This window comes from Microcaecilia unicolor, chromosome 6 (genome assembly GCF_901765095.1).
Source record: "Microcaecilia unicolor chromosome 6, aMicUni1.1, whole genome shotgun sequence".
Taxonomy (NCBI): Eukaryota; Metazoa; Chordata; class Amphibia; order Gymnophiona; family Siphonopidae; genus Microcaecilia; species Microcaecilia unicolor.
Window position 1 is genome coordinate 46352543 of NC_044036.1, and position 1132784 is coordinate 47485326.

Sequence of the window (1132784 nt, forward strand, 5' to 3'; positions counted from 1 at the left end):
TTTGTGAAATAAAGCACCAACCTCAGTTAATATATACTTATGTAGAGCATGACAGCGATCCCTGCCAACAGGGAATATGGAACTTACGATGAGTTAGGCAATGGCCTAGTCCCCAGAGAAAGAAACAGCAGTTATTAGTCTTTTGCCATGCATATTCATTTTGTCTTAGAAGAAAGTTAAGAGGTTCGGCTTACCAGGCCTGTGACCAGTGGAGGTATACTAGAGTACAGGATTTACAGTCTATGATGAAGTGTGGAAGCCCTATAATCAGTGTGGGTTACACTGGGGGAAAGGACATGCAGCCTGAAAGAGTTTTTCTAACTGCCTATGACCAGTGGAAAAGAGTTGAAGAGAGGGCATCAAGCAAATTGGGGTCAGATGCTATAGGATTTCTGGCATTTGCTGGGAGACTAAAAATAGGAGTTCCCCCGGGTCCTGGTGACCCACAGAGAAGACATAAGATAGGTGAAAGCTGTGTAAAGGGACTTACATGATTCTTCGGTGAACGAAGGAACAAGAGAAATCCTGACTGATGATTCTGTGGACTGACCTAATGAAAAGGAGAGCAAAGAAGAAGAAGAGTTTGGAGAAATAACTCCGTGTTTTGGGGGGGGGGGGGGGGTTCTTTTCATTTTTTGCCTCTTTTCTCCATGGATCTTAACATATAAACTGTATCCATCATTCAATTTTATTCACCCAGTAAATTATATTTTACCTAAAGTTATCTGGAGTGGACAGTGACCTTCTTGGGGGTGAATGACTGCTGTCAAGATTAGGTGAAAGACACCGAAGTGGTGAGAGACCATCCATTGCATTATGGCAACTTCTCTCCCCTCCCTTCAATACCTCTCAGGACTCGTACTGGAAGTGAGGAGAGGTCTTCCCCTCAGCTGAAAACCATGGACCACCTGGGGATTGGCTATATACATGTAACACACTCTGGATTGCACTTCCTGAAAAGCTTTGGTCAACGCAACACTATCCCTACTTCAGGAAGCAGGTGAAAGTTTGACTCTTTCCCCAGGCCTTTAATGGAAGAAGCAACTAATTTACTAGTCACATATACACACAAGGACTAACATCAGCTGCAAATACTATAGAAGGACTTGTTTATCCACTCCTACTCTAAGATTATATATATATATATCTTTCTGAGTTCAATTGTAACTTTCTTTAAATTAGTCCTATCATATTAAAATGTTTTATTGTGCATTGTGTTGAAATTGTAAGCAGCATACTATACCATACTATGTACTATTATTTGAATATTTTTACTGCTGTAATTGTCTATTGTCTATGTTCGAATTATTCTTGCTCTACACCACCTTGGGTGAATTTCTTCAAAAAAGCAGTAAATAAATCCTAACAAATAAATCAAATATACCTTCTGCTCCACTATAAAAGAACTTCAGTACAAAAAACCCCATCAATGTATGAACCAAAGTTGGATTGTCTAACAAAGGGGCCCTTTTACTAAGTTGCATTAGGCGCTAATGTGTGCCTAACACAATTACAAATTGACTAAGATTTATAAATTAAATGTATTTGATATATCACTTTTCATAAAAACAGCATAGTGGTTCACAATTTAAAAACACACATTAAAGAAAGGAAAGGAACTCCAATGTTGTATAGGACAGAGAAATAAATATAGTTTCATTCATATCAAAGAATTAGAGAGATAATAACACACTATCATCATGCAATCAGTGCAGAGCTCAGTCCGACGATGTTCAGGGCCAGATCCTAATCAAAGGACATCTCTAAGCACAGCCCTAAAAAGGTGCGTTTTCAGGGCCAACAGACTTTGGGAATGATAACTCAAGACGAAGGGGATGTGGTAGTGAATTCCATGAAGAAGGGCCACACAATAGAAGGCCGATTGTCTTGTAGAATCAAGTCTTGCCACCATTGGTGAGGAAAGCTGTAAACACTGATCATTCAAAGACCATAGGAGCCTAGGGGTTGCATACTGTGAGACTGTGGTAGACAAATAAGCTTGGATTCCCAAAGCTGAGATTTCCGAAGAAAGAATTATATGGGTAAGAGTCAGGACCTGATGCTGTATACAATAATTCACTGGAAGCCAGTGATTTTGAAGAACAAAGAGGAGTAATGTGATCATATTTCCTAGCTCAAGTGAATATTCGTAAAGCTGTGTTCTGTACAGTTTGTAATCTTCGAAGAGACATTTGTATAATACCAGTGTAAATAGCATTACAATAATCTAGTTGAGACAAGAGTATTGTGCAAAGAAGTGTCATTTGAGATTTTGTATCTATATAAGGACGAACAGCATGAAACTGCCTTAATGCAATGAAACAGAACCTGGACAAGGCTGCCACCTGATGTGCAAATGACAACTGTTGGTCAAGAATAACTCCTAGATATTTAAACTGTGAGACCAGTTTTAGTTGAGAACCTTGTAGAGAGGGTGAGAGCAATGGGGCATCTTTTTTTTTACCTTGATCCAACATGCAGTAGTCTTTGAAGAACTGAGCACTAATTTATTTTCCTTCAACTAGATGGAAATTTTGTCTAAACCTGTTTGAAGAGAAGTGATATTTGGGCAGAGAAAAATCTGAAAAATGGATGAGCAAAATATCATTCATTCATTTCAGTATTTATATACTGCTTAGACCTAAGCCGAATACAGTTTCATTTTACAAGTACTGAGTCTGTCCCTAGTGGGCTCACAATCTAAGTAGTACATTGTACTACCAGATTGTACTACTGTTGTACCTGGGGCAACGGAGGGTTAAGTGACTTGCCCAGGGTCACAAGGAGCTGCAGAAAGAATTGAACCCTATTCCCCAGGATCTCAGCCCACTGTCAACCATCAGGCAGCAGGCATAGTAATACCCTCGAAGGCTCAAAAGTGGTAAGCAGGATAAGATAAATATTAAACAAAAGGGGCACCAAGACTAAGACCTGTGGAACTCTGCATTTCGAGGGCTAAGGTGGTGAGGAAGAGTCCGCCATTGAAACTGTAAATCATCTATCGCTGATAAAGGAAGAAAATCAGCAGAGTACTGTTTCTGTTAAGCCTATTTCTGCATGGGACATGCTCAGGCATCTTGCAGTAACTTCAAAATGTGCATGTGCTAAATTGTTTTTTTTAAACTATTTTTTTTGAGGGGGTGTGTCACGGGTGGAAATGGGCATTCCTGCACGAACCACAAAGCACAGCTACATTACCTCGTGCAAATTAGTTAGTACACAGATACCACATGAGCCCTTACTACCTACAAAATAGGTGGCAGTAAGTGCTCACCTGGTAATCTTTAAAAATGGCTGAATGCTAATGGCAACATTAGCGCATGGCCATTAATGCAAAAAATAGAAAAGTGGCATTTTTTTCAGCTGCAGTAAAAAAAAAGACCTTAGCACACACAGGAAAGATCCACATAAGAGCACGCTTAGTAAAATGACCCCAAAATATCCAACAGATTAATTAAATCAGGGGAGTGACAAAGCCATATGTAACCCGAGTCTCACCTATGCGCTAGCTCTGGCCCCAAGCCACACAAAACAAACTTCAAATCTTCACAGTCGGGCCACTCTTACCACACACATCAGATTCAGTCCATGTGCATTTGAGCTGGGAGTGGGTCAATGGTCCGGAATAGTGATCCAGGGGTTTGGGAGACAATTTATTTTATTTTTATTACATTTGTACCCCGTGCTTTCCCACTCATGGCAGGCTCAATGTGGCAGGCAATGGAGGGTTAAGTGACTTGGCCAGAGTCACAAGGAGCTGCCTGGGCTGGGAATTGAACTCAGTTCCTCAGGACCAAAGTCCACCACCCTAACCAATAGGCCACTCCTCCTCTCTTACCAGCTCTGGGTTGCACTCAGCTCTTCAGTCCAGGAACCACATAGCACTCCAAAGGTTTAACATCAAACCGTATCTTTTATTTAACTTCCATAACAGGTAATTTGTAATTTCAATGTTTCTTCCCTTCAATCATTTATATAAACTCTTAATTAAATCAATCTTGCACTTCTATCGTTCCTGGGGAACACCTATACCTCCTTTCTTCTGTAGTATACGTACAGGGGATGTTTATTTTTACTCCAGGACTATTCACATATTGAGAAACACCAAGCCTATCCAGTATGCCAGATGTAACCCCAGGGCTGTTCTTTTTCTTACACCGACTCTCTTCACTACCACCAAGCACAGTCCCTTATTGCTGTCCTCCTTCCACAGGTTTACCTCATAGAGCGACACTCCAGCTTTGAGCAGGATACATCTTGCCCTGAATCTTGCTTATGGGCCAGGCTCTCCAATCTGCCCAAAGCTCTGACTCCTTCACCAGTTATTGTGAGTGGTCAACAACTGTTCCTCAAGTCTAGCCCGATCTTAGGGTGGTGCTTCTCCTTGTTCGGGTCAGTTGGCAGGGGGCTTGTAGCAGTGGCGTAGCCAGACTGCCAATTTTGGATGGGCCTGAACCCAAAGTGGGTGGGCACAAAATTTTCTCTCTACCCCCCTCCCCCAGCAAAATTTAGTCACGCTAATCAGATGCATTTGTCACACAGGGTAAAGTGCTGCTTTTCAGTGCATCAGATTTCAGAAAATTTATTTAATAGCCTAACACCCTTTTCAGTGAGCTTTCAGAGGCCAAAACCTCCTGCCTCAGGTCAGTATAATGCTGTTATGGTATCCTCGCCTGACCTAAGGAAGGAAGTATTGGTCTCTGAAACTTCATTAACACAGGTACCATATTACTTTATCCTAAATTAAAAATAAAATTATTTTCTTTACCTTTCTTGTATGGCCATTTACTTTTTCTCATTGTGTCGCTCCCAGTCTCTAGATTCTGCTTTCCTTCGTTTTCACTTAACTCTTCTGCCACGGTTTCCTGGCCATTTCTCATTTTTCTCTCCTTTTTCTTTGCTTTCTTCAATATTTTTCTGCCTCTCTCTCTCTCTCTCTCTCTCTCTCTCTCTCTCTCTGTCCTGATTTAATTCATTCTTACTATCCATTCTTTAATTTCCTTCATCTACTTATGGCTTTTCATCTTTTTCTCTCCCTTGTTCTCCCCATGCCCCTTCCTCTTATTCTCCAGTCTTTCACTACTCTCTTTTTCCATCCAGCAGCTCTCTTCTTTCTCTCCTCATCCTTCCAGTCTCCCCTCTCTCGCCCCATCCTTCCAGTAGTCTCCCCTCTTTCTTTCTGCATCCTTCCGTCCAGTGTCACCTCTTTCTCCCTACCCTTCCATCCAGCGTCTTCCCTCTTTCTCTCCCCATCCTTCCATCCATCTACCCTCTCTCCTGATCCTTCCATCTAATGTCTCTCTCTCCCTCTTTCTAACCAGTGTCTCTGTATCACTCTACCCTTTTCTGTTCAGTGTCCCTTCTCTCTCCACATCCTTCCAGTCTCTCCCCTTTCTCTCTGCATCCTTCCAGTCTCTCCCCTTTCTCTCCCCATCCTTTCATCCAGTCTCTCTCCCCATCCATCAGTTTTCCCTCTTTCTCTCCCCATCCTTCCATCTGTTTTCCCTCTTTCTCTGCCATCCTTCCATCTGTTTTCTATCTTTTCTCCCCATCCTTCCATCTATTTTCCCTCTTTCTCCCCATCCTTCCATGTTTTCCCTCTTTCTCTGCCATCCTTCCATCTGTTTTCCCTCTTTTCTCCCCATCCTTCCATGTTTTCCCTCTTTCTCTGCCATCCTTCCATCTGTTTTCCCTCTTTTCTCCCCATCCTTCCATGTTTTCCCTCATTCTCTGCCATCCTTCCATCTGTTTTCCCTCTTTTCTCCCCATCCTTCCATGTTTTCCCTCATTCTCTGCCATCCTTCCATCTGTTTTCCCTCTTTTTCTCCCTATCCTTCCATCTGTTTTCCCTCTTTTTCTCCCCATTCTTCCATGTTTTCCCTCTTTTCTTCGACGAGGCCCACCCTGCATGCTAGCGCCAGCCAGCCCCAGCTCCCATCGCCGGCCACTGCTGCTTTTCCTGTTGAGCAGCAGGGCCGGCGCTACAAAAAGAAGAAGCGCTAACGGCGCTAAGGATGAAAAATGTTTAAAAAAAAAAAAGCGCGGCACCGGCAGGCACTGTCTAGGCAGCCTTGAGGCATTGGCTGCTGGCTCGCAGGCTCCTCCCGTCTCCTACGTCACTGCTCAACAGGAAAAGCAGCAGTGGCCGGCGATGGGAGCTGGGGCTGGCGCTGGCGCTGGGCAGGCCTGGGCTGAAATTGGGTGGGCCTGGGCCCAGCCAGGCCCACCCGTAGCTACGCCCCTGGCTTGTAGGCAACCAAAGGACCCTTTCCCACTCTTCTTGTCTCTTTTTATTTCCTTCTACACTCCTTCCAAAGCTGTCACTCTATAGGCATGGGCACCCTATTTCTCTATCTTAGTGCAAAACCACTCCCCGGGGCTGGGCCTCTTCCCACCCAGAGACCTCCCAGTCACTCCCCCAGTGATGCTCCAGGGACTCACTTTCTCAGTAATCCCCAACCCAGCAGGGAATTACACATATGATTGTCATATCAACTTTTTAAATATATACAACCATTAAGGGGTCATTTTACTAAACCGCATTCATTGCTAACATGCGCAAAAGTGTGGGGAAAAAGTCTTACTACAAAATGCATTAAAGCATTTTGTGGTAATTTATTTATTTATTTGCTGCATTTGTATCCCACATTTTCCCACCTATTTGCAGGCTCAATGTGGCTTACATTATGCCGAAATGGCGGTAACCATTTCCGGAATGAGAAGTACATATTATTATTTACCTGTCAGTGTGAGCTCTTTATTTTTTTTGTTATTATTTCAGGAGGGGGCATACCATGGGCAGGGAATGGGCATGCAAATGTTATCCAGCTAGTGCATTCACCTTAGCTCACGCTAACTGATTAACAAAGACTTAATGCTTAATATTTTTGCAGGTCTCATGTGCTAATGGAAAAATTACCACAGGACCTGAAAAAGAAAAAAAGCCATATTTTGGAGTTGCATTTCAAATAGGCTTAACGTGTGGGAAAGTCCCACATTAAAACATGCTAAGTCCATTTCTTAATACATTTTAGTAAAAGGGCCCCAAAATTTGCTATAGAATGGCCTAGATGCTGTCCTTGAAAAGAAAAAACATAAGTACATAAGTATTGTCAAACTGGGACAGAACAAAGGTCCATCGAGCCCAGCATCCTGTTTCCACCAGTGGCCAATCCAGGTCACAAATACCTGGCAAGATCCCGAAAAAGTTCAATACAAACAACCTTCCCCCATTCTACAACTGTTACTCCAATGATGTTTTTCAGGATATTCTAATGTTACCAAATAGTAGAACAAGAAAGATACACAGAAAAATGTGAGTCAAAATGAATTGGTTTTTCTTTATGCGTAATGATACTGTTACATCACAGGTTCCACAATTTAAGTGTTCTGTTAGCCTATCCAAGGTATTATAATACCCATGCAAATGTTAACTGACATCAGTGGACCTGCCATAAACTGTTACAAGACGCAAATGTGGTTCATCGAAAATTGGAGAACTTAGAAAATGGAGCCAGATCTCTAAACTTGAGATTTGTTAAATTTTCCATCTGTTAAACTAAGCTCCTCTTGGGGTTTATTTCATATATTTTTAAAAGAAGTTCTTACATATCAAGAAAATGGGCTTCCTCTAATACAAAAACTTTACTATTTACTTATTCCATCTGCTCGTGAGGCTAAATTGGAGGGCTGAGTCGTTTCTTTCTTTACAACATCCGTAAAATCCGCCCCTTTCTTTCCGAGCACTCTACCAAAACCCTTGTCTACACGCTTGTCACCTCTCGTTTAGACTACTGCAATCTGCTTCTTGCTGGCCTCCCATTTAGTCACCTCTCCCCTCTCCAATCGGTTCAAAACTCTGCTGCCCGTCTCGTCTTCCGCCAGGGTCGCTTTACTCATACTACCCCTCTCCTCAAGTCGCTTCACTGGCTCCCTATCCATTTTCGCATCCTGTTCTAACTTCTTCTACTAATCTATAAATGTACTCACTCTGCTGCTCCCCAGTATCTCTCCACACTCGTCCTTCCCTACACCCCTTCCCGTGCACTCCGCTCCATGGATAAATCCTTCTTATCTGTTCCCTTCTCCACTACAACCAGATTTACACTTAGACAATTTTATGTAAGTTATAAATTTACATTAAAACCCTCCCAACAAGGGAAAGTTCACTTTACAGCTCATCATATAACGAACTCTGGTGTCAAATCAGTGATAGCAAAAAAACTTCCTCTACTACCAGACAATAACAAAACCTTGCAAACAGACAGTCAGAAGCCTAACATACTATACCAGCACCAAGTTAAGAACTCAAACTGCACCAATCGTATCTACTAAAATTGAGAGAACAATGTGGCTTACATTTGAAAATACAGTGAGACAGAATATTAGAATTCCGTAACATCATGGGAGCAAGTCGATGCATATGCTTGAAACTACTACTACTACTACTACTACTTAGCATTTCTATAGCTCCAGACTTTGCGCCTTCTGTCTCGCTGCACCCTACGCCTGGAATAAACTTCCTGAGCACCTAGTCTTGCCCCATCCTTGGCCACCTTTAAATCTAGACTGAAAGCCCACCTCTTTAACATTGCTTTTGACTCGTAACCACTTGTAACCACTCGCCTCCACCTACCCTCCTCTCCTCCTTCCTGTACACATTAATTGATTTGCTTACTTTATTTTTTGTCTATTAGATTGTAAGCTCTTTGAGCAGGGACTGTCTTTCTTCTATGTTTGTGCAGCGCTGCGTATGCCTTGTAGCGCTATAGAAATGCTAAATAGTAGTAGTAGTAGTAGTAGTGGTGGTGGAGTCTTTATCTGATAGCTTAAACGTATCAGCTCTTTTGGAGAGATCACAAGAAGAGGTGGACTTTCGAGCCACCTTATTGGTCTCTTTTGTATTTCTTCAAGACAAGAAAGCTTTGTTAAGACTTTATTTGAGACAATCTGCTCCAGTTACCTTTTTGGGAGAAAAGATTCAGATATTTCCTGATGTCTCCAGATGGACACAGGAAAGAAGTGAGAAATTTCTGTCTATGTGACAAGAAGCTTTGCATTTGGGAGCTAAATTCCAGTTAAGGTTTCCATGTAAATGTGTATTACAGATTGATAATGTTAGTTTTCATTTCTTCGAACCTTTACAACTTCGATCCTTTTTGAATGCAAGAGCTCCTAAAACCTGACTTGTAATGACTTCTGGATTTAATAGAGAGTTTTGATGAAGTTAATGATACCTTATTTTCTTATTTTCTTATTTGCTGTTTTTCTTTATACCTCCTCTCAGGTTATGGTGTATTGAACAGTCTCCTTCTTTTGTGGACTAATGCATCTAGAAAAATTGTGTTAGTAGAGGGAATTATTCCTAATTATTTTCCTATGTAAATCATGGCATATTGCTTAACAAAGATATCTTTGTTGAATTATTGTAAACTGTTATAAATATATTAAACTAAGATTTTTGCCTCTTTCATTTGAGTTAAATAAGTACTCAAGAGGCCACAGCTGCTCAATAGTTCAGCCTGTTCTTTTTTTAGTTTCCTCTAACCACTCTTTATTATAACTCTGTTCCAAACATCTATTAACCATATTTTCCATCAGTTCTCTAGATTCAACAGGATGAAATGCTGAATCCATTTAACTCTCAACACCTTCAGGTAGGGTAAACCTTTCATTTATGGTGAGGAATGCAAAGCACACACATGAATTGTTTTTGTCTGCTTCCAAATGATTCAGTTTGAATCAGCTCACTGTTCACAGATTAATGCATTCTTTTTGAAATCGTATTGGGCCCAATATTCAGTCAGCGGTGATCAACGTTTTGCTGACTGCCGCCAGCGTTAAACCCAGAAATTCAATGCTGGGTCACGTCCGGGAACTGGCATTGAATTTTGAGGGGGGGGGGGGGGTTTGTTACATTTGTACCCCGCACTTTCCCACTCATAGCAGGTTCAATGCAGCTTACATATTATATATACAGGTACTTATTTGTACCTGGGGCAATGGAGGGTTAAGTGACTTGCCCAGACTCACAAAGAGCTGCCTGTGCCTGCCGTGGGAGCTGGCTAACACATAGTTGGTTAAGTGCAATATTCAGCATTTAATTGGCTATGGGTTACCACATAAAGATAGGACTGACTTTTATGCAGTCCTACTTATGCGATTAACCTGGCAGGTTAAGTTCTGAATACAAGCACTTAACTGACAAACTGCTGATACTGCCCCCTGAATGCCCCCAAAATAGTTGGTTTTGAGTTCGAGGCTAACTGGTTAAGTGCTGCAGAAAATGACAGATTAGGCCTCAAACAGGCGATTTTAACCAGCCAGGAGCCGTTTCAGCCAATTAAGTTGCATTGAATACATGTTTCAGACTCATTCATGTATTTTGAGGTTGTCTACTACTACTACTACTTATCATTTCTATAGCACTACTGGACGTACGCAGCACTTCACACCAGTGGCGTAGCCAGAAGTCAATTTTTGGGTGGGCCAACAGGTTGGATGGGTGGGCACTAGACAGTGGTGTGCTGGTAAATGTTTAACAACAGGCTCTCTCCCCGGTCCACCTCTGCGGCCCCCCCCCCCCCCCCGTCCACCTCCCCTCAAAATTGCAGAGCTGGCTATAGCCGGGGAGAGAGCCTGGGGGGTGGGGGAGGCAATGCATTACTCTCTCCAGAAAAAAAACATTAAATGATCCCAGGTTCCAATCTAATTCATGTTTAATGTGGGATAAAATGCCATAAATAAGTAAATAAATATAATCTTTTAATGTTGAGCACCTGATTCTCAAAGTGGACATGTTCCAATCATTATAATGAAAATAAAATGATTTTTTTCTACCTTTGCTGTCTGGTGACTTTGTTTTTCTGATCATACTGGCCCAGTATCTGATTCTGCTGCTATCTGTCCTCTTTACTCCGTTTCCAGGGCTTCCTTTCCATTTATTTCTTTACTTTCCGCCTTTCTTCTTCATTTCTTGCTCTGGGTCCTCCGCAGACTTGACTGTCCAGTGGATCCAGCTTCTGCCTATTTTCTTCATCCATGTGCAATTTTCTCCTCTCTTCCTTTTCCCTCATCTCATCTCCTTCCTCACTCTTCCCTTCCCTCCATCCATGTCCAGCATTTCTTCTCTCTCCCTTCCCTCTCCTCCATCCATATCCAGCAGCCTCCTCTCTCCTGCCCTTCCCTCCATCCATCCATGTCCAGCAACCCTCCTCTGCCCCCTGCCCTCCCCTCCATCCACCCATGTCCAGCAACCTTCCTCTCTCCTCTTCCCTCCCCTCCATCCACCCATGTCCAGCAACTCTTCTCTCCCCTCCATCCATCCCCAGCAATTCTCTTCTCTCCCCTGCCCCTATCCATCCATCCCCAGCAATTCTGTTCTTGCCCCTGTCCCCTCCATCCATCCATTCCCAGCAATTCTCCTCTCTCCCCTACCCCCCCACCTCCATCCATCCATCCATCCATCATCCCCAGCAATTCTCCTCTCTCCCCTGCCCCCACCTCCATCCATCCATCCCAGCAATTCTCCTCTCTCCCCTGACCCCCACCTCCATCCATCCATCCCCAGCAATTCTCTCTCCCCTGACCCCCACCACCATCCATCCATAACGTGACTCTCCTCTCTCCCCTCCCGCTCCCATCCATGTGTCCAGCGATTCTCCTTCACCCCCATGCATCCTTCCCTCCCATTCCACCTGCCCGCCCTCTCTCTGACGGCAGCGCTTCCCAGACGCTGCCTACCGCCGCTACGATCTACCTCCTCCCTCTGTCTCACTCTCAACAGCAGCGGTAGCGATTCAAACACGCTACCTCCTGCTTCTAACCCGGAAGCGTCTCCTCTGCAGAGGAGACGCTTCCGGGTTAGAAGCAGGAGGCAGCGTGTTTGAATCGCGACGCTACCGCTGCTGACTTGAGGAGAGGGCTAATATGAGCATAATGACACTGGTGGAATATTAGTCGTGCAGCAGAATTTTGAAGAGGAGAGAGATGGCTCAGTGGGAGACCTTCTCTTCTATTGTTTTTCAAATAAACCCAAAACACTATTATCCATAAATCTGAAACACTTGTTGATCTTCAGACTCAAGACTAGATGTATAAACCTGCCCATAATACATGCAAATTGTTATATAATGGAACAGCATAGGACTCCTTGAAAGTGTTCCATTATTTTGCAAGCTGTGCCTGTTTTGTAATACCTGCCTACATGCTTTAGAGCTTTGGGTATGTGTAATCTAAGGCAGTGTTTCCCAAGTCCAGTCCTGGAGTATCCCTTGCCAGTCAGGTTTTTAGGATATCCACAATGAATATGCATGAACTTGATTCGTATACACTACCTCCATTATATGCAAATCTCTTTCATGCATATTCATTGTAGGTATCCTGAAAACCTGACTGGCAAGGGGTATCCCAGAACTGGACTTGGGAAACACTGATCTAAGGGGCCATTTATTAAAGGGGTTGTGAGAGAGTCTATAAGAAATTACCATTTCCCCCTTAACCTTTGTTTGATTTCTATTGATAACCTTAAGAGTGGACTAACATGGCTACCATACCTCTCCCCTTAACCTTTGAAAACTGTTATGAGTACAAAGTGCCTACAGCTTGTGCACCTGCTTTTTTCGGCAGATAAAATTTCTATGTAAGAATATGCATGTAGATTTTAAAATACAGTCTGATCTTGCCCAAACCATGGCCCTGGAAATATCTCCTCCCGAGCCATCTTAAAACCTCCTTCATCCAATTTACCTAGACAAATTGTTTTGAAAAGTGCCTCCCACGTGACTATTGGAAATATTTTTAGTCTTTGGCAGGTACAATGGGATTACCTGGTAGATCTGTACATGAAATGTGCATTTTAGGCCTTCTACAGGTAGCAGATAGAATCTTGGCCAAATCCTCATGTATTCAGTTCTTTTTCATACCCATCAACATAATTTAGAATGCCTACTTTTTATAAGTGAAGGTAGAATCCAGGCTGAGGAACATATTTAAAAATGTTGTAGAAAACCAAAAGATCTTTGAGTGGAGGAATAGCCTAGTAGTTAGAGCACTGGCCATGGCATCCGGGGTAGGTGGTTCAAATCGTACTACTGCTCCATGTGATTTTAGGCAAGTCACCTAACCCTCTGTTGCCTCAGGTACAACTCTAGATTGTGAGCCCTCTGGCAGCAGGGAAATACCTTGCATGTAACTCACCTGGAGCAACTGCTGAAATAGGTATGAGCAAAATCCCCCCCCCCCCCCCAAAAAAAAATCAATTATATACTCATGCAGTTATTTTAAATGACTTTGACTTGTATCAAATTAGAGCTTGATTGAACCCATTTTCTTCGGTTTCTACTGAAGCCAAATCTGTGAATGAAATTGGCTTCTCAGTTTTTGCAGAAACAGCAACTGTAAATGAAACTGACCCCCCCCCCCCCCTCACCCGACCAACAAAAAAAAAACCCCTTCCTGAGCCCAGTCCCTCTAACGGTGGCTCCTTCTCTCTCCACCCCTCCCCCTTTGATCACTCTCCACCTCCCACTTACCCCACCTGGTCAACCTTAAGAAGCTCTGGTAGTCTACTGGCCTCTTTGGGGGAAGGACCAAACCTCACTCATTCCTGCCTTGTGCAACTGCTGCAAGATAATGCCTGCCAAGACTTCCCATGGCTGTCTCGCAAGACAGCTACGGAAGGTCTTGGCAGCCATTTTGCAATTACATACATAGTAACATAGTAGATGACGGCAGAAAACGACCTGCACGATCCATCCAGTCTGCCCAACAAGATAACTCATATGTACTACTTTTTGTGTATACCCTACTTTGCTTGGTACCTGTGCTCTTCAGGGCACAGACCGTATAAGTCTGCCCAGCACTATCCCCGCCTCCCAACCACCGGCTCTGGCACAGACCGTATAAGTCTGCCCAGCTCTATTCTCGCCTCCCAACCACCGGCTCTGGCACAGACCGTACAAGTCTGTCCAGCACTATCCCTGCCTCCCAACCACCAGTCCCGCTTCCCACCACCAGCTCTTCTCATTTGCGGGACACAGACTGTAAAAGTCTGTCCAGCAGTGTCCTCATGTTCCAGCCACCAAAGTTGCTGTCTAAGCCCTTTCCAGCTCATCCTAAACCAGATTGCCATATATGAGACACAGACCATACAAGTCTGCCCGGTATCGGCACTAGTCCATCACAGCCAGAGTTGTCATCTAAGCAACCTGAACCTGGATTTTGGTCCAGTTTTGGTGCCAAATCCAAAACCGAAACCAAAATTTGGTCAGCAGCTACATCAAATTCCTCTTTCCATCACATGTCAGAAATTTTTATTTCCTATGGATGCATTAAGATTAGTACAGGTTTTTCAAGGGCCAATCCGTAATGCCAACCATTTGCTTAATGTAATCTCTACTATAAAACTTTATCTGATGGCATATTGAAGTTTTCATGCTCACTCGATCAGATCATCTTGGATCGCAATTCAGTCTGCATCTACCTTTAGCTACGTCCTCGGATTATACTCCTACTAAGAAGCTAATGAACAGTATGATAAACACTAACAGCTAAAACAGGTATGGTAGCTTAAGCTAAATCAGAAAAACTTTTCAGATCCTGTCCTGGTGACCCACTTTGCTTGAAAGTTCCCTAAGTGTCATGGCCTTTTTAGAACCATTACTGTTCAAAAATCCAATTTTGTTCCTCGGTTCACGGAGGTTTTCCATGAACATAAGCATTCTCTTCAAAATGCTGAGGGAGACTGGAGGAAATGTCCCTAAAATAGTATACTAGTGATGCTGATGCATCTAGAGCAGGGTTTTACAGATCAAAGATTCAAATGGCTTTGAATCACCCACACAAGCTCTACGTTACAGTTCATTTTTTGACAGCAAAGGGACCTTTAAATCCAATTAGCTTTTTTTTTTAATGGAATAATTATCTCAAATAGTTTGATTAAAAAAGTGAGAGACCTTTGTAAAGATTTTGATATACAGCCATAGTTGAGTTCTTTACCTAAAATATGTCCTGATTATACTTGAGATGAATTTAATCAAGTTTCTGATTCTTATGTTCTGTCAATTTTATCATTCCTAAAATCAGCAAGTTGCCCTTTAGACTAGAGAGTTGCATGGGGATAGCAATCTTACCCATCCCCGCTGGAATCTTACCCATCCCCACAAAAATTTAACCTGTCCCCACTGTTTAATGATACATTAAAAAAAATTCTGGTTGGCTCTCTGTCTCTCTCTGGGTTTGAGCTGCAGCACTGCAGGCAGGAAGGAACAGAAGTTGGAACTTGGAACACTCTGGTGTACACATGTAAGATTTGTCTCTGATTCACTGGCACTGTGTGCTAAGAGGTCGCCACATGCACGCGAAAGTAGGTCAGGTGACATCTGATGCTTGTGCCTGTGTCAGAGCTGAGGTCTGCACATTAGCCCGGGAGCAGACTGGATTAATAGTAACATAGTAAGTGACATCAGATAAAAACCTGAACGGTCCATCTAGTCTGCCCAATAGTCACACTCGTATCAATTCATGATTAAATCAACAATGAACGTGATATTGTATACTTGATTATGGTCTTTCTTTGATGTTTCTGGGACATAGACCATAGAAGTCCATCTGGCCCTATCCTTATGTTCCAACTGCTGGAATTGCTGTGAAAGCCCACTCCAACCTATTTGTCTTCTCATTTGCGGGACACAGACTGTAAAAGTCTGTCCAGCAGTGTCCTCATGTTCCAGCCACAAAAGTTGCTGTCTAAGCCCTTTCCAGCTCATCCTAAACCAGATTGCCATATATGAGACACAGACCATACAAGTCTGCCCGGTATCGGCACTAGTCCATCACAGCCAGAGTTGCCATCTAAGCGTCACTCGACACATCCACACACATGCAGCCATTTAAGCTTAGGTTTTTTATAACTTCCATTTTCTAATTAGAGATCCTCTGTGTTCATCCCATGCCTTTTTGAATTCCATTGCCATTTGTGTCTCTACCACCTCTTTAATGGAGACTTTCCGCATCTGTGTTGTTAAAGCAAGGAGGAGGAGACAGCACTCAAAGAACTTGGTACTCGGTAGGTGAGAGGCTGGCAGAAGTGCCGTGTACTCTTCCACGGGAACCCCCCAGGAATTGTTTCTGTCCCCATGGGAACCCAGCAGGAATTGTATCCATCCCCACGGAAACCCTGCAGGAACTACTTCCGTCCCCACGGGATCCCTGCAGAACTGCTTCCGTCCCTGCAGGAACCCCGCAAACCCCGTTCCCGTGCAAGACTCTACTTTAGACCCCCAGCTGTGTTGAAGGCTCTGAAGCATGATTTGCCCCAGTTTAGTCCAGTTAGTTAGTGCTTCAGTTTTTAAAGTTCACATCTATTTTATTTGAATAAATTGAAAATTCAGAATGAAAAAACAATAGAATCTATAACAGTGAAACATTACAACAATGCCAAGGTTAAAGAACATAGTCTTCATGTGCAAAGTGCACCCCCACATTATCCTTTAAATAAACATTTCACCATACAATGACCTGAGTCCCTAAACAAATGCATACAGGTTCTCATACTCTGGAGTAGCCTTTCATTTAGCAAGTATCATTTGAATGGCCAAGGTGATCACCAGATCTAATAATCGCCATTTTTCCCCAATGCACCAGAAATAGCCAGCAACTGAAACATCACAATTTTTATGGCTATCTCCTCAGTGATGTGTAATAACTAATGAATATCCTCCCACATCTCCCCTCAAAACACATGTATCATCAGACAATTAAATCCTTGACAGTGCCAGCATTCATTTTTTTTCAACTAAATTAGTCTGAAACATTTTAACTGGTGGCATATTGGAAAAGTGCAGTGCACAACATTAATGACTTGTGATATACAATTTTGGAGTGGAGGAGTAGCCAGATTGTTAGTGTAGTAGCCTAAGAACCAGGGGAACTGGGTTTAATTCCCAATGAAGCTCCTTGTAATTCTGGACATGTCACTTAACTCTCCATTGCCCCAGGTACAACATAAGTACCTGTATATAATATGATTGTAACCACAGAAAGGCAATATATGAAATGCCATCCCCTTTCCTTTAAAAATAAAAATTGTCTTATGGGCTGAAACAAATAGCGATTGCATCAGACTGGTAAATAGAGATGGCCTACTAACTTGCTTCCAGAAATCTTTCCAACTGAGTGGGTCTTTTACTAAGGCACGCTCACATTTTTGGTGCGCACTAAAATTGTGGGCGCACTAAATGTTAGAGATGCCAAAGTATTCCTATTGTCATCTCTAACATTTAGTGCACTCACAATTTTAGTGCATGCTAAAAACGTGAGCTTGCCTTAGTAAAAGACGCCCTTAATGTGTCCCCACTCCACCCCATATCCCATTCCCATACTCTCTAGTTAATGCTTCTTTAACTAGTGCATGGTGTCTCCCTCCTTAAAGCATTTGAACTCTCTTGAAAAAGGATTACTTAAGTCATGATGATTCAGTTAGTTAACATTCTATATTTTCTTTCCTGGTATTAACTAAGATTTGGAGGAAGCACTGAATCAAGTGACAGACTTTATTGATGAACGTGATTTGTCTGGTCTTTATCGATACAGATTTGAACATGCACATAGTAACAAAATTTTATTGGTTCCAGCTTTGTTCTAGCAATCTTGGCTATAACGGCTGCCTTTGAAACTTTAAATTATAAGATTTTGCTTAGTAGAATTAGATGCCCAGTCTTCCAACTTCCTGAGGTCTTCTTGCGATTTTTCACAATCCACATGCGTTTTAGCAACTTTGAATAGTTTTGTGTCATCTGCAAATTTAATCACTTCACTTGTCATTCCCATATCCAGATCATTAATAAACATGTTAAATTGCACTGGTCCCAGTACACTCCCAGCACCGGTCCCTTCAGGACTCCACTATTCACCCTCCTCCACTGAGAGAATTGGCCATTAAACCCTACCCTCTGTTTTCTATCCATCAACCAATTCCCAATCCACAACAGAACATTGCCTCCTATCTCATGGGTTTTTAATTTTCGTAAGAGTCTCTCACGAGGGACTTTGTCAAATGCTTTCTGAAAATCTTGATATACTACATCAACTGGCTCACCTTTATCCACATGTTTATTCATGCATTCAAAGAAATGAAGCAGATTGATGAGGCAAGACTTCCCATGTTGACTCTCCCATTAAAGGCCTTAAAAAGAGGTACACAGTTCTTTAATTATAAACTTTTGGTAAAATAGTCATTGAAGAAAGACTCGACACGGGCCGTGTTTCGGTGCTCCGCACCTGCATCAGGGGTCACGATAATGACAGGGAAAAGCGTTTTGTAGAATAACTCGGAACAGCAGATAGTTGTCAAATATGTCTACAATATATATTCCTCCACATAATTGGAAAAACAGTACTCATATGATACAGAGCTAGTGCTCTCTTTAGATATTGGTGTCCTATCTTATTTTTTTAGGCTTGTAGCATTTGTATACAGACACTTCAAAGCATCTACAAGCTGCTTAGAAGTTGACAGGGAATTTGCAACCTTTGCTCTGTTCAACCCTTAATCACTCCTGGCTTTCATTCACTTTTTGTTGAAATCTCTCTTTTGGGATTCCCTATATGTTTTGTTATAATACTATCCTTCAAGGATGCCTCACTTTGAAGCATGCACTCCTAAGCAACTATCGGCCCCCCCCCCCCCCCCCCATTCTAATTAAAAAGCTGCTCTATCTCCTTTTTAACAAGAGCAACGTTGGATCTTTAAGGTACATATAGTATTATAGTTGAACCAGAGGGTCTAAATAACACTATTGAATGGCAGGCTTTTTAAAAATAAATCTCTTTAAACTAGTTTCTGAATGAGTTTTTCTTGAGACATGCCTTTAGGGGCCAATGTATGTTTTGATTGGTGCCTCTAAAGAGTTCTGAGGCTGCCATACTGCCATTTTTTAGCCTTCAGACTGAGTTGCAGTGGTATTTATAGCAGAGTGAGTTTAGCCTGCTTATTGTATTTTGGAATTGTTTAAAGATCAGAATTGTTAATATTTGATTTACTATTTCTTACAGTTGACATTCCGGTGAAACAAAGTGCCTTTGTCTAAAAAAAAAGGGACTTATTTGGGTTATGTTTAATACAATCAAATGCTAGATTCTTTGGATGAAGATTGAAGGCTGATACCCTGTAAATTGACTTTTTTTACTTCATTTCAATGCTGCGAGTGAAGAAATTCTGTATATTTAATTTTCCCTCTCTTAGAAGATAATTAAAAATTTATTTTTTGCTATTTATGGAGACAGCTTCTTATATTTCAATATTTTGATTGTTATATGTACTATTCTATAAAAACACGTGTAACTTAAATGGTTTAACAAGCCAATCAGTGTTATTAACAGCATTTAACAAGCAATGATAAGCTCTAATTGGCAATAATTAGAATTTACGTGCACAACTTCCTAAGCGTATTCTGTAAAACACTGCACCTAAATTTTAATGCACGCAGGCAAAAAGGGTCATGCTTATGGGTGGGGAAATGGGTGTTTTGTGGGCATTCCAAAATTTACCGTGTTATTATAGAATGTGTCCCTCTGTGCCTAAATCTACACACCTGGATTTTCATCGCATTTTTGTTGGTGTAAATGGATGAGCGTAGTTTTCAGCACTAGGATGTTGACTAAGCGTATTCTATATACCACACCTAAAACTAGGCGTTGCTTATAGAATATGCTTAGGCGGAAATGTTTTCCGCGCAGATTTTTTAAGCGCCATATATAGGATCTGGCCACAGTGCCTACTTTTATGTGGAATCAGCTTAGGCTTTTCTGGTGTGCACATAACATTCCTTTTGAAAACTGGTGCAACTCATGTCCTTACTTATTGCACAAGTTAGGTGACTTGTTATGAAATTAACCTCTAAACTATTTTGGCTTCTTGAAATGCCTCTGTTTTTTTCTTTATTTTTTTGTGGATTTAGCCCTGGTATTAGATCCAAGCATTTTAAATATTAATTTTTTGATTTATAGTATTTATTTCTGCCATGCATTAAATGGAATAATGAAAATCAATAAAAATATAGATCACATAATACAACTGAAGAATTTGCTGGCACAAACTCGAGGTTAAGAATACTCAATGCAGGATACACAGTGCAGATTTCAAAAGTGACAATATAACCACTAGACAGCATTTACCATTTCAGCAAAAAGGATACAATCCAGTCTAGCTATATACAATTCCATGTCTATGTTTGACAGTGGATTTAAATAAGGTAAATAATTGCATGTTGATACTCAAAAGTATGTATGTGGCCAGCATTAAGTACTAACTGCATGAGTTGCTTCTTCAAAAAATTGCCTTACTGCAAACAGATATATATTTGCCTCTACAAGTTGATACACAGCCAAAATTTATTCTTTTAACTATAGGAGGGGCCAAGGCAAAATTATGCAGATTGCCAAAAGGTCAGCTGCTATCCAGACAGCTTTATTTGTTGTGGTGGACCACATAAATCGCAAATGTTAACTTTAAGGGGGAAGTTAATGTGGACCACTGTTAAGTTGGGTTATTTTAGCACAGGGTCCCCTTTTCATGCAATGTAGGCCACTGTAATGTTCCCTATAGAACAAGTGTCAGAGACTGTAAAATGGCAACCTGCACACTTATATATGCGTTAGAAAAACATTGAGATGGGTGGCTGTCATGCTGGTATGAACCCTAGCGGCATTTCTTGCTCCAGTACTTGATTTGCTGTTTTCCGGATTTTTGTTTCTTTGTATCAATGCAGTACACTAAATGAAAGGGGGTGGTGAGGGCTGTGCCCCCACCGGTCTCCACCTCCTCGCTGGTACAGCAGACCTTGGAGAAGTTCACTATTAGGACCCCACATGTGGCATCAGGATGAGTCCCCATTGCAAGTGAGGATGGGGAGTGTTTTCCTTGCTGGGGTTGGTAGCATTACTGTCCACCCTGGTGGTCAGCCCACCACTGTGTTCAGCAGATGCAAGGGGATTGGCTACAGAGCCCTTGGAGGCAGAAGGTGCTAAACCAGGGGCCTGTGCAGAGAGTGCCAGATCCAGAGTTCCTGCTGATGGTGAGATCGTTGGAGCTGACTTGACAGTGCCTGTGGTGGTGACATTGGAGGCTCTCTGGAAGGTCCTGCAGAGGATAGACTCAACAGTTGGAAAATTGGCTCAGGAGTTGACTAACCTTGTAAGTATAGTTGATTCTTTGGCCCTCTCTTTAGAAGCAGTTAAGAAGAACATGGATGAGCAACTGGAACAAGTTAAAATTAACGTAAAAGAGCTCAAGGATGTTGTTGTTACATTGATTGTAAAAGATAAGATGGCGATTCACCACAAGATTGAGCAATTGGAGAATTAGAATAGGAGACTTAACTTGCACTTAATAAACTTTCCTAAAGTCCTAAGCACATCTTCTCTGGAACTGTTTAAAAAATATTTGAATGAAAGTTTGAAGTTGCCTTTGAAAGTTATTCCCCTCTCTTAACAAGATATATTATTTGCCTAATGCCTCTAATAAACCAGAGGGTACACCTGGGACTTTTGAAAATGGACAATCAAAAATAAGGAAAGAAAACAATGCTAAAGATTTGACTACTGTTTTAGAAGAGTTTTTTCTGATTTGAAGGAAAGATCAACGCTATTGGTCTCATTGTTTTTTTGAGCAGGACTTAAATGCTGTTATGAGACTTTATTTTTGGAATAGTCAAGTACAATTCTGCGGTCAAAGGATTTGAATTTCTGCAGATGTGACAAGATCAACACAGGAAAGGCGTAAGACCTTTCTCTAGATCAGACGTGATGTTGAGAAGCTTGGTGATTCATATTTACTAGCTTATCCATGTAAATGCCAGATCTGGGGGTTAAATATGTGTTTTTCGCTCCTGATCAGTTGAGGTTGTGTCATCTAATGCTGACTAATCTATAAGATGTGGGAATAATCATGTTAAGCTTTTTCTTACTGTAAAAATGTTTCCCTTTTTGTAAATCTCCTATATTGCTATCTGCCCCTTTCTTTATGGTGGTCTATTATGGTGGAAAATAATAGAAGACCAATAAAAGAAAGGGATGTTTCTTTTATTGTTCTTCCATTATTTTCCTTGAAATAATTTTTTATTTTAGTTCTGTATTGCTGGTACAAGCGATATGCTTGGATACTTTTGTTAAAATTTATAAAGAAAGAATTTAAAAAAAAGAAAAACATTGAGGTGGAAGGGCTGAAAACATTGATAATCTATATGTAGATGGTTCTGAAATTGCCAGCAGCTGTGAACACAGTCCAAAACAATCAGCATGTAAACGTCAAAATTGAACACACCTGTGTAACGTTAGTTTGCTCAGACCAGTGGCGTAGCCACAGGTGGGCCTGGGTGGGCCACTTTGGACTCAGGCCCATCCAAAATTGTGACACTCTTGCTGTGGCTGATGGGGATCTCCAAGCCTTGCCAGCTGAAGATTTTCTTTCCTTGGGCAGCCAGCGCTCTTCCAAATGTCAGCCAGCAGCTCTTTTCTTGAGCTGATGCTGAGACCAGCCCTTCTGCACATGCTCAGTTTTCGCGCATGCATGGCCTGCCGGCTACAGCATCAGTTTGAGACAAGTGCTGCCAGCTGCCATTTGGACGAGTGCTGGCTGCTCGAGGAGGAAGAGGAAATCTTCAGCTGGCAGGGTTTGGGAATCCTCGCCAGTTTAAGTATTTAATATTTGGGGTTTGTGGGCAGGGAGGGGTGGAGAGAGGACCAAACCAGATGGGGGCTGAATTCCATGCCCGCCTACGTTGGGCTCAGGCCCACCCAGAATTGGCCATCTGGCTACGCCCCTGACTCAGACATTTTGAGCCATGGGTTTCAATTATTAGCCAATCGGTCCACATCCACTATTGGAAGTCCAAATTAGCACTATCATCAATATTCTGTCAATGTGGACTGGGCACCGCCATGGATAACCATTACTAGGAATTAGAAGGCAGCCAAGGAGGACATGTTTATTCAGCTGCAGGCTTGGTCCACAGATGTGGCAGCACTTGCTGGGGGAAGAGGTGTAAAGGGGTATGTATATATTTTAATAATATTGTCCCTCATGTTCATTTGTTTCAGTCCTTCAGATCACACACCAGGAAACAGAGTGGAGGATCTCTGAAAAGACATCCAAGTGCAATACTAGTCAGCTTGGGAATGTCTCCATATGAAGGCTTATTGTTTTGAAGGGGGGGAGTAGGCATGGGATTAGACTTCGGATGGGGAATGTTTTTAACCTTTTATACATAACTAGAGTTGTTTTTATCCCTTTGTACCAGAGGCGTAACCAGGTTTTGACATCAGGGGGAGCAAACTTTTGTAAATTAGGCGCTAGTCAGTGTCGGACAGGCGGCAGTGCCGGTATTGTCGCTTAGGTGCAGTGACTGTGGCCGGCAATGATTATCACAGGCTGCTTCTGCTGCATTCCACCTACAAGGAACCTGGAAGTTACTTCAGGAGACGGGAGGTAGTAGAGGTCCCAGTACCGGCCAGAGAAGGCAGCCTGTCTTCTTAACTACAAGTAAAATTATTCAAATTGTGGCCGTCACCTCAGGAACACTCGTTCCACTAGTAGAAACTTTGTTTAAATCAGATGGGGTTTTGTTTGTGTGGTGACTCTACAGGATGTGGAGCCCATTAGTCCTTGAGCATTTTTATTTTTGGTGACAAGGGTCACCAAAGGCAGCCCTTGCCCTGGAGCCTACTTTCAAATACAGCCAGTTTATGAAATAACACAAATAACACACTAAAGACACTAAAACCTATACAAAAAACGTACCACACCATATTCACCCTATGAAAAGAAGCACTATAAATATTACACTGGGCCCTAGAGCACCAATATACCTGCACTACAAATATTACACAGAGCCCTAGAACACCAACACATTTACTACTGGTAAAACAGAACAAGTGAGACTGCTAAACAGTTCTACGCAGAAACTACTTGCCCACAGAATACCACACCTTGGTCACATACCAAATACAAAACAAGGGATCACGTCAGAAATATAAAGATAAAAACTGAATTGGGAACCCCAAGAATTCAAACTAGGCATGTTGCATAACATGGGAGAAATGAAAATTACAAAAGACATCTGTGATGCACATTTCCCAAAGCTAACATATTCCACCAAATAAATTCAAAATAAAAAACTTTTTTTTCTACCTTTGTTGTCTGGGTATTTTATTTTTTCAAGCATGTTGGTCCCAGTTTCTTTTCTGTTTTTCTGTCTGTCTTCTGCTGTCTTTCCAGTGGGTGTTGTCCATTTGTCCTTTCTCCATTTCCTTTTTTATCTTCTTCTATTCCCTCACCATATCTGTCTCTGATACATTTCCTCTTTGTCTGTTTTCTGTCTCTCCCCTCAGATTTTATCTTCAGTCCTCCACCTATATTTCACTCACCAGTACCTATCAACTTTCCATCTTCTCCTCTCACCCCTACCTCTTCTGTCTCACTCCTTCTCTAACCTTCTTTTTTACCCACTCCCCATGATACAGTTCTACCCTCTATACTTACCATCCTCCTCTCACTCATCTCTCCTTGAGAACCTTCATTGTCTCTGCCCACATTGTTCTATCATGCCAATATCTCCCCTCTCTCTCCCTTCTTATACCATTGTAGCCCAGCATCTCCCCCCTCAACCCTTCTCTCTCCTCCACCCCTAAAGTCTAGCAGTTCCCTATCTCCTCTATTTGTTCCCTCCATCCCTATGGTCCAGCAATTCCATGTCTCCTCTCTCCCCTCTTTCCTCCTTATTGTGCCAGGAGACATGGCTACACAAATTCCCAATGCCATGTGCCTTCCAGGTTGTATAGACAGCAAACTGCACACCAGAAGTGAAAGCCTGCTAAGTGTACACAATCCAGGAAGGAACCAAGCCATCAGGGTTTGTGTAGCTGCATCTCTCCCCTTCTTACGCTCTCTCGCTCCTCCTCCTCTGGTCTGCCATCTTCCGCTTCCCATCTTTATAACACCAGGCTTCCCAAAGCAGATTACAATAGTTAACATAAAGTTTAATCCTTCAGGAAACAGGATTTCCTATATAATACAGAGCAGTGTAGAAAAATGAGCACAAAACAGAGTTTATTAGTGCTGTTTCTACTAGCTACAATAATTTTTTAAGCTATTTTAGTGATATTCAATTGTAATTTTATGATATTTATATCTACATATGGGAAGCTTTCAAATAAATTAAAAAGCTGTCAAATAAGTTAAAATAAAATAAAAAATATTTTGTCCTCCACCTTTTAAGGCACTACCTATCCAACTGGAACAGCTTAAACGTTTTAGGATGGACCATGCATAGGCAGTCTCTTACTTCTAATAATCAGTTTTTGCCATTGTTTTGGGTCAAAAGGCTAGATAGCCTCACCCAGTCTCCTGTTTTGTCTAACCTCCTTGCCTTCAACCCCCCTCCCTGAGTCCAGCACCCTCTGTTTACCCTCTCTCTATCCACTACCTCCTTCAATCCCCCCTCCCCGAGTCCAGCACCCTCTGTTTCCCCTTTCTCTCTCCACTGCCATCAATCCCCTTCCCCAAGTCCAGCATCCTCTGTTTCCCCACTTTCTCTCTCTCCGCTGCCACCATCAATCCCCCTCCCCGAGTCCAGCATCCTCTGTTTCCCCTCTCTCTCTCTGCCACCATCAATCTCCCTCCCTGAGTCCAGCACCCTCTGTTTCCCCCTCTCTCTCCCCGGTGCTGCTGCCGCTGCCACCTGACCCACCAAGCCTGCTCTGTTTAGCTGTTCCCTACAGCGATAACACGCTGTTTGCCTGAGCTGGCGTTGGATCCGCGCCTCGAAGCAAGTACTTCCTGTTTACGTGAGGGTGGGTCACGCAAGCAGAGGGAAGGATCCAACACTGGCTCGCTCAAACAAGGCAGCGTGTTATTGCTGCAGGGGCTGCTAAACAGTAGGCTTGACAGTCCAGGAGGGGAGGTGGGGGGTGGAACAAGGAGAACAGAAAGTGGTCTTGCACTTGGTGGAATGGTGGGGTGAGAAGGGACGGAAAGGGAGGGGAGAAAGTTACTGCAATTTTTTTTTTTTAAATCCTTGCTACAGTGTGCCGACCATGCTGGTAACTGCATAGGTGCCATTTTTTTAAAAATCCTTTTGGGGGGAGCGACCGCTCCCCCTTCACCCCCCCTAGCTACGCCACTGCTTTGTACATAGGTTTAGCTGTTTGTTGAGAGGAACATTGCTGCATGTGGGTATATGTATCGGGGAAGGGGGGAGAGAAATGTTTTTAACCCTTTGTATATAGTTTTAGTTGTTTGGTGAGGGGAACCTTGCTAAATGTGGGTATATGTATGTAGGGGGGATGGAGGGGTTTATTTGAGGTTGCAGAGTATGGCAGACCAGTGTTACGTAAGTAAAATGAAAAGACTAAACAATGTCTGTGTACAAACAATGGAGCAAGTATTGGTCACAGTCAAACACAAAATATGGAAATCTCACTCATTAGCAAATAAAATAAAACATGTCAACCTATCATTTGGACTCTACATAGTTCTACTTTGTGCCTCATACACATGAGATATAGAGGTTACACAGTTATATATTATCATTGGGAGAAGGCTGTTCTTTACTGCCTGCATGTATTGAAGGACCTACTGCAGGTCTGTTGGTATGGGGGCTGGGATGGGGGGGGGGGCAGATACACGTGCCCCATGCTGCCTCATGGCCTCTGTGAAGGCACCTATGTCAGCCCTCATCCCCTCCATGGTACTGATCTTGAGGCCCATGACATGGTAAATGTGTATGAAGGCTGGCAGCAGGTTTTCTCTGAGGGACTCAAACTGCTTCCAGTCTTTACAGGAGCCTCATGGTGAGTGCCATGGGCCTCCAGGGGGCATCAGTTGCAGGGGTGAATCTGTGTCCAGCCCCTGCAGCTAATGTCCACCAGGCTCTCCTGCTTGCCCTTGTAATGTTGAGATGGGTTGTAGTGGCAGCTTTGGGTCCATTGCTTTCCCTGCCCCTGCCTCCCCTTCCTCCTCTTTCCTCTCCTCATCCTTCTCCACAGGCTCCAGAAGTGCAGGAGGACCTAGTTCTCTGTGTGGCCCCTTCTGAGGCTTTGCAGCTTGGTGGAGCTAAAGCAGCTTCCCAGCTCTCCAGGTCCTCATCTTCCTCTTCCTCCTCCTTCAGCTCACTTTAAGGCTGATAAACTCTCCTGCAGTTCCTCCTTCTCTTCCTCCTCCTCAACCACCTTAATCTCAAACTGTGAGAAGAAGCAACTCAGAGTGCATGACACATTTCACCAACATGTTTGGAGAGTTCAACCCTCATCCTTATGATCTAGCCTTCCACCTTCCTGTGCCTGTGCCTCTTCCTTGCCCACTCCACCGCTCATAGAGGTCAGACCAGTGTCTCTCTGGGACCTCCTGTTATGCAATTTCAGTAGTCAGTGCTACCTACATACATCAGCATAACATTACATTACATTACATCTTGTATTCCGCATTATCCTCCAGTGTTCCATGCGGATCACAATAAGAAAGAACTGGAACAAATATCCAGGAATTTACAAAAACATATTAAGCCATGAATCATCCCACATAATTTTAAATTGCTTACGAAACAACAAATAATCCCTTAAAGAACGGACAGATGAGGGAAGAGAATTCTATACTGAGGCAGCCTGATAAATCAATGAAGAGGAAAACTGTCTTAAATATTTAACCAAATTAATCGATGGAAATAGTAAGGAAATCTGTCCCCCACAATAATTGTCTACTTAGTAAAGGATAAAATCATAGCCAGTAAGAAGGAATATTTGGGAACTCTTTCGGACATGCTATATTATCAGTCACATTACTGATCTCTGCAATCTGAGCCCCCAGTCTGGTTGCCTATGTCCCAAGTCTCGGTGGGGGAGACCAGCCATGCAGTTGCAGTGTGATTCCAAATGCAGGAGAGAGTGTGTCTTGCATGGGGTTCATGTACACGATGCATCCCTTCTTCGCCTCCCACCATTACATGTGTCTTGCCACAAATGCAGAGACTGCTCGGTACAGATGAAGCCTATTTGGAAAATCGCACTGCTTATTGGAGTGGATGATGCATATGGGCTGGCTTGTGATTAGATGGATGCAACTTAGAGGACATATATTACCATTTGGTAGTACATGGCCACTGTGGGAGGCTGTCATTATCCCTGTGTAGCTCTCATCCCAGAGGCAGCCATTCACTTGATAACATCTTAGAGAGATGTGGTTTGTGGCCCTGAATGCAGTCAGGGAGAAGTGGTTTACCTCGTGGCTATCCACATGTCACAGTTTGGATGTGGTTGAAGCAGCATGGGGCGATGCCAGGTGGTTTGGCAAAGGTCACATAGACAGTGGGCGTAATTAATAGTCTAAGCGGTTCACAAAGTACACTCATAATAATAAAATAACATCAACACACATAGCACCAAACAAATGAAATCTTTCTAAACAAGTACTATTTTAAATATAATTCTGTTAAAAACGTACTTAAACGTGTGCTTTGAGACTCATCATTCAACAAAAGCTTTTTAAACAAATATGCTCTGAGACCCTTGCGGAAAGCCAACAATATTGAAACTGATCTTAATTCATGTGAGATAGAATTCCATAGCAAAAGTCCTGCTGCGGAAAACATTCTAAGTTGGGATTCTTCATAGAGGATCTGGCAGAATGCTAGAACATCTAATAATCCCTTATTCATAGATCTCAGTATTCTGTAAGGTAAGAGGGAGATGGCACAATCTTTATTCCAAAGTTGCTACAGATGTCTGTACAAAACCTCCTCCTAGCACTGTTTTAGGATCTCCTTGTACAGAAGCCAGACCAGCTGTTGGTCCCAGATCCAGTGCGTTTTTTCTAACAAATAAGGTGCCGGTGCTCAAATGCCAGGCCACCCTTCAGGGGTGGGGTGATTACTGAGGGACTCGCCCCACAATAGCCAGGCCCCCTGCAACCAGTCACAGAACCTATGACAAGGCAGAATTGGTGTGTAGAGCCTGAGCTCTTTCATTAAAACTTGGGGACCATGGGTCAATTTTGGCAGACAATGGAAAAAGGTGCCAGTACTCAGTACCCCCAAGTACCCCCTCAAAAAAAGCCCTGCCCAGATCCATGGGGTTGGTAGGTGCTATATGAGCCAGGGTTGTTGCATTTTGGGATGTTGCTCCCTGCTGCTGGGGAATGCAACCCATGTGGCAGCCCATGTGGGGTTTGGGGTGATGTTTAGAGCCGTATGACAGATATCCCTCAGAGCAAGCTGTCATGTGCTCTCACAACACTGTGATTATGTGGGTCTGGGGGGGGGGGTAATGGGAGCATGGCACGGTGGACTTACATCGTGTGTGGGGGGGGGGGGGAAGTTAAAGGGCATCATTGTAGCCAATAGCCATGGGGGTCACAGTGCACGACAACTGTGCTGTGCTGCATGTGAGCAGTGTGAATGTGTACTGGCAGAGAACTATGATCTCTGCAATTTGCAGCTGGGTGCATGTGCTGTCAACTTCCGCTAGCTGTGCGGCTTTGCAGGGCAGGTGGTGGGTGTGGGGGCTTGTTAACAAGGTTTTCTCGATCTCCTCCAGACCCTTCCTGCTGAAGATTGGGGGACCTGCTGCTTGACCTCCCTAAAGAGGTGCTCCTCATTTTGGAGCATGAGGAGTGCCAGGAAGTCGTCTCTTTGACAGAGACATTTTTCACCCTCCTGGCCTCCATCTTGCACATACATGTTGCAGGTCCTGATAGTGGGTGTGGTATATATTGCGGGACAAGTTCCACTTGCATATGGCTCTGGCTACCCTGGCCATTGCTGGGAAAAGGCTACAGTATGCCTTATGGCTACCCTGGCCATTGCCGGGAAAAGCCATCTACGTGCCATGCAGATCTCAATGTTTACCACTGCTACTGAAGCCTGAATGGACAACACTCAACAGCTAGTGCTGCATATTTATTGCCACCACCGGATCCAAGCTACACGTTTTCCTCTGCAGGCCTTGAACAGCTTCCATGGCCAGGGTTCCTCATGGCCGCTAAATACTGAACATGCGTGGGCCGGGCATGCACATGTTTGCCTATCCAGCTCATAATCAAAAGTGATCGCCGGCCATTTCCTGACACAAATCGGGAGATGGCCGGCGATCTCGGAAAAGCGGCAAAATCGGTATAATCGAAAACTGCTTTTTTTGACAGCATCGCCGCTTTCCCGTCGCCTCGCCGGCGAATGTTCAAAGGGGCGTGTCGTGGCGAAGTGAAGGCGGGACATGGGCGGGTATGGGCGTGGCTACCAGATAGCCTGGTTTCGCCAATAATGGAAAAAAACCAGCGTTAAGCAGTATTTCTGTTGGAATGTAATTGTATTTTTACATGCATTGCCTGTCACCTATTATTTCTCTGTGATTACTCTGTGACCTCTGATGTGAATTACTTAGAGAGGTCACACAGCTATGCAACTTCCTGTGGGGGTTAGACACAGTTAGATGCAGCACATGCAGCACATGGAGCACATGGAGCTCATGATCTCTCCTAACCTGAGAGGATCTATGGTGGTGTGAGCATCCATTACCATCTAAGCACATGGAAGGAGCTGATAATACAAATGTATAGTAATATGTATATATAAGCCTGTCTGATTATAATCTAACTACAAACTGTGAGTAAACAGATGTTTTGTTACTTCAACTTTAAAGTGACTCAGCAGTGAATTATTCAGGGGTGAATGAGAGAGAGATGAAGAAAGAAATTAACATTTCTAAAGCTGAAGCTGTGTGTACTAAAATCTGCTAATTATTTACTACAAATAATCCAACAATTTCGCCGGGTTTACTTGGTCCTTTTATTTTCACAACCAAGCCTCAAAAAGGTGCCCCAACTCACCAGATGACCACTGGAGGGAATGGGGGATGACCTCCCCATACTCCCCCAGTGGTCACAACCCCCTCCCATACTAAAAAAATAAAAATAAAAACCTTTTTTGCCAGCCTGTATGCCAGCCTCAAATGCCGTACCCACCTCCATGACAGCAAAATGTGTTCTATCCTTTGGTTGTGATTTGGCTCTCGGGTGAGTGTGACACTTTTTCTGTTAGGTGCACTGCAGAGTCCCATCAGCAATGCATTGTGGTGGGTGTAGGGTAGTGGGCTCTACTCCCATGGTGCTTTTCCCCCTGCTAACTGGGTCAGAGTGTGCCCTGTTGTGTTTCCTGCGGTAGTGGCCATTTTTGTAAGCCAGTTTTAGTTCCCTTTCCTGTGTTACCCACGTTAGAGAACGTAGTTCTTACCTTGAATGGTGCTGAAAGAGGGCATTGTACACTATTGTGCCACCTCTGACCTACTGCTCATCTTAGTACCAGGGGACTCTTTGTCAGTGGGGCACAACCTCTGATCTGCAGTTAACTGTGAGTAAACGTGCTTATTCAAATAAAGGACTTTTTCCAAAGAGATTAGTCTTCAGGTGTGAATTGGTGTGCCAAAGTTATACAGCAGCAATAAGTCCTAGAGGCTGTATGCAGGTCCCTGGAGCAGTTTTAGTGGGTGCAGTACATTTGTGGGTAGTGGGTTTTGGGGGAGGGGGGTTGGGGGCTCAGCTCCCAAAGTAAGAGAGCTATGCACGTGAGAGCTTTTCTGAAGTCCACTGCAGTGACCCCTAGGGAGCCCGGTTGGTGTCCTGGCATGTCAGGGGGGCCAGTGCATTAAAAATTCTGGCTCCTCCCACGGGGAATTTGGCCGGGGTTTGAGATGGCCAACATAACTTTCCATTATCGCTAAAAAACGATGCCGGCCATCTCAAACCCCGGCCAAATCCAAGGCATTTGGCTGGCCGGAACCGTATTATCGAAACAAAAGATGGCCGGCCATCTTTTTCGAAAATACGGGTCTGGCCAGCTGTTTGCGGCACTGCCAAAATACATCGCCGGCCATGTATTTCGCCGGCGCCATTCAATTATTCCCCTCCACGTCGACCTGCTTTCTTTGTGTTTGGTCTATTATAATTTTGTCACATCTGGGGTGTTTTATCAGTGTCTTTGGGTTACAGCCTAAAATCAAACTTGACACCATCTCAGTGGTTAGTGCAGTGGACTTTGATCCTGGGGAACTGAGTTTGATTCCCACTGCAGCTCCTTGCGACTCTGGGCAAGTCACTTAACCCTCCATTGCCCCTGGTACAAAATAAGTACCTGAATGCATGTAAACCACTTTGAATGTAGTTGCAAAAACCTCAGAAAGGTGGTATATCAAGTCCCAGTTCCCTTTCCCTTTCCCTCTAGAATTTCTCAAATCCTGCCCCCTTTCTGGATGCATAATGTTGGCCGTATAACAATTTATGGGGTCCTTTTACAGAGCTGCGCTAAAAAGTGGCTTGTGCTATTTTTTGCACGTGGGCTTCCCGCACACTGAGGCCACTTTTTGCACTGCTGTAAAATCGCTGCAATTTTTTCTCTATTAATGGCATTGCACTCATTTCCCAATTAGTGCATGTCCATTATCACCTGAGCCCTTACCACCACCTGTTTTGTAGGTGGTAAGGGTTCACATGTTAAGCCGGAGCATATTGGTAGGACGCGGTGAGATGCCTGCACTAACTGATTACTGCAGGGCATGCCTACTCTCTGCCCCCAAGCACACCGCCTACACTAAAAAAATTTATATTTTTTAGAGTGGGATTGGTGCGTACCAATCCCAGAACTAGCATGGAACGCCTGAGCGCATCCTGTGATATGGCCATTAGTGCTTAGTAAAAGGCCGCTATATATCCAAAGTTATATGTTTAACCACTGGGAATTTTTAAAAACCCACACTTATGCAGCCACCACCACTGCATCCAAATGTATAGACGCTTTTGAATTTCAACCTCATTGTGTGTACATTTAGCAATGTGTTATTCATGGTTTCTAGCTGATAAGCATGCAGGATTCTGGATTCTATTTTGGTGGTGTTGATCTCGGCATCCCAATCAAGTCCTCAAAGTCAAACATTATAAATCACACATATATATATTCATCTATATTAATACATATACATTCATTTATTCAGTTGACATTTTTTATCTGGGGCATGTGCTTCAAAATAACTACAAAACAGAAACCATTTATTTTTCCTTATAGGTTAGCAATTGCATTTGATTAATGAAAATTCTGCATATTTGTAAGTGTCCTAAAGAAATTCCTTGTTCTTATAACAAAATATAAACAATAGGTGAATGCAGGGGTTCCCAAACTGTGTGCTGTAGTGCCCCGGGGTGCCACAGCAAACTCACAGGGGAGCTGTGGCATATAATAAGATCTGCCTCATCTACCGCCTACCACCCTCCCCCCCACATCCATGCTGCTTCCCCAGACTAGCAGCAGCGGCGGCGGCGGCAAATAAAAATACAGCCATCATGGGGCCATACTGTATAAACCCACAGCTGTCAGTCTCACCCCTCCAATGTCTCTTCTGAAGCAGCCATGGGTTTTTACATTGCAGCCCTGTGATGGCTGTATTTTGTATGCCGCTGCTGCTGCTAGTCTGGGGAAACAGCAGCAGTGGCAGGGCTGTCAGTGGGGAGAGGGGGGCTGATGCTTGATGGAAGTGGGAAGGTGAGATGCTGTATGAAAAGGGGCAGGTGCTGAATGGAGGGGGAAGACACTGGATAGAAGAGGGGATGAGGGGAGAATCCTGGATGAAAGTGGGAAGAGAGGGGCAGATGCTGGAAGGAAGTGGGGAAGAGAGGGGGAAGATGCTGGATGAATGTGAGGAGGAGAGAGGTCAAATGTTGGAAAGCAGTGGGCAGAGAGAGGAGCAGATGCTAGATGGAAGTGTAGAGGAGAAGGGACAGACACTGGAAGGAAGTGGGGAGGAGAGAGAGGTCAAATACTGGATGGAAGAGGGGAGGAGAGAGGGTAAATGCTGGAAGGAAGTGGGCAGAACAGAGTGGTAGATGCTGGATGGAAGTGGGAAGGAGCTGGAGCAAATGCTGAAAGGAAGTAGGGATGAGAGAGAGGGCAAATGCAGGATGAAAGAGGGTGAGGGGCAGACACTGGAAGGAACTGGGAAGGAAAGAAGAGAAAGAGGGCACACACTGGATGGAAGCATGCCGTTGACTTCAATGCTGCTGAAGCATGGAGCTTGGGATTCGAACAGCGGACTGCTTCAGCTGGTGGAGCTTGGGCATACCTGCCAGCAAAGGTAGGACTCCATGATACCAAGAGGAACCGTGTGGCCTAGGGGCACCATGAAAAACTTTTGTAGACACTAAGGGCACCGTGAAGCATGAAAGTTTAGGAACCACTGGGTAAATGTATAGGCAGTGAGTGTTCCTCTATCACATTTTTAGTGTACTGGGTTTTAAACGACAGCCTTCCAAATTCTGTTCTTAGCTTTTAGCTTGTATCAGCTCATTCTTGGCTTTGCCACAGAGATGAATCATCTGTTAATGTTAATTTTAAAATATATATATATATATATATGAAACATTCATCCTGCAACATATTTTGTTTTATGCTTGTCAATGTATAAGTAAGATGAAGGGGAGTACAACAAAATTCCAATTCTTCAGTTAGGAATGGTGCGTGTGTGTGGAGGGGTGGGGGGTGGAGAGCTGCAGAACATGAGACCACGTAAAGCAGCCAAAGAGTCAAATGATAGAAACATAGAAAAATGTAGGCAGATAAAGATCATATAGTCTATCCAGTCTGCCCATGACATCTACTCTCCCTATCACTCCTTTATAGACCCTATGTACTTGTCCCAAGCGCTCTTGAATTCAGACACTGTTTTCATCACCACTTCCACCGAGAGGTCGTTCCATGAATTTATAACCCTTTCCATGAAGAAGTACTTCCTCAGGTTACTTCTGAGTCTATTCCCTTTCACCTTTATCCTATGGCCCCTCATTCTAGAGCTTCCTTTCAATTCAAAGAGACTTACCTCCTGTGCATTTATGCTACAGAGGTATTTCAATGTCTCTGTTATATCTCCCGTCTCCCACCTTTCTTCCAAAGTAAACATACTGAGCTCTTTAACTCTGTCCCCATACACTTTATGACAAAGACCACTGATCATTTTAGTAGCCGCCCTCTAGACTGACCCCATCCTGTTTATATCTTTTTGAAGGAGCAGTCTCCGGAATTGTTCACAATATTCTAATGAGGTCTCAGCAGAGTTTTATACAGGGGCATCAAAACCTCCTTTTTTCCTACTGGCCACTCTTCTCCCAATGCAACCAAGCATCCTTCTAGCTTTTGCCCAGGGGCGTAGCTATGGGTGGGCCCATGCCCACCCAATCTCGGCCCAGGCCCGCCCAGTCTTTTGCGACCCTCACCAAGTTCCACGACGACGACGACGACTTATTTTGTTGTCCGCAGCGGCGAGCGGCCGTAAAAGCAGCAAGCAGCGAACCAGTCTCGACTCCGTCCTTCGCTTCCTGCCCTCTCAGCGTTCCGCCCACCCAAAAGGAAATGACATCAGAGGAAGGCGGGACAGCACAGAGAGAGGGCAGGAAGCGAAGGACGGAGTCGAGACTGGCTCGCTGCTTTTACGCTGCAACTTCGGGAGTGGAGTGGAAGAGAGCCAGCCAGCCCACCCATGTAGTCCATTGTAAGGAAAGAAGCGATTTAGTTTCCACTCCTCCGCGCAGCCGTCGCCGTTCACTCAAAACACAGGGCAAGCAAACCTGTGAGCTGCTGCATTCACGTTCTCGTTCTTTTGAGGAGGGGGGGGGGGCGGGGGAGACGCCAGATAGAATGGGGAAGGGAATTGAAATAAACAGGATGGGCAGGGGAGAGAGGAGAATTGCCGGACAACAAGGATTGATGGAGGGGGCAGGGGAGAGAGGAAATTTGCTGGAGATGGATGGAGGAGAAGGCAGGGGAGAATGGAGAGTTGCTGGACATGTATGGATGGAGAGGAGGGCAGGGGAGAGAATAGAAATTGCTGGACATGGCCGGAGGGCAGGGGAAGGAGGAAAATTGCTGGACATGGATGGATGGAAGGAGGGGAAAGGGGAGAGAGGAAATTTGCTGGGTATGGATGGATGGAGGAGAGGGCAGGGGAGAATGGAGAGTTGCTGGACATAGATGGATGGAGAGGAGGGCAGGGAAGAGAATAGAAATTGCTGGACATGGCGCGGAGGGCAGGGGAAGGAGGAAAATTGCTGGACATGGATAGATGGAGGGAGGGGAGAGAGGAAATTTGCTGGGTATGGATGGATGGAGGAGAGGGAAGGGGAGAATGGAGAGTTGCTGGACATGTATGGATGGAGAGGAGGGCAGGGGAGAGAATAGAAATTGCTGGACATGGCGCGGAGGGCAGGTGAAGGAGGAAAATTGCTGGACATGGATGAATGGAGGGAGGGGAAAGGGGAGAGAGGAAATTTGCTGGGTATGGATGGATGAAGGAGAGGGCAGGGGAAAATGGAGAGTTGATGGATGGATGGAGGGAGGGGAGAGAAGTCAGGGAGGAGATGCGCATGGATGGAGGGGAGGGAAGAGAGGAGGAATGCTGGACATGGATGGAGTGGAGGGCAGGGAAGAGAAGGAAAAATGTTGGGCAAGGATGGAGGGGAGGGAAGACAGAGGAAGTAGAAGCACATGGATGGAGGGAAGTAAGGAGAAATGCTGGATATGGATGGAGGGAAAACTGCTGAGTTTAAGGGTGGTTTGGAACACGTTGAGGGCAGATACTGAAACTCGAGGAAGGATAGGGACAGGGCTACAGATGGTAGACAGGACACATAAGGACACAGGAGGATGGTGGACATGGTGAGAGAAAAAATATCAGATGGAAAGAAGACACTGCATATAACAGAAGACACTGGGACCAAAGCGAATAGATCAGACAACAAAGGTAGAAAAAATATTTTATTCAGAATTTATTAATTGGAATATGTCAGCTTTTGGAAATGTGAATCTGTGATATTTTGCATGTAAGTTTCAATTTTTCTGGTATTGCTGCATGCTGAGTCTGACTTCTTGAGTTAACTTTCCAGTTCAGTATTTTGCCTTCATATTTTTTGTTTTCTAGTTCCTTGTGTCATGTCTGTTGTCATGTGTTTTTCATGTGTGATCAAGGTGCAGTATTCTGCTAGCGTGTAGTATTTGCAGCCCTTTTGGTTTTGCTTTTTTTTTTTACGAGGTAGTATATTAGTGTTTTAGAGCCTAGTGTAATTACAGTTCTGCCTTTTCAAGCATAAGGTTGTAGCTCGTCCTGTCCTTGGAATTAGTGCTGTTATGGTTTAGTAAGGATATGAGTGTGTTTTTGCACAAGTTTGTGTATAGCATTTTGCAGTGGAGAGATTGTGGGATAATGTAATTATATTTAAAAATATCAAATTTTCCATTAAGTATGTACAGTATGTGGTTATACTGATGCAGGGCAACTGTTGGGCATCAAGTGAATTCTAAGGCATTATTTTGTAGGATCCCAAGAGACACTGCTCAAACTTATATAGACAGTGCATGCCCACCCATATTAGCTCTGGGCCCACCCAAAATCTCAGGTCTGGCTACGCCACTGCTTTTGCCATTGCCTTTTCTACCTGTTTGACCACCTTAAGATCATCACATACGATCACACTCAAATTCCATTCCTCTTTCGTGCACAAAAGTTCTTCACTCCCTAAACTGTACCATTCTCTTGGGTTTTTGCAGCCCTGATGTATGACCCTGCATTTTTTAGCATTAAATCTTTGCTGGCAAATTCCAGACCATTCCTCTAGCTTCGCTAAGCCCTTCCTCGTGTTATACACATCATTGGGGGTGTCTACCCTATTGCAGATTTTGGTATCATCTGCAAAGAGGCAGAGGAACATTCCATCTCGACAGTTAACAGTATTAAAAAATCTAACAGCAGGAGCAGTGTAATCAAACACAGGAACTATAAATTCAACAGGACAGAAGAAAAGAAAGAAGACTACAGTTCTTCAAGAGGAGAAGGTAAAGAGAATATACAGTTACATTGCAAATTCAATTCTCCAACATGGGAACCTAAAAAAGGACAATTCATCTATCAGACCCAAATGGGTATTAAAAGCTGCCTTAAATTCTTGGTGTGACGGCAGCTGATGCAGGCGTGGAGGAAGAGATTCTGTTTTGTTTCTAAGATAAGTGCTTGTTTTTACTCTTCATGTATTATTATTATTATTATTACTCTTCATGTATCATGATTAGAAAGTAGGAGGTTTTACAGACCAATGAATGAGACGGGAGTTGCATAAGACGGCATATTTAGTCCCAGTGAAAAATTTTGTGGCAGCGTTTATTGCTTGCCACTGACTGCCAATTGTTATCTATTGAAAACATCTATTATTCCACCTGTATGTAATTAAATTTAAATGCCATTATATATACTAGATGGATAAAAAGCAGAAGGGTAGAGGAGAAAAACAATGTGAAAACGACATTATTAGTTCATGAAGTAAGTGTTTTACGATTTGGATTTAGCTTATACCCTTTCAGCAGTTGCTCAAGGCAAGTTACATTCTGGTACACTAGGCATTGACCCAGTTATTCAGAATGAAAGAGGATAGTGCTGGGGCTTCACATTTAAACACTGAGTGGTACATATTCAGCTGGTGGCAATCAGTATTTTTCTGGAGTTGTTAATTGTCCCTTTAATTTGGACTGATCATTTTTAATTGCTTTTGAGTTGGGTGAAGAAGTGAAATTTAAAAAAGTGGATTTTAGGTTAATTATTAAGGTCCAATTCAAGTGGAGACCTTTTCAGAGAACTATTTTAGAGAAATTGGTAGAGAGTGAGAGTGAAGGTTTAGAACTTTTCTTGTTTGAATCCGTTTTTGAAAAGTACCTAAAAAGAAGGGACTGAGTTTTTCCATTTCCCTTTTCAGAGAAAGTAAAAGCCAACAAGTTGGTGATTAAAAAAAAGTCGTGATTATAAGTTGTAGGACTAGAAGGTTTCCTTTATGGAATAGAGAAGACTGATTCTTAAAATAAAGTGAGATTATTTTACTGGGAGGGATAGAAAAGCTACTTGTTCTATGAAGGAAATGTTTTAAAAAATGGGATCTGACCGCGCCCCTTTCTTCAGTTATGAAAGATTTATTATGATCCCAGGCCCTGATAAGCTACCAACATTTGTTTTTTATATACTAAAATAAGTCAAACAATTTTTAAGGAGTTTTCACACCAATACTGATGGGATTGTCGGAGTCTGATAGTGTGCCATATCAAAAATGGGGGAGGAGGTTAACAATCCCAACTCTTCTTGACTTTTATTTGTCTGATAAAGCCTGAATTAGGAGTTTGTTAGGTTAAGGTGAAGCCATCTTTTCACAATAGGCTTTCATTCCCCAGAATGTTGTCTAGCGCCTAACAAATCTAAATCCATGTTCCCTGCACCATCATCAAAACCTTGACATTCCAGAGCTCTGCTTGCCTCATGGGTCCTGCATCTGGAACAGGAAACATTTCTGAGAAAGCTACTCTGGAAGTTCTGGGTTTCCTCTTTCTACCTAAAAGCCTAAATTTGGTTTCCAGAACCTTCTACTATCACTTTCCTGAAGGTCTTCTCTATAACCTCTCTGTCTGCCTCAGCTCCTTCAAGTCTACTATTCAAGCCTCCAGAGACAACTCATTCCCTGAAAGCTGGTTCTGTGAACTGAGTCCCACATACAACTTCTCACCAACTATATGGATACTGGTGCTGCCCTGACCCTTGGACATTCAGTAGCACAATGAGGGCAAAGCTCTAAGTAGGTGCTCACAGGTATGCACCCTTTTGCACAGCAATTACACATATAAGTGTGCTATGTGCTATTATCAAAGGGCCAACTGCAAGGGGGCATACACATGGGCAAATTATGGGCAGTGCTGCGGCTGCCATATATGCACACAATTTACAGAGTACTGTAAGTTCCACAAGCCCTTTCCACATGTAGGTGCCAGCAGTTATATCAGGTCTATGGCTAGTGTAACTGTGTGTGCCTAAATGTAACACATGTTAATACCAGACTAAACTAGTATTCTATAACAGAATTTGGACACCCAGTTACCGTTGTCACATAGGCTGTCACCTAGCAGTATCAGATCACCTCAAAGGAGGCACCCACTTACAGAAGTACCACCTACATGGAGAGTGCTGCTGAGTATCCAGATATTCCCAGGGTGGTGCATAATAAGAACAGCAACTCATCTAGAGCACCCCAATATTCAGACCACTACACTGTGAAACTTACCACCATAGGTGCATGAGGTAAGCAATGCCAGAATCCACTAAGAACTAGTTGGGAAAATCCACACACATACTTAGTCCAGATGCAGGAGTCTTTATTTTCAATCTCTTTCTTTCTCAGAGTGAGTTTTTCTTTAATAATCAGTCTGTACTGATTATAAGAACTGTTGAGCAAAGTTAAAAACATTTCCCATCTCTTAGTAGCTCCTTCAGCAATATATACACAAAATAAGGCAGTTTGGCTTAAGTAAGTAAATATGCAAATTAGGTTCCCTTCTCAGGTTGTGGTAATAAGAGCTATACTTTCAACAGTCAAGCAGGTTGTCAAAGAAAATAAGTCTCTAGCCAACATTTAACATGATGTCTGCTTCTTGGTAAAGCCTCATAACAGCTTTTAGACCTTGCTAGGAATTGGAGTCCAGTCCTCTACCCTCTTCACCCAAACAGCACACACCTGCAAAAAAAGTTGGCTTTACCCACTGAGGTCTCTCTCCCAGTCATTGCAATTCGCAGTCTTTTGTAGCACATACGACCAGGGGTGCTGACTGCCAGGACAGACCCTGGGACAGAGAATTACATGGTCCCCTATATAGGGGGTCCAATGCTGGCATAACCGTACCTGTCAATTTGCAAAGAGTTCAACAATGCTACAATGCATTTGGCTGCAGCCTGAAGGCTCAGCACAGAGTGCGCCAAGCCAGCAGTCGCCAGTACGGCACTGCATGTGCGCAGAGCATCATGGATTCACGTAAGGGCACAGCATTGCATGCTCTGGTCTCAGGATGGACCTGGATGCACTGCATGTTTTTTCATATTTTAAAAAGTTCTAGTCAGGCGGCAGGCGGGCCAGCCAGGCCAGGCCCCTGACACCTACAGGCCCCAGGGTCAGTTACTGGAACACTAGCTGGTATATTACTATATGTTTGGATGAATGCTTTGCCTGTCCTTTATAAATAATGGCATTCTTTTCTAATTACTTTTATTGTTAGTTTTATTGTACATCGCATAGATCCTTATGTTTGAAATACACAATATATCAAGTTTTAATAAACATAAATAAGTGAATTCTCAAAGTATTTCACGAGAGGCTCAGACCAGGGGCATAGCCAGAAGTCTGGTTTTGGGAAGAGCCCAGTCCCCACAGCTCACCAATTCCCCTTGTTCCCCCCCCCCCCCCTTATATCTTTGCTGGTGAGGATGGCCAAGCTCTGCTAGCCAAAGAGATTCACTGGCCAAGCCCCTGCCTGTGCTGCCTCAGCATTGAGGATGCTTCAGCTATGGATGCCAGCACTTCTGTGCATGCTCAGAACTGAGCTCATAACTGGAGCGGCTGATGCACACCACCAACAATTTTGGAGGGGGCCTGAGTCCAAACATGGGGGGGACAAGATCAGTGGTGTAGCTAGGGGGCACCAGGGGAGGGGCTGCTCCCCCAAACGGAATTCTGCCAGTGCCATCACCTATTTTTTCTCAATGTGTTGCATTGAAAATGTGCGCCGGCGCCCGCAGAAGTCTACTCTCGTTCTCCCCCCCGTGCCGTCAACCTGGCTCCGCTTCTGGGCAAGATCCCAGAGGCCCCCGCCAATGGCTATGCCACTGGCTCAGCCAAATGTAGTGCCTCATGTAAAATAGGTGCAAAACTCAGTGTGTCAGCAGGAGCAGAGATTTTAGAAAGCTGCATTTGGAGAAAACACATATGCAACAACCCTCCCCCTGCCCACTACCACACACACACACATGTATGTGGGAGCAGATTTTTAAAACTGATGCTTCACAATGCCAGTTTCCCCTCTGATCCCTCATTCCCTCCGTGCTCCATCAGAACCCCACTCCCCACCTCCACTTCTCAAAAGAGCAGATCCCCCTACCCCCCCCCCAAAAAAAACATTCTATCCCCAAGTGCACCCCTCCCCAGAAAGATCAATAATAAGGAACCTTCCTGAGGATCCCCCCTCAGACCTCCCACCCCTGGCTCTTAACAGTGGTCCCTGGTCATGCAGTGGGAGCAGGGGCAATCCCCAGTTACTCCTAATCTTAAACCATGGGTTCAAAATGGCTACCAAGACTCTTTGTGGTAATCTTGGATAAATGCCCATATTTAGCAGCCTGACTCCTAGCAGTAGTACCATGAGATTACCACTCGGGGTTATGGAAGTCATTTTGTACCCATAATCCTAAAAGCAGGAGTGACTGGATATCGCTCCTGTTCCCTTAACACCACTAAGAGCCGGAGGTGGGGAGGGGGCAGTCTGATGGGGGAGACACTCAAGGAGGTTTCTTGTTGTCAGTCTTTTTTCTAGGGGGTACACCTGGGCAGGATAGGATGCCTTGAGGGAGGGGGGAAACTGGATTCTTTGGAGGGTTCAGGTGATTAGAAGGTAAGGGTAAGAGATTGTGATGCTATGGGGGGTGGGGGGGGGGAGGATGATAAAGGCCAGACCTCAGCATTGGAACCTGACCCTTACAAGAGGCACTTACTCATGCCTGGAGGCAGGTATAAATACCGAGGCCGAGTTTTCTTTCCATCAATGTGGATTCCCCTTGTGAAATGGTGAATCCATGTCAATATGTTAGGCCCTCCCAAATCACTCCCTCTCCCTGCCACCTATCATGCCTGCTGACAGTTTATATGTGGTGAGCATCACCGTGTGTAAACAGCCTTCTTTGTAAAATGACTTTTACATGCTTATGCCAATTTACAAAAGTAAAAAAAAAAAAGCTGCTCTTTAGACCTGGAGATGCTTCTAAAATAAGGGCCATAGAGTTTTTTGCCACTATTCTGCCATACAAGACTTTTCGCCACATCCTTTTACCTTTCCTCTTTGTTGGGCATCTTGCTTTTATGCTCCCACATAAGGCAATGCCCTAAGATTCACAGGCCCTTGGGAGCACTGTATTTTCTCACTGACCCTTCTGTGTACTAGGCTCACACACAGAGTTCACAGTCCCAAAAACTAGGTTTGCTGGAGCCATCAAAACAAATAAACCCTGCCTCATCCATGGAGCAGCTGCCAACTTTGTGGAATTGGATCTAGAGTTGGCATTGTTCACTGCCTCCAAAAGGTTGTAAAGCTGTGGTTTTATTTCCTTTTTTTTTGGCTTGGGAGTAAGTTAGAGAAAATGTCCTTTTATTGCAGCTTATTAAAGAACTTTGTAACAAATCTACTGCTAAGAAAACATTTTTCTTATTCTTGCATTCATCACTATTAAAATTCCCACAATAAATCACCACGTGGCCTTTTTACTAAAGCTTAGCGTGTGCTAACAGAATTAGCACGTACTGATGCCCCGATGCTCAAATCTCTGGCACTGTACAGAACAACGCCAGAGAATATAGCCTCAACAGCACCCAAAAATACCTCCCTAATGTTCGGTGCTAATAGTATGCAAAAGATATGCACGCTGTTAGCGTTGAACATTAGGAAGTTAAGTGTCAGGATTGTGTCAGGGGCATGCACACAAGAGTTACGTGTAAGCAAAGCTGTTGTGCTCATGCCCAGCCCAACGGGGGCAGAGTACAGTGCAGCAAAGGCAGTGAACAGGCCTGAGGAGAGTAAGAGGCAGTGGAATGGGAGCTGGAGACTGTAGCAGCCTGTTTGTCTTTACTCTTCTCGCACAGATTTTCTTGGGAAGCAGTGGGTCTCATCAACCCATCCATCCTTCCAAGCTTCAGCTCCACAGATCCAGCAGAGTTTCCAGGACAGCCGGGCAGATTCACAGACCTAACGCCAGCTCCGAGATGGCATAGTTTTTTGCACAGTAAGGGCACCCTCCTTCAGGGCACTTCTTTCTGAGCATCAAAGGGAATGCGATAGGACCTCTTTCGCCTACATTAGCATACAATTAGTGCCAATTGCTGGCTTTTTTTGCCACGTTAAGGGCCTTCTAAACATTATGCATTGGCAAATGTGGGTACTAGTCTAGCGCTAATGGCCTCTAGCGCCCACATTTGCTTTGGAGCATCGGGGCCTAAGTGCTATGAAGCCCACAGGCATAAAATGGGCTTCTTAGCATTTAATGCACACTGATTCTGTAGCTTTAGTAAAAGGTCCCCAATAAGCACAGAACTCCCCCCCTTCAGTCCGTTCAGAACTCTGCTGCACGCCTTATCTTCCTTATCTTCCGCCTGGACCGATACACTCATATCACCCCTCTCCTCAAGTCACTTCATTAGCTTCCGATCAGGTACCGCATTCAGTTCAAGCTTCTACTACTACTAACCTACAAATGCACTCGATCTGCAGCCCCTCCATACCTCTCAACCCTCATCTCCCCTTATGTTCCTACCCGTAACCTCCGCTCTCAGGACAAATCCCTCCTTTCAGTACCCTTCTCCACCACCGCCAACTCCAGGCTCCGCCCTTTCTGCCTCGCCTCACCCCATGTGTGGAATGGACTCCCTGAGCCCATACGCCAGGCCCCCTCCCTGCCCATCTTCAAATCCTTGCTCAAAGCCCACCTCTTCAATGTTGCCTTCAGCACCTAACCACTACACCTCTACTCAGGAAATCTAGATTGCCCCAACTTGACATTTCGTTCTTTAGATTGTAAGCTCCTTTGAGCAGGGACTGTCCTTCTTTGTTAACTTGTACAGCGCTGTGTAACCCTAGTAGCGCTCTAGAAATGTTAAGTAGTAGTAACTCCAACAAATTATCACCAACCAGTTATGAACCTGAACCCCCCACCCTCCTAGGCAAGCCACACCAACCCTACAAAACCAAAGAGCATGGTTTGTTCGATAGTGGATGAGCTCCCTAAGGAGTCCTTGAATTCATTCAACATATGGACCAGAAACTAAACGAGCGGTCTGAAGATAGGACATTGGAACCACTGTTAAAGTACAAAATAGTGCTTATTATGTTCATTATTTGAGAATATTCAGTTCAACATTTTTTTTTAATTAAAGAATTTGCAATCAGCTGGATTTGACCTGCTCAAAGCTCACCAAATGGTCAAAAATATGTTCAGTGACTTGCAAGGGCTACTACAAGATTTTAGAGTTGTGAAAACTACAACAGGCTCTTTGATGAGTTGGGCTTTGTATAAGCTTCAGAAAGATTTGAGCCAGATGGATGACTGTATTTCCATGCTAATCCTGTAGCTTGCTTTGAGAGATCAGTGCAAGGATAAAGGGTGTCACTAGTTCTGGCATAGCTGTTCTGAGGATAGTGCAGGAGAAAAGCAGAAGACATTTAATTTTGTTTAGATTTTGCTCACACTTTTTTCAGTAGTAGCTCAAGGTGAGTTACATTCAGGTACACTGGGTATTTCTCTGTCCCTAGAGGGCTCACAATCTAATTTTGTACCTGAGGCAATGGAGGGTTAAGTGGCTTGCCCAAGATCACAAGGAGCTGCAGTGGAATTTGAAGAGGCCACTTCTGCATATCAAGACTGGTGCTCTAACAACTAGGTTACTCCTTCACTGTTCTCTCTTGATGGTTCCAGGTACCTAGTGCCGATCCCCGGTGATAGGGACAGCGGAGGTTTGAAGACTACTCCCCAAATGGCCAGCCCATCCCATTTTGATGATTATGCGCTTTTAGTCATATATATTATATCTCTTGGTGGCATTAAGGAGATTACTGCTACTAATAAGTTGCTATCCCACAACTGAACTTTTCCTGCTGCCTTCTGAATAAATTCAGTTTGCACCGTGCAGTAAACATCAATCAGTAAACGTACCATGGAGTATTTAATATAGGTTTTAGCATGCTGAAAGTAGTCAAAGAGGCAGACAGCTAACTTGCAAGTTACTGATGAAGCAATGCAGAAAGGGTTTCAGCATGGGTTTAACTCATGTGGAAACCATAACTGCATATTGCATTAAAATGTATGGTAATTAGATCATTAACAATTCTGTAGCCATTAAGGAAAACAATCTGGAAACTTTGCACCAGAACTGGGGCAGTGTAGAAGGGTTGGTTGAAAGGAATGGGTGTCTCCTTTACATGGCAGACTGACCCTACTAGATGCATCCCATGATGGTCCACATAGGGCTAGGTGCTGCTATTTTTGAAGATGACAGCACTAGAGGTAGGAGCAAGTGGGCACTATTCTTGCCTCATTTAAGGTACCAGATCTGGGGGGGGTGGGGGAGTGAGAGCCCAGGTAAGGGGTCAGGTGGGATCTCACAAGATACCAGGGATGTTTTGCTTAAGTCGGGTGGGGTGGGGGTAGGTGAGAGAGTGGGGTATCACTAGACAATAGGGATGTTTTTTCAGGGTTAGGTTGGGGCAGAGGGGGGTCAGTCATATCAGAGGTGGAGCTAGACACTGGAGATATTTTTTCAGAGGTTAGGTTGGGGAGGGAGGGGGCCACTAAACTATCAGGGAATTTTATTTTGTATTTTGAGGACGGGGGAGAGGTGGGAGGGGGCCATTAGACTACCAGGGACCATCGCAGAAAGCTTTCTGAAGTTGAGTGGTTAGATTGAGGGGAGATAGGGGGGTGCCCCTAAACACCCATTCCTCTCAACCAACCCTTCTACGCTGCACTGGACCTGGTGCAAAGTTTAGCGCATAGTGCACACATCAAAAAATTCTTTTTTTCCTGCATGGCTGCAGAACTGGTAGTGAGATGTATAGGGTATCTTAGCTCTGCCTTCATATCATTGTCAGCAAGTGATAATGATGGCACACTGCCATAAATGTCAGTTTTGCAGAAACGGCAACAGTATATCTCCCCTTTTCTCACTTTTATTTAAACATTGTAGTTCCTTTCCTACTTGTTTGCTCTTTATGACTCTATTTTAGCTGATGTTTTGGAAACCACGCTGATGGCTTTACCTAAGGGCAGTATATCAAATGATTAATAAACCTGGAAACCTGGATGACACATTACTATAAATTTTAATGCAGTGTGCAATCATAGTTTCTACAAGAGTTAACACCCATGCTCAAACTCTTTCTGCATTGCTTGGTCGGTGCCTTTATGTTAAACCTGTAGTAAGCATGCCATTAACTTCATGGTATCTTTCTGCATCAGCCCCTAAACGCCTGCCATGAGATTTCATGGTAATGTGTGTTGGAAGGCAGAGGGGTGCGCCAAAGGCCTTAATGTGCATTAACTGCTAACATGTCAGATAATATGGAAATTGCTAACTGTACCTTCAAAGGTGAAATTAACTGTTAGGCATTTGAATGGAAAACTTTTGGTTAATTGTTGGGTCATATTATTGGACTTTTCGCTTGATTTTTAGCCATTATTTTCATGGTATTTGTTTAAAAACAGTTTCCACACATTAGAAAATTTTAGTAACTTTGTAGGTTAAATTCAGTTAGCATGCACTAAATATTTAGGGTGCTCTAATGAACTGAATGCATGATAACGAATGCATATCACTATTAACTGTTTTCTGCATTATTGGCTGTGCTGTTAGCGTATATCACCCAGCGGCCACACAATTGAATGCTAGAGCTTATGCCTCCTACAATTACCATGGGGGTTCTACAGATACCAAGCTTTACTTTTCCAAAAAAATTGCGTAATTTAATAATCATCATCATCATAATAAAATTTATTTGTAGCCTGCATTATTGTGTCATCCCAAGCAGAGAACAAATTTACATACATAATGAAATAACACTGTACAAACATTACATCATAAAACCTATCATCAGAAATTTGCAATCTGTCCCTTAGACAGTAGTCAAAATAAGGTTCTTGTTAGGGACAGATTGCAAATTAATAGAAGAGCCACTTTGAGATAATTGTTCACCGCCTTTTTAAGCACCCAATCTTCCTCTATTTCCTCACCTTCCCTCACCCAGTGTTCATCCTTTTTGTACTATCCACTTTCCAGCGATACTAAGTTTCCCAGTCGCGGGCTGGAGATTTTGGGATAGTCCTGGATTTCTGACCACCCCATCTTGTTGCATCATGGGACTTGTAGCACTGATTTCAGTGGCAGGATCAGGCATTTAAAAAGAGACAGAGCAGTTTTTAAACTATGAGCGTGGGGGGGGGGGGGGGGGGGCACAGTTGCCCAGGAGTATATGGTTCATTGTGGAGTGTCCTTGAAGGATATTATTGAAACAGGATCTTTAGGGAATCTTGATACAGAGGTTTCAATAATGGTGAAAGAAACTCAGGAGTGTTCAATGGGAGAACAGAGTAAAGGATGCAAATTATCCCCATTAACTTCAAAGCAGCCTATAGATAAAAGGAAAAAAGACAATTAGTGTCAATGTACAAATGCTAGAAGCCTTAAAAATAAGATGGGAGAGTTGGAGTAATGTAACCGAGTGAATAAAAATAATAAAGTAATTTTTTTTCTTACTTGGGGGGGGGGGGGGGGTTTTGGAGGGTTCCGGGAGGAAGGAGAGACAAGACGAGCTGTGCAGGGGAGGTCATCCTGATGATGCAGGCTTCCAGGGGGATCTTCAGGCCGTTTTAGGCTGGCCGGAGGGGGCCGCGGGGGAAGGTAGCGCTGCAGAAGTGGGTTGTATTGTTTGGGGTAGCCTGGGGTTGGTTGGGCACGTCTCCAGGTGTGATGGGGAAATCTGGACCAATCTGGGGCCGTTGGACATCTTTGGGGCGGTGGGATGTGGTCCGGGGAGGCCTGGGGCACTGCAGGACCTGGGGAGATGCTGTTGGAGGCAGCACTGCAATTTTCGATGGCCCGGGGACGGGTGGGCATCGACGTAGTAGGTAGAGGAGGTCGATGGAGTGGCACCGGGAAGCTTCAGGCGTTCCGGTGAGGAAGCTCGGAGTTTTGGCGTCTGCCGCGATCGCGCAGGGATGCTGAAGATGAAGGAAGCCAGGATCCGGGCAAGTAAAAGGGGCCGGTAGGCAGCCTTCTCTTTCGGGAGCGGTGAGGAGGACATCGCGGGGAAGAGCGCGCACGCAGCATGCAAGGCAGCGCTCAAAACTGTAAACTCCGGTAGGCCTCATTGAAGCCTGGGCCTAAATTTTAGGCCCGGAGTTCCAAAGAAATGGCAGTTTTTGTGGCCGTTTGTTTTTTGGGCTCCGTTATTTTAGGAAGACCAGCGGGACCGGAACTGATGGTGGTCATCATGTAAGGAGAAAATCGGGGACAAGGTAAGGGGTTTTTTAACCCAAAATTTTGTTTGGTTTATTTTTAAATTGTGTAAATTGGGTTTTTTTTTATTCAGGGGTGATTAGTGGCATAGCCAGACCCAGTATTTTGGATGGGCCCACAGCTGACTTAGATGGGCCCTTCCACAGCATGGCACTCCATATCCCCCACCCTCCGAGATATAAAACAAAATAATAGATTTTTTCACCTATCCGATACTATCTCTCCTCCTCCTCTGTGGTGTCCTGGCATGTGCCCACCCATCACTGAACCTGATCTCTCCCTCCCTGTTGTACTTTACAGGTGTCCCTGGCACCTGCAGTGATTCAATTATTGCTGCTTGTGCCGGCCTGCAGGCTTCCATTGGCTGGGTCCCACCAGACAGGAAATGATGAAAGCGAGGGCAGGAACCAGCCAATGGAAGCCTGCAGGGCCGGTTAAGGCAGCAATAATTAAATCACTACAGGCACCAGGGATACCTGTAAGGTACACCAGAGAGGGATGGGGTTCAGCGACAGGCAGACAGATGCCGGTATGCTGCGGAGGAGAAATGTTAATGTGGGGTGCCGCCGCTAGGTGGGCCTGAGCCAAGAATGGGTAAGCCTATGCCCACCCATAGCTACACCACTGGGGGTGATGATGCAGAGGAACTGAAAGAAATCTTAGTGAACCTGGAAGATGTACTGAGCTAAACTGACAAGTTAAAACTGATAAATCACCTGGACTAGATGGTATACACCTCCGGGTATTGAAAGAACTCAGACATTAAATTGCTGATCTGCTGATGGTGATCTGTAACCTGTCATTAAAATCATCCATAGTACCAGAAGACCGGAGGGTGGCTGATTTTTAAAAAGGGTTCCAGGTGTGATCTGGGAAATTACAGACCGGTAAGCCTGACTTCAGTGCCAGGCAAAATAGTAGAAACTATTATAAAGAATAAAATTACAGAACATGTAGACAAACATGGGTTAGTGGGACAGAGTCACCATCGGTTCAGCCAAGGGAAGTCTAGCCTCACCAATTTGCTTAATTTCTTCGAAGGTGTGAATAAACATGTTGAGCCAATTGATGTAGTGTATCTAGATTATTCAGAAACCTTTTGACAAAGTACCTCATGAGAGACTTCTTAGAAAATTAAGGAGTCATAGGACAGGAGGCAATGTCCTTCTGGTTATTGAACAAAATACAGAGGGTAGGGATAAATGGCCATTTTTCTCAATGGAGGAGGGTGAATAGTGGAGTGCCACAGGGATCTGTACTGGGACCGGTGCTATTTAACATATTTATAAGTGATCTGGAAATCGGAATGACGAGTGAGGTGATTCAATTTGCAGATGACATGAAACTATTCAAAGTTGTCAAATTGCATGCAGATTGTGAAAAATTACAGGAAGCCCTTAGGAAACTGGAAGACTGGGCATCCAAATGACAGATGAAATTTAATGTAGAGAAATGCAAAGTGATGAATAATCCAAATCATAGTTATCTAATGCTAGGATCCACTTTAGAAGTCAGCACTCAAGAAAAAGACCTGAGTATCATTGTAGACAACCTGGGTGTCATTGAAGACAATACACTGAATTCTTCTTCGGCGGAGGTGGCCAAGAAAGCAAATAGGATGCTAGGAATTATTAGGAGAGGGATGCAAAATAATACCAAAAATATTATAATGCCTCTGTATTGTCCTGTGATGCAACCTCAACTTGAGTATTTTGTTCAGTTCTGATCGCCGTACCTCAAAAAAGATATAGCGGAATTAGAAAAGGTTCAAAGAAGAGCGACCAAAATGATAGAGGGGATGGAACTGCTCACATTCGAGGAACGGTTAAAGAGGTTAGGGCTCTTCAGCTTGGAAAAGAGACGGCTGAGGCGGGGATATGATTGAGGTCTACATAATTATTCTGAGTGGTGTGGAACAGTTGGAGGTGAATCAATTTTTCAGTCATTCGAAAAGTACAAAGACCAGGGGACAGTCAATGAAATTACCAGGAAATACTTTTAAAACAAGTAGGAGGAAATATTTTTTTCACTCAAAGAACGGTTAAGTTCTGGAACTGTTGCCGGAGGATGTGGTAACTTGGGTTAGGGTATCTGGGTTGAAAAAAGGTTTAGACAAGTTCCTGGAAGAAAAGTCCATAGTCTATTATTGAGATGGGCATGGGGGAAGCAACTGCTTGCCTTGGGATTTGTAGCATGGAATGGTGCTACAAATTGGGTTTCTGCCAGGTATTTGTGACTTGGATTGGCCACTGCTGGAAGCAGGAAGATACTGGACTAGATGGCCCATTGGTCTGATCCACTATGACTATGCTTATATTATTAAATCCCCCACACTGCTTTGGGATGTAAATTCAAAACCAGGACTGTTCAAAAGATCTGAGTAATGTGGCACCTCTGCCTTTCAAGTATTCACCTGGTTCAGCTCCCTTCCCAGCCTCTTCACTTCCTGCACCCTGAACACTGCCTAGAAGAGGGAGCAGGAGCAGGGAGCAACTACCGGGGAATCTGAGCATTGGCCAATAGAGTCAGGGCACGAGCCTCAGCCTAGCCACGCCCCCGAAGCGTTTGTCATGCAAAGATACACCCCTATGCAAGGGGGAAGGCTCGCTGTAGATAAACCAGCTTCAGTTATTTCATCTTCCTCTTGCACTCCATTTTCTCATTCTTATTTCATCAGGAATTTGACAGCAGAATAAAGCATGTCTCTCTGCTTCTCCGGGGCCAACTTTTCTATTCTTCCTTGAACGGATGCTGAGGGAATCTGGTCTGTTTTATTCTCTTTGGCTGCTGAGGATCTATTGATGAGGATTCGAGGCAGACTTTGCTTGATACGGTGCATCATTCAGCTCCTTTTTCGTCAGGCACGCTTCAGCCTCATGGGGAATATCCAGCTGTATACCTGAAGAGCACTGTACCGAGGGCATGGTCTAGTACAGCTTGCTGAAAGAATCTCCCGCAACCTTAGGGATAGCAGTCACATATCTCTTGCCTTGCAGGTGAAGACGGATGGACATGTACCCCACCTCCCAGTGTGAGTATGCTGCTCCTCACCTGCACTTAAGCCAAGGTTAGTCTGTAATTAAGTGACACTGTCGTTTTCTAGGTGCCCTACAGTAGCTTCATACCTTTGATAGGAAAAGAAAGAAGAGCCGGGCTCTTCTTGCTTGTGTGTGAAATAATCATGTCATTATCTGCCGGGGTCTGCATGAGAATGGAAAGGAATGCGAACGAATGCTGAGGGGACCAGTGTTAGGAAAACGTACAGGGCAGAGAGCGATCGTGTTTTTAAAGTGGCTGCAGCGAAGAGAACTCCCATCTGAGGATTCAGGCTGCACAGTTTAGTAGTGGGCAGCCGATGGGTCATCCCTCCTTGCTCCACTAGCTCAGCCCCACTCTGTCGTCCCCTTGCAGACTGGGGGAGGGGAGAAAGGCTTGCTCTTTCCTTGCCTCATATTTGCCCATCAGATACACGGCTCTGTCGGTGTCAGGCATTTTTTTTTTTTTCGGAGATCGCAGCTCCCAGTGGCAGCTAAAGGGTTGCCAACAATCTTGGTTTGAATTTCAGGCTCAGAAAGGTTGGCCATCCAGTGGTTTGCAGGTGTCTGTGTGCTTCCTCGGCATTACTGAACCGGCAGATGCGCTCACTGTCCTCCCAGTGCTTGCTATGTAGATTTTCTGGAAGGATGGCAGAGTACATTCACGTCTTGCAAAAAGCAAGAATAATGGCATCTACTGACGATTAAGAACGACTTTTTACAATGCTAAGAGGCGAATTCTCTTTAATATTAGAATGAAGTCCCCGATCGTTTCTGGCAGAGTATAGTCAGCCTGTTTTCCATAGCTCGTCCTGTGTCAGTATATGGCAAAAGGATTTTTAGGTTTGAATCAAAAGGAGGGGGGTGGGGAGGAGGATTTCCTCAAGTGGATTTCTAAATCAAAAAGCACCCCGGTAGAAAAGGATGCAAAGCGGATCACAGTGGTGTGTGCCTGACAATTTGTACATATAGAAATCTTTTTAATACCTTAATTTGCTACCGCAGGGGTTTAAAAAATAACATCTAATTATGTGTAATTATTTGGTGGAAACGAGCATCTAAGACGGCTTTCCAAGGATTTGTTTCCCCTGAAAGCACATTTAACATTTCGTTGGTGATGAAAAGAATTTCTGAAATAAAGCTTGATGTTTGACGTTGTAGCTGTTGCATTTGATATCCGATTTCACTTCTATTGCATGTGACTGCAGTGTGTTCAAATGTACACAATATGGAGCTCTTTATAATACCATTTATGATAAGAAATGGTGTTTGGCGCTTGATTGCTTCACTCCGGCCGGCCGTCCCTGTCTCCCCAACATAACATGAGCTAAAGTTTCAGTCTTGGTAGAAAGATCAAGGGTTCCCAAGCATGTTAAGTAGCATAATTGAATATGATTCCTCTATACTTCAAAGAAAGAGTGTAATATAGCTGTAAAGCCCCAACCTCTTTTTTTCTTTTCACTGTAATAGGCCTGGAAATCCCTTCTCCTATTCTGAGGCATCCTGGTTTTTAAAATCAGGTTCCTTTTGCCAGGTCAGTGCATGATATAACTTGGCAACTGAACATTGTCTTGCCTTAATGATTTCTTAAAATAGGAAGGAAATGATGTTCATGGTATTCATATTTGTATCTGTAACCTATCATGGCAAGGGGGGGGGGGGTGGATTTATTAATTGTAAATGCATTTTAGGTATGCTCTATGTAGCCCATGTTTCAGAGAATGGTTGTTAAGATTGTCAATGTTTCCTCCCTTGAAACCAGAGAGTAATAGTTCTGTCCAATTCTGAAAGACACAAGTCCTTCCTTTTCATCAGTCCTGCCCCGTTGGGGATTTAATTGTGTTCCAAAGTTGATCAGCATGACAAGCGAAACAGTTGTCAGAAGGCATTAATGCATTTAGCTCAAAATCGACTAAGACGTAACCCAGGTTATTTTCCTAGCAGAAATATAACCGTGAGTTTCGAGTATGAAAAAAACCCATGCATGTTTGAGGAATATGCCATTTTATTGGGGGGGAGGGGGAGAGGAAGAGGTAGCAGGCTGGTTGTCCATGTGTGGGATTTGTCCTCCTGTTTGTCCTCGTATACGTGTACTTACCATGGCAACCACTGCATCACGTTACTGTACATATGTGGCTTCCAAAATGGCAGCATCTTCTTAAAGGAAAACCCATACCATCACATCAATGACATGGCACAACCCCTTATCTGTATGATGAGCTTCAGGATGTTTAGGGCCAATCTGACCTGTCCTTTACCAATGTCCACAATGCTTTACTTTATAGAGTTGATAATTGTAAAATGGAAGCACAAGTTTTGATGGCGATAACAAGGCTAAACAGTTTTTGTTCATGGATAACATTTTACTGCTTTTGTCTGATTCCAGTGAAATGTGGGTACCTATAGAGTCTGCTGCTCAAACCACGTGTCCTGATCTTTTTGCTTGTAAGGCTGTGCTCATTAGAGATGAAATGTATGTCTTCCTGTTTTACCATATGGAAAAAATAACCTGCAGAGAGAAACTCATGACAGGGCGTATGTTAATGAAGGGAAAAAGAATTATATCTGTTCATGCCTCAGGTGTATTGTGTTTCTTGATCACACAATCTGTTATTTCATTTATGCTATGTTTATGTTTTCTAAAAAGTGATACCAAATATTTTATTTTGATTTTAAAAAATGTTGTTTTAGTCATTTGTGGTGTTTAAACACCAAAAGCAAAAATAGCTCTTCTGAGATGATAAAAATGCTACAAGGTATCAAAGTTAATTAGTACATTCATGTAACTATAATGTATACTGAATGAAGTTTTTAGGCTTGTACTAGAATGGGAATATTAGATTTATAAGCATTCCTGGTAGGACACAGGCATTTCATAGTATTAAAATATTTGAGCATCTATGCTTCTGAGTTTGCGTGCAGGCACATGTACAGTATATATAGCATTTGAAAGCTGTGAAACCCCATTTTTGCCAAAGACAGAAATTTGTGAGGCAAACTATGTCTGAGACATCACAACTTAGAGTGCTTGAGATAGTTTAATAAAAACACCCCCCCCCCCCCTTCAAAGAAAAGTTTAAATCAGGGAGCACCCAGCAGCTTCTCAAAATATCCATAGAAAAATTAGAAAAATTAAAAAAAAAACAGATTTTTTTTTCTTTCTGCTTTGAAAGATGGCTGCTGAATGTTCTGTAATGGAACTTAGCTCATTTTGATTGACACTTTGCCAGTATTTTTTCCTCTGTTCCCAGATACTAGATATGAGTGATAGCATGAGGCAAAGCCGGATACAAACTGTTGGGCAGAAGAAGGTTATGCACATTGCCAATTAGTCTGCTAGACAGATCTATCCAACAGGGTTAGGTTTCAAATGAGCTGGAAACCAAAGCCATAGTAGGGAGAGGAACCAGACCATACACATTAAATAAACACCCCTCTCCCCTGCTCCCAGTACCATAAGCGTGAATGCCAGACCTGCTAAAAAAAATCCAGGCAAACCTGCAACTTAATCAGAGAGAGGCTTAGGGAGTTGTATTGTTGTAACCACTGGTTTAAATCCTTTATGGTTTGCAGTGCTGTCACTGGCAGGGTTTAGTACATTAAATTTTATGAAATTAGGTGATCAACACGTCAAAAGAAATTCTAACAAACGATTTCCTCCCACACACATCCTAAGTTGCTTCAGCAGTCAGTTCTTTGTGCGACTTTTTATTAAAGCAAACAACGCTGGTTGTCCACTAGCATCTATCATTTACTAAATGAGAAACACCCTTTAAATCATTTACATTATATTGAACAGGCACCATTTCATCTTAAAATAAAAGTTGTGTAGGGCAGAGTTTGGTCAGCTAATTGCCTCCCTTAGGGACTTGGGTATAGAGGTGTTTTCTTCCTGAGACCAGTGTGCAGAGTACACAGTCAGTTTAAAACAAATAGCATATCTGTGAATGTTTTAAGAAATGATAAACTCAGTAGAATTTAGTGGTCTCACTGGCTTCTGTCAGGAAGCTTATTACTGGAAAATCATTGATAGAATAGGTATTTGAGGATCATTGTGTATGTATGTGGGGGGAGGGGCTTAATTTTCAGTGGAGTAGGTGCCTGCATTAGCAGCTTTGAACAGCTGCCCAAGGGCCCCAATGGTTTAGTGTAGGTTTAAGTACTTGAGATTCAAGCCCTTAATCCTAAATAATCTGCAAGAAAAATATTGCTAATTTGTGAACTTCATTGGATGCCTAGAGATGAATCCAGTGTTCTGATTGGCTCCTGCAATAGATATTAACAATTAGAAATTCTAGAACAGAATTCTGTGAAAAGAAAATTATCTTCTGCTGCTGCTGCTACTACTGTTACTACTACTTATAATTTCTATAGCTCTGCTAGAGGTATGCAGGGTTGTACACAAACACAAAAGAGCCAGGCCCTGCTTGATAGAATTTACAATCTATTCATGTGTTCAGTACAACAAAATGGAAGGAATGAAGTCGGGAGTTGGCAGTGGAGGAAAAGGGCACAGATAATGGTTATTTTCCTGATGAGTGGAGAGATACTGAGGAGCTGCAGAATGAATGGACTTCTAAGTCAGTAACTAGCAGATGATCAAAAGCCCTGCGCTGTTCCAAACAGCGCTCTAAAATAGCGCTGGAATAGCACGGGGCTTTACCGATGATCAGAGATAATTGCATGCAAATTTAAGCACGCAATTATCTCTGATCATGGGGTAGAAATGTGGGAGAATTGTGCCTGAGCATGCACTCAGCACAATCCTCCCGCACTTGTTTGACAGGTCTGGGCTGTCAAATGCCCAAACCTGTCAAACACAGGGGCTGGAGGTCCATGGGACCACCAGGCCCCAATTACCCCTGCCCTGGTGGGTCTCCAGCCCCCACTAACTCCCCTCAACAAACAGTCCCTGGTGGCCTAGTGGGCGATCAACCAACCAACCCCCCCCCCCCCCCGCCCAGCGACAGGGGGACTGGAGGTCCGCTGGACCGCCGGTCCTCCCCTGATGATCCCCCCCAGGTTCAGGGAGGACTGGAGATCCAGTGGGTCTCCAGCCCCCCCTAGTCCCACAGCGAAGGGGCCCTGGTGGTCCAGTCCCCTTACTCCCTACGTTGTGGGTTGGAGCAGGGAGGGTAGCCTGCCTCCCTCCTCTTCCTGCGACGCTGCAAAATTCCATTATATTGTGTATAGCCCCACCCAGCGCATCCCAGGATACACTGGGCAGGTCTTGGCACCGCCATTTTGCAGCGTCGCAGGAAGAGGAAGGAGGCAGGCTACCCTCTCTGCTCCAACCCACAAGGTAGGGGGGTAAGGGGGACTAGACCACCAGGGACCCTTCGCTGTGGGACTAGGGGGGCTGGAGACCCACTGGATCTCCAGTCCTCCCTGAATCTGGGGGGGGGGTCGTCAGGGGGGGACCGGCGGTCCAGCGGACCTCCAGCCCCCCTGTCGCTGGAGGGGGTTTCACGCGCTCGAGGGCTCTGATCATGGGGCGGTAGCAAACGCCGGTGCTAGTATGGCGCTAACAGCCTCTAGCGCTGGCGTTTGCTTCTGATCATCCCCCTCTAAGAGTATTTTGAACTGTGTGTAAAAAAGATAGAGCTAATGAAGAGAGGGGTTAAGTGGGAGATAATGAGAGTGTGGATAAGGGTTTTAATAGTGTATTCAGAAAGGAAAGGATGCATTTTAGTGATGTTATAGAGAAAGAAACAACAGGTTCTAACAGTCTATTTCATATATGTAAAGAGAGGAGACAAAGATGATCCCAAGGTTGCAAGCAGAGGAGACAGGGAGAATGAAAGTTTTACCACAGAAACAGAGAATGGGGAAGAGGAGAGGTGGGTTTAGGGAGAAGGACGGTCCCTGCTCAAAGGAGCTTACAATCTAAAGAATGAAATGTCAAGTTGGGGCAGTCTAGCTTTCCTGGGTTTAGGGAGAAAGATAAGAAGCTTTGTCTTGGCCATGTTCGGCTTCAAATGGCAATGGGACATCCAGGTAGCAGTGTCAGACAAGCATGCTAAGACTTGAGCCTGGATTTCTGGTGTAGAGATGAAGATTTGGGAATCATCAGTATAAAGATGATACCGAAAACCATGAAAGGAGATCAAAGTGGAGGAGTGGCCTAGTGGTTAGGGTGGTGGACTTTGGTCGTGGGGAACTGGGGAACTGAGTTCGATTCCCACTTCAGGCACAGGCAGCTCCTTGTGACTCTGGGCAAGTCACTTAACCCTCCATTGCCCCAGGTACAAATAAGTACCTGTATATAATATGTAAGCTGCATTGAGCCTGCCATGAGTGGGAAAGCGCGGGGTACAAATGTAACAAAAAAAAAAGCACCAAGGGAACAAGTATAGAGAAAGAATAGAGGAGGTCTCAAAACAGTGACTGATACTGGGATACCAATGGAGGAGGATCCACCAAAGCATACACTAAAAGTGCCATGGGAGAGATAGGAAGAAAACCAAGACAGAGTCCTAAAATCCAAGTAAGGACAGTAGATCAAAGTGCAGGTGGTGATCAACAGTGTCAAAAGCAGTGGATAGGTCAGTAAGAATGAGGATTGAATAAAGGCCCTTGGGTCTGTCTAGGAGCAGGATACTGGAGACTTTGGCAAGGGTTGTTCCTGTTGAATGTAAAGGGTGAAAGCCAGATTGGATCATGAATAGCTTGAGATGAAAGAAAAGTTAGAAACAGTGGCAGTGAACAGCAAGTTCAAATAACTTTGACGTGAAAGGGGAGAGGGAGATGGGACAGTAGCTGGAAGGGCAGGTAGGGTCCAATGAACATTTTTTTTGTGGAGCAGTGTAATCTCAGCCACTTTGAAGGCATCAGGACCAATTGCAGCGGAAAGTGACAGGCTGAGAATTCAATAGATGAGTGATTCCCAAACCTAGTCCTGGAGACTCCCCAGCCAGTCAGGTTTTAAGAATATCCATAATTAATATTTATGAGAGAGATTTGCATGGAGTGGAGGCAGTGCATGAATATTCATTGTGGATATCCTGAAAGCTTGACTGGCTGGGGTGCCTCCAGGACCAGGTTTGGGAACCACTGCAGTAGATGGAAGAGATGGAGTGCATGTGTGGGAATGTGCTAGAGGCAAAGGTAGTGGGTTTGGAAGAAGAAAGAAAATCTGCAGTTTCTTTCTCTGTGATTTTAGAAAAGGAAGAAAGAGTGGCAGGGGTTGAAGGAAGGATGTAAATCCACAGGAGACGTATGTGTTAGGCGGGGAGAGTCTGATAGGTACGGGCGGAGAGAGGGATCTTGGGGTGATAGTATCTGAGGATTTGAAGGCGACGAAACAGTGTGACAAGGCGGTGGCCATAGCTAGAAGGTTGTTAGGCTGTACAGAGAGAGGTGTGACCAGCAGAAGAAAGGGGGTGTTGATGCCCCTGTATAAGTCATTGGTGAGGCCCCACCTGGAGTATTGTGTTCAGTTTTGGAGGCCGTATCTTGTTAAGGATGTAAAAAGAATTGAAGCGGTGCAAAGAAAAGCTACGAGAATGGTATGGGATTTGCGTTACAGGACGTATGAGGAGAGACTTGCTGAACTAAACATGTATACTCTGGAGGAAAGGAGAAACAGGGGTGATATGATACAGACGTTCAAATATTTGAAAGGTATTAATCCGCAAATGAACCTTTTCCGGAGATGGGAAGGTGGTAGAACGAGAGGACATGAAATGAGATTGAAGGGGGGCAGACTCAAGAAAAATGTCAGGAAGTATTTTTTCACGGAGAGAGTAGTGGATGCTTGGAATGCCCTCCCACGGGAGGTGGTGAAAATGAAAACAGTAACGGAATTCAAACATGCGTGGGATAAGCATAAAGGAATCCTGTGCCGAAAGAATGGATCTTCAGGAGCTTAGTCAAGATCGGGAGGCGGGGCTGGTGGTTGGGAGGTGGGGATAATGCTGGGCAGACTTATACGGTCTGTACCAGAGCCGGTGGTGGGCAGCGGGACTGGTGATTGGGAGGCGGGGATAGTGCTGGACAGACTTGTACGGTCTGTGCCAGAGCCGGTGGTTGGGAGGCAGGGCTGGTGGTTGGGAGGTGAGGATAGTGCTGGGCAGACTTATACGGTCTGTGCCAGAGCCGGTGGTTGGGAGGCAGGGCAGGTGGTTGGGAGGCGGGGATAGTGCTGGGCAGACTTATACGGTCTGTGCCCTGAAGAGCACAGGTACAAATCAAAGTAGGGTATACACAAAAAGCAGCAAATATGAGTTATCTTGTTGGGCAGACTGGATGGACCGTGCAGGTCTTTTTCTGCCGTCATCTACTACGTTACTATGTTACTATGAATGAAATTAGGGCTGGGGAGTTGTAGGTAACCTGGTGGAGAACTCAAGCGGATAATTCCGTAATGAGCAGAAGCTCCATATATGTGCACACTTTTCTGTGGGGCATGAATGTGCCTTCCACAACTGCACACAACTTATGGAATACTATCAGTTGCACAAGTTCCATGTCATATTTGAGCGTGCCCATTTACACCAGCCATAGACCTGATGTAAGTGGCCACACCTTCATGTAGATGCACCAAAGTGGGTTTATGCTAGTATTCTATAACAGAATCTGGGTGCCCAGATGCCATATAGAAAATACATAGTAACATAGTAACATAGTAGATGACGGCAGAAAAAGACCTGCACGGTCCATCCAGTCTGCCCAAGATAAACTCATGTGTATACCTTACCTTGATTTGTACCTGTCTTTCTCAGGGCACAGACCGTATAAGTCTGCCCTCCCCTATCCTCGCCTCCCAACCACCAACCCCTCTTCCCCCCACCTGCTCTGCCACCCAATTTTAGCTAAGCTTCTGAGGATCCATTCCTTCTGCACAGGATTCCTTTATGCACATCCCGCGCATGTTTGAATTCTGTTACCGTTTTCATCGCCACCACCTCCCGCGGGAGGGCATTCCAAGCATCCACCACCCTCTCCGTGAAAAAATACTTCCTGACATCTTTCCTGAGTCTGCCCCCCTTCAATCTCATTTCATGTCCTCTCGTTCTACCGCCTTCCCATCTCCGGAAAAGATTCGTTTGTGGATTAATACCTTTCAAATATTTGAATGTCTGTATCATATCACCCCTGTTCCTCCTTTTCTTCAGAGTATACATGTTCAGGTCAGCAAGTCTCTCTTCATACGTCTTGGAACGCAACTCCCATACCATCCTCGTAGCTTTTCTTTGCACCGCTTCCATTTTTTTAACATCCTTCGCAAGGTACGGCCTCCAAAACTGAACACAATACTCCAGGTGGGGCCTCACCAACGTCTTATAAAGGGGCATTAAAACCTCCTTTCTTCTGCTGGTCACACCTCTCTCTATACAGCCTAGCAACCTTCTTGCTACGGCCACCGCCTTGTCGCACTGTTTCATCTCCTTCAGGTCCTCAGATACTATCACCCCAAGATCCCTCTCCCCATCCGTGTCTATCAGGCTCTCCCCGCCTAACACATACGCCTCCCTTGGATTTCTACTCCCTAAGTGCATCACTTTGCATTTCTTCGCATTGAATTTTAATTGCCAAACGTTAGACCATTCTTCTAGCTTCTTCAGATCTTTTTTCATGTTTCCACTCCCTCCGGGGTGTCCACTCTGTTGCAAATCTTGGTGTCATCCGCAAAAAGGCAAACTTTACCTCGTAACCCTTCGGCAATGTCACTCACAAATATATTGAACAGAATCGGCCCCAGCACCCATCCCTGAGGCACTCCACTACTCACCTTTCCCTCCTCCGAGCAAACTCCATTCACCACCACCCTCTGGCGTCTGCCCGTCAACCAGTTCCTAATCCAGTTCACCACTTCGGGTCCTATCTTCAGCCCATCTAGTTTATTCAAGAGCCTCCTGTGGGGAACCGTGTCGAAAGCTTTGCTGAAATCTAAATAGATTACGTCCATAGCACGTCCTTGATTTAATTCTCCCGTCACCCAGTCAAAGAATTCAATGAGATTTGTTTGGCACGATTTCCCTTTGGTGAAACCATGTTGTCTCGGATCTTGCAACTTATTTGCTTCCAGGAAATTCACTATCCTTTCCTTCAGCATCGCTTCCATTACTTTATCAATAACCGAAGTGAGGCTTACCGGCCTGTAGTTTCCAGCCTCTTCCCTATCACCACTTTTGTGAAGAGGGACCACCTCCGCCGTTCTCCAGTCCCTCGGACCTCTCCCGTCTCCAAGGATTTATTAAACAAATCTTTAAGAGGACCCGCCAGAACCTCTCTGAGCTCCCTCAATATCCTGGGGTGGATCCTGTCCGGTCCCATGGCTTTGTCCACCTTTAGCTTTCCAAGTTGTGAAAATAGGTACATCCCATGATGTACTGGGGTTCCTATATTGCCTCTTAAATGTCTACGGTGCAACCTCAGGATTTCAAGGTCTCCAGCACAGATTTTAGCCATCAGTTAGTGCATTTGTAGGGTTCTTTAGTTCAGTGCTCTGAACGTAGTAATCTTTTTCCTTTTTAAACTTCATAAGGATTTTTCTCTATGCTGAATTTTGTTGAGTTAAGCTGAGCAAACCGTACTAAGATTTAACTATCAGGCTTATTTTCAAAAGAGAAAGGCGCCCATCTTTCGACACAAATCGCAAGATGGGCATCCTTCTCACAGGGTTGCCCAAATCGGCATAATCAAAAGCCGATTTTGGGCGTCCTCAACTGCTTTCCGTCGTGGGGATGACCAGAGTTCACGGGGCGTGTCGGAGGCATGGCGAAAGCGGGACTGGGGCGTGCCTAACACATGGGCATCCTCGACCGACAATGGAAAAAAGAAGGGTGTCCCTGACGAATCCTTGGACGACTTTACCTAGTCCTTTTTTTCTTATGACCAAGCCACAAAAATGTGCCCTAAATGACCAGATGACCACCAGAGGGAATCGGGGATGACCTCCCCTTACTCCCCCAGTGGTCACTAACCCCCTCCCACCCTCAAAAAAATATTTTTTCCAGCCTCAAATGTCATACCCAGCTCCGTGACAGCAGTATGCAGGTCCCTGGAGCAGTTTTAGTGGGTGCAGTGCACTTCAGGCAGGCGGACCCAGGCCCATCTCCCCCTACCTGTTACACTTGTGGTGGTAAATGTGAGCCCTTCAAAACCCACCAGAAACCCACTGTATCCACATCTAGGTACCCCATGGTAGTGGTGTACAGTTGTGGGTAGTGGGTTTTGGGGGGCTCAGCACACAAGGTATGGGAGCTATGCAACTGGGAGCAATTTATGATCTCCACTGCAGTGCCCCTAGGGTGCCCGGTTGGTGTCCTGGCATGTCAGGGGGACCAGTGCACTACGAATGCTGGCTCCTTCCATGACCCAAGGGCTTGGATTTGGTCGTTTCTGAGATGGGCGTCCTTGATTTCCTTTATCACCGAAAATCAGGGACGACCATCTCTAAGGTCGACCTACGTTTTACGATTTGGGCATCCCTGACCGCATTATCGAAATGAAAGGTGGGCGCCCATCTTGTTTTGATAATACGGGTTTCCCGCCCCTTCGCTGGGACGTCCTGTGAGGACGTCCTCAGGAAACCTTGGGCGCCCCTTTCAATTATGCCCCTCCACGACAGCACTAATGGAACCTTTGCTCTTGTGAAAAGTTGCATAGGAGCTTAGACATCACCCCAGTGCAGTGTTTTATCAGAAAGAGATTTTTTTTCAAAAATACTGCAAGTAGATTACATTCACGAAGCTTATTCCCATGGACATAGAATGGGGAAAAAAACGCAGTGAACCAGGCAATGGAAATCAATGACCGGTATGCAGGACTTAGAACAGGTGAAACGATTTTTTTTTCTCTAGATATGTACTGTAAGTTGCTCAATCTTCACAAGAACTCAGCGCCACATAAAAGGTTAAACATGAAAATATAATAAAAATAAACTAAGCAGTCTGAAATACAAAGAAAAAACTGACGGTCTCAAAGACAGAAATAACATTGATAAGAACACAAATGGTAACAGCCAGTGAACAAATAAATAAAATTGACATTTTGTAACAATAATCCAGCTGAGTAGAGGAGAGCTTTCAATAATCAGCTGTAAATTTAGAATAAAATTTACAACCATTTTTCTAAACAACAAAGCAAGAAAAGCAAGCAGCACTTTGGTAAATCACATGTGAAAAGCAGTATTAAGTAGCTCTTTTGTAAATATTTCTGAATGCTAAATAGTCCCTTGTAAGTCTAATAGCCTTTGTAATTGAATTTGAAAGGATAGGTTCCAGTAGAAAAATGTATAATTCTTAGTGTCTTCCTGTTGACCCTGAAAAGGAATTGGAAGGGTCAATCAGGCATCATGAGACCAGGAGACTCTAGCTGGCATATGTAGATTCCATAAATACCTTAACATACAAAGCCTAGGAGGTCAGGAGGGAGGAATCTAAGATGGCAGCAGGCAGTCACTGCAGGGAGCGTCAAGGCTACTAGCTGGTGTCCTTTTTTTGGGATTTCTTCTTTGCTTTTATACTAATGCAAATATGCCGCACACCAAAAGGAAGGGGGTCGTTAAGGCTGTGTCCTCACTGGCCATTGAGGTTCCCCCTAACCAGCGGTGGATCGACAGCTTTGTAGCGGACTCCTTGAAGGTGCATTCTGGGAGCGGAGGCTGTGCATCAAAGGAGGATGGAGGAACATCCCCTTCGCTGGAGCATGAAACTTCTTTGTCTCCCCCAGTCGTAAATGCTCTGCTGTGGCCGGCAGCCAGATCAGTGATCCCCAAAAATGAGACTCACGTCGCAGGCTCAGCGTCTACTACTACTACTACTTAACATTTCTAGAGCGCTACTAGGGTTACGCAGCGCTGTATAAAATAAACCAAGAAGGACGGTCCCTGCTCAAAAGAGCTTACAATCTAAAGAATGAAATGTCAAGTTGGGGCAGTCTAGCTTTCCTGGGTAGAGGTGTAAAGGTTAGTTGCCGAAAGCGACATTGCCGAAAGCGTCTGAAGCACCTTGTGGGGACATGGCACCGACTATTCAACTTCCTGGAGAGACAATGAGAGCTGGGTTTACAGCTCCCATGGCAGTTTCTCTGGATCTGATTTGGATCACCATTCAGGAGTTCAGTGTGATTCGAAGAAGACTTCTTTGGAGGTAACACCTTTGGCCTCTAAATTTGTTGAAATGAATATGAATCTTGGAAAAATCAAAAGTAGATTTGTCTGTACAAATTAATCAAATTCAAGCTGAAGTAAAAAGCTTACGTGAGTTTAAATCTGTTGCAGTGGTGGATAGGTTGATGGTTCATCGTAGACTAGAGCAACTAGAGAATCAGAATAGGAGGTTTAATCTCTGAATTCTAAACTTTCCAAAGTTTTTGACTGTGACGCCTTTGGATTTATTTAAGAAATATTTGACTGATATTCTAAAATTTTCCTCTGCTGGACTTCCTTCTGTTAACAAGATATATTATTTGCGAGTTTCATCAAAAAATATCCAAGGAGAAATGGGAGTAGAACCAGTCCCTGAGCAGTCTTTAGACTTGCATAATATTTCAGCTATTCTGGAAGAATTTATTAATGAAACATCTCAAAGAGCGACTCTATTGGTATCCTTGGCTTTAGAGCCAGATGTAACTTCTATTATGAAACAATACTTTAAACATTCTCAGGACTTATTTTATGGACAAAAACTATGGATATTTTGCTACGGTAACACAGGAGTGTAACAAAGCTTTTCTTGCAATGAGGCAAGAAGTGAAATTTTAGGGGCCACTTTCTTGTAAGCCTTTCCCTGTAAATGTAGGGTTAGATATGGACAATCCAAGTATGTCTTCTTCACCCCTGAGCAACTGAGAGCTTTCTTGGATCTGAACAAATTATTAGTCTTATTATCTATTTTGTTACTTAGTTTCGAGAAAGTGCCTGTTAGGCTTTTTCCTTAATGTATTTTTTTTTATCTGTTAGAGACTATTTTTTTCTAGATCTTCCCCCCCCCCCCCCCCCCATAAGTATATGATCTAAGGAAGAGTAAATTATATTTCCTATATTGTTAGTTTCTTGTATATATTATGCTCTGTATTATTTGTGCAAGAGTTATCTTGTGATTTAATTGTTTAAATTGAAATACATACATAATACATACAGAGGCTAGACCAGTGGTCTTCCCTAATTTTTAAGTCAGGCCACTTTGAATCCAAATGAGCTGAATAAGAACAGCAAAATTTCTTCCCATGTTGGGCTGCGACACTGCTTACTAACTAGTGCCAATTGCATCCATCCCTTCAAGCCCACTTCTAAACTTTTCATTGAGGGTATCCTCAAGGAGGTAGGCATTCCCTTCTTCTGTTGAGACATGCCTTGTTCTTCACGCATGCAGCTCTTCCCCTCATCCACTTCCTGCTTTCTGTCAGGACCTTGGTAAGAAAGGCAGAGAACAGTGAAGAAAAAAAAAAACAGAATGATGATGAGGGCTGCCCAGAAGTGTCCAGGGACCGCCACTGGCCCTTTACACTAAAGAACACTTGCCATAGGGTATTAAATTTCAAAGAGATTCTGAGACAAAATAGAGTGTCGTATTCCAGAGGAAGTACTTTCAAAGAGATTCTGGTAGTGAGAGGAAGCCAGTGAAGATTTTCCAGTATAGGAGAAGCATGGTCATGTAGCTTCAAACCAGACACATTCTTCTTGTAGTACTTTGGACATATCGGACCCGTTATTCAAAACAGTTTAACTGAGCAGCAGAGGCTCCTACCTGGTGAAATTACTTGTGCCTAGTTGTCTGCTGATTTTCAGCAGTACATAACTGAATAGTGTTACTGAATATCAACAATGACCTCCCCTGCATTATCTAGCTAGTGCCAGGGTAGTCCGGGGATGGAGTCTGGGTGGAACCAGCACTTATCTGGGTGATATTCAGTGCTGGTGCCTGGATCCCTAACCGGGCAGAGAGGGCCACATAAAAAGCAATCTTATTTTTGCCTGGTAGACCATCTGGGCACCGGCACTGAATATTGAGCAATGCTTGGATAACTTCTGGGCAGAGAATGACATGGGGACAAAGTTTGTTCCCATCCCCTCCCTGTCCCTGTGGGTTCTATCTCCATCCCCACCCTGTCCCCTCAGGCCCTGTCTCCGCCTCTGCCCATCCCCTCAGGTTCTGTCTCCGTCCCCACCCTGTCCCCATGGGTTCTGCCTCCGTCCCCACCCCATCCCCCTAGGTTCTATCTCCATCCCCACCCTGTCCCCTCAGGCCCTGTCTCCGTCCCCACCCCGTCCCCGTGTGCTCTGTCCTCATCTGCAGAAGCCTCGAACACTTATGATTTTATATTTAAATCTTTTTATTACAGTATAAAAAGGAACAATATGCTGTGCAACTGTTGTGTATAAATTACAAATAGAAAATAATAATAACAACGAGCAGCTTTAATAATCCTTCTTCCCACCACCACCCTCTACCCTTTCAACCCCAACAAAAGCTGATTTCTACTACACCAACGAATCCTAATTCACACTGTTAAAATGTCCAGGGGTATAAAATACAACCCATTCTGTATGACCTAGAGGGGAAAAATATGTCCTACGAAGTACTGTTATGGTTTTTTAATTTGTAGATGAATAAGAAGTCATCAACAATCTCAGGATTCAATCTAACTCTCCTGTCTTCCACAGTCCTTCCTTGAATAGAAGATGTCTTCTTAGAAGATGTGCTGGTAGCAGGATGTACAGGATCCCCCATGCAAATTTTGCTAGTTGTCGCCAGCATGTTTGCTTGTTTTTCCAAAAAAATCAAAATATCGTTGTAGGTATCACTCAAACAAAAATAACAGGCTTCAAAATAGAAAATGACACGGGGACAAAGTTTGTCCCCATCCTCGTGGGCTCTGTACCCATCCCTTCCCCATCCCTGTGGGATCTGTCCCCATACCCACTCCGTCCCTGTGAGCTCTGTCTACATCCCCATCCCCGCTGTTACTGTGGGTCCTCATCCCCATGTCATTCTCTACTTCTGGGTAGCAACCCAAAGTGCTGTGGTCTCCTCTCCCACCTGATCCCACCCTCTGAAGAGCACTGCCATTCCTCCCTCCACCCCCCTGAAGAGCATCTGGCTCACCCAGACTCATATCCCTGTTCCTCCCCATTCCCCTTGGAAGAGCATCGAGCTCCCTCCCCTGATTTAGATCCCCTTCCCACTCACTACTATTGGCTGAATTTTGACCAGATTATTGACAACTTACTTGTTTCTTTTAAATCCCCCATAAAGAAGACATTCTAGTATTCCACTTAACCTGTAAGTATGAAATACAACATCTAGATCATTTTTAGACAAATCAGTGAAGGTTGTGGATGTTCTGCAACTGTCAGAATGAAATCTTGACCACATAGTTAATATGAGGTTGCCTGCTAAATTCTGCATCCACTTTTGACTTTACCACTATCTAGTGGACACCATAATTAACAACAGAGGAGATCAAAATCCAAAGTAGATTTTCCTGACCAAAAATAATTCTGTTTGTTTACATAATTTATAAACTGTCTCAGTTACTCAAAACGGTGTTTATTGTTCATTCACTGATAATTTATTTTTAGTCATCCAGTTGTGGACTGTAGTAAAGCAGTCAGACAAATTTTTCTGCATGATCAGTCCATAGTTTGCTAAGAATCTGAACATCGTCAGCATGTCGCATCTCTGCAAGTCCCACACTGTTCATCAGATAGCCCACACACACTGATTGAAAAGCTGGACTGAAAAAGACATGGGGGAGGAGTTTCAGCCTAAGCTACCTGCTCCCTTATCACCTTATAAGGTATTATGTAGCGTGTGTCAAATCTGTCCTTTACTTTCTCAACCAGCTGGCTTTAATAGATTTTTTACAATACAGCTAAAACATACCTATCGCTTTTGCCCGTCCAGCTCTAAAATGCTGGTTTTACTGAAAAGATACTTGTACATATTGAATAACAGTGGGGGGAGAACGGATCCCTGGATCACACCATATGTTAGTGCCCATGGCTTTCGACATTTCATCTGCTGTTTCTACCAAATCCTTTGAGAAAAACTGGTTCCTCACTCTGCCTCTGACACTGAAGGAAATCGCGGGCAAATGAGCTAACAGTGAGCAGCTCATTTGCATGCGATTTCCTTCATGCATGCCCGTTTTTTACCGATTTGATTCGCTAAGGGATCGGGAAGGGAAGGGCTCTTTTCGTGGAGTTAGTGCATCTGGCTCTGAGGGCCAACAGAGGCAGATGAGAAATCACCACAGAGCCCTTGCCTGAATCTAAATGTCTGTTAAGATCCTCAGTCAGTCAGAGCTACCAATGCAGACTCTGTCCCATGTCCAGGCAGGAGGCTGGTCTGACAGGGAAGGAAATGATTATTCTCCTTTAGCCACTGTCTGAGTTATAAAGCTGTTGGTTGCTCAGTAAATGTACTTATAAATGTTGAGTTTGAAACTGCAGGGGATAAAGTGAGCATTTTATGGCTGAACCACCGCTTCCTTTAATCTTAGGGGCAGAATTCTTATACTCAAGGATGGGTGAATAATATACTTCCAGAAGGAAATCAGACCTGGCCCACAATCCTGAACAAAGTAGGACATAGATCAAGATGTCAAACTGCAATCCTGGAGGACTTCGAACCATTTTTGGGATATTTGCAAGTGAATATATGCATAAATTTGCATACAGTAAAGGCAGTACATGTAAATCTATCTCATGAATATTAATGGGCTAGGTGTACTAAATAGCCAGAGGGTCACAACTGAGTACTTCTTTTTCATCCAAATGTTCAAATCTGTCAAAACTAGATCTGGATTCCTCTCAGGGACCCTTTCAATGCAGACAACCAAAGTGGAGAAAAGACACATAAGAAGATGTGCAGTTCAAAACAGTCTTTGCTTCAATAAAGACTATTCTGAACCGCACATCTTCTTATGTGTCTTTACTCCACTCTTCGGTTGTGTTCTGTTTTTTTGTGAAGTTTTGTTCTTCCTTCTTGTTTTGCTGCCCCTTCAATGAAGCCTAGATCTTCCTCATTAAGATCATTCAGTTTTGGATTTAAAAATCAGAGCATGGTTGGATGCTCTGAAAAGGATCTTTTGTACACCAATAGCATCTCATAGGTTACCTTGAGTTTAAAGTTCTTTCATCACTTGAAATTAGATAATAAGTATGTAACAGTGGCGTACCTAGGGTAGTTGACACCCGGGGCCGGTCATTTTTTAACACCCCCCCCCCCCCCCAAATCCAGTACTAGGCATACCGAGAATTCAAAACATCAGGACCTATAGAGCGATTCTACCATACCATAAGCAGTAATTTCTACGAGTCACACAAGGAAAAGGAAAGCATCTTAAACACTACAGTGAGCACTAGAACATCAATTCACCTATTGTAAAACGAAACCAGACAGAATAATACAGATCGTCGATCCTGCACAGTCAATGCAAACTGAAAGCCATGTCTTTTTCACAAACACAGATACACCCTAATCCACTATAGAATAAGTAGTAATATTTAAACTTTCTATTTAGACAAAAATTAAACTGAACCCCCAAGATGCCAGACTCTGCATACAATGCAACACCACAGAAACAGAAAACGTCCCCTAGTACTGTGCAAAATATAAAGACAGCAGATGTAAATTTGAAAAAACTAACAAATACCAATCACCACTTTACAAATTAACAAATAGAAATAAAACAAATAATATCATTTTATTGGACTAATACATTTAGCTTTCAGAGACTAAAATCTCCTTCCTCAAGTCAATACAGTATAGTGCTGTTACATTATCCTATCCTGACCTGAGGAAGGGGGTTTTGTTCTCTGAAAGTTGTCAAAATGTATTAAAATTAGTCCAATAAAAAGATGACCTTATTTACATGTTCTACTTATAAACATTTATTAACACAACTACAATACTATATCCTAAAGCAAAATAATTAAAATATATATTTACAGTTTGTTGTCTCTGGTTTCTGCTTTCCTCATCTTCTTTTCACTGTCTTCCTTCCATCCAGCATCTGTCTTCGCTCTCTCTCTCTCTCTCTCTTTGTCTCTCTCTCTGCCATCCAGTGTCTGCCCTCTCTAATGTCCCTTCCATCCAGTGTCTGCCCTCTCTCTCTGCCCCTTCCATCCACTGTCTGCCCCAGTCTGCCATCTCTCTCTCTTCCTTCCATCCACATCTGCCCTCTATTTCTGCCCCTTCCACCCACCATCTGCCCTTTCTCTCTGCCCCTTCAATCCGTCTGCCCTCCCTCTCCCATCCATCCAAGGTCTGCCCTCCCTCACGCTCCCCACTTCCATCCAGGGTCTGTCCCCTCTCTCTCTGCCCCCTCTTTTCAGCCCCCTTATTCCACCTGCCCCTAGTTCCAGCCCCAGCCCACATCTCCCACCTGCCCCCCTTTTTAGCCCCACTATCCCACCAGTCCCCAGCCCTTTTCTCCCATCAGTCCCGAGCTTCAGCCCCAGCCAGTTCTCCCTGTCCCCTTTAAAGCCCCAGTTTCAGCCCCTGCCCCGTTTCAGCCCCCAGATCCAGTACTAGCCCCCTTATCCCAAATACCCTCCTTTTCAGCCCCCAGTTCCAGCCCCCTTCATCCACCACATGCCTTGCATCCCCCCTTTTAGCCCCAGACCCATTCTCCCACCTGCCCCAGGCATTGACCCATTTTCCCTCCTGCCCCCTTGTCAGACCCCAGACCCCTTCTCCCATCTGAGCACTCCCCTCCCCAATCCCCTTCTCCCCTATGACCACCCCCACCCTCCCCAATCCCCTTCTCCCCTCTGAGCTCCCCAATCCCCTTCTCCCCTCTAAGCACCCTCCCCAATCCCCTTCTCCCCTATGAGCACCCCCACCCTCCCCAATCCCCTTCTCCCCTATGAGCACCCTCCCCAATCCCCTTCTCCCCTACGGTATGAGCACCCCCACCCTCTCCAATCCCCTTCTCCCCTCTGAGCACCCTCCCCAATCCCCTTCTCCCCTATGAGCACCCCCACCCTCCCTAATCCCCTTCTCCCCTATGACCACCCTCCCCAATCCCCTTCTTCCCTCTGAGCACCCTCACCAATCCCCTTCTCCCCTCTGAGCCCCCCTCCGTCGAGAGGCCTGAGCCCTCTTCACCCTAAAGCCCCCACCCTGCTTTATTTTTTTTAATCCGTGCAGCGATGCAGGCAGCGCCTCGCGTCTGCCCTGCATGAACTGAAAAGAGGAAATCGCTTTGCTGACGTCGGGCCTTCCCTCGCTTGTTGTCCCGCCCTCTTTTGAGGTAACTTCCTATTTCCTCGAGGGCAGGACAACAAGCGAGGGAAGGCCCGACGTCAGCAAAGCGATTTCCTCTTTTCAGTTCATGCAGGGCAGAAGCGAGGCGCTGCCTGCATCGGCGATCGCTGCATGGATTAAAAAAAAACTGTCAGCTCTCGCGGAGCACCCCCTACCCGCTGACACCCGGGGCGGACCGCCCCCACCGCCCCCCCCCCCCTTGGTACACCACTGGTATGTAACCCTATGGGTTAAATTTGAAAAGATTACCTGGCTCCTTCTAGATCTGGTGTAGAGACAGTGAGCAGTGCAGTGAAACTGAGTGGTCTGTGTGCATGCGCTGAGTGTTCCTGAGTGTTCCGCATGCTGATCGGAACTTTCAGGAGAGTGACAAACTGCTCAGGCTGGCAGTTGGGAGGGAGCTGTATTGGTGAGAACATGTTACTAGGGAAAGACTGGAAGAAAGTTGATGCTGGAGATCATCACCTGAAAGAAAAGGCGCCCACCGTTCAAGAGAGCCAGAGAGAGAAAACAAAGAGAGCAGCTAAGTGAAGAGCACATAAGAGAAAATAGTAAAGGAAACCTGAACAATAAATAAGAGATAACTAAAAGAAAAAAAAAGAGTAGAGGAAAACTTGGTCTCCGGAAATCTGAAAGACAGGAGAAAAGAAAGTTTAAAGAATCTAGTGTTTTGTAAAATTGAATGTGCTTAAATGATTTATGTACCTAATATTTATACTTATCTGAAAATGCTCCCAATGTTTCTTAACTGATTTTTGTTGCAAACCTGTAATTGAAATACATATGTTAAATTTGTAAGTTGGTAAAATTTCATTAACATTTAAATATAATTCAAATAATAAAAAAATATTTTCTTTTTATTGTTAAACTCCCTGGTTGGTGTTGAGTCATTTTGGGGATACACTGTGACATATTTGGTACCATCATTGTAATACCTTGCTCTGCCACCAGGGGGTTTACAAGTAGAGAGAGAGGGGGGGGGGTCTATATTCACTGCACTTCACCTACCACACCTAGGTCATCTGGCCAAGCCACAAGATTCCCCTAGGAGGGACAAGAAATTGAAAGCCTACCATATTAGATGTTTCACCATTTGCTTCAACCCTCAAAAGAAGGAGTAAGTATTAGGGCTGCACATTTAATGCATTTTTAACACAATTAACACGGAAACATTTTAACTTGCATTAATAATTTTAGTGCATTAATCACATCAAGCTGCCTGCTACTTGCTCCATTACCTATCTTTCTCTCTCTCTCTTCCTGGGTGCTCATGTAGCTTTTCTTTCCTGCTGCTCAGAGTTCTCTCCTACCCCCCCCCCCCCCCGCCCCTTATGCTCTGGCAGCCTTTTTTCTCCTGCTGGCCCGCTTTCTCCGGCATCTCATTCTCCGTCTCCCTGGCAGCCCTCTGAACTTGTCTGTACAAACGGCAGTGCTAAGCACATGCTCTGCTCTGTAGCCAGAGCACTCTCTCTCTAGCGTCCCACTTTCTCTGACAAAACTTCCTGTTTCCAGCGGCAGGGCACTAGAGAGGGAGGGCTCCAGCTAGAGAGGATCAGAGTGTGCTTAGCACTGCCGTTTGTACAGACACGTTCAGAGAGCCGTCAAGGGGAGGGGGAGGAGAGACTGGAGGAGGTGGTGCCCATTGATGAATGGGAAGGGAAAGGGAAGAGAAGTGAAGAGATGGAAATGAGACATATATGAGGAGGACAAAAAAATTTAAGAAAGCTGAATGTGAATGATGGATACAGGGCAGGAAGTAAAGAAGAAAAGAGGAGAGAAAAGAAATAGTGAGTAGACAGGAGGCCCTGGAAACAGAGTTTGGAGCACACAGAGAGGGAGCAGAACCAGAGACAGGGAACAAGATGATTAGAAAAATATCACCAGACAACAAAGGTAAAAAAAAAACCAACCAAACAGATTTTATTTTCATTTTAGTAATTGAATTACATCAGCTGTATATTTTACATTGTACAGGTGGCACTGTGAGGGGGATACTTTATGTGATTAACCCCCCCCCCCCCCCCGATTAAAAATTTTTAATCGTGATTAATTGTGCAATTAAAACTTTCATCATGATTAATTGTGGGATTAAAAATTGTAGTCGATGTGCAGCCCTAAGGTATCTATGCTTATTGAACAGAGGAGGAATGCTGGTTGTCCCAGAAAATACAATAAATGAATTGGGTGAGCGATGAGTTATACTTTCTGCTATAATGAGCTGTTACTTACTATAAGTTTACTCACTGTGGAGCCTGTGGTTATAGTCTTTGTTCATGTAATCCCAATTTCCTATTGTGTAAAGAAATTGATATAATGGATACCCCTTCCCCCAAGTACTTAGACTGAAGTCAGCTTTGGCAGGGTTCATTATCTAAAGAAGCCTGTACCTGGAGGGAAGGGAGAAGATTATTGTTATAGTCACAGTGATGACACATTTTCCTGTCCAGGGAAAGAATCACTGTAGACTCAGCCCACAGGAACTGTGCAATCATTTTTGTTCCAACAGTTAAAGGGAAGGGTATGAAGCATACATACAAAGCATCAGTTACATATTTATTGTGGTATTCAGGTAAACTTGCAAATGGCTTGCTTGGTGGAAACCAGGGGTGAAGCTAGAAGTCCATTTTTGGAGGACAGAGCCGGCATTAGCAGCCGAAGCGCACCTGCTGAATTAAGTAGCCACTGACCCAGGAGAACAGCTGATCACTGCTGTTTTGTATTTCCTGCTCTGGTTCATATTCTGTCCCTCGCAACTCCCCACATCCTTGAAACAGGCCCCTTAGCATCTTCTGGTTCGCTCAGGGTCCTTTAACTTTAAACTTATACCACCAATCACTGAACAGCATTCAAGATGACAGTATAAGCAGTAAACCAGTGAACAATGGTTGGTATTAGAAAATCAAACCCGCTTACTCACGTCTAGATGTGACATCCATGGAGAACTGAAGGGAACATGTCAGCAGGGCTGTCACAAAGGGTAGGCAATAAAGATGGCTGCCCTAGGCACAAACCTGAAGGGAGGCTACACCACTCTTCAGAGGCAGTCTGTGAGCTTGCGAACACTTGAGCCCACAAGGGAAAGGGGTACTGATAGTAACACGTCCAAAGACAGTGTTTTGTCTAGAGACTCACCTTGAGTGTCAGCCCACTCTACTCACATCATGTCCTATATATGTTGTGGGAAAACAGTGAGCCTATACTTAGGTGCCTATGTGGCCCCCTATTCTAGAAAGAAAAATAGGCACCTACTTTCCCATATAGGATAGTAGCATAACAGGTAAAATACACGCCCATAATATAAGCAGAATCGCTTTCCGCAGAGAGATGGAGTAAGTTCTTGTGCCTAAATGCAAGAGATGTGCATGTATCTTATAAATTATCAGCTAGATTCTATATATAGCACCCAAAAAATCCACCAGAAAAAAATACACCTAGGCATATTCTCTCAAATTATGCCTAAATTTTATAGAATAGGCCTAAATTTCTCACGGTATATAGACTACACCGAGCACCTCTCCACGTGACCAAATTTGGTCACATCCAATTAGGCAATGTTTTATTTGGTGTAAATCCTGACACCTATATTAGGCACAGAGCGGGTGTATTCTATAACAAAGCGCATAGATTGTAGAAACGCCTATGACCCAACTGTGCAACTTGGAATTTACGCATACCACATTACAGAATACACTTAGCAAGTTGTGCATGTAAATCATAATTAATACTAATTAGTGATGATAATTGCTTGTTAACATCCAATTGACAGCGCTGATTAGCTAGTCAAGCAATTAAGTTATTGCATTGTTTTAGAATTAGACTTCAATTTCCACATGGAAATTAAAGCATAATATGTAGAATTTCAGGGTATGCATCTGAGTCCCACTCACACTCCACCTAGACTCCCTGGATTCAGTAAACGTCAACTAAAGTTGCTCATGCAAATCAGTGTGTATAGCTGATTTGTGCATGCAACTTAATTGCTTAAGAAGCAGTTATTGCTGTTAATTGGCCTTAATTTGGATTTATATGCAGATCATATTCTATAATGAACCAGGTGTAAATTTTGGGGGGCATGGTTAGGGGCATTTACAGAATTTGAATTTGAATTTAGGCGCTGGCATTTATACCTGTTTTTAGCAGCTGTAAATGCCAGTACCCGAGTTAAGCACGGTTTATGCCCTAAGCACTATTCTATAACGGATGCGTACTCTTTATAGAATAGCATGTAAAATTTTCGGCAACAATTTTTAGGTGCCATTTATAGAATTTACTCCTATGTAAGATATGCCCATACATACGGAATATCACTTAGGTGGAAATTTGGCATTTATGCATATCAGGGGAGTAGCCAGTATGGGGCCACGGGAGCCTGGGCCCCCGTAGATTTGCCCCTGGACCCCCCTGCTGATGAGCAGATGACCCCCCTCCCGCCGCTGCCTACCTTTGCTGGTGGAGGACCCCAACCCCCGCCAGCCGAGCCGAGGTCCTTTCTTCCCAATCCCGTGCAAGGCTTCGTTCTAGTCTGACATCTTGCACGTCAGACTAGAACGAAGCCTTGCATGAGATTGGGAAGAAGAGGACCTCGGCTGGGCTGGCGGGGGTTGGGGTCCCCCGCCAGCAAAGGTAGGCGGCGGCGGGTCATTGGGTCATCGGCGGGGGGGGGTTGGCAATGGCAGGGGGGGTCAAAGTTGGTGGGGGGGGTTAGCAATGGCAGGGGGTTAGCAATGGCGGGGGGGGTCAGCAATGCCGGCGGGGGGGGGGGGGTCGGCGGCACCAGGGGGGGCTAAAATGTGCCCCCTCACCTCGGGCTCTGGACCCCCCTCCCACCGAAGTCTGGCTACGCCCCTGATGCATATATGTGCACACATAAATGCATACTTGCATTATTCTAATCATTTACATGCATATCGAGCATGAATGTTAGCATCCACTTTATAGAATTACCCCCTGAATGCCAGGTCAAATTGCTCTCAAAAAGGCATATTCCAGGAGAACCAAATTCATGAAAGATGAATATATAATCCAAAGGCAGCTACTGTGTGCAATTGACAGACATTACATCCCATGCCCTACCGCCATTGCTTGTATTCGTTCTGCTTCGATTTGTCCTGCATCCCAAAGTACTTTTTGTTTCCAGCTTTAGCTCATCTTCATGGTTTCTCACTCTCAGGGCTGCTGCAGGTGGCTGAAATTTGTATAATTTGCAATGTTGCAAATGAATGGGGAAATTTTTTCCTTTGCTAGAGGTGGTGATTCAAGGAAATGGAAATTTTAATTGCATTTATTTATCTCCTGCATTTGTTCTGTCTCTGTCAAAAGCCAGGTTAATACAATGTTCCATAAGTATGGCTTCCACAAGGCAGATTTGCTGATGAGCTAGTTAAAGGATTCAAGAGCTTGGATCCTGGGCATCTGCAGAATACAATGCCCTACATGTCCAAGATCAATTTCTAATGAATAGAGAAGCAAATGAGTAGTGTTTATTCTTAAATGTGTCCATTTAGTTAGCTAATTTGTGCATATATTTGACAATACATCTTTGAGAACACAAATTGTAGAAAACAGAATTTAAAATTCAAACCATGTTGTATCTGTCAAGAAAACAACTGTGCACTTCATCAAATATGTGAATGTGTTAATTTACCAATTTACTCACCCATAACATGTAAATATGAGTTTTTAGACCATATTATTATTATTATTATTGTTTTAAAAAATACAACTCAATTTCAGAGGTAAATCTTGACTCTCAACAAGTATTTCTAATGTCCTCTGAAAAATTTTACTGGGGTAATATTCCCCCCCCCCCCCCCCCCCCCCCCGGAGGTAAGTGGCTTTAACCTGGATATTCAGTGCTGGAACATGCCTGGGCCCTGTGCTCTAACCCAGAAGTTAACCGGGCACTGGCTAATATTCAGCACATAAAGGAGTCCTTTTACTAAGATGATTAAGGGGATGGAACGACTTTCCTATGAGGAAAGGCTAAAGCGGCTGGGGCTCTTCAGCTTGGTGAAAAAGCGGCTGAGGGGTGATATGATAAGAGGTATATAAAATAATGAGTGGAGTGGAAAAGATAGATATGGAGCGTCTGTTTACGCTTTCCAAAAATACTAGTACAAGGGGGCATGCGATGAAGCTGGAGTGCAGTAAGTTTAAAACAAATAAGAGAAAATATTTCTTTACTCAGCGCGTAATTCGACTCTGGAATTCATTGCCGGAGAATGTGGTTAAGGCGGTTAGCTTAGCAGAGTTTAAGAAAGGTTTGGATGGCTTCCTGAAGGAAAAGGCCATAGAATGTTATTAAATGGACGTAGGGAAAAATCTACTATTCCTGGGACATGCAGTACAAAATGCTTTGCTCTGTGGATCTTGTCAGGTGATTGTGACCTGGATTGGCCACTGTCGGAGTCAGGGTGCTGGGCTAGATGGAACTTTGGTCTTTCCCAGTGTGGTGATGCTTATGGTCTACTAAAGTGTGCTGAAAAATGGCCTGCGCTAGTGCAGGTCCATTTTTTTTTTAAAATTATATTTGTACCCGCACTTTCAAACTCATGGCAGGCTCAATGCGGTGGGCAATGGAGGGTTAAGTGACTTGCCCACAGTCACAAGGAGCTGCCTGTGCCAGGAATCAAACTCAGTTCCTCAGGACCAAAGTCCACCACCCTAACCACTAGGCCACTCCTCCACTCATTTTTCAACGCGCCTGCAAAAAGGGCCTCTTTTTTTTTTTTTTTCCAAAAATGGCACATGTTCATTTTGGGCCTGAGACCTTACCGCCACCCATTGACTTAGCAATAAGGTCTCATGCATTAACTGGGCGTTAATCGTCAGTGTGCGTACACTGGCAATTACTGCCCGGCTAGTGCCGCATGTCAGAAAATAAAAAATATTTTCCGACGCGCATAGCGGGCATGCATAAAAATGGAAATACCGCCCAGGGCATGCGGTAGCCGAGCAGTAATTCCTAATTGATGCACGTTGGACGCGCATAGGCACCTACGCGGCTTAGTAAAAGGGCCCCAAAGTTAGGACACCTTTTTTTCTTTCCTAACCCTGTGGGCCCGATATGCAGCTCTATTTAACCAGCCAAAAATGTCTCCTGGCAGGTTAAATAGTGCTTAGCCGGCTAAGCACTAGTATTCACCATGAGATAGCTGGTTATCTCTGCTGAATATTAGCGCTTAACAGCTGTCTATATCACGTGATATAGCCAGCTGTCTGAAAATATTCAAGTGCTGACCAACTAAGTTTAGTGGGCAAATCGGACTGCCTAAATAGGAGTCCTATCGTTAGCTGCTGTTAACCGGCCAATGGTGAATATTCACATAGCCAGTTAAGTTAAAGCCAGCCAAAAAAAAAAAAACAGTTATTCAATGCCGGTCAGCAAAAATAGCCCAGCATTGCAAGTCCAGGGTCAACATCGCCAACGGCAGCTAAACACACTACCTGCCGTTGGCTGAATATCGGGGGGTATGTGCTTACTTAGCAGGTTAGTAGACTGAATAGCACTGCTAACTGGTTAAGAGCTGGCTCCGCCCAAGCTCCATCCCTGGACCACCCCCATCCTTGCTAGTTAAGAAATGGCCAATTAGTGGAAATATTATGTGACACTACCCGGTGAAGTGCCACTGAATATTGGCCTCTCCTGCCCAATTAAAACCCTTTTGAGTATCGACCCCATTTTCTCTTAGGATCCCATTTATTAAAGTGCTTGCACTTATTGTACTGTAGCAACAAATATTAATGCAAGATAACAGGGACGGCCCTATTGTGAGGCCAAGTGAGGCCGTGTCCTCAGGCGACAGGTTTCAGGAATGGCATCACAGGCAGTCAGCCATTTAAAATGAGAGAGAAATTCCTGTGCAAAGAATCCTATAAATGCAATTGTTGCTCGCTGCTCCACCGCTGATTGACTGCTTGTGCTGCTGCTGCTCCTGCCCCCCGTGCAACTTGACTACCTGCAGCTGCTACCTGCTCTGGGCTCTGGCCCCTGGCCTGAAGACTGCCTTGTGCTGCTGCTGCTGCTGCCTCATGCCGACCTCAACAACCCACCCAACCGCCTTCTACTGCCAACCGCCCAATTCCCCTGTTGCCTGTAAGCTGTGTAAGTATGTGGCCCTGCAGCCTGTCCACATGTCTTCTTCCCCGAATCCCCACGAGCCGTGACATAACTGCTTCCAATTCCACTAGCAGCGAGCTAGCGCTCCTTGCACAATTCCATTTCTTCTCTCCCCATGACAGTTGTCATGATTTGCTGCCCCCCATTACAAAATAGTTCTTTCCTCCCTTTACCCCCCTCCCCATGGCACAGGTCTCCTTGTCTTACCCCCCCCCCCCCCCCCCTCTTCTGGTCTGGTAGGTCTCCTTCCTTGTAGTCCTCTTCCAGGCTCTAGAGGTCGTTGGCAGCAGATTCCCATAGGTTGCCGCTGGCTCCTGCTTCAGTCTTCTCTGTACAGCTTCCCGCCAATGAGGAAACAGGAAATGACATCACAGCAGGATGCCATACAGAGAAGACTGGTCCAGAATCCACAGCCAGGCAGTGCAAGGAGGATAGATTGAGAACAGGAGACAGCATGATGTCAAAAAGTTGAAGCCGGCTTAGCCTCACCTCCCCCATGCAGTTCTCATCCCTGTACACCCAAAACAAAGCAAACAAGCCTATCAGCTGCTGCATCCACATTGTCATTCTTCGTTCATAGCATTTTTATTTGATCTCACTTATATTTTCAAACATGCCACAGCATATGGATGTACACAGAGGAAGTATTGGTTTCATCGGTTAGAGTACTAATTTGTGGAGTGGAGGAGTGGCCTAGTGATCTTGACATCCAGAGGTGCTCAGTTTAAATCCCACTGCTGCTCCTTGTGATCTTGGATATGTCACTTAGGGGCCCTTTTACTAAGCTGCATAAGCTTCTTCGGGTGCCCAACACATGCCAAAATGGAGTTACTGCTCGGCTACCGCATGGCTCTTGCAGTAGTTTCATTTTTGGCATGCATCCAATACACGCATCCGAAAAATTATGTTTTCTGATGTGCATATTAGGCACGCGCCAAGTGGCATTTGACGTGTGTAGGTCATCACCGCCCGGTTGCCGCATGAGACTTTACCGCTCGGTCAATGGCTGGCAGTAAGGTTTCAGACCCAAAATGGATGTGCGGCAATGTTCATTTTGCCATACACCCATTTTCGGCCAAAATTTTTAAAAAGGCATTTTTTGCAGGTGCGCTGAAAAATGATTCTGCGTGCACCCAAATACGCATCTACATTACCGCAGGCCATTTTTCAGTGCACCTTAGTAAAAGGACCCCTTAACCCTCCATTGCCTCAGATACAAATTTAGATTATGAGCCCTCCAGGGACAGGGAAACACCCAGTGTGCATGAATGTAACTCACCTTGAGCTACTACTGAAAATGTGTGAGCAAAATCCAAATAAGTAAAAAATAAATAATTTGTTCTAAATCATAATCAGTGTGTCATTTGAAGGGGCTGGATACAGGGACTCCCTAGCGGGTGTTGTATTCATGCATAGATGTTTTCACCTGGTAAAGAGCCACCAAAACAGACATCATGATATGAGAATCAGGTGCTGAACAATAAGACTTTTTCAGTACAAAGTTTTTTTTAAAACCTTAATTAGGTTGAAACCTGGGAGCATTTAACATCTTTTTTTCCTGTGCGTACATCAAAAGAAAAAGATGGTATGTGAGAACTTGCTCATTTTGTTTTAAGGAGTGGAATGGTATATTATAAAAATGCACTTATTTTTTTTATTACTACTGTTTCAAAGACAGATATTGAATAATGAGGGAAGAGCTTCCTTCATGCAGAAGTTCTGTCCAGAGTCAGTCTAAATGTGCCAGCATTGTCCAATTCTGGTGTATATTTATTTCTTCTTCAGGTCTGGGTGGTTGTAAAGGGTATTTTTAAAAAAATATTTGCCTCCCAGCTAAGGGCTTGTATATAGACAAATGTGATTTTATTATGAAGGTGAACAATATACCACCAAAATACAGTAACCAGCAGCACATTATTAGCCGCCAAGTTCTTACAAAGTTAATTATGTTCATTGGAAAATTAAATCTGTTGGCTGCCTGCTATCACTGTTTCGTTATTGCTACCAGGTCTTACATATTATGGGCATTTTAACTTTGATTGTTTTAATTCATTTTTCCAGACCTAACATGCACGTGGTATTGCTTGTTAAACACAAAGGCAAAACCTAAGGGTGGTTAAACAATTTGGAATAAACTGTGTTGTGCTGTAGAAGTTGTCATTGTTTACTTTTGCGATGTGTGTATGGATGCCTGTTCTGGTGTGTGCATGTGATAAAGTTTAAATAACTGTGTATACTTATGGCTATGATTTCTGAACATGCAGCATCATTAAAGGACAGACTTTTAAATGCCCAGAGCTGGGTATATATACGGTAATCTCATCTTTGTTAAATGTTTCAAGCATATGCATCGACTTGCTCCCATGATGTTACAGAATTCTAATATTCTGTCTCACTGTATTTTCAAATGTAAGCCACATTGTTCTCTCAATTTTAGTAGATACGATTGGTGCAGTTTGAGTTCTTAACTTGGTGCTGGTATAGTATGTTAGGCTTCTGACTGTCTGTTTGCAAGGTTTTGTTATTGTCTGGTAGTAGAGGACGTTTTTTTTGCTATCACTGATTTGACACCAGAGTTTGTTATATGATGAGCTGTAAAGTGAACTTTCCCTTGTTGGGAGGGTTTTAATGTAAATGTATAACTTACATAAAATTGTCTAAGTGTAAATCTGGTTGCGAGCTGAGGTTAGAGCTGGCCTGTCTACTACTACTACTATTTATCATTTCTATAGCGCTACTAGACATATGCAGCGCTGTACACTTGAACATGAAGAGACAGTTCCTGCTCGACAGAGCTTACAATCTAATTAGGACAGACAAACAGGACAAACAAAAGATAAGGGAATATTAAAGTGAGGATGATAAAATAAGGGTTCTGAACAAGTGAATAAGGGTTAGGCGTTAAAAGCAGCATCAAAAAGGTGGGCTTTTAGCTTAGATTTGAAGACGGCCAGAGATGGAGCTTGACGTACCGGCTCAAGAAGTCTATTCCAGGCATATGGTGCAGCAAGATAAAAGGAACGGAGTCTGGAGTTAGCAGTGGAGTAAAAGGGTGCAGATAAGAGAGATTTACCTAGTGAACGGAGTTCCTGGGGAGGAGTGTAGGGAGAGATGATAGTGGAGAGGTACTGAGGAGCTGCAGAGTGAATGCACTTATAGGTCAATAAGAGGAGTTTGAACTGTATGTGGAAACAGATAGGAAGCCAGTGAAGTGACTTGAGGAGAGGACTAATATGAGCATAACGGGGGTGGGGGTGGGGAGCAGAACACTGTCTGAGTGTTCTGCCCCCCACCCCCGGCTTTCTTTTAAAGCCTCTGCAGGTATCAGATATAGTTTTTCTACCACTGGACTGCAGCTTCACTTTTGGCTGTTGCAGACACTGTGGTGAAGATGAAGCTTGTATTTGTATTGGATCTCTGAAGTAGAGGAAGGGATAGTACATTGTATGGATGGGTAGAGTAGATGATGTGGTCCTTATCTGCCATTATTTTCTCTGTTTCTAATTTCATAATTTAGTTATAAACATTTGTTTGTTTCCTGTGAGTTTTCTGTTTTCTATGACTCCCCAAAACACTCTTACACTCTGATTGGAGTTCTAAGAAGGAACCCCCCTCCCCCCATTCTTGGTACCCGGGGGGGGAGGTATCTCATCTCTCGCTTCAGGCAATTGATTACCTTGGGCTGCCCCTGCATGGTAAATGCAAAGGCTGTGTAATAATCATTAGAGGCATGCCCAACACGTCCTCTGCAGCTACCTCACTGAATGTTCTTACCGCGTGTTAAGACTGTAATTACTGTGGATGCACTTTAACGCCTCCTCTCCAGGACGCGGTAGGTGCACCTTGCTAACTGTACAAGTGACAGTATGCAATAAGTACCCTGTGTTCACTGCAGTGTGCAGGCCACACCCATTATCCACCATAACCTGCCTAGTTCCCACCCCCCCCTAACACAGCATGCACTTACCCCCTAATTCTGTAAAAGTTGCTAAAAATTGCACGTGCAAATTTGGGTGCGCTCCCAATTTGTGCATGCAATTTACATAAGAACATAACAATACCAGACTATGGACTTTTCCTCCAGGAATTTATCCAAACCTTTTTTAAACCCAGATACGCTAACCACTGTTACCACATCCTCCGGTAAAGAGTTCCAGAGCTTAACTATTCGTTGAGTGGAAAAATATTTCCTCCTATTTGTTTTAAAAGTATTTCCATGTAGCTTCCTCGAGTGTCCCCTAGCCTTTCTACTTTTGGAACGAGTAAAAAAATCGAAATGCTTCTACTCATTCTACACCACTCAGGATTTCTAGACCTCAATCATATCTCCCCTCTAAATAAAGTAACTGAGCTTTGGCAGTGCCCATCCCCCCCATCACATCACTTCTGGTGCCTTTCCCCCTTCCCACTGGTTCAGCATATATCCTTCCACCCCATCCATGTCCAGTCTCTTTCCCTCTCATCTGCAGTGGTGTACCGAGGCTGGGGCGGTGGGGGCAGTCCACCCTGGGTGCTTGCTGCAAGGGGTGCAGGGAGCAGCTGCACAGCTGTCGGCTCCGCTGGTTCCCTGCTCCTTCTGATGTTACTTCCTGTTCTGGGGCAGGGAACCAAAGGAGCTGACAGCTGCATGGCTGCTCCCAGCAACCCCCCCCCCCCATGCATTATGCACTATGTAAGAGCAATGCACTTGGGGGGGGGGGATTACGCTGGGGAGGAGGTGATGTGCCAGCGATCCGCCCCAGCTCCTGGCCAGTTAAATAGTGCTTAGTTATAGCCGGTTTTCTCCGTTGAATATTAGCGATTAGCGGCTAGCCACTAACCGGCTATGTCACAAAATTTAGCCGGCTAAGCACGAATGTTCAGTGCTAAACCGGCTAAGTTGAGCGGTCAAGAGAGGCTGCTTAAATAGCAGGCCTATTTTAAACCACTATTAACTTAACCAGCTAGCGCTGAATATTCGCTTAGCCAGTTAAGTTGCTACGGCCATAAGTGAAATCAGATATTCTATGCTGGTTGCTGGATATGGCCTGACATTGAATATCCGGGGTCAGCGCCACCACCTGCAGCTAACTGCACTGCCTGCTGCCGGCTGAGTATCAGGGTTTTAGTTGTCTAAATGCTATAGCGCGCAACTATAAAGGGGTGAGTCTTGCAGCTGTGTTCGTAAGTTATAGAACACTATCACTTATGCATGTAATTGCCAACTATAGGCACAAACATTTATTTATTTACTTTCAGTAAGTGATCCCTGAGACGATTATATGGTTTACAGTTTCTGTTGCAGGTACTTTGCACTGTCCTTATGGGCTCACAATCTAAGTTATATAGAGGGGCATAATCGAATGGAAATGCCTATCTCCATTGGCGTTTATCTCCGAGAACGGGTCGGTGAAGTGGTGGGCCGAACCGAATTATTGAAAAAATGGACGTTTTTGAGCTGGGCGTTTTTTTTTTAAAGCGATAATGGAAACTAAAAACGTCCAGCTCAAAAACGTCCTAATCCGAGCCATTTGGTAGTGGGAGGGGCCAGGATTGGTAGTACACTGGCCCCCCTGATATGCCAGGACACCAACTGGGCACCCTAGGTCAGTGCGGTGGACTGCAGAAAAAGCTCCCACATGCATAGCTTCCTTACCACGGGTGCTGAGCTCCCAACCCCCCTCCCCCAAAACCCACTATCCACAAATGTACAACACTACCATAGCTCTTAGGGGTGAAGGGGGCACCTACATGTGGGTACAGTGGGTTTTAGAGGCCTCCCATTTACCAGCACAAGTGTTACAGGTGGGGGGGGGATGGGCCTGGGGCCACCTGGCTGAAGTGCACTGCGGTACCCACTAAAAGTGCTCCAGGGACTTGCATACACGCTGGCCTCTAAGACTGGTTGCTGCTATATAACATTGGCACACCAGTTGACACCTGAAGACTAATCTCTCCGAAAACGTCCTTTATTGGAATAAACGCCTTTACTCACAGTTAACTGCAGATCAGAGGTTGTGCCCCACTGGCAACGAGTCTCCCTGGTACTGAGATTAGCAGTAGGTCAGAGCTGGCAGAATGCTGTACAATGCCCTCTTTCAGCCACATTCAAGGTAAGAACTAAGTTCTGTAACGTGGCTACCACAGGAAAGGGAACTAAAACTGGCTTACAAAAATGGCCACTACCGCATGGACTACAACAGGAAACACAAGAGGACACACTCTGACCCAGTAGGCAGGGGAAAAAGCACCATGGGAGAAGAGCCTACCAACTACCAACATCGTGAGACTGTAACACAAGCTAATGACATCACGGAGCCCAATACCCTACACCCACCACAATGCAATGCTGATGTAACCCTGTAGTGCACCCGAGAGCCACATCTGACCCAGGGAAAGGCTGTGACAGGATCGAACACATTCTGCTGTCATGGAAGTGGGTACAGCATTTGAGGTTGGCATAGAGGCTGGAAAAAAAGTTTTTTAAGTGTTTTTTTTTGGTGGGAGGGGGTTAGTGACCACTGGGGGAGTCCGGGGAGGTCATTCCCGATTCCCTCCAGTGGTCATCTGGGCAGTTGGAGCACCTTTTTGGGACTTGTTCGTGAAAACAAAGGGTCCAAAAAAGTGACCCAAAATCGCGGTAAAAACGCCTTTTTTTTCGATTATCAGCTAAAGACGCCCATCTCTCCTCAGCTGATAACCACGCCCCAGTTCCGCCTCCACCACACCTCCGACACGCCCCCGTCAACTTTATTCATTCCCGCGACGGAGTGCAGTTGGAAACGCCCAAAATCGGCTTTCGATTATACCGATTTGGGCGCCTTTGCAAGACAAACGTCTATCTCCCGATTTAGGTTGCACTATAGGCGTTTTTTCTCTTTCCGCCAGCCTTTGACATGGCTTAAGTGCTCACATCTAAAATTAGGCATGTGCATGTCGACTTACATTCTGTTCTATAATGTCAATTTCCCATAGAATTGGTGCTTAGTGTCCATTAATGCAAAGGTGTCTATGAGTACATGATCATTGGGACAGATTTTGGAGTGGAAGAAAAATGAATAGTTGTGTGTTTAAATGTGAGGTGTGACAGGATTATTTTCATTTATATGGCATTCTTCTTCTTGCATGTTTATAGGTAATAATGGATATCATGTCAGGCCCTGGCTATTATCTCCATTCCTACAGCCATTTACTGACTTGCAGAGTGCTATAATTCAATCCATTAGTCCACCATTTCAGTTATGGAGCACGTGCTCACCTTCCTGAAAGCTGATTATATCAACCACAATACAAGCTTTCTGTTGCTTACTTCTGCTGAAATATATAGGAAATCAGACCATTTTTGTCTGATTTTTAAAAATGGCATAAAGGGTATTTAAATTATTTGTCTTTCCTGTGACAAATAGTCTTTCATCTGAATTCCAGAAATTAAAACAAATTTAGTTTTGACAAGCTGCTAGAAAATATTCTAATTTGAGTCAATTGAGCTCAAAATGTTACTTAAGAATATTCATATATATCCTTCCAAGGATCTCTTTTTTAAAGTAATGTTATATTTTCTCAGGTATGAGATGAAAGATGTTGTTCATCCCTGTAGACTTTATGTTGTTCATCCCTGTAGACCTTCTGAAGCATACAACCAAGGAAGGTCTTGAGAGTCCCTAAAGTCTGTTGGCCCTTGAACTGTATTTAGTTCACAGAACAATATGTACCTATTTATTATTAACATGTCTATATCATCTCAGTAGCACAAACATATTCTTGACAGTGTACAAGTAAAAAATAAAAACACAGTACAAAGAGTAACAATCCAAAACCACACAAAGCCCGTGGAGAAGAGCAAGAGAGAATGCAATCATCACCATTACATCCCAAAGACATTATCCACCCAACACCTTTAAAATGTACATAAATGCCTAACAATTACAACCTTCAATGAATAATACAAATCAACCCTAGCCTGAGGGAAGAAGTAAAAATAAATCAGCCACATCCATATCTCACCCCTCACCTACACCTCACCCAGAGAAATCTACAAGAGCATGTAAAACTTGTAGCCGTAACCTACTATAGCAGGGGATAACAAGGTAATCTTCTTCCCAAAGGCCATCTGTCTCCTGACATGTTTCCAAATGAACACCATTCTATAGCTCAGGCGTAATCATAGAAAAAGCTCAACCTCTAAATCATTCCAGCTGAGCTTCGTGATGATAGAACCTCCACCCTAACTCATCCATGGTCTTCTTTTAACACCATCAGTAGTAGCTTTGCTCTTTCTAAGCTTCTATCATCTAAATTTACAATGTACCTACTGGACCGTTTCCCATCTGCCTGGATCTGTACCTCTTATAGCCTTCTCTCAATTCTGTTGTCTGTTTTAAACCTCAGTCTCTCAACCAGAGAGGTCCCCTCTACATGGAAACATGCCACTGTCTTATTCTTAGGAAATCCAACTTAAATAGATCTCTGTATACAAATTACAGAAAACATACATAAGGGGTAGCAAACTTTCAAAGTATTCCAATATTCCAGCTCATGAAGCAGCGGGTTCATGAAACAAGTGGCCCTTGTCGGGATTTTGGACAGATGACATTTGTTCATGCATTGTTGAATAGAGCCCTTTTATGCACTGGAACAATTTGATGATCTGGTATTAGGAAAGGAGGCCTCTCCAGTTAAGCTAAGTACTTGGGGAACTTTATTTTTATATAAGTCATAAACTACCAGCAGTGCTTGTTGGAACTTGACATGGATATTTCTGTGTGCTTTTTTGATGACTAAAACAGACTGTGTGGGTTTTGACTATTTTTCTCCATTTTTTTTCTTTTTTTTTTTTTTGGTGAACAACTTTTATCTCCATTTTTGGAGTTTCTTTTGTTGTTCTCTTTTTTTTCTGGAGACAGATAATTTAGGGGTCCTTTTACAAAGGCGCAGTAGCATTTTTAGTATGCGCTAAAAATAAGCATGTGCTAGACACTAGAGATGCCCATATATTCCTATGGGTGTCTCTAGCATTTAGCGCATGCTAATCATTAACGTGCACTAAAAACACTAGCGTGCCTTTGTAAAAGGACCCCTTAATGAGGTGAATGATAATAACTAGGAATCCCTTTGGAAAAGACTGACACGTTTGGTCAGACCAATGCTATCTGTGCTTTGAGGTCTTGTGAGGTCTTGTTTATTTAGATTTTGAGAATTTTACAGCCCCCCCCCCCCCCCCCTCCTCTCTTCCCCCCATACACAGTCTGGGTTAGCCATCTTGTTAGCAAACTACAAATTACAGACCCATTTCAAATCTCTCTTTTGCTTTCAAAGTCTTGGAAAAGACCGTGTTTTCTCAAATGTTGGAACATATCGAGCATTCAAATATTCTTCATCCTCAGTAATCCAGGTTCTGCCTGGGGCATAGCACCAAAACATTTAGTACAGATTTACATAGTGAATTCATGGCATCCTTTGGTAGTCTCATTTGACCTTGTGGATCACTTTCTCCATTCGTGCCTTTCTAACTTTGATCTTTCTTTCTTCATGCTTGCTCCTTCTCTGTAAAACTTTCTTCCTCAAATTCAGTACCTGTAACTTTAGGGTGCTGTATTCCTCATGGTTATCCCCTCTTCTTTTCAACATTTCACTTAGCCCTCGCACTGCATTTATACAATCACAGGGAGTTTCGGCATATTACTATGTTGATGATATCCTTCTTGTTGCTCCCCTTCAGTCTGTTTCCCCTGATCTCTAATATTTTCAGTCTTGTCTTGAATCTGGATAAAATTGTGTCATGGTAAAACTAAGGTGGCAATTCTGTGAAGTTGGCCTAATATTAGATGCCACAAAGGGGTGCACTTAGTACCAATTCTGTAATGGCTTCGGGTCTCACCTACATTAAGTCATTATAAAATAGTAGCTTAAATCCATTTTGGCACAACTAATGGTAGGCACAGTCACTTATGTCACGACAATGATAGTATTCTATAAATTGTACGTTGCTAGGCAACATGCCCATGACATTACCATGCTCCTCCCAATGTAACACCCCTTTGTAGTTGTGCACTGTCCCCCAGATTCTATATAGCACAATTTAAGTGGCACATGCAAATCCATTTGTATTCTGGATTTTTTTGCACATAACTTATTTGCTTAACAAGACAGTCAGCTTCGATAATTGCCAATTAACAAGCAATTATTGACACTAATTGATATTAGAATGTACACTCACAACTGTCTAAGCATATTCTATAATGTGATGCATGTAAATTCTGTCACATAGTTGAAAAGGGGGTGTGGCCATGGGCGTGGAATGGGCAGGTTGTGGGCATTTCTAAAATCTATGCGCATAGTTATAGAATACACCTAGTCCATGCCTATTTTAGGCATCAGCATTTACACCAAGTTTTACTTGGCGCAACTGCCCGCAACTAAATTTAGTCACATGGACGGACATGTGGCATATTCTATAAACTGGATGGAAACTTAGGTATGTTCTATAAATTATGCCTTAATTTAGGCGTACTTTATAAAATATGTCTAGTCATATTTTGTTTCAGCGCTGATTTTTTAGGCGAGATATATAGAATGTAATCCTATGTGACTTACACAAACTGTTTATAGGATAAAGCCTAGCACCAATGTGTCTAACTGGTAAGAATTTGCTGGAAATTGTTTTTAAACTTGGGGAAAAGTAGACTTAGAATTAAATAGTCTCTGTTACAGTTCTGTAGGCTAGTATTTAAGGGGGCTATTTTACAGTTAATATAATCAGTATAAAGTATAGCTAACAGACACAGGAAGCCTCAGTTTAGACTTTAATTCCACCCAAATTCCCATCCATCTCTGGCCTAATCCCTGATTAATAGGCCTTTGAACCAATTAGGAGGATACAAATGTAATTAGGAAATCTTTCAGCCAGTAATTATCTCTTAGAAATACAGTCTAATTAGATCCATAGAGGAGAACCTACTAATAATATTAAAATACTACTACTACTACTAATACTACTACTACTAATAATAATAATAATAATAATATTAATAACGAAATAGTAGCTTAGTCTAGCATTAACTAACAATCTTAGGGGACTTTAGTTTACATATTTCCACTTCATTAGCAACTTAATTAAGAAATCACCAATAATGAGATGCAGGCAGCAGTCCAGCAGCGACATGGGGGCTATCGAGCCTTTTACACTGAGTGTCACATGTTTTATTATCTCCCAGTTGGTGAGAAGTCATATGTGTGTACATGGTGTAAAGAGCTCCTGGCACTCAGGGAATGGGTCTGATCTCTTGAGGCTAGAATAGCAGGCTTGGAGGATCTGAGGCAGACAGAGAGGTTTATAGAGGAGGCCTACAGGGGTATAGTGGGGAAGTCCCATATCCAGTCTGGCAACCTCTGGGATGTCATGGAGAAGAAAAGTCTCTTGACGGGAGAGCATTACTGTGGAGAGGCAGAAAGTGATCCTGTAGCCAGGACCTGCCTTCCAGGGGATGCAATATCCTCTCACAAAGAGAATGTGTCTCCAGGGGCTTCTGCCCAGGAGGGGAAAGTTAGGATGGCCATTATAGTTGGAGATTCGATCATTAGGCATGTAAATAGCTGGGTGAACGTGAAGATTGCTTGGTCACTTGCCTGCCTGGTGCGAAGGTAGCAGAAGTCACGTGGCACCCAGATAAGATTTTAGACAGTGCTGGGGAGGAGCCTACTGTCTTGGTACATGTGGGTGCCAGTGACATAGGAAAATGTAGGAGGGAGATTCTGGAAGCCAAATTTAGGTTTGTAAGTAGAAAGCAGAAATCTAGAACCTCCAACGTAGCATTTTCAGAAGTGCTCCCCGTTCCACTCACAGGACCCAAGAGACAGTCAGGGTCGCCGAGAGCTGGGGCTGGGTCCAGGACAAGGCCGCTCCCGGCCCCCCCCCCCCCCCCCCCGCTGAGGTTGCGTCGCGTCGTGCCCCCCCACCCGCCGGGCCCCTCTCCACCCGCTGAGGTCGCGTCGTGTCACGCACCCCCCCCCCTCTATCCACTGCCAGTGCCGGGCCCCCTTATCTAACCTGAAGCGCCTTCATCTTCGAAGCAAGCAGCAGCAGGGCAGACCTCTCCTTCCTTCCCTGCCCCGCCCTCGCAGACGTTACGTCAGGCGAGGGCGGGACACGGAAGGAAGGAGTGGCCTGTCCTGCTGCTGCTGCTGCTTGCTTCGAAGATGAAGGCGCTTCAGGTTAGTTCTGGCCGGAGTGACGGAGGGCAGGCGGGCCGGACTGCGGCAGCACCGGGCCCCCCCCCCCGGAGGCCCGGGGACTTTTGTCCCCCCTGTCCCCCCCTCTCGGCGGCCCTGGAGACAGTCAGAGCTCCAGTCTCAATGTGTGGATGAGGCGATGGTGCAGAGAGGAGGGTTTTACATTTGTTAGGAACTGGGCAACATTCTGAGGAAGTGGGAGCCTATTCTGGAAAGATGGGCTCCATCTTAACCAGGGTGAAACTAGGCTGCTGGCATCAACATTTAAAAAGGAAATCAAGCAGCTTTTAAACTAGAAAATGTGAGAAGGCCGACAGTCACTCAAAAGCGCATGGTTCGGAACAAGGTATCTTAAAAAGATATCACCAAAACAGGGAAGATAGTGCATCTCAATAGTGAGGTTGCAATAGAGACCATAGTTGACATAGAGGGACATTTTCAATATGACGTCTAAGTCCGACTTTGGACGTTTTGCAAAAAACATCCAAAATCTAAATAGGAAAGAAGGTCATTTTAGAAAAAGAAAAAGATCTATCTTTTATTTTTTTTTAAATACTGTTTTGCGATTTGGATGTTTGTGGGGGGGGGGGGGGTCCATTTTTGAAAAAAACAAACAAAAAAACAACGTCCAAGTGCAAAACGTACAAAATCAAGCCATTGGGATTTAGGAGGAGCCAGAATTTTTAGTACACTGGTCCCCCTGGCATCCCAAGACAGCAGTAGGTTGCCCTAGGGGGCACTGCAGTGGTCTACATAAAAAGCTGCAAAAAAAACAAAAGGGGTTCACAATTTCCACAAATAAAACAACAACACAAAAGAAAGTGGAAAAGAAACCAACTTCAAGAGATCAGTCCAAACACCAGGGTAAGATGCTCCCAAATAAAGTTTGATTTGGGAGCATTTTACCCTGGTGTTTGGACTTGATCTCTTGAAGTTGGTTTCTTTTCCACTTTCTTTTGTGTTGCTTCATAAAAAAAAACTCCCAGGTACACATCTCACCATTGCTCCCTTACCTTGTCTGCTGAGCCCCCTCAAAACCCACTACCCCCAACTGTACACCACTACCACTACAGTGGGTTTCTGGTGAGTTTTGGAGAGCTCAAAGTTTCCTCCACAAGTGTAACAGGTAGGAGGTGGTAGGAGCCTGGGCTCAACTGTTTGCGGTGCACCGCACCACTACTAGACTACTCCAGGGACCTGCATGCTATTCTAATGGACCTGAGTATAACCTCTGAGGTTGGCATAGAGGCTGGCAAGTAATGTTTTTCATCACATTTTTTTTGGGGGGGGTGAGAGGGGGTTTGTGACCACTGGGAGAATAAGGGGAGGTCACCCCTGATTCCCTCCAGTGGTCATCTAGTTATTTACGGCACCTTTTTGTGCCTTATTCATTATAAAAACAGATCTAGCTCAAAATGTCTTAGTTTCTGTCCTGGACGTTTTTGTTTTGTTCCATTATGGCTGAAAAACATCTAAGTGTTAGGAACGCCCAAGTCCTGCCCTGAACATGCCCCTGAAATGCCACCTTGATATTTGGATGTACTTCTGATGGACTTTATAGAAAAATGTCTAAAAATTGGTTTCGAAAACACTGAGTTGGACGTTTTGTGAGAAAAATGTCCAAATGCTGCTTTATGCCACTTTTTAGACGTTTTTCTCTTTTGAAAATGAGCCCGCAGGTGTCTTTAAATAAAGAGCAGACAGACTTTAAAGATTGCAAATCATATCATAAGTTGGCGACGCAATATATGGTGGCAGCAAAGATAGCAATAGCAAGAGCCTGGAAACAGCCGAGTCTGCCAGACATGAGCATGGTATTCCACAAAGTGGGATACTTGTACCAGATGTCAAAATTAACTGCATTGAGAAGGGGTAAAATGGACTTTTTTTTGAAAATGTGGCAGCCATATGAACAGTATATAAATGGAGGTGAAGAGGGTTACGTGGGGTCGTTGGGGTAGGCCTTTTAAGCTCTATACTGCCTACAGCAGATTCATTTAAATATCTAGGAGTTGTTATTGATTAGTGTTTATCCTTTGAGCTCCAAGTGAAATCTGTAGTCCGTCAATGCTTGTGGGTTTTTCCTAAACTTTACTTAGTCTGAAGTCTTCTTGATTGCCCTTCACAGATTACTCTTCTCTTATTGTACAGTCGTGTCCTGTTTTGACTGAGTCATATGATGGGGCACATTAGCTTGCTACCTGTTTTGCTTTTATTTCTGATTCTTTTCCTATTTTCTTTTCTACCTGTTCTTTAATTAAATGGAGTTCTTTTCTCTTTTATGATGTTGTGTTTCTAAACCACCTTGTTTTGCTGAAACATGATGGCAGAGAAGGGCCATATGGCCCATCCAGTCTGCCCATCCTCAGCAACCACTAACTCCTCCTTTTCCTAAGAGATCCCACATGTCTGTCCCACGCCCACTTTGACATTGTCTAATATTATTTATACATATAGATAGATAGATTATTGTCTACCAGGGACATAGCATGCCAGACAATCTTGCAAATAAACTGGCCTAAGGCTCCTAAGCCAACGAAAGGCTAATGTTAGTGTTTTAAACGTTGCCCTTTCTAGAACAGGAATCCAATGCAGCTCACGAAACAGTAGCCTAGCACTTGTGAAATGTGAGCTACCAAATTGCAACGTGGGCTGCAGTGTTCTGAAAAACTTGTAATTTCTTCACTACCTTACAGTACTGTGTGTTCTTCTAGGGTTATTTTAGTACTGCTTTAAGGTTCGGTCATTCTTATCAAAATATTGTGTTAAATTATTATGTTTAAATGCAACCTTTATTTTGATTACTAGGCTCATAGGCACCATGTAAACCTGATTGGGGGGTGGGGGTTACTGCACAGTAATTCTATTCTTATTAATGTGTGCATTTTTCACATGGCAACTGCTGAAATTTACCACAGTGCTTCTCAAGTCAGTCCTCGGGGCACACTCATCCAGTTGGGCTTTCAGGATATCCACAATGAAGATGCATGAGAGAGATTGCGTACTAAGGAAGCAATGCATGCAAATCTATGGAGGCAGTGCATGCAAATGTCTCTCATGAATCTTCATTGTGGATATCCTGAAAACCTGACTGGGTGGGTGTGCCCCAGGGACTGGGTTGAGAAGCACTGTTGTACCGCCCTTTAGTAAAAGGGCCATTAATCCAGTACTTTCTCAATCTAGTCCTCAGAGCATACCTAGCCAGTCAAGTTTTCAGGATATTCAGCATGAATATGCATGAGAGATTTGCATACTGAGGAGGCAGTGCATGCCAATCTCTCTCATGCATATTCATTGTGGATATCCTGGAGAATCAATTGGCTGGGAGTGCTCTGAGGACTAGTTTTTTTTTTTTTGTTACATTTGTACCCCGCGCTTTCCCACTCATGGCAGGCTCAATGCGGCTTACATGGGGCAATAGAGGGTTAAGTGACTTGCCCAGAGTCACAAGGAGTTCCCTGTGCCTGAAGTGGGAATCAAACTCAGTTCCTCAGTTCCCCAGGACCAAAGTCCACCATCCTAACCACTAGGCCACTCCTCCACTCCACTCCACTGCCTTAATCTGTTGTAGCAAAAGTAATACAGAAGCTGGTAGCACGTTACAGACTTACAGATTTACCCTCCTGTTTACAAAGCCGTGCCAGTGGTCGCCAGTGTGCTAATACCATCACAGCCCATTCACTTTCAACGGGCTGTGTCAGCATTACTATGCGGCTTTGTAAACAGGGGTGATAGTAAGGCGTAAACTTTAGAGGCAAGAGTCTGGTTCCTCAGATGTACTACTACTACTACTACTACTACTACTACTACTAGAAGTAGTATTACTACTATATTAAAGGTTCCTCTTGTATGTACTGCATTATGAAATCTGTCATTTAGAAGGGGAAGAGTTGGCAAATACACACTTGATATATGTTGCAAAATCAGCACCTACACATCTCTTTACTGGTACTTACAAATAAAGTCCCATGTGATGCTGCTCTTTTTTAGGATGCTTAGGTTTGTGAAGTTGATGCTCCTACATACACACAAACAAATATACATTCATTTAATGCTGTTCTTATACATACTGGGCACTCAAAAATGGGTGCCGAAAAAGATTGATGCATGCACTCTTTATAGAATAGTACTTAAGTGCAGATCTCATGCCTATCCTTGGGCGCCAGACTTAGGCCTGCTGAAACCTGGTGTAAATGCTGGTGCCCAAGCTGGGTGCAGTGAACTATTATTCTATAACAACGCATGCAATTCTTTGGAACACTCGACATGTCCCTCCCATAACCACACCCCCTTTTGGGTTGCACACTATGGGAGTTAGGCGCCCTGTATTTCAGAAACTCATGCAGCCAGATGTACACGCAAATTCTAATTGCAGCCAATTAACATCAATAATTGGTTGCTGGCACCCAGTTATTGATTGTTAATGGCTCGTTGAGCTACTAAGTTGCGCATGCATCGCAACAGCCTACCCAAATTTCAGTGCCCAATTTTGGACGCCATATATAGAATTAGATACCTATATCAGGCCAAACAGTTGTAGCACAACTTCTACTTTATTTTCAAATATTTTAATCCGTTTAACAAATACTTGAATACCCCAGATCATTCAACCGCATTCACACAAACACTCTTCCATAAACCTATTCTCACTAATACATCAATAACTAACTGCCATAAAGCACATCTGAGCAGCTTACCACCCTCAGCTGTGCTGTGGTAAGCAGAACTCTTTATCTATATATGACCACCTTAAGAGTCACAACACTTCCCTCCTGTGATCTAAATCTTTACAAGTCCTTTACAATCCAGGTTTGTCCTCCACTTTCATTATGCAAAAGCGTCTTTCATGCAGAGAGTGTCTTTCAAATCCTTAAATTCTTGTTTCATGCAGATAGTATCCTTAAATTCATGATAATATCCAAGTCCTTGCATATCTTTAGTTCAGATGATTAGCAGTAGTTAAACCAAAGTAGCTTACAGCCAAACACATATATTCAGTTCGCCATGCTTCTACTACTACTACTACTACTACTTAACATTTCTAGAGCGCTACTAGGGTTACGCAGCGCTGTACAATTTAACAAAGAGAGACAGTCCCTGCTCAAAGAGCTTACAATCTAATAGACAAGTGAACGGTCGGTCCGATAGGGGCAGTCAAATTGGGGCATTCTGGATTCACTGAACGGTAAGGGTTAGGTGCCGAACGCAGCATTGAAGAGGTGGGCTTTAAGCAAAGACTTGAAGACGGGCAGGGAGGGGGCTTGGCGTAAGGGTTCAGGAAGGTTGTTCCAAGCATAGGGTGAGGCGAGGCAGAATGAGCAGAGCCTGGAGTTGGCGGTGGTGGAGAAGGGTACTGAGAGGTACTGACCCAGATCCACCGGATCTCCAGGCCCTCCAAATTTGTATCATGGGGGCTGGGGAGAACAGAGGTCTGCCGGACTTCCAGCCTCCATTCTGCTTGGCTCGGGGTGGGGGTACTTGGAGTCTGGTGGTCCCATGGACCTCTAGCCCCTATGTTTGACAGGTCTGGGCTTTTGACTTGCTCAGGCACAATCTTGCCGCACTTTACCCTATGATCAGAGATAATAGTGTGCATAAATTTGCACGCTATTATCTCTGATCATAGGGGCGGTAAAGCCCTGCACTGTTCCTGCGCTATGTTTAGAACGCTGTTTGGAACAGCACGGGACATTCAATCATCTGCCCTTAAGTGCAGTGGTGGGTAGACTTCTATGGTCTATGCATAGGAGCCAACTTTTCAAAATAATTGGGGGTGCTAAGCCCAATGCAAATATTTCCTCCCTGGACACATACAAGAATTTTTTCCAATATTGGGGGTGCTCAAGCACCCACAGCACCCACAGAGTCGGCTCCAATGGGTCCATGTCCTGTTTATGGCAAAGACAGATTGGGATAAACTGGACTTGGCTTCAACAGCATCTCCAGTAGTTGGAATGTAAGGAGAGCATCAGGCAGACTTCAATGGTCTTTGTCCAAGAAATGGCAAAGAAGGACCAGTATCAAGTATTTTATACCACAGTCATTGTTGGTTTGATTATGAATTGATAATGAGTGTAACTGACTGTTGGTCAGCATGGATGGACCATTCAGGACTTTATTTGCTGTCATCTACTATGTCACATAACAGGGACAATTCAATAAAGGTGGCACCAGAAATCTGAGCTCCTGTTCTAGAACGGCAAATTTATATGCCAAAGCCATTATAGAATACTAGCGTAATTTGGCAATGATGCGGCTAAAGTTAGGAATGACCACTTACACGCCTGCTCTATGGTGGGCGTAAATGTTAAAGCCTAACTGTGGCAATTGGGCGCATAAATGAGAGCATTCTAGAAAGCGCATATGAGAATTGTGGGACCGCCTATGACCTGCCCATGCCATTCCCATGTGAATGCCGCTTTTGAATTTATGTCCTAGGCAGTTTTTGAAATAGAGGCATATCTTATGTACATAACTACAAATTAGTACTAATTAGTGATGTTTAAGGCCATGTATCGATAGTTATTGCCAATTAAGTACCTATTAAGGGCCAATTAAGTAATTAAGCTATGTGCATGTGATACTATTCTATAAATATGTGCACATTTATGTACATTAAACCCTGGATTCTATATAGGTTACCAAAATTTGGGCACTCAAATTTGGGCGGGAATCCCAGATCCGCACTCAAACTAATTAGTTAATGAGCCATTAACAATAATTGATGTTAATTGGCACTCATTTGGGTTTACACACAGATCTGTCCTGTGCCTTATTCTATAAAATGCATGCCTAAATTTTATAACACGCAACTCAAAAGGGAGTGTGGACATGGGAGAGGCATGGGTGGGTCAGGAGCATTCCCAGAAATTTGGCATAGTGCTATAGGAAAGGGTCATGTATGTGTCCAACTGCCATTAGATGAGTGACAGAATTTACACCAGGTTGCAGCAGGCGTAAGTGCCATGCCCACATTTAGGTGCAAGAGCCACACTAAACTAGTATTCTATATCGGTGTTTCCCAAGTCCAGTCCTGGAATATCCCTTACCAGTCAGTTTTTCAGGCTATCCACAATGAATATGCATGAATTTGATTTGCATACACTGCCTCCATTTTATGCAAATCTCTTTCATGCATATTCATTTTGAGTATCCTGAAAACCTGACTGGCAAGGAGTACTCCAGGACCGGACTTGGGAAACACTGTTCTATACTATGCAGGATGCCCTTTGTAGAATATTAATTTAGCATGGATCTTCTCGGCACCTAGGACTAGGGGGCACGCAATGAAGCTACTAAGTAGTAAATGTAAAACAAACACGAGAAAATATTTCTTCACTCAACATGTAATTAAACTCTGGAATTAGTTGCCAGAGAATGTGGTACAAGCAGTTAGCTTAGCAGGGTTCAAAAAAGGTTTGGATACCTTCCTAAAAGCCATTATTAAGATGGACTTGGGAAAATTCACTGCTTATTTCTAGGATAAGCATCATAAAGTCTGTTTTGCTGTTCTGGGATCTTGCCAGGTACTTGTGACTTGGATTGGCTACTGTTGGAAACAGGATACTGGGCTTGATGGACCTTTGATGTGTCCCATTATGGCAATGTGTATGTTCTTATGCCATTTATAGAATTTTCCCCTAACTGTAAATGCCTTTTCTAGAAAGAGAAGGAAATGAGACCTGTACAAAGCTAGCACAAATGTGTGGTAAAATAACACATCTTAATGGTAGCCCACATTGATAACTACGCCCCTAAACCTCCACATGCTCTCTATGGACCATACTCCAATTTTCAAAATATGCATATATTTTTACTTTGAATATTATTGCAGGGAAACTACCTACACAAATTTACACCTACTAATTTCCAAGGATAGTTTATCCAAAAAAAACATATGTGCATACTTTTGACATTTCAAAAATATGTACATAAGTGTAGGTTCATCCCCACATCCAGAATTGTGTATTATTATTATTATTTATTGCATTTGTATCCCACATTCCCCCACCTATTTGCAGGCTCAATGTGGCTTACATAGATTTGATAACATTGTCATAACAGGATATCGGATACAATTAGTAATGTGTAGCACTTAGGAAGGGGTGAGGGAAGAGGGAAGAGAGTTGTTAGGGTAGTTATAGGAGGTGTGCGTTCATAGTTGAGTGAACTTCTTATCTGTTCCCTTCTCCACTACTGCCAACTCCAGACTTCGCGCCTTTTGTCTTGCTGCACCCTACGCCTGGAATAAACTTCCTGAGCCCCTACGTCTTGCCCCATCCTTGGCCACCTTTAAATCTAGACTGAAAGCCCACCTCTTTAACATTGCTTTTGACTCGTAACCACTTGCAACCACTCGCCTCCACCTACCCTCCTCTCTTCCTTCCCGTTCACATTAATTGATTTGATTTGCTTACTTTATTTATTTTTTGTCTATTAGATTGTAAGCTCTTTGAGCAGGGACTGTCTTTCTTCTATGTTTGTGCAGCGCTGCGTATGCTTTGTAGCGCTATAGAAATGCTAAATAGTAGTAGTAGTAGACGACTTAGCGAGGTTATAAGTTCTCATTGTAGGCCTTGTTGAAGAAGAATGTTTTCAGAGATTTTCGAAAAATAGATGTTTCTTTGATTGCTTTCAGGTCTGTAGGTAATGCATTCCATATCTGCGTGCTCTTGTATTCTAACTGTGGGTAAAGCTATGTGTATAGGGCTAGATTCTATATATCATGCCTAAAAAATCAGCACCAAACACCCGCCCTCTCCCTGCTTAGGCGTATTCTATAAACCATGTCTAAATTTAAGTGCGGTTTATAGAATAAATCTAAGGGTAGTATATAGAATACATCTAAAAAGCCATTTGCGTCAATGAAAACCTGGTATAAATGCCAATACCTAAATTATGCGTGGAACAGTCATGTTCTATAACAGTGCATGTAAATTCTAGGACCCACCCATGACCCGCCTATGGCCACATCCCCTTTTCAGATCCACGTCTTAGAATTTACGTGCATCACTTTATTGAATACGCTTAGACATTTGTGAGTGTAAATTCTAATTAATGCCAATTGCTTGTTAAGTTCAATTATCAGTGCTGATTGGCTTCTTAAGCTAATTAAGTTGTGCTTGCAAATGCAGAATACGCACAGATTTGTGCATACAAATCAAGTCACACTATGTAGAATCCGGGGGATAGTGTACAATGTATTTGTAGCCGTGTTTTTTGTGTTTCACCTATGTGGTTGCCTCATATGTACAGATGGATAAACCCCTGCACATAAACAAGATTTATTTGTTGGTAGCAGGGCTGAGACCAGAGGCCGATAAGCAGCTTCTCTCAGACTTGTATTTAATCCACTCAATAACTCAGCCAAATCCACTGTAGTTCTGAACCTGATCTTTACTACAGTCACTTAACACTGTTCCCTGTAAGCTGAGCAGCAGTCCTGCCAGTGGGTGGTGGTGCTTCAATACTGTGCTTTTAATTACTAGGGACCAGGGGTGTAGCCACGGGCCCAGGCCCAGCCACTTTCCCTCCAGGCCCACCCATCCAACATGCTGCTGCTGTCGCTGCCTTTTCTACCGTGGCTCTGCCGGGTCCAGGAAGCAGCGTTCAGCAGCGTTGCCTGCCTGCCTGCCTTTTAAAATAATTCGTCTCCCCAGGCTCCGCTGCATTTACTTCTTTGCCCGTCGCAAAGTGCTGCCGTTTGCACAGGCAGCTCCGCTCCCCTTTGCTGCGTCCATCTGGCCGTACGTATCCACTACAGGAAGTGGATCAGAGAGGGCCGGATGGACGCGGCAAAGGGGAGCAGAGCTGCCTGTGCGAATGGCAGCGCTTTGCGACGGGCGAAGAAGTAAATACAGCGGAGCCTGGGGAGAAGAATTATTTTAAAAGGCAGACAACGCTGCTGAACACTGCTTCCCGCCACACTGGTGACTGGCGCAGGGATGAGACTTTTCAAGCCTTGGGGGCCTCCAGAAGATTCTTCAGCTGGCAGGGCCCGGAGATCCCTGCCAGCCCAGGTATTTATCTTTATGGGAGGGGGATGGACAGAGAGGAAATATGTGGGTCGTGTCCACCCAGTCCACCCCCAGGCCCACCCCAAAATTGAGGTCTGGCTACGATACTGCTAGGGCAGGGGTAGGCAACTCCGGTCCTCGAGAGCCGCAGGCAGGTCAGGTTTTCAGGATATCCACTATGAATATGCAGGAGATAGATTTGCAAACACTTCCTCCATGGTATGAAAACCTGACCTGCCTGCGGCTCTCGAGGACTGGAGTTGCCTACCCCTGTGCTAGGGTCAGGCAGGTTACATGGAGTCCTTCAACCCCCGCCCCCCCCCCCCCCCCCACACACACACACAGGCAGAACTATAGGTGGAGGACTCCCACTTAGCTTATATAAGAACATAAGAATACCCATACAGGGTCCAACCAATGGTCCATCTAGCCCAGTATCTTGTTTCTAACAGTGGCCAATCCAGGTCACAAGTACCTAAGAGAAACCCAAAAAGTAGCAACATGCCACGCTACCAATCCCAGGGCTTTGATTGCAACCAAAGAAAGGCAGCAGACCAAATCCCATCCCCCTTCCATCTCCCTTTCTGACCAGCAACATCTCTAGATAAAAATACCAACAAATAAATCTTGTTTATGTGCAGGAGTTTATCCATCTGTACAAATTATATTGTGGTGATAGAGGAGATCGAATTGCTAGAGGGGTAGCATTATATGTTAAAGAGGGCCTTGAATTGAATAGACTAAAAATTCTGCAGGACACGAAACACATCTTGGAATCCCTATGGATAGGAGTTCCATGTGTAAAGGGGAAAAGGATAGTGATAGGAGTGAACTACAGTCCACCTGGCCAGGAAGAAAAAAGACAGATGTAGAAATGTTATCAGAAATTAGGGAGGCTAACACACTGGGCAACACAATAATAAAGAGTGATTTCAATTACCCTGATATTGATTGGGTAAATGTAACATCAGGGCATGCTAGGGAGGTAAAATTCCTTGATGAAATCAGTGACTGCTTTATGGAGCAGCTGGTTCAGAAACCAACAAGAGGGGAAACAATTCTAGATCTAGTCTTTAGTGGAGCACATGATTTGGTACAGGAGGTAATGGTGCTGGGGCCATTTGATAACAATGATTATAACATGATCAGAATTGATATAAACTCTGGAGTAAGCACACACAGGAAATCCAATACATTAGCATTAAACTTTCAAAAAGGAGACTATGATAAAATGAGAACAGTCAAAAAAACAAACAAACCTTAGGGGAGCAGCTACAAAGGTCAAAGATTTACATCAGGCATGGATGCAGTTCAAAAACACCATCCAGATATATTCCGTGTATTAAAAAAGGAGGAAAGAAGGCCAAACAACAGCCAGCATGGTTAAAAACTGCACTGGAAGATTGAAGGGTGGCCAATGTAATACCAATTTTGATCCAGGAAATTATGGACTGGTGAGTCTGACGTCGGTGCCGGGCAAAATGATACAGAACAATTTACAGAGAGCAAATACAAAAGCATGGATTAATAAGACAAAGCCAACACGGATTTAATCAGGGGAAATCTTGCCTCACCAATCTACTACATTTCTTTGAAGGGGTGAATAAACATGTGGATAAAGGTGAGCTGGTTGATATTGTGTATCTGGACTTTCAAAAGGCATTTGTCAACGTACCTCATGAAAGACTCCTGAGGAAATTAGAAAGTCATGGGATAGAAGGTAATGTCCTATGGTGGATTAAAAACTGGTTAAAAGATAGAAAACAGAGTGTGGGGTTAAAAGGTCAGTATTCTCAATGGAGAAGGGTAGATGACACAAAGTTATTCAAAGTTGTTAAATCACAAGAAGATTGTGAAAAACTGCAAGAGGACCTTACAAGACTGGGAGACTGCATATCCAAATAGCAGATGACGTTTATTGTGAGCAAGTGCATGTGGGAAAGAGGAACCCAAACTATAGCTACCTAATACAGGGTTCCACATTAGCAGTCACCGCCCAGGAAAAGGATCTAGGAGTCTTTGTTGATGATAGGTTGAAACCCTCTGCTCAGTGTGCAGTGGCGGCTAAGAAAGCAAATAGAATGTTAGGTATTATTAGGAAAGGAATGAAAAGCAAAAATGGGACTGCTATAATGCCTTTGTATTGCTCCATGATGCAACCGCATCTCGAATATATATGCAATTCTGGTCACTGCATCTCAAAAAAGATATAAGGTCATTAGAAAAGGTATAGAGAAGGGCAATGAAAATGATAAAGGGGATGGGACGAATTCCCTCTAAGGAAAGGCTAAAGTGACTAGGGCTCTTCAGCTTGGAGAAGAGACAGCTGAGGGGAGATATGATAAAGGTCTATAAAATAATGAGTAGAGTGGAATGGGTAGACGTGAATCTCTTGTTTATTCTTACCAAAAATACTAAGACTATGTGAAGCTACTAAGCAGTAAATTTAAAACAAACACAAGAAAATATTTCTTCACTCAACGTGTAATTAAACTCTGGAATTTGTTGCCAGAGGATGTGGTAAAATCAGTTAGGTTTGCAGGGTTTAAAATAGGTTTGGATAATTTCCTAAAAGAAAAGTCAATCAGCTGGAAAAATCCACTGCTTGTCTCTAGGATAAGCAGTATAAAATCTGTTTTACTGCTCTGGGGTCTTGCTAGGTACTTGTGGCCTGGATTAGTCACTGTTGGAAACAGGATACGGGGCTTGGTGGACCTTTGCGCTGTCCCAGTATGGCAACGCTTATGTTCTTATATTTGGGATAGCAACAGGAGGACACGCAAGATGTCATTGGGGGTGAGACAAAGTGACATTTATGCAGATCTTGGCCACCACCATGCACCACCACCACACTGTCCACTCCCCAACCTACCTTTAAATTAGCTATAAGGACACTACAAGAAAAAGTCCTAAGGGCCTTCTATACACAACCCCTCCGATCGAATTTCAGCAGCCAAACTGCCATTGTAATTAATAGATTTATTCAACAAATTATTTTATGTTGGAGCAATGTTTGGAGCTTAGAGGGAACAATGCTTAAGAGACAGTCACAAACAATGTGACAGAGGCAACAAGTGTCAATCTAAGTATATACAATGTCTGTGAGGCTATTCATTCCTAACTCCACTCTCAGAGAAAAGTCCTGCTCTCCATATCTCCAGTTATCTGCTACTGAGTGTAGCAGAGAGGTAGGCACAGTTCCTTTAAGTAAGTGTCTACTGCTGAGAATAGCAGGGCTGTACAGTTCATTTACAGTTACAAAGTTACATGGCGGGGCATTTTCGATATGACGTCTAAGTCAGACTTTGGACATTTTGTGCTAAACGTCCCAAACCCGAATAGCAATTGTAACCATTTCCGAAAAAGCAAAACGTCTATCGCTTTTCTTTTCTTTTCTTTTTTTTTAAGTACCATTTGTAACAAAGTTTTGTGCTCTGTGTAGAGAAGGGCAACGAAAATGATAAAGGGGATGGGACGACTTCCCTATGAGGAAAGGCTAAAGCGGCTAAGGCTCTTCAGATTGGAGAAAAGGCGGCTGAGGGGAGATATGATAGAGGTCTATAAAATAATGAGTGGAGTTGAATGGGTAGATGTGAAGCGTCTGTTTACGCTTTCCAAAAATACTAGGACTAGGGGGGGATTGCGATGAAGCTACAATGTAGTAAATTTAAAACGAATCGTAGAAAATGTTTCTTCACTCAGCGTGTAATCAAACTCTGGAATTTGTTGCCAGAGAATGTGGTAACGGTGGTTAGCTTAGCAGAGTTTAAAAAAAGTTTGGAAGGCTTCCTAAAGGAAAAGTCCATAGACCATTATTAAATGGACTTGGGGAAAATCCCCTATTTCTGGGATAAGCAGTGTAAAATGTTTTGTACTTTTTGGGATCTTGCCAGGTATTTGTGATCTGGATTGGCCACTGTTGGAAACAGGATGCTGGGCTTGATGAACCTTTGGTCTTTCCCAGTATGGCAATACTTATGTACTTATGTACTTATGTACATTTATCTTTTCAGGCCATTTAAAAAAAATGCACAAGTGAAAAACGTAGAAAATCAAGCCATTGGGATGTAGGAGGGTCCACCATTTTTAGCAGACTGGTCCCCCAGACAGCCCAGGAGAGCAATGGGGAACCCTAGGGGGCACTGCTGTGGACACATCTCACCATTGCTCCCTTATCTTGTCTGCTGAGCACTCCAAAACTCACTGAAAACCCACTACCTCCAACTGTACACCACCACAATAGCCCTTATGGGTGAAGGGGGCACCTATTTGTGGGTACAGTGGGTTTCTGGTGAGTTTTGGAAGGCTCACAGTTTCCACCACAAGTGTAACAGATGGAGGGAAGTATGGGCCTGGGTCCACCTGTCTATAGTGCATGGCATCCACCATTATACTACTTCAGGGACCTGCATGCTATTCTAATGGACCTGGCTATAACATCTGAGGTTATCATAGAGCCTGGTGAGTACTATTTTATAAACATTTTTGAGGGGCAGGAGGGTGTCAGTGAGCACTGGGGGAGTAAGGGGGGGTCATCCCTGAATATCTCTAGTAATCATCTGGTCATTTAGAGCACCTTTTTGTGTCTTATTGGTTAGAAAAACAGGTCTAGACCAAAATGTTGACATTTTCGCCCTTCTGTCTTATGATGTTTTGGTTTTGTTCTATTATGGCTGTGAAACATCCCTAATGCCCTAAGCCCTAAGCCCGTCCTAATCCACCCTTTGAAATGCCCCAACACCCCCATTGTGATTTGGATTCACTGCAGATGAAATGCATAGATAGACGTCTGCAAAACAGATTTAGAAAATACCGGATTTGGACATTTTGAGAAGAAATCTGTCCAAATAGTGCTTTATGACACTTTTTGCATGTTTTTCTCTTTCGAAAATGAGCCCTGTTATAATGTGTGGAACTTTGTAAATCTAAATGCTTTGAAAATGAGCCTCTATATGTCTTGAGTCTCAGGGAGGCTTTGTAGTTGAGGTCAGGTGCTATAAACTTAGATCCTCAGGAATCCTGTGCATACTGATGGATGATTTAATTCCTTCAGCCATGTATGATATTCCTGGACCAACAACAAGTGTGGCAAGGTCGCCCTGCTGGAACTCACAAGTTATAGCCCGGCCTATCCTTTCTCCTGTGTGTATAGAAGGGATGTAGAGGATTCCCCGTTCCTTCAGGCATCAACCAGCCCAGCAACTTAAGTGGTTCTGACACGTAAGTATACTTCAGTAACAATCCTTAGCCTTTCCTTATACCAGCTTGGGTAGCTCTGCATATAGCTATAGTTTTTGGGACTTATATTGCTCTTGCTTTGGCTTGAAGGGTCTCCCCTAATGGCAAATAGTCAGAGGCTGTGGAGATGTCTGAAGCCAAAAACAGCTATTTAGGGTTGCTCCAAGAATTTATAGTCAGGGGAGGTCCCTCTGCAAATAATTCCTTCTTCCGATTATAGTAGTCACTCCAAGCTTTGCCTAGATTCAGCTTCTTCCTCTTTCTGCACAAGGTGAGAAGGTTCATCAGTCAAACCTTGTTCTTCCTGTTTACCATGAAGGTCAGGCAAAATGAATTTCTATTGGTTAATGTATTGACAACGGGAATGTAAACAGGCATCCCTTCTGCTAGCTTGCCTGCTGTCCTATATATATAATCTTATCTGCACACATGGATGGAACTGTTTACTAATTTAATCTGCTATCTTGGGACCAACCCCCAGGCAGCTTCCGAAGTGGGACAATATCAAAAGCTTTGCTGAAATCCAACAAAATCAAACATAGAGATGTGCATGCATTTGCTTTAATTCTCTAGTCAGCCAGTTTAAGATGGGGTTATTTTTCTTCCCAGAAGCATTAAGCCACTAATACATGGTTTGGTTCTCCTGCAGGCCATCTTAAAAGTGTCACAAATAATATAATTCCTACGCCCACACCTCATTCCCCCAGGAAAGGCATTTCCCAATCAGAGCCCCCCCCCCCCCCCACACACACACAGACAGCCCACTGCTCCTGAAGCAGACCACCCAGATCCCTTCTACCTTCTAGAATAGACCCCGAATCCAGGCCCCCTCCACCCACCCCCAAATCTATTTCCCCTTATAAGGCCTTGTTTGTCCTTATTTGAGCGTGACCTCCTTGCTGGTAATACCATGAGACTACCGCTAGGGGTCAGAAGAACCACTTTGATGCTGGCAACCTACAGAGACAGAGCAACTAGGTATCACCCCTGTCACCTACCATCAGACACCAGGGATAGCCCCGGTAGGTCCACGGGTGTCTTCAGGGACTTGGGTGTCTCTTCAAGAGGGAGGGGAGTCTTGGGTGTCTTTGGGGGATGTGAGTCTCTTTCAGGTGGGTAGATGAGATACAGGTATGCCTTTGAGAGGGACAAAGGGGGTTATGGGGGTCTGTGGTGGTGGTGAGGCTTTGATCTTGGGGGAGTGAATACTGGAGGGATTGTGTGTGTGTGTGGGGGGACAGGAATTATATTATCTCTGGCCCCTCTGAATAATAGTGAGCCCAACTTGGGGCTCACTCTGCACTATTACAGCCAAGAATGTGCAATATTTCCGACTGCACTATTGATATTTACCACGGAAGCTACCAACCTGCAGTACCATGGTTAATGACCCCATGGCAAACTGAGCTGCAGTAAAATGTGATATTTTACTGTAGCTCAGTAACCACCCCTCTTTAGCTAACAAATCAGATCTTAGAGCAAGCAAATTCTTTGTCACACCAAAATTTCTTTTGTCTGTTAAGGTTAATAATGGTTTTATTCTATTTTGCACAGAACATAATGGTTGTCAAGATGTACATTAACAAAGTACATTTAGCAAGGGTAATGGCATTAGAAAAATAAAACTCCATGGTTTGTAAAAATAGAAAGCACAGCAAAATCATGTTAAAGACTTGAACAGCTTACAGATGTCATAGCTTAACTAGTTTCCGGAAACTAATTATTTGTATTTTAAAACCATACTGTTGAACCTACTGCAAAGGAGGTTTCTGTTCATAGCTGGAAAGTTAGGGCTGGAAGAGGGAACAGTGAATGTATGGGCAGCTAATAGGAGATTCTCAGCAAGAGTTATAGCAATGCAGTCTTTTCAGAGACTATATGATGGAATTGCTTTGGCTTCCCACATGGTAATGAGATGACCACCAGAAAAAAAAAAGGCAACTATAGTAATAATCTTAGGGCAGGAACTTTTTTGAATAGTAATAGCCAAAGAGGTAATGTAAGTGTTTCAGTGTTTTTTAAATACTCATATATGTTTGACCACTAGAAATGCATCAATATAAATTTAGTATGTTCCAGCAAACTTGATTGGCTTTCTGATCCTTTTTTGTTTTTGATACCAAAAGCATTCAAATGAGCAGGGCTTTTTTCTAGGGTGTATTGGGGGTACTGAGTACTGGCACCTTTTCCATTGCCTGCTAAAATTGACCCATGGTCCACAAGTATTAATGAAAGAGCCCAGGCTCTCAACACCAAAGCCAGCTTTTCATAGATTCTGTGGCTTGTTCCAGGGGGGCCTGTCTATTGTGGGGCAGGTCCCTGAATGATCACCTTACCCTGAAGGATGTATGGCCTAGCATTTGAGTACTGGCATCTTTTTTTGCTAGAAAAAATACACTGCAAATGAAATGTAGCAAAACAAAAAAAGATGGCTGCTTTTTTGCTATTTTCACAATTACATTTTGTTTAGAAAGCTTAAGAAGCAGACTAGATGAGACTGTTAATTGCAATGTATGAAGGCATACTCTGGGTAATAGTGTGGATGGAGGGGCTAGACCCGAGGAAGGGTAAAAAAATGCAGAAACCAGGCAGGCTAAAGAACCAGATGTGGAGCAGGAATTAGGTGTGGGAACCGACTGTGGTGCAGGAATCAGGTGTGAGACAGGAACCAGGGGTAGAGCAGGAATCAAACATGAAACAAGCAGGGAAGAGCTTGCACTGAAGTAACACAAAGAGCTGGATAGCAGTACAGGCCAGGCCCACCCAAATCTGTTGAACCAGCAAGGGTGTGTCTGACTGGACTTCCTTCTATACTGCCATTGAAAGATACACCTCTTCTCTTCCTAGTCCAATTGGCTCCTCAAAACCAGGAGCTGTCCTTCTGCTCTTTGTAGTCACATTTCTGTGGCTCATCCTCAAGTCTCCAGTCCTCAGTCTGTGGGGCTATAGGTTTGACTCACAAGAAACCCTTGTACAGTGTCAGCATTATCACAGTCTTCCTTGCATTTTGTACCAAGATTCACAAAATCCTTTACTTCTTCCACCTTGTATGGTTCAGCTTAGTTCACACATAAAGTAGGTTCCTCATTATGAACTGAGCATCTTGCTTTTATTTTCTTAGCTTAAATAAAGCAGTGCCAAATATTCGTTAGATCTAAGAATCATTCCAAAATCCAGGAGTCACAGGGTTGGAGAGGGGCAGGGACAGGCTCCAAAAAAGGACCAGATACTGAGACTTTCTTGATTACCCCATCTTCCTCTTTCTCTGTCTCCTCCAGTTTTCCTCTACCACTCAACTCCACATCCCTAGCAGTTTCCCTCTATTACAGTCCTTTCTTCCCAGTATCCAGCAATGTTTCTCTCAACCCAATTCCCCCAATCCAAGCAACCTCTCTTACTGTGCTCTGTCAGTAAAAGGCAGCAGCTCTTTTTCTTCAGTCTGATGATGATGAAAGCAATTTTCTTATAGCATTCAGGAGCTGCTGATGCCACCTTCTCTTCCTTTTTTTTCAGGGGCCTTTTCCTATTTTTCCATGTTGGCTGATAATGTCACCTCCTTTCCTTCTTCCTACAGAGTATTGATGCAGCCTCTTGAAATGCTTATTCTGAAGCAGAGCCGTAGCGAGGGGAGCTGACACCCGGGGCGGGTCGCCGCTGCGCACCCCCCCCCCCGGGTGCATCATGGCGCACCCTCCTCCCGCTGGAGCGTACACCCCCCCCCCGGAGCGCATACCCCCCCCCCCCCGGAGTGCATACCTCCCCCCCCCCCGGAGCGCATACCTGCGGCGAGGGACAGGCGGGAGGGCTGATCCGCCCCGACTGCACGTTGCTGGGGTGTGTCGGCTCCGCGCTGGTGCACTGCCCTCTCTGCCCTGGAACAGGTTACTTCCTGTTCCGGGACAGAGAGAGCAGTGAACCAGCGCAGAGCCGACACCCCCCAGCGGCGTGCACCCGGGGCGGACCGCCCCCCGCACCCCCCTTCCTACGCCACTGTTCTGAAGTATTGTTTCTTTTTAGTGCCAGAAAGGCATTTTGTACAGGTGTTATCTAGGGAGGGGAAAATACAAACCTGTGGAGATAGAAAGTGATACATGGTATCAGGCACATATGTGGCAAGTGGTCGGTAGGAGCACTGGGTAGAGGAAGCGGAGGTCTGGGTGGCCCCATCTACACTTAGTTTATAGCATCCTTTAGGAGAATGAAGGCATATTTTCTGGAAGCTTTATACTGTAGGGTTGGGCTGTCATTTGTGGAACTCGTTGCTGGAGCATGTGGTAAGGAGCAGTTAGCGTATCTGGGTTTAAAAAAGGTCTGGACAAGTTCCTGAAGTAAAAGTCCATAGACTGCTATTGAGTAGACATGGAGAAGCCACTGCTTGCCCTGGGATTGGTAGCATGGAATGTTGCTACTCCTTGGGATTCCGGAATCTTGCTACTCTTTGGGGTTCTGGAATGTTGCTACTATTTGGGTTTCTGCCAGGTACTTGTGACCTGGATTGGCCACTGTTGGAAACAGGATACTGGGCTAGATGGACCATTAGTCTGACCCAGTATGGCTGTTCTTATGTTCTTAAATGTCTTTTGACAATAATAGTATGCACTTTTCCAACAGTGCACTGTGTGCACATGCAGAATTGTTTATGCATGCATGATGGTCCGTGAATGTGTGCACTATCAGTAAAGACTGTGCATTTACACATAGAAAAGTGCACACTCATAAAGACGCTTGTTTCAGAATGGGAAAAAAAGCAGAAATAAATGACACAAAAATGTTCTGGCTGCCCAGCCCTAGTATACTGAGGTAAGTAACTGTGAACTTAGCCAATTTCCTCTTTATTCTGAATCAATTACTTTTTGCATTGGAGAAACCTACAGACTGATGGAGCTAGCTCTACGTCTCCAGATGGTCTGCCTAAGAACTAGAAATCCACAGTTATTACACTAAAAATTATCGTTCTGTGAATCTTTTATTTTTGTGTAGAGCACCTGTCTTATTTTCTAAGTAATCCATTAAACATTAGCCCTCCTAATGCCCTAATGCAGTAATGCCAACACAGCCCATTCACTTTGAATGGCATTGAACAGGGAGTAGGTTTTCTTTTTTTTTAATTGAGTAAGGTTTCAGAAATATTTGATCTGTAACCTTTGGAAGATTATGTATGAAAAATGAAAATTTAGGGGGATGGGTGCTGCCTAACTGGATGGGTATCTAAAAGGTAAAGAACCCTATTGCTGAAAACAAGGAAAAGTTAAGCAGAGGTATCTATATATGCAAACTGAGAAACTTTGTAAGTCCTCTCCCTCCCCCTCCCACCCCTGTAAGATGGGTATAATAAGAATTAAGGAGAGAGAAGAAATCTTGATAAAGTGCTTTTATAACACAAACAGGTTTATTCTTTCTAAAGTGAACTGTCAATTTGCTTGTCTTATACAGCTGCTCAGGAATGTGGCTGTTTGAACATTGTAATATTTGCAGGAGGTGGATGGGGGGGGGGGGGGATGATACATACCTTTAAAAATGCTAGTGATTAGTAAATGCACCAAGCATAAGCTTTAAAGTGACAATAGAGACTGTAGAGACAGACAAAAGGGAAAAAGTATATGTAAACTCTTGTAGCATTAATGCAAGACTACTACCAGACCTCCTCCAACTGTTCTTGATTCCATCACTGAATTTTGTTCATCTCTCACCTCCTCAGATACTCATTTAGTAACCTCAATCACTGCTCCTTCCATAATTCATCCAAAGCAATTGACCTAGTAGTGCCTGGTGTTTCTGTTTCTGTTTGACAGTATAAATATGTAAAATGAACAGATAAACATGTAAGCAAAATGTATTCTAGTATATAAATCTTAAAACAAATATAAAATCATCGTAGTAATAATAATAATAATAATAGTAAATATACAAATTTAAACCATAATAGTAATAATAATAATGAATAAAATATGAATGTGACAATAAATGTATATGTATAGATATGGTCCAAGTAAATACTTTTAGTTGGATGTATGTTGATATAAAGTTACGTCTAAAATTATACTTGCGATATTCGATATCTAAAAAAAGGGGGGGAGGAGAACATATTTGTAAATGAATATGAATATTGTACCTTCCTGCTGGATAAATATGAACTTCATATAAATGTAGCATGTTGTGAAAAAGGTAAAACATAAATACTGTAACAGACAGAATATAATTAAAAATGGGCATGCATAAAAAATAATTTGAAGAGCCATAAATGATACTGAGCATAATATGGTAAAGAAAAAAAAATAAATGAATGGATGGGAGATATGTAAAATACAACTTAGAAAATGAACATAGTATGCACATCTGCAGAGAGAAGCTAGGTGAAAAAAATGATCCAAAACCAATGTGAAAAGATAATGGGAAAAGCACCTTTCACACCTGTAAGTCAATCTGACATCATTTTATTGCAAGCAGAAATAGTAAAAAGTGAAAAAGTAATGTGGCATGGAGGTTTTCCTGACCAATGATGACGCTGACATCTGTGGCAGTACTAAAATTCTTTGAAGTGTACATTGGGTATGACAGACTTTTGAAGCCTTTTCCTCCAATTTTTTAATTTTAATTTGACTCAAGTCTAGCTTTGGTTTGTTGATATATACCACAGTAGTGTTGATTAAGACTTTCTTTTATCTTCTGTGGAAGAGTCTGATTATTTGGAAGTAAATATCACACTCACCTGGTAAGATTCCAGGCATGAACCAGCAAACAGAAAGATTCTCTACGGAACCTGAGCAGTAAGTGGGTATTTTCAAAATAAGGAGGAAAAAGCCTCAAGAAGCTCCCAGCCAAAAGCAATGGGAGCAGGACTGCTTCATCAGCAGCAAAAAAACCTCCTTAATAATAATTCCCGTAATTTAAAGGATAATCAACTCTTCAAAAATATTCTAAACAGTTCTTCAAAACAATTTAAACAGCTGGCAGTATTTAGCTGTGAAGTCTTTCCTTCCTTCAACAAGCAGACCGTGACCAGTGCTGGCCAGCATTTCGTCAAGCTGCATCAGGGTCAAACGACCGAAAAAATTTAAACCCCGTTCAAAATTTGACAGGATTCAAAATAGCCTGGATATTCGGTGTTGTAGCTGTATAGATGCTGATACTGAATATCAGAACCTAATTCAGCCCTGGAACTGTCATGGGCTAAATATTGACTTGTAAAAACTTAGTCTACCACATCAGAGAGCTCAGCTATCCACTGGAAAAGTGGAGACAATTTTAAAAGTAAAAAACGAACAAACAACTCAAAGGCTATGATAGGGTGCCAGGTATAACAGGGCAAGTAGGTACTAACTTAGGCACTATTTTATAAAGACACACACAGGTGTCTGTGTATTTTTTTTTTAGAATGCTGGTGTAAAACAATTGTGCCTTGAATGCATACATGGCCATTCACACTTACTGTTTGCGCATAAAATTCACAATGTACATAAGTACATAAGTATTACCATACTGGGGCAGACCAAAGGTTCATCAAGCCCAGCATCCTGAATCCAACAGTGGCCAATCAAGGTCACAAATACCTGGCAAGATCCCAAAAAAGTACAAAACATTTTATACTGCTTATCCCAGAAATAGTGGATTTTCCCCAAGTCCAATTTAATAATAGTCTATGGACTTTTCCTTTAGGAAGCCGTCCAAACCTTTTTTAAACTCTGCTAAGCTAACCGCCTTTACCACATCTTCATCGCAATGCCCCCTAGTCCTAGTATTTTTGGAAAGCGTAAACAGACGCTTCACGTCTACCCATTCAACTCCACTCATTATTTTATAGACCTCTATCATATCTCCCCTCAGCCGCCTTTTCTCCAAGCTGAAGAGCCCTAGCCGCTTTAGCCTTTCCTCATAGGGAAGTCGTCCCATCCCCTTTATCATTTTTGTTGCCCTTCTCTGCACCTTTTCTAATTTCACTATATCTTTTTTGAGATGTGGTGTCCAGAATATTTATAATCTACATGCATTCTTGTGAATGCTGCATTCACTCTGCTCAAACCAGGGCCGCCGAGAGGAGGAGGTGGGGGGGGGGGGACTCCCCGGGCCTGGTCTTCAAGGGGGACCTGGCGCCGGGGTCATCTCTCTCCTGCTCCTGTTGGGACTCAGGTGATTGCATTAATGCGATAACCTGGTACCGGCACACAAGAGCAGGAGAAAGACAGACACTGGCACTGGTCCCTCCTTGGAGGCTGGGGAGGAGCAGATGCACTGATGCAAGAATATAGGGGAGCGGGACAACCTAAGCGAGCGAATGAGGGGCGGTAGCAGCGGCAGCTGTGTCCCAAGGGGGGGGGGGGCGATGGCTGCGGCGGCCCTGCCCCAGGCCTAGCTCTGTCTCTCAGTAGCCCTGGCCCAAACTCTGCTCCTATACATACCTACTGGGAAAGTATGACCACCTTGTCATCATCCATAGTTTTATCCTAGTTGAAATTTTATAACAGTCTATTTACATGAGGAAAAATTTTTTTAGCTCTACTGTGAGCTACAAATTGATGAAGCTCCAAGATATGTTGAAGACGAGGCAGCCACATCTGCACTGAATTTGTTTATACATTTTCCAAACTGTATCATTGTAGAGTGAACATCTTTTTGAAACATGCTGCATGACCATGGGAAACCAATCTGTGGCTGGAGTATTTAGGGTTGCTGGACTGACTATTAGAAAAAAAAAAGTTATCAGGGCGAAGGGAAGGGTGGGGGAGGTTGGGGGTGTAACTATAGGTTTGGCTGTTTTTGAATTGTACCACAGCGATGGCCTCTGTTTTGGTCATCTTGCTAATTGGTCTTTGCAATATTGTTAGCTGCTTGCTGATTTTACTCGTTGTTCAGTTCACATGTTCTTTAATGACTAAAGTGTCAAAAAAGAAAAAAACAAAACAGAAAAAAATGTATCAGATGAACATACATGTTGTAAGTTCTAGGGGGAAAAAAACTCTGTAATGGTAGTATGTTGCCCCCTTCAATGAAAAGTTGCAGTTTTGAGTGGCAAGTCATGAGCAATTCTCTTCCTGTAATGCTGTCTAAAAACTTTCATACATAACATCAGGGTTGGGCAAAGACCTGGACGCACCATTCCCCAGATTCTATACAGCGTGACTAATATTGTGCACGCAAATCCAGACGTGTTCTGGATTTGCAAGTGCAATTTAATTACTTGACCCAATCAGCACCAGAATTGCCACTTAACAAGCATTATTGATACTAATTGGCATTAATTAGAATTCACGTGCATAAGTTGCTAAGCATATTCTGTAAAGTAGTGCGCATAAATTCTAATGTGTGCTGCCAAAAAGAGGACGTGGAACGGGCGGGTTATGGGTGTTCCAAAAATGTATACACAGGGCTATAAGATATGCCTGCTCCATGCATAACTTAGGCACCGGTATGTACACCAAGTTTTATTTGGTATAAATGTATCCGTCTAGAATTAGGCACAGGCATGGCGCTAGGCATATTCTATAAACTGCACCTAAATCTAGGCAGAAATTTTTGGGGGCGCCAATTTTGCAGGCACCATATATAGAATCTAGCCTTATTTATATCTCTTTCAGCAAGCCAGTGGCGTACCAAGGGCAGGGCGGTGGGGGCAGTCCACCCCAGGTGCATGCTGCAAGGAGGGTGCAGGTAGCAGCCATGCTCCCTCTGACGTTACTACCTGTTCCGGGGCAGGGAACCTGCAGAGCCGACAGCTGCACAACTGCTCTCTGCACCCCCAGGAGGTGATGCGCCGGTGGGGGTGGAGGTGATGAGACGGGGTGTGGAGGTGAGGCGCCAGGGGGTGGAGTGATGCACCAGGGAGGTGTGCAGTGGCGATCTGCCCAGGGTGGCAGCCGACATAGGAACATCACTGCAGCAAGCCCAAATTATTTGAACAAACGTTTGCTGTGTATCAAATTTGAGATTTCATCAACTCTTGTTCTATTTCAAAATTGTACAAGTTTAATCAGGAGAGAAATTTCTGCAGAATTTCTCTGGACACAAACCTCAAATTAGGTACAAAAAGAAAATCCTATGTACTCACAAGTTTGTGACGATTTGTGCTGTTTTGTCCTTTGTGTGTTGCATTTATTTCTTCTACAAATATTCTGCTAAGCAACACTCAGACTTTGGCAATTAACTTTGCATCTTTATTACATGCTGCTCCCTGCACATAATTGTTCACTTTGAGCATTGTTAAATTTATTAACTGAACTTCAAATCATTCACTGTGGTTGATACAGTTGACTGCTGAAGAACATTCCTCAGTCTGGTCATGACTGTCTTTGCCAGATGGTATTTGAATAATGTATTAATGTTTTCTATGAAGTCTGTATAGATTTCTCTTCCAGTGGCTTTATTTTAATTATACGTTCACAACATTTCCAGTTATATGGTCCTTATTCTTCAGTGTAATTAGTTTTTGTCATATGCTATATTTCTTGAAAGGCTAGTAGCAATATACCGGACAATATTGGGATGGCAGTAGTCAGCTAAGATGTCCTTTTACCATGCTGTGCGAAAAAGGGCCCTGCGCTAGCAGCAGGGGCCATTTTTTACCGCAGCAGGTAAAAAGACCCCAGACACACATGGCCATGTGGTGGAGAGCCCTTACCACCACCCCTTGAGGTGGCGATAAGGGCTCCCATGCCAACCTGGCAGCAACTGGGCAGTGCGCAGCATTGCCCAATTACCACTGGGTTACCGTCACACAAGCCATTTCCAGGGTTTTTCTTTTACCGTGCTCGGGATGGGACTACCACTGGCGGGAACGTTGGGCAGGCAGTAGTCCCTGAAGAGCGAGCGGTAAGCCCACGTTGGGCTTACTGCCACTCTGTAAAAGGCCCCCTAAGTTACATCCAGGTATTCAATTCTAGACCATGTCCAGGCACCAGGATTGAACTGGACTGCTTCTGGTGCTTGTACTTACGTGGGTCCTGGCTGATATTTCGGGACACACATAAGATATTTATATGGATCCCAGATGAATGTCAACTGGGAACTGCATAAGTGCCTCTGTCAGTTTCTTAACCCCCCCCCCCCCCACGCCACTAATTTGGAACCCCCATACATCACTCATGCTGATTCATACCCTGCAACCAGACTCATATTTGGAAAAACAAAATACGAAAGTGCCAAACCCCTAAGAGAAAAGTTACACTGGCTTCCACTTAAAGAACATATTACGTTCAAGGTCTGCACTCTGGTTCATAAAATCATTCACGGAGATGCCCTGGCCTACATGTCAGACCTTATTCACTTGCCACCCAGGAATGCTAAAAGATCAGCGCGCACATTCCTGAATCTTCACTTCCCCACCTGTAAAGGACTAAAATATAGACTTACACATGCGTCCAGCTTCTCCTACATGAGCACGCAGTTGTGGAATGCATTGCCACTTGACCTGAAAACAATTTATGACCTAATCAACTTTCGTAAATCACTGAAGACTTATCTCTTTAACAAGGTATACCACAATGATCCATAATAGAAACTGTAATGCATCACTACTTACCTGATATCCTGAATGTTATCTCTCTATACCTGATTGCTTAATTCTATTATGCTATCCGTGTTCTTTATGTAATACCAATTGTATCTTTCTACTCCGGAATGGCGAATGCCATGAAGGAACATTGTAAGCCACATTGAGCCTGCAAATAGGTGGGAAAATGTGGGATACAAATGCAACAAACAAATAAATACCCCTCAACATCCCTCCTGCTTAACTTTGCTTAGCTCTGTGAGTGCCGGCATTGCATACCTGCATAGCTTCAAGGTCGCAGCCAACTTTGCTGGATGTGCTCCCCTCCTTCCCTCTGTGATTAGATGCCCATCCTGACCCCCGATCCCCCCCCCCCCCCGTGCACTGTGCACATCCAGTAAGTGCTGTGCAAATAATGGGGCCCTTTTAGTAAGCCATATTAGGCGCTAATGTGCCTCTAATGCAGCTTAAAATGGACAGCGTGGGACACGCTCAGGTATCCTGTGGTGAGTTCCCCAAATCTGCACACGCTAACCATGCACTAAAAAATATTTTTTGAGGGGATGTGTCTGGGAGCGGGCTGGGAGCGTCCCTACACTTGTCAACACAGCAAAATTACTTCAAAGTAACTAGTTAGTACCAGGGGCGTAGCCAGACTTCCGTGGGAGGGGGGTCCAGAGCTCGAGGGGAGGGGCACATTTTAGCCCCCCCCCCCGCCGCCACCCCCCTCCCGCCGCCATTGTCGCCCCCCGTCTCTGCCGACCCCCCTCCCGCCGCGAACCCTCCCCCGCCACCGCCTACCTTCCGTTTTGCTGGCGGGGGGACCCCACTCCCCGCCAGCCGACGTCCTCTCCGACCGTTCTGCTGCAGAGAAAAGTCTTCTTCCTTGCATGCTGACGTCCTGCACGTTGTACGTGCAGGACGTCAGACTCAGAGAACACGTCCTGACTTACAACGTGCAGGACGTCAGCATGCAAGGAAGAAGACTTTTCTCTGCAGCAGAACGGTCGGAGAGGACGTCGGCTGGCGGGGAGTGGGGTCCTCCGCCAGCAAAACGGAAGGTAGGCAGCGGCAGGGGCAGGTTCACCGGGAGGGGGGTCTCGACTAAAATCTACGGGGGCCCAGGCCCCCTCAGGCCCCACGTAGCTACGCCACTGGTTAGTACAGGAATAGTGTTTGACCACTTACTACCTACAAAATGGCAGTAAATGCACATGTGCTCATTTTTTTTTGAGGGGTGTGTGTCTGGAGGGGGGGGGGCGGACAGTGAGTGTTTCTGCGCTAATCAGTGCAGCTACGTTACTACGCACTAATTGGTTAATGCAGGAATAATGTGTGAGTATTTACCACCCACAAAATGGCGGTAAATGCACACGCTTTTTTTTTAATGGCCGTGCACATGGCCTCATTAACGCGTGGCCATTAATACAAAAAAAAATATAAATAGAAAAAGGCCATTTTTGTGGCTGCAGTCCTTGAAATGCAGGAAAACCCCTGAGCAAGGGCACACGAAGGGCATTTTTTGCTGCGGCTTTAGTAAAAGAACTCCAGTAATAACAGTAACATTGTTATTCTCTTCTTCCCTTATTTTATTGCCCCCCCCCCCTTGCTGCATTTCTCCCTTTTCTTTCGCCCAGTGTTTCCTTCTGTCCTCTCCTTAACATTGTTTCCCAGATGGTGTCCTCCCCCTTATCCTCCTACCTTCATGGCCCACGTCTCTGATTTGATTTTCTTTCTCTGTTCTACTCCAAGTGCACGAAATAGAACAAATGTTGCAAAGAACTCAGATGTTGCCATAGTGATGTACTGTTAAATTGGCTTTTTCCAGAAACTGAACATCTAATATATAATAAAAAGAACCGACAGCAAACTCTAAAAAAAAATTTTTAAAGTACATGCACTTTTTCCTTTCATACTGGGAAATAAAACACACTTTATAAATCTTCTATTCAAGCATATGTATGATAGATTTCAGAAATATCTAGGCAAAAAAAAAAGAAGGATACTATTTCACTGCTATATTCTAATAAAACATTAATAAAATCTTGTTTCATACTACAAAAGCTTAAACATGGGAAACTGTCTGTGCTAAATATTATCCAGCCGATATTCAAAACAATTTAACTGGCTGGAAATGGAATCGCTTGTTTGCAGCTATTCGGTCATGTTGATTGGCGACTAACCTAGGGTTACCATACGTCTGGTTTTTACCTGGACATGTCCTCTTTTTGAGGACACCATGGGACGTCCAGGCAGGTATTGCCAGCCTGCCCATTTGTCCGGGTTTGCTGGCAGGCGGGCGGGCGAACGGAGCTCAGGGTGTCCTGTCCTGTCCTCCCCTCCCTTCCTGTACTTTATTGTCGTGCCCTGGTGGTATAGTGGCCTCTTTGGGGCAGGAAAGAGCCCCCCTCTTTTCTGCCCGGCGCTGCTGCAGACCTTTCACTCCCAGCACTGCTTCAAAATGGCTTCCGAGAGTTCAAGCGGCAGTCTCGCAAAACTTCCGCAGAAGTCTTGCAAGGTCACCGCTTGAACTCTCAGCAGCCATTTTGAAGCGGCGCCAAAAGCTAAAGGTCTGCAGCAGTGCCGAGCAGGAAAGAGGGGACTCTTTCCTGCCCTGAAGAGGGCATTAGACCACCAGGCACAATATGGTACAGGACAGGAGGGGAGGGGATGTGGATGGGGTGAGCTATTAAAAAAAAGTGGGTGGAAGGAGGCTGGAAAAAAGATTGGAGTAGGGGACATACATGGAAGAGAGGGAGGGAATCTGTCTTTCTTGAGGGGGGGTCAAGGTGACACTGAGGTGCAGGGGCGTGGTGGGGGTGTGACGGGTATCCTCTTTTTTATCACAGCAAATATGGTAACCCTAGCCTAACCACTTATCTATGCTGAAAAATTACTGGTTAGTACCAAAATCAAAAGTGGCTAACTTGTGGTCTTGATTTTTTACTGGTTCCAAAAGTACAAAGCCCTGGCAAGCTCACAATCTAATTTTTGTATCTGAAACAATGGAGGATTAGGTGACTTGCCCAACATTGTAAGGAGCAAGAGTGGGGTGTGAGCCATGCTCCTTTGTATGGCAAGGCCAGTGCTCTAACCACTAGGCTACGCCTCCACTCCAATTTGTTCCTATGTTTTTTCTCAAAATAGGAACATGGGAACATGCCTTGACTTTCTTTCATCTCAAGCTATTCTTGATCCACTTCAATCTGGCTTTCGCCCCCTTCATTCAACTGAAACGGCACGTGCTAAAGTCTCCAATGATCTGTTCTTGGCCAGATCCAAAGGTCTCTATTCTATCCTCATCCTTCTCGATCTATCTGCTGCTTTTGACACTGTTGATCACAGCCTACTCCTTGATATGCTGTCCTCACTTGGATTTCAGGGCTCTGTTCTTTCCTGGTTTTCTTCTTATCTCTCCCAGCGTACCTTTAGTGTATACTCTAGTGGATCCTCTTCTACTTCTATCCCACTGTCAGTTGTTTACCTCAGGGATCTGTCCTGGGACCTCTTCTTTTCTCCATCTATACTTCTTCCCTTGGTACTCTGATCTCATCCCATGGTTTTCAGTATCATCTTTACGCTGATGACTCCCAGATCTACCTCTCCACACCAGAAATCTCAGCCGAAATCCAGGCCAAAGTATCAGCCTGCCTGTCTGACATTGCTGCCTGGATGTCTCAGCGCCATCTGAAACTAAACATGACCAAGACTGAGCTTTCCCCCTAAACCAACCTCTCCTCCTCCCCCATTCTCTATTTCTGTAGATAACACTCTCATCCTTCCTGTCTCATCAGCTCGTAACCTTGGGGTCATCTTCGACTCCTCCCTCTCCTTCTCTGCTCATATTCAACAGACTGCTAAAACCTGTCGTTTCTTTCTCTATAATATCAGCTAAATTCGCCCTTTCCTTTCTGAGCACACTACCAGAACCGTCATCCACACTCTTATCACCTCTCGCTTAGACTATTGCAACTTGCTTCTCACAGGTCTCCCACTTAGCCATCTCTCTCCTCTTCAATCTGTTCAAAATTCTGCTGCACAACTAATATTCCACCAGTGTCGTTACGCTCATATTAGCCCTCTCCTCAAGTCACTTCACTGGCTTCCTATCCGTTTCCGCATACAGTTCAAACTCTTCTTATTGACCTATAAGTGCATTCACTCTGTAGCTCCTCAGTACCTCTCCGCTCTCATCTCTCCCTACATTCCTCCCCGGGAACTCCGTTCACTGGGTAAATCTCTTTTATCTGCACCCTTCTCCTCCACTGCTAACTCTAGACTCCGTTCCTTTTATCTTGCTGCACCTTATGCCTGGAATAGACTTCCTGAGCCTGTACGTCAAGCTCCATCTCTGGCCGTCTTCAAATCTAAGCTAAAAGCCCACCTTTTTGATGCTGCTTTTAACTCCTAACCCTTATTCACTTGTTCAGAATCCTTATGTTATCATCCTCACTTTAATATTCCCTTATCTCTTGTTTGTCCTGTTTGTCTGTCCTAATTAGATTGTAAGCTCTGTCGAGCAGGGACTGTCTCTTCATGTTCAAGTGTACAGCGCTGTGTACGTCTAGTAGCGCTATAGAAATGATAAGTAGTAGTAGTAACATTTGCATTGTGCCAAAGACAGCCCTCTTCTGCACTTCAGGTACAAGCAACGTTTTAAGAGGCACTTGAAAATTCCTTTTAACCAACAATTAGGACAATTTATGTATCATTGTGCCATATTTATTTTGGTCTCTCGTTAGATATATTGGCACTTGAGTTCTCCTGTTTCTCACAGTATCAAATGTAGTATCAAATGGTTTCTTGGTATTGATGTTTATTAGTAATGCTGCTCTTTTGTTTTTCTCCTTTACCTCAGTGTCTGGGTTGTTTTGGGTTTTTTTTTTAGTTTTATATCAGTGGGAATGAAAATGTGTCTGGTGGTTACAATTTCTTCATTCTTTCAGAATCGTGGTCCCAATGTTCTTTCTAGTCTGGCAATTTTATAGTGTTTACATGGCTTCCACTGGATGAGATGCACTGCCTTATTATACCCTTCCTGACCGTTTCCAGTTCACTTTTCTTCTATGTCTGCCATGAACCATCCCTGCAGCACCTTTCATCCACTCAAAGTCTAGTACACTCACTCCTGCCTGATGTCTCTGATGCAAATTGAGAAACCTAAGAACAGTGGTTAAAGCACGGGTCTTGCAATCCAGAGGTGGCCGGTTCAAATCCCACTGCTGCTCCTTGTGATCTTGGGCAAGTCACTTAACCCTCCATTGCCTCAGGTACAAACTTAGAATGTGAGCCCTCCTGGGACAGAGAAATATCCAGAGTACCTGAATGTAACTCACCTTGAGCTACTACTGAAAAAGATGTGAGCAAAATCTAAATAAATAAGAAGCTCAAACTGCCACACTCCTGGAAGAATTGTTCCACAATGGCTCATCAAGATCAACTGGTGAAGAAATAGTAAGAGAAGTGGGTGTAGGACCACCCAGACTAAGAGTGTCTTCTAGCTCAGGTTGCTGCACTCCTGACACTTCAGCAGCAAGACCCTGCCATGTTGAAATCATTATCACTGGGGGCAAGGTGCTCAGATCATCAGTTTTCTCACAGATCCCTGACCAGGGGTATGGAGCTTAACCCTGATCAAGCCTTTACATTTTCTCATTAAACAAAGAAACAAACAGAAAATTACAAAGAGGCTATGACTTATACATAGAGCAAACTACCACACATTAGCTCGGGATGCCATCTTGTTGACCTCTTATTAGTAACCTTTGTATTTCCCAGTGATTGTGATAACATCTTGCATATATGGAGTGAAGGAGTGGCTTAGGGGAATGGAGGAGTGGCCTAGGGGAGTGGAGGAGTGGCCTAGTGGTTAGAGCACCAGTCTTGATATCCAGAGGTGGCTAGCTCAAATCCCACTGCTGCTCCTTGTGATCTTGGGTAAGTCACTTAACCCTCCATTACCTCAGATACAAAATTAGATTGTGAGCCTTCCAGGCACAGAGAAATACCCAGTATACCTAAACATAACTCACCTTGAGCTGCCATTGAAAAAGGTACGAGCAAAATCTAAATAAATAAATATGTTCTTTAGAAACAGAGAAAAGAATTTTCTAGGCCATAGCCTTTGACTATTTCCACATGCTTGTAGAGCAACTCAAGATCATAGAAAGAAATTATTTGCTATGCAGTAAGAAGCAATAACTTATTGCTGCCACATTGGTGGTTTGTTTTCCTTGCAAATGTAGTTGCTTATGCTTCTGTAATATATATGCTCTATGAGCCATCTCAATTACATTACTTTATTGAAGTATCTGTGATAAATGGCTAAATTAAAGATGTGTTATTGAGTTTGTTGCTTACTTTACTGCTCTTTTTGTCAGTTTTCCTTTTTTTTCTGTTCCTGCACTTGCCTCTGAGGTTTTGCCTCCTCCCCCTTTTCTGAATAGTAGAATAACCAGAACAAAGGTTTTTTTTTATCAACAAATCCCATCCAGATTAAAATGGTTACTGGAAACCCTTGCTTTACTATCCCATGCAATGCAGCCACTTTTACTGTGGCAGCAAAGTGGCCGCATTTCCATGTTTTTCTTTAATGGTCACGCACTAATTTCCTAATAAATGCATGGCTATTACCGCGAGAGCCCTCACCGATGCCTATTTTGTTGGCACTAAAGGCTCCCACGCTAACCCTGTGGTAATTGGATAGCATGCAGTAATGTGCCTTTGCTACCTGATTAGCATAGGATACACCTACTCTCCATCCATAGTCACGCTTCCTGCTCTAAAAAATATAACAAATATTTTTCAGCATGGGATTAGTGCACGCTGATGGGCACACTGCTGCAGGATGCCTCCGTGTCCCACAGCAGTGCATTTTGCTACATGGTAAGCTTGCATTAGTGCCTACTGTGACTTAGTAGAAGGGCCCCTTAATTCTTCTCTTTGTTTTCTTATTTTTACTCTTTTCTATTGCATAAATCATTGATGTTCATTGGCTTTTGTTATCTATTCAAAATACCATGACATATTCTGGTAAAACAGTGGTTCCCAAAGCTGATCCTGGAGGCAGTGCATGCAAATCTCTCTCATGAATATTCATTGTGAATATCCTGAAAAGCTGACTGGCTGGAGTGCCTCCAGGACTAGGATTGGGAAACATTGTCTTAATACGTCGGCTCTTTGGTTGTGCCTTCTCTGTGGAAATCTCCACATGAAGGACCTTTACCTGCTCTGCTTCAGCTGCTGGAGGTCTAGTCATGATGAAGAAAGTTGCATGTTCTGTATAGTCATGTCTATATATTTTTCAAAATAATAGGCTTGAGTAGCACTATTCTTACCCTGACTAGCTCAGTAACATTTCTTTCCCTGGTGGTGCTTTGCCAGACCACCCAAGTCATATGGGAATCATCACAATCTACCGGCTGCCCTGATATGCTTCCAAAGCCATCTCCTCTTCACCTTTATTGATGTACTTGGTATATCACTCTTCATGTGAACCATAGACAGCATAGAAGTAGCTGGCAAAGTACAGTAAACAAATACAAGATGTTCCATGCATACAAGGGAAGAAACATAAATAAGAGGCTATGTAAACCAATTTCAACTGTATAGATGTAAGAAGCAAATCTGACCACACTAGGCTAGGGTTTTATGCAAGCAGATCATCCTCAGCATCAAGCCAATTAAAGAGAAGGGCAAGCCTAACTCTAATATTCACAGCTTTTTTTTACACTATTGATAGGAACTTTCCAAAGGAATTTCAAGTAGCAGTGAATTCCATAAGGAAGGAGCTTGAAAACCAAAAGCAACATATTGGGAAAATTCCAGCCTTAGCTTTCAAATGGGGGAGCCTGAGAAGTCTCAACACTGAGGAGCAATTCAGAAAGTTCTCTCCTTACGCTGCTTCCTTTGAGGATCCCAGACTATTCTATGCTTTTGTTGCTCAGGGTTGCTCTGGTCTTGTGGATATGATTCTCACCGTGCAACCAGCCTCATCTTGCTCTGTGCTTTCACTGCACAATAGCGCTGTGTATGGCCAGTGGAACCATTGGCCATACACAACACAACAGCAGTGAGCCTGAGCTACCTCTTACCAGGATTGTGCTACAGCTGCCCTGCACAGAATCTCTACAGCCTTGTACTGTGTAGTCTCCAAGAGAAGTTTTCTCTATACATGTCTCTGTTGTTGTCCATCTATTATTTACTTGATGTCCTAATTATTTGTGTTATTGCTAGTTGCCCTCGTATACCAAGCTTTGTATTGTCTTGCTGATATAATGTTTAAGTCTGGCTTAATAAATTGTTTAATAGTTCATCAGTGCTATTATTGCCAATTACACTTCTCCCTCTTCATTATCAATGATGTACCATATGTAGGTAATGGATTGCTTTATTTGGACTGATGTTGATTGTTCTGGAATACAGCCAAATGCATTGAATTAAAAAAAAAAACCTTGCTAAGCACCTTGGGGTTATTTTGTTTTTGTTATATTTAATGTTCATACTCCTTCAGATGCACTGTTTTAACGACTGCCTAGTAGCCAAGCTTTGTCCCAAAGCTTTAATAAATAATTCAATATATAATGAATAAATATGTGAAAGAATACACATGATAAAGAAATTTAAATAGCCTTGGATAAAAGGAGGAAATTTTCTGCTTCTTCTTCATTTCTGCATATTGCAGAGCCTTCTGTTCATTATTTAATCGCTTCATTCAAAGCTTTGTTTATGGTGTGAACCATGACATTAACAATCAATTCAAATTATATGAAGCATACCTTTACATACAATCTATTGGTGTTATTCAATTCAAACTCTAAATTGTCACTTGGACATTATGCAAAGTGGCGCTACCGATTAGTGGTACGCTGAATTCAATTCCTATGGGCTTCTTCACATTCAGCACATGCTATTCGGTAACGCCACTTCGTAAAAGTAGTCCTATATTGTCACAACTGTCAGGAACGGTGAGTCCTTGAACCAAAGCCAGAGCTTTGGCAGACAAATCACCTGGGCTGGCACAGGCAGGAATCAGAACAGACTCAACAAGGTAGGACAGAGGTAACTAAACACAATGGACAAAACAAGGACCAGATCCAGACGAGGCAAGGAAAGGGAGGCAAAGGGGCCAGAACTGGAGCCCAGACATTCACAGGACAAGGCAAGACTCGGAACTAGATTAAAACTGGGACTGGGACCCAGAAATGCAAGACAAGGCAAAACTCTGAAGTAGATTAAAACTGGGTCCAGAAAAGGGCAAGGACAAGGCAAGGACTGGATCTGGACAGGACTAGACTGAATTAGACAAGACAAAGCATACCTAGACAGGCAAGACAGTGTAGGAACTAGGCAACAAGAATAACAGAAGCAAGAAAATAAACAAGGCAGGGACAGGATTCTGGAATGGGCTTGGCTTGGCTGGAATCGGATTCTGGAACGGGTTTGGCTTAGCTTGACTGGAACAGGATACTGAAAGGGACTTGGCCTGGCTGGAACAGGAGTCTGCAAGGGACTTGGCTTGACAGAGAGAAGGGACAGAACTAGCTCAAACACATAACAGGGGCAGAACCTGGCTCAAACACACAACAGGAACAGAACTTGGCAGAAACAGAGCTTAACTATAGCAAGAGTCAAAAGCAGGGCTAGACTAAAAGCAGAAGCCAAGGGTAGAGTTAAACAGATACAGACATCAAGGGCAGGGTGTGTCTCTAGAGCCAGGCTTTCAGGATCAAGCTACAAAAGCAAGCACACAGAAACAAAGCAAAGCATTGAAACATAGGACTCAGAGAAACACAGAACAGACCTTCAGGAGCAAGACTCTCAGGAACAAAGCCAAGCAGAGATATGACCTATACAGGTAACACAGAGGCAAATTAAAAGACCTCTTGCAAAGGCGACATAAGAAAGCTCCCTGGGTCCTTATAAAGGAGTAGGCTGATGATGTCACAAGTAGGAAATGAAGCAGAAGCAGGGAGACCAAAGCGAGGCTTGGCTAACAGGAAGAACAACAACAGGAAATGAAGCAGAAGCAGGGAGACCAAAGTGAGGCTTGGCTTACAGGAAGAACAACAATAGGAAATGAAGCAGACTGGACAGGTCACAGAGCTAGATAAGGAGAAAGAGTAGGTCTGAACATAAGGGCATGGCCACAACCGTGACATATATATTCAATTTACTTCTTATAATCTACTCCTTAACACTGATCCACTTTACACTAACCACCCCTCTCACAGAACACTGCACACTCACCAAAGACTAATCAGATAAACCACACCTCTTCAAACTGATAATGACTTAAAAAAAGGAAGAACAACATGCGGACAACCACCACAGAATGCAAAGAAGGGTTCAAATAAATCCACCATAACAAAGAAACGACAACTAATAAAAATTCACACAACACCAAACGCAGAAGATCCATTCCAAACAATCCATGTGGGCTACATCAACGCCAGATCCACAGTAAACAAAACAGCATTACTAACAGACTGGATCATGACAGAAAACCTGTACCTGCTCTTCATCAACGAAACCTGGATCCACGACCAAAAGGACCCCATAATCCTAGACCTGTGCCCTCCAGAATACAAAATCACACACTGGACCAGAAAGGAAAAGAGAGGCAGAGGCATAGCACTAATCTATAGATCCCATTTGACCACCAAAACCAATGCCGAGTCCATGACACCTCAGCTTGAAATAGACTCAATTAGAATCCACAACAAAAGCATGTGCGACCATTTGAATTGTATCTTGTTTTACAGACCTCCAGGTAGCGGGAACGAGGTTCAGACAAACTTCACGGATTTCATCTCAAACACATGTGTAGCCGACTCCAATGTACTAGTACTAGGAGACATCAATCTTCACTTAGAAGACCCAACCTCAATCAATGCACGAGAATGCAAGGAATTCCTCCATCTATGGGATCTCAAATGCAAGCAACCCACATCAAAGGGCACACAATGGATCTCATCTCACATAAAATGTCACCAAACCAGAACTTACTAATAACAGATATTAAATGGACAGAAACACCCTGGTCTGATCACTACAAGCTAAACCTCTCCCTACACTGGTGGAAGAAGGGATCACACCAAACCCAAGAGCCCACATCCTACAGAACAAGAGGTCACGTAGACACGAAAACATTCTGGCAAATGATATACAACAATGATTGGACAGCACAAACAGACTCCATAAACTATTTCTTGGAATGGGATACAAGATGCAAAGGCATATTAAATGATATAGCACCCTTATGAACAAAAACATCACACAAACACAACTCAATACTGTGGTTCAATGACGAACTGAAAAAACTAAAAACACAAACCAGGAAACTTGAAAGAGCATGGAAAAAAATAAAAGATGAATACACATTCAATACATGGAAACAATCACTAAGAAAATACAAATACGCAATAAGACAGACCAAAAGATCATACTATAAAACCAAAATAGAGACAGACTACAAAGAGACAAAGAAATTATACCAACTTGTGAACAAACTCCTAGACACCAAATTGGTGACTTCATCGAATACAGACATCCCATCAGCAGATAAACTTGCCAATTATTTCAATGAAAAAATTGCAAATCTAGGCAACACGTTACCTCACGACAACCCAGACATAGAAACTTTCCTCAATAAACTGGACCCAACTGATGGAAAATACCTGGCTGACCGAACCTGGCTAAACTTCGCCCCCCCCCCCCTTACCATCGATACGGTGGCACAGGTGATCAGCAGGTTCTCCAACATTCACTGCTATCTAGACACCTGTCCTAACTACCTAATGAAATCCGCCCCTGACAGCTTCATCGCAGACCTCACATCCCACCTAAACTACATGCTTCAACAAGGTCTCTTCCCAAAGGAAAATGGCAACATTCTACTCACCCTGATACCAAAAGACACCACGAAAAAAGCAAATGAAATCACCAGTTACCGACCAGTAGCATCCATCCTGCTGCCAGTCAAACTGATGGAAAGCATGGTAGCCAAACAACTTACTGACTATATACACACATTCTCAATATTACACGAATCTCAATCAGGATTTCGCCCACTACCCAGAACAGAAACAGTAGTACTCACTCTCATAGCCAAATTCAAGCAGGAAATAGCAACAGGCAATAATATCCTCCTCCTCCAATTCGACATGTCTAGTGCGTTCGACATGGTAAACCACAATATACTACTAAGACGACTAGATAAGTTCGGGATTGGTGGCAACATACTTAACTGAATCAATGGTTTCCTAACCACAGGAACATACCAAGTAAAATCAAAATCAACCATATCATCACCGTGGAAGGCAGACTGTGGAGTACCACAAGGATTATCACTATCACCAATTCTCTTCAACCTAATGATGACCCCTTTAGCTAAGACCCTATCCAACCAAGACCTAAACCCTTTCATATATGCAGACTACGTCACAATATACATTCCTTACAAATCTGACAGAAATCACCAATGAAATCAAGAGCAGCTTGAAAACCATGGACTCCTGGGCAAACGCATTTCAACTAAAACTAAACAAAGAAATAACGCACTGTCTCGTCTCATCCTAATACAGCGCGGACAACCCTACAATTATCAACACCCCAGATTACACCCTCCCTATCTCAGACAGCCTGAAAATCCTTGGCGTTATAATAGACCGCAACCTAACACTAGAGAAACAAGTGACATCCACAACTAAGAAAATGTTTTACGCATGAAACAGTTCTTCCCGAGGGAAACATTTCGCAACCTGATACAATCAATGGTATTAAGTCACATGGATTACTGCAATGGAATCTATGCGGGATGCAAAGAGCAATCATTAAAGAAACTCCAGACAGCCCAGAACACGGCAGCCAGACTTATCTTTGGAAAAACCCGATTTTTTTTTTGTTACATTTATACCCCGCACTTTCCCACTCATGGCAGGCTCAATGTGGCTTACATGGGGCAATGGAGGGTTAAGTGACTTGCCCAGAGTCACAAGGAGCTGCCTGTGCCTGAAGTGGGAATCAAACTCAGTTCCTCAGTTCCCCAGGACCAAAGTCCACCACCCTAACCACTAGGCCACTCCTCCACAAACCTCTTCGCGAAAAACTACACTGGCTCTCAATGAAAGAACATATTGCTTTCAAAATCTGCACAATGGTTCACAAAATTATCTACGGTAAAGCCCCGGGATACATGACAGATCTGATTGACCTACCAACCAGAAACACTTCAAAGTCAACAAAAACATACCTAAACCTGCACTACCCAAGCTGCAAAGGACTCAAATACAAATCAACTTACGCATCCAACTTTTCCTACATAAGCACACAACTGTGGAACACACTTCCAAAAGCCTTAAAAACTGTATACGACCACCTACACTTCAGGAGAACACTAAAAACCCTTTTGTTCAAAAAGGCATACCCTACCAACCCAACATAAAAACCTGACCGCTGCAACACAACAAAACCATAATACAGTATGGACACAACAAAACCAAAATACAGTATGGACACAATAATAGCAAAATACATCATGGACACAACACAATTCTCCCAAGTATGACGCCCCTATGTGGCCATGCCACATGAACCTTATCCTATCTCATGTGGCTATACCACATGAACCTATCTTATCTCTACATCATTCTGTATTTGTTTACACTGGAGTCTGCAATCACATCTCCAGCACTATGTAAGCCACATTGAGCCTGCAAATAGGTGGGAAAATTTGGGATACAAATGTAACAAATAAATAAATATATGTAAGACCCCTGTTGCAAACATAATTGCCGAAACACAGCCATTGTTGGGGTCTTTTCTGTTAATTTGGCCCATTAGTGAATAAAGTCTTTACATATATCCCGGTTGCTGTTTCTTCATTCTCGGTTATTGATTTCTTCACAGCAGAAATTTGTAATCTCTTTTTACAGAATTTCGTAAGCCTACTTTTCAGTTTTGCAAACTGTATACTTTTCATTGTTATTCAGATGCATCATGTGGCTCCATTACTTCCCTAATGCAGAAACATTTTCAACATAGCAGTAAGCACGATCAATGGTTATTCTGCAATCTCTTCCTTCCTGTAAATCTTTAATACTGTAGTTATCTTTGAATAAGGTCCTGATTTATTTTTCTGGATCATTCCCTCTCTATGTCATCACTTCTATTCATCTTCCAGAGCTCTCTTTTTAGCTTCCCTCCTGGGAATGACAATAATTTGTCTTCAGAAGTGAGGGGGGGGGGGGTGAGAGGGAAGGGGGGTAAGGCATTCTTTTTTTCTGCTTCAGCAAACAGCATCAGACTGTGACATCTTAAATAGATTGAAGCCCCAAAATGACTACCACATCATCAATTCATTACCCTCTAACTGACTTGCACTTCTGTATGTGTCAGGCTCCATTTACTGTCCATCTGCTTTTCAGGATATTGGACAAGAACTATAAAGTCCAGTTAGCTTCAACTTTTCATAAGCTCTGGTTATCTCTCAGTATATATAAAGAATGATAATAATTCTACTGAAGTAAATTAAAAGAATTTTCATGACAGTTCTTCGGGGATAATAATCCTGTTCATTCAATTGTACATGAAGAATGTTCTGTCATGCACCTATGCTCATTCCTTTCGCGCTAGCCATCATTTTTTCATGCTTATTTCCAATTGTAGCACTCAATGATCACTATTGTACTCACCATCTCAGGCCAAATTATTGGCCCTCAAATCTTTGACCAAAACTTCTGCCTCTGCAAAGCCAACCGGACATCTTCCATGACTGCAAATTCCTGCCTTGAATGAGTTTGTTCAACACTCATTAAAAAAAGGAAAGGAAAGGAAATAAAAGGGGGGGGGGGGAAGTAGGAAACTTAAATTGCTATTGGACAGAGTTAAACAATGATGTTCTCCACTTGAGTTTCTCTCTGAACGTCAACACTGTGATTCTTTCATCAACCACTGTTAGTTTGCCTTTCTGTTCGTAGAGTGCTTTTAACTACCAGAAATAGCTAAAAGTAACTCTGCGACCTACTGCCCAAAGATCTGGTACAAGGAAAAACCATTTAGCCTAAACAAGTGACTCCTGCTCAATCTATCTAGCAGTCTTCTACTTCCTTAAGTTCTAAGCCTCCACTCCTTGACAAATATTCTTTGTGCTCTATCTGTTAGAGATTTCTTGTCTGCTCTTGCACAAAATTGCACTAGGAGCACAGCACCTCTTCATAGTCCTGAAGGACTTTGGTCTCATTTTTATCAACTATTCCCCCCAGATCAAACTATAAAGTAGTCTCTAGTCCCTCAGTTAATCTCAAATTCTTGGAAGAAGAAATCCACCTTCTTCTACAAGCCAACACCATGCAACCTGTTTCACCACAGTTCAGAAGTTAGGGAGTCTATTCTAGGTACTTCTAAAACAATTTACAATAATAATAAGAAGAAGATAGAGAAAGATAGGGCATTGATGCCTCAACTTAGCAGAATGATTTAACAATATCATGCTCAATGTAAAGTTTGGGATAGTATCTATCTCTTTCATGCATCCAGCCTTCTTCTAAAAGAATAAGGTCTGCACTTCACATTTCAAGAATGTATGAACAGATATTTCACTGCACCCTTGTTGCAAAAACACCTCATCGTTTCCTCTTATTTAGCTATTCCCAGCAGAAGGTCATACCCTTCCATTTGTCGTCGACTACTAAGTTTGTTTGTTTTTTTTTAGAATACTTTGTGATGGTGGCTGCAGACCCCAATGAACAATATATTTTCTTTTTTCCTCTGCTTAAACTACTGACTTCTACCAGCACAAAGTCACAAGTCTTATCTTTCCAAAAGGAAACCATTGCTTGAGATTCACCCAATTGTGTGCCTGACTCAATCCTGCTTGTTGATGGAAAAAGCAACGCTGTTTACCTGTAATAGGTTTTTTCTGTAGACAGCAAAACTGATAAGGTACACAATCCTACCTACCTATCTGAGAATTGTTATTTTCTTTCTACTGCTTCAGAATGAAGGAGACCACTGTAAGCACTGCTCATACTTAGACATCTACATTAAGTTCTGATCTCTGGAAGAGTAGTTCATACCCTGCACCATTGGATGATGTCATCCACTTGTATGCCTTACAAACCCTGCACTCTATGAAAAACATCTGTTACAGGTAAGCAACTTTGCTATTTATGCTTCTTGAAAAGCAGCTTTAGTTGCTGCAGAACTCCAAGATAGAAGCACATACATCAAACCACTGAGCTGATTTGTGTCTCCACCATAAGCATTTAATCAAATATATCTACCAAACACCAAAAGAAGAGTTCCATTAATTGTGAAAAAAATGAGCAGCAAGAATTCTTTAAATGAATCTTTCTTCACCCACAAAATTTTTGAATTTTCTGTATTTAATTTAAGCTTGCAACCTCCCATCCAATTTGCAATCACTTTAAGATAAGAGCTTAACTTCCTCAAATTAGACTCTCTCTGGGGACCTAACACTATAAGCAACTGCATATCATCTGCATAAAATTGAAGCTGACCCAAATTAACTGATTAATATTGCCCAAGACTGAAGATACATATTAAATAAAGCTAGAGAGAATGTGGAGCCTTGGGGGACTCCATGCCCTAAATTTCAAAGTTCATCAAGGGTTATGCACAAAATTTTGTTCTTGTTTTTCCCTTAGAAATGAGCAAAACCATTGCAACCTTAGGCCAACCACTTTATCAGGAAGAAGACAATCAACAGTGACTAAGTTAGCTGAGAGATTGAGCAAAAAAGAAAAAAAGGAATCCATCCCTCCAACCAGCTCCCTCTGAATATTGTCCACCATCATCAGCAATTCAGGTTTAGTCCAATTCGTGAGCTGAAGCCCTGAGTGGAAGCAATCAAGCATTTGGGGGGACATTCTACAAAATAGGCACCCCTGGCACGTGTAAATGTCTAGAATACTAGCATTCATGCATATATATGTTCACTTGTCTGCAAAAATGTCAGCAGGGCGCCTAAACACTATTCTGAAAATACCTCCGTGCTATGAGATTTGGCACCTGGCTTTATAGACTAGAGTGCAGCCAGATGCACGCAAATTCCAACTGATGCCAATTAACATCAATAATTGGTTAATAGTGTACAATTATTGCTCATTAATGGCTCATTTAGCCAATTAAGATGCATGCACATCTCAGCAGCATGCCCAAATTTGGGCATCCAAATCTGGGTACCATGGCCCAGATTCTATATAAGGCACCTAAAACATCCACACAGTAAACTTTTCCGCCTAAGAGTATTCTATAAGTGTAGCCTAGATTTAGGCACAGTATGTAGAATGCACTTACTTGATATCCCAGCGCCTAAACTACGTGCCTCCATTTACACCAATGAAAATGTGGCATAAATCCCTGCACATAGATTTACATGCACTGGGCCATATTTATTTATTTATTACATTTGTACCCTGCTCTTTCCCACATACAGCAGGTCCAGTGCGGCTTACACAGTAAAAGAAAGCATCTTACATGGTAAAGAATACAGTAAAAACAAGGAAATGTAGGAACAGTATTATAAATTGTGATGATCATAACTACTTACATTATGAAAGGCATTACAAAAGAACATGTGAAAAGAATGTAATGAACTAGAATAGGGAAGGTAGACAAGGATATGATAGGTGTAAGGGAAGGAGAATGGGAGGGAAATGGTAAAGGATGGAGGGAAGAAGATGAGGGATTGAGTATAACATTGGGGTCAGAGTAAGCGTCGACGTCTTAGCAGGAGTATCGTAGGTGATCTGGTGGAATTAAGCTGGTCCATTAGGGCAAACTTGCTTGAAAAAAATGGGACTTTAACATTTTCCTGAAAGGTAAATAGTTATTAATATCTCGGATGGGTCTTATATTCTATAAATACGTCCATAAATTTGGGAACACCAATGGAATGCCCATTTCCCCACCCATAGCCATGAACCTTTTGAACTGCACACATTAGAATTTGGGCGCAGTTCATTACAGAATATGCTTAGCGAGTTGTGCGCATAAATTCTAATTATTGCCAAATTAGTGCTCATTATTGCTTAAGTGCTGTTGTCAATGCTGATTAGCTTGTTAAGCCAATTAAGTTACACACGCTATTATAGAATACGCCTGGATTTCAGCGTGGATCTCTAGGCACACTATATAGAATCCGGCAGCATATGTAGAATCCAGGAGATAATGTCTAAAAGTTCCTCCTCCTCCACCAATTGGAATTCTGTAAACCTGTTTTCACATTGAGCTTTATACATTGCCAGTCTGAAGTCAGAGTCTTCCACCTCTTCCATTCTGTTTCATCTTCTTCAGGCCCAAAGGTACTGGAGGTTGATACTCCAGGTCTCCACACTGTCCTAAATACCATGGCACATGAGAACAACACATGCCCCATTTTTGTGGCCTGGTCACAAACTAATCTGTTCATTTTCACATAGATATCATTCCTTACTATGTACGAGCATTCAAAGGATAAACAGATGTATTGTACTAGCAGTGGTTAACACTGAAAAGTAAATTAAAAGGAAGAATCCAATTTAAAGCCAGTTCAAAAATGGGGGGAAAAAAACAGGGAGGGAAGAAACTCAAAACCCTTCATTAACCTCTAGAACGTTTAAGCTTCACATAGCCTGTTCCACCTTCAGAAATGCGTTCTTATGGTTTTATGGAGGGGCATACTTAAAATATTGTAGTGATGGGGATCAATCCCCCCAAAATTCATTGCCACTACCAAAACTGAGTCTTTCAATGAACTTGTAGCAGGAGTGTATGTAAAATTAAGGAAGTGACAGCTGTTCAGACTCCAGTGAACAAACAAGCCACTTGAGATGTTTGCTATTCATCAGCAGGGTCTGTGTCTCTCTTTTTACTTTTGTCATTTATGTGACTTTGGATGGATATGTCCTTCCTCAGGTCCATCATATGATTAATGATTAGGCCTCCATTCTGCTTTCTCTCTTGCCTTTTGGGGGAATCAGAGAGAAGCCATGTTTGGACAACATTGGATGTACCACCATGTCTTGAAACACTTTGAAACACAGTGCAGGAGTACCTACTAGAACAGCAGGTGAAAAAACATGGAAGCCAGACTGCAAATCTAGCTGATGCTCCTTGTGACCTTGGACAAGTAAGGCAGGATATCAAGTGTGGAATAAACACAAATATAAACATACAGGCTTGAGCCCTTTCTACCTATTTTCCCATAGGCAAAATAATAGGACAGTGGTTCCCAGGCCTGGTCCTGGAGGCACCCCAGCCAGTCGGGTTTTCAGGATATCCACAGTGATTATTCATGAGAGAAATTTGCATGCAGTGAAGGCAGTGTATGCAAAGAAAACATGACTGGCTGGGGTGTCTCCAGGATCAGGTTTGGGAACCATTGGAACAGGAGAAAAGCCTTAGGGTCTCTTTTACTAAGCTGCAGTAACAGGGGCCCTGCTCCAGTGGCGGCAGCCATTTTTGTCACACATCAGGGCCTTTTTTACTGCAGTGGGTGAAAACAGCCAAAAATGAAATGGCCATGCGGTGAGTTTGCACTTGCTGCGTGGCGATTTCAGAGAGAACACCCATTCAGGTGGTGGTAAGGGCTCCCATGCTAACCCAGCAGTAACTGGGCAGCGTTGAGTAACCCACTGTGGAAATATTTTTTCAGTATTTCACTAGCATCAGAAATGGCGTACACTGAGGGTAGAACTACCGCAAGCACCCAAGTTGGGCTGGTGGTAGTTCCAGGTTGCCACAGGGCAACCCTTTAGTAAAAGGGCCCCTTAATAAATGAGTCCTGTGACAGAACAGTGTGTTTTAAGTCTGTAAAACTGCCTTAATTATTCTTGAAGTGTATTTCTCTAGTTGACCAGCAGGTGGTGCATGTTTAAGTTTCAAAGCTGCTGTAGAACCAAGGCTGTTTTCCTGGAAAGGCAGTCTGCAGTATACTTTTAAAACTTGTTCTGGGCAATGATTGGCTCAGGAGCTCATTTTCATTTGAAGGGTATTGGCTTTTGTCCAGTCTTAGCCAGAAAGAAAAGATTGACAGATCTCTTTGCTGAGGCTCTGTGGACATTTATATTTCCTGATCTTCCCAGGTACTTTTCAGAAAGTAAACAAATGTTATAATTGATCCATTTTTCAGTTACCTGTTATTGTTTGCTGATTGCACTTCTTTTTGTTCATTGTTCAATATTTGTATGACACTAAACAAGTTTAAGTTTATTGCCTCTTTGGACTGGTGGTTTGTGTGTTGTAGTCTGTGAGTGCTTTCTTGGAACTGTGGGACCACTGGGAGTGTTGCTCCAGTAACCTAGAAATCACTGGGGATAATTTGAGAGTGGGAGACTCGCCCAGAGGCAGTTGGGACCTAGTCTGCAAACAAGGTGGTGAAAAGATTCCGAGGCATGCTAGGGTACACAAGGAGGCATAAGAGAGACATTGAGAATACTTGGAACAATGATGATCTCACCTTGCCCTTTAAATCCTTGTTCTGCATTAATTCTGAAATCATAGCAACAGGAATTTGCTCCTTTATGGCAACAATATTTATTTAGCTCATTTATATTCCACTTAGTAATATATTGTTCAGGTGGATTATAATAACACATAATCTAGAGAAACATTGCAACATAAACAATAAGACAATTAAAAACAATATAAACAGTCGAGCAAACCAGATGTTAAATACCCACCACTTACCACACCCTGCCAACCTCCACAAACTCTCATAACACAAGATGACCAAATGCCTCAGCAAAAAGTAACGCTTTCAGTTTCTTCTGAAACTGAACATAGTTCAGTTCCAAACATATTTAGGCTAGTCTTGCCACCTTTAAATCATGGGTTGCCATTAGATTAATCCCATTTGAACTTGAGTATCTATCAATAACATACCATCCTAACACCTCTGTCAAATACCCAAATCATTCTTCATGAAATGACTTGAAGGTAAGGGAACAGGTCTTAAATTTAACCCAATGCAGCACCGGCAGCTAATGCAATGAATTAAATTCCAACAAAATTCTTGTTCAGCTAGTCACTCACATCAGTAGATGCATGTCCTAATTCTGCATCATCTGGAAGGGCTGTATCACAAAAGATACAACGCAGCAATCAATACCCTCTGCAACCAATACTTGCAATTCCAGTCAAGTTTCAACAACCGTAACTTGTAAAAAGAGGCACTCACTACTGAGTTAACCTAATTCCATTACTTTACTTCCCATTATTCCAGGTCAAGTAGGTAGTCATGTCCATCGACCAGCAGGTGGAGATAGAGCATACAGAACTGAGCCCTAATACATAGTCTCCTTTTACTGGCTCAGTTCCACAGTATCAGTATCTTCTATCTCCAGCAGGTGGTTGGACATGTTACTCTGTCTCTTGTCCTGAGGCCTGTGCTCCTGGTCCAGCAAGTTAGCTGGTCCCCAGTTTCAGCATAGACGTCAGTGCTGATGCCAACATACCTGGTGGTACTGGGTCCCTGGAGTGATCTCTGCTCTCGTTTCCTCTGCCTTTGGAGCCTGTGCAGCACTCTAAAAAAAAAAAGACAGAGCACGAGGCTTGGTGAGCTGGTTCTTACATAGTAACATAGTAGATGATGGCAGAAAAAGACCTGCACGGTCCATCTAGTCTGCCCACGATAAACTCATATGTGTATACCTTACCTTGATTTGTACCTGTCTTTTTCAGGGCACAGACCGTATAAGTGTGTCCAGCAGTATTTCCCGCCTCCCAACCACCAGTCCCGCCTCCCATCACCGGCTCTGGCACAGTCCCCGTATAAGTCTGCCCTCCCCTATCCTAGCCTCTCAACCACCAACCCCTCTTCCCCCCGCCACCCAATTTCAGCTAAGCTTCTGTGGATCCATTCCTTCTGCACAGGATTCCTTTATGCCTATCCCACGCATGTTTGAATTCCGTTACCGTTTTCATGTCCACCACCTCCCGCGGGAGGGCATTCCAAGCGTTCACCACCCTCTCCGTGAAGAAATACTTCCTGACAGGCAGGCTGTGGTCTGGGTGAGCAGAACCTTGTGAGTTCCCCATATTTTGGACCTCGGGAAGGTGCATGGGATGATGCGTCAGTGTTACTACCATGTGGTGTGGCTTGAGCCCTTTCTTATGGGGCAGCACTCTGCGTTTCCTGCAAAGTAACAAAAAAAAATTCAACTTCAGGAGTGGTACGAAGTGCAACGGCTTCTGAGCGGGATTGCGGAGGTCTTATCTGGCGTTCACACTGTAAAAGGAGAAGGAGTCTCTTTAGAGCCCTTCTGTGCCTGGGAGAGCACGCTTCTCTGCCTCAGCCTCCCATGGATGGCTGCGCCTGTGGAGAACGTGAAGCATTGCTCCTCTTGTAGGGGCCAGCGCTTATTATCGGGCAACTGCATGGTGTGCAGGCCGACCATGCTGATAGACACTGTGGGCTAGAATCTGGTGGTGCCCTGGGCCAGAGCACACATAAGGCCACTTCAGCAATCGTTGCTTAGCCGCTGGTCTCTGGTTTCAGAGAACTACAGCATACGGCTTTCCTAGACATGGCTACCAGATGGAGTTTGAGGTGGTGGCTGAGTCCCAGGTCCTTGCAGCTGGGAGTGCCCTTCCCGATTCTGCAATGAGAAGTGGTAACCACAGATGCCATCTTGATGGGCTAGGGGGGCCCATTACAGGGTCCACCTGGGCCAGGGCTCCTGGTCCATAGCAGAGGCACAGTGGTATGTCATCCACTTGGATCTTCAGGCTGTGCTTCAGGCTCTGAAGGCCTTTGCACAGTTACTTGGGATGGCACAGGTTTGGATCTTCAACAATGCGATGGCGGTGGCCTATATCAACAAGCAGGAAGGGATTTGCAGCAGCCAGCTGGCAGTGAAATCCGGCTTATTGATGGGCTGTGTGGAGAAACACCTGCTCTGTCTCTCTGCGGCTCACATTGCGGGGTTGCTGAATGTGGAGGTGGACTTCCTCAGTCGTCACATTCTGGATCCCGGGGAGTGGTCTCAGGAGTCATTCCAGCCTCTGGTTCAGTGCTGGGGTGTGCCATCCTTGGACCTCATGACAACAAGGGCAAATGCCAAGGTCTCATGGTATTTCAGCCGCCAGAGGGAGCAGGACTCATTGGGTGTGGACGCCGTGGCCGAGTGAGGGGTTTCTGTATGCCTTCCCACCTTGGCTGATGATTGGCCATCTGTTGAGAAGAGTTGTGGACCATCGGGGCTGGGTGATCCTAGTGGCCCCAGACTAGCCAAGACATCCGTGGTATGCAGATATGATGCAGCTTCTGGATGGGAAACCGCTGCAGCTTCCTCTGGGGGCTTCTCTGTCAGAGTCCAGTGGTAATGGAGGACCCCTCCCCCTTTGGCCTTATGGCCTGGCCCTTCAGGCCAGGAAGAGATCTACTTCCTTAGCCTATGCCCGTGTGTGGTATACGTTTGAGGGCTGGTGTTTGGAGTGAGGATTGGATCCCTTCGCTTCTTCCGTTAGCCACATCCTTGCATTCTTGCAGTCTTGGATCTGTAAGGCCTGGTGTTGGAGTCCTTGAAGGTTCAGGTAGCAGCCTTGGCTTGCTTTAGGGGATGCTTACAGAATTATTCCATAGTGGCGCACCCTGATGTGCTTCATTTCCTGATGGGTGTGAATCACTTGAGGCCACCCTTTCGGGTACCCTTTCCAAACTGGGACCTCAACTTGGTCCTTCGGGTTCTGCAGTGTCCTCCTTTTGAGCCCCTTCAGAAGGCAGCATTGAAAGATCTCACCCTGAAGACTGTGTTTCTGGTATTTGACTGTTACTGCGTCTCGGAGCTACAGGCTGCAGAGACCCCTTTCTCCAGGGTCTCGCTTCGGACTGTTCCCTCCTTTTTGCCTAAGGTAGTTTCGGCTTTCCACATTAATCAGTCCGTAGATCTCCCTTCCTGTAGGAGGGAGGATGTGGGGGATCAATATGCTGTCTTGCAGTTGCTGGATGTTAAGGAGAGCCCTCATGCATTACCTGGAGGTTATGAACAACTTTCGACGCTTGGATAGACTTTTTGTTATGTTTGGTAAACAGAATTTGCTAAACAGAAGCTGGGTCTGATGGCTTCTAAGGCCTCTATTGCCCGTTGGTTAAAGGAGGCAGTGGCCGCTGTTTATATCCTGGAAGGTACGCTTCCTCCTCAGGTCTTGAAGGCGCACTCTACCAGTCGTACAGCCACATCTTGTGCTGAGGTCTCATTGTCCTCTCCATGGGAAATATGTAGGGCAGCGACTTAGGTGTCACTGCATACTTTCAGCAAGCACTATAGAGTCGATGTGGCTGTGTGATCTAAGGCAGCGTTTGGGGTAGCTGTCCTGCGAGTGGCAGCTTCGGCTTCCCACCCTCATAGGGATAGCTTTTGAACATCCCACTCATCCTGGAATAATGGAAAATAACGTAATAGAAGGAGAAATTAGGACTTACCTGATAATTTTCTTTCCATTAGTTCTTCACACTATTCCAGGAGCTTCCTGCTTTACGATGCCCTTCTTGGGGCAGGATTCTGAGATGTGTCGGTGTTCTGCTCCTTGGGGCCGGGCTTTTACCGTCTTTTTTTTATTGGGCTTTGTGGTTGCTGAACATGCTCCTAGAGCCTTTATTCCTTGCTTTTCTACTGATACTGAGAAACTGAGCCAGTAGCAGGGGGCTATGTACTAGGGCTTAGTTCTGTATGCTTGTCTCCACCTGCTGGTCGATGGACATGACTACCCACTCATCCTGGAATGGTGTGAAGAACTAATGGAAAGAAAATTATTAGGTAAGTCCTAATTTCTCCTTCTTCCAGAAGAGTATAGAATCCACTTTCACTCTAACCAAAATGAATAGTGAACCTTTCACAAATACCAGAAGTTTAACTTCCTTTCTTCTCAAAACAAACTTGTATTTGATCCATCTTAATGAACTACTACTAATCATTTCTATAGTGCTACTAGATGTATGCAGTGCTGTACACATTATATGTAGGTACTTCCTAGAGGGCTCACAATCTAAGTTTTTTGTTCCTGGGGCAATTGAGGTTAAGTAACTTTCCCAAGGTTTCAAGAAGCTGTAGTGGGAATTGAATCCAGGTTACCAGGATCAAAGCCCACTGCACTAACCATTAGGCTACTCCTCCACTCTAAAGACTGTTATGATTAATTCAATATGAACCCCTGCTCTCACCACACACTGTCTGGGCACCAGCTAGCTCATCGCAGGTCAGGGACACCCGAGACCAGGGCCACAAAAACACAAATTTACCTTAGTCCTGTTCACCCCATTCACACACAGGACTTGCATTTTTTTCTATTCACTAGAGCTTGGGCATGGGCCGGGGCTGGACTTACTCTGGTAGGCCATAAGATGTTAAGTTGGACTTCACCTGAGTACTCGTGATCAGTTCAGGAGCAAGCATTTCACTCTCACTTCCATTAATTCTCTCCAAACCAAGAATTATATTTTACTTATTTATTTATTTATTTATTGCATTTCTATCCCACATTTTCCCACCGTATGGCAGGTTCAATGTGGCTTACATATTGCTAAAAAGGCAGTTACAACATTTAGATATGTAGAAGTCTAGTACATAATGCAGAAGTACAATAAACACTTAGGTTGATATATTAGCATATTGTGAGAGAGGTTAATATTATTGTTTTCCATTTCTGAACTTTTCGTGATGTATGGTGGTGTGGGATTAGGAAGATCCAGGGGGGGGGGGGGAAGACTTCTTGAAAAGATGTGTTTTCAGTTTTTTTCTGAATTGTAGGTAGTTTTCTGTGAGTTTCAGGTCTTTGGGTAGTGAGTTTCAAAGTTGTGTGCCTATAAAGGAGAGGCTGTTGGCATGTGAAGATTTGTATTTTATACCTTTGCAATTGGGGTAGTGAAGGATTAGGTAGGTTTTTACTGTTCTCGTCACGTTTCTTAATGGTAGATCGATAAGTTCCGTCATATAATCTGGTGCGAGTCCGTAGATGGTTCTGTGGACTATTGTGCATATTTTGAATATGACTTTACTAAATTATGCAACAGGCAGTTCAAATCCACTTGGCAGTAACAGTCAAATACTAGATATCAGCTGCAAACTTAGGGATATAGAGGCCAATTTTTCAGACCACAGGAGTTAGACTGGCTAACTCCCTTGGTCAGTGCTAAGCCTGAATATTCAATGCCAGGCCATTCCCAGTGATCGGCATTGAATATCAGGGTGTTTTTGGCCAGTTTCAAGATAACTGGCCAAGTCTAAATATCAACTTATCTTGAAAGGGAAAGGGACTTGATATACCACCTTTCTGTGATTTTTGCAACTACATTCAAAGCAGTTTACATATTATATACAGGTATTCATTTGTACCTGGGGCAATGGAGGGTTAAGTGACTTGCCCAAAGTCACAAGGAGCTGCAGTGGGAATTGAACCCAGTTCCCCAGGATCAGAGTCCACTGCACTAACCATTAGGCTACTCCTCTACTAAAACTGACTAAAGATATTCATGCAGCCAAATATGGCCACTAAACTCACTTTAAAAATTGGCGGATAGCTGGTTATATCACGTAATATAACCAGCTAGCCTCTAACCGTGGATATTCAGCAGGGGATAGACAGTTATCTCCTGCTGAACACCAGCATATAGTCAGTTAAGTGCTATTTAACTGGTCAGCAGCCGTTCTGCCCGGTTAAATAGCGCTGAATATCGGGGGGAGGGGGGGTTGGTATCTTCCTAATTGCAATCTATAATCTTACAGTATGTACATACTTACAGCTCCTCCTTTCCTTTACCCGTGCCTTCAGTCTGCATAATCCAAGGCTGTGCTTGTAGTGTTGGTTGTCATAAGCAAACTCCTGCAGGATCAGACCTCCCTGTCTGTCCTTACTTCCAGAGACGCACTTCTCAGAGCTGTACCCTCTGGCCTCGAACAGGCTCTTCCTTGTTCCTGCTCTTGGGCTAGGTTCCCCTTTACCCACCCAGTTTCTGCCTTTGGCTGACAATAACTCCCCATTCAGATCAGCCTTAGGATATTATGGCCTTTCCAGGACCTCTCCTCACAGATCCTGGTAGGGGTAGATGCAACCAAAGACCTCTTGCAAACCCCAACAGTATCATTTTATTAACTCCTAACTCCTCCCCTACTGTCATTCAACGACCAGAAACATTTCCCTATGCAATGTACCCAGGAACCCACCCCCTTGGACAGGATCCTTTACCACCCACAACTTCAGAACCCTCCCCTCAGTAACTCTGGAGAGTTCTCTCATAATCTTTAGTAATCCCCATTGTAATGGGGGATTACACTCTCCCCTCAGTAAAGAAAAGATGACTTCCTGATTCCATCACAGGAAATAATCTTTCCTTGTCCTCAAGACCCAACTTTACTTCCCCCCTTCTCCCTCAAAGGTTCCCTAACACAGCACAATAACCAGTGACGATCCTAGGCGGATTGCCGATGCACCCCCCCCCCCCCCAGGTGCAGCACGACCCCCCCCCCCCCCCCCCGGTGCATCAACCCCCCCCCAGTGCATTCTAAGCTGCTGGGAGCAGCCACGTGGCTCTCGGCTTTGCTGGCTCCCTGGTCCCTCTGCCCCGGAACAGGAAGTAACCTGTTCCGGGGCAGAGGGAGCAGGGAACCAGCGGAGCCGACAGGCGCGGCTGCTCTCTGCACCCCTCCAGCAGCGTGTACCCGGGGCGGACCGCCCCCACCGCCCCACTCTTGGTACGCCGCTGACGATAACATCAACATTTTATTTAACACAGCCATCATAGTTTTGCTTCTTACCTTCTCCTGTTACTTTCCAAACACTTATTCAAAATGCTTGTACCATATCTTTATATTATACGCACCCACAGTTTACTGTCTAATCTGTGTCCTTCCTTTCTTTTCCCAACCAATAGTTACCATGTATCATTTAAGTCAGGATACCCAGATAACTTAAAAGATGGCAACCTGCTTACATTTTTATGCTACATATCTTTCATTTATTTTACTATAGCATAAGTCAGGACACCTTGGTCTAGCTAAGGTAGCAAACTGCTCAGAATTTACAATTGTTTCTTCTTTTTAGGAAATACATCGATTTATACCCATACTTCATTATCAACCCATTATGCTTCTTTCTGTTACCCCTCGGCAATCAAAGAGCAAACATTGCTAACAAATGACCATGAACTTCATTTCTCTTTACTCAAACGCAATTCTTTTTTCCAACCCCATCATAACTGTAACTTAAGCTCCAACTAATATTATTTTTTTTCATTACCACTGCAAAAACATTTTCAACCACCCACCTTTACCAAATAACATTTCTTCTCAACAGCACTCTTCCAACATAATTCCCAACCACTCTGTGTTGTGTTACTTTAATGTTCAACAACAGTAGACTGAGGTGCTTTCAAAGATCCATCATTCACCATGCTACTTCATATCCAGCTTCCTTCTCCTCCACTCTCTCCTCAGTTGAAGGCAAGACCCTCCAAAGGTTCTACCGATGTGCTACTGACTTTCCACCTCATCAAAATGCTTCCGGATGGACTGTCCTATCTGTTGATCCAACCACTGGGAAAATTCTAAACCCCAGCAGCTGGTGTGATCCGAGTTACAGGTCTTGCATGGTATCCCGGGATTCTCTTGATCGAGATCCTCCTTCTCAGACTCTTGCATTGGGGATCGGGCATGCACACCAGCCTTATAGCTCGCCATCCTTTGGCCACAACCCCAAGGTCCCTCTGATGTAATGCCATCCTGGCTTGGGCTCCATGCTGTTGGCAGAATGCAGTCTCCAGAGTCTTCCCCTCCCCCCCCCCCCGACTCTGACCAGGGCCTACCCAATCGACTCATCTCCCAAACCAATTCCCCCTCAGCGCTAGAGGAAACCAGTCTGGGTTCAGAGTTCAGAGAGATGGTTTCCCAGCCAGGTGTGTCCTTCTCCTCCAGGCCATCTCGCATCACACCACACCACACCACAGCTGCCCATCTGATGGTGTTAACCCCTTGACTTTATTTGACTACGAGTTGCTTTTCCAGTCTGCTTTAGTATCATTGGTGTGTAAACACATTTTCACCTGACTGATTCTTTTTCTAATGGTCACTGGACCATTTGAACAACAGACTGGATCAGCTAACCCACTGACCAGATTCTTGTGCTTTTGTGTACTAGGGGTGTGCATTCATGAGCATGCAGTTGATTTGTTAATACACCTTAAAACGTATGGTGCAAGTGAAATTGATTTAATGTATGTCTTCCTACCCAGGCTAGGATCTCCTGCCTGCAGTGCTTTTATAATTGGGGATTACAAATAGATCTTTCTAGCTGTCACCCAATAACTGCTCCTTTTTTTGACCAAGGTGATTAAAAATGCAGCATTTAATGCAGCTTTATGATACTGTGGATGGATTGAAATTCTGAATCCATATCAATTTGGATTTCACTAAATGGACAGTACTGAATCATTGCTTCTTTCTGGCCTGCATGAACAACATCACAAATTTGATGTATGCACAAAGTACATTCTGGTATTTTAGTTGCCTTTAATATTCAACAATGAGGTTTTAATAGCTCAATTATGTGATTATGCGATGTGGGTGTTATGTCAGTCCTATTGAAATGGTTAGAGCCTGCCTTAGTGATCATTATCAGCGGGTACCGCTATTGCATCCTATGGAAACTTGTACTCATTCTTTTGCAGTAGATGCACCACTTGAATGGAACAAGCTGCTGAAGATATTAAGAATGGGAGGTTAATACAGTGATTTTCAGGAAGTCGTTAAAGGTTTTATTTTTCCAACAAGACTTTTCACAGCTGTAGGCTTTGGCTCTGTTTCTCATATTTATCTGGATTTTATTTCTCGTTAGGTTCTTGTTGTGCCTCTCCCAGTGTCACTGTGTGCATGCAACTGTACTGACACTGGTAATAAAACTTCCTTTGTCTCCACAAGTGACTCTCGCCCTCCACTGTTTATTTCATTGTTGACTTTCCTCATGGGGATTTGTTTCTTTCTTTGATACTTCATCACCTATGTTAAATAGAATTGTCCTGAATGGATTAATCAGTTGGATATTTATTTATTTATTGTTTGCATTTGTATCCCACATTTTGCCACCTCTTTGCGGGCTCAGTGTGGCTTACAATAAGATAAGAATAATGAAAATACATTTGTTATAACTTGGTTATGGGTTATATTGTACAAATTATGCGAGATAATCGGACTATCATTAGGAATATCACAATGGGATGTCAACATGAAGCTTAAGGGCAGTGTTAAGACACAAAGGCATATGGTGTACATATTTCTGTGAGTAAGTGTATGAGTAGTGTTGAGTTATAGGGGATGGGAGATCATAAGTGGATGTATGATGCATTGATGAATAGTGAGTGTGGACTCTATGTGTTTTGGTTCTTTCCGTAAATTGATTCAAATAGATGGGTCTTCAGTAGTCTGCGGAAGGATGCTTGTTCATGGATCGCTCTTAAGTTGCGTGGCAGTGTCTGTAAAACACTGTAAAACAGAAATACAAACTCTCTACTGTCCTAAATTGGTCAGTTTTGAAAAGTTACCACAATTAGATACTGCCAGCACAGTTATATTTATTTATTTATTTGTAGCATTTGTATCCTGCATTTTCCCACCTATTTGCAGGCTCAATGTGGCTTACATTTGCCGTAGTGGCGCTTGCCATTTCCGGTCTACAGAGTTGCACATGGTTTTACAATCAAGTGCGTACATACTGTCAGCAAGCACCTCTCCGTGCTGTCCGCTCTCGACCCGCACCTCTCCGTGCTGTCTGTCTTCACCCACACAATTGGGGCTAATCCACCTCCTAAGAGGAACTGCTTCTGCTCACTTGCAAAAAAGTAATTATTCACAGTACTAAATTTATCCTGCAGAGTACTTTATTACCCCGCGGTACCAGTGGGAAAAACAGTATGTTCACTGTACCACAGCTGCTGGTCTCTGTGCACTTTGCTTCACTTTTTCAACACACCAAACAAACAACAGTTCAGTCTTAGAATTAGCTAAAGACTTGGGAAAACCTGTGGTTCAGTCTATTCCTCCGCTCATCTCTGCTACTGCTTAGGAGTTAGAGGCATTTTCACCACCCTCATTTGCCAGACACCAACACTCTGACAACCTCCCACAAATGTTCAGACTGACCTCCTTCAGGTAATTAATTCCCACAGTTCCATGAAGCCAGACCGCATCTAGGCAATGTCACTTAGCGGCCCCAAATCTCTGGCTTCTCTCTCTCTGCAGTCTCTTCCTTTTCCACCGCCCTTTGTCCTGAGCAAAAGAACTCCATTTGCTCCTCACCAACCTCCTTCCTTTCGCTTTCCTCTCCTAGTTCAATCTCCTCCCACTCCATGGAGTCTTCCCCCACCCTCTCTCCCAGGTGCTGCTCCTCCCCCTGATTATCCTCCATCTCCCAATCACCCCCTGACTCTACTACCTGCTGGGAGTTGTGGTACTGTTTCTCTTGTTCCCTCCTCCCTTGCAAGTGTTGCTGGGCTCTGTAGTTCTCTTCCCTTTTCATCAGTCTCCTCCTCCCTTTTCCCCTCTGAGGGTTTTTCTCCTTTCCCCGCTTACTGTCACTATCAGCTCTTCTCTGCCTTCCTTCTACCTCCTCCTTACAATACATGGTAGAAGAATACATTGTGATCTTGCGTAAGGGTCAGCCTTATGTTGTTGCTCAGGTATCGACATTAGGGTAAAAGTAATAGTATTTGGCAATGAGGTTAGTCAGCATTGTGTGGTTGCATAGGAATCAATATTGGATTAAAAGTGGTAGTGTTTGTACATTAAAAGCAGTGAGGTTACTCAGTCGTGTGATTAAGTTTGGTACAGTCTTATGTGATTATTCTAAAATTGTCTTTTTTTTAGGCATGCATTAAATAAAATGGAGATGATATAGAGAAGCCCTGGGGTAGTCCACACCACAGCTGCCCATCTGATGGTGCTAACCCCTTGACCTTATTTGACTAAGAGTTGCTTTTCCAGTCTGCTTTAGTATCAGTGATGTGTAAACACATTTTCACCTGACTGACTCTTTTTCTAATGGTCACTGGAACATTTGAACAACAGACTGGATCAGCTAGCCCACTGACCAGATTCTAGTGCTTTTGTGCACTAGGGGTGTGCATTCGTGAGCATGCAGTTGGTTTGTTAATACACCTTAAAACTTGTGGTGCACATGAAATTGGTTTAATGCATGTTAACCTACAAATAACCCATGCACAATTGCTTTCCATGTTACAAAGTTATAATGTGTGTCGAAAAAAGTATTAAAATTAATATGTGAAATAACAGAAAAAGCACCAGAAATCTGGGGGGGGAAGAAAGCTGAACAAAAAGTTAAACAAACCATATTCCCTCAAATTGTTTAAATGTTGATCAAAATTGTGCAAGCAAATTTGGGTGCATGTCCAATTAGCGTGTGCAATGTAATTGAATAATGAGCCAATTAGCACACAATAATTGGCTGCTAACAATAAATTTTTGGTGCTAATTGGCAACAATTTGCATTTATGCGCACATCTTCCTAGTTGATATTCTATAAAGATGTGCGCATAAATTTTTAAGTGCAGATCCAAAAGGGGGCATGGCCATGGGCAGGTCAGCTGTGTTCCTAGAATTTACACTCAATGTTACAAAATACAGCAGATCTCCACCTAATTGAGATGCAAGGGTTCACACCAGGTTCACTTGGTGTAAATCCTTGCGCCCAAAATTGGGCGTAGATCCTGGCTCTAAGCACTCTTCTATAAATGATGCCCAACTTGGCGCATTCTTTATAGAACAGCACTTACTTCTGAATTCTATATATCGTGCCAAGATTTCCATGTGAAAATTAAGGCATATTCCTTAACAATACGCATGGCCTAATTGGTTAACAAGCCAATCAGCATTGATAATTGCCAATTAACAAGCAATTATTGACACTAATTTGCATTAATTTGAATTTACGTGCAGATATTCTAGAATGTGCTGCGTGTAAATTCTAAGTCACATAGTTGAAAAGGGGGCATGGCCATGGGTGTAGAATGGGCGGGTCATAGTGTTTCTAAAATCTATGTGCGTTATAGAATATACCCAATCCTCGCCTAATTTAGGCATTGGCATTTACATCAGGTTTTACTTGGCATAACTGCACACAGCTAAACCGCATGGAAATTTAGGCTTATTCTATAAAGCACACCTAAATTTGCGCTTAGGCAAATTTCATTTCGGCACTGAATTTTTAGGTGTGATATATAGAATCTAGTCCACAGCGCTCATTTTTTTCTGGCACCTAAATTTAGGCGCAATTTACTGTATTTAGCCCACTGTGTTCTTACCAACTACTGAGAGGGAAGCTTTGATAGACAGCACAATATTCTAGAAGAGACAGAACAATCAGGCAGCTAGTCTGTTGCCCAGAGGCGCTCTTGTGTACCTCCCAAGACCTTACATGCTTCATTTAGGAGCTTTAAAATTCTGACAACTGTCTGAAGTATGGAGCTGCAAACCTACTACCTTCCTCTTGTTCCTCTCTGTCCTGTCTGGAATTTGGCATTCCTCTCCTAATTTTTCCATCAGTATTATACAGCACTCTGTGTTGTAGCCTCAAGCAGAGCAGTATATCAAACCAAGGGACCATTTTTCAGAGCAGCGGTAAGACCAACGCAGGCTTACCACTCACCCTTCCGGGACTACTGCCGGCCCAACGCGGCCACCAGCAGTAGTCCCGCCTTGAACGTGCACCATTTCCGGGAGAAAAAGGAAACCCCTGGAAACGACTTGCGCAGTGTTAACCTGGCGGTAATTGGGAGCCCTTATCGCCACCTCATTGGGTAGCAGTAAATGCTTCTTGACGCATGGACATGCGGTAAGAGTTCTCTTACCGCATGCTCATGTGTGCTGGAGGCTTTTTTTGCCCGCTGCTGTAAAAAAGGCCCTGGCGCATGGGAAAAACAGCTTCTGCCATTAGCATTTGGCCCTTTTTCCACAGCTTGGTAAAAGGACCCCCTAAGCAAATATAAACATAAACAAAAAAGGTAGATAATTTAAATAAAGGTGCAGTCTAAGAACAAAATGCCCCATTTAACCTCATCGAAAATACAGGAACTGCTTTATGCAATTCTGAAAGTGGTAGAACATAATATGGCAAGTGACATTATAGCCCCATAAAAGTTACGCAGTCTCTCTCCTAAAAAATCGGCTCTATGGTTCAACAAATATTTAAGATTGATGAAGAGTAAGAATAGTAGTTCAGAAAGACGCTGGAGGAAATCAATGGATGACTCATAAATTGCTGTATAAATCTCATGCTGAAGTATACACGGGTGCAGTAGAAGCAGCTAAAAGGGTATGCTATTCAAAGACGATGGAATCATCCCAAAAGAGACCAAACACATCAAAACTGGAAAATCTTCAATATTCTAATCGGTCGTGTAATGCATTTGCAGAGTCTTTTTTAACTGAGAAGATTGCTTGTATATGTCAAGGGTTTAATGAGAGCGGAATAAGCTCTTAAAAATTTCAATTAATATGAAAAGAAGCTGCTTTGGGCGTTTTCCTTTGGTGAGAAGTTCAGAGCTACTAGTTGTGTCCTGGATGCTTGCCTATTCTGATTAATACGTTAAAGACAGCAAGAGACACATTTGCTAAAGGATGGGCTGGAACAGATTTTTTTAATGTATTATTGGCAGAGGGCAGGATGATTAAAAGAGATTGTAGGTAGGTCATTGTTAAAGAAGCCTTCATTGGATACTAGTAATAAAGACGTTTATAAACCTATTTCTAATTTTCCCTCCTAGTAGGGTAGGCTTAACTATTAGGCAAGGCTAGGCAATTGCCTAGGGTGGCTGCTTTTGAGAGGAAGCAAAGCTCAGCTGCAGTTAAAGTAAAGTAGGTCCAGACAGCCACAGATGCTCAAAGAACCACCAGCATGTACTATTACCAGCGATATCCAGAGAAATACCTTGTAGAAATTGTCCTTTTTATATGTATCTGTATAAGACAGACACAAAGCAAAGTTTAATATTTAATTATTCATTGTTAAATGTCTTTGCATTTACATATATTGTAAATTTTGTTGTTCACATTAAGCCGTGAGCAGTGATTGAGTAAACAAGTTCATTAATGTACAGTTTGGATATAAGGGACAAATTTTTTCTGTCTCCAGAAGTCGCTTATAATGAATTTTCTACTGTAGTTTTATCTGCAGGCTTTGTGCTGGTTTTCAATGGCACTGAAAAAAGTATGCACAGAGATTTACATCTGTGTTTTCTGCAGATTAAACTGTTTTCAACGTGAAATTTTAAGAATACAAAACAGCACCTATTGTGATAGCCCCAACCCCCAACTTATTCATGGTCTGGAAACACCTTTACAGATTTGGTGGCGAGCTCAGCTACCGAAAGTTTGTTTATACTGCAGTTTTATTTAAACTCAATACTTTATTGATTGGTGTTTTAATCTACACATTTTAGCATAGATACATCGATCGTTCTACATGTTTTGCAGTGAGAATTTTAGAGTGTATGAGAAGACTCCTGATGCAGACCCTATGGCTGAAACACGGCTGTGTTGAGTCATTCGAAAATTTGGCATAAAGTCACTTTTGTTCTTTTCGTCGCCTCCACTGAGGTGTTTGCTTGCTGATTGCCTGTGGAGTGTGGTTTTCTGGGAACACCTCTGCACAATGTGGGATAAAAGTGCATGCATTAATGAACAACATGCATTCATTTAGTCATAGAGAGGGTGGGCAGTTTTCAAACAACCCTTTTTTTTTCTGGGCAAGCTGATACTTACCTGGGTGGATGGCTTTAGAAAATTGATCTGCCCAGTTCTACCTCTAAATCATATCTGAAAACTCAATTATGTTCTGGGTTTTTTTTCACTTCGGAGATTCTTATTTGCACTCTGTACATCCTGAAGGACAATTTTCAATGCCATTTTATTTACCCAGATAAAATGACTTTGACAGAAAACTGTTCTCTGCCTGGTAAATGTACGTGAGAATTTTAACAGCACACATGCTTTTGGCTGAGCTAAAAAGAGGCATTTCTTGATACAAGTTTGGGCTTGGTGAAGAAAGCAGCACTTATACAGTACAAAAAGTAAACATGTTATTTAGCCACTGTTTGGCCACCCAACCTATAGGGGTAAGGGTAAGGGTAATGTATTTGATATGCTGCCTTTTCTGTGATACATCTGACATGCTTTACTCACCATATTTAGGTCCTTTCTCTGGCAATTTTAACTTGTATACGTTCTGGATGCTAGTTTCTTTTCTTTTTTTTTTATGTTTTCCACCCCAAAAAAATGATACAAGAGAAAAAGCATCATATGACAGTATCACAATATATATTAACCTCTTCCATCAAGGTATAGCTAGCCTATCCCCAAACCAGCTATAACTGTTGTTCAGAGCCTTTGGTGAATGTCTTCATAAAGGTGATTTATGAACGCTAATAAATAAAAAGAACACAAATGTGCTGGTAAATGTTTATTCAAGCCCTCCATAATAGAAGGAATTCAATCCCAGTTAATTATTCCTTATTATACCACAGGAAATTATGCATATCATTACCATTACCATAATTTGTGAATATTTGCCAAAGCTTTCATCCCTCATTAGTTGGAGGTGCTCTGCTTTACTGTGTTTGGAAAGTCTTTTTTTTTTTTTCAAAAAAGAAAAAATAACATAAGCGTAGCCATACTGGGTCAGATCAATGGTCCATCTAGCCAGCGCAGTCCAGGATGAGTGGATGCCTTTATGGAATAATGCCTAATGGGGATCCCCGCACGCAACTTTGGACACAAGGATTTATGTCTGCTGAAACCTGGTGTAAATCCTGGTGCACATCCCCAGAATTCTATAACACTGCATGCATCATTTGAGAATGCCCCTGAACAGCCATGCCCCTCTCATGGTCACACCCCCTTTTGGGTTGTGTGCTATGGGATATGGGCACCCAGGCTTATAGAATAGCAGGCAGCCAGATGTGCTCACAACCTATAATTGGTGCCAACTAACATCAATAATTGATTAACATCCAATTATTGATGTTAATTGGCTCATTACCGTATTTTTCGGACTATAAGACGAACCGGACCATAAGACGCACCTAGGTTTTAGAGGAGGGAAATAGGAAAAAAATTTTTTCCTTTTTCCCTCCTCTAAAACCTAGGTGCTCCGGTGCGTCTTGTCCGAGTTCGGGATCGCCCTCCCCCTGGCCCTGTCACCACTTCTCCCTACTCACGTCACGCGATCTTCCCTGGTGGTCTAGTGACGTTGGGGCAGGAAAGAGCCCCCTCTTTCCTGCCCAGCGCGCTGCTCTCCGCCCTCCTGTATGCTGCCTGACGGTCTCAGCGAGATTCAAAATGGCCGCCGAGAATTGAAGTCTCGGCGGCCATTTTGAATCTCGCTGAGACCGTCAGGCTGCATACAGGAGGACGGAGAGCAGCGCGCTGGGCAGGAAAGAGGGGGCTCTTTCCTGCCCCGACGTCACTAGACCACCAGGGAAGATCGCGTGACGTGAGTAGGGAGAAGTGGTGACAGGGCCGGGGGGAGGGCGATCCCGAACTCGGGGGAGGGCAGGAGGAAGGGAAATCGCTACCTTCGGACTATAAGACGCACCCCCCATTTTCCTCCCAAATTTGGGGGGGAAAAGTGCGTCTTATAGTCCGAAAAATACGGTAATTAAATTTTGCATGCATCTCTAGATCATGTCCAAATATGGGTGTGGATACTTGCATGTAGTGCACCCTCATTCAAAATAGTGTGCACTCAATGACTTTTCTCCCATGACAAAAAAATGGCCATTCGAAAACGAATAAAACAAAAATTCCCGGAAATGACACGAGAAACAATACAAAACAAAAAACTTTCTAGCTTCCCATCCCTACTATATACTCCTGAGCAGTTCCTTCCAACATTAATCTCCTCTCCTCGTTAGAATACTGGGCACAGGGAACATTCCTACCTTCTTGAACTGTGCAGGGCTGAAAAGGTCACAAAAATTGTTCTCCTTCCCAGCAACTAGTGATGACACTGCAACGTCCAAATTAGACTGCTATTGTTAGGTCATTATAGAATTCTCTGCAAGCATCCCTGGTTAATGGAGAGGCAAACAAAAGCCAAAAGATAGATTGATGGTTGTGGCCCAGTACAATAGCTTATGGATGTGAAGGTTCACAGTAAGCGTAGAAAAAACTGGGAAAACAGACATATGTAGATGCTGGAAGAAAGAACTGGAAACAATTAGTTGCAGCTTGTTGTGTAGTTTTGATTACAGAAAATTTCTGCAAAAGAAGTACCTTACGGTGGCACATCTAAGCTGTTGGAAACTTTGTAAACATTACAACATCACTATACCAAAAGAGCATTGAGATCATGATCCTAAGAGATGTATAGAAAATGGAGGTTGTAGTCACCTGGCTGGGACATTCCAGTTCCAACTAATAAAAAAGCCAAATGCAATAAAACTGGCCATCATTGTGAAGCCTCACAAGACTGCCACCAGAGTTCATGGCAGCCATTTTCAAAACAGAGCCCGCAAGGGCTGGAACGAGGGAGATACTTCTGCCCTGAACCACCAGGTGCTACCTTCGTCAGGTGGACAGAGAGAAGCAATTGTGTGTGTGTGTGTTGGGGGGGGGGGGGGGTCCGAGAGCAGGAAAGAGGAGGGAGACAGGGTCCAATATCAGGGAAATAGCTGTTGTTTCGGAGTGGGTGGGCAGGGGAAGAGTTTCTGAGTGTGGCTGTTTGGTGGATTCAGTGAGTCTTGGATTATCCAACTTTTTGGTTATCTGACAACTTGTCGGTCCTGATTAAGTCGGATAATCGAGACTCTACTTTATATGCATAAGTTGCACAATATGTTGCTTATACACTGAAGTGCCATTGCTTACACATTCTGAGCCAATTATTGGCGCTAATTGGCTTGTTACTCAATTAAATTGCATGCGGAAATTGGGCATGCACCCAAATTTGTGTGAACAATTTTTGGTGACTTTTATAGAATCAGGGGGTTATTGCGCATCCTGTGCCTATTTCCATCACCAAAATCTGTAAAATCTCATAAGTTGTTAGGCAATTCATTACCCTACCAGGCAGCACTAACCTGGAACACTAGTGATCTTAGGCTATCTGATGTCATTTTAGTCGGCGTCTTTTAATTGTCATTGTGTTGATTTTATAATGATTTTTATTTTGTTGTAATTCCTAGTTACTGTCTAATTGCTCTTCTTGTTTTTTTGTTAGCCGCTTTGAGGGGTTTGTACGATTTTTTAAATGTAATGTAATGTCTAAGAATTAATAAGGGTTCCAGAATACTTTCTCAAAAACCTACAGTGCTCTGAACACAGCACAAGAAAAGTCTTTAGAGAAAGTCTCTAAGGTGGCAATTCTATACCTTGGCATAAAGATTTAGGCACCCAAATGCCTTGTGCTTAGCAATAAGTCAGCATTGCACCTAAAGTTAGGTATGTGAGTTATGCCAAGTCAATTGCAGTCATAACTGTTGGCACCTAAGTGTGCCCTGAAGTGCGCATAATCTACAGTATTCTATAAGATTTATGTCTATCTCAGAGATACACCCATGACCCCACCAGTGGACTAGTGGCTAGAGCACCAGTCTTGAAATCCAGAGATGGCTGGTTCAAATCCCACTGCTGCTCCTTGTGATCTTGGGTAAGTCACTTAACCCTCCATTGCCTCAGGTACAAACTTCAATTGTGAGCCCTCCTGCGACAGAGAAATATCCAGTGTACCTGAATGTAATTCACCTTGAGCTACTACTGAAAAAAGGTGTGAGCAAAATCTAAATAAATACTCTACTCATGTTTATGCCCCCATAACAGTTAAATGCTAAGCAACTTTTTTGGCTCATATGTTGTAGAATAGCCCGCCTAGCAAAACAGAAAAGCAAAACTCCACACTGCTCACTGTAACATAGGAAACAGTGGAAATGGCCAACAAAACATGAAATACCAATGGTGTGATAACAACTTTAATGATTATCTTCTATTGGACTCAGCACAGGCCAGCTTGTCTGGATTCCTCATGGAGTTTGCATACTCGCAGGGTACAAATGTAACAAAAATAAAAAATAAAAATATACCAGTACTAATTGTTGACTTCTAGACTCCTGATGCAGGCTATTCAGCCAAATCATGGCTCATGTGGAGTACCTGGGAACTTTTATGTGAAGTTCACTGCAGCGCACCTTAGACTGCCCCACTGCTCTGCTGCGATAGCTGTGCGGCCAGTCTACTAAGAATGCTGGCTCTCCATACTTCCCAATGGCGTGTTTTTGTGCTTTTTTCCCTTGTACATTTTTTTTATTCAAAAATGGTCCTAAAAGATAGATGCACTGAGCACAAAAACATCTAGCATGATGGCTGTTTTCAAAACAAAAAGTTGCAATGCTTTTCTGATTTAAAAATGACCATGTTCGTTACTGGATGTTTGGACATTTTTCACAACATGCCCAAAATCGGATTTAGACAACATATTGAAAATGTTCCTCATAATATGTGTAAAGATAACACAACATTTAAAAATTGAGACCATGTTCTGCCCCCATATTCATGGTAGCAGGATTCATTGTTATGTATAATTAGTATGAGTATTCAATTGCATTGTCTGTGTAATATATAACACTGTGTAATGGGCCTCCCCCCCTCCCATATTTGCAGTTTCAAAAATACTACAGGATCAGCATGGTGAAGGAACTCTCTAATGCTCAATGCTAATGAGATGCAAATTTAGGCATGCTCATAGCATTGAGTATTCGGGAGTTTGCCAGGAGGATTGTGCCCTGGCGCATGTGCTCAAGAGTTGTGAGTCAAGCACAGCTCTTAGGCACATGATTGGCCTCTCTCTTATGGCCAAACCAAAAATATCAGTGAGAGGACTAAAAAAATGAAAACCTGTGAAGGGAAAACTTCAATAATGTCCACAAATTACTCTCCCACAGAGATCAATAATATGTTCCAAAATGTCCAAACATATACATAGTGGAGTGGAGGAGTGGCCTAGTGGTTAGGGTAGTGGACTCTGGTCCTGGCGAACTGAAGAACTGAGTTCAATTCCCACTTCAGGCACAGGCAGCTACTACTACCCTGGGCAAGTCACTTAACCCTCCATTGCCCCCAGTACAAATAAGTACCTGTATATGTAAGCCAAATTGAGCCTGCCATGAATGGGAAAACACAGGGTACAAATGTAACTAAAATAAAATATAGAAAAACTTTTTTTTTAATTGTGCTCATATTTTCTGGCAAAAGACAACCACAGACCCATAGGTCTTCTGAAATGTCTGCATCAGGTTTTTAAACATTGCACATTTTTGTTTGCATTTTTAACATTTTCTTGTATCCCAAACATTTTCTAAAACATGATATTATAAGAGACTTTTCAACTTATGTGTAAACATTGTCTTGGGTCTGTCTGCAATGGTCCCTGGAAATCATAAAATCCTACCAAGATTTGTAACAGAGTGGACGCTCCAGAGGAAGTGGAAAACATGAAAAAGATCTGCAGAAGTTAGAAGAATGGTCTAATGGCCAAACATTAGACCGCTGTTATATGATATTCTAGATGCGTTTTTTTGTATTTTGATATCAATTGGTTTTCAATAGAGTTTTTTTAACATATGTTTTATGATTTGCAGAGATCATGACAGACAGTTTTGAACATTGTATATTGGGTTCCTTGAAACAGCAATATATGAAACTTGGTCCATGTTGGGACACAAGACAATGCTTACAGATAAGTTGAAAAGACTTTTAAAATACCTTGTTTTAGAAAGAGTTTGGGATACAAGAAAATGTTAAAAAATGCAAAAAAACATTTTAGAAGACCTTTGGGTCTGTGGTTGCCTTGCCAGAAAACATTTATTTATTAATGTATTTATTTATTTGTTACATTTGTATCCCACATTTTCCCACCTATTTGCAGGCTCAATGTGGCTTACATAGTACCGTAAAGGCGTTCGCCAAGTCCAGTAGAGGAACAAATACAATATGATGTTAGGGTCGAATAAGGTAGGGATGTTTCAAGCACAATTTAAAAAAAATTCTATATAAGTTTGGACATTTTGGAAAATATTATTAATCTCTGTGGGATAGTGATTTATGGACTCACTCTTATGGCAGCAGATCTCTTCTCCCCCAAAGGCTCCCAAAAGTAACAAATGATAGCACATCCACAGTTCAAGAAAGGTTTGAAAATATTAACTTTTTCTTCTTCCTCTATTTTTTGTAAATGTTTCAATTTATTTCCTTTTTTAAGTTCATGGTTTTCACTATGCTCTCTCCCTTTGGATGCGGGCGTAGGATTGCAAAGGCTGTGACAGCTCAGGCAGAGGAACTTTTGGCAGGATTTTGGTGTAACATGTGCGAGGCTTTAGTGTTAGAGCTTCACATTGCTCTTGCCTTTCCCCAACTTGCATATTGTTCTCCTGCTCAGCTTCCTCGCTTCTTCAGTAGAGGAGTGTGGTAGCCGTGTTAGTCCACTCTTAAGATTATCAATAGAAATCAAACAAAACATGGAAAAGAAAATAAGATGATACCTTTTTTATTGGACATAACTTAATACATTTCTTGATTAGCTTTCGAAGGTTGCCCTTCTTCGTCAGATCGGAAATAAGCAAATGTGCTAGCTGACAGTGTATATAAGTGAAAACATTCAAGCATTACTATGACAGTCTGACAGGGTGGGAGGATGGGGGTGGGTAGGAGGTATGCATGGGGACATCAAAGCATATCATTGATATTCTAACAGGATGGGTGTGGATAGGTGAGGGGAGGGTGATCAACAGAGAACTACAGCTTTATGGTTTATAATGGGCTAGGAACCCCAGGTCCTTGTTAAGTCCTTTCTATTGGGTGTTAAAATATTCAATCATTCTGACTTCAAAGGTCTTACGTTCTTGTATGGTTTTAAAGTTACCCTGTAATTTATCCAGTTGCAAACTATGCCAAAACATTTCACAGGACCCCACAGTCATCCACAAAGGAAAGATATTCAACATAAAGGAATCTTTCACTTGCTCATCTTCCAATGTGGTATATATCATTCAGTGTAAAAAATGTAACGAAGGATGCTATATTGGAGAAACAGGCCAGATGCTTAAGACAAGATTCAATTTGCATAGACATCACATGAACAATACTGATGCCAGTAGGGCTCCCACCCCTGTTGGTCAGCATTTTACAGGACCAGGACACTGTACCAGTGACTTCACAGTGAGAATCCTGAAAGGTAACTTTAAAACCATACAAGAACGTAAGACCTTTGAAGTCAGAATGATTGAATATTTTAACACCCAACAGAAAGGACTTAACAAGGATCTGGGGTTCCTAGCCCATTATAAACCATAAAGCTGTATTTCTCTGTTGATCACCCCACCCCTCACCTATCCACACCCATCCTGTTAGAATATCAATGATATGCTTTGATGTCCCCATGCATACCTCCTACCCACCCCCATCCTTCCACCCTGTCAGACTGTCATAGTAATGCTTGAATGTTTTCACTTATATACACTGTCAGCTAGCACATTTGCTTATTTCCGATCTGACGAAGAAGGGCAACCTTCGAAAGCTAATCAAGAAATGTATTAAGTTATGTCCAATAAAAAAGGTATCATCTTATTTTCTTTTCCATGTTTTATTTTGTTTGACTCGCTTCTTCAGAAACCCTAACACCAGCTCCGAGATGGCGTAGGGTTTGCCATGGTAAGGGTGCACTACGTAACCGCGCGGTAACCCTCAGCACGCTTGTTATTCCCCACGGTAGTAAACGTGGGTGCTAGTCCTGTGCTCATGGCCTCTAGCACCCGCGTTTGCTTCTGAGCATCGGGGTCTGAGAATTATAGAGCTTGGCATTCAAGTCCATAAACAAAAGATTTGTGCAAACTCTACTAGCTCTTCCAGACAGTGTGGAGCCAGCTTCCCATGCAAAGCAAATGCAACCTGTATAAATAATTAGCAACCAGGTGCTTGTAGAGAAGACAGAGCTTCCCTGCATATCCCCACAGTTGCTATAGTGATAAACAACATTACAATTAAGGTTCCCTCTCTCCCTGCTAGATAAGACCAGGAAAAAAAAGAGGAATTACCATATAAGGGCTGCCTGTATCTCTCCTTCCCCCCTCCCCGTTGTACAAGGTAATACTTTGGCACAAAGCCAAGATTCACTCTGCAAAGGTGTTCTAAGAAAGAAAAAAAAAAGAAGGGATTTATTTTACCAGTGCAAACGTGTCAGGTTTTATTGAGTCAGAAAAAGCAGTAACTGAGCAAACTGAACAGAACACAGCATAAGCCAGTAGAGGTAGTAAGAAAAGCTCTCAAAGATCCAGAAGGACACGTGCTTACATCAAGGACGTTAGACTGAGCACAGGAGACGGGGTGAGCATATCTAGCCCATTATATGGGTTGAAGTCAGTAGGCGGAGCTTGCCAGCAGTAGGTGGATCTTGCCGCCATTTTCCTTCACCCAAAACAATAGCAAACACTATTGAAAACAACAGCAAAAGATTATTAGAAATAACGGATTATGTGGTCCATCTGTAAAAAGGCAAAAGATGTTCCAACTGGATAGGCAGTGCCTTAAAAGGTAGAGGACAAAAGTGTTTGTTTATTTAATTTTTTTTTACTTATTTGACAGCCGTTTAATATATTTGAAAGCTTCCCATATGTAGATATAAATATAATGAAATAAAATTGAATATCACTAAAACTTAAAACAGCTTAAACATTATTGTAGCTGATAAAAACAGCACAACTAGTCTGTATTTTGTGCTAATTTTCCTACACTGTTCTATGCAATACAGTAATACATGGCCAAATTTCAGTGAGGATATCCGGGTTCATCTTAACTGTTGTTGTAATCTGCCTTGGAAAGGAATATACTGAAATTAAATTGAATTAAAATTAAACTCTCTCTGGGGCACATGGAATCACAACTTCACCTTATCTCTTTTGTACAAATGGATTATTATGTTTTGAGCATTTTTCAGGGACAAGTGGTTTTCATAAATCAAAATAATAAAAATTCATATTTCCTTTCATGGAGATCTTTCATTTGTTTAAACATAACCAAATGGGCTATAAGCCCCTAATGCAGTCCATTGGTTTTCTTATATTTTGTCCTTGTGATAACTTACAGTGTCCCATTGGCAGCGATACAACCACACTATTGATCAGCTCCAATGTGTTGTATTGTCCCAGATTTTACCTACTAATTAAACCAGGGGTCAGGTCCCGATGGATGCCCCCCGGAGTGGTGGATCCCTCCATTGCGGCCTATCAGAGATTAGTGTTGGCGGCGGTAGATGACTTGGAGTCTCGTTGGTATAGACAAGGGAGTAATTTGTCTCGATCGCAGCGTCAAAGTATAATGGATTTGGCTAACAACGATAGAATTATCATCCAGCGGGCAGACAAAAGCGGATCCACGGTGATTATGGATAGGGACAAATATATACGTGAAGGGATGAATCAACTGAATCAGATACAATATTACACTCCCATTGATCATGATCCTACTAAATGGTTGCAGGATCAAATAGTGAAATGTGTTGACGAGGCAGTGTTGGATGGGATTCTTACCAGGACTGATCAGAAATATTTGTGTCACCCGAGTCCAAAGGTACCATATATATATTTTGTCCCTAAGGTCCATAAGTCCCTTGTGGATCCGCCGGGTCGCCCAATAGTCTCGACACGAGACTCGATATTAGAACCCATATCTAAATATATTGACAAGCTGCTCAAATCCTGTAGTTAAAAGAGCTAAATCTTACGTTCGAGACTCCATGCATTTTATCCAAATATTAGAACAACTGGAACCTTGTTGTGGTGAAGATTTCTATATGGTGGGGTTGGACGTTGTTGCCTTATACACCAATATTCCGCAGGCACAGGCCATAAAGTTAGCATGTGATCATTTGATTGACCTACAAGTGCCTCTGCCTAAAATTGAAGTGTTGAAAACACTATTAACTTTGGTGATTGGTCACAATTATTTTCAATTTAGTGATCAGTTCTATGTACAGACCCGGGGAGTTGCGATGGGTGCTACTGTCGCACCTTCCCTGGCCTGTTTATATATGACCCAATATGAAAAGGTTCATGTATATACCTCGAGCTGGTACCGCCACGTTGTCATGTGGAAAAGGTACATTGACGATGTTATTTTGTTTTGGCGAGGCCCTCTTAGTGCTCTTAATGCCTTTATAGAATCCCTCAATGATGTTGATGTTAATATTAAATTCACTTCCAGAGTGAATATTCATGAGCTTGATTTCTTGGATATTAAGATAATTAGAACATCAGATGGCGGGTTTGACACTACTATTTATCGTAAGTCGACAGACAGGAACACCCTTCTCCATTATCAGAGCTTTCACCATAAGGCTCTGAAGAGGGGTGTCCCTGTAGGCCAATTTTTAAGGTTACGTCGCTTATGTTCTTCAGTTATTGAATTCAAGGCTCAGGCCCGGGAGATGAGGGATAGATTTGTAGAGCGTGGATATCTGAAGCAGGTTATACGGAGCGCATATAAGAGGGCGTTATATGCCTATCGTCCTTGGTTGTTCCATTCAGGTCAGGTCTCCTCCAGTAACACAGTGGCATGTGTTATTCCCTTCTCACATAGAGCAGTGGGCATCTCTTCAATCATCCATAGATACTGGCATGTTCTGTCTGTTCATTCAGAGTTCAGGGAACGACCAAAGGTGGCGTATGCTCGGCAGGCCAACATAGGAGAGCTGCTCAAACGTCCTAAACAACATAATAGTATGGGTAGACATTCCCCATGCGGTAAATGTGTGTATTGCCGCTATTCTGTGGACACTAGCGCGATTGACATCCCACATAGTGACAGACAATTCTTTTTAAGACAGAACACTACATGTATTAGTGAGTGTGTTGTTTATTGTATTTGGTGCCCATGTGCACTATATTACATAGGCCACACAAAGAGACAGTTAAAGAATCGGCTGGCAGAGCATGTTAGCAATTTACGATTAGGTAAAAGGGAGAATTCGCTGGTGTTCCATTGGCAGCGATACAACCACACTATTGATCAGCTCCAATGTGTTGTATTGTCCCAGATTTTACCTACTAACAGAAGTGTATTTAACTCATGTGATCATGGGGCTGACGTACAACAGTTTCCGGTGGTGTGATTCTTGGGCGGAAGCCTGGCCGATTACCACGTAGGCGTGCAGCCTGATATAGAATTATTAGTAAGTACACTTTAAAATGTTGATTTATAAAATTAGTTTAAATTTAACATGAGTATGTAGTGGGTGATATGTAATAATATTGTTACAGCTTTGGTTCCTCCTGAGGAAGGAGACGAAATGCTGATCAGCATCGGGGAACCGGCGATTTGAAGTTTCCAAGCACGGATGCATGTCCCCAGCCAACCCAATTTTGGAGTTTGGATATTCTCAGTGATATTTGTCATCGATTGGGAACACTATTGTGGCCTGAAGAATATCCTTATAATACGCGTATATGGTTCAACATTGTATTAAGTTTGTTCTAGTCAAATATAGGACAATTGATATAGAACATATGCAGGTTCTAGTTTATAGAACCAGCGTCAATGGTGAACATTTTGATCAAACTGACAAGTTCTAAATTGTTATATTTATATTGTATTTATTGATAATGAGCTGTAACATCTTGTGAGAGTTGTATATACAGTAGCTGTGCACTATTATTACGAATATTGATGGATGGCTGGAGCATGCAAATGTCTGAGTGAGGTAAAATTGTATTGTATGTTGTTATGTATGGATGATTGACATTTATTGTCAATAAAAAAAAGGTTTTTCATATGTTCTGGAGTCTTAAGTAGCCATGTGTTAAAACTGACTCTGGTTTTGAAAATAATCCCTATAGTTAAATAGTTGGTTATAACTTACAATGTGCCATAACCGGAAATACAGGGAGACAGAATAATAGAATTCAGTAACATCCAAAACTTATTTTTTATGTTATCTTTATTCAAACCACATAAGCTTCATATAGAACAAGAAAAAACAGTGAACCATCCAACATGGCGCAATAAAAACTTTTACAGAGAACATACCCCAAGAGCCTTTCCCCTCTCTCCCTATAAGCCCACCTGACTGTTTCCACTCACCAAAATAACACAACAGATGTACAGATTAGTAAGACCCAAAGCAGTACAAAACAAGTAAAGTAATAAACAACACAGTTTATACCAAATTGTTTAACCACCTTTAGGTTTTGCCTTTGGGTAACAAGCGATATAATGTGCATAGAAGGTCTAGATAAATGAATTAAAACAATCTATGTTTAAGGCATATGCCCTAAATATGTAATACTCATCCTATATAATAATTCTCACCTCCAACGTTCCATGCTTGGGACCGTGGGTCCCTGGCTGCAAGTGGTCTGCGAGGCAGACACGCAGGACGTCACTGACGTAAACACAGCTGATTGCAAGGCAAGGGTTTCCCTACTCCTCCTACTGCCTCGGAATCAGCTGTCCCCCCCCCCCCCGCGCTATGGCCCCCTCAAAACCCACCCCCTCCCACGAACCTGTCGACCCCCCCCCCCACCGGAACGCCGAAAACTGCCGCCGCCATTGTTGTGCTACCTTCCCTTCCCGTAGGTTGTTCAGTCATCTTCTTAGAAAGTTTAACTCCGTGCGTCTGACGTCAGACGCACGGAGTTAAACTTTCTAAGAAGATGATTGAACAACCTACGGGAAGGGAAGGTAGCACAACAACGGCGGCGGCGACGGTGGCGGCAGTTTTCGGCGTTCCGGGGTGGGGGGGATCGACAGGTTCGCGGGAGGGGGTGGGTTCGAGGGGGCCGTAGCACGGGGGGGGGGGGGGGGTTGCCTGCCTAAGGCCCGTTTCCTTGCCTACAGAAACTGGCCTTTTTTACTAGTTAGCAATAATGAAACAGTGATAGAATATTCACAGAGCAGGCAGCCAACAGATTTAATTTCCACTGAAAATAATAAACTTTATATGGACATGGTGGCTAATACTGCGCTGCTTGCTATTTTGTATTTTGGCGGTGTATTATTTGCCTGCATAATAAAATCACATTTGCAATTATTTTTCTGCCACGGCTCACTCTTCCTCCCTCCGTTCCCACAGGGTCCAGTGTTGCTCGCTCTCCCCCCCCCCCCCCCCCGCCGCTGCCGCCATTGGGTCCTGTATCATATTCTCCCTCCCCCCCCCCCTGCAAGCTCTGGTGTCACTCCTGCACTTCTCCGCTGTGCTCCCGCTGCAGCCTTTCCAACTTCTGAACTGCCAGAAGCGAGAGCAATGTAAGCACGCTGCCTTTGTGCACCAGAAAGTCTTCTCTCTGCAGCAAGCGGAAACAGGAAGTCGCAATAAAAAGAAGGCTTCCGGGCTGCGCGAAGGCAGCATGCTTACATTGCTAACGCTGCCGGCAGCCCGAAAGATGGTAAGGCTGCAGTGGGAGCACAGCGGAGAGGTGCAGGAGTGACACCGGAGCTTGCAGAGGGGGAGGGAGAGTGCGATACAGTACCAGACGGCGGCGGCGGGGCAGGGAGGGCAAGCGAACGACACCGGACTTGGAATGAAGGGAGGGAGGATGAGAAAAAGGTAGGTGTCTGTTGTACCGCGGGTGCAGGGGTTATTACTGCTCCTGCAGGGCGGGGAAATAACCTCTTTTTGCACCGCGGTAAAACATTGAAAATTTTCCCCATTCCTGCGGTTTTACTGCGGATTACTGCAGTCTACCGCGATTACCTGCTCCCGTGTCATTCTCTAGCACTGACCAGTGGTGCTATCTGCTTTAATGGGATAGATAACCGGATAAATGTTCTTGATGTTCTAACTTTAGTTAGATATCTGGTTAGTAAGTATTCTGAATATAGTCGATACCCAGATAACTTCTGTTTCCACCAAAGCTCTGTCCACGGATCAGTCTGGCACTGTCCAGATAGCGCTAAGGAAGTCATAGGAAATATATAGCAGAACTATCCAGTTATTGCCCCTGAATATCTCTCTCACCAGCACTTATCCAGTTAGCAGCACCTGCTAACCAGATAAGTGTCTGAGTATTGCCCCCCCTCTCCAAGTTTTTAAAAAGTTCCTAAATTTCATATATTCTGATTTCAGTTTTAACTCAGTGGGAAATTAATTCCACAATTGTGAGAACTTCCCTGACAGCATTCTATTTCTAGCTGAATCCAATATAATCTGCTGGAGAGAGAGAGAGAGAGAATTGAAAAACATACCTCCTGGTTGAATCGCAGTATCCTAGATGGGAAGGACTGGTGTTCACAACAGGACAGATAAAAAATGTGTAGGCCCTTCAAAATCCTAAAAGCAAAGACCAAACTTTAAAAATCTAGTTATATGTACTGGCAGCCAGTGTAAAAGAATGAAGAGTTGAATGCCTCTGTTCCATTTTTTAGGTATATGTAATATTTATTATTATTGTTTATTGCATTTGTATCCCACCTTATCCCACCTATTTGCAGGCTCAAAGTGGCTTACATAGTTTTGTTATAAACAGTTAATCCTGGATGTCAGGTACAATTATTGTTGTGCAGAGATTAATTAGGGGAAGAAGTAGAGAGAAGAAGGAAGGAATTTAGTAGGAATATTAAACGATGTGTTTTCTTAAACGATGGGTTTTCAGAGGTGGATTAGTATATTTCTGGGCTTTCATTGTAAGCTTTGTTGAAGAAATACGTCTTGAGGGATTTGCGAAAGGTAGTTGTTTCGTTGATTCTCTTCAGGTTCCATAACTTCGTGCTCATGTAGGAGAAGGTGGTATCATGCATCGTCTTGTATTTTAGTCCTTTGCAGTTGGGGAAGTGCAGGTCAAGAAATTTGCGGGATGATTTTGAGGCGTTTCTGGGAGGTAGGTCCACAAGGTTTAACATGTAGATTGGGCATCTGCGTAAATGATTATGTGTACCATTGTGCAGATCTTGAATGCAATACGTTCCTGCATTCATTTCAGTATTTATATACTGCTTAGACCTAAGTAGTTTACAGTTTGATTTTACAGGTACTAGGTCTGTTCCTAGTGAACTCACAATCTAAGTAGTACATTGCACTACTGTTGTACCTGGGGCAACAGAGGGTTAAGTGATTTGCCCAGGGTCACAAGGAACTACAGAGGGAATTGAACCTGGTTCCCCAGGATCTCAACCCACTGCTGACCATCAGGCAGCAGTGGGAATTTGAGGCCAGTTCCCTAGGTCCACAACCTGTTACACTAACCATTAGGCCACTCCTCCACTCCGAGGTACAGTATTGCTACTTATGATAAATTCGTTACTAGAACTGTATAGCTGCACACCTTCTACAAAATGTATGTTAGAAATAAGTGGTCTTGATTTTCGCTTGAAGTTTAAGGCAGTTATATCACACTTTCAGAATGACTGTGCTGTACGTGTTAAAAGTCATGATTTTTGCTCATTTCCAGTGACTACATTAGCCACCCTCCAAATTACCATCCAGAAGATTGGAGGGTGGACAATGTAACATCAATTTTTTAAAGGGGTTCCAGAGGAGATCCAGGAAATTATAGACTGGTCAACCTGACATCAGTGCTGGGGAAAATGGTAGAGACTATTATAAAGGACAAAATTACAGAGTATATACATAAGCATGGATTAATGATACATCAACTTGGATTTAGTCAAGGGAAATCTTGCTTCACCAATCTACTACATTCCTTTGAAGGGGTGAATAAACATGTGGATAAAGGTAAGCCGGTTGATATTGAGGGGCATAATTGAACGAAAACGTCTATCTTCATGGGCGTTTATCTCCGAGAACGGGTCCGTGAAGGGGCGGACCGAACTGTATTTTCGAAAAAAATAGACGTCCATATTTTATTCGACAATTTGTGAGCTGGGCGTTTTTGTTTTTCAGCGATAATGGAAAATGAAAGCACCCAGCTCAAAAATGAATAAATCCAAGGCATTTGTTCGTGGGAGGGGCCAGGATTCGTAGTGCACTGGTCCCCCTCACATGCCAGGACACCAACCGGGCACCCTAGGGGGCACTTTTACAAAAACAAAAAAAAAGGTAAAAGAGCTACCAGGTGCATAGCACCCTTCCCTTGTGTGTTGAGCCCCCCAAATCCCCCTCAAAACCCACTGCCCACAAGTCTACACCATTACTATAGCCCTAAGGGGTGAAGGGGGGCACCTACATGTGGGTACAGTGGGTTTGGGGGGGTTGGATGACTACGCATTAAGCAGCACAATTGTAACAGGTGGGGGGGGATGGGCCTGGGTCCACCTGCCTGAAGTCCACTGCACCCCCTAACAACTGCTCCAGGGACCTGCATACTGCTGCCAGGGAGGTGGGTATGACGTTTGAGGGTGAAAATAAAAAGTTGTGAAACATCATTTTTTTGTGGTGGGAGGGGGTTAGTGACCACTGGGGGAGTCAGGGGAGGTCATCCCTGATTCCCTCTGGGGTAATCTGGTCATTTAGGGCACTTTTTGGGGCCTTATTCGTGAAAAAACAGGGTCCAGGAAAAGTGCCCTAAATTCTAGCTACAAACGCATACTTTTTTTCCATTATCGGCGAAAGGCGCCCATCTCTGTTCGGGTGATAACCATGCCCCAGTCCCGCCTTCACCACGCCTCCGACACGCCCCCGTCAACTTTGTACGCATCCACGATGGAGTGCAGTTGAAAACGTCCAAGTTCGGCTTTCGATTATACCGCATTATTCGTTTTTGTGAGATAAACGTCCATCTCCCGATTTAGGTCGGAACTTGGGCGTTTTTCTCGTTCGATTATAAGCAGGATTGTGTATCTGGATTTTCAAAAGGCATTTGACAAAGTACCTCATGAAAGACTCAGGAGGAAATTAGAAAGTCATGGGATAGGAGGTCATGTCCTGTTGTGGATTAAAAACCGGTTACAAGAAACAGGGAGTAGGGTTACATTTTCAGTATTCTCAATGGAGAAGGGTAGATAGTGGGGTTTCTCAGGGGTCTATGCTGGATTGGCCGCTGTCATGGACATGATGCTGGGCTCGATGGACCCTTGGTCTTTTCCTAGTGTGGCATGACTTAAGAACTTATGATTTTGAGCCTCAGTGCAGGAGAGGAGGTGATCCTATTCGGAAATTACAGCAGAGAGAATCAAGATGGATACATTGGCTTGACGCATTGGAACCGCGGGGTTTAAACAGCCAGATTGATTGAAAAGGTTTTTTGTAAGCAATTTGTATCAACTTCATCTTTTCATTCATCAATTTATTTTTTGAATATATGTGCTTTTGTATCTAATAGTTGGGTCTTACCCTGTTTCCAGTATTTGCTGGTCCTGGGTTTTACTGCACATGTGTAGGCATCAATCAGCTTAGAGTGCATAATAAGACTGGATGCAGTTTTCCAAACAGTAAGTGCTTTCTATTATTTTAAAAGTTGTTTTGTTAAGGGAACAATTAGATTATCACTATAGGTCACAGCATATTTGTTTATTTAGAAGCTGACCAGCACATGAAAAATCTTTAAAACCCTCATTAAGGGCACTTGGACACCTGATGAAGTCTTTGTTTGGTGAAACAGGCTCTGTTGGATCTTTATGATAAGCGTCCGCTATTAATTTTGATTTGATTGGTCAGTGTTTAAGTACATGTATTCACTGAAATCTAAATATGTTAAAAATGATCAACTAGGAGGCTTTCATGACCAATGATAGATACCTGCACCTTATGATACAGACACAGCCTGTTTTCAAAGGTCTTTGAGGTCTTCTCCTCCTATTTTTTAAATGATTTATTAAGTGAAAGTGAATTGAATTTTCAGCATATCATGTTTTGAGCATTTACTAGTGCAGATCTTCTTTGCATATTGATAGATAGTAGGGTTCCCCAGGGGTTTGTGCTGGGACTGCTGCTTTTTAACATACTTATAAATGATTTAGAGATGGAAATAACTAGTGAGGTAATTAAATTTGCTGATGATACAAAGTTATTTAAAGTTGTTAAATCACAATTGGATTGTGAAAAATTGCAAGAGGAGACTGGGCATCCTAATGGCAGATGACATTTATGTGAGCAAAGTAATGCATGTGGGAAAGAGGAACCCAAGCGATAGCTATCTGATGCAAGATAGCTACAGTTTGGGTTCCTGAGTGGAGTGGTAGACTTGAATCGTTTGTTTATTCTTTCCAAGAATACTAGGACTAGGGAGCACGCAATGAAGCTACTAAGTACTAAATTTTAAACAAACCAGAGAAAACATTTATTCACTCAATGTGTAACTAAACTTTGGAATTCGTTGCCAGAGAATGTGGTAAAAGCCATTAGCTTAGCAGGGTTTAAAAAAAGGTTTAGATAAATTTCCTAAAAGAAAAGTCCATAAGCCATTAAGATAAACTTGGAAAAATCTACTGCGTATTTCTAGGATAAGCAGCATAAAATGTATTTTTCTGTTCTGGGATCTTGCCAAGTACTTGTGACCTGTATAGGCCACTATTGGAAACAGGATACTGGGCTTGATGGATCTTTGGTCTGTCCCAGTATGGCAAGCTTATGTTCTTATGTAAATATTGTGTTATTTACAGAAAAATGAACCTTTTACTGCTATTATTGAGAACTAAGAGCTCTGCGTGACTCTGCCTGGCAGCTGGTAATATAGTCTTTTCTCTGCACTGTTAATATGGAAAGCATGCTTAGTGAGAAGTGAAGTGAATATGAAACCAGACAATTTGTTTTTATGAGCAATAAATAATATGGAAGAAGTATCATGCGGTCCATTGGAACATATTATCAAGGACAAATTGAACATTCCTGATTTGATTACAGATAATATTTGAATCTTCAGTTGTCTAACAAGGAAATATTTTACCAGATTTTAATGCATGCAATGATTTTTCAAAAGAAAAAAAAACCATCATCATGAAATTAGGTTATGAAAACAGAGTGAGTGTCTCAAGGCACTGAACTGAGCAAGAGACAATGCCTATATAAGAGGCTGGATTGCATTTATGAGTGGTTTAGGTTAAACAGACTTCTTTTGAATATGCACAAAGTAGAATTTACATGTTGATCACAAGAGCTTAATTTCATGCTCGCCTCAGGTTGATTTTGGAACGGGCTCAATATTTGCATTCCAGTTGGCCAAAGCACTTGGTGCTGTCTTTGATGCTGCACGGTCCTTGGCTGCTCAGACCTCGCATGTGGTGAAAGTCGCTTTTTTTAAGCTGACCTTTTGAGACCCTTATTTGGATTCTATCTACCCGATATTCCAAAGGGTTTAATGCCCGGCAAAACCCCGCTGACTGACCCAGCATCTGATGTTCAGCATCACTTAACTAGTTAGTCCTGCTAAATATCGCTGCTACCTGGCCATCTCCTAACCGGTTAGGTTAGCAGTGGGCTGGGGGCAAACTGTGGGTGGAGTGCCTACTTAGCAAGTTAGGGGGAGATTCTACATATGGCACCTAAAAAAAAAATTGGCGCTGAAATCAGTGCCGACTAAGCTTATTCTATAATCGGCGCCTAGATTTAGGCGCCGATTATAGAATACGCTTAGTTCATATTTCAGTGCCTAAATTTGCATGCATCCATTTACACACTGAAGAAAATGTGGCGTAAATCCCAGCACGTAGATTTAGAGGGGCATAATCGAACGGCGCCAGCCATTTTCGGGGCCGGCGCCATAAGTGCAGGGGAGCCAACCGTATTTTCGAAAAAGATGGCCGGCCATTTTTTTCTTCGCTAATACGGTTGGGCCCGGCCAAATGTCAGAGTTCGCCGGGTTTGAGATGACCGACATCGGATTTCGGCCATAATGGAAAATAATGCCGGCGATCTCAAACCTGGCGAAATCCAAGGCATTTGGTCATGGGAAGAGCCAGCATTTGTAGTGCACTGGCCCCCCTCACATGCCAGGACACCAACCGGGCACCCTAGGGGGCACTTCTAAAAATTAAAAAAAAAAAAAGTAGCTCCCAGGTGCATAGCTCCCTTCCCTTGGTTGTTTAGCCCCCCAAAACCCACTCCCCACAACTCTACACCATTACCAAAGCCCTAAGGAATGAAGGGGGGCACCTGCATGTGGGTACAGTGGGTTTTGGGTGGGTTTTGGAGGGTCCCCATTTACCACCACAAGTGTAACAGGTAGGGGAGGGATGGGCCTGGGTCCACCTGTCTGAAGTGCACTGCACCCACTAAAAACTGCTCCAGGGACCTGCATACTGCTGTCATGGAGCTGGGTATGACATTTCAGGCTGGCATAGAGGCTGGCAAAAAAAAATTTTTTTGGGTGGGAGGGGGTTGGTGACCACTGGGGGAGTAAGGGGAGGTCATCCCCGATTCCCTCCAGTGGTCATTTGGTCAGTTGGAGCTCCTTTTTGAAGCTTGGTCATGAAAAAAAAAGGGACCAACTAAAGCCGGCAAATGCTTGTCAAGCCTGGCTTTTTGTTTCCATTATCAGGCAAAGCTGGCCATCTCGTGAGCACGCCCCTGTCCCGCCCTGTCCTGCCTTCACTACCCTACCGACACGCCCCCTTGATGTTTCGCCAGCTCCGCGTCGGAAAGCAGTTGAACCCGGCCAAAATCAGCTTTTGATTATACCGATTTGGCCTGGTTCAGGAGATCGTCGGCCATCTACCGATTTGTGTCAGAAGATGGCCGGCGATCACTTTCAAAAATGAGCTGGATAGGTGCACTGGGCCATATTCTATAAATAGGTGTGTAAATTTTGCAGTGCCCACGAAACGCCCTTTTCCCCGCCTATAACACCACCCCTTTTTGCCTGCATGTGTTAGAAGTTAGGTACACATAATTACAGAATACACTTAGCAAGTTGTGTGCATAAATTCTAATCGGTGTCAATTAGTGCTCATTATTGCTTGTTAAATGCTTTTATCAACGCTCATTAGCTTGTTAAGGTGTCCTTTTACAAAGGCGCACTTAAAAATTGCCAGTGCAGTAGTGTAGGCGCTTGTTTTGGGCGCGCGCAGAATCATTTTTCAGCGCACCTTCAGCTCTCTTCTTTTTCCCGAAAATGGATGTGCGGCAAAATCAAAATTGCCGCACATCCATTTTGGGTCTCAGACCATACCGCCAGCCATAGACCTAGTGGTAAAGAATGTAGGCGGTAATGACCTACGTGCTTCAGATGTCACTTGGAGCGCTTCCACTACGCGTGCCAGAAAATAAAAAAATATTTTTCAGACGCGCATATCGGACGCACACCAAAAATAAAATTACCGCAAGATCCACGCTGTAGTCCATGTGGTAGTCCAGTTTGACGCACCTACGTGACTTAATAAAAAGGGACCCTTAGCTTGTTAAATTATGCGTATTGTTATAGAATCTGTGTCAAATTCAGCATCGATCTCTAGGCGCGCTATATAGAATCCAGGGGTTAGCAGTGATTTTCAGTCTGCAAACCAGCTAAGTAATTGCATTAGTTAGGACAGCAAAAAGGCTGTCCTAGCTTTATGCATTAAAGTTAACTGGGCACCGGTATGAATATTAGCTGGTGCCCAGTTAACATCCGGGGACTACTGATACCTCAATACTCAATGCCGGGAGCTGCACATGCCCCAGCATTGACTATCCAGGGTCAGTTCAGCCCGCAGCTGCTCTGACGCTGCATATTTTATTTATTTATTTATCGCATTTGTACCCCACATTTTCCCACCTTTTTGCAGGCTCAATGTGGCTTACAGAGTGTTAATGTAATGTAGTCATTACATGATCTTAAATACAGTCAATAGTAGGCAGAAGGTAGATGAGGATTTAGAAGGGAAGGTGTTAGGCATACCACCATGGGCTGAATATCGGGCCCAATATCCTTTTGAACTGGGCCTTCTTTGTTCTGTTTCTACTGGGCAGGCTGTATGTGGGTCTCCGGGTTTTTCAGAACGTTGCAACTAGAATAATTTTGAGACAACATAGGTGGGCTCTGCTACCCACTTGTTACAGCAGCTGCTTTGGTTGCCATTTGAGATATGCATTTTAGGGGATGGTAAGCCTGGTTACTGAAGAGACAAGCTTTCCAGATATGTACAGGGAAAAGACTTGGAGGAAAATTCTTTAACAGTGTGACCATAGGCACCCAGAGGGTGTCTGATAGGAACACATTCTATAAAGAAAAGTAGGCACTTACTTTACTTTATAAAGTACTAGTATAACTGGATATATTTGCATGTATGTGGTTAAGTACAAGCACTTATGCCAGCCATAGAGTTCTAAGTGGTTGTGTATAACTAACAGAGATACACGTATGACTAATCGTACCTGTAAATTATGAGCATAAGTGGGAGTTGGTGTGGGGGTATTTCTGTAAAGTGGATGCCAACATTTATGTGCTGATTACATTTGTGTAATAACCCATGAGAATGGGTATTTTCAGAGCTCTAGAGGGAAGGAGGTCCTTGCTAGAGGGCTGGAGTGGTAGGATGTCCCTGGGTGGGAGAAGGCCCAGCCAATGGGGAAGGGGTTTGAAATGCAGGAGAAAGGAGTTGACAGCAATGGAAAGTGGGAAGTACACCAGCCAGCTTATAATCGAAAGTAATCGCCGGCTATTTCCCGACACAAATCGGGATATGGCCGGCGATTTCGCAAAAGCGGCGAAAAGTGTATAATGGAAAGCTACGTTTGTGATAGCTTCGCCGCTTTCCCTGCGCCTCGCCGGCGAAAGTTCAAAGGGGCGTGTTGGCGGCGAAGCGAAGGCGGGACATGGGCAGGCTTGGGCGTGGCTACCAGATGGCCGGCTTTCGCGGATAATGGAAAAATAAAACCCGGCGATAAGCAGTATTTCGCCGGGTTTACTTGGTCCTTTTATTTTCACGACCAAGCCTCAAAAAGGTGCCCCAACTGACCAGATGACCACCGGAGGGAATGGGGGATGACCTCCCCTTACTCCCCCAGTGGTCGCCAACCCCCTCCCACACTAAAATTATTAAAATACAAACCTTTTTTGCCAGCCTGTATGCCAGCCTCAAATGTCATACCCAGCACCCAGACAGCAGTATGCAGGTCCCTGGAACAGTTGTTGTTGGTTGCAGTGGACTGCAGAAAGGCAGAGCCAGGCCCATCCCCCCCCCCCCCCCCACCTGTTCCACTTGTGGTGTGTTGAGCCCTCCCAAACCCCCCAAAACCCACTGTACCCACATGTAGGTGCCCCCCTTCAGCCCTTAGGGCTAGGGTAATGGTGCACACTTGTGGGCAGTGGGTTTTGGGGGGGATTTGGGGGACTCAGCACACAAGGGAAGGGTGCTATGCACCTGGAAGCTAATTTGGTTGTTTATAAAAGATGTTTGAAGTGCCCCCTAGGGTGCCCGGTTGGTGTCCTGGCATGTGAGGGGGACCATTGCACTACAAATGCTGGCTCCACCCACGGCCAAATGCCTTGGATTTCGCCGGGTTTGAGATCGCCGGCATTTTTTTCCATTATTGCGGAAAAACAAAAGTGGCGATCTCAAACCCGGCGAAATCCAAGGCATTTCGCCGTCCCATACCGTATTATCGAAAAAAAAGATGGCCGGCCATCTTTTTTGAAAATACGGTTCCGGCCAGCTGTTGCGCCGCCGCCAAAATAGATCGCCGGCGACCTATTTCGCCGGCAACGTTCGATTATTCCCCTCCAGGCTGACCAGGAACAAATGTGGAGACTTCTAAGGATGGTAAAACATTTATTGGTGAACACTTGACACAGAACTGTGTTTCGGTGGTTAGCCTGCTTCAGGAGTCTTCAAATAATATGTGTAAAAAAACAGCAACAGGTGAATAATGGTTGATAAAAATAGATGAGAAAATCTGGTCTTGAAAAAGACCTTTGTAAAGAAACAGGATTTGTAGCGTCAGCGAGCTGTCTCTGATCCAAGTCACTTTCATCTGCCCAAACTAGCACAGGCCAATTTTTACAGTGTATTAAAAGCAAGAAGCCGGCAAAAGAATCAGTTGGACCGCTAGATAACCGAGGGGTAAAAAGGGGCACTCAGGAAGACAAAGTCATAGCGGAAAGATTAAATGAATTCTTTGTTTCGGTCACTGAGGAATGTTCAGCATCAGAAGGGGACAGGACAGGTCAGAAGGAAAGGCCCAATGCAGGCCAAGGCAGCATTTCAATATGGCTGCCGCTGCAAGGTGAAGATTTACTGGAAAAAAAAGGTAAACTGGGAGGGGAGGATAGAGGAGAGAGAGCCGTTGTCAGAACGGGAAGGATGGAAAAGATGGCAGATGAACCGTGCGGGTGGGCAGAGGAAGGAGGGCAGTTAATCATTAATCATGATTACATTTCTTAATCGTGATTGATAATTAACACATTAATAACGGCATTAATCACTACTAACTTGCAGCCCTAATATATATATATATGTATATAATCTTTTTTTCTGGACACTAAAACAGAAAAGTTTGAACATTTTTTTAAAGGGCATGAGAAATAATAAACTTGGCATTAGGAGTTAATTAGATATTATGGGGTCCTTGTACTAAGGTGCGCTGAAAAATGGCCTGCGGTAGCGTAGACACGTGTTTTGGGCATGCGCAGAATCATTTTTTAGCGCACCTGCAAAAAATGCCTTTTTTAATTTTTTCAGAAAATGGACGTGTGGCAAAATGAAAATTGCCGTGCGTCCATTTTGGGTCTGAGACCTTACTGCCAGCCATTGACCTAGCGGTAAAGTCTCACATGGTAACCGGGTGGTAATGACCTACGCGTGTCAATTGTCACTTGGCGCTCGTAGCTGACACGCACCAGAAAATAAAAAATATTTTTTGGACACATGTAGCAGACGCACGCCAAAAATGAAATTACTGCAAGAGCCATGCGGTAGCCGGGCGGTAACTCAGAATTGGCGAATGTTGGGCACACGTTGGCACTTACGTGGCTTAGTAAAAGGGCCCCCTATAATGCCTATATATATATATATATATATATATATATATATATATATATATAGGTGTATAACCTTGATTTCTAAGTTATTGTTTTTCTTTTGATATTGGTGCTGTCTTCTCTCTAGACGTGGGCTAGATGGCTGATTATGACATTTGTGTGTTACTACTTCTTAATTTATTAGTAATGAATATGCCATTGTTGAATCTTTTTCTGTTGATTTAAACGTTTGAAAACTTATAAATAAAAAGAAAGAAAATCTGTTTTACTCTTTTGGGATCTTGCCAGGTATTTGTGACCTGGATTGGCTACTGTTAGAAACAAGATACTGGACTTGATGGACCTTCAGTCTGTCCAAGTATGGCAACGCTTATGTTCTTATGACCATGAGAATTAGTCATGTATACAGGAAGCTCTGGGGGAATAGGTTGAATCAGGGAAGTGGTGTAGGATGCTTAATTGGAATAAATAAAAAAATGTAAATATTTAACGGGCAATTCTATAAACTCAACAATAACATTTATGCACGTATTGGGCTAGATTCTGTGAATCACGCCTAAAAAATTGGCGCCAAGAAAACCCCGCTTAAGCACTATTGTATAAACCATGCCTAAAGTTAGCAGGGGCCGTATGTTAATCTAGATGCATCCATGTTCACCATTGAAAACATGGTGCAAGTGCCCGTGCTTAAATTTACACATGGAAACCCCTTATTCTATAATTGCACACGTAACTGGAATCCACACCCATGCTCCATCCCAAAATGCCCATGACACTCCCATTTCCATAACCCCTTTTCTGGGACACGCCTAAAGTTTAGGTGTGATCATGTGCCTAAAATTATGCTTACGTATTAATTGATTTCAATTAACGCCAATAATTGCTAAAAAGCAATTATTGGTGCTAATTGGCTCATTATTCAATTAAGTTGCACATGCAAATTGGGCATATGCCCAAATTTGCATGCACAATTTTTGGCGACTTTTGTAGATTCTGTGCATAAATGTGTAAAACACAAGCATATACATGCCTATGTCCGCATAGACTTGTGTATGCCAGTATTTCACCTAAGTGCTATTCTGTAATTACCCGCCTACCTTGCATAGTGCATATTTGCATATGGGAGGAGCACGGGCAGGACATAGGCGGGGCTCAGTTATGCGCATAACTTACAGAATAGGTGCTGATGTTTATACCAGCTCTATGGCTGACATGAATGCAGGTGCCTAGATGTTAGACACAGCAAATCCAGGTTATGTTTGTATTTTATAATGAAACCTAGGCGTCTTGATTTGGTTATAGAATGAGCTCCTGCCATGCAGCCTCAGGGCACCTAAATGGAGGGGTTCCGTTACAGAATTACCCCCTGAGGATAACAATGAAAGCCCTCTCAACAAGTAAAATCAAGTGGAAATGAGGGAGGTCTTTGATTATTTCCCAAACTGTGGGTCAGAGTATGAATGATATTCAAGAATGTATTCTTTTATTTGCTTAATGAAATATGGTCCAGAGGGTGGGACTTGGAAAGGTTGGAGCCAAAGAAAGGGCAGGTGGTGTCAGACCTGCGAGTTCTTGTCCCAAGTAGAGTGCTGCTGAGTCCTGTACTCGGACCAGGTTCTGCTTGGCGGCCAGACAACCCCGGATTTCACCTGCACTGACCGCCGTTCCCCAGAGGTTGAGCCCCTAGGTGCGGGCGGCCTGCAAGTCTTACGAGATGGAGCAGGAAGCAGGGTGATGAACGTGACGGCCAGACAGGCAGCAGGCAGCAGACACAAGAGTAATCCAGGTACAGGCAGAGTCAGTAGGCAGGCAGCAGACCCAAGAGTAATCCAGGTACAGGCAAAGTTAGTAGGCTGGCAGCAGGCAGAATCAGCAACAAAGAACAAAGTAGAGGAGAAGCACACTACTGAGCAAGTAACACCTACCAAAGTAGAAGCCGAAGCATGGAGCCCAAGGATAGATCAGCAGATAAAGTGCTGGCATCTGACGTCAGCAGGAGCCTAGCAGGGTGAGAGAGAGCAGCCATAGGGACAGAGCAGGAGGAGGGCTCAAGCAGTAGCCAATAGGGAAGGAGCAAGGGAAAGGGAGCACCCTGAAAGGCCATGCAGGATGATAGGGGCAGAGCATCACGACGGCGGAGACGCCAAGCAGGCAAAAGGCAGCACTGTCCGAGGAGGCTGGAAGCACGCTGCGCTGGTTATGACGGCGCTGCAGTGGAGCCCTGCACCGCTCGAGGACGTCGAGGTAGGGGACGTGACAGGTGGTGGGTTTTTTATTTCAAAGTTGCCAACCCTATGGGCTAGCACCGAATACTTGATTGTGGCCTGTCATTACAGACTCCGACTGCTCCTCCTTCAGTGCTCACACCCATAGAGGTGCCATATCTGCAGTTTTATTTCCAATGTCTACATCTGGCAGGACTAAGGGGTCCCCACCTCCCTGCCAGCTACAGACACTGAAGAGCATATGCCACAGACTTTTTACAGAACAGATTTTATCTATTTAATTTTTTATGATGCCCTTATGCAGGCAAGGAGCCACATGGCTATACTGTTTTTTTCCCCGAGATTTATATGTTAATAAAGCTTTTAATACAGTTCTGTTCTTTTATTTCTGATTTATTATTTCCTGTTGGCACATCCTTTTGGTCCTGTCTGGCCTTCACTCTTCTGATTCCTCTTGGTGACCTGCAGAGGATATATCCACCCTTTCTCTCCAGACAGCCAAGGACAAATGAACATTTGCGAAAAATGAAGACAAACAATTTAAAATCTTAAAAGATGGGTTAACACATGCAGTATAATTGAAGACAAGGACCACTTTATCCGATTACCAGGCATTCTATAGTAACACAAAATCCACCACATTGCACACCACATATAAGGATCCTTTTACTAAGGCACACTAACAGATTTAATAGAAACATAGAAACATGATGGCAGATAAAGGCCAAATGGCCCATTCAGTCTGCCCTTGCTCTGTAACCCCTAACTCTTCCTTTTCCTAAGCGATCCCACATGCTTATCCCATGCCTTTTTAAATTCTGACACAGTCCTCGACTCCACAACCTCCACTGGGAGGCCATTCCACACTTCCACCATCCTTTCTGTGAAATACTACTTTTTCTTAGATTACTCCTAAGCCTATTCTCTCTTAACTTCATCGTATGCCCCCTTGTTCCACAGTTTTCCTTCAGTTGAAAAAGGCTCACTTCCTGTACATTAATGCCCTTGAGATATTTAAACGTCTCTATCATAGCTCCTCTCTCCGTCCTCTCTTCCAGCGTATACATGTTGAGGTTCATAAGCCTGTCCCTATATTTTTTGTGTTCCAGACTGCTTACTAACTTTGTAGCCACCCTCTCGACCAACTCCATCCTGTTTATATCTTTTCGTAGGTGTGGTCTCCAGAAATGCACACAGTACTCCAAATGGAGCCTCACCAGAGACTTATACAATGACACTATCACCTCCTTTTTCCTGCTGGTCATCCCTCTTTTTATGCACCCAAGCATCCTTCTGGCTTTGACCATTACTTTTTCTACCTTTTTGGAAGCTTTAAGGTCATCAGACACAATCACCCCCAAGTCCTGCTCTTCCTTCGTACACTGAAGCACTTCACTCCCTATACTGTACCATTCCCTTGGATTCTTGCGACCAAGTGCATGCCCCTGCATTTCTTAGCATTAAATCTTAGTTGCCAAATATTGGTCCATGCCTCCAGCTTCGCTAGGTCCTTCCTCACAAACACGTTAAAAAGAGCCAGCCCAAGGACCGATCCCTGCGGTACTCTGCTGACAACATCCCTTTTCTTCAGAGCAAGCTCCATTTACCACTACCCTCTGTCTCCTTCCATTCAACTAATTTTTAACCCACTCAGTTACTCTAGGTCCCATACCAAGGGCACTCAGTTTATTTATCAGTCACCTGTGTAGAACCGTGTCAAAGGCTTTGCTGAAATCTAAGTATACCATATCTAGCGTCCCAGCCACATCCAACAATTTGGTCACCCAGTCAAAGAAGTCATTCAGATTCGTCTGACACGACCTGCCACTAGTGAAGCCATGCTGCCTTGGGTCCTGCATTCCATTCAGTTTGAGAAATCTCACAATCCTCTGTTTTAGTAGCATTTCCATTAGCTTACTCACCACCGAGGTCAGACTGACAGGTCTGTAATTCTCAACCTCCTCCTTACTTCTACTGCTGTGCAAAGGAACCACATTCGCTCTTTTCCAGTCCTCCGGGACAACTCCAGTCTCTAAGGAAGTATTGAAGAGGTCCGTCAGTGCAGCTGCCAGAACCTCTCCAAGTTCCTTGAGCACCCTTGGATGTATCCCTTCAGGCCACATCGCTTTAGCTAGCTCCTCACAAACACAGTCCTCAGTAAACGTGTCTTGATCTACCATACATCCATCCCCTTTAGCCTTTGTTCTCTGCAGTCCTACCCCCACCTTTCATCCGTGAACACAGAATAGAAATAATTGTTAAGCAGTTCAGCTTTATCCTTATCATCTTCCACATATTTCTCTCCCTCAGCTTTGAGCCTCACAATGCTATTATGGCACTTCATCCTGTCACTTACATACCTGAAAAAGATCATATCCCCTAGTTTTTACTGTATTTGCTATCTTCTCTTCCATTTGCCTCTTCACTTTACTGACAGCTTTTCCAGCTTCTCTTCGCTTATCCAGGTATTCTCGCCTGTCTTCATCTTTCTGAGTCATCTTAAAGCATGTGAAGGCTAACCTCCTTTCTCTTATCTTTTCAGCTACTACATTCGAGTACCAAAGCAGCCTTCTTTTCCTCTTACTTTTGTGTAATTTTCTAACATAAAGGTTAGAAGCCTTTAATATAGTTCCTTTCAGTCTTGTCCATTGCTGTTCTACGTTCTTCAGCTGTTCCCATCCTACTAACTGTTCCTTGAGAAATTCCCCCATCTTGGCAAAGTTGGTTCTTTTGAAATCCATGCCCTTCAATCTCGAATGAGCCCTCTCCCCTGTTTTAATATTGAACCACACCATTCGATGATCACTAGATGCCAAATGGTCTCCCACCTTGACCTCAGAAACATTCTCACCATTCGCAAGCACAAGGTCCAGAACAGCTCCATCCCACGTCGATTCCATTACCCACTGCTGAAACAATGCTTCCTGTAAAGAATCCAAGATCTCTTTACTTCTAGATAACCCCGCAGCAGGGACACCCCAATCAACATCTGGCATATTGAAGTCACCTATCAGTAGTACATCCCCTTTCCTAGCTATCTTGTGGTAATAGATATTACCTATTGTATTCCTAAGGGTGTCTTAAGACACCCAGAGGAATATAATAGGCATCTTAGCATTTAGCGCACCTTAGTAAAAGGAACCCATAGATAGGGCACCAGTTATTGGGAAAACGGAACAAGCAACACTGCTACAGATCCCTACATAAAAACTATCTAGTAGCAGAATCCATCATCTCAGTCACAAGCAGAACAGAAATATGCAAACATTGACCTTGTCTTTATTCTGCTGTCACTGTAGTCTGACTCCTTCCCTTCTATTCCATTCTGACAATGTGGTGTGAAGGAGGAAGGGGAAATGAGAAAGGAACAGTTTGAACTGGGAAGCAAAGTACTCCTTCTTTTCCTGCTTCCTACACCTTCCTGGAGGGAATGAGGACGCAACAAGAAAGGAGAAGCTAGATTTGGGAGTAGAATAGCTCTTCTGTTTCCTCTGCTCTATGCCATACTTATTTTCCAAATCTCGGAAAGTATAACTGTGGAGCTTATTTTCGAAGCAGATGGATGTCTCAAAATGCCCAAAAAACGGCCATCTGCTGAATACATCCAAATCACGATTTTCGAAAGGCAGAGTATGGATGTTTTACACTACAGTTCATTCAAATAGCAAAGGGGCATGTTGGAAGCATGTTTTGGGCAAGACTAGGGTAGGCCCAAAATTAGGACATTTATCTAGACCTCTTTGATTCACGTCCAGGGTATAAAAATGTGCCTTGATTGGGCAGCTGACCATTGGAAGGATGAAGGCATGACCCCTCCTTAATCTCCTAGTGGTTACTGTCCCCCTCCCACCCCCACCCCCTAAGAAGTTAAAGTGAGAGTGGAAGCCAGGCTCTATGACAGCTTCAAGTATTATGACCATTCCTAATCAAGCAGCAAATAGTGGTGTACCTTTAGGTACAGTAAGTTTTTATCTGTTCCTGGAGGGTTCATAATAATATATAAAGGAATTAAGGTGGGATTTACCCCTGGGTCCCCTTGTTCAAAGTTCGATGTACTGACCACTAGTCTGCCCTTCTGTTCTGTAAGGATGTCTGTGTGGCCATTTTTGTACAAGTGATGCTAGACAGATGTTTTTGTGCCTGCCTTTTTAGTGTTCATATTTTGGACATTTCATTTTGGAAAATAGCTCTTCATTTTGGATGTTTTCAGTGCAAGAACGTCCTTCTAATGTATTTTCAAACAGGAAATCCTGACATTTTTCCTTTTCAAAAACAGCTGTGAGATGGACTTTTTTAGGACGTTATGAGCAGGCTGTCCCAATTCTGACTTAGATGTTCTTTCGAAAATGCCTCTCCACATATGTTGTTAAATCTATTATTATGTTATGTAGTCTCTACACATTAGAATTGATTTCTTTTTTTTTGTAATCTGCTCTGAATCTAAGTGGAATAGGGTGAAATATAAGTCCTCATAATATAATAGAGAACATTTTTTAAAAATCCCCCAAAACAATCAGAACTCAGAAAGATGGTTCCTCTAGAAGCAGAAAGCAAGATAAGTATGTGCAGAGCCTGCATCTGAGTCATATTTTTTAACAAAAGATGTGATTATTTTTATTCACTGAACCTTCTTAATGTCTTTAGGGTGTAAATTTTTCTCAGTCCTAAATCTGGGTGAGCGGAACCTGTAATTAGTACTTCCAGAACATTAACTCCTTATTTGATATTGTTATTGAGAACTTCTAGAGTAGGGGAGTGATGCTCAAGCTGGGCCCCCATAAGCCAGTAGGGTTTACAGAATAATACTAATGAATATCCATAAAATATACAGTGGAGGAAACCCTCACAGGTATATTTATTTGCTTTAGTATTTTAGCTCACTTCTTTACAGGGGTAGCTCAAGGTGAGCTATATTCAGGTACGTAGGTACCATGTTTCCCCCAAAATAAGACACTGTCTTATATTAATTTTTGCCCCCCAAAATGCACTAGGTCTTATTTTCAGGGGCTGTCTTATTTTTCGGGGAAACATCGGGGTTGGCCCCCCTGCCCTCTATTGCTCCGGGAACTAACCTTAAACACCTCCTTTCACCTTCGCAGCAAGCAGCAGCAGGGCAGGCCACTCCTTCCTTCCGTGTCCCGCCCTCGCCTGACATAACGTCTGCGAGGGCGGGGCACGGAAGGAAGGAAAGATCTGCCCTGCTGCTGCTTGCTGCGAAGGTGAAAGGAGGCGTTTATGGTTAGTTCCGGGAGTGCGGAGGGTGGGTGGAGGGGATGGCGGCCCTGGGGCGGCCTTGTCCGGCTCTCGGCGGCCCTGCTTTCAAACAAAAATTTGCTAGGTCTTACTTTCGGGGGAGGCCTTATATCCACCAATTCAGGAAAACCTCTACTAGGTCTTATTTTCGGGGGATGTCTTAGTTTCGTGGAAACAGGGTATTTCCCTGTCCCCAGAGGGCTTCTCATGCATATTGTGAAGCCTCCTGCTTCGGATCCCCCTGGGCACGTCCTACTCCGCCCTCTAAGTACAGGTTAGGCTCATCACGGAGGCAGTTTGCAGTTTATTTAGGCACAAAATATATAAGATAATCCTCCGGGTAACAGATAGTATAGTAATCCACCAAGTAAATAAGGTACTGACTCTGCTGTCCAAGCGGCTTGGCTCCCAAGGGCCAGCACTACCTCCTGACCACCACCCCAACACCCAACAGTTGTAAACATGCTCTCTTAACTTCCCTTCTGGACTAGGCAACTTTTCCCTTTTTCTACCAAGCCTTCATACCATGCAGCCAGCTGCTGTTTCACCTGGGTGCCTCCCAGTTTAGCCAGAGCAGAAGTATCCATTGGCTCCTCTTGTCTTCCCTCCTCCCCCTTTTCTTCCCCTTGCCAGTCCATGGGTTCTTCACCACACCCATCGCTCAGCTGCTCCTCATCTTCCTGATTGGGTAGGCTCAGAACCTCTTCCCTTAGCCTAGTTCTCTGTGACAGGTTTTCCCAATTCCCCCCTCTTGTCCTTCTCCTAGCAACCTCTGAGGGCTGTTGGGAATGGAAGTCCCTGTTTCTATGGTATGTCCTACTCAGGGGCTGTTGGGAGTTGTAGATTTTCCCTTTCCTCCATTCTTGAGGGGAAAAAGAACCTGCTTTCTCTGTCCAGCCCCCTCCTCCCCCTTGCGCTTTCATTCTCCCTCTCCTCCTCATATTCCTTACAATATTCATTTCATTTCATTTCAGTATTTATATACCAAGTGGTTTACAGTTTCATTTTAAAGATACTGGGTCTGTCCCTAGTGGGCTCACAATCTAAGTAGTACATTGTACTACTGTTGTATCTGGAGTAATGAAGGGTTAAGTGACTTGCCCAAGGTCACACAGAGCTGCAGAGGGAATTGAACCTGGTCCCCCAGGTTCACAACCCACTGCACTAACCATTAGACCACTCTTCCATTCTTAAGATCCTAAAAGCCTAACTGGCTTGGGGGCAAGGAGGTCTTACACCACTGGTATAAAAGGCATGCAATTCTAGAAAAAAAGAGAGAATTGCCTTGCTTAAAATTTCAGTGCACAGGAGGGAGGGAGGGAGAGAAAGAGAGTGAATATATCTCAGACACAAAAGTAGGGATTTATGCAGAACATGGAGTATGCAGACATTTTAATTAATTAATTTATTTATTTATTTTGATTTTGCTCACACCTTCTTCAGTAGTAGCCCAAGGTGAGTTACATTCAGGTACACTTGTGTTCCTTTATGGCCATACTAGCCGTTGAGCCCGTGTAAACGGGCTCGTTTTGGAATGGGGGGGGTTCTGAGCCCCCCCCCCCCGAGGTCGCCACTGCTCGGCCCCCCCGGCCCGAGCACTGTCTGTTATTGAACTTACATCGCACCATGCAGACGCAGCAGGCACATCAGCAAAGCTGCCATCGGGACGGCCTTCCTTCTCTGCCTGTGTCCCACCCTCATGTGACGTAAATGACCAAATAATGGCTTAGAGATCATATTTATTAATAACTGAGTAGAACCAAAGATAGTTTGAAACAATAGGCAACATGCTTTAAACAAAACCCGTTCGGCCACAGGGAATCAATGTAATTTCGCCATAGTGAAACACTAGTAAACTTATGTAGCCCTCAGTGCAGTTTTCTGAATAACTTAGAGCTTTTAAAGATGTTTAATACTTAGCCCTAAATAAAGTACATTACAGTAGTCCAGACGAGATAATAGCAACATCTGGACTAAGAGTGAAAATGCCTCCTGAATAAAAACTGCAGCTGTTTCATTGTAGCCTAGTGGTTAGTGCAGTGGACTTTGATCCTGGGGAACTGAGGTCAATTCTCACTGCAGCTCCTTGTGACTCTGGGCAAGTCACTTAACCCTCCATTGCCCCTGGTACAAAATAAGTACCTGAATATATGTAAACTGCTTTGAATGTAGTTGCAAAAAACCTCAGAAAGGTGGTATATCAAGTCCCATTTCCCTATTTGAGATTCTACATGGAATGTTGCTGTTGCTACTATTTGAGATTCTGGAATGTTGCTGCTATTTGAGATTCTACATGGACTGTTGCTAGTGGAGGAATAGCCTAGTGGTTAGTACAGTGGACTTTGATCCTAGGGAACTGAGTTTGATTCCCACTGCAGCTCTTTGTGACTCTGGGCAAGTCACTTAACCCTCCATTGCCCTTGGTATAAAATAAGTACCTAAATGTATGTAAACTGCTTTGAATGTAGTTGCAAAAAACCTCAGGCAGTATATCAAGTTCCCTTTCCCTAAATAATATTTTTTCCTATAAATGATTAACTTGAGAACCATAAGATAGCAAGGAATCTAAAATAACCCCCAACACATGTGATTCACATGATTGTTAGCTAATGTCAAAGATGAAGGTACTATTACATCAGACCTCTTAGTTCAGCTTTAATTTGTTAGTAAACACCCAGTTTTAATCCAATTAATCCCTGATAACACAATATCAGGCAAATTGGTAATATTAGGAGGTAATGGCAATGAAAGCAAAATATCATCCGCATATGCTAATAATTCACCAGTGTTCAAACTAATTTTTCCTAGAGAAGAAATAAAAAAAGTTAAATAACAGTGGAGACAGAGGTGAGCCTTGAGGAACACTGCGGCCAGGTGACCAATATCCAGAGAATATTTTATTCTATCTCACACAATAGCTGTGGTTTTCCAAGAACTCTTGAGACCAATTGAATACAGAACCAGAGATACCAATATCACTCAACCTAGACAACAGCAAATCGTGAATAAGGGCATCAAATGCCACTGAAATATCAAACTGAAGTAAAATAATTTGTTTACCAATGCCAAGCGCCTCCTTCACATAAGATGTCAATACTAACAAAAGGGTCTCAGTACTGTGAGATGGTCTGAAACTGAACCGAGAGCAATGTAAACATGAAAATTTATTCAGGTAATCCATAATGAGTTAACATAAGTCTCCATCAGTTTAGTAAACAAAGGTATACTCAATACGGGCTGATAGCTTGAGAGTAATATCAGATCTAAACAAGAGCCTTTAGGTATTGGAATGAATACAATTTGCCCCATATCTTGTGGTAAAGAACCTAATAGCAACAACTTATTTATTTCCAATATCAATCATTGAATTGAATATCAACCTGTTGAACTGCTGAAAACACAGAAACCGGATAGATATCTAAAACACACTGACAATAAGAACATGTCCTCAATAAAGAGGCAATAGTTGTAGTCAAAATGAGTGGGAAGAATTCCAAATCTGATCTATCCACTCAGGTTGTTCCAACTCTACTAAAATTCCCAATGATGAAATTTCGCTCTTAGATGTGGACTCTAATAAGTCTGTTTGAATTTGAACTACTTTATGAAGAAAAAAATCAGCTAGCTCCTGAGCAGATGGTGATATAGGTTGAGCTCCAGAATGAGCATTAACAGGATCCGTTAATGATTTCACTAGAGAAAAAAGTCTGTTAATAGTGATAAAGGCCCCCACTTATAAATTTACTATAATATTTTTCCTAGCAATTCTTTGATAGTGTTTAAATGCAAGTTTCCAAACCAATTTATCATCCACGCTGTTGGTTTTACGCCATCACCTCTCATATCTGCGACTCTTTTGCTTCAATATTTTAAGATCTGAATTGAACCAAAGGGTGTTTCTAAATAAATTCACTTTCTTATTCACTAAAGGTGAGATTTTATCAAGAACAGAAAGAGAAGCTGAGTCCCAAAGAGATCAAGAACAGAAATAGAAACTGAATCCCAAAGAGATGTGGGTGATTCAGTAACCTCAGAAGAAGCTAATATAGTGGTCATTTAAGACCAGTAGCGACTGCTATCAATTTTGCCTCTGGTAGTAATCTTCTTAGGGCAATGCTGTAGAGCAGGTTTACTTAAGCAGATATTCAATATAAATTCTAGCTGAAAGTGATCAGACCAAGTTATTGCCAACCAAACACATGCATCAACCAAATGTGGTAGACTTCTGGCAAGAAAATCCAAGGTTTGACCCTTCTCATGTGTAATCCCTCCTTCTAAAAGAGTCAGACCACAGGAATTGCAAAAATGCAAATTAAGATCTCTTAAAATAATTATCCTAGAAAACTTACAAGAGGCTCGAGCAATAATATCATACATTTCCTTAACCTATAAACCCAGAGGACAATATATTAAAAGTATTCCTATTACATTAGAACTATTACAAGAATCATCCTGAAATTGGCATGACATAAATTCTAACTCAGCAGTGGAACCAAAAGAAACAAGTGTTAAATTAAAAAGTTTCTTTAAAAGAACTGCTAAACTACCCCCCACTTTTATCTTGTTTTGGTGAATGCAATATTTCACAACCTGGCACGCAAAGGGGAGGGACAACAGGACTATTTACTTCAGTAATTCAAGGCCTCTGAAATAATCATGAAACCCAGATCTGAGGAAGACAGAAGGTCTTAAATTAAAAGAAGATTTTTAGTCACAGAACTAGCATTTACATAATAGGCAGGAACAGGAGTGAATGAATGATTCTCAAGCAACGCAGAATTCATAGAAAGAGTTTTCAAATTACAATTGTTCCTCAAATCCTAAGATACTTTCCTATCCCGCCATTTTCCAGAGAAAGGTTTCTTTTGCTATAAAATAGGTAATGGTTTATTGCTTATCACTACTTCATTGCTACGTGGACATATAGACTGACAGTCTAGCAATTGCCTACATTTAAAATAGGGAGTTTGCCTATACTTTGGCTTCTGTGTAGAAGTTGTCCAAACTGGTATTGTTAGATCATATTCTAACACATTTCCCAGTTGACCATTAAACAAGCCCAAAATGGTGATACCTAACAACAGTAACCAATGCATGTTGTGAAGGTTAAAATACATATATGAAAAGCCCCCCCCCCCCCAAAAAAAACAACCTAATTATATTTAAAAAGCTTTAAACTTCCAAACTTCTAATCTTCACTGCTTGCTCAAGCTGCTACACACCTTTGACTTGTGCCTCAGGCTGCGTGCTGAGTGGCAGCACACTGCTAGGCACCGTAGTAAAATTCCCATAGTATCTGACATCAGGAATGCAGGCGGAGCTTGCTCCCACTCCCAGGGTGAGAGTGCTTAGTAGGACAATGGGTGGAGCTTGCTCCCATGCCCAGAGTTGATGGTAACAAGCAAGGCTTCAAATACTAATGTTGTAATTCACCTGGGGACAAATGACCTGGCCAACAATTGCAAGTTTACAACACAGACAGCATTCCAGAAGCTTGGGGAGGGACTGAAATCTTTGGTTCAAACTGGCTTTTTCTGAAGTAATTCCTACATAGGGGAAGGGAGAGGAAAGACTACGCAAAAGAATGGAATTCAATAAGTGGCTTGAGTCTTGGTGTAGAGAAGAAGGTTTTAGATACATAGGAGCAAAGGGTAATACATGGAAAAATAACAGGCTGTACTGTAATGATGGGCTACATCTTCTGTGATCATAAAAAGGATCTTGGGAATAAATTCAGAGGGTATGTTTCTAGACATAACACGGTGGTTATCTACAGACCTCCAGCACAAACCGAGAAGCTAGACAAGGATCTGATAGAAGATATTCAAAAGATTGGTATGAAAGGGGACGTGCTACTGTTGGGAGATTTCAATTTGCCTGATGTGGATTGGAACGTCCCATCAGCAGAATCGGAAAGAAGTAGGGAAATTGTGGACACCTGTTAAAGTTCCTTGCTCAGACAAATGGTGGCAAAACCCACAAGAGAAGAGTCGATGCTGGATCTAGTGCTCACAAATGGAGGAAGTGTTTCCAATATCCGGGTGGGTGCCCACCTATATAATAGTGATCATCACATGATATGGTTTGATATAAGGGCAAAGGCAGTGTGTGGACTCATAAAACTCAAAGTACTGGATTTCAGACGTACTGATTTTGGTAAAATGGAGGAATACCTGAAGAAGAAGCTGTTGGCATGGGAAAGCATAGGTGACTTGGAAAATCAGTGGTCCAAGCTAAAGGCTACTATAAACATGGCAAATGATCTTTATGCAAGAAAAGTAAACAAAAACAAGAGAAACAGGAAGCCTATTTGGTTCTCCAAACAAGTAGGTGAAAAAATAAGAGCAAAAGAGGCTTCATACAAGAAATACAAAAGAACGTAATGAGAGGATTGTGGAAAATTAGATTAAATTAAAGAAGCTAGCGAAAGCACAAGTGGAAGAAAAAATGCTAAAGATGTAAAGAGAGGTGACAAGACCTTTTTCAAATATATTGGCGAAAGGAGAAAAGATAGGAATTTGTGTTTCTGTGGCCCTGGTCTCAGGTGTCCCTGACCCACGACGAGCTAGCTGGTGCCCGGACAGTGTGTGGTGAGACCAGGGTTACATATTGAATAAATCATAACATTCTTTAGAGTGGAGGAGTAGCCTAATGGTTAGTGCAGTGGGCTTTGATCCTGGCTACCTGGGTTCGATATAGGCTGATATGCAAAGATAGAGAGAGGGACCTTGGGGTGATAGGATCTGAAGGCAATCTGTGTGTGACAATTTGGTGACCATAGCTAGAAGGATGCTAGGCTGTATAGAGAGGAGCATAACCATCAGAAGGAAGGAGGTGTTGATGCCCATGTATAAGTCATTGGTGAGGCTCCACTTGGAGTATTGTGTTCAGTTTTGGAGGCTGTATCTTGCTAAGGATGTAAAAAGACTTGAAGTGGTCCAGAGGAAGGTGACAAAAATGGTATAGGGCTTGCACCAAAAGACGTATGAGAAGAGACTTCAAGACCTGAATATGTATACCCTAGAGGAGAGGAGGGACAGGAGAGATATGATACAGACATTTAAATATTTGAAAGGTAGATCACTTTCAATGTGTTTTTCCAGAGAAGGGAAAACAGTAAAACTAGAGGACATGAATTGAGGTTGCGGGGTGGTAGACTTAGGAGAAATGTCAGAAAATTCTTTTTCACGGAGAGGGTGGTTTATGCCTGGAATGTCGTCCTGAGGAAAATGGTAGAGAGAAAAAACATGACAGAATTCAAAAAGGTATGAGATGAACCCAGAGGATCACTAATTAGAAAATGAATGGTATAAAAAAAAACCCCCACAACTTAAATGGTTACATGTGTGTTTGCATGTCGAGTGGTGCTTTAGATGGCGACTCTAGCTGTGAAGAACTAAGGCCTGTGCTGGCCAGACTTGTATGATCTGGGTCCCGTATATGGCAATCCGGTTTAGGATGGGCTGGAGAGGGTTTTGACAAACCCCAGTAATTTGGAACGTGAGGTCAGTACCGGTCAGACTTTTACAGTCAGTGTCCCGCAATTGACAAGATGGATTTGGATAGGCTGGAGTGGGCTTCGATGGCAATTTCAGTAGTTGAGTACAAGGCCGGATGGGCCTCAGCGGTCTATGTCCCAGAAATGCCAAAGAGAAATAATGATCAAGTATTGTATATCACATTCATTGCTGGTTTAATCATGACTTGACAATGAGTGTGACTGTTGTGCAGACTGGATGGACTGTTCAGGTCTTTATCTGCCGTCATTTATCATGTTACTATGTTACTATGATTTAAACAGCTGGGAGAGGCTCCCAGCTGTTTAAATCGCCTGTCCAGGGCTTACTGTGCGTATTCAGTGACACTTAACTTGGATAGTGCTGTTGAAAATGTCCGGTTAGCATCCAAGTCGAAACTGGGTATTTTAGGGGCGTTCTGGGGTGGAGTCAGCATTTGGCTGGTTAAGTGCCGCTATTCAGCACTAAACCAGCCAAGGTACCTACATAAATAAGATCGCTTAAAAGTCAGTCCTATCTTTATGCGGTTCGCTGAATATCAAACCCTAAAACTTTTAGGAAGCCTAGGAAAAAAATTGGGCAGCAGTGATTTTTGCAGAGGGATCTTCTAAAGGGAAAGAATTTGAAGATTAAAAAAAAAAAAAAATTACAATTTTTGACATTTCACAAACCTTTCAGTAAAATAAGAGATACAGAAACTGAAGAGTGTGCCGACGTTGATCAGTACCTTGATTTTACACAAACCAAAAAATTTAATTTGGAGAAATCCATGGCACCCGAATAGGAATCTAAAGAAGATGATAGACCACAGTGAAAAAATTAAACTGGTTTGAAGGAGGAGAGCGTGAGTGGTGTGTGTGTGTGTGAGTGGGGGTAAGCTGTGGGTTAGGGAGAGGTGCGAGCAGTTTGTTGGAGGGAGTGTCTGGGTTAACAGAATTAGAGAATGGTATAAGTGGGATACAGGTGTAACTATTTTTGTTTGATGCACTATACTGTAATTTATTGAATTTCAATAAATAAAGTTGTAAAATAATATGGGCTCAGTTTTTCTTTCCAGAAATGTACTTGAGTGAACAATTCTGAAATAACTGGCATACTTAATTAAAGGGCACCGCATATTCCCAAGGCATTCCAAATAGGGCTTTTATTGGATAACATTTTACATGAAGGAACAGAACATCTCTGTGATATTAGTGTCCATCAGTGCTCTGAAAAGGTTACTTTACTTCTACGTACTGTTTTACAACAGCATGAGATTCTAGGGAAGCAAAAAAGCTGGGTTCTTTGCTGCCTTAATAAGAGCTCAAGAAGATGCATTTTCTGTGGAAATCAAAGGCATTGAAATTAACATGAAAATGTAAAGAGCTAAAGCAATCAGAATTGACAAATTAGTAGCAGCTCAAGGCTTAATATTTTATTAAAGTTCAGCTTAGAGCTAAAATTAAAGGAGCAATTTCAAAGGAAATTTCCATACTTAAAACAAGGGTTTATGCACAGAATGAGCTTTTTGAAAATGGTCCATTTGGTATGTATGTAAACTCTTGCATGTGTTACCCTAGGGTCAGGTATGAGCATCAGGTGGGCTACATATATTTTATGGACTGGTTGAAGGTTAGGGCCAGGACTGGTAAAACTAGGAGGCCAGTTGGCACTTTAAACAACTCACTCTACACTCCTCTCTCAGTCAATGAAACACTCTACAGCAACATAAAGTTCCTAACCAAGAACCGGGCATAATAGAACTTGACAAGGTTTCCTGGAGTAACTATGTACATGGAATGTATCTCTTATACAGAAACTATACTCCTTCACTTTTCCTCTGACCTCTGGGGCAGAGCCAAAAATATGTCTCTCTTTATTTATAATGCTCACAGAGTCCTTATAGTCTGTTCCTTCTTCCTTGGAATGCAATTACTGGATTCTATAAGTTGGTTAAGGCTTGATCTTGTTTTCTCTTCCACCACTATTTTTTTTTGTTACATTTGTAGCCCGCGCTTTCCCACTCATGGCAGGCTCAATGCGGCTTATATGGGGCAATGGAGGGTTAAGTGACTTGCCCAGAGTCACAAGGAGATGCCTGTGCCTGAAGTGGGAATTGAACTCAGTTCCTCAGGACCAAAGTCCACCACCCTAACCATTAGGCCACTCCTCCACTGTTGCTACTATTTGAGATTCTACATGGAATGTTGCTATTCCACTAGCAACATTCCATGTAGAAGTCGGCCCTTGCAGATCACCAATGTGGCCGCGCAGGCTTCTGCTTCTGTGAGTCTGACGTCCTGCACGTATGTGCAGGACGTCAGACTCACAGAAACAGAGGCCTGCGCAGCCTTCTACATGGAATGTTTTCCTAGTGGAATAGCAACATTCCATGTAGAATCTCCAATAATAGCAAAAGAATCTCAATAGTAGCAACATTCCATGTAGAATCTCCAATAGTAGCAACATTCCATGTAGAATAGTATCTATTTTATTTTTGTTACATTTGTACCCTGTGCTTTCCTACTCATGGCAGGCTCAATGTGGCTTACATGGGACAATGGAGGGTTAAGTGACTTGCCTAGAGTCACAATGAGCTGCCTGTGCCTGAAGTGGGAATCAAACTCAGTTCCTCAGAACCAAAGTCTACCACCCTAACCACTAGGCCACTCCTCCAATCCAATTTCTTTGTAGGAATGGGGGGGGGGGGGCTGAGGGTGGAAAGCTGGTTCCCCATTCCAACTTTATCATACAGCAAGTATGGCAACTTGGCAGGCTCTGGTGCTTGCTTTCTCCTTGTTCCCTTCTCCAAGAACTTCAGTCTGAGTAGCCAGGGACCCTCTTCTCTCTTAAATAGATGGATCTTGGTAAAAGGTAAAGAGCCAAGCTTGGTCCCATAACAGTATCCTGGTACAATGGCCAGGGACTGGAAACCAAAGGCAAAGACCCTCCCCGGGTGGGTATTTATATGAGTCCAGCAAAGGCTGCATCCTCCCACTCAGTCAGTACGGCAAGGAAAGCACAGCCCCTGTTTCGGAAGTCGCGGGGATTAGTGCAAGGCCAAAACTGGTAGAGTTCCGAAGATTCTGGCATTGCTGCACATGCAGAACCTTAGCCTTTCTATACCTGTAATACCACTACACATATAGGATTAAGCACATATAGAAGAGGCGTTCCTGTGGGCAGGGTAGGGGTTGGCACTTATAGACATACTGTACTTCTGACATTTAAAAAGTATGTGGAGAAGTTTACATGGAAAACCCCCTCCCACCAATAGCAGGTGCAAATCTGTGTATGCACCTTTTCTGAGTTGACTTTCCTTTTAACCACTTCACAACATCTCACAAAGGTATTGAACAGAACTGGTCCTTGAAGCATTCCACTAATAACCTTTATCTCCCTGGTGTGAGATTCATTTGTCACCGTCTACTACCGTCTGTCACTTAACCAGTGCACAATCTTAGGACCTACCCCCAGGCTGATCAATTTTCTCTTGAGCCTTCTGTTCAGGACAGTATCAAACTCTTTGTTGAAATTCAAGTAAACCACATCCAGGGCATGGCCTTGATCTAATTCTCTAGTCACTTAATTGATGAAATCAATCTGATTCATTGACATGATCTGCCTCTGTTAAAACCATGCCACCTCAGATCTTTCATCTTGCTGGATTGTAAATATTTCACTATACTTTCTTTCAGTAGGATCTCTATCAGTTTTCTGCTTACTTAGGTAAGGTTTATCAGCTTATAATTGCCAGCCTCCTCTTTATTACCATTCTTGTGTGTGTATTACACTTCTTGGCTTTTCTATCAATTGATGTAGTTCTTTTTATGTTTATTTGTGTTTTGTAAATTTGAATCAACGTTGTAATGTGGTTTTATGTTATTGTAACTTTGTAAACTGCTTTGATTGCTATGTTGATAAGGCTGTATATTATAGTAACCTATGGAACCTTTTAAGTCTAAGCCAGATGCTGTACAAAACAGTGCCAGAAAATACCACCATTACAGTGACGCAAAAGAACTTCCCAATGCTCAGCGCTAATGGCATGCAAATTTTATATGCACTGTTAGAACTGAGCATTGGGAAGTAAAGGGTGGGGGGGGATGCCCAGCACATGCGCACAAGACCTGTACAAAGGCACTGGGGTTCTCCACTGTCCAAATACCGAGAAAGGGAGATCCTGCAAGCAAGTAGAGCACATGAAGAAAATGCTGAACTTCCACAAGAGAAGGGAAATGGGCAGTGTGAGTTCACAGTAGAGCAGACCTTGCTTGGATACAGCTTTTCATTTAAACTCATCTCCTGTTACGATTCTTCTTTTTTATATACAGTTCCCTCAACACAGCACAGCTCTCCTCCCTCTTGGCTGCCAGGTTCTTCCTCCACTGCCCACTCTCATATGACCCCCCCCCCCCCTCCTCCCTGGAGGCTGTGAGTTACTGTTTTTTCAAGTCAGAAGGGCTGGGCTGTGCTGTGCAGAGGGAACAGCTGCTGCTGAGGTCTGGGTTTGCAAGTTACTACTACTACTACTTAGCATTTCTATAGCGCTGCCAGGGTTACGCAGCGCTGTACAAGTTTAAACACGGGGAGGGACAGTCCCTGCTCAAGAGAGCTTACAATCTGCCTATGTGGACATGCTAATGCCAGCTCAGAGCTGACGTGGGGTTTCCAGCGGCACCCTCATTTGCTGCACTGCACACCGAGCATCGAGAGGGAATAGTAATGTCCTTATTTGCATCTTTTTTGACTATAATTTGCATCCAGTGGCGCTAACTCTTGGCGCTCTCGTTATTCCCTGCAGTGGGAGGCCTTTGAGCATGGTGCACCGGCAAACGCGGACACTAGTCCGGTGCTAATGGCTTCTTGCACCTGCATTTGCTTGTCAGCATCAGAGCGTAAGCGCTTTGAAAATGAGCCCTCAAGTCTTTTAATAAACATAAACATTCTTGCAAAGTGGGATAAAATTCATTGTTCTTTGGGGATGGGAGTGGTTCACTGGGGCTGGAGATCAATTGAATTTGTCCTTTGGTGAAATTGCCAGAACTATCTTCAGGTTTCATCTACCTTGTATATCCTTGGATATATTAGACCTGGCCCTCTGGCTTTATACACTTTAGTTTTGCAAGTTCCTCACAGACACCCACCCACTCCTGTGAATAACGTGGTATCTAGCCCACTCATATGTATCCTTGTCAGCCTCCAGCAGGTCCTCTCTAAAGTCTTCTTCAGTGAACATCGACCAAAAGTAGTTGTTTGGTATTTCTATTTTCTTGTTGTCACCTTATAAACATTGCTCTTAATCTCTTTTCAGTCTTACAGTTCTATTTCCGCCTTTAGAAAGAAAGAAAATGTATCACTCGCCAAAAAGACTCTTTCTACAAATTAGAACTGAATAATAGTTAATCAAATCAACCCACAAGATGGAGTACAATCAAAAAATTGGAAGGGAAGAAGCCTCAGTGCTCTACCTCAACCCTATATTTGGCTTTCAGAGGTGGCAGGATTTCAACAGGGTCAATATTCTTCACAGGCATAAAAATCCCTTCCAAAACAGATTGTTAAAATTCCACCTGTCTTCAGTTTTAATAGGACCAAAAAATGTGATTTAAAGATAAAAACCACACAAGCAAAACACTTAGCTTTGGTGAAAGGTGCTATCCACTGTCAGGTATTTAGTCACATCTTTTTTTCTCTATCATACCTGAAAAAAAAATCATGTCACCTTTATTTGATATACCACAAATCATACAGACATCAGAGTGGTTGACATAAAAATGGAAAAATGGGGATATGTAAAACACAAAGGATCACACAAAAGGATGTAAGGTACAGTACAAAATTTATAAAGTACAAACAATATAAAAATTAAGAACCAAAGATATATATCATTTTCTTTTAAAAAAAAACCCCAGCAAATAAACAATAAATTTAAAGCAACTAAGACATAAAAATCACCTTGCTTAACCCCGTTAGCAATCTTTCCTGCCACACATACTTTTGCCATCCTGGTATTTCCTGTTTTAGCTTTACTGACTATTATTACTTCCTGTGTCCATCTTTTTGAGAAATTTTACAACAATCTTTTTGCCTTTATTTTTCAACTGTAGTTTTGGAGAACTATAATGTTTTGCTTGTCTTCTTATATCAGAATCAGAGTAAGTGTTGAATCTAACTGTATTCCAAGGTTCTTGAGTTGTGATTTGAGGGGGAGTTCGTACTTCCCAAAAGGAATTTTGATGTCAGGTATGTGTCTAGTTGTGTTAGGGACCCAGAGAAGCTTGGTTTTACTTGGGTTCAGGCAAAGCTTGTTGTGCTTAGCCCATTCTTGAATTGATGTTAGGTAATAAGTTTATTCAAGGCTGTAGGTAAGTCAGGTTCAATGGGTATGAGTAGCTGCACATCATCCACATATTCTTAGCATCCAATAAAACTGCTTTTACTCTCATAGGATGTCTTTTACAAAGGCGTGGTAGCATTTTTAGCGTGCGCTAATGATTAGAGTGCAATAAACGCTAGTGATGTCCATAGGAATATATGGCATCTCTAGCATTTAGTGCACGTGAAAAACGCTAGCGCGCCTTTGTAAAAGGTCCACGTAATGCATACGAATATTGTATTCTCTAGATAAATAGTGACAAATGGGAATTAAGATAACTTGCTTTAAAATTACATATAATTTTTTGTATGGTTTTTTTTTTAAGAATGGAGACCGTAACGAGGTTTAAGGATCCCCCCACAATTCCAGGGTATACAGGAGATGCTCTCCCCACTAAAGAAGAGACCTGAAGAAGAGTGTAAGTGTTTTTGTTTTTTATTTAATTTATTTATTTGCTGCACTTGTATCCCACATTTTCCCACCTATTTGCAGGCTCAATGTGGCTTACAGAATGTTACAATGGCATTCACATTAATAGAATAAGAATTTCAGAATATAAAGCAAATAAGGTGCATAAGAATATCATAGCAATCATCTTAACGGAATAATAATTTCAGAATTATTACAAATAAAGGTGCATAGGTATAGCATGTAGGTTTGGAAGTGGATAAACTGATAGAACATAACATAATGATATCAGGACAAGATATAATATTCAATAGTAATATTCAGTAATGAGGATGTAATAAAATAAACAAATTGAATTAAAGTTTACGTGAGGGGGAGCGGGGGGGGGGGCAAAATTAGCGGGGCCCGGGCCTCCAAGGGGGGCCTGGCGCCGGGGTCAGGCCACCGGCGCTGCAGTCCCCGGTCTCACCTGCCTGCCTCCATGGCTCCGGGCCCCCTTCATTCAAAGTGGCAGTCCCAGATCGCCTCTCTTCTGGCCTTCCCTCCCTGTGTCCTGTCCTCGCGGAAACTGGAAGTTACATCAGACGAGGGCGAGACACAGGGAGGGAAGGCTAGAAGAGACGCGATCTGGGACTGCCGCTTTGAATGAAGGGGGCCCGGAGCCGTGGAGGCAGGCAGGTGAGACTGCGGGGGGAGCGGCGGGGGAGCGGAGGCAGGGCAGCGGGGGTGGGGGGGTGGCGGGCGGAGGGGGGCGGCCTTGCCCAGGGCCCGGCTTAGTCTCTCGGCGGCCCTGGGTTTGAAATGAGCAGGGTTCTTCCCCCCCCCCCCACCCCCTGAGCAGGGTTCTTCCCCCCCACCCCCCCCACCCCCCCACCCCCCCCCCCCCCCCCCACACACACACAAAAGGCACCCAAATGGATAGCACAAAGGAAAGATTGGTGATGGACAAAGAGTAGCTTGTTGCTAAATCATGCTTGTGCATGTTATTGTCCTCTTTGGAAGAGCTTCTGAATGTTCTGTGCACCACTCCACTAGTGACAATTATCTACTGGTCTGTTGGCTAATTCATAGTTGGATCCCTGTGGCTTGCAAAGTGCTGAAAATGGCCCTTGTTGTGTCTGCTTTAATAAATATTTGATTCACCTTCATTGAGACTGTTGACATTATTTGTCCATGACTCATTCTGATCTGTCCTCGTACCACGTGGGTCTTTGTTATGGAGTTCCCTCTCCGGTTTGACCCAAAATGGATGGGCCAGCTCAAAGTTCCAATCTTGAAGCAGAGAATCCCTTCATTCAGAACACCAGTCAGGTGGTTGCTCCAAGCAAAAAGAAAGCAACATATTTCTAGGCTTTATAATTTTTAAAAACACCTGTGCAATGCTGTTTCTATGCTGCAGAATATGTAGCAGTTTATGGAGCCCAGGACTCTAATATAGAGCATAGTAACATTAGGCAAAAGTGATTTGATGTAGCTCACCTTTCTGTGGTTATAATCAAAGGGTTGACATATTATTTCAACACATACAGGTACTTATTTTGTGCTTGGAACAATGGAGGGTTAAGTAACTTGCTTAGAGTCATAGGTAGATGAGGTGGGACTAGAACCCAGTCCCTCTGGTTTTTAGGCTACTATACTAACCATTAGGCTATTCCTGCACTCATCAGCATGAGATCAAAGGAGATACAAGGTGCTCAGACTAAAGAGAAAATAAGTGTGGGAACCTTAACACAGTTTATAACCACCCAAATTAAATTTTATTTAGGTGTATATGAACTGCACTGTGGTTTTCTCCCTTTTCTTTATGAACCCCTCCCCCCAACAATGGGTGCAGAGCAGAAGTTATTTCCCCATATAAGTCAATGGAATCTACCCGGGATGCAAAGAACAACTAAAAAAAAAAACTCCAGACCACCCAAAATACAGCACCCAGGTTGATATTCAGCAAAACACGCTTTGACAGTGCCAAACCTCTTCGAGAAAAATTGCACTGGCTCCCAATCAAAGAACGGATCATCTTCAAAATTTGCACTCTAGTCCACAAAATCATATATGGTGTAGTCCCAGGATACATGATAGACCTCATAGATCTACCAATAAGAAACAGATTCGGTTCTGCCAGATCATACCTAAACCTACACTACCCATATTGCAAAGGATTGAAATAAGAAACAACTTACGCATCCGGCTTCTCCTACATAAGTACACAACTATGGAATGGCCTCCCAAAAGCTGGGAAAACAATCCATTACCACCTGAACTTCAGGAAATCACTAAAAACCAACCTCTTCAAAAAGGCCTACCCCAACAACCCTACGTAAACCCTTCACCCAAAGTGCAGCATGCCTAATGAGCGCGCTGGACAACACACAACCTTCATTCTTTCCGACCCTCCACACATACCTCATTCGACCACTATACAACCTTGTATTTGTTATCAACCGACTGGGCAACTGCCCAACGGTACTATGTAAGCCACATTGAGCCTGCAAATAGGTGGGAAAATGTGGGATACAAATGCAACAAATAAATAAATAAAACATACATAAAATTATTTCTGATTCTGGTGTCATCTCAGTAACACAACATAAACCTTTTCCGTTATTAGGCATATTTGGGGGAAATTCTATAAATTGGTGCCTCAGTTATTTTACCAGAAGTCGGGTTATTTTAGCGCAGGGTCTCATTGCATAAAATACCCTGACTTGTACTAAAATAACCAAATATCCCCCCTGACTGTCAATTAATAGTGTCTTTGACGTGCGTAAGTGGCGTTTGCCTCTAGGTGCCAATTTATAGAATTGCCCTGAAAACTTTCTCAAAGCTATAGAGCAAATCTACCATACCAACACAGCATCACCTTTAAAAACTCACACAACAAGGAATCTACCCAGAAAGGAGTAGCACTGTACATATTGCAGTGGGCCCTACAACATCCATATATACCTAGTGGGAAAACTGAACAAGCTGGATTACTATAGATCCATACATACAAATTCCAGGCTAACAGACCTGGCCTCAGACACAAAGACCATAGATTAAACCAAATACAGAATAAGTAACCACAAACTAAAAATAGAAATATAGAGGCAGAAATTAAACTGAAACCTTAAAAAGCCTGACTCTGCATGTAGTACAATACCAGAGAAATAGAAAGAGATGTACTGTGCAAAATATAAAGAATTAACATGAAAACTCCAAAGAATGACATAATGCATAAAATTTATTTTTTCTATCTTTGTTCTTAGCCATTTTATTTTTCCAATTGTCTCACTCCCAATCTCTGGTTTCTGCTTTCCTCTGTCTTTTTTTTAAATATATTTTTATTAAGGGATCCTTTTACTAAGTGGTTGTAAGCACTACTGCGTGCTTCCCATGTACCTACATGCACTACCACTTTCTTCCATTTATTTCTATCTACTCAGATTGTATACCTCCTTCATACCATCCAGTCCTCAATCTCCCTCTTTTTTCTCCATTTATGTACCTCTTTCAACCCTCAGCTCACCCCCTATTCCAATTTCTCTCTTCCTCCCCATCCCCTCATAGCCTAGTCTTTAACTAACTCTTCTCTTTCTGTCTTCCCTCTATGTTCAGCATCTCCCTCTCCCCACTCTCATTCTCTCCCTAGTCTAGCATCTCCCATCTCTTCCTATATTTCCCCCTTTCTCCCTACTTTCCACTCTCCTGTCAAGCATCTTCTTTCTTTCTTTCTTTCTTTCTTTCTTTCTTTCTTTCTTTCTTTCTTTCTTTCTTTCTTTCTTTCTTTCTTTCTTTCCCCCCCTGTGTCCAGCATCTCCTCTTTCTCTCTCCCTATGCCCCCTCATGTCCTCTATCTTCCCTCTTTCTCTCCCTATGCTCCTTCTGTGTCCAGCATCTCTCCTCCATGTCTCTATGTCCCCCTTCCATCTCTCTATACCTCCTTGTGTCCAGCATTTCCTCTCCATTTTTCTGTGCCCACCCCTCTATATACAACATATTACTACCATCTCTCTATGCTTGCCCTTGTCCAGCATTTCTCCTCCAATTTCCTATGTACATGCCATTCACCCCTTTCTTTCTTCCCTCTCCCTGCCTCCTTGATTCTGCAACCTCCTGCCTCCTCACAGCTGCTGAAGAAACAGGAGCAGGGGCATAGCCAGACACCCAAATTTGGATGGGCCTGGGCCCAAGATGGGTGGGCAGAAGTACTCCGCCTTGTCCCACAAGTGATTTTGTCTCTCCCTCTCTTGCCTGCATCCATATGGTCTCTCAAACATCCGCCCTTCCCTGAATACCTTTTAAATAGCAGATTTTTGCCGGCAGCGAGCAGCAACTAATTCGCACTGCTCGTGTTGGCCCCACGGCCTTTCCTCTGATGTAACTTCCTCTTTCCGCAAAGGCAAGAATACATCAGAGAGAAGGCTGCAAGGCTGGTACGAACAGTATGTATCAGTTGCTACTTGCTGTAGGCAAAGATCTGCTATTTAAAAGGTAAGCAGGAGGGACTGTTGGGAGTTTTGGGCTGGTGGGGCTTGGGAATCCCTGCCAGCCACATTATAGATGTGCTGCTATTGGGTGGGCCTAAACCCAAAGTGGATGGGCCTGGGCCCACCTAAGCCCACCCTTGGCTACGCCACTGAACAGGAGAGAGGGACTCAAAAGTGCAGTGGATGAAGCTCAGCAATAAACAGCTCAACAGGCCCCAAGATTGGATGTGTATGTGTGTGTTGGGGGGAGGGTTGCTCCTCAGGGAAGCAGTCTCTTCAGGGGAAGAGGAAGAAGCCACCATTCTTGAGAAGCTCCAGCCCCTTTAAGTTGGCTCCTGGAAGCATTGGGCAGTGGATTAGTGACCCTGAAAGGAAGACTAACCTTAGTTTTGAGCTAGAATTATTTGATGTGGAATAATGTAGCTTGTGGTGCTCACTGCAAACTGTGTTATTCATTGTATATAACAATGAGATGCTTTGCATATATTTGCATACTTAGAATCTCACTATTATGTTTCCCTTGCTGGCTTAAACTAATATGTGTTAAGGCAATATAATGCATGATATTGTTGTTTAACGTGTGCTAAAAGGCAAATAGCATGTGTTATTGCCTTAAAGGACCTTTGTAACTAACCCCCTGAGTGACATCCAGCTGACATTTCCTGCTTTCCAAGTCAATCCTCTTCCTTTTTTAGAGTTTGTTTCAGCATACCATTGGAATTTAACAGTACTTTCTGTGCATCCTAATGTTCTGGTACAAAAGCAGGTATAGAGGATGTTTCAAGTATTGAAATCAAGATCTAAATAATATTATCCATCTAGAGTATATAAGTTCAAATAAATCAGTATAACTGAGGTCCATACACAGGTTGAGAATTCCAAGTTTATATTATATTGTTCTGTGACTTCTGGACATTTGTCCCCAGCATAAGCAACAAACTCATGTTCTGTTTGCTCTGTGGGAGTAACTTTGCAACATACCAGCATCGCATTGTTAGCAGTGGTGAGAGAGAGAGAGCAAAAACAGGTAATTCATCATTAGCTAGTCAGGTCACAAACAGAGCATGAAACATCACATTTGAATATGTCAAGCTGTTCTACAGTATTTGAGTCACAGAATACTGATAATTCCAGTCGGAGAGTTTTGTGCCTGTTAATCTAATCAAGGCTTTATTCATCCAAAATAATGCTTAAAAAAATGTACAGCCGGAATCTGAATTGGTCAAAGAAATCAGCTGCATGCTGCGTTAACAAAAGGAAGCAAACACCTGTTAACATGTCATGAGGCCTAGCTTCCCAATAAATCTTAATGGATCTGTCCTTCTGAAATCTGAGCAAACATTACTGAAATTCTTGGGTAGAGAAATGTGCATATCGTTCAAAGTTCATTGTGCAAATATCTTTGTAATAATTATGTATAAATTAATTTATTTAATATTTATTTGTTTGTTACATTTGTATCCCACATTTTCCCACCTATTTGCAGGCTCAATGTGGCTTACATAATACCGTAGGCGTACGCCATGCCGGTAAGGAACAAATACAAAGTGGTATTATGGTAGAATAGATACTTGTGTTACAGACATGTTTGGGAATCGTAGCGAGGAGGAGTTGCGTTGAGTCCAGTTCTAGCTTTAGTTAGTTAGTTGTGTAGCAGGGTTTAGTCTTTTAGGTTATGTCAGTAGGGTATACTTTTTTGAATAGGTAGGTTTTTAGTGATTTCCTGAAGTTGAGATGGTCATATGTTGTTTTCACGGCTTTTGGTAGTATATTCCACAGTTGTGTGCTTATGTAGGAAAGCTGCTTGCATAAGTTGATTTGTATTTGAGTCCTTTGCAGCTTGGGTAGTGAAGATTTAGGTATGTTCTTGTTGATCTGATTGTATTTATGGAAGGCAGGTCTATGAGCTCTGTCATATATCCTGGGGCTTCACCGTAGATAATTTTGTGGACCATGGTGCAGATTTTGAAGGCGATACGTTCTTTAATTGGGAGCCAATGCAGTTTTTCTCAGAGGGGTTTGGCACTTTCGAAACGCGTTTTTCCAAATATTAGCCTGGCTGATGTGTTTTGGGCGGTCTGTAGTTTCTTTATAAGTTGTTCTTTGCATCCTGCATAGATACCGTTGCAGTAGTCTACGTGGCTTAGTACCATTGATTGTATCAAGTTGCGAAATGTTTCTCTTGGGAAGAATGGTTTCAGATGTTTGAGTTTCCACATTGAATGGAACATTTTCTTGTTGTTGTTTTCACTTGGGTCTCTAGGGTGAGGTTTCGGTCGATTGTCATGCCGAGGATTTTCAGGCTATCTGAGACAGGGAGGGTGTGGTCTGGGGTGATTATATTTGTGGGCTTGTTCACATTGCATTGGGATGAGAGGATGAGACAATGGGTTTTTTTCGGTATTGAGTTTTAATTGAAATGCGCTTGCCCATGAGTTCATGATGTTCAAACTTAAATTGATTTTGTTGGTTATTTCTGTCAGATCGTGTGTGTAAGGAATGTATATTGTGACATTGTTGGCATAGATGAAAGGGTTGAGGCCTTGGTTGGCTAAGGATAATATTTATTTATTTATTTTATTTATTTTTGTTACATTTGTACCCCGCGCTTTCCCACTCATGGCAGGCTCAATGCGACGGGCAATGGAGGGTTAAGTGACTTGCCCAGAGTCTCAAGGATATGCCTGTGCCGGGAATCGAACTCAGTTCCTCAGTTCCCCAGGAACCTATTTACCTCTCCATGCAGACTCAGGGTAGCGTACCATGTTAGAATACAATCACATTAAGATACTATCCTATATTCTCTAGTCCGCCTGGTCTGTTCTATAAATGATCACCGCTTAGCCTTACCAGGTCCTAAATTTGTGCATTTAGACTCCACTTGTTTCTCTGCCTTCTTTTTTGCCGCCCCATTTAACTGGAATTCTCTTCAACTTGATCTCCGTGCTGAATTCTAATTTTAAAAACTTCAAAACAAAACTAAAGACTTGGGGGCCCTTTTACTAAGCCGCATAAGCATCTACGCATGCCCAACACGCACCAAAATAGAGTTAGCGCACGGCTACCGTGTGGCTCTTGCGGTAATTTCATTTTTTGCCGTGCGTCCCATACATGCGGCCAAAAAATAATTTTTATTTTCTGCCGCGCGTATCGGACACGTGTCAAGTGGCATTTGGTGTGCATAGGTCATTACTGCCCGGTTACCCAAAATGAACGCGCGACAATTTTCATTTTGCCACATGTCCATTTTCGGCAAAATTTTTGAAAAGGCCTTCTTTACAGGTGCGCTGAAAAAATGATTCTGCACACGCCCAAAACCTGCGCCTACACTACTGCAGGCCATTTTTCAGTGCACCTTAGTAAAAGGGCCCCTTGGTTATTCACAAATGCTTTCTCCTTGAGCTGAATCTTTGCTATCTTCAGCTACTTTCCTTCATTGGTTTCCCCTCCCTTGTCCTCCGCCCCTGTTTGGTTTATCTTTATCTTCTTTTCTTTCCCTGTGTAATCTGCTTTCCTGTCATTTTCTGTACTTCTTTTCCTTTTTCTAAAATTTGTTATATTGTATTGTAAACCGCTGTATACTGCTAGTCAGTCTTAGAGGTAAAGCAGATCCTAAAAAACCATCCTATATAATAATACTCACCTCCAACGTTCTGAGCCTGGATGCCTGTGTCCGAAACTTTGGGCTCCGAAGCCCCAGTTGACGTCACTGGACGCATTACGCCGAAAACCCAGGGGACGTGATCAAGTTGGAATCTGTTTGTGTGCATGCGTCAGACTTCGGCTGGTTGGGGTCCCCCGCCAGCACAGGTACGCGACGGTGGCTGGGGAGGCTTGGCGGCGGGAAGTGGGGCCCGAGAGGGTCACGACAGGGGGGTCCAGGGATCAGGAACTCCGAGGGGGGGGGGCTGGAAATCGGAGGGAGGAAGGCAGGGAGGTGGGCTCTGCAAATCGGAGAGAGGGAGGCAGGGAGGTGGGGTCTGGAACTCGGAGAGCGGGACGGAGGGGTCTGGAACTCGGAGGGGGGGTCTGGAATTCGGATGGAGGAAGGGGGGTCTGGAACTGGGGGGAGGAGTGATGGAGGGGTCTGGAACTGGGGGGGGGGAGGAAAACCTTGCTAGTGCCTGTTTCATTTGTGCCTGAAACGGGCCTTTTCTACTAGTAAACCATAATAATATAACAAGAGGTATACATCAACACAAAAACACAACACAGGAGTCTTTTACTAAAAGGAATTATGCCCTTAACATGTGGTTGACATATGCAAAGGAGCTACCACAGAAATATGTTACAGTGCTTTTTGGCTGTTTGCACATGTTACAGATTTTTAAAAAATATTATGGAGAGGGGGTGCGTCATGGGTGGAGAGTGGACATGGACATGTTTTCTAGCTAGTGCGTCATGCCTCACATACACTAACTGACAATTGCAGAGTTAACACAGGACCACTTAATACCTCCAAAATAGGAGGCGGTAAGTACTCCAGTGTTAACTCTAGGCAGGTACTACACACTAATGACAACATTAGCGCATGACCTGCAAATAAAAATGAATAAAAAATGTTAAATGCTGCATAAACTTTGCAGGTCATGCACAGCAAAATTCCGCATTAAAACATGCTAACTGCACATTTTAGTGTACATTAGTAAAAGGGCCCCAAAGTCAATAAATTATTATATATAGGAATATAGGATCAGACTGATATACCGGGGGGGGGGGGGGGGGGGGATATATTAAAAGTTAAAGCATGCCATACTGTGGGGCTCATTTTTGAAGAGAAAAACATTTCAAAAGTGGCATGAAGCAGCATTTGGACATTTTGCTTATCAAAACATTCAAATCGCTATTTTCAAAACCTATTTTGCAGACATTTAGCTATGCAGTTCATCTGCAGTGAGTCCAAATCGCTTGGAAGCAGGTAATGGGTGTGTTGGGGGCAGGATTAGGATGCTTTTCTACCATAATGGAACAAAACCAAAATGTCCAGGGCTACAATTTCAACGTTTTGGTCTAGACCTGTTTTTATCACGACCGTCAGAAAAAGTTGCCCTAAATGACCAGATTACCACTGGAGGGATTAAGATATGACCCCCCCCCTTACTCCCTCGGTGGTCACTGACCCCCCACCCCCACCCCCCAAAGATGTGAAATAAACAGTATATACCAACCTCTCTGACAATCTCAGATGTTATAGCCAGTCCTATTGGAGCAGCAAGCAGGTCCCTGGAGTAACCTAGTGGTCAGTGTAGTGCACTGTAGAGAAGAAGACCCAGGCCCATATCCCACTGTAATTGTTACACTTGTGGTGGAAAGGGTGAGCCCTCCAAAACTTACCAAAACCCTACTGTACCCACATATAGGTGACACCTGCAGACAAAAGGGCTATTGTGGTGGTGTACAGTTGGGTACAGTAGGTACAATGTAAGGAGGTACCAGTTAGATGTGTAGCTGGGAGTTTTTTTTACGTGAAATCCACTGCAGTGCCCCCTAGGGGGCCCCACTGATGTGCTGGGATGTCTATGTGGTCAGTCTACTAAGAATGCTGGCTCCTCCTATATCCCAATGACTTGATTTTGTGTGTTTTTCACTTGGACGGGTTTTTGGGTGTTTTTTTTTTTTTAATGGACCAAAAGATAAACACACAGAACACAAAACATTTAGCAAGTGGCCATTTTTGAAAAGAAAAAAAAGATAGAAGTTTTGCTGTTTCGAAAATCGCTGTATTCACCTCTTGGATTCTAGACGTTTTGAGCAAAGCATCCAAAGTCAGACTTAGACGTCATATCAAAAATGCCCCTCTGTTTCTAACAGCAAACGAAGAGAGCAGGATGTGGGGAAGAAGTATTGGAATGGTTTTAATCGTTCCTTCAAAAGTATACAAAACAGGTAGATTGGTATGATTTGAGTTTGGAACGAATAACTGTGCCTTATGGTGTTTCACAGGGTTATGCCTTGTCACCCACACTTTTTAATATCTATTTGCTACTAGAAATGCTTATTTCAATTGCACTTGTTGAGGAGGTTAAATTTTCATATTCTGAAAAACAATTTTCGATCTGTGGTTTCGGCCCTTGTCAGGCTTGGATTATTGCAATGGGTCTCTTCAAATGTTCTGTGTGAGCATAATAATTTATTCAAAATTCTGCCATCAGTTTATTATGGGCTGTCCATAACACCAGCATGTACTTTATTTGAAGGCACTTCATTGGCTACCAGTACTAGCCAGGTCAAGATTAAGATTCTGATTCCATTGCACTGAATCAGCTAAGATTTAAGGGGTGAATCTAACGTCCTGCATTTTGAAACTGAAGACAGGTCTGTTTGTAGAAGCATAGGGAAGACTGACAGAACTTTTCAAGACTTGGCCAGGGAATATGTTTTATATGGGTAATTAAGTATAATTTTTGTTTTATTTTATGATAAAATATATGCTTATAAGAGGATGGCTAAATTACTACTACTACTACTACTACTACTTAACATTTCTAGAGCGCTACTAGGGTTACGCAGCGCTGTACAATTTAACAAAGAGAGACAGTCCCTGCTCTAAGAGCTTACAATCTAATAGACAAGTGAACAGTCGGTCCGATAGGGGCAGTCAAATTGGGGCAGTCTGGATTCACTGAATGGTAAGGGTTAGGTGCCGAACGCAGCATTGAAGAGGTGGGCTTTAAGCAAAGACTTGAAGACGGGCAGGGAGGGGGCTTGGCGTAAGGGTTCAGGAAGGTTGTTCCAAGCATAGGGTGAGGCGAGGCAGAATGAGCGGAGCCTGGAGTTGGCGGTGGTGGAGAAGGGTACTGAGAGGAGGGATTTATCCTGTGAACGGAGGTTACGGGCGGGAACGTAAGGGGAGATGAGGGTAGAAAGATAGTGAGGGACAGCAGACTGAGTGCATTTGTAGGTAAGAAGGAGAAGCTTGAATTCTGATTAAGGGACCCTTTTACTAAGCTGTGGTAAGCACTAACGCATGCTTACCACAAGGTAAAAAGTACAGGGGTGCAATCAGGCATCCTGCAGTAGTTTCAGGATCAGCACTTGCTTCCCACGCACTAAAAAATAGAATTTATGTTTTAGCGCTGGGAGCGTGTTCTGAAAATAGACCCATAAATATTCCACCTGCAATCCACATCTTTCAAAGGAAGGTTTATCCATTCCTACCCTAGCTGAGATAATATTTAACCATCTCTCTGACCTCATGTGCAACACTAGAAATGCGTTTAGCACTCGAAGAGTGCACTTAGCTCTTTTCTTACTGCAGTTTAGTAAAAGGGCCCCTTAACAGTACACATTATACCTAGTTACATACCACCTGCACTGAAACCCAACAGAAAATATGTGAAAAACATTTCATTATTTCATACCTTTCCTTTCCATCAAAAACTTTTCCAAATAGGCTGAATTTTTAAAAAAGAGTAATTATTGTTGTGATAACTAACAAATGTTTGCAAGTGAACTTCAAGGGTTCCTTTTACTAAGGTGCATTAAGCACATGCTAAATGCGAAGAACTCCATTTTATTCCTGTAGGTTTCTTAGCACTTAGCACACACTAAGTTTGTTAGTACGCACCCCTTAGTAAAAGGAGCTTTTACTTTCATGGAGTGTGCTATAGTCATGGAACTATATGGAAGAGTAAATAACCATTCTCTATTATCTTAATCCACAGATTTTCCAAAACCTGTATCATATCTCTTATGTCATTTATTCTCAGTACTAAATAATAAGAGCCCTAAACTCTTGAGTCTTCTTTCATAAAAGAGTCCTTTCATCCTCTTTATCATTTTTATTGCTCCTTTTCTAGTCATGCTATATCTTTCTGACAACCAGAGCTATACTGCTACTTATTATTACTACTTCTCATTTTTATAGCATTGTTAGACATACACAGCTCTGTACACACTCATGTAAGAGATAATCCCTAGCCAACAGAGTTTACAATTTATTCATGACAAACACAGAGGACAAACAAGAAATACGGGAAAATATTAACAGCAAGATGGTTATTAAAGAGGAGAATACGGGTTACTAGTAAAAAAGGCCCTTTTCTGGAACGAATGAAACGGGCGCTAGCAAGGTTTTCCTGGGAGTGTGTATGTTTGAGAGAGAGAGCCAGAGTGAATGTGCGGGTGTGTGACAGAGTGAGACTGTCTGTGTGACAGTGTGTGTGAGAATGAGAGTGTGTGACAGGACCCCCTCCCCTGTTCCTAATGCCCCTCACCCCGTTCCCGCCCCTCCTTTTCCTCCTCCTTCCCACACTTTGGGTTCCTTAAGGCTTTCAAAAGTCTATGTACCCCCGTGGCCCTAACGCCCAGTATCCGGATACCCCACCGCTTTCCTCCTCACCCCTCCCCCAAGATGTAATACTTTCACGTCCTTCATTAAAAAAAAAAAAGTGTCCTATCTACCCTGTGTACAAATGCCCGGCATTCAGATTGTGTTCCTCTCGTAAATTTTCTTTTCTTTCATTCATTCAGAACTTGCCCCCCCCCCCCCCCCCCCCTCTGAACACTTTTGGTTCCTTCAGTCTTTTAAAACTGTCCTATGTACCCTGTGTGCTAATGGCCAGCATTGAGATTGTTTTCCTGTCCCAAATTTGCATGTCTTTCAGTCATTCACAACTCCCCCCCCCCTTCTCCAGTTTAACACTTTCGTTTCCTTCAGTCTTTTAAAGGTCTCCTATCTACCCTGTGTCCTAATGGCCAGCACTCAGATTGTTTTCCTTTCCCAAATGTTCATGTCTTTCAGTCGTTCAGAACTCCCCCTCCCCCCATTTAACACTTTCGGTTCCTTCAGTCTTTTAAAACTCTCCTATCAACCCTGTGTCCTAATGGCCAGCACTCAGATTGTTTTGCTTTGCCAAATTGTCTGTCACTGAGGTCAGTGCGTGCCTGCCTAGCAGACCACTTCCGGCAGGCACGGTCCCAAGCACATCCTGTTGGAGGTGAGAATTATTATATAGGATGATTTAGAGCAACTCCAGATAAATAGTCTTTAAGACTGCCTGGGTTTGAATAGTACCAGAGAGGGAGCATGATGTACCAACTCGGGAAGTCTATTCCAGGTGTATAAACAGCAAAGTGGAAGTAATGGAATCTGGAGTTGTCTGTGGAGGAGAAAGATACTGATAATAGTGGTTTACCTGATGAGCAGAGTTACTGATGAGGTATGTAAGGACAGAGAAAGAGTAGAGGGAAGGAGGAGCTACAGATTGAATGCCATTTGTAGTAAATGGGCTGTGTCGGCATTACTGCGCGGCTATGTAAAAGGGTAGGAGGGAAAGTGATTTGAGAAGGTTATGTGAGTGTAGGAACACTGGCAAAAGATAAGACATGCAGCAGAATTCTGAATAGATTGAAAGGGAGAGAGGTGGTTCAGTGGAAGATCTCATTTGGTTTTGGTGATTTTATAGAGGATTTTAAAAAAAAACAGGTTTTAGTAGTCCATTGGATATGCGTAGAAAAAAGAGAGAGGGGGGAGTCAAAGATGACCCCAAGGTTATGAGCTGAAAGACTGAGAGGATGAAGTGTTATCCACAGAAACACTACCCCTCTCCTCAAGTCGCTTCACTGGCTCCCTATCCGTTTTCGCATCCTGTTCAAACTTCTTCTACTAACCTTTAAATGTACTCACTCTGCTGCTCCCCAGTATCTCTCCACACTCGTCCTTCCCTACACCCCTTCCCGTGCACTCCGCTCCATGGATAAATCCTTCTTATCTGTTCCCTTCTCCACTACTGCCATCTCCAGACTTCGCACCTTCTGTCTCGCTGCACCCTACGCCTGGAATAAACTTCCTGAGCCCCTACGTCTTGCCCCTTCCTTGGCCACCTTTAAATCTAGACTGAAAGTCCACCTCTTTAACATTGCTTTTGACTCGTAACCACTTGTAACCACTTGCCTCCACCTACCCTCCTCTCCTCCTTCCTGTACACATTAATTGATTTGATTTGCTTACTTTATTTTTTGTCTATTAGATTGTAAGCTCTTTGAGCAGGGACTGTCTTTCTTCTATGTTTGTGCAGCGCTGCGTACGCCTTGTAGCGCTATAGAAATGCTAAATAGTAGTAGTAGTAGTAAGAAGCTCAGTCTTGGCCATGTTAAGTATTGGGATTTCCTGGCAGCAATGCCAAACAAGCAGGCTGAAATTTGGGCCTGGGTTCCTGGTGCAATTTCTGGTGTAGAGAGGTACATCTGGGAGTCATAATCACAAGCGAAGGTACTTAAAGTCATGAGAGGAGATCAAAGTACCAAATAAACAAATGTACAGAGAGAAATCCTAAAGCAGAACCCTGAGGTACATAAATTGTTGGGGGGATAGCGGTGGAGGAGGAAACATTAGAGAATACTCTAAACCATGTAGTTTATAGCCACCTTCATAATGAACCCAAGTCACAAAGTGCACTTGGAGAGATAACAATAAAACAAAGACAGAACAGAGCCCAGAAATCCAAGTAAGGACAGTTTACCAAGGAGTAGGTGGTTATCGACAGCAGATAGGTAAAGAAGATTTGTCCAGGAACAGGTCACTGGAGACTTTGGCAAGGACCATTTCTATAGAATGTAGATGGCTAAAGTCAGATGGGAATGGATCAAGAATGGTTTGAGAAGAAAGAAAGCCAAAGCAGTTATGGTGAACAGCATGTTCAAGTAGCTTTGATATGAAAGGGAGGAGAGAGATAGATCTATAGCCAGAAGGACAAGTATGATTCAATGAAGGTTTTGTGAAGAGTGGTGTAACCTAGAGGCAGACTGAATTTCGAATTTGGTTTCAGATGCAGCACCAAAACCAGCCTGAAATCCAGGCTTGTGTTTCGGCTGAAAATGAAACTTTCCACCCCTGCGATCACTCTCCACTCCCCCCAGAGCTGCCTGACCTTCCGTAGGCTTGAACACCTAAACGACCACCCCACCCCCAAGAAGACGAGTGTCCCCACTGACCTGGCCCTGTGACCATCAGTAGGCCCTCTCTGGGCCTACCTTAACAAGTCCTGGTGGACTAGTGGCCTTTTTTTGGGGGGGGGGGGGGCAGTAAGAACCCTACTCTTTCCTGCCCTGCCATTGCTGGTTTAAAATGGCTGCCAAGACTTTCCACAACAACCTTGCAAAACTGCTGTGGGAGATTCCGGCAACCATTTTGAGATTAGCACTAGCATAAGCAAGAGCACTCAAAACGGCTGCCATTTTAAACCAGCTACAGCACCAGGCAGGAAAGAGTGGGGTTCTTTCCTGCCCCTGAAGAGGCCATGAGACCATCAGGGCTTGTTAAGGTAGGCCCAAGGATGGCCCACTGATGCTTGAAGGGCCTGGGGGATGACAGCAGAGAAGGCCTCTGAGAGACCCGTCTTCTTCTGGGAGAAGCATGTCTTTCTATGGGGGGGGGGGGGGGGGGGGGCTTGGCAGGCACAACATTTTTGGTTTGAGCTTTGGTTTCAGCCAAAACTGAGCCATGGATTTTGTCTGCAAATTCGGTTTCAGCCGAACCAAAAACACCGGTTTGAACAGTGAAGGCATCAGGAACAATTGCACTGCAAAGTGATAGACTGAAGATATGACAAATAGAACAAATGACAGCAGGGGGGATAGAGCTGAGTAGTTGGATGCAGGGGCGTAGCCAGACACCCAATTTTGGATGGGCCTGGGCCCAAGATGGGTGGGCAGAAGAACCCCACCCCATCCCAGAGGTGATTTGGTCTCTCCTTCTCTCGCCTGCATGCTATATGGTCTCTCAAATATCCCTCCTCTCCTGCACACCTTTTAAATAGCAGATTTTCACCGGCAGTAAGCAGCAACTAATACACAGTACTCATGTTGGCCCCACATCCTTCCCACTGATGCAGCTTCCTATTTCTGCATAGGCGGGAATACGTCAGAGGGGAAGGCTTTGGGGTCGGTGTGAGCAGTATGTATGAGTTGCTGCTTCCTGCAGGCGAAGATCTGCTATTTATAAGGTATGCAGGAGGGATAGTTGTTGGGAGTTTTCAGCTTGGGAATCTCTGCCAGCCACATCATAGGTGTGCTGCTACTGGTGGGCCTGAGCTCAAAGCCCACCCAAGCCCACCCTTGGCTATGCCACTGGTTGGATGGGAATGGGATCAGAGGAACAGGAAATGAGTTTAGAGGAAGAGATAAGATGTGCAGTTTCCTTCTCTTTGATTGTAGATAAAGAAGATAGGGTAGCAGGAGTCTAAGGAATGATTTGAAAATGAAGTGGGGGAAGGGAGAATGAGGTGACCTGGCTGAGAACTCAAGATTAACCTCGTGAAGCTTGTTGTGGAAGTAGCCATATTCTGGGAAGAAAATGGAGGGTGTTGGAAATGGAGGCACTTTGAGGAAGGAGTTGTATATAGCAGAGAGATGGTGAGGGCTGGAGGCAAGAGAATTGAAGTGTAGGAACAGGAGAGGGCTCAAACAGTCAAAAGAAAAGCCAGAGAAAGATTCAAAGGAGAAGGCAGAGCAGGGGGAATTAGAGGAGATGTCATATGTCATGTGTGTGCTGAACAGAGCAGGATCTTGCTATCTAAATAGGCTACCTGTTAACTCACACATTCTGGGGCTCATGCTGTATCTAGGAAGGAGAGAGGCATCTGTGAATACACGTATGTGCTCAGACAGAAAGGATCTTCTGCATGTTTAAGAAGCTCTGCTGGTACCTTAGTTGTTATGGCAACAATTCAGTATAAATTGCCAATGATAAAAGCTGCAAAAATATAAATAAATGAATGTTTAAGGGATCATGAGAAAACTTACAAACCCTTATGCAACAGATTGTCACTGTTGCTTTATAGGGCCGCTATTTCTTCAACCTAAGTACTCTTGAGTGCTCTCTACAAGTGTGTAAAATGTGAAATTTTAATGCTCAGTGTTGTTACATCCCTTGCTTTCACTTAGTCATGTTGTCTCTCACGATTAAGAATCACAGCAAAACACTGCAGCATAAAATGAATAGGGGAATGTTACTTGTCTGCTTAACCAGTCTTCATAAGATTATTTTTCTGATGCTGTTTTCATCCCTCTGTCAATTGACTCCACATGGATTTTGACAGTACCGTGCCAGGGACTCCTGTTGAATAGCAGCAGACGTTTAAAACATGGACACAACATTGCCCATTCGCTGCTCCGTTCAAACACTGCTATCGTTGCGTTCAACATTCTGTTGTTATGGCAGCAGAGCCTATGGCACGTTGGTTGGGAAACACTGCTGTAGCCAGTTATCCAGCCACATTAGGACATTTCCTCATACCCCCCCATGACTTCTCAAAGAAATTGAGGGACATCATCAAATGCATTCTGAAAAATCCATTATATCAACCAGCTCACCATTATCTACAAGCCAGGGGCGTAGCTACAGGGGGCCACGGGGGCCTGAGCCCCCGCAAATGTCTTCTGGGCCTCTGGTTTGGCTGGTGGAGGTCCCCAACACCCACCAGCTGAAGCCTTCTTCAGCACGGTCTCCAGCACAGCCATGTTCGCTGCCTGCCCCCTGTTCTTCTTTCTTCTTGCTCCCCCTGTGCACACTGACGCCGGAGACCACGCTAAGAAGGCTTCAGCTGGTGGGGTTGGGGACCCCAGCCAGCAAAGGTATTTGTTTGTGAGAAAGCGAGGTGGGGGGGAGGCAAGGTGTGGTGGGGGGGGCGGCGGGGCGGCACTCAAAATGTGCCCCCAACCTCGGGCTCTGGGCCCCTCCCACTGTGAGGTCTGGCTATGCCACTGCTACAAGCTTATTGACATCTTCATAGAATCTCTGATATGGACATCAAAAAGGGCAATTCTATAACTGGGCACCCACATTTTCATGCCACTGGAGCGCGTCCATGTACATAATACTAGCACTTTCGCAGGTACATGCAAATTTAAGCACCTAACTAGTGGCAGAGAGACTAAGCACTATTTTGTAATAGTGCATGTAAGTGGAATAGCACCTAAATGCATGGGGGAATTCACATGGGTGAAACAAGGGAGGGGCATGGGTAGGGCTGCCACTTAAGCATGCAGCTTACTGAAAGCTGTCTGGTATGCTTGCCCTGTTGCATTTACCTAACTGCTCTTTCACCAGGTCTATTTCAAGTGTAACCGTGGTCCCATAAAACAAACAGTTAAACAATCCACTTGCTCCAAAAGGAGAGAAGTCGTGGAAGCAGACACAATGGATTAAAAAAACAGGAAGTTATTAGCAAATCGATTAAAAAATGCCTGACATGGCCATGTTTCGTCCTGCATGGGCTGCATCAGGGGCAAAACACAACTGTAAGAAAAAAATAAAATGTTAATAAAACACAATAAATTCAAAACATAATATTATAAAACAACAATAAAATAACACCACATTTAAAATACATAAAAGTAACATTAAATATTAATAATAAATAATAAACATACTCTATATATTTATATCATTGTAGGGTGATGTGATTTAAACGGGTCTTTCCTAAAGCTAAACTTTAGAAAAAAAACCCTAATTAACTAATGAGCCAGTTAGCACTGATAATTGGATGCTAACAATCAATTATTGGTGCTAATTGGCATTAATTAAAATTTACACGTGGACCCAAAAAGGGGACACAGCCATGGGAGGGTCATGGGTGAATCAGAGGTATTCCTTTAATTTACATACATTGTTATAGAATAAAGGAGACCCATGTCTAATTTAAGCATAGGGATTTACACCAAAGTTTCATTGGTATAAATGGTCATGCCTAAATTTTTTGTCAACGCCGATTTTTTAGGTGCTATGTATAGAATTTAGCCTATTATGTCTAGAAATGTCAGTCACAATGTACACCACATTATTTAAAAAACTGATCTCTTTCATTTAGTATTTATGATTAATATTTAGGGCTCCTTTTACTACGGTGTACTAACAGATTTAGCGCGTGCCAACAATTAACGCGTGCTAAATGCTAAGAAGCCCATTTTGTTTCTATGGGCTTCTTAGCATTTAGCATGTGCTAGTTATTACCATGCACTAAATCCGTTAGCACACCTTAGCAAAAGGAGCTCTTAATGTTAAGCTACTTTTATATATTTTAAATGTGATATTATTTTAATATTGTTTTTTAATATTATATTTTGAAGTTATTATGTTTTACTGACATTTTATAATTATGCTTTTTACCTGATGCAGCCCATGCATAGGGAAACATAAGTACATAAGTAATGCCACACTGGGAAAATACCAAGGGTCCATCGAGCCCAGCATCCTGTTCACGACAGCGGCCAATCCAGGCCAAGGGCACCTGGCAAGCTTCCCAAACGTACAAACATTCTATACATGTTGTTCCTGGAATTGTGGATTTTTCCCAAGTCCATTTAGTAGCGGTTTATGGACTTGTCCTTTAGGAAACCGTCTAACCCCCTTTTAAACTCTGCCAAGCTAACCGCCTTCACCACGTTCTCCGGCAACGAATTCCAGAGTTTAATTACACGTTGGGTGAAGAAAACTTTTCTCCGATTTGTTTTAAATTTACTACATTGTAGTTTCATCGCATGCCCCCTAGTCCTAGTATTTTTGGAAAGCGTGAACAGACGCTTCACATCCACCTGTTCCATTCCACTCATTATTTTATATACCTCTATCATGTCTCCCCTCAGCCATCTCTTCTCCAAGCTGAAAAGCCCTAGCCTTCTATCAATTTAGTCGCCCTTCGCTGCACCTTTTCCAATTCCATTATATCTTTCTTGAGATGCAGCCCTGTTGGGTGTTTTTTAATTGATTTACCCATAAATTCCTGAGTTTTAGAAAATCTACAATGTCTGCATCTACAATGTTTTTTCTGGTGCAACTGTGGTTATACAAGCGAAGAAGCTCAATGAGCCTTCAGAATTAAGAAGCCTCAAAGGAATGGTTTATTGAAGGGCCCGACCTGACACAGGCTTTGTTACAGCTAGTGCATTTTTTCTAGCAAAAAGGTGCCGGTACTCAAATGCTAGGCTGCCCTTTAGGGGTGGGGTGATCACTGAGTGACCCACCCCACTATAGCCAGGCCCCCTGCAACTTGTCACTTAATCTATGACAAGGCAGAATTGGTGTGTAGAGCCTGAGCACTTTCATTAAAACTTGGGATCCATGGGTCAATTTTAGCAGACAATGGAAAAGGTGCCGGTACTCAGAACCCCCAAGTACCCTCTCAAAAAAAGCCCTGGTTATGCAGGTGCCTGTGTCAGGGGTCACAAGCTACGACAAAGAGAACAACAAATTCTTATTCCTTCTTCTTCGATAACCAAGGAGTAACATGGGGTCGAACTAAAGCTTAGATATTGGTGTCTAAGCTTTAGTTCAAGCCCATATTACTCTTTGGTTATTCTATAAAGGGAAAGGGAATGGGTCTTGATATACTGCCTGTCTGTGGTTTTTGCAACTACATTCAAAGCTGTTTACATAGCAGGGGCGTAGCTAGACCTTACAGTGAGAGGGGGCCAGAGCCCAAGGTTGGGGGCACATTTTGAGTGCCGCCCCGCTGCCACCCCTGCCACGCCTCGTTTCATCTCACCTCCCCCTCTGCCACCGCCTCGTGCCTCCTCGTACCTCCCTCACCTCGCTGGCGGGGGTCCCCAATCCCCCGCCAGCCGAATCCTTCTTCAGTGCCGTCTCTGGAGCAGCCGTGTTCCTGCCCTGCTCTTCTTGCTCCTCCTGTCCTGTGCACGCTGATGCTCCTTCTCAGTTTCATGTAAAGGAGCGTCAGCGTGCACAGGACAGGAGGAGCAAGGAGAGCAGGGCAGGAATGCGGCTACGCCGGAGATGGCGCTGAAGAAGGCATCGGCTGTTGGGGGTTGGGGATCCCCGCCAGCCAAACCAGGGGATCGGACATAATTTGCGGGGGCCTACGCCCTTGTTGCCCCCCGTAGCTACGCCCCTGTTACATAGTATATACAGGTACTTATTTGTACCTGGGGCAATGGAGGGTTATGTGACTTGCCCAGGGCTACAAGGAGCTGCGATTGGAATAAAACCCAGTTCCCCAGGATCAAAGTCTACTACAGTAACCACTAGTCTGCTCCTATACTAGAAGCAATCCAGAGGAAGGCAACAAAAATGGTATGGGGTTTGCCCCAAAAGACATATGAGAAGAGACTGGAAAAAAAGGGACAGGGGAGATATGATACAGACATTTAAATACTTGAAAGGTATTAATATAGAAACTAATATTTTCCAGAGAAGGGGAAACGGTAAAACTAGAGGACATGAGCTGAGGTTATGAGGTGGTAGACTTAGAGTAATGTCAGGAAATTCTTTTTCACAGAGAGGGTGGTCGATGCCTTGAATGCCCTCCTGAGGGAGATGGTAGACATAAAAACAATGATGTAATTCAAAAAGGTGTGGGATGAACACAAAGGGTCTCTATTTAGAACATGGATGGTATAAATGGCTGCATGTGTTTGGATATGTGAGTGACGCTTGAATGGTGACTCCGGCTGTGAAGCACTAAGGCCGGTGTGGGCAAACTTTGTAGGTCTGTGTTCTGTATGTGGCAATCCAGTTTAGGATGGGCTGGAAAGGGCTTCAATGGCAACTTCAGTAACCGGAACTGAGGACATGCTGGGCACACTTTTACAGTCTGGGTCCCGCAAATGACAAGACAGAGTTGAATAGGCTGGAGTGGGCAGACTTCTATGGTTTATGTCCCAGAAACCCCAAAGAAAGACCATGATCAAGTATATAATATCATGTTATTTTTGATGTAATCATGAATTGACCATTGGGTAAACTGGATGGACCATTCAGGTCTTTATCTGCTGCCACTTACTATGTAAGGTTAGAATTCAGTTTAGCTCTCTTTATTCAGTACAATTTAATTAAGGATAGAATAAATATTTCTTCATTTAATACCTAAAATGTCAACACTGTTTTCTTTCTAAATCTGAAACCCTTTCTAAGGACCTAATTACACAAACAGAAAGTGAATTAAGAGAACAAAAATTACTTCATAATAAACTGCAGTTCCTGTTTTTGTAAAGAAATGCAAATTTCCTGCACTAAAACTTGACTGCATCCATTCAAAGAGTGAAGAAGGAAAATGGCATAATTGCTTTGAGCAAATCATACACAGCAAAGGATCCCTTCTCCTATTTGAAACCTCTGCCTAGACTTCCATCATTTGGTTGCAGTTAGTGGAACTTGCAACAGTTGGGTTGTATGAACAGTACGGCTATAGATAGAATAAGAATAGTGATGGAACAGGGTAGATTCAAGAGTATTCTAAAGAAATATTTCTTTACAAAAGTGTAATAAACATGCGGAACAGCCTACCAGTGGAGGCGATACAGACAAGGGCAGTATCAGAATTGAAGAAAGCATGGAACCAACACAGAGGATCTAGACAGTGGCGTAGTGGGGTCGGCTGCCACCCGGGGCGGATCGCTGCTGCACCCCCCCCCCCCCCCCCCCCCACCACCAGCATAGCGCCACCCTGACACGGTCCTCACCTGCCTACGAGCTCCATCCATCTGCAGCGCTGCTGTAAAGAAGAAATCGCTTCGTCGGCCCTTCCCTCACTCACTGTGTCCCGCCCTTGAGGAAATAGGAAGTTACGTCAAAGGGCGGAACACAGTGAGTGAGGGAAGGGCCGACGAAGCGATTTCTTCTTTACAGTAGCGCTGCAGATGGATGGAGCTCGTAGGCAGGTGGGGACCGTGTCGGGGGGGAGGCGCTGCGCCGGGGGGAGTGGACGGATGCACCCCCCCACCCGGAGCAGACCGCCCCCACCGCCCCGCCCTTGCTACGCCACTGGATCTAGAGGAAGAGGAAAGGGTTGTAGAGAGTGGGCTGCTGGTGTGCATAGGTAGATTGGATTGGGCACATGGACTTTTTCTGCTGCTATGTTCTAAGGTCCTAATATTTAAAAGTATTTATTGGGCTAGCAGCACATCGTACCCAGATAAGTGCTGCCAACTGGGGCCAGTCACTGATTTTCAATGTTTTTATCAGATCATACCACTGAAAATCATTATAGACCACCCTGGCACTATTTGAATAGTGCCAGAGCAGAGCTTGGGCAGAACCAGAAAATAGAAAATATCTGGATAAAGACAATATTCAACACTGGCATCTGGATAACTAAGGAGAGCAAAAAAGTTGTCCTTAATTATCTAGGGGTCCTTTTACCATTAAAGCCCTTAATGTGAGGTTACCATGCATCAATAGGCTATTGCAAAATGTATTAAAGCATTTTGAAGTATTTTGCCTCTTAGCCCGTGGTAGCCCACCCATTAGCTATTAAAAAAAATTTTTTTTGAAGGGCAGAGAGTGAGCGTGGAAGAGTTATCTAGTTAGCACATTAGGTTTAGCATTCGCCTACTGGATAATGCTGGGTTAACATGAAAGCCCTTAGTGCCTCCTAAATGGGATAAGGTAAGGGCTCCTGTGTTAATGTTTTGTAGGTATTGATGGTAAAGGGTATATCAAGTAAATACATCAATTGGGAGAGGAGTGGAGAGCTGCTGGAGTTGTCGCTGAAGGCCTACTTGCCTACCAGGGGTCTTTTGGTATGCGGAGGTGTCCAGGGAACAACTTCCAGTCCCACCAATGTCATCAGGGTGGGACTGGTGCTGAGAACTTAAGCCCACAGTTTTCTGTGACGTGGCCACAGGGCGTAGCCAAAGAGGCGTTGGAATTCTACCTGGAGGCTCTTTCCTCTTTTTTCTTTATTAAGGGGAAGAGGAAAGCTAAGGTCAAACATCTGGTGGTAGACACCCCCACTCCAAGCTCCATAGAGAAGCTTCTGGTGCCCTTGTTTAAGCGTCCCACATCCCCTCCTTTGAGCACTGGTATGAATTCAGGCACCTCGTTCAGGGGAGAGGTAGTCCCCACAACCACCTATTTCTTCCCGTCTATCTCCCAACAGAGGTTTATCCCAAAAAAGTTTGTCCTCTGATGGGTTGGATATAGCATTGGAACAGCCTAGGCACTTGACTTCTACATCTGTTATTTTGAAGCCAGTTGATTTTTCTATAGAAACTTTAATAAAAGATATTGGAGCTTCCCAAGTTACTTTATTTGATGTATGGGAAGTGGTGAAGAGGACTGAGACTATGCTAAAGGGTCCTGTACAACAGCTTTGTTTTGTTCCCAGCAAGTTGTCTCGAAGTTGGATGATTTAGACTCAAATGTTTTCCAATTAGTAGTAAGAAAGACTGAATCTCAAATTGGAGTATTACAGCAAACAAAGTAATCTGGAATCAAAGTTTGTATCTGCAGAAGCAGGTTAATAGATTAGAAAATCAGTTTAGGGCTACCAATCTGAGATTTTTGAATTTTCCTGTTTGACCATTATTGTCTGCAGAGAAACTGCATAGGAAATATCTCAAGTAAGTTCTATATTCACCTAACATTGTTATTACTTGCCTAGGAAAGTTTTGGAGAAACCCCAGGGGAATTTGGAAATTGAGGTGTTGTCCATGAGAGATAATGATATGGATAATTTAACTGCCTTTTTAGAGTGTCCTCAGCATGGTATTTTCTCAAGGTCCACCCTCCTGGTGTTTTTCTCTTCAGAAAAAAATAAGGCGTTAGTTATGCAGAGTTATTTTATAAAGAAAGATTTCTCCTTTTGTGGCAGTAAAATTCAGATATTTCCAGATGTATCCAAAGCTACTCAATTACGACAAAATTTCTTCAGTTAAAAGCTAGGGGGCCCTTTCAATAAGCCACATAGACACCTACTCATGCCCAACGCATGTCAATTTTGAGTTACCGCTCAGCTACCGTGGAGCCCTTGCAGTAATTTCATTTTTGACGCGCGTCTGCTATGCGCGGCAGAAAATATTTTCTGGTGTGCGGGCGGTAAACAGCATTTTATGTGTGTAGACCATTACCAGCTGGCTACCAAATCAGACCTTACCACTAGGTCAATGGCTGGCAGCAAGGTCTCAGACCCAAAATGGACGTGTGGCAATTTTCATTTTGCTGCATGTCCATTTTCAGCAAAAATTTTAAAAAGGCATTTTTTTACAGGTACGCTGAAAAATAATTCTCCGTGCAGCCAAAACATGCGTCTACACTACCGTAGGCCATTTTTCAGCGTGCCTTTGTAAAAAGGCCCCTAGGGCTTTAGATTTAGGGACTACTTTCTTTTTTGAAGTTTCCCTTCAAATGTTTGATTACTTTATCTGGAGTTAATTATGTTTTCTTTGAGCCAGATCAGTTGGAAAGATTAATATTAGATAGGGAAGCTAATTGATAATATCACGTGTAATCTATATTAACATCACCTTAAATAAATTTTCCAGCTAGGTAGTTATTGTTTTTGATTTCTTGTTTATTGTTTCTTGTATTTTTCTCCTCTCTTCTCCCGTAATGTGGGCTGGATTGGTTACCTGATATACTGCTTGACATGCTTATATTTGAAAAATAATTTATAAAGCTAAAAAAAAATCAAATCCCTAAAAAGGTGTAGCATTAAATCTAGGCTTAGCACATGGAAAAGCCCCACAATAAATTTTCTAAACCCAGATTGTACTTCACTTTAGTAAAATGGCCCCTGGTTAGTTATTTGGATGCCAGCGCTGAATATTGCCACGGTCTGGATAATGGCAATGGTCAATAACATAGTAAATGACGGCAGATAAAGACCTGTATGGTCTATCCAGTCGGCCCAACAAGATAAACTCATTTTACCCGGTATGCAATACTTTGTGTGTATACCCAAGTTTGATATGTCCTTGCCATTCTCAGGGCACAGCACTCTTCTTGCACTAAAGGTTCTGAAGCTAACGTGAAGCCCTTTAAAATTTACACTGCAGCCCATTTATATCAATTCAGTCATGATCAGGGCATAGACCGTAGAAGTCTGCCCAGCACCAGTTTTGCTTCCCAATTACAGGTGTCGCCACCCAATCTGGGAAACAAAACCGGTGCTGGGCAGACTTCTGTGGTTTAGAGGGAGGATATATCACTAAAAAAGAATTTGAGCTCCTCACAGTAGATTCTCCACGGACACCATGTTTTTATATCCTCCCCAAGATACATAAGTGTTTACATGATCTACCAGGATGACCTGTCGTGTCAGGTAATGAATCTATATTGGAGCCTTTATCAATTTTTATGGACAAATTTTTGAGACCACTCATACCTAATATACGCTCTTATGTAAGGGATTCAACAGATATCATTAATTTTCTCAGTCAATATAAAGTGAATGGGGATTGTTTCCTGGTCACTTTAGATGTGGACTTATTATAAAGAACATTCCACAAGATGCTGCTTTGAATATTATTCAAGACAATCTTATTCTTAGTGAACATTTTAGAAGAATACCCATTGATTTTTCTGCTTTCTCTAGCAGAGATTGTATTAAAACATAATTATTTTTGTTTTGATAATAGGTTTTACTTACGGGTTAAAGGCACAGCCATGGGCTGCACCATAGCTTCCTCAATTGCTAACCCATATATGGCTTGGTTTAAGGAGATTTTTCTGACAGATCATCCTTTCAAAGAATAACTGCTTGTTTGGAAAAGATATATTGATGATGTTTTTATGATATGGTCAGGTAATGAGGAGGAACTTAAGAATTTTTATGACTGGATCAATGTGCAAGATGAGAATATTAAGTTTAAGACAGAATACAGTAAATCTAAAATTGCACATTTGGATATTCTTATATCCTACTACTACTACTACTAACTAGCATTTCTAAAGCGCTACTAGGGTTACGCAGCTCTGTACAATTTAAACATAGAGGGACGGTCCCTGCTCAAAGAGCTTACAATCTAAAAGACAAGAGAACAATCTAAAGACAAGTGAACAATCTAGAGGACGAGTGAACAGTTAATCTGATAGGGTGGATAGATTGGGGCATTCTATCTATCTCGAGCGGTTAGGCGCCGAAGGCAGCATTGAAGAGGTGAGTTTTAAGCAGAGATTTGAAGATGGGTAGGGAGGGGGCATGGCGTATGGGTAAAGGAAGATTGTTCCAGGCATAGGGTGAAGCAAGGAAGAATGAGCAGAGCCTGGAGTTGGCAGTGGTGGAGAAGGGTACTGAGAGAAGGGCTTTGTCCTGTGAGCGGAGGTTACGGGCGGGAACATAGGGGGAGATGAGGGTGGAGAGGTAGTGAGGAGCCGCAGACTGAGTGCACTTGTAGGTAAGGAGGAGGAGCTTGAATATCCCAGGAGAATGGGACATTTAACATAGACATATACAGGAAGCCGACTGATGTGAATAAGCTACTTCATTTTGCCAGCTGTCATAGTAGACCACTCAAAAAGGACCTTCCATTCAGCCTATTTTTAAGGGTTAAGAGAGTCTGTTTGGATAAGCATCAATATCATGAGAGAACTTTGGATCTTAAACATCGATTTAAATCAAGAGATTATCCTGATTGTTTTATAGATGAGAGTTTTCAATGAGCAGAACAGTATACTAGAGAGAAACTTCTAAAGAAAAAAGAAAGAAATGATGGAGACAGGTTATTTCCCTTTCTGAAAATTTCCATAAAGTGTGTGCATTAAAAGCACTGCACACTTTGCGATTACATGGGCTATTCAAAAAGTCCTCCCTAATTTTACTAACAGATGCTTTTCAAATGAACTCTTTGGAAAGTATTAACATCCCACAGTGCAAGATTAAATTGGGAAGATTCTCTTTTCAAGGCTGCTAGTTGAAATTATGCATCCCCTCTTTGTAAGAGAGCTTGTATAAATTAATTATCCTGGGCCATATTCTTTGCATAAATGCTGATGTGGCCAAATTGAGTGATTCACCGCTGTCTAGTCAGGAGAGTTCAATTAATTAAAACCTGGACACTGCCAAGATCTTTCTTTCCAGTGCAAATGTTCCTGAGCGTATTGAGGCCATTGTGTTATAAACTTGAGACATATTCATGACGACGTTGCACTGTGAAAGTGAAGTTCAGTGCACAGACCTTCCGGCTTATGCCAGCTGTCTGCTATTTGTTTTACACAAATTGTAATATGGTGTGATAGCGGGCTGCAGTGCCCACGATCTAAACATCTACTGATGAGAAAACTGAAAATTAATACAGCTGCAGTTTGTTTTATTGTTTAATATTTGAAATGAAGGCATACATAAAAAAAGATCTACTAATCATTGTATATTTAGGAAGATACAGTATGCACTAAAGTGAAGGAGACTGGATTGTGTGAACACCCTAGCCCCAGCACTCCATAACAAGCCTCTCTAGGGGGGTCCTTTTACAAAGGTGCGCTGAAAAATGGCCTGCGGTACTGTAGGCGCGGGTTTTGGGCATGCACAGAATCATTTTTCAGCGCACCTTTAAAAAAAATGGACGTGCGGCAAAATCAAAACTGCTGTGCGTTCATTTTGGGTCTGAAACCTTACAGCCAACCACAGACCTAGCAGTAAAGAATTTGGTGGTAATTGCCTACGCACGTCAGATGCCACTTGGCGAGCATCCGCTACATGCGCCATAAAATAAAAAATATTTTTCAGACGCGCATAGCAGACGCGTGCCAAAATTGAAATTACCGCAAGGGCCAAGCGGTAACCAGGTGGTAACTCCAATTTGGTACATGTTGGGTGCACATAGGTGCCTATCCTGCTTATTTTCGAAGGAGAAGGCCGGCCATCTTCCGACACAAATTGGGAGATGGCCGGCCATCTCCTGAAGCCGGCCAAATCAGTATAATCGAAAGCTGATTTTGGGCGGTTTCCACTGCTTTCCGTTGCAGGGCTGGCCAAAGTTAAAGGGGCATTTTGGCAGGCGGGCCAGGGGCGTGGTTATGAGACGGCCGGCTTCGGCCGATAATGGAAAAAAAGAAGGCCGGCTCTGACGAGCACTTGGCTGGCTTCACTTGGTCCATTTATTTTTAGGACCAAGCCTCCAAAAAGTGCCCCAAATGACCAGAGGACCACCGGAGGGAATTGTGGATGACCTCCCCTTACTCCCCCAGTGGTCACCAACCCCCTCCCACCCCAAAAAAAATTAAAATTCATGTTTTGCCAGCCTCAAATGTCAAACCCAGCTCCATCACAGCAGTACGCAGGTCCCTGGAGCAGTTTTTAGTGGGTGCAGTGCACTTCAGGCAGGTGGACCCAGGCCCATCCCCCCTACCTGTTATACTTGTGGTGGTAAATGGGAGCAGTCCAAACCCCCTCCAAAACCCACTGTACCCACATGTAGGTGCCCCCCTTCACCCCTAAGGGCTATGGTAGTGGTGTAAAATTGTGGGGAGTGGGTTTTGGGGGGATTTGGGGGGGCTCAGCACACAAGGTAAGGGAGGTATGCACCTTGGAGCTATTTTTGAAGTCCACTGCAGTGCCCCCTAGGGTGCTCGGTTGGTGTCCTGGCATGTGAGGGGGACCAGTGCACTACAAATGCTGGCTCCTCCCACGACCAAATGGCTTGGATTTGGCCGAGTTTGAGATGGCCGCCATTAGTTTCCATTACGGGCAAAAACCAATGGCGGCCATCTCTATCGCCGGCAATCTCTAAGGGCGGCCCAAATGTTGAGATTTGACCGGCCCCGACCGTATTATCGAAACGAAAGATGGCCGGCCATCTTGTTTCAATAATACAGTCGGGTACGCTGCTTTACGTGGCTGTCATTATAGATGGCCGCCCTTATAGATGGCTGGCCCCGTTCGATTATGCCCCTCCACGCAGCTTAGTAAAAGGGGCTCTAGATGCTGCCCTTTGTACTCCGGAAAAATACCGTATGGCATTTTAATTTTTTTATTGTGGAACCACATCGTATCATACTTTCTAAGCATAAAGGGACCCTTTTACCAAGCGGTGATAAAAGGTGGTCAGCGATGGCGTCGGCATTTATTTATTATTTATTGCACTTGTATCCCACATTTTCCCACCTATATTTGCAGGCTCAGTGTGGCTTGCACAAACCTGTTATGGCATTGCCATTCCAGGGTAACAGATACATTTGGTGTTACAAAAGATCAAGGATAACAAAGATATAGTTGGTATTACAAAGGGTCAAGGATAACAGTAAGAGTTAATCAAACAATTATATAAAGAAGACTTTAAGGGAAGGTTGGAGTGGTGAGGTGTTATATTTAACCTATGGATTCTCAGGGTAGGCTTTGTTGAAGAGGTATGTTTTCAGAGATTTGCGAAAGTTAGTTATTTCGTTGATTGTTTTCAAGCTAGTTGGTAACATAGTAACATAGTAGATGACGGCAGAGAAAGACCTGCATGGTCCATCCAGTCTGCCCAACAAGATAAACTCATATGTGCTACTTTTTGTGTATACCTTACCTTGATTTATACCTGTCCTTTTCAGGGCACAGACCGTGTAAGTCTGCCCAGCACTATCCCCGCCTCCCAACCACCAGCCCCGCCTCCCATCACCGGTTCTGGCACAGACTGTATAAGCCTGCCCAGCACTATCCCTGCCTCCCAACCACCAGCCCCGCTTCCCACCACCGGTTCTGGCACAGACCGTAGAAGCCTGCTACACTATCCCTGCCTCCCAACCACCAGTCCTGCCTCTCACCACCGGCTCTGTCACAGACCTTATAAGTCTGCCCAGCACTATCCCCGCCTCTCGCCACCGGCTCTGCCACCCAATCTCGGCTAAGCTCCTTAGGATCTTGGTAGTGCATTCCACAGCTGCGTGCTCGTGTAAGAAAAGCTAGTCGCGTGTGTTAGTTTGTATTGCTGCACGCTGAGGCCACCTTTTACCACAACGGTTAAAAAGGCGTCTGTGGAATAAAGGCAGTAAACGGCCATACTGTACTTTAAAAAGTGGTGCATGGCCATTTACTGCTGGAGCCCTTACTGCCTCCTATTTAAGAGGCAGTGAGGGCTCCGGCAGTAATCGATTACTACCGGGCATGCCTACTCCCTGCCTTCCCTGCCCACTAGAACTAGAAAATGCAAAATTATTTTCTAGCACCGGAAACAGCGCACAGCGGAAACGGAACTACCGCCAGGCTCCTAAGCAAGTCCAGTGGTAGGGCCAATTCACCACACACCATCCCGGCGGTAATCCTACCGCTGGTTGATTAAAGGGCCCCCAAAGCTAGTTATTGTTTGTTTGCTCTTTGTTATGTTTCTCAACATTTAATAAAGACTTCTAAAAAATGAAAAAAAGGATGGTCATTTGACCAGTCCATAGCAGAAAACCAGTTAGGGATACAGCCAATGTTCACTCCAAGCTGTGCGGGAGTCTTCAAGGAGGGTGGTGTTTCAATATCATGCTTTCAGTCACTAGGGACAGAGCTTGTTTGGCACTCTCCATTGAAAATGTGAAATAGCACCCCCCCCCCCCCCCCCCCCCCCCCCCACACACACACACACACTGGTAGGAATGTAAGTGACAGATTCCTGCACAGCTTAGAGGGAACATGGGATATAGCATCCATATTGGGGAAGTACAAAAGACTACAGAAGTTTCTCCTGCTCAGTGAAATCGCTTTGAATGTTTATTTTATTTATTTATTTATTGCATTTGTATCCCACATTTTCCCACCTCTTTGCAGGCTCAATGTGGCTTACAATACATGAATGGTGGAAATATATTAGAAACTAAACATTTACTGTTACAGAAGGATCTTGGTCAACATGATAATGATAAAACATGATAGTAGTGTTACAAGCAGATATTGTAAGATAGTCCTGAACATATGTGAGGAGTTGTGTGTATTCACATTGGTTGATCTTTGTGGTATGCCTTGTTAAAGAGATGGGTCTTCAGTAGTTTGCGGAAGCTCTTTAGTTCATGGATCATTTTTAAATTGCGTGGCAATGCGTTCCATAACTGTGTACTCAAGTAGGTAAAGTTTGACGCGTGCATTAGTTTGTATTTTAGACCTTTGCAATTAGGGAAGTGCAGATTAAGGAATGTGCGGGATGATCTTTTGGCATTCCTGAGTGGTAAGTCTAACAAATCTGACATGTAGGTTTACTCCCTAGGGTTGAGCCCTACAGTTCAATCCTTAGTAATCTGCATGACTGCCGAGCTTCAGATTTGCACCAATTTCACCACTTGAGGTGAAAACAAAACAAAAATTTGGATTTCCTATCCAATTTAATTTGGCTAATTTGTATATTTATTTAGCCTGTGTTAATGTGCCATTTGCATATTTAATGCGCAAGTTGGTCTTTTAAATGCATTGCAAAAGTGGGCTCATTTATTATTCTGATATGCTTTTCTGCTGTGCAGTAAGTTCACAGAAAAATTAAGCACTGCAGTGCGGAACTAGGTCACTCGAACTTAGTGTAACTCTTAACTACTTTTTACTGCTCTAGGTTTACATGTAAATCCTTCGGTTTTGTAGAAACAGACATAGTAAGTGGTTTTGGCTCTAAAATACACAATGGTCAGCTTGAAACAAGAATATTTCATGGAGGTCATGCAAAAACACCGGACACATCTAATTATCATTTCAACAAGAACATAAGGGCAACAGAAATGAGAGAAGGGCATGGATTGGCTCCCATATTAAAAAAACAAACTTGGGCTTTTTGACATATAGGAAGTTTATGAAATTGTGTAATAAGGAAAAAAAAAAGTTAATACAGTACTCTTAGTACTCATTAGTTAGGGCTGATGGTTACCTCAAAAGCAGGTACATAATCAATGTGTAGTGTCTATGGACAAATTTACTCTCTTCCCCTCTCAACTTCAATTCACAGCACACAGACTATAATGTTTCAAACCAGGGGCGTAGCCAGACACCCAATTTTGGGTGGGCCTGGGCCCAAGATAGGTGGGCAGAACTCCACCCTGTCCCACGAGTGATTTGGTCTCTCCCTCTGTCACCTGCATGCGATATGGTCTCTCAAACATCTCCCCTTCCCTGCATACCTTTTAAATAGCAGATTTTCACCGACAGCGAACAGCAACTAATACGCACTGCTCATGTTGGCTGCACAGCCTTCTCTCTGATGCAACTTCCTGTTTCCACATAGGCAGGAATACATCAAAGGGGAGGCTGTGGGGCTGGTGTGAACAGTAAGGTATTCAGGAGGGACAGTTGTTGGGAGTTTTTGGCTGGTGGGGCTAGGGGATCCCTGCCAGCCACATCATAGGTGGGCCTGAGCTCAAATTGGGTGGGCCTGGGCCCACCCAGGCCCACCCTTGGCTATGCCACTGTTTCAAACTTGCTCTTTTTTTTTTACATGTATTTACTTTTCTACATAGTCACCACCATTCGCCACACATTTCTGCCAACCATGGACACGTTTTTGAAAGCCATCACAAAAGAACTACACATCTTGTCTCATCAACCAGCTGCTCACAGTTCTTTTCACTTCTTCATTTGAGTTGAACAGACCCCCCCCCCCCAAGCTATTCCTTCTTCTGACGTAAGCTGCTTCTGCTCCCAGTTATATACAGTTCTAACCCCCTCCTAGCCCCCCTGACTTTCCAGATGGCAAAGAATAGATTGATTACCCTGTCTCAACCAATCATCTCTATACATATTCAAAATATCAGTTACATAGGTTTCAGACATTTCCTAAACTGACCTATGACCTGGGGCCTCTCACGCTAGACAATTGGGCACCAGAACTCTTGCATTTTATTATGATTAAATTCTCAGCTAACTTCATAACTTAGGTTCATTGAGGGGCTAAGGGGCCAGTCTTGCTTAATGGCATACAGTCCTACATTTTGCTATAATCCATCAAGGAAGTAAGTTGACTTTTTCTGACCTCTTTCACCTATTAGCTTCATACATTGAACTAGCTAGGACTGTGGATAATTCAAACCAGACGATGACCTTTTCAACTGCAGTCTTACTTGAAAAGTCAGGCAAAGATATAACACTGGATTAAAAAGATATTCTACATAGAATTATTAATTACACAGAATAAAACATATTCTAAAATAAGCAGAAATCAAATTCCTTATAAGACATACTCTACATCTATCAAGAACTTCTTAAATCTAACTATTTTCTTCTAAGCAGCATTTTAAACTAATCCTTTTAAAACTACAGTCTGCCTGGCTCATAATGGTATCCATATGTGGTAGCATTAGCTTCTCCTCTACTTTGTTCTTCGTTGCTGACTCTGCCTGTACCTGGATTACTCTCGTGTCTGCTGCCTGCCTACTGACCTTGCCTGTACCTGGATTACTCTCGTATCTGCTGCCTGCCTACTGAATCTGCCTGTACCTGGATTACTCTTCTGTCTGCTGCCTGCCTCCTGACCTTGCCTGTACCTGGATTACTCTCGTATCTGCTGCCTGTCTACTGAATCTGCCTGTACCTGGATTACTCTTCTGTCTGCTGCCTGCCTCCTGACCTTGCCTGTACCTGGATTACTCTCATGCCTGCTGCCTGCCTACTGACTCTGCCTATACCTGAATTACACTCTTGACCTGCTGCCTGTTTACTGACTCTGCCTGTACCTGGATCATCCTCTTGCCTGCTGCCTATCTGGCCATCACATTCATCACCTGCTTCCTGCTCCATCTCGTAAGCCCTGCAGGCCGCCTGCACCTAGGGGCTCAACCTCTGGGGAACGGCAGTCAGTGCAGGTGAAACCCAGGGTTCTCCAGCCGCCAAGCAGAACCTGGTCCGAGTTTGCACGCGGGATTAAGGGAGTAATTTTCTTTAATTCCCTAATGCTAATTTCTGCCTCCAAAATGAAAAAAAAAAAAGATAAAAGTTACAGCCTATTAATTGGCAGCACTTTCTTGTCTAGGTTTATAAAATGGAACAGCAGCACATGAAATCGGCACCATTTCTACGTGGAAGTTGTGAAATCACAGCTTCTATGTAAAAATGCTAACACTTCCACATGGAAGCTGTCAGGTTTCCACATGTTTATTTGTAAAATGGCTGCTCTAACAATGACATGCAATCATGCATATCCTTTTAGGTATTTTACAAAAGGCTCCAAAAGAACAAAGGTCCATCAAGTCCAGTATCCTGTTTCCAACTGTGGCCAATCCAGCTCACAAGTACCTGGCAAGATCCCAGAACAGTAAAACAGATTTTATGCTGCTTATCCTAGAAATAAGAAGTGGATTTTCCCAAGTCCATCTTAATAATGGCTTATGGACTTTTCTTTGGGGAAATTATCCAAACATCCAATCATCAGAACCTTTTATAAAAATATTGCTGGAATTGTGCATATCCTAACCTGGACTTATGAATTCTGATATGAAAGTTTTATGTAAAATGGGCCTTCACATCTCAGTGAAACATATTGAGCAGTTGACTAGGCCCAATACAATTTTTCCTTTCACTATTTGCCTTCTGTATCCTTCTTTCCAAGGCATTTTTGATCTCCCATTTTAAAAGCTGAACAGCGCAAGAACAGCGTGCCAACACAACTCCCTAATGCTCAATGCTAATGAGATTCAAATATAGGTGCGCTCACAGCATTGAGCATTAGGGAGTTCGGCAGGAGGATAGTCCTTGCGTGTGCGCTCAAGAGTTATGCATTAAGCAGAGCTCTTGAGCACATGTCCAGAGCGCCAGAGGGAGAGAAGGGAAGGAGGAGGCATCACAGACTTACCGCATTGAAGAGGACGCTGAGGCCTGGCACAACGAGACTGCCACTTGCTTAACATAAATTGTGGTATTCTTTCATATTCTATTGTTATTTTTTCTGGTTTGTGTTCCTTGTTAGACCATTTTGGGAAATAGACGGGATTGCACTGCCACTTAACCTGAAAACTATTTACGACTTAATCAACTTTCGAAAATCACTAAAGACTTATCTTTTCAACAAGGCATACCATAATGATCAATAATAGGAATTCTATTGCATCACTACTTACTTGATATTCTGACTGTTTTCTTATATACCGAATTGCTTAAATCTGCTGTGTTATACTTGCTCTTTATGTAATACCAATTGTTTCTTCACTCTTGAATGGCGAATGCCATGATGGAATATTGTAAAACACATTGAGCCTGCAAAGAGGTGGGAAAATGTGGGATACAAATGCAACAAATAAATAAATAAATTTAAAGTGCTGGTAGCTCTGATAGCAATGGTAGTAAGCCGACTACTGTCTTGCAGTTGAGCGTAATGAGCATCTGCATAACTGTGTCGGGTTACTGACTGTAAACTTACCAAAAGAAAGAAAGAAACCTCCTCCTCCTCAAGGTTTACAGTGTTGGCGGCCAGCAACACTGGTCTCCCCACTCCTCTCAAGCTTGGAACAACCCTAATGCCAGTTCTGAGCTGGCGTAGGGTTTGCAGCGGGAGGAGCACCCTTGCTTGGCGCACTGTCCTTTGTGCATTGGGGATGAATGGAGTGGAACGGGTAGATGTGAATTGCTTGTTTGCTCTTTCTAAAAGTACTGGGACTGGGTGGCACACAATTAAGCTACTAAGTAGTACATTTAAATCAAACCAGATAAAATATTTCTGCACTCAACATGTAATGTGGTAAAAGCAGTTAGCTTAGCAAGGATTAAAAAAGGCTTGGATAATTTCCAAAAAGAAAAGACACTATTAAGATGGGCTTGGGGGAAAATCCATTGCTTCTACCTGAGATAAGCTGCTTAAAATCTGTTTTTTTTTTTATTTTGGAAACTTGCCAGACACTTGTGACCTGGATTGGCTACTGTTGGGAACAGAATGCTGGGCTTGATGGAGCTTTGGTCTGTCCCAGTATGGCAATGCTTATGTTCTTATGAATCACCTTATCAGCGTGCATTTGCATGCTCATTGCACTCAGAGCTAGTGAGCTCGTTGGTTCACGCGCTCGCCGGCTCTGTGCATTCGGATCTAGTCCGGTGCAAATGGCCTCTAGCGCCCGCATTTGCTTCTGAGCATTGGGACCTTAGGGAATTTTCATGTTCTTCATGTCCTGTATATTTCATGCAATATTTCTAAATCTATATACTCCATTCCTATGTCAAGTGTTTGAATTGCTTTAAATGAAAACAATGATAAAATAATAATACTAATAATAATTGGAATAGATCCTTGAAGGTTTCCTGACACTGTTTTCCTAATAGAGTATAAGAAAAGAATTTGTTCCACACTGCTTCTGTATTTTCCTGCAAAAACAAATAATCTTAAGTGTCAGAATCACTCTGATAGTTAATCATGAGAGGTTTGCATTTGGGTATGGACTTACATCATCCCTGAGCAGCAGTAAATATATTCAGTTCCGAGTGCTGCTTGAAGAGAATACATCCAAAATATAATCCATTCTTCAAGGTAATGATTATACAATGTATACCCACATCTACCTTGTGCTAATTAGATAGTGGTTAGTATTTAGTGTAAATATTGATACTGATGAGGGACTCTCAGAGATAGCTTAGAGCCTTCAGCCCAGTTTAATTGTCACTGTCACTAATCGGCTGCCTTTTTTCTTATTTATGAGTCCCAGTTACTTTGTACTTTTTTTTTTCTTCAAGTGCCCATTATAGTGTTCCAAAAAAAAAATTTTCACTTTCTCTTCACAAAAGTCTCATTCAAATATTACAAACAAAGAATATCAAAAGTCCACAGAAAAACTGAAAAGGCACACCTGTAGCTGCTAGTTCTTTGAAATGTCTGCTTCAGGGATCGGTGTTCTCAATCAAATCTAAGTCAACAATTACTCAGCCAAAGGGACACCATTAAGCTCCAACCACCATCAAACTCATTTCCTTCCATCGGCAGGACAAAACTGACAACTTGATTTCAAGTTATATTGTTGTCTCCATTTCCTGCAAAAAAAAAAGAACCCATTTAAGGTGCTCATTTTCAAAGCACATAAACATCTCAAAATGCCCCAAGAAAGGTCTATGTTCCAAAAATGTCCAGATAGCAATTTTGGAAAAACAGAAAAAAAAACATTTAACATTGCAGTTCGTCCAAATAGCAAGGGGTGTGTATTATTTTTTCCTGTGGAAATAATGTGCGCTTGGGGCAGAACTACCGCCAGCGGCCGGCAGTTGGGCCGGCAGTAGTCTCTATATAGCATTTAGTAAGCCTGCATAGGGCTTACTGGCGCTTTGTAAAAGCCCTCCATAATGCATTGAGCCATTTTGTTACATTAGTTGGAACAATACTCAATCACTGAGTCAAAATTGTCGTCCAGGCACCAGAAACATATAACAATGTTCTTTTGGTTTTAGATGGCTAATGGATTTGTTTGCCAGAATAAAACATTGGCACCATGGGCCAGATTCTACATAAGGCATATAAAAATTTCTGCCTAAGTATCAAACATATAAACGGCAAGTGACCGACTCACCTGCAAATGCGCAGTAGAGTCACTCAGAACGCTAAGAGTGTAGAAGTCCAAGCCCCACCTCCACCAGCAGTACAGCCCAATAGGGAGGAGGGTTTGGATATGGGCGTGGAAATTGGAGGAGGAGGGAGCAGGGAGGGAAGGAGGGGATGGAACTGAGGGAAACACGCTGGGGGGAGGGCAGGGGAGAGAGCAGGGTTGGTGGACCCGTGGGGGGAGGGCATAGGAAAACAAACAAACTAGCCCGTTGTTACAGGCTTAACAGCTAGTATTCTATAAGCGACGCCTAGATTTAAGCACAGTATATAGAATACACTTAGTTGATAGCACAGCGCCTAAAACTACATGCCTCCATTTACACCAATTAAAACATGGCATAAATCCATGCTTGCAAATTTACATGCACTGGGCTATATTCTATAGCTGCGCACATAAATTTAGGAACTCCCACTTCCCCATCCATAGCTGTGCCCTTTTGAACTGCACGGATTAGAATTTAGGCGCAGTTTATTACAGAATGCACTTATCGAGCTGTGCGTGTAAATTCTAATTATTGCAAATTAGTGCTCATTATTGCCTGCTAAGTGCTGTTATCAACACTGATTAGCTTGTTAAGCCAATTAAGTTACGCACGTTGTTATAGAATATGCCCGGATTTCATTGCGGATCTCTAGGCGCGCTATATAGAATCCGGAACTATATGTTTGGAATCCTCACTGTCCTGTTTTGCAAGAGCACTGTATCACAAATATCACATAAGATGAAGTGCACATCAGGGGCGTAGCCAGATAACAAATTTTGGGTGGGCCTAGGCAAGAATTGGGTGGGCACCAAGTGTTCTCCCCCCCCCCTCCTCCAAAAAAAAAAATTTTCTCAGCTGGTGGGAAAACGCTTCTTTCCACCTTGGCAGCAGGCATGCACTGAAAACGGAGCATGCGCAGGTGCCGGTGTTGTGGAGAGTAGCATTTTCGTTACCATCAGGGGGAAATCTTCAACTGGCAGAGCTTGGGATTCCCACCAGTTACCACTAAACATGTGCTACTGTTGGGTGGGCCTGAGCCATAAATGAGTGGGCCCTGGCCCACCCAAGCCCACCTGTGGCTACGCCACTGGTGCACATACTATTGGATTTGATATTGTAAATCTAGGTGATAGAAGTTTTCCATTCAGTATGTGCAATAGTTTGAGAACAAAAAAAAACACATTTCCATATTTTTTTTGTTACATTTGTACCCCTTGCTTTCCCACTCATGGCAGGCTCAATGTGGCTTACATATACAGGTACTTATTTGTACCTGGGGCAATGGAGGGTTAAGTGACTTGCCCAGAGTCACAAGGAGCTGCCTGTGCCTGAAGTGGGAATTGAACTCAGTTCCCCAGGACCAGAGTCCATCACCCTAACCACTAGGCCACTCCTCCCTGTATGCTTTGTGACACCCATTTCCCAAGAAATGATTGCTGAAGGGGAGGGCAGCAGGGAATCCATGACCCAAAAGTGATCCAAGCGGCCATTCTAACTTGGAGAGAGCAGTACTGGATGTAATGTTTGCAATTGTGATGCCAGGGGGTCCTTTAAAAGAACGCCAATGGGAGGAAACGAGTTTGATGGTGGCTGGAACATAAATTGGTGGCACTTTGACTGAACAGTTGCTACATTGAATTTGATTGAGAATACCAACCTCTCAAGCAGACATTCTGAAACCTGACATCAGTACGTGTGAAAGCCGTCAGTTATGCGAGCATGAAGAACCAGCAGCCACTGGAGCACCTTTCAGAGACACGCCGTGCCTGAACAGTTTATTTGGTTAGCTCTGGACTTTTGATGTGATTTCAATGCAGGGGACCCGGCCCGGTGGCGGACGGAGGGGGGTGGGTGAAGGGAGGGAGTGGCAGGGGCAGGGCCCCTCTCTTGGTGGCCCTGAATGGCATGTGCTGGAGACAGAACTACTAGCCCATTGCCACACGGCAACCCTTTAGTAAAAGGGCCCCCCCAAAGCAATGTCGAGTGAATTCTTTCAAAAAGGCAGTAAATAAATCCTAATAAATAAACAAACCTCATTCTAATGAGCTAATACAATGCAAAATTGTGCCAAACAGATCATCATCCCTGGACACAGAGGTAAAATACATACAAGAACTGCTTCACCGATCCAGTATTAACAAAGAAATATGTCCTGGATTCTATATATGGTGCCCAGATTTACATGTCCAAATTTGTGCGCGTCTGCAAATTAATTGAATAATGAGCTCTGAACCATCAATAATTGCGTGCTAACAACCAATTATTGATGTCAACTGGCACCCATTAAAATTTGTGCATGCATCTGGCTGTGCACTATTCTATAAAGCAGGGCACCCAACTCTCACTGTGTGTATCTCAGAAGGGGGCGTGGCCATGGGAGCGACATGGACGTGTCAGGGACATTCCAAGAGTTATGCGTGTAGTTATGGAATACTGGGTCAGCATGGGTGCCAGCATTTACACCAGGTTTTACAGGCGTAAGTCTGGCGCCCAAAGTTGGGTGCAGAGATCGGCGCTAAATGCTATAAAAGGCATGCAGCCTTTATAGAATAGCACTTACCGCCGATTTTTTTCGGCACACATTTTTTTAGATTTTAGATCTATTATTTATAACCTGCTGGGGGGGGGGGGGGGGGAACAAAAAAACATACATAAAAAATATGCAGATAAAAGCCACAAAAATAGATACATAGCCATAACATACTCGTACGACAAGTCAAAGAAAACAATCTATACACTCATGTCTTATTGAAGTTCCTTGCTCCTTAGGGAGAACATGTGTCTCAAGCAGTAAACCAACAGGCTTATTTTCGAAAGAGAAGGACATCCATCTTCCGACCCAAATCGGGAGATGGCTGCCCTTCTCTCGCTGGCGCCCAAATCGGTATAATCGAAAGCCGATTTTGGGCGCCCCCCAACTGCAGTCCATCGCAAAGTTCCCGGGGGCATGTTGGAAGGGTAGTGAAGGCGGGACAGGGGCATGCCAGGGCGTGCTTAAGAGACGGGCGCCCTCAGCCGATAATGGAAAAAAGAAGGGCGGCCCTAGCGAGAATTTGATCCGCTATTTTTGGACCCTATTTTTTTAGGTCCAAGTCCCAAAAAAGTGTTCAAACTGCCCAGATGACCACTGGAGGGAATCAGGGATGACCTCCCCTGACTCCCCCCAGTGGTCACTAACCCCCTCCCACCAAAAAAACAAACTTTAAAAACATTTTTTGCCAGCCTCTATTCCAGCCTGAAATGTCATACCCAGCTCCATGACAGCAGTATGCAGGTCCCTGGAGCAGTTTTAGTGGGTGCAGTGCACTTCAGGCAGGTGGACCCAGGCCCATCCCCCCCTACCTGTTCCACTTGTGCTGGTAAATGGAAGCCCTCCAACCCCCCCCCCCCCAAAACCCACTGCACCCACATCTAGGTGCCCCCCTTCACCCTTAAATGCTATGGTAATGGTGTAGAGTTGTGGGCAGTGGGTTTTGGGGGGGATTTGGGAGGCTCAGCACCCAAGGTAAGGGAGGTATTTTAATGTTTTTTTTAATTTTTAAAAGTGCCCCCTAGGGTGCCCGGTTGGTGTCCTGGCATGTGAGGGGGACCAGTGCACTACGAATCCTGGCCCCTCCCACGACCAAAGGGCTTGGATTTGGTCATTTTTGAGATGGCCGTCTTCGGTTTCCATTATCGCTGAAAACCGATGCCGACCATCTGAAATCTGCCCAAATCCTAGGCATTTGGCCGGCACCAACCGTATTATCGAAAGAAAAGATGACCACCCACCTTTTTCGATAATACGGTCTGTCCCACCCCTTCGCGCCCCCATCCTCGGAGATGGGAGGCCATGGAGATGGGCGTCCCCGTTCGATTATCCCCCTCCATGTGTGCTCAGGAGAGTCAAAATAAGCCAAACACATTAAATGGGCTTTTAAGTGGCCTTTAAATGACACTAGATGAGTCTCATTTTTCACTCCACAAGGCAACTTGTTCCATTCAGTTGATGCAGCAATCGAAAATGTCCCGTCTTTTTGAGTGCCATTTAGAGAATCCAGCCCTGTTTCTCAGAAAGTTGTCGTTTAGTTTTTGCAATAAGATCCATATTTTATTCATACATATTTTATCGTTTATCATTTATCATTTATTTATTTACTATACCATTACTTATTGCATTGGCAAAGCAGAACGGTTTACATTGTAAAAATATACATTTAGAACACAACATACAAACTAAGAAATCCAGTAATTGATAGGAAAGCACAGCAAAACAGAAACATCCATACTAAAAAAGTAAGTGGACAAAATACAATACCATTCATACTAAAAACCAAGGTTTTAATGCTGCATATTGAAATAGCATATCTATTATCTCTGTTTCCCTTTATCATGCGATTTTTTTCAAAACATACTCTGGGAAAAGTATGTTTTTAAGGCTTTACGGAAGCGGGCATATGATTTTTCTAATCTAATTACTTTTGGGAGACAGTTCCAGAGTGTGGGGGATAAGAAAAAGAAAGCTGACACTCGCGTAGATTCCCATCTAGCCCTCAAGGGTGACAGAATTACTAGTCTGTTATCTGTAAGCGACCGGAGTGTACATGTCGGTGAGTACGGTATGGTGAGATTGGCTAAATATGATGGAGTTGATAAGTGTAGTGCTTTATATGTCTGAATGAGGTTCTTAAATTTTATTCTGACTTCAACCGGAAGCCAGTGAAGATGGTGTAAGAGGGGTGTAATCCTGTCATACTTTGAGGCCCGGCAGATAACATGAGCAGCCGTGTTTTGAATCATTTGTAAATGTTTTAAATTGATCTTAGTGAGGCCTGCATAAATGACATTGCAGTAGTCAAGACGTGCTATGATATAGGCATATGTTAGGGTCCACAAGGAGTCTTTGTCTATTGAGTTTCTGATTGAACGCAATTTCCGTAAATGATAGAAAGATTTTTTTTACTACATCAGATATTTGTTCGTTAAAGGATAATGCAGAGTCAATAATTACACCATTTCTTTCAAACGATTGAGTATTAGATCATGATCTATTAGCAAACGCCGCGGACAGATCAAGTGAGATAATCAATGCGATGTAACCTTGTTCCAGTCTAGAATGTTCTTCACTTAGAAGGGAAGTCAGAACCGTCTCTGTACTATGGCCTTTCCTAAAACTTGATTGTCTTGTATGTAATACGTTTTTCGATTCTACGTAAGATTGTATCTGTGTAAGCCCAACCGTTTCCATATTTTGGATAAGAATGGAAGATTTGAAACCGGGCGATAGTTACTTGGGGAGTATGGATCAAATTAGGATTTCTTAAGATTTGGCTTTACCACAGCCTCTTTAAGAGCTTTTGGGACTCCTCCATCTGTAAGGCTTTTTGTTATAATTGAGTATAGATGGGTTAGCAGTCCTAAAGAAGGAAACTTTAGCCAATTTGACAGTATCGGATCTAGCGAACAGTAGGTGGGTCAAAGATTTGATATCATTTATTGAAATGATGTTAGGGATGGAATCTCGAATAGGTGCCATAATCCTGACAAAGTTGGAGTGGACACCTCTTCCGCATCTGTTATGTTAGAAAGATTAGCTTTCAACTTATCAATTTTGGAAATAAAAAATTTTGCTAGAGTTTCAGACTCTGTATGTGATGTCACTGCACTTATTCCTGGTTTTGTTGTTAGATGTTTCATAACAAGAAACAACTATTTTAGCTTCAAGGCTCATTTGGGTCATTATTTTGTAGGACTCAAGTTAAGTGTTTTAACACATTGGCCTCGGAGAGAAAGCCAACTGAAATTTGTCTTAGAAAGGAGAATAGAAACAGAACTTCTGCACACATTTAAAAATTTCTTAGCAATTAAGATACATTGCTATGAAGGAAAATGTGAAAAATATTCCCAACAATCTTTACCCTAAGGGGTTCTTTTACTAAAGTGAGTTAGGCTGTTAATATGTGGTTTAGCACATGGTAACGATCCAGTGCATCAACATAGTAACCATTTTTGCGTTATTTTTACCATTACCGCATGCTAAACTGGGCATAAATTTTTTGTTAAGGGGCATAACTAGGTGGGGCTTGCCAGAGGACAAAGAACTGCCTATAACTAGACAGACTTCCGTGAGATCTCTTGTGAAACATAGATCGCATACTTTTTTAGGTAAATCTACCTATTATCTCACAAGGCAGGAGATGTGTAACTCACCTAATCACGATTGCATTCAACCAATCCAACATTCAAATTCCAACATAAGTATATCCTAATTAAGAAAGACATTGGTTATGCATGGGGAATTCTATTATTGAAATTTAATTTGTGATTTCAGCTCAGTTTATTACAGACAAATCACTAAAAGTCCCCATCATAATTGGTATATTCATTGCCAGCTTTAGCAGAGAGTCCAAAAAAAACAAGTCATTAAGGACTGAGCTACTGTATGCTGTCATCTTTGAAAATGGTTCCTACAGAATCATTTTAAAGTATAATTATTTGTGTAGCATTGCCAGATGTAAACAGCACTTTACAGATGCTTACAATAGATAGTTCCTACCTCTAAAAGGCTTACAGTGTAATAAGAAAGATGGACAAGAAACGTATGTCCTCTATGTTAAAACAGTGGGGTCAGTTGCGAAGAGTAAAGTCTAATGAAAGTCCATCTAGACGGCAGCCTATAGGCAAGGAAAGAAGGCCCTATGCCAGAAAAGTAGCCCTTAGTTTTAAAAATGGTCTGAAGTAGGTTTGTTTTCACACTGAATTTGAATGTGGCCAAAGAAGAAGCAACATTAGTCCTATTACTAGGTTTCAAATTGCTGTTTCCTAGTTTACCTCATTGACTGTATTTATTCTTATATTTGGTCATTTTACTATTGTTAGGCTGTTAAGAAAGTTGTAATTTTTATGTCAAGGTGTACCTGTCTTGAGTGAATGTCTTCTAAAGTTGATGAATAAATCCCAATAAATAAAGTGATAAGCATTTGGGGAGGCTATTTCAGGCACCTGGTGCAGTCTATGGGAAGCTGAGATTTATTGCTAGAGGAAAAGAACATGAATACAGGAAGAGAGATGTTTGGGAAACGAGAGGAGAGGTAACAAAGAGCTGAAGAGTGAACGTAGTTGTAGATAAACACAAGCAGTTTGAATTTTATGTAGACTTGGACCAGGAGTCAATGTTGTGATTCAAGAAGAAGGGTTATATAATTGCATTGGCATCAGAGAAAGGAAAGTCATTGCTACTGAGATCTAAATAAACTGCAATAAACAGAAATAAAATAAAACATAGAAAAGAAAATAAGATGATACCTTTTTTTATTGGAGTCAATGCATTTTTTGATTAGCTTTCAAAGGTAACCCTTCTTCTTCAGATCAGAAATGAGCAAATATTGACAAATTTCAGAATATATAAGTGAAACACAAAAGCATTCCAATGACAGTCTGACAAGAAGAGGGTGGGGTGGGTTAGGTGAGAAACAGGGAGAGCTGGGTGGGTGAGAGACAGGAAGAGATGGGTGGGTGATAAGAGAGGGTGACAAAGCAGTATAATTTTATGGTTTATAATGGGATAGAAAACCCAGATCGTTGTTAAGTCCTGTCTGGTAGTGTCAAATTATTTCATCATTTTGACTTCAAAGGTCTTACATTCCTGGATTGTCTTAAAATATTCTTTTAGTATTCTTCTCACCATAAGATCATTGAAGCAGTGTTCTAGTTTAGTAAAGTGCTGTCACATAGAGGTGACATCCTAGTTGGTATTGGAATATTTAATATTATATCTATGTTAATTGATTCTCATGTTTATCATCTGGCTTATTTCTCCAATATAGCACTCTTTTTCACACTTCTTGAATTGAATGATATATACCACATTTGAAGATAAGCATGTGAAGGATCCCCTTATGCTGAATGATTTTCCCATGTGAATGACTCACGGGATCCTGCGAAATGTGCTGGCACAGTTTGCAACTTGATATATTGCAGGGACGTGTGCCATTCTGCAAAAGAGAGAGATCATTTCAGCCAGCAGACCCAGCAGGAGCAAGCTATTGGTAATAATGCACTATTACAAATAAGTGAATTACCAATAGCCATTTTTTTAGACAAGAAGGATTTATTGTGATGGAATGCAAGTCCAGTTTTACCGAAGGTTTTATCTCATGAAGTCTCTGTGCATTATCCTTGCTTTGCAGTGATTAACAAAAAATAAGGAACATGTTTAAGTACTGTGTTATTCTTTCTTCATTCGTGTGGGGAGGGGCATCACTTTACAAAGAACTGACTTAATTCTAAGGAGATCAGCATGTTCTTTGTGAGATATTTTTATGCAAATTGTAAAACAGAAGCAACGCAGAGAGCTTCTCTTTGAAACAGTGCAAATTAGTGCAATGGTTTATATGTGCTGTTTTCATGTGACTGGCCGCAGCATGTAAAATAGCGTGTGTAGTTGTGGAAGTTCCACACACGTGTCCTGTTTTCATCCTCTCTTGCAGACAGTCTCTGGGAAGGCCTCTTTGCAGATGAGCTAAAGATTATTGTTATTATTATTATTATTATTATTAGCATTTGTATAGCGCTACCAGATGCACGCAGCGCTGAACACCTGATACAAAGAGACAGTCCCTGCTCAAAAGAGCTTACAATCTAAATAATACAGACAGACAAGACAGTTACAGGTGAGGGAAGTAATGGGAGCTAAAAAGCAGCAGTGAAAAGGTGGGTTTTCAGCATAGATTTGAAAACAGGTAGAGATGGAGCTAGATGTATAGGTCCAGGAAGTCTATTCCAGGCATAAGGTGCCGCGAGAGAAAAGGAGCAAAGCCTGGAGTTAGCAGTGGAGGAGAAGGGGGACGACAAGAGAGATTTGTCCAGTGAGCGGAGTTCATGGGGAGGAATGTAGAGAGAGATTAGAGTGGAGAGGTAATGGGGGGCTGCAGAGTGGATGCACCCTCTCTGGAGACTCATGTGTTTTCCACATAAATGGTTCTAAAAAATTATCTTGGTGTCAGAAGTTTAGATCTAGTCAGAATCAATTGCATTTTATTTGTGGGATGTGAGCCATTCAGGACCTTGAAGTAGAGGGTAGTAAGCAACTAAGTAATCTCAAGATGTTTCCTATTTTTGAAGCAGACTCTGGAAACATGAATGACCCTAGATCCTAACTGGCAAATTTAATGGCTAAGCATATTTCACATTTAGAGCAAATTAATTGTACCCATTTAATTCAGGAAAGGCATTTACTCATTACTCAATGATGCTCCCAAAGCGAACCATGATTTCGATCAAATTAGCAGATGCCCCGACACTATTTGCTAATATGCTGAGTGATTATATGATTAGCGTCTCTTCAGTATCACACAGTAGCATGATACAGCTCATGGCCAATGCCACTGGTTTCTTTTCAGGCTTACTATTTGTTGGAAATATATTTTCAGGGATCCTCGAATTACATTAATCTAAAAAAAAAAAGATAAATTCATTTTAAGCTGTGTGGATTTTCAGCAAAACATTTGGTTTACAGATTAGTTTTGGAGTTTTTCCTGCACTTTTGGATATATTTTGCAGTTTGTTTCAAACTGTTTTTCCAGTTCATAAACATTCTGATGCTTGGAAATTGAATTTATCCAGATTAATTCATACCTTACGGGTCCTTTTACTAAAGTGTGCCGGAATCTGGGCTTAATGAATTGTATTGCAGGATTTTACTACATGCTAAGCCCAGATTGAACAGGGCAGCTTTTGGGAGTGTTTACTACATTTTTTTTATTGCAGTTAATGTTATCATTAGTTCGCAGTACCTGCAGAGAGATAATGCAAGAGCACTTAAGCTTCCTATTTAGGAGGCACTAAGCAGTCCTGCATTAACAGTGGATTAGCCAGTTAGCGTGCATGCGGTAAATATAAATTGCTAACTGGCTAATGCTTCCACACCTATCATTCCATGCCCCTTGAAGGAAAAATTCTTTAAAAATTCAGGCTAGCATGGTTTAATGCATGGTGTGATAGTCACATCCAGGATAGTTGGGTTAAGGCAATTTCAGTTTGAAATACAAGTCCCAGAAGGCATTGCAGGCAAGGAGCCAGGGGGTGAGATGAAGAACCCGGACTGGACTCCTAGCTGCAATCGGGGAAGACATGGGTGTAAGCTGGCAGGATGTGTAGAGTGGCGGCCACTAGGGGGAAAGAGAGATAGGAAACCCTGTGTGCAGGAGCTCCTCATTAGTCTAATGCTTACCTCAGCTGGGATGGGTGTGAGGGAAGCTAATGGAAGGAGAATGATTGGTTGTGGTAGCAGAAGCCAGGGATTGATTAGGCAGGTGGGAAGGAGTCTCAGGAGTTCAGTTTAGGAGGAGAGAAGCAGTGGCAGGCTGAAAATCCTTGGCAAGAGAGGTCCCTAAAGTACTGAAGCAGGCTGAAATCCCTTGGGTGTGAGGAAGTCCCTAAAGTATGGAAACCTCCTGGAGGTAAAGGCTGCTTTGTGATTTAACTGGGATGATGAACTGAATGAACTGTTTGTCTTGGGAATTGAACTACTGTTTACTGTGCACTGGATAAAGAGCCCAGACTGAAGCTGACTGTGAGCCTGTATAGAATCCTGGTAGGTGCTGGCAGCCTACTGTTTAAAGGGGACTATTTGCCACACACTTTCAGGTGGCTTACATGTGCTTAAGATTAAAGGTGAATGCCGCTGTTGGAACTATGTATCAGGTCTACTAGAAACCTGTATGGAATAAAAGCCTTAAAATTGAAGTTGCTGGTGGACATTTGTTTCTTGATTGTACTGGGAGCGCTCTCCCTGGTGACAATGGAAACAGGGAAATTACTGCAAAATGCCTCAGAGGCCCCTTTACTAAGTGGGGGGTAAGCCCAATGTGGGCTTACCACGTGCTAATCTGAAGCTACCGCTGGCCCAACGCAGGCACCGGTGGTAGTTTCAGTCCCGGCGCATACCATTTCCCTCGCTAGAGAAAATAGGCCCGTATTTTTTAACACGGCGCTAACCTGGCAGCAATCGGGCAGTACCACGCACTACCCGGTTACCAGCAGGTTAACACAGGAGCCCTTACTGCAATCTCAATGGGTGGCATTAAGCACTCCCCCTCCCCCCCCCCCGCATTGCCACATGTTAAGAGCAATCTTACAACATGGCCATGGTTTTGTTTTGTTTTGTTTGCAGCCTTTTTACCGCTGCAATAAAAATGGCCCCTGCTGCTAGCGCAGGACCATTTTTACTGCAGCTTAGTAAAAGGGGCCCTTAATGTAGCTACATGGTAGCCTGTTTTTGCATTTTAATAAAAGGACCCCCTAATATACATTACATTAAATTTGTGTGCACGTTGTTATGCATCATAAATTTACAAAGCAAACTGCACGCTACCAATTGCCCTTTTTAATGTTCAGCAGGTTCAAATGCCACAGCTGAAAATCCACAAATAACTTTAGATTTCCTATCCATTTAGCATTATGCCTAGGTTTATCATATGTCCTCTTTAAGGGGACATGTCCTCCTTTTGGACTTCTTCAGGTATGTTCTCCAGGTTTGTTAGTTCTTAGGTAAACTGATGAGGTAGCCATGTTAGACCACTTTGAAAGGTAATATATAGAAATAAAACCAGAGAAAAGAAAATAAGATGATACCTTTTTTATTGGACTAACTTAATACATTTTTTGATTAGCTTTCAAAGGTAACCCTTCTTCTTCAGATCAGAAATAAGCAAATGTTGGGAAATATCAGTATATATAAGTGAAACACAAAAGCATTTCAATGACAGTCTCACATGAAGAGGGTGGGGTGGGTTAGGTGAGAAACAGGGAGAGATGGATGGTAGATGAGAGGGTGACAAAGCAGTATAATTTTATGGTTTTATAATAGGCTGGAAAACCCAGATCTTTGTTAAGTCCTGTCTGGTGGGTGTTAGTTCTTAGGAAAATATCCTCTTTTTCTTTTTTGTGCCTATGACCAACACACCTACCCACATAATGAAAGAAACCATCTCTGGCCTATTGGTCAATCTAGACACATGGGGGTGCTAAAGAGACAGAAAGGCATTGCTGATCTTCTCTCTGTTTTCCTGATGGTTGAATCTGTCAAAGAAATTTTGTTTGTGCAGCACAACTTTAAGCATATGTCATGCAAAGACTTTCACATGTATCTCAGAAGCCAGCCAAAGTTGTTGAGGCATATCTGCTCTTTTGATAAATACTCTTTGGGCTCAGTCAAACTCAATTCCTGAAGTTTTTGAAAAGTAGATTACTGTCTGTGCTGTACTGTAAGTCAGTCACTGTCTGATGCCTGTTCTCATTAACTACAATTAAATATTTCTATAGCAAAGATAGCAACCATTTTTATTTTTTGTGTCCTCAAATATGTTAACTCTAGTTATACCTGCACTTTGTGTGCTGGTACTTGGATATATGTTTTTAAAGAGAACCACTGAATTTTGCTGCTGCCTGTACAATATTTTCTTCTGCCCCTGTAAGACCCCTGAACTCTCCCTTACCTAAAATTGACATTTTGGGTATTGAAGGGTCATTTTATAATGTGGTGCCTAGTTTGAGGTGCCAACTTAGTAAACCACAAATATTGCCAAAGTTGGCAGGGGAGGAAATTTATATCAGAGATTAGATACAGTTGTTTGGTGGTGGTGGTGGTGGTGGGGGGGGGGGGGGGGTTGTTGATAGACTCTGGGTTCAGAATGTCTGCACAATTAAATAGTGCAATTTGTAAGTCATTTTTTAAATTGGAAATGTTACGACCAATTAAGTACTTTATGGATCTTCATCTTTTTCAGGTGGTTGTTCAGTCTAGGGTGTTATCAGTTATTGATTATTGTACATTGTGTATTTAGGTTTACCAGATAAAGAAATGGAAAAGACTGCAGATTGTTAAAAAAATGCAGCAGCAAAACTGATATGTGGTGGGGACAGGTTTGAGCATGATACAGCTTATATGATGAAATTACATTGGCTCCCTTGTAAGGCCAGGATTGACTTTAAGTTGCCATCTTTGATTTTTAAAGTGCTGTATAGTTTGGGCCCTGGCTATCTCCAAATCTTTATTAATTTATATCAACCATGAAGAATGCTTAGGTCAATTCATGACATTAGATTGATGACTCCTTTGAAGTCTGTATGTCGATTAAGTAGGACCTCTAATAAGACAATGGGGTCCTTTTACCAAGCTGAGGGAAATGGGGCCCTGCGCTAGTGGCAGGGGCCTTATTTCCCATGTACCAGAGTCCTTTTTACCGCAGCAGGTAAAAAAGCCCCCAGACACACATGGCCATGTGGCGGGGAACCCTTACCGCCACCCGTTGGAGTGGTAACCAGGCAGCGCGTGGTGATGCCTGATTACTGCTGGGTTATTGCCACGCAAGCCATTTCCGGGGGGGGGGGGGAGGAGGTTCTTTTTCCGCCCAGAAATGGCGCACGCTTGGGATGGGACTACCACCAGAACAGTGAGCGGTAAACCCACATTGAGCTTACTACCGCTCTGTAGAAGTGCCCCTTTATTAGGAAAGGGTTCCCAACTCTTGAACTCTTTGTTGTCATATCAAATTATGGGGTCCTTTTACTAAGCAGCTGTAAGTACTAACATGTACTTACTGTGCAGGAAAATACTGTGAGGCACACTCAGGTGTCCCGCGGTAGTGTTGGCATCTGTGCACACTTCCCACATGCTAAAAAAAATACTTTTTACTTGTTAGCATTGTGGGCAGAGAGTGTAGGCGTGCCCAGCGCTAATCAATTAGCACAACCACATTGTCGCACGCATACTAATTATCACATGGTTAGCACATGAGCCCTTTCTGCCTAATAAATAGGTGTCAGGAAGGGCTCATGCTGTAATTGAGAAAACTAGCGCATGCCATTAATTGAGGAAATGAAAAATCAGCCATGTTATAGTTGCGCTAAGGGCTCCTTTTACTAAGCAGCGGTAAGCCCAATGCAGGCTTACCGCTCGCTGTACAGGAAGTACTGCCAGGCTACTGCAGCAACTCAGCGGTACTTCCCACCCCTAACATGCCATCATTTCCGGCCAATATACAATGTCGACCAAGTGCTGCGATCTACACTGAGCCCGGATATTCAATGCTCTGGGGGGGGGGGAGGGGATTTCGACTGGCTTTAACTTAACTGGCCAAGTTAATATTCAGCACTGACTGGTTAATGGCCAAAGATAAGACTGCTATTTATGCGGTCCAGTTTGGCTGCTAAACTTAGCCAGTAAAGTGCTGAATAGTTCATGGTTTATTGTGATTTGCTATACTGCTGTAGCTGTCAAGGCAAAGCAGAGCAGCATACAGGCTACAATACATTAAAAAATGGAAAAGGAAAGGAATAGTCATGGCTAGCCAGTTATGTTGTGCGATATAGCCAGATAGCCGCTAACTGCAGATATTCAGTGGAGATAACCAGCTGTCTCCTGCTGAATATTAGCACTTAGCCGGCTAAGTGCTATTTAACTGGCCAGTAGCCGTTAATGGCCGGTTAAATGTATACCCTGGAAGAAAGGAGAAACAGGGGTGATATGATACAGACGTTCAAATATTTGAAAGGTATTAATCCGCAAACAAATCTTTTCTGGAGATGGGAAGGCGGTAGAACTAGAGGACATGAAATGAGATTGAAGGGGGGCAGACTCAAGAAAAATGTCAGGAAGTATTTTTTCACAGAGAGAGTGGTAGATACTTGGAATGCCCTCTCGCGGGAGGTGGTGCAGATGAAAACGGTAACGGAATTCAAAAATGCGTGGGATAAGCATAAAGGAATCCTGTTCAGAAGGAATGGATCCTCAGAAGCTTAGCTGAGATTGGGTGGCAGCACCTGTGGTTGGGAGGCGGGGCAAGTACTGGGCAGACTTCTACGGTCTATGCCCCGAAAATGGCAAGGATAAATCAAGGTCAGATATACGAATAAAGTAGCACATTTGAGTTTATCTTGTTGGGCAGACTGGATGGACTGTACAGGTCTTTATCTGCCGTCATCTACTATGTTACTATGTAAATAGCTTTGAATATCGGGGGGGGGGGGGGTTCTGTCTTGCCATTCCTTAAAAGTAATCTCTGTTGAGGCGAGTTTAAACAATTTAATTTAATTTAAAATGCCATTTAGGGGTAGACTCAAGAAAGAACGCCACAATTTACACACCAGGATGATGCTCGCTAAGTGTGAACTCTTTACTGACACTCCTGCATGGAACTGTCATTATAGAATTCTAGACTAACAGTTTTATGCCTAACTTTAAGCACGAACACATACACCATGTCAAAACCTGGTGTAAGTGCTCAAGACTAACTGTTGGCAGTTAGGCACATATCTTAGTATTCTCAGAGGCGTAGCCAGGTTTTGATCTCAGGGGGAGCAGACTTTTATAAAATAGGCGCCAGTTGGTGTCAGCTAGACAGAAGTGTTTGTGTTGTTGCTCAAGGGCTGTGGCGGGCAATGATTAATACAGGTTGAGGCTGCCTCTGTTGCGTCCTGCCTACAAGGAAACAGTAAGTTACATCAGGAGGCAGGAAGCAGAAGAGTTACCCTGGACTGGCCAGAGCAGACAACCTATCTTAACTTCAAATAAAAATATTCAAATCGAGACCATCACCTCACGAATAGCACACCCAGTCCTTCCACTGCTAGACACCTTGTTTAAATCAAGATGGTCTTTTGTTTGTGTGGTGACTCTACAGGATGTGAAGAACACTAGTCTGGAGCATTTTTATTTTGGGTGACAAGGGCCAACAAAGATGGCCCTTGCCCCAGAGTCTACTTTCAAATAGGGCTAGACACTTTGTGAAATAACACAAACCCCTGCAAAAAGACACCCAAAACCTATACTGAAAACTTACCACACCATAACAGCCCTAACCCACTATGAAAAGGCAGTGCTATAAATATTACAGTGGGACCTAGAGAAGTGTTTCCATAGGTGGTCCTGGAGTACCCCCTTGCCATTCAGGTTTTCAGGCTATCCACAATGAATCTGCATGAAAAACATTTGCATGTAATGGAGGCAGTATATGCAAATCAATGTCATGCATATTTATTGTGGCTATCCTGAAAACCTGACTGACAAGGGGGTACTCCAGGACTGCCTTAGAACACAATACGTACCACACCATAACAGCCCTAACCCACCTATCAGACGACAGTGCTATATATAGTACACTGGGCTCTGGAGCACCAATATACCTACTATTGGGAAACTGGAACAAGCTGCACCGTTACACATTCCTACACAGATGGTGTAAGGATGGTGAAAGGATAGGACTCAGAGTTCAACCTACTCAGTTTTAAATTAGCAATGTAATGTAGCTTCTTCGTCCCAGAAAGACAGCAGGGCCTTCTATGCATAAAGAAATCATCCCCTTCCAGCTAGTTTCAGCTATCAGGTAAAACCAACATTATAACTGATAGCATCATTCAACAAATTCTTTTGTGTGGGACTTAGGAGTGAAATCTGGATTCTCAACAGGATCGAATATAATCTCAGCAAAACTCTGCACCTGCTATTATGTATTACAAACTCCATATCCACCCCCCCCCCCCAAAATAGAGTGAAGCGGAGATGACAACAAATCATACAAAATGTATTCAAATTCTGATTTTGTAAATGATGCCTATACATCCATAGAGGCCTGCAGTCAGTCTGCCTCTCTTTTACACATCCTACTTGCCCTCAGCCAACACACCTATGGAACAATTAAACTATTTAAAGATCCTTCAAGAGGTAGTGTCTCATGATTTAGGCTCTAAAACCCTTTGTGATGTTTTGGTGCCACCTCAGTAAGGCCAACTCAAAATCTCTCCACTCTAAAAAACTATACACAAACTTGTGCAAAAACACACTGAGAGCCTTGCCAAACTCCAAGGACAGGATGAGCTATAACCTTATGCGTGAAACGGCAGCACTGTAAATATTATACCGGGCACTAATACACCAATACACTACCTAGTAAAAAAACAAAACAAAAAGGACTGCAATACTACATGCTAGCAGAATACTGCACCTTGATCACACATGAAAAAAACACAACACAACAGATATGACACAAGGAACTGGAATTGAAACTTAAATGCAAACTATCAGAGATACACATTTCCAAAAGCTGACATATTGCAATTAATAAATTCTGAATAAAATACTTTTTTCTACCTTTGTTGTCTGAGCATTTAGTTATTCTATTCGCTTGGTCCCAGTGTCTTCTGTTTTATGCAGTGTCGTCTTTCCATTTGATATTTTTTCTCTCACCATGTTCACCATCCTCCTGTGTCCTTATGCGTCCTTTCTACCACTTCCTCCAGTTTCAGCATCTGCCCTCGAAATGTTCTGATCCAGCCCTTAAATTCAGCAGTTTCCCATCTAGGTCTTTGTCTTGCCTTGACCTGCATTTCCCTCTCTTTTTTCCCTATCCCCTGCTGTGATCAGTATTGCCCCTCTGTATCACTAAGCCCCCTCCCCATCCAGTAGTGCCCCTTTGTGTCCTTATCCCTTTCCCTCCATATCTCACATCTCTTGTTTCCCTGTCACTCTCCTCTCTCTCTTCCCTTCTTCCCCCACCCTGGGGCCAAGATGTCTCCCTCTTTCATCCCACTCCCCTCCCCCACAGTTCAGTATGTCTCCCTCCTAGGTCTCCAGGGTCTTTTCCCCCCTTTCTTTACCTAGTCAGTCAGCCAATCAGTCTTTCCCTTACCCCCACCCTCCAAGCTGATCCAGCATTTATGTATCCCTCTGCCTCTCCCTCTCCCTCCAGCACCTCTTCCTGTCTGTCTCTTCCTCTCCCCTTCCAGTAGAGCAGCACTTAGTTCTTCCTCCCTTTTGCCTGCATTTTTTCCCTTTCTCTCCCCCCCCCCCCCCCCCCCCCCCCCCCCGTGGTTCCAGAGTCTCTCCCTCCAACCCTCCTACTCCCCGTGGTCCGATGGTGCTTGCTAAGCTGCCTCAATCGCTGCTGGCAGGGGCACTGCAGCATTGAAAGATGCTGTCTGGGTGCCTCGATCTTCCGTGTGATGTGTTCTGTCTTCTCTTATGCAATTTCCTGCTCCGCGTGGGCAGTTCACGTCACAAGGAAGATCGAGGCACTGAGGCAGCTCCTTTCAATCGCTCCAGTGCCTCTTCAGCAGCGATTGAGGTAGATTAGCAAGCACCGTCCAACCGCGGGGAGCTGGAGGGAGGCAGAAGTAGATGGAGGTCATTTTTGCCATTGGGGAGGTGGGACGGGGCGTCTGGAGCCGCGTTGTAGGTTAAGCACTGCCGCTGCATGCTGGTCCTCTCTCTGACGCACACTCTTCGTGCTAGAGGGGGTGGGACTAAGGCCGGTGGCAGAGAGAGAAGAGGAGATTTTCCAGCCTTGCAAAGCGCAGCTTCAGGGAGGGAGGAAGCAGAAATAAATATTGCCACGAGGCGCATAGGTGCCATTTTTTCAAATCAGCTGTTTAGGGGAGCGACCGCTCCCCCTGCGCCCCACCTAGCTATGCTTCTGAGTATTCTATAACCTTCAAGCCTAATTCCTAGGCACAATCCTGACCCACCCATGTCCCTCCCATACCCACGTCCCAAGATGTGTACAATAGAATTTCTGCACACATCTTCTAGAATAACGCATACAAAAAATTAGCACCAATTAACACAGATTAAAACAATAGTTGCCTGTTAATTCCAATTAACAGCCAATTATTAAATTAAGTTTTGTGCGCAACTGACCTTTCTATAAATTGCACTCTAAGCCTAAATTTGGGTACATAAGTTTACAGAATTAGGGAGTTAATATCCACCTCTTTCTGGAGGATTCATGGCAGAAGGTCATAAGAACACAAGAGTAGTCATACTGGGTCAGACCAATGGTCCATCTAGCCCAGTATCCTGTTTTCCAAACAGTGGCCAAGCCAGTTCACAAGTACCTGGCAGTCAGTCAGTTTAGTGCCCATACCAAGAGCACTCAGTGCATTTATTAGTCATCTATGAGGAACCATGTCAAAGGCTTTGCTAAAATCTAAATACGCTATATCTAGCACTCTCCCTTGATCCAACACTCTGGTGACCCAGTCAAGGAAACGAATCAGATTTGTCTGAGAAGACCTACCTCTATTGAAACCATGTTGCTTTAGGTCCTGTAATCCTGTAGGCGCTTGCAAGTAACATCACGAAGATTCTTAGGCAGCACTGGCACATCATATAGCACCTTGATCATTTTAGCGATAGAAGACTAATTGTGGCTATTAAAAGAGGGTGTAACTTAAGAGATCACCTGGTTCCCTCTGCATTACCAATGTGCAATGAAGACCTAAGGAAATTACCACATATACACTACAGATGTGCAGGTTGCTCTGTCTGTGGGGTGAACATGCAATGGAAATCCATCATAAACTCACTGTCTGGAGAAGAGTACTGGCGTTATTTTTGCAGGCATCTGCCCATGTGGACTCGTTTATATTGGCAAAACTATAAGACAATTTAATAAAAGACTGATTGAACATAAGAGTGCAATCAAACATAGACCATCAGAAAAACCTCTGGTGTAACACTCGCTGTCTTTGAACCTTTCTTTTCAGGACTATAAATCCCTGGTCCTGGCTAAACCCAAATTGAACTGGAGAGGGGGCAACTTGGATGTTGTCCTGTTACTGTTAAAGCATGAACAGAGGATGAATTTCCATACTGTGCAACCAAAGGGCCCTTTTACCAAGCTGTGGCAAAAGGGAGCCGGTGCTGGCGTCGGTGCGTGTTTTATACGTGGGCCAAAGCTCCCTTTTATTGCAGCTGGTAAAAGGGAAGGTCTCGCTTTCCAGCAGTAAATGCAAGTAAAGCACTTGTCACACAGCCATTTTGGAGGGGAGCCCTTACCGCAACCCATTGAGGTGGTGGTTAGGGCTCCTGCGCTAACCCAGCGGTAACCGTGCAGCGCACGGCCCTGTGCAATTACCAGCTGGTACAGTCCAGCACTACAAAATAAATTCATTTTTATAACGCCAGAAATGACAGCGCGGTAGGGTGAGAAGTACCGCTGGGCTGCTTCAGTAGCCTGGTGGTACTTACATTATAGCGAGCAGTAAGCCCGCGTTGGGCTTACCGCCACCTAGTAAAAGAAGCCCAAAGAGTCTTAACCAAGAATTAGATTTATCTCTGTTTTTATAATGACCATCTGATCATAAAGATTATCTGTATCTAGTTATAGTAATTTGAGGATTTTAGATACTGCATTCAGTGCCTTTTTACCCTTATAGTTCCTATTTACTTGACTTTAATTGATTTTTTTAATAAGTGCTCAATCTCATCCAAATTATGATTAGCTGCATGGGCATACTGTGCATTTAAAAGCAGTTTTAATTGCAACTTTTTAAAATCTCCAAATATTGGATTTTTTTTTTGTATTATTTGAAAGCTGAGGTTGTGCACTTCAAGAATATATGATCTGTTTTTCAAAACGAGCATTTTTGATGATGTTATTTAGGTTTTTAATGAAAACAACCATAGTGAGTGTCATTTTCGATATGACGTCTAAATCTGAATTAAGACGTTTTGCAGAAAAATGTCTCAATTCAATGTCTAGCACACAGCCATAATTGAACCAGAAAAATGTCTACATTTCTGGTTCGATTATGGCATTGAGCTACAATTTTCAGGCTAAACATGTCCATCTGTAAGCACCATTTTGGGGGAAAAAAAGTCCCAGGGAAAAACAAGCTATAAGGATGCCTGGCAGCATTCCTAGTGAAGTGACCACACAACCATCCCAGCAGTACAGAGGGGAAGCCTAGTGGTCAGTGCAGTGGACTTCACATAAAGGGACCCAGGTACAAATCCCACCTAAACCTCTTCATATTTTATGTTGAGCCCTCCAGGAACAGAGAAAAACTATTGTACCTAAAGGTCCACCACTACCATAGCCCTCAGGCTTGCAAGTCACTTATATGTTTAGGTATTTCACTGTTCCAGGAGGGTTCATGTGGAGGGGCATTTTCGAAAGGGACGTCCACGTTTCAATTTGGACGTCCTTGCAAAACGTCCCGATCCAGAGGCAGGGAAACCCGTATTTTCAAAACACGATGGACGTCCATCTTTCATTTTGAAAATACCGCCAGGGATGTCCAAATCCTTAAATTTGGTCATCCTAAGAGATGGACGTCCCTAGATATGGTCATTTCTGATTTTCAGCGATTTTCGAAACCAAGGATGTCCATCTCAGCAATATGCAAATGCAAGCCATTTGGTCATGGGAGGAGCCAGCATTTGTAGTGCACTGGTCCCCCTGACATGCCAGGACACCAACCGGGCACCCTAGGGGGCACTGCAGTGGACTTCTTAAATTGCTTTCAGGTACATAGCTCCCTTACCTTGTGTGCTGAGCCCCCCAAAACCCACTACCCACAACTGTACACCACTACCATAGCCCTTATGGGTGAAGGGGGCCACCTTTATGTGGGTACAGTGGGTTTCTGGTGGGTTTTGGAGGGCTCGCAGTTTCCTCTACAAACATAACAGGTAGGGGGGGTGGGCCTGGGTCCACCTGTCTGAAGTGCACTCACCCACTAAAACTGCTCCAGGGACCTGCATACTGCTGTCATGGACCTGAGTATGACATCTGAGGCTGGCATAGAGGCTGGCACAAAATATTTTGAAAGATGTTTTTTGAGGGTGGGAGGGGGTTAGTGACCACTGGGGGACTAATGGGAGGTCATCCCAGATTCTCTCCGGTGGTCATCTGGTCAGTTCAGACACCTTTTTGTGCCTTAGTCGTAAGAAAAACAGGTCCGGCTGAAAACATTCAAGTGATCGTCAGGGATGTCCTTCTTTTTTTCGATTATGGGTCAAGGACATCCAAGTGTTAGGCACACCCAAGTCCCACCTTCACTATGCCTCTAACATGCCTCCTTGAACTTTGGCCGTCTCTTTCGATGGAGTGCAGTTGGGGATGTCCAAAATCGGCTTTCGATTATACTGATTTGGATGTCTCTGGGAGAAAGACGTCCATCTTCCGATTTATGTCGAAAGATGGGCGTCCTTCTCTTTCGAAAATGAGCACAATAGTAGTACTGAAATGGAAGACCTATAGTGGGAATTGAACCTGGTTCTCTTTACTCACTGTCAACTGCACTGACCACAATGCAACTCTATCCACTTGCTTGCTGCCTTCTTAGGAATGGCCATAATATCTGGAGCTGTCATAGAACCCAGCATGTACTGTCAGTGACCACTGGTGGATTAAAGGGAGGTCATGCCCACATCCCTCCAGTGGTCAGCTGGTCAGTTAGGGCACCTTTTTTGACTTATTCATGACTGAAACAGATTTCGATAAAAGCTGCAGTTCTTCTGTCCCCCAGGTTCAGGAATTACTGCAGGATGCCTGCGCGTGTCCCCCAGTAAGCCTTTTTAAGCTGCGGTACGCTCATGCTAGTGCTTACTGCAGCTTAGTAAAAGGATTCCATAATGAGTACTGAAAAAATACAGAAGGGCTGGTTTGACTTGTCTATGTGGGGCAGCACCAGACTGTGTTTGGCAATAGAATCTAGGTCATCGGTTTTAAAATTTCAGCATAATATCGACATATGCAATATTGCTTCACAGGGATCAGGAATAAGGACAGAAAAGTATACAAGTTTTATAATTAGTACAGAAGAGCTTGCAACGTTCTTGATATGTTTTATATTGCTGCACAAAGTAAAATGTATACAATATTTCCAAATCATTTATATAAATTGTAAAGAGCATGAAGTGTAGGCTTGTGCAAAATCCAGTCATCAGACCTAGATTGATGGCTATGGTGGAGGTTTTATGTTTTTAAAATATTAATTATAATGCAGCGTGTCTTTTCAGTGAGCTATAGACAACTGATTATATAAAGACTCTGATAATGCATTTTTATTATTTATTTAACTTTTAGGGTTTTTTTTTAATTGTTAGAGGGGTTTTTTTGCACATCTCATTTGTTTATCTTCATATGAAGTCTATTATTGTCAGGGTACTGTTATTCCTACCACAAAAGTCTGAAAGCAGAAACCTACACTTCTAAGGAGTCTAAGTTACCATCAGCTCTGTTAAATATATTAAAATTGAGTGGTGGCACTCTATAATGAAGCAGTATAAATGTATTTCATGCTGCCATTGCATATTATATGCTACCTTGCTCAAACAAAAGCTAGACCCAGAACAGTTGACATCAAATAAAATAGTAATCAAATGTTGGATGTTAATGGTTATCACATTTGCTAAATATGCTGCTTGCTTTTTATTTAACAGTGAAAGTTTTCTTAGGATTTAAGACAAATAGTCTAGTCTAAATCCCACAGAACTTGGAGTTGTTTTGCTATTTTGCACAGCTTTTCTGAGCTATTTTTCTTCATTATTTCTGACATTTTAACAGTCTTATCAGGGCCTTATTAGCAGGACAGAAGCAAACAGTCAATCTCCTAAAAATACACAGTGAGAAGTATACAAGTATAAATCATTCTCTGGGTTCTAAAAGTCACTGAACCTCTAACTGGGATACAATCGAATTCCAAAATGATGTGATCAATCACAGCATCAGAAGAGAAATGCATCAGGGCTTGGAATATGTGACAAATCTGAAAATGTTAACAAAATAGGGAGACAAAAGGAGCATTAGGTCTTACAAAAATTTATTGGTATCCTATAAGACAGGAACTTTGCCAGTAATGTATCCAAGTTTCCAATTTATCATTTGATATACTGCCCACTGGCATACCATCTGAGGTTAGGGTGGGAATAGAAAGTACAATCATTAATAAGAGGAAAACAGTTTTTTTTTTTTTTGTCATCCTGTATGCTTACAGCCCCCAAGAAGTGACAGCAGTGATGATGAAGAGGAGGGTGAAAAACAGCTCAAGAATCCAAAAATGTTGTAAAAAAAAGTTTATTGGGAAATTATCTATCTATCTATCTATCTATCTATTTATATATATATATATATATATATATATATATATATATATATATATATCCAGCATGTATGTGACATGACACGGCCGTGCTTCGGCTTTGAATGACTGCATCAGGGTCTCTCCTCTTGTATGCCAGTAGTGTAAATAGCAGTGTTGTTTTTGTAGGATGCAAAAAAATGGGGGACTATTTATTTGGATTTTGTTCACACCTTTTTCAGTAGTCGTTCAAGGTGAGTTACATTCAGGTAAGCCTGGGTATTTCCCTGTCCCTTTAGAACTCACAATCTAAGTTTGCAGGTGAGGCAATGGAGGGTTAAATAACTTGCCCAAGATCATAAGGAGTAGCAGTGGGATTTGAACCCAGTACCTCTGGATGTCACAGCATGATCTGACCACTAGGCTACTCCTCCACTCCAAACAGCTCTGCTGTTTTAGTGATGTGCACTGCTGGCATACAGTAAGAAACTCCTGATGCAGGCATTGCATGCTGAAACATGGCCATGGTAGGTCACACACATGCTGGATATATGTGATTGTTCAATAAATTTTCTAACAAGAGTTTTGGACACCTGGGCTGCTCTTCACCCTTTTCTTGGTTGTCACCACTGGTCACTTCTCTGGTATTCCTCTGCAGAGACCCTCCTCCTTTTTCATTTGCTTACGGCCCCCACCACAGTCCTGCACCCAATGGCAATAGGACAGCATTAAAAACCAGGGTCCAAAGGACTTATCAAAGATATGAGTATTTTTTTTTTGTTACATTTGTACCCCGCGCTTTCCCACTCATGGCAGGCTCAACGCTGCTTACATGGGGCAATGGAGGGTTAAGTGACTTGCCCAGAGTCACAAGGAGCTTCCTGTGCCTGAAGTGGGAATCGAACTCAGTTCCTCAGGACCAAAGTCCACCACCCTAACCACATTCCATATAGAAGTCAGCCCTTGCAGATCACCAATGTGGCCGTGCAGGCTTCTGCGAGTCTGACGTCCTGCACGTACGTGCAGGACGTCAGACTCACAGAAACAGAAGCCTGCGCAGCCTTCTAAATGGAATGTTGCTAGTGGAATAGCAACATTCCATGTAGAATCTCCAACAGTAGCAACATTCCATGTAGAATGTCCAATAGTATCTATTTTATTTTTGTTACATTTGTACCCTGCGCTTTCCCACTCATGGCAGGCTCAACGCTGCTTACATGGGGCAATGGAGGGTTAAGTGACTTGCCCAGAGTCACAAGGAGCTTCCTGTGCCTGAAGTGGGAATCGAACTCAGTTCCTCAGGACCAAAGTCCACCACCCTAACCACTAGACCACTCCTCCACTGTTGCTACTATTTGAGATTCTATATGGAATGTTGCTAGTGGAATAGCAACATTCCATATAGAAGTCAGCCCTTGCAGATCACCAATGTGGCCGCGCAGGCTTCTGCTTCTGTGAGTCTGACGTCCTGCACGTACGTGCAGGACGTCAGACTCACAGAAACAGAAGCCTGCGCAGCCTTCTAAATGGAATGTTGCTAGTGGAATAGCAACATTCCATGTAGAATCTCCAACAGTAGCAACATTCCATGTAGAATGTCCAATAGTATCTATTTTATTTTTGTTACATTTGTACCCTGCGCTTTCCCACTCATGGCAGGCTCAATGCGGCTTACATGGGGCAATGGAGGGTTAAGTGACTTGCCCAGAGTCACAAGGAGCTGCCTGTGCCTGAAGTGGGAATCGAACTCAGTTCCTCAGGACCAAAGTCCGCCACCCTAACCACTAGGCCACTCCTCCAAAGATATGAGTATTGTATCTTTATGTACCATTTCTCCTTTTGTTGTTGCTAATTTTATAGAACATAAGCACAAAAGCTGTATCGTGTTCCATAACAGTGCATCTGCCCCTGATTTTTAATTCCATTTCTTTTGTGTGCCTTGGACAGGTAAAATCTTCTTAGTTGGTCTACCAGTCAGCGAAGGTAACTCCGTATATAAGTAATCTTCAACTCAGCTGTTCAGTCATTAAGTCTGTTTAATTACATCACTCAGGTCCAAACTTCTTTTGTATTCCAACCATCGTGAACTTTATTCTTATCAAATCTTTTTCAACTTGTATCAAAATGCTTTAAAACGCTTTTCATCTTTCACATAATTAACAGAAAGTGCGGTACAAGGACGCCTTCACCTACATGCGGCATGTTTCGCAATTCGCTGCCTCAGGGTGTGGTCCGCAATTCAACTAAAGAATAAAACATACAGTCAACTTCCTTTTGGTCAGAAAAAAACATTGCAAAACATTTCTCTTACCTAAAGTGCAAACTATTCTTTCCACATAGCATCGGTGTCTGCCATCTTAGTGTTTGTTCCACCCAAGCGTAGTGTTACTTTTTTATATAACGCTTCAAGGCACAGAACGTCAGTAACTATGGTTCCACCCCCTAATGTCATCACTTCACATTACATCGCAGCTGTCCAGTCGGTTTCCAAATTTATACCCCCACACCCTGAGGCAGCAAATTGTGAAACATGCCGCATGTAGGTGGAGGCGTCCGTGTACTGCACTTTCTGTAATTGTGTGAAAGATGAAAAGCATTTTAAAGCGGCGAGGCAGTGGGGGGGGGGGGGACTGCGGGGCGGGCTGTGGCCGCCTCCCACTGTGAGGTCTGGCGACACCCCTGCCCGGCGGTAATTGGACAGCACCACATACTGGCCGGTTACCACTGGTTTAGCGTGGGATCCCTTATGCCACCTCAATGGGTGGCGTAAAGTGCTCCCCCCCCCCAGCATGGTCAGGTGATAAGTACAGTCTTACTGTGTGGCCATTTCTTTTTTTTCTGCCTTTTTACCCGCTGTGGTAAAAAGGCTCTCAGCATGCAGCAAAAATGGCCGCTTCTAGTGCAGGGCCCCTTTTACTGCAGCTTATTAAAACGGCCCCTCAGTTTGTTACTCATCATTTAAACATTTGCACCATTCAATAGTAAACTGCACTCAGCATATTTGGTGAAAGGATAATACATGCTAGCATTTTTTTTTTTTTTATCCAATTGAGTGAAAACGTGCAGAGTTTTGAGTGCATTTGTACAGAAAATGATAGATTCTGTCCTGTTCCAATACTTTCTCTTGATTAACCATATTTAGAAGTTTCACTTTTCTGAATGCTGCTTTTTAACCACTTTCGCTTTGGATTGCGATAAAGAGAAAATAATGAGTGGCGTTCAGTAAAACATTTTGCATGTGAAGCAGAATCGGCATGATTAGGGAATTTGTGTTTTTTTTTTTGCATAAAGGAAAACATATTCTCCCTTTTTTGAACTATTTCAGAAGCTCCCTTGAAGTCATTTCACAGTTTGGGGATGACTTGAAGGTCAAAGGAAAGTCTGAGCTTGTTATGTAATCTTAAAATGACATATGACATAGAAACACAGAACATGATGCCGGACAAATGATCACAGGACCGATTTCATTTAGCCCTTTTTCTAGTCTTCTACAATAGTAGTAACTATGCTTGTTCTCCTGCTTTATTCTCACTTGCTTATTACTAAGGGTTGGTTCCTTGCTTTCCGAAATTAAGATATCATCACTGGTTCCACTTCGAGACTGTCCCATTCACCCAGCAGCCTTTTGTATAAGTAAGGCTCTATTCTCATAAGCATTGAGGGGGCAATTCTAGAAGGGGGCACCCACGTTTAAGTGCAAATTGCATGTCTGAATGTACAGAATACCTGCACTTTTGTGGGTAAGTGTACACTGATGCGCATAGGTAACATCGATAATCGTTGAAAAAAAATCAGCTCCCAGCCCTATTCTAGAAAGGGCACTCTGGGATGAGCGCTCTTTATTGAATAGCATTGGGTGCCAAGCTCCACGCCCAACTTCAGGCGCGAGAACCTACACCGACTGAAACCAGTATAAATCCTGGAGCGCAAATTGGGCGCGCATCTGCGGTATTCTATAATAGGCACACAATTTTCCGGAATGCTCCTGACCTACCCATTCTCCCTCCCACGAGAACGGTTCCTTTGCAGTTGTGCATGGATACACTTAGGCAGTATCCTATAACTGGATGCATAACTGTATTTCTGCACTGATCTGCCATTTTAGCCCCGTTTTGGTACCTTGCATCCATTAGAACCTGTTTTCACATCAAAGGTTGGGTGCAGAATTAGCACTTAACTTTAGGCACCATTATGCTAGGCTTCCTTTCAGCCCCCCTCCTGGCGCCCAGCAGTAGCATAGCTAGGTGGGGTGCCAGGGGAGCGGCCACTCCCCCAAATGGAGTTTTGCCGACACCTATTTTTTTTCGTCGTGTTGCACTGAAAATGTTCGCCTGCGGAAGTCCACTCTCACTCCCCCCCCCCCTCAATGCCGTCAACCTGGCTCCGCTTCTGGCACCCAGGCTGGGACTGCTGCAGGAGTACATAAGTAATGCCACACTGGGAAAAGACCAAGGGTCCATCGAACCCAGCATCCTGTCCACGACAGCGGCCAATCCAGGCCAAGGGCACCTGGCAAGCTTCCCAAACGTACAAACATTCTATACATGTTATTCCTGGAATTGTGGATTTTTCCCAAGTCCATTTAGTAGTGGTTTATGGACTTGTTCTTTAGTAAACTTTCTAACCCCTTTTTAAACTCTACTAAGCTAACCGCCTTCACCACGTCCTCCGGCAACGAATTCCAGAGTTTAATTATGCATTGGGTGAAGAAAAATTTGGCCACTTTGTTTTAAATTTACTACACTGTAGTTTCATCGCATGCCCCCAAGTCCTAGTATTTTTGGAAAGCGTGAACAGACGCTTCACATCCACCTGTTCCACTCCACTCATTATTTTATATGCCTCTATCATGTCTCCCCTCAGCCGTCTCTTCTCCAAACTGAAAAGCCCTAGCCTCCTTAGTCTTTCTTCATAGGGAAGTCGTCCCATCCCCGCTATCATTTTAGTCTCCCTTCGCTGCACCTTTTCCAATTCTACTATATCTTTCTTGAGATGCAGCGCCCAGAATTGAACACAATACTCAAGGTGCGGTCGCACCATGGAGCGATACAACGGCATTATAACATCCTCACACCTATTTTCCATACCCTTCCTAATAATACCCAACATTCTATTCACTTTCCGAGCCGCAGCAGCACACTGAGCAGAAGGTTTCAGTGTATTATCGACGACGACACCCAGATCCCTTTCTTGGTCCGTAACTCGTAACGTGGAACTTTGCAGAACGTAGCTATAATTCGGGTTCTTTTTTTCCCACATGCATCACCAGTATGAAGAGAAGCATCTAACACATTTATCCTTTCTAGGAGTTTCATCTGATGCTCAAGCCAGAGAAATGATGAAACAAAATATGAAACTTACTTTATTGAATTTTCTGGGAACTGAAATGGAGACTGGAAGAATTTTCCAGGTAGCTGATTGTGTTAGGGAGATCAGCCTGAACATGTCATGCCTCCCTGCCAAGATGTATCTGCACCTCCTGAGAACACAAACTGTGGCGTTTTGTGAGAGCCAACGTTGAATGTTGCTAAATTGTAAATATTAATGTAACTTTGTGTCACTGTGACATAGAGAAGACATATTCTGTAAATATTCTAGGGTAGCAGCAGTAGTCTTGGTTCCTTTTTTTACATAGTTGATTATTTACCAAAGACTGTGGGATTGTTTGTGAGCATCACCAAATAAGACTTTATAAAACTCTGTTTTAATCAAATGGGGATGAGGAAACATTTTTTTTTTTTTAATCCTGTACTAATTTTGACAAGCAAGGTTGCTGTCATTAAGGACCCTGTTTACTAAGCCATGCTAAGGGTGTGCTAGTGTTTTTAAAAAGCACTAACGATTTGCATGCGCTAAACGATGTTGCCCATAGAAACATATGGGCCACTCTAGCGTTTAGTGTGTGATAAAAAAACGCTAGCACACCTTAGTAAGCAGGACCCTAAATATCATCAGTTTTACTGTTGATTTTATACTGATGACTGACTGTATTAATTTATCTATTCGCTTGGGCTTCAGTTCTTTAAAATTCCTTCCCTATGGTCAAACAGAGATAGTGGCTTTAATGGCATATTTTTACATCTGTGGAAAAAAAAAGAAAAACAAAAGTAATTGGACTGGCTTAATGGATATTTTACTCTTTCTCTTTGAGGTCTGCTCCTGTGCATTATTTTCCACACCTCTAAAGAGACCTGAGTATTAAAAAAACAGTAAGGCAAAGAAAAGAGAATGGTGTCTTAATGGATAGTGGTGCATTAACAGCTTTTATAGCAATCGATAGTAACAACGCTCTCGTTTCAAAATTGCATCTAAAATGTTGGTATTTGCAAGAGTAATATGCTGTCTTTGTTTTCATTTGCATTAAAATGTATTACTTTTTATGCCTCAAAAATACAGCTGGAGATTTCATCATATATTTATTTTTTATTTTAGGAGAAGAGAACGGCAAATTTCTCTGATTGTGCACATTCACATTAATGAAAATAACCAGTAAGTACTTCTTTTGGTCTTTTTAATGTTTGTTTGTTTGTTGCTTTTGTGTTTCTCGTCTTGATCATTGCACATATCCTGGTATAGGCAGAGAGAAAGAGGAGCCACATCAGTGTGAACATTAGCGTGTGGTCTTCCCAGGATTTTTGTGTGCAAAAGATGAAAAATGATGATAAAGCAAGAGTTAGTATGATCCAGTGGAATATATGAAATGTGCATCATATTCCAATTTGAAAATCAGCTCCACAACATTTTTTACTTACATGCAGACTGGCCAATCTGCTAATTAGTGTAGCTTTTTCTACTCTCTGTGCAAATATATATTAGTGTGGCTGTCTGTATGCACATGTGCCAGGAAGTATTCTTTGTAGGGATATGCACATACTTTTTTCACTTTGTTTTTCATTCAGTCCTTTTTATGTTTCTTATTTTGGAAAAAAAAAATCTTCAGTTCAGGCCTCTCTCTCTCTCTATCCTAAAACAACACAAAATCTCTGGGGCCTACTTCCTGTTTCTCTCCCTCCTGAACAATATCTTACCCCATCCATGGTATCTTAGCAAGGCAAGACTGACTTTCGCCATCATGATAGGCTGACCCCTAGAGGTAATACAAGAAGATTACTACTTGGGGTAGTGGTGGCCATTTTGCAACCCTGCCGCCACTCCTCCCCACTTGGAACACAAATAGGAGCAGGAGAGAGACAGACCCCCCCCCCAGGGCCCGGTGGTTGGAGGCTGGGTCTGGGGAATTTTGCTCCCCCTGCCTCCCACCTCTCAGCAGCCCTGGGATCCCTAGTAAGACTTGGGATGGAAAAGGGTGGGTGTCTGCTGAGGGTTAATGGGGGTTGAGAGGGGTTGGTGACGGGGTCTTCTGTCTAGGGCAAGGCATCTGGGGGGACTGGATTTGTTCAGGGGTGAGGGATCAAATGATTTTGTTAGGGGTGGAATCCAATGTAATTGCATGGGATGGGAAGCATTGGTAGCCAGCAGGTATCAGGAAGGAATTGTTCCAAGAGGGAGGGTGTAAACAAGGGGACCAGACCTTGGCATTGGCATCTGCCCCTTAGAGAAGGCATTTATGTGTTTCTGGGGACAAGTATAAATGCCAGCATCTAGATGTTTTCCTTGTAAGATGAAGAATCCACATCAGTGTGGTAGGCTCACCCTGGTTCAGGGCTGCCAAGAGGAGGAGGTATGGAGGCATGATTCCCCAGGTTGGGGTCTGTCTTTCTCCTGCTCCTGTGTGTCGGGACCTCAATGATTGCGTTAACATGATAATCCGGGTCCCGGCACACAGGAGCAGTGAGAATGACAGACCAAGGGACAAGAAGACGCAGGAAGGTAAGGAGTGGGGGCAGGGGCGGCAGCTGCTCAAGTGGGGGGCAAGTGGGGGTGGTGGCTTGAGTGGGGGTGGGGCAAGGTAGGGGTGGCCTTGCCTTGGCTCTGTCTCTTGGCGGCCCTGCCCTGGCTACTTCCTCTCCCTGTCCCATCACTCCTCCTGGCAATGTAAACATGGTGGGCATCACACATGTAAATAGCCCTTTTTCTAAAATGGCTTTTACAGGTATATGTTAATCTAAACATGTAAAGGCTGCTATTTACATATGGGGATACTTCTAAAATATGGGCAAAAGCTCAACTGACTTTGAATGATTGCAAGACAAACAAAACAAGGCCTGGGTAGCTCCCAGTGGCTGACCCAGACCTGGATATCCTCCAAATGGGTATCCTTTGTCCTCCTGGCTATACTCTGTATTCCTACACCCATCTGTTGACTCAGAAGACTGAAAAAAAAGTCCTTTGGTCCAGTAAGGCAGTGCTTCTCAACACCCCTCCTGAAGGCAGGGAGTCAAGATTAATAGGGATTAAGCCAGTCAGATTTTCAGGAGTACTACACTGAGTATGTATGAGATAACTTGCATATGCTGGAGATCCACTGTATGCAAGTGTGTTTCATGCTAGGTGTGCTTCCAGGAAATGGTTGGGAAGCAGTACACTAGGGGAGTTAGTGAGCACAAGAAGTATGGTCTTCTGGAAATCTACTCTCATAAGCCTTTGACCACTGACTCCTGCCAACATGCACAAAGTACCTGAGGCTCTGTTTTGATATTTCCTTGTTTCAACATGAAACCATTCCCTAATGCCTGTTTAGTGTTCTGTTTTGTTTCCTTATAAAATTGTGGAGGTAGGGGGTGGAATTTGTAATGTAAATATATTTTTATTTTTATTGGTTATATAGGATTGGAGTGTGATTTCATTACTCACCTTTCAAACTTTTTAACATAAGAACATAAGAATATCATACTGGGTCAGACCGATGGTCCATCTAGCCCAGTATCCTGGCCAATCCAGGTCACAAGTACCTGGCTGAAGTCCATGCTACCAATCCCAGGGCAAGCAATGACTTCCCCATGTCTATCTTAGACTATGGACTTGTCCTCCAGGAACTTGTGCAAACCTTTTTTTAAACCCAGATACACTAACCGCTGATACCACATCCTCTGGCAACGAGTTCCAGAGCTTAACTATTCATTGAGAGAGAAAAAATATTTCCTCCTATTTGTTTTAAAAGTATTTCCATGTAACTTCCTTGAGTGTCCCCTAGTCTTTGTACTTTTGGAAAGAGTAAAAAAAATTAGGCATGAGCGCTTACGCCAGCCATAGAGCTAGAGTAAGTGTCTGCCCCTAACTTCCGATGGTCTGAGCTTAACTTTTAGTATGTCTATAAGTTGCATGTGTAAGTTTGGCTCCTGCCCATGCTCCACCCAGACTCTGCCTACCTGTAAAATATATGCTATTTAAAATACATGCATATTTGCAGAATAGTACTTAGGCAGAACTGTGGCATATACCTGCTTATGTGCATACATACATGCAGACGATTAAGGACACCAGAATCCCACAGGGAAGCACGTAGCAGGAAAACAGAAGTGGGAAATGGATCCAGGCATTTCAAACACAGACCAAGGATCACCCAGAATGAGATTAAAACACGGTGCCGTGTCAAATACAGTACTTTTAAGAGACTCCTGAGGCAGGCACGTTGATGCCGGAAAATGTTGAGTCATCATTAAGAGTCATCAATAAAAGTTTTAATCTCATTTTGGGTGATCCTTGGTCCGTGCTTGAAGTGTCTTGATCCGTTTCCCACTCCTGTTTTCCTGCTACATGCTTACATATCATTCTTCTTTTTTTTATTTATAGAATTCAAAAGTATATTACAAGCACAATAACTTGATAAATGAAAAGTACTGTAGCAAAAAGTTAACAAGGCATTGCTTTCAATATTAATACAAAATATAGTATACCATTTAGCCCACAATAGAGTGGGAAACAAATAAGGAAAAAGGCCTGAGAGCAAGGCCTTAAAATAATGGAAACAGAAGGAAAAAGATGAGAGTAATAACTACATAACACACAATCCCATTTACGTGCACTACTCAATTAGTTAACGAGCCTATTACCCTTGATAATTGGCTGATAATGACCAATTATCAACAATAATTAGCATTAATTGGAATGTACGCATGCATCTTTTTAGGCTTATTCTAAAAAGAGGGGCACATAAATTCCAGTGTGCGTAGCCAAAAAGGAGGCACGGCAATAGGAGGAGCATAGGTGTGTCAGGACAATCAATCAAATCTACGTGCATGGTTATAGAATTTGGGGGAGCGCACCTAGATTTAGGCACAATACTATATAATTCTGAATACCACTGGTATACTAACAATCAAATAAACAATAAACCAGGGTGTACAGTATCCAAATTCAAGAAGGACATGAGAAAATATCTTTTCACCAATATCAAATCCAAGTAAATAAAAATCAGAAAAAAATATACACAAAGAAGAATATATAAAGGAGAAATTCTCAGAGTAATAACTCACCCAAGCAGAATGTCACCCTAAGGTCAAAGGCATTCCTGGAGGGTGGATAAGTTTCTCAATCATTGAAAATCGCCTTATTATACAAATAATAATTTTTCTTTTCTGTGATTATGAGCACACCCTGTGTGCTCCCAATTCTTTTAGATGTACCAAACCATGCACAGTGTAATCAATTTAGAATGAGGGCACTTTTAACAATCACACTACTTCCCCAATAACTATAACAATTAAAGCAGGTAACTTTCTGGCGACTTCAGTATAGCAGGGGTAGTTTCCTCCAGGAGCAGTACACCCCAAAAATGTGAATAGAAATATGACTTACCAGCCTCTATGACAGCCTCAGATGTTATAGCCAGGTCTATTCGAGCAGCGTGGAGACAAACAAAGCAGATCAATCAGTGATATGGTTCAAAACTTTATTTTCAGAGATTCGCCCAAAACTTTATTTTCAGAGATTCGTCCCTATCTCCCTTTACCTGTCAAACTTTTAGTAGAAACTGTGACCCCTCCCAAAGTCACCCAAACCCTACTGTACCCACATATAGGTGCCCCCCTCACCCGTAAGGGCTATTGTAGTGCTGTATAGTGGGGGGCAGTAGGTTTTGGGTGGGTTTTCAGAGAGCTTGGGGGACAAGTTAAGGGAGCAAAGGTGAGATGTGTACCTGGGAGCATTTTCATGAAGTGTACAGAAATGCCCTCTAGGGTGCCCCATTGCTCTCCCGGAATGTCTGGGAGACCAGTCTGCTAAAAATGCTGGCTCCTCTTACATCCCAATGGCTTGATTTTCTACGTTTTGCACTTATTCGAGGGTTCTTTTCGAAAATGGGCCAAAACACAAAATCGTCCAAAGCACAAAACCTTGTTCAAAAACAGTATTTTTGAAAAAAAAAATAGACATTTTTGTTTTTTGAAAATGGCCTTCTTTCCTATTCAGACGTTGGATGTTTTTTGCGAAACATCCAAAGTCGGACTTAGACGTCATATCGAAAATGCCCCTCAAAATCACTTATCTGAAAAAAAACTTGATTGCAGCCACCTCTCCCAACATCAAGGTCAAGGTACCTGAAAAACATCAGCAGTGAGAATCCACAACTTGGAAGCTCTGTTAATCCTATTCTTGCATATGCTTATATTTACCGAAGAGCTTGGTTTGTCCAACATGTATAAAATTCACTCTGATCTTGTAAAAATGTCAGAGGTGTTCACCCCTTCATATTAGTAAAGAGAAGACTGATGCCTCATGTTTGTCAAAACCATGCGTGTGACATCAGATCAATGACATCCAATGTAATTCTTCATTAAGACCCCTCTGGGACAACCGTATTGAGTTGAAATATCCATCTCTGCTCCGTAATGTAACAACTGATCATGATAGTTCCCTCCCTCCCAAAAAGGTGGGAAAATGTGGGATACAAATGCAATAAATAATAATAATAATATGAATCACATTGATAACACACCATCTGAAATTATTAATAGAATGATTATTATCAAACCAGTGCTTAAGGGCGCAGATTCCGTTTGAGTACCAGTACTCAATTTATGCTCATTTAAGTGCACTTTTACTGGTTGAGAAGTGAGACCCACATATATCAGTTTACAAGGACACTGGATTACATAAGTGGAAAGCAGTATCATAAGAAGTATCACTTCAAGACCTATTTTAGCATATCTAAATATTTATTTATTTATTTATTTGTTGCATTTGGATCCCACATTTTCCCACCTATTTGCAGGCTCAATGTGGCTTACAATGTTCCGTCATGGCATTTCCATTCCAGAGTAAAAGATACAATTGGTATTACATAAAGAACATGGATGACATAATAGAATTAAGCAATCAGGTATTGAAAGAAAACAATCAGAATATAAGGTAAAGTGGTGATGTGTTACAGTTACAATTATTGATCATTGTAGTATGCCTTGTTGAAGAGATAGGTCTTCAGAGATTTACGAACGTTAATTAGTTCGTAAATTGTTTTCAAGTTAAGTGGCAATGCATTCCACAACTGCGTGCTCATGTAGGAAAAGCTGGACGCATATGTTAGTCTGTATTTTAGTCCTTTACAGCTGGGGAAGTGAAGATTCAGGAAAGTGCTTGCTGATCTTTTAGCATTCCTGGGTGGCAAGTCAACAGGGTCTAACATGTAGGCCGGGACATCTCTGTGAATGATTTTATGAACTAGAGTGCAGACCTTGAACGCAATACGTTCTTTAAGTGGAAGCCAGTGTAGCTTTTCTCTTAAGGGTTTTGCACTTTCGTATTTTGTTTTTCCAAATATGAGTCTGGCTGCAGTGTTCTGGGCTGTTTGAAGTATCAAATATAGGGCCCTGTTTACAGAGGTGCGCTTGTGCTTTTAGTGCGCATTAACTGTGTAGATGCCCATAGGAATATTATGGGTATCTACACGTTAGCACATGCTAAAAACGCTAGTGCGCCTTTGTAAACAAGGCCTATAGTGTAGCTGACCTTCTGAGTATCCACTTCACATATTTAAAGAGAACGTGTGATAGGGTGATATGTGTTTAGAATTAATCATATCCCTATCGGTTAAATCAATTTGGTATTACCATGGGACGTAGGGCCAAGCTGAATAACTGAATTTTTATATTGAAACTTGGTTGCCAAGCAATCGATCACTTCTCAAAGTTTCTAAATTGCTTCTCATTCCATCCTGTCCCTCAGGCATGCACACTGCGGTGCAGATCAGTGCATCATCTGCAAAACAACATATTTTTCTTCTTAATCTATCAACAATGTCACTCACAAAGATTATAAACACAAGTGGCCTCAGGGACTGATCTCTGAAGCACACCACTGATCATCTTTCTTTTGTCAAATTGAATTCCACATATCAGGTACCGTGTATTGTCTAACACTGAACCGGTTTCTAATCCGGTCCATCTCCACGGGGGCACATGCGCTGGTGGTCCAATTTATTTATAAGCCTCTTCTCTGGACCACCACAGTTTACACTTTATTTGATAAGCTACTAAATCAAAAACGAAATCAAAGTGGTTTGCAATTAAAAGGTTTTAGAGAAATAAATAAAAACTGAGGCAACAAGGGTAGATACGAAAGGGGGCCTAGGTTACAGAACCATATACTCATAGATTTTAGTTATCTTTATGTTTCAACAATTTTTATTTTAGATATAACTACATATTAACAAACATTTACTTTCACAGGATACATACAATTGAGTTCCACATCATTTGCTCTTATTCCAAAATGTACTGCTAAGATCTCCTAAAGTGATGTGGTTCCCCCTTCTACTTAATCTACATATTTCCATTCCTTAACCCTTATCCTCCCCTCCCCTAATCCCCTCCTCCTCATCTCCCTCCCCCCTCCCGTCAGCCCTCCCAGTAACCCCTATATGCCAAAACCCACTTCTGTCAGCGTATAGTATATGATTATAAAGTATTAACAATAAGACTACGTCCTTTCTGTGTCATCTTATCTAAGTAGCATCCCCATATTTTAAAGAATCGAGTTTTCCTTTTACAATGTCCTTTAGCCTTCTTTGCCTCCCAAACCAGCAATTGATGCACCTTATTGCGCCAGTGCCAGAAGGTCGGTGGATTGGCTACAGTCCAGTGTTGCATGATACATTTTCTTGCTACCAGATAGAGTTTTCGACACAACAATGTTTTATCAGCATTCAATCTCCTTTGTGGCTCCTTCATATCTAACACTAGTTGTAGTGGGTTCATGTCTCTTCTACTACCCACCACCCCTGTAAGATAAGTAACTATTTGCCTCCAATAGCGTTGTATTAGTACACAATAGATTTTAGTTATCTTTAAAAAGTTAAATTAAATTTCAATTAGGACTAACAATACGAAAGGGAGATAAGGGTGTGTATAATCATTCAAACACAGGACAATGCTGGGAGCATAGAGGGTCAAAGAGAAGCAAGAATAAATCAGCCCAGGATTGCTTGACCAAAGTGCTAAGGGACCCTTTTGCAAAGGCACGTAGGTGCCTACGCGTGTGCAATGTGCATCAATTTGGAACTACCGATGGCCCATGAGGTAATTCCAATTTTTACATGCGTCTGATACGCGCGTCAAAAAATATATTTTTTTATTTTCTGCCTTGCGGCGCTAACCGAGCGGTAATCAACAGCGTACACGCGCTGAAGATTACCACCCGGTTAATGTGTGAGACCTTACCGCTAAGTCAATGGGTGGCAGTAAGGTCTCAGGCCCAAAATGGACGCGCACCAATTTTTATTTTGCCGCACGTCCATTTTCGGCCCAAAATTTTAAAAAAAGGCCCTTTTTTTACAGACTTCCTGGAAAATGAACCTGTGCGTGTCCAAAACACGTGTCTACACTAGCGCAGGCCGTTTTTCGGCGTGCCTTAGTAAAAGGACCCCTTAGACTTTAAAGTCATTTTTACATTTTGTAAGTGATTCTTCTAGGTGATTATCCAAATGTATATGGTTCCATAACATGGAGGCCATTATGCTAAAAACAGGAGTTCCTAGTGTAATCAAGATACGAGTGAAGATGAGAAGAAACAATGAAAAGATTTGGGGTTGGTATTCAAAGTGATTTAAACAGTCAGGAGAGGCTCCTAGCCATTAAATCAGTTGTCCAGGGCTAACCAGATACAGTGGCGTCTCTAGACAGAAATATTTGGGGTGGAACCAGGGGAGGGAAGTTTAGGCATGGGGAGTCGAGTCAAAGTGACATTTCCACACAATCATACCTAGGGTTACCATTTGGCTCCATTTACTTCCATTGCTTTCAATGGAAGCAAAACCCAGACTGGATCAGTGTGTCCTCCTTTTTCTGGAGCCATATGGTAACCCTAATCATACCCCTCTTTCCCCTTACTTTTATATTAGCATTATAATATATTAGCATTATAATTGACTAGTAAAAAAGGCCCGTATCTGGAACGAATGAAACGGGAGCTAGCAAGGTTTTCCTGGGAGTGTGTATGTTTGAGAGAGAGAGCCAGAGTGAATGTGCGGGTGTGTGACAGAGTGAGACTGTCTGTGTGACAGTGTGTGTGTGAGAATGAGAGTGTGTGACAGGGCCCCCTCCCCTGTTCCTAATGCCCCTCACCCTGTTCCCTCCCCTCCTTTTCCTCCTCCTTCCCACACTTTGGGTTCCTTAAGGCTTTCAAAAGTCTATGTACCCCCGTGGCCCTAACGCCCAGTATCCGGATACCCCACCGCTTTCCTCCTCACCCCTCCCCCAAGATGTAATACTTTCACGTCCTTCATTTAAAAAAAAAAAGTGTCCTATCTACCCTGTGTACAAATGCCCAGCATTCAGATTGTGTTCCTCTCATAAATTTTCATTTCTTTCATTCATTCATTCAGAACTTGCCCCCCCCCCCCCCCCCCCAACACTTTTGGTTCCTTCAGTATTTTAAAACTCTCCTGTGCAGTGGCGTACCAAGGGGGGGGGGGGGCGGTGGGGGCGGTCCGCCCCGGGTGCCAGTGGGTGGGGGGTGCTCCGCTCCAGCCGCCTCCCGTGGCCGTTCCCGCGGCGCCGCACATTAAAAAAAACTGGCGAAGCAGCGACGCAGGCAGCGCCTCGCGCCCTGCTTGTAAAAAAAAAAAATCAAATCTCCTTCCTTCTCCTCCTCGTCTTGACGTCTTGACGTCGACTCGGGCCTTCCAATCAATTTGATTGGAAGGCCCGATTCGACGTCAAGACGAGGAGAAGGAAGGAGATTTGATTTTTTTTTTTACAAGCAGGGCACGAGGCGCTGCCTGCGACGCTGCTTCGCCGGTTTTAATGGGACTGAGATGGGAAAGGAGAGGGGCGAAAGGGACTCGGGTGGGGGTGTTCAGAGGGGAGAAGGGGACTGGGGTGGGGTCTCAGACAGGGGAGGGGAGAAGGGGACTGGGGTGGGGATCTCAGAGGGGAGAAGAGGACTGGGGTGGGGATCTCAGAGGGGGGAAGGGAAGGGGACTGGGGTGGGGGTGTTCAGAGGGGAAAAGGGGAGGGGAGAAGGGGACTGGGGTGGGGGTCTCAGACGGGGGAAGGGGAGGGGAGAAGGGGACTGGGGTGGGGGTGTTCAGAGGGGAGAAGGGGACTGGGGTGGGGATCTTAGACAGGGGAGGGGGAGGGGGAGGGGAGAAGGACTGGGGTGAGGATCTCAGAGGGGAGAAGGGGACTGGGGTGGGGGTGTTCAGAGGGGAAAAGGAGAGGGGAGAAGGGGACTGGGGTGGGGATCTCAGACATGGCAGGGGAGAAGGGGACTGGGGTGGGGATCTCAGAGGGGAAAAGGGGACTGTGGTGGGGATCTCAGACAGGGGAGGGGGAGGGGAGAAGGGGACTAGGGTGGGGATCTCAGAGGGGAGAAGGGGACTGGGGGGGGGTGTTCAGAGGGGAAAAGGGGAGGGGAGAAGGGGACTGGGTGGGGATCTCAGACAGGGGAGGGGAGAAGGGGACTGAGGTGGGGATCTCAGAGGGGAGAAGGGGACTGGGGTGGGGATCTCAGAGGGGAGAAGGGGACTGGGGTGGGGGTGTTCAGAGGAGAGAAGGGGACTGGGGTGGGGGTCTCAGACAGGGGAAGGGGAGGGGAGAAGGGGACTGGGGTGGGGGTGTTCAGAGGGGAGAAGGGGGCTGGAACTGGGGGCTGAAAAAAGGGGCAGAGAGAGAGAGGGGACAGATCCTAGATGGAAGGGGGAGCGAGAGGGAGGGCAGACCCTGGATGGATGGGAGAGGGAGGGCAAATGGTGGATTGAAGGGGCAGAGAGAAAGGGCAGGCAGTGGATGGAAGGGACGGCAGAGAGGGCAGACACTGGATGGCAGAGAGAGAGAGAGAGTGAAGACAGATGCTGGATGGAAGGAAGACGGTGAAAAGAAGATGAGGAAAGCAGAAACCAGAGACAACAAACTGTAAATAAAATATATTTTTTTATTTTTTTTGCTTTAGGATAAAGTATTGTAGATGTGTTAAATGTTTATAATAGAACATGTAAATAAGGTAATCTTTTTATTGGACTAATTTTAATACATTTTGACTAACTTTCGGAGAACAAAACCCCCTTCCTCAGGTCAGGATAGGATACTGTAACAGCACTATACTGTACTGACCCGAGGACGGAGGTTTTGGCCTCTGAAAGCTAAATGTATTAGTCCAATAAAATGGTATTATTTTACTTTCTATATTTGTTTTATTTCTATTTGTTAATTTGTAAAGTGGTGATTGGTACTTGTTAGTTTTTTTCAAATTTACATCTGCTGTCTTTATATTTTGCACAGTACTAGGAGACATTTTCTGTTTCTGTGGTGTTGAATTGTATGCAGAGTCTGGCATTGGGGGTTCAGTTTAATTTTTGTCTAAATAGAAAGTTTATGATTACTTATTCTATAGTGGATTAGGGTGTATCTGTGTTTGTGAAAAAGACATGGCTTTCAGTTGGCATTGACTGTGCAGGATCGACGATCTGTACTATTCTGTCTGGTTTCGTTTTACAATAGGTGAATTGATGTTCTAGTGCTCACTGTAGTGTTTAAGATGCTTTCCTTTTCCTTGTGTGACTCGTAGAAATGACTGCTTATGGTATGGTAGAATTGCTCTATAGGTCCTGAGTGTTTTGTATTCTCGGTATGCCTAGTACTGGATTTGGGGGGGGGGGGGTGTTAAAAAATGACCGGCCCCGGGTGTCAACTACCCTAGGTACGCCACTGCTCCTATGTACCCTGTGTGCTAATGGCCAGCATTGAGATTGTTTTCCTGTCCCAAATTTGCATGTCTTTCAGTCATTCACAACTCCCCCCCCCCCCCCCCCCCCCACTTCTCCAGTTTAACACTTTAGTTTCTTTCAGTCTTTTAAAACTCTCCTATCTACCCTGTGTCCTAATGGCCAGCATTCAGATTGTTTTCCTTTCCCAAATGTTCATGTCTTTCAGTCGTTCAGAACTCCCCCCCTCCCCCCATTTAACACTTTCGGTTCCTTCAGTCTTTTAAAACTCTCCTATCAACCCTGTGTCCTAATGGCCAGCAGTCAGATCATTTTGCTTTGCCAAATTGTCTGTCACTGATGTCACTGAGGTCAGTGCGTGCCTGCCTAGCAGACCACTTCCGGCAGGCAGGGTCCCAAGCACATCCTGTTGGAGGTGAGAATTATTATATAAGGATAGTATCATTCAACAAATTCTTCTGTAAGGGAGTGGAGTTCGGATTCTCTACAGGATTGGTCAGAATGTCGATGAAAACACTGAAGCTCCAGTACTATATCAAAAACTTCATATTCCCCACAATAGTGCTGCCCCCTTACCATTCACCAACACAAAAACATAGTTAAATTGTGATAATCACCTCTCGAACGGCACACGCTCCTTCCACTGCCGGACACTTTGTTTAAGGCAGTCAAGTATTTGTTTGTGTGGTGACTTTACAGGATGTGGAGAGTTTTACTTTGAGTGAAAACGCCCCGGAGCTTGCTTTCAGACAGGCCAGACACTACAAAATAAAACAAAACCCTGCAAAAAGACACTTAAGGGTCCTTTTACTATGGCACGCTGAAAAATGGCCTGCGGTAGTGCAGACACGTGTTTTGGGCATACAGAATTATTTTTCAGTACACCTACAAAAAATGCCTTTCTAAAATTTTTGCCGAAAATGGACGTGCGGCAAAATGAAAATTGCTGCGCGTCCATTTTGGGTCTGAGACCTTACAGCAAGCCATTGACCTAGCGGTAAGGTCTCACGCGGTAACCGGGCGGTAATGGTCTACGCGCGTAAAATGCCAACTGATGCGCGTACACATACAGTGTTGTGGGGAAATGGATAATTACTGGAGTTCACATGACAGTCCTCTGAGGTTAGTCACTGTGATTCCATTTCTGGTCCTGGAGGGCCACGTGGAGGGAGGACAGTAATCTGGCGAAAGTACTGGCAGTGACTGCGTCCCTGTTGGCCATCACGGTTCTCAAGTAATGAGCATGAGCACATGATGAATGCTTTGTACTACATCCAGAACCACCGCTGCAGCAAAATTTCTTCGCCATTTATAGGGATCATGTCTGTATTTGCTCTGTTGTCATAGCTGAAAGTCAACATCATTTATAAAATGAGTTTGAAGAATGGTTGCATTCAATGTTTTGACTCCATATCTGTCCATTTTTTTGTGCATTCAGTGCTTGACTGTCTCAGATGATATGCAGTACACCCGGGTAAATCTGGAAAAGCAAAAAGATAGAAAGGATTCCTATTAGTGCCAGTGTTAACCATGATAGAGACAAGGACAGAAACAAGGGTAGGGGTCAAAAATCCATCTACAGGCTATACACCCTTTAGCTTCAGACAAGCTCAGAGCCCAACCTGTGAGTGGAGGAGTGGCCAAGTGATTAGAGCACCAGTTTTGCAATCCAGAGGTGGCCAGTTCAAATCCCACTGCTGCTCCTTGTGATCTTGGGTAAGTCACTTCACCCTCCATTGCCTCAGCTACAAGCTTAGATTGTGAGCCCTCCTGGGACAGAAAAATACACAGAGGGGCATAATCAAATGTGAATGCCCATCTCCATGGGCATCTACATCCAAAAACAGGTATGTGAAGAGGCGGGACAGACTGTATTATCAAAAAAGATGGGCGTCCATCTTTCATTTTGAAAATACAGTTTGGATGGACCAAATGCCATGGATTTGGTCCCTTTTGAGATGGGCATTTTTTTTTTTTTTGCGATAATAGAAACTAAAAACGCCCAGCTCAGAAACGTCCCAATCCAAGTCATTTGGTCGTGGGAGGGACAAATGTACAACACTACCATAGATCTTAGGGGTGAAGGGGGCAACTACATGTGGGTACAGTGGGTTTTAGAGGCCTCCCATTTACCACCACAAGTGTTACGGGCGGGGGGGATGGGCCTGGGTCTGCCTGCTTGAAGTGCACTGCAGTACCCACTAAGAGTACTCCAGGGACAGGACTTGTTGCTGGTGTTTAATCTTGGCACAGCAGTTCACACCTGAAGACTAATCTCGCTGAAAACATCCTTTATTTGAATAAGCATGTTTACTCACAGTTAACTGCAGATCAGAGGTTGTGCCCCACTGGCAATGAGTCTCGCTGGTACTGAGATTAGCAGTAGGTCCGAGCTGGCAGAATGGTGTACAATGCCCTCTTTCAGCAACGTTCAAGGTAAGAACTAAGTGCTGTAATGTGGCTAACACATGAAAGAGATCTAAAAGTGTCTTACACAAATGGCCACTACCTCATGGACTACCAGAAACAACACAGGGCACACTCTGACCCAGTAAGCAGAGGGAAAAGCACCATGGGAGTAGAGCCTACCAACTACCAACATCGTGAGCATACCCACCACAATGCATTGCTGATGTGACTCTGCAGTGCCTTTAACAGAAAAGGTGTCACACTCACCTGAGACCCACATCAGAACCGGGGAAAGGCTGTCAGAGGATAGAACACATTCTGCTGTCATGGAGGTGGGTACGGTATTTGAGGCTGGCATACAGGCTGGCAAAAAAAGTTTGTAAAGTGGGGTTTTTTTTTGGTAGGAGTGGGTTAGTGACCACTGGGGGAGTCAGGGGAGGTCATCCCTGATTCCCTCCGGTGGTCATCTGGTCAGTTGGGGCACTTTTTGGGGACTTGGACCTGAAAAAAAAGGGTCCAAATAAAGCGGACCAAATTCTCATCAAAAACGCCCTTCTTGTTTCGATTATCAGCTAAAGATGCCCATCTCTCCTCGGCCGATAACCACGCCCCAGTCCCACCTTCGCCACGCCTCCGACACGCCCCCGTGATCTTTGTTCATCTCCGTGACGGACTGCAGTTGAGGACGGCCAAAATCGGGTTTCGATTATATCGATTTGGGCGCCCACGGGAAACGGACGCCCATCTCCCGATTTTGGTCGAAATATGGGCGTCTTTATTTTTTGAATATAAGCAGGACAGTGTACCTGAATGTAACTCACCTTGAGCTACTACTGAAAAAGGTGTGAGCAAAATCTAAATAAATAAACCTGTCAACGTGTGATGGATACAGTGTAGAAGAATACAGAACCATGACAAAAGTGAACTCTCTATTGTAATTCACCCCTTTACATTGTAATTCTGATACTGGTTTATCTAGGAGGGGTAAATCCTGCACAATTAAGGATGTGCAACCAGAAATTTTTCTTTTTCTTTTTTTTTCTTGTGTTGTTTCCTGTGTCACTTACTGGAATATTTATTTTGTTTGAGGTTTTCTGGACATTTTTTTCATCACAAGAACAATGTCTTGAAGAGCGTGCACTTCTTTGAAAGAATGCAGACCTTTACTACTACTACTACTTAACATTTCTAAAGTGCTACTAGGGTTACGCAGCGCTGTACAATTTAAGGACATGGAAGGACAGTCCCTGCTCAAGGAGCTTAGAATCTAAAAGACAGGTGTACAATCTAAAGACAAGTGTAGAGTCCATCTGATAGGGAATACTATATTTCACGAAAGGTTAGGTGCCGAAAGCAGCATTGAAGAGGTGAGTTTTAAGCAGTGATTTGAAAATAGGAAGGGAAAAAAGAATGCATTATTTGCAAAGAGAGTACACTCTTTCAGAAAGATGGTTTGCCCATGTATGCACTATTGGGAAAGAGTGTGTCCACTTTATAAAGGGTGTGCACTATTGACAGTAAAAGAAAAAAACACACAGATTTCTTGTTTTATCTATTCCTTTTTGTTTGCCAATGACATGTCTTTTCAGATGAATACACATCACTGCTTCTAATAGCACATTAGTACTTTAGTTTACCAGGGGCTTATATTCCGCCACTCACACCTTGGAAGGTTCGAAGCAGATTACAATGTGTGGGGGCAAGGTACAATACAGATAAACCAGTAACAGAATTACAATGTAAAGGGGTGAATTACAATACAGAGAGTTCAGTAACAGGCGAAGTACAAATATTGACAAACCAGTGACAGGCATATCGATGTAAGGAGGCGAAATTCAAATACAGAGAAGCTATTAGCAGGACTCATTGGGTATATAAGTACATAAGTACATGCCATACTGGGACAGACCGAAGGTCGATCAAGTCCAGTATCCTGTATCCGAGAAGTGGCCAATCCAGGTTACAAGTACCTGGCAAGATCCCAAAACAGTACATTATATTTTATGCTGCTAATCATAGAAATAAGAAGTGGATTTTCCCCAAGTCCATTTTAATAATGGCTTATGGACTTTTAGGAAGCTATCCAAACCTTTTTTAGACCCTGCTAAACTAAATGCTTTTACTACATTCTTTGGCAGCAAATTCCAGAGTTTAATTACACGTTGAGTGAAGAAATATTTTCTCTGATTCGTTTTAAATTTACTACTTTGTAGCTTCATTGCGTGCCCCCTAGTCCTAGTATTTTTGGAAAGAGTAAACAAGCGATTCACGCCTACCTGTTCCACTCCACTCATTATTTTATAGACCTCTATCATATCTCCCCTCAGCCATCTTTTCTCCAAGCTGAAGAGCCCTAGCCTCTTTAGCCTTTCCTCATAGGGAAATCGTCCCATCCCTTCTATCATTTTCATCTCCCTTCTCTGTACCTTTCTAATTCCACTATATATTTTTTAAGATGTGGTGACCAGAATTGCATACAATATTTAAGGTGCAGTTACATCATGGAGTGATATAAAGGCATTATAACCTCCTCATTTTTGTTTTCCATTCCTTTACTAATAATATCTAACATTCTATTTGCTTTCTTAGCCACCATATAATGCAATGGGACCTGAGATAGTGTGGTAGGACATTAATTACATAGTATTTGGGATGTTCTCTGTAGAGACCTTGAGATAAGTGATACAGAGTGGAAATTTCCCAATGACCTCAGCCTTGTTGTATGTTGTTTTGTCAAAGGTCGTTGGGAGGTTTTAAGCCAGGGGTTCCAAAGTCTAGTCCTCAAGAGTCACAATCCCATCTGTTTTTCAGCATTTCCATAATGAACTTGTATGAGATCTATTTGCATTCGCTGCCTCTATTGTAATGAAACAGATCTCATGCATATTCACAATGGAAATTTTGAAAACCTGAAAGGATTGCGGCTCTCAAGGAGCGAGATTGAGGACCCCTGTTTTAGCTTTATAGCATTGCCCGAATTAACTATTGAATCATGTTTGTAAAGAAAAGGTATGTTTTGCCTGAGCACTTTCAGTAGTGTAACTCAATGGTCAGGACATCTGTCTTTCTCTGAAGAAGCAAAAAACATTGAATCAAAGAGAGAAGGTTTTTTTTCTAAGGTGTTGACATACTGTGTCCTTGCATTCGAGCAGCTCATTATGCTTTGCAGCTTGCCAAATATTTGCTAATTTTTGTTTTGGACAGTAAAAGGTTTTTTGTTTTTAATATGAATGTTTTTGTGCTGTTTCTTTCCCCATTGTATCCTAGGGATCTGGGTTGGAGAAAATGCTTCAGAGACTATTGATTCAGTGTTATAATTGAAGTGAGGACAAGTAGTTTTGACTTCTTCTCTTAGTTTATATTGATGTCATTCATCAAGTTTGCATACTGGCACTTTCCACTTACCCAGCTCAATCTACATTTTAATAAGATGAAATTTAATGTAGACAAATGCAAAGTGATGCACGTTGGGAAGAATAATCTGAATCATAGTTGTCCGATGCTAGGGTCTACTTTAGGAGTCAGCACTCAAGAAAAAGACCTAGATGTCATAGTGGACAGTACACTGAAATCTTCTGCCCAGTGTGCGGCAGCGGCCAAAAAAAGCAAACAGGATGCTAGGAGTTAGTAGGAGAGAGATACAAAATAAGAACAAAAATATTATAATGCCTCTGTATCATTCCATGGTGCGACCTCACCTTGAGTATTGTGTTCAGTTCTGGTCGCCATATCTCATAAAAAATATAGAGGAATTAGGAGAAGTTCAAAGAAGAGTGAATAAAATGATAGAGGGGGATGGGACTGCTTCCATATGAGGAAAGGCTAAAGAGGTTAGGGCTCTTCAGCTTGGAAAAGAGAAAGCTGAAGAGGGATATGTTTGAGGTCTATTAAATCCTGAGTGGTGTAGAGCAGGTGGAGGTAAATCGATTTTTCACTGATTGAAAAAGTACAAAGATCAGGGGACACTCAATGAAATTACATGGAAATATTTTTAAAACAAATAGGAGGAAATATTTTTTCCACTGAAAGAATAGTTAACCTCTGGAACTCATTGCTTACCACCCCCAGCGTGTGCCATTCCCAGCACTACAAAAATATTTTTATTTTTGTAGCGCCAGCGTTTACCTGGCGGTAATCGGGCAGTGCCGTACACTGCCCGGTTACCACTGGGTTAGTGTGGGAGCCCTTACCGCTACCTCAATGGGTGGCGGTAAGTGCTCCCCCCCAAAATGGCCGCATGGCAAGTGCTTCACTTGCCACATAGCCATGGTAAAGGTGGTAAAGAATGTGGTAAAGGCGGTTAGCTTAGCAGAGTTTAAAAAAGGTTTGGACGGCTTCCTAAAGGAAAAGTCCATAGACCGTTATTAAATGGACTTGGGGAAAATCAACTATTTCTGGGATAAGCAGTATAAAATGTTTTGTACATTTTTGGGATCTTGTCAGGTATTTGTGACCTGGATTGGCCACTGTTGGAAACAGGATGCTGGGCTCGATGGACCTTTGGTCTTTCCCAGTATGGCAATACTTATGTACTTATGTATATGTCTTTAAAAAAACAAACAGCCTTTTACCCACTGCTGTAAAAGGGGGCTCAGCACACGTTGAAAACATGTGCTGATGCTAGCGCAGGCCCCCTTTTGCCGCAGATTAGTAAAAGGACCCCAAAGTTTGGTGCCAAATATCTGATTGACGTGGGTTGCCAAAATACCATGGCCGCACATAATACTAGAAAAACGGGATTGCAATTCGAAATCACAATCTCAGCAAACTAGAGTTTTAAAATTAATAGATAATAAATTATTAAAGCACTCCTAGGAGAATTGAAACAAAAATTAAATCGTGTCCATGTCTTATATTTAGCTGGGTAAGAATTGTCAAAAAATAAAATTGCCAGATTAAAAAAGAAAAATAGGCGGCTATTAATTGTCAAAATTAGCCATAAAAACATAAGAATAGCCATACTGGGTCAGACCAATGGTCCATCTCGCCCAGTATCCTGCTTCCAGCAGTGGCCAATACAGGTCATAAATACCTGACAGACTCCCAAATAGTAGCAAGATTCATGCTGCTGATCCCAGGGACAAGCAGTGGCTTCCCCTATGTCTATCTCAATAGCAGACTATGGACTTATCCTCCAAGAACTTGTCCAAATCTTTTTTTAAAACCCAGATACATAGTAACGTAGTAACATAGTAGATGATGGCAGAAAAAGACCTGCACGGTCCATCCAGTCTGCCCAACAAGATAAACTCATATGTGCTACTTTTTGTGTATACCCTACCTTGATTTGTACCTGTCCTCTTCAGGGCACAGACCGTATAAGTCTGCCCAGCACTATCCCCGCCTCCCAACCACCAGCCCCGCCTCCCACCACCTGCTCTGGCACAGACCATATAAGTCTGCCGAGATACACTAACTGCTCATACCACGTCCTCTAGCAATTCCATAGCTTAACTATACATTGAGTGATAAAATATTTCTTCTTGTTAATTTTAAAAGTAGTACCATGTAACTTTCTTGAGTGTCCCCTAGTCTTTCTACTTTTTGAAAGTGTAAAAAAATCGATTTACATTTACCCGTTCTACACCACTCTGTATTTTGTAGATTCTATCATATCCCCCCCCCCCCCCCCCCCCTCAGCCATCTCTTTTCCCAGCTGAAGAGTCCTAATATGCTAAGAGGGATTTCGAGGGTAACCACTTATGTGTAAACTTTTGTTCTGATTTATTTTTAAAAAATAATAAAGTGGTAATAGTGAGTACACAGGTAATCACGGAGATACTAGTGGGGGATTCATAAAAAGACACTATAGTCTATGTCCAGATTGAGAACATATGGATGAGTTGTATTTAGTTGACAAATGAACCTTTGTTCCTCTCTCTCATTAATGTAGTGTTTATATCTCTACCTCTTCATCTGGTCTTTAGACATTTGATAACAAAATGTTTGAGATCTGCAATGCTGCGGCCAGCTGCAGACCAAAGTTCGACTAAAGGGATGGAATGAACATTATGGTTATTGCAATTCCTATGCTCAATGATACGAGTTTTTATCATTCTCTTGGTTTTTCCTATATATATAACATATTGCAAAGACAGATGATGATGTAGATCAGTGTTTCCCAAGTCAGTTCTAGAGTACCCCCTTGCCAGTTAGGTTTTCAGGATATTCTTAATGAATATGCATGAGATTGATTTGCATACACTGCCTCCATTGTATGCAAATCTGTATCATCCATATTCATTATGGATATCCTGAAAACCTGACTGGCAAGGGAGTACTCCAGGACCGACTAGGGAAACACTGGTGTAGATCACTTGAGTTGTGTAGCAATCAAAGAATGAATTTTCTTCCTGCTAGTGGGTCCATAAAGTTCTCCAAGGAAAGCGCATATGTACAAACTAAGAGCTAACATTTTAGCACGCACTAAAAATTAGCACACGCTAACACTAAAGACACCCAATAGCATTAGCAGGTGCTAATTTTAGCATGCACTAAAAGCACGCCTACATCGCGGCTTAGTAAACAGGACTCTAACCAACAACCACATGCTCTGTATCCAGTAAAAGTACGGATTTGGTTTGTAGGTTCTGGTAGAACTAATTCCTATTCCTATGCTTAGATTTTCAAGGTGGTCACTGAGGTTGGGAAGTTATTGCTGACAGCTCCATGGCGAACTCATTGTAGGTCCAGCCCATGGAGGTTGGGCCAGAGAGCTAATAAAAAATCCTGAGAGTAAGGAGTTCTGGGTCTTTGGTAGCTCACCCCCACCAGATGGCCCGTAGCATCGAGGGGGGAGTCTTGTTTCAGGATGGGTCAGAAAATAAGTTTCAACAATAATAATGGACTTAGATCATTCAGTTGACCGGGAGCCCTGTAATACCCTCCACGCAGAGGTTGCCCAGGTCGAGGAAACTAAACCAAGAGGGATTCAGTGCGGAGTTATCATGTATCTGGTCCCTAGACTTAAATCTGAGAATTGAAAGCTGATTTTGAGGACAATGTCAAGTACCCTGTTTCAGTTGCAATTAGGAGAAGTGTGAGATGAGAAGTTCTGTGTGTGCCTGTGTGCACAGACTGAAACTTATCAAGAGGAGAAAATCATCCTATGCAACATTCTAGTTTTTTTTTTGGCTGATAGAAAGATAATCACTGTTTCGAAAGACTGAAATATGAATTTAGAAAAGTGCACTGATATCATTGGAGACTAGGTTTAAAACAGTACTGATACATCTGACGGATCCCTGAAGTGTTTAGACCAAGTTGAATGTTATGAACTGTGTTTTTGAGTTCCTGTAAATAAAGTAAGTTACTGTGTTTCTGCAAAAGAAAGACTGCTGGCTTTTCTTCAGGAGTGAGTACTCAGAAAAAGAGTACACTCAGCCTACCAGATTATTCCGGCCCCAGCCCATGCCCAGGCTAGCTCATATGAACCTGCCTGTGGGAGCTGTAAGTATGGCAGAGAAGAGAGTTTATCTGTTGGTGTGACCCCCTGCTCCCAGGGGAGGGGGGAATGACTGACCCCCAGGGTGAAGAGCTGAGCAGGAGGGAGATGTGCCCGGGGTTAGAGTTGTATAGGCTACTGTCATTGTTTTGCCTTCAGAACAATTGTGACCCTCAAGTATATGCCACTGTTTTCTGATGATCTTTTTAATGTTCCCAGCCAATGTGATAATCTAAACATGCAGACTAATTTTGGGGGTGTCAGTAACACCTTGATGTAGCCTTCTTTGATGGACTTCTTGGGGTAACATCTATTTTCAAAATAACTCTACATTTTCAGTGCCTGTTCTTGAAATTATGTGAGGTCAATACACAACCTTCTGAGTCATAAAAATTGAGAATATGGTAGGTTATGTTTAAGGGCTTTCGGATGGAAACTGGTAGTGTAAATAGGCATTCTTGTCAGTTGGTTTTCTGTAGATTGTAGTCACAAAATAATATCTGGTCTCTATAATGAGAATGTCAAGGAAAGAAATGGTATGTGAATCGTACTGCATTTTGAAATGTGAATTGGTATCCCGAGTATTGAGCCAAGAGAAAAAACGTCTCGAGTCGATCTGTGCTACCTTTCCACAGAAGGAAGATGTTGTCTAAATAGGGCTTGTAAAATTGGATTTCATTGATGAATACATGATCTTTCAGGAAGTTTTTTTCAGCCAACCCCTGTGTCTTCCCTCTGCTATGTTCCACCCACAGAAAATTTCATCAGGAGAGATGGAATGTGGCAGAGGGAAAACCCAGGGTCTGGCTGAAGGCAGCCTGCCTTCACGCCACTGCTGCCAGAAACCCACATAAAGTTTACAGGACTGTGGAGTGGGGTGGTGGGGGGCAGCAAGGCCAGTTGGCTCAGGGCGCCACAGTCCGTTGAGCTAGCCCTGATTCTCCTCAATCTCATGTGGTTTATTTCCAACTCTGAATCAAAATCAAGTTAAAATTGCAGCCTCACTACTTGACTGGCGTCATTTCCATGCAACATCTGTGAAATCCCTACCTCCACACGTAAGTGCTGACACCTCCATGTGGAAGCTTCCAGGTTTATGCTCCTCCTCTGTTCACTGTAAGTGCCACCAAATATGTATGCAGTTCTCCTTGTATTTTAGAGAAGGCTCTGCAATGACAACACTTTTTCTAAAATGTTACTGGAACTGATTACATCCTGACCTGTACATTTCAATCCCAATTTCTACGTTCTATGGAAAGTGAGCCTCCAAATGTAAGAATTGCATAATAGGGTTTCATTTTCTATTCCTTTCAAAATTCATTATTTATTAAAAAAAAATGTCTTTTTACATATTTTTTGTCTAGATTCATCAAGCATGCACTGTGCAATTCCTTTGCCCTTTTCTATAGGGTGCCAGCATCATGAGGGCACCATTGTGTCTGTAAAAGGGAAATAGGTGTAAAGGCCCACCAAAAATGACGGGGAAAGAATTATTTCTATGTGTAAAGCTCCTCCCCAAATCTCTCCCACCCCTTTTCTCAACAGAATAGAAAATGCATGTTCCAGGGCAGGAGCAGCAAGAGTATACATGTTGTTCTGCTATACACTAAATTTATAACCACAAGCAAAAGGCTTAAGTCTTAACTAAAAGGAGAAAACGACCTCAGTAGTCCAGGCCTTGCCAAACAATTGCTGCCCCAGATCTTGTTTTCTTTCATTGGTCAAAAACCTCCTTATTTTTAACATTTTATGTTGCTCACTATTATTTTTCAACAATTTTCTGTTTTATGTGCAAACAAAAAATGTCACCCAAACTTTATAAAGTAAATGAAGAGCAATTATCTCAAAATACAATCCTTATCCCAACTGGGGGGACACGTTTCACCCTCTGGCTTTGTCAGGCAGTGGCGTAGGAAAGGGGGGGCGATGGGGCGGTCCGCCCCGGGTGCACGCCGCTGGGGGGGTGTCGGCTCCGCTGGTTCCCTGCTCCCTCTGCCCCGGAACAGGTTACTTCCTGTTCCGGGGCAGAGAGAGCAAGGAGCCAGCGGAGCCAACGCAGCTCCCAGCGACATGCACTCAGGGGCGGATCGGCCCTCTTGCCCGTCCCTCGCTTCCTAATAGAAGTAAGAATGCGCTCCGGGGGGGAGGGTGCGCGCCGGAGGGGGGAGAGTGCGCGCCGAGGGGGGGCACCATGCTGCACCCGGGGGGGGGGGGTGAGCAGCGGCGACCCGCCCCGGGTGTCAGCCGCCCTCGCTACGGCACTGTTGTCAGGGGACAATTATAAATCACTCTGTGCTCAACTTCTGAAATAAACAAAAAGGAAAAAGAATTAGAGTGAGACTACAATGTTGTTATCGCTAGTCAATACTGGCAGTAATCAGGCATCATCACGCACTGCCTGGTTACTGCCGGATTACCGTAGGAGCCCCTACTGTCACCTCAATGGGTGGCGGTAAGTGCTCCCCGCCGCATGGCCACATGGTAAGAGTTATCTTACCACATAGCCTTTTTTAGGGGCTTTTTACCCGCTGCGGTAAAAAGGACCCTGGCATATGGGGAAAAATGGGCCCCACCACTTCCACAGGGCACCTTTTTCCCGCAGCTTAGTACAAGGACCCCTTATTTTACTTCCTGAACTAAACACGGCTTTACGCTCGTTCCCAGAGTTTGGGTAAAGTACACGTACTGGGGAAGACCACACATACTCTTAGCTGAGCTGAGAGAGAGCAGTTTTCAGACAGTGAAGTTACCTGAATAAATGGCTTTGAAAACTACCCTCCTAAAGTCAATGTTGTTGACTCCCTGTGTAATAACTTGAATTTATTGGTGCTGAGAATTTTGTTGTCCTATCAGAACAAGCTGATGCAATGATTTCCAGCAGAACCATGGGAACTGAAGTAGTTTTGAGGATGACAGGGGACAAGCTGCTGACATCAGGATTTTTTTTTTTATTATTATTTCAGTTGGATTGCAGTAGCAAGAGGAGGAGTTCAAGAGGAAAATAGTTTGATTACATTTTTAAAATTCTGTCCACAGTCTGGAAAAGATGTCTGGGACTGTTCTGACCCTCGGAAATCATAGCCACGTTAAATTAATGTCCTTGGCACAAGTGAATGCAGTCTATTGCAAGGAAGCATTTTGCTTTGAAAACACTAACCTCAGATGACACTGCATTAGAGTTCCAAAGAAGTAAATTTACACATCTGTAGGATAATAATGAAAGTCTCTGCTGAGCACAGTCAATGAAATCTAATTTTATTATACATTTGTTTTTAAGATAGCAGTTCCATAGAGCCTATACATTAGTGGGTAACTGGCATAGGATGGAACTAGGAATGTCATCAGCTTAATTAACCCTATTTGTTTTTGGCCTGTGAAGGATGAAAATCAGGAAAAAAAAAGTTTTGTGACTTAGATTATAAATGCAGATGTTTGAACAGTTATGTGGAAAAATGCAGATACTGAGGGGAACTTTCAAAGCTGTTTACCCAGGCAAATATGATTTTTCCCCCAATATTCAAAACAATTTAACTGGCCAGGAACGGCTCCTGGCTGCTAATTGGTTATACCGTGCAACATAGCCGGTTTGGCAGGAATATTCAGCACCTAACTGGCTTTGTTGCCTGGTCAAAATAGGCCACTTAGACAGCAAGCCTATCTTTTGACTGCTATAAAGTTAACAGGATGGCGCTGAATATCAGCATAGCCAATTAACTTTTTAGTGACCAAAATAAACCCAGATATTCAATGCCGGTCACCGGATACAGCCTGGTATTGAATATCCGGGTTTAACGCCGGCCGCAGACTGCAAACTATTGGGTCCTTACTGTCTGAAATTTGCCCCTCTCAATCTAGTTTAAGGTTTGCGCAGGGTTCCACGCCATATCTACTTCTAGTCACAATGGGAAAAGCATTCCTATGGGTGTTACAGGCAGGATCAAAATATATAATTCACTTGGATAGTATTTCCACATCTAAGGGGCCCTTTTACAAAGGCACGCTGAAAAATGCCCTGTGCTGTTGTAGGCATGTGTATTGGATGCACGCAGGTCCGTCTTTCAGCGCACCTGCAAAAAAGGCCTTTTTTGCCGAAAATGGCCATGCAGCAAAATAAAAATCAGTGCATGTCCATTTTGGGTCTGAGACCTTACCACCACCCACTGACTTAGCGGTAAGGGTCTCACGCGTTAACTGGGCGGTAATTGTCAGCACGCATACACGGCCAATTACAGCCCAGTTAGCGCCACGCGGTAGAAAATAGAAATTATTTTCTGCCGTGTATTTTGGACGCACATCAAAATCAGAATTACTTTCAGGGGCACGCGATAGCCAGGCGGTAGTTTTAATTTGACACGCTTTGTACACGCTTAGGCGCCTGCTTCTTAATGCAGCTCCTTGTGACTTTGGGCAAGTCAGTTAACCCTCCATTGCCCCAGGTACAAAAGAAATACCTTTATATAATATGTAAACCCCTTTCACTGTGACCACAGAAAGGTGGTATATCGGGCCCTGGCTCTATACCACACATCTTGTCCCCATCTATATATCCGCACTTGGCTGTATTGGAGAAAAGTATTAGTATCATAGCTATGTTATTTGAATGTTCTAAAGAGTGCTTATTAGATATTTCATTAGTATTATGCTGACATCTCTGTTATTTGAATTTCAGTGCTGTTAAATGTGTATATTTTGGATCCTGTTTCACGGTAGTCCTATTATTAGGTTTCATTTACTATATTTATATTTGGTCATTTTATTGTTATGCTGTTAACAAAATTGTAAGTTTTTATGTTAAACTGTACTTGCTGTACACTGCCTTGAGTGAGTCTCTTTATAAAGGTGGTTAATAAGTCCCAATAAATACCAGATCCCTACCCCTTTCCTTACTTTCTACATTCAAAAGAACCAATGGTTACAGAATACAAGTGCAATAAATATCAGATCATAGTAAACAAATATTTACAACTGTAAAAACATATATGCTTTTCAGAAAATATTAAAAAGCTATAATTGCTGTACTTTAATAGCCTGATGTGGCCATATTTTCTTGTGGAGCCTGTGTCAGGGGTGTGTAGCTAAAATTCAGTCATAAATTACAATCTGAGCACAAGTAAGCAACAGGCTGTAAGAAATATTCCATAAAGTCTTTTTCCACTGCTGTCTTAGGATTTGATTTTATAACAGAACTCCTAAAGTGAAAAACCCCAAAAGGCTCCTCATTAAGCTTGTTTTATAAAGGGAATGGCACTTATATACTGCCTTTCTGTGTTTTTTTCCAAGTACCTTCAAAGTGGTTTACATATTATATACAGGTACTTATTTGTACCTGGGGCAATGGAGGGTTAAGTGACTTGCCCAGAGTCACAAGGAGCTGCAGTGGGAATTGAACTCAGTTCCCCAGGATCAAAGTCCACTGCACTAACCACTAGGCTACTCCTCCACTAGCAACATTCCATGTAGAAGCCTGCCCTTGCAGATCAGCCGCGCAGGCAGTGGCGTACCAAGGGGGGGCGGTCCGCCCCGGGTGCACGCCGCTGGGGGGGGGTGTCGCACATCTGTCGGAAATGCTCATTCCCTGCTCCCTCTGCCCCGGAACAGGTTACTTCCGACAGGCGCGCGGCACCCCCCCCCCCCCCAGCAGGTAAAAATGCACCCGGGTGGGGGCATTTTGCTGGGAGGGGTGTCTGTTGTTTCGCCGGGGGGGAGGTGTCCTTTTGCCAGGGGTGGGGGGTCGTGCTGTACCCAGGGGGGAGTCACTGCACCAGGAGGGGGCGCATCGGCGATCCACCCCGGGTGTCAGCCACCTTAGGAACGCCACTGCGCACAGGCTTCTGTTTCTGTGAGTCTGATGTCCTGCACAAACGTGCAGGACATCAGACTCACAGAAACAGAAGCCTGCGTGGCTGATCTGCAAGGGCAGGCTTCTACATGGAATGTTGCTAGTGGAATAGCAGGTATGAAACAACACAAAATCTCCCCAAAAATGCTCTTTCGTAAAAACAACCAAATGAACTACAAAACCAAAGATCTGAACTCAATGCCTGCAAATAGCAATACCTATTTGCAGGCATTGAGTTCAGATCTTTGGTTTTGTAGTTCAGCTAGTGGAATAGCAACATTCCATGTAGAATCTCAAATAGTAGCAACAGAATCTCAATAGTAATAACATTCCATCTAGAATCTCAAATAGGGAAATGGGACTTGATATACTGCCTTTCTGAGGTTTTTGCAACTACATTCAACACGGTTTACATATATTCAGGTACTTATTTTGTACCTGGGGCAATGGAGGGTTAAGTGACTTGCCCAGAGTCACAAGGAGATGCAGTGGGAATTGAACCCAGTTCCCCAGGATCAGAGTCTGCTGCACTAACCACTAGGCTACTCAACAGAGATGACTATGGGGCCCTTTTACTAAGCTGCGGTAAAAGGGGCCTTGTGCTAGTAACGGTGGCCGTTTTTGCAGCGTGCCAAGGCTCTTTTTACTGCAGCGGGTAAATTCGCACTTGCCATGCGGCCATTTTGGGGGAGCACTAACCTGGTAATATCTGGGCAGCACGCGATGCTGCCTGATTCCTGCCGGGTAACCCCCTGTGGCAATATTTTAAAAATATTTCCACAAGCGCAGACCCGCGTTGGGCAGGCGGTAGTTCCAAGGAAAGGAGAAACAGGGGTGACATGATACAGATGTTCAAATATTTGAACGGTATTAATCCTTTCTATGCAACTTCTTTTTCTTCTAATAATATATTGAATATTTTTAAAATGCTTTTGTTGTTTTCATTATAAGTAATTATGTATTTGTCTGGGGGGGAAAGGCTTCAGATGCTCAGTTTAATTCCTTAGCTTTTGCTTGTAATTTACTGGGTGGGCTTCTTCATGAGCCTAAAAAAAACTCTATTTATATTTTTATACAAAAATCTTTCAGTCGTTATCCTTCTATCTCATTTCAAGGTTGCGTTAATCTTATATTTCTGAGTTTAATGAGTCCTTATCTTTTTTACGTTGTGCCCGTTGCTATGGTCTGCTCAACGGAGTGCTTCCATTTCGTTTTTACTTCCTCAGGAGACAAACCATGCTGCACTCATTCTTTGAAGTACTGCTGGAAATAAAGCAAATTGAAGAAATATGAGCTCATGGAACGACTTACTTAATGGAAGCCAGAGCAGCAATCTCCTCTCTTATGTTCCTTTTACCTGCTCGTGTTTTCTCTATGTGTAAGGTCAGATTAACAAATTAAATATGGTGCCTGCTCTTTTTAAAGGGACACTGCGACCAATCCGGTCCTGACACAGTCGGAACAAAGATGGATCTACAAATTGCAAGCCTTGCATCCCACTGGCTTAAACAATAGAATAGAATAGAATTGAAGACGTTCTATTGAGGATCTCTCTAACTCCGATTAATACGGTAAAAAAGATAGGAAAAGGAAATGGAAACTAGGAAGGACCACATTGGTCAAACACTCGCAGCATCCCTTTAAAAAGAGCAGCATGGTTAAGCTCACACAGTAATTTTTTTTAAATGGCTGTGTGTTAATGGCAACATTAGCCCATGGCCATTAATGTTTTAAAAAATGGAAAATCAACCATTTTAGGGTTGTGGCAAAAATGGCCTTAGCACATGGGAAAAAACCCCATGTAAGGGTGCACTAAGGCCTTTTTTTGCCACAGCTTAGGAAAAGGGTCCCTATAATTTTCCAAAGGAAGGAAGAACGTCTGTCAATTTGTACTTACCAAAAAGAAGAAAAACGAACAAAAAAATTGCTTGTTAAAAAAAAAAAAAAAGCAAGCATTTTTTTTAGCTTGATTTTCTTCTTTTTGTTCAGCTGTACTGGCTTCACTGCTTAAGCTTCATCTGGCAGCCTAGCTCACTCTTTTTTTCAACTGCAATGAAATTCTACAAAATAAATCAGTTAAAATCAAAAGTTAATATAAATGCAGTGTCTGACCTTTCTTGTCAACATCTACCATAAAAAAAGGGAAATGCACCATATAAATTATTTGTAAAAAGGCACACAGCTCCTTAGTATTACATTTTATCATGAAATGAGGAATGTTCTAATGCATTTCAGTGTAACATTTATATAATATTGTTCTATAATGTAATAATACATCATGATTTATAAAGACTCCTAGATGCTCTATTGTATCCTATTTATCCCTTAGAGACCTGAGACCTGTAGCAAAAACTGTCAAGTATCCCCAATGTAAGTAGTTGTATCATTTGAAGTAAGAATGAATCTGTTATCGTGGAAACAGGAAATACATCATCAGAGGAAGGCGGGACACTGGGTTGTAATTGAACTCATGGGACTGAAAAGGGGGAGCTGGGGAAGTCACTGGACATGGATGGGAGGGAAGGGAGGGGGTCAAAATAGAATCATTGGACATGGATGGGGGAGGGCAAAGAAGAATTGCTGGACATGGATGGAGGGGAGGGCAGGGGAGAGAAGAGAAATCGCTGGACATGGAGAGGAGGGCAGGGGCGAGAGGAGAATTGCTGGAGATGGATGGATGGAGGAGGCAGGAGAGAGAGGAAATTTGCTGGATATGGATGGATGGATGGATGGATGGAGGGGAGGGCAGGGGAGAGAAGAGAAATCGCTGGACATGGAGAGGAGGACAGGGGAGAGAGGAAATTTGCTGGATATGGATGGAGGAGAGGGCAGGGGAGAATGGAGAGTTGCTGGACATGGATGGATGAATGGAGGGAGTGAGGGGAGGGGAGGGAAGATAGGAAGGAGATGCACATGGATGGAGGGGAGGGGAGTGAGGAGAAATGTTGGATATGGATAGAGACGAGGGAAGACAGTAGATGCACATGGATGGAAGGGAGGGGAGTAAGAAGAAATGCTGGATATGGATGGAGGGGAAACTGGTGAATTTAAGGGCTGGATTGGAACATTTTGAGAGCAGATGCTGAAACTGGAGGAAGGATAGGGACAGGGCTACAGGAGGACGGTGGACATGTTGAGTGAAAACAGAAGACACTGGGACCAAAGCGAATAGAAAAACTAAATGCTCAGAAACAAAGGTAGAGAAAAGTATTTTATTCAGAATTTATTAATTGGAATATGTCAGCTTTTGGAAATGTGCATCTGTGATATTTTGCATGTAAGTTTCAATTTCTCTAGTATTGCTGCATGCCAAGTCTGACTTCTTGAGGTAACTTTCCAGTTCAGCATTTTGCCTTCATATTTTTTGATTTCTAGTTCCTTGTGTTATGTCTGTTATGTCATGTGTTTTTCATGTGTGATCAAGGTGCAGTATTCTGCTAGTGTGTAGTATTTGCAGCCCTTTTTGTTTTGTTTTTTTCACGAGGTAGTGTATTGGTGTTTTAGAGCCCGATGTAATTACAGTGATGCCTTTCCACTCATAAGGTTGTAGCTCGTCCTGTCCTTAGAATTAGTGCTTTTATGGTTTGGTAAGGTTATGAGTGTGTTTTTGCACAAGTTTGTGTATAGCGTTTTGCAGTGGAGAGATTGTGTGTTAGCCTTACTGAGGTGGCACCAAAACATCAGAAAGGGTTTTAGAGCCTAAATCATAACACACTACCTCTTGAAGGATCTGCATATAGAGCCTATGCATTTCTAAGGTCAACACTGACATGGTATGTGAAAGAGGGTGGAGAAATACTACTGGAGAGGAAGAGGGAGTGCTGGGTAGGGAGGAAAGAAGGAAGGAAGGGAGAAAGAGCTGGCTTTTTTGGGAATAACCATAATGAATATGGTTATCTCATACATATTCATTATGGTTATTCCCAAAAGAGCCAGCTTTTTCCCTTCCTTCATTCCTTCCTCCATATTAGCATATATATATATATATATATACAAAGGAATATGCTAATATGCCCCGACCCATCCTTTGCCTGCCCCCCCAAATGAAACAAACTACGCCCATGCACAGGGACCCAATTCTGGTAAAGATTCCTTAAAAACAGAAGAATGCCTATGGTTATAGAGACCACATGGTTTCATGGTACACATGTGCCTACTTTAAAGTGGTGACATCTTACTTCCTTAGCTCTCAGAATCAACATTCTCATTTTCTACTTTTGGAAGTTATGTCTGGTATATCAAATTTGTCTCAGTATGTTTCTGCGCTCTAGTTGGGGCAACAGTGCTATGCCATGTCCTCGCATTTTGACAGTTGAGAGAGACGAGATGTGGGATTCTGGGAGTCGATGAGAGGGCTTTTTATCAGGCAGAATTACCAATCTGAAAGAAAACACGCATAATCACTCCCGTAATATTTCTTATGTGCTTGGATTTTAAATGTTCTCTTTTATCAGGATAACTTTGAGTTTGCTTCAACAAAAGGAATGTCTTTGTTTTGAGCCAAGTGTTGTACAAGAATGCTGCACAATGCAGCAGTATAATTTGCAGTGTTGTTCTTAATAAACATTGTCATTGTGCTAGCTAAGATCAGTGGTGGAAATGCAAGCTCTGTACTAAACACAAAAACTTAGCATCTGGCCCAGATGAATTACAGGACGTCTCCTCCCTTCTCAATTTCAGCTTTAACTCATCTGCCAAAATCAGTCAACAAAGGGACTGCTATTGGCAATGCCAAATGAGAAACCAGGTGCTCTGCGTTTCCAATGATGTTCATTTTGGAATCTCATGTTCTTTATAGTGTTAGAAAATGTGCATTTGTTCTGATTGTCTTCATTTGTTAATTTGTTTTGTAATTGACTGCGTAAGGGGAGGGGGTAGGGCGCAGCAAATTGAGCTGCAACCAGAATCGGGAGAAAGTGAAACTCTCAGAATTATTAATTCAGTGACTTGCAGTGAAACGAATAACTCATACGAAATACCCTCTGGACATACACAATGCAATCATGGATTGAATGAAGCACACAGGTAGGTGACTTCCAATCATAGGGCTGCTCAAGTTTCATATTGTCGTAGGGGGCAGTTCAATAACTGGATATCTTGAAGTAGGTAAGCCGATGTTGAGCACTGAGTGCCTGTTCTATCATGGTATTTATTTATTTATTTATTTCAGAGCATTTATACCCCGCTTTATACCACTTAAAGCAGCCTCAAAGCGGCTTACAATGAACTGTGAAATCAAGTACAATGACAGTTAAGAGGGCAGAAGAATCAGAGTGCATAGTTACCGTTACAGAATATTAGCATAAGTCTGTGTTGATGTGCCTAAAGTTACGTGTGAACCGCTATGCCAGGTCAATGGCTGGTGTAAATGTGCCTAAGTGGTCCGTGATATGCGTGTAATTTATAGTATTGTACGTTATGCACATAAAGGACTAGATTCTATATTTAGCACTGAAAAAATCAGCACCAATGGAAAAAAAACCATTTGGTTTACAGAATATACCTAAACCCATCCATTCACCTAGAATTTAGGCACAGGCAATTACGTCAATGAAAACCTGGTATAAATGCGCACACTTAACTTTGGGCGTAAAACAGGTTATTCTATTACACTGCGCATACATTTTAGTAATGCCCACGACCTGCCCATGCTCCTCCCATAGCCATGCCCCCTTTTGCGAGCCGCTTGGTAGAAGTTACGCGCACTACTTTATAGAATGCGCTTAACGGGTAGTGTGTGTAAATTCTAATTAGTGCCAATTAGTGCCAATTAGTGCCGATAATTGCTTGTTAACATCCAATTATCGATGCTGATTGGCTCATTACTCAAGCTACAAGTGCAAATCGGCTATGCACGCCAATTTACGCATGCAACTCTAGACGCCAGATATAGAATCCAGGGGAATGTGTAGACTTCTCCATGCCCCTCCCATGGTCCACCCATGTGTTCGCCCCATTGCAGTTATGCACTAATGCACTTATGTGATATTTCATAAAACAGCCCACAGGGCACATATGTGTATAAGTGCCAATTATCGTGGCGCTTACACACAAGTATGATTGTATGGTGCACATAAATACATATAATGCCTTTGTATCGCCATGGTGCGTCCACACCTTGAGTATTGCGTTCAGTTCTGGTCGCAGTATCTCATATAGCGGAATTAGAAAAGGTCCAAAGAAGAGCCACCAAAATGATAAAGGGGATGGAACTCCTCTCGTATCAGGAAAGGCTAAACAGGTTAGGGCTCTTCAGCTTGGAAAAGAGACGGATGAGGGGAGATATGATTAAGGTCTACAAAATCTTGAGTGATGTAGAAAGAGTAGAAGTAAATCAATTTTTTTTCTCGTTCCAAAAGTACAAAGACTAGGGGACACTTGAGGATGTTACATGGAAATACTTTAAATACAAATAGGGGGAAATATTTTTCACTCAACGAATAGTTAAGCTCTGGAACTCTTTGCTGGAGGATGTGGTAACAGCGGTTAGTGTATCTGGGTTTTAAAAAGGTTTGGACAAATTCCTGAAGAAAAAGTCCAAGTCTGCTATTGAGACAGACATGGGAAGGAACTGCTTGCCCTGGGATTTTTGTAGTGTGGAGTGTTGCCACAATTTGGGTTTCTGCCAGGTACTTGCGACCTGGCTTAGCTACTGTTTGGAAAACAGGATACTGGGCTAGATGGAGCATTGGTCTAACCCAGCATGGCTACTCTTATGTTCTTATTATGCTGTTTGCGGGTCATCTGCCCTATTGTTTTCTTGTAATATTTTGGCATGCATTATTTTGATTTTTTTTGGTACATAATTCCTTGGGGTGTATTCAGTGTACATAATACCATCAGTAACAGAGGTACTAGGAGAGGCAGCTGATAGACAGTAAAGGGTGCCGTATTCAAAATAGGGGTGGGCAATTAATGCAATAATAACGCTATTAACATATTTAAGAGTCTTTTACAAAGGTGCACTAGCATTTTTAGTGCACACTAAATGCTAGAGACACCCATAGGAATATATGGGCGTCTCTAGCGTTTAACACATGCATATTTAATGCATGTGCTAAAAACAATAGCGTACCTTTGTAAAAGGACCCCTAATATTTTAATGCAATAATAGCTTTTTAACACCAGCTGCTTTTTTTAACGCAGACCTGCCGCCTTCCCCTCGCATTTATCTCAAAAGCAGGGCTTGGGCTAAGGATTTTCTCTTCTCAGCACTGCCTCAGAGTCCATTTTCTTCCCCTGCATAGCTAGGCTTTGCAGATACTTGAGCCGCACTGTGCAGAAAGTTGGGAAAGTCTCTTGGTTTCAAGTCCCACGAGACTTCCCCAGCTTCCTGCATAGCACGACTCAAGTATCTTCAGGTAGCATGGAATAAAACTGAATGATCTATGCAATTCCATGCTACCTTGTCCGATTGAAAGTAAGAATGAATTCTCTAGATATACTGCATCCCAGTGATTTATTATTTTCAACCAAATAGAATATTGGAAAGAAATTATACGTAAGGGGCTGAGAATGTCTATCATTCTCTTTGGAGGCAAAATAACTCTTAAAATTTAATAGAACAGGACCAAATTTTTTGTGGGGGACAAAAACAAGGAAAAGACATATCAATTTCAAAATTGGACCAGATCTGATTGGGGTGGGGTGGGGGCGTGGGAAGACATTCCAAAGAAATAGTCCCTAAAAAATGTCCCAGTGCACATCTGTGAGGCAGTTCCAGCAGCTGTAGCTTAGAAACACTGATACACTGAAACATAGCTATTAGAGAACTCATTTCAGACTGCCCTTCTTTTCTCTTCTCACACGCTGACACATACAGATATGTAAACACAGACACGCACAGGCAGAGATACACATGCATGAACAGACAAACATGCACACACATGCACTCTTTTTCATGCACACACACCCAGTGATGCACAGATGTACACTGTTCTACACATAAACACATGTATGCATATGCAAACACATACACACATATCCCCATTCAGACACATATAAATACAAATACATGAGTATATACATACATACACACATATGACAGAGAGGAGCATAATCGAAAAGGACACTCAAGTTTTGCTGAGGACGTCCTCGCAAAACGTCCCAGTGGAGGGGCGGAAAAACCCATATTATCAAAACAAGATGGACATCCATCTTTTGTTTCGATAATACGGTCGGGGACACCCAAATCTTGACATTTAGGTCATCCTTAGAGATGGTCGTCCCTAGACTTGGTCGTTTCTGATTTTCGGCGATAATGGAAACCAAGGACGCCCATCTCAGAAATGACCAAATGTAAGCCCTTTGATCATGGGAGGAGCCAGAATTCGTAGTGCACTGGTCCCCCTCATATGCCAGGACACCAACCGGGCACCCTAGGAGGCACTGCAGTGGACTTCATAAATTGCTCCCAGGGTACATAGCTTCCTTACCTTGTGTACTGAGCCCCCAACCCCCCCCCCAAAACCCACTACCCACAACTGTACACCATAGCTCTTATGGGTGAAGGGGGGCACCTACATGTGGGTACAGTGGGTTTTGGGTGGGTTCTGGAGGGCTCACATTTACCACCAGAAGTATAACAGGTAGGAGGGTGGGCCTGGGTCTGCCTGCTTGAAGTGCACTGCACCCACTAAAACTGGTCCAGGGACATGCATACTGCTGTGATGGACCTGAGTATGACATTTGAGGCTGGCATAGAGGCTGGCACAAAATATTTTTAAAGATGTTTTTTGAGGGTGGGAGGGGGTTAGTGACAACTGGGGGAGTAAGGGGAGGTGATCCCCAATTCTCTCCGGTGGTCATCTGGTTAGTTTGGGCACCTTTTTGTGGCTTAGTCATAAGAAAAACAGGACCAGGTAAAGTCGTCCAAGTGCTCGTCATGGACGCCCTTTTTTCCATTATGGGTCGAGGACGCCCATGTGTTAGGCATGCCCAGGTCCCACCTTCGCTACGCCTCCGACACACCCCCTTGAACTTTGGTTGTCCCCGCGACGGAAAGCAGTTGGGGACGCCCAAAATCGGCTTTCGATTATGTCGATTTGGGCGACCCTGTGAGAAGGACGCCCAAATTCCGATTTGTGTCGAAAGATGGGCGTCCTTCTCTTTCGAAAATGAGCCTGAGAGGCACTCACAGATATACATACACAAAACACAGCTATATACAAAAAAACCCATAAATATTTATACACACTAACATAGCACATACACGAACATATACAGACACATGCAAATACAGTTATGCCCACAGACATACACACAAAGACACATGTAAACAGACATACCACGATACACAAATACACACACACATATAAACAAATAGACACAAGCATGCACATACATGAGTTAGAAATAATTCCATGAAGCATGATTTGCATGCGTTCCCACCAATCATCCCCTGTTATCACACTCTATTCCTGCTAGGCTGGCTCTTAATGATTCAGAAGAATATATTAGTTTCTGCCATGTAAATTCTACCATTTAACAAATACTAAAATGCATATTAGAAATGACAAAAAATGAAACAAAAGGGGGCTGTGTTTTCCATGTGATTTTAAAAGCCCGCACATCCATATGGTGTACTGACTCAGAAAATCAGTAGTTCAATGACAAAAAACCTCCATAATGACTTTATAATGCAATGAAAATGTTAAAAAATATTGAAGAAAATTTGCTTCTGCTGTTCTTTCCCTGCAGTGCAGTGCCTAGAGATGACAACCAAAAGGAAAATTATCGGCCGCCTGGTGCCATGCCGATGTTTCCGTGGTGAAGAGGAGGTCATCTCAGTTTTAGATTATTCCCACTGCAGCCTTCAGCAGGTGCCAAAGGAGGTTTTCAACTTTGAACGAACGTTAGAGGAACTGTACCTGGATGCCAATCAAATTGAAGAGCTACCTAAGGTAAGCAGTCTAGTTTAGAAAAGATATAATAAATAAATAAATACATAAATAAATAAATAAATAAAAATGTTAATAACAGAGATAAAGTGATTGTTCTGTGGATCACCAAATAATGGAACTTTCATATGGAAAAATATGTTTTATTCAATCAAAGAACAAAGACATTTTAATGTTTATTGAAACCATCTTATTATATTTTTGAATGGAATTTATGAAGAGTTATATGAAAGAATCTCCTGAAATTCTGAATTGCTGTGTGAATGTTAGCAGAAAAGAATTACAATTGAATAATAGGAAAGCATGTGCTTCCAAACAATACACACCAAAATAAAAAGCATAAAAACAGATTTAAAAATTTATAAAACTATTATCAATTTGTAATTATCAAATACCAGGGCAATATTCCATCCCTGGGAAGGGTGACATGAAATGCCGATATAAAGTAAGACATTTAAATCAGATTTCACTTCCCACAGAGAAAACGCCCACTCTCCACCCCCAGAAATGTTTCCCCCCATCAAAAAATACATTTTCTTAGTGCATGGATAGCATGCTCACATCCCAAAATTACTACAGGACAACTGTGTGCTCTGTGGTTTTGCTGCGTTAAGCATTCACTAGTGGGTACTACTACTACTACCATTTAGCATTTCTATAGCACTACAAGGCGTACGCAGCGCTGCACAAACATACAAGAAAGACAGTCCCTGCTCAAAGAGCTTACAGATTTCAGCGTATTGACTACAATGACACCTAGATCTTTTTCTTGAGTGCTGACTCCTAAGGTGGGCCATAGCATCAGGTAGCTATGATTCAGATTATTCTTCCCAAAGTGCATCATTTTGCATTTGCCCATATTAAATTTCATCTGCCATTTGGATGCCCAGTCTTTCAATTTCCTAAGGTCTTCCTGCAATTTTTTCACAGTCTGCATGTAATTTAACAAATTTGAATAGTTTTTGTCATAATTTACCTCACTTGTTCCAAGTTCTGTTTATAAATATGTTAACTAGCACCAGACCCAGTACAAATCCCTGTGGCACTCCACTATTTACTCTCCTCCATTGAGAAAAATGATCATTTAAGCCTACCCTCTGTTTTCTGTCCAATAACCAATTCCTAATCCACAACAGAATATTGCTTCCTATCCCATTACTCTTTAATTTTCTCAGGAGTCTCTCATGAGGAACTTTGTCAAAAGCTTTCTGAAAATCTAGATACACTACATCAACTATCTCACCTTTATCCACATGTTTATTCATACCTTCAATGAAATGAAGCAAATTGGAGAGGCAAGACCTTCCCTTGGCTGAACCCATGCTAACTCTGTCCCATTAAACCATGTTTATCTATATTTTCTTCTTTATAATAGTTTCCACTATTTTGCCTGGCACTGACATCATGCTTATCGGTCTGTAATTTCCTTGATCACCCCTGGAACCCTTTTTAAAAATTGGATTTGCATTGGCCACCCTTCAATCTTCAGGTACTACGGATAATTTTAACGACAGGTTTGCAGATCACTAACAGCAGTCAGCAGTTTCAAGTTTAGTACCCAAAACAGTAACCAGAAACACCTTGTGGGAATCAAGCCCACATCTCCTGCATTGAGGGGCCACAGCCCTAACCCCTAGGCCATACACGTATACCTCTATCATATCTCCCCTCAGCCTTCTCTTCTCCAAGCTGAAGAGCCCTAGCCGCTTTAGCCTTTCCTCACAGGGAAGTCGGCCCATCCCCTTTATCAGTTTTGTCTCCCTTTTTTGTACCTTTTCTAATTCTGCTACATCTTTTTTGAGATGTGGTGACCACAATTGCACAGTGGAACCATAATTCAGAGACCCTTAGCTGTTTGTGTATTGCCATAAAACCAGAGCTATCCCTATTAAATTGTGTTATGCCTAGCATTTTTCATACGGTTGTCTTCTATGTATGCTTTAACTTGCCACCTTATTAATGGGTTTGGACTACTTTTTGAAGGAATTTAAACTGGGCAGGCTGAACCTGTATTCAAGAATACATCATTTTGAGGTCCTTTTACAAAGGTGCACTGAAAAATGGCTTGCGGTAGTGTAGGCGCGGGTTTTGGACGCACACAGAATCACTTTTCAGCGCACCTGTAAAAAGGTCTCTTCCACCCCACCCCCCCCAAAAATGGATGTGCAGCAAAATCAAAGTTGCCGTGCGCCCATTATGGGTCTCAGACCTTACCGCCAGCCATAGACCTAGCGGTAAAGAATTTGAGCAGTAACGACCTGCGCGCGTCCGCTACGCGAGCCAGAAAATAAAAAATGTTTTTCAGATGCGCGCTAAAAATGAAATTACCGCAAGAGCCACGCAGTAGTCGGGTGGTAAGTCCATTTTGGTGCGTGTTGGACGGGCATAGATGCTTACGCGGCTTAATAAAAGGGGCTCTTTATTACTTCTTGCTGATATGCAATTAAGCTTCCGTATTCCCCGATCCAGTTTGTAAAGCTTGGTTGTTCTCTGTTTTCTACAGAAAGAAAGGTTTCTTAAATTTGGGTACAAAAGTGCCCCTATGATTATACATAATAATAAGGTGCTTGAGAAGCTGTTGATGTACACTAGTCGCACTGTGTAGAGTACTCCTGAAAAGAAAGTGGATCTGTAACAATGAAGATGAATCAGTAGCTATGAAAGCTCACAGGAAATAATCCAACAATAAGAAAATTACCCTCTTTCACATTTTAATGTAAATTGATGTGATCATTGTGAAATGAGTTTTGAAAGCAAATGCAAAGATAGCACTTTGCTGAAACCCAGAGCAGCTTTGCTAGTAATTACAATAAATATGTAAGCCCAGTAAAACTATGGCAGAATGAAAGCAATTAGTAAGCACTTTATAACAACAAAAAGTATATACATAAAGAAAGAGGAGTGAATAGGAAAATACTTTTGGAGAAATCTAAAACTTCTAGCTACCACTCATCCTGACTATGCCTGTTGGAATGGCTGTGTAACACTGGTAGGTGAAATATACTGTACGACAGAATTCTTAGCTACCACGTCTGTAAAACTAGTTATATTGGTTATGCATCGTTCACTCCAGTAGACTGAAAGAACAATGGATCTTAGCCCCACTATTCTACAAGGGCATCCGATTTCAGAAGATCTTCAACTCACTCTTCCCAGTATCAGGGATCGCATTATTTTATTTATTTTTATTTATTTATTAGGATTTATTTACAACCTTTTTCGAAGGAATTCACTCGAGGCGGTGTACAGTAAGAATAAATCAAACATGAGCAATAGGCAATTCTAGCAGTAAAAAATATTCAAATAACAATACAAAGTATGGAACTCACTCCCTCATAAGAACATAAGAGTAGCCATACTGGGTCAGACTAATGGTCCATCCAGCCCAGTATCCTGTTTCCAACAGTGGCCAAGCCAGGTCACAAGTACCTGGCAGAAACCCAAATATTGGCAACATTCCATGCTACAAATCCCAGGGCAAGCAGTTGCTTCCCCATGTCGGTTTCAATAACAGACTATGGACTTTTCCTCCAGGAACTTGTCCAAACCGTTTAAAACCCAGATATGCCAACCGCTGTTACCACATCCTCCGGCAAACAGTTCAAGAGCTTAACTATTCGTTGAGTGAAAAAATATCTCCTCTTATTTGTTTTAAAAGTAACTTCCTTGAGTGTACTTTTGGAACAAGTAAAAAATTGATTTACTTCTACTCGTTCTACACCACTCAGGATTTTGTAGACTTCAATCATATCTCTCCTCATCCGTCTCTTTTCCAAGTTGAAGAGCCTCGGCTATTAGATCAGCTTCCGTAAGAGCCTAAAAACCTTCCTCTTCCCAAAGACTGATATTTAACAATCACCACTCTTCAGGCCCCTGATGGACCATAGAATTGTAATATCTACTACAATCACTATAGTGCTATATAACATTGCACATAACCAACAAGATTGTACTCACATCAATGTCCTATTTATAATATTATATTCACCTAAATGTCTTACTTATAATATTATATCAAGTTTTGGCCCACTGATGATGTAAACCACACTGAACCCTAATGAATTATACAGAGAATGAGACTGAAAGAAGGATAAACACAGCCTCCCAGAAAGAAAAGTCCATGTATACATTTGAGCTGTTTCGGCCCTCTTTAAAGTTCTTTAGCTTTTTCATCCTGCATTTACTTGCATAGGGATGCAGTATAGGTAGCATGTGTGAGGAGGTTCGTTCAGCCGTGGCACCACAGTTTCTTGGTGCATATAAGTTGCAGCTGTCTGTGGAGTTAACGAAGCCTTCTTTCTTTTAATGGCACTGGGTCCATCTCACTGAACTTTCATTATATAAAGTAAGGAGCTGATATTCAGCAGGACTTGCATGGGTAGAAGCAGCTGCTACATGGATAATTCTGGCTCTCCAAGTCCCTAACTAGAATTTGAACAATGCTGCTAAAAATTTGTATAGACCGCCTTGGTGTTCTAAGGGAAATTCTGCAACCTTTCACTCACAGATATGTGTGCATTCCACTCACAAATGATTAGAATGCTGGTATTTATGCGTATATGTGCATACTTATGCAAGTATGGCACCTACATGCTATTCTGCAAATACACACTTAACTTACCATGAGTGTCAGAACAGGGGGGAGCTACAGGTGCCAATGACACTCTCCAAATGTTTCTTCTCCTCCCCACCCCACCAGGTGTTTCTTTCCTTACCTCCCTCCTGCTAGGACAGAGACCCTATGATCAGCATAGCTGCAGAAACATCGCAACTGGCCAACGCGGGACCTTGAGCATCTGCACATGCTGAAGGCCAGCCGGCTTCCACACCCTTTGAAACAGGAAAGTTCAGAGGGGGCAAGAGCTGGCAGGACTTGAGCATGCACAGATGCTCAAAGTCCTATGCTGGCTAGCCACGATGTCTGTTCTGTTATATGGTTTGTAGTGTTGCCTCCTTGGGGGAGGGAGTTAAGGAAAGAAACACCGGGTAGAGAAGGGGAAGGGAGAAATGGAAGGAAGGAGAAAAATGCTGGAGACCATAGGAGGGGGAGGGAAGGAGAGAAATGCTGAACACTGGGAGGGTGGGGGGGGGGTTGAGAAGTAGGGGAAGAGAGAAATGCTGTACTCCATGGTGGGGGGGGGGGGGGGCTTGTAGAATGGTAGGTAATGGAAGGGAATATGCAAGGGTTGGGGCACAGCTGGGGATGGGTGTGGGAAGGAGCAGGAAGCAGAGTTGGGGTTGGAGATTGGGGCCCCCATAACTTAAAGGCATTCCACTTCCCCTGCTTACTTAGCATGTATTTGCAAGGGGGTGTACAGAGAGGCATAGGAGGGACATAGGAGGAGCTCCCACTCACACATGTAACTCACTAGTGCATTGATAGCCATTTACGCTGGTATTGTAGAAGAGAACCTCAGCCCTAGGATCCTTTAGAGAATAGGCTCGTGCTGCATTTCCTAAGGTTGCCTATTTGGAAGTATCCAGTCATAAATTTTCCCCTCTCTGGGTTGTACTGGGGCAGGCCGGGGACCAAATTTCCACTTACCCAGTTATTGACAATTTTCAGTCTGCTGGTTGGGTAACTGCTTGGTTAAAGTTAGCTTTTTCAAGATACTTATCCAAATACCAGTCTGAATATTACTGGTACCCAGATAAGTGCCAGTGGGCAAAGTATACCCAAATATTTAGTACTAGACAGTATACAGATACTGACACTGCAGTGGCCAACATTTAAATCAAACACTGACCTTCATGGTTGAATATTACCCACTAATGGGGGAAAGTTATCAAACTGCGTTAGAGCAATAATCCATGTTATTTGCTCCTTAATGCAACTTAATGGGCACTAATGCAGCATTAGTTAATTACTGCAGGGTAAATGGTAATGAGAGATGCAACACATGCTGATGCATTTAAAGCAGCTCGTTACTGTGCACATGCTATACCACAGTTTGCAGTGTGCATCATCATTGCCCAAACATATCCACCTCAAACAAAAAGACACCTAAAACACTTTAAAAATACATGTAAAGAGAGGAAAATATGTATATAAAAAAAGACAAGGAGAAAACAATGTAATAAAGTCAATTACTTAAATATAAAAATACAACTATACAGTGGAACACATCCTAGATTTTCTTCAGATATATCCACAAGTAGAAAACAGGTCAGAAATACCGAAGAGTTGCATTCCTTCTGTTATCAAATTCACGTCAGTTGGTCACACAAGCTGTACTCCACAACTAAATATAATACACTCACAATCCTTTCCCTTTTTTTTAAATCAGTGGGATCATTTTTGAAAGAGAAAGGCGTCCATCTTTCGACATAAATCGGAAGATGGACGTCCTTCTCCCAGGGACATCCAAATCGGTATAATCTAAACCCGATTTTGGATATCCCCAACTGCACTCCGTTGCAAGGACGGCCAAAGTTCAAGGGGGCATGTCGGAGCTGAAGCGAAGGCGGGACTTGGGCGTGCCTAATACTTGGACGTCCTTGACCCATAATCGAAAAAAACAAGGACGTCCCTGACGAACACTTGGACGTTTTCACCCGGATCTGTTTTTCTTACAACTAAGGTATAAAAAGGTGCCTGAAATGACCAGATGACCATCGGAGAGAATCGGGGATGACCTCCCGTTACTCTCCCAGTGGTCACTAACCCCCTCCCACCCTCAAAAAGCATCTTTCAAAATATGTCGTGCCAGCCTCAGATGTCATACTCAGGTCCATGACAGCAGTATGTAGGTCCCTGGAGCATTTTAAGTGGGTGCAGTGCACTTCAGACAGGGGGACCCACCAGAAACCCACTGTACCCATATATAGGTACCCCCTTTCACCAGTAAGGGCTATGGTAGTGGTGTACAGTTGTGAGTAGTGGGGTTTGGGGGGCTCAGCACACAAGGTAAGGAAGCTATGTACCTGGGAGCAATTTATGAAGTCCACTGTAGTGCCCCCTAGGGTGCCTGGTTGGTGTCCTGGCATGTTAGGGGGACCAGTGCACTACAAATGCTGGCTCCTTCCATGACTAAATGGCTTGCACAGTGCACTACAAATGCTTGCTCCTCCCACAACCAAATGGCTTGCAATTGGTCATTTTTGACATGGACATCTTTGGTTTCGAAAATCGCCGAAAATCAGAAACATCCATGTCTAGTGATGTCCAAATCTAGGGACGGCAAAATTTAAGGATTTGGACGTCCCTGATGGTATTTTCGAAACAAAAGATGGACGTCCATCTTGTTTCGAAAATACGGGTTTCCCCGCCCCTAGATTTCGCCATTTTGCAAGGACGTCCAAATCGCAACTTGGATGTCCCTTTTGAAAATGCTCCTCCAAATCTCTTAGGGCCCCTTTTACCAAGTAGCGGTAACAGAGACTCTGCGGTGGCATCAGTGCACGAGTTTCCCACGCACCGAGGGCTCCCTTTTACTGTCGCCCGGAAAAAAGAAATTCTGGGTGGGGGACGGAAATGACTGTGCAGTAAGTGAAACACTTGCCACACAGCCATATCCTGGTGAAGCCCGGTGGTAACCGGACAGCGATTACCAATGGGCACACCCCAGCGCTAGTAAATACAAAAGTATTTTCTAGCACCCTAGTTGCCATGTGCTAGAAGCCAAAATTACCACTAGGCTCCTGAGCAAGCCCGACGGTAGGCCCGATTTGGCATGCAGCAAAATGGTAGTACAGGTTCCGCCGCATTGTAAAAGGGCCCCTTAACGCTTTCCCTTCCAAAATCAGCAAATCTTCAATTTTGCCCTACATGGATTTACTCAGGAAGTCACAACATACTAACAAAAAATAGAAACAAAAAAATGTTTATTCTTGCCAAAATAGAGGAGGTACTCTCAAAAACTACTAAATAGTCATTCCAAAAATAAATTTATATATGAAGACTTTGGTAAGGATTCCAGTGAACATGTAGGTTCCCTGAGTCAAGACAAGAAAATGCCTATGCATGGACTTGTAGGTAATATTGAACGCAAACATTGTTCAAACACGCCAAAACATCTTAAAATACTTGAAAAAAGTTATATAATTGATACAATTCATACAAATGCTTGCTATTCAATTTCCATGTTTAAACCAAAGAGATGCTGTTTGCCATCAATAAATGTATTGTTCATTCTACAATAGATGTTTAGAAAAATAACCTTAGTCATCATGACTTGTTCAATAATAAAAATGATGCATTCACTGTCAATGAGAATTTAAAATGGAAGACAGGGCTGCCAAGAGACAGAGCCGGGGCAGGGTCGACGCAGCTGCAGCTGCCCCCCACTCAGGCTGTCACCCCTTGCCCCCACCCCACTAGGGCCACTGACGCCCCCCCCCCCCCACACACACACAGCCAGCCACTCCCCCCCCCCCCCCCCCGCCCTTACTTTCCTGCGTCTGCTCCTCCCTGAGTCCGTCATTCTCCTGCTTCTGTGTGCCGGGACCCAGATTATCTCAATCACCTGGGTCCCGACACACAGGAGCAGGAGAAAGACAGACTCTTGAAGGTCGGGCCCAGAGAATATTGCCTACCCTGCCCCCCCCCCCCAGTGGCAGATTCTTTATTGCTTCAAACTGAAGGACAATTTGAGTTTTCACCTTCCATGTGGTCTTCCCAATATAGATGAAAGGACGGACACAAAATAACATAAACAAGCCCATAGAATTGCAGCCTCTGCATTTCTTCAAAAGATGAGTGAATGGTAACAATGGGATGTGCAATAACAGATATTTCTAAAACAGTGGCACAAACCACACAATCGCCACATTTATAGGAAACAATTCGATGAGAGGGCGCCTCATTTAGGCTCCCCAGTGCTGTGCGGTGAGAGTCCATTCCGGATGCTCAGATTCTTTTATAGAATAACTAGTAAAAAAAGCCCATTTCTGACACAAATGAAAGGGCGCTAGCAAGGTTTTCCTCTGAGTGTGTATGTTTGAGAGAGAGTGTGTGTGAGAGATGGAGTGTGTGTGTCATAGAGAGAATAAGAGAGAGACAGAGACAGCGTGTGTGTGTGTTTGTGTTAGAGAGAGTGTGTGAGAGACAGAGTATCTATGTGTGTGAGACTGTGTGTGTGTGACAGAGAGATAGAGTGTGATAGACAGGGAGTGTGTCAGAGAGAGTGTATGTGAGAGACAGTGAGTGAGTGAGTGTGAGCCCCCACCCCCCTCTTGCAGGGCCCCGCTCCCCACCCCACCTCTCTGGTCTCAGGACCCCCTCCCCACCTCCCTCTCCCCTGCCCCGTCTCCAGCCATCCATGTCCAGCGACCCTCCTCTCCCCCTGCCCCCCTGCAGCTACCCATGTCCAATGACCCTCCCCTCCCCCCCCCCGGCACATCAAACCCCCTCGCCACCTGCAGCTGCCAGTGGTAACGCTGTCTGGCCGCTGCTGCTTCCCCTGTTGAGCAGCAGCGTCCGCTACAAAAAGAAAAGAAGCGATAAATGTTTTTAAACCCAGCCCAAATCATTTGCAAATGCCCGAGTCTTACAATGCAGTCTCTGCAGCTGCTCCTTCTCTCGCCTGTCATGTCACTGCACTCCTCTGGGGTCTTAACCGGGGGGGGGGGGGGTGTTGATGTGCTTCGGGTGGGGGGAGGGAGGTTTTTGATGTGCTTGGGGGGGTAGGGGGTATTTGATGTGCCAGGGAGGGGATTGGGTGATGCGCTGAGGGGGGTGGGGTTTCTGTGGTGCCGCGCTTGTAGTTTTTTGATGCACCGCGCCCTGCCACTTGCTCCAAAGTGGCAGGGAGTGGCACACTGACAGCTGATTCCCAGGCAGGGGGAGGAGTAGGGAAAACTAACAGCTGTTAGTGACGTCATCCTGGCTACGGAGCCTAGTTCAGCAACTCCAGGAGCCACGGACACAGGCAGTCCCACATTAGAACGTTGGTGGTGAGAATTATTATATAGGATAGGATAACATAGCCTGGCATCGGTGTGCCTAACATTACATGCCCTCAGTTACACCAGCTGGGTGCCCCATCCAATGTCTCACCCATGCTCAGCCCACATTGCAGTTGCACACTATGGACTAGATTTTTTATATGGCACCAAAAAAAGCGCTATTCAATAAGCGAGCTTAAAGCTGCTTTCTAAACTTAGGAGTGCAGCATATTTTGAGCCCCTAGTCTTGTAATCTCTGTATTATTGGTAGATGGTTGTTTGTTACAATTATATTTTTTCATATATTATTTACTGTTCTTTTATTTTTGATGATTACGGGTTTTTTTTGTGGTTGTTACCCTTTCTTGTGGGATTATATTCAGGGGATTTTTCAAGGTATAAGTATACAAAAAAACTTTTACTATTTTACTATACAAGAAATATGAACAGTCTATGTCTTATTCTTCATTGGGACATTTTGCTGGTCTTAAGAAGTGGAAAACTCTGGATTTTTTTTTCTGTCTTGTAATGCTTAGTCATATGGTGTTGGTTGTACACAGGACTCAGTGTTAGTTGTGGTAGAATGTACTGTTTGTTTTGTATAGTTGTAAAATTTAATAAAAATAAAATAAAAAATAAGTTTACAAAAAACAATCACAAATTCTTTTTGTTGAAAATATTTAATGTGATTTGTTCCTATTTCTGTTATTTACAGCAATTATTTAGCTGTCAAGCGCTACGTAAATTGAGCATGCCTGACAATGACCTGTCAAACCTGCCAACCACTATTGCCAGCTTAGTTAACCTCAAAGAACTTGACATCAGCAAAAATGGTAAGGAACCACCAGCATTTTATCATCATACTATCTGTTGAAATATCGAGAGTATTACATGTACAGTTAACATTTCAAGATTCATCTTTTGTTGTAGCAGTGAATGTGTCACATAGAGGCATTCTTAAGTCCTTACTCTGTTCCTATGAGCCGTGCTTTCAATTTATTCTGAGGTTAGTTTTCAAAGGGTTTATGCTCCTAAACATTGAGAGTTAAAGCCCCATTTTGCATAGGACCCAAGGGAGGAATTAGAACGTCCAGGAAGGAGTGTTCAAAATTCTCCCAATATTTTACAAAAGGCTCTGCCAAAATGTGGAGCCTTCTGTAAAATGCATAGGGGATACCAGCAAATCATGGGCGTAGCCAGACAACAGATTTTGGGTGGGCCTAGGCAAGAAGTGGGTGGGCACCAAGTGTTCTCCCTCCCCCAACCACCACCCAAAAAATATTTCAGCTGGCGGGAAAACGCTTCTTTCCATCTTGGCAGTCTGCAGCAGGCATGAGCTGAAAATTGAGCATGTGCATGTGCTGGTATCATGGAGAGTAGAGTTTTCATTACCATCAGGGAGAAGTCTTCAGCTGGCAGAGCTTGGGATCCCCACCAGCTACCAGTAAATGTGTGCTACTGTTGAGTGGGCCTAAGCCCTAAGTGGGTGGGCCCCAGCCCACCCAGGCCCACCTGTGGCTACGCCATTGCAGCAAATATGCATGTATTTGCTGCCACATACAACTAGCGAAGTAATTTTGCAAAGATATATGTAGGAACAAAGAGCAGCATCGTGCAGCAGCTTCTATGTATAAGTGCCAATTTTGCAACCTCCGCGTAGAAGTGTGGCACTTATACATATATACATTGGGGAATTTTATATATGGCATTGAACTTTAGGCGCTACTTTTGTTCTGAATTTTCAGCGCAAAAAAGCGTTCTAATGGATGTAAGGTGCTGAAATAGGGCAGAAACGGCAGATCTGCTTGAAAACAAAAACACATTTACACATCCATTTATAGAATAGCACCTGAAGGAGGTGTGGCCACAGGAGGTGCATTGGCGAGTCACGGGCGTTCCCTTAAAATGCACGCAGTGTTAGAGAATAGTACAGATCCAAGTACAATTTGTGCACCAGAATTTACACCTGTTTCAGTTAGTGTAACTCCTTGCGCCTTAAGTGGAGCACAAATCCCATCACTATGCTCTATTCTATAAAGGATGCCGATCTTGGAACGCCCGTTATGGAATATCGTTCAGTGCCGATTTTTTTTGGCACCAAATTATAAGCGCCATTTAATGAATCCAGCTCATAGTCCCCTAAACTCACAGAACTGCACATATAAGTAATGGTAATTAACATTCAAAGCTACCAAAAGGTTCCCCCCCCCCCCCCCCCCACCACACACACACATTTGAAGCAGAAATGTTTTTTAAAAATGCAGGGTTAAGGAGAATTATACCCTTAACCCTTTTTGTAAGACCCTGGCCAAAACGAGCACTATTAAAAAATCTATGTATGTCTCTCGGCTGGTGCAAAATCTGGTGGGGAAATTTGTTAACTAAGGGCCTCATTTTCAAAACAGAAAAATGTCCAAAAAGGGGCATAACATGACAGATGAACATTTTTTTTTTTGCCAAAATGTCCAAATCACTATTTTCAAAACCCATTTTTAAGATGGTTTTCTATGCAGTTCATCTAAATCTCAAGGGGGTGGGTTGGAGGCATATTTGGGTGGGACTAGGGTGGGCTTATGATTTAAACATTTATCAGAGATAGTGGAACATTGTAAAAATGTTTGGAGCAAAATAATAGGACATTTTAGGCGGGAACTGTTTCAGTCATGACAAAGTGCCAAAGAGGTGCCCGAACTGACCAGATGATCACTGGAGGGACAGAGGCATGACCCCCCCCCCCCCCTTAATCCCCCAGTAGTCACTGACCCTCTCCCACTCACCTAAGAGGTGAAAGTGACAGTACATACCAGGCTCTGACAGCTTCACATATAATATCCATTTCTATTAGAGCAGTTAGCAGGTCTCTAGAGTAGCTTAGTGGTCAGTGCAGTGAACCATAGAGAAGAGGACCCAGGCCCATATCCCACTCTAACTGGTACACTTGTGGTAGAAAGTGTGAGTGCTCCAAAACCCACAAAATACCTACTGTACCTATATATAGGTGACACCTACAGGCTTAAGGGCTATTGTGGTGGTGTACAGTTGGGTACAGTACATTTTTTGCTATTCTTGGAGACAGGGGCGTAGCTGCATGGGGCCACGGGGGCATGGGCCCCCGTAGATTTGGCCCTAGCCCCTCCCCCCCGCCACCAACCCCCTCGACCTCCCCTCCCGCTGCCAATCCTTCCCCGCTGCCGTCGGGTACCTTTGCTGGTGGGGGTCCCCAACCCACGCCAGCCAAAGTCCTCTTCTCCGGACGTCAGACTCACAGAAACAGAAGCCTCCCCTGGCAGATCAGCAATACGGCCGCTCCGTAGAAGAGGACTTTGGCTGGTGGCGGTTGTGGACCCCCGCCAGCAAAGATACCCGACTGTGGCGGTGGGGAAGGATTGGCGGCGGCGGGAAGAGGGGGTCAAAAGGGTTGGTGCTGGGGGGGGTCAAAGGTGATGGTGGCAGTGAGCGGGTCAACAATGGTAGGGGGTCAGCGGCGCTGGGGGGGGGCTACAATGTGCCCCCTCACCTCGGGCTCTGGACCCCCCTCCTGCCAAAGTCTGGCTACGCCCCTGCCTGGAGGACTCACCATACAGTATAAGGGGGTTATGGTAAGATGTGTACCTGGGACCTTGTATGTGAAGTCCACTCCAGTGTTCCCTAGACTGCCCCACTACTCTCTTGGGATGTCTGTGTGGTCAGTCTACTAAGAATCCTCCCCCCCCCCCCCCCCTCCACCAATACATCCCAATGGCTTATTTTTCTGCATTTGTCCCTAGGACGTTTTTTTCCCCAAAAAAAATGGTGCCAAAAGATAAATGCATTGAGCACAAAAAAAAAAAAAATCTAGAAAACAGTGATTTTTTTTGAAACAAAAAGATAGATGTTATTCTGGTTCAAAAATCGTTATGCTCGCCATTCGATTTTTAATCACTAAAAGCAGGTGAGACAAGATTTTGGTTTCTTATCCACTTGTTGTACTACTATTCTTGATGCAGCCTGATTGGTGAAACATGGCCATGTTTGGCATTGGCTTTTAATTGGTTCAAGTGATGTAGTAGTATTAATAGTGGCAAAAGAGAGGGTCAAAGCACACAATGCAAAGACAACATCAAAAATGCACCAAGGGCCATCAAGCATGGGATAGTCAAGAATCCTTTTTAAGGACACTGTTCTGTTTTGCACTGAAACACGGCCCATGTCGGGTTTACTAATAAAGAACTCTTGACTATCCTATGCATGGCGGCCCTTGTTTGCCTTTTTTATTCTGTGGTAGTATTAATAAACATTTGATTGATTTCCCCATCTAGTGCTAGTCAAAACTGAACTGCAGTGATTGTGCTGCATACTTTGCCAACAAAATTAAAAGTCTCCAGCAGGACTTACAGGCAGTCCCACCCAGTCTCCAATCAGCTAACCAGGAACGCACAAACTTGCCCCCTCCTGACACAGACATATAGGACTCTTTTAACCCAATAACAGAGGAGGGCCTTGACAAAATTCTAAGAGTCCTTCGACCAACTACCTGCTCCCTCGACCCCTGCCCATCAAAGATAGTGCAGCAAGCAAGCAGGGGCCTCATAGAAGGCACCATAAAAATTGTAAACTCCTCTCTTTCTAATGAGCAACTACCAACAGCATTAAAAAAGAGCAGTGGTGCATCCTTTGCTAAAGAAGAACAACCTTGACCAGGACAAACTTGAAGGTTACCAGCCAGTATCTAACATCCCATTTCTAGGAAAACATATAGAACAAACAGTCTATGATCAATTGGTTAGATCCATGTCAATTTGGATTCAGACCCGGTTATGGAACAGAAACAGTCCTTGTATCTGTACTTGATGATCGTCACAGAAACTAAGACAGGGGATTTGCCTCGGTGTTAGTACTGCTAGATTTCTCAGCAGATTTGACACTGTGGATCACGATATCATGTTAGCAAGACTGGCAGAAACAGGTATCAGTGGAATAGTACTTGCCTGGGTCAGATCCTATCTATCAGACAGGCAACAGTCCATACTGTTCAGCAGCACCTCATCACCACCATGGGCACTGACCGGAGAGGTATCGCAAGGATCAATATTGTCACCTATTCTGTTCAATATGTACCTCAAGCCACTAGCCAAGCTGATCTGGTCGATGGACACTCAGTTCTACATCTATGCGGATGACATACAGGTACTCATACCCATTGAACCTGACATCCACAGCCCTGAATAAACTATCTGTCTAACATCAATTCAAAAATGTGCTAAAAACAACAAACTTTGCCTGAACCAAGTAAAACTGAATTTATTTGGGTCCCTAACATAAGTGGACCAGGGGCGTATCTGAACTGTGGCGGTAGGGGGGGCCAGGGCCAGAGTGAGGGGGCACATTATAGCCCCCCCCCCCCGCCGCCGCCGTCGCCATTGCCGATCCCCCTCCCCCCAGCCGCTGCCAATCTCCCCCGCCGTTGCTATCGCCTACCTTCGCTGGCGGGGGACCCCAACCCCCACCAGCCGAGGTCCGCGTCCTCCTGCCGCTGCCGGCTGCCTGTAAAAGAATTCCGTCAGCTGGCGGGGGACCCCCAACCCCCGCCAGCCAAGCCGAGGTCCTTTCATTTCTTCCACTAAAGCTGGCGCCGAAAGTTTCTTCTGAGTCTGACGTCCTGCACGGACCTCGGCTGGCGGGGGTTGGGGTCCCCCGCCAGCGAAGGTAGGCGACAGCAACAGAGGGGGAGGGTTGGCAGCGGTAGGGGGGTCCAGGGTGAAATCTGCGGGGGCCCAGGCCCCTGAGGCCCCACGCAGATACGCCCCTGAAGTGGACACATACCTGACATCAAAAGCTCTTTTGGGAAATATGAACTCCCTCTCAAATCACAAGTCAGGAACCTCACTTGTGACAACTATGCTGCCTGTCTTCTTACATTGAGAAGGCAATTCTTGTTCCAGTTGTGCATGCCATGATAACTTCAAGACTGGATTACTGTAATGCACTCTACATTGGTCTGACTACAAAGAGTTTGCACCAGGTCCAATTGATTTAGAATGCTACAGCAAGACTAATGGAAGGTTGTAAGCAATATGACCAGTCATCTCAATTATTTTCCAAAAACTTCACTGACTACCAGTACAATACAGGGCCAAATTTTGTTTTTACTTTATTTTCAAATTTTTCAATACAATTTCAGAAAATCATGAAATGGCAAAAAAACACAAAAATAGTAAACAGTAATACATAAAAATACAATCATGCCAACAAAGCCCACATCACAGAAATAAAAATCACATTTCCAAATAATTCAAAAGGTAAATAAGGATATTAAATCCATATCAAAGTTTTAATAACATTATTTGAACTCTAAAACAAGACCTAAAGTGCATCATTTCTCATGTCCTGTAAGAAAAGAATCAAGTTGAGTTGAATTGCCCAAAAATATGTTCCTTCCCCTGGTAAGCAATTAGACATTTACATGGGTATTTATGCAAAAAAAAGTTGCCCCCATGGTCAACACCCTAGCTTTCAGGGCCAAAAAGGCCTTCCTTCTAAGCTGAGTGGCTCTGGAGATGCCCAGAAAAACATTAACTTTTGCTCCACAGAAACTCAGATCTTTTTTTTCAAAATATCTCTACTGTATATATAAAAGGCACCACCAACGTTCTAAATGAAGCCTCCAGCTGGAAGTGTGAAGGGGGAGAGATATCCGGTTTCCCCATGAGTGTCTGCCCCACCCTCGCTCTCTCTGTAACACAAACAGTGAAGGAAAACACAGCAAAGCAAGAAATCAAATGGCTCTCTCTGTAACAGTGAAGGACTCAGAGGGGGGAGGGGAGAGAGGGCAGAAGCCCTCACTATCTCTGTAACACAAACAAAGCACAGCAGGAAACTTAACACTGAAGGACTCGACTCCCAGGGGGGAGGGGACAGAGAGCAGAGGGGAAGGGAGAGAGGGCAGAGGGCAGGGACACACACACTCCCACATGCACACAGAAGAAAACCTTGCTAGCCCCCGTTTCATTTGCATCAGAAACGGGGCTTTTTTACTAGTGTTTTCATAATCAAAGTTTTATCTTTTTCATAAAGAAAAGTTACTAGTTTATAATACCCTCAGTATCTTACAAAAATGCAGTTAGATCCACCTCAGATGTTATTAGCTTATGTGTTCCTTCTTGACCATTATAGTGTTTCTTCTTATCTGGCAAATAATAATAATTAGCTAGTGGAATTGTTTCAGCAGTAGGCAAACCCAGAATTTCCTTGAGGTACTTCCTCAAAAGGATTTCTGGGGAAAGCAAATATATAGAAGGAAAATTTTAAAAGCACAAGTTACAGCCCTTTTAGCATTTTCCATCAATTCTAATTTAACATAAATAGCATGAGAGTCCTTAATTGCTGAGATGGAAGCAGCTTTAAGAGTAGACACCTCCGCTTCAACCCCTGAAATACGTTTATCAAGAAAAGCCAAATTAATATCAACATTAACAAATTTGGTAACCATTTGCTGGGAAAAGGTTATTGACTGAGAAATAACAGACTTGAGCAACGCTTCCATATGCAAAATTAAGTCCCAAAGATCTTTCAAGGTAATCTCCTGGGCCAAACTCAGGGTAACTGACTCATCCTGGGAGTCTGCAAACTTTAAAACAGAAGGCAATCATGATAAAGATATACTCTGAGTCTCTGCAGAATCCCTAAGCGTTGCCTCAAGTTGAACGGAAACCACCTGGGATCCCGTAGCCGTCTGATTCGGTGGAGGGGTGGAGTTCTTTCTGGAGAACTCAAAGAGATCTCTATAGGGGATAGGGCTTGAACACCCTAACCTCCAGGAAAGCCAGTCACTACCAAATGCTTATCCATAGGTCCAACCACTGAAGGTGTAGAAATCTTAACTTTTGCATTACACTTCCCCATTATAATTTAAGGAAAAAAGAAGAACCTAAAATTTTTTGATAGTCCTCAAGGCTCCTTGGTGCTCCAAGGGGCTCCCAAGGGGCAGGGTATGCCCCTTAGGGCACACCCCTTCAGCCATGCCCTGCTCCTGCATGCCACAAAGCACTGACTCCAAATAGCGAAGTAAGTAGGGCCCAGCTGACGTCACAGATATGCATATTTTCAAAGCACTTTGGGAGGCTAAGTTCCATAGGTTTCTATGGAACTTTGGGAGGCTAAGTGCTTTGAAAATGAGCCCGAGAGTGTCCCAAGCCACTGCCTGATGGAAACTGCACTATTGGGATTGGTTCTGGGTGCCTGTTTTATAAGGCACATAGACACTTATGTTGCCTTTATAAAATAAAAACACAAAATATATACTCTCCACTAAGAGCAGCAATAACACTTCCCATAAGCGAAAGGGAAATGGGACTTGATATACCACCTTTCTGAGGTTTTTGCAACTACATACAAAGCGGTTTACATATATTCAGGTACTTATTTTGTACCAGGGGCAATGGAGGGTTAAGTGACTTACCCAGAGTCACAAGGTGCTGCAGTGGGAATCAAACTCAGTTCCCCAGGATGAAAGTCCACTGCACTAACCACTAGGCTACACTCATACAGAATAATAGAAGTGGACCTCAGAATGTGGAGTAAAGATGCAGAAATAAACTACTTTTCAGATTCCTTACTTCCATCACCAGTTTACTACACTTAGGGGGTCTTTTACTAAGGTGCGCTCATGTTATTAGCACGTTCTAAAATTGGGCACACGCTAAACGTTAGAGACGCCCATAGTCCTATGGGTGTCTCTAGCATTAGTGCATGTTAAAAATGCTAGCACACCTTAGTAAACAGGGCCCTTAGGGTCACTTTTACCAAGCTGCAGTAAAAGGGGACCTGCGGTGTGATCGGTGTATTGATTTGCCACGTGCTGAGGCCCCCTTTTACCACTGCAGGTAAATAGTTTTTGACCTCCCAAAAAAAAATAGCCCTGCTTTAATCACAGGAATTGGTGCATGGCCATTTCCAGGGGGAGCCCTTACTGCCACCTGTATAGGTGAGGGAAAGGGCTCCTGCACTAACCCAGCGGTAACTGGGCAGTGATTACTGCCGAGTAAGCCTCAATGCTACAAAAATAAAAAATATTTTTGTTGGCTGGAAATGGCACACACTGAAGGTGGGAGCCTGGCGGTAGTCCCGATTTGGCATGTGGCAAAGCAGCGGTAGCCTGCACTGCCACTTTGTAAAGGGGCCCCTTAGCTATGTGCACCCTGGCACTGAATATTGCCAGCACCTACTTAATTCCCGACTCCAGTTCTGGACCTCCCCCCTCCTGCCAGTTTTGAAAATGGCCAGGTAGTGCCGATATCCAGAGGCACTGGCCGGTTAAGTGCTGTAGAATATCAGTGATTGGCTCGCTGAGCACAATTTAAGCGGACAGGAACCTCTTCTGCCTGCATAAATCGCTTTAAATATCTGGTCTTTGTGTTTTTGTTTTTTCACAATGTTCAGGAAGTTTCACTTTTTGGACTAATGCCTTTATAAAACTGGTTGCTTTGTACACATGACACATGTGCATGCATTTTCTTTTACATACAGAAAGCAACATGGAATCAAGCAAATTACCTAATGGAAAATGAGTATTTTTAATAAGTGAACTTTGCATTGTTTTTCTTTTTTTGGAGATAATGAGGCTTATTTTCGAAAGAGAAAAACGCCCAAATTCCGACCTAAATCGGGAGATGGATGTCTTTCTCTTGTGGGTGCCCAAATCGGTATAATCGAAAGCCGATTTTGGGCGTTTCCAACTGCACTCCGTCGCAGGAATGCATAAAGTTGACGGGGGCGTGTCGGAGGCGTGGTGAAGGCGGGACCGAGGCGTGGTTATTGGCTGAGCAGAGATGTGCGTGCTCGGCCGATAATGGAAAAAAGAAGGGCGTTTTCAGAGAGAATTTAGGTCACTTTTGTTGGACCCGTTTTTTTCACAAACAGGTCCCAAAAAAGTGCCCTAAATGACCAGATGACCACCGAAGGGAACCGGCGATGACCTCCCCTGACTCCCTCAGTGGTCACTAACCCCCTCCCACCAAAAAAAACCGAATGTTAAACACTTTTTTCCCAACTTGTAAGCCAGCCTCAAATGTCATCCCCAGCTTCATGACAGCAGTATGCAGGTCCCCGAAGTAATTTTAGTTTAGTTAGTGCTGTGCGGGACCCATGCAGAGAGGAAAAATCGGCAGAAAAAAAAAAAAAACAAGCAAGTGCAGTCAGGGACGTCTAAATTACCAGGATAGTAAAAGGGGGAATCAAACCAGCAACCTTCTAATTACAAGCTCAGTGCTCTAGCCAGTGATCCACATTATTCAGGTGCTTAGATGTCCTTCCCTTTCCATTAAGTCCCTCCAAGTTTCTGTCAGCCAATCACCGCTGTTTAGCTGACACAGATGTCAGCTAAATGAGCTGTGATTGGCTGACAAAAACTTGGAGGGACTTAATGGAAAAGGACAGATGTCTAATCAGCGGTGCACTGGCTAGAGCACTGAGCTTGTAGTCAAAAGGTTGCTGGTTCAATTCCCCCTTTTACTATCTTTTAATTTGGACGTCCCTGACTGCACTTGCTTGCTTTTTTTTTTCTTCCGATTTTTCCTCTCTGCATGGGTCCCGCGCAGCACCAACTAAAGTAAAATTGCTCTGGGGACCTGCATACTACTGTCATGGAGCTAGGTATGATATTTGAGGCTGGCATAGAGGCATCTCAGGGGGACCAGTGCACTACGAATGCTGGCCCCTCCCACAACCAAATGCCTTGGATTTGGTCGTTTTTGAGCTGGGACGCTTCGGTTTCGATTATCGCTAAAAAACAAAAACGCCCAGCTCAAAAAACGCCCTAATCCAATGTATTTTTGAAAAAAAAGATGGGCGTCCATTTTTTCCGAAAATACAGTTTGGCCCGCCCCTTCACGGACCCGTTCTCGGAGATGGACGTTTTTACAAATGAGCGTTCGCGTTCGATTATGCCCCTCAATGTCTATGGAATCTTTATCTTATAATACATTTGTTTTTTTTATTAGTTCATTCCTTTAATCTGTTGGTGTCTGCCGTTATCAAATTCAGTATTCAATCAAATCAAACAATCCACCAGGAATTATAACACTGTGAAAATAAACATTGGTCACCTCAGAAGTGCAACTCATTGAATACTTATTAGTTCAATGAGATTTGATAGGACCCACTTCCTCAATTTAGGACAATTTTGTGAATAAGTTCATTTGAAACTGTTGATTCGCTAGTAGGCCTTTGGGCATTTAAAAATAGGCATCTGAAAGTTAATTATCAAATGATGTTTTCTTTCATTAAGAATCTAGTTCCGCAATACCAATCAGATTGCACTCTGTGTGCCAAATTTGTAAACATGGATTCATAAACATATTGTAGGATTTCTAATTTGCCCAGCCAAAAATGTAATGCTGGATCTGGCTGAACTGGGAAAAGTAATGTACCCTTCAATAGCTAAAAATAGTACAAATGTTATCAAAGAAGCTGTATCACAAAAAAATATAGGGGTCATTAATCAAAGGCATGTATCCATTTGAAAAGTGCTGTTCATCGGATAAATGCCAGCCAGTGGCTTGTTCAGCTGCACTAATATTTCCTCTGACCACCTCATTATTATCCAGATAGTGCCAGGGTAGTCCAGGGGCAGGACTTGGGTGGAGTAGGAGGTTACCTAGGTAGTGGGGATATTCAGGGGGGAAGCTACCATTAAGATGTGTTATTTTGCTGTTAACCCAAGCTATTTGTAACTAGCAGGCTTATTTTCGAAAGAGAAGGGCGCCCATCTTTCGACACAAATCGGGAGATGGGCGTCCTTCTCACAGGGTCGCCCAAATCGGCATAATCGAAAGCCGATTTTGGGCATCCTCAACTGCTTTCCATTGCGGGGATGACCAAAGTTCACTGGGGCGTGTCGGAAGCATAGCGAAGGCGGGACTGGGGCGTGCTTAACACATGGGTGTCCTCGGCCGATAATGGAAAAAAGAAGGGCGTCCCTGACGAACACTTGGCCAACTTTACTTGGTCCTTTTATTTTTTATGACCAAGCCACAAAAATGTGCCCTAAATGACCAGATGACCACCAGAGGAAATTGGGGATGACCTCCCCTTACTTCCCCAGTGGTCACTAACCCCCTCCCACCCTAAACAAAAATTTAAAATATTTTTTCCAGCCGCTATGCCACCCTCAAATATCATACCCAGCTCCATGACAGTAGTATGCAGTACCCAGGCCCATCCCCCCCTACCTGTTATACTTGTGGTGGTAAATGTGAAACCTCCAAAATCCACCACAAACCCACTATACCCACATCTAGGTGCCCCCCTTCATCCCTAAGGGCTATGATAGTGGTGTACAGTTGTGGGGAGTGGGTTTTGAGGGGCTCAGCACACAAGGTAAGGGAGCTATGCACCTGGGAGCTTTTTCTGAAGTCCACTGCTGTGCCCCCTAGGGTGCCCGGTTGGTGTCCTGGCATGTCAGGGAGACCAGTGCACTATGAATGCTGGCTCCTCCCATGACCAAATGGCTTGGATTTGGTCTTTTCTGAGATGGACGTCCTCGGTTTCCATTATCGCCGAAAATCGGGGACGACCATCTCTAAGGTTGACCTAAATGTTGAGATTTGGGCGTCCCCGACCGTATTATCAAAATGAAAGATGGCCGCCCATCTTGTTTTGATGCTACGGGTTTCCCCGCCCCTTCGCGGGACGTCCTCAGGAAAACCTGAGCGCCCTGTTCAATTATGCCCCTCCACGTCTCATTGCATAAAATGGGACCTGTGCTAAAATAAGAAGTCTTAATGCACTGTTAGTGCAAAGCCCTCTGGATAACTCTGGGATGGCCTTCATCATCATTCTGGTTTCAGGGGGTTTGAGGTTTTGTTTTTTGTTGTTTTTTTTTTGTAATGCTATTTTCTGCCCATCAACATAACCTCGCAACAGAAAGGGGGAATAGATGGGGGAAAGCGACACATGTTTGATGGGCAAGGCATTTCTCAATAGACAAAGAGAATGCATTTAGAAATACTCATCTCCTTTAGGACACCCCAGTGACAAGTTTGAAGGTGAACTTCTGGGGATGGATGTCATTGACACCCACTGATCAGCAGTTTCATGGCCCTAAACAGGAAGATATTTGGTGGCTCTCTTTCAACTCATTTTGATCCACAGTGTCCCATGTCTTAATTGTAGCCCACATTGATAATTAAGAGGAGACATTAAGCACAGCTGTGCCAGCATGCTGTCAGTGGTAATGTGGTGGTGCATCCCTTGACCCCCCCCCCCCCCAAATCAGGCACCCAAACCCCACCCCTGACACAATCCTGGCCCCCTCAATCAGCCACCCACACCCCACAAACACAATCTCAGCACCCCTGTTCAGGCTCTTGCAACGCACTGACACAATTTCAGCACTCGTGATGCATACCTGCATCCCTGTGACACAATGCAAGCATCCGAAATGGCACACTGAAACCCCCAGATCCCCACTCTGACACCCCCCTTGAACCCTCCCATGACAGCCCTAGTGCCCCGATCAACATTGAGGTGCCAGCACAACTAGACTGTCCCCATCCCTAAATCCCAATCCTCAGACCTTAACACCCCATCCCTGCCAGTGCCCTACTATTCCCCTCACTCTCCGAGTTGTCCCCTCCCCCACAGGACTTACCCAGTGGTCAGCATAGGTGGTTGAGTGGTCCCAGGTGAGAGTGGCCTCTATGCTGCCACCTGCGTTGGCATGAAAATGCAAAATGGCACCAGTGACACTCCCCCCATCAGTAGTCAGTGCCCCAATGTTCCTCAGGGGGTTGGGGCTGTCATAAGGGGATTCAGGGGGTGTCAGGAGGATGTGGGTGTGCATCAGGAGTGTCGGGATTGTGTTGGGGAGGTCTAGATGGCATCGGGGGTACCAGGATTGTGCCAGATAGGTGTAAGTGCCTGATTGTATTGGTCCTATTGTGGTCTACTGTTCTCCTAGTAGTTGGAAACAGTCCCAAGAAAAATTTTCCAAGTTTTTACTGTCTTTGTGCATCACATGCAGGCCCACCTTGCTCGGAACGCGTCTTTTTCAAGACTATTTTCCAGTGATTACATTTGTTTACACTCTTCAGTGATTTCGTATACAGACATCTGATGTAGGCTTAATGCCGAAACACAGTGCTGTGTCGGGTCCTGAAGAATAAAGGTTTTATTCACCATTTCCTCTTCCTGCTGTTTCCTTACGGAAGAGCCCTGCTGGTCACACTACTCCTTTCTTTGACTTTTGTTGACGTTGTTCTAGCCCTGCTCCATGTTCTAGCCTTGTTCCTGCCCTGCTTCCTGTCTTGCTCCAGCCCTGACTCTAAACAATAGCCCTGATTCCAAGCTCCAGTCCTGTCTTCAAGCTCTAGCCTTGTCTTCAGTCCAGCCTTGTCCAGGTGTCTTGTCCATCGCCCTCTAGATGTCCTTCAGATCAAATCAAGGTTACCTTTATCGTCTCTCTGAGTAAGCACTGGCTTGGGCCTCTCCACAATGGGAGCAGAATGACCTACTTATGCCCATTTTGGCTACCTTTCTTGCATGCTTCCAGCAGGTATTTGATGAGCTGGGGCATCTTTCCTCCGTCGCTCCAAGCTCCTGCATTGACAACAAAAGGTCCTAACTGTGGGCCAGTTTGCCATTCAATTCCAGACCTTAATTTCTGAACTGCAATGGAATCAGAAGTCCTAGGTGGCTGTCTTTTGGCAGGGCTTGATGGACCACATTAATGATGAACTAGCAGGATGGAATCTCCCCACCAGTTTGGATGACCTGGTTTCCCTATGCATCAAGGTGGACATCCACTTTCAATAGAGGGCTAAGGAATGTGAAGGTAAATGCTGCTCTATGTGGTTGATGCACCAGTTGTAGAATCTCACAGATACTAGCTTCTCCTGCCCCCCATGGAAGAAGAAGTTCCCATGCAAACAGGACATTCTCAACTTTCAGAGAAAAAGGCTTCAGAGAGCACAAAACCTCTATCTATACTGTGTGAACCTGGGATATTATACTAAGTGATGTCTCAGGAAACTGGGAACACTTCCAGACCAAGGAGTTATGGGGGCGATGTCCCTAGGTCCTTCCTTAGTTGTTACAACCTCCTTCTGTACTCTCCCTGCCACCCTTTTATGAGACAATAAATGGATTGTACTCCAAGTTCTCCTTGATTCCGGAGCAGCTGGGAACTTTGTGGATGATCAGCTTATATGCCAGTGTGACATTTCTGTGAATCTCCTCAGAGAACCCCTTTGCATTTCCTCGGTCTACAGAAACCCACTGCTAGAGCATCTGCATTCCATTCAGGTGGGTTCTCAGCATCAAGAAATTTCATGTGCTTCCAAGATCTATCTATGAGGTCATTTTGGGTATTCCCTGGTTGCAGAAACATGAACCTCGTATTGACTGGCACTCTGGTGACATTCTAGCCTGGGCTCCCACCTGTTCTCAGTCTTGCTTAATGTCTGTTCAACCTCAGCTAACCCTACCCACATTGGATTCACCCCAGGGCAAGACTTCCATCATGGAATCCCAACCCAAATGGACCCTGCTGCCAAGATTCTTTACGGAGAGAGTAGTGGATGCTTGGAATGCCCTCCCACGGGAGGTGGTGGAAATGAAAACGGTAACAGAATTCAAGCACGCGTGGGATAAACATAAAGAAATCCTGTTCAGAAGGAATGGATCCTAAGGAGCTTAGCCGAGATTGGGTGGCACAGCCGGTAGCAGGAGGCGGGGCTGGTGCTGGGCAGACTTATACGGTCAGTGCCAGAGCCGGTGGTGGGAGGCGGGGCTAGTGGTTGGGAGGCGGGGATAGTGCTGGGCAGACTTGCACGGTCTGTGCCCTGAAAAGGACAGGTACAAATCAAGGTAAGGTATACACAAAAAGTAGCACATATGAGTTTATCTTGTTGGGCAGACTGGATGGACCATGCAGGTCTTTTTCTGACGTCATCTACTATGTTACTATATGTCTCCCATATCACTGTACCCCCAGAGAGAACTCTACTATCAGTGTTCATGCCCCTACACTTATAAGACATTGTCACAGTGTTCATGCCCCTGCACTTATAAGATATTTTCAACATCTTTATTTCCTCAAACCTGAATCCAGGGGTTCGTGGAAGGGGTACTGTCATGCCCCTCACCTGTTCTCTGTGATCTCTAGCAGAATTCCATGCCAAGAAGGATCTGTTTACTTCCTGGAAACCCAGCACTTCCTTTATAGCTCTGCAAGAGGGTGCTGGCTGATGTCATCACTTCTTGTTTGACCTTGATGTTAAATCTATTCCAGAGACTTTAACAATATCAAAAGTTCTTTCTTTAAAGATGAAACGCACCTCCAAGGTTCTAGGTTTTAGTTGACATTACACTCTCTCTTGAACCACAAGTAAATCACATAATCCAAATAGGATTTCTTAAACTCTGTTAATTACGTACTGTCCGTCATTATTTTGATAAAACACATTTTGTTATTCTTGTTCAGACTGTGTTCTAACCCATTTAGATGACTGTAATAGCCTGTATCTCTCTCTTACTGTTAGGCTATGATCTAAGCTCCAGATTCTTCAGAACACTGCTGCCAAGTTGGTGTTTCATATGAAAAAATTTGATAGTGCCACTGCTGCACTGATTTCTCTCTATTGGCTCCCTGTACAGGCCCCTGTTCTTTTTAAATTGGCATGTTTGCTATTCAGGATGTTTGAGGAATCCTGTCCATAATATCTTTATCGACTGCTGTCTTTTCCTTCAGGCAGGAGGTTTTTGAGGACTAGAGACCATTATCGTCTACTCTTTCCTTCATTCATGGCTGTTAGATATAAGAAAATGTTAGAAGATTCTTTTGACTATCAGGCAGTACCATTTTTGACTTTCACTTCCCTTGGCTCTTTGGGCTATTTCATCCTATTATCTGGTTCACAAGAATTTGAAGATCTATCTATTCAAGAAATTGTTAGTCTAATTGACTGTTTTATTGCATTCATCTTTATGTTACCTGCTTTGGACCACTGTTTTGTGGGAGTTAGTGGGATACAAGAACCATATTACATTACATTACACTGGGAGTTGGGTATGTGTTAAGGGGTGTAGGTACTTGGGTCTATGTCAGAAGGGTGTCAGACTTCATAAGGGGTGCCGGAGCTAATCAGGGAATGGGTTAACATGAAACAATTGCACTATCCTAACCAGCCGTAATTGTGACAGTTAGCACCCAGGGCTGCATTACATGCCTGGGCCAATAGCATGGGAGGCCTACATCATCAGCGCAGGCAAATAACGTGGTGCCCATGCGCAGTGTGCCTTCTGCAGTAAATGCAGGGCAGATGTGAGGCTCGCCCTCTGCATGTATTGCTCAAGCTTTGCATTTATTGCATGTTAATTTTTCCACAGTAAGAGAATCCTTTTATCTGCTTAACTATCCAGTTAGTGGTTTGAATATCTGGATTATATTTAACCACATCAACTGGCGTTTTTTTTTTTTAAATGCTGACCGACCTTGTTAAATATCAGGGGGATAACTTCTGAAGATGAATAATTAAGGTAATTAGAGGTCTCTTTAATTAGCCACTGAACCAATTATAGCTTTGATTTAATTGGAAGAGCTTGGTTAGTCAGTGACAAAGGTTTTGAAATGTAACCTCAGTATGAAATTTTATGGAAAGGCCTCCCAGTAGAGGTTACATAGTAGATAGAAGATGACGGCAGAAAAAGACCTGCACGGTCCATCCAGTCTGCCCAACAAGATAAACTCATATGTGCTACTTTTTGTGTATACCTTACCTTGATTTGTATCTGTCATTTTCAGGGCACAGACCGTATACGTCTGCCCAGCACAATCCCCGCCTCCCAACCAGCCCCCCCCCCCCCCCCCTACACTGGAGAAGAAAACTGTATCTGAAGTCAAGAAAGCTTGAGACAAGAACAGAGGATCTTTAATGGAGAGCAAGGAAGAGTAGATGGCATGAATGGGAAGGCTGGATAAGCCATATGCCCCCCCCCCCCCCCCCGATATTCAGCCAGCAGCGGGTAGTGTGGTTAGCTGCTGCCAGAGGCGCTGACCCAGGATATTCAATTCCAGGCCATCACCGGTCACCAGGATTGAATATCCAGGGTTTTTTTTTTGTCTGGCTGTAACTTTATACCGGCTATGCAAATATTCAGCACTGGCCGGTTAAGTTAATAGCGGGTAAATATAGGACTGCTATTTAGGCTGTCTGATTTGGCCATTAAAGTTAACTGACTAGAGCTTGAATATTTGCGGATAACCAGCTAAGTCGTGCAACATAGCCAGTTATAGGCTAGCCGCTAAGCACTAATATTCAGCGGAGATAAACAGCTATCTCGCATTGAATATTGGTGGTTAGTTGGCTAAGTGCTATTTAACCGGCCAGGAATGGCTCCTGGCTGGTTAAATAGCGCTGAATATTGGGCCTATGGTCTTTATCTGCCTTCATTTCTCTCTGTTTCTAAGTACTTCCAAGAAGACATGAGTTTATAACTTGGAGAATTAAAAGAAAATTTAAGTTTGATAGAATTTTCTTTGCTCGTTTCAACTTTATCATGAAATAAAAGATTCATTTGTTCTTTTGTTATGTCTTCTGTACAATCTCGTTCTTCCTTAAGTATGAATTAATGCTGTCAAAATTTTGACATGTAATATATTTTTAGATTGCGATGAGTTGTAATGGAACTTAGGCAGACTAAGAGTGGCATAGCCATTATGTGGTTTGATTGACTTTCAAATCATTTTCCACGGTATGATATACCCACAGAATTTGAGGACGGAGAAAGCAAAATTACATCTTCCCACAGCCACTGTGGTAGCTATTATTGTCCTTTGTAAAGCCTTTGCCAACCTTGATAACAAACTGAAAAAGAAATTAGGCTCCAGTTATCTGAAATATAGAACACTGTGGGGCTCATTTTCAAAGCACAGACTTACAAACTTCCATATGTAACTTTGTAAGTCCAAGTGCTTTGAAAATACACCTCTATATTTAATAGTAAGGCAAAACCATGCCATCAAAGTGTGTAGGAATGTAATTTTCAAAGCCAGTACCATAGGTAAAACAGTGCTTTTCCATATGCATATGTAAGTGTGATTGTACATCTAATAGGTACATGCTTTTACCAGCTGTGGGAACAGGATTGGATTTGAAACCACACCTACTTTTGAAATTTCAAAAGTTTGCTTGAACGACCTACACAAATTTGCAGGTGAGCTGTACATCTGTGTGGGTACAGATCTTTACACAATTTTCAGACTGGAAATATGCATGCACTATGGAACTACGCGGGCAGTCTTAAAATTACCCTCACAAGAAGATGTCTCCTTCAAATAGGGCAAAACTATTTCTTTATCTTTTTGAAAACATTTACTACCTGCCAAGCCACACTCCTTAGCAGCTTCCAATAAAACATACACAAACATATTAAAGTCTCAAATAACAAATACATGGGCCCTTTTACCAAGCAGCAGTAAAAGGTGGCCCATGGTGGAGTCAGCGTGTGGAATTACTGAGCGCAAGGCCATCTTTTACCACAGTTGGTAAAAGGACATTTTCTGAGTAACGCAGTAGATGGCTGCGCACTACTTAAAAAATGGGCGTGTGGCCATTTACTGCCGGAGCCCTTACCGCCTCCTATTCAGCGAGCCCGGCAGTAGGGCTGAAGTGCCGCACGCTACCTCAGCAGTAGCCCTACCACCTGTTGATAAAAGGGCCCCAAAACATTGAAATAAAATATTGCAACATAAAATCATACAACAAAATGACTAGTTAAATATATCAGCACTGAAAATTAGGTCTCCTAAAAACAATGGGGTTTTTTAAATTTTTTTATTTATAGCCATTTAAATTTTTACAAGCGATAAAACAACTTGTTGGAAATACAGAGAAAGTAATATATAGGACTTATTTCAGTCAGGTAATTCTCTTTCTTAGACCACTAAATAGGGAGAGTGAAACAAGACAAGGAGATCAATTAAACAATAAACAGAAAAAAACACGTGGTATTAACCTGATTATCCCCAGATATTACTCGTCTAATTCATTATTCCACATTGATCATCTGGTTGGCTTCTTCAAGGCCAATACGGTGTAAAGTCAAATCATTTCATTGAAAACATACTAATTGTCCAATATTAGTTAGAAATAATACATCTGATTACATTCTCTCTCTTTTAAAAACCAGAAGTTATTTAACAATACATATACTTAAGTCTCTAATTCAAGTCCCACTGATTAAAGTAATCCCAGTTTTCACAGGCTTCACTCCTTTTAAAGTAATAATTGAGGAAATATTTCTGAGGAAAACTTTAGGAGTCATACCCGGAACTCTGGGAAAAACAATAATCTCGATATTAATCATCTATAATAATATTCATTTTATTATTCAAAGTTTCTGGTCTATTATCATTTTCAAAATCATAACCACTTCTTGCTCGTGTAGAATCATTTGTTATATCAATTTTTCACTCTCAAAGGGTTCAGTTAAATTGTCCATGTAGCTCTCTAATAAAATTATATCTGAAACAAATTTACTGCCACCATTAGGTCCTGAAGCGCTTCCAGATGGTATTCAATGTAACCTCCATGGGAGCCAAAAACTTCAAGTTGATTTCTCTTAGGTGTTTAGGAGTGGTTCCGCCGATTCGGGTTCTGCTGTAAACGTCCTCTGTTTCAGCATATGCCTCTAACTCACTCCTCCACTCCTTTGGACATGGTGGTTGAATAATTCGGGAGCCATGGAGTTGTTTTTTCCAGGTCCAAGAGCATCGATGCTCCTTTGCCGGCGCTAATCAAAGGACTTGCCAACCCTTTCATCTGTGGGCAGTTTGTCACGCAGCGGTCCCACACTTGCTGCTCAGGGGACCAAATGCTGGCCATCGGTGGCTGACCATCGGTTGTCCCCTAACAATGTATTTCTTATTGAAATAGAAGTGGTCATGTATGTCATTTTACTTCCATAAATGTTTATTTAGGGGCCCTTATACTAAAGTGCATTAATTTTGGGGTCATCGTGTTATGACACAGGGTTTTAACACGCAACATGCCCAAAACTAACACTGCGTCATGAAGCGTTCCTGGTATTTTTTCTTGCAGGTCATAATGTTAATGCACAGTACCTACTGAGAGTTAACACGGGAAACTAACCCCCTAATTCTATAAAAGTCACCAAAACTTGCACACGCAAATTTGGGCATTGGCCCAATTTGCTTGCAGATTTTAATTGCATAATGAGCCAATTAGTGTCAATAATTGGCTTTTTAACAAGCAATAATTGGTACTAATTAGATTTCATTGAAACTTATGCAAGTAAATTAATTTTAGACATGAGTAAAAAAAAAAAAAACAGAAATGAGAGGGTCGTGGGTGGAACGGGGGTGTTCCTAGCATTTGCGCACGTTGTTATAGAAAAATATGGAGATGTGCCTACATTTGTACCACATTTCAGCTGGTGCAATTGGCTGTGCCTAAAGTTAGGCATGAGTCCCAGGCATATGAATATTCTATAAACTGTGCCTAACTTTAAGCATGGTTTTTTCCAGCACATATATATGTAAACAAAACATCAGACCCCCCACACTGTGAATTCTGATTCCCCCATCCTTCCGGGACTTACCCTGGTAGTCTAGTGGGCAGAGTAGGAACAGATTCACCGGGTTCAAAATATGACACCCAGCAGTAGTCTTGTTATACTGCCGCTAGGGTTCATCCTATCATGTAAGAAGTGATTGTTTAGATAAATCAGATTGGGTAAGAGAAACTGGCTGGGGAGCAGTGGTGGGGGGGGGGGGGGGGATTAGATTACTGGAGCTTACTTTTGGGCAACACTGTGGCCCATGCTCCATGCGTCAGCAGGTAGTTTGTTTTGTTTGTTTGTTTTTGTTACATTTGTACCCCGCGCTTTCCCACTCATGACCGGCTCAATGCGGCTTACGTATTGTATACAGGTACTTATTTGTACCTGGGGCAATGGAGGGTTAAATGACTTGCCCAGAGTCACAAGGAGCTGCCTGTGCCTGAAGTGGGTGAGGTGTACCCACACTATCTGCAGAGGCATGGGGGCTGATATACAGACCGCGGGAGGCAGCCCGGCTAAACTCCCACAGTCGGTGCTGAGGCTGGATATTCAATTGCCAGGCCATTTGCCTTGACCAGCATGGAATGTCTGATTTATTTTTTCCTGGTTTAAAGTTAACCGGCCAGGCCAATATTCAGTGCTGGCTGGTTAAGTTTATAGCAGTCAAAGATAAACCTGCAATTTGGGCAGCCCGATTTGGCCACCAAATTTAGCCGGCAATGCGCTAAGATAGCCAGATATATCGCATGATATAACCGGTTAGCTGCAAAGCGCTTACCATGAATATTCAGCGGGAGATAACTGGCTATCTCTCGCTGAATATTCACGGATAGCCGGCTAAATGCTATTTAACCGTCCGGAAGCCGTTCCTACCACACTTTAATAAACATGCCTCTTGATTTCTTAAGGACATTCGTGGAGAAATTTTTTGATTTTGTCTTAAAGCTTAGAAGCTAGTGTGTGGGAGAAAAATGTTGAGTAGGACTTTTATTCTTAAAGAAACTTGGGGGGAAAAAAAAGTCTTATACAGTTCTTCACAAAGAGTACTAAGGCGATTGTGTGGGATTTATTTTTTTTGTAGGGATTCAAGAATTTCCAGAAAACATAAAGTGCTGTAAATGCTTAACAATTATTGAAGCAAGCGTCAATCCCATTTCTAAGTAAGTAATAATTTATGTTTACATTAACATAAGATATGTACTTCTGTGTTATTTGAGCCCATGTAAATCTTAAAACATTTTTTTCTAAAATACCTGATGTACCTGAATGCAACCCACCTTGAGCTACAATTAGAAAAAGGCATGAGGTAAATCCAAAATTCCCTCCCTTACGAGTGTTTAGCTATTTTTTCTAGTCTTGATGCATAAGAGCAGAACATGGATCTTTGTTGTAATAAAGCAGCATTGAAATATGAAAGAATCCAGGTAATCACTGAGAACTGCACATGACCTGATAAAATGCAGATGAAGTTAAATGCAGATAAAATGCCCCATCCTTGACCATCTTTAAATCTAGATTGAAAGCCCACCTCTTTAACATTGCTTTTGACTTGTAACCACTCGCCCCACCTACCCTCCTCTCCTCTTTCCTCTACACATTAATTGATTTGCTTGCTTTATTTTTTGTCTATTAGATTGTAAGCTCTTCGAGCAGGGACTGTCTTTCTTCTATGTTTGTGCAGCGCTGCGTATGCTTTGTAGCGCTATAGAAATGCTAAATAGTAGTAGTAGTAATGAAGTTATTGGTAAATTAACATGGGTGATGTCAGGTAATCCAGGTCCAAGTACTTGTATTGCTTATAGTGTTTCCACCTTAACTTATCCCATTGCCACGTACACCACTTCCATGTTGCATTTGCACAGCAAAATGAAGAGTAAACATGCTGTCCCACTGAGAAATGTTTATGATGAGGGTGGAAGAGGTTTTTTTGTAGTTTTATGTTCTTTTTCTGCCTCAAGATTTTTTTTTTTTTTAATGAAAGTGCTGGCAACTTACTCTTTTTTTTTGCTACCGTTTTTGACATTAGAATGGATTTATATAGTAGATGTTTTCTGAGTTTTTATTTTTACTGTCTGTTAACGTATGTTTCCTATCCATGCTAAAACTCTTTTTAAAAGTTAAACATAGGTTCTGATATCATAAGTCATGCGGTGCAATCAAAACAAGTATGGCTTATGGCATTCTTACCAACCCTCTGCAAACATGTGTGTAGTGTAAAGGGGTCCGCTTCCTCCGCTCTGGGTTGGTGCCTGCAGCCCTGTTAGGCTCACAGGTTTTCGGTAAAGAACAAGACTGCCATTTGGACTTAGAGCCAAAGTGTTTTATTCTCAATTCAATTCCACTCCCAAAATCAAAATGCAGTTTACAAAAAGGGTTCAGGCCGGGTTCAAAACTACTACTACTACTTATCATTTCTATAGCGCTACTAGACATACGCAGCGCTGTACACTTGAACATGAAGAGACAGTCCCTGCTCCACAGAGCTTACAATCTAATTAGGACAGAGAAACAGGACAAACAAGAGATAAGGGAATATTAAAGTGAGGATGATAAAATAAGGGTTCTGAACAAGGGTTAGGAGTTAAAAGCAGCATAAAATAGGTGGGCTTTTAGCTTAGATTTGAAGACGGCCAGAGATGGAGCTTGACATACCGGCTCAGGAAGTCTATTCCAGGCATATGGTGCAGCAAGATAAAAGGAACGGAGTCTGGAGTTAGCAGTGGAGGAGAAGGGTGCAGATAAGAGAGATTTACCCAGTGAACGGAGTTCCCGGGGAGGAATGTAGGGAGAGATGAGAGTGGAGAGGTACTGAGGAGCTGCAGAGTGAATGCACTTATACTCCAGCCAACATTCTGTTCCTTAACAGTTCAGGCCCACTTCCTTTACACTACCTTCCCCTCTCCCTCAGAAGGGCTCAGTCAAAGTTCATCCCAATAATTCCCAAACGTTCACAAACAGTTTCTTCAAAGGAAACCAATACTTAATTCACCTGTCCTCTTCACAGCACCCAGGAGGACCCTGTACTGAGCAGGTCTGGCAGTTTTCCTCCTACCTCACAACACCACAACCCCTGTGGCCATTCACACTGCCTTCATGTGCTGGGCAGGGCTACATTTATATTCTCACACTCCATGGCAGCTTACCCTTTCCCCACAGGGAAGCTCCAGTGGCAGGCCCTTTCCATCCTCCACATACTCCATGGATTCTCTCTCTCGATCAGTTTCCTCTCCCTCCTGGTGGCTGGGAGCCACCAGGAAATCTATCCCCTTCTCGCACAGCTGGGGGGAATTATATACCGGCGATGCAGCCAAGGGACTGAGCTTCACCTCCCCTTCTCCTTCTAGTGGGGAAGGGAGCAACTGGCTCACCTAGCACTGAGCCACTGCTCCTCCTGCTGGGGTTGGAAATCTGTTCCACCCTTTTGGGGCTACCCTCCTCCCTCCTTCTTGCAAGGGCTTCTGGGAATCGTAGTTCAGGGATTAGCTGCCTCTCTGCGGGGCCCCAGGTGCTAGCCTTGTCACAGTAGCCATTTTGTCTCAGTGTGTATCTTTCATTTGGAGGAATCTGGGTAGAAGGTGGCTTGAATGATGCAGTATGCAAACATTCTGTTGGTTAGGAAAGAATAATAACATTAAACCAAACTCGATACTATGTAGATATCACTGACATCAGATTCCAAAGGATGTATTTTGCAGTTTAACCACAGGGTTCCACTGTTCTACAGCCAGGAACAAATTAACATTATAAGGGGCCCTAGGCAAACATACATTTGTGGGCCCCTATATGGAATTCCATTTACTTCTTTTCTCAACCTTGCCTCCTCATAGAGCCTCATTAACTTTTTCCATACCCCTCCCCTCAACCAGCACCATTGTTCATGGTTTTCCTACCACACTTCACCTCTCCAGAAATAGCACAGGGAAAACGGTAGAGCCTAGTTTTGAGTGTGGTAACCTCCTCCCTCCCCCTTCGCCCATGCCTTCCCATTGGCTGGATACTACCCATGATTTCTGCTGCTAATGTCACTGAAAGCAAGCAGGACAAGCTCACACTCAGGGAGGGAAGGATTGGAGTACAGGAGATAACGGTTTTGAACCTGAAAAATGTCTTCTAACTTCTGGATATGATTGCAAAAAATGTGTAGAATCTTGTCAAATGGCAGACAGTGGGCAATCCTTGCCTTCTAAATCCCATGAGATCTAACAAGGCCCCACCCATCCCCCCGCTGAAAATTTGGATCCTAGGCATGTGCCTAGTTTGCCAATGCCGTAATCTGGCCTGCCAATGGGAGCATGTATAGCAACCATTAAGAAAGCTATATTATTCAGCCAGTAGGTTTCGTAGTAAAATTTACGACAAAGAAAATAAAATACATATTTGAATCATTAAAAGGCAGTTCATCTGTGTGTGTTTTGTGTACATTTCTGTTTACGTGTGTGTGTGTGTCTGTGTGTGTTCGGTATATTTTTGTATTTTTTATATGTGAACTGTATTCTGTGTTTGTTTGTGAGTGAGTGTGTGTATGTATATAGTAACATAGTAGATGACGGCAGAAAAAGACCTGCACAGTCCATCCAGTCTGCCCAACAAGATAAACTCATATGTGCTACTTTTTGTGTATACCTTACCTTGATTTGTACCTGTCCTTTTCAGGGTACAGACCGTATAAGTCTGCCCAGCACTATCCCCACCTCCCACCACCGGTTCTGGCACAGACCGTATAAGTCTGCCCAGCACCATCCCCACCTCCCAAGAGTGAGTGTGTGTATGTATATCTGTGCTGTATATATATATATATATATATATATATATATATATATGTGTGTGTGTGTGTTTATATGCATAGTATGTTATGGTGTGTTGTAAATGGTGTGTGCATGTGAATTGTGTGTTTGATTCAATGTATGTATATCTATGCTGTGTATGTGTTTGTGTGCATTATATGTGTATCTGTGGTGTGTGTGTGTGTGTGTCTATGTCTGTGAGAGGCAGTTTGATCCAAGCAATTCATTAACTGCTATGTTGCAGTGTGCCAAAGTTTCTTTGCTGCTGCAGAATATGGAACTTCCTCTCCCTTAAAAATGTTTTTGGGCCATATTTTGGGGAGATTATTTTTCACAAACCCCTTATCGAATCTGGCACACTTTTTAACTTGATGTATCTTTTCATCAGTTTTTCCCCCTTACCAAATGTTGTCCCAGTCCATTAATTTTGGACAGTTATTTTGCCCCCAGACAATAGGCATTCTAAAACCCTTATATATTATGTTTTCCAATATCCCTTGGATTACAAATAATTTTAACAAAAAAGGAAGTTACTCGTCTAAAATGTCTTGGTCGGGGTCAAATGGTGCCAGCCTCTTTACGCAGTGCTGCTTTGAACCACAGCAGAGAATTTATTGAAAGAAGAGTGTGACAGGCAGGCAGAAGTGCAAAGGTGCAATCAGGCAGATGGAAAACAAAAATGTGACACAAGAACAGTAGGTCATGTATGAGGAGACTGCCAAAGTTGCAGCTCGGAGAGGCAAATGTGATCCTGGGCAGGTCACTTAACCTTCCATTGCCTCCGGTACAAACTTAGATTGTGGTGTTGAAATATTTTATTGGTTTTGTTATAAAGAGAGAATAACAACATGTGACAATGAGAAACAATGTTAAACAATGCAAACTATAGCAAACTGCAAATCTTCAGGTACATTAACAGGGGCACATAGAAGAAAAAGGAAGAAGAAAGGGAGGTACAAAAATCTTGGGCAAGTCACTGAGCCCTCCATTGCCTCAGGTACAAACTTAGATTGTGAGCCCTCCTGGGACAGAGAAATATCCAGCGTACCTGAATGTAACTCACCTTGAGCTACTACTGAAAAAGGTGTGAGCAAAATCTAAATAAATAAATGTGAAATCCAAATCTAAAAGAAGTGCTCATTTTTCAGAAAATTGCCTTTCCGTGTAGAAACTGCCTTGAAACATGTATGTGGTGAGTTGAATTATAAATCACAAAAATAAGTATATATTTTGGTGTCCCTTTACTATTGGCCCCTTTTACCAAGCTGCTGTAAAAGGGGCCCTGAGGTAGCATCAGCATACGGATTTGCCACACACTGAGGCCACCTTTTACCACAGAGGGTAAAAGGTTTTTTATTTTCAAAAAAATGGAAATGGCCATGCGGTAAGTTAACCACTTGATATGCGGCCATTTCCTGAGGGAGCCCTTAGTACCACCTATTTAGGAGGTGGTAAGGGCTCCCGAGCTACCCAGGCAGCGAGTGAGGTGGCATAATTACCATGGGGTAAGCCCCCGGTGCTAAAAAACCTCTAATATTATTTTAGCGCTGGAAATAGCGCGTGGTGGGAGCTTCCTGCACCTTTGTAAAAAGGGCCCTTATGTGCCTTACTTTTAGTTCTGAGTAAATCACCATTTTGTGTGATAGCAGTCATTTTTTGTAAACACCAGGGCCGCCGAGAGGGGCGGCAGAGGGGTCAACATTCCCTGGGCCTCCAAGGGGGACCTGGCACCGGGGTTTCTCTTTCTCTCTCTCTCTCCTGCTCATGACAGGACCCGAGAGATTGTGTTCCGACAGGTGCAGGAAAGAGAAAACTCCGGTGCCGGGCCCCCCTTGGAGGCTGGGGAGGACCTGAAGGAACAGACACAGCGTCTGCCGCATTGCCTTCCCTTCTGGTTGCTTTTCCCCTCGGGCTGCACAGGCGCGCCCTGAGAGAAAAAGCAGCCTGAGGGGAAGGCCAAGTGGCAGAAGGAAGAAGAGCAGCGCTGGGGCCTTGGGATCCACGCCAGTCAAGGTACCCAGGGCGGGCAGCAGCAGTGATCGGGGAGGGTGGGGCAATGGCTCCTGGGGGAGGGGCTGGTGGCACCGGCAACGATCCTTGGGGGGGGGGGGGCAGTGGCTGTGGCGATCCTGGGGGGAGGCCCGGCAGTGGCGACGATCTTCAGGGGAGCCCGGCAGCGGCCTTGCCCCAGACCCGGCTCAGTCTCTCGGCGGCCCTGGTAAACACTACTTGTGAACTCCAGTGACTTCTTATCCTAGTTGTATTATAGCACTAGGAGCACACTGGCCCCTTTTATAAAAAGAGCTTTATGACAAACACCCTTTTAAAAGTAGAGCTTATTGTTCAAGACAATAGTCATACCATTAATTCATGTTGCTGCCTTGCAAGACAATACATTGCCCTTTATGTGAAGTCAGGTTTCTGATCTGTGCCAGTGAGTGCTGTAGAGTGTATTTAATTGTGAATACCTGATTCAGGGGCCCTTTATTAAGGTACGTAGGCACCTATGCGCGTCTAACGCATGTCAAGTTGGAACTACCGCCCAGCTACCACGTACCCCGGGTGGTAATTCTGTTTTTGATGCGCACCCAAAACACGCAGTAGAAAATATTTTCTATTTTCTACCGCATGGCGCATATCCTGCGGTAATCAGCGGTTTACACGCACTGGCCGCTTAGCACCCAGTTAGCACGTGAGACCTTACTGCTAAGACTGTGGGTGACGACAAAGTCTCAGGCCACAAATGGGCACATGCTGGTTTTAATTTTGCCGCACGTCCACAAAAAAATGCCTTTTTTTCTAGGCGTACTGAAAAATTGACTTGCACGTGTCCAATACACACGCCTACACCAACACAGGCCACTTTAAGGCGTGCCTTAGTAAAAAGGCCCCTCAATCATTTATAAAGTACGCCGTGGTGTCCAATGCTAGCAGGTCTGTAGATATAAACTTAATCGATTTTGATGTGGTTCTTGATTATAGCTGCTGTTATCACTTTTGCTTCAGCTTCAGGTTTTACAGAGAGCCATTCCTCATTGCAGTAAAAAACCATAACCTCCTTCAGAGTGATTTACCTGCATATGATGCTAGCATAGCTATAAAGAGTGTTAAGCATGGAAGAGGTTAGTTGTTTATGACCCAGCTACTTAAATATAATTCCTTGTTGAAATGTACGTGCAGCATGAACTGCAAAGCCTTAGGAGAGTATTTTCAAAACTATATTCCTAAGAATTCAGAAAACAGTCTTGCTGCCGCTGTTTTTCAGCCTGTTGATGCATCTCCAGTCCTTTATTTCGGAAGCTGATGTATAAACTTGCAAACAACCTCATATGCTATTTGATGTTTTTTCCATGCGTAATTTTGCAATAGTGAGGCCATTCACAAAATATTATTGCAAAATCACCAATAAGATGGACAATAGTGCAAATCAGTTCATTAGAGATTTTGCTGTGGCTGAACTATTTGTGAAAAATCGCACAAAAATAAACTGCACTCAGGAAGGTATGCTTAGGGGATGTTGCCAATAAAGTCTACAATTAACTCTGTGAACCCATTTATATGACATTTAAATGAACTTGTGCCTCAGGGAAACCTCTTGCTGTACTGACTCATTTCAGCATAAACCTTTGCCGCTCATACATTGGCCTCTAAAACACACTCAAACAACTGAGATCGTGTTTTTTGTCCATAGAGACCCATAACTTTGATTCAGAGAGTGAGAATCTCACCCACATTTCTCAGAAGCTTCTCAGTTTTTCCCACCTATTCATTTCCTCTTGGGATAATTTAGTTTAGATCTTAATGCCTGGATAGGGGAAGTATAATTGGAGGCAGGGAGGGGGAGATGGGCCAGGGCCTTCTAAGGAATTTTCAGATAGTCATTGTGCGTGATCGCATGTTGTCTGATTCAGTTATTCAAATTACTCAACACTGGCCGTGTAACTCATTTTTTGCACTCTTCACTTATTTTTTCTGTTGCTAGCTTAGTGTTATCTAGTTAGTGTGGATATAGAACTAAACTTGCTTCTAAGTTTATTGCATATGTGAAAAGCCGTGAGCCTTTAAGGCCTTCTAACTTCCTGTTAGTGTGGAGTTCACTTTGTGAGCCTTTTACAAAGGTGAGCTAGCATTTTTAGCGCATGCTAAACACTAGAGACGCCCATATATACCTATGGGTGTCTCTAACATTTAGCGCATGCTAAAAACGCTAGCACGCCTTAGTGAAAAAAAACCCTCAGTGACTTGCTTCTGAGCATGACCAATTTGAGTACTTCACAAAATTCTACGCTCTCTGGCTTTACAAGTTTAATTGTCTCATGTTTCTCCACCATTCATGGACTCACCACTGGAATTCCATTCTTCCTGCAACAGGTTGATGTAACTGGTCTCTTGTTATGTAATCTGCTCCGAACCTCTGTAGGTGTGAGCAGAATATAAATCCTAAGTAAAGTAAAGGTCATCTACTTCCATGTAAGTAGCCTCCCCAAATGAGTTGGGTTTCTCCAACAGGGCCCCTCCTATCCCACAATTCCCTCTGATGCCTATCCCTGCCCTTAGGGATTACAGAAATGCAGGTTTTGTATAACCTCTCTATGCCATTTGCGCTGTGGGTTACAGCCTTTACACATACTTCCCCTTTCGAGGAACTCAGCATCTCTGCTATTTTCCTGCCCACTGTTCTTAGTTTATTCTCGATTGTATATACAGTGGGGGAAATAAGTATTTGATCCCTTGCTGATTTTGTAAGTTTGCCCACTGACAAAGACATGAGCAGCCCATAATTGAAGGGTAGGTTATTGGTAACAGTGAGAGATAGCACATCACAAATTAAATCCGGAAAATCACATTGTGGAAAGTATATGAATTTATTTGCATTCTGCAGAGGGAAATAAGTATTTGATCCCCCACCAACCAGTAAGAGATCTGGCCCCTACAGACCAGGTAGATGCTCCAAATCAACTCGTTACCTGCATGACAGACAGCTGTCGGCAATGGTCACCTGTATGAAAGACACCTGTCCACAGACTCAGTGAATCAGTCAGACTCTAACCTCTACAAAATGGCCAAGAGCAAGGAGCTGTCTAAGGATGTCAGGGACAAGATCATACACCTGCACAAGGCTGGAATGGGCTACAAAACCATCAGTAAGACGCTGGGCGAGAAGGAGACAACTGTTGGTGCCATAGTAAGAAAATGGAAGAAGTACAAATGACTGTCAATCGACAAAGATCTGGGGCTCCACGCAAAATCTCACCTCGTGGGGTATCCTTGATCATGAGGAAGGTTAGAAATCAGCCTACAACTACAAGGGGGGAACTTGTCAATGATCTCAAGGCAGCTGGGACCACTGTCACCACGAAAACCATTGGTAACACATTACGACATAACGGATTGCAATCCTGCAGTGCCCGCAAGGTCCCCCTGCTCCGGAAGGCACATGTGACGGCCCGTCTGAAGTTTGCCAGTGAACACCTGGATGATGCCGAGAGTGATTGGGAGAAGGTGCTGTGGTCAGATGAGACAAAAATTGAGCTCTTTGGCATGAACTCAACTCGCCGTGTTTGGAGGAAGAGAAATGCTGCCTATGACCCAAAGAACACCGTCCCCACTGTCAAGCATGGAGGTGGAAATGTTATGTTTTGGGGGTGTTTCTCTGCTAAGGGCACAGGACTACTTCACCGCATCAATGGGAGAATGGATGGGGCCATGTACCGTACAATTCTGAGTGACAACCTCCTTCCCTCCGCCAGGGCCTTAAAAATGGGTCGTGGCTGGGTCTTCCAGCACGACAATGACCCAAAACATACAGCCAAGGCAACAAAGGAGTGGCTCAGGAAGAAGCACATTAGGGTCATGGAGTGGCCTAGCCAGTCACCAGACCTTAATCCCATTGAAAACTTATGGAGGGAGCTGAAGCTGCGAGTTGCCAAGCGACAGCCCAGAACTCTTAATGATTTAGAGATGATCTGCAAAGAGGAGTGGACCAAAATTCCTCCTGACATGTGTGCAAACCTCATCATCAACTACAGAAGACGTCTGACCGCTGTGCTTGCCAACAAGGGTTTTGCCACCAAGTATTAGGTCTTGTTTGCCAGAGGGATCAAATACTTATTTCCCTCTGCAGAATGCAAATAAATTCATATACTTTCCACAATGTGATTTTCCGGATTTAATTTGTGATGTGCTATCTCTCACTGTTACCAATAACCTACCCTTCAATTATGGGCTGCTCATGTCTTTGTCAGTGGGCAAACTTACAAAATCAGCAAGGGATCAAATACTTATTTCCCCCACTGTAGGTTTTCTCTGAATTTTCTCATTTGTCCATTTATTCCCCTTACAACACAGAAAATCAATAGTAAATTCTCCTTTCCCTGATAATCACAGGACTACAAAGCCAGATACCACTTAGTGAGCCTTGTATTTGAATTCTTCATTAAACTAAGTCACTTCACGAGTAACATGTTCTGTAACCAAAGTGTAATCCCTTATTGTAATGAGGATTGCTAAACCCCTCCTTCAGAGTCACTGTGGGAGGGAGTGAGCTGAGAGTGAGAAGCCCAGCCCAAGTGTTTATAGGAAAGTACTGAAGGAAATGTTTCTGGTTATTGAATGATGGGAGGGGTGTTTAAGGTTAATAAAAACTGTTGTTCTACAGAACACATGGTCTTTGGTAGCCTTCACCCCCCCTCCCCCCCGCCAGGACCCATATGGAGATGGGGTGTCCTGAATAGGCCCAATAACCTAAGGAAGGATTAAGAGGAGGTTTCTGCTAACTGAAGCATTAACCGTGAAGTGAGAGGAGTGCTCCGGGTGGGTAGGATTAACCCAGCCTGGGAGCAAAACAGGAGCCTGATCGGTGCCAAAGGCTATAGCCCTGAGAGGTACACCTTATGGAGAGAGAGGACAGACAGGGAGGTCTGGTCCTAAATGGAGACAGTTTACTGGAAAAGTGTTACAGGCACAGCTTTGGATTATTCTGTCCAAAGGGATGGGTATTGGACTGGAGGAGCTGTAAATAAGTACTTTAGGATGTACAAATGGGCTATTAAACTACACCAAAGTTTTGAACTGGCACTTAACCTTTCTTTTGAGCAAGTTGTCTGTTGGATATGTATTGATCTGTTTGAAACTGATACGCATTCTTATTTAAGAGAATTTATTATAACTTGGCTGAGCCAAGCCATAAACTTAGGAAGAGAGCTTAATTAGTGGGGTGAGGAAGGGTGGTTTGGGTAGCTAGGGAGATCAGGAGGTGTTGTTTCTGATTGGGCAATTGATTTGGGTGCAGAGCCAATAGACATCTTCTGCCTGAAGGGAAATTGGGTGGGAAACAAGGTGGAAGTGCTTTTTTTTTTTTAAGAGCTTGGGGGAAGAGAACCCTCCCGCCGGATACTTTGGTTGGTGTTTTATGTTGTGTTGTTTGGGGTAGTTGTGTGGTTAGGGGTTGTCGCAGCGGGGAAGTGAGAAGCCATTCCCCATAGGATGGGTGCTTCATGAAATTGGCAACGCTATCTTATGTGCGTGACTGTTATGAATCTTAAGGGATTAGGCGGGTTTGGCTGTGCCGCAAACCTTGCCTGGGTAATTGATTAAGATGTTAAAAATGGAAGTATGGTGTGGAGGTTATGTTGAGACCATATAGCCAATTATGTTGTCAAAGTTCATGTGATGCAAGCTGAAAATATTAATTGTGGGGAATGGTTTTACGTTAATATAGATGCATGTTTGTGAAGTGTCTGGCGAGTGCGAATGCCCAAGTTATGAAAGAACAGTTGTGCTTCCAAAGTATATGAAGTTTGGATAAACTGCCTGTTGCAGGGTTCAAGTTAAGTTTGTGTTTGGTTTATAAAGCCTGGACTGGAGTATTTCTTTGAGTGAGAGTGAAGTTTGTTTACTCCCTGACTAACAAAGAAAAGTAAAGAGTAAAAGTGTGGCTTAAAACCCTCCAGCCTACCGGAGTAAGTCCGGCCCCAGCCTGCGCCCAGCTCAGGAGTAAAACTAAAACTTTTGCTATGACCCTGGTTTCAGGTGCTGACCCAAAGAGCTAGCTGGTGCCTGGAACATTGTGCGGTGGAGCCAGGGCTGAAAAAGTGAATGCTATTCCAGTCAGGTAGTAACTTAAGGTTTCTATGGCTCAGTTTATCGCTAGGCATTCCTTCTTTGTAATTGCATAATTCTTTTCATTATTATTCAAGCTTTTTGTTCTAAAATATTACTTACTATTCCTCTGCATCAAATTCTAGCCCCTCATTAGAAGCATCCATCTGAAGAATGAAAGATCTATCAAAATCTATGCTATATAGGCCTAGATTCTGACACCGGCTTCAGCCAACCTGATCCTCAGTCAGCAAGCCATGTGTGTGTGTGTGCAAAGCGGAGGCCACAGAGGCAAACAGAAATGGAGGTACTCAGGAAAATAGAAAGTCCAGTGACGTTTATGAGTCACAGGTGTGCTACCAAAGATGGCAGCTCAGAAAATGCCCAATTTGGGCAAAGGCCTGCAGAAAAGGGCCAATGGGAAAATGCTAAACAGTTGGCAAAAGGAAAGGCAAGGCAAAACACAAAATTTGATCGCTTGCAAAGCAGTTAGTAAGTTGCAGTTATCAGTGTGTATAAGCCAGGCTTGATTTCTTGAAAAAAGTCCCTGTGATTGGTTGTATTGGATTTCCTGAATGCTGCAGGACCAATCAGACTGGCAGTATCGTGTGGGTGTCCAACATGCAACATCTTCAATACCGAAAAACGGAATGCAGCTATGTAATGCAGAAGCGCCAGAGCTAGATAAAAATAAGTTGAATGGGGTTTACCTCACACATGGAAATGTGGAGGACTGGCACTAAACATTATGGAAATAATAATGAGTCCCAGGCAATGGTTTCTTAAAGTACAATCTGTTAACAATCCTCTCTATTTCTCTGTCCTCAAGTTTTACCACACTCTCAAAAATTCATTATTAAATTCTTCATATCAAGGATCACCAGACTTTACAGCATCAACGTTGCTTATCAAATTCTCAAAAGGAGCAATGTGCAATCTTCATCGATCCATTTTATTCATTTTTCATTTTGCCTGTTTTCATTTAACCTTTTGTAACTTCTAAAACAGTATAACTTTAAGAATAGTCCAAACTTTGATTGATCACACTAGCATCGCTAGCGCTACTTAACTGGCAGCTGATTTCTAATCTGAGAACGTTTCTGTCTCTGGTCACCGGTCTGACTAATGGCCAGTGCCTAGTTAGCTTTCGGGTGACCACTGAGACCCAGATATTCAATTCCAGGAGCTGCACATGCCCCAGGATTGAATATCTGGGGTCAGTTCAATACTCCCAGAAGGTCAGCCTTCCTTAACCCTCCCTGTTATGTTATCTTATTCATTAAACCACACAAAAGTGGCAGAACATTCAGTCCCTACGTGCGTCAAGAGTAGGGTAGATTGGCGCTTCCAAAAAACCAAAAGGTGATCTTTATTGAAACAACTCAAATGACTCGACATAGCGGCTGTGTTTCAGCGCAAAACGCCTGTTTCAGGAGTCTCGCAATGTTTGTTGTGCAGAGGTAAGGCACTATTTCCAAGATCATATGTAACCATAGACTAGTAAAGTAGGTCTGGAATCAATGGACATGCAGGAAAACTTCTGTTAGCTAAAAAGCTCGAGTTTTATCCGATTCATTAAAACCATTACACAGGGAGATATTCAACTTACCTTCTGCTTTGACATTTTTCATATTACAAACCTTTGGACTGCGCGCTCTCTCTCTCTCTCTCTCTCTTTCTCTCTCTCTCTCATAATATCTCCCTTCCAGGGTATCTTCATAGTCCAAATACCTTTCTGATAAATCAGATGCCTTCTCCATTATATGTGTCCCCTGTCTGGTCAGCCAAATTTGAAACATATAGGGGACAGATATTATAATATACAGGTATCTAATATTTGAGATGCTGACTTTCTCTCTTTTTCTACCCACCTGTATGAAAGGTTCTTACTCTTTTGGGCCAGTGTTCTAGGGTAATCCCTGGTCTGATACCTAGGACTCTGCAACTTCTTTCTATAGGTCTTTTTGGAGATCCCCTTCTGCCCTGTAAGCAGCTTGTTACTCTCCACTTAGTCCAGAGGCTATCCTCAATACTCATTGTTCCTTGGACCACCTCTGCTGCCTCCATTATCTTCTCAAAGTTTATGATGTACATCTCCGGTTCATCTTCTGGCCCCATCTTAGTTAAATGCAAGTCTTAATATATCCCAAAACTCTTTGCTTTCTGTATGTTGCAGTCTCGGGGTCTTAGCAAACTCTCACAGGTTCAGGGAAATGTGAACTCTTGGGCTGCTGTCAATGAAAGACAGCAGCAGGCAAACCCTCCAACCAGGACTGGACTGAACAAGCAGGACTGGAGCAGACTAGAAGTTCAATAAGCACACAGGCAGAAACAGACCAGAAGTGCACAGAGCACACAGGCAATACTAAGAAACAAACCAGAACTTGACTGAACAAACAGGACTGGAGCAGACTAAAAGTGCAATAAGCACATAGGCAGAAACAGACCAGAAGTGCACAGAGCACACAGACAGTACTAAGAAACAGCACTTAGGGGACGCAGGGACAGAACCAAGTAAAGCCAGAAGAGAAAACATTCAAACGGACCACAAGGCCGAACTGGAACCCGTGCACACAGAGTCCTCTCATGCAGGCCGCAATGCCAAACTAGAACCCAAGTACAACAGAAGATGGCAGGAGAAAAGGCATGTACACACAGGCAGAACTCTAGTCAAGGCAGACTAGGCAGAACTCTAGGCAAGGCAGATTAGGCAGAGCTCCAGGCTGAGCCACACGGCCACACAAACAAACAACAGATCAAACAGGCAATAACCAAGACAGAAGTGCTAACACTAGCACACAGATAAACTGAAGAACTAAAGCAGAAGTGCTAACCCTAGCACACAGACAAACAGAAAAGCTAAGGCAGAAGTGCTAACTCTAGCACACCAACTAGGAAACAGGGCAGAAGTGCTACACCAGCACACCGACTAGGAAACAGGGCAGAAGTGCTACACCAGCACACCGACAAACCTGGAGACCTTTGGCTATGCAAAGGCCCTGAATGAATATCCTCACCTTCCTTATGAGGGCCTTCACTGATGATGTCATTGCTACAGGAAAGAGGCTTGAAACAAACAGAATACCAGGGTGAGGCTTGAAATAAACAGAATACCAGAGTGAGGCTTGAAACACAGCAGTGGTAGCAGAGGCAGCAATGCAAGGAAAATACAGACTGGAGCCATCTCTGAAGCTGACCACCAGAAGACAAGTGAGCCCGAAAGTGGAGTCATGACCACAGTCATGACACTGTGTACTTAATATGGTCAGCATTCTTCCTATAGCTTGATTTCTCTGCTGCTGCTGTGATACTAATACCTCTGTAGCTTTAATCTGAGTTGTTGATGCTGCTAAAACTGCTAGAATGCTTGTTCAATTGTATTCTAGGTTATTTTGTATAGGACCTACATAACTTCTATCAACCATTACAACACCGCATCCAACATTATGATAATTTCTAGAAACAAAAAAAAAAAAAATAAAAAGGCAGAAGAAAAATTCCAAGTGTAGACCAAAACTCCAAGCACCTCCTTGTATTTTCATGAGCTACAGTTATATGAATCACATGTTTATTGGCCTGCAGGACCCCAGGCGCCAGTGATTCTTCCAGTATTATAGTCTTAAAATAGGCAACTTTTTTGAGACATCACCTTTTCAGGGGCCTGCACCATCACAATCTTGCATCCTGGGAATGGCTCCATGTACAATTCTTTCTCTTTTACTCTTTCCAGACTGAACAGTTTCTCAATGCCATTCCTGTCATCATATATGAAAAGGCTTGAGCCTTTGAGCCTCCTCTTAGAACAGAGTCCACTCTATGGTTTGATTTTTGATCGTAACCTACTGGGGTACTTACATGCTTCCATGGCTTCCCCTTCTCTGGCTTTATTGGGATAATCATTTTAGGTTGCACCACTTCCAAGGACTCACTACTGGAACTCCATTCCTTCTGCTGCAGGCTGCCCACCTCCATTTGTGTAGCCTCTTTTGAATGAGTCATATGTGTATCTAACTGCCATGCTAATACCTGAATATCAAGAAGATAAAAGATTGGTCATTGGCAAGTGAGAAGGCAACAATACACAGTTAAGTGCTTTTTCCTATCTTTTCACTGTGTGGATCAATTAAAGGAAGCTTTTTTATGCCAATGGTGACAAAATAAGTTCCTTGATACTGTTTTTACAGATTTAAATGGGAGCTTGTTGAGGTTTTTTCCTTCTTTTTTTATATTTAAAAATGTGAAAAGCTGGATTTCATATACACATATTCACTGTTTTGGGAGAGAAGATTATGTATTAGTTTGTTATCTATAACTGCCTCCATCTTGGAAGTCCCACCCACCCTACTGTCAGGGCTTCCCAACCAAGGAGGTTAGATTGAGAAAAGGAGATGGTTCAAGGCTATCTAGCCCATTATATGGGTTGAAGCCAGTAGGCGGAGCTTGCTGGTAGTAGGCGGAGATTGCCACCACACTGGTTCACCCAAAACAATAGCAAACTCTATTAGAAATAACAGACTGCCTATGTATAGTCCAGCTGTAAAAAGTCAAAAACTATTCCAGTTGCATAGGTAGTGCTTTAAAAGGTGGATGACAAAAGTTGTTTTGTTTTTACTTATTGGACTGCTTTTTAGTTTATTTGAAAGCTTCCCATATATAGATATAAATATCATTAAACAACAACTGAATATCACTAAAACAGCTTCAAAATTATTGTAGCCGGTGGAAACAGCACTAATAAAGGCTGTATTTTGTGCTCATTTTTCTATGCTGTTCTATACAATACAATAATGGCCAACTTTCAGTGATGATATCCTGTTTACTGATGGGTTCATCTGAACTGTTGTAATCTTGCCCTTGGGAAGCCGGGTGTTGTAAAAATTGGAAATAACTCTCTTTTCATTGGAGCACATGGAATCACATCATCACGTCATCTCTTTTGTACAAATAGATTATTCTGTTTTGAGCATGCTTAAGGCACAAGTGGTTTTCAAAAGTCAAAATAATAGAAATAAATATTTTATTTCATGCAGATCTCTCATTTGTTTAAACATAACTAAATGGGCTATAAGCCCCTAATGCAGTCCATTGGTTTTCTTATATTTTGTCCTTGTGATGACTTATATATACTGTGCCAGAACTGGAAATACAGTGAGATAGAATAAAAGAATTCTATAGCATCCAAAACACATTAATTACAATTATAATTGTGTTCGCATTTGGGTAATAACTGAGAAAATGCTGTTGAAAAATGACTTGAAGAAGAAATAAATATATATCACATAAATGGGAAATGTTGGCACATTTAGAGTGACTCTGAACTTCTGCATGAAGGTAGCTCTGTCCTCATTATTGAATATCTCTCTTTTAAATAGTAGTAATAAACAATATTAAGTGCATTTTTATAATATACCACTGCATTCCACAAAACAAAAGGAGCAAGTTCCCATAAACAATCTTTCTTTTTTTCATCTAGGCACAGGAAAAAAAGATTTTTAAATGCTCCCAGGTTTCAACCTAATTCAAGATTAATGTGGGATATAAATGTCATAAATAAATAGAAACTCTGATTGTTGAGCACCTGATTCTCATAACATGATGTCTGTTTTAATGGCCCTTTACCAGGAGAAAAACATCTCTGCATAAATATAACACATGCTATAGAGTCACTATAACTAGCCCCTCCAAATGACATACTGATTATGAATTATAACAAAATACTACTCTAGCTATGAAAAGTTATTTCATTATTATGCTTCCTCTGTATACATCCATATGCTGCACAAGCTGGCATGTTTGAAAACATAAGTGAGATTAAATAAAAATGCTACCAACAATCAAGAAGAACTACGTGGATGCAGTAGCTCATAGGTTTGTTGTTTTGAGTGTACGCAGAACAACGGCTGCACAGGTAAGGGGAAACAAAAGTGGCTTCAACTTTCTGACATCATGCCATCGCCTGTTCTCAATCAAACCTCCTTGTTCCCAACACAGTGCATCTCCTATCCCATAATTCCCTCTCGTGCCTTAGGGATATAGGGAAATGTAGTTTTGTTACTTGTCATGTGTGTTACAGCCTTTACACTTCTGTGAGAATAAGTTTTCTTTACAACAAACCAAGAGAAATGAAGAGATCAATAATCATCCAAAAAAATGAAATTCCTTTTAAAAACAGTTTAAACATATAACTATAAGTGTAACTGTAGGAAAGTGAGGAAAAAGCTTCAGAGCCTCACCAAGTTGATTTCACTTTCAGCGTTGGCTTTACAGGCACTCACTTCATTGGCATGAAAAACCTTTGACTGAATGTCCACAATAGTGCATTAAACATCACGCATAAATGAAAATAGTAAAGATTCTGAAAACTGATTTATGCTGAGTCAAACATATAACTTTCTAGACAAGACTAAGTACAGTCCCACCAATGGTGGCCAGTGTTTCACTTCAGTGCTGCATCAAGGGATTACAGGACCTCATTTAGTGCACGCTTGTTCACTCATGCCTGATTACTCCCAAAGATCGTTGGGAGCACAAACAAGAAGTACTAATACTTCTGTCAGTTCTTTTGTAAGAAACTATGCTTCTTTATGCTTCTGACTGAAGCCATCTGGAGCAGGCACATGCCTCAGTACAGCAATGCTAAAAAGTAGGATTGTCTGACTTAGCAACATCTGGCAATGAGGCAGACTTTGTAGGATATCTCCAAAAACCTGGAAACCCTCTTGATGAATCTGGTTCTAAATGCTAGTGTCCCAAAGTCTCCACAATTGCAAGCATATTAACACGCTTAGCAGTTACCACATTCTTTTACATATACAAATAACCTTTGAGCAATTTTCCTTTTGTAATGTGTCACATTATTAAGTATTCATACAATTGTTAGAGTGAAGTAAGACATAACCATTTTCTTCTGCCTTCTTTTCATTGCCTTAGCAACAGAAAGTATATTTAGTAAGTGGGTTTGTAAACTGAACAGAATCTGACTGTAAGTTCAAACGCTCTCATTTAAATGGAGTGCTTATCAGAGTAACCTGAAATTGAGCCTAAACTAGGATATTACTGACCCGATATTCAGCCTCTGTGATCACCAGCCACATCAGTTCAATAAAATCCAAATCCTCAGAACCACTATCCGGATTGCACCCGACTCTGGATATCCAGATAAGAGTGGCGAGCAGCTGCACTATCTAAATAGTGGTGATATTCAAGCTGTTATTCAGATAGTAACCAGATAAAGGGTCCCTTTTACTGCCCAGCAGTAGGGCTACTTCCAGGCTTGCATGCAAGATATCGACCCTACTGCTGGAGGATTTTCTAAAAGCAAAGGAGGATGTTAATGTTATAGTATAGATCTCAATGGTCACTGTTAAGTGCTGGCTAGAGAGGGTAATTCTGGGAGTAGTCCTTTCTGAATTTCCATAATTTCCTTTTATATTGCCTTATTTTTGGATCTCTGTTTCCTTTATTGTGGAAGAAAGTTATAATATGTGTTTCCTTTATTCTTGAATTGAAGAATTGCATTTACTATTATTTACTTTATATGCCAGATGGATGGTGATATGTTAAAATTTAGAATTTTTAAAATAAATAAGTAAATATTACTGCCATGCCAACAGCATCAGTAGATTATTATTATATTTGCTCAGAATTGATGCTTTCTTAATTGAACTTCTTCTTCAGAATTATGAATTGTAATATAAATTAATTTCTTCTGATTTAGAATCCAAGATTCTGTAATGAAGAAAAAAATGGCTTCTCCATGCTTGTAATGACAATGTATGCTACAGAGCCATTAAAAGTGAAACACCTGTCATATTTTTGTCATTTTAGTAAAATGTTTAGGTTTAAGGAGTTCGAGAACATACACGCTCTGCTATTTGTTTCAGTACAATGCCCAAAACACTGGAATCAGCTCCTCAATCACTGAGAAATCATTCAAATCTTCAGGCCTTTAAAACAGAATTTAAAACACTCCTTTTTCGCGACACAGTTAGAGTTGCCACTTATCTGTTAACCCTTCATCTCTCACATGTGAGTCTGCAACGCAGCACACCCTACCTTTCTACCTTCCCCTACTGTCCTATTGTCCCCTACTGTCCTATTGCTATTGTAGGTGAGGAGTAGCCTAGTGGTTAGTGTAGTGGACTTTGATCCTGGGGAACTGAGTTCAATTCCCACTGCAGCTCCTTGTGATTCTGGGCAAGTCACTTAACTCTCCATTGCCCCTGGTACAAAATAAGTACCTGAATATATATAAACCACTTTGAAGGTAGTTGCAAAAACCTCAGAAAGGCAGTATATGAAGTCCCATATCCCTTTTGTGCCTATGTTTTGCTCATTCCCTCCTTGACCTTCTATTTTTAGTGTGTTAGCCGCCTAGATGTACTTGGCGATGAGCGAGGAAGTAAATCCATAATAAACTTGGAAACTTGAACTTGGAACATATGCCCCTGATATTTAAAACCATTTAACAGGCCAGGAATGGCTCCTGGCTGTTTAAATGGCACTTAACCAGCTATCCGGCAGTATTCAGTGGGATATACTCAGTTATCTCCTGCTGAATATTGCCGGATAGCACCTAGCAGATAACCGGTTATATTGCACAATATAACCAGTTATCCACCAATATTCAGTGCATTGCCGGCTAAGTTTGGCAGCCAAATTAGGCCAGTTTAAATTTAACCAGGCAGCACTGAATATCGGCTTGGCCAGTGAAATTTAAACCAGCCAAAAAAATACCCAGATATTCAATGCTGGTCACCAGAAACGGCCTGGCATTGAATATCTGGGTTGACTGACAACAGCGGGAGTTAACCGGGCTCCCTCCCACGGTCTGAATATTGGGCCCATGCTGTTTGTTTTAGTAATAGACTAAAATGAAGGTTACTACATGTTGTGGAAGAAATTCTTCAGACGTAGCTAAACAAGGGATAGGAATTGATCGCACATCTCTTCAGAGACTTCAGTTTGTGTTCTGATTCCCAGGACAAGATTAAGGCATAGGCAAACTAGGTGCATGCCTAGGGCCCAAATGTTTAGGAAGGGCCTTCTCAGGCGTGCTAATTCAGTGGTTTCCAAGGTAGACTTTAGCCCTGGTAAGTCAGCTGCCGGCAGAAAGAAGAGCTGGGGGAGAGGAGCAAGAGCAACCACTGCCCTTAGAGGTCTCTCTATTCCCTCTAACCTCTGTGCATTATCCTCCAATTGGCAAGAGTAATTGTTGACCAGCTCTGATTACTGTGGAGGAGGGAAAGGAGGAAGGAGGCCATATTTGCTGTGAGGGAAGGGGAACCAATTCAGCTCCAGCACCTGAAGAATTTGGAGGGTAGGCAGCACCCCCATGCTATCTCCCAAACTACACCTATGGTGAGCAGTGTTTTTTACATGGTGCTTTCTCCTCTTCTGGTTTACCTCTGAATTCAGATTAACAAGGAGGGGAGGGGCATTTCTGGGAGTTAAAAAATGTATGTATATTTCCAAAGGGGTGGGGGGCAAAGTGCTTCTTTGCCTAGGACCCCCCCCCAAATAAAGAGTTAATCTTGCCCTGCTGATTCCAAATCTTCGCACTAAACATTAAACTTGATTTCTTTTAGACTTCCTGATGGCTTCACACAGCTCCCTAACCTGACCCAGCTCTACTTGAATGATGCCTTTTTGGAATATCTTCCTGGTAACTTTGGGAGGTAAGAATCAACCCAGTGAGATTCAATTTACTTCCATGTTCATTCACGTTTAGAAATACTGTATTCTGTGATAGTAACTGACTTTGACATAGTCCTTGGTCTGCATTTCTAGGTTGCCGAATACAGTAATTACTACGGTACTTTGAATATTTTGAGCACATATTTAATATTCTTCCTCTTTTGTAGTTGAAATTATGATTTTGCTTTCAATCATTCCTAATTCTTCCTTTCTTTATAAAGTCAAACGATTATCTCTCAGAAACATTAACTCCTATGTATAATTTTTTGCACACCTCTGAATTTTGCAGATGTAGTATTAGGTAGAGTATGTATGCATGCTTCTGGAATCCGTTTTAACAGTGACTTTGCTGAAACCTCATAATTTCCTGTGAATTACATTTGCACAAATGGTCCCAAGAAACAACAAGGCAAACAATCTGCAAACTCCAATTTGGAAAAGAACACAGCAGATCAGTGATCAGTCCAAAACATTCTTTATTGCAGAGTCTCAGTCAAATAAAATGCCCGACACAGGCCGTGTTTCGCCCAAAAGGGCTACATCAGGGGCTATATCATGAACTATAATAATAAGCACTCTGAATGGTGTGTGATGATTTCAATCATATACAGTTGGCAGTCGACAGATAATGACCCCAAGGAGATCCAGCACACTAGCTACTTCCAGGTAAAGGGAGCTCTCCAAATAAAATTCCTCCTTTACTTGAAATCATCATACACCATTCAGAATGCTTGTTATTATAGTTCACGATATAGCTCCTGAAACATGGCCTATGTCGGGCATTTTATTTGACTGAGATTCTGCAGTAAAGAATGTTTTGGACTGATCATGGATCTGCTGTGTTCTTTTCCACTTTTTACGTTTGCACAATACATGATAGCCACTTCAGATTTCTTGGACATAAAACATTTATTTTGGATTTAGAAAGTGTATTTATTTGTATGTAATTAAACAAATGTTCCTTCAAATCAATTTTAGGCTTTCAAAATTGCGAATCTTGGAATTAAGAGAAAACCACTTGAAAACTCTACCAAAGTAAGTAACGACATTTTAATAGCAGTTTTGATACAGTGTAATGAGAACAAACATTTTAGCAATCCAGACACAATGCTGTTTAATGCAACCCAATTAAGTTGTTTGCCTGCGATATCTACATCAATAATTTCATTTATTTATATTATGACCTGTACTGCTATGGATTTACAGCCTGCTTCACTAACACAGACTACTCAGTAATTACTGTGGATTCTTTTGGATTCGTATTAGGTAAATGAGACCTTTATTAGAGGTTCTAAAATCTACAATGATTAAGATATATACAATGATTAAGCTATACACACACAATGATTAGCTATATAACCACATATCTATAAACAATCACTGGTCTCTACATGTAAGCAATGCTAGGAGTTCCTAGATCAGGAAAAGAAGCAATAAAACAATCATCACTGGTCCTTACATCATCCAGGCTCTTATCATCAGCAGGGGGGGGGGGGGGGGTGCTGTTCACAGCGAAAGCCAGGAGTTTCTTTGACTAGGAAACATGGTTCTCTGCATAGTATGTACATTACTCACAGATGAGCTCCGCATTTCACTGAAAGAAATTCCCCTTTTTAGTAAGCTTAGAACTCATGTTTAGAGCTAAGGAAAATTACAGAATGCTTGAGAAATTGTTGATGTTTAGGTAAACAAGCCATACTATGGGAATGTGGTCACATGTTTCCCAGTCCAGGTGGCCAGTCTGAGCTGGAAACAGGCTACATCTCTCCCTTCCCATACCAAATTAATTAGAGCTGTATCTTATCTGCTACATTCCAACTTATTTTCACACAATCAAAGTTAAACAATCATTTTTAAACAGAATTACTTCTAATCACAAATACAGACCCCGAGTGCACTTGTTGGTCAAGTCGTTTAGAGTTGAAAACAATCTCTAAAATCCTTTATATTACATGACCTTGCCCCTGAGTTCAAGCTAGAATACAGCAATTTAATAGTCTAGACTCATTTACCTTGTAACCCGCACTGACTCCTTTTGGAAAAGTGCAGAATAGAAAAGCCGAGAATGGAATGGACTCATGAATGATCCATTGGGGTGAACTTCAGAGTGCTGATGAACTCAACCCATGCATTTTTGGCCAAGGGTTCTACACTCAGAGCTCTAATTGTCCTATTAATGAGGTGGTTACCCTTATATGGTCCATTTTCTTTACCCACTTTTGGTCTAATGCTTTTGACAGGCTCTCATATTTTCCGATAATAATTCAGAAACTTACATGGAAACTGTTTAAGAGGGATGATTATTTTTTTATGATAACTAGATGATAATAATGTGCAGTGTTTCTGTTTTATCATATACAGAGGAGATCACAGTTTACAGTTTCATTCCTCAGACCCAGGTAGAATAGTTAGCACTCAATTACCAGAATTGGAAAGTGACAGATTACAATTACTAGCTATTTCTTAAAAGGTAAGCAGTGATGTTGTTTTACCTAGGTGCAGACAGCATGTCAATTTCTTTGTAGCCCTGGCTTCTTTAGATCTCAGATAAATTAGGGCAACGAGGCAAGATCCCTACAGGACTTACTCAGAATAGACTCTCCCCTGGGCCTTAATCAGGTAATCAAATCTTTTAGTCCTCTGTATCTGTCCAGTGAATGCCAATGGACTACTAATCCCAGTAGCAGCCCAATATAACACTGCCACTGATTTCACCAACAGCTCTGGTTCTTAAAGGGGAAGCATCCCCCCCAAAAAATATTCCCCCCCCCCACACACACACTCCTGCATACACCTACATTGTCCTATGTGCACACCTTCCATGCACAACCACATTCTCAGCCATATATATATTCACACTTTCCCTTTTTCCTTTAACCAGGTGTGTGCATCCTTTCACCCTCATCAACATACCCACCCACATAGACTACTTCTCTATCATACACATACAAACATGTACACACAGCTTCCCTCACTCAGGGCCGATCTTAGCAATTGTGGGGCCTTGTGCAGACAGGTTCAGTGGGGACCCCGCCACCATCTGGCCCCCCACTCCCACCTGCCACCATAAGCCATAATTTATCAGAGTTTAAAAGGAGGTTTAGAGCTCTCGGAACCCCACCTCACTCCATATCCTGATGTCCATCCAGCACGTTTCAGTAGAGAGTGACAGACAGCGGCAGTGATTTTCATATCCAGTCAACTGCTGAACCCAAAACCTCCTCACTGCTGCATCCCGCCCTTGCAGAAGCAGGAAGTGACATCAAAAGGGGGTGGGATGCAGCAGCGAGGAGGTTTTGGGTTCAGCAGCTGACTGGATATGAAAATCACTGCCGCTGCCTGATGCTTTCTACTGAAATGTGGATGCACATTAAGGTACAGAGCAGGGAGGTGTTCCAAGACAGGAAGACAGATGTGCCAGATATGTGGGGCCCCTAGGAGTGTGGGGTCCTGTGCGACTGCCCCTATCGCCCCTGCCTAAGACCTAGGGCTACCATATGGCTCCAGAAAAAGGAGAACAGATTGAGCCAGTCTGGGTTTTACTTCCATTGCTTTCAATGGAAGCAAAACCTGAACTGGATCAACGTGTCTTCCTTTTTCTGGAGCCATATGGTAACCCTACTAAGACCGGCCCTGCCCTCATTCTCTTTGCCTCACACATATATAGACACTTTGTCTCTGAAATAAGCAGACTCCCCTAGAGAGGTGTGTAATGATTAGGGAAATTGTTTACATCTCATCCTGTTTCAGGCTCACACTGGTGTAACAGGTAGGGGGGATGGGCCTGGGTCCCCCTTTCTGAAGTGCACTGCACCCACTAAAACTGCTCCAGGGACCTGCATGGAGCTGGGTATGACATTTGAGGCTGGCAAAAAAAAAATGTTAAGTTTTTTTTTAGGGTGGGAGGGGGTTGGTGACCACTGGGGGAGTAAGGGGAGGTCATCCCCGATTCCCTCTGGTCGTCATCTGGTTAGTACGGGTACATTTTCACGGCTTGGTCACAATAAAAAATGGACCAAGTAAAGTCGGCCAAGTGCTCGTGAGGGACGCCCTTCTTTTTTCCATTATTGGCTGAGGACGCCCATCTCTTAAGCACGCTCCAGTCCCGCCTTCGCTACGGTGCTGACACGTCCCCGTGAGCTTTGGTCGTCCCCATGATGGGAAGCAGTTGAGGATGCCCAAAATCGGCTTTCGATTATGCTGATCTGGGCGACCCTGAGAGAAGAACACCCATGTCCCGATTTGTGTCAGAAGATGGGCGCCCTTCTCTTTCGAAAATAAGCCTGAAAGTCTCTTCATACTCTGGCAGCATACTTTTGGCTGTAGAGTCACAAATTCAGAGTTAGGTCTGGCCTCATATGGACACAAAAAAGTTGGTCAGGCTCTAGCCCTATATTCCTAATCCTTTCTGATTAGTCAAAAAGTTCTCTTGCATTGACATACACACACAACCCCTTACTCTTAATTAAACATACACACATGCTTAGCCTCCTTCTTTCGCCAACTCTGTCACCCATATACACAACCTTCCGCTCTCATTCACACATACACAGCTTCTCTCTATCTCTGTCTCTCTCTTTCACCGCCACGTTCTCATACTCACTGACACATATCAGAACAATCACATTGTTTCTTGCCCATAGAAACATAAACAGATATACCTTCCCTCTTTCACTTAAGCCCACACATAACACATTATACAGCATCACTATTTCAACTCGGTCACCCACAGCTGCATCCTCTCTCTCTCTCTCTCTCTCTCTCATATGTACATGCACACAAAGCCCCCCCCCCTTCCTCACCCACACATAGTAACATAGTAACATAGTAGATGACGGCAGAAAAAGACCTGCATGGTCCATCCAGTCTGCCCAACAAGATAACTCATATTTGCTGCTTTTTGTGTATACCCTACTTTGATTTGTACCTGTGCTCTTCAGGGCACAGACCGTATAAGTCTGCCCAGCACTATCCCCGCCTCCCAACCACCTGCCCCTCCTCCCAACCACCGGCTCTGGCACAGACCGTATAAGTCTGCCCAGCACTATCCTCACCTCCCAACCACCAGCCCTGCCTCCCAACCACCGGCTCTGGCAAAGACCGTACAAGTCTGCCAGCAAGGAGCTTCTGTTGGGCTCAAGGGATTGCAAAATAAAATTACCTAATAATGAAAAGTCTTGCTTACTTGTAAGACTTATATGACATGTATGCTTGGGAGTTATGTGAATGGTCCATTCCCTTGGGCAGGGGTCCCCATACTATGGCCCACAGGTCGGCTGCAGCTGTTGGAGCAGTTCTTCTATAATATCATAAATGTACAGGAGAAAGAATAGATATCAGTGGGCTTCTATGATATAGTACCTAATTTCCATGTAATGTGAGCCTGAAGACAGCTGCGATGTCCTAAACAGACAGCCTCTATCTCTAAACAGCTCCTCCCTCGTCCCTCCAGGTAGTCTGTTCTCTATTTTCCAGTTTACATGTGTTAGGCTGTGGTATGCTGGCAGAGAATGAAGCTTGCTATTTGTTCAGATCTGAAGGCTTATTTGTACAGGGATTGATCATCCTCACTGTGCGATGCTGGTTGTAAGTGAGAGAAGACAAGGTGAAATATGAATGAGGAGATGGAAATCTTAAAGGGGGGGGGGATTTATTACATACACAAGAATCTTCCCCGACCTCTGTGGAATGGTCCTTTGTTATATCATTTCATTATAAACATTAACTTTTTTTTCTTATTCCAGTCACACTGTCAAGATTTGAACTTTTCACGTCCTTATTTCTTCTATCTCTAAGCAGGCCTAAACTAAATTTATGGTTTATCTGTATAGCAACTAAAAATGTCTTCAAGTTCAAACTGATAATTTTACTGCTCCTCCTTTTCTCCACCCCTTCTCTATACAGATAAAATTGCATTGGTTAGAGAGATTCTTGGCCTGGCATTATGTAGTAGCTTAAAATGCAAAGATAGAGGAAAATTCTAGAAGGGTTGTGACACCTTTGGGGTGTCATCAGTGCTGCCAGGCAGTGAGGACCTGTATAATCATCCTGGACATACTTGGATATTTGATATTCCCTAGGACTTTTGGCAGGCCCACAGGGTTTAAAGGGGAAAACTGACCTTTGGGAGATTGCTGATTAAAGCTGAAAAGTCTTAATTGGTGCATGGGAACAGACTGGGTCCGATAGCGGGTTAGGATGGTGGAAGGGAAATCTTCCTAGCTGCATGCTTCTCCACCTGAGAGGGAAATTCCAAAGGTTAAGTAAAAATCCTCACCTATTAAAGCTGCATGTCATTGCTCATGGGGAACAGGGAACATGTTTTTCTGACAGCGGGGAGGGGGGGGGGAGGGCGAATAAGCTGCCAAATCCCATAGTAAACTGCCCTGGGGAGGAGTTGCTAGGTCCCCTGGGATATGTAGTTGCCAGGAGCCCCAGTCAGAGGTCTATAAAATAATGAGTGGAGTTGAACAGGTAGATGTGAAGCGTCTGTTTACGCTTTCCAAAAATACTAGGACTAGGGGGCATGCGATGAACCTACAATGTAGTAAATTTAAAACGAATCAGAGAAAATGTTTCTTCACTCAACATGTAATTAAACTCTGGAATTCATTGCCAGAGAATGTGGTAAAGGCGGTTAGCTTAGCGGAGTTTTAAAAAGGTTTGGACGGCTTCCTAAAGGAAAAGTTCATAGACCATTATTAAATGGACTTGGGGGGAAAATCCACTATTTCTGGGATAAGCAGTATAAAATGTTTTGTACTTTTTTGGGGATTTTGCCAGGTGTTTGTAACCTGGATTGGCCACTGTTGGAAACAGGATGCTGGGCTTGATGGACCTTTGGTCTTTCCCAGTATGGCAATACTTATGTACTTATGTACTTATGACCTAGTGCTTGAGAGTCAGCTGGGAGGGGGAGGGGTGTAGCCTATAACAGCATCCACAACAGAGAAAAACCACTGACCAGAAGCTAAGCTGGACCTCAGGAGTCTGTTTGCTGTTGGAAATATGTTTTAGATATTAACCGAATGTCAAAGAAAGCTGATGAAAAGTCTCCAACGCATGGTTTAGTTTTGGGACATGATGTTTTGTGCTGACTGAAGCACTTGTTGAATTGGTTTGGGGTTTCTTTTTTTTTTTTTTTTTCTTGTTTTTTTGCTGTTTGCCTATGGAAGGTGTGGGAGGGCTCCCTGAAGTGAAGGAAAATGAGTGGAGCATTCCTCTCTGCTTTGCAAAAGCCCTGTCAAAGCAGAGGTGTACAACGGGCAGCAGCTGTGTAGAGTCTGGAACTGGAAAACTTGTTTGAAGTGAACTTTGAGTCCAAATTCCAACAACGAACTGGAGTCGGGAGCTGCAGCAGCAGCACTGCCAATGAACGGCTGCTACAGAACAGGTGTCAGTCCATGGGGGCTGGGACACATACAAGTTGAAAGGCTGCAGAGCATCAGTAGCAGTGTCAGGCTTTGAAGGTAAAACATCTGGACTGTAAAGAGAGTGTAATGAATGAGTTTTGTGAACTGTTCCTATGAATTTGCCATACTACCTGAATAATAATGCCGGAGGAAATACCAGTGGCCGTTGATTTTCCCATGACTGTCTTGAGTGCTGCTTGGAATAGCTGAAATTAAAATATGACCTGCTTTCTTTTAGTTCTGCTTGGGGGAGGGGGTTCCCTCCTGTTGTTTCAGACGCCTGGAAACGAGTTGGGATGCCTTTTTTTCCTGTGTGCTGTGACTCCCTGCTTTTGTGCAGCCTAAGCGTCACAGGGTGCACCTCTATTTAAGCACCCACAGGGCACCTGTTCTATAAAGGAAAGTAGGCACCTACACTATAGAATACTAGCATAACTGGGTATATACACCTGTGGTGTAGCCACAGGGCGTCTTGGGGGACTGGGCCCCCCCCCCCCCAATTTGGGTTCAGGCCCCCAAAGTCTGCTGGTTTGGCTGACGGGGGTCCTCAAGCTCCACCAGCAGAAGTTTTCCTGCAGCAATATTCACCGCTACGCAGCCTGCCCTGCTTCCCCGACCCCTGTGCGCCTGCTGGTTTTTAATGAAATTGAGCACGCGCGAGCTTCACACTTGCTCAGTTTCACTAAAACCCAGAATATGTGCCGGAGCACGAAATCAGGGCAGGCAGTGTGGCACAGAATATCACCACAGGAAGGCTTTTCTGCTGGTGATGCTTGGTATGTGGGGTTGTGACAGGGGCAGAAAGCAGCAGGGAGGCGGGGCAAAATGGGCTTCCCCACTTCGAGCTCAGCCCCCCTAAACAATCGAGGTTTGACTACACCTCTGGTTTATACACCCTTATAGTTAGGCTGAGCATTTATGCCAATTACAGAGATGGTGTAAATGACTGCACCTAAATACTGGAGATACATGTTACATATTGCATTCTATAAGTTACATGTATAAGTGTGTAGCCTACCCACACTCCATCCAGACTTTGACCATCTGTGCCTAGCTGTAAAATACACACTATACAAGATATACACGAATTAATAGTATAGCGCTCCATGCTGATTTTTTCTGGCAACATTTTTTCTGTGCTGCTTATAGCTGTGGTGTAGCTACAGGTGGCCTCAGGGGCCCAGCCCCCCCCCCCCCCCCCCCCCATTTCTGTCTCAGGCTCCCGCAACAATAGTGGCCAACCAAGCAGTATTTTTTGCTTCCTTAGGCCCCCTGCTCCCTGTCCCCACGTCAGGCAGCTGAGCTCTTCCTCCCTTCCTTCCTTTGGATCCGGCCGGCTACATCTCTCCTCCCTGTTTCCAGCAGTGAGCCGCCTTTTCAACTTCCTGTGAGTGGGACAAAGCAGCTGTCTTCAGCGTTGCCCGCGCGGCTCACTACTCAAGGAGGTTTGATTGAGAACAGGAGCAAGGGATCAAAAAGGTGAAGCCACAGAGGTTAATCTCTCTTTCCACTCCCCCATGCAGCCATCATATTGATTCCCCATACCCTCAAAACAATGCAAACAAAGTTTTGAGCCGCTGCATCCACATTCTCGTTCTTGTTGGTACCATTTTTATTTGATCCCACTTATATTTTTCAGTTTGAGATTGAGAGAGAAATACTGGACGATCAGACCGCGTGGGTTAAGGGAGGGGAGAGAGAGATACTGGACTGCGGGTGAGGAGGAGAGAGGTAGACATGCTGAACCGGGGACAGTGGATCAGCGAGAGGGAAAGATAACAGACTGACCATGGGGTAAAGGGGGAGAATCCTGGACAAGAGGGGTGCTCGGCGAGTGAGTTCTTGAGGGTGGTGAAATGCTTGTGCCTTGCTATATGGGGGGGGGGGTTCCACTCCCCCCCCTTTTTTTTTTTACTGGTCCTGCTGGAGCTTGGAGAGAAGCGCTGCTCGCTGTGTTCCCGCATCCTCCGCTGTTCATGAGTGAGAGGTACAGTCAGGTTAAGGCTAGTAGCTCTCTTTGCGTGAGAGAGACGATATGCAATAGATTTTTGTGGTACGTACCCTTATTTTAGTTAAGATACCTTACAGCTATTAATAGTTTGAATTTTTTTTCAAGTATGGTGTTCATGTTATTAAAAAAAATAATGTAGACTTCGGCACTACGGATGTGTTTTGTCGAGCAGTGGTTAACTCAAGTTATTCGTGGTGGAGTTTGGTATACACCATCTATAGTAAAGTAATCCAATAAGACATAAATTCACAGATAAATGGTCTTCTTTATCTTCTTTAGTCCAGGATACTGCCTGACTATATCTTATCTATAACATGTATCACAATGTCAAGGCTGGTTTTAAGATAGTTCCTGCAACAAAATAATGGAAGACAGGAATAACCACTTTTATGTAAAAATTTTGTTCAAATTTTATCCTGTATAATGGCTTATAATTGTGTGTTTGTTACACACACATAACCTTGTAAAACAGTTCATAAACTACTTTTTGTAAAAGTTTTTTATATGGCTGAATATAGAAGATGTATAAATCTTCTGATAAAGGAAAAATGTTGAGTAACTATAATATGTATATACTAGATTGGATTGTAAGCCACATTGAACCAGAACTCTGGGATAATGTGGGATACAGATGTCATTATAAATAAAAATAAACATGACGACTTGTGCAGCATATGGATGTACACAGAGGACATATAATAACGGAATAACTTTTCATAGGTAGAGTAATAATTTGCTATAATTTGTAATCAGTGTGTCATTTGGAGGGGCTGGTTTTAGGGGCAACCTAGCATGCATTGTATTCATGTAGAGATGTTTTTTCTCCTGGTAAATTGCTACTAAAACAGACATCATGTTATGAGAATTAAGTGCTCAACATTCATATTTTCTATTTTACTTATTTATTTTTATTACATTTGTACCCCATGCTTTCCCACTCATGGCAGGCTCAATGTGGCTTACATATTATATACAGGTACTTATTTGTACCTGGGGCAATGGAAGGTTAAGTGACTTGCCCAGAATCACAAGGAGCTGCCTGTGCCTGCAGTGGGAATTGAACCCAGTTCCCCAGGACCAAGGTCCACCACTCTAACCACTAGGCCACTCCTCCACTCCTCCTAACTCATGACGACATGAATTAGGTAGAAACCTGGGAGCATTTAAAATCTTTTTTTTTCTATGCTTAGATCAAAAGAGAAAGATGGTTTGTGGGAAATTGCTCCTTTTGTTTTGTGGAATGCAGTGGTATATTATAAAAATGCACTTAATATTGTTTATTACTATTTATAAGAGAGAGATTGAATAATGAGGGCAGAGCTACCTTCATGCAGAAGTCCAGAGTCAGTCTAAATGTGTCAACATTTTCCAGTTCTGTGGTATATATTTATTTCTTCTTCAACTCTATTTGGGTGTAAAAGGCATGATTTTTTTGGGGGGGAGGGGCGGTAATCTTTGTATATAGATGAGTCCCTGGAATAATGATGGCTAAGAGAAAGCAGCAGTAGAACTGTTGGAGCCAAATGATATTTATGTTCATACAAAGTTAATTATTTTAAGTGGAAATTAAATCTTTTGGCTGCCTGCCATGGGAGTATTCTGTCACTGTTTCATTATTGCTACCAAGTATTACATATTTAGGGCATATACCTTCAACATAGATTGTTTAAATTCATTTATCTAGAACTTACATGGAGATGGTATTGCTTGTTAAACCAAAGGCAAAACCTAAGGGTAGTTAAACAATTTGGTAAACTGTGTTGTTTATGACTTTACTTGTTTTGCTCTGCTTTGGGTCCTATTGGATGTTCAATGCCAGTCACCGGAAACAGCTTGAGATTGAATATCCAGGGTTGGTTCCAATCGCAGTGTGATTGACTTTATATACACGTTTGAATCTTCAACTGAGTCAAAAGCTAAGTGTTAGCTTTTTTCTTTTGTCTACCACGATTTTGAATGGATCCATTAAAATTTAACTTTCTGTGGAGTTTTAACAAGATTTAGTATTAAAGGGTTTTTTTATGCCAGTGAAGATATTTTGACCCAGAGGATTAAATTTAAGATCTTGAGCCTGATGTTTAAGGTACAAAATAGACAGTTAACTTATGTATTGACATCAAAGTTTTATATATATATATATCTCAACCTAGACGATTATTGAGATCTGGTGGTCAATGTTTGTGATGTTGCATCGTATCAAGTGATCAGGTTGGAGGAATACAGAAATAAGATCTTTTACATAGCAGGTCCTGTTCTTTGGAATGCAATTCGGAAGCAGTTGAGAGAGCTTCGTAATCTAATGGGAATTCAGGAAAGAAGTAAAAACGTTGGGGTCATTTTTTGAAGCTGCGGCAAAAGGGGACCTGTGCCGGCATCGATGTGTGGTTTTGACGCCCGCCAAGGCCTCCTTTTACCTCAGTGGGTAAAAGGCAGGTCTTTGGTTTTTTTTCAAGAAATGGCTGTGCGGCAAGTTAAGCACTTGCCGCATGGCCATTTCAGGGAGGGGAGTACTTACTGCCATCCATTGAGATGTTGGTAAGGGCTTCCATGCTAACCCAGTGGTAACCAGGCAACACACGGCACTGCCCGATTACTGCCAGGTACACACCGGCACTATAAAAGTTGAAATATTTTTGCAGCACTGGAAATGGCACGCTCCGGGGGCAGGAACTACCGTCAGGCTGCTGTGGTAGCTCGGCGGTTCTTCCCTTTTACCGCTGCTTCGTAAAAGGGCCCCTTTGTTATTGCTGAGGCTTAGCTTAATTTGTTTTAGATTATGAGCACAGTATGGTGATATCTATGTAATTGGAGCATTTAGAATAATGCCCTATGAAGAGAAATTTTATGTGTGTATTGAGTTTGTTGTATAATTTGTATGAGTTTTTACTATTGTGCATGTGATTATGTAATCTGCCTTGAACATTTGGCAATAGAGCGGAATATAAATTTTGTAATAAATAAATTAATTATGCATGCTTTCCCACAAAAGTGCCAGCAGTGTACCTAAGGAGGTCTTTTACAAAGTAGTGCTAGTGTTTATAGCTCACACTAAAATCAGCTGGTGCTAAACACTGAGACGCCCATAGGAATATAATGGACATCTCAGTGTTTAGCGCCAGCTGATTTTTATTGCGAGCTAAAAACGCTAGAGCTGCTTTGTAATAAGACTCCCCTAAGTGCAGTTCTGTTATGGTGAAATAGAGGTCTTTTTACTAAGCTGCGCTAAGAAACAGGCTTAGCACGCCCTTACCGCTCGCTTAGACTACTGCAACTTGCTTCTCACAGGTCTTCCACTCAGCCATCTCTCTCCTCTTCAATTTGTTCAAAATTCTGCTGCACAACTAATATTCCGCCAAAATCGCTATGCTCATATCAGCCCTCTCCTGAAGTCACTTCACTGGCTCCCTATCCGTTTCCGTATACAATTCAAGCTCCTCTTATTGACCTATAAGTGCATTCAGTCTGCAGCCCCTCACTACCTCTCCACCCTCATCTCTCCATACACTCCTTCCTAGGAACTCCGTTCACTAGGTAAATCTCTCATAACTGCACCCTTCTCCTCCACTGCTAACTCCAGACTCCGTTCCTTTTATCTTGCCACACCTTATGCCTGGAATAGACTTCCTGAGCCGCTACGTCAATCTCCATCTCTGGCCGCCTTCAAATCCGGGGTAAAGGCCCACCTGTTTGATGTTGCTTTTGACTCCTAACATTTCACTTGTTCGTAACCTTTATCTTGTCTTCCTCTCTTCAATAGTCCCTTATCCCTATCCAGCTTATTTTCGAAAGAGAAAAACGCCCATATTTCGACCTAAATCGGGAGATGGGCATTTTTCTCGATATCAGCTAAAGGAGCTGTGATTGGCTGACAGAAACTTGGAGGGACTTAATGGAAAGGGAAGGGCGTCTAAATAGCTGAATAAGTGGTGCAATGGTTAGAGCACAGGTCTTGTAATCAGAAGGTGGCTGGCTTGAATCCCCCTATTACTATTGTTTTAATTTGGACGTCCCTGACTGCACTTGCATGTTTTTTTTTCTTCCGATTTTTGCTCTCTGTATGGGTCCCGCGCAGCACCAACTAAACTAAAATTGCTCCAGGGACCTGCATACTGCTGTCATGGAGCTAGGTATGATATTTGAGGCTGGCATAGAGACATCTCAGGGGGACCAGTGCACTACGAATGCTGGCCCCTCCCACAACCAAATGCCTTGGATTTGGTCCATTTTTGAGATGGTCGGCAGCGGTTTCAATTATCGCTGAAAAACGAAAATGCCCAGCTCAAAAAACGCCCACATCCAATGCATTTGGCCGGCACAAACCATATTTTCGAAACTAAAGATAAACATCCATCTTTTTCGAAAATACGGTTCGGCCCGCCCCTTCACGGACCCGTTCTCGGTGATGGACGTTTTTACACATGGGCGTTTGCATTCAATTATGCCCCTCTATGTGTCCTATCTGTCTGTCCTACCCTTATCCCTTATTTGTCCTGTCTGTCTGTCCTGAATTAGATTGTAAGCTCTCTTGAGCAGGGACTGTCTCTTCTTCATGTTCAATTGTGAAGCGCTGCGTACGACTGGTAGCGCTATAGAAATGATTTGTAGTAGTAGTAGTAGTACCTGGGCCTTTCCTGCATACTATGCCCATTTCTAGCACAGCTACCGTAAAGGGCTTTTTTTTCTATTTGTGTCATTTTTGGCCATGCACTTATGGTAGCATTATCACGTAGCCATTAAATAAATTACCACAGGAGCATTTACGGCCTCCCATTTAGGAGGTACTAAGGGCTCCTACATTATGGACACATTAACCAGCTAGGATGGTGGCTTTAGTGATGTGCTAGCTGATTAGAGCATTCATACCTCCATTCTCCACACCAACATGACCCCTCCAAAACAAATACAAAAAATAATTACTGCACGCTTACCCCTGGATTCTATATATCAGTGTTTCCCCAAGTCCAGTCCTGGAGTACCCCTTGCCAGTCAGGTTTTCAGGATATCCACAATGAATATGCATGAACTTGATTTGCATGCACTGCCTCCATTATATGCAAATCTCCAGTGCCAGAGTTGGGGAAACACTGCTATATTTAATGCCCAAGTTTGGTCTGTTTGCCTTATCACAGCACCCATGACGCAGCCCTGATGTGGGCGAAACACGGCCTGTGTCAGGCAGTTTAACCTTATGTCATTTCAACAGATATTTGGTCTGACATTTTATTTGGTCTGCTTGGTTTTTTTTTTGTCATCATTTTGGAGTTTGAGGACCATTTGCCCTGTTGTTTCCTGGCACATTGGCGCTTACGACAGCTTAGTAAAAGGGCCCCATAGTGAGTAAGTGCAAGGGAGGCAGAGCATGGGCAGTGCTTCCAGTTATGCACACAACACTGAATACTGTAACTTTTATGCACACTCCTGCTGCATTTAAGCCCCCGTCATGATGCAAGATTTATGGCTGGTGTAACTGCGGGTGTGTGAATGTTAGGCATGCCAAGACTTGCAACCTATAGAATTGGATCCTCACTCACATCCTTGAGGCACCTAAATGGAGGCACCCAAATGGAGGCACCCAGTTAAATTGTCCTCCTAGTGGTGGCAGTACTGACTGCATTAAGTGTATATTCAGTAGTTTGACTTTACGTGTAACAATACTCAGTGCGTTTTTTTCTAGCGAAAAAGGTGCCAGTACTCAAATAACAAGCCAACCTTCAGGGGTGGGTGGTGATCACTGAGGGGCCACCCCGCAATAGCCAGGCCCCCTGCAACCAGTCACAGAATCTATGACAAGGCAGAATTGGTGTGTAGAGCCTGAGCTCTTTCATTAAAACTTGGGGACCATGGGTCAATTTTAGCAGACAATGGAAAACGTGCCGGTACTCAGTACCCCCCAAGTACCCCCTCAAAAAAAGCCCTGACAATACTAAATATAAACAATTTAAACCCAGCTATTTAAATGATTACCACCCAAGCTGCAAAGGACTCAAATATAAATCAACCTATGCATCCATGTTCTCCTATATAAGCACACAACTATGGAACGCACTACCAAGCGCCGTGAAAACAACATATGACCACCTACCCTTCCGGAAACTCCTAAAAACTAACCTGTTCAAAAAAGCATACCCCAATGATCCAACTTAAATGCCTTAACCCTGCAACACAACAAAATCAAAGCTCGTGCTGGACATAACTTAATTCTTCCTCCTTATGATTCCCAATGTGTCTGTCACACATGAACTTTACTCTACCATAACCTCACTCTGTATTTGTTCATACCGGTACTGGCGATCGCCTCTACGGTGCTATGTAAGCCACATTGAGCCTGCAAATAGGTGGGAAAAATGTGGGCTACAAGTGTAACAAATAAATAAATAACATAAAAAATATTTCAGAGGTGTTCAGTAGGTGAAGATCTACACATTACAACAAAAGAACATGTCAGCTTTTTAGAAGTAGCGTGGCATGACATTAAGAACATAAGCCTTGCCATGCTGGGACAGACTGAAGGTCTATTAAGCCCAGTATCCTGTTTCCAACAGTGGCCAATCCAGCTAAGAAGTACCTGGCAAGATCTCAAAACAGTAAACAGATTTTATGCTGCTTACACTAGAAATATTTGCGTCAAAACTATGATAGTCAGAAGTTCACAACTATGTATCGCAACACAATTAAATTTGATCTGAGAGGGGAAAAACAAGTCTCATCTAATCGCCCTGGCTTCCATACGATTTTATACGCCAACGGACAATAGTCTGATAACAGACTCAGACAATTCAGATAAGTCTGACTGGTCTTTTGGGTACTTCACCTTAACTGCCATCATAAGACATACTGCACTGAAAAGAGTTTTGTTTTTTCGAAAAATATTGTTTAGAAGAGGAATTGTGCACATGAGGAGAGATTGCAATGTGCACATTAAATACTTTTTTGGACAAGAAGATAAACAAAAGAAACATTAAAAAAAAATAGGCAATTAAAAAATTGAAAAAAAAAAACAGAATTTGGTAGGAGGGGGTTCAGTCAATGATTACACGAGGACACCACTGGGCAAACACCCTAACATTGGGCGTATAAAATCATATGGAAGCCCTGGTGATTAGATGAGACTTGTTTTTCCCCCTCAGATCAAATTTTATTTATTTGTTACATTTGTATCCCACCTTATCCCACCTCTTTGCAGGCTCAAAGTGGCTTACAATACATCATGAGTAGTGGAAGAATGTTAGTAGATATATATTTGGTATTGCAGGGTTTTGGTCAACATGATGATAATAAAACAAAGTAATAGTATACAAGTAGATATTAAGAGACAGTTCTGAATATAGACGGGCGAGTTGTGCATATTCACATTGGTTGATCTTTGTGGTACGCTTTATTAAAGAGATGGGTCTTCAGTAATGAGCGGAAGTTCGTTCTTTCGTAGATCGATTTCAAGCTGCGCGATACATGGTTGTGAACTTCTGACTATCATAGTTTTGAAGCAATTGTTTTTTGGCGATAGTTCAGTATCTTGTTGTATACAGATTGAAGGTTATACTAGAAATAAGCAGTGCATTTTCCCAAGTCCATCTTAATAATGGCTTATGGGCTTTTCTTTTAGAAAATTATCCAAACCCTTTTTAAACCCTGCTAAGCTAATTGCTTTACCACATTCTCTGGCAATGATTGCAGAATTTAATTACATATTGAGTGAAGAAATATTTTCTCTGGTTTATTTTAAATTTATTACTTAGGTTGCATGCCCCCTATCCTAGTATTTTTTGAAAGGTTTAACAATCTATTCATGTCTACCCTTTCCACTCCACTCAGTATTTTATAGACCTCTATCATATTTCCATTTAGCCATCTCTTCTCCAAGCAAAACATCCCTAGCCGCTTTATCCTTTCCTCATAGGGAAGTTGTCCCATCCCATTTATCATTTTTGTTGCCCCTTTCTAATTCCACTATTAGGCTTATTTTCAAAAGAGAAGGGCGCCCAACTTCCGACACAAATTGGGTGATGGGCGTCCTTCTCTCGGGGTCGCCCAAATCGGCATAATCGAAAGCCGATTTTGGGCATCCTCAACTGCTTCCCGTTGCGAGGACGACCAAAGTTCACGGGGACATGTCGGCACTGTAGTGAAGGCGGGACTGGGGCGTGCTTAAGCGATGGGCGTCCTCGGCTGATAATAGGAAAAAAGAAGGGCGTCCCTGACTAGCACTTGGCCAACTTTACTTGGTCCATTTTTTCTTGCAACCAAGCCGTGAAAAGGTGCCTGAACTGACCAGATGACCACCGGAGGGAATTGGAGATGACCTTCTCTTACTCCCCCAGTGGTTACCAACCCCCTCCCACCCTAAAAAAAACTTTAAAAAATTTTGCCAGCCTCAAATGTCATACCCAGCTCCATGACAGCAGTATGCAGGTCCCTGGAGCAGTTTTAGTGGGTGCAGTGCACTTCAGGCAGGCGTACCCAGGCCCACCCCCCCTACCCGTTACACTTGTGGTGGTAAATGTGAGCCCTCCAAAACCTACCCAAACCCCACTGTACTCACACGTAGGTGCCCCCCTTCACCCCTTAGGGCTATGGTACTGGTGTACAGTTGTGGGGAGTGGGTTTTGGGGGGGGGTTGGGGGGCTCAGCACCCAAGGTAAGGGATATATACACCTGGGAGCAATTTGTGAAGTCCACTGCAGTGCCCCTAGGGTGCCCGGTTGGTGTTGTGGCATGACAGGGGGACCAGTGCACTACGAATTCTGGCTCCTCCCACGACCAAAGGTCTTGGATTTGGTCGTTTTTGAGATGGGCGTCCTCGGTTTCCATTATGGCTGAAAACCGGGGATGACCATCTCTAAGGTCAACCATCTCAACATTTAGGTCGACCTAAATGTTGAGATTTGGGCGTCCCTGACCGTATTATGGAAACGAAAGATGGATGCCCATCTTGTTTCGATAATACGGGTTTCCCTGCCCCTTCGAGGATGCCCTCATGAAAACTTGGGCGCCCAGTTTGATTATGCCCCTCCACATCTTTTTTGAAATGTGATGATCAGAATTGCACACAGTATTCTACTACTACTACTACTACTACTTAACATTTCTAAAGCGCTACTAGGGTTACGCAGCGCTGTACAAGGTGTGGTTGCACCATAGAGTGATACAAAGGCATTATAACATTCTCATTTTTGTTTTCATAGTAGATGACGGCAGAAAAAGACCTGCACGGTCCATCCAGTCTGCCCAACAAGATAACTCATATTTGCTGCTTTTTGTGTTTACCCTACTTTGATTTGTACCTGTGCTCTACAGGGCACAGACCGTATAAGTCTGCCCAGCACTATCCCCGCCTCCCAACCACCAGCCCCTCCTCCCAACCACCGGCTCTGGCACAGACCGTATAAGTCTGCCCAGCACGATCCCTGCCTCCCAACCACCAGTCCCGCTGCCCACCACCGGCTCTGGTACAGACCGTATAAGTCTGCCCAGCACTATCCCCGCCCCCCAACCACAGCCCCGCCTCCCGATCTTGACTAAGCTCCTGAGGATCCATTCCTTCGGCACAGGATTCCTTTATGCTTATCCCACGCATGTTTGAATTCCGTTACTGTTTTCATTTCCACCACCTCCTGCGGGAGGGCATTCCAAGTCAGTGTGTAGCTAGACACTGAAGGAGAAGGACATACTACAGGAGGCTCTGTGGTTGGAGGAAGGGAGGGGAGCAAGGCCTAGCTCCCTTCCCAGCCATGAGGCAGGGCTCTGGGGAGTGCTCCTCAGGGCAGGGCCCGGCTCGGGAAACGGCCGGGCCCAGCTACCAGGAGAGACGGAGAAGCAGCTCTCAGCCGAGCCTGGCCCCTGGGAGAAGAGAGCGGAGTCCCCTGGACCGTGGAGCCTCGAGGTCCAGGGGGGACAGTGGGCCCAGCACCCCTCCCATGACCCAGCGGTTACCGGGTAAGGAGCACGAAGAGCATGGGAGGGGGAGGCAGAGGGTGAGAGTCCCGCAGGCCCAGAAAGTGGCAGAACAGAGGATGGAAGAGGGTCAGCAGCTTCAGCCGGTGCTGGACCCGTTGTACAGTGAGGATGAGTGGTCTGAGGAAGAGGAGGAGGAGGGGGTAGGGCAGCTGGGAAGCAGCAGCCCTGATTCTTCAGCCAGAGGTATCGTGGACAGGGTGAGGAGGATTGAGGCCCTGGGGAAGGAGGTGGAAGTGCTGGGGAAAAAACTAAACAGGGCTAGAACCCTGCAGAAGTTGGCCCCAGCAGCACAGAAGAGTCTGTATGGAAAGGAAGAAGCTCGTTTGAGAAAGCAGCTTTGCCTGAAAAGAAAGGTGTTGGACTCCCTGAAGAAGGGCTCTGATAACCCTTTAAGGGAACTCTATATTACCAGGGAAAGATTTCAACCCAGGACAGTGCCAAACCAGAATCAGCCAGAGGAAACAGGAGAGTTGGTATCTAAGGATTGTTTTACAAAACACCAGGTTGCAGTAGATAATGTGGTGGGGACAAGCAGTCAAGACACTTTACAATTTATGAAGAATCTAGCAACTCAGAACCCTGCAAACCTTACCTTAGAGGCAGCTGCCAGGGAAGAGAGGGAAGGAGTTGAAGAGACCTCAGTTGGTGCTGCAGAGACTATGGCTGAAAAAACAATGGAGTTGGAACTCAGTCAGCCTACACATTCTGCTGTCTTTGAAACTGAGGACGGTGACTTGGGGTTTTGTGTTATTTCACAAAAAGTGCCTGCACTACCCAACACTGATGCAGGCAACAGTTTGACAGGGAAGGTGAACACTGGAAAGCAAGCTGGAAAGCATACTGACATTGGGAGTGTAGAGACTAATGAACAGCAGGTCTTAGGGCTGCAGACACAGGTGAGCTTAGTTAGCTCCCTGATTGAGGCACCAGGTTTTCAGCCACAAGTGGTGGATTCAGCAGCACAGCCAGGCTCAGGGAATCCCAGGCACAGAAGGGAAGATGAGATAAACTCTGGCTCTGTAAAAACTGTAAGCAGCCTCACGCTGGACCTGCCGGTGCAGGGAGAACAGAGCTCTCCTCTGAGTGTATCAGCAGTCTCTCTGACAGAAGATATTGCTGGGGGATCGGCAGCCCAGGCAGAGGGAGCTCACTCCCAGGGAAGCATTGTGAAAGCTAAGGACTGTTCAGAACTGGTTATGAAACAGGTGGGGAATCAGGAGACGAAAGGCAAATTTTGGTTCCAAACAAGGCAACTTTATTGCTAGCAAGTGAACAGCACCGAGTAGTCTCGGGACACTGTGTATCATAAATCATCTGACACTTACATTTATACTCCCCTACTGGGCCTGCGCATTTGGCCCCTTACACGTCACAACCGACATGCGCAGTAAACATTTGTAGTTCTTACAGTACAAAATTGTAGTCCCAGTACGTACACACGTCATAACACTGAAATGATACTGGCAAGAAAAACGAAACTTAGCAGCTTATTCTTCACACACACAATGCTCCTTTCTAGCACAGGAGATAAGGTTCGTTCGGCTCAGGAATGCAGGGCGGGGTGTCAGCACCCACCAAGGTCGTCTATTCAGATGGCGTTGCTACATGCAAGCTGGTCTTGTATAGGCCTTGCAAACTACTGTTACAAGCTATATGTCTAATAGCCCTGCATTCTGTCTTTACATTAGTAAACAGCAAACTTCTTTCGTTAGTAAACAGTAAAACTGGATAAGGCACAAATGTCCAGTGCAGTGATAAGGTGTGGCTAAACAGCCAAAAGCAGAGGTAGAGTGCATAAGTATAAGTCCATCAGTAGGCACAAAAAAACATGAGGTTGTCCTGTTGCTCAGTAGTATTCATAGTATTCGAGCAGTATCCGGCGTTCCACTCCTTCATTCCCCCCTTTTGATACTTGAACATCCATTCTGGTGGAGAGTATCACCTCCATCCTCCATGAACCCTGAAAAGGAAAGAAAGGACAAGGATAGTTAGCGAGGGAGGCAACAAGCAAGCCCTAAGCCCTTGCGCAGCCGGTGGTTGCTTCGCCGGGGTTGAGACGGAAGGCCCCTAGGGGAATCCCCCCCCCTTTGTAGCCGGTCTTATGCTGGCACAAGGGTACTGGCTCATTAAGTGACTCAGGAGGTGAAAAGTGCCCATCAGCCACAAGGTGCTTCATCGTCAGCTTCATCAGACTGGGGAATGGGGGAGTACATCTGGAGAGCCATAAGTTGGGCAGCAGCACGGCGATCAGCGATGCTTTCCATGGTGGAGCGGAAGCACCTGAAAACCAAGGGGAGAGACAAAGGTATTAATAAGCAGGACAACAAGAACAGGCCACCCATGACGAGGAGGCCATGCAGGCTCCCGGAGGTTGGTAGCCAGTTGGTTAGGGAGGAAGTCCAATCCCACGCACTGTTCCAGGTCTGGACGGGGACGTGGGCTAATTTGACCATCCGGTCAGTTATTTCTCTGATGACATGGCTCTGGTCATCAATCTGTAAGCAGCAATTACTGAGGTTAAACTTGCCACACACCCCGCCCTCCTGGGCTAAGAGGTAGTCAAGAGCCAAGCGATTTTGGTAAACTGCGGTAATGAGCTTAGTGTTCTGTCGAGCTAGGATATTGAGGGCAAGGGCCGAATCGTTGGTAAGGATTTCGAGTACGGCCTGTAGGCGAATAATGCGATTTAGCATGTAGATAGGGGTACGGTACCCGTATGTACCATCTTCAGCCCATGTGGCCGGTCCATAGTAATGAATGATGCGTTCAGGCGGCCACTCGTTGTCTTTCCAGTCTCCAATTTGGACTTTGGGCTTGATGTTTGGGAAAGACCGTTTACGTCTGGCAGGGTTATCAGGCCCCTTGTCCACGTATAGGGGGATACCCAAAGTTTCGCCGACTCGCAGGGGCAGAAGGAAAAAACTAGGTCGGACAGTGCCCAAGAGACAGGTACCGTACCAGCGGGCCGGGAGCTGTTCATAGGCCCTGCGTCCGCAGATATAGTAGTAGCCCGCCGGGGCTACCCACTTGAGGGAGGCGTTTCCTCCGTACGTCCATGTCGTGTTCAAGGTGGGTTCTGTCCAGATAGGCTCCGGGGCGGGCAGGTTGTCTGTTTGCCACCAGGTCGTCCGGCTTCCATTATACTGAAGAACCCCCGTGCAAGCGGAATCTCCCACTGGTACAGAGTAACGCTTCGATGGCGCTCGACTAGCGCAGAGGGTACCTATGATATTTGTTCTCAGGGCCCATTCGTACGGCTTCGGCCGCTGGGGAAAGGTAATGTTGGTGGTGTTGAGTGTATCCCATGTTTGCTGTCGGATCTCTCTCGCTTCCCAGGGCCATTGTTCACCCATGTCGGTGCCTCCACAGACGAAACAGTTGGCAATTCCCAGGGAGAGGGCAATGTTTTCAGCCAAGTTGAGGAACATATTCCGGGCTTCTGGGGAAATGGGGAATTTAGTCTCGGTCTGTTCAGCACGAGCGATTTCATCGAATACGTCTTGGTAGCCGACGACAGTAGTCTGGTAGTGCGTAGGAGGCTTCATTTCGAGACTCTGATATATGGTAATATATGTCAACGGATCCATTCCTCCGCCGTCAATGCCGAGGCCCCACGTCCCTCTCCATGGCATGTCGTGTCCTCGAATGGGCCAGTCTAGGGACACATAGTTACCAGAACCTCGACGAAACTCGCCCAGGCCGGTACATCCGGCATATCCTCCTCCCGTATAAGCACATACTCGGTCCCAGCCCGAGGCTCGAGTGTCGCCGGCGCATGGGAGCCACACCCACGGGGAGCAGCATCTCATGTCTGGACTGAAGGGGCAGACATACTTGTGGTCGTTAACATATGCCTTACGCCAACTCTGGCTGCCACACTTGCGAGACCAAGGGTGTTTGTCCATGGCGGCACAGACGTCGAAGGTTAGGGTTGCTACAGTTTGGATGCCACCGACAAGGATGCGAGTGGAATTTATGTAATACAGAATGCCATCTCCCTCGACTCCCGGAGGCCCGGCCACATACGCAGGGAGTCCTACGCTGAGGGTGACATTGTAGTATCTCGGCTTGGTAGGGCTATGGCAGATAGTGAGATTTCCTTGGAGGCATCTGTGGAACTGTTGGAGGCCATTCGGAGTGATGAGGGCACAAGTCGGGAGAAGCCGGCAATCGCCTTCCGGGGGCTGCGTCTGGTGAATGAGGGTGGTGACTAGGTGATATCCTCCCTCTATACGATGGCGCACGAGGCGCAAACATTCAGTGCAATTCAGGCTCAGGGTGGCAGGATAGCTCGGGACTGCACACAGGAGAAGGAAGATGGTCAGCATTATATATGTGGTGGGAGGTATCCGAGCTTTTGCAGCAAGAAGATAATGAGGCCCACGATGAAGGCTGCGATAAACAGAGAGCCAAAAACGCAGTGGGTCCAGAAGCTGAGTTCCTGTTGCTGGGCAGGCATGAATCTGGTGGTTCACGTCTTTCTTAGAGTCAGCCGTAATGGAGCGTCAGGATGTTGGTGCGCAGTCCAACGCTTCAGGGTGCTGCTAGTGGGAGCAGCAGGTTTCAGTCGGGTCCAATGTATCCACACTGGGCTTCCTGCAATTTTAACAGCGGTTGAGGTCGTTAGGAGAACAAGGGAGGGCCCCTTCCATTTGGGCTTTAGGCAGTCAGATTCATCCCACTCTTTTACCCAGACCTCATCTCCTACCCTGAACCGATGTGTGGGACTGGTGAGAACCAAGGGAGCTACTCTTTCAGTGTATTGCTGGATGTCTTGCACTACCTCATGTAATGCTTTCATCTGTTTCACTAAGGAACTCTCGCCCTGTATCTGCAAGGAGTCGGGAAAAGAGGGTAGTGGTGGTGGCCTAGCATACATCATCTCGTAAGGAGTAAGGCCGGTAGCCTTGGGGGTACACCTAAGATGCAGCAAGGCCAGTGGGAGCAGGTCGGGCCATTTGGCTTTTGCTTCTTGGCATAGCTTGGCTAGCTGGTTCTTCAGGGATCGGTTAGCCCTCTCCACTACTCCACTGCTTTGGGGTCTCCAGGCACAATGCAACTTCCAATCGAGGCCCAGTCTGGTACTGAGCTGTTGTGTTACTTCGCTGGCGAAGGCGGGACCGTTGTCAGAGTTTATTTGCTTGGGGAGACCGTATCTGGGTAGGATTTGATGAAGCAGTAGGGAGGTGACTTCTTTAGCCATTTCCGTTCTAGTGGGCTGGGCTTCAATCCATCCGGTGTAGGTACACACGGCGACGAGGATAGCTTTGTAGCCTCGTGCCGGGGGCATGTGTGTGAAGTCAATCTGGCATACGTGGAAAGGGCTGGTGCCTCGGAGAACATGTCCTGGCATAGGGCCGGGCCCCGTTCGAGGGTTGTTCCGGGCACAAGTTGCGCATCGGCTGGAAGCGTTTTTGGTCCACAGGGATAGTTTGTTGATGTAGTAGGTCTTCTCAAGTAAGCGCCCCAGGGCGTCCCTGCCCAGGTGGGTGCGGTCGTGAGCCTCCTTGGCCACCGTCCAGGCCAAGGCTTCGGGTATCCATATGCGCCCATCCTGTAGTATCCACCAGCCATTGCGTGACTCCAGACCCTCTTGTTGGGCCCACTCCGTTTCTTGGGGGGTGTAGATAGGGGTCTCCGTAGGGAGCTGGACGACGAGTACGGGGTCAGAAGGGTGAGAGGAGTGGGGGAGCTGACTTGCCCTTTTTGCAGCGTCGTCTGCCCGCTGATTTCCCCGGGCGATAGGGTCCGTTCTCCCGGTGTGGGCCCTACAGTGCATCACAGCCACCTTCTTCGGTTTCCATACTGACTCGAGTAACTGGCAGATCTCAGCGGCATTTGCAAGTCCTTTCCCCTCAGCTGTCAGAAATCCCCTCTCCTTGTACAAGGCTCCATGCACCTGGAGGGTGAGAAAAGCGTATTTGGAATCTGTGTAGATGTTAACAACTTTTCCTTCAGCCCACCGGAGGGCTCTGGTGAGAGCTATCAGTTCCGCCTTCTGGGCTGACGTTCCGGGCGGCAGAGCCATAGCCTCGATCACGTGGTCCTCAGACACAACAGCATAGCCAGCTCTTCGAATTCCCTCTATCACCTGGCTGCTTCCATCGGTAAAAAGGGTGATGCCCCCTTGCCAGGGTTGGTCCTTCAGGTCAGGTCTGCTCGAGTGCACAGTGGCCATTACCTCCTCACAGTCGTGGAGTGGTGATTCAGGGGCCGGAAGGAGGGTGGCGGGATTAAGGTTGGTTGTGTCCAGGATCCGCACCTCCGGATTTTCGCACAGGAGGGCTTGGTATTTGACCAATCGGGAGTTGGTCATCCATCTAGGTCCATGGCTCTCGAGTAGGCCGCGGATGGTGTGGGGTGTGGTCACAAAGAGTGTCTGGCCGAAGGTGAGCTTATTGGCCTCGTGTATCAGCAGACAGGCCGCCGCAATGCTTCGGAGGCAGCCCGGCCATCCTCGTGCCACATTGTCCATGCCCTTGGAGAGGTATGCTACAGGGCGTTGCCAGGTGCCGACCAGTTGGGTGAGGACTCCAAGTGCCAATCCCTTCTTTTCGTCGATGAACAAGTGGAACGGCTTAGTCACATCTGGTAGTCCGAGCGCTGGTGGGGCCGCAAGGGCATCCTTGAGGTCCTGAAGGGCTTTCAGTTCGTGTTTCTCCCACTGGAGATTTTGGCCCTCGAGTTCAGGTCCTTTTAGCTTGGCGTACAGATCATGGGTCAGAACAGCGAAATTGATGATCCATATCCGGCAATATCCAGCGGCTCCGAGGAGTGCTCGCAACTCCTTTTTATTAACAGGAGTGGGTTGATTGCGGATAGCCTGAGTTCGGGGAATACCGAGCCTCCGGGTTCCTTCTCGGAGGCGAAACCCTAGATACTCGACTTCGATCTCGCATATCTGGGCCTTCTTGCGACTGGCCCGGTACCCCTGGGCTTCCAGGGTTTTCAAGAGGTAAAGGGTAGCTTCTGCACAGTCCGTGTACGTTTCACGGGCCACCAACAGGTCATCCACGTATTGGACGACCGGCCCGTACTCGTCTTGGTACGTTTTCAGGTCCTGGGCAAGCTGGTCACCAAAGAGGGTGGGGGAGTTCTTGAACCCCTGAGGAAGCCGGGTCCATGTATATTGCTGCTTGGTTCCCGTCTGTAAGTCTTCCCACGTGAAGGCAAACAACTTCTGGCTGTCGGCAGCAAGGGGGATGGAGAAGAAGGCGTCCTTCAGATCAATGACACTATACCACTTGGTCTGGGATGGCACTTGGGCTAAGATGGAGTAGGGGTTTGGTACGAGGGCGACTATGTCGGCTACCTGGTTGTTGACTTTCCTCAAGTCCTGGACGGGTCTGTATTCGGATGTTCCTGGCTTCTTAACGGGCAACAATGGGGTATTCCATGCGGATCTGATTGGTTTAAGAACCCCCTGTTGAAGAAGTTTCTGTAGATGAGTGTGCATACTATGCCGGGCTGCATAGGGGACGTGGTATTGTCCTTGGTTGACAACTTGAGCATTCGGTTTGAGCTCAATCCAGATGGGGATAGCGTTAACGGCCAGTCCTCCGGGGTTCACTTCTGCCCATACATCAGGCACTTCATCCATTATGGCTCGCCTCTGCTGGGCAAAAGGGGTATTCTGGTCGTAACGGCAGTCGCCAGGTCCTACAGTTGAGGGAGCGTGTAGTCTCCATTCTTCTCTTACTGGACAGATAAGTGTTACTGGCCGATCTTCAAAGCGAGCTTCCACTTCACCCGTGGTCTTGAACTTCAAGGTGGCCTGGAGCTTACAGAGCAGGTCTCGACCAATCAAGGGGACTGGGCATCCAGGGATGTGTATGAACTGATGAGACACCATCGTCCCTCCGATCTGGACTTGGCGCTCCTTGAGGAGGGGGGCCGCAAGGGATTTCCCGGAGGCTCCCACAATTGGTATAGTTTCTTTCGTGGCTGGGGCTATGGCGGTGGTGATAACAGATCGCTGGGCCCCCGTGTCTAGTAAGGCCTTCATAGACTCTGTCCCTACCCGAATTTCCACCAGAGGGTCAGTGGGGACTCTGCCCTCCCGGTTTCTTCATGCTGTGCTGTCTCGGGTAGCGTCCACCGCCATCTGCCATTCCCTCCGGTCATCCCGTCCTCTATCTCTTCGGCCCCTTCCCCGGCCTCGTCTGGGGGCCCCTGTACGGTCGCCCGTCTCCTCCTCTTTCTGCCGGTCCCATGGTTCCTCTTCTCTCGGGCTGTCCCGTATCTCCTCTGGACAATCAGCCCACCAGTGTCCTTCTTGTCGACAATTTGCACACTGGTTACGTCCTATGGGGGACCGCGTTCCTCTTGTTCTTCTGCCCCTCCCCTTTGGTCTAGACCTCATCCGTTCTTCCAGCACCGTGGCCAACACATCTGCCTTCTCCCGCATCCGCCTGGTCGATTCCTTTCGGGCCTCCGTCTTCTCTTCCTGGTCGCGATATCCGAATACGCGATCAGCTATAGCTTTCAGTTGGCTGAGGCTCATCCCTTCGAACCCCTCCGTTCTCTGTAGCTTTCTTCGTATATCCGGTGCTGACTGGCTAACAAAACTCATAACCACGGTTGGGAGGTTCTTAGGGTCTTCGGGATTTATCGGGCTGTGCCTTCTGAATGCCTCCATAAGTCGTTCAAGGAAGTCCCCTGGACTCTCGTCCTTTTGTTGGACTACACTGTGGATTTTCCCCATGTTGGTAACCTTCTGCTTCCCTTTCTTTAAGGCGGCCAGGTACGCCTGCTGGTATCGGCGGATAAGGGTTTGGCCTTCAGCGGTTCGGTAGTCCCACGCAGGGGCAGCGATGGGCGCCTCCGTCTCTATTAGGTTCTGTAAGTTGGCATGGGTAGGGTTCGCATCCCGGACGGCTTGCTCCATATTTTGTTGTAAAAGGCGGCGTTCTTCAGTGGTCAGGATGTGGGCGCTCAACTGCCTAAGGTCTCCCCAAGTCGGATTATAACTGTATATAATGCCTTCCACCAGCTCTAAAAACTGCTCGGGTTTCTGGTCGTAGGACGGCCCATGCAATTTCCAGTTATACAAGTCGGCACTTGAGAAGGGAACGTGGCTATAAACTGTTGATTCAATGGGCTGGCCCCCCCCCCTTCCACCGGGTTAGGGGTATAGGTGGTAGATTGTCGAACTGGAAATAAGTGGGTGGCTCCCCCTTTCCTGCTCGAAGGGAGGGCATTGCGCGGACTCGATTGAGGGAATCGAGTAATGTTCTTCACAACCCGTTTACTCTTCCGTATGGTTGCGGGGCCAGGTGACTCAGGTGAGTCTGGACGGGACATCTCTCTGGCATCCGACTCTGACCCGGAAGCCTCAGCGTTATCCGGGCCCTCCTCCAGGCTCGCGATGTCGGGGTATATCGGGGCATATGGCGGTGGCGCGATGTCATCTTCGTATGCTTCCGCCGTAGCAAGTATCGGGGCTTTTGGAGGCTTCTTTTCGGGCAAACCCTGAACTTTCCCTGGGGTTTTCTTTGGGGGTTTCATTCTAGAAAGTGTGTTGGTCGTACTGGGCGTAGCTCCTGCCTTACCAATGGTAGCAGGGGGCGTGGTCTCAGTGGCTTCAGCGCTAGGGGCGGTAGGCCGTATGGGGGCGGTCCCTGCGGCCTTCGGGACGGCAGCGGTTGCCGAGCTTTGGAGAGCGAAGGCATGGGTCGGCAGGGTTTTAAGTTTAGTTTTCCGGCCTTTTCTCTGCTTTACCAACATGAGGGCGGCCTTTTCTACCTTTCGTTGGGCCCAAGCCGGCGGATCCTGGACTACATCCAACCACGCTTCTATGTATGGAATGTCCTCGGGACAGCCTGGGTTTCCCTCGACTATAACAATATTCATGACCGCCGCCACTTTTTCATACTCGAATGACCCTTCCGGGGGCCATCCAGCAATTCCTAGCCCTGGCCACATAAATTGACATCTCTGTATCATCCCGGCCCTGCTACATTTATCTAGGTCGAACACTTCGCTAAAGTGTTCCGTCATTAAATCTAACGGTGAAGACCCACCCCCGCCCATCCTAACCTGAGTGCCAAAGGACAGGTGACGGACAAAGGGGAAAAGGGGCGGTGGAGGAGTAAGGGGTCTCGTTCCACCAGACACAGAAGGGTCAACACTCGGCCTGACCAGGACGCGGTCGCCCGGCCTGGAACTGCAAGCCCATTCACACACTTTCATACGCCACAAGAAACCCTCCCGTTCGCCGCTCGGTTTCGTCGTCGGAGCCTAGTGAGTTTCGGGACCTAGTCGTATACCAATAGTCCGTATTAGTCACTGGCTAAAAGAGGGTGATCACGCCTCTTCTTCGGTCCTTACTGGGCCGGTCACTACGTAGAGTATACTCGCCTGTCCGCCGGGGTCGCAGGCCGCGCCGTCGTACGCTTCTCTCTGAAATGGAAAAAGGTGCCTTGTCGGAACCACACAGCCCCCTCTACAGTCAGGCGGAGTTGATCGGCCCTCCTCCGGGAGATGGACGCTGAAATCAGCGGTGGCCACTCACCACCTTCTCGGGTGGGGGTCGATGACCCGATCCGACCGCAGTGGGGGAGGGGAAGAATATAATCCGATTCCCCTTTCTACTTCTGTCCCATCTGGGTCGCCAATGAAACAGGTGGGGAATCAGGAGACGAAAGGCAAATTTTGGTTCCAAACAAGGCAACTTTATTGCTAGCAAGTGAACAGCACCGAGTAGTCTCGGGACACTGTGTATCATAAATCATCTGACACTTACATTTATACTCCCCTACTGGGCCTGCGCATTTGGCCCCTTACACGTCACAACCGACATGCGCAGTAAACATTTGTAGTTCTTACAGTACAAAATTGTAGTCCCAGTACGTACACACGTCATAACACTGAAATGATACTGGCAAGAAAAACGAAACTTAGCAGCTTATTCTTCACACACACAATGCTCCTTTCTAGCACAGGAGATAAGGTTCGTTCGGCTCAGGAATGCAGGGCGGGGTGTCAGCACCCACCAAGGTCGTCTATTCAGATGGCGTTGCTACATGCAAGCTGGTCTTGTATAGGCCTTGCAAACTACTGTTACAAGCTATATGTCTAATAGCCCTGCATTCTGTCTTTACATTAGTAAACAGCAAACTTCTTTCGTTAGTAAACAGTAAAACTGGATAAGGCACAAATGTCCAGTGCAGTGATAAGGTGTGGCTAAACAGCCAAAAGCAGAGGTAGAGTGCATAAGTATAAGTCCATCAGTAGGCACAAAAAAACATGAGGTTGTCCTGTTGCTCAGTAGTATTCATAGTATTCGAGCAGTATCCGGCGTTCCACTCCTTCAGTTATAGATTCCAGGGGGCTCAGTTCTCTGGGCACTGACTGTGGGCAGGGGGGAGGGGGAGGGGATGATGTTCAGGATATGTTGATTTGTGATGTGAGGGAGGGGGGTAAGTGGGAAGGGGCAGAGGGTTTGGGGAACTGTTCTGTTGGTGAAAAGGTTGGTGAACGGGTTGCTGTTCCAGTTTGTGGAAGGGGGGAGGGGGTTGATGGGGAGATGGTAAGGGAAGGTAAAGGGGGTGGGCAGGATCAGCAGGTGGGGGGGAAGGGATCTTCAGGCAAGGAAGGGATAAGCTCAGGGAGGAGGGGAAGTCAGTGGAGGCAGGGTCAGCCCTCCTTTGCAGATGTGGTTAATAGGGAAGGAGGAAGAGGGAAGGGGCAGTTTTCCTTTAGTAATGACACAGATGCTGGGTTCAGGGGAGGTAGGGGTTATGGGCAACCGCCCAAGAGAAGGAATGTGGTCCAAATCAAGTGGGTGGGGGAGGGGGGAATGCCTTCACGTGATACAGTGTTGAAACTAGTTTTGGGGTTAGGGTTTGTCCCAGAAGACCTCTATGCCTGTATTCATCCAGTTAATCTCCCAGAATACGATGTCAGTTTTCTGACCCAGAGAGGCATGGAGGTCTTCTGGGAAAAGTATGAGGGGGTAAGAGGAAGGGGGGATTGGAAATATTATAGGGTAGTTCCCATCAGTCGGCCAGATCTGGTGCAGGTGACTCTGCTAGTCCGTAACGAGTCCATCTCAGGGGCAGACTTGGCCTTTTGGCTGCACAGGTATGCCAGTTGAGGACTCCATTGACCAAGCTCCCGGATCCCAGTAGAGTCTGGGCGGGGGGGGGGGGGGGCTTTGGTTAAACTTCACCAGGTAGGGCAGGTAGTACAACACATTTCTTCAGCGGCTTTTATTGGAAGGGACAGAATCCTGTGTTTTTACAAGGGACAGCCAAGACAATGTTTTCGGTGTGGGTCTTTCCACCATTTCAGCATGTCCTGCCCAGTACAGCAATGTGCTAAGTGCGGATCGAAAGATCATCCCACCGAAGAGTGTTCTTCGATCAGGTGCAATCTTTGTGGTGGTCTGGGGCATGCCTTCCGGGACTGCCCTAGGGCGTCGCATAATGGGGGGAGGGAAGAGGAGGTGCAGGAGGAGGGGGTGGGGGGAGGGGGGTTCAGGGTCGGGATCAGGGGGCAAGGGGGGCACAGAGGGAGGTTGTGGAGGTGGGGGTTCCAGAGGCAGCAGCACAGGTGAGGAAACAGGGGCAAGGGCTGGAAGGGGTAGATGAATGGGCCCAGGTCCCCAAGAAGCAGAAGGGGGTGAAGGGGAAGGGTAGAGGGATTTCAGGGGGGTCAGGAGAGGGGGCTCGGCAAGAGAGGGAGACAGGAAACCGGTTTCAGGTTTTGGCAGAGGAAGAGGAGGTGGTGGAAGAAGAAGGGGAAGGGGTCGGTGGGGTTATGGGGGGAGGGGAGGAAGGAAAGAGGAAATTAGAGGGGGTGGAGGGAGAGGGGGGTAAGCGTAAGAAGAAGGGGGGGAAGGTTAGGAGGATGGAGATTAGTGTGGAGGGTGGGGGCGGGTTGGACGGGGAGGGGGGAAGAGGGGGGGCAGGAGAGGGGGAGAAGCTTATGAGGCGATCGGATAGAATTCGAGCTCTACAGGGGAAGGATCACGGGAGTGAGAGGGGGAAGGTTCAGGGGGTGGGAGGGGATCAGAGGGGGGAGGGGGGGCAAATAGAGGAAGGAGGGCGGGGGGGGTTGTCTTTGTCTGAAGAGGAGGGGGGTTGGATGAGTCTAAGAAGAAGAAGGGAAGGAAGAAGGGCGGGGGGGAGGGGGTGGGGAAGGAGGGAGGTTTTGAAGCCGGGGTTAGGGATTGGGCAGAGGAATAAGTGGTTGAAGAAGGGGTCTGGGCTCTAGGTAGGGGTGATATGAAGGAAGCAGTTCAGCAGGAAGAGGTTGGGAGACAGACATCTTTCCCTACATAATGGCAGGTATTATATTATTATTTGCCACTCTGAATGTGGCAAGTGTGGCCTCCCAGAGGGCGCAATGTTTGGCCTTTGAGGGCCTCTCCACGATCCAGGCAGACTGTTTCCTAATCCAGGAGACACGCTTGCAAACTATGGAGGCAATCAGGCGTGCGAGGAGGGCCTGGAGATGGGGGCCTTCGGTTTGGGGCTTGGCAGGGGACAGGTATGGGGGGGTAGGGATATTATTTAAAACACATAAGGTACAGATTCAAAGGGTGATGGAATTAGGAGTAGGGAGGTGTTTGGTGGTGGATGTTTTGTGGCACGGGGTGGCTTCCCGGATTATTAATGTTTATGGGCCACAAAGTAAGAGGGAACGTTCACGGTTATTTGGTAAAATTAAACCTTATTTATACACGGCACGTCAGGTGGTTTGGGGGGGGGATTTTAACACCATTTTGAGGAAACAGGATAGTGGAGGAAGGGCAGCGCAGGTGAGGTATGATGGGATACAGCTAGCTGGGATAATGAAAGGGGCAGGGCTGGTAGATGTGCACCTTGAATTTTCACCAGAGGTGGAGGGTTTCACATTTGCACGGGGACAGTGTAGGAGCAGGATAGACAGATTTTTGGTCCGGGAAGGGGCATGCGTTCGGGGGCCCAGGTTGGTGGACGTGGACTTCTTGGACCATAAACTGGTGTTGGTGGAGGTGGGGGGTTGGGCGGGGCATAGGCCGGGGAGGGGGTTATGGCGGCTTAACCTTAAATGGGTTCCCGATGAGAAGGTCAAGGAGGAATATCGGGCCTTTTTGAGTGACCAGCTTTCGATCCAGGGTATTTTTCCCTCCATTGGAGAGTGGTGGGAGTTAGTGAAGAGGTGGACGAGGTTTTTTTTCACCCGTCAAGCTCGGGAGAGAAGAAAGGGAGAGAACTCGGCTGGGGACTGCCATTAAGAAACGAAGGGACTATCTACTCTCCAATGGAGGGAGAAAGGAGGATATTCTGGATTTGCAGGAGCAACTTGAAAAGGTCCAGTATGATCGATATGCCTCCTTGGTCTATGAACGGGACTTTGGGAAATTGGTCAGCCCAGACCCATTTATGTGTTGCAAGGAGCGGAGGGAGCATAGGATTGTGGGGGTTTAAGGGACATGGGAGGGGTAGTTCAGGTGTCGAAGGAGGGGATTCTAAAGGTGGTGGAAGAGCACTTTGCACGATTTTTTTCAGATAAGCAAGTGGATAAGGAAGTGATGGGTCACTATATTGCGGGGACACCGGGGGTGGGAAGGGGGGGCCCGTCTCTTCAGGCCCTGTTGCGCCCCTGGTCGCTGGGGGAGGTAGAAGAGGCCATTGGGGCCTTAAGGAGGAAGACAGCACCAGGGCCAGATGGACTCACAACAGAGTACTATCAGGCATTTAAGCACCTTCTGGCCCCAATCCTGCTGCAAGTCTGGGAGGCTGCACGTCAGTGGGGGGTTTTACCCCAATCCCTGACCAAGGCAGCGTTGATTCTTCTGAGTAAGGGAAAAGATCCAGAGTCCTTGGCCAACTGGCGTCCGATTGCCCTGCTCAATGGTGATCGGAAGATATTCGCGCATATGCTTCTGAATAGGATGAAGGAGGTGGTGGGGTTGGCAAGTTCACAGGCCTGTGGGATTAAGGGGAGGGGGGTTCTGGAGGCAGCGGCTTGGGTAAGGGAAGGGGTGGAACATAGTCGGGGGGAAGGAAGACTAATGGTGGCATTAGATCAGGATAAGGCTTTTGACAGGGTACAGTGGGCGTTTCTTTGGCAGGTTTTAGAGCACTATGGGTTTCCTAGGGAATGGGTGGCTCAATTACGTTTATTGTACACGAGGGCACGGTGTTTTCCCCTGGTGAACGGTTGGAAAGGGAATAGGTTCGGGGTGACAGCAGGGGTGCGGCAGGGATGTCCTTTAAGCCCGGTACTTTATGCTTTTGCAATTGATCCCTTTGTTAGGCGGTTAGAGCAGGGAGGGAAGGAGGGACTTCGGGGGGTGGAGGTGTGTACAGGGTCTCAATTAAGGGTGGTGGCTTACGCTGATGATGTCACGGTGTGGGTGGCGGACACAACAGAGGGGGAGAAATTGAAAGGGGTCATTTCTGGGTACTCACAGGCTACAGGGGCTTTGATAAACTTCCAGAAAAGTCAGAGTCTGTGGGTGGGTCCTCCAGGGGGCTCTTTTGATTTGGGAGGGGAGTTTCCGGAGGCCATTAGCAGACTGCGGGTATTAGGGGTATATTTGAACAGGGGGATTATGCAACCTTTAATTGGCAGCGGTGCATACAGGGAGCTAAGGAAAAGGTTGACAGATGGAAAGGGTGGAGGATGTCCATGACTGACCGGGTTCAGCTGATTAAATCTCACCTGGTGCCTATGTTTTTGTTTATCAGTTATATTTGTTTGTTGCCAGTGCATTGTTATACCACCCTATATAGTGTTTTTTTTTCAGATGTTGTGGGGGAATCGGCTGAACCCGGTCAAGCGTAACATCACATACTTGGCCCGGGAAGAGGGGGGGGTAGGGATGGTAAACCCTGTACTTTTCTTTAGCTCCCTGTTTATTCAGTTTAACCTGGGACGGGCACTGGACAGAGATCCGCCAGGATGGGCAGGTAGCGTTCTGTCTTGGTGGGAGAGATTCTGGCTCCCGTGGAAGTTGGGAAGGAGGGTGTGGGTGGTAAGGAAGGGGGCTCCGGACCAGGTTGGGTACTATAGGCCCTTAGTTCGGCTGGTACGAGTTTGGGGAATTTTGGCAGAGGAAATAAAGACAGGGAGGAGGGAGGTATGGGTGGAACGGGTGAGGTCCCAAACATTCTCATCGCCCCTGGTACTGAAGGATGCATCTGGTCCAGTGCTGAGGCAGGGCTTGCGGTTGGTGGCCTCACGGAGGATCCCGCCGAAATACAGAGACATTGCTTGGCTGTCTTTTCACGGGAAATTGTATGTCAGAGGGAATATTAACTACAGGAATGTGCAGGAACGGGATTGCCCAAGGGGGGAGTGCGTGGGGAGGGAGGAAACGATGGAACATTTTTTACGGGAATGCCCTTTTACACGAATGGTATGTGGCAGGGTAGCAGCATTATTACACATCCCGAGTTTTAACTCATATTCATATGCAGATTGGGTTTACGGGCGGCAGGGGGGAGGTGGGTGGTTAGATCCGGTGACGGAGTTCCTCATCTCGGTGATACTCCGGTTTAGCCTCTGGATGGCTCGGTGTGGGGTCTCCTTGCACTAGGACTACCGATCAGCCGACAGCGTTAGTTGGGAGGTGGTTCGGGCGGTCCAGGGGGTAGCCCAGTGGGAACGGGTGGCGGAGGGGATAGCAAGAACCAATGTTTGGTGGAGGCATGTGCACTTGAAACCTCCATAGAGGGGTTGGACAGTTTATTTTGAATTGGCTTCGAGTTTTATTTGAATTTTATGTTCATTTAATTTCATTTTAGGATGGGTGGGGGTTGACAGTGTATAGGTAGATAGGTGGATTTAAGGTGGGGGACTTGTTTGTATATATTTGGTTTGGGGTTATATGTTTCTGTATGGCTTTGCGTTTCTTTTTTAATAAAAGAGTTCTCCAAGCATCCACTACTCTCTCCATGAAAAAATACTTCCTGACATTTTTCTTCAGTCTGCCCCCCTTCAATCTCAGTTCATGTCCTCTTGTTCTACCACCTTCCCATCTCCGGAAAAGGTTCGTTTGCGGATTAATACCTTTCAAATATTTGAACGTCTGTATCATATCACCCCTGTTTCTCCTTTCCTCCAGAGTATACATGTTTAGTTCAGCAAGTCTCTCCTCATACATCTTGTAACGCAAATCCCATACCATTCTCATAGCTTTTCTTTGCACCGCTTCAATTCTTTTTACATCCTTAACAAGATACGGCCTCCAAAACTGAACACAATACTCCAGGTGGGGCCTCACCAACGACTTATACAGGGGCATCAACACCCCCTTTCTTCTGCTGGTCACACCTCTCTCTATACAGCCTAACAACCTTCTAGCTACGGCCACTGCCTTGTCACACTGTTTCGTCGCCTTCAAATCCTCAGATACTATCACCCCAAGATCCCTCTCTCCGCCCGTACCTATCAGACTCTCCCCGCCTAACACATACATCTCCCGTGGATTTCTAATCCCTAAGTGCATCACTTTGCATTTCTTGGCATTGAATTTTAATTGCCAAACCTTAGACCATTCTTCTAGCTTCCTCAGATCCTTTTTCATGTTTTCCACTCCCTCCCGGGTGTCCACTCTGTTACAGATCTTAGTATCATCCGCAAATAGGCAAACTTTACCTTCTAACCCTTTGGCAATGTCACTCACAAATATATTGAACAGAATCGGCCCCAGCACCGATCCCTGAGGCACTCCACTACTCACCTTTCCTTCCTCCGAGCGAATTCCATTCACCACCACCCTCTGGCGTCTGTCCGTCAACCAGTTCCTAATCCAGTTCACCACTTCAGGTCCTATCTTCAGCCCCTCCAGTTTATTTAAGAGCCTCCTGTGGGGAACCGTGTCAAAAGCTTTGCTGAAATCTAAGTAGATTACGTCCATAGCTCGTCCCTGATTCAATTCTCCTGTCACCCAATCAAAGAGCTCAATGAGATTCGTTTGGCACGGATCTTGCAACTTATTGGCTTCCAGGAAATTCACTATCCTTTCCTTCAGCATCGCTTCCATTACTTTTCCAATAACTGAAGTGAGGCTTACCGGCCTGTAGGTTCCAGCTTCTTCCCTATCACCACTTTTGTGAAGAGGGACCACCTCCACCGTTCTCCAATCCCTCGGAACCTTTCCCATCTGCAAGGATATATTAAACAAATCTTTAAGAGGACCCACCAGAACCTCTCTGAGCTCCCTCAATATCCTGGGGTGGATCCCGTCCGGTCTCATGGCTTTTTTTGTTTTCCATTCCTTTCCTAATAATTCGGAACATTCTATTTGCTTTTTTAGCCACCACTGCACACCGAGCAATAGCAAGAAGTTTTCTTTAGGAATCCACCGTCATAAAGTAGTATTGTAGCCTTGTTAGTCAATTGAGTATGCAGAAATAAAGGTCAATGAAGAAACACATGGAGAAAGCATGTATAGCATGGCTCACGAAATTCCTTCCAACTCCTCTACATGCGTGTGTCTGTGTGACTGTATGAACACTGCTGACAAAGATCAACAATATATAAGGCGACACCTTTTTGTAGATTTCTTCATTCGCTTTCACAAACTAACAATTTTTTACTTGGATCAAAACAAATGAACAGGTTGAAAGGTCAAAGCAAAAGATGGTGTTGTCAGAATAACAGCATTACACATTCGACCCCTACCCCTAAATTCTGTCTACAAATAATGTTCTACTGTTTTATTCATGAAATCTTTTATTGTAAAGCTGAATTATTTGAAGCATTCTCTAAAAATGCCACAAAATATACCTCTTTTGCTTTGGAGAAAAAGCTGTTATCAGAACAATATTCAGGAATCAGCCACAAACTAAGATATTTTGATTGCCTTTGATCTGTGAACTGTGTAAAGCATGCTTCTTTTTAAAGTTCTCGAATCAAGACAATTTAGGTAAGAATATACTGCATACTTCTGAATAGAATTTTCAACAGATTCTCTTCACATGCTCATCTTTTGATTTGTAATCCATGGTTCTTCTTTGTAACCATCTTCTGTATTATAAACCATATTGTGACCCCTCCTAACATTAAAATAATATGTTGGGGGCTCTTCTAATGGTAAGTATATCGTTGCTACACTGGTTTTCAAGGTTTCTACTATACAGCATGCATCCATGGCAACTGGCTATAAAAGGAAAATCAGAGACCATAATTTTCAGGAAAATATATTTTTTCTGAACAAGTTATAAATCTCAGTAGTCCTCGGCACATACCTCTCAGTCAAGGAGAACAGAATGTCACTAATTACACTTCTAGTTCGGTGTTTATGAAACACAATAATTTAATGTTCTAAGTAGAGAATGACACAGGGACAGTCCCCACCCCCACGTCCCTGTCCCCGCTCCATCCCCACAAGCTCTGTATCCATCTGCACAAGGCTCAAACAGTTATGATTTTTATATTTGAATCTTTTTGTTAAAGTATAACAAGAAATAATATCTTGAACAACTGTCGTCAGGGGCAGCCCGACCATTAGGCCACTTGGGGCGGGGGCCTCAGGCGGCACTCTTCAGGAGCGGCATCTCAGGGGGCAGCTTCGTGGCGTTTTACTTCATCATGGTGATGTTCCTAACCCTGCAGCGGCAGTGCTTCCCATACGCTGCCTGAATTAACTTCCTGTTTCGCTTAGGCAGCCGCAGTAAAGGGAAGAGGTGGGTGCCGGCAGCGGCAGGGCAGCGTATGGGAATCGCTGCTGCTGCCAGGTTAGGAACGTCAGCATGACGAAGTAAAACACCACAAAGCCAACCCCTGAGATGAGGTAAAAACGCCCGGGGGAGTGGCATCTCGGCCCGGGGGGGCATCTTGCCTTGGGCCGGCCCTGACTATCGTTTATAAATCATAAATACAAAACAATAATATAGATCAAGGATCAACACCCCTCACCGCCTCCCTGCCCTCCTTCCCCTTCACAAACACCCCTTCCCCTATACTCCCTCCTTGCCCCTCTTACAAAAGCACAAGAAAGGGCCTAAGGTGTTATAGTCCTTCCCAGCACAGCCACAGGAACACAAATGATCCAATTCCAACGAGCAACTGAAATAAACCCCCTGCGACACTCTACCCTTCCAACCTCAACAATATCTCTGAATTCTGAGAAACACACTTCAGCAAATATTAGATCTAATCCAGGGGGACAAGAGACAACCCGCTCTATATGCCCTAGTGGGGAAGAAATATGCCCTGTGAACTATGAAGCACCCGGCCGATACCAGCACTCCCTATACTCTCAAAGTGTTCTGGTTTTGTAATCCGTGAGTGAATAATAAGTCATCCACAATCTCAGGATTCAGGCTGGCTCTCCTTTCTTCCACAGTCCTTCCTGTAATAGAAAATGTCCCCTCAGGTGACATCCTGCTTAAACTGCAGTTGCATGTTTCAATTCTTTAAAAATCTATATTTTGAGCCTACGCCTTATTCTCCAGTCCACAGTATACATAAAATGAGGGAGGGGATAGCCAAGATCTTCAGGAAGAGGAAGATCACAGTTGAGGGCAGGGCTGGGGGGGGGGGGGGGGGCGCCGTCGGGTCTCCTCCTTCTACTGCAGTCCTTCCAGCTCTTCTTCTCCCTCAATTGTGTTCTGTCCTGCTCTGCTCTAGTCACCGTCTACAGTGTTGCCACTCACACGCACTGCCACTACTCGCTCGCCGCCACCCACTGAACTCCACAAAATGATGCACCTTGCTGCACGCTGTTTAGCTATGTTGCGGCTGTGGCTCTTTGTATGATGTCAGGGGAGCATTACAGTGCTGCTAAGGATGATACGTTGATGATACGTTGAAACCTTCTGCTCAGTGTGCTGCTGCGGCTAAGAAAGCAAATAGAATGTTAGGTATTATTAGGAAAGGAATGGAAAGCAAAAATGAGGATGTTATAATGCCTTTGTATCGCTCCATGGTGCGACCGAACCTCGAATATTGTGTTCAATTCTGGTCACCGTATCTCAAAAAAGATATAGTGGAATTGGAAAAGGTGCAGAGAAGGGCAACAAAAAAATGATAAAGGAGAAGGGACAACTTCCCTATGAGGAAAGGCTAAAGCGGCTAGGGCTCTTCACCTTGGAGAAAAGGCGGCTGAGGGGAGATATGATAGAGGTCTATAAAGTAATGAGTGGAGTTGAACGGGTAGATGTGAAACGTCTGTTCACGCTTTCCAAAAATAGAAGCTAAAATGTAGTAAATTTAAAACGAATCAGAGAAAATGTTTCTTCACTCAACGTGTAATTAAACTCTGGAATTCGTTGCCAGAGAATGTGGTAAAGGTGATTAGCTTAGCGGAATCTAAAAAAGGTTTGGACGGCTTCCTAATTAAAAGTCCATAGACCGTTATTAAATGGACGGGTAAAATCCACTATTTCTGGGATAAGCAGTATAAAATGTTTTGTACTTTTTTGGGATCTTGCCAGGTATTTGTGATCTGGATTGGCCACTGTTGGAAACAGGATGCTGGGCTTGATGGACCTTTGGTCTTTCCCAGTATGGCAGTATGGATGGACCGTTCAGGTCTTTATCTGCCATCATTTACTATGTTACTATATAAGGGGAATTTTAAGCCTGCCTGACTTACTCTCGTCACTAACCTTGCTGCTTAATTTTTGTTGGGGGGGGGGGCGGAGGGGGGGGTGAAATTGTATGTGGAGTGATGATTCACGGTAATCAGCAGTAAATGACAATTTTTTATTTCACCACAGGAACAAGGCTTTTTATCGTACCCGCAGAGCGGTAAAAAGTTTTGTTCCCACATCTGCAGTAATTCTTCTTCAATCTGTACTGTTACCATGGATTTACTTCGGCTCCCTGTCCCCATGCCATTCTTTACTTCTAACTACTTAATAGAAAACTGCTATTAGCTATGAGGGTAATTTTATAATAGGGCGCCAACCGCCAAGGCTGCAAAGGCAGATAGGTGTATATATTGTGCCTGTTTTACAAAGGTAATATATGTATTGTGGGGAAGAATAGCAAAGGTATCCCTGGAAGACCCCTAAGCTTAGCAATAGAAACAGATAAGGGGAGGGGAGAGTAAACCTCAGCCTAGGGACAGCCCTCAAGGGAGAAAGGATCCTGGGAGATGGAGGTATGCCCAGTGGCGTTCCTAGTGTGGCTGGCACCCGGGGCGGATCGCCGATGTGCCCCCCCCCCCCCCGGGTGCATTTTTACCTGCTGGGGGGATGCCGCGCGCCTGTCGGCTTCGCTCGTTCCATGCTCCCTCTGCCCCGGAACAGGAAGTAACCTGTTCCGGGGCAGAGGGAGCACGGAACGAGCGGAGCCAACAGGCGCGCGTCACCCCCCCCCCCCCCCCCAGCGGCGTGCACCCGGGGTGGACCGCCCGCACCGCCCCCCCTTGGTACGCCACTGGGTACGCCCCTCAACCCAATAGAGGGGCCGAAGTAGAAGAGAGGAAGTTGAGACAGGAAGGGGAGGATCTTGAGTTCATGGACTGTGTGAACAAACCCCTTTTAAACCAGAGGAGATGGAAGTAGAGGAGACAAGCTGCCAGGAGACAGAAGGAACAGAAAATCTTAATCCCATTGGAGTTAAGTGTGTGAGCATTAACTTGCTATTTTGATTTTTTTTTTTAAAGACAACCCAGCTGGAAGATTTTAGTTGAAAGGGTCAACCACAGCTGGGAGGGAGGAGGGCTGCACAGCCTTGGCAAGAACCAGAAAAGCCAAGGCTGTGTTTTTATTGAATCATGTGCCTTCAATGTTTGGGGTTTGAACAAGAGCAATAAGAAAAAGACATTGAATTTTTGTTTATCCAGTGAAAGACTGCTAGGGAAGTGAAAAGGAGAAAGGGAGAAGGGAGTTAAGGGTGAAAGGGGACACCCTAGTGGTGTAATGACTGAACTGAGTACTGCATAAATAAATAGCTGCTGAAGATAAAGCAGTGTTTGGTGGAATTTTGTTTTCCTTTTGCCTTTTTGGTTTTGAATGCACTGTGGGAAGTTCTGACAACTACGGTGGTGACCTCCTCAGGGAAGTGGGTGCAAGAGCTGGAAAACAGTAACCAGTGCTGAACTGAGACTTTCAAAGCTATTATTGCAGATACCCGTGACAGTATCTATTTACCTTTATACAATGGTCCCACCTTTCCCCCCTCTTCAGAAAGTAATTGTAGATATTTACACCTCTTCTGTGGCATAAACCAATGGTCTGCCTAAATTTGGAGCCCTTTTACTAAGCTGCGCTAGTAAATGGGCTTTGTGTGTCCTAATGTGGGTCTTTCTAGTACGCTAAACCCATATCTAGTGCAGCTATAAATTTAGCCTTTTTCTAGGGCAGCATTTTGATTAAAATTGTAATCATAATTAATTGCGCAATTAACGATATTTATTTATTATTTCCAACTACGGCTCTCTGTAACTCTAGGCGATTAATCACATTTACAAATTTTAATCAAAATGCAGCCCTTAAAAATTAAAAAATAAAAAGTAATAAGAAATACAAATTGAAAAATTACAAATTAAAGAATCTGAAACAGCATGCAGAATAGTTATAAACAGCCTTACAGTTTTCACAGCCTATGTCAGAAAAGCAAGCCTAATTATTTCATTTTCTGACCATGCACTCTTAGTATTAGCATGCAGCCACTGAAAACAATTGACGCAGGAGCACTTAAAACATACTGCCCATCTGGCTGGAGTCTCCCTTGGGCAGACTGGCTCAGGCCCTGGAATAGTTGATGCCTGGTGCCTCCACCTGGGGAAGAAAGGTGTTGGTGGGTGGGATTTCCCTTCTTTCTTTCTTTCCAAGTAGAGGAGTGTGGTAGCCGTGTTAGTCCACTCTTAAGGTTATCAATAGAAATCAAACAAAATAAAACATGGAAAAGAAAATAAGATGATACCTTTTTTATTGGACATAACTTAATACATTTCTTGATTAGCTTTCGAAGGTTGCCCTTCTTCCTCAGATCGGAAAAAGTTTCTTTCCAAGAAACTGAAAAGGATCACTGTCCTAACTAAAATGTTAGTCCAAGAAGAGTAAAGGATGACACAAATGACGATCAGCCATGGCGATGAAGTCAGGAAATCTTTATTAGATGCACCAGCAAAAACAGACGCAACACGGGCCATGTTTCAGTGGGCACTGTAATTTTCATGTAAACTTTAAAAGATCAATCGTTGCTTGGAATGCATCATATCTTGAGGTAGGTACAAAGGCTATGCCTTTACGTAACACCTGGATTTGTATGTCAGAAAGAGTACTGTCAGACAAATTAAAAATGATGATGTCTATTTCTTGTTTCTCTGGAACTGTTGATGTTGGAATGGTAGATGGGTGCTCTGGGCTACTCTGCAGGAGCCTCTCCCTCTCCCGCTTCCTCTGCTTCTCAGTGGAAAAAAATCTCATTGATGTCTCCAGGATTGTAACTGTTCTCTCATCTGTCGTGTCTCTGTCATTTACCCCCAAATTACAGTTGATTCAAGCTTTTTCTAAAAGCACAGAGGCTTATATCGATCTCTCAGTGGTGAAGAATCCTTCAAAGTGGTTTCCGCCTGGTCTCATTGACCCTCTCATTCAGGCTTTTCAAGAATGTGTTCAATGAGAGATTTCTGTAGTAGAGAAGAAGTATCTGTCCCATGAAGAAAATGTAGCATTTAAGTCATTGGCCAGTAACCTTTCCATTGTAATTAAACCAGCAGACAAGGTAGAGGAATTGTGGTTCAAAATAGAACAGATTATGTAGCTGAAATTAGAAGACAAATTACATTATACATCTCTTTAGTGTTGGAGCCGTTTGTCTACTTTCATTGACCATTTTTTACATCCTTTAATTCTAGAAATAGAATCTTATATTAGAGATTCTGGTCATAAGTACATAAGTAATGCCATACTGGGAAAAGACCAAGGGTCCATCGAGCCCAGCATCCTGTCCACGACAGCGGCCAATCCAGGCCAAGGGCACCTGGCAAGCTTCCCAAACGTACAAACATTCTATACATGTTATTCCTGGAATTTTGGATTTTTCCAAGTCCGTTTAGTAGCGGTTTATGGACTTCTCCTTTAGGAAACCGTCCAACCCCTTTTTAAACTCTGCTAAGCTAACCGTCTTCACCACTTTCTCCGGCAACGAATGCCAGAGTTTAATTACACGTTGGGTGAAGAACAATTTTCTCCGATTTGTTTTAAATTTACTACACTGTAGTTTCATCGCATGCCCCCTAGTCCTAGTATTTTTGGAAAGCGTGAACAGACGCTTCACATCCACCTGTTCCACTCCACTCATTATTTTATATACCTCTATCATGTCTCCCCTCAGCCATCTCTTCTCCAAACTGTATAGCCCTAGCCTCCTTAGTCTTTCTTCATAGGGAAGTCGTCCCATCCCCGCTATCATTTTAGTCGCCCTTCGCTGCACCTTTTACAATTCTACTATATCTTTCTTGAGATGCGGCGACCAGAATTGAACACAATATTCAAGGTGCGGTCGCACCATGGAGCGATACAACGGCATTATAACATCCTCACACCTGTTTTCCATACCTTTCCTAATAATTCCTAACATTCTATTCGCTTTGTTAGCCACAGCAGCACACTGAGCAGATGGTTTCAGTGTGTTATCGACGATGACACCCAGATCCCTTTCTTGGTCCGTAACTCCTAACGTGGAACCTTGCATGACGTAGCTATAATTCGGGTTCTTTTTTCCCACATGCATCACCTTGCACTTGCTCACATTAAACATCATCTGCCATTTAGCCGCCCAGTCTCCCAGTCTCAAAAGGTCCTCTTGTAATTTTTCACAATCCTGTCGCGATTTAACGACTTTGAATAACTTTGTGTCATCAGCAAATTTAATTACCTCGCTAGTTACTCCCATCTCTAAATCATTTATAAATATATTAAAAAGCAGCAGTCCTAGCACGGACCCCTGAGGAACCCCACTAACTACCCTTCTCCATTGTGAATACTGCCCATTTAACCCCACTCTCTGTTTCCTATTCTTCAACCAGTTTTTAATCCACAATAGGACATTTCCTCCTATCCCATGACCCTCCAATTTCCTCTGTAGCCTTTCATGAGGTACCTTGTCAAACGCCTTTTGAAAATCCAGATACACAATATCAACTGACTCCCCTTTGTCCACATGTTTGTTCACTCCTTCAAAGAATTGAAGTAAATTGGTCAGGCAAGATTTCCCCACACAAAAGCCATGCTGACTTGGTCTCAGTAATCCATGTCCTCGGATGTGCTCTGTAATTTTGTTTTTAATAATAGCCTCTACCATTTTCCCCGGCACCGACGTCAGACTCACCGGTCTATAATTTCCCGGATCTCCCCTGAAGCCTTTTTAAAAAATGGGCGTTACATTGGCCACCCTCCAATCTTCCGGTACCATGCTCGATTTTAAGGATAAGTTGCATATCACTAGCAGTAGCTCCGCAAGCTCGTTTTTCAGTTCTATCAGTACTCTAGGATGAATACCATCCAGTCCAGGAGATTTGCTACTCTTCAGTTTGCCGAACTGCCCCATTACGTCCTCCAGGTTTACCGTGAAGTCAGTAAGTTTCTCCGACTCATCCGCTTGAAATACCATTTCCGACACCGGTATCCCACCCAAATCTTCCTCGGTGAAGACCGAAGCAAAGAATTCATTCAGCCTCTCCGCTACGTCTTTGTCTTCCTTGATCACCCCTTTTACCCCTCGGTCATCCAGCGGCCCAACCGATTGTTTTGCCGGCTTCCTGCTTTTAAAATACCGAAAAAAAATTTTACTATGTTTTTTTGCCTCTAATGCTATCTTTTTTTCATACTCCCTCTTGGCCTTCTTAATCTGCGCCTTGCATTTGCTTTGACACTCCTTATGCTGTTTCTTGTTATTTTCAGACGGTTTCTTCTTCATATGATCCAACTTATTGGAAGACTTTGAGGGGATCTCACTGATTCTAGTAACAATGGACATTGATTCCTAGTACCCCATATCTCACAGATGGAAGTACTTCACATTATTGAAACCACTCTTCAACAACACACATCACTACTACTACTATTTAGCATTTCTATAGCGCTACAAGGCGTACGCAGCGCTGCACAAACATAGAAGAAAGACAGTCCCTGCTCAAAGAGCTATGTAATAAAAGTGAGCCAAGTATAGGACAATCAAGCCATTGTGACATCACTGATGAGGTTGGCTCTTATTGGTGGACTGAGGCATTATGACATCACAATATTAGCTCTGGTTACAAGAGACTACTACTAGTACTATTTAGCATTTCTATAGCGCTACAAGGCGTACGCAGCACTGCACAAACATAGAAGAAAGACAGTCCCTGCTCAAAGAGCTTACAATCTAATAGACAAAAAATAAATAAAGTAAGCAAATCAAATCAATTAATGTGAACGGGAAGGAAGAGAGGAGGGTAGGTGGAGGCGAGTGGTTACAAGTGGTTACGAGTCAAAAGCAATGTTAAAGAGGTGGGCTTTCAGTCTAGATTTAAAGGTGGCCAAAAATGGGGCAAGACGTAGGGGCTCAGGAAGTTTATTCCAGGGGTAGGGTGCAGCGAGACAGAAGGTGCAAAGTCTGGAGTTGGCAGTAGTGGAGAAGGGAACAGATAAGAAGGATTCATATACTTGAAAGGGTGGCGGTAAGGGCTCCTCCCACCGAAATGGCCATGCGGCAAGTGCTTTATTTATTTTTGTTACATTTGTACCCCACACTTTCCCACTCATGGCAGGCTCAATGCGGCTTACACATTGTATACAGGAACTTATTTGTACCTGGGGCAATGGAGGGTTAAGTGACTTCCCCAGAGTCACAAGGAGCTGCCTGTGCCTGAAGTGGGAATTGAACTCAGTTCCTCAGGACCAAAGTCCACCACCCTAACCACTAGGCCACTCCTCCACTTTACTTGACGGCAGGCCATTTCCTGTAGGAAAGCAAGACTTCCCTTTTACCAGCTGCAGTAAAAGGGGGCCTCGGCACGTGTGTAAAACACGCACTGATGCCAGCGCAGACCCCCTTTTGCCACAGCTTAGTAAAAGAGGCCCCAACTTTTTAGCATGCGCTAAAAATTAGCATGCAATAACACTAGAGACACCTATAGGAATATAAATGGGTGTCTCTATTAGTGTGCCTACAGATCGGCTTAGTAAACAGGGCCCTAAGATTGTTATTTAGCACTTATCTTTTCAAAACACAACTAGACACGGACACCACTGCCTACATGCGGCATGTTTCGCAAATGCTGCTTCAGGGTGTGGTTCAACAAAACTACAAAATTTTTAAAAAAAATAAGTGCCAAAATAAAACTCAGTTAAAAAAACATTTGTTTACCACTTGTGCGGAACAAGTAAGTGTTTTGAAAGTTGTCTTTTTGACTCTTTCTTGGTTTTTTTTGTCATGTTTAAATATTGATATGCAATTGAAGTTTAACAATTGACTTGAAAGAGTTTTTTTATGTCTGTGATGAGAGATTACCCTAGTAAAGTCCTTTTCACCCTGTAAGCTTGTGCAATGGGTAGAGGTGAGGGCACTGAGGCTTTTTTTTCCCTTTCAGGAATTTTTGTACTCTATGAGCATTGTTTGAAGTTTGGAAAGTACTTTTGGCTTAGGATGTGGGAGAGTATTTTGAAAATTTGTGTATAGAGCAGGGCCATTCCGCTCACAGAGTGCCTTGAATTTGCTGTACATCCCCTACGTAGGTGCTGCATGAACAAAATTTCATCATAAAAGACTAGCTACCCTAATCAATTCATCAGACATTGATGTACAGTGGAAACAGAATTCATTCTGAGTTACACAATTCAGTTTCCAGATAAAAAAGGTCTAAATCCAATAGTGCATGTCAGTTTCACTCTTAAAAAAAAAAAAAGGAAAATCCTAATTTCCTCTTGTTATATATTTAAGACATAAATGATTTTAATGTGAATGATAGATTTCCTCATGAGTTCTACGAACTAGAAAATGACTCTTGACATCTGTTATGTATTCATGGCTTCTTTTCAGGAGACCTATCTTCCGTCATGCTCCATTATCTGATGGGAGAGCTTGCAGTTAGGGAAATACTGGTTGATTTAACATTCTATTGCTTACACTAAATTTATGATCATTTTGGTCCTTTATGTAAAAAATCATTGCAGGCTGTTGAATAAAAAATGAGGTAGTTCCAAAATACCAAACAATACCACCAAGATATATAGAACAGAGGCAAAGTCTATTTACATTTAAGTACATTTGTTTAGCTATGACAATGTGTTAATGTTCAATGTGCATTAAAAATTCATTATTATATGGCATTGGCAAAATGCATATCCATGAAAATGATAGAAAAATCAGACATTTACACCCTAATTCTATATATGGTGTTCAAAATTACACATGTAAATTTGGGTGCACCCAATATGCATGCACAACTTAACTGACAAATGAGTGAATTAGCATTGATAATTGGATGCTAATTGGCATTAATTTAAATGTATGCACGCATCTTTAGGTACTGAAATCTGCACGTAAATTTTATGTGTGGATCAGAAAAGAGGGCGTGGCCATGGGAGGAGCATGGGCAAATGAAGAGTGTTCCTGTAATTTGCATGTAGTGTTACAAAATAAGGGAGATCCGCACCTAATTTAGGGGTCCTTTTTACCAAGCTGCTTTAAAAAGGGCCCTACGCTAGTGGCAGGGACCATTTTTGTCGCTCACTGCAGCCCTTTTTACCGCAGCAGTATCCGTGGGTCTTCTTTGAGTTCTCCACGCTTTGTGGATTCTCTATTGAAAATAGCCATGGCCATGTGCTAAGATTGCTCTTACCCTGTGGCCATGTGAGGGGGAGCACTTACTGCCACCCACTGATGTGGCAGTAAGGGCTCCCACGCTAACCCAGTAGTAACTGGAAAGCACCAGTGCTACCCAATTATTGCCGGGTTAGCACCACGCTAGAAATTCCCTCCCTGATTTTCCCAGTGCGGGAAATGGCACATGCTGGGACTGGAACTACCACTGGTGCCTGCGTTAGGCTGGTGGTAGTTCCAGATTAGCATGTGGTAAGCCCACATTGGGTTTATCGCCACTTTGTAAAAGAGCCCCTAAGGTATGAGAATTTACGCCATTCCTTTCAGCTTACTCAAAACACAAAGCTTCTTCCAAGGTCTAGGAAGGGTTTGTTTGTTTTTTTTATTTGGATTTTGCTCACACCTTTTTCAGTAGTAGCTCAAGGTGAGTTACATTCAGGTACACTGGATATTTCTTTGTCCCAGGAGGGCTCACAATCTAAGTTTGTACCTGAGGCAATGGAGGGTTTAGTGACTTGCCCAAGATCATGATAGAGGCACATAAAATAATGAGTGGAGTGGAACAGGTGGATGTGAAGCGTCTGTTTACGCTTTCCAAAAATACTAGGACTAGGGGGCATGTGATGAAACTACAGTGTGGTAAATTTAAAACAAATCGGAGAAAATGTTTCTTCACCCAATGCATAATTAAACTCTAGAATTCGTTGCCAGAGAACGTGGTGAAGGTGGTTAGCTTAGCAGAGTTTTAAAAGGGGTTCGACGGTTTCCTAAAGGACAAGTCCATAAACCACTACTAAATGGACTTGGGAAAAATCCACAATTCCAGGAATAACATATATAGAATGTTTGGGAAGTTTGCCAGGTGCCCTTGGCCTGGATTGGCTGCTGTTGTGGACAGGATGCTGGGCTTCATGGACCCTTGATCTTTTCCCAGTGTGGCATTACTTATGTACTTATCACAAGGAGCAGTAGTGGGATTTGAACCAGCCACCTCTGGATTGGAAGAGCAGTGCTCTAACCACTAGGCCACTCCTCCACTTGTATAGACCAAACCACAACCAGGAAAATCTCCCTTGGTACGGTGGACTCCCTGAGCCATTGTCCATTACATTGCATTTTTGCACATCACAGATTTGGAGCATGTTCCAGAATTTTCCTTACTTTAAAGATAGAGGAGCATATGGGAGTCCTCCCGCACAAGAATCAGTATCTCCAGTATATGGTATCTTGAATATGCAGCTGTAGCACTCTTGTTTTAGTTAACACCTGCCTTGCACTATTGGAATCCTCTTCTCCTTAAAGTTAGATGAAGGGGCATTTTCGATATGATGTCTAAGTCCAACTTTGGACGTTTTGTGAAGAACGTCCAAAATTCAAGTGGGGAATATAGCCATTTTCAAAACAGAAAAACATCATCTTTTCTTTTTTTTCAAAAATGACTATTTGCTAGATGTTTTTGTGCTCTGTGAGTTTATCTTTTTGGTCCATTTTCAAAAAAAAAAAAAAGAATTCCAAGTGAAAAACACACACAATCAAGTCATTGGGCTGTAGGAGGAGCCACCATTCTTAGACTGGCCATACAGACATTCCAGGAGTGCAATGGGGCACCCTAGGGTGCTTCTGCCCCTAACACGCCCCCTTGTAATTTGCACGCACTTCTGACAGATTTCATAGAAAAACTTCTAAAAATTGGTTTCGCAAATACCAATTTGGATGTGTTTGTGTGAAAAACGTCCAAGTACAGATTTATGCCACTTTTTGAACATTTTTTCTCTTTTGAAAATGAACCCCCAAGTCTCCTTCATTTAGTCACTTTAGTAACACTGAATTTAAAATGAAACGATTTTAGCCTGGTGTGAATCAAATCACAAATAAGCATTTATCGGAGACATGTAGGGCACTGCATGATAGTTCTACTGTAGCTGGCTATTCCCAGCAAACATACATTTAGTATAGCTATAGCAACATGATTTAGGACAGCAGCTGGTGAATTACTTGACAGTATGCTAATATTACCACTGGTGTTAAATAATTTCTTTAACAGCATTTGAGGTGTGCAGTTATAGATAAGATACAGTCTCTTCTCAAGGGGGCTCACATCTAGTCAAGGAATGCAGGCAAGATAAATTGGAGGTTTGGGGGAAGGTATTTATGAAAGCAATCTTGGTTAAAATCAACAACGCTATGATCAGAGAAAGAGTCAGGATTTATGATTTAAAAGCAACCTTTAAAAAGGTGCAGTTTTAAGCAGCTGTGAAATATGTAAAATCCTACATTTGATTCGTAAAAATGGACACTCTACTGTGGCTCCCAGACCATATGTGATCATCTGTGGGGAAAAGGTAACTAACAGTTTCCAGAAACAAAAAATAAAAATGAGGTTTTAATGGATTCTGTTAGAGCAAACAATTTGTAACACAACAGTCCAAACCTCATCATTTAATGCTAAAAAATGCAGGGTCTTGGGTTACAAGAATCCGAGGGAACAGTACAGTGTAAGCGGTGAAGTGCTTCAGTGTATGAAGCAGTGGCGTAGCCAGACTGCCAATTTTGAGTGGGCCTGAACCCAAAGTGGGTGGGCACAAAACTTTCTCTCTACCCCCCCCCCCCCCCCCCCCAGCAAAATTTAGTCACACACAGATGCATTTGTCACACAGGGTAAAGTGCTGCTTTTCAGTGCATCCGATTTCAGACAATTTATTTAATAGCCTAATCCTTATCAGTGAGCTTTCAGAGGCCAAAACCTCCTGCCTCAGGTCAGTATAATGCTGTTACGCTATCCTCTCCTGACCTAAGGAAGGAAGTATTGGTCTCTGAAACTTTATTAACACCATATTACTTTATCCTAAATTAAAAATAAAATTATTTTCTTTACCTTTGTTGTATGGCCATTTACTTTTTCTCATTGTATTGCTCCCAGTCTCTAGATTCTGCTTTCCTTCGTTTTCGCTTAACTCTTCTGCCAGGGTTTCCTGGCCATTTGTCATTTTTCTCTCCTTTATCTTTGCTTTCTTCAATATTTTTCTGCCTCTCTCTGTGTCCAGATTTAATTCATTCTTACTATCCATTCTTTAATTTCATTCATCTACTTATGGCTTTTCATCTTTTTCTCACCCTTGTTCTCCCCATGCCCCTTCCTCTTATTTTCCAATCTTTCACTACTCCCCCTTTCCATGCAGCAGCTCTCCTCTTTCTCTCCCCATCCTTCCAGTCTCTCCCCTCTGTCTCCCCATCCTTCCAATAGTCTCCCCTCTTTCTTTCTGCATCCTTCCATCGTGTCACCTCTTTCTCCCTACCCTTCCATCCAGCGTCTTCCCTCTTTCTCTCCCCATCCTTCCACCCATCTACCCTCTCTCCTGATCCTTCCATCTAATGTCTCTCTCCCTCCTTCTAACCAGTGTCTCTCTACCCTTTTCTGTTCAGTGTCCCTTCTCTCTCCACATCCTTCCAGTCTCTCTCCTTTTTCTCTGCATCCTTTCATCCATCTCCCCTCTTTCTCTGCCATCCTCCCATCTGTTTTCCCTCTTTCTCTCCCCATCCTTCCGTTTTCCCTCTTTCTCTGCCATCCTCCCATCTGTTTTCCCTCTTTCTCTCCCCATCCTTCCGTTTTCCCTCTTTCTCTGCCATCCTCCCATCTGTTTCCCTCTTTCTCTCCCCATCCTTCCGTTTTCCCTCTTTCTCTGCCATCCTCCCATCTGTTTTCCCTCTTTCTCTCCCCATCCTCCATTTTCCCTCTTTCTCTGCCATCCTCCCATCTGTTTTCCCTCTTTCTCCCCATCCTGCCATCCATTTTCCCTCTCTCGATTCAGGCCCACCAGCCCCAGCTCCCATTGCCGGCCACTGCTGCTTTTCCTGATGAGCAGCAGGGCCGGCGCTACAAAAAGAAGAAGCGCTCAGCTGACTGAGCTGAGCGCCAACGCAAACGATGACTCACTCGACGAGAAAAAATGTTTAAAAAAAAAACGCGGCACCACAAGCAGCCTCGAAGCATTGGCTGCTGGCTCTGCAGGCTCCGCCCGTCTCTTACGTCACTGCCCCTGCTTCACTCCAGGGGCAGTGCCGTAAGAGACGGGCGGAGCCTGCAGAGCCAGCAGCCAATGCTTCGAGGCTGCCTGCGGTGCCGCGTTTTTTTTAAACATTTTTTTCTCGTCGAGTCGTCATTAGCGTTGGTGCTCAGCTCAGTCAGCTGAACGCTTCTTCTTTTTGTAGCGCCAGCCCTGCTGCTCATCAGGAAAAGCAGCAGTGGCTGGCAATGGGAGCTGGCGCTGGGCGGGCCCAGGCCCACCCGTAGCTACGCCCCTGGTATGAAGGAAGAGCGGGACTCGGGGGGTGATTGTGTCTGATGACCTTAGAGCTTCCAAACAGGTAGAAAAGCAACAGTCAAAGCCAGAAGGATGCTTGGGTGCATACAAAAAGGAATGACCAGTAGGAAAAGGGAGGCGACAGTGCCATTGTATAAGTCTCTGGTGAGGCCCCATTTAGAGTACTGTGTGCAGTTCTGGAGACTGCACCTATGGAAAGAGGATGGAGTCGGTCCAGAGGGCAGCTACAAAATTAGTAAGCGGTCTGGAACACAAAAAATATAGGGACAGGCTTATGAACCTCAACATGTGTACACTGGGAGAGAGGAGGTATGACAGAGACGTTTAAATATCTCAAGGGCATTAATGTACAGGAAGTGAGCCTTTTTCAACTGAATGAAAACTCTGGAATGAGGGGGCATACGATGAAGATGAGGGAATAGGCTTAGGAGTAATCTAAGAAAGTATTATTTCTCAGAAAGGGTGGAAGCGTGAAATGGCCTTCCGGTGGAGGTTGTGGAGTCGAGGACTGTGACTGAATTTAAAAAGGCATGGGATAAACACGTGAGATCGCTTAGGAAAGGAAGAGTTAGGGGTTACAGAGGATGGGCAGACTGGATGGTCCATTTGACTTTTATCTGCTGTCATGTTTCTACAAAGGTTCAAACATGTAACTTTTTCAGACTGCTTATGGACCCATGACATGAAAAACTGACCATTCTGAACATTTTGGATCTGCTGCTTTAGTCATCTGTTCCCAGAGATGGTCAGATATAGCCTTTTTAAATTTTTTGAAACACATTTGTCCGCACCAGGTATAGGCAATAAGGTGGTGCACTGAGCAGTCGCACATCTGTCGGCTCTGCTGGTCCTCTGCCCCCTCTGATATGAAGTTCCTGTTCCAGGGCAGGGGCCTCCAGAGCTGATAGACGCATTCCTTATGTAAATTTAGGTGGGGCATGTGCAATACGTTTTTGTTGGTAAAAATGAACATGGCTACATTTATGTGCGACCTCTGCTCTTAAGCACTATTCTATAAATCATGCCTAACTTTAGGTGTGGCTTATAGAATAGCACTTAAGCTGGGGGGGGAGGGGTGTTCAACACCTATTTTAAAGGCATGATATATAGAATTCACTCCTTAATGTATAGGTCCCCTCAAAGCCAATAGACTGAGAAATAACCCGAGGAAATGTTTCTTCAGGATGAGCGATGGATACATGGAACAACCTCCTGTTGGAGGTAGTGTGAGCAACAATGGCAAAAGGCATTTCTAAAAGGGGGCCCGCTAACTGTACGGGATGAGATTTTCCTCAGAAAGAGTCCTTAGGAACTTGGAAGCCTTGTTTACTCCTGGATGAGGAATGCCTGGGATTAACAGTCTCAATGAGCCTCAACAGCATATCGAGGTTTAAAGATCAAGGAGATTGCCTTGTGGACGATGATGTTCTTCCAGGCAAAGATGCTATGGTAGTCAGTATTTTCCAAAGGGATGAGTGGTCCACCTTGATAACTCAAGTGCTCATGGCATTCAAGATTTTAGACTCACAACCAGCGGAGACTGCAAAGACTTAAAAGACCCACTGCAAGAGGGGATAAAGAAGCCAGCATTGACATTCCCAGTGGATAGGACTTTTAAGAGCATGATTGCATAAGAGTGGGAGACCCTCGATACAGGGTTGCAAGTGACAGTATCTAAGGCAATGTTATATTATATCCCACTGTTGAGTCATTCTGATGCTATGATGTTATACATCTTATTGTCTTTGCTTTTGTTTAATCTTTATTGTACTTTGCTTTAAAGTTTGACGTAAGCAGTGCATTTTGTCTAGCAAAAAAGGTGCCGGTACTCAAATGCCTGGCCACCCTTCAGGGGTGGAGTGATCATTGAGGGACCCACCCTACAATAGCCAGGACCCCTGCAACCAGTCATAGAATCTATGACAAGGCAGAATTTGTATGTAGAACCTGAGCTCTTTCATTAAAATACGAGAACCATGGGTCAAGTTTAGCAGACAGTGGAAAAGGTGCCGGTACTCAGTACCCCCAAGTACCCCCTCAAAAAAAGCCCTGCATGTAAGCCACATTGAACCCAAACTTGTTTGGGATAATGTTGGGTATAATTGTTGTAAATAGATAAATAAATAAACTAACCCTGAGTTCTGACTGGAGAAAATCAATCTAAAATCCAAATCCAAGAAAGCATGGAATAAGCATGATGGGTCCTTAATTGAGAGGACAGTAAAGATAAAGTCAGAGATCTTGTGCTCTGCAGGAAGGTAGAGTAGCAGCTTGGACTAGGTCCAGAGGTAATATCTGTTTCTGTTTTTTTTCTGTATTACGGCAACTGAAATTCTGTTTGTTGGCTAGTGGAGAAAAGGCAGTACAATGCATATCAATAGTAGAACACTAGACATCTTCTGGTATGAATGCAGCAAATATAATATAAAATGGATACGGAAACCATGCTTCAAACTCCTGGCTTAATAAAAGAAACGTGGTCTTGGTAAATACAATTTAACATAGTTTCCTTAGTTAATATGATATTTTTGTTTCTAACAGATCTTTATAAATAGGATTATACTATGTTTTATTAACAGCAAAGAAAGTCTTGACATCAGATCTTCAGATAATAGCTTGCACTCAGCGTAGGAGAAACAACTTCTGTAACAAACAACTTAGCATGTGTGATTATGGTACATAGACCAAATGAAACTGTGTTTGTGCACTGCCCCCCCTCCCCCTAGTCATTTTATTTAAAGTAACACAAAAAAAAATCTTAATCTCCAATGGTTATTTCTTCTATTCTTGATTCCTGCTAACAAAATATGAGCTGAAAGATATCGTAGAATATGTTAGTGTCATTTGTACCGTGTGAATGATTATATTCAGCGTTGGAACAAAATCTCCAGGAAGCAACTGTGCCTGCCTGAGGATGTTCATAATCTCAATAGCTGAGCATCTGTTAGAATTTTCTGAAGGTGTGAATAAGCATGCGGATGAAGCTATACCCTGCGATTTTTGTGTAGGCATTTGATCAAGTCCTTCATGAATGACTCGTCAGGAAATTAAAAAGTCATGAGATGGGAGGTGATGCCTTACTGTAAACCGGTATCTGATTTAAAAAGATAGAAATATTGTACCATAGTAAATGACAGCAGATAAAGCCCAGCATGGTCCACCCTGTCTGCCAGAACTGTGGCCAAGGTTGCACCTGCAAGTTACCCCCCTCCATGCGCCCTCTTTTTTTTTCTTTTTTTTTTTGTGTGAGTCGTTTATGTTTTATTTTTAGTGGAAATATTCTAGATTTTTCTTCCATCCCCATCCTGTATGGGTTTCCTTTGTGTACATCCTGTACCTCTTTGAATTCTTTCACCATTTTCATCCCACACCACTTCCCACAGAAGAGCATTCCAGGCATCCACCAACCCCTCTCTGAAGAATCATTTCCTGATGAAGTAGCAGAGTAGGACTATAAGGTCAGTTTTCTCAGGGAAAGATGTAAATATTGGAGTGCCTCAGGGCTCTGAACTGGAACTATTGTTGTTTTACATAAAGGCCTTTTTACTAAAGTGCATTGAACTGTTAACACGGAAATTAGCATGCACTGTTACTGCATGAGCATGGTAACTGTTTATCGGGATTTATTAACCTGCCTTTATGAAGAGATTCACCCAAGGTGGTGTACAGCAGGTACAGTTTAACATAAAACTTAGTTTTGTTAACAGCATAACAATAGTAAAATGACCAAATATGTACATAAATACATTAAAAACATAAGAATATAAGCATTGCCATACTGGGTCAGACCGAAAGTCCATCAAGCCCAGTATCCTGTTTCCAACAGTGGCCAATTCAGGTCAAAAGTACCTGCCAAGATCCCAAAACAATAACACAGATTTTATGCTGCTTATCCTTGAAATAAGCAATGGATTGTCCCAAATCTATCTTAATAATGGCTTATGGACTTTTAGGAAGCTATCCAAGCCGATTTTTAAACCCTGCTAAGCTAACTGCTTTTACCACATTCTCTGGCAACGAATTGCAGAGTTTAATTACAAGTTGAGTGAAAAAATATTTTCTCCAGTTTGTTTTAAATCTACTACCTAGTAGCTTCATTGCATGATTCCCAGTCCTAGTATTTTTGGAAAGAGTAAATAAGCGATTCATATATATCCGTTCCACTCCATTCAGTATTTTATAAACCTCTATCATATCTCCCCTCAGCTATCTCTTCTCCAAACTGAAGAGCCCTAACAGGTTTAGCCTTTCCTTTGTTATTTTTGTCACCCTTCTCTCTATTTTTCTAATTCCACTATACCTTTTTTGAGATGCGGTGATCAGACTTGCACACAGTATTTGAGGTGAGGCCACACCATGGAGCAATACAAAGGCATTATAACATTCTCATTTTTGTTTTCTTATTTGTACCTGGGGCAATGGAGGGTTAAGTAACTTGCCCAGAGTCATAAGGAGCCGCAGTGGGAATTGAACCCAGTTCCCCAGGATCAAAGTCCACTGCCCTAACCACTAGGCTACTCCTCTGTATCATCAACAATGACAGCTAGATCTTTTTCCTGGGCGGTGAAACCTAATGTGGAACCTTGCATCATGTAGCTATAGTTTGAGGAGCACTTGGAAACAGCAACTTGAAAGCTAATAATAGGACTACCATGAAGTAATATCAAACATATACACATTTAACAATACTGCAGAATGACCATGTAGCAGAAATGTGATAAATGTCAGTACAATACAAACAATACCATAATAGACAGCATGGAAGAACATTCAAATAACAGCGATATAATGCAATGTCAGCATAGTATTTGACGAATAGGACGATCCTCAACACACCTCCAAGGACACTAAGGTCCTTTCAAGGACTATCACTAACCACGCCCTCTCCAAAAGATTTTACACTATGTGATATCCACAAGTGAGCCTGCTCCGAAGTAGCCCCCTCACTCTGGAATGCATTCCCTGAAAGGCTCCGCTTAACACAGGATTATCTCTACACAAAATCATTCACGGTGAAGCCCCAGCTTACATGTCTGATTTAATAGACCTACCACCCAGAAACGCTAAAAGATCATCCCGAACTCTCCTCAACCTTCACTTCCCTAACTGCAAAGGCATAAAATACAAAACGCTGCACGCATCAACCTTTTCTTATATGAGCACGCAATTCTGGAATGCACTACCACGCAACCTGAAAACGATCTACGAACTAACCAACTTCCGCAAATCATTGAAAACTCATCTCTTTGCTAAATTTTTACTGAAAGGATCAAAACACATGAAGTCCACACACACTGTTAGTAATGCAACAATACATTCTCTTCTGATTTCCCATCCCCTGTTATTTTACCACATTTATACCTCTAATCACAGAAAAATGTTATACCGAATGTTCTCCTACTATTGTTTAGCTGCCCTATCAGTTTCCCGTTGTTTCTTTCCATTGTTCCATTGTTCTTCTCCATTGTTCTATTCCCTTAACGATACTTTGACTTTGGTTTCGCATAACTCCTCACAATGTAATCCATAACCGAGTTGTAACAAATTATATTTCCACAATTCACAATGTATTGTAAGCCACACTGAACCCGCAAATAGGTGGGAAAATGTGGGATGCAAATGCAATAAATAAATAAATAAAAAATAAATAAATAAATAAATAAAGCTTGGCTCTTCAACCAGGCCTTTAATGGAAGAAGTAACTAACTTCTTAGTCTCTCTCACACACACAAGGAGTGACATGGGCTGCACATGCTGCAGCAGGACATGTTTATCCACTCCTACCCTAGCTGAGATAATATTTAACCATCTCTCTGACCTCACGTGCAACTTTCTTTAAATCAGTCCCCTTATTTTTTAGCTCCTCTTACTTTCCTACCTATCTATATGTTCCATCTTTGCTTATACCCTACACTGTCAATTAAAATGTTCTGTTACATATTGTGTTAACATTGTAAGCAGTATACCATAAAATCAAAAAATATAAACTGGAGAGCAAAAATCATCAGAAACCTATCAAAACTTAATTTGCTTTAAGTTTGGCTTTAACCCAGACCATAATATATATCATAGGTATTAAACAAAAAGAAACCTCAACAGCCTGGGGCAGGGCCGGTCTTAGGCAGAGGCGACCAAGGCGACCGCATAGGGCCCCGCGCCTAAGGGGGCCCCGCATGGCGCGCCTAAGGGGGCCCCGCGCAGCGCCTCAACTCTGCCTCGCTCGTGCCTCCGCTCACACCTCCGCCGCTGCTCGCCTTAGTCGCCTGAGATGATCCCCATTCCCGCGGCTCGGCCACTCCGCTCCCGCCACCACCAGCGCGGCATCCACCCCCGGCTTGGGCCCACTACTAATTGTAGTGGACTTGAACTGAATAATTTCTGGGGAGGGGAGGTTTCATGATAGCATTGTGCTTATTATTTCAATCAGGTTTTTTTTGTACAAGTTTAGCTTCATTTGTCTTTATTTGAAATTTCGTAAATAAAAAAATGTTCTGAAAATGGAATAATCTTATCAATGGGATGGAGCTAGGGTGGGGGCGGAGCTAGGGTAGGCGGGGCAAGGGTGGGGCCCCACCAAATTGGTCTGCATAGGACCCCGCACTTGCTAAGACTGGCCCTGACCTGGGGTGCCTACAGTGATGGTCTCCCCCAGTTTTAATGGCTCCTATTATCGGTTTCAAAAATCCTCTGAAACCAACTGTGAAGGAGAAGAATTCCCTAATGGAGAAAGAAACTTTGCAGCAAAAAAAACCTGAGGAAATAATCAATGATAATAATAGAATAATGTATCGGGTTAAAGTCAACACCATGCTGAAAAAGATCAAAAACAGGTAATGAGGAATATACTACAATTGGCTTTTTAACAAGCAATTGGCACTAATCAGATTAAATTTGAATTTACGCATGTAGATTTAGGCACAGAATCCGCGCTTAAATTTTAGCTGTGAGTAAAAAAAAAAAAAAAGGAGCATGGAAATGGGAGGGTCATGAGCGGAACAGGGGCATTCCTAGAATTTACGTGCGTTATAGAATAATGGAGATATGTGCTTAATTTAGGCATGCACATTTAAACCTCATTTCAATTGATGCAAGTGGCCACACCTTAAAGTTAGGCATGAGTTCTGGGCATAAATGCTTTTCTATAACTTTAAGCACGGCTTACAGATTAGTGCTTTTTCAGTGCAATATTTTCAGCGCCATAGGTAGAATTCACCCCTTATTGCATACTCACAAGTGGAGTATGGGCATGTCACCTGTACCAGGGCATGTTATCAGCTGGTACGTACCAGGACCATTTTTTCATCTGCCTTCTGGAAGTACTCCACCAATCCAATTAGATATCTCATTCAAAGGCTTTCAGTTTGTATTCATGCACAAGCCACCATTGACCTTGTGACCTCCAACCACTTTCCAGGTGGAGCTATTCTGGTTCGCGTTGGATGCATGCATACAGTACTACAATTACAATTCCTTAATATGGTATAGGGATTTTTCTTTTTAAGGTGGGACTTACCAGTCTCTGCTCAATAGGCTACAAATGCCTGTTGTGCCTCTGGAAGGTTTTGTCAGTTATGTTTGGACTAAGTGACCCTGCAGCCCTTAACCATTCCAGAGCTTAACTATTCGTTGAGTGAAAAAATATTTCCTCCTGTTCATTTTAAAAGTAGCGCCATGTAACTTCCTTGAGTGTCCCCTAATCTTTGTACTTTTTGAAAGAGTAAAAAATCAATTTACGTTTCTCCATTCTACACCACTCAGGATTGTCAAACAGGCAAATAATAGATGCCTTCCTACCCAATTGACTTAAGTGACCTTCTGTAAAATTATTTTTCACCTGTTGTGTAGTGCAAGTATTCTCTCAGTGCTATATGGCACCAAAATGGCAGCATAAATCCAAGATGTGCATGCAACTAAATTGGTTGTCAAGCTATTATCAATTAATTGGCCTTAATCAATTATTGAAGTTAATTGGAACTAATTAGGATACCTGTGTGCATTTGCTTGCGAGTTATTCTATAACCGGGAACCTATATCCCATAGTATGCAACTCAAAGGCAGTGTGGCCAGGGGAGGGGCATTGGCAGATCAGGGGCAGTGTTATAGAATAGCGCCATTTATGTGCCAAAATTGCAAAATGCCATGAGTTGGGCGCCAGCGTTTACACCAGGTTTCAGATGGCATAAATACCGGCAGTCAACTTTAGGCATAGGAATCAGCTCTAAGCGCTTTTCTATAAGGAGTGCCCATCCCAGAGCACCCTTTTATAGAAGAACTAGTGGAACCATGCCCATTTCCTCAACAATGAAACGGGCCCTAGGAAGGCTGTCATGAAAGCTTTTTTTCTCTCTCCTCTGCCCTCACCTTCATGTCCAGTGATTCTTCCTGCGATTCTCTCCTCCCCCTCGATTTGTACCTGAATGTTCTCTGGCTGGCGCTGGCTTCCGTTCCGTTCGTAACATCCCTCCTGACGTCAGCTCGCCTCCAGTGTTCCCTTCCCTCTCACTGTTCCGCCCTCTGGCGTCATTATGCCTTGACGCGAGGGTGGGACAGTGAGGGGGAATGGAACGCTGGAGGCTGGCTGATGTCAGGAGATGTTACGAACCCAGGCAGCCAGACATGGAACGTTGGAGGTGCAAATTATTATATAGGATGCTTAGCGCCAATTTTTAATTCCCCCTATTGTGTTTCCATTTATAGCAGGTCACTAACTTAGCACCTGCTTTCAAAAGACATATAGGGCTAGGTTCTATATATGGTGCCTGAAAAATCCACACAGAAGACGTTTCCGCCTAAGTGTATTCTGTAAGCGGCACCTAGATTTAGGCGCGGTATATAGAATATGCTTCATTGATATCCCAGTGTCTAGGACTATGCACATCCATTTACACCAAGGGAAATGTGTCGCGTGTATGTAGGCGCAGAGGGGCATATTCTATAACAGTACGTGTAAATTTTGGAATGCCCATGAAACGCTCATTTCCCTGCCTATAACTATGCCCTTTTTTGTCTCCATGCATTAGAATCTAGGCACTGTGCGTTATAGAATGCGCATCATGAGTTATGTGCATAATTATTGCCAATTAGTGCTCATTATTGCTTGCTAAATGCAGTTAAAAAAGCTGATTGGCTTGTTAAACCAATTAAGTTACGCATGCGTTTGGATTTTGGCATGGAATGCTAGGCGCGATATAAAGAATCCGGGGTATATAGGGTGTTTTACTAAGCCACAGTAGTGTTTTTAGCTTGTGGTAGAAATCAGCTGGTGGTAAACGCCAAGATGCCCATAGGAATATAATGGGTGTCTCTGCGTTTACCGTCGGCTGCTTTCTACCACAAGCTAAAAACACTACCGTGGCTTAGTTAAAGATCCCCATAATTAAGTACTGTGTGTATAAAAAAAAATAGTCAGAAGGGGAAATAATTTAATTTCTCTCATTACCAGAAGCTGTCAGGAACAAAGCAACAAAGATAGTGGTAGCTTATCTCTCTATATAAAAAGCAACACCAACGTTCTATGAAGCCTCCAGCCGGAAGTGTGAAGGGGGCGAGATATCCGGTTTCCCTATGAGTGTCTGCCCCACCCTCTCTGTAACACAGTCAGTGAAGGAAAACAGCAGAGCACGAAATCAAATCGCTGGCTCTGTAACAGTGAAGGACTCAGAGGGGGGAGGGGAGAGAGGCCAGAGGGCAGGGACACACACACTCCCACATGCACACAAAAGAAAACATTGCTAGCCCCCGTTTCATTTGCATCAGAAACGGGGCTTTTTTACTAGTGTGTTTATATTGTCAATAAACAAAAAACAAAAAATATATAAAAATAAAAAATATATATTAAAAATGTCAAAATTTAAAATTAATCATAAAATATGTATTTAAAAGATAAATCCATCAAAATCAAAAATTACATGAAAAAAAGACGACACTTTGGATGTAAAAATGAAGAATCAACTTTATTAGCCAAACTGTAGCAGGGAGAAAGGGACTCGACACAGCTGTGTTTCGGCCGTACTGGCCTGCGTCAGGAGTCTATACAAATCAAAAAACATAAACAATGTAAAACAAACAATGACGTATGGTCACGTGAAGAGACAATACAAATATATTAAAAAAATTTTTACTATTGCAAGCGATATCTCAAACATGAGATAAAAGTCAAATAAACATAAAACCAACCACAGTGACGTTTTTAAAATACATTTTTTATTTTTATTTTTATTTTTTTTTGTTTTTTGTTTTTGTTAGTCATCTTCGCTGTTTTGTTTCTTGTTGATTTCCTTGCGAAGACTGGTTTCTTCTGTTTTTTGTACTTTATGTGGAGGGGCATAATCGAACGTGAACGCCTATGTGTAAGAACGTCCATCTCCGAGAATGGGTCCGTGAAGGGGTGGGCCGAACCGTATTTTCGAAAAAAAATGGACGTCTATCTTTTTTTGCGAAAATACGGTTTGTGCCAGGCAAATGCATTGGATTTGGTCATTTTTTGAGCTGGGCATTTTCGTTTTTTAGCGATAATCGAAACCGAAGCGGCCCAGCTCAAAAATGACCAAATCCAAGGCATTTGTTCGTGGGAGGGGCCAGGATTTGTAGTGCACTGGTCCCCCTCACATGCCAGGACACCAACCCGGCACCCTAGGGGGCACTTTTACAAAAAAAAAAAAAAAAAGTAAAAGAGCTCCCAGGTGCATAGCATCCTTCCCTTGTGTGTTGAGCCCCCCCAAAACCCACTGTACCCACATTTAGGTGACCCCCTTCACCCCTTAGGGCTATGGTAATACTGTAGACTTGTGGGCAGTGGGTTTTGGGGGGGGGGGATTGGAGGACTCAGCATTAAGCAGCACAAGTGTAACAGGTAGGGGGGATGGGCCTGGGTCCACCTGCCTGAAGTCCACTGCACCCCCTAACAACTGCTCCAGTGACCTGCATACTGCTGTCAGGGAGCTGGGTATGACATTTGAGGGTGAAAATAAAAAGTTGTGAAACTTCATTTTTTGTGGTGGGAGGGGGTTAGTGACCACTGGGGGAGTCAGGGGAGGTCATCCCCGATTCCCTCCGGTGGTCATCTGGTCATTTAGGGCACTTTTTGGGGCCTTATTCGTGAAAAAACAGGGTCCAGGAAAAGTGTCCTAAATTCTAGCTAAAAACGCATACTTATTTTCCATTATCGGTGAAATGCGCCCATCTCTGTTCGGCCGATAACCACGCCCCAGTTCCGCCTTCACCACACCTCTGACATGCCCCCATCAACTTTGTCCGCATCCACGACGGAGTGCAGTTGAAAACGTCCAAAATCGGCTTTCGATTATACCGATTTATTCGTTTTTGGGAGATAAACGTCTATCTCCCGATTTGGGTCGCAATATAGGCATTTTTCTCTTTCGATTATAAGCAGGATAGTCAATCCAATGGGGCTTGTGGAAAAAAATGACCTCAGAATGGACTGTGTTTGCAACAAATTTATTTGGGCAAACAATAACTTTGATTTAAATTACAGTCCTAATCCATTTGTATCTGATGATGGAAAATCGTAACCCTCCTGTTGTATGGGGTTACTGAGAGGATGGAGCCCTAGTAGAAGGTCACTAGGGAGAATATACTGGAGGTCCCTGGGTGGGAAGTAAGCCCAGCCTTAGGGGTCGAGTTAGGTAACAAAATGCAGCAAGAAAATGGGATGAGTGACATGTTGGGAGGGGTTAAGAGGTGATATACCTATTACCACGTGCTTGCACATGGTCTTTTGGTGGTCCACATTTCCCCTGCTATTAGATCAGTGGAGAGAGAAAGGGAAATCCCTGGTTAAGAACTGGCAAACCGTTGGTTTGGAGAAGGAGAGAGGTCATAGTCCAGATGGACAGAGGGTATCGGGAAGCTCAGGAGAGTGGATCAAGGGAATCGCTTCCGGGAGCTGGGGAGAGTTCCATCTCATAGGGGAGCTGGGGCATCAGAGTCTGGAACCCGTGCACAGGAGGCGCAAAGCCCATGAAAGGTTGATTGCCAATTGGAAGGGATAGACAAGGAGAGGCGCTATACAAAGTGTATATATTTCTGATCTGCATTCCTGTAAATACTCTGCCAAAATTAGGTCAAATTTATATTGGACTGTTGTCTATTTCATTAGTTTGAACTGTCTGAGCTGCTGGTTGTAGAAGTTAATAAAAGTTCCAGTTGGTTTTCATACAAATCACTGGACTGTGGAGCGATTTAATACTGGAAAGTGACTTGGGAACCAAGGGCTCTCGGGGGCCGTTCTAACTAATTGCCAGCTTGCATTCCACAGGAGATTTGGAGCAGGGACTGAGTTCTTGGGAGGAGAAGAAGAGTCTCCAAACCCACTGACCACTTCTTTTTCCCAGGTGGAGGCAACAGGCGTCAACTGTGAGGTGAAAGGATTCAAAGGAGTCTGCCCGTCGAGGAGGCTCCCAGCCTGCTCGGACCCCAGACCCGAGAAAACGCTGGGAAGGGGGAGTGTCATATGCATAATAATTTCTTGATGGATATGGAACTGCACAGTTTAATTTTACGTAACTCCTATATCATTATTTTTGTCTGTCTGGCAGGGTTTTGTGTGGGTTTTTTTTGTAATGTTAAACTACCAAAATTGTTATTAAAAATGAGAAGAGACACTTATGATGAGGTTCAAACTCAACTTCAGTCTCAAGTTAAGTTTGAACCTCATCATCTAATGGTACTTCCTTCATCAGGAAGAGGTTTTTAATAAGGCTGAGACCATAGCTCATGTCTGCATCATCAGTCTAGGACAGTGTTTCTCCAGCCAGCCCTGGCATACTCACTTGCCAGTCTGTTTTTTAAGATATCCAGAGTAAGTGTGTATGCTGCACATCTGCATAACGTGGCAGACGTGCATTCAAAGCTGGCTAGGGGATACTCCAGTACTGGCATAAGATAGACTGCTCTAGGGCACTGCATTAATGAGAATACTTTTGCATCTTCTGCCATCTGAGCTTAAGAATTTCTCCCTAGAACATGAAGTTCATAGGGAAAAGGAAACAGATTTCATTGTGTGTATTTTAAATGCCATTTTGTGGCATGATACACGCTTTGTTATCCTGTAAGATATTTACAGTAGAAACACTTATCCACATAGGTAATATATTAGTAATTGCAGAATTCTAACCATGTCCTTTGTGGGATTTTACTTTATATTTCTCCCACAGTCTCTATGCCGCATTCCGTCTATTATTTGACTAAGCTATTTTTCATAACTTTAATATTTAGTACAAAGGAGGCCCTGGGCTGCAGTAATTTGACGTATTGTTTTTTTCTCTTTATTTTATTGATCATCTTGCATTTGAAAACAAGGAACAACACAGAACAGCAGATGAAAGTTTTACAAGCAAAAAGTTTTATAAATCCAAATGTGTCTATGCATTGATCATAAAAAGAACCTACAAAACTATAACCCACACATTTGGTGCCTAGCTTCTATAATTTGATGTTATATTAGATAATATAATTTGTTATCTTAAATTTTCTTTGCCACTTTTATTTTGGTGATAATTCTAAATGTGAGGTGGAGGAACATGCATTCCCATGCCTCCTAGGTTTATTTTCTCTTTTGTTTAGATTTTTATTTTTTGCATCAAGATTTTTTTTTACATATTAGTTTTGCACCAAATGCCTCAGAAAATGAGACAAAATTAGTGATTTACAACTGTGCATAGCCCAATTTTCAAGGAAGTGTGGACAGCTTTTACTCATAGACTTTGTAGTAGTTCTCACAGGGGTAGTACAACCATATCTTCTCTTTGCAAAATGCCAAGGCAAAATGTCCCCTTGGAGATTTCCATCTGTTTTTTCTCCAAGTGCTTTTCCTTGAAAAGTAACATAGTAACATAGTAAATGATGGCAGATAAAGACCTGTACGATCCCTCCAGTCTGCCCAACAAGATAAACTCATTTTACATGGTATGTGATACTTTATATGTATACCCGAGTTTGATTTATCCTTGCCTTTCTCAGGGCACAGACCGTAGAAGTCTGCCCAGTACTGTTCTTCTACTAAGTTCTGAAGCTAATGTCGAAGCCCCTTAAAATTTACACGCCAGTCCATCCCTATCTATTCAGTCACGATCAGGGCATAGACCGTAGATGTCTACCCAGCTCCCGTTTTGTTTCCCCAATTACCGGCGTCGCCACCCAATCTCCGCTAAGATTCCACGGAACCATTCCTTCTAAACAGGATTCCGTTGTGTTTATCCCATGCATGTTTGAATTCCATTACCATTTTCATCTCCACCACCTCCCGCGGGAGGGTATTCCACATATCCACCACCCTCTCCGTGAAAAAATACTTCCTGACATTAGTCCTGAGTCTGCCCCCCTTCAACCTCAATTCATGTCCTCTAGTTCTACCGCCTTCCCGTCTCCGGAAAAGGTTCATTTGCGGATTAATATCGTTCAAATATTTGAATGTTTGTATCATGTCACCCCTGTTTCTCCTTTCCTCCAAGGTTTACATGTTCATGTCAGCAAGTCTCTCCTTGTACGGTTTGCCACGCAGTTTTGAAAATACAAACCTATGCATATTGTTGCATCCTCAAGCCTAACTCTGAACCTGCCTGCTTTCTCTAGTAGCAAAAAGATATGGTGATATCACCCAGCACTTAATTTTATCCGTGTAACATAGTACCATAGTAGATGACAGCAGAAAAAAGACCTGCATGGTCCATCCAGTCTGCCCAACAAGATAAACTCATATGTGCTACTTTTTGTGTATACCTTACCTTGATTTGTATCTGTCATTTTCAGGGCACAGACCGTATAAGTCTGCCCAGCACTATCCCTGCCTCCCAACCGCCGGCTCTGGGACAGACCGTATAAGTCTGCCCAGCAATATCCTCGCCTCCCAACCACCAGCCCCGCCTCCCACCACCGGCTCTGCCACCTAATCTCAGCTAAGCTTCTGAGGAACCCAAACTATAGCTACATGATGCAAGGGTCCACATTAGGAGTCACTGCCCAGGAAAAGGATTTAGGTGCCATCATTGATGATATATTGAAACCCTCTGGCTCAGTGTGCATGGCAGCTAAGAAAGCAAACAATATTAGGAATTATTAGGAAAAAAAGATATAGCGTATATAGGGTAGGTAGTTTTCAAAGAGCCTATTTATTTGAAAATTGGTCTCATGGAGGAATAATCTTATAACAGGGCAGCTAGGCATGGAAAGGCACATAGATACATATCTTGCATATAATTTATAAGAACTATGTATGCACCATCTTCACCTCTAACAGACCACCACAAGAGATCAGAGGCACCATTTTGAAACTGACAGCCTACAGGGGAGGAGTAACTGGGGACCACTCCTGCCCCCTCTGCCCCCACTGCTAGACACCAAAGATAGCTCCAGTAGATCTGATATTCTCTTTGAGGGAGGGTAGGGTTTCTGTTTCAGGGGTCTATGGGGGGTCTATTTTGGGAGACCTCTGATCAGGAGAAAGGTCTTTGTTGAGGGGGAATCCAGGGGGTGGGCACAGGATTTAGGATACTACCACCAGCCCCTTTAAAATGATCCCCAGGAGAATTGAGCCACTAATGCATAGTTTGATGCTCTCGGGGAGGAAAATAATTCCACCTCAAAGCTGGCATTGTTTTTCCACAAATAATGCACTCTGTGAAGTGTTATTAAAATTTGCATAATAATGAGGTGCTTTGCATCTCACTATTATGTTGCTGGTGTTGAGGTAAACTGATGTGTGTTAAGGGTAAATAACACATGATTTTTGCCATTTAACGTTTTAAATAGCAAAAATTCTGCATTATTTCCTCAATACATGTTAGTAAGTACCCCTCTACAACTGATCGTTTTAAACCACGAATCTCTCTAATCAGCCTAATCTATCTGTGTAGTGAAGGGGCAGAGGAAGGACCGAGTAGTACAATTATCAAGATGCTGTCCAGATATGCTATCCTTGTAGTTTACAACCATACCACTGAGTATTTGCATATCTTCTCATTCTGTAAACTAGAGCCTAAATATAGGTGCCAATAGTACACCAGATTTATAGAATACTAGAACCTGCACTCATGATTGGCGTCAATAATTGGCAGTTATGTCCTTAAGGACTAGGTGCTATTCTATAAACAATGCACTTAATTCATATAGGGCTGGATTCTATAAATTGCATTAAAAAATGGGCACCGGAAAAGATCGGCACTAAGCGCAATTCTATAAAGAGCACACACTCTTTATAGAGTCAAGCTTAACCGCACCCAAAATTTAAGCGTCAGACTTATGCCTGCCAAAATCAGGTGTAAATGCTGAGCTAGTATTCTATAACTACACATGCATCTTTTTGGGATGCCCCAGACACACCCATGGCCATGACCCCTTTTGAGATACACGCTATAGGAGTTAGGTGCACTGCCTTATAGAATAGCGCACAGCCAGATGTATGCACAAATTCTAATGGGTGCCAATTAACTTTGATAATTGATTGTTAGCATCCAATTATTGATGGTTAACAGCTCGTTAGCCAATTAATTTGCATGCATATCTCAGGAGGGGTGCACAAATCTGGGTGCCGTATATAGAATCCAGGATAGAGCATGCAACTAAAAGGGGTGTTACCATAAGTGCAGCATGAGCGTGTTATGTGCATGACACCAAGCGATACGCACAAGTTATAGAATACTGTCAGATGCATGCATTGATTGTTCCATTTAGGTATACCAAATGGAGTGGAGAAGCGGCCTAGTGGTTAGAGCACCGCCAGTTCAAATCCCACTGCTGCTTCTTGTGATCTTGGGCAAGTCACATAACCCTCCAATGCCTCAGGTACAAACTTAGATTGTGAGCCCTCCTGGGACAGAGAAATATCCAGTGTACCTGAATGTAACTCACCTTGAGCTGCTACTGAAAAAGGTCTGAGCAAAATCTAAATAAATAAAATAACTCCAGCCATTGACATGCCTAAATTTTGGTGTACCAAAGCAGCTTTGCCGTAGTATTTTATAACAGCTTTGAGCCATTAAAGTATTGGTGCTAAGTGCTCCCCTTTGTGCATAGAAGCCAACTTTTCAAAATTATTGTGAGTGCTAAACCCAATGGAAACTAATTCTCCCTGGACACAGTCAAGGAATCTGATCAATATTGGGGGTGCTCAAGCACCCACAGAACTGGCTCCTATGCCTTGGTGTCACCTAAAATAAAGTACCAATTCATAGAAATGGTGATGTTGAATATATATATTAAGTTAAATACCAGCAATGGCATTTAAATTAAGCCATTAGGTGCCACTGTTTTTTTCTGCTCGCCTACTTTTACTCATGCGTGCACTGGGATAATTTTTTAAGTGCCTCCTTGAAAGCATAAACACTGTTGAGCATGCTCAAGTTGGTATAAGATTAACTCTCTAATGTATCCAGTGTTAAAAATCATCTTTATTGCCCAAAATGCTGATTTCTATGTATAGTGTAAAAATTAGGGTCTGACCTGAACCTCACCGTCATACCAAGAACGTGGTTTCAGTTTCAGGTCAGATCTTTCATTCCTCAGGCCAGCAAGGAATAGAGATATTGTAGAGGCATCCTTCAAAGCTTGCAGTATATCTATTGAGTACATTCTGTAGAGTTCTATGTTTTATTTCTGCGTTCTATTACAAGATAATTTCCTTCCAGGACTTTCTGTGGTGTAAAAAGTGAAGAACAGGTTCTGTGATTTCAGGGGAAGGTTTCATTCCAGATGTTTTGTTCCCTGTGTTTCAGGTCCATGAGCAAACTGACACAGCTGGAGAGGCTTGACCTAGGCAATAATGAGTTCACAGATCTGGTAAGAAATCAAACATTCTTGCTCTTAGGTCAATTATTTTTTACTTAATTTATCTGAAGAGCACTAGTCAAACTGTATAGAAATGAGAGCTAACCTTTGCATCTAGGGTGAATCGATAAGTCTTTTACTTTGTATTCTGCACAGTTGCTCAACAGTGTATGTGCCCTGATATCTGAGATTTTCACATAGGAGTCAAAGAAGATATAAAATTATTTAAGTATATGTAGAGAACTCCAGATAGGCCTTGTGTGGGAGCTATATCTGTGGCTACAGAAAGAAGAAGATGGGTCCTTTGGGGGCAGGCAGAACAATTATCTTCAGGGCTCTCATTCCTCACACCTCCCTTGGTATCTGGTTACTGCACCTTGACCTTCTCTATAGAGGTATTCCCCCAAATAAGACCACTCTTCACACAGTCAAGTAATTGCAACTCCAAATTTAATAGGTAACCCTCTGGGGTTAAATGTCAAGAAAAGTCATTAGTCAAGCTAAATAAGCAGAAAACAGAACACGTGAGATTATAGTTTCTTTAACTGTACAGTAGTAAATACAATAGCTTATCTTTGCCTCATCTGACAAGAAGCCTTGAATCTCCCTTTCACTCCTTTCACTCATTCCTCTCAAGGCAATACAGGCCCTAGCTCATACTGGATCCCTTTCCCTTGTAGATTGCAGAACTTTCTCCTGGGGACTAAGTCCAACTAAAGCACAAATGCTCCTTCTTCTCCTCCATGTAGAAATCCAGGGGCCTCCAGGCTCCCTGTCAATCTTGTAGTTTTGTCTCCATTTGGAGACCTCTCTGGCATGTGCTGTTAGAACATTCAGGCCAGCTTGGAAGAAAAAAAGAACTCCAGCCAGTCAAGTTTTCAGGCTATTCACAGTTAATATGTATGAGATTATTTACATATACTGCCTCCTTGGTACACAATTCTCTCTCATGCATATTCATTGTGAATATCTCAAAAACCTGAATGGTTGTGATTCCCCAGGACAGATTTGGGAATCACTGCCTTGGCTGCTTCCATACTGCACCAGGTGATGTTGTGTCAGGTGTGAGGGCCAATCAGAAGTAATTAGCCAGACTTCTCGCTTTCTTCTCATAATGGAATAGAATCTATCTCCATCACAGAGCCTGATACCTGAGTGTAGTAGACAGTGCAGGTTGGCTTGAGAATCAAGGCCAAACTGCACCCTTCTAGCTTTCTGGATTCAGGAAGATAGTTTCCCTCCAAAAATATGAGTATATATATATATATATTCACCAACAACCTTCTAAGTCCCTCCTGTGGAAAAGCACTAGATATGGACTCATGCTAATTGCAGAGCACAAACCTCCACCCATATTACTCAGAATGTCAGAACTATGGGTTAACACCACTAGGTCACATATGATTTTATCTGACTTGGAGTATAGAAGGGTTTTGCCTGTAGGCTTGCCTAAGAAGTCCCTGAATCAAGTGTGTTTTTGCAAAATACAGCAGCCAGTTTGATTGGGAGGCTGTGGACTGGAGACCAAGCAAAGCCTACATTATGAAGTCTTCAATGGTTTCCAATTGAATTTCATAGAGTGTTTCAGATTCTGACAGTGGTTTTTAATTTCAGTGATGGAGTAGGCCAGATTATCTTGCAATGTTTTGATCCTATATAGGCCAGCAGATAGACTGAAGTGGTTGCAACATAATCTCTTTTACATTCTCTCTTATAAGCATCTGGTGAGATATAATTGAGGTGCTGTTTGTACTAGAGGTATAACTTCCAACGAAAAAGCCGTTAACAAAACATACAGTAGAGCACCAATAGTACGCAGTAGAAGGGAGGCAAAGACCTTGGAACTGCCTGCGATTAGTGCGCATATAAGCGAATCTGTGTCCAGAGTTGTCTTACAAAACTCGCCAAAGAAGCACTCATAAAATCAGGTATTTCAACTGCCTCTGGAGTTCTCTTACAAAAATTGCCAAAAAGCACTCACTAGGCTTCAAGCTCTACCACACTGTACCATGTACAAACCCGGCATCATTGGGGGCATGTTGCCATCACACATAATCCAGGCCCGCACAATACTACTGCAATTACAAGAGGTGTTTCACAGTTATCATATACCAGTAGTATGCCTATGATCATATTCTAGGCTAACTCCAACTATATTTGGATCCATCCTATGGAAATGCTCTCTTCTTTGTAGTTTTTAGCCTATATCCTAAGGGGGAAAAAAGGCTTATGAGATCATATTTGTGTGTGTTTGGGTCTGCATATTGACCTGTCTAGAGCTCTATACACACCACTTTCAGGACATATTAAGAAGTAAAAGGACATCGTGATGACTCTTAAGGGATTGGTTTCTTAGAGCCAATCATACATAAAGAACACAGACTCAGGAAACTAGGCTCCTTTACTTCTGGGTAGAACATCTTGGTTTGTTGCACAACTCAACACTGTTAAAACTAAGGGGTCTTTTTACTAAGCCATGGCAAAAAGTGGCCTGCGATAGTGTGGGAGTGTGTTTTGGGTGCACATCGAGCCAGTTTTTACTGCATCTGGGAAAAGAGGCTTTTTTTAATGGACCAGGTAAACCAGCGAGCGCTTATCTATGACCTGAGCCCTTAACATCCACCATTGATCTAGTGGTAAAAGCTCATATGCTACACGTGCAGTGACCGGTCGGCACACACCAACTGCCAATTAACACCGGAAATACTGCACGCTGTAGGAAATAAAAAAATAATTAGTCCCGGTGGTATGAGCATGCACCAAATCTGAAATTACCACCAGGGGGCGCACTAGCCTGGTGGTAGTCTCATTGTGGTGCACGCTGCATGCGCATAGAGCCTACCATGCTTTTGTAAAAGGGCCCCTAAATTCCTAATACTTACTAATCCTCTTCACCCTATAACTTTAAAACATTTACAACTGAGAACACTACTTATTCCCTTGACTCAACTACGAAAACCATAGGAGTCATATTGAATCAATTTCTCACCCTTGAAAACCAAGTTTCTAAAGTGATATCAAGTGTCGTCAATTCATTATGGAAACTAAAGAGACTAAGACTATTCTTTACTAAACCAGTCTTTTGTACTTTAGTTCAATCCCTAGTCCTAACAAAATTCGATTACTCAACATAAAGGTGATCTTCTCAAAAAATTACAAACTGCTCAAAATACTGCTGCACGTCTCATACGTAGCCAATGCCCCTTCTATACAGCTTGCATTGGCTACCAATAAGAGCGAGAATATTGTTTAAGCTATGTATTTTCATTCACCAAATTTTATTTGGTTTGGCTCCATCATATATGAACAACCTCACTGAATTATCTTCACATAATGCCTCTACATCATCCAGAGATATTCTCACCCTACATTTCCCTAATTGCAAGAATGTGACATACAAAACAATTCATACTGCTAATTTCTCATATCAAAGTACCAAAATTTGGAACTCGTTACCAAAAAATATTAAATGCACGTCTGACTGTGTCATTACAAAACCTACTGAAAACTCATCTCTTCAGTTTAGCCTATAAAGATATAAAAATCTCCATGTAATAAAACCCACACATGTTACCTTACCCCGTCTTCTTCAAATTCCATCTGGTCTCTGTTAATTACATCCTTATATAATTCTTCAAGTTATAACTTGAGTACCCAATTTAAATCACAAAGCATTATCTTTTTCCAATTATACGTGCTCTTATCAAATTTATTGTCATACCACTTCATGATGTATTTTAATTGCTGTTAATTAAGATGTACATGATTACTTTCTTTTTCTAATTCTCATGTAAGCCACATTGAACCTGAGTTCCTTTCGGTCTAATGTGGGATATAAATGAGAGGGCTGAGCTTAGGACCCAACGTGGGAACTGGATAGGAAACTGTTTGACCAACAGGCAATAGAGGGTGGCGGTAAACAGAATCTGCTCGGAGGAAAGGACAGTGAGTAATGGAGTGCCTCAGGGGTCGGTGCTGGGGCCAGTTCTGTTTAATATATTTGTGAGAGATATTGCTGAAGAAATGTTTGCCTTTTTGTGGATGACATGAAGATAGCTAATAGAGTGGATACCCTAGAGACAGTAGAAACCATGAGAAGGGATATCCAAGCGTTAGAAGAATGGTCAAGGCTCTGGCAGTTAAAATTTAATTCTGTAGTTAAAATTTAATGCCAAGAAGTGCAGAGTGATGCACTTGGGAGTACAGAAACCCAAAAGAGAGATACCAGATAGGCGGAGAGAGATTGGTAAGCTCGACTCAGGAGAGGGACCTTGGGGTGATGATGTCTGAGGATCTGAAGGTGAAGAAACAATGCGACAAGGCAGTGGCTGTGGCCAGAAGGATGCTAGGCAGCATAGAGAGGGGTATAACCAGCAGAAGAAAGAAGATATTGATGCCCCTCTACAAGTTGTTAGTGAGGCCCCACTTGGAGTATTGTGTTCAGTTTTGGAGGCCGTATCTTGCTAAAGATGTAAAAAGACTGGAAGCGGTGCAAAGAAAAGCTACAAAACTGGTATGGGATTTGTGTTGCAAGACATATGAGGAGAGACTTGCTGACCTGAACATGTATACCCTGGAGGAAAGGAGAAACAGGGATGTTATGATACAGATGTTCAAATATTTGAAAGGTATTAATCCACAAACAAATCTTTTCCTGAGACAGGAAGGCTGTAATACTAAAGGACATGAATTGAGGTTGAAGGGGGGCAGACTCAGGAATGTCAGAAAGGTTTTTTTCACAGAGAGGGTGGTAGATACTTGGACTGCCCTCTCACAGGAGGTGGTGGAGCTGAAAGCGGTAATGGAATTCAAAACTGTGTGGGATAAAGACAAAGGAATCCTGTTTAGAAGGATTGGATCCATGGCAGCTTAGTAATGATTGGGTGGCAACACCGGTAATTGGGAAGCAAAGCCAATGCTGGGCAGACTTCTATGGTCTGTGCCCTGAAAATGCCAAGGACAGATCAAAGTCAGGTATGCATATAAAGTATCGCATACAATGAGTTTATCTTGTTGGGCAGACTGGATGGACCATACTGGTCTTTATCTGCCGCCAGCTACTATGTAATGTCATAAATAAATAAAACTTCAGATTTCACAGAATAGCATCTTCTGTTCATGTGTTCTTTATAACTGTGAAGGCTAAGAAAATGAACCATGAGGTTAGACTTAAACAAAAAATTTAGTACCTCATCTACTTATATATAAATCTCAAAACGAATAAATAAAAATAATATATTCCCTTTAAAAATTCAGTTTCTAAATATAATTGATGAATATAAATAAAATTGTTATTTTAAAATATTATCCTAGTGGATCTGGTATATACAATGTCTACTGAAACTGAATAATAGTGAACAGATTTTTGGTCCACTTGCTCACAAAAGTTGAAAGTAAATTGTTAACGTGTCTATAGGCCCTTATTTTGGAAGCTCTATTCATATCTTGGATGTCTGAAAACTGGCATTTAGATATCCATATTGCATGGACATCCAAATCCCAATTTGTTAAAGCCAGGATATGGATGTCTAAAAACTGCAGTACGTCAATATGGCAAGGATATGTAGTTTTGGAATGTTTTGGGCGGGGCTAGGGGGGATCAAAATATGGACATCTAACTCCAGTTTTAGAAGGGGAAGATTTGTCTATGTCCGAAAAGAAGGATGTTGTTATTTAGACTAGAACTTGGCACATCCAGGTTACAGAAAGTTGCTTTCATTAAGCAGCTGTCTATTGGAGGGGTTAAGGCAAGTGAAGCTGTCTCCCTCCCTCCCTGAATGTGAAACCAACATGAGATACTAGGCTCTATGACAACTTCAGGTATGGTGGACTTCAGGTACTAAATTATTTTTTTTAATTAACATCTTAATAGACTTCTATGCAGAATTGAGGAATGCAGTGGCTTGAGAACCAAGGACTCCGGGTTCTAATCCCACTTCATCTTTTTCTGATTTTTTTTTTGTGAGCCCTCCAGAGACAGAAAAATACTTACTGTATCTGAATGTATAAGAAACCTGCAAGCCTGAAGGCTATTGAAGTGGTGTATATTCAGATGGTCTTGATGGACCTTTGGTGTGTCCCAGTATGGCAACACTTATGTTCTAACTCAACACACATAAGCTGCAACAGCCTATTTGTGTACCAGTCAATATTCAGCTGGTGGTTTGGTCAGCCAACCACTGCAGGCAGAATTAGCCCAGGATATTCAATGCTGGGCCATGTCCGGGCACTGATATCGAATATCCCGGACTATTCTGGCATGTGCTGAACACCAGATCTTACGTAGGCCCTGGCCAATATTCAGCTGGAACCCGCATAAGAGATTTATGTGGGCCCCAGCTGAATATTGACTGGGTCTGACATAAATCCCCTCACCACCTCCATTTCTCCCCTCCTTCCCCTGAAATCTAGATCCCCTCCCTCCCATTCCTGACAACAGAAAGTTCCAGGTGCTGCGAGTTCCATGGGGATATCAGTAGAGATCTGTCTATAATTTTTAGCTATAAGCTATAAAGTTTTACTTCAGGTATACTGCACTATTTCCCATCCCCCATCTCTCTTTTTCCTATCAGCCACATGAAGGAATTTCTGGCTGGTCACATGCTCTGATGGGGTCTCATGTAGCTAGGGCAACTCAGATACCTGGTATATCCTGTTATGAAAATAAGTTACTGAGAAGAGGAATGGCAAGGACCAATTGCAAGCTTCCAGCACATATGAAAGTCCCGATTAGAAGTCTCCAGCCCATATGCAGCACCTATGATTGGTCCATGGTAGAGGAGAGGTGGATGCTCACAACAGCCTATAAAACCATGCTGCAGACAAAGGAACTCTGAAAAACTAGGCTTGGAGAGAGAGAGTTTCAGATACGTCCAACGGCCTATGGTTTTTCCTGAGGGGTTTTACTCCCCCCACCTTGATAGAAACTAATTCTCTGTAACTATGAATCTTTCTTTCATTTATTCTTTCTTTCTCTCTGTTCTGTGACCTTTGTATGAGGAACAAACTTTCTTCCTTCTTTCTCTTCTTTATCTAATTAGTCTAATTACTTATAATTACCAAAGGTACTGATGTTAGATTTTGTAAGTTTGTTATAACTTGAAACTGATGTCTGATGCTGTGATTGTGGGTGAGTAATTAAAAAGACTTTAATTCTCTCTAATTCCTGTATAATGTTTTCTATAATATTTGATAGAATTTGTAAGTGTTTTAGCGAATAGCAGACCAAATTGCGCAGCCTAGAACAGATCTCAGTGGCCATTTTGAAAAAGGAGCCATGATGGGCAGAAGCGGATGGGTAACACTCCTGCATATAGGACCCCTTTAGACCATCAGGGATATACAAGGTAGGCCCAGAAGGAACTAAGGGGGCAGGGGGCTAGTCTATAGCTTTTTGTCATAGGGATGGGAGGGGATCCAGATTGCAAGAGGGCACCAGAAATCCAGATGCTGCTATCCAAAAGTTAACTAGGCATCAGCCAGTATTCAGACCGGTGCCTGGTTAGATCTGTGGCTAATGTTGATAGCCATTTTGCTCTGCTAACTTTAGCCACTACTTAACCGGTTAGCAGTATGGATATTCCCACTAACTGGTAAATACTGGCTGCACCCAGGCTCTGCACACAGACTGCCCCAGGCACTAACCAGACAGTGCAAGGGTGATTAGAACTGATATTCAGTGGTACTGTGCAGTTAAGTGTCGCTCAGTATCAGCAGATAGGCAGGCACAGGTGATTTAATTTTCCTGCCCAGTTAAATCACTTTGAATATTGGCGCCAATTGTTTTTAAATTCATTATATACAAATAAAAAGTGACTTTTGGCAGCACTGCTAGCTCTGAAATTCTACCTATAATATATTCTGGTTTCCATGTCACTATCCAGCTTATTTTCGAAGGAGAAGGGCGGCCATCTTCTGACACAAATCAGGAGATGGGCGGCCTTCTCCTAAGGGCGCCCAAATCGGCATAATCGAAAGCCGATTTTGGCTGGCTTCAACTGCTTTCCATTGCAGGGACGGCCAAAGTTCAAGGGGGCATGTCGGCAGTGCACCGAAGCTGGGACGGGAGCGTGGTTAACAGATGGCCGTCCTCGGCCGATAATGAAAAAAAGAAGGGCGGCCCTGACGAGCATTTGGCCGACTTTACTTGGTCCCTTTTTGTTCACGACCAAGCCTCGAAAAGGTGCCCAAACTGACCAGATGACCACCGAAGAGAATCGGGGATCACCTCCCCTTACTCCCCCAGTGGTCACCAACCCCCTCCCACCCAAAAAATAAAAATTTTAAAAAACATTTTTTTACAAACAAAAAAAGCAACACTGGGCCTTCAAGACTGGGACAATTTAAATTCTTTATTAGTGACCGGACACGGGCCGTGTTTTGGCGCTAAGCAGCACCTGCTTCAGGGGTCAACAGGAGGGCACAGTCAGGTATACACAAAGTGAGTTCAGTGCCCCAGTATATGTAGTAGACAAATGCAGACGAAAGGGCTCATAGAGCTGCAGTTTCGCTATTGCGACGAACGGCGATTTTTCTACTACATATACTGGGGCACTGAACTCACTTCGTCTATACCTGACTGTGCCCTCCTGTTGACCCCTGAAGCAGGCGCTGCTTAGCGCCGAAACACGGCCCATGTCCGGTCACTAATAAAGAATTTAAATTGTCCCAGGCTTGAAGGCTCAGTGTTGCTTTTTTTGTTTGTATACTTTCTGTGTATGCTGTATTACCCTCTCTATTTGTGCTAAAAACATTTTTTGCCAGCCTCAAATATCATACTCAGCTTCATGACAGTAGTATGCAGGTCCCTGGAGCAGTTTTAGTGGGTGCAGTGCACTTCAGGCAGGCAGACCCAGGCCCACCTCCCCCTACCTGTTACACATGTGGTGGTAAATGGGAGCCCTCCAAAACCCACACTGTACCCACATCTAGGTGCCCCCCGTTACCCTTTAAGGGCTATGGTAGTGGTGTACAGTTGTGGGGAGTGGGTTTTGGGGGGCTCAGCACCCAAGGTAAGGGAGCTATGCACCTGGATCAATTTGTGAAGTCCACTACAGTGCTCCCTAGGGTGCCCGGTTGGTGACCTGGCATGTGAGGGGGACCAGTGCACTACAAATGCTGGCTACTCTCATGACCAAATGACTTGGATTTGGCCAGTTTTGAGATGGCCGCCCTTAGTTTCCATTATAGGCGAAAACCAATGTCGGCCATCTCTAAGGGCGGCCCAAATGTTGAGATTTGACCGTCCCCGACTGTATTATCGAAACGAAAGATGGCCGCCAATCTTGTTTCGATAATACGGTCGTGTACGCATCTTTACGGGGCTGTCCCTAGAGATGAGTGCCCTTATAGATGGGCGCCTCCGTTCAATTATGCCCCTCTAAGCTACTTAAGAATAAAGGTGTGATGCCTGTATCACTAATTATGTGTAAGAAAAATCAGAAAACAGAGTGGACTAACCAAGATGTTTCTTTCTTTTCCTTAGCCTGAAGGCCTAGAGCAAATTCAAAATCTGAAGGAACTGTGGATGGACAATAATTCACTTCAAGTGCTACCAGGGGTACGGGTATTTCTATTATGACATTACTCTCCGAGAATCTTTCTGAACCAGAAGCCCAGCACTACCTCCTCCTCATTTTAATCTCTGTCGTGCTCTCTCTCCCTATAGATAGATAGACAGATAGATAATATGCACACACACACACGCACATGCAAGGGAGTCCTTGAACTTCAGTCACAATTGTTTCCTGAAAATTGCATCTTAAGTCAAAATTGCTTTTTCCATATGAGCATCTGATTTTCACCAGGTTAAGAAGAAAAATGTTTCTTATTCCTTACTTATTAGAAAGACACAGGCTTATAAACTGTTGTGCTATATGTTATGTGAATGCTGCCCCTGACAGGAATATGTATGTCTTCTGTGCTTTGCTGGTGAGCTCTTGCTTTGCTGTGTTTCTGGGCCTTGTCCATCAGCGATGTCATTTCTGGACCCAAAGTGTTTCCCCAGGCCTGGCACAGATGTTGCCAAATACCTCTGACCCCACAGCCTTAAGATATGGACAAGGCTGCCTGAACACTGATCCCAAGGCCTGCTGATGAGCCATGGCCTTGCTTTGGGGACCTGATCTAAGACATACTTACATCACAGCCTAGACCCTGCCAGCCTGATCCTACACAACAGTGCTGCAGTGTAAGAAGATGAAACATCTGATGTAAATCTGGAACAAGAGCGCAAATTCCTAAATGACTTAAATGCAGGATGTCTAAGCTCAAACACTGTAAGTCTGAGGACTCCCTGTATTTAAGGCCGCTGAATGAGCTCAAATGGTAGAGCAGTGAGCACTAAATTTGCATACCAGAGACAGTGGGATTGATGCCACCATTCTCCAAGTCACTTATAAACTATCAGAAAATAAATGTTCTTAAAGGACTGATGAGGGATAGAAAGAGATTGTAAAGTTAAGTAGGTGTGGATGGACCATATCAATGATGTGAAGTTGTTTAAGAATATTGCTTGGATATTCAATGCTGGGCCCTTTCCAGTGACCGGCATCGAATATCTGGGTGTTTTTGGCCAGTTTCAACTTAACTGGCCAAACCGATATTCAGCGCTGGCCAGTTAAATTGAAATTGAAACCAGCCATAGACAGGCCACCAAACTTAGCCGGCGATGCCCTAAATATTAGCGGATAGCCACATATATCATGCAGCATAGCCGCCAAGAGGGGGGCAGGGGAGACAAAATTTCCCGGGCCAGGGCCTCCAATGGGGGCCCGGGGCCACAGTCCCACCCACCCTCCATCGTCGACAGTCTGCCACCGGGCCGGGCCCCCTGCATTGAAATCACAGTGCCTGTTATCTCCGTGTGAAAGCGCTGCAAGCAGCAGATCGCCTCCCTTCAGGCCTCCTTCCCTCCCTGTGTCCCGCCCTCATCTGACGTAACCTCCGCAAGGGCGGGACACAAGGCGGGAAGGAGGGCCGAAGGGAGGCAATCTGCTGCCCTGCTGCCTGCAGCGCTTTCACACGGAGGTGAGAGGCGCTGTGATTTCAATGCAGGGGGCCCGGCCCGGTGGAGAATGGAGGGGGGCGGGTGGAGGGGGAGCAGCGGCGGCGACCTCGGGGGAACAGCGGGGTGGGAGCGGGGCCCTGGGGACAGCCTTGCCCCGGGCCTAGCCCAGTCTCTCGGCAGCCCTATCATGCAGCGCTAACCAGCAATATTCAGCAGGAGATAACCGGCGATCTCTCGTTGAATATTTCTAGATAGCCAGTTAAGTGCCATTTATTCAGCACTTAACTGGCCAGTTAAATGGGTTTAAATATTGAGCGGCTTGTTTTTAAAAGAAAATAAATAAAAATATGGGGGTCAGTATTCATACTAGTTATCTAGGTAGCAGTATCTGCTACTGCTGTACACTGCTTTGGGTGAATCTCTTGATAAAGGTGGTTAATAAACCCCAATAAATAAATAATGCCTGCATAATTAGCACTAATTGGGCTCAATCAGTGATATTCAGTTCACCAGACCCAGATAGTGATAGAAAAGGATAAGGCTGGGACAGTCTGCGGGGGCAGATCTAAGTTGGAGGTGGTAGTTATATACACTGGTTCTCAGTAAATAGAATACAGTTTAAAATTTCATGCTCTATGTTCAAAACCTTTTGAGAGGTTACTCCTGAAGACTTTATGACTATTGTATCTTTTCCTAAGGATAAGCTTCCAGGAAGACGATCAAGGATCTTTAAGCTTATGTTTCCCTCTTTTAAAGGCGTTCAATTAAGGCGTATGCTTGAGCTTTCTTTTCTTATAAGGTGGTGTCAATTTGGAATGCCCTTCCCAAAATTATCAGATTTTCTGAATCATATTTTATATTTAGAAAAGATATAAAGACGCATTATTTTGCTGATAAATTTGAAGCTTTCTTGGGGTCTTTCTATATTTTATCATTTCTTATGTGCTTAATTCTGTAGTTTACTTCTTTTTTTATACCAGTTTGGGACGTTTTTTAAGGGTAGAAGTGGTATATGAGACTAGAATAGAATAGGTACCCCTGAGCACCAGGGCCAGATAGCTATCCAGACAAGTTAGGACAGCAAAATAGCTGCAAATTTTGCCTGTTCCTGCTTCATTTAGCTACGCTGATAGCAGTTTACACTAGCATTCAATAACGGTACGTAGACCCCTTGAGTCCATTAAAAACAGGCTCCTACCATGGAGCCTCAGGCACCTTAATGGCGTTATAGAATTGCCCCCAGAGGGAGCTCTATAACAAACTGTCTATAATTAAGTGTCCAAAAGACACCTGGGAGGAGCCTATTCAATAAAAGAACATAGAAGCCTCCTTTCCTTTATAGTCTAACTGGGTTTATATGCGCTTAAAAGACGCGATCGCTAACCAAAGAGATAAGTGTTAGCGCTTAATTGCTGTAGATGTGTACGAAACTTATACTATTGTCATCAGTGATGTATTTCCGGTTGGGCAGAGGGTGCAACACGGAAGCACATGAGCGTGGGCCTATACAGAAGGCCCATGCTGGCCCTGAAATCGCATTGAAGCACCCTGGAGCAGGTATAAACAAAGAGGCCACATGGGGGAGGGAGGGGGAGAATTTGCTGGTGGTTGCTCCACATGGGATCAGGGAGAGTCAAAATTGCACACTGGACACATAGACAGGGCGACCTATATGTGAATCATAGCAAGGACACGCTAATTAAGGTTAGGGGAAGGTAGGGAGATTGACTTATACATAGTAACATAGTAGATGACGGCAGAAAAAGACCTGCACGGTCCATCCAGTCTGCTTGTGTATACCCTACTTTGATTTGTACCTGTGTTCTTCAGGGCACAGACTGTATAAGTCTGCCCAGCACTATCCCCATCTCCCAACCACCAGCCCCGCCTCCCAACCACCGTCTCTGGCACAGACCGTATAAGTCTGCCCAGCACTATCCCCGCCTCCCAACCACCAGCTCCGCCTCCCAACCACCGTCTCTGGCACAGACCGTATAAGTCTGCCCAACACTATCCCCGCCACCCAACCACCAGCCCTGCCTCCCACCACCGGCTCTGGCACAGACCATATAAGTTTGCCCAACACTATCCCTGCCTCCCAACCCCCAGTCCCGCTTCCCACCACCGGCTCTAGCACAGACCGTATAAGTCTGCCCAGCACTATCCCCGCCTCTCAACCACCAGCCCCGCCTCCCGATCTTGACTAAGCTCCTGAGGATCCATTCCATCTGCACAGGATTCCTTTATGCTTATCCCACGCATGTTTGAATTCCGTTACCATTTTCATTTCCACCACCTCCCACGGGAGAGCATTCCAATGGGTATATATGGTACCTTATACATACATATGCAGTTATTCAATTTTGTGAAAGCCTCTTTAGTTATGTAAAACAGTCTTACTTCAAGTGTAGAACTGCTTATTCAGTAACCTGACTTAAATGGATAGGGTGGTCTGAAAATCTGTATAAAATTAAGCAAGTAAGTCATTTTCTTGTCTTTATGTGGCAGCTACTTCGCTGAATTCTGACCTCACATATATGTGTAGAGAGAGAGAGCAAGAGAAACAGATGTTATTATTATACCATATTTTCACAGAGATCACAGTTATACATTTTGCTGCAAGAAGTGCAGGGTATGCACGACTGTGGGCAGTACATTTTACATACAAAGTAATGGTTAAGACTACCTTAACTAACCAGATGTTCACAGTTGATATTACAGAACCAAACTTTGGAATTTATTGAAATTGTGGGTAATACACGGCTGCAGGGTATCTATAGTTTTACCTACAAAACCAGTACTTCCTCAAGGGGGTTGTATATGTGGGGTATATACGTAAAAATACAGTACATATGGCTGCTATATTTTTACACACGGGGCCCCATTTACTAAGGTGCGTTAGCATTTTTAATGCGCCTACAATTAGCACGTGCGCTGTGTAGGCGGCTATAGGGATATTGTAGGCGCATACAAAGTTAACGTGCGACATTGGTTAACCCACATTAAAAACGCTAACGCGCCTATAAAGCAGCTTAGTAAATAGGGCTCATGGTGAGAACACCCAACCAGTGCGGATCTGAATAGCCCACATTGTTGCAAAGTATGTGGGTACTTTAAATGCACATACTTTGTTGATAATTCTCAAAGGGATGTTACACAAATAGTTTTTTTTTTTAAAAATGAGTGTAAAATATGTTATTTAAAACATCTGTGGTTGGTAGAGGTGGGGGAAAAACAGCATGCTTACTTTAACATTTGCAGCTTTTGAAGCCCCATAGACATAATAAATTAATAAATGATGATACCCACGAAATAAAGGCATCAAAAATGAGTGAAAAACAATTTGAATTTTTGTAACTTAGCAAATGATCATCTAGCCTTTTTTGTGCAACTAACAGGTGTCTAAATTTGAGGCCCGCTTTGAGTTTTGAGGCCCAGGCCAAATGGCCCTCCAAGAACTCCTCCTCCCCCCATTTTTCTCTCCCCCTTTCTCTTTAATTCCCTCTTCCTGACATGCTCTCATAATAAAAAGGGAATCTGATGGAGGATCTAGTTGTCTTCTGGATCAACCTAACCTCTGCTTTCACACAGACTGTTCCTTTGGAATTTTTTTTCCACCTTTATCAAAAATGGCCCTAGACCTTTGCTTGTGGGCGATTCTATCACTGTATCTGCCTGATGTGATCTAAATATGAGGTTAAGGTTTCAATGATAGTAATACAGTATTCGTCCTACAGTAGCAAGAAAGACTGGTGAAAAGATCTCATGGTTATTCACCCAATTAGTAACCATAGACAGAATGTCAGTGTTTGACAGTGCACTGTGCAGAGACTAAACTATAGAAATAACAAAAAAAAGTTTGTTTACAATATGTGCTCAAGTCTACAGGCAAGTTAAAGCAGTTGATATACCTGGATATGTCAAAAAACAGAATAGAGACAATTGAGATGGAAATTTCTGGATGTGAAGCACTTGAAGATCTCCTACTGTCATCCAATCTGTTACAGCATCTGCCAGAGTCTATAGGTAAGAACAGAATATTTTGATTGTAAAACCTTTGGGCCCCTTTGACCAAGCTGTGGCAAAAGGGGGTCTGCACTGGCATTGGCGTGCCGAGGCCCCCTTTTACCGCAGCGGGTAAAAAGTAGGTCTTTCTTTTTTAAAAGAAATGGCCATGCAGCAAGTGAAGCACTTGCCGCGGAGCCATTTCGGGGCGGGGAGCTCTTAAGGCCACCCATTGAGGTGGCGGTATGTGCTCCTGCACTAAACCAGCAGTAACTGGGCAGCGTGCGGTACTGCCTGATTACCGTCGGGCAGGGGCGTAGCTACGTGGGGCCATGGGGGCCTGGGCCCCTGTAGATTTGGCCCTGAACCCCCCCTGCCGATGACCCTCTCGACCCCCCTCCCGCCGTAAACCCGCCGTCGCCGTCAGCTACCTTTGCTGGCGGGGGACCCCAACCCCTGCCAGCCGAGGTCCTCTTCTTCCTTCGTTCTGTTTCTGAGTCTGACGAAGGAAGAAGAGGACCTCGGCTAGCAGAGGCTGGGGTCCCCTGCCAGCAAAGGTAGGCGATGGCGACAGCGGGGGAGGGTTGGCAGCGGGAGGAGGGGTCGAGAGGGTCATTGGCGGGGGGGGTCAAAGTTGGTGGTGGCGGCGTGGGAGGGGTCGGCGGCGCCGGGGGTGGCTAAAATGTGCCCCCTCACCTCGGGCTCTGGACCCCCCTCCCGCCGAAGTCTGGCTACGCCCCTGCCGCCGGGTACACAAATAAATATTTTTTGTAGTGACGGATATGATGGCACACTGGGGGTGGGAACTACCACCGGACTGCTGTGGTAGCCCAGTGGTACTTCCTTTTTAGGGAGCGGTAGGTCCGCGTTGGGCTTACTGCCGCTTTGTAAAAGGGGCTCTTTATATTTAAAATATATATTATACCTTGAGTCACAATAGCTACTCTCTCTTTTGAAAACCTTCTGTTACAAATTAAAGGGTTCTTTTACTAAACTGTGCTTAAAAAGTGGCCTTTGCTTGCTCTTATGCAGGTTTTTCCCACGCATCAGGCCATTTTTTACTGCAGCAGTAAAATGGCCGAATTTCTATTATTTGAATTAATGGCCATGTGCTAATGTGTGTGTGAAGTTACTGTCACCCGTTATGTAGGAAGTAAGAGCTCACATGCTATTCCTACGCTAACCAATCAGTGCATGGTAATGCAGCAACCAGCTAGTTCAATACATAGAGGGATCCTTTTACAAAGCGGCGGGCTTACCGCTCGCTAAATAGGAAGTACCACCGGGCTACCATGACAGCCAGGCGGTAGTAGTTCCCACCCCCAATGCGCGCCATTTCCAGCGCTACAAAAAACATTTTTATTTTTGTAGCTCCAGTGTGTACCTGGTGGTAATTGGGCAGTACCGCTCTTTGCCCGGTTACCGCTGTGGTAGGACAGGAGCCCTTACCGCCACCTGAATGGAGTGTAAATTTTAGGAGCGTAAATTTAGGAGCCTTCGCTAAGGCCACTTTTTGCTGTAGCTTAGTACAAGGATCCCTTTATGCTTATACTTTTATTATTATCAATTAAAGTTGGAATTTTTTTTATGCTTTCACTAAAACTATACTTCAAATGTTGTCATTAAAAAAAATTGCAAATTCTTTTAATTACCCATCTCATATGTCTGAATGTGTTAAATATAACCTGGTTCTCATTTTTCCAGGACTATTGAAGAAACTGACAACTCTAAAAGTAGACGATAATCAGCTTATTGTACTACCCAATGCAATTGGAAAGTAAGTGTAAGACATTTTATAAACCCATATTGGATCAGAGAACATGATGAGTATAACTGAGAAGAAAAGTTCCGTTTAGTTTATTAAAAATTTGATATACCGACCTTAAGAGACAATGAGAGCAGTGTACAATATATTAAAATACTAGCCATTAAGCCCGTTAAAACGGGCGAGATTTGTGTTTTGCAAAATGTAATAATTCTCACCTCCATCCATTCATGTCCAGCAAACCTCCTCTCTCCCCTGCCCTCCCCTCCCCTGATCCATGTCCAGCAACCCTGCTCTCTCCCCTGCCCTCTCCACCCCCCATGTCCAGCAGCCCTCCGGTATCCCCTGGCCTCTCCCCGTCCACCAACCATCCTCTCTCCCCTGCCCTCCCCCCATATCCAACAACCCTCCTCTTTCCCTTGGCCTCCCCCCCATCCACCAACCCTGCTCTCTCCCATGCCCTCCCCCCATGTCCAGCAACCCTCCTCTCTCCCCTGCCCTCCCCTCCTCTCCATTGATCCATGTCCAGCAACCCTGCTCTCTCCCCTGCCCTCCCCCCATATCCAGCAACCCTCCTCTTTCCCTTGGCCTCCCCCCTACTCTCTCCCCTGCCCTCCCCCCCCCCATGTCCAACTACCCTCCTCGCCGCTGCTCCCTCCCCCCTCCGTGCCAGGCCCCCTGCACTGACATGAGAGTGCCTCTCACCTCTTTGTGAAAGTGCTGCAGGCAGCAGCAGATCGCTCTGCTGCTGCCTGCAGCGCTTCCACACGGAGGTGAGAGGGCTGTCATGTCAGTGCAGGGGGCCCGATACGGAGGGAGTGGCGGTGGCGATGATGATGTCGGGGATGGGGGGGTGGAGGTTGGTGCGCCGGCGATGTTGCTTCGTCTCCAGGCTCCAGTGGCAGCGTTTGTTTCCCTCTCTGTTCCACCCTCTGACATCATCACGTCTTGACGCAAGGGCGGGACAGAGAGGGAAGTCTCTACTGCGCATTTGCGGGTGAGTCGGTCACTTGTCATTTAGATGTTTGATACTTAAGCTAGAAAGGAAGTATAACATTTTGACAGGAAAGGAAGGAATAAAGCCCCCCTCCCCCATAAGAAAAATATTTAACTGCAATTTTTTAAAACAGCCACTATGGTTAAATATAATCTTGATATTCAGTTTCGGTGTCAGGTGATACTGTTAAGTGTGTGGAAATATTCAAGTTGTTAACTGAATAGCTAATTGGGGGACCCTTTTACAGAGTGGTGGTAATCCCAACATGGGCTTACAGCTCGCTCTTCCGGCACTACTGCCAGCCCAACATGTCCGCCAGTGGTAATCCCGCCCCGAGTGCACACCATTTCCGGGGAAAAAAGAAAACTCCCGGAAATGGCTTGCTCAGTAAGGTAATCGGGTACTGCCACACGCTGCCCGGTTACCACCGGGTTAGCATGGGAGACCATGTTGCCACCTCAGTGGGTGGTGGTAAGGGCTTCCCGCTGCATGGCAGTAAGATTTATCTCACTGCATGGCCCTTTTTGTTTGTGTGTGTGTGGGGGGGGGGGGGGGCTTTGACTGGCCGTGGAAAAAAAGGGCCCTGGAGTGTGGGGAAAGCGACCCCCATCGCTATCACAGGGCCCTTTATCCCACAGCTTAGTAAAAGGACTCGGATAAAGTTAGAACAGTATTTTGCTCTCCTAACTTTATCCAAATAATTGCCCAGTTAGCAAACTGGCCCCACTGTTTACTAAGCCATACGTCATTTCCAGCACAGCTCATTCAAAGTGAACGGGCTGTGTCAGCATTAGCGCACGGCAGCTTCTAGTGTGGCTTAGTAAACAGGGGGTGAATGTCCCCGCTCTCCAGATAACCTCCTGCCCAAGCCTCGCCCTTGGATCGCTCCATTATTATCCGGTCAGAAGAAATATTCAACAGCACTATCCAGTTAGTGATACTGAATATTCCAGTGTCTGGCACTCATCTGCTTAGAAACACCTGCTAACCAGATAAAAGCCTTTGAATATTGACCCCAAAGTGTTTTACTGATAGGTCTACTCATATATGACTGTCTGGTTACATAAGTACATAAGTACATAAGTAGTGCCATACTGGGAAAGACCAAAGGTCCATCTAGCCCAGCATCCTGTCACCGACAGTGGCCAATCCAGGTCAAGGGCACCTGGCACGCTCCCCAAACGTAAAAACATTCCAGACAAGTTATACCTAAAAATGCGGAATTTTTCCAAGTCCATTTAATAGCGGTCTATGGACTTGTCCTTTAGGAATCTATCTAACCCCTTTTTAAACTCCATCAAGCTAACCGCCCGTACCACGTTCTCCGGCAACGAATTCCAGAGTCTAATTACACGTTTGGTGAAGAAAAATTTTCTCCGATTCGTTTTAAATTTACCACACTGTAGCTTCAACTCATGCCCTCTAGTCCTAGTATTTTTGGATAGCGTGAACAGTCGCTTCACATCCACCCGATCCATTCCACTCATTATTTTATACACTTCTATCATATCTCCCCTCAGCCGTCTCTTCTCCAAGCTGAAAAGCCCTAGCCTTCTCAGCCTCTCTTCATAGGAAAGTCGTCCCATCCCCACTATCATTTTCGTCGCCCTTCGCTGGTTGAAGGATGCATTTATAATTTCAAGGTAATGTCTGGTCTTGTCATTAAGAGGGAATCTATCAGGTTTAAATCTGGGTTTTTCCACATATTTTTCAAGGTTTGCTGAATCCCACTGAGTTTGACCTTCACAAGTGTTGTAAAGGGGAAGAGTAGGCCAACCAAGAGAAAACAAAAATATGAAATCAATCCAAGCAATTATTTAAATCAAGTCAACTTAAATCATGGTTTAAATCACAATTTAAACGATTACTTGGGAAGATTCTGCACTGGTGAAGGCCAAACTGTAAAAAGGTATATGTCTGTTTTATTTCTCCTGCGTTAAAATGACAGTATTCAATAGTAATAATTATATCCTTGTTTAACCATGAGTCAAGTAGTAATTTCAGAAGCCCACCCAAAGGCTATGATCAGAGAAGACAATGGGGCTCATTTTCAAACGAGAAAAAACATTTTTTTTTTTTTGTTACATTTGTATCCCACCTTTTTGCAGGCTCAATGTGGCTTACATAATACCAGTAGGCAATCACCAGTTCTGGTATGAACAAAATACAGAGTGAAGTTGCCGGAAAATGTGGTGAAGGCGGTTAGCTTAGCAGAGTTTAAAAAGGGGTTGGACGGTTTCCTAAAGGACAAGTCCATAAACCGCTACTAAACGGACTTGGAAAAATCCAAAATCCCAGGAATAACATGTATAGAATGTTTGTACGTTTGGGAAGCTTGCCAGGTGCCCTTGGCCTGGATTGGCCGCTGTCGTGGACAAGATGCTGGGCTCGATGGACCCTTGGTCTTTTCCCAGTATGGCATTACTTATGTACTTATGTACTAGTAAAATGTTCAAAAAGTGTCCAAAAAGCAGCATTTGGACAATTTTTTTTCGCAAAACATCCAAATTGGTATTTTTGAAACCTATTTTGCAGACATTTTAGCTAAGCAATTTGTCTACAGTGCATCCAGATCAGAAGAGGGCATATTGGGGGACAGGATTAGGGTGGACTTAGGGCATTTTACATCATAATGGAACAAAAGGAAAACATCTAGGACTACAACTTCATTGTTTTGGTCTAGACCTGTTTTTACAACAAACAAGGCACAAAAAAGTGCCCTAAATGACCAGATGACCACTGGAAGGAATCGGGGATGAGCCCCCGCTTACTCTCTCAGTGGTCACCGACCCCCTCCCACCCCTAAAGATGTGAATAAAAACAGTACATACCAGCCTCTATGACAGCTCCTCCTACATCCCAATGGCTTGAATTTCTGCATTTTTCACTTGGACTTTTTTTTTTTTTTTTTAAATGGACCAAAGAGATAAATGCACAGAGCGCAAAAACTTGCATGTGACCATTTTCGAAAAAAAAAGATAGACATTTTTCAACGTCCAAAGTCTGACTTAGACGTCATATTGAAAATGCCCTTCAATAGGATCATGAGACTTAAGAAAACAGTAGTCTGACCAGAATATTTGCTGATTTGACATTCAGACATGCTCCCTTCAGTATCTTAAAGCAGAAGCAATTCTCTTGATCCCATTTCATTCAGGCACCAGGCCTTGTATTTCTCTGTTTACGTTTGCATTTGGCTTACATACTTCTCTTACATGTAGATACAGGAACTTAATTAAATATCCCAACTGAGGGGGGGGGGGGGGGGTTATGGCCTGTTGCCATGATAGATTTTCCTTTCATACAAACTCCTCAGTTGATCACAAAAACTCAATAGAAGATTCTTGCAAAATCCGAAACTTGTTCCTCATGACTGCAGGAATATGTTCTGCTTGCTTTTATGTTTCATTTTTTATTCTTCACTTCTGACCTTTGCATTCATAATCAGGCTCCGTCTCCCATATCCTCTATTTACTCATCATATGTGTCTTTGAACTTTTAGAAGGAGGGGTAAGAGCTTCAATGAGTGTGTGTATATACACCACCTGCTAAGACTGATCACGTCTGTGCCTCACCTCATATACTGCATGATGAACAACAGAGGCTTAGATCAACACGCAAAGTCTTCCAACCAACAGAGAAGACCAAAGTTAAAAAAGCAAACACAGCTTTATTAAAATCAGATACCCGACCTTGCCACATTTCGCATCCCACATGTTGTGTCAGGGACATAACTTTCCACTTTCAGGGCCCCTAAAGGCACATACACCTGATAGCAGATGAAAGCAAAAATCGATAGCAGCAACATCAGTATTCAAGTGAAAGCCACAGCTGAAACACATGGACAGTCTCCTTCTCCTATCCTCGAATATTCAGCGGGGGATAGGAGAAGGAGAATGCACATAGCGACTCTCCGGCTATATCTTGTGATGTGATAACCAGCTAGCCGCGAATAGTCAGTGCATCGCCAGCTAAGTTTGGTGGCCAAATCAGGCCGCCCAAATCGCAGGCCTTCTTTTGACTGCTATAAACTTAACCGGCCAGCTCTGAATATTAGCTTGGCTGGTTAAGTTGAAACTGGCCAAAAATAACCCAGATATTCGATGCCAGTCAGCAGAAACAGCTCGGCATTGAATATCACACTGGAAAACCATGTGAAGAATACAACCAGGAAGATGTTTCAGTCTATGTGGAAACTTAGAAGACTAAAACCTTTCTTCCCTAGAGGCATTTTTCGCAACATCGTGCAATCAATGGTGCTGAGTCATCTAGACTATTGCAATGCACTATATGCTGGTTGTAAAGAGCATATCATCAAAAAACTTCAGACAGCCCAGAACACTGCAGCTAGACTCATATTTGGAAAGACAAAATATGAAAGTGCAAAACCCTATAGAGAGAAGCTCCATTGGCTTCCTGTTAAAGAACGTACTGTGTTCTAAGTTTGCACTCTGGTTCATAAAATCATTCATGGAAATGCACCGGCCTACATGTCAGACCTTATTGATTTGCCACCCAGGAACGCTAAAAGATCAGCACGCACTTTCCTGGGGCTTCATTTCCCTAGCTATAAAGGTCTAAAATACAAACTAGTACATACATCCTGCTTTTCCTACATTGGCACGCAGCTGTGGAATGCACTTCCACTTGATCTGAAAGCTATACAAGACCTAATCAACTTTCGAAAATCACTAAAAACTTTTCTTTTTAACAAGGCTTACCATAATAATCAACTATAGGAATTCCAATACAACACTATTTATTTCATAGTCTGTTTTCTGATTTACTGAATTGACTACTCCAATATATTACACTTGTTTTTTTTTCTGTATGTAACCAATTGTTTATCTACTCTTAAATGGTGCTTGCCATGATGTAATATTGTAAGCCACATTGAGTCTGCAAATAGGTGGGAAAATGTGGGATACAAATGCAACAAACAAACAAATAAATAAATATCCAACCTCACTGCCGATCGGGATTATTAGCTGGGCTGCCTCCTACAGTCAGACTATCGGCCCCTATAGTACTTAGACACTGCCTTATAGAATAGTGCACATGCTATGTAACTTTGTAAGTCTAAGTGCTTTGAAAATACGCCTCATAAGCGCCTATTATAAAATTGCCCCAATAGTCCTTTTGCTGTCCCAACTTTATATAGTTGTCTGGTTAGCAAACTGAATATCACTGCTAACTTGATAATTGGCAGCTGTGGCCACAGACTGCACTAATACTATCCAGATAGTTCCAGGGCAGTGTGTAGAGATATTCTGCTGTACTGTCTGGCGACTGCTGCTGAATCTCCCCAGATTTCAATAAAAAAAGCAGATTTTTTAAATGTTTTCTAAATTCAATTTTTTTTCCATCCAGAAATAAAGGACAGAGTCTGCATATAATTTCGGATTTTCATATATAGCGCAGAAGATTTTTATATTGCTTTGAATACATTATAATTTCTGATCTCATAACAACAGGTGCTCAATTGTTAGAAGCAATATAAATTTCAATGGATTTCAGAATCAACACAGGCTGGTTGCAGAAAAAGAATTTAGACCCCATTTTTATTTGCCTTTTCTCATCTGCTATTCTGTACTCCTTGTAGATTAATGGTTAGTGCAATGACCTGCAAACCAGCCAAACAGGTTCAAGTCCCACTTAGTCACTTAACCTCCATTGCCCCAGCTATAAAATAAGTACCTATATGTAAACTACTTTGATTTTAATCACAGAAAGGCAGTATGACAAACTCCATCCCCTTTCCCTTTCTGCATTCCTTTTTTAAAGTTCACTTTCTTCTCATCTCTTTCCAAAAACGTAGTCTATGACCAGGGTTGGCCCAAGGGTATTGGACATCCTCACTGAGCCTTCATCCATGCAACCTTTGCCCTAGGGACAGCTTAGGGCCCAACCCCTCTCCCAGAGTTCAGCATCAACTCTTTCCCTGTTTTTCTCCTCCCCTGCCACAGCCAGTATCTTCCCAAGTTCCCATCCCCTCTATGTCTCCTGCCCCAGTGACCACCATTTACCCCTTTTAACACCACCCCAGTTGGTCAGCATCTCATCTCCCCTTACCCCCCCACCTCATGTCCAGCATCTCCCCCATCTTCCCTCCCCAGTTCCAGGCTGTTGCTGACATCCCCCTAGCTCTTCCTATTCTGGCCCCAAAGAAGATTTTGTGCTGCATGGGCCTTTTTAGTACAGGCCTGTGTTTGAAGCACTGCCCTAATCCTGCCCCCCACCCCAGACAGGAAGTCTGCCTCAGAACGGGACGGAACAAAACAGAGCATGAGTGTGGGCCTGTGCTTACAGGGTCTTCACAGTGCGCACTCTTCTTAAGTTCAGGGTCAACATGAGAGGTGGTGGGGGACAACAATGGCCGGCCCGGCAGAGGGAAGGCTGTTATGTATGCCAGAGCTGCACCACCCCACCCCTAATTCTGCTGCCTTAGGCAGATGTGTAGTTCTCCTTGTGGCAGGGCCAACCTTGTCTATGACAAATTCTCCTGACCAGAATATATGCAGTAGTAAGCCAACACCTGTCATTTTCCTCATCAGCCAAATAGAAACCTTTCCTCCCAATAGATGGTATTCCAAAATGAATGATTCAGTTCTGGGAAGAGCACTCTAATACAACTTTGAGGAACTAATTTCCAAGAGCAGAGCTTTCTGTACTGCAGAAAACTGGTGATTAATAAAGCTACTTGGAACATAACTAATGTTTATATTTTTTTTATTCCACTTTCTTCTTCTTCCTCTTAATCCCCCCCACCCTAGATGGCAGGTGGGAGCAGCATGATAAACGTTATGGAGATATCCCCTCCAAGACTATGTGCCACTAGAGGCAGCAAGAAATGAAATAAAAGTGGGAGGACGACCAAGGATTCCAAAGATTGAAAGGATATATAATAATAAAGATGTTTATTGAGGTATAAAGACTCGACACAACGTCGTGTTTCGGCCGTTAGGCCTGCATCAGGAGTCTATAATCAAATTTTGAATACATAAATTATAAAAACAATATAAAAGTAGACAACATATATATATGTTTAAATATTTTAAATTAATTTTATAATTTTAAATATTATATAAAAAAAGTATGTATAATAACAAATTAGATGCATTTAAGAATGAATATGAATTTAAACGGATGATTAAATTTTTAAGAAAATATATTGTTATTTATTTATATGTACATCATTTTTATACAAGCACACCATTTTTTTGTCTTTACATATTTTTAAATATGGAAGGTTGTGTCGAGTCTTTATACCTCAATAAACATCTTTATTATTATATATCCTTTCAGTCTTTGGAATCCTTGGTCGTCCTCCCACTTTTATTTCATTTCTTGTTGTTGTCCGTGGGGCGCCTAGAGTTCTCCGCCTTCTGGCGGATATTTTTTCTCCACTAGAGGCAGCAGTCATTCATCATTCTTTGGGACAGAAATGATTACATCTGCCACACAAGTGACCACAGCTGGCCCCCAACAGATAGCAGGCTCAAATCTGAGTCTGCCAAGCCACAGCCTGAGTCGTGGTACTGAGAGTACTACTGACCCTTGCTCTATATTTATGTTTTAACCAATGATTGAGGTCTACAAAATCCTGAGTGGTGTAGAATGGTTGTAGGTGGCAGCACTGGTCATGTAAGTGTTAAAACAACTAATCAAATACAGGATTTCTATCACTGTCTGTGTGGTTTACTATCTGATCGGAGGAAAAGCCTCAAGCAGATGATGGGACACTCCTTTGTCAATATAAATTAACTTTTAGGGAGGCCCACGTACTCATCACAGGCTAAAAAAAACCTCCTGTCTTTATTATAATATCTCTCTAATACTGCTCAATGTCATAAATCTGAAAAGAGACTTAGCTTTCCAGCCGCCCAGTCGTATGCTGAAATTCTGACAGCTAGCCACGGCCCAACTTTGGCCACGGTTTCGTACTCCTGCTTCAGGGTCCGCAGTCACCAACTGGTGCTTTCTTTAGTTGGATCCGACAAGCACCAGTTGGCGACTGCTGAACGGAAGAGATTTTCTACTAGCATCACTGTGGTATTGATATATAAGTGTTAAAACAGATATTCATGGCAGATGGATGTAAACTTTGGACATATAAATAGCAGAGGGGTCCTTTTACTAAGCTGCGGGAAAAAAGGCCTGCAGTAGCGGCAGGGGCCATTTTTCTTGCTCGCCAGAGCCCTTTTTACCGCAGCCAGTAAAATGGCCCCCAAAAAATAGCCATGCAGTGGGGAGCACTTACCACCACCCATTGAGGTGATGGTAAGGGCTCCCGCAGTATCCCAGCGGTAACCGGACAGCACGTGGCAATGCCCAATTACCACTGGGTTAGCGCCACGCTAGAGAAAAACTTTTCCGATGCACTGGAAATGGCGTGCGCTCCAGCCGTAAGTGCTGCCGATGGTAGTTCCATTGTAGCGTGCGGTAAGCCGGCGTTGGGCTTACTGCCACTTTGTAAAAGACCCCCTGAATGACCAAAGTCATATACCCAAAAAAAGGAACAGAATTTGGGGCATCCCAGGGATGGTGCCTAGGTTGAAAGCCCAAGAAGGTACTTATTGTATCCTTACTGTATTAAGACAACAGGGACAGAGTAAAAATATGTGGATTATGGTGGCACTTACAGCAAAAGCAGGCACTTTACAAAACAGTTCATTCAAAAAGAACAGCATCACACGGGGCTTTATATGGATAAGTGCCAGGCTCTTACTCATGTATGCAATAGATTTTGCTACCTACACTTGTAAGTACCGGCTTGTACTAAACTGCATATCCAAGGGGAGTCAATTAAAAAGCCAAACTCCAAACATCAAACTTTTTGATCTTTTCAGGCAGTCTTAACCCCCAGAGAGGCAAGCACAATTGCCCCCTCACTCACATCTCCAGCGTGCAGGTGCAAATGAGCAGTTAGCTGACACTGATGTGTGACTCAGAGCAGGTATAAATGCTGATAGGGATTTTTTTTAAAAAAATAAATGTATTACCTTTCCAAATTGGAAATAAATGTATACCTTTAAATTTTGTTCAAACAACACCTAGAAGATGCCCCTCTAAGATCTGTGTGTGCTGTGGGTACACATATATACGGGTCGATATTCAAAGCGATGCAACCGACTAGAAATGGCTCCTGGCCAGCTAAATCACCTGTTCAGGACAAGCCACTAATTTTCAGCAGCTCTTAACCTTTTAGTGTCGCTGAAAATAACCAGTTAATGCCAACCTGTAAACCAACTATTTTGGGGTGTTCTGGGGGCAGAGTTGGCACTTGGCTGGTTAAGTGTGACTGCATCTCGAATACTGTGTGCAATTCTGGTCACCACATCTGTTGTTGCAACTACTGCTCCAGAAATTGGGAAAATCGCCTCTCCATGGCTTCTTGCTGGGCTTGTATCTAGTCAGCCATCCATTTTAGAGCAGCTTCCAGTGCCAAAATCCAAGTGCAGCATACTCAAATTCTGAAAGCCAACCCTCAAAGCACACTCTCCCCAGCCAGGTTAACCCTTTATCTGCTCAGGCCAGTGAGAAGTGCTTTCCCCTAGGAGACAAAATAAAACATGGAAAAGAAAATAAGATGATACCTTTTTTATTGGACATAACTTAATACATTTCTTGATTAGCTTTCGAAGGTTGCCCTTCTTCCTCAGATCGGAAATAAGCAAATGTGCTAGCTGACGGTGTATATAAGTGAAAACATTCAAGCATTACTATGACAGTAAAATAGATACCATTGGAGATTCTACATGGAATGTTGCTATTCCAGTAGCAACATTCCATGTAGAAGGCTGCGCAGGCTTCTGTTTCTGTGAATCTGACGTCCTGCACGTACGTGCAGGACGTCAGACTCACAGAAGCAGAAGCCTGCGCGGCCACATTGCTGATCTACAAGGGCCGACTTCTACATGGAATGTTGCTAGTGGAATAGCAACATTCCATGTAGAATCTATAGAAATCAAACAAAATAAAACATGGAAAAGAAAATAAGATGATACCTTTTTTATTGGACATAACTTAATACATTTCTTGATTAGCTTTCGAAGGTTGCCCTTCTTCCTCAGATCGGAAATAAGCAAATGTGCTAGCTGACAGTGTATATAAGTGAAAACATTCAAGCATTACTATGACAGTCTGACAGGGTGGGAGGAGGGGGGTGGGTAGGAAGTATGCATGGGGACATCAAAGCATATCATTGATATTCTAACAGGGTGGGTGTGGATAGGTGAGGGGAGGGTGATCAACAGAGACATACAGCTTTATGGTTTATAATGGGCTAGGAACCCCAGATCCTTGTTAAGTCCTTTCTGTTGGGTGTTAAAATATTCAATCATTCTGACTTCAAAGGTCTTACGTTCTTGTATGGTTTTAAAGTTACCTTTGAGGATTCTCACTGTGAAGTCACTGGTACAGTGTCCTGGTCCTGTAAAATGTTGACCAACAGGCGTGGGAACCCTGCTGGCACCAGTATTGTTCATATGATGTCTATGCAAATTGAATCTTGTCTTAAGCATCTGGCCTGTTTCTCCAATATAGCATCCTTCGTTACATTTTTTACACTGAATGATATATACCACATTGGAAGATGAGCAAGTGAAAGATCCCTTTATGTTGAATATCTTTCCTTTGTGGATGACTTCGGGGTCCTGTGAAATATTTTGGCATAGTTTGCAACTGGATAAATTACAGGGAAGTGTGCCCTTCTGTTCCTTTTCAGTCTGTGAAGGAAGTTTACTTCTGATTAGCTTGTGTTTTAAATTGGGTGGCTGTCGGAAGGCCAGTACTGGTGGGGATGGGAATATCTCTTTCAGTAATTCATCCTCCTGGAGTATAGGTTGTAGATCTCTTATGAGTTTCCTCAGTTTTTCCAGCTCTGGATTGTATGTCACTACAAGCGGGATTCTGTCTGTAGATTTTTTCTTTTTGTACTGTAGCAGATTCTCCCTAGGTGTTTTGAGGGAGGAGGCAATATTCTTGGAGATTATTTTGGGGTTGTAGCCCTTCTGTTTGAAGGATTCAGTCAGGCTTTTAAGGTGTCTGTCTCTGTCCCCTGGGTCAGAGCAAATACGGTGGTATCTTGTGGCTTGGCTGTAAATAATGGATCTTTTTGTATGTGAAGGATGGAAGCTGGAGTTGTGGAGGTAGCTGCATCTGTCTGTGGGTTTCTTGTATATAGATGTTTGTATACAGCCATCACTGATTGAGACCGTGGTGTCCAAAAAATTGACTTTTTCTGGGGAGTAGTCAATTTTGAATCTGATTGTAGGATGGTATGTATTGAATGCAGAATAAAATTGTTTCAGAGTTTCTTCACCCTCCGTCCAAATCATAAAAATGTCATCGATGTACCGGTAGTATTTTAGAGGTTTGGTCTGGTGTGTATTCAGAAATGTCTCTTCCAGCTCAGCCATAAAAAGGTTGGCATATTGGGGTGCTGTCCTGGTGCCCATCGCAGTGCCCATTATTTGCAGATAGATATCATTGTTAAAGTGGAAGTAGTTGTGAGTTAAAATGAATTTGATTAATTTTGTAATAGTTTCTGGTGAGTATTGATGGTCCAGTGTGGATTTTTTTAGGAGTCTTCCACATGCAGCTATGCCATCCGCATGTGGATTGTTGCTGTATAGTGATTCTACATCCATCGTGACCAGAAGGGTGTTAGGTGGTAGTTGCTTGATATTTTTCAATTTATTCAGAAAGTCTGTGGTGTCTTGTATGAAGCTGTTAGTTTTGTGTACGAGAGGTTTCAGAATTCCCTCTATGAATCCAGATATTTCTTCCGTGAGTGTGCCAATACCTGATATGATTGGTCTGCCAGGGTTTCCCGGTTTGTGGATCTTGGGTAGCATGTAAAATGTGCCCACGGAAGGTTGATTTGGTATGTTTCTTCAGGTGAGGTTGCGCTTGTGTAGGAAATGTTTTGATAAGGTCTTTCAGCTGTTTTGTGTAATCCTGTGTGGGGTCCTCAGTTAGTTTCCTGTAGTATTTATTGTCTGAGAGCTGTCTGTGCCCCTCTTCAATGTATTTTTGTATGTCCATAATTACCACTGCGCCTCCTTTGTCTGCGGGTTTGATGATAATTCGTTCGTTAGTTTGTAGGGTTCTTATGGCCGCTCTTTCTGGTGGGGTAAGATTGTACAGGATTCTCTTATGTTTGTTGGAAAGTTGGGATTTCACCCTATGTCTGAAACTTTCTATGTAATTATCCAGCTTGTAGTTTTGTCCCTCCTGTGGGGTGAAATAAGTGTTCTTTTGTTTAAGACTGTATTCCGGTCTGTTTGGTGTCCCTTTATTATAGAAATGTGTTTTAAGGCGCATTTTTCTAAAGAATTCCTCTAGGTCTGAGTATAGTTGGATTACATCTAGTTCCCTGGACGGGCAGAATGAGAGCCCTTTTGATAGCACCGAGACCTCATGCTGTGATAATTGATGGTTCGAGAGGTTTATTATCCCCATTTGGTTTGCATCTGTAAAGGTACACTGTCAGCTAGCACATTTGCTTATTTCCGATCTGAGGAAGAAGGGCAACCTTCGAAAGCTAATCAAGAAATGTATTAAGTTATGTCCAATAAAAAAGGTATCATCTTATTTTCTTTTCCATGTTTTATTTTGTTTGATTTCTATTGATAACCTTAAGAGTGGACTAACACGGCTACCACACTCCTCTCCCTAGGAGACATAAATCCAGATCCAATCTCTCTTTTGGCTGTTTTAGTGGGATCCCACTGCTGTCACAAAATGAAGGGCTCTTCATACAATATAAGGGGGTAATGGTGAGATGTGTACCTGGGACGTTTTATGTGAAGTCTACTGCAGTGCCCCCTAGGGTGCCCCACTGCTCTACTGGGATGTCTATGTGGTCAGTCTACTAAGAATGCTGCCCCCCCCCCCCCCCAATACATCCCAATGGCTTGTTTTTGTGCATTTTTCCTTTGGACTTCTTTAAAAGATAGATGAACTGAGCACAAAAGCGTCTAACAAATAGCCATTTTCAAAATAAAAAGACATTTTCTGTTTTTAAAATGGCCTTGTTGTCTACTGGAGTTTTGGACATTTTTTGCAAAATGTCCAGAACGTCATATGGTACCATTAATAAACTTAACTCAAAGAACCACTAAATATGAGGCAAGAAACTATCTCAGACTACACCTCCCAAATTGCAAAAAAGTGATCTACAACACTGTCCACTCTGCAAACCTCACTTAGCTAGGAACCAAATGGTGGAACTCCTTACCACCCAAAATAAGAAATATACAACAATATACTAGCTTCCGCAAAATCCTCAAATCGTTCCTATTCAAACAAACCCTCATAAAGAACCATATCTCAAACAATTAAATATTACCTGAATTGGTTATTACTCTATTTACCATTAACTTTCTCTTTGCTTCATGTACAATTTCTCATTCATAATAGATTTTCTAAATGTTAAACATCCATAGCTATCCTTCTGTGTTTATGATACTGTATTGTAAATTGCATTATTCTTTGTTATGTAACTTATACTGTTTATTGTAAGCCACATTGAAAGGGAAATGGGACTTGATATACTGCCTTTCTGTGGTATTTTGCAACTACATTCAAAGCAGTTTACATATATATATAGGTACTTATTTTGTACCTGGGACAATAGAGGGTTAAGTGATTTGTCCACAGTCACAAGGAACTGCAGTGGGAATTGAACCCAGTTCCCCAGGATCAAAGTCCGCTGCACTAACCACTAGGCTACTCCTCCACTCCTTGTTTGGGATTATAAATGTCACAAATAAATACATTAATTAATAAAATATCAAAAATGCTCCTCCACAGCATTCATTCAGAAATTTCTATTAAATAAACAAAACAGGAAAACATCAGAAAACATTTAAATGAACTTTTTTTTTACCTACACACATCCATAGTAACTGCCTCTATTCAGATCGCCCTCCTATGCAAGATAGCCCTTATGCCTTACCCTATGTTTTATTAATTTTAGTCCCTATAACCTTCTCCAGAATTCAATTCCATGCACCTACCACCCTTGGTAATTTCTTTTTGTTTTATCATTCAAATTTTTATTGAACTTTGTTTAACAACACTGTAAAACAATACATCAAAGGAAAAAGCAAACAGCAAGACAGTGAATTGGTCATGTGTACAAAATGAAAATACTGTGCCGAACAGTCTCATGTTTGGCCACTGCACAAGTTTAATGAAGGGTTTTGTAAGGCTTTGAATCTTTTCACATTGAAAACTGGCACCAGAACAAGTAGGTCTTCATTAACATTAGAAAGAAAACTTACGCTGACCCAACTGAATTGTAGCATAAGATAATGACTACAACAGTGCCTGCCACTTCAATAAGCATAAAGAGAGTCATTTTCATGAGAGAGATCTAGGTGCCTAACCACAAAGCTAAGGGGGTCTTTTACTAAGGCACACTCATGTTTTTAGCACGTGCTATACGTTAGAGAATCCCATAGGAATGCATTGGCATCTCTAACGTTTAGCGCGCGCCTATTTTAGCGTGAGTGCCCCTCAGTGTTGAAAATCTGGCATTAGGGGGAGCTCTAGATAACAGAAGAGTTTTGAAGAGCAGTGAGTCCATAGGAATGTTGGGAGTGGTAATGACTAGGAGCTCTGAATTGACAGATAATGAGCCTATGTGGTGAATGAGTAGACTGGGAATAATAGTAGGAAAGCAACTGGAGCTCAGAGCCCAGGTGAAGGCCCAAGTAAACATATGGGGCCAATTAAGCAGCTTCCCTGTGAATGAAAGAAAAAGACCAGGCTGCAACAGAATAGGACTGGAAAAAGACAAATGTCAGAGCTCATGAGAGGGAAAGCTACAATCCACAATAGATTCAGGAAAAGGAAATTCTGAGGTATAGGGTTACCATACATCCAGATTCCCCCAGACATGTCCTCTTTTCCAGGGGACTGTCGGGGGGTATGGGCATTTTTTTTACCAGCCTACCCATTGGTCTGGGTTTCTGGGCAGGCTGACTGGCAGACGGACCTCAGGGTGCCTTCCTCTCATGTACCTTAATGCACCCTGGTGGTCTGTCGGCCTCTTTGGGGCAGGAAAGAACCCCACTCTTTCCTGCCCGACGTTGCCACTGACCCACTCACTGCCAGCACTGCTTCAAAATGGCTGCCAAGATTTCAAGCAGCAGTTTCACGAGACTTGGGGTTCTTTCCTGCCCCCAAAAGACCACTAGACCACCAGGGCATGATGTTATGTGAGAGGAGGTAGATGGAGTTGTATGGGTGGGTGTGTGGGTGGAGAAAGGGAGGGAGGGAGCTGTAAAAAAAGTGGGTGGAGGGAGGCTGGAAAAAAGATTGTGGAGGGGGATGTACATGGGGGGAGGGAAAGGGGGAAATAAAGCAATGGATTGAAGGGGATAGAGAGGAGACGAGGGGGGATATGCTGCTCATGGATGAGAGGGAAAGGAAAGGAAAGGGGGACATGCTCATGAATGTTTGCATATTTGGAAATGTACATCTCTTCATTTTGTATTTAAGAGAGTATGGAACAAAATGCATTTCTGTTACTTTACCAATATTTTCACTGCTTATAGCATCTGGCTTTCTTGGGGGGGGGGGGGTCAAGGTGACTGTGCAGTGTAGGGGCGTGGTGGGGCATCCGTGCATTTAATTGCTTTTGGTAGAGAATTTCAAATTTTAGTAGCTTGATATGAGAAACTGGCATTGTGAATTGTTTTATAGATTACATTCCTACAAATAGGGAAATGCAGAATGAGATATTCTCTGGATGATGATATGGCATTACTCGGGGGTAATTCAATGAAATTGTTCATATATGATGGTGCAGAACCATATAGAATTTTGTGAATAAAAACACAGAACTTGAAAGATATTCTATCTTGTAATGGTAAGCAGTGTAGGTTATATAGAAGAGGAGTTGCTTTGGTGAAGCGAGTTGATCTACATATGAGACATTCAGTGGTATTTTGAGCAGTTTGTAATTTTTTGATAAGGCTGCCTTTAATTCCTGCATAAATGGAGTTGCAGTAGTTGAATTTTGTTAGTACTAGGGATTGAACCAAAATATAAAAGACTGATTTACAGAAAAAGGGTCTTAATCTCTTTGGTTTCCAAAGTGAAATAAAGACACTTGAGACCACCTTAGAAACTTGAGTTTCAAGGGTATGGAATTGATCAATCGTGATTGCTAATATTTTCATTGATGAGTCAAGGGGATAAGTGATGTTCTCCAATGTACATTTTTTAAGATTTATGGTGGTGAGGGTTAGTTACTATTAGAAACTTAGCTTTTTCAGTATTGAGTTTTAATTTAAAATTAGATGCCCAAGATTCCATTAATTTGATGCCTAATTTGATCGAGTTCATTATGTCATATAATTCTTTAGAGAATGGGATATAAATGGTGACATCATCGGCATAAATGAATGACAAAAGACCATTTATTTATAGTAGATTACCTAGGGGGATCATCATGATATTGAACAGGATAGGGGTCAGAGGAGAACCTTGAGGTACTCCACAATCAGGAGACCATCCAGCTTATTTTCGAAAGAGACGGACGCCCATCTTCCGACACAAATCGGGAGATGGATGTCCGTCTCAAAAACAGGTATAATCGAAAGCTGAATTTGGATGGCCCCAACTGTTTTGCATCACGGGGACGGGCGAAATTCTCGGGGGCATGGCCGAACGGTAGCGAAGGCGGGACAGGGGCATTCTGGGGCATGGTTAACAGATGGACCTCCGCGCCTGATAATGGAAAGAAGCAAGACGTCCCCGACGAGCATTTAGTCCACACAAAGTTGGTCCTGTTTTTTTCACGACCAAGCTTCCAAAAAGTGCCCAAACTGACCAGATGACCACCGGAGGGAATCGGGGATGATCTCCCATGTCTCCCCCAGTGGTCACTAACCCCCTCCCACCCTAAAAAACAAACTGTTTAAATATTTTTCCAGCCTCTATGTCAGCCTCAAATACCATACCTAGCTCCATGACAGCAGTATGCAGGTCCCCGAAGCAATTTTAGTTTAGTTGGTGCTGCGTGGGACCCATGCAGAGAGCAAAAATCAGAAGAAAAAAAAAAACATGCAAGTGCAGTCAGGGACGTCCAAAAAAAAAAAAACCATGCAAGTGCAGTCAGGGAGGTCCAAAAAAAACCAAAGCATGCAAGTGCAGTCAGGGAGGTCCAAATTAAAACAGCCACCTTCTGATTACAAGACCTGTGCTCTAACCACTGCACCACTTATTCACTTGTGTAGGCATTCCTTCCCTTTCCATTAAGTCCCTCCAAGTTTCTGTCAGCCAATCACCGCTCATATACCTGACATCCGTGTCAGCTAAACGAGCTGTGATTGGCTGACAGAAACTTGGAGGGACTTCATGGAAAGGGAAGGCAGTCTAGGCAGCTGAATAAGTGGTATAGTGGTTAAAGCACAGGTCTTGCAATCAGAAGGTGGCTGGTTCAAATCCCATTATTAATATGGTTTTAATTTGGACGTCCCTGACTGCACTTGCATGTTTTTTTTTTTCTTCTGATTTTTGCTCTCTGCATGGGTCCCGCGCAGCACCAACTAAACTAAAATTGCTCCGGGGACCTGCATACTGCTGTCATGGAGCTAGGTATGATATTTGAGGCTGGCATAGAGGCATCTCAGGGGGACCAGTGCACTACGAATGCTGGCCCCTCCCATGACCAAATGGCTTGGATTAGGTCTGTTTTTGAGATGGCCGGCAGCGGTTTTGATTATCGCTGAAAACCGCGGACGACCATCTCTAGGTCCAGCGATCTCACCATTTGTGTCGTCTATCTCAAGAGTCAACACAATGATGGGATTTCAGCGGGCCAAACCGTATAATCGAAACCGAAGATGGACGGCTATCTCGTTTCGATTTTACGGTTCGCTCCGCCTCTTCACGGAGCCGTCTCCGGAGATGGACGTTTTTACACATGGGCGTTCGCGTTCGATTATGCCCCTCCATTTTGAAGAAATTGCACCTGATTGTTTGACTTTTTATAATCTAAACTTTAGAAAGCCAGAAAACCATTTTAGGACAGCTCCACAGATTCCATAATGGTCGAGGATATTTAGAAGAATATTATGGTCAATAGAAGAAGTTCAAAGCTGGATTAAAGATGTGGATTTTTTAGACAAGCTTTTAATGATGATTACTACCATTATTAATTGGAACTAGTACAGTTTGTGAAAGTTAGATTGTTTTTTTGTAGAGAATGTTCCTTACGTGTCGCAGATTGTCTGTTGTTAAATGCTAGTGGAATTTTCTTGTGCTATCTATCCCTTCTTATTGTCTCTTAATGTTTGTTTTTGTATTGTTTTATAAAGTTTAAAATCACAAATACCTTATGTACAATTATTCACACTTCATAAACTCAATATGTTACATTTCATTTATTCCTGCTTTAGAAACAAGAACAGATTAAACCTTGCAAACAATTCAACTAATCTACATCAAATCAAAGCTTCTTGACTAAACTTAGTCAAGAAGCTTTGATTTGATGTAGATTAGTGTGAATAATTGTATATAAGGTATTTGTGATTTTGAAAAGGTCATATGTAATTGATGTTAATGTAAGAATTGACTAAGTGAAGGAGTATTTTAACCCTTGATTGAGTAGTAACGTTTTATAAAGTTTGAAACTGCACTGATGTAGTTTGTGAAGGGCAGTATAACAAACACTTTGAATAAATAAATACATGTCATGATAACTTTGCATTTTATGCAATACAGAAAAAAATGCATTTCCTGTTTCTCCAGTGTTGCATTGCATGCAGACTTCTCATGGTTTCTAATTCTAGTTTGTGACTGGCATATTCTGTATTTGAGGCTTTGTCTGAATTCTGCAGGTAGGACAGATGTAAGGTCAGGGGGATTTTTGAGGGGGTATGTGGGGGTACCGAGTACTGGCACCTTTTCTATTGTCTGCTAAAATTGACCCATGGACTTGAGTTTTAATGAAAGAGTTCAGGGTCTACACAACAATTCTGCCTTGTCATGGATTCTGTGACTGGTTGCAGGGGGCCTGGCTATTGTGGAGCGGGTCCCTCAGTGATCACCACCCACCCCTGAAGGGTGGCTTAGCATTTGAGTACCGGCACCTTTTTTTGCTAGAAAAAATGCACTGTGTAAGGTATAAGGCTACTGGCCAGTATATTCAAAACTAACTAGCCAGGAATGGCTCCTGGCTGGTTAAATAGCAGTTTAGCACCTAACCATGGCTATTCAGTGGGAGATAACCAGTTATCTCCCACTGATTATCCGCAGTTAATAGCTAGCTGCTAACCGGTTACATCACGTGACATAGCCAGTTAGGTGTGGATCTTCAGCGCCAAACCAGCTATGTTTAGCGGCTAAAAATCTAGCCCATAATACACAAATGGAGAGCCTAACCTGGTTGTGACCCCTAACACAAGTTTTGTGACCCCATTTGGAGTTCTGACCCACAGATTGGAAAGCTCTGCTGTAGATGGATGCCATTGCTTTTTCACCACAGGTAGAAACAGGTATTTAATGCTGTATTTGCACAATACACAAACATAGTATTTCACAGCAAGTAAACCCCATCAGACCCATGTCATCTGCTCATTATAGTTTTCTGTTTCCATACCACGGTTGTTTTGCTTTAGGTTCTTTTGGGTATATTTCTGTCAGATATATACTATAGAGGTGATCAAAAGTTATTACATAAACTTTATTTAAGTAAATGATAAACCATACATCACCGCTTGAGTTGCAGACAACATCTTCACCAGCGACTGGGAGGTCCTGGTACAGTCAGGCAGAGAGTCTCAGCGGGCACAATGGGTCTGGGCATCATGTGTGTTCCACAGAAGAGACCTCTGTCTGTGTGCCGCTGAGCTCCTGTCTTTATACCTACCAATATACATGATCTCATCATTTAATTTAATAAGGCTGGTGTGTAATTGAGGATGTGACAGTTTCCTAATGCATCCCCAGGAACTGGCCAGGTTTCCAGGGGCTCATTTGAAATGCCATCCTTAGCCCTAAGCATGTTTTCATTCCATTTAGTGAAAATCAGTACATCATTTAATATGATAATGCTATCAATTCCTGTCTTGGGAGTCCATTATGTACTTTCAAGAGAGCATTAAATGTAATAGCAATACTTCATTATGTACTTTCAGGAAACATTAAATATGATAGGCAGAACTCAGTGTCAAGCACAAACTTTTCTATTACAATAGTCTATTTGATCTCATGGATTTACTATCACTTCCTCTATATCACAGGTCTTCACTGTCAGTCCCAGAGGGCCATCAACAGGTCAGGTTTTCAGGGTATCCCTCATGAATATACATGAGAGAAATATGCATGCCTACTATTTCCATTGTATGAAAAGCTCTCTCATGCATATACATTTAAGATAGCCTGAAAACCTGATCCGTTGTTAGCCCTTGATGACTGAGAGCGAAGACCAAGGCTATAAACAAAGGCTCTTCTCTGTTTATCACATTTTTTATGAGTTCTATTATTGCTTTTTCTCATCCACCACCATCACTGCAAAGCTGTCCCATGTGTCTATTACCCAATTGAATTGCCTCTGCTTTGTCTATTTCCTTTTGGAGGTATGGCCTCCAGAACTGAACACAATACTATAGATGAGGTCTCACCAATGTCTTTTACAGATGCATTATCACTGTATAGTGATATTTATCAGTATGAACACTAGCATGACTTTCGCTCTTGCATCCCTTTTTCATACTGCAGCCCTGAGATCAATGAATATTTGCATGACAAAAATGGATAGACAACAAATCGGTATATTTGTTAAAGCTATATGAAATTGTTCTAGATTTATCAGTAAAATATCCCAGTATATTCAAGGGGAAAAACAGCAGTGCAAAACTAAATCAAATTTTTGCTTTATAGGAATGAAATATTGACTCCAAGGGCATACAGATAGAAAACAATATTTCCCAAAAATAAAGGAAATTTAGCGCAAGAAGTGACCTATACACTCCTTAGGCGTAATTATATAATTTGAAAGTATCAATCCATTAGAAGACAATAAACCAGCCAGTTCAGTCATATAAATACCATTGAACCAATCATATATCCTGTTCTGGGATTTCATAAGTATGGTTTAACTGCCCCTTCTTTCTTAGTAGGTTGCCAATATTTCATAGATCAGGTACTGAAAGACAAGACAGTGAGATTGTCTTGTGTTACCAAGATGTTTTCATGGCATCAGGGACATATCAAGAACTTACTTCATTTCATGCATGGAATTTTAGTCTTGATTTTTGTAAAAAAATAAAACTAGCTCTCTGAATAAATTTGTTCATCATACAAATAATGCATTGTTTTGGGTCATGTTCTCAAAAAGACTAAAGTTAGACACAATTTATAGAATAGTGCTGCAGTCGCGCATACATTTAGGCATATCCATTTGCACCAATGAAAATGTAGTGCAAATGCCTGCACCTAAATTTACACACAGTACCCCCTTATTCTATAATTCCGCATGTAAGTCGAATCCACGATCCACCCTGAAACGCCCCAATTTTCACACCCCCTTTTCCGGGATATGTGTAAAATTTAGGCGCAGATCCTAAATTTATGTGCATTCATCTTAATTGATGTTAAAATGCCAATTATGAGCACTAATTGGTCATTAATTAAATTATGTGTGCAGTTTTTGGTGAATTTTATAGAATCAGGGAGATGGTGTCTTCTATGAAGGAAGGGAGTCATTTCTTATTACATCAAATTCATAAAATACCCCTCTTTTCATTTTAAATATTTATTGAGTTTCAAAGAGAAGATCAAGAAGTAGTTCCATAAATTTCATGAACAATTACTCCTTTTAACCAGCGTGAAAATAAAAAGCCATTTCACATTATGTATTGATAGACCATCACTTTTCAGAATTGATCAAAATTTTGAGGTAGCTTGAAACTGGATTTTCTTTAAATGTTCTTTTAATATTTGTTCTGTGGGGGTAATTTTATAAAGCATATTACATGTGTAAATTATGTTTTAAAGGTGGAAAATGGTTCTTATAAAATCATGTGGATGTACCCATACATACATATAAGTATATAAGTGTATAAGTATTGCCATACTGGGAAAGACCAAAGGTCCATCAAGCCGAGCATCCTGTTTCCAACAGTGGCCAATCCAGGTCACAAATACCTGGCAAGATCCCAAAAAAGTACAAAACATTTTATACTGCTTATCCCAAAAATAGTGGATTTTCCCAAGTTCATTTAATAATGCTTTAAAGCCGTCCAAACCTTTTTTAAACTCCACTAAGCTAACTGCATTTACCACATTCTCTGGCAATGAATTCCAGAGTTTAATTACACGTTGAGTGAAGAAAATTTTTCTCCAATTCGTTTTAAATTTCCTACATTGTAGCTTCATCGCATGCCCCCTAGTCCTAGTATTTTTGGAAAGCGTAAACAGACGTTTCACATCTACCCATTCAAATCTACTCATTATTTTATAGACCACTATCACATCTCCCCTCAGCCGCCTTTTCTCCAAGCTGAAGAGCCCTAGCCACTTTAGCCTTTCCTCATAGGGAAGTTGTCCCATCCCCTTTATCATTTTCGTTGCCCTTCTCTGCACCTTTTCTAATTCCACTATATCTTTTTTGAGATGCGGCGACCAGAATTGAACACAATATTCAAGGTGCGATCGCACCATGGAGCGATACAACGGCATTATAACATCCTCACACTTGTTTTCCATACCTTTCCTAATAATACCCAACATTCTATTTGCTTTCTTAGCCGCAGCAGCACACTGAGCAGAAGGTTTCAACGTATCATCAACGACGACACCTAGATCCCTTTCTTGGTCCGTGACTCCTAACGTGGAACCCTGCATGACATAGCTATAATTCGGGTTCCTGTTTCCCACATGCATCACTTTGCACTTGCTCATATTAAACGTCATCTGCCATTTAGACGCCCAGTCTCCCAGTCTCGTAAGGTCCTCTTGTAATTTTTCACAATCCTCCTGCGATTTAACAACTTTGAATAACTTTGTGTCAACAGCATATTTAATTACCTCACTAGTTACTCCCATCTCTAGGTCATTTATAAATATGTTAAAAAGCAGCGGTCCCAACACAGACCCCTGGGGAACCTCACTAACTACCCTTCTGCATTGAGAATACTGACCATTTAACCCTACTCTCTGTTTTCTTTTAACCAGTTTTTAATCCACAATAGAACATTACCTCCTATCCCTTGACTCTCCAATTTCCTCTGGAGTCTTTCATGAGGTACTTTGTCAAACGTCTTCTGATGTGATGGCAGGAGCACACACACTTTCATACAGACTGTACATAGGCATTCCCAGGGGCTAAGTTTGAGCATTATTTACATGCAGGTCCAGATTCTATAGATTGTGCCAAAAAAAACTGCTCATAGCAGTATTCTGTAAACCTCGCCTAAAGTTAGGCATGGTTTATAGAATGCGCATAGTGGCCATCCCGTGACTAAAATTTAGGCACAGCCATTTACACTGACTAAAACCTGGTGTAAATGCCCATGTCTTAGTTAGGCGTGGATCGGGCGTATTCTAGAACAATTCGTGTCAGGAATGCCTACAACCCATCTATGCCCCTCCCATGGCCCCTTTTGTGATCTGCACGTTAAAATTTAGATGAACCACTTTACAGTTGTATGCATAAATTCCAATTACTGTCAATTAATGCCGACAATTGCTTTCTATTGGCCAATTATTGGTAGTGATTAGCTTGTTAAACAATTAGCTTGTGCATGCAAATTGGCTACACATGCAGATTTGGAATAGTGGTGTATACACATGTAGTTCTTTTCTTTTCTTCTTAATTGTGTTTTATTGTACACTGCCTAGATCTACCTGTTAGTTTAAGGTGGTATATCAAATTTGTCTTAATAAATAAATATGCCAGCATGCCACCCTTGCACGTATTTGCAAGGGCAGGGGGCATACACAGGGGCGGCCATAGGTGGACCATGGGTGGGCTCCCGCTTACACATGTAATTTCAATGTGTAAATTATATGGGTATCAGCTATACTAAGGCACTACCACACCTCCTCTTTGGCTGGCATAAATGCTTGTGCCTAAAGGTTAAACATGAAGGAGGACTTTTGCTACGATATAGGTGTCACTGTATAGGTGCCACCCTTTGGGTTCCCATATACATTGGTGCTGGACTTTTGGGCACCTAAAGGGGAAGTGTGTACAAGTCCTCCCCCCTCCCCCCTTCCTGCACTGACAGTGATCTGAACCAGGGGCCGTCTGATCCGGCAGAGGCACAGTGCTGCAGGTGGTGCGGTCCTCAGAGCAAAAGGCAGATCAGAGCTACCCCAGGCAGTGCCAGTGAGGAAGGACTGTTCCATCCACTCTCGCAGGCACCACCTGGGGCAGCAAAGATTTTATACTCGGAGGACCACCCCACCCACAGAACTGTGTCTCTGATGGCCCAGACAGTCCCCAGCTCAGATCGCAGTCATTGCAGGAGAGGAGAGGGAGAGGACTTTTAGCTGCTGCCTGTTTGGGTGCCCAGAAGTCATGGGAGGCCTCAAAGGCAGCGTACAAATTATGGCACCCAAATAGCAGTGCCAAAAAATCACACTCCTGTTAAGCATGTATATACTTGTTTGCATTCTCTAAAGGACAGTAGTGTTACTGCCTCTGTTTCTTTATAGAATAGGATCTGCCGTGCACCCTCCAGCCACCTAATTGTAGGTGCCCAGTTATAGAATTGCTCCATAGAGTACTCATATACATTTACACCTTCTTTGGAGTAGGTGAAAATTTGTGCACCATGGGGGCTGTTATAGTAGCTTATTCTATAAAGTCCCAAAAGCATCTGTGTCATCTTTATCAAATACTGTTACAAATGGATCAAAATAAAATATTTGGTAATAATATCAAACACCATGCTCCTACCAGCCTATATAATCATCATATATTATAATTTATAAAATCAATGACCTGAGGATGTCGTTATATGATTTTTTTTTTATTTATTTTGGTCCTGTTATTTATAATTATATAAGCTGGTGAGAGTGTGGTCTGTATAAAATGGGCATCTTTTTTTGAGAATGTTTATAGACACCCTGTTGTGAAATTACCCCTCATGTGTTCAGTTTTTAAGGTCAAAAGGTGATGAAAATGAAGGAACTGTGGTGGTGCCTCTTAGACCGTTTGAAAAACAAATCCTACTATTAAACCTATATTTTGCTGCATAAAATGGTATTATTTACTGAAGAATGATTATTTACATTTGCTAACTCATGGTTCTCCAACAGGACTTCAGTGTAACGTAACATGAAAACGTTTTATTTGTGTCAGTTTGAAATGGCTACCAGATGTTGTAATTTCCGATTTCAGTTTATCTTTATTAGAAGAGTTTGATTGTAGCTGTAATGAACTGGAATCGCTGCCACCCACCGTCGGCTACCTGCACAGTCTTCGGACATTAGCTGTTGATGAGAATTTCTTGACAGAATTGCCTAGAGAAGTAAGAGCCAGAATCTGTGTGGTTTTTTTTTTCCTGTTCCGTGTGTGCTACGATCATCTGTGTGTCAATGTCACATGAATCAAAAACCAATCCCTACAACTTTAAATTTGTTTTGGTGAAAGGGGATCCTCAGATGGTGGGCTAAGCCAGCTGTCGTGTTAGCTTTTCACTGCATCCTTCATCAATCCATATTAAATGTGCTTGTTAATATAAATCTTTATAAACATACTAGTGCAAAATTCCACTTTTTTTTGTTGTTGTTACATTTGTACCCCACACTTTCCCACTCATGGCAGGCTCAATGTGGCTTACATGGGGCAACAGAGGGTTAAGTGACTTGCCCAGAGTCACAAGGAGCTGCCTGTGCCTGAAGTGGGAATTGAACTCAGTTCCTCAGGACTGAAGTCCACCACCCTAACCACTAGGCCACTCCTCCACTGTTGCTAATATTTGAGATTCTACATGGAATGTTGCTATTCCACTAGCAACATTCCATGTAGAAGTCGGCCCTTGCAGATCACCAATGTGGCCGCGCAGGACGTCAGACTCACAGAAACAGAAGCCTGCGCAGCCTTCTACATGGAATGTTGCTAGTGGAATAGCAACATTCCATGTAGAATCTCCAATAGTATCTATTTTATTTTTGTTACATGGCAGGCTCAATGCAGCTTACATGGGGCGATGGAGGGTTAAGTGACTTGCCCAGAGTCACAAGGAGCTGCCTGTGCCTGAAGTGGGAATTGAACTCAGTTCCTCAGTTCCCCAGGACCAAAGTCCACCACCCTAACCACTAGGCCACTCCTACTCCACTCCACTTCAAAAGTACACTTATTTTAGTAACAACTTGATTGAAGTAACCCCTCCCAAGAATGTGGATGAAAGGCTAACATAACAATTGGTTTAGCCCACCATCGGAGGATCCCTTTTCACCAAAAAAACATTCCAGTTGTAGGGGTTGGGTATTTGATTTAGGAGCTCACGTTTGGAGCGCAAAATATCGGGGGACGGCTTTTACCACTCCAATTTCATTATCAGTTGAATAGTGCAAAATGATTCCATTTTTCATCAACGCCAAGAGATATCCGACGTGATACCATGTTTCACACGCTGTATTATGTTGGATACCTCATGGCGTTGATGAAAAACGGAAACATTTTGCACTATTCAACTGATGATGAAATTGGAGTGGTGAAAGCTGTATATTTATTAATACAGCAAATATGTCTCCATTGGAAGGTCCATCACATTTTATATATATTTAATAATTGACTTTGATGAGAGCAGATTGTATCCTGGGGAGCATGGAGTTTGAAGTATCCTGTGGCGTTTGGATTTTATGATTTATTTGCCTTTATAAAATAGGATATCAGAGCTAGCTCTTACAGTGCACAAATTCTTTAACCTGCTCTGAAGAAGGTTATGAGGGTAATTTGATAACTGTCCAGCTGATTTTGAAAACCATTTAACCAGCCAGGAATGGCTCTTGGCTGGTTAAATGGACTTCCGGCTATCCAGCAATATTCAGCGGAAGATAGTCGGCTGTCTCCCGCTGAATATTCCCAGTTAATGCTTAGTGGATAGCCGGGTATATTGCGCACTATAACTGGCTATCCGCCGATATTCAGCGCATCACCGGCTAAGTTTGGCGACCAAATTAATTGCAATATCTTTGGCTGGTTTAAACTTAACCAGCCAGACTGAATTTCAGCTTGGCCACTTAAATTTAAACCAGCCAAAAAACACCCAGATAGTCAATGCCGGTCACCAGAAGCGACCCGGTTCAGCGCCGACCATGGGAGGCAGCCCGGCTACCTTCCGCAGCCTGAATAACGGCCCCTGTATGTAGGGGCTGAGAGGGTGCCTGATTGGGGTATATTCTACTTTCCTTTATAGAATACTAGCGGGTTTGAGCTTAGGCTCAAGCACTTGCACCAGTGATATTTGGCATGTAAGTGTCTGTGCACACATGTGCATGTATATGCTGTTCTTCTAATGGTTTGTGTGCATATGCAGTGCCTAAATGTAGGTACCATCTTTATAGAATTACAGGTAGAAAATTGGTATAAAAATTACCCCTTTAGAGGCCACTTTTCAACTAGGATTTCTACACAGTAGTGGGGAACACATACAAGCATATTGGGGAAGCATTTCTGAGGCAGGGTTGGGATAGATTAAACACATTTCTAAAAATATACATGCACATTTTCACAGAGTGCCCGCTGAGCTTGTACATAGCCCATTTTCAAAGGAAGGTCCTCATTTACTAAGTGTTCATGTTATCACATGTGAATAGAATTAGAGGAAAATTCTATATATGGCACCAAACTTTAGGCGCTACTTCTACGCTGAATTTTTGGCATGGAAAAGTGTTCTAATGGATGCAAGGTGCCAAAATGCGACAGAAATTGCAGATCCGCATAATAACATACTTACACGCCCATTTATAGAATAGCACCTAAGTGTCTTTATGCACATCTGAAAAGGAAGTGTGGCCATGGGAGGGGTCAGGGGCTTCCCATAAAATGTGAGCAGTGTTGTAGCATTCGGGGGATCTGCACCCAACTTGCATTCCGGGATTTATACCTGGTTTCAGTTGGTCTAACTCCTTGTGCCCAAAATAAGTGTAGGTCACGGTGCTACATGCTATTATATAGTGGCAGCCATCCCGGAAAGGCCGTTATGGAATACTGTTCAGCACCAATTTTTTCCGTTGCTGAATTTTGAGCACCATATATAGCATTTCCCCCTTAATGTGCATTGAGAATAATGGGACTTGCATAGTAACGTGGTGGGGCATAATTGAACGGGGGCGGCCATCTCCAATGACAACCCTGTTAAGCGGCGTACCCAACTGTATTATCGAAACAAGATGGCCGGCCATCTTTCGTTTCGATAATACGGTCGGGACCGGCCAAATCTCAACATTTGGGCCGCCCTTAGAGATCGCAGGTGTTAGAGATGACCGCCATTGGTTTTCACTGATAATGGAAACTAATGGCGGCCATCTCAAACCTGGCCAAATCCAAGCCCTTTGGTCGTGGGAGGAGCCAGCATTTGTAGTGCAATGGTCCCCCTCACATGCCAGGATACCAACCGGGCAACCTAGGGGGCACTGCAGTGGATGTCACAAATTGCTCCCAGGTGCATAGCTCCCTTACCTTGAGTGCTGAGCCCCCCCAAACCCCACTACCCACAACTGTACAACACTACCATAGTCCTTAAAGGGTAACGGGGGGCACCTAGATATGGGTACAGTGGGTTTCGGGTGGGTTTTGGAGGGCTCCCATTTACCACCACAAGTGTAACAGGTGGGGGGGATGGGCCTGGGTCCGCCTGCCTGAAGTGCACTGCAATACCCACTAAAAACTGCTCCAGGGACCTGCATAGTGCTGTGATGGAGCTGGGTATGACATTTGAGGCTGGCAAAAAATGTTTTTTAATTTTTTTTGAGGTGGGAGGGGGTTGGTGACCACTGGGGGAGTAAGGGGAGGTGATCCCCGATTCCCTCCGGTGGTCATTTGGTCAGTTTTGGCATCTTTTCGAGGCTTGGTCGTGAACAAAAAGGGACCAAGTAAAGTCGGCCAAATGCTCATCAGGGCTGGTCTTCTTTTTTTCCATTATCGGCCGAGGACGGCCATGTCTTAACCACACCCCCATCCCGCCTTCGGTACAGTGCCGACACGCCCCCTTGAACTTTGGCCGGCCCTGCGATGGAAAGCAGTTGAAGCCGGCCAAAATTGGCTTTCGATTATACCGATTTGGCCGGCCTTAGGAGAAGGCCGGCCATCTCTCGATTTGTGTCAGAAGATGGCCACCCTTCTCCTTCAAAAATAAGCAGGCTAGTGAGTGACAGCATATAAAGACCTGAACAGTCCATCCAGTCTGCCGTCAAAGCCCATTCCAGCCTATCCAATGCCGTCTTGTCATTTGCAGGACAAAGACCATAAAAGTATGCCCGGCACAGTCCTCATGTTCCAAATTACTGGAGTTTCCATCGAAACTCTCTCCAGCCCATCCTAAACTGGATCGCCATATGCGGGTCTCAGAACATACAAGCCTTATGCCACCAGCACCGGCCTTAGCTGATTCAGCCAGAGTTACCATCTAAGCACCACTTGACATGCAAACACATATGCAACCCTTTAAGTTCTGTTCTTTTATACCATTCGTTTTCTAATTAGAGATCCTCTGTGTTCATGCCATGCCTTTTTGAATTCCACCACAGTTTTTTTTCTCCACTACCTCCCACCTTGCGTTAGTTAACATGAATTAAATCTCATTAACATACTTAAATATGCATTAGTATATGTTAACTCGCATTAGTAAATGACGCCTGCAAATTTTACCCTTTCAAAATTGAAGTAAAGTCTATGGGTAAAAAGTACTTGCAGACTTTCTACATATGAGCCTTGTTTGAAGGTTATTCCCACAGAGGTAATTTTATAAGGCAATTTAGCATACAGAACAGCATTTTATACACTGAAGTAGGCACTTGTAAAATTGCTCTGACATATACCTGGAGAACAAAAGGTGCTAAGAGGTTATATATCTACTTTTGTGTGAAACAGATGTGGATTTTCCTGGAAGTAGATAATGGGTGCAGCGAGGGGGGGGGGGGGGGTAGAACAGGATAAGAACAGATTCTTACTGGCACACACACACAAAGCCATCCCTACCTCATAGTGGGTTTAACTTTCTGTGACAGCCTTCATAATTTTATGAGACACACAGGTGCCTGGGTTGTCTTATAAAATAGGCTTCAAGTGCAACATTTTTATTGAAAAATTCAAATACATAACAATCCCCAACCCATAGGACATCATTCTCAAATAGCTGAGTTCCCAGCACAATTAAACATTAACATTAACAAGCTTCATCCATAAGAGCTATGGTAGTGGTGTACAGTCGTGGGGAGTGGGTTTTGGGCGGATTTGGGGGGGCTCAGCACCCAAGGTAAGGGAGCTATGCACCTGGGAAGCTATTTTTGAAGTCCACTGCAGTGCCCCCTAGGGTTCCCGGTTGGTGTCCTGGCATGTCAGGGTGACCAGTGCACTACAAATGCTGGCTCCTCCTATGACAAAATACCTTGGATTTGGCCGGGTTTGAGATCACCGGCATTAGTTTCCATTATCGGCAAAAACCGATGCCGGCCATCTCAAACCCGGCCATCTCTGACATTTGGCCGGCCCCAACCGTATTATCGAAACGAAAGATGGCTGGCCATCTTTTTCGATAATACGGTTCGGGACTGCTCTTTGCGACGCCGGCCAAATAGATGGCCGGCCATCTATTTGGCCGGCACCGTTCGATTATGCCCCTCCACGTAACACAGTAAATGACGACAGATAAAGACCTGTACGGTCCATCCAGTCTGCCCAACAAGATAAACTCATTTCACATGGTATGCAATGCTTTATACGTATACCTGAGTTTGATTTGTCCTTGCCATTTTCAGGGCACAGACTGTAGACGTTCGCCCAGCACCATTCTTGTACTAAAAGTTCTGAAGCTATTGTTGAAGCCCCTTAAACTTTACACTCCAGCCCATCCATATTTATTCAGTCTCGATCAGGGCACAGACCGTAGAAGTCCGCCCAGCACTGGTTTTGCTTCCCAGTTACCGGTGTTGCCACCCAATCTCTGCTAAGATTCTGTGGATCCATTCCTTCTAAATGTTGAATGTTACATCTCTTCATAGCAGCCACTTCTTCATATTTACGAACCAAACAGATCATTTTCCACCAGGCAAAGCAGTATTATTATCTTTCCATGCTGATAAAGCCTGTTGTATAGCTAATCCCATAAGCAGGGGTGTGCTGGTAAACTTTTAACAACAGGCTCTTTCTCCGGACGTAGCCAGCTCTGCAGTTGGAAGGGCCAGGGGTGGCCGGGGGTGGGGAGCAACACTTGCCTCTTTCTCCTCCCTCCGTGCGGGTACACTAGGCATACCTTTGTTGGCAGCCAATAAATGGACTGCCACCACTCCCAACGTCTTACTCTGAGCAGCATGCTGAAACTTCCCACATTTTGGGAGCCAGTTGTTAAAGTAGCCATGGAGGGCCCTACTTTAACAACTGGCTCCCAAAATTCTTAAAAACTTAACAACCGGCTCTTGCGAGCCTGTGAGAGCCTGCTCCAGCACACCACTGCCCATAAGTCTATCACACAACTTAGCTTTATCCTTGCTCAAAAGAGGAGACAAGACTGCTGATCGCATTACTACTATTTTATGACTTAATTCAATCTGACTACCCAGCACAGTTGTAATCCTTTCCCAAAATGTTTTAAATTCAAACAAGCAAACAAAATATGATTTAAAATACCCATAGCTACTAGACCTGTGCTTAGTCAATTTTAACACCTTATAATGTCCATGATGCTCTATGGGCAACACAGAGCAAAGATTTCAATACTGAGGTTGACAAAGAAGGCCTACAAACCCTAACCCCCACCCCCCACCCCCCCCCCCAATTTTTCCCATACCAACTGAGAAAAACCTTTCCCCAAATCATACTCTCAGATGTATTCCAATGCAACATGTGTGAACACACTCTTAAATGTAACCTCCCTATATACTGCAGAAGCCTTCGTAGGCACCCCAGCCAGCTCAACACAAAAGTCCTTCAACCTTAAATCCCTACTAACCGCCTGCGCAACTAGGCCTGACTCCTGCGGACAATATCTCACTGGCAACTACTGATAATAACATTTTGTTTTCAAATTATACTCCCTCTTTAACTCTTGAAAAGACTTACATCATCCTCCGTGAAGAAACAAACCCTTCTCCTACCAACTAGACCAGCTAACGGCACCATCCTAGCATTAGAATTATTCCAAATACTAATTATAAAATAGGCTTAAAATGCATGCCTCTTTTGGCTTCTCGTTTACCCCCACAGGTAGAAAAATGACTTTCGGAGCAAAATGCCTTTCTGTAGCTTACTCAGTACTGTCATAATACCAAACAAAAGGGCATAATTTATAATTCTGTCACCATGAGCTATAACATAATGGATTGATATTTGGAGGCATTATCCAGAGGGGGGAGTGTGCCTACCCAGATAAGTGCTACTCACCAGGCCCATACCCTGATTTTCAGCAGCTTTATCTGGATACTGCTAAAAATCTCTACTCGCCACCCCATCACTGTCTAGGTACTGCTGGCACAGTCTGGGGCGGAGTCAGAAGTTAACCAGATATCGCAAAATGGCGGTCCTAACTTATCCCTGAATATTTGCAACACCTAGATAACTTCTGGGGATTACTTTATACCTAGATATTCAGCCCCTGGCACTGAATAGGGGGGGGGGATATCTTAAGTAGGAGTGATAAAACCAGTACACATTTGAACTGAAGACGGCTGTGATGACTTCTGATTTCTTACTCTTCTCCATGTCACAATCTTTTTCTTAATATAAATTCTACTGCATTCAGTTTTGTTTTATGTTTGTATATTACAGTTTTTGGGTCTATTAAGTTAACCTTAAATACCTACTTGTCAATAGTGGGAGAAATGGAGTGCTTACTCCAGGGCAACATAAACTGTAAAGAGCTGAATGTTAAGTAAGCATTCATATCTATTGCTCCGTGTGAAAGACTGATATGTAAGGCCAAAGTTCCAGCGGCCCCGTTAGGTACAGGGAAAACTGCAGCCTTGTAGGTTGAGATTTTCTTTAAGGGGGTAATTTTCTAAAGCATTTTTCACACTGAAAATATGTTTTACATGTGGAAAATAGCGATTGTAAAATTGCACAGAGGTTAGATGCATACAAGTACATATCCAGGCATTCCCGAGAGCATCGATTGGGTAGAGCTAGGGCTGAACTTTGAAGTGCATACAAATATGCAAATACACACTTAGAATGCATGCACATGTTTACACCTTTCTAAAGTACATGTCAGTTTGTGTGAGAGAATTTATACGCTTTGGGGGGATAGGTCTTCAATAGAAATCAAACAAAATAAAACATGGAAAAGAAAATAAGATGATAGGGGGATAGGTCTGAAAGTCTTTTTTTTTGCAAAGGAGTGGAAAGCAATCATTAAAATAACTCAGGAAAGATCCAGCCCTATTCTCTAGGCAAAGTGGATTTTCAATGCTTGCAAACTAGTAACAAGAGGAACCTTCAGAACAAAGAGCTATGATACTGCACCTTTTAGTACTGCTAAATTAATGGCATGATAAGTATCAGTCTTTAAGTGTGTATAAAATATACAACAAAGGTCATTAAGATTTAATAGACTGAGGACTTGGAGAAATGATAATAACATATGAGCTACTTTAGCAGTCTGAAGGGCCCTTTTACTAAACTGCGTTGGTGCCTATGAGTGTACAATGCATGCCAATTTGGAACTACCGCCCGGCTACCGTGTGACCCGGGCGGTAATTCCATTTTCTGCGCGTGTCTGCTACGCACGTCTGAAAATATATTTTTTAAAAAATTTTGAGGTAATCAGCTGTGTACGTGTGTTGGCGATTGCCGCCCGGTTAACGCGTGAGACCTTACCGCTAAGTGAATGGGTGGCAGTAAGGTCTCAGACCCAAATATGGACGTGCGCCAATTTTTATTTTGTCACACGTCCATTTTCAGCCAAAGGAAAAAAAAAGGTATTTTTTAGAGGCGAGCTGAAAAATGGATCTGCGCACGTCCAAAACACACGCCTACACTAGTACAGGCCATTTTTCAGTGCACCTTAGTAAAAGGATCCCTAAAAGGTGTTGTACTCTCATTCTTTGTTCCCAAGGTCCTCTTGTTACTAGTTTACATGCACATATAAGATCCACTGTGTCCAGAGAATAGGATTAAAAGAGGCATAAAATAGGTGCTTTCAGTGGCGATCCTAGCCGGCATGACACCCGGGGCAGATCGCCGATGCGCCCCCCCCCCCACCCCGGGTGCAGCGCCCCCCCCCCCGGCGAAATGACCCCCCCCCGGGTGCACGCCGCTGGGGGGGGTGCCGCGGCGCGCGCCTGTCAGCTGAGTTCACTGACTTTGCTAACTTCGCTGCAGCTCCCTCTGCCCCGGCCGGAACAGGAAGTAACCTGTTCCGGGGCAGAGGGAGCTGCAGCGAAGTTAGCGAAGTTAGCGAAGTCAGCGAACTCAGCTGACAGGCGTGCGCCACGGCACCCCCCCCCCCCAGCGGCGTGCACCCGGGGCGGACCGCCCCCACCGCCCCCCCCCCCCCCCCTCCTTGGTACGCCACTGGGTGCTTTTTTGACATTTCACCCTGTTATGAAATTACCCCCCACAGGACCAATGAAAGAGATTGTTCCTGATGGAAGAAGGAGCCTGAATGGTCTCAAAAGTTCAAGACCTATTTGTTTTGCAAAGCCTACCCTGCTGGTTCTACTTAAAAGTCTCAACTCTACAATGATTCAAAGGACAATTTTATTTCTTCTTTCTTTGTCACTTATTATACCCACTTACCCCTACCTTACCTGACCCTATTTTTAATTGTATTTGTTTAACCCCTACCGTACTTGGCGTTCGCCAATGCGGTTAATATAAGCCACATTGAGCCTGCTACCATGTGGGAAAATGTGGGATATAAATGCTGCAAATAAATAAATGTACTATAATTTCTTATTTTGGTCCTTTAAAAATGATCACAACCTACAAAACATGTCTGTAAAAAAAAAAAAAGACAATGGTGTCAATTCACCCATGCGATGGCCAGAAAGCAGGCTCGGAGACATAGCTGTCTGTGCTGGCTAGCAAATAAAATTATTTGTAATTCCGAGCTGAAGCAGAAGTTGCATGGAAAAGCAAATAAGGCAAAAAATGAGTGGATAATGAAGCACTTGGGGCCTATCCTACTCCAAGCCATGAAATGCTATAGCTTCCTTATTTCCCAATGCATGGGCCTCATTATCTTTTAGCAGACATGCAATTACTCTGGTAAACTCATTTTGCTATATTAAAAGACAAAAGGAACCACACTGAGTCTGCTCAGATCATGATCTACAGAGTATAACAGCAAAAAGCTATGCCTGTCCACAGTTGCATTGCCATACCACTTGTTAAAATGCTTATTCAACCCAGCCCAGTAGGGATAAAAAGGGAAAACCCTATTTTTCCTGAACAGAAAAAATTAGAAAGCAAACCATCAATGGCTTAGCAATGTACAAGGCATCTGGGTCTACTGGAATGCACAACTTGTATGTACTGACAGTGTGCCTTCTACGGTGTTGCCCCATTAATTTGGAATAGGGTTCTCCACAGGTGCGTAGCTACAGGGGGGCCACGGGGGCCTGGGCCCCTACAAATTTTGTCTGAGCCCCTGGTTTGGCTGGTGGGGGTCCCCAACCCTCACCAGCTGAAGCCTTCTTCAGTGCCGGAATCCGGCGCAGTGGCGTTCGCTGCCCTGCTCTTCTTTCTTCTAGTTCCTCCTGTGCATGCTGATGCTCCTTCTCAGTTTCATGTAAAGGAGCGTCAGCGTGCAGCAGAGGAGCAAGAAGAAAGAAGAGCAGGGCAGCGAACGCCACTGCGCCGGATTCCGGCATTGAAGAAGGCTTCGGCTGGTGGGGGTTGGGGACCCCCACCTGCAAAGGTATTTGTTTGTGAGGTGAGGCGGGTGGTGGGGGCGAGGAGGCGAGGCAGGCAGTCGGGCGGGAGGGCGGGGGGGCGAGGAGGCAAGGCGGGGCTGCACTCAAAATGTGCCCCCAACCTCGGGCTCTGGCCTCCTCCCACCATAAGGTCTGGCTACGCCCCTGGTTCTCCATATAAACCCCTCACTCCCAAATTTTAAAGCAGCCTGGAAAATATATCTTTTTCAACAGGCCTTTGGCACACAAGAGTAAATTGAGCTGACCATTCTGGGTGGCATTAATACTGTCTGCCTACCTCTATTACCCCTCTTCTTCTGTACCCCGTTATTCACTTCTTTTTCCATCCTACTCTTTCTTGCCTCCCTTACCAAAATAAAATGGTATTCCTTTCTCTCTGAATTTGTTTAATTGTAAACTGCTTTGCAATGTCTACCAAAAAAGATAGTACATCAAAATTAAATAAACCATAAAACATAATTACTTCTGCACAATCTTTCTTTTGCATTCTTCACTCACAGTTGTGTTCACCGTGAATAAACATCATTTACAGGATACTAGCCACACACATTTCCTTTTCATATACAGTACTATGCAGTCCTCAACCCCTGCATTACTGTCATAATCTCACTTGCATTCGTAGGACCACAAAAAAGTCAGTCCTATCTTTATGTGGTAACCTATAGCTTACCTAGGGTGGCAGGGATGGTTCACCCTGGGTGCCAGCAGCGCGGGGATGCCGGTCCCCTGCCCCAGAACAGGAAGTTGACATATGAGGGGGCAGGAGACCAGCATAGCCGACAGCGCATCCCTGCTCTGTGCACCCCCTTGCTTGGAGAAAGGAGGGTGTGCGCTGCCCAGGGGTGCACTCCACCCCACCCCAGGTGGAGCCATATAAGTTAGGTACACCGCAGGCAGTAACCCATAGCCAATTAGGTGCTGATTATTGCACTTAGCTGGCTATGCGTTAGCCAGCTCCAGAAACCCAGAAATTTAATGTCAATGTCCAACATGGCCCAGCATTGAGTTTCCAGGTTTAATGCTGGTGGCAGTCAGCAAACCACTGATTCCCTCAGTTGAATTTTTGTCTACTTTAGTGTTTCTAGTTTGTGCTCACTTATCCTGTATTTGAAGAGGTGATTTTAGGTTTCTGCATGTGAGAACGAGGCCGGGTGTTCTGGTGGGAATAGATGTTGACATGCATTGATTGATGTTGTGGCCATCTTCCCGACATTCGTTTGCTCTCCTTCAGCTCTTTTGGACCCAAAATGGCCACAACTTTAAAATTAGGGAATCAATATTCAAAGCTATTTAACCAGCCAGACACAGCTCCTCACTGGTTAACTCGCTTGTTCAGAGCTATCCACTGGCACCGAATATCACCACAGACCCCTAAACTCAAAGCCTGCAGTCCAGGGCCAGGTCGGCACTTATGTGGTTGAGTTCCCGTATTTAGCACCTAACTTACTAAGTTTAGTGGTTAAATCGGACTGCATAAAAGTCAGTCCTATCTGTATGCGATATCGCTCAGGGTGTTAAGTGCTGAATATCACACTTAACCACATAAGAGATTACCACCACATAAATCCAGATGTTCAATATTGGCGCCCAGACATGGCCAGGCATTGAATATGTGGAAATAACACCGCCAGCTAAAAACACACTCACCACCTCTGGCTGAATATTGACTCCTAGAAAACCACCACCCTAGTCCCTCCATCTCTCAGGTCTACCTCTTGCCCTCAGACCTTCACTGTTCTGAGAAGTAATCCATAAAAGTGGTAGATTTCTTGCCAGCTAAATTTCACTCGTTGTGGGTACTGGATAGAGAAATCTATATAGGAGGGAATGAGATATTGATGTGTTGATCGACAGGTAACAAAACAGTGTGACAGGCATCAGCCAGAGAGAGAGAGAAATGCTAGGATGCTTAGACAGAAGGAAAAGCTCTAGAAAAAAAGGAGGGCAGAGAGAGAGGGAAGAGCATTGACATTCTGCCCAACTATACAGACAGCTGGTGAAATGCAATCACTATCCATATGGCTAAGGTGTCTTAAATTAAGCTGCTTAGTTATACAGATACTCCCAAAGTCTATATAGTGTGACGTGAGTTGCGCATGCAAATCTGGGTGTATTCTGACTTGGCGTGCACAACTCAATTGATTAACATGCCAATCAGCGCCATTAATTGGATGTTAACAAGCAATTGTCAGCACAAATTAGAATTTATGCGCACTAGTCCCTAAGCGTATTCTATAAAGCAGTCTGTGTGGGAATTCTACCACACGGATCTCAAAGGGGGTGTGGGCATGGGCGGGTCATGGGCTTTCCTAAAACTTGCATGCATTGTTATAGAATAACCCCTTCTGCGCCTAAAGTTAGGCATGTGCATTTACACCAGCTTATAGAATGCACGTAGGCACGTTTTCCATCGGCGCCGATTTTTTTTCCAGCGACAAATATAGAATTTGGCACATAGCGGCTGAATATCGCTGCTATTCATGTAGTTCAGCAGCCATACATATGAGTCCATCTGCGCTACCCAGATCGGACTATGAAGATAGAACCTGGAATATGCTCCCCTATTTAATCCTTTCTAAGTATATCCCTATTCCTACCCCTCCCTATATAAGTACATAAGTACATAAGTACATAAGTAGTGCCATACTGGGAAAGACCAAAGGTCCATCTAGCCCAGCATCCTGTCACCGACAGTGGCCAATCCAGGTCAAGGGCACCTGGCACGCTCCCCAAACGTAAAAACATTCCAGACAAGTTATACCTAAAAATGAGGAATTTTTCCAGTCCATTTAATAGCGGTCTATGGACTTGTCCTTTAGGAATCTATCTAACCCCTTTTTAAACTCCGTCAAGCTAACCGCCCGTACCACGTTCTCCGGCAATGAATTCCAGAGTCTAATTACACGTTGGGTGAAGAAAAATTTTCTCCGATTCGTTTTAAATTTACCACACTGTAGCTTCAACTCATGCCCTCTAGTCCTAGTATTTTTGGATAGCGTGAACAGTCGCTTCACATCCACCCGATCCATTCCACTCATTATTTTATACACTTCTATCATATCTCCCCTCAGCCGTCTCTTCTCCAAGCTGAAAAGCCCTAGCCTTCTCAGCCTCTCTTCATAGGAAAGTCGTCCCATCCCCACTATCATTTTCGTCGCCCTTCGCTGTACCTTTTCCAATTCTACTATATCTTTTTTGAGATACGGAGACCAGTACTGAACACAATACTCCAGGTTCGGTCGCACCATGGAGCGATACAACGGCATTATAACATCCGCACACCTGGACTCCATACCCTTCCTAATAACACCCAACATTCTATTCGCTTTCCTAGCCGCAGCAGCACACTGAGCAGAAGGTTTCAGCGTATCATCGACGACGACACCCAGATCCCTTTCTTGATCCGTAACTCCTAACGCGGAACCTTGCAAGACGTAGCTATAATTCGGGTTCCTCTTACCCACATGCATCACTTTGCACTTGTCAACATTGAACTTCATCTGCCACTTGCACGCCCATTCTCCCAGTCTCGCAAGGTCCTCCACTAAACAACAAGGTTTCTCCCACACTAAACAACACGCTAATCCCAATGCACACCCTCCTCCCACTCCCCTACCTCTACCATCCTGCTCCCTTACCCACCTTACCTACCCTCATCTAAACGATCACCTCTTTTATCTACTATATTACAGCCATATCCTTTCTATGTTACTTTGTAAACCTGATAGTCTATGTAAGCCGCATTGAACCTGCTAATGAGTGGGAAAACGCTGGGTAAAAATGTTACAAATAAATAAATAAATAATGCATATAGTCATCACTGAATATACATGAATGATTTAAACACCGCAACAGGTATTTTTAAAAAAAATCCTGACTGCAGCAGAGTTTTACTATTAACCCCGTAAAATTCATGCCCACGTTTACACCTTCTTCAGAGCAAGTATTAAATTTGTGCTAGAGTATTTGTGTGTCATTGTAGTATGGACCGTTTTAAAAGTTACAGAGCCACCTCTGTTGCTTTTATAAAATGGTTTACCATAAGCACCTTTTTGGACTTTCATATTAATCCCACCTTTTGATTTCTCCAAATTTCTATTATTTTGAATCATTTTTAGAAACCCTGAAAACGCACCAGGTAGCAGCTGAATGTGCTGTTTTCATGACAGAAAAAACAAGATCTGATATTTTGCTGCTGTTTCCCTCCTGAAGTACAAAGGCATGGGAAGAGGGGAGGGGTTTAAATCGACTTCTATAACATTTATTTTCATATAGTCAGGTGGAGCATTTCCTTTAATGTTACGCAGAGTGCAAAGCTAATAATGCGGATGGGGAGGGAAATATCGTTTTCTAAACAAATTCATTGGCTGTAGTACTCCATTGACTGTCTCGTCCTCTTTGTGACTGTGGTAGAGGGAATGAAGTTTGTGTATCTCTGACCAACTGCCTTTCTCACCCGCAGATTGGGAACTGTAGGAATGTAACTGTCATGTCTCTTCGCTCCAATAAACTGGAATTCCTTCCTGAGGAGATTGGGCAGATGCAGAAACTGAGGGTCTTGAATCTAAGTGATAACAGGTATTTTTTTGTCTTTAATTGATTCCTGTGTTGGCTGGTGTAGTCTTAAATTTATGCTTTTTGTATTTAATGTGAAAGAAAATATTTGTGTATCTCACAGCAGTCTCTTGAAAGAGAAAATGTATTGGAAAGTTTTAACTGAAACTAGTTTCCTAAGACTTATTTTCTCAGAAAGGGAAAGGTAAATAATTAAGCATCAAGAAATCTTTTTATTTTAGTTACAATATTTTCCACAAATTATTTATTCTAAGTATAGCAAAAGCTCCATAGAACATAAAGATGAATTTTATTTATTAGCTACAGGAACTTTCACATGGCATTAAGTCATCTAATTCCATGTTTACAATACATGAGCTGAGGGTCTTGTTACAGGGATGCTGCTATTTCTGTTCTGTACTACTACTACTTTTCATTTCTAAAGCGCTACTAGACGTACGCAGCGCTGTACACTTGAACATGAAGAGACAATTCCTGCTCGACAGAGCTTACAATCTAATTAGGACAGACAAACAGGACAAACAAGAGATAAAGGAATATTAAAGTGAGGATGATAAAATAAGGGTTCTGAACAAGTGAATAAGGGTTAGGAGTTAAAAGCAGCATCAAAAAGGTGGGCTTTTAGCTTGGATTTGAAGACGGCCAGAGATGGAGCTTGACGTACCGGCTCAGGAAGTCTATTCCAGGCATATGGTGCAGCAAGATAAAAGGAACGGAGTCTGGAGTTAGCAGTGGAGGAGAAGGGTGCAGATAAGAGAGATTTACCCGGTGAATGGAGTTCCCGGGGAGAAATGTAGGGACAGATGAGAGTGGAGAGGTACTGAGGAGCTGCAGAGTGAATGCACTTATAGGTCAATAAGAGGAGTTTGAACTGTATGCGAAAACGGATAGGAAGCCAGTGAAGTGACTTGAGGAGAGGGCTAATATGAGCATAATGACACTGGCAGAATATTATTATTATTATTATTATTTATTGCATTTGTATCCCACATTCCCCCACCTATTTGCAGGCTCAATGTGGCTTACATAAATTTGAAGCATTATCATTACAGGGTATCAGATACAATTATTAACGTGTAATGATTAGGAGAGGTAAGAGAAGAAGAAGAGAGTAATTAGGATAGTTATAGCAGGTAGGCACTCTAATTGATTGGGTTAGTGGGGTGACTTAGTAAAGCTATAGGTTTTCATTGTGGGACTAGCATAAAAAGAAGAATGCCTTCAAGGCTTTTCGAAGGATAAATGTATTCATTGATTAATCTAGTGAGGTTATAAGTTCTCATTGTAAGCCTTGTTGAAGAAGAATGTCTTCAGGGATTTTCGAAAGACTGTTGTTTCGCTGATTGCTTTCAGGTCTGTAGCTAATGCATTCCATATCTGCATGTTCATGTAGGAGAAGGTAGTGGCATACATCTGCTTGTATTTAAGACCTTTGCAGCTGGGGTAGTGCAGGTTGAGAAATTTGCGGGATGATCTTGTGGCGTTTCTGGGAGGTAGGTCTACGAGGTTTAGCAAGTAGATTGGGGCGTCTGTGTGAATGATTTTGTGTACTATTGTGCAGATCTTGAACGTGATGCGTTCCTTGAGTGGGAGCCAGTGAAGTTTCTCTCTTAGGGGTTTTGCACTTTCATATTTAGTTTTTCCAAATATGAGTCTGGCGGCTGTGTTCTGGGCAGTTTGGAGTTTTTTGATTGTCTGTTCTTTGCATCCAGCGTATAATGCATTGCAGTAGTCTAGATGGCTTATTACCAATGACTGAACCAGGGTGCGGAAGATGTATCTCGGGAAGAATGGTTTTATTCTTTTGAGTTTCCACATGGTGTAGAACATCTTTTTTGTTGTGTTTTTCACGTGGCTGTCAAGAGTGAGGTTTCAATCTAAGGTGACTCCAAGAATTTTCAAGTTTTGTGAAACAGAAAGAGAGCAGTATGGTGTGTTTATGGTGGAGAAGTTTTTTGTGTTATGCTGCGAGGTGAGAACAAGATGTGTTTTTTCTGCATTAAGTTTTAGTTGGAATGCATCTGCCCAAGTGTGCATTATTTGGAGGCTTTGGTTGATCTCATTGGTGATTTCATTTAGATCATGTTTGAATGGGATGTAAATTGTGACGTCATCTGCATAAATGTAGGGGTTAAGTTTTTGATTGGCTAGTAGTTTGGCTAGCGGTATCATCATTAAGTTGAATAGCGTTGGTGAGAGAGGTGATCCCTGGGGGACTCCGCACTCAGGTGTCCATGGAGGTGATCTGTCCGCGTTCGTTGTTACTTGGTATGATCTTGTGGTCAGGAATCCTTTGAACCATTTGAGAACTGTGCTTCCTACTCCGAAGTATTCTAGTATATGTATTAGTATATCATGATTAACCATGACAAAGGCACTGGACATGTCGAATTGCAGGAGGAGGATGTTGTTACCAGTCGCAATTGTCTGTTTGAATGAGTTCATTGCGGATACTAGTACAGTTTCGGTGCTGTGGTTCGACCGAAATCCTGATTGAGATTCGTGCAGAATTGAGTGTTTATTTAGGTATTCAGTAAGTTGTTTCGTTACTATGCCTTCCATGAGTTTGGTCATGAGTGGAATCGATGCTACTGGTCGGTAGTTAGTTAGGTCCGTGCAGCAGAATTTTGAACAGATTGAAGAGGAGAAAGATGGCTTAGTGGCCTTCCCTCCCCTTTCCTTTCTAGTGTACATGGAGCAATTGAACTGGTCACACCAGGGGCACAAGAATGGGGTGGGCCACTGGGACCATGGCCTGACCAATATTTTGCCTAACACAACATCAACAACTAAAGAGCTTGGGGACAGGGCCGAAGATTGGTTTGTTTGTCTCCTCCAACCAAAAAGATGTGTTGCTGCCTCTGGGTCATACTTGAAAGCCTCATTATAAGGAGGCAATTGAACAAGGAATTTCTCTTCTCTAAGAAGGGAGAGAAACAGAAACAGAAATACCTCAGTTTGATCTGTCTAAAGCTAAATCATCCATTAAGAGGAATAGGTATTTTGACAGTGCAGTCATATCACTGCATCTTAACACCAACTGCCACTGTTATGTGTTTTGATGTGTATTACACAGTACAGGATAACTCACTTTTTTTTTTTTTACAAAGTTCCTATTCCATAGTTCAGTCTTTCTCAAATCTGTCATGTCAGGTTTTCAGGATAAATGACAAAACAGCAGATCGTAAGGATAAAATCCAAAGCTATCCAAAGTTTATTCACCACACATAAAAAATAAATAAATACATAAATAATTAAAAGCCCGACACGACCATGTTTGGCCCATTCAAGGATCTTTGTCAAGGGCTGTTAAAAAAACCAAAAGGTGTAGTCAAAATGCTGCTAACACACGGAGAGAAGCTCTTAACAGTGGGTAATACATTTTGACTACACTGTTAATCTGTGTGAGCACATGTTATAGAACAGGTGGTACTTATTTTCACTAGCTCACTGGGCACCTTTGGTGGTTGATCTTTTTTCCTTCTGTACTTGAAGGTGATCAGCTCTTCAGTGTAGGAACCTAGTACACTAACTCAACAAACTCAAAAAAGGAAAACCCTGACTTCCTTATCCTTATATCATGTGTGCACTCTAGTCTTAGTCAGTTTCTTTGGCAGGGAAAGCCGAGTATACCTAACTAGATTAAATATAAAAAAGATAAGCATGGGAATACCTATCTACCCCCCCCCCCCCCCCCCCCCCGCACGTGCCTCTTTCCTCTTGTGCCTTATACATGTGCCTCTAGACCCCACAGCTCATGCTGGCAGGCACAGGTTGGACTCCTTGGTGGCAGGCATTTAAGGCAGGCTTCTCAGAGACAAGCACTTATGTACAGGCACTTTCAAGGCAGGCTTTTTCTTTTCAGGGCAGGCACTCACAGTCAGGCTCTTGGGAAAAGGCACTCACTGTTGGGCTCTTGGGAGCAGGCACTTGTGGTCAGGCTTCTCTCTTAAGGATTTGGGCTTCTTCCACAGGCTTGGTACCCTAACTGCACTGCTCCCCTCCAGCTTCTCTTTAATCCAGCATACCCTGCTTCACTCTGCCTAGCTCAGACCGGCCATGTCTCTTCTCTGTGTCTGACTCCTCCTCTCTCTTCACCCACCCCACCCACCCCACCTCCAGGCCCTGTCCAGCACTCTCCAACCCTGCACAGCTTACACACACACCAGCCCTCTTCTCTTCCCGTCCCTGCCCCAGGACTCACCAGGTCTGTAGGCTGGCTTTCAGCTCCTCTCTGAGGCTCATCCACAACTTGCTCTCTTTCTCTCTCTCCAAGGTTTCCAGCCCTTAGCTCTCTCTCTTTTCTTCCTCAGCTCTCTCTTTTCTTCTGCCCAGGGAACCCAGCTGCTGCCTTCCTCTCCTTTGTCTGACTTGCTTGTGCTCTCCTACTCTGTCCCTTGGGCTTGCCTACCAGCAACCTCCTCATGCCCCTGCCCAGGCTTCTGGTCTCCTGCTGCTGCCCCTGTCAGCCCAGGAGCCTGCCTGTGCTTGCCTGGATCTGCAGCCTGGGCTGCTCAAATTGTCCGTGTAAGACCCAGGCCCTGCCCTCTTCTGGGGTTGGTCCTCTGCTTGGATCTCCGTGATTGGCACGATTTTCACATTGATCCGGGGCTCCCACCTCCTGTTTTCCTATTGGTTCATCTGTCTTCTTCCCAGCTCACCTGCAGCACCAGAAGTGCCACAGTTTTCCCTGCCAACCCGCCTCCCGCTTTCCCTGCGGCCCGGCAAGTGCCGTGGACCACCCTGCTTCTTTTTTTAATTATTTTTTTTCTCTTCACTGTGGCACCAAAGAGTGCTGCGGGGGTCCCCTCTACTGCCTGCCTGCCCTTTCTCCCCGTGGCCAGGAGTACAGCCACGACTCACGGTCCAAAGCACTTCCGTGTTTGCGGGGGCAGCTGCTCTCACTCTTCTCATCACTGCAGGCTCCTCTCAGAGCTGACAGCCTGCATAATAGGACTGCATGCCCCCTCCTCTTCCCCTTGAAGCCCCAGGAGCTCTCCCAATGCCTGCAACAGCCTATATTTACACTAGCACAGTCTGTTTCTGTCACAGACTCGGGCTCAAACATGGCCAAATCACATTGACAATTATTTTTTTCATCTTTGAACAGTTCTATGTCGTCAGACTTCCTCAACGCAGTTCAAATTACTCACACATACATCCAGGCCTGGCTCCAGCTGGGACACACAAGGTCTGGGTCTTTACAGATTTAAAAACAAAACATTCTTTTACCTTTGCAGTCTACTGTTTCTTCTCATGCAGTCCCTAGGCATCTACTTCATAACACAGGGTGCAAAACCTCTGAGCTAGGGCCACTCCCTTACTTCCCTGGGACTCCCCCACAGGTAGTACAGCCCAGCCAACACTCTGGGAGGATTCCTTCATTTGGAGCCTCCCTCCAGCCAGTGGCGTTCCTAGCCTCAACGACACCCGGGGCGGATCGCCGATGTGCCCCCCCCCCTGGCGAAATGACACCCCCCCCCCCGGGTGCATGCCGCTGGGGGGGGGGGGTGCCGCGGCGCGCACCTGTCGGCTGCAAGTTTGCTACGCTAAATTCTCTTGTTGGCTGCAGCTCTCTCCCTCTGCCCCGGAACAGGACCGCCCCCACCGCCCTCCCCCCCCTTGGTACGCCACTGCCTCCAGCAGACCTCTTTCCTCAGGGGTCCCTCTTATCTGTTCTGCCCAAAGGCATTTAACTACCTCCCTGCCTGACTCCCACCCCTCTGACTCAGCAGGTTAGCACCATCGGCTGTAAGGTGGTTTAACTTCAACACCTATAAAGGAGTATTTTTAGGGAAACCTGCCACTATACCACTCACTCCTTCACATGCATAGACTATTTTTTGAGGCAGTGTGAAATGGGCACTAACCAGCTGAATTCACATTACCGTGCGTTAACTGGTTGACATTGGGTTAACGTGGGAGCACTTAGCACCTCCTAAATAGAAGGCAATAAGTGTTCCCATATTAATTATTTGCAGTTGCCACACACTAACACTGACAATGATGACCCGCAAATAAAAAAAAAATGGAACAATCCCTATTTCGCCACCATGGTAAAAATAAGCTTAGCACGTGGGGAAAACCCATGTTAGCACATGCCAGGGGCATAGCTATGTGGGGCCACGAGGGCCTGGGCCCCCGTAGATTTGGCCCTGGACCCCCCTGCCGACGACCCTCTCGACCCCCCTCCCGCTGTCAACCCGCCATCTCCGTCTGCTACCTTTGCTGGTGGGAGACCCCAACCCCCGCCAGCTGAGGTCCTCTTCCTTTCTTCATTCTGTTTCTGAGTCTGACGTCCTGCATGTACAACGTGCAGGACGTCAGACTCAGAAACAGAACAAAGGCAGAAGAGGACCTCGGCTGGAGGGGGTTGGGGTCCCCCTCCAGCAAAGGTAGGCAACGGCGATGGCAGGGGAGGGTTGGCGGTGGGAGGGGGGTCGAGAGGGTCATTGGCAGGGGGGTCAAAGTTGGTGGGGGGGTCGGCAATGGTGGGGGGGGGGGGTCGGCGGCGCCGGGGGGGGCTAAAATATGCCCCCTCACCTCGGGCTCTGGACCCCCCTCCCGCCGAAGTCTGGCTACGCCCCTGGCACATGCTATGCCTAGATTATGCTGCAGCATAGTAAAAGGGCCCCTTAATTCTGTGTTATCTTATCAGATTGTAAAATTCAAAGTAATATGGAATGTTTTTCTATGGAGGCCTCCTCCCATACAATATATCACTGAAATTACGTATCGTCTTCTCATTAAAAAGAGAATATTAACATCTATATCTGATGTTGGTTCAGCAAAATTCCTAACTGGCTGGTTAGGGCAGGACCTTGGCTGCATATCTAATGCTGGAAAATTAGCTGTTAGGAAGAGGTTTACAAATTCTCTGTGAAGTCTCACACAAGAGATTTGGCTTGAAGAGTACTCTGCAAGCTGCAATGGGTTTTTTTTTTCTCAAGAGTAAGCGATAATTAAGGTAATAAATCCATGATTCCCGCTCACTGATAACATGGTAAGAAAAAAAGGAAAAGTAAAGGTACTTCTGTGGTTAATATAATCTAATTGGAGGCCTCTGCCTCGTCTGAAAAAAATATTACACACTCTTGGATTAAAGATTATAGAGCTGTTCCGAATACCATATTTTACTATTTGGCCGAATATGAATAATGAAAAATATTAATTATAGCAACAAAAACGTGGGTGTGGAATTAGAACTCTCCCAGAGGCGTGGAGAGTCTAAAGAAACAGCTCTGATGTTTGCTTTTCACACCGTAAGTGTTTCACTGAGATAAGTACCTTTATTTTTGCATTACCAGTAATTCGTTGGACTATGAAGATTAGAAGGTAGCACAGATTGTGCTGCAAAAAATTATCTGATAAATCATTTGATAAATTTCTCATAAAAAATTTTCATTAAAGAAATAAACACTTTTTGGGGGAAGGTTTTTGCCAGTGATAAAGTGAAGATCAACTTAGCTCCTTAAATCTGTAAGATTTTGAGCTCTTTGAGGCTTTTCCTTCCCATTTATAAAATGTTTTGATAAAGTCATTGTTTTCGTATTGTGGATTAGTTTATGTTGGTTTATCCTAATGAAAAATATTATTCAGCCAAATACGAATACCAAATAGGAATAATGGGCACTGAGCTTTAACATGAATAATCAAAGAAGCAATGTGAAATTAGAGATCAAGTGTTTATTTCGGTAGGATTTAACACAGTAGAGCCCTGGATTATTAATATTCATATTCGAATTTAAATCACTATTTGGCTGAATACGAATAATGTATTTGGGGCATTATTCGGGGCTGAATCAAATTGAATACAAATATTCGGTACAGCCCTAAAAGATTATTTCCTTAAAGCGGCATATTATTAATTAACTGACCCTCCTGTATAATAAGCCATGCGGCATTGCCAACAGCCCAAAGTGGGCTGTGTTGGCATTAGCGCACAGAAGTCAATAGCGCTGCTAAGTAAACAGGGGGTGAGAAAGTAGCCGATAGAAGAAATAAAATATATATAGAAACCTAGTAGATGACGGCCCGGTCTTTCCAGTCTGCCTAAGAAGATAAACTGATAGCATATGATTGAAAATCATTGTCTTTAAAAAGACCGTTGTGGGAGCGAGTGTTCTCGTTTGTCTCGTAGGACTACACGCTTGCTATCTTTATATGAAGATTTTCAATCATCATCTGTTCAGGAGTTATCTGCGAATAAGACTCCTGATGCAGGCCTAACGGCCGAAACACGATGTTGTCACATCGAGTCTCCATACCACAATAAACTTCGCTTTTATTATACATCTTCTTAGTCTTTGGGATCCTTGGTCGTCCTCCCACTTTTTGTATTTCTTAAAATGATAATAAAATAATTGCAGCCAAATGTTGCGCTTATTTTCCATGCCTGGAGAGCATCAGGCCTCAAAGCTGTGGCCCAGTGCTCCCGGATCCGATACCGTTCCCCCTCCTCTCTCAAGAAAATCCTCCCCCCCCCCCCCCAAAGAGATCTCATGGTGAAATAACCCAACTTAAGAGTAGCCCATGTTAATAACTTCCTGACTTAAGGGTCCTTTTACTAAGCTGCAGCAAAAAGTGGCCTTTTCCCAGCTGTAAAATGGTCAATTTTCTATTTTTCCATTAATGGCCATGGTCTGATATTGCCATTAGCCCATGGCAACATAAAAATATTAGTGGCCCTTTTACTAAGCCACGTAGGTGCCTATGCGCACCCAACGTAAGTCAATTTGGAATTACTGCCCAGCTACCGCGTGGCCCGGGCGGTAATTTCATTTTTTACACGCGCCCACTACGCACGCCAGAAAATAATTTTTATCTTCTGGTGCACAGTGCTCACCGGGCGGTAAAAGGCATTCTACGCACATAGACTATTACCGCTCAGTCAACGCGTGAGACCTTACTGGTAAGGTCTCAGACCCAAAATTGACATGCACCAATGTTCATTTTGCCACACGTCCATTTTCTGCCAAAATTTTTAAAAAGACATTTTTTACAGGTGCACAAAACACATGCTTACACTAGCGCAGCCCATTTTTCAGCGCACCTTAGTAAAAGGACCCCTTACTGCATGAGCACTTAACCGCCACCAATTTAGCAGGCAGTAAGGGCTTATGTGGTATTCCTGCGCTAACTAATCAGCGCGCAGTAACAGATCAGTTCAAAAAGGCCCACTCTCTGCCCATGACACGCCCCCTCAAAAAATATTTTTTATCATGTAGTTAGCACACGCACATTTGGCAGCTACCATAGGATGCCTGAGTGCATCCCATGGTACACCATTTTAAGATGTGTTAGGCACACATTAGTACCTAACACAGCTCAGTAAAAGGGCCCCTTAGTGAGTTATCAATCGACGGATAGTGACTGTATATTTTGGTTTTGTATATTTTATATTTGTGTATGTTTTATTTGTAATCCTCTAAGAATTTTAGATTGTGTGGAATTTTTGTTTTTTTTACATACATAAATTTAGCTTCTTTGTGGGCTTAGTTTTCAGTCTCAAGGAATTACCCAGGTAAAACCCTTTTAAAATTCACCTCCAAATATATAGATGTAGATATAGGTACAGGTACATAAGCACATAAGCGTTGCCATACTAGGGCAGACCGAAGATCCATCAAGCTCAATATCCTGTTCCCAACAGTGGCCAATCCAGCTCAGAAGTAATTGGCAATATCCCAGAACAGTAAAACAGATTTTATGCTGCTTATCCTAGAAATAAGCAGTGGATTTTTCCCCAAGTCCATCTTAATAATGTCTTATGGACTTTTCTTTTAGGAAATTATGCAAACATTTTAAAAACCTTGCTAAGCCAACTTCTTTTACCACATTCTCTGGTAACGCATTCCAGAGTTTAATTACACGTTGAGTTTTGTTTTAAATTTACTACTTAGCAGCTTCATTGCGTGCCCCCTAGTTCTAGTATTTTTGGAATAAGTAAACAAGCGATTCACCTCTACCCATTCCACTCCACTCAGTATCGTATCTCCCCACAGCCATCTCATAAAGTCCCCCATCTCGGAATGAAGACCTGCTTTTAGCTTGAAGTGAATTTTTGCTGTGATAATTGATAGAGGTTTAATTTGCAAATAGGAAATGTTGATATATAGATAATAAGGGAGGCTGGCAATATTTTCCCTATCCATTATCAATTTATTATCTCTTGAATATGTACCATCCTCACAACATGCTTGCCCTGAGCTCTCTTCCTGTGTAAGCTTACAGGGGCCCTTTTACTAAGATTTGGTAGGCTGTATTCTCATGCAGCGTACGCCCAAATGAGACTACTGCAAGGACAGCGAACTCTCCTGGTGGTAATTTCAGATCTGGCACACGACCATAACACATGGATGAATTATTTATTTATTTCCTCCTACACATGCTGGTTCCTACACTTGGCGCGCGCCAACCGGTCACTATGCCTGTAGCACATGAGCCTTTACCTCTGGGCTCAATGGGTGGTGTTAAGGGATCAGGCCAGTTTTGGGCACACGCTGGTTTCATTTTTACCACAGACCCTTTTCCCATCCCATTTTTAAAAAAGCTATTTTTTTTTTGTAGATGCGGTAAAAACTGGCCCAGCGCACGCTCAATACACACACCTACACTACCGCTGGCCACTTTTTACCACGGTTTAGTAAAAGGGCCACATTGTTTCCTGTATTATTGATTTTTTTTTTAATTGCCGATTTTTGGTTAGGTTCTGTGCAGCAAGCATTTGGCTGAACTGTTATATTACTGAATCGAACCAACTTTTAAAAAAAATAGAATTTTGCTTGGCCAAATATCTATAGCATTTTAACAAATGATTGCTGTGTTTACAGGCTAAAGAACTTACCATTCAGCTTTACCAAACTGAAGGAGCTGGCAGCACTGTGGCTTTCTGACAACCAGGTAAAAGCCCTTCTACATTTATTATTTATTTATTTATATTTTGCTCACACCTTTTTCAGTAGTAGCTCAAGGTGAGTTACATTCAGGTACTCTGGATATTTCTAAGTACTTTCTTAGCAAGAGGTATAATAGCTTCTCCGAGGACAAGCAGGCTGCTTGTTCTCACGACTGGGTGACGTCCGCGGCAGCCCCCACCAACCGGAAAGAAGCTTCGCGGGACGGTCGGCACGCAGGGCACGCCCACCGCGCATGCGCGGCCGTCTTCCCGCCCGTGCGCGACCGCTCCCGCCAGTTCCTTTTTTTCCGCGCCTGGAGAGAGTCGTGCTTTGCCGCTCTCTCTACTTCAGCCGCCGGATTCTTGCGATCGCGTATACGCGGATCGCGCTTCGTTTAATTTCCTTTTAGTATTTCTCTGTTACAAAAAAAAAAAAAAAAAAAAAAAGAAAAAAGACTGCGCGTGTGGAGCACGCGCTCCCCTTTTCCCTCGCTTCCAGCGGGGACGCCTCGTTGCGGCCTAGTGGCCGCTCGGTCGGCTAGTTTTTTCGTGGTGTGATTTTAGCCACCATTGCCGACTTTGACTTCGCCGACGCGATTTTTCCGTCGATGTCCTCGAAGGTCCCGAGTGGATTTAAAAAGTGTGGTCGCTGCGGCCGGCCGATCTCGCAGACCGACACCCACGCTTGGTGCCTCCAGTGCCTCGGGCCGGAGCACAATCTCAAGTCGTGTGCGCTGTGTCTCGGTCTCCGGAAACGGACTCAGGTTGCGAGGCAAGTTCTGCGGGACCGTCTTTTTGGAACTTGCGCCGGCCCCTCGACGTCGACCTCGACGGCATCGGTATCGAAGGCCGGATCTTCGGTACCAGTATCGATGCCCGAGACATCGGCACCGATGGCAGCGACCCCAGGAGAACAGGTCCCGTCGGCCCGCCGGTCCGCCGGTGAGAGTGGGGTTGAGAGGCCGCGTGGGCTGTCGGCCCCGGTCACTCCCTCAGCTCGTGAGCCACGGGACCGAACCCTGTCGGACCCGGTACCTCGAGACCGAGGGGGATCGACCTCCTCCTCCTCCATGCCCTCCGGCGCCGGTGACGTGCACCGGAAAAAGGACAAGAAGCGCCGTCACCGGGAGCCCTCGGTGCACCCTGAAGGGGAGTCGACGCCGAAGCGTCATCGTAGAGAGGAGAGATCTCCGTCGGTGGTGGAGGTACCGACGCGTCGGGGTTCCGGCACCTCGGTGCCGTCTCCTGGCCCCCAGCAGCTTCTGGCACCGACACCCTTACCGGCCCCACCGCCTTTCCCGGCAGCGGGCCTGGACGAGTGCCTCAGAGCCATCCTTCCGGGGATCCTGGAAGGGCTGATGCGCCAGGCTGTGCCGGCGTCGGGGGTGCTTGCGCCCCCGGCGCCGATGACTGTGGCGCCGGCGAGCTCTAGCCCGGCGCCGGGGCTGTCGACACCGCCGCCGCTTGCGGTGCCGGTCTCGACCGCCACGCAGGTGGAGTCCCCGTCGACGTCGATGGAGGGAGCTCCGTCCCCGCCGGCGCGGGAGTCCACCGCTCGACGACACCGAGGCCTCGGTGCCTCGACGTCGAGCCGGGCCCGGTACCGGACTCAGCTACATGAGCTAATGTCCGATACCGAGGATGAGGACTCGTGGGGGGAAGAGGAAGACCCGAGATATTTCTCCTCAGAGGAGTCTACGGGCCTTCCCTCGGACCCCACGCCATCACCGGAGAGGAAGCTCTCACCTCCTGAGAGTCTCTCCTTTGCCTCCTTTGTGCGGGATATGTCCATAAGCATTCCCTTTCCCGTGGTCTCTGTGGAAGAGCCGAGGGCCGAGATGCTCGAGGTCCTCGACTATCCATCACCACCTAGAGAGTCCTCCACGGTACCGCTGCACAATGTCCTGAAGGAGACGCTGCTTCGGAACTGGGTGCGACCACTAACTAACCCCACCATTCCCAAGAAAGCAGAGTCCCAGTACAGGATCCACTCTGACCCAGAGCTCATGCGGCCCCAGTTGCCCCATGACTCAGCGGTCGTGGATTCTGCTCTCAAGAGGGCACGGAGTTCGAGGGATACCGCCTCGGCGCCCCCGGGGCGGGAGTCTCGCACTCTGGACTCATTTGGGAGGAAGGCCTACCAATCCTCCATGCTCGTGACCCGCATCCAATCTTACCTGCTCTATATGAGCATCCACATGCGGACCAATGTGCAACAGCTGGCGGACCTGGTCGATAAGCTCCCGCCGGAGCAGTCCAGGCCTTATCAGGAGGTGGTCAGGCAGCTGAAGGCGTGCAGAAAGTTCCTGTCCAGGGGGATTTTTGACACCTGTGACGTGGCATCTCGTGCTGCGGCCCAAGGTATAGTGATGCGCAGGCTCTCATGGCTGCGTGCCTCTGACCTGGACAACCGCACCCAGCAGAGACTGGCTGACATCCCTTGCCGGGGGGATAATATTTTTGGCGAGAAGGTCGAGCAGATGGTTGACCAACTGCATCAGCGGGAAACCGCTCTCGACAAGCTCTCCCACCGGGCGCCTTCAGCACCCGCCCCCGCGGGCGGGCGTTTTTCCCGGGCCCGGCAGGCTGCACCCTATTCTTTTGCGAAGCGTAGGTACAACCAGCCGGCCCGAAGGCCTCGTCAGGCACAGGGACAGCCCCAGCGCGCTCGTTCCCGTCAACAGCGTGCGCCTAAGCAGCCCCCTGCGCCTCCACAGCAAAAGCCGGGGACGGGCTTTTGACTGGATCCATGGGAACATAGCCGCCCTACAAGTGTCCGTACCGGACGACCTGCCGGTCGGAGGGAGGTTAAAATTTTTTCACCAAAGGTGGCCTCTCATAACCTCCGACCAGTGGGTTCTCCAAATAGTGCGGTACGGATACGCCCTGAATTTGGCCTCCCTGCCTCCAAATTGTCCTCCGGGAGCTCAGTCTTTCAGCTCCCATCACAAGCAGGTACTTGCAGAGGAACTCTCCGCCCTTCTCAGCGCCAATGCGGTCGAGCCCGTACCACCCGGGCAGGAAGGGCAGGGATTCTATTCCAGGTACTTCCTTGTGGAAAAGAAAACAGGGGGGATGCGTCCCATCCTAGACCTGAGAGGCCTGAACAAATTCCTGGTCAAAGAAAAGTTCAGGATGCTTTCCTTGGGCACCCTTCTGCCAATGATTCAGAAAAACGATTGGCTATGTTCCCTGGATTTAAAGGACGCATACACTCACATCCCGATACTGCCAGCTCACAGACAGTATCTCAGATTCCGCCTGGGCGCACGGCACTTTCAGTATTGTGTGCTGCCCTTTGGGCTCGCCTCTGCCCCACGAGTGTTTACAAAGTGCCTCGTGGTGGTAGCGGCCTACCTACGCAAGCTGGGAGTGCACGTGTTCCCTTATCTCGACGATTGGCTGGTCAAGAACACCTCGGAGGCAGGAGCCCTCCGGTCGATGCAGTGCACTATTCAACTTCTGGAGCTGCTGGGGTTTGTGATAAATTACCCAAAGTCCCATCTCCAGCCAACTCAGTCTCTGGAATTCATAGGAGCGCTGCTGAATTCCCAGATGGCTCAGGCCTACCTTCCCGAAGCGAGGGCCACCAATCTCTTGGCCCTGGCTTCGCGGACCAGAGCGTCTCAGCAGATCACAGCTCGGCAGATGTTGAGACTTCTGGGTCATATGGCCTCCACAGTTCATGTGACTCCCATGGCTCGTCTTCATATGAGATCTGCTCAATGGACCCTAGCTTCCCAGTGGTTCCAAGCCACCGGGAATCTAGAGGATGTCATCCGCCTCTCCACCAGTTGCCGCACTTCACTGCTCTGGTGGACCATACGGACCAATTTGACCCTGGGACGTCCATTCCAAATTCCGCAGCCCACGAAAGTGCTGACGACGGATGCATCTCGCCTGGGGTGGGGAGCCCATGTCGATGGGCTTCACACCCAGGGTCTGTGGTCCCTCCAGGAAAAGGATCTGCAGATCAACCTCCTGGAGCTCCGAGCGATCTGGAACGCACTGAAGGCTTTCAGAGATCGGCTGTCCTGCCAAATTATCCAAATTCGGACAGACAATCAGGTTGCAATGTATTACGTCAACAAGCAGGGGGGCACCGGATCTCGCCCCCTGTGTCAGGAAGCCGTCGGTATGTGGCGTTGGGCGTGTCGGTTCGGCATGCTTCTCCAAGCCACGTACCTGGCAGGCGTAAACAACAGTCTGGCCGACAGACTGAGCAGAGTCATGCAACCGCACGAGTGGTCGCTCCATTCCAGAGTGGTACGCAAGATCTTCCGAGAGTGGGGCACCCCCTCGGTGGATCTTTTCGCCTCTCAGACCAACCACAAGCTGCCTCTGTTCTGTTCCAGACTTCAGACACACGGCAGGCTAGCGTCAGATGCCTTTCTCCTTCATTGGGGGACCGGCCTCCTGTATGCTTATCCTCCCATACCTTTGGTGGGGAAGACCTTACTGAAGCTCAAGCAAGACCGCGGCACCATGATTCTGATAGCGCCCTTTTGGCCCCGTCAGATCTGGTTCCCTCTTCTTCTGGAGTTGTCCTCAGAAGAACCGTGGAGATTGGAGTGTTTTCCGACTCTCATTTCGCAGAACGACGGAGCGTTGCTGCACCCCAACCTTCAATCCCTGGCTCTCACGGCCTGGATGTTGAGGGCGTAGACTTCGCTGCGTTGGGTCTGTCTGAGGGTGTCTCCCGGGTCTTGCTTGCCTCTAGGAAGGATTCCACTAAAAAGAGTTACTTTTTCAAGTGGAGGAGGTTTGTCGTGTGGTGTGAGAGCAAGGCCCTAGAACCTCGTTCTTGCCCTGCACAGAACCTGCTTGAATACCTTCTGCACTTATCAGAGTCTGGCCTCAAGACCAACTCAGTAAGGAATCACCTTAGTGCGATTAGTGCTTACCATTATCGTGTGGAAGGTAAAGCCATCTCTGGAGAGCCTTTAGTCGTTCGATTCATGAGAGGCTTGTTTTTGTCAAAGCCCCCTATCAAGCCTCCTACTGTGTCATGGGATCTCAACGTCGTCCTCACCCAGCTGATGAAACCTCCTTTTGAGCCACTGAATTCCTGCCATCTGAAGTACTTGACCTGGAAGGTCATTTTCTTGGTGGCAGTTACTTCAGCTCGTAGGGTCAGTGAGCTTCAAGCCCTAGTAGCTCATGCTCCATATACTAAATTTCATCACAACAGAGTAGTGCTCCGCACTCACCCAAAGTTCCTGCCGAAGGTGGTGTCGGAGTTCCATCTTAACCAGTCAATTGTCTTGCCAACATTCTTCCCCAGGCCGCATACCCGCCCTGCTGAACGTCAGTTGCACACATTGGACTGCAAGAGAGCATTGGCCTTCTACTTGGAGCGGACACAGCCCAACAGACAGTCCGCCCAATTGTTTATTTCTTTCGACCCTAACAGGCTAGGGGTCGCTGTCGGGAAACGCACCATCTCCAATTGGCTAGCAGATTGCATTTCCTTCACTTACGCCCAGGCTGGGCTGACTCTTGAGGGTCATGTCACGGCTCATAGTGTCAGAGCCATGGCAGCGTCAGTGGCCCACTTGAAGTCAGCCACTATTGAAGAGATTTGCAAGGCTGCGACGTGGTCATCTGTCCACACATTCACATCACATTACTGCCTCCAGCAGGATACCCGACGCGACAGTCGGTTCGGGCAGTCGGTGCTGCAGAATCTGTTTGGGGTGTAAATCCAACTCCACCCTCCAGGACCCGAATTTATTCTGGTCAGGCTGCACTCTCAGTTAGTTGTTCTTCGTAGGTCAATTCCTGTTGTTTCCTCGCCGTTGCGAGGTTCCATTGACCTGGGTTCTTGTTTTGAGTGAGCCTGAGAGCTAGGGATACCCCAGTCGTGAGAACAAGCAGCCTGCTTGTCCTCGGAGAAAGGGTATGATACATACCTGTAGCAGTTGTTCTCCGAGGACAGCAGGCTGATTGTTCTCACCTACCCTCCCTCCTCCCCTTTGGAGTTGTGTGTTTCATCTTTTGCTAGTCATTCAACTGGCGGGAGCGGTCGCGCACGGGCGGGAAGACGGCCGCGCATGCGCGGTGGGCGTGCCCTGCGTGCCGACCGTCCCGCGAAGCTTCTTTCCGGTTGGTGGGGGCTGCCGCGGACGTCACCCAGTCGTGAGAACAATCAGCCTGCTGTCCTCGGAGAACAACTGCTACAGGTATGTATCATACCCTATAAGGAAGGTGAAACATTTGAGCTTCCTGGACATTATAGTTAGAGTTATGAACAGAGATCAGTTATTGTACTATGAGGTCCTTCTACAAAGCGGCAGTAAGCCCAACGCGGGCTTAGCGCTCACTAAAAGGGAAGTGCCGCCGGGCTACCGCAGCAGCCCAGCAGTACTTCCCACCCCCAGTACGTGTCATGTCCAGCACTACAAAAATATTTTAATTTTTGTAGCGCCGGTGTGTACCCAGCGGTTACCGCCAGGTTAGCACAGGAGCCCCTACCGCCACCTCAATGGATGGCAGTAAGTGCTCTCCACGAAATGGGCGCACAGCAAGTGCTTCACTTGCCGCACGGCCATTTCCTGAAGAAAAAAAAAAGACCTGCCTTTTACCCAGTGCGATAAAAGGGGGCCTCGGCATGTGTCAAAAACACGGGCCAATGTCAGCACCTGCCTCAGCTTCGTAAAAGTGGCCCTATGATTCCGATGTGCTAAAGTATAACAAACTTTGTGGGTGCTTTATCCAATGGTACATTCTGTTTGCTAATGGTATTTCTATGCAAGGAAGACCAGTGGTAAAATAGCACAGTTTCTTTTTGTATCGACTTTTTTCACGAAAATTAATTGTGGTACAGTTACTGTGGTAAAAAGTGGTCTTTAGCGCATTGTCTTTTCCGCATGCTAATGCAATTTGTACTGCAGGGGTGAAATGGCCAATTTTCAATATTAATGACCAGCCAGGGGCCTAGCCAGACTTCGGCAGGAGAGGGGTCCAGAGCCCGAGGTGAGGTGGCATATGTTAGCCCCCCCCTCCTGGCGCTGCCTCCCCCCTGCCACTGCCACCACCAACTTTGACCCCCCCTGCCCATGATCCTCTCGACCCCCCTCCTGCTGCCAACCCTCCCCCCCCCCCGCCACCATCGGCTACCTTTGATGGTGGGGGACCCCAACCCCCACCAGCCGAGGTCCTCTTCTTCCGGCGCAAGGCTTCGTTCTGTTTCTGTGAATCTGACGTCCTGCAAAGGTAGCCAACGGCGGCGGCGGAGGAGGGTTGGTGGCGGGGGGGGTCAAGAGGGTCGTCGGCAGGGGGGTCCAGGGCCAAATCTATGGGGGCCCAGGCCCCTGTGACCCCACGTAGCTACGCCACTGATGACCACATGCTATTTTTCCCATTAGCGTGTGGCCATTAGCACATGAGCCCCTACTGCCACCTATTTTATAAGCAGTAAGCGCTCATGCACTAACCATGTACTAATTGGTTAGCACGCAGCAATGTAGCTGCCCACTGTCTGCCCCAGCACACACATATGCAAAAATTACCATGGGATGCCTGAGCGTGCCGTATGGTACGGCATTTTTTTTGCATTAGTGCTTACCACAGCTTTGTAAAAGGAACCCTTTATTTTATTGGGTTTGCAAATGATTTCCATGCGAAGTTCACGAGTTCCTTGCATTGTTTTGCGTTTGCTCATCAAGAACCGGAATGAATTTTCATTAAATTGTGCAATTTTAAAGCTATACATGAAAGATACTTACCTTCTGCAAATCGAATAGCTAAACTCTAGGGGGCCCTTTTACTGAAGCTTACCATGCAGTAACAGAATTAGTGCATGCTAAATGCGAAGAAGTCCATAGGTATAAAATGGGCTTCTTGGCATTAGTGCACGCTAAACTTTGGATTTTATGGCACTTATCCTAGAAATAAGCAGTCTATTTTCCCAAATCCATCTTAATAATGGTGTATGGACATTTCTTTTAGGAAATTATCCAAACCTTTTTTAAACCCTACAAAGCTAACTGCTCTTACCACATTCTTTGGCAACAAATTCCAGAGGTTAATTACATGTTGAGTGAAGAAATATTTTCTTCGATTTGCTTTAAATTTACTAATCCTAATATTTTTGGAAAGAGTAAACAAGCGAATCACGTCTACCTGTTTTACTCCAATCAGTATTTTATAGATCTTTATCATATCTCCCCTCAGCCTTCTCTTCTCCAAGCTGAAGAGCCCTAGCCTCTTTAGCCTTTCCTCATAGAGAAGTCGCCCCATCCCTTTATCCTTTTCGCCATCCTAGGCTCCTTTTCCTAATTTGACATAGACAAGCTATTACAAAATTAGTGCGTGTTATCCCATGAAAGGTACACTCCATATTTAAATGAGCTCTGCAGTATTCCACCTGTTTGATCAGAGCACTGCTTCTCTACCATATAAGGGAAGCCCTGCCCAGTGCATCACCATTTTGGAGGCAATGCTGGAAAGAAAAGGAAGTGGTACTCCCTCCTCCATCATTTCAAGGTGTGTGGGGGGGTGGGGGTTGCGGGGGCACTAGACCACCAGGGAGGGCTGGAGGTCCACCGGACCTCCAGTCCTCTCTTTTGTCAGGAGGGAGTGAGGGGTCTTCCATAGGGGGATTGGGTCAGCTCAAGGTTCTGGGGCCACTAGAACGCCAGGGTAGGAGGATTTGGAGGTCCACCGTACTTTCAGCCTCTTTCATTGTTAACATAAGTACATAAGTAATGCCACACTGGGAAAAGACCAAGGGTCCATCAAGCCCAGCATCCTGTCCACGACAGCGGCCAATCCAGGCCAAGGGCACCTGGCAAGCTTCCCAAACGTACAAACGTTCTATACATGTTATTTCTGGAATTGTGGATTTTTCCCAAGTCCATTTAGTAGTGGTTTATGGACTTGTCCTATAGGAAACCGTCTAACCCCTTTTTAAACTCTGCCAAACTAACTGCCTTCACCACGTTCTCCGGCAACGAATTCCACAGTTTAATTATGCGTTGGGTGAAGAAACATTTTCTCCGATTTGTTTTAAATTTACTACACTGTAGTTTCATCGCATGCCCCCTAGTCCTAGTATTTTTGGAAAGCGTGAACAGACGCTTCACATCCACCTGTTCCACTCCACTCATTATTTTATACACCTCTATCATGTCTCCCCTCAGCTGTCTCTTCTCCAGGCTGAATAGCCCTAGCCTCCTTAATCATAGGGAAGTCGTCCCATCCCCGCTATCATTTTAGTCGCCCTTCGCTGCACCTTTTCCAATTCTACTATATCTTTCTTGAGATGCGGCGACCAGAATTGAACACAATACTCAAGGTGCGGTCGCACCATGGAGCGATACAATGGCATTATAACATCCTCACACCTGTTTTCCATACCTTTCATAATAATACCCAACATTCTATTCGCTTTCCTAGCCGCATGAGCACACTGAGCAGAAGGTTTCAGTGTATTATCAACGACGACATCCAGATCCCTTTTTTGGTCCGTAACTCCTAACATGGAACCTTGCATATGACGTAGCTATAATTTGGGTTCTTTTTTCCCACATGCATCACCTTGCACTTGCTCACATTAAACGTCATCTGCCATTTAGCCGCCCAGTCTCCCAGTCTCGTAAGGTCCTTCTGTAATTTTTCACAATCCTGTTGCGAGTTAACGACTTTGAATAACTTTGTGTCATCAGCAAATTTAATTACCTAGTTACTCCCATCTCTAAATCATTTATAAATATATTAAAAAGCAGCGGTCCTAGCACAGACCCCTGAGGAACCCCACTAACTACCCTTCTCCATTGTGAATACTGCCCATTTAACCCCACTCTCTGTTTTCTATCCTTCAACCAGTTTTTTAATCCACAATAGGACATTTCCTCCTATCCCATGACCCTCCAATTTCCTCTGTAGCCTTTCATGAGGTACCTTATCAAACGCCTTTTGAAAATCCAGATACACAATATCAACCGGCTCCCCATGTCCACATGTTTGTTTATCCTTCAAAGAATTGAAGTAAATTGGTCAGGCAAGATTTCCCCACACAAAAGCCGTGCTGACTTGGTCTCAGTAATCCATGTCCTCGGATGTGCTCTGTAATTTTGTTTTTGATAATAGCCTCTCCCATTTTCCCCGGCACCGACGTCAGACTCACCGGTCTATAATTTCCCGGATCTCCCCCGGAACCTTTTTTTAAAAATCAGCGTTACATTGGCCACCCTCCAATCTTCCGGTACCACGCTCGATTTTAAGGATAAATTGCATATCACTAACAGTAGCGTTTAACAGGTCCAGGCTTTTTTTTTTGAGAATCCGGACTTGTCAAACAACTTCTGCTGTGATCATTGTGGCTTTATTTCCCCATGCTGTTCCAACGCTACTTTTACAGTGTGGGGGTTTTGATCATCTGCCCCTTAGTGCACGATACTGTCCATTAAAACACGCTCAGCTTTAGTAAAAGGGCCCCTAAGTATCTTCCCTGTGATTACAAGGAGTGGCAGTGTGATTTGAACATGGCTTGCCTGGTTCTCAGCCCCACTGCTCTAACCATTAGGCTACTCCTCCCCTGTACTTAAATAATCTCTATCGAGTACTTCTGACCATTATTACTCTGTTCCTAAAGAAGAACAGATATCCTTCCATATGGTTTTTATTATTTTACCACTTAAAAAAAAATACATGATACCAGTGGTAATGTAATTTTTGATCAGTTTCAAGATCATATTTTGCTGAGTGCATGGGGTCCCCTGTCTTAAGCGTCACTTGTTTCAGTGTAGAACCATCCTCACAATGTCATAATCAAAACCGAGCTGTCAGTTTCTGGGAAGCATTGATTCTCGGTGTTCTGCTGATTGTCTTCTTTTGCAGTCTAAAGCCCTTATCCCTCTTCAAACTGAAGCCCATCCAGAGACAAAGCAGAGAGTGTTGACCAACTACATGTTCCCACAGCAGCCTCGCAGCGATGAAGGTACTGTGTCATTAAAACTCTGCAACAACAGCTGAACCCAGTTTTCAAAAGCTTGACAACACACACAAAGGAGGTCATTTTAAAAATAATTTTGCAGCATTTGAATGTGTAAATGCTCTACACATGTGAGTAAAGAGTTTAGAAAAGCCGCTACTTCCAGGTGTTTATGCACAGCATTCACTGTTTGGAAGGGGGCATGTTTCGGGCAGGTCACCAAAGTTTGTACACATTCTGATTTTGCAACAGCAATAAACGTATCCTTTTAAAAATCTAGACATCGGCATTATGCACCTCCTCCGAGACATGTGGGAACTAACTGCTAGTTTGGATTTAGGCTTTGTAGGAGTGATCTGGGGACAATTGCGCTTACTAGTCTAGGGCTTTTAGGGCCGACTAAAAAAACTAATAAATCTTGTGAAGAAACAGTGGGGGTCTTTTACTAAAGGTTAGCTCAAGTTATCCTATGGGCCCTGCTGCAGTTAACTCGAGCTAATCTTTAGTAAAAGACCCCAGTGTGTTTTAAGCCTGTAAAATGTATTGGATATTTTCCTGCATTGATGTTCTAAATTGTATTTCTCCCATTTGGCCAGCAGATGGTGCGTGTTTATGCTTAAAGCTGTTACAGAGGGCTGACTTCTCTTTCTTTTAGTTGGCACACAGATAATAGGAAGTGCCTGTAGTGATGTAACCAGTTTCTATTTGAAACTTGACTGTTCTGGGCTCTGATTAGCCTGGAGTTTGAAATTACCCAGCAGATTCTGGCTGTTGCTTCAGTTTCAGCCCAGGAGAAAAGAGAAAGAGAGAGCTCTTTGCTGAAGCCCTGAAAAAAACAACAGTTATATTTGATAACTGGTGAACCTGATCTCCCCAGGTACTATCTAGGAAGTATGCAAATGTTTAGTTTGATTTCTATTTCAATGTGGCTAAATCCACTGGTTTTCTACAAGCCCCCTAATTCTATATAGTGTGCCACCTTAGACACCAATTAAGCACCTAACTTTAGGCACTGAACCAGAAGTTAGGTGCCCAAGTGGCAGTTAAGCACCTAACTACACTTAGCCACTGTTGTATAAGTTAGCACCTAAGTGTATTAGCATGTAACGCAAAGGGGGCAGAGCAGAATGGGGTATGAGCAGGTCACACACTAAGATGCCAAACTTCAGGGCCCTTTTGGCAAGCTGCGGTAAAATGGACCCTGTGGTAGCGGCAGCAGCCATTTTTGCCACATGCCAGGGCCCTTTTTACCGTAGCAGGTAAAAAAAGGCTGAAAATCGACATGGCCACGCGGTAAAATTGTATTTACCGTGTGGCCATGTAGAGGGAGCACTTACCGCCACCCTTTGAGGTGGCGGTAAGGGCTCCTGTGGTAACCCGCTGCTCGATTACCACCGGGTTAGTGCTACGCTAATAATTATGGGAAACATTTCCATAGTGCCAGAAATGGCGCATGTCCAAGGCAGAACTACCGCCGGCAGCCACGCTGGGTCGGCGGTAGTTCCGGGTTGCCATGCGGCAACCCTTTAGTAAAAGAGCCCCTGATAGAACACTGTAAGTTGCGGACCTAGGTGCCAACTTCTATACCTCCACGAGTGAAAACTGGATTGTTTACAGTCATGGGCAAGATCTGTCAAATTGAAAATGAGCATATATAAGACTAAGTTCCTGCTTATTGGTCACCCTTGTAATTTGAACTTTATTAATGAAGTAGTGATTGATGGGATCAATCGTAAGCTATACTCACAGCTGAAAATATTGGCAGTAACACTAGACAGCACACTTTCCTTTGAACCTCATGTTCAAATGTTGTCTAGCAAGGTATTCAGATTACTCTAGAAATTGAGACGGATTTGATCCTATTTTAAAATAGACGTGTTTCACTTGGTAGTACAGACACTTTTGTTGGGTCTTCTAGACTACTGCAACATCATTTATGTGGAGTGCACTGTGGCTATTCGAAGGCGAATTCAATTATTGCAAAATACAGCAGCCCGTTTGACCTATACAACATCTAGATTCAAGAGTGCTAAACCTCTGCTTATAGATCTTCGCTGGCTGCCCATCAATGCTTGTGCAGTTTTCAATTTGTGCTGCCTGATTTTATTTCCATTCTTCATGGCTTAGCTCCGTCATATATGCTGCCCATGATACTGCTATTAGGTAAGAACTATGCACCCAGCTCAGAACATTATTTAAGCCTACAATTTCCATCACTGCACGGGGTTGTATATAAAACTGAATTAGAAGCATCTTTTACATATCAAGCTGCTAAATGGTAGAATAAATTGCTGAAATACGTTAGTCATCAGTTTAATTATGTGATATTCCCGAAAGTCCTAAAAACTTGGTTGTTTCAGAAGCTAATGCTTCAATAGCAATATGCTGTGATCTTCTGTTTTAAATAACCTAGATCAAATTCAGATTTTATTGTACAAGGATAGTTAGGCAATTTTCCTTTTTTGTAATTCTAGGATTAAGTCCTAGTTCTTTCAATGTTAGCTGCATTGATCCATTTATGGTATTTGCGGCCTAAGAGTATTGAATGTAACGTAATGTAACTAAGCGTGTGCAGGATGCTGAGTGCCAGCGTCCAGTGGCCCAAAACGGTTGCCACTGACTGAGCTGTACTGGAAGAAGTTCAGGCCTTTTCATAGACATCTTTGGCTGGTGGGACTTGGGGATCAGAGGGGTAGCTAGGGGGCACAAGAGAAGCAGCTGCTCCCCCCAGGGCCGCCGAGAGCCAGAGCCGGGCCCGGGACAAGGCCGCCCCCGGGCCCCCCCCCCCACCACCCGAGGTCGTCGTTGTCGCCACGGGGCCCCCACCACCCAAGGTCGCCGCCCCCCCTCCACCCACTACCGGGCCGGGCCCTGCACTAACCTTAAACGCCTCCTTTCAGCACGTTTGCAGCAAGCAGCAGCAGGGCAGACCTCTCCTTCCTTCCGTGCCCCGCCCTCGCGGACGTTATGTCAGGTGAGGGCGGGACACGGAAGGAAGGAGTGGCCTGCCCTGCTGCTGCTTGCTGCGAACGTGGTGAAAGGAGGCATTTAAGGTTAGTGCTGGGAGCGACGGAGGGAGGGCGGGTCGGACTGCGGTGTCACTGGGCCCCCTCCGGAGGCTCAGGCCTGGGGACTTTTGTCCCCCCTGTCCCCCCCTCTCGGCGGCCCTGGCTCCCCCACACAGGTTTTAAATGAAATGGTGCCTATGTGGATCGATCCTTCAGCTTTGCATGAGCACCTATTTTTACAAAAGGTCTCCGCCCTCTGATGTCAGAACCTGGCTACACTTCTGTCAGTGATCCCTGCTAGCTCAGGTATTTAATATTTGAGTTGGGTGAAAGCGCAGAGAGAGGGGTGGGGAGAGCAGGCTGCAGAGCGGACTTTGGTGGTAGACCCTCCAGAATTTGGGGTCTGGCTATGCTACTGACATGCATATGTAGTAAACTGGTCCCCTACACTTGCAATTGCCGATAGGTATACATTCAAAACCCCATGTGGTGCTCTCTTTTTTTGTTGTTGTTTTATTTACATTTTGCTTACCAAATTGGCTGTTCCTACTGGATATGCTAGTATCTATGCAAGTATATTCTGGCGCCCTTATGAGTATTTTATAAAGGCTCCAGGTTCAGCACATTGTCAAACATAGTGAGTGCTTATACCCACAGAGAGGTTGGGCGATAAAGTCCCAGCTTCTGAGGGTAAAATACTATTTTACCCTTGGGAAAGGACTCTGATTATAGCCCTCTTAGTACGTCAGCCCTTGTAATTTAGAACAGATTTTTCTCTGCTATGCAGTTCTAGCTTTAGAGCTTCTGTTTTCTTTTGTTATCATTTAAATGCAATTTCAAAGTTCTCCAGCACATCTGTGACAACATAATTCTATTGTACACGCCAGACTGTCACTTCAGTGAAAAGAATGAAGAAGCAGCTAACTCCAAATACAATAAAAATTATATAAAATTAACTTGAACTTTGTGCCTGCAATTTTTTTTATTCACATTTTTATTGATTTTATCAGGATTAGAAAATAAAAGAGAGAAAATTAAATCAGAACATATGAAGCCAATTTTTAATTCAGATTCAATAGTGTTTGGAGGTACTGAGAAATATACAGCACACCGCTGTTCCCTCTAAGCTGAGTGGGTGTCTTCCAACTGCATTGCTTCCATTGAGGGATGGTGCTTCAATATTGCGTTTTCTATCACTAGGAGAAGGGGGGGCGGTTCCCTGGAGTCCTGCAGAGCATGCTTGTCTCTCACTATTGAAAGTGTGATAGTGAAACAGCACACCCCACTGGCAAGACTAAAGGTGGAGGACTCCCGCTTAACTTGGAGAGAGAACAGTGCAGCACACATTTTATTTGAAATTGTTTTAATCTGATTTACTTGGAGGGGCATAATCAAATGGGAGCACCCATCTCTAAGGGTGCCCATCTCTAAGGACAGCCCCGTAAAGGGGCGTCCCCGACCGTATTATCGAAACAAGATCGGCGGCCATCTTCCATTTCGATAATACGGTCGGTGACACCCAAATCTCAACATTTGGGTCGACCTTAGAGATGGCCGCCCTTAGAGATGGCCAGCCTTGGTTTTCGTAATAATGGAATCCAAAGCCGGCCATCTCAAAAATGGCCAAATCCAAGCCATTTGGTCATGGGAGGAGCCAGCATTTGTAGTGCACTGGTCCCCCTAATATGCCAGGACACCAACCGGGCACCCTAGGGGGCACTGCAAGGGACTTCAAAAATTGCTCCCAGGTGCATAGCTCCCTTACCTTGGGTGCTGAGCCCCCTAACCCCCCCCCCCCCCAGGTCCACCTGCCTGAAGTACACTGCATCCACTACAACTGCTCCAGGGACCTGTATACTGCTGCGATGGACCTGAGTATGGCACTTGAGGCTGGCAAAAAAGTATTTTTAACCTGTTTTTTTATGGTGGGAGGAGGTTAGTGACTACTGGGGGAGTAAGGGGAGGTCATCCCCGATTCCCTCCAGTGGTCATCTACTCAGTTCTGGCATCTTTTCACGGCTTGGTCATTAAAAAAAATGGCCAAGTAAAGTCGACCAAGTGCTCATCCGACCCACCCTTCTTTTTTCCATTATCGGCCGAGGACGCCCATCTCTTAACCACGCCCCAGTCCTGCCTTCTCTACCCTGCCGACACGCCCCCGTGAACTTTGGTCATCCCCGCAATGGAAAGCCGTCGAGGGTGTCAAAAAATCGGCTTTCGATTATGCCGATTTGGGCGGCCTTGCGAGAAGGGCGCCCATCTCCTGATTTGTGTTGAAAGATGGGCACCCTTCTCTTTCGAAAATGAGCTGGTTGACCTCCAGTTCAATATGATTCCATAACAGCCATCTCTGGGCTCCATTTACCAAGCCGCGGCAAAAGGGGGCCTGTGCTGGCATCAGCGTGTGTTTTTCACATGCGCCGAGGTCCCCTTTCACCATAGCGGGTAAAAGGGAAGTAGTCTCTCTTTCCTGCAGGCAATGGCTGTGCAGAAGGTAAAGCACTTGCCATGCAGCCATTTTGAAGGGGAGCCCTTACAGCCACCCATTGAGGTTGGCGGTAAGGGCTCTCACGCTAACCCGGCGGTAACTGAGCAACGTGCGGCACTGCCCAATTACCACCAGGTATACTCTGGTACTACAAACGGCGCGCTAGGAGTGGGAAGTACCTCCGGGCTGCTGTGGTAGCCTGGCGGTACTTCCTGTTTAGCGAGCAGTAAGCCCATTTAGTAAAAGGGGCCCTTTTTTTTGTTCAATTCGTACAGTGGAAGTGGACAGTGCTGTTCACACTGCTCGGTGGCTCCCAAAGAGTAACTTTGCTTATAGCAGAGTCAGTTTTCATGAAGCTGGGGGATTTTCTTAAAGCTCTTATCAGCTGGAAAGTTAACCACATCCCTTAGGAAGATGCGTACTAAAGGATGTTAATCAGTTTGGCGGCAATTGTTTAAAGAATGCTAAAAGTTAGGCACCAAAAATCTGAACACTAAGCTAATATTCAGTAACAGCAAATTTATGTGCCAAATCCATTATAGAATGCCAGCGTAAGTCGGCAATGAAGCGCCAAAATTTAGGTGAGAATGCTTGTCTGCTCTATGAGCAAGTAAATGCAGCACCATTGCGCGCACAGTTAACAGTATTCTAGAATGCATGCGCTGGAACATCCATGACCCGTCCGTACTCCTCCAACATGAATGCCTTTTCCAAAATGGTACCTGACTGTCTCATGGACCGAAGGATCAGGCACCATTTTGGAAGAAGCTCCGACCAGGGCAGCAATGGAGAGGGGCCACTGCTGCCCTGGAGGACATATTAACCCTGCAGACCCCCTTCGATCAGGTGTAAGCATAACAGATTTGGCACCACAGATTCCTCAGTCGGGAGGGGTTGTGGGGTGGGAGAAGGGTAGTGAAGAGGGGCAGTTTCCTAAGGGATGGGAGTTTGTCAGCAGCAGAGGGTAGAATTGGACTGGGAGGTTTGGGTGACTGTTCCCAGGGCTTGGAGGACCCTAAATTTGTGATGAGAGGTCAGGATGCTTTAGGGGCATTGAGGCTGTGGCTTGGGGAGGGCAATTGTGGTGTTGGGGGCGGGCAACTGTGGTGTTGGGGCTTGGGCTTGGAATTGAAGTAGGGGGGAAGCCAAACAGATGGATCAGGAAGAAGGTACTGAATGAGGAGGGTCAGAAGTGTCACCACATTAAATATTGTAGCTGCACTACCAGATTTCCAGTAGCACAGCTGCACATACTGCCTTTTCTTGAGGTGGCAGTAAGTTCGGCTGCACTGTCAGTAGTTGGAGCAGCTAGTGTACGGTAAAGACCCATGTGCTAGCTTTCACAGCTGGCAATATCTCCTCCTGCCCCTGTCTCAGCCCATTCCCGCATTAGGTAGCTAATGTGACATTTTTAATGCAAAGGCCCCTATTTTAACAGAGTAGACAGTAGCACAGCTTAATAAAAGACCCCTATGTTACTATAATTTCCTTGTTTTATATATATCTATAAAATGAGTTGGTGAAAAACTAAAATTCAGTCTTTCCTGAATCAAATAACTGTATTCAGAGAAAATGCCAAGTGGTAGACCGTCACATCGCCCAGTCGAAGACCTTCTTCTTGAGAGACTGAGGCTAAGGCCCACTGTAGGCACTTTCAAGGCACTTGGGTACTTGCTTACGAAGCACTGGCATTTTCATTTCTCCTTTGCTCTCCTTGCTGTAGAACAATCTTTTACAGTAAATTAGCATTAAGGCTGTAAATAGCTTCCAACCAGTTGGCTCAGGTAGTAAATGCTGTTCGCCACCTTGTGGGAGGTCCCTGGTCCACTCCCTAGGCTAGCTGCAGAAGCAGTGATTGCAGGTCCCCATGGAAGAGGGAGTTGTGGCTTTTGGGTAAGGGTCAGTCAAAAGAAATACCACCCGAAGTGGTAACTCCAGGAAGGCCAGCAGTAAAGATGCCAATAAACACCAGTATGGCAACCAGGATAAAATTTATTAGCACATCAACCCAATGTTGCCATGTTTCATCATCCACCTGCATCAGGGGTAATAATGGGTGTCTTATTGGTGTCTTTACTTCTGGCCCTCTTGGAGTTGCCACTCCAGGTGTTATTTTGTTTGACTGTAATACCCGCTATCCCTCTTCATCTCTCATTATATTAGAAATTGTATATAACATCCCCTCTCCCTTCCTTGACTGAAATTGTAAATTACACAGAAGAATTATTTGATAGGCGATACATCAAATATTAATAAAGCTTGGAAACTTGGACTGTTTCTTTCACTGCCTCTTTGACATTTCTTCTTTGGGTAAGGTTAACAACTAGTGGCAGGATTTAGAACCTGGGATTGGAGGGTTCCAGAAGGAGCCCTGCTGCGTGTCCTGTAGCTGAGGACTGTCTTGCAGTATTCCATGTCAAGTGGTCTGGTGGTCCCTGCGTGACCATCACGGATTTCGATGAAATTTTCAGTGAACAATCTCAGCAAGTATTGCATCAGCGAACGTAAAACTTTACCAGTGTTCATTGGGGACATGTATGAATGTTCACAGAAAATTTCATCAAAATCCGTGATGGTCGCGCAGGGCACTTCTCTGAAATCAGACCACTTGACATGGAATGATATGAAATTTCATGGTGCTGCATCCCAGCCCTGGTTCCTGCTACTACTACTACTACTTACCGTTTCTATAGCCAGAGCCGGTGCAGGGAATCTGGGAGACCTAGGCAAACCTTCAGCCTTCTATCTCCCTTAGCCTTTCAGGCCCTTAGCCTGCAGCCTGTCCAAGATCTTTAAACTAAAGTTGAATAGAGAGAAAAGAAAATTTCTGTTATTACCTAACCCTCGCCATGCCATAAACTCTCAAAATTTTACAATTGATAATGTAACTTATCCATTGAAGTCCCAACTGAAGATACTTGGTATAATAATTGATTCCTACATGTTATGCAATATCCAAGTCCAAGCAGTCATCACTAAAAACCTTTAAAGCAATGTGGGAGCTAAAAAGAATAAGGCATTTCTTCTCTAATGATACGTTTAGAACCTTAGTACAAACATTAGTATTATCACATTTTGATTATTGTAATGCCATCTATGCTGGCTGTAAGGAATCTTCCTTTGAAAAAAATGCGGACTGCTCAAAATACACCAGCCAGATTAGTCTACAAGACTATGAGATTTGAAAGTGCAGCCCCTTTGCTTATAAAGTTACACTGGCTCCCGTCAAAGCCAGAATAACATTCAAACTATGTACATTTGTTTTCAAAACTCTATATGGCAACCCCTGATTATATGTCATCTTTAATTGATCTCCCCCTTTGCAGAGCTCTCCCTGGTTCAAGAGATGATCTAACCCTCTACTATCCCAGTTGCAAAAATGTAATATACAAGTCAATCTACATGTTAGGATGCCCTTACCTCTGTACCAAACGGTGGAATTCCCTCCCAAAATTCATCAGATGGGAACCTAATGATATGATATTCTGGAAATACCTTAAAGCCTCGCTGTTCAAACAATTTCTTATGGACGATCATAATTAATTTAAACCACTAACTGTACAATTATTCAGTTTCTCAGTTCCATTCTAATTATTACATGTGGATGACTAAAAATGTTACCTTTTTGCATCTTGCATTTGTTTCCATATTACATATTGTAATACTCGGTCTTCATTTATTTTCTTATTACTACTCAGTGTATACTATCCCGTATCACATTTTACACTGTTAATTACAATACGTTGTTAACCACAACCCTTGAGTGTCTAATGTTCCCATCAATCTGTTCCCATATGGCTTATTACGGGAACATTGGACACTAAAGGGTTAAGATCTACTGGGATAGTGTGGGGATATAAATGACATAAATAAATAAAAATAATAATAATTATCTTCCAAACACCCTTTTGGAAGATGTGGAGTGGAGTGGAAGAGTAGCCTAGTGGTTAGTGCAGTAGACTTTGATCCTGGGGAACTGAGTTCGATTCCCACTGCAGCTCCTTGTGACTCTGGGCAAGTCACTTAACCCTCCATTGCCCCTGGTACAAAATAAGTACCTGAATATATGTAAACCACTTTGAATGTAGTTGCAAAAACCTCAGAAAGGCAGTATATCAAGTCCCATTTCCCTATTTAAGATTATACATGGAATGTTGCTATTCCACTAGCAACATTCCATGTAGAAGCCTGCCCTTGCAGATCAGCAATGCGGCTGCGCAGGCTTCTGTTTCTGTGAGTCTGACGTCCTGCACATACGACGTCAGACACACAGAAACAGAAGCCTGCGCGGCCGCATTGCTGATCTGCAAGGGCAGGCTTCTACATGGAGTGTTGCTAGTGGAGGAGTAGCCTAGTGGTTAGTGCAGTGGACTTTGATCCTGGGGAACTGAGTTCAATTCCCACTGCAGCTCCTTGTGACTCTGGGCAAGTCACTTAACCCTCCATTGCCCCTGGTACAAAATAAGTACCTGAATATATGTAAACCACTTTGAATGTAGTTGCAAAAACCTCAGAAAGGCAGTATATCAAGTCCCATTTCCCTTAAAAATGCAGGTTAAAATATGTTCTGATAGTTCTTTGAGTGTGTGTGACTGTCAGGACCTATTATTTTGATTTGCAGCTGTTTTTTGCTGCCCTAGGTGACTGCCTAATCTTACCTACTGATTGGGCCAGTCCTGTCTATAATGCTACTATATATACGCAACACTGTACGCAAACACTTGAGACCATCCCTGCTCAACAGAACTTACAATCTGCTCCCACTGAGGTGGGAGTTATAAAGGAGCAGGAGGAAAGTGGGAATTAGCCCAGTTGGCGCTGAGCCTGGTTAGTCAATGCAGGGCCATTTCTGGTTCAAATGTAACCGACCAAGCCAATATTCAATGCTGTCTGGTTTAAGTTTGAACCGGCTAAAGATAGGCCAAATATGGCCACCAAACTACTACTACTACTTTTCATTTCTAAAGCGCTACTAGATATATGCAGTGCTGTACACTTGAACATGAAGAGACAGTCCCTGCTCGACAGAGCTTACAATCTAATTAGGGCAGACAAACAGGAGATAAGGGAATATTAAAGAGAGGATGATAAAATAAGGGTTCTGAACAAGTGAATAAGGGTTAGGAGTTAAAAGCAACATCAAATAGGTGGGCTATTAGCTTAGATTTGAAGACGGCCAGAGATGGAGCTTGACGTCTTCAATGCTTGACGTCTTCAATGCTTAGATGCGCCTAGTTCGCTTAACTATTCCTTACAGTTCGTTTCGAAAGGTCTTAAAAACTTATTTGTTTATTTCTTAATGTTATGTTTTATCAAAATGACTTAGATGGATATTTTTATTATGATTAGATTATTGATTTTAATGTAATTCTATCCAGTTGGGATATCTGTTTGCACTGTGATCTGCTTTGAATTGCAAGTTAAAAGCGGAATAGAAATTGCAGAATAGAATATTTAATTCTATCATTTGTTCTCTGTATTTATGGAAAAGCATACCTGGATATTTAATATATAAAGGAGACCAGCGAAAGTTAGCAGATCCTAAATCTGTCTGCGTTGCTAAAAATCAGCGGATAGTGGGTTATATTGCGCAGTATAACCAGCTATCTACTTAGCCACTGACTGAGTTTTCAGCAGGTCATGGCCAGCCATGTCCTGCTGGAAATTCGTGGTTAGCCAGTTAACCGGTCAGGTGCCGATCTTGGCCAGTTAAATGCTTTTGAATATTGGGGGGGGGGGGGATTTTCTACAGCAGTGTAGTCCCATTTTGAGTCTGTTTTGGAATTTGCAGATTTCCAGTCGGACACTGACAGTTTTAATCCAATATTGTGGGAGGAGCAGAGGCAGCAGCGCATGACAGTCGCCTTTGAGTTTGAAGACAAAAAGGAGGAACAAGAAGAAGGACCTGGGAAAGTTAAGGTGAGCAGTTTATTAACATTTTGGAGGTCATTTCAGAAGCATTGGGTACAGTTCAGAAAGCCACTATTTACACACAGAGAGGGTAATTCTATAACAGGGGGTCTAGATTAATAGGGCAGGAAAGCACCTATTTTTAGCCTGTTTTATAAAGATACGTTGAACGACAATTTTAGAAATCCACCTCTGAATGTCACAAATGGACATCTATCTCACATGTATTTTACAACAGGACCTGCCGACATACAGTCATTTCTAAAATACATGAACTGGTGATGTCCAGCATCAGCATCTATTTCACAAACTGAGAGGTTCTTTTACTAAAGAACCCTGCATCAGGTCCCATTTTATTCCTATGGGCCCTGCTGCAGATAACTGAAGCTACTCTTTAGTAAAAGGCCCCCTGAAATGTCCAATTATGAAAGGGGAAAACAAGAGACATGGATGTCTTTTGTGGCAGTATAAGACCATTCATCTTATAAAATGGCTTCATAGATGTCTGTGCAGAGCAGAGGGGTAGCCTAGTGACTGAGCAGTAGACTTAGAGGCAGAGGCAGTGGCGTAGCTACGTGGGGCCACGGGGGCCTGGGCCCCCGTATATTTGGCTCTGGACCCCCCTGCCGACAACTCTCTCGATCCCCCCCTCCCGCCGCCATCGCCTACCTTTGCTGGCGAGGGACCCCAACCCCTGCCAGCCGAGGTCCTCTTCTTCCGGCGCAAGTCTTCGTTCTGTTTCTGACGTCAGACTCAGAAACAGAACAAAGCCTTGCACCAGAAGAAGAGGACCTCAGCTGGTGGGGGTTGGGGTCCCCCACCAGCAAAGGTAGGCAGTGGCGGGGGAGGGTTGGCAGCGGGAGGGGGGGTTGAGAGGGTCGTCGGCAGGTGGGGGTCAAAGTTGTTGGTGGTGGCGCCGCCGCCGGGGGGGGGTGGCTAAAATGTGCCCCCTTACCTCGGGCTCTGGACCCCCCTCCCGCCGGTCTGGCTACGCCCCTGGGCAAAGGACACAAATTTAAATCCCACTTCAGCTGTTTGTGATTTTTTTTTTTCAATTGTGAGCCCTCTAGGTACAGAAACATATGTACTTTACCTGAATGTACACTATTTCAATAACCTTCAGGATTGCAGGTGTCTTATATATTCAGATACAGTAGGTATCTTTCTGTCCATGGAGGGCTCACAATTTAAAAAAAAAATCACATATGGCTGAAATGGGATTTGAACCTGAGTCCCCTGGTTCTCTGCCCACTGAACTAACCATTAGGCAACTCCTTCAGTCTGCATGAAGATCTACAGTAAAAATCCATAAATATGGACCACCCAAGAATCTGAACCTATTAAAATTGCCTGCCGATCGCTTGAAGGTCCGGACTCCCCCCCCCCCCCCCCGAACAGCATTTCTCCCTTAGTTCTTGGCCCTATGCTTGCTTGCTTCTTTCATTCTCCCAGGCCCCCAAGGCCCCCCAGTGCCTCCCCCTTCCATCCCTCCCTCCCTCTGCCCCCTCACACAGCCTGGTGTCTTTCCACCCATTGTCAGCCCTGCCCGCCACTCTTTATTACTGGTACCTTTCCTGAAGTCTTTGGTGCTCCAGCACTGGCAGCAGCCTTACTCACTGGCTGCCTCCAGCATGCAGTGGGCCTTTCCCCTCTAACCTGTCCCGTCCTTCCAACAACAGGGAGTTGCATCAGAATGGCGAGACGGATCAGAGGGGGAAAGCTCCACTGCATGCCGGAGGCTGCCAGAGAGTAAGACTGGCTCCGGTGTTGCAGCACCAAAGACTTCAAGAAAGGTACCTATAACAAAGAGCATGCGAGCAGGGCCAGGAGGGTGGGGAAAGACACCGTACCACACGGTGGGGGAGGGAGAGGGGAGATGTGAGGGAAGTAAGGGGGCGTAGCCACAGGTGGGGGACTGGGAGAATGGCTGGCTGTTGGATAACAAGTACTGCCTCAGAATACAGAAAGTCCAAAAATCCAGACTGACCCAATCCCTGAGCAGTCTGAATTTTTGGACTTCTATTATATTAAGAATCTCTTTCCAGCTCTACATTCTGGGAAGGGAGAGGGTCGAGGGACAACAACCACTGGAGGATTAAGGACCTAACTTGCCCTTAATCCCTTCAGTCATCAGCTGCTCAAACAGAGTGCCAAGTCTAAATAAAAATGTCCATCTTTTTGGACATAGACGCCCCTTCCTCTTCTGACATCAGAGCTGGACATCCATATTTTGGCCCCTCCCTAATTCCACATAAAACACACCCAGACCATGCTCCCTTGCCATATGGATGTACTGCAGTTTTAGTCGTCCATCTCTCAGCTTTATAAAATCAGGAATTGATCAGCCATGTAATATGAATGTCTAAAAGCCAATTCTCAGACGTCAAAAACATAAATATAGCTTCTAAAATAAGGGCCATTGGCACCTATGTGTCTTTCTAAACTACTAGTGCTAATCATACAGATATTGTGCCCAGGGGCGGTCAGAGGCAAGATGCCGCCTGAGGCAGAGCTAAAATGCCACCCCTCCCCCCTTGGTTACAACAGAAATGCCCAATCAGTCTCAAGATTTAACCCCTTGGGCGAAATAGCCCCTAATGAAAATTTCATAGTTTTTCAATTAGATTGAATTGCCCCCCGCTGATTACATTCATCTATAATATTTTTGGACTGTCTAACTTTGATACAAAATAAGGTTTCATATTTGGTCACACCACACAGAGGTACAAGAGCAGGTTTTGAATCATGAACATTTAAACCAACATGAGGAAGGCAAATTTCAGTCCAGATGGACACCAGTTCACTTGGGGTTTCAGGATAGCCTTAGTAAATATCAGTGAGCAAGAACTGGCCTGCACACTGCTTCACTTGTATGCAAATAAGTCTCATGTATATTCATTATTCTCAGATTGGTTTCCAAAAGGACCTGAGGTTGCCTATTTCTGCACCAATATAAATATGACTATGGAACATGATTTTATAGGAAAAGGCTTTTGCTTTGACTGCAAAGCCCAACTCATACATAATTCTTCATTTAATTATGCCATGGCTAACACTCTGGCCAGTGTAAAATATCAGTTGTAAAAGACTTGTTGATTTCATGAATCATTCTCTCAGTGTTCAAGGAACTCACATCTTATAACAAAGACTGGAATCTATTTAGTGGCCTATAGCTTTCTTTTCCTTTTTTTTATTATTTATCTTTTAATTTATTACATTCACAATAACCATCATAAATGTACAGAAAAGGAAATTTCCATAAAAAAGTAATAAATTTTACCCCCGCATATACTATTTTAAAATAATTGACCTCAAGCGTAGGAATCCAAGAAAGAAAATAACTAAAAAAAAAGAAAAATCACATGAATAGACCTAATTATTCTTTCAGAGGGAGGAAGGTCAATCAGAGGTTACAGCCGGTGGCGGGATAATTACAAGAAGCTGTTGAAGAGGCTTCTTCATTTGTTCTCTTAATTCCAAAAATTCTTGTAATTTCTTGGGTTCAAGAAAAAGGTAATTATTTGAATCTAAAGAGATAAAATATTTACAGGAGAAACGGACCAAGAAGGTCCCACCAAGGGCTACCACTCTCGGTTTAAAAGCCAAGAGCTCACGGCGCCTGGCTTGTGTTTCCCTCAAAATGTCAGGAAATATTTTTATCCTAGAACCCAAGAAATTATCAGACATATGACAAAAATACAGCTTCAAAATATTATTCCTGTCTAAATCAAAAGCGAAAGTCACTATGAGAGTGGCCCTATCTGCTGTCTCTGACTTCTCCAAAATATCAGTCAAATTCATATCCACATTTTCAGTCATAGAAGTCTTTTTAGAAATATAAATCACTTTTGATACCAATGGGTGGTTATCAGCAGGAATTTGCAAAATGTCTGAGGAGTATCTCTTGAGAAGTTCAGCTGCAGATATATATGGTGTTTTTGGAAAATTAATCAGTCGTACATTATTTTTTTTCATTTGGTTCTCCAAGAATTCCAATTTTTTCGAGGAAACAAAATTATCCTTGATTACTAAGTTTACTGATTTTTTCAGAGAAACCATGTCTGTGTTTAATGTTTCAAAGTTTTTTCCCTGAACTTCCACCTTCGTAGACAGGCTTTGATAAAGATTTTTAAACTCGCTTGTTTGCTCCTGAAAAGTTTTAGACATCAGAAGAAGTGAGTTGTTCACACTCTGCAAAGCCTCCCATAAGGCATCCATTGTAACAATTGTAGGCTTCACCAACCTCAACTCCTTGACGGAAACCGCTCCGGGAATCTTCGGGGAGGGGAGCTCACTCTCCAACCCGATAGCTGATATTTCAACCGGAGTCGACGTTGCACCGAGCCCTCCCTGCACTCCCCGGGTTCTTTGACCCACTTCGGGCGATTCCAGCGGTGTCAGCAGCGGCGAAACATAATCATTTCCGGGTCTTGGAGGGGTGGCGCCAACAGGTGGACTTAGCGTCACTCCTTCTCCGCTAGTATCCGGCGAAAACGCCTTGGTGTTCCCCGAAGTAGCCGCTGATGTCCCCGACGTTGTGACCCCATAATGCTCCAAGGTAGGTTGAGACGTGGTGGGATTTCCAGCAGTGCTCATGGAGGGATAAGCAACTGTTTTTCCTTTCCTCTTACCCATTTTCCATGGGTAGCGCGCCAAAATGTAGCTTTATTTTCAAAAGGGTCTCTCTATTTAAATTTAGCTAATGCCTTTTCATTTGTAGCTCAAGTTGCATTAGGTATGTCCATGTCCCCAGAGAGTTTATATTCTAACTTTGTACCCAAGGTCACAAAGAGCACCAGTGGGATTGGGGATTCTGGCTTCCCTGGTTCTTAGGCTGCTACTCGAACCATTAGGATACTCCTCCATTCTTGGATTTTTTTTTTTTACTTTATTTTTATTAAATTTACCAAAAAGAATCTAACAAGTATCCAGTTGTTAACAGAAATATAGATATTACTACTACTATTTATCATTTCTATAGCGCTACAAGGCATACGCAGCGCTGTACACAATACACAAAAAAGACAGTCCCTGCTCAAAGAGCTTACAATCTAGATAAGACAGGTAAACAGATAGAACAAATAAGGGTAAGGGAATAATAGGTGAGGTTAAAGGACAGGGTAAGTAAGAAGTGGTTAGGAGTCAAAAGCAGTGGTAAAGAGGTGAGCTTTAAGTTTGGACTTGAAAACGGCCAAAGACGGGGCCAGACGCACAGGCTCGGGAAGTCTATTCCAGGCGTGGGGAAAGGAAAAAAAATATACTTCACAAGTAATACAATATATAGGCAAATAAACTAAAACTCCATCGTCCACTCGTTAGACCACAGTTATTACAAAGAGAAGCAGATCAAACTTAAGTGCAGGTAATATTAAAGAAAAAAAATAATACAAAGTAAGGCTTAATGGCATAAGCTTCCCTTAAATCAAAATCTCACAAATATTCAACCATCAGGCAAAGCAGAATATCCAGTCACCTTCTTAATATCAAGAAAATGAAGTAGCTGTTCAGGGACAAAGAATATGCTCGTTCATTAAGGGCCCTGTTTACAAAGCTGTGCTAGTGTTTTTAGTGCGTGCTAAAAATTAGCGCATGCTAACAATGTAGACGCCCATAGGAATATTATGGGTATCTACAGGGTCAGCACGTGCTAAAATCACTAGCGCACTTTTGGAAACGGGGCCCTAAGATACTTCACCAGATATTTTATTTATTTATTTATTTGCTGCATTTATATCCCACATTTTCCCACCTATTTGCAGGCTCAATGTGGCTTACAATATAATACAACAACAATCACATTGATGGAATAAGAAATTTTACATGGATAATGTGGCAAAAAAGTACACCCAAGAGCAGTAATTTCTTGCCGTATGGCTAGAAGTAACTTTCTTCTCTGCTGAGTGACACCGAACCTTCAGAGTACACTCTCATGGATCTTCCTCCACCCCCATCCCGCTCTCTGTTGGAGTTCCCCAGGGATCTGTCCTTGGACCCCTTCTTTTTTCAATCTACACTGATCTCATCTCATGGTTTCCAGTATCATTTTTACGCTGACGACACCCAGCTGTATCTCTCCACACCAGACATCACTGCGGAAACCCAGGCCAAGGTATCGGCCTGCTTATCCGACATTGCTGCATGGATGTCCAACCGCCACCTGAAACTGAACATGGCCAAGACCGAGATTATTGTCTTCCCACCTAAACCTACTTCTCCTCTTCCTCTGCTCTCAATCTCAGTTGATAACACCCTCATCCTCCCCGTCTCATCCGCCCGCAACCTCGGAGTCATCTTCGACTCGTCTCTCTCCTTCTCTGCGCATATCCAGCAGACAGCCAAGACCTGTCGCTTCTTCCTCTTCAACACCAGCAAAATTCGCCCTTTCCTCTGAGCACACCACCCGAACTCTCATCCATGCTCTCATTACCTCTCGCCTTGACTACTGCAACCTACTCCTCACTGGCCTCCCACTTAACCATCTATCCTCCCTTCAATCCATTCAGAACTCTGCTGCACGTCTTATATTCCGCCTGAACCGATATACTCATGTCACCCCTCTCCTCAGGTCACTTTACTGGCTTCCGATCAGATACCGCATACAGTTCAAGCTTCTCCTTCTTACCTACAAATGCACTCAGTCTGCAGCCCCTCATTACCTCTCTACCCTCATCTCCCCTTACGTTCCCGCCCGAAACCTCCGCTCACAGGACAAATCCCTCCTCTCAGTACCCTTCTCCACCACCGCCAACTCCAGGCTCCGCCCATTCTGCCTCACCTCACCCTTTGCTTGGAATAAACTTCCCGAGCCCTTACGCCAAGCCCCCTCCCTACCCATCTTCAAATCCTTACTCAAAACCCACCTCTTCAATGTTGCTTTCGGCACCTAACCTTTATACCTTTCAGGAAATCTAGGCTGCCCCATTCTGATGACCCCTACTTGACTGTTTGTACATTTGTCCTTTAGATTGTAAGCTCTTTGAGCAGGGACTGTCCTTCTATGTTAGATTGTACAGCGCTGTGTAATCCTAGTAGCGCTTTAAAAATGTCAAATAGTAGTAGTAGTAGTAAAAAAAGTACACCCAGGAGCAGTAATTTCTTGCCGTATGGCTAGAAGTAACTTTCTTCTCTCCTGAATGACACAAGACACATCAGGATATATCCAAATTCTCTGTTCAAGCAAAGTAATCGTTGAGTTTCTAAAATAAAGTCTCATCGATGCATTCAAATCCTGTTCAAAAACAAAGTTCACTAATAAAGTGGCACATTCTTTTATCTCCTCTGCTAAGGTCTCTAAGGGGTCCTTTTACAAAGCTATGACAAAATGGAGCTGGTATCGGCACGTGTTTTTGAAGTGCCACTTCTGGGAGGGAGCACTTACCACCACCCTTTGAGGTGATCTCTCTGCCTGCCCTCATTCCAGTCTATCTATCAACTGGATCATCCCCGACTACACAGAGGCCTTATCCCAGTGCTTCCTCCAGCTACTCGGACCCTGTGTCTAACAGGAGGAAGAGCACTTGCTAGTGCACCAGCTTTTTCTATTGCGTGGGGCTAGTCTCACAATATGAACCGTGAGGTTATAGAGGGAGACTCCCATTTTTGTGGGTCATCGCTCGTACTTCCACTCTTTGCACATCAGTAATCATTTAAGTTGCTTTCTAGAGAATCTTGTTTCTTTCATCTTTATTTAAGTTGTAAAGGCCCGTTATTCAAAAAAAGCTGAGCTCCTAAGTTAGGCTCCCAAATTTATGCCCTATTTTTAGTCAAACTTAGGAACATCCATTTTCGGTTGAAAATTCCTCTTAATTTAGGAGCTTAAAAGATATGCCTGTAAATGTAGACCTCCATTCATTTGGCTTATTTATGAGCCTAGAGCTGAAATTCAGTGCTAAGCTTTTTTCTATTTTTGTTGATGGTTCTCTCATTCTCCCTGTCTCCTCAGCTCGAAACCTTGGGGTCATCTTTGACTCTTCTCTCTCCTTCTCTGCTCATATCCAGCAGATCGCCAAGACCTGTCATTTCTTTCTTTACAACATCCGTAAAATCCACCCCTTTCTTTCCGAGCACTCTACCAAAACCCTCATCCACACCCTTGTCACCTCTCGTTTAGACTACTGCAATCTGCTTCTTGCTGGCCTCCCACTTAGTCACCTCTCCCCTCTCCAATCGGTTCAAAACTCTGCTGCCCGTCTCATCTTCCGCCAGGGTCGCTTTACTCATACTACCCCTCTCCTCAAGTCGCTTCACTGGCTCCCTATCCGTTTTCGCATCCTGTTCAAACTTCTTCTACTAACCTATAAATGTACTCACTCTGTTGCTCCCCAGTATCTCTCCACACTCGTCCTTCCCTACACCCCTTCCCGTGTACTCCGCTCCATGGATAAATCCTTTTTATCTGTTCCCTTCTCCACTACTGCCAACTCTAGACTTCGCGCCGTCTCGCTGCACCCTACGCCTGGAATAAACTTCCTGAGCCCCTACATCTTGCTCCATCCTTGGCCACCTTTAAATCTAGACTGAAAGCCCACCTCTTTAACATTGCTTTTGACTCGTAACCACTTGTAACCACTCGCCTCCACCTACCCTCCTCTCCTCCTTCCTGTACACATTAATTGACTTGATTTGCTTACTTTATTTTTTGTCTATTAGGTTGTAAGCTCTGTGAGCAGGGACTGTCTTTCTTCTATGTTTGTGCAGCACTGTGTACGCCTTGTAGCGCTATAGAAATGCTAAATAGTAGTAGTAGTAGTAGTAAGCTCCTAAAAGTTCTTTTTCTCCCTAAATCCACTCTTGTTGTCACCCACATTTTATGCTCCCAAATTTAGGAGTTTAGTGAAATTTTGAGTATAAATTTAGGCATGTGTCCCTAGTAAATTTTCAAAGAGGCCAATTTATGAGCATAATTCTCAAGATTAAAAGCATAAATCCTTTGTCTATCAGGCCCAACATTATTACGGGATTATCTGATAAAACAGTTGTCCTTGTATGCACCCCAGTATCATTCTACTGGGCCAAAACATTGTACAGCCACACTGCCATGTTATAATCGTCAATGGTAGCCTACAGTGGTACTTCTCAACCCTGTCCTGGAGGCACACCTAGCCAGTCGAGTTTTCAGGATTACCACAATGAATATGCATGAGATAGATTTGCATACAGTGGGCCTCAAATATATGCAGCTTTCATTACATTACAGTGATCCTGAAAACCTGACTGTCTAGTAATATTCCTTCTTAGCTGAGCGGGAGTCCGCCAACTGCATTGCTGCCAGTAGGGGGCGGTGCTTCAATATTGTGTTTTCAATCATTAGAGACAAGCAGGTTCCCTGGAGCCCTGCAGAGCTTGCCCATCTCTCACTACTGAAAATGTGATAGTAAAACAGTGAGGACTCCCATTCAGCTTAGAGGGAACAGTGCTATCTAGGCAGTGCTTTTTTGTAGAAAAAAAGGTGCCAGTACTCATTGTGGGCGGAGTCACCACATATTACTCCATCCCTATTATAGCCACACCCACATTTGCCACACCCCTTATACCAGCCATAGCACATATAAACAGACATCATTGAAAATATTATACTAGTATAGGAGAAAAAAATAACGTGATGTTTTTTTCATTACAAATAATTTCTGTAAGCTGTTACAACTCCAGTATGCCCAGTGCAAAATAAGACAGCAGATGTAAATTCTCAAATTGGACATATTCCAGACACTAAAATGAAAATAAAATTATTTTTTTCTACCTTTGTTGTCTGGTGACTTTGTTTTTCTGATCATGCTGGCTCAGTATCTGATCCTGCTGCTCTCTGTCCTCTTAACTCCGTTTCCAGGGCTTCCTTTCCATTTATTTCTTTACTTTCCTCCTTTCTTTTTCATTTCTTGCCCTACATCCGTAAGTAAAAGCTGGGTCCTCCGCAGACTTGACTGTCCAGTGGATCCAGCTTTGGCCTATTTTCTATATCCATGTGCAGTTTTTCTCCTCTCATCCTTTTCCCTCATCTCATCTTCTTCCTCACTCTTCCCTTGCCTCCATCCATGCCCAGCATTTCTTCTCTCTCCCTTCCCTCTCCTCCATCCACCCTGCCATCCACCCATGTCCAGCGACCCCCCATCCCTCCTGCCATCCACCCATGTCCAGCAATTTTCCCTTCCCCTTGCCATGCACCCGTGTCCTACGACCCTCCTGTCCCCCTGCCCTCCCCTGCCATCCACCCATGTCCAGCGAAACCCTGTCCCCCCTGCCATCTACCCATGTCCAGCGATTCTCTCTTCCCCTGCCATCCACCCATGTCCAGTGACCCTCCTGTCCCCCCTGCCCTCCCCTGCCATCCACACATGTCCAGCATCCCCCCTGTCCCCCCTGCCATCCACCCATGTCCAGCGACCCTCCTGTCCCTCCTGCCCTCCCCTGTCATCCACCCATGTCCAGCAACTCCCCCCGTTCCCCTGCCCTCCACCCATATCCAGCGACTCTCCTCGTTTCCCTGCTCTCCGTCCCTCCAGCCACCCATACCCATCTGAGCCCCCCTCCCCGGCCCAGTCCCCACCTGCCTACCAGCTCCATGCCAACGACCCTCTTCTGCCACCTGGCACTGTGACCCAGCCTTTAAAAAAATCTACGAAGCAGCGGAGCGGTGCCTCGTGTCTGCCTGTAAAAGAAGAAAAATCGCCTCGTCGGCCGGCCTTCCCTCACTGTGTCCTGCCCTCTGATGTAACTTCCTATTTCTGCAAGGGCGGAACACAGTGAGGGAAGGCCGGCCAACGAGGCAATTTTTCTTCTTTTACAGGCAGACGCAAGGCACCGTTCTGCCGCTTCGTATATTTTTTTAAAGGCTGGGTCACGGTGCCGGGTGGCAGGAGAAGAGGGTCGTCAGCACAGAGCTGGTAGGCAGGTGGGGACTGTAGCGGGGAGGGGACCTACAAAAAAGGTGCTGTACGCCGTACCGACGCGTACCGGCGCGTACCAGCACAAAAAAAGCACTGTATCTAGGTGTGCCTCCAGGAGAGAGTTGAGAAGCGCTAGGCTATGAAAATTCTTAGTTATTGTAAATAACAGTTCATAATGTCTGTGTGTGTATAAACGCATAGGCTATAATTATCATTTCTTACTTTCTAACCTTTAGGTGGAAATAAACCTGAAACGATATCCAACCCCGTACCCTGAAGATTTGAAGAACATGGTGAAATCAGTGCAAAACATGGTGGGCAAGACCAGCCATGGAGTGCTTGGAGTGCCTGTCGAGAACTCAATACCTACCAGCAACATTGAGCAAAATATGCAAGAGAAATATGACCACAAATGGCCCATGCTTACAAAGGAAATTAAAACGGAGGTAAGCTGATGAAATATTTGACACATTCCGGGAGAGAGGAAATTTCAGGCTGTCCATTACATGCCATTGTTACATTGCTGATGCTGTCTTTAATTTGTTCTGCTTGGAAAACTGAGTGGTCTTTTCAGGAAGAGTTACAGAAGAAAAACAAACATAATATGTATCTCTCACTGCAATTCAATATTCTTTATTTGTTCACTGGCACAAAAAGAGGTGGCTGTTATATTTACTAAAATTAATAAATCATTTAGGGGGCCTTTTACTAAAGGTGTGCTAGAGGTTTTAGCTTGTGCTAATAAACGACTGGTGGTAAACGCTGAGATGCCCATTATATTCCTACGGGCATCTCAGTGTTTAGTGCCAGCTGATTTTTAACATAAGCTAAAAATGCTAGCACACTTTATAAAAGACCTCATTATTGTACCAATTTTAAAAAATTTTCTTTTAGCCATTTTTTAATTTCATACCAACAAAATAATTACATATAAAGATAATTGGCTAAAAACAAAAACAAAAAAATCCCTGTGATATGGAGAAATATTCTTTTTCAAGGCCCATATTATTCCTAAACAACAAACAAATTTTTACCAATTAAGGGGCTCGTTTATTAAAGCTTAGCGTGCTCTAATGGAATTAGCGTGCACTAAATGCTGCACATCCTGTTTTATACCTGTGGGTCACGTGGTACTTAGCGCATGCTAATGTACATTAGCGTACATGAAGCTTTAGTAAAAGGGCCCCTTAAATTAAAACCAACCAACAAACAAAAAGCATATCAGATATATTTATAACTGCCAATTCCAGAGGTGGTACAAGTAATTGTCAGGTTAAATGTAGAGGAAAAGGAAATAATCTGTCACCAAGATTTCTAATCAAATAAGAATTTTAAAAAGTATGCGTAAGGCGAATTCTATAAATGGCACTAAAAAAAAATTCAGCACTGGAAACAAATCGACGCTAAATGCTCTTCTATGAAGGGCTTCCCAAGTTGAGTGCACTTTATAGAGTAGCACACAGAGCCAATTCCCGTACCTAAATTTGGGTGCCGATATTTTACGCCAGCTGAAACCTGGCATAAATGCCGGCGCCCAAACCAGCATTTATGCTAGCATAGCTTTGTAAAAGAGGCCCTAAGTTTGGATACCTGGTGAGTTGAAACAGAGGTAGAAGTTTTTTTTACCAAGTCGGAACATAAGAATAGCCATACTGGGTCAGCAGACCAATGGTCCATCTAGCCCAGTATCCTTCTTCCAGGAGTAGCCAATCCAGGTCACAAGTACCTGGCAGAAACCCAAATAGTAGCAACATTCCAGAACATCAAAGAGTAGCAAGATTTGGACAAGTTCCTGGAGGTGTACTACAGATTACCTTAAAGTTGGGCATAGAAACCCAAAATTCTATAACATTGTGTGCAAGTTCTCAGAATGCCCATGACCACGCCCCCTTTTGGGTTGTGTGTTATGGGATTTAAGCACCAAGCGTTATAGAATAGCACATAGCCAGATGCTTGCCCAAATCCTAATTGGTGCTAATTAACACCAATAATTGGTTATTAGCATCCAGTTATTGATGGTTAACAGCTTGTTAGCCAATTAAGCTGTGTGTAATCTTAGCAGCATGCCCAAATTTGAGTGCCTACTTCTGGATGCCATACATAGAATCAGGGGGATATATGTGTAAGTGGTAGCCCCACCTATGTGCCCCCTTGAGAGTACGTACTATGTAAGTTAAGTAGGTATTTGTAGAATAGTACTTAGACAGAACATTGACAAAATTTATCTGCATATGTGTGCACATACGTGCATATGTGATCTAGATTGTACCTTGTGGGTTCTTTTGTATTTTCAGATGACAAATGTGCATAGACTAGAAACTCGCACATTCACCCAGGAGTTATGATATAATAGATACCTTTAATATGATGCCAGCAGAATAATCAACTCACACAGCTTCTGGTTAAAGATGGACAGTATTCATGGCAGTCTCTAATCTCCTGTGCACAGGGAGGGGGCAATGAAAGTTCTGGCCTGCAGAGATTTGTGACTATATCTCCATAGTGCACAGAGGTGGAATACCAGAACAAAAAACAAAAGAAAAGAAAGAAAAAAGCTCCAAAGAAATTCTCCTCTAAAATACCAGTTCATAGTGTAGTTATACTCCTGCTCTGCCTAGCCCAGGTGTGGCAGGACCTGACCAGGATGACCAATCAAATATGTACACGTGAACAGAGCCTGACCAAGTAGCATGCATATCCACAGAAAAAAAGGAATGTCTCTCCCTCAATTACTAACTGATAAGGCAGGGTGAAGGTCTCTGGCTGTGGTAGGGGGATTCAGAGACAAAGCAGTGTAAACGTGGGCATGTCAGATGAGGTCTAAAGTAAGACCTTAGATATTTAGGGAAAGGTCTCAGCAAGCCTAATTCACAGCTGTGTGGCCCAATTTCCAATGACAAAAGCAGGTTTGTACCATTCTGCATCAATATGAAATTAAACAAAACATTTATATGCAGCACGACTTATTTTCCGCCAAAATCGTTATACCCACACTAGCCCACTCCTCAAGTCACTTCACTGGCTCCCTGTCCGCTTCTGCATACAGTTCAAACTTCTCTTACTGACCTTTAAATGCATCCATTCTGCAGCCCCTCATTACCTCTCCAATCTCATCTCTCCCTACATTCCTTCCCGTGAACTCCGCTCACTGGACAAATCTCTCTTGTCGTCCCCCTTCTCCTCTAGTGCTAACTCCAGACTTCGTTCCTTTTCCCTCGCTACACCTTATGCCTGGAATAGACTTCCTGAGCCTCTACATCTAGCTTCATCTCTACCTGTTTTCAAATCTATGCTAAAAACCCACCTTTTCACCACTGCTTTTGACTCCTAGCCACTACTCAATTTGCCCTCCCCTTGTTCCTTCTCACCCAGTACTTCCCTTGTCCTTAATTGTTTTGTCTATCTGTCTTTTTTTTAGATTGTAAGCTCTTTTGAGCAGGGACTGTCTCTCTCTATGTTGGATGTTCAGCGCTGCGTGCGTCTGGTAGCGCTATACAAATGTTAATAATAATAATAATATGCAGAACAGATGTATAAATGTGAGTGCCGAGTTTATAGAACTGCCATGTATGAATGCAACAAATCTTGAAATTCTGCAGCTTTACGGAACAATATGTGATTCAGACTTCATTACCCATTAACAAGTTGGGGAAATTAATTTTTCAGTTTCACAACCTACAAAACATTGTTAGAATATATATTCCAAAGGAAAAGAAACATTTTATATGAGAACAAAGACCACTGGTCTTTGCATATGCTATCATCTGAATAGCTCTAGAATATCAGGGTGACATTTGTTCTTGGGATTCATGGGAGGAATGGATTATTAATTTTTTATCATTATAAAACAGTTTGAACTTTAAACAGTGCCAAGTTGGCTTCTAATTGAGTGTAGAAACAGAACAGATTGAATCCATAGAAACTATCGTTCCAAAGATTTGGGTACAACAAGTGAAACACCAGGCTTCCATCAGTAGGAGCTCTAATTAGTATGTAGTAAAGATCTCCTGTTCTGAGTCCAGCTTAGGACGACTGAATTTATGAGAGCTGTGAAAGCAGTGAAACTGGCAGGGCTGGGAGATATCCTTATAGCAGTGTAAAGGGGGGTAACCAGGCAGACGATTAGTGGGTGAAATGGTCCTTATCTGCCAGCATCTGCTACGTTACTAAGGGTCCACTTTCAAAGATTTACTCAGCAGCAAAGACAATCCGTCAATTTCCATAGTTCAATCTATTCACATATTAATTTTTTTAAATCAAAAATGGTTGTTGGGAAAAAAAAAAGCAACTCAGCAACCAAACCAGATCAACAACTAGCTGTCTTTAGAAGTGTTTAGGTTTGTAACTAAAACAAATTTTGACCCATTATATTTAAGCCTGCAATTTCATTCGCCCAGTTTTAACTGTGTAAGTTAGTTGGTTAGCATTAAAAATTTGAGCTAACAAATCAACTACTTTTCTCTAGCCTAGGAATGGATTGAATTTAAGCAGCTTGCATAAACTCTGGCCATCGTGTTTGGGCAGATTTGAATGATGATGCAAGTCCATTATCTGCTGACATTTACTATGTTACTGTGAATGTTTATTGGGGACATTATCAATATGGGCTAATGTTAAGACGTGTACGTTTACTGTTAACCCCAGTTTTTAGTAACTACCCTGTTTCCCCGAAAATAAGACATCCCCTGAAAATAAGACCTAGTAGAGGTTTTGCTGAATTGCTAAATATAAGGCCTCCCCCGAAAGTAAGACCTAGCAAAGTTTTTGTTTGGCCACGATGGGTGCCCACTCTCTCCCACCAGAAGCTCACTATTTGGCAACTAGCCACCCAGCCCAGTTCCCATTAGTGTGCCGGTAGTGATGGCGATATGGTACTGTGTTGTGGTTTATTAGGGGAGGTTGTTTGTTTTTCTTGTGTCCTTGTGAGAGCCGGAAGTCTATAACACAAAGCAACGCATTCTTCCTCTATCAGGGGCCATCGTTGGGATTTTTTTTGTATGTGTAATCGTCTCTAGTGTGGTGCATTTGGGTATGGCTTATACCGTGTTTCGCCGAAAATAAGACATCCCGTGAAAATAAGACCTAGTGCATCTTTGGGAGCAAAAATTAATATAAGACACTGTCTTATTTTCGGGGAAACACGGTAGCTGGTCAATATTCTGCCCACAGTGGTTAGCATTTGTTAAAAGCAGACTTCTATGGGTAGAACTAGCCCCAGATAGTCAATGCTGAACCGTGTCTGGACCCCGGCATTATATATTTATTTTTCAAACTTTTATACCACTTAAACCTAAGCAGTTTACAAAATACAACAAATCTGTATTAAAATCAAATACAGTAACAAAACATGCAAAAATAAGAAACACTCTTCTGATAGTATAACCTGCTTCTACACTCCAATTACAGCTCTCCTAATCCCAAATCACGTAAATGCCTTAACAAACAGGTATCCAGGGCTAATTCTAATTCAGCATGTGCTAGCTGCCAGGTTTTATGCAAGTCCCAGCTGATTCAGCCAGGACCCACAAAAGACACTTATTTTTAGATTATAAGCTCTATCGAGCAGGGACTGTCTCTCTGTGTCAGGTGTTCAGCGCTGCGTGCGTCTGGTAGCGCTATACAAATGTTAATAATAATAATAATCATCATCAGCCAGGACCCACAAAGGGTATCTGGCCAAGTTCCGATCCCACCCCCATCCTGGAACATGACAAAGCCCCTAAACCCACAGGCGAAAAAAAACCGAGTATAGTTACTTGGTTATTCTTTCTGCCTAATGAGTTTTGGAGAATGGGATAAAAGAGTATCTGTAGCCCTCCCTATTTCACCAGTATGGACATGAGATCCCAGCGTGCAGAACAGGCTTTATACTACCTCAATATTGTGAGGTTGTCGCTAGAGGTCACAGCAGCCATTTTGAAGAGGCAGTCATGCCGGACCGGAGCAAGTGGGCAAAACTCCTGCCTAATCCCTGCTAGACCACCATGGATCAGGCAAGTAGGCCCAGGGGGATCCTCGGATGTGGGGGTGGGAGGGAAGGAGAGGGAATAGGAAGAGGGAGCTTTCTCCATGTTCCGGGGGTTGGAAGGGAGTTTTTGTCATGTTCCAGGAGGTAGGAGAGAGGGAGGGGGGATCGGAAGGGGGACTTTCTTCATGTTCTGGGGGTGGGATCAGAAGGAGGGCTTTCATCAAGTTCCAAGGGTGAGGGGTGGATCGCCACACTTCAGGCCAGTCCCTGGAAGCTATGCAAGTGCTGGTCGATGTGTAGCATTGGCACCCACAGCTAAACGACCAAAGTTAAGACTGCTGTTTATGCGGACCTGTTTAATCACCTAGCTGTGTAGGCACCGGCACTGAATATTGCCAGTACCTGAAGAGCAGCCAGTTCCTTCCCAGCTCCACCCTCAGAACACCTCTCTCTAGTAGGGTTGCCATATTTGCGGAAACAAAAAAGAGGACACAAAAAAAATGGTTGCTATCTTTGCTAAAGAAATATTTAATCATAGAAAATGTATACACCCTAACGCAATACCATTTGTAAACCTGTTACACGGAAATGGCAACCACCATTCCGGCAAATGTAAGCCACATTGAGCCTGCAAATTGGTGGGAAAATGTGGGATACAAATGCTACAAATAAATAAATAAAATAAATAAATGGCTTTTAGTTAATGAATACACATCAAACAGTGACTGACTTGCAGTACAGCAGTAGACAATCTACTTTTCAAAAACTTCTGGATTTGAGTTTGACTGAGTCAGACCTCAAACGTACTTATCAGAAGAGCGCATATCCCTCAACAATTTTGGCTGGCTTCTGAGATACATGTGAAAGTCTTTGCATGACACATGCTTAAAGTTGTGCTGCACGAACACAATTCCTTTCACAGATTCAAGCAGCAGGGAAACAGAGAGGAAATTAGCAATGCCTTTCTCTCTCTTTAGCACCCCCATGTGTCCAGACTGACTAATAGGCCAGAGATGGTTTCTCTCATTATGTGAGTAGGTATGTTGGTCATAGGCACATAAAAGAAAAAGAGGATATTTTCCTAAAAATTTAAAAATCTGGAGGACATATCTGAAGAAATTCTAAAGGAAGACATGTCCTCTTAAAAGAGGACCTAAGGTAACCCTACTGTCTGGTCCACTTCAAAAATAGCTGGTCAGAGCCGATATTCAGTGGCACTGCCCAGTTAAGTGCTACTGAATAAGTTTCATTGCATAGAATGACACCTGTGCTAAAATAGCAAAAGTTAGTGGTAAAATAAAGACTTAACAGCAGCTCACACTGATAACATCCCCCCCTTGGTTAAATTTAGCTGGTAGCTTTTAACCAGCAAGGTTCACCAGCTAACTTCCAAAGAACCTTTTAAAATGGACCTCCATTTTACTGTTTTGTACCTGTGTATTTGTATGTTTCAGAAATTCTGCTTATGTCCTCTGGTTTCATAGCTAAAAGAATGTATGTATGTATTTATTTATTTATTTATTTATTTATTAATGTATTTATACCCCACATTATCCCCACAGACATGCATTGAAAACAACATGCAATACTGACATTTCCTTATTCAGTTGCATATTGGAAAATTGTTAGACTATTCACTCCCTCATTTACTGTAACTCACATGAAGGTTTAAGAGACATAGTTTTTTAACAGCCTTTATCGACATGCTCAAGTTTGATTCTTTGGAATGGTTATATTTCACAGGATTCCTTTGGACACACTGCCAATGATCTGAGGATAGCAGAGCTTCGCCCTTCATTATCTGAGGCTCCCTTGTACCCACCCAAGCTTGTTCTTCTGGGAAAAGATAAAAAAGGTACCTGAAAAGCAAGAGCGATTTGGTAAACGTTTGCATACTAAAATCTTTTTTTGTGTGTGTGGGGTGGGGGGGGGGGTCTTTAGAATGGCTTACATAGATTCTTGAACACCACAAGGTGCATATTTCATTTAAAGCTGTTTTGCATATAGTTGTATAAGTCATATGACAGCTACTGAAATATGTTGGGTTTGATCAATTTCTTTCAGAATCAACAGATGAGTCTGAAGCTGACAAACTCCACTGTCTGAATAACAGCGTGTCTTCTGGCACCTACTCAGATTATTCCCCTTCCCAGGCTTCGTCTGGGTCCTCGAATACGCGTGTCAAAGTGCAGACGGCAGCCAAGGATGCTGTAAATAGTTCATTGTGGGGCAACAGGTGTGTTCAAAACTTTTTAAACTGGAATAGTCAAGTATATGTTTTCTACATTTGACTTGTTATTTAGGAATTCCCAACAAGAAGAAACATGTGTACCAAAACAATGCTAATCACGTATGAAGCTGGAAGTGCACTAGAGTCTTCATGCACCATAATCCATTGTCATTCACGTCTCATCTTTTTGGCTTATTAGGTCACGTATAGGTTCTAAGTTATAAGCTCGAGATGGTCCCTTCTTAGCATTCTGAGAGAATCTATAGAAATCAAACAAAATAAAACATGGAAAAGAAAATAAGATGATACCTTTTTTATTGGACATAACTTAATACATTTCTTGATTAGCTTTCGAAGGTTGCCCTTCTTCCTCAGATCGGAAATAAGCAAATGTCCTAGCTGACAGTGTATATAAGTGAAAACATTCAAGCATTACTATGACAGTCTGACAGGGTGGGAGGATGGGGGTGGGTAGGAAGTATGCATGGGGACATCAAAGCATATCATTGATAGAGAGAATCTAAAAACCAGTGCAATATGATTACAACCATTGCCAAGAAAGATAGTTTAAATGTCTTGTCGAAAGGTAAAAAAATATAATCTATTGTAGTTAAATTGATAGAAGATATGAAATACTGGTCACTAATCCATCATCCCTGAAATTCTATAAATGGCACTTGTGTGTGCAAATTTATGTGCACATGCAATTTAATTGAATAATGAGACAATTAGCACTGATAATTGGGTGCTAATCAATGATTAGCACTAATTGGACTTAATTGAAATTTATGCACACCTTTTTAGTCGCTCAGATCCACACGTACATTTTATGTGTGGGTCCGAAAAAGGGACATGGCCTTGGGAAGGTCATGGGCGGATCAAGGTTGTTCCTAGAATTTATGCGCGCTGTTACAGAATAAGGGGGATCCACACCTAATATAGATGCAAGGATTTACACCGGGGTTTACTGGGTGCAAATCATCATGTCTAAAGTTATGCACTAAGCGTTTCTATAAACGGTGCCTAACTTTCAGTGCCATCTATATGGAATAGCGCTTAGCACGTTATTTTTTTGGTGCTATTTATAGAGTTTGATCCTATATGTGTATTAATGCAGATGTTAAATGGGCATGTGTGAAGCACATTAATGCATGGGAGTTAGCATTTCTGCCAATTTCCTAAAAGTAATGCTAATATGCATACAAATTCCTATATTTATTTATTAATGTTCATAGATTATAATAGCTTATTAGATATCAATGCTGTATTTACTTTAATATACGAATGGCAGGACAGAGGCAAGACCAGCACAAATAAGAAGACATACCAAAAAAAAAAAGCAGTCAAACATAAGAAGACCTGGAGACATTTATTGGAACCCAACATGACCCATGTTTCAGTGTATTGCCTGCATCAGGAGTCAATACATTTGTTTCATCGATAATGAGTATGTCTCTTCAGTCTATTAGTGATAATGAACATCCAATATAGCAAACCAAGCAAAACAACTCATGTCTGTCTGGTCGCAATTGCAAGATCATTAGAAATAAAATCAAACCTAGTTTTTGGTTTCTGCAATGACCTTCCCCATTCCTCTACTAACACAAATTGGATTTCCATGACCACAAAACCTCTGTTCCCTCCAAACAGAAATACCTGCCTCACTCTTCCTAAACTGAAAGATGGTCCTCAGGGTTCTTTTAAAGTCACCCCCAACACAACCCAAAACATAGATAAAGGCTCTGGAACCCCACTCCCAATCACCAACTAGACCTCTATGACAGCAAAGCCGCCGCCCACTTTCAAAACGTTCCTCAAAACTTCACCATCAGAAACAGCCATTTTCCCTGCTGCCAGTAGTGGTACCAAAGCCGAAATGGTACTGTTGACACTCTGACCTGCACACCAAAGTATTTGGAGGTCAGTATTTATTTCATACCCTGCTTTAAGAAATGTTTCTCGATTTCAAACAGCCTAAATATTAAATTTTCCCTCAATTAAAAGCATTTGTATTATTTATTTATTTGTTTGTTTGTTGCATTTGTACCCCACATTTTCCCACCTATTAAACAATTACTGGACAGTTGGTTATTTTTCCGAACTAGTAAAGTTTAGTCTTCCATAGCAGAAGAGAACATAGTCTCCTTATACTTCATAAACATCTTTAAACTTTCCTGTTTTGTAAATATATAGAAAATCGGTGACACTGTAATTTTATTTCTTTGTTTATATAATAATATTTATGCAAGGTTTGTAATTATGAACTCTTTAATTGACTTCTTTATTGTTAATCTGTTCATAATTTTTTTTTTGGGGGGGGGGAGTGGGCGGACTACATATGATTGAAATAGAGTAGAATAAGCCAGTGGTTCCATTTTGGATTTGAAGAATAGGGGAGGGGATGTGGAGGCCTTGAAAGCCTGTTTATATGTTCCAGGGTAGGTTTAAAAGGGCCTAGAATACTGCTTACCCTCTTGCTCACGAGCCTGGAGACCCAGTTTCTATTGGTGGGCTGATTTAAGGAGGAGGTCAGTAGTTCTAGCCTGGGACAGGGAGATTGAGGGTAATGAGGAGTGGTATGGAGGCCTGTTTAGAGTACCCAAATGCTGGATCTACTTCATGGGGAACAGGAAGGGGATTTTTCACAATAGCTGGCCTATTCATGTTGTGCTGGTCAAGGAAAGCAGACCTCATGTGGAGAATGTGGTAATGTTAGCAAATTAAAAAAAAAAAAAAAAACAGAAGAACTACGCACCACAGGTGTCATGCAGAAAAGACAGAACAGTGGAGGTAACCAGACCAATAGATTCACACCAAGGGTGCCACCAATTCCTTTATTGAATCTTCAAATAGACTAGACACAAATTATGCTTTGGCCCACAAGGAGTCTGAAGATCTGCAGAAAAAGGAATAAAAATGTATATGCTCTCGACGTCCTTTATTTACCAGAAACCTTGACCACAATTGACAATGTTATCAAAGCCTTGGTAAGATAACACATTCCTTATGTCATTCGTTTGATATATTGAATATTAATACCCAGTATACCACCAATTATACCAATTTTCATGGGAATTTGCATTAATTTTATAGTTTTTAAGCACATGTTTGACCACATATGCATGTAAAAAGCCTTTTATAAAATACCAAGTGGTGTAAATATATGCACATTGTCAAGAAGGTGTGAACTTTGACAGTAAACCTAACTGGCAGCGCAGTTTGGGTGGAGCATAGGAAAAATTTTCAAGTAAACATGCTGGTTATGAAATACTTCAATAAATATATGTACACGCAAACTTTATACAATGAACAGTTACAGTTGCACATTCAAAATGCGATATCTGCCACATACACTAGAATTTTATAAAGATGCAACTTCTTAACCTGGAACAAAAGAACCCCCATGCATGAACAGTTGCATGCTAATTACATGAGCACAGTGGCGTAGGAGGGGGGGGGGCGGTGGTGCGTTCCGCCTCGAGTGCACGCCGCTGGGGGGGTGTCGGCTCCGCTGGTTCACTGCTTTCTCTGCCCCGGAACAGGTTACTTCCTGTTCCGAGGCAGAGAGAACAGGGAACCAGCGGAGCCAACGCAGCTCCCAGCGACGTGCACTTGGAGCGGAGCGGCCCTCCCACCCGCCCTCTTTGGTAAGAATGCGCTCCGGGGGGTGTGCGTGTGTGCGCCGAGCGGGGGTGCGCCATGCTGCACCCGGGGAAGGGTGCACAGCGGTGAACCGCCCCGGGTGTCAGCCGCCCTCGCTACGGCACTGCATGAGCATGTCATTAGAATAAAGCAAAGGTACTTACCTGTAGCAGGTATTCTCTGAGGACAGCAGGCCATTCATTTTCACATGTGGGTGACTTCATCTGCGTCACCCAGTGTGGAGCTTAAATAAAGCCAATATAGTTTTAAGAGCACACACAGCGTCCCCACTGCACATGCTCGACTGCCTTCCCACCCATCTTGAGAGGGCGGGCCCAGCAATACAATAACATAACTTGGAATCAACTCTAAGGGCAGATGGGAGAGTATGTAAGAATGAATGGCCTGCTGTCCTCGGAGAATACCTGCTACAGGTAAGTATCTTCTCTTTCTCCGAGAACAAGCAGGCCATATTCTCACATGTGGGAATCCCTAGCTACCAGGCTCACCGAAAACAACCATTGGTCAATTGAGCCTTGCAACAGCGAGGACAAAATACCGATTAACCTAAAACTATATACAACTGTGTGAGAGTGCAGCCTGGAACAAACAAAACAAGTCTAGAGGGGTGGAGTAGGATTCTAGACATCAAACAAATTCTGCAGAACTGTCAGTCCAAACAGACTATCACTTCAGGTATTCTGCACAAGGCAATAATGAGATGTGAATATGTGGACTGAATATCATGTTGCCGCCTTGCAAATTTCTTCTATGGAGGCTCACCACAAGTTGGATACTGATGCTGCCATGGCTCTGACATTATGAGCCATAACATGACACTCAAGAGTCAACCCATCCTGGGTGTAACTGAAAGAAATGCAAACTGCCATCCAGTTGGAGATTCTTCATTTCCGATGGCAACCCCCATCCTGTTGGGATCAAAAGAAACAAAAAGCTGGGTGGACTGTCTGTAAGGCCTAGTCCACTGCAAGAATAAAGCCAGTGCTGGCTTGTAGTCTACGGTGTGCAGTGTGCTTTTGCCAGGATGGGCATGAGGTTTGGGAAAGAATGTTAGAAGAATGATCGACTGGTTCAGATGGAACTCTGACTCAACCTCAGGCAAGAAATTAGGGTGTGTGTGGAAAATTACTCTGTTATGATGAAATTTAGTGTAAGATGGATCTGCCACTAGGTCCTGAAGCTCACTGACCTAGTGGCAAGGGTGACCAGAGTGTCTGCCCTTGGCACAGGGAGAAAAGTCCACACATGCTGCGTATCTAGTAGGGCCCCTATGAACTCCAGTTGCTGAACGGGGTGGAGATGGGACTTGAGGTAGTTTAAAATGAACCCTAGTAGCCCAAACACCTGAATAGTTCTCCATATGGACTCCTGAGCACCGTCCCTCACCAGCCAATTGTCCAGATAGGGGAACACATGGATTCCCTGTCTGCATAGCAACACTGCAACTACTTCAAGACACTTGGTGAAAACCCTGGGAGCCGGCGCAAGGCCAAAAGACAACACGTGATACTGGAAGTGATGTGTTCCCAGCGGAAATCAAAGATATTTCTTGTGACTTGGAAGTATTGGGATGTGGGTGAAAGCATCCTTTAAGTCCAGAGAACATAGCCAATTGTGTTCCTGAATCAAGGGGAGAAGTGTGCCTAAGGAAACCATCCTGAACTATTCTTTGAATTTGTTCAGGGCCCTTAGGTCTAGGTTGGGACACATCCCCCCTGTTTTCTTCTACACAAGGAAGTACCTGGAGTAGAATCCCTTCCCTTCTTCCCCTGGTGGAATGGGCTTGTCTGCATGGGCCTTTAGAAGGTTGGAGAATTCATCTGCAAGTACCTGCTTGTGCTGAGAGCTGAAGTGAGATGCTCTCGGTGGGCAGTCTGGTGGTCTTTGATGCTAATGCAGGGTATAACCGAGAAGGACTATTTAAAGAACCTACTGGTTGGTGGTTACAAGGGGCCACCTTTTCTGGAAAAAATTCAGCCTCCCCACAACCGGCAGGTCATCTGGAACAGTCACATTTACTGCAGCTGTGCTCTGCTTAAGCCAGTCAAATGTTCTTCCCCTGCTTTGACTGAGGAGCTGGCTGGGCCATGGGTGTACCCAGTTGACGAGAATGAGCATGCTGGGATGGAGTCTGCTGAGGCTAGCAAGAAGAAGGAGCATATCTACACCTCTGTGAGTAGTAGGAACCCCTCTGACCTGGCCAAAAATCTAGAGGAGGAGTTGGAGAAAGTAGCAATGGTGTCAGTGTGTTTCTTGATGAGGTCAGAGACCTCCTCCACCTTATTTCCAAAAAGGCTATCCCCCCAGCACGTAGCGTCCACCAGTCTCTGCTGGACTGCAGGGTCCAAGTCAGAGACATGCAACCATAAGAGTCTGCGCATCACTATACTTTTGGCAGAGATGTGGGACACCACTACAATGGTATTATAAGCGCCCATGGCCAAGAAACTATGACATGCTTCCAATTGACCAGCTAGCGGAGAGATTTAGCCTGCTCCAGTGAAGATAGTCTGCCAAATCAGACATACTGCGCTCTAGGGTTCCGCAAGTAGATCCTCTTGTAGAACTGGTAAGATTGTATGTAGGAAATAAGCAGAGGCCTGAAACATCTTCCCCCGAAAAGAATCCAGGGTTCTAGCTTCTCTGCCCAGGAGCGTCTCTAGAACTCCTGGCTCTCTTGAGCGCAGATTCCATCACCAAGGAATTAGGAGGCAACTGAGGCTTGTCAAACCCTGTGGAACTCTGGATTCGGTACATGGTGTCGATCTTCTTAGGCAGGACAGGGACCAACAGAAGGAACTTCCAGTTCTTCACCTGCACATCTTTCAGGATCCAGTGAAGAGGGATCATCACAGCCTCTCTAGAAGGAGAGTCATAGTCCAGGATCTCAAACTTCTCAGCCCTGGGTTCGTCCTCTGCCTCCAAACAAATGGGAATATTAGCTGCCATTTCCCTGACAAAACTGGGGAAGGAAAGGCACTCAGGTGGACACTTCTTCCTTTCCTCTGGAGGGGAGGGGGACAGATGTGATACCATAGGACTCCTTCTCCGAGAAGTACTGTGGATCTTCATCAGACTCCCATGAGTGCTTCTCATTGATGTCGTCAAAGAACAACTCATGGGAGGGCAGAGACCTAGCTTTCCATCCGCAACTCCAGCAAAGCCTCCCATACTGATATTGAGAGGTTGTTAGCATGGGTGGCAGTTGACACAGGTGCTGCATGTGACATTGGCATCAGAGACCTCACCACAGGCTGAGGGCCTTGTGGGGCAGCAGCAAGAGGCATGGCTAGTGCAAGCACCCCAGATGCTGATGCATACTGTTGTAAAATTCCCACCAAGTGCTCATGGAGCATGGCCCGGATGCATTCATCAAAAGAGACCATCGGGAAAGGCAGGGGTCAAGGCAGGTGCCTGGTCCTGGCTGACTGGAGACCTGTGCACCGGCAACTCTTGTATGGAGGGAGAGCGGTCCTCATGGTGCAGACTCTTCTCGGGGACCAAATCCCTTGGTACCCTGGAGCTCCTGGCGCTGTGCACCGAGGGGGAACGAAGCCAATGTTTCTTGGCCTTCACCCGATGCCAGTCATTGATGCTCCTCAGTGGGAATGAAGATAACGTCAAAATCCCCACATCGCCTCGGGGTCGGGTCAGATGCTGACATTGAGGCAATGGAGACCCACTCAATGTATGGCCATTCCCTGTGTCCAAGACAGACCTATCAGTCATAGGGAGCAACACACATGATGCCGATGCAACTCCCAACATCAAAGCCAGTTCAGAGATCGATGCCAGTACAGACACCAAGGTTTCAGACCAGGCTCCAAAGATTTTTTCTCTTTGAGCCTTTCTGGCCATCTGTGTTCTTTTCTTCATACAAAGACAAATAACACAGCAGGAAGGGGTATGTTCAGAACATACTCTGAAGACACCAAGAATGAGTGTCTTTGCCAGAGATGATCCTATTGCACTGGCTACAGTGCTTAAAGCCACTGGGAACCTTTGAGGACATGGAAGGGAAAAGCTGTGACCAAATCAAATGGCTTGATGGTGACTGAAAAAAGGAGCAAGCACCAGAAAAATATAGGGACAAACACCCAACTGGAGCTCAGGCCCAAGAGGGCCTACTGAGTGCGAAAAAACTTAAAAGGGGGGGGGGGACGAACTAAAGACACTACAGGAAGGGAGAGGAAAATATTCTGAAGAAAATAAAACAAAAATCAGGGGAAAAAAACCCTGAAGTGAAGGCACAAAAAAGCTCAAAAACAGATTCACCCATCAGGCGCGGGACAATGTGTTCTCCTGCCTGCAGATGAAGACAGACTGCTGGTTCCACATTCTTGCGGCAGGTGGGAAGGTATTCACACATGTGCAGTGGAGACGCTGCATGTACTCTTAAAGCTATATTAGCTTTATTTAAACTTCGCATCAGACAACACGGATGACGTCACCTGTTCTGTCCCCTGACAGTTAAGAAACAGCTATACAAGTCTCGAGAGACTTGACATCACCCATATGTGAGAATATGCCTACTTGTTCTCCGAGAATGGTATTTACATGCGTATGTATACATGTAACAGGTGTAAATGTCCAAACACATCCTATATAGTGTTTCGGAGTGGAGGCGTAGCCTAGTGGTTAGTACAGCAGACTTTGATCCTGGAGAACTAAGTTCAATTCCCACTGCATCTCCTTGTGACTCTGGGGAAGTCACTTAAGCCTCCATTGCCCCAGGTACAAATAAGTACCTATATATACTACTTAAACCGCTTTGAATGTAGTTGCAAAAACCACAGAAAGGTGGTATATCAAGTCCCTTTCCCTTCTGTAAATATGCACATATTTTACAGGTAGGCATATATATAAGCAGAATCTAGGCAGACCATGTGTAGGACTCACATGTGAATAACTTATGTGTGTAATCTGCAGCTCTATGGGAGGTGTACGCACATATTTTCACTGTCAGGCAAGTGTTCTGTAAAGAAACATAGATGCTTATATTCCTTTATAGAATAGACTCTTACCACTTGCCCTCTGGTACCTATTTATAAATGGCCAGTTAGAGACATATCCCCTTATGAGGCAATTCTGTCACAGGGCATCTTCATTTAGGTGCCCCTATAACATGGGCAGCGAGCATATTCTATAAGGACAGTAGTGTGCCCATGTCCTTATAGAATACTAGCTTAAACCCATTTCAGCATGTGTAAATTTAGGAATGCCCATTTATGCCAGGTCTATGGCTGACATAAATGGGTGTATCTAAGTGTGGCATTCAAAGGGTGCAGCTTACAGTATTCTATAAATTGCCTGCATAAATGGGAGGCACACCCATGTACTACCCATGGTCTGACGATGTGCATGCACACACACACACACACACCTCCTTGCAGTTATGTGCTGAAGCACTTACACACACGCTTGTAGAATAGTGCTTAGGACGCATATGCACAAACGTGCTACTTTTTCCAGCATTTGCACGCACAAGGGGCAGATAACTGCTACTGCACTGTTGTAGAATGGCATGCACTATTTTTGAACAGTGGTCAGTCCGCTGAATAGCACACAGTATTACTGGATAACATGTGCTTTTACCAAAGAAAATGGAACAATACAAACAAACAAACAAAAAGTCTAAATGATAGGGGGGAAAAACCCCAAAATGAAACAAATGTTTTTTGCCTGCACACCCCTAGATGTTGATGCTGATTATTCCATACACCCCTATATTATCTCCTCTCAAAGCTTAAGGCCCACTGTCAATCATATTTAAAAACTATATTGGTTACAATTGTAATTACTGTTTTCTGATTGGGTCTGTATCTGTGAATGGCAAAGCTCTTACAAAACAGAGATCTCTAGCAATGGCTCAGCGTGGCTGATGTTTGCCTTGTTCTGTTACAAGCATGGTAAACTATTTCTAAATCACATAAGATAGGAGGGACATAACAAACCAATCCATGTAATATGAATTTTTACAAGGATAGTGGAACAGGAAAAGCCATTCAGAAAGTTCTTAGCATTTAAAGACAAGACAAGATTATTAGAATTGTAAATATTTGTTTTTGCTGAATATTTACTTTGTTTGTTTGTTTTTTCATACGGGTGGCTAGTTCATTGTCTCCTCTTTCACCTTGCAGGCTCACCCAGTCCTTTCCGCAGCCTCTTGAGACAAAGCCATTACTTAGCCAGCGGGATTCTGTTCCAGCGGGAAACTTACAGTCGCGCAACGATAGGCGGCCTCTCAATGACAATTTTGCAGAAAACTGGAATGACGGCTCTCACTATGATAACACAGGGTTTGTTGCAGAGGAGAACACAGTGGAAAATCCTAGCTCAAACCCCCTCTTAAATGCCAAATCAAGAAGCACATCTGCTCATGGACGTAGACCTTTAATTAGACAAGACAGAATAGTTGGTATCCCCTTAGAGCTAGAACAGCCCACGCACAGAAATACGCCAGAATCAGAAGTGCCTCCTGCAAATCCTTGGCAGAACTGGACGAGAACCCCCAGTCCTTTTGAAGACAGGACAGCCTTCCCTTCCAAACTGGAGATTACTCCTACCAGCAGTCCTTTGCCTGAGAGGAAAGACCAGTTGGCAAAGCAGACATCATCAGTAGAAATGCCCAGCACATTTTCCTCAGGACCAGCATGGGAATATCATGATTCAAATGCTAACAGAAGTCTGGGCAATGTCTTTACACACATGCACTGTCGTCCAGAATCTGCCAAAAATGTTATCTCTGTCAGCAAAAGTACAGAAAGGCTTTCTCCACTGATAAAAGATTTGAGGTCTAGTAGATTTAAAAAATCACAGAGCATCGATGAAATAGACATTGGTGCATTTAAAGTTTACAATATACCACTGGAAAATTATGACCTCCGTAACTGCAGCCACGGAAGCCATGACAGGCAAGATATGGTGATAGGACAGGAGCACAGTATGTCCCGTAGTCAGTCTGTACCAATGCTAGATGATGAAATGCTCGGTTATGGAAACGTCAAGGGACAGCAGCCACAAAAGACTGCTGTGACCAAAAAAGTCTATCAGTTTGACCAAAGTTTCAATCCTCAAGGAGCAGTGGAAGTGAAAGCTGAAAAAAGGGTACCGCCTCCATTTGCACAAAATTCGGAATATGTCCCACCACAGAACAAAAATATTGCAAAAGATTTAGCCAGTCCAAGAGGTTACAGAGGATATCCTCCGATCGAGAATATGTTTTCATTTTCACAGCCTTCAGTTAATGAGGAGTCTGTTGCACCACATTTTTCAAGTCAAGGATCAAGACCGGGATTTTTGAAAAGAGCAGATTCTTTGGCAAGTGCCACAGAAATGGCTATCTATAGAAGGGTGAGCGAACCACATGATATGTCTCAAAGTGAAAGGTATGGGAGGCCTCAGTTTAGAGGACCTATGGAACGCCAAAGTAGCATACCGGTATCTGAGTCCCAGTTTCTGAAGAGAAATGGCCGGTATGAAGATGAACACCCATCATATCAAGAAATAAAAACACAAAGTAGTAACTTCCCAGTTAAAAATCTTACACAGAGGAGGCCGCTCTCTGCAAGAAGTTACAGTTCGGAAAACTATGGAACGTCCCAAACCAGACCAGTTTCTGCCAGGCCTACAATGGCAGCTCTGCTTGAGAAGATACCATCTGATTATAACATGGGTAACTATGGTGATAAATCTTCAGACAATGATATCAAGATGAGGCCTACCCCTGGAAAGGCTGATGAAAGCTGTGCTAAGATGCCTGCTGACTGGAGACAACAGCTGCTTAGACATATAGAAGCTAGAAGGTTAGACAGGGTACGTTTGTCATTTCACTGTATGAATATCTTTACTGCTTTCGGTTTTACACTGTGATATTTCTGAGGATATAATATTTCTGAGGATATAATGTTGACCAAGGCGTAAATCAACATATGCCTATAAATATCCAAATGTGATGTGATAACAAAATGCCTTGCATTTGAGTTGCAGCAAAATGGCTTTTCAAAGGTCTTGTGTTCATGTGAAAGAAATCAATTACAGAGATCATGGTAAGAAATTTGCACATTTGTTATGTTGTATCTTTAACTATAGTACTTGACATAAAAGAGAAACTGTACTGTAGATGCAAAGTCATTGATCACCTATTTCTTGTGGAACCTTAGCCTAAAAATGGTCCTGTCTCTGCAAACTTCTTATATCAGTCCTAATCTGACTCCTCATTTAGAATGAGAAATACAGTGCAGTTCCCCACAAAAACTATGGTACAATAAAAGTGTTGATATCCTGTCTTTATGAAGAACAAAGGTAAAAGAAAAAGAACAGCATAAATCAGATTGTCAACATTGCAGACTTCGACATCCATCTTTTGTCTAAATGAAAGTTTGTCTCAGAACATCAAGAAATAATGGGCTGGACATTCAGCCAGCATGGTGGCCATGTTAAACACTGGCACCAGTGCTTAAATTAATACATATATTTAGCATCACTATCTGTATAGGTAGCGATGCTGAATATATGACAAGTGCAGCCTAAACTAACCAGTCAATATTCAGCCAGCAGAGGTCAGTGTTTTTTTTAAATGCTGAGCATTTGGGCAGAATTAGGCCCTGATATTTAATGCTGGGCCATGTCCAGCCACCAGCATTGAATATCCAGGGCTGTGCTGGCATATGCTGGCTTCCAGATCTTAGGCGGGTCACTGCTGTTATTCAGCCAGAACTCACATAATGGGAAGCAAGTGCCTTCATCCCCTCCAAATCTCCCCCTTCCTCTCCATGATTCCAAGCCCCCTCCCTCCCAAAGACAGGTAGAGCCTGCACCAGACCCCCACTGTCCCTGGTGGTCTAGGTGATCCTAAGAGCAGGAGCAATGCCCATTTACTTCTGTCCATTAAGGCTCTGGCCTCAAAATGGCCTGCTGCAACCTCTAATGGCAGCCTGGTGGTACTAGCTCTCCTGCCCGGTTAAATCACTAGGAGCTGGTGAATGCATAACTTCATCTGAACATTGAGCCCAGTGGGTTAACAATACACTTATCCTTGATTAAACTAGATTCATTTTTCAGCAATTACCATTGATTGTATGAAAGAGTAAAAACATTCCAGAGAACAGCAGCAAATAATTCATCTGAGGTTTCAGTCTGACCAGATCATTTTTTTTTACCTCAGTAAGGGAGTGCTAACAACTGAAGTGAGTCAAAAAATGTATTACATTAGGACGATAAAACACATCACTTTCTATCATTTATTAACTGGCCTTTATTTCTAAACAGTATGAGGGTAATTCTATAAGTGGGTGCCTCAATGAGACGCGGTGAGATCCTATTCTATAACGGCATCTGAGACCCTGATTCTGTTATAGAAAGCTATCATAACGCAGCATCAGTGCACCTACATGTGTGCGACTGCAGTTATCCCAGCCATAGACCTGACATAATTGTGATTGCACAAATGTGGCAGGGGAACGTGTTATTTTTTTGTTTCAATAAATGCCTCCCCCCTCCATGCTGTGCCCATGTGAACATTCCCTTTCTTTTACACGCTGTGCCACTTACATGTGCTGTTACAGAGTAGCACTAAGGAGTGTAGTTATCAATGTAGGCTACCATTACGATGTGTTATTTTACTAGTAACTCGTTCTATTTTAGCACAGGTACCATTTTATGCAGTAAAATAACATGTCTTAAAAGTAGCCCATGTTAATAACTTTCCCCCTTAATTAAAGACAAAAGAAATGTCTCTAGAAATCAAAATCACTGCTATATGTAATATAATTGAGCCAAGTATACGGCAGTCAAGCCATTGTGACATCACTGATGAGGTTGACTCTTATCCTGGTTTTTTGAGCGCACAAGATTGACTCTTAGCCATTGGTGGAATGAGGCATTAATGACATCATATCAGCAGCTCTGGTTACCAGATAATGAAACTCGTCACTCTAAGGGGGGAAGTTATCAACATGGGTTTGCTGTGAAGATGTGTTATTTTACCACTAACTCATGCTGTTTTAGCACAGGTCCCAGTTACTAATAGCTGGGGTTAAGAGTAAAATCTAATGTCTTTAGCAGTAGCCCACATTGATAACTTCCCAGCCTAGTCTCCCCAATACCATGTACATGTATAAATGTACACTTGTGAAAGTATTAGTATTGTATTCTGTACATTTATGTGCTTAAGTGGAATCAGGGCCGTGCCAACACAGTAAGCGCGGTAAGCGCCACAGGGGGGTGCCTGCCTTCAAGGGCGCCGCGCCGTCGAGCTGTATTTTAAAAAAAAAAAACCTTACTCCTCCACTCCATCCCCGATTCCCCGGCGCTTTAAATTTACCTCGCTCTGCCTCCGACATCTGCGCAGCATCAGTGAAAGCACTGCCTGTCTGACGTCTCTCCACCAGCCTTCCCTTCGCTCGTTTGTTCCCTCTGTGTCCCGCCCTCAAGGAAATGACGTCAGAAGAAGGCGGGACACAGAGGGAACGAACAAGCGAAGGGAAGGCTGGTGAAGAGACGTCAGGCAGCGCTTTCACTGACGCTGCGCAGACGTCGGAGCCGGAGGCGGAGAGAGGTAAATTTAAAATGGCAGGGAATCGGGGATGGAGCGGAGGAGGCTAAGGCCAACCCCAGCCATTTCCTCCATCGCGCCCCAGACGGCAGCTTGGGGGAGCAGCACTCGGCTCTTTGGCACCGCCCAGCTCTTCACATGCCTTGGAGCCAGGCAGGTCCGGGGGGGGGCGCGCACGCGTCTGCAGGGGGGCGCCAGAGACCCTTGGCATGGCCCTGAGTGGAGTATAAATGCAGGCACCCAATTATAAGATTGTCCTTCACGAGGCTAATTCTATAATGAGCTGCCAAGATTTAAGCAGCAAGAATGCACATAAAGGGGTGAAGTTTATATATGGCACCAAAAAAATTGGTGCTGAAAATACTATTCTATGAGTGCACTTAAAAGTTAGGCATGTTTTATAGAATAGTGCTTATGCTGGGAATTACGCCTAACTTTAGGCGTGGCCATTTGCATCAACTGAAATGTGATAACATATATGTTAAGAATGCCCCCGTTCAGCTCATGCCCTCCCATTTCCACACCACCTTTTTCAACTCGGGCATAAAATTTAGATCCTGCACCTAAATTTATGCATGTAAATGCTAGTTAAATCTAATTAGTGCAAATAATTGGTTGTTAACAAGCCAATTCTCAGCACTAATTAGCTCATTATTCAATTAAATTGCATGTGCACACAATTTTTAGTCATTTACATATGCAGGTTCAGATAACTGCACAAGTAACCATTTCCTGGCTAAGTGCCAGTCTGTAAAATTGCACCCAGATGTGATGGTGCATACTTTGCAGGTGAGCATTCATATGGGTGGAGTTTTGGTGGAGCATGGTTGGGGTGCAAATTTGCACATGTACATTATAAAATCCTGTATTATATGCATAGAACTAGATTCCATAAATCGCACCTAAAAAATTGGTCCAAAAGAAAATATGCCTAGGTGTATTGTATAAAGTAACATACTAACATAGTAACATACTAACATAGTAACTTAGTAACATAGATGATGGCAGATAAAGACCTCTGCATTCCAGCCAGTCTGCCCAACAAAATAAACTCATTGTATTTGATACTTTATATGTATACCTGTCCTTGATTTGTCCTTGACATTTTCAGGACACAGACTGTAAAAGTCTGCCCAGCACTGGCTTTGCTTCCCAATTACCAGTGTTGCCACCCAACCTCCACTAAGCTTCTGTGGATCCATTCCTTTTAAACAGGATTCCTTTCTGTTTATCCCATACATTTTTTAATTCCTTTACCGTTTTCATCTCCACTACCTCCCACGGAGGACATTCCAGAATCTACTACCCTCTCCATGAAAAAATAGTTCCTGACATTATTCTTGAGTCTGCCCCCCCTTCAACCTCAATTCATGTTCTCTAGTTCTTCTGCCTTCCTGTCTCCATAAAAGGTTTGTTTGTGGATTAATACCTTTCAAATATTTGAACGTCTGTATCATATCACCTCTGTTTCTCCTTTCCTCCAGTGTATACATGTTCAGGTCAGTAAGTCTCTCCTTGTATGTCTTGCAATGCAAATCCCATACATTTTTGTAGCTTTTCTTTGCACCGCTTCAAGTCTATTTGCATCTTTAGTGAGATACGGCCTCCAAAACTGAGCACAATCCTCCGAGTATGGCCTCATGACTTGTAGGGGCATCAGCACCTCCCTTCTTCTGCTGATTATACCCCTCTCTATGCAGCCTAGCATCCTTCTGGCCACAGCCACCACCTTGTCACAATTGTTGCTTCACCTTAAGATCCTCAAACACCATCACCCCAAGGTCCCTCTACTGAGTCGAGCTTACTAATCTCTCCTCTTCTGTCTGGTATATCTCTTTTGGGTTTCTGCACCCCAAGTGCATCACTTCTTGACATTAAATTTTAACTTTTTAATTAAACAAAAGCTCAGTACTTTATTACATTTATCTAATTAATAAATTAAGTGAAATGAAAATGTGCTCAGTTCTATTCTATTCTTACCATTACATCCCCAGGAGAACATGTGGTAGAATCAGAGGAACCATCATCGCACATTTAGGCATTCCTATATATGAATAAATGGTATGTACATACCCAACTGCCTCCTGTGGCAGAATAGTGTAAAGATGATGTGTATACTAAATCACCCTCACCTGAGTGGATAGCAATGCATTAACAAAATACGATGCCTAAATATAGTGCTGATAATAAATGAGGAGTAAACCTTACAGATACCACATTTCCATCAATACTTATCTGCTTCTCAGGAACCTCACTGATTAATTATTACCGTGTTCATATTTTTTGCTGATGTCACCTTCCCCTTGGATGTACTATCCCGTGTCCTAGTGAAAACATGCACTAGGCTCCAGTGCTCTCGCACTGACACCATGTCATGTCCCCTTGCCTCTGGCCGAGTTTCACTACGCTTTTTCAAAAGGAAACCTATATGTAAATATATACCAAAAATAAGTCACCACACTACACCCTAATCTTCTAACACATAATCCTCAAATCTATTTTCAAATTACTTACAAACTCAATTCTTCAAACTGTTTCAGTCAATCACCCGAAGGGGAGCCCAAATCTCCACCCACACGGAGTGTAATGCATACTGTACCTGCCCGCACATGCTCCTTGGGCCTTTCGGAAGGTGTCTCCTGAGTCTTGCTGGCTTCCAGGAAAGACTCCACTAAGAGGTGTTATTTTTTTCAAATGGAGGAGGTTTGCCCTCTGGTGTGAGATCAAGGCCCTATATCCCCTTGTTTGCCCTACACAGACCCTGCTTGAATACCTTCTACACCTATCAGAGTCTAGTCTAAAGACCAACTCCGTAAGGGTTCACCTTAGTGCAATCAGTGCTTATCATCAGTGTGTAGAAGGTAAGCCCATCTCTGGACAGCCTGTAGTTGTTTGCTTTATGAGGTGTTTTTTTTTTTTTGTCAAAGCCCCCTGTCAAACCTCCACCAGTGTCGTGGGATCTCAACGTTGTTCTCACCCAGCTGATGAAAGCTCCTTTTGAGCCACTGAGTTCCTGCCATTTGAAATACTTGACCTGGAAGGTCATTTTCTTGGTGGCTGTTACTTCAGCTCGTAGAGTCAGTGAGCTTCAGGCCTTAGTGATGGATGCACCTTATACTAAATTTCATCACAACAGAGTAGTCCTTCGTACTCACCCTAAGTACCTGTCGAAGGTGGTGTCGGAGTTCCATCTGAACCAGTCAATTGTCTTGCTAGTATTCTTTCCCCAACTTCATGCCCATCCTGGCAGAAGCAGCTTGCACACCTTGGATTGCAAGAGAGCATGCCTATTACATGGAGTGGACCAGGCCCCATAGACAATCCGCTCAACTTTTTGTTTCTTTTGATCCCAATGGGGTCGCCATCGGGAAATGCACCATTTCTGATAGCATTTCTTTCACTTATTCCCAGGATGGGCTGACACTAGAGGGTCATGTCATGGCTCATAATGTCAGAGCTATGGCTGTGTCGGTAGCCCACTTGAGGTCAGCCTCCATTGAAGAAATTTGCAATGCCGCAACGTGGTCTTTATTATACACATTCACATCATATTACTGCCTTGAGCAGGATACCCGACGCGACAGTCGGTTCGGGCAGACAGTGTTGCAGAGTCTGTTTGGGGTCTAGAATCCAACTCCACCCTCCTAGGCCTGTTTTATTCTGTTCCAGGCTGAACTCTCGTTCAGATTGTATATAGTTTCAGGTTAATCTGTGTTATGGCCCAATTGACCAATGTTTGTTGTTTTTGGTGAGCCTTGATGCTAAGAATTCCCAACTTTTGAGAATCTATAAGCCTGCATATCCTCAGAGAAAGCGAAGATACTTCTATATTCTTTATGTATTCCATTTATATTCTCACAATCCTTCCCACCTCCCCTTGGAGTTGTCTCCTTTGTTATTTTTACTTTATTTTTGCTGTACTATAAAACTGAGGAGACTGCATTCATATGGCGGACGGGAAGGCACTCATGCAAGCACAGTCGAGCATGTCTCATGCTCCATAAAACTCTGTTTTTACTTTTGTAAATCCCGTACCAGGCGACGTGAGTCAGCGTCACCCACCTGTGAGAATATAAAGCCTGCTGTCCTCGGAGAACACCTGCTACGGTTAAGCACCATTGCTATATCTGAAAAAGGTCCTGTCACCTCTCTTAACATCTTTAGCCATTTTTTCTTCCACCCGCACTTTCGCCAGCCATATTTCCCTCTTCGCTTCTTTGAGTTTTATCCAATAATCTTTTCCGTGATCCTCTCATTGCATTCATCTGTATTTCTTGAACAAAACTTCTTATGCTCTTATTTTTTCAGCCACTTGTTTAGAGAACCATATAGGCTTCCCGTTTCTCTTGTTTTTGTTTACTTTCCTTGCATAAAGATCAGTTGCCATATTTATAGCAGCTTTCAGCTTGGACCACTGATTTTCCACTTCACCTAAGCCTGCCCATTCCATCAGTTCCTTCTTCAGGTATTGCCCCATTTTACCAAAATCAGTATGTCTGAAATCCAGTACTTTGAGTTTTGTGTTCCCTTATGTTAAACCATATCGTGTGATGATCACTATTACATAGGTGGGCACCTACCCAGACATTGGAAACACTTCCTCCATTTGTAAGCAGTAGGCAAACTTTATAGAATAAGCATAAATATCCATATGGTTTATAGAATATGCTGAGCACCTGTCCATGTGACTAAATTTAGTTTCAGGCAGTTATACCAAGTAATACTTGGTGTAAATGCCAACACCTAAATTAGGCATGGACCGGATGTATTCTATAACAATGTTTATAGATTTTAGAAATGACCACAACCCGCCCATTCCACACCCATGGCCATGCCCCCTTTTCGACTATGCGACTTATAATTTACATGCATCATGTTATAGAATTCCCTTAGTTGTGCATATAAATTCTAATTAATACCAATTAGTGTCAATTGCTTATTAATTGGCAATTATTGGTGCTGATTGACTTGCTAACTAATTAAGTTGCACATGCAAATCCAGAACACGGCTGGATTTGTGCATGCATCTTAAGTCGCACTATATAGAATCTATATGAACCTTTGCACCAGATGTATGCTAGGGTAAGTGATCATGTCTAAAATATAGGAGCATTTTTTACCTATTAAGTTAGTATTCTGTAAAGAAAAGTAGGCACCTTCCATTCTTTATTAGAATAGGCTTTAAACCTTTCACATGTAAAAGAAGAATGAGTAGATCCGGTTTTTAGACTGTAAAGATACAACAGGACAGATCTCTTTCTCTCTGTCTATTCTGTAAGTATTAGTGTTCTGTGTAGTAAGCTTTTTATATGTAAGTAAATTGTTTCTGTCCACCGCAAAACATGCTTTAAAAAATGTTCATTTTGTTCCTTGATGTTTGCTTGCTTAAATGTGTTCACCTGTGTGAATTAAAACCATGGTTCTTTCGTATGTACTTCCCTGGCTCTGTGTGTTCACACCTTGTCACGTCATTGTTTTCCTCCATTCAGAATGCAGCCTATCAGCACAACACTGTTAACCTTGGCATGCTGCACTCTGGACACTTGTCAGCCATGCATGCAGGCAGAAGCATGACTTTAAACTTGCAGATTAGATCTAAACAAGAAAATCAAACACCACAAGATCTACCTCTTCTGAACGTAAGTATGTGCTAGCTGGTACCAGACTCAAAAGGCTAAAAGTGCTATTGTGTGTTTCAATCTGTTTCCCTGTGACTTTTCCTCTTTCTGAATCACCCCTCCACTAAAGATCCAAGTTGTCTTTAGCCTCAGCGTGCTGTTTGGGTTCCCCAGTTCTCCCAGCTTTTTGTACTACTCTTGTGTCTCAGAGTGCTGCTGCAATCATCATGTTGTATGTTTATTTATGTATCTATTTATTAGGATTTATTTACTGCCTTTTTGAAGAACCTTAGCAGAACAGTCTTAATATAGGCAAAAAAAAATATTCAAATAACAGTACATAATATGGCATAGTATGCTATTTATGATGTCAGCACACTAAGCAGTGGCGTTTCTAGACAGAAATATTTGGGGTGGCACCAGCAGGGAGCAAGCTAGGTATGAAGGGGGCAACTCAAAGTCCCATTTTTGCATCTCATACCCCTCTCTCCCACTCCCAAACTTTTAAATTGGCATGATAAAATGGTCTGGACAAGTTCCTGGAGGAAAAGTCCATAGTCTGCTGTTGAGATAGACAGGGGAAGCCACTGCTTACCCTGGGATTGGAATGTTGCTACAATTTGGGTTTCTTCCAGGTACTTGTGACCTGGATTGGCCACTGCTGGAAGCAGGATACTTGGCTAGATGGACCATTGGTCTGGCCCAGTATAGATAGTCTTATGTTCTTAAAACTGATAGCATCATTCAACAAATTCTTCTGTATGAAAATGTTCTGTATTCTCTACAGGACTGGTCAGAATCTCTACATAAACCCTGAAGATCCAGTTCTATATAACAAACTTCATATTCCCCAACAATAGAGCAATCCTTCTTAGAACATGCCATACAAAAAATATTTAAATTGTGATTATCACCGCATAGTAACATAGTAACTATGGCACAAGCTCCTTCTACTGCCAGACATTTTGTTTGATGGGTTTTAGTTTGTGTGGTGATTCTGTAGGATGCGGAGACCACTAGCCTTGAGCATTTTTATTTTGAGTGACAAGGACTGCCTTTGGCCGTCCTTGCCCCAGAGCCTGCTTTCAAACAGACCAGACACTTTGCAAAATAACACAAAATCCTGCAAAAAGAGGAAAAACTTACCAAACCATAAAAGCCCTGACCCACCTATGAAAAGACATTGTTATAAATATTAGACTGGGCCCTAGAGGGCCAGTAAACCTGCAATTGGGTAACTGGAACAAGCTGGACTGTTACACAATACTACATAGACATTATATTTTAGCAGAATCCTTCACCTCAGTCGCACATGCAGAGCACAGACAGACCTTCACCTGATACAAAATAGGGGATCACGAAAAACAAGCAGACAGAAACTGAAATGGAGACTCCCAAGTAATCCAGATTCTATAAGCGGTGAAAATACTGATTAAAAGAGAAACAGAAATGCATTTTCTCCTGTTCGCTGCTAAATACAAAAATAGAACAGATGTACATTTCTCAAAGAAGACACATACCAAACCTTAAAAAGTATTAAATTAAAATATTATTTTTCTTTTATACTTTTGTTGTCTGGTTACTTTTCTAATTGGGTTTGTCCCAGTCTGTTCCACCATTTGTGTTGGTCTTCTACATTTTTCCAGGTTTGCCTTTCCATTTTTTCTCTTTCCTCTTGTCCTTCTTCATTTTTGTTCTCTGCATCTGTCTGACACTGATCTGTTTTTGGGTTTTTTTTTCACTTTTCTCTTCTCTGCCTTTATATCTACCCATATGTGATTTTTTTATCCCTCTTTCTCCCTTTGTTTCATCCTCTAGTACTTAGTCGCCTTCTTTTCAACTCTCTTCTACCTACCAGCTTTTCTCATCTCCCTCTCTCCAGTAATCCCATTGCCCCCTCTGTCTTTCTCCTCCAGTCTACTAATTACCCCTCTATCTTTTCCTCACTCCCTTGTCACCCATTTCATCCTCTCAGGCCTCATCTACCCTCCATTGCCTCTCATCCCCTCACCAGCCTCAGCTCCATCCCTACCTCCTCTTCTTCCTTCCCTTGTCTCCAGGCCATTCGAGAAATCTGAAAAAATTCTAAACCACTACTTTACGAACTAAATAATCCTTCTCACCTCCCCATTCTGCTAATCCATGAAAAAGAATTTATAAATGTTCTAATAGAAATTGTTCCAACCAAGAGGTATAGGAGTTCCCTTAAAAAGTCTTTATAAGGAAAATTTAAAAAGAAAGTCCCTCTTGCAGCCAGTAACAGAGGACTTAACTGAAAAAAAAAACTTCCTGTGAACCTGATTGTCTCATGCCACTTCCAGAAACAACTGAGCCTTATGACCACAAAAGACAGCATTCTTTTTAAAATACAATTTCAGCACAAGCATTCTATCCTGCTGTGTAAGTAAGGAGATTATCAGTGTAGCCCTACTTTCAACACATCCTGAGAGTCCTCCAAGAACCCTGTCAAATTCAGTAGCACCTAACTGATCAAGCCCACCTTCCGCCCCTTCCCTTCCCTTTGAATTTTCCCCTTAGTTGAGTAATATTAATTAAAAAGTACAATAGCATTAGCATTTGAAATTTCTAAATCTCTACAGAGCCAAATTTCAGGAATATGTAAATGAGTCTGGGGGAAATTTTAAAGATGCGCTCTTGGATCACAAATGATTTTCCATAGTTTCAGTTTATAATGAATAGTCAAGCTGTCTTTTATCCCAGAAGCTAAACCTTTCTGTGTCGAAGTTATTTAAGATTCCAATAAGGAACTTGTTTACTAACATCCACCATCTGCCATCTAGTTCCTCCAGTAATTCCCTAGTAAAATCATACAATTGTGCAACTGAAAAACAAACCATCTCCTCTGTTCTCCACTCATATATCCACCAGGAGGGTTCTGAGAGAGATGAATTTCCAAAAATACAGGTGGGGAGACCAGCTTAGGGACCAGCAGACACTGTGGCACAGATGCAGATGTAGAGAGGAGTCCCATTCGTTCCTATGGAGTTAACAAACCCAAAGAGGAAACAACATTCCCAAGCAAAATAGGGGAACTGGTTATTGCCATTGGAGCGCCAAGAAGATCCGGATTCCTCAGTGTGCTGGGTGTGCAGGGTGGCTTATGCAATGCCAGGGCCACCTCTATACCATGATTACACCAACCTCCTTGGCCACAGGTACCCACAGGTATCCAAGCTGTGAAGGAGTGGCCTAGTGGTTAGGGTGGTGGACTTTGGTCCTGAGGAACTGACTTCAATTCCCACTTCAGGCACAAGCAGCTCCTTGTGATTCTGGGCAAGTCACTTAACCCTATGTTGCCCCATGTATGCCGCATTGAGCCTGCCATGAGTGGGAAAGTGCGGGGTACAAATGTAACAAAAAAAACTTCTCCTCCTTTAGTTTTGTATTTTCAGCACTACACATGTTGTTTTGCTAGGGAAAAATATCTGCAGAAAAAACAGGTGTAGATCTCTGCATGGACCTTTTTCCCTGGACAATTTTCAAAGGAAAAATGCATGCTCACTTTCCCTATATGAATTAGTGCAGAGATACCACTGGGATTTGCAACAATACAATGTTTAGAAGCAATATACTGCAATGTCGTGTGGTCCCCTAAAACAAGATGTATCTTAACGCAAAATTGATCGATATTCTGATTAAACATACGCAGTCCATCATTCCTAAGGAACCCTCATGAACCATGTTTTAGTGTATACCTGCATCAGAGGTGAATAACTGGATCTATAATACATCGTTTTTCCATTACAACGAACAGAGAAAGTTTGCTGCAATTTATTGAATTTTGGATTGTAATTTTGATCAGATTCCTACAGGAAGCAGTATTCTACATATCCAGATGGTCAACAACCCCTGATACAGGTGGTATGCCAAACTTTCTTGTGGCCAATTTCACTCTTTCAGTGTGTATTAATTTTATATTGTCATTCGTGATCATACTATTAAAACAGTCTGGCAAATCTTTCAAACACCTTGCCCAGAAAGTATCATCCTGTTACCTTTACAAATGGTGAAACAAATCCGACCATACATTACAGTACATGGGTTAAAAATAATCAGTACTGAATGACATATTCAAGCAGAAGAGTCTTCAGAATAAAATATGCTGTACCCTCATTCTATAACAAGTCACCTAAAGTTAGGCTAGCAGTTATGTGGGTAAGTGAACATTTACACATGTAAGTGTCAGTTGGGAGCTAAGCAGTTGGCTATAATTTTATTGTGTAACTGGCTTAGGACCAGATTCTGTAATGGCTTCTAAAAAAAATAGGCACATCCAAAAATAGCACTTAGCACTATTCTATAAACCATGCCTAAAGCTAGGCACGGTTTATAGAATAGCGCATAGGGCCAGGGTATACACCTACATTTAGGCCTGCACCTAAATGCAGATGCATTCCACTGAATTCTATAACCACACGTGTTATAAATTTAAGTAAATTTGAGGAACGACCCTGACACGCCCATATTCCTCCCGTGGCCATGCCCCCTTTTCAGCTACATGCATTGTAATTTACGGGTGCCTCTTTTTAAGATACACCTAAAAAGATGCATGCATAAATTCCAATTATTGCCAATTAGTGCTGATAATTGGTTGCTATCGGCCAGTTATCACTGATTGGCTTGTTACTCAATTAAGGTGCATGCGTAAATTGGATGTGTGCCCCATTTAACCTTATACAGAATCTGGGGGGTTAGTGTATAAATGCAAGGGATTAGGCCCAGGGGGAGGCACATGGTAGCCCTATATATATATATATATATATATATATATATATATATATATATATATGTATCTAACATATAGAATACTGTAAGATGCCCCATTTAAGCATGTGAATTTACACTTGTTAATTGACATGCCTTCTGCCTCAGAGTAGGCATAAATTAGGGGACCTTTTTACAAAGCAGCGGTAAACCCAACACATGCTTACTTCACAGTAATCTGGAACTACCGCCAGCCCAACGCAGGCACCGGCGGTAGTTCCAGCCCCAGCGTGTGCCATTTCCCAAACTGGTGAAAATATTTTTAAAAATATTTCTGCAGGCGCTAACCCGGCAGTAATCAGGTAGCGCCACGCACCTTAACATCAACTCATTGGGTGGCATTATGTGCTCCCCCCCCCCAATGGCCAACAGTAATTGAAATCTTACCATGGCCATTCCATATTTTGGCCTTTTTACCTGCTGTTAGGCACGCCCCAGTCCCACCTTCGCTACACTTTCGACATGCCCCCCGGGAACTTTGGTCGTCCCCGCGACGGGAAGCAGTTGGGGACGCCCAAAATCGGCTTTCAATTATGCCGATTTGGGCGACCCTGAGAGAAGGATGCTCATCTCCCAATTTGTGTCGAAAATAAGCCTGATAGGCACATTTTTGGAACCTTGACATAGGTGCCGCCCCTGTTATAAATTTATTCTCCACAAGTGCATTTAGTATGCATCGACTCCTGAATTACCTAAAGTCCTGCTATCATTAATAATTGTAATCGCATAACAACAATGTAACCTTACCAACTGTTTAATTGTAAGCCACATTGAACCGAAACATGTTTTTGGATAACTGTGGGATATAAAAATGGATAAATAGATAAAATAATAAATAAATATGGCTGTAGTAAGACAGTTACATTCTGCATCTCAGTAGCTTAGTACATCAGATAAGCTCATCACTGGTAATGTCCATTACCAGACTGGTTTTAATTCACATTAGTAAATACACTCTTTAGTCTTCTGCATAATTTGTCAATTGATTTAGGAAGTGTCACAATTGCTTATAGTGTTATACTGTGCTGTGAAATGGTTAGCTAGACAGATAAGGCAGGCAGAGAGCGGCTCAGGAGAAGCCAGATACATAAAAAATATCCTCAGTATTAATTGAAGGGCTTATTTCCAAAATCCACTAAGTATGAACAAAGGATGTAGGGGATTGCCATCTACCAGTGTAATTAAATGTTGACATCAAAAGTGTGTTTGTCCTTCACCTGCAACCAAGTTAAAATAAGATTTTGTTCCAAAATCAGCTATTTGTTTACATGAAAAATTGATTTTTCTCTGATGCCACCAAAATGAACTTAGTGGGTTTTGGAAAAACGCCCATCAATTATTACCAACAGGTAAATACAGTCCTTAAATATGACGCAAGATCTACCCCTGTATTGTAATGAATTAAACAGGTAGATTGACTGAATCCAAAGAAGTGGATATTCGTTTGCCTTAACTATGCATTCACCTCCACAGTGTGCATGTTTTTTGCTGCATTTGAAAAGGCATTCTGAGGAGACAATTCAAGGTAAAAGGGAAAGTGAATGCACTTGATATACTGCGTTTCTGTGGTTTTTGCTACTACATTCAAAGTGGTTTATATAGTAGATACATCTACTTAATTTGTACCTGGGGCAATGGAGGGTTAAGTGACTTTCCCAGAGTCACAAACGGCTGCAGTGGGAATCTAACTCAGTTCCCCAGGATCAAAGTCCGCTGTACTAACCACTAGACTACTTCTCCACTCCACAAGGGCAGGGAACCACACATGTGCATTTTAGATTAAAATGTACACAAGCCTGCTGCTTTAAAGAAAGAAAGCACAGCAGATCAGATGTGCCTTACACCATGATTCAAAACTCCTTCAGTATATATCGCAGAGAATGGTGTGAACCCCATCCTGGACTGCGGCCGGAAAGTTCAAACAGTTGCACAACCATGCCAACGTGCAGTAAAACAGCCCCTTCATTCCCTTATCAACTCAGAAGGTGGTTATCCCAATATCAAGTCTGTCCCATTACAGTTACAAATACAGTTCATTCCCTGTGATTCCAGGGCAAGTCACTCAAGTACAGCAGGGATTTACTTATAGCTTGCTCCAAGCTGTATGTAACCACCTTCTGAGTTGTGTCCTGCCAGGCTAAGCCACTAGCATTAGGAGCCCATATTTGCTTTTCTTGCCAAAATTGCAGAATCTAGTCTGGCCCCTGGCCCTCTGATGGTTGGTATTAAACATGTTGGGGCCCAGGGCAGAAATTTAGAAGGGGGTGCCAAAAACCCACCAGCAGACTGTATCCCCTTCGGATTTAGGCAGGCTTGGGATCTCCCTGTGACACTAGGGGCCAGAGCCACTGGCCAGTCCCCCCCCCCCCCCCCCCCAATGCCAATCCTGGACCCTCTGTTCATTTAGATTCTTCCTGGGCTCCTCTTCTTCCTTCTCTTTCCCTCTTGGAGTCCTTTTTTTCCATTCCAACCACACCCTGATTATTTTCAGCTGGCCTGGGACTGCAGTCCCCATAATTCTTATTTAGCAGCATCAGCTTTCCCCTTTCTAACTCTCATGACTAAGGTTTCCAGCAGCCCAGTATTGCTTAATTCCTCTCTGCTCCAGAGAAGTTAATGTTCCGTGTCTCTGGCCTGTACCTCTCTGTGCAGAGCTCTCTCTCTACCACATGTACACATACCTTTATCCCCTAATTCTATATAGTGCTCCACAAGTTAGGTGTCAATGATGCATCTAACTTTAGGCACCCAAACAGGGTAAATGGCAGTTAAGTGCCTAACTACACTTAGGCATTGTTCTATAAGTTAGCACTAGAGAATGACACGGGGACAAAGTTTGTCCCCATCAACGCCCCATCCTCACGGGTTCTGTCTCCATCCCCACCCCGTCCCTGCAGACCCTGTCTTCATCCCCGCCCCATCCCCACAGGTTCTGTCCCCATGCCCGCCCCATTCCCGCAGGCTGTGGGCTCTGTCCCCATCCCCCCTCCCGCCCCATCCCCATGGGATCTGTCCCCACCCCCTCCACGTGGGATTTGTCCCTGTCCCCATCCCCATGGTTACTGCGGTTCCCCGTCCCCGTGGCATTCTCTAGTTAGCACCTAAGTGGTTTAGTACGTAATTGTAAAGGGGGCATGCATGTGGTCAGGGCATGGTTGGGGTATGAACAGGTCATACACTTAGGTGCTCATTTCTGAAAGAGGAAAATATCTAAAAAGTGTCATAAAGCAGCATTTGGACATTTTTCTTCTCAAAATATCCAAAGCGGTATTTTTGAAACCTATTTTGCAGATGTTTATTTATGTAATTCATCTGCAGTGTGTCCAAATTATTTTTTTTAATTCTTTATTTAAACTTTTACCAAACATAATATTTATGAGTGATAATACACAAAAAGAAATAATAAAGCATAAAAATGCAGAAAAACAATATTCATTATATAAGTATTCCTTAGTAACGACCACAATAATCATAGAAATGATCCAAGAAAGATTTAGAAAATTCCTTTGCTTAAACAAACATTTCACAAAGTTTAAATCAAATAGGTAGCTACATTCCCAGGTGAGTTACTCAAAGCCTGCTATACAGCGTTGCATAAGTGACTAGACTTGTATATTGACACTTCTCTGCTTTTAAGGAAATTTTCCAATTGTTTTGGGTCAAAAAACTGATATTGTTTAGACTGCAAAATTAATCTACAAATACATGAAAATCTCAAAAGAAAATTTGCCCCAATTACCAAAGCTCTTGGGCGCAACAACAGAAACATTTTGCATCTTTTTTGAGTTTCCCTGGACAAATCCGGGAAAATTCTCACTTTTGATCCCATAAATAACGAATCTAAGTGTCTTAACGAGAGTCTAAGGACTGCATCTCTATCCATTTCCAACGCAAAGGTTGCTAACAGTGTAGTTTTCTGTGTTATAACCTCAAGAGATGGCTCTAGGAATGCGGTGAGGTTCATTGCACCTTGCCCTTGTAAATCCACTGATGTTCTAACATCAGTCTGTAAATAATAAGCTCTAGTAAAGGGGGGCAATGAATTCTCAGGCATGCCTAGGACTTCCAATAGATATTTTTTAACCATCTGCATTGGAGAAACCAGTGGGGACCTCGGAAAATTAATAAATCGCAATGTCAATCTCTTTGATTGGTTCTCCAGGTATTCCAAGCGCCTCAAGGTAAAATTCTTGTCTTTTATCAAGATTTGATCCATAAGTTCAGTTTTCTCCAGTCTTTCAGACAGTTTTTTAACTTCAGATGCTTGGCTTTCACAAGATTTTAACTGAATCAACGCAGTCTCTGACAAAGCCTTTATTGTCTCCATATTTCTCAGCATTAGATTTTGTAGTGCAGATTGGGTCTTTGAAGTCAAGTCCCAAAGTGAATCCAAAGTCACTACGGCAGGTTTCTCTATCTGTCCCATAATACAAGCCGGTAGGGGGCCTTTGGAAGCTTGTTCCAGGATACTCACAGTCTTCGATGAGACAACAGGAGCAGCCGTTAACTCTGGTTCTTCCAAGCTTCCAGCTCCAGTTCTCCTCTCCCGCAAACTCCCTCCCTGCTCCTCTCGATCTCCTTCGTGGGCCAAGGCAGCAGGGCTTGCTGGGAAGTTCTCCCTTCCAGGTTGTGGGGGCGCCGTACACTCGACGGGGCTGAGGGAAGCCACATCTACGCTGCTGTCCTGCACCAAATTGTCGGCACCAGCAGAAGGAGTAGACGCCGACATGGGACCGAGCACCACCGCGAATTGGTCCAGCATCGTCTGCTGAAGCTGGGGTACTCCCCTCGGGATGGAGGGAACCTCCTGAGTCTTGCCCCGTCTCTTATCCATCTGAAAGATAGGTAAGGCGCTCTCAGTAGCGTTCGGTTGGGCCGAGTCTCAGGCGCGTCCGTTGACGCTACCTAAACCGTCGCCATCTTGGATCCCTGCAGTGTGTCCAAATTAGAAGGGGGTGTGTCAGGGGTGTTTTGAGGGCAGACTTAGAATATTCCTAACACTTGGACATTTTATAGCTATAATGGAACATTTTGTTCTAGACCTGTTTTTAGAACAAATAAGGCGCAAAAAGGTGTCCTAATGACCACTGGAGGGAATCAGGGATGACACCCCATTACTCCCCAAGTGGTCACTGACCAATTCCCACCCACCCCTCCAAAGATATAAATAAAAAATAGTACTTCCCAGCCTCCATGGCAGCCTGTTATAGCCAGTCCTATTAGAGCAACAAGCAAGGCCCTTGAGTAGCCTAGTGGTCAGTGCAGTGCACAGTAGAGAAGGGAACCCAGGCCCACATCTCACTCTACCTGTCACATTTGTGGTGAAAAGTGTGAGCCCTCCAAAACTGACCAAGAACCTACTGTACCCACTTATAGGTGACCCCTTCACCCATAAGGGCTATTGTAGTGGTGTACACTTGGGGGTGGTGGGTTTTGGAGGGCTTAGCAGATAAGATACGGGGGTAATGATGAGATGTGTACCTCTGGGCTTTTATATGAAGTCCACTGTAGTGCCCCCTAAGGTGTCCCATTGTTCTCCTGGGATGTCTTTGCGGCTAGTCAGAGATTGTTGGCTCCTCCTATATCCCAATGGCTTGATTTTGTGTGTTTTGCACGTGGATATTTTTTTTTTTTTTTCGAAAATGAACCAAAAGGATAAATGCACAGATCTCAAAACCATCTAGCAAGTGGCCATTAAAAAAAAAAAAAAGACATTTTGCTGTTTTGAAAATGGCTATATTTGCTATTTGGATTCTGGACGTTTTGAGCAAAATGTCCAAAGTCAGAATTAGACGTCATATCGAAAATGCCCCTCCACGGTGCCAAATCTACAGCATACTGTAAGTTTATTTATTTATTTGTAGCATTTGTATCCCACATTTTCCCACCAATTTGCAGGCTCAATGTGGCTTGTGTGTCTAGCTGCCAAAATTGAGTCACCAACCTTTACATCTGCCATTTGTGTTAGTGCCTTAGTGTTGGCCCCAAAATATGAACTTAGACTCTATTCTATAAAGGAATCTGGGCACCCAGATGCCCTTATAGAATACTATCTTAGTGCACAGATTTTGGGCAGCTAATTGTGAGCACCCTTTATAGAATTACTTTATAGAATTAGTTTTCAAATATGATGTGTGCCTTAGGTTTGAAACTCAGCTGTCTGAAGTTAGATCTGCTTAGTGTTGTGTAGTACTATATTGTTCTTTTAAACTGGGTAGCAAAATGATTGGATTTTGGTTTGGGCTTTTCTAGCAAAGGCTGGTACCAATTCCCTTGACTAGTTTCTCCATTTTAAAGAGAGAGCTCTTTAAGTTGAGTATAAGCATTTTCTCCAGAAATGTAACGTGTGAGAAACCTTTTGGCACTTTTGACCTTTCATATCTAAACAATATTTGTGGTATTTTATTTATTTATTTATATATATATTTACTTACTTAGTAATAGGGTTACAAGGTATAGCAGAGAGAGTACAAGCTGTGGTATAACAGACTAATGATGGAGATATGCAGATAGGTGGGATGGGCAAGTAAGAAGGGGGTGGGAGAGGCAGGAGGGGGAAGGTTGAAATGAGTAAGGGATAAGGGGTGGGAGTGGCTGGAGGAGGGAATAGTTTAAGGGATAGCATAGGGGGAGTTGATGGAAGATGTGGTCTAAGTCATAGTCGTTGTCGAGCGATTAGGTGTTGGGTAAAGGGTTCATAAGATTAGGTTAGATCATTTGGGTATGCTTGCTTGAATAGATGGGTTTTCAGCGATTTCTGGAAGGATAGATAATTGTTGATTGAGCGAATAAACATTCTTAAATATTCTATCTGTACTGTCAAGAATATAGGGACAAATGAAAACTGAACCCTAATTAAGGGCTTCATTTACTGAAGTGTGCTATGGCACTAGTGTGTGCTAACACTATTAATGTACAATTGTAGTGAATATAAGTGAAAATAATGGGACCTGCACTAAGTTGATATAGGTTAACAGGCTTACTATGTACTAACACCATAGCACAGTTTGTTAAACATATTAGCCTTCTGTAAAACATAGTTAATTTTGATATGACTGACTTAAAAGTTGTTGTTAATCATTGCTGTAATATTTTATTAAAGAATGTCCTACCATATTTTACACCAGACCCCATCACAGCAAAGCAACATGCTCGATAATGGACAAGAAGATATATCTCCTAGTAGCCAATGGAATCCCTATCCACTTGGGCGACGGGATGTGCCACCAGAAAGTATAACTAAAAAGGTAATGCATTTCTAAGTGTCCTTCTGAACATTATGAATGGACAACTATCAGGTAATCTTCGGCCCACTGCATTTTTTCTCGAACTGTAAAAGAATATTCTGGCCATCTGAAGAGGCATTTGGTCCTGTCTGTGAAATGTGCTACTATGCCGATAAAAATTTTTGAACGTCTCTGAATTCTGCAAAGTAAAAGCCAATATTTCTGGTATGTAAAAGGTTTTTCTTTTTTATTAGCCTGCAAGACAGTCTTATTTACTGGACCTTGTTGATTAAATCTTATTATCAGTCCTGACTGGATTTCTTCTATACTATGTTCCATACTGTTGCTTTTACATCATATATCGAAGTGATGGGGTTGATCAGATTGGTATTTATTTTTATTTATTTATTTGTAGCATTTGTATCCCACATTTTCCCACCAATTTGCAGGCTCAATGTGGCTTACATTTGCCGTAATGGTGGTTGCCATTTCCAGGTACCAGAATTACAGATGTTATTGCGTTAAGGTGATTACATACATGATAACATACATGGAACATAGCATATATTGAACAGCTCATGGTATAAATATATATATACCGTGTGCATACATACATGTTAAAGAAGAATAAATTATGGTATTGCATGAATGTTCCTGAGAATAAATTGGGATTTAACATACATTAGGTCATTGATTATAGAGAGTTCTTATTCAGCATAAGGTTGAAGTGGTAATGCTTGATCATAAGTATCAAAGCGGTTAATCAATCATGTGGTAAAAGTTTGGTAATGTATAGATCGGGTATTGCGTTATTATTTAGTATTTAAGATGGATGTTTATGGTATGCCTTCTTGAAAAGATCTGTTTTCAGTAGTCTTCGGAAGATGGTTAGGTCCTGCGTTGTTTTTATGGCCTTCGGTAGTGCGTTCCATAGCTGCGTGCAGATGTATGAGAAACTGGTCGCATATGTGGATTTATATTTTAGCCCTTTACAGTTAGGATAATGGAGATTAAGGAATGAGCGTGATGATCTTTTTGCATTCCTAATAGGCAGGTCTATAAGGTCTGACATATAGGTCTGGGCTTCCCCGTGAACGATTTTGTGGACCAGAGTGCACACTTTGAACGCAATTCATTCTTTTAGTGGCATAGATGGCATAGAATGAAACAGAATAAAGGTTCTGTAGGATGAAAACTGCAATATGGAAAATTTAGGGATAAAAATTCCATGTATGGTGAGGAGGATAATGGTGGGCATATCTACCCTCCACCTGAACAGAATTAAGAGGAAGACAGTCAAATGAATAAAAATTAAGAAGGCTAACAAGTTTGGTAACACAAGAATAATGGGAGATTTCAATTACTGTAAGTAATGTACCTCATCTGCATTTATCAAAATTAATTGATTTTGGCAGGTGACATGCCCACTTCCAGGTTTTCAGCCAATCAGAAGTGAGGATATGCCCAAGCCATGCCCACTGCCTGCCCCCTTTGATGACATCACTGCCCAAGCCACATTTAATCCCCAACCCCTAGGATGACACCAGATATAATGTTTTGACCCCACCCTAGCCCCACCTCTTTTGCATAACCATGTCCCTGTCCTGCCTTATATCCATAGCCCCATACCAAATGCCACCCTCTTTTGCATAGCCCTGCCCTAAACCCTGCCACTTTTGATGATGTCACAGGAAGTGTCATCACAGCCATGCCCCATTTTCAAGATAGTGACCACTACTGTATGCATCACATCACTTCCTGTTTCTACTACTAGTCGCCATCTTGGATGGGGGCATGTGATCGGAAGGGATGTCAAAGAAACCCTGACACTGCCCCCTTAACCTATTTTTCTCACAGGAAAGAAAAATGGGCATTTGTTTTCTTTTTGTCTTTAAAAAAAAAAAAAAGGACACAGAAAAATAGGCATTTGGTCTATGCAAAAAGGGGCAGGGTTTGGGACAGGGCTATGCAAATAAGGAGAGGCAGGGCATCGTTATACAAAAGGGACAGGGCTTAGGTGGGGTCATCATATCCGGTGACATCATCCAAGGGGTGGGGAGTGGGCATGGCTTGGGCATGTCGTCGCTTCTGATTGGCTCAAAACCCAGAAGTGGGCATGTCACCTGTCAAAATCAATTAATTTTGACAAATGTAGATGAGGACACAATTACCATAATATTGATTCAGTAAATATCAGGACATGCTAGGAAGGTTTAGTTTCTAGATGCCATAAATGACTACTTCATGGAGCAGTTGGTCTAGGAACTGAACAGGGGGGAACATACACTAGATCTAGTCCTTACTATTAGACAGGTGGTGGGGTCACTGTACAGAGGATGCTAAGACAAATATTGTTGCAGGCCCTTAATTTTAAAAAGGGAGCATATGGAGGTTATTTTGAAAGCCCTATTTGCAATTTCCATGTGGCATTTACATGTGAATATTGTATACACATGTAAATACCAATTTCAGAAAAATCAGTATTTACAAGTAGAGATCCACACTACCTAGATATTTCAAGGAATCATTTGGGTATAGTTTGGGCAGGACTTGAGCAGGACTAGTGTCTTCTACACATGTATACTCCATTTTATGACGTGGTCTATATAGGTTTTTAAAAAGTACTTGTTTCTGAGTTTTACATGAGGCATTAAGGGAGTCATTCTCCTTAATCCCAAGTAATTTTTGTCTACCCTCAAAATGCAATCATTTTAAAGTTGCAGCCTTGCTATTTAATTGATGCTGCTTATACATGTAAAATGGTACAATTACACATGCAAGTGTGAGAACTTTCATAAGGAAACTGTAAATTTGCCACTTCCACATGTAAATGCCATGTGGAAGCTGCTGCATTCATGCCATTCATTTTTTAAAGGTGTATATTTATAAAATGGCTTCTGCTGCTGCATGTGCTGGCATTATATATGTGTGCACACCTGCATGCATTTTAAAATAGACTCTGAGGGGCATAATTGAACGAAAACGCCTATCTCCATGGGCGTTTATCTCCAAGAACGGGTCCGTGAAGGGGCGGACCGAACCGTATTTTGGGAAAAAATAGACGCCCATGTTTTATTCAACAATGTGTGAGCTGGGCGTTTTTGTTTTTCAGCGATAATGGAAAATGAAAGCGCCCAGCTCAAAAACGAATAAATCCAAGGCATTTGTTCGTGGGAGGGGCCAGGATTCGTAGTGCACTGGTCCCCCTCACATGCCAGGACATCAACCGGGCACCCTAGGGGGCACTTTTACAAAACCAAACAAAAAGGTAAAAGAGCTCCCAGGTGCATAGCACCCTTCCCTTGTGTGTTGAGCCCCCCAAATCCCCCTCAAAACCCACTGCCCACAAGTCTACACCATTACTATAGCCCTAAGGAGTGAAGGGGGGCACCTACATGTGGGTACAGTGGGTTTGGGGGGGTTGGACGACTAATAAGCATTAAGCAGCACAATTGTAACAGGTAGGGGGGATGGGCCTGGGTCCATAAGTACATAAGTACATAAGTACATAAGTAGTGCCATACTGGGAAAGACCAAAGGTCCATCTAGCCCAGCATCCTGTCACCGACAGTGGCCAATCCAGGTCAAGGGCACCTGGCACGCTCCCCAAACGTAAAAACATTCCAGACTAGTTATACCTAAAAATGAGGAATTTTTCCAGTCCATTTAATAGCGGTCTATGGACTTGTCCTTTAGGAATCTATCTAACCCCTTTTTAAACTCCGTCAAGCTAACCGCCCGTACCACGTTCTCCGGCAATGAATTCCAGAGTCTAATTACACGTTGGGTGAAGAAAAATTTTCTCCGATTCGTTTTAAATTTACCACACTGTAGCTTCAACTCATGCCCTCTAGTCCTAGTATTTTTGGATAGCGTGAACAGTCGCTTCACATCCACCCGATCCATTCCACTCATTATTTTATACACTTCTATCATATCTCCCCTCAGCCGTCTCTTCTCCAAGCTGAAAAGCCCTAGCCTTCTCAGCCTTTCTTCATAGGAAAGTCGTCCCATCCCCACTATCATTTTCGTCGCCCTTCGCTGTACCTTTTCCAATTCTACTATATCTTTTTTGAGATACGGAGACCAGTACTGAACACAATACTCCAGGTGCGGTCGCACCATGGAGCGATACAACGGCATTATAACATCCGCACACCTGGACTCCATACCCTTCCTAATAACACCCAACATTCTATTCGCTTTCCTAGCCGCAGCAGCACACTGAGCAGAAGGTTTCAGCGTATCATCGACGACGACACCCAGATCCCTTTCTTGATCCGTAACTCCTAACGCGGAACCTTGCAAGACGTAGCTATAATTCGGGTTCCTCTTACCCACATGCATCACTTTGCACTTGTCAACATTGAACTTCATCTGCCTGAAGTCCACTGCACCCCCTAACAACTCCTCCAGTGACCTGCATACTACTGTCAGGGAGCTGGGTATGACATTTGAGGGTGAAAATAAAAAGTTGAGAAACTTCATTTTTTGTGGTGGGAGGGGGTTAGTGACCACTGGGGGAGTCAGGGGAGGTCATCCCCGATTCCCTCCAGTGGTCATCTGGTCATTTAGGGCACTTTTTGGGGCCTTATTCATGAAAAAACAGGGTCCAGGAAAAGTGTCCTAAATTCTAGCTAAAAACGCATACTTTTTTCCCATTATCGGTGAAATGCGCCCATCTCTGTTCGGCAGATAACCACGCCCCAGTTCCGCCTTCGCCACACCTCTGACACGCCCCCATCAACTTTGTCCGCATCCGCGACGGATTGCAGTTGAAAACGTCCAAAAATCGGCTTTCGATTATACCGCTTTATTCGTTTTTGTGAGATAAACGTCCATCTCCCGATTTAGGTCGGAACTTGGGCGTTTTTCTCGTTCGATTATAAGCAGGTCTATCTCCCAGATTCTATATGTGGTGCCTGAAAATCCATGTGGAAACTGAACCATATTCTATAACAATGTACATAACTTATTAGTGCTCTTAATTGGATGTTAACAAGCAATTAGCACTAATTAAGTGTATTCTATAACGTGGTGCGCCTAAATTCTAAGTCGCATAGTTGAAAAGGGCCATGGGCGTGGGCGTTTCTAAAATCTATGCACACTATTCTAGAATATGCCAGATCTGCACCTAATTTAGGCATCAAGATTTACACCAAGTAAAACGTGACCTAAATGGACATGACCAAATTTAGTCGCGTGACGAGACGCTTGGCATATTCTATATACCATGCAATCTGATTTCCGATTTGACGAAGAAGGGCAACCTTCAAAAGCTAATCAATAAATGTGTCATGACCAGATGACATTCTCCCAGTAACACTAGTCTAATTAGCTGTAGAAAAAGTTCTATCTAACCCCAAATAATACAGAATTCCTTGATAACTTGTAATTTACAGTAAATTTAGGGTCTGGTAAATATGCTGTGTGTGTGCTTCAAATTTTAGTATCCCTAAATTTTTAATATTAAACTTTGCATACATTTCTTCAATTAAGCTGCGATATATGCACTGAAAATTAATTCTCTAGTTTAATGGAATTTCCGTTTTCCTTGCAAGATATAGGAACGTTAGCAAATGTGATTTAATCTATGTCAGTTTCAACTACTTTATTTATTTATTTATTACATTTGTATCCCGCGCTTTCCTGCTCATCGCAGGCTCAATGCGGCTTTAAACACATGGGCAACACTCAATATAGTTTTAGCCATTTTCTTCTCATTTAATTATAAGGAGCCTTTCACCCAAGCGATAGCGCCTAATTAATAGGAAGGCTCCATCGAGCTGACTGTTTGTCTGTATGCATAGGCACAAAGACATACGCACTAAAACACATATAGACACACACAAAGTTACTCACCCACAAAGATGCAAAGGCATATATGCAGACACAAAGACACACACACATACAAATATATAAACACAAAGATATACACACATTAAAACCCACACACATACTTATGTATACACTCACACAAAGATACCCATACACACACACAAAGACACTCAGACACAAAGATACTCACCCACAAAGACACAAAGATGCACAGACATAAGGACACATGCAAAGTCATATACATAGACACAAACACACACATACATACACACACACACACATTAAAACATACATAAATATACACAGTAAAATAGACAGACCTACATACATAGATATACACACACACTCACACACATTAAAACACACACATATATACACACACACCCACAAACATGCCTTATACATCCCCTGTTACCCTAATGAGACCCACTTTACCTTGTGTTTTCACACCAAGTCCTCGAACAGATGAATTCGCAAATGGAGGAAGAGGAAACACACTTTTCAACCTATCTTTTCATTTAATTATCTGTTTTCATAAAATATGACTTATAGCAGTATGAATACATTAGAGGAGGGTGTGATGTCACCATCTTAGATGAATGTCTAAGTTCAAGTCCTCTGGGTTCAGATCTCAATGTATTAGAAGATCTGTTTATACCTTATTAGGCATTACCTGCATACCCTCCCAGTTCTATGCTTTCTATAAGCAAGAGGTGCTCAGTGAATACAACTTTGCTTGTGGAGGAGTGGTCTAGTGGTTAGGGTGGTGGACTTTGGTCCTGAGGAACTGAGTTTGATTCCCACTTCAGGCACAGGCAGCTTCTTGTGACTCTGGGCAAGTCACTTAACCCTCCATTGCCACATTGAGGTCTGATTAATGAAATATATAGAAACGTACAATCTCTGTGTTATAATAAGATGTTATGTTTAATGTTTCCACATAGAGTCAATACCACATATTTACTTTAGCTTATCCCCAGTTTGGTTAATGGACTTAGACTTTGCAAGCTGTTTTCAGGCCAGTACTGTTCCAAAAAAGATTTTTTTTTTCTTTAACAGAATTTCACAGCAGCAGCATTTCTGATGTTAGCTCAATCTGAATAGGATTGTCTCACCTTTCTCTAGGGAGAGATCCCTGCTCTCCCCTCTTGGCACATCTTTCACCATGGAACAACTTTCCAGTCCCTCTGCTGGACTGGAGTCCACCATTTTCACATACTCCATCTCACTCATTCAGTCTGTCTCTAGCCATTAATAGTATGTCCTGTCATTCATGGAAGTAATGGAGCTTGACAATTCATGATTGGTCCATCTTAATGAGGATTATATCATGGGAATTGGAACTATGCTGAAACTTAAGCATACAGAACCTATTCTCTGACACACCCATCAAAGGGGAGTGTCTACAGACCTACCCTTTGACCACTTTTGTGGCAGGGGCGTAGCCAGACAACAGATTTTGGGTGGGCCTAGGGAAGAAGTGGGTGGGCACCAATTGTTCTCCCCCCCCCCCCCCCCCCAACCACCACCCAAAAAATATCTCAGCTGGTGGGAAAACGCTTCTCTCTTCCTCGGCAGTCTGCAGCAGGCATGTGCTGAAAACTGAACATACGCAGGTGCCGGTATCATGGAGAGTAGCGTTTTCGTTACCATCTGGAGGAAGTCTTCAGCTGGCCAAGCTTGGGATCCCACAGCTACCACTAAATGTGTGCTACTGTTGAGTGGGCCTGAGCCCTAAGTGGGTGGGCCCCGGCCCACCCAGGCCCACCTGTGGCTACGCCACTGTTTTGTGGGCAGGCATAGTTGTCCAAGATCATCGTGACACTATAGACCTTGCATCACAGTTTTTCTGTCCCATGATCTCACCTAGATTAAACAGTTCAGCTCCATGTTGCACTGCTCTTTGGTACACCAGACTGGATTAATATGCTGATAGCTTAATTCTCCTAAAAACACATTTCAGGCCTGGTCTGGACAGCTAGGAAGCAAAGCATAATTTAACCTAACTTCTCTGTTGCCTATTGGCCCAAAATTAACCTTAACAAATGAAACCTAATTAGCATCACTTAAAGAACATTGGCTGTATTTAACTTCAGTAGTAAGGAACAGCAATAGACAGTGTTAAGCCATATAATTAACAGGATTTCAAGCAACATTGTAAGTCTGATGATTGGGGTCTACCATCTGCTCCTGTTATGCACAAGATGGCTTCCATAGAGTCAGAAGATGAATATGTGTAAATGGAAGCAAATTACAAGGAGAAAGATGAGGGGGTGGATGAAAAGATTTTAAAGCTGAAATTTCAGAAGACAGAGAGGAAGTCATTGCAATTCTAACCAAGTTTAAAGCAAAATAATTGAGATCAGTAAAAAACTGGTTGGAATCTGAGGATAAATTAGTTGATCTTAAATGCAGACAAAAATAAATTTGAAAGAGATTGAAGATAGCAAAGATTGCCTAATAGACAAAGTTGATGATCTCTAGCATCTTAGGTGATGGAAGAATTTGAGAATTGTCAGGGTTCCAGAATTAATTAACTATATGAAAATAGAACAAGGTAGCTCAAAAAATATTTTAACAAATTGTTTGATCCCATTGAAGATGGGGCTGTGGCTTTTAAAACTGAAAGATTGCATAGAAATATTCCAGAAATAACGCATCAATAAGGAAGCAATAGTAAGAAAAACATGGAACAAAGGCCTGATATCTCTGTGTCCCCTCGAGAAATGAAAACATTCACATTTTCCTTGGGCAGTACATAATCTCATATGAGGAGAGTTGAAGAGCTAAATATTATCATGTTACTTTAAGGGAGTGGAGGAGTAGGCTAATGGTTAGTGCAGCAGGCTTTGATTCTGGTGACCTAAGTTCGGTTCTCACTGCAGCTCCTTCTGACCTTGGGTAAGTCACTTGACCCTTCATTGCCCCAGGTACAAAAACTTAGGGCCCCTTTTACTCAGCGGCAGTAAGCCCAACGCGGGCTTACCGCTTGCTAAACAGGAAGTAACATCGGACTACCGCAGCAGCCCGGCGGTACTTCCCACCCCTAGCGCGCCATCATATCCATTGCTACAAAAATATAGTAATTATTTTTGTAGTGCCGGGGTGTACCCGGCAGTAATTGGGCATTGCCGCATGCTGCCTGAATACCTCTGGGTTAGTGTGGCAGCCCTTACCGCCACCTTAATGGGTGGTGGTAAGGGCTCTCCTCGAAATGGCCGTGTGGCAAGTGCTTTACTTGCCACATGGCCATTTCCTGCAGGAAAGAAAGACTTCCCTTTTACCCGCTGCGGTAAAAGGGGGCCTCAGCGCATGTGAAAAACACTCGTCAATGCCAGCGCAGGCCCCCTTTTGTCACAGCTTGGTAAAATGGGTCCTTAGATTGTGAGCTCTCTAGGGACAGAGAAAGTACCTGCATATAATGTGTACAGCACTGCATACATCTAACTAGTAGTAGTAGTAGTTGGTTGACATATCTCATGATTTCCAGCCATTTTAGCAGTGTATGGTCTGTGACCAGTTTACTCACTAAACATTCTAAAGTGGCTTATCTACTTTCTAGATTCTGGGGTATACAATAGTCTCCTACTTAAGTAGAAGATTAGTGGGGAAGTTATCAAGGGTCCTCTAGAATTTTAACTGCTGCAACCGTGAAATCTATCCACAACTTAACTTCAGGAAGTCACTGAAAACCGACTTGTTTGAGAAGGCCTACCCCCTGATCCAAATTAACTTTCTACTTCCTGCGACACAGCAAAACTATTGACCGTACTGGACTTTTATCGCCACCCCCTCTTATTTCTTTGTTGCTTTTATTTATGTTTCGTATATGCCTACTACTAAATTGTGTATTTGTATTTTACCGAACCGGAGCCTGCCTCTACGGTATTGTGTAAGCCACATTGAGCCTGCAACTAAGTGGGAAAATGTGGGGTATAAATGTGTTAAATACATAAATAAATAAATAATTGGATTCACAGGAATGCAAAAAGATAAGACAGTATGGGAGGGTGAAGATTTTGCTCCTAAATAGATGTTAAGCCTGGTCATAAATTTTGTCACCTACCAAATATCAAGAAGTCCAAGTTGATAGGATTGGCTCATTCATTAGGAGGCCCTTTTACTAAGATTTGCTAACAATGGGCTTAATGCATTTTTACATGGCACATTCCCAAGGGCTAAGCCTATTTTAAACACATGATTAGCATGTGCTGACAGTCAGATTACTGCAAAATGCTTTGACACGTTTTGTGGTAAGCCTTTTATCCTGCATTAAGTGTGCATTGTTTAATGTGGTTTAACAAAAATAAAAGGGACCCCTAAATTCATTATTAGACACCAAACTTGTATTTACGAATAATACCCTCTTTATTGAATCCTTGCTAAAATTTCTAGGAATTACTGTAGACTCCGCAGTTTCTTTTGATAAACGTATAAACTTGTTAACTAAGAGAGTTTTTGGGAACTCCATCAATTCAAGATGTAGGCTTAGGAACTATTTCTCATTTGATCATTTTTGCCATTCTCAGATTGATTACTGTAGCATAATCCATGTTGGCTGTTCTGATAAACTCAGGAAACCTTTACAAATCTTACAGAATATTACAGCCAGATGATTATGTGGTGCTCGGAGATTTGATAAAACGACTCCGTATCTTCAAATATTGCATTGGCTGCCTATAGAGGGATGTGTGACTTTCAAGCTTTGCTTTTTGATATTTAGAATAATAACTGGATTAGCTCCATCTTATTTATCTTCTTTATTAGTTTTTTCTGTATCAAACAGAACATTATGCAAGAGGAGCCAGTCAGCGATTACCATTCTGGCAGCAATGAATATAAGATATAAGTGTATTTTCTCATCACTGCTATTGTACCAGAAATTTGTTTGATCCTTCCTCAGGAAATCAAATTACAGATGCATTATATGAGTTTTCATAAGAAACTGAAAACCTTTTATTTTTTCCAAGGCTTTGGAGAATTAAGATTTTTTTTTTTTTTTTTTTTTTTTTTTAGCAATCTGTCACATTTAGTAATATATGCTAGTGATTGTAACATCCCAGTGATCTGGCTTCTATATGTTGTAATCCACACTGAACCTTAGATCAAGATAATTACAGAATGTAAGAATGCTGTATTGTATTGTATTCCTTCATGTGTTTATTGATTTTGTTGTTATTATTGAAAGGTTGTTCCATCAAATTGAATGAACATAAATGTAGGGCCTTACAGGAAATACCCCTTTGTAGATTTAACCTTTTCAGTGTGGGCTGGGCTGGCAAAATGCAATGTGTTGTCAAAATGCATTTCTGATTTTATGATATTAAGATGTATTCCACATTTTCCACCAGGGAGCTATCAGGCCTATGTAGGGCAAGACAATTCAAGGACAGAGCAAAGCTAATTAGCTTTGAAAAACTAATGGCTTTAAGTGTTCATGATCTCTTTCCTTGTTTACAAGTACAGCATTTTGTCAACTGAGGAATGAAAAAGTGCTTTCTCAATAACACTTATGGGAAAATGTTTGGGTATAAGATCTGCCAACATTCCTCGATTTCTAGAAATTCTCAATTGTTTTTGTTTCTCTGATTTCTCAAACAATATGTAAAGTATCTCTTTTAATAATGGGAAGAGTGACCTAAAAGCATGAGGAAAAAGTTTGAATGAAAATTGCAACAATCACAGAGAAAGGAAATTGAAAAGTGGGTGGGGAAGTTGCCTATCTCCATGGTTACACTGGAAAATGGATATAGGATACAAATTAAAATGCCCTTATAAATGACCCCTTCCCCCTATTTCTATAAATTTGCGCCCACGATTTGATTGAAAGTTATAGAATAGTGCCACTTAACCATATAACTTAATTGTTAAATTAGCTGCTGATTGGTGTTAACTAATCACCAATGATAATTGGTGTTAATTGGTGCTAATGAGCTTTAATTGGTGCTAATTTGCAATTGCACGTGTAACTGCCCTCAGACAATATTCTACAAATTAAAGAGGGTCTTTTACAAAGGCGCTATTATTTTTAGCACGCGCTAATCATTAGCGCACACTAAAAATGCTAGAGATGCCCATAGGGGCCCTGGACTTGCAAAACCCATAGCACGCAACTGCAATTGATGAAGTTCTAAAGTCATCTTGAATGCTCAGTTTTACTACCAGGGCTAAGCATAGTGTGTCCCTGGCTAGCTGTTTTAGTTTTGTACTCCTGATGCAGCCTATCCGGCAAAACATGGCCACATCAAGCCTGTTCAAATAGTTTTTAGATTTGACAGTGTCTGCTCCAGTCCTTCCTTCCTTCCTTCCTCCTCCTACCTATTTGTATCAGGACATACGTGTCGTGTTTAATGTTGGTTAACAGTTTGCAGTTGTCTGTGTGGTCTGCCTGTTTTGCTCTTGTTGTTTCGGTAGGTGTTGTTCATTTTTCGTTTCATGCTTCTGGTTGTTTGTTTGGCCTCTTCCATTTGTTGGAGTGGTTGTCTTCTTTCTGTGATGCATACTGGTATTTCGTTCCATTCAGTTGGAGTTGTTGCTGGTATCCCCATAATCCACATTGTTATTGTATAGTAGAAGATCCTTGCCCTTAGGTTGGCCATGTATGGGGGTTACTTCTCGCTTGGAGGTGTTTGCATGTGAATATGTGTGTGTTTGGGCTCTGAGGTGCTTGTGTTTCTGTGTTGTGTGGGACTGGTTGGTTTTGTTTTTTTTTCTTTTATCTTGGCTGGGGCTTTGCCTGCATCAGTGAATGAAGAAAGGTACCTAGTACATAAAAACAATACCCGCAGCAGTGAAAAATCTCCTTCAGTAACGGTCACGTCTAAAGGATAAATGAGCAGTGAAAGTTCGATGTGTTATAGAGTAGTTGCTACTCGGTATAATGCTTGGGACAATAGAATTACCCTGAGAGAGAAAAATCAAAGCTGAAAAATTAATTGTAGTGGTGTTGCCACAATAGGTGGGCGGCACAACTGGTCAGCTATGAGTGTCTGCGGCAGTGAGTAATTAGGCAGGTGGGAAGATCACATCAAGAGTGCCTTTGTAACTATGCAGCATGTGTGCTGTGTGATCACAGGAGTAGATTTTAAATCAGGCCATTTGGAGGGGCATAATCGAACGAAAACGTCTATCTCCATGGGCGTTTATCTCCGAGAACGGCTCCGTGAAGGGGCGGACCGAACCGTATTTTGGGAAAAAATAGACATCCATGTTTTATTCGACAATTTGTGAGCTGGGCGTTTTTGTTTTTCAGCGATAATGGAAAATGAAAGCGCCCAGCTCAAAAACGAATAAATCCAAGGCATTTGTTCGTTTGAGGGGCCAGGATTCATAGTTCACTGGTCCCCCTCACATGCCAGGACACCAACCGGGCACCCTAGGGGGCACTTTTACAATAACAAAAAAAAGGTAAAAGAGCTCCCAGGTGCATAGCACCCTTCCCTTGGGTGTTGAGCCCCCCAAATCCCCCTCAAAACCCACTGCCCACAAGTCTACACCATTACTATAGCCCTAAGGGGTGAAGGGGGGCACCTACATGTGGGTACAGTGGGTTTGGGGGGCGGTGTGGAGGGCTCCCATTTACCAGCATAAGTGTAACAGGTGGGGGGGATGGGCCTGGGTCTACCTGCCTGACGTCCACTGCACCCCCTAATAACTGCTCCAGTGACCTGCATACTGCTGCCAGGGAGGTGGGTATGACATTTGAGGGTGAACATAAAAAGTTGTGAAACGGCATATTTTTGTGGTGGGAGGGGGTTTGTGACCACTGGGGGAGTCAGGGGAGGTCATCCCCGACTCCCTCCAGTGGTCATCTGGTCATTTAGGGCACTTTTTGGGGCCCTATTCATGGAAAAACAGGGTCCAGGAAAAGTGCCCTAAATTCTCGCTAAAAACGCATATTTATTTTCCATTATTGGCGAAAGGCGCCTATCTCTGATCGGCCGATAACCACGCCCCAGTTCCGCCTTCACCATGCCTTTGACACGCCCCCATCAACTTTGTCCGCATCCGTGACAGAGTGCAGTTGAAAACGTCCAAATTCGGCTTTCGATTATACCGCTTTATTCGTTTTTGTGAGATAAACGTCTATCTCCCAATTTGGGTCGCAATATAGGCATTTTTCTTTTTCAATTATAAGCTGGTTGGCGCTTCGGGTGGCTTGGGGAAGTACACCGTTTAGAGAAAAACACTTTTTTTTCCAGTAGTTTAGTGCTTTGATCAGCAAACTACTTGCTTGGAGAGTGGAGGATGTTGTGACAGCCAAGAGGAGCAGCGTAGAAGGCACATACTTGCCACATCACCCCCAGGTGAGAGGTCTTGGTTCTGGGCTGCCATTCTTCAATGGTGGGTCATGCAGCTCCAAATAGGGTACGTGCAACTTCGTGTAGGGTGGTTGCAGTGCAGGTGATGGGCCATCCAGAACTGGGCTGTCGCAGGGTGCAGACCCCGACCCCCAGCAGCAGCTCATCTTTCACAGTTCAACTGCATCCAGTGTTCCCACAGCCTTGGGGTGCACCGCTATGCTGACTCCTCAGCTGGTCATCACCAAGCATGGTGAGAATGAGACTACACCATCCTTCTGGGCTGGCGTGTGCTATGCTGTGCTGAGGTTTGATTGTACTGCCAATCCGCGTCTGCCTGCTCTGGTCCACTGGCACTGGACTGCTCTGTCGAGCCGTGTGGTCTAGTCGATCCATGGGATGAGGATGGCTTTCCCGCTAATTTTGCTGCTCTGTTCCTCTGGACAGGTTGTAGTGTCACACTCTCTCTGATTTGACAATTTCCTTTGTTTGCTGTTTGAAGGAAGGTTACAAATGCACAGTTCTCTTTTTCAAGTTGCCAGCTTGGAATTACTACAGGCAATGGAGAGGGGAGGGGGAGATGAGCTGAGTAAGACAGGTATTTTTGAGACAAAGCAGAGTAATTGACCTTAAGCAATTTTTGGAATGCAGCAATGCTTGTTTTAAATCTCCTTTATTTAAGTCAGAAAACATTGCTTTTCTTGAGGCTGCTGTATCTTCTTCCCCAGATTATTAAAATATATGAAGATCTGTGATTTATTTGGCCAGAGCAGATTTTTGTATTAAATTAGGTGAGGTTTCAGAGCTTTCTATCTATTTGTTTTGGCTGCAATTAACAGGGGAGAGTTAATTTCACAGACAGTGCTCCATGAGGGTCTGAGTCCTTTTGAAGTAGCAAAGTTAGGATTCTGATATGCAGTCATTCAGTAGAACTGCTTATTTTATTTATATTTTGTACTGTTATATCTTGAAATAAGGTAAAATAGTTTTAAAGTCCATTATCTGATACTTTATCTAACAGGCATTTCTGTTCACTATAGACATTGATCTAAAGACTGTATTTCACATTTGAGAGATTATTGTTAGTTTAATTGAGGGGGAGCTTCAGCAGGATATCAGAAATTTAGAGATAATATAGGTTATAGATATGAACTTCAACTACAGAATTGCAGTTATGGTTTCATCATTACGCAGTTCCTGAATCCTGGTGTTGTTTGATGATCCCCTTGATGTAGATGCAGATCACTGGAGGCTTTTCTTTTGTTGTTGTAGATCCAGCTCATCACAGGAAAGGGAGAGATTGCATGGAGTGCAGGGAGACAGAAAGTTGCTTTTATCCAGTCAAAACAATGAAATTAAACTAAGTGAAGGAAAGAAAACTCAAAATAAACTCAGGGCCCGTGCCCGATATATACTGAGAAGAAATATGTAAGAATTTGAGCAGTAAATAAACAAATGGTATGTTATTTAGCTTGAAATGTGGGAGCCAGATGTGAACACAGCCGGCTTTCACTGTGTTCATCTCTGTGTGTTTTCTTTTTTTCTTTCAGGTGAGCATTGTTAATTTAGATGTGAAGATAAAAGCTTGCTGTCGATATTAGGAGCATGCATTCATTTGAAACATTTCCCATGTACTATTTTTAGCCCAGAACAACAGGATTGTGATACCGTGAGTGACAGGGGCGTAGGCAGACCTGCCATTTTGGGAGGGCCCAGAGTTAACTTGGGTGGGCCCTTCCCACCCCCACCCCTGTACATATATACAATATAGTGGGGCTTTTTAATGACCCAACTTCTGCCCGTTTCTCTCTGAACCCCCCCCTCCCCCGGTTCTACCTCAGAGCCGTTACCCATTGCAATTTCTATAGGCAACTGCGCTGGCCCTGCAGGCTTCTCTACCGTGTCCCTACCAAAGAAACAAGAAATGACATCACTGAGGGCAGGACATGATAGCGAGAAGCCTGCAGGGCCGGCACAGGATGCCTATAGGAACTGCTGCCGGCAGGAGCTCTGAGGTAGACCAGGAAGGGGTGTTCCAGAGAGAGAGAGAGACGGTCAGATGCTAGGCTACAAGTGAAGAAGGCGCCGCCACTGAAGAGTTTTTGGGGGCTTGTGGGCTCTCTCTCTCTCTCTCTCTCTCTCTCTCTCTCTCTCTCTCTCTCTCTCTCCCCCCCCCCCCCCCCCCAGTGGCACAAGCATTGGTTTGACTCCAGCCAGACATCAAGAACAGGGTTTCCACAATTATTTAAGTTAAGCTTTGGCTACAAAGGTAGTGAAGGCATATAATGTGGGCCTCCTTAACCCAACTCTGGGGCTGCCTTTTATACTTCCTGCCAGCTGTCCTCCTGGCTCCACCCCTCCTGTATCACTTCCTCTCTGGATGGGACTATGGGGCTTAAGGTGGTTCTGACTTTCTCAGGGAGTATTCTTAACGGAAAGGGGCAGAGTCCAATAGTCTCCCTCATAAGGATAAAACCTGAAATTTCAATTTTTTTTCATATATCATTGATAGTTCACACTGTTCATGAATTGTGTTCATTCTTTGTAAATAGCGCACCCTCTTCATGAAGAGGGTGCAAGTGCACAAAATTGGAAAGTGTTTGCATGTGTGCACTGTTTAAAAATAGCATGCACTCTTCGAGAAGCATGTGTACTGTTTGTGAGGGGTGCACAGTAATAATGATATTGCTCCCAAAATAAAAATTAAATATAACAAAGCAAAGTCCCTAAAATGAGACAGGAAACTAAAGAGAACAAAAATATTTGCCATGCATGCCCCTACTTTCATCTGGAATGAGCAGAAGAGATGACTGTTGTGCTCCTTATCCGCCATCATTTTGTATGTTTCGAAGAAAACTGATTCTGGGGCCAGCCTAATGGCTCAGTGCAAGCTGCAATATGCACTGTGAATTTCACAGGGGGCCACAATCTGTGCACCTTGGTTGTGAGGACTTTCAATAGAATGGTTAAACATGAGAGAAGAATGTTTTTAAAAATACTGGAGAAATCCCTGGCTAGGTGGCACATGAAGACTCATGGATGGTTTCAAATGAGTTGGAGGAGAATCAGAAGAAGAGAAATTGTTAAGACAAAACAAAATAACGAATTCAGATCATAACCTCAATAGTGGATTCAGTAGCATAAATTACATCCAGCTGCTCCAGCAGTGCTAGGGGGCCAGGGAAGGAGGAACTCATTTATAGCCACGTCCATATCCTCTTAAGTGAATCCCCCCTTTTCTGGGGTCCGTTTCCAATATTTTGCTTGGGGGCATTTAATTAGAATTTCTGCTATTGAGTGGATCTGATTTTTGGCTCCAGCATTGGCATTTTAATGGCCTATAGCATATGAGCACTGCTGGTTTTGCCACTGTTGGTCCTTCAAGGCTCACCTTTGATAGGTGGTCTAATTTCAGTTGACTCTGTAAGTGGTAATAATTGCTTCTTTACAGCTTCCTGAATCTGTGCCTAACGGGTTACATTACCCACAGGCAGGTAGCCATATCCAGACTTTGATGGGGTCCCAAAGCCTTCAGCATCGATCCCGGGAGCAGCAACACTACGATGGAACCTCTAACAAAGTGACCATTCAGCAGTATCAGAGCCAGCTGCCTATTCAGATCCCTTCTTCACAGAACATGTCTTCTCGGGGAGCTCAGCCAGGACGGTGCCTGATCCAAACAAAAGGACAGAGGAGTATGGATGGATATCAAGACCAGGTAAGAGCACCTATAACTCTTCTGATCCAAGAGATCTAGTTTATTGCAAATGATATTTATGAAAGTTGTACATTTTATTGTTCTACGCAAGTGCTCACAAAGTTCTATATAAAAACTTAGGGCTCTATTTCCTAATATGTATTAACTAGTTAACACATGTTAATTGACAGACGTTAAGGTATATTGCATTCATGTCTAATTCCCGATTTTTGAAAGCTGGGATGTGTACACCCAAAACTAGAATACATGCATATTGCAAGAGGGCATGCTCTGGGCATGTTATTGGTGGGATTCAGGTAAAGAAAAAACAGCAGTGGTGATCCTGGAAAGGAGGAGAAAACCAAGGGTTCACATAAGCTTTTATTGAAGAATGACCCTACTCGGCCGAGTTTCGGCAACAGTCTTCATCAGGGGTCAACACAGTCTTCAATGTGAACTCAAAGGGACATAGGTCCATATATAATCTCCTTTAAAAGCTGAAAAAAATCCTCCAAGCTTCTACTGCACACAGCTGTTATTCAAAGTGGATTTAGATGGGACAAAAAGTTATACATGCATTCACCATTTCAGAAGGGGAATTCACATTTATGTCCATCAACATCAAAGTTGGGATTGACATCTGCTCCCGGTAACATCTAGTTGAGAGAAAGAGGCTCATTTGTGCAGTACTCCACTAGAGGAAGTAGGGGTAGTCACCCCCTTAATCTTCCAGTGTTTTTGTCCTCCCTCCCCCAAAGGAAAAGCAATATTAGCCTCTGTAGCAGCTTCAGAAAACATAGACTTGAATATATCTAAAGTGGTTGACATACACATTTATGCTGCTGTGTTCACCCCACTCATAGTTTAGACATTGACGCTTGTAAAATGGATGCTTCTACCACATGTGCATCAACCGATCCTATTCTAAAAGAGGAAGTTGACAAGTCCCAATTTGGATGTCTCAATTCTGATTTATAGATCCTTTCTAAAATCTGCCTCCACGTAGCTTTCTCCAGGTGGAATAGGCTTGTTTGTGGTTCTCGTACTCTAAATCTTGGTGTACCTTAAAATTTAGTCAAAGGAATTCACCACACGTCATGCTGATTCAAGAGTAATAAATATGCTGAAAATTCGCTTTCAGAGGTACCCCTCTTACCTAGTACAAGCACACAGCAGTTGAGGTTACAGAAAGTACAATAATTCTTTTACTGTCGGAAAGATTGTCTGGTATAATTAATCAAATATGCAGTGCAAATTACATCTTAAAATATCTCCTTGTTTTCCTCAGGAAATGTTTCTATACTGTAATGATTCCCCTTGTACACATTTAGGTAAACAATTACAAAAACACAAGACTGAATCAAACTATCCACAATTAGATCATACAAAAGACAATTCTATAACTGTGTGTGTAACTGCACAGAAGAGAGACACTTAAGCACTCTTCTATAAGAGAACCCATAAGTGCTTGACAATGTAACTGCACAGGGGCATACATGGGGCAAAGCATAGCTACGTGCATTTTATGATGTACATAGAGTACTGTAAATTACAGAATGCTGTATGTTACATGTGTTGAATGGTTTACTCAGAATACTGTAAGTTATAGAATACTGTAAGTTACACCACATTGACTTAGAAAACTGTAAGTTACAGAATGCTGTAAGTTACACGCATTACATGGTGTACAAAGAATACCATTAGTTATAAGATACTATAGGTTACACACATTGCATGGTGTACTTAGAATGCTCTGATTTACAGAATACTCTGGGTTACATTGCATGGTGTACTTAGAATATTCTAAATAACAGAATACTGTAAGTTATATTGCATGGTATACTTAGAATATTGTAAGTTACAGAATACTGTAACTTATAAACATTGGATGGTGTACTTAGAATACTATAAGTTACAGAATACTATAAGTTACATGCATTACATGACGTACTTAGAATATCATAAGTTACAGAATACTGTAAGTTCACCATGTTGAATGGTGTATTTAGAATACTATAAGTTACAGAATACTGTAAGTTCCACACATTGCATGGTGTACATAGAATATTGTAAGTAAGAGAATACTTTAGGTTACACACATTACATGGTGTACTTGGAATACTCTAAGTTTACTGTAAGTTACATTGCATAGTGTACTTAAAATACTCAGAATACTGTAAATTATACACATTGCATGGTGTCCTAGAATATTGTAAGTTACAGAATACTGTAAGTTATATGCATTAAATTGAGGGGCATAATCGAAAAGGGCGCCCAAGTTTTCCTGAGGACGTCCTCGCAGGACGTCCCGGCGAAGGGACAGGGAAACCCGTATTATCGAAACAAGATGGGTGTCCATCTTTCTTTTCGATAATACGGTCAGGGACGCCCAAATTGCAAAATTTAGGTTCACCTTAGAGATGGTCATCCTTAGAGATGGTCATCCCCGATTTTCGGCGATAATGGAAACCGAGGACGCCCATCTCAGAAACGACCAAATCCAAGCCATTTGGTCATGGGAGGAGCCAGCATTCGTAGTGCACTGGTCCCCCTCACATGCCAGGACACCAACTGGGCACCCTAGGGGGGACTGCAGTGGACTTCACAAATTGCTCCTACATGCATAGCTCCCTTACCTTGTATGCTGAGCCCCCCCCCAAACCCCACTCCCCACAACTTTACATCACTACCATAGCCCTAAGGGGTGAAGGGGGGCACCTACATATGGGTACAGTGGGCTTCTGGTGGGTTTTGAAGGGCTTACATTTACCACCACAAGTGTAACAGGTAGGGGGGGATGGGCCTGGGTCCGCCTGCCTGAAGTGCACTGCACCCACTAAAACTGCTCCAGGGACCTGTATACTGCTGTTGTGGAGCTGGGTATGACATTTGAGGCTGGCAAAAAATATTTTAAAAGTTTTTTTTAAGGTGGGAGGGGGTTGGTGACCACTGGGGGAGTAAGGGGAGGTCATCCCCGATTCCCTCCGGTGGTCATCTGGTCAGTTTGGGCACCTTTTTGAGGCTTGGTCATAACAAAAAATGGACCAAGTAAAGTCGCCCAAGTGCTCGTCAGGGACGCCCTTCTTTTTTCTGTTATCGGTCGAGGACGCCCATGTGTTAGGCATGCCTCAGTCCCACCTTCGCTATGCTTCCAACACACCCCCCGTGAACTTTGGTCATCCCTGCGACGGAAAGCAGTTGAGGACGCCCAAAATCGGCTTTCAATTATGCCGATTTGGGCAACCCTGGGAGAAGGACGCCCATCTCCCGATTTGTGTCAAAAGATGGGCGTCCTTCTCTTTCAAAATAAGCCTGATGGTTTACATAGAATAACATAAGTTACAAAATACTGTAAATTACACACATTGCGTGGTGTGCTTAGAATACTCTAAGTTACAGAATACTGTAAGTTATATTGCATGGTGTACTTAGAAAACTGTAAGTTGCAGAATACTGTAAGTTATACACATTGCATTATTTACTTAGAATACTCTGTTACACACATTACATGGTATACTTAGAATACTGTAAGTTATACACATTTCAGGATGTACATATAATACTGTAAGTTATACACATTTCAGGGTGTTCTTATAATACTGTAAGTTAAACACATTGCATGGTATGCTTAGAATATTATGAATTACAGAATATTGTGAGTTACACTTGTTGCATGGTGTATTTGATGTAGCAAAATACCACTTAGTAGAACTAATTACCCGGTTCTCAAAAAAAAAGGGGGGAAACTGTACACTTTGTTTTGTAGTTGTGAAAATGTTACAAGAACCAAAAAGGGCTATTAGACATCCTAAGCTCAGTTTCCTCCTGTCACGTCCGTAAACATATGGAAATCCATCACTTGTATGTCTGCAGCTTGGGCTGAGCTCCCTTATGAATCAGTGTTCAAAAGATTTACCTAGCTAACTTCTCACTCTAAAATCTTTCCCTGCAGACTTGCTAAAGCTTGTCCTCCCAAATTCTACAGAACAGCCTTTGAAGTGTTCCCAGTGGAGGGCTTCAGTTTAGTCAGTCGGGGAAATTCAGTACAGGTTGCTTAAATTTAGGCTCTGGGATGCTACACACTAAGTGTAAATTCTATATCTGGAATTACATGCATAATTGTGATTAGAGAATTCTAGTATAAGTCGACAGTTATATGCCAGCATTTAGGTGCAGCTGCTTGTGTACCAATATCTCAATTATTTATTTATTTATTTAATTAATTTTGAGCGGAGGGGTTGCTCGCACCTTTTTAAGTAGTAGCTCAAGCTAACTTAGGAACGGGCGCTATATATTTCTTAAACAAAAAGGTCTTAAGGTTATCAAGCAAAGAGTTCCAAAACATTGCAGCCTGGCATGAAAGAAAACTGGATAAAAATATAACAAATTTGACCTTCCGCACTGAGGAACAGGATAGAAAAAGTTGTTCATGCAACCAACCCAATTTACGTCCTAGTAGCAAATTAAGCACTTCTGCCATGTAAGGTGGAGCCTCACAATCCCTTCCTAATGCTCAAACAGCAATGCTGCAATGCCCAGAAGCAAAACTTACCACCAGCTCAGGGGCTGCTGCATAGAGAGGTTTAGGAAGAGGATGTATCATCAATTTCTCACATTAAACTGCCGGTTTTGCCTTCTTTTGGAAACAGAAAGAAGCACATGGAGCTTCTAAGCACTGATAGTGAGAAAGAAATGTGTGCAAATCCAAGCAAAACCAAAAGTGAAAGCACACGTCGGCATCTGTTTTTCCGCACTTATATATGAGCCTTTCAAACATTTAAGTGCAAACAGTTTTTGAAAAGCTCATATTTAAAGATTACCAATGCCCTACACCTTAGGCTATTTTAATTATTCTTGGTTACTAGTCTTTTTATTAATGTGTTGAACTTTAAATGCAAAATAGCAACCAGTAGTCCCACTTAATTGCACATTTACCAATGTGTTTTATTTCTACGGGGGCTAATTTTATAACAGAGCTCACATATAAATAACTTGCATATTATTCCCTATACAGGCATAGTGACATTTTCAAAACATAAGCGTGCTTGTACTTGTACTTTGAAAATTGTCCCAGGGAACTTATGTGTAGGCATCTACACCTGTTCATGACCACACACAGATGTTGGAGGCTATCTTATGCACATAACTGAGTTTGTTCAAATGTACATGCATAAGTATTAACCCCTCCCCAACCTTGCCCCCAAGAATGTACCTGTTTAGGATAGGTAAAGTTATGTGAATAAAGGCAGTGCACACATAACTTTCCATGTATACCGGAATGCAACTTTTATAAGCTCCAATTTCAGCACTTAAGGCCCTGCTTTATGTACAGAAATACTTTTAAACTTGCCCTATAAAGGAGCCCTTTTACTAAAATTGGGTCAAGCAGGTTCTGCATGAATTAGCACTTAGTAACTGCCAGATCATGACTGCAGTAACAGTTACTGTGCTGGCATGACAAATATTACAGACATATGGAAAGGGGTAGGAAATGGGCAGGCTATGGGCAGAGAACGAATGTAGAGTGGCCTGTGCCTTTCATTTAGCACATGGTAACTTCCCGCACACTGTCACCAATGCATCTGCACTTTACCGCACTTTTCCTCTGTGGTAGTTGTATGTAGGGTTACCATATTGTGTCCTCTGAAAAAGAGGACACATGTCATGCCCCCTGCCCTGCCCCTGCCTGCCCACACCACGCCCCTGTCCTGCCCACACCACGCCCCTATTGGATCCTCATCCCGCCCCATCACATATTCCCTTCCCGTCACCTCCCTTCCCCTTTGTCACATAGTCCCCTCCCCTCCCCTTCCCTTACTTATTATCTGCCCTGCTGGTCTAGTGACCTCTTCAGGGCAGGAAAGAGCCCCCTCTTTCCTGCCCGGAGCGCTGCCTGCCCTTGCCCTGCATCCTTCTCGGTCTCGGCTGGGGATTCAAAATGGCCACCGAGAGTTGAAGCGGCCTCACAAGACTTCAACTCTTGGTGGCCATTTTGAATCCCCAGCCGAGACCAAGAAGGTTGAAGGGCAAGGCAGCACTCTGGGCAGGAAAGAGGGGGCTCTTTCCTGCCCCAAAGAGGTCACTAGACCACCAGGGCAGATAGTAAGAAAGAGAAGGGGAGGGGAGACCCACGGCGCCGCCCACCCGCACGCACGCACATATGTCAAGACATCCGGACAAACGTGCATGCGGGCAAAACCCGCCGGACGCCCTGGACAGGCCCTCAAAAAGAGGACATGTCCGGGGAAATCCGGACCAATGGTAACCCTAGTTGTATGGGCACATTCTGGTGATTCCACTGACAGTTACCATACAGGCTTTGCAATTACAGTGCTGTAATTTAGACACTTACCACGTGATAATTGGAAACCTTTACCCAGGGCTTTTTTTTGAGGGGGTACTTGGGGGTACTGAGTACCGGCACCTTTTCCATTGTCTGCTAAAATTGACCCATAAACACCAAGTTTTAATGAAAGAGCTCGGGCTTTACACACCAATTCTGCCTTGTCATAGATTCTGTGACTGGTTGTAGGGGGCATGGTTATTGTGAAGTGCACCCCTCAGTGATCATTCCACCCTTCAAGGGTTTCCTAACGTTTGAGTACCGGCACCTTTTTTGCTATAAACAACGCACTGCCTTTACCGCAGTTTAGTGTAAAGCCCTTAAGGGCCGATGATCAAAAGCAAACGCAGACACTAGAGGCCAATAGCGCCATACTAGCACCCACGTTTGCTCCCGCCTGATGAGGCGGCGAGCACATGCAATAACGCTTGCCGGCCCTGAATGCTAACTGCATGCAAATGCATGCAAATAAGGGTCTCCCACATTCCTCCCTCATGATTATCAGGCAGTGCACCAAAATAGCAGCGTCCTGCCCTGCCCAATGCATCTGGGATGTGCTGGGTGGGGCTTAACTTCCATGTAAAGGTTAAGCCCCACTTGGCGCTTCCCAGGATTCACCAGGCAGGGCGGGACGCCGCCATTTTGGGAAGGAACCTGAAGAGTAGGGAGGAAGTTCTAGTCCCTCCCTCCTCCCTACCTACTACCACAGAGAGGTAGTCTACTGGGGGGAAGGAGCAAGTGCAGGCTAGCTAGCTTGATAGGTAGATAGCAGTCTCACTGGGCCACCAGGGCATTTTTGTTTGATATAGGGGGTGGGAGAAGGGGAAGCTAGTGGTCCCACTGGACCACAAGGGTTTTTGTGTTTTTGGGGTGGGGGGCCTGGATGTCCACCGGACCTCCAGGTCTTTTGTTTGGTGGGGGCAGGCTTAGGTTTGACAGGTCTAGGAGAAAATCCCGGACCTGTCAAACAACTTCTGTGTGAGGATTGTGCCTTGGGCTATGATAAGAGCTAATAGCATGCATAAATTTACATGCAATTAGGTTTGAATATTGGGGTGCTGTAGCCCCACACATGTTCCAGCACTATTTGTAGAGCTCTGTTTGGAACAGCATGAGGCTTCTGATCATCGGCCCGCTAATGAGAATCCTTCCTTAGGGCTTTTAGTAGACCATCCTTAGATAATACACAGTAATGAGCTACTGTTTACAACAGAGCAAACATTAATATCTCAGTTGATTCTAACACTTGAGAGTGGATGCAAGAAATTGTCAGCAATTAGAACTAATAGGGTCAATATTCAGCAGTCCAACCTATTACTTATCAGTTCATCTTTATGCATATATACAGTGCTAGTATCCATATAAGGTGGATCACTAGCTATGCTGGCCTACCTTTATAACAGGATGCCTATTTTAAGCCTATTTTATAAAGATAACAAAGGCTCTTATAGCTCTTTATGTTATTATTTTTTTTAAAAACCTCCCAGATTGAGCCCCAGTAGCGCTGAATGCTGATGCATGCATTTATACATGCTCCAAAGCTGGTGTGCATGTGTGCATGTACTTGATGTGTGTATCTCAGAGACGTATCTAGGTGGGGCACCAGGGACACCTGCTCCCCCAAACAGACATCTGATGGCACTGGTATCTATTCTTCAGGCAATCAGGCGCCTATGCAGCCCGCATGCATGCCTGCGTAGTCCACGCTGTGCTCCTGGCATCACAACCTATCTACGCTTCTGTGGTATCTGTGTATTTAATAAAATATATACACACATCACAGCTCCACCTCTCCTTCACCTAAACCCTCGCCCTCAGGAATGCCTACATAGAGATCATGAAAAGTAGGCAAACATTTTCTATGTGCACACTTGTTATTCATGTTTGCCCTTTTCTGTGGATAAGATATCTGCATGAACTTAGGCCTACCAGTTCTACTGTCTATCTTGTGTGGATATGTACAACTTTAGGCCCCTCCCTCAGAATGCATCTCCACCCCTTCTCCAGATTTATGAATACATTTTATCCATATACCAGCTTAGACTGCCAAATTTATCTATATAATGTGGTGGCCAATTTATACAAAAGCATGTATACCACACTCTATCCTGGCCACATATGTGTTATGGAAAATCAAACCCAGTGCTTCCAACCTAACTTTCAATGTGTTTATGTTAATGCAGAGATCAATTGCCTAAGGTTTTCAGAGCCTGACTTTAAAAATTGAATATTTCCACAAAGATCCTAAATTTAGGTGGCTAAAAAGTGGGTATAGCTGGGGCAGATCAGGTTGAGGGGAAGAAGTTAGGTTCTTTGCTTGGCAAATTAGATCTAAGAGCTATAATGACAGGTCTAGATTTTTCTGACCAGCTCTCTGCAGCCCTCTCCCTCCCATTCACTTCATGCAAAATGAAATATGGAATACATAGCACCCCCATTACTACCCTTAGGGAATTTAGGGGGGTGGTCCTTCTTAATGGGCTCAAAGTGAAAGGTGCTGCAAACATGGGATTAATTTGGATTCAGGTGGGCCAGAGGGAAGGAAGGATGGGGGGAGTCGGACCTCCACTTCCTTCTGAATCAGGCAGGTATGAAAAGGGCTCCTGAAAAGGGCTGGGTGAGAATGGGAATCTGAGGTCAGTCAGCTCCACACTTCATTTTCCATAGCAAGGAAGGGTGATATGGAAGGGCTGTCAGCCTCAGAATTGAATTTTACATTGGGTGAGCGAAGACATAGAGCCCTGTTTACAAAGGCACGAAAGCATTTTTAGAATGCGCTAACCTTGTAGATGCCCATAATATTCCTATGGGCATCTACATGGTTAGCATGCGTTAATTTTTAGTTTGTGCTAAAAACGCTTGTGCACCTTTGTAAACAGGGCTCATAGCCAGCTAATGCTGAACATCAACAGTGGACAGCTAAGATTAGATGTCCAAAGGCTTAATCCCCAAATTCTATGCTGCTGCATTTTACCTACTTAGGTTACGGATGATTTTCAACTGAAAATCTAGCTAGCAAGATTTAATCGAAAATAAACTTAACTTGGGTGGGCAAAAGTTGTCTGACTAAGGTGGTTACTGAGGATTTTTATGAAGATCCTAGTGTTTCATTTAAAATTCACCTATTCCATAGCATGTCATGGCTCTCCTTTGACTTTGTTCTAGTACTGCTTTCCAAAATCTTGCCATATCTTTCCATAAGCAAATGAATGCTTTTTGCTGAATAAGATGCCATAGGTACCTTTAACTGCAAGTGACAACCAGTGTTGAGAAGACTCTCCAGTTTGATAGATTTTTTTAATGTTCTCTCGGTTAGAATGTGTTTGTTTTCATGATGTGATGTTTAATGCAATTGTGTATGTTCTATTTGGATTCCGCAGAGAAGTGCAGATCGTGTGGAATAAAAAAAATTTAATAAATCAATCAATCAATAAATTATAGGAAAGACTTCTTTTACTAGCTTTGACCACTGAATGAAGCAGAAAAGTTTATATGTTGAAAGATTGCACACTCGTAACATTTTGGGTATTGAAATTCCTTCTTAGTTTGTAAGATCGAGTGCCCCAGAGAGGTACAGTTATTAAGAAAAAGATTTGTTATTGGATATCCAATTATCTCTCCGTGTCTTTCCAACATAGTTTTGTGTGAGAATAGAAAAGAATCCTGGCCTTGGATTCAGTATCAGTGGTGGAATAAGTGGACAAGGAAACCCATTCAAACCTTCTGACAAGGTAAGGTGGCACTTTTTGAAATCAATATTGTTTACTTTATATAAAAAGTAGTGAAGTGTTATGTGGTATCAATAGCCATCTTTGCCAAACTGAATTGTTTTTAAAAATGCTGCACCATGAATATCTAGCTACTGTCTTATCTTCCTAGAAAGTGAAGTTGCTTACCTGTACCAAGTGTTCTCTGAAGACAGAAGTTCACCAGTCATATAAGTGGTTATTATGGCTCTTCTTGATACTGAACGGGCAAAAGTATTCCACTGCACATGAATGGTAGTACCAATACTACAGCATCCCTCTGTTCCATAGACTTTGACTCAAGGGAGAGCAGCTCCAAAGGGGTGGTGGGAGGGTTTTGTGATTGGTAAAATGCTGTCTTCAAAGAGCTTGTAACAGGTAAGCAACTTTGCTTTCTCTGAAGATGAGCATTTCTCTGAGTCACACAAATGGGATTCCATGATTAAGGGTAGTTTTCAACCACTAAAAAAGAAAAACAACAACCTCCACCCCCAACGGGTAAGAAATACTTTTGTTTGGAAAACCTATTTTATATTTTGAGGGGGGGGGGGTTCTTATTTACCATGGAGAAAACAGCTTGAAACTATCAAATAGACCCCAACATAGCTGAGACTGGGCTCTACCTTTTGAAGAAGCTCTGAGGGACAGAAAGTTCCTTTAGACACGGAGATGCAGTCTGCTCGTCAATTAGAAATGTTGCAGTTCTTTGACACTGCACTCCAAGTCCTATTGGAATCAAAACAAACAAAAATCTGGATGAGCTAAATGTGACAGGTCTCTTGTAGTACAGGGAAGGAAGGGGGATTTACCTTTTTGGATGTGTGGCCTAGGGGAAAATGTTGACAGAATGATTCACTAAGGTAGAAGTCTGATACCATGTTAGGCAGGAACTTAAGATGCATATGAACACCAGCCTATTAATAAGAAATCCTGGATCTAAAGCTGAAATGACTAACACCATAGCAGGGACCTTCTAAGTCAGATGCTTAAGGTTTCAAGAGTCTAGAGCAGGGGTTCTGAACCCAGTCCTCAGGACACACCCAGCCGGTCAGGTTTTCAGGATACCCACAATGAATATGCATGATATAGATTTACATATAGTGAAGGCAGTGCATTCAAATCTAGCTCATGCATATTCATTAGGGCTATCCTGAAAACTAGACTGGCTAAGTGTGTCCCAAGGACTGGGTTCAGAACCCCTGTTCTAGAGGCTTGTTAGGGCTTCCATCAGCTTGATAACATACACATTAATTTTCCTTTACATTATATGAAGTGCTTGATTGGAGGTTTCAAATGAAACAAGCACCCTATGATCTGACAACTAGAGGCTATACAGAAATGGGGTTTTCTTCTACATGTTGATTCCATAATAGCCTGGACTCACACTGGCCATGGAGCTCAAGACCTCTGTGGCCTAAAATCTTTGAACATCAGTCCTGAGAGAAGTTGAGGGGCAAGGGAGGCCTCATACTTTGAGTTTCTTTGACTTTAATTTGGCACAGAAAGCACCAAGACAGGTTTGGAGCAACAGACTGAATGGAAGGTGCAAGAGGATGGATCCCTTAGTGCACTAAGGGAAGCTGAGATGCTTAACATGTATAATGAAAACTTTAGCCAATTCTCGTGTCCATCTGCACCTTGAAAAGTACTGATAAACAGCACCAGAATTAATCTCATAGGAGACTGAGGTTCTCTGGGACTTTCTGAATATCAGTTTAAAGAGCTCCAGACAGGACCATCAGAGACCAGTCTGTGCCTGCTTGACAGAGTTTCATCTTCACATACTGCCATTATGAATAGTACAGAACTTCCTGCACCCCTGTTTCCTCTAAGCTGAGCAGGAGTCCCCCAACTGCACTGCTTCCAGAGGGGGATGGTGCTTCAATATTGTGTTTTCAATCCATAGAGACAGGCAGCTTCCCTGGAGTACTGTAGACTCAGTACTGAAAATGTGATGATGAAACAGCACCCCCCCCCCCCCCCCCCCACTGGCTGGACTATAGGTGGAGGACTCCACTCAGCTGAGAGGGAACAGTGCTTGCACCTCCTATCTAAAAGATAGAAAACAGAGAGTAGGATTAAATGGCTAATCCTCTCAATGGGGGAAGATGAATAGTGGAATACCTTAAGGATATGTACTGGGAGCAATGCATTTTAACATATTTATAAATTATCTTTAAATGGGAATGATGAGTGAGGTGATCAGATTTGCAGATGACATGAAACTATTCAAAGCTGTTACATCGCAAGCAGATTGTGTGAAATTGCAAGAGGACCTTGGAGGCTGGAAGATTGGGCATCTAAATGGCAGATGAAATTTAATAAGGGTAAGTGCCAAGTGATGAACGTTGGAAAGAATAACACAATTTATAGTTACAAGATACTAGGTTCCACATTAGGAGTCATGTCTGAGGAAAAAGATTTAGGGGTCATCATGGAGCAGCAGCATCCAAAAAAGCAATCGGAATGTTAGGAATTATTATAAAAGGAATAGAGAATAAGACAAAGAATATTGGAAAGCCTCCATATTGCACCAGGTGAGAAATCGCCTTGGGTATTATGTGCAATTCTGGTCACTGCATCTCAAAAACAGATGTAGTGGAACTGGAAAATATACAAAGAAGGGTAACCAAAATGAAGAAGGGGATATAATGACTCTCATGAGAAAAGGCTAAAGAGATTAGGGCTCTTCAGCTTGAAGAAGAGACTGCTGAGGGGAGATATGACAGAGGTCTACAGTATAAATGAATGGAGTGGAATAGGTAAACGCAAATCAAGTGTTTACTTTACAACAAGGACAAAGACTAGGGTCAGTCCATGAAGTTATGTAGTAGCAAATTTAAAATACACTCAATGTGTATTTAAGTTCTGGAACTCATTGATGGAGCAACTGATAAAATCAATTAATGTAGCTGGGTTTAAAAAAGGTTTGGACAAATTCTTGGAGGCTTGTTCATAAACGGTGATTATTATAGACCTGGGGAAAACCATTACTTATCCCTGATGTTAATTAATATGGAATCTTGCTACTTTTTGGGACTCTACCAAGTACTAGTGATCTGGACTGGCTACTATTGGAAATAGGATACTGGGTTAGATGGACCCTTGGCCTGACTGAGTAGGACAGCTCCTGGCTGTCTCCTGGCTGTCAGAGCCATGTGTCAAAGAGATACATCAAGGCACTGGGTCTCTTTGATTCTTTGATTAAGGGCTCAGAACCCTCAAAACCCCAAGATGACAAGAATGTGTGAACTTTTATTCTACTGTGGTGTAGGTGTATTTGGGACAGGTTTTCAGTGAAGCATAGCTAGAAACTTTGAACAGAGGGTGTGTCTCACGCTGCCACTCCCCTTCCCTCCCCGTCCCACAGAAATCCCTGGTGCAGGCCGCAGGCAACCTATGAGTGCTGCTGGCATTGACAGGCAAAGACTGGAGGTGATTTTAAGACATAGGGGGAGCGGAGGGGGGAGGGAGAGAATTGCGATAGTTTTGCAGGGCCGAGAAGTGAAGGGAGAGATGCATCAGGAGAAGGGAGGGACTGACCAGAAAAGTCACAATTTACACATTTCTTTCTAAAATACATACAGTCCCATATATTTACATGTGTATGTTCACTCCCACTCCAAAGCTGGTGTAATCATACACAGATTCATTTTATCCGTGATTTCTCAAGTCACAGCTTGTGTGGGGGAGTGTGATTTCTCTTATCTTCTGGGCCTAACCTCATCCCCAGGAGCTGAAAAATTTGAAGACATCCTCAACATGACCTGCCCACCAGAGAATGGTGTGATTCTGTGGTCCTCATTTTGAACCTTAAGCACCAGTCATGACAAGTTGGACTTTAGTTCATTGGCAAAGAAAGCTTGGAGCCTATTTTTCCAATCCTGTATAGCTCTAGGGAAAACATCTTTGTATAGACTCACAGACTGAGCGTTATAGTATTATCTCAAAACTATGAAGCAAATTATGTACTAAAATGTATTACATTTGCAAGTGCATAAGACATGAAAATGGCAAATTATGGGTATAATTATGGTTGAAAATGTTAATGTGTTGTTTTTCGTACACTATTTTACATATGCAGATGCAAATACAAAATTACAATTGAGCTAAAGAATTGTGCTAATCAAGAAATTAAATTGTACAAACGGGTGATTTTTTTAAATTAAAAAGCTACACCTCAATTTTGTTTTTTGCAATAAGGTTTATGCTTTTGTTTGGAATTTACAGCAAGCAAGTTGCTGTGAAACTCATGTGATTGTTATATAGGCATGCAGAATCAGAAGAAAAGCTTCTTGCCTATCAAGCTACAACCTGTACTACATCATTCCTTTGATGGTCTGTCCTTTACATCTTGTTTGTCTTTGAGACAGAACTTGAAGCCATTGCCCTGCTTCTTGAACATGGTGAGGAAAATCACAGAAGCAAAATTAAACAAAAAATATTTCTCCTCATAAGATATGGTTGAAAAAGATAAAAGATCCAATATTCAAAAGGATTTAACCCAAAAGAGCATGAAACATGGCAGTTTGCTAACAAGATGGCTAACCCAGACTGTGGGGAGCTATAAAAATGGCAAATTTCACATTTACACATTTACATTTTGGACAGTTGGAATTTGTTCATGTTCTGCAGCACTTGAAGAAAATTCCTATATGCACTGGAATAGTAGCAATTGGAGGAGCTGATATTGGGAAAAGATAGCTCTTCAGTCAAGCTAAGTACTTGTGGGACTTTATTTTGATATAAGTCATGAACTGTGTGTGTTGGAACTTTGGGGATTTGATGTGGATATTTTTGTTTTTGATGACTAAAACAGACGGTGTGGGGTTTGGCTATTTTTCTCTGTTTCTGGAATTTTGGGGGGTTTTGTTGTTGTTGCTCTCTTTTTTTCTGGAGATAGATAATTTAGTGGGCCAATGATAATATCTGAAAACCCCTTTGAAGATAGACTGACAAGTTTGATCAGACCGTTGCTCCTTTTGAGGCCTCATTTGTTTAAATTGTGAGATTTTTCATTGCTACCCACAGTCTGGGTTAGCCACCTTGTTAGCAAACTGCATGTTTCATGCTCTCTTTGGAATATTTTGAAAGTTTGCTACCCCTTATGTATTTTTTCTGACAAGGATTTTACCAGCCATGACAGAGTCAGGCAGTCCCGTATGCTACCCGGGCACTGTATTCAATGCTCAAGCCCACATAGTTAACTGGGACGCAGCTTCTTTTGGGCAGGATACAGCCTGTTTTCATTGCTTCCTCTACCAGCAACTTGCCTTGTATTTGGAGGACCAGCAGGTTGGCTACAGAGAGATTCTGGATGCACACAGTGGGGGTGATGGAGAGATGCCAGATCTGCAGTGGGGAGAGGGGAGAGATGTTGGACTTGGAGAGAAGCAGGGAAGAGAGAGAGAGACAGAAACCTGGAGCAAAGGAGAGGGGGAATAGAAGGGGAGAGATGCTGTGATTAGGGAAGGGAGGAAGCATAGGAAAGAGAGAGAGGACTGAGACAGGACAAGAGGGGAGGGAGGGGGTAGAAACACTGGACCAATGGAGGGAGGGAGGGAGAGATGTAGAACCACAGGGGAGGGGATCAAGGAGTGCAGGAGGAAGGGAAGAGAGAGGGGAGAAGTGGATATGGAGAGGGACAGTGACACATAGAAGCAGGGCTTTTTTTGAGGGGGTACTTGGGGGTACTGAGTACCGGCACCTTTTCCGCTGTCTGCTAAAATTGACCCATGGACCCCAAGTTTTAATGATAGATCTCAGGCTCTACACACCAATCCTGTCTTGTCATAGATTCTGTGACTGGTTGCAGGGGGCCTAGCTATTATGGGGTGGGTCCCTCAGTGATCACCCCACTCCTGAAGGGTGGCCTAGCATTTGAGTACCGGAACCTTTTTTGCTAGAAAAAACACACTGCATAGAAGAGATGATGGGCATGGAGAATGGATAGAGACAGGGAAACAGAAGGGTAATGCTGGATTCAATGTATAGGGACAAAGAGAGGGGATGTTGGACAGAGTAAGATAGGGTTACAGAGAAAAATAGAAAAGAGACACTGGGACCAAAGCAATGCTCAGACAACAAAAGTAGAAAAAAGTATTTTTTCCCTGAATGTATTAATTGTAATATGGCAGCTTTAGGAAATGTGAATGTCTGATAGCTTGCATTTCAGGTTCTATTTCTATTACTGTGACAGGTTTTGTACATAGGTATGGAATGTGTTTGCTTTTTGCAGGGTTTGTTTATTGGAGCTCTGAAGAGATTCCTCCTCCAGCCCCCACTACCTATTATAGGGGACCCATTCAGTACTAACTACACTACCAGCCAGCATTGAATATCCAGGTCTATCTTAGCTGTCGATGGTCAGCATTAAAAAAAAAAAATACACTCACTATAACCAGCTGAATATTGACTTGAAAGTATTGATCAGAGCAAGCTACCAACGTTTGACTGAAATTTTAAATATAGGCCAGCTCAATGAGACTGTCAAAGAAAAAGTTAAGAAGGTCCAAAAACCTTAACTAAGGCACAAAAACTAGGGTGAATGTTGAAAGAAACAGAAAAAGAAGTTTTCTAAAGAAGCTCTGCAAGGTTATAGTTTTTTTGAAAGGACAGTAGGAAAGACTGTCCAATGATCTCAAGAGATCGGTCACTGCAGCATGGTCTACAAAACATTCATCACTAAGCATTAGCATCTAACCCAGTGTTCCTTATCCCTCTCCTGGAAGCACACTTAGCCAGTCGGATTTTCAGGATTACCACAATGAATATGCATGACATATATTTACATTCAATGGTTAGGTGTGCCTCCTAGATAAGGTTCAGAAGCACTAATTTAAGTCTCTTGAGTGACTCAGTGAACTGCTTATCTTCAGAGAAAGTAAAAAGTACGCAATGAGCCGGGAGACAGAATTTTGAAAAGGTGACCGTGCATGCCTGAGGATACTCAGGTTGTATCAACCCTCAGGAACATCTGCAAAGCTTTTGAAACTCTGTGTCAATTGAACAGATTTTAACAATTGCTTTATAGCTTTACATCATCTCACCAATTCAGACATGAAGAACAATGTTCACCTCCCATGGACTAGCATAATATCAGACATTGCAATCCATTCACTAAATATTTCATGCAAGATACTGAAAGCAAATGATGGCATCCAGTTCATCTCAATAGACATCAATGAAGGGATATTGTGCCCAAAGGACGTCAAGCATGTTTTCAATGGGAAACTCATCAGCCAGCACTTCAGTACTAATGGATTTTGTACTTGCTGTTTGGCATATACAAGACTGTACCATATATGATGCATAGGGAGAGGGACTGCAGAATGCCTTTATTGGTTTGGGGGGCAAGCTCTGCTCCCAATGCCTCCCCCTATCTCCCACCCTGATTTCTCATTTTACATTTGTGCTTAGTCGCTCTTACATACATATTTTATGCAAATCATATGGGAGTATTTTCATAAAGGTTTTTTCATGCATATATGCTACTATATGCCTGTAAATTGCCTTTTATAAATTATCCCTTTTTGACAAGAACGCATGAACTTGTATGTTATACGGGGCTGGTGTTTGGGTGGTGGGGCTAGTTCTGGGCAAGATTTCTACGGTCTGTGTCCTGAAAATGGCAGATACAAATCAAGGTAAGGTATACACAAGAAGTAGCACATATGAGTTTATCTTGTTGGGCAGACTAGATGGACTGTGCAGGTCTTTTTCTGCCGTCATCTACTATGTTACTATCCAGCTTATTTTCGAAAGTGATAGCCGGCCATCTTCCGACACAAATCGGGAGATGGCCGACCATCTCCTAAAACCGGCCAAATCGGTATAATCGAAAGCCGATTTTTGGACACACTCGCCGGCATTCCGTCGTGGAGGCGGCTAAACTTCAAGGGGGCGTGTCGGCAGGGTAGTGAAGGCGGGATGTGGGCGTGCTTACGAGATGGCCGGCTTCAGCTGATAATGGAAAAAAGAAAAACGGCGATGACGAGCATTTGGCCGGTTTTACTTGGTCTATTTATTTTCACGACCAAGTCTCAAAAAGATGCCCAAACTGACCAGATGACCACCAGAAGGAATCGGGGATGACCTCCCCATACTCCTTCAGTGGTCACCAACCCCCTCCCACCCAAAAAAAAAACTTTAAAACATTTCCTTCCTAGGAGGGGAAGCCAGTCTGCCAGCTCGTAAAAAAAAAAAAAAAAAAAAAAGGATCTTGCTGATGACTTACTTGTTCTGGAGTGCTGTATTTTGTGATACTGTTTTGAGAAATGTTCAAGAAAGACTTCATACAAATTAAAAAAGTCCCTGCCGTGCATTTTCCCTTGATGGCAGTCCCTGACATGCACTTCCCTTAATAGCCGTCTTTCTCTCCGAAAGTGCACTTCTCTTAATGGCCGTCTTTCTCCCCAAACAGGGAAATCAAAACAGCTTTTTTAGTAGTAACAGTGGGATTTGAACCAGCCACTTCTGCATTACAAGAGCCATGATGTAACCACTTTGCCACAGCTCCACTTACTTGGCTGTCCCTCCCTTTTGATTATACCCCTTCAGGTCTCTCTCAGCCAATCACAGTGTGTTAAGCTGTCTGTGAGTGACTGAGAGAGACCTGGAGGGGTATAATCAAAAGGGAGGGACACCCAAGTAAGTGGAGCTGTGGCCACGTGGTTACATCACTGGTCTTGTAATACAGAGGTGGCTGGTTCAAATCCCACTGTTACTACAAAAAAAAGCAGTGTGCAAAAACTCTTGATTTCCCTGTTCGGGGAGAAAGATGGCCATTAAGAGACTTTCGCAGAGAAAGACGGCTATTAAGGGAAGTGCACGTCAGGGACTTTTCATTTGTATGAAGTCTTTATTGAACATTTCTCAAAACAGTATCACAAAATACAGCACTCCTGAACAAGTAAGTCATAACATAACTGATCAGCAAGATCCAGAAGTACCAGTGCACTACAAATGCTGGCCCCTCCCACGGCCAAATGCCTTGGATTTGGCCGTGTTTGAGATGGCCGGTTCCAGTTTCCATTATCGCTGAAAAACAAAGTCGGCCATCTCAAACCCGGCGATCTGTGGCATTTGGCCGGCCCCAACCATATTATCGAAACAAAAGTTGGCCGGCCATCTTTTTCGATAATACGGTTCCGGACAGCTGTTGCGGCGCCGCCAAAATAGATCACCAGCGATCGATTTCGCCGGCGCTGTTTGATTATGCCCCTCTATGTTACTATGTTACGGTAGTGTAGGCGTTTTTGGGACAGATTTTCAGTGAAGCGTAGGAAGAGTCATGATTTATACATTTCATTCTAAAATGCATGCAGTTGCATATATTGTACATGTGTTCGTGCACTCCAACTCCCAAGCTGGTATAATAATACATAGATTCATTTTATCTGTGATTCCTGTAGGTTTTCTGGTGCGGTTTTATAAAGACATAAGTATTCATTTGTCTTTATAAAATAAGCCTGAAAGAGAAGTCTTCTTACCCTTCATACATAGCCACACTCTTATTATATTACTCTCACAGGGGTCGTTGTTCAATGGAACTTACCCTGGTAGCAGTGTCGGCCTATCCATTGTGCAGCCACCTAGGGCAGCACAATTTAGGAGGTGGCATCGCATTCGCACGGATCTCTCTCCTTCCTTTCTCCAGGATGATGACATGACATGGGGCCATGAGCATTTATGCATGCTCAAGGCCTGCTGACTTCCACCTCCTCGGAAACAGGAAGTTCGGAAGGGGAAGGAGTTAGCAGGGCTTGAGCATGCACAGATTCTCAAGCCTCTGCGCTGGCCAAGATTCAGCTTCTATAGCTGCCAACTGCCACGTTGCTAAACCAAAGAAAGGGAGGTAAGGTCTGAACACCTCATGGGGTAGGATGGGAGAGAGGGAGAGGTGGAGAAGGAGGAAATGAGAGAGGTGCTGGAAATCATGGCAGTGGGGATGAAGGAGAGAGATGTTAGAAACTACAGGGAGGTTGGAGGGTGGAAGAGACAGATGCTAGAGACCATAGGGAGTAGAAATGAAAGAGAGAGATGCTGGAGACCACAGGGGGTGGAGCTACTACTACTACTTATCATTTCTATAGCGCTTCTAGACAGAGCTTACAATCTAATTGCAGAGCTTACAATCAGAGCTGAAAGAGAGAGATGTTGGAGACCATGGGGGTGAGGGTGGAAGAGAATGATGCTGGAGACCAAGTGAGCAGGGAAGTAGGAAAAGAGAGAGATGCTGGAAACTATCAGGGGAGCCATGATCTGTTTCTTTGACCAGGTCTTTACCCAGATATTCAGTGGCACTATCCAGATAATGCTCCTGAATATCCAGTCAGACTGCCTCAGCACTGTCTGAGTAGTACCAGGGCAGTATGGGGATAGAGCTAAGGGAGTGCAAGGAGTTACCCAATTAGCAGCAATATTCAATCCGCTAACTAACTATCTAACTTAAGTTAGGACAGCAAAAAAGGTTGTCCAGGTAATTATCTGGGTACTGGTTTGAATATTGCCAGTACCAAATAAATACAAGTGACAGCTTTACACCTAAATATTCATCACCAGTATTTGGGTACAGTCTTGCATTGAATATCCAGATATAAAAAGCCTATGGTAGGTGGTATTGAAATACATGCTGACCACTACTATCTAAATATTGCCCCAATAGAGTATAGATATTCATTCATATGAGACATTGCTAGATCAACCAATAGAATACCCCAACAACAGGTACAGAATAGAATGTTTCTCTTTTCAATTCAAAAAAGCAGGAGAAAAACCTCTGCAGTAGCACACAAAGCAACACAGACAGCAAGAACAAGCAGTGGGGACCCAACTTGGCCAGCCATATGGTTGATGCAATGAGAGAAGACACTTCTATGCTCGCTCAAAGACGTTTTTCTGCTGGAGTGAATTGTTTAGGTTTTGTTTTGAAGAATCTGATGACCCCTAACGAATGCAAGACCAAATCTTGACCAAGTTGGGTCCCCGTTCAATAAAATTTGCTTTGGTGAACCGCTGCTTGTTCTTCCTCCTCGGATCACCTTTGCTGTCTGTGTCTCTTTACAATTTAACATAGAAATACAATTCTATTTAGATTCTTGTGTCACTTCAGTAACAACAATACAAACTCCCTCCACTGCTAGACATTATCATTAACATAGACCCCTGCAAAAGGATATTCTAAAGTTTACTATACCATACCAGCCCCAAATCCAAAAATTCAAACTGTACCAGTCCTATCTATGAAAAGTCACTGCTGAAATATTATAGAACACCAATACACCTCCAGTTGGGGAAAAGAGATTGCTATAGATTCTAACACAGAACCTTCATGTTAACAGAATCCCTCACCTCGGTTACACATGGAATGTCCAGACCATCACCTAGTAAATAATAAGAGGTTACAAATTAGAAACAAACACACAGACAAAATAAGATGAAGTGGATAATGCAATAAACCGGACTCTGGGATCTGTGAAACCAAAGAAAGAGAAATAGAAATGAATTTCCTCCTGTGTTGAACCAAATACAAGAAATGCCCATTTCCAAAGCTGACCTATTTCATTTTCCTTTTTTCAGTTCAGAAGGTGTGGATCTCTCCTCTGTTTGATTTTTCTCCCGTCTTTTTCCAGGATCTCATTTCCATTTTCTATTTCTTCACTATCTACCTCTTCTTCTTCCCTTCCTCTCATACATCTGTCTCTGACATTGACCATTCTGTATCATCACATATCTCCCACCTGTGTCTGATATTTCTTTCAAAAATCAAACTAAATAATGTCAACAATTGAAAATTACTACAAAATATAAATAACAAAGGAATTAATAAAAGAGAGATTGAGATGATTTGAATGTTCTTCTGTGGCTCTGCATGATTATATGTTTGCTCCAGAAAAAGATAGGAGAAAGCTATTTCTGTGTTTTTCTGTTGCTCTGCATATTTATGGCAGTCGTTTTAGAAGGTCTATTCATGTTTCAGATGTGCATAAACCATCACTTAGATGTTTATTTTCCATATCTCAAACCTATGAACATACAACTAGAAAGGGGGCATGCTCTGGGTGTGTTTTGGGAGGAACAAGGATGTAGCAAGTTAATAGACATTTATTCCCCCGTTTCAGAATGGGATTAAAGTCTATTTATTTATTTAAACATTTTCTATTCCGCATGATCCTACAACTCATGGCATATCACAGCATAACATACATAATATAATTTTAAAAGAAGACATACACACACATCTATGACCTAAAATATTGACATTAGGACTTACACCTGCTACCAAACACGCTTAGGGTTTGGCAAACTGCTCCTATTGAGCAGCACTCCACTGTAGGGATTAGGGGAGGTTTCCCCTTAATCCCCCAGTGGTTTATGCCCCCCCCAAAAAAGAACTCCAAACTAGCAAAGGATACTGTTCTCTGTGACAGGACTGGGAAAATACACGTTTTACATTTTTAAAACGGCAGATAAACATGTATGTGCCAGCACAAATACAATTATGTGTTTATTTTCAACCCATGAAAATTTTTGCTTTTTTTTCTTAAATGGATGTTTATACCACCCACGCTCAGCATATAAATGTCCATTTTTCCTGTATTTGAGAACAGTCTCTACAACAGCAGATTTTGTTCTAAAATACTAGTGAAAATTGAGACATTTTGACTCAATTCCGACTTCTACATTCTGTATAAAATTGGCTGTCCATGTTGGCTCCAGAGAAAAGTAAGTTTATGAATAATTTTTCATTGTTTGATTTTGTTGAGTGTAAATGTACAGTTATCTAGGAAGGTTTTTACTGTAAGCAGTGATGAAAGTGGATGTTGCTGTAATATTATCATTGGTGCAAATTTGAGCACATGGTTTTTTCCTTCTTTTGTTAGTTCCTTTGTCTGATATTTTTGTATATTAAAGTTTCTTAACTAGCAATCATTTTTTGAAAAAAAAAGAATTTTTCCTTATGACATGTCCTCGGGTGTTTTTCTTAATGGATGCTGGTATTATTGTCATCTATTGATTTCAAGTTTTTTCTAACTGTACCTCAGCAAATCCCTTCAACTACAATGTGTGGAATACCTTAAAAGTTTGAAATCTAGAGGTACAGCATCCTGGTTTTATAGCTAAAGGTTCTCTGCATTTGAGGACCAATAGATAACAAACCTTTAATCTAATATTTTACAATAAAATAGAACCCTAACTTCTGTTACTTCTGACTTATAGGGTATCTTTGTTACTAGGGTTCAGCCTGATGGACCAGCGTCCTGTGTGCTCCAACCTGGGGACAAGATCTTAAAGGTAAGCAAGATCGTTTTATCGTACGCTAAAGAAAAGAACTGAAAAAAAGTGCACAAATGTTTGTCCATATTTATGACTTTTGGAAGACAAAGTTCAAAGTCATTTCCACAAGTAAAACAGTGTTAAATCCATGGAAATGGGCTATTTGAAACTGAAAATTGTCCACACTGTGCGGCAACATGTGTAATTATACCCATAATTAGGAGAAGTGTTCCTGGGGGTGGGATTATGTAGGGTGGGAACTGCAAGAAGTTTTGTATTTTGAAAAGTTCATGTGTACAGACAACTGCTGCTGCTGATTCAATAGGCAGTTTTCAAAGTGAAACTAAACGCACACTTTCATTTTGAAAACTGGAACAATTACCACAGAGAAACAGCGATTTACAATCAGAGGCCGTCTCCATGGCATTCCTTCTGCTGCGTCCCGTCCTCTCTACTGCAACTTCCTGTTTTGATGCTAAACCTATGAGTGATTTAGTGTTTAGCTCATACTGATCATTAGTACACGCTAAAACGCTAACACGCCCTTAGCGCTGCTTAGTAAACAGGGCCCTAAGTAAATTGTGATTTCTCATTAACTGTTTAAGATTAAAAATGTTGAGGGTTTTTTTTTTTAAGCCTATGATTGAAGAATAAAGGTGTGGAACTTATAAGCACCTTGAGGTGAAAAAAGCTGGTATAAACCCTCATTATTCTGAGGTCTATTTCCTCGTTGTTAAAAATTGAAAAATCAAATAATATATGGAACAATGATGATATATATTAAGAATCTGTGCTTGGATGATGTAATTTAAGTACTGCACACTGTGTATGTGGAGTTATTTTTTCTATTAAATTATTTACTTTACTCCTCTGTTTGAGAGATTAATATATTTATTTATTTATTTATTTATGACATTTGTACCCCACATTAGCCCGAAAAGGCTCAAGATCAATGTGGCTTACAAACAAACTATAAGGGAATAACACATAATAATATACAGAACATAACACCAATTACAATAACTTCAAGAAGTAAATTAATACGTGTGCAGTAAGTACCACTGATTTCCCTATCTGTAAGATATATCACATTCTTACAGATAGGGAAATGTAAGACAAGATATTCTCTAGATAAAGGAACAGCATTATGGAGGGGGGGAGATTATTCTTATATGATGGGGCAGAATTTGTTCAATGAAAATTTATAATTTGAAAGATATTCTAACTCTTATTGGTAACCACAATGTATAGAATACTAGCACTTATGTGCATGGTATAGGCGCTGTTCTGTATTAGCACGTATAAGTGACCTGGATGGGCATTTTCGAAAGGACATTCAAGTCAGAATAGGGATGTCCAACTCAGAACATCCCAAATGACATCCATCTCATATGTAGTTTCAAACTTTATACAGCCTGTTTGAAAATACATGAAATCGACGTCCATTTTCTGGAAATGTCCGGCAAGAACATCCGTTTTACAAACTGAAATGTCTAAATGTTGAATGGGGGGAAACAAGGAATATGGACATCTGTGAAACCTGGGTCTCACCGCTATTAGCTCAGGTCCAAAACCTTGACCTAGGTCACCGGGATAATCCACTCTCTCTCCATTCATGGTGTCACAGGAGATCATCCACACACCGCACTCAAGTCCCAATTCGCCTGCAGTCAAGCTTGGGAGTCTGGGGTCAATGGTCCAGAATAGAGATCTGGGGTATTGGGAGCTTAACAGAGATTTACTAGTGGTATGCCCCAGAGACATAGCCAGACCTTGATTTTTGGGGGGGGGGGGACCTGAGCCTAAAGTGGAGGGTAGCACATTTTGCCCTGCCTCCCCACAACTCTCAGCCACTGCTGCAACCCTATATACCTGGGCTGGCGGGAGTCCCCAAGTGCCACCAACAGAAGCCTTCCTGTGGCAATACTCAGCATCGTGCTGCCTGCCCTGCTTTCCTGCCCCAGTGCACATGCGCTGTTTTACTGGCATTGAGCATGTGCAAAGCTTGCACATGCTCAATTTCATTAAAACCTATCATACATACAAGGAAGAGAGAAGCAGAGCAGGCAGCATGACGGCGAATATTACTATAGGAAAGCTTCAACTGGTAGGGCTTCGGAACCCCCACCAGCCAAACCAGCAGACTTTAGGGGCCTGAACCCAAATTGGGGGGGCTAGGCCACCAAGGCCCCCTGTGGCTATGCCACTGCTATACCCTTCTCACTCCGAGAGCAAACTTCCTCCTCTCACACCAAAGACCACTCTGCACTCCAGGAGTTTTATTTAATGCAAAATAACTTTACTAGTAGAACTCCTTCAACTAGCAGGTAAACTCTTCAGAACTCTTTATGTACATTTGTCCACCCAAGACTGTTTGTGATAATCTTAGCCACTCCACTTCACTCTTTGAGTATTCCAAAACTGTACATATTTACACAGGCTCCTGTCCTTTACCCATCCTGTTGTGCCAGTAATAAATCCAAGGCTGCTTCTGTTACTCCTGATACCAATCTAGCACCTTCAAGCACAGACCCTTTAGGTTGTTGTCCTTCTAGTGATGCACCTTGTAGGGCTACACCCTGGCCTTGAACAGGCTTCCCCTGCTCTGGTTCCTGCTTCTAGGCTGGATTCCCCTTATCCACCTAAAGCTCTGTCCCCTCAGTTGCCACTTATAGGGGCAGCAACTACTCCTTTACTCAGCCTGCATTTATTTATTTCACTCCAGAATCCTCCCAGTACTCCCAAGGGTCCTGGTGGGAGGTACAGACAACCAAAGACCTCATGTACCTCACTTCAATCTTTTTGTTATTTCACAATTCCACACTTGTTGTCACTCACCACAGGGAACCACTTTATGTCTGCCAACCCCGCCCCCTGGGTAGGCCTCACAACCTCACTCTCCAGTCCACTGACCTCCCTCCCCACAGGGCCTCTGGAAAAATCTATCACTGCTGTCTTAGTAATACCCATATCATGAGGTATTACATCTTTGTTCTTAGAAAATGGCCACACAGACATCTGTGTAGTAGAGGATCAGCCTAGTGGTTAGTGCAGTGGACTATAAACCAGGGGACACAGGTTGTAAATCAAAGAACTCATGTTCAAATCCTCCTTCAACACTATTTGTTTTAAATTGTGAGCCCTCCAAGAACAGAAAAATACCTACTGAACCTGAATGCACACCAACAGCCCTCAGGCTTGCAAGTGTCTCATATGTTTATATATTTAGGTACAGTAGGTATTTTTCTGCTTCTGGCGGGCTAACAATTTAAAACAAATAAAGAGTTGAAGGAGGATTTGAACATGGGTTCTTTGATTTACAATACACTGCACTAGCCACTAGGCTACTCCTCAAACCCGCTTCCTGCTCTGTTAAGAATGGTTGTAATACCTAAAGCTGTCATAGAGCTTGGTATCCCTTTCCAGTTTCACTTTTAAGGGAGAGGGTGGGAGACAGCAACCACTGGGGGATTAAGGAGATGTCATGCCTTAATCCCTCCAGTGGACAGTTGCTCAATCAAAACACCTTTCTGAAAACTGGACATTCCCAAAACAGATCTAAATAAAGATGTCCTTATTTTTAGACTTGGACGTTTCTTCGGTAATCACTGTTGGATGTCCAGATTTCAGGCCCGCTCTAGTCCCTCCCAGAACACACCCAGAACATGCTCCCCTTGCTATTTTAGTGACCTGCCATGTTGGACATCCCTATTTGCCTTTGCACAATTGAGATTTGGACGGTTCAAGCACATGGATGTCCATTTTGGTCTTTTGAAACATCCATTCCATATGCTTTGAAAATGAACACCATAGTGTGTAAATGCAAGGGGGGCATATACATGGTTGGAGCATTGGTGGGTCATGGACAGAGCTCCCAGTTACATATATAACTTATGGAATACTGTAAGTCCCTCCTGCATTTACAACTCCCACAGTTAGACCATGTCTATGGCTGATGTAACTGTGGGCATTAAATGCTAAGCACCAATACTAGGTGCTGTTATAGGATAGATTCCTCTGAGTGCCCAAATGGAGGTGCCCAGTTGTAGATTTGCCCCCATAGTGAATTATTTTGGTCTGTAGATTAAGAAGTGAGTAAGGAAAAGCGTATGTTTACAAGCAGTGAAAGTGTAATATTCTTTTTAACAATGATTAAACACAAAAGGTGGGAATAATCACAAAGATGGACAAGGGTGATAACCCAGAGCCTTTATTCAAAATGGTGGATGGCACATTTTGTCTTGGCACTTTAGATATGGATTTCTGAACAATTTGCAGTCTCCTCAGAGCTGCTTATTATTGGTAATATCATATTGTCGTTGTTTGTCTGAGGATCCCTGAGGAAAGCACAATCATCAAAACATGGCCTACGTCAGGTCCAATATATTTTCTTGTTCTACATTGATTGTCCACCATTTTGAATAAAGGCTCTGGGTTATCATCCTGGTCCATCTTCTTTGTGGTCATTCCCACCTTTTGTGTTGTCTTGCCTTATCTGTGGGAGTGGACTGGTTCCTTTTTGGATTATTTTAAATCTATGCATGGTCAATGTGTTGACACTGATGGCAGCAAAACATTTTTCTATAGCATATTCGTCATTTAAAACAAAAATAATCCCAATTTTCTGTTTCTGTTGCAAACTTTAATCATTCCTGAATGGGTAATCGTATATTATGTTCTTTCTATTTAACTACTTCCATCATGAATCTAAACTGTGACACTCTTGTGCCGATCCCATCAGAGCCCCTTCAGGCATCACACTGATCCTATAATATGTAACTACATCACTTGCAAATGAAGAGTGAACTTGAGGAAAATGCTTATCAAAATCAGGGGCTGTGATGGTAACAAATGGCACTTACCTTTTATTTTAAAAAAAAGTGCTCTAATAATTGGAAAAATAAAACACACAAGAACAAAGATCTGGATATGACAGAAAAATGAATAAAGACACAAATTAGGCATGTTGATATTTTGAAGAATTTAGCTAACACGAGTGTTTTAATGGGTTAACACTGTATTAAGATTTTTACTTGTCAGACTCTATGTTCCCACCAGCTTAATACAGAGCTTGTTTCTCCCTTCAGCCACCTTATAGAATTGATTATGAATAAATTGTCCATTTTTCCCTGGGATGAATGTAAGTAGGACTTAGAAAAATTGTTGTTATGTAAGAAAGACAAAGGACATATCTATTACAGAGACCACAAAAGTATATTTTTATTTCACTCTTTCAATTAATTTGAATGTCGAACGCTGAAAAAAAAAGTAGTGTCATGATGAAAAGCTAAAGGCTTATCATTTCTGTGGCTCTGTATTCCCTTTAACCAAGTTTACTGTTTCTATGTTGTCTGTCTGTTTTGATTCCAAATATAATGAGCATTGGAACAGCTTGGTTAAAGGCATGATAATACACTTAGAGGGCTAAATTCTATAAATGGCACCAAATATTAGATGCCGGGATGATAGTTGCTTATTGAATAGCACTCAGCGTGAATTTGCAGTCCCAACTTTGGATGTGAGGAATATGCCTCCTGTAACCTGGTGTGAATTGTAAATCTTGTGAACGTCCCTTTACCCACCCATGCCCCGCCCCTGACCCACCTTTTACTAAGCAGCAGTAAGCCCAACGTGGGCTTAACGCTTGCTAATCTGGAACTACCGCCGTGCTACTACAGGGACTGTTTTTCCCGTGCCATGGCCCTTTTTACCGCAGCGGGTAAAATGCCCCCCAAAAATAGCCATGCGATAAGATAACCCTTACTGCATGGCCATGCGGCAGGGAGCACTTACTACCACCCATTGAGATGGTGGTAAGGGCTCCCACGGTAACCCAGCACACAGCGATGCCCGATTACCATCAGGTGTAGCACCGTGCTACAGAAAAACAATTTCCAGAGCACTGGAAATGGCGCATGCTCCAGCTGGAACTATTGCCGGCGGCTGCATTGGTCCGGCGGAAGTTCCGGATTAGCAAGTGGGTAAGCTCGTGTTGGACTTACCGCCGCTTTGTAAAAGACCCTCATATTGAGTAGCTCAAAAGGGGACATGTCCATGGGCATATTAGGGGCAGTCCAAAAAGTTGCATCCGTAGTTACAGAATACTGGCTTAGCACACCCAATCTGAGTGCCAGCATTTACACTTGGTTTCAGCGGGCGTAAGTGCCAGACTTGAAGTAAGTCTGGGTATGGGAATCAGTGCTAAACACAATTCTATAAAGGATGTGCGCCCTTTATAGAACTGCGCTCAGCGCTGATTTTTTTCCAACACCCTTTTTTGAGTTTTATTTCTAGAATCCAGCCCATATTGCATAAAAGTACGCATCGTGCATCAGTAGTGCAAACCGTTATACGTGTGCACCCCTGAGAATTTTAACAGCACCTGTTCTTTGCACGAAAAAGGTTCATAAAATTTCCCCTTAAAGTGTAAGCCAGGGGCTCTGAATATTTAAGCTGTGTTCGGTTTTGCAATGAATTAGTGATTTTTGGCAAAAACTTCTAAACTGAGACTGTGTAAAGCTGTTCTTATGTTTGTGCAAGATCATGGCCTCATCCATATATTTATACTGTTTGTATATTTTGAGGTCCTTATACTAAGCTGCAGTAAAAATAGGCCTTAGCGCACACTTACATGGGTTTTCTCATGCGCTAAGCCCATTTTTACCATAGCTATAAAAACCCAGATTTTCTATTTTTTTTTTCATTAATAGCCATGCACTAATGTTGCCATTAGCGTGCAGCCATTTTTAAAAATTACCACGGGAGCATTTATCACCTCTTATTTTGTAGGCAGCAAGGGCTCCTGCATTATCCATGCGCTAACCAGTTAACATAAAGTAATCACTGTTCCCTCTAAACTGAGCTGGAGTCCTCCACCTACAGTTCTGTCAGTGTGGGGGGGTGCTGTTTCACTATTGCATTTTCAATAGTGAGGGATAGGGAAGTTCTGCAGGACTCCAGGGAACCTTCCTGTCCCTAGTGATTGACAACACAACTTTGAAGCACCGCCCCCTACTGGCAGCACTGCAGTTGGAGGACTCCCGCTCAGCTTAGAGGGAACAGTGACAGTAATATAGATGCACTAACAAGATAGTGTAGGAACACCCACTCTCTGCCCCTGACATGCTTCCTCAAAAAATACAAAAAATGATTTAGTGCAGTTAGCGCGCACACATTCAAAAAGTACCATGTAATGCTGTAGCACATCCTGCAGTAGTCCATTTTTTGCTGTGCTAAGCATGCATTAGCACCTAACCCAGTTTAGTGAAAGGGCCCCTTTGTTAGCCACTCTTAAGGAGGTAATTCTATAACGTACCTATATAATTTAGGCACAAGCAGGTACAGCAGCCATAGAGCTCATGTAAGTGCTCGTGCCTAAATGTCAGAGATATGCACATACTTTGACGTAACACAGGGAATGTGAATTCTATCCATGCTCCACCCAGACTCCGCCTATAGGTACAGCTGCCTGTAAAATAAATGCTGTGTAAGATATGTACATATTTACAGAATAGTGCTTAGGTGAAATTTGGCATTTGCGCACATGTGTACACACATACATGTGTCTATGCTATTATTCTAATGATTTTATACACATACCCTCAGATCCTCTACATGGCACCCAGATTTGGGCGTACTACCGAGATGCACTTGTATCTTGGCCAGTGAGCCATTAAAAACAGTAACTGGATGCTAACAACCAATTATGGATGTTAATTGCCACCAATTGGGACTTGCACTATTTATAACACCGGGCCCCCAAATCCAATAGTATGCAATTCAGAAGGGGGTGTGGCCATGGGAGAGGCATGGGCGTGTCAGGGGTGTTCCAAAGAGTTGCACACGTTGTTACTGAATAATGGGTCAGTGTGCCCAACTTGGGCGCCAGCACTTCCACCAGGTTTCAACAGGTGAAAGTCTGGTGCACAAAGTGAAAGTAGAGGAATCAGCACTAAGCATGATTCTGTAAAGGGCATGCACTTTTAATAGAATCGCGCTTAGCACCGCTCTTTTCTGGCACCCATTTTTGATCGCCATTTATAGAATCCTTTATACCACAATTGATTTTCTTGGTATGTGATTGTTCTGTGTTGTTTCTAATTTGATGTAACCCCAGATGCCATTCTTACAAACATTACAGAGTTTCTCATCTGTAAAATTTTTCCCTCTTATAAACAACTGTGTACCTTGGGGTATTTGGCCCACTCTACAGTAACTGTACTACTTGTTCTAGGGTACCGGGCTCTGTCCCATGGAAAGTTACTTCTCTGTATAAGCTTTGGCACTCAACAGAATTTTGTTGGATAGAGATCAGTATGCATAGAAATAAGCAGATAGCCTGAAGCCACATCAGACCCAAATGTAATCTTTGACACAAGGGACAGCATGCAAGCTTTCAGATGGACCCATGGTTTGCAAGCATCAGACAACTGGCCAACCACTTGTTTGTTCCACATTTCTAGCAGTACTGCAAACAGCATGCTGCCAGCTTTTCCCAACTATACATTACCCAGATTGCTTGGTAATGGTCATTCCCATCACTAGAAACCAATTGAAAGCAGGAGCTGGAAAGAAGCAATTAAACTCAAGTATGCATTCCTTGGTTAATAAATGACACCGACCTGGAGTGCTAGAAGGGAATTCATCCTTGGTCGTTGCATCATTTATTAACCCTGAACTGGGTTTTCTGTGTTTGATATTTGGCTGTCCAAACAGAAAGACCCTCTGATGTAGACACTGTGCACCAAAACACGGCCTGTGATGGGTCCACAAATTAAAGATTTGTCCCTATTTTGAAGGCTTTTGCTGCTTTTTGGTCACTTTGTATAGTTTGTACTTTGACCCTCTCTGTGTTGCTGTGTGGAATAGCAAATAAGAAATTTGAATAATAGAAATGTAGGGGTTGATGTTCAATGCTGTTTAACCACATAGGAGCAGCTTCCACCTTGTTAAATAGCTCTGACTGGCTCCACACATAAGATTCAGTGGCACTTAACCAGATAGTGCAGCTCATGTCTGACTGTTGCAGCACTATCCAGTTACTGCCAGGGCGGTCTGGAGTCAAGCAAATCCAGCAGTCATTGCATTACACCAATATCTAGTGCTGGTACCTAGAAAACACATCCGGCAAACCAGACTGTATAAAAAGCCATCATAACTATACCCGATTAATGATCTAGGTACCAGCATTGAATATCAGTGGTACCCGAGGTTTGATAACAGGAGATGGTATGAGCCTATCTGGCCCATTATGTAGGCTGAAGCCAGTAGGCGAATCTTGTCACCCTATCCAATTTCATTGTTTTGGGTGAACCAAGATGGCAGGAGCTGCATTGGGATGAATTAAAACCTCCTTGGGTGGAGTGGGTGGAGACTGGCTTCAGCCTTGTGACATCACACCATCTCCTGTTATCAAACCTCCTAGGCGGTTCCCACATAGCTCCTAGGAACCACCAAATGACCCAGATATTAAATACTAGCACCTGGATATGGCCTAGCACTGAATATCTGGATGTAATTCTGCCTGTGGTGTTCAACGTTTTAAAAAACTGTTTGCTCCAGGGTGAATATCGACCGGGAAATAATACCTTTTCTGGACTCCCGAGAAAGACCACAAACTGCATTTTTCAAAGACTATCATGGCTTAAGTTGATTCTTAAATATGTTCTTAACACCTTAAAATGTACTTAGAGTATCTTTAAACATTTTTCTTTTGAATTAGTATGATCTTTAACTTATTGTACATTTAGCAATCCTTGTTTCCTTACGCAGCCAAACAAGAACAGAGATTGTTCCACTGTGACTGAGCTTCACAGGATTACTTTGTTAATCATTTACAATGAGAGATAAAAGCCACAAATGTCAAATGCTAAGAAATCAGGGTTTGTGGGGTGGAGCAGGGTGGGGGTGGGAGAGAAGGTAAATGTTGTATTACACTGTCGGGCTTTCTCTGCTCGGGCGAGATAAAGAACCGCTCACCTTCGGTTCTTTTAGGCCTGAAACATCGTTTCCTCTGTTAACCTGCAATAAAGGACAACTGAATAACATGTAAGTTCTGTTTTTATCATTTACTGGCTGGCTATCCTTGTGAGTGTGCTTCTTGAAGTTTATTTGAATTTTTTCCTTAGTAAAGAAAAATAGAATTTATGGCTTAGTCTGCTGACATCATTCAACTTTCCGTGGACTGCTTTTGCTCTGCAGCCGCAGGTGGAGGTAGTGGTCAGACAAACTCTAACTACGAGTTTCATTACTTGTATTATTTTAGACCTGCAAAGACAAAAATGGATAGTTTATATTTTCTTTGATCTAGAAGTTTGGCACATAAACCAATAAAAACAAAGATATTATGGCAGGATTAGTAAAATGACCATAACCTTTCTACCTAAACCTTCCTTTCCATGCTCCCTCCCCTTACCACACATGCAGAGGATAATCTAGCACTCTGTTCTCATAGAAGACAGGCCAGCTCTACCTACCACGATCCATTTGAAAATGTTTCCTTCTCAGAACATGGCTCATCATTTTCAACCATAAGGCATATTCTAATTCCGTTTCCAAATATTATGATTCTAATTTATCAGCATATCTCTTTAGCACAGAGTGACAGCAAATGCAGACCTGAGACACAAGGATTCATCCATTTTAAAAAGTATAAATAACCTTTATTGTGGCAACAAAGAGGCTAGGGCTCTTCAGCTTGGAAAAGAAATGGCTGAGGTGGGATATGATTGAGGTCTACAAAATCCTGAGTGGTATAAAACGGGTAAAAGTGAATCGATTGTTTATTCTTTTAAAAAAATATAAAGACTAGGGGACACTCAATGAAGTTACATGGAAATACTTTAAAAATGAATAGGAAGAAATATTTTTTCACTCAGCAAATAGTTAAGCTTTGGAACTTGTTACCAGAAGGTGTTGTAATAGCGGTTAGAATATCTGGGTTTAAAAAAACGTTTGGACAAGTTCCTGGAGGAAAAATCCATAGTCTGCTATTGAGATAGACATGGGGGAAGCCACTGCTGTCCCTAGGATCGGTAGCATGGAATGTTGCTACTATTTGGGATTCTGCCACGTACTTGTAAGCTGGATTAACCATTGTTGAAAGCAGGATACTGGGATGGATGGACCATTGGTCTGACTCAATATGGCTACTGTTTAAAAAAAAAAAAAAAGAGATTATTATCTAACTCTTGTCTACTAAATTCTTCCAAAGGAAAGTACTGCAGCTTTTCAGGAAAAGGTCAATAATATACAAAGGGGAACAAGTTCAACAACAGTAGCAGGCCTTAGACTAGTGTACTATTATAGAATTGATTTAAGATCAAGCCAACTGATTCCTATGATTATTTCAGTTTAGGTTTATATAAGATTTGATGAACTGCTGTGGGTCAGAGACATCTAAATGGTTTACGTGCTGAATATGAGCGTGTGCACACAATGTCATTACCTCTCTAGTTTCTCCTTCTAAGTTGGTGAAATAGCACTGAGGACTCATTATTGTACTTTAAAAAAATGTTTTTTCATGTCTTTACCCTTTTATATTTTATTTGTTTATTAAACTTTACCACATTTTTTAATAGATTTACTCAAGGCAGTGTGCAGCATATGTAAAGACGACAATTAATTTATCATTACCATGCAGTAAGCTAGTCATGTAATGATGCAATAAATAAATAAATTTACATTAAAGCACAGTGCAACATTCATATAATTAGAGATGTGCAATTTACAGTGTCAAAACTACACATTAAAACTTCTTATTAGATAGTAAAGGGGACAGATAAAGATGAGACTACCGTAGAACAGCTGAGTTCACCCCATGGTAGTGCTTTTCAGGCTGGAGAAAAGATGGCTGAGGGGAGATATGATAGAGGTCTATCAAATAATGAGTGGAGTGGATGTGAATCACTTATTTACTGTTTCCAAAAATACTAGGACTAGGGAGCACGCAATGAAGCTACAAAGTAGTAAATTTAAAACAAATCAGAGAAAATATTTCTTCACTCAACATGTAATTAAACACTGGAATTCGTTGCCACAGAATGTGGTAAAAGCAGTTAGCTTAGGTGGGTTTAAAAAAAGGTTTGGCTAGCTTCCTAAATGAAAAGTCCATAAGCCATTATTAAGATGGACTTGGTGAAAATCCACTGCTATTTTCTAGGGTAAGCAGCATAAAATGTATTGTACTGTTTTGGGATCTTGCCAGCTACTTGTAACCTGGATTGGCCACTATTCAAAACAGGATCCTGGGCTTGATGGACCTTTGGTCTGTCCCATCATGGCAACTCTTATGTTCTTATTTTCTTAAGCCAGGCTTTCACCTGCTTCACGAAATACAGGTAGTCTTGTGTTAGGCAAAGCTCTTCTTTGAGTGAGTTCTAAAGTTAACTACTGATTCTGGCATCAGAAACAGTGAAACGACTTCAAGGCCTAACATATCAGAAAGTGGAGTTGGCAACTAATTTTATAGAATGATAAAATAATAACTTTACACTCCATCTCAGCATCAAGGATATTAATGATTGCTGAATACTGTTAGAATCAACATGTAATTCAAGGATATAAGAGGTATGTGTGGTATCCTTCAGTTTTATTCAGAACTAGGACCTGTAGTCGCTAGGACAATAATCATACTATTCCTAATAGAGGTTGCATTTCTGAGTGCATATTTGGTTTCTTTGGTTGTCTAAAAATCTAAAGTGCCTTCAAATAACTTCAACAAGTAAGAGAAATTAATGTGATATAATCGATTGCGCACATTTGTAAGTTCTTGTGCATATACAGTATGTGTCTTAAGGATGAATAGGTCAAACAGACACATGAAGGTGCCTGAAAATCAGGAAAATGTGTTTCAAATGAACACAAATGAACTGCTGTTTGGAGAAGTAGCCCTAGTGGTTAGTGCAGTAGAGTGAGAACCTGGAGAACTGGGTTTGGATTCGTACTTACAGCTCCTTTTGACTCTGAGCAAGTCACTTAAGGGGGAAAGGGAAATGGAATTTGATATACTGCCTTATACGTGCAGGACGTCAGACTCACAGGAACAGAAGCCTGCGCAGCCGTGTTGCTGATCTGCAAGGCTTCTACATGGAATGTTGCTAGTGGAATAGCACAAAAGAAAGTGGAAAAGAAACCAACTTCAAGAGATCAGTCCAAACTCAGGGTAAGATGCTCCAATAAGTAATTTTATTTGGACCCTACACGGTCCGTGTTTCGGCTTTTAAAAAAGCCTTCATCAGGGGTCGATCAGTGAGTGCACAGTTGTATACTGATTAACAGTGGAGCATATGAATTGATCTCTCTAAATGCAAGGAAGAATACAGTCTTACACCAACAAATTGGAGCATCTTACCCTGAGTTTGGACTGATCTCTTGAAGTTGGTTTCTTTTCCACTTTTTTGTGCTGTTGAATTTTGTGGATATTGTGAACCCCTTTTTGCTTTGCGGCTAGTGGAATAGCAACATTCCATGTAGAATCTCAAATAGGGAAATGGGACTTGATATACTGCCTTTCTGGGGTTTTTGCAACTACATTCAAAGCGGTTTACATATATTCAGGTACTTATTTTGTACCAGGAGCAATGGAGGGTTAAGTGACTTACCCAGAGTCACAAGGAGCTGCAGTGGGAATCAAACTCAGTTCCCCAGGATCAAAGTCCACTGCACTAACCACTAGGCTACTCCTCCACTAGCAACATTCCATTTAGAAGCCTGCCCTTGCAGATCAGCAATGCGGCCGCGCAGGCTTCTGTTTCTGTGAGTCTGACGTCCTGCATACTAACTTATGGAACTTTCTAAGTCTAAGTGCTTTGAAAATGAGCCCCTTTGTCTCATTATTCCATGCTTATGTATATGTTCTTTATAATAGTCTCTATCGTTTTGCCTAGCACCAACATCAGGCTCACTGGGTCATCTCTGGAACCCTTTTTTAAAAAACTGGCATTACATTTACTACCCTCATATCTTCCAGCACCATGCTTGATTTTAAAGATAAATTTACATGTTACTAACAATAGCTCTGCAATTTCATTTTTTAGTTCCATCAGTACCTTACAGACTAACCAAAAGCTTATATCCCAATCTATGTCTACAAAATACCACTGGCCTCTGTACTGAATGTGTCAGGATGATGCGAACAAAGCAATGGTGAAGCAGGGCCAGAATTACTATATATATTAAATAAAAGAAAACAGACTAACCAAAAGCTTATATCCCAATCTATGTCTACAAAATACCACTGGCCTCTGTACTGAATGTGTCAGGATGATGCGAACAAAGCAATGGTGAAGCAGGGCCAGAATTACTATATATATTAAATAAAAGAAAACGTCCATCCCAGAGCAACATCATCATATACCAGTATAAAACCTGACAACCTCTTCTAATAGGGGAAAAATAGGATATCACTTTAGTAATTGCAGGCTTTCAAGAAGCATTTTCCCCTTTCACTATATTGTTGCTTAAAAGCTCTGAAATTAAGCAGACTGTCAATCAATACATCCCATACAATGAGTTGTAAGAAGGATATGATAATCCCCTCCTACACTAGTCTTAATTTTATCCCCGTACTTTAAAACTCAACTTTCAGCAGAGCTGAGACTTTCATTTTCAGCTTACCTTTTATATCTATTGCCTTTTTGTGAGGGTTTGGAAATTAATTGAGATCTGGAGCAAAAATACATCTCCTACCCAGTTATCTCCTTATGCTGCCTCTAACTGCTGCTGTGCTCTGCTGTGTATTTCCAGGCTTGCTCCACAGTTTCCCATATTAGATCTCCTCCAAAACTTTCTTGTGGTCCAATGCCTCTGATCACATCCATTCCCGGAAGTGATATCATTGGTAGTACTGTATATTTTCAAGCCCCTTAGTGTGCTCCATTGTGCACACCCTTCCAGACATAAGATATGTCTCACAAGTCGTTTCTACCTCCTGAGCTGCTTACTTTCTATTCTTTTTTCCACCATGTGCCTTGCTTAAGCTGTCTCCCCCATTGTGTATGGACACTGACCACTTCCACTCTTCCTTTGCCCAGGTGGCCACATGTAAGATGTCTTCTCACACTTCCTTTAAGCTCTTCCACTGCCCACGCCCATTAGTTTGCCCACTTTTGGGCTACTAAACTCATGCTTACTGAAAGGTAAACAATTTCTTTTGTGTGACCTTATCCATGCACATAAGATAGATATTCTCTGCCTCACAGAAACAGATGCCACCTACATCAATCAAGCAGCTCCCCCTGGGTATCAATACTATGTAATCATAATAACTGTTGCAGTGGAGAAGTTGCTTTAATTCGGAATGTAGCCAGAGACCTCAATTTTGGGGGACTGGCTTGAGCCCAAAGTAGGGGGGGCACATTTTACATTGCTTCCCCCACTGCTCTCCGCCCCCCCCCCATCACAACCCTACATACCTGGTCTGGCGTGGCTCCCAAGCCCCACCAGTGGAAGCCTTCCTCCAGCGCTGTTCACTGCCATGCCGTCTGCCTTGCTTCCCTCCACAGTGCACAAATGAGCATGCCGAAGCCTCTCTCATGCTCAATTCCACTAAAACCAAGCATGCACATGGGGTGGGGAAGCAAGGCAGGCAGTCTGGCAGCGAACAGCACTGGAGGAATGCTTCTGCTTGCAGGGCTTGGGGATCCCCACCAGCCAAATCAACAGATCTTGGGGGGCCCATGCCTCCAAGGCCCCCTGTGGCTATGCCACTGCCTTAATTTACTCCTCACACCTACAACTGGCACAGTTCTCAATGCTGTCTCAACCCTTTCTGGAATCTTTATACTTCAGACTACACATATTGCCTCCCTCTGACTTTCTTCTAATCTATCACCTGTCGTGCCCCCGCCCTCCCTTCTTCACAATCATTCCAAGTCCTCCAGAACCTGCTTAGTGACCATTGTGTTAACTTCTCACACCCAATTATATTGGGTGACTTTAATGATCACTTTGATGATCCAACCTCTTCCCTTGCACATGATTTCTCCTCCCTCAAAATGGATTTGAACCTTACACAGTATTTTGTAGACGCTACCCACACAGGCAGTCACTACTGCCTCAAAATCTTTCAATTTGTTCTGACTTTTGCCTTTGCCTTGAACTGATCACTTTTTAGTTTCTTTTACATATACAACTATAAGTACATGAGTACATAAGTAATGCCACACTGGGAAAAGACCAAGGGTCCATCGAGCCCAGCATCCTGTCCACGACAGCGGCCAATCCAGGCCAAGGGCACCTGGCAAGCTTCCCAAATGTACAAACATTCTATACATGTTATTCCTGGAATTGTGGATTTTTCCCAAGTCCATTTAGTAGTGGTTTATGGACTTGTCCTTTAGGAAACCGTCTAACCCCTTTTTAAACTCTGCTAAGCTAATCACCTTCACCACGTTCTCCGGCAACAAATTCTAGAGTTTAATTACGCGTTGGGTGAAGAAACATTTTCTCCAATTTGTTTTAAATTTACTACTCTGTAGTTTCATCGCATGCCCCCTAGTCCTAGTATTTTTGGAAAGCGTGAACAGACGCTTCACACCCACCTGTTCCATTCCACTCATTATTTTATATACCTCTATCATGTCTCCCCTCAGCCATCTCTTCTCCATTTAGGGATCTTAGTAAAATTACATAAGTACATAAGTATTGCCATACTGGGACAGACCGAAGGTCCATCAAGCCCAGCATCCTGTTTCCAAGAGTGGCTAATCCAGGTCACAAGTACCTGTCAAGATCCCAAAACAGTACAAAACATTTTATGCTGCTTATTCTAGAAATAAGCAGTGGATTTCCCCAAGTCCATTTTAATAATGGTCTATGGACTTTTCCTTTAGGAACCGAGCCAAACCTTTTTAAACCCTGCTAAGCTAACTGCTTTTACTGCATTCTCTGGCAATGAATTCCAGAGTTTAATTACATGTTGAGTGAAGAAATATTTTCTCTGATTCATTTTAAATTTACTACTTTGTAGCTTCATTGCGGGTCCCCTATTCCTAGTATTTTTGGAAAGAGTAAACAAGTGTTTCATGTCTATCCATTCCACTCCACTCATTATTTTATAGACCTCTAGCATATCTCCCCTCAGCCTCTTTTCTCCAAACTGAAGAGCCCTAGTCACTTTATCCTTTCCTCATAGGGAAGTCATCCCATTCTCTTTATCATTTTCATCGCCCTTCTCTGTACCTTTTCTAATTCCACTATATCTTTTTTGAGATGTGGTGACCAGAATTGAACGCAATATTCAAGGTGCGGTCGCACCATGCAGCGATACAAAGGCATTATAATGTCCTCATTTTTGTTTTCCATTCCTTTCCTAATAATACCTAACATTCTATTTGCTTTCTTAGCCACTGCTGCACACTGAGCAGTTCTTGCTTCACTCAGAACTAGATATTAGTAAATTTTCTGCACTCCCTGTTGATCACCAGGTTGAACAGTGGAATACTTCTCTTGCGTTTAATACTATTGCTCCTGTTGTAACACAGCCTTCTACTTTTGTATGTAGACCCTCTGATCCCTGGTTTTTATCAGCCCCTCATCATTTAAAATGACAATTCAGACAGGTATAGCATAGATGGAGATGTCTGCATACCTCTGTCTTTCTGCCCATAAAGCCACTCCTCAGTCCAATAAAACAGCTCTTCTGATGGCCAAAAAGAATTTCTTTACTAAAAAGAAAATCATTATTTCTCTCACATTTCCTGACACCCTATTTACCCCCTAAATCACTTAGATAAGCAAATCAGAACCTTTTAATTGTTCCTTTCTTTCAAGTAATTGTCTATGATAATATTCGCTGCTCAGTTTTTTCTGTCCAGGGTCCTGAATTGTGGAACATGATGCTCCAACATAGACTACAAGATTTCCTTCCACATTTCAACATTGCAAGACATATCTTAAAACCTCTCTCTTTATGGATATATTTCACTAACTTGTTCTCTTACACCTGACACAGACACTGGCCTGCCTACACAGTTACCCTCCCTATCTGTACCCCCCATCCTCGCTTTCCTATGTGTATTGTATTTCTCCCCCTTCTATTCATCTTTTTTATCAGTTTCTGCTTTGCTCTATTGTAGCCTGAAAGCTGCTCAGATGGCCTGTCTGATGGGTGGGGTAGAAAATTTAAATAAACTTGGAAATTTCCAATGATGAGATGATCCTTGAATTATCAGCAGCAAATAACTGGATAGTGCCACTGAAAATCCAGAGGAACCAATGCAGCACTATCCAGCTAGTGCAAGTATTGGCAACCTGTGGCATGCCAAGAGGTTTTGTGTGACACGTAGGGTTGGTGTTGCTGGCAGAGATGCCCATTCCATAGCAGCCAAAGATGTTCTCTACCTGTGTTTCCTTTGTCATCTGAGCAGTGGGGAAATTGGTGGCATGCCTCCAGCCACTGATGCCGGACCCCCAAGCAGGTTCAGTTCATGAACTGAGCATATGCAGGGAGTGCCAGTATCAGCAGCTAGAAGTGCACCACAGATGACATGGGGAACCTGGGTAGAGAAGGAAACAGTGGATACAAAAAAATCCTCTCTCAAGTGGTGTCTTCTTAAACAAGTTCTTTATTGCAAAACAATTAAAACAACGACCCGACACGAATCGTGTTTCGACCGTATAGGCCTGCGTCAGGGGTCTATAAATAAACATAAATACAAATCAATAAACGAACATTTAGATTTCATGTATAACACACTTAAATAAAAACATAAAAATGATGATATAAATATACATGCATATATATGTATATTTCTATGCATGTATATTTATATCATCATTTTTATGGTTTTTGATACATATATATGTTTTTATTTAAGTGTGTTATACATGAAATCTAAATGTTCGTTTATTGATTTGTATTTATGTTTATTTATAGACCCCTGACGCAGGCCTATACAGCCGAAACACGATTTGTGTCGGGTCGTTGTTTTAATTGTTTTGCAATAAAGAACTTGTTTAAGAAGACACCACTTGAGAGAGGATTTTTTTGTATCCACTGTTTCCTTTGCTTCGTTGTTCTTCTGTGGAGAGAACACCTTCTGTGTGTGTTGGCGAACCTGGGTAGAGAACATCTTCGGCTGACAGGGCTTAAGCATCCCTGCCAGCCAAGGTGTTAATTTTAATGCAGCAGAAGCCGTGGTGGAGTGGAGCGATCAGAGAGAGGAAGTGCATGGCAGCAAATGATGATAATGGCAATGGGATTTGATATATCACCTTTTCGTGGTACAATCAAAGCAGTTTACACTTATTACATACAGTTGTTCATTGAATCTGGAAAAAAATGACATGCAGTGTACAATGGGCTGCCAACTCCTGGGGTAGTATCAGGGCAGTCCAGGGGTGACTTAGGAGTTTCATGGGCACCTCAGATATTCACAGTGGCACCTGGATAACTATTTGGTTAATTTAGTACAACAAAAAGATGAATATCTACAACAGAGCCATATGAAAGATTTTCCAAAAAATTACCAAACAAAAGATAGTTCTCCTTTGTAATAGAAATTTCACTTTGAATAGCACAAACTACCAATAAATATCTCAACTGTAAATGATAAAATATGAAGATAATGTGATTGGTGTTGAGGGCTTTCAGTTCATAAACAATGGTGCTCAACCAGAGGTAGTGGGGAGCATACCTACATGAATATTGCCTTAATTTAGGTTAAAAATCAGCGTGCATCATTAAGAGGGGATGTTATTAACATGGGATGCTGTTAAGTCAGGTTATTTTAGCACAGGGTCTCATTGCATAAAATGGGACACTGTGCTAAAGTAACCCAACAACAGTAGCCTACATTGATAAATTCCCTCCTTAACCCCCTAACACATGGTGAATTTCAGTGCCTCACTAGTTGTCATTATATAGCACAGAGACTTATTGCTATTTAGTGTACTTTTTGATTGCAAGTTAAAACTAATATAAGGACCAAATAGACTGTCAGGATACGCTAATGTTCTGATTGAATAAAGGTGTTTTTAAATATCACACAACTCACTGATATTCACCATGTGTAGGGGGGGGGCCAAATGATGTATAGTGAGCACTAATGATTAGCCTAAACTAAGACAGTATTCATGTATATTTGCTCCCCAATACTGTTGGTTGAGCAAAATGGTACATAAGTAATGCCACACTGGGAAAAGACCAAGAGTCCATCAAGCCCAACAACCTGTCCATGACAGCGGCCAATCCAGGCCAAGGGCACCTGGCAAGTTTCCCAAACGTACAAACATTCTATACATGTTATTCCTGGAATTGTGGATTTTTCCCAAGTCCATTTAGTAGTGGTTTATGGACTTGTCCTTTAGGAAACCGTCTAACCCCTTTTTAAACTCTGCTAAGCTAATCGCCTTCACTACGTTCTCCGGTAACGAATTGCAGAGTTTAATTACGCGTTGGGTGAAGAAAACTTTTCTCTGATTTGTTTTAAATTTACTACACTGTAGTTTCATCGCATGCCCCCAGTCCTAGTATTTTTGGAAAGCGTGAACAGACGCTTCACATCCACCTGTTCCACTCCACTCATTATTTTATATACCTCTATCATGTATCTCCTCAGCCGTCTCTTCTCCAAGCTGAAAAGCCCTAGCCTCCTTAGTCTTTCTTCATAGGGAAGTCGTCCCATCCCCGCTATCATTTTAGTCGCCCTTCGCTGCACCTTTTTCCAATTCTACTATATCTTTCTTGAGATGCGGCGACCAGAATTGAACACAGTACTCAAGGTGCGGTCGCACCATGGAGCAATACAACGGCATTATAACATCCTCACGCCTGTTTTCCATACCTTTCCTAATAATACCCAACATTCTATTCGCTTTCCTAGCCGCAGCAGCACACTGATCAGAAGGTTTCAGTGTATTATCGACGACGACACCCAGATCCCTTTCTTGGTCCGTAACTCCTAACGTGGAACCTTGCATGATGTAGCTATAATTCGGGTTCTTTTTTCCCACATGCATCACCTTGCACTTGCTCACATTAAACGTCATCTGCCATTTAGCCGCCCAGTCTCCCAGTCTCGTAAGGTCCTTCTGTAATTTTTCACAATCCTGTCACGAGTTAACGACTTTGAATAACTTTGTGTCATCAGCAAATTTAATTACGTCGCTAGTTACTCTCATCTCTAAATCATTTATAAATATATTAAAAAGCAGCAGTTCTAGCACAGACCCCTGAGGAACCCCACTAACTACCCTTCTCCATTGTGAATACTGCCCATTTAACCCCACTCTCTGTTTCCTATCCTTCAACCAGTTTTTAATCCACAATAGGACATTTCTTCCTATCCCATGACCCTCCAATTTCCTCTGTAGCCTTTCATGAGGTACCTTGTCAAACGCCTTTTGAAAATCCAGCTACACAATATCAACCGGCTCCCCTTTGTCCACATGTTTGTTTACTCCTTCAAAGAATTGAAGTAAATTGGTCAGGCAAGATTTCCCCACACAAAAGCCGTGCTGACTTGGTCTCAGTAATCCATGTCTCCATTTACAATGCCACTCTCTCCTCTGCTCTGGACACCCTTGCACCATCCATCTCCCGTCCCACAAGGCGCACTAATCCCCAGCCCTGGATGACCCTTGCACCCGTTACCTTCGCTCCTGCACCCGATTGGCTGAACACCTCTGGAGAAAATCTCGCACCCATACTGATTTCATTCATTACAAATTCATGCTATCCTTCTTCCAGTCCTACCTATTCCTCGCCAAACAGGACTATTACACCCAATTGACGTCGCTGGAGGGGGTGCTGTGCGCCGGTCGGCTTCCTTCGTTTCCGTGCTCCCTCTGCCCCGGAACAGGTTACTTCCTGTTCCGGGGCAGGGGGAGCGTGGAGGCGAGGGAGGCTGGCCGGCACGTGGCACCCCTCCCAGCGGTGTGCACCCGGGGCAGACCGCCCCCACCGCCCCCCCCCCCCCCGGTACGCCACTGACTGATTTCACCATGTATTTGTATTTATTTTAATAGTTCATTGTAAGCTGCTTTGAGGCTGCAAACCTGTGGCAAAAGGCGGGATATAAATTACCTAAAATAAATAAATTCCCTCAGCTCTAACCTTCGTCGTCTCTTCGCCACCCTTAACTCTCTCCTCAAAGTGCCCTCCGCTCCCACCCCCACCCCCCCTCACTCTCTCCTCAATCACTGGCTGACTACTTCCGCGACAAGGTGCAGAAAATCAGCCTCGAATTCACCACCAAACCTTCTCCTCCTCTTCACCCTATAACCCACTCCCTCAACCAACCAACCCAGGCCTCCTTCTCCTCGTTTCCTGATATCACCGAAGAGGAAACCGCCCATCTTCTTTCCTCCTCGAAATGCACCACCTGTTCCTCTGATTCCATCCCCACCAACTTACTAAACACCATCTCTCCTACTGACACCCCCCCCCCATCTGTCATATCCTCAACCTCTCTCGCTCCACTGCAACTGTCCCTGACACCTGCAAGCATGTTGTACTCACACCACTCCTCAAAAAACCATCACTTGACCCTACCTGTCCCTCCAACTACCGCCCCATTTCCCTCCTACCCTTCCTCTCCAAGTTACTTGAACGCGCCGTTCACAGCCGTTGCCTTGATTTTCTCTCCTCTCATGCCATCCTCGATCCACTTCAATCCGGCTTTCGCCCCTTACACTCTACAGAAACGGCGCTATCTAAAGTCTGCAATGATCTCTTCCTTGCCAAATCCAAAGGCCACTATTCCATCCTCATCCTCCTCGACCTATCCGCCGCTTTTGACACTGTCAATCACAATTTACTTCTTGCCACACTGTCCTCATTTGGGTTCCAGGGCTCTGTCCTCTCCTTGTAGCGCTATAGAAATGCTAAATAGTAGTAATAGTAGTAGTAGTTCTCCTCTTCTCTCTCCCACCGTACCTTCAGAGTACATTCTCATGGTTCTTCCTCCACCCCCATCCCGCTCTCTGTTGGAGTTCCTCAGGGATCTGTCCTTGGACCCCTGCTTTTTTCAATCTACACCTCTTCCCTGGGCTCCCTGATCTCATCCCATGGCTTCCAATATCATCTTTATGCTGACGACACCCAGCTTTATCTCTCCACACCAGACATCACTGCGGAAACCCAGGACAAAGTATCGGCCTGCCTATCCGATATTGCTGCCTGGATGTCCAACCGCCACCTGAAACTGAACATGGCCAAGACCGAGCTTCTTGTCTTCCCAGCCAAACCCACTTCTCCTCTCCCGCTACTCTCTATCTCAGTTGACAACACCCTCATCCTCCCCGTCTCATCTGCCCGCAACCTCGGAGTCATCTTCGACTCCTCCCTCTCATTCTCTGCGCATATCCAGCAGATAGCCAAGACCTGTCGCTTCTTCCTCTATAACATCAGCAAAATTCGCCCTTTCCTCTCTGAGCACACCACCCATACTCTCATCCACTCTCTCATGACCTCTCGCCTTGACTACTGCAACCTACTCCTCACTGGCCTCCCACTTAGCCATCTATCCCCCCTTCAATCCGTTCAGAACTCTGCTGCATGTCTTATCTTCCGCCTGGACCAATATATCACCCCTCTCCTCAAGTCACTTCACTGGCTTCCGATCAGGTACCGCATACAGTTCAAGTTTCTCCTGCTAACCTTCAAATGCACCCAATCTGGGAGACTGGCCAATCTGCAGCCCCTCCTTACCTCTCTACCCTCATCTCCCCTTACGTTCCTACCCATAACCTCCACTCTCAAGACAAATCACTCCTTTCAGTACCCTTCTCCACCACCGCCAACTCCAGGCTCCGCCCTTTCTGCCTCGCCTCACCCCATGCTTGGAATAAACTCCCTGAGCCCATACGCCAGGCCACCTCCCTGCCCATCTTCAAATCCTTGCTCAAAGCCCACCTCTTCAATGTCGCCTTTGGCACCTAACCACTATACAACTATTCAGGAAATCTAGACTGCCCCAACTTGACATTTTGTCCTTTAGATTGTAAGCTCCTTTGAGCAGGGACTGTCCTTCTTTGTTAAACTGTACAGCGCTGTGTAACCCTAGTAGCGCTCTAGAAATGTTAAGTAGTAGTAGTCCTCGGATGTGCTCTATAATTTTGTTTTTGATAATAGCCTCTACTATTTTCCCCGGCACTGACATCAGACTCACCGGTCTATAATTTCCCAGATCTCCCCTGGAACCTTTTTTAAAAATCGGCGTTACATTGGCCACCCTCCAATCTTCCGGTACCACGCTCGATTTTAAGGATAAATTGCATATTACTAACAGTAGCTCCGCAAGCTCATTTTTCAGTTCTATCAGTACTCTAGGATGAATACCATCCGGTCCAGGAGATTTGCTACTCTTCAGTTTGCTGAAGTGCCCCATTACGTCCTCCAGGTTTACCGTGAAGTCAGTAAGTTTCTCCGACTCGTCCGCTTGAAATACCATTTCCGACACTGGTATCCCACCCAAATCTTCCTCGGTGAAGACCGAAGCAAAGAATTCATTCAATCTCTCCGCTACGTCTTTATCTTCCTTGATCGCCCCTTTTACCCCTCGGTCATCCAGCGGCCCAACCGATTCTTTTGCTGGCTTCCTGCTTTTAATATACCGAAAAAATGTTTTGCTATGTTTTTTTGCCTCTAATGCTATCTCTTTTTCGTAATCCCTCTTGGCCTTCTTTATCTGCGCCTTGCATTTGCTTTGACACTCCTTATGCTGCTTCTAAGTTCTTATTTTATGCAGTAAACAAAGGTGCTTAGAAATACATTTATCCAATGCCTCTACCGGGACCTCTAATATTAAAAAAGACTCCAATACAAAACCTAATATTTTAAGAATTTCCATTAAAGGAATAGGTTTTCCAGCAATCAATGGACAGAGGGCACAGAATCAGTCATAGCACCAATCCTTAACAATTTTATCGTCCAATTTTCCACCAGTGAAAAAGAGGTATTTAAAAAATCAAAAGCAGTGGCTAAAGTATCTTGAACTGGAATACTTAAAAGAGTGTCATTCTCCTAAGAAAACTTAGAAGTACCAAGATCGGATAAATCAGATCCCGAGATACATAGACAGACATTTCAATGTATTGGCAGCAGAGCTCGTATTAGACATGCTGAGGCCCAGTGCAGGAATTTAGCAGAAGCCTCTAAAGCCACATTGGCAGATTGTTCTTTCTTCTACTTTGAGCAACGTTGGGGCACCCCGTGGCATGAGGACCCGGGGTATTGTCCTGTTTGCATATCCATAATGCCAGCCTTGATTGACAATGATGGCAACCTTTGTGGAAGGCCACAATCTAACAGCCAGGAGCAGGAGGTTCCTGTTCCATTCAACTTGATATGTTCCATTAAAAAGGAATTTAAAAAAACAATTCCGTACATGACCATCAATCTCTACATTACTCAGCAGGGTCAATTAAAAGTAGTAGATAAATTGAGCTGTATCACAATTGCTTGCTTACCCCCGTCTAAAAACGTTGCACATTATGTTCAAGGGTAGCAAGCAACATCTCTTTGCTGAACAGGGTACAGAAGCTGACTGCATTGAATGCAATAAATCATGGCTATTCAAATATCACTTCAATTGGGTAGCAACTATAACTTCCAGAACTTTCAGCAAAATGGCAATATATGTAATCTGTCAATACTTACTGTACTGAATGTAATTGACCTTGAGCTACTACTGGAAAAGGTATGAACTAAATCCAAATAATAATGGATCGTTACTATCAGGTTTCAAGCCTAAAGGAGACAATACAATCTGTCCATCCAATTGTGGAAATGTGTCCTCTGATAAAACTTAAGCTATTAAATTGGCCAGTCACAAAACTCTACTTGAAGGGAGATCAGGCAGTAGAGTTGCTGGACAAGATGTCTTTGAAAATTTTCTATAAACGCTGTGGATTTCAACTAGTGATAGAGAGGAAAACTGAATCTAAAAATGGTCTGATATTATTCCACCTGCTATTCATCCCATTCTATATTCTGCAGTCTCTTTGATTATAAGAAGCATTCACTGCATTGGTAGATGGTAAATTTTAAAAATATATAGCAATAAAAAAAAGATGAAGCATACAAATGATTCATAAGTCTCATTAACCTGCCTCACCCATCCGAAGTATCATGAGTGTTACTGCTATTGGGCAAATCAGTATCCATGGAAACCTTGCAATGATGTCAGAGCAATGTCAAAGCTATGTCTGCATAATATTGTTTTTTTTAGATAGAATTGAAACACTGTCTCCTTGTATGTAGGATATTTACAAATGCTAAGTTAAGGATGTGCCAGTATAACTTAACTGAGTGCCCTTGTGACTTTATTTTGGAGTCTAATTGATCACTGTTGTCAGAAACCTGTCTGGTGAATGGTGCCAGATGAGTTTGTGTTTCATAAGGACTGGGAAATTCAATGCATTGGGATAGGCATGCAGAACCTATCAACTTTAAATACCTGGCTACAAGTAGACTGTCAGGTCCCCTGTGTGAACTAAGTTTGTGGTTTAATGTAGTGTACTAGCAGGTTGCCACATAATAAACCATCATAAATGGTACTATTTGGATGCAGTCAGAAACACTACAATCATGCACACCAAAAAAAAACTAAAGAGAAAAATTTTAATAGTGTGCCAAAGCAAAATATAAACTTCAATGGGATTGATCATCTCCAAACACACAGTTTTGTTTGGTGCTTGTCCCAAGTCAACTTTTTCATCAAAAATGCTTGATAAATTGATCCACGGTCCTTTATGAAAACCAGATTGAATCACTGCTGTACAAGTTCATTTTTGAATAAGGGTCATATCAGTAGAATAGTCTGCTTTATCGGATTAGCCGTGAACTAGACAAAACCCCACCGTTATTGCGATTTGTTTTCCTTGCTGTTTCTGTTGTTATATTTTACATTTATTTTGTTTCTTTTTGCTGGCTTCTGAAAAAATAGTGGAATTTAATGAAAGTCAAACAAATGCATTAATTTTTGTGGAGAAAACCCATCAGAATAAAGAACCTGCAGTTGCCTCTGCACTACATGGAGGGGGGGGAGGGATTTGTATCTGTACCATTTACAAGATGCAACCTAGTGCTGCACAACATAAGCTAATATGATCCCCTAATGTTCACTTATGGCTTACCATTGCAATATCACACTCTAGTCAACTGTATTGCTGAAGTATTTACATGGGAGAACACTGGAAGTTCTATATTCTAAATGATCACTTATACAGTGAAATACAATGAATTGGCATAAATATTATGTTATTGCACTTTGATTCTCAAACATGCTCAGTAGCAATAATAACCTCAAGGTTATGTATTTCCTATCCCCTCGATATTCAAAAACATTTACCTGGCCAGGATTGGCACCTGGCCGGTGAAATGCCTCATAACCAGCTATCCACAAATTTTCAGTGGGACATGACCAGCCATGAACTGGTGAAAATTCACCGTTAGCAGCTAGCTGGTTATATTGTGTGATATGTAAGTTTTGCAGCCATATTTGGCTACGTGAATACTAGGCCTATCTTCGGCTGGTTCACATTGAACCGGCCAGTGCTGAATATTGGCTCGGCTGGTTAAGTTTGAACCGGCCCAAAATAAACCGGATATCCGATGCCGGTCACTGGAAATTGCTTGGTATTGCATATCCGAGCTCAGCGCCGACCATGAGAATTAGCCGGGCTAACTCCCGCAGTCTGAATATCGGGCCTTATATGTCAATGGCCAGTTTGTACTATAGGCATAGGGTGGCCTCTTCTATTCAGTAATTAGCTGCTAACAAATATCTCCAGCCAGCCTATATGGCTTCTTCTATTCCAGGTTCATGGTTCAGGCTGAGAAGGAATTCACTCATTTCCAATGGGAATAATTTAATAAGCAGTATTCCTTAGTAAATAAACTACCTCAGCAACATCTGGCCTAAATGATAGTGTTGTTAATGTGTGTGAAGTTGCTGTAGAGCTACCAAAATGGGAGGTACCGTGGGACTATGGGAACTCCATTCCTCAAGAGATATCTGTAACTGAAAGAACGAACCAGAACAGTTAAGATGTGAATGCTACTTCACCACCATCTTGTCTGTTTAATGGCTGCCACATTCCCTAACACAGTTTCACATTTCTATTTCTGTCCTCTTTATGTGTTACAGGCAAATGGACACAGTTTTGTACATATGGAGCATGAGAAGGCTGTTTCACTGCTGAAGAGTTTCCACAACACAGTAGATCTAGTTATTCAACGTGAGCTTACTGTCTGAATATTTTTTTATAAATAGTGAAGATATGTCTAGACAGATATAATGTTCAAAAATTTATATATAGGAATGTTGCCAATTGCTGGACCAATGGCAAAGATTAGTGCCAAATGTATTATATCCCATATGTTAGAACTGATCATCTTTACACATGTTAACTATATAAATATGATGTTCATGTGGTTATGTATTAGTTTTAATTGTCAGCCTGAGGCTGTGCATTGGTGCAGTTTTTTAAATTAAATTAGTGTCCTCTCAAAGTGGATTTAATATAATTACAGAGCACGGAAGCACATACAAGCTCTTTAGAAACTCTGCTCGCCATAAAAACACTGCCTCAAAATTGTATATGCCTTTTATATAGAAGATAATAAATATGTGGAATTATAATTCCCATAGAATATTTCTATTACAAGTCCTATGTTGACTTATATACAGAAAGATTACAGAACAAAATATTTTCTTAGCGAACCACCTCTGATTGATAAAGAAAGTATATATAAAAATTGTAAATGTACTATGTTAAAGCCCTTTTTATTAAAAAAAAATAGAAAAGAAATAGCTACATATGCCTTATGGAAGTAACTATATATACATATATATTTGTTTCCATAAACAATCTTCAACAAATAAAACATTTTAATCGAATGCCTTTGGCAGATCAGCTGTAGGCAAGACATCAGCAGAAAAATAAATGGATAATTATGATGTTCATGTAAAATACAGTGGCTGGCAAGGAAACTAATGCTTTTTTTCCCATTCTGAATTTTATGTTTATTGGGAAACTTAGGCCTATCCTTCAATCACGTCTTAATGTCTTTCTCTCTTATGTGTTACGACTGTAATTTTTAAAAAATGTTTTTGAATGCATTTTCTAGTCTGGGAAGGCATTGTTATCGATGAGAGGTGAATTGATGTCTTCTCTACCAGAATGGTGATACAAGTGGACATTCATAATCAGTTCTTAATAGCCTTTATTAAATTTACAGTATTTCATTAATGCACAAATCTTCAGACAAGGTCATGTAAAACGATATAATATATATAGGAATGGGCTGTTTGTGGCAAAATGCCATTCGCCAATAATAATGCACCCTCTTCTTAAAGAGTGCTCATCATTTGAAAAGAGGGCGCAATGGTTTGCTCATGCACACACTATTGGGAAAAAGAGTGCTCACTTTTTAAAATAAGTACCCTCTTTCAGTGCGTCCTCTTTCCACATACCTCCGGATTCTGTATATCACTTCCAAGCTTCCGCGACCAACTTTGTTCGCAGGCGTGCAAATAAATTGACTAATGAGCTGAGAAACATCAATAATTGGGTGCTAACAACCAAGTATTGATGTTAATTGGCAGTCTTAAAAATTTGCAAGCGCATTTCGCTGCGTACTATTCTGTTACGCGCAGCACCTAACTTCAATTGCGCATCTCTAAAAAGGAGGCATGGCCAGGGGGGATCTCAGGAGTGTTCCAAAAAGTTGCATGTGGATTTACAGAATTCACCCGAAGTGCACCGCCACTCACAGCTGCTTTTAGCAGGTATAAATACAGTGCCCAAAAGTTAGGTACAGAATCCGTGCTGAATGCTATTCGATAAAGGGCCCGCTCTCTTTATAGAATAGCTCTTAGCGTTCAATTTTGTTCAACGCTTAATTTTTGATATTGTTTATTGAATTCCTTTCATTATATGCACCCCTTACAAAGAGGGCACATTCTTGACAATACATGTTCTGGAATGAAAAAAATCCCAGGAAAAAATGACAAGAAAAGTTTTTGGCTTCCCATTCCTAAATTTACATACAAACCACGGTCCTGTTTGCAATATATTTTTCAATAAGAGGACATCAGCATAAATCTGCTCTCTCCGATTACCTGTCTCTCAATTTACCTTTCAAATGAACCTTTCCTCTATCTTTCTAACTTTTGACCTTCTAATTTTCTCTGTCTTAAATTCCCTGATAAGTGTCAAGGCCCACATCTGAATGATATTTTGTACACTGAGGGCAGGCAATAGGCAAATAGTTCTACAAATACATTTTTATGTTATTAGTCATGGATTACACACTCATTTTTAAAGTCTGTTTATTTTCTATCATTTATTTATGTTGTCATTTTCAGTTAAGGACTCTGAGCTACAGGTTTAAGGGCCAAACGTATACTAAAATAACATTTTTCAGATAGTTAGGCTGCTTGAAATGTTCTTTTGTGGTTTGATAAATATAGTAAACTTATTTGTGAAGCAGAGTGGACACAACCCAGACAAAAACCTCAGACCATGTAAGAGTCAGGTGTGCAAAGGGGTTTCTCCCATTTTTGTGCTTATAGGAAAATCACTCAGGATCTCTGACCTATGAAATTTTAACTGTCCTAAGCTAGAATTCTGTCAGTTGATGGGTTTTGCCCATGAAAATTCTTTGAGTAGTTGGAGATTTGCATAGGAGTTTTCAAGCACATTTTGGAAATTTGGGGGATAGATTCACTCTAGTTTGCTTACAATTGCCTTTAAGATGAAATTTGCATGGTTTTTCGGTGCTGAAACGGGGCAGGTGAGCCATTATTAGAAGTGGGCTATTATTAGAAACAATATGGTAACTTTTTAAATAGTTTTTATTCATGATGGGCCTAATATTCAGTGGGGCTTATCCAGGCAGGAGCAGCTCACCAAGGCCCTGCACAAATTTTCAGGAGCATTATCTGGACACTGTCACTCAGAATCCAAATAGACAGCTTAGGCACTATCCAGGAAGTGGCAGGGTGGTCTGGGGACAGAGCTGGATTTTATCTGGGAATCAGTGCTGGATCTCGGATAATTATCCAGTTAATTTGGATAGACTTTTCGTTGTCCTATGTTAACCACATAGCTATCCATGTTACAGCACTGAAGCTCAACAATACCTGGATAATGATACTGGGGCTGTCTATACCCAGATTTTCAGCACCACTCTCCGCATCGGGGCTGGGGCTGAAAATCCAGTATCTCATTAAGGGCTTCTTTTACATACCCGGGCTAGTGATTCCTGTGTGGCAAATAAGAGGAAGCCCATAGGAATTGAATGAGCTTCCTCTCATCTGCCGCACCAAGAATCGGTAGTGTGACTTTTGTAAAAGAGGCCCTAAGAGAGGAAGTTATTAATTTGGATTACCGTTAAGTCAAGTTATTTTACCACAAGTCATGCTATTTTAGCATAGTGTATCATTACATAAAATAGCAGCAGACCACTTTGATAACTTCCCTCCTAAATGCTGCAGCCGGTGTTTAAGAGAGAGGCTGATTATGGAGTTTAAATATCTGGGGGCTTATTTAGATGAAGGATACTGTCATCCTTCTACCCTCCACCCCCCCCCCCCCAGACTTACCATAGAGAATGGGGTCAGTCTGAAAGCTCCATGAAAGCCTGTTCACAAGCCCAGCTTCTGTTCCTCAGGTTCTCAAGACTGCAGAGGGCATGCTCAGAGCCCCCCAGGCCAAGTATGAAGTCTCAGGGAGCTTCAATCATCAAAGAAATGTGACATATAGAAGGTAACTTTATAACTGCGTGCTGTGAAGATGAGGCTCCTGCTCCCACTCTCCAGAAGGCCTCACTGGCCTGTGGCCTCTGAACAGAACTCCAAATAGTCTCTTCCCAGCATCCTGAGCAATCCAACCTCAAGCTCCTGGGCCCCTTTCACACTCAGGGTGAGCTGGTTCTCAGTATGCAAATTGTATGCAGATTAGCATGTTATCCTTTCACGCTCAGGGTGACCTGGTTCTCCAGAGGCAAAATTAAACAGGTCTTACCAACAGCATATTCAGGCAATTCTTTATTCCAGCCCCTGGGCACAGTTCTTCTAGCTTAAATACTTTATACATTTACATATCTTCACACTGAGCCTCCCCACACAGATTCCTGGGCTCAGCATTAACCTCAATACTTTGGGGACTTCTAACCCCCAGGCTTTGCAGCCTGCTTCTCAGTACTGGGACACATAGCCCTACTTCTTCTTTGGACACCCAGTCCTTCCTTCCTTTAGACTCACAGTCCTTTCTTTGAACACACAGTTCCTCTAAGTACTGAGGCTACACAGTCCAACACTAATGCTTTAGGGACTTCTTACCCCAGCCTGTTTTTCTTCCTTGAGCACACAGTCCACCACAAGTTCATAGGGTTTAGCCAGTTCTTTCCAGGGGGATTCTCTTTCCTCTGCTACCAGCTCTCTTCTTCTTTCTTTCACATCTCAGTTGGGGTATAAAGTGGTTAATTAGCTACACAGGACCCAGCCCATAACCTCCTACACCTGTGGACCTCCCAGGGCTCTCCCCGGTCCTAGCGACCTCCACCTATTCTCCTAGCGCCCTCTAGTGGCCTACCCCGGACATCCTGGACATTTTTAGGGGAACATCGCCATCTAGTGGCCTGCCCCGGCTAGGACAGCCTCTTATTTATCACAGTGCGTAGGCAAGAAATGGGGGGAAACACCTATTTAAAACTATTTTATAAAGGCAATCTCTATTATCCATCACCTGATATTACTAGCCACCATTTACTCTTTGGTTACAAGAACCTCAGTGGTGACACTCGGGATATACCAACATCACCCATCTCTTCATTGGTTCTTTAAATGTTCTTAATATTTTTTAAAAAATTTTTTGAAAATCTAAACATTTTCAATGCTCATCTTATAGTCAAATCCTTTCGTAATTGTCGGCTCAGGGGAGCACTCTTCTGACATTCATGTTTTGCTACTTCCGCTTCAAGGAAAACCTCCTCACATTTAGCCTGACCCATTTTGCCAACTATTCTTTATTCAGCCAAGAATGTGAAGGGGTTTGCCTTGAAGCAGCAGTAGCGAAACATGATGGAAGAGTGATTCCCCCGAGCCGACAATTATGAAAGCAGTTGACTATAGGATGAGCACTTAAAGTTTTTAGACTTTTAAAAATCTGAAAAAATAATAAGAACATTTAAAGAACCGATGAAGAGGTGGGTGAATAAATCTCAGAGATGAGAGATGTTGGTATATTCTGAATGTCACCACTGAGGTTCTCGTAACCTAAGAGTAAATAGTGGGTAGTGACATCAGGTTGCAGATAATAGATATTGTATTGATTGCTGTGAGACAACTGATAAAAAATATTATTGCCATATAAGAGTTTATTTTATAAAGGCAACATAAGCACCAGTGTACCTTTATATAATAGGCTCCCAGACTACACCCAGATAGTGCAGAAATGCACAAATATACCTCTGAAACAACTGTATGCATGTTATTTGCATATTTTATAAAATATGCATATTCATTCTATTCACCCAAACTAAGCTCCAGGAAAGCCTACAAGCTGATCGTGTAAAAGAAAATGCATTCTTTCTGTGCATGGCCTTTTCACTCACGTATGCAGTCATGCAATTTTGTCAGAACTGTTTTCTGCATGTAAAACAGGCTGTCCATGTGAAAAATAGCTTAAGTTATTCTCCCCCAACAGGATCATAATCAAGGTGAAAATGAATCATATTCTAGAGAAATCTTCATTCTACAGGCCCTAACTGAGAGCTGCTGCTATAATGACCAGATGAAACAGGAACTGAGCGAGATGGGGAAAGTGAGAAAGAGTTTAAAATGGGGGGAAACCCCAGGTATTAATTGTAAATGGATTTTCGTAGCTGGTTGCAATTGAAGAGTAGCGCACAGAAGGGCAAGAATTTGCTGGACTGAAAAAAAATTGCATGAGTATTATTTGAAGGAACTCTGTAGGCTGTTTCTTTGGAGCTTAGGAAAAGGGATATGCAAAGCTTTTAGGGTTCCTTTTACTAGTCGGCAGTAAGCACTAGCGCAAAATTATCGCAGCTTAAAAAGACTTACCATGGGTCACACTGAGGTGGCCTGCAGTAAGTTCCAAATGTGTGCTTGCAAACCACTTGCTAAACAATATTTTATTCTTTGCAGCGGGCACATTTTAGGGTCCAGAGAGTGAGTGTTTCTTCGCTAATCAGTTAGAGCACCTACATTGCCACATGCTAACCAATTAGCGTGGGATTAGTATTTGAGTCTTTAGCGCCTGCAAAATAGGTGTCAGTAAATGTTCACACATTAATTTTTGGTAATGGCCGCACACTAATAGTGTCATTTGCACATGGCCATTAATTTAGAAAATGGAAAATCAGCCATTTTCCAGCTACAGTTAAAATGGCCGTAGCATGCGGGAAAGACCTGCCTAAGGGCTGGCTGAGGCCACTTTATACCACAGCTTTGTAAAAGGAACCCTTAAAATGAAAATGGATGCAGATACATTGTTCCCATTATCTGAAAAGTTTTTCAATAGTCTGCATGACAAAATACATTCTGTACTTCTGATATTATGCAGGTCTGGCGCCATGACGATATATAGAGCCATTTTGATTTTTAAGTTGAAGCAATTACTTTGGAGGCTTGATTTTAAATGAGTGGAGTCACCCAAAATCACTTTTTTATGTCCAGAGGGTGAATAATGAGAAAAGAATCCAAAAAGTTGTTATAAATACAGGCAGTCAGGATACATTCAGAAAAAAACATAGCTGTGGCCTGAAAAAATATATTAAGAGATGTGCAGACAGAGAGGCTATGATAGATGCCAAATAAAGGCAAAATGTTTTAAAGCATTTTGCAGTAATTTCCCTGTTGTCATACTCAGTAACTATTTTTATTTTTGAGGGGGTGTGTCATGGACAGAGAGTGAGTGTTCCTGCATTATCCAGCCAGTGCATTATGATTAGCATATGCTAACCAGATAACAAGGGAGCACTTAGCACTTCCTAAACAGGAAGTGGTACATGCTCCCCATTAATATTTTACAGGTCTCGCATACAAATGGGAACATTAGCATACAGCCTGTCAAAAAAGAACCCTCTAGCAAATGCCGTTTAAAATCTAGGCTTAGCATATGGGAAAGCCCTACGTTAAAACAGGCTAAGCCCAAATTTTAGTGCACGTTAGTCAAAGGTCCCCAAAATACCTTCCATTCTACCCCCACTCATGCCCACGTACACCCACTCGCCCCCATACATCCGTACCCAGTGTTCCTTTCTATCTGTCTTCAAGCCCGGTTAAAATTATTGCTGCTGGAGATTGTGCATAGTAAAAATGTTCATTTCAAGTTTGGTTTTACATATAGTTTGCCCATTTTTGTCATATCTTTCATTTCATTTGAAGAAACGAAATAAACATTAATATTAAAAAGTGGCAAATAAGGTAAAACAAAAAGTGAAAGGAACAAAGACTGCATCACATATCCCCCTCCCTAGGGTTACCTTGTGTCCGGATTTACCCGGACATGTCCTCTTTTTGAGGACATGTCTGGGTGTCCGGGCGGGTTTTGCCAGTCCACCCATTTGTCCAGAATTCTGGACAAACGGGCAGGTGGGCGGCGGACCTATCCTAGCCTCCCCTCCCCTTCCCTTACTTACTATCTACTGCCCTGGTGGTCTAGTGACCTCTACGGGACAGGAAAGAACCCCCTCTTTCCTGCCTAGAGCGCTGCCCTTGCCCTGCATCCTGTTTCTGTGTGACGGTCTCGGGATTCAAAATGGCCACCGAGAGTTGAAGCGGCCTCGCAAGACGTCAACTCTCTGCGGCCATTTTGAATCCCGAGACCGTCACTGCAACAGGATGCAGGGCAAGGGCAGCGCTCTAGGCAGGAAAGAGGGGGTTCTTTCCTGCCCCAAAGAGGTCACTAGACCGCCAGGGCAGTAGATAGTAAGGACAGGGGAGGTGACGGGGGGAGGTGAGGGGAATATGTGACCCGGGGGAGGGGAGATGACGGGGGCAGGGGAGGGGAGGTGACAGGGGGAGGGGAGGAGAATATGTGACAGGGGCGGGGTGAGAGCGAGAAAGGGCGGGGTGAGGATGCAAAAAGGGCATGGTGTGGGCAGGGCAGGGGGGCGCGACATGTGTCCTCTTTTTCAGAGGACAAAATATGGTTACCCTACCCCTACCCCCTTCCCTGGCCTTTCCCTTGGTTCTCTCACCTCTCCAGAAGGCACTCAGGATTAGCACTACCATTGAGCGACCATTTTCATATTTGGTCCTATTGCTTTTTGCCCTTATGTAAATGAGGCTCCACAGTGAGTATCTGCACATGGGTCCACATCCATCTGCATCGCCTACAGGGCACCTCTGACCGCACATACCCTATATGGTAGTTGAAATGGAGCAGGATCTATCCCCAGTTGCACCTGCCCTATTTCAGCTATTACACTTGGTAAGTGGAATCTGGGGCTTGGGGACCTGGGAGGGGGTGGTAACAGGGGCCTAGCCAGACCTCGGCGGGAGGGAGGTCCAGAGCCCAAGGTGGGGGGGGCAAATTTTAGCCTGCCTCCCCGAGCCGCCAACCCTCCCCCGCAACTTTCGACCCCCGCTGCCGACCCTTCCCTGCCACTTTCGACCGCCGCTGCCGACCTTGCCTCGCTGCTGCCGCCGCCAAGTACCTTAGCTGGCAAGGGTCCCCAACCCCCACCAGCCAAAGTCTTCTTCAGTGCCTGTCTCCAGCGCGTTCGCTGATCTGTTTCTGGGAGTCCTGACATGAATGTGCAAGACGTGCATGTAGAACGTCAGGAGTCAGGACTCCCAGAAACAGATCAGTGAACGCACCGGAGACTGGCGCTGATGAAGATTTCAGCTGACGGGGGTTGGGGACCCCTGCCAGCAAAGGTACCTGGCGGCAGCAGCGGTGGGGGAGGGTCGGCGTTGGTCAAAAGTGGCGGGGGGAGCGAAGGTAGAGGGGGTCAGGGCTAAATTTGTGGGGGGCCATGCCCCCATGGCCCCACCTAAGTATTCCCCCTGGGTAGTAGGCCTATCTTGGGAGTCTTTTCCATCTCCAAATGAAAAGAAACAAAAAAAAAACAAATGTATTTGGGGGGGGGGGGGGGGGGGGAGGGAGGTTCAGTTCATTTGTTACAAACAAAACAAATATCATAGGATATTTTTTCATTTAGTTTCTCAATGGTTGCACACGCCAGGTTTAAAACTTTTACAGTTGATGAAACACAGGGAAGCTAGTTGCACCAAATGTTCTTCTTTTACTCTCTTAGAAAGCACTACAACAGAAAGTTTAACAACCTTGTTTGATTTTTAAACGTTGGCTTAATTTTTCCATTGGCTTGAAAGGGTCCAGTGCCATATTTCTCAGCAGGCCCTGCAGCATATTGTGGGAATGTTGATTCACCATTCTACAACACTATACAAGTTCTACTATAAAGTAAGATGCAGTATATGGGCTACTTTATATCAAAAAAATCAGTGCCGATGGAAAAACGGGCCTATGTGTATTCTATAAACCGTGCCTAAAGTTAGATGCGGTTTATAGAATATGTGTAGCGCCATCCACTCAACTAAAATTTAAACGCAGTCATTTATGCCAGTGAAAAGCTAGTGTAAATGCCTATACCTAACTTTAGGTGTGGAACAGGTTATTCTGTGTAAATTATAAGAACGCCCATGGCCCGCCCATGCTCCTCCCATAACCACGCCCCCATTTGAAATCCATGCAGTAAAATTTATGCGGACTACTATGTAAAATACACTCAGCGAGTAGTGCCGATGATTGCTTGATAACATCCAATTATCAGGGCTGATTGGCTTGTTAACCAATTGAGTTACGCATGCAAATCAGAATACGCCCAGATTTACATGTACAACTTGTAGTCGCACTGTATAGAACTTGGGTTGATATGTCAACAAACTAGAACTGTTATTTACAGAACAAATGAGAAACTATAGAAAACCTTTAAGCTTACTGCCGATTCTGTGCTCCTGGAGTAGTGAGTAAGCCTTTGCTCTTCATTTCCAGTTCACGAGGGCTGCCAACAAATCAGGATTTCAGGCTATTCTTAATGAATATACATGAAAGAGATTTGCTCACCTACTACCCACACTGTATGCAAATCTCTCTTATGTATATTCATTAGGGATAGCCTGACAACCTGACCAGCTCTCACGGACTGGGAGCAGAGGCTAAGGGAGTAAAGTGAAAGGTACCCTTTCCTTCCTTTACAATTGCGACTGTTGGGAGGAGCCAGTTACCTTTTACGCCTCCTTGGTTCCCTATGTCTCTACCCCTTTCCCTTTAAATAGGTTACCTACAATGTACAGATGTGATTATATGAGATCCTAGGCTAGGTAGAAGGAGCAGGCATGTATTATTTGTCACTAGTAGAAAAGGCCCGTTTCAGACACAAATGAAACGGGCGCTAGCAAGGTTTTCCTCGGAGTGTGTATGTTTGAGAGAGTGTGTGTGAGCGTGACTGTGTGAGAGAGAGAGTGTGAATTTGCAAGTGTGTGTGCGTGACAGAGACTGTGTGCGAATGTGTGTCTGTGAGAGAGAGTGTGTGTGCCTGGGGCCCCTCCCTCCCACCCAGTTCCAGTGTCCCCCTTCCTCCGTGTTCCAGGGTCATCGTCCCTCCCGCCCTCCCTCCGTTCCTCCGAGTTCCAGGGTCATCCCCCCGTTTTTGTTTTTTTTTGTAGTTTTTGTACAGGTGGTGCATTCCTCCCCTCTTGTCCACTCCTCTGAATTCCAGACTGCCCCAATTCCAGATTGCACGCACACAAACAGAAGTGGGGTCTGGAAATCGGAGGGAAGGGGGTCTTTGCAAATCAGAGGGAGGGAGGGAGTTGGGGTCTTGAACTGGCTGCTGCGGGTCGCGTGGGGGTTGATGTGCCCGGGGGGGATGTTGATGTGCTTGGGGGAGGGGCTTGGGTGGTACCCGGGGGGATGTTGATGTGTTTGGGGGAGGGGCTTGGGTGATGCGCCGAGGGGGGGGGTTGTCTGCGGTGCCACGCTTGTCGTGTTGCAGGGAGCGGCGCACTCACAGCTGATTCCCAGGCAGGGGGAGGAGAGTGGTCCCAGTACAAATCCCTGGAGCACTCCAATATTTATCTTTCTCCAATGGGAAAACTGACAAATCCTATTTGCAGTTAACAATCCACAATAAGACAATTGGGGCTCATTTTCATAACACTTAGACTTACATAGTTCTATAGGCTACTATCCACCTTATAATTGAAAGACAAAAACGCCTAGATTTCGACCCAAATCGGGAGATAGACGTTTATCTCACAAAAACGAATAAATCGGTATAATGGAAAGGCGATTTTGGACGTTTTCAACTGCACTCCATCGCGGAAGCGTACAAAGTTGATGGGGGCGTGTCGGAGGCGTGGCGAAGGTGGAACTGGGGGCGTGGTTATCGGCCAAGGAGAGATGGGCGCCTTTCACCGATAATGGAAAAAAAGTATGCGTTTGTAGCTAGAATTTAGGGCACTTTTCCTGGACCCTGTTTTTTCACGAATAAGGCCCCAAAAAGTGCCCTAAATGACCAGATTACCCCCAGAGGGAATCGGGGATGACCTCCCCTGACTCCCCCAGTGGTCACTAACCCCCTCCCACCACAAAAAATGATGTTTCACAACTTTTTATTTTCACCCTCAAATGTCATACCCACCTCCCTGGCAGCAGTATGCAGGTCCCTGGAGCAGTTGTTAGGGGGTGCAGTGGACTTCAGGCAGGTGGACCCAGGCCCATCCCCCCCTACCTGTTACAATTGTGCTGCTTAATGCTTAGTCGCCCAACCCCTCCAAACCCACTGTACCCACATGTAGGTGCCCCCCATCACCCGTTAGGGCTATAGTAATGGTGTAGACTTGTGGGCAGTGGGTTTTGAGGGGGATTTGGGGGGCTCAACACACAAGGGAAGGGTGCTATGCACCTGGGAGCTCTTTTACCTTTTTTTTGTTTTTGTAAAAGTGCCCCCGGTTGGTGTCCTGGCATGTGAGGGGGACCAGTGCACTACGAATCCTGGCCCCTCCCACGAACAAATGCCTTGGATTTATTCGTTTTTGAGCTGGGCGCTTTCATTTTCCATTATCACTGAAAAACAAAAACGCCCAGCTCACAAATTGTCGAATAAAACATGGACGTCTATTTTTTTCGAAAATACGGTTCGGTCCGCCCCTTCACGGACCCGTTCTCGGAGATAAACGCCCATGGAGATAGACGTTTTTGTTCAATTATGCCCCTCCATGTAAGTCTAAGTGCTTTGAAAATACACCTCTATGTCTTCTATGCCAAGACTTTTTTTTTAAATTTCTGCAGGAGCCTCTCATGTCCAATGTTTTCTGAATAGCCATGTTAAAGAAAACACACAATATTTTGTATTAAAGGCTATTCTACTTAAAGTAAAATGGTCATGGATTTGATATACCGCCATTCTGTGGTACAGCCAAAGGATTTTACATGTTACATGCAGGTACTTTCTCTGTCCCTAGTGAACTTACATTCTAACGCTCCAGTTTACTAAGCAGCTATTCACTAGTGCCAGCACGGCCTATTCACTAGCGCATGAACAACTACTATCACTGCTTCATAAACAGACCCCTAAGTTTTGTACGTGGGGCAATCGAGGGTTAAGTAGCTGCAGTGGGAATTAAACTTGGTTTGCCAGGTTCTCAGCCCATTGCAATAACCATTAGGTATCTTCACACGGTTGATGTATCATTTTCCTCAACAATGCTCTTTTATTCTTAATAACACAAAGGGTTGAATTAACACAAGTTTAATACTTTGAGTAGTGGCACCAGTCATGTAGGCTTCAGTTGACCATTCAAACATCATTCATAAATTTTCATAAGTCTACTGCATCTTTAAAAATAAAATAAAAAATATATAAAGTAAATCTTTAATTCACTCACTTCATGATTGGTGGGACTGGTACTCTCATCCCAGAGTCAGAAGCCATTGCAGAAGGGCCTATGAATCTGTGAATTTATCTAAACACTTTGTCCTTGACATGGATATGATGAAAAAGAGGGAAAGATGCTGTACTTGCATTGGTTAAAGGGATATAAAATACTGGCTCTGGGTTTATGAGGACTGTGTTAGTGAAAGCAGCTTTGCAAAGGGTCAAGATGGTTTGGGGTGAGTAAAATAGACACAACTGACCATACTGCTTACAAGTTTCAAATTTTTACTAATTCAACCCCCTTTTATGTGTTTATATAATACCAAACCATTGCAACAGGGCACCTATGTAGAATGTCAAAAATGACATTTATTATATGCCTGAATATTAATGTACTGTCCCTTCTGTGAGATCTTGTGGCAAACACCTATGATATATACACTTATCTATATATATATAAAAGGCACTTTGAAGCCTCAAGCCGGAAACTTGAGGCGCCCGAGATATCCGGTTTGGCCTGCAGGCTCCAGTCACTGTAGCTCCGCCCTCGCGTCAAAACGCGATGATGTTGAGGGCGGGGCGGCCCTCGCGTCAAAACGCAATGACATTGAGGGCGGGGCGGCCCTCACAACCACGTCACTGAGGGACGAAGGGAGGAAGAGGAGAGGTGTGCAACTCGGAACGGAGGCACGGAGGGGGTGTCTGCAACTCGGGAGGGAGGATGGGGGGGATTACCCTGATAGCGCCCGTTTCATTTTTTCCAGAAATGGGCATTTCTTACTAGTGGTGAATAATTGCCGTATCAGACTAATGGCCTTTATTATTTGAGTTAGTTCATACTGATATTTTATAAAGGCAGCATAAGCAAATATGTACCTTTATAAATAGGCACCTAGAACCACCCCATTAGCACACAAATATTTTTGCACAAAGTTACACCAGCTCAGGGAAGGCATAAATTTGTGTATACGCTCTGTGTGTACTCACATAATACATCACCACTCCACAGGTATGCTGCCCACATGGTCCATACAAAGTAGGTACACTCTTTTCATGCTTCTAATTTTTATGCATGCACCGTCACATATAAGAGCCCTTCATTTATGTAAAACAAGTTTCACATGTGAAAAAAAGCTTTGTAGAATTATCCCCATGTGCATATGTACCTTTTTTCTTTTTGCAGTGAAATTCACTACTACTATTACTAATCATTTCTATAGCGTTACTGGACGTACGCAACACAGTAGACATTGTACACAGGTACTTTCTCTGTCCCTAGTGCCCTCACAATCTAGTTTTTGTACCTAGGGCAATGGAGGGTCAAGTGACTTGCCCAGGGTCACAAAGAGCTGCAGTGGGAATTGAATCCAGTTCCCTAGGATCTCAGTCCACTGCACTAACCATCAGGCTTAAAAAGCTCTAGTCCCTTTTTCCAGAGTAAACACTTAAACTGCGGTAATGTTTAGTTTATTTTAATGCTTGGTTATTTCCATCAATCACATCAACATTGACATTAGTATTGTGTTATGTTGACAATTAATTAATACACAGAAACTTTGAAAGTGTCATTTTTCCATAAAATTCTAAAGAGTACATGCTAGTTATGTATACACATGAATAGAAACTGTTCGTGACAGCTTGGGAGCAAGTACATCAGCAAGAACACTAAAGTGAATAAATTTGATAAAAAGTGAGGCAAACCTGCAGCCAGCATGCTTTCCAGTATTTTCTAGAGTTCTAATACAGCAGGACAGTCCTCCGTGGTGTAAGTAAATTATACTTAAATATTACCTCTGAGATTTCAATGTGCTTAACATATCATTTCTGAAATTTCTGTTTTCCCCCATTTATTCATTTATTTGCTTCGAACATTTATATTCCACATGATCCCTACTGTCCTCAGTGGGTTACAGTAAACATCTACAATTAATGCAAGACATAAAACATATGCACAGCTAGAAGACAATAAAACTAAAATTCAAACTTCACAATTAAATGCCTGAGCAAACAAAAATGTTTTATTTTCCTTTGGAAAGCAAGAATGTCTGTTATATCCCTTATATCAGGCAGCAAGGAATTCCAACTGATAGAAGCTACAGCTGAAAAAAAATCTACTATGGTTTATAGCTTTTTATTAATATACCACCTTTTCTGACAGTATGACAAGGTGGTTCACAATCAGTAAAATTTAGAGAGATATGAAAATAATGTCATTGAATGATAGGAGACTTTTTAGTGCTTCAATGTGCTAGTCCTATAAAAGAAATCATTTCTATTTCAAGAGCAGCTGCCTCTAAATACAGTGCACTCCATTTAAGCGCATGCTCTTTTTAACTGCATGCCGTACTTTGGTCCTGTTTTTGGCACCATCAATTTCTATGGGGACAAACTTCGGTTTAGCGCACCACTGATAAGTGCAAGATTCACTTATATGCATGGTTCAAGATCGCTCCTCTGCAGGAAAGGCTCCGCATAAGCGCACGCATGGAATATGGAAGCCAATTGTTGCGTGACAACCAACGAGATTTCAAATTTACTGCCTCTGTAACTGCCACAGGCAGATTAAGCGAAAGAATGTTGTTAGAGTGTACACCGGGGTCGTCGTCGTCATCACAGCAGAACTGTAAGACTTTAACACTGGCTGAACGAATAGAAGTTCTTAAAAAATTAGAAAATAAGATGATACCTTTTTTATTGGACATAACTTAATACATTTCTTGATTAGCTTTCGAAGGTTGCCCTTCTTCCTCAGATCGGAAATAATTATTTCCGATCTGAGGAAGAAGGGCAACCTTCGAAAGCTAATCAAGAAATGTATTAAGTTATGTCCAATAAAAAAGGTATCATCTTATTTTTTTTTCCATGTTTTATTTTGTTTGATTTCTATTGATAACCTTAAGAGTGGACTAACACGGCTACCACACTCCTCTACTTAAAAAATTAGAAAACAAACAAAGTCAAGCATCTATTGCTAAAGAATATGGTGTCAATCCCAGTCAAATTTCACGTGTCTTGAAGCAGAAAGACCAGCTTCTGGAAGACTGGCAAAACAATACAAATCCACAACGGAAACGAAAACGGGCGGGAAAAGCTGAGGAGGTAGAAGATGCTCTTCTTCGGTGGTTTTCTCGAGTCAGGAGCAGACAGTTTCCTGTCAGTGGTCCACTGTTTATGGGGAAAGCTAACCAGCTAGCTGAAAGTCTTGGACTAACTGAATTCAATGCCACTGTTGGATGGTTGGAAAGATGATAGGAGAGGACCAGCATAAAATTCAAGAAACAGCATAGTGAGAAACAAGATGCTGATGACTTTGGTGCTGAAAATTGGGTTGTTTCAGTTCTTCCTACCATCTTGAACGAGTTTGCACCTCTGGACATTTTCAATGCTGACGAAAACAGTCTCTACTGGCGAGCGATTCCTGACGGGACACTTGCATTCAAACATGCTGAAACTACTGGAGGTAAAACGTCGAAAGACCAACTGACGATCCTCCTTTGCTGCAATATGGATGGGAGTGAGAAGTTAGAACCCCTCGTCATTGGAAAGAGCAAACAGCCCAGTTGCTTCAAGAAAGTTAAGCGACTTCCTGTGTCATACAAAGCTAACGCAAATTCATGGATGACTGGGGAAATTTGGAAGCAGTGGCTAAAGAAGTTAGACACTAGAATGTGAGCACAAAAGTGTCAGATTTTGCTGCTTTGTGATAATTGTGCTGCACACAGTGATGATGTCACGCTGTCTAACGTCAAGGTGGTCTTCCTGCCACCAAACACTACCTCTCTGATCCAAGCTATGGATCAGGGCATAATAGCCAATTTCAAACAGCATTATCAGGCTCTTGTGCTATGTCGTCTGATGAGCGTTATGGATGACCAGACTGGCAAGAATAAACGTGCTGTTGAACTGGCTCGTAATCTATCACTGTTGGATTCCCTACATATGCAGAAAGACGCCTGGAATCATGTTACACAGGCAACCATTGTGAACTGCTACAAGTGGGCAAGCTTTGTTAAGGATGTGGAGAGGGACGAAACAGATGCAGCTGTTGCAAACGCATCAGATGAAGAGGTTATTGACATCCCAGCCGGTGTTACTGAAGAGGAGTTCCATCGCTACATAGCTGTTGATTACGATCTACAAACAGCTGAAGACAGCACTGATGTCGAGATATGCGCCTACATGCAGGCAACAACGGCTGATGATGGAACAGATGACAAAATGAGCAGCGAGGCACATGCTGACGAAATTCAACAACCTCCTCCTGTCACTTTTGCAAGAGCGCTGGAGAGTCTCAACACCGTGCGGGCCTATCTGGAGGCCACTGGATGTCAGTGCTATGACAGTTTTTACCATCTGGCAGATGTAGTCTAAGGAACTCAGATCCAAGATTGTACAGAGGACTATAACTGATTACTTCAAGTAAGCCTAATATCAGTTAACAGAGACTATACTGTACATATAATAAACAGTACTGTACATATGTTTATCAGACGTCAAGCTTCTTTGGGTCACAACGGCTAAGTGCACGCTGTGGTTAACTGCATGCATTTCTTTGGTCCCAGACCCTTGCACTTAAGCGGATTGCACTGTATATATTGATTGATTGATTGATTGATTGATTGCATTTCAATTATACATCCAGATAACCTTGAATGCAGAGAAGAAAACCCAGCAAAATAAAACTAAAAAAATAAAACAAAAAAACCACAAGAAAAAGCATTCATTATCATCACAGAAATGGAGCACTCTGATAGAGATCTGTGATACAATGCCCTAGAAGGAAGGTACCAGAAAGAGAATAAGCAAAAAGAATGCAATGTTCACTTGTCCATATTATCAAATATGAGATGTCCTCAAAGGGTCCCTGATTTACTGTCTAGAAAAAAAAGCATAACTAAGTAGATTCAGAAAAAAGATGTGACTTACAATCAAGCTCAATAATGCACCTATAAGGAAAGCAAATCTGAAATTTATCTTCCAAAGGGCCTCTTTTACTAAACTGTACTAGCAATTTCTGCACAGCAAATGTGACGCTGCCCATTTAAAATGAATAGTATACGGTGCATTTGCTGTTCCAGGAATCACTAGTGCAGTTTAGTAAAAAATGCTCAAAGTGATCACCTTCTGCTGCGGGGGGATAATAGTTAGTTTTAAGTGGGAGCCTGATGGAGTCCATAAACATCAACATCTCTTTCAGATATTTATAGATCAAATCCTAAGGAGAAATGTTTAAAGCCTGCAGGAAGTCAAAATGTGTAGGTTTAAATGTCTAGCACAGTTTCCCAAATTTTCTATTTTCTGATGAACAACCCGTTTAACTAATAACAGAGACGAGTGAACTGCCTTACCTCGGGTAAGCTCACTACTCATTTCATCAGCAAGGTTTATCAAGATTTCCTGAGCTTGAACTTTAGGAGAAACTTGAGTGACAAAGAATGTAAATGCAGAACAGACCTTGTTTAGGGATACCTTGTTTATGGAATCCAACATCATCTCTGATGGCTTTCACCAGGAGGGATGGGGAGGTAGAAGGAAAAGAAAGAAAGTCTGGACCCCCCCCCCCCCCCCCCAATGAAGTTTCTTCTCTCCGCTTCTTCTCATCTCCTTTCACTCCAACTACTCTAGGGCTTGCTACCCCAGACGTAAAGTCACCGCTAACACTTTCGGGTCTGGCACTGCTAAACTCTGCCCTCTCACAAGGCTCTCTGGAGTTGACTTACTCCCTGCAGTCATAAAACAGGAACCACCCCCTGTCATCTGAGCTAATGTCCTAGGCATTTGTACCACCAGTAGCATAGAGGAGCTGAGGAGACTAAGCAATACACCACTACCCGGGGCTGGGGTCTTCCTCCAACAGCCCCAGTTAGCAGGATCATTGTGTCATAGACAAACATCCACAACCCCCCCCCCCCCCAACCCCAACCCCAACCCCATCCCGCACTGGCCAGATTCTGCAAAGAACTGCAATGCAGAAGAGGGAAGGAGGGCCAACCCTGAGACAATCACAAGAAAAAAGGTGAAATGAAAGGAATCTGACCAGCAGGGGGAGCTTAACACAGGAGCTGCTGCCTGCTCACCATCTTGGATCCTCCAAAACATTTTTTAAAATCTCATCCAAATCGTGTTTTTATGAGAGGAATGCACCAGAATTCTTAGTTCTTTTACCCCCTCCAAGCCCACCCCATAGCTGCTGCTTTTTCTATCCCCCACAGCTATTGATGCTGCTATTGCTGTGCCACTGCTGGTCCCACCTGTACATCAGTCTCTGTGTTCTTTACAGCAGCATGAAAAACCTTGTTTCCTCTTCTCTGTGTCCTGCAGAACCCCTATAATTGTTTCACAGACCCTGGGGTTAACTGTGCTACATGCTATTTTAGTCCACTTAAATTCCCTTCACGTCACTTTAGAGCAGTATCTTAGTATCTTATAATTTGCAAAACCAGCGAACATCTTTTTGGGTACCTAGAAAACTGCTGGCACTTGCTAGCTTGGACGCAACAAAACAAGTCACCAGCTGAGGAAATTGCTTTAACGTTATCCCATTTGCCTAAGGATAATCATATTTCAAAATAGGGTCCTTGATATTAAACACAGTGTACACTTTGGGGGTAAGTCAATTGGGATATCCTGAAAACCCTGACTGGATGGATGTGCCCCATGGACTGAGTTGAAAACTTCTGGTATACACAAATAAAAAGCACAAACATATTTTCTCTCTGGGGAATGACCAGATTTTGCAAGTGAAATTATGTGCATGCTCACATACTTCCACCTGCTCTTTGGCACACTCAAGTCTCCAGGGTCATATTTATGCACTTAAATAAAAATCGCTTCCTAGCCTTGGCCCCTAGAATACCTCTGCTCTGCTCAGGGTAAAGCCACAGAAGTGCTTTTGAAAATTATCTTCCCTCTGTATTTAACATCACTAGCATAGGCACCTATTCTCTAAAGATTTTATCCAGAAACACAGAAGGAAAGAAAATAAGACCCGAAGACCAACCAAAGTAACCCTGAGGAGGCACCTGCAACTCAAAGCGCAAAATGCTGAGGGTGAATCCTGCATAAGGCATGCACACTAGGGATATTACTAAAAAGGCACTTCTTACCCTGATGACTAAAATGTCTAGTGCCACTTTCAAGAGGGATTTTGTTTTTTCTTTATTCCCTGTTTTGTTTTTGTGCACCAGCTTATTACTGCTCAGCAAGAATGTCTGGCTTTGGTGCCCTTCTGAAGTGTTGGGAGTTCAGCATTCACTCATTTATTTTATTTCTTTACGGAATTTGTTTAGTCATCAATCCAGGGAAACCCCCCTCCTCGGGGCAGATCATCAAAGTCACATTCACAAGCTTCTGGATCCCGCCCTCCTAACTGGCTATGGCAGTGACATTTGAGCAAGCAGCAAAGAATGTGGCTCACGTTGGAGCCCAGTACAAGTGTGCTGTTCTGCCAGAGAGCAGGTGTCTATTTCTATTTCTGTTGATGGCTCTCTCATTCTCCCTGTCTCCTCAGCTCGAAACCTTGGGGTCATCTTTGACTCTTCTCTCTCCATCTCTGCTCATATCCAGCAGATCGCCAAGACCTGTCGTTTCTTTCTTTACAACATCCGTAAAATCCACCCCTTTCTTTCCGAGCACTCTACCAAAACCCTCATCCACACTCTTGTCACCTGTCGCTTAGACTACTGCAATCTGCTTCTTGCTGGCCTCCCACTTAGTCACCTCTCCCCTCTCCAATCGGTTCAAAACTCTGCTGCCCGTCTCGTCTTCCGCCAGGGTCGCTTTACTCATACTACCCCTCTCCTCAAGTCGCTTCACTGGCTCCCTATCTGTTTTCACATCCTGTTCAAACTTCTTCTACTAACCTATAAATGTACTCACTCTGCTGCTCCCCAGTATCTCTCCACACTCGTCTTTCCCTACACCCCTTCCCGTGCACTCCGCTCCATGGATAAATCCTTCTTATCTGTTCCCTTCTCCACTACTGCCAACTCCAGACTTTGCGCCTTCTGTCTCGCTGCACCTTACGCCTGGAATAAACTTCCTGAGCCTCTACGTCTTGCCCCATCCTTGGCCACCTTTAAATCTAGACTGAAAGCCCACCTCTTTAACATTGCTTTTGACTCGTAACCACTTGTAACCACTCGCCTCCACCTACCCTCCTCTCCTCCTTCCTGTACACATTAATTGATTTGATTTGCTTACTTTATTTTTGCCTATTAGATTGTAAGCTATTTGAGCAGGGACTGTCTTTCTTCTATGTTTGTGCAGCGCTGTGTACGCCTTGTAGCGCTATAAAAATGCTAAATAGTAGTAGTAGTAGTAGGTGTCACTATAAAGCCATAGCCAGGCATGCAGGCTCCCTAGGTACCGAAGGATGGATCATGAGTCTTGGCATAAAACCTGGGTCCCCTGCATGATGGTGTCTAGCTGCTCTGTTTTCAAATGAATAGATTAGCATCCATTGACAAACCATTGTATGCGGATCTCTCTCGTGCATATTCATTTTGGCAATCCTGAATACATGACTGGATAGGTGTTCTTCCAGGGAAAGACTGGAAAAAAACACTGATTTGTTGTTTTTGGATATGGGCATCCTAGCATTCTAACCATGTATACTTTGAACAGCACAACATATACTAATATCAGGGAATAAATGATAAAAATGGTAGAACCTCCCCCCTTCCATTACAATGTGAGTTTTCAGCAGTTCCTTTCAATTAAGTTTATTTAGGTGTCCACTGATGTGATCTAAGACCATAGGCAATGCAGTTGATGAATTAATACAACTATTCCCGTTGAAAATTTTGATTCTGGTCTGGTTAACACACCGCAGGAGGTGCTTGATGCTATTTGTGTTTGTCTCGGTCATGGGATAGGAGGCAATGATCTGGCGTGGATTAGGAATTGGTTATTAGAAAACAGAGGGTAGGGTTAAATGGTCATTTCTGTCAATGGAGAAGGGTGAACAGTGGCCTACCACAGGGATCAGTACTGGGACCAGTGCTATTTAACAAATTTATAAATGATACAGAAATCGGAACAACACGTGAGGTGATTGAATTTGCAAATGACACAAAACTATTCGAGGTTATTAAAACACGTGCAGACTGTGAAATATTGCAGGAAGACCTGAGGAAATTGGAAGACTGGGCATCCAAATAGCAGATGAAATTTAATATGGACAAATGCAAGGTGATGCACATTGGAAAGAATAATCCGAATCATAGTTACCTGATGCTAGGGTTCACCTTGGGGGTCAGCACTCAAGAAAAAGATCTAGATGTCATTGTAGATAATACACTGAAATCTTCTTCTGCTCAGTGTGTGATGGTGACCAAAAAAGCAAACAGGATGCTAGGAATTATTAGGAAAGGGATGGTGAATAAGACTAAAAATATTATAATGCCTCTGTATCACTCCATGGTGCAACCGCACCTTGAGTATTGTGTTCAGTTCTGGTCGCCGTATCTCAAAAAAGATATAGCGGAATTAGAAAAGCTTCAAAGAAGAGCAACCAAAATAATAAAGGGGATGGAACTCCTCTCATATGAGGTAAGGCTAAAGAGATTAGGGTTTTTCTGCTTGGAAAAGAGACAGATGAAGATATGAATGATCCTGAGTGGTGTAGAACGTGAAGTAAATCAATTTTTTAATCATTCCAAAAGAACATAGACCAGAGGACACTCAAGTTACGTGGAAATACTTTTAAAACAAATAGAAGGAAATATTTTTTCATGCAATGAATAGTTAAGCTCTGGAACTCTTTGTCGGAGGATGTAGTAACAGTGGTTAGCGTATCTGGGTTTAAATAAAGTTTGAAAAAGTTCCTGGAGGAAAAGTCCATAGTCTGCTATTGAGACAGACATGGGGAAGCAACTGCTTGCCCTGGAATGGGTAGCATGGAATGTTGCCCTGATTTGGGTTTCTACCAGAAAATAAGGAAAAAGTACAAAATTCCTAAACAAAAAATTAGAACAGCAAAAGGGAGTGTTATTAATCATAATCAATGGTGAAAAAATGAATAGGACTACTCGAATGATAAGACAACAATTATGTATAGTGTGTCAAGTCAATAAAATGAGTGCAGCATTGAGGCATCATACACCAAAGTAAACCAGCTATGTGATCTCCTATAGCCTCCAGCTATTTCAGATCTGCGGCACTAAGTGCAGATTAATCATTTGCCTCTTAAGCTGTCAAAACCTTTTTTATATATTTTTAATTTTTAATTTTTGCACAGTCTTTAAAATGTGTTCAACAATGGAAGAAGAACAGCAGACAACAAACAGAAACCCTTTTGACCTGGCTTGAGCACTGTTGGAAACAGGATACTGGGCTTGATGGACCATTGGTCTGACCCAGTATGGCTACTCATGTCCTTATGAAATTGAATGCATAGAAGACTCAGAGTTTGTGTGTGGTAGCTGATAATGTGACTGTATTTCCAGATACTGTACATTTGTCTGGGATTCCTGTAAAAACTCCCACTTGGGAGTCATGTTAGATTCTGGTTTCTCATTTAAGTCACAGGTGCAATTGTTGATTTGCAATTCTTATTTCAAGTTGTAAATGTTGAGTAAGTTAAAGCCATTATTAGCTAGGTCTGTTTTTATACAGGTTTTGCAGGTGATGGTACTAAGTGGAATAGATTATTGTAACATCATTTATTTAGGAATGCCTGTTACTTGTGTTCAGTCACTTCACATCGTGTTAAATTCAGCAGTATGGTTACTGTTTGGATTATCTAGGCTGGAGCATGTTACCAACATATCTGAAGAAATCGAGATGGGCGCAGTTATTGAATTAAGTTTAAGTTATTGTCCATGGTTCACTGTGCACTTCATCAGGAGTCTTCTGCTTATTTGAAAAACTCTGAACACTGGAATGTGCCAGCAATGCCTTTGAGGTCAGCAGCTGGAGGAGATCTTGCTGTTCCACCCTTGGCTTGCACCACCTGTGCCTGGGAATGATGTCAAAGGGAGTATTTTCAGTGACCGGACCCATTGAGTGGAATAAGTTGCCCCTTTGATTGAAAAAAAAAATGAGACAATATTTGCAATTTAAGCACCAATTCAAAGAACACCTTTTCTGCTTAGCCTATTTTACACCTGCAGCATGAGGCCTGCCTTTGTTCATATTTTGTCTCAGTTGGACTGCTTTGCTGGACTCTGCCTTTTGTAGTGTTTTGTTGATGGAGTATTTATGTGTTTAATTGTGTATATTTTTATTGTACTTTGCTCTGGATAAGGGAAGATTATAAATGTTAATAAATACAAATACAAGTATTAGATAACTCTTGCTACAGGCTGATGACATAGCTAGTCACTTTTGTTCAAATAGGCCCAATTCTAGCCAGAATGTCTGGCAGGATAATTCTTTCCATCACAACACCTGATGCCCAGTATAGGTATTTGCTTATTCCTGTAGTCATCATGGCTCCCAGTTCAGCTTATTAGATATGAATGGTCCGATATTCTTCATATTAGTCTGTCATAAATGTGGTAGTTGCTGCCCAAGTCATTTCCATCTTTCACTCTAAATATTTATCTTGGAAAAGGGGGCAGAGCTTTTGACTGATTTTGAGCCGCCCACTTCCAATCCAAATCCTTCTTTAAACATGCTGTCAATAGTAATGAAATATTTGTTGGCCAACATGCATACTATGAAAAAGAATGCATTTGGTGATACAGCCGCATCCTATGTTTTTTTTTTTTCTTGCAATGAGATGTTACTTGTAGTTGGGAAAGCCACTGCTTATCTCTGAGCTCGGCTACTGTATGTCGGATGTTTCCAGTTTCTTTTTCAAGCTTTGCAGCATTATAGTATAAACAGAGCTTGACTGTGTACAGGACTTATTTGCTTTCAAGAATTTGGATGTTCGCTGGCCCTTGGAAATCAAGACAAGATATTGTTGTTGGACTAGCTATAAGTTCACATTGGGAAGAAATTGTCGTTAAATGTTGAGATAAGTATAGCTTGGTTTATAAAGAACTGGATTTGGATGCTTTTTAGGAGCTTATTGGTGAGAGATATCTTAGGAGCCTATATCTGAGTCACAGGTCCAGGCAATATATGTTATATCTGATGGATTTGTTTGAAATGCTGTATAATTTGATATTATCTTTGTTATAATATGCATAAGTTAGAATGCTGAGATATTGAATTAAAAAAATTGATAGGATAATAACATTTTGGATTGTATTACAGATGTTTCGATATTATTGTATTAAGGCTAATACAGCTGTATTGAAATTGATTTACCCGTTAAAGATAAGTACTGCTTATAAACAAGAAGAAATGATCTATTCTTTGGGTTCCTGCTGGGTACTTGTGACCTGGATTGGCCACTGTTGGGCTTCAGCATCTCTCAGGGACAGAAAAGCTGCAGGGCTTGATAGAATTTTGACTAGACAAAGCATACATGTAACTCTACAGTTCCTTGTGCTTGGATCTGCTCATCATTGAGTCTTGCTGGAACTCACTGTAGTTTTGCATTGCTATTGGTATCCCATTAATGAGCTGGGCAATGGTTTACTATTCCATAGGAATGCTGTACTTTAATTAGCTCTCTTATAAAATTTATGTCTACGTAGGAAATTTATATTCAAAAACTATAGTATGGAATATGGATGTCTATCAACCTCACTAGAAGTAAGGTGTATGCTAGAAAAGATGACATTGGCAATTGCATCCACTATTTAAGAGATGCGCACTTACAATAAAAGGCGGCAGTTAGGTCCCTCATTGACAGTCCTTACTGTATCACTATCACCTTATGTCACTTTTTGTTTTCTTTCTTTAAGTGTTTGGCAACCTTTATTCCCATGTAGCTTTAGTAATAAAATCATACTGCTAGGGAGCATGTATTGGCCACCGGTTTGAGCTAAATACCCTCCAAAAGATGACATTTCATGCTGTGATGTCACCACTGGCACCAAGCAGATGGCAAGTATTGCTCACAGAAGATGTTATATAATATGTGGTGACAAGTTGGGGGGAGGGGAGGCAGAACGAGAAAGCAAGGAGGCACATAATCCCTCAACCCGTGCCTTCTCTACTGCCGGCAGCAGGAACAGTTCCAAAACTTGTGAACTGACTGCTAACCTCAAGAGTTTTGAAATAACTGACAATACCTGAATTTGGGAAGGAGTACCATGGCAGGTGTTGCTAAACATTATACTCAAATGTAAAAGTGTTATGAAATCTATTAGTCTGCAGGCTGGAGATGCACGTAGAGGAGAAATTTCCATCTTTATATATTAAAACACAGTTTTAATTACTACCCAGGCCTCCTTTATTACATATATTTCTTTTCTCATACATGCAGGTTAATATTGCAATGGGACCAGATAGGAAATGATGAAGCACACATGTTAAATACACCTGATAAAAAATAGTGTAGCCTATTAAAAGAGGATCAGTTGAGATAAATTTGAAAAGAGCATGCAATGGTGTAGCACAAATTCAGTGCAGCTCATCCTGGCTGCATGTGTTCTGCGCTGGAACCCCACTATGGGTTCCACCAGCCTTCTCTGGCTACAATACAACCGAGCCACTTTCAGACAGAGTACACATCAGTACCGACTGTCACTGCAGTGTATTGACCCAACTTGCAAACTCCAGGCTCAGCATCCCTCTGCTGTTTCTCTCACTCTCCTCCTTGTTCCATCACTTCTCCAGCCCAGGACACCTCCCCTAGACAGTATGGAGGAAGAGGTGGGTGTAAAAGGGGGAAGTATAACCTGGAGCTCTATTAGCGAGAGCCTGTCCTGTTTCCAGTCCAACCAGCAATGGCCATATCGGCAGGGTCCCTATCCTGCTTTCAGCAGTGCATGCTGTGAACAAAGTTAGTATAAAATCTCTTCCACTGTACAAAGATTAAGGAAGTTAATTATGGGTTATGTGTTTTTTTTATACATCTAACTTCAGTTTTTCAATAAAAACTGCTACATGAAATACATCGTTTCTGAGCCTTTCAGATTCATCATGAAAAGCCAAAATTGCAGCTTCTGTACCACAGTGGATATACAGCCTTTAAGTTACATCATTTGGCCCATAGTAACAATTATTATGCTGGTAGGTCTTTTTGAAGACTTAGCAGGAATTTAGTGCTAATGTACACATTTGTCATGGCTAGGTTGTATTTAAAAGTGGAACAAATCCTGGCTACTGTTTTCATTCTGGCTCCGGCCAGGCTTGTGCTCTTGCTGAGGGTTTGCAATAGGAACCTTGTGGAATGTGCTTTCCTGAAGCAATTTTGGAAGTAGACAAGACCATTTGGGTAGAGAGCTTTTTGTCACTTCTACCCTGTTTTATTCCAAGCTTCTTTTCTTATTTTAACCGCTCTGCTTTGGTTCCCATGACAACCCATCTGGTGGCTGTTAAGCTGCAATTCTGTATTGAGGGTTCCTTCCAACAAAGCCTCTCTCACATTTCCTGAGATCCAGCTAGACCAATATTGAAAGACTCTTAAAATACCCCAGCTCTTGTTACTTTCCACTTATGGGCAATGGCATTGTCCATCTGAAAACCTGGCATCTTAAAGCATAATTAAGAATGATGCCTTGGTTATGGCTTTTCACTCAACCAGCAATGGATATAGAATTGCCAAACCAAAATTTGGCTACAGTAATACAGTAAAACTCAGATCAGGTTGGGGGGGAGGAGGGTGTGAATGGAGACGACATTCTTCTCCGTCAAATAGGACTCCCAAATTTTAACAGATACAATTTTTCACCTAAACCCTGCCTGGATCAAACCTACAGGCCATGACTGTAGGCATCATACTCACTGAATTATCATTTAAAGTCCAGACAGAATCACTTGGTGCAGTAGCCACACCATCTCTCAAGTCATTTGGAACCCATACATGGGTTAGTAGAATCAAGAGGGCTGCAAAAAGAGACAGCAAAGTGGTTTTCATGGAAGAGATGGCAGGGGCTAGAAGATAAGGTTGCTACACGCTGATGACTTTAAAATGTGTTAGTATAGACCCCACACATGTGACTAGATCTTAAAACTAGGGGCCCTGTTAAATTTAGCATGCGCTAATGCTAGACATAGAGACTATGGGTGTCTCTAGCGTCAGCACACGCTAAAAATGCTAACGCACCTACAACGTGGTTTAGTAAACAGGGCAAAAGAAGACTAAAATATCTAGAAATGTTTGGCACACCATTTTCTTATGCAAATCAGATGATTGGGTCAACTCTAGGAATGTTTCTCTCTGTCTCACAAAGATTTGACCTTAGGTAAAATTTAACACTTTTGAATTGCCAATATGCTTGGCCTATAGGTTACTTTCTTATCAGAAGAGCTCATTTTACCCAATAAACTAAAATTCACAGATTACTATTTCAAATACTTATAAATAAGATGAAGGAATCTGCATCACAAATGAATTTAATTTTCTAAAGTTTCAAATACTGTACAGTTAAAAACTAACACAAAAGGAATCTTATTGGAGTATCAATATATTAAGTGCAGCTTGGAATGTTTTAAAATGTAAATAACATTTTAGAAATGTAGATAACCATTTTCTACTGCTTCCATGATTATTATTATTAATTAATTTTATATCTTGTAGTTTACTTTCATAGAGAAGATTTAAAGGATAGTTATGCGGATACGTTTTTATATATTTGCAATGAATGTTATAACTCAGGTTTGTAAATATATATATATATGTATATATATTGTTATTTCTGCCATCTCATCTGTGTAATGTCATCACATCTATAGATGTTTTATATGATACATTGGAATACATTGGAAGCTTATGCACCAGAAAACACTGAACTCTACAAGTTTTATAAGCTAAGCCACCCTTTTTCGGTGAATAAAGACCCATTACTATATACTAGCCACCTGCTGCTTCAACCTGCCCCAATTCCATTGGACTGGCCAAACGTTTTCTTAGTTATGATAGTTCTTCTTCTTAGAACTCTTCCTTTCCAAGACACTTAAGTTTTTCATGTTTATACAGATACTGGACTTTATAGAAATGAAATCAAGTCCTAAATTATTAGAACAATCCAAAATATCCAGGGCTCACAAATTCTCATTCATTACCATTTAAAATGTTTTTTTTTTAAGTGGAATAGCCTACTGATTAGCAGAACAGGCTGAAAACCAAGGAAGCTAAGGTTCAAAAGCCTCTCCTTCCACAGATGCCCCTTTTTTTGTGCTGGGCAAGTCACGTCATGCTCATGAGTAACGCTTATACTACTAGTCTACTTGGCCAAAGGAATAATTTATGTACCTGACTATAATTCACCTTCAACTTAGATTTTTGGGAGACACATAATGAATCTAAAATCTAAACTCTGCCTTACTATGTTCTACGATCTGTTTCCTGAATAGGCCTTGAATACAATACTTGATAGTTTTATTTAGAGTCGTGTTAGACTAGAACTAACATGATTAAGCCCACCAATGAAATAGCTGGAAAGATGATTTAAAATGTTGGGATTTTAAGTTTTCAGTCACTGGTCACTTAACAAAAGAACATTCATTTTAAAAATCACATCAAAAGAAAACATTTGGTGTACTGCTTTTGTTCCATGCTAGAGCTTTCATAATGATGATATATAATAGGGAGATATATTTGCTTTGACACGTGTTTTATAATAAATATCCCTGTATTAGCATGCCTGGTGACTCCTGGCTATTTTGACTACTGGGGCCTAGCCACTTCTACCACAAACATCCAGTTGTAAACTCTCGAAAGTCTAGCCCTACCAATCAGTGACTGTGTTCTTTGCACAAGGCCCCACTTTCAAGCTCTACTGATTTATGCAAAGGAAGCCCCACAGTGAGGCTCTGTACATGGCCCCACAACCCTCCACAGGCTTCCCCTGCAAGGACATGATTATGTAATTTCCTTATGGCACTCCATGTACTCCCTTACACCCCTCCTAATCACCTCTTTACATTTTTACCCCAATAGACTTCCTTCTACATCTCCTCCCAAGCCTGCATGGCAAAAGCAGGAGCAAGCTGACTTCCTCACCTTCCAAGGCAGCCCATATCATGGCTAGCATCCTCTTTTTGCACAGGTCAAACTGGAGTAAGACTAGATCCCTCTCCTCCTACCCAGGACTGGAGATTTCCCTATCCACTTGGAAACAAAGTGCTCCATGGAAAGGAGTAAGAGTAATAGAATATTACTGCTGCAAAGCAACTTCTGGTATACCAGGAACGGGGGGCAGCTGAGCATCAGCAATAATATTTCTATGAGAATTCAAGCCCCTATACAACCACATAATCAATGCTCCTTTGTTTTATGATAGCTTAGACTGCTTCGTGATGACAACTTTTACATCACATCTATTTGGATGTCATGATGCATTAAGCACTGTTGAAAAGGTTGGAATATTATTTAATCCTTTGCTGAATGTTGCTTTTTTTTTGGGGGGGGGGGGGGGGGTTATGTTTTTATTGTACTCTTGTAAAATATTGAAGCTCATGTACAGTTATCCGCTCTCCTTGATGAGGCTGAAGCAAATTTTTTCTTCTAGAACTGATCCATTATAAGTACTGTACTAATTTAGAGAACATCACCTTTTCTTTTTAAATAACTAAGGGGCCCTTTTACCAAGCCACTCTAATGGTTACCAGTGTGACACCGAATGGGCTTTGTTGCATTTGCCACACGGGAATTACAAGCCCAGCTTAGTAAAAGAAGCCCTAAGTTTTCTAAAAGGGGTTGCTTGTAGGAGGTACTGCAGTAGCCTGAGAAAGATGACTCAACCATTTACTTTAAAGTAACCTCACAAAGATAAGATATGCCTTCCTTTCCCATTAGCTACACTTTACATAAATTTTACAGGAAGAAAATAGGATGCAAATTTGACTGACAATCTAGGTGACAGTTGCAGAAGATTTCCATATCTGTAACTCTGAATTGGTCATTTTCAAACCAGAGATGATACTGTAGCTACTCCCCCCACCCCTTGGAAAAGCAGTATTGGAGCTTTGATTAATATTAGTATGACTGCATTGAAGTACAAATGTCTTGTTCTTCGCTCTGTTACTGTTCCCTTTTTTTGTCATACTTTAGATCTTAAATTCATATACCTTTTGGAATAAAAAGCATACAGACAACAGCTGTAAACCTCAACAGAATTCTTAGTGGGTGCATAATTTTAAAAAAATGCAATCATGGACTAGAAACATCTTCCCCCATCTGATCACAAAAAAAAAAATCAAATAAACGTTAACACAAAATACATGAAGCCACCAACATTTCAGCTTTTGTTAAGCTATAAAACTATCTTAATGAAGACTTAATCATCAAAAACAGTAGTGGTATATTTACAAATTGAAAATACATTTGCAGCTAATACAGGTAATTATCATTAGTGTCCTTTTATTTTTTGAGAGTTTTTTTTACTTTATTGGTGAGAGAATATGATTTAAAGCTTTTTCCTTTTTGTTAAGTTTCTCTTATTCATTGCCAGAGTAAAAGGCAGCGCTGCCATGGTGAGCTTTGGCAGATCTCCATCCATGCAACAGACAGATGCATTTAAAAAAATGAACAGAACAAAAACAACCAAAGCATTCGGTAGGGAAGGTGTTTTTTCAAACCAGCGAGTGTGGCCTTAATATGAGGTAAAGTAATGGGCACATCACAATCACCCAATGAATTTAAAGGAAATAAGCACACTTTTGACTCTGTTCGGAAGACATTACTTCTTTACATTATGTATTAACTAGCTTCGTCGTCTCACAAAACAGTATTTCTAAAATTGAATATAGATCATAGTCCAATGGAAAAAAGAGAGCAAAAGATTCCTGGCCTGTCAGTTGAACCAGTGATGCTGCAATATTATGCATCAGCTGGTTATTTTGTATTTATTTATTGGGATTTATTAAACACCTTTATGAAGAGATTCACATATGGCGATGTACAGCAGGTACAGTTTAAGATAAAACTTAAACTTTTAACAGTATAATAGTAAATTAGTAAAAAATTATGAAAAATGATGATGTAATGTGCAGCCAGTAATATAAATCCCACTCAAAGAGATGCTGTCTTGAAATGAGGGTTTTATTCACAGACTGCAGCTTCCTGCCTACAAATTCCAACAGCCACTGTATGTACAGCACAATAGTGCCATCCAGTGGCAAAATCAGTCAGTCACTTGCTTGCATTCAGAGAAAAAAAAAAAGCATAGAATTTAATATATATTTAATATATATATATATATGTGGAGGAGTGGCCTAGTGGTTAGAGTGGTGGACTCTGGTCCTGGGGAACTGAGTTTGATTCCCACTTCAGGCACAGGCAGCTCCTTGTGACTCTGGGCAAGTCACCTAACCCTCCATTGCCCCAGGTACAAATAAGTACCTGTCTATGTAAGCCACATCAAGCCTGCCATGAGTGGAAAAGTGCAGGATACAAATGTAACTAAAATAAAAAATATATATATAAGCAGTCACACCATGGCTTGGCTTTGAGGGGACAGTGACAAGACCAAAATTAAAATTCTAACTTATGCCAATTCTGTGCAGTTTTCAGAGGAACAGCTTTTTCACACCAGTAGTTTGAAGCTAGTTTTGAATAAAATCAATCTTCTTCGACTGTAAGCTTTAGTGGGTATTAAAAAAAAAAACCAAAACTTAGTATTTCAACTAAACTTTCCTCACTTAAGGGTTGTATTTTCATGTTTAGTCTACTATGGTTAGATAGCCATTTCTCAGTTATAGCATCATTCTGTCACCTAGTGCCCTCTTTATAAACTTTTATTTAAACTTGGGGGAGGGAAAAGCCACAATAGTGCAGCACAAGAGGCTTGATATTTATAAATTGGGGCCTTTTATGTCTCTTTGCTACCCTGGGTGGCTTCGTTATACAGAAATGTTGCTCAAAACAAAGACTCTTATCCATTAAGATTTCTACATGTGAGTACTGTATCCAGTTTAAAACAGCTTACTTTATTACAAATTCTACCATTTTACATAGATCATAAATAAAAAGATATTTAAGGACATGTTTAATTATGGAGGTGGCTGTATTGTAATTTTGAGAATTGTGATTTTGAGCTTACATTATATATAAAAACTTGTCATTTTTGTATGTGTTTAAAAAGATTACTATATTACAAATAATTGTACTTTCCAGTTTAATTACAGTATTGATGTAAATAAAGATGAATGAAAAACTTACTACTTTATTAAAATAGATTGTGAATGTACTTCATGTTTTTGCAGTATAAAAAAATTACTGAACTTGAAAGCTGCTTCACTTTACATGCAAAGGGTTACTTTAAAGCTATATTTTAAATTTACTGATTCAGTGGAATCAATTATCTTGCTAGTTAATTTGCACATGCAAGTTGTATCCTTCCAGTTTTATTTCACGTATTGATATTCTTTAAATTGCTAAGGTGTATATTGTGTTTAAAATGCATTTTACAGATGCTTTCTGCATATATGAAAAATACAGGGACTAAACAATGCTGTGCAGCGTACAGCAGAGCCATTTTTCGGCTTTGGTGTACCCAATTTTTTCAGTATTAAAAAAAAAAGGTGTTTTGAAAAAGTCACTATTGAACAAACAATAAAATGTTATCTTATTGTAAGTTGTTGTTATACATCTATTTTATCAAAAGTTAACATGCAAAATAGAAAGCAAATGGTTGAGATAAGTGCCACACAATCACACTGGATATAGCTGCATATTTTAGAGAAAATTATGGACCAGCTCTATGGATGGATCTGCGCTCTGACCAAATCCTGGATGACCACTAGGAGGGTGCCCTTTTGAGGCAGAAAGAAAAGGAGCAATCTCATACTGCACAATTCATTTGGCTAGTTGATAAACATATGAAAATTATAGAGCAGATACCACAAAAGTTGCCTGATCTATTGACTTTGACACGAGGAAGTAGTTGAGTAGAGGAAAATGATTCATATAAAAGAAAACAGTGTAGTTCAAGCATATTATTTGGAACTTTATTTTTCAATAAAAAAAAAGAGTTAAAGGTAAAAGGAAAATACATTTTAAGGAGAACTGAATAAATTAATGGTATCTAAAAGGCTTTTCCCTTAGTCTGGACATGGGGAGCCTGTATGGATCTTACATAATGGCCTATACAAATGGGTGTGAAGCCAAAATGTTCACCTCTAACAGGTATTTGCCAAAGACAACACAATAAAAAGTCACTCAATTAGGTTATGGTACTAACAGCACCAACACTGAACATTCTGGAAAGCTGTGGGGAAATCTATGTGTGTTTCCAGACATGCAAGGGAATTCCTGCTTTGCCATATTTGTGCAGGAGCCTTCTCAGTCCTGTACCTTTAAGGAGCCAACTTCAAGGTTGTAAGGCTATTTATCTCGCTGTCCTTAACATCTGTTACAGATAATCAATTTTGCTTTCTCCAGGACAAGCAAGATAATGTAGCCACACATTTAGAGATATTTCTGAATAGTAGGATGGTGGCAACTCCTCCTTCACTATCTGCAGTCTGTGTTCCTAGATTTGTGCCTTGCCCTCCATGCTGATAATGATGGACTGGAGATGGTTCATGAGCATTGTTTCCTATTTGTATACTGTATTTGTGTTTCTTATTGTAATATTTTTCATGCAGCTATCTTTTCTGTTACAAGAGTTATTTTTGGAAATACTTGTAAATGCTTAAACATAAAAATAATAATAAAAAAAAGGAGAGATTAAGTATTGCCATATTGGGACAAACCAAAGATCCATCAAGCCCAGTATCCTGTTTCCAACAGTGGCCAATCCAGGTCACAAGTACCTGGCAAGATCCCAGAACAGTAAAACAGATTTTATGCTGTTTATCCTGGAAATAAGCAGTGGATTTTCCCAAGTTCATCTTAATAATAACTTACAGACTTTTCTTTTAGGAAATTCTCCAAATCTTTTATAAACCCTGCAAAACTAACTGCTTTTACCACATTTTCTGGCAATACATTCCAGAGTTTAACTACATGTTGAGTGAAGAAATATTTTCTCAGATTTGTTTTAAATGTACTACTTAGTAGATTCATTGTGTGCCCCTTAGTCCTAGTATTTTTGGGAAGAGTAAACAAGCGATTCACCTCTACCCATTCCACTCTATTCAGTAATTTCTAGACCTCAATCATATCTCCCCTCAGTCATCTCTTCTCCAAGCTGAAGAGCCCTAGCTGCTTTAGCCTTTCCTTAAAGGGGAAATCGTCACATCCCCTTTATCATTTGTCACCCTTCTCTGTACCTTTTCTAATTCCATTTTATATTTTTTTGAGATGCAGTGACCAGAACTGCACACAGTATTGAAGGTGCCGTCACACCATGGAGTGATAAAAAGCATTATAACATTCTCATTTTTGCTTTCTATTCCTATCCTAATAATTCCTAACTTTCTATCTGCTTTCTTAGACGCCAATGCATAATGAGCAGAGGGTTTCAATGTATCAACGATGACACCTAGATCCTTTCCCTGGGCAGCGATTCCTAATGTGGACCCTTACATCACATAGCTATAATTTGGGTTCCTCTTTCCCTCATGCATCACTTTGCACTTGCTCACATTAAACGTAATCTGCCATCTGGATGTGCAGTCTCTTCTTACACTTTTTCACAATCCTCTTGCGATTTAACAACTTCTGGAGAAGCTGGTGGACAGGTACTGCCACCAGTTCTTTAGGGACATAGAGATACTTGAGAAGGCCTAGTTAACTTGTCCAGGAATCATTCTCAATTTCCAAAATAAAAAGGTCTAGGAAGAGAACCTCTGGTTGACAGCAGCTCCTTGCCAGATTTGCTGGGTAAGAGAAGCCTGTGGTGGGATCCTTCTTCTGAACTGGATTCTTTAGGTCCTATAAGGTAGATCCCAGAATGCCTCAGATACAGAGAACCATGTGATAAAGTGTGAGAGGGTAATAAAACTTTCATTCAAGCCTTCAGGGGCATACCAAGAGGACTATTGAGGCCACATATCAATCTGAAATTGAGCAGTTGAAAAGGCTTCCCTATCCAATGCTGCCTGACTTGAATTCAGTGCAGACGGCATTATTGTTCACACCGACATTGGTATCATAGAGCCAAACAGTAGGCATTACTGATGGATCTGTCAATGCTATAATGCTCGATGCCGGTACATTGATATGACTCGGATGTCAAGGGTGGACTTTATCTAGCTGCTTCAGGAACTGTAAGCCAGAATTGGAGGGGCCTCAGCAGGTGAGAAAATGTTCTCTTAGATAACCAGAAAGGAGGTACCAATTGCCCTGGACACTCTTGCAGCTTAGTCTCTTCTAGGAGACTGATTTCAACTCCAGAGAAAGCCACTTAGAAGGGCAGATGGCAGCTACTACATATTGCTTACATTCAAACTCTGGCATTGATGAATAATGTGAACACTCCCATGCTTCTGCATGATGTTCACCTTCAGTGCTCAATTCTGATCTCACTGCAGAGAACCCTTTTGCACTGAGAGAGGAATAGGAACAATCCCTGCTTCTGGACATGGACTAATGAAAAAGTGATGCTTCATCAATGTTGAAGTTGCACCAGTAGTGAGGAAAGCTCTTGAATCCTCCAGTATGGATACAAGGATAGTCTTTTGTTTAATCCACTACCATTCTTTTAGTAGATGCAGCAGCCAGGGACACTGATTCATGCCCAAGCAGCACATGTAGACACTATGAAGTCCATGAGTGACATCTTTGTGTTGCAACCTAAGCACCCTCCTGAAGCTGTTGGCCTCCTATGCCATGGTCAGAAAAAACAATACTGTGAAATCAAAGGAAGAAATCTTAACGAAAACACAAGGGCTGTCTGACAGAACTCTGACAAAGATTTACTGCATATCAAACCTCTGGGCTGAACACTACCAATGAAATGACAAAAAGCCAACAAACCTAAGACATTGATGCACAAAACTTACCGAGGCAACAACGTGCAATTTTGACTGGTTCAAGCTGGTTTAGCAAGCACGGTATTCAGCAAGAAATGTACAAATGGGTTCTGTGGGCTGTTTTCCGTTCGTGGTAGCAGCCAACGAAAATCATATGCAAAGCTATTATAATGAGCTTTTTAGTATGTAATTTTTATGAGGAAATTTTACAGGAGGTCAGAAGCTGTCGTTGCAGACTTCAAATGAACTCGTGTATCCTTCTGTCCATTTTAAACTATAGAAAGCTACTTCAGGAGGAAAGTCATCAAACTGTAAGCAGCCTGGCAGTTCTGATTTCTGCCCTTTCCTTCCCCTCCAAGGTTACTTTTCTCCAGAGAAAAAAAAGCAGTGAAGTGCCTAGCACTGTCCACACCTGGTCCATCTGGAAACTATTGAGCAGAGAAAAAAAAACCTGCATATTTGTAATGGAAGTACCTCGATGTTCAAAAATAAAAAAACTAAGAATAAAATAATCAAATGAAAAATGTCTTGTGGGTCCTGTTAAGATTTTCTCTTTTGCAACAGCACAGCAAAAAAACAATTTAAAAATCTGACTGCAAAATTTATGAAAAAGTTCCAACGTGATTTTTTTACGCTTATCTTCACTATGGATTTTCAAACGCAGATACTCTGAAAGTGTGTGAGAGAAATACTGTGGAGGCGCATCCATAGCACATTTATGGGCATGCACATAACAGCCACACTTAGCAACTGGCTATTCTACGCGTGCACTGGCTTTTTACCTACCGAGCTGCTCACTGAAAGTCCATATACCTTATGTGCATGCTATTCCCATCCTTGGGTATCTTTACTGAGGAACTTCAAGCAATGGGGTTCTTGTGGGGACTTTTGTCAATCAGGGTCGAAGTGGCTAGGGGGAACTTAAGGAGTCAAAAAAAATTGATTGGCGAAATCCAAACCACTGCTGTAAACAGACAAAACTTTCTCTACAGAATGTGCGACAGGCAGCAAACAAAAAACATTGAAGTGGGTTCCACAACCCCACAACAGTAAAGCACGTCTGGAAAGGCTTCTATGGCTTTCCAAAGCTTTTCAGAAGATTTGACAGCAGTTCCATTGATGATGATACCCAACTGTATGGCTATATAATCCTACTTGTTATTTGAAAAACTAGCATTCTCAAAGAAGAGCTTAACATATACACATGTATTTTTCTGAAGTGCTCATAAACCAAAAGATTTTCACACAAATGTAATTTTAATTTGAGACAGATACACAGGAGACTTTTTGATCAATTGATTTATTCTAAAGAAATATTAATCAAGATAGATCACTCATGCTGTAAAATTCATATGGCTGCTACAACAAAAGTTATTTAAAGGTTATTTTATACAACTATATGACTTCACTTGAAAAAGTAGGAATTTTCCAGATAACATGACGTGCACAAACACCTTCTCCATTAAGAGAACAATTTTCAAAGCTATTTTAATGGGTAAAAAGCTTTTTCCCTGCATTGATCAGCTGTCTGAAAATAGTGCTCCCTGAACAAAGTATCACATGTTCTTCCACAACATATATACTTTTAACTGCTCTAAGAAGAAACATTCTCAGGGACAGTGTTTAGGTCCGGTGGGAGGGGGAGGTGAAGCACACACAGAATGCACTTTCAACTCTATACATTTTTTTCCTGCAAAGATTTACCTACAGAAGCACATTGCATTCGTTGCTGAGATAATGGATAAAACATATGCACAGCCTTTGGCCTAATGCAGACAGTTTGAAAACTGCCCCCTTTATGAAAGCAACCAAAAAGTAATCAAGCATATGGCAATGGGTCAAGTAATCCAGAAGCAATAGAAAACTAAAAAAAAAAAACAACTAACATTCCCACTTGAATGGATTTATAACAATTCTTTTGATGTTAACCAGTACAATTGTATCTCTTCAGTCAAGGCATCTAGCTAGTGGGCAGAAACAAAATAAATGATAGGAAAGAAGAAAGGCAGGGTAAAACAAAAGTGCCCCAAAAGGCTCATTCCTCTACTATAGTCAAGGCTGTCCTTACTTATGATATATATTTAGCAGTAATTAAGAGAAATACTGTTGCTTTAAAGTGAACCACAACTGATATGTAGAATTGCTTGGTTAGTGAAGTCAACATTAAAAACCTCCTTGTACTGTAACTATGTTTAACAATGAAGATTTCGCGTAGATATCCTTGGATAGAATTCTCTGCAAAGAAGAGGAGAAGGAACACTGGGGAATCAGCATATTTCTTTTTCTTTACATAGTATTTTTAATTTCTTAGAAAATTTCTTTTTCATGGAACAAGAGAGATTGACAGCATTTGAAACTGAAGACATCTGCAAGAACCCAACACTGCTCTAGCAGTCTGTTTCAACCCTGCTTTGGCAGTAAGATTTTCTGACAGGCTGTATCCTAATTTAAGACTGCTCTCTATGACAAATGAAAATGAAGCACACTTTGTGTCTCTTGTTTATCAAGCATCACACTGGAAACCTACAGCTATAACAGTCATGTAGGGATCCGACTTCTTAGATATTCCAATACAGCAGATGTTCCTTTTGCTAGGATGGCTGCCCGAGGGTTGCGAAATGGGTTCCCTTCTAGTTGAAGCATCCTGCCAGAGAAGAAAGAGAGATTAGATCTTCAAAAAAATATTATCTACTATAATAAAACGCACCCTCAACGTTCTGACGTCACTGCAGGCACTCACACACCAGTTCGTAAGTTCATGGTGGTGAAGCCACAACACTCACCATGTCTGCATGCCCTGCCCTCGCGTCACACGTGATGACGTCGAGGGCGGAACAAGAAAACAAGGCATATCAATGCGTGTTTCCCTACTCCTCCCCTTCCAACAAATCCCAGCCGTAAACGACGACGTGCCCATCACCCCGGCCCCTTTCACCACATCGCCCTGCCCCTTTCAAGGTACTGGCCCGCCCCCAGTACCACACTCTTCCCATCATCACCTTCCCTCCCCCCTGTCACCTCCCATCCCCTTACGCCACTATCCCTGGTGGTCTAGCGGTACCTGTTCGCTCGGGCAGGAACGAAGGAACTCCCGCTTTCCTGCCCGGAGCGCTGCTGCTAGCTGCCCGGCTGCATCGTGTCTGAGTCCGGCTCTCGGAGAATCAAAATGGCCGCCGAGAGTTGAAGCTGCCTCGCAAGACTTCAACTCTTGGCGGCCATTTTGAAACACCGAGAGCCGGACTCCCACACGATGCAGCAAGGAAGCTAGCAGCACTGCTACGGGCAGGAAAGAGAGGGCTCTTTCTTTCCTGCCCCGACCGAACAGGTACCTCTAGACCACCAGGGAGACAAGTGTAAGGGGAGGGGAAGGGAGTCCGGTGCCGGCTAGGGCCCGTTTCATCAGCGGCAGAAACAGGCCTTTTTTTTACTAGTAACTAATAATAGGTCTGGTGCAGGCCCCAGCTTTATTTTGTGACCTTAGCCTCCTCTTACCCTTCCTGGTAACCTACAGAGAATTTAGCCAACATTCATATATAGTGCTGATATGGACAGTGATGCTGAACTATAAAGATTTAGCAGGTTTTATCAGTCTCTATTTTTCATTCATCCCAAAAGAAAAAAATGATATATGGTCTTTTCACATTCTAAATTCTGCCTTCTCTGATATTATACCTCATAGTATGAGCAGGACATTAGAGTTTATGCCTGTTATATGCTGGATAAAATTTAATTTATGAAGAAATCTATGCAAATTTTTCATTTGCAAAACCATAGCTTTACAGATGATATACCCTATTTCACACACCAATCAGTTTAAACCTGATAGGCACAAGCAGACAATCCCACTAAACAAACAGGATGCTCTTTGTTTTTCTATATATGGCTCTTTCACAACAATTCAAACTGAGACAGTCATAAAAGATCTACAGTCACTACTCCAGGACCATGAATTACTCAAAGTGACATTCCCAGCCCCACCTGTGCTGGCCCTCCAACACACACTAATTCTGAAGCAAAAATTAGTGAAAAGCAAGCTCCTGTCAAAAGCTCACTAGTCCTTGCTATTTAGCAAAGTGAAAATTGTGCCAGTACTTATCACAGGATCCCTAGTGATTCCCACAAGGAAAAAGATATTCAATACAAAAGGATCCTATTCGTGCTCCTCCTCAAAGGTTGTGTGTATTTTTCAATGCAGAAAATGTGAAGATAGGTGCTATATTGGGGACACAGGACAAATACTAAAGACAAAAATCAGTTCACACAGACACAACTTCAGGGTAGTGACGCCTCCACTGGCTAGCATTTTTCAAAACCTTGAAACTGCATCAATATCCTTATGGTCAGAATACTAAAAGGTACCTAACACAATCCAGAAATGTAAAACCTTTGAAGTTAAAATGATGAAATATTTTGACACCCACCACAGGATTTCACGAGGATCTGGGTTTCCTATCACACTACAAACCACAACATTATACTGCTTTGTCACCTTCTGATTATCCATCCACTTCACCCTGTTTCTGTCACTCCCTCCTTCCCGCCCCTCCCTCTCTCATTAGAATGCTTTTCACGGTTTACCGTATATATTGTAATTTTGTCCTTTTTTTTTTAATCATAACCGACTTGAAGATGGCTCTGCCTTCAAAAGTTTGTCAAACAAAAGTTAGTCCGTTAAAAAAAGTTATCACCTTATTTTACTTTCATTTTTTATATCTATTTATTAACAATTCATGAGAATGATCAAAATCATTTTACTCTCTTCAAATACATTAACAACCTTGTTAATTCTCCTATCTAGCTCCTTCTTAAGGATTTCAAATTCAGAATTGGAGGGGCCTGAGCAGATGAGAAAAGATCAAAGACTGAAAAGTATTTTGCCTGGTTATGTCCTCCAGGAATTCAAGTGCTACCCAAGGACCTAAGAATTTATAGGATATTATAGAATATATGCAATTCCAAATAAGGCTAATATTTGTAGAAGTACTAGGTACCAGAGGATAAAACAGGATATTCCAATTCTCTTTAAACTAAATGCCCCCTAGTAGTCATTTAGGATTATTAGTACAAAAGGCTGATGCCATCTGGAGCTGTATCTGCAACAGAATGCATCTCCTATATATCATGCTATGGCATTCTGAATGCGTTGAAGCCTTATCTCTAACTCCTGATCCCTCTGGAGAAAGAATAAAATATTGAGCAGGGATGTTCTGAAAGAGAGGTACCACATTTCAAAAGATTCTCCACACTCTGACACACACCTGAAATGTATTCATTGCCACAACCTCACCCTCTGAAAAACTAGGGCATAAGACAGAACTGAGAAGAGCGTCCTAGGCCAAGCCACAGGTGCTCTCCTTATCCTATTAAAATTTACATAACAGGGCCAGCTAGCCCAATTGAATTCTTGCTTAAGAAGGGGAGTTAACCTTAGCTAATTTTTTTCCTCAAAACAAATTTCAAAGTAGTATTTCGAACTAATTGCAGTCTATACATCCGTATAGCTGAAAGATCAACATAAAGGGAGTTAAAATAATCCAGGAGAGAGAGCAAAGAATGAAGGTTTGGGAACTAGGAAGGAAGGAAAACAAATTTGACAAAAGTGAAACTGGCCTTTCACATCAAATTAGAGACATAAAAACAGAGAAAAATGAAAGCAGATAAAGACCATGTGGTCTACCTAGTGTCCCTATCCATGCTATCTGCTATCCTCCCTCTCCTTTAGAGATCCTATTTACTTGTCCCAAGCTTTCTTGAATTCAGATACAGTCTTCGCCTCCATCACCTCCACTGGGAGCCTCTTCCATGCATTCACCACCTTTTCTGTGAAGTAGTATTTCCTCAGGTTACTCCTGAGTTTGCTCCCATTCGCCCTCATTCTATGCCCCCTCATTCCTGCTTTCAATTGAAAGAGACTCACTTCCTATGCACTTATGCCACAGATGTATTTAAATGACTATCACATCTCCCCTCTCCAGCTTTTCTTCCAAACTATACATATTGAGATCTTTAAGTCTGTCCCCATACACTTTATGATGAAGGCCACTGGCCATCTTAGTTGCTGCCCTCTGGATGGACTCTATCCTGTTAATATCTCACAAATCTACTGCATTTTTTCGAGGGGGTGAACAAACATGTGGACAAAGGGGAGCCGGTAGATATTGTATATCTGGATTTTCAGAAGGCGTTTGACAAAGTGCCTCATGAAAGACTCCAAAGGAAACTGGAGAGTCATGGGATCAGAGGCAGTGTATTATTATGAATTAAGAGCTGGTTAAAAGATAGGAAGCAGAGAGTAGGGTTGAATGGTCATTATTCTCGATGGAGAAGGGTAGTGGGGTCCCTCAGGGGTCTGTGCTTTATAAATGACCTAGAGATGGGAGTAACTAGTGAGGTAATTAAATTTGCAGATGACACAAAGTTATCCAGGGTCGTCTCGTCGCGAGAGGAGTGTGAAAGATTACAAGAGGACCTCGTGAGACTGGGGGATTGGGCGTCCAAATGGCAGATGAAGTTCACTCCTTGGTCAGTAACCCAAAGACACCAGCAGTCCAACTACCATCAGAATGTGCAACAACCCATTCATTATTAGTTTTCTGACCTTGATCATCAGTCTTTGATTATCAGGGTCTTCCCTCGGGTGGGGTATAGATTGATCTGGCAGAAATAAAGGGAAGAAAATTAACAGGTAAGTTAAAATTTTTGTTTCCTCATCAGAGATGCCAGAACAGTCCAGATAAGTTGGATCTACTCAAGTTCCATCCAGAGAAAATGAGAAGATGCCATGATGGCAACCAAGACTCCTGCATCCAATGCTGGGTCTCTTTCTCAGCCTGCACACACATGCTGACGTGCTCAGACCAAACATAATAGAGATCAGGGGCTGCCCTCCCATGTAACAAATTGTATTTCCATGACTCACAATGTATTGTAAGCCACACTGAGCCCGCAAAAAGGTGGGAAAATGTGGGATACAAATGCAATAAATAAATAAAATAAAATAAAATTCTCCTCTGGAAAGACAGACAATGACTACCTAAGTTGACTCCCCTGCCCTTGAGTGGGCTCACCAGCCCCTTGGGACTGCAAGACAGTTGTCTGCTCAGCTTCTCCAGAAGATGCCTTAGGTACTGCTGTGCATTATTGGGGCACATCAATAGATCAAATAATATATTTGAAATCCAAAAGGAACTAAGTACCCAGAAACATCTCAAATGAAGCCTACAACCAACTTGACAATGATTGTCCCTGTCCAGGCCTACAAATACCATCTTCCTCTTGGAAGAGGGAAGGCCTATCAATCAGAAGTGGTGCACTACTAGACTTAGGGCTATCCCATTTCTTAAAAATTAAAAAAAGACACTAAAGAGATTGACCTCAACTATAAGCTATTATATGAAAATCAAAAGAAAGCAAGATCAAGAACTTCAAGAAAAAGTTCAGGTTCCAACTAGAAAAGACTATTCAAAACAGAGGTAACTGTGTTGCTCAAGTCTCCAGAACATGCTCTCTGTTGGAAAGCAGAAAGTTTCCTTTAACCAGCTAGTTGACAAGCTCAGCCAGAGACTAAACCCTCAGGAATGGTTCTTTGACATATCAGAAATATAGGGCCATCAAATTTTAGTTGAAGTTCAAGGCAACAAAATTCAGCCCCCCCCCCCCCCCCCCCAATAATCCCAACTTGTCCTCTCAACCCTCTCCAAGTTAAAAACAAAACAAAAAAACACAATAACACCTTGCAACAACTTATGTCACTGTTCTGGGTAGGTGAGCCCTTGGACAGCAGTCAGGTAGTCTCTGCCCGCCTAACCCAAAGGCAGGCAAATCACACCTCGGAGAAAACTAAAGCTAACAAGCCCTTGGGGGCTAGCCTGACAATGTTGGGACCGGAGACAAGGGGCAAGCTGCAACACCCCTCTAGACTGACTAGAAGACCCATTGTGAAGGCAGTATGAGAAGAAGCACAGCTGCCTTATATGGGCCTAGGATCCTGATGTAAGAATATGCCGAGGCAGTTCCTCCGTTGCTGGCCCTTTAAATGATCCTGCAGCATGCATGGACCTAGGGAAGCTAGTATCTGCCAGCACAGATCATGAGGGAGTAATCTGAGGAGCACCTCTGGGTGCCAGGAGGTAGAGGTGTCAGCAGCCCGCCATGCAGAAGATTCAGCCCAGAAACAACCCCAGCCCCCCACCATCACCACTGAGAGGGCCACAGGACCCAACCTCTGCTGAGGCCCTCAGGTGAGTCAGGGTGCAGGGCATGGCCATGGCACTGAAGTCCCATCAAGAATGTGAAATAAGAGAATTTAGAAAAAAATACAATATACTTCTAACACTAATTTTTTTTTCAGTTCACCTACCTTAGGTTTTCACAGTTTCCCAATTCTGGAGGCACTTGCAAAATATCATTATTCTGCAGGTCCAGTGTGGTCAGTTTACTCAACATCTTCAACTGTAGAGGATCTACAGATCCAATCTGATTGTTTCCCAGTAGAATAGTTTCAAGATTTGACATCCGATAAAGAACAGCTGGAAAAACTTTAAATCTATTGAAACAAACCAGATATATTATGAATATGGCAACTTTACAGGTCAATTTCTTCAACCCACCCCCACAAAAACATAGGGTTTAATATTCAAGAGTACTTATCCGAATAAGTGATGCTGACCAGGATATTCAGAAGCAATATCCAGATAGTGCCTGTGAATAAACTTACAGACTGTCTTTGCACTATGTGGACAGTGCTGGGGCGGAGTTAGAGAGGTCCTAGAACTTATCTGGATAGTGGCAATATTCAGTATGCTATCCCAACTTATCCAGATAATTTAGGGCAGATAGAATGCTATCTAAATGCCTACTGTCACTGTGCAAATAAGTTCCAGCACAGACTGTGTTACCTGGATATTCAGTGCCAGCCATCAGATATTTTTTGACCACTGCAGTAAGCATTTAGAAAAACACACTGACTGCAGAAGCTGACCAATAGCTTGCAACCCTATGGGAGGTTTACCCAAGGAAAGCCTTTAAAAATGGTTTCTATGCTACTGTTTTAGAGAAGACAAAACATGCAAATACACAGAGCAAATTGAATGAAATAGTGTGTTACAGACATTTGTGAAACAAGAATAAAATCCTTTTCTTAATAATATGACTTTAAACAGCTAAGTAAATAAACTTCACCAATGGCCTAAAGAACAAGCCTAAAACAGATTTGCGGAACAGCCTCTCAGTGGAAGTAGTGGAGACAAAAAACTATCTAATTTCAAGAAAGCTTGAAACAAGTACAAAGATCTCTAGGGGAGAGGAAGGGATGAGTAGACTGGATAGGCCATATGGTCTTTATCTGCCTTCATTGTTCTATGTTTCTATTCATGTTTCTCTGTTTCTATATTTTACAGGATTTTCAAAAATATTATAGAAATATTTTCTTAGGACTTTCTATTTATACCTAGCATATTTTGTAGCATTTGAAAGATTTTGGACATTCAGAAAGTATTTTATAAGGGGCACCTAATTAAAGAGAGCAAGTAGGCACCTACTGAGGCACTGTTTTATAAAGACACATAGAGGGACACTTTTGAAAGAACATCCAAGTCAGAATTGAAACACCCTGTTCATAACATCAAAAAAAAAAAACCCCACCCCAAAAAAACAAGAAAAAGCAAAACATCCATCTCACAGCCATTTACACACAGGAAAAACATTGGGATTTCCTGTTCAAAAATGCATGAGAACATCCAAAATGAATAGCCATTTTCAAAAATAAAATGTCCAAACTAAAAAAAAACAGGGACAAGGACATCTGTCTGACATCTGTACAAAATGGCCACACAGACATCCCTGCAGAGCAGAGGGGGCAACCTAGTGGTCAATGCAGTTTAATCCAAGGCACCCAGGTTCACAGGTGAACCCTTTAGTGACAGGAAAATACCTACTGTAACCGAATGTGCACAACCGTAATAGCCCTCAGGCTGCAGGTGTTAAATAGGTAACAGTACGTATCTTTCTGTTTCTGGAAGGCTCACAATTCAAAGGTTAAAAAAAAAAAAGAGTTGAAGCAGAATTTGAACCTGGGTTCCCTGGTGTATAGACCACTGCACCGACTACTAAGCTACACTTCAGACCTGTTTGCTGCTGTGTTCAGAATGCTCATAATACCTGATGTTGTCAGGGGGTCTAGTTTCCCTTTCTGGTGTCACTTTCAAGTATGAAGGAAGAGGACAGTAAGCACTGGGGGATTAAGGATCAGCTACTCAATACCCTAGACGTGATTGAAAATAGATCTAACTTAAGACACCCTTCATTTTTGCCTTGGAGGTTTCTTCCCATTTGATTATTGCTGTTGGACGTCCTAAATTTGGGCCCTCTCTAGTCCTGCCCAAAACATGCCCACTTGCTATTTGGATAAATAAACTGCAGTGTAAAGCGTGCTTCATCTCTTCTTCCCCCACACTCCACCATTATGGGTATGGCATCTCTCCCTCCCCATCCCCCCAACCTTGAGTCTGGCATCTATCTCTACCTCCTCCTCCCCCCCACAAAAAAAATGGTCTTTCATCTCTCCTTCCCCCCACCTGTGGGTCTGGCATCTCTTTCCCTACAGTTGGTCCCTCATCTCTCACTTCTCCTCGCGGTCCTCTACGCACTCAGTGGGTCATTTGACCACAGAAACATTAGACACAAGCCTTCTCTAATACACCTTCCTGTGGGCAGGACTTGGAAGTGGTAAAGCGTTGCCAGATCTGTGTGTAGTGCTCCCACAACCAGCAACCTGCCTAACATTTGCAGGCCTTGGAGGGGGGGGGGGGGAATCATGCAGGGCGATATACCGGGCCACAGAAGAGCAAAGCAGGGAGTCTGGTGCAGGACCTTGGTGGAACAGGCAGTGACCCCTACCAGTGAGCAGTCTTGGGCTTTTTGCCAGCCTCACACAGTGATAGCTATGCCCTTGTGCCAAAGGACATTCTATATTACAATATGGATGTTGGAGAGCAGAAAGAGGCTAATCTGGCACTTTCCAGTTACATGTAAGGGCACTATTTTGAGGATAAATTCCAAAATACTGCAAGTGATGCACAAAGTATGCGAGCTTTATAAACCATCAGTTATGTCATATCAATGGTTGCAAAACTGATGGGCCCCAATAGCGAGTTAAACTCATATTCTTTGATGGCCTCTTTAGGAGCCCTATCCAATTTATTTACTGTTTTAATGCTGTAGACTCCTTTTTCACCACTGAAGATCCTCTAGGTTTGTTCTAGACTTTTTTGAAATGCTATTCCTACTCTGACTCCACTACCATCAGGATCCTTTCTATGAAAAATATTTTCTGATGTTAGTCCTGTGTCTGTTTCGAATGAAAAATGGGTCAATGAGTGCTACATTGATTTCTGCATTGCCATCTTTCTGTTAAAATGAGATCTTTTTACCTCTATACCTGGTGAATGAATTAACATACATATTGCAAAAGGTGTACGACTTCAAAGTTTATTTATTTTAAGTAGAAATATGCACAGGAAAAACGGTTTTGTTCGTGCAACTTTCTTTAAAATTAGTCACCTTACTTTCTAACAATTCTTACTCTCTTACCTATATGTTCCATCTTTGCTTATACCCCTATCAATTAAAATGTTCTATTACGTATTGTGTTGACATTGTAAGTAGTATACTATGCCACACTTTGTATTGTTTGAATATGTTTACTGCTGTAATTGCCTATTGCTCATGTTTGATCTATTCTTACTGTACACCGCATTGAGTGAATTCCTTCAAAAAGGCAGTTAATAAATCCTAATAAATAAAAAATGTAGAAGGCAGTCTTGTTTCATTTTGTGCGTCTCTACAGCACACGCAGTATAGAAATGTACCCTAGCTTAAAACAGTTCTCCATAAAACCTGTCTAAACAATCTGACAAGCACCCTGTCTTCTTCCAGTGCTTACTGCTATGTAGTTTCAAATTTAGTGACAATTTTAAGTTATTATTCACTCTTTTAGTAAAAACAAATAAAATTTACCACAGCTGATTAGAAACGTTAATCTTTAAAACCTTCAGCAGCAGTTTGTAATGAAGAAAAATGTTTTTAAATTAAGATCAGCACTTGTAATTATCTACTTTGCATCCACCCACTTGCTCAATAATCACTGGTGCCACCTTGGTGGTATCTCAACTACTGAAGTGCTGTGTCTGACATTCAGCAAAGCTCTAGTTGTAGAAGTGCATTTCCACAAAACACTATTTATAAACTATTTATAACTTTATACTGCTTAATAATGTTGCCATCTGTCAGCACCACAGGGAGAAAAAAGTCATTTAGCCAAAAATGGTAATATACAGGAGCTGCTTTTCATATGTTAAAATACAGAACTGAAGAGTGTGTTCTAAATCAGAGCATTTTCTCTTAAGCAATAATATTCAATGTATTACATTGTCTTAAATGCCCAATACCAATGAAGACTATTATTTCGTTAATGTCCTCCATCGACAAATGAAAAATGCTAATTTCAATTTTTCAAGCAATTCTTAGAGTAAAAGAATTGAAAATGCCCGCTCTCAATGAAGTTAAGATTACATTTACTGTTCCTGCACATAGTGGATACTTTCGAGGGCAGGAAACAATAAAAATAGCTTTGAATTTTCAGAACTACATTTATTTTAGGTATTTTATCCAGTAGCAACAATTCGATAAAAATTCCTATTGTAATTTTGCTTCAATTACTGGTACAAACTCCAAAAGCAAAAACTGCCCATGAAATGTGTGCCAAAGTGAGCAATTTGGACTATTTCCCCCACAGAGGACAAAAATAAGTGTGGCTTTAGTATAGTACTGAATTATATTACCTGGGTGCATCAGAATATCAACAATCCACTCCTCCCATCTCCAAGCAATTTACTTACCTCCTTTTAACATTAACCAAAAGAAAAAAAAAACTTTACAGATTTTACCACTAGTCAGATATAGAGAGCAATATTTTAAAAGGGTGCCATGGATAGGTGCCCACACAGGCTATTTTAAAAGACAAGTAGGCACCTAATTGTCTATATAAAGTATCAGGGCCCTGTTTACTAAGACACTGTAGGCATGAAAACCTTTTAGCATACGCTAAACATTAGCACACACTGACGCTAGAGATACCCATAGGAATATAATGGGTGTCTCTATCATTAGCAAGCACTAATTTTTAGCGCGCATGCTAAAAAGTTAATGCGCCTACATCGAAGCTTAGTAAACAGGGCCCTACATACCTTGAATGTAGGGGACTAGGGACTATCACTTACGTCTGATTGTGATCTAGTATAAGTGAATGCACATACTTTATACATGAGTAAAATATTTTATAAACTATATGCATGTGAGCTCCACCCCTGTGCATGCCCATCTTGATGCCAAAACACAAACTTTTATTCCAGTTGGTATTTTGTAAGCAGTCATTTACGTGTTTATGTGGCCTCATGTGCACAGGAATGACTAGGATTACCCTCATGTGTACTGTTAAAAGCAGTATATCAAATGGAATGAAATGAAATGACAAAATTTTGAAAAAAAATTATAGGCATGTCATGTGATCCAATTAGACAGTGATAGCAAACACTGCTAAACTGCCTTGCTTCTAATCGAGTGTTAAGATCTCAAAAGTGTTCTGCAGTTCAGCATTGTAGCTTTCAGCGTACAGAAAAATCACCAATAACAGAATCAAATCCTATCTGCCCAGTTCCTAAATTTAGGGAGTGAGTTTCAGGGCTAGAGAAGGCCAAATTAGTAAAATCAGAGTGGCTGATTTGTCCTCTGCCAGGAAAAAAAACCTTCTATAAACGGAGATATTTATTTGTTTGTTGCATTTGTACCCCACATTTTCCCACCTATTTGCAGGCTCAATGTGGCTTACCTAGTACCATGAGGCGTTACCACCTCCGGTGATGAAACAAATACAAAGTAATGTTAAAGAGAATGAGATATATGCGTTACAGACACATTAGAGGAACAAGAGAGGACGAGTTATATAATGTTCGTTGCAAGTTTTGGTTTCGTTGTGTTGCTGAATTCAAGCACTTAAGTTGGGTCAGTAGGGTATATAATACATAATCAAAAAGAAATGTTTCCATCAGTATGTGCGCAATGATCTCAAAGTGCCCCTCATCCCCACGTGTCTTTCCGTCATGAGAATCTTAATCTCTTCAATTAATATTATACTACTAGTAAAAAAGGCCCGTTTCTGAGACCAATGAAACGGGCGCTAGCATGGTTTTCATGGGTAGTGTGTATGTTTGAGAGAGTGTGTGTGTGTGAGAGTGTATGTGTGAGAGAGACTGAGTGAATGTGCGAGTGTGTGTGACAGAGTGAGGCTGTCTGTGTGAGTGTGTGTGTGAGAAAGAATGTGAGTGTGCGTTTGATATATATAGACTTTGTGCGTGCGTGCGTGAGTGAGTGATTGAGGGAGAGAGTGTGTGTGTTTGAAAGTGTGTGTGTGTTTCTGTGTATGTGTGAGTGTTTTAAGCAAGTGGTGCATTCCCCTCCTCCTACCGTGGCCCTCTTCTTCCCCCTCCTCTCACCGCCCCAGTCACCCTCCAAGTTCCAGGCCACCCTTCCCCTTCAGAGTGAGTGTATGTGTTTGAAAGAGTGTGTGTGTGTATATGTGTGAGTGTTTTAAGCAGGTGGTGCATTCCCCTTCCCCTTATGTGCTCCTCTTCCTCCCCCTCTACTCACCGTCAACTTTCCAGTCTGCCCTCCCTCCCTCCCTCCCCCCTGCCCCCCTCTTCACCCCATGCCCTCCTCCCTCCCTCTTCTTTGCTCCCAAGCATTGAATGCAGCATTCAGGCGTTGATTTTGTGCTCTGCTGCTGCTCCTCTCTCCTCTTTCTGTCCCCGTAGGAGCGCAGGTACCAGGAAGTTGTTTTGAACTTGCTGTACCTGCGCTCCAGGGCCAGTGAGAGGAGAAATGAGTGGCTGCAGAGCAGACAGCCAATGGCTGAAGGCTGCCTGCATTTCAGGTTTTTTTTGTTTGTTTTTAAGATAAGCGGCGATCTTTCAGGGGGGAGGATGGATTTGGGAAGCGGCGAACTCAGGGGGTGGAGTTTGAAAGAGGCGACCTGGGGGGGGTGCATAGCATAGGAGAAGCAGCGACCTTGCTCGTGGGCAGATGGAGAGCGGAAGCGTCGAACTGGAGGGGGTGGAAAATGGAAGAGGCGACCTCATGGGCGAGTGGAGAGGGTGGGGAAGCTGCGTACTCGGGGGGGGGGGGTGGAGAGAGGAGGTGACGAACCTCGTGGGGAGTGAAAACAGAGCAGGGCTTCCTTGATTTGTCGAGTGTTTGCTCCGCCCTCAACGTCATCACGTTGTGACGCGAGGGCGGGGCAGACACTGAAGGCCAAACCGGATATCTCGGGCGCCTCAAGTTCCGGCTTGAGGCTTCATTCGAACATTGGAGGTGCCTTTTATATATATAGATTATTACCTGTTAAACGAAAGAATTATTGTTTGGAGTCCTATAACTGCTTCTAGTTCATCAGGTAGCACCATCAAAAAGTTGTTTCTAAATAATAAAAAAAAAAAGTAGATATCTATTAAAATTCACATAAGTGAATATACAATACGAAATACAGGGCTCAATTTACTAAGCCTTTTCTCCTGTTCTGTGTCAATAAGGAAAAACATGTGGAGGGTCATTTTCAATTACATCCAAATCTGATTATTTTGCAATAAAAAAAAAAAAAGCCAAAAATCCAGTGCCAAACATGGTCATTAAAACTATTTTAGTCATTTTTGTGCTCAGTGCATCTTTCTTTTAGGGCCATTTTCAAACAAAAAATGTCCAAGGGAAAAATGCGCAAAAACAAGCCATTGGGATGTCTGGAGGCAGCAGTCTTACTAGGTGGGCCCCACAGACATCCCAGCAGAGCAGTGGGGCAGCCTCGGTGGCACTCCAGTGAACTTCACATAAAAGGTCCCAGGTACACATCACATCATAACCCCTTTATACTGTATGGTGAGCCCTCCAGGAACAGAAAAAAATGTACTGTAGTCATCATGCCTGCAGGTTTCACCTATATGTGGATTCAGTAGCGGAGGAGTAGCCTAGTGGTAAGTGCAGTGGACTTTGATCCTGGGGAACTGAGTTCAATTCACACTGCAGCTCCTTGTGACTCTGGGCAAGTCACTTAACCCTCCAGTGTCCCTGGTACAAAATAAGTACCTGAATATATGTAAACCGCTTTGAATGTAGTTGCAAAAACCTCAGAAAGGCGGTATATCAAGTCCCATTTCCCTTTCCCTTTTATGGGTTTTAAAGGGCTCACACTTTCCACCACAAGTGTTCTAGTTAAGAGTGGGATATGGGCCTACGTCCCCTTCTCTACAATCCACTGCACTGACCACTAGGCTACTCCAGGGACCTGCTTGCTGCTCTAAGAAGCATGGCCATTATACCTGCAGATGTCATAGAGTTTGGTACGTATTGGTATGTCACTTTAACCTCTTAGGGGGGTGGGAGTCATGCCTTTAACCTTCCAGTGGTCATCTGGTCAGTTTGGGAACCTTTTTGGCACTTTGTCATTATCGAAACAGATCTATCAAAAAACACCCAATTTTTTGCCCTGGACGTTTTTACAGAAAAATGTCCAAATCATAAGCCCGCCCTAGTCCTGCCCAAATCATGCCTCCCACATGCCCCCTAGAGATTTACAAAAACATCTTAAAATTAGTTTAGAAAATAGCAATTTGGACATTTTTATGAAAAAAAATCCATTTGCTGCTTTGTGCCATTTTTTTGGACACTTTTCTATTTCAAAAATGAGCACCTTGGTAAATTAGGCTCAGAACCCCACATTAACAACAAGCAGTTGGTTGTGCAGTTCGTGTATGTCACAGTTATGTTTTTAGTGCACAGTGTTAATTGTTAATCACATCCTAATGAGCCAGCAACACAGCAGATGGGGAGTCTAAGCTGTGCTTGCCAAAATGAAGACACGTGAATTTTTCATGGCACAAGAGGTGCAGAAGCCAGATCTCACCAGTCACAGCAGAGGAAGTGGTACTGTTGGATGGAGGGAAGTTAGAAAACAAAAACACAAACCCAGAGAAGGTAAGGAATGGTTAGAGAAGGAAAGGAGGGAAGATACAACATAAAAGGGACTGCAGAAAAGGGAAGCCAGAGACCAGTGGAAATTAGAGGGAGTGGACAATATAGATCATAATTATACACACACCTTACATGTATGTAGAACCCACCACCCACCCTACCCACTCACACATACCCAGTCTTCAGACACCATTCATCAATGCAGTCTAACCAGCCACTAGGTGTTAGATGGGGATACTTAGGTGTTAGGAGCACTTTGCATTGCTTTTAATGAACTAGTGGAATGGGGTGGGCCACAAGGGCCATGACCAACTAATATTTTGCCCAACACAACAAAGTCAGCAACTAGAGAACCTGGGGCTAGGTCAGAGATTGGTTGGCTTGGTTCACCAACCAAAAAGGTATTGTGCTGCCCTTTAGGCAGCTGGCATGGGTTTATACTCTGCCATCTATATTTTCCATCATTTTGTGACAAGCTTTTCAACAAGTATTATAGAACCAAAAAAAAAATCAATACAATATCAGAACCAGCACAGCTATTACCACTTAACAAGAAGAGAAGGTATAGCAAGTACTGTGCATTTTCATGTGGGAGGTCCTCAGCACAATTCCTGGATCAGATCTTCCACACCCCAGGTTGGCTGGGGATGTAGCTATCACTGCCCCAGAGCTAGGAGGGAAAGAATGGACTAACGGAGAAGTTGTGATTATTAATAAGGGGGATAACCTGGTAACCAGATTTTGAACTTAAGGTACAGAGTTCCGGAAGACCCAAAGCAGATCTACTTTTCAATGTAACCAAAAACACATTCAAATTAGCCTGTTCAAAGACCAACATATACAATATTAAATGGCTTTTGGCATCACCTTTTTTTTCTATTTTGGAACAGGGCGAAGGGTTAAAGGGGAAAGAGTTACAACAGTAATTAAGATTAACTTCCACCTCTGATATAAAGAAAAAAAAATAGTTAGTCACATCTCTAACCACTGAGCAACATAAACATTAGAGGTACTCTAGCCCAGAAGCCTGAACCAAGGGCCCTTTCACCTAGAAACCTCAGAAAAAGCAGGTTTGGAAGTTTGTAATGGAAGTTCTCCACAGAAAGCAATGGAATGCAGACACACAAATGGGTGACCTCATTGTGACAACTCCTGTGTCTGCTCTCCTGTGTCTGCCCAGGAAAACATTTGATGAGCTTCTCTAGACACGCATAAGCATTCCCACACTATACTTGGCTCCACTTCTCCTCTCCCTTCAGTTTAAGACACAGCTATGGGTTCTGCGTATGAAAGGAAGGTGGGGAAGTGTGGCTGCATTTTCCTGCTGTTTACAGAGAACCACCATTAAAGGAAAGAAACTCTTCTTTCTCCGTCACACAGGGGGTGTGCAGCCACATGAATGGATGATTCTAAAGCCTAGGTTCATCCATGGTTGTTGAAAAAAATGGGGTGGGGGTAGGGGGAGAGGGGGAGAAGAGGGGCTTCTAGGAAGAAGTGTACATGCAAAGTACTTTCAGAGTTGGCTATAATTCTTGATCTGTGAATAGAGATGTGTCCCAGTCTGTGAATCTGAGAGGCAGGCACGCCAACAAGGAGCTACAATAATCAAGTTTGGACAGCACCAGTGAAAGGTTATGGAGAGATGATGGACCTAAAAGGGGTAAAATGGTCAAATGGAGCGTATTTGACTAAGGGTGAGGAAGGCAGAGAATACTCGTTTTGAGTTGTGAGAACAGAAGGGAAAGAAATTATCTGTAGTAACTACAAGTATTTTAACAGATGTGTGGTAAGGACGAGGTGCTCCTTTAATAGTACACATAACCATATGAATACTGGGAGGTTACAAATGGAGTACCATATCAATGAACTTACTGCTGTTGAGTTTTAAATTGTTTTCAGCTAACCAGTCTATCGATGCATCTAATTGAAGATTGAAGCAAAGCTGGAAGAAGATTGAGGATCAAGTGAGAGAAGGTGTTGGATGTTATCCCTGTATATACAGATGAAGCCAAGAGACTAAAGAAAGAGGTTTAAGGGTGCTAGGAAAATTAATATTGGCCCATGAATGGATCCCTACAGAACCCCTGACAGCAGGTGTCCTGTAGATAAGGTGGAGTTGGAGTAGCAAACCACATAGGTGTGCCTGGTTAGGTAGACGTGGAACCAGTGAAAAGCTAACCCAGTATAAATGAAAAGCGTTCTGGACGTGACAGAGTAGACCTGTGAGGTAATCGTGTTTTGCCTTTGCTATTGTGTTTGGAGTAATCAGAGTTTGTCTTAAAGGTCTGAAGAGTGCAAGCTGATGGATTCTGGTACCAAAGGTTTTCAGCTCTCTGCAGTTGTCAATGAAGGAGACAAAGGCTATGATGGATGCTGTTTAGCAGAAAGAAGATAGTGTAGAGTTATTTTATCTAGGGCCCTGTTAAGAGTAGTGTTCCAAGAAGAGACCAGGTCATTCAGGGACAAGGACAGAAAGTTTGGTGAAAATGCAACATAATTTTTCAAGACAACATCTGGGAATGAGAAAATGGAAATGTTTGGTGGGGTGGGGGGGGGGGATGGGATAGGAGCTGGAGATCCTGCAGGAAAGGTGAGAGGAGGACACCAGGAGTGGTCAAATGAATAGAGTAGAGTTAGTTAAGAATCGTCTCACCACCAGCGTATGATTTTTTTTGACTGCCTATGAGAGAGGAATTCTTGTGGACATACACTGACAATATTGATCCCAGTGAAGCTTGAGGTGCTACTGGAGCAGATGCATGTGTAGTCTTGCAAAGGGAAAACTGTGTATTGTGAAAGCCATGTGCCCCAGAACATGTATGATGGTTCAGGCAGTTGGAAAGACAGAGCCCTGTAGACACTTGGATGGTTATTCCCAGTCTTCATGAAGGAATATCTTGACTTTTTTTTGTGTGTGTGTGTGTGTGTGTCCAACAGGGCACCGATCATGTGCCAAGTAGCAGGGTGGATTTGATATATGAAATGAATACATTTAAAGCACGATTACCGAAACAATTCGGCTCATTAGGGGATTCACAAACAAAACAGACCAGACATTTCTGCTGGAATGTCGCAACCAATCTAGATTCTACAAATTACATAGAATAAGAAATTAAACACTATAAAACTTTGCATATAAAGCAAAAACCTTGCAGTTGTCAATGAGAAGCTTTTCAAGTGTAGAAATGTCCTGGAGGATGTTGAGTACATCTTGCACTGTCTGCCCTGATATCAGTCATCCATCCTTGATAAATATTCAGTGATGTGGATGGATGGATATGTGGAGCGCAAAGATGCTTACGCACAAAGACTTGCCAATCACTGGCATCAAGTTATGGGGAGATGAATTTCTCCTTGCAAACAAACTTGTTGAGCTCTCAGAGGTCTAGTATGGGTTGAAGTCCTCCTGAATTGTTTGGACTGAGGAAGAATTAGAAGTAGAAGCCCAAGCCCCCCCTGAGCTGGGGCAGCAGCACTACTGCATGTGTGCCTGAGAGATTCTAGATCCAAAGACAGAATAGTAACATGGTGGAGGCGGATGCTGGCTGAAATTATCAGATTGAGCATCATCACCCTTTGGTATATTTTGCAACCCATGATCTAAAGTGTTTTCCATTACTTTGCAGACGGCATGTTGGCCTCTATACTGGTATTTTTCTGCTTTTTCAACGCTGCTTTTAACAGCATCAATTGGTGGGAAAGCTTCAGATGTATGTGACCTAGAGCAGGGTAACCTTGTATTTGAGATCCAGATGTCTGGAAATAGGCTGAATGGTGAGTGATGCCTGCGGTGCCTGGAGGAGCTAGTGGATTGGTAGGCCAAGAACCTTAGAGCTGAGGGACTGTAAAATGGTATTGAAATCTTGCTTACCCTGCGTAATGGTAGCAGTCTGGAAGAGCAAAGCTTTGATAACCCATGGGCTCCCTATTGTCTTGGTCCTGGAAGAAAGCATGGTCTTCTTGGCACCAGGCACAGTCCACAGGTCCTGGATAGTCAGTCAAGCTTCCATAGGATAGCTGTGGCATGACTGAAATTGAGGTTTCTAAGGGGGTGCCGGAATGGTGTGAAAAGTACAAAGGTGCTCTCTAGGAAAAATTTCTGAAGAAGCTGTAACACAACAGATGTAGGAAAACTTCCTGTGAAGGTTGGTGTAACTGAAGAAGTCTCCAGTTGAACAACAACCATGGGAAAGTCAACTAGGGTGTTAGAGGACCCTGGAAACTTTGTGCTTTTTAGGTACATAAGTACATAAGTAATGCCATACATACTGGGAAAAGACCAAAGGTCCATCAAGCCCAGCATCCTGTCCCCAACAGCGGCCAATCCAGGCCAAGGGCACCTGGCAAGCTACCCAAACATACAAACATTTTATACAAGTTATTCCCGAAATTGTGGATTTTTCCCAAGTCCATTTAGCTAACCACCTTCTCCGGCAACGAATTCCAGAGTTTAATTATGCGCTGGGTGAAGAAAATGTTTCTCCTATTTGTTTTAAATTTACTACACTGTAGTTTCATCGCATGCCCCCTAGTCCTAGTATTTTTGGAAAGCGTGGACACTTCACATCCACCTGTTCCACTCCACTCATTATTTTATATACCTCTATCATGTCTCCCCTCAGCCGTCTCTTCTCCAAACTGAAAAGCCCTAGCCTCCTTAGTCTTTCTTCATAGGGAAGTCGTCCCATCCCCGCTATCATTTTTGTCGCCCTTCACTGCATCTTTTCCAGTTCTACTATATCTTTCTTGAGATGCGGCGACCAGAATTGAACACAATACTCAAGGTGCGGTCGCACCATGGAGCGATACAACGGCATTATAACATCTTCACATCTGTTCTCCATACCTTTCCTAATAATAATACTAAGGTACTAAGGTGAGGGAGGCCTCTGGGTGGACCTGTCTTTTGATAGGCTTTTATTATTGTTGTTGCTATGCCATCTGTAGTGCCCATTTAAGAGAATTCAGTTGCTGTTCTTGTACCGATCGCAATGCTTTTTTTTTTAAAGACTGGATTTATGGCTATCTTTACCTAAAGGTACTATGCCTTTAACGTTCTCTGACTTGCCTTTTTTTGGCCTGTTTAGGTGTCCCGCAGTCTGTTGCAGGCTATTGTGGAAAAGAGAGAAGGCTGGCTATATTTCTTCCGTTTGCTTCTGACACAGAGGAGACATGTTTCTGAAGTTTCTGGTGCAAGAGATCGTGAGGCAAGGTGCCGTCAGCATGAAGCTCCATCACTGGCTTGTCCAGGCATGCTGATAGCCAGTATGGCACCAGCACTTGGATCTGCTGGCACACAACTGTTCAACTTCCCCTGGGTTTCTGGCCCATTTGGAGGGGGTGGCAGTTGGTAACCCGCAGGTACATAAACCAGCCCTGGTGGGGGAGGGGAAGGTGCATCTGTGAAACACATGCTGTTCTTTGCTCTCTTTGTTGTTTTTGGTTTGGTATTCTATTTTTTTTCTCATGTCATGCTGTGAGGAGGAGCAGCAAAGAGCTGCTGACAAATGGAATAGTAAAAAAAAAAAAAAAAAAAGACTGAAGGGAGGAAGAGGAGGGAAACGCAGCATAGTGTGGGAATACCTGCACATGCCCAGGTAAATCTCATCAAAAGGTTTTCCTGGGCTATGGGAAAGAGCCAACACAGGAGCTGTGAGGATGACGTCACCGATTAGTATGGCTGCATCCCCCCTTCCTGTCGATGGAGAACTTCACAACTCTAGCCTTCATGTTCACCAACTGCAGTTCTAATGCCTTTCCCCACCCATTGTAGCAGGTTGTCTCCAAGGAGAACAGAATAAATATTCTCACTAATCAGCAATGTCACCAACAGAGCCATGGGGCAGAAATGCTCCCTAGCATTCTTTATTTTGCAGAAGCTTTTAGAAGCACCTCCATACTTGCACGTCTGCCCGCCTGCTGTTGTTGCACAGAACCAGGACAGTCTACTATAATAGCTGACATAGAATAAGACTCCAAAGGGATGAAGACATTCTCTCTAATGGGAACAATACAAAAAAAAAAAAAAACGGGGAGGGGGGGGGAGGAATTGAGGCATACAACAGCAACATTTGATGAACAAACTAAGAAGTTTAACCTTTTTTTTTTCTTTTTTAAGAATAGCCTGGGCTAGAAACAAAAGGGCTGATGGACTATCTGACTGAAATAAGTAATGCCACACTGGGAAAAGACCAAGGGTCCATCGAGCCCAGCATCCTATCCACGACAGCGGCCAATACAGGCCAAGGGCACCTGGCAAGCTTCCCAAATGTACAAACATTCTATACATGTTATTCCTGGAATTTTGGATTTTTCCCAAGTCCATTTAGTAGCGGTTTATGGACTTGTCCTTTAGGAAACCGTCTAACCCCTTTTTAAACTCTGCCAAGCTAACCGCCTTCACCACGTTCTCCGGCAACGAATTCCAGAGTTTAATTACACGTTGGGTGAAGAAAACTTTTCTCCGATTTGTTTTAAATTTACTACACTGTAGTTTCATCGCATGCCCCCTAGTCCTAGTATTTTTGGAAAGCGTGAACAGGCGCTTCACATCCACCTGTTCCACTCCACTCATTATTTTATATACCTCTATCACATCTCCCCTCAGCCGTCTCTTCTCCAAGCTGAAAAGCCCTAGCCTCCTTAGTCTTTCTTCATAGGGAAGTCGTCCCATCCCCGCTATCATTTTAGTCGCCCTTCGCAGCACCTTTTCCAATTCCACTATATCTTTCTTGAGATGCGGTGACCAGAATTGAACACAATACTCAAGGTGCGGTCGCACCATGGAGCGATATAAGGTGAAATTAGATCTTACCTGCTAATTTTCTTTCCTCTAGACCCTCCAGACCGGTCAAGACGCGTGGGTTATGTCCTCCTACCAGCAGAGGGAGACTGAGAAAACACTAAGCTTTTGAAGCCTGTATATATAACCTGTGCAGAACCTCCACTAGCCAGTATACCCCTGACAAAGCAGAGAAACAAAAAACACTAACAACAACTAGCAACCCTGTACGTGGTCACAGTAAACTGCAAAAACAAGAAACATCTTCCGCTTGCTCTTACGGAAACATGTTCCTTTGCCTTTGATAAAACAGTTGGGGTTCTACAGGTGGACTATCAAAGAAGAGCCCCACCTGTCCCGGACTCCTATCACAAAACAGAAATAAACAGTCTGCAATTAGAGATACAACAATTTACAGCAGCCAAGAATTATCCAACAAACACACCTCCTGGCCTCCAATACAGACAGGGCGGGCTCTTGACCGGTCTGGAGGGTCTAGAGGAAAGAAAATTAGCAGGTAAGATCTAATTTCACCTTCCTCAGCGACCCTCCAGACCGGTCAAGACGCGTGGGACGTACCAGAGCAGTAACTAACTTATGGGAGGGACCTACTAAGGCCAGAGGTCAAAATTGCTGCCCCAAAGCGCACCTCGTCCTTTGCATGCACAGGAATCCTATAATGCTTCACAAAGGAATGCAACGAAAACCAAACCGCAGCCCGACAAATATCTAACAGAGAAATCATACTATTCTCCGCCCACGAGGCTGCCATTCCCCTAGTGGAATGAGCAGACCAGCCCCTAGGCACCACAGGACCCTTCACCAAGTAAGCAGATGCAACCGCCTCCTTCAACCACCGTGCTATGGTCACCTTAGGAGCCGCTGCACCCTTCTTTGGGCCACCATGAAGAACGAACAAACGGTCAGAGGCTCTAAAGTCCTGAGTTCCAGAGAGATAACAACTCAAAACTCTCCTGACATCCAGCTTGGCAATACCACGCTGCTCCGAATCTCCAGCCATATCACCCAACACTGGCAGAGAGATGACCTGATTAACATGGAACTCGGAAACCACCTTGGGCAAAAAAGGAAAGCACCGTCCGCAACGAAACCTTTCCCTCAGAAAGGACAAAAATGGTTCCCTAAAAGACAAAGCCTGAAGCTCTGAAACACTCCGTGCTGAAGTAATCGCCACCAACAAGACCGCCTTTAAAGATAAATCCTTACAAGATGCCGATACCAGAGGCACAAACGGAGGCCTGATCAAAGCATCCAAAACTAGCTTCAAATCCCACGGAGGCACCATCCGTCACTGAGGCGGATGCAGCAACTTAACACCCTTCATAAAACGCACTACCTCAGGCACAGACGCGAAGGACTTTCACTGAAGCTTCCCACGAAAACATGACAACGCTGCCACCTGAACCTTCAGTGTAGACAAGGCCAGACCTCTATCAACACCATCGTGCAAAAATTCCAAAACTTCCGCCACCGAAGAGTGAAACGGCCGAACTCGATGGTCTTCACACCAGTGCTCAAAGATTCTCCAAACCCGGACATACGCCAAGGAAGTGGATCGTCTACGGCAACTCAACATCGTAGCAAAGCCACTGGACGAAAGCCCCTTCTTCAACTTGTGCCGCTCAAGAGCCAAGCCATAAGCGAAAACCGAGCCGGATCCGGCATGATTATCGGGCCTTGACACAGAACTGATCCCAACAAAGGCAGGGCCGCCGCCCCTGCCAACCGCACCAGGTCTCCATACCATGGTCGACGCTGCCAATCCGAAGCTACCAGAATCACCCGACTGGAGTGATGTTCGATGCGCTATATTACTCGACCGACTAACAGCCACAGAGGAAACACATACAGTCACTCCCGAAGCCAAGGCAACAGAAGAGTGTCGATTTCCTCCGCTCAAGGGTCTCTTCAGCGACTGAAAAAAAAAAAATCTCTGAACTTGCGCATAGCGAGCCGTTGCCCTAAGATCACCGAAAGTCCCCAGACCGACACAACTCACTGGAACACTGACCGAAGAAAAGACCACTCTCTGGGATCTAGAGTGTGCCTGCTGAGATAATCTGCATCTATGTGACCTACCCCGGCCACATGCGCTGCCAAGAGAGCCTGAAGATGAGTTCAACTGCGCCGCCAAGGCTCTTTGTTCCCCCCTTGACGGTTGACATATGCTACTGCCATGGCATTGTCACAGAGCACTCGGACTGCCTTGTGGCGAACCACCGACGTCAAGGCCTGGAGCGCCACCCGAATGGCCCGAGTTTCCAGCCGGTTGATGGACCACTCTGCTTCTGCCTGAGACCACCGGCCTTGAGCTACCTGACTGAGACAATGTGCCCCCCAACCTTGCAGACTGGCATCCGTGACCATTACCAGCCCCTGTGGGGACTCCAACAGCATTCCTTTCCCAAATTGCGCGGACTGAGCCACCAGCGGAGACTGAGACGAGGGGCCACCGACAGCGGACAACACATTTCCAAGTCCTGCGACAGAGGGGACCAACGACTGAGCAGAGCTGACTGTACCTGACGCATGTGTGCCCTGGCCCACGGAACTACCTCTATGGTCGCCGCCATCAGGCCCAGGACCTGACGATAAGTATGGGCCGTCGGCGCCTTCTCTGCAAGGAACCGACGAATCGGACCCTGTAACTTGGAACCAAAAGGCTGCACAAAGGAAAGTGAAGATAAGCTTCCGTCAAATCCAGGGAAGTGAGAAACTCTCCTTTCCTGACCGCACCAGTGACCGACCGCAACGTCTCCATCCGGAAAGAGGGCACCTTGAGTGCCGCATGGACCCTTTTGAGATCTAAAATGTGACGAAAAGTGGACCACAAAATAGATCAAATAGCACCCTGAGCGTTGCTGATCTGAAGGAACAGGAACCACGGCTCCCAACGCGAGCAGCCACCGCAGAGTGTCCCTCACTGCTGCCCTCTTGCTCCAAGACCGACAGAGGGATTCCAGAAACACTTCGGGAGAACAGCTTTCGAATTCCAGCGCACATCCGCCTCGAAACACCTTGAGAACCCACTGATCTGACCTGATTTGGGCCCAACTCTGGTAAAACAGACTCAGCCGAGCCCCAACATGCACCAGAGCCTGAGCCCGCACACCTTCATTGGGAATTGTGGCCTGAATACTAACCTCCCGCGGAAAAGCCACGCCCTCCGCGACGACTCTCACGAAAGAACTGTGTGCGCTGGAAAAACCGACCCCTAGAGGTCCTACTACTATTAAACATTTCTATAGCACTACTAGACTTATGCAGCGCTGTACAAATTAACATGAAAAGACAGTCCCTGCTCAACAGAGCTTACAATCTAAATTGGACAAACAGACAGCTAGGGGTAGGTCCCACTCGATCTGCCCGGCCTATACCGCTGAGCCTCCCTAAACCGTCCCCGAGAGGAACTAGTTCTGGCCCCTGCCTTGAACCGAAAATCTGGAAGCCATAGAACCTTGGTATCACTAAGACCTCACACTAACTTGTCCAAATCTTCTCCAAAGAGCATAGCTCCCTTAAGTGGCAGAGACCCACAACCATAGCCATATTTTTTGTCTGAAGTAGGCAACAAATCATAAAAGCCTCAGACAAAAAGGATGAACCCATGTCCAAGTCGACTAACTCCTGACCCCCAGAAGAACCAACATCTACTGAATCATCCAGGAGCTTCTCGGCCCAACGAAAACATGCCCGAGCTACCAGACCCCCACAAACCGAGGCCTGCAGGGCTAGAGCCGACAAAACAAAACTACGCTTGAGAAAAGATCCCAACTTCCTATCCTGAGGATCACGGAGAGCCGTTCCTCCATCAACCGGGATAGCCGTAGCTATAATTACTGCCGTCACTACTGCATCTACCGTGGGAGCCTTAAAGGAATCCCTATCGTCCTGAGGGAGGGGATAAAGCCTCGCCATTGCCTTTGCCACCTTACACGGCAAATCCCATTCCTGACAAATCATCTCCCGGAGATCCTTGTTCATAGGGAAGGATCACGCCTGACGCTGAATGCCCTTCACCAACGGATCCTGGACAGTTTCCCCCAACGCCACCTCAGGACCAAACTGAAGGGTGGACGACACCTGATCTATGAGTTCTGACAGCTCATCTCTATGGAAAATCCGCACTACTGAAGGATCCTCTCCAGGAATCCAACAATCCTGCTCCTGAGAGCCGTCAATTCCATCTGACTCCCCCAGATCACTAAGCGCAGCTTCTGCAGCTACAGGAGAAAAACATTGCCTGTCCTCTGACCACTCTAACCGTGGTCTCTCAGCCAAGACGGAAATAGCCCCCTCTTCCAATTGGGGGGGGAGGGGGGGTCCCGATCTCCAGGCCTGATACCGCGTCCAGACAAAATCTGGAGGAAAGCCCACCATTCCTGGACCGTCATTAGGCCCTTTTGTGCCAAAAACGGAGGCCGCAGGCCCAAAACCAGCCGGCTCCATGGGCCGCGTCAGACTCAAGATGGCGGCTGTTCCCGCCGAAACTGTTCCCGCTGACAGCGGCCCTGCCTACGCTCCCGCTGACCCGGAGACTCCCGACGCCATCGATCCCTCCGCGGTCAAGTCGGGGGGTGCCGCAGCCACCTTTATAGGTGCACCGCAAAGCTACACTGAGCGCCCGGCGCCTCTACCCCTCGCCACGAGCACGCGCGACATCGGAGGAGCTGGGCCGCCATAAACCACGAGGGAAGGGAAAAGCTGTTCCGCAAACGCGCCAAACCAAAAACTCACTCACACTGCAACAGCACTGGAGAAAGCGCTGCTCTCTCGTTCCAGCAAGGAATCAAAACCCCCGTTCGGTCCGCTGAAAATAAAGAAATAAATGCCCTTAAAGGCACAGTACTCCAACTCTGGCAGCTGGAAATTGTAAGGCACTCAAGGCTACAATACTGAGAAAGCAGCCGAGGCACAAAGCTGCCAAGCAAAACGAAATAGAATAACTGACCTTAAAGGCACAGTACTCTAATTCTGGCATCTGGAAATTGTAAGGCACTCAAGGCTACAATACTGAGAAAGCAGCCGAGGCACAAAGCTGGCAAGCAAAATGACATAGAATAACTGACCTTAAAGGCATCGTACTCTAACTCTGGCATCTGGAAATTGTAAGGCACTCAAGGCTACAATACTGAGAAAGCAGCCGAGGCACAAAGCTGCCAAGCCAACAGAAATAGAGAGCAGCACAGGGGGAGGGACCCAAACATAGGTGTAACACCCCAGGGGGAAAAACTGGGCCCCACCAGACCCAGGGCCCCAAAGCACTTTTTTTTTTTTTTTTTTTTTTTACACACACGTACAGGGTACTGCAACAGAATAAAGTTTGGAAGGAAAAAATCCTACGACCCAATGACAAACTACCTCACCAGATTATTGGAGACTGCACAGGCTGTCAACTGCTACCTCTGCTGAGACTGAGAAAATACTGGCTAGTGGAGGTTCTGCACAGGTTATATATACAGGCTTCAAAAGCTTAGTGTTTTCTCAGTCTCCCTCTGCTGGTAGGAGGACATAACCCACGCGTCTTGACCGGTCTGGAGGGTCGCTGAGGAACGGCATTATAACATCCTCACACCTGTTTTCAATACCTTTCCTAATAATACCCAACATTCTATTCGCTTTCCGAGAAGCAGCAGCACTCTGAGCAGAAGGTTTCAGTGTATTATCGACGACGACACCCAGATCCCTTTCTTGGTCCGTAACTCCTAACATGGAACCTTACATGACATAGCTATAATTCGAGTTCTTTTTTCCCACATGCATCACCTTGCACTTGCTCACATTAAACGTCATCTGCCATCTAGCCGCCCAGTCTCGTAAGGTCCTTCTGTAATTTTTCACAATCCTGTCGCGAGTTAACGACTTTGAATAACTTTGTGTCATCAGCAAATTTAATTATCTCGCTAGTTACTCCCATCTCTAAATCATTTATAAATATATTAAAAAGCAGCGATCCTAGCACAGACCCCTGAGACACCCCACTAACTACCCTTCTCCATTGTGAATACTGCCCATTTAACCCCATCTCTGTTTCCTATCCTTCAACCAGTTTTTAATCCACAATAGGACTTTTCCTCCTATCCCATGACCCTCCAATTTCCTCTGTAGCCTTTCATGAGGTACCTTGTCAAACGCCTTTTGAAAATCCAGATACACAATATGGCTGTCAAGTCACGAACCTTATTCTAAACAGTAATATGAATGTGTTGACAGAAGACAGCAAATCTCCTCTTCCACAGCTGATCTCAGATGGGCAACCAATGCAGCCATGGCTCTGACATTGTGAGCTATAACAGGACCCTCCAAAGACAACAAAAATATAGGAGATGTAGTCCATGAGGCAATCGGAAAAGGTGCGTTTACCGATGGCAGCCCCCATCCTGTTGGTCAAAATAAACAAAGAGCTGAGTGGACTTTTTATGGGCTTTAGTCTGCTCCACGCAGAAGGCCAAGACTCTTTTGCAGTCCAGAGTATTCAATACGCTTTAATCATATTGGGTCAGGAGGCTTTGGGAAAAACACGGGCAGAACAACTGACTTTAGATGGAAATCTGACACACTCTTAGGAAGGATATGTGTGCAGTATCGATTTGTTATGATGAAATTTGGTTCAAGGTAGATCAAATACTAGGGCCTGGAGCTCATTGACCATGAGGGTAAAAGTGACTGCCACTAAAAACAAGACCCTCCAGGTGAGGTCAGGTAAAAGGTATCATGTGGCTGAAATTAAATTTTCATCAGGTGGATAAGGACAGGGAGTCATGATGCAGCCAGCCTGAGTAGATGCGAGTGTGGAACTCCTTCAGAGACCTCCTAAAATCTGCTAAAAATCATTACTTTCCTCTACCAAACTGCAGCTGCACATTGTGTAGGAGAGGGGTGCTTGAGTACTCTCCTTATGGCTCTATTTCTGGAAACAGGAGTCCAGGAATGTCTATAAGGATCACTGGCACCGCGAGAAAAACCTAAGTCCCCTGCAACAAAGATGGCACTGGAGCAAGCAGCTTTCACAGTCCCAGCAGGGGACAGAGTCCAGGAAGTTACCTGATCAGCTTAAATAACCACAATCAAGTCGATGAGTTGAATGAAAAGTCTGATTCCACTAACAGGAGACTTTCTGAGGTGGAACAATGTGTCTCAGCACAAGAGGATACCAGCAGGCACATGGCGGACCTTCAAAAGGGAGACCATGGAACTCCAAGCCAAACTCGAGGAACAGGAAAATAGGTAGTGGAGGAATATTTATGCTTGGTTGGGCTCCCAGAGATGTAAAAGAACAAATACAAAAATCAGAAGAAAAAAAATCTGAAGCAGCACCTGATCTAGAAAAAAAGTCCAATTCACTTAACTGCTGCTGATGCTGCATGTCAGGAAATACCAGTATTGAAGTAATGGAGGCAACATGAGAAAGTGAAACTGCAGCATTGCCAGGAGTTAAGATGGCCACCATATTCACAGTCTGGTCTGGTCCGGTCCATATTCACAGTGACAGAGAAAGGGGAAAGGGAATGGGACTTCTGTGTTTTTTGCAACTATATTCAAAGCGGTTTACATTGTATATACAGGTACTTATTTGTACCTGGGGCAATGGAGGGTTAAGTGACTTGCCCAGAGTCACAAGGAGCTGCAGTGGGAATAGAACCCAGTTCCCCAGGATCAAAGTCCACAGTACTAACCAGAACCACAAGAAGCCACTGAAACCAGCTGTAGTTCTGCAAGTCTGAAAAACGAGGTGCCTTCTCCCGGATTATCTCTGCTGTCCATACGCCTGCTGGGTTTACAAGCTACACAGATGACCACCATGGCTCTCCATGCTCCACTACAAGACCACCTTCTAATGCTCTCCACAGGAGCCACCACTAAAGAGAACAGAATCCCGTGCAGGAACAGCCAGTGAAAGAACGGTCAAGGCAAAGGCAGCAGAGAAGGTCCTACAACTGTTTCCTTACAAGGGGAAAACAACAAAAAATTAAAACCTTCCCTCTAATAAAAGTTTTGAACTGACTTGCTCATCAGGAGCTGTCTAAAAGACATGGCAGAAAAGGAAGCCAATAGCATGAAGGGGGAGGAGGGGAAGGAACCTGGCACCACCCCAATTTCAATAAATTCAGTCAATAGAAATTCTTTCCCCCCAGCTCCACTCACACCAATCAATCCAAGAGTTAAAGTCATGTAAAGCTAGAGCAACACAGTCAGCCATCTACCACCTGCTGGAGAGAGAATATTGAATTATTTAAGCTGCCCATGTTACTATTAGTACAGAATTTTACTGTGTCTCACCTCCACCTGCTGTCAACACAGGCACATAAATCACAAGTTCTGGGCTAGTCTGTTGTTGATGCTAAGGAAAGGGAAGTTTAGGTCACTGCATAAGAACGACACCTAGATGCTCAGAAAGAAGGAGAAACCTCCACAGGTCAGGAAGAAGCAGCCAAAAAACAGCGTAGATGGCCAAAGACCAGTGCAGAGCCAAAGCAGTCTCTTAAAAATTTTTTAATTGGCAAGTTAGTATAAACACACTTGGAGAAATACACAACCACTACAGGGACTCGACATGACCTATGTTTCGACTACAGTGCCTGCATTTGGAGTCCACAGCACATAAGTCCAATACATCAAATAACCAAAGTTGTGTATAACTCACAACGCATAGCAACAAACCTATAAGGGAACTTAAAAACCACTTCCCCTTGATGGTAAAAAGCTGATACAGTCACAGCCTTCAATGGGGTCAGTCCAGCAGCATTTCTCCTCCACAGAGGAATTAGTCATGGCTCATGGTAGTAAGGTTCCAAAAGAGTCAAACATTGCCACCAGCTTAGGATGGTCGCACTAATGACTCAACTCGGTATATTTGAAAGAGGAAAGGCATGTAAAGGAGTTGGGGGGAAAAAAAAGCCTAGATGGAACCAACTAAGCTGGAGATAATAAAAACAAGAAACAAAAGGAGAAGAAAAGACCTGGGTCCAAAAAGAATTATGTTAAATACCTCAAATCCAAATATGTCAATTTCTGAAGCATGCAAAGTTCCAAGGATATGGAGGTGAGCTTATTGAAGCCTAGATTCACATCAGAGACTGTATCCTTCAGTTCCACAATCCTGTCAAATGACAAAAATATAATGTTTTGCATCTACTGTACAACAGAATTAACTAACCTTTTTAACAATGCAAGCTAATTTGAGGACTATTCCAAGCAGATTCTGATTCTTTTTGGGCACAGGTAGTTCTGTGATCTTGTAGACAAGAATGCTTAACTCCACACTGCAGCACCATGTGCACAAAGTTTAAGCATACTTTATTTCCCAAAAATCAATAAAACAGTAAAGATTTGTGTATTCTAACTATGCAGATTTATAATATATTCACACTGAGGCTCTCTGTAGCTGGGAATGTGCAACCACTCTACACATTATTAAATCAAGAAAAAATATGGTAAACTGCTTTGATTGTAATCACATCCCATCTTCTTTTCCTTCCCTTTTGTTTTTTAATAAGGGTTGCAGTTTTTATTTAACTTTCTGGACTGATCATTAACATTTTTTACAAATTTCAGCTGGGATTGTAGCCCAAGTGTGTAATTTCATATCAGCTAAACAGTATATTTTGTGCTTATGATCATTTGCCCAGATAGGGAGGAATTTATTCTTAAATGTTATTTTTCTTTTCTTGAATCTTGCTAGACTAATCCAGATACATGGATTTGTATCAGCCTGCCAGAACATGAAGACGGAGGACAAACACTGATAAAGAAGTTGTGCAGACTAGGTATTTGCCAATATCCAAAATTCCAAAGCAATGAAAAAGGCTGAATGCAATAGAGTCTTATAACAAATCCCCTCCTCTAGGAATGCCACCATGAAAGAATAAGAGAAGAATTAACAGAACTCAGGTTATTAAGGTAGAAGGTTACCTGGTTACCTCTAAAAACAGAGAAAACTTCTGTATAACCTAAGGAATTCCCTAGGTGGCAAGGGAGTGGGGAAGTAAACTGCAAACTTCCCAGGAAGTTTCTGAACTGGTCTAGTGGGATTCAAGAAAGAGAAATTAACAGGTAAGCTCATTTTTGGACCCAAGGTGAGAGAAAGGGAGACTGCCAACAGAGTAATGACTCCTGCAAGTTCAGTATTAGGGAAGAGACTATAACCCCATGGGGGTTCAGTCTCAGAAGTTACCCAGCTAGGCTTCAGCCAGCAAAAGGAATCTATGGTCAATCACATCAACCATGAAGCAAAGAGGCAAAAGGTCTAAAATGCAAATTTAACATCTAAACAAATTTCTGTTACACCTTTCTCTTCAACACTGAAATCCCCTGTTATAGTTATACTGGTCAATAAGAGATACTGCCATGGTTAAAAATATACACAATAGGTAACTCAAACAAAGACAAACATATACTGCTCACCTCTTAGGAACCTCTATTAGCTGATTCTTGCTGAAGTTTGCTGCGGTGATTGGGCTATTCCCTACTGCATTAAATATTTCATCCGGAATTGAAATTGCCTGTTTTTCACTAGACAAAAGAATTTTTACAATAATGTATATTTTCTTCTTAAGCACAGGGCTATTTATGACTAATATATTTGTAACATTAGAAACCAACAATGTGCATTTACAATTTTGCAAACCTCGTGTAGGTCATGTCACCTCGTACACAAAAAATAGATTAAGTCCACAGTATGGAACAGTTCATGAGCCAAGAAATGCTAGTCTGAATGCAGAGATCCAGCAGTCACCCAAATGCTTTTGACCCATTAAGCATTAGTTTATTAGATTCAGTATTTTTCACAAGACTTTTTGCCATACTTATGAAGGGACCAAACAGGAAGGTAAGTTATAATCAGGTCCATCAAGGCATACCCTGAATGAAACATGAGACTCGTAACAGGTGTTTCTAATCTAAATTCTTTTTTTTAATATATATTGTCTGCTAGCCAATTCTGTAGCTAATCCCTCCAATCCCAAATCAAACAAATTTGAGTTTGGGCTTGCTTTAGACCTTTCCTTGCACAGTAAGATCAGAGTGGCACCAAAAAGAAATAACAAAACTATTAACTGAAAAAACTTACCCCACACACACATGTACATTCAGAATTAAATTTATCAACTGTATGCTGGTTTACAAGAGTGGCATAATCCAGAGATTTATGACGGCAAGGAGGACAAACTCTCTTTAAGTCAATAAAACAGCTTTGTTTATAATTCAGTCATTCTGGAGGCAAGTTTCAGAACATCCACACAGTTGCATGAACTATGAGTTTGTAAATAATTTTCAAAGAGAAACTAGGAGGATATTGGCCTTTGAGAATTAAATACATGGTACGCCTTATAGACTTTGCACTTGCATTTTGAATAGACAAATATTTCCAGAGTATAGATTTGAAAACCAAATCTAGCCATGTTTCCCCCAGCATTAAGAATGGATCTCTCATGTCAGTTAAAAAATATGTGCAATCAGGCTGAAGAAACACTTTCCATTTTGATGGGTTTCTGCCTCTATAAAATAATTAGGTGTTACACTAGAGGCAGATTGGAAGACAAAATAGAATTATATACCGATCATGAAAGGCATTAATCGAGATTTGGAGAGATGGGATAAACTGATCTTATCGTGGATGGGGAGGATGGAAGTGGTGAGAATGATGGTTCTCTCCAAATTTCTCTACCTCTTCCGGGTGTTACCTATTGAAATATCAAGGATAATTTTTCAAAGATGGCACAGAAAAATTTTTCTGTTTATATGGGAAGAAAGGAAATGGCCCGTGAGGCTATGTTTCTATCTAAGGGGAGGGGGGATGGGAATTCCTAATTTGGAGAAATATTACCAGGCTGCGTAAATGAAAGCATTGTTTGAATGGTAGGTAGAACAACCTAAACAATGGGTTCTGGTACAGTATGGAGGTGTTGATCGCAAATTGCGGCTTCCCCCATGGGCTGTCACTACACTCAGGGACATCTGAGAATTCCAAACCCATTTATACAGTCAACAAATGGAAGTGTGGTTTAAGACCCGCTCCCTTTTGCTAGCGAGGAAGAAATGGCCCTACTTTCAATTATTGGGAGACATGGATAAATTTCATCCTGGTAAAGGTAGTGACATGTTTCAAAGATGGGAAAGACAAGTACTTGTAAACTTTGGTCTGTTTATAGATTATCAATAGAAATCAAACAAAATAAAACATGGAAAAGAAAATAAGATATTACCTTTTTTATTGGACATAACTTAATACATTTCTTGATTAGCTTTCAAAGGTTGCCCTTCTTCCTCAGATTGGAAATAAGCAAATGAGGTAGCAGATAGTATATATGAGAGAAACATCAAAGCATTACTTTGACTGTCTGACAGAGTGGGAGGGTGGGGGTATGCATGGGGACATCAACGCATTTCATTGATATTCTAACAGAGTGGGTGTTGGTAGGTGAGAGGAGGGTACTAAACAGAGAAATAAACAGAGAACAGCTTTATGTTTTATAATGAGTTAGAAAACCCAGATCCTTATTAAGTCCTGTTTGTTGGGTGTCAAAATATTCAATCATTCTTATTTCAAAGGTCTTACGTTCCTGTATTGTTTTAAAATTACCTTTCAGTATTCTTACTGTGAAATCACTGGTGCAGTGTTCTGGTCTAGTGAAGTGTTGGCCCACAGGGGTGGGGGCCTGACTGGTACCGGCTATTTTCATGTGATGTCTGTGTAGATTGAATCTTGTCTTAAGCATCTGGCCTGTTTCTCCAATATAGCATCCTTCGTTACATTTCTTACACTGAATGATATATACCACATTGGAAGATGAGCATGTAAAATAGTCCTTTATGTAGAATATTTTTCCTTTGTGAATGACTGTGGGGTTTTGTGAAATGTTTTGGCATAGTTTGCAGCTGGCTGTGTTACACAGGAACGTGCCCTTTTCCTTTTCCGTCTGTGTTGGAAGTTTACTTCTGATCAGCTTGTGTTTTAAATTTGGTGGCTGTCGGAAGGCCAGCACTGGTGTGGATGGGACTATCTCTTTCAGTAATTCATCTTCCTGAAGTAGTGGCTGTAGGTCTCTTATGATTTTCCTCAGTTTCTCCAGCTCTAGGTTGTATGTCACTACAAGGGGAATTCTGTCGTTGGCTTTTTTTTCTTTGTACTGTAGTAGATTTTCCCTGGGTGTTTTGAGGGAGGAGGCAATATTTATAGAGAATGAGCAGATTTTACACTTTGGAACCAATTGGCAGCTAGTGATCTATTTTCTTATCTTCAAATAAAACTTTATCCAAGTGGGAAAATGTATAGCGGGAGGAAGGGGAACTAAAAATGCCTTTGAAAACCTGGTGGGACAAGGGGGTAGTAGGGATTGTATATCTCTGGTATATACTATCCTTAATGATCCGGAAAGATGGAAGGCGAGTTACAGGAGAGCTTGGGAAAAAGACTTGAATAGGGAGATTCCTGAGGATGAATAGAAAGGCATCTCATTATGTATTCATAATTTATCTTATGCACCTCAGATTGAAAGATGTCCTTAAGGTGTTGGTGAGGTGGCAATATTCCCCACTCTGGATGCAGGTGATTATAGAGAAAGGGAAAGGCATGTGCTGGAGGGGGGGTGGAGTGGAGGGTACATATAGCCATATTTGATGGGGTTGCCCCAAAATCCAGGAGCTGTGGAGAAAGGATTTGATTATGTACAACAGCTTCTTGGGGCTCCTATACCATACACTATGGAGGCTGCCTTGCTGAATGGGCGAGTGGAAGGAATAATGGGGGTCATGGACAAATTAAAGCTTTGAAATTTGTTGCAATTCGATTGCTTATTGCATCCTACTGGCGAACTTCTGATCTGCCAATATTGAGCAAGATTAAAGATTGACTGCATTGCAATCTATCTATAACGTTCACAAATGATACCCAAACACACAAGTGGAAACAGTTTCAAGAAATGTGGGGACAGTTTTTTCAGTTGAGACTGTAATGAGTAGGGATAGGGAAGAGGGTAGAGAGGGAATAGAGGTTCTATGTGTGGGGGAGAGGGGGAGGGTTAATTTTTGTTTTCTCTAATTTAGCAGGGTGGTTTTGTTATTCATGTTACTACACAGATGTGATTCGTTGATGACTGCTGTCTGTTGTGCTTGTTTACTTAAAAAAAAATAGTGTTAAAAAAATGTGTGGTCGGGGGGGTAGGGGGGAAGTAGAAATTTTATATTGACTTTGTTATGTAATACTACAAAAATGATTACCGTGTTGCTATGTTTAATTACTTTCAATAAAAACAGTTTAAACATAAAATGTGTGGTCAGAGTGCGAGGTTTCTGTCAATTCCACTACACAAAGTAGCTCATTACGAAGAAACTAGGATGTTGTGCATTTTCTTTTGCAGGCCCAGTAGAGTGTAATCAAATTCCAACTCATCTCAGATTGCTGATTGACACTAGTACTTTTAGGAAGCATTTGAAAGCATTTTCCATTTTTGAAAAAGCTATGAAGAAGCACAATGCAACAGAGAAGAACTGCTGTTAAATGAAAAAAGTGTATCATATGTTTTATGTGACTGTATATTTTTTATGATTATTGCAATATTTGTCTAGGTGTTGACAACTATTGTGAATGTTTTTTTGTACTCTGCCTTAGTAAAGGCGGAATATAAATAAAAAATTATGAAAGTCCATATGTATTTTTCAACAGTGAGGCATTTTTAAGACAAGCCAATTTACTCAAGTATATGGCTTTGAAAACAGTTATTTCTTGGAACACACTATTGCACAGAAGGACAATTGATTGTAAGTAGCACATATAAAAGGAGAAAAGCTAAATTTATATGAGCTGAACACAACCTACCTATAAGCTAATGCTTTTAGTGTCATTATGTTGTGCATATTGACCCTGGACTCACTTGGCAGTGTCATGGCAGTAGTGGAAGGCTCAAGATTGTCTGCTGTATCCTCTAGAATAAGAAAACCAAATGAGATGAGATAAGTATACATTAATTCTTTTACTGTCTCTAATAAAAACCCATGTACATAAGTTAAAACTTTAAGTGAATGAGATTTCTGATGTGTAGTGAGCAAGAGATATAAATATTTTCAGTAGTAAGTTCAAACACCATTTTTACTCATCATCCATCAACCACATGTCTATGAACAGAAATCCCTACAGGCCAAAGCAGACCTCACCAAAATGACTATACAATCTGAGAAGCAACATCCATTTTTTTTTTTTAAGAAGGGTATAATACAAGGCCCACAAGTAAAGTATTGCTTGACTTAGAACGGAGAAGTAGCCTAGTGGTGCGAGATCAGAGTCTGAATCCCACTGATGCCCCTTTTCATCTTAAATCACTTAGGGCTCCTTTTACAAAGGCGCACTGTAGGGGTATTTCCCTGTGATCATACAAGCCTAGTGCATCCTGTTACAAACAAGATGGATGCTATCACCTCTGACATGAATCCTACTGTGTCAGTGAGATCCAGCTTCAGCTTGAGGAAAAACACTGGCAGATTCACTGAAGCCAAGGACATTCTGTGTTCCAACCCCCTCCCTTTTTTTATCATCCTGAGAAGCTGAGAAGGGAGTCAATCTTAGCACCAGAAGTTCCAAGGTCACAAAACAAAGAACTCTGCTCGCCCAGGTACTAATTGGACGAGATCATAATTGGGTTCCTGCAGTCACATGACCGAGAGGTACTGGGAAAAGCGGGAACTGAAGAAAGAAGTAAGGCGGAGACCCTCGGAAGAGGAGCAACCGGTGAGAGGACCTGAGAAATCCAGCAAGGCTCGGGGTGAGCCAGAGACTGTGTTTGATACCAACCTTGTGACCTGCATAACTGGTGCAATTACGTGTGGCAGAGAAATTGGCTCTGAGATCCAAAGGAGGGACGGAAACCTGCTTGCTACAGAGAGAGACCTGCTCGACATCTAAGACAAGGACAGCTGAGACAGTGTCTGGGGAATCTAATCCTGTCATCTGAAGCCGTCATAAGGAGAACGGTGAGATCATGGTGAATTACTTCCTAGTCTGGGGTTAGCGAGTGGTTTATCTAATGTAAGATTGGTTTATGTCATCTCTTGGTCAGAGAAGAAGCTGCTACTGTGTATTTTGCATAAGATGTGTGATTTTCTCATAAGGATTATTAGGATATCATTTGTACTGTTCTAATCATTACGGTATTTAGTCTAAGGATAATCAGTGAATAGTTAGACCATATATTTTGGTAGTGTTCTTATCAGTAAGAGATTTATAGCGGAGAGAAGCTTGTGAAGAGTTCTATTTTGTATCTTATCTATTTTCTTACTTCTAATAAACATAATATATATCACTGTGGCTTGTGTTCACTTCTCTAACAAAAACACCTGGAGTAGGGGCCAGAAGCAAGATTCCTATATATATATGTATCACCCTAGACAGAGCTAGTGAGTTTGTTAGCCAGACTTCTGCATCGGGGAATCTTGGTAAGTAATCTGTGGGTAACTGTTATCCAAAGGATTATTTGTTTACCTCCTACAGCACTAGCGTTTTTAGTACACACTACAAATAAACGTGCACTAAACATTAGAGACACCCAAATATTCCTATGGATGTCTCTAGCATTTAGCATTCACGAAAAACGCTAGCGCGCCTTTTACTAAGCCGCGCAGACACCTACATGCACATCAGTTTGGAGTTACCACCCGGCTACCGCGTGGCCCTTGCGGTAATTTCATTTTTGACCCATGTCCACTACACATGCTGGAAAATCATTTTTATTTTCTGGCGTGCTGAAGAAACCAGGTGGTAATCGTCATTCTACGCGCATAGATGATTATCGCACGATTAATGCGCGAGACCTTACCGCTAAGTCAATGGCTGGCGGTAAGGTCTCAAATCCAAAACGGACATGAGCCATCTTTTATTTTACCACATGTCCATTTTCAGGCAAAAATTTTAAAAATGCCTTTTTTTTTTTTTACTGGCGCGCTGAAAAATGGATATGTGCGCACCCAAAACACATGCCTACACTAGCGCAGCCCATTTTTCGGCGCACCTCAGTAAAAGGACCCCTAAATTTATAAGCTACCACCTGCTTTATTTAAAAAATATTTACTGGAAGCTTTAATTTAACCCAGAAGACACTATTCTACTGACTAAAAAGCTAATACTATTTTTCTATTAAAAAGCATACTTCTGGCTTGACAGAGAACAGTGATCAATCTGAGCTATTTGAGGATAGTAAGATTTAAACTAAGTACTGGAAGATTCTCACTATGAAGACAAATAGCGAGGAACTTTGATGGATACTTTAGCTTTGGAGTCAGATTAATTAAGCTATATTTTTGAAATCAAGAGAAACATTTATGGGGCAGAAAATTAGGGTATTTCCAGATGTTTCTTATGTTACTCAAATAAACAATTTTTTCCCATGTGCCCTGAGGTGGAAGCTCTAGGGGCCACACTGTTCATATGCCTGATCAGCAGAGGTGACGTTTAATATTTTCTCTATAATCCTAAACAAAGTGCAAAGGATTCTCTGGGGAGTATGGTTGTTTCAGTACCTAATCTCAGGTTTGAGATGTAATGATTATATTCCAGGTGTCCGAATGTTTTACACGAGGTATTCTTGCTTTTATTGTGTTAGAAGATAAGGCCTCTTTGATGTTGGTTCCCCCCCTCTTACTGAGGGCTTACGGAAATCCTTCCGATTTCTACTTATATGTATTTATCTATTTTTCTAATGGTCTATTTCACAAGTTCAAGTTATTTTTGCTTGAATGTATTTGAAAAGTTAAAATATTCTTTAAAAAGGACCTTGAAAATAACCTTGATTAATAAAAGACAAAAATTTGGTCCCTTTCTGGAAGGGTTACAATTCATGGAACAGTTTACCATCGGAATTAAAGGAAAGGTCAGGCTGCGTGCAATTTCTTTGGGCCTTGATATCATGCCTATTTGAAAAATTATCAAAGTATTGATAAGGGTGACAGGTAGAAAGTGGTTTGAGGCTGAACTTTGTGACTATTATGGTATTTCTAAGCCAATTTCATTTTTTTGTTAATCTGTTCATATATTTTGGTGGTAATTTTATAAAGGTTTTTTCACATATAAATCTGTTTTATTTATGCAGAAAAGGGCATTTATAAATTTGTGTCACTGCACAAAAGAAGTAGGCACACAGAATGTTTATGTGATATATATGTAGATGTTCCCAGGGAAGCACTTGGGGCTTGAGTAGAGGAGAACTTGTCGTGTATGTATTTATTTTATAAAATATGCAGGCCAAATTTACATCTTTTTCAAAGCAAATATTAATTTGCGTGTAAGCATCTGCATGCTAATATAGATGGTTCTGGTTGCTTATATTGCCTTTTTGGACTTCTCACATAGGTGTCATGTTACAAAACTACCCCCTTTTATGTTTATAGCTGAATTTGCAAGCTGTTATTTGTTTTTACGTTTGATGTTAATAATGTAATCTGCCCTGCTTGATCCAGACATGGTAGCATGTAGAATATAAATTTTGTAGTTAAACGCCTTTGTAGACTGTTGGAAGGAGGTATTTAGTTTCAAATTAAAATTTGTAGTGATCTTGCACTAGAGCCCGCCAGAAATTAGTTAGGCAGGTGCAGAGCACCCAAAAGACAACCCAAACTTTGGAATATTTGCAAAATGTACAATTTTTCCTCCTGTACAACCCCATCAAAAGCATTTCTAGATCTATTTTTGAGACCATTTAACTAAAGTGCTTCTTAAACACACACAAATACACATCCATTCTAAACCTGAAAACTGGGGAAGAAGAAAAAAAAAAAAAGAAGAAAAAGAAAAGAAAAACTACCTGCAACTTGAATTCGGCTCCTTAGATACGTCAGAAATTCTTGTGTTCCTCTCTAAAATTAATTTAAATACAATATATGTAAGAAAGATGCTATTTAAATTGTAATAGTAAAATAGTAAAAAAATATTACCCATATTTAGGAGCCCTTTTACTAAAGCTTAGCGAACGCTAATGGACCTTAGTGTGTGCAAAATGCCACATAGCCAATATACATGCATTTATCGCACACTGTCTTAGCACACATTATGCTTTAAAAACTTAAATCAAAAAATTATTACAGTTTTAAATTTTAATTAAAAAAAATGGAATGTACTTACATTTATAATATCTCTTCTAATGCCTCTTAAAGGATTACCATCTAATGCCAAACATTTCAAATTTGAAAGCTTTCCCAGTGAACTAGGCAGGCTGTAAAGATGAATAGGGAAAAACATCTTACCACTACAGTACTAGTAAAACACAAAAATGATCGTCCTCTTAGTGCATGGCACAGTACTCCTGATAAGTTACTTACGTTAGGTGGGTTGATTGCATTTATGGTAGGGCAAATTTGAGATTTACTCAGGACTAAAAATAAACGTTGCCCACTTCATCCGTAGGACGTTGACAACATGCTTGATTTGCTGAACTGTGTTCTGAATGATCTCAATATGTTTACAAGGTTCATGATAACCCACCAAATCCAAAACCGGGTCATGATGGTTTACAATCAATAAAAATAAGAACAACATAGAAAGGAACACCATTTGAAGATTTAGGATTCTCAATCACAACAACACAGACATATCCAAATGTATTTATTTTTTTAAAGATAAAAACAATAAGTAAAAATTCTTAACCCTACATGCTAGGCGCAGGTCAGTTAGACTCCGAAACGGGTAATTTTGTTCCAAATGCCAATTCAAAAAAACATGCTTTGAGAAGGGATTTAAATCTACCAAAGAAAAGGTTAGAGCGTAAATAAGGAAGCAAACTGTTCCAGAGAGAAGGTGCAAAGAAAAAATAAGCAGCATGCAAAGTACTCATAACGAGCATTCTTAGGAGATGGAAGGACCAATGTGATTGGGAAGGAGTATAGGGGATTGCAACTGTTGACAGATACAATAGACAACCCTGGTGAAGGGCTCTATGAGCTAAAAAAAAAAAAGAATTTTAAACAACCATCTATACTGAACTGGGAGACAATATAATTGAAGAGAGACTGACATCAAAATGTCTACCAAGGATAATGTCATCATACATTGGACCTTGGTGCTCCAGAATAAACCTTTTCTGTTTTATGGATACTTAACTTGGTTCCAGCCAAATTAACTTTTCAATCCTTCCATATTTTCTGTTCAGTTTACTATTTGCCATAATTTATTATACACCAACCGAAAACCTTTCTAGCACTAAACAAGGAGAAATTGGGTCTTACCTGATTTCATTCCATTAGTCTTTCCCACTATTCCAGATCCTGTGGGATAGCTGTGTCCATCAACCAGCAGGTGGAGATAGAGAACTGAACATTGAGCTCTCTCTTGGCATCCAGTCCAGCTCCTCAGTTTTTATGTAGACAAGCAGTAAGAATAATATTCAGAACAAACAATCACCTTACACAATTCACTCACCTAATACTAACCACATGAGCAATGGACCTCTCTCATTTGTGGACAACTTGTAGAGAACAAAAAATATACAGGAAGCACCATACACGATGACAAACGATATTTGGCCCATTACTTTGCACCAACGAAACACCTCAGAAACTTCGTGTTGACCTCTAGAACAGTGAGAAAAACTAATGGAAAAACGTTATCAGGTAAGATCTAATTTCTCCTTCCATTACATAACTTCCCATTATTCCAGAACCTATGGGATGCAGAAAAGAGTGGGTGAGATCCTGGCACCACTGCCCTAAGGACCAAAGTCCCAAACCCCAAAACTGGCTTTCAAGCGCATCGCAACGTCCACCTTAAAGTGCTTGGCAAAAGGTATGCAGCATTGACCACATCACCACCTTGGTAAATGTTCTCGGTGCCGTGACAAGACTGAAGGGCAAAGCCCTGAGCTGGAAGTGATGGCCTAGCACTGAAAAACATAGAAACCTCTGGTGTGGTAGCCATATGGATATATGCAAGTATGCCTCCTTGAGATCGAGGGCGATAAGAAATTCTCCTGCTTGAACCAAAGCTATGACTTAAGTGTTTCCATGTGAAAGAAAGACACTCAGAGGCAGTGGTTTAGACCTTTGAGATTGAAGACTGCAAGAAAGGTGCCTTCCTTCCTTCCTTAGGACAATGAAGTAGACAGAGTATCTGCCTTGCCCCTGTTCAGCCTGGGGAACTGGAACAATGGCCCAGAGCACCAGCAAGGAATCTACGGTGGCCTGAACCAAGACTGCCTTGGTTCCCTTTAGACAAGGAGGCAGCAAGAACAGAGAAGCGACTAGGCAGGAGAACTCTAACTTGTAACCTTCTGTATGAACATCCAGGACCCACTGGTCCAACATGATTTTGGCCCACTCCTCCTGAAACACTCCTTACGACATTCTTCCACCAGAGGAAGAGAAATGTGGACCACCCTCGATTCACTGTGAAACTCGGGAAGCACCGGGTGCCCTAACTGACTGACAGAAGGACTTCCTGTCTGCATGAGAGGAAGATTAAAAGCATGAAAGTGGGAGTTCTTACCATATTGCTGACGAACAGGCTGGTACCATCTACTGTCTCAAAATTGAGATGGAGAGCACCCTGAAGACAGATGACCAAAGGTTTTCAGCTTATCCTCAGGCAACCGCTGTGGCTTAGTTTCTCCCAGTTCTTTCACCAAGTTACCGAGATCGTCTCCAAACATTCACTTGGCCCAGAAAAGGCAGTTTAACTAAACGGGACTTTGGACGCTGCATCCAGTGCCTAATGCCACAACCAGAACTACTGACGTGCTGTGACAGCCAAAGATATACTGCAGACCGTAACCTGTAACATGTTATAAACAGCAGCTGCCAAGTAGGCCAACTCCGCTTCCAGCTGGGAGTTAGGGTGCCAGTCTTGTGTTGCAGACTGCTGATGCCACAATACAGCTGCAAACTGTTGCTTGAAGGTCCAAAGAAGCCACTTCAAAGGCTTGTTTCAGAGAGTCTTCTAGCTTCCTATCCTTTAGGTTTTTTAGGGCAATGCCACCTTCCACTGGCAAGCTGGTCTTGATGAGTAACAGTCGTAACCACGGAGTCCACCCTAGGAAGCTGCAATTTCTCTTTCTCCTCTGGAACCAATGGGTCAAGGCAAGCTATGGCTCTTCCCACACTCAGCCCTGCATCTGGTGAGACCCATTCTGCTGTAATCAGGTCCTGAATGTCAGGATGCATCAGAATGGCCTTAGAAATACCTCAAAGACCCCTCATGAGAGATGAAGATGGAACTCCTGATGCTGAAGCTGAAGGCTCGTTCAGTGAGACCCATTCTGCTGTAATCAGGTCCTGAATGTCAGGATGCATCAGGATGGCCTTAGAAATACCTCAAAGACCCCTCATGAGAGATGAAGATGGAACTCTTGATGCCGAACCTGAAGGCTCCTCAATGGAAAGCACTGCCAGTGCCTCAAATAATAGTACCGAGCTCCTCTTTATGAAACAACCTCAGTACTTTCGGGTCATCCCTCTCCTAAGGAGGGAGCTCTCCCTCCTCTAACAGCTTCTTCAATGATGGCTCCTCTGAATAGACTGAGGCCACATCAGATAAGAAGGGAGAAATGGAGAGCTTCATCTATCCACAACAAGCTCTCTTAGGAGTCGGAGGGGCAATGGCGCGAGAAACTGATGCACCTTGCAGCAACTCCAACTGTCCCTGCTTCACTCAATAGGCCTGTTTAAGAGCAATGTAAAACTATGGAGAAAACAAAAATCCCATGCAGCTGAATGCTCTGTCAAGCCCTGAAGTTGTAAAATGGCAGCTGTGATCCACGAGTTATCAAACCACTGCCAGTCATCCATGACAAAATGGTGCCCACTCATACACTGTCCTGCATCAAACTGCGAACTGGCCCTGACGGAGAGCCCGATATCCCTAGCTTATTAGGATGCTGTGCCAAATCTGAAGACGTGCTGCTGCCAACCGTTTCTTCTGTGTCCCATGGGACTCCTGGCTTACACACACTGCAATCCCCCGAGAACTGCCAGCAGGTCCTACAGCAGGAATACTACTTAACTACCTCCATGGGAGCCGCCATTCATCCTGACTGTCCCAAGTGCCACACCACGTGGTCCCAAGCGGTGCGTCAGTATCCCTCCCCTGCACCAAGCAGAACTTGCAGCCCTCCAAGCTGTTCAATTCAAACTTCAGTCAGACTTACCACTTCTGGCTTCTCCCCTCATGCTCACAGTCTCCACAAGTCTTACCCCAGATGAGACAGAATCAGGACTGATATTCTGTCCCACACTCTCCAGTAAACCTCTTTCCTTCTCCTAAGATTCTTGTGCTAGAAAGGAGAGCTCTACAGGAAACAAGGGTGAGGTGAAGGGAAGGCAGAAATTTGTTCACAGGGCACTACAGACAGGGATCTGAAGACTTCCAGATATGACTCTGCAGACTCAAGCCACCTGCAAAGCTCAACTGAAGACCAGATGACCCACTGGACCAGGAGCAAATCACTCAGAACCAGAAGCCAGATACCAAGAGAGATATGTCTGAGCTCAGTTTTCAGTTCTCTATCTCCACTTGCTGGTTGATGGACACAACTATCCCACAGGTTCTGGAATAGTGGGAAGCTACATAATGGAACAGGACATTCCATAAAACTAAAACAGCAGAATGAAATTGGAGAAAGTATTTTTTCATGGAGGTCAAAAACTGTAGAATCTGTTGCAGAAGGACTTGGTCAACACAACTAAAGGGTTCAAAAGAGGCTTGAACAAGCTCTTGAAGGAAAAGTCCATACAAAAACTATTAGCCAAGTAGACTAAAGTAAGGTTTTAAGAAATACGATCTATTTTTTGGAGATTTGCTGGGTATTTGTGGCCTGGATTATCCACTGTTGGAATTGGATGCTCACTCAATGAACCTTGGTCTGGCTCAGCATGACTTATGTTCTTAAGGAATAACATGTTCAAACTAACTGGTTCCAGTATAGTTGCAGAGTTCTGGACCAGCTGTAACTGGTAAACCCGTTGGAGAGATGAGCCTATTGAACAGATAAGGCTCATATAAATCACAAGAGAGGTAACAGGAGATAGAGGAGCAGCAAAAAGGAAAGATGTTAAGAATAGGTTTAGGAAGGAAAGCTGATGAAAATGAGAGAATAAGATCAACAGAGGTAGGACAAGATTGTTTATGGGTCTAAGAAAGAGGAAAATGATGAGACTGAAGACAAACAGAACAGAATCTAGAGACGGAGTAAGGTATTGTGGAAAGGAATGAGGGAAGATATATGATGTGCACAAGTGAGTGACAGCTAGTAAAAATAATGTGCTTTCATATTTAAGTTATTGTTAAGCAAGGTACTTCTGCATGAAAGATGTTCTGTGATATAAATATTGTACAGTTTAGGGAGAAAAACACACAGAATAGAAACTGGAAATGAAGAAAAAAGGGAGCTAGCACTAGAGAAACTGTTAGTATAATTCATATATTGGAGAGTGAGACCATGAGCCTACTGTATCCCTTTGAGCTACCAATGAAAACAAATTAGATAAATCCAAGTACTTTTTCAACTCTTTCCACTACCAAATAATTGTACAAATATTTCCTTTAGCAATAGCATTCACTTTTAAAACTGTATCAACATTTTGCTAAAAACAGAACAAGCATGTCCGTCCTCAATGCCAAGAGAAGTGCAACATTATCAACACTAACCCAGAGTACACTTGAGAGACTGAGATAGTACTCATCATACTGGGGCTAAAGAGCAAGGACTATTCCTATTAAGTGTATGCACAAAACAAACCCATTTACAGACGTTACCCTCAAGAAAGTAGTGCTCAGGAAGAGGAAACTCAATTACAAGGATCTAGTCCCGCTAAAATCCTACAAAGACAATCGGCAGCAGAAGATAAAACGTCAAGGACATCAGCTTAATATGGTTGGTGTTCCTTTCTTATTTCTTTTTTTATTATTTATCTTTATTAATATTTTATAATATATCACAAAACAATGTGAATATGCAACCGGCATTCATTTTACAGGAAAAATAAAACTAAAATACATTAAGGAAAAAAAGTGTACGGCCTTTCCGTCCACAATTTAAGAGAAAAATGATTCCAAGATTTCAAGTATCTAATAGCCATTAAGGAAAAATATACAAAATACAGTTGCTACCTCTGTTTTCAGACCCCAGCCTGCAATTTAGGGAGGGCATACAACATTCACATCAACTCTAGCATCTAGAAATTCTTTAAGCTGTTTAGGTTCCACAAATTGAAATTGTTTACCCTCAAACATTACATTACAAATACAAGGAAAACGTAACACAAAATTTGCTCCCAATGCCATAACTCTGGGTCGCAGTTCTAAAAATGCCCTGCGTCGCATCTGTGTAGGCTTTGAGAGATCAGGAAAAATCCAGACCTTTGAGCCCAAAAACAGATTTTCTAAGTGTCGTAAGGAAAGTCTTAATACAGCATTCCAATCTGGCTCCAGCACAAAAGTAACCAGCATAGTTGACCTCTGAGTAATGAGTTCCTTTCTTATTTCTGCTTTGGTGTGGTGACACTACAGTCAGTATAGCAAGTCCACAGTAAACAATACAAACCACATCAGCAACTCAGTGCCACCTATCCCACTAAGTAACAAGTACTCAGGTTTAAACACAGCCTGTAGATTTTGGTGTGGCCTAATCAAATCACATCTTGTGGAGTAGAAGAGTGGCCTAAAGGTTAGTACAGTATAAGCTGCAAATCTAAGGAACTGGGTTCAATTCCAACTGCAGTTCCTTGTGACCATGGGCGAATCACTTAACCCCTCATTGCCCTAGTACAAACAAATAGATTGTGAGTCCACTAGGGACAAACGAAAGGTGCCTGAATGCAACATGTAAGCTGCTTTTATTGTACTACAAAAATGAAGTATATAAATAATCTAAAGAGAAAAGACATCAATTTCTGAATACAGTTTCAACAAACCAGGAAAGTGTTATGTGTACATCCTTGGTGATGAGCCTAGTCTGCTGCTCTATAGGTTAATAGGATCCATCATAAAGGCAATGACAAGAGATGTGTTTACACTTCTTGCAAGTTCCTATTTCACTGAAAAAATGAAACACAAGCAGGGATAAACTGATGCTTATCAAACTGAAAAGAGAAATGAGGATGTATGTGGAGAAGTGACTAACTCTTTGATAAGGTGTGTCAAACAATATAAACAAAATACATCTTGCAAAGCATCACAACTCCTTACCATTTTAAGCTGTACTGCATGAATGCAACAGTTCAGCTATGGAATGTATGGTATTATATGAATTTTTATATTTATTGTGTGTGTACATAAGATGTTTATACGGTTCCTTTTTTATGATGTTTGGTTTTTTTTTATCTGTATGTTTTATGTTGATTCCTAGTTTATAATCCCGATGCAGCCCATGTACGGGCAAATGTGGCCCAAGCTGGGTATTTGTTAAGGACTTTGGATTTTTAATAAAGAGTTGTATCACCCCCCTTATTTGGGATCTGCTCTTTATTTCTACATCAATACTAAACATACACACCATTCGTAGGTCAAATAAAGTTTTAACTCAGCTTTTCATCTTACCTGCTGATGTCATTGTTAGTGAGGTCAAGGCGCTCCAAGCCCTGAAGTAGGGTAACTTCTTCTGGTAAGGATTTTAGTTTGTTATCCCTAAGCTCCAGTACAACTAGAGAGGTCAGATGTTTAAGATGCTCTGACCCTAACATTTCTATCTGGTTATTGCCCACGTGTAATTCCTGCAAAAGCAAAATATAGTAGTTAACGTCACATATTTCTGGCAAAATTTTAGTTATACGAAAAATCTACTAAATGATCCCAGAAAAGAAAATTCATGCTTAGAAGTTGGTGTATAGACCTACACCAATTTCCCAAGAAGCAATAGCTCAAGATTAAAAAAAATTAAAAAAAAAATTACTATTTATTAGTAGTATTTAAGTACAGAATTCTACAAATCTCTTCTGAATGAAGAGCCTGAGAAAAAGTAAATTACGTTTGTGTGGCCTGCCATCTTTTATATGGGCTCCTACATCAGACTAGGCTAGCAGTGTTCAGTTTAGGAACTGAAACAAAACCAACTCTAGAGAGAACTTCCATGCTTTCTGGCAGAATCCTATCTTTTTCAGTTTTAATGGCTTTGACAGCAGTAAGATCTAAAGAACTCAAAAAGAAAATGAACAAAATAGGATAAGCCAAAAAAAAAAAAACCAACACACAACAACAATCACCAAAACTACCTAAAAGATTGAGTAACATCAAGAAGAAATGAAAAACAAAATACATGAAAAAACATGTAAACTGTAGACTGATGTACACTGTGGTGTGAGAGCTAATAAGAATTTATGTAATATATTGCTTTCCAACAACATGCACCCGTACATGAATAAAAGCGGCATCTCACAGGACAGCATTAACACTTCTTCTTCAGGTGCTTCTACTGATGGTCACATGTCACTTCTACTGAGCGTGAGAAAGCTGTGGATAAATTTGCATCCTCATGCTACAGCTTTATAAATCTTTTGAACCAAAATGAGGACTTCCCCATTCATGGATATAGCAACAGATCTGAACACTCTCAGATGGAATGGATTTTATTATCTGATGCTTTGTAAGCTTCTGAAATCATAGTCTTCAATGCCAAATAAAGGAGATCTTTGTGGCAAGTACCCCAGGGTTCAGTCCTAGCTCCAATGCTATTCAATATTTTCCCCAAGTCCCCTAACAACTTTGATCCAGGACCTTGGCATCAGTGTCTACTATTACATTGACATTTTACTAATTTATTACAGCGATTCTTTTTTCCATAAAATATCATAATTTCAGGCCGGCCCACTGACACAATTTCTGCCTGGCTACAAAATGACCATCAAGCAGACAGACTTATCTTTGACATGCTTCACCCAATCCCTTCTCCTACTGATCTGAAAGGCAGGGCAGGGCAAGGCAAGCTGAACTGTTGCGAGACCAAGGTAAGTACAGAACAGCTTCAATACTGTATCATTTCCTTTGGGTTTTTTTTAAAGAAATTTTCACTGCCTATCTCTAGAGCACGGGTATCCAAATTTAGTTCCTAAGTGCTGAGTGGTTTTCAGACAGTCCCTAATGAATATATATGAAACATATTCACACAAAGTGGAGGAAGTATGTCTTTACTGTCTCTCTTCAAGCACGGCAAATTACGCAGTACACTTAGAGTGCCTAGAGTGCCAGAGTAACCACTGAAGGTGAGTTGGCAGGTACCCCAACATAGGGTTAATTGCTGTTATGCATTATTACAAATTCTAAGGTGCAAAGAACCACACTGAGAGCCCTGAACCACCATATCAGTTTTCAGACGTGAAACTATTACCTTTAGTAGTTTGCAAGAAGGAAGTTCTGGGAGACGGTGCAGTTTATTTTTTCTTAGGTACAGCTGTTCTAAGGATGTCATCCCAGTCAGTTCAAGTGGAATATTCTCCAGAAGGTTTGATGTACAATCCAACTGTTTTAAACCTGTAACAGTAAAGTCAAGTTATGTACTTGCAGAAGGTGTTCTCCATGGACAGCAGGATACACGTCTTCATACCTAGATGACAACATCCAACAGAGCTGCATGGAAAAAAAGCTTCTACAGCATAGCGATATATGTAGCTGTCAGTATATTACTAGTGGACACATTGTTTAGGAAGAGGGGTGCGAGGGTTTCATTGATCTGTTAAAGGGGTGCAGGAACCAAAAAAAAAAAAAGGTAAAGAACCCCTAGTTTAAGCCTAACTGTTCCACAGCATTTGTTTTGAACAAAAAAAAAAAATCTTTGCTCATCCCTAATGGAGATCAACTCCATGAAGGATAACGACTGATTTTTGCTTGTTTAAAATTGTTTTACTTTAATTTCAAAGGACACATCTGTTCTCTTTGGGGTTTTTTTTGCATATTTGGTACACAGTCAGTTTTCCTTGTGAGAAAGAGTAGCCTAATGGTTACTGCAATGGCCTCAGAATGTGGGTTTAATTTCCACTGAGACTCCTTGTGACTCTGGGCAAGTTACTTAACTCTCCAATTGCCCCTGGTGCAAAACAAATTTGTGAGCCCACTGGGACAGAGAAAGTACCTGCATATAATATATATAAACAGCGTTGGTTGTACCACAGAAAGACGGTATATCCAATTCATTACTCTATCAGATGGTTAAGTGATCAAATCTCAGACTGCATAGCTATGGCTATTAGCTTCCACACTCAAAGAAAATGGATTGCAATCTGTCAATTCAGATATTGTTTCCAAACCAAATCTATCTCTCTCTACTAAGCATCCTACAAGTGAAAAAATTTTGATGGTACTTTCTCCACAGCAAGACTAAGTCCAACCACTACTCCAGTGATACATTTTTCAAATTTACAATAATACAAAAAAAAATTGTCTTTCTCTTGGAAAATAAAGTACTCAATCCTGAGTGGGCCACTAAAGTAAGGAAACTAGAAATAAAAAATGTGTTTAAGCTTGTAAAATTAAATGCTGTCTCTCAGCAGTGGTCAAAGCACTTTTGATTTAGCAATCTAATAACTTGTCCTCCTAGTAGTTCCCAAACAGGATCTGAAGACTCTACTAGGCATTTTCTCGTCCTCCAAATTAATTAAGACAGAATCTACTTTAAATTTATCATCCCTTGACTGTATTTACATTTTAAAAATTTCAACTAGGTGAAATGCTGTTACATTTTTCACCCAATTTTTCTTTTTATCTACTAAAATTTCCACAAAGACCTTCAAGGTTTGAGGATTTTCAACAAATAGCCAACACATTTTTTCATTTTTTTTTTTAACATTTAGAGAAAATGTGTACACCATTGCTTTATAGACTAGAGCAAGATAATGTGGCTCATTTTCAAAAAAAGAGAAAAAAGTCTCAAAAATGGCATCTGGACTTTTTTTCTCCAAAAAAACATCCAAATCATTATTTTTGAAACTTGGATTTGAGACTTTTCTCTACAGTGCATGCCAATCAACAGGGGGTATGTCAGGGGTCGGATGTGGGCGTTCCCAAAACTTAAGATGTTTCTCTGCCATAATGGAACAAAGCAAAAATGTACAGGGCTAAAAGTTAAATGTTTTGGTTTAGACTTGTTTCAATCATGCCTAAGTCACAAAAAAGTGCCCTAAATGACCAGATGACCACTAGAGGTATTAAGGAATGACCTCCCTTACTCCCCCAGTGGTTACTGTCCCCCCTCCCACCCCAAAGATATGAAAGAAGCAGTACATACCAGCCTCTATGACAGCCTCAGATATTATGGCCAGTCGAGTAGCAAGCAGGTCCCTAGAGTAGCCTAGTGGTCAGTGCAATGGACTGTAAATAAAATGACCCAGGCTCATATCCCACTCTAATTGGTACACACTTGTGGTGGAACATGCAAGCCCTACAAAACCCATCAAAAATCTACTGTACACTTGATTGTGAGCCCTCCAGGGACAGAGAAATACCCAGTGTACTTGAATGAAACTCAACTTGAGTTACTACTAAAAAGGTAATAGCAAAATCCAAATAAATAAATTATGTGTACCTGAGACCTTTTACGAGAAGTCCACTTCAGTGCCCCTTAGGGTGCCCCACTACTCTGCTGGGATGTCTATGTAGCCAGTCTACTAAGAATGCTATTCCCTCCCCTCCCCCCCCCCCCCCATACATCCCAATGGCTCTTTCTTGTGTTTTTCCCTTGCACTATTTTTTTCCAAAAATGGTTCTATAAGATACACGCACTGAGCAGAAAAACATCTAGCAAATGCACTTTCAAATAAAAAGTTGGACATTTTTCTGGTTTAAAAATGGCAATTTGTGCTACTGGATTTTAAAAATCGAATTTAGATGTCATATCGAAAATGCCCCTCAATGTGTCTTTGTAAACTGAAAGACTATCTTATACAGTACACTGCTTATTGAATTACCTGTATTTTTCCACAGTTTGTTGAAATGTTGATATCACACAACATGGAATTCGTTAACACATTAAGTTAAATTCAATATGCATAAGTACAAAAAAATGGTAAGAAAGGCTTGCATTACTTCTCATCCCACTGATTTCTGCAGGCAAAGTCTTTAGCTTGTTATTGGATAGATTGAGTCGCACTAGAGCAGTTAGACAAGAGAAGTCGTTTGGAATGGTTGTCAGACTGTTGTTGGAGAGATCCTATCAAAATGTTCAAAAATAGCATCAGTCAAAGTTTAAAAAAAATCTATGTATCCATAGGGCAACACAGAGACAGACGCAGAAGGTTAATGCCAATGCAATAAATTACTGACTTACAAAAGGATATGTGGTGGGGGGGGGGGGTGGAAGAAACATTAGACCACCATAATTGAGATAAAGCTTCAAATCATCACTAACCCCTTTTTAATAAACAATGACATCTTTTACTATATTAACTTCATTTTGCACAGCCAAGTATTTGGATTTCTTTCACAGTAAAAAAAAACTTTGATCTGTCAGTTAGATTAATTTAGGTTTTTCAAACCTATACATTAACTGCACAAAATGTTTCAATTTGGCCTGAAAGGCATAGAAATGCTGTATATTGTTTTACAATTTGAATTCAACAGAAAAATAATTTTTTTAAAAGGCATTTACATAGAAAAATCCCATTTTTTATTGCTTCCCTTTTTGCTCACTAAGGACAGCAAAAAGAAACCAGATACTGAAGTAGTTCTGTCCATGAGGCAGTATTTAAAAAATTCCTAAGAAAATTACTATTACTACTACTTATCATTACTATAGCGCTACTAGATGTACGCAGTGCTGTACATGAACATAAAGAGACAGTCCCTGCTCGACAGAGCTTACAATGTGCACTTCATATTTTACCTCCTCTGTTCTCTCACTAAAATTGTAGATTATTATACAATAGTGCTATGAACTTTATAAAGAAAAACCCACAGAAAATGCCACAGCTGCCGTGTTACGGTGCCAAAGCGCCTGCCTCAGGAGTCGTGTGGTGTTCGGCTTGCTGACAAAAGTTTTATGCCTTGCTCTACATTTTAGACAAACTTTATTTACTTAGGGTTGAATGTGATCTTGGAAATATTGTTTACTGTTACACAATGGACACCAGAAGACTCCTGAGGCAGGCGCTTTGGCGCCGAAACGTGACAGCTGTGTCGAGTCGTTTGAGTTGTTTGATGATCTCTCTATATAAAAGGCAACACCAACGTTCTATGAAGCCTCCAGCCGGAAGTGTGAAGGGGGTGAGATATCCGGTTTCCCTACGAGTGTCTGCCCCACCCTCTCTGTAACACAGTCAGTGAAGGAAAACAGCAGAGCACGAAATCAAATCGCTGGCTCTGTAACAGTGAAGGACTCAGAGGGGGGAGGGGAGAGAGGCCAGAGGGCAGGGACACACACACTCCCACATGCACACAGAAGAAAACATTGCTAGCCCCCGTTTCATTTGCATCAGAAACGGGGCTTTTTTACTAGTTTTCAATAAAGACCACCTTTTTTGAACAAGCGTCTCCCTTGTTTTTTTTGAAAGGCCGTTAATGGTACGGATTGGTCTTGGTAGAGCATTCCAAAGTTGGCTACCTGAAAAGGAAAAATTGGATGCGTAGAGGGACTTGTACTTAACACCTTTGCAGTTGGGGAGGTGTAAATTTAGATAGATAAGGGAAGACTTCAAACTGTTCCTGGTTGGAAGGTCGATAAGGTCATTCATGTAGGTGGGGGCTTCTCCGTGTAATATCTTGTAAATTATTGTGTGGACTTTAAAGTTAATTCTTTCTCTGATGGGGAGCCAATGAAGCTTCTCTCGAAGAGGTGTTGCGCTGTCAAATCTTGACTTGCCGAAAATTAGTCTTGCTGTCATGTTTTGGGAAGTCTGGAGCTTTTTCAATATTAGGGACTTATAACGTAAAAAAAACACTATTGCAGTAATCTGCTTGTATGAGCACAGTAGATTGTACTACGTTCCAGAAGGTGTCCAGGGGAAGGTAGGATTTCACTCTTTTCAATTTCCACATTATGTTAAACATTTTTTGATGATTTTAGCGTGGTTTTCAAATGATAAATGATTATCAATCGTTACTCCAAGGATTTTCAGACTGTCTAATATAGGAAGTTTAATCTCTGGAGTGCTAAGGGTAGTTGGGGTGAGTGGAGAATGTTGAGAGGATAGGACTAAACACTGTGTTTCCTCTTTATTTAATTTCATCCTGAAAGCATCAGCCCAGGAGGTTAAAGTGGTCATGCCTAAGTTTATTTTATCGGAGATTTCAGATAGGTCAATTTTAAAAGGGATGAATATGGTGACATCGTCAGCGTAAATAAAGGGATTAAGGCCATATTTGGATAGTGCTCTAGCCAGAGGAATCATCTTTAGGTTAAAAAGTATTGGAGAAAGCGGAGATCCTTGTGGCACTCCGCATTCCGATGGCCATGGAAATGACATGTTTGTGGGTCCAATGACTTGGTAGGATCTTGTAGTAATGAAGCCCTTTTTCCAGTTAATAATGTTGCCACTTATCCCAAGTTTGTCCAAAAGTTTGGTCAGGATGGCATGATCGACCATGTCAAAGGCACTGGATAAGTTGAATTGCAGAAGAAGGATATGGTTCCTAATTGCCATTTCTTGTTTAAATTTGGATATTAAAGTAATGAGAACCGTTTCTGTGCTGTGGGCCGAACGGAAGCCTGATTGTGATTCGTGCACTATGGAAAACTTTTCAATATAATCACTGAGCTGCGAGGTCACTGTTTTCCATCAATTTTGTAATTAGGGGAATGGAGGCAATTGGACGGTAGTTGGTAATATCGGTTGCAGGTTTCTTGGAGTTCTTAGGTATTGGTGTTAGTAATATATTACCATGACTGGTGGGGAAGGAGCCTTGTTGGAGTAGAAAATTTAAGTGAGTGGTGAGGTCAGTGATGAAACTTATTGGTGCGCTTTTCAGGAGGTAGCTGGGGCAAGGGTCAAGTTGGCAATAGGACCTGGAGAGTTTGGAGATGGTCTTGGAGACTTCTTCATTAGTACGAAGGGTGAAAGTGGTCCAATATCGGTCTGCTGGTACTTCAATTGGGTTTGAGTCCAGTTCATCAAGAAAGTTGTCTACAGGGGAAGTGACTTGGGAGATCGACTTGTGAAGATTAATGATTTTGTCGATGAAATACTTAGCTAAGTGGTCAGCAGAAGGATGGTTTGTAGGTGATGAAGTTACTGGATCAGTATTTAGGAGGGTTTTTATAATTTGAAATTGTTTTTTAATATCTGCACCAGATACAGAAATTATGTTTGTGTAGTAGTCTCTTTTAGCACATTTGATGGCATATTTGTAATTTCTTTGGGATTGCTTCTAAGCATCGAAGCTACTATGATCTTTCGATTTACACCATGCCTTTTCAAGTTTTCTGGCATGTGACTTCAAATTTTTCAATAAATCGTTGAACCATGGTGATGGGTTGCAAGTATGTAATTTTTGGGGGCGTAGTGGTGCAATTTCGTCTAAGATCATTTTACATCTATCGTTCCAGATTGTAAGGAAGAGGTCAGAGTTGAGTTGCATAGACCAATTATTGGCGTAAATATGTTTCCAAAAAGTATCATTATCAATCCTTCCTCTGGTAAGAATCGTTTTTGGATCTTGTAGTTTAGGTTGACCCTTTATCCGCCATTGTAAGGTTAAGAGTGCTTTGTAATGGTCAGACCATGGAATAGGAGACCAAACAATATCGGACATAATTAAATTTTGATCATTAGAAATTTTATATGAAATTACATCAAGAGTGTGACCCTTATGAGTAGGTTGTGGAGGAGGTAGGATAAGGTCACACATCAAAAAGGTCTAGACAATCCTGGGTATGAACTGATTTATAGTCCTCCAGATGTAGATTTAAGTCACCTATATTACATTAGAGTAATTGATGCTTGAGTTAGATATAAAGTCCATGAAGGTGGCGTGGCTATGTGTCCAGTATCACAATGCAACAACAATTTTAAGTTATAGGCAACAGGACGAAGACAGTTTAGAAACTTTTAGAGGTCAGACCCTCTGCTAGTGAAAAGACAGTTTTGTTTTTTAAATAAGATAGAACAGACAGCAGGTAATCAGGAAGATATTAAGACACATGTAAAATCAATTACATCAGTTTACAATCAAACCAAGTCTGAAAATGCCCAGCGTAGCTCAGACAGCTCACAAGGTAAACTTAAGCTCTGTTTTTCCTTTTACCACACAGCTGTATACAAACTGCCCCTCCTCCAGACGTATGACGTCTATGAGTCACCAGATGCTATGTAACCAAATTGATAGAATTTTGTGGAACTGAAGATTCAAAACACATAATCAGCCCCTCTATTAAAAAAAAAACACACACACACACACCACACATTGACTGCACGGCCCCAAAACAGCATGCATAAAAATCTTTAGGGCATTCCTTTGTACACCTCAAAGGGCATCTTAAGGGTGCAAAACCTTTTACTCGTCTCCTGTTTTCTATTTGTTCCTGCCAAACTCAGCAATGTGTTCCTAAATTTTTATTATCCAGTTCAGGTCATCTGGTGTCACAGGTCACATGCTCTGCAACCTCCTGGGGCATTCTATCTTGCCAGGCCAAGACCCTGGTCCAAATACATATAGGTGCTTTGGGTGACTATTTCACCATCGTTTAGTCCCTCAGTGAACCTGACTTCCCCTTCTAGGCATTTGAGTCACAAGAACATAAGCGGTACCATACTGGGACAGACTGAAGGTCCATCAAGCCCAGTACCCTGTTTTTAACAGTGGCTAATGCAGATTATAAGTACCTGGCAAGATCCCAAAACAGTAAAACAGATTTTATGCTATTTATCCTAGAAATAAGTAGTGGATTATCCCAAGTCCATCTTAATAATGTCTAATGGACTTTTCTTTCAGGATATTATCCAAACCTTTCTTAAACCCTGCTAAGCTAACTGCTTTTACCACATCCTCTGGCAGCGAATTCAGAGTTTAATTACACGTTGAGTGAGGAAAGTGTTTAATTTACTACTTAGTAACTTCATTGTGTACCCCTAGTCCTAGTATTTTTGGAAAGAATAAAACAAGTGATTCATGTCTACCCATTCCACTCCACTCAGTTCTTATAGACCTCTTATTATATATCTCCCCTCAGCCATCTCTTCTCCAAGCTGAAGAGCCCTAGTTGCTTTAACCTTTCCTCATAGGGAAGTCATCCCATCCCCTTTATCATTTGTTATCCTTCTCTGAACCTTTTCTAATTCTGCTATACAACTGTATGCACTATCAAATCAAAATCACAACATGATCTAATCATGAAGCAAAACCTAAAGCTCCTCTATATTACTCAGAGTTGACTCAGAGATGGTGAATTTTTGGCCTCTCTCTGTCCTATTAAAAACAGACAACATAAATGGGGAAAGGGGTAAGCAGCAGCATTTTATGGCAACGTCCTTTCACCTAAGAACTAACAGACTTCTGAAGCATTTCTTCACTTATCTTGATTTGTCTTTCCCAACTGACTGCTCTTTTCTGCACTTAAACCTAGAGAATCAAATTTCCTACCCACTGTCAAAATCTATTATCAGCGACTTCTGAACTTCATGATGACACTTGCTTTTTACAACATATTTTGCCCTCACCCACAATATTGGTCATACCTTTGATTTAATCCTTCCTTTGGGTTCTATGTCATGTAAGTACAGCATGGTTCAATCTTTATCCATCTGTCAGATCACTACTTATTTTCCCTTGATTTCTTGCTCTCTAATCTTTACTAGCCATAAGGCAACACTATTAACTTGTCTAGGGCTTTATATTTGGCTTACTCTGCTTTTCAGACCCTTTAATTCATCCCACATTAGTAGATTTTCTCATCTCTATCACAAAGTTTCCTTTTGAACCTCTGGAAAGAACATCTCACAAATTCCTATCACTTTAGCTAGGAGAGCTAGTGAGCTTCAAGCACTGACAACATATGAACCATAAACTCCGTTCCATGCTACAAACCCATCAAGATTTTACCTAAGATTGTCATGCCTTTCCACCTGAATGTAGTCCCTACATCCTGTCTGAAGTCTTCCAAATACTCAAGGTAAAATTATGTATAATCATACCTGATAATTTTCTTTCCATTAATCATAGCTGATCAATCCATAGACTGGTGGGTTGTGTCCATCTACCAGCAGGTGGAGATAGAGAGCAAACTTTTGCCTCCCTATATGTGGTCATGTGCTGCCGGAAACTCCTCAGTATGTCGATATCAAAGCTCCATCCGCAGGACTCAGCACTTAGAGAATTACACCCACGAAGGGACACTCTGCCCAGCTCACCACCGCCGAAACGGGGGAGGGGAATTAACCCAGCTCATCCCCACACAAGTGGGGGAGGGGAATCCGTCCAGCTCATCCCCGCGGAGCGGGGGAGGGACACCACACCCGCCGATGCGGGGGGATCTGGCTTATCCTGCAACCGCAACCGCGGGAGGAGCTGACTGACCCTAACACCGCCGAAGCGGGAGGGGTACAAAACTGCCCTACAGCCGCACGAAGCGGGAGGGAGTGCCGGCAGAATTTTAAGTCTCAATCCAGCCCCGTAAAACGGAGGGGAGAGGAATGCAGCAGCTCACTGTAACACAAACTCGTCTTAACTCTTGAAGAATCCAAGTGAAAAAACTTGAACACGAAGTCTTTCTGAAGTAACTGAAGACTGAACTTGAACCTGAAATGCAACCAGAATAAAAACAGTACAGATATCTGGGAGGGGCTATGGATTGATCAGCTATGATTAATGGAAAGAAAATTATCGGGTATGATTATACATAATTTTACCTTCCATATCATCAAGCTGATCAATCCATAGACTGGTGGGATGTACCGAAGCAGTACTCACCCAGGGCGGGACATAGAAATCCCTGACCGCAACACTGAAGCTCCAAACCGGGCCTCCGCCCGAGCAGCCACAGTCAAGCGGTAATGCTTGGAGAATGTATGGGCCGAAGCCCAAGTTGCCGCCTTGCATATCTCTTCCAAGGAGACGGAACCGGCCTCTGCCATCGAGGCCGCCTGAGCTCTTGTGGAGTGAGCCTTCAGCTGGATAGGCGGCACCTTCCCCGCGGCCACATAAGCCGCTGCAATGGCTTCCTTGACCCATCTTGCCACTGTAGGCTTAGCAGCCTGCAGACCCCTACGAGGACCTGCATACAGGACAAACAGATGATCCGATTTCCGGAAATCATTGGTCACTTCCAAGTATCTGATGATGACTCGTCTCACATCCAGATATTTAAGAGCAGAGTACTCCTCTGGGTAGTCCTCCCTACGAAAGGAAGGGAGACAGAGCTGCTGATTCACATGGAAGCGAGAAACAATCTTGGGCAGAAAGGAAGGCACTGTGCGAATAGTCACTCCTGCCTCAGTGAACTGTAGAAAAGGCTCTCGACATGAGAGCGCCTGGAGCTCGGAAACTCTTCTGGCTGAAGTGATAGCCACCAAAAAGACTGCTTTCAACGTCAGGTCTTTCAGAGATGCCCTTGACAAGGGTTCAAACGGCGGCTTCTGCAATGCTCTTAGCACCAGGTTGAGATTCCACGCAGGCACCACTGAGTGCAGAGGAGGGCGCAGGTGATTAACTCCCTTGAGAAAGCGCACCACATCTGGCTGCGAAGCCAGGGAAGCACCCTTCAGGCGGCCCCTGAAGCAAGCCAGAGCCGCTACCTGGACTTTAAGGGAACTGAGCGACAGGCCTTTCTCCAGACCTTCTTGCAGGAACGCCAACACTGAAAAAATTGGAGCAGTGAAGGGAGAAAGTGAGCCTGCTTCACACCATGCTGCAAAGATACGCCAAACCCTGGCGTAAGCAGTAGAAGTAGAGCGTTTCCTCGCTCTCAGCATAGTGGCGATGACCTTGTCTGAGAAGCCCTTCTTCCTCAGACGCTGCCGCTCAATAGCCAGGCCGTAAGACCAAAGGGAGAGGGATCCTCCATCACCACGGGACCCTGATGTAACCGGCCCTGCTCCACTGACAGCCGCAGAGGATCGTCGACTGAGAGCCTGATCAAGTCCGCATACCAGGGACGTCTGGGCCAATCCGGACCCACCAGGATTACCCTGCCGGGATGCTTTGCCACCCGGTCTAGCACCCTGCCCAACATGGGCCAGGGCGGGAACACATAGAGGAGCTCTTGTGTCGGCCACTGTTGGAGAAGAGCATCTACTCCCAGGGATCGAGGGTCCCGTCCTCTGCTGAAAAAGCGCGGCACTTGGCAATTGGCCGATGACGCCATCAGATCTAGGCTCGGCTGGCCCCAGCGCTTCGTGATGTCCAAGAACGCCTGAGCAGATAGTTGCCACTCTCCGGGCTCCAAGGTATGGCGACTGAGAAAGTCCGCCTTGACATTCATGACTCCGGCAATGTGGGCCGCTGAAAGCTGCTCCAGGTTCGCTTCCGCCCACTGGCAAAGACTCATAGCCTCCTTGGCTAGAGGGGCGCTCTTGGTACCTCCCTGGCGGTTGATATAGGCCACAGCCGTGGCATTGTCCGACAGGACCCGTACAGGCTACAACACCAGTACCGGGATGAACTCCAATAACACCAACCGAATGGCTCTGAGTTCCAGGAGGTTGATAGACCACTTGCCTCTGCAGGAGACTAGAGCCCCTGCGCTGTCCTTCCCAAGCAGTGGGCTCCCCAGCCCATCAAAGAGGCGTCTGTCGTGACGACAATCCACTCCGGGGTCACCAGAGGCAATCCTGCAGACAACTTGTCTGTCTGCGTCCACCAGCTCAGCGCCTTGCGCACTGCTGGGTCCACGGGAAGGCGCACAGCATAATCCTCCGACATCGGAGTCCAGCGCAGCAGCAGAGATAGCTGTAGTGGTCTCATATGAGCCCTGGCCCAGGGCACTACTTCCATCGTGGCCGTCATAGAGCCCAACAGCTGCACGTAGTCCCAAGCCCGAATAGGAGAGGCTACTAGGAACTAGTCCACCTGAGCCTGAAGCTTGACAATCCGATTGTCTGGCAGGAACACTCTGCCCACTTGGGTGTCGAATCGAACTCCCAGATACTCCAGGGACTGAGTCGGGCGCAGCTGGTTCTTCTTCCAGTTGATGATCCATCCCAGGGAGCTCACAAGAGCAACTACCCGGTCCATAGCTTTGCCGCACTCTGCATAAGAGGGGGCTCGGATCAACCAGTCGTCCAGATAAGGATGGACTTGTACTCCTTCCTTTAGCAGGAAGGCCGCTAAGACCCCCATTACTTTGGAAAAGGTCCGCGGAGCAGTAGCCAACCCGAAAGGGAGGGCTCTGCACTGGAAGTGTCGTCTCAGGACTGAAAAACGCAGAAAGCGTTGGAGAGGAGGCCAGATGGGAATATGCAGGTACGCTTCCTTGATGTCCAAGGAAGCCAAGGACTCTCCTGCCTTCACTGCCGCTATAACAGAGCGGAGAGTCTCCATGCGAAAGTGCCTCACTTTCCAGGCCCGATTGACCCCTTTGAGGTCGAGGATAGGCCGGACAGAACCTCCTTTCTTTGGAACCACAAAGTAAATGGAGTAACGTCCCTTGCCAATCTGATTTTTTGGCACCGGAACGACCGCACCCAGGCGGATCAGGTTGTCCAAGGTCTGCTGCACTGCCACAGCTTGACCGGAGACTTGCAGGGAGAGAGTACAAACCCGTCTCTTAAGGGTTGGCAGAACTCTAGCTTGTAGCCGTCTCTGATGACTTCCAGCACCCACGCGTCTGAAGTTATAGTGGTCCACTCGCCCAGAAACGAGGACAGCCGTCCTCCAATCTGCACTGGGGCGTGGACCAAGGCCCCGTCATTGGGTACGAGACCCTGGGGGAGGACCGGAGGGAGCACCTCCGGGACGGCGGTCTCTGCGAAAGGAATGCTGCTTGGGGGAGAAATTCCTCTTGAAGGAAGAGGGGGCAGAGGAACCCGACTTGCCCGGGCGGTACCGACGGGCTTCCAGCAACCGTCCTCTGGAGGTACCAGGACGAGTACTAGCCCGAGCCCTGACCTCTGGTAATTTCTTGCCCTTAGACGTGCCGAGATCGGACACGATTTTGTCCAGCTCGACCCCAAAGAGCAGCTTGCCTTTAAAAGGCAATCTAGCCAGGCGGGATTTAGAGGCGTGGTCAGCAGACCAATGTTTCAGCCAAAGCCACCGCCGCGCAGAGACTGTCTGAGCCATGCCTTTAGCTGAGGCTCTCAAGACATCATACAGCAAGTCTGCCAAATAGGCTAAGCCCGATTCCAGGGCCGGCCAATCAGCCCACAAGGAAAGATCCGAGGGGGAAGCCCGCTGCACCATAGTCAGGCACGCCCTGGCCACATAGGAGCCGCAAACTGAGGCCTGCAAACTTAAAGCAGCTGCCTCAAAGGACGACCTTAAGGCCGCCTCCAATCTTCTGTCTTGGGCGTCCTTTAGGGCCGTGCCACCTTCCACCGGCAACGCCGTTTTCTTAGTCACCGCAGTGATTAAAGAATCCACGGTAGGCCACAGATAGGCCTCACGTTCACTCACAGCCAAAGGATAGCGGCGGGACATAGCCCTAGCCACTTTAAGGCTCGTTTCCGGGACATCCCATTGAGCCGCAATTAAGGTGTGCATGGCATCATGCACGTGGAAGGATCTAGGCGGGCGCTTCGTCCCCAGCATAATGGCAGAGCCAACAGGGGCTGAGGGAGAGACGTCCTCCGGAGAGGAAATCTTCAAAGTGTCCATGGCCTGTAAAAACAGGTTGGGCAAATCCTCTGGGCTAAAAAGCCGCGCTGCAGAGGGGTCATCCGCTCCATCCGAGCGGGGATCTATCTCCTCCAAGGAATCCGCAAAGGACCGTTGGGAGACCTCAGACACGCTGCCCTCATCTACATCGGAGGAGACAAAGTCCTCCAAGGCCTGGAAATCAACCCGAGGGCGTTTACCTCTGGGAACCTCAACCTCTTTATCAGAAGAGGGAGCAGGGGCAGCGTTTTGCATGAGGAAAGCCTGATGCAGCAGCAAAACAAACTCGGGGAAGAAACCCCCCAGACTGAGCACTTCCGCAGCCTGGGCAACAGCCCTAGACGCACTCTCAACCGGCGCTCGCAATAGCGGGGGAGAGACATGCTGCGCATCCAAAATGGCGTCCGGCGCGAAACTCCGCTAAGGAGCCGCGCGGGAAGAACGGCGCTTAACTTTAGCCGCTTGTGCCGTCGCCCAAATTAAGGGCGTTCATGGCATTAATGTCTCCAACCTCAAGGGCGGCCCACGAAGAAGCCGTCCGAGCCGCGTGGCCGGCCAAGATGGCGGAGGCGAGGAGTGGGGGATGGGCGTTTATGGCGGGAAAAAACCGCCACGCCGGAGGAACGACCGGGACATTCATCGGTCACTAAACTGTCACCCATCAAGGGCGAATCAGGTTGTCAAACCCCCGCATCCCCTCTAGAAGCGCTCCAGCGATCCGGGGAGCAACCCTTTGCGCCCTCGCCCTCCGACGCCATTGCCACGAGGAGAAGAATCGGGGAACCCCCTGCCCGCTATAAAAAGGTAAAATTACCTGCTTGCCGCTCCGAGCTGTAACGAACTGGTGTCCCAGTGAGTAGCTGCAATGAACGTTTAAAGAAACGTCGAATTAAACGCCTTTAAAGACGTTTAAAATTTTTTTTTTTTTTTTTTTTTTTTTAAACGGAGCCAGCGGGAGGGGGGAGAAAAGGAGGGACCTGGCACCACCAGGTTTGCACTTGCTCAAAAGAGCCCTCAACCCCAGGCCTCAACAAAACCTAAGGATTAGGCTTGGAGGCCTAGCCAGAGCTGCTGCTGTGTGTGACCACCACCTGCTGAGATAGAGAACATACTGAGGAGTTTCCGGCAGCACATGACCACATATAGGGAGGCAAAAGTTTGCTCTCTATCTCCACCTGCTGGTAGATGGACACAACCCACCAGTCTATGGATTGATCAGCTTGATGATATGGAAGAGGCTGTTCATACTCTAGATTGTAAATGGGCTCTCATTTGCTACTTGAAAAGAACTACCTCATTGGGAAAATCGACTCAACTATTAATTTCATTTGATCCAAATAGGACTAATTGGCCAGTTGTAAGAAGCAACCCAGCAGACTGGCTAGCCTCTTGTATACTATTCTGCTATGACTAAGTTAATATTCTTCACAGCTCCAACGTCAAGTCTCATGAGATTAGAGCTATGACAACCACAGTAGCTCTTTTGAAATCTGCCTCATTACTACCATCTGCAAGGCAAATGACAATAAAAAAAAAATACAATTTAAAAACATATATCACAGACAGCCAAAAGTTTCCATTCATTAGCAGGCTGGCTAAACGGCAGGTAAAACAGAGGGCACACACAGCATGGCACTGTAATTCAGTCTCCAACATTACAGTGTATATTTATATAGCTTACAGACAAAGGAACATCTTTAAGTTTTATTTAAAACAGAAGGCTACTTCAAAGCACATGCTTTGTCACATACACCATTTCTTTCTTACATATCAAATAGACAAGTTTAAAGGGAGTACACTATCTATTTTCTTAATTCTTTTGGCTCACAAATTAACCCTTTTTATTAATGGACACTGGACCTAAATTCACATTTACAACAGCTACTTCAATCTCTCTTCATACTTGCTTGAACTAGGCTTCAGCACAGGACAGTACCTTTTGTCAAGCAGTGCTGGCCAATCTGTCTTTGTCATCTAACAGCACTTGAAGTTGACTGCTCCAAGGACAAAGACAATTTATTGCTGAGCAGCCAGCTGGGAAAAAAAATATTTATGTGCCCAACTCATTTCCTTACCTGTAAACAGGTGTTTTCTACAGCAATAGGACTGATAAGGCACACAATATCTCCCCATGCCCTCAAGAGATGTCTAACTGTGCTGAAAGGGTCATTCATACTCAGAACTTTATCCTACTGTTAACTCTAAGGACAGCAGTTCCCTTCCAGGCTTCATCAGTTCTGCTGTCTACAAAAAAACATGTATTACAGGTGAGCAACGTTACTTTTGGTACCTGAACTTTGGAATTCTGTTCCACCTTAATTAAACTGCAATTATACATATTTTTCCTTTAGCCAGCTTTCCAAGCTGATCTATTTGAACAAGCTTAGAATTAAGCAGCAACTGCTCTTCATGATTACAGTTAGCACAGGTTTCTTTCCTTCCTTTTTTCATTGTCCTCTCCTCCTCCCAATGCTAAAAAAGGGTGTGTGATTTTTTTTAATACGCATCTTGCCCTCTTGTCTTCCTGATATGTATTTTAGTTTGCCATATTCCTGTTTGCCCTTTGTCTCCTTCATAGGATTTTCTTTTCAATTTTCCTTTGTACTATATTTTTTCTTGTACATTTTTGTGCTGCAATAAGAGGTAAGTCAAAGTCTAAAAAACTAAAGTAAAGTCAGAGACTGAAATACTGATCTTAGCAGCATACACTCAAAATGTAAGACTTCACACATATCAAAAGAAACATATTCACCCACTTATCTCACACTAATCAACCACAAGCCCTATCAGAGGGCCCTATATTCCCAGTGAACTCTCAATACGCCTATATATGGGGCTTAAAAGAGAACTATTGGGCCTGCACCTAGAATGCCCACCAGTGTCAGAAAAAAATAAAACTTTTAAATTTAAAAAGTATTTCCTGAAAGCACTGCATTGCAATCAATATAAATCCAGGAAAAGCACTGCAAACAAGCTATGTGAGACAATTAGACTGAAGTGGTTCTTACTTACCAACTCCTCCAAATTCCAAAGCTGTCCAATGCATTCAGGAATTTGATCCAGTACATTGTGCTGAAGAAGCAAATATTTCAGGTGTTTTAATTTGCCTATTTCTTGTGGTATCTCTTTCAGTTTGTTATGGCTATTGAGGAAAAGAAATAATGTGAAAGGACTATGCACAACTGTAGATAACAGCATCAAGGCATCGGAACCAGCCTCTTTCATCTAACCTTATATTGCTAGTGTGATATTAATGTTATGATCTTCAGTTCCATGAAACAATTTTAAATTCATGTTCTTTCCATTTTTACCTGACGTTTAATCTTTGAAGATTTTCAAGTTCTCCAATAGTTGCTGGAAGGGAAGACAACTGATTATCATGTACCTTCAAACCAGAAACAAAAAAAAGTTATTCAAAATACATTTTATACAATATTTATTATTATTATGATCTTCGACCTTAACAATTAAAAAAAAGGTAGTCTATAAGCCCTTCAGGGACAGTGAAATACCTAGTAAACCTGGATATAACTGCCATGAGCTACTACTGAAAAGGAATGAACCAAACCCCCCAAAATAAAACAATTTATCAAATCAGAAGTCTCTGGTTACAGTGCTTTAACATCTCCCCATGAGGTAAAATAATTCAGACATAATTAAATTTTGATCATTAGAAATTTTATACGAAATTACATCAAGCGTGTGACCCTTATGAGCAGGTTGTGGAGGAGGTAGGATAATTTCTGGGTTTGCATACATCTAGCATACTCAACTAATTCTTAGCTTCTTACTCAGGCTCTGAGAGAGAATAAGCTCTGCCAGTTGCTCCTTGTATTACTTCTATATATGGTATTCTGTCACATTTCAATAAAGCAAATTTTCAGATGACCTAAATCGAAGTGTATTGCTGTATTACAGACATGAAAAGGAAGGATATGAAAGACTGATGACCATCTTTAAGTAAAAGTGGTTTCCTGCAGTTCTACAGCATTACTGAATATACCAGTTGCTTGCCTGTAAACAGGGACTTTTCTGAGAAAACTGGATAAAATGTTGCAGTGCATATGATTGCTGGTTTGAATTATCTGAGCATATGACCTTTTCAAAGGCTCTTCATTAGATACGATTGAAGTTGCTGCTGCTCATCTTTAAAACATTAAGTGGTTTGGCACCTGGTTATTTGACTCTGGTATTGCAAATCAATGAGTCGAGTCATTCTTGGAGATCAGAAAATTTGCAACAACTTTTAATCTAGTCAATGAAGGCACTACATTACACTGCTACTCCAGAGGCTGTACAGTCTATTTCAGGCTTTTGATGTGGAATAAACTACCGTCAAGACTGCAGTTATTAAAAGGAGTTGTAGTTTGAGGTGATTCTTAATAATAGTCATTTATTTGTTCAAGCTTATTTTGATATTGGCTAAGCAAAGAGGGTTTTTGCGGGGGGGGGGGGGGGAGTTAATTTTAAGATAAATCTGGTTCCTTCTGATTTGCTGTATTTATGTAATTTTATTCTGTATATTTAATTGTAGCCTACCTAGTTAAATAGGCAGACTATAAAAGAACAAAAATAAATATAATAAAATCATCCAAACCGATGGCTGACATCCTCCAACAGCAGCTCTCAAATCCCAGAAAGAACCAGAAATCTTACTGGGTATGCACAGGAATTCACGTCTCATCCCCTTTTTCCTCTCAGTCTTAACAAAAATTGTAGACAACTTTTCCAGGACAGAGGGCAGGGATGGCCTGCATACTGTCAATGGACAATCCCTGTTATAGGTAAACAACTTTTTGCTTTCTCCATTGACAAGTAAGATCAATCAGGCACACAGCTGAGGATTCCAGGGCTGTGTGCTTGTGTATGAAACTTTTTTGCTGAAAGTAGGACTGGGGAGTAGGGAGAACTGCAATTGATGAAATGCATTGTGTAATACAGCTTGGCCAAATACGCTGTCGCCTTCCACAGTACATTTAGATAGTAGTGAGAAATGTGGATGTTTTGAATATATTGCGACTAGAAAATGACACTGAAGCGGGTAATCGCGGTAAACCACAGTAAAGCCGCAGGAACAGGAAAAATTTTCAAAGTTTTACCGTGGATACAAAAAGAGGTTATTTCCCCACCCCGCAGGAGCGGTAATAACCCCTGCACCCGCAATGACCCCCCAACCTGACAGAGATGCATCCACTGTCATGACCATCTAGTCGCTAGCGGAACACCTTTGTGTAGGTTCTCTTGGATGAGCCACCAACGCAGCGCTGCCTTGACAAGCGAAGTCCACGCCACTCTGACCATGTAGTCCTCTGAGAGGGGAGACCACTGACTAAGCAGGTACAACTGAAGTGGCTGCATATGACATCTGGCTCACATGAATACATCCAGGGTAGATGCCACTGATCCCAACACCTGCACATAGTCCCAGACCCACGGCGCCGGACTATGCAGCAAACTGTGTAACTGGCTCTGTAGCCTTAGACTGCTTGCAGGCAGCAGGGACACCATCCCCGCCCAAGTGTCGAATAACATGCCCAGGTACTCCAGAGACTGTGAAGGAATCAGGTGGCATTTGAAAAGATATACCACCCACCCAAGAGACTGAAGAAGGTTGATCAGCCTAACCTGACCTGAAAGAACATTTAGATATGTCCTTAGGAAGATTCCCAGTCTTTAAGTGACGCAGATCTTTCACCAACTTTGCTAAATCCTCACCAAACCACAGCTTGCCCTTAAAAAGGGAGCTTAACCAGCCGCTGTTTAAAGCTGCATCTGACACCAAGTAGCGCAACCACAGCAAACGGACAGGCTGTGACCACACAAGGCATCTGATTGTCGACGCCCAAATCAAGTCATACAAGGAATCTTCCAAATATGCCAGCCCTGTCTCCACATCTGGCAATTCAGGAGAAGGTTGACTGTTGGATTTCTGGAAGAAATCTTGAGTAGAGGAGTGTGGTAGCCGTGTTAGTCCACTCTTAAGGTTATCAATAGAAATCAAACAAAATAAAACATGGAAAAGAAAATAAGATGATACCTTTTTTATTGGACATAACTTAATACATTTCTTGATTAGCTTTCGAAGGTTGCCCTTCTTCCTCAGATCGGAAATAAGCAAATTTCCGATCTGAGGAAGAAGGGCAACCTTCGAAAGCAAATCAAGAAATGTATTAAGTTATGTCCAATAAAAAAGGTATCATCTTATTTTCTTTTCCATGTTTTATTTTGTTTGATTTCTATGGAAGAAATCTAAAATCTGTTGCACCCAGCTAAGGCACGCCCTAGCAGCATACAAGATGCAGACAGCTGCCCGCACATAAAGAGAGAACTTCTGAATTGTCAGAGGAAGGTTGCACTGAATCCACCAGTTGAGGCCCAGTTTGGCTTGGAGGGTCCAAGAGAGACAGAGACCGACAGCTGAGAAGGAAATCCTTAAGTGGTATGATATGGAATCTGGCCCATGGAAGAATGTCAAAGATAGAGGCCATTGCACCCAGAACTTTAACATATTCCCAGACCCCAGGATCTGGTAGAGAAAGTAGAACCTGACTTGAGTGTGAATCTTTTGCTGATGAGCAACACGAAAAAATGTCTTCCCTAAGCCTATGTCGAATATCACTCTCGGATACGCCAAAATTTGTGTTGGAAAACAACCGACTCTTGGTGAAATTGAATACCAATCCTGAGGACTTTAAAGTAGCTATCTTGAATTAAACTTGCAGACTTTCTTTTCAGGAAGAGTCACAATTTACTGACTTGTGAGGTATGGTGAACCTGCAAACCATCCTTGTGAAGGAAAGCTGCCACTACTACCATAAAAAATGTCCTTGGTGATGTGGAAAGGCTGAAAGACATGGTCATAAATTATAACGTTCTCCAAGGATTACAAATCTTCTGTGGGAAGGTGAAATGGAAGCACGCTTCCCTGAGATCCATGAAGGTTAGAAACTCTCCCTGCTAGACTGAAACTATTATTACAGACTGCAATGTTCCCATTGTGACATGTTGAACCTTTAACACTCCGACTCTATTGAAGTCCAAACTCAGGTAGAAGGAAGCTCCCTTCTTTGGAACTACAAAGTAAATGGAATAACTTCCCATTCCCCAACTGCAACTGGGGACAGTCTCGACTGTATCTAAATGAAGACGTGTTTGCAAGCTGGCTTGAATCAGTGGCGTAGCTACGTGGGGCCTGGGGGGCCCTGGCCCCCCTGCTGACGACCCTCTTGAACCCCCCTCCCACCACCAACCCTCCCCCACATCAGGTACCTTGTTTGCTGGCGGGGGTCCACAAACCCCGCCAGCCGCAGAGTCTTCTTGTGTGATGATCAGCTGTTTCTGACGCCTTACCTCCTGCACGGGGCTACATGCACAGTGCAGGACGTAAGGCATCAGAAACAGCTGATCACATAACGAACTTTGTTGAACGAAGGCGCCGGAGTCTACTCCGGCGCTGAAGAAGACTCTTCGGCTGGCGGGATTTGGGGACCCCCGCCAGAAAACAAGGTACCTGATGCGGGGGCGGGCGGCGACGACAGGGGGGGGGGGTCAAGAGGGTCGTCGGCAGGGGGGGGTCCAAAGTGGTGGTGGCGGCGGGGGCTAAACAGTGCCCCCCCTACCTTGGGCTCTGACCCCCCTCCCAGTGAGGTCTAGCTACACCCCTGGCTTGAACTGCTTGATATTTGGGCTGAAGCTTGCATGGAGACTCCAAGAAAAAATATGCAGTGGAACGGAAGAACTCCAGTTTGTAACCCTGCTTTAGTATTTCCAAGACACATTGGTCCAGGTAATTTTGGCCCACTCCTAATGGAACCTGGAGAAGAATCCTACTATTATGAAACCCAAGGAGTGAACTGAGACCCCATCATTGGGAAATGCAGAAGGTATTGGTAGACCTGGAGTTTGAAACAGAGTTCTTTCTGACAGCATGAAAGATGGCGTGTCTTTGTTGAAGTGGGAACCCTGAAAGTTAGATTTGTCTGGCCTGTGGCACTTGGCATCACGAAACCTAAGATGAGACTGAGAGGATTTAAAATCTTTAGACTTGTTCTCTGGCAATCAAAAGTCCCCTAGGTCTTTACCCATCTTCTACAAACAAAAAAAGGTTTACCTTAAAAGGTAGCTTACTAAATGTGACTTAGAAACCAAATCAGCCGTCCAATGCCCAAACCAAAGCTATCTTCTTGCCAAGAGGGTCAAGAATGGCTGGTGTGGCTGTGCATTAGAACTGGCTGCTCATTGGAGTTAACTAGTGTGGCTGAGAGCCAGAGTTAGATGGTGTAACAGAATATGGCTGTTTGGACCATTGTGCACTATTGATGGCAAGGTGCAATGGGACTTGATCCAGCAACTTCTAGATCTCTGTGCTCACTCTCAGCTGGTTGCTTTAACCATTAAGCTATTCCGCTACATTGAATAGCTTTGTAATAATCACTAGTTGTCCAATACAATGAAAAGGTGCAAAAGTGCAATAGAATAATTTAGAGACACTACAGCATACAGCTAGTGGTGCTGCTGATACAGTGATAGCTGGTATATAATAGGTTTGGCCAGTGTCAGTGTGCAATATCAGAGAGCAGAGATGCTGTGGCAAACCAACAAAGCTAACCTTTAGCAATGTAGTCTAGTGTTAAGCCAGTGGTGTGCTAGAAATGTTTTAATAACAGGCTTCCTCTCTGGGCATTGTCAGCCCAGCAATTTGGGGGGGGGGGGGGTGGCTGCAATGCATTCCTCTCTCTCACCTTCCCCCCCATGCAAGCATGCTAGACATACCTTTGCTGGCAGGGAGGCCGAGCCCCACCAGCCAAATAAATGGACTACTGCCACTCCCCGCTACTCATTTCTGGCTCTGAGCAGCATGACAGGAATTCTCACACATACTTACGTTATGGCTCCTCTCAGAGGGAAGGGGGGGCTTTATAGTGAGAAATCCTGGCATGCTGCTCAGAGCCAAAAACAAACAGCACGGAGCAGCAGCAGTCCATTTATTTGGCTGGCGGGGCTCAGTATCCCTGCCCGCAAAGGTAAAGGAGTTCAGAGATGTCAAGGGTGGTCCATCTCAAAGCTGGAGATTTGCCACTGCTATTCTGGAGATTGAAGGCCAATGAGTGAGGTTTTTCTTGTGGGCTCCAGCCATGTCTAAAACCAGTTCTGGTAGATGCACATTCAAAAACCGACATATACATTAATACATCCAAAACATAATTATTGTCTTCTCATGTCCATCTTCCAAAATTCCAGACAGCAGATGTACAGATTAGCAAGACTCAAAACAATCCAAAACATGATACTGTTCACTGGCTTCCACACTAGGAACAGCATTTAACTCTGGAACTATAAGTAAAATCTTAGCTCACCACAAACAGCATGGCCTTTTGGTGACTGCTGCCACCAACAAATCTATTTTAGGCAAAAGCAGCTTTTCCAGCTCTGGCATGGAAATGGGGTAAAGACACAGCATAGCCGCTGCCACTTGAAGGCAATGTCTGGGGTGACACACTGAGCAGAAATTACTTCCTGCATAGCCTCATGCACTGGATATAAGACTGAACCAGCATTCTAGTGCTCGCCATTTAAACGTACACTCACCCTGGGACAGTCAGCAGTTGGGAGTCCTGCCTGTGCTGCTGGAAGCACACGCACCTCATCTCCATCACTAAGCCCTTTATACTGGTGAAAAACAGTATCTCTCCTGCAGACAAGGCTGTGGGCTTTAAAGAATTATGCCCCAATTATTTTTCCAGTGAGGAAGGAGACTGGAGGAAGGGCTGGAGCAGGGAGGGAGAGGGACCTCGGGTGACCAGGTGTACCCCCTAATGCCAGTACCACTCAGCCACGCACCCCAAAGCTCTACTGAACTGAGAGACCCAGAACAGGAGCTGCCAACAGATGAGGCCAGGTGCTTGTGAGAGACAATCCATCCACCTGCTGGAGACAGAGAATACTAACTGACCAAGGAGCATCCCCATCCTATAAGATACTGCAGTTCAGCGCTCTCTATCTCCACCTATTGGTAGACGGTCACAACCCACAAGTCTCTGGATTCTTCTGCTGCTGACGCTAAGGAACGTACTCATATAAAAATTGAACAACAGTGGAGAAATTGGTGACCCTTGTGCTACCCCACAAGGTGACCACCAATCTTAAGAAAAAATATAATCTTTAAGAACCTAATAACATCTTTTGTTTTTCAAAAAAAAAAAAAAAAACTTCAAACCAGTTCAGAACTTGTCCTGTAATTCCAAATTCAGATAATTGTGATATTTTGCTTTTTTATTTAACAGTGTTGAATGCTGCAGAGATGTCAAATTGCAACACAACAACCCATCTTTAAATATGTTAACAGTGATATTACAATGCAACAAATGTGGTTTTATTTTATTACTAGCCGTTAAGCCCATAACAACGGGCTAGTTTTTTGTTTTCTTATGGGCCCCCCTCCACCAACCCTGCTCTCTCCTCCGCCCTCCCCACAACATCTGTTTCCCTCAGTTCCGCCCCTCCTTCTCTCCTTTCTCCCTCCTCCTCCGATTTCCACGCCCATGTCCAAGCCCTCCTCCCTATTGGGCTGTACTGCTGGTGGAGGCGGGGCTTGGACTTCTACACTCTTAGCGTTCCGACTCTACTGCGCATTTGCAGGTGAGTCGGTCACTTGCCATTTATATGTTTGATTCCAAACCAAAAGAATGTTTGGAAACTAGTCCATTCAAATGGTCCCTCCCTGCTTTCCTCCAGGTCAGACACACACAAACACGGGTGCTGGAACGAATACCACGAGCCTTAATTCACATGCTGTCCTCAATTTTTTTTTTTTTTACTTTCTAGTCAAAATGTTGGGGTGACAAGGAGCAAAGTCTGTGCCCATAAGAAGCCTTTTCACAGGGTTAGGACCCTATAATAAGGAGAAAGTTGAAGAAAGGAATATGGGTGGTTCCCTTTAAAGCCTGGGAGAGGGGAGCATAAGGTTGAACATTGATGTCTGTTCCAGTACTTAGGGCTCCCTGGCTCCACCCAGGAGTCTTAGGTAGAGAATAACACGGGGACGGGGACAGAGCCCACGGGGATGAGGACAAACTTTGTCCCCGTGTCACCTACTACTTTGAAGCCTATTCATGAACTGGACTGTTATTTATGGTTTGTTTGATAAAGATGACAATATTTTTATTTTTTGGAAAAACAAGTAAACGTTGGTCACAACTAGCAAACTTTGCATGGGGGATACTGTACATCCTGCTACCAGCACATCTTCTAAGAAAACATTTTCTATTGCAGGAGGGACTGTGGAAGACAGGACAGCTAGACTGAAACCTGAGATTGTTGATGACTTCTTATTCATCCACAGATTACTTTTAAACAATTTTTATTGAACAAATAAATATAGATACATTAATTCAAACAGAAACATGTGTTCAATATTTTTAACAAGTTGCGTTTCCAACCCAAACTCCATGCCTCCCACCCACCCTACATTTCCTTCTTAGTTCAAAATGTTATAATTACTTTTAGCCAGGATCAAATCATCAGTCCGATAAACAACTAATTTAGGCAAAGATATCAAACTAATACAGAATAATAAACTTTAAAAAAACGTTATGATCCTGATTTACCAAATCACACCCCATTCCCACCCTACCGTAACCATTGCTTAGAACCACAAATAAGGTGACCCATTGTCTGGACTCTTATGACCCAGGTCACCATGGAATGATAGGAAAGTAGATGCTAAGTGCCCCACCCCCCAAACCCACCCTGGCAGAGAATACCAAAGTAACCCTTACTAAACTTAGGAAGCACTTGGGAGTCTATTTAATACAGCACTTCTTCCTTTATGGGAAATACTCTGCAAGTAACAATTCCAAATATACATGAAGAACCTTCTTCTCCTTGGAGAGTTCTGAGCAATCATCGACAGATTAAAAAAATCGTAACAATGCTTCATAGGGCATATTTCTGCCCTCTAGGAAAAACAGAACAGGTTGTATCTTGTACCCCTGGACATTTCAACAGGGTGGATTAGGATTCCTTGGGGAAGTAGAAGTCAACTATTGTTGGGATTGGAAGAGTAGAGGGTGGTGGTGGGAGGGTTAATATAGCTGCTAGTTGTTATTATTGTTTTCTATTTGTAATTTATACAGAACAGTTGAACAGCATATTGTTCCTTTTTATACTTTAATAAAAAGATTTAAATAAAATCATAAGTGTTCGAGGCTTCGGCACATGAGAACAGAGCGCATGGGGATGGGGTGGGGGCAAATTTTGTCCCCGTCTCATCCTCTAGTCTTAGGGCTCCATCCCCGGGAAGCAGGGAAAAGATTCTAATTTCCTTTAACGAATATAAACTCCCTTGAGTAGGGACTGAGAAGAGGGACCCAGACAGCATGGTGTCCGATTTGGCATGCATTTTCACACCAGTAAAATGTGTGGTGGAGGTCACTCCTGATCCATTGAGCCACTACTGGACATTTCAGCCTAACAAGCAGCCTGATTTTGGCATTCAACACCCAGGCTAAGAGCTCCAGCCTGACATTGGTTAAAAAAAAAAAAAAACTTTACCCAAGAGAAGGAAAGAGCAAACTATTTCTTTCTTTCAGTATTGTTAAGTACCAGGCATTGGTATAGTTTCCCTGCTTACTTTGTGAGGTTATGGGGGAAGGGGGGGGGGGGGCAAAGGATAAGAAACCAGATTGGCAGAAAGGGCAGGGGGACCAATTCAGCATTAGCACTTGCAACATTTGCGGTTGGGGAGCTGACGCCCATGCTCACCCCAAACTATGCCTATGGTATCAGGGGATACACTATGTTTATTTTCTGTCTAGGAACTGTTCTTGCTTATTGTACTAAAAAGTGTTTACAAAATTGTAAAGGTTATTTTCATTGTTCTAGGAGCATTAATGCTCACTTTGAGTAGGAGGATTCTCTCTTTACAATCTGGCACCATGGTTATGTCAGGTTCTCAGGTTCAGAGCCCGCGGGGCCGGGCTCTGGAGCAAACGTGAGCCCTTGGGCTGCTGACGAGGAGCGACAGCAGCAGGCAAAACCCACCAACCAACACTGGGTAAGCACACCGGCAGGGACTGCAGGCACTGCCCAGCGAACCGGAACACATGGACTGGAATCCCCCGGACTGGAGGACACAGGACTGGAACACACACCGGACCGGAACACACTGGACTGGAGCACACCAGACTGGAACACCCTGGACTGGTCCCCCGGACTGGAGGACACAGGACCGGAACATGGGACTGGAGCACACTGGACTGGTCCAACAGCTTCACCTGTACTTAGCTACTAAGCCCCCCAAGAGTTGAGCTCCTGGGTTCGAGTAGCCGACAGGACTTACTGGATACCGGATGACATAGGGACCAGGACTGGAAACAGAAGTGCTCCTAACCCTAAACTGATCTACGAGCTCCCAAGCCCTAAACCAGCAGGAGTGTTCCTAACCGTAAACTGACAAAAGGACTTCCTAAGCCCTATACTAAAACAGGAGCTCCTAATCCCTGCTCAAGAAAGGGACTTCCTAAGCCCTAAACTAACAGAGCAGGGAACTAAACACAAAGCTAACACAGGTGCTACTAAGCACCAAGCTACAAGCAGAGCTTTACACTAATAAGCTAAACACAGAACTAACCAGCTACCTAAGCACTGCTCTAGCAAGCTAGATACAACTAACAAGGTGCTTCCTAAGCACTACTCTGGCAAGCAACCAGAAGAGCTCCTAGCACTAAAAGGGAAGACAGGGGAGCCACAAGGAAAAAGCAGGGAAGCTAACACATAAGCCAAAAGTGATTCTAAATCACCAAACACCAACTGCAAAGGCTGCAATGCTCCCAATAGCACAAACACCAGAAGTATTTCTAACAGCAAACTCTGCAGTGTTCCTAACAACACCAAACCCTGAAGTACTTCTATCAGCAACAGAGCTTCTAAAGCTCTACACATAGCAATGCTTCCAAAACCAAGAGGGAAAAGCAGGAAAGCTAAACACACAAACACCAGTGCACACTACACTAACACTAACCTGGACCTTAGCAAAAGCAAGCAGGGACCCTAGACACAATGTCAGAAGTGCACACTGCACCACCCTACCTAAAGCAAACACAACTGTTGCAAAGGCCCTGAAGGAAACAACACCACTTCCTTATCAAGGCCCTCCCTGATGATGTCACACTCCCTAGACCTAGGCAAAAGCACACTGACCCAGAGAGGCCCAACCCACACCAATGCAAAACCGTGAAACACTTGAAGCCAGTACACCCAAAGAGAGTTAGAGCAACTCAGGCAACACACACACAGCTGTAGTGAAGTGAGACAATTAACCCCATGCACAGAGACAGAGACAGCTCAGAAAGGACAGAGAAAAGAAACAGAAGCCAGCTAAAAAGCTGACCCCCAGGAAAGAGGTAAGTTTGAGAGGGGTTCAGACCCCAATCATAACAGGTTATTTATAGGCATAGCAGAGCTGCAACACTTTCAGCTGAAAATTAGTCTAAACCCAGAGAAAGCCAGTGTCTGAGCTCAAGAACACATCAAAATCTATTGTAACAGGGATTTACTAGAGTTCCTACAGCATCTTTCTTAGTGAAAAGGTGTTGTTGCACTTTGCTACAATCAGCTTGACTAGTGGTAGAAATCCACCTTGTTCGAAATTAGCCTTTATCTATACCCATCTTAAAGACACATCATTAGATAGGTCTGTCAGCAGCAGGTAAGAGAGGACCTACTACTGACCGATATCTCATTTGTAATTTTTATCAAACCTTTTAGAAATGGTTGTTTTTATACAATTGGAATAATTTAAATTGAGAAGGTAAACATCATGCATCCAAAATCTGATGAGTTTTAGAAGGCATCATAGCACTGAAACAGCTTTGGTAGGTTTTCTAACATATATAATCTAACCTGGATCAGGACAAAGTTGTATTGCTCATCTCCTTGGATTTATCTTCTGCATTTGATCTGAATGGATTTCATCCAGAATGTCAAACGTTGGTTTGCTTAGGACTGTATTAGAATGGTTCCAAGCCTACTGACATAAATGGACATTGGTAGTATGATGGCTTAGTTCTTCCGATTCTTTTCACTTGGAGCTTGGTGTCCTGCAAGATTTAATTCTGGCTCATGCTATTAAATCTTTTTTTTAACCTTTTTTCAGACCTTGGAGATGACACCGTTCATCTATGTGGATGATGTGCAAATTCATACCACTATTGACATCTACAATCCACATTGTATTTCTTTGCTTAACAAAACACTTAGCAAGCTTGACCACTGGCTGAGTACTAATAAATTAAACCCAGAAAAAAATCAAATGGCCTATTTTTTTTTTCAAGATCAGGAGATACACTGCCCATACCTATTCTGATTGTGCAGGTAGTACTATACCAATAGTAGAAACCACCAATATTTTAGAGTGATTATTGATCAACAATTCAATTTTAAAGCTCACATCTGTAATGTAAGCAAAAAAAAATTAGTCCCCCCCCCCCCCCCCCCCCCCCACACTCTAGGATTTGTTCAATACACCCTATGCTCAGTAAGGCATCAACAGCTTTTCATACTCATTCCTCGATTAGGAGTTAGTTAGATTATTATAATTGCATCTTGTGTGGTATACATAATATCAATGTTAGGCATTTACAACTTTTGCAAAACATTGCACTAAAACTTATGTCTCACAAGTATGATCATGTGACCCCCAAAGACTTTTCCCCATTTCCAGTAGAATTTGGTAAAAGATAGCTCTACTGACTTTCAAGCTTCTGCAGGATGTTCACCCACTATACCTCTCACATTTGCTAATTCCATATGTGCCCTCTTGCTCTCACTTCGATCTCTGAATAGGATCTTCTGTTAATACCTTCTTTTAGGCATACCTGTTTTGATTTTATTAGGACAACAATTTTTTCACAGTTCCATTTTTTTTGTATTCTTTACTGCAAATCCTCTTTGAAAAAAATTAAGATTGGGCTGAAAACCTTTTAATTTCAGGCTGCTTTTAGTTAAAGTGGAGATGGTATGGTGTCTGGGATGATAAGCGGAAGGGCACCAGTTTTATTACATTAGCATTTCTTTCTCTCCTCTCTGCTTAATTTAATATAACTTATTTTATCTTTTCTTTTTAAAATAGTCATTGTAAACAGTTTGTCCTGATGGTTGGTGCATCAAAGTTTTAATAAATTGTAAACTGTTCCTTCATTTTACTTTACACTGGCAGAGAGCACAGCCCAAACTGGCCCAACCTAAACCCTGCTTATTGCCATTTATTACAGGGGATTTTATAACAGAGGTGCCAAGGCCATCTGTTTATGGTTCCTCCCTGCTATAGACCACAGCTCCTTTTGGAAATTGGTTATGTGTACACCTTGCATTTCACTGTTTGGGACACCCCAAACATACACATATTATATATATATACTAGCCGTTAAGCCCGTTAAAACGGGCGCGTATTGGAATGTTTTTTTTCCCAAGGCCCCCCTCCCGTTGCAGCTGCAAGGCCCCCTGCCATCCTCCTTCCCTGCCAGCTCCAAGGCCCCCTCTGTCCCTCCCTCCCAGCTCCAAGGCTCCAGTCCTCCCCCCTTCCCAGCTGCAAGGCCCCCTGCCTGCCCTCCCTCCCTCCCTCCCAGTTCCAAGGCCCCCTGCTCTCCCTCACAACTGTAAGGGGCCCCATTCCCTCACAACTGTAAGGGCCCCCCTGCCCTCCCTCCCAGCTCCAAGGCTCCAGTCCTCCCCCCTTCCCAGCTGCAAGGCCCCCCGCCCTCCCAGTTCCAAGGCCCCAGGCCCTCCCCCCCAGCTCCCAAGGCCCCCTTCCCTCCCTCCCTCCCAGTTCCAAGGCCCCAGGCCCTCCCCCCAGCTCCCAAGGCCCCCTTCCCTCCCTCCCTCCCAGTTCCAAGGCCCCAGGCCCTCCCCCCCAGCTCCCAAGGCCCCCTTCCCTCCCGCCCTCCCAGTTCCAAGGCTCCCTGCTCTCCCTCACAACTGTAAGGGCCCCCCTGCCCTCCCTCCCAGCTCCAAGGCTCCAGTCCTCCCCCCTTCCCAGCTGCAAGGCCCCCCGCCCTCCCTCCCAGTTCCAAGGCCCCCTTCCCTCCCTCCCAGTTCCAAGGCCCCCTGCTCTCCCTCACAACTGTAAGGGCCCCCCTGCCCTCCCTCCCAGCTCCAAGGCTCCAGTCCTCCCCCCTTCCCAGCTGCAAGGCCCCCTGCCCGCCCTCCCTCCCAGTTCCAAGGCCCCAGGCCCTCCCCCCAGCTCCCAAGGCCCCCTTCCCTCCCTCCCAGTTCCAAGGCCCCAGGCCCTCCCCCCCAGCTCCCAAGGCCCCCGGCCCTCCCTCCCTCCCAGTTCCAAGGCCCCCTGCTCTCCCTCACAACTGTAAGGGCCCCCCTGCCCTCCCTCCCAGCTCCAAGGCTCCAGTCCTCCCCCCTTCCCAGCTGCAAGGCCCCCCACCCTCCCTCCCAGTTCCAAGGCCCCAGGCCCCCCCAGCCCCCAAGGCCCCCTTCCCTCCCTCCCAGTTCCAAGGCCCCCCCCCCGTGCCTTCTTCCCAGCCAGCTGGAAGGCCCCCTTCAGTCCAGCCCTCCCAGCTCCAAGGCCCCCCCTCCTGAGACCTCCCATGTCCCCTCCCCCCCCCAAGGTAGCTGCTACCGCCCCCCCCCCCCCCACCCCGGAGTCGCCACCACCCCCCCCCCCCTTCACCCGGCCTGGGCCCTCTCTTCATTATTCAACTCACAGCAGCGCCAAAACAGCAGCAAGCAGCAGCTCCCGTTGGCCTTCCTTCACTGCCTATGCCTCGCCCTCGTGTGACGTCACGTCGGCGAGGGCGGGGCACAGGCAGGGAAGGAAGGCCGACGGGAGCTGAAGCTGAGCTGCTTGCTGCTGTTTCGGCGCTGCTGTAAGTTGAATAACGAAGAGAGGGCCCGGACCGGGTGAAGGGGGGGGTGGCGACTCCGGGGGGGGGGGGGGGCGGTAGCGACGTCAGCGGTTCCCTCCCTCCCCTTCCGCGCAGTTTCCCTCTCTGTCCCGCCCCCCTCCCCCCCGTCATCACGTCTTGACGCGGGGGCGGGACAGAGAGGGAAGTCTCTACTGTGCATTTGCAGGTAAGTCGGTCACTTGCCATTTATAGGTTTGATATATATATATATATATATATATACACACGCACAGGTGTATAAGTAGAAAGATCTTTTATATAAGATATATATATAGAGATCAATATGACGACCTTTCTACAGATACACTCATATAATCTTATACTTACATCTAGCACAGATAGTGCTGGCAAAAGACTGATATCCTCTGAAAGACACTGCAGTTTGTTAGAAGCCAAGATTAGTTTGGTCAAATCAGTCTGCTCCCACCAGCGATCGGCAGCACCAAAGGAGAGATTCTGATGGGACTCCTCTGGAGTGTCCAGATTAATTCTCCACACATTCTTAGGCACTATGCAAAAGAAAGTAAAGTGATAAGAGCAAATAATTAGTAATATTAATTCTGCAAACTGATTTTTGAGACTGCATATATTTTATGAGACAATAAAAAAGCAAGCATTTCCTTCAATATTTGTAGCTAAAGCATTCAAAAGGTATGAATAAATTCAATTATGGATTTATGTCCGTATATAATCATGCTGCCATCAAACATTTAATTAAGGGGCTTCTCTCTTTTTCTAATCCTCCTGAGAAGGACCTAGATGCCCATTTTAAGGGAAAAGGATCCTCACAATTACGCTTCACTGAAGGTAAAGTAGGCAAGGCTAAGGATCTGTCAAAATTCAATTTAAAGCCAGACAAATACCCATACTCAGTAAAACTGTCCATAAAAGCTGACAAAGAAGAGGGGTTGACTAAATGCACCAAAACATCATCCGCAAAAGCAGAGATTTTAAACTCTTGCGTGCCGATCCATACTCCTTGAATATCCAGGTTACTCAAAATCTCACAGAGACGTGGATCAAGAGATAAAATGAAAAGAAGTGGAGATAGCAGACATCCTTGACGGGTACCTCTTTGAAACGGAAAAGGCTCCGAGTAGCCTAATGGTTAGTGCAACGGGCTTTGAGTCAGCCAACCTGGGTTTCAATTCCTACTGCAGGACCTCGGGCAAGTCACTTAACCCTCCATTGCCCCAAGTACAAAAAAAAACTGTGAGCCCTCTTGCAACAGGGAAGGTACTTGCATATAATGTGTACAGCCCTGCAAATATGTTTAACAGCCCTATAGAAATGATTAGTAGTGGTAACTGTGCACCCTTGTTTATCACATTTTGTTCAGTCTTCTACCTGATTATATGCAACACTTGCCGCAATTACCATCACAAAATGCCCATCCTGCATCAAGAGACTATCTACTTCTCCATTTTCCAAATTGCAATAATCTTCATTACAAATCAGTTCATGATGCCAGTTTCTCATACCAAGCTACTAAGCAATTGAATTCCCTCACGAAGTCAATTAGCCATGTTTCTGGTTACCTACAATTTTGTAAATTGTTTCAAGCATTTTTTTAGTGAATTCCTTGCCACTGCTGACCATTGTAATTCTCTTTGCTAGCTTATTTTCAAATGAGTCATTCTGCTAGATGTTATACCTCTTATTATCTTTTACTTTTGTTTAATCCTTATTGAACTTTGCTTGAAAAGTTTGATGTATGCCACAGTTGAACCTGAACTTATTTGAGATGTGTGGTATAAATGTTATAAATAAATACATATTTAGGTTGTCTACTGTTTTTAGCCAACTTTTAAACCACTTTGATATTGGTAACAAGCGGTATATTAATAACTTTTTGTTTCAAGTCCCGATAAGTACAGTCTAATCCACTATCTTTTTCATTACTGAACTAAGATATTGAGGACCATCTGGATTTCCGAAACAACAAAGCAGATCCTGCAATGCGGGAGAGAAGGGAGAAGACAGTTGTCAGCACAGGTACCAACATTTCAAAATGATTCGGGGTAGCAAATCACCCCTCATAAAGAAACAGAGCAGCTGAGGTATTACTCCAAGGTACTCAGCCCTTCTTCCACCACTGATAAGCAACCTGTTTGTGTCACCAGATGAGATGTCGCCTTGCAGTTGCAGAGGGCGGGCCGGGCCCCCGACTCCCCTCCTTCCCGCCTACCTTCCGTCAGGCCGCGGGCGGATAGGTTCAGTTGACCGCTCTTCCGAGCTGCTCTCAGTAAACCGAGCGGCACGGCCGGATCTTCAGCTTTCTCGCTTCGGAAACCTGCCCTGGGGTCTGATCCCTTCTGTCCTGTTTTGAACCGCGACATGGCAGCGCTGGATTACGTTTAAGCGTGGCGCCGGGGCGGCCACTGTCAGCTGACCCTCGGTCCGTCTTTCCCTGGGCGGTTTAATGACAGGAGACGGCATAAGTCTATCTGACCCAAGGAGGTTGAAGAAAACAGGAGACGGCCTGTTCCTATCTAGTACATTATACGGGCTGAAGCCAGTAGGCGGTGCTTGCCGCCGTTTTAGTACACCCAAAACAATATCAAAACATTATTAGAAATAATGGACTGCTTTTTATTTATTTATTTATTTATTTATTATTTATTTATTTATTGCCTTTGTATACCACATTTTCCCACCTCTTTGCAGGCTCAATGTGGCTTACAATACATCATGAATGGTGGAGATGTATAAGAAATAGACATTTAGTATTACAGAAAGATCTTGGGTAGCATGATAATGTAAAAAGTCTAAACCTGATCCAGTTAGATAGGCAGTGCCTTAAACGATGGAGAACAAAATATTCTTTTCTTTTTTTTTTACTTTTTGGACAGCTTTTTAATTTATTTTGAAAGCAGCCCATATGTAGATATAAATATTGTGAAATACAAAATTAAGTATCACTAAAACAGCTTAAAAATTTATTGTAGCTGGTAGAAACAGCAGTTATAAACTTTGTATTTTGTGCTCATTTTTCTACACTGTTCTATACAATACAGATGGACACATTTCAACTAGGATAACCTGTTTCCTGATGGATTTATCTTAGCTGTTGTTGTAATCAGCCCTTGGAAAGCCTGGTGTTATAAAGATGGCATAGACTGCAATTAAATGGAAGTAAAATTAAACTCTTCTTTCAATGGGGCACATAGAATCACATGTTCATCTCATCTGTTATGTCAAAGTTTACATTTTCAATACACATGGATTATTCTGTTTTTACGCATGTTTCAGGGACAAGCTGTTTTATAAGTCAAAATACAAATAAATACTTTGTTTCATACAAATCTCTTGTTTAAATGTAACTAAACAGGCTATAAGACCCTAATGCAGTCCATTGGTTTTCATCTTATATTTTCTTCTTGTGATAACTTAAACTGTTAAACTGAATAAGGGATAAACTGCCAACCTACCAGAGTGTCAATACTATTTATTACAAAAACTCCAGTGCTACTTCTGTTTTATCAAATACACCTTTTATTACTTCTGCGTGAATTCACACAAAAGCAAAGTGTTCAGCGCTGCGTGCGTCTGGTAGCGCTATACAAATGCTATTAGTAGTAGTAGTAGGTCAAGTCCAGGCGGCAGGCAATAGCAGAGTCAGGAACAGGCAGAGGTCAGTATCAGGCAGCAAACAATAGCAAATCCAGGATCAGGCAGAGGTCAAGTCCAGGCGGCAGGCAATAGCAGAGTCAGGAGCAGGCAGAGGTCAAAACCTTGGACCCCTTCTTTTCTCTATCTACACCTCTTCCCTGGGCTCCCTGATCTCATCTCATGGCTTCCAGTATCATCTTTATGCTGACGACACACAGCTTTATCTCTCCACACCTGACATCACTGCGGAAACCCAGGCCAAAGTATCGTCCTGCTTATCCGACATCGCTGCCTGGATGTCCAACCGCCACCTGAAACTGAACATGGCCAAGACCGAACTTCTTGTCTTCCCACCCAAACCCACTTCTCCTCTACCTCCACTCTCTATTTCGGTTGATAACACCCTCATCGTCCCCGTCTCTTCTGCCCGCAACCTCGGTGTCATCTTCGACTCCTCCCTCTCCTTCTCTGCGCATATCCAGCAGATAGCCGAGACCTGTCGCTTCTTCCTCTATAACATTAGCAAAATCCGCCCTTTCCTCTCTGAGCACACCACCCGAACTCTCATCCATTCTCTCATTACCTCTCGCCTTGACTACTGCAACCTACTCCTCACTGGTCTCCCACTTAGCCACCTATCCCCCCTTCAGTCCGTTCAGAACTCTGCTGCACGTCTTATCTTCCGCCTGAACCGATACACTCATACCACCCCTCTCCTCAAGTCACTTCATTGGCTTCCGATCAGGTACCGCATTCAATTCAAGCTTCTGCTACTAACCTACAAATGTACTCAATCTGCAGCCCCTCCTTACCTCTCAACCCTCATCTCCCCTTACGTTCCTACCCGTAACCTCCGCTCTCAAGACAAATCCCTCCTTTCAGTACCCTTCTCCACCACCGCCAACTCCAGACTCCGCCCTTTTTGCCTCGCCTCACCCCACGTGTGGAACAAACTCCCCGAGCCCATACGCCAGGCCCCCTCCCTGCCCATCTTCAAATCTCTGCTTAAAGCCCACCTCTTCAATGTCACCTCTGCCCAGAAAATCTAGACTACCCAACTTGACATTTCGTTCTTTAGATTGTAAGCTCCTTTGAGCAGGGACCATCCTTTGTTTATTTTGTACAGCGCTGCGTAACCCTAGTAGCACTCTAGAAATGTTAAGTAGTAGTAGTAGTAGTAAGCAGACGTGAAGGTAACCAGAAGCACTGCAACTACCCAAGGAACTGAGTAGAAGCCAAAGCATGGAAGAACTGGTGGCAGGGCTTTAAATAGTCATCTTCGACTCTTTCTCTCCTTCTCTGCTCATATTCAAGAAATCGCCAAAACCTGTCGCTTCTTTATCTTCAACATTAGCAAAATTCGCCCCTTCCTTTCTGAACACGCCACCAAAACCCTTATTCACACCCTTGTTACTTCTCGCTTGGACTATTGCAATTTACTTCTCACTGGTCTTCCGCTCAATCATCTTTCTCCTCTCCAATCTGTCCAGAATTCTGCAGTTCGACTTATTTTCCACCAGAATCACTATGCCCACACTAGCCCACTTCTCAAGTCTCTTCACTGGCTCCCTGTCCGCTTCCGTATACAGTTCAAACTTCTCTTACTGACCTTTAAATGCATCCACTTTATGACCCCTCATTACCTCTCCTCTCTCATTTCTCCCTACATTCCTCCCCGTGATCGCCGCTCTCTGAGCAAGTCTCTCTTTTTTTTTTTTTTTTTTACATTTGTACCCCACCCTTTCCCACTCATGGCAGGCTCAATGCGGCAGGCAATGAAGGGTTAAGTGACTTGCCCAGAGTCACAAGGAGCTGCCTGTGCCGGAATCGAACTCAGTTCCTCAGTTCCCCAGGACCAAAGTCCACCACCCTAACCACTAGGCCACTCCTCCACTTGTCATCCCCCTTCTCCTCCACCGCTAACTCCAGACTTTGTTCCTTTTATCTTGCTGCACCTTATGCCTGGAACCGTCTTCTCGAGCCCATACATCTAGCTCCATCTCTACCTGTTTTTAAATCTATGCTGAAGGCTCACCTTTTCACTGCTGCCTTTGGCTCCTAGCCGCTACTCATTTGCCCTCCTCCTCCCCTGTTCCTCTTCACCCTGTAATTCCCTTGCCCTTAATGTCTGTCTGTCTGTCTGTCTGTCTGTTTTACCTAGATTGTAAGCTCTTTGAGCAGGGACTGTCTCTCTATGTCAAGTGTTCAGCGCTGCGTGTGTTTGGTAGCGCTATATAAATGCTATTAGTAGTAGTAGTAGTGCAGGAATTAGGCCCAAACATGTGCGGCTGTCACAAGATAGCTGCCCCCAATCAGAGGAGACGCCCTACGCCCAAATATGGCCTTCCTTCCTGAAGCTGCCCAACTCCAAGATGGCCACCATAACCTAAGACGCCCATCTCTAAGATGGCTGCCCTAGCCTGGAGATACCCAAATCCAAGATGGCCGCCCTATCCTCAGATGCCCATATCCTGAACAGTCAGGGAACATGACAGTATCCTCCCCTAATGCCTCCCCCTCCGCCTTGGGCATGGTTTAGAGGGTATCGATCATAGAAGTCCTGTAGCAATTTGGGAGCATGAATCTGTTTCGCTGGTTCCCATGAGTTATCTTCAGGCCCATAGTGTTTCCATGCCAATAGATAGTACAGTTTTCCCCGTTTAAATTTTGATTCCAGTATGTCCTGTACCTCAAACTCAGGTTCTGAGGAGACCTCTGGGACTGGACACACTTTAGATTTGGGATGCCACTTGGAAGATACCAAAGGTTTGAGTAAAGATACATGGAACGCGTTGTGTATCTTGAAGTGTGGAGGCAACCGCAGTCTGTAGGTAGCGGCCCCTATCCGCTCTGTAATGGAAAATGGTCCAATTAAACCGGGAGCGGATTTAAAAGAAGGCGGTCTGAGTCTGAGATATTTGGTATTGAGCCATACCCATTGTCCCGGCAGAAGTGGTGGTGCTGAGCGTCTCTTCCGATCTGCAAATCGTCGATATGTCTCCGTGGCTCGTTGGAGGTGCGACTGTACTTCATCCCACACTCTCCGAAGGTCCGTCAAAGTCCTGTGAATCTGAGGTGGAGCAGTGGGTGGGACATCTCCAGTCACCTGGGGTATGGGGAGAGGCAATCGTGGGTGCCATCCATAGGCCGCAAAGAACCGAGAGGTGTCAGAAGCCAAGTGAAGGGTGTTATTATAGGCGAATTCTGCCCATGGTAACAACAAGGCCCAATCATCCTGCCGACTATTTACATGCATCCACAAATACAGTTTAAAAAGTCTGATTAACCCGCTCCACCATACTATTGGTGGCGGGATGGTATGCTGAGGAGAAGTGGTTCGTGATTCCAAAGCTTGTACATAAGGCCCTCCAAAATCTGGACGTGAATTGAGGCCCTTGATCACTGATAATAAGCATTGGCAACCTGTGGAGGCGGAAGATATGGAGGATAAACTGCTGGGCTAGAACCAGTGGTGTGCTGGAGCCGGCTCGCACTGGCTCGCAAGAGCCGGTTGTTAAATTTTCTTCCGACTTGCGAGCCAGTTGCTACAAAGCGCGAGCCGGCTCTCCTCCCTCCCTCCTCCCTTCCTCCGGATCCGGTCCCTCACCGACCTGACTCACCCTGCCTTGTCCTTCTAATTCTTCGGGGCAGGCAGTCTTGCCTGCCCACTGCCAGTGCTGACTCTCCCCCGCTGCTGGTTCGCGCTTTAAAAATGGCCGCTGAGACTTCCAAAGGCGGCCTCGCGAGACTTCTGCTGAAGAAGACTGCCTGCCCTGAAGAATTCGAAGGACAAGGCAGGGTGACTCAGAGTCAGGTCGGTGAGGGACTGGATTCAGAGGGAGGGAGGATAATTCGCTGAACAACTCAGGAGGGGGTGGCAGGGGAGAGAAGGGAGTCACTGGGTATGGGTGGATGGAGGGGAGAGAAGGGTCGCTGGGTATGGGTGCATGCAGGGCAGGGGAGAGGAGGGTCACTGCTGGACATGGGTGGATGGAGGGCAGGGGAAAGGAGGGTCACTGGGTATGGGTGCATGCAGGGCAGGGGAGAGGAGGGTCGCTGGATATGGGTGCATGCAGGGCAGGGGAGAGGAGGGTCGCTGGGTATGGGTGCATGGAGGGCAGGGGGAGAGAAGGGTCGCTGGACATGGGTGGATGGAGGGCAGGGGAGAGGAGGGGAGAGAGAAGAAATGCTGGACATGGATGGAGGGAAGGGAAGAGTGAGGAAGGAGATGAGATGAGGGAAAGGAAGAGAGGAGAAAAACTGCACATGGATGAAGAAAATAGGCAGAAGCTGAAGACCAGAAATGAAGAAGAAAGGAGGAAAGGAAATAAATAAATGGAAAGGAAGCCCTGGAAACGGAGTTAAGAGGACAGATAGCAGCAGAATCGGATACTGGGCCAGCATGATCAAAAAAACAGTCACCAGACAACAAAGGTAGAAAAAAATCATTTTATTTTCATTATAGTGTTTGGAATATGTTCACTTTGAGAATCAGGTGCTCAACATTAAACGTTTATATTTATTTACTTATTTATGGCATTTTATCGCACATTCTTTGGAACCAGGGATCATTTAATTTTTTTTTTCCTGGAGTAATGCATTGCCGCCACCCCCTCTCCCCAGCTATAGCCAGCTCTGCAATTTGGGGGGGGGGGGGCGCAGAGGGGACCGGGGAGAGAGCCTGTTGTTAAACATTTACCAGCACACCACTGGCTAGAACCACCACTGATGGAAGTCCCTTTACAGGAATGAAGTGTGCCATACGGGAGAAATGGTCAATCACTACCCAAATGACCGTACAACCCTGGGAGGGGGGTAGCTCTGTGATAGTCCATGGAGACTTGTTGCCATGGTGCTTGTGGCACAGGTAGAGGTTGTAGCAGCCCCCAGGGTTTGCCAGGAAGAGTCCTGACCTGCTAGCAACATGGCTGAAACATTCTTTGAGACTGATAACCCCCACGTTTCTGTGAAAGAAATTCTGACTTGCTGTGGACAGCCCATTAGTGAAGAACAAGCATGGGCTTTGCTCTATCAATGGAGCTACAGGATGATGCCCCCGAGTTGGGAGTCTGGGGAGCTGCAGGCTCCACTGCTGAGGGGCCCAGAAAATATTTTAATTCGCCAGGATGGAAGTCTGTCCTACGTGGCTGGTTCTAGTCCTGATTCTTGTTGGAACCTACAACCTGAAACTAAGATTGTGGAGTGTCTGGGACTTGTGGTCTACAACACTCTGGATTGGGGTTTACACAGTGAAGTGGAACGGATCTTGAGTCCATCCTTGGAGAGTCTGCTTAATCAGATGCTCAAATTAGAGGATATAGAGCAAGAGGAGACCTGCACGTTTGCTTACATTGTCAAGACATGTGAAGAAAGATTGTTCACCCCTTCAGAAGCAGGCAGCCATTACCAGACTATATGTAGGGTTCTCTATGCCGAGCACATTGAGCTCTGTAAACTCCTGCTGACAATACGAAGCTCCAGAGAGGTACTGCGGCCTGGGCACCAGCTGTACCATAATATGGCTTTCTAGCCTGGAAGGATACTTCAGTTGGGGCAGAAAATATGGACTGTTGGTCTATGAAAGTATACATACATTATTGGAAATGCATATAAAGATTTAGACGTAGGCTTCGGCTTTCTGTCACGCTCGCTGAAAGGAGATGTGAGCCCTTGTGCTTGATGGAGGAGGGTTCCTCCCCAAGCTGTCAGCCAACCCCGAGCTCCCCCTGTGTCAACTTCCGTTCCCCAGGGGTTGAGCCTCCAGGTGCGTGAAAACAACAGCAGGAATAACTGAGTCCAGAACAAAGTCCACGGGGCAAATTGCAGCTGAATCAAAATAGTTCCACCTTTCCACGGATGAGACTCACTATGCTGTTCTGCAATGGCAAAAGGAAGCAAGTACCTATTTTTATTGAAGCACTTGTTTTCTTTTTCCATTGACGGACAGTCACGGTATGGATGTCCATGCAATGGCCACTACAGCACCTGTGGGACTGCCACCTTACTGATGCTAGAGCATTGGTTTGACTGACTCTCAAATGCCTCAAGCACAAACTTAGGGGTAATTTTACAAAGATGTGGTAAGCACTAGTATGCTTACCACAGCTTAAAAGGGCTTACCACGGGATGCAACAAGGCATCCTGTGGTAAGTTCCTAATCTGTGCACACTACCCACGCGCTAACAAAAAATTTTATTTTTTTGCAGGGAGGGTGGAGAGTGATAATTTCTGACCTAATCAATTAGTACATCCACATTATTGCACACAAACTGATTAGTGCAGGATTAGCACATGAGCTCTCATCACCTACAAAATGGGTGATGGTAAGTGCTTGCAGGCTAATTTATATTAATGGCTGCATGCTGCTGCAGTAAAAATGGCCTTAGCACACGGGAAAGACCTGCGTAAGGGTGAGTTACGGCAACTTTTTTTACAGCAGCTTAGTAAAAGAATCCCTTAGATTGTAAGCCCTCTAGGGACAAAAAAAAAAAAACAGCCACTGAACCTGAATGTAACTCATCTTGAGTTCCTACTGAAAAGGTATGAGCTAAATTTCATCCATTTAAATCAGTCCCTTAGAAACGTATGTGTGGTGTACAGTACTACACTCTTTTTAGGATCTGGTTTAATTTCAATAAATATTTTTGGAGCAAACCAAAACTTCCTCCAAAAATTACATTCTCAAGAGCTACGGGCCCTGTTTACTAAGGCACACTAGCATTTTTAGTACATGCTAAGTAGAGGAGTGTGGTAGCCGTGTTAGTCCACTCTTAAGGTTATCAATAGAAATCAAACAAAATAAAACATGGAAAAGAAAATAAGATGATACCTTTTTTTATTGGACATAACTTAATACATTTCTTGATTAGCTTTCGAAGGTTGCCATTCTTCGTCAGATCGGAAAAAAATAGCCATGGAGGGGCATAATTGAACAAAAACGTCTATCTCCATGGGCGTTTATCTCCGAGAACGGGTCCGTGAAGGGGCGGACCGAACCGTATTTTCGAAAAAAATAAACGTCCATGTTTTATTCGACAATTTGTGAGCTGGGCGTTTTTGTTTTTCAGTGATAATAGAAAATGAAAGCGCCCAGCTCAAAAACGAATAAATCCAAGGCATTTGTTCGTGGGAGGGGCCAGTATTCGTAGTGCACTGGTCCCCCTCACATGCCAGGACACCAACCGGGCACCCTAGGGGGCACTTTTACAAAAACAAAAAAAAAAGGTAAAAGAGCTCCCAGGTGCATAGCACCCTTCCCTTGTGTGTTGAGCCCCCCAAATTCCCCTCAAAACCCACTGCCCACAAGTCTACACCATTACTATAGCCCTAAGGGGTGAAGGGGGGCACCTACATGTGGGTACAGTGGGTTTGGGGGGGGGGTTGGACGACTAAGCATTAAGCAGCACAATTGTAACAGGTGGGGGGGGGGAGATGGGCCTGGGTCCACCTGCCTGAAGTCCACTGCACCCCCTAACAACTGCTCCAGGGACCTGCATACTGCTGCCAGGGAGGTGGGTATGACATTTGAGGGTGAAAATAACAAGTTGTGAAACATCATTTTTTTGTGGTGGGAGGGGGTTAGTGACCACTGGGGGAGTCAGGGGAGGTCATCCCCGATTCCCTCTGGTGGTAATCTGGTCATTTAGGGCACTTTTTGGGGCCTTATTCGTGAAAAAACAGGGTCCAGGAAAAGTGCCCTAAATTCTAGCTACAAATGCATACTTTTTTTCCATTATCGGCGAAAGGCGCCCATCTCTCCTCAGCCGATAACCACGCCCCAGTTCCACCTTCGCCATGCCTCCGACACGCCCCCGTCAACTTTGTACACTTCCGCGATGGAGTGCAGTTGAAAATGTCCAAAATCTGCTTTCCATTATACCGATTTATTCGTTTTTGTGAGATAAACGTCTATCTCCCGATTTGGGTAGAAATCTAGGCGTTTTTCTCTTTCAATTATAAGGTGGATAGTGTCTCTAGTGTTAGCGTACTCTCATTTTTAGCATGCGCTAAAAATGTTAGCACGCCTACAGTGCAGCTTAGTAATCAGGGCCCAAAATGTGTTACCCAATTATGCAATAAAAATGGGTCAGTTTGTTGTATTAATGAATTACTTATTGGCAATGTTTCAAGAAGTACTTATGATATTTTGGTATGGCTGTCCTTTTCTACATATTGACTCAATAAAAGATATTTAACTAAAAATAGGACAAAAGTCTCGACAGGGAGATGCCTGGATCTCATACCAGTATTAAACTCTGAAAAGGTAAAGGGTATGAAACAGGTCACCTTACCAAGAAAGGCTAAACAAGTTAGGGAAACTACAAGAAGGGAATGTGATACAGATTTATAAAATCATGAAAGGTGGGAGCAAGTACTAGAAAGCAGTTATTGGTCCTTTTCCAAAGTATTAGAAAACTCTATAAAAGTAACTGGTAGCAAATATAAAACAAATGTGTGTGTACGTGTGTGTGGGGGGGGGGGGGGGGGGAAGTTATCAATGTGGATTAACATTAAGATGGATTATTTTACTACTAACTCGTGCTATTTTAGCGTAGGGTTCCATTTTTATGCAGTCAGACCTAGTTACTAATAACCCCAGTTAAAAGAAAAATAATCCTTCTTAACAGTAGCCCACATTGATCATTTCCCCTCTTAAAGTCATTGCAAAAATAAATTGTAGTGTTTGTTGCTGAACGATGCAGTTTAAGCTGTATAGTAAAAGTTTGTACAAGTTTTATCCCAGAGGAAGTCAGGCATAGTATGAATTATACAAGTTTTAGGAAGGCCTGCAAAACTTGGTTCATTTGTTGTTGCTGAGCCCTTTAAATAGTTTATTATTTTTATGTATTTTTTTTCTAGGTTATTACACACACAAACAAAAGGAACACTCTACCTATTGCCATCAGAACAGAAAACAGCTACCTTAGCTTCAGGAAGAGACTAAAACACTTTATTTTCTCAAAGACTGCTTCATCATAATCCATTATGACTTCTACCTCCTAGTACTTCCCATTATCCTTTCTTTATAATATTTGTGGTCTCATACGTTACATCAATGATATCTAATTTTCTCATACCTCACACTAACACACTGTCTGCTTTTGTCTCACCTAGATTGTAAACTGCACTGAACCCTGATGTCATGATTGTTTCTTTTTAACTATAGATAGGTATTGTTTCTTTTCAGTTATATAGCTTAATCATTGTGTATATATCTTAATCACTGTGTATCTTAGACAATAATGAACCTTTAATGATCCATCATATGAACTTTAACGCATTATCGCTTTATCTGTTGTTTCTAATGTGTTCTCTTAATTACCTGATTGTTTAATTACACCACGTCACCCTTGTTCTTTATGTAATTTACAATTGTATCTTCTAGTCTGGAATGGCGATAGCCATCACAGAACAATGTAAGCTCATTGAGCCTGCAAATGGGTGGGAAAATGTGGGATACAAATGCAAAAAATAAATAATAAAAGTCTAATTTACCTAGTATGAATCCAAAAGAATCCACAGTAATTATTGAGTAGTCTGTGTCGGTAAGGCAGGCTGTAAAACCAGGGCAGAACAGGGAGCTTGGGAGGGGGTTCACTGGACCACCGGGGAGTACCGTGCAAAACTTAATGACAGTTCCAGACCCACTGTTAAGTTTTGCACATTAAAGTGCACGAAAATGTCTGTGCATCAGCTGGAATGCTCATTTTAATACTGATGAGCTTGTTTGCAAAGGGTTATCGGTGGCTGCATGGGTTTGCCGCACACTACAGCCACTTTCCAGCATGGCTGAAAAATGGCCACAATAGTTTTTTTAAATATTTTTTAACAGCCATGCACTATTTTCCTCATTAGAGTTTGGCCATTACCACCAAGAGTCCTTACCACTATCTATTTAGGAGGTGGTAAGGGCTCCTGTGCAACTCTGCTCATTGGGTAGTGCGTATTAATGTGCCCATGCTACCCAATTAGCACAGGGACACCTACTCTCCTGCCCCAGACATGCCTCCCATGGCAAAAAAATGCAAAATATATTTTTTATATTTCAATATTTTTATTGATGACAAAGAACAAAAGCAGATAAACATACAGCAGCAAAATCAAACAGTGCGCTAATAATCTCTCATGCATCAAATATATATTTTTTAACGCAAGACTAGTGCACACCACTGCCCAAACTACTGTGGGATGTCTCAGTGTGTCCTGCGGTAGTGCCCTTTTACTGTGCGGTAGGCCTACCACTCCTTAGTAAAAGTGCCCTTTAGTAAAAAGACCCACAAATAACATTTGGTTTTCCTATATATAACCTACAGAGCTAGCACAAACATGGGGGAAATGACTTTTTTCCTCATTATTTCTATCTATCTATCTATCTATCTATCTATCTATCTATCTATCTATCTATATACAAGCATAAAAAGCCCGTTTCTCCAAAAATAAAATGGGACCTAGGAAGGCTATCGTCTAAGCGATTTTTTGTCTCTCCCCTGCCGTCCCCTCCATACCCAGTGATTCTCCCCTGCCCGCCCTCCCCTCCCATCTCATCCATGTCCAGCAATTCTCCCCTCCGCTCCCATCCCATCCATGTCCAGCGATTCTCCCCTCCCCTCCATGTCCAGTGACTCATCCCAGCCCCCACCTGCCCCCCTTTTAAGCAGCGACGTCAGTGAAAGCGGCAAGCTCAGCTCAGCTCCTTCCCTTTCCTTCTCTCTCAGTGTCCCACCCTCCTGTGACGTAATTTCCTCTTTCCACGAGGGCAGAACACTGAGAGGGAAGGGAAGGCTGGAGGCGAGCCAATTACATAGTACCTCATTTGCATATGGTTACGAACCCAGCCATCCATCCATCCAGGGACACAGATTGATGAATATATATATATATATATATATATATATATATATATATATATATATATATATCTTTATTTATTTATTTGTAGCATTTGTATCCCACATTTTCCCACCAATTTGCAGGCTCAATGTGGCTTACATTTGCCATAATAGCGGTTGCCATTTCCGGGTAACAGAATTACAGATGGTATTGCGTTAAGGTGCATACATACATGGTAACATACATGGAACATAATATATAAGGAACAGGTCATGGTATATATACCATGTGCAAATGTACATGGTAAGGAAGAATAGATTATGGTATTGCAAGAAGTTCCTGAGTAATAAACTGGATTGTAACATACATTAAGTCGTCGACTATAGAGATAACCCTATTCAACCTTAGGTTTAAAATGGTAATGCTTGATCATTAACAGCAAAGAGGTTAAGCAGTCATTCGATAAAAGTTCAGTTTTGTATAGATCGTGTATAATTTTATTACATAGTATTTAAGATGGATGTTTATGGTATGCCTTCTTGAAAAGGTCTGTTTTCAGTAGCCTTCGGAAGATGGTTAGGTCTTGTGTTGTTTTATGGCCTTCGGTAGTGCATTCCATAGCTGCGTGCAGATGTATGAGAAACTGGTCGCATATATGGATTTATATTTTAGCCCTTTACAGTTAGGGTAATGGAGATTGAGGCATGTGCGTGATGATCTTTTTGCATTCCTAATAAGCAAGTCTATAAGGTCTGACATGTAAGTCGGGGCTTCCCCGTAGATGATTTTGTGGACCAGGGTACAGACTTTGAACGCAATTCATTCTTTTAGTGGGAGCCAGTGTAGTTTTTCTCTTAGGGGTTTGGCGCTTTCGTATTTCGCTTTCCCAAATATGAGTCTGGCTGCTGTGTTTTAAGCGGTTTGGAGCTTCTTGATGATTTGTTCTTTGCATCCGGCATAGATGGCATTGCAGTAGTCTAGTTGGCTTAGCACCATTGATTGTACTAGGCTGAGGAATAGTTCCCTTGGGAAGTAAGGTTTGATTCTTTTAAGTTTCCACATCGAGTAGAACATTTTCTTTGCTGTATTTTTCGCATGGTCTTCAAGTGTGAGATTTCGGTCAATTGTGACTCCTAGAATTTTCAGGCTGTCTGAGACTGGAAGTGTGTAATCTGGGTTGTTTATGGTATTGGGTTTGTTCGTATTGTATTGTGAGGACAGGATGAGACATTGTGTTTTTTCTGCGTTTAGCTTTAGTTGGAATGCTTCCGCCCATGAGTTCATTATTTGGAGGCTGTGTGTGATTTCATTTGTGATTTCGGTTATGTCTTGTTTGAATGGGATGTATATCGTGACATTGTCAGCATAGATGTATGGGTTAAGTCCTTGGTTGGATAGCGATTTGGCTAAAGGTGTCATCATTAAGTTAAAAAGGGTTGGTGAGAGCGGTGATCCTTGTGGTACTCCACATTCAGGTTTCCATGGTGTTGATGTTTTTGAATTTGAGATCACTTGATAAGATCTTGCTGTTAAGAAGCCTTTAAACCATCTTAGTACGTTTCCTCCGATCCCGAAGTAGTCTAGGATGTTCGTGAGTATTTGGTGGCTGACCATGTCGAATGCACTGGACATATCAAATTGTAGGAGTAGCACATTGTTTCCAGTTGCAATTAGTTGTTTAAATTTGGTTATGAGAGTGGTTAGCACTGTTTCAGTGCTATGGTTGGCTCGAAATCCTGACTGTGATTCATGTAGTATTGTGAATTTGTTTAGGTAGTTGGTGAGTTGTTTGGGTACTATACTTTCCATTAGTTTTACTATCAGGGGGATGGATGCTACTGGTCGATAGTTGGTTGTGTCATTTAGTTTTTTCTTTAAGTCTTTGGGTATGGGTGTAAGTAATATGTTTCATTTGTCCTTGGGAAAAAGTCCGTGTTGTAGCATGTAGTTCAGGTGTGACGTAAGGTCTGTTAAGAAGCATTTGGGGGCGAACTTCATTAGGTTACTGGGGCAAATATCCAGTTTGGAATGGGTTTTGGAGAATTTGTTGAGTGCTTGAGTGATGGTTTCTTCGGTTAGTGGATCGAAGTAATTCCAGGTTCGGTCTGCTGGGTATTCACCGGAAGATATATATATCTCAAAACTGCAAAAAGAGAAGAATAATGAATCTTAAAAAGAAAAACAGCTAATGCGAATTGCTCTGCATTTTATATTACCATTTGTTAATGGTAAATAGACAATACAATTAACTGTTTCAAGGAGGTTTAATAAACGGAGATGAATATGGTAGATTTAAAACAAATAGGAGAAAGTGTTTCTTTACTCAGCGTGTAGTTGGACTCTGGAACTTGTTGCTGGAGAATGTGGTGGCAGCGGCTGGCCTTATGGAGTTTAAGGGGGGTTTGGACAGATTCCTGAAGGAAAAGTCCATTGAACATTATTACATTTTTTTTTTGGGGGGGGGGGGGGGTTGACAGGTTCTTGAAGCCTGGATTGGCCGCTGTCAGAGACAGGATGCTGGGCTTGATGGACCCTTGGTCTTTTCCCAGTATGCGGTGCTTATGTGCTAAGTGACATTAAAACGCTGAAACCAATTAGGTTAGTCTGAGTTTTCCCTTACCCGCGGTGCTGTCATCCCTGTATACTCAAAACAAAGCAAGCAAACCTATAAGCTGCTGCATCTACATTTTCATTCTTTATTGTTGGCAGTATTTGTATTTAATCTCACATATATTTTCAAACATGTCAGCTTGTGCAGCATACGGATGTACACAGAGGAAGTATACAAATGAGATACCTTTTCATAGGTAGAGTAGTAATTTGTTATAAATCTTAATCAGTGTTCAGTTGGAGGGGCTGGTTACAGGGACACCCTAGCACGTGTTATATTCGTGCTGAGATTATTTTCTCCTGGTAATGGGCCACTAAAACAGACATGTGTTATGAGAATCAGGTGCTTAACATTCATAGTTTCTATCTATTTATTTATGATAGTCATATCACACATTTAACATGTATTAAGTTAAAACCTTGGAGCATTTGAAAGCTTTTTTTTTTACCTTTGCCTAGATGGTTTGTGGGAACTTGCTCCTTCTGTTTTGAAGAATGCAATAGTATATTATAAAAATGCACTTAATATTGTTTATTGCTATTATTTACTACTGGTTGATATACAGCAGAAGTTAACCAAGTCATGCTTTGTAATATAATTTTTAATAGCATTTTTCTCAGTCATTACCCAAATACAAATAAAATTATGTTAATTAGACGACTGTGTCTGCCTCTTATGGTAGTTAAGATAACCTGGTCCTGGAGTTATCCAAGGCAGTCAGGTTTGTCAGGATATTGACAATGAATATAAGGGATATTCAGGAGAGAGATTTGCATACAGTGGAGACAGTGCTTGTTATGAAATGCTTTCAGTCCTACTGATCTGTACATCTGTTGTGTTATTTTGGCGGGTGGAAACAGTCAGATGTGCTTATAGGGAGGGAGGGGAGTATGGGAGGGGAAGGGTTCTTTGGGTAAAAGTAAAAGTTTGTATTGTGCCATGTTGGATGGTTTACATTTTTGTTGTTTTCTTGTTCTGTATGAAGCTTATCAACCAACATGTTTTGCTTGTAATAAAGATGATTAAAACATAAAAAAGAAGTTTGGGATGTTACTGAATTCTATTATTTTGTCTCACTGTATTTCCAGTTTTGTCACAGTATGAGCACAAGAACAAAATATAAGAAAACGAATGGGCTGTATTAGGGGCTTATAGCCCATCCTATATAATAATTCTCACCTTCAACAGGATGTGCTTGGGACCGTGCCTGCCGGAAGTGGTCTGCTAAGCAGGCACACACTGACCTCAGTGACATCAGTGACAGACAATTTGGCAAAGCAAAACGATCTGACTGCTGGCCATTAGGACACAGGGTTGATAGGAGAGTTTTAAAAGACTGAAGGAACCGAAAGTGTTAAATGGGGGGAGGGGGGGAGTTCTGAACGACTGAAAGACATGAACATTTGGGAAAGGAAAACAATCTGAATGCTGGCCATTAGGACACAGAGTAGATAGGAGAGTTTTAAAAGACTGAAAGAAACTAAAGTGTTAAACTGGAGAAGTGGGGGGGGGGGGGGGGAGTTGTGAATGACTGAAAGACATGCAAATTTGGGACAGGAAAACAATCTCAATGCTGGCCATTAGCACACAGGGTACATAGGAGAGTTTTAAAAGACTGAAGGAACCAAAAGTGTTCGGGGGGGGGGGGGGGGGGGGGGAGTTCTGAATGAATGAAAGAAATGAAAATTTACGAGAGGAACACAATCTGAATGCCGGGCATTTGTACACAGGGTAGATAGGACACTTTAAAAAAAAAAAAAAAACGAAGGACGTGAAAGTATTACATCTTGGGGGAGGGGTGAGGAGGTAAGCGGTGGGGTATCCGGATACTGGGTGTTAGGGCCACGGGGGTACATAGACTTTTGAAAGCCTTAAGGAACCCAAAGTGTGGGAAGGAGGGGAGGGAACGGGGTGAGGGGCATTAGGAACAGGGGAGAGGGCCCTGTCACACACTCTCATTCTCACACACACACTTGAGGCATATTTTCAAAGCACTTAGCCTTCCAAAATTCCATAGTAACCTATGGAACTTTGTAAGTCTAAGTGCTTTGAAAATATGCCGGATTGTCACACAGACAGTCTCACTCTTTCACACACCCACACATTCACTCTGGCTCTCTCTCTCAAACATACACACTCCCAGGAAAACCTTGCTAGCGCATGTTTCATTCGTTCCAGAAACGGGCCTTTTTTACTGGTTTAGTTATATTTCCACAAATGAGAGGTCTGTTTGACAGAAAATATTGTTATTATGTTGGCTTCTAAACCACTTGTCCGTGAAACATGCTCAAACAACAGAATAATCCATGTATGTATCTACAAGGTAAAGTTCTACAAAACAGATGAAGATGTGATTACACGTGCCCCAAACAACGCAGAGTTTAATTGTAGTTCCATTTAATTTCAATATATTCCATCATCTTTATAACACCAGGCTTCCCAAGGCAGATTACAGCAACATTTAAGATGAACCCATCAGGAAACAGGATATCCTCACTGAAATTTGGTAATCTGTATTGTATATAGTGTATTTATTTAGTTCTTAGTGTAGAAAAATGAGCACAAAATAAAATTGCTGTTTCTAGCAGCTATAATGTGTACATGTTGTTATAACATTTTGTAAGCCACATTGAGCCTGCAAATAGGTGGGAAAATGTGCGATACAAGTGCAGCAAATAAATAAATAATAATTTTAAAGTTGTTTTAGTGATATTCAATTGTTATTTCATGATATTTATATCTACATATGGGAAGCTATCAAATAAATTAAAAAGCTGTTCAATAAGTGACCCCCCCCCCCAAAAAAAAAAACAAACCTCTTTTGTTCTCCACCTTTTAAGGCACTGCCTACCAATAGAAACAGCTTTAGCTTGTTACGGATGGACCAACAATAAAAAAACGACAATGTAGATGCAGCAGCTCATCATAGGTTTGCTTGCTTTGTTTTGAGTAACGGGGATGACGGCTGCGCTGGGAAGGGGAAACTTAGATTGTCCTAATTGGCTTCCTTGCTTACAACGGACTATAGGCTAACTTCCACTCCAGTTTATTAAACCTCCTTGAACTGTTCTACCACAGAGTAAAGCCTACTTGTTTATTGGGACACGAAATCGTCCGATACGGAAGGTGCCGATCGAGTGAAACGCAAAGCGCATGCGCCGGAACCGAGCATTGTGGGATAGTGCGGCCCTGCAAGATTTGGTTTTGTCGCTGGCTCATGGTGGCGGTTTGGCGACTTAATAACGGTTTCACCAGCCTTGTTCTAAGAACAAGTCTATTGGGATACCCATAAAAAAACTTTCGCTGATTCTTAGGTTACTAATTTGGTATTTTACTTTTTTATATATATATTTAATGTGTTGAAGCAGGGAAAAGCGAAATGAGTTCCAGCACCGACGTGATCCAGGTGACGAATGTCTCCCCCAGCGCCAGCTCGGAGCAGATGAAAACCCTCTTCGGATTCCTCGGACAAATCGAGGATTTGCGGCTTTTCCCGCCCGAGTACGTACACAACTGTCTGCCTGTTTGCAACAGGTTTGGGTAGCTTCGTTTGGCCCTGGGTGACGTGCGGGATTTCGCGGTTTGACATGAAACACCCGTGCGGCCTAGGCCTGAGCGAAGCTGCCTCGTTGTGGTAACAAGACGCGTTGTACGCGCGCTAGTGGGGGGAGGGGAAGGGAGTGTATATGTGTGTGTTAAAGGGTTCCACATCAGCCCCCACTCCCCATCCCTAGAGATGGGTATATTCCTTCCATCTATCCGCAATTTCAAAACTAACTCGGGGAAGTGGTCTTTGTCAGCGCTATTTAGCGTTTTGTTTTGTATAGAAAGACTGCAGAAAGGAGTTTCTGTCTAAGATATTCTTTTCAATGTAGAATTCATTCTTTGATTTAAAACTCTTGTCGATACCCTGTAAACTGTGGGGAACAGTACTAGATTGTTAGTAAACAACGTTAAATGGCCAATTAATTCAGCGCAGGTTAGCATGGCCGGCCTGCATGGTATCAGATATATAGTTAAACGGTTACTTTTCATATTTATTTTCAGAAATGATATGCTTAGGGAAAAAAATTGCAGCTTGAGTATTTCTGTTGTGTAAAAAAAAAATTACTTCAGTGTGCATTGTTAATGGATATACGTTTTTGTGTCTACAGAATGTTTTGTGTATTTACATATCTAAGGAAGGCAGTGGTAAACCAGCCAACTAGTAGTCTGCCAAGAAACTGTTGTGCAAGTGATGGCCCCTATCACAGCTTGGCACTTGGGTACAGGCAGGGAACTGCTTTAACCTACATATTAACAGTAGCTATTGTCAAGTTACATAGTAAATCTTCATACCCTGTAATTATTATTCTAAAACTTCTATAGAAACAGTTTCAGGTTACTTGTAACACTGTTACCTGGTGTGAAAAAATATTTAGAGTACATAAATGCCAGCCAAAAAGTTGTAGGATTCAGAAACTTGTTTTTAAACTTATTACATATTTTTGTTTGTACTTTATTTCTTTGTCCTCTTTTCCAAGCACCCTTCTTCCATCTTTCTTCCTTCCAGAGGCCCTGGCTTCCCATCCCCTTGCCTGTAGGCGTTCTTTCACCTGTTTCCTTTCACCTTGCTTGTCTTAATAGATTTTCCAGCATCCTCTTCCCAGACATTGTCTTGCCACTTGGCTTTTTCACTTTCAGGTACTCACTGTTCTTCCTTCCAGCTTCTCTCTCCAGGCAAGTGTCTGCTCTTCCAGTTTCATACTCTTCAAGTCTATGTGGTCCAGTTTCTTAATTTAACTAAAATGCATATCTAGTTTAAATAGTAAATAAAAGTTGCGGAACCCTTACATGTTGCTTAGTGTCCAAATATTACTGAGTAGCAATTATCTCATTACTTTATGTGTATTTGATATAAATTCCTTTGTAGTAATTTATTTGCTGCATTTGTATTCCACATTTTCCCACCTATTTGCAGGCTCAATGTGGCTTACATTATATAGCAATGGCATCACCATTAACAGTAAGAGGTTCAGCATATTGATACAATTAATGTACAAGAATAACAGGTAGGTAGGGTAAATAAAATGACAATACATAACATACAAGTGAGAGTAGGAAAAAAATGTAATGTTAAATAATGATATGATAAAATAATCAGAAGAGATCAATATTGGTTGGTTCTGGTATAGATTAGATATGGCTGTGCAAGTGTTTTTTTTCCCTTCTGTTAGATGGTCTAAGCAATATGAGTACTAGCTGAATGAGCTTTGGTGGAAATATTCAAAGCTGTTTACCTGGGTAAGATGGTTTGGTTGAAAATTGCTCCCTCTGCCTGTCTAAAAGTACAATAAAAACTAATTCCCATTCAGATAGATAAATAGTGATAGTAGAGATTCTGAAACATGGAGTAGAAAATGGGTGTAATAAACACTAGTGTCACTACTCCCTGTTGACAATTACAGGATCCCAAAGAACCAGGGTCCAATGCATTTTAAAATACCTTTCTTATACCATCATAAATGTAATCACAATCGGAATTCAGTATGTGGCAAAAGGGTGGATCTCTGTCCATAAGGCCCCCATAATAATAGAAAATAAAGTGTGTGTGTGTGGGGGAAGAGTCAACGTACAGGTTGACTAAATTTCAGTTTTGGTTGTGGTACTGAAACTGGCCCCAAATAACATTTTCTGTCCAGTTTCAGTTGAAATGCTATGACCATTGTTTTGGTTTTGTCTGAAACTGAGCGTATTTTTGGAGGAAACTAAAAGTGTGTGCTTTGTCCTGTTTGTCTTCCGAGCAGGAGTTGCCTCGCTCCTCTGCCTATCTTATAATCCCTAGTGGTCTAGGGGCAGTGGTGTGCTGGTAAATTTTTAACAGGCTCTCTTCCTGGTCCACCTCTGCGCCACCCCCCCCCCCCAACAGGCTGTCTCCCCGGTCCATCTCTGCTCGCCTCCCCCCCCCACAACGGGCTCTCTCCCCGGTCCACCTCTGTGCGTGTGTCCCCCAAACTGCAGAGCTGGCTATAGCTGGGGAGAGAGCCTGGGAGAGGGGCAGTGCATTACTCTCTCCAGGAAGTCTGAGATTCTGTGGTGCAGGGCAAGCCGGCTCTGCTCTTCTCCTCCTCCCCTCCCCTGTGGTGCAAGGCAATCCGGCTCTTCTCCTCCTCCCCCGCTCGAGCTACAGGGTCCCAGTCTCTGAGGCCAAGATGCATCAACCAAACGTAAAAGAAAGTAAAATGTAAAAGTACTTACCGAATTTGAAAAAAACGAAGAATGCATTAAAAAAAAACACCTCAGAAATGTTTGTTGCGGTATTCAAAAGTCGGATGCATGAATACCTTCGGTAAAGTGTCGGTACGTTAAAAAAAAAAAGGGTCTTTGGACGTCCGTTATGGACGTCCTTTAAGGATGGGCTTCGCTCCCCCCTGCATTAAAAAAATCGTGATTTTAGGCAGCCCCGGCCCCCTTCCTTCCTCTCTCTTTAAACAGCTCCCGCCCCCCCCCCCCTCCGTCTTACCGGGCCCTCGCAGCGCCTCTCACCTCTGTGTGAAGGCGCTGCAACGGCAAGAACAGCTGATCCTCTTCACTGAAGAGTCTTTGGACGTTCCTCCTTTCGTCCAGGGCCCGCCCTCGTCTGACGTAGGTTACTTATGTCAGATGAGGGCGGGCCCTGGACGAAAGGAGGGACGTCCGAAGACTCTTCAGCGAAGAGGATCAGCTGTTCTTGCTGTTGCAGTGCCTTCACACAGAGGTGAGAGGCGCTGCGAGGGCCCGGTAAGACGGTGGGGGGGGGAGCGGCGGCGACGACCTCGGGGGGCGGCGGGGCATGGGGCGGAGGATGGCGGGAGCTGTTTAGAAAGGGAGGGAGGGGGGCCAGGGCTACCTAAAATCACGATTTTTTTTTAATGCAGGGGGGAGCGGGGAGCAGCGGCGACCTCGGGCGGGGGGGGGGCAAACACGCCCACAAGGACGTGTTATGACGTGTCTGTATGACAGCTCTGGCCTTACCGACAGCTCTGACCACACATTAAATATATCGTGGTAAATGAGTTGGTGCAATTGTCGGTATGGTTAGTGCATCCCGAATCGTTCACATTACAATGGTAGTTACTCGTTTTTATTCCGTTTTCGTTACCTGCTACCGCCGTTGGAAAAAACTGTTTAGTGCATGCCATGGTTTACTGCTTGTTCGTTAATGGCTCATTATTGGCTCGTTAAAGTTTAGTGCATCTGGCCCTGAGTCCAGTACATACCTGAAGAAGGCAACCTGGTTGTCCAGTGGATTCTTCAGGGCAGGCAGAGAAGATCCCTAGTCTTTCCTGCCCGCTGCCGGCGCTGACTCTTCTGCGGCGCTACTGCATCGCTCTTCAAAATGGCCACCGAGACTTACAAGAGCGGCCTCCAAGACTTCAGCAGAAGTCTTGTGAGGCCGCTGCTGGAAGTCTCAACGGCCATTTTTAAAGAGCGATCCGGCAGCAGGGGATGGTCAGTGCAGGCAGCGGGCAGGCAAGACTGGGGATCTTTCCTGCCTGCCCCGAAGAATCCACTGGACAACCAGGGTGGTTGCCTTCTTCAGATATGTACACTGGACTCGGAGCCTGGGACCCTGTAGCTTGGGGGAGGGAGTGAGGAGAGCCGGCTCGCTCTGAAGAACAACTGGCTCGCAAGATGGTAAAAAATGTAACAGCCGGCTCTTGTGAGCCGGTGTGAGCTGGCTCCAGCACACCACTGTCTAGGGGTGTAGTCAGGGCAGGAATGATCACTAGTTGCTCTTCTCCATGATCTAAAAATGTCTGCCATGTCCTTTAGTGGCAATCTAATGAGACTGCCGCAAGAGGTCACGGCATCCATTTTGAGAGTAGAGCTGACATGGGCAAGTGCGGCTCGGGATCACTTTTGGCTCTGATTGTACTACTTGATTACCAGCGATTGTAAGGTAGTTGGGGGGGGGGGGGGGACTCTGCATTCTGTATTTTTTGTGCAATGCAATTGCTAATAATGCTGTTATGATCTTTTATAAATGCTTGATAAACATTTTGAAATTTGGGATAATAAGCTCTTTAGGATTTAGCCTCTCTGCAGAGATATATCAGCTGTCACTCCAAACATCATGCAAAGTCAGCCATTGTAATATTTTATTTATTCATTCTTATATGCCTCAATTATCCAAAAACAAGTTTTGGTTCAGTGTGGCTTACAGTTAACAATTAGTTGAGATTTCAAGTGATGCATTACAATTACAAAGTAGTGTAGAAAATCAGAAGCACATACAGATTAACCATAAAATGTATTGAAAAGGTAGTTTTTTAGTTCTTATCTGAACTGAAGATAGTTTGAAATGCTTCTTGTGACCTTGGGAATTGAATTCCACCATTTAGAGCCCAGATAACTAAATCCAGCCGTATAGATGGATTTGTAAATTGTTTCTGCAGGTGGGTTGGTGAAGTAGTAAATAACTTCTGGTTCCTGGGCTTTCGTTTCTAGGTGATAGTTCAATCAGGTCTAGCATGTAATCTGGAGATATGCCAAACAATATTTTGAAAATGAGAGTGCTAGTTTTGAAAAATAGTCTGGCCTTGATTGGGAGCCTATGTAGCATTACCAATAGTGTGGTTGCTCTTTCATATTTTAACTTCTGTAATAGAAGTCTTACTGCCTGTGAGTTTTAGTATGTTTTATTTGCACCCTACATATGCTGCATTACAATTGTGTAGTTGGGACATAACTAAATGTATCTGGTACAATGGAATGATTGTCATAACCATACTCTGTAAGCCACATTGAGCCTGCAAATAGGTGGGAAAATGTGGGTTACAAATGCAATAAAATAAATAAATATGAAATGATTGGGAAAATAGTCTCTAATCCGTCTTAATTTCCTTAGAGTTTTGAAACACTTTGATGTTACTTCTGAAACCCGATTTGCAAGAGTCTGATGTTAATAAAGTATAATTCCTATCCTAGTATTTTTAGTTGTTTCAATATGGTATGGTATGTTGGTCAATTGTAAAGTTTTGGTAGGAAGTGGGATTATGCGAGCTAGATAGAACCATGAATTTGGTTTTATCTCTAATTTTTAGTTTGAAAATTGTGGCTCACTTTCCCATAAGGTCCAGCCCTTTTTTAACCTTATCCGATTATTTCTGTGATGTTGCTATTAAAAGGTATGTATATAGTAACATCAGCATATATAAAGGGGTTGAATCCCATTTTTTCTAGTCATTTGCTGAGTGGGGCTATCATAAGGTTGAATAATATAGATGATATTGGTGAACCTTATGGCACTTCACATTGATATCCAAGAAGCTGAAAACTAATTAGACATATTTACAAGATAAGACCTAGTCCTTAGAAAACCATTGAACCAAGCTGTCCCTGCGCCACTAATTTTCATATTGTTGAGTAGAGTTATTAGTGTTGTGTGGTCTACTAGATCAAAAGCACTTGACATACCAAATTGTAGTAGTAGAATTTTATGACGTGTGGCATATTAATCTTCTGAATTTTGTCATCAGGGTAGTTATGACTGTCTCAGAGCTATAGAGTGGTCTGAAACGTGATTGAGAGCTATGGAAGACTGAGAAATGCATTGGATATTCTATTGTTGTGCTACGAGACCCTCCATCGTTTTGGTCAATAAGAGTATTGAGGCTACTGGGCTATAATTTCTGAGTTCACTGATTACTTATGACGTTCTTAGGGATTGGAGCGAGTATAATGTCGTTCTTGTCAGAAGGGAAATGACTATTCGAGAACATGTATTTTCTTTCCAATTTCCTACAAATTTTCTTCATTTCTAGTAGTTCATTATTAAACCAGGGACGTGGTTGTTTTTATTTTAAGTGGTGCTATTTTGTTCGATGTGTTTTTGCTTAGTTCATCCCAATTTCTCATGAAATGTATTTTGTTGATATGTTTGATCATTCATCGTTGTAACCAGAAGCTATGATTAGCACTAAAAGCACTATTGCTTTTAGTTTTTCATTAGCTGAGGCCCATGTTTGCAGAGGCTATTTTTGCTTGGAGGTAAAATATGATCTTTGATTATTTAAATTATTATTTCTATTGTGGCTTGGATACTGTTTGAGTGATTCTAAAGAATTTGCAGGCTCTGTTGAGTATGATGAAGATGCAGCGTTCTAATTAAACTTGTGGCGTGCAGAAGCTAGATTCTATGAGAGAGGAATCTGCAGTGATTGTTTTCAAGCATAAGTAATGGTCAGCTTATAGTGTTAGTGGGGAAATATTGCAATTTAAATTAAGTTTATATATTATAAAATAATTTGTGAAATGTATTCTTGATTTGTAATTTTTCAGAGCATACAATCCTTGCATTAAGTATCATCAATGGGCTTTTTTTTTATTCTGGATTGTGCATCAGGCTGATATAATGTCGACAATGTAGACCAGAGTCTGGACTCCTTTACCTTATTTTAGTAAGAATATATATCATGCTTGTCCTTAATCAGTTTTTATAACCAAATACAAAACAAGAGATAGCTCAAGGCTACTTTCTCTTATTTCTGTACAGTTTGGATAAGTATAAAAAAAACTGGTATTCGTAAATTTTTACACAAAGTTCCTGCATTAACTTGGGAACATAAATGTGCCAGGCTTGTTGAAGTCCTTATGAAGGTGGCCAATCCCTGTTGTCAGCCTTTGCTTGCAGGTTTGCTGACTGGAGAGTAATGATCTCCTTAGGGTTTAGCAGAGGGCTGCTGACTGCAAGCTCTGATAATGCCCTGTGTGCTTCATTGGTTCACGTTCATACAGTTAATAAAAAAATGGAGTCGGTGGATAAAAGTGGAACCAGATGATTCTTTCTTAGGCTCAGCAATTGTGAGTAAGGATAAACCCGACACAGCTGTATTTTAGCATACAAATATGCCTTCGTCAGGGGTAAATTCTCTTGTATAAAAATTGCGGGTGTTGAAAAAAAGAGTCAAGAACTCTGGTTCTGTATTCAGTAATGCACTTGGAAACAACTTCAATGAAGCTCAGCAAGTAAAAATCCTAAAAGGACATGAAACTCAGAGCATCTTGCTGGAAATGTTTTTTGCAATATTTGGCAGTCACCAATAATTTTTGTAGGTCAGACCATCGTTTTGTACTTTTTCTCGGGGCCTCAGAAAGGTAAAGCAGCTTCCAAGGCTATCATTACCAGATGGCTTCATGAGGTTATTTTCTCTGTATACATTCTGGGTGGTCGATCCTTGGTAGTTCATTTGCGGGCAGACTCTATGCGGGCATTGGCTACTTCCTGGACGAGATTTGTATGGCAGCAACTTAGTTACCCACCCACACTTTTGTCCTTGTAGATGTCTTTGCCAGGGTGGATTATTCGTTTGGGGCCGTGGTTCTTTCCTCCGGTCTTCTGTCTGCGCCCCCCCCCCCCCCTGTTTAGATACTGCTTTTCTGCATCCCACAAGTTTCTGGATTCATCTGCTGCTGATGCTAAGGAATATAAAATTATCTTACCTAATAATTTTATTTCGTTTAGTCACAGCAGATGAATCAAGTATCCTGCCCTTATCTGTTTCTGGTCTCCCTAGATTTGGAACCTCTGTCTTGTGAAAAGTTTGCTGCATGTTTTTGTTTGGGTGGGGGGGTGGAGTTTCTTGTTTTTTTTCTCCCTTTTTTTTAGACTTTCACAACTGATTGGTCTGCGGGTGATGCGGCTCTATGAGGAAGGGAGGTGGTTGATTCTCTGTCTTCTTCTGCTTTATGAGGTATACTGACTGGCCAGAGAGCATGACGTCCTACTAGGCACAGTACAAAGCTGTGTGCTCTATCTCCACCTGCTGGTAGATGGACACAACCCACAAGTTTCTGGATTCATCTGCTACGACTAAAGGAAAGAAAATTATCGGGTAAGATATTCTACATTTTTGCTCATGTCATGAGCCTGTGAGCACTTCTTACAGATAGACACGTGTACGCATGCACGTGCGTGCATACACAAACACTTGCAGGGAGGTTGGAAAAATTTTCATGAGCCATGCTTTCCCTGCTTGTTTGCCTGTAGTTTAACTATGTTTATAGCTACTCTGAATTTTATGAATTTTGTCCAACTGCTGGATGTTGAGCTCTCAGTGCCTATTATAAAGAATAAAGTTACAGAACACGAAGACAAACATGATTAAATGGGACAGAGTCAGCATGGATTCAGCCAAGGGAAGCCTTGCCTCACCAATTTGCTTAATTTCTTTGAAGGCGTAAACAAACATCTAGATGTCTAGATTTTCAGAAGACTCCTAAAAAAATTAAAGCCTTGGGATAGGAGGCAATGTTCCGTTCCTTGGCATAGCAGCAGATGAATCCAGAAAATGGTTGCATATTTCTTTCTCCAGCAGTTGGTGGATGGCTTCACATCAGCTCCTGGATTCTTCATTTGGGGTGCTCCAGTTCTAGCTTGTCTAGCTCAGTTGAACTTGGAGGTGTTTGGCTGAGCGGTTCCATCTTTGAAGGCATACCTGTGATCACCCCCAGTGTCCACTGCCTGTTCTACCTGGTCTTTGCTCACAGGTTAAAAAAAAAAAAAACAAACAAAAAAAAAATACCCTTCACAGGAGGAAAAGAAACGGCGCAATAGGGTCGGCTTGGCTCTTTTTGTGCTGCTATGCTTGGAGGCAATCCTGGGAGAGAGTTCCAGTGTGGGAAACCCCATTTTGGGCAGAATCCTACAGACCAGAGTCAGCAGACACTCAGTAGTCAGGTGAGTGGCCCCTTTAAGAATTTGATTGCTGTCGGCTCTTTGCGGCTTCAGGAGCTTGTCTGCTCACCGCTGCAGGAAGTGGTGTTTGACTGGGTGCTCGGAGGCCTTGTCAGGGGAGAGGGCTTCCCTTCCCACCGATCGGGTGGTTTCCTGCACAGGACCATATGATGTGCGTTTGTGGCCTGATTTTTCCCGCTGGCAGGCTCCGTTGTAAAAGCTGCGGTTTTGCTACATCAGGCAGAGTCGGACCCAGGATCCCTCCCGGACTCTCTCTCCACAGGTTTCAGCGGGGAGCCTGACTTCTACATGGGCTGGATTGGGGATGAGTTGTTTGACCCTTCTGGGGCCCTGGAGCCATTTTCTCCAGATTTTATTGTTGCATCAGGCCTACTTATTAAAAAGGCTGTTCCTGCTGAAATGTTCTATCTTGTAGTATGGCCTGTCTGTGGGGCCCTCAGCATCACCTCTGTCTGCAGATGCAGAGATGGTACCACTTAGCTGAACATATCCAAGCTCAAATGAGCTAGCCAAGCTAGAAGACGCGCACCCCAAATGAAGAATCCAGGAGCTAGTGTGAAGCTGTCCACCACCTGCTGGAGATAGATATACAATCAGTTTCTGGATTAATCTGCTGCAACTAAAGAAAAAAAATGATCAGGTAAAACATAATTTTTCCTGTGGATTAGGAATTGATTATTGGACTGAAAACAGGGAGTAGGTTTAAATGGTTATTTCTCTCAATGAAGGAGGGTGAATAATGGAGTGCCGCAGGGAGCCTTACTGGGATCAGTGCTATTTTAACATATTTATATAGGATCAGGAAATCAGAATGACAAATGAGGTAATTACATTTGCAGATGACATAAAACTATTTGTTGTTAAAACACACATGCAGACTGTGAAAATTTGTAGGAAGACCTTAGGAAATTGGAAGACTGTGCATCCAAATAATAGATGAAATTTAATGACAAATGCAAAATGATGCACATTGGGAAGAATAATCTGAGTCATAGTTACCTAATGGAAAATCTAGTTGCCATTGTAGACAGTACACTGAAATCTTTTGCCCAGTGTGCAGCAGCCAAAAAAGCAAACAATGCTAGGAATTATTAGGAAAGGGATGGTAAATAAGACCACAAATATTGTATTACCTCTTTGTTGCTCCATGATGTGACCTTACCTTGAGTATTGCGTTCAATTCTGGTCGTCATACCTTAAAAAAAAATAGCAGAATTGGAAAACGTCTAAAGAAGAGTGACCAAAATGATAAAGGGGGATGGAACTTCTCCCATATGAGGAAAGGCTATAGAAGTTAGGGCTCTTAAGCTTGGAAAAGAGACGGCTGAAGGGAGATATGATTGAGGTCTACAAAATCCTGAGTGGTGTAGAACGAGTAGAAGTGACTCTTATTATTTTGTACAAAGACTAGGGGATATGCAATAAAGTTACATGGAAATACTTTTAAAGCAAATAGGAGGAAATATTTTTTAATTCAATGAATAGTTAAGCTCTGGAACCCGTCGCCAGAGGATGTGGGAACAGCGATTTGTGGTCTAAAAAAAAAAGTTTGGACAAGTTCCTGGAGGAAAAAAGGTCCATAGTTTGCTATTGAGATTAGACATGGGGAAGCCACTGGTTGCCCAGAGATTGCCAGCATGGAATGTTGTTTGGGTTTCTGCCAGATACTTGTGACCTGAATTGGCCACTGTTAGAAACAGGATACTGGGCTGGATGGACCATTCATCTGACCCAGTATAGCTATTCTTGTGTTCTAGCTTTCAGGATCCAAAGCCACCTTCCTCTGGTTAGGACAGTAGACTGCTATTATGTATGCTGTCCTGACATGTGGAAAGAGGTTTTAAGATATCAACTTATTTCCATTTTCAATTTATATTTATTAATATAGCTACCACATTACTTTATCCTAAACTAAAAATAACGTTTTTTTTTCTACCTTTGTTGTCTGGCTGTTTACTTTTTCTAATTGTGTTGGTCCCAGTCTCTGGTTTCTGCTCTTCTTGTCATCTCTTAACTCTCTTGCCAGGATTTCTTGTACATTTTTATAATTTTTCGTTTTCCATTAATTTTTCATCAGTTTATTTTTCTGCCTCTTTCCTAATTTGTCTTTCTAAAATATCCAGTCTTCAGTTTCCCTATTTACTGTCTTCCTACAGCCTTTTCAACTTTTTCCCTTACACTCTCTCCTATTCTATTTCCTCTTATTCTCCAGTCTCTCACTAACTCTATCCTTTTTCTTTTCCCCTTCCATTCAGCATTTGCCCCCTCTCCTCCCATCCAGCGTCTGGCCCTGCTGCCACTTCTTTTTCTCCAGACCAGCAACAGCAGCGGCAAAACAATTTTAAAAGCCATTGCAAGGCCAGCTCTGCCCCGAAACAGGAAGTGACGAGAGGGGTTGAACTAGCAGTTGCATTTATACAGAGTTATCCCTGTGATGGCTTTTAACTTGTTTTGCCTTCTGGAAAGAAGCAGCAATAGCAGCAGCAGAGGGGAAAGACGCAGTCAGCGTTCTGTGCTGCAGTCCAGAACTGCGCTGCTAACTAAAGAAAGGTGTGTGGCTTAGAGGAAACATTTTGGTGAAGTACTGCACATTTTTATAACAATTTCTGTTACATTAACTGGGTGGTCAATAAAATCAGCTGGGTAGTGTGCCCATTGAGAAGGTCCTGGGAAGAACACTGCTTTCAACTACAACCTGGACTCTTCGTTGTTTCAGATAACTGAGCAGTAGCATCACATGCCATCACATGGCTAGTCTAAACTACAGAAGATGTTTTTGTTTTTTTATTGTTCAGTAGCAAATCCATTGTTTTAAATTCTGATTCTCAAGACATTTATAGGAGTCTGGTTTTCATGTGATACATAAATCCACAAAAAATATTCTTGGTACATATTTGCATGCACATGCTCTAACCAGATTAATTTGTAAATTTTTTTCCACTAAACCAGACTTCTTTGATTATCTTGAGGACCACATTTGGTATTGTGTGATGTCTTTTATTAGATTAAGCTATATTTATTTATTGCATTTGTATCCCACATTTTCCCACCTATTTGCAGGCTCAATGTGGCTTACATAATAACCGTGGTGGCGATCGCCAGTTCCGGTATAACAGATACAGAGTGACAATGTAGAAGGTTCGTGTATGACAGACACATCAGGGATAAGGAGGAAGGGTTGAGTTGTGACCAGTTCGAGTATTAGTTTCGTTGTGTTGCAGGATCGAGGCATTTAAGTTGGGTCATTAGGGTATGCCTTTTTTTTTTATTTGTAGTTTTATTGAAATATCTGCATTGAAATATAACATCATTGGAACCATCCACAAATGATTTTCATAGAAAATATCAAACATTGTTAACTTTTCTTATCATTGTAATTTCTCCTCACCCCTCCCCATCCTCTCTTCTTCCCCCCTCTAGCATTCTTATGAAGCGGTTCCCGAGTGAGCTGGCCATAAGACATAAGGGTCCCAAATATGATGATAAGCTGTTATACTATTTGTACACATTGCTGTGAGTTTAGACATCAAGTGAATATAGTCCAGCTTGTGTAATACCACCGCTGTATCAGGCAGGGATTGTTGTTTCCAAGCTGCCGCCAGCACTAATCTACTAGCCACAAACACCTGCGTGGCCAATCGATGTGCATTCAGCTTCACACATTAGGGTATGCCTTTTTGAATAAGTTAGTTATATGAAGCAAGGGCTGTCTACTATGTCTGTAAAAAGCTACATTTGATGAAAATAATATATTTGTACTGACATACAGTAAATTTAAGATCCTATCAGGTAATAAGAAAATTACAGTTTACAAAAAAAATTGCACAATGCTATGCTGAGCAGTGCTACTAGTATATGTTAAAGCTACACTAGGTAGCAGGCTGCCAGCAGATAACATGCTGCAATCTGTGATTAATAGCCAATTCTTGCTGCTTCTGCTCCTTAAGGCATAACACGCCTCCAGTAGCAGGTGATGAGATGTTTGTTCGAGCATTGCCTTTTACTGCGCTGTATTGCGTTTTTACAATATAGATCCAAATATATTTTCCGTAGCCTGTCTCTGGATCGGTCCAGAAACTGACTGGTGGGTTATGCACTCTTTCCAGCAGGTGGAGACTGAGAACTCTTGACTCTAGAGAGCCAATAAGAGCCTTGGCCATCTAGCCCTAGATTCAGTGTTCTCAGTCTCCAGCATGTGGAAGGAGGTGAGCCCTTCAGTCTCTTCAAAGAACCTTTTTTTTTTTTTTTAATTTTCTCTAGCCTTTGTTAAAAAAAAAAAAAAAGTTTAGTCTCCTTTCTATATTTTCTTCTGTGCCCCGGGGTTTTTTGCTGCAAGTGACTGAGTGCAGTATACACTTCAATCGGCGCGAGGGGTGTTACACCCAGGGGGGGTAACAGGTCCCTCCCCCTAATTCCTCCTACAGTCCCCCAGCCACTTTTATGGGTGATTCGGACTGGGGAGTCTCAGTCTCTCCATCGGGAGAGCATTTTAGCTATTGGAGAGGCAGCAGCGATTAAAAAAAAAAACAAAAAAAAAAACCCTAAGTGGCAAAGAAAACAGCAACACGAATGAACAGAGCAGCTCCTTTGGCGCCGGGTTTTTGTGTGTAGGATTTCGGTTGGAGCAGTCGGCTGCCGTCCTTTGTCTTAAAAAAAAAAAAGACACTATGTCGGAAAAGCTTGAGGTGCATGGTCTATTAGCATTGGGGGGGGGGGGGGGGAGGTCAAAGCCTCTGGCGCTTGTAAATTCTGTACTGCGGTTGAAGTGTCTGAGTCGGCCAGTCCTGTTCCAGTGGGTTCTGTTACGGTTCCTTCGCCTCCTGTTTCTTTGGCTCGGGTGGCTGAGTCTCTACATGCTGCTGTTTTGGTGGGAACAGTGGCCATTTTACCATCTCCAGCCATTGTAGAGGACTGGGCCCTTTCTACTTTACCTCAACCGGCTGGTCATCCAGCTGCGGTGCTTCCAGCTCAGGAGGGAGGTTTCCCTCTAGAATTGTGCTGCAGATGTATAAGGCGTTTTTGTTGAAACAGGGAGTTCCTTCTTCTCTCCCTTCTGCTGACTCGGGGTCCAGGCAGGTGGTTCCTGCAAAAAGAGCTACAGAGTCCTAGAACCTAGAGGACGAACAGGCTTTGGATCAGGAGTTGGATATGCCCAGGAGATGGAAGGACTGGATGACCCGCAGTTGGGAGATCCTGCTTCATCAGAGGCAGGGGCGGATTAGTCTTTACCAGGTGAGGATCCGTTGGTGGTTCGCATCTTTCACAAGGATGACTTGCATTTTGAGGAGTACCAGCCGGTTGTCACTGAGGGGCGTAAGGTGGATCTGCTGGTTAAAGGCACTAGGCATCCAGGGAAGACCTTTCCTATGCACCAGGATATTAGAGACATCATTCAGGCCCAGTGGGGTGTTCCAGATTCTCCCTTTGGCCAGGTCCATGATTCAGCTCTATCCGGTCCCAGATTCTGACAAAGCGCTGCTTAAAGTGCCTGTGGTGGATGCTGTGGTGTTGGCGGTCACTAAGCGCAACACAGTTTAAGTGGATGGCAGTACAGCTCTTAGGGACATTCAAGATTGTAGGGTGGAGGCCTTCTTAAAAAGTAGTTTTGACGTCTCTTCTTTGGCTGTGCAGGCAGCTATTTGTGGCTCTTTGGTAGCTAGAGTTTGCTTCTGGTTGGCTGAAGGATAGATCTTCTGATGATTTGGCTTCTATAGACACAAAAGTTGCTAAGATGAAGATGGGCTCTGCCTTTTTAGTGGATACTTTGTATGATTTGCTGAGGGCTTCTTCGAAATCTATGGCTTTCGGTGTGGCAGCTCGCTGTTCTGTCAGGTTGAGAGGTTGGTCAGCGGATGCGGCTTCTGTCTAAGTTGAGTACATTTCCCTTTAGAGATTCCTTTTTGTTTGGGGACAAGTTGGTCCGTGGGTGATACTAATGTTCCTCGTCTTCCAGAAGACTGCCCTAGACTCTCGTGAGCTTCGGTTCTTGGCCGGAGGCAAGGGCGAGATTCCTTCAATTTTGATTGGGCAGGGGCGTCCAGGCACAGAAGTCTCTTTTTTTTTTCTCAGAGGAAACAGTCCTTTCGAGGCTCTCGTTGAGGGAGTAGAGATCCCAGCTCTTCTTTCCATTCCCTAGCCCAGTGATGGCGAACCTTTTAGAGACCGAGTGCCCAAACAGCAACCCAAAACCGAATTATTTATCGCAAAGTGCCGGTACTCATTATGGGTGGGGTCACCATATATGACTCCACCCCTATGATAGCCACACCCCTTACACCAGCCATGGTGCATATAAACAGACATCATTGAAAATATTATACTAGTGTAGGAGAAAAAAATAACATGATTTTCTTCCATTATAAATCATTTCTGTAAGCTGTTACAGCTCCAGTATGCCCAGTGCAAAATAAGACAGCAGATGTAAATTCTCCAATTCAACATATTCCAAACACTAAAGTGAAAATAAAATGATTTTTCCTACCTTTGTTGTCTGGTGATTTTGTTTTTCTATCCATATTGGTTCTAGTCGCTGATTCTGCTGCTCTCTATCTGTTCTCTTAACTCCGTTTCCAGGGCTTCCTTTCCATTGATTTCTTTACTTTTCTCCTTTCTTCTTCATTTCTTGCCCTCCATCCATGTCCAGCAACCATCCTCTCCCCTCCAGCCACAAATGTCCAGCAGCCCTCCTCTCCCCCCTGCCCTACCTCCCAGCACCTGGCAGCACCCAGCACCCACCATCAGGCTTCCCTCCCACCCAGCACCCACCATCAGGCCTCCCTCCCACCCAGCATGCAGCAGCAGCATCAGGCCTCCCTCCTAACCAGCACGCAGCAGCAGGCCTCCCTCGCACCCACCATCAGGCCTCCCTCCCACCCAGCAGCACACAGACAGCACCAGGCCGGCCTCCCGCCCTCCCTCCAACCCAACCAGCATCAGGCCGCCCGCCTGTCCGTCCACATGAAGGGAAGGGAAGAGGGGAGATGAGAGATTTGAGACAGAGGCAGAGAGGTGTGGTAGCCATGTTAGTCCACTCTTAAAGGTTATCAATAGAAATCAAACAAAATAAAACATGGAAAAGAAAATAAGATGATACCTTTTTTATTGGACATAACTTAATACATTTCTTGATGAGCTTTCAAAGATTGCCCTTCTTCCTCAGATCGGAAATAAGCAAATGAGGTAGCAGATAGTATATATGAGAGAAACATCAAAGCATTACTTTGACTGTCTGACAGAGTGGGAGGGTGGGGGTATGCATGGGGACATCAAAGCATTTCATTGATATTCTAACAGAATGGGTGTTGGTAGGTGAGAGGAGGGTAATAAACAGAGAAATACAGCTTTATGTTTTATAATGAGTTAGAGAACCCAGATCCTTATTAAGTCCTGTTTATTGGGTGTCAAAATATTCAATCATTCTTATTTCAAAGGTCTTACGTTCCTGTATTGTTTTAAAATTACCTTTCAGTATTCTTACTGTGAGATCACTGCACCAGTGCTACCCATCCTCCGATCCTATCTACCCTATCACTATGATATAATTTGTAGCCTGGTATCACTGTGTCCCACTGGTTATCTTCCTTCCACCAGGTCTCAGAGATGCCTATAACATCCAATTTTTCATTGTGTGCATTGTATTCTTGCTCTCCCATCTTATGTCTCAGGCTCCTTGCATTTGTGTATAGACATTTCAATGTGTGCTTGTTGCTCAGTTTTATATCATGTTTAATACATGGTATTATTAATATGTTATCTTCTGCCTGGTTGTTACTATTTTTACTTAAAGCCATCTGATCCACTACGGTCTCTTTGACATCCTTACCTATAAGGAACTTTTTCTTCCCTGTTTGGGTGATATCCTCAAAAGATACCTTATCCTGAACCATGCGCTTTTGAGCGACTGTCGGCCTTCCCCACCGTTTCTAGTTTAAAAGCTGTTCTAGTTCCTTTTTAAATGTTGACGCCAACAGCCTGGTCCCACACTGGTTAAGGTGTGAAGCCCTTCAGATCGGAATAGGCTCTCCCTTCCCCAGAATACTGCCCAGTTCCCGACAAATCTAAAACCCTCGTCTCCGCACCATCGTCTCAGCCATGCATTGATACTCTGGATCTCTGCCTGTCACTTGGGCCCTGTGCGTGGAACAGGTAGTATTTCAGAAAATGCTACCCTAGAGGATCTGGATTTGAGCTTCCTTCCTAAAAGCCTAAATTTGGCTTCCAGAACCTCTCTCCCACATTTTCCTACGTCGTTGGTACCCACGTGTACCAAGATGGCCGGCTCCTCCCCAGCACTATCTAAAATCTTGTCTAGGTGCTGCGTGAGGTCCGCCACCTTCGCACCAGGAAGGCAAGTCACCATGCGGTCCTCACGTCCACCAGCCACCCAGCTATCTAAGTGCCTAATGATTGAGTCTCCAACTACAACAGCGGTTCTACCTTTTTCCCTGTGGGCTCTAATCAGAGACATATCCTCGGTGTGAGAGGATAATACATCCTCTAGTGGGCAGTTCCTGGGTACAGGAGTACATCCTACTTAAGTAGGGCTATGCTATCCTTCTAGGAGACCTCTCTCCTCCAAAGTAGCACCGGGGCTACCCGGCTGGAGGTGGGACCTCTCTACAACATCCCTGTAGGTCTCATGTATTGTTTTATCTCCCTTATCTCTAAGAAGTCTTGTACTCTAGCCTCGAGAGAACTGACCTTCTCTCTGAGAGCCAGGAGTTCTTTGCACTGGGCACACACATATGACTTCACACCAACTGGGAGATAAATCATACATGTGACACTCAGTGCAAAAGACTGGGTAGGACCCCTCTTGCTGCTGGACTACTGACTCCATCTCATCAATATATGAGTATTTCAATATATTAAAAACAAGCTACAAAAATTAAGGATGTTGGATAGTCTCTTTAGGATTTTATGTGTCAACATTTTTATTGATGATTCCACCTGGTAACACATCCATTAGAGTACATATACATCAAATTGTAAAGCTATCGTTCTTATGTACATTAATCTTAAGTTGCTATCATCAGTTTTTGTTTTATAACAGTACCCTCTCTTCTCCGAGGACAAGCAGGCTGCTTGTTCTCACTGATGGGTGACGTCCACGGCAGCCCCTCCAATCGGAATCTTCACTAGCAAAGTCCTTTGCTAGCCCTCGCGCGCCGATGCGCACCGCGCATGCGCGGCCGTCTTCCCGCCCGAAACCGGCTTGAGCCGGCCAGTCTTCTTTTCTCCGCGCTCGGGACGGTTGTGTTTCCGTTTCGTGCCCCGAAAAAGTCGACCTCGCGCGTCGTTTTCGACTCGTTTTGCTTCAAAAGTGTTGGAAAAAACCTCTTTTGGCTTTTTCCCTTCCTCTAGTTCGAGTTTTTCACCCCGGTAAGTTTTCTTTCGTCATCGGGGTAGGCCTTACTTAGGCCCCGGTCGAAATTTCCTTCCCGCTTTTTTCTGCTGGTGCCAAATTTCACCATTTCGTCTTTCAATCTCGCCGGCGTGATTTTTCCGCCCATGACATCGAAGCCTTCCAGCGGCTTCAAGAAGTGCACCCAGTGCGCCCGGGTAATCTCGCTCACGGACAGGCACGCTTCGTGTCTTCGGTGTCTGGGGGCCGAGCACCGCCCTCAGGCCTGTAGTCTGTGTTCCCTTTTACAGAAGCGGACTCAGGTAGCGAGGTTGGCCCAGTGGAACTTTTTGTTCTCGGGCTCTTCGTCGGCATTGGCACCGGGGGTATCGAGTGCATCGACGTCTGCAGCGTCCAGACCTTCATCCTCGGCGGCCAGTGCATCGAGGCATCGACCCTCTGCATCGGCACCGAGACATCAGGTGACTGCATCGACGTCGGTGGTACCGGGACCTCGTCTGCTGATGTCGTCGGACGGTGGTGCTTCGTCTGGAGTGCAGGTGAGGGCTGTCCACTCCCCTGCTGGTGGCGGTGAGCCTTCGGGTGGGTCTCCCCCTACCCTGAGGGCTCCTGCGCTACAGCCCCCCCGAGATCGACCCTCTTCGGTCTCGGCCCCGAGGAAGAGACGGCTGGATTCTACGTCCTCCTCGTCGGTGCCGGGAAGCGCCGGTGACGTGCTTCGCAAAAAATCTAAGAAGCATCGACACCGGTCCCCTTCCCGTGTCGGCACCGAGAGCTCTGGGTCGCCGAGGGAGTCGGCACCCAGCAGGCATCGGCACCGAGAGGACCGCTCACCCTCTGTTCAAGAGGTGTCGATGCGCTCCACTCTGGACAGCCCGGAACAGCCTCCACGCCCGGAACAGGTTCTGACGTCGACGCCTCCATCGACTTCCATGCCTTTTTCTGCAGCCGCTCTGAACGAGAGCCTCCGGGCCGTTCTTCCAGAGATTCTGGGAGAGCTGTTGCGCCCTACCCCTCCGGTACCGGCGGTGCTTGCGCCTCCGGTACCGTCGAGCGTGGCGCCGGCTGGTCCATCGCCCGAGGTGAGGTCACCGGCGTCGGTGCCGCCTGCGGTACCGACTGCCGTCGCCTCCCAGGAGGGCTCCCCGACTACGTCGGCGGAGGGAGCTTCGCCGATGCGGGCGAGGGAGTCTACCTCTCGACGCCCCCATCGTGGACGTGGCTCCACGGAGTCGAGTCGGGCGCGGTTGCAGACACAGGTTCGTGAACTTGTGTCTGACACCGAGGGTGAGGCCTCGTGGGAGGAAGAGGAAGACATCAGGTATTTCTCTGACGACGAGTCTGAAGGTCTTCCCTCTGATCCCACTCCCTCTCCTGAAAGGCAGCTTTCTCCTCCTGAGAGTCTGTCTTTCGCTTCCTTTGTCCGGGAGATGTCTACGGCCATCCCCTTCCCGGTGGTTGTGGAGGACGAGCCCAGGGCTGAAATGTTTGAGCTCCTGGACTATCCTTCTCCACCTAAGGAAGCGTCCACAGTACCCATGCACCATGTCCTTAAGAAGACATTGCTGGCGAACTGGACAAAACCTCTAACTAATCCCCACATTCCCAAGAAGATCGAGTCCCAGTACCGGATCCATGGGGACCCAGAGCTGATGCGCACCCAGTTGCCTCATGACTCTGGAGTTGTGGATTTGGCCCTAAAGAAGGCTAAGAGTTCTAGGGAGCATGCTTCGGCGCCCCCGGGCAAAGACTCTAGAACCTTAGACTCCTTTGGGAGGAAGGCCTACCATTCTTCTATGCTCGTGGCCAAGATTCAGTCCTACCAGCTCTACACGAGCATACATATGCGGAACAATGTGCGGCAGTTGGCGGGCTTGGTGGATGCGCTCCCCCCTGAGCAAGCCAAGCCTTTTCAGGAGGTGGTCAGGCAGCTGAAGGCGTGCAGAAAATTCCTGGCCAGGGGGGTGTATGACACCTTTGATGTTGCGTCCAGGGCCGCTGCTCAAGGTGTGGTGATGCGCAGGCTCTCATGGCTGCGTGCCTCCGACCTGGAGAACAGACTCCAGCAGCGGATTGCGGACTCGCCTTGCCGTGCGGACAATATTTTTGGAGAGAAGGTCGAACAGGTGGTAGAGCATCTCCACCAGTGGGATACCGCATTCGACAAGTTCTCCCGCCGGCAGCCTTCAGCCTCTACCTCTACAGGTAGAAGATTTTTCGGGGGAAGGAAGACTGTTCCCTACTCTTCTGGCAAGCGTAGGTACAATCCTCCTTCTCGACAGCCTGTGGCCCAGGCTAAGCCCCAGCGCGCTCGCTCTCGTCAGCAGCGTGCGACTCAGCAAGGCCCCGCGGCTCCCCAGCAAAAGCAGGGGACGGGCTTTTGACTGGCTCCAGCAGAGCATAGCCGACATCCAAGTGTCAGTGCCGGGCGACCTGCCAGTCGGGGGGAGGTTGAAAGCTTTTCACCAAAGGTGGCCTCTCATAACCTCCGATCAGTGGGTTCTGCAAATAGTCCGGCAAGGATACATCCTCAATTTGGCCTCCAAACCTCCAAATTGTCCACCGGGAGCTCAGTCTTACAGCTTCCAGCACAAGCAGGTACTTGCAGAGGAACTCTCCGCCCTTCTCAGCGCCAATGCGGTCGAGCCCGTGCCATCCGGGCAGGAAGGGCTGGGATTCTATTCCAGGTACTTCCTTGTGGAAAAGAAAACGGGGGATGCGTCCCATCCTAGACCTAAGGGCCCTGAACAAATATCTCGTAAAAGAAAAGTTCAGGATGCTTTCCCTGGGCACCCTTCTTCCCATGATTCAGGAAAACGATTGGCTATGCTCTCTGGACTTGAAGGACGCCTATACACACATCCCGGTACTGCCAGCTCACAGACAGTATCTGCGATTTCAGCTGGGCACACGTCACTTCCAGTACTGTGTGCTACCCTTTGGGCTCGCCTCTGCGCCCAGGGTGTTCACGAAGTGCGGCACTTCGCAGACTGGGGGTACACGTGTTCCCATATCTCGACGATTGGCTGGTGAAGAACACATCCGAGGCAGGAGCCCTGCAGTCCATGCAGATGACTATTCGCCTCCTGGAGCTACTGGGGTTTGTGATAAATTACCCAAAGTCCCATCTTCTCCCAGTGCAGAAACTCGAGTTCATAGGAGCTCTGCTGGATTCTCAGACAGCTCGCGCCTACCTCCCAGAGGCGAGGGCCAGCAACTTGTTGTCCCTCGTCTCGCGGGTACGAGCGTCACAGCAGATCACAGCTCGGCAGATGTTGAGATTGCTGGGCCACATGGCCTCCACAGTCCATGTGACTCCCATGGCCCGCCTTCACATGAGATCTGCTCAATGGACCCTAGCTTCCCAGTGGTTTCAGGCTGCTGGGGATCTAGAAGACGTGATCTACCTGTCCACGAGTTTTCTCAAATCCCTGTATTGGTGGACGATTTGGTCCAATTTGACTCTGGGACGTCCTTTCCAAATTCCTCAGCCACAAAAAGTGCTGACCACGGATGCGTCTCTCCTGGGCTGGGGAGCTCATGTCGATGGGCTTCACACCCAAGGAAGCTGGTCCCTCCAGGAACGCGATCTGCAGATCAATCTTCTGGAGCTGCGAGCGATCTGGAACGCTCTGAAGGCTTTCAGAGATCGGCTGTCCCACCAAATTATCCAAATTCAGACAGACAACCAGGTTGCCATGTATTACATCAACAAGCAGGGGGGCACCGGATCTCGCCCCCTGTGTCAGGAAGCCGTCAGCATGTGGCTCTGGGTTCGCCGTCACGGCATGGTGCTCCAAGCCACATACCTGGCAGGCGTAAACAACAGTCTGGCCGACAGGTTGAGCAGGATTATGCAACCTCACGAGTGGTCGCTCAATTCTCGTGTGGTGCGACAGATCTTCCAGGTGTGGGGCACCCCCTTGGTGGATCTCTTCGCATCTCGAGCCAACCACAAAGTCCCTCAGTTCTGTTCCAGGCTTCAGGCCCACGGCAGACTGGCATCGGATGCCTTCCTCCTGGACTGGGGGGAGGGTCTGCTGTATGCTTATCCTCCCATACCTCTGGTGGGGAAGACTTTGTTGAAACTCAAGCAAGACCGGGGCACCATGATTCTGATTGCTCCTTTTTGGCCGCGTCAGATCTGGTTCCCTCTTCTTCTGGAGTTGTCCTCCGAAGAACCATGGAGATTGGAGTGTTTTCCGACCCTCATCACACAGGACGAAGGGGCGCTTCTGCATCCCAGCCTCCGGTCCCTGGCTCTCACGGCCTGGATGTTGGGAGCGTAGATTTTGCCTCTTTGGGTCTGTCAGAGGGTGTCTCCCGTATCTTGCTTGCTTCCAGGAAAGATTCCACTAAGAGGAGTTATTTCTTTCTGTGGAGGAGGTTTGCCGTCTGGTGTGACAGCAAGGCCCTAGATCCTCGCTCTTGTCCCACACAGACCCTGCTTGAATACCTTCTGCACTTGTCTGAGTCGGGTCTTAAGACCAACTCTGTAAGGGTTCACCTTAGTGCAATCAGTGCATACCATTACCGTGTGGAAGGTAAGCCGATCTCAGGACAGCCTTTAGTTGTTCGCTTCATGAGAGGTTTGCTTTTGTCAAAGCCCCCTGTCAAGCCTCCTACAGTGTCATGGGATCTCAATGTCGTTCTCACCCAGCTGATGAAACCTCCTTTTGAGCCACTGAACTCCTGCCATCTGAAGTACTTGACCTGGAAGGTCATTTTCTTGGTGGCAGTTACTTCAGCTCGTAGAGTCAGTGAGCTTCAGGCCCTGGTAGCCCGGGCCCCTTACACCAAATTTCATCATAACAGAGTAGTCCTCCGCACTCACCCTAAGTTTCTGCCAAAGGTTGTGTCGGAGTTCCATCTAAACCAGTCAATTGTCTTGCCAACATTCTTTCCCCGTCCTCATTCCTGCCCTGCTGAACGTCAGCTGCACACATTGGACTGCAAGAGAGCATTGGCCTTCTATTTGGAGCGGACACAGCCCAACAGACAGTCCGCCCAATTGTTTGTTTCTTTTGATCCCAATAGGAGGGGAGTGGCTGTAGGAAAACGCACCATATCCAATTGGCTAGCAGATTGCATTTCCTTCACTTACGCCCAGGCTGGGCTGGCTCTTGAGGGTCATGTCACGGCTCATAATGTTAGAGCCACGGCAGCGTCGGTAGCCCACTTGAAGTCAGCCACTATTGAAGAGATTTGCAAAGCTGCGACGTGGTCTTCTGTCCACACATTCACATCCCATTACTGCCTGCAGCAGGATACCCGACGCGACAGTCGGTTCGGGCAGTCAGTTCTTCAGAACCTGTTTGGGCTTTAGGATCCAACTCCACCCCCCGAGGGCCCGGTTTGTTCTGTTCCAGGCTGCACTCTCAGTTAGTTGGTAAATTTTTCAGGTCAATCTCAGTTATGTCCTCGCCGTTGCGAGGCCCAATTGACCATGTTTGTTGTTTTGAGTGAGCCTGGGGGCTAGGGATACCCCATCAGTGAGAACAAGCAGCCTGCTTGTCCTCGGAGAAAGCGAATGCTACATACCTGTAGAAGGTATTCTCCGAGGACAGCAGGCTGATTGTTCTCACAAAACCCGCCCGCCTCCCCTTTGGAGTTGTGTCTTCCCTGGTCTTTGTCTTGCTACATATGAGACTGGCCGGCTCAAGCCGGTTTCGGGCGGGAAGACGGCCGCGCATGCGCATCGGCGCGCGAGGGCTAGCAAAGGACTTTGCTAGTGAAGATTCCGATTGGAGGGGCTGCCGTGGACGTCACCCATCAGTGAGAACAATCAGCCTGCTGTCCTCGGAGAATACCTTCTACAGGTATGTAGCATTCGCTTTATCCCCTCCCCCCTTACTACCTTCACTTTTGCCATGTACACTGAAAGAAACAATAGTCAGCATGGTACATTAAACTCAAACCGTAATTCCAATAGTAACACCTTACATTATTCCGTGATTGAACCCCTTATTACTATTATTCCCCTCTCCCCTCCCCCCTGTCTTTTTAAATACTCCATGCTCATTCGTAATCCTTTCCTGGTCTAGTCATAGCCATCCTCTTCATTTTCCTATATTTAATGTGTTGGTAAAGGTTCACTGCCTTACTGGTGCTTCTTTAAAGCTCTATATACCATTATCCTCTCTGTCTATTGTATTCCTTGTCCAGACTCCCCCCCCCCCCCCCCCCCCCCCCAAAGATACCCTGAGACTCCCTCTCCCTCATGACTCTTCCTTCTCCTCCTTATTGTGTAGAAAATTTATTTAACACTGCACTTTTCGCTTTATGGGAAATACTTTGCAAATATTTATTCCAAATAGAAACAAACCGCTTTCTTTTCTTTGGAGAATCCTGAGCTTCCCTGGCCTCCCATAACATCAGCTCATGAAATTTATTCCTCCAATACCAAAAGGAGGGCGATTCCTCCTGCATCCAGTGCCTGAGTATACATTTCTTTCCCACAGTATGTGCTTTGCATAATAATAGTTCCAAATTCCTATCGGAGATCCCATAAGCTGCCCTTCTATTTAAAACTACTCCTCTCCACGATGGGATTATTCTTTGATCAGTAATGTTTTCAAAATATTTATGCACCGCCTTCCAAAATATTTTCATTCTATCACAGCTCCAAAATGCATGCATAAAGGTATTCCGTCCCCTGTTACATTTAGGACATTGAGCGTCAGGTGTGTGTCTTTAGGATTTTAATATATATTTTGTTGTTTTGTGATTACTGTTTAGATATACTGAATGTATTGAGACTTAGTGGGAACAGCACTTGCTTATTACCTTAATTAGAACCCTGACTATAAATGAAGAGCTTCCCTGCGGGCGGGTGTTGGGGAAGGTGGGTGGGCAGAACAAACCAGGTCCCTGCTGAAATCCTATCTGTGAAGGTACAATACTCAGTAGACTCGTCACAGGAACTAAACCCAGCCCCAGAGAACTCCTTCCAGGCAGCCCAGACCCCAAACACAGGGATCACAGTTTCAGAAAGAGAGAAAAAGAACCCAGCAACAATACAGCACAAACTGCAGTTTTTAGGCAATAGAATAAGCAGACAGGTTTAAAGAGTACACACCCTAGTAAAACCACAGTGTTTTTTTTCCCTTTTTTTGTGTAAGTTTAGATAGGTGAATTATAGATTAGAAAAGATTTTAGTTCACTGGCAGCTTCTGCCAACAAACCAAAGCAGCTCAGAAATCCTTTTCTCAGTCCACAGATCAGGCACCCTTCCCCTTTCTCCTCTTTATGTAGTCTTTAAACTACCCTGACTGCATACAATTAGCCCCTCCTCCCACATGGTGCTCAGATCCCTGCTGGAATCCTATCTGTGAAGGTATGTTACTGTGAGGTTCTTCCATTTTGAACATAGTTTTGGCACCCTTACTTTGGTAGAAATAATTTCAAAATATTTCCTGTACCTGTTAAAGTGAGGATGGAGGGGGAAGGGGATATGGATTTAGCTAATGCCGCCTTCAGCATTAGCTCAAGGCAAGTTACATTCAGGTGTAGTAGGTATATTCCTTTTTCCAGAGGATTTACAATCTATAGGGCTGATGCTGAGAAAACTAGCACAGGTGGAAGCATGGTTAGCATATCTGCGCTTAACTTTCTGAGTGCTTGATGCAGAAAAAGGTTTTGCACAGGAGCAGAACTTGGTTAGACACCAGCACCCAGCATATTAAAATGGAGGCTGTTAAAATTCTGTCCTGATACAGAGAACTGCTGCAGAAGACTTAAGGCAGTGCTTGCCAATCTTTTTCAGGTCACATCCCCATGCTCCTGGTGGGGCATGTTGTAATGAAGTGCCTGTGTACTTCGGGGCTGGGTTGCAACCCCAAACGTGGCATGCACCACCTTTTTGGGGTTGTGATATCTGGAAACAAACTGCTAGAGTGCCTATTCTGAAAATGTGCCAAATACTGTAAAATTGCCAAAATTCTGGTTAAATGATTTTTCTGTATATACTTCCTATGGTCTCGCATGCCACGTAAAATTAATGGCAGGTTGCCCATCCCTGCTTTTGGATTGTTTTACAACTCTTCTTGCTCAGATATTTTTGTCTCTTTAGATGTGCTGTGTGTTTGAGTTATGCCCACAGATTTTGAGCATTATTCAATCTGAGATCTGTGAAGAACATTTCAGTTTCAAATCTTTCTTTTCTCAAAGTACTTCATGGTTGATTTGATGTTTGTTGTTGGACCATTAGTTTGCTGAAAATCCAACTTCTTTTGTTCAGTTAGAATTTCTTGATTGACTAGGATATTGGCTTCTAGGATATGTTGATATTTAGTTGAATCCATTCTTCCATCTGGACAGAAAAGTTCCTGTGCCACTGACTGCCACAGCACCCAAGAGCATAATAGATTAATTGTCATGGTTAGTGTTTGGCAAGGGTTCCCCCCCCCCCCCACACACACAAAAAAGTGTCCAAGAATTTTATTGGTTTTAGAAAAAAACAATTTATCAAGCAATATCATCAAGTAATAACATCAACTGTAACACAGAATTCAAACAAAAAAACACACCTGCAAATCAAAATAATAAATCTTAAACTGGTTACCTAAAATTATAAGATTTCAGATAATTAGCCACATGAGACCAAATTTTAGCAGTAGAACGTGTCTCACCCGTTTTGTCTGCAATAGAGGTTTCAGATTTATGAATTTGTAAAATTGAATGCCACCAAAAAGTAGAATTGAGATTAGAATTATCTTTCCAATGCATAAGAGCCAGTTTCAGTGCAGCAACAACTAAAATGTTCAGTAATTTTTTTAGGGAAACATCCAATTGGTCTTGGAATAGCACAAAATCTAACATAATAATTGAAGGAGTTAACTGGACCATGTACAGGAAGAAGACCACACCTGACACCAAAAGTCATAAGTTATTCTACAATCAAAAATCATATGAAGGACCAACATTTGTTATTCGAAAGACCAGCTACCGCCAATTTATGAGGAGTCCAAATCGTCCTATGACGAAAGAAATATAATGACTGCACGTAGCTGCCGAAGCTATAGGCCTATTCAAATAGACCAGAGATAAAACCACTGATTGGGTGATACCTGAATTTGAAGATCGTTTTCCCATACTGAACATAGGCTTAGTTTGCTGCTTAAACACTTTTGTATAAAAAATTTGTATAATTGTGATACACCATGGCCTTTGTAACAAATTTTAGAGAGGAAATCATGTATAGGAGGAGACTTTACATTTAGGTTAGAGAGATCTTTGTTCTGGGTTAAACAATGTTTAATCTGGAGCCAAAGTATTGGCTGACTGGTAAAGAAAAGACAGAACAGAGATCCTCAAAGGGAACAACTGAATTACCAGAATACAAATGTGCAATTGTCCTTATCCCACTTTTTGCCCAAATTTCCCAAAATATAGGGTGCTTATTATTTTTGTTTTTTTTCTTCTCCAAATGTATCTTAGGGGTTGTAACCAAATAGGTAAATTTTATTAGAGCACTATTCAAAAAAGGTTTCAGGCTTATTGAGGGTTTTTATTTTTTTTGGCATGCTTTAGACTAGGACAGTGGCTCCCAATCCTGGTCCTGGAGGCACCCCAGCCAATCAGGTTTCCACGATATCCACAGTGAATATCAACCTAGACTACTACAATGGAATTTATGCGGGATGCAAAGAACAAATCATAAAGAAACTTCAAACTGCCCAAAACGTAGCAGCCAGACTCATATATGGAAAAACAAGATTTAAAAGCGCAAAACCCTTACGAGAAAAACTATACTGGCTCCCAATCAAAGAACGTATTGCGTTCAAAATATGCACCCTCGTTCACAAAATCATTAATGCTGAACCCCCGGGATACATGTCAGACCTCATAGACCTCTCAATCAGAAACACATCAAGATCAACATGAGCATACCTAAATCTCCACTACCCAAGCTGCAAAGGACTCAAATACAAATCAACCTACGCATCCGGCTTCTCCTATATAAGCACACAACTATGGAACGCACTACCAAATGCCGTGAAAACAACATATGACCACCTAAACTTCCGGAAACTACTAAAACCTTACCTGTTCAAAAAGGCATACCCGAACGACCCAACTTAAATGCCTCAGCTCAGCAACACAACAAAACCAAAGCTCGTTTGGACATAAACTACCTCTTCCTCCTTATGATTCCTAAATCTATCTATCTATCTACTTATCATTTCTATAGCGCTACAAGGCATACGCAGTACTGTACACCATACACAGAAGACAGTCCCTGCTCAAAGAGCTTACAATCTAGATACGACGATAGAAAGAGGTGAGGATTAAGGACAGGGTAAGTGAGTTAGGAGTCAGAAGCAGTGGTAAAGAGGTAGGTTTTGAGTTTGGACTTGAAAATGGCTAAAGACGGGGCTAGATGTACAGGCTCGGGAAGACTAAATCTGTCTGTCACGCACGAACTTTACCACAACCTCACACTGTATTTGTTCATACCGATATTGTTGATCGCCTCTACGGTACTATGTAAGCCACATTGAGTCTGCAAATAGGTGGGGAAATGTGGGATACAAGTGTTACAATTAACTAAATAAATAAAATAGATGTTAGAGATTTGCATGCAGAGGAGGCAGTGTGTGCAAATATCCCTCATGAATATTCATTGTGGGTATCCTAAAACTCTGACTGGTTGGGGTGCCTCCAGGACCAGTTTGGAAACCACTGGACTAGGAGTTCCAGCCTGCAATCCTGGAGGGCCACAAACCAATCTGGTTTTCAGGATTAGATTGTAAGCTCTGTCAAGCAGGGACTATCTCATACATGTTCAAGTGTACAGCACTGCATATGTCTAGTAGTGCTGTAGAAATGATAGTAGTAGGATATTTTTATATTTATTTGCATTTATAAACAAGCACATAATCATGTATGAGGAGTAAAATGATGTTGAGTTACATATAAAAGACTAACTCATTTCCATAAAATATAAAGTGGACCTCGTTAAGAAAAGAGGCAGCTAACACAAAATTAGAAAATAAGGTAAAAGACAAAAATGAAAATGGTGCCCAGAAAGTCGCTATATTATTTTGCAGACTTCTCAATAATTCCATTACATATACTCACCCTAAACTATAGGAAGCTGAACAGAAGGTCTGTTATCTAGAAAAGCCCTCAATTGCTTTGCTTTGGGTCATAGAAAAGTTGTCTATTTGAATCTGTTTGAATCAATTACAAGGAAAACGTAAAATGTGTCCCAAGAGAGAGAACCTCTTCACAGAACCTCTTTTCTTGTGTTTCTGTACAAATATCGGGGGGAAAACCCAAACCTTCCTGCCTAAAAACAACTTGAAACAGGTTTTAGGACTCATTCTTTATCTGGTTCTAAGAGGGTAGATGAATGCATTTCTCTTCCATAGATCTCTATAACATCTGAGTGACATTTTAAACTATCCTTGGATAGCTCTTCCTGTCTGTTATCCTGGCAGTTTTTCTCTGGCAAGAAGTGCACCTGAGTAGTTGGTGGTAAGGTTTCTTTTGGAACCCCCAGTATTTTCAGCAGATATTTTTTGAAGAGCTCCATGGGTGCTACATTTTCAGTTTTAGGAAGATTGATAAAATGCAGATTTGATCTTCTAGTAATGTTTTCAAATTTCTCCATCTTGTTAGCCAAACTAACCATACTGCGACCAAAAGCTGTGTTCCCTTTACTTGCATATCCAGAGATTCATGTTGAACATTGTCTAGTTTTCTCTCCATTTCAAAACTTCTAGCCTTTTGGGTAGCCAACCAAGATTTAGTCTTGTAAGGAAACATCAGTATCAGATTTGTTCCTCAAAAACAGTGTTTCCAAATGAGCCACAGCCTCCCAAAAGGTCAAGAATCGCATTGACAGATTTAACCAAAGGAGCCATCACAGAGGCACGAAGCTGCCTCGGGGAGACCTAGTATCAATCAATTCAAAGCTCAGAAGGCTGCCTGGGCAGGTGACAGAAGTCTTTCCTCTGTGCTCGGTGTTTCATCGAACTCCGGCAAGGCTGCCTTCGTGCCACCTCGTCACCAGTGCTGGTTTCAGAGGAAGTTACTACTATGTGGACCACAAACATTTCAGTAGATGAAGTAGCAGCTGTAGTAGTAGTAGCAGCTGGTGAACTCCAGGAGAAAAATCCTCACTTTTCCCTTTCACTTCAACATGTTTAAGGTAAAAAAAAAAAAAAACAAAACCCCACAATAACAGCGATTAAGGCAATAGTAACAGAAAAAATTGGAGCGCTATGCAGCTTGACCGTCCAGTCGCCTTGGGTCCTCCCACTGCATAGAGAATATCAGTGGAGGTAAAGCTTGCATGTATTCTATAATTATTCATTAGGGACTGGTTTGCAGCCCTCCAGGATTGCATTTTGACACTCTTGCTTTAGACCATGACTTGTTTGGTAAGATTATAGAAAAGATTTCTTTCCTTAGTGTGGCAACAGATGAATCCAGAACAAGGTTATGTCCATCTACCAGCAGGTGGAGAATTGCACTGAGCCTTAAGCCTCTGTGTTCAGTGTAACCTATACCTATATCTCCAGCAGGTGGTAGACGTGTCTGAATTTCTTTTAAGGGGCCTATCTCCCTGTTCCCAGTTTCTGGGTCCAGTGGAGCTGGGGGTGTAGTGGCTGGACTCTGATGCTTTGGGAACACCTGATTGTGCTGGGCTCCCCCCCCCCCCCCCCCCCCCCCCCCGGGCATGCTCTTCAGTTGCCTGCCTCAGATATCCTTCCTTTAAATAAAAAAAAAAAACCACAGCAAGGCAGTGCTTTTGAGCTAGGAGCAGCTTTTGGTGCAGCGCTGGGCAGAAAATCCTCCCGGGGGGGGGGGGGGGGGGTCTTTTTCAGCAGTGAGTAGTCTGTCCTCATGATGTCTCCTTCACAGACAGCTAAGCACTGTCCTCATACAGGGTGAAATAGTCTGTGTTAGGTGGGGTGGAGTCTGTCCTGCATGCTCTGCTTCAGTTCAGATGCAGGATTCTTTAGGGGAAAGGAGCTTCAGCACTGGCTCCCCCATGTGGCTCTCAGCTCTCTGGCAGGTTTGGGATGCTGCCCTGATAATGAGCATCACTGCTTCCTCCCCGATGCCACCAGTATGGGCATGGCAGCAATGCTGGTTTCTTGCACACAAGCCACAGTCTACCTTGTGGCCAGCGGCACAGTTGGCTTCTGGGGTTTCTTCTCCTTCGGAGCAGGTGATCCTTGGGGTGGAATGGCAGCAGGGGGATATTCACTTTTCCCCATAGTTTATGCTGCTTATGCACCATGCCCTTCTTTTGAAGCGCGCTTAGCCTTCTCAGGGCCTTCCTCAGGTTGCTTTACCTTCCCCTCAGTAGCCAGTTCCCCAGGCATCCAAGTGGGTTTGTTTACAGCCCCATTCTGATTGGGAGACAAGGAGAGCTTCCTACTTTGAAGGGGGATGGCCCTTCCATGGTGTGGATATTCCGCAAGTAGAACTTCCTCATTCACCAGAGCTCTGGAAATCCTGCATATCATGCCTCCAGCCTCCCAGCTTGCTTCTGCTGCCCCTAATCTTATCACGTCGGGCACTAGAAGGCTTTCTTCCACACCCATGTGGCTATGTGTGAGCATATTGATGGCCAGTGGAACTCTCCTGATGCAGGCCTCAAGGTGGCACGTGCTATGTCTCGCGTTTACCCATTGATATCTGAGGAGGTGGAGTCGTTCCAGCTCCCAGCTGTCAAAAACGGGTTCTAGATAACCTGAGAACCTATACAAAGAAAGAACTTTCAGAAACAAATTGGTGAAGCAAGTCTTAATTATACAATCTTTCAAGAATGGGTGTCTCTTATAGTAAGCAGGCAAACACATCCCTTAATTCTTACAGCTTATATTCCTTTCACTTGTAACATAGGTTTCGGTCCCTAAATTCTTCATTGGATATTGATTTCATATCTGTAACCTATTACATTAGTTCTAAACATCGTATGTCAGCCTCCACCCCTTATTGCTGTTTTCTTCTGAAAACATTTTTCCATACTTACAGAGTTCCTATTTCTGGTGTTATCTTGCATTGTCCACCTGTTGGTAGCTTTTATGCTTGGTTTACATTCTCTTATCTCAGCCTTCAGACCTTCGTGTCCTGAGGACTTACAAAAGTTTCTGCATCAATAGTTTCAGGCATGGTAGGCTTCATTCCCCCCCTTCCCCCAACTTAGTGGTTATAGCTTATCTTGCTTTTCACACTGCTTGTTAGCTAGCAACACCCTGTCTTTCAAACTGCCATTATTTTCCAGTTCCTTCTGTTAGTATTTTAAAGCAACTTATTTCCAGACCATCTGCTCAGCTTGCTACAGGACACCTGACCCAGTTTCTCCCTACTGTTCCATCCACTCTGCACGATCCAGCTTCTTCCTGCTTGTTCCAGTCTGCCTGCTCCAGCCTCCCTGCTTATTACAGCCATCTGCTCCCGCTTGGTCCAGCCCGCCTGATCCAGCTCGTCCAGCTTGTTCCACTCCATCTGATCCAGCTTCTCCCTGCTCGTTCCAGTCCATCTGCACCAGCCTGTTCCAGTCCGTCGGATCCAGCTTCTTCCTGCTTATTCCAGCCGCCTGATCCAGCTTCTCCCTGCTCGTTCCAGCTTCTCCAGCTGTTCCAGCCCACCTAGTCCAGCTTGCTCCATCCCGCCTGATCCAGCTCCCCCTGCTCGTCCCAGTCCATCTGCTCCAGCCTCCGCTGGATCCAGCTCTTCCTGCTCGTCCCAGTCTGTCTGCTCCAGCCTCCGCCGGATCCAGCTCTTCCTGCTTGTTCCAGCCACCTGCTCCTGCCATTCTAGCCCGCCTAATCCAGCTTGCTCCAGTCAGCCTGATCCAGCTCTCCAGCCATCTGCTCCTGCTGTTTCAGCCCACCTAATCCTGCTTGCTCCAGTCAGCCTGATCCAGCTTCTCCAGCTCCCCCTTGCTTGCTCCAGCCCGCCTTATCCAGCTTGCTCCACCCCACCTGATCCAGCTTCTCCTGCTCGTTCCAGTCCATCTACACCAGCTTGTTCCGGCCCGCCTGATCCAGCTTCCAGTCCATCTGCACCAGCTTGCTCCACCCCACTTGATCCAGCTTCTCCTGCTCGTTCCAGTCCATCTACTCCAGCTTGTTCCGGCCCGCCTGATCAGACTCTCCCTGCCTGCTGCCTGCTCCAGCTGTTCCAGCCCGTTTGATCGAACTTGTCCCAGCCCGCTTGATCCAGCTTGTTCCAGCTCGTCCAACTTGCCTGCTCACTCACTCCCTACCGCTCACTACCTATGGCCCCCATTCACATTCTATTCCTCGCCCTATCCCTCCCCAATCTCTTCCCCCTCCCTCCGCTGTCTACCACACGAACTCACTACCCATCCCCCCCGTCCTGCTCACTACTGCAATACCCTACCTACCCCTATCCCCCACCACCTCACCATCCCTACTGTCCTCCTCCTCCTTCCTAGCTCTTAACCTCCAACACCTCCTTCCTGCCATGAACCCTTCCCCATACCTCCTCAGCGCATCCCGCCTTCGGCGCCTTCTTCACCCTACCTCCCCCACCCTTCTCCGCTCTCTCTTGCTCCTTCTCCTGCTATCCACGGGAGACATCAATCCCAACCCAGGTCTTCCACACATGTCCTCGTCTCATCTATGCAAACGTTCCCGCGATATCTCCAATCTCATCTCCATTCCCCTCCTCCCCCCTTCCTCCCTCCCCTTCTCGTGTGCCCTGTGGAATGCCCACTCAATCTGCAACAAACTTTCCTTCACCCATGATCTCTTCATCTCCCATTCCCTCCATCTGCTCGCCCTAACTGAAACCTGGCTCACCCCCGACGACACTGCCTCAGTCACAGCCCTTTGCCACGGAGGCTACCTTTTCTCCCATTCGCCCCGCACAGTTAGCCGCGGTGGCGGCGTTGGCCTACTACTTTCACCCTCCTGCAGTTTTCAACCCCTCCTCCTTCCACAGTCTCATTGCTTCTCATCCTTCGAAGTCCATTCCATCCATCTATTCTACCCGCTGCCACTCCGAGTTGCAGTCAACTACCGCCCCCCTGATAAGTCCCTCCCTTCCTTCCTCACTGACTTCGATGCCTGGCTCTCCGTTTTTCTTGAGCCCTCATCCCCATCCCTCATTTTTGGTGACTTCAACATACACACTGATAACCCATCCGACTCATACGCTTCTCAATTCCTCACCCTAACCTCCTCCTTCAACCTCCAACTGAGCTCCACCACCCCTACTCACAAATCTGGTCACTGTCTTGATCTCGCCCTCTAATCTCTGCATCTCTGCTCTTCCCATTTCTGACCATCACCTGATCACATTCACAATTCATCACCCTCCCCCTCAGTCCCGCCCAACACTAACCACTACCTCCAGGAATCTCCAGGCTGTTGACCCCCCCCCACCTTATCCGCTACTATCTCTGATCTCCTCCCGTCCATCACGTCCTCCGAGTCTGTCGACAAGGCTGTTTCCAATTACAGTGCCACTCTCTCCTCCGCCCTAGACACCCTTGCACCGTCTGTTTCCCGTCCCACAAGGCGCACTAATCCCCAGCCCTGGCTTAACCCCTGCACCCGTTACCTTCGCTCCTGCTCCAGATCGGCTGAACGCCTATGGAGGAAATCTCGCACCCATGCTGACTTCATTCACTACAAATTCATGCTATCCTCCTTCCAGTCCTCCCTATTCCTTGCCAAACAGGATTACTACACTCATTTGACTAATTCCCTCAGCTCTAACCCTCGTCGTCTCTTCGCCACCCTCAACTCCCTCCTCAAAGTGCCTTCCGCTCCCACCCCTCCCCTCACTCTCTCCTCAATCACTGGCTGACTACTTCCGCGACAAGGTTCAGAAGATCAACCTCGAATTCACCACCACTAAACCTTCTCCTCCTCTTCATCCTATCACCCACTCCCTCATCCAATCAACCCAGGCCTCCTTCTCCTCTTTTCCTGATATCACCGAAGAGGAAACCGCCCATCTTCTCTCCTCCTCGAAATGCACCACCTGTTCCTCAGACCCCATCCCCACCAACTTACTTATCACCATCTCTCCTACTATCACCCCCCACCATCTGTCATATCCTCAACCTCTCTCTCTCCACCACAACTGTCCCTGACACCTTCAAGCATGCTGTTGTCACACCTCTCCTCAAAAAACCTTCACTTGACCCTAACTGTCCCTCCAACTACCGCCCCATCTCCCTCCTACCCTTCTTCTCCAAAATACTTGAACGCGCGCCTTTCACAGCCGTTGCATTGATTTTCTCGCCTCTCATACCATCCTCGATCCGCTTCAATCTGGCTTTTGCCCACTTCACTTGACAGAAACGGCACTATCCAAAGTCTGTAATGACCTGTTCCTTGCTAAATCCAAAGGTCATTACTCCATCCTCATCCTCCTCGACCTATCCGCCGCTTTTGACACTGTCAATCACAACTTACTTCTTGACACACTGTCCTCTTTTGGGTTCCAGGGCTCTGTCCTCTCCTGGTTCTCCTCTTATCTCTCCCATCGTACCTTCAGAGTACACTCTCATGGTTCTTCCTCCACCCCTATCCCACTCTCTGTTGGTAGGGTTCTGTCCTTGGACCCCTTCTTTTCTCTATCTACACCTCTTCCCTGGGCTCCCTGATCTCGTCTCATGGCTTCCAGTATCATCTCTATGCTGACTACACCCAGCTTTATCTCTCCACACCTAACATCACTGTAGACACCCATGCCAAAGTATCGGCCTGCTTATCCAACATTGCTGCCTGGATGTCCAACCGCCACCTGAAACTGAACATGGCCAAGACCGAACTTCTTGTCTTCCCACCCAAACCCACTTCTCCTCTACTTCCACTCTCTATTTTGGTTGATAACACCCTCATCGTCCCTGTCTCTTCTGCCCGCAACCTCGGTGTCATCTTCGACTCCTCCCTCTCTGCGCATATCCAGAAGATAGCCAAGACCTGTCGCTTCTTCCTCTATAACATTAGCAAAATCCACCCTTTCCTCTCTGAGCACACCACCTGAACTCTCATCCACTCTCTCATTACCTCTCGCCTTGACTACTGCAACCTACTCCTCACTGGTCTCCCACTTAGCCACCTATCCCCCCCTTCAGTCCGTTCAGAACTCTGCTGCACGTCTTATCTTCCGCCTGAACCGATACACTCTTATCACACCTCTCCTTAAGTCACTTCATTGGCTTCCGATCAGTTACCGCATTCAATTCAAGCTTCTGCTACTAACCTACAAATGTACTCGATCTGCAGCCCCTCCTTACCTCTCAACCCTCATCTCCCCTTACGTTCCTACCCGTAACCTCCGCTCTCAAGACAAATCCCTCCTTTCAGTACCCTTCACCACCACCGCCAACTCCAGGCTCCGCCCTTTCTGCCTCGCCTCACCCCACGCATGGAACAAACTCCCCGAGCCCATACGCCAGGCCCCCTCCCTGCCCATCTTCAAATCTCTGCTTAAAGCCCACCTCCTCAAGGTCGCCTTCGGCACCTAACCTCTACACCTCTACCCAAGAAATCTAGACTGCCCCAACTTGACATTTCGTTTTTAGATTGTAAGCTCCTTTGAGCAGGGACCGTCCGTTTTGTTTATTTTGTACAGCGCTGCGTAACCCTAGTAGCGCTCTAGAAATGTTTAGTAGTAGTATTTCTATGTATTAATGTGGTGGTCCTTATTGGGAAGGGCCTGCAATATTAGCATACACACACTCACACAAGTATAGTCACACCATTTATCCCCAAAGATTTCCCTTCTAAAGGGGACATAAACTATGTATTTAACTTTTGCAATTTTGTTAAGTGAAAAAGCAATATATATATATGGTGACTAAGAAGACCATGGCCCCTGTTCAAGAGCGGACGGCTCTTAAGGATATGCAGGATCATAAGATTGATGCCACTCTGAAAATGTCCTTTGAGGTGGTTGCTCTGACTCATATCTAAGGAGATGGAGTCGCTTCAGCTCCCAGCAGTGGATTCTTTGGTCACTGTGGTGATTAAGAAGACCACAGTCCCTGTTCAAGGGGGATGGCTCTTAAGGATATGCAGAGTTGTAAGATTGATGTCACTCTGAAGATATCCTTTGAGGTGTTTTTTTTCTGGCTCTTCAGGCAACAGTTGTAGTTTCTTATGCTGCTAGATCCTACCTAAGCATTGTCCATCAGGTCACAGGTAGCAGACTCTGCTGAGGTTCCTGACCCTGGTTCCATTGGATGCCGTCTTGGAGGTGGTTTTTGTCTTCTTTGGCAGATGGTCTTTCTTCTTAGAATGTCTTCAAAACAGGTGGCACTTATGGTCTTGGCCTGACGTTTCCTTATGGGTCAGGAACTGGGCAGCTGATGTGACCTCCAAGTCCACACTAAACTCCCCTTTAGGGGAAAGCTTCTGTTTTAGTGAGGACCTGGAGAAGCAGGTCAAGGACTTATGGGAGTCTTGAGTCTCACTTTCTGCCAGAGGACAAGCCAAAATCTTCCACTCGCTCTTGCTTTTGGGACTCCAGACAGGACAGGCTGGAGCTCTTTGCCAGTTTCTTCAGGTCTCATCAGTCTAAATGGCCTTCCTTTAAAGGGAACAAGAGGGCGGGTGGTATGGCCTTGCAAACGTCTGCTGCCACCCATCCTTTGCAATGTGTGTCCAGAGTCCCTCCTCGATTGCCACAATCGGAGGCTGACTTCTCGAGGCGTGGACCTGCATCATTTTGGACCAGTGGGTCTTGGAGATCCTGAGAGACAACTTCAAGCTGGAGTTCTCCCACCCTCTCACTGATGCCCTCCCCCCCCTTGGAGTCTCTGCACCCACGAGAGCAGTGGTTCAAGACACCTTGGACAGGCTGCTGCATTGGTTGGGAGGGGGGAATGTATTCCATCTTTTTTGTGATTCTGATAACAGGGGTCCTTTCATCCGATTCTCGAAGTCAAGCATTTCAGAATGGAGACTGTGGTCTGTGATTTCCTTGGTCCAGCCAGGCAAGGTGATGGTACTGGTGATAGCTTTTCTCCTCTGCCAGGGCATCTGGGTTCATCCCTATCTGGATGGCTGGCTAATTAGGGTTTTTTGCAACAGGACAACTTGGCTGCAGCTTCCAAAGTGGTGTTGCTTCTTCAGTTCTTGGGCAGGGTGATCAACTTTGCCAAGAGTCATCTGGTAACTTCTCAATCCCTGGAATACTTAGGAGCCCATTTTGACACCTTGGCGGGGAGGGTCTTCTTGCCTTCTTCCAAGATCGGAAACTTCAGGCCTAGGTTCAGCATCTGTTGATTCTGCCCTCTCCTCGAGCATAGGATTACATGTAGGCGCTGGAGTCCATGGCAGCGGCTTTGGACACTGTACTATAGGCCAGGGCACATATGAGGCCACTTCAGACCCCTCTCCTCAACCGTTGGTCTCTCCTCCATCAGGATATCTCAGCACAGGTCCCTTGGTCTCAAGTGGGGATAAGCATGTTGTGGCTGGATCAGGGCAGCCATTCTTTGGGAAAGTCCTTTGCAACTCCGAATTTGATTGTGGTTACTGCAGATTTCAGTCTTTTGAGTTGGGAAGCTCATTGTTTGCACCTCATGGCCTAGGGCGAGTGGTCTGCAGTGGAGGCAGTTGACCTATCAACCATTTGGAACTTGGGGTATTATGGAAGGGCCCTGGAGGCATTTGCCTGAACGCTGCATCGCCACCCTTTCAGAATTCTATCAGACTATGCAACGGCAGTGCCTTATGTCAGTGGGCAAGGGTTAATTCGGAGTGCTTCCTTGACCTTGGAAGCTTGCCTCATCTTCATGTGGGCAGAAAGGAACCCCCAGGAGATCTTGGTGGCACACATTGTGGATTACCTCAGCTGGAGCATGCTGGATCCGGTGGAGTGGGAGATCTCTAGTCACACCTTTGCTCTCATAACATTGAGATGGGATCTTCCCACCTTGGATCTCATAACAGGGACAGGCAACGCCAAGCTCTCAGTGGAGGGAGTTGGGCTTTCTAGGAGTGAATGCTCTGCTTCAGCAGTGGCCAACCAACTCCCTCCTCTGTGTTCCTTCCCTGGTCCATGATGGGCTGGGTGCTCTCCACCTGGGCTGGGTTATCCTGGTGGTTCCATACTGGTTTGCGGATCTAATTCATCTTCTGGTGGGCAAACTCCTCCCTCTCCCCTTGGTGGTGGGGGGAGGATGGGGTTCATCTTCATCTTTTGATGAACTACCTGTCTCGCTTTGGTCTTACGGCTTGGCTATCAAGCGGTCATGTTTGAGGAGGTCATCACTACTCTTTTGCAAGTGAGAAAGCTAGAGTTAAGAGACTTTTCGAATTCTAATGCAGTGAGCAGGCTCTTTCTCCCTTTCGATCTTCTCTTCCTCAGTTTTTGGCCTTTCTCCAGGATGGCTTCAAGAAGGACCTGACCTTGAATTAATTGAAGGTCCAGGTGACTGCTTTGGCTGCTACAGGGAGCGTGTGAACAACTTTTTGTTGGCTTCTCATCTAGACGTTGTGATATTCTTGTAAGGAGTTAATCGTTTCAGCTAACACTCCGGTCTGTCTGTCCTGAATGGGATCTGAATTTGGTTCTGAAAAATCTTTAGAGGGCTCCCTTTGAGCCACTTTGTGGTGCTATTCTGAAGAATGTCACACTCAAGACAGTGTTTCTGGTGCAATTGCATTGGCCAGATGGGTGTCTGAGCTACAGACACTCTTGTAGGGATGGTTTCTTGATGTTTACAGAAGGAGGGGTTTCCATCCGTACTGTTCCCTCCATTCTGCTTAAGGTGTTTTCTTCCTTTCACCTTAATCAGGTGGTGTTTCTTCCTTCCTTTAGTCAGGATGATTATGGATCGCTTTTTTCCCGCATGAGGCTTCTAGATGTTAAGTGGGCACTTCTACATTACCCGGTCACTGAAAAAAATGTAGAATTTCAGCACCTGTTAGTGCTGTTTTCTGGGACTATGCGGCCTCCAAAGCCACAGTTTCTTGTTTGTCTATTTATTTATTGATTGGGATTTATTAACTGCCTTCATGAAAAGATTCATCCAAGGTGGTTGGATGAAGGAGGTGATTCCTCAGCCTATAGTTCTTCAAGGAAACAGCCTCCAGGTGCATTCCTTTCAGGGTGGCTACTTCCTTTGCTGAGTGTTGGGCGGTATGATCCTTGGCACATACTTTTACTAAACACTACCACCTTGATGTTGCAGCTTGACAGGATGTTTCTTCTTGGTCCTTCTTGCAGGAGTTTCCGATTCCCACCCTGTGTGAGGTCTGCTTTTGAACATCCCACTTTTCCTGGATTGATCTGTTGCCATGGTAAGGAATTTTCTTTCCTATAGTGCAACAGATCAATCCAGGAACCCTCCTTTGGTAGTTTTTCTTCTGCTGGTTGCTGTGTGTTGTGTTTTTGTTTCTCAGACTTCTCTGTTTGGATGTGGCTATTGCTGTTCCATTTCTTTGCATGGATATTCTACATGATTCTGGGAGCAGGGGAATGAGATCACCTGGAAAAGCTGCTATCTGGGTTTGCTCTCTTTACTGCTACTTTATCGGAATACTGGGAGGGTACATTGAACTGTGCTAAAGGCACAGTGCAATTCTGTGCCCTCTATCGCCACCTGCTGGTTGATGGGCATAACCCACTTGTCCTGGATTGATCTGTTGCACAAAAGGAGCGGTTCCCAGACCTTTTCAGTTCATAGCACCTTTAGTGTCCGAGCATTTTTTTTTTTTTTTTTTTGCAGAACCCCACTGCCACATAGGTCTCTACGTCTCCAGCTACACAGTTCTCTACTGCCCCTCCCACACACTTTTTTCCACTGCTCACTTTCACCTGGGGCAGCCCTGGGGGTGGGGGGCTCCGCTGCAGTCTCCATCTCCACTTCAGGCTCCCTGCCGCTTCTCTAGATGAGCAGCAGCAGTGGCAAAACAAGCTGCAGCCGTGTGGGACCAGACTCTCCATACATGTCCTGCCTGCTGTGCCCTGGAACAGGAAGTGATGTTCAAGGGGGCAGCTGGGTGTATGATGAGTTGCTTGTTTTGCCGCCGCCGCCGCTGCTCATCTAGAGAAGCAGCAGGGATGAGTATGTGGGGGAGGGAAGCAGAGAGGAGGCAGATGCTAGGGAGGAGGAGTGGCGGTTTGGGTGGCAGCGGGAGGAAGGTCAGGATTTGCCGCAGTACCCCTGACAGTTCGCTGCGGTGCACAGTTTGGGAATCGCTGCACTAAAGAATTATATGGTAGGAACTAATTTTACCTTCTGACAATTCTCCCATACAAATTCTTGTTATGTAAACAGCGTTGAACTGTGCCTGTGGACAGTTGTCAGCGAAACTTTTCAACAGGGCATTTGCAGTGATTTTCCAGCAGTTCTATTAGAGATTTTGTTGGTCTTCTAGATCTTGCCTTTGCTAAGAAATCAATGTTACTTGTAATGTTCAGTGTTCTTGATAGTTGAAAGTGTTAGCTACAGGTGTGTTAGAAATATCATAATTCCTCTGCATTGCTGTATGGATTGGTTTAGTTCATTTAAAAAAACTTCTGCACCATCTAAGAGTTCTGGCTGGATTACGAACTCTATATACACAATACATATTGCACAAAATGCACTATACAAAAGATAGTGCATGCATGCAAATCTGTCTCATGCATGTTCATTTTGGATATCCCAAAATCTCGATGGGGCTAGATGTGCCCTGAGGACTGGATTGGGAATGGCTTCAATATGGTAATTCTTATATTTTGTAGGAATGATTTCCATTTTCAAATGTTTAGACCACTGCTTAGAGAGAAACACATTTGTTGAAAGATAGATCAATAATCACAAGTCGACAATGTGGAAGAGTTAAGAGTTCACTCAACTGTGGAATTGGCTTTTCACCTGATTAATTGAAAGCCTAACAGGTCATTAAACATTTAGGTTTGTTAACTTTAAAAAGTAGTAGGAATCTTATCCAAATTTTTGCACCTGCCATTATCATTTTTTTTCAAGTTTTCAACCTGTTAACATCAGAAAATAAATAGCAATCACGAACTGAAACGTGAAAAAAAGATTTAATGTTTAAACTTTGTACCAGGTAGAGAGGGGTGTGTCAGCTTCTGTTCACATAAGGATTCATTGAAACATATAGTTTGACCAGGGTGCCAATTTTTTTGCACACAGCTAGATCTTTGTGCCCAAGGGAGCTTATCTGGTTTACAAAGTTTAGTCAGTAATGGGGAGGAGAAGGGGGTTGGTGCAGTAATTTGCCTCAGTGTTAGGATTTAAACCTTGACTTCTTTGGTTCTCAGCCTGCTATTCTAATTTTTATGCTAGTCCTTATCCTCCTTAGCTTTTACTTATCTCTAGCAATGTTGTACACATTTGTTATGTTTGTGTTTGAGCAACAAGGGAGGAGTCTCAAATCTTAAGTTTTTATAGTTCCTATTAAAATTTCCTATACTGCCTTATCTAAATAAATTGAGTCAAAGCGGTTTACATACTAATAAAATTTAAATGAAAACTACAGTTGTCATATAGGAAAGAGACGTGCATACAGCTAAGTTAATCGTTCATATAAACAACTAAAAATGTTCTTTAAAAAATGGATAAGCATTTATGACCAGAACCAGCCAATTTAAAACTAGCTACTATAGTTTGGATCGTGCTGTTTATGCTTTATCTAGGACCATATGATCTGCATCTTGTTTCTCCATTGCATAAGTATGTATTCTCTTTTTTTCCCTTTTGTTGCTCTCTGTATAGTATGGTCTAATATTTTAAGAAATCAAGCTCTGACCGCTGTTTGGTGGCGTTTGTATAATCTGTTGGTTGTCGGTGTCCCATTTCTGGTGAGTTTGTGTGTCAGTATTGCTAAAACCAATATTTCAATAGATATGAATTGGCACCGGATTGTTATAGCAAGATCTGATAGAGAATGGACATGGAACCTAAAATACAATTTTATCCCTTGAAGTGTCCTTTTGATTTAAAATGGGATTTAGCTATATGGACTGCACAAAATAGGGCAGGTTGCAAGGTAAGGTACTGCTTGCAGCGGTTGGCTCCTTCTGTTGGGGAGTTTGAAGAGAAGACATCAGGTTTCAGTGCAGTCCCTATGGTAGTTTACATATAACATTAAAAATATACAGCAGTCAATTGGATACTGGGTTAACAAATTGCGCTCCCAGTAGGTTGTAATGTGTGGTGGTCTAATACACGTGCTATATTCCATTAATTTGCATTGGATGGGGCTCTCCTCTTCTCCCTCCAGTAGCTGGTTCTTCTGTTGATGTCATCCTGCCTCTCTTCTGACATGTCTGTCCCCATCTGTCACTTGCTGTCATATAATGTGTCGCACAACCAGTGTGGATAGCAACCAGCTTTGAAACTGGGATAGAAAAGAACCCACATAGTCCACTCAATTAGGTGGGAAAATGTGGGATACAAATGTAACAAACAAACAAAACGGTCAGGTACACATACAATCTACCCATTAGGTCAGTGCTTAACAATCTTTTTGTGGCCATGCCCTCATGATCATGCACAAAAAGAATGATGTACCTATGGAGAGCCCATCAAAGTTGTGACAAATGCAGATTTTGTGACCCTATTTGGGTTCTGTCCCACAGTTAGGGAAGCGCCACATTAAGAATTGCTTTTAACTTATTTACTTGTAACCACCTTAAAGAAACCCTGTGAAGGGAAAATATTGAGAAGACATGGAACGAATCTTGCCATTACTTCATTTCTGTTATGGTATGCACAAAAATAATTAAAAATGTAAAGGAAATAAATTGGTACTCGTAAACTTTTGCACAGAAATTTTTCATGGGAGCTAGATCACAGTAGAGTCCAGTAATTCGCAGCTAAGCAAAAAAGTTAAAAAAATAGGTTGGGAAGTATTATTTCAGGGGCTATGCCATTATACACAAATAATGCTCATGCTCAACTTAGGTCACACAGTCTGCTGACATTGTGAACATCATGTAAGAACACCGGAGATGGCTGTAGATAACTGTCCAGTACTGCAAACTAGAAGCGACCAAATTAAGTCAGGATGCTTATAGTGACTGGCAGCCTCCTAGTGTTTTTGCTTTTCCACCTCAATGGTATGAAAAACAGGTCAAGAATTAGTGAGATGCCAGCAGTCTCGCCATTTGGAGACATTACTCCAGGATAGTTCTTGCAAGTGGTATATGCCTGCATCCTCTGCAGATATTGCATCATTACTTCTGTTTGATGGCAAAGTATGATGATATCTTGACTTCTTGAATTAACACAGTGGACAGTGGAGGACTGTCTGTTAAGGAGGTTTGATTAACAGGAGTCGGCATGATGTCACAAAGCTGAAGCTGGTCTACCCAAGGAGGCTTTTATTCCCTCCCACCATGTAGCCACTGCCAACTTGGTACACCCAAACCAATGTAATTGATAGGGCGACAATCTGCCTACTGGTATCAGGCCCAATAATGGGCCTAAAACACTCCTGCTGTCTGCTGTTTATCAAACCTCCTTGGTGTTTATACTGCAGCCCACTCTTTCTATAACAGGTTGTCTAAAGTTAGGCACCAGCTGCACACACATGTTATGGAATGCAAGCACTTACGTGTGACAACTAGTTACATGCGTAAGTGCTAGTTGGGAGCTAAGTGGTATTCTATAACTTTAGTGCTCAACTTGTTTAGCATATAAATGTAAAGGGGTGTTCATGGTGGGGAGGTGCATAGGTGGGTCCCGCATTTATGCACGTAACTTATAGAATACTGTAATTTATGTACTGTAAGTTATGTGCTAAAGTACCACATCTAGGCACACGCATTTATTCCTGCCATTGACATGGTATTGGTGGGCGTGCTTAAATGCTGGTGCATAAATGCTGATTTACTTTAATATTCTATGATGGAATCTGAGCCCCCAGTTGCTTTATTAGAATTAGCACTTGACACATAACTTTTAGTGACTTTTATAGAATTGCCCTATTATGTTTAAAATTTATCAAGTTGAAATTAGAATCCATTAGATAGCATATTGAGAGACCACAAACAAAAGATACTTTATAGATAGACAACCTGCAGTGATTAAAGTAAATTTAGTCTACAAGACAGGTTTATTTTTTTGAGATTATTCAATTGGAAATTAGTCTGGTATATGGACGAAATGTGTGTAGTTGTCTCACATGACTGTTCATTTCAGATATTCTGAAAGCTAGATGTACTAGGGAGTTTCATGGATTGAACTTAGTTTTACTGAGTATTTAACAACACATTCCATTTAAGTCCAAAGGCAAATGCTAGTCTCCAGTACTAATGTATTTAGGAAAAACTCATTTTAGAATTTAAATGTACATTGTTTACAGTTTCTAGTTACAATGCATTGTGATTTCTTTGAGAATATTTGGTAATACATGGTAGTGAACTACTTTTATGCTGGTAGAAATAAACTGTTGGAGCTCTCTTAATAATGTTCATTTACTTTTTCCTTTTAGTGATTCTCCTTTGCCTGTAACATCACGTGTCTGTTTTGTAAAGTTCAGTGATCCTGACTCGGCAGTTGTGGCCCAGCATCTGACAAACACTGTATTCGTTGACAGAGCTCTGATAGTCGTTCCGTATGCAGAAGGTTTGTGGATTGTTTAACACTTACAAAGCCATCAGAATATTACAGACTGTTTTCACTGTAGTTTTCTGGGAATTAGTAGCTTTTGGAAAAATGTTAGACATTTAACGTTTTAGAAACTGAATAAAATACCCTTGGTATACTGGGGTTATAATACTAACTAACAGTGATGGACAAGACAATTTTTTGGTTGCAGTTTTAAAGACATTAATTTGATATAAAATTACTTAAAATTTGAATGATTCCATTTTTTACACTCTTAATGATGTCCTAAGTTCCAATTAAATTATTTCTTCAGTACAAAACATTAGTGAGAACTGCAACTATCAGTTTTCAGATATATACTTTAAATACAATTCTAATCTGTAGCATTTGTTTGCATTGATGGCCTTTGAACATGATGATCATTTTCTAGTCTACCAAGGGTTGACTTAAGGATAACTTCCAAATGGTGCCAGATGAACACTGGGTGTTCTAAATTTCCACAATTTTGTGTGCGCAGCCTTGCTGTATTTCTTAGAATCTCACTTAAATAATAAATTCTTTTCTTTGTTATTTGTGTGTGTGATTTTTGTAGTGGAGAAGGCAAATGCAAAGCCCTTCCAGATGGCTGAAAACAGTGGGTCCTCTGCAGCTACAGGGGATTCTAGACATTAACTAAAGGCCAGCAAGCACTCAAGTCCCCAAGTGTTTTCCTGGTGTAACCACTTGTTAATTACATTTTCTCTTTTTTTCTTTTAACATTTTAGGATGTTAATCTTGATTTGAAGGATAAATGGGGGTATCATACTTTATATTCAAATTGTTATGCCAAATAATATATTGGTCTTTTACAGGGGTTATATTTTAGTAAACATCCCGAGGGTTATAGTTTAGTAAACATCCAAGAGAATAGGGGTACTGTTAAAATAGTTTTTCTTAAAAAAAAAAAAAAATACTCACGAATATCATATTACTAGTGATAAAAACACCAGAGAAAATAGTCCACAATTTAAAAATCCTCCCCTGCTTTGCCATACATTTTGAGTTAGGATAAATAACTTAGAATATTGGATTATTAATAGAGAAATGAGTTTCTCTTTTGTCGCCAGTCTTGTGTTGCATAAAAACGCAGTTCAGAGAAAGTGGGAGATGGCAATTTGAACAGGAATTGCAACTTTATATTTGAATGAAGATGATCAGTTCTTGTAGTAATTTCTGTGGTTCATGCATCAGTAAAGCATGCTGGGGGGGTAACTGAACATGGACCTGCATTTAAGAGTTAGGATTCTCAACTGAGTGTGCTAGAATTCCTGGTGGGTAATCATGCTAGTGGTTTTTTTTTCATTGTGCCTGGTAGATGGCAGTTAACTCTTTAGACATGTTATCTGTTTCGAATCTGATAAAAGATGTTATGTGGAGAAATAATGTTTGGTGTATGTAATGTGAATGCTGTATTTGTTACCTTAATGACTGAGTTTTTTTAGTGATTTGAGCTTGAGAGAAGCAGATTTGTGGCCATGATATAATGCATTACAACACTGTCTGCTCTTTATCACTTGCTGATATATTTCTAGGGAGGTAGGGAAGGCAACTGAGAGAATAGGTAAGCACTTTATATGCAAAGCAGTTTGTGATTTGGAAGACTGTGTTGGAATGAAAAAGAAACTTTGTAAATGATTTTGTGGCTAATTTCACCCATTATTTCTCTTTCTGCTTCTTTTTATCGGGTGCTTCTTTTATCTGGAATACTTTTAATTTCATTCATTAAGTAAATGCTTCATAATAGTGGCATTTACAGATACTGATTCTGGATCAAGACCGCTGTAGAAGTTAGATGGTTTGGTGTAAGCTGTTGCCTTCTGTTCTAATACATAGAGCTATATTTGGGTCTACAGCAAGGCATAGTGCTTATTCCAATCTTAATGAAACATTGGCTTATGAGACAAATTTGGAAAGCTGAAGTTGGGAGGTATTGAGGTGCTTAGGATAATGTTGATTTTTGTCTGACTGTTTTTTCTTCTTTTATTCTATACATTTGTGGAGTATTTCATGGTTCTAACAAAGCAGCAGTAAAATATCTTGATGCATGAAAATTAACTAAGGTGCTTCATTGCTTTTTAGTGATAGTTGTATTAAATATTTTAATCAGAGATTCAGATTCATGATTTTTATAGGATTTATAGTTTTATGCTTTGTCTCACAGTAAGTCTGAAAGGATTCATATGGGGCTACCTATTGATGAACACTAATTGCAAAACCAGTTGATAGGCCCTTATTAGTCCCTGAATTTCTGCTAAACTGAGTTAACCAGTTTGATACATAATTTTTAAATCCTTTCTCCGAGACACCATTTTATGCATGCACAAATATTCAGAGATCAATATAGGTATTGTTGCACTGTATGATACACTTGAATGCCCAAGACTTCAGTATTTCTTCCCCCACCCCATTCAACTCTTGGTATCTAAATTGATGACTTCTCAGAGTCACAGGCAAGATAATAGTGCTGTGTATTATACATTTGTTTATATTAGCAGCAGCTCTCAGTATAGGTGGAAGGAACCATTACCTTTATTTAACAGTGGTTTTTCTTTTTTGTTGTTGTGTTTTACAGTTCTTTTCCCTGGTTCAGCCTGAACTATATACCAGGCCCTGCTGAAAATACCACCCAACAGTTTTCTTCTGCAGCTTATCCAGTTTCTCTTAAGTGCCCTGTACATATTGTATGTTTTATGATGAGATGCAGTTTCTTAATGTGCAGGAAAAGACATTACTGGTATATGCAAATCTATAGTTAAATTGTATAACTGAACTCTCATTTTGGGGGCTTGGGCACATTAATAGATTAATATGTCTAGGGCTTTTGCTGTTGGACAGAATAAAAATTGTCTACATGAGATCTTGTCTCACTAGGACGCTTGTTTAGATTGTCCTCCGAACAGTTTAGGATGTAGAAGCTGAGAAACTTGCTTTAGCTGGTTTTAAGAGATTGTGCCAGACTCTCTTTGAAGTGGCAGTTGTAGTATCATTTTTGGTGCGGTAGCTATGGCACACTTTTGGTACTTTTTTCTTTTGAGTTGTACAGCACAGGTAAGGAATGTGCCACAGAGTGTATGCAGGGATTTGCAGAGACTTTCGTATACTTTTGATGAGTCAACAAAAGCCCTATGCTTGATTCAGTACTACTTCCTTGCATACGACCTCTAATTTTTTACAAAATTTATATGGTAGGTGTAAAAGAGAAAAAAAATCATAGTGAACTGTACCATATTAACCCCTAAATCAAACTTTTTTTGTCTTGTGTATCTTGATTTTTCTGTGTGCTTTATAGTGAAGCAGCCGACACGAGTCGTTGTTCATAAAACAGCTTTTGAAAGTTGAGAGCACACCCCCGGAGAACCGACTGTGCTTGCTTACGTTTGGTTCATGACTTAAAAATCGAGTACAGGTGATGAAATCTTGGCAGTGTTAACAAAAAAAAAAAGTAGTGTGTATTGTGCTATTTTTTTTTTACTCTAGAAACTTAACCATTTGTAAGGAAAAGGGAAACAGTCAAATTTTCACATATTGAGGATTCATACATAAAATTAATGATAAATCTTGATGTCTATGAATAATTTATATTTTAGCAAGAATAAGTACTTTCAGCAAACTCAAGTGGTGTTCAGGGAGACGTTTTCTAGGTGTATTTGTGTCTTCTGCCTTTAAAGGGAATGTGCTCTAATGCTGAGGTGTTTTTCTGCAGGAGTGATTCCTGATGAGACTAAGGCTTTGTCTTTGTTGACCCCAGCTAATGCAGTTGCAGGCATTATGCCTGGAGGTGGACTTCTGCCTACTCCAAACCCACTTGCTCAGGTAGATATTTAATTGAGCCAGGAAGAAAGTAATCATTTGCTTTTTTTGAATGAATAACAGTAATTCTTAACTATAACACTGTTTTACGGTATACTTCAATTATCCCATAAATGTCTGTCAAAATGTATATTTAAATAAATCATTAATCTTTTCTTGACTACACATGCCTTCTGGTTTTGTGTTCTGTGAAGTCATGATTCTTCGAAGCATCTTGTTTAATCTGTCGTTTAATACAGATTATTAAATCACCGTAGCACACATGGACTGTAGAACATTGTAGGATGTAGCTTTATATTAGATGTGATCAGAAAAGTTTGAATCCTTGACATATTTGAGAGACCTGGAGCAAAATGTGACTCAGCAATTTGTTTTGCCTTGTTTTTACCATTGACCATAGATTGGTGCTGTCCCTCTGGCTGCCTTGGGAGCTCCGACTCTTGATCCCACCCTTGCTGCCCTTGGGCTTCCTGGAGCAAACTTAAACTCACAGGTAGATTATATAGCTTTCCTACTTCTTATCAGCTGCATTTACTTAGGTGTCCTTTTACTGAAGTGTAAGTTAAGTGCTATGCAGCCAATAGATATACAGTAACTGCATGGCATTTAGCGCACCTTAGTAAAGGAACTCTTAATGAGCTTTTCAGTTTAATATCCTATTAACATTACTGTCCAGGAAACTGTTTCTACAAATATATTTCCTTATATTTCAAGGCTTTTCTTTGACTGTAATATAACACTGAACATTCGTTATCATCAGTATTTAGTTTCTTAGCTATAAAACAAAAAAAAACACCCTTATTTTAGAGACATTTTTGACAATATGTTTGATATCTTTTTACAGTCTCTTGCAACAGATCAGTTACTAAAGTTGATGAGCACAGTTGATCCAAAGTAAGTTATTTTTTATTTTGTTAATTGTAATTATGAAATACATTAAGCATTGTTACTTATTGCCTGAGATTAATAGTTCAGCTGGAAACATTAGTTAAATATTATTTGGTGTTATCTACATACCATCTCCTAGCTTATGTCGCTTGGGACTTGCTAACTGATGATTTTTCTGAGCATGTGCAGGTTCTGTGCACCTGCTACTTGAGTCCCAGCAATCTTTTTTTTTTAAGTCTGCTGCTGCTGCTGCCTGGACATGTGTTAAACAGCACAGACTGAAAAAAAAAAGATTCCTTGTAATCAACAGCAGATGAATCCATTAACTGATGGGTTGTATCCGCGGTGGAGATAGAGAACACTGAAAGCACATGGTGTTCCTGGACGCCCAGCCCCCTCTGCCTTCAGTATATCTCTATCTCCCAGCAGTTCCTGGATTTCTGCCTGGGGTGGCTCCTGTGCTTTGCCAGTAGAGTGGGGGGGGGGGGGGTGTTGTGGCGCCCACTTTAAAGGCATACTTGGTTTTCCCTGTCCGTGCCTTACCCCATTCCCCCTCTTCCCGGAGTTCCTCTGGCTGCCTGCCTCTACTTTCCTCACAGTAAAAAAAAAAAAAAGAAAGAGAGAAAAAGAGGCTCGCTTTCTCAGCGTGGCGATTTCTGGTGCAGCTTGACCGAAGCTTGTTTGACTCGGTCTCTTGAGGTGAGAGTGGTGTCCAGCTCCTCCGGGGAGGTTCCCGATGACAGCACTCTGTGCGGGGGTAAGTTTTGGCATTGTTTTCTGTATTTGATGGCTGCTGAAGGAGTTAAGTGCTGCTCCCACTGTGGGAAATGCAAATCGGCAGCGGGGCTTTGATGCTAATGCTGGCACGAGCATGGCGGGAGGTGTGTCTTCCTGCCCAATGGAGTTGGCAGCGGGCGCTATCTTGGAGGCGCTGCGTGACTCGACCCTCATGGTTGCGAAGGGGTCTGAGTGAAGGGGGACGCCTCGTTTCGAGGTTTCTAAAGGAGCTTTTGCCTCTGCTTCCCCCAATGTGGGGGTGGAGGTACAGGGTGAGTTTTTCTCCCCTGAATTTGTGCTGCTGATGCATAAGGTTTTTATGTTAGAGCGCACTGCCTGAAGCTCCTGACAATTCTTTCGGACTGGGTTTCCTCCAGTTCTTTATAGCCCAGCGTCTGCTGGAGACTTTATTTCTTCCCCCGAGCATTTGGCTGACGCTAAGCATAGATGAGTGAATACCCCGTATGAGGTGGATTTTTCACCCTGTTCTCCCCCGTGGTCTAGTTTCGGGGAGTCTGAGGGGTCGGGCAGGCCATCACGGACTGATGATCCAGACAAGGGTGGCTGCTTGCCACAGGAGTTGGATGACCCTAAAGTGGTTCGGATTTTCCACCGCAACGAGCTGCCAGTTCTCATTTCTGATGCCTTACAGGCCCTTTGTATTGAAGATCCTGACGAGGGCGCTGCCCCTTCTTGGGCTTTTCCCGTGCATGCTTCCATCCAAGAGCTTATTTCAGCTCAATGGTCTGACCCTGATGGTCCCTTGCAGGTGGCCAGGAATATGAGTGAAAGTCGGTTGGTCCTCTTTGGGATGCCTAAAGTGGATGCGTTAGTCACGGCTGTGACTAAAAAGACTACTTTCCCGGTGGAGGGGAAGGGTCGCTTTGAAAGATTTGCAAGACCGGCGGCTAGAATCCGCGCTGAAGCGGTCCTTTGAAATCTTGGGCCTTTCCTTACGGGCCGCTATTTGCAGTTCCTATGCAGCCTGGGCCTGCCTTTCCTGATTGCAGTAGGCGGTTGAGCAGCCCGCCGATGGAGCGGATTCCCTCGCTGAGGTCAGCCCGCGTATGGAGTCTGCACTTTCTTTTTTGGCTGATGCCCTTTATGATCTGGTCAGAGCTTCGGCTGAGCAGATGTCGGTGGCGGCTACTGCCTGCTGCCTTCTTTGGCTGACATGGCCTCTAAACAAAGGCTGGTGAGGTTACCCTTTTGGGGCCTTCTTTTATTTGGGGAGGATTTGGAGAAGATTGTTAAGGACCTAGGGAACTCTAGTCCCAACGGTTGCCTGAGGATAGGCCGAGGCCGTCTTCCAAAAGTCCTTCTTTTCCCTCCTCTTCCAGGCCACGTTTTCGCGAAGCTCGCAGGTATCACCCTGGATGATCTGCAGGGTTTGGTCAACGTACCTGTTTCCAGCAGAGGAACTCCTTTCGTTCAGACAAACGTGCTGCGGCGTATGGGCAACACCCAGGAGTTCAGGGGCGTCCTCCACAATGATGGGGCGCCGGTCCACTCGTCGGTTCCTGCAGTAGGGGGTCGTTTCTCCCTCTTTCTTGAGGAGTGGACCAAGATTACTTCGGATCAGTGGGTCCTAGACCTGATCAGAGAAGGTTACCGACTAGAATTCGTTGCCCCGGTGGGAGATTTGTTATTTGGAGTCCCGATGCAGCACTGCCGTCAAGCGGGTGGCGGTAAACGAAACTTTGCAGGTGTTGCTGAATTTGGGAGCAGTGGTTCTGGTTCCTCCCGCCGAATACGGCTGCAGTCGCTACTCCATCTATTTTGTGGTGCCACGAAAAGGCGGGTCGTTCAGACCTACCCTCTACTTGCGCAGATTCAACGAGACCTTAGGAGTGCGACACTTCCGCATGGAAACCCTGCGCTCCGTCATTGCGGCGGTACAACCAGGAGAGTTTCTCACGTCTCTGGACCTCAAGGAAGTGTATTTGCATATTCCCATCTGGCCGCCGCATCAGCGGTTTCTCCGGTTTGTGGTATTGAGCCAACATTTCCAGTTTCGCGCCTTGCCTTTCGGCCTGGCAACTGCCCCTTGGACTTTTTCCAAGGTGATGGTAGTGGTGGCTGCATTTCTCAGGCGAGAGGGTATCAGAGTTCACCCTTATCTCGGCGACTGTCTCATCAGAGCGGATTCGGCAGACAAAAGCCGACTTGCCACAGCCAGAGTTGTTACAGTTCTTCTGACTCTAGGCTGGGTAGTCAATATGCCCAAAAGTCACCTGATCCCACTCTGTCTCTCGAGTATTTGGGGGTCCGGTTTGACATGGCTTCGAGGTTCATTTTTCTTCCCGACAACAGGCGTCTCAAGCTTCAGAATCAGGTCCACCTGCTCCTGCGGATGCCTCGCCCTCGAGCTTGGGACTTTGTTCAGCTCCTGGGATCGATGACGGCCACCACAGAGGTGGTTCCCTGGGTGAGAGCTCACATGAGGCCGCTGCAGCTTGCTTTGTGTCAGCAATGGTCTCCGATTTCCCAGGAATAGCAACGCAGACTATGGTGGCTTCCTGCGGCCCAGCGCAGCATGGATTGGTAACTTTCTGACAGCATGCTGCGACAGGGGATGCCACTGGCTCTTCTGTTTTGGTGTCTGGTGTCAACGGATGCCAGCCTTTCGGGCTGGGGAGCTCATTGCCTGGGACGCTATGCTCAGGGTCTGTGGTCCACCGTGGAAGCGGGATGGCCCATCAATCGCTTGGAACTGAGAGCGATATTCCAGGCTCTTCTGGCCTTCCACAGGACGCTGAAGGGTCTTCCTGTCCGAGTTCTGTCGGACAACACGACAGCAGTGGCCTACATCAATCGTCAGGGCGGCACTCAGTGCAGGGCCCTGCCTGCGGAGACATCTCAGATCTGTGACTGGGCCGAGCGCCACCTAGAGCTGCTGTCCGCGGCTCACATAGCCGGTCAGAGCAACGTACAAGCCGATTTTCTCAGCAGAAATCAGATCAACCTGGCGGAATGGGAACTGGCAGAAGAAGTTTTTCTTCAGATTTGTGCCAAATGGGGGACTCCAGACTTGGACCTCATGGCATCAAGCGTAAACGCCAAAGTCCCTCGCTTTTTCAGAAGAAGGAGAGATCCTCGTTCGGCGGGGTTGGATGCCCTCACTCAACCTTGATAGGGCGAGTGCTACTTCGGATTCGCCCGCACCGAGGTCTGGTGATTCTCATCGCCCCGGATTGGCCAAGGTACGCGGATCTCTGGCGGATGCTGGTGGACGCCCCTCTTCCTTTGTCTCGGGTTCCAAACTTGTTAGTTCAGGGTCCGGTGACTATGGAAGATCCTTGCCGCTTTGGTCTTACGGCCTGGCTCTTGAGAGGGTGCAATTGAGGGACAAGGGCTATTCTAATAAGGTTATTGCCACGCTCTTGCAGACTCACACGCGGTCTACCTCTGCGACTTATGCTCGGATCTGGCGCACTTTTGAGGCGGGGTGTACTCCAAAGGCTATGTCGCCGACTCTGGCAACAGTCTCGCTTTTGCTGGACTTTTTGCAGGGCTACAAAAGGGCCTGGCCTACAATTCCCTTCGAGTTCAGGTGGCAGCGTTGGCCTGCCTGGAATTCTGATCATTTATTTGTTCTGTTGGCAGGTCCCCGACAGGGGTTTCCGGCGTCTAAGGCCACTATAGCCCGCTGGCTTAAGGAACTCATTTTTTCTGCTTATCTGCTTTCAGGGTGGTCGCCGCCTGAAGCGTTTAAAGCACATTCTATGAGGGCATTGTCCTCTTCGTGGGCTGAAACGGGTGTCTTTTCTCTTCAAGAGATCTGTCGTGCAGCTTCCTGGGCTTCTTAGCTCTCTTTTGTGCGGCATTACAGGCTGGATGTGGCAGCGCGGCAGGATGCGCATTTTGGAGCGCAAGTGCTTGCTCGCGGAGTTGCCTGTTCCCACCCTACTTAGGGAGTGGTTTGGCACATCTCATCAGTTAATGGATTCATCTGCTGTTTTTTTTTTTTAACTTTATTGAATTTTTTAACAGTTTTTTAACATCATAGCCAACCAAGTCTTATTTAACCTCAAATACCATACAAAAGCGTCCCTTTCCGCTAGAAATCAAACACATAACATATATCCTGCATTCCCTCCTCCCATCGCTTCTTCCCCCCCCCCCCCCCCCCCCCCCGTTCCCCGGTGGCGACCATAGCAACTCTCTTTTCTGCTCCTATGGCTTCCACACTTTCTGAAACACTTGAATTTGCCCTTTCCTCATCACAGTCAGTTTAGACATCTGATAGATATATTCAACCTTGTAGCCCACCTTTTCTAGAGAGGGCACCTCCAGCTGCTTCCATACCCGAGCCAATTGTACTTGGGCCGCAACAAAAATTTGAATAGCTAGTTTATGTTCTTGCACCCGGCACTCCTTAGGGCGCACATGGAGCATACAGTATTCCACCTGTCGAGGATATCTCCCCGTTCCTAGCGTATTGACCACTTCCAGCACCTTTTCCCTGTATAATTGCACCTTAGGGCACTCCCACCATATATGCATGAATGTTCCCCTCCCTACATGCTCTCTCCAGCAATCTGTTGAAACCTTCTGGTAGATCTTATGCAGTCTCTCTGGCGTGTAGTACCACCAGTACAGGATCTTATATCCATTTTCTACCAGTGGCTGGGTGATTGAAGACTTCAACAAAAACCTATAACTATTCGCCCACCACTCTGTCGAGAAATTCTTTTGTAGCACATTTTCCCATCTACCTGTATAATACTCTTACGGGGAGGACAAAAGCAGCAGCGCCTAGTTGTGTTATACACCCTTTCCCCCCTCCCCCTCTCAAAGCTCTTTCCAGCCCCGTTTCTGTCAGTTCCAGCTCCTCCCTTGCCCTTAATAAAATTCCGTAAACAGTGATAGTAGACAAGGTGATTCATCTGCTGTTGATGACAAGAAACTAATTTTCCCTTTCTTGAGAACTCAATCCTCTGAGGAAAGGTCCTCTATTTAGAGACTTTTTCTTCTCCTCCTCCATGTCTTCCTCCAACCCCAAACTAACAAAAAACCAAAACCATTAATCCAGATTTTCTTCATAGTGTTTATTTATACATGTATTTAGTCCCCTCTACCAATAACGCCCAGAACGGGTTATAAAAATACATACATAATCATGATGGATGTCCTAGTTGTGAATTTGAGTACTGCTTATGTAGATTAAAGATGTTAATTCCATTTGCTTCACCTGCTTCCAATATTTAGAACTGGATTACAAGCCAGACTGCTTTCACTGTGCTAAAATGTCCCCAAGAGCAATGATCATGCCCGAGTGGAGGGCAAGAGTTAAGCCTTTGTGGATGTGAATGCTGTATTTGTTACCTTAATGACTTTGTGAGTTTTCTCTTCAGTAACTTTTTACTGATTTGAGCTTGGGAGAAGCAGATTTGTGGTCATAGGGAGGGGTATTTGAGCTGTTGTGATGTCACAGAAGTCTTTACTATAACCACCACTATGATTTTGTACTGTTCAGCCTAGATGGATCTATAGCAGTGATCTATAGCAGTGTTGTTTTTTTTAAATCATTTATGTTTGAATTTTCCAACATAATACAATATCCAAAGTGTAACATATCCTGCGCCTTAATTTACAACATATTATTTCTGATTGCTTATAAAACCTGGTCTAGTGTTACTTCTTTTTGAAATAGTGCTCATGAGGCAAGATCAGTTCGCTTAGTTCTCTGTTAATAGCGCTGTCTTCTATTCAACTCTATTAAATGTGCTTCATCCAGGAGCATTTATTGTGATAAACATAGTGTCCAGATCATGTGGAATAAAGTGATAAATGCCAATATTTGACTTTTTGGTATCATGGATGTTCATCAGGACCTCCATCTACAGTTAATAAAAAATGTTATTAATCTGTAGCGTGACCCAACTGTTGAGGATACAACACTGTGATCTAGTTTTGGCTGGCTGTGCTCGGGCCTCGGGCTGATGCATCTGTACACATGGCTGACCTATGGAGACCTGACAAAGGGATGCCATAGCCATCTACTGTTGTTATCAGCAGGACCAGATTAATATTGTATTGGGCCTTAGGCAAACATAGCCCTCCCCCCACCATGGACTCACATTTATTTGGTTCCCCCTCCCCTCCCCCCAACCCCACGAGTTACCTTCATTTTCCCCGTCCCTGTTCCCCTATCTTTTCATTCATAGCCTCCTTCCCCCCCCCCCCCCCCCCCCCCCCCCAGTAGCAGGGAAACTGAATAATCTTGGTGGTGGTGTGGTGGCAGTAATAGTATGTGAATGAGCACGGGGACTGGGCAAGCACTTGCTTCGAATGGAGTGTCTTAATGTTTCAGTGCTAGAGAGCTGTCAAGTTACTCAGTTCTGGGAGGAAGATTTTGGGCCAATCTTGGATTTCTGATGCATTATGGGACATGCTGATTGCAAAAGAAGTATCAAGAACTACAAAAACAAGAAAAAAATTAGGACGTTATAATGCCTTTATATCGCTCCATGGTGCGACCGCACCTCGAATATTGTGTTCAATTCTGGTCACCGCATCTGAAAAAAGATATAGTGGAATTAGAAAAGATGCAGAGAAGGGTGATGAAAATGATGGGATGGGACAACTTCCCTATGAGGAAAGGCTAAAGCGTCTAGGGCTCTTTAGCTTAGAGAAAAGACGGCTGAGGGGAGATATGGTAGAGGTCTATAAAATAGTGAGTAGAGTGGAAAGAGTAGACGTGAAGCGTCTGTTTACTCTTTCCAAAAATACTAGGACTAGGGGGCATTCAGTGAAGCTACAAAGTCGTGAATTTAAAACAAATCGGAGAAATTTTTCTTCACTCAACGTGTAATTAAAGTCTGGAATTCGTTGCCAGAGAATGTGGTAAAGGTGGTTAGCTTAGCGGGGTTTTAAAAAAGGTTTGGCTGGCTTCCTAAAGGAAAAGGCCATAGACCATTATTAAAATGGACTTGGGGAAAATCCACTGCTTATTTCTGGGATAAGCAGCATAAAATGTTTTGTACTTTTATGGGATCTTGCCAGGTATTTGTGACCTGGATTGGCCACTGTTGGATGCTGGGCTTGATGGACCTTTGGTCTGTCCCAGTATGGTAATACTTATGTACACATAGTACACTGAATTGGGAAGTCAGTTCAAAAACAGGGTTGGCCAAAGTGTCTCCCTCCTGGAACTGGGTAACTTTGCTCTTGAGTGGTGGGCTGCAAACTTGTGAAGTTAGGCAAGTCATTTTCGCCCTCCATTGCCTCTGGTACAAACAGATGCCAAGGGTGGACTACCCCAAATAATAAGTATGGGTGATGTGTATGTCCTGAGATATAGTCCTGAAATATAAATTTACAAAAGATTTCACAGATGAGAAAAGCTTTGCAAATAGAAGAATTAAAATTATATTTAGCTTTCTTTGGTGCTTCTGATAGGATAAAATCAGAGTGGAAGTACTATTAGGACAGTGTTCAAAGGACTTTGGGCAGTTAATAATAAGCTGAGTAAATTCCCCTAGACTGAAAACATCCCTTCACTTACTGTGCACACAGACACATTTACATCAGTGAACTTTTTCACTCCAGCCCAAATTTATGCGAGACTGTACCCACCAGAGATACAAACACATATGTACACATATATGCATACTTGAGACGTACAAACACGCTCTCTTACTCTTGAGATGCACACATACTCTTATGCACTTCTCTCTTCAGATGCTGTGCTGTTCATGTGCTTATTGAGTCCATGCCCACCCCCATCTTGTAAAGTTCTTGCAATTTGCTGCCAGTTCTTTTTCTCAGCTTGTAACAGCCCCCTTACACTTGCTCCATTCCTCAGTTTGATGCAGGAGAGCGCAGGAACAGGCGCCATTTTGTCGGGGCCGACTGGCAGTGAGGAGCAACCTCTGTCTAATCGCAGAGCACAGCCGCCATTTTACAGCCTCAGGGCCTGACACAGCATTCAGCTGCGTCGGGATCTTAGTTTTCTCCAGAGTTTATATTGCTCTTAAGCCAGGCCTATTTACTGAAGCAGGGTCAGTTGCTGCAAGGTGCTTCAGTTTTTTACCTTGCTGCCCCTCTGGCTTCTAAGAGATCTGATTTAGACCTCCAGGAGTGGCAGATGAAGCTATCTCTGCTTCTCCCCCTTTATCTGATGTGACTTCAGTCTATTCAGAGGAGCCATCGTTGAAGGAACCGTTACAGGAACTGAACCGAAAGTACTACGTTTCATAAAGAGGAGCTCAGTACTCTTATTTCTGAGGCACTGTGTCTATGCTTTCCATTGAGGAGCCTTATGTGTTGGTGTCAGGAGTTCATCTTTGTTGATAATGAGGGGGCATCTAGACATTCAGGTCCCGATTTACAGCAGAATGGTTCTCACCAGATGTGAGGCTGAGAGTAGGAAGAGCCATGGCTTGTCTCTATTTGTTAGATCCAAAGGAGAAAGCTAAATTGCAGCTTCCCAGGTTGGACACCCTGGTTATAGCATCGTCATATTCGGACAGCATGGTGGCATCAGACAAAGTCGTTGGGTTGGGCAATCAATTTTTGAGAGGAGCAGACTAACTCCATCATAGACGCTGGAGTAGCTGGACTTTCTATTTGACACAGGACGGGAGAGGATCTTCACAGAGCTCAGAAGGTCGAAGCTGGTTCAACAGATTCGTCTTCTCCACGATCAAGGCAAGTCTGGGGTCAATGATAGCGATGGAAGTGGTGCCATGAGACACCTCTTCTCAGCCTCTGATCCTCCAGTGTCGCAGAAGTATGACGATATTTCTTGGACATTGGTTGTCAGACCGAGTATTTGGCAGTGATGGTCACCTAGGAATTTGACCATCGGAGCTCTGTTCTGATAACACAGTGAGAGGTGTTGACAGCGGATGCCAGCACGTTGGGTTGGGGAGCTCATTACAGGTTCCATCTGGCACAGGGCACCTGGACGTAATAGGAGTCTTGGTGGTTGATAAATTGCTTGGAACTCAGGGCAGTGCGAAATGCCTTGTGTGACTTTGCTCCCTTTTTGGCGGGGGCCCCGGTCTGCATTTTTTCTGACAATACACCAGTGGTGGCTTGTTTCAATAAGCAAGGCGGAGCCCACTGCCGTTATGAGTTGGATGGAGAAAAATCTTCTCTGCTTCTCGGCAGCTCACATTGCGGGGTCATTAAATATTGAGACAGACTTTCTCTGTCAGCACTCCTTAGACCCGGGAGAATGGGAACTATCCAGCCAGGGTTGTCGGCTGATAGTGGACTGATGGGGTTCATTGCTTCTGGACTTGATGGAGACGCAAAGAAATGCCAACATGCCCTAGTTCTTCAGCGATCTGAAAGAACTGGGCTCGCTGGGAATTGATGCCCTACTGCAGCTCTGGCCAGAGGCACATCTACTATATGTCTTCCCTTTCTGGCCCATGGTACGCCATGTGTTGATAAGGATCATATTGCATTGGCCTTGATATGCAGACTTGATTTGACTGCTGGCTGGCGGTACTCTTTGTCTTCTGCGGGTACATGACCTACTGAATCAGGGTCCGGTGCTCATGGAGGATCCATGCCCCTTTAGGTTTACAGCTTGGCTAATGAAATGGCTCAGTTGGGATAAAAAGGTTATTCTGATTCGGTCATCACTACCTTGCTTCAGGCTTGGTGTATGCAAGGGTGTGGAGGACATTTGAAGGTTAGAACGTCTCCCTTCCCTGCTCAGAACGCGCACATCCTAGCGTTTCTCCAAGCAGGTCTTCAGAAAGGATTGGCATTGGGTTCTCTAAATTTCAGGTTGTGGCTTTGTTCTGTTTCAGGGGCCAAGTACAGAAGGCATGTCATGCGGCTCCCCTGGATATTGTTAGATTCTTGCGATGAGCGGGCCACTTGCGGGCTGTTTAGAAGCCTTGTTTTTGAGTCACTCTAGTAGGCCTTCTTGAAAGATCTTACAGCATTCTTGGTGGCTGTTGCTTCGGCACTAGGGTTTGGGAGCTTCAGGCTCTCTTTTGTTGGGATCCCTTTCTTTTTTGGATGTGGGAGGGGGAGCTCTCCCTGCACATGGTTCCTTCCTTTCTTGTGTAGAGAGGTGTGGTAACCATGTTAGTCCACTTTTAAAGGTAATCAATAGAAATAAAATAAAACATGAAAAAGAAAATAAGATGATACCTTTTTTATTGGACATAACTTCCAATTGGACATGATTTCCGATCTGACGAAGAAGGGCAACCTTCGAAAGCTAATCAAGAAATGTACTAAGTTATGTCCAATAAAAAAGGTATCATCTTATTTTCTTTTTCATGTTTTATTTTGTTTCACTACTACTACTATTTAAACATTTCTAAAGCGCAACTAGGGTTAGCAGCGCTTGTACAATTTAACATAGAAGGACAGTCCCTACACAAAGAGCTTACAATCTAATGGACCAAATTACAGTCAGTCAAGTAGGGGCGTCAGATTGGGGGCAGTCTAGATTTCCTGAAAGGTATAAAGGGTAGGTTGCCAAAGCACATTGAAGAGGTGGGCTTTGAGCCAGGATTTGAAGATGGGTAGGGGAGGAGGCTTGGCGTAGGGGCTCAGGAAGTTTGTTCAATGCATAGGGTGAGGGCCGAGGCAGAATGGGCGGGAGCCTGGAGTTGGCGGTTAGTGGAGAAGGGTTACTGAGAGGAGGGATTTGTCTGTGAGCGGAGGTTTCGGGCGGGAACGTAAGGGGAGATGAGGGTAGAGAGGTAATGAGGGGCTGCAGACTGAGGTGCATTTGTAGGTAAGAAGGAAGAAGCTTGAACTGTATGCGGTATCTGATCGGAAGCCAGTGAAGTGACCTGAGGAGAGGGTGATATGAGTATAACTGTTCAGGCGGAATATAAGACGTGCAGCAGAGTTCTGAACGGATTGAAAGGGGGATAGATGGTTAAGTGGGAGGCCAGTGAGGAGTAGGTTGCAGTAGTCAAGGCGAGAGCGTGGATGAGAGTTCAGGTGGTGTGCTGAGAGAGGAAAGGGTGAATTTTGCTGATGTTAAAGAGGAAGAAGCGACAGGTCTTGGCTATCTGCTGTATATATGCGCAGAGAAGGAGAGGGAGGGAGTCGAAGATGCTCCGAGGTTGCGGGCAGATGAGACAGGGAGGATGAGGGTGTTATCAACTGAGATCAAGAGCGGAGGAAGAGGAGAGAGGGGTTTTGGTGGAAAGACGATAAGCTCAGTCTTGGCCATGTTCAGTTTCAGGTGGCGGTTGGACATCCATGCACCAATGTCGGATAATCAGGCAGATACCTTGGCCTGGGTCTCCACGGTGATGTCCTGGTGTGGAGGAGATACAGCTGGGTGTCATCAGCATAAAGATGATACTAGAAACCATGAGAGTGAGATCAGTGAGCCCAGGGAAGAGGTTGTAGATTGAAAAAAGAAGGGGTCCAAGGACAGATCCCTGGGGAACTCCAACAGAGAGCGGGATGGGGTGGAGGAAGAATCCATGAGAGTGTACTCTCAAGGTGCGGTGGGAGAGATAGGAGGAGATCCAGGAGAGGACAGAGCCCTGGAATCCAAATGAGGACAGTGTGGCAAGAAGTAAGTCATGATTGACAGTGTCAAAAGCGGCAGATAGATCGAGTAGTGGCCTTTGGATTTGGCAAGGAACAGGTCATTACAGACTTTAGAGAGTGCTGTTTCTGTCGAGTATAGAGGGGCGAAAACTGGATTGAAGTGGGTCGAGGATGGCCTGAGAGGAGAGGAAATCAAGGCAGCGGCTGTGAATGGCGTGCTCAAGTATTTTGAGAGGAAGGGTAGGAGGGAGATGGGGGCGGTAGTTGGAGGGACAGGTAGGGTCAAGTGATAGTTTTTTGAGGAGAGGTGTGGACTATGGCATGCTTGAAAGTGTCAGGCGACAGTTGCAGTGGAGAGAGAGAGGTTGAGGATATGACAGATGGAGGGGGTGACAGTATGAGAGATGGTGTTAAGTAAGTTGGTGGGGATGGGATCAGAGGAACAGGTTGTGCATTTTGAGGCAGAAGGAAGGCGAGCGGTTTCCTCCTCGGTGATATCAGGAAAGGAGGAGAAAGAGTTGGGTTGTTGGTTGAGGGAGAGGGGGTGAAGAGGAGGAGGTGGCTTGGTAGTGAAGTCAAGGTTGATCTTTTGCACCTTGTCGCGGAAGTAGTCAGCCAGTGATTGAGGAGAGAGTGAGGGGGGGTGGGAGCGGAGGGCACTTTGAGGAGGGAGTTAAGGGTGGCGAAGAGACGACGAGGGTTGGAGCTGAGAGAATTGGTTAATTGGGTGTAGAGTCCTGTTTGGCAAGGAATAGGGAGGACTGGAAGGAGGATAGCATGAATTTGTATGAAGGAAATTGAATAGGTGCGAGATTTCCTCCAGAGGCGTTCAGCAGAGCGGGCGCCGGAGCGAACGTAAACTGATGCAAGGGGTCAACCAGGGCTGGGGATTAGTACGCCTTGTGGGATGGGAGATGGATGGCACGAGGGTGTCCAGAGCAGAGGAGAGAGTGGCATTGTAAGCGGAGACAGCCTCGTCGACCGACTCGGAGGACATGATGGAGGGGAGGAGATTAGAAATACTAGAGGATAAGGTGGGAGGGTCAATAGCCTGGAGATTCCTGGAAGTAGTGGTTAATGTTGGGCGGGGCTGAGGGGGGGTGAAGAAGTGTGAAGGTGATCAGGTGATGATCAGAGAGAGGAAGAGCTGTGGCCTGGAAATTGGAGGGTGAGCCGGAAAAGGAGAGGACACGGTCAAGACAGTGGCCATTTTGGTGAGTAGGGGTGGAGGAGCACAGCTGGAGGTTGAAGGAGGATGTTAGAGTGAGGAACTGAGAAGCGTAAGAGTCGGATGGGTCATCAGCGTGGATGTTAAAGTCTCCGAGAATGAGGGACGGAGATGAGGGATCAAGAAAAACAGAAAGCCAGGCATCGAAGTCAGTGTTTTATTTCTGTTGATTTCCTTTCTTGTGAAAGTGGTATCAGCATTTCATCTCAACCTAGTCTATGGCACTTCCGTCCTTTCGCAGAGAAGACAAAGCGTCTCCGTATTCTTACTTGAAGATACTCAGTGTGCATAGTCATCATTAGTTATCTGGAAGTAACAAATGAGTTTTGCATATCGATAAGACTTTTATGCATCTTGATTAACTGAGGCTTGGCCTCATGGCTTCCAAGTAGAGATTGACATGAGGATGGGGACAGAGTCCGCTGGGACGGGTTGTCCTCGTGTCATTCTCTACTTTGAAAGCTGTTAATCAATTGGACAGTTATTTATTTTTGATTCAGAAACCAATGTTTACATTTTTTTGGAAAAACAAGCAAATGGCAAAACTTGCATGGAGGATCCTCTGCATTCCTTCTACGAGCACATCTTCTTAGAAAACATTTTCTATTGTAGGAAGGACTGTGGAAGACAGGAGAGCTAGACTGAATCCTGAGATTGTTGATATCTTATTATTTATCCACAGATTAAAAAATCGTAACAGTGCTTCGTAAGGCATATTTCTCCCTCACTAGGGCATACAGAGCTAGTTGTAATTTGTACCCCTGGATATTTCAACAGGGTGGATTAGGGTTCTTTGGGGTAGTAGAAGTCAGCTATTGTTGGGTTTGGAAGGGTATTGGTAGGGGATTATAATTGCTCATTGTTTATAATTGGAAGTTGTTTATAAATCAGAAATAGAAAACAGTAATAAGATGCACAGAATATTGTTCCTTTTTATACTTTAATAAAAACACCGTAAGTGTTCGAGGCCCTCTGCAGGCACAGGATAGGGACAGACTTTGTCCCCATGTCATTCTCTACTTCCAAGCCCACAATTGCTAGATGGCTGAAGGAGATGATCACGTCAGCATATTTGCTTGCCAAGCAGCAGGCTCTTCAGGCCTTGTGGGCTCATTCTATGTTGCCTATAGCGACATCCTGGGAGGAGACTACCTTACTGTCTCCAGCAGATATTTGCAAGGTGACGACGTAGTCCATGCTGCATACCTTTGCCAAGCACTTATAGGGTGGACGGTGTGACGCACTCGGAAACCAGTTTTAGAGCTTTGGTCCTCAGGGTGGTGGCGCCATGATCCCATCTGCTGTAGGGATTGCTTTTAAATATCCCGCAGGTTCTGGAATAGTGGGAAGCTATGTATTGGAAGGAGAAATTAGGTCTTATTAATAATTTTCTTTCCATTAGTCCTTCCCACTATTCCAGAGGCCTGCCTAAAGTTTGAGATGTTTTGTTGGTGCAAAGTAATCGGTAAAATAACGGTGCTTCCTTCATATCTCTTCTCTATACGTTGTCCAGAGATGAGGTCCACACATGTTTGCTCATCTGGTTAGTGTTAGGTTCGCAAGGAGTTGTTTAAGGTTGTTGTGTTTATTCTAAGTACTATCCTTACTGCTTGTCTATGTAAATACTGAGAAGCTGAACTGGATACCAAAGAGAGAGATGTCTGAGCTCAGTTTTCAATCTCCACCTGCTAGTTGGACACAACTATTCCACAGGTTCTGGAACAGGGAAAAAAACTAATGTAAAGAATAATTATCAGACAAGACCTAATTTCTCCTTATGCCTGTACAAAACCCATGGTGGAGAAAAATAAACTATTTTAGTCATTACTCAAAGCATGTGTTTCAGCATATCTTACAAAAAGTAAGCAGGTTTGCCTGGAAGAACTTAAAAGGAAATGGACTGAAATTAAGAAATGAAGACTTTCTAGTAAAAGCTGATGATCTCATGATGGAATTAATGGTCATTGCTATGGAAAAGAAGGGATTGCTGAAATGTTTGGTCAAAATAATCATCTTCAGCTCCTGCAGAAAACGATCCATTAATTTACTCAACAAATTTCCACGGTGCTTGATATACCTTCTACCAGTGGAGAAGATGCTGCAGCTGATGGTGATTTTTTTTTTTTTTTTGCCTGAGACAAAAAAGTCATCTGTGAACTTTCCACTTGGAATTGGATTGATCTAACTGGGTTATATAAATGGCAGAATAGAAGACTACCTACTGACAAACAGGAGAAGGCTCTAAAAAGCGAAGAAAAGAGGTGGAATTAGAAACTAAATTAGAGGAAGAAACAGGATTGTAGAGTCAGAGTTAGTGTCATTAAAAATGTACTGACTGACTCTAGCCTCAAAATAAATTTATCATATAAACGTTTTTTTAAAAATCATTTTATGCTTATATACATAACAAGAAGGGGTGGGCTGGCTGGGTTCACATCAGGCTCTGCAACTTAGATCAAATAACTACATTTTCTGCTTATTTACAACCCAAACATTTACTGATTTCTGCTCAGTCTGTGTTGAGGCACCAGTCCTCAATTTTACTCGGAACGTCTTCCATTTATTTTTGGCTTGAGAGAGGAAATTTTATCCCCCCTAAATGACTCTCCTCATGCACTGAGATTGGAGCTGGATCCTTATTTACATCTATCCTTCCTCTGAGACAATAAAGAAAAAGTCTACAGCAACCTGCATCAATTGGACCATCCAAGGATATCAGAACCAGAAACTCTAAAGTTCATACCTGCAATCCGTGAGTTAAAAAATGTATTTTAACTACATAATCTACTTCTATAACTCTGAATCTTTTAGATTCCTTAAAACTAAAGGAAACCTATGCACTGTCTCCAAGAATTTCACATAAAAGTGCTAAGTGCAGCCATTTGTTTCTCTATTTGATGGAAGACTTTGATCTCACAGGCCTGGTCTGAATTTACAACTTTAAAAGGTCTGTTCTTTCAGCTATTAAAGCCTTAACCCTGCATTGCCAACTTGGAAGACTGCTGCTCTACAGGGTGTACTCCAAAGAGTGGATTGCAGTGCTACCCAGTGAAATTTTGCTTAACTAGCTTCTGACACAAAAATGTGTCATGCAAGCATCCCAGTGGTGTGTGGGAGAGGAAACCATAACCCCCACAAACCAAAGAGAAGGCAAAAGTGCAAGAGGTCAAACACCTACACAACAGTACTTAAAAGATCACCTCATTGTCACACCAAAGCTACCCACAGCACCCCCAGACCACCCTTGGGAACTATAGGACTGGTGAATACCAGATCAGCTGCAAAGAATTCCTCAGTGATCCATGATGCCATACATGAACAGCATCTTGACATCCTTAGGAATAAGTGAAACCTGGCTAGATGAAAGTGGTGGTTTACCATTGGCTGAACTGTGCCCAACAGGTTTGAACATCCAACATCAACCAAGACCAGGAAGACAGGGTGGAGGGGTAGCAGTCTTGATTCGGGACACAATCAAACTGCGCAGAATATCCATCCCCCAGCTACATGGATCAGAATCTCTTTTAATCCAACTTGAAGAGGAGAAGCCAATCTGGCTGCTCATGGTATACAGAGCACCTCGTTACAACACATCTGTGCAAGAACTCCTGATTACTCAAGTGACTCTGAATTACCCTAGGTTGGTGATCATGGGAGACTTCAGTCTACACATCAAAACATCAGATACCACCACAGCTGCATTTCTGGACACGATGACAGCACTAGGATTTACACAGGTGATCAATTCTCCAATCCACGAAAAGGGTCACATACTAGACCTGATATTCTACAAAGGGGTGGATATCCCAGAATTCTGGGATAACAGTATTGAAATAACACCCCTATCATGGTCAGACCATTTTCTAATTAAATTCTCCCTAAGTGACCACCTGAAACAAATGGCACCTCCCAGAGTTTGGAAGGAGATCAGAGACAAAGAAAGCTGACAGCTGAGAATTTCCTAGAGGCCTTGGACTATCCACATGTAGATGAAAAGACAACAGTGTCAGAACAACTTAACATCTGGAATACACACTTAGCCAAGACCTTAGAGAAAACAGCGCCACTAAAAAAGGTCTTATGCCCCACTCACAAACGCTCATCTTGGTTTTCTCCAGAACTTCGGATCCTTAAACGTGAAGGACGAAAACTGGAAAGGAGATGGTGCAAATCTCATCTGGATGAAGACAGGCTAAACTGCAGGAAGCACATGGCAAAGTACCGCCAAGCTTTAACAGCAACCAAAAAACAGTATTTCTCTCAATGCATTTTACAGGTTGCCAATTCAACCAAGCAGCTGTTCAGTATAGTAAACAACCTACTGCAACCCCCACAACAAAACCAGCCCCCCCCCCCCCCCCCAGTCTAACCTGAACTGCAATGATTTTGCTGTGTACTTTGCCAACAAAATTAAAAGTCTCCACCAGGATTTACAGTCAATTCTACCCAGTTTCCAACCAGTCAACCAGGGGTGCACAAACTCGCCCCCTCCTAAAAGAGACAGATGGAACACTTTTTTAACCTAATGACAGAGGAGAGCTTTGACAAACTCTTAAGAGACCTTCGACCAACTACCTGCTACCTCGATCCTTCCCATCAAAGATAGTGCAGCAGGCAAGTATGGGCCTTATAGAAGGCGCCACAAAAATTGTGAACACCTCTCTTTCTAATGGGTAACTGCCAACAGCATTAAAAAGGGCAGTGGTTCGCCCTCCGCTGAAGAAAAATAACCTTGACCAGGACAAACTTGAAAGTTACAGGCCAGTATCCATCATCTCGTTTCTAGGGAAATTCATAGAACAAGCAGTCTATGTTCAACTTAATGAATGGCTAGAAAAGAGTTACTGGCTAGATCCATGTCAATCTGGATTCAGACCCGGTTATGGAACAGAAACGGTCCCTCGTATCCCTGCTAGATGATCTTCACAGAAACCAAGACAAGGGATTCGCCTCAATGTTAGTACTGCTAGATTTCTCAGCAGCTTTTGACACTGTGGATTATGATATCTTGCTAGCACGACTGTCAGAAACAGGTATCAATGGTACAGTACTTGCCTGGTTCAGATCCTATCTATCAGACAGGCAGCAATCCATAATGTTTGGCAGCAACTCATCACCACCATGGACACTGACCTGCGGGGTACCACAAGGATCGACACTGTCACCTATTCTGTTCAATATCTACCTCAAGCCACTGGCTGAGCTGATTCGGTCAATGGACACTCAGTTCTACATCTATGCGGATGATGTGCAGCTACTCATACCGATTGAACCTGACTTACCTACAGCCTTGAATAAACTGATTACAATTGTCTAACATCAATTCAAGAATGGGCTAAACACAACAAACTTTGCCTGAACCCAAGTAAAACCGAGCTTCTCTGGGTCCCTAACACATGGATACATACCTGACATCAAATTCCCCCTCAAATCACAAGTCCAGAACCTTGGAATACAGTTAGATTCAACACTTACTCTGATTCCCCAAATTCAAGCAACCTTCAAGAGCTGCTTCTACTATTTGTGACAGCTACGCTGCCTCTCTCCTTACATCGAGAAGGTAAATCGTATCCCAGTTGTGCATGCCATGGTAACATCAAGACTGGATTACTGCAATGCACTATACAGTGGTGGAAATAAGTATTTGATCCCTTGCTGATTTTGTAAGTTGCCCACTGACAAAGACATGAGCAGCCCATAATGAAGGGTATTATTGGTAACAGTGAGAGATAGCACATCACAAAAATTAAACTCCGGAAAATCACATTGTGGAAAGTATATGAATTATTTGCATTCTGCAGAGGGAAATAAGTATTTAATCCCTCTGGCAAACAAGACCTAATACTTGGTGGCAAAACCCTTGTTGGCAAGCACAGCGGTCAGACGTCTTCTGTAGTTGATGATGAGGTTTGCACACATGTCAGGAGGAATTTTGGTCCACTCCTCTTTGCAGATCATCTCTAAATCATTAAGAGTTCTGGGCTGTCGCTTGGCAACTCGCAAGCTTCAGCTCCCTCCATAAGTTTTCAATGGGATTAAGGTCTGGTGACTGGCTAGGCCACTCCATGACCCTAATGTGCTTCTTCCTGAGCCACTCCTTTGTTGCCTTGGCTGTATGTTTTGGGTCATTGTCGTGCTGGAAGACCCAGCCACGACCATTTTTAAGGCCCTGGCGGAGGGAAGGAGGTTGTCACTCAGAATTGTACGGTACATGGCCCCATCCATTCTCCCATTGATGCGGTGAAGTAGTCCTGTGCCCTTAGCAGAGAAACACCCCAAAACATAACATTTCCACCTCCATGCTTGACAGTGGGGACGGTGTTCTTTGGGTCATAGGCAGCATTTCTCTTCCTCCAACACGGCGAGTTGAGTTCATGCCAAAGAGCTCAATTTTTGTCTCATCTGACCACAGCACCTTCTCCCAATCACTCTCGGCATCATCCAGGTGTTCACTGGCAAACTTCAGACGGGCCGTCACATGTGCCTTCCGGAGCAGGGGGACCTTGCGGGCACTGCAGGATTGCAATCCGTTATGTCGTAATGTGTTACCAATGGTTTTCGTGGTGACAGTGGTCCCAGCTGCCTTGAGATCATTGACAAGTTCCCCCCTTGTAGTTGTAGGCTGATTTCTAACCTTCCTCATGATCAAGGATACCCCACGAGGTGAGATTTTGCGTGGAGCCCCAGATCTTTGTCGATTGACAGTCATTTTGTACTTCTTCCATTTTCTTACTATGGCACCAACAGTTGTCTCCTTCTCGCCCAGCGTCTTACTGATGGTTTTTGTAGCCCATTCCAGCCTTGTGCAGGTGTATGATCTTGTCCCTGACATCCTTAGACAGCTCCTTGCTCTTGGCCATTTTGTAGAGGTTAGAGTCTGACTGATTCACTGAGTCTGTGGACAGGTGTCTTTCATACAGGTGACCATTGCCGACAGCTGTCTGTCATGCAGGTAACGAGTTGATTTGGAGCATCTACCTGGTCTGTAGGGGCCAGATCTCTTACTGGTTGGTGGGGGATCAAATACTTATTTCCCTCTGCAGAATGCAAATAAATTCATATACTTTCCACAATGTGATTTTCCGGATTTAATTTGTGATGTGCTATCTCTCACTGTTACCAATAACCTACCCTTCAATTATGGGCTGCTCATGTCTTTGTCAGTGGGCAAACTTACAAAATCAGCAAGGGATCAAATACTTATTTCCACCACTGTACAATGGCCTGACTACAAAGGGCCTCCACCAGCTCCAGTTGATTCAGAATGCAGCAGCAAGACTCATAGAATGTTGCAAGCGACGTGATCACATCACACCATTTTTGCAAAAACTTCATTGGCTACCAGTACAATACAGGGCTAAATTTAAACTCTGATCTTCAAGGCCCTTAAAGGAAGTGGCCCGGAGTATCTGAAGAATAGGATGATCCTCCACACACTGCCAAGGACACTAAGGTCCTCCCAAGGACTTTCACTAACTACACCCTCTCCAAAAGACATTACACGATGTGATACCCGCAAGCGAGCCTTCTCAGGAGTAGCCCCCACACTGTGGAATGCTTTGCCTGAAAGGCTCCGCTTAACACAAGACTATCTCTACTTCAGGAAGCATGTGAAAGCTTGGCTCTTCAACCAAGCCTTTAATGGAAGAAGTAACTAACTTGTTAGTCTCACTCACACACACAAGGATTGACTTGGGCTGCACATACTGCAGCGGGACATGTTTATCCACTCCTATCCTAACTGAGATAATATTTAACCATCTCTCTGACTTCATTTGCAACTTTCTTCAAATCAGTCACTTTCAAATTCTTCCTACTTTCTTACTCATCTATATGTTACAACTTTGCCTTACCCTTCACTACCAATTATAATTTTCTATTACGTATTGTGTTGTCATTGCAAGTAGTATACCATGCCATATTTTGTATTGTTGAATATTCTTACTGCTGTACTTGCCTGTTTCTCATGTTTGATCTGTTCTTACTGTACACCGCCTTGAGTGAATTCCTTCAAAAAGGCAGTAAATAAATCAAAATAAATAAACTTTGACCTGGGTCTGATATATATTTACCGGTACTTTAGATCCAGAGCAAAATATTTAGACTAATATCATCAGTAGGAGTCGGACAATAGAAAAATAGAGATGTTGGAGTCAAAAGTTTAGTGTACTGACTCCACAGCCCTGGGAAGAAGGATGACCATAAAAGATCTCAGAAGGCCAGGGGCAATAAGAGAAAGCTCAGTGCTGTTTTGGAAGAGAATCCGGAGCCACACAAAGTACTGAACATCAGAAACAGTTTTGGTAGACCACAAATTGAAGAGGATCAGCCATTACTGTTGAAAGCTATTGTAGATATCGCTATACATAGTTCAAGTTCCCATGATAAGAACGAGCAATATTTAACAATGTGTCAAAAAACTTTTTAGATCAGTTGACTGAGCAGTTGAAGGCAGATTGATTTCAAATTGTCCCAGATAAGTTGAAGCACAAAATTATATACAGACCATATAGATGGAGCATTTTGCACTGCCACAATAAGATACTTGTAAGAATTGTCATTCGTGCTGGGACCAATTGAAGTGTGTTTATCAGCTAACATGACGAGTGTTTTGTTCCAGTTGGTCTGAGAGCTGTGAATAGTCTGCTGCTGATGCACATTGAATAGAGTCAGCCTCTGACCACGAGTGGGTAGTGGCTAGGTGACATAGAATGATCCTATCAGTGTATTCAGGAATTTGCATTATGCCTGACAGTCTTGGGAACAAGGAATCTAGTGGCTACTCTAGTCCAGCATATATTGTAATGAGGTCTGAAAAACACTCGTTGATGGTATTCAGTCATGGTCTTGTTACTGAATCTGGAGGAGTTTGAAGTCATAACTAAGAGTGGTATTGATTGGTATAACCAGTTTTTGTATTAACTGTAGATAGAGGTCTTGATGAAAACCCACACTACCAAAAAGTCATAAAGGTCAGTATTCATCACTGTGGCAGCATGGCTAGCGGATAGGCCTGGAGCCTTCAGAAACAGATAGAGGCTTGCAAGTAAAATAAAACACTTTATTTTCATATATCAGTAGAATAAGTAGCATGTTCACTTTACAGGCTATAAATAAGGTAAATGCAATAGTTCTTAAGTCCATACGTTCATTCATCCCTGTCCCTGAAAGGCTCCACAATTCACTATATAATCACTGTCTTAAGCCTATTCGTAGTTTCAGAAGCCTACAGATAGTTGACATACCTTGATAGTCTTCAGTTACCTTATATGCAATCCCTGGAGGTACATACTCAAGGGTTTCTTCCACACACACGGTGAAAGCATCTGAGCTGAGGCCACTCCCTTTCCCTGGAACTCCTCTCAGGTACCTCAGTCAAGCCAGAACACTGTGGGAGTATCCCTACTCAGGTCCCTGTTCTGTTCTGCCAGAAGTCTTAATAACTTCTTGCTCTCTGCTTGAGGCCTGCCCTCCTGGTCGGACAGGCTAACATACCTATTCCCTTCTTTAAGGTAGCTCAGTTCAACCTCATTGAGGGAGTGTCCTTAAGGAAACCCTGCCTTGTACCACCCACTCCATTTTATTTAGATGAGCTGGATGCTATATTTATCTCAACAAGTGTTCCTGGGCAAAGTGCATTCAACAGGGTTGAATGAAAGATGGCACTGTTAAGTAGAGAATTGAGCGGGCTGATCATTAGGAGTTACGGACCAAGAAAGGGATCTGGGTGTCGTCGTCGATAATACGCTGAAACCTTCTGCTCAGTGTGCTGCTGCGGCTAGGGAAGCGAATAGAATGTTGGGTATTATTAGGAAAGGTATGGAAAACAGGTGTGAGGATGTTATAATGCCGTTGTATCGCTTCATGGTGTGACCGCACCTTGAGTATTGTGTTCAATTCTGGTCGCTGCATCTCAAGAAAGATATAGTAGAATTGGAAAAGGTGCAGTGAAGGGCGACTAAAATGATAGCGGGGATGGGACGACTTCCCTATGAAGAAAGACTAAGGAGGCTAGGGCTTTTCAGCTTGGAGAAGAGATGGCTGAGGGGAGACATGATAGCGGTATATAAAATAATGAGTGGAGTGGAACAGGTGGATGTGAAGAGTCTGTTCACGCTTTCCAAAAATACTAGGACTAGGGGGCATGCGATGAAACTACAATGTAGTAAATTTAAAACAAATCGGAGAAAATGTTTCTTCACCCAACGCATAATTAAACTCTGGAATTGGTTGCCGGAGAACGTGGTGAAGGCGGTTAGCTTAGCAGAGTTTAAAAAGGAGTTGGTTTCCTAAAGAACAAGTCATAAACCACTTCTAAATGGACTTGGGAAAAATCCACAATTCCAGGAATAACATGTATAGAATGTTTGTACATTTGGGAAGCTTGCCAGGTGCCCTTGGCCTGGATTGGCCACTGTCGTGGACAGGGTGCTGGGCTCGATGGACCCTTGGTCTTTTCTCAGTGTGGCATTACTTATGTACTTATGTACATACGTCAATATCCCTAACATAAGTATTGCCATACTGGTTTAGATTGAAGGTCCATCAAGCCCAGCATCCTGTTTCCAGCAGTGGCCAATCCAGTTCACAACTTCCTGGCAAGAGATCCCAAAACAGTACAATACATTTTATGCTGCCTATTCTAGAAATAAGCAATGGATTTTTTCCCAAGTCCATTTTAATAATGGTCTACGGACTTTTCCTTTAGCAGTCGTGTAGAAAAAAAGAGGTAACCATTGTCGCACAACTGGAAGAAAAGAATTTGTTTTGATGGGAAGACTCTGGATGAAAGTTGGTCGTAGTTGACAACTATCCAACTTTGCTGAATATATCGAGCCAGCAAAATTGGAACAAAATTTGTTGTCCAGAGATCTAAACTGGTGCGATATACGTGTGTGTCCAAGCCAGTGTCCAACTCAGATTGTGAAATGTAATGATGAAAAGTGCTGCTTAAAACCAAAGATCTCATATTTCAGTGGGATTACAGACAGATTTCTTCCCTCTTAGCTATTCAAACTATTGAAGGACTTAGAGTTCCTGAATGAACGTACAATTTTCCATCTGTATTTACAGCTTTGAGTTGCAAGTGAATAACATCTTTCACTGTTCAGCTACAATATTGTGCTGTATTCCATGTGCCCTTTACTGTTCATCATTCCAACCTGTGTTGAGTGACAGGATATGCAAGACATGCCATCACTACTTCACATCTGTGGGTGATGCTGCAACCCACACAGTCTCACACAAACAGTCTATTCCGGCTAAATTAGTCTTGGATGAGTTAGAGTCCTCAAGGTTGTGCTGTGTGTTGAGCCATGCTGATGGCTGCTCCCTTGCCCTGTTTGTGATGGGCTTAACCTGTCTTTGGTCCTGGGGCCTTCTGGAGAGTCTCAGGATCATGGTGAGCTAGATTCTTCCTGGTCAGTCATTGCTAGCCACAGCCTTGCTGATTTTAGTGAGAGTGGCAGCCATTTTGCTGCTTCCCTTTTCAGCTAGGTGGCCTGTATAGAAGGGAGTGAGTGTCTTGGGGTGGGGGTGGGGCAAGGCTCCTCCACTCTCCAAATCTAGTGGTCCACCCTGGGGGTGGGTGGGGGTGGCCCTGGTTGCAGACAACTGTAGAGGCAGGAGAGGCTGTGGCTTCATGGAGAGCACCCCAAACATAGGACCCCTCTGGGCCAAGAGACAGAAGTGCATGGGTGGGGAACTCGTAGTAAATGGTGACCCTGTCCCACTAGTGACATCACCAACAGATCCCTGTGGCCTGGAAAAGGAGAATGAAGGTTCTCTGTTGGCTGAGGACCCTCTGTAGCCAGAGGAGGACTCTTCCAGGTGGTCCAGATCTTTCAGTGGGAGGAGTTGGTGTATCATAGATTTTGTTGATGGAGGCCCTTTGTGTGCTGACCCCATCCCAGTCTGAGCCCTCAGACAAGGACCCTATTTTTGAGGGGCTCAGAAGGCCTTCAAAGGCATTTCCACTACCTATAATTATGTCCCAGATAGTATTTGTGGAATGAGAGGCACCTGAAGGGCGTTTTCTGTGGTACCAGGATGTGGAGCAGGCTCTACTGCTTGATTCATGAGGATCTGGAAAGGTTATTTCAGTTCTTTAGATTGGATGCGTTTGTCACGGTGGTGACCAAGAAGAGGAGATGATCTTAGTGGGAGGAAGCTCTGCCCTGCAGGATACACATGTCAGGAGAGTCAAGCAGCTCCTTAAGCAGACCTCTGCCTCTTCTGACATAGAGGTTCAGACTACAGTCTGTGTAAGCTATGTAGCCAAAACGTTTTTGCACTAGGTCCAACAGCTTCCGGAGTTGCTGGAGGCAGTGCGCTTGGAGTTGGGGACCAGCTTTCCTGATGGACATAACCTATGATTTATTCTGCTTTTCTTTGCATTCAGTTGCTTTTTGTGGTTCTGGCTTGGACATGACTGTGGCTGCCTCACTGGGTGGCAAGTGCATTTTCCATTGCACACTTGAGAAAGCTTCCTTTCCGGGACTGCCTCTTGTTTTGGGAGAACTTGGAGAAGCTGATGAAGGACTTGGATGAGGTCAGGTTGCAGTGATTCCCAGAGAACTAGTCGTGCATTGCTTCTCAGGGAGTAGGTCTAGGTAATGAGAAGTAGATCGTGTGTGCTTTGGCATGCACCCTTCAGGTCACATTCTCTCGAAGGGCCAGAGGTCCTTGTGCTTTTGAGGGGATTGATGTTTGCGAGGTGCAGGTCCCTTGCCCTCCAGCACTGCATACTTTGAACTGCAAGACAGCCTTGGCTGCCTTCTGTCTAAAGTGGACTAAAGCCCATAGAAATTCCACCCAGTTCTTTGTTTTTTTTGATCTTTGCTTATGATCATTGTCTCGCTGAAAGGTGAATGATTGCCTGAATCCCCTGGTGTGTTGCAGATAAATGGGATTTCCTCCAGGGACTGCCTATACTTCGCATCATCCATATTTTCTTTGATGTTCAAAGGCCTTCCTGTCGCCAGTGCTAGAAAGCATCCCCATCATATAATTCTTCCACCACCATGCTTTACTGTAGAGATAGCATTAGCAGGGTGATATGTTGTATTTGTTTTATGACATTTTGATTAGCAAACTGCAAAAGCTTTTAAATGCATGCATTGTCCTTTAAGTTTCTTTGCAAATGCTGTATGGTACGTCATGTGGATTGTCTTCAGCAGTGTCTTTCTTCCATCCTCCCTTAAAGGTCCAGGTTTAGGGAGAAATTTTGAAATTGTTGAACACAGAATATTTTCTTCAGTTTCAACCAGAGACCTCTATATAGTAAGTAATCTTGGGTCTCTTGGGTAGTTAAGGTGTTGTGGAAGTCAGGCTTTTACCGCACTTTTTCCCACAGGAGTACTACGGTAGCTCAGTACTGCAGGTTAGTCACTCCTATGGTATATGAATAATGTTTGCAATCAACCTCGCAAGCAGCATTATTCATACTGCTGGCATCATTAAACCACTGAGTTGCCTGATGCTCCTGGGCCACTTCTTAAAAGGGATCGTCCAAACTGCTGATGACACCCCACCTTCCTGTAAGTGCCCACCCCCCCCTTGTCCAAGCTTATCTTTATTAATCTCTGGTGTCTAGTGGGGTTAGTTGCTCTTGTTCCTTGCAGTGACCAGCACAGCTAGGTTTTGCTGACACAATTTTGTCTTGGTGGTGTCAAACTTTCCATTTTACAATGATGGACCTGACAGCGCCCAAAGGGATATTCAGATACATTGAAGTTGTTTTATAACCTCCTCCTCCTCCTATTTGATGCAGCTCATGTTCAACTTCCTCATCACAACTTAGTCCCAGTTGGAAGGAATATATAATTTATTCTCCAAAAAAATCCCTGAAATGTACCATTATACACTCTGATCTGGGCTGCCATAGCACTGTAGCCTAATAGTGGCCAATTCTGATTGATCTGGAAGCCCAAAAAGGAGGAAATTACAAGACCAAACAAATTCATCAGAAATGATTTACCATTTTTTTTCTGCATATGTAGTGTAGTATATGTGATTGTCTTTGTAATTCTTACTGTTGCTGAATGTTGCTTACACTCTGCTGATGTCACAATGCTGGCCCCTCCCAGTTATCCAGGTACCTTTTACCATGGCCAGTGCTATACTGCTTGAGCTTACTGGAGGATCAGCGAAAAATAGTTAAACATCTTAGAAGACTGAAACACATCTGCTTTCTTATATAGGAAGCATATGCTTCCCCAGCCTGGTAATTAGACGCATTTGGTTATTTCTTGTTCATTTTACAGTATAACCATTGAATCTTACTGGTTTATTTTAGGTTGAACCACGTAGCTGCTGGGCTTGTTTCACCAAGTTTGAAATCTGATTCGTCTAGTAAAGAAATAGAGGAAGCTATGAAGAGAGTAAGGGAAGCACAGTCTCTGATCTCAGCGGCTATAGAACCAGGTAACTAATTGATATTTTTATAGAAAAAATATGCAAGTTTGTCTTTTTACACTCTGTAGTTCTGGAGCTTTTGAGTTATGTAAAATAAACATGTGAAGCCCTGAATTATTTAAGCCATCACTACAATTTAGGTACATTACTAATATAAGTTTACAAATTTACCCCCCCCCAAACTAATCTGTAACTCAGCTTTTTTTGTAATTCAAGACAAAAAGGATGAAAAGCGGAGACATTCAAGGTCAAGGTCACGATCAAGGAGGAGGAGAACACCTTCATCTTCCAGGCACAGGTTAGACATTCTTAAGAAAAGTAAGAAACCTGAGGGAATGAAAGATTTTTTGAAGAGATCTGTACTGATGGGGAAAAGAACTATCTTGCAACAATGGCTCAACAGGGAGGCCCCCTGCATAGCGCATTGGCGAGGCGCCATGATGCAGTGCTGCTCAGTGGAGAAGCAGAGGGTCCGTGATCTTGCCTCTAAGCGAGGAGACCATTTTTGCAAGATCTGGTCTCCGTATTGGGACACGCTCACTCCCATGGCAAAAAGTAGATTATTAAATTGTTAGGGGGATGGGGAGGGGTGGGGAGAGAGGTTGGGGGGGATTATGCGGGGGGGGGGGGGGTAGAGGGGCATAATTGACTAATGAAAAATTGTATGATGGCACCTTTATATATAGGCCTTATCCTGTTCCTATTATTCAGTGCAATGTTTGTGGTTTTGGCATATTGTACCGTGTTTTGTTGTGCCAATAAACAATATATATAAAAAAAAAAAAAAAAAAAAAAAAAGAAAAGTAAGAAAGTGAAAGTCACTGGGTAATGAAATATTTTACAGGAAATGGAATAGGATGATCAGTCATCTTAGCCTTGTGTATCATTATTTTGAAGGCTGTAGGTGAAACTTTGGACTAACTGAGTATAGCCGTGATGATATTCCTATAAAAAGGTTTCACCTACAACTTTTTCAATATTATATTTCTGAGGACAAGCAAGATAGAAAATCCAGTGAAGCCCAGTGCAGTAGGAAACATTCTAGAAAGCTTCGCAAAGGTTTTAGAAGCTAATCAGGCTGCCTAAGTGGCAGGACTGCCTCCTTTCTTTGTGTTTTTTGGCTGCAAAATCCAACAGATATCTCCTGATCATGGTATTTCAGATTTCCTTTTTTTCCTCTGAGAGGCCGATGCAGAAAGCCACCATGCAGTCACTTACAACAGCCTGTACTTGCATGCTACCGGTTGAACAGGTGTTAAATTGCCAGGAAGATATGGGTGCACATAGAATTAAAGTAAATGTTAATAAGACCATTAAGAATTCTGCAACAATGCATAAAAGTGACTTTGGGTGCACATACATCATGAGAAATGTTTTGCCCAGGTTCAGAGCAGCATAGAATAGTGTAGAAGAGTTGGTTGAGAGGATTTCATGCCTTTGCAATTTAAAATGCCTCATTTTAACTTTTTTTCTCCAGCTAGAATAGTATTAGCAACTTTATTTATGTATTTATTTACCACCTTTTTGAAGAAATTCACCCAAGGTGGGGAGACAGGAGGTATGTGTGCATGTCCAGACAAAAAAAAGTGCCAGCACGTATCTGCAGCTATTGTCCTGCACATAAAGTTTTTAAATGCTAAGATTTATGTGTAGAACAGTTGCCGTAGATGTGTACTGGTATTTTTGCTTTCTTCAGACATGGTGCACAAGAAAACCATGTTTACTGCTGAACCTTTGTGCGCATGTGTTTCCCCGATTAGTGAGCAAGTTCTGCCTGTGTTAAATTTGCATAGAATTAGCTTTCTGTATTGTACAGTTTTAAGATCACAGTGGAAACCAGGCGCTCAGCAAATCTATGCATAGCTTTCTGCTTTGACCCCTTAAGCAGATTCTTATAGTTTTAAGTTCTTTGTATTGCTGTGGCCTGCACAGGTCCCAGTGCAATAAGAAATAGCATGTGAGGTGGGGTTTTTTTTTTTTTTTTTTTGAACATCAAGCTGTTTGATTTTACTGTAGCTATTCTTCCTTTAGTATCCTAAAGGAAAAGAGCACCCTTGGAATGAAGGACTAACATAATATCAAGAGCAGTGGGTTAAGAACCAGGGCAGCCCAGTTAGAATCCCTCTGCTTATCTTTGTGATCTTGGGCAAATCACGTAACCCTTTGCCTCAGGTGCAAGCTTAGATTGTGAGCCCTCTAGGGACAAAAAAATACCTACTGTAGCTGATTGTACACTGCTTCGATAGCTTTTCGTGCTTATGGGCGGGTATATACCTGTGGCTTTAGGAAGTGTGTCTGGTATACCAGGACTATACTGGGGCCTTTTTTAAGTGTTATATTTGTCAGCTTACATTATCTAGAGGATCTCATGGCCATGCAGAGCATAGAAAAGAGAACTTAGCTTTGAGTAAGTCCAATCCAGGAGCATTAGCACAGGAGGCATGAACCCATATGGATAAGGTGCTGCATCAGAGGCAGGGAAATACATCAACACTGTTGCTTATGGTTTGAGATCAAGCACTACAGTTTTAGTGTGCACTTCTCCAAAATGTGCAAAGCAATTTCAGTAACCTTACAAAGGCTGTGCAGGGTGGCTGCTGATGACATTGGCGCTCCCATGCCAGAACTTCCAGCTGGACCAGAATTCAGCCTCTCCCTTGTGCCAGTACATGTGGATATTCCTGGACTTCCACTCTTTCAGTCTCTCGCAGAGAGTGCGGCTGATTAAAGGGCTGGACCAGAATTCAACTTTCTCTTATATTAGTATACTAGTAAAAAAGCCCCGTTTCTGATGCAAATGAAACGGGGGCTAGCAAGGTTTTCTTCAGAGTTCAGTCCTTCAGTGTTAAGTTTCCTGCTGTTCTGTGTTTGTGTTACAGAGAGAGTGAGGGCATCTCTCTCCACCCCCCCTCCCCTCTGATTTTCCTTCACTCATGGGGAAACCGGATATTTCTGGCGCTTCACACTTCCGGCTGGAGGCTTCAGCGGTGCCTTTTATATATATAGATGTGGATCTGCCCAAAAGCCTATCCATTAAAAGCTTCTCTAAAATGCCACATTTGGTTTTGTTCCAGAAAGATAATTTTCTTGACACAATTCAAGAGGCTTAGAATTTGACAGCCATTGACTATAGAATGCTAAGGCCTGTTGCCTGGTATTTGCAATTTCAACCCTTTAACTGTTGAAGGCCACTCAAACATAAACAAATTCTTACACTTCAGTTTTAATATAAAAGGACACTGATGCTGCAGTGGAGATGAGGAAGCATCGACATTGGTTTTTATTTGAGCATCATGCTGGGAACAAAGAGTTACCATGTCTCCTTCCAGGCACTTCCATGGAGAGGACCACACCACCTCCACCATGCCATGAGAGGTGCATCAGCCTGCAGGGGTCCTAGTTTGTGCCACCAGGTCACCTTAAGTAACCTAGGAAGAATATGTTGCTATTTTTATGGTTTATTAGGTTTAAGTTTTAACATTTTTTTTAAATTCAGGATCAAAAGAACAATATAGCAAACCACTGAATAATACAAGGCAGTTAAGTCAATGACATGACAAAGAAACAATGATATAACAATGAACAAAGCACTATACAGCATGAAACAGAAACTTATGATCCCAGTTTTTGTGAACAACCCGTAATCACCCATCCCCATGATCCTTATCCTTTGAGAATACAACTATGGTGGCCTGTTGCTTAGACTCGTATGACTCTAGGTCATCTTATTGCGATGAGCATGCCCAAGATTGGTTTATTAGGTTTAATATGCTGCATTTCAAAGCAGGTAGCAAATAGTAAAATAGTTTACAATACTTAATTAAAAAGATAGAAAGGAGAGAGGCAGGGAAAGACATTATGGCATGCAGAAATTTCACTTGTATAGTACAAGAACTTCTTTTATTGATGCATGCTCCGGTGTAGCGCATTCCGGAGAACTATGATCTAGCTGGAGTGTTGGTATCAACATTAAGGTACAGAAGTGCAGAGTCATGTGACGTAATGGAAGGGAGAAGACGCTGAACTGTTTCCTCACCCCAGTGGATTTCAGTAAACCACTAGCGGGTGTGTTTCCCCTATAAACAAGACAAAAGACCCCTTTTGGATTGAGTAGCTGTGTGGATCCAAGCAGCAGGGAGCAGCCATGATGGCAAAACTGTCGAGAAAAGAGCAGCAGCGGTCGCCTCTTCAGGAAGATATGATGGTGGCAATTCTGAATCTGTTGGGAACTGTGGTAAGCTCAATTTGGGTCTCCGAGGTAGCAGCAAAAGTGGCCACTTTGATGGAGTCACTTAGGTAAATGGCTAGCGCCACTGGAGGAGAAAATGGAGACCTAGAGAACTGTATACAAGCAGCGGAACCTGTCGATGCCCAGCTCCGGAAAGAGCTTACAATATGCAAAATAAAATAGAGGATCTATCGCTACAGAAGGAGCAATATGCTTATATTGGGCATTCCAGAATCCATCACTGAAGCGTAGCTAGTAGGCTTCCTAGAGGCACTTTTTAAATACAGAATTAGGCCTTCCAGCACACCTGGACCCTTTGCAAGTGGAGCACGCACACAGACTTGGATTGCACAAGCCGGATTCCACGAGGCCCAGGGTGGTCATTCTGAAAATATTGAAATATGCACACAAAGCTGCCAGAAAGACATGGGTGCACATAGAATTAAAATAAACGTTAATACCATTAAATATTCTGCAACAATGCATAGAAGTGACTTTTGATGCAGGCTGTCTGTGGTGGGAAAAAGCTGCAGTACCAAAATAATTGCTACGTTTTCAAGTGTACTCTGAATGAGTAGCCACTAAAAGGAAAGCTTTTTCTCGCCTATTTGTTCTAAATTATTCTGATAAAATGCGCTTTGCGCTTCTATACCCCGCCCAGCTGCAGATACATCAAGGTCAGGCCCACTTTTTTGAGAGGATGCAGCGGCTTTCACTGCTAAACTGCAGCTACAAGACGCACTGAGGAAGGGGGGGGGTCAACGAAACACATTGAAGTCGGTGCATGTATGGATCTGGTTCCCATTTGCAATCAGCGCCCTGTTGAGACTTGAGCAGCTTGTGGTGGCCCCAGGACTCATGCAAGGGAGTTATCGTTCTGTTTAACAACTTGGATAACCATGATGGTAATAGTCAGCAGCTTGTTCGTGAGCATACCCCAGGAGGTCAGCGGAAAGCTTGAGATCATTGGCTGCAGAGCAGGAGTGTTTGCCCTCTGACATGGGCTCCAACGAGTTGTGGGGTCCTGATGGCCGTACACTAAACTCTGAATGAGGCAGCAAAGATGACTGGTAACTTGCGGGGTCTATTTCAAGCATTGTGTTATATATTAGGAAGTTTATTACACTCAGCACAGTTGTACTTAGTTTTTTAAGGGATTAGAGGACAAAATGGTATTTAAATTCACAGCTTAGGGGGGGGACCCCGGTAACCGATTGGAAGGACTTTACATTGTGAGGTCTGTGGGGTGGGGGAGTGAGTCAGGACATGAGAAGCTCACTATTGTTGAGCTCTGGATCAATGTGGGGAGGGGGTTGGTTGGGGGAGGGAGTGGGAAGAGGGAATGGAACATTACAGAGGATTCTGGTTTGGTTGCTGTGGTTATTTTTTCTTCTGTTTTTGTTTTTTCTTTTTCCTCTTGGTGGAGATGGTTTCCTACTTGGAGCTAAGGCACGTCTTTAATCTTTGTTTGGAGGAGAAAGAGTTCTTGGGAACTCAATTTGTTTTTTCAATTTTTATGACTTTTATGGTTTTTATGATTTTTGTTGGAGGGGCAATGGACTATTCCCGACTGTCGAGTGGGTTATGGAACGTAGATTGCAGGTTGGGACGATCTCATTCCTGATTACAGCTACTTTTGATTTTTTACTACATTTTTTGGAAATTGGTTTCTTGGAACATTGGGAGGGGGGGGGGTAACATCTCCTATTAAACAACGAAATATATTGCAGTCCCTTCAAAGGCAGAGGATGAATATAGCTTTTCTTCAGGAAATGCATTTAACCTCTTTGGAACATTAAAAATTCCAGAGGTGGTGGGTGGGGATAATTATAGAATAAAGCAGGGGTAATTATTTTGGTTTGCAAAGGCTTGGATGTTCAATTCCATAAAACTTACTCAGGTCCTGATGGGCGCTCTGTGTTTGCCCAGTTAATATTACTACGGACAAAATATTTTGCTGTGTAATTTTTATTCTCCCAGGACAAGCAGGCTGCTTGTTCTCACGTGTGGGTCGACGTCTTCGTCGGCCCGGGAAACGGAGAGACGTTATTTTGCAAGCAAAATCAGAAAAAAAGTTTTTGGAGTCTTCTGGCGCGTGAGCAGTGCGCACTGCGCATGTGTGGCCGTCTTCCTGTCTGTCGTGTAAGCGTTTCCGGTAGTTCTTTTTTCTCCGCGGTGAGGTGCGGTCGATTTTTTTTCCCTTACTTTTCACAGGCCCGGGAAGGAGTTCTTCTGAATGGCTTTTGTGCTTTTCTCAGAGGGTGTCTCCCAAGTCTTGCTTCCAGGAAAGATTCCACCAAGAGGTGTTACTTTTTAGCCCCCTCCTTAAGTCTCTTCACTGGCTCCCTATCCGTTTCCGTATTCAGTTCACGCTTCTCTTATTGACCTATAAGTGTATTCACTCTGCTGCTCCCCAGTACCTCTCCACTCTCGTCTATCCCTACGCCCCCCCTCGAGTACTCCGTTCTGTAGTTAAATCTCTCTTATCCGTCCCCTTCTCCTCTTCTGCTAATTCTAGACTCCATTCATTTTGTCTTGCTGCACGCCTGGAATAGACTTCCCGAGCCTGTGTGTCTGGCCCCGTCTTTGGCCGTTTTCAAGTCCAAACTTAAAGCCCACCTCTTTGCCACTGCTTTTGACTCCTAACCACTTCTCACTTACCCTGGCCTTTAACCTCACCTATTATTCCCTTACCCTTATTTGTTCTGTCTTTTTACCTGTCTTATCTAGATTGTAAGCTCTTTGAGCAGGGACTGTCTTTTTTTTTTTGTATGGTGTACAGCGCTGCGTATGCCTTGTAGCACTTTAGAAATGATAAATAGTAGTAGTAGTAGTAGTAGTACTTCTTCAAATGGAGGAGGTTTGCCATCTGATGTGACAGCAATGCTCTAGATCCTTTTTCTTGTCCTACACAGACCCTGCTTGAATACCTTCTACACTTATCAGAGTCTGGTCTCAAGACCAACTCCGTAAGAGTTCACCTTATCGCCGTGCAGAAGGTAAGCCTATCTCTGGACAGCCTTTAGTTGTTCGCTTTATGAGAGGTTTGCTTTTGTCAAAGCCCCCTGTCAAACCTCCACCAGTGTCATGGGATCTCAACGTCGTTCTCACCCAGCTGATGAAAGCTCCTTTTGAACCACTGAATTACTGCCATCTGAAGTACTTGACCAGTAAGGTCGTTCTCTTGGTGGCTGTTATTTCAGCTCGTAGAGTCAGTGAGCTTCAGGCCTTGGTAGTGCATGCACCTTATATCAAGTTCCATCACAACAGAGTAGTCCTCCACACGCACCCTAAGTTCCTGCCGAAGGTGGTGTCGGAGTTCCATCTGAACCAGTCAATTGTCTTGCCAGCATTTTTCCCCCGTCTTCATACCCGCCCTGGCGAAAGCAGTTTGCACACCTTGGACTGCAAGAGAGCATTGGCCTTTTACATGGCGTGGACAAAGCCCTATAAACAGTCTCCGCCCAGTTATTTGTCTCTTTTGATCCCAACAGGAGCGTAGTCGCCGTCGGAAAACGCACAGTCTCAAATTGGCTAGCAGATTGCATATCCTTCACTTATGCCCAAGCTGGCCTGACTCTAGAGGGCCATGTCACAGCTCACAGTGTTAGAGCCATGGCCGCGTCAGTGGCTCACTTAAAGTCAACCTCCATTGAGGAGATTTGCAAGGCTGCAACGTAGTCATCAGTCCACACATTCACATTCACTTTTGACACAAACCAAGACTGAACTGACAACGGGATTACCTGGACGTAGTCTTGAATAATACGAATACACCCAGATAACCCCAGGTAACCCTACCCGGATTGACCCATCCCGCTGATCGACCTCAGCCTCCCACCATACCAGGCCCGACGTGGCCTAGTTCAGCCCTCAATAACCAGTTTCCACCCTGGCATCACCGACAAAGCAGCGGTGCCATCTACCCCGCAGCACACAGTAGGTAATCCGATTGGCGTCTGCCCTACCTTAGTACACCCTGCTCGGATGCCCAACCTCACCTCACACCTTTACTTGACTGTTAGGAGAGGCCCTTGTCGAACGACACGCTGATTGAAGCAGCTCACATGGGCGGCTGGCCACCCGAGCCGCGAGGAACGGTACGCCTGGGCGAAACGTTGAGAGAGCGGACCAATCGGCGGACCGTCTGAGCCGAGGGGACAGTTCGGGCATGGAGGTCCCGCCGTGTGCGTGTGCCAGTGGGGGAGTAGTGCGGATTGTCAGGAGGTGCTTTGTTTTTGGCGCCCGATCCATGCTGCAAGAGATGGTGAGGACGGTCGTGCTGAAGTTCAGCCTGCCCAGCCAGGACTCATCGGAGCGTGAACCTCAAACGCAAGGTGACCACGTGTGCCGACCGTTGTTGCCGACAACGCCACGAGCTGTAGAAATCTAAGGCCTTTGAAGGCAATGTGCCTTGTGAAACAATCCCGGCACCAAATCATCCCCTGGATCGGAGGCCCAGGCTCAGCTGCTGGATGAAGAAAGAAGAAAAAATCCATACTCCCTACACAGACTTCCTAACAAGACAAGCCGTTGCAGAATCGCACTCCCGGCGTCCTCCTACTAATTGATATGCTGAATAGCCGGTGAGTTAGCCACTGTATAGCCAACAGCACTATCTTTTTGACCTCCTCCTCCTTCCAGTTACTTTGAATTTAATTGAACCTCTTCCTCCCATCAGCTAACATGAGCCTTTATGATTTAATTCTGATATGCTTCTCTAACTGGAATTACTACAGTTTACCTGTCTGAACAGTATTTGAAGTTTTTCCCTAAATGGAATCCTTCTAGATCTATCTATCCCAACCGAATTTGCTGACATCTGTTCCACTGACAATTGTTTTGCCCTGCGCTGCTGTCAATCGCCCTGCGCTGCTGACAACTGTCAACTGTACTGATCTGTATATATAATATATACCTATATACTAACGCATCTATTGCTGTTTCCATTTTCCCAGTCCTTTGGTCCTCATTTACCTCCTTCACATCCAGACCAATAAGACCATTCCATCCTTATCTTACTCGAAGAAACACCCAATTACCCGTCCCCTATAATTTCTATTCTCCCGTATCCCCACCCCTTCAATTTATAAAAAACTATCCTCCCCTACCTTAGCCACCCTCTCTTTCCCATACACTCCTCAGCCATTCTCCTAACCGACTATTTTTACATTCGCCAATAATCCTGATACATCTGCCAACATGATCTTCATAAAAATATTCATCATCCACTCTCTTGCTATCATAAATGCAACACTCAATATCCCCCCATCAGAATTCAACATTAAACCAGTTCTTCAACATCAAATAAGAACTCCCAAATTAATATCATTCCCATGGACCAGCAACAGCCACAGAAACCCAGCAACAACCAATCATCCTCAACATCAGGAACTTTTTTTATCTAAAGCTAAATCATCTAATACGAGACAACTTATCGAAATCTTCCTCTCATTTTCAACTACTGAGTCGCATCTGCCCTCAACGCTAGATCAGTAATTAATAAATCTGAAACCATCACAGACTGGATTACATCTGACAACCTCAATCTACTGTTCATCACAGAAATCTGGATCCGTGATCCAAAAGATCCTATTATACTTGACTTATGCCCCCCCAGGCTATAAAATATCTCATTGGCCTAGAAAAGATAAGAGGTGGCGGTATAGCACTTACCCATAGTTCTAACTTCCTTGCAGAACCTATCTCAGAGTCCATCTCACCTCAAATCGAAATTGCTTCAATTAAACTTCATAACCCTATACTATGTGACCACCTCACCTGCATATTGTTTTACAGGCCTCCCAATAACTGGAACAATAGCTAAATTATATTTATGGACTTTATATCAAACGCATACGTTAACAGTTCCAATATATTATTAGTTGGAGATTTGAATCTGCATTTAGAAGACTCCAATTCTGTCCACACTCGAGAATGTATTGACTTCCTCCAATTATGTGACTTTCTCTGAGGACAAGCAGGCTGCTTGTTCTCACTGATGGGTGACGTCCACGGCACCCACTCCAAGCGGAATCTTCACTAGCAAAGACGTTTGCTAGCCCTCGCGCGCCCATGCGCACCGCTCATGCGCGGCCGTCTTCCCGCCCGAACCGGCTCGTGTTCGTCAGTCTTCTTTTTTCCGCACTCGGGACGGTCGTGTTTTGCCGCCGTTTCGTGCCCCTCAGAAGACCTCGCGCGTCTTTCGTGTTTCTTTAAAAAAAAAAAAAAAACCCTTTTCCCATATTTCTAGTTTTTTTCCCCAGTGTAAGTTTCCTTTCGCTTTCGGCAGCCCGTACGGGTTTTTTCTCACGTTTTTCTCGGTGCCTCTTGTCATCATCGCGAATTTTGATTTCGCCGGCGCAATTTTTCCGCCCATGACATCGAAGCCTTCCAGCGGCTTCAAGAAGTGCACCCAGTGCGCCCGGGTAATCTCGCTCACTGATAGGCACACATCGTGTCTTCAGTGTCTGGGGGCTGGGCACCGCCCGCAGGCCTGTAGTCTTTGTGCTCTTTTGCAAAAGAGGACTCGGGTAGCGAGATTAGCCCAGTGGAACGTTCTGTTCTCCGGCGCTTCTACGGCAGCAGCATCTCGAGATTCGTCGGGTGCATCGGTGTCGGCAGCACTGAAGTCTTCGGAGATCGCATCGACGTCGACTGCATCGAGGCGTCTTCCTCCTGCATCGTCTGTACCGAGACTTCAGAAGAGTGCGTCGGTGGTACCGGGCCCCCCTCTGGTGCTGATGTCGTCGGACGGTGGTGCTTCATCTGGAGTGCAGGTGAGGGCTGTCCATTTCCCCTGCTGGTGGCGGTGAGCCTTCGGGTAGGTCTCCTCCTGCCCTGAGGGCTCCTGCGGTACAGCCTCCCCGGGATCGACCATCTTCGGCCCCCGGCCCCGAGGAAGCGACGTCTGGATTCAACGTCCTCCTCATCGGTACCGGGGAGCTCCGGTGACATGCTTCGCTCGAAGAAGTCGAAGAAGCATCGTCACCGGTCACCTTCCCAACTTGGTACCGGGAGCTCTTGGTCGCCGAGGGAGTCGGCACCCAGCAGGCATCGGCACCGGGAGGACCACTCACCCTCCATCCAGGAGGTGTTGGTGTGCTCTACCCCGGACAGCCCGATACCGCCTCCATGCCCGGAATAGATTCTGACCTCGACGCCTGCACCGGCTTCTCAGTCTTTCTCCACAGCCGCTCTGCACGAGAGTCTCCGGGCCGTTCTTCCTGGCATTCTGGAAGATCTGTTGCGCCCTTCTCCTCCGGTACCGGGGGTGCTTGCGCCACTGGTGCCGTCGAGTGAGGCGACAGCTGGCCCTTTGCCCGGGATGAGGTCCCCGGTACCCGATTTCAGCTGCCTCCCAGGTGGACTCCCCGACGATGTCGGGGGAGGGAGCTTCGCCGCTGCCGGCCAGGGAGTCCACCTCTCGACGCTCCCACCATGGCCATGGTTCCACGGAGTCGAGACGGACACGGCTTCAGACACGGGTCCGTGAACTTGTGTCTGATACCGATGATGAGGCCTCGTGGGAGGCAGAGGAGGACATCAGATATTTCTCTGACGAGGAGTCTGATGGCCTTCCTTCTGACCCCATTCCCTCTCCTGAAAGACAGCTTTCTCCTCCCGAGAGTCTGTCTTTCTCGGCCTTTGTCCGGGAGATGTCTACGGCCATCCCCTTCCCGGTGGTTGTGGAGGATGTGCCAAGGGCTGAGATGTTTGAGCTCTTGGACTATCCTTCTCCACCTAAGGAAGCGTTCACAGTACCCATGCATCATGTCCTGAAAAAGACATTGCTGGCGAACTGGACCAAGCAACTAACTAATCCCCACATTCCCAAAAAAATAGAATCCCAATATCGGATCCATGGGGACCCAGAGCTGATGTGCACTCAGTTGCCTCACAACTCTGGTGTGGTGGATCTGGCCCTAAAGAAGGCTAAGAGTTCTAGGGAGCATGCTTCGGCGCCCCCGGGCAAAGACCCCAGAACCTTAGACTCCTTTGGGAGGAAGGCCTACCATTCTTCCATGCTCGTGGCCAAGATTCAATCTTACCAGCTCTACACGAGCATCCATATGCGAAACAATGTGCGTAAGCTGGCGGACTTGGTGGACCAGCTCCCTTCTGAGCAAGCCAAGCCGTTTCAGGAGGTGGCCAGGCAGCTGAAGGCATGTAGAAAATTCCTGGCCAGAGTGGTATTTGATACCTTTGATGTTGCGTCCAGGGCCGCTGCTCAAGGTGTGGTGATGCGCAGACTCTCATGGCTGCGTGCCTCCGACCTGGAGAATAGGATCCAGCAGCGGATTGCGGACTCCCCTTGCCGTGCGGATAACATTTTGGGGAAAAAAGTCGAACAGGTGGTAGAACAGCTCCACCAGCGGGATAACGCTTTCGACAAATTCTCCCGCCGGCAGCCTTCAGCATCTACCTCATCAGGTAGACGTTTTTATGGGGGAAGGAGGACTGTTCCCTACTTTTCTGATAAGCGTAGGTACAATCCTCCTTCTCAACAGCCTGCGGCCCAGGCTAAGCCCCAGCGCGCTCGCTCTCGTCAGCAGCGTGCGCTTCAGCAAGGCCCCTCAGCTCCCCAGCAAAAGCAGGGGCGAGCTTTTGACTGGCTCCAGCAGAGCATAGCCGATATCAAAGTGTCCGTGCCGGACGATCTACCGGTCGGGGGGAGGTTGAAAGTTTTTCGCCAAAGGTGGCCTCTTATAACCTCCGACCAGTGGGTTCTCCAGATAGTCCAGCAAGGATACGCCCTCAATTTGGCCTCCATGCCTCCAAATTGCCCACCGGGAGCTCAGTCTTTCAGCTTCCAGCACAAGCAGGTACTTGCAGAGGAACTCTCCGCCCTTCTCAGCGCCAATGCGGTTGAGCCCGTGCCACCGGGGAAAGAAGGGCTGGGATTCTATTCCAGGTACTTCCTTGTGGAAAAGAAAACGGGGGGGATGAGTCCCATCCTAGACCTAAGGGCCCTGAACAAATATCTGGTCAAAGAAAAGTTCAGGATGCTTTCCCTGGGCACCCTTCTTCCCATGATTCAGGAACAAGATTGGCTATGCTCTCTGGACTTAAAGGATGCTTACATGCAAATTCCGATACTGCCAGCTCACAGACAGTATCTCCGATTCCGTCTGGGAACATGTCACTTCCAGTACTGTGTGCTACCCTTTGGGCTCGCCTCTGCGCCCAGGGTGTTCACGAAGTGCCTGGCTGTGGTAGCAGCAGCGCTTCGCAGACTTGGAGTGCACGTGTTCCCTTATCTCGACGATTGGCCGGTGAAGAACACATCCGAGGCAGGAGCTCTACAGTCCATGCAGATGACTATTCGCCTCCTGGAGCTACTGGAGTTTGTGATAAATTATCCAAAGTCCCATCTTCTCCCAGTACAGAGACTCAAATTCATAGGAGCTCTGCTGGAGTCTCGGACGGCTCGTGCCTATCTTCTGGAGACAAGGGCCAACAATCTGTTGTCCCTCGTCTCCCGGGTGCGAGCGTCCCAGCAGATCACAGCTCGGCAGATGTTGAGATTGCTGGGCCACATGGCCTCCACAGTTCATGTGACTCCCATGGCTCGTCTTCGCATGCGATCTGCTCAATAGACCCTAGCTTCCCAGTGGTTTCAGGCTGCTGGGGATCTAGAGGACGTGATCCACCTGTCCACGAGTTTTCTCGAATCCCTGCACTGGTGGACAATTTGGTCCAATTTGACTCTGGGACGCCCTTTCCAAATTCCTCAGCCGCAAAAAGTGCTGACTACGGATGCGTCTCTCCTGGGGTGGGGAGCTCATGTCGATGGGCTTCACACCCAGGGAAGCTGGTCCCTCCAGGAACAAGGTCTACAGATCAATCTCCTGGAGTTACGAGGGGTCTGGAACGCTCTGAAGGCTTTCAGAGATCGGCTGTCCCACCAGATTATCCAAATTCAGACAGACAACCAGGTTGCCATGTATCACATCAACAAGCAGGGGGGCACCGGATCTCGCCTCCTGTGTCAGGAAGCCGTCAGCATGTGGCTGTAGGCTCGCCGTCACGGCATGTTTCTCCAAGCCACATATCTGACAGGCGTAAACAACAGTCAGGCCGACAGGTAGAGCAGGATTATGCAACCTCATGAGTGGTCGCTCAACTCCAGAGTAGTGTGCCGGATCTTCCAAGTGTGGGGCACCTCCTTGGTAGATCTCTTCGCATCTCGAGCCAACTACAAGGTCCCTCAGTTCTGTTCCAGACTTCAGGCCCACGGCCGACTGGCATCGGATGCCTTCCTCCTGGATTGGGGGGAAGGCCTGCTGTATGCTTATCCTCCCATACCTCTGGTGGGGAAGACTTTGTTGAAACTCAGGCAAGACTGAGGCACCATGATTCTGATTGCTCCTTTTTGGCCACGTCAGATCTGGTTCCCTCTTCTTCTGGAGTTGTCCTCCGAAGAACCGTGGAGATTGGAGTGTTTTCCGACCCTCATCACCCAAAACGAAGGGGCGCTTCTGCATCCCAACCTCCAGTCCCTGGCTGTCACGGCCTGGATGTTGAGAGCGTAGACTTTGCCTCTTTGGGTCTGTCAGAGGGTGTCTCCTGCGTCTTGCTTCCAGGAAAGATTCCACTAAGAGGAGTTACTTCTTTTTATGGAGGAGGTTTGCCGTCTGGTGTGACAGCAAGGCCATAGATCCTCGCTCTTGTCCTACACAGACCCTGCTTGACTACCTTCTGCACTTGTCTGAGTCTGGTCTCTAGACCAACTCTGTAAGGGTTCACCTTAGTGCAATCAGTGCATACCATTACCGTGTGGAACGTAAGCCGATCTCGGGACAGCCTTTAGTTGTTCGCTTTATGAGAGGTTTGCTTTTGTCAAAGCCCTTCTACAGTGTCATGGGATCTCAATGTCGTTCTCACCCAGCTGATGAAACCTCCTTTTGAGCCACTGAACTCCTGCCATCTGAAGTACTTGACCTGGAAGGTCATTTTCTTGGTGGCAGTAACTTCAGCTCGTAGAGTCAGTGAGCTTCAGGCCCTGGTAGCCCATACTCCTTACACCAAATTTCATCATAATAGAGTAGTCCTCCGCACTCACCCTAAGTTCTTGCCGAAGGTGGTGTCGGAGTTCCATCTGAACCAGTCAATTGTCTTGCCAACATTCTTTCCCCGTCCGCATTCCTGCCCTGCTGAACGTCAGCTGCACACATTGGACTGCAAAAGAGCATTGGCCTTCTATCTGGAGTGGACACAGCCCAACGGACAGTCCGCCCAAATGTTTGTTTCTTTTGATCCCAACAGGAGGGGAGTGGCTGTGGGGAAACGCACCTTATCAAATTGGCTAGCAGACTGCATTTCCTTCACTTACGCCCAGGCTGGGCTGGCTCTTGAGGGTCATGTCACGGCTCACAATGTTAGAGCCATGACTGCGTCGGTGGCCCACTTGAAGTCAGCCACTATTGAAGAGATCTGCAAGGCTGCGACGTGGTCATCTGTCCACACATTCACATCTCATTACTGCCTGCAGCAGGATACCCGACGCGACAGTCGGTTCAGGCAGTCGGTGCTTCAGAATATGTTTGGGGTTTAGAATCCAACTCTACTACTACTACTACTATTTAGCATTTCTATAGCGCTACAAGGCATACGCAACTCCATCCCCTAGGCCCATTTTTTTATTCTGTTCCAGGCTACACTCTCAGTTAGTTGGATAAGTTGTTAGGTCAATCTCAGTTATGTCCTCGCCGTTGCGAGGCCCAATTGACCATGTTTGTTGTTTTGAGTGAGCCTGGGGGCTAGGGATACCCCATCAGTGAGAACAAGCAGCCTGCTTGTCCTCGGAGAAAGCGAATGCTACATATCTGTAGAAGGTATTCTCCGAGGACAGCAGGCTGATTGTTCTCACAAACCCGCCCGCCTCCCCTTTGGAGTTGTGTCTTCCCTTGTCTTTGTCTTGCTACATATGGGACTGACGAACACGAGCCGGTTCGGGCGGGAAGACAGCCGCGCATGCGCGGTGCGCATGGGCGCGCGAGGGCTAGCAAACGTCTTTGCTAGTGAAGATTCCGATTGGAGGGGGTGCTGTGGACGTCACCCATCAGTGAGAACAATCAGCCTGCTGTGCTCGGAGAATACCTTCTACAGGTATGTAGCATTCGCTTTAACCTACCTCCAATGCAAACTACTCACATCAAAGGCCACTCACTTGATATCCAAGCTCATTTTCAAAGCACTTAGCCTCCCAAAGTTCCATAGAAACCTATGGAACTTAGCCTCCCAAAGTGCTTTGAAAATATGCCTCATCATCTCCTACGAACATTCTTCAGACCAAATATTCATTTTTTCAGATATCTGCTAGTCTGCTTTACCTTGGTTTGACCATTATAAAGCAACCTTGTCTTTATATTGACATAAAAATAACCAATCTATAGTACGTGAACCCTTAACTATCAACCCCAGAGGACGGATCGATAAACTTTTTGGCACCATATCTATAAAAATGACTGGTCAACAAATCCCTATTCAAATCACTTCCTTACAGATTGGGACAACAGATGCAATATCATTCTGGATGAAATAGCCCCTTTACACTCTAAAGCTTTACGTAGAAGCAACCCTTCTCCATGGTTTAACGACATATTAAAAAACCTTAAGTCACAAACCAGGAAACTTGAAAAAATTTGGTGTAAATCAAGAAACAGCATCACCTTCAATATTTGGAAAGTCACAAAGAAAATATAAGAAGGCCATCAAACTAGCCAAAAGATCTTATTACACAAGGAAGATTACAACCACAGGTACAGACATAAGAAAACAATACCAAATAATAAAGAATCTTATCAACACCGACCCAGTCACATCATCCACAAACTGTCCATCTGCCGACCAACTAGCCAAATACTTTAAAGATAAAATCATTAACCTGTGCAACACAATCCCCCATGACGATTCCAGCATTGATAGCTTTCTTGATGAACTGGACCCAGATTTGAACGAAATACCTGCTGACCGCTCCTGGACAAACTTTACCCCTCTTAACCACTGAAGAAATTTCCACAACAATATCCAAACTCTTTAAATCACACTGCCACCTTGACCCCAACTATCTAATGGAGAAAGCTCCTGCACGCTTCATTACAAACCTCACCACTCACTTAAACTTCCTCCAACAGGGATCCTTCCCCACCGAACATGGTAACATATTACTTACACCCATACCAAAAAACACCAAGAAACCAGCAGATGACATAACCAATTACCGCCCTATGGCCTCTATCCCTCTATTGACCAAACTGCTGGAATACAGAGTAACCCCCCAACTCAATGAATTCATACAAAAGTTCTCCATCCTTTATGAGTCGCAATCGGGCTTTCGACCTGCCCACAGCGCAGAAACAGTATTACCTTAATATCCAAATTCAAAAATGAAATATCATTTGGAAACATCCTCCTTCTTCAATTTGACTTATCTAGCGCATTTGACATGGTGAATCATGATATCCTTACAAAGTTACTTGACAAACTTGGAATCGGCTAAAATCAAATGGATAAAAGGTTTCATGTCAAGATCTTATGGAGTCAAATCAACTACATCTGTCTCGTCTCCCTGGTCATCAAAATGCGGGGTACCTCAAGGTTCACCTCTTTCCCCAATTCTCTTCAACCTTATCATGATCCCTCTAGCCAAATCCCTATCTAAATTTGGCCTCAATCCCTTCATTTATGCAGATGATGTCATTTTTTTTTATTCCCTTCAAATCCAACTTAGAAGAAATCTCCGATAAAATAATCAATGGAATGAGCATCTTAGCTTCTTGGGCCAACACTTTTAAGATGAATTTGAATAAGGAAAAAAACACAATGTTTAATCCTTACATCCCAATACTCTACACTCAATCTGACTACACTCAACACCCCTGACGTCACCATCCCCATATCTGACAATCTAAAAATTTTAGGAGTACTATTAGACAAACACCTAACTCTGGAAAATCATACAAAAACTATGACAAAGAAAATGCTTAACATGATGTGGATGTTGAAGCGCGTGAAATCCTATCTTCCCCTAATAACCTTCTGCAATTTGGTCCAATCCACTGTACTCACCCATGTTGACTACTGCAATAGTATTTTTATTGGATGCAAGGCCCAAATCCTGAAAAAACTGCAAACTGCCCAAAACACGGCAGCCAGACTTATTTTTGGTAAGTCGCGGTTTGAGAGCGCAACACCTCTCCATGTAAAGCTTCATTGGCTTCTTATTACGGAACGAATAAATTTCAAAATCCAAACGCTAATTCATAAGATTATCTAAGGAGAATCCCCAGACTACATGTACAATCTAATTGACCTTTCAACCAGGAACGGCTCTAGATTTCTCGAACTTATCTAGACTTACATCTTCCCAACTGTAAAGGTATCAAGTACAAAACATATTATGCATCCATCTTCTCCGTTTTGGGCAGCCAGCTCTGGAACGCCTTACCTAGATCTATTCGAATAGTCAATGACCACTTACCCTTCCGGAAGCTTCTAAAAACTTACCTCTTCAAGTAAGCCTATACAAATGACTTGACTTAAATTAGGAGTCCATCTGTGCTACCCCAATCAGACTATATGACAGAACCTGAAATATGCTTCCCTACTTAATCCTTTCTGAATTCACCCCTTTTCCAACCCTCATTATACATTATTTCTTAATCAACAACACATTATACCAATATACACCCCTTCCCACTCCCTACCTCTACCATCTTTCTCCCTTACCCGTCTTACTTATCCACATTTTGTTGTCCACCTCTTCATACACACTATATTACAACTGTTATCCAATCTTTGTTATCTTGTAAATCTGTTATATTATGTAAGCCGCATTGAACCTGCTAATAAGTGGGAAAGCGCGGGGTATAAGTGTTACAAATAATAAATCTCACTACTGCCTCCAGCAGGATACGCAACAGTTGGTTTGGGCAGTCAGTGCTGCAGAATCTGTTCGGGGTTTAGAATCCAACTGCACCCCCCCCCCCCCCCCCCCCAAGGCCCATTTTGATTATTTCCAGGCTGCACTTTGTTAGTTGATTTTGGTTTTAGGTCAATCTATGTTATGTCCTCGCCGTTGTGATGCCCAGTTGACCAATGTTCATTGTTTTGAGTGAGCCTGGGTGCTAGGGATACCCCACACGTGTGAACAAGCAGCCAGCTTGTCCTCGGAGAAAGCGAAGATACATACTTGTAGCAGGTATTCTCCGAGGACAGCAGGCTGATTGTTCTCACAAACCTGCCCACTTCCCCTTTGGAGGAGTTGTTCTTGAATTTGCTTTTTGATTTGATGGGCGTGAAGACGGCCGTGCATGCGCGGTTGCGCGCTGCTTGTGCGCCAGAAGACTCCAGGAACATTTTTTCTAATTTTGCTTGCAAAATAACATCTCTCCGTTTCCCAGGCCGACGCGGACGTCGACTCACACGTAAGAACAATCAGCCTGCTGTCCTCGGAGAATACCTGCTGGAGGTAAGTATCTTCGCTCTCACCCAACATGTTTAATAAGAGACAACTTAATACAGTTTTTGATCCACAAGTGGACAAATCTTAACCAAAAGCACGGGCCTAGTTGGATTTAAGTAAGGAGCTATCTCTGTTGTGAAACACATTAGATTTAATAGATATGTGGAGAATGCTCCACCCAGGAGAAGGAGACTACACACACCTATCTCGGGCTCATTCTACTCATCAAACTACTTTATTGATATCTTGGCAGTTATTCTCCTAGGTCAGTTGGGCAGAGATAGGTCCGTATGGCATCTCAGACCATGCATTGGTCTGGATTCAACTTTGGGTGGGTGGGGGACACCCAGTCAAAACGCAATTGAGGTTCCCCTTAGAGCTACACTGTGACACCAAGTATCAGGAATACATACACTAGAAATGGCTAGATTATTCTATCTATAACAGCCAACATATGGACCTACCTGTAGTGTTTTGGGAAACAGCTAAGGCTGTGTTGAGGGGGGGATACTATAGCCTATTCTCACAAAGGTGGATGTGGGATCGTAATATTCTATGCTTAGTTGCAGATTTCGTACTCACAGGATGTGTTTTGGCAGCTCCCCAGTGGAAGCTAATAAAGTCTCCCCACTTGCCCTTCAGAATGAACTTAATGAACTGTTGCATCAAAGAGCTCTCAAGGCTAGTTTTTACTACAATTTTCAGCTCCACCTCCATGGCAATAAGAGCGGAAAGCTTATGTCAAATTTTATCAAAGTCCAGCAAGGTCATAAAAAGGTAATTGAACTCAAACAAAATGACTGCTCTCTTACCAACTCAGACACAGTTAACTATTAATGAGATTTTTAGGGATTATTATGCTGCACTTTATGAGGAGGTGCCCTCTCTGGCCGGAACGCTTTATTTAGAGAACTTGACGATGCCCAAGTTAACTCCTTTGCACGTTACTCAATTGAACGTGCCGCTTACCCTGGATGAACATTATTTGACCATCGGTTCAAGAGCTTTGGGAAAGGTGCCGGAACCAGATGAGTATAGGGCTGAATTCTAAAAAATTTTGGTCATGTCTGTATCCCCCCCCCATCAGTTCGAGCATGATACCATTCTCAAGACTAGGCAATTACCTGATTGTTTACAGCTAGCACAGGTGATGGTTCTGCCTAAACTCCACATCTCCATCATATCGGCCTATTTCTCTGCTTAACTATGAGACAACGTTGTTAGCTAAGATCTTGGCTAATAGACTGGCAAAGGTACTCCCATTGGGGTTTGTTCAGGGCTGTACAACTCTGGAGTGGGTCCAGTGGGATTGGGAACCTTCTCTGCTAATCAGTTTGATGTGGAGAAAGCAGGTTGGTTTTAGAAGTCTTTGGCTTCCAGGGCCTTTTCTTAGAAGCTATACAACTATTACATTGTAATCCACAAGCCATTCTGCTGTTTCCTATTCAGAGGGGTACGAGTCGGGGCTGCCCTCCTCTCTCTTACTATTTATACTCACTTTGGACCCTTTGCTTAGAGAGGGACATCAACATCCAGAAATTTGTGGGGTCTATCTCAAGGCCTCCAGTTTTAAGATCTCAGTGTTTGTGGATGATTTATTGGTCCATATCGCTAATCCTTATCAATCGTTGCCAGCCCTTATTTTTATTTTTTATTACATTTGTACCCCGCGCTTTCCCACTCATGGCAGGCTCAATGCGGCGGGCAATGGAGGGTTAAGTGACTTGCCCAGAGTCACAAGGAGCTGCCTGTGCCTGGAATTGAACTCAGTTCCCCAGGACCAAAGTCCACCACCCTAACCACTAGGCCACTCCTCCACTACGTCTTATGGAGACTTTGCTGGCGTTAAACTCAACTATTCTAAATTTATAGCATTGGCCTCATGGGCCCATGTACTCCATCAGTGGCTTGGTGTGTTCCCTTTGAATTGGGTGTAAAGTTCGTTCTGGTACTTAGCTATACAACTGACAGGTGAGATGTGTTCCCTTTGAATTGGGTGTAAGGTTCGTTCTGGTACTTAGCTATACAACTGACAGGTGACATCAGTCAAATATATCATAATGTGGATAAATTATTGGCCGCCACCACATCCACGTTGACTAGCTGGAGGAGCCTTCTCTCAACCTGCATGGTAGAATCCAGCTGTTTAAAATAATAGAACTCCTTAGATGGCTTTATGTACTACAGACGGTCCCAATAAAGTTGTTTCAGAACAATCTTAAAGCTCTTCAAAAGATATTGACAAAATTTTGTTGGGGAGAGACCAAACCGAAATTGCTGTTTAAAAGGCTTTTGGAGGGTGGGAGGATTGAGATTGCCAGACTCAAAAAATTTAACCCAAATGCTGGTACTTGCCCCTGAGAGCTACTACTATACAATAAAGGCAAGAAAGAGTATACAGAGTACAATTTTTTTGAGGAAAGACTTCAAAACTCTGTATTCACTACCGTGAATTACAGACTGTCATCAATCTCGAGCATATTTCACTTTAGAGATCATGATACACGTTCCTCATTAGTCAAAACCTCCGCTAACTAGGTCTATACTTTAATAGTGGTATTCTATTATATCAAATACCAAACTAACAACACCTATCTGGGCGCTGGCGTGGACTGGAGGGTGTGCTCAACAGAAAGCTTCTGTTTCCTAAATGCTTCATCAGGAGCTCCGCCCTCAACCGCCAAGTTTTGCCCTGCAAAAGTTAGCATAGAAAGCACTCATGAACACAAAAAAACTCATGGAAAGCAAGCATATTGCTTAAATAATAGCCGATAAGACAGGATAGTTCAACAGAACTCTTACCTTCAGTGAGCTGATCGGAACTTCTCCAACCCCGCTTGAGAATAAACATGGCGCCCAGGTTTTAAAAGGACGCCAGCGCTAAAATCCAATCAGCTATGAAGGAAAAATTTAAAGGAGACAGACCCACAGCAGAAATAAAGGAACATATACAGAAAAACCATCGAGAGAACAGAGAGGTCATAAGAATGCCTTCCAAAGGGTCTTCAGGCGATAGATCCATCTCTGCTCTCTCTGAATTAAAGCATGATCCAAATTACCCCCTCAAATAGATGTTTGTAACTGATCAATGACAATACATCGATAGAAAAAGTATGAGACTGGTCCATACTATGGACTACAAGAGGAGCCTCTCTCTTCTGATGCACTATGTTAAATTTATGATCACGTAGTCTGTTTCAAAGCCCTGGATGTCTTGCCAACATATAATTTAGGGCAAGGGCATTGAAGAACGTAAACCACGTGAGTGCTGTTACAGTCAGTAGAATATTTAAGACTATATGTCCTAGACCCTATAGGTTCAGTGAAAGTATTAGAGGTAATCATATTACTACAATACATACATGTACCACATTTACCATGGCCCCCATTAGTGGTCAAAATTGAATTAGCCTAGGTTGCATAAGGTCCCTTAAATTGTGATCTCTGGAAAATGCAATGCATAAATAATGATCTTTAAACAAAGGATGTGCCTGCATAATCCTCCAGTGTCTTCTGAATATACGTACTACAGCATTGATACCATGTGTATATTTCAGGACACAAGTATGCAATCCAGAATCTGTAGTTTTTGAACTAGGCTTGAGTAAAGCTTCTCTGTCGTTTATATTTAGCTCGCGTATAGGCTTGCTTCAGAATTGGCCGTGGGTAATCTCGAATCTCAAATTTCTGAATGAGAGATTTGGCCTGAATCTTGAAAGTCCGACGATCACTACAAATCCTCCGATACCGGAGGAGTTGGGAGAAAGGCAAACTCTTCCTGGTAGCGAGGGGGTGGTTGCTCTGATAGTGCAGAAGCGTGTTCCGGTCCGTGGGTTTGATGTATACATCCGTTGTAAAGGATTGCAATTCTTGATAAATGTTAATATCTAAGAAATTGGCTGGTGAAGATGATGTTTACATCTCGGGAATTCAACCAAGTACAGAACTGCAGTTGATCCTCGTCTCCCTTCCACAGTAGGAAGACATCGTCAATGTAACGATACCAGGCTGTAATCAAATGTTCCCACGGGTTCTTCACATTGAGGGAAGCATCGAAGTCTGAAGCGGAGGTAATGGCTGCTGAACAACCAACTTGCGCTGGGAGCAGTGAGGCATCGAGTGGGTATCCACCTGCCTCGAGGCCTCCTGTTATGCAAGCCCCCCGGGACCAACCTTCGTCAGACCTGGCCCCAAGGAGACGTGAGGATTCCACGTCCTTATCGGTACCGAGGAGTCTCGATGATGGGCGTCGAGTGAAGGCGAAGAAGCACCGTCATCGTTCTCCTTCGACACATGGTGCTGGGAGCTCTGGGGCGTCGAGGAAATCGGCACCCGAGAAGCATCGGCGCCAAGAGGATTGCTCCCCCTCTATACAGGAGGTGCTGATTCATAGTTCTTCTGGCAGCCCGGTACCTGCTCCCGAGCCTCGACAGATTCTGCCACTGGCTCCTTTACCGACCCCGCAGCCTTGTCTGATTGCGGCTCTCAATGAGCGCATCAGGGCCCTGCTTCCAGAGCTTCTGTAAGGATTGCTGCACCAGTTTGCTTTGGTGTCAAGGGTGTTTGTGCCTTCCGTACCGTCTGCTGCAGCGGCATCTGGCCTTTCGCCTGTGGTGAGGTCCCCGATGTTCCTTGCCGGGGGGATAAACTTTTTCGTGAGAAAGTAGAGGATCTAGTTGACCAGATCAAGAAGCATAATGATGCTATGGATTCTCTCTCCTGCCAGGCGTGTTCTGCTACTACCTCCTCCTCTAGGAGTTTTTTTAGGGGAAGAGGAGTGCTTCCTATTACTATCCTAGGCGTAGGTACACTCCTGCTTCTCGGCAGCGTGCTCGTTCTCGTCAACAGCGTGCGCCTAAGGCCCCTGGTGCTCCCCAGCAAAAGCAAGGGACGGGCTTTTGACTGGCTCCAGTTTAGCATAGCCTCAGTAAAAGTGTCCGTACTGGACAACTTGCCGGTAGGGGGGAGGATGATGATTTTTCACCAAAGGTGGCCTCTCAGCCTCTGACCGGTGGGTTCTTCAAATAGTCCGGTTTGGATACACCCTCAATCTGGAATCCAAACCTCGAAATTGCCCACCGGGAGCTCATTCTTACAGCTCTCAGCACAAACAGGTACTTGTAGAGGAACTCTCTGCCATTCTAAAGGCCAGTGCGGTCGAACTCGTTCCTCCAGGGGAAGAAGGGCTGAGATTCTATTCCAGGTACTTCCTTGTGCAAAAGAAAACGGGGGGGGGGGGGGGGGTGGGGGGGGGGGGGGGATGCGTCCCATCCTAGACCTTAGGGCCCTGAACAAATTACTAGTCTGAGAAAAGTTCAGGATGGTTTCTCTGGGCACCCTTCTTCCTATGATTCAAGAAAACGATTGGCTATGCTCTCTGGACTTAAAGAATGCTTACACACACATCTCGATACTTCCAACTCACAGGAAGTATCTTTCATTTTGTCTGGGAACACAGCACTATCAGTACCGTGTACTGCCCTTTGGTCTGGTGTCTGTGCCCAGAGTGTTCACAAAGTGCCTGGCGGTAGTTGCAGCATTGCTACGCAGACTGGGAGTGCGTGTGTTCCCTTATTTCGACGATTGGCTGGTGAAGAGCACCTAAGAGGCAGGTGCTCTACAGTCCTTCTGAATGACTATTCAGGTGCTAGAGCTACTGGGGTTCGTGATGAATTATTCCAAGTCCCATCTCACCCCAGTTCAGAAATTGAAATTCATTGGAGCTCTGTTGAACACGCGACTGGCGGGAAATCTGTGCGCGCTGTACGCGCACTAGAGGACTCTGGCAAAACTTTGTTTTTATTTTGCTTACAAAATGCCGATTCCTGGGCCGATGCGGACGTCAACCCACTTGTGAGAACAATCAGCCTGCTGTCCTCGGAGAATACCTGCTACAGGTAAGTATCTTCGCTTTACACTCCGCTGTCCTAGGAGCAGCAGTTGATGGTGCCAGTACACCTGTTTCCTATTCTATATAATAATTTGCACCATGAACGTTCCATGAAGCTGCCTGGGCCCGTGCCTCCATTCTGATTGGCTGTGTCTGGTACTGAAGCCTCGGATGACGTCATCCAGAGAGCCCAACCAACAGCAGTGCGGGCCCAGGCAGCTTCATCGAACGTTCATGGAAAATAAAAGCTAAGAAAAAGGACAAAAACCACCCCCCCCCCCCCCCCCCCCCCCCCCCGAAAAGCAGATTAAAAGAGTTTTGCTTGCTTGACCTCCCGCCGGCCACCTGAGCAGCAGCGCTGCCTCCAAACCCTCACGAGCACACGCACAATAAGCAGGTTCCAGCACGCGTGGAGCTCACCGGGCTGCTGCAGGATGCCGGCAGGGAAGCAAAGACTGAGCAGGAGGGAGCAGAGGAAGACTCCCTGGCTCACGAGCCGCTCTCTCCTGTGCCGCCTCGAGCCCTTCACTTGCCAATGGCCGTCGCCGCTGCTACTGCCCCGTGTTTCCATATCACAGGGTGCAGCCCAGGGTCCTCGGCTCGGCGCCCACACGTCTCCCTCTAGGCAGCGTGATACCGGCTGCAGCCTGGGCCCCTGAGAGGCATTGCAGGGCTGCAAGCGTGGTGCACTACTCTCTCGACTGCAGGGCTCGGACGTAGGAGGGGGGAGACCCTGAAAGTCAGAGGGAGGGGATGACCATGGCACTCAAACGGAGGGAGGGAGGGGGGACGACGACTCTGGAACTGGGAGGGAAGGGGGGGAAGATGACCCTGGAACTGGGAGGGGGGACCCTGGAACAGGGAGGGAGAGAGAGGGGGGGCCCTGGAACAAACTCTCATTCTCACACACACAAACTCTCTCTCACAGACACACACTCACCCAGTCTCACTCTCTCTTTCTCACACACACACTCGCACATTCACTCTCCATCACACAGTGACTATCACACACACTCTCTCTCTCAAACAAACACACTCCGAGGAAAACCTTGCTAGCGCCCATTTCATTTGTGTCTGAAACGGGCCTTTTTTACTAGTTTACATATAAAGACGCCACACTTGATTTTTCCTACTAGATAATGCCCATAATTGAAATCTATGCGACAAGGCTGGGTACTGTTTGTCTATGAATGAAAGTTTCTCCACATACCACAGTGTTGTTGCCTTTGTGGGGTAACAAAGATCTTGATTCAGACACCTCGAAAGCATTTTTAAAAAGATGAGATAGATTACCACGGGAGATCCAAGATGGCTGCACCTAGCTAAGTTGCTGTGAGCCTCGTTTTTCGTGCTCTACCAAAATGCCTAAACGAAGAGGGAGAACGAGCAGAGCTTCCCCGCTACCTCCCTCCTTACCTGGTCCGATGGATCGTTTTGTGAGGCCACAGGGAGCTACTTTTGACGGCGGAATGCTGCCAGTAGGGAACGCCGGCAATTTGGAGATTTCAGCTTCTCCTGGCTATGAAGTCACCTTGAGCCCCGCTGCGCCCACCCCTCCTCCCCAGCCGATCGGCGCAAGTTCTTTCCTTATTGAATCGACGGGGTCCACTCCGGAAGATGGTAGGGGCCCAGAGGAACGCCGATTGGAAGCTTCATTTACATCTCAGGTTGGAACGGAGGGCAGTTTGCCCATGGAATCGCCGCGGATCGAGGGAGGAGGACCTGAGGGACTGGGTGAGACTCGTGAGCGGTTTTCTGAAAGGTTTGAATTACCTAAAGAGCTAGTAACTAAACCGAAAGAAGTGACATTAGATGCATTATGGGACTTAGTTTCTAATTTGGGACAAACCTTCTTAAAACAGATTAATGAAGTAATGCCAAAAGTAAAATCCTTGGAAATTGATTTACAAAAAAAAGATGAGCAGCTTAAAGAGTTAAATGATAAAGTGGATAAAATGGATCAAAGAATTGTGGAGATTGAAACAATACAACCTACTATGACGAAAGATTTGACAAACCTCAGACTGAAAACTGAAATTTTTGACAATTATATTAAAAGTTACAACCTGAGATTTGTTAACTTTCCTAGACTACAGAATGTTGCTCCTCTTGAGATGCTGAAACGCTATATGCGTGAAATTTTGATGATACCTGAGTCGAATTTACCACCACTGACTATGGCATACTATATTCCTGGGAAAAATTTGAACCAACTTGATAATCCGATCAATGTCTCTCTTTTGCTTCAGACTTCTGACTCTGAATTAGCAACTGCCGCCACGTTAGTGGTAACGGTTGCATTATTACCAGACAAGAATTGGATCTTTCGTTTATTTTTCCGAAATAAAGAGAAGCCTTTTTTGGGCTTTAAAATATTATTATTTCCTGATGTCTCCAAAGAGACTAGAAGACGGAGGAAACAATTCTTGCTCCTTAGGCCTAAGGTTTTGCACTTGGGGGGAACCTTTTTTTTAAGGTACCCCTGCAAGTGCATAATAAGGCTTAGGGAGAAGAAATATGTTTTCACAGAACCAGCTCACGTATCGGCACTTATTGCCTCGGTAAAAGTGGATAAGCATTAAATTATAAGATAACTCCACTTAGCAAGGTTTGCACCATCCGTTATATATTTCCTTTTGTTATACTCCCTTAGATATCCTAATCTTGGATTTCAAATTTATGGACTTGAGTATGGGTTACCTTGAAAATGTATATTGTTTTTTCTTTATATATTTTCTTAATATTCCTTAACAGTTATGTAACTGCCTTATCTTTGTATACTTTCTTAAGCAAGATGTTTCTTGTAATAAAATGGATAAATGAATAAATATTAAATTAAAAAAAAAAAAAAAAAAGATGAGATAGACACGGACTCTGTTATATCAAGGATTTGATCAGACTTGGGGGAGGGGGGGGGGGAGTCCAAGAAAACAAAAGGGCAGACGATCTGCAAACTCCAAGGTGGAAAAATGACAAAGCAGATCAATATAAGACAAACAATAGTTTATTATTGTAAATCTAATGTACAGATCAGCCAGACACAGGCCGTGTTTCGCCCAGCAGGGCTGCTTCAGTGGCAACACAATGATCTTTTACTCTCTTCACTCCGATAGCGCTATCAGAGTGAAGAGTGTGTTTGAACGGCGTTCATGTTACCACTCCTTTTCTTTAATTCAATTGAGCTGGTTTTTTCAACATATTTTAGAAGACCAATGGTTGCAGTTTTCTGTACATTTGTTCTTTTCAATACGTATTCACCATATTTTGGCAGTAAAAGATCATTGTGTAGCCCCTTAAGCAGCCCTGTTGGGCGAAACACAGCCTGCGTCGGGCTGATCTGTACATTAGATTTACAATAATAAACTATTGTTTGTCTTATATCGATCTGCTTTGTCATTTGATCACACTTGGACACAGAGAAAGAGTTTGCAGCTTTGGAGGCGGAGGGTCTAGTTCAATTACGTATGACTATTGTCAAGTGCAGGATTATATTGTTTCATTGGACAGATCAGCTTTGGTGGAAGACATGGCTGATTTGATTTCAGAGACTTCTGTATTATCTAGGTGAACCAAAGCCAGTCTTCCCTTTTATCATCAGAGCTTGGGTGTTTTTCAAAGCCCCTGGGAATATGATGCTTTAACCTCTGCTTGGAATGTGGAATTACCTCCTAATGAACAGGTGGCAGGGGCCAGTCTTCATCTGCTTATGCACCATCTCACAGTACTCAGTTGGTGGCCTTAGAGTAACAGTGTTTGTGGCCCCTGATCGTGCATTTGAGGGGTTTCCAGCACTGTTCAGTGCCTAAGATATTGATTTTTTTTTCCCCCTGGCATCTTCGGCTCTCTTTTTCTGAACCTTTGAGAGTATGCAACAATTTTGGGAACACATAGTGGCTTATTTACGCCATGTGCTGCATATGTGCAGATGGATATACAATTATTCTATAATCTCCTCTCTCTGGGACTAAAAAGAGGGACCAATAACTTCTTGAAAAAAGCATTTATGTTGGCCTGGAAATGTATTTTGCACAATTGGAGACAAACACCATCCTTGATAGAATGGAGAAATGAAATGTATCAACTATTAAAATAGGAGAGAGTGGCTGCAAGGAGGCATTCAACCAAAATTTGGAGAATTTTTCAACCGACGTGGCATCTTGTGTGGGAGGCACTACGTCGTAGAGCTCATAGTTATTTACTAAATTTGTGAGGTCCTGTCCTGGTGCAGCAGACATTCAGTGCATATTTAGGGTGGTTCTGTAGTGGGGAAGGGGTGTGATGGGGAGGATGGGAGAGTTTTCAGTTGTTTGGGGGGGGATTCTGCTTTTCGTTGTGGTCATCCTGATGAAGGTTTGTGGTTGATCCCAAATGCTCTGTTGCAGGTTTTGGAATTGTGGATGGGGTGTTTTGTGGTAGGCAAGGGGTTGTTTTGGTTATGATAGTGGAAGAGGGTGGGGGGGGGGAATAGTATGTAACAAAATGGAAAGGAAAACTGTTTGTAACCAATTTTGCTCTTTTTTTTTTTGTACTGTTATGCATTTACTTCTTTAATAAAACCTTCCCCAAAGATAAAGATTTATTCACAATCAAAGATATTGGAGTAACAGTTGAAGCCAACCCCAACTAACCAGTGCAGAACATGGCTCTACCAAAGATTTTGTAGGCATCAAAGAAGAGACAACACTGGCAACCTCCTGTTCATAGCCAAACTGAAATCGGTCCAAACCTCATTCATAATCTCGTCATTCAAACCCAAGATTGTACTAGTCTCCAATAATTCCATCTTTTGTAGTTAAAAAAAAAAAAAAAAAAAAAAAAACAACAACAAAGGCAACAGGATCAGGACCCCACTAGCAGTACCACTTGCATGTCCTTGCACCAGTTGCTTCACTGTACTAAACAATTCCTTAGGTCTGTGCAAAACAGTTTATATTTGAAATTTATAATACTTACTGCTCTGTTCCTCATGTAAAGACAGATACTCCGTCAACCTCAATTTATAACTATCAAAAACATCCACGTCTCTAGTTCATTGCCATTGACGCTCACTCTGACGTAATTCTCTCCTCACCTGTTTAACTGCTGGTGTTATCCAAGGTCTCGGCCTATAATCTTCCCTAAAAAGCATGTCTTTCATTGATGCCACAATGTCCAATGACATTCCAGGAGTAGAATACCAATCCTCCACCAGCTCATCCAAGGAATTCTGATTATCCAAGTTCAGCAAAGGCATCCATATCTTTCTCAAATCACCAAGTTCAAAATGTACTTCTTATCTGGCCTTTGCTAGGACATATCTCTCTTCTGACCGGACATCCAGAAATGCACAGAGAAAAGGAAATAACTGCATGGTCTGACCAACTCACAAACTTAATCACAGGGGACTGTCATTCTAAGGTAGATGATAAAAAGATTAAATCCAGTGTATTACCAACAGAATGTGTTGAAGAGCAACAATCTGATCAAATGATAAAGCTTCCAAAGTCTGAAGCAATACTGGATCATTTCCCTGTATCACCTCTTCCCCCCCCCCCCCCCCCCCACCTTTCCATCTGTATTAGTATATTAAAATCTTCAGAAATAAGTCTATCCAACCTAATTGTCAGACTGCATAAAAATTCAATAAATGATGGGCAATAAACCAGAAACAAATTCAATCTTTCCCCAGTCAGTACCAAACTTTTTACTATAATCTGTCACTTCAGAGCGACACAGCTTCAAATCAAGATCTTTCTTTAAAACAGCAACTCTGGAATGTCTCTTGCGACTAAAGGTGGTTGTGACAGTTCCTCCAGAAGAGGTAGGTATGGGTAGGTGTTAATGTGTTTTGTGGTTCCCAAGGAAGATGGATCATTCCACCTTACTTTGGATCTTACAGTGTTAAGGTTCCATATTAAACTGCTAGGTCCAGTGATGTGAGGAACTCAATGGCAAACCACCGCTACTCTAGACATGATAGCATTTTCTGTTTTGCATTCCGTTTTCCAGGTTGATCACAGCAGTGAGAATATTCTACATTTGTTAGGTGAAGGGGATGGGGGTTTGTTAAGTTATAAATAGGGAAGGGAAGTTTCTTTTGTACCTTTGTTTGAGGTTTGCTGTTTTTCTTTTTCTGCTGTTTGTAGTTGCTTTACTCTGCTGTAAGTGTTGTTTTCAATCTTAATAAAGACTTCCTGTTAGATTTAAAAAAAAAATGTTCTCCAAGGTGATGGTCATATGCTGGTAGTCGCTTTGCAGAGGGTAGGGGTGCTCGTATGTCCCTATTTGGATGACTGGATAATCAAAGCAACTTGATTCACAGTCAATGGAATATTTAGGACCATGTTTCGACACTCAGCTAGGGAAGGTATTTCTGCAGCTACAGATCAGAAACATATTCAGGGAGTCAAAACCAAAGGCTTGGGATTATCTGCAGGACTGGGGTCTTTGGCGGCAACCCTGGTTTATTTGAGTATAAATCGAGATAGCGTTTTCTCCCCCCCAAAAGGTGAAAAACTTAGTTATAATATAAACCGGGAGGTGTATATTCAAGTGTACCATAACTTCCCCCCCCCCCCCCCCCCCCGAGCCTTAGAGAGGGCAGAAGCTGACAGGCCTTGGGCAGGCTCTGGCACTGACTCAGCACATAACTTTGGCAGCATCAGCCAAAGGAAGGGGAAGTGATGTGCTGGTAATTTGGGGGGAGGGGGTGGAGGGCTGAGGAAGAAATGCCGGTGACTGAGGTGAAAAGAGACTTGAATATAAACAGATTTTTGGTTTAAAAAGAAAAAGCGCAAAAATGGAGATCTGTTTATATTAATTTATACAATAATTTTGCCAAGGCTCACATGTGCCTGTTACAGAGAGCACTTTTATCCTGTTGGTCTCTTGAGGCACAGGAATTAGATGTTCCTTTGATTCTCCAGGAAGAGGCAAGGAGTAGTTTGTCATGTTTGCTGTAGTTGTAAAATCTAAGAAGAGATAAGAATTTTGGAGATGCTAGATTGGATTGAAGTGATGCCAGTCTCAGCACCTGGGGAGCTCATTCTCAGGGTGACATAGCCCAAGGGCATTGATCAAAGATGGAAATGACCTGAATGATCATCCACTTGAGTATTGGATGTCTGGCTCTGCAGGCTTTTCTGCCTTTGGTTCACTGCAAGGCATTTTAAGTGTTGTCGTACAATGTGACATCAGTAGCTTATGTCACTTTTTTCAAAGAGGGACCAGGAGCAAGCAGGTGTTGAGAGATGGCAGTACTCGCAGGATGGGCAAAGAGGCACATGTTGGACATGACAGTAGTACATGTAGCTAGAGTGGAGAATATCCAAGCAGGTTTCCTGAGCAGAAACCTAGACCCAAGAAAGTGGAGTCTGATGGAGAAGGTCTTCGCCTGTATTATTCAAGAGACATGGATCTCGTGGTGACTGCTGGGAATGCAGAAGATCCAGAGTTCTCAGTTGTAGGAAGGAGCACCACATGGAGCAATAAACACATTGATACAGCTATTGCTGCATGCCGGTCTAGGTCTATTATACATTTTCACTCTGGTCCTTGCTGGGCAGAGTGATTCAGAATATAGAAAACCTTTGGGATCTAGTCATTCTAGTAACCCAGATTGGCCAAGAAGGCAGTAGTATGGGGATTTCATGAGGCTACACTAGAGGACCTTCTTGTGTTAACTAAAGTGGAGGAGTTTTTAGTTCAGGGTTAAATCTGAGGATGCATCTCCCAAAAAAAGAGGATATTCTGGTTGATTTGGGAAGACTTCAACTTCTTTGACATGTCAGTTTTGGCAGATTTTCAAGGCATGGTTCTGTTCCAGGCTGAACCTACACAACAGGAATGTATATAAGTTTGTTTAATTGGTTGCTGATTATTTATTTTATTTTTATTTTTGTTACATTTGTACCCCGCGCTTTCCCACTCATGGCAGGCTCAATGCTGCTTACATGGGGCAATGGAGGGTTAAGTGACTTGCCCAGAGTCACAAGGAGCTGCCTGTGCCTGAAGTGGGAATCGAACTCAGTTCCCCAGGACCAGAGTCCACCACCCTAACCACTAGGCTGCTACTCCTCTAGCTTTGCCTGTTGCAAGTCTCAATTGTCCATTGTTTGTTTTTGGTGAGCCTGGTAGCTAGGGATTCTCGCATGTGGTAAGTGTTATCCTCTGAGAAAGTAAAGTTACTCGCTTGTAGCTGGTGGTCTCTGCAGACAGCAGGATATATATTGACATACCCTTCTACCTCCCCTAGGAGCTGTATTCTCTAAGCTTGCTACTTAACAGTTAGGCCTGCTCGATTGAGTTGGACAGGAAGGCATTCACGTATGCATAGTATGGGGTTTCCAGAATGCTGGGTAGCATCCTTGCCACGCTTCATCAAGTGATGCCACCCACATGTGGTAATTTGTATCCCGCTGTCCTTGCAGAGCATTTGTTACAGGTAAGTACATTTGCTTTTTTTCAGGATGGTTTGGATAAAGGGTTGACCTTGGCCCCCTGAGAATACAGTTTATGACCATAGTATGCTACAGGGGCTTGATGCAGGGCTGATCCTTGGGGACCCACCTGGATTAGTGCATTTTCTGAGAGGCATCAAAGTTATGAGGACCTCTCATTGGTCAGTGGTTCCTTCTTGAGATCTGAATCTGGTTCTTTCCATTCTGGTGCAGACCCCATTTGAGCTTCTTGAAGGATGTCCCATTGAAAAAATTATTTTTGGTGGCTATTCATCAGCTTAAGAATTGCAGGCTCCTGGGAGATGGAGCGTGTTAAGATGGCGATCTAGCATACACACGCAAACGCTCGAGCTGCTCTTTGAAATTTGAATTTTGAAAACAGTGTTACCTGATATGCCATATATGAAGAGAAAGGGGATAACCAAGGGCCAACTGCCGGCGGCCAGGACTTCATCCCCAGTGCAGCAAACTTTGGAGCAGTTTGTGGTGAGCCAACCTCGTGTAGCCGGAGTGACGAGTTCCACATTGTATTCAGGGCCTAGATACTTCTCTTTCGCCCCCGGGTATTATTCCACCTCCATGCCCTGCTAAATCAAGGTGAGAGCAAGGAGAGGTAGCTGTAATGGAAGGCATTAACAAAACCACTCAGCCTGGCAGTGCTCCTTCTGAATTTGGTACGGAGAAAAGCTTGGAAGAAGTAATTCCTACGGAGATAACTTTGGTTTCAGTTTGGAAGATTCTTCAGGACTTAAAGCAAACTGTTAATAAATCCGCTCAAGAAACCACTTCAATTGTGAACAAGATGACTTTATTAACAGAATCCCTAGAAAAGGTACGTTCTGAAACCTCGGAGAAAATTCTACAGAATCAGGAGGAGATTAAGACTATAAAAAATACATCTGACTCTTTGATTAAGGATAAGCTCGTGATTCACAAAAAAATTGAACAGTTAGAAAATTATAATAGAAGACTTACTCTGAGACTATTAAATTTTCCCAAAGTACCAGGTATAACAGCAATTGATCTATTTAAAAAATACTTAATGGAGAATCTAAGTATATCTCCTCAAGCTATTCCCCCTCACAATTAAGCTTGCTATTTAACATTACCTTCAAAAAAAAGATGCACCTGGACAAGAGGGAAATATAATAGATTTTCAAAATTTAACTGCAATTTTGGAAGAATCGCTTACTGAAGTGGAGACTCGCAGAACATTAATTGTTTCTTTAATATTTGAGTAAGATTTAAGCTCCTTGATGAGACTTTACTTTAAGAACTCAATGAAACCATTTTGCAGTCAAAAAATATGGATCTATCCTGACATCACTAGAATCACACAGGAAAGAAGAAGGCAATTTTTGTTGAGGGAAAAAGTGAGAGGGATGGGGGCTACATTCCTGCTTGCTTATCCCTGTAAATGTGTCGTCAAATATTTGAGTAGTAAGTATATATTCTATGATCCAAATCAGTTGCAGATTTTTGTAGATAGGAAAAGCTTGAATAAGGAATAATAATAAATTTAGACGAGGAAACATCAGATGTTAAGCTATTAACAATTGGATAATTTCCTAAATGTTTCTACTTAAATGACCTAATCATTTTCACCTCCCCCTATTATATATTGTGGTCTGAGGAAGAGAAGCGATTGTTTCATTTATGAACCTTTTTGGCTCATGTTTATTTTCTTTTCTTGAATGTAAAATGATCTATGTTTCAACAAGTATGTTTTGCAACTTGTAAAAATAATTGAATAAATGAATAAAAAAAAAAAAAGAATTGCAGGCTCCTGCCGTGAGCCTTTCTTGGTGGTGGTTCAGCCACCTCCTTCCTTCCCTAAGGTAATGCCTTCATTCCATAAGAATTGATCTATCTCTCTTCCAGTGTATAACAGATCTTACACTTTTATCTGGAGAGAACTAAAGAGTTTTATCGGTGAGACTGATATTTTGTAGTGGTCAGGGTAGCTAGGAAACAAGTTGCCTTTAAGGCAACAGTTGTTTGCTGGATTAAGGAGGGTATTGCTTCCACATATAATGTGTATTGCCACTGCCTCCTGGTCTTGAAAGCACAGTCTATCAAGAATCAGGCTTTTCTTGGGCCAGGCACAGTTTGGTTCCACTACAGGAGATTTGAAGAGTGGCTACATGGATGTCATTATATTTCTTTGGGGGAGACATTACAGACTGGACATGCAAGCTCAGCACAGTGCAGCCTTTGGGCTAGCATGTTGTTAGTTGGGAACTCTGAGTCCATCCCTTGAAAAATACTATTTTGATGGTACTTATGCATCTGGACTGATCTGGAGGTAAAATGAGGAAGGAGAAATTAGATTTTACCTACCAATTTTGAGTTTCTGGAGATCATGCCAGAACCTACCCATGCTTTTGGTGTGGGAGGCTGGGAGTATGAAGTCACTTGTCATCCATATCTAGTGAATTTAGCCTCACTGCTCTCCGCAGTCTGCAGTATGGCTACAGCTGCTTAACTTGTTTGTTGTGCCTGGTTCTGTGGGTGAGTTTGTACCTTTTAGCTTTACTAAGGAAATACTGTCTGGCTAGAGGCCACATAGGATACTTATACGGAGACATTACAAAGTCAGTAGTTCTGAACCTTAGATTGTAAGCTCTCTTGAGCAGGGACTGTCCTTCCCCATGTTTAAACTTGTACAGCGCTGCGTAACCCTGGCAGCGCTATAGAAATGCTAAGTAGTAGTATGCTATTAGAAGAGCATATATATATATATCCACTGGTCTGGAGGAATTCAAGAAAAGAAAATTAACAGGTAAGATTGTATTTCCCCTTTCTGGATCTAAAGGAAGCATACACCCATAAAATTATTTCCTCCTCCTTACTTCTATAGAGCTACTAGATGTACGCAGCGCTGTACACTGAATATGTAAGAGACAGTCCCTGCTCAACAGAACTTGCAATCTAATCAAAACAGGCAAACAGGACAAATAAGAAAATTACTTAAGGTGGGAATTATAAAACAGACATGGGTACTGAACAAGTGAATAGGAGTTAGGAATTAAAAGCAGCTTCAAAAAGATGGGCTTTTAGCCTAGATTTGAAGACTGCCAGAGCTTCAACTTGTACTGGTTCAGGACGTCTATTCCAGGTGTATGGTACAGCAAGGTAAAAGAAACGAAGTCTGGAGTTTGCAGTGGAGGAGAAGGGTACAGATAAGACAGATTTACCCAATGAATGGAGTTCCTGGGGAGGAGTGTAGGGAGAAATAAGTATGGAAAGAGCTACTGAAGAGCTGCAGTATGAATGTACTTGTAAGTCAATAAGAGGAGTTTGAATTGTATGCAGAAACGGACAGGGAACCAATGAAGTTACTTGAGGAGAGGTCAACGTGAGCATGGTGACACTGGCGGAATATAAGCTGTGCAGCAGAGTTTTGAACAGATTGAAGGGGAGAGAGAATGCTTAGTGGGAGACATGTAGTAGTCTAAGCAAGAGATGATAGAGTGGATAAGGGTTTTGGTAGTGTGCTCAGAAAGGAAAGAGCAAATTTTGGTGATATTTAGAAAAACAGGTTTAAGCAGTTTGTTGGATATATGCAGAGAAAGAGAGGAGTCCGAGATGATCCCAAGATTATGAGCTGAAGAGACAGGGAGGATAAGAGTCTTATCCACAGAGATAGAGAATGAGGGAAGAGGAGAGGTGGGTTTAGGGGGAAAGGTAAGAAGCTCAGTCTTATTCACGTCTTCAAAGAAATGAAGCAAATTGGTGAGGCTACCCTCGAAAAGGCTGGTCTTTCAGACCGATCCTCGACTTATGAAGAGTCAACGAGGCCTTAAGAGTGCGACACTTTCGCATGGAAACCCTGCGCTTCATCATTGCAGCAGTTAAGCCAGAAGAGTTTCTCACGTCTCTGGACCTCAAGGAAGCTTACTTGCACATTCCTATTTGGCCTCCTATTTTGGCAGACGAGAGCTGACTTGCCACGACCAGAGTTATAACGGTTCTTCAGACTCTGGGCTGGGTGATCAATTTGCCCAAAAGCCACCTGACCCCCTCTGTCTCTCGAGTATTTGGTGATCCGGTTTGACAAGGCCTCGGGGTTCGTCTTTCTCCTGACCACAGGCGATGCAAGCTTCAGAGCTGGGGACTTTATTCAGCTCCTGGGGTCGATGACGGCCACCATGGAGGTGGTTCCCTGGGCGAGAGCTCACATGAGGCCGCCGCAGATTGCTCTGCTTCAGCAATGGTCTCCATTCTCCCAGGAATACCAACACAGACTAAAGTGGCTCCTTGCGGCCCGGCACAGTATGGATTGGTGGCTCTCCGACAGGATGCTGCGACACGGAATGCCGCTCGCGCTTCCTTCTTGGTGCCTGGTGATAACGGATGCCAGCCTTTCAGGCTGGGGAGCTCATTGCCAGGGCAGCTATACTCAGGGTCAGTGGACACCCGTGGAAGCGGGGTAGTCCATCAATCGCTTGGAACTGAGAGCGATATTACAAGCTCTTCTGGCCTTCCACAAGATTCTGAAGGGGCTTCCTGTCTGAGTTCTGTCAGACAACACGACAGTGGTGGCCTACATCAATCGTAAGGGCGGCACGCAGTGCAGGGCCCTGGCCACGGAGGCCGCTCAGATTTTCCTCTGGGCCGAGATCCACTTGCCTCTACTGTCCGCAGCGCACATAGCAGGTCAGAGCAATGTGCAAGCCGATTTCCTCAGCAGACATCAAATCGACCCGGCAGAATGGGGACTAGAAGAAGAAGTTTTTCTTCAGATTTGTGCCAAATGGGGGACTCCCGGATTGGATCTTATGGCGTCAAGTGCAAATGCCAAAGTCCCTTACTTTTTCAGCAGAAGGAGAGATCCTCGCTCGGCGGGGTTGGATGCACTGGCTCAACCCTGGCCCTCGGGCCTCCTGTATATGTTCCCTTCTTGGCCCTTGATAGGGCGGGTCCTACTGTGGATTCGACAGCACCGAGGATTGGTGATTCTCATCACTCCGGATTGGCCGAGGCGTCCGTGGTACGCGGATCTCAGTCGGATGCTAGTGGAGGCTCCACTTCCTTTGCCTCTGATGCCGAACCTGTTAGTTCTCCGAGGACAAGCAGGCTGCTTGTTCTCACGACTGGGTGACGTCCGCGGCAGCCCCCATCAACCGGAAGAAGCTTCGCGGGGGGTCCGCACGCAGGGCACGCCCACCGCGCATGCGCGGCCGTCTTCCCGCCCGTGCGTAACCGTTCCCGCCAGTCTTTTCTTTTCCGCGCCTGGAGAGAGACGTGTCGCATATCTCTCTCTTCGTCAGCCCCGGAAAACTACTACTACTACTACTATTTAGCATTTCTATAGCGCTACAAGGCATACGCAGCGCTGCACAAACATAGAAGAAAGACAGTCCCTGCTCAAAGAGCTTACAATCTAATAGACAAAAAATAAATAAAGTAATCAAATCAATTAATGTGAACGGGAAGGAAGAGAGGAGGGTAGGTGGAGGCGAGTGGTTACAAGTGGTTACGAGTCAAAAGCAATGTTAAAGAGGTGGGCTTTCAGTCTAGATTTAAAGGTGGCCAAGGATGGGGCAAGACGTAGGGGCTCAGTAAGTGAGACAGAAGGCGCGAAGTCTGGAGTTGGCAGTAGTGGAGAAGGGAACAGATAAGAAAACCGTCGCGTTGTTCGCGAACCTTCTTTGTTTTTTTTCCTTGTTGTCGCGCGTTCCGCGATGGTTTTTTCTCTTGTTAAAAAAAAAAAAAAGAGAGAGAACGCGCTGTTTTTTTCTCTCGTTTTCTAGCGGGGGCGTCGCGTTGCGGCCTTGTGGCCGCACGGTCGATTATTTTTTCGAGGTGTGATTTTACCGCCACCATCGACGATTTTGATTTCGCCGACGCAATTTTTCCGTCGATGTCCTCGAAGGTCCCGAGTGGATTTAAAAAGTGTGGTCGGTGCGGCCGGCCTATCTCGCAGACCGACACCCACGCTTGGTGCCTCCAGTGCCTCGGGCCGGAGCACGATACCAAGTTGTGTACTTTGTGTTTTGGTCTCCGGAAACGGACTCAAGTTGCGAGGCAAGTTCTTCGGGACCGTATTTTTGGAACTTGCGCCGGCCCCTCGACGGCATCGGTATCGACGGCCGGTTCTTCGGTACCGGTATCGATGTCCGCGAAATCGGCACCGATGGCATCGACCCCAGGAGCACAGGTCCCGTCGGCCCGCCGGTCTTCCGGTGAGGGTAGGGGTGAGAGGCCGTGTGGGCAGTCGGCCCCGGTCACTCCCTCTGCTCATGGCCCTCGGGACCGAACCCTGTCTGATCCGGCCCCTCGAGACCGAGGGGGATCGACCTCCTTCTCCTCCATACCACCTAGCGCCGATGACGGGCACCGCAAGAAGCCAAGGAAGCACCGTCATCGGTCGCCATCGATGCCTCCGGCGCCGGAGAGGAGTCGACGCCGGGTAAGCGTCAGCGTCGAGAGGAGAGGTCCCCCTCGGTAGTGGAGGTACCGACGCGTCAGGGTCCTAGCACTTCGGTGCAGTCTCCTGGACCCGAGCAGCTTCCGGCACCGACGCCTCTACCGGCCCCCCTCCCCCCCCCCCCCGTCTTTCCCGGCAGCGGGCCTGGACGAGTGCCTCCGAGCCATCCTTCCGGGAATCCTGGAAGGGCTGATGCGCCAGGCTGTGCCGGCGCGGGGGGTGCTTGCGCCCTCGGCGCCGTTGACTGTGGCGCCGGCGAGCTCTAGCCCGGTGCCGAGGCCTTCAACACCGACGCCGCTTGCGGCGCCGGTCTCGACCGCCACGCAGGTGGAGTCGACGTCGATGGAGGGAGCTTCGTTCCCGCCGGCGCGGGAGTCCACCGCTCGACGACACCGAGGCCTCGGTGCCTCGACGTCGAGCCGGGCCCGGTTGAGGACTCAGCTACATGAGCTTATGTCCTATACCGAGGAAGAGGCCTCGTGGGGGGAGGAGGAGGACCCCAGATATTTCTCCTCAGAGGAGTCTGTGGGCCTTCCCTCCGACCCCACGCCTTCACCTGAGAGGAAGCTCTCGCCTCCTGAGAGCCTCTCCTTTGCCTCCTTTGTTAGGGACATGTCTATATGCATTCCCTTCCCCATGGTCTCTGTGGACGAGCCGAGGGCTGAGATGCTCGAGGTCCTCAACTATCCATCACCACCTAGAGAGTCCTCCACGGTGCCGTTGCACAATGTCCTCAAAGAGACACTGCTCCGGAACTGGATAATCCCACCATTCCCAAGAAAGCAGAGTCCCAGTACAGAATCCACTCGGACCCAGAGTTAATGCGGCCCCAATTGCCCCATGACTCGGCGGTCGTGGATTCTGCTCTCAAGAGGGCACGGAGTTCGAGGGATACCGCCTCGGCGCCCCCGGGGCGGGAGTCTCGCACTCTGGACTCGTTTGGGAGGAAGGCCTACCAATCTTCCATGCTCGTGACCCGCATCCAGTCTTACCAGCTCTACACGAGCATCCACATGCGGAACAATGTGAAGCAACTGGCGGACCTGGTCGATAAGCTCCCGCCGGAGCAGTCCAGGCCTTTTCAGGAGGTGGTTAGGCAGCTGAAGACGTGCAGAAAGTTCCTGTCCAGGGGTATCTATGACACCTGTGACGTGGCGTCTCGTGCTGCGGCCCAAGGTATAGTGATGCGCAGGCTGTCATGGCTGCGTGCCTCTGACCTGGACAACCGCACCCAGCAGAGACTGGCTGACGTCCCTTGCCGGGGGGATAATATTTTTGGTGAGAAGGTCGAGCAGCTGGTGGACCAACTGCATCAGCGGGAAACCGCCCTCGACAAGCTCTCCCACCGGGCGCCTTCAGCATCCACCTCAGCAGGTGGACGTTTTTCCCGGGCCCGGCAGGCTGCGCCCTATGCTTTTACCAAGCGTAGGTACACCCAGCCGGCCCGAAGGCCTCGACAGGCACAGGGACAGCCCCAGCGCGCTCGTTCTCGTCAACAGCGTGCGCCTAAGCAGCCCCCTGCGCCTCCACAGCAAAAGCCGGGGACGGGCTTTTGACTGGATCCACGGGAACATAGCCGCCATCAAAGTGTCCGTGCCGGACGATCTGCCGGTCGGAGGGAGGTTAAAATTTTTTCACCAAAGGTGGCCTCTCATAACCTCCGACCAGTGGGTTCTCCAAATAGTGCGGTGCGGATACGCCCTAAATTTGGCCTCCCTTCCACCAAATTGTCCTCCGGGAGCTCAATCCTTCAGCTCCCATCACAAGCAGGTACTTGCAGAGGAACTCTCCGCCCTTCTCAGCGCCAATGCGGTCGAGCCCATACCACCCGGGCAAGAAGGGCAGGGATTCTATTCCAGGTACTTCCTTGTGGAAAAGAAAACAGGGGGGATGCGCCCCATCCTAGACCTGAGAGGCCTGAACAAATTCCTGGTCAAAGAAAAGTTCAGGATGCTTTCCTTGGGCACCCTTCTGCCAGTGATTCAGAAAAACGATTGGCTATGTTCCCTGGATTTAAAGGACGCATACACTCACATCCCGATACTGCCAGCTCACAGACAGTATCTCAGATTCCGCCTGGGCGCACGGCACTTTCAGTATTGTGTGCTGCCCTTTGGGCTCGCCTCTGCCCCACAGGTGTTTACAAAGTGCCTCGTGGTGGTAGCGGCGTATCTACGCAAGCTGGGAGTGCACGTGTTCCCATATCTCAACGATTGGCTGGTCAAGAACACCTCGGAGGCAGGAGCCCTCCGGTCCATGCAGTGCACTATTCAACTCCTGGAGCTGCTGGGGTTTGTGATAAATTACCCAAAGTCCCATCTCCAGCCAACCCAGTCTCTGGAATTCATAGGAGCTCTGCTGAATACCCAGACGGTTCAGGCCTTCCTTCCCAAAGCGAGGGCCAACAACCTCCTGTCCCTGGCTTCGCAGACCAGAGCGTCTCAGCAGGTCACAGCTCGGCAGATGTTGAGACTTCTGGGTCATATGGCCTCCACAGTCCATGTGACTCCCATGGCTCGTCTTCACATGAGATCTGCTCAATGGACCCTAGCTTCCCAGTGGTTCCAAGCCACCGGGAATCTAGAAGATGTCATCCGCCTCTCCACCAGTTGCCGCACTTCACTGCTCTGGTGGACCATTCGGACCAATTTGACCCTGGGACGTCCATTCCAAATTCCGCAGCCCACGAAAGTGCTGACGACGGATGCATCTCGCCTGGGGTGGGGAGCTCATGTCGATGGGCTTCACACCCAGGGTCTGTGTTCCCTCCAGGAAAAGGATCTGCAGATCAACCTCCTGGAGCTCCAAGCGATCTGGAACGCACTGAAGGCTTTCAGAGATCGGCTGTCCTGCCAAATTATCCAAATTCGGACAGACAATCAGGTTGCAATGTATTACACCAACAAGCAGGGGGGCACCGGATCTCGCCCCTTGTGTCAGGAAGCCGTCGGGATGTGGCTTTGGGCTTGCCACTTCGGCATGCTCCTCCAAGCCACATACCTGGCAGGTGTAAACAACAGTCTGGCCGACAGGCTGAGCAGAGTCATGCAACCGCACGAGTGGTCGCTTCATTCCAGAGTGGTACGCAAGATCTTCCGAGAGTGGGGCACCCCCTCGGTGGACCTTTTCACCTCTCAGACCAACCACAAGCTGCCTCTGTTCTGTTCCAGACTTCAGGCACACGGCAGGCTAGCGTCGGACGCCTTTCTCCTTCATTGGGGGACCGGCCTCCTGTGTGCTTATCCTCCCATACCTTTGGTGGGGAAGACCTTACTGAAGCTCAAGCGAGACCACGGCACCATGATTCTGATAGCGCCCTTTTGGCCCCGTCAGATCTGGTTCCCTCTTCTTCTGGAGTTGTCCTCCGAAGAACCGTGGAGATTGGAGTGTTTTCCGACTCTCATTTCGCAGAACGACGGAGCGTTGCTGCACCCCAACCTTCAGTCCCTGGCTCTCACGGCCTGGATGTTGAGGGCGTAGACTTCACTGCGTTGGGTCTGTCTGAGGGTGTCTCCCGTGTCTTGCTTGCCTCTAGGAAGGATTCCACTAAAAAGAGTTACTTTTTCAAGTGGAGGAGGTTTGTCGTTTGGTGTGAGAGCAAGGCCCTAGAACCTCGTTCTTGCCCTGCACAGAACCTGCTTGAATACCTTCTGCACTTATCAGAGTCTGGCCTCAAGACCAACTCAGTAAGGAATCACTTTAGTGCGATTAGTGCTTACCATTATCGTGTGGAAGGTAAAGCCATCTCTGGAGAGCCTTTAGTCGTTCGATTCATGAGAGGCTTGCTTTTGTCAAAGCCCCCTATCAAGCCTCCTACAGTGTCATGGGATCTCAACGTCGTCCTCACCCAGCTGATGAAACCTCCTTTTGAGCCACTGAATACCTGCCATCTGAAGTACTTGACCTGGAAGGTCATTTTCTTGGTGGCAGTTACTTCAGCTCGTAGGGTCAGTGAGCTTCAAGCCCTGGTAGCTCATGCTCCATATACAAAATTTCATCACAACAGAGTAGTGCTCCGCACCCACCCAAAGTTCCTGCCGAAGGTGGTGTCTGAGTTCCATCTTAACCAATCAATTGTCTTGCCAACATTCTTTCCCAGACCGCATACCCGCCCTGCTGAACGTCAGTTGCACACATTGGACTGCAAGAGAGCATTGGCCTTCTATTTGGAGCGGACACAGCCCCACAGACAGTCCGCCCAATTGTTTATTTCTTTCGACCCTAACAGGCTAGGGTTCGCTGTCGGGAAACGCACCATCTCCAGTTGGCTAGCAAATTGCATTTCCTTCACTTATGCCCAGGCTGGGCTGACTCTTGAGGGTCATGTCACGGCTCATAGTGTCAGAGCCATGGCAGCGTTGGTGGCCCACTTGAAGTCAGCCACTATTGAAGAGATTTGCAGGGCTGCGACGTGGTCATCTGTCCACACATTCACATCACATTACTGCCTCCAGCAGGATACCCGACGCGACAGTCGGTTCGGGCAGTCGGTGCTGCAGAATCTGTTTGGGGTGTAAATCCAACTCCACCCTCCAGGACCCGCATTTATTCTGGTCAGGCTGCACTCTCAGTTAGTTGTTCTTTCTAGGTCAATTTTCTGTTGTATCCTCGCCGTTGCGAGGTTCAATTGACCTGGGTTCTTGTTTTGAGTGAGCCTGAGAGCTAGGGATACCCCAGTCGTGAGAACAAGCAGCCTGCTTGTCCTCGGAGAAAGTGAATGATACATACCTGTAGCAGGTGTTCTCCGAGGACAGCAGGCTGATTGTTCTCACCTACCCTCCCTCCTCCCCTTTGGAGTTGCGTTTCATCTTTTCTTGCTTGTCATTCAACTGGCGGGAACGGTCACGCACGGGCGGGAAGACGGCCGCGCATGAGCGGTGGGCGTGCCCTGCGTGCGGACCGCCCGCGAAGCTTCTTCCGGTTGATTGGGGCTGCTGCGGACGTCACCCAGTCGTGAGAACAATCAGCCTGCTGTCCTCGGAGAACACCTGCTACAGGTATGTATCATTCACTAACTCAGACATGTAGGCTGGGGCTTCGCCGTGAATGATTTTGTGGACTAATGTGCATACTTTAAAAGTGACGCGTTCCTTGAGTGGAAGCCAGTGCAGTTTCTCTCGTAATGGTTTTGCACTTTCATATTTTGGCTTTCCAAAGATGAGTCTGGCTGCCGTATTCTGGGCTGTTTGAAGTTTCCTCAGTGTTTGTTCTTTGCAACCTGCGTATAGTGAGTTGCAGTAATCCAGATGGCTGAGCACGAGGGATTGCACTAGGCTGCGAAAGACGGATCTTGGGAAGTATGGTCTTATCCTTTTCAGTTTCCACATGCTGTAAAACATCTTTTTAGTTGTGTTGTTAGCGTGAGTTTTGAGCGTTAGGTGGCGGTCGATAGTGATTCCAAGGATTTTTAGCGTTTCTGAGATTTGAAGGTTCAGGTTTGGCTTGGGAACTGTATATTTTCAAAAATGTAATAAAAATTACAAGTTTAAAAAAAAAGACATTTTCAGAGCAGTGATGTGGTCATCGCTGTGCATGTGTTCTGTCCAGAGACCTTTGCAGCCTTTGGCAGATTGGTGTTTCAGGGTTCTTTGTGTTCCCCTTCCCAGTAAGACATTGCTTTTGTACATCCCATTGGTTTGGACTGGTCTAGGAGAATAAGGAAGGTGAAATTTATTCGTACCTGTGAATTTCCTTTCCTTGAGTCCAGTTAGGCCAGTCTAGGACCTTCCTTGGAAAACAGCTGTGTAGTAGATTTCTTTTGGGCTTAGCCTTCTCTCTTCTGAAATTTTGTATATAGTTCATACAGGGTTTGACAGTATGATACTGGAGGTTTTCAGGCTGCACCAGCCGTTTACACCAATGTCATTGGAATAGCTTTACCATCCTTACCTTCATCTGCTGGTAGGAGGACTCTTATTTATTTGGCTTTAGGGACGTGGAAATACCTAACACAACTCACCTTGAGCTATTACTGAAAAGTTTGTACCTGATACAGTGGAGGGTTAAGTGAATTGCACAAAATCACAAGGTGCAGCAGCTGGAATTGAACCAGGCTTCCCTGGTTTTTAACTCAATACTGCAACCACTAGGCTGTTCCTCCACTCAATCCACTAGTCTGGACTAGGACTCAAAGAAAGAACATTAACAAGTATAATTGCATTTTACTTTGTGTTTTGGACATAACCAATTTGGAATGTTGTTGCTGAATATATTGTCTTGTTGGTTGCAGACGCTCAAGAAGCAGATCAAGGAGGAGGTCACATTCTAAATCAAGAAGTAGGCGACGATCAAAAAGCCCAAGGAGGCGGCGATCACATTCCAGAGAGAGAATCAGGAAGTCTCGGAGTACATCCAAATCCAGGTAATATTCTATAATTAGAATTTGGCTTTTATTCAGAAAATTACTGTTGGAATTGATGAAATTGGCACCATCCTGAAATATTTCTGTTTCTTCTGTAAAGTGGACTTGCTTGGCTTATGTGGAGGAAAAAAGTGTCATAAGAGTGCAATAATTTTGAAATAATTTTTAGTTTTTACCCCTTGTTTAATTGATGATGATTGATAGCAGTGTTTGAACCTTAAATTTTTGCTGTCCCTGTTCTTGCTACTGATGTAGTGCAAAGTTTCTCAGCAAAGTTTGAAGTAATATGTGGGTAGGTTTTTTGACAGGGAGCATAAATTGCTTTTTTCAAGCAAGTTCTATCTAAAGTGATTTACAACAAACACTGTAATCAAATACATCCTAAAACAGTATTCATTAATATACTATGTCAGTTTTTGAAAATGTGGAAATATTATAAACTTCAGGGGCTGATCACCAAAGAGTACTAATTTAGTGTCGGCAAAAATCCAATATGTATCAAACATATGAGCACTTAATATTACATTTCTCTGAGGACAAGCAGGTTAGTTGTATTCTCGCAGCTAGATGAAGCCATCTGATGGAGCCCAGTGCAGATGCTAACTAGTGAGATGAATGTAGAAATTTCTAGCAGTGCCTCACTGCACATGTGCTGGTGCCTTCCCACTTGATTGCACAAACAGTCTTCGTACTGCAGAGCATGGAGGGATGCGTCTTCGTGTTCGCCTCTCAGTGTATTTTTTCTTTCATGCAGGTATTTTTCTTCCTTTTATAATTCTTTTCTTAATAATCTTTATTTTATTTTGTTTCGGCTTTTCAAGTTTCCTTTCTTTTTTGTGAGTTGCTAGGCTGGAGCACCGACCTGAATTTGAATGTTCCCTTTTTTTTACAGTTCATAATTGAAGAGTTTAATTTGGTCACGATTCTTTTTTTAATGTCTAAGAAGAAGAGTCGCAGTGTCTTCAAGAGGTGCACCCAATGTAATCTGTTGATTTCTGTGATGGACCTGCACTTGGTGCTTCGGGTGCCTTGAGTCTAATTCTTGTTCTCTCCATTTGAAAATGCAATTGACACAGAAGGTGCAGCAAGTCCAGCAAGAGAATCTTTTTGGTTCTTCGAAGGCTGGTCCATTGACATCTGCATTGGAAGCATTGACCTCAGTGGCAGCTCAGACTTCGACTACCACTGGAGTGCACCGGCATCAAGGAGGTCTTCACCTCTGTTGATACTTGCCACTGAAAGTAGTGCCCAGTACCAGTCAGCATCAGACTCAACACCAAGGGCCTGTATGGGTTCAACGGCACCTTCGTCAGCACCGAAGGATCATGATGCTGAGTTTCAGGGGAAGCCCAAGAAGCATAAGCATCAGTTCACACAGTACTGGGGCATCGCCAGTACCTGAGAAGCGCTGGCATCAGGAGGATGTCCCCCCCTCTTTGGTAGAGGTTACCAGTGGCAAGTCTCCAAGTAGCCATGTTCCCTCTTCTGGTTTGGCACAGACAACTTCTCAGGTTTCCTCTATCCCGGCTCCCTTGCCTTCCTTCGATGAGTAGTGCTGAGCCATGCTTAGGGAGGAGCTGGTGCAGATACTGCGGTTGCACTCTGCTCAAACATCAAGTAAGTGTTTTTTTTGCCAACTGCGGATTGACCCCAGATTCTTCTTGAGGCTCCTACCATGACTGTGGCGAGATGGGTGTTGACATCGACCCATGCAGTAACGCTCTCGATATTGTGGGTGGAAGCTTCCCTGGAGTCTGTGGGTAGGACTGTACCTTGGCGCTCTTCAGGACCTGGTTCCATTGAGCCACAGCAGGCACAGACTCACTCAGTCTGAGTATGGTGAAAAGTCTTGACTGGGGACCACTCATGGGACTCAGAACAAGACCCTCATTACTTCTCAAAAGAGGAGTCTTATGGGTCCCTTCTGATCTCTCCTTGCCTCAAGAGATGTGATTATCCACCTGAGAGTTTCTCTTTCACTGGTTTTGTCATGGAGATGGCTTTAGTCATTCCATTTAAGTTGGACATGGAGGAGGATTCCAGAGCAAAGATGTGATCTGTTCTGGACTATGAGTCACCTCCTAAGGAAGGGATTGACAACCAGTCAATCACCAGATAGGGAAACACACATACTACTACTGAAAAAGGTGTGAGTAAAATATAAATAAATAAATAAATACTCCCAGTCTGTGCACACACACTGCAACTCTTACATATCGCAGGAAGGAGTGACAGTGAATATGTCTAACTATTCAGGTGTTGGAGCTACAAGGGCGCGTGATAAACTACCCCAAGTCCTATGTTCTCCCGGTTCAGCAGTTTGGAGTACAAATGTGCCCTTCTCAATAACATTGCAGGCTAAGGCTTTTCTTTCCCCAAGCAAGAGCAGAGGCAAGCAGTTCACAGCTTGGCAGATGTTGAGATTAATGGGCCATGTGGCCTCGACAGTGCATTATCGAATTAGAATCTATTAAGCTATTATCGAATCAGAATCTAAACCCATACATATGTGCTGATGATGTAGCAATCTTTATCCCTTTCAAACACGATCTAAGAGAAATTTCCGATGAAATCAACCAAAGCCTACACACTATGAACTCCTGGGCAGATGCATTTCGACTGAAACTAAACGCCGAAAAAACCCAATGCCTAGTACTCACCTTGCAATACAACAAGAAGGAATTCACCACCATCAACACACCTAATCTAAGTCTACCAGTCTCTGACACCCTAAAAATCCTTGGAGTCACCATTGACCGACACCTAACACTTGAGAACCATGCAAAAAGCATAACTAAAAAGATGTTCCATGCAATGTGGAAACTAAAACGAGTCAGACCATTTTTCCCAAGGAACGTCTTCCGATACCTGGTACTTAGTCATCTGGACTATTGTAATTCACTCTACGCCGGCTGCAAAGAGCAAATACTCAAAAAAACTCCAAACAGCCCAGAACACGGCAGCCAGACTTATATTCGGCAAACCAAAATACGAAAGCTCAACACCCCTTCGCGAAAAACTACACTGGCTCCCACTCAAAGAACGCATCACGTTCAAACTTTGTACCTTGGTCCATAAAATCATCCATGGCGACGCCCCAGCCTACATGTCAGCAAAATTCGCCCTTTCCTCTCTGAGCACACCACCAGATCTCTCATCCACGCTCTCATTACCTCTCGCCTTGATTACTGAAACTTACTCCTTACCGGCCTCCCACTCAGCCATCTATCCCCCCTTCAATCCGTTCAGAACGCTGCCGCACGTCTTATATTCCACCAGAACCGATATACTCATATCACCCCTCTCCTCAAATCACTTCATTGGCTTCTGATCAGATATCGCATACAATTCAAGCTCCTCCTCCTTACCTACAAATGCACTCAGTCTGCGGCTCCTCACTACCTCTCTACCCTCATCTCCCCCTATGTTCCCGCCCGTAACCTCCGCTCACAGGACAAAGCCCTTCTCTCAGTACCCTTCTCCACCACTGCCAACTCCAGGCTCCGCTCATTCTGCCTTGCCTCACCCTATGCCTGGAACAATCTTCCTTTACCCATACGCCATGCCCCCTCCCTACCCATCTTCAAATCTCTGCTTAAAACTCACCTCTTCAATGCTGCCTTCGGCGCCTAACCGCTTGAGAAATATAGAATGCCCCAATCTATCCACCCTATCAGATTAACTGTTCACTTGTCCTCTAGATTGTACACTTGTCTTTAGATTGTTCTCTTGTCTTTTAGATTGTAAGCTCTTTGAGCAGGGACTGTCCTTCTATGTTTAAATTGTACAGTGCTGCGTAACCCTAGTAGCGCTTTAGAAATGTTAGTTAGTAGTAGTACCACCCAGAAATGCAAAAAAATCATCCCGCACATTCCTCAATCTTCATCCTCCCAAATGTAAAGGCTTGAAATACAAATCAGTGCATTCATCAACCTTTTCCTATACAAGCACACAGCTCTGGAATTCACTGCCACGTAACCTGACATCAATCTACGAAATGACCAATTTCCGCAAACTCCTGAAAACTTATCTCTTTGACAAAATATATCATAGAGAACAACACGCGTAACTCTACTTTCTTTAAGATACCGAAGAATGTTCTTTAATGTATTCTGCTTTCACACTATCATGCACCTAATGTGTATGGCTTTAACACTTTCATGTATTTTACCATCATGTAACCAAAACTTCTGCTAAAACAAATGTATACTCTCTTCTATTTCTAATATTATGTATTTCACCATCATGTACCCAAATCTCGCTGAAAACCAAATGTACATTCTTTTCTATTTCCAGTATCCACGATGAATTGTAAGCCACATTGAGCCTGCAAAAAGGTGGGATAATGTGGGATACAAATGTAATAATAATAATAATGTCACTCACATGGCACATCTCCTTTTGAGACAGGCTCAGTGGACCCTAGCTTCTCAGTGGGCTCAGGCGGTTGGGAATCTTGTGGATCTAATCCATATGCCTCCAGAGTTGACTCATGTCCTTCTCTGAAGATGTTAACAATGGATGCATCCAACTTGGGATCGAGAGCTCATGTAGCTGGGCTTCACACCCAGAGAACTTGGTCTGCTCAGGAAACAGCTTACCATATCAACTTTCTCGAGCTTGGGGCCATTTGGAATGCTGTAAAGGCTTTCAAAGGTAGCTACAGAACCAAATTATTCTCATTCAAATGGACAAACAGGTTGCAGTGTTCTATGTGAACAAGCAGGGGGCACTTGTGTCAAGAGGTAGTGGGGATCTGTCAGTGAATCCTCCTACACGGAATGATCCTCCAAGCCACATACCTAGCAGGAAAGGAAAACTGCCTGATGGACAGACTGAGCAGGGTTTTGCAACCACACGAGTGATCTCTCAACATGGGTGTAGCCTGCATGATCTTCCAAGAGTGGATCTTTTTGCCACTCAACAACAAGGTCCCCCAGTTCTGTTCCAGGATCAGATCACACAGCAGACTAGCATTGGATGCTTTTCTCCTCTGTTGGGGGGGGGGTCTTCAGTAATGTCTATCCCCCAATACCTCTCATAGGGTACTGAAACGCAAGCAACACCAGAGAACTATGATCCTGAGGCAGATCTGATTTCCTCCTCTTCTGGAATTGTCTTCTGAATATCTGTTGAACTTAGAATGTTTTCTGATCCTCCTCATGCAGAACGAGGGATCCCTTCTCCCAACCTCCAATCGCTGGCCCCTCATGGCTTGGATGTTGATAACAGAGAATTCGATAGATTTGATTTAGAGGAAACCTTTGATAGTGTCTCTTAGGAGTATATATAACAAATGCTGGGGAAATTTGGGCTAGAGGGGGAGATACTGTGGTGGATTCAAATACTTTGTAAGGACCCTATGGCACAAGTATACTCAATGGTGGAGGAACTCCTTATTAGAGAGAGGTACAAGACAAGGGTGTTCTCTATCGCCGACCTTGTTATTTATGGAGCCTGCTGGACAGGATAGGGAGGTAAAAGGATTACTAAGGGGGAGGGTTATGAATTGACAACATCATTATTTGCAGATAATGTTTTGATCCTAATGGGAAATCTTGAAACCCTGCCATGGGTGCTAGATCATTTGCACATCTTTGGCCAGTTTACAGGGTTGCAGTTAAACAGGGAAAGCCCTTACTAGGTCTGGATTATAACATGGGGCCTTCTGGGAGGGGTTTTTCTGCTACAGTGGGCAAGAGGCAGTTCAAAATATTTAGGGCATCCCAAATAAGGTAGGGAAAATGTGTACTTCTAACGTCTCTCTCAATAGCAGACTATGGACTTTCCTCCAGGAATTTGTCCTAACCTTTTTAAAACCCAGATACACTAACCACTGTTGACAATATTGTCTGGCAAAGTGTTCCAGATCTTAACTATTTGTTGAATGAAAAAATATTTCCTCCTATTTGTTTTAAAAGTTTTTCCTTGTAATTTCCTCAAGTGTCCCCTAGTCTTTGTACTTTTGGAACAAGTAAAAAAATCAATTTACTTCTCATTCTACACCACTCAGCATTTTGTAGACCTCAGTCATATGTCCCCTCGTCCGTCTCTTTTCCAAGCTGAAGAGCCTTGGAATATCTTCCTCTTTTCCTCATATGAGAGGAGTTCCATCCCCTTTATCATTTTGGTCGCTCTTTTTTTAACCTTTTCCTAATTCCACTATATATTTTTTGAGATACTATGACCAGATCTGAATGCAATACTCAAGGTGTGGTCATACCATGGAGTGATAGAGGCATTATAGTATTTTTAGTCTTATTCACCATCCCTTTCGTAATAATTCCTAGCATCCTGTTTGCTTTTTTGGTGGACCCTAGAATCAGGTAACTTTGATTTGGATTATTCTTTCCAGTGTGCATCCCTTGCATTTGTCCACATTAAATTTCATCTACCATTTGGTTGCCCAATCTTCCAATTTCCTAAGGTCTTCCTGCAATATTTTAGTCCGCATGTGTTTTAACAAGCATGAATAATTTTGTATCATCTGTAAATTTAATCATCTCGCTCACCGTTCCGATTTCCATAGCATTTATATATATGTTAATTCTCCGAGGACAAGCAGGCTGCTTGTTCTCACTGATGGTGACGTCCACGGCAGCCCCTCCAATCGGAAACTTCACTAGCAAAGTCCTTTGCTAGCCCTCGCGCGCCCGCGCGCACCGCGCATGCGCGGCCGTCTTCCCGCCCGAAACCGGCTCGAGCCGGCCAGTCTTCTTTTGTCCGCACTCGGTACGGTCGTGTTTTCGCCGTGTCGAGCCCCGGAAAGTCGACCTCGCGCGTCCAATTTGTTTTGAACGTGTTTTTTTCCTTCGGGAAAGCTTTGTCCTAGTCGGGAAGTGCTCCGGAAACCCCCCGCCGGGTTTCGTGTAAATCCTCCCCGTACTTCCAGCTTTTTTGCCCCGGTAAGTTTTCTTTCGTCGTCGGGGTAGGCCTCTTTTCGGCCTCGGTCGAGATTTTTTCTCCCCCTAAATTTGGTGCTTCAAATTTCGCCATTTCGGCTTTTGATTTCGCCGGCGTGATTTTTCCGCCCATGACATCGAAGCCTTCCAGCGGCTTCAAGAAGTGCACCCAGTGCGCCCGGGTTATCTCGCTCACTGATCGACACTCGTCGTGTCTTCAGTGTCTGGGGGCCGAGCACCGCCCTCAGAACTGCAGTCTGTGTTCCCTGCTTCAAAGGCGGACTCAGGTAGCGAGACTAGCCCAGTGGAACGTGTTGTTCTCGGGCTCTTCGTCGGCATCGGCACCGGGATCTTCGAGTGCATCGACGTCGTCAGCGTCCAGACCTTCTTCCTCGGCCGCCCCTGCATCGAGTGCATCGAGGCATCGGGCCTCTGCATCGGCGCCGAGACATCGGATAGCTGCATCGACGTCGGTGGTACCAGGACCTCGTCTGCTGATGTCGTCGGACGGTGGTGCATCGGGTGGAGTGCAGGTGAGGGCTGTCCATTCCCCTGCTGGTGGCGGTGAGCCCTCGGGTGGGTCTCCGCCTACCCTGAGGGCTCCTGCGGTACAGCCCCCCCGAGATCGACCTTCTTCAGTCTCGGCCCCGAGGAAGCGACGGATGGATTCGACGTCCTCCTCGTCGGTGCCGGGGAGCTCCGGTGACATGCTTCGGAAGAAATCGAAGAAGCATCGACACCGGTCTCCTCCCCGTGTCGGCACCGAGAGCTCTGGGTCGCCGAGGGATTCGGCACCCAGCAGGCATCGGCACCGAGAGGACCGCTCACCCTCTGTTCAGGAGGTGTCGATGCGCTCCGCTCTGGACAGCCCGGAACAGCCTCCACGCCCGGAACAGGTACTGACGTCGACGCCTGCATCGACCTCTCAGCCTTTCTCTGCAGCCGCTCTAAACGAGAGCCTCCGGGCCGTTCTCCCAGAGATTCTGGGAGAGCTGTTGCGCCCTACCCCTCCGGTACCGGCGGTGCTTGCGCCACCGGTACCGTCGAGCGTGGCGCCGGCTGGCCCATCGCCCAGGTTGAGGTCCCCGACGTCGGTACCGCGTGCGGTACCGACCGCGGCCACCTCCCAGGAAGGCTCCCCGACTACGTCGGCGGAGGGAGCTTCGCCGATGCGGGCGAGGGAGTCTACCTCTCGACGCCCCCATCGTGGACGGGGTTCCACGGAGTCGAGCAGGGCGAGGTTGCAGACACAGGTCCGTGAACTTGTGTCTGACACCGAGGGTGAGGCCTCGTGGGAGGAAGAGGAAGATCCCAGATATTTCTCTGACGAGGAGTCTGAGGGTCTTCCGTCTGATCCCACTCCCTCTCCTGAGAGACAGCTTTCTCCTCCCGAGAGTCTGTCTTTTGCCTCCTTTGTCCGGGAGATGTCTACGGCCATCCCCTTCCCGGTGGTTGTGGAGGACGAGCCCAGGGCTGAAATGTTTGAGCTCCTGGACTATCCTTCTCCACCTAAGGAAGCGTCCACTGTTCCCTTGCACCATGTCCTGAAGAAGACATTGCTTGCGAACTGGACCAAGCCATTAACTAATCCCCACATTCCCAAGAAGATCGAGTCCCAGTACCGGATCCATGGGGACCCAGAGCTGATGCGCACTCAGTTGCCTCATGACTCTGGAGTTGTGGATTTGGCCCTAAAGAAGGCTAAGAGTTCTAGGGAACATGCTTCGGCGCCCCCGGGCAAGGACGCTAGAACCTTAGACTCCTTTGGGAGGAAGGCCTACCATTCCTCTATGCTCGTGTCCAAGATCCAGTCTTACCAGCTCTACACGAGCATACACATGCGGAATAATGTGCGGCAGTTGGCGGGCTTGGTTGATGCTCTTCCCCCTGAGCAAGCCAAGCCTTTTCAGGAGGTGGTCAGGCAGCTGAAGGCGTGCAGAAAATTCCTGGCCAGAGGAGTTTATGACACTTTTGATGTTGCGTCCAGGGCCGCTGCTCAAGGTGTGGTGATGCGCAGGCTCTCATGGCTGCGTGCCGCCGACCTGGAGAATAGAATCCAGCAGCGGATTGCGGACTCGCCTTGCCGTGCGGATAACATTTTTGGCGAAAAAGTCGAGCAGGTGGTAGAGTCTCTCCACCAGCGGGACACCGCATTCGACAAGTTCGCCCGCCGGCAGCCTTCAGCTTCTACCTCTACAGGTAGACGATTTTTCGGGGGAAGGAAGACTGTTCCCTATACTTCTGGCAAGCGTAGGTACAATCCTCCTTCCCGACAGCCTGCGGCCCAGGCTAAGCCCCAGCGCGCTCGCTCTCGTCAGCAGCGTGCGAATCAGCAAGGCCCCGCGGCTCCCCAGCAAAAGCAAGGGGCGAGCTTTTGACTGGCTCCAGCAGAGCATAGCCGACATCCAAGTGTCAGTGCCGGGCGACCTGCCTGTCGGAGGGAGGTTGAAAGCTTTTCACCAAAGGTGGCCTCTCATAACCTCCGATCAGTGGGTTCTCCAAATAGTCCGGCAAGGATACACCCTCAATTTGGCCTCACAACCTCCAAATTGTCCACCGGGAGCTCAGTCCTACAGCTTCCAGCACAAGCAGGTACTTGCAGAGGAACTCTCCGCCCTTCTCAGCGCCAATGCGGTCGAGCCCGTGCCATCCGGGCAAGAAGGGCTGGGGTTCTATTCCAGGTACTTCCTTGTGGAAAAGAAAACAGGGGGGATGCGTCCCATCCTAGACCTAAGGGCCCTGAACAAATATCTCGTAAACGAAAAGTTCAGGATGCTTTCCCTGGGCACCCTTCTCCCCATGATTCAGCAAAACGATTGGCTATGCTCTCTGGACTTGAAGGATGCCTACACACACATCCCGATACTGCCAGCTCACAGACAGTATCTGCGATTTCAGCTGGGCGCACGCCACTTCCAGTACTGTGTGCTACCCTTTGGGCTCGCCTCTGCGCCCAGGGTGTTCACAAAGTGCCTAGCTGTGGTAGCAGCGGCGCTTCGCAGGCTGGGGGTGCACGTGTTCCCATATCTCGACGATTGGCTGGTGAAGAACACATCCGAGGCAGGAGCCCTGCAGTCCATGCAGATGACTATTCGCCTCCTGGAGCTACTGGGGTTTGTGATAAATTACCCAAAGTCCCATCTTCTCCCAGTGCAGAAACTCGAATTCATCGGAGCCCTGCTGGATTCTCGGACGGCTCGCGCCTATCTCCCAGAGGCGAGGGCCAACAACTTGTTGTCCCTCGTCTCGCGGGTGCGAGCGTCCCAGCAGATCACAGCTCGGCAGATGTTGAGATTGCTGGGCCACATGGCTTCCACAGTTCATGTGACTCCCATGGCCCGCCTTCACATGAGATCTGCTCAATGGACCCTAGCCTCCCAGTGGTATCAGGCCGCCGGGGGTCTAGAGGACGTGATCCACCTGTCCACGAGTTTTCTCGAATCCCTGTATTGGTGGACGATTTGCTCCAATTTGACTCTGGGACGTCCCTTCCAAATTCCTCAGCCTCAAAAAGTGCTGACCACGGATGCGTCTCTCCTGGGATGGGGAGCTCATGTCGATGGGCTTCACACCCAAGGAAGGTGGTCCCTCCAAGAAAGCGATCTACAGATCAATCTTCTGGAGTTGCGAGCGATCTGGAACGCTCTGAAGGCTTTCAGAGATCGGCTGTCCCACCAAATTATCCAAATTCAGACAGACAATCAGGTTGCCATGTACTATGTCAACAAGCAGGGGGGCACCGGATCTCGCCCCCTGTGTCAGGAAGCCGTCAGCATGTGGCTCTGGGCTCGCCGTCAAGGCATGGTGCTCCAAGCCACATATCTGGCAGGCGTAAACAACAGTCTGGCCGACAGGTTGAGCAGGATTATGCAACCTCACGAGTGGTCGCTCAATTCCCGTGTGGTGCGACAGATCTTCCAGGCGTGGGGCACCCCCCTGGTGGATCTCTTCGCATCTCAAGTGAACCACAAGGTCCCTCAGTTCTGTTCCAGGCTTCAGGCCCACGGCAGACTGGCGTCGGATGCCTTCCTCCTGGATTGGGGGGAAGGTCTGCTGTATGCTTATCCTCCCATTCCTCTGGTGGGGAAGACTTTGTTGAAACTCAAGCAAGACCGAGGCACCATGATCCTGATTGCTCCCTTTTGGCCGCGTCAGATCTGGTTCCCTCTTCTTCTGGAGTTATCCTCCGAAGAACCGTGGAGATTGGAGTGTTTTCCGACCCTCATCACGCAGGACGAAGGGGCTCTTCTGCATCCCAACCTCCAGTCCCTGGCTCTCACGGCCTGGATGTTGAGGGCGTAGACTTTGCCTCTTTGGGTCTGCCAGAGGGTGTCTCCCGCATCTTGCTTGCTTCCAGGAAAGACTCCACTAAGAGAAGTTACTTCTTTCATTGGAGGAGGTTTGCCGTCTGGTGTGACAGCAAGGCCCTAGATCCTCGCTCTTGTCCTACACAGACCCTGCTTGAATACCTTCTCCACTTGTCTGAGTCTGGTCTGAAGACCAACTCCGTAAGGGTTCACCTTAGTGCAATCAGTGCATACCATTACCAAGTGGAGGGTAAGCCGATCTCAGGACAGCCTTTAGTTGTTCGCTTCATGAGAGGTTTGCTTTTGTCAAAGCCCCCTGTCAAGCCTCCTACAGTGTCATGGGATCTCAATGTCGTTCTCACCCAGCTGATGAAACCTCCTTTCGAGCCACTGAATTCCTGCCATCCGAAGTACTTGACCTGGAAGGTCATTTTCTTGGTGGCAGTTACCTCGGCTCGTAGAGTCAGTGAGCTTCAGGCCCTGGTAGCCCAGGCCCCTTACACCAAATTTCATCACAACAGAGTAGTCCTCCGCACTCACCCTAAGTTTCTGCCAAAGGTTGTGTCGGAGTTCCATCTGAACCAGTCAATTGTCTTGCCAACATTCTTTCCCCGTCCTCATTCCTGCCCTGCTGAACGTCAGCTGCACACATTGGACTGCAAGAGAGCATTGGCCTTCTATCTGGAGCGGACACAGCCCCACAGACAGTCCGCCCAATTGTTTGTTTCTTTTGATCCCAACAAGAGGGGAGTGGCTGTAGGGAAACGCACCATATCCAATTGGCTAGCAAATTGCATTTCCTTCACTTACGCCCAGGCTGGGCTGGCTCTTGAGGGTCATGTCACGGCTCATAATGTTAGAGCCATGGCAGCGTCGGTAGCCCACTTGAAGTCAGCCACCATGGAGGAAATTTGCAAAGCTGCGACGTGGTCATCTGTCCACACATTCACATCTCATTACTGCCTGCAGCAGGATACCCGACGTGACAGTCGGTTCGGGCAGTCAGTTCTTCAGAACCTGTTTGGGCTTTAGGATCCAACTCCACCCCCCGAGGGCCCTGTTTGTTCTGTTCCAGGCTACACTCTCAGTTAGTTGGTAAATTTTTTAGGTCAATCTCAGTTATGTCCTCGCCGTTGCGAGGCCCAATTGACCAATGTTGTTGTTTTGAGTGAGCCTGGGGGCTAGGGATACCCCATCAGTGAGAACAAGCAGCCTGCTTGTCCTCGGAGAAAGCGAATGCTACATACCTGTAGAAGGTATTCTCCGAGGACAGCAGGCTGATTGTTCTCACAAACCCGCCCGCCTCCCCTTTGGAGTTGTGTCTTCCCTTGAAGTGTATTGTCTTGCTACATACTGGACTGGCCGGCTCGAGCCGGTTTCGGGCGGGAAGACGGCCGCGCATGCGCGGTGCGCGCGGGCGCGCGAGGGCTAGCAAAGGACTTTGCTAGTGAAGTTTCCGATTGGAGGGGCTGCCGTGGACGTCACCATCAGTGAGAACAATCAGCCTGCTGTCCTCGGAGAATACCTTCTACAGGTATGTAGCATTCGCTATAGCACTGGTGCCAGTACGGATCCCTGCAGCACTCCTGTTCACCCACCTCCATTGAGAGAAATGACCATTTAATCCTACCCTCTGTTTTCTGTCCAATAACCAATTCCTAATTCACACCAGAACCTTGCCTCCTATCCCATGACTCTGTAATTTTCTCAGTAGTCTCTTATGAAAACTTTATCAAAAGCTTTCTGAAAAGCTAGATACACTACATCAACTGGCTCACCTTTATCCACGCCTTCAAAGAAATGAAGCAAATTGGTGAGGCAAGACTTTCCCTTAGCTGAACCCATGCTGACTTTGTCCCATTATACCATGTTTGTTTTTGTGTTCTGTAATTTTATTCTTTATAAATTCCACTATTTTGCCCGGCACCAACATCATGCTTACCGGTCTACAATTTCCTGGATCATCCCTAGAACCCTTTTTAAAAATCGGCATCACACTGGCCACCCTCCAATCTTCAGGAACTACATTTGATTTTAACGACAGGTTACATATTACTAACAGCAGATCAGCAATTTCGTGCTTGAGTTCTTTGAGTACCCTTGGATGTATGCCCATCCGGTCCAGGTGAGCTAATACTCTTCAATTTGTAAATTTGGCTCAGTACATCTTCCAAGTTCACCAAGATTTCTTTCAGTTCCTCCACATCATCACCCATAAACTATTTCCAGTACAGGCAGATCTCTTACATCTTCTTCCGTAAAGACAGAAGCAAAGAATTCATTCAGTTTCTCCACTATGGGCTTGTCCTCTCTGAGCGCCCCTTTTGCTCCTTCGTGATCTAACAGTTCCATGAATTCCCTTGCAGGCTTTCTGCTTCTGATGTACCTGAAAAAGTTGTTACTGTGAGTTTTAGGCTCCGGCAAGTTTCTCTTTTAGCCTTGTTTATTAATGCTTTGCATCTGACTTGCCAGTGCTTATGTTGCTTCTTATTTTCTTCATTTGGATCCTTTTTCCGTTTTTTGAAGGGCGATCTTTTGGCTGTAATGACTTCTTTTACATCACCTTTTAACCACGCTGGCTGTCATTTTCTCTTCTTTCCACCATTGCAAATACGTGAAATGCATCTGAACTGGGCTTCCAAGGTGGTATTTTTGAATAACATCCACGCCTGATTTAGTGTCCTATACTTAGCAGCTTATCCTTTTAGTTTGTTTTTAACCATTTTCCTCATTCTATTATATTTTGCTTCACATATTCATTCAAGGACTTTTTCCCATACCTATTTATAGAAGAAGGATTCTGCTATATAGAATCTAGTTATTTCCCCTCTCGCATATCTCTTTCCAGCAGTGTCTTCTTTATTTGCAATTCTCTAAAGAGCCTTCCTCCTTATAAAGTCATAAATGTGTATTGAAAATGATCCTTTTGTTCCTGGCCATATTGTACAAGATCATTAAAATCAACCAACACTGTGTCCTCCATAAATTGCGCTACTATGCTTAAGCCCACTGCCTCCCAGTTTTTATAACTGGAAGTCTCCTCTCCTGTGCAAAAATCCCTCAGCATATAACATAGGTGTCACTCCAAAATAGATCCTCTGTTCAAGAACCTGGCCTTTGTTGTAATCCACGTATCTAGAGTAAGTTGCATATATGGATTGACCTTCTGCAGCAGGACTCAAAGTTCTCTATGTGGGAGCCAGGGATCCATGCAGAATGTTGGTTTTCCCATTATATATTGTTCAAGTCTAACCCAACTTTTCTATCTCTCTACCACATCAGTAGATGTTTAAATTAGGCTGCTCTATAATATAGATTAAAATTAGGAACTGACATGCTTTTCTTTACTCTCATCATCGCTCATTGCACTCTAGGGGGTCTTTGCATCCATATATATTAAAACCTTTATTGTGCAGAACCCTGAAAAACTTGCCTGTAAGGAGACTAGGTAGATCAGTTAACAAATATAGTAGTTTGGTTAGCACCATCTTCTTTATTATATGAACCCTTCCTGGCCAAGTTACATGTAAGTGCTCCCATCTCGCTAAATCCTCAGTAGGGATGGGTAATTAATCATAGTGCTCCCCCCCCCCCCCCCCCTCCTGTGAGGTTAACCGCAAAGTATCTTGAGCGCTTGGGTGCTCGGTGAAACAGATATTGTCGCTGTATCTCATTTCTGTCCTCTTTGCTCACAGTGATGTTCAGTATTTCAGATTTTGCCATATTTGCTCTAAAACCTGATACTTTCTAATGGTCCTATAAAGCAGTCACAATTCCAGACAGTGAATCCCTTTGGTTTCCCAGAGTAAATAACTTATTGTCAACAAATAATTAAATGTTTTGTTTTGTGGCCACATAAGTACTGCCTTAATCCCTGCCTGTTAGCAAACCTGTGCAAGCAGCTCCATAGCCAAAGCAAAAGGAGAGGAGAAAAAGCATACCTTTGTCTCATTTCTTGAGTTAACTCAAAGCTCTCTGTATGTAATTTGAAAATTAGCCAATGGTTTAGTGTTTATAAGTTTTACCCAAGCCATATAACACCCTGTAACTTTGCCAGAGTCCTTAGCAAATATGATCAATAGATTCTGTTGAAAGCCTTTTGTGCAACAGTTCCCAAAATCAAAGCAGGAACTCTGATTTAACATTCCAATTGAGGTGCAGTACCCTAAACATTTGCCTGCTTGATCATTTTGCACTAGTTTGGACATACAGTTCTACAATCTGGCCATTATTTTGGTGAAAATTTTAAAATCTGTTCCTAATGGAGAGATGAGTTGATATGACCCACAACTTGCAGGGTCTTTTCCCCGCTGTCACCCCAGCCAAATACCATGAGTGGGGTAATGCCAACCCCTACTCCAGACTATTAAAATACCTTTGTCAGGGGCTTTGCTAAATACTTCTGGAAGGAGTACTCATAAAATCCCAGGGCTCTGCCATGGGGCAAGGATTTAATAGCCTGTAAGGTCTCTTCCTCTATTGGACAGGAGAACTGTTCTGCCTCTCTTTGTGTCAACCATGGTAAATCCATCCCATTGAAGTATTCATCTTTATCTTCTTAAGGCCGCTGGTTCTTCTGGCGTGTAGAGTTTTTCATAAAACTGAGTAAAAGTTTGTGCAATTTGTTTATTCCTATACTTCTGCCTATGTGATTCTTTAACCACTGCAATACGATTCCTGGTGATTTGCTTTTTAAATTTTACAGGCCAGAAATTTTCCCAACCAATTCCATGTCTCAGAATGCTCTTGCTGCAATTTCTGCAACTTTCATTAATCTCTTTCCAGCTGTAGTTCTTGCAGATCAATACTTAACTATCTACGAGAGCAAGGTATAAGGCCCTTGCCCTCTTTGTCACTGATGTTGCTGCTGCTTTAACACGCTGTGTTTATGTGCCTGTTCCTTATGTCTAAAAGCTTCCAGGGATGTAATTTCACTGTGCATTACTGCCTTCATATTCTCCCAAATGATTTGGGGATTAATGTCCTCTAGATCATTCAATTGAATATATTTTTACAAACCCTTTTCCAATTATTCCACATTTTTAGGATATGAGAGGATGCTGTCACTGAGCCTCCAATATCTCTGATCATAAACTTCCTTCCTGAATAACAGTGTAAAATCAAGGCATGATCTGACCAAATCTGAGTTTCATTGCCAACCTCGTGAGACTGGGGGATTGGGCGTCCAAATGGCAGATGAAGTTCAACGTTGACAAGTGCAAAGTGATGCACGTGGGAAGGAGGAACCCGAATTACGGCTATGTCATGCAAGGTTCTGCTTTAGGAGTTACGGACCGAGAAAGGGATCTGGGAGTCATCGTGGATAGAACGTTGAAATCTTCCGCTCAATGTGCTGCGGCGGCTAAGAAGGCGAACAGAATGTTGAGTATTATTAGAAAAGGGATGGAAAACAAGCATGAGGATGTTATAATGCTGTTATATCGCTCCATGGTGCAACCGCACTTGGAGTATTGTGTTCAGTTCTGGTCGCCTCATCTCAAAAAAGATATAAAGGAATTGGAGAAGGTGCAGAGAAGGGCGACGAAAATGATAAAAGGGATGGGACGACTACCTTATGAGGAGAGGTTAAGACGGCTAGGACTCTTTAGCCTGGAGAAAAGGCGGCTGAGGGGTGGTATGATAGAGGTCTACAAAATAATGAGTGGGGTAGAGCGGACAGATGTGAAGCGTTTGTTTACGCTTTCTAACAATAATAGAACTAGGGGACACAAGATGAAATTAGGATGTGGTAGGTTTAAAACAAATTGGAGAACGTTTTTCTTTACTCAGCATGTGGTTAGACTTTGGAACTCATTGCCGGAGAAGGTAGTGACGGCAGCTGGCCTTGCTGAGTTTAAAGGGGGTCTGGACAGATTCCTGAAGGAAAAGTCCATTGATCGTTATTTTGGGTTTTTGCCAGGTTCTTGGGGCCTGGATTGGCCGCTGTCTGAGACAGAGTGCTGGGCTTGATGGACCTTTGGTCTTTTCCCAGCGTGGCAGTGCTTATGTACTTCTGCACCTGGGATAATACTTCTGTTCCCACTAGCCAGAAATCTATTCTAGGTATTATGAACACTAGAGTAATAAGCATAATTCTTATCCCATGAGTGCAAATGCCTCCATATGTCTTACCAAGTCCCAAGTATTCAACAAATATTGTAATTTCTTCTTATCAGTCCTACCATATCCCACTCCAGGAGCTGAATTATCCAGTGTTCTCTTCACAGAAAACCCCCTGTTTTACATTAGGAGCATATATGTTAATGTATAAAGATGATGTTCAAGTTCAGCTTTATGCAAGATATAATGACATTGCCTGTCTTTGACCAGACCTCCCACTAGGGGGAGATAGGGAACACTAAAAAATGACGCCCACTCCGTTTGTCTTATCCCTGATATGCAGCCACTATGCCTCTTTAAAGTACAGTTGACACTTACTTGCAAGACCTTGCGCATTCATTGTTAACAGTATAACGGGTTTAGATAAATAAAACATGTAAACATCCTAATCCTTGGTCATGCATTACCCAAGTGATAACCCAGTTTGCTATTGGGCATAATCCTCAGCGCCCCCCCCCCCCCCACCCCCCCCACGATCTACCCATTCTCTTTATGTAAGATCCACTTGCTCCAGACAGCCCTTTTGCCCTCACAACCAGAATTCCCCAATACCCATACTTCCCTTGTTCCCTCTCTCCCCCTCCCCTTCACAATGTTATTCATCTGTTTCCCCCCTCACCCCAACTGTTGAACATCATTAACTTGCTTTTCCCCCAACTGGAAATCAAAAAATACAATCAGCCTTTAAGAACCCAGGTTCTCAACCACATTTTAAATCTGATGCACACCTCACAGTTCTTTTTAAAAACAACTAAGGTGAAATTAGGCCTTACCTGCTAATTTTCCTTCCTCTAGATCCTCCAGACCGTTCAAGACGCTTGGGTTATGCACTCCTACCAGCAGAGGGAGACTGAGAACACTAAAACTTCTTATACAAGTAGCCTGTGCAGACCTTCTACTAACCAGTAAAACAGTAACAAAGCAGAGGAACAAAACACCTCCACCTAAACAAAACCACTGAATCCACACTCAGATCTCCTCCCCTTAAGACAGGGGAATTCAGCTGCAGATGGGCACAAACGGTACCACAAACTGCCCTTAGTAAAACTCCAGGACCCAAATCACAGGAGCTACTAGAAGTATCAACAACTGAAGTCTAAAGAAAATATCATACTGAACTGTCAGATACACTGGGTGGGCTCTTGAACGGTCTGGAGGATCTAGAGGAAAGAAAATTAGCAGGTAAGGCCTAATTTCACCTTCCTCAGCAATCCTCCAAGACCGTTCAAGACGCTTGGGACGTACCAAAGCAGTAAACAAGCTAAGGGTGGGACCTGCAAAGCCCAGAGGACAGGACTGCAGCTCCAAAACTGGCATCCTCCCTTTCCTGTTCATCCACTCTGTAATGTTTGACAAAAGAATGCAGGGAGGACCACACCGCCGCTCTACAAATGTCCACCGGTGGAACAAAACTAATCTCTGCCCAAGAAGCCGCCATCCCCTTAGTGGAATGTGCCTTGAGCCCCACCGGCACCGTACGGCCATGCAGTATGTAAGCCGAAGAGATGGCATCCTTCAACCACCCAGCTGTAGATGCCTTAGAAGCAGCCACTCCCTTCTTGGGCCCCCCACGCAGGACAAATAACCTGTCAGAAGACCTGAATTCCTCCGACCTGCACAAGTAAACCTTCAACACTCTGCGCGCATCCAATTTCGCCAAACGACGCTGAGAAGCATCCCCCCTCCAGTCCCCCAAGACCGGCAATGAAATCACCTGATTGACATGAAAGGAGGATACCATCACCTTAGGCAAAAACAAAGGGACTGGACGCAGCGAAACCTTTTCCTTAGAAAACCACAGAAACGGAGGCCTACATGGAAGAGCCTGAAGTTCCGAAATCCTGCGAGCCGACGATATAGCTACCAAAAAGACCACCTTCATAGTAAGGTCTTTTATTGAACAAGACTCCAAGGGCTCAAAAGGAGAACCCGCCAAAGAGTCGAGAACGATATTAAGATCCCACTGAGGAACTACCGGCCGCTGAGGAGGACGAAGCAACTTCACCCCCCTCAAAAAACGGACCACATCGGGGGAAGACGCAACCGACCTGCCTGCACCTTACCCCGAAAACACGCCAAAGCAGCCAGCTGCACCTTCAAAGATGACAATGAAAGGCCCTTCTCAAAACCATCCTGCAAGAAATCTAAAATGTATGACACAGAAGCTGTCGAAGGGACACACGCCCTGTCCCCACACCAATCTTCAAATATGCGCCACACACACACATAGGCCAAAGACATCGAACGTTTGCGAGACTGCAGCATCGTCTGAATCACCTGAGGAGAAAATCCTTTCCTTCTCAACCGTTCCCTCTCAAGGGCCATACTGTAAGAGAGAACCGAGCCGGATCTGGCATGGCAATTGGACCCTGACACAAGAGCACCGAGCCCCCCCCCAGCCGCAGAGGCTCGCCTTCTAACAGGCGCATCAGATCCCCGAACAACGGCCGACGCGGCCAATTTGGAGCCACCAACAATACTGGACCCACATGACATTCTACCCTATGTAGGACTCGACCTATCAAGGGCCATGGAGGATACACGTACAGCAACATCCGCTGAGGCCACGGAAGGACCAACGCATCGATCCCTTCCGCTCGCGGATCCCGATGCCGACTGAAATACCGAGGAACCTAAGCATTCTGTGCTGACGCCATGAGATCCACTACTGGCATTCCCCACTTTAGAACTATCTGGTCGAACACTGACCGGTGCAGAGACCATTTTCCGGGGTCCAACATGTCTGCTTAGAAAATCCGCGTTCACGTTGTCCACCCCGGCCATGTGCGCAGCCGAAATCTGCACTAGATGCCTTTCCGCCCAACTCATGAGCAGAGCCGTCTCGATTGCCAACCTTGGACTCTTTGTACCGCCCTGCCGGTTGACATACGCTACCGCTGTCGCATTGTCAGACATGACTCTTACTGCCTTTCCGACCACACTTGAGCGAAACGCCAACATAGCTAGCTGAATCGCCCTTGTCTCCAACCGGTTGATAGACCACTGAGCTTCCTCCGTCGACCACCGCCCCTGCGCGGACTGATCGAGACACAGCTCCCCAGCCCAGCAGACTGGCATCCGTTACCAGAATCACCCACTGAGGAGGTTCCAACGGCATGCCTTTTTTCAGATGGGCCACCTCTGGAGACTGTGCCGAGGAGCCCCCCTCAATGGCAACCGCAACTCCAAACTGCGTACCTGGGGAGACCACCGGGACAACAGAGCCAACTGAAGCTGATGCATATGTTCCCTGGCCCATGGTACTACCTCTGTCTTCGCTGCCATGAGGCCCAGAACCCGAAGGTACATTCGAACCGTCTGACTCTGAACGGACATTAACAGCCGGACCTGCTGCTGAAGAGAGGCGATCCGAGAATCCGGCAGAAAAACATGACCCACTGCCATGTCGAACCACACTCCCAAGTACTCCAGACTCTGCAATGGGATCAACTGACTTTTGACTACATTCACTACCCATCCGAGCGATTCCAGAAACGCGACCACCTGAGCCATCGCTGCAACACTGTGAGCCCGAGACTTTGCCCGGATCAACCAGTCGTCCAGATACGGATGCACCAGAATTCCCTGCCTCCGCAAAGCTGCTGCTACCACCACCATTATCTTGGAGAAGATGCGTGGAGCCGTTGCCAGACCAAAAGGCAGAGCACAGAACTGAAAGTGCCTCCCTAAAACAGCAAAACGAAGGAAACGCCGATGGGCCTCTCGAATTGGCACGTGTAGATACGCTTCCGTGAGATCCAGTGACGTGAGAAATTCTCCCTGACGAACAGCCACTATGACAGAGCACAGAGTCTCCATGCGGAAGGATGGCTCCTTGAGCGCCCCATTGACCCTATTGAGATTTAAAATGGGCCGAAACTGGTCCTCCTTCGGCACCACAAAGTAAATGGAACGGGTACCACAGTTCCCAACTGGATTAAGTGACCCAGAGTCTCTTGAATAGCCTTTAACTTGACTCGAGAGCGAAGAAACAGATCCGGCAGCGGGTGCTCGAACTCGAGTGCATAACCGTCGCGAACGACCTCCAGCACCCCTGATCTGAAGTAATTTGGGTCCACCCCTGATAAAACAGACGAAGTCGCGCCCCGACCTTCACCAGAGGCTGGACCCGCACACCTTCATAAGGAGGACTTATTACCATTTCCGGCATCTCCGGAGGAGTCCCGACCTCCTCGACCCCCTTGAAAGGACTGCATCCGCTGGAAAAACTGGCTTTTAGAAGGAGATACAAATCTGCCCGGCCTGTACCGCCTCGCGTCCTTAAACCGACCTCTAGCCGAACCCCCTCGACTAGTCTACTTAGGCCGTAACTCTGGCAACCGTGAGACCTTGGTATCCCCAAGACCACTCATCAGTTTATCCAAGTCCTCTCCAAACAACATAGAACCTTTGAAAGGTAGAGAACACAACTTTGCTTTAGAGGCCGCATCTGCCACCCAGCCCCTAAGTCAAAGAGCCCTGCGAGCCGTCACCGCCAGAGCCATATTCTTAGACGAAGCCCTTAGCAAATCATAAAGGGTGTCCGCCAAAAACGAAGACCCCATCTCCAATTTGGCCAGCTCCTGAACCAAACCAGTCCTACAGTGGGGGAAATAAGTATTTGATCCCTTGCTGATTTTGTAAGTTTGCCCACTGACAAAGACATGAGCAGCCCATAATTGAAGGGTAGGTTATTGGTAACAGTGAGAGATAGCACATCACAAATTAAATCCGGAAAATCACATTGTGGAAAGTATATGAATTTATTTGCATTCTGCAGAGGGAAATAAGTATTTGATCCCCCACCAACCAGTAAGAGATCTGGCCCCTACAGACCAGGTAGATGCTCCAAATCAACTAGTTACCTGCATGACAGACAGCTGTCGGCAATGGTCACCTGTATGAAAGACACCTGTCCACAGACTCAGTGAATCAGTCAGACTCTAACCTCTACAAAATGGCCAAGAGCAAGGAGCTGTCTAAGGATGTCAGGGACAAGATCATACACCTGCACAAGGCTGGAATGGGCTACAAAACCATCAGTAAGACGCTGGGCGAGAAGGAGACAACTGTTGGTGCCATAGTAAGAAAATGGAAGAAGTACAAAATGACTGTCAATCGACAAAGATCTGGGGCTCCACGCAAAATCTCACCTCGTGGGGTATCCTTGATCATGAGGAAGGTTAGAAATCAGCCTACAACTACAAGGGGGGAACTTGTCAATGATCTCAAGGCAGCTGGGACCACTGTCACCACGAAAACCATTGGTAACACATTACGACATAACGGATTGCAATCCTGCAGTGCCCGCAAGGTCCCCCTGCTCCGGAAGGCACATGTGACGGCCCGTCTGAAGTTTGCCAGTGAACACCTGGATGATGCCGAGAGTGATTGGGAGAAGGTGCTGTGGTCAGATGAGACAAAAATTGAGCTCTTTGGCATGAACTCAACTCGCCGTGTTTGAAGGAAGAGAAATGCTGCCTATGACCCAAAGAACACCGTCCCCACTGTCAAGCATGGAGGTGGAAATGTTATGTTTTGGGGGTGTTTCTCTGCTAAGGGCACAGGACTACTTCACCGCATCAATGGGAGAATGGATGGGGCCATGTACCGTACAATTCTGAGTGACAACCTCCTTCCCTCCGCCAGGGCCTTAAAAATGGGTCGTGGCTGGGTCTTCCAGCACGACAATGACCCAAAACATACAGCCAAGGCAACAAAGGAGTGGCTCAGGAAGAAGCACATTAGGGTCATGGAGTGGCCTAGCCAGTCACCAGACCTTAATCCCATTGAAAACTTATGGAGGGAGCTGAAGCTGCGAGTTGCCAAGCGACAGCCCAGAACTCTTAATGATTTAGAGATGATCTGCAAAGAGGAGTGGACCAAAATTCCTCCTGACATGTGTGCAAACCTCATCATCAACTACAGAAGACGTCTGACCGCTGTGCTTGCCAACAAGGGTTTTGCCACCAAGTATTAGGTCTTGTTTGCCAGAGGGATTAAATACTTATTTCCCTCTGCAGAATGCAAATAAATTCATATACTTTCCACAATGTGATTTTCCGGATTTAATTTGTGATGTGCTATCTCTCACTGTTACCAATAACCTACCCTTCAATTATGGGCTGCTCATGTCTTTGTCAGTGGGCAAACTTACAAAATCAGCAAGGGATCAAATACTTATTTCCCCCACTGTATCTAATTCAGGCTCGTCCAAGAGCTTCTCCGCCCAACGGAAATCTCTGGCTACCAAGCCCCCACACACAGAGGCTTGCAAGGCCAAAGCCGACAAATCAAAGCTGCGCTTCAGAAAGGACTCTAGCTTCCTATCCTGAGGATCCCGTAAGGCTGTACGGCCATCCACCGGAATGGCCGTAGCCTTAGTAACCGCCGTAACCACCGCATCCACAGTAGGTGGTTTCAGCAGGGCCAAATCTTCCGGAGGCAAGGGATACAGCCGTGCCATAGCCCTAGACACCTTACAAGCAGCCTCCGGCACAGACCATTCCTGAAAAACCATGTCTCTAATGTCTGAATTCATGGGAAAGGAACGGGAGGCTCTCCGAATCCCCTTAACCAAGGGATCTACCTGGGGTCCCTCCGCAGAGGGAGTGGCCGCCTGAGCAAACTTCAAAGTAGAGATCACCTGATCAATGAGCTCTAACTCCTCCTTATGAAAAATGCGAACCATTGAAGAATCTTCCCCAGGCCTTAGCCCATCCTGATTCTCAGACTCATCTAAGAGATCCTCCTTTCCTGGGTCACTCCAAACCTCCGACCCAGGCAGAGAAAGTATCTCCATAGGCTCTGAAATATCCACCCGCGGGCGCTTAACTCCCACTGAGCTAGCAGCCTCCGGGGAACAAAACAGCCTGAGAGGGGCCAGCTCTCCAGGCATTATATAGAAACCAAACAAACTCAAGAGGGAAACCAGACCCCCTCGATGCTGCTGAAGCCCCAACAACACTTCCCGCAGTCTCCGCGATGGACCCCCCCTCGCTCCTGCGGCGGCTGGTCCATCGCGTGATCCGCAGCTAAATTAGGCACGCTTCCCGCCACACACGGGTCCCCCGGCGCCGGTACGGAATGCGTGGCCAAAAGGGCCGCACTTCCCGCCAAAAACGGCTCCGTTGAGGCCGACCCGGGACGCATAGCCAAAATGGCCGCATTTCCCACCAAAACCGGCCCTGCTGTTGCCGGCCCGGAATGTGCGATCAAATCGCCGCCCAACACCTCCGCTGACTCAGGGGAAAGTACGGGGGCAAGAGCGCTGACAACGTAGGCTCCCCACAAAATTTGTATTGCCCACCTTTCACTTCAACACCGCACTTCACGCAAAACCGACACCTCGCTGGCTTAGACATAATGGCCGCGAACACATTAAAAACAAACAGTTGCTTTGTGCTCTGACAGACTAATAGGCAAAACCGCCTAAGGCAAGAACGCCCTTAAAGACGTTTTATCTCTGGACTGCCACAAGAACGGCCAAAATAGCCGCCTTTTAAAAACGTTTATTTTTTATTTTTTTAAAACCTCGTTGCTGATGCCTAAACGCCTCAAGGGTACAGAACGAGATCTGTAGCTGAGGTCACGCAGTCCTCCAGAGGAAGAGCACAGGGGGAGGACCTGGCCACCCGGGTGTGACACCCCACAGGGAATAAGAAGCCCCTTAGGACTTACACCCTGTAATAGAGATCCAAGTGTGGGTTCTCTAACATTTACAACCCAACTTAGAAACCCCAAACGGGCCTACCAGACTGCATACACTGCACAGGCTGCACACATCTACCCTCTGCTGAGACTGAGAAAATACTGGTTAGTATAAGGTCTGCACAGGCTACTTGTATAAGAAGTTTTAGTGTTCTCAGTTTCCCTCTGCTGGTAGGAGTGCATAACCCAAGCGTCTTGAACGGTCTGGAGGATTGCTGAGGAATAAACACTTTATAATCAACCTTTTCCCAAAAGCATAAATTAGAGCACCCAGTGATGGCACTCATAGCAGATGTAGATTTCCCTGGTTACATTAAATTCTGTTCAGATGATCAGTGGCCCCTATCAGAGTGTTAGAATTATGTTGCAATCTGTGGCTGTTCAGGTCCCCTGCAGTCATCGTTGACTTAATGGAACAGAGTATGGCAGGGTATTCTTTCTCTGCTCTTGGGCCTTGATATATTTCAGCAGCTTGATATTTCGTAGTAGTAGAAGCTGGTCCTTCCTGGGTGTAAATATTTTGTACAACTGGTTATGAAATGCAAATGATGGTCCAAAACGATAGTGCCAATGATAATGGTGTGAGCAGATGGATGTTGCATAATATCTCTAAATTCCCGCCATTTGCAGAGTGTAATTTCAGAAATATCAGTGAAAAGTTCCACTTTAGCTCCATTCCACATATGTCCCACCTTTTGTGCCACCTGCAGGCATGCTCCTTGACTAGAGATTGAAGGAAACCTACAACTATCCCTCAGGCGATCTACCGGGGGGGATGAGTTCAAGTCGGGCACAGTCGACGGCGGCCAGGGGTGGGGGAGTGAGGACAGGGGCCCCCACTGGACACCAGAGTGGTTGTTTTTATTTGCGTGCTTAAAGTACAAATTTTGAATGCATACACCAAATGCAATCTGCCCGCTTTGCTCCCTCATGATGAAAGCTAATAGCATGCATATCACCTGCTTATTAGCTTCGATCATGAGGGAGTTAGGTCAGGGCGCTGCTGTGGTGGTTAACTCCAGTGCTGTTCCGTGCAACGCCATTTTTCGCATAAAAAATGTTTTTAGTCAATATGGGAGCCTCATATACAAAATCGCTCGTGTGTGTGAAGCAATTCTTAATGATTTACAATTATTATTACAGGCAATTACAGAAACACAAGTATGGTCATCCCGAGAAGGGGAGGGAGGGTGGATTGGGAAGGGTAGCGAGGTGGGTGTTTTGGATAGACTGGGTTGTTGTTGTGACTGGTAGTGGGGAGTCATAAGAGTCAGAGCTCTCTACTTCCCCTACTTGTTTTCACACCGTGGAGATTTTATCTTAGGTGGTACCTTGCTTTTGTTCACTGTTCTTTCCTAATATTTAACTTTTAATAAAAAGATCTCACAGAAATAATTTCAAAGAGAAGGTAAAAGGAGCATGTGGTAGGACTACAAATGAGATGAGCATAAACAGGAGGATTTGGAGCATAAACAAGAGCAACTGCTTTAAGCTAGAAGATGGTGAAAATAGAGCACATAGAAATAATTTAAGGGCTCGAGGTATTCCAAGAGAGCAGACCACCACAGAACTAAGGCAAAACATCTGTCACCAGTTTCTGATAGTGTCAGAGAAAATCATTGAGCTGCCAGTGATTGATTTTGAATGTGTGCATCAAGCGCTCAATGATTTTCTCTGACACTATCATTTGGTGTATGCATTCAAAATTTGTACTTTAAGCACGCAAATAAAAACAACCACTCTGGTGTCCAGTGGGGGCCCCTGTCCTCACTCCCCCACCCCTGGCCGCCGTCGACTGTGCCCGACTTGAACTCATCCCCCCCTCCAAAAGCTTTTCCTGGTGACTAGTGGTAGAGGGGTCCCCCAACCCAACCCCCTCCCCCAGTGCCTTGGAGGAGGAGGGACTAGCACTCCCTTCTAAAATGGCAGCACTTTGCCCGGTGCATCCTGGGATGCACGGGACTTAACTTCCATATAAGGGAGAAATTCCCTTAACTTAAACCCCACCCCCTTACATCCAGGGAAGCATCGGGTAGAGTGCTGCCATTTTGAGCTGGCACTTGCTAAGGAGGAGCGTTTGGGTTGGAGGACTGGGGGACCTCTCCACCACTAGACCATCAGAGAAAACTTTTTTTTTTTTTTTGGGGGGGGGGGGGGGGGGTAGGTCTGGCCCCTTGTCACGGGTCACACTGGACTCACAGCAGTGGCCGGGGAGTGAGGACAGCGGTACCACTGGACCAGCAGGGTGGTTTTAATTTGTGTGCGGGGGGGGGGGGGGGGTCTGAGGGTCCACTGGACTCCCAGGGATGCCTTGCCAGAGCAGGGAGGGAGCCTCTCCCTTGAACCCTAACTCCAGCTCTGAGCTGGTATAGGGTTAAGGCAGTAGGAGTGCGGGAGGATCAGAGCGCAGTTCTCTGATCATGAGTGGGGAATATCAATGAGCCTATTTAAATGAGCTCTGCGGATTTCATGGCATGCTCATTGTTTCCCATGCTAGAATACTCTGATCATTCTGCACAGGTAAATGCGGGTACTAGTGGCCTCTAGCGCCTGTATTTACTTTTGATCATCTGGCTATCGGTACATAAGTACATAAGTAATGCCATACTGGGAAAAGACCAAGGGTCCATCGAGCCCAGCATCCTGTCCATGACAGCGGCCAATCCAGGCCAAGGGCACCTGGCAAGCTTCCCAAACGTACAAACATTCTATACATGTTATTCCTGGAATTTTGGATTTTTCCAAGTCCATTTAGTAGCGGTTTATGGACTTGTCCTTTAGGAAACCGTCCAACCCCTTTTTAAACTCTGCTAAGCTAACCGCCTTCACCACTTTCTCCGGCAACGAATTCCAGAGTTTAATTACACGTTGGGTGACGAAAACTTTTCTCCGATTTGTTTTAAATTTACTACACTGTAGTTTCATCGCATGCCCCCTAGTCCTAGTATTTTTGGAAAGCGTGAACAGACGCTTCACATCCACCTGTTCCACTCCACTCATTATTTTATATACCTCTATCATGTCTCCCCTCAGCCGTCTCTTCTCCAAGCTGTATAGCCCTAGCCTCCTTAGTCTTTCTTCATAGGGAAGTCGTCCCATCCACGCTATCATTTTAGTCGCCCTTCGCTGCACCTTTTCCAATTCTACTATATCTTTCTTGAGATGCGGCGACCAGAATTGAACACAATACTCAAGGTGCGGTCGCACCATGGAGCGATACAACGGCATTATAACATCCTCACACCTGTTTTCCATACCTTTCCTAATAATACCCAACATTCTATTCGCTTTCTTAGCCGCAGCAGCACACTGAGCAGAAGGTTTCAGTGTGTTATCGACGACGACACCCAGATCCCTTTCTTGGTCCGTAACTCCTAACGTGGAACCTTGCATGACGTAGCTATAATTCGGGTTCTTTTTTCCCACATGCATCACCTTGCACTTGCTCACATTAAACATCTGCCATTTAGCCGCCCAGTCTCCCAGTCTCGTAAGGTCCTCTTGTAATTTTTCACAATCCTGTCGCGATTTAATGACTTTGAATAACTTTGTGTCATCAGCAAATTTAATTACCTCGCTAGTTACTCCCATCTCTAAATCATTTATAAATATATTAAAAAGCAGCGGTCCTAGCACGGACCCCTGAGGAACCCCACTAACTACCCTTCTCCATTGTGAGTACTGCCCATTTAACCCCACTCTCTGTTTCCTATCCTTCAACCAGTTTTTAATCCACAATAGGACATTTCCTCCTATCCCATGACCCTCCAATTTCCTCTGTAGCCTTTCATGAGGTACCTTGTCAAACGCCTTTTGAAAATCCAGATACACAATATCAACCGACTCCCCTTTGTCCACATGTTTGTTCACTCCTTCAAAGAATTGAAGTAAATTGGTCAGGCAAGATTTCCCCACACAAAAGCCATAGAAGAGAATTCATACATCCAGCTTAGTAAACTTGTTTGGGTGAAAAATAGGCCCCGGGTCAGAGTGTGAAAGTGACAGTCTCTGTAATAAGCACTACGCACCACTAGCGGGTGTTGTTTTAATGTTTTGGTATGGTCATCATCCCTAAGCCTGATATCTATCTCTGTATTCTAATTATCTACTATAATCTCATATTGCTTAGATGGTGCAAGAGCAGCCAGAGATTTAAACTAGAAACAAACACGTGAGTCTGGCAGCAGGTGTGAAAAAAGAGCAAAGAAAATCAAAACTTCCAGTAGCACAGTTTTTAAGCAAATGTGAAACATAATGTGCCACCTGCATAAATGCAAAAATATCCCCGGGTAAGTCACCCGGTGTCTGCAATATAAGATTAAAAGGTTTTAAGGTGCCCATCTCTGAAAGAACATCTACAACGTGTAGATAACCGCTCCACCCCCATCTAAGAAAAACAGTGCCTGGTGTAAAATCCTGATTACCCAAGATACGCAGAAAATCAGTGTTGGCAGAATTTTTATGCCAGTAGGACAGAAGAATCTGCCAAGTAGCATGTATGGACTTGAGCAAAACACTTTGTTTAAATTGTTGTGAGAGAGAGAGCTCCTAGGTGCATACAGTTATTTAAAAAAAAAAAAAAAAAAGTGAGTTTAATGGCTTAAAGAAATCCCATTCCAAGATCCAAGGAGTAAAATCCTGAGTTTCCATTACCCAGTCTTTCAAATGAGATAGAAGACATGCAGTATTTATGAAGATGCATATTGGGGAGACTCAAACTACCAGTAGCCCAGTTCCCATACAGGAGCTCTAACCAAATCTTAGGTTTCTCCCCTTCCACAAAAATTTTGTGAGTTCTTTATTCAAAACATTAAATTGTGCCACATTGGAACATGTTGGCGGACATACAGCCAGCACGGGAACAGTGTCATACAATATAAGTTAATCCTCTCATATAAGGATAATGGAAGGGAGTTCCAAATTGCTAATTGTTTGGTATATTGGATAAGAGATTCAATATTATAGGAATTTAAAAATTGAGGAGTAGCAGGATGTATACCAAGATACTTAAACACACCTGGCACCCAGCGTAAAGGAAAAACGTTCTCCCAATCCCTTTGGAGATTAGGAGAAGTAGGTAAAACCTCTGATTTACTCATAAGCTTAAAGCCTGAAAACTCTCCATATTCTTTGAAACTTTCTAAAAATACTGGAAGGGGTGTAGTAGGACTTCCCAGGTGTACCAAGAGATTGTCTGCAAATGCCAAGATTTTAAATTCAGTACATTCCACAACAATGCCTTTCATCGCCAATATATCTCTAATTAATGGGTATAAAGACAGCACAAACGTGGGTAGTGGTAAGTGACAGCCCTGTTGAGTTCCTCTATAGGTGTTAAAAGGTTCAGAGGTAATCCCATTGGCCAACAGTGAAGCCACAGGTGCTTGATAAAGTGCATGTATATCTACAATGCTATGTTTAATTAGAACTTTGTACATGATTTCTCAGTCCACCCTGTTGAATGCTTTTTCGGCATAAGCAAAGACGATTCCCCTTGCGAAAGAACTGCCTCCACTTGTGGAGCAGCAGTAAATACAAATATGAGAATAGCCATACTGGATCAGACCCAGTGGTCCATCTAGCCCAGTATCCTGTTTACAACAGTGGCCAATCCACAGCAACATTTCTTGCTACAAATCCCAGGGCAAGCACCTCCATACTTAAGTAGCTTAGCCATTTTGTTACATAATCTTGTAGTTACAGCATAAAGTGATTTTGGGTTCTATTTTCTCTCCACAAATCAGATAAAATCAAAGAGAATTTTTGATTCATCCATTCAGTATCAAGCAATATTGATATGGAATTCTTTACCATTAGAAATTTGTATTCTTAACTATGTGATATTTCGTAAATCTTTGAAATCATTCCTCCTTTCTAAGCACTCTGTTGAGGATAATTAAGTTGTTGATTTTTATGTTTTTTTTTTTTTTTTATAGGATTTTATTATACGTTCGTATTGTTATTTTTGGTAGCTTCCTGGCTTATTTTCGCCAGTTTCTTCGCATTATAATCCACAGTGAATCGGTATATGATGATTGCGGAATATAAGATCTGTGTAACAGTAACAGGCCTCCCTGAATGCCCGTTTTGCTCCTTTATGATCTAATGGTCCCACGGATTCCCTCACAGACTTTCTGCTTCTGATGTACCTGAAGAAGTTGTTACTGTGAGTTTTTGCCTCTGTGGCAAGTTTCCCTTCGTATTCTATTTTAGCCTTCTTTATCAGTGCTTTCCATCAACCTTGCCAGTGCATATTTTGCTGCTTATTTTCTTTATTTGGATCTTTCTTCCATTCGTCAAAGGGTATTCCTTTGTCATTTTCTCTTTCCACCTTTGTAAATGCGTGAAATGCATCTGGTCTGTGCTTCCAAGATGGTATTTTTAAACAACATCCATGCCTGATTTAAAGTTCTAACCTTTGCAGCCGATCATTTTAACTTCTTTTTAACCGTCTTCCTCAATTTATCATAGTCGCCATTTCGAAAATTAAATGCTGCTACAGTAGATTTCCTTTATGGCTTCACTCCTAGGGTTACCATATGGCTCTAGAAAAAGGAGGACACATTGATCCAGTCTGGGTTTTGCTTCCATTGAAAGCAATGGAAGTAAAACCCAGACTGGCTCAATCTGTCCTCCTTTTCTGGAGCCATATGGTAACCCTATGCACTCCAGAAATGATTCCCAGCGGATCCAACATGTTACCTCTTGTACTATGCCCTGCATTCCACTAAGGACTAGATCTAAAATGGCTCCGCCTCTTGTCGGTTCCTGGACCAGTTTCTCTAGGAAGCAGTCATTTATTGCATTTTATGAAAGAGAATGGTAACCCCAGCTTTCTTATCCACTGTTTCCTTGTCATCAAGCAGATGAAGCCATTACGTATGGGTTGTGTCCATCGACCAGCAGGGGGAGATAGAGAGCACTCAATTTTTCACAGTGCCTCATGGCCAGCTAGCTCCACTGCCTCTTCAGTATTCTCTATCACCCCAAGCAGGGTGGCTGCAGCTTCTTCGAGCTCCATCAAAAATCTGCCTGGGGGTGGCTCCTGGCTTGCCAGTTGTTAGCCGGGGTGTTAGAGGCTATAGCAGCTTCACTTTGAAGGCACATAGGTCAGCCCTTTCCCTGCCTTACCCATGCCCCCGTGGATGTGGACATATTAGCTTGCTTTTCCCTGTCCTTTCCCACTCAGTGGATGCAGGCACATTGGTTCGCCTTTCCCTGCCTTTCCCACTTATCTGAGCCTCCGGAGTGTTTTTATTTACCTCTTTTGCCTCTGCTTTCCTCACAGCGTTAAAAAAATAAAGTCGCGTCGCGCTTTAGCGCAGCGATCTTGGAAAAGAGGTTTTTTTCTTGAGATTCTTCTGCAGGACCGGAGCTGTGATACTCGGTCTAGTGAGGTAAGAGTGTTTTCTGACTCCTCCGGGGTGGGCCCGCGATTGGGACGTTTTTGGCGTGAACCACCATATTTGAATTTTACCGCCATTTTCGGTGATGGCTGCGGAGACTGTAAAGCGCTGTTCTAAATGTGGCAAGCGCAAATCAGCAGCGGGGCTCTGTAATTCGTGCTGTACAGACGGTAGAGCCAGCCCGAGCATGGCGAGCGGCGATCTTTTGCGCTCTGAGCTGGCAGCGGACGCCATTTTGGATTTTCCACATGGCGCGGCCTCCCTTGCGACGGAGAGCCCTGAATCCGGGGGAGGGGGGTCCTCTGAGTGAGGCTAATAATAGAGCTGATAGCCCTGGGAAGGATCCGGGCGGTCAGGGAGCGGTTTTCTCCCCTGATTTTGTTTTAATGCTGCGTAGAGCGTATATGCTCAAAAGAGCTCTTCCACAGGGTTCTTCGGACCCTCTGCCTGCCCCCCCGGTGGATCCTGGCCTTTTGGAGTTCGCTTTGCCTGTTTCTTATCCTGATAAACGCAGAAGGGCTAATTCCCCTTCTGAGTGTGGCGCACCCCATTCCCCCTCTCCCCCCCTCCCCCGTGTTCGGGCTATGAGGATTCTGGGGGGTCTGGCAGAACTTCTTGGGCTGAGGAGCCAGAGTTGAGTGCAGAATTGCCACAGGAGCTTGATGATCCGTCTGCGGTGAGGATTTTCCACCGCGAGGAGCTGCCGGCGCTTATTTCAGATGCCTTACAAGCCCTCTCAATTGAAGATTCTGGGAGTGGCACAGCCTCCTCTGTTAATCCAAGGATGGCTAGTACCAGAAAGCCTGCTCGAGCCTTTCCTTTGCATGACTCTATCCAAGAGCTTATTTCGGCTCAATGGGCTGACCCCGAGGGACCTTTGAAGGTTGCCAGGGCTATGGGGCAATTATACCCTCTGAGTGAGGAACGTTTGGCTCGCTTTGCAATGCCTAAAGTGGATGCCCTGGTCACGGCTGTGACAAAGAGAACTACCCTCCCTGTTGAAGGAGATGTTGCCCTGAAGGATATTCAAGACCGCAGGCTTGATTCAGCTCTGAAGCGGTCCTTTGATTTGGCAGGTCTCACTGTTCGGGTGTCTGCATGCAGTTGTTATGCTGCTAGAGCCTGCCTGGCTTGGTTACAGCAGGCAGTGGAACAGCCCGGTGATGGAGCGGAGACCTTATCTGAAGTGGCTCCGCGGATGGAGTCGGCCTTGTCTTTTTTGGCTGACGCCCTTTATGATATGGTCAGAGCTTCGGCTAAACAAATGGCTGTAGCAGTGGCGGCTCGCCGCACTCTTTGGCTACGGCATTGGGCGGCGGACATGGCCTCTAAGCAAAGGTTGGTGAAGTTGCCCGTTCAAGGCCTTCTCCTGTTTGGTGAGGAGCTGGAAAACATTGTTAAAGGCCTGGGGGATTCCAAACCTCAGCGCTTGCCCGAAGATAGGCCGAAGCCTTCCTCTAAGGGTCAGGTGATCCACTCCTCTTACAGACCTCGCTTCCGTGAAGCTAGAAGGTACCGCCCGGGGCGTGCTGCTGGGTTCATTTTGCGTGCCCGCTTTCAGCAGAGAAACTCCTTTTGCTCGGACAAACGTTCCGCAGCTGCCGGTTCAAGGCCTGGAGTTCAATGATGGTGCGCCGGCCAAAATCTTCGCAGATCAGTGGGTCTTGGACCTGATCAGAGACTGATACCGAATAGAATTCGATGCCCCGGTGAGAGACGTGTTTGTGGAGTCCCGATGCGGTTCTGCCGCCAAACGGGCGGTGGTAGAGGAGACTTTGCACAGTCTGTGCCGGATAGGGGCTGTGACCCCGGTGCCTCCCGCCGAACAAGGTGTAGGCCGCTACTCCATTTACTTTGTGGTGCCACGAAAAGGCGGGTCTTTTTGTCCGATCCTGGACTTAAAAGAGCTAAACAAGTCCTTAAGAGTGCGGCGTTTTCACATGGAAACCCTGCACTCCGTCATTGCGGCGGTACAGCCAGGAGAGTTTCTCACATCTCTGGACCTGAAAGAAGCTTATTTGCACATACCAATTTGGCCCCCGCACCAGAAGTTTCTGCGGTTTGCGGTGTTGGGAAAACATTTCCAGTTTCGGGCCTTGCCTTTTGGCCTCGCCACAGCTCCCCGAACCTTCTCCAAGGGTAATGGTGGTAGTAGCTGCCTTTCTCAGGCGAGAGGGTAGCCAGGTTCACCCGTACCTAGACGATTGGCTCATCAGAACAGACTCAGAAAAAGAAAGTCATCTTGCTACAGCCAGATTGGTTTCAGTCCTTCAATCTCTGGGCTGGGTCGTCAATATGGCCAAAAGTTACCTGACCCCCTCGCAATCTCTAGAATATTTGGGGGCCAGGTTCGACACAGCCTCGGGCTCTGTGTTTCTTCCCGAGCGAAGGCGGTGCAAGCTTCAGAATCCGGTCCGTCTGCTCCTGAGGATGCCCCGCCCGCGAGCTTGGGACGTTGTCCAGCTGTTGGGATCGATGACGGCCACCTTGGAAGTGGTGCCATGGGTGAGAGCGCACCTGAGACCTCTACAGTATTCTCTACTTCAACGATGGTCTCCAGTATCTCTTTATTATCAGTGCAGACTTTCTTGGCTCCCTGCGGCCCGCCTCAGTATGGAGTGGTGGCTCTTGGACAGCATGTTGCCGCAGGGAATGCCGTTGGCGCTCCCCGATTGGTGCCTAGTGATGACAGATGCCAGCCTGAAGGGCTGGGGCACACATTGCCAGGGGAAGCGTGCCCAGGGTCTGTGGACGCCCGACGAGTCGGAGTGGTCTATCAACCGCCTGGATTTGAAAGCAGTGTTTCTGGCTCTTCTGGCCTTTCAAGTGACCCTGGAAGGATTGGCTGTCCAAGTGACGTCGGACAACACGACAGCAGTTGCCTACATAAATCGACAAGGCGGCACTCAGTGCAGAGATCTAGCCACGCAGGCCGAACAAATTTGCCACTGGGCCAAGCTGCATCTACAGTCCCTGTCAGCAGCTCACATTGCAGGTCAGAGCAACGTGCAAGCCGACTATCTAAGCAGGCATCAGATTGATCCAGCGGAGTGGGAACTAGCAGACGATGTATTCCTGCAGATATGTGCCAAATGGGGCAAGCCAGTGATGGATCTTATGGCAACCAGTTCCAATGCCAAAGTCCCGTGCTTCTTCAGCAGATGGAGGGATCCTCGCTCTGCCGGGTTGGATGCCTTGGCTCAACCCTGGCCCCTGGGCTTGCTGTATGTCTTCCCTCCGTGGCCCTTGATAGGGCGTGTGCTCCTGCGGATTCGGGTGCATGCAGGAGAAGTAGTGCTCATCGCCCGCATTGGCCCAGGAGACCTTGGTATGCGGACCTCCGACAGATGCTGTTGGAGGCTCCCTTTCCGTTACCTCTGGTTCCGCACCTGTTGTCACAGGGTCCGGTGACCATGGAGGACGCCTGCCGCTTTGGTCTTATGGCATGACGATTGAGAGGGCGCAATTGAGAGATAAAGGCTACTCAAATAAGGTAATTTCCACTCTCCTGCAGGCCCGTAAGCGCTCCACTTCTGTGGCTTATGCCAGGATTTGGCGCCAGTTTGAAGTCTGGTGTGTTTCAAGAGCGCTTTCTCCGTTGCAGGCTACTGTGTCGCCGATTCTGAACTTTTTGCAGGATGGTGTACACAAAGGCTTGGCCTATAATTCCCTGCGGGTGCAAGTGGCAGCATTGACCTCCCTGTGTGGCAAGGTTGAAGGTGTGTCCTTAGCTGCTCATCCAGATGTGGCACGGTTTCTTAGAGGGGTGCTTCGGCTCCGTCCTCCCTTGCGGGCACCTTGTCCAGCTTGGAACCTGGGGTTAGTATTGAAGGCCCTTCAGGGGGCTCCCTTTGAACCGCTTCGGTGTGCTTAAGAGAAAAATTTGACACTGAAGGCCGTCTTTTTAGTGGCCATTACCTCGGCGAGACGGGTGTCAGAGCTCCAGGCGCTGTCCTGTAGAGACCCTTTTCTGCAATTCTCAGAGTCAGGGGTCACGGTTCGGACCGTGCCTTCCTTCATGCCTAAGGTGGTTTCAGCGTTTCACCTAAACCAGCCTGTTTTTCTTCCCTCCTTTGTTGAGGAGGAGTTTCCAGATTCATTTGGGCAGTTGCACCTTTTGGATGTGCGCAGGACTCTGTTGCAGTATCTGCGAATTACAAATTCTTTCAGGACCTCTGATCATCTTTTTGTGCTGTTTGCAGGTCCTTGCAGAGGGTCTTCAGCGTCTAAAGCCACTATTGCCCGTTGGCTCAAAGAAGCTATCTTTTCAGCATATCTGCTGTCTGGCCGGGCTCTGCCTGAAGCCTTTAAGGCACATTCCACAAGAGCGATTTCCTCTTCCTGGGCAGAAACTGGAGCACTATCTCTTCATGAGATTTGCAGTGCTGCAACATGGGCTTCTAAGCTCTCTTTCACCCGACATTACAGGCTGGATGTGGCTTCCAGGAGGGATGCGCGTTTTGGAGCACAGGTGCTAGCGCGTGGTGTGGCTTGTTCCCACCCTATTTAGGGATTGCTTTGTTACATCCCATACGTAATGGCTTCATCTGCTTGATGACAAGGAAGGGAAAATTAGGTTCTTACCATGATAATTTTCTTTCCTTTAGTCATAGCAGATGAAGCCATGAGCCCTCCCTGTATTGCAGTGATTCTGATTTTAGGTGCTGTTCTTGTTTCCTGAAGTTATATTCCTTCCTTGGGGAGTCGGAAAACAGTCTTCAGGATTCTTGTTACAGTTATAGGAGGATGAGTTCATTCCCTCCAGTTCATGTTTTGGGAGGATGAGTTTATTCCCTCCAGGAGGATGCACGTATTCCCTCTGTTTATACAAAGTGGAGGATGAGTTAATTCCCTCCAGTTCATGTTTTGGGAGGATGAGTTTATTCCCTCCAGGAGGATGCACGTATTCCCTCTGTTTATACAAAGTGGAGGATGAGTTCATTACCTCATTTTTTGGAGTTTATGCCCTTGTAAAGGGGCCATCGTTCACTGTGAGGAAAGTTCATGTTATTTCCATTGCGGTTTGCCATACTGCTTTGGAAGCTTCAAATACTGAAGAGGCAGTGGAGCTAGCTGGCCATGAGGCACTGTGAAAAATTGAGTGCTCTCTATCTCCCCCTGCTGGTTGATGGACACAACCCATACGTAATGGCTTCATCTGCTATGACTAAAGGAAAGAAAATTATCATGGTAAGAACCTAATTTTCCCATATGGGGAAGTTCCCATGCCAGCTTGTTAGCCAGTACCTTGGCCAGCAATTTAGCCTAAAAGCACAGCAATGAAGTGGGCCTGTATGATTCAGGAAGGGTGGGATCCTTGTCCAGTTTAGGGAAAACTATAATTTGTCACCCTCAAAGAATCAGGTAACAATTTAGAATCTACAATCTCATTGAGCATCACTGTAAGAGGTTTAGCAATACCTAATACGAAAGCTTATGAAACAGCCCTATAGCCATCAGGGCCAGGCATCTTATAGCGCAACCTATTATTAATAATCCATGTGACTTCATCTGCATCCCCTCCCCCTAAACGGAGAAAAAAATCCAAAGTCCAGATATCATCCCAAGGAAATTTAAATAGCAAACCACACCCACTATCTCAACTTTGATATATCCCTTGGCCGTCAACTACGTATTCACATTTCACAAAACGCCCACAATCTCAACATCATAGAATTCCCCATTATACATCCACCCCTTCCCTCTAGTACCTTCCCAGCTTTCTCCCCCCCCCCCCCCCCCAAAACAAAAACCCCTTAAACCCAAATACAGTGCTCTCCATTTAAGTTCACGTCAGATAAGCACATGCTCTGTTTAACTGCAAGCCGTACTTCAGTCCCGTTTTTGGCGCCATCAATTTCTATGGGGACAAACCGGATTAGCGCAACACTGTTAAGTGCAAGATTCGCTTATGCATGGTTTAAGACCACTCCTCTGCAAGAAAGACTCCGCATAAGCACACGCACAGAATATGGAAGCCGATTGGCACGTGGCAAAGGGGCGGTAAATTTGAAATCTCGTTGGTTAACTGCCACAGGCAGAATAGAGTGTACACTGGAGGAGTCGTCGTCGTCATTGCGTAACTGTAAGACTTTAACACTGGCTGAATGAATAGAAGTTATTTAAAAAAATTAGAAAACAGTCAAGCATCTGTTGCTAAAGAATATGGTGTCAATCCCAGTCAAATTTCACGTATCTTGAAGCAGAAAGATCAGCTTCTGGAAGACTGTCAAAACAATACAAATCCACACAGGAAATGAAAATGGGCGGGAAAAGCTGAGGATGTAGAAGATGCTCTTCGATGGTTTTCTCAAGTCAGGAGCAGACAGTTTCCTGTCAGTGGTCCACTGCTTATGGAGAAAGCTAATCAGCTAGCTGAAAGTCTTGGACTAACTGAATTCAAAGCCATTGTTGGATGGTTAGAAAGATGGAAGGAGAGGAACAACATCAAATTCAAGATACAGTATGGTGAAAAACAAGACGCTGATGACTTTGGTACTGAAAATTGGGTTGTTTCAGTTCTTCCTACCATCTTGAACGAGTTTGCACCTCATGACATTATCAATGCTGACGAAAATGGTCTCTACTGGCGAGCGATTCCTGATGGAACACTTGCATTCAAACAAGCCAAAACTACAGGAAGTAAAATGTCGAAGGACCGACTGACGATCCTCCTTTGCTGCAATATGGATGGGAGTAAGAAATTGGAACCACTTGTCATTGGAAAGAGCAAACAGCCCCGTTGCTTCAAGAACGTTAAGCGACTTCCTGTGTCATACGAAACTAACACAAATTCATGGATGACGGGGGAAATTTGGAAGCAGTGGCTAAAGAAGTTTGGCACTAGAATGCTGGCACAAAAGCGTCAGATTTTGTTGCTTCGTGATAATTGTGCTGAACACAGTGATGATGTCAGGCTGTCTAACGTCAAGGTGGTCTTCTTGCCACCAAACACTACCTCTCTGATCCAACCTATGGATCAGGGCATAATAGCCAATTTCAAACAACATCGGGCTCTTGTGCTACGTCATCTGATGAGCGTTATGGATGACCAGACTGGTAAGGATAAACTTGCTGTTGAACTGGCTTGTAATCTATCACTGTTGGATTCCCTACATATGCAGAAAGAAGCCTGGAATCATGTTACACAGGCAACCATTGTGAACTGCTACAAGCGGGCAAGCTTTGTTAAGGATGTGGAGAGGGACGAAACAGATGCAGCTGTTGCAAACGCATCACATGAAGAGGTTATTGACATCCCAGCCGGTGTTACTGAAGAGTTTCATCACTACGTAGCTGTTGATTACAATCTACAAACAGCTGACAGCACTGATGTCGATATGCAACTACATGCAGCCAACTGCTAATGATGAAATAGGTGATGAAATGAGCAGCGAGGCACATGCTGATGAAATTCAACAACCTCCTCCTGTCACTTTTGCAAGAGCGCTGGAGAGTCTCAACACCGTACGGGCCTATCTGGAGGCCACTGGATGTCAGTGCTATGACAGTTTTTACCGTCTGGCAGACGTAGTCTATGGAACTCTCAGACACACGAGTGTACAGAGGGCTATGACTGATTACTTCAAGTAAGCCTAATGTCAGTTAATGGAGACTGTATAACGTCAGTTAACGGAGACTGTATAACGTCAGTTAACGGAGACTGTATACTGTACCTTGTTGGGCAGACTGGATGGACCGTGCAGGTCTTTTTCTGTCATCATCTACTATGTTACTATGTACATATAATAATAAACAGTACTGTACATATGTTTATCAGATGTCAAGCTTCTTTAGGTCACAATGGTTAAGTGCACGCTCCGGTTAACTGCATGTATTTCTTTGGTCCCAGACCCTTGCACTTAAGCGGATTGCACTGTACTATAAACCCCCCAACCCCTACCCTATAGTACGGTTTCATAATGCCTTTCCACCCCATATCCCCCCAATTAACCAAATTAATCTTCAGTATGGGCTTCTCCCCAACAGGCCATGAAGCAAGCAAAACTTACAGGAGAGATGAGCCTACTATTAATAGGCAAGCCAGTCCGTGCCAGGCATTATGCAAAAGAGACTTGCTTATAATATATGTCCTGTTCATGTTTTGAAATAAGACAATGTAATCTTAAGGAAGTGTAATGATTAGATACTAAGTGGGCCATCCTGTAGTCCAAAGTTCCTGGTTGAGCAAACATGTAAAAGGATGCACAGGGGATACCCCTTAAGTTGACAAAGGGGCTCATTTTCAAAACATTTAGACTTACAAAGTTCCATAGGTTACTGTGGAACTTTGTAAGTCTAAGTGCTTTGAAAATAAGCCTCATAGTGTAGTTAGGCCATACTGCAGAAGGTGCATGTAGTAATTGGAGAACAGTAGATCATATGATGACAAACCAAGTGTCAGAGTACTAATAAACCAACTGAGCTTCCATATATGATCGGTACAGTTAGAAAATCCAGCAGGATGTGAGTGTCCCAAACAATGAGAAATGGTTCCTAATCAGTTTGTGTCCATATCAAGGAGTGGCCACCACAGCTTTTGAACTAGGCTCAATTGCTGCCTATGTAAGTTAACCAAGAAAAGCCCCAAGCATCTTCAGCTGAAGAATAGAACTTAGTCTCACCAGCATGATGGATGTGCAATTTGGCAGGATAGAAAAGGGCAAATTTTATTTTTTGCTCCATGAGTTTAGAGCACACTGGATCAAACGGCCTTCATTGTTTGGTTATCTTTGCAGAGTAATTCTGAAAACACACTACTCTCCTTTTATAAGTCAGAGTGATCCCTGATCTAAGAGCTTGTAATATTGCTTGTTTATGGGTGTAGTTCAGAAGCCTGAAAATGACCACGTGAGGCCTGTCTCACCCTGGGCGCTGTACACCTACACACGTGCTCTTAATGCGCAGGGGGCCCAGCAATACGCCAGTTTGAAGGTTTGTTTTAGCCACAATTCCAAAAAGCCTCCTATCTCTTTATGTGAACATATGTTTTCAAATGGTCACTTCCCTTCCTGACATTATACTTAACCCAGTTCCTAAAAATGCCTCTGCTAAGATCGGTGAAGTCTCAAGTTATAGACCAGTGGTTTCAATCCCATTATTGACAAACTATGGAAGGTTTAGTAGCCCGACAATTAATGGATTATTTGACTCATTTCTCAGTCCTTCATGGCTCCCAATCAGGTTTCAGACCATTTTACAGCACTGAGGTGATCATAACTACTCTAAGATTCAGAAGATAAATATGCCAGGGTCAGAAAATCCTACTACTACTACAGTTTTATATGTCAAGTGCTTTCGATGTAGTAGACTTCACCATACTAATGAATCTACTTGACAACATGGGAATCAGTGGTGCAGTAGCTACCTGGTTTAATGGCTTCTTAAAAAACAGATCTTACCATGTCTGTTTGTTTATTTGTTCTTATCCAAAAACTGGTTTCGGTTCAATGTGGTTTACAGTCAGTGTTGGTGTTCAGTTGCATGCATTATGGAACATTTGAGCGTATGAGTTTCCCTTAAGAGAAACATTAAACCTTATGGATCTCAGAATGTGGCATTTCTCAAGGTTCTCTAATATCACCTATATTTAATGTTATGATTATGATGGCTCCACTTGGGAAGAAACTGAACAAAATGGGATTTAATCTGTTCGTATTTGCTGATGATGCCACTATATATGTATTCTTTTGTAATGACATCTCAGATACTGGACAAGGTTAAAAAAGGTCTGGCCCTTATGGAAAACTGGGCTACAATATTCAAGCTTAAAGTAGAGATAAAACCAAATTCCTGGTTATGTGTGGTTTGCATAATCCCACGTGGGGGGTGGGTAGGGAGGAGGAGATAGGAACAAGGGGGAGGGGTAATAATATTATTGCCAAGTAATAGTCCCATTTCTAACAAGCATTGAGATCTGGCATTGATAGGGTTGTGGTTGCTTTATGCGGTTGTAGTTTGTTCGATGATCGCTGTTAATGTAGGGAGGGGGTGGGTAGTGGGATATAATAAGTTAAACCAAAGCAAAAAATAACTTGACAGGTCGGATTGTTTTCTGTTGTATATGTTGATATTTCTTACTTGGTGTAATTATTGAAACATCTGTCTTTTCTACTTGCTGTACTGTTTTCAATAAAAACATTAACAAATAAAACTACACCACAATCTATAACTTTCCTAATTGTTAATTGTAAGCCACATTTATTTTGATAATGGTGGGATATAAGAATGAATAAATAAATCTAGAATTGTTTCAGGAAGGCCAACCAGTCTTAGGTTGGTCCAGCAAGACCTATTTTCTAGGTCATTCAGCTGATCTTCAAAGTCCTAAATTTTATCTTGCTGCTTTTGAGCCTCTTCTGCCACGTGCATGTGATCCTCTAGAGCACTAGTACATTGTTGTTATGTAACAAAGTCCTGAGACAGGCCATCCGATTTATCTTCCATATGGTCCACCTTTTCCTCTAGTTTGTGCAGTGACCTCTACAGTCCATATGGCACCTGTAGAGCCAGGCAGGCTTGGCACCACCACCATCTTGGGATCTGATACCTTAATACCATCCTTCTCTTTACGCAGAGATGTACTGGACATGATTGCTCAGCGCTCACCCCACTAGAAACTGTACACACTTTGACCCCCGATAAGGAAATCAGCAGATAAAACAGTCTAGGTGTGAGGGGGATATGAGACTTGGAAATGGGAGCTCCCTTCATTAACTGCTCCCGATCACTGTGTCCCAGAAGTCTCTTCTTAGAAATTTATTTAAACTTATCTGTTCCATTGTTTTGTGTAAGTTTTCAACATCGGCATGCAACTCCTGCTTAATGCTTGCAATCGTCAATTTTAACTCTGCCAACCATCCACACTGCTCTTTGCAGCTCGTGAGCTGCACCTCGCTCACATGTTCTGGCTGTTATTTGTAGATTACAGCCTCCACCGGCATTGGTGCCATCTTAGAGCTTACCTTCTCCGCTGGGTCTGTTGGTTGGTAAGCATATGCTTTTAGGTCTAGCTTTGTCTTTTTCTGCTCATTCTCCTGATTTGCAACAGGTCTTTCTTATCCCAAATTCTTGAGCTTTTCAGGTTTCAACAGTGCTAATTGTTGCCTATTATAGTGGGTTTGGAGGAGCTCAGTGGCTAAGGTGACATCACTTCCTTCCATCAGAACTTGTAGGATAAACTTGCATTGTTTTCAGAAGAGTAAGTGTCTATTTGGAAGATTTGTCTTTTATAGCCAGGATAACACAAGATTCAACAGACTTCTCTTTGGGGAAAATTCAGATGCGTGAAGTCAAGAGATTGGACGGGCTGAGAAAGCTACACATGGGGAAACCATTCACTGTGTCTTTGTGGTGGGGGGGGGGGGGAAGGAGAGAGGTTAAAATAGTGATTTTGCTTAAGATGGAGCATGTTATGGCAATGTTTGTCTGATGTTCAGTAAACAGATTTAAACAAAAGTGACCTGGAAGACAGCGTTCTTAGCTGCCATAACACTGGCAAAAAGCAAGCTAAGCACTGGTGCACTATCCTCCATGTACTTAATTTCTGTTGTTTCCCATCCCAAATTCCTTCTCAAGTTGGTATCAGAATTTCTTCTTCAATCAATAATCCATCCAGTCCTTTTTTTCTTAATCCACATTCCAGTTGTGCAAAAGACTGCAGATGTGCATTGTTACGCTATGCCTTGCATGGTACATAAGTATTGCCATGCTAGTACAGACCGAAGATCCATCAATCCCAGCATCCTGTTTCCAACAGTGACCAATCCATGTTACAAATACTTGGCAAGATCCCAAAACAGTACAATACATTTTTTGCTGCTTATCCTAGAAATATGCAGTGGATTTTCTCCAAGTACATAAGTAATGCCACACTGGGAAAAGACCAAGGGTCCATCGAGCCCAGCATCCTGTCCACGACAGCGTCCAATCCAGGCCAAGAGCACCTGACAAGCTTCCCAAGTCCATTTAGTAGTGGTTTATGAACTTGTCCTTTAGGAAACCGTCTAACCCCTTTTTAAACTCTGCCAAGCTAACCGCCTTCACGTTCTCTGGCAACGAGTTCGAGTTTAATTATGCGTTGGGTGAAGAAATATTTTCTCCGATTTGTTTTAAATTTACTACACTGTAGTTTCATCGCATGCCCCCTAGTCCTAGTATTTTTGGAAAGCGTGAACAGACGCTTCACATCCACCTGTTCCACTCCACTCATTATTTTATATACCTCTATCATGTCTCCCCTCAGCCGTCTCTTCTCCAAACTGAAAAGCCCTAGCCTCCTTAGTCTTTCTTCATAGGGAAGTTTTCCCAACCCCGCTATCATTTTAGTTGCCCTTCGCTGCACCTTTTCCAATTCTACTATATCTTTCTTGAGATGCGGCAACCAGAATTGAACACAATACTCAAGGTGCGGTCGCACCATGGGGTGATACAACGGCATTATAACATCCTCACACCTGTTTTCCATACCTTTTCCTAATAATACTCAACATTCTATTCGCTTTCCTAGCCGCAGCAGCACACTGAGCAGAAGGTTTCAGTGTATTATCGACGATGACACCCAGATCCCTTTCTTGGTCCGTAACTCCTAACGTGGAACCTTGCATAACTAGCTATAATTTTGGTTCTTTTTTCCCCACATGCATCACCTTGCACTTGCTCACATTAAACGTCATCTGCCATTTAGCCGCCCAGTCTCCCAGTCTCGTAAGGTCCTTCTGTAATTTTTCACAATCCTGTCGCGAGTTAACGACTTTGAATAACTTTGTGTCATCAGCAAATTTAATTACCTCGCTAGTTACTCCCATCTCTAAATCATTTATAAATATATTAAAAAGCAGCGGTCCTAGCACAAACCCCTGAGGAGAACCCCACTAGCTACCCTTCTCCATTGTGAATACTGCCCATTTAATTCCACTCTCTGTTTCCTATCCTTCAGCCAGTTTTTAATCCACAATAGGACATGTCCTCCTATCCCATGACCCTCCAATTTCCTCTGTAGCTTTTCATGAGGTATCTTGTCAAACGCCTTTTGAAAATCCAGATACACAATATCAACCGGCTCCCCTTTGTCCACGTTTGTTTACTCCTTCAAAGAATTGAAGTAAATTGGTCAGGCAAGATTTCCCCACACAAAAGCTGTGCTGACTTGGTCTCAGTAATCCATGTCCTTGGATGTGCTCTGCACCGACGTCAGCCTCAACAGTCTATAATTTCCCGGATCTCCCCTGGAACCTTTTTTGAAAACGGGTGTTACATTGGCCACCCTCCAATCTTCCGGTACCATGCTCGATTTTAAGGATAAATTGCATATCACTAACAGTAGCTCTGCAAGCTCATTTTTCGGTTCTATCAGTACTCTAGGATGAATACCATCCGGTCCAGGAGATTTGCTACTCTTCAGTTTGCTGAACTGCCCCATTACGTCCTCCAGGTTTACCGTGAAGTCAGTAAGTTTCTCAGACTCGTCCGCTTGAAATACCATTTCCGACACCGGTATCCTACCCAAATCTTCCTCAGTGAAGACCGAAGCAAAGAATTCATTCAATCTCTCCGCTAAGTCTTTGTCTTCCTTGATTGCCACTTTTACCCCTCGGTCATCCAGCGGCCCAACTGATTCTTTTGCCTGCTTCCTGCTTTTAATATACCGAAAACATTTTTTTACTATGTTTTTTTGCCTCTAATGCTATCTTTTTTTTGTAATCCCTCTTGGCCTTCTTTATCTGCGCCTTGCATTTGCTTTGACACTCCTTATGCTTCTTCTTGTTATTTTCAGACGGTTCCTTCTTCCATTTTCTGAAGGCATTTCTTTTAGCCTTAATAGCTTCCTTCACCTCACTTTTCAACCACGCCGGCTGTCTTTTGGACTTCCGTCTTTCTTTTCTAATTCGCAGAATATGTTTGGCTTGGGCCTCCAGGATGGTATTTGTGAACAGTATCCATGCCTGTTGTACAGTTTTTACCCTCTCAGTTGCACCCCTGTTTTTTTTTCACCGTTCTTCTCATTTTATCATAGTCTCCTTTTTTAAAGTTAAACGCTAACGTATTTGACTTCCTGTGTATAGGGTTGATATCAAAACTGATCATATTATGATCACTGTTATCAAGCAGCCCCAGTACCATAACGTCCCTCACCAGATCATGCGCTTCACTAAGGACCAAGTATAGAATTTTTCCTTCTCTCGTCGGCTCCTGCACCAGCTGCTCCATAAAGCTGTCCTTGATTTCATCAAGGAATTGTACATCTCTAGCATGTCCCGATGTTACATTTACCCAGTCTATATTTAGATAATTGAAGTCACCCATTATTATCACATTGCCCATTTTGTTTGCATCTCTGATTTCTTTTATCATTTCTGCATCTACCTGCTCATCCTGGTGAGGCAGATGGTAGTACACTCTGTCACCGTCCTTTTCCCTTTTATACATGGAATTTCAACCCACAATGATTCAAAAGTGTGATTTGTGTCCTGCTGAATTTGTAATCTATCTGAGTCAAGGCTCTCGTTAATATACAATGCTACCCCTCCACCAGTCCGGTCCACCCTATCACTACGATATACTTTGTACCCCGATATGACAGTGTCCCACTGGTTATCCTCCTTCCACCAGGTCTCAGTAATGCCTATTATATCCAATTTTTCATTAACTGCAATATTTTCCAACTCTCTCATCTTATTTCTTAGACTCCTAGCATTTGCATATAGACATTTCAGAGTATGTTTGTTGTTCCTATTTGCATGATGCTTAGTACTTGACACTATTGATTTGCCATCTTTTGTCTGGTCTTTAGTTGTATTTAAGGGCACCTGGCCTACCATGGTCTGTTGTGCAACCTCACTATCCATAAACCCTATCTTCCCTGTTTGTGAGGTATCCTTGCAAAATACCTTATCCCGAACTATGCGCTTTTGAGCAACTGTCAGCCTTCCCCCCCCCCCCCCCCCCCCCATTTCTAGTTTAAAAGCTGCTCTATCTCCTTTTTAAATGCCGATGCCAGCAGCCTGGTCCCACCCTGGTTAAGGTGGAGCCCATCCTTTCGGAATAGGCTCCCCCTTCCCCAGAATGTTGCCCAGTTCCTAACAAATCTAAAACCCTCCTCCCTGCCCCATCTTCTCATCCACGCATTGAGACTCCAGAGCTCTGCCTGTCTCTTGGGCCCTGTGCGTGGAATAGGTAGCATTTCAGAAAATGCTACCCTAGAGGATCTGAATTTGAGCTTTCTACCTAAGAGCCTAAATTTGGCTTCCAGAATCTCTCTCCCACATTTTCCTATATCATTGGTACCCACATATACCAAGACAGCTGACTCCTCCCCAGCACTATCTAAAATCCTATCTAGGTGACGTGTAAGGTCCGCCACCTTCACACCAGGCAGGCAAGTCACCAGGCGATCCTCACATCCACCAGCCACCCAACTATCTATATGCCTAGTGATCGAATTTTAATCCATTTTAATGGACTTTTAGGAAGCTCTCCAAACTTATTTAAACCCCGCTAAGCTTAACTGCTTTTACTACATTCTCTAGCAGTGAATTCCAGAGTTTAATTACACGTTGATTGAAGAAATATTTTCTCTGATTCATTTTAAATTTACTACTTTGTAGCTTAATTTTGTGCCCCATAGTCCTAGTATTCTTTGGAAAGAGTAAACAAGCGATTCACATCTACCCATTCCACTTCATTATTTTATAGACCTCTATCATATCTCCCCTTATCCGTCTTTTCTCCAAGCTCTGAAGAGCCCTAGCCGCTTTAGCCTTTCCTCATAGGGAAGTCATTCCATCATTTCTATCATTTTCTTCATCCTTCTTTGTACCTTTTCTAATTCCACTATATCTTATTTTGAGATGCGGTGACCAGAATTGCACACAGTATTTGAGGTGCAGTTGCACCATGGAGCAATACAAAGGCATTATAACGTCCTCGTTTTTGTTTTCCATTCCTTTCCTAATAATACCTAACATTCTATTTGCTTTCTTAGCTGCTGCCGCACACTGAGCAGAGGATTTCAATGTATCATCAACGATGACGCCTAGATCCATTTCTTAATTGGTTACTCGTAATGTGGAATCTTGCATTACCTAGCTATAATTTGGGTACCTCTTTCCCATGTGCATCACTTTGAACTTGTTCACATTAAACATCATCTGCCATTTGGATTCCCAGCTCCTTTTGCAATTTAACAACTTTGAATAACTTTGTGTTGTCAGCAAATTTAATTACCTCACTAGTTACTCCCATCTGTAGACCATGTATAAATATGTTAAAAAGCAGTGGTCCCAGCCTGCCCCCCCCCCCAACTATCTACTCTCCATTGAGAATACTGACCATTTAACCCTACTCTCTGTTTTCTATCTTTTAACCAGTTTTTAATCCACAGTAGAACACTACCTTCTATCCCATGACTCTCCAATTTCCTCGGAATGTTTCATGAGGTACTTTGCCAGATGCCTTTTGAAAATCCAGATACTCAATATTGACCGGTTCACCTTTATCCACATGTTTGTTCACTCCTTCAAAGAAGTGTAATAGATTGATGAGGCAAGATTTCCCTTCACTAACTCCATGCTGGCTTTGTCTCATTAATCCATGCTTTTAAATATGCTGTGTAATTTAGTTCTTTATAATAGTCTCCACCATTTTGCCTGGCACTGACGTCAGGCTCACCGGTCTATAATTTCCCGGATCCCCTCTGGAACCTTTTTTAAATATCAGCGTTGCATGGGCTACCCTCCAATCTTCTGGTACCTCGCTTGATTTTAAAGATAATTTACATATTACAAACAATAGTTTCACTAGTTCATTTTTCAATTCTCAGTACTCTGGGATGAATACCATCCGGTCCAGGAGATTTGCTACTCTTCAGTTTGTCAAATTGCCCCATTACATCCTCTAGGTTTATAGAGATTTCATTCAGTTTCTCCGACTCTTCAGCTTTGAATACCATATCTGGCACCGGTATCACTCCCAAATCTTCTGAAACAAAGAATTCATTTAATCTCTCCGCTATGGCTTTGTCTTCCCTGATAGCCCTTGTTACCCCTCGGTCATCTAGAGGCACAACCGATTCCTTTGCTGGCTTCTTGCTTTTAATATACCTAAAAAATTCTTACTATGTGTTTTGTCTCTAACACAATCTTTTTTTCAAAGTCCCTCTTTGCCTTCCTTATCAGCGCTTTTGTATTTGACTTGACATTCCTTATGCTGTTTCTTGTTGTTTTCAGTCGGTGCCTTCTTCCATTTTCTGAAGGATTTTCTTTTAGCTCTAATACCTTCCTTCACCTTCCTTTTTAACCATGCCTGTTATCTTTTGGTCTTCCTCGCTCCTTTTTTAATACATGGAATATCTTTGGCCTGGGCTTCTAGGATGGTATTTTTGAATAGCATCCATGCCTGGTGTAAATTTTTGACCCTTGCAGCCGCTCCTCTTAAGTTTTGGGGGGGGTTTTTCACAGTACTTCCAATTTTATCATAGTCTCCTTTTTGAAAGTTAAATGCCAGCGTATTGGATATCCTGTGTATACTTACTCCAAAGCTAATATCAAATCTGATCATATTATGATCACTGTTATCAAGCAGCCCCATCACCATTACCTCCTGCACCAGATCATGTGCTGCACTAAGGACTAGGTCTAGAATTTTTCCTTCTCTTGTCTGTTCCTGTACCAGCTGCTCCATAAAGCAATCCTTGATTTCATCAAGGAATTTTACCTCCCTAGCATGCCCTGATGTTACATTTAACCAGTCAATATCGGGGTAATTGAAATCATCCATTATTATCATGTTGCCCAGTTTGTTAGCCTCCCTAATTTCCAATAACATTTCTGCATCCGTCTGTTCATCCTGGCCAGGTGGACGGTAGTACACTCCTATCACTATTCTTTTCCCCTTTACACATGGAATTTCAATCCACAGGGATTCCAAGATGTGGTTTGTTTCCTGTAGAATTTTCAATCTATTTGATTCAAGACCTTCCCTAACATACAGTGCTACCCCTCCACCAATTCAATCCACCCCATCACTACGATATCATTTGTACCCCAGTATGAAAGTGTCCCACTGGTTATCCTCCTTCTACCAGGTCTCAGAGATTCCTATTATATCTAATTTTTCATTTAGTGCAATATATTCTCCCATCTTATTTCTTAGGCTTCTGGCATTTGCATATAGACATTTCAAACTGTTGTTCCTATTTACATCATGCTCAGTACTTGACTGTATTAAATTGCAGTCTTTTGATTTTGATTTTTGTTTTAGGACACCTGATCTACTACGGTATCTTTTGTAACCTATTGGGACACCCTATCTTCCCTGTTATGGTGATATCTTTAAAAGATAACCTCATTTAAAACCATGCACTTTTGAGCGACTGTCAGCCTTCCCCCAGTCTCTAGTTTAAAAGCTGCTCTATCTCCTTTTTAAACGCCAATGCCAGCAACCTGGTCCCACCCTGTTTAAGGTGGAGCCCATCCTTTCGGAATAGGTTCCACCTTCCCCAGAATGTTGTCCAGTTCCTAACAAATCTAAAACCCTCCTCCCTGCACCATCATTTCATACACGCATTGAGACTTCGGAGCTCTGCCTGTCTCTTGGGCCCTGCGCGTGGAACGGGTAGCACTTCAGAAACTGATACCCTAGAGGTTCTGGATTTGAGTTTTCTACCTAAGAGCCTAAATTTGGATTCCAGAATCTCTCAAGTGACTCGACACAGCTGCTGTGTTTCGGCGCCTATGCGCCTGCCTCAGGAGTCTACAAAACATGTAAAAACTAAAATAAACACGATATTAAAAGGACAAAGAACATATATAATGAGGACGTTATAATGCCTTTGTATCGCTCCATGGTGCGACCGCACCTCGAATATTGTGTTCAATTCTGGTCACCGCATCTCAAAAAAGATATAGTGGAATTAGAAAAGGTGCAGAGAAGGGTGACGAAAATGATAAAGGGGATGGGATGACTTCCCTATGAGGAAAGGTTAAAGCGACTGGGGCTCTTCAGCTTGGAGAAAAGCCGGCTGAGGGGAGATATGATGGAGGTCTATAAAATAATGAGTGGAGTGGAATGGATAGATGTGAAGCGTCTGTTTACGCTTTCCAAAAATACTAGGACTAGGGGGCATGCGATGACGCTACAATGTAGTAATGTACAGTAATGTACATTGCTACAATGTAGTAATGTACAGTACAGTACTCCAAAGAGGGTGAGATTGAGGCCTCAAAAACAAGTCCTCAGATCACTAGGAGTCAAAAGAAACTTAAATGATAACATTATCAGAATTTGTTTAAAAAATTGCTTTGACCATTGTCTTTTATTCTGTAATTTTCTTAACTTGTTAAAGAGATAAAGTGCAAATGTATTAAATAGTTTTGTACTTTTTAAAGTCAGTTTGATTTGTTTCTTTTAAAGAGAGAAAAAAAGAGAAGAAAAAGAGAAGAAACGTTCTAAGACTCCACCTAAAAGCTATAGCACAACCAGACGATCTAGAAGCTCAAGCAGGTAAATTCCATTCACTAGCTAGAGTGCAGCTTTTAACTTCAGAATTAAAAAAGAAGTATAAGATTTATTTGTGTAGAGCTGTAAATTGTTGGGTATACAAGTTGTATGAATGGTCACAACAATAGATCATACCCTAATGAAGGTCTTCATTGTGTCCTTGGCCTGTTTATTTATGCATGTATATGGGGGGGGGGGGGGGGTAGCTGATGTAGTTATGAAGACTGATCTGCTATCCACCTATCCACTTGTACTCCTTTTGTAAAGAGAGAATAAAATGGTAGCTATCGGAGCACAGTTTGGGAAACAGTCTGTTGACCATATAATGTGAGCTCTTTATGGAGTTCACAAAGCATAATTTTAATACACTGTAGATCACATATAATGCAGACATTGGGGTCCAAGATACTTGACTGTTTTACAAGTGAATCTGTTATATAAGGTCTACAATGTAGTATGCAATAACAAAAGGGGAAGTGTCCAAACCTTGACTGCATTATAAACTTTTAGTTTTACTGTTTATTCATGAGCTAACTCGTCTTCATATCATTTCTGCTGTTGATGATATCACTTGTGCCTCTAATACAAAAATATTTGTGGTAATGAATAGTTACCTTAGATACTGGATTTTAACAAGTAGTAGATATGTCAGATATATAAAACTCATAAATCTTAAGTAATCTAATCTGACAAGCAAGTTTCATGCAGCTTTGCTGCGCATGATGTGCACAAGCTGGCTGCAAGTGTATATAGATCCTAAAAAAGTTTCCTATTGGGATCCTCTTGGATCTTATTCATGTCCTGAAAATTTGGTATGGATAGGGGAAGTGTACCCAAGGTATTAGGGAAGGACACACACATCCCTTTCTCCTGGCACACTTCCATTTGAAGCTAGGCTAAAAAATGACAACTAGACAAACATTTGATAAAATACTTTCACTATGTTCTCACTTGACGTTTTAGTTTGCCTAGAGTTTGATGTGTACATTTCTAAAATAGAAAAAAGTCATCACACCAGATGTAAGTGATACATTTTTATTGGACTAACTCAGAATTCCTATGACTAGTAGAGATGTCTGCTTCCTTCATCATCAGTGATAGCTAGTCAAAGATTACACAATTTGCCCAGTAAAATGTTATCACCCGCCACCTAAAAGATGACAGGTTACAGTTTCATATCTTTTTTTAATTGGGATAATTAAGTATATCTTTGACTATCTATCTCTAACCTGAAGAAGGAAGCAAGAAAGCATACCACTTTACAGCTAGTCAGTTATTATGAATTAGATCAATAAAAGTGTGCTGTATCTTGTTTGACTCTTATTTCTACATATTCAAGTGGACTAACATGGCAGCTATAGTACTTCAAATAGAAAATAATGCATGTCAAGGCGATAATATTTCTCTTAGTGAATGAGATTTTAGAGTAACTCGGAGGCTGATTTGTAGAAAATTATCAAGCAGTGTATCGAAACTTTGGCTGGCCATTCTGATTTAATTATTTGGCACATATATATGAAATGCATTATCTGTAATTTATCATGATCCAGCAGTTTTAAGCAAAAATATTTAATGAGCAAGTTCCTGCTAAAAGCAAGAATTATGAACATTTTTTTTTTAACTAATAGGCTTTCACTATCTTGTAGAGACAGACGCCGCAGAAGAAGCAGGAGCGGAACACGGTCACCTAAGAAAACAAGGTCACCTAAAAGAAAAATGTCACGCTCACCATCTCCTAAAAGGTCTGTATAATAGCAAACGCTTGCTCCATTGACATCTTTTGTTTGTGACATCTCAAAGTACAGAACAAAATATTTATTTTAACTGCATCAGTGCACTTTATTTTTCTTTTTATAAGAGTCACAGTTTCTCTTCCCTTTTGCACCAGTCCTAGTGATGTAGTATGAGGTGTTAGATGTGATGGATCTAATTTGCTGCTTCTAATATGACCAGACAGGACCGAAACACCACAGAAGGAAAGTTACCTGCCTGATACTGGTAGGCTACTACAGTGGTTCTAAAAGAATTGGTTACTGTTTAGACAGGACATTAATCTTAAGTAGCTAGATGAAGGTGGAAGGTTTGTGGGACAAAGAAAAGACATTAATTAAGGCGTTTTGTGGCTTTGCTTTTTGGGTTCTTTAGTTAAGACACCAGGATGTAAAAAATTGGAGTAGTGACCAAGATAAATAGGTGATAAATTTTGTTAGCTATCATTTTTAGCTGGTGCTAAACGCTGAAACACTCATAGGAATATAATGTGCATCTCAAGTATCTGATATCATTTCCATGAACATGCTGAAAAATCAATTCCATATATGGGATGAGATTTATTTAGATTCAGCTTATGCCTTTTTATTAGGGATGTGCATTCATTACTGCATATTTGGGTTTTTTTTTAATTATTATATAAATTAAATTATATAGTGCTGGGCAGACTTATACGGTCTGTGCCAGAGCCAGTGGTTCGGAGGCGGGGCTGGTGGTTGGGAGGCGGGGATAGTGCTGGGCAGACTTATACGGTCTGTGCCCTGAAGAGCACAGGTACAAATCAAAGTAGGGTATACACAAAAAGTAGCACACCTGAGTTGTCTTGTTGGGCAGACTGGATGGACCGTGCAGGTCTTTTTTCTGCCGTCATCTACTATGTTACTATATTTATTTATCATTATTACAACTAATTACACAAGCACATCACTTGTAAATGAAAAATTCCACTATTACAATTAAATCCTGCAAAGTTAGTCAATAAATGAAATAACAAATTCTATAGCTTCATAAAAGTCCACAAAAGGAGTCCAGTATTCATACACTGGAGAGAAAAAAAAAGGAAAAGATAATCTATTTAAATTAAATTTAAGTACAGGCATGTTTCAATTTGGGTATCACAGGAGCTCTTTTAGCTGTTATAAAGGAAGACAGTTGAGCAGGATCAAAATACACATATTTCACAGATTGATAGGTAATCAAACATTTACATGGGGTATTTAAGATAGAATGTAACACCCAACTGAAGTGTCTCTTCATTTGCAAAAATGTTTGTCGTCGTTTTTGTGTTTCCCTCGCAAGGTCTGGAAGAACACGGGTTTGTAAACCTCGAAAGGTTTTTTTCTTTTTTCTGGAAGAATTTCTTTAGAATCCAGACCTTATCAGAAGGTAACACTACTGTAGCCAGTAAAGTAGTAGCTGTTGTTTGCTCTTTATCTGACATTTCAAGCAAAGCTGAAACATCAAGTGGTTGGTCATTTTGAATATTATGTCTTTGTTGATTTTCTAAACCTTTCACTGGGATATAAAAAAAACCTGTGAAAACGGTGGTATGTCTTTATCTTCTATCTCTAACACTTCTTTAAAGTAATTCTTCAACATTTCTCTCGGAGAGGTTAGTGGTTGTCGAGGAAAATTAATAAAACGTAAATTATTACTTCTCGAATTATTCTCTAACATTTCTGATTTTCTCCTCAAATTAACCAAGTCTTTAAGCGCATAGTCATTTGTAATATCTGCATCTGTGAGGAATCTTTTTCCTGTTTAACAAGATCTATTTTAAGTGATTTCACATCATTTTCAATTTCCTTTACTTTCCCATCTAATACCACAACTTCATCATTTATTTTCCTCATCTGGGGACATAAAGTTTTCCCCAGTTCGGCAATCAGCAGCCACAAATTATCTAATGTCACTTCTTTTGGTTTTTGAAAAAGTTTTGGAAGTGCGGTATTCTCAACTGCTTCGTGTGAAACATGTATCTCACCTTCCGCTGTCTCGTTTCTCCTCCTGAGATTTTTTCGACGTGTGTGCAGGCAGGGAGGGAGTTAAACCTCCTCCCAGCTTCTCCGCTATAGCTACAACTGCTTCCCGTCCAGGCCCACCCTGTAATGCTTCGCTGTTTAGGGCGGCGGACGCTGCCAACGGAGAACTGCTTCCCACGGGCTAAGGAGGAGGAGCCCTTCCGTCGGGGCTTAGCGAAACTTCCAGTTAAGGGTGCAGCTCATGGTCTCCAGTCCTGGGCTGCTCCAGCGAACCGCTCACCGACGGTAGTAACGAACTCTGGGCTCTCTGCAGGTACGAATCTATCAAGCCAGAAGGGATTGGAGGTCTTTGCTGCTGGGCTGCAGTAGCAGCAGCTCTGCCCCTTCGGCATTTTCAAGAGGTAAATCGTAGGTAAAAGAAGGACTGCAGGAGCTCTGAAACACGTCTGTCTCAATCGGCGGCCATCTTGGACTTCTCCTTGCATATTTGGTTTTTATAGTGTGGACTTAAGTTGATTTATTTGCATTGTAAACATTGATTTAAGGCATGTTATTTCCATTGTAAACAGCAGCCACTATTTTTTAGAACCACTTCAGTGAAAAGTCAGTAGTAGTATACCAATATCGGGCAGCTAACAACTTCCCTTCCCCTGTAATGTTTCAGTGCTGTCTGACCAAATTGGAATCAAACCAGATTTATCACATACATAACACTGGTGTATACAAAAAAAATCAATCTGTATTAAGTCAGGGCCCTGTTTGCTAAGCTGCGCTGTTAGTATTCTAGCGTTAATGCAAGCTAAGAGTCACCCATATATTCCTATGGGTGTGTCTAGTGTTAGCACGTGTTAATTTTTAGCAAGTGCTAAAAATGCTAGCACACCTTAGTAAACAGGGCCCTTAGTGCATGTTAGTTATATTATTCATTAACATTCTTATTAAAACATGTGAAAAGAATTGGAAAACATTTCAGAAGTCAGGAGGTTAAAAGCCCAAATGTGCAAAGGACAAACATTTTTGGTTCATCAGCACTTTTACATTTGTAGTTCAATATGTTATATTCAGGTATAATGTATATTTTCCTGTCCCTAGAAGGTTTACTCTCTAAGGCCTCATTTACAAATATGCATTAACCTCTTAATGCATAGTAATGTGAGATAAGCATGTAGTTAGAAAACACACCTCACTGAGAATAGAGCTTGCATTATTTAGCATAGATTAGGGTTGCAAATTTAGCGCATTAAATCTTTAATGTACACCATAATTTTTAATCTCAATTAACACAGAAGGTAGAGGGTTGAGGTGGGAAGCAGGGTAGGGGTTTTGGATGGGTCTAAGTTTGTGTCAGAGGCAGTGTAGAGTGAAGTGACTTTCAGATGATCACAAGGAGCCTCAGTTGGATTAGAACTCTGGTTTCCCTGGTCCTCAGCCTGGTATTCTAACCATTATGTTTGCATTCCAATCAAAGATGTTGATTTATGGACCATTCACTTGGTACAGTTGGTAAAGGTTTAGGCACTAATGAGAAATTCCTAATTGTCTTCTCCAGACCATTCCCGACGAATGGGTACTATGCACTCCTACAAGCAGAAGGAGACTGAGAATTATTGAGCAGTGCTCCTGTATAAGGGACTGTGCAACCCTTTGTGCGCTCTAGACATTTTCCTTGGTTGTGTGAGGTCCCTTTAGTCATTTTTCTTCCAGAGAGCAAGTAGAGACAGATCCCCATGGTACTTTTATTTATTTATTTGTTGCATTTTCCCACCTATTTGCAGACTCAATGTGGCTTACAATAATACATCCTGACAATCGCTAATCAAGAGTAGATAAAACAATTGGTTATATAAAGAACAAGTGTAACATAATGGATATAATCAATAAATCAGAAAATAGACAGATTATCCAATTCGATAAATCAGAAAACAGATTTTCTAGTAAGTAGTGATGTGTTGGAGTTCCTATTATTGATTATTATGGTAAGTCTTGTTAAAAAGGTACGTCTTTATTGATTTTTGAAAGTTGATAAGGTCGTGAATATTTTTTAGGTCAAGTGGTAATGTATTCCACAGCTGAGTGCCAATGTAAGAAAAGCAGGACGCATGAACTAATTTGTATTTTAAACCTTTACAACTAGGGAAGTGGAGTCCCAAGAATGTCCATGCTGATTTTTTAGCATTCCTGGGAGGTAAATCAATAAGGTCTGTCATGTATAACGGAGCATTTCCATGAATGATTTTATGAACCAGTGTGCAAACTTTGAACACAGAACGTTCCTTAACTGGGAGCCAATGGAGCTTCTCTCTTAGGGGCTTTGCACTTTCGTATTTTGACATTCCAAAAATGAGCCTAGCTGCGGTATTCTGGGCTGTCTGAAGTTTCTTGATGATATGCTCTTTACAGCCAGTATACAACGCATTGCAATAATCTAGATGGCTCAACACCATTGATTGTACAAGGTTGCAAAAAAATGCCTCTAGGGAAGAAAGGTTTTAGTCTTCTGAGTTTCCACATTGATTGAAACATCTTCCTAGTTGTATTCTTAACATGGCATTCAAGTGTGAGATTACGATCAATGGTTACTCCAAGAATCTTCAAAGTGTCTGAGACAGGAAGGGAAAAGTTTGGAGTGGTTATGGATGTGAATTCGTTTGTATTAAATTGTGATGTAAGTATAAGACATTGTGTTTTTTTCAGCGTTAAGTTTTAATTGGAGAGGTGTGGTAGCCATGTTAGTCCACTCTTAAAGGTTATCAATAGAAATCAAACAGAATAAAACATGGAAAAGAAAATAAGATGATACCTTTTTTATTGGACATACCAGACCAAACCTCTAAAATACTACCGGTACATCGATGACATTTTTATGATTTGGACGGAGGGGGAAGAAACTCTGAAACAATGTTACTATTCCTTCAATACATACCATCCTACAATCAGATTCAAAATTGACTACTCCCCAGAAAAAGTCAATTTTTTGGACACCACAGTCTCAATCAGTGATGGCTGTATACAAACATCTATATACAAGAAACCCACAGACAGATGCAGCTACTTCCACAACTCCAGCTTCCACCCTTCACATACAAAAAGATCCATTATTTACAGCCAAGCCACAAGATACCACCGTATCTGCTCGGACCCAGAGGATAGAGACAGACACCTTGAAACCCTGACTGCATCCTTCAAACAGGCTACAACCCCAAAATAATCTCCAAGAATATTGCCTCCTCCCTCAAAACACCCAGGGAAAATCTGCTACAGTACAAAGAAAAAAAAGCCAACGACAGAATTCCCCTTGTAGTGACGTACAACCCAGAGCTGGAGAAACTGAGGAAAATCATAAGAGACCTACAGTCACTACTTCAGGAAGATGAATTACTGAAAGAGATATTCCCATCCCCACCAGTGCTGGCCTTCCGACAGCCACCAAATTTAAAACACAAGCTGATCAGAAGTAAACTTCCAACACAGACGGAAAAAGAAAAGGGCACGTTCCCGTGTAACACAGCCAGCTGCAAACTATGCCAAAACATTTCACAAGAGCCCACAGTCATTCACAAAGGAAAAATATTCAACATAAAGGACTATTTTACATGCTCATTTTCCAGTGTGGTATATATCATTCAGTGTAAGAAATGTAACGAAGGATGCTATATTGGAGAAACAGGCCAGATGCTTAAGACAAGATTCAATCTACACAGACATCACATGAAAATAGCCAGTGCCAGTCAGGCCCCCACCCCTGTGGACCAACACTTCACAAGACCAGAACACTGCACCAGTGATTTCACAGTAAGAATACTGAAAGGTAATTTTAAAACAATACAGGAATGTAAGACCTTTGAAATAAGAATGATTGAATATTTTGACACCCAACAAACAGGACTTAATAAGGATCTGGGTTTTCTAACCCATTATAAAACATAAAGCTGTATTTCTCTATTTATTTCTCTGTTTATTACCCTCCTCTCACCTACCAACACCCATTCTGTTAGAATATCAATGAAATGCTTTGATGTCCCCATGCATACCCCCACCCTCCCACTCTGTCAGACAGTCAAAGTAATGCTTTGATGTTTCTCTCATATATACTATCCGCTACCTCATTTGCTTATTTCCGATCTGAGGAAGAAGGGCAACCTTCGAAAGCTAATCAAGAAATGTATTAAGTTATGTCCAATAAAAAAGGTGGTATCTTATTTTCTTTTCCATGTTTTATTTTGTTTGATTTCTATTGATAAGTTTTAATTGAAAATCATTCGCCCATGAATTCATAATTTGGAAGCTGTGGTTGATATCATCCGTAATTTCCGATAGATTGTTTGAACGGGATATAGATCGTTATATCATCTGCATATATGTACGGAATAAGACCTTCACTGGATAATATCTTGGCTAGGGGCGTCATGATTAAGTTGAAGAGGGTCGGGGAGAGTGGAGATCCCTGGGGAACTCCGCATTCCGGTATCCATAGAGCTGACGTATTCGAGTTAAATTTTACTTGGTAAGATGCTGTAGTTAAAAAAAAAAACCTCTAAACCAATTGAGAACGTTCCCTCCAATTCCGAAGTAATCCAGAATATTTAATAAAATTTTGTGGCTTATGTCGAATGCACTGGACATGTCAAATTGTAGAAGGGAGTATGTTATTGCCGGTTGCTACAGATCGTTTGAATTTATTGAGAAGAGTGGTTAATACTGTTTCGATACAGTGGTAAGACCGAAATCCTGATTGAGAATCATGGAGAATTGAAAATTTATCTAGGTATTTAGTGAGTTGTTTGGTCACCATGCCTTCCATTAGCTTGGTTATCAGGAAAATAGATGCTACTGGGCGGTAATTGGTTAAGTCATCTGCGTTTTTCTTTGGATCCTTGGGTATAGGGGTGAGTAGAATATTTCCTTTATCTTTTGGGAATAGTCCATTTTGTAACATATAATTCATATGTAACATGAGGTACGTGTAACTTTTCACATCTGGTCATGAAATTCCCTTTAGAAATACAGGGCTTTTACTAAATTGTTTGTCATCCTGAGCTGTTTAACAGGCAGCTTTTTTTTTTTCTTTTTTAACTTCTTTTGCCCCCCCCCCCCCCTTTTTTTAAATTTAGTTGATTCTTCCCTGATGTAACTGAGATGAAGGCCACTGTGTTCAAGTAGTGTCCTGAATGTGACAGAAATATGTCTTTCAGATCATCACAGAGTTTCTTCGAGGACAAACAGGCTTCCAATTCTCGCAAGTGGGTAGACGATCTGCATTGCCCAGTATTTTGCATGTTAGCCAGCATAGAAAAAAATTATGAGAGCCTTCTGCACATGCGCGGAGTGCCTTCTCACCCACAGCACTTCCGCTTCACTTTAGTTTCTTTCTTTCCACGAGAGGAAGCAGCTTTGCTCATCGTTGCTCTTCACATGCCTGGGAAGAGCCTTAACCGCGTTTTCAGCATTTGTTTCTTGTGTTTTCTTTCATTACTGTTTAGCAAAATTAGAGGATTTTTTTTTTTTTAATTATTTGGCCCACGTTTAAGTTTTCTTTATTTTTTAATCACAGGCCCACATTTAGGCCTGTTTGGACTGGTCTCTTCTTTTTTTTTTTTTTGTGCCTTTTTCTGTTTTTTAGGCACAATTGCGACTTTTGATTTTGCCGGAGCCATTTTCCCTTTCATGTCATCGAAGACTCGCAGTGGCTTCAAGCATTGCTTCCGGTGCAACTGGCCATCTCGGTTACTGATACACATTCTTGGTGTATTCAGTGCCTTGGGCTCGACCATAGCCCGGCAAATTGTATCCTTTGCCTTTGTATGAAGAAAGGATGCAAATTTTCCGAGAGGCTCAACGAGAAACTTTTTGGTGCTCAATCCGGTTCTTCGGCGTCGACATCAAAGGAAGAATCGGTGTCTGGTGTCGAGGTAGGGATGGCTGCTGTGGGCAGTGAGGCATTGAGTGGGTCTCCACCTGCCTCGAGGCCTGCTATGCAGGCCCCCCGGGACAGACCATCGTCGGACCTGACAAAGAGGCGACACGAGGATTCAATGTCCTCATCGGCACTGAGGCATTTGGATGAAGTGCCATTGGGCGAAGGCCAAGAAGCACCAACACGATCTCTTTCGACTTACTGTGTGTCGGCGCTGGGAGGACTGCTCCCTCTCTATCCAAGACATGCCGATGCGTCTTTCTCCCAGCAACTGAGATCCTGCTCCTGCACCCCAGGTCAGTTCGGCAACCTGTCCCCACACCGGCCTTCCAGCCTTTACCGATGGCTGCTCTTGACGAGCGTATGCAGGCCTTGCTCCCAGGAGTCTTGGAGGGGTTGAAGCAGCGATGTGCATCAGGGGTGTCTGCACCTGCCATGCCTTCCACTGCGGCCCCACCTGGCCCTCAGCCCGCGGTATGGCCTCTGGCACCGGCGCCGCTTTCTGCTCCGGTGTCGATTGCCACCCAGGCCGGTTCTCCTTCAACGTGGAGGAAGCTTCACTGGAATCGAGGTTGGAGCCGACTCCTCGACACCACTCCTGAGGACATGGGTCCTCCACGTCGAGGCAGACCCGGTCTTGGACATCCCTGAGGGAAGTTCTGTCTGACACTGAAAGGGAAATGGGACTTGATATACCACCTTTCTTAGGTTTTTGCAATTACATTCAAAGTGGCTTACATATATTCAGGTACTTATTTTGTACCAGGGGCAATGGAGGGTTAAGTGACTTGCCCACAGTCACAAGGAGCTGCAGTGGGAATCGAACTCAGTTCCCCAGGATCAAAGTCCACTGCACTAACCACTAGGCTGCTACTCCACTCATGGAGGCTATTCCTCCACTCTGATTCCCATGAGGAGCGCTCATGGGAATCAGAAGAGGATCCCATGTACTTTTCCTCCAATGAGTTCTATGGAATCCCTTCTGAGCCTTCCCCTCCACCTGAGAGTCTCTGCTTCACCTTCTTTGTAATGGAAATGGCAGAGGCCATTCCATTCCCCGTAGAAGTGGAGGATGAACCCAGGGCCAAGATTATCAAGGTCCTGGACTACACCTCTCTACCTAAGGAGGCAATGATGGCTCCTCTCTACGAGGTACTCAACAGTCCTCGTTCGGAACTGGGAGTCCCCTCTGTCCCTGTGGTCCCCAAGAAGATTGATACCCACTATCAGATCCACGGGGAACCTGGGTTGGTGAGGTCTGTTAACCCCACAACTCCATGGTGGTGGATGCCGCTCTCAAAAAAGCCTGTAGTACTAGGGACTATGCCTTGGCTCCCCCAGATACAGAAACTAGAACCCTGGACTCTTTTGGGAGAAAGATGTATCAAGCTGCTATACTCATTGTCCGTATTCAGTCTTACCAGCTCTTCGAGCGTCTACTTGCGGAACTCGGTGAGGCAACTGTCTGATTTGGTTGATGCGCTTCCTCCGGAGCAGGTCGAGCCTTTTCGCCAGTTGGTCAAGCAGCAGAAGGCATGTCGCAAGCTCTTGGCTGGGGCACTTACGACACTTTTGATGTGGCATCCAGAATCTCAGCCCAGGATATAGCAATGCGCAGATTCTCCTGGCTGCATGTTTCTAACCTAAGTACATAAGTAATGCCACACTGGGAAAAGACCCAAGGGTCCATCGAGTCCAGCATCCTGTCCACGACAGCGGTTGATCCAGGCCAAGGGCACCTGGCAAGCTTCCCAAACGTACAAACATTCTATACATGTTATTCCCGGAATTGTGGATTTTTCCCAAGTCCATTTAGTAGCGGTTTATGGACTTGTCCTTTAGGAAACCGTCTAACCCCTTTTTAAACTCTGCCAAGCTAACCGCCTTCACCACGTTCTCCGGCAACGAATTCCAGAGTTTAATTAAGTGTTGGGTGAAGAAACATTTTCTCCGATTTGTTTTAAATTTACTACACTATAGTTTCATCGCATGCCCCCTAGTCCTAGTATTTTTGGAAAGCGTGAACAGACGCTTCACATCCACCTGTTCCACTGCACTCGTTATTTTATATACCTCTATCATGTCTCCCCTCAGCCGTCTCTGAGATGTGGCGACCAGAATTGAACACAATACTCAGGTGCGGTCTCACCATGGAGCGATATAACGGCATTATATCATCACACCTGTTTTCCATACCTTTCCTAATAATACCCAACATTCTATTCGCTTTGCGAGCCGCAGCAGCACACTGAGCAGAAGGTTTCAGTGTATTATCGACGACGGCACCCAGATCCCTTTCTTGGTCCGTAACTCCTAACGTGGAACCTTGCATGACGTAGCTATAATTTGGGTTCTTTTTTTCCCCACATGCATCACCTTGCACTTGCTTACAATAAACGTCATCTGCCATTTAGCCGCCCAGTCTCCCAGTCTCGTAAGGTCCTTCTGTAATTTTTCACAATCCTGTTGCGAGTTAACGACTTTGAATAACTTTGTGTCATCAGCAAATTTAATTACCTCGCTAGTTACTCCCATCTCTAAATCATTTATAAATATATTAAAAAGCAGCAGTCCTAGCACAGACCCCCGAGGAACCCCACTAACTACCCTTCTCTATTGTGAATACTGCCCATTTAACCCCACTTTCTGTTTCCTATCTTTCAACCATTTGGTCCAGCAGAGAGTGGCGGATGCCCCTTGCTGGGGGGATAATCTTTTCGGAGAAGAGGTCGCTGATAAGATCAAAAAGCACACTAAGGCTATGTCTTCTCTCTCCCACCGGACGTCTTCTGCAGTCACCACCTCATCCAGGAGACATTTTGGTGGGTCGCTGAGCGCTCCCTATTCCTACTGTAGGCGTAGGTATGCTCCTGTGGCTTGCCAGCCTGTTCAGGCTTAGCCCTAGCACGCTTGTGTGCCCAAGGCCCCTGCTGCAAGGGGTGAGCTTTTGACTGGCTCCAACAGATCATATCTGCAGTCAAAGTGTCCGTCCTGGAAACTTGCCGGTTGGAGGGAGGTTAAAATTTTTTCACCAGAGGTGTGGCCTCTTATAACCCCTGACCGGGTGGGTTCTTCAAATAGTCTGGTTAGGATACACCCTCAATTTGTTATCCAAACCTCCGAATTGCCCACCGAGAGCTCATTCCTTCAGCTCTCAGCACAAGCAGGTACTTGCAGAGGAAATCTCCGCCATTCTGAAGGCTCAAGCGGTCAAACCGATTCCACCAGGGGAAGAAGGGCAGGGATTCTATTCCAGATACTTGTACAGAAAAGGGGGGGGGGGGGGGATGCGTCCCATCCTAGACCTGAGGGCCCTAAACAAATTCCTAGTCTGAGAAAAGTTCAGTATGGTTTCCCTGGGCACCCTTCTTTCCATGATTCAGGAAAACGACTGGCTATGTTCTCTGGACTTAAAGGATGCATACACTCATATCCCGGTATTTCCAGCTCACAGGAAGTATCTTCGATTTCAGCTGGGAACACATCGCTTTCAGTACCGCGTATTGCCCTTTGGCCTCGCGTCAGCTCCCAGGATTTTTACGAAATGCCTAGTGGTAGTCGCAGTGTTGCTACAAAAGCTGGGAGTGCATGTGTTCCCTTATCTCGACGGTTGGCTGGTGAAGAGCACCTCAGAGGACAGTGCTTGGGAGTCGGTGCAGAGGACTAGTCAAGTGCTGGAACTACTAGGGTTCATAGTAAACTACCCCAAGTCCCTTCTGCATCCAGTTCAACAATCAGAGTTTATAGGGGCCCTGCTTAATACGAAGAATGTCCGAGCCTTCCTCCCAGAGGTGTGTGGAGACAACCTTCTCTCCCTTGCATCCAAGGTTCGGACATTGCAGCAGGTCACAGCTCGGCAGATGTTGAGTTTGTTGGGCCACATGGTTACCACGGTATATGTTATGGCCATGGCACGTCTTCACATGAGGTCTGTTCAGTGGATCCTGGCTTCTCAGTGGTATCAAGCCACAGGAAGTCTGGAGGATGTCATCCGAGTGTCCTCAGAGCTTGCGCGTTCTCTTCAATGGTGGACAATTTGGTCTAATCTGACTTTGGGACTACCATTCCAAATTCCTCAGTCGCAAAAGGTGCTGACAATGGATGCATCTCTCCTGGGGTGGGGAGCTCACTTAGATGGGCTTCACACCCAAGGAGCTTGGTCCCTCCAGGAAACTAATCTTCAGATCAATCTCCGAGCGATCTGGAACACTCTAAAGGCCTTCAGAGATCAGCTGTCCAATCAAATTATCCTAATTCAGACAGACAGGTTGCAATGTATTACACCAACAAGCAAGGGGGGGGTCACCGAATCTTGCCTTCTGTGGCGGGAAGCCGTCCAGATTTGGCTTTGGGCACGCTGTCACAGCATGTTTCTCCAAGCCACTTACCTAGCAGGCGTAAACAGCGGCCTAGCTGACAGACTGAGCAGGATAATGCAACTTCACAAGTGGTCTCTGAACATGGGCATAGTCCACAAGATCTTCTGAGCGTGGGGCACCCCCTCGGTGGATCGTTTTGCCACTCAACTCAATCACAAGTTCCCTCAGTTCTGTTCCAGGCTTCAGGCACACGACAGGCTAGCGTCATATGCCTTCCTTCTTCAATGGGGGACATGCCTTCTTTATGCGTATCCTCCCATACCTCTAGTGGGAAAGACTTTGTTGAAACTCAGCAAGACCGCAGAACCATGATTCTGATCGTGCCCTTCTGGCCGTGGCAGATGTGGTTCCCTCTACTTCTGGAATTGTCCTCCGAAGAACTGTGGAGATTGGAGAGTTTTCCGACCCTCATCACACAGAATGAGGGGTCACTTCTGCATCCCAACCTTCAGTCTGGCTCTCACGGCCTGGATGTTGAGAGAGCCTAGAATTCACTTCCTTGGGTCTTTCAGAGGGTGTTTCCTGGGTCTTGCTGGCTTCCAGGAAAGATTCCACTAAGAGGTGTTACTCTTTTAAATGGAGGAGATTTGCCGTCTGGTGTGACAGCAGGGCCATAGATCCCCTTTCTATAGCTTCTACACTTATCAGAGTCTGGTCTTAAGATCAACTCTGTAAGGGTTCACCTTAGTGCAATTAGTGATTATCATCAACGTGTAGAAGGTAGGCTTATCTCTGGACAGCCTTTAGTTCGCTTCATGAGAGGTTTGGCTTTTGTCAAAGTTCCCTGTCAAACCTCCACCTGTCATGGGATCTCAATGCCATTCTTACCCAGCTGATAAAAGCTCCTGTTGAGCCACTGACTTCCTTGACTTGGAAGGTCATTTTCTTGGTGGCTTTTATTTCAGCTCATAGGGTCAGTGAGCTTCAAGCCTTAGTAGTGGATGCACCTTATACCAAGTTTCATTACAATAGAGTAGTCCTCCGTACGCACCCTAAGTTCCTGCCGAAAGTGGTGTCTGAGTTCCATCTGAACCAGTCGAATGTCTTGCCAACGTTCTTTCTCCGACCTCATGCCCATCCTGGTGAAAGCAGCTTGCACACCTTGGACTGCAAGATAGCGTTGGCCTTTTACATGGAGCAGATGAAGCCCTTCAGACAGTCCACCCAGTTGTTTGTTTCTTTTGATCCCAACAGGAAGAGTCGCTGTCGGTAAACGCACCATTTCCAATTTGCTAGCAGATTGCATTTCCTTTGCTTATGCCCAAGCTGGGCTAACTTTAGAGGATCATATCATGACTCATAATGTTAGAGCCATGGCTGCGTCAGTGGCCCACTTAGTCATCCTCCATTGAAAAGATTTGCAAGGCTACAACGTGGTCTTCAGTCCACACATTCACATCTCACTAATGCCTTGAGCAGGATACCCGACGCAACAGTCTGTTTGGGCAGTCAATTTTGCAGAATCTGTTTGGGGTCTAGAATCCAACTCCACCCTCCTAGGCCTGTTTTTATTCTGTTCCAGGCTGCATCTTCATCTAGTTGCGTTTTGTTTCAGGTTAATCTGCGTTTAGTCCTCACAGTTGTGAGGCCCATTTGACCATTGTTGTGTTAGGTGAGCCTGGATGCTAGGGATTCCCCAGTTGTGACAATCGGAAGCCTTCTTGTCCTTGGAGAAAGCGAAGATACTTACCTGTAGTAGGTATTCTCTGAGGACAGCAGGCTTCACATTCTTACAATTCTGCCCACATCCCCTTGGAGTTGTTTCTTTGTAATTATTTTTTTTAATGCTATTGTATTAAACTGAAGTGAAGCGAGATTTTAAAATTGCAGCATTCGCGGATGATTTGCTGGTGCTGTTGACTGACCCGAGGGAATCATTTGTAGCCTTAATGGAAATCATACGGGAATATGGTGAATTTGCGGGCTTACGTATAAATTTAGCTAAGTCAGAGGCGTTGGCCTCCTCAGAGGAGGTGAGACAGATATGGGGGGGAACATTTCCATTAGTTTGGGCAGACGGCTCATTTAGATATCTGGGCATCAGATTGACATTGGAATTGGAGAAGTTATATGAGCTTAATATTAAAGACTTGTTGAGAGAAACCAAGAAACATCTGGTAAACTGGGGAAATCTCCCATTATCATTGAGAGGACGGATAAATTTAGTGCAGATGATGATATTTCCCAAGTGGCTCTATGTGTTGCGGACATTGCCGCTTCGTCTGACTCGGAAAGATTTGAAAAAGCTCTATGGAATTTTTGGCAATTTCTGTTGGGCGGCAAAGAAGCCAAAGATAAAGTTTTCCTATTTGCTAGGGAATTGGAATCAGGGGGGCCTGGGAATCCCCGACTTATATGTGTATAACCAAGCTTGCTTGCTACGCCATCTGGGGGACTGGGTTTGTAGGACCAACATATATACACCAACTGATATGGAAAGGGAGTATTTTGCCCCATATGATTTCCTCTCTTTGTTGCATATGACCCAGAAACAACTTCCCGCGACAATTTAGAGGATGTGTGATACTCACATCAATGAGGGAGGTATGGAAAGGGTTGGCGAGGAAGTTGGGGGGGAGCTACACAGTGTCTGACCAACTGGCAATAAGGGGGAATCCGACTTTCCAGTCAGGCACAGAGAATCCAGTATTTATCAAATGGGAAAGAGAGGGTATTAGGAAACTGGAACACCTCCTGGGGAGAGAGGGAGACCTAATAGGTTATGAAGAATTGCAGAGACGAGTAGGAGTTTCTTGGGGGAATAAGTTCGCGTATGTCCAAATTAAACATTATATATCGGCGTTAGATCAACATATGCTGAGACAGGGTTTGGGGCAAAAAGTAAGGGACTTTTTTCAAGAGATAGAAGCAACAGGCCTGTCAGTGTCGGCACTTCATAAAGCATTGACCCGTCGGGGACCTCCTGCAAAGAATTATGAAGTTATAAAAGGTAGATGGGAACAGGAGGCAGGGAGAACCCTGGTGGGCTGGGAAGGGGGAACCATGCTGAAAGGAATAGCAACCCTTACGTCAGATGAAAGGCTACGTGAGTGTGGCTATAGGACAATCATGCGGGCATATATGTCAGGGCAACAGTTGTCACATATAGGCGCCCCGCAAGGAGCGAGTTGCAATAAGTGTAGTCAAACCCCGCACACATTGTTCCATGCGTTTTGGGCATGTCCAGGGGTAAGGGCTTTCTGGACACAGGTTGAGAGATTCTTGTCCAGGATGCTAGGTTCATCAGTAACGGGAACTTGGGATCACTTTGTATTGGACACCAAAGGGGCCTTCAGGACACACTCAGCGGGGGCACATACCTTATGCCGTAAGCTTAGCTTGGTGGCGCGGAAAACTGTTCTGCAGTATTGGACGGCTCCGGAGTCGCCGGCTTACTGGCACTGGAGAAATCAGGTGCACCTTTTAGCCACATGGGAAGCACGGGAGGCAAGGGGCTCCCCGAAGAGATATGCACAATTTAAACAGATATGGGGCCCTTATTTGGAGGTGTTAAGCCCTAGAGGACGTAGTATACTACTTAATTGGCATAATGCGACACCCTGAAAGTTAAAGATAATTCTGATCACACATATTCTGTAGTCAAAAGACAGCAGGGGGGGGTGGGAGGGAGGGGGAAGGGATCTCTCAGGGCTATCAGAATACAAGCCAGGAGGGAGATTGGGGAGGGAGGGGTGAAGGAGTAAACAAATGGATGGTATCATTGGAAAGAAGGGGGAGGGAGGGAGGGAGAGGGTGAAAAGGGGGGGGGGAAATAATGTTTGATGCTGATAATAATCACAGACGATAATGGGCTTTGTAGATTCATATGTGCAAAATTTTATTTCTGTATCGGTTGGTCAATAAAAATGTTGAAACATAAACTGAAGTGAAGCGGATGTTCTGCGGGCGGGAAGGCGCTCCGCGCATGCGTGGTGGGACACGGCTTGCGCCCCAAAAGGCTCTCGAAATTTTTTCTATGCTGGCTAACATGCTGGATCCCGGGTGACATGGATAGTCTACCCACTTGTGAAAATGTGAAGCCTTCTATCCTCTGAGAATACCGGGTACAGGTAAGTATCTTCGCTTTACCTGCATTGCTTTGAAATTGATCATGATGCTTCAAAAAAAAAAAAAAAAAAACTCATGTAGGGTCATGAAGCTTAAAGGACATATTCTCTGGGACATCTTTCAGACTATTCAGATTATCCTGTTGCTACTTTGATCATTAAAACAAAACAAAAAAAAAACACTTCGGCATTGAAGTTAGTTATTGTACTTGGTGTTACTCTATGAATTTTACTTGTAATTTTATTGTGTTAAAATTGTAATCTGCCTTGTATTACCTAGATATTTAAAGACTGCAGTCAGTGTTGGAGTCAAACTCTGACTGTGGCATTTAAATTTATAGCCAGATTTATTTCTTTATTGGGATTTATTAATCACCTTTATGAAGAGATTCACCCGGATATTTGTTGCTATGTGTTTGGGTTATAGAATGCCCACCAGAAGTTATCCAGGTACTACCAATATCCAACGCTGGTAGTTATCTGGGTACCTGCGTTGTGTCAGCAGTACCCAGATAGTGTCAGGCTCGACCTGTAAATTGCCCTTGTACTACCTAAATAGTGCCAAGGCGATCAGATTTTCAGTGGCATTGTCTGAATAGTGGTGCTGAAAATCTGGGTATGGTCCTGCTGAGCGGCCACTAATCCCCTCCCTGCCCCAAAGAAAGCTGATACTCACTGTTCATAGAATTCTGAAGGACTGAACAGTCGAAAATGTGGGAGGACACCCCCCCCCCCCCCCCCCCCCCCCCCCCCCCCCCCCCCGTATCAGCTATCATAAAGAAGGTTGACAGAGTCCAGAAGGCTCACAGATTTGAGAAGCAACAGGACAAAAAATTCAAAACTCGTTCCTCGGTGCTTGGACAATGGAATCTTTCATGAGAAACTTTAAAAACACTGTGCTTACTTCCTGAATAGCTTATCAGCTCTTCATGGGAATGTACTTGTGAAATATTGGGCAAGTTGTTGTTGAGTTTGCAGACACACTCCCTCAGGAGAAAGCTGAGCAACTCTGTTCACTAGTGTGGAAAGAGGAGTGCGGAATATACACTGTCCCAGTGACCTATGATATTTTTCATATGGCATTGAGAGCTTTTGCTATAGGTATTGGCACCCAGAGACTTGTTTGCTAATGTGCTGTGCCATGGAAAAAATCTCTCCACAGAAAAGATGCAGGAAGCTGCTATCCTAATGCACAGCACAGTAAGCTCTTTGACCCTCTCCAGGCCCACTTCCAAGCCGGCCTCTTCTAAGAGGCATCAAAATTGGAGGGCAAAGGAGATCCTGTTACATTCAAAGCCGTGGATATCCTCCCTCCTGCTCTTCTCAGTCAAGACAGGGATCTCACTCAATCCAGCCAGCAGAGGGCCCAGAAAACCAACCAGTACTACAATAGACAGAACCTGGAGAAGTGTTTTGACTGCTTCAACAAGAACATAGCATCCCAATATTGGTGCTGGACAACCTTCTGGTAGGAGGGAAGCTACAGTTTTTCACAAACTGCCAGCCCCTTATAACTTTGTATCGGTGGATTTTGAAAATTATCCATCATGTATACCATTTGTATATATTTGTAACGCCACCAAATTGCCATCAAGAGAAATGTTGAGCTCTCAGCTTCAGTAGATAACAAAGAGCTCTCTTCTCTCAGACGGTTTTTGTGGAAGACAGCTGTTGCTGCTTGTTTTTTGTTTTCAGTACTGAGAATAAGTTTTTATTGTGTTCTTCTGAGGAGTATGACTGCTTCATGATTGTAGTGGTGTTGGTAATACAGACATGGGAACTTGAAGGAAGATTGGCTCTTCCTATAACCTGAAACATCTTCTGATTGGGAACTGATAGTTCTTGTAAAGTGTAATAATGGATTTTTATATTATGGATATTGTGCCCTTGACCTTTTCTCCTGAGTATGGTGCATCTGCAAGGCAGTCATGGAAATCTTCACGGAGACCTGAGGCTTTAAGCCGTGCCATCCTCTGAGCTCTAGTGGCCACTGCTGCAATCCTAGAAAAATGCAGCTCAGTTCCTAATATTGATGTGTAAATCCAGCCAGCACTGATGAAACAAAGTGGATTTGGGTCTTGGTAGTGTAACATATGTAGTTGATAGGCTACTGTTTTGGAATCTAACACTGCTCCCTGAAATACCTCCTTGTGTACCATGTGGAGAGCATTGGAAATTGTACAGGAAAATAAATGTTTTGTGGAATCTTCACAGATAGAAGTGTCATGTGTGAAGTGGAAGAAAATAGTAGTGGGAGTATATTATCATGCACCTGGCCAAAATAAACAAGACTCTGAATGTTAACAAATTTGGCAATACTGTAATAAGGGGTGATTTCAATTATATTGACTGGGTAAATATCAAGTGAAGACATGCTAGGAGGTGAAGTTTCTAAATAAAATAAGTGACGAATGTTCCAAGAAAAGTAGCTATTATAGATCTAAACCCAGTGGAACATAGAATTTGGTATGAAAGGTAATGGTGTTGAGGCCACTTGGCAACAGTGATCATAACAAAATTAAATTTGACTTAAGAGGAAAACTTTGGTAAAATGAAGAAAATGGTTAGAAAATCTAAAAGGAGCAGTTGAAAAGGTTAACATTTTACTTCTGGCATGAATGTTATTTAAAAGTGCCGTATTGAAAGCCCACACCATATATATTCCATACTTTAAAAAAGGCAGTAGGACGGCTAAACAGCTGGTGAAGAGGCTGTTATAACCAGAAGAACATCTTTCAAGAAATGAAAAGTGGATCCAAATGAAAATGCGAAACAGCGTAAGCACTGGCAAGTTAGATACAAAGTATTGATCAGACAGGCGAAATGAATATAAAAAGCAGCTTTGCCAAGGAAGTAAAAACTAATAATAAAAACTTTTTCAGGTGCATTCAAAGCAAGAAGCCCGTGAAGGAAGTTGGTAGGACCAGTAGAGGACCACGATGTAAAAGGGAAGACAAGCCCACCAGAGAAAAAATGATTTTTTGTTTGTTTGTTTTTGTTTTGGTCTTCGGTGAGGAAGGTATAAGTTAGAGACCTATGCCAAGAATGATATTCAGTGATAATTTGGAAGAAAACGATCAAATCTTAGTGAACCTGGAATAGGGTCATGGATTTGATATACGTACTTTGTGGTACAAAGCAGTTTTACATGTATTAGATGCAGGTACTTTATTCCTAATAGGCTTACAGTCTAACTTTGTTTTCTTCTTTTGGGGGGGGGGGGGTTGCATCTGGGGCAGTGAAAGGGGTAAGTGACTTGCCTAGGTTCCCCAGGTTCTCGGCCCTCTGCTCTGACCATTAGGCTACTGCAGGTACTCCACCCCAGTGGAGCAAATTGATAAACTAAAGAATGGCAAATCAGCTGGACTGGATGGTATATATACCAGAGAAGTAAAGGAACTCATAAATGAGTTTGTCTGTACCTGCAGTCTAAAGCATCGCTAATATAAGGCCAGTTTTTAAAAAAGGACTCCAGGGGTGATCCAGGAAACAGCAGATGAGTGAGCTTGATTTTAATGCAAAGCAAAATAGTAGAAATTAAAGAACTAAGTAACAGTTTGTTGGCACAGAACCAACATGGATTTAGCCAAGGGAACTATTTCCTCACAAAAGTGCTACATTTTTTTGAAGGTGTAAATAAATATGTATAAAAGTAAGCCATCAATTATAGTATAGTGGCCTAGTGGTTAGTGCAGTGGACTTCGATCCTGGGGAACTGGGTTTGATTCCCACTGCAGCTCCTTTGTGACTCTGGGCAAGTCACTTAGTCCTCCCATTGCCCCAGGTACAAATAGTACCTGTATATATGTTTTTTTTTCAGGAATATCTCATGCAGGATTTTGTTACATGTCTTCTGAAAATGCAAATATAGGGAAAGGGAAGACATTTAACAAAATCCTGTATGAGAGATTCCTGAAAAAATCAGAGGCAGTGTCCTAATGTGGATTTGGAATTAATTGAAAGATAGAAAACAGAGTAGGGCTAAATGGTTAATTTTCTCAGTGAAGACAGTGGAGTGCCCTCGGTATATATATTAGGACCGCTGCTTTAACATTTATAAATCTGGGAATGGGAAGGATGAGTGAGGTAAATGAGTTTTGCAGAGATGCACAGTTATTCAAAGTTGTTAAATCATACGACTGAGACACTGGGCATTAAGATGGCAGATGACATTTAATGTGGGCAAGTGCAAAGTGAGGTACACTGGATTATCCTTTCTGTTAAAGAAAGGAATTTGTCTTTGCTGGGCCTTAGGAATTTTTTTATTTTTTTTACATTTTGTTTGTCATGTGTGTCAGGGAGGGGACTGATAGCCTCTCGTCTTGCCAGAAGAAATAAAAACCTGAGCTAACTTTGTATTACCCATTATGCAAAGCCAAACACTTGCCCAGAAAAGAACCATGGAAGGTTTGGGGCAAGAAGAGGCCAATTACATTTGGTTAGCCGTTGGATGACAACAGAGGTCTGTGTGGCTTCACTGAACAATCAATTTTTTTCTGAGTTGCATAGGAGAGCACCCCCTTCATTCTTACAAGCTGTCTTGTGGTATCAATTGCATGTGGGAAGTAGGTTCTGCAGGACTCCCAGGAGACCTGCTTGCCTTGTGCAGTTGAAACAGATCCCTGTGGCATACAGGACATGAACTCCTGTGCAGCTTAGAGAAAACATAGTATGTGAGTAATTTTCCCTTTGCTATAGTGTACCGCCTCTGCTTCCACCTGCTAAATTCTTTGTTTTTCTTGCTTTTGGGAGCCTGGTACATGAAATAGCTCCAATAGATCATGAGTCAATTTTTAATTGTTTTAAATAGAGCAATTATGAATGAAACCAAAATTTATTTTTATAGTTTTATATGATGCAAGTAGGTATTTCATAGTTAAACATTTAAGAAAATTAACTGTAGTATATTAATATTGTTGGCCTTATTTAATCAGGTCTTGAGCCGAGTAAGGATTATTTTTGGATTTTTTTAAAAATGTTTTTCTAGACACAAGAAAGAGAAGAAAAAGGATAAAGAAAAAGAAAAAAGCAGAGATGAGAGAGAGAGATCAACTAGCAAGAAGAAGAAAAGCAAGGATAAAGAGAGAGAGCGGGAAAGAAAATCGGAGAGCGACAAAGATGTGAAAGTATGTTACAAATAATAATTTTGTCTGCTAGCAGTTACATTCTATCTGTAAACCTGCTTAGAATTGAACAACATTTGACTTTGAATTTTTTGTTTTTAATTGGCAAAGCAGGTTACACGGGATTACGATGAAGAGGAGCAAGGCTATGACAGCGAGAAAGAGAAGGAAGAGAAGAGAATATCGGAACCAAGCTCCCCAGTCATAGAAGAAGCGCCAATAGAAAAAGAGAGTGATGATTCAACAAGAGAATCCAAAGTAAATGGCGATGATCACCATGAAGAGGACATGGATATGAGTGACTGAATCTAACAGAGTCTGCAGCTGCTGACATGCATCAGTGTCATTCCTGTGTGAATTTTTATGCTGTATTTGTTCATTCTTGGCCTGGATGTATACAGCTCTGAGCTCTAAATAAATTGATGTAAAGCTCCAACTAGTACAGTTATTTATATAAGTAGCTTTATAGAGTGGTATCGGGATAACACCTCTTTGATGTGATAGCCTAATGCTGCTTCATGCAAATGGAAAGCTGCATGCATCTCTAGCAGGCATGGGTTTGTTAATGTATGATCTCCCATAGTAGCTCAATTCATTTCTGTGTTTTCTTGAATTTGATTCATTGCAGTAATAGAGCAGTATAGGGAATGCACTGACGGCATGTTAAATGTGGCAGGGACAACTTAAACACACACACCCATCCCTATAACATGATTTTTGTAAGGGGTCTTCAGTGTGAATACATAGAAAATTAACTTGCATAGTTACATCTGGAAATAAACGTTCTGGTGTAAGTAGATGATCTTCATAGCCATGTGGCTGACTTTGTGGGGTGTTTTTTTTTTATTTGTGATTTAAGGTTAAAAATGCACTAACCTTTTTATGGGATAATAAAGCTATCACAAATAGAGTAGATGTTCCATTTTCCAGCAGTATTGTAGACTTTTGAACATTGTTGTTTTTTTGTTTTTTTTTTCACAGCTGTTCCACAGTGTAAAATGGATAGTTTACTATGGATAAACTGAACCAGCATGATGAGTTAGATTGACCTATGATGTTTAGTTTGGTTCTTGTTTTTGATTAAACCAAATTTAAAAAAGGGATAGTGCATTTTAAACATACCCTGTATGCTTTTAAAAGCAATGCTACTTGATAATGTATGTTTTATTTGACCTCTAGTTGTATAAACTAATTTGTGTTACAGTCACTGCAAATAGTATTCTTATACACACAGTGATTCCATGTTATATGCAAAGTAGTTAACTGTTTTCTTAGTTTCAGGAGAATTTCAGAGCTCTTTGTTTGTCAGGGAAAATAAGAAGTAGGCTACAGTCGTGCCATGTTGATGTACAGTTTCTGAAATTTGTTTTACAAGAGAACTTTGATAATAAAATCTGTAAACTGATGTCCCTGTAATGTTGTGCTCCTGTTTAGTTACTCTTTATTAGATTTACCTCACCTGTATAGAAGATGTTACAAAACATTTTCAAGCCAGAACTTGCAAAAAAAAAATTGTTCTTTAGTAGTGAAGCAAATTGCCATAAGTCTCATCATCATTTCAAATTGAAAGCTTCCATTAACTTGTACCATGGGAATTAAAATATTCTGGATCAGGATTATTTTAAAATTTACTGTATTACTGTAAAATGTGTTATCTGTAGAGACAGATATTTGGGCATGCTTGCTGAACATTTTCTTCATATTTCTTGTCTCCCTTCCCACATTTTTGCCATTTTTAACAATCTTCCTTTCCAGGTGGAAAGTAACATCAGCTAAACAAATATACAATAATAGCTAAGGGGTCATTTGTACAATCTGGGTTTAACATATAACATAGGACTTTACCACATGCTAAGCCCAGATTTGCAGTGGAGGACACGGTTGGCGATACCGGCCATAACGCACAGACATGCAGAGCACCTCAAGATAAGTTAAAGCTGTTCAGTCATTTTTCCTTTTTGAACTTTGAATGTATATTGCACTAAAAATGGGCTATAATGCCTTTAATTCACATGATTTGAAAGTTTGGTGGTGGTCTTAAAATGACTTAATGATAGACAAAATCATTCTCACCATAATGCTGTCTCTTTGTGGATACTATGATTGAATGTGAAAGTCCTGAGGGCATTTCATTTACACATTTATATTTTTATGGGTTTGTGACTTGCCAGCTATTTAAATAAGTATATGATTTACATTGACTATATACACTGGTTTTACTGTAGGAGTAAAGCCCAGATTTAAGGCAGCACTTTTTTTTAGGTCTTTTTTTTTTTTTTTAATTTAGGTTGTGCGCTAATGTTCCCACTAGCATACAGCACCTGTATGGGACCTGGATCCACCTGACACCAACTCATTTCCCCTAGGGGGCTTGGACACCCCCAGTGAACCCGGGTTCACAGAGTTTACTTCTTTCTCTTTCACAGTCTCTTGTCAACTCACACAGTCATCAATGTCCCCGTCCGAGCTTGTACGTAGGACAGGGCCGGAATAGAGATCTAGAAAGAGATGGAGGAATTAAGTGGGGCTTCTCAAAGGTACTCTGCCAGTCCAGGGAGCCTGTGTTCTTACGCTCACTCCAAAGACCACACTACTCCAAGGATTTGATTTTATACAAATTCAACTTTACTGAGCTCTGCAACAGGCAGGAAAACTACTTTTTGTAACTCCTTATTTACACCAGGCATTGGCTTTAAGTGATTTCAAGACCATGTGTCACAGTCTCAACTACTTCACCAAACTTTCCAATATGACTCATAATTATGTACATATTTACAGCCCCTCTTGTCCATTACCTGCCCTTTTGGACAATCAGTAATCCAAGGCTGCTCCTGATAATCCTGATTATAATCCAGTTCTCCTTCAGGCACGGACCCTTTTGGCTTTCCTCCGTCCAGTGATGCACTTCTCAGACCTGCACCCTGGCCAACAGGCTTCCTCTGCTCTGGTTCCTGCTTCCAGGCTGGGTTCCCCTTACTCAACAATTGCTATTGTGAGGGGCAACAACTGCTCCTTTATTCAGCCTATCTAGGACTTGTTCACTAACTCCTAACAGTTTCTCTTTGCAATTTATTCTCTAAACTCCCTGGGCTGGCTCTCAGACCACCCATGAGTACACTCCCCCAGAAACTCTGGCGAGTTCTTCATGCCTGCTGAAGTAATACCAATTATAATGGGGGATTACATGTAGAAAGTACATGCAGGAGCACATAGTGCCTCTTTTAATACCTATGCTCCTCCCATACCATATGCCCTCAGAGAAAAATGATTAAAAATTACATAATGGATGTTTTAGTGCATGGAAACAGGAAAAAATACCATAAATGCTTTAACATGATTGTGCAGTAGCCAGTTTTCATGTTCTAACCATGCATTAAAGGCTTAGTGCCCTGTAGTAAAACAGCCCCTAAGTGTGATGAAGGAAAAGGATTCTAGCTATTCCAGTTTTTACACTTCAAGGCAAGACTGGGCGGCTAGATGGCAGATGACGTTTAATGTGAGCAACTGCAAGGTGATGCATGTGGGAAAAAATAACCCGAATTATAACTACGTCATGCAAGGTTCCACGCTAGGAGTTACGGACCAAGAAAGGGATCGGGGTGTCGTCGATAATACACTGAAACCTTCTGCTCAGTGTGCTGCTGCGGCTCGGAAAGCGAAGGAGAAATTAGATCTTACCTGCTAATTTGCTTTCCTTTAGTCCCGCTGGACCAGACTAGGGTTGGACTGATGGGTTGTGCTTGCCTTCCAGCAGGTGGAGACTGAGGAAAAAAAACTGACTCTAGAGAGCCAATAAGAGCCCTGGTCATGTGTCCTTAGCCTCAGTATTTGACTAACAAAGCAGCAAAGAAAGAAAGACCTGTGCCGTATGGAATCCTAGCAGCCACAAAGCACTCGGCAATGCCAAGTATTAGAGCTCACCAGCAACTCTCACCAGAGAAGTGGTATGGCCCCTTTTGTATTAGAGCTCACCAGCGACTCTCACCAGAAAAGTGGTATGGCTTGTATTAGAGCTCACCAGCGACTCTCACCAGAGAAGAGGTATGTCTCAGTTGTATTATAGCTCACTATGAACTCCCACCAGAGAAGTGGTATAGGCCACTTAAAGTTTTACATATACATACCAGCAACTAAGCACCCTAGCAACTCTCACTTGAGAAGTGGTATGTCCCTCTCACAGTAAAACTTACTAGCAACTCCCACCAGATGGCTCACATGAATTATAAGTCACCAGCAACTCGCAGCAGAGAAGAGGTAAGACCCTATTTAAAGTTATATATATATATATATATATACCCATACATACAGCTACATATATATATGCCAGCAACTAAGCCTACCAGCAATTCTGGCCAGAGACATGTGAGGACAGAGCGAAAGCAAAAGGTTGTAGAACTGAAGCATCCCAATAAGGAACTATCAGCTGACCACGCTCATAAGGTGAGAAACCATTCCCCTGAAACTAGGGAGAAACAAAAGAGAAAAATGCACTTACTTTTTTTTTTTTTTTTACTCCGACCACATGAAAAAACAGAGCGACAGTAAAGCGAAAAACTACCCATGCTAATAAAGTCGCCTTCTGCCATTTGAAGAGTAGACTCTACATTGATCTTTGAGAAAAGACATAGGCTACTGTCAAGGAACTGTCTGACAGACTCTCACAGAGAAAGAAACTCCTCTAGAAGTAAAGAAATTTATTTAAATTTTGAAGAAATTGAAGAAGTGACAAGTTGCCCCCTGAAAATGGGGTAGCCTGCCTAACCCACAGGCACCCCAGCCACGGAAACTGCAAAGGAACAATAAAACATGTCCACTGTGTATATTATAGAGACACACGTGCAGTAAGGATGTTTTAGTTTGTTCTTTTACAAAGAATGAGCCAGCATTACTACTAGTAACAGGTGTGGTAACCTTAGTACTCTGGTGGTAGTGGTCGTTATGGTTGAAACACCAGAACAGAGTGTTGCACTATTGAGTAGACACGAGACCACCTCAGGTGATATGAGAGAATATCAGAGAAATGACAAGAAAAATATAGCCTAGGAAAGAACTCCAACAAATCGCTGTCATGGACAGTAACCTGAATATAATATCGAACAAAGAACGCAACCTAGCAGCAATATTTGAATCTGTACCACCTTAGTAGCCAGCCGCTCGGTCTAAGACCGGTCAACTTGCATGATAAAAAGTTTTCCTGATGAGCCGGACATGTAGATACTGGAAAGTAGAATTCTCTCTTCCACAAGAACTACTGCCACCACTACCGAAAGCTTGGTAACGGTGGTAGTGACTGTTGCGAGATACAACGGCAGCGCATGAAAGCGAAAAAATGGTGTCCCAGAATCTGAAACCGCACAAAACGTTTGGCAAGCGGTCCTGAAAGGAATATGTAGGTAAGTTGCCATCAGATCCAAGGATATTAAAAACAATACCCTGCACGAAATAGCAGTATGACTTCGACAACAAACCAAAATAGGATGCTTACAAAGCCTAAAACTTGAAGATGCAAGAGCCGCCAATAAACAAAATAGGATGATTCCATAGCAAAAAACTTGAAGATCCAAGAGCTGCTGAAGATTGTCCCCTATCGCACTAGCAGTGCAGCAAGAAGAACAGGGAGACTGTAAAAGGACGGCTGAAAAAGATTGGCAAAGCTAGAGGGCTAGCTGTCCCGAAAAATCTGCAAAGATTCCGTCCCAGCTACAGAAAGTGGAAACAGGAGTCCTGAACTACAAACTCCTACAGGTATCGGAGACCACTGCCTTAAGAGAAACAGAGAGTGAAGAATGTAAAGGCTATCATCGCGAAAGTACCTGATCACCTGAAGCTAAAGAGGTGAAAAACCAGAGTAAAGTCAAATATACCACGATAGAAGAAAAAATCCTGCAGGAGAAGAAGGCATATAAATGACTGTTGCAGACTTGACTGAAAGTGCAGATAAACTACCAGCTGAGCTACCAATGTTCTCATGCAACACTCCTGAGCTACCCCACAAAGGCTGCCAGGTATCTAAAATTTAATTACATAAAAGTAAAAAGAGTGAGAACTACAGCAAAGCTAAATATACACAGATAGAACATATCTTACACTGGAGAAGAAAAGATATAGCACTTGCTAACGCAGATTTAGCTATAGTCTTAGATGAAATGACAGCCACTGTAGATGGCCAAAAAAAAAATCCTACAGATGTGTAAGTTATGTGAAAAAATAATGTCTGAAAATAAAAACCTCACCATGCAGAAAACGCATTAAGATGCTGACCCTGTAAGAAAACCAGCAGAGGCTTTGTAAAAAAAGACTAAAGTTGAAAAAGCTAGAACTGAACAGCCCTGGGGATTATTAGTACTTATTTATCTATGCAATTAGATTTTACAGCCGAAGCTGCAGAAAACACAATACTGTAAACCAAGCTTGAGAAAGGAAACTCCAGTTATACAACTGTGTAGAATGTACTAATGAATCAGAAATAATGAGACAGCCCCAACACTGGGAACCCACAGGCCCGGAATAGCCCAGACTACAGAACCACCAGCCTGAAACAATTTGTGCAAATTATGTGGACAAAGGCGAAAACCAACCAGCCTTCCATGTGAAAAACATACATTGCAGAAAATAGGAGCACAGTGGACTAAACCTGGGCGAAGGAAGAATAAAGATCCTTGAAAATAAGAAAAGGGTGGAAAAAATCCCCCGAAACTTTTTCAAGCCCATACTTGCAGGCTAAGTAGGGAACAGATCAGGGGGGGAAAAAACCTTCCCTCTCCTGAGATTCGCCAGACAGCACTGTCTCCATTCCCCTCTGCACAGTAGAAGAACAGAAAAAAAACAGAAAACGTGCTGGGTCGGAGAAACTGCAGCTGCGGGAAGAAAATGGTGGCCTTCCGCGCCAAAAATGAGTGAGAATCGAAGAAGAAAAAATGGTGGACAATCAAGAGCTGAAGAAACATGAAAGCGCTAACAGCGCCCGCAGAGCCCCCGAAGAAACGCACACTCCGCAAAAAAACAGTTACACTGCGGCCTTGATAAAAACATGCGGTAGCTTCCCCTGCATGGTGGAGCTCTGCCCGACCGAGGACTCGTGCTTCGCGCCTCTTTTTTTCTTTTTTTTTTAAACAAGCCGCCGCCCGCTGCCGCAAATGGGAGAAAATGGCGAAAGAAATTGTGAGAAAGACAAAAGGCACGGTAAAGCTCCAAACAGAATGATTTTCTTAAGCTTCTTTTTTTTTTTTCCACAGCCGAGCTATAAAAGAACAGTGTTTAAGAGAAATAGACTAGCACAGAGCTGCCTGCTCGTTAGAAGGCTGGGTTTGCTTTTTTTTTTTTTTTAAACAGCTGAGCTTGCTCGTTACAAGTCCGGGGAAAGAAAAATATTTCTGCTTGTAATTTCCTATAGTGATTGGGAAAGAAGAAAAAAAGTGCTCAAGAGTAATAGAATAGCACAGAGCTCCCTGCGTTAGCAGTCTGTGGATTGTCTTTTTTTTTTTTTTTAAACACCTGAACTTGCTCGTTAAAATGCTGGGGAAAGAAAAGTACTTGTAGTTTTAACTTTCTATAGTGGCTGCCTCTCCCAAAGACATACACCTTTCTAAACAAAGGGTAGCCCTTCCCAGTTACGTATGGGAGATGGGGAGGAAGGGGGGAGGGACTCGGGGACACCGGAGTTTAACACCCCCAGAGGCTGTAAAAGAAAGAAAGGAAGGAAGGAAAATAAATCCATACCTGACCAGCATCTAACAGAGAATTCCTAGGCACAGAAGTAGCATAATTGTTATCATTATTAACCTCTAAAAGAAAAGAGATAGAGAGAGACTAATGGGCTCACCTCCTGCCTGCTGGAGACTGAGAAAATATTGAGGCTAAGGTCACATGACCAGGGCTCTTATTGGCTCTCTAGAGTCACAGTTTTTTTCTCAGTCTCCACCTGCTGGAAGGCGAGCACAACCCATCAGTCCAATCCTGATCCGGTCCGGAGGGACGCTAAGGAATAGAATGTTGGGTATTAGGAAAGGTATGGAAAACAGGTGTGAGGATGTTGTAATGCCGTTATATCGGTCCATGGTGCGACTGCACTTTGAGTATTGTGTTCAATTCTGCTCGCCGCATCTCAAGAAAGATATAGTGGAATTGGAAAAGGTGCAGCGAAGGGCGACTAAAATGATAGCGGGGATGGGACGACTTCCCTATGAAAAAAGATTAAGGAGGCTAGGGCTTTTCAGCTTGGAGAAGAGACGGCTGAGGGGAGACATGATAGAGGTATATAAAATAATGAGTAGAGTGGAACAGGTGGATGTGAAGCGTCCACGCTTTCCAAAAATACTAGGACTAGGGGGCATGCGATGAAACTATAGTGTAATAAATTTAAAACAAATCGGAGAAAATATTTCTTCACCCAACACTTAATTAAACTCTGGAATTCGTTGCCGGAGAACATGGTGAAGGCGGTTAGCTTGGCAGAGTTTAAAAAGGGGTTAGACTGTTTCCTAAAGGACAAGTCCATAAACCGCTACTAAATGGACTTGGGAAAAATCCACAATTCCAGGAATAACATGTATAGAATGTACGTTTGGGAAGCTTGCCAGGTGCCCTTGGCCTGCATTGGCCACTGCCGTGGATAGGATGCTGGGTTTGATGGACCCTTGGTGTTTTCCCAGTGTGGCATTACTTATGTACTTATCATGTAGCACTTTTAAAAGCCTTCATCATACAGTATTGTTTAAAATAATCCTCGTTTGTCTTGTGGTGTAGGGGATACAAGTTTATTTGCTGCATATTTAGAAAACTAAGGTGCATCAGAAACTTGGTCCTTAATTTGGTGCAGCAGACCAGTAGATGTTTCATCTTTCTTTCCTGCACAGGAGCTGTCTTGTGCTAGGTCTCCACAGCTGATGGCAGCACATGCTAAAAATTAGCATGCGGGCACTCAGTCATAATAGCCCTGACAAAACAGCTTTGCAACAAAATAACCCTTTGCATTTCACACCCTAACAAAATAGCCCCTCCCACAAAACAATACTTGACAAAAATAGCCCCTTCCATATCATCATGCTGATCAATCCATAGACTGGTGGGTTGTGTCCATCTACCAGCAGGTGGCGATAGAGAGCAATCCTTTTGCCTCCCTATATGTGGTCATGTGCTGCCGGAAACTCCTCAGTATGTTCTCTATCTCAGCAGGTGGTGGTCACACATAGCAGCAGCTCTGGCTAGGTCTCCAAGCCTAATCTTTAGGTTTTGTTGAGTACCTGGGGTTGAGGGCTCTTCTTGAGCAAGTGCAAACCTGGTGATGCCAGGTCCCTCCTTTTCTCCCCCTGGCTCCGTTTAAAAAAAAAAATTTTGGACGTCCTTTAAGGGCGTTTATTTCAACGTTTATATCAGCGTTTATTGCAGCTGCTCACTGGGACACCAGTTCGTTACAGCTCGGAGTGAGAAGCAGGTAATTTTACCTTTTTAGAGCGGGCAGGGGGTTCCCCGTTCGGTCTCCACGTGGCTTATGGCGTCGGAGGGCGAGGGCGCGAAGATTCGCTCTCCGGACCGCGTGTGTGCGTCTAGCGGGGATGCGGGGGTTTTTCAAAGCCTGAATCGCCTTTGTTGGGCATCAGTTTGGAGTCCGGTCAGTGTCCCGGCTCTTCCTCCGGTGTGGCGGTTTTTCCCGCCATAAGCGCCCATCCCCTGCTGCTCGCCCACTCCATGTTGGCCGGCCACTCTGCTCGGACGGCTTCTTCTTGGGCCACCCTCGAGCTGGGAGACGTTAATGCTATGGTCGCCCTTGCTTCGGGCGACGGCAAGAAAGCAGCGAAAGTTAAGCGCCGTTCTTCCCACGCGGCTCCTTCTCGGAGTTTCGCGCCGGACGCCATTTTAGATGTGCAGCATGTTTCTTCCCTGCTCTTGCGAGCACCGGTTGAGGGTGCGTCTAGGGCCGTGACCCAGGCGGCAGAAGTGCACAGTCTAGGGGGTTTCTCCCCTGAGTTCTTTTGCTGCTGCATCAGGCTTTTCTTATGATAAACGCTGCCCCGGCTCCCCCATCTGATCAAGGGGCCGAGGCCTTCGGAAGCTAACGCCCTCGGGTGGACTTCCAGGCCCTAGAGGACTCGGTCTCCTCTGATGTAGATGAGGGCAGCGTATCTGAGTTCTCCCAACGGTCCTTTGGGGATTCCTTGGAGGAGACGGATTCCCACTCGGATGGAGCGGATGAACCCTCTGCAGCACGGATCTTTCGCTCAGAGGATTTGCCCAACCTGTTAGTGCAGGTCATGAGCATTTTGAAGAGTTCCTCTCTGGAGGACGTCTCTCCCTCAGCCTCTGTTGGCTCTGCCATTATGCGGGGGACTAAGCGCCCGCCTAGAACCTTCCGCGTGCATGAATGCACACCTTGATTTCGGCTCAATGGGATTTCCCAGAAGCGAGCCTTAAAGTGGCTAGGTCTATGTCCCGCTTCTATCCTCTGCCTGAAGGTGAACGGGAGGCCTTTCTTGGGCCTACCATGGATTCTTTAATCACTGCGGTGACTAAGAAAACGGCATTGCCAGTGGAAGGTGGCACGGCCGTAAAGGACACCCAAGACAGGAGTTTGGAGGCGGCTTTAAAGTCGTCCTTTGAGGCGGCTGCTTTAAGTTTACAGGCCTCAATTTGTGGCTCCTATGTGGCCAGGGCGTGCCTGACGCTTGCGCAGCGGGCTTCTCCCTCGGATCCTTCCTTGAGGGCTGATTGGCCAGCCCTGGAATCGGGCTTGGCCTACTTGGCAGGCTGGCTGTATGATGTCTTGAGAGCCTCAGCTAAAGGTATGGCTCAGACAGTCTCTGCACGGCGGTGGCTTTGGCTGAAGCATTGGTCTGCTGACCACGCCTCTAAGTCTCGCCTGGCTAAGTTGCCTTTTAAAGGCAAGCTGCTCTTTGGGGTCGAGCTGGACAAGATTGTGACCGATCTCGGCACGTCTAAGGGCAAGAGGTTACCGGAGGTCAGGGCTCAGGCCAATGGTGCCCGCCCCGGTTCCTCCAAAGGACGGTTTCAGGAAGCCCGTTGGTATTGCCCGGGCAAGTCGAGCTCCTCTGCCCCCTCTTCCATCAAAAGGAATTTCTCCCCCAAGCAGCATTCCTTTCGCAGAGACTGCCGTCCCGGAGGTGCCTCCTCCGGTCCTCCCCCAGGGTCTTGTACCCAATGACGGGGCGCTGGTTCATGGCCCAGAGCAGATTGGAGGACGCCCATCCTCGTTTCTGGGCGAGTGGACCAGGGTAACTTCAGACGCTTGAGTGCTGGAAGTCATCAGAGACGGCTACAAGCTAGAGTTCTGCCGACCCTTAAGAATCGGGTTTGTGCACTCTCCCTGCAAGTCTCCGGTCAAGCTGTGGCAGTGAAGCAGTCTTTGGACAATCTGATCCGCCTGGGTGCGGTCGTTCCGGTGCCAGAAGATCACCCTGGCAAGGGACGTTACTCCATTTACTTTGTGGTACCTAAGAAAGGAGGTTTTGTCCGGCCTATCCTCGACCTCAAAGGGGTCAATCCGGCTTTGGAAGTTCGGCACTTCCGAATGGAGACTCTCCGCTCTGTTATAGCGGCAGTGCAGGCAGGGGAGTTCCTGGCATCCTTGGACATCAAGGAAGCTTTCTTGCATATTCCCATCTGGCCTCCTCATCAAAGCTTTCCGCGTTTTGCAGTCCTGAGGACACTCCCAGTTCAGAGTCCTCCCTTTCGGGTTGGCTACTGCTCCGCGGACCTTCTCCAAGTTATGGTGGTCATCGCGGCCTTCCTACGCAAGGAAGGAGTACAAGTCCATCCTTATCTGGACGACTGGTTGATCCGAGCCCCCTCTTATGCAGAGTGTGGCAGAGCTTCAGACCGGGTGATTGCTCTTTTGAGCTCCCTGAGGTGGATCATCAACTGGGAGAAAAGCCAGCTGCGCCCGACTCAGTCCCTGGAGTCTCTGGGAGTTCGATTCGACACCCAAGTGGGCAGAGTGTTCCTGCCAGACAATCGGATTGTCAAGCTTCAGGCTCAGGTGGACAAGTTCCTAGCAGCCTCTTCTCTTTGGGCTCGGGACTATGAGCAGCTGTTGGGCTCTATGACGGCCACGATGGAAGTAGTGCCCTGGGTCAGGGCCCATATGAGACCTATACAGCTCTCTCTGCTGCAGCGATGGACTCCAGCTTCGGAGTCCAGCCTTCCCTTGGATCCAGCGGTGCGCAAGGCGCTGAGCTGGTGGCTGCGGCCAGACAAGCCGTCCACAGGAATGCTTCTTGTGACCCCGGAGTGGGTTTTCGTCACTGCGGATGCCTCTTTGTGGGGCTGGGGAGCCCACTGCTTGGGAAGGACAGCGCAGGGGCTCTGGTCCCCTGCAGAGGCAGAGTGGTCTATCAACCTCCCGGAACTCAGAGCCATTCGGTTGGCGCCTTTGGAGTTTCTCCCGGGCCTGGCGCTGAAGCCAGTACGGGTCCTGTCGGACAATGCCACGGCTGTGGCCTATGTCAATCGCCGGGGAGGTACCAGGAGCGCCCCTCTAGCCAAGGAGGCCATGAAGCTGTGCCTGTGGGCGGAAGCAAACCTGGAACAGCTGTCGGCGGCCCACATTGCGGGAGTCATGAATATTGCTCAGGCGTTCTTGGACATCACGAAGCGCTGGGGCCAGCCGAGCCTAGATCTGATGGCATCTTCAGCCAATTGCCAAGTGCCGCATTTTTTCAGCAGAGGACGGGACCCTCGATCTCTGGGAGTAGATGCTCTTCTCCCACAGTGGCCGACACAGGAGCTCCTCTTTGTGTTCCCGCCTTGGCCCATGTTGGGCAGGGTGCTAGGCCGGGTGGCAAAGCATCCGGGCCGGATAATCCTGGTGAGTCCGGATTGGCCCAGACGTCCCTGGTATGCGGACTTGATCAGGCTCTCAGTGGACGGACCTCTGCAGATACTAGCGGAGTGGGGCGTGTTGCATCAGGGTCCCATGGTGATGGAGGATCCCTCCCCCTTTGGTCTTATGGCCTGGCTATTGAGCGGCAGCGTCGGAGCAAGCAGAGCTTCTCAGACAAGGTCATCGCCACTATGCTGAGAGCGGGGAAGCGCTCTACGTCTACTGCTTACGCCAGGGTTTGGCGTACCTTGCATCGTGGTGTGAGGTAGGCTCACTTTCTCCCTTCACTACTCCAATTTCATCAGTGTTGGCGTTACTGCAAGAAGGTCTGGAAAAAGGCCTGTCGCTCAGTTCCCTTAAGGTCCAGGTAGCGGCTCTTGCTTGCTTCAGGGGTCACCTGAAGGGTGTTTCCCTGGCATTGCAGCCAGATGTGGTGCACTTTCTCAAGAGAGTTATTCACCTGCGCCCTCCTCTGCACGCAGTGGTACCTGCGTGGAATCTCAATCTGGTGCTAAGAGCCTTGCAGAAGCCGCCTTGTGAACCCTTGTTGAGGGCATTTCTGAAAGAATTGACGTTGAAAGCAGTCTTTTGGTGGCTATCACTTCAGCCAGAAGAGTTTCCGAGCTCCAGGCGCTATCATGTTGAGAGCCCTTTCTGCAGTTCACTGAGGCAGGAGTGTCTATTCGCACAGTGTCTTCCTTCCTGCCCAAGATTGGTCCTCACTTCCATGTGAATCAGCAGCTCTGTCTACCCTCCTTTCGTAGGGAGGACTACCCAGAGGAGTACTCTGCTCTCAAATATCTAGATGTGAGACGAGTCATCATCAGATACTTGGAAGTGACCAATGATTCCGGAAGTTGGATCATCTGTTTGTGCTGTTCGCAGGTCCTCGTAAGGGTCTGCAGGCTGCCAAGCCTACAGTGGCAAGATGGGTCAAGGAAGCCATTGCAGCGGCTTATGTGGCCGCGGGGAAGGTGCCGCCTATTCAGCTGAAGGCTCACTCCACTAGAGCTCAGGCGGCCTCGATGGCAGAGGCCGGGTCCGTCTCCTTGGAAGAGATTTGCAAGGCGGCAACTTGGGCTTCGGCCCATACCTTCTCCAGGCATTACCGCTTGACTGTGGCTGCTCGGGCAGAGGCCCGGTTTGGAGCTTCAGTGTTGCGGTCAGGGATTTCTGTGTCCCACCCTGGGTGAGTACTGCTTCGGTACATCCCACCAGTCTATGGATTGATCAGCATGATGATATGGAAGGTAAAATTATGTATCATACCTGATAATTTTCTTTCCATTAATCATAGCTGATCAATCCAAAGCCCCTCCCAGATATCTGTACTGGTTATATTCTGGTTGCATTTCAGGTTCAAGTTTAGTCTTCAGTTCCTGTTCAGGAGGACTTCGTGTTCAAGTTTTTTCAATTGGATTCTTCAGGAGTTGAGACGATTTTGTGTTACAGTGAGCTGCTGCATTCCTCTCCCCTCCGTTTTACGGGGCTGGATTGAGACCTAAATTATGCCGGCGCTCCCTCCCGCTTCATGCGGCTGTAGGGCAGCTTTGTACCCCTCCCGCTTCGGCGGTGTTAGGGTCAGTCAGCTCCTCCCGCGGTTGCAGGATAAGCCAGATCCCCCTGCATTGGCGGGTGTGGTGTCCCTCCCCTGCTCTGCGGGGATGAGCTGGATGGATTCCCCTCCCCCACTTGTGTGGGGATGAGCTGGGTTAATTCCCCTCCCCCGTTTCGGCGGTGGTGAGCTGGGCAGAGTGTCCCTTTGTGGGTGTAATTCTCTAAGTGCTGAGTCCTGCGGATGGAGCTTTGATATCGACATACGGAGGAGTTTCCGGCAGCACATGACCACATATAGGGAGGCAAAAGGATTGCTCTCTATCTCCACCTGCTGGTAGATGGACACAACCCACCAGTCTATGGCTTGAGCAGCTATGATTAATGGAAAGAAAATTATCAGGTATGATACATAATTTTACCTTAAGAAAAAAAATACAATAAACTACAACTGAAATCTTCACTGCTAAAGACTCCTACCAGCATTCAATTGCATAAAGCATATATAAATAAAATTCTACAGCTACCAACTGATACTCATGATCTGTGCTGCTATTTAAAGAAACTATTCTGCCATCAACATGCTAATTAAAAAATATTGCCATAATTTTCATAGTCTTACCAACCTTATCCTGTTTGGCAAGGTAAGATTATTAGGAAAGAAATGCAGGCCCATATTCTGGGCAGCCTGATCGGGCCCTTTTAACAGGGGGCTAACTCGTCAAGGGTTATATTGTGGGCAGGCCATTTTGACAGTGGCTATTAGGTCAGGGACTGTTATGTCCGGAGCAGTTTTTGTTTGGGGCTCTTTTGACCAGGTACCAAGTATACGCTTACGCTAGAGACACCCATAGGAATATATGGGTGTCTAGCATTAGCGCACTCTGAAAAAGCTAGTGCGCCTACAGCAAGGCTTAGTAAAGAAGGCCCCTAGTGCTTGTATATTTCAAATGTAGTAAATAAAAAGAATTTGTGATTTTTGAAATAATCCATAATTTGTCAGTTTCCTAATGTTTAAAATATCATGGTAAAGCTATTTGTCGTTTTGCTTATATAAACCTTATTGTGACTAACAATTTGCTAGTACTTATGTACTGTGGGATGCCATATCTTAGAACAAATTACTAGCAAATTGTTAGTCACAATAAGGTTTATATGAACAAAAAGGCAAATAGCTTTACCTTGATATTCAAAATAAAGCAGACTAACACAGCTACCACATCTCTCTACTAATGCTGCCAAATGTGAAAAGATTAGCTGATATCTCTCACTATTATTAAACAACACATATCAACTGCCTCTTGATCTGTGGGGGTGCTCTCGTCCCAGTCCTGAGCCTGCGAGCGGTCACATATGAACAGCTCCTGACCTGCTGGAAGGTTTTGCACAAAAAGGTAGGTGCTCTTTTCTGTGCATCATATGGAATGCTCATTTGAATTCTGATGAGCTGGTAATATATATGCATTGGATTATTGGTAGCATGTTTGCTTTAGACTGGCTACAATTGGTCTAAAGCAAACGTTGCAAGCACGGTAAGTTTGTGCATCTCCCCCTGAAAATGTAAGCCTGGCTACTGTATTCTGTAATGTCTGCAATTTTTTCCACTTCTCCATCCTACATATGTTAAAATAATCAGATACAATTGACTGCACTATTAATCTAAGATTCTCCTGTTGAAAAACTCTCTTATGCATCTTATTTTTTTTTTAAATCCCAAAAAATGTTCTTAACTGCTGTTATTTGTTTATCAAAAGATATCTATCAACCATTACTCCTGATGTTTTAAATAAGGCTCCACTTTAGTCAATTTTCAATTGTTTGCAGATTTGGAGGGAGTAAGATTAAAAGGTGACACTAATCGTAGGAATTTAGTTTTGCCTTTGTTCAACTTCAATAACCATGTGTCCATTTTTCCCATAAATTGAATGCTAATCTTAGTTCTCCAATACTATCAACTTTTTCATTAAAAGGAAAGTATATATGAATATCAGCTGCATAACTAAAAATAGCTTCCTGTTTCGCAGTCCGGCAGAGCCAGCCTTCTGCCTTCCACTGATGGTGTACTCACCGTTCACAGAGGGAGAAATGAGGGATCTGTTATTCATAAATATGTTCGTGCATCTTTAAAAAAAAAGTGCTATGGCTTTAATGCTGTATCCCTAAATAACACAAACACAGCAGTACTTCAGTGTAACAGACTACCTGTGCATTCTTTAAGCTGCAGAATCTCTTGGCGGAGATTGGACAAGTTCCTTGAGGAAAACTGCATAAACTAAACACCAGACTTGGGAAAATGATTGCACATGCCCTGGAAATCAGGTGTGAGAGGTTTGATCTATCTTTTGAGCTCTTCTGGGTACTTGTGATTCAGACTGACCATTGTCAGAGACAGGATGCTGGGTGTGAAGAACTTTTCGATAATATGGGCTTCTCATGTTCTATGATCTATTTTAGAGAAATACAGTGCACTAAAGATAGCTTTGTAGCTGCATGCTCATTACAGAAGTTTGATACGGTATGCTTAGCTGTGTTTTAAAGGTAAAGTCCTCTCCACTCTTCAGAGCAGTTGAGACAATGTCACGGTATTCCTAGGGTTCTATGCAGTTCACACCCAGGCCAGCATTGTCTCTAGGAAATGGTAGGTGAGGTATTCCTGTGCAGGCTGGTCCCACTTGTCCTTCTGGGGAGGAGATCATATCCACAAAACAAGTTCCATCTGTGCCTCACGGAGAGGGGGGGGGGGGGGGGGGGTTATTTAAGATCATTTGCCCCAGGCCCAGTTTTGTCTCTCTGCAGCCCTGGGATCAAGAACCTGGCCAAGGTCTTGTTCATGGGGGCAATTGAGAATATGATTTGAAGATGGGCAGTCCCACAGTGGAGAAGCTATTGCCTTGGTGGCTGTAAATAAGAGGACAAACCGTTTGGTGGAAGGGAGTGTGCCACTCACAGGAGTAGTGCCTGAACCCTGCACACAACAAAAACAAAGCTCGTAATGAACACTATATAGCTCTTCTTTACGATTCCATAATGTGTCTGTAACACATGAATCTCATTCGACCATAACATCACTTGTATTTGTTTCATCACAGGAAGTGGCTAACGCCTCATGGTACTAAGTAAGCCACCTTGGGCTTGTAAATAGGTGGGAAAATGTGGGGGTACAAATGTATAAAGTAGTGACTATATAAAGTTACATTTATTAAAACACAGAGACAGCAGAGTAATGTCTGGTGCTGTAGCAAAAGTCAATAAAAGCTGACCAAGCCTCCACCGTAAAAAAAAATAAAAAAAAATGTATATAGCAATGCTTGAGAATAATGACAATAGCAGAGCACCCCAACTCAATACATAAATGTAGATAGAAAGACGTAAGAATATAAATAAGATGAAAGAAATAGATTAAAAAGAGACCATCAGCATTGTATACAAATTACAAAAGCCTGCTAGCAGGTTTATTAAGAAACCCGGTTATGACACTATAGCTGGTTAACATTATGAAAACCCAGTTAACATGCTATGGTCATGTAAGCATGTGAGAATCCGGTTAGAATGCAGTTAAAAAGGGCATCAAATGAAAGTGACACGGTCAATAAAATCAGCTTTATTCTATATTATGGCTCAAAATACTGGTGTGCAAAGTAAAAATAAATGAATATGACCCTACCAGCATAGTAGTGTGGAAATACACAGGTCAGCATTAAGCCAGAAAAGGGCAGAACAACTTCCACATCTATTTTAAATATGTCAACATGCATAATTCATTAAGGCAAAATGCATATGCAAACTACATCTGTGGTTACAGCACAGAGACAGTAGTTCCATCATTAACAGCTGAGGATAGGTAGGAAATCATCTGTATATCTGCACTTGGCTACATAGTAAGCTGTATTGTAGAAAAGCATTAGTATCATATCTATGTTATTTGAATGTTCTAATTGGGTGCTATTACATTTCTTTGAAGGAGTGAACAAACGTGGATAAAAGTGAGCCGGTGAATGTTGTGTATCTGGATTTTCAGAAGGCGTTTGACGAAGTATCTCATGAAAGACTCCAGAGGAAATTGGAGAGTCATGGGATAGGAGGTAGTGTCCTATTGTGGATTAAAAACTGGTTAAAGATAGAAAACAGAGAGTAGGGTTAAATGGTCAGTATTCTCAATGGAGAAGGGTAGTTAGTGGGGTTCCCCAGGGGTCTGTGCTGGGACCGCTGCTTTTTAACATATTTATAAATGACCTAGAGATGGGAGTACTAGTGAGGTAATTAAATTGCTGATAACACAAAGTTATTAAAAGTAAGTTAAATCACAGGAGGATTGTGAATAATTACAAGAGGACCTTACAAGACTGGGACACTGGGCATCTAAATGGGCTCCCACTTTTACAGCAGTCTACACATTTATTAGAACAGCTGAGCTCCCATTTTTACAGTATTCTACACTTATTAGAGCTGCTGAGCTCCAACCTTTATTGTAGCCTGCTCTTGGGGAAGGCTTTCCTCAGCCATCATCTTTCACAACATAATTTCAAACCAGGCAGACGGTTGGTGATACCAGAAGCACCTCCCACAATAGGCAGCTTGCTTCTGAGGCTCTACTTCTATCAGAACTGCTGAACTCTCACTCTGAGCCTGTGTTCTCATCAGAACTGCTGAGCTCCCACTCTCACTGTAAGCCTGACTTATAGGTGTCCAGGACTTCACTCCTGAGCATCTGACTGTGAGTAACCTATATATCCTAAATTGACACCAAAATAAACACAATCAAAATACTTCTGGTAATCTACTCCCTTTCACTGATCCACCTAGCACTATCCATCCCACTCACAGAACATTACTTCATACCCACCCTACAAAATCACCAAAGACTGATCAAACATTCCACACTCCACCAAACTGACTCTCATCACACTAAAGGAAAACTATCTAAACATGGACATCACCAACAAAACGAGAGGAAAGACCACAACAAACACACATTACCCAAGAAATGACAACTAACAAAAATCCACATAACACCAAACCTAGAAGCCCCATACCAAAACATCCAGGTAAGCTACATCAATGCTAGATCCGTAATCAACAAAACAACAACAATATCAGATTGGATCACCTCAGAAAACCTCGATCTCATCTTTATCAATGAAACATGGATTCACAACCAAAAACGACCCCATAATCCTTTAAACTGTGCCCGCCAGGTTACAAAATCACCCACCGAACCAGATCGGAAAAGAGAGGTGGAGGCATAGCACTAATACCACCGAGAAATTTCACCACCGAAACCACAGCTGCCTCCAGAACACCCCTAGAAATTGCCTCATTTAGAATCCATAACTCTTCCCTAACCGATCACCTGAATTGTGTATTATTCTACAGACCACCCGGCAACTGGAAGAAAGTCAGCCCACCTTCATGGACTTCATATCAAACAACTGTGTAAACAACAACATACTGCTACTAGGCACATTAACCTTCACCTAGAAGACCCCACTCAAAAAACGCACTTAAATGTAAAGACTTCCTACAGTCCTGGGATTTTAAATGGCCCCACACGCAAACTACTCATATCAAAGAACATACATTGGACCTCCTATCACATAAACTACCTACAGACAATAACCTATTAATAACAGACATCAAATGGACAGCAATACCTTGGACTGACAATTACAAACTGAATCTACTCTAAACTGGCGGAAGATGGGCTCAAACAGTACACCAGAACGTACTACTTACACTACAAAAGGGCAAATCGATCCACAAATATTCTGGCAAACAATATACGACAACGAATGGACAACACGCACTGATTCCATACTTTTATCTCAACCACTGGGATGGCAGATGCAACAGCGTACTAAACAAAATAGCACTCTTAAAAACAAAATATCAAAAAGACAAAACACTATACCTTGGGTTCAATGACGAACTAAAAAAACTCAAAACACAATCTAGAAAACTTGAAGAGTATGGAGAAGACAAAAGATGAACACACACTCAACGCATGGAAACAAATACATAGAAAAATACAAATCCAATAAAACAAACCAAAAGGTCCTACTACAAACCAAATTAAGACCGGACTACAAAGATATTGAGAAAACTATTCCACTTGTAAATAAGTTACTAGACACACCCCCTATCACCACAACCAACACAGACATCCCACCCGCAGACAAACTGCTAACTACTTTAATGAAAAATATAAAACTACGCAGCAACCTTCCTCATCACAATCCAACATCGAAAATCTTCTTCAATGATCTGACCCATCCTCCGAAGGATACCCAGCGGACCGCATTTGGACAACATTTAATCCTCCTCAGCACCGAATCAGTTACCAAGTGACTCACAGGTTCGCCAAGATCCACTGTAAACTGGATACATGTCCCAGTCATCTACTCAAGTCTGCCCCAGACCGCTTCATAGCAGACCTTACATCCCATCTAAACTTCATGTTACAACAAGGTCTCTTCCCTGAGGAACATGGCAACATCCTACTCACCCCAATACCAAAAGACGCAAGGAGAAGCCCAAACGACATCACCAATTACTGCCCAGTTGCGTCTATCCCATTAGTAGTAAAAATGATGGAGAGCTTCGAGACTAAACAGCTTACGGAATACCTGGACAAGTTCTCAATACTACATAATTCACAATCAGGATTCCGATCCCACCATAGCACCGAAACTGCCCTAGTCACCCTCCTGGCCAATTCAAACAGGAGATTGCCACAGGCAAAAAGCATACTCCTCCTCCAGTTCGACATGTCAAGCGCATTCGACAAAAACCACAACATACTACTAAGAATACTAGGCCACTTCGGGATTGAAGGAAACGTACTTAACTGGATCAAAGGCCTTCTAACCACCAGAACTTAATCAAGTAAAATCAAAGTCCTACATGTAGCCCCGTGCAGGATGTAGGCGTCAGGAACAGCTGATCACACCGGGAACTTAGTTGAACGAAGGCGCTACTCCAGTGCCTGAAGAAGACTCTCTTTGGCTGGCGGGGTTTCGGGGCCCCCCACCAGCAAACAAGGTATCTGATGCGGCGGCAGGGGCGGGCGGTGACGGCGGGGGGTTGGTGGCGGGAGGGGGGGTTCAAGGGGATTGTCGGCAGACCAGCAGAGGGATCCAATGTGGCAGTGGCGGCTGCTAAACAGTGCACCCCACCTCGGGTTCTGGACCCCCCTCCCGGCGAGCTCTGGCTACGCCCCTGCGCAAACTATGGAATGGGCTCCCAAATGCTGTGAAAACAATCCACGACTACTTGAACTTCAGGAAATCACTAAAACCACCTCTTCAAAAAGGCCCTACCCCAACGACCCCACGTAACCCTCTTCACCAACTAACACAGCATGACTATGATCGAACAGGACAACACGCAATCTTCATCCATTCTGACCCTCCACTTATACCTCATACGATCACTATACAACTTTGGTATTTGTTATCCACCGACTGGGCAAAACGCCTTGACGGTACTATGTAAGCCACATTGAGCCTGCAAATAGGTGGGAAAATGTGGGTACAAATGCAACAAATAATAAATAAAATAAATGGCAGATGATGTTTAATGTGAGCAAGTGCAAAGTGATGCATGTGGAAAAAAGCAACCCGAATTATAGCTATGTCAATGCAAGGTTCCATGTTAGGGAGTCACCGACCAAGAAAGGATCTAGGTGTCGTCGTTGATGTACAATTGAATCTTTCTGCTCAGTGTGCTGCGGCAGTTAAGAAAGCAAATAGAATGTTAGGTATTAGTTGTAAAAGGAATGGAAAACAAAAATAAGAGACGTTATAATGCCTTTGTATCACTCCATGGTGCAACTGCACTTGAATATTGTGTTCAATTCTGGTTGCCGCATCTCAAAAAATTTATAGTGGAATTGGAAAAGGTGCAGAGAAGGGCGACAAAATTATAAAGGTGATGGGATGATTTCCCTATGAGGAAAGGTTAGATGCGACTAGGGCTGCTTCAGCTTGGAGAAAAGCTTGCTGAGGGAGATACATGGAGGTCTATAAAATAATGAGTGGAGTGGAATGGGTAGACGTGAAGTGTCTGTTTACGCTTTCCAAAAATACTAGGACTAGGGGGCAAGCGATGAGCTATAAAGTAGTAATTTAAAACAAATCAGAGAAAAGTTTCTTCACTCAACAGTTAATTGAACGCTGGAACTCCGTTGCCAGAAAATGTGGTAAAGGCGGTTAGCTATAGCAGAGTTTTAAAAGTGTTTGGACGGCTTCTTAAAGGAAAAGTCCATTGACCATTATTAAATGGACTTGGGGAAAAAATATTTATAGGATAAGCAGCATAAAATGTTTTGTGCTTTTTTGGGGATCTTGCCAGGTATTTGTGACCTGGATTGGCCACTGTTAGAAACAGGATGCTGTGCTTGATGGACCTTTGGTCTGTCCAGTATGGCAATACTTATGCTTATTAGATGTTTCATTAATATTATGCTGACATATTGTATCTCTATTTATTTGAATTTCAGTGCTGTTAAATGTGTATATTTTTTTATACTGTTTCATGGTAGTCCTATTATTAGGTTTCAATTTGCTGTTTTCAAGTTTATCTCATTTATTGTGTTTATGTTTATATTTGGTTATGTCTACTATTGTTATGCTGTTAACAACAATTGCAAATTTTATGTTAAACTGAACCTGCTGTACATTGCCTTGGGTGACTATTCATAAAGGTGGTTAATTAGCATAGAAGAAGGGTCCTCCTAATGCACTTTGACATCTCCAGTGCATTTGATTTGATAGAAAAGGTGTTATCTGTTCTGGACTATTATGGGCATTGGAGGAGTTATCTTAAGATGGTTTTAAAGATCGACACAGCTATATTTCGGCCCACAAGGCCTGCATCAGGAGTCTTCAATGTTTCTGAAGTTGTTGTCTGTTGTCGTCGATATCTCAATCGAAAACTTGGTGTGTTGTAAGCACCAAAATAGAACGGGCTGTATAATAGAAAGCGATAGTTTCCTCACAACTGCAAGGTTGAACTCATAGTCTGAAAGTGATAAACCAATTTGTAATTTAGCATGTTTTCATAATGACCACCCTCCATGTATCTGACCTAATATTTCACCAGCTAGCTTGTGTTTCTCTAGGCAGTGTGCAACCAGCAGGTGCCTCTAAATTGCAAGTGGTAATATGAGATTTATGTTAATTAACCTAAGCAGTACTGGTCTACTGCTATGCCTAATGAAGACTAATCTACAAGGACATGGTATCAATAAACTACATTTGAACTGCTATATGTAGTATTAGAGCTAGCTTGTATGGTTCTCACTATTTGCTGAGCTGTTTTCATTGCTACATCTACTAACTGACGCAGCCTCTAGAGAGGCAAACGTGGCCACATCAGACTGTGTTTTAAGTGGCAAGAATAAAAGCCTTTTAACTATTAGAAGATGTGTGGTCTGTTTTTGTGGACTGTACTTATGTAGAATAGAAAGGGACACAGTTTGTCTGAGCTGATCAAAATCTGTGAACACACTGAAGTGAATCTGTCCGTTACTATCCCTATCACCCTGAAACTAATGGGTGGTGGACAGATTTAATGGGCATTAAAGCATATGTTAAAGACTTCTGTGGAGTTGGGGAGACTGGGAAAAGTACTTGGTACTGTTGCATTTAGAGGAAGTACCCCACGGAGTCTACCAGGTTCTTCCCATTCGAGCTGCTTTGTGGCCGGAGGGTGAGCAGGCCCCTTGACCTAATAAGAGAACCTGGGAAGGGAAAATTGACACCCCTGTAGTTGAATATGTAGTCAACATGTGCCAGAAATTAGAAGAGTTTGTGGGCTGTCAGATAACCTGCAGGCAGCCCCAAACTAAGCAAAGACCTGCTCTGATCGTAAAGCCCAAAATCGAGTTTCATGAGGGCCAGAAGGTACTTGTTTTAGTCCCAGTACATAAGAAATAACTTCAGGCTAACTGGGCGGGACCTTACAAGCTATATGCTAATAAACGATACAAACTATGTTGTATCTATGGACTCTCAAGACAGAAAGCAGCATTACCTTTCATGTAAATATATTAAAGGCCTATGTAGATCACAGTTTTTATTTTTTTTGTTACATTGTACCCGCGCTTTCCCACCATGGCAGGCTCAATGCAGGCTTACATGGAGGCTATGGAGGGTTAAGTGACTTGCCCAGAGTCACAAGGAGCTGCCTGTGCCTAGAAGTGGGAATCAAACTCAGTTCCCCAGGACCAAAGTCCACCACCCCTAACACTAGGCCACTCCTCCACTATGATAGCTGTATGCAGCCTGCCAGGAGTGTCAGGACAGTGAACCCATACCTGACGACCCTACCAGAGGACATTACAAGAGGGATCGACACAACAAGTTGTAGTGGGAAAGCAGTTAACCCCCACTCAGACGCAGCTAGAAGGAAACGCATGTTGATGTGCTTTCTATTTAAAGCATGAAGTACTCATTTGGCTAATCACAACATAGACACTGGTGGTGACTATAAACCACTGAAGTAGAGTGCCTATTTAATATCTGCTGAGTTGAAGCAAATGAAGCAGGAGATGGATCTGGGCTTCGCCTGTAGTTCTGTTCGTAAGAAAAGATGTCATAACCCACTTCTGTGTGGATTACAGGAGGCTTAATGAAGGTACTATACCTGATGCCTAAATTACATATTACTAATAGCAGCTCTGCAAGTTCATTTTTCAATTCCAATCAGTGCCTGGGATGTATAACCAGCCTGTCCAGGCAATTTGCTACTCTTCATTTGTCAAATTGCTTCCATTACAGCTTCTGTGGTTACATGAATTTGTTTTAGTTTCTCTGACTCATCAACATTGAATATCACTTCTTGCATCGGTATCTCTCCCACATCTTCTTCTGTGAAGACCAAAGTAAAGAATTCATTTAATCTTTCTGCTATGGCCTTGCCTTCCCTGATTGACCCTTTTATCCTCGGTCATCGAGTAGTCCAACAGATCTTTGCCGGCTTTCTTGCTTCTAACACCTCAAAACGTTGTTATTCTGTGTTTTGCCTCAACACAATCTTCTTTTCAAAGTGTCTCTTTGGTTTCCTCATCATGTGCTTTGCTAAAAGGATGGTTTCAAAACTGCAGTGTAATCACCTGACAAAACATTCTGGCACAATGACATGCATTCCTAAGTCAGTGACCTAGCCATTTCAGGGCCTGTGCATCAACACTGAGCCACACTGAGCCCGCAAATAGGTGGGAAATGTTGGGATACAAATGCAATAAATAAATAAATAAACATGCCAATAAAAGCAAGGTTAGGACTCATGTGACTAGACCATAAGGAGCCCGAGACCCAGAGTTGCAGTTTGCTAATGTTGCATAACTGCAACTCTGGGTGTTGGGTCAGGAGATCCAGAAACATGGGGAAGAGCTTCCTGGCTCCAAGGACTTCAGCATTCACCAGTGGAAACAAAGGAAAAAGGGAGCTGGTTCTTCCATCCAACCTGAATTACCATCATTCAGGTTTCTACCATCACCCATCTGCTCTGCTGTGACATCACTGGAGCTCATCTGTATTCAGCTGTCCATTTGGTACCCTCATCTACATTCAGGTTGTATAAACATCTCTGCTATGTTAACGAGGATGATATTCTGGGACTAGGTTTTTAATGTGTGTTCACTCGGACCTGTCCTCTGATATTAACACATTTGTCTTTCATCTTCCTTAAGTGATCTTGCTTCCAACTTTAAAATTACACATAATTCTTGGTTTTACCTTTTGTCAGTTTCATTTGCTTATAAATAAATAGCCTTTATTGTTACAAGCACGAACCTGTTTCATTGCTTGTCAGCATAACTGGGGCATTGTACTTGGATCCAAGTTCCACAGTGCTAAAAATATTTATACTAAGTTTTTGTTCCCAACTGCCCCATCCTCTGATCAGAGGCAAGGTAATCTGTGCTGCCCCCACATACGTAAAAGTCTCTTTCTACAAAATGTCTGGCATCTATGCCATACTCACTCATTTTTTCCTTCTTAGGCTGGTGATGGACAATTACCAAAGCCTTGGACTCTCATTCTGTACACCATATTCTTTTTGTTGATGTCATCATCATCACAATACCACAAGAATCTTAAATAGTTTCTGCAATCAGTGTACAACAAAACAGTAGAATATTTGCTGTATGTCAGCTGTTATTGTGATTGGTTATTTTTTTAAACACATCAAAACTGCTGTTGACCATGTCAGACCCAGTGAGTACATTGAATGAGATTCCTTAGAACTGAGTGCTCAAATCAAATAACTGACTCCACCCTATCTTTTTGAAGGCGTGGTCTCCAGAAATTGTACTCAATATTCTAAATGAGGTCTCACCAGAGTCTTATACAGGGCATCACCTCCTTCCCACTCACCATTCCCTCCCTAGGCACCCAAGAATCCTTCTAGCTTTCGCCATCATCTTTTCTACTTGTTTGGGCAACTAAAGATCATCACATATGATCACACACAACTCATGCTACTCTTTTGTGCACAAAAACTCTTCATGTAACTGAACAGGCATTAAATCTAAGCTGCCAAATTCTAGATCATTGCTCTAGCTTCATTAAGTCCTTCCTCATGTTATCCACACCATCACAGGTGTTTACCCTATTGCAGATGATATTAAAATCTGCAATAGGGTAACCACCTCTGATGGTCTGAATAACAGCCCTTCAGCAATATTGCTTACAAAAATGTTAAAAAGAACCAGCCCAAGAACTAAATCTTGTGGAACACCATGGTCACATCGTTTTCTCAGAATGAGCTCCATTTGCTACTACCCTCTGTCACTCCACCCGTTCCTAATCCAGCCCATACTGAGGGCACTCAACTAATAAGTTGTCTATGCGGAAACATGTCAAAGGCTTTCCTAAAATCTAAACACACATCTAGCACTGTCCCTCAATCCAACTCTGTAGTCACTCAAAATTAATCAGATGTGTCTGACAAGATCTGTTTCTAGTGAAATCATGTTGCCTCAGCTCCTATAGTCCATTAGATTAAAAAAAAACCTTTACTATTCTATGTTTTACAAGTGTTTCCATTAATTTATTTACAAAAGAAGTCAGACTTACCAGCCTGTAGTTCCCAACATCTTATCTCCACTTTTGTGGAGAGGGACCACATCTGCTCTTCTCCAGTCCTCTGGGACCACTTCCGACACTAGAGAAGCATTGAAAAGATCAACCACCACTTCCATTACCATGGACAGCTGCACCTTGTATTAGAGATCCTGACATCTGGATGCAGTATTGTGGAAAGAGGTTGCGACTTATTCTTAAGAGCAAGTCATGTAACATTTTGTGTAGCAGTAGGTTGACTAGCTCTTTGGAACATCTGTGTTCTTGAGAATACCCATAACGTCTGAAAGTTCTATAAGTCAGTGATAAATAGACCATTTGTCAGGCATCAAAGGGCATGCTTTTTTGAAAGCATACTGGAGCACTGCAAGATCTTACTTGCATACTTGGAAGATTTTACAGTTGCAGAAGATTGAGGGCATCGCCTCCCTAAATAAATTTGGCATTGCAACAATATACTTTAAGAAATGAGGTGTTTAATGAAAATTCAGAACTTTATTAAAAAAAATAATAATAATAATGTTCTTGCAGAAACTGTTTCATAGAATGCAGCCATAGCTTTCCTGACCCAACACAACATTTTGCATTGCTCATAACCATGTAATAGTACCTTCCAAGTACACAGTCTCCTTATAATCATGTCCTGGACTAATATAATGCATCTGAATTAGTTTTAGAGACACATACAACCTTTTATCTTAAATCTAACAAATGTTATGAACAGAAAATAATATTCGAGCTAAAAATTAGGTTAAGTACAAATGGTAAAATCAAAATATATTTACGGCATGTATTATTATAAATGCGGACCTTACTAAATTACATGTTTTTAAAAATTATTATATTAACTTTTCCAATAATCGTTGCATATACCAAAAAAAACACCATAGGACTTCAACCCTTCTATTAGGCATATCACCCCTCTGCAAGGGATTTATGCTGGAAAGGCCTTAATGTGCAGTATAAGAGATAAATTAGTCTATGGTAACAAACTAGCCATCTGTTCATTTATGGGAGGGAGGGAAAAGGTTCACACATTTCAAACTCAATTTATCAACAGCCACAGTAGAGATAATACAATGATTGTGTCTTATTTAAAGAGCACAACAAAAGAAAAAAAAAACTCATTCTCTATCACAAATTAGTGCATAGTTTTGGAAGACCAGTATGAGAATAAGGGGCCCTAAATGAAATTGTGGCTTTCTTATTACATAGGAACTTGTAATAAGAGTACATGATGGAATGATTACATCAAATTCAGCTTTGTCTGCAATGTTAACAGAGGAAAACACATGCTGGATCAGCTCTCTTACAATTAGAGAAAGTTAAAACGACAACAAAAAAGGCATCTATAGTTTCTCACAATGAAAAACATTTCACATGGAAATTAAGAAGCCTGATGTTCCTCTATTTGGTCAATTTTATATAAAAAGTATATTAGATATTATTCCCTTCTTCCTTCTTGTCCCGCCAGCTTTATCTTGGTTTTATATGATTTTTATAAATGAACAGGTTCACTATAATAGTTTAAAATACAAGTTATATACTCAAACTAATTTTGGATTAGAAGAAAATCATACTCTGTATGTACTGTTCAGTATTTCAAAAGCCACTGCTCAGTAGTAATACAAATTTCCTGTCTTTTATAAGCTTTAAAAAAGCTGCCACATTTTAAGTTTTGTTAAAATATCTACCCTGAAGTTTTCTTGAAGCCATAGCAGCAGCCATGCTTACAACGCTGCCATGATCTGAAATGAATGAGCTCCAATTTGATTGAGAGTACGAGTGATGTCATTTGCGACATCAAAGTCGAAAGACCATAATGATCCACTGAGTGCCAAATATTGTACTTCTGAACTCCTGGAGAGCCAAAACAGGACATTATGAAGAAGACTAGTGCTTGCTCCATGAATTTTTGAAAAATTGTACAATACAACAGTATATCTTTCTCTGAAAAACAGAAGTGTCTCAAACTACAAGACTTCCATTTTGAATTTAATCTTCCAGTACCTCTTTCATAAAAAATACTGTTAAAAATAATCAAATTCACAGAAGAGAAGGTAAAACAGCATACAAGCATAATCAGAAAAAGCAACACTGGGCCTTCAGGATAGAGATAATTGTCATCCTTTTATTTTGAAAATGACCCGACACTGGTCGTGTTTCGGCATACAAACGCCTGCCTCAGGGGTTTTAACACTTGGGCTCCCAGTCAGTCCTAGCTCCCCAGTCCAGCAACTTCCTGTTGACCATGTGATGTTCAGCACCACTTCAGCTACTACTATGAGGTATGAACTAAATACAAATCCAAAATCCAGTACCAGGTACTGGGTCTTAAGGGTGAGGGCCAGTTTTCTGTATATTCCCTCATAAAGGGTTTTGTATTATTTTACAGTATACCTGGTATTGGATTTTGGATTTGTATTTAGTTCATACCTCATAGTAGTAGCTGAAGTGCTGCTGAACATCACTGTTCACATGGTTAACAGGAAGATGCTGGACTGGGGAGCTAGGACTGACTGGGAGCCCAAGTGTTAAAACCCCTGAGGCAGGTGTTTGTATGCCGAAACACGGCCCGTGTTGAGTCGTTTTCAAAATAAAAGGATGACAATTATCTCTATCCTGAAGGTCCAGTGCTGCTATTTTCTGTTTCTAAAAATAATCAAATGAAATAGTGACAAGATGGCAGCCAGTTTCTAAGTCTCTCACGTTATCACTCTGCCCAAGGTTGGAGATGTGTTTACATATCACAAGACGTATGTGAAAAAAAAATAACCAGGGAGTACAAAAGCAAATACAGAGGCAGCCACAGCAACTCCTATACTTCCCACATCTCAACTGATGTCTTTTTATTGTGCCTCTGCCAACAGGAGCAAAGGAGCCACTGCATACTTCTCTGTACTTGCTTTATTTACATAAATTCCAGTTTTAGCACCCAAAAATGGAAGGCCAAAAGTAAGAAGCAAGCCTCTTCACTTCAGTCAAACTCTTACTGAGCTTAATCTCAGATGAAATCAAAATCCAAAGCTGACTAGAGGCAAAGTCTGATCAAACTTAGGCCCATTTCCAGATTGTGTACTGCATAAGTAATGCAGCAACTTGGAAAAAAAACATACACGCCTCTCACCAACTTGGCTCTTGTTCTGGCTAAGTTAAGAACATATGACTGCAACCCTATATCAAGTTTTTTCCAGAGATAAAGCGAAGATACCAACCTGTAGCTGGTACTCTCCAAGGACAGCAGGCTGATTGTTCTCACAAGTGGGTCGACGTCCGTGTCGGCCCAGGAATCTGACTGCATTTTCCAAGCAAAATATTAAAAAAAGTTTTGCCAGTCTTCTGGTGTGTGAGCAGCACACACCGCGCGTGTGCGGACCGATTTCCCACCCGCCGCGTGAGCGCGTTCCCTCAGTTAAATCAAAAAGCATAAAAAGAAGCAAATAACTCCAAAGGGGAGGTGGGCGGGATTGTGAGAACAATCAGCCTGCTGTCCTCGGAGAATACAAGCTACAGGTTAGTATCTTAGCTTTCTCCGAGGACAAGCAGGCTGCTTGTTCTCACAAGTGGGGCATCCCTAGCATCCAGGCTCACTCAAAACAATGAACATTGGTCAATTGGGCCTCACAACGGTGTACAGCACTGCGTATGCTTTGTAGCGCTATAGAAGTGAGTAGTAGTAGTAGTCTGCGCATCACTATACCTTAGGCAGCGATCTTGGATGCTACATCAAAAGTGTCGAACGTACCACTGGCCAGGAATTTCGACACACCTTCTGCTGCCTGACCACCTAGCGAAAAGGCTCAGCCTGCTCCGGAGGGAGTGCATCAACCAAGCTGGACAGTTGCCTCACCGAGTTCCGCAAGTGGACGCTCGTGAAGAGCTGGTAAGTCTGGATCTTGGCAGCGAGTATAGCGGCCTGATAAGTCTTCCTCCCAAAAGAGTCCAAGGTTCTAGATTCTCTGCCTGGGGGTGCCGAGGCATAGTCCCTAGTGCTCTTGGCTCTTTTGAGGGCGGAATCCACCACCATGGAATTGTGAGGTAGCTGAGACCTCATCAATCCAGGGTTCACCGTGGATCCAATATGGGATTCAGCCTTTTTCGGAATCACGGGATTAGACAGAAGGAACGACCAGTTTCGCATAAGGACTTCCTTCAGTACATTATGCAAAGGAGCCGTTGCAGCCTCTCTAAGAGGAGAAGGATAATCCAGGACCTCGAGTATCTCAGCCCTGGGCTCATCCTCAACCTCCATAGGGAAGGGAATAGCCACAGCCAAAGGAGGTAAAGGATAGACTCTCCGGTGGAGAAAGTCTCCTTTCTGGTGGAGGGGAAGGTTCAGAGGGAATCCCATAGGACTCATCAGAAGAAAACTACCTGGGATCTTCCTCTTCCTCCCACAAACTCTCATCTTCAGTATCGGACAAGACATCCCTCAGAGCAGTCAGAAACTGAGCCTGCCTCTACGCCGAGGAGCGACCTCCTCGATGGCGGTGCCGAGATGTTGACGCCCACCTGGACTGTGGTGAAGCTTCCGCCACCGAAATCAAAGGGGAGTTGACCTGGGTGGCAGCTGACACCGATGCCACAGGCTGCACTGAGGTCAGGGACCTCACCACAGGCAAAGAGCCAGATGCTGCTGCAGCAGACGGTACGAAGGCGCAAGCACCTCCGACACCGAAGCAAACTGGCGCAGCAATCCTTCCAGAGGCTCTGGAAGCAGGGCCCTGATGCGCTCATCGAGAGCTGTCATCAGACAAGGCTGCGGGGTCGGTAAAGGAGCCGGTGGCAGAATCTGTCGAGGCTCGGGAGCAGGTACTGGGCTGCCAGAAGACCGACGCATCGGCATCTCCTGAATAGAGGGGGAGTGATCCTCTCGGTGCCGACGCTTCTCGGGTGCCGATTCCCTCGACACCCTGGAGCTCCTGGCACCATGTGTCGAAGGAGAACGATGACGGTGCTTCTTCGCCTTCGCTCGATGCCCATCATCGAGACTCCTCAGTACCGATATGGACGTGGAATCCTCATGCCTCCTCGGGGCCGGGTCCGACGAAGGTCAGTCCCGGGGGCCTGCATAACAGGAGGCCTCGAGGTAGGTGGAGACTCACTCAATGCCTCACTGCTCCCAGCGCGAGTTGGTCTTTTCAGCAGCCATTACCTCCGCTCTCAACGTCGATGCTTCCCTCGATGTTGATGCCGAAGGACCAGACCGAGCCCCAAAAAGCTTTTCTTGTTGGGCTTCTCGAGACGCTTGGGTCCATTTCTTCATACAAAGACACAGACTACAAGCGGCTGGGCTATTGTCGGGCCCAAGGCAATGGATACACCAGGTGTGGGTATCGGTACCTGAGATGGTCCGGTTGCACCAAGTACAACGTTTGAAGCCGCTGGGTAGCTTCGGTGACATGGAAGGAAAAATGGCTTTGGTGAAATTAAAGGATGCGATTGTGCCTGAAAAAAAAAAAAAAACGCAGAAAAAGAAGGGAGTAACCAGAGCGCGCGACCTCAAAACGGCCGCATCGAAAAAGAAAGAAAACTTTAAAAGGGGGCGAAAACTAAACAGAACTATGGGACCCCACTTTTTTTTTTTTTTTTAACACGAAAAATTAGAAGAAAAATAGAAAACTCGAAGATTCTTCCTGGGCCTGAGAGGAGCTACAGAAAAAACTACCGCACCTCAACGCGGAGAAAGAAAAACTAAGGGAACAAGCTCATGCGACGGTTGGTCTGCGCTTGCGCGGTGCCCGCATGCCAGAAGAATGTCAAAACTTTTTTTATATTTTGCTTGCAAAATGCCATCCGATTCCTGGGCCGACACGGACGTCGACCCACTTGTGAGAACAAGCAGCCCGTTTGTCCTCTGAGAACATCAGTTATTCAAGGTTAGAAGTCTATCATGTTCTGTATGTGTATCACAAAGAAAGAAGTGAATTACACACCAATTATTTGACCCAGTAGTACAGACTACTCTAAGAACACCAAGTGCCTGCAGTGGGTTGCAGTTCACTCCAGAACCATGGTGTAAGGCAAGCCTTTAATATTTGCAAGCACTGGTTCTTTATGCAGATTCCTACATGTTCACAAGGTGTACAAGCCTTCATTTTATAAGACGGTTTTGCATACCTTGCCTATTACAGATAGGAGTAATTTGGTCATTTGAAGGCCACAAACTGAACAGGTTGACATGATAACTGACACATGGAAATTAATCTGGTTCACATAACAAATGTGTGTGTGTGTGTATATATATATATATATATATATCTGATGAAGATTCATTATGGATATCCTGAAAACCAGACCTAGAGGACTTTTTACATATGTGATCATATAAGAAATGGTTACACTGTCTTCGCTTATCTTGAAAAAAAATATATATAGTTTACAGCATTGGTCATAAAGGGAATTTAGTTATCACTTTGCTCTTGAATTTGCAAAGCACAACACACTGAATACTGTGGGAAGAGTTACTACAAGGTCCCCCTCAAGCAACATTTATAAATGCTTGCAAGCAAGATTTCCGATTTAAGTTTCAGCAGTGACTTTCAGTACACTTGCCTTTCTTAAGCTCTTAGAAATTACCTCAGCTAAGAAAAATAGTCTTGTTTAGAGAGATCTCCAGAATGTCTTCACAGTAGCCTGACTGCCACTCTAATGTACCACCTCTATGTTTTCATGGGGGCCCCAGTGTTGTGGTGAACAGTAACACAAAATGACCATATGCATGTGCAATTCCTGCATCAGAGAAAGCTCATGGCAGTGTAAAAAAACAGAAACAAAAAACCCAAAATCCCTTACTAGTAACAGGACAACTTGTATACAGAATAGATTAAATATAATTCTCAATATTGTAAATAAACAGCATCGACTTAGAAACTAAATTAAAAATGGAAGGACGCTATTGTTAGCGAGAAAAGACATTTACATTAACAAACTGAAAATTAACAGTTCAGATAAAAACCATGGCTAGCACCACAATGGATTGCACTAAGTGCTAAAGGAGGTAACGTATTCCCTGCAGAGTGAGCGAGTGCTTTTTTGACATGTATTGCAAGGTGTGTCAATGCAATTGTTTTACTGAGTTACCATTTGGTTCATTCTTCTACAGCAATTATATTCCATCTATTTTATAATGTTCAACTAGCATTAACATTACCGAACTTTACATAATGTTACATGGTTTACAACTTATGAAAACAAAGCTTGATGGTATACTTGTAAAGTCACCTTGAATAAGTGGTCAGATTTTCAAAAAGGATAGAGATCTATGACTTCTTGAAACTGTTCTTTTTTTTTCCCCTTGCAGAAAGTGATGGTCAATGAATCAATTTGTATCAACAAAAAATAAAGTCGATAAAATAAATTGTACAAGTGATGGCACTCAGCCATTTTTAAATAAGTACTCCTTTAGTGTCAGAAGTGCCTAACTACGAAGCTCACTGATTTTTGTTTCCTAATTGTACTGGACTTTGACACATTCAAGGACCTGCCATAGTCCAGAGACAGTTTTTCCTGTTACAGCGCATGGCTATGATGCATTAACTTTCACTGCCTGTTCCCTTTTCTTCAGAGAAAATAAGATTTTGTCCTTTTCATTTTGACCCAGGTGAATAGGAATATTTGTGAGCTACCATTTGAATCCACTTTCTTTAACGGTGGAATCTTCATCAATATTCAGTTAAGTCATAAATCAGGAAAACGACTTGGATCCTCCTTGTAGTCATCGGGTATAGTGAAGATAGACTCATCAAATGTATCATAATGGAACTCCTGAAAAGTCACAGTGGCTGTGATAGTAGGAAACACAGGTATATCTAGAGAAAAACAAAGAAATTAATTATGAAAAGGAAATGGTAAGAATGGATTGAAAATGGGTTAAGCATCATGATTTGATATACCACTTTTCTGTGGTACAACCAAAGCAGTTGATGTTATTATATACAGATACTCTCTCTATCCCTAATGGGCTCATAACAACACCATTCTTGTCAGATAACCATGTGGCCTACTCACACTACTCTGGTTAATATCTCCAAGCTGCCTGCCACACAAGCTTGAATGCTAGCAGGAGATCACTCCTTTTTGTCTTTAGCCAGGAGCTATCTTGTCTGTCTGTATTATTTAGATTGTAAGCTCTTTTGAGCAGGGACTGTCTCTTTGTATCAGGTGTTCAGCGCTGCGTGCGTCTGGTAGCGCTATACAAATGCTAATAATAACTGTAGCTACATCAGCACACAAGGAAATGTGCTGCCTCCTTCCAATATCTGAATATGTATCCAAGTCTCTGCTGCCATTTCATGCTGGTAAACATCAAGCCCTCTTTTTAGGAGCTTGACATAGCCACACTAAGTCTGTGCATGTCAGCACTGACATCTTTTTTTTTTTTTTTAAGTAGCTCTGTTCCAAGTAATTCTTCACATAAGCTTCTACACCTAGTGCAACATCCAGTTACCTGCCCTGCCTCCACCATTATACACACAAGTTTTTACCCTACCATTACCCTTTATATCTGTCTCAAGGATGCTCAAATTGCCAGCTTTGGTTACTGTACCTTCCTTTTGTTTACATTCTTAAGGTGCAGTTGCTGTTTTTCTCCATCTGAACTGTGGCAAACTTTTCGTTAGCCGCAATTATGCATAATTCTCTGGGATGTACATTGTTTGGTGTGCTGCAGGGGTGCAGTGCTTCTTCTCAAGAACAGTGTGATGTTCTTTGATTCCCTCCCCCCCTTAAAAAAAAAAAAGAAGTCTCTCCTTACATCCCCATCCCCTGACCTCTTCCCACAGAAAAACCATGGTGGCCTAAGTAGTCCCCTTGTATCTCCCAACCCCCCCCCCCCCCCCACTCAAAAAAAAAATCCATGGTAGCTCACTAGTTCCCTTGCACCTGCCTCCAACCTTGTTTGGCAGACTGACCCCTAGTGATGAAGCACTGCTAAGAGAGTCAAGGGCCACCATTTTGAAAGACAGCATCACTCCTGCCTTCTTTAGAGGTGGATGGCACAATGGAGGGATCAGAGGGAGGAAGGGAGATGTTGATGGCGGTGTTGCCACAGCATTGTTCCTGCCTTTAGAAGTGAGGAAGGGGAGAAGGATTGCAGGTGTCCAGGGAGAGTCAAAATAGAAGGTCTGCTGCAAAATTATGTAGAATCACGTAATTATGCATGTCCTCAACTATGCAGGAAATTATGTGCAAAGAAAAATCATAAAATTCCCCTGGCTGTATCTAATTACCAGTTGAAAAAAAAGTGTGCTACTGCAAACAAGACAGACCTGAAATGCATATTACCTAGCTTTACAGGAAATCCTGGCGGAAGCTTCAGTTGAACAAATTCACGAAGTTTGTTAAAGTGCTTGAATGGTGCAATTACTTCTAAAACATTCAATAACCTGAAAAAGAAACCCACAACCTAAGACGCTCAGTTTTAATACAAAAAGTCAAACTGTTATTAAAAATAAATGACCAGAAACCACAATTAAACTAGTGCTCCCTGGGCCTGCAAAGTTCTGAGCTATAGCTTATAACAGAATGTTCTGTACTGTAGTATTATTCAAGTGTTTTGCTCCTAATGGAAGAAATAAAAATATATAGCAGGATTCTTAAATGTTCCCCTAGTTTTACACCCAGGTAGTGCTCCTGTCCCTAATGGGCCGATGATCAGAAGCAAACACAGGCGCTAGAGGCTGTTAGCATCATGCTAGCGCCTGTGTTTGCTATCGCCCCATGATCAGAGCCCCCGAGCGCAAGAAACGCACTCGTGGGCTCTGAATGCAACTAGCATGCAAAACAGGGGTCTTACCGCAAGTAGCATGCAAATGCATGCTAAGCCTATTCATCCCCAATGATCAGTGACTAGCGTGCCAAAGATTGGCTTGCTGGCTGTGGCAAACCCTACGCCAGCTCGGAGCTCCCAGCCCTGCCCAGTGCATCTTGGGATGTGCTGGGCGGGGCTTCACACCACATAAGGAAGAAACTCCATTATATGGTGTGAAGCCCCACCCAGTGCATCCCAGGATGCACTGGGCTGGGCTGGGTGTCACCGTTTTCGAGGCGGCGCCAATGAAAGAGGAGAGAGGCCACTTCCCTCCTCCAACTGAAGGTAGGGAGTGGGGAAGGGCCACTAGACCATCAGGTTTGGGGGGGGGGGGGGGGGGGGAGATTGACCCGTGGCCCACCAGGGACATCTGAGGGGATGCTGGTGACCCACTGGATCTCCAGCCCCTCCAAACTTGTATCAGGAGGGGGGGGGTTGGGGAGAATGGAGGTCCACCGGACCTCCAGCCCCCGTTTCGCTTGGCTCGGGGTGGGGATACTTGGGGCCTGGTTGGCCTGGTGACCAACTATCATCCAATTTCTAACATTTTGTTTCCTTTCCAAACTAATGGAAAGAATCATCTTTCAACAGCGTACTTCGTTTACCAGCATATTTTAAACCCTTGCAAATCTGGGTTCCAGATAGGGCATACTTGTGAAATCAGTCACTATTCTCCTTAGTGACCCAAACTCCGCACTTCTTGTTTCTCTTGATTTTTCAACTGCTTTGACACTCAGAGCCTTGATCATCTTCTCCTTAGATACTCAGAACCTGGCCTCTCTGGTACTGTGCTTCGTTGGTTTTCTTCTTCCCTCCTGGGTTGTTCCTTTTCAGTTTCCTTTCTTTCTTCTACTTCTGAGAGTTATCTCACTCTCTGTGGGGTACTCCAAGACTCAGCCTTATCTCCACTGCTGTTCAACATCTTCCTGAGTCCCTTAGCTATCCTAATTTAGAGCTTTGGCATTCATGCATTTTACTAAGCAGATGATATTCTACTGATACATGTTAACCCTCTCCAGCTGGATCTTACCAGACTTAACCATGCCTTACAAGGCATCTCTTTTTGACTTCATAAGAATCGGCTCTCACTTAGACAAGAAAAAACAAAAAGCATGGGCTTTCCTTCTGCCCCTTGTGTTTCTCCATTACTCCAGGGTGCCAAAAATAAAGATTGTTCACCATTTAAAATAAATATTTAGATGCTCTTTTGGATAGAAACGCTTTCAAATTTCAAATAGCCCATCTTGCCAAGACTTTTTTCTTGGCAGTTTTGTGTAGTCCGGTCACACCTAGATATTGCATCTTAGTTGACCGTCCTTTATGCCCTTATTTCTCGACTCAATTACTGTGTCATTTATTCTGTCTCTCCATCATGTCCAGTCTATTCAAAATACTTACATGCCAAACAATGTGATCATGTGACTCATTTATTCAGTATCACTGGTTGTCAGTCAGCTACCATATCAAATTTACGATCCTCACTTTGGCTCACAAGAATTTTCATTCTGATGTCCCCTTCTACCTCTCTGCTCTTATTTTGCATATGCAGTCACCAGACTTCTATGCTCTTTAAATGACTGTTGTCTTAACACTTCTTGACCAGGTGCTGTTTTTTCCCCTTTTATACTGCACCCTCTGGAATGCTCTCCCAGCCCCTATCCGCCTTGAGATGTCTACCCCAAATTCTGTGCAGCTTTGAAGACCCTTTTTTTAATGCATTTAGGAGTCTGCCTGTCAGTGGTGGTGTAGCACCCAAGATACACCGAGCCTTTTGTCTCTTGCTCCTGTGTTTTATTTTTTGCCGTTTGATCTTTCCTATGATTAATGGTGTTTCTATTTTATTATTTTACACTGTCTTGCTGTGCGCTATGCAGGAAAGGTGGTTTATCAAAGCTTTTACTAAACTATAAAATGGAATTCAAAATTAGAGTACCTTCCAGCTACAGCTTGTGTTTCCAGTGTTGCCTCCTTTCTGTGGCACATGATACATTTCAGTAGCAAATGATTCTTTGGGAATTGTCCTCTTTAGGTCTTCTCCCATTTATTCACCAGATCATCCTAGAGCCTTTCTAAAATGGTCTTGTGAACCTAGGTTTGATGTTCTGTTCTTTTTGGGGGTGGTATTGGATTCTTCTTTGGATTCTTATATACATGTTTCAAATTCATGTGGGGAGCTTTAAGAGTCCAACGTCTCTACAGATTTGTATGGTCTGATCAGTTTAAGAGTTTTTGTATTATCTTATTATATGAAACTGTTAATAAACAGAGTTAAACTAAAACTGCAATTGTTAAATCAATTTTTAAGAAGGTCAATTCTGATCCATCTTTGCCTAGTAATTACTACCCAGTGTCCAATTTGTCTTGTCTTTCAAAACTACTTAAATCGTAGCCTTTAATCAATTACAATCACAAGCTGAAACAGCCAATGCTCTTCATCTGCAACAATCAGGCTTTAGAGTAGGGTACAGTACAGAAGTCGTTGTCACTGCGTGAGTTGCAGTGTCACTTCGATTTAGGTCAAACAGCGCTAATAGTGTCTTTAGACTTATCAGCAGCTTTTGATCTAGTGAGCCACTCCTTGCTTCTACAAAATAGTGTTGGGTATTACCGGTACAGCATTTGACTGGTTCTTCTCTTTAATACAACGTTCCTTTCATGTAAAGCAGACTCTTTATTCTGTGCATTCTTTAACCTGTGGAGTGCCACAGGGATCAGTTCTAACCTGTGGAGTACCACAGGGATCAGTTGTATCTCCTCTCGTTTAATCTTTTTCCAAGAACACTAGCTCTGCTGACCCAGTCACACAATATTAGTTCATTCTCTTATGCAGATGATATTTTTATTTATTTATTTTGTTATATTTGTACCCCGCGCTTTCCCACTCATGGCAGGCTCAATGCGGCTTACATGGGGCAATGGAGGGTTAAGTGACTTGCCCAGAGTCACAAGGAGCTGCCTGTGCCAGGAATCAAACTCAGTTCCTCAGTTCCCCAGGACCAAAGTCCACCACCCTAACCACTAGGCCACTCCTCCACAATCGTTCTCTTTCTTAGACCACAAAATAAATAGGGAGAGTGAAACAAGACAAGGAGATCAATTAAACAACAGTAAACCAAGAAAACGTGGTATTAACCTGATTATCCCCAGTTATTTATCTGAATCATTATTCCACATTGATCATCTGGTTGGCTTCTTCAAACCCAAGACGGTGTATAGTCAATTAATTTCATTGGAAACATACTTATTGTCCAATATTAGTGGAAATAATACACCTAATTTCATTTTTTGTCTTGGTACACACTATACTTCCAGTCATTCCATTGATCAACCTTTGCAACGTTGCCTTCAGAAGGTAGCTAACTGGTAGTTAAAGGAACACCAACTGGTGCTAAAAAAAAGAGAAAAAAAAAAAAAGAGTGGCCTGCTGGGTTACCGGGGCTGCCCCCCCCTCCCCCGTCATAACAACCGTCTGTGACAGACCTGTGCCACCAGTCACATCTTTTCGCTAGTTAGGTGTCATCCTGAACTCTGCACTTTTTTCCTCCACAAATTTCAAATGCACTTAAAACAGGGTTCTAATTCCTTCGCAAACTTAGAGCTGTTCAAAATTACATAGCCACTGATTCTCTTCGTACACTGTTCTATGCCTACATAACCTCTAAATGTGATTATTGCAATACCATCTACGCAACAGTAACAAAATCCAATTTTAAATGTCTACAAACTCACCAGGATGCTGCCACCAGAACACTTTACCGGGTTAAGTGTTACAATCATGTCTCCCCACTACTGAAACAATTACAATGGTTAACAAAAAATATTGAATCAAATACAAAATAGCTACATTAGTTCAGGAGGTTTTTCATACTGGTCTACCAGCCTATTTAGCAACACTTGTTATTCCCTACATACTGACTCGTACACTTCAATCACTGCATTATAATAGACGTTAAACCTCATTTGTCAAAAGCAAATTGGGTCTCTACCCAAAACACTGCGCTTTATTTTCTGGCTTCGGCAACTTGTAATTCATTGCCAAAGCATCTACATGTAGAGCATTCCTATACCATGTTTCACACAGCTCTTAAGACGTATCTCTTTGAATTAGCTTTCTCAATCACAATTTTCTCTGGCGAGACCATGGTCCTTGAATGTACGTGTGTACTTGTTACCCCTTCGTTAATTGGATCTTTCTTATATTATGGAGTTCAGCTTTTAATTCATATTTTTAAAATGTTATATTGTAAACCGCTTGTGATACAAAAAGGGCTGTATATTAAGTCTAATAAATAAACAAAATGTTTTACATATTTTTTTCCAAACAGAAATATATTTTTCTTTTTGCATTATTCTCCAAGTTTTCAAATGTTCCCTCTAAGAGGAACACTGTCCTTAATCCAAATGGCACCACTTGCTTATAAAAAAATAAATTCCAAAGCCTTCAACTGTTTACAGCTACTTGCAGACTCCTCTTTTCTTGGCCTTTTAAACCATTCAAAAAAATAAATTTTACTAGAAATTTTTAATCAATGTTAGTGGAAATATATATATTTTAAAATTTGTACCACATTCTCATATTTATTAAAAAAAACCCCCAATACAATTAATACCTTCGCAAACTTAGGTTCCATTCTTACTTTGGAAGGGGCCTGGTCTCCAAGGTCTTTCCTCAACCCTGTGGCTATACCACCGATTAAAGGCCCAATATCTTTCCTTCTCCTGCCTCCAGGTCCAACTCTCTCCTTTCCTCCCTTCTACCCCAGATCAATTATCTCTCTCTTCCCTCTTTCCCAACCCCCTGAGTCCAATACCTTTCTCTTTTCTTCCTTCCCTCCATCCTCTCCACCCCATCTCTCCTTCCCCTTTTGGCCCTACCCACAGTTCTCTCTCCCTCCCCCAGATGCCACCCGATGTTCTTTTTCAAATTCTCTCCCTCTCAATTCCCTTCCTCCCCCGCCCCCTCACACCCTCAGTCAGTCCAGCATCTCTCTCTCTCCCCTCCCAACCTGGTATACCTTTTCAGTAAGTCTTCGGCCCTGCAGAACCAGCTGTATTGAAAAGACTGCCTGCAGCCTGCACTTCTCTCTCTGACCCACCCCACCCCTTCTGAAGCAAATTCCCACTAGTAGAGGTGCTAAAAATGACAAGGAATATATCCAGACGTAAACTGGAGAAAAAAAAAAACTTCTGGCAGTGTCATAGGCACCTTTGTAGGCTGCAACAAGCAAGCTGTTTGCTCCCTGGTAGGTGTTGTCAGAATGTGCTTGGTCACTGCAGCAGTTATTAGTTTAAAAATAAAATGGTAGTAAAGAATCTGCAGTAGGGTAAACAGGAACAGTCTGACCAGTAGAAAATATAAAATGTCTAATATTAGTATAAAAAAACCATACAATATTACCACAGTTTTATTCTATATTAACACTTCATAAATTATCAATGACCAGTTGAACATCTTTAACTCATTAAATAGCATTTTATTGTGCTCCAATATGAAAGTTTTACTTTTAAACCTGCATTTCAAGGGCTCATGAGATGGGTTCTCTGAACTGCATCTTTAAAACTGGCTTTACGTATAGTGCTAATATTAGTTTTCTTTCCTTATATAATGATAATAAACTTACGAATCAATTCCCAGGGGAAACTCCTGACTCATGGCTATCGTTGCTTTAAAAGTTTTCTTGCTTTCTTTGCAGACCAGTTCCCTACCCAGATGAGGAGCCCTGAAAAAAGAAAAATGATTAGAAAATCTTTCATATAGACATTGCTTTCACTGGCAAGTCCAAAAGAAATGAAAAGACGAGAGGGAGCAGAGTCTGATTTCTGATTCAGGTCTCATACTCCCTACGTCAGGGGTTCTCAACCCACAATAAATATGCACAAGATGAGTTTGCATGTGCTGCCTCCACTCTATGCAAACTTCTCTCATGCATATTCCTAGTAGGTATCCTGTAAACCTGACTGGCTAGGTGTCTCTCAAGGACTGGGTTGAGAACCCCTGCCCCAGGTCATTCAGCCAAGCATTTTTAGCCAGAGGGAAGGCTAGAGACTACTAGTTACTGCACTATGGTAACTCTTAGTGAACAGATTTAGGACCTAGGATTGTAGGAGAAGCCCTGATACATGGCCCTTAGCCGAGGACCACCGTTGCAATAAGTAGGCTGAGCTGGGAAATAAAACAGGGGAAACAATTCCCAGCCATATCCAAGTGAAGGCTCATGGTGAGAGATCCCAACTCTGATTTTTATTGTGCCTGTTAGAAAACCAGAAGGATCAGCCTAGTAGTTAGAGTAGCAGACTACATCGGGGAAACCAGCATTCAAATCCTGCTCGTCTTACTGATAGTTTCTGAAATCTCTGACACATTACTTAATCCTCCATTACCTCAAGTACAACTTGATGAAGTCCACTTGAACAGGAAAACAACAACTGTCATTGTTTGTAACTCACCTTAAGCTTAGATTTTGAGAAAAAGTGAGTAATTTAAATCTATAAAAAGAAATCCAAATCTAAACCCAAGAGGAAACTATCAGGTCAAAAAAACAAAACAAAAACAAAAAGGTCTGGCTTGCTGGAAACTAGGATTCTCTGCAAGTCTTAAAACAGTTTTTGTTTGATTAGGAGAAAAATTACCCAGAGATGACATGAGCTTAATTTTTTTCAGGTGTGATTTGTTTTTACTCCCTGCTGCGAACTGGATGGATCTCTAACCAGCATCTCTCCCCTCCCCACTAGCACACATATGAAAATAGAAGAAAACTAATTTGAAAGTATTATTTAAATATATAAGCAGGGAGAAGTAGATATCAGATATCCAGGAGGAGGAACCTGGGCATGAAACCAAATTCAACAGGCAGAAGTGAAATCCAGTAATCAGGTAAGAGTCAGGGCAGACAAATCAGGTTTGTTACCAGGTGTAAGCAGCAGCAAATGAGACACGTGGAGGGGCATTTTTGAAAGTAACGTCCAAGTTGTGATTTGGACATCCTTGCAAAACGGCAAAATCCGTATTTTCGAAAAAAGATGGACATCCATCTTTCGTTTCGAAATTACCATCAGAGACGTCCAAATTCTTAATTTGGACGTCCCTAGACATGGATGTTTCTGACTTTCGGGGATTTTCAAAACCAAAGACGTCCATGTCAAAAACGTCCTAAAGCAAGCCATTTGGACATGGGACAAGCCAGCATTTGTAATGCACTTGTCCCCCTGACATGCAAGGACATCAACCGGGAACCCCTAGGGGTCACCGCAGTGGACTTCATAAAATGCTCCCAGGAACATAGCTCCCTTACCTTGTGTGCAGAGCCCCCCAAAACCCACAACTGTACACCACTACTATAGCCCTTACGGGTGAAAGGGGGCACCTATATATGGATACAGTGGGTTTGTGGTGGGTTTTGGAGAGCTCGCTGTTTCCTCCACAAATGTAACAGGTGGGGGGTGGGGTATAGGCCTGGGTCCGCCTGTCTGAAGTGCACTGCAGTACCTACTAAAACTGCTCCTGAGACCTTCATGCACTGTCATGAACTTGAGTATGACATCTGAGGCTGGCATGACATATTTTTAAAGATTTTTTTGAGGGTGGGAGGGGGTTAGTGACCACTGGGGGAGTAACGGGAGGTCATCCCCAATTCTCTCCGATGGTCATCTGGTCATTTCAGGCACCTTTTTGTGCCTTATTCATAAGAAAAACACTTCCGGGTGAAAATGTCCAAGTGTTCGTTGGGGATCCTTGCTTTTTTCGATTATGGGTCAAAGACGTCCAAGTGTTAGGCATGCCCAAGTCCCGCCCCCTTGAAATTTGGACATCCTTGTGACGGACTGCAGTTGGAGACGTCCTAAATCGAGTTTCCATTATACCGATTTGGACGTTTCTGGGAGAAGGACGTACACTTTCCGATTTATGTCGAAAGACGGATGTCCTTCTCTTTCGAAAATGAGCCCATTAGAGTCCCAGAACAGTGTGAGTAGAGAGTTCCAGGATTACGTGAAGGCGGCCATCAGCAGGGATGTATATACTACAGGAACTAATAGAGCAGGAGCATTCACAGTGGACCAATCAGGGTGCACCACATCAGCACAAGACTAGAGTCAGTATAAAGTACAAAGTAAAGTGGCTGAGGCAAATGCAATTGTCAGAACTCGGTTACAACTCTAATAGAAGTTCTATGTAACTTTCCTGGTTGGTTTAAATTAACATAAGAACAAAAACAAACAACCCCCCCCCCCCCCCAAAAAAAAACAAAAAACAAACAAACCCAAAAAACAAACCCCACAACTGGGTCAAAACAAAGGTCCATGTAGCCCAGTATCCTGCTTTCAACAGTGACCAATCCAAGTCACAAATACCTGGCAGAATCCAAAGAGAAGCAAGATTTCATGCTACCAACCCTAGGTCTATCTTAAGACAGTTTATGGACTTTACCTCCAGGAACTTATCCAAACATTCTTTAAACCCAGTAACTGCTTTAGCCACATCCCCTCACAATGAGTTCCATAACTTAACTATTTGTTGAGTGAAAAAAATAGTTTCTCCTATTTTAATAGTATTATGATGTAACTTCATGGCATTTCCCTGGTCTTTGTACTTTTTGAAAATGAGTAAACAATCATTTTGGGTTGATTAGTTCTACTCCATTCAGGATTAAGTAGACTTTTTTTTTTTTGTTACATTTGTACCCCGCGCTTTCCCACTCATGGCAGGCTCAATGTGGCTTACATTGGGCAATGGAGGGTTAAGTGACTTGCCCAGAGTCACAAGGAGCTGCCTGTGCCTGAAGTGGGAATCAAACTCAGTTCCTCAGTTCCCCAGGATCAAAGTCCACCACCCTAACCACTAGGCCACTCCTCCACTTTTAACATATCCCCTCTCCCCAAGCTGAACAGCCCTAATCTGATACGTCTTTCCTCATCCATCGCCATCATTTTGGTCACTCTTCCTTGTACCCTTTCTAATTCTGCTATATCTTTTGAGATAAAGTGACCAGAACTGCACACAATACTAAGCAAGGTCACACCATACAGTGATAGAAGCATTGTAATATTCTTTGATTTTTTTCTATTCCTTTCCTAATTCCTAGGATTGTTTGCCTTTTTAGCTGCCACTAAACACTGAGCTGAAGACTAACAAATTATCTGCAATGACATCTAGATCTTTTTCTTGAGTGGTGGCTCTAACGCAAAACCTAGCATCACCTAGCTATAATTTTGGCTATTCTTCCCAATATGCATCGCTTTGCACTTGTCCACATTAAATTGTGTTTGCCATTTGGATGCCCCATCTTCCAGTCTCATACGGTCCTCCTATAATTTCTCATAGACTGCATGTGATTTAACAACTTGGAATAGTTTTCTCTGATGTGCAAATTTAATTACCTCACTTGTTCATTTCCACATAAAGCACCAATCCTAATACAGATACCTATGACACTCCACCTTTCTGGACAGAGAACGGGTCACATAACATTGCCTCCTATCTCATGACTTTTAAAATTTTCTCAGGAGTCTTCTTATGAGGAACTCTCTCAAAAGCTTTCTGAAAACCCGATACCCTTTATCAACCGGCTTGCTTTATACACATATTTATTCACACTGTCAAAAAATGTAGCAGATTGGTGAGATAAGATTTCCTTTGACACAATCCATGTTGACACCATCCTACTAAACCATGTTTGTCTATATGCTCAGTAATTTTATTTTTTATAAGAGCTATCATTTTGCCCAGCACTAATGTCGAGCTTACTTGTCTGTAATTTCTCAGATCATCCTGAATTGGTGTTGCACTGGCCACCTTCTAAACTTCAGGTGCCATGAATGATTTTAATTTCTCTTTTTTGGGTTTTCATAGTATGGTGTATATATCAAGTCCAGGTGATCAACAGCCTCATTCACTTCACCTTTTAACCATGTTGGTTGTTTACTCCTCTTTTTATCTTTAATACGTGGAATACGTCTGGGCTTCCAAGATGGTATTTTTGAACAACGTCCATGCCCGATTAAAAACTCCTAACTTTTGCTGCTGCTCCTTATAGCTTTTTTTTTAACCATTTTCCTCATTTTATCATAGTTGCCCTTTTGAAAGTTAAATACTACCACAGTAGATTTCCTCAATGTCTTTATTCCAGTTATTAACTCAAATTTGATTATGTTAGGATCACTATTGCTCAGCAGACCCATCACTTACTTCTCACACTAAGTCCAGCATTTCACTAAGAACTAGATCTAAAATAGGTCTTCTTAATGTCAGATCCTGAAACAGCTGCTCCATAAAGCAGTCATTTCTTTTAGAAACTTTATCTCTCTAGCATTTGTTGCTGTGACATTTATCCAATCAGTACTGGGCTAACAGAAATCACCCATTAGAGTGTTGCCAAATTTGTTAGCTACCCTAATTTATGTTAACATTACATCAGTATTGCAGCAAACTGAGCCAAGTGATGCTTCTTGTAGTCAAAATATAAAGGAATAACTTACCTGTATAAAGTTATTTCTCCGAGGACAAGCAGGCTGCTTGTTCTCACTGATGGGTGACGTCCACGGCAGCCCCTTCAATCGGAATCTTCACTAGCAAAGTCCTTTGCTAGCCCTCGCGCGCCGATGCGCATCGCGCATGTGCGGCCGTCTTCCCGCCCGAAACCGGCTTGTGCTGGCCAGTCTTCTTTTCTCCGCGCTCGGTACGGTTGTGTTTTGCCGTTCGTGCCCCGAAAAGTCGACCTCGCGCGTCGTTCGACTTGTTTCCGTGAGAAACTGTTCAAATTGTTTCGGAAAGACCTTTTTTGGCCTTTCCCTTCCTCTAGTTCGAGTTTTTTTCGCCCCGGTAAGTTTTCTTTCGTCGTCGGGGTAGGCCTTACTTAGGCCCCAGTCGAAATTTCCTTCCCGCTATTTTTTCTGGTGCCAAATTTCGCCATTTCGACTTTTGATCTCGCCGGCGTGATTTTTCCGCCCATGACATCGAAGCCTTCCAGCGGCTTCAAGAAGTGCACCCAGTGCGCCCGGGTAATCTCGCTCACTGACAGGCACGCTTCGTGTCTTCGGTGTCTGGGGGCCGAGCACCGCCCTCAGGCCTGTAGTCTGTGTTCCCTTTTACAGAAGCGGACTCAGGTAGCGAGGTTAGCCCAGTGGAACTTTTTGTTCTCGGGCTCTTCGTCGGCATCGACACCGGGGGTATCGAGTGCATCGACGTCTTCAGCGTCCAGACCTTCATCCTCGGCCGCCAGTGCATCGAGGCATCGACCCTCTGGATCGGCGCCGAGACATCGGACGACTGTATCGACGTCGGTGGTACCGGGACCCCGTCTGCTGATGTCGTCAGACGGTGGTGCTTCGTCTGGAGTGCAGGTGAGGGCTGTCCATTCCCCTGCTGGTGGCGGTGAGCCTTCGGGTGGGTCTCCCCCTACCCTGAGGGCTCCTGCGGTACAGCCCCCCCGAGATCGACCCTCTTCGGTCTCGGCCCCGAGGAAGAGACGGCTGGATTCTACGTCCTCCTCGTCGGTGCCGGGAAGCGCCGGTGACGTGCTTCGCAAAAAATCTAAGAAGCATCGACACCGGTCCCCTTCCCGCGTCGGCACCGAGAGCTCTGGGTCGCCGAGGGAGTCGGCACCCAGCAGGCATCGGCACCGAGAGGACCGCTCACCCTCTGTTCAAGAGGTGTCGATGCGCTCCACTCTGGACAGCCCGGAACAGCCTCCACGCCCGGAACAGGTTCTGACGTCGACGCCTGCATCGACTTCCATGCCTTTTTCTGCAGCCGCTCTGAACGAGAGCCTCCGGGCCGTTCTCCCAGAGATCCTGGGAGAGCTGTTGCGCCCTACCCCTCCGGTACCGGCGGTGCTTGCGGTACCGACTGCCGTCGCCTCCCAGGAAGGCTCCCCGACTACGTCGGCGGAGGGAGCTTCGCCGATGCGGGCGAGGGAGTCTACCTCTCGACGCCCCCATCTTGGACGTGGCTCCACAGAGTCGAGCCGGGCGCGGTTGCAGACACAGGTTCGTGAGCTTGTGTCTGACACCGAGGGTGAGGCCTCGTGGGAGGAAGAGGAAGACATCAGATATTTCTCTGATGAAGAGTCTGAGGGTCTTCCCTCTGATCCCACTCCCTCTCCTGAAAGGCAGCTTTCTCCTCCTGAGAGTCTGTCTTTCGCTTCCTTTGTCCGGGAGATGTCTACGGCCATCCCCTTCCTGGTGGTTGTGGAGGACGAGCCCAGGGCTGAAATGTTTGAGCTCCTGGACTATCCTTCTCCACCTAAGGAAGCGTCCACAGTACCCATGCATCATGTCCTGAAAAAGACATTGCTGGCGAACTGGACCAAATCTCTAACTAATCCCCACATTCCCAAGAAGATCGAGTCCCAGTACCGGATCCATGGGGACCCAGAGCTGATGCGCACCGTTGCCTCATGACTCTGGAGTTGTGGATTTGGCCCTAAAGAAGGCTAAGAGTTCTAGGGAGCATGCTTCGGCGCCCCCGGGCAAAGACTCTAGAACCTTAGACTCCTTTGGGAGGAAGGCCTACCATTCTTCTATGCTCGTGGCCAAAATTCAGTCCTACCAGCTCTACACGAGCATACATATGCGGAACAATGTGCGGCAGTTGGCGGGCTTGGTGGATGCGCTCCCCCCTGAGCAAGCCAAGCCTTTTCAGGAGGTGGTCAGGCAGCTGAAGGCGTGCAGAAAATTCCTGGCCAGAGGGGTGTATGACACCTTTGATGTTGCGTCCAGGGCCGCTGCTCAAGGTGTGGTGATGCGCAGGCTCTCATGGCTGCGTGCCTCCGACCTGGAGAACAGACTCCAGCAGCGGATTGCGGACTCGCCTTGCCGTGTGGATAACATTTTCGGAGAGAAGGTCGAACAGGTGGTAGAGCAGCTCCACCAGCGGGACACCGCATTCGACAAGTTCTCCCGCCGGCAGCCTTCAGCATCTACCTCTACAGGTAGAAGATTTTTCGGGGGAAGGTAGACTGTTCCCTACTCTTCTGGCAAGCGTAGGTACAATCCTCCTTCTCGACAGCCTGTGGCCCAGGCTAAGCCCCAGCGCGCTCGCTCTCGTCAGCAGCATGCGACTCAGCAAGGCCCCTCGGCTCCCCAGCAAAAGCAAGGGACGGGCTTTTGACTGGCTCCAGCAGAGCATAGCCGACATCCAAGTGTCAGTGCTGGGCGACCTGCCAGTCGGGGGGAGGTTGAAAGCTTTTCACCAAAGGTGGCCTCTCATAACCTCCGATCAGTGGGTTCTCCAAATAATCCGGCAAGGATACACCCTCAATTTGGCCTCAAAACCTCCAAATTGTCCACCGGGAGCTCAGTCTTACAGCTTCTAGCACAAGCAGGTACTTGCAGAGGAACTCTCCGCCCTTCTCAGCGCCAATGCAGTCGAGCCCGTGCCATCCGGGCAAGAAGGGCTGGGATTCTATTCCAGGTGCTTCCTTGTGGAAAAGAAAACAGGGGGGATGCGTCCCATCCTAGACCTAAGGGCCCTGAACAAATATCTCGTAAAAGAAAAGTTCAGGATGCTTTCCCTGGGCACCCTTCTTCCCATGATTCAGGAAAACGATTGGCTATGCTCTCTGGACTTGAAGGACGCCTATACACACATCCCGATACTGCCAGCTCACAGGCAGTATCTGCGATTTCAGCTGGGCACACGTCACTTCCAGTACTGTGTGCTACCCTTTGGGCTCGCCTCTGCGCCCAGAGTGTTCACAAAGTGCTTGGCTGTAGTAGCAGCGGCACTTCGCAGACTGGGGGTACACGTGTTCCCATATCTCGACGATTGGCTGGTGAAGAACACATCCGAGGCAGGAGCCCTGCAGTCCATGCAGATGACTATTCGCCTCCTGGAGCTACTGGGGTTTGTGATAAATTACCCAAAGTCCCATCTTCTCCCAGTGCAGAAACTCGAATTCATAGGAGCTCTGCTGGATTCTCGGACAGCTCGCGCCTATCTCCCAGAGGCGAGAGCCAACAACTTGTTGTCCCTCGTCTCGCGGGTGCGAGCGTCCCAGCAGATCACAGCTCGGCAGATGTTGAGATTGCTAGGCCACATGGCCTCCACAGTCCATGTGACTCCCATGGCCCGCCTTCACATGAGATCTGCTCAATGGACCCTAGCTTCCCAGTGGTTTCAGGCTGCTGGGGATCTAGAAGACGTGATCCACCTGTCCACGAGTTTTCTCAAATCCCTGTATTGGTGGACGATTTGGTCCAATTTGACTCTGGGACGTCCTTTCCAAATTCCTCAGCCACAAAAAGTGCTGACAACGGATGCGTCTCTCCTGGGATGGGGAGCTCATGTCGATGGGCTTCACACCCAAGGGAGCTGGTCCCTCCAGGAACGCTATCTGCAGATCAATCTTCTGGAGTTGCGAGCGATCTGGAACGCTCTGAAGGCTTTCAGAGATCGGCTGTCCCACCAAATTATCCAAATTCAGACAGACAACCAGGTTGCCATGTACTACATCAACAAGCAGGGGGGCACCGGATCTCGCCCCCTGTGTCAGGAAGCCGTCAGCATGTGGCTCTGGGCTCGCCGTCACGGCATGGTGCTCCAAGCCACATACCTGGCAGGCGTAAACAACAGTCTGGCCGACAGGTTGAGCAGGATTATGCAACCTCACGAGTGGTCGCTCAATTCTCGTGTAGTGCGACAGATCTTCCAGGTGTGGGGCACCCCCTTGGTGGATCTCTTCGCATCTCGAGCCAACCACAAAGTCCCTCAGTTCTGTTCCAGGCTTCAGGCCCACGGCAGACTGGCATCGAATGCCTTCCTCCTGGACTGGGGGGAGGGTCTGCTGTATGCTTATCCTCCCATACCTCTGGTGGGGAAGACTTTGTTGAAACTCAAGCAAGACCGAGGCACCATGATTCTGATTGCTCCTTTTTGGCCGGGTCAGATCTGGTTCCCCCTTCTTCTGGAGTTGTCCTCCGAAGAACCGTGGAGATTGGAGTGTTTTCCGACCCTCATCACACAGGACAAAGGGGCGCTTCTGCATCCCAGCCTCCGGTCCCTGGCTCTCACGGCCTGGATGTTGAGAGCGTAGATTTTGCCTCAGAGGGTGTCTCCCGTATCTTGCTTGCTTCCAGGAAAGATTCTACTAAGAGGAGTTACTTCTTTCTGTGGAGGAGGTTTGCCGTCTGGTGTGACAGCAAGGCCCTAGATCCTCGCTCTTGTCCTACACAGACCCTGCTTGAATACCTTCTGCACTTGTCTGAGTCTGGTCTTAAGACCAACTCTGTAAGGGTTCACCTTAGTGCAATCAGTGCATACCATTACCGTGTGGAAGGTAAGCCGATCTCAGGACAGCCTTTAGTTGTTCGCTTCATGAGAGGTTTGCTTTTGTCAAAGCCCCCTGTCAAGCCTCCTACAGTGTCATGGGATCTCAATGTCGTTCTCACCCAGCTGATGAAACCTCCTTTTGAGCCGCTGAACTCCTGCCATCTGAAGTACTTGACCTGGAAGGTCATTTTCTTGGTGGCAGTTACTTCAGCTCGTAGAGTCAGTGAGCTTCAGGCCCTGTAGCCCAGGCCCCTTACACCAAATTTCATCATAACAGAGTAGTCCTCCGCACTCACCCTAAGTTTCTGCCAAAGGTTGTGTCGGAGTTCCATCTGAACCAGTCAATTGTCTTGCCAACATTCTTTCCCCGTCCTCATTCCTGCCCTGCTGAACGTCAGCTGCACACATTGGACTGCAAGAGAGCATTGGCCTTCTATTTGGAGCGGACACAGCCCAACAGACAGTCCGCCCAATTGTTTGTTTCTTTTGATCCCAACAGGAGGGGAGTGGCTGTAGGAAAACACACCATATCCAATTGGCTAGCAGATTGCATTTCCTTCACTTACGCCCAGGCTGGGCTGGCTCTTGAGGGTCATGTCACGGCTCATAATGTTAGAGCCATGGCAGCGTCGGTAGCCCACTTGAAGTCAGCCACTATTGAAGAGATTTGCAAAGCTGCGACGTGGTCATCTGTCCACACATTCACATCCCATTACTGCCTGCAGCAGGATACCCGACACGACAGTCGGTTCGGGCAGTCAGTACTTCAGAACCTGTTTGGGCTTTAGGATCCAACTCCACCCCCCGAGGGCCCTGTTTGTTCTGTTCCAGGCTGCACTCTCAGTTAGTTGGTAAATTTTTTAGGTCAATCTCAGTTATGTCCTCGCCGTTGCGAGGCCCAATTGACCATGGTTGTTGTTTTGAGTGAGCCTGGGGGCTAGGGATACCCCATCAGTGAGAACAAGCAGCCTGCTTGTCCTCGGAGAAAGCGAATGCTACATACCTGTAGAAGGTATTCTCCGAGGACAGCAGGCTGATTGTTCTCACAAAACCCGCCCGCCTCCCCTTTGGAGTTGTGTCTTCCCTGGTCTTTGTCTTGCTACATATGAGACTGGCCGGCACAAGCCGGTTTCGGGCGGGAAGACGGCCGCGCATGCGCGGTGCGCATCGGCGCACGAGGGCTAGCAAAGGACTTTGCTAGTGAAGATTCCAATTGGAGGGGCTGCCGTGGACGTCACCCATCAGTGAGAACAATCAGCCTGCTGTCCTTGGAGAATACCTTCTACAGGTATGTAGCATTCGCTTTCTGTGCTGAATGCACAAGTTATACAGATAGTGGCTGAATACGATCACCATCCATATAACTTCTGGGTCTGGTTCCTGGCCTACCCAAAATCCTGTCCCATTTTAGATGGATAAATTTTGGTTCTATAGTGGTTTACACAGCTAAAAGTTGTTGTACATGTCACAGGGATGTTTAAGGAAAACTATCTGATGCTAACTACATAAGTTTTGAATACTGGCTCCTTTTTATTTAGCGGGCGTTAACATAAACTTGCATTATCATCTTTTTGCAGTCCTTTTAAGCAACCTTGTAAGTGAATGATTTGGGGGAGGGAGTGGAGTCTTGCAGATAATGGGCTGCATTAGTGTACAGTTTTATTCAGTGGGGAACCTAGAGGAGTGGGAGGAAGAGAACAGGCCTCACTGTGGGCTGAATGTTGAGGAAGTTGACGAGTGATGCCAGCAGTCTGGAGGTTGCACACACCTATCATAAATGGCATATCCCTTTTGTAAAGGGTGATGGGCAGAAATGGATCTAGCCTCTACCTAGCTGAAGTAGCCTAGTGGTTAGAGTAGCAGGCTGAGAACCAAGGAAGGAAGGGATTTTGCTCACATCTTTCTTAGTAGTAACTCAAGGTGAGCTATATTTAGGTGAAGGCACTACTTTCCTGTCCCCAGAGAGGCAATCTAAGTTTATCCCTGAGGCAATGGAGGGTTAAGTGACTTGCCCAAGAAGACAGGCTTCAAATCCCAAAAACATGCCTTGGGAGTTTGGGCTATTCAGTTAACCTTCCACTGCCTAAGGGACAAATTTAGATTGTAGGCCCTCTATAGAAAAATACCAACTGTACTTAAAAATAACTCACTTTGAGCTACTACTGAAAAAGGCACAATAAAAATCTTCATTCAGAACTATGCAGAGGTTCTACCAAAAATATCTCTTGCTCAGCTTAGCAAGTACAGCAACAATCCTCAACTAAGGGCACAGATAACATCTTTCTGCAAACAGGTATACTTGCACCCTGAGGCTGGCCAATAGATGTCACCATTGTGATCACAGACCTTTTCTTCAGGGACCGTGAATAGGGACTGTACAGTGTTTATTCTCAACCACCTAGAGGAGAAGAAGATAGGCTTGGATCTTGAACTTAGGTTTCCCCACATAGCAACAAGTTGCATTAGTACTGATCCACTAGGCCAGCTAACATACTAACATTCTTAAAACACGAGGTACTGGAAAAAGACTTTCATTATCCACATGACTTCTGCCATCACTGAGCAGTCTGTTCCATGCATGCTATTAGGTTACATGACAGTGACGCATTTCTCACTACTAAAGAGAGGACAGGCCAAATTACTGCATGCTGTCCGATGTCAAAATCAAAACTATTTTGGTAGCAGCAAGTCATGGGACACCTCATGGGAAAATGCCACAGCCATATATGCAAGGGATGTCAGACATCATACAGGTTTTATGTAAGAACCAGGTCTGCAATATGAACTGCAATACAAACCTAAAACAAAGCTATTTTGAATAGATTACAGGAAGGCAGGGCTGTGGAGTCAATACACCAAACCTTTGACTCCAACTCCTAGTGCATATAATAAATCTAAGAAATTTCATTACAGAAACATAGGACTTTTTTATGTACAAAATTAGGACTAAGACCACAAAATATATTTGACATTGAACAAAAAAAATATATCAAATGTCAAATGAAAACACGCAATACAATGTAAGTTTTTATTTAAAAGTAGAGTCAGAACCTGTACATTTTTATTGAGTAACTCCACCTCCATAGCTCTGCGGGAAGGAGAGCCATTTCATAAAACACACAACTAGATCAGCTTATTTTTAATGAGTGCAGACTTACCGTTCTATTAAATAAGTAAAAACCAAGACATGAAGCTACAGATAGACACCATACAGATACATACTTTCCATTTTCAGCAGAGGTGTATTCTTCCCAGGTAATTGTATTGGGTGAAGGGGGAGTCAGTGACTGTCTTCTCACAGGCTGAAAAAAATAAAAGAAAGAAAGAAAATGAGCATATTTTTCACTTTATGCTGCAAAACCGTTCAGTATCAGGAAAAGCACTATGAAACACTTCAAGGCTCAGAAGTCAGCCAAATTGAAACATGCCTGCACCAGTGGGTGGGTGTGTGGTGCTGGAAAAGAGAAAATAGATGTTAGAAAATTCTCTCCAATACAGATATTGATAACGGCCAATAGAATTCTTGGCTCAACCTTGCTGGAAGCTCCAATATTCTCTTGAGCTTATCAGAGCATTGCATGCTAGAACGCAGAGGTGGAGCTGTTTAAAAAGTAGCTGGCTACAAACTCATGAAAAAAAAAACTGTATTTAATTTCCTTTTCAGGGTTCATACTGCCTCATTTTAGTTTTGCAGATGATAAAAACAACCTTGAATAAATGAAATCTTTAGGCAGACTATCAATACATAAAGTCAGCCAGGGCATAAAGCTCTTTTCCACATGCCTTAACCCAAGTGCATCCTAGCTCTCTATAGGTCAAGTCAGTACAATTAGAGAACACCAACAGAGGACTATCTACTCTATTTGAACTTTATCAGAATGTTTTATTCAAAATCACTTTATATATTGCTCTCCATACAAGAACAGAGTGGTTTCCTAGAAAAAGAACAAAGCTAAAATACAATACTGAAGGTTAAAAAAAATAAAGAACCCACACCAAAATCAAAAACAATGCACAAAAAACATGAACCGGTGGGGGGGGGGGGGGGGGGGGGGGGGGGGGGGGGGGTGGGGGGGGGGGGGGTAGATAACAGAAGGAATTGACAAGCAATATCAATAAATTAGTTTAAACCACCCAGTAACAAGGGTCAGGGTGAAACAAAAACATATTGACATAACCACTAAATAACCTGCATTCAGCTGCCATGTGATACTAAAATCTGCAACAGGTCGGACACCCCTGATGGTGTGGATAACATAAGGGGGGAGACTCAGCAAAGCTTGAAGAATGGACCAGAATTTGGCAGCTCAGATTCAATGCTTAAAAAATGTCAAAAAATGCAGGGTCATGCATTTAGGCTACAAAAACCCAAAGGAGTGGATTCAGTTTAGGGGCTGAAGTACATCTGTGCACAAAAGAAGAACGGGACTTGGGTGTGATTGTATGTAAAAAGGTGGCCAAACAACTAGAAAAGGTGACAGCGAAAGCCAGAAGGATGCTTGGATGCACAGGAAGAGGAATGACCAGCAGATAAAAGGAGATGATGCCTCTGTATAGGTGTCTGGTGAGACCTCATTTAGGAGTATTGTGTACAACTCTAGAGACCGCACCTTCAAAAAATGATAAACAATGTGGAGTCTGTACAAAGGGTGGCTACTAAAATGGCCAGCGGTCTTTGTCATAAACCACATGGTGACAGAAAAGTAGAAGGGAGATATGAGACATTTAAATACCTCTGTGGCATAAATGCAGAGGAGACAAGTCTCTCAATCGGAAGGAAGCTCTGGAATGAGGGTGCATAGGATAAAGGTGAAAGGGGACAGACTCAGGAGTAACCTAAGAAAATACTTCTTCATGGAGAGGGTGGTAAATACGTGGATTGGTCTCCTGGTGGAAGTAATAGAGATGATGACTACCTAAATTCAAGGATACTTGGGACAAGTACATACGATCTCTAAGGGAGATGAAGGGATAGTAGATGGTATGGATGGGCAGACTGGATAAGCCATATGGTACATCAAGCCCAGTATCCTGTTTCCAACAGTGGCCAATAATCCAGGTCACAAGTATCTGGCAAGATCCCAAAACAAAACATTTTATGCTGCTTATCCCAGAAATAAGCAGTGAATTTTCCCAAGTCCATCTTAATAATGGCTTATGGACTTTTCTTTTAGGAAGTTAGCCAAACCTTTTTTAAACTCCGCTAAGCTAACTGCTTTTACCACATTCTCAGGCAACAGAGTTTAATTACATGTTGAGTGAAGAAATATTTTCTCCAATTCGTTTTAAAATGTACTATTTTGTAGCTTCATTGCATGCCCCCTAGTCCTAGTATTTTTGGAAAGAGTAAATAAGCAATTCACGCCTACCCATCCCACTCCGCTCAGTACCTCTATCATATCGCCCCTCAGCAGTCTTTTCTCCAAGCTGAATAGCCCAAGCCATTTCAGCCTTTCCTCATAGGAAAGTTGTCCCATCCCCTTTATCGTTTTCGTTGCCCTTCTCTGTACCTTTTCTAATTCCACTATATCTTTTTTGAGATGCGGCAACCAGAATTGCACATAGTACTCAAGGTGCAGTCACACTCTGGAGCGATACAAAGGCATTATAACATACTTGTTTTAATTTTCCATTCCTTTCCTAATAGTACCAAGATATTTACTTTCTTTGAAACTTTTGATTAGTGTGCTGCGGCAGCAGAGTATCATCAACGATGATTCCTAAATCCTTTACTTGGTCGGTGACGCCTAATGTGGAACCTTGCATTATGTAGCTATATAGTTCGGGTTCCTCTTTCCCAAATGCATCACTTTGCACGTGCTCACATTAAACGTCATCTACCATTTGGATGCCCAGTCTCCCAGTCTCGTAAGGTCCTCTTGTAATTTTTCACAATCGTCTTGTGATTTTAAGATCTTTGAATAACTTTGTGTCATAAGCAAATTTAATTACCTCACTAGCTACTCCCATCTCTAGATCATTTATACATATGTTAAAAAGCAGCAGTCCCAGCACAGACCCCTACGAAACCCCACTATCTACCCTTCTCCATTTGGAATACTGACCATTTAACCCTACTCTCTGTTTTCTAATCTTTTAACCAGTTTTTGATCCTCAGTAGAAAACTACCTCTTATCCCATGACTCTCCAATTTCCTCTGGAGTCTTAAAACATAAGAACATATGCGTTTGCCATACTGGGACAGACCGTGTGGCATGATATGAGTTCTCGATTCTATACTCTAGATTGTTCCAGAACTTAGAACTTAATGTGTAGCATGATATGAGTTTAATTGTCAGAGTTATTGATTTTGCTGGAATCAGATACATATATATCTATAAAATATACAGCTGCAAAGACTTATTGGAACAGTATCAGATAAATTGGTCTGACCATCACCCTCCCTTAACAAAGGCTAGCCAGGTGAACACAAAGTCAATCAACACATCTCCAAAGAACAAAAATCTGAATATTGACAGCAAAGAGCCTGGCGTTAACAAAAGACAGTGAAACTCGCCTATTCTCAGACAAATGACTCAGAGACTGAAAGCCCATCTACCTATCTAATCTAACAAAAGAAAGCCTAATCCTGTCACTACCAGCAGATGGCCAGACAGAAACTCTTATGATGTCATTAAAACATGTGACCAGTTACCATGCTCCATCTCAAAACGAGATGAAACCAGTTTTCAGCTATCCCTGAGTTTTCATTGGATTGAGTGCATCCCACCTGACTTCAGCCTATGGTCCAACAAGAGATTATAAAAAGCGTGGAACATTTTCAGTTTGCTCTCTTGGCTCTTTCGCTCTTCTCTCTGGCCCTGCTGTCTTGCCTCTCTGCTGGACCTTTTTGGATTTCACACACATCCAAGCAAAGACTCTCCAGGCTCCAGCAACAACTCTACAACAAAAAGACTTCTTTTCCAGCAAGGAACTCCATCACTCCAACTAGCAGCCTCCATCAAAGTGAGTTACCATTAATCCAGCCTAATTTATAATTCAGACTTTATAACCTTCTGAAGCACATTTCCCTTGCGAAAGATCCCTAAAAACTGCCTCTCTTTAATATTATTACATTACCTGTATTGTAAATAAACATTTTAAAGTTAAATACATGTTTTCTTTATGTTCTGAGCGTGTCCTTAAACCTTACAGTGCAGGTTAATGTAATTCAGCAAATAGTTCATTCCCCTTTTTCTTACATCTTATTATTATTTTTTACTTTGTACATTATATTTAATTGGTGGAGAATATTATATTATTACAACCGAAGGTCCATCAAGCCCAGTATCCTGTTTCCAACAGTGGCCAACCCAGGTTACAAGTACCTAGCAAAACTCAAGAGAGTAGAATACATTTTATGCTGTTTATCCTAGAAATAAGCAATGGATTTTCTCAAGTCCATCTTAATAATAGCTTATGGACTTTTCTTTTAGGAAAGTAGCCAAACCGTTTTTAAGCCCTGCTAAGATAACTGCTTTTACCACATTCTACAACAAGTTTTTCAATTGAGGAGGGTGACTAGTAGAGTACTATGTTACTATCTGTACTGGTACTGGTGCTATTTAACATATTTATAAATGATCAGGAAATTGGAATGACAAGTGAGGTGATTAAATTTGCAGATGACAAAACTATTCAAAGTTGCCAAAACACATGCGGGTTGTAAAAAAATTGCAGGAAGACCTTAGGAAAATGAAGACTGGGTATCCAAATGGCAGATGAAATTTTATGTGGACAAATGCAAAGTGATGCACACTATTTCAGAAAGTGTAGAGGCCAAGAAGCAGTATCCATGCTCTGTTGTCCCTAACAATATTGCCAAAGTTATTATGCTTTTTAAAAAAGGTCTCTCAGCAGCCAACCCACCATACCTCGAGTTTCTGAGCATAGGAGTCTCACAAATTAGTTTAGCAGATGAGACTGGCCCACAGTGAATAAGGAATGGACCACACACTACTTTATACAATCTGACCCCATGTCAGGTGTAACTTAAAACACTGTGCTGAAGCTGGGTGCTCCCTTTGGTCTAAGGCAATTAAGAGCTTTACTGAATGTCAAGTGTAACAGCTGAGAAGTATGTTTTTGTAAAATGATACAATATGGCTAGTAAAACAGTAAGAACATTAGAAATTTTCTATAACGCATATGATGCTTCCTTTTTTTTTTTTTTTTAAATTAAACCTAATTCTATAAGAAACCAGTTTGTCAGATCACACAAAACCCTCATTCTATATAATAATTCTCACCTCCAACAGGATGTGCTTGGGACCGTGCCTGCCGGAAGTGGGCTGCTAGGCAGGCAAGCACTGACCTCAGTGACAGACAATTTGGCAAAGCAAAACAATCTGAGTGCTGGCCATTAGGACACAGGGTTGAGAGGACAGTTTTAAAAGACTGAAGGAACCAAAAGTGTTCGGGGGGGGGGGGGGGGGGGGGGGCAAGTTCTGAATGAATGAAAGAAATTAAAATTTACGAGAGGAACACAATCTGAATGCCGGGCATTTGTACACAGGGTAGATAGGACACTTTAAAAAAAAAAAAATGAAGGACGTGAAAGTATTGCATCTTGGGGGAGGGGTGAGGAGTAAAGCGGTGGGGTATCCGGATACTGGGCGTTAGGGCCACGGGGGTAAACAGACTTTTGAAAGCCTTAAGGAACCCAAAGTGTGGGAAGGAAGAGGAAAAGGAGGGGAGGGAACGGGGTGAGGGGCATTAGGAACAGGGGAGGGGGCCCTGTCACACACTCTCATTCTCACACACACACTGTCACACAGTCTCACTCTGTCACACACCCGCACATTCACTCTGGCTCTCTCTCTCTCTCTCTCAAACATACACACTCCCAGGAAAACCTTGCTAGCGCCCGTTTCATTCGCTCCAGAAACGGGCCTTTTTTACTAGTATGATACAAATCAAGCTACGAAAAGTGAACCGTATATATTATGATGTATGAAAACAATGCAGAACTATCACCACAAGCTAAGAAATAGTTTACTTCATACTATACATTTTTGGAGAAAATCACTGCATGCTAGTTGAAGTAATGCATATGCTGTCAAAACACCGATCTTTTGCTGTCTGGGAAGTAAATCCTAACCATTGTCCTTTATTTACTTATCATGGGATTCAATTACTGAAGAGGCTGTTACTGGTTATATGAAGAGTGTTACTAGAGAAGTGAAGGATGGCGGTGATTCCTTCCCTGGATGAGTAGTGGTGACACTCATGCAATGAAGAAGGAATTACTGACTGCATGTGTACATGGAGGAGAAGAGAGAGATAGATAAGGGAAAGTGGGAAGTGGACCAATGACTCCAGGGAAACAGGATACTGGTATACGAAGTACCACTTTATTCACAGACTCGACACAGTACCGTGTTTCGGCCACAGGCCTGCTTCAGGAGTCTAAACAATAAGTTAAAAAAATATAATTAAAAATTAAAAACTGCACATATACATATACAAATAAAATTATATGATAAATACATGCACATATACATATAAAATGTGGCAAAGAAATATATCAAAAAATACATAGACAACCTCTGAAAAATACACAAAATTTAATTAAAAAGTAACCTCTACAATGTAGAGAATGGGAACCAGGAGGCCTGGGTTCATACCTTGCTTCTGTCAACGCTTGCTAAAACTGTAGACAAATCATTTATCTCCTATTGCCTTATGTAAGCTCTCTGGGATAGGGACTTGTACCTGTATGCAAATTTGTTGTACACGACTAGAGTACTGCACTTATTTTGGGGGTTTAGCTTATGCTTTGAATACTCTGTGGACTAGAACAGATGGTAAAATTATGTCTTGCCTGATAATTTTCTTTCCTTTAACGCAGCACATGAATCCAGGAACTAGTGGGTTAAGTCCGCCTACCAGCAGGTGGAGATAGAGATATACAAACTAAAGGCAGTGATGCCAGACGGCCAAGCTCCTTCCTCAGTCAGTATGTCATTCGTAAGCATTTGCCAAGGCCAAAAATAGGAAACAAATAACAACCAGAAACCATCCTCACTATGAAAAACAGAGAACCAAATAAGAACTTCGAAATAACGGCAACTTGATCCAGAAATCGGAATCCTTTCCGTGTTCCCATATCTGTCTGAACTCTGCAAAAGAGAACCCGGAAGGAAAAAATATCCACACTGCGCGGAAAATGAAAAAAAAACGTTGGCTGATCTAGGGAGTGATCCTGGATTCATCCACTGCGTTAAAGGAAAGAAAATTATCAGGTAAGCCATAATTTTACCTTCCTTGTCACTTGCAGCAGATGAATCCAGGAACTAGTGGGATCTACCAAAGCATTCCTTAAGTAGGGTGGGAAGCCAACGCTCCCCGCGCCAACACTCCTGCCCAAAAACTCGCATCCTCCAGAGCAGACACATCTAGCCTGTAATACTTCGCAAAAGTATGACGGGACGCCCAAGTAGCCACCCGACAAATCTCTTCCAGAGATAAGGCAGAGGCCTCCACCCAAGAAGCTGCCTGTGCCCGAGTAGAATGCGCCTTCAGGGCCACTGGATACGCCGCTCCAATGGCTTCCCTAATCCAGCAAGCAACGGAAGCCTTAGAAGCCGCCTCACCTCTTTTCGATCCCGACAAGAGCACAAAGAGATGATCAGAGCGTTGAAACTCAGAGATCTGCAAGTACCGAAACAAGGCTCTCCGCACGTCCAGGAAACGTAGCGAGGCAAAATCCCCCAGATAATCCTCTCTTCGAAAAGACGGAAGATAAACCGCCTCATTGACATGGAAACCACTTTAGGTAGAAACAACGGCACCCTTGCTTCAGAAAACTGCAAAAAAGGATCTCTGGAAGTCAAAGTCTGAATTTCAGAAATCCTCCTAGCAATGGCCACCAAAAACACTGTCTTAAGTGTTAGATCCTTCTCAGAAACCTTATTCAACGGCTCAAACGGTGGGGCCCGGAGGGCTCGCAGTACCGCATTCAAACGCCACGCCGGGCACGGCTGCCGCAGATGAGGCCGAAGCCGAAGAGCCCCGTGTAGGAAACGGACCACATCAGAGTGAGCTGCTAAAGAGGAACTGTCCAGTTTGCCTCTAAAACAAGCTAGCGCGGCCACCTGCACTCGAAGGGAATTATATGCCAATCCCTTTTGAAGACCATCCTGAAGGAACTCCAAAATAACTGGAATGTCCGACCGAAAAGGCAATTCAGCACGCAAAGCACACCACACCGAGAAAGCTTTCCACACTCGTGCGTACGCTGCTGAAGTAGACTGCTTCTGTGCCCCCAAAAGAGTAGCAATGACTGGTCCTGAAAATCCCTTCTTCCTCAACTGTTGCCTCTCAATAGCCAGGCTGTGAGACCAAAGCAGGAGGGATTTTCCATCTGAACTGGCCCTTGATGCAGCAGATCAGGAGTCACCGGAAGTTGCAACGGTGCCTCTGAGAGTGCTCGAACAAGATCTGCATACCACGGCCGTCGGGGCCAGTCTATGGCCACTAGAACGACCAGCCCGCGATGCCCCCCTATGTAGCAAAGAACTCTCCCTATCAGAGACCATGGAGGAAAAACATACAGTAGTTGTTGTTACTGCTATGGCTGGAGAAGTGCGTCCAATCCTGCGGATCCTGGCTGCCGTTTGCAGCTGAAGAACTGGGGAACTTTGGCATTGCAAGCCATGGCCATGAAATCCATTACCGGTCTTCCCCAACGTTGACAGATCAGTCGAAAAGCCGAGTCCGACAGAATCCATTCCGCTGCATCCAAAAGAGCCCAGCTGAGAAAATCCACTTGAACACTGTCTTGACCCGCAATGTGCGCTGCCGACAGACTCTGAACATGCGCTTCCGCCCATACTAGAAGACGAGACGCTTCCACTGCGAGTGCCCCCCTGCCGATTGATGTAGGCCACCATCGTGGTGTTGTCCGAGAATACACGAACCGCCTGCCCCTGCAGAGGGTCCTGAAAACTCCGCAGCGCATTCACGACTGCTCGCAACGCCAGACGATTTATCAGCCAATTCGCTTTGAGAGGGGTCCACGATCCCTGGGCTACTCGATGAAGACAATGGGCTCCCCAGCCTGCAAGGCTGGCATCCGTCAAAACTACCACCCAATTGGGAGACGCCAGAGAAACACCCTTCTGCAAATTGGCTGACCGGAGCCATCACGTGAGACTGTACCTGGCCCGGCTCGACCAAGGAAGGCGTCGTTGATAATCCAGCAACATCGGCGACCATCTGCTCAAAAGGAAATTCTGAAGAGGCCGCATGTGAGCCCTTGCCCATGGAATGACCTCCAAGGTCACCGTCATGGAACAGAAGAGCTGAACACAGTCCCAACACTCGGGGAGTGCGACGACTCAATAAGGTCTGTACCTGAGAAAGCAATTTGATCCTTCGCCCCTCGGGGAGAAACACCTTCCCCCGCTTCGTATCAAATTGCACTCCAAGATACTCCAGTCTCTGAGTAGGAACCAGATGACTCTTGTCCATATTGACCACCCAACCTAAGGATTGCAACACCGCAATCACTCAGTCGGTGATCACTCGACTCTCCTCTGCTGTTGTCGCCCGAATCAGCCAGTCGTCGAGATATGGATGCACTCGAATCCCCTCCTTCCGAAGGACGCTGCCACCACCACCATGACCTTGGAAAAAGTACCTGGGGCAGTGGCCATTCTGAAAGGACGGGCCCGAAACTGGAAGTGCTGACCCAGCACCGCAAATCTGAGAAATCTCTGATGGGGCTGTCAAATGGGAATGTGAAGGTAAGCTTCCCTCAAATCGAGAACCGTCAAAATCTTGCCTGGTTGAACAGCAGCAATAACTGCCCTTAATGCCTCCATGCGGAAGTGACGAACCCACAAAAACTGGTTTACTTTTCTGAGATTGAGAATAGGCCGAAAAGCCCCTCCCTTCTTTGGAACCACAAAGAAGGTGGAGTACTGACCTGTGCACCTTTCAAGAGGAGGAATAGGCACGATAGCCCCTATCTTTAGCAGGTCTCGTAAACACTGCAGAACCGCTGTCCTCCTGGCCCGCAATAACAGCGGGACTCCAGAAAAAAGTCTGTGACGGGACAGAATTCTAGCTTGTAACCTTCTCGCACCACATCGAGGACCCACTGGTCCGAAGTAATTCTGGCCCACTCTGGAAGAAACAGAGAAAGCCGACCACCGATCTTGCTCTCCTCCCGAGTAGACCTGCGCCCCATCATAGGGAGGCCTGAGAAGGAGTCCCCTGATGAGAGGGGGGTCCAGCCGGATGCTTCTCACTGCGAAAGGAAGAACGCTGCCCAAAACAAGGACCCTGAAAGGCTGTGGTGGACCGCCCTGGGCGATACCGTCGCGTCTCTTTGAAACGTGACCTCAAGGCTCCCTGCCTGGAAGTAGACTTGAGTCTATTCTCCGGAAGACGCTGAGATTTGGAATCCCCCAAATCTTTAACAATCTTTTCTAGGTCTTCCCCAAAAGCAATTTCCCTCGGAAAGGCAATTTAATGAGCCGTTGCTTAGAGGCCATATCTGTGGCCCAATGACGGAGACATAGAAGACGCCGAGAGGAAACGGTCAAGGCCATGAGTTTGGCCGAAGCACGGACCAAATCATATAAGGCATCCGCCAAGTACGCCAGCCCAATATCCATCAGCAACATCTGAGGAGTTCCCGGCATATCAGACTCCGAAATCGAATCCATGACAGAATGTAGCCAACTGAGACAAGCTCTAGCCGTATAAGAACTACAAACAGAAGCTTGACGTGTCAAAACGGCCACCTCAAAGGCACATTTTAAAGAGGCCTCTAGCCTTCTGTCTTGCATATCCTTAAGTGCCACACCACCTTCCACTGGAAGAGTAGTCTTCTTAGTGACCGCCGTCACCAGGGCATCCACCCTAGGTAAAGCAAACTGCTCTAAATGGTCCGCTGAAACTGGATACAGCCTGGCCATAGCCCTGGCTACTTTCAGCCCCCCCATCCGGATCCGCCCACTGGGCCGAAATCAACTCTTCAATAGTTTCATGTACTGGAAAGGCCTTAGAAGGTCATCTGGTACTAGCCATCTTGGGGTTGACCACCCGAGAAGCCGGAACCTCAGGGTCCTCTATATTCAGGGCTTCCAGCGCCTAAGAGATAAAGGAGGACAACTCCTCCTTATGGAAAATCCTCACGGGGAAAGAGTCCTCCGGATGGTCAGTGAGGACACCGTCCTCCACGTCCTCTACCCCCGTCTGCTCCAAGAGAGCCACCACGGAGGAAGCTGCAGGCGACTATATGCAGGACCCCTCCTCAGACCCTAAAGAAAGCCTAGGCTTTATAAGGGAGGAGAAATTGAGGAAAAATCCAAAATCTCTTGGTTACCCCCAGACCGAAATCAACTCTTTAATAGCTTCATTACCGGAAAGGCCTTAGAAGGTCATCTGGTACTAGCCATCTTGGGGTTGACCGCCTGAGAAGCTGCAACCTCAGGGTCCTCTATATTCAGGGCTTCCAGCGCCTGAGATAAAAGGAGGACAACTCCTCCTTACGGAAAATCCTCATGGCGGAAGAGTCCTCCGGTTGGTCAGTGAGGACACCGTCCTCCACGTCCTCTACCCCCGTCTGCTCTGAGAGAGCCACCAAGGAGGGAGCTGCAGGCGACTGTATGCAGGACCCCTCCTCAGACCCCCAAAAAAGCCTAGGTTTTTTAAGGGAGGATAAATCCTCTGGGGGAAAGCCCAAAATTTCTTGGTTACCCCCAGACCCCCTGAGAGTATCAAAGGCCGAAGCTGTCACAGTCGCATTGGGGGGGGGGGGGGGGGGGGGCAAGGCCCTTTTCAACAAAAAATGCCTGATGGAGTAGCAAAATAAACTCTGGCGAAAACCCCTCCCCCGCAACGCAGGAGGTCACAGCCACAGCACCTGCACCACCGCCCACAGTGTCTGACGGCCTCCCCGACTCCCCTACCAGCGGAGAACCTTTGCCCAAAACTGCTACTGGCTCACTCCTTTTGAATTCATATACTAAGAGGAATCATTTCAGAGGAAAAAAAAAACTTTAGGAGTCATACCCGGAACTCTGGGAAAACAACAATCTCGATATTAATATTTTGTTCTAAATTTTCTGGTCTATTAACATTTTCAAAATCTTAACCATTTCCTATTCCTATAGAACTTCATTTGCTGTATCAATTTTTCATTCTCAAAGGATTCGATTAGATTATCCATGTGGTTCACTAATAAGATTATATCTGAAGCAAAATTATTTACTACCACCGTTAGGTCCTGGTGCGCCTTCCAGATGATATTCAATGTAACCTCCATGGGAGCCAAAAACTCCAAGCTGATAGCTCTTACGGGTTTAGGAGTAGCACCGCCGACACGGGTTCAGCTGTAAACAACGTCTTTTTTTTTGTTTTTTTTTTTAGTGAGGAGGCAGAAACAAACAGGGAAGGAAACGAACAGTAAAAGCCTGTTTAGAGGGAATTTGAGGTGCAGCAGGGACCCAGCAACTGAGTATGCTGCCAAAGGGGACACCACCAGTCGGGCCCCCCCCCCCCCCCGGCTCAAACTGGCCACCGGCCCAGGAGCACCCTCAGAGGCCTTGGGCCCAGGAGCTGGAGAAAAGCCGTCCACCACCTGCTGAGATACAGACATACTGACTGAGGAAGGAGCTGGCCGTCTGGCATCACTGCCTTTCCACAATAGCCTTATTTCGAAGGATGTCCTCCTCACTGAGATGTTCTCTTCGTTTCCGTGATTCTAGTACAAGTCCATTCACCAAATAAAAATCAGCCAAAAAATTCCCCACTCTTTCCTAAAATTAAAATGCATCTGTTAAACATTAACACACACCATGTTCATTTAGACAGACATGCAGTTTTTTTTATTAAAGCTAGCCCCACTGTGAAAGATACTTCAATGCACTGAACAGCAAACATGTGCCAGTAATTGGATTTTCTAAATATTACATTTCTTCAGCTACCATTTACACCATGAACTTGCCATATCTAACTGGTTTATCATGAAAGAGCAGTCTGTGTTAAAACAGGCTTCTGTCAATTTGTGATCATTCATTTTGAATTGTTATATTGAGCTTGATAAGTAATCGTGACAGAGAGAGACATGGTTACTCTACCTCCACCTGCTGGTAGGCGGACTTAACCCACTAGTTCCTGGATTCATCTGCTGCAAGGAAGGATACGTTTAGATTGTGTGCAGTATACTACTGATGTCATGTTTTATGAATCAGTGACAGCACTTGTATTTCAAGCACCCTGGCTATTCATCCTTTAAGTAGATTTTGTATAGAGCTAAACTGTGTCCTAAAACTATAGCAATTATTTTAATTGCAAGATCATTTCACAAAAAGGAAACTCTATTAGCAAAATAGAAACAAATATTAAATGTATGTAGGATAAATTCTGAGAGTGAAGACAGAAAAGATTTGCTAAACAAGTGTTTTATAAAAGGTCCATTATAGAATACTTCAATAAACCAAAACTGGAAGGGGGGGGGGGGGGTGAATAGTAGTCCTCTGGGTTTTCTGTACAACAAAACAGGTTTCAAGGATCAGCTTCAAACAGGAGTGTTACATTCAGGCCTTGGAGCAATGAGAACAATTATGAGCAACTAGCACACTCATTTTGAAGATAAGTATATGAAGAAATAGATTTAATATTATGACTGCAAAAAGATGTACAGTTTGTTCATTTTATTAAAATGAACAAAACTCTGGACAGTAGGGATAGTTATCTCTAGTGCTCTTTTTTTGATCAAAGCAATGTATCTTGTTCCACAATACAAACTCTACCTCAAAGTTCTGCTCCATCAGGTTTCCACCTTTACTCAAACTTTCCACAATAGCCTTATTTCGAAGGATGTCCTCCTCACTGAGATGTTCTCTTCGTTTCCGTGATTCTAGTACAAGTCCATTCACCAAATAAAAATCAGCCAAAAAATTCCCCACTCTTTCCTAAAATTAAAATGCATCTGTTAAACATTAACACACACCATGTTCATTTAGACAGACATGCAGTTTTTTTTATTAAAGCTAGCCCCACTGTGAAAGATACTTCAATGCACTGAACAGCAAACATGTGCCAGTAATTGGATTTTCTAAATATTACATTTCTTCAGCTACCATTTACACCATGAACTTGCCATATCTAACTGGTTTATCATGAAAGAGCAGTCTGTGTTAAAACAGGCTTCTGTCAATTTGTGCTCATTCATTTTGAATTGTTATATTGAGCTTGATAAGTAATCATGACAGAGAGAGACATGGTTACTTCTTATACAGGTTATTACATAAAGAGATTTAAATTGTAGTAGTGTGTCTTTATGACTGAGACATGCCCTGGGCAGAATGGTCCTGGAAATGTGACCTACCAAGTCTGTTATAAAAACAAAACCTCTCAATTTATTGCAAACTTTAGACTGTAGACAAGTCTCGAGTAGCTGAAACTTGTAGGAAGGTCATCACATAAGGTTACCTGATGCTTTTTCAGATGCGATTTTTCTGAATTTGACACTGTCTTAGTGTGGGCTGTGCAGGTTGTAAATACTCTTCAAATGATTTCCTTGCTGTCTGACAACTTGCTCTCTGGGGTTTTGTCACTATTTTGAAAAATATTTTTTTTTAAGCTGACTTTCAACTGTGGGTCCTCTGTATATGTTTGCTGTATCATAATATCTGCCTAGACAAAGACAGTGATGCCATGACCAAGTGAAAAGCTAGTTCACAATTTGGGTAAAACAATAATATGGATGATGTGTGGTCGATTCTGACAATTTGTGGATTCTAGTAAACGTACTGTGGAATGGAGGCTCTCTTTCCTGCTTATGCATGGTTGGAAGACTAAATTCAGGAGAATTACAAACATACTGTTTTGTCTTCTCTGAAAAGCCAGCCTGTTTGAGCACGTGTGAAGGAGATGGATTTGGTAGATAAAGTTGCTGAATAAATATCACTACTCATCAAAATGTCAACCTCTTCCTCAGTTTCCATTTCTGATTCCTAATGGGGGGGAAAAAAAAAGAAAAAAAATATTGAAATGCCCAAACTGGAATTTCCGTTAGATCCTATTCCAATTCTGCTCTCTTCATTATTTAGTTATCAAGCATTCTTACAAGTATAAAACTTTATCTATACACCACTGGTTCTCAACACTTCGACATACCCAGCCTGTCTACTTTTCAGGATATCTACACATATAAAACAGACTGGCATACAATGAAAGCAGTACATATGCATATTCATTGTGGATATCCTGAAAACCTGACTTGCTGGATGTGTCCAGAGGATGGCTTGAGAACCAGTGCAATTCTCAATGCAAAATGCAGACTCTAAGACATCAAATTCTCTACGTAAACATAATTCATACACACATTAGAAATATTAACAGAACCTACTGCAGAAGCTAATATCATTCATTTAAGCCTGAAAATACCCTCTCTGTGAAACCCTATGAAATACACATATTTATTTGTTTATATTTATTTTGCACTTGCTATACTGCCTTAACTGACTTGCAGGATAAGGCAGTGTACAAGCTAAAGATAAAGGAAGTACAATAGTTCAAGAAAAAAAGGATTATAGCATACACACACAGCACATCCACATCCAGTGCCAACCTGGGGACTCTTCGTTTCGCCCTGACAATTGACATACTCCACCGCCATAGCATTGTTCGATAACATGCGCACTGCCTTGCCCTCAAGGAGGGGCTGAAACTCACTCAAGGCCAGACTAATTGCTCTGGTCTCCAACAGATTGATCGACAAACTTGCCTTCTCTACTGAACACAGCCCTAGCACCAGCTGACCTATATAGAGAACTCCCCAGCCCCTGAGGCTAGCATCAGCGGTCACCTCTACCCAACAGGGAGGCTCCAACGGGATGCCTGATAACAAATTCCTCTTCCAGAGCCACCACCAGAGATCCTGATGCACTCTTGCTGGCAAGGGTAGATTGACCCTCAAGGAATCCGACTGAGGCAACCACCTGGAGAGCAGAGACCACTGGAGACTTCGCATGTGAGCCCTGACCCACTGAACTGCATCTATGGCCACCGCCATCGACCCCAGCACCTGAAGATAAGCCCGAGCCTACAGGGCTCTTTGACTCCGGAGGTTCTGTTCCTGATTCTGAAGCTTGAGAATGCATGAGTCCAGAAGAAACACCCTTCCCAGAAGCGTGTCAAAAGTGACCCCCAGATATTTCAAGGTATAAGTCGGCACCATATGGCTCTTGAGGGAATTGATCTTCCAACCTAAGGACTTTGAGAACTGCACCACCTGTGCACTCTCCTGGTATGACTTCGCCCGAAACAACTGATCGTCCAGGTAAGGATGCACCAGAATGCCCTGCTTGCATACAGCAGCTGCCATTACTACCATAACCTTGGTAAACATCATCAGGGCCGTTGTAAGCCCAACACTGAAAGTGCTGATCCAAAATGGCGAAGCAAAGGAAATGCTGGTGCACCTGCTGAATAGGAATGCACAGATCGGTCCTCTGTTAAGTCTAGGGCCGTGAGAAATTCTCACAAGTGTACTGCCACAATAAACAACCGCAGAGTTTCCGTGCAGAAATGGGAGACAAAGCACATGGTTGATACTCTTCAAATCCAGAATGCAACCACTGACCAACCCTGAAGCCACAAGGGTCCCACAAGTCGCTACAACTAACACCATGGACTTCGCAGATGCCTGAAGCAAGTCATACAAAGCATCAGACAAAAACACTGAGCCTATGTCAATCTTAACCACTTCTTGGTCCACCAAGGAAAAACAGTCCGAGTCCTTGTCCAACACACTCTCAGACCTCCGGAAGCACATGTGCCACCAATGCCCCGGAAGTGGTCGCCTGCACTGCCAAGGCGAAAACAAAGCAATGTTTCAACAGCATCTCCAAAAGACGGTCCTGCGGGTCCATCGGCACTGTATTCTTCTTGGCACCATATTCTTCATGGTCACTGAAGACACCTCTGCATCAATGACTGGAGGCTTAAGCCAGTTCTTATTCTGCTCCGGCACTAGAGAAAGCCGAACCATGGAGCGAGCCAACTGGAAAGGGGCATCCGGGACATCCCACTGCACCTGAACTATATCCCTGATATCTTGATGTATTCGGAAATATCGGAAAGATTTATGGACCCCCTTAACCAAGGGATCCACCTTGTGCAGTACCATAGCCTCCTGAACCGCCTCAAAATTTAAAGTGGACGACACTAGAGCAATAAGATCCAGTAACTCTTTGTGGAAGACCCTTGCCACAGAAGGGTCCTCTCCAAGAGACAAATCCTCTGAGGAAGCAAAGGCTTCTTCCTCACCTCCAAACTCCTTTGTCTCCAAATCCAGATCCCCTCCAAGGGATTCTGAATCCACCACAGGGCCAGATCCTGATCTTCCCAAGAAACCTTGGGCCTTTTTGAAGCCAGCAAGGGACCACTGGGAATGTTCTACAGCCACAGTAGGCAGGGGAGAACACTGCTTTAATAAAAAGACTTTGTACTTTGTCAGTACAAACTCCGGAGGGAATCCCCCTTCAGGAATCTCTCCCTGCACCCTTGCAGGCTCAGCTGTTAACGGACTGGAGTGAGAACTGCAACACGGGCTGCCCCGATTCAGCCTGCTGTTCCAAAATGGTGGAGGTTCTCGCCAAAATCAGGCCCATTCTGTTGCTTGTTCCTGGCTCTGGCAAAACCCCCACTCCGGCAGGGGCAACTGATCCCAGAGCACTTGCTTCCTCTGAAGCAGACGAAAGTTCAGACTCTGACACGGTGCAAATCTTGCAAACCCCGGCAGCATCGAACCCCACACTGCTGACACACTGCACATATGCAGAGCTTCTCTGCCATGACAGAGAATGGACGACCAGCTGCAGCCAGAGACTCCAATGGTAAACAGCCACACCAAGCTTTAACAGAGACAGAAGAGTAAGCAGTGCCGTTCTGGGTTTAAATTTTTTTTTTTTCAAACTAAAGCCTGTCGCACTGCCTCTGTTCATTTTTTTAAATGAGGAAAACATGGCTGTTCCCTGCGGCTCTGCAACACCCTTCCCTCTAAGGGAAGGAGGCCAGCCTTAGAGCAACTACTGCCTGAGAACTCACTGTGCCCAAGGAAGGCTCAGGGACAAATGGGAGGAGGGACTCCACCTCCCGAATGTACACCCCCAAGGCACCAGAAACAACCCTGGCGGCACACAGATCAAGAACCACCTCACTAAGAATTTTTTTTTTTTTCTTAACAAGAAGAATAAAGAAAGGATGAGACTGAAGGGCTCACATGTCTTTCACCAGTTGGAGACTGAGAATACTGAGACTTGCTAGGGCTGAGCTGGGCTCTTATTGGCTCTCACAAGAAACACTGTTCTCCGTCTTCACCTGCTGGAAGGCATGCAGAACCCCACCAGTCCTGCTGGGCTGGTACGGAGGGACAAGGAAACCATCATTAGGCTGCTGTGTTGACAGCACTGAAGTATTAAGATGGAACTGAATCCACATGTGCAGAGTGATTACTGGGCTGAAATGAGTTACCTAAGTTTGAGGGAGGGAGTTAACCCTTCTTGCCATCATTGATTTGTAGAAAAATCTGAGGCTACATGTTTCCCCACTGTATGATTTTATATCATACCCAAGTCTCAGAAAAAAGGTATAGGACGTGGAGTAGGAAGCTGGGAGGTAGAAAGTGGTTAAAAACAGCCTATTTTATTTCAAGATAGTATTTTCCTCGTCTTACAACAGAAGAATTTTCCATTATTCCCAAACAGGTGTTCTGTAAAATAGGCTCAACAATATAGTAATGTCATGCACATGTGTACCTCTTCAGAACACAAAGTTATAATAAGGCACTTGCAGAAACACATGGATACAAAACTCAATCTCAATGCAGACATGGAATGCATGACTTGGAAAGCCAGTGGAGGAGGATATAAGTATGCCTGCAGATGCTCATTTGCTACAGCTTATAGGCAAAACTATTCTGTAACATTGGCTAAACTGCAAAATATAATAGCAACAGTTCTAACTATCAGAGGGGTAGTTTTGGAGCAGTTTTATTGCATGGATATCAGGGGTTATTTTGAAGCCATGTCTTAGAAAGTTTCATCTGGGATAAGTGTGCCCTAGGGATGCAGCTATTAGCAGTTCAGTTGGTGTCACGAACTTGAAATCTTCTAGCATCCCTACCTGTAAAGAGTAGATTGCACAGGGACTTGAGGATATGAAGTATGGCAATATTAACAGCTGCTTACAGGGATGTGCTGACATTTTTTTTTTAGAAAAATTGGAAGCCCTTCTTTAAGTTCCTGAATGAAAAGGAGTGTGTGTGTGTGTGTGTGGGGGGGGGGGGGGGGGGGGGTTACACAATCAGGTGTGGCAACAGCAGGATTGCAGAGAAACTGCATAAACAAAGTATGCGAGCTTGAGTTGTCATTAGGTAATTCATGATATTTTGTTTAACAACAGAATTGGGTTTTTGGGCCTGAAAGTATGGAAAGCTTTTTGGAGCTGGGGTTCAAAAATATGTATATGGGGGCCAAAATAACACCATTAAAACAATGACATTTATATGAGGAAAGTGAAATACGGGGTAGATATTAAGGGGAGGAAACACGAGACTGACTGACTGCCTATAATGATGTAACAAGAGGTGTTTGTGGCAGTTTATATGGCTCCCTACTAAGTAGCACATTTAAAACAAATCAGAGAAAAGTTTCTTCACTCAATGTATGATTAAACTCTGGAATTTATTGTCAGAGAATGTGGTAAAAGCAGTTAGCTTAGCAGGGTTTAGAAAAAAAAAAAAAGATTTGGGCCATTTCCTAAAAGAAAAGCCCATAAGCTATAAATCATCCTGCTAATGTTTTCTTTATATATGTTACTTACCTCATGATGTATTCGTTGATAAACCTTCTGTTCATTGTCTAAAACTACAAAAGATTCAGAGGGCACTGCATCACCATTGAAAATGAAGCTTAAATCCCCTCGTTGGCACTTCATATCAGTAAAGTCTATGAGAGTTGTATCAAGCCTGTGAAAAGATATGTGAATTACCAAATGCCATAGAGACAAGTATTAAGTAGGACACAATACTTGTATATACTAATATGCCCAAATTCACTTAAGGTACAGTTGTGATAGCTATGCACTCAGCTGCCCAGCAAAGAACAAAATTCCATCCTTACTCTGTGCATGGCCATCAGCTCCTTTACCTGGGCTATTTCTATAAAACCCACTAATTACCTTCTCCTTTAAGAACGTGCTCATTCTAACCAAAAGAAAACCTAGAAAGCTAAAACTGAGAAATAGTGAACAGGGAGAAAGACTAAAGGTTAAAGCTTCCCATCTTTCATCATCTTCTAGATTCTAAAATGGTCTATTCCAGGGACGCGCTTTAAATCAAGCACCTCAAAATTGCCCAGGTATAAGTGATAGCACTACCATTTTTTCCCACAGAAACTAAAATTAGCTGCAAAATCATTCACCCTTGAGGTAGCTACATGTTCATGTCCAAAGCATCATATATGTAAAGCAATACTCTATGAACACAAAAACAATCATGTTACAGAATATATGATTAAGGCTTTATTCCTTACTTATTATGCAGTGCTCGCTCTCTCACACTTGTTATACCTATTGTTAGGAATAATCAATTCAAAGGGGGAAAAACCCCCACTAGAGATACAGCAGCAAGCTGATTTTATATTCATATCTGTTCAATATAAGATTTTTCATTCCATTAAGGATAAAGTGAGTCAAAGAATATTTACCTGATATTTATACCTTGCTTGTATATTTTGCATGCATCGGAAGGCAGAATTCGGGATAGTAAAGGCACTACATATGAAAAAGGAAAATTAGATGCCCACATTGAACACATTTTAATACACATTATTTGGCATTCTATAAATCACAATGCTTTAAATAAGAGACATGGGTAGTCCTTCGCACTGGCACATCTTGTCTAAAGAAATGACTGATTTTGTGAGTCGTATGGGAGAAGAGGGAAAAGCTGATCCCGCTGTGACCAGAGGATGAAAGTGATCAGATCACTGCAAACTTCAGCATCATTTTACAGCCTTCCGCTGGAACCAAATATTTGAAAAAAAGCCTTTGTTTCTTAATTAGCCAATGTTATTGGTTGATGTTGGGTTTTCTCTAAACTCTGAACAGTGATCTATTTCATTCTGAGCTTTCTGTAGTCATTTGCTTTGCTCCAGTTTTGGACAAACCTTAATTTCTTTAGTACTGAGCAACTTACTAGCTACTCTGATTGCACTGTGCAAGAAATCTTAACCCTATCAAAGGATTAATGAAGGGGGGTGGGACAAGGAGTCTAAAAGAAATGAGAAACTGATGTGTGTAGACTTAACCCCACGGACAACAGTCCAAATGCTGCCAAAATTAAACACATGCAAATATCTTGTCAAAACTTATTTTTTAGTACAGGAATTTCCACCCACATTAAAAAAAAAAAAAAAAAGACTGTCACATTTCATGCTATCTATGAAATAAATTTGCATACTTTGAAGATCTAGTATCTGTAATTTCTCTCATACATATATACTGTGACTATTCTGAAAACCTGACTGGCTGTAAGGACCTCAAGCTAGAAACTTCATTTTAGAAGTTAGAACTCTTAGAATGTAAGGAATGTCCCATTTATAGTATTATATCCATGTGCTCAGTTCAAAATGTTATACTCTGTGCTGTAAATGTTCTCAAGTCATTAGCATTAATATCTAAAGGGACTCTCAACTGACTAAGAAAAAAAAAAGTTATCCAACTTAGGGGTATGTTTACTAAGGCGCACTATAGGCATGATAGCATTTTTAACGCATGTTAATGGTTGACACGTGTTAAACGCTAATGCACCCATAGGAATGTATAGACGCATTATCGTTTAACACGCCTTAACTTTAAAGTTGCGTTAAAAACGTTAATGCGCCTTAATAAACTACTGTTTTAAATATCTTAACCTTAAGATTTTGCATTTTTTCCCCAAATCACTGAACCTTAGTATACCACATTGCCAAAGACATTAGATCCATTTTAATGAGATGCGCTAATTGTCACCTGTACCTGCACCTCTGTCCTGCTGCATTATAGATAATAAAAATGAAAAAGCTTGCAAAAGTGAAAAAATGGCTGCAAATCAATATAGATAATAAAAATGAAAAAGCTTGCAAAAGTGAGAAAACTACTACTACTATTACTACTACTACTACTTATCATTTCTATAGCGCTACTAGACGTACGCATTGCTGTACACTTGAACATGAAGAGACAGTCCCTGCTCGACAGAGCTTACAATCTAATTAGGACGGACAAACAAGAGATAAGGGAATATTAAAGTGAGGATGATAAAATAAGGGTTCTGAACAAGTGAACAAGGGTTAGGAGTTAAAAAGGTGGGCTTTTAGCTTAGATTTGAAGACGACCAGAGATGGAGCTTGATGTACCGGCTCAGGAAGTCTATTCCAGGCATAAGGTGCAGCAAGATAAAAGGAACGGAGTCTGGAGTTAGCAGTGGAGGAGAAGGGTGCAGATAAGAGAGATTTACCCAGTGAACGGAGTTCCCGGGGAGGAATGTAGGGAGAGATGAGAGTAGAGAGGTACTGAGGAGCTGCAGAGTGAATGCACTTATAGGTCAATAAGAGGAGTTTGAACTGTATGCGGAAACAGATAGGAAGCCAGTGAAGTGACTTGAGGAGAGGGCTAATATGAGCATAACAACACTGGCATGGCTGCAAACCAATTTAATGTAAAATTCCTGTGTATATTCTCGGAACACCTGGCTGAACCCACATTTTCATATGCCTTTGGCCCAGCTGAAACAGCAACTGAACACCAGCTAAATCTCCCTAAACAACTAGTCCCTGAAGCCCATGGGAGTAGCCATGTTGCAACTCATAGTGCCACTGATCTCACTGCTAGTTCTTTCATTGTGTATGTGGTTGTTTGTGCCATCACAGGCAACAGATCAATCAATCAGTTTCAGGGCAGGTAAGTTAACTTGGGGCTTTTGTGCTAATATGACTACCCGTATGGTGTATGGTTGGAGAGAAATTACTATGCCTGTTAAAAGAACAGAACAAAAAAAAAATGAATGGGGCAGTTTGAGCCCGTTTTCTCCTGGAACCAGAGCTTGGATCTGGTACAACAAGCTTTCGTGTGCACTTACCCAAGTGTATAATGAAAAATTATATCTTATCTGATAATTTTCTTTCCTTTAATCACAACAGATGAATCCAGATCAACCTGAAACTATATACAAACTGAGAGAGCAGCCTGGAACAGAAAAAATGGGCCTAGGGGGGCGGAGTTGGATTCTAGATCCTAAACAGATTCTGCAAAACTGTCTGCCTGAACTGAATATCATGTCGGATATCCTGCTTAAGGCAGTAATAAGATGTGAATGTATGGATGGAAGACCACATCGCAGCCTTGCAAATTTTTTCAATGGAGGCTGACTGCAAGTGGTCTACCAACACAGCCATAGCTGAGATTATGAGCCGTGACATGACCCTCTAGGGTCAGCCCAGCCTAGACATAAGTGAAAGAAATGCAATCTGCCAGCCAATTAGAAATTGTGTGTTTCAAGATGGCGATCTCCATCCTTTTGGGATCAAAAGAAATAAAAAGCTGGGCTGACTGTCTGAGGGGCCTTGTCTGCTCCAAGTAATAGGCCAATGTTCTCTTGCAATCCAAGGTGTGCAAAGTGCCAGGATGGACATGAGGTCGGGGAAAGAATGTTGGGAAGACAATCGACTGGTTTAGATGGAACTCCAACACAACCTCTGGTAAGAACTTAGGTGGGTGTATGCGAAGGACTACTCTGTTGTGATGAAACTTAATGTAAGGTGCATCCACTACTAAAGGCCTAAAGCTCACCGACTCTACGAGCTGAAGTAACAGCCACCATGAAAATTACCTTCCAGGTCAAGTACTTCAGATGGCAGAAGTCAGATTCATGAAAGGAGCTTTCATCAGCTGGGTGGGAACAATGTTGAGGTCCAATGGCACAGGTGGAGGAAAGGGAAATTGGACTTGATATACCGCCTTTCTGTGGTATTTTGCAACTACATTCAAAGTGGTTTACATGTATACAAGTACTTATTTTGTACCTGGGGCAATGGAGGGTTAAGTGGCATGCCCACAGTCACAAGGAGCTGTAGTGGGAATCGAACCCAGTTCTCCAGGATCAAAGTCCGCTGTACTAACCACTAGGCTACTCCTCCACAGGTTTGACAGGGGGCTTTGACAAAAGCAAACCTCACATGAAGCGAACAACTAGAGGCTGTCCAGAGATGGGCTTACCCTCTACATAGTGATAAGCACTAATTACACTGAGGTGAACCCTTAAGAAGTTGGTTTTGAGACCAAACTCAGAGAAGTGTATGAGGTATTCAAGTAGGGTTTGTGCTGGTGTGAGGGCAAGGCCCTAGATCGTATTTCCTACCCTGCACAGACCCTGCATGAATACCTTCTACATTTCTCTCTGTGCATGGCAAGAAATAGGACCTAGGTCCTTGCCCTCACACTAGATGACAAACCTCATCCATTTAAAAGAGTTACACCGCTTGGTGGAATCTTTCCTGGAAACCAGCAAAACCCGGGAGACACGCTGTGACAAACAGAGAAGCAATTCTAGGCTCTCAACATCCAGGCTATCATGGCCAGAGACTGAAAGCTGGGATGTAGAAGAGATCCTTCATTCTGCATGATGAGGGTCGGAAAACACTCCAATCTTCACAGTTCTTCGGAGGATAACTCCAGAAGAAGAGGGAACCAGATCTGCTGTGGCCAGTAAGGTGCGATTAAGATCATGGTCCCGTGGTCTTGCTTGAGTTTCAGCAGAGTCTTCCCCACAAGAGGGATGGGAGGATATGCATATAGAAGACCCGTCCCCCCCAATGCAGGAGGAAGGCATCCAATGATAGTCTGTAGTGAACCTGAAGTCTGGAACAGAACTGAGGGACTTTGTGATTCAGGTGAGTGGCCAAGAGATCCACCAAGGGGGTGCCCTATGCTCGGAACATCTCGCGGGTAACGCCCATGCTGAGAGACCACTCAAGAGGTTGCATAATCCTGCTCAGTCTATCGGCCAGACATATGTTTTTACTCACCAGATAAGTGGCTCGAAGGAACATGCCATGCTGACGAGCGCAGCGTTATATTTGGACAGCCTCCTGACACAGAGGGCGTGATCTGGTGCCCCCCTTCTTGTTGGTGTACTACATTGCAACTTGGTTGTCTGTTTGAATGAATATAATATGGCAAGACAGTAGATCTCTGAAAGCCTTTACAGCGTTCAAGATCGCCCAGGATTTCAGAAGGTTGATCTGAAGACCTGTTTCCTGGAATGACCTGGCTCCTTGAGTGTGAAGCCCATCCACATGATCTCCGCAACCTAGGAGAGATGCATCAGCCATCAGCATCTTGAAGCTGAGGAATTTGGAATGGGAGTCCCAGAGTCCAACTGGATAAAATGATCCACCAGAACAGAGAGCGAACAAGGTCTGGGAACACTTGGATGATATCTTCTAGACTTCCTGTGGCTTGGCACCACTGGAAGGTTAGGGTCTATTGGGCTGATTTCGTGTGAAGGTGTGTCATGGGTGTCACATACTGTGGAAGCCATGTGGCCCAGCAACCTCAACATTTGCCGAGCTGTGAGCTGCTGAGAGGCTTGAACCTCAGAAGCCAGGGTGGCTAGAGTGTCCGCTCTTGGTTCTGGGAGGAAGGCTCGAACCTTCTGCGTATTGAGCAGTGCTCCATTGAACTCCAATCACTGGACAGGATGAAGATGGGACTTGGTGTAGTTTATAACGAACTCCAATAGCACTAACAACCGAATACTCCTCCGCATGGACTCCTGAGCAACATCTTCCAAAGTGCTCTTCACCAGCCAATCGTCAACATAAGGAAACATATTAACTCCCAACCTGCATAGCGATGCTGCGACTTCTGCTAAGCATTTGGTAAAGACCCTGGGTGCTGACACAAGGTCAAAAGGGAAAATGCGGTACTGGAAGTGGTGTGTTTCCAGCAAATCATGGGAAGAAGGGTGCCCAGGAAAACCATCCTGAACTTTTCTTTGACCAGGAATTTGTTCACGGTCCTTAGGTGTAGGATGGGATGCATCCCCCTGTCTTCTTTTGGACGAAGAAGTACCTGTAATAGAATCCCCATTCATCTTCCCCTGGTGGAACGGGTTCAACCGCACTGGCCTTTAGATGGGCGGAGAGTTCCTCTGCAAGTACCTTCCTGTGATGAAAGCTTACATAATGAGCCTCTTGGTGGACAATTTGGAGGTTTTTGAAACCAATTCAGGGTGTTTCTGAGATGTACTATTTGAAGAACCCACCAGTTGGAGGTTTTAAGGGACCACCTTTTGTAGAAAAATTTCAGCCTCCGTCCGACTGGAAGGTCATCCAGTACGGACACTTTGACAGCGGCTATGTTCTGCTGGAGCTAGTCAAAAGCTCGCCCTTTGCTTTTGCTGGGACACAGCAGGGTCCTTAGGCACATGCTGTTGATGAGAACGAGTGTGCTGTGGTTGAGCCTGAGCAGGCTGGAAAGAGGAAGCAGCGTACCTGTAAGCCACACTGAGCCCACAAATAGGTGGGAAAATGTGGGATACAAATGCAATTAAATAAATACCTACCTACACCTCTGTGGGAAGTAGGCACCCTTCCCCGACTTAACAAAATACCTCCTGGATGAGGAGGACCATGCAGAAGACGTCCGGCTGGAGAGAGAAGAGATGGTATCAGTATGTTTCTTGATTTGGTCAGCGACCTCCTCAACCTTCTTTCCAAAAAGGTTATCCCCCTGGCATGAGGCATCCACCAACCTCTACTGAATAGAATGTTCTAAGTCAGAAACACACAGCCATGAGAGTCTGCGTATTGCTATATTCTGAGCAGAGGTTCTGGATTCTATGTCAAAAGTGTCATAGGCGCTGCTGGGCTAGAACTTACAACACGTTTTCTGCTGCTTGGCCAACTGGCGCACTGACTTAACCTGCTCCAGAAGTAGAGATTCCGCCAAGTCCAGCAACTTATGCACAGAGTCCCACAAGTAGGCGCTTGTAAAGAGCACTGAAGCCTGAACATCTTCCTACCAAAAGAGTCCAAGGTTCTAGCTTCTCTGCCTGGGGGCGTAAAGGCATAGTCCCTATTACTCTTGGCCCTTTTGAGATTCCTCCACCATGGAATTGTGAAGCAACTGGGGACTACTAAAACCAGGTGTACTGTGGATCTGGTACCGGGTGTCAATCTTCTTGGGCATGACAGGAACCGATAGAGGGGACTCCAAGTTCCGACTGAGAACTTCCTTGAGTACCTCATGGAGAGGGACAGTCACAGCCTGCCTAGGAGATGTATAGTCCAGGACCTTGAGCATCTTAGACCTGGGTTTGTCCTCCACTTCTAAAGGAAATGAAATGGCAACAGCCATTTCATTTAAAAAAGGAAATGAAAAGCTCTCCGAAGACTTCCTCCATTCAAGGGGAGGGGTCAGAAGGGGTGCCATAGGACTCATCTGAGGAAAAGTACCTTGGATTCTCCTCTGATTCTCCCGAGTGTTTCTCATTGGTGTTGGACAAATACTTTGCATGGGAGTGTCAAGACCGAGCCTGACTTGACGTAGAGGAACCATGTCCCCGAGAGGGGCATCGAGGAGCCAGCTCCCGCCTGAACTCTGGCAAAGCTTCCTCCACCGACATCAAGGCGGTACCGGCCTGGGTGGACGTCTACACCGGTACCGCATGCCATGCAACACTGGCGTCAGAGACTGCACCACAGGCCATGGGCCAAGTGAGGCAGCAATGGGAGGTGGTATAGAAAGGCAAGCACCCCCGGTAGCGACACACATCGTTGCATGAGGCCATCCAGAAGTTCAGGTAACAAGAACTGGATATGCTCATCGAGGGCCAACATTGGGAAAAGCTGGGATGATGGCTGAGACAGGTTGCAGAACTGCTGGGGTCAAAACAGGAGCTGGGCTGCTCAGAGACCACCACCAATGCTTCTTAGCTGCTCAGAGATCAGCACCGATGCTTCTTAGCCTTCGCCTGAAGCTTTGCACAGAGACTCCTTGGTACCGACAAGGACGTCATCAAATCTTCACATTGCCTTAGGGTCGGGTCACACACTGGCGGGGCCCTGTCCAGCAGCCGTCATCGAGACAGGTGGAGACCCACTCAACGCAATGATGCTCCCAGCAACCATAGGTCTCAAAGCAGCCATACCTGGGACTGATGCTCCCGAAGCAAGCTTCGATGTCGATGAACTCTGACCTGCCTCCAAAAATCTTTTCCTGTTGCGCCTCTATGAGCACCTATGTTCTCTTGTGCACTCGCAGAGGACACATCAGGGCTGTGGTCGGGCCCTAAGCACTGAAGACAACAAGAATAGGTGTCTGCATCAGAGATGGTCTGATTGCACTGGGTACAGTGCTTAAAGCCACTGGGAACTTTAGATTACATGGACGTAAAAACTTCTGCAGCGAAATCAAACGGCTCGATGGTGATGAAAAAAGGGGCAAAGCACAGAGAAAAAAAAAAAAAGAGAGAGATGGGAAAAACCTGGCCTAAACTTGGCCTACTGACCGGAAAATAAAGAAAACTTAACAAAAAGGCAAACTAACTAAAAAATATTAAGGGAAGAGGTGACCAAAGACAGGCAGAAGAAAAATAATCTTCCCGAAAATAGCCAAAAGGCACCAAAAAAGCTCTTTGACAGGGCGTGTGAAAAGACATCAGAAAGAAGACACAGCCTATCTTCACCATGGTAGAAAAAGAACTGCAGGAAAACACGTATGCTCCATAAAGCTGTTTTGAGCTTGTTAGAAGCTCCGGACCGGGCAACTCGGCACAGCTTTACCCACTTGCACTTGTGAGAATAAATAGGCCTGCCTGTCCTCGGAGAAGTTACTATATTATTTTACTTTTCCCTCCCACTCACATGTTTCATATTAGATGATGTTTTCATATTCCAATTTACTCCACCCTGATGAGGTTCTCAATGTTTTATGATGAATATGTTTGTTTTGCATAAAATTCTTTAAATAAGCCAAGACTTTAAAAATGCAATTCTGATGTGGTTCTTACCCCAGCTTTGAAAATCCCAGTGTAGTTCTAGATAAAAGTCTCCTAGCTGGAAAAACAAACAGTGGCATTAAATATTTAAAACGTTACCATTTGGTGTGAAACAGTGTGAGTGTTTCTATACAGCAGCTCACTCTCATCTGCAAATCTAGTTTTTCACATGAAATAATGTTTTCAGGATAAACCATCATGCTAATAGTTTGGTTCAGTGTATTAAAATCAATCAATCCAGTTTAAAAGGAATAAAAACGTCATGACTTACTAAATAGTTCATTCTCCAGATGTTAATTTGTGCTATCTATGAAGGCTATAAGGCTTCAATCCATCAATAAATGCCAAGCCTTAGGTACACGTGGTGTGTCACTATGATGCTTCATATGCGTTAGGTAACTCTGTAAATCTATCCACAGATTGGGAGCACAAGGAACTGGATTACTTTCCTATCAAGCAATTCTGGGTGTCCTCTCAGGAGCTGTGTTTGGCCAGCAGGTGAGTGGCTTGACTAATTTTGCTAGGTTGCAATAACTTGTAGGATATAGTACAACACAGAAGTTTTAATGCTATGCATGGCACAGCAAGTTGCTAGTTCACATTCACAGCGAAAGTCAATGGCCATATCTTTCACTGTCTGTCCTTGCAGTCTTTCCCCAGCTTGCCCTGTAATTAGCAGTAAGAACTCTTGCCCAGTGTCTCAAATACTCTAGAGACTTGGCCCCTTCACAGGCCAAAAGAATAGACTCCCATGTAATGCAGCTCTTGTCCTCAATGAGCTGCCCAAACAGGCCAATGGAATTTCCTTGCTCATTGATCAAACATTTGATGATCCCCTTTGCCACTACTAAACTTAATCCCAGTTCTCTGAGTTTTGGGTGTGCTTTCTCATACTACACTAGCAAAACTGTAACAAAATTTATGTATACAGTATACACAGAGTCACTGTATTTAATTTCACACTGCAATACACTATTTCCACAAAGGTAAAGATCTCTGATTCTATCATCTGTAACAACAATGCTATCTTCATACATAAAAAAGGGAAGCCTTGTCACAGTGATTTATCCCATAATATAGCTGGATTCTGTAAAACACTCAACATTGGTCTGACTATAATGGGTTTACACCTGCTCCAATTGATTCAGAATGGTGCAGCAAGAATGACAGAAGGTTGTAACATCACATCACACCATTTTTGCAAAATACTTCACTGGCTAATACAATATAGGGCTAAATTTGATCTTCAAGGCCCTTAAAGAAAATGAGTCAGAATACATAAACAGGATCTCCTTCTATACACTTCCATGGCTGCTAAGGTCCTTCCAAAGAGCTTTCTCTGGAATAGCCCCTCCCCCCCCCCCCCCCCCCCCCCCCCACACACACTCTGGGATGCACTCCTTGAAAGGCTTAACTGAAGACTTTCTCTGCAGGAAGCAGGTGAAAGCTTTTGGCTCTTCTTCGAAGCCTTTAATGGAAGAAATAATGAATTAGCTACTCACACATACTGTAAAACAATTATCCACTCCTACTTTAGCTGAGATTTTCATGCACATTTTCTGAATCCCCATGCAATTGTTCCTTATGCTAGCTGCCCATATTTATATCTTGTCTTATGTGTTTCGCCTTATGCTGTCTATTAAGATGTTTTGATGTGCAGCATATTATAATGTGCACTGATATATGAATGCGTTTACTGCTGCAATTGTTTGCCCATGTTTAACTTCTTCTTGCTGTACCTCGCCTTGAGTGTATTTCTTCAAAAAGGCATTAAATAAATCTTAAATAAATACAAACACATATGCATAGCAATAAACAAATGACAACTCACTTCCTTTAGTGCTTTTAATAGTCGAGGTCGCTTCTCTTCAACACTTTCCCTAGATTGCTGCTTTAGCTTCCTTAAGAGTGCTGTAACTGAAACAAGCACACACAGATATTAAATCACAGCAGAAACAACCCTGTGTGCATATTAACTCTTCTTTATGAGGTGTATCAACTCTTCTGACCTCACTGATTAACTGAAACAACTCTGTTGATATATAGAGAGATAAAAAGAGCATAGGAAGATGCATTCAAAGGAAGATTTTTTTTTTTTTAATAAAAAGGAATACACAACTTTCTGATACTCAGTAGGCTGAAGACAGATGAGAACAAGAAGAGGGAACTGCCTTTTTTGTGACTACAATCAAAGCGGTTTACACATTATATACAGGTACTTATTTTGTACCTGAGGCAATAGAGGGTTAAAGTGACTTGCCCAGAGTCACAAGGAGCTGCAGTGGGAATCAAATCCCAATTTCCCTGGTTCTCTAGCCACTGAACTAACCATTAGGCTACTCTTCCACTCCAAGGGTTTCAAGTTGATTTTCTGCCATTTTGAGGACGAGAGGTTAAACTGAGCACTATACATCCATGGGAGTCCAGTGCCTCATGGCAGACTTACAGATACACTTCAACTTGTTGTGCTTGAAGACCTATGTTCAGCTATTTCATTCCTTTCTCTTATGGGCATATACACACTTTCATCCAATTCCTATTGTGCTCAGCCAAAGAGAGAACAGTGTGTAACTTCTTTTGTCTGTATTAATCATCCAATTTGATATTAATAATCATTAGGGCTGCACAATGATTACACAAGACAATTTGTAAGCAAGAGACATAAATCAGTCTGATGTCCATTAGGTCTTTTCAGAATAACAAATTAAATATGCAACATGAACATTTAGTCTAAACTTAAGCTCCTTATAGTTTTAACCAAAACCATCATCTACACAAAAGAAACACACAAAACTTTTCTAGACAAGTGGTTCTCAACCCATTCTTTGGGGCATATCCCGAAAATCTGATTGAATGGGTATCTATTATGAATATTCATGAGAGAAATCTACATATAATGCAGGGAAATCTTTCATATGTATATTCATTCAGGGAATCCTAAACAGCTGACTGGCTAGGTGTGCCCCAAAGACTGGGTTGACAACCACTGCTCTAGATCATGAATGTTAATGAGCAGCCCTTCATTGTAACATTACTGCATTTTAAGATCTTTTATCTTCTATTCTGCGTTACAAACAGCACATCTAAACACACCTTCAAACTCATCTATTCTATCCTTCATCCAATGCACACTACCGCCCACAAGAAAAGCAAGGACTTGGGTCAAATGTCTCACTCATTTGTCTGTCTCCATAGCTGATAGCTTCTGCCAACGGGCTCCATCCTTCAGAGTTTTTCATTTTCACTGGAGCATTGTGTGCCAAAAGCAAATGGGCGCACTCTGCAATAGAGAAAAAACATTATTTGACAGGTGAGCATATTCTGTACTGTAGAGGGCAAATCTTCCAGCTACGCCTGGTACTTAACTAATCCTGCACACACAAGACCAATTTCTTTACCCTTACAAAATGAAAACCGAGAAGGCACAGAAAAGTAAAGCACAATTATTTTAATGCGAGATGAAAAATGAACAAGTCAACACAACAACAAGCAAAGGGCAGTACAGGCAACAAAGATGGCTGGAAAGCTTTAATAGCAATTCCTCAATGCGACTTGACATAGTCATGTTTCAGCAATAAAGCCTGCATCAGGAGTCTGCTAACTGCACAAGAAAAATGTTTGGTGGGAGAATCTTTTTTGCTACATTGCTTACAATATTTTGTGTCAGTTGTCCAATCGTGGCAGCCATGGTGCTTATCAGCAACTGGAATTCAAGGTTGATGATTTCATAGACCAAAAGTTCTTTTGCCATTAAAGCTTGCCAGACGTTTTTGTTGCCTTTGTTGCTGTTCTTTGCTAGATGAAAAAAATTAAACATAGAAACTTTTGTACACAGAGGAGCGATACCTAAAAAATGCTGAGCTTCACATTTAGATACCTATTTTCAGCTGAAACACCTAGATTTTGGAGACTAAAACCAGGAAGCCTAAATTTAGGCCTGCTGTTCATCTGCCTAGATCTATGATCCTAAGTGATATGCCTAGTACTAAAGGTTAGCGCTAAACACCTAACTTTTTCACCTTAAATCTGGCCCTGATGCCACCCACTTATTTCTGCTCCTAAATTTAGGCATTCAGGCATAGTAAATATTCAGTGAGGCCTATTTAGACACCTGTCAAAGGTAGGAGCTTACATCCTTTAAATATTGGCATCAGACATTAGAAACAGCTGGTAATGGCTATAAAATCGGATGAGTATGTGCGTTGGGGAGGTGAGAACATTAGCTTCCATGCTGACTTCTTGAAATCCTCTACTGAGCTAAACAACTGCTCCAACCATATGATGAAAGACCCACCGGACTGGTTCATTGAATGTTTCACCAAACACATCACATACACGTTTTCAAAAGGACAATTCCCAACATCGTACTCACCCCAAAAACACAACTAGCAAGATCTACGATATCATAAACTACAGACCAGTACCACTACTGACCAAAATGATGGTCTTGTAGCACACCAACTAATGGAATGCCTGACAATTTTCAATCCTTCATAATTTCCAATCAGGTTTCAGACCACAACACAGCACAGACGGTCATAACCACCCTGATAATGTTCAGAAGCTTAATAAGCCAAGGACAAAATATGTTACTACTGCAATTCGATATGTCAAGTGCGCTCGACCTAGTGGACGATACAACACTACTGGCCCTGCTCGACAACATGGGAATCAGCAGAGAAGTGGCAGCATGGTTCAGTGGTTTCCTAAGGACCAGACCCTACAATGTAAAGATGTCTAACCAGATACCAGCCTCTTGGATCTCAGTGTGGAGTATCACAGAGTTCTCCAATATCACCAATACTGTTCAATGTAATGATGGCACCACTCAGAAAAAAACTGGAATTAATGGGCTTCAATCCATTTGTCTATGCAATGTCACCATCTACATACCTTTTAACAACAGTATCACATAAATTCTAGATAAAGTTAAAAATGGCCTGGACCTCATGGAAAACTGGGCATCGACCTTTAAACTCAAACTAAACAGAGACAAAACCAAATTCCTGGTTCTATCCAACCCGCACAACTCCACATCTCACCAAAATTTCACAATGAACTAACATACCACATCGAAACACAACTAAAAATATTGGGAATTATTCTCGATAAACATCTATCACTGAACAGTCAAATATCAGCAGTAACATCAAAATGTTTTAGAACACAATGGAAACTGAGAAGGATAAGAGACTATTTTACCAGACAATCTTTCCTGATAATGGTACAACTGACGATACTATCACAACTAGACTACTGCAACGCAAGATACGTAGGGTGCAAGGAAAACATACTAAAATCATTGCAAACTGTCCACAACACGGCAGCAAGACTGATATGCAAGAAGTCGAAATACGAGACAGCTACCCCACTGCTCAAAACACTACACTGGCTACCAATCAAGGCACGACTACTCTTCAAAGCCTGCACCTTCATTTTCAAGATACTATTTGGAATAGCACCTGAATATATGCTAGATATGACTGAACTATCCCCAAGAAATGCAAGCCCAGAAACCAGAAGTTAAGTACTTCATCTACCCAACTGAAGAAACAATTACAAAACTATCTACACAATAGGATTCTGTTACCTAGGTTCCAAATGGAGGAATTCAATATCAAAGGCCAGAAGAAGCATCACTATCTTCAGTTCAGAAAAGAACTGAAAAACTACTTCGTCAAAAAATTTTATAACTACATGGAGTGGCCTAGTGGTTAGAGCACCAGTCTTGCAATCCAGAGGTGGCCAGTTCAAATCCCACTGCTGCTCCTTGTGATCTTGGGCAAGTCACTTAACCCTCCATTGCCTCAGGTACAAACTTAGATTGTGAGCCCTCCTGGGACAGAGAAATATCCAGTGTACCGGAATGTAACTCACCTTGAGCTACTACTGAAAAAGGTGTGAGCAAAATCTAAATAAATAAATAAGGTATTGATGTCCGTTCCACATCCTAACTGTAAAACACTACTATAATTTCACCAAACTGCACATTGTAAGCCACTCTGAACTGAAACCTATTTCTGGATAACAGTGGGATACAAGAATGAATAAATAAATAAAAACTGCACATATATTACAGATTCTCGTAGTCTCCTTGTAAAGCTTAAATTTTATTACTAAAATGTCTTTGGATCATTGCAAGATGTTAAAAAAATTTTTTTTTTAATTAGCTCAAGCCTTTTCACCAGTAGCTCAAGGTGAGTTACACTGAGGTACAACAGGTATTCTCTGTCCCTGGCTTAAAAATCTAAGTTTGCATCTGAGTCAATTGATGGCTAAATAAGTCATCCTGGCTTTCCTGGTTCTCAGCTCACTGATGTAGCCATTAGGCTACTTCTCCACCCCCTGACCCTTGATTTCAATTAGAGCTTCCTTTTCCTAAAAAAGGAGAGAAATAGCAGCTCTGGGTATCTGCTGTTTTATTTAATTAGTTTAATAAAAATAAATATTTTGGTTTCTGGTATGTAAAACTGATCTTAAACTGATCTTATTCTTTTGCACTAATGCAGGCTCTCAGCAGAAAATCATCTAATAATGTTTTAAGTAGGTGATGATTAAATGTGTTTTCCCTGCACTGGTCATTTTAAGTTTAAATTATAACATTTGCATTATCAATATAGATTATCTTTGATCTAGGTATTAAACAGATTCTTGGAACATATTATTATAAAGGGACTCCAACACTGTGGTACGTCCAAATAGTGAGGGGGTGAGTTTTGGGTGGGATTAGAGGGGGCCCAAAATCAGGATGTCCAACAGTGCAGACGAATGAAGCTATTGATCTTCCATCTGTGACTATGGGAAAGGGAAATGGGACTTGATATACCGCCTTTCTGAGGATTTTTGCAACTACATTCAAAGCGGTTTACATATATTCAGGTACTTATTTTTTGTACCAGGGGCAATGGAGGGTTAGGTGACTTGCCCAGAGTCACAAGGAGCTGCAGTGGGAATCGAACTCAGTTCCCCAGGATCAAAGTCCACTGCACTAACCACTAGGCTACTCCTCCACTGCTGAAGTTATCTTGGATGCTCAGTTTTACTACCAGGGCTAAGTCTCATGTGTCCCTGGTTAGTTGTTTATGTTTTACCCCTGATGCAGCCTATTTGGGATTGTTTGAATAAAGACTTTTTGGACTTCATACTGTCTGCTTTGGTGTTATTCTCCTCTATTGCTGCAAGACGCTGAGTGCCTCTTTTTTGATCCGAGGAACTCCGCTGATGGACCAGAACACCTCCTGGCTTGACCAGATGTACTGTGCCACCCATCCAAGACAGTGAGCTCCACAACTAAGATGATTTGCATCTGTGGTAACAAGAATCCACTGAGGGGGATCCAGATGGACCCCTCTCAAAAGGTTCACTAGACTGTTACACCAGTCCAGAGTGAGCCTCATCCTGGGCAGAAGCAGGAGAGAGCAATGAAAACGTCCCGAGAGATCCGAGCCCACCGGGACAACAGGGCCCACTGTAGAGGGCGTATGTGAACACTTGCCCACAGCACCACATCCAGAGTCATGGCCATGGAGCCCAGAAGCTGCAGATTGCCGAACCCCATGAACTGGCACAGTGGTCATTTTTGTGACCGCCGTAACCAGGGCATCCACCTTAGGGAAAACCCAGTACCGGTCGTCCTCCTCTGCACCACAGCAGACCTACCACATGCTGGAAGGTAGAGAAAAATTCTGGGGCTCCACAGACAGCATTCAGGGCCTGGGGAATTTCAGTCATTCTACAATGTACTTGACTGTGCATGTGTTCTAGGTTCCAGAAGGATCCATCTGAGGACCCCCATTGAGAACCATCACCATATGTGGTTGGACTAGGTCTAGGACGAGAATGGTCTTTATTAAATTGAATCACCATTGTAGTAGTTCTGAATGGAAGTTCATGGCACCAGTCCTCAGGAGAGGCTGATTAAGATTGAGCTAGAAGACCAAAGCAGAAAGTGGAAGTGCCACACTGCCTCCCCTTCAAAGAAAGGAAAGCTTCTATGACCAAGTCCATTTCTTATGGAATGAGGGAATCTAGTAGTCATTCTAATTGACTATTTAAAGATCCATTAACTTTATTTAAATAAATTCTTTACTTTGCTATGACGCCTTCTATCAACTATTGTTTTAACATTTAAAACCAAATTAGCAGACATCACTGCAGAAAACTGGATAAGGTAAAATTATGTCTTACTCTGACAATTTTCTTTCCTTTAACGCAGCAGATGAATCCAGGAACTAGTGGGTTAAGTCCACCTACCAGCATGTGGAGATAGAGATAAACAAACTAAAGGCAGTGATGACAGACAGCCAGCCAGCTCCTTCCTCAGTCAGTATGTCATTCGTAAACATTTGCCAATGCCAAAAATAGGAAACTAATAACAACCAGAAACCATCCTCAATATGAAAAACAGAGCGCCAAATAAGAACTCCGAAATAACTGCAATTTGATTCAGAAATCCCTGCCTGGAAGTAGACTTGGGTTTATCCTCCGGAAGACGCTGAGATTTGGAATCCCCCAAATCTTTAACCATTTTTTCTAGGTCTTCCCCAAAAGCAATTTGCCTTGGAAAGGCAATTTAATGAGTCGTTGCTTAGAGGCCATATCTGCGGCCCAATGACGGAGACACAGAAGACGCCGAGAGGAAACGGTCAAGGCCATGAGTTTGGCCGAAGCACGGACCAATCACATAAGGCATCCGCCAAGTACGCCAGCCCAATATCCATCAGTGACATCTGAGGCGTTCCCGGCATATCAGACTCCGAAATCGAATCCATGACTGAATGAAGCCAAATGAGACAAGCTCTAGCCGCATAAGAGCTACGAACAGAAGCTTGAAGTGTCAAAGCGGCCACCTCAAAGGCACGTTTTAAAGAGGCCTCTAGCCATCTGTCTTGCATATCCTTAAATGCCACACCACCTTCCACTGGAAGAGTAGTCTTCTTAGTGACCGCCGTCACCAGGGCATCCACCCTAGGTAAAGCAAACTGCTCTAAATGGTCCGCTGAAACTGGATACAGCCTGGCCATAGCCCTGGCTACTTTCAGCCCCCCCATCCGGATCCGCCCACTGGGCCGAAATCAACTCTTCAATAGTTTCATGTACTGGAAAGGCCTTAGAAGGTCATCTGGTACTAGCCATCTTGGGGTTGACCACCCGAGAAGCCGGAACCTCAGGGTCCTCTATATTCAGGGCTTCCAGCGCCTAAGAGATAAAGGAGGACAACTCCTCCTTATGGAAAATCCTCACGGGGAAAGAGTCCTCTGGATGGTCAGTGAGGACACCGTCCTCCACGTCCTCTACCCCCGTCTGCTCCAAGAGAGCCACCACGGAAGAAGCTGCAGGCGACTATATGCAGGACCCCTCCTCAGACCCTAAAGAAAGCCTAGGCTTTTTAAGGGAGGAGAAATTGAGGAAAAATCCAAAATCTCTTGGTTACCCCCAGACCCCCTGAGAGTATCAAAGGCCGAAGCTGTTGCAGCCGCATGGGGGGGGGGGGGGCAAGGCCCTTTTCAACAAAAACGCCCGATGGAGTAGCAAAATAAACTCTGGCGAAAACCCTTCCCCCGCAACGGAGGTCGCAGCCATGGCACCTGCACCACCGCCCACAGTGCCTGATGGCCTCCCCGACTCCCCTACCAGCAGAGAAGAAGCTTTGTCCAAAACCGCTACCGGAGCCGGCTCCGCGACTGATCGCAAAATGGCGCGAGAATCGCCAGGCTCTCTGGGGGGGGGGCACTGCTCCATCGAGTCCCGCCAAATCAGCGCACCCCGCGCTGCAAAGGCCCACCGCTGAACGCTGTTTCCTGCATCGGGAACAGCGTTTTACCACCTCTGCTGCCATCGCCTGCCCCCGAACAGGAACCCAGCAGGAATTACCCCGGACCGGGAAAGCGTGGGAACTGACAGCTGAGCTGAAGAAAAAACTCTCCGACTCCACTTCGAGACAGGCTCAGACAAGCAGGCAACAGAAAACATGACTCGGACAGAAGTAACACAAACCTGCTCTCAGCAAAAACACATTTCCCTGTGCTTCTCTGTTTCTCTTTTGAACAAATTCTATGGTTCTCTTTTCTTTGTAGTGAGGAGGCAGAAACAAATAGGGAAGGAAAGGAACAGCAAAAGCCTGTTCAGAGGGAATTTGAGGTGCAGCAGGACCCAGCAACTGCGTATGCTGCCAAAGGGGACACCACCAGTCCGCACCCCCGACTCAAACTGGCCACCGGCCCAGGAGCTGGAGCTAGAGAAAAAGCCGTCCACCACCTGCTGAGATAGAGACATACTAACTGAGGAAGGAGCTGGCCGTCTGGCATCACTGCCTTTAGTTTGTTTTATCTCCACCTGCTGGTAGGCGGACTTAACCCACTAGTTCCTGGAGCCATCTGCTGCAAGTAACAAGGAAACACTGTTATACACTACTACCAATTTCTAAAGAACTACAAGTTATAGACATTTTAACAAGACCCACACTAAAAAAAAAAATGGAAGATAAAAACTCACAAAGACAAACAAGAGGGGATAGGAGAAAAAGTAAGGATATCAGCAATCAAATGCTGAACCAACATTTTGGTAAACATATCTGTAGACAGAAGTACTTTATTTAAAGTTGACAGTCCATAAAAGAACTAAAAAAATGATTTGATAAATCCCCAAAACCAGTCATGTTTTGGCATTCAACTGCCTGCCTCTAAATACATGGTTTATACTTCATAGGATTATCTACATTTGCTAGACTGTCTTTAACGAAAGGTGAGTCAAAGCGGTGTACAGACTTAAGTACAAAGAGTAGAAAAGTACAAATATAAGATAGGAAAGATCAATTCACAATTTTCATTCTCACCCTATATTAGAATAAAGCAAGAGAAAATGCCAGAGAGGTGTGGTCGGAAAATATTCTATTCTACTAACGGTTCTTACATACCAACCATTAGTTCCAAAATAGGATTCACAGTGGTTTACAGAAAGAATACCTCAATAAAAAAAAAGAGGGAAATTACAAGCAAAAATTCAATGTGAACACAGAATTAACCTTCATATAAATAAGTTTTAAGCAACTTCCTAAAGTGAATATATGACAGTTGTGTTTTCAGGACCAAAGGCAGCATTCCATTGACATGCTTCCTGAAAAGGAAATTATTTTTCAAAGGTTGATTTGAATCTGGCATTTTCAATAGAAGAATAACCCAATCTTAAAGTCTGATAATAACAGAAATTTCTCCCACAAAGGAGATCTCCAACAAATCCACCAACCTTTCTGCATTAGACCCAAAGAGAGCCTTGAAAACCACACACATCAGTTTAAAATTAATACACTGTGTGATTGGCAACCAATGTAACTCCCTCAACACAGGTAAAACACTATCAAACTGGCTGCCATCTTCTACAATAGCTCACAACTGATCTGAGTGTATGAAGAGTTGTAGTAATACAGTTGGGGAAGAAGTGTAGCCTGTGCTAAAATTCCAGAATCTTCCTTCCTTAGAAAGGATCTAATCGCACTCAGTTGTCTAAGTTTTAAAGAGAATCTTTTACTCAAAGCAGCAACCTGTTTTTCAAATTTAAGATTAGATACATTAAATACAGTAAATAACTGCCAATACTCTAGAAGAACCCTCAATTTTCAAGCTTTTGCCAGAAGCTAAGACAACAGAACTACATAAGTACATAAGTAATGCCATACTGGGAAAAAACCAAGGGTCCATCGAGCCCAGCATCTTGTCCACGACAGCGGCCAATCCAGGCCAAGGGCACCTGGCAAGCTTCCCAAACGTACAAACATTCTATACATGTTATTCCTGGGATTTTGGATTTTTCCAAGTCCGTTTAGTAGCGGTTTATGGACTTGTCCTTTAGGAAACCGTTCAACCCCTTTTTAAACTCTGCTAAGCTAACCGCCTTCACCACATTTTCCAGCAATGAATTCCAGAGTTTAATTACACGTTGGGTGAAGAAAACTTTTCTTCGATTTGTTTTAAATTTACTACACTGTAGTTTAATCGCATGCCCCCTAGTCCTAGTATTTTTGGAAAGCGTGAACAGACGCTTCACATCCACCTGTTCCACTCCACTCATTATTTTATATACCTCTATCATGTCTCCCCTCAGCCGTCTCTTTTCCAAGCTGAATAGCCCTAGCCTCCTTAGTCTTTCTTCATAGGGAAGTCGTCCCATCCCCGCTATCATTTTAGTCGCCCTTTGCTGCACCTTTTCCAATTCTACTATATGTTTCTTGAGATGCGGCGACCAGAATTGAACACAATACTCAAGGTGCGGTCGCACCATGGAGCGATACAACGGCATTATAACATCCTCACACCTATTTTCCATACCTTTCCTAATAATACCCAACATTCTATTCGCTTTCCTAGCCGCAGCAGCACACTGAGCAGAAGGTTTCAGCGTGTTATCGACAACGACACCCAGATCCCTTTCTTGGTCCATAACTCCCAACGTGGAACCTTGCATGACGTAGCTATAACTCAGGTTCTTTTTTCCCACATGCATCACCTTGCACTTGCTCACATTAAACGTCATCTGCCATTTAGCCGCCCAGTCTCCCAAGTCTCGTAAGGTCCTCTTGTAATTTTTCACAATCCTGTCGCGAGTTAACGACTTTGAATAACTTTGTGTCATCAGCAAATTTAATTACCTCGCTATTTACTCTCATCTCTAAATCATTTATAAATATATTAAAAAGCAGCGGTCCTAGCACAGACCCCTGAGGAACCCCACTAACTACCCTTCTCCATTGTGAATACTGCCCATTTAACCCCACTCTCTGTTTCCTATCCTTCAACCAGTTTTTAATCCACAATAGGACATTTCCTCCTATCCCATGACCCTCCAATTTCCTCTGTAGCCTTTCATGAGGTACCTTGTCAAACGCCTTTTGAAAATCCAGATACACAATATCAACTGGCTCCCCTTTGTCCACATGTTTGTTTACTCCTTCAAAGAATTGAAGTAAATTGGTGAGGCAAGATTTCCCCACATAAAAGCCGTGCTGACTCGGTCTCAGTAATCCATGTCCTCGGATGTGCTCTGTAATTTTGTTTTTAATAATAGCCTCTACCATTTTCCCCGGCACCGACGTCAGACTCACCGGTCTATAATTTCCCGGATCTCCCCTGGAGCCTTTTTAAAAAATGGGCGTTACATTGGCCACCCTCCAATCTTCCGGTACCACGCTCGATTTTAAGGATAAGTTGCATATCACTAGCAGTAGCTCAGCAAGCTCATTTTTCAGTTCTATCAGTACTCTAGGATGAATACCATCCAGTCCAGGAGATTTGCTACTCTTCAGTTTGCCGAACTGCCCCATTACGTCCTCCAGGTTTACCGTGAAGTCAGTAAGTTTCTCCGACTCGTCCGCTTGAAATACCATTTCCGACACCGGTATCCCACCCAAATCTTCCTCGGTGAAGACCGAAGCAAAGAATTCATTCAGTCTCTCCGCTACGTCTTTGTCTTCCTTGAGCGCCCCTTTTACCCCTCGGTCATCCAGCGGCCCAACCGATTCTTTTGCCGGCTTCCTGCTTTTAATATACCGAAAAACTTTTTTACTATGTTTTTTTGCCTCTAATGCTATCTTTTTTTCGTAATCCCTCTTGGCCTTCTTTATCTGCGCCTTGCACTTGCTTTGACACTCCTTATGCTGCTTCTTGTTATTTTCAGACGGTTCCTTCTTCCATTTTCTGAAGGTGTTTCTTTTAGCTCTAATAGCTTCCTTCACCTCACTTTTCAACCAGGCCGGCTGTCTTTTGGAGTTCCGTCTTTCTTTTCTAATTTGCGGAATATGTATGGCTTGGGCCTCCAGGTTGGAACATTATCCCCAAACCAAAGTAACTTGGTCTTTCGTTTATTCATGCCTAGTTGCCCAGTTGTCAACATACAAAATAAGTTTAATAGAACTGAAAGAGTTGACCAAAGTCCTCCTCACGAGACAAAGAAGATAGATATCATCTGCATACAATAATAAAGTGGTTCCTTCCTCGAGAAAAAGGTTTCCCAAAGAACTAAGATAGATGTTAAACAATGATGGCGAAAGCAGAGAACCCTCAGGCACTCAACAACCAAGATTCCAATTTCCTGATCTCTTCATATACCCTTTGACACAATATGATCTATTCCTTAAACATTTTCGAACCATATCAACACTGCTTCTGACAGTCCTATTTCTGATAATTTAGAAAATAGTAGCCCCGACTCAGAAAATATCTGATCTTAGCGGTGAGAACAATTGTTTCTGTACTGAGTTTCAATCAAAAACCGTGCTGTCTTATGCAAGATACTAAATGTATCTATATCAATCTTTCAAGGGTCTGTAAGCTTGCTTGAACAACCAGGCTTTAACAGTCGCCTGAAAACTCTTATTGGATAACTCACTACGAATAACCAATGGCAAAACATTCCAAGTGGACGAAGCTAGAGGAATAACATGGGGACAAAGTCTGTCCCCGTTCCCACAAGCTTTGTCCCCACAAGCTCTGACCCCCATCTGCACAAGCCTCAAACAGGTATTTAGTATAACACCAGAGATATAGAAAGAGATGCATTTACTGCTGTACTGTGCAAAATATAAAGATGGCATATGCCAGGGATGGTGTTAGGGGAGTGCGACTAAGGCAACTGCCTTGGTCCCAGCGAGCCCTAAGCCTGATGAAAGCTGAAGAAAGTGAGGCCTGGTAGCGGCCTTTGGAGTCCCCTCCCAAATTTCTGCCCTGGGCCCTAGTCATAACTAACACTAGTGCTGGCAAGATGTACATTTCAAATCTGACATATAGTAACCACAAAATGGAAAATAAAATTATTTTTTCTACCTTTGGTTGCCTGGTCATTGTATTTTTAAAATCACGGTTTCAGGCTCTGGTTTCTGCTTCTCTTAACTCACTCACTAGGTTCTCCTGTCCATTTGACTTCTCTTCATCCATCTTCTATTTCCGTGTTCCTATCGTTCCCCACGTTCAGCATCTCCCTTGTGTGTCCCTATATTATTTTGTCAAGTACCTCCTCTGCTCATATCCCCATATCCATCACCACCTCTCTTCCCCTATGTCGAACATTTCCCTTCTGTCCATATACTATCCCCATACTTCATCTCCCCTTTCTGTCCCCCCCCCCCCCATACCTCCCTGTGTCCATCTTTTCCCCTCTCTTCCTCTTCCACACCAATGTGTCTCTCTCCTTTCCAACCCAACCCAGTTTCTCTCCTCTTCCCCCACCCATTCCAGCATCTGGATCACCTTGCCTGCCCTCTTTCCCTTTCTCCTTCCCGCTTTAGGTTCAGTGCTTGATTTCCTCTTCCTTCTTCCCTTTGGTCCAGCATCTCTTTTTCCCTCCCTGTAGCCCCCCTCCTCCCAAGGTCCAGCCAGCACCTCTCTCCTTTCCCTCCAGCCCCTCTCCTCCTCCTCTCATGGGTCCAGCTAGCACCTTTCCCTCCTGCCTCTCCTTCTCCCACAGATCTAGCCAGCACTTCTCCCCTTTCCTTCAAGTTTCCCCTCCTCCCATGGGTCCAGCTCCCCTCTTTCCACTCCAGTCCCCTTCCCATGGGTCCAGCCAGCCCCCCTCCTCCTCCCCACCATGGGTCCAGCCAGCACTTCTCCCACCCCTCCCCCGGTGTCACTCACAGTTTCCTGCAGTCAGCCGGCAGTGATTCACATAGGCCAGCTTTGTGGCCTTCTGCCTGTCAAGTCCTGCCCTTCACTGCAACTTCCTATTTGACTCTACATGGGCCGTTGCAGTAGAGAGAGCAGGACTTAGTAGGTAGAAGGTCATGGAGCCAGCCTGTGTGAATCACTGCTGGCTACCTACAGGAACGTGTAAGCGACTCTAATATATCCTTGAGTGACACCCGTGGGAAGGAGGATTCTTTTTAAAAACTGCAGGAGCAAGGCTTTTTACCATTTTTGCAGAGCAGTAAAAAAGTTTTTTTTTTTTTTTTTTTTTTAAAAGAGTTTTGCAGTTACTGCGGATTTACCACAATAAAGGTAGTAACCATTTCATTCTCAATGATGCTCTCTCAAAATGGTGGGGGGGGGGGGGGGGGGGGGGGCACGATCAAATTCATGTGCATGATGAACAGATGGCAGTATTCTGTAGTGGCTGAAGTTTTCTCAAATTTGCAAGTGAGGTACCAGAAAAGACCACATTACAATAATCCAATCTCAAGTCGAGTAGGGCATGTAAAAGGGAATGGAAGGAATCATGATCAAAACAGCTAAGCATTGAATTCAGCTGGAGCAGTACATAAAAAGGACAACTGCTACTTGTGGAGTAAATGACAGCTAATCTAAAATAACTCCCAGATAGCGAAATAACTGGCTAAGTATTATTTCCAAATAGGATAAAATCAGAAATAGAGTGAGAGCAACTGGTTATCCAGCAGGCCTTTTCTCTGGATTTAAAACTAGCCAGTGGTCATGCTGCTAATGGGAGACTGAATCTAAGCAAACCTGCAAAGGAGAAGTGTCAATGTTCTCTGGGTCAGTGTAAAAAAAAAAAAAAGTAATATAGTACCATCGGCATAGAAATAAAAAGAAATAGAAAAGTTCTGAATAATGGAAGCTAATGGGCAGAAAAAAAAGATGAAATAAGGAAAAAAGAATGGATTTCTGTGGTACCCAACAATGGTGTATTCATCTTTTGAGAGGAGGAAGTGGGAGTAACTACTTTAAATCAGCGATCCATCAAAAAGAGGAGAACCACTTTAAATCAGCGATCCATCAAAAAGAGGAGAACCACTTAAGAACTGAACCAGAGTCTGGCAAGCAAGAGAATGATCAATGTTCCGTTAAGAAAAATGTTTCTTCAGATTCTGTCTACCTGAATCTTATCAACAGATATGAAATTTATTGTTTACTGATTTTATAGATATGAAATTTATTGTTTACTGATTTTATTTGTAAAATCACCTTGACTTGGTATTTCCAGATTTGGTGATTCATCAAATTTTAAATAAAGTAGATGGCTATTTTTTTTTTTGAACAACAGAGAAGGTTAAACTATATCTTCCAAACATGGTTCCAACAATGAACATTAATCACAGTGCTAATGCTGTACTAAGACACCATTTAAACTGATAAATAAATCATTATCGGAAGAAATCAATATCTGATAGTGTAAGAAACATTCCTATTTAATGCAGAGCTTAAGGAAAAGTTGCAGAAACAGAAGTGGAGGGTCGCTGGGGGAGACTTTGTTATTTTCAGTGGTAGCACAAATAGATTCTTTTTAGGGAAAGGGATCTTAAAATTAGTTCACACTTCTGGGTCTCAACAGTAAATAAGTATCCTTTATGCTGGAACCAGAATGAATATTTTAGAAATAGTTCAACAGCTCATATATTGTTTGTTCAATTTGTCCTTGTTCCATTTCCCCCTAGAGTAAACTCACATGGCCTGGTAACACCTACTTTCTCTTCCAGTACAATTAGATCTACAGCTGGTATACTGACACCAGGAGCCTTTTGATAAACCCCAACTTCACTGTAGCAAGTCCTGAGGCCAGGAGCCATGCATCATGTGGCTCTAAGTCTGACCACCAATAGACATCCTTACTCATGACCATGATTCCTTTTCCCACAACTACTCCAGCCCTGTTCAACCTGAGGAGTGGCACACATGCAGCACTGCCACAGGGCTACCAGGCACCACCATTTATTTTATCTTTTAACTACAGAGAGCAGGTGGCTGAAGACTCCTGCTTTAAAACATCACTGCAATAGGAAAATAGTGTCACTGCCATATACTCAAACAGGAATAAGCAACTGGTAAACAACATTCTTATAAAACATACACACTTCTGTAACACGTGCATTGAAATAAAAAACTGATCAGCAGTAATAAAGCAAATATGACTTGCCTTTATGTCCCAACATGACAGCAAGATGTAAAGGAGTGTTACCTACAAAAAAAAGGAAATACAATGAAATCCAAAGCTTTAGACTTTATCCTCTAGAAATGCTACAAAATTATCCAGGTGTTAGCATTCACCTACTTCTTAATTCTGAGTAACAAGCAGTATAACCCAGACCAAAATTGCTGGATCGGCCACTCTTGGAAACAGGATACTGGGCTAGATGGACCATTTGTCTGACCTAGTTCTTATATCCTTATAACTATTTCAACTTAACAGCATGTAAGTAAACATTTTGAGTATTCTTGGAGACTTTGACTATTTTCATCTTACATTAAAACATTTTGGATGGTCTGGTCTAACAATTGTCAAAAAGAAGCTAGGATGCAATTTACAACGTAAACTACAGCCCCTGCCTGCCATGCCTACGCCACAGAATAATATGCAGTCCAAAACAACACCCAGAAAACTATTAAGTGCAGAATTCACATTAAAAAAAAAGAAGAAGAAAGTTTGCTCATAGGAGGAGGTAATTCTGTATCTGTGGGAGTACAAGATACTGAGAATCTACAAGATCTTCCCAAAAGCAGGGATGGTTAAAAAAAAAAAAAAAAAGCACATCCATCAACAGTCCTTAACATACAATTCTAGTTAATCAGACAGGACAGACGTAAGCTTAATGGCAATTAAACATTTTGTAGAGAATCACATTTTGTATAGCATATAAAATGTAGTCAGACGATGCTAATACATTTAGCAACATATTAATAAACCATGCAAATGTAAATGAAAGTGAGAATCTCCATATTGGTGTTTTATGCTTTGTAAGGAGCACTGGTAACCTTTGGTGGACAAGAAGTGTAGTATTAAAAAAGTGGTGAAAGCATGCAGAACTGAGCTTGTGGAGTTCTTTCCAACGCCTACCACAGCCCCTCAATGGATTATTAGCATTTCATATGGCTATTCCTACTGTAATACATTTTTTTCCTTAAGTATCTGCCCCCCCCATCACCCTAGTGGTTTTAATTTTTAAGAGGGACTCACTTTGGATTCTAATTAGCTGAAGAACAGCCACCAAATATTTTCCCATGTGGAACAGCTACACTGTTGACCACCATGTGTCAATGACATCCATCCCTGCCAGCCCATCTTCAAACTTTTCATTGGTGATATCCAAGGAGGTGTGCCTTTCCAAAATGCATTCTCTTATCTGTTGAGAAATGCCTTGTCTTTCAAATATGTGGCTCTTTCCCCATCCAATTTCCTCTTTCTGTCCTGAGAGAGGCAGGGTAGTAGAAGAAAAAACAATGATGATGCATGCCACAACAGAAGTCTCCAGGGGCTGCCACTGCCCCCTGGGACTTGCACTGAAGAACACCGTCTACCCTCTCCTTCGTCACTCTAATCTTATAAGAGATCATCTCATTATACTGGAAGACCTCAATATCCATGTTCCTTTCAGTGCAGACTTTCTACATCGCCAACATGACTTGTATCTTACTTAACATGTTACCTCTCTGAACCACACCACAAGTCACACACTATGCCAGTGGTTCCCGAACCTGGTCCCGGAGGCACCCCAGCCAATCAGGTTTTCAGGGTATCCACAGTGAATATTCATGAGAGATTTGCATACCAAGGAGGCATTACATGCAAATCTCTCTCATGAATATTCACTGTGGATACCCTGAAAACCTGACTGGCTGGGGTGCCTCCAGGACCAGGTTTGGGAACCACTGCACTATGCAATCATCTCCATCACATCTCATCCTCTAGAAGCGACAATGACTCATACTGCTCCCTTGCCATGGGCAGACCACTCATCTTCATACTACATTTATCATGACTCTTAGCCCTTCTGCCACTCCTACCAAACCCTCTAGAGACTTCTGCAATTTTACAGGAGACAATCTGCCCACTGATGCTCTCTCAACCTTGCCACTTGAGGAACATACCTTAACAAGCTTCTCATTCCCTATACCCCCCTCCCCCCCAACGTTTCCTCTGTTCAGTCGACAATAACCTCCTAACTCAGTGGTTCCCAAACCTGGTCCTGGAGGCACCCTAGCCAGCCAGGTTTTCAGGATATCCACAATGAATATTCATGAGAGATTTGTATGCAATAGAGACAGTGTATACAAATCTTTCTCATGAATATTCATTGTAGATATCCTGAAACTCTGCCTTCATTTATCTTTGCCCCAAACTACGGCATGAACTCCCTTTCTACATCAGGAACAGAAAGTCACTTTGTCAGGGTAAACCACACTATGCGCTCACTTACCTCCACATCTTAATTAAATAAATAAGTATCCACATTGAATTGACAATGCTCTATAAATCTGTGCCCCCCCCCCCCAATCCCTAGATCTGCCTCTACACTCAAAGACAAAAGATCCATGGTTTACTCCTTTCCTATTCTTAAGACAATTAAGATACTAAATCATCTATGGAAGCAGTAAAGTTCAACTTCTAGTCTTAGAAGATACAAGACATTAGCATTCTCTTACAAGACAGATATTGTCTATGCAAAGAAAAAGTACTTCTCTACTTAAATCACTAGCGCTCCCCACTTTGTCAGGGTCTACCACACTATGCACTCACTTACCTCCACATCTTAATCTCACCTCCTTAATCTTTGATAATAAACAAATTAATGATTTAGTACTGTATTTATCAAAGTCACAGTTCTGAACTTGGTCCCTGCTTTATGTCCAATGACTTGCAATTGTCCTGAAGACCATCATCTAGCTCCCTGATAGCCTCCAAGCTCCTTGAGTGTGAAGCCCATCCACATGAGCTCCCCAACCCAGAAGAGATGCGTCCATCATCAGCACCTTTTGCGGCTGAGGAATTTGGAAAGGAAATCCCAGAGTCAAATTGAATTGAATAGTCCACCACAGAACAGAGCAAACAAGATCTGCGTACACTAGGATGGCATCTTCCAGAATACCTGTGGCTGGACACCACTGAGAAGCCAGAGTCCATTGGGCTTGATCTCATGTGAAGGCGTGTCATGGGTGTTACATATACTGTGGATGCCATGTGGCCCAACAACCTCAACATCACTTAGTATTTGTTCACACCGGAGTCTGCAAACGCCTCTCCGGTACTATGTAAGCCACATTGAGCCTGCAAATAGGTGGGAAAATGTGGGATACAAATGTAACAAATAAACATCTGTTGTGATTTGCTGAGAAGTCAGTGCGAGTAGTGTTCACTCTCAGTTCCGAGAGAAAGGCCCGAACTTTCTGTGTATTGAGCAGGTCTCCAATGAATTCCAGTTGCTGAGTAGGGCGAAGATGGGACTTGGGTAGTTTAAAACGAATCCTAGTAGCTCTAGAACCCGAATAGTCCTCTGCATGGGCTCCTGAGCACCATCCTCTGACATGCTCTTCACCAGCCAATTGTCGAGATAAGGGAACACATGGACTCCTAATCTGGGTAGCAACACTGCGACTACTGCTAGACATTTGGTAAACATCCTGGGAGCTGACGCGAGGCCAAAAAGCAATGCGTGGTACTGGTAGTGATGTGTTCCCAACCGAAACTAGAGATATTTAAAAGGGTGCAAGTATATGCATCCTTTAAGTCCAGAAAGCATAGCCAATTGTTTTCCTGAATCATGGATAGAAGGGTGCCCAGGGAAACCATCCTGAACTTTTCTTTGACCAGGAAGTTGTTCAGGTCCCTTAGGTCTAGGATGGGACACTACCCCCGGTCTTCTTTTGCATGAGGAAATACCTGGAAGAGAATCCCTGCCCTTCTTCCCTGTGGAACAGCCTCAACCGCGTGGACCTTCAGAAGAGTTGAGAGTTTCTCTGCAAGTACCTGCTCATGCTGAGAGCAGAAGTAATGAGCTCTTGGTGGGCAATGTTGAGGTTTGAGAAGCCAATTTAGGGCATATCCAAGCCAGACTATTTGAAGAACACAGCAGTCGGAGGTTATAAGGGTCCAGCTTTCATGGAAAAACTTCGGCCTCTCCCCAACCAGCAAGTCATCCAGTACATTGACAGTGGCTATGCTCTGCTGGAACCAGTCAAAAGCTTGTCCCTTGCTTTGACTGGGGAGCAGCAGGGGAATTAGGCACACACTGCTGATGAGAACATGTGCACTGACCCTGAGCAGGCTGGCGAGAGGGGGTGGCATGTCTCTGCGAGTAGTAGGCACCGTTCCTTGATTTGCCAAAAGACCTCCTAGGAGCCAAAAATATGTACTTTATTTAATTTAGCAAATGGAATAAGTGCATGGTACACTTCAGTATGACAAGTCTGGCAGTTGTTCCATTTAAGACTTCAGACTTAATGAGCTCAGGTTAGGAAATATGGAACATGTTCTTTCCCTACCTCTCTTATATTTGTACCTGAGGAACTCCTACGGTGGGGTTAACCAGTAACTTATTCGCCACTCAAAACAGTATAGAACACAGTTATTAGAATTCTTTGCCATGAAAAAAACCCCCAAAAAACATGTTATACCACATCTCATACAACACCACAGGCTTCCGATACGTTATTGCATCCAATTTAAAATTCTTGTATTGATCCACAAAGTTTTGACCTCTGGCTCCTCCTTATAACTTTCTTCTTTAATTATCCCATATACCTTAGCAAGAGTACTATGTTCAACCAATGACTGCTGTCTTCACATCACACCCTGGTGTCTCAGGTGTAACTGGATTCTATGCACTCCTGAACTTTTTATTGTACTGACCCCTTTCTATGGAATACTTTTCCAGCATTTTCTTAGGCTTGAGCCGTCTACAAAGAAATTTAAAAAGTTTGCTCTAAAACCCCACATATTTACTACTGTGTTTGGTAGTCTGATCAATAATGGAAAGGAGCACCAGGGTTAACTGTGTCCAGCGGCATCCTAACTCTACTGTTATTAGCGGTGAAACTTTCATTTTCACCCTTCCTCATTTCCTCTGTTGAATGGAGTTCCTCTCTTTTCTCTATTTTATTTGGGAATTGCTTTGTTACCTTATAAGAAAAGGTGGTATATGTATGTATGGGTTTTTTTTTTTATGGAGCTGTGCCGGGGGGAGGCTGGGATTTTTTTTTGCATTTTTTGCATTTTTTAATTTAACAACAGGTCTTTATTGAGAAGCTGTATGTTTCAAAAAGAAACCCCGCATGATGGCCTTCAGGGCATCCCAAGCCACAGAAAGCGAGGAACCTAAATTCAAATGATGAGATAAATAATCCTTCAAAAACTCTTTATATTCTTGTACCACAGATTCATCCTTAAAGGAGGTGGTATTAAGGGTCCAAAAACGGTCCATAGGTTCACAGCAAATATCTAAAAGCTCAACCTTACAAGGGGCATGATCAAATAGAGTTAGGTTCCCTATGAAGGCATTCCTTAGTTGTCCCCAAAAGTTGTACCCAGCAGGACAGAGCTATGCGGGAATATTGCCCATGAGGAAAGGAAAAATAGGTATAGTCTTTCTGAGTGCCATTAAGTTCTCTCCAAGCATCAATAACCCCAACACATGTAGAAATAGGTTAAAAGCTTTCGTAACAGGTTTATCTCCTGCTGATCGAGTCTATAATGGGGTTCAAACAAGCATTAAAATCCCCACCACAGATCAAGGGATCCTGGATAAAACTACCAAGCTGAAGTCTCACAGCTGACAAACTCAACTTGAACAGCATTTGGGGCATATATATTAGCCAGAGTCAATTCCACTTCATCCACTTGTACCCTGGCCAATAAATACCACCCCCGAGGATCCCTTCTCACCGTCTGAACCTGAATCTTCACGTCTCTGTTAAGCAATATATCCACACTTCATTTTTTAGAATCAGATGCAAATAATATATGCGAGTATGCTCTACGGGTTAATAGACATTTATGGGTTTCTTAAAACGAGTCTCCTGGACAAAAGCTGAGCCCTTTGATGCAACAGAGATTGGAACAACAAAGAACACTTTCTGGGTGGACCATTCACTTTTAAAAGTAACAATATTCACCACAGGTGACATAGTAAAGAAAATAAAATGCAAAAAAAAATCCCAGCCTCCCCCCTCCACAGCTCCATAAAAAAAAAAAACCCAAAACAAACCATTAAAAGGACAACCCTTTCCTCCTCCCCACTGAAACAAAAAAAAAGGGGGGGGGGGGAGAAAAAAATAAACAGAACAAAAACACAATCCCCAACCCTACCAACTCCCCCTAAAGGGAAAAACACTACCATACAAAAGCCCACCCGCTACCATACCTCCCCTTAAACAACCACCTCCAGTTAAAGACAAGAAAGAGGAGTATAAGAAAAACTCTAAGGAGAGGAAGCTTGCCCCAATCCTACAGAGAACATCCAACTCCCTGAAATATCTCACAGAAACCACATAAAAGCTTTACAAATTCCAAGAAAATAAAGAAACCCTTCTCAAGGAAGAGAAAAGAACCTCCATGAGGTTTCAATAAACCAATCCAAAAAAAAAAAAAAAAAAAAAAAAAGAACCAAACAGCTGAAAATAAACAGAGTATTATGATGGAAGGGTCAAAGCCCCCTCCTAGGAGCACAGAGCTAACAGCACTGCTAAACAAATAGCAACAAAGACAATTGTTATTACAGTATTCTGGAGCAGGAAAAACACAGTTACTGCCAAAGACTTCTCAGGTTTGATCACGGTCCGAAAGACATTAAAGGCGTTTCCAGCACATAAGTAGTTAACTTCACAGAAGAAGTTTTGTGTATATCCGATGGAGTAACTAAGAAAAAAAAAAATATTCAAATTGGTTGGTGTAGCACTCTACCTCAACCAATGACCAAAAAACTTCTTACAAATCCTATTCCTCCCCACTTTGCCTGACCCATCCACATCTCCAAACCTGAAACCTTAGTTTCAAAGAAACCAACAAAATCTGAACATTCAAGGCTAGAAGTTAAGCTGACCGTCCCACAAACAGTTATGGACTGCACAACAGCAAAGAGGGCGCTAGAATTATTTAAGAAAGGCTGAATCCACTTATCAAAATGCAAACCAGAGTGACACCTCTGTGGGTGAGCATTTTTCAGGATCAGTACTGTACAGATAACACTATCGTCAGAATATTAAGAGGAGATTTTAAAATGATTCAGGCATATAAGTCCTTTCTTGTTGGTGTTACAGTACTTTAAGATCTGGATTTCCTATCACATTAGAAGCCATAAAATTATACTGCTTTGTCACCTTCTCTTCATGTGTTTCTTACCCCCACACCTTTCCTTTTGAGATGCTTTTACGTTTCACTTATTCTGATATTGTCTCATCTTTTGCTCATACTGTCCTGACCTGAGGAAGAGATAGCTCTGCTCTTTGACAAAAGGAAAAAAAGGATACCTTTTTCTGTATTGGACTATATAGTAACTTTTATAAACTGGACCAACAGCAACCACATGCTATTCAAAGCCAAGATCTAACAAAACAAGTCGCAAACATTGCGCTTGGCAATTCTAATGTACACTCTGAGGCGGCAGCACAGTCAGGTGCATAATCATAAAAACATAAGCATAGTGGATCAGAACGAAGGTCCATCAAGCCCAGTATCCTGTTTCCAATAGTGGCCAACCCAAGTCACAAGTACCTGGCAAGATCCCAAAAGAGTAAACAGATTTTATGCTGCTTATCCCAGAAATAAGCAGTTGATTTTCCCAAAAAGATAGAGAATACAGAGTTGTAGTCTATATACCCAGACCCCTAGCTCAGCTCCTCAGCAAATACTATACAAGCAGAACCCCAGCCATGGAGCCCACTGAACAATCACAACTGCTAATGAAAACACTGTGTGCAGACCAGCTCACTGGTCAGAAACGCCAAGAGGCCTGTCAACAGCGCCGCCCTCTGGGCAGGACAACCAACCCAGACACTGCCAGCTGACTCAGCTGAGCAGTCACCAGCCCTAACGGCAAACCTGCCCCACTTCATGGTCCCTCGCAGAAACATGGGTGGGATCCTGGAATAGCGTGAAGAACTAATGGAAAGAAAATGATCAGTTAAGACCTAATTTCTCCTTCCATTACAAATCTTCCCACTATTCCAGGATGAGTGGGATGTCTCCAAGCAACCCCTATGCCACGTGGGAATCCAGTCCTGTTGCTCTCAGAAACGCAGCACCGAATGTAGCGTCTCTCCGCCACATCCACCCAATAGTGTCTTGTGAAGGTATGCAAAGTAGCCCACATCGCTGCTCAGCAGATGTCAGATGACATGACAAACAAGGCCTCGGCCACAAAATCGCCATTCAGTGTGCTGAATGAGCTTGCACCACCAGCGGAGGCTGCTTGCCCGCCAGCAAATATGCCGCTGCCACAGTCTCCTTAATTCAACATGCTACTGAAGTCTTAGAGACCAAAGAATGAGGTTAAGATTCCATTCTGGACAAGGAGCCCGAAACTGGAGATGCAGCCAACCAACCCCCTTAAAAAAAAAAAAAAAAAACATACCGCATCTGGATGCACTGCCAGAGACAAATTCTGCAACCTGCCTTGAAAACAGGCCAGTGTCACCATTTATTACCTTCAAAGAGCCCAAGGCCAAACCCTTGTGCACTCCCGCCTGCAGGAAGGCCAAAATGTGACCCACCGAAGCCGAGAAAAGAGTTCACGCTGCGCACCAACTCCCAAATGTGCCCCAAACCCGAGCATATGTCACCAATGTCAAAACGCAAGATCACAATGACAGCCTCCGAATAACCCTTTTTCCTCAGCCAAGACCTTTCAAGGGCCAAACTATATGACCAAGAAGGGAGGGATCCTGCATGAGTACCAGCCCCTGCCGCAGGAGCTCCAGCTCCTGGTGAGACCACAGCAGCTCCCTGTCGAGAAGATGCACAAGGTCGGCATACCACAGACTGTATGGCCAGTCTGGGGCCACTAAAATCATATGGACCTGGTGAGCTGGAACCCGCCACAACAGCCTGCTTATTATTGACCACGGTGGGAAGGCATACAGCAAGCCTATCTGCCACACCTATAGCAGCTCGTCCAAGCCTATCTGCCACACCTATAGCAGCTCGTCCAAGCCCGAGCCCGAAAAACCCGTTCATCCTTGGAATTCATTCTCATGGCCATGACGTCCAACACAGGAGTCCCCCAACGTCACCGTACCAGAAGAAATGCCTTGTCGGATAACTCCCCCAGATCGAGAGAGTGCTGGCTGAGAAACTTGGCCTCCACATTCAGTGACCTCACTATGTGCACAACTGACAAATGGAGAAGATGCTTTTCCGCCCAGGTCATCAGCCAACTGACCTCCAAGGAAAGCATTCTGCTGCACGTGCCCCCTTGTTTTTTTTGATGTACACCACTGCTGTGGCATTGTCCGAGAACACATGTACTGGAGACCCATTCAAAAGAGAGGCAAACTCAACCAATGCCTTGCGTACCGCCCGAAGCTCCAAGCGACTGATTGGCCACCGGGCCTCCTCTGAGCCCAGGTCCCCTGCTCTAGCCGAAGGCCAAAATGCACAACCCAGCCCATAAGACTGGCATCTATTGCCACCAAAAAACAGTGGGAGACTTGGGATTGGAAATGGGACCCATTCCACCCCCCCAATGCCAGATTCCACAGCATCAACCACCAACCCATGCTCGCCATGGAATAGTGAGAAGAGTCGTAATGGAATAATGGCTAATGGACTTTTCTTGCAGAAACTTGTCCAAACCTTTTTTAAACTCTGCCAAGTTAATTGCTTTTACCACATTCTCTGGCAATGAATGCTGAGTGAGAAATATTTTTCTGATTTGTTTTAAATTTACTTCATTGTGTGCCCCCTAGGCCTCATATTTTTAGAAAGAGTAAAGTGATTCACCTCCACCCATTTCACTGCACTCAGTATTTTATAGACCTCTATATCCCCTCAGTCATCTCTTCTCCATGATGAAGAGCCCTAACCTCTATCGTTTTTTCAAAAGACATCTCATCCCTATCATTTTTTGTTGTCTCTGTACCTTTTCTAATTCTACAATGGGGCTCATTTTTAAAGCACTTAGACTTACAAAGTTCCATAGGTTACTATGAAACTTTTTTAAGTACAAGTGCTTTGAAAATACACCTCCATATCTTTTGAGGTACAGTGTCCAAAACTGCACACAATATTTGAGATGCAGTAGTACCATGGAGCGATACTGAGGAATATAAATATTCTCAGTTTTGTTCTACATTCCTTTCTTAATTCATAAATACATAAGTATTGCCACACTGGGACAGACCAAAGGTCCATTAAGCCCAGCATCCTGTTTCCAACAGTGGCCAATCCAGGTCACAAATACCTGGCAAGATCCCAAAAAAGTTCAACACATTTTATTTGCTTTCTTAGCTGCAACTGTACACTGAGCAGAGAGTTTCAATGTATCAATGATACCACCTACATCTTTTTCCTGAGTGGTGACTCCTAATGTGGATCCTTGCGTCACATAGCTAAAGTTTGGGTCCCTCTTCTCTACATGCATCACTTTGCACTTGCCCACATTAAAAAATGTCATCTACCATTTGGACACCCAGTATCCCAGTCTCGTAATTTTCCTCGAAATACACCAGTACATCCCCTATCATCTGGAGCACCCTCTCCATAAATGAATAGTCTAAAGCCCTACAAATAAAGGGCTGCTTTTACGAAGCCGCGTTAGCAATTACCGCGCAGCAAATGAGAGAAAGCCCATAAGAATTGAATGGGCTTCTTTTAGTCTACCACGAAGGAATCGTTAGCGCAGCTTTGTAAAAGAAGCCCACCCCACACTATCCATAGTGTTTTTCCAGCCCTTCTGCACCCACATATAATCCATAGTTTCTTTCCAGCCCAACACCCACACATAGCATCCACCTGCACTCACCAGTGAGCTACAATGAGGAAGAGCTGCAACAGAGTACCTCTTTGGAGTAGGAAAGAACCCCACTCTTTCCTGCTCACTGCAACTGCTCTGGGCTGGTACCGCCGCTTCTTCCAAATGGCCGCCGAGACTTCCTGCAGCAGCCTCATTAGATTACTGTTTGAAGTCTCAGCGGCCAACTTGGAGAAGCAGCAGTACCAGCCCAGAGCAGCTGCAGCAGGCAGGAAACAGTGGGTGTGGGGTTCTTTCCTGTCTCTGAACAGGCCACTAGACCAAAAGGGGTGTTAAGGTAGACCAAGGGAGAGCCCACCAAGGCTCAGGGGGAGGGGCAGCAGGCCAGCCTGCCACCGTTCCCATGGTAGATTCTGTGGGGAAAAATGGCAAATCCTGAATAGCTGGGGAATTTTGCACTGCCCAGTCAAGCAAAACTCTGGTGGGAGTAGACCCATCTAATACTGGCTGACCCTCACAAGCTTACTCCTCCTCCCACAGTTGTTTCAATACTTTTTCAGCTTGTTAGATGATTTTGCATAACATTTGTGAACACAATCAGCTACAGAAAATAACATGCATTAAAATGCCATAGCGAGCACTAATTTTTCAGAAATGAAAAACAATCTTGTTCTCAGCTTACGACATCAGAAGACCAGTCCTCCTCCCTAACTGCAAAGTCTCCTCTGCTACCTCCTGCACCCTGTAATACAGGACAGCAGAGTGTCTTGATTTTTCAAGCTCTGCATTCAGTAAACTATGGTAAGGCAGACAACAATCAACCTTTTGGTCAAAATCGTCTTGGGCTCACCAAGCTTGTAATATTTACTTAGGAATTATTTTTAAGTAGTTGAGAAAAAAACATCACAGCCTAAGCTAACTTGCACTAACCACCAATTAACAATTTGTGTTAATTGGAACTACTTGGCAGTTACATGCATAACTGCACTTAGCTGGTATTCTATAAACCTTAGTGTGCAAATCCTATAAGAGTATAACTGCAAGGGAGATGTGGACATGGAAAGGGAAGGAGCGTGCCCAGATCTTACAAACTAAAGTTATAGAATACTAGCAGTTATGTGCACAACTGTAACAATTAGTCATGAACAAATGTTGGTATGTAAATGCAGACTTACGTGTGTAATTGTCGTTATAGAATACTGGTGTAATTGAATTTGTTCTTAGTGCACAGCATCCTGGTATCTAACTTTTGGCAACCGGTAGAGAATTACTCCCAAGACATGCCATTGTTGCGTCAGACCAAGCGATCGAGCACAGCATCCTGTCCTTAACTGTGATGATCTGGGTCATCAGGAAATATCCAGCACTTCTGAAAGGGTAGATACATTAATTCCCAGTGATAAGCAGTATCTTTCTTTAGGTCTGCCAAGCTAATGATTGTTTATGAACTCTCTCTGCAGGAATTTCTGCAACATTCTTTTCAACTCAGCTGTGCTACATGTTTTGACCACATCTTCCAACAATTCCACTATTCTAACTTGAGGGCTGAATGAAAAAAATAATTTAAAAAAAACAACGCTGATTTGTTTTAAATCTGCTTCTGGGTAGTTTCACAGTATCCCCTAGTTTTAGAACTATGTTTCATATTTATGTGGTTCCATCCACACGGGATCTTATAAACCTCCATTATATTCCCTCAGTCATCTTTTCAAGCTGAAGAGCCCGTTGTTTAAACCTTTCTTTATAAGGGAACCAGTCTCACCCCCTTTATAATTTTGGTTGCCTCTTTTTCTACTTTATTTTTTTTTTTTTTTTGAGATGGTGTGACCAGAGGACCACACAAAACAGTCAAGATGTTGTTACATCACAGATCAGGTTTGCCCTATAAAAGACGTCTTGTATTTTGTTATTCTCCATTCCTTCCTGAATAACTTGATATTATTTGCTTTTATGATGACCTAAATTACTCCTGGATGCTTTTTCTGAGTGGTGACTCCTAATATAGAAGCCAACATGATGCACTAATAGTTAAGATGACAATTCTCCAGTCTGGCAAGATCCTCCTACAATTACTCAGTCTGGCTTTTTGTTCCTATTTCCACATCATGAATGAGCAACTGAGACACCACTTCTGGTACAGACATTTTTTGATTGAGAAAACCGACCTCTCAGTCCTAATCTTTGCTTTCTATCCATAAAAATATATCACACCCTATTCCATGACATTTTAATTTTCTGGGACATCAAGAGGAACACTACCTGAAAATACAAATACACTACAATTAACTCATTTTTATCTACATGCTTATTAATACCTATTAGTAAGGCACTATCCCTTTCTTAAATCCATGCTGGATCTTCCCCATTAAGCCATGTTATCAGTAACTGTGTTCTTACCATTCTACCCAGCACTGATAGTGGGCTCACTGGTCTAATTACTTGGTTCACCCCAGAGCTCCTTTTGAAAACTGGTATTACATTGGATACTCCCCAATCCTTGCTCCTGAGTGCCCTTTTTAACCATCTCCTCTGGGTCATCTAATGACAACCCATTTGACTCCTTAGCAAGTCTCTCCTCCAATTCTCTTGACTTTATTCATTGTGTTTTACATCTAACTTGACAATGCCTATGTGCTTTCCATTTTCCTTATTACGTTCTGCTTTCTATGTTTTTTTTAAGGGAGTATCTTTTTGGCTTTAACAGCTTTTTCAGAACATCATATAGGCATACTGGCAGATGCTTGCTCTTATAATCTTTTTTAAATTTGCAAATATATTGTATCTGGGCTTCCAACCTGGTGTTTTTCAACATTCTCCATGTTTCCTCTTGACTGCTCCAGTTTACTCATTTGATCATACTCTCCCTTTTTAAGACTATAAGTTACTGCAGTAATTTTACTCTCCCTCCAAATTATTTTAAACTTGACTTCATTGTTGTCAAGTAGCTCCACCATTATTCTACACTCCAACGAGAACCTGATCTAAAATAGCCCCCAGACATTGTCTGTTCAAGGTCCAGTTGCACCATGGTCCTCCCTGACATACCCAACTCAGGTGCCTGGCTACAGGTGGGCCTGGGTGGCTTTTGCGACCTTCCACGACGATGACGACTTATTTCTTGCTCTCTCAGCTTCCCGCCCGCCCGAAAGGAAATGACATCAGAGGAAGGCGGGGCGCAGAGAGAGGGCAGGAAGCGAAGGATGGAGTCGAGCCTGGCTGCTTGCTGCTTTTACGCCTGCCGCTGCAACTTCGGGAGTGGAAGTGAGTCAGCCCATCTAGTCCACTGTAAGGAAGAAAGCCATTTGGTAAATGTGTTTCCACTCCCCCGCGCAGCCGTCACCGTTCACTCAAAACAGCAAGCAAACCTGGGGACAGGAGGACAAGATTGGTAAGGAAATAGGAGGATCCCGGGAGAATAATCCTTAGCGTTAACTACATCAGCTGTCTTCTTCTAAAAACATTTATTTTGGAGGATATATGTAAAATGTCCACATGTAAACGACTGGGCAAAGAAAAAAATTAACTTTGAAAGGTTTCTAAATCGAAACCGGTAGGATCCCGCTGTATCCGTTTTTTTTACCTTTTGCCAGCAAACCTGTGAGCTGCTGCATCCAAGTTGTCGTTCTTTATTGAGAGAGGGGAGATGCTGCGAAGGGGGAGGGGGGACAGGGGAGACGCCAGATAGAATGAAGGGGATGGAAAGAAACAGGATGGGCAGGGGAGAGAGGAGAATTGCTGGACAACAGGGACTGATGGAGGGGACAGGGGAAATTTGCTGGAGATGGATGGAGAAGAAGGCAGGGGAGAATGGAGAGTTGCTGGACATGGATGGATGGATGGAGAGGAGGGCAGGAGAGAGAATAGAAATTGCTGGACATGGAGTGGAGGGCAGGGGAAGGAGGAGAATTGCTGACATGGATGGATGGAGGGGAAGGGGAGAGAGGAAATTTGCTGGATGGAGGGGAGGGCAGGGGAGAGAGGAGAATTGCTGGACATGGATGGATGGAGGGGAGGGCAGGGGAGAGAGGAGAATTGCTGAACATGGATGGATGGAGGGGAGGGCAGGGGAGAGAGGAGAATTGCTGAACATGGATGGATGGAGGGGAGGGCAGGGGAGAGAGGAGAATTGCTGAACATGGATGGATGGAGGGGAGGGCAGGGGAGAGAGGAGAATTGCTGAACATGGATGGATGGAGGGGAGGGCAGCGGAGAGAGGAGAATTGCTGAACATGGATGGATGGAGGGGAGGGCAGAGGAGAGAGGAGAATTGCTGAACATGGATGGATGGAGGGGAGGGCAGAGGAGAGAGGAGAATTGCTGAACATGGATGGATGAATACAGGGGAAAGAGGACATTTGCTGGATATGGGTGGATGGAGAAGAGGGCAGAGGAGAATGGAGAGTTGCTGGACAGATGGATGGAGGGGAGAGAACTCAGGGAGGCGATACGCATGGATGGAGGGGAGGGAAGAGAGGAGAAATGCTGGACATGGATGGAGGGCAGGGAAGAGGAAAAATGTTGGACAAGGATGGAAGGAAGGAAGGAAAGAAAGGAAGGAAAGACAAAGGAAGGAGATGCACATGGATGGAGGGGAAGGGAGAGAGGAGACATGCTGGACATGGATGGAGGGGAGGGAAGACAGAGGAAGTAGATGCACATGGATGGAGGGAAGTGAGGAGAAATGCTGGATATGGATGGAGGGAAAACTGCTGAGTTTAAGGGCTGGTTTGGAACACGTTGAGGGCAGATACTGAAACTCGAGGAAGGATAGGGACAGGGCTACAAATGGTAGACAGGACACAGGAGGATGGTGGACATGGTGAGAGAAAAAATATCAAATGGAAAGAAGACACTGCATAAAACAGAAGACACTGGGACCAAAGCGAATAGATCAGACAACAAAGGTAGAAAAAAGTATTTTATTCAGAATTTATTAATTGGAATATGTCAGCTTTTGGAAATGTGCATCTGTGATATTTTGCATGTAAGTTTCAGTTTTTCTGGTATTGCTGCATGCTGAGCCTGACTTCTTGAGTTAACTTTCCAGTTCAGTATTTTGCCTTCATATTTTTTTATTTCTAGTTCCTTGTGTCATGTCTGTTGTGTCATGTGTTTTTCATGTGTGATCAAGGTGCAGTATTCTGCTAGCGTGTAGTATTTGCAGCCCTTTTTGTTTTGCTTTTTTTTTTCATGCGGTAGTGTATTGGTGTTTTAGAGCCTACTGTAATTACAGTTCTGCCTTTTCAAGCATAAGGTTGTAGCTCATCCTGTCCTTGGAATTAGTGCTGTTATGGTTTTGTAAGGATATGAGTGTGTTTTTGCACAAGTTTGTGTATAGCATTTTGCAATGGAGAGATTGTGGGATAATGTAATTATATTTAAAAATATCAATTTTTCCATTAAGTATGTATGTGGTTATACTGATGCAGGGCAGCTGCTGGGCAGACTACTTAGAAATCCATCAAGTGAATACTAAGGCATTATTTTGTAGGATCCCAAGAGACACTACTCATACTTTTATAGACAGTGCGTGCCCACCCATATTAGCTCTGGGCCCATCCAAAATCTCAGGTCTGGCTACGCCACTGCCCCAACTCACCCAGTCAATCGTACAACTGAAATATAAGACCATATATTTATTATATTCACACAGAATGGATGTGACCTGATTTATTTACAGACATTGATGGCTATGTTTTAGCAGCTGCTACAGATGTATGACATTTGTACCTCACATTAAACCAAACAAGTTTGGGTTCAATGTGGCTCACAATCAAGTAGAACAATTAATAACATATTACTACTACTACTACTTATTTCTAAAGCGCTACTAGACGTACGCAGCGCTGTACACTTGAACATGAAGACACAGACCCTGCTCGCAAGTTACATTAGATATACCATCAGAAACTTGTATGAATGCAATGTAATTAAAATGGAATGCACAAGAATCAACAGGAATAGTACATCTTGAATATTATGCAGTGAATCAATAACTTTTGTCAATGAGAGATGATCTTACCAAGTGAGCTTTTAGCAATTATGAAATAGTCAGTTGTTTGACATAATCACTTGGGAAGGGAAATCCATCTCATAGTACATTGGTAAGAGAATCCAGCATTGTGAATTGTTTTATATTGAGGAAATCTCCAGCAGATTTCAATGTGTTACATTTTGGCAACTCAATGAGGTATTGCAAATAAGATGGAGATAGGCCATATATGATTTGATAAACAAATTCACATATGTGAATGGACATCAAGACATTTTAAAGCATGGTTAGCACATGGTAACTGGCTACCACACAAACACAAAGCATTTGCTAGTAAGTGCTCCCACATTAACTTTCTGCAAGTTACTGTATGCTAATGGTTAACATTTGTGCAAAACCTGCAAAAAAAAAAAAAAAAAAAAAAAAAATGCCATGTAAAATTTGTAGTTATTACACAGTAAAATCCCAAGATAAATTCCAAATTCTTGCAACTTTAGCAAAACAGCCCACTTGAAACCATCAATAAGATGTGGTAGCTGCACTCTGAGGCCCTTTGGGGGGGGGGGGGGGGGGAGTATGTGAGAATCCCTATTTGTTGCAGGATGTACCTTTACTGTTTACTGATAAATGATACAAACTAGCGAGTTGCACAGGGACAGAAATCAAACCCGTCCCCGCCCGTCCCCATCAATGCCCGTTGGGAATCTAACCCGTTCCCGCACTCAGTCCCACAAGAATTTAATGGTACAATAAAAAAAATTTCTGTTGGCTCTCTCACTCTCTCTCTGGGTTCGAGCTGCAGCACTGCAGGCAAGGAAGGAACGGAAGGTGGAACACTCTGGTACACACATGTAAGACTTCTCTGATTCACTGGCACTGTGTGCTAAGAGATCGCCACATGCACGCGCCAGTAAGTCAAGTGACATCTGATGCCCGTGCCTATGTCAGAACTAAGGTCTGCGCATCAGCCCGGGAGCAGAGAGGATTAATAATAACATAGTAAATGATAGCAGATAAAAACCGTATCGGTCCATCCAGTCTGCCCAGTAGTCACATTCATTATCAATTCATGATTAAATCCACAATGAATGTGATATTATATACTTGATTATGGTCTCTCTGTGATGTTTCTGGGACATAGACCATAGAGGTGCACTGGCCCTATCCTTATGTTCCAACTGCTGGCGTTGCCCTCGAAGTCCACTCCAGCCTATTTGCCTTCTCATTTGCGGGAAACAGACCATAAAAGTCTGTCCAACACTGTCCTCATGTTCCAGCCACTAAAGTTGCTTTCTAAGCCCTTTCCAGCCCATCCTAAATAAGACTGCCATATATGAGACACAGACCGTACAGGTCTCCCGGTATCGGCCTACTTCACCATAGCTAGAGTCGCCATCTAAGTGTCACTTGACACATCCACACACATGCAGCCATTTAAGTTTAGGTTTTTTATAACTGTCATTTTCTAATTAGAGATCCGCTGTGTTCATCCCATGCCTTTTTGAATTTCATCACCATTTGTATCTCTACCACCTCCTTAATGGAGACTTTCCGCATCTGTGCTGTTAAAGCAAGGAGGAGGAGGAGGAGACAGCATTCAAAAAACTTGATACTCGGTAGGTGAGAGGCTGGCGCAAGTGCAGTACACATTTCCATGGGATCCCCACAGGAACTGCTTCCGTCCCATGGGATCCCCGCAGGAACTGCTTCCGTCCCCAAAGGATCCCCGCAGGATCCTACTACTACTACTATAAATCACTTCTATAGCACTACCAGTCATACGCAGCGCTTTACAATTGAACATGAAGAAGACAGACCCTGCTCAAAAGAGCTTACAATCTAAATCAGGCCAAACAGACAGGACCAAAAAGGATAAGGGAAGGACAGACAGAAGGACACATAAGGATAAAAGTTACAAGCCAGGAGTCGAAAGCAGCACCAAACAGGTAGGCCTTTAGCCCGGATTTGAAGGTAGCCAAGGATGGAGCTGCTTCCGTCCCTGCGGGAATCCTGCTGGTTCCGCGGGATTCCTGCAAACCCCGTTCCCGTCTCAAATACAAACTACAAAATCATTCACAGAAAATATATAAAATTTGCAGCAAAAGGAGAAAATAATGACATCGTACCTACAACTAATTAAGACTAAACATACATATATGGGTTACAAAATTTTAAAAAATGTACACAAAAGTTGTTAAGCTCTACTGACATACCAATAGTTTTATGTCGTGGTTCCCAAACCAGATCCTGGAAGCACCCCAGCCAATCAGGTTTTCAGAATATCCATGAGATAGATTTGCCTCCTCCCTCAAAACACCCAGGGAAAATCTGCTACAGTACAAAGAAACAAAAAAAGCCACAGAGAGAATCCCCCTTATAGTGACATACAACCCAGAGCTGGAAAAATTAAGAAAAATCATAAAAGATCTGCAGTCTCTACTCCAGGAGGATGAATTACTGAAAGAGATATTCCCATCCCCACCAGTGTTGGCCTTCCAACAGCCACCCAACTTAAAACACAAGCTAATTAGAAGTAAGCTCCCAACACAGACTCAAAACGAAAAGAATGGCACACATCCTTGCAATATAGCCATGTGCAAACTATGCCAAAATATTTCACAGGACCCCACGGTCATTCACAAAGGAAAAATATTCAACATTAAGGAATCTTTCACGTGCTCATCTTCCAATGTGGTTTATATCATTCAGTGTAAAAAATGCAACGAAGGCTTCTACATTGGAGAAACAAGTCACATGCTAAAGAAGAGATTTAATTTACATAGACACCATTATGAAAAATGCAAGTACCAATAAAGATGTCACGCCTGTGGGGCAGCACTTTACAAAACCAGAACATTGTACCACTGATTTCGTGGTAAGAATCCTAAAAGGGAACTTTGAGCCTGCCATGAGTGGGAAAGTGCAGGGTACAAATGTAACAAAAAAAAACAAACAAACAATACAGGAATGTAAGACCTTTGAAGTCAGAATGATTAAATATTTTGACACCCACCAGACAGGACTTAACAAAGATCTGGATTTTCTAGCCCATTATAAACCATAAAATTGTACTGCTTTGACACCCTCCTGTCTCCATGCATATCTCCCTGTCTCTCACCTACCCACCCCCATCCTGTTAGACTGTCACTGAAATGCTTTGATGTTTCACTTATATATACTGACATCTACCAACATTTGCTTATTTCCGATCTGACGAAGGGTAACCTTTGAAAGCTAATCAAGAAATATATTAAGTTATGTCCAATAAAAAAAGTATCTATTTTCTTTTCCATGTTTTATTTCTATTGACTACCTTTAAAAGTGGACTAACACGGACTTCCGGTGACATCAGCAACCTTGATGGCAGCCTGAACTCATCGCTCCGGCTCTGCCCCGCTAAAATCGCTACTTTTTCGCTATATAACCGGCGGACTTTTACCGCAAAACGAAGGCAGGAAGAATATACAAGTGGTAGTTACAGAAAAGAAATGTCACAGAAATCGAAAATCGCTGATGCCAAAGCAGGAGTACGAGGCAGCCTCCGTAATGCTAAAACTGTTAGCAGCCATGCTTCATCTCGGGAGGAGGAGGCCTCAGATTTTGATTCGGCTCACTCCGACGAAGATACTGGCAACAATAAGGAATCACAGTTTACCAAAGTGCTTCGAGAACTCCGTAAAGATTTAGCTCGCATGAAATCAGACATTGTGGAACGCATTGAAAATGTGCAAGGTGAGATCAAGGAAATTGGTAATCGAGTGGAGGATCTTGAAGGCCGGGTAGACGAACACGTGGATCTGATGAACCAAATGAAAGAGAAGGAGGTGGATTTTGCTAACCAAATGGAGGAATTACAATACAAACTTGATGACATCGAGAACAGAGGGAGACGAAATAATTTACGATTTCAGGGCATTCCAGAGGCTGGAGATCAAGAAGATGTTCCCAAACTAGTACATGATCTGTGTAGGCATATTTTGAAGGGAAATCCAGAAATTCTGCCGACCTTAATACATCCAGATCAGGTGGGTTTTGTCGCCAATAGACAGGCCTCAGACAATATTAGACGAACTCTGAATGCTATGTATATTGCCCGACAGAGTAAAACACCGTATTGTCTATTGAGTGTGGACACTGAAAAAGCATTCGATAGGGTGCATTGGCCATTTCTACACCAGGTTTTACAACAGTTTGGATTTGGTTCTAATTTTAGGGACTGGATTAAAGAACTATACACTCAGCCGAAAGCAGGGGTAAAGATTAATGGGCAGATATCCGCCTTCTTTGAGCCGAACAGAGGAACACGCCAGGGGTGTCCTCTATCGCCACTTCTATTTGCTTTAGTAATGGAACCACTGGCATGGGCTATTAGGAATCATCCAGGGATAAGGGGAGTGAGAGTGAAAGACTGGGAATCAAAGGTGGCATTGTTTGCAGATGATGTCCTCTTAACCCTTACCTCGCCTTTAGATTCTATACCCCAGGTTATATGTGAATTGGAAACTTATGGGCGGGTGTCGGGATTTAAGATTAACTATGAGAAAACAGAAGCAATGGCAGGGGGAATGACAGAGGAACACTATCAGCGCTGTAAGCAGCTATATCCTTTGAGGTGGGTGACTAAAGGTCTTAAATATTTGGGGGTTTTCCTTACTGCTAAACAACAGGACATTACTGAGGCTAACTATACACCGTTACTGAAAGACATTAGAGAGGATTTGGAAAGATGGAAGCCCCTTGGTTTATCTTGGTTTGGGAGAATAGCCACAGTGAAAATGAATATATTACCGTGATTACTGTATATTTTCCAGGCCCTGCCACTCCCTATTAGTGACCATGTGCTTCACTCCCTGCAGAAACGATTGCAGAAGTTCATCTGGAAAGGAGGCAAATCTAGAATCCACCCCTCCATAATGTATACAGACCGTAAGACTAAGGGTGGTCTAGGGATCCCTAGAGTGGATTTATATCAGAGCGGCTCAGGTTAAATCCGCAGTGGAATGGTTTCAAGAAGCCCTCACAAACTTTGAGTAAAGATGGAACAATATATACTACATAGCCCTTTGAAGTTAGGCCATTTACTCTGGTTGCCCCTTTAGGGGAGGAGGTGAGCCCGATCACTGAGTTCACCTTATCATGTTGGGATAAAATGGAATGCTTAAAACGAATTTATTGTTCTCGGTTATCACCTATTGCTTGTAATTTAGCATTCCCATTAGGCTGCACACGCTCAGTTTTCACTAGATGGAAAAAGCAAGGGTTAGATCTCTGGGGACAGTTGATCAATAAAGATACTTTTATATCATTCCAGGAATTGGCAGATACATACAGGTTACCCTCAACAGATCAATATGCCTACACTCAATTGATTCATTTTTTGTCATCAGAAGGCAGACGTGCCTATTTAGTTGGTGATGTGACCTTTTTGGAAGAACTCTGTGTTTGGGAACAAGGGACACGTGGCCTTATTACTTTGATTTATAGGCACTTGCGAGATAACCTGTGTGTTAGCCATAAGCACAGGGTGCTGTGGGAGAAAGAATTAGGAGTGAGTTACTCGGCAGAGGAGTGGCAGAGAATGGAGAGGCGTTCCGTACGCATATCTCCAGCTGTAAATGTTCAAGAAAATTTAACAAAAGTACTATACCGCTGGTATCTAACCCCGGTCAGGTTAAATCATATGTTTGGAATGGCTTCCCCGACTTGTTGGCGTAAATGTGGCCAACGTGGTAAATTAGGCCATATTTGGTGGACATGTTACAAAGTAAAAGCCTTCTGGAAAGCTGTTCAGGCCCGGATCAGATACTGGGTGGGAGTTGAGATACCATATGACCCTGCTGTATTTCTGTTTCATAAAACTATCCTGGGGGTGAATGACTATGGTCAAGTGTTAATCAAACATTGCTTATGTGCGGGCAGATTGCTCATTGCTCGCTCATGGAAGCAAAAAAATTGCCCGTCTGTAGTTCAATGGATGACCCTACTGCGGGACATTGCAGAGAGAGAAAGACTGATGGCAAAAGAGAGACACTAGTTGTCGAAATGGACTAAGATCTGGGAACCCTTGGGTATACCGAAGACTTAATGAGCTATAGAGAAACATCTGATATGTTGAATCACTGTTGTTACCTTAGACACTGTAAGGGGAAGGGGGAAGGGGGATTTTGACCAATAACGTGGAAATGTTCTGATGCAGATTGTTTAGGGGGAAGAAGGGTGAGAAAAATATGTAAAACAACAAGAATACAGAATGTTTTATTACTCAATGGATGAGTATTGAAGAAACAAGGTCCAAGTTTTACAGTATATACTAGAGTCTGTGAGCTTACTGATGTGCCTGTATTCACATTTTGTCTTACTTGTTCAATAAAGATTCTTGTTTAAATTAAAAAAAAAAAAAAGTGGACTAACACGGCTACCACACCTCTCTATTGTGATGACAAGATGCAGCAGGCGGCGGTTTTATGAAATGCACAGTAGCCACACACACTGCAAACAGCTTTCTAGAAGTCTGTTAAGCCTTATTTTTACGAGAAGTACAAGCCTACCCCCCCCCCCCCCCCCCACCCTTTGAAAAAGAGAAGAGATGCGTTAGCATGTCTCACTGGGCTCTCCCGGGTTTTTTAATTAAACACTGCAGCCACTAAGTTCTTATAAACTGTCAGAAATAAGGAATCTCCTTGGAGACTACTTCCTCCCGCCGGGGGACGTGGCCCACATCCACCAGTACCACCATGGCCCCCTGTGAAAAAGTATCTATAGGCCGAATGGTTTGCTGAATTCAAGCTCACTCACCGTGATTGTCTTTCTGCCCGATGCTGTGGGTCCTGATGAGCGATGACAGCCTTCGGATGTCCCCCTTGAAGACACATTCATGCACTGGGAAGTAGCCGGCAGCGGCTTTGCCGTCGGCCACGTTGGTGCAGGTAGCGGGAGTGAAGCTACCTGGAATCGGCTGCTGCTGGTGGTGGTTGGGCTGCACAGCCGGCACCTTCAGTACTCGGTGGTTAGTGAAGATCTTGTTGGCTTTGCTTTTACTAGTCCTGCTGAAGGTGCCGGTGGCCGCCGCCTCCTCGTCGGGCTCCAGTAAGTCCTCATCCTTGCTGGGCTTATGGTCCCTGCGCAGGGAGCGGATCTTCTCGCCGGTCATTGCCGGCGGAACTTCCCAGCAACGGAGGAAACACCAGACAGTAACGGTATAACACGTCTAATAAGAAAAGGAACCTCCTAAAGTAAGGATTGACAGAAGCGCGAGCCCTGAACCCGGCACCACAGCGGGGTATGGAAGAAAAAAAAAACAACAAAAAAAAGGCCAAGCCACCAGTGCAAGCCCGGACGTGAAGTTACAAAGCTTTAAACATTAAAAAATATATATACAAAAACTAAAGCTGCATCTCGGCCCACGCGCATCTCTCTGGTTCCTCACCCCAACCAGAAACAATCCGCCATCTTCCGCCACTCATCTCGCGAGATCTACACAGCTGCGCGTGAGAGAGAGGGAAAAAGGGGAGGAACAGAGAGGGCAACCTCGCACAGACTGAAGACTCGCGAGAGGTAACAAAAGGCACCCCTGGCAAAGAAACTCCGCCCCTTTAGCTTGTGAAAGGCAACGTAAAACCACCGCCCCAGCTTGGCTCCACCCATTGATTCTGGAGTTATCCGAGCGAGCCAGCGAACATCTCCTCCTCTGGAGCAGTTCGAGAATGGGTGGTAATTAACATTTGACGTCAGATCGGGGGAGGGAAGTGTGGATTTCTGTCAGCTAGCGAAGAGGAGGTGAAGCGACGTTATAGTAGTACTCCTGTGAATAAGGCGTGCCACCGCGCTGTTATAATGTATGACTTTTTAGGTGGAATTAGCTGGGTGGAGGAACGAAGCTATTAGCTACCGCCTATGCTTAGAGATTTATAGTAAGTAGGAAAGAGTGGAAGGGCTTGGGTTGGGGAATATTTATTAGGTTTTTTTTAATCAGGATCATTGAAAGCTGAGTTTTACTTAATGAAATTTAAGAAGACTGAGGGACGGATCCGGGAGGATCCCACTATATCCGTCCTTTACTTTTTGCCGAAATAAGAAGTGGTAGTAGTTCTCACTACCTCTCAGCCCTTCTCTAGGGTCTTCGAAGTAAAGCTACTTGCTTTGAAGTAGCCACGTAAGGCACTGGTCTTATAAACTTTTTTTTATTTAATAATGGTTTTATTGTTTCAGACATGCAAGAAAAAAGACCTAGGCAAACTCCAGGGTAGGTTTATACACTGGTAAGTTATTTGCTGGTAGAAAGAGGAGCTTGGGAGAAGGAATGGGAACAGAACTCTTGTGGTTCTCCCCACCCTCCTGCATTGTCATCCAGTCCACAAGAGAGTTGGCAAGCAATGCTCTTCTTACCTGCTGTTTCATCCTCTTCCGGTTTTTCTGTGCAATCAAAAGCCATGTAGGCTCCCCTTTGTGAGAGTTTTAAAGTGTATTTACATTATGATGGGGGAGGAGGCAATATGCCTGTTGCCTAGGGCACACCAAATGGTTAATACTGCCCTGGGAAACCTCTTTTAGTACCTGGTATTTAGTAAAATTAGTGTTGAGAGAGCTGGTGGTTGGGGGGGCGGGGATAGTGTTGGGCAGACTTATACGGTCTGTTCCCTGAAAAAGACAGGTACAAATCAAGGTAAGGTATACACAAAAAATGGCACATGTGAGTTTATCTTGTTGGGTAGATTGGATGGACCGTGCAGGTCTTTTTCTGCCATCGTCTACTATGTTACTATATGTTATTGCATTTCCTGAACACACTGTGGAGTAAGCAGGAGAATTAATATAATGTCTGTTTTTCAGTTAATATCACAGTGCAGTGGCTGAAAGTCTCCTGTCACAGCCCTGGATTAAGAAAGAATTGGGAATAAATCAAAACTGGTTTGTGATGGGATTCTTTTAGCCATTCACAGTACACTGTGGAACCCATAGTCCTGCTTATTCCATTTGAGAGCAGCTCTACAGGTACCAGAATACACAAAAGAAACAGAGTCGCAGATACCCAAACTCAGGAAACTGATTGTCTTATGCTTCACAGCAGTTAACTCTATGCTTTTGAATTTGTTTCAGATTGCTAATTATTTTCTTGCTGGAATGTCAGCTTCTTTCTCTTGGATAATAACATTGTATTAGTTTGGTGTAAACTTCAGAATTATTTGAGGCCCTCTCCTAAATATGTATAGTTTTCATAGCATGTGAACTGTTAAAATCATATTACATGTAAAGGTACCAATCAGATTGGAACTTAGTTTGAAAAAGTTCTGTCCAGTATAATTTGTGCTTGAATGATAAAAGCCCACTATTTGAAAACAGGACACATGTTAAACTTGATTCAGAAAGCTGCTAACAACTCTGTAACTTGTCTAGAACTACAACTGAAAAAGGCCGGAGGCAAACTGAAATAAAGGAAATGGGATTTGATATGCCACACACTTGGATGATAAATCCTCCTATAACTCACTTTGACTTACCACTCAAAATGGCTTGAACTGAATCTTATTGTTTTGTTATGCTTGGATCTCTTCAAAGGATTATTTTTCTTTGTTCTGCTTTATTGGGAACTCATACATAGAATCTTTGTGAGGCTCGTCTATCACATTCATGTAATAATAATAAAAAAAATTTTTTTAAGATGATTTTCACCAATGTAATGTTATTTGTGGACCACATTACCAGATTTCCATGTATCTAATTCCTTAACAAAGTTACCAATAGCTGTAAAAAAAAAAAAAAGGGCTAGATTTACTAAAAGGTGCTACAGTGTTAGTACCTGCTAATATGGGTTAATGCAATTAGTTATTGTAGGTCCATATTTTAAGCAGCGGGACCTATTTATTAATAATGCATGTTAATGGCATTCGCCTGTTAGTAAATCTAGCCCTAGGACAATAAGCTTCTCCCAATTACCTCTACAGTAACTCTCATCGCTGGAGAGAAATTACCTTATTTACAGATCTGAGTTGTTATAGCAATAAGGCAGGATAGGGTGTATTTTATTGACTTACAGATACAAGCTTCTGTGTTGCGAGGTACAAGGCTAAGGTCAAGTGTGTTGTCTTAGTGAAGTCAAGTCCTTTATTGCCTTGTAGTTTTGTAAAGAGAGCTATGGTACCAAAGTGCCGTTCTTGTCATTTTCACTTAAAAACATTCACTCTGCACTGAAGATGCCTCAGAAAATGTCTAGTATAAGTACATAAAGTCCTTCCTTCTTTTGAAATCTCTGCCTAGATCCAGCATGGACCTAGGAGAGAAGGTTATTACAGTATGACAGTGCGTCTCTGGTCTAATTCAATGCTGCAGTCAGATAGTGCAAACAAAGCACCAAGATAAGGACTCCATGTGGGTTGTTGTTTTTTTTTTTACCTATTTGTACATTCATAAACCACCCAAAGCAGTGTATAGTAAAATAGGTCATATAAAAGATAAATTACAACAAGAACAGCAGCAAGAACAATGCTGCAAAGAGTATGATCACACCAGAATAGAAGGCAAAACCACCTAGGAACACACAAAATTGATTCCCACTTGCGGCTGGAACATTTATTCCCACAATTTAAAACTGAACTGAAAATATATCTATTCTCCAAAGCTTTTGGTGCATAGTTAGGAGTTAATTGTCTGGGTTGGTGACTTTTTTTTTTTTAATTTATGGATTGTCCTAAGTGCTTTGACTGACACTAAATGTCACTTGCAGGCATATTTTCAAAGCACTTTGGGAGGCTAAGTTCCATAGGTTTCTATGGAACTTTGGGAGGCTAAGTGCTTTGAAAATGAGCCCCTTGGTGTCCTATGAAATGTATGGAGTTCTTTTCCTCTCTTTAATTTAATTATTTTTTTTTATTTTCTTTATTTATATCTTTTTACATTTACATATCAACATAAATGTATTGAAAATACAAGAAATATAGTAATCCAAACAAATAATTAAAGGGAAATATTTCTCTAAACTCTTTGTCCACAAATCAATAGAAGATCCAAGTACTAGGAAAAAGGTACAGAAAAAATGTAAAAATGAAATTTCAAGAGCAGACATAAACCTGATAGCCTACATAGTAGCATTTATCTCACTGGGAGGCAGTTAAAGGTTTACCCACACTTTCTTGTGCCTCAATAAATTGTAACAATTTTAAGGGTTCAAAGAAAACATAATTATTTTAATTTAATGACACTAGACATCTACATGGGAATTTTAATTGGAAAACCGCTCCAAGCTTGAGAATTCTAGTCTTATAGGACAAGAATTCCCTTCTTTTTTTCTGAGTGTCTCTGGCTAGATCTGGAAAAATCTGAACCCTTGAACCCAGAAATTCCGTATTTATATGGCGAAAATAAGTCCGGAAAACATTGTTTCTGTCCATTTCTAATGCAAAAGTGACTAAAAATGTAGTCCGTTCAGTCACTATATCCACGGAACTTTCCAGGAAATGGGTCAAATCTAGGTCCGGTGCAGCCCGAGGTTGTCCAACTGTGTTCTTTATTTCAGTTATATACTGGGCCCTAGCAACAGGTGGAAAAGCTGTCGCTGGGATCCCCAGTATCTCTAGAAAATATTTTCTCAACATGTCCAAGGGGGCAATTAGAGGAGATTTTGGGAAATTAATAAATGTCAGGTTGTTCCTATGACTTTGATTTTCTAAGTAAACAATTTTGCGAGCAAAAATGTCTCATTCCTTGATTAGAGTGGCTGATACATTTTGAGACTTAGAGTTCAGAATTTGGAGGCAGAACTTACTTTCAGTCATATTTTTTTGCTTTTCCTTTAAATCAGTTATTTCACCCCAAAAGAGTTAGAAATAGATTGTAAAGAGGTGTGGATACCTTGAATTGCATCCCAGAGCGCTTCAAGCGTTATTACAGCCGGTTTAACTTTTCCTCGGTGTCCTTCAGGAGTCATCTCACCAACTAGAGATGAAGAGTACTATTTACTACTATTTAGCATTTCTATAGTGCTACAAGGCGAACTCTTCTTCCGTAGTAAAACTAGTTGGTGTCGAAAATACAACGGGAGCTCCCAGCACAGTTACCAGGGGCTGCGTTCCACCAATCACTCCGGTCCCCTGTGCCTCCGTCATATTCGTAGTTACTCCTGGTCGAGGAGGGGCTGTATTCGGGGGAGGGCTAAGCGATACCCCCTCAATGCTATGGTCTGCTTGAACAGACGTGGACCCTGCAGAACCAGGTTGTCACTCATGGAGGACCGTCACTCCGTAAGACTCCAAGACGGTCTGGCGCTCAGCGGGGTTCACAGCTAAGCTCAGGGAGGTAAGAGCTTTAGCTTTCCCCTTTCGCTTCCCCATGATGTTTATTAGGGAAACTGGCATTCGATCGACCAGGAACTCGGGAGCTCTGATCCTCATGTCCTTTCAAGACGCCATCTTGGATCTAGCCTCTCTTTAATTTAATTATTGTAAATAATTTGTCATTGATCTGTAAAAGGCAGTATATTAAAAATAATAAATCATAACCCCAAAAAGACGTTTTCTATATTTTTATATGTAAACCTTTTGAAACATAAGTTTTAGCAATTTAAATAGGTGCTAAATTAATGCAGATTCCTGCACATATTGAGTGATGTTTTCTAATACCACCAGCACAAAACATATTTCCAGAACTTTTCAGGAAAGCCTGAAAGCCCCTCTGGGCTTGTGTAGCAATTCTCCACATCTCTGCAGCCACACAACGTGCCTCAGACCTTTTAGTAAGCTAATAAGTGTAACACCAGACAGGGAGGATGAAGAGTAGATGTGATTCCTCTGTCTTCAGAGAATATACAGGAGTGGAGCCAGGCTGGAGTATGGGTGGGGCTCCCACTTGTACATGTAACTTAAAGAATGTTATAAGATATCCCCCGGATTCTATATAGTGCACCTACAGGTCTGTGCTGGTGGTGGTTGGGCTGCACAGCCGGCACCTTCAGTACTCGGTGGTTAGTGAAGATCTATAACAATGCGCATAATTTAATTGGCTTAAGCTAATTAGCATTGATAACAGCACTTAAGCAATAATGACTACTAATTGGCAAGAATTAGAATTTATGCGCACAACTCACTAAGCAAATTCTGTAACATACTGCGCCAATTTTCTAACCCGTGCAGACAAAAAAAGAGCATGGTTATAGGTGGGGCATACGCGTTTCATGGGCATTCCAAAACGTACATGCATAATTATAGAATATGGCTCTCTGTACCTAAATCTACGTGCCTAGATTTATGCCATGTTTTTGTTGGTGTAAATGGACGTGCATAGTTTTAGGCGGTGGGATATCACCTAAGTGTATTCTATATACCGTGCCTAAATCTAGGCACCGCTTATAGAATACGCTTAGGTGAAAATGTTTTCCGCGCAGTTTAGGTGCGTTATGTAGAATCCCCCCATATATATATTTGAAACATTTAGGCACAAACATTTACACCAGCTCTATGGCTAGTATAAGTGATTGTGCCTAAATGCTACACTCATTGATACCCTTAATTGTCCTGTTATAGAACTGAACATAAAGAAAAGCATTTATAGGGCAACTTCCTTATGTCATTACTTACACAGTGTCCAGGAAAAAATGGGACCACTTACATAGTTTCAACATACTTTGCAATTCTTTAAACATTTAGGGCCCTGTTTACTAAGCCGTGTTATAGGTGCGTTAACCATGTACGTGCGTTAACAGTGTATTTATTTATTTATTGCATTTGTATCCCACATTTTCCCACCTTTTTGCGGGCTCAGTGTGGCTTACAATATATTATGAATAGTGGAAATACAATTTGTTAAAAATATTTGTTAAAAAATTCAGGTTATGGATTACATTAGGGAGAGCCTTCAATATCCTTATAGATGCCTACACAGTGCGCATGCTAATTGTAGGCACGTTAAAAACGCTAACGCACCTTAGTAAACAGGGCTCTTAGTATGACCTTTGAAAATACATTAGTCCAGCCTTTATTAGGAAACTCCCTTAAGCAAACGCTTTGTGCCATATGCCTTATTTTGTCACTAAAATTTAATTGCACAAAGAAAAGTTCCTCCACAAAATCCCAGACATGCAAAAGTACTCCAAAAAATATTTCATTAAAACGAGCACGCTGGACATAAGGGGAAGAGAGAGCAGGGCAGGAAATGCGGCAGCACCCAAGACTAGCGCTGGAAAAGACGCTTCAGCTGGCGGGGGTTGGCATGTGCAGCGGTGGTGGTGCTTCAGCTGGCGGGGGTTGGGGTATGTGTAGCAGCGGGGGGGGGGGGGGGGGGGAGAGGGACTAAAATGTGCTCCCTCCTTTTGCTCTCTGGCCCACTTCCATCTCAAAGTCTGACTACGCCCCTGGTACAAATTACTCCTCCCTGGACACAATGAAGAAGCTTAATATTGGAGTGCTCAGCACCCACTAGCATTCAGTGGCAGATAGCATGGCACAGCATGTTATGTGGTGTGAGCCACTCCAAAAACAAATCTTCAGCAGCAATATTCAGTTTTAGATCCCAGTGCAGTCCTGGGTACATGCAGACGTGGGACTGTTTCCACATGGAGCCACTGAACCACAGATGTGACTGATGAGCAAGAATGGGGGGGGGGGTTGAGCTCTGGGGGAGTAGGCTTTGTGTTGGGTGAGATCAGGAGGGTGCTTTGTTTTTTGGAGGGTGGGGATGTTTTGAAGGATATGCTGCTGTAGGGCTGTTTTTCCTTGATCAACCATGCCACTGGACTGCCTATAGTGCAGCTTCATTTATTGCCACCTCTTGACAGTACGTGGTACCAGTCAGCATATTAGCTGGCACTGCTGGTCACTTTCCCACTCCACCCTTGACATGCTTACTTACCACTCATTCCTGCATTAAGCAGCTAGCATGGATTGTTTTGCAACACTGACTGTTTTAATATGTGTTTAACCATTGGTGTGGACCTGCACTAATGTTTAATGCAGGATTACACCTGCAACAGCTGCTTCAGGCAGCTTATTAAAAGGGCCCCTTGAAATTGACATTCATTAATTCCTGATGTCTACTGCAAGTACTGGATCTTTTTGGTGTCAATTTGGTGGAATTTCCTATGGTGCAATCAGTAAACTAATAATGAAGAGTGCTTTTTCTTTCTTTTTTTATGCTGAGTTATTCAAAAGGCTTAAAAGTTCAGTCCGTGAGAACGATTTAATTTCTGCTTGTGAAGAATTTTCTTTGGTAATATTTGAGGCTTAAAAATTCAGCCTGAAGTTTGTGGAGTTTTTGCCCAATGATAGAACCGCTGCGTGAGTTATACTTTGAACATTATATATAACCGCGCACTAAACCTTTGGTATTTTACCAGTGGTTTCTGAGGGCTTTTCTCCGCCATACCAATGAAGCATGAATGACTTTTTGCTAGAGCTATTTTTGCTAGAGCTATTTTCTTTGGTATTAGGTTACGCTTTTTGCTCTGACAATACTGCATTTTGTCCTGGTGGTTATGCAATCAGTAAACTGCCTAATGTTTTCTGAAGGACACAACTATCGAAAGTTTTGTTATGGGTGAAACGTCAGCCTTTTCACAACAGGGAGTTTCTCTGGAACAATGACTAGAATACTGGCTGTGGATTTGATTTGATTTATTGCCAATTAACAGTATCAAAATGGATTACATCAAATTTCATGCAGTTGTACACAGATTAAATGAAAATAAGAGGTGGCGTTAAGGACACCCATGCAATGGCACCAGGTAGAGTGGTAGCTGGGTAGCCACACCCTATCATCCCAATCAGCACCCTCCCCACCATGAGAATTCCCTAACCAAGACACTCCAGATGAAAACCATCTCTGATTCCCTAAGATATGCCCCTCCTCTGATCAATCTCCTCCTTTACTCAAGACCTGACCCTCCCTCCATTGCTTGACTCCACCCCATATTTATCCAAGCAATCCCTGGTAGTCTACTCTACATGGTAGGAGCTGTCATGCATCTCACCTGCTTCATTGCCTCTGAGCTTTAAAATGACGGCTTTGATCTCTAGTGCTAGTCTTGTGTTACTACTGTGAGGGATTTGCCATTTCTGATGCAGGTAACATGAGCCTGCATGTCAGATGCAGGGCAGATGCTTGCCACACTCCTGACATTTACTACACAGGCTTTGCACTTACCGTAGCTTATGTTTTGCACATAAGGTAAGTGCAAAATCGTACCACACTTTATCATATTTTATTGTGTACACTGCTTTGATCTCCACAAGCTAAGCAGTATGTCAAGTTTTAATGAACATAAACATGCCTATTCAGATCATAAGTCCATCTTAAGTAAGTCTCTGTGTTATTGTTAATAACCCTCCCTCCCACAACTTTTTAATAGCATTGCAAAGTAACAGTTGTCCTACAGATTTGTTTACAGCTGAATTCTGCTGCAAGTTAACAGGATAATTTTAAAGTGTAGTCAAGGGGATCATGTGAACGACTCCTATGAATAAGTACTTCTCAGAAAGAAGAACACACAGTTATACACAGTCTCTTCATGTGTACCACCTTAGACTAAACCTTACCTATCTGAGTCACACAGCAGGAATAAGTAAACACAGAACATCCTACATCCTTGCTAGCAGAACTATGTTTTTCTAGAGTTCTTTACCTTTTCTTTACGAATGAAAAACACAGGGTCAGCCTTAGCAACTGTGATACCCTCTGCAGACCAGTTTGATGCCCCTCCCAGGGCTTAAGATTTCAAATGAGGTATCAGGCCTTCTTCTGACCCTCCCCAACGTCCCCCTCCCAGTCTTCCTGTCCACAGTATCTAAGAAGTCTGTGTGAGGTAGCAGGCTAGTTCCCGGTCATGGCATGACTTGAATCGGTGATCCTTCCAGTCATCTCTGCTCTGCTGATATGACTGTGATTGAGGTTGGCTGGAGCCTGGCTGGGAAGATGAGTGATTTTCTCCTGGGGTCCTGGTTGGCTCATGCTTGGAAAAGTTGGCACAACTGTATGGCCCACCCACATAGTGAATGTGTGGAGGTGAAGCTGAAATGGCACTCTCCTTCTGAGAAGCTTGAAAGCAAAGGGTGAGGGGGGAGTGAGAGGGAGGAGCTGTAAAAGTTGGCCAGTGGTGCAGTGGGAGGAATATTGACCATCAGTGTTGAAGAGCATGATTACCAAGGGGGAGGGAGAGAGAAGGAGACAGAGAAAGGGAGAGGGAGATGGAATGGGAAAAGAAGCTTTAACTTTTGGTCGGCTACCAGTTACAAAGCTTACTCAGTTAAGCACAGAGCCACTAATAGTGCAAGGTCTCTGCGGCCAACCCTGTTGCAATTGCTTAAGGCTGTTTCTGGAAAAGCGCACATCATACACTTTTAACAGAAATATTAAATATTTATAAACTTAGGGAACAAAGGATGTGTGTCCTTTTTTTGTTGTTGTTAAATCTCTTATTTACTTGTATTTATATTAAATTCTGACTGTTATTCAAGATTAGATCTTGGATTTTTTATTTAAAAATCAATATAAAAGAGAAATATACAATGGGGGAGGGGCAATATTCAGAAGACTGGCCACTGTATATAGATAAGCAGATGATTTATCTGTTGAAATTAGGACATGATGTAACATCTAACACAAGGATGCGTTGAACTGCCTTTGCTTTAAAAATTTCATTAGTGTGCGTAAGTCGCATGTTAATCACTTTTTTGGTTAGTAGGTGGTGGTACTGGATGGAACATGGTCGGAGAAGGGGCATGGAGTGCTCCCTACAGTTACTGTGAGTTAACTGACCTAATGCACCCTATGCCTGGAATAAACTTCCTGAGCCCCTACGTCTTGCCCCATCCTTGGCCACCTTCAAATCTAGACTGAAAGCCCACCTCTTTAACATTGCTTTTGACTCGTAACCACTCACCTCCACCTACCCTCCTCTCCTCCTTCCTGTACACATTGATTTGATTTGCTTACTTTATTTTTTGTCTATTAGATTGTAAGCTCTCTGAGCAGGGACTGTCTTTCTTCTATGTTTGTGCAGCACTGCGTATGCCTTGTAGCGCTATAGAAATGCTAAATAATAGTAGTAGTAGTAATGTGCAATTAATTAGGAGGTGCTTAGAGGCTCTGCATTAACAGCACATTATTTCTGAGCATTAATGCCAACATTAACACATGGCCTGAATAGGAAAATGTAAGGAATGTCCCTTCTATCGCTTTAGATCTGAGCTTTGCATGCGGTAAAATCTCATGATCTTAGTGCACTTCAGTAATAGGGCTCCATAGTTCAGTTGAACTATGGACAAGGGGGTGGGGTAGAGTATATAGGGGACAAGTTATGAGGCTCATTCTCAAAGCACAAAGACTTACAAAGTTAGTAACCGATGTAAATTTTAAGTCTTTGAAAATGAACACATATGAATATTTTGATATGCCCTTTGATATAGATTCTAGACCGAATTAGTTAGAACAGTTGTTATGATGGCAAGTTGGTTTATTTACACTATTTTGGATTTAGTTTACACCTTTTCATAAGTAACTCAAGGTGAGTTACATTCAGGTACTCTAGGTAATTCCCTGTCCCTGGAGGACTTACAATTTAAGGAGTCCTTTTACTAAAGTGCGCTAACAGATTTAGCACACGCTAAATTATAAGATGTCCATAGGTATATAATGGGCTTCTTATCATTTAGCGCATGCTAAATCCCATTAGTGCACCTTAATAAATGGACCCCTAAGTTTAAACCTGAGTGTCTTGCTGAAGATCACAAGAAGCAGCAGCATTTGAACCAGGCTTCCCTTATTGTCAACCCAGTGCTCTATCCACTAGGTTACTCCTCCACTCCTAAAAATATCTTGCTGTCAACTGTGTATAGTTAATGCTAATGGTTCAATTGCTAGGTCAAATGAGAGAGGAGAAAGGACAGTGTTGGCACGTCCTCCCCATAGGTACTTGTGACAGTAAACGTTTCTGCAAAGGTACCCTCTATCAAACCTTTTCTAATGTAATAATCAAATGTTGTTTTTAGTTGTGGTATATAGTAAGAAGGGAGAAAAACACCTGATAGATTTATAGGAAAAGCCATTTGGCCCTCGTTGATATTATTGGCTATCACTTCACAGCCACTACATTGTCTTTCTAATCCTGGGACACATGATCCTCTCCTTCACCAGAGTGTCACTGAATATTTGCTCTGTCCACCACAACCCTGACAGATTAATGCCTTGTATATGTATCAAACGGTGGAGAGATACAATAATTGGCATATTTTGCTGCCTTGGACCTGCCATTACCAGTCACCCTTGCTCCCCACCCTCAACACTGTTGCTCTCCATGCAACAATCATAGTTTACACCGGTACCCAGCATCTCCTATCAATAAAGCATTACTGTTATAAATAGCTAATATTATGTTTGAGTTTCCTTGTGTATGCTAACAATGTGAAAAGATAGCCCTCTCCCCCTCCCCCTTTTTTGTGCATCCCTACAAATTTCAGTCCCATTCCTACTAATGTAAGTATATAAGCATTGCCATGCTGACATAGACTGAAGGGTCATCAAGCCCAGTATCCTGTTTCCAACAGAGGCCAATCCGGGCCACAAGTACTTGGCAGGATCCCAAAAGAGTAATAGATTCCGTTCTGCTTATTGAGTAATAGATGTTCCCAAGTCCACCTTAATAACAGTTTATGCACTTTTCTTTTAGGAACCTGTCCAAACTTTTTTTTTTTTTTTTTACAACCTGCTACACTAACAGCTATTACCACATTGCTCTGGCAACAAATTCCAGAGCTTAATTATATGTTGATTGAATAAATATGTTCTCCAATTTACTGTAGTACCCAGTACCTTCATCGGGAGCCCCCTAGTGTTTGTACATTTAGGAAGAGTAACCCCCACCAGCTGAAGCCTTTCTCCAGCGCTGTTCTCTGTGTATTTCCTGCCCTGCTTCCTCTCACGGTGCATGCATGCCCAGTTTTAGTGAAACTGAGCACGCGCAATTTCACGCATGCTGTTTCACTAAAACTGAGCATGCAAGTGATGCGGAGAAGCAGGGCAGGCAATGCGCAGAGAACAGTGCTGGAGAAAGGCTTCAGTTGGTGGGGGTTGAGACCCCCACCAGCCAAGGTATGTGGGGTTGTGGCAGGGAGGAGGGCCAAACTGTGACCCCCTCACTTTGGGCTCTAGACCCCTCAAATCACCCTTGCTGCACCATATGCTTGGAATAGACTTCCTGAGTCAGTACGTCAAGCTCTGTTTCTGGTCGTATTCAAATCCAGGCTAAAAGCCCACCTTTTTTGATGCTGTTTTTAACTCCTAACTTCTTTTTTTTTTTTTTTTCAGCAATAACAGTCCAACATTCTCTGAACTCCTAACTTCTATTTAGTTGTTTGGTACTCATGTTTGTTTTAATCATTCCCACCACAAGTAATTCCCTAATCCCTTCTTTATCTTGTTTGTGTATCTTGATTAGATTGTAAGCTCTGTCAAGCAGGGACTGCCTCATAAATGTTTAGTGTATAGTGTATGTCTAGGAGCAGTGGCGTTCCTAGGGTGGCTGGCACCCGTGGAGGATTGCCAATGCGCCCCCCCCCACCCCCGGGTGCAGCGCGACACCTCCCTGGGTGCAGCGTGACTCCACCCCCAGCGAAAGGACACCTCCCCCCGGCAAAAGGATGGACACCTCCCCCTGGGTGCATTTTTACCTGCTGGGGGGGTGCCGTGCGCCTGTCGGCTTTGCTCATTCCCTGGTCCCTCTGCCCCGGAACAGGAAGTAACCTGTTCCGGGGCAGAGGGAGCAGGGAACGAGCATTGCCGACAGATGCACGGCACCCCCCAAGCGGCGTGCACCCGGGGCGGACCGCACCCACCGCCCCCCCCCCTTGGTAAGCCACTGTCTAGGAGTGCTATAAAAATGATAAGTAGTAGAAAACATTTCAATTTCGCTGAACACTGCAACCTGTACACTACTTAACTTCACCTTAGACTACGGAACCTGTGCACAACTGGCTGACTTTTCTGCACACTTTTCCATCTGGGTTGTATAAAAGGAAAGTGTTAGCATACATCTGCGCATGTGCTGGAGTGTTATTCTGCAGATATCGCCATAGGCAAAACTTTCTTGCACGTGTGTCGAATGTGCACAGAAAAGCATTCCAGTACATGCATGCATACAGTTTTTCTGTGTGAACTTGTATACTGAACCATTACTTCCCATTCTGTCTGAAAGGTTGTGAATACTGTTATCCTAGCACCAAAATGAAGGAACTACCATAAACCTTTGCAGATGCTACTGTACAAGAAATTAGCTAATACTTTCACACCTTCTCAGACTTAGCATTCAATTTCATGTATTGTGCCCACTTTAAAATCTTCTGAGTACTTCTCTGCATTGCTGTGGAAAGCTAATAACCTCATTACTATTCATTTTAATATGTTGTGTGCTGGGGTTTAACCCAAGGTTTTCCTGCTGTGCAAAACCCTTTCTGCATCATGCATGGAGAAAATTGCATGCTGGCCTATTTGCATATTATTTGATTACTGCACTGGGGAGAAAAACTTTAACATTACTCTTGCAAAAGCTGTGAAGTAATTTAAGCCCAGATGATTGAAAGTAAATGCGGGCGTTAGAGGCCACTAGCACTGGACTAGCATCCACATTTACACAATGCCCACAATCAAAGGGCATTTGTCGCAAGAGCGCAGGAATACCGCAGAGCTCATTTAATTAAATAGCTCATTTGAAAACCAAAGAGTCTTTGATCTCCTCGAGACTTTGGTAACTTTTTTAGGAGCTAGTTCATCTAGTATTCTTAAGGTTATAGATTTCCAGTTAGATAGTAAAACATCTGGATGGTCTCCAGATGCCTCAAGATGAGAAATAACCCTTGACCAATAGTTTAAATTATTAACTCTACCTCTTCACAGCCCATTGTTCCTAAAGCAGCTATGGTGTTTATCAGAGATGGGAATGTTCAAGGTAAAATTATAACAGGGGTAGTCAGACCAAATCAAAGAGTCCTGATTACAAAATGCTATCAAGGATGAGTCATTTGTTGAAAGGCGATCCAAAGTATGACCTTTGTCGTGGGTTGGAACCCTTGGAAGCATAAAAAACTTTAGCGCTTGTAAGAATTCTAAAAACTCTCGTGTATTACTATCACTATCTTCGAGATATAAATTAAAATCCCCCATTATTATAAGCTTAGCAAATCTTACACTGAATATACAGCAAAGAAGATATAGAAGACCATAATCCTGGTGGTCTGTAAACTACTAGTATCCCAGTTGAATTCATAGAACTACTCACAAGTAATTGACATAACATAATTTCCAATCCTAAAATGTATGTGATGAAACAATACTTATTGATAAAAAAAATTCTTATAAATCACTGCAATACCACCACTCCTTTTTGCCTCCCAATGGGAAAAAATTACAAAGTAACCTGGAGGGCACAGATGTATGGTAGTTAGAGTAGAATAATCTGAAAGCCAAGTTTTGACAATGAATGCCAAGCCAAGATCAGAACCTCCAATTAAATCTGTAATCAGGTCAGTTTTTATTACAAACCAATCTGGTGTTAAAATTACAGCAAAGGACTGGTAAGTTTAAGGGCCCTGTTTACTAAGGCGTGCTAAAATTTAGCACATGCTAATTCTAGAGACATTCATATATTCCTATGGGTGTCTAGTGTTAACGCGCGCTAGAAATGTTAGCACGCCTACAGTGCGGCTTAGTAAACAGGGCCCTAAGTTTGAAACAACAGCTAAGTCACTAAGAGAAATATATGCCTTGGTTGCTTTGTGAATGTTTATTACTATGCATGCAACCCTAAATGGGGATGCCCTTGTCCCAAGTTAGATTGTAAGCTCTGTCTAGTAGCGCTTTAGAAATGATAAGTAGTAGTAGTATAACTTATTCTTGTTGCTTAATCAACTCTTTTTTCTTAATGGCCTCCTATTACCCTGAATTGCAATAATTTTTTGACCCATTGTCACAGAGCAATCAACCAAATATTTTGGTCGTCTGTCTTCCTATTAATTCTTTGTGAGTTGTCAGAAATTATTACTGGTATATAAGTTGTCACAGATTCAATATTGTTTGGACTTAGTCCCATAACTGTCAAGAGACCTAAAGTTAGAAACCAGAGCCACACCATTTTCTTTTTACTAGGCATTAAAATGTTCCTTCTAAAGCTTAAAAACTATTTATAAAATTATTCAAACCTACACTTAATTCAACTCTATTGGGCAAAAGTAGAGCGAGATTCCATGGCCAATATTGGATTAAAAAAATACAAACTAGCAACATATTCTAATTAAACCATGAAGCAGTTAGTGTTCTGAGCTCAGTTCATAGAAATGGTACACACACGCAGAATTTAAAACTTCCCTGTCTATTTCAATGAGTTCAGGGGAACATTTTGCTTTTACCATAATTTCGGAAAATGTAACCTAACAACGCACTTCACATAATTACTGTGTTATACTGGAGGAAAAAGCCTCAAAAGACTCCATACTTTTGGCTATACAGCTCAATGATTTAAAGGAGTATCTGTCATCACAGGCAAAAAACCTCCTGGTAATAAAGTCAGTCTTAAATAACTCTAGGTGAAAACACCACTTATCTTGTTGGTCAATTTATTCACCCATGACCAGTCACCACTTCGTCAATTCCACTTTTCTAGGAGACAAATGAATGTTCTCAAGCTAGAAAATAGTCTTATGAGATCTTCAGTTATTCAAATGAAGTTCACAAATCGCTCCTCCGTGCAGCCGTCATCTCTAGTACCTCTCAAAACAAGCAAGCAAACCTATGAGCTACTGCATCCACGTTGTCATTCTTTATTGTTGGTCTATCTGTAACAAGTCTAAAGCTGTTTCAGTTGGATAGGCAGTGCCTTAAAAGGTAAAGGACAAAAGATTTATTTATTTTCTTTTTTTGTTGTTACTTATTGGGCAGAATTTTAATTTATTTGAAAGCTTCCCATATGTAGATATAAATATAATGAAATAACAATTGGATATCACTAAAATAGTTTAAAAAGATTATTATAGCTGGTAGAAACAGCAATTTTAAACTTTGTATTTTATGCTAATTTTTCAACACTAAAATCTTAAGTAAATACACTATATACAATATGAGATGGCCAAATTTCAGTGAGGATATCCTGTTTCCTGATGGGTTCATTTTAACTGTTGTTGTAATCTGCCTTTGGAAGCCTGGTGTTATAAAGATAATGGAATATATTGAAATTAAATGGATATAAAAAAAACTCTCATTTGGGTAAATGGAATAACATCTTCATCTGTTTTGTAGAAATTTACCTTTAGATACAAAAATGGATTATTCTATTTTGATCATGTTTCAGGGGCAAGTGGTTTTATAATTTATTTGTTTGTTACATTTGTATCCCACATTTTCCCACCTATTTGTAGGCTCAATGTGGCTTTCATAGTACCGGAGAGGCATTTGCTGACTCCGGTGTGAACAAATTCAAAGTGATGTGGTAAGATAAAGTTCATGTGGCACAGCCACATTAGGGAATCGGAGAACGGAAGAGTTGTGTTATGTCCCTTCCGTATTTTAGTTTTGTTGTGTTGCAGAGATCAGGCATTTAAGTTGGATTGGTAGGGTATGGCTTTTTTAAACAGGTTAGTTTTTAGTGTTTGCCGGAAGTTTAGGTGGTTTTCAAGGCTTTTGGTAATGCGTTCCACTGTTGTGTGCTTATGTAGGAGAAACTGGATGCATAAGTTGATTTGTATTTAAGTCCTTTGCAGCTTGGGTAGTACAGATTCAGATATGTTCGTGTGGAACATAAATCAAAATTAAATATTTTGTTTCATGCAGATCTCTTTTGTTTAAACATAACTAAATGGTCTATAAACAACTAATGCAGTCCATTGATTTTCTTATATTTTGTTCTTGTGATGACTTATACTGTTCTAAAACTGAAAACTCTTATCTCTGTCTGGTTGATAATAAAAGGAGTTCATTGTGAACACTATCTACCCTAAAAGGTTGTTTTGTGGCTATACATTAGGAATTGTGATAATGAATAAATAAGTGTATGTTTGTGTTCCTAGTCATGCATTCAAAGTTTATATAATTCTTTCAAGAAAGCCAGTTAATCATTATTAGTGGAACATAACCACAAAGGCATGGTATGGTCACATTTTCAATATGGTAATACTAGGGCCCAGCTAAGGAACAGGTAATTTTGAGTTAGTCTTCATTGGACCAAACTTGCTTTCCTTGTACTATCACTATCCAGCGAGTAAGCAGTGTCTTAAAAGGTGGAGGATAAAGGACGTTTTTTTAAACATTTAAATCATGTGAAGGGGCATTTTCGAAAGGGATGTCCATGTTTTGATATGGATGTCCTCGCAAAATGTCCCAAATCTAGGGGCGGGGAAACCTGTATTTTCAAAACAAGATGGACATCCACCTTTTGTTTTGAAAATACTGTCAGGGACATTCAAATCCTTAAATTTGATCGCCCCTAGATTAGATTCTGATTTTCGGCGATAAGGACATCCATCTCAGAAACGACCAAATGCAAGCCATTTGGTTGTGGGAGGAGCCAGCATTTGTAGTGCACTGACATGCCAGGACATGAACCGGGCACCCTAGGGGGCACTGCAGTGGAGTTAATAAAGTGCTCCCAGGTACTTAGCTCCCTTAGCTTGTGTGCTGAGCCCCCCAAAACCCACTACCCACAACTGTACACCACTACCATAGCCCTTACGGGTGAAGGGGGGGCACCTAGATGTGGGTACAGTGGATTTGTGGTGGGTTTTGGAGGGCTCGCTGTTTCCTCCACAAACGTAACAGGTAGGGGTGATAGGTGATGGGCCTGGGTCTGCCTGCCTGAAGTGCACTGCACCCACGAAAACTGCTCCAGGGACCTGCATACTGCTGTCATGGACCTGAGTATGACATCTGAGGCTGTCAAAAAATATTTTTAAAGATATTTTTTGAGGGTGGGAGGGGTTAGTGACCACTGGGGGAGTAAGGGGTGGTCATCTCCGATTCTCTCCGGTGGTCATCTGGTCATTTTAGCCACCTTTTTGTGCCTTGGTCATAAGAAAAACACGACCAGGTAAAGTTGTCCAAGTGTTCGTCAGGGACGTCCTTGTTTCTTTCGATTATGGGTCGAGGACGTCCAAGTGTTAGGCATGCCCATGTCCCACCTTCGCTGCGCCTCCGATATGCCCCCTTGAACTTTGACCGTCCCTGCGACGGAAAGCAGTTGGGGACATCCAAAATCGGCTTTCGATTATACCGATTTGGACGACCCTGTGAGAAGGATGCCCATCTTCCAATTTATGTCGAAAGATGGGTGTCCTTCTCTTTTGAAAATGAGCCCTACATTATCCCAAGCAAAGCTGCGTTCAATGTGGCTTGCATTTGAAAATACAGTGAGACAGAATAATAGAATTCAATTATATCACAGGAGCAAATACATGGATATGTGTGAAACATTTAACAAAGTTGAGATTAGCATATATATCCAACTGGGTATTTAAAAATGTATCCTTTAATGATGTCACATGTTCAGAAATCATAGCCATAAGTATAGGCAGTTATTCAAAGATTACCACACAGCAGAACAGGCATCCATCACATTTAAAAAGTAAACAACAACTTCTATAGAGTACATCCAACCTATACTCCAGGAGGATGAATTACTGAAAGAGATATTCCCATCCCCACCAGTACTGGTCTTCCGACAACCACCCAACTTAAAACACAAGCTAATCAGAAGTAAACTTCCATCACAGACTGAAAAGGAACAGAAGGGCACACATCCCTGTAATTTATCCAGTTGCAAACTATGCCAAAATATTTCACAGGACCCCACAGTTACCCACAAAGGAAAGATATTCAACATAAAGGGATCTTTCACTTGCTCATCTTCCAATGTGGTATATATCATTCAGTGTAAAAAATG

General features: G+C 43.7%; 4 protein-coding genes across 11 annotated transcripts; 2 read left to right on the forward strand and 2 right to left on the reverse strand.

Moving 5' to 3' along the window:
• The first annotated feature begins 51961 nt into the window (after positions 1-51961).
• LRRC7 (leucine rich repeat containing 7) lies at positions 51962-645696 on the forward strand. 2 transcript variants are annotated; one of them, XM_030207242.1, is made up of 27 exons: positions 51962-52232; positions 202034-202126; positions 270971-271027; positions 307988-308190; positions 318788-318905; positions 340712-340790; positions 362102-362191; positions 363189-363245; positions 433345-433408; positions 442881-442955; positions 448286-448430; positions 450114-450186; positions 476544-476673; positions 491703-491818; positions 502648-502717; positions 513555-513654; positions 524936-525063; positions 536174-536383; positions 543649-543760; positions 543970-544141; positions 553939-555613; positions 563843-563992; positions 575884-576003; positions 593611-593838; positions 603799-603891; positions 617128-617202; positions 645279-645696. In XM_030207242.1, the coding sequence occupies exons 3-27, from the start codon at positions 271015-271017 to the stop codon at positions 645384-645386; spliced, it is 4404 nt and encodes a 1467-aa protein (XP_030063102.1). In that variant the 5' UTR covers positions 51962-52232; positions 202034-202126; positions 270971-271014; the 3' UTR covers positions 645387-645696. The 2 variants fall into 2 exon arrangements, with proteins under 2 accessions (XP_030063102.1, XP_030063103.1); XM_030207243.1 differs by lacking the exons at positions 51962-52232; positions 202034-202126; positions 270971-271027 and adding an exon at positions 304818-304829 and having other exon boundaries at positions 307993-308190.
• A 37534-nt stretch (positions 645697-683230) lies between these two features.
• LRRC40 (leucine rich repeat containing 40) lies at positions 683231-767811 on the reverse strand. The gene is made up of 15 exons (XM_030205847.1): positions 767548-767811; positions 765687-765868; positions 750756-750829; positions 750457-750586; positions 736789-736912; positions 734099-734241; positions 732316-732488; positions 724915-725005; positions 724598-724649; positions 720628-720733; positions 716217-716324; positions 714802-714912; positions 697388-697465; positions 690297-690482; positions 683231-684581 (listed from the first exon to the last, which is right to left on the reverse strand). Exons 1-15 carry the CDS (start codon positions 767696-767698, stop codon positions 684476-684478), a joined length of 1815 nt encoding a protein of 604 aa, XP_030061707.1. The 5' UTR covers positions 767699-767811; the 3' UTR covers positions 683231-684475.
• Positions 767812-785573: 17762 nt separating this feature from the next.
• SRSF11 (serine and arginine rich splicing factor 11) lies at positions 785574-988068 on the forward strand. 7 transcript variants are annotated; one of them, XM_030205240.1, is made up of 12 exons: positions 785574-785913; positions 831902-832035; positions 835760-835869; positions 836267-836359; positions 836711-836760; positions 864549-864676; positions 864884-864965; positions 911355-911486; positions 963342-963431; positions 965057-965170; positions 986528-986666; positions 986775-988068. In XM_030205240.1, exons 1-12 carry the CDS (start codon positions 785792-785794, stop codon positions 986967-986969), a joined length of 1389 nt encoding a protein of 462 aa, XP_030061100.1. In that variant the 5' UTR covers positions 785574-785791; the 3' UTR covers positions 986970-988068. The 7 variants fall into 7 exon arrangements, with proteins under 7 accessions (XP_030061100.1, XP_030061101.1, XP_030061102.1 ...); XM_030205241.1 differs by having other exon boundaries at positions 986778-988068; XM_030205242.1 differs by having other exon boundaries at positions 965075-965170; positions 986769-988068.
• Positions 988069-1020060: 31992 nt separating this feature from the next.
• Positions 1020061-1113339, reverse strand: ANKRD13C (ankyrin repeat domain 13C). Its single transcript, XM_030205930.1, has 13 exons — positions 1112684-1113339; positions 1089135-1089176; positions 1074457-1074561; positions 1073113-1073198; positions 1071294-1071339; positions 1062946-1063012; positions 1062062-1062206; positions 1057057-1057188; positions 1055983-1056144; positions 1042436-1042515; positions 1029570-1029668; positions 1023423-1023523; positions 1020061-1021948 (listed from the first exon to the last, which is right to left on the reverse strand). Exons 1-13 carry the CDS (start codon positions 1113036-1113038, stop codon positions 1021818-1021820), a joined length of 1551 nt encoding a protein of 516 aa, XP_030061790.1. The 5' UTR covers positions 1113039-1113339; the 3' UTR covers positions 1020061-1021817.
• Between the last annotated feature and the right edge of the window lie 19445 nt (positions 1113340-1132784).

Bases quoted from the DNA above. Each gene is read 5' to 3' on its own strand.
- LRRC7 (XM_030207242.1), top strand. The intron at 536,384-543,648 runs GTAAGCTGATGA...TATATTTCACAG, and splicing joins CAAAGGAAATTAAAACGGAG to GATTCCTTTGGACACACTGC. The intron at 563,993-575,883 runs GTAAGTATGTGC...ATTTTACACCAG, and splicing joins AAGATCTACCTCTTCTGAAC to ACCCCATCACAGCAAAGCAA.
- ANKRD13C (XM_030205930.1), bottom strand. From the start codon at position 1,113,038: ATGACCGGCGAGAAGATCCGCTCCCTGCGCAGGGACCATAAGCCCAGC. The intron at 1,062,207-1,062,945 runs GTAAATATTCTT...ATCTTTTCACAG, and splicing joins AAGCAAGGTATAAATATCAG to GCTTGATACAACTCTCATAG. The intron at 1,042,516-1,055,982 runs GTAGAGTTTGTA...TATTTTTTTCAG, and splicing joins TGATGGAGCAGAACTTTGAG to CCTGTGAGAAGACAGTCACT.
- SRSF11 (XM_030205240.1), top strand. From the start codon at position 785,792: ATGAGTTCCAGCACCGACGTGATCCAGGTGACGAATGTCTCCCCCAGC. The intron at 785,914-831,901 runs GTACGTACACAA...TTTTCCTTTTAG, and splicing joins TTGCGGCTTTTCCCGCCCGA to TGATTCTCCTTTGCCTGTAA. The intron at 836,360-836,710 runs GTAGATTATATA...ATCTTTTTACAG, and splicing joins GAGCAAACTTAAACTCACAG to TCTCTTGCAACAGATCAGTT.
- LRRC40 (XM_030205847.1), bottom strand. From the start codon at position 767,698: ATGTCGCGGTTCAAAACAGGACAGAAGGGATCAGACCCCAGGGCAGGT. The intron at 732,489-734,098 runs GTAATAGTTTCA...TTGCTTTTGCAG, and splicing joins CTTCTTGCAAACTACTAAAG to GAATTACACGTGGGCAATAA. The intron at 720,734-724,597 runs GTAGTTTTTCTT...TTCTTATTCTAG, and splicing joins GAGCCGAATTCAAGTTGCAG to AGGATACAGCAGACAATCTT.